The 1,153,433-nt window shown below is 39.5% G+C and overlaps 5 protein-coding genes, 3 long non-coding RNA genes and 2 pseudogenes across 11 annotated transcripts; 4 read left to right on the top strand and 6 right to left on the bottom strand.

The window, feature by feature from the left end:
* Positions 1-103,479: 103,479 nt before the first annotated feature.
* On the bottom strand, positions 103,480-130,002 carry DIPK2A (divergent protein kinase domain 2A). Of its 3 annotated transcripts, none has more exons than XM_077990834.1 (3): positions 128,363-128,483; positions 109,986-110,289; positions 103,480-106,351 (listed from the first exon to the last, which is right to left on the bottom strand). In XM_077990834.1, the coding sequence occupies exons 2-3, from the start codon at positions 110,230-110,232 to the stop codon at positions 106,020-106,022; spliced, it is 579 nt and encodes a 192-aa protein (XP_077846960.1). In that variant the 5' UTR covers positions 110,233-110,289; positions 128,363-128,483; the 3' UTR covers positions 103,480-106,019.
* Positions 130,003-130,648: 646 nt separating this feature from the next.
* Positions 130,649-137,850, top strand: LOC106997090 (uncharacterized). Its single transcript, XR_013414517.1, has 3 exons — positions 130,649-130,708; positions 135,857-135,963; positions 137,789-137,850. It is a non-coding gene; the product is annotated as an uncharacterized LOC106997090 (long non-coding RNA).
* Positions 137,851-254,903: 117,053 nt separating this feature from the next.
* Positions 254,904-260,868, top strand: LOC114676170 (small ribosomal subunit protein eS17 pseudogene; annotated as a pseudogene).
* Positions 260,869-268,108: 7,240 nt separating this feature from the next.
* Positions 268,109-873,275, top strand: SLC9A9 (solute carrier family 9 member A9). Its single transcript, XM_001111715.5, has 16 exons — positions 268,109-268,419; positions 284,077-284,279; positions 319,805-319,882; positions 321,621-321,697; positions 426,599-426,714; positions 474,608-474,713; positions 543,508-543,646; positions 548,011-548,116; positions 574,259-574,347; positions 630,444-630,557; positions 632,125-632,236; positions 664,940-665,093; positions 740,423-740,477; positions 758,904-758,983; positions 869,830-869,935; positions 871,552-873,275. Exons 1-16 carry the CDS (start codon positions 268,245-268,247, stop codon positions 871,774-871,776), a joined length of 1,935 nt encoding a protein of 644 aa, XP_001111715.2. The 5' UTR covers positions 268,109-268,244; the 3' UTR covers positions 871,777-873,275.
* LOC100429516 (ubiquitin domain-containing protein 2-like) lies at positions 500,115-537,388 on the bottom strand (annotated as a pseudogene).
* Positions 873,276-971,069: 97,794 nt separating the features above from the next.
* Positions 971,070-997,241, top strand: LOC144339036 (uncharacterized). Its single transcript, XR_013413592.1, has 2 exons — positions 971,070-971,231; positions 995,923-997,241. It is a non-coding gene; the product is annotated as an uncharacterized LOC144339036 (long non-coding RNA).
* A 24,278-nt stretch (positions 997,242-1,021,519) lies between these two features.
* On the bottom strand, positions 1,021,520-1,024,692 carry CHST2 (carbohydrate sulfotransferase 2). Of its 2 annotated transcripts, XM_015131917.3 has the most exons (2): positions 1,023,941-1,024,692; positions 1,021,520-1,023,838 (listed from the first exon to the last, which is right to left on the bottom strand). In XM_015131917.3, exon 2 carries the CDS (start codon positions 1,023,660-1,023,662, stop codon positions 1,022,070-1,022,072), a length of 1,593 nt encoding a protein of 530 aa, XP_014987403.1. In that variant the 5' UTR covers positions 1,023,663-1,023,838; positions 1,023,941-1,024,692; the 3' UTR covers positions 1,021,520-1,022,069.
* Positions 1,024,693-1,065,172: 40,480 nt separating this feature from the next.
* LOC106997083 (uncharacterized) lies at positions 1,065,173-1,065,581 on the bottom strand. Its single transcript, XR_001443194.3, has 2 exons — positions 1,065,448-1,065,581; positions 1,065,173-1,065,364 (listed from the first exon to the last, which is right to left on the bottom strand). It is a non-coding gene; the product is annotated as an uncharacterized LOC106997083 (long non-coding RNA).
* A 20,604-nt stretch (positions 1,065,582-1,086,185) lies between these two features.
* Positions 1,086,186-1,140,446, bottom strand: U2SURP (U2 snRNP associated SURP domain containing). The gene is made up of 28 exons (XM_028843754.2): positions 1,140,392-1,140,446; positions 1,131,097-1,131,141; positions 1,129,291-1,129,422; positions 1,127,239-1,127,337; positions 1,125,310-1,125,424; positions 1,124,734-1,124,867; positions 1,121,672-1,121,739; positions 1,121,014-1,121,108; positions 1,120,356-1,120,391; positions 1,120,186-1,120,268; positions 1,119,058-1,119,223; positions 1,118,656-1,118,867; positions 1,117,695-1,117,738; positions 1,114,473-1,114,577; positions 1,113,317-1,113,383; positions 1,113,074-1,113,237; positions 1,108,824-1,108,986; positions 1,108,427-1,108,506; positions 1,106,787-1,106,874; positions 1,105,664-1,105,786; positions 1,104,427-1,104,583; positions 1,103,570-1,103,665; positions 1,102,809-1,102,875; positions 1,098,580-1,098,739; positions 1,092,814-1,092,924; positions 1,090,083-1,090,201; positions 1,088,732-1,088,908; positions 1,086,186-1,087,543 (listed from the first exon to the last, which is right to left on the bottom strand). Exons 1-28 carry the CDS (start codon positions 1,140,434-1,140,436, stop codon positions 1,087,405-1,087,407), a joined length of 3,090 nt encoding a protein of 1,029 aa, XP_028699587.1. The 5' UTR covers positions 1,140,437-1,140,446; the 3' UTR covers positions 1,086,186-1,087,404.
* A 177-nt stretch (positions 1,140,447-1,140,623) lies between these two features.
* Positions 1,140,624-1,153,223, bottom strand: LOC144339461 (uncharacterized). The gene is made up of 5 exons (XM_077994094.1): positions 1,153,162-1,153,223; positions 1,150,972-1,151,047; positions 1,148,507-1,148,642; positions 1,144,177-1,144,273; positions 1,140,624-1,140,995 (listed from the first exon to the last, which is right to left on the bottom strand). Exons 1-5 carry the CDS (start codon positions 1,153,221-1,153,223, stop codon positions 1,140,827-1,140,829), a joined length of 540 nt encoding a protein of 179 aa, XP_077850220.1. The 3' UTR covers positions 1,140,624-1,140,826.
* Between the last annotated feature and the right edge of the window lie 210 nt (positions 1,153,224-1,153,433).

The following is a 1,153,433-nucleotide window of genomic DNA, read 5'->3' as shown; positions in this document are numbered from 1 at the left end:
CCCCATGAATGGCATCAGTCCTCTTATAGAAGAGGGTTTAAAGACCTGCCTGGCCCTTCCATCTCTTCTGCCAAGCAAAGACATGACCTTTGTCCCGTTCTGCTCTCCCACCTTTCTCACCTATGTCAGGATGCTGCGAGAAAATGTCATCCATAGAACAGGCTCTCACCAGACACCAAATCTGCTGACACCATGATCATGGGCTTTTCAGCCTCCAGAATAGTGAGGAATAAATTTCTACTGCTTATAATACCCAGCCTGTGGTATTTTGTTATAGCAGCAGGAATGGTCTAAGGCAATATTTATTCATGGAAAGACATGCTCATCTATAAATGGGCCATAGCATGTGCATTGATAGAAGCACAGAAAAAAAAATGCTTTAAATGTATACATTGATTTTAGTAAACACAGTTCTACTCTTTACAAGTTCGTATGTTATATCATGCTTGCTGAGGCAGCCATGGAGTGGAGCTGCTTGGCTTTTCCTTCAAGAAAGAACTTGCTGCAAAAAGTGCAGGTAGCTGACAGCACCCTAATGCAGTACCTTTTCGACCTACTACAGTCTTCAAGCCACAGCTGCTCTCACTGGGAAGTTTCCAGCCAATGAATAAGTGTGCTGGGGGTGCTAGGGCCCAGCCATTTCGGCAAAACATATACTTTCTCTATAGGAAATCTTTGCACCAGAACTTCTCATTAGTTTGAGAGCAAGACTTGCAGCTGCATCATAGCCTCATGCTCTTCCCACTCAATCCCTGCTCCTACTCACTCTCAAGTCATAGTACTTGCTGTAGAAGTAGTACCTCCTTATCTGGAGGCTTTCCTGCCTACTTTTGCCCCTGCTACCCTTCATCTTCCACGAGTGTAACCTCCCAGTAAATCTCCAGCACTTGCTTCTATCTTAGCTTCTGTTTCCTGGAGGACCTGAATTGACACAGGGAAAATAAATATTCTTGCCCAAAAGGAACTTAGAATCTAGAGTTGAATATAAATTATAATATAATATATAGTATAAATTAATTATATTACTATGACAGTAGGTACATTTTAAGCACATTATGATCAGTCTATTGAAAGCAAAATAATTGTAAACCTACCTTCCACCCTAAAAGCTAATAAGATTCAGTGACTTCGTAGACATGTAGATATATGTTCTGCCATAATCTCCCAGGAACAAATAGGACAGATATAGGGCAGTGGTTCTGCAAAAAATTTCAACTTTAACTATCAGATTTCACTATGGCTAACAAGTAGCTGTAGTTACTCCAACCAACATTATCCAACATTATTGAAACCTTTTTCTTTTTGAGGAATTACGGAGTATGATTGACTCCTTGCTTCCGAACTCTGAGGAACCATTCTTGAGATGTATTGATGGCTAGTTGAATTGATGCATAGACATACAAGCCGAAAAGTAATATTCGACGAGATATATGACAATATATCCAACATATTTATTTATTTTACAAATATTTGCTATGCCTTATGGGCAAAGCTCACTGAAAGTGCCTAGAACTACTGGAAAGTTATAACATTGAAAGAAATATGAATAGTCTCTCAAAGAACTTAGAGTCTAGTCAAGGAATTCAAGATTATTTGAATATTTCCATTTTTAAAGTCATACTTGCAAATTTAGAAATATTTGAAAATCAGGAGAAAGTCAGAAGAGAAGCAGATTAAAACAATAAAGATAAATGCAAGGCATCAACATGTTAAAGAGGCTAAAACAAAATGCTATGGCAATCCAGAATAAAGAGCAATACCTCTCCTCGGTTGAGAGCAGAGAAAGTGGATATTATAGAAGATTTCACAAAGGAGGTGGAATTGGAGATAGGAGGGATGGGATATGGACTTAAGCACAGGCTTGAAGCTGTGCCCTGCACTGGAAGGAAAGTAACAAGGAGAGGAGAGCACAATGGCAAGGATAAGTGAGGAGGTCTTGAGAAGAGGAGGGGCATTACCTCAGGTGTGCTGGCACAAAGAATAAATCAAGAGATATACGAGAAATACCGTTGGAGAGTTAAGTTGAGCTGGATATGGAGGGTTTTAAGTGTTACACAGAGAGGTCTTACTTTAAATACCCCATATGAAAACCAATCAATGTACTATGCCACATTACAGAATGAAGGGAAAAAATCATCATCTCAATTGATGCAGAAAAAAGCATTTGACAAAATTCAACACCTTCTTATGATTAGAAAAACAGTAAACAAACTGGGAATAGAAGAATATCATGTTAACAAAAAACCTATATGTGAAACACCCACAGTGAACATGCTCAGCGATAAAATGCTAAAAGCATTTTCTTTAAGATCAGGAAAAAGGCAAGAATATCTGCTTTGCTACTTTCATTCAACATTGGACTAAAAATGTAAGCTATAGCAATGAGGCAAAATAAGTAAATAAAATGCATCCAAACTAGAAAGAAAGAAGTAAAATTATCTCGGTTTGCAGATGACATAATCTCATATACAGAAAACCCTAAAGACACACATACACACACACACACACACACACACACACACACCTGTTAGAAATTAATAAATGAATTCAGGAAGGTTCAGAAAAGAACAAGAGAATGATGAAAAAATGCACAGGTATGTTCTTTTACTCTGCGTGACCACCAAATTAAAACATCAGAACCATCTTTGACTTCAATGTCACAAATACCTCTGACAAACAAGCAAAACTTTTCTACACATTTGAAAAATATTTACAATAAAGAACAAGTGAGTTAGTCAACCTGAAGAGAGATCATGGAAAAGCACTTTGTATTTTTTTTTTTAACTTTTTAAATATGTATTTCTACATTTGTTACTGCTTTTATACTGAAACAAAATTTTTTCAACACATTTCACCATCAAAATAAGTATCAGATATTTATGTGCAAAGAACAAGGCATATTAAAAACATCACTTGGCAATTTAAGCTCTGGGTTGGAATGGGAGATTTAAGTTCTTGGTTGTGTCAGAAAGCTTTAAGCTCCAAGTGGCAGAAAACGTCAACTCAACTAGCTAAAATAATGAAGAATTATCATCTCATATAACTAGAAATCCAGGCCAGAAAGTTTCCAAAATTGGTTAATTCAGCAGCTCAGTAACATTAACAAGAACCCCAGTGATTTCCACCTTTCTGCTCTGCCACCCTTATCATCCTGGTTTGCCTTCAGTCTAGTGCCCCTCATGGTGGCAAGATGGCTGCCTCAGCTTAACGCATCAAATCCCAAAGGAATGTGCAGACAAAAAGAAGGTTGTCTGTCCTGTGTGTCTGTTTTCATGAGCCAGAGATCCTTTAGAAGAAACTCTTCAGCAGACTTTGCCTCCCGTTTCATTAGTCAGTTACTACAGCAATTCACATACCCCTTCTTAAACTGATCCCTGGCAAAGGGATTGGGGTTGCATGATTGGCTGAAGCCAGTCTAGATTAGCTCTGAGTCAGTGAGGTAGGGGTGGACACCCAAAAATTTAAGTGGAATGGCCTTGGGTTGGTGACTAACAATGCCTGCTGCATAATATCTCACCACTTTGTATGACTGTGTATGACACTTAACGTCTATGAGCCATAATGTCGTCATCTGTTAAATAAGATATTTCATGAACTCCATGTCATTTTTAACTTGCTACTAATTATTCTTTATGAAAATGTATCATTCTCTTCAAATTTTTCTTCCCTTTAGTTGAATTTCTTGTTTTTATATTGACAGAAATTTAAGAAGGTGGTGGTTTAAAATTGCAGTGTTTCAGATGAAATAAACAGAACAAAAACCAGAAAAAAATTTGCAATTCATACACAGAAAAAGGACTTATTTCATATACACACACTCATATACACAAAAAGAGAAGAAAAAGGACATCTACAATTAGGAAAAACTTCAGTTAAAAATGGGCAGTTTATGAAGAAACAGGTCCTGAAGGAAAAAATACAAATGATTCTTAAATACATTAGAATGACTCAGCTTCGGTCAAAAGAAGAGCAATGTGCATTAAAGTTAGGCTGTGATAACAGTTTTTACATGTAACACTGGCAAACATCCAAATGTTGGTAATGTCTTCTAGGGACAAAATTTCAAGAAAGCAGGAACTACGTATGTTGCTTGTAGGACTGGAAATTGGGGAGGTCACAATGGAGGGTAAACTGCCTATAGCTTTCTGTATCACAAATGTACCTGCTATCTGACCCAGGAAAGCAACTTTTAAGAAATTACCCTACAGAGGTACCTCTGGTAACAAGAAAATTTACTGCCAATTTGTTTCTTAAAACAAAAGACTATAGATATCAAAGTGTTCATCAACAAAAGATTGGCTAAAAAATAGTGTACTGAATCCATATAGATAAATAATATAAATATGAGGAAAAGCAAAGAAAAAAGACTGAGATGCTCATATATGTACTGATGTAAAAATATCTCTAAAAAGCACAGTCTAAACAAATGCACATAATATGATACTATTTGCTCAAGAAAAGCAAAAATATATATACTAACATTTGCCCGTATTTACATAAAATATCTCATGAAGGATGCCTTAAAAACTAATTATATTGATTCCCAGTGGGAAAGGAAACTTGAAAACTGGGGTCAGAGTTGGAAGAAATATTTTTTTCCACTGTAAATTCTTCTACATATTAAGTATTTAACTATATGATTGCACTGCTCATTCAAAGCTAAAGGCAAATTTACATTGTTATAATAGATGACACAAAAATAAAGAGGTTGCTTCAACATCTATCTCATAAAATGTAACATTAATCATCAGTTGAAAAAATCCACAATATACATTTCTATCCAGGAAAAAAACACCTTAAACAATTTTTAAGTGTGTACAAGTAAATTTATGACAGCTTTTGCTAATTAATTACTGACTATCCCTAATTATGATGCATATGGGGTGATGATATTGGCTCACAACAGTGTGTATCTGGAAATTGATTATGTATAGAAATAAAACTTCAGTATCCTATATTTGACTGAGGCAGCCATGTCGTCCATTGACAAGAAGCGCCTTCAGGTGGAAAGAAGCCAATACATTTCCCAATTTCCTGGTTCATCTGCCACAAACCAGCAAAATATGATTAGACCCATGATACAGACCAGTTCAAAGCTTCGTATCATTATGGAGTTTGTTTTCTTTCTTAAAGATGGAAATCAATATCACAATTTAGGCAAGTACACATAATATTTATTTTGAACACTAGACAACAAGAAAACTTCTCTGATTTTTAGTTACAGCAAGCTATTTTGGGAAAACAGTAACAGTTTAGGTTACAATCGGGGGACAACAAGAGAGTTGTCCGGAACAGTTTAACCATTGCCTGAAATGAAACTTCTCTCTGTACATCCTGATTGCATCTCAACCCAACAGTATAATTTTTGACTTCATATTCTAATATATATGCATATTTATTTGTAGTTATCTACCTACATGTAGTTGTTTAGTAATAACTTATATGCACTATATGTTTTGCATAAGAAATATCAACTTTTAAAATATAAAGAGAAAAATAAATATAAATATTCTAATATTTACTTCTCACCTCCAATGTTATGCATTCTCTGTGGTGTGCACACCCTAACATGGAATATCAAAAATTAGTTAACTTAGTAATTTTGTCATAATTTTCATACAATTAGACTTTTTTATTTGTGATAATATTTATAAATATCTTCATCTAAACAGATAAAATGACTTAGATAAGATAATTTCATTTATCTAAAAGATATTTCACAATCCTGAACTACACATAAGGCTGTGTTTTGCTTGCTTTTAATGAAAAAAGGATTAAGAACTAGTTATCACTGCCCTTAAGGAGCCTAGAACTTAGTAGGGATGTTGAAATCTATACTTTTATGTAAAAGATATATTATTATGACATGATAACTACAGTACGCACCAGTGCTTTGGAGTTTAGAGGATAGAACATATGTCATCTAGACAGGAAGCTTCAAGAAAAGCTTGATTGAAATAGCTAGGGTACACCTTGGTTTTGTCTCATGAGAAGCCTTTCAATCAACAGAGGTGGCCATGGGCAGGGGATGGTGAGGCTGAGATGCCATTCCAGGCAGGTGGAGTGGCAGGAGCCATACAGGTATAATTAAGTCCTTGTTCAAAGGACAATGAGAGGTCAGCTGGAAGTGTTAACTGAGAGTCAGGTTGTGGAAGGATTTGAAGTGCTAGCTAAAGCTTTGGGTGTTTACTCGGCACACACCAAGAAAGCTCTGGAGCATATACAATGGAACTGAAAGAACTCTAGGAGTTAGGACACCTGGGTTCTAGTGCTACTTATACTTCCTTGATTTGGGGAAAATTACTCAGTCTCCCTAAGCCTCATTTTCCTTCTCAGATGAAAGCTTTCTTCACTGATGATATTCTATAGTTCCTCATGGACTTTTCAGGCTGCCTTGGTTTAAGTTGGAGTCTGCTTAAAAGAATCTCATCATAATCCCAAGGAGGATTATGGTTGCCTAACCTAGGGAGGTGACAATGGAAGGTGGAAGTGGTGTCCACAGTAAGAGTAAGTACTTCTCTGATACAGGCTCTACCTTATGAGTTTGTCCAAAGGCAATTGTGAAGAAAGATGAAATTATTGACATTGGCAAGATCATTCCACTGGAGCATAATGAGCAATTGGAAACAGGGGGTAAGGGTGTGAGAAAAATGCAAGATAATTTTAAAATTGTTAAACTACATTACTCAAAGAATTTCAGTACCATTAACAGGGAGATTGGAATAGTAAAAGAAAAATATTCCAAAAGGAGGTGAGAACAGTTTGGAACCTATTAAAGTGAGTGAAAGAAGATTGTCAAGGTCAAAATGTCCAGCAAGTTGATAACTTAAAGCTAAGTTTGAGCATCATCCTTTATGAAGGGAAAATTAAAGATTAATAAATGTTTTCAAAAAATTTATAAAGACATAGGAAAATATTCTGGAAATGTTTTCATGCAGAAACACAATAAGGTGTGTGTGTGTGTGTACATTATATACATAGATATATGTCAGAGAGTATGCATCTATATGTCCATAGAATAAAAGTAGGAACAAAATAATCAATTTCATTTATTCAGTCTACATTGTGACTATATATGAACAAATGAATCTTTATAGTGTTTATACTCCTTCATTTTTCTATGTGCATATATAACTTTTTAAACAGAGAATATAACATATAAATTTAGTTCTTTATTTTTTAGCATATTAATTTTATTTCACCTTTTAAGTTCAGAGGTACACGTGCATGATGTGCACATATGTTACGTAGGTAAACTTATGCCACAATGGTTTGCTGCACAGATCATCCCATCACCTAGGTATCAAGCCCAGTGTCCATTAGTTATTTCTCTTGATGCTCTCCCTCTCCTCACACCCACCTTCAACAGGCCCTAGTGTGCGTAGTTCCCCTCCCTGTGTCCATGTGTTCTCATCATTCAGGTCCCAGTTATAAGTAAGAATGTGTGGTGTTTGGTTTTCTGTTCCTACATTAGTTTGCTGAGGATAATGGCTTCCAACTCCATCCATGTCCCCTGCAAAGACATGATCTCATTCCTTTACATGGCTGCATAGTATTGTATGGTGTATATGTACTACATTTTCTTTATCCAGTTTATCATTGATGGGCATTTGGATTGATTCCATGTCTTCACTATTGTGAATAGTGCTGGAATGAACATAGGCATGCATGTATCTTTATGATACAATGATTTATATTCATTTGGGTATATACCTAGTAATGAGATTTCTGGGTCAAACAGTATTTCTGCTTTTAGGTCTTTGAGGAATTGCCACACTGTCTTCCACAATGGTTGAACTAATTTACACCCCCAATAACAATGTAAAAGTGTTCCTTTTTCTCTGCAACCTCAGCAGCATCTGTTGGGCTTTTTTGACATTTTAGTAATAGACACTCTGATTGGCATGAGATGGTACCTCATTGTGGTTTTGATTCGCATTTTTCTAATAATCAGTGATATTGATCTTTTAAAAATACGTTTGTTGGCCACATGTATGTCTTCTTTTGAGAAGTGTCTGTTCATGTCCTTTGCCTACTTTTTGATGGGGTTGTTTAGTTTTGTTTTTTTGTAAATTTGTTTAAGTTTTCTTGTAGATTGGATATTAGACCTTTGTCAGATGGATAGATTTCAAAAATTTTCTCCAATTCTGTAGGTTGTCTTTTCATTCTGTGATAGTTTCCTTTGCTGTGCAGAAGCTCTTTAGTTTAATTTGATCCCATTTGTCAATTTTTGCATTTGTTGCAATTGCTTTTGGTGTCATCGTCATGAAATCTTTGTCCATGCTTATGTCTTGAATCATATTGCCTAGATTTTCTTTTAGGTTTTTTATACGGTTTTAGGTTTTACATTTAAGTCTTTAATCCATCTTATGTTAATTTTTGTATATGTTGTAAGGAAGGGGCATTGTCTCAGCCCAAAAGCTTCTGAAGCTGATAAGCAACTTCAGCAAAGTCTAGAATACAAAATTCATGTGCAGAAACCGCTAGTATTCCTTTAGACTAACAACAGGTAAGAAGAGAGCCAAATCGTGAATGAACTCCCATTCACAATTGCTACAAAAAGAATAAAATACTTAGGAATACATCTGACAATGAACATGGAGGATCTCTTCAAGGAGAACTACAAACCACTTCTCAAAGAAATTAGAGAAGACACAAACAAATGGAAAAATATTCCATGCTCATGGATAGAAAGAATCAATATTGTGAAAATAGCCATACTGCCCAAAGCAATTTACAGATTCAATGCTATTCCCACTAAACTACCATTAACATTCTTCAAAGAATTAGAAAAAAAAAACTATTTTAAAATTCATATGAAACAAAAAAAAAGCCCAAATATCTAACACAATCCTAAGCAAAAAGAATAAAGCTAGAGACATCATGCTATTCAACTTCAAACTATACTACAAGGCTACAGTAACCAAAACAGCATGGTGCTAGCACAAGAACAGACATATAGATCAATGAAACAGAATAGAGAACTCAGAAATAAGACTGCACACTACAACCATCTGATCTTCAACAAACCTGACAGAAAAAAGCAATGGAGAAAGGACTCCCTATTTAATAATTAATGGGAGAACTGGCTAGCCACATGCAGGAAATGGAGTCTAGGTAACTTTTATAAGTAGAAATAAAAACAGTTAAAAGGAAATACAAAAATAAATTGGTAATAAAAAGTTGCTATTAAACCTTAATAAGACTTTTAAAATATAAATATCTCTAAAAACCAGGTCTGTTTCAGAAGTTCTAATACTAAAAAAAAATCACAACTCACAAAACTTCATGAGGTACAACGCAAGAATTAACTATTTCAAGTCTACATCATTCCAGAGCAAAACATTTAGACATTTATTCTCACATTCCTGGTTGAATCAAGCACATTCTACCTGTCTTCTCCCATAAAATGTTTCTGTATACTTAAAGAAGATAGGGAAATACATTTGGAAATGAAGAAAATCTTTGAGGAGAAAAGGTAAGTGTCAAGACAGAAAACACGAGCTTCAACAATACAGGATTACTCTATTTAACTAACTCTATCACTAAGCGTTAGAACTGAGACTTAGATTTTAATATAACCTTTTAACACATGTTGGCAGTATCTTAGCCCTTAACCCCTAGAAAAAAAGCTATATCAAACATAAGAGCAGTCTAACAGGGGATAAGGTACACTTTTTATTAAATCGAGAATTAAGCAAACTAATTTTTTAAGTCAAATGTAACCAAAATATAAAGAAAAAGTAAGTAAATTGGTTGTGTCAGTGAGACTCTTATTTATGATGGCATTAACTATAATTAGGCTGGAGCAAAATATAGTGAATAATCCACCAAATACGAGATCCCAGGATTCCATTGTAATTTGTTAGTATTTTTCTTTCCCAGCTGCTTGAAAAGAAGCTGTTTGAGTTATACCAGGTGATCTGAGACATTAATTCCTAATGAGAACCCTCTCAGAGCTACCTGAATATAATAAAACCATAAGTAACCCATGTTGTGTTATGATGCAGAGAATACATAGTGATGGCGATGAAGGAGAGGTCTATCTTTTATAACATTTGTGTGGGAAGTAGCTCAGGCATCTATACATTTTTTAACCCAATTATAACAATCACTGTATCAGCTTAGACTGCTGGCCCCACATCTGCAGCAGCAACAAGTGATATCTAGCTTGATACTAAAACTATTTAGAACAATTCTTCAAATAGAACCATTCCACCATAGTTGACTTTCTAATCTCTCTGTAATTTCTCATGCATTCGGGAAGGCACGTAGCACATTGGACAGAACACAGGTTTTGGAACTAGATAGGGCAGGATTTAAACCCTAGTGCCACCCTGTGTTATCACCCCGCAACCTTAGACTAGTCATTTAATTACTTAGAATCTGAGTTTTTGCCTCTGTTAAAGAGGGGAAAAAGTATCACAGGGGAAAAATAACACAGGGGATAATTGTGAAAATTAAGTGATGTAACAACATACAAATATTGTAACTATATCAACTCAATGTTAATGTAGCAAATTGCTATGTAATAAAAAAGTATTGTATTAGTTTCTCCAGAGAAACAGAACCAACAGGTGTGTGTGTGTGTGTGTGTGTGTGTGTAGAGAGAGAGAGAGACAGACAGACAGAGATTTAATTATAAAGGATTGGCTTACACAATTATAAAGACTGAAAAGTCCCAGAATTTGCAGTCAACAAGCTGAAAACCCAGGAGATACCCAATGGTTTAAGTTCTTGTTCAAGACCTGGTTGGTGGGTGAGTTTGGGGGTTCCTATTTTACTCATAGGAGGGTCAGCTTTTTTGTTCTGTTCAGGCCTTCAACTGATTGGGTGGGGGTCACCCACATTAGGGAGGAAAATCTGCTTTACTCAGTCTCCTGAATCAAATGTTAATCTCATTCAAAAGCACCCTCACAGACAAACCCAGAATGTTTGACCAACTATTGGGGCACCCTGTGGCCGAGTCAAGCTGACACATAAAATTAACCATCACAACTACAAAACCTCAGTGCTTTGCAAGGAGCATTCATCCTCCTTAGACCACTGGCTAGCTGAGGCACGATCTCACACAAACTGCAGAAACACAAGAGAACATGCCCATCTGCACAAGCCCATTTCAAGCACCTGCTGACATCATGTCTGCTAACATCTAGTTAGCTAAAGCAAGCCACATGGCACTCTCAACATTAATAAAGCATGGAAATATACCCACCTATAGTAGGAGAAACCAAAAAGTCATAGAACAAAGGGCTTGGATACAGAAAATGGCAAAAATTAGGAACAGTAATGCAATTCACTATGGTAATCAGTGGCTGACACAGGTTAGATATTCAAAAAATTTTATTTATGTGCTTTCCCATTCCCCTACCCCAGTTCCACTTGCCATTTTTCAAGGATTTTTCCATTTTTCTTTACTGTATTCCACACGGAATATAGATATAATATTTTTAAGATTTCAGATAATGCTTTAAATAAGAAAATGCTCTTTCACTCTGTCAAAGGTTTTATGTACCAGGCAAGCTGCTATTTTAATTGATCCACCATATCTGTTAGTTCATTTACTTAAGAGTTTTACAATCAATTAGACACATACAATGTGTTTAAGAAATTTACATTATGTTCTTCCTTGTGCCCTACTTCACACCAGCCTACATCAAATTTCACTTGCTATTATTTTTCTCAATTGGCTATGTTTGTTTCACAATTATCTAGTCAATTTATTATGTTCCAGGGGTCTTTAAAGAGCCTTTCTCATCTTTGTCCTGACTAAATAACTTATCATTGAATACGTTAACTGACATGCCATTCAGCCCTGCTTGTCAGAGAGTTCTTTGAAAGTATGAACATTTCAAGTCCCAAATGAAGAAGGTGAAGATGTTGTACAATCAATTTAGTTTCATGCTGTGACTTACCTTCTCTTCCTTGCTTTACCAATCTTTCAACGCATTCTTAGATCTATAATAGAATGTTACATCTTACCACAATGGCGCCAGTCACTTTGGATACTTCTTTATGGAACAAATATATGAAGATCTTTTCATGAAAGCAACAGTGACAGTTAATATCTTGAGGCAATGTGAAAGTCAGTCATAGAGAATTGAAAGATTCCCATGGTATTTTAATCCTTAGAAGCCATTGTTTAACATTAAGATATGGTTTTAACTCTTAAGATGTCTTATTTCAAGAGAAGAACACTAATAATTTGCCCTTTCTAGGCAACACCACTACTTTATAGATTTTAAAAAGCTGAGATTAAATGAATTTAAAGAACTTGACCAGCATTACCAGGAACCAAAAAATAGAGCAAAGGTATGAACCTTCTAATGGTTGATTACAAAATGCATACCATAGCAATATTCAAAAATAAGTATCACATTTCAAAAATGAATTAAAGCAATAGGACAAAATACTACTTTTTTCAAACTATACTTTCTTTTCTTAAATTAAAAAAACAAACATAGCCTAAGATGAGGGTTTTTCCCTCTCATTTTGAGAATCAATCCTTTGTAACATTAAAATCAGTTGAAGAAAAATAGTTTCTCCATACAGGTGTTCAAAATCAGTAGCCTAATCTGTTTCTCTCACTATATAGTCATCGAATGTTTTTGATTACACATCCCTATTAGTAAAAATTTTTGCATATGCATCTCTAATGTAAGTATATTGATTTATAAATCATTTACATAAACTACTTTAATCTGTATGCTAAATTTCTCATAAAGCTAATGTTCTTTTCATTTATTAGGAAACAAACAATATCAGAAGTTTTCATATCTTTTCCCCCACCTCAGTGTGGGGAGAAGGGTAGTTAGTGCTAAATTATAAGCTCCTTGAAGTACTCAACAATGTCTTATTTGACTCTTGAAGACCTAGCACAAACTTGGAACTGCTAGAAATGTAAATGAGGCTTATTAGACAGATCATGAATGAATAATAGAACTGACTGTTTTAGAAAAAATCAGAGTCAAGCTTTTGTTGTATTTCTTTAACTCCAGAATAATATCCTTTTCCAGGGACACAAGATAATTTATATTCCAGACCCAAATAACATGAATTTTCCCATTAAAAGAATCTACTTTCATGCCGCAATACTCAAATCCCAGCTCTAAGATGGAATCATTCATAGGAAAGAGCACTGAAGTCAGACCTCCTGATTTGAATCAGCGCTGTCACTGGCCAACTTCATGCCCTTGTGCAAGTTACTGCAGCTCTGTCAGCACCTTTCTTATCATCTGTTAGAGAAGGTTTGGATAAATCATTATGAATATCCCTCAAACTATCCCAATCTAAATAAAAGAATGCTTGTGATTTTTTTCTTCAAACATTCATATTTTATATATTCTAAGCCTTATATAAACATCTTGAAAAAAATAATTACTGAGCCAGTCCAATATACTGAGGAAAAAAATTATAAACTATTCTTTCTACTTCATGTACCTAAGTAAATAATCAAATGATGTCCAGAGGTGAGTAAGGATTCAGCTTGGTTTGATGTTCTACTGGATCCAGGCATAGTAATCTTTGTAAGGTATGCCATCCTTTAGTTCCTCCCACATCAACCCAAGCTTATAAATTCCAAACTCTGTGCCCCTACGAAGCCTACCCTTTTGGTAGAACCTAAGGAGGGATAAAGGCAAGTAAATTAAGGCCAATATGTGATGCAATAAGGACTACAGTCATACAGTTACTTGCACTAGTCTGTTACTTTCTGTTCAGGAAATGGATGCAACTTGATTAAGTTTGTAGAAATGCCATTGGAGGAAAAGACAAAGAAAGAGGGTGAGGGTCAGGGGTTGAGAGATTTTCTTAGAATAATTGACAATTTTCATTTTAGAAAAATTAGCATTTCTTTATATAATTATATATATCACATATAAATCATTCTGCCAGGCATACATTGTATCTAAAAATTGTCTCGTGGGATATTATTAAATTTTGATATTTCAAAGACTACACTAATGTGAATGATTGAAATAAGTTATGCTATATAAATGAAAAATTCAGCCATCAAACAGCAATTTTCCATCAGAGATCTGCCTTTTATCTCTTGAGTTAGATCTATTTGTCTTTCTGGAAATAGGCATTCTTATCAGCTATTGAAGCAGTCACAATATAAAAGAGAAAGCTTAAATACTCTAAAGTTTCATGAAGCAAGCTTCTGATCTCCCTGTATTTCTTGCTTTGAGGAACGTAAAGTCACGTACAGAATACAGACAAAATCAAAAAGGGTAAATTTTAATGTGCATTCAGCAGGACTGAAATAGAACTCTTAATTTTTCCCCTCCTTGAAATGGTTTCCTTAAGGAAATTCCACAGTCAAATGTTCTATGTGAGAAGTGCTGCTGTCTGGACAACCTCCTGGGTAATAAAGTGGATTAGGAAAAGTTTCTCCTGATTTAAATGTTGCATCATTCACAGAAGCAGTTCTTTTGCTTTTTTTTTGTTTTATTTGTTTGTTTTTTCTCATTCTAATAAAGTGCTTCCCCTCACAGACATGGGACCTAGAGCAAGGAGTCCCCAAATCCAAGATTTGAACAAATGCTGTCAGTATGTCACTTGAATTTAGATAGAATAGTGTCTTAGTCTGTTTTCTGTTGTTTATAACTGGATAATTTATAAAGAAAAATATGTATTTCTTACAGTTCTAGAAGCTGGGAAGTCCAAGGTCAAGGGGCCACATGTGGTGAGAACCTTCTTGCTGTGAAGACTCTGCAGAGTCCTGAGGTGGCACAGGGCATCACATGGCAAGGAGGCTGAGTGTGCTAGCTCAAGTCTCTCTTTCTTTTCTTATAAAGCCACCAGTCCCATTCCAATGATATTGCAATAATCCATTAACCCATGAATGTATTAATCCATTCCAATCCAGAGTCCTCATGACCCAACCACCTCTTAAAGACCCTACCTCTCAATACTGTTACATGGGGATTATGTTTCCACGTGAGGTTTGGAGAGGGAAAACATTCAAACCATAGGAGACAGTTATTATCTTTTTTTAAAAAGCTGAGGAAATTGAGGCCTAGAAAATTTAAATGACTTACAAAACCAGACAGCTGGCAAATGGCAGAGTTCCATTTACACCAAAGCTGACTATACCATGTTAATACATGAACAAACTGCTGATGTTCCAGTGTGGTTTTCACCTCAACAATGGTGGAATAAGATATAAATTCTTCCAGGTACTCTTGCTATCTTATACAAGAGTAACTCCTGGCCGGGCACGGGGGCTCACGCCTGTAATCCCAACACTTTGGGAGGCTGAGGTGGGCGGATCACGAGGTCAGGAGATCGAGACCATCCTGGCTAACATGGCAAAACCCCGTCTCTACTAAAAAGTACAAAAAATTAGCCGGGCATGGTGGCGGGTGCCTGTAGTCCCAGCTACTCGGGAGGCTGAGGCAGGATAATGGCGTGAACCCAGGAGGCGGAGCTTTCAATGAACCGAGATCGTGCCACTGCACTCCAGCCTGGGTGATAAAACAAGACTCCGTCTCAAAAAAAAAAAAAAAAATAGGGTAACTCCTACTATTAACTTGACTTTATATCGTGAGCATTTTTTAATATTTAAAATTGAATACAACGTTTTCTCTAAAAACAAATCTCACAAAGCCACAGTTCCTTAACTAATCATGTACATTCATGAAGTCGAAAACCAGGAAAAGTGAGGTACCCAGATTTATAAATAAACCTACTATAGTAATAGCATTCTCCTTACAATTTTATGTTTTCATGTCTTTGAGCTCATTCCTTACAACATCTTTCTATAAAATCTAATTGCCACACTTCATGCTTAGTCATAGGCTCCAAAGACTGTCATTTCTAAACTAGTTCATCCAAAGAAGCTACAACAGGAAGGAAAGATTAATGTCATTCATTGTCTTAGCTAAGGCAATGGTTTTTCCTAAATAAAAACAAAATTGAAGTGAGGACAGAAGGTGTATGTTCTAGTAAGAATAATTCTAACCGGCACCTACAGTCTAGTGACTTTTCACTAAGAAATGGCTCTTTCCATTCTGATATTAATGCCTGCTAACTCCTTTCTCCTCACTTTCCTCAAAGAAAATTGGGACAGATTTTAGAATCATAATCAAGTGAATTTCTCCATCATCCCCATGGCATACAATGCATACACATGAATGTGCACACACATGTCCATTTATTTATTTACTTATTTATGTGTTAGAAAAGCTACAAGACTATGTCTTTTCTTACTAAATCCAGATGGTTATGCAAGCTCGGGCATGAAGAATTTGTGTAATTGTCTCTGGAATTTTACAAACTTTGAATTTCTCACAATTTTCTTTCCTTAAAAACTAGTGAGTAAAGTGACACTTAAGAATTATGCAGAAAAATATACCGGACTTTAAACATAAATAGACTGGTAATTAGACTCAAAATGTGATAATGAAATTAGCCTCATGAGGTTTCACACACACTGATCTCATTCAACATGTCCTTACCCAGCTCAAGCATACATTTTCATGGCATTCGGAGAATGACGCCACATTTTATGAAGTAAGCTATTGATCTTAATCATCACCAAATTTTAAGAAGAGGCTGGTGCAAACACAGGAGAACCAATGATCATGAGGAAGCAGTTTCTCCCCTTAAAAGCTAACCAATCTAAGAGAGAAACTGGGCACAAACACAAGACATATAGCAGTACAATGTGCTTGTGACAAATTCTAAGATAAAACTTTGTAAGTCAAATTACATTCTTTCGTTTCCTTTTTATTGTAATTCTGCATTTACCGGTGCAAACAAATTGGACTTGTTTGAGCAACCACAGCAGCAAATTTCAGCCATGACTTAATAAGCGTGAGTAGAGGCCAAGTGCAAATATAAAATCCACCTGGAAATTGCTTTTGGGTATTATAGGCCAGTATCAGAGCTCAGTGTACAATAATATGTTAACAGGACTTTTATGTCCAGTTTCCTTGCTCAGAATGCTAATTGCTATATTTCTGCTAGCATGTAACGCAACTACCAGCTGTCACATAAGTTGTTTTATTTGTTTTTCACAATCCAGAGAGATGTATTGCACATTTTGAAGTGAGGATGCTGAAGCCCAGGGTACCTTAGCTGACCTGCCCAATGTCACACCACAACTTGGCAGTAAACACAGGACATGATTTTGAGTTCTTTCTCCTTATCCACACTGATCTGCTTGTCATAAAGTCAAGATAAGCAATGCAATCCTTGAGTGAGTAAGTTTGCTTTGTGCAGTTTTTCAGTCAATCTGCACCTGAGCCAGGAAGCTGTCTCATAAATGTGTTTTGTGTGCCACAAGCCTATCAGTGAAAGATTGTGGGTGAATCAGTAAAAACAACTCAAAATGAATGTTCTACCAATTCTGGTCCAGGAGCTATCTACCTATCTTCTTCCATGAAAAATATTCTTATAAATTGTATTACAGACAGCCAACTTAAAAACTGGCATTCTTTGGCGCTAGCTCTATCCCCAGAGCCATGATATACGAACTTTACAAATCTGTTGCCATGGTTCCATGCATTCACACAATAAGTTCCAATTTGCATGGGTCTTTTCCTTATAGACTGTAATAGACTGTAAACAGCAGACACAGAAGCAGGATAGTTGTTGCAGAGGAGGGAGATAAATGCAATAGAACAGTCTTTAGAGTTGAGCTTTCATGCTGGTGACTCTCAAAGCACCAGAGTGGTCATGGTCCTAGGGTGTTGCAGGAAGTCAGGGACCCCGAATGGAGGGTCCGACTGGAGCCGTGGCAGAGGAACAGAAATTGTGAAGATTTCATAGACATTTATCAGTTCCCAAAATTACAACTTTTATAATTTCTTATGCCTGTCTTTACTGCAATCTCTGAACATAAATTGTGAAGATTTCATGGATATTTATCAGTTAACAAATAATACTCTTATAATCTCTTATGCCTGTCTTTAATCTCTTAATCCTGTTATCTTCATAAACTGAGAATGTACGTCACCTTAGGACCACTATTGTACATATTGATTGTAAAATGTGTGTTTGAAAAATATGAAATCAGTGCACCTTGAAAAAGAACAGAATAACAGCGATTTTAGGGAACAAGGGAAGACAACCAAAGGTCTGACTATCTGTGGGGTCGGGCAGAATAGAGTCATATTTTTCTTCTTGCAGAGAGCCTGTAAACGGACGTGCAAGTAGGAGAGATATCACTGAATTATTTTCCCAGAAAGGAATATTAATAATTAATACCCTGGGGAAGGAATGCATTTCTGGGGGAGGTCTATAAATGGCCACTCTGGGAGTGTCTATCTTACACAGTTGAGATAAGGACTGAAATACGCCCTCCCTGGTCTCCTGCAGTACCCTCAGGCTTACTAGGGTGGGGAAAAGATCCCACCCTGGTAAATTTGAGGTCAGACCGGTTCTCTCCTCTTGAACCCTGTTTTCTGCTGTTGAAGATGTTTATCAAGACAATATGTGCACAGCCAAACATAGACCCTCATCAGTGATTCTAATTTTTCCCTTTGCCTTGTAATATTTATTGCCCTTTAAAACATGTGATCTTTTCTACCTACTCCCTGTTCATACACCCCCTTCCTCTTTTAAAGTCCTTAATAAAAACCTGCTGGTTCTGCAGCTCAGATGGACATCACAGATCTACTGATATGTGATGTCACCCCCAGAGGCCCAGCTGTAAAATTCCTCTCTTTGTACTCTTTCGCTTTATTTCTCAGACCAGCCAACACTTAGGGAAAATAGAAAGAACCTACAAGGAAATATTGGGGGCTGGTTCCCCCAATATCTAGGGAGACATCAGAACCATCTGGGATGGTAGATTATGTCCCAAAATCGCAGCAACAAGCCCTGGCATTCCCATGTCCTTTCAGAAATGTGACTGCACCCTCCTTTCATCTAGAGGTTGACATACTTCCACTCTATTAGAAGCTGGGTTGGCTCTGTGCCTTACTTTAACTTTGGTGCTATTTGAGTTTTGGACCTAGATCTTAAGAGTTTTAAAGCTTCCATTTGTGTCCCCTTGGAAGCCAGAGATCATGTAGAGAATCTGGGACTAGACTACTGAATGATGAATGACCATCATTCTGGGACTGAGAATGCTCCCAGCCTTCTAGACATAGCCATCAAAGACCCAACATGTGGCCATAGTTGGGGCTATCTTGAACCTTCCTCCTCAGCCCAGCTGCTAGATGACTGCAACTTTCCTGAGTTAGCCAGAGAAGACCAGCAAAAGAACCCCTGTGCCAACCCAAAGAATCATGAGAAAATAAATGGTCATTGTTTTAAACCATTGTTTGGGTAGTTCATTACACAGAAAAAGATACCTAAAATACCTGAGAGCTTTTCTGAAATACCCATACACCTCTAATTTCTTCCCTTGGACTCTGACACCCTGCCTGTCTTCCCAAGGACTTCGGATTTATCAGGTATGAACCCATAAGATGACTTTTGCCTGCCCTCCAGTTGTTCAAATGAAGACAATTAATCATAGTACCAGCCAGCTTGTGGTAAGTACCATAATGAAGGAGCATGAAAATGTTGTACTTTATCAGAAAAGCACTCCACGCTTGGTGTCAGAAGAAAATGAGAATTATTTATTTAAAGAACTGTTAAAGGTAATTTTTATTCAACAACAACAACAACAAAAATTTAAAAATGGACAAATGACTTCAATAGAAATATTTCCAAAATTCTGGAGAAATTTTTTATTGGCCAGTAAGCACAAGAAACATTTAACATCACAGATCACTAAGGAAATACAAATCAAAACCATAATGAAATACTGCCTGACATCCATTGAAACGATTACTATAAAAAATAGAAAATACTAAGTAGTATTGACAAGGATGTTAAAAAAAATTGTAACCCTTGTGCAATGTTGTTGGGAATGTAAAATGGGGCAGCCTCTGTAGAAGGGTATAGTGGTTTCTCAAAAATTACACATAAAATAGTGATGTGATGCATCAATTTCACCTCTGGGTATATACCCAAAGTAACTGAAATCAAGGACTTTAAAAAGTAACCAGTGTCCATAGCAGCATTATTCCCAATAGCCAAAAGGTAAAAACAATGCAAATATTTGTCAATAGGTGAATAGATAAACAAAATATGAAGATATATACAATGCAATACTATTCAGCCTTAAAAAAAAAAGGAAATGCTGACACATGCTACCATATAGATGAACCTTGAAGAAATTATCCTAAGTGAAACAAGCTGGAAACAAAAGGACAAATATTGTACCATTCCACTTATGCAAGGTACCTAAAACAGTTAAATTTATAGAGACAGAAATAGAGTGATGGTTACAAAGCGGCTTGGTGGAAGGGGGAATGGGATGGTATTGTTTAATAGGTGCAGTTTCAGTTTGGGAAAGTGAAAGTGTTCTGGAGATGGATAGCAGTAATGATTACACAACGATGTGAGTTGAGTGTACTTAATGCCAATGAACTATACTTTTTACACTGGTTAAAATATTAAATATGTTATGTATATTTTACTACAGTAGAAAATTAACTTTAAAAATGATTCTCAACCTGGTTGCACATTCCAATAATCTGGGGGAAGCTTTAAAAATCCCAGTGTCCACCCACGGCATATGATCACTGTGTGGGCATTCATGAAAGTTGAATCAGTCTGCCCACTCCAGACCAAGTATATCAAAATTCTCAGGGATGGGGCACAGCCATCAGGATTTTCTAAAAATTTTCCAGGTAATTAAAATGTGCAGCCAGTGTTAAGAGTCACTACTTTAAAATACTGGAAGCGCTCCATCTACTTTATGCATTCAGATTAGCACACACCCAACACTGAAATGTATGCCATCAATTAAGATGTGGAGAGGATCACCATAATTAAAAAATCACACTTACGTTCTTGAACACTTTTTTTTTTTTTTGAGAAAGAGTCTCCCTCCGTTGCCCAAGCTGGGGTGCAGTGGCACAATCTTGGCTCTCTGCAACCTCTGCCTCATGGGTTCAAGAGATTCTTGTGCCTCAGCCTCCTTAGTAGCTGGGATTATAGGCGTGTGCCACTATGCCTGGCTAATTTTGTATTTTTAGTAGAGATGGGGTTTTGCCATATTGCCCAGGCTGGTCTCGAACCCCTAACCTCAGGGTGATCTGCCTACTTCGGCCTCCCAATGTGCTGGGATTACAGGACTGAGCCACCGTGCCCATCCCTTAAAAATGTTTTCAGGTAAGTAATGTAATAATTTGATTGAGGCTATATGTAAATGCTGCTGATAACTAAAGCTCATCCAATCATTTGCTCATTCAACTGGGGTTGTTATAAAAATAAAAATAAAATACAGATCTTCTTGGCACTGCACCAGGATTTCTCACTTGTCACCCATCTCCGCAGGCTCCAGCTGTCTGTCCTGTTGCCCTGTCCCCTCTCTTTCCTTTCTCTCCCCTTCTACTCTTTGTTTCTTAGGCTGAGCAGTTTACATTTAATTATTATCTCTGTTAACTTTTTAACAGTGCCTGACTCAGAGCAAGAGGTTAAGAAATATTTTTGAAGAAAAGGAGGTAGAGAGGAAGGAAAAAAGGAAGTAAGGAAAAAAGAAAGAGGGAGGTCCTCCTCTAGCCTTTGCCCTCAGGACTAGTATATACTTCCAAGTGTTTTATAAAAGGTTTTTGCTGTTTTTTGACCCCCAAACTAATTTATCTTCCAAAGAAGAACACTTGTACTAATACTAAAATAACAAGTTCTATACACACACACACACACACACACACACACAACATACTTATTTTGTTTGTTTGTTTGTTTGTTTTTGTTTTGTGAGGTTCTTTTGTTTGTTTTTGAGACAGAGTCTCCCTGTGTCACCCAGACTGCAGTTCAGTGGCGTGATCTCGGCTCACTGAAACCTCCACCTCCCAAGTGCAAGTGATTCTCCTGCCTCAGCCTCCTGAAGAGCTGGGATTACAGGCGCTTGCCACCACACCCGGTTAATTTTTGTATTTTTAGTAGAGACAGGGTTTCACCATGTTGGCCAGGTTGGTCTCAAACTCCTGACCTCAAGTGATCCACTTGTCTCAGCCTCCCAAAGTGCTGGGATTACAGGCATGAGCCACCGCACCCGGCCCACCCCACATATTTGTGTGTCTATCTTAACTGGGTGTGCTTAGGCATATAATTTCATTGTATAATTTACTTGTTAAAGAGCCTGTAACAAGAACCAGAAGTGACAAGTTTTGACTTTCTGAAGTTGGAAAGACAGGACCTTGAAAGGTAGAACAACAAACAAAATAACTTATCAATATTTACACATCTAAGAAGATACCATTGTTTTCTAGAGGTAATAATAATGTAAATTATAGAATAAGAGAATGTGAGAAGAGAATAAGAGAAGTAATTCTGGTGAACTGCCTCAATTTCCCCAATGCAAATGAGAACACATTAGGAGAGTAGTTCTGACAAGACTCAGAAAGACATAAAAGATCTTAATTTTGTACAGTATGCCTTTCTACATAGCTCATCAAGCACTGTGACCAAGAAGTTTCCTGCCAAAAATGAAAATGACAGGTCTACACCCACACAGATAAAATAAAAGATGAACTTCATATGGCTTGATATCAGTCTATTCTCAATCACATTGGAGAAATGAGATCAAGGTAGAAGTGAAGAGTGAATAAATGGCCAAGTTCTACCCTTAAGGCTCTCAAAGTTCATAAAAGAATTATGCACCAACAATTGGTGACTGCCTGATACAACGGGGGTTACAGTGGAATGCAGGGAGTGCCATGAGAAGACAAGCAAGGTAGCTGAACCAGAGCATCAGTGAAGACCTAAAAGGAGAAATGATATCTGGGTTTTATTTATTTTGTTTTTATTATTTATTCATTTATTTATTAGAGAGAGGATCTCACTCTGTTGCCCAAGATGGAATGTAATGGCATGATTATAACTCCTGGCTCAGCCTCCGACTCCCAGGCTTAGGCAATCCTCCTACCTCAACCTCCCCAGTAACTGGGATTACAGGCATGCACCACCACACCTGGTGTGGGTTTTCCTGACGGTAACTGAGAACCATGAAAAGTTGTTAAGCAAGAGAATGAATCATGTTTTAGAAAGAGTTCTCTAGCACTGTATAGTAAATTGTTGAGGTAGTGACTAGAGGCAGAGAGACCAGTTAGAGGGTGACTGTAACAGTCTGCATAAGAACTGCTGAGAACCTGACCCACTGTAGATGGGAGACAAGAAGGAAAGTATTTGAACTCTAGTTAGAAAAAAAGTCAGAAAGACTTGAAAAGTCACTTATGATGGCAAATTGTCTATGTTGACGGAATGGATAGATGCCAGTTTTAACCTTCGTAGTAAAAACCAGTAAAAAGCAAATTTGTGGTATAGTTTTCATAAAACTGTGCCACTGAGATCTCCTGCTGCAGACAGCATAATTGACTGAAGCCTCCAAATACTGTGAACCCACAGTTGTCTTAATACCGAGGCTATGCTTCCCTTAGGCTGCTCTCAGCCAATGACTAATGGGATGGAGCACTAAGGCAAGTTGGCAAGTTCTTCCTGCAAGGTTTGGTACTTCTCTGGTAGGAGACTTTGGCTCAAGGACTTCTTGCTGAAACTTTCTCAGAGCCATACTGTAGTTTGAGGCTCAGTCTAGCCAATCCTCTTTCCTTACCTCTCTCCTTCAGAGAGGTCGGATCCTAATCTCAAGCTCTTCCAGCCTCTCGCAGCTTCCTCCCATTTTTCCCTTACAAGTGTTCCCTCCAATGGATTTCTTTCAATCTTCTCCCATGTTGATATCTGCTTCTCAGAGGACCCAAAATAATAAATGGGGAAAAAGAGGAAAAAATTATGCTTTTTTCTCATTAGCATGTTTTATTATTTTACACTGAAATTCAACATTCGTTGAGCAAATATTTTTGAGCACCTGTACATATAATGATCCAGACCAACTGAAACTGAATACTTCTTGGCTACAGTTGTTTTCCAAGGTTCTATGGTTTTGTATAACCTATTAATGGCTTGGCCTTGGTTCAGTACACTTTTTATATTGTAGAGGAATATTGACTATTAATATAAAAAGAAACTTTGCATAATATTGAGAGGAAGAAAAGGAAAATCAGAATTTTAAGGCTGTCTCAAATATTTTAAGCTACATTTATATATAAAAAGAGAAAAAAACTAAAGAGACAATAACAGACAAATGGATGCTGAATTTTTAGTAATAGAATTGCAAGTTATTTTCTGTTTACTCCATTATATTTTTCAAAATTTTCCAGAATTTCTGTAATAAACATTTTAATAATGAGTGAGAATTTTATTTTTTAAAGTTACCTATAGAAAGAGCTAAACTCTTTGAAGTAAATTTTTTAAAAAAGGTTATTTTCTAGTTTCAAAGACTTTCTATAGACTTAGTGTGTTGCTATGGGAATGAAAATAAAAATAAAAATTGCTGTAATTTTTTAAAAAAATCTAGAAATATTCATATACAGTGTTAATTTCCTAGATTATTCAAATTATCCCTCTGCAATTCAATGTAAATGTTTTTATAAGTCCTCTTATTAAAACCAGGTTTGAGATCTCACCCCTACAAACTGTACTAAACTATAAGAAACTATCCATTTAAAAATAAGAATACATGCACACCCAACACTCATTAACACCGAAAGGATATTTAAATAAAATGTAAATTCTCAAAAGAGAAAATTTAAGGACAGTATGATATCTGTGCCTGAGATTTCAGTTCCCTCCCACCTACTCCCACTTATTCTGGAGTTGTGGGGTTTTTAAAATTTTACTTTTGGTCTTTTTTTTATAAAACCCCATCCCCTCACCCTTTTTCCTTTTTGCCGGTGGCAAAAAAGTCACATGGGGCATTAGCCTGTACCTAAAAGATAAAACATAAAGAATATTACAGTTTTATCCTTTGGAGATTTCATTTTGCTTGCTTCATTATGCCTACAGCAAGCTAGTCTTTCAACATTTGTGCCATTCGATTTCTCAACCAGAAGCCAGTCAAGAATAAAATACAATTATTTATAACTCTTGCCAACACTCAGAACAATCGTCCAAATAGAACTCCAGATTAAAATACCCACCAGCTATTAAAAAAAATGGAGATTACTATTCAAGAAGTTTGACGTAAAAAGGCATTACAGTGTAAGAAATAATAGCATGATTAGAAATATGGAATCATTTTCCTTCCTTTGAGAAGACTAATTTCATCTTTAGAAGACTATATTCTAATTTTAAGCAGAGAGCTCAGAGCCAAAGCCTCCAGCTTTAACCTCTAACTATAATAAACTTTGAGCCAAGATTGGCAAGTCCAGGTAGCTCTCAGTAAATGTTGAAAGACATTTGATTTTTAGATAATTTATTTTGCTGAGAAACAAAATAAATTTGGAAAATATGGAGTCTATTTTGGAGTAATCAGAGTAATCTTGTATGCATTGCTATGAATTTGACTAGTGTTCCCAGTCTAAAGTTAGTATATATTTTTTAAAAAGTAAATGCTTCGGCCGGGCGCGGTGGCTCACGTCTGTAATCCCAGCACTATGGGAGGCCGAGGCAGGCGGATCACGATGTCAGGAGATCGAGACCATCCTGGCTAACACGGTGAAACCCCGTCTCTACTAAAAATACAGAAAATTAGCCGGGCGTGGTGGCGGGCGGCTGTAGTCCCAGCTACTCGGGAGGCTGAGGCAGGACAATGGCGTGAACCCGGGAGACGGAGCTTGTAGTGAGCAGAGATTGCGCCACTGCACTCCAGCCTGGGTGACAGAGCCAGACTCCATCTCAAAAAAAAAAAAAAAAAGGTAAAAGCTTCAATACACAAAACCAACAGAACTTGAAATATAAGCATTCTCATTTCACAATACAGAGCAACAACAACAAAAGTAAAGCAGGTCATTATTACAAAGTCTATCTTAATTACTCCCATTTACTAAAACAATATTGGACAGAGAATTTTAAAAGGCCAGATTCTAATGTCAGACTCACCCTCTACAAGCTATGCTAATCGGAGCAAGCAAAATGAACTCTCTTGTCTGTTTCTTTATCTACAAAATGGGTTTAATAATACCTGCTCTACCAACCTCAATAAATTATTTGAGGTTTAAATTGAAAAGCGGCATAAAAGTGTTTTGAATATGGTGAAGCGTTACTCAGAATAAAGGTGATGTTTTCTTCCAACTCCAGTCAATTATGAATGTACAGCATGTGAAAAAGGTGGCAATGAGGATTCCTATCACATAAGCAATGGCTGATAGTACATAATATGGACCCTAGGACAGAAAGAGTAAGCCACAATAGAATGCCGGCCCCCACCACACACACACACACACACACACACACAACACACACACACACACACACAGAGACACTCCAACCGTGGTCAAAGACAGCTATGCGTAACAACTTGGATGATAAAAGGAAGAGTAATACTTAACAACAAATTAAAGATATTCTTAAACTCATTAAAGAAAAAAATTTAAGTATTTTGTGTTCATATTTAATATTAATTCAAGAGATAAAATATTCCTTTATTGTCAAATATATGAGAAAAATTATAAACCTATCTCATACCATTGACCAAAATAAAATCTACATGATAAAAAGAGTGAAGAATATATATGTATACCTACACTTAAATATATACATATTTTAAACTTAAGCCAGGTAGAAAGAAATAGATGAGTAAACTTATAGGAAGATGAAAACTTTGCATGCATAAAAACAAAGGTAAAACTATAAAATAAATTATTGATGGAATGTAATAAATATTGAAACTTTATGTATATCAGAATGCTACTATAAGCAAAATGTAAAGGTGGATGACAAAATGGGGAAATATCTATAACTATAACCTGTTAGAGAAAAAATTATTCTTGATACTTGTTAAAGAACAGTAAGGCACTCTCTAAGCATAGCCCTCCCTACTACAATGGGGCTTTGTGGCAGGAGAGAGATATCAAAGTCAACTCCAAATATAACAAGGACAAGTGGAGATTTTTAGGCAAGGAGAAGGGTAGAGGTCAGTGGATGGAAATTACTAAGAGGAAACATCGAGGGTAGGAAGGAGTCTGGCTAAACCAACAGAACAGTTATTGCTAAAGGCAGACCAAGAGATAAGATATTGAGGGTGGAGGAATAAGAAATTTCATAAGGTATCAAGGATGGAGGATATTTGCTAAACTGACTCAGCAGAATTTTTGCTTAAACTGGACTAAGTGGACAAAGCAGCTAGATTGTGGACAGACCCTAAGGTTGGGGCAAAGTCAGAAAGAGGATTCAAAAGAGCCTGACTCAAGTCAGTCAAACGAGAGAGCCTTCATTACATATTATCAAAAGATTAATACTCTTAACATATGAATAACTCATTCCGATCAAAAATTTGATATAAGATAGTTCACAAAAGAATAAAATAGTCAATCAGCATATCTTTAAAAGGTAAATTTTCAACATAATTTAAATGGTAAATCGAAATAAAACAAAACCATTTTTCTCCTACAAACTTGGTGAAGGTTGCAGGAAGACTGGCATAACTTTAAATGGCAAATGGGAGTTTAAGTTATTACACCATTGCAGAAGGGTCATTTGGCAGTATCAATTATTTCACTTATTTAAGATAAATTTGGTGAGTGTCAATAAAAATCAGATACTCTGCTACAGACTGGGGAGAGAGCAAGATATACAATATCCCATACATCAAAAAGCTTACAATCTGCTATGAAAAATAAGCATTAAATTGTTTTACAAATAGCTACACAATCACTTGTGGTGTTAAGCACTATAGTGAAAATGTGTAGGTTGCTATGAGAGAAAATAATGAGAAGCTCTAATCTAATAATGGGGTAGTGAAGATGGATTCAGAGAAATGACAGCTAAACGGTTGGATGAGGACAAGTAGCCAGATAAAGTGGGGGAGAAGGGGCAAGAAAGAGACTCCAGAGAAAAAGAAAAATGGATGAGGATATCTGGAAGAATGAGAAGTGTAAAGTTTGGCAATTCAAGGTATACAATAAAGGACTGTGGCAAAAACATAATAAGATTATGGTAGGGCATGTTAAGAAATCTGTGTCTCGGAATAAAGAAGTAATTGAGTTTTAAACAAGAGAATAACTTGGTCTTGTTTAAAATGATCCCTTTGACACTGCATGGAAAATTAATTATCTGGGGCAAAGGAAGTTTCAGGAAGATCAACTAGAAGGCTACTGATAATATTGAATTTGGCCTTGGCCTTGTGCTCCAGGAAAATGGTGAGAAAATCTCTTCAAATTTTTGTGTTCCAGGAAATGGTTTACTACAAAGAACTACCCTTCCCCATCTGAGTTAGACATAAATCCCTGCTACTTTTAGTAGCAGAAGACTCCCTCCCATATTTGTGACAAGGTCCACCACACACCGTTCCTCTTTAGCCCCTCCAACTTCCCATTCTTTTTCTCATAAATTACTAGCTGAGATTAGAGTGATTTATTTTGTTTTAACTGTCTGATTAAAATCAGTCTCCTCCTTTGTTCAATTTCTGCCTTTGACACAATTAAAATAGTAACGGTATAAGATAATGAACTGGAAGTAGGAGATAAACTTGAAATCTATTTTGGATATAGAGGTACTAGAACTTGATGTGAGGTATTTGCTATCAAGAACAGCTTCCTAGCATGAGCAGCTGACCACCACCTGGGCAACTGGATAGATGGTGGTATCATCCATTGATGGGGGCAAACCTCAGAGGAGGAACAGGCTGGAAGGGAACAAGGAAGAAGATCAGACCTGAAGACATTGGGTGTGATATGCCTGTGAGACATCCAAACTGAAGATGTCAGAAAACAGATCAGAAAAGAAATCTGTGTGGGAAACAGAAATTAGTGAATGTCAATCCAGTTTATATTTTAAGCCATGGTCATATATAAGATAGGCTGGTAACAGAGAATAGAGGGGAAAAAAGGATGTTGCTGTTGAAATTGCCGAATTGTGGATTTAAAAATATTGTTGTAGTCAAACGTGTCTAAGAAGTCGGAGAATATAAGAATGAAAATGTCCTTGGAATTTTCCAAGCTAGAGGTCATTGGTATGTGAGTAAAAACAGTTTCAGTCACTCAACTTCTAGAAATTTATTCCAAGAAAATAATGAGAAAGGCACAGAAAACATTAAGGAAAAAAGATGGCACAGAATTATTTGTAATAGGAAAACAATGGAAACAATCTAAATGACTCAAAACTGGGAGGTTAATTTGTGTTTCTTCTTAAGTAAAATGCTATTCAGCCATTCAAAATGTTTTTTGAGAATGTATAAGTAGACAGGAAACGTTTCATGAAAAAAATGTTTAATTTTTAAAAAGCAGGATATAAAAACATAGTGATTTCAAATTTTGAAAAAAATACAAATATAGAGCACACAATATATTTGAGGAAACTATATCAAATTTATTCCTGTGTGAGCTTATGAATAATTTCTATTTACTTAAGGTTTTTAAAACTTTTCTCAATATTCTACTATGACCGTGTATTATTGCCCTAATAGAGGAGAAACTATACATTAAATACTTATTTTCTTTTCTTTTAGAGGCAGGATCTTGCTCTGTCACCCAGGCTGGAGAGCATCTGTGCGATCACAGCTCACTGTAGCCTGAAATGCCTGTGTTCAAGCAATCCTCTCACCTCAACCTCTTGATATATATTTTAATAATAGGCTACCCATGCACCTCTGAGTTCCCTAGAGTTTTTACTGACACTAAAATCAATTTTCACAATTCAAATATAAGTTCCAAATGATGTGTTTAACGAGCCCAATATGTTTTTAATAAAAATATGGAAAATATTAATCCAAAAGTTTTTACATAAAATAAACTTAAGTTATGAGGAAGAGATAGGGGAGAATGAATAACCCATGTGACAATTTGGGAGGAATACTGGAAAATAAATGATCTCCAAGGCTTCTTACAAGTACCGAATTCGAGGCTCAGGAAAGCCTACCTCTCTCCATTGTCTCTGAATCCCTTAGCAAGAATTACAGGGTTAAAGGTGATTGGACAGCCTCTCTTCTTCTAAAGTCAAGACATCTGCATCTTCATTTATTTAGCTGATTCTGCTGCTAAAACTGCTAGCTGTATGAAAACAAAACAAAACAACAACAACAACAACAACAACACCAAAACTCACTCTCAAAAGTTAAATTTCTGTGTTTCTTTCTTTCTAAAGTGGTCTAAATAAAACTAATAACCTCAGAAAGAAAAGAACAAAAATTGACCTAGGCTCCTGGATTCAAAACCCAGTGTTCAAATCCATTGTCTATCAAAAATAACACTTCAAAGAGAAGGCTTAGAGATCTAGCTAATAGCTTCCAGCTAAAAAACAAAAAGAGCAATAGAGTAGATTTCGAATGGGTCATTGAGTTTCTAGCCTAGGACAAGCCACTCTGCCTTAAACAAACAAACAAAAACTACAAAACCGCTCCAACAGTGTTGTTATGCTTCAGAACCATGATTGGGAAGTTTGTCATAAACTACAATGTCTACTTGCCAAAAAAAAGTACAGAATAATAAAACAGTTATAGAAAACACAAATCTTCAGTGAACTACCACCATCCCCCAACACTGCCCCACCACTACCCCCAGTACACACACACACACACACACACACACACACACACACATTCCTCAAAAATATGCCTGCCTGGATTGAAGAAACATTGAAAACCTGGTACCAAAAGTTATTGCAAGCATACAAAGATGTGTTAAAATAAGAAATCAATCTTTGGTTTCTGGAATTAAGAATTATAATTATCAGTGAAGATTAACAAACACCACACATTCTGAGCATATTCAAATGCAGTTTTCTCTTCTACATCTGGTCATATACCCTCAAACTTTCTCTAGCACTAGTTATCACAATACTTTTTTTTTTAATCTGCTTTACTTGCTTCAAAAGCAATTCCACAACAAAACAAGAACTTGAGGCAATTCACAGTTATAATAAGTTTGTTTGTTTTGTAATCACCTTAATCATCAAGGCTAAGAAAGAAACTCACCTTTATGAAATGACACACAAGTATATTTCCACCTCTGAGGGAAAGCATAAATTAGCACAGCTAAGTTTGTAACATGTTACAATACCTTGCTTACTAATCCTACCGATTCCATTAATTTTTTCAAAGCCTATCATTTTTTAGTTATACGTGACTTTCTGCCTCAATTTTTAAGATAAAGTGAATATATGCATTTCATTTTGACAGATTTTAATATTGCTAAGTGCCACTTCCAACTCTTAGATTTCCAGAAGTTTTTATTAGAGTGGATGGTTAGCAGAAGCTTTTTAAAGATAACTTACTTTTACTCAGCATCTTCTTTTAGTACTATGGATTTAGTTTCCAATAGGCCTCTAAAATACATCTACAAAGTAATGATAATTCTCAGCAGACAACCCACTTAGTTTCTGTATCATGGTTAATTTTAGCCATAGTAATGCAAGGACTTATGTGTGACTTTCAAAAACTTTGCCAACTTATGAAATCCAAGAGACTATCTTTTTATTATTGAAGAGCGGATAGATATTTTAAATTGTCATTTGATATCAAAGAGGCAAAAAAAAAATTTAATTTGCTCTTTGGTTTTTCTTGCTCCCCAAATCCAGGAAAAGCCCAAACACAGAGTGACTAGACCAGAATTTCCAAATGCAAATACCCACCAATGTCAGGAAAGTTAAGAATATGAGAAAAATACCACTGCACTACACAGTACGAGGATATGACCCATCCAAAAAAAGGTAGCTGCCACACAGCAGCAGTCAACTCATTCTGAGAGAGAATGTGGACCAAGTGAAACCAGAGCTTCTAACTCATCAAGAGAAACCCAAAATTTGGATTTTAAGGGGTAATTTTCAGATTTACATATTAGCACCTAATAGTTTAAATACACAGAGTTAAAACAAACAAAAAAATGTTTGTGGCCCCTATCCAACCACCATTTTGCCAATTCTGAAATAAGAAATCCCTACATGTAAAGCAACTTGCTGAAGGCCACTCAGTGTGCCTGAAATTCCCACCATAGATGCTCCTTAAACAATGCTATTTAAACATAAGTATGCTATGGGGAAGAAAAAACAATAATAGCAGTTACCATCGTCTCTTAGTTTATAAAATCAGAAAATAATTAATCTGAAACTAACAAATGAAACACAAACACTAGGTTATTAGGAGGAGATGAAGGAAAGAGTCAGATTGAGAAAACTACAGTGGATTATAGCATGAGAAAGTCTAGCTGTAAAGGAAGCAATAATCAGGGATTTTTCATGAATACCTGAACTCAGGAGACTTTGAAGACTCAGAGGCTTCTTAAGCATCCCAAGGAATAGGGATGAGGCCACAAAGTCCCTATTTCTTAAAGTTGCCAGAGGCCACCCCAGCTCTCAAATACCTACTTCTATTGGTAATTTAGTTTAATAGGGCTCAATCAATTAATCAACTAAGTACTATACAGGGGGAGAGTTGTTAACTTTTATTTTCGTCAATCATGTTAAAATTGAACAGTATGTGCCACATTTAAACATTTAAGAATAATATTACTAAACCACCACCAAGTGTTGGCAACCAAGACACAACAAGGAATCAAAGCTAAAGAGGAATTTTAATAGTACAGCTGGTGTTTTTTGCAAGCCAAATTGTTTATAGGCATTGGGTAGCAAACGAGAGAGTTCTTGTACCCTCAAAAGAGGGCCAACTACTGACAAGTGCATTGCCAGTTTCCAAATTACGTATCTCAAGTACCACGAGGCCAAAACAGCCCCCACCTCCATCCCTCGACTACCTCTATTCTCCCTGTCCATTTTCACTCCTTTGTTTCCTTTGATGAAGAACAAAATTTTCTTGGGAGGTTCAGGATGTTAAAAATAAAAAATCATCCTTCTTCATTATGGTACTTACCACAAGCTGGCTTGTACTATGGTTCATTGTCTTCACTTGAATAACTGGAGAGCAGGACAAGGTCATATTATTATCACTAACAACTAGCAGGGAACCTGATAGAAAATATCAGCTCCTAGCCGGGTACAGTGACTCATGCCTGTAATCCCAGCACTTTGGGAGGCCGAGGCAGGTGGATCACAAGGTCAGGAGCTCAAGACCAGGCTGGCCAACATGATGAAACTCCATATATACAAAAATTAGCCGGGCATGGTGTCGCGTGCCTATAGTCCCAGCTACTTGGGAGGCTGAGGCAGGAGAATTGCATGAACCTGGGAGGCAGCAGCTGTGGTGAGCCAAGATTATGCTACTGTACTCCAGTCTGGGTAACAGAGACTCTGTCTCAAAAAAAAAAAAAAAAAAAAAAAAGAAAGAAAAGAAAAAAAGAAAAAGAAAATATCAGCTCCAGAACTCTACATGAATCTGATTGATGCAGGCATTTTCTTCATGCTTATTGGCTCCTCTCTCTTCTTTATCTATTCGCAATAAACATCTGCTTTGTCTTCTTATCTGGCTCTCCTGCCAGCCCTATCAAGAGTAGTCTGACTTCTCTCTTCAGAGTCTGTCATCCCAAAACTGTTTACAAAGTTTACTTTTCATATTGCACTTAAGCTGGCTCTAATTTTGTGTCTTGGTATTGAAAATGATCTTTTAAAAACTAGTTTCCCTTTCATATTTAAAAAATTATTCTTGATACAAAGTTCTCTTAATCTCATATAAAACCTAAAAACTATCAAAATTGTCCTAGTGTAGTCAATAACCTTCGTAAGGCTTTATAATGATAAAGACTTCAGAAGTGACATCTACCTCTAAATTTCCTAGTATTGCAAATTCCTGCCTCTCCATAATCATTATTTAACTCTCACATAGGACATGATTTGATTCCTAACAGGTATTCCTCTTTTTAGCAGTTCAAAGACACCCTTATCCATAGCAATAGATGAGATTTAATTTTCCATTCTCTCTGCTAAAATAGCTGTTAAGAGAAATGTTGCTGAAAAGTGAATCAGATTTTCCATTTGGACGATGAATCTGTGTGTTCAAGAGGGCATCCTGAGCATCTGTCAGTGACCTTGAGAGATCAGAGAACCTGATTTTGTTTGAACAGGCCCTTGGCAATAGAAGCACACAAGACCAGTGCTTCTCAACTTTAGAGTGCGTATGAATTACATAGGGATATTGTGAAATGCCCATTCTGATTCAGCTGGTCTGAGTCTTACATTTCTAACATGCTCCCAGGTACTATTGATATTGCCGGCCCCGAAAGACCACTCTTTAAATATTTAGGATCCAGACCATGTGCATTTTAAACTCTTCCCGTTGAAACTTTTTCAGTTTTCCTTTTCTCCAAAGCACCCACCCAATTACTACTCCTGTCCTACCCACTGTAGTAACCTGCTCAAATCTCCCTTACATGTACAGTCTACCTTAGTACCTCATTATCTGTTTATCTTTTCGATGTATATAGGAACCTACTCATATAGGATGCCATGTAGGCTGCAACACTGCAAAAGAAAGGTAGTCCACTGACTCACATGAAGCATTAATAGCTGCTTTTTGGGCCATGCTTTATTTTATGAATCTCTAATTGATTTAAGGGCAGTGAGAGAGCAATTCTGAAACAAAGGTGGGGGCTTTCTCTGGGCTCTTTAAATCCTTACACATTAAAGCTCCCTAATTCACTTGTGTCTGCTGATTCACTTTTGCTCTTGAATGTTATTATACTAGAAATTTCCATTATTTGGCACCTCTCAAGTTTACCTCCCTTCAGTGACTATGATTCTCCTCATTTTCTCCTAACCCCCAGGTTGAGATGCTGTGACAGCTTACTCAGAAACTGGGACTGTTAAAAATGTTGAAGTGCTTCTGAAATTCTATCAGACTTGACAATATTACAGGGATGAATCAGACACAAAGGAATGTTCAACTTTCAGCTGAAATGAGAATGTCTTTATCTAAATCTCATTAAACCTGGCACCTTTCAGAGATTTCTCTGACAGAAACAAAACTCAAACACAGTGTCTGCAAGCCTGCCAAGCTCCCCTTATCAGAATAACCTTCAATTTAGGGCTGGCCTATATCATTGACTTTAGAAAATTACCTGTCATTCCATTTTTGCTTCTTGTGTCATTTAGGTTTTGTTATTGTCAAGTTCAAGTATCATTTACAACATAACATTAAGATTCTCTTTATGGTCGTTATTTTAACCTCCATGAACATACATGTCCATGGATGAGAATGAGAAGAGATTCTGAAGTTGACATTTTCAAAGATTGCCTGATCAACTGTTGCGGTACCACCATGGATGAACTGCCAGCCCCCAAATATGGATGCATTTGTTCCAGGGAAATATGTGGGAAGCACAGCTGAAAGTTTCATGCTTGATAAACTGAATGAGGGTACCTCATCTCTTTCAGAGGTTGGACTTCAGGAGAAACAGAAAGAATAGATTCGGTCAAAAAAAAAAAAAAAGTGATTCATGTCATTAGGCAACGAAAAATACGATAGTTACCAGAATGGGAATCAGAGAAAAGGAGAATGTTTGTCTAGAATTTTCTTCTAAACCCACTAGCAGGATTCTGATTATAGCTCCAAACTTTTCTTCTTTAAACAAAGATTACCTTAATTATCTTAATGATTTTTTTACCTTAGGTTACTTAGAAAAGCATTGCCTTATTTTTTCAGTTAGGCAAACAAAAATAGACTCTGATTTTGCAACACTGACTGGATGAACTCAGCCACATCCCAGGGTTAGCAGAGCAATGTATTGACAACCACAGACCCAATGCCGCCACTCCTGAATGTCAAAAGGCACATGAAGTGTTTCCCAGCATTTCGTATCTTAGAACTCATCATTTCCTTTTCCATCAGTCCAAGAAAAAACAGAGATTAAAAATCTCAGGCTTAAATTTTTAAATTTGAAACTTCCATATTAAACACCATATAATAGGCAAGATAGAGCAAAGTGAAGGTGCTCCTCTAACTGAGTTGTGAGTCTAAAGCTGACCGGTCTTTTTTTTTTTTTCTGACAGAGTTTCACTCTGTTGCCCAGGCTGCAGTGCATTGGCGTGATCTCGGCTCACTGCAACCTCTGCCTCCTGAGTTCAAGAGACTCTGGAACTAGAAATACCATTTGACCCAGCCATCCCATTATTGGGGATATACCCAAAAGATTATAAATGCTGCTATAAAGACACATGCACAAGTATGTTTACTGAGGCACTATTCACAATAGCAAAGACTTGGAACCAACCCACATGTCCATCTGTGACAGGCTGGATTAAGAAAATGTGGCACGTATACAACATGGAATACTATGCAGCCATAAAAAAGGATGAGTTCATGTCCTTTGTAGGGACATGGATGAAGCTGGAAACCCTCATTCTCAGCAAACTGTTGCAAGGACAAAAAACCAAACACCGCATGTTCTCACTCACAGGTGGGAATTGAACAATGAGAACACTTGGAACACTTGGACACAGGAAGGGGAACACCACACACCGGGGCCTTTTGTGGGGTGGGGGAAGGGAGGAGGGATGGTATTAGGAGATATACCTAATGTAAATGACAAGTTAATGGGTGCAGCACACCAACATGGCACATGTATACATATGCAACAAACCTGCACGTTGTGCACATGTACCCTAGAACTTAAAGTATAAAAAAAAAAATGCAGAAGCTCAATTAATATATCAAGTAAAATATTATAGTAGTATTAATTTAAAGCATATAATAAATAGCTTTATAAATTACATGGTAGAAAGTGTAGGAGTCAAGAGACCCAATATTAGTTACATCATTCTTACTTGCTGTGCTATTAAGTTAGATAATTTTAATATTTCTTTCAAATTTAAAATCCTCTAATCAGGTAATAAAATTGATTGTAGATAGAATCTATGTAAGTTACAAATGTTTCCAAGACAACATAATTAACAATATAGTTTACTTACTTCTATTCAGTTGTTTAAAACAAAAGTGGGAGAAAAAATGTCTTTGTAAGCCATCAATGTTTGACTAATATTTTTCACACTATCCTGATAAATTGATTTGTTTTTGTGATTATGCTACTGAATGAAAAATTTAATTATTAAATGAAATTGTAGTCAAAAATAAACAAACATAAAAAAGAGATTCTCATGCCTCAGCCTCCTTAGTAGCTGGAATTACAGGCACCTGCCACCATGCTCGACTAATTTTTGTGTTTGTATTAGAGACAGGGTTTCACCATGTTGGCCAGGCTGGTCTCGAACTCCTGATCTCAAGTGATCTGCCTGCCTTGGCCTCCTAAAGTGCTGGAATTACAGGCATGAGCCACCGCACCGACCCAAAACTGACCAGTCTTAAAAGTTGGTATATTCAGTCTCACAAAACCCTGGTCACCTATGAAACTTTGAATTATCAAGATGATCCCCAGACAACTCCAAGGCTCTGGCTTGAAAGGATCAGGCTGGAAATGATTAGTTATGGAGCATCACCCAGCAAGCATGCGCTGCAAGTTATATATACCCAACTAACTCCTAACTCCCTAAATCACAGATTTAGAGCTGGAATCCCAAGATGGCATCACGGCCTCCCACCAGCAGCCTCTGAGGTGTGAAGAAAGGAAGAATGGAGAAGCTAATGCAAGTTTGTATTCTATTGGTGACCTTGGAAGCTGGAGACAGCTCTGGGTGGAGAGCCCTGGAAGCTTGCACTCAGAGATTGCCCAGCAGCTAGGAAACATAATCCTGAAGTCACAGAGCCACTTCTCCTGAGCGTGGGTTGCTTGCAGGTGCCCTCCATCATCCTCAATAAGTGTGTGTTAGGTTTTTGTCACGTTCAGGGTTATGGTCAGACAGAAAGAAAGATGACTATGGCAAGCTCATTTCCTTATTATCCTTTTGTTTACTTTATCTATAAATGCCACTCAACCCTTTGGCCCCAAAGAAACTCTCGGTGAGCATCTGTTGAGAAGGCACACAGCCCAGAACGCAGAATGGGAGCATTTCAATAGATTAAAGGACAAGAGCCAACAGAATCACTTATGAATGTTTAAAAAATTAGAAGAAAGAATTGTAGACAGAGGTTGGCTTAGTGAGTTTGGAAACTAATCAAGCTCCCGTCGGTATTAGCCGGATTTTAAAGACATGGCATTTTCAAAAATTTCCTTCCTTAAATAACATAATGCCCAAGGTTTTCCTTTCTGAAAATGGCCAACTCATGAAAATAATGTTTTTATGCAATATTTGAAAACTTACATTTCTCTTCTATTTTTGCACTAACATGAAATCTGGTCTTTTCTGTTCCAAAAAACACTTACCAATATGCAGCTTTAAAAATATTACCAAATATTTATTGCCTTACATCACTTCACCAGAAAGTGGGCTGAGAATAAAATGACAGAAGCATTCTTTACTCCTCACTCAGCAAGAGCCATTATAATGCCCAAGGCAAGCAATTCGTTGCCAGACTGAACTATTAAAATATCTTATGACTCAGAACCAGTTGTCAACATTATAATACAAATATTTTAGAAAGCTTATTTACATAAGACTAGCTGATGAATGAAAAGTTCAAAGTATATTTATTTAATAAATATTTATGTTGATCAGTAAAATATTAAAGGTAGATTAAGTTTTTAAAACTATTTCTGTTACAAAACACAAAAATAGTTATTATTATTATAAGGTATTTTTCTGCTTAATGTCTTCTTTTATTTATTTATTTTTTTAGGCAGAGTCTTGCTCTTCACCAGGATGGAATACAGTGGCATGATCTTGGCTCACTGCAACCTCCGCCTTCTGGGTTCAAGCAATTCTCCTGCCTCAGCCTCCTGAGTAGCTGGGACTACAGGCACGCACCACCACTCCCAGCTAATTTTTGCATTTTTAGTAGAGACGGGGTTTTGCCATGTTGACCAGGCTGGTTTTGAACTCCTGGCCTCAAGTGGTCCACCTGCCTTGGCCTCCCAAAGTGCTGGGATTACAGGCATGCTCGGCCAATGTCTTCTATTTGCTAGTAAAGTAGAATATTACCCCAATATATAAAAAGCCATACCCTTTTATAGGTAAAGCCAAAGTCAACACACTTTTTTCTGTCAGAAGGCAGATAGTAAATATTTTAGGCCTTGTGGGACATATGGCTTCTACTCAACTGGCCATAACTACTCAATGGCCATAACTATTCAACTCTGCATTTGTAGCAGAAAAGCAACCACAGATAATACATTTAAAAAATGAACATGGCTGTGAGCCAATAAAACTTTATTAACTAAAACAGATGACAGGCCAGATTTGATTCATGGGCCACAGTTTCTCAACCCCTGAGTAAAGCCAAACCTCAGTATAGAAATCAGGTCCAACAATGTTGTCAAGATTTACTTTAAAACTTCAATACTTGAGGTTTATTCCTATTCCATTTTATAATTACACTAAACTAATATTTTCATAAATATGTAGGGAATGAAAAAATTCTTATATAATCAGGTTAACAGTTTTTTCAATTAATAAGCATTCATTAAACTAGGATTTGTCATATATTACTGTGCTATTAGATTATACAGAAAATTCTATTAAGAGCAAATAATATTCTGCTAAAACATCATAAGCAAAGTACATTTCAGGATCTTAAAGTTGTGCTGAAATACAAGTATAAACAACTTTCATCATATAATATTGTTAAAATCTAATTTTCCAAAAGCCAAATGATGGCTCTCAAGCACATATAGAATGAATGCATGTTAAAGATTTTATTAACTCATGATTTAATGAGAAAAGTGGTAAGATGCCAAAACTGGCCCAAAGAGCATTTGAAAAGTTAGGCAATTTAACAAAGAAATGTTAGAATAAGATTACTGGGTTAGATTTAAACTGGCTAAGGCCCAACAGAGCCATAAACTGTGGTTATCTGTTCCACTGGACAGAAATTATTTGAGTGTCTACTTGACAAAAATCTGCAAGTTTACCTTTGTCCTATTGAGTTGTATATGTCCCAGTTGGTAGAAGCCCAGCACGGCACTGAAAGAACACCCTGCAATCTCTTTGATCTATTTCCCAGTTTCAAATAATTTTTCTGACAATATTGGAAATTAGCCTATGTCTGTCCTGCATCTCTGACACATCTTGAAAGATACTAAATTAAATATTACCTTGCTGTCTTGTATTTTTTCCCATAAAAGTAGAGAATATGATTAGGAAATAATGACCTTCCCTGCATCATAGCACAATAGAGACTCATAAAAAGCAATGATAACAAACAACATTCTCCCAGGTTCTTCTGCACTAAGCCTTTGGTTGTGAAGACTGCACACCTGTGTCCTTGGGCTTTAGTGTTCTGAGATTCTGTGTTAATATGGTCAACAATGGACAGCTGAATGTGTGGTAGTACATTAGCAGCGTGGAATATCCGCAGCTGTCGCCATTGTGTCGTAGAAACATGTTTATTAGCATGAAAATATTTTTACAATATATTCATAGGTGAAAAAAGTAAGTTACTAAATGGCATATACAGGTTTTTTTTTTTTTTCTGTGTGCACATTTTCCTGGTTTTTGGCATTACTTTTACAGTTTTTAAAGTTTAAGATTTCCTCCTAATTTCTTTTTTTTTTTTTTTTCTTTTTTTTTTTTTTTTTTTTGAGACAGAGTCTCGGTCTATCACCCAGGCTGGAGTACGGCGGCACGATCTTGGCTCACTGCAAGCTCCGCCTCCCGGGTTCATGGCATTCTCCTGCCTCAGCCTCCCAAGTAGCTGGGGCTACAGGCACTCGCCACCATGCCCGACTAATTTTTTGCATTTTTAGTAGAGACGGGGTTTCACCGTGTTAGCCAAGATGGTCTCGATCTCCTGACCTCATGATCCGCCCACCTCGGCCTCCCAAAGTGCTGGGATTACAGGCGTGAGCCACCACGCCCGGCTTCCTCCCCATTTCTTCAATGTGTAGGCTGTGTATAATGACTTTATTCCAAAGAGTACAGTATGGAAAACTGGGGGAGAAAAGTAGAGAAACCTGAAAAACGCTATTATCTCACCCAGGTGATCAAGGTCAACATCAACAGTGATGACATGTTAATAGCATGTGTCCTCGATGTGATGTAATGAAAAAGGCAATTTATCTCTGTACTCTTCCTTTCAAAAACCCATAACCCGAAATCTAGTCATGAGAAAAACATCAAACAAATTCCAATTATGGAGCACTCTACAAAAAACCTGACCTGTACTCCTCAAAATTATCAAGGTCATCCATAGCAAGGAAAGTCATGAGACAGTCATATCCAAGAGAAGCCTAGAGAAACATGACAACTAAATGTAATGTGTATCCTGGAACAGAAAAAGGACACTCGGCTAAAACAAATTCTGAATCAAGTATTAAAATAATGTATTAAAATTGGTTTATTATCATAAAAATACATCATGATAGTGTAAGATAATAATGGGCTAAACCGAGTGTAGGTATATTAGAACTCTTCTAACTTTGTAATATTTCTGTTAATCTAAAATTGTTTTAAAATAACATTAAACAAAATTTTCTTAGGTTTAAGATTCTCTACTTTTGCATCATTATATTTTCACTTCAATTTCTTTAAAAGTTTTCATTAATTTATATTTCACCTTCATAAAGTGTTTTAAGTGAGGAAGGCAGATTCTGTGAATTTATGCTTCTGTATTTTCAAAACTGCATTCTTAAGTCTCAAATTCTCCTTTCTCAAGAAAAATAATATGCATCAAGCCACTATTTTCTTCAATCTGTCCTTAGCAGTCCCCTTTAAGAGAGTTCTCTGCACAAATATGAAAAATTGTAACTTTGATATAATGAGATTTAAAATTCTTTGTAGGGCTCACATGATTGATTTCCTATCACACAAACTATCTTCTGTAATAATATTTTACTTCATGAATACCACCCTGATGCCTAAGTTAAATCAATGCAGCTTTTCCAATCAATCTTGGTAAAGAGAAAAAATGATAAAAATATTTTACAGGCCCTACATTATAAACATTCCAGTAGAGTCTGCTGTGACAGAAGAAACTAACAAGTAATCCCAGGATCATAATTGATTTTGAGCCTGAACTTCACTCAATATGTACCAAGAGATCAAATTATTTGTGTGGTAATTTACTTTAAATATAACTAGTATTACATGTAAATGTAAATTCATTTAAATTTTTATTTCAGTGGTGGCTTGTTAGTAGTTGAAAAACTCAATCAGAAATCTACACTTCAGAGGTAGCTAATAAGCACTTCAAATGCCATTCTTGACATCTGCACCAGAATATTTGCTAATCAACATAGGAGATGTTTAGAAAATAACTTTCATTGGCGAAAAACTGTTGTTCAATGATGGTTGACCTGGACTAAAATTATTCTACAGACTCCGCCACCCTTGAATGAATTTAGGTAGTAAAAAGTCAACAAGCCAAACACTCTAAGCCTACTGCTCCACTGGACTCTGAGTCCTCCCCACTTCCCAGATGACCCTGTCCTCTGACCGCACTAGAGTGTAGGCTGGTTCACCAGGGTGCAGAACACCGTTTGTGTCCACATCAGAGGGAAGCTCTAAATAGTCATTTATTGATCTTTATTGTGTGTCAGGCACTGTGCTAAGCTTCATACACATAGCAGCTAATGCAGTCTCTCTCGATTCTATTAGATATTCAGAGCTACATATTGCACGTGAAAAAATCGAGTCTCAGAGAGGTCACTAAATTTGCTGATAATGAAAGAAACTCTCCTTAACCCACAGAACTTGATTATGTCCTGTATTCTAACAGCTAAACACTCCAACAGTAAAAATAACCTTCAGGTGTTTACTGCCTTGAATAAACTCCATGAAATGACTCCTTCAATGTCATACTCTCCTTTGTTCTTCTAAAGGAATATTTGACGTCCTTATATTTCAAATGTTTGCTGTGATTCCCTTGTTTTACAAATGTTTATTTAACTCTCCTTTCAAATGTGTATTTGACTTTTTCACTACGGTCTCCTAAATTTGAGAAATGAACATTTCCACTGATTTCAAGGTAGTGTGTTATAAACAATTTTGTCATAGTCACCGGACTCTGGCTGGTGGTGGTCAGTCCCATCACTTCCTCCCCCAAAGTGACAAATGCCATGCTTCATCTTTGCCCACCACACATTGGTGTAGCCTTGGCATAACCTGAAACAGAGCAGGTCCTGAAAAACAAGAGGTGAGCTACAAGACATAGACCATCTACAGGTGGAAAAACGCATAATGTCTTACTTTCCAGAAAATCTCCCCTGAAGAGTTTTCAGTTCACATGGTTTCATCATTTTAGGTAGAATCATACTAAGGCCATCCTCTGTGTTTGCTTGTTCTTCTGACTTGCTTGTTCTCTGTTATCTCTCTCTACCACTCGACATAATTTCTGTGAAGTTTCATAAATGATTTTTTTCTAAGCAGCCTATTTTTATCCTTACTCAAGATCCACCTTTTACGGATGTTCCCATGTCCAACAATCAGAAGATAGAGTGTTCTTTACCTGCACAGTTACTTTCAATCAAATGGACCCCATTCTGCATTAATTTGGTGTACCAGGGATGAGCCAACGTATTCTCTTGATGGCTTTTAGAACTATCACGACCTGAATCAGCTAAGAGAATTTTTTTTTTCCTAATAGAAAAATTCCATTATAGCCAAATGGAGCCTGGTATCTATGGGAAAAGGCATACAAAAGAAAGCCAACTCGTAATTGACTTCCACTCAGGTGACCAGGAGAGGCTGCAAGTCTCACTAAGTATAGAGTGAGACAGAGAAACAGAGACAGAAATAGATACACAAAGAAAAAGAGAGAGAGAGAGAGAATTTAGAGACAAACTTGCAAAAGTATCTAAAAAGCCCCCAGGGGCAAAAGTCCTAACCCTCGCATCTTGGAGGAGGCTCAGGTCCCTTCACCAGGCTATGCTAGGGAGCGTGGACTCCTGTGAAACACCTGGCGTTGATAAATCACTGCCCAGCTACCTCAGTAGCCTTTGTGCTTTGTTTCTAGACTTATAACCACCCTTGCAGTGAGTCCCTACAAGCTTCCGGATCTCCCTCCTCAGGCATGCCAAGAAAGGTTCTGTGAAATCACCTCAATATTAGATTAAATATTCAAATATTCAAAACATAATTATTGAAGTTTCTAAACCCTAAGGGGGTCACTCCCTCAGAAATAATAGCCAAGGCTGGCCACCTCACTTATAGCAAATGGAACAAAAACTGATCCCCAGGAAGTCTGTTTTTCAGAAATTAAAATGATCTGCTGTCCATTCCTCCACTTTTAAATAATTGGAAGTAAATCAAAATAAACTCTCTCCTCAAGTAAGCCTAAATTACAAAGGACAGTGGAACAGAAAAAATGATTCATATGGCAGAAAACAGTGAGTACATGCTTAAATCCAAACAGGTATAACTGAGCAGCACTGCTTTCACTTGTAAAGTAATATCTCTTTTATATTGAAGAAAGACTGTATTATCCTAAAAAATGAAATAAACAACCTACTTGAACAAGTATAAACATATTATAAACCTATTGAATTACAGATGATGTTGAGAATTTCTTAAGACTTTTATGAATTGTCTGGAAAGTGGCACTCCAAATTCATTACCATATAAAATTTCTATTTTAAAAATGTATATAGTTAAAAAGTATTAAATGTGTTGAATCTTATAGAATATTTTGTTTGACTATAACAGTGGATTTTTTTTAACCACAAAGACACTGAAAGTCTATGTATGAAACTAAAAAATACATAAAATAATTCTCATTTGTTTCCTAGCAGAGTCTTAAGCTCAAAAAAATAAACAAATAAAAAATAAAAAATAAAAAAAACCAGTTACTATCTTTGGTCTGATAAAGTCCAGCTACAGTTTAGAGATTGATTATAGATTAGATCCTGAGGTCAGGCTCTGAAAGTGAGTAAAAAGGAGGCGGGAGGAAGAAATAGTGTCAGTTTAACATCTACAAATAGCAAAAACTTCAGTTCTAGAAAACTGGGAAAGGAGGCAACCTAATTACCTCTTTCTTCTTTAATGAAATATTCAATTTTATTTTATTTCCAAAACATTCATTGCAATTGGGAGGAGTTTTGTGTCTTGTTTGAGTTAAATGCCTTGTTAGAAAAAATTTATCAAGCCAGGCATAATGCCTCACGCCCATAATCCCAAAACTTTGGAAGGCTGAGGTAGGTGACTCACCTGAGGTCAGGAGCTCAAGACCAGCCTAGCCAACATGGTGAAACCTCGCCTCTACTAAAAATACAAAAAGTAGCTGGGCGTGGTGGCAGGTGCCTGTAATCCCAGGTATTGGAGAGGCTGAGGCAGGAGAATCACTTGAACCCAGGAGACGAAGGTTGCAGTGAGCTGAGATCACGTCAATGCACTCCAGCCTGGGTGACAGAGTGAGACTCTATCTCAAAAAAAAGAAGAAAAAAGAAAAAATTATCTAGTACATAGAAATGGAAATAAAGAAAAAGGATGGCTGTGTGCTCTTTCATTATCATACTGGAACATAGTCTACAAAGTCATCGGGTCTGGCACAGTGGCTCACGCCTGTAATACTAGCACTTTGGGAGGCCCACGTGGGTGGATCATTTGAGTCCAGGAGTTCAAGACCAGTATGGGCAAAATGGAGAAACTTCGTCTCTATAAAAATAAATAAATAAATAAATTAGCTGGGCATCGTGGTACATACCTGTAGTACCAGCTACTCTGGACCCTGAGGTGGGAGGATCACTTCAGCCTGGGAGGTCAAGGCTGTGGTGAGCCGTAATCAGCCACTGTACTCTAGCGTAGACGACAGAGTGAGACCTTGTCTCAAAAAATTAATTCAATTCAAATAAAGTGAAATAAAAATTTCAAAGTCAGCTGACTTTAGTTGACTATTTACCATTGATTGAAGTCCAGACTTCGTAAAGCTAGTTATTAACTTGTAGACAATTGATAACTTGTAAATAATTTTTGTTTGGTAAGGATGTAGATAATTTCTGCTCTGTAGGAAATATAAACCTAAAGGTTAAGACTTTATTTTCCTGTTTTTCACCTAATTTCATGCTCATATTTCAGCATTCTTTTCTGAATCTTCCTTCGACCCCGGCTTTGTATCCTGCTGGCTCCCTCACTGATGAGTTAAATAAATCTTTGACTCACTACATATTTATGCAAGAATTATGTTAACAATTTGAGTATTATATTTTGACATCATTAAATTTCAAACAATGGTTTAAAAATATTGCATAGTAAGAATAAAATTTCTATTGGTTTACATTAATTTTAAAGAATATAATTTTACATTATACTCTACAGTTACAAATGTAATTAGTACAGGATATGAAATTGGAAATCTCAGGCACAGCATAGTTGTTTCCAGACAAGAATTTGAAGTTCTGTACCAAAACTAAAGAGCCAATTAATGCTTTATGTCAATATCATGTAAAAGATGACATTTCCTTTTCTTTGAAATGAATTGCAATTGAAATGTGTTATAATTGTAAACGTCAGTGTCCTTTACAAATATCATTCTAACAGGTCCCAGATAATCTAAAAATTACATTAATCCATAGAAGTGTTTCCACCTGAATTTCTCAAGTATAAAATCTTTCACATTTTCCAGTCATTTTTAAACCAATTGCATTTTATTTTGATATGCCTTTGATATGTTTTATAATATTCTTAGATTTTAGAATCTGAATTCAGTAGTGCTAAGGTAATAAGGTATCTACTTGTGTTTATCAAAAAGCTTCTGAAAAACTGGCATTGTACATTAGACCTTTCATTAAACTAAAGATATCAATAATATATATGCAGTAGGTTTACTTTTGACCCATAATTCTAGGCAAATCTAAGTACCTCTATATCCATCTTTTGTTCTTTGATAATTACATGAATCGTAATATATGGGGTATTGCCTTGAGATCCCAGGTGCAAAATTAAAGATTGACTTGTACTGAATTAATATGATCCTAATTGTGAGATCTGGATTTCTATACTGTAAACTTGGTATATCAATTTAAGTCATGACTTGTTGAGTTCTTGAGGGGATATTATACATTAGAAAAATTTTCTTTTAATTTAGCTCAGAAAAGGAAACAAAATAAATTTAAAAGCTTGGAAGATACAGATATTATTTAGCAGAGTTTAAAATATATTTAATTGAATGTATAAAACACACAGATTCTGATATTACTAAAAAGTCAGTAATATATATGAAGATGTAATGTATATGCAGTCATGATTATGTTCTCATTAAAGATACTGGTGATACTATAATATACAAACTTTTGAAGACCAAGCTATTTACATTTTATTTTATCACATGGCAGAGCAATTTCTTCTCTCTCCCAGTAGTTGACGATAGCCACCAAGAAAAGACGAGTAGCTAACAGCTCCTACTCTTAGAATTTATATAATTATCTGTAAGAATGCCAAAGCCTCAAATTGAAAGCTAATGAAAATAACTGAACCAAACTATCCATCACTAAGTAATTATGCAGCCACACAAAGACTATATACTTTCCAGAACAAAGTAATTTGATTGCAAATCCTTAGAGTAATGCAATTTATAAACAAAAGGAAATACACAGACATGTTTGAACTTCATTCCAGCAGTTTTATTGTTTGTATTAATGTTGTACTTTTATCTTGGCACTATGGTGTTATTAGTAAATATTAATAATTATTATTATGCATTTAGTGAAGTAAATAACTATTTATATTGACTTTGTTAGGAACCTAGAGCTCCATAAGATTTATCATATACTATATATCATATAGGAGAAAATAAAGAAGGTAGTATTTTATAATTGAGAATTAAAATTGGAACTGATAGATTGAGTTTAGAAATTTCCCATAAGCAATATGCCTTTGAAGCAAGATGATCTCATGTCTTTACAGAGAATCTTAAAACAAACAAACAAACAAAAAAACAAAAAAAAACTTGTTTTTTAGCTTTGTACACTGAATATCCCAGAAATAATGCCACTCTAACAAAGCACGCTTCAGGTTCTGGCATCCAATACCTTTTTGCCAGGCTTCTTAGACACATGACTGATGCTGTATTTGAGGCAAGAAGGTATAAAGTGAATGAAGATGACCTTACTGTGCCAAAAAGCTAGAAAACTTTCAAAGTTTATGAGATCATGTCAAAATTACAACAAAGTCAATCTAAATGGGGCTTCCATTGGCCAAAGTTGCGATCACTGAGCATCAAAAAGACAAAATTGACTGACGTTGACTGCCATACATCAAATCTGAAGAGCCATAAATCCACAATTATACATGGAAAAGAAAAAGCTAACATAAAATAACCTAAGAAGGGAGAAGAGAAAAAATGTATTTCTATTTCGTTTTGTATTAAATCAAGTTGATATTATTGAATCATTTATTATGATGAATATATAAATAAGTAAATGTAAATACATCAATGGAAAAGAAAAAGCTAACAAAATAACCTAAGAAGGAAGAAGAGAAAAAATGTATTTCTATTTTGTTTTGTATTAAATCAAGATGATATTATTGACTCATTTATTATGATGAATATACAAATAAGTAAATGTAAATACATCAATTATAAGTCTTTTTCTGATTCTAGGGAAATAACATTAGCAAGATTCCATAAGGCATGACCTGGAGTCAGACAAAGCCACATAAAATGTTTAAAAAGTAATTAAAATAATAAGTGTTTTGAAGGAATGGTATGATCCAAAGAATAGAGAAAAATGCAAGATTTCATCAAATCCCCAGACTATATTTCTCAGGAGTGAGGAGGAGATTGATTTAGGTGGAAACTGCAGACTCATACAATTAATAAAAAGAATTCGGCTATAAAAATAATGCAATTTCAGGACTATAGGTTTCACCACTCTCTTGAAGTTATAGAATAATTGGCATAATAACTGCAAATAGGATTCAGCACATTTTTTAAAAGAGCATATGTGTAGTGTACAACCATATACACCACAACATGTAAGCCTGGAAGAACTACATGGAGGCACAGGACAAATAACTTCAGGACTCTGACATAAATTGGAAAAACTATTGGGTTAACAGTGGCTACAGGATTCATTCCATCTTGCCCTCACGTGCAGTTGTAGTTTGCTGCTGCCTACCAAAAGATCCTTCTTACTTACTTCTCATCATGTCCATCTTCTCCAGTGTCTCTTACAGTGAACAATGACAGTATTTTAAAAGGCAGAGGTAAGGCTAAATAATGTAACAGTATAAATATGTATATTTTTATATCCAAAGAGGAAAGAATATGATGATAAGATTAGTTCCCCTATAATCAAAATAAACTTGCAATATATGTTCTAAAATTTAAAATCTCAATTATATTTTTTAAAATCCTTAATTTTTACTCTATGTAACACACTTCATGAGCCCTTCAAAGTCGTATTGCTCTTTGTTCTTCCAAATAATAACAACTCCAGTTGTTTTCAAAGTATATCTACAGTTATTTTGACACCTATATTTACTTTATGGTGTGTCCCTGGGTTTTGAATGTACATTTAATTTTTTAAAAATCATATTTGATCTAATTTATTGTTAATAGTCTCATTTTCAAAATATTTATTTGAACCACTTTGAAACTGATGTCCTAAGAATTAAGGTGTCTTACTTCTGATATGCGCTCTCTTCTTTCTTTCCTCCTGCATGAAGATTTTAAATAAATAATAAGAGCCATGTTTCCAAAAACCAGTAGATTCCAAATGTAATCTATACTTGTATCCATGGAAGAGTCTGGGAATAAAACCTAGTATCCCATTGAGCAAGTGTTTGAAGACAGATTGTGGAGCATTTCCCACAGACCTAATAAGTTCCATGGTATCTTTTTGTTAATAAGTAATGGTTCACTTGGTAGAATTTGGCATAGATCTTCCTTTCATTGTAACATACCCCTAGTACAAAGAGTGTGAAAAACCACTTGTACAAAGAGTGTGAAAAAATCTTGATATTTATTGAAAGAGCCTAAAAATTGCTGAACAGCTGCTGAACAGCTCTAGTCATAGCGCAAGGTTATTTTGCTATGTTAAATATTAATATTCTTATGGACTAGATCAAAATTAATCAATAATCAGAACTCAGACTTTGCACTTTGCACCGTAAAGTTGGACAAAATGCTTCTTTAACTACTTTTGTATGCATTTTAAAAATAAGCGGGCTAAGTTTTGTCATTTTATCAATAAAATCTTTTTAAACTTATCATGGGTTTATTTCTTTCTCTTTTTCTTTTTTTTTTTTTTTTTTGAGATGGAATCTCGCTCTGTCACCCAGGCTGGAGTGCAGTGGCACTCAGCTCACGGCAAGCTCTGCCTCCCGGGTTCACACCATTCTCCTGCCTCAGCCTCCCAAGTAGCGGGGACTACAGGCGCCCACCACCACACCCAGCTAATTTTTTTGTATTTTTAGTAGAGACGGGGTTTCACTGTGTTAGCCAGGATAGTCTCGATCTCCTGACCTCAAGATCCAACCGCCTTGGCCTCCCAAAGTGCTGGGATTACAGGTGTAAGCCACCGCGCCTGGCCACCATGGGTTGATTTCTAATCATGTAGTGTAACTTTTTAAAAATGCATATGCCCCTGGAGAGCCAAGAGACCCTAGTGTGACTTCTCTCAGTGCTATAATTATCTGTAGTACCTTGCACAAGTCATCCTGATTTTAACACTTTTAACTCTCATTCTCTTTCCTCAGAGTATTGTGATAAGATCAAACAAGAAAATATACATGATAGCGCTTCAAAAAGTTAAAAACTAATAAGGCTACACTTCTCAACCATTTTTTTACTACCAAAGTTCACATAACAGATGACATTTACATACACTGTCTACTCCTATAGGAATGTTTATATATTTTACGAACACAGCACTTACTATATTCCAGACACTGTTCTTAGCAATTAGTAAATAACAATGCATTTAATCCACAACTTCCTATGAAATATCTATCATTATGATTCCTATTTTACAGAAAAGAAACTGAGGCATGCAGAGGTCACATGGCTTGTCCAAGGTCATGCAGATAGTTGAGTTACAGATCTAAAATTCAAATCTAGCACCATGGCTCCACAGCTACTACAAGAAACTGTCTCTAATGAAAATAAAGTGAATTATTGTTGCAGTTTCTGTTTATTGTTTGTTTTTGAGATTGTAGCAGTTAAACAGGCAAAGTCACATGAGGGTTGACATCAACTACTTGAGGACTCTAAAGTGTCATTTTTCATGGAAACAAAGAAGCTCTATTTAAAGTTTAAACCTTTTCTGAAATTGCAAGATTTTAAACCAGCTCCCCTTCAGCTAATAATAATAAAACAATCACTTGACAGGCATATGACACAGAGGAAAAGAGGAAAGATTCTGGAGTTAAACTTCACAACAATTTAGCGCCAAAATTTTCGAAAGGTCTTGTAATTGTTGGTCATGAGTGTTAAGGTCAAAGAATAATTTTTGTGATTTTCCTTGTTCAAGACCTGCTGCTGAATCATTTCCCACAGGTTCAAGTTCCCTAAAGCATCTCATCTATCTGTTCCACAAGGGAGAAAAAAAAAAAAAAGCGGAGAACAGAGTAATGCTTCTCAGATGATAAAATTCCTGTGGCTTATTTTCCCTTCTTAATCAGAAAGCAGTAAATTTTCACTCATAAAATAATAAAATGAAACCCTTGTTCCCAGGCAACAGTCCTAGTGGTACCTGCCGGTCAGATGTTTAGCAAAATTTAGTACTGATGGATTTCCTCTTCAGCTAGAATTGCCACTAGCAGCAATTTCATTTTATGCATATTTCAGCAAGGTAATTTTTTAGAAATGATACCTCAACAGCCTTGCATCCTTAACAGAAACATGAGTTTTAAACACTGCAGCAAAACCAAAGCGTAATTTCATAGTTATTATTACACAACAAACATGCATGTTAGTGAATGCATACTAAGTGCCAGGCTCTGCACTCATCAGAAGAGACCACGACAAGCCAAAGACCACATCCTAAAAGAGGTTTCACAGCAGCAATGGAAACAGTTGTAGGAGTAAATAACAACAGAACAATGTGATTCGTGGACTGACATGAGCATATAAAACACTGTGGAAACACTGCAGGTGAACAGCTCCATCATCCTGAGGAATCACTGATGAGATGACCTTTACTTTTGCCTTGAAGGGCAGTAGAATTTTAATAGGTGGAGAAGGGTGGCAGAAGGTGTCGATATTTCAAGGAGGAAGAACAGTACGAGAAGGGCAGAGATGAATGAAAGGCAATAATTTGTTTGTGGAACTGATGATAATTCTTAGTGGCTGGAGAATAGCACCCAGGGGAAGAGGTTGGTGAGGAATGAGGCCTGAGAGGTGCAGGTGCATGTAGACGACTCGTGAAGAACCTTGTCAGGCATTTTAAGGAGTTTATATTTTATTCCACAGGCAAATAGGAGCTGTTATTGTTGTGTGTATATGTGTATGTTTTTAAGTTTAAAAGCCAGCCAAATAACATAAAAAATTATGGTTTTCAAATATCACTCTGGTTGTAGTGTCAAGGTTAGAGTAAAAGAAGAAATTAGAGACAGGAAAGCTTATTGGGGGAGTGTTATACAATAATTCTAGTGGAAGATAATGAGGGAGTAGCCAAGGACATCAAGAAGGTGGATTTAGGAACTCTTTATGATGTAGAATCAATAGGAGTCAGTGGCCATCAGGTTAGTTGAGATGAGAAAAAGGATGGCTCACAGATTTGTGGTTTGGATAATTGACACCACCAGTTAAGCTAGGGAGTACAGAAATAGATAGATTTACTCAGAAAGTAAACACTGAAAAAAGCATACCTGATCCCCATGCTCTACAAGAAGAAAAACAATTGGAAATAACTGAAACATAGTCTCTGAAGGGGTGTTTGAGTGCAAAGTGCACAGGGAAACAGGAGTAGGTAGCATAATCAGAAGTGGAGAAATGCTCAGAATAAGAGCAGTAAGAAGGAGCTATGATCCTGTAGAAGTCATAAGGCGGTAGAAGACACAGGGCATCAAAAACCATGACAAAAGGAGAGTGAAGAGAAGTCCGCTGGTCAAGGTAAAAACAATAGAAGCAGAGACAATGCTCAGTGGGTCACTTTTATGTGGAGCCCCTCCAGAGTCAGGATGCTGGCTCCAAAGGGTACAGCTTTTAGAGTGGCCACTAGGTCAGCAGGAGTACTGTGTTAACTGCAGGACAACTGCTGTCCCCCAATGAGTCCTGACCACATGGCTGTTCCAGGTCTTCCAGGACTGTACAGAGAGCCCTCCATTCCTCTGCTCTGTCCCATGTATCCTAACAACAAACCCAGATAACTTGAATCAGCATGAGCACATCCCTGTTTCTTAAAAAAAAACAAACAAATGAACAAGAGCACAATGTGTAATGCCTTTGAGAGTTTCAGAGCAATTATACTTTTCAAACAGCAACTTATTTATTTTCTTTCGCATGTTTTTTACCATTTTATTTGGTTTTTCTACAAGCTTGCTACAAAAAAAGACATTTAAACCCTGCATATTATTTAAGTCCATGGCATTGAATAATTTACTTGGCAAGCACTTCTAGAGATTTGTTACAGTAGTACATGTTAACCCATCTGAAGGATAGGCCCTCTTAGAAATTAATTTCCAAAAAAGCTCATGTATTTGTGTTGACAATTTTATAATCATATGTGTATGATTTTAATGACAAAGATATTTCAATACAAAAAGCTATTCTTCAGACACTGTACATTCCTGGTTAATTATATCTGTCCATAATTTCTAATGTGTTTTCTTCTCATGTTAAGTCAGAGGTAGCTGTAATTCCTGAGGCTTTATCTAAATCAAAATTAATAAAGAATTTGCTGTGGGAAGGTACAGAACAGATTATGTGGTTTCTTCAACAAATAATCAATAAAGATAAAAAAGTAAAAATTATGAAACCCACAGATTAAAAGAAATTTAAAGTCATATTAATCATCGTGTGTACCTGATTCAAATAATTTAAGTAAATTCAAATAAAATTTTAAATAAACATTAAAAACTGTGATTGATGAGACATTTGGAAATTTTGATGACAAGAAGGAATCTTATTATTTTTTGGTAATGTGTTTGGTTATGTTTTTAAGAAAACAATTCTTGTCTTTTGGAAACACATACCAAGATTTGTTTCAAAATAACACACGAGGTGAAAGAATGGGTGAGTGAGGACACAACTGGAAGAAGATTGGCCATGAGATGACAGCTGTTGAAGAGGGATAAGGGATTCCTAAAACAATTCTGAGTGCTCTTGCATATATTCTGAAATTTTCATCATAAAAACTTTTTAACATCAGTGCAGAGCCTGAGGACTTGCATTTTCTGAACCGTGATATTACATAAGTGGGAGAATTTTGGCATCAGACTTCTTCCCCCAAATATGTGTGTGTGTGTGTGTGTGTGTGTGTGGTGTGTAAAAATATGATCGGAAACAAAATACCAACATAGTAGTGATTATATGTGGGTGGTATAATTCTAAGAAAACTTTTTAAAACTTTTCTACTTATCTAGATTATATTTTCTATTCTTTCCTACACTGGATATATATGATACTGTAATCATATTTTTTCTTGCATTTTGCACAAGTATTCATTACACCTGTGATGACAGATGAGATTACAGTGCTTAAAGTATATTGCACAAATTGATTGATTTCCTTGAACTAAAATACGTGTATGTTGAGAGTTACTGAGACAATCGGAACCTAGCAGGCATAAATATTTTCATTACTAGTTCTTCCTTATTTCTTGACTCTCGCATTGAACATGGTATTGTTTCAACTGCTTTGAAATTTATACTTTCTTCATGATTTACTTTAAATTACCACATTTTCATAAGGCAAATTCTAAATTTTCTGCCAAAAATACTGTTTCTTTCTTCCTCATGTTTAAGGTGTCAAGTTAATTCTTTTGACAGGATGCATTTCCAGATATCTGTAACTTTAAAAACATTTATTGAGCATCAACTATGCTTAAGATACTGTACTGAGCACTGCAAAACATAAAAATATAAACAACATATGTCAGTCCTCTCTCTCTTTCTCTCTCTCCCCATATATATAAACAAACACATAATTTTTGTGAGATTACATACGTATATTTTAAATACAATTTTATATTCAGTCATGTGTTGCTTGACAACAGGGATATATTCTGAAAAATGCATTCTTAGGCAATGTCGTTGTCAGGCAAACAGGATAAAGTGTACTTGTTTATACAAACCTAGATGGTATAACCTACTATACAGCTAGGCTATATGGTATAGCTCATTGCGCTTAGGCTACAAACCTGTACAGCATGTTACTGTGCAGAATACTGTAGGCAGTTGTAACACAGTGATAAGTATTTGTGTATCTAAATATAGAAAACATACAGTAAAATTACGGTATTATAATCTTATGGGACCACCACAGTATATGCAGTCTGTTGATGACCGAAACGTTGTTAGGTAGTGCATGATTGTATATAATGAGATTAATATATTAGTACTAGTATATAATATAATCATTAGTGCTAATATAAATCCAATACAATATATACAATATAATATATACTAGTATTAATATAATTATTAGCATTAATATAAATATTAGCATTATGATTCCAACTATTAATACTAGTATTAATATATTTTACTAGTATATCTAAGGAGGCCTTGGATGCCATGCTGAGATCTCTATGCTGCAGATGGTGAGGACCATTAAAGGCTTCCGGGCAAAGGATTACCTGGACTCTGGCAGCAGAACAGTGGGCTAACAGTGGGCTAAAGTGAGATGATCTTGGATGCAGGAAGACCAATTTAAGCAGGTAATATCCAGTCTAATGACTAATCAAGTGCCTGAAGAGATGAGAGAAGAAGAGGTCAGAGGAACTCCCTCTCCCTCCTTTCTAGAAGATGTACCACATGTGGGTCTGAGAGAGTAGCATTGTCATTCAGTGACATGGTGATTAAACTTGGTGAAGGTCAAAAGGGGAGGTGGGAGAGAACAGGAAAAGCTGGCCAATGTGGGGATTTGAGGGGCAGTCAGGGAACCACCAAGTAAATACCTAATCAGTAGTTGAAATGTGGGGCCAGAACTAGATATGTGCTGGAAGTCTGTAATGTAATCCTAAATACAATCTTAAAGAGGAGTCGGTTAGGTCTGGAGGAAGCACAAGATATCCAAAGTGGAAAAGAAGTTCAATTGTTGTACCCATATTATTTCACTTAATCATCACGACTATGGCAAATCTTTTAAAATATGATCTATTACAGATATTTGATGTCAAAGCAGAATGGAGTAAATCTGCAGGCAGATAGGAACTGTTTAAAATCTCCCCTATCTCTAATTCACTTACAGGAACTTTAGATTTAGTGTAAAACCTGAGTCGTTTTAAGGTTCAGATATTTCCATATAGAAGTTTCTTTTATTTTTTCATTTAATCTAACTCAGTTTCAAACTCGATATGCATAAGAATTAGTGTATAGTCCTAGACATACAAAGCTATATATACTTTATTTTATGGACATTTAAAGGATGTTGAAAGGCAATTTTGACTGAAATGTTGCCTTTGTGCTGATTTTATTAGTTAATTTCTTTGTTAGATACAACAATGCTATACCAGGAATGTAATACTGTATCCACAGGTTAAGGAAATTCAGCCAAAAAATTAAATTTTACTTTGTTGCATTTGTATTAGTGTCATAATGACTTCTAAATGTAATTATATATTTAATGGCTGCAATCCATACTATTGAAAATTTTATTTAAGTGGGTTCCTCAGAACCGTTGGGACCAAATACTCTGGTTGGATCAGTTCTCCACTAAAGGTATTGTTGTGGATAGAGTGCTTGGAAATGCTTACATACTTAGGAAGTAGGTAAAATAAGAAGGAAAAGTGGATTCATTAAAAGAACACCCCCTTGAACTTCCATCAAGGTTTTTGCTTAAAGCTCATACTATTCCTCTGCCCCTCATCCAATGCCCTCTCTCTGGTGACTCAGTTTTCCTTATCTCTCAGTTTACATTCCAGTCTCTGAACTTATCTGGACGCTTATCTGGACATACTTCAATAACTAAGCCTTTGTCTCTAAGATCACATGAAAAAGAAATATCCTCCCTCTCTGGACATTCTTTTTATACCACCAACACCCCCAAGAAATATTGATAGTAAAATCCCATTATCACAAGCCCCAGATGGGGTAAAATGAAACACAACATAGAGGATTCCACCTTGATTAGAGCTGGAGAAATGCACCAGGGTTGGTCCCTGTCTACATCCATTGTTCAGCCAGCAGGCCCAACTTGAGACCCAATGGAGGTGCCCAGAGTGAGAATTTTATGACCAACAGGTTTCTAGTATAAGAAATGTTACAAAGCAGCCTTAGGTAGTAGCGTATACAACTGTGAACAAAAACAATAAGACCCAAATGTCAGGCATAAGAAATGTATTTTTCTTACTTTACTCTGAAAGAATGCACTAGGGACAAATTCAACAAATAAAGCCTGTTGAAAATATGAGCATTCCTGCAGGCTTATTTCCAGTGGGACATTAACACTCACTTGCTGTAATACCTCTATTAATGAAGAGAATGTGACACACTTGTCCGTCAGGCATTTCATAAGCAAGACAGAGAAAATACAAAAGATTGAGGTGTTAGCCTCAAAACTCCATGTAGGAGAGTAAAAAAATATGACATGTGGCATGAAAATACGACAAAATACTAAAGGAAATAGCACCAAATCTGGGGGAAAAGATACAATATGCCTCTTAAGATTTAGCATATAAGTAAATGAGGAGAAACCACACTAAAGGATATTAGTGAAGAAATACAATATTAACTCTATGGTCAAGACAGGTGGAAGGTTTGAATAGTGGTTGGTTGGAGAAGGGTCACCAACTGACCTGTTGAAGGGCAGGGCAGCATAGGTTTCAGTAAGACACTCAATGGACACAGTTTGATGTAGCTCCAGCCACTCCTGTAGTTGCCATCAGGGACACAGAGGTATGGAGGGTGTGTTGGAGGAATATGCTGGGGAAAAAAATTGATGCATCATCTCTCCCCTCTCATTTGTAATAGCAGTAACTCAATTTCACTTTCCTAGCCTTGAGAGCTTCTCTTCCACACTTCCTTCCCAAGGTCTGGTATTATTTTAAGAGAAAACCAAATCTTTCCCTTCGCAATTGAAATGAACAGGAATAAAACTTAAGTTTGTAAGACATAGTGCTATTCAGGGTAAGACATTTATTAAACACACTCAATAGTCAAAAGCTCACTCAACAGTCAAAGACCCAAATGCTAACAGGGGCTAGCTAGTGACAAAACTGAGTGAAGCCACTGAGGAGGGAAAAAAAGGAAGAGATGTGTAACTGTAGAGGACATGTCTTGTCTGCAGGGGACAGAACATTACCTAGCTTCAGCTGGGTGTGACCAAGGAAAAGTCTGGATCATTACAAATATTGCAAGAGCTTCATATATTTCAAAATGGATGTTGATCTCAATTTTTATGTAAAAACCCTTTTTTCAAATGTTGGTAACTACTTTATTAAAGCAAAGCAAACAGAAAAACCAGGTGTGAGCAAACAAAACAATTTTGCTGTCCAAACACAGCAAATGCAGGGCACAGATTAATGCTTTGTGACCTGCTCACCAAAGAGTATTCTGTCTCCCCATGGTCAACTAGGAGTTACTAGAATCTCTTCTACTAGAAGAGAATAGGAAGGCACTAGCCTAAGGTGGATGAGGCAAAAAGAGGTGAGGTATATTTTGAAAGCCTCACAATTTTGCTCATTGCAGCCCTATTTAAGCAGAACAAGTAGAAGCTGTGTAGAGACACCTGTCAAACCTAGCCACATACAAAGCTTTGCTTCCCACAGTTTTAACTCTGCCAACTTCATTATAAAGGAGATTAATTCCCAGAGTTTTCACTAATCAAGGTAACACACTTACATTTTCTGGCATAAAGAATATTTATGAATCACATTAAGTTCTATCTATATGAATGATTCTTCCTAGATACAGCAGACTGTGGCTTTGGATTCTGTAGCCCAAACATCATTGAGGACCCCAGAATGCTCATTTTTTTAAGGAATTAAACTGTAATCTGCAATGCAGCAATAAATTACTACAGAGCTTTGAGCAAGAAGCCTGCTGCACATTGTCAGTCGGCAATGTTAAGACATCAGCTATCAAGGTCACCAAAAAACACTATAGAAGTTTCTTTTACTGTTCTTAGATGGTGAAATGTATAAATCACTTAACTGGTACATAGGACTTACTTTAAGCAAAGAAAAATTTAACATTTCCTCTTTATTTCAAGGAAGGCAGCAAGCTGATGAATAGTTCTGGGGATAATAAGAATGCCACAGCTTTAATTAGATGGCAGGAAACACCCACCAGGAAACCCTGAAGTACTCATGTCCCTATGAGTTTGAAACATACATATGTTTATAGGTATGTGCCTGAAGAATTTATCATGTGTGTGGAGAAAGTGTTCTCTTGGAGAAACTAGAAACATTCATATGGTTTCACTATGAATTTTTAAAAGCTGGTGCTGCTTGCTTACATGCTTTTTGCACTCTGTTGTAAATTTATTTTCTATATAAATAAATATTATCTCATTACCAACCACCTCCATTAGAATCTAGCAGACCATGAAATAGGCTTTGGAAGATCAAGCAATGCTCTTAGGCCCAGAAAAACATTGTTTTGGCTTCTAGCTTAAGAACTCATGGAAAAAATAAAACTTTACGTAACAGTTGGGAGAACATACACTATATCATCTTTTCTAGTCAAAGGCGGCAACTAAAAATGAAAGCAGATTACTCCTAACTGTGAAAAGTAAATCAGTTTCTATTTCTACCTACTCATTTGTCCACCTTTTTAGTATTTCTCACTCTTGCATTTTTTCAATAATCTATCTTTATAAGAGAATATTTTCTTTAATACAAAAATAACACAAGGAGAAAGTATCCTGAGATTTATATCTACTAAGTTAAATACTAAGTGATCGATCTACTCTCCCGCTTACTCTAAGTATATAACAATTTCCAAGAATAATGTTACTAAAAGTGTTATGAATTCAAGAGCCACATTCTAGATTCCATTCTGAAATGTTGCTAAACTACCAATGAATCTAGTGTATATTCCATTAAATAGGTAAATGATGCCCAATGATAAACACAGCAAATGGACAATTTTAATTAAAATCACTTATTTAAATCTTTATTTAAGTTGCATAAATTATGTCAGCTTTTATAAAAATATATCAGCAAGTCCATGTGCCCAGAGTTCAAAATTCACAAGAAATGTTTAAGTACTCTCCCAAAGAAACATTAAGGAGTAATGTATTTGCCCAGGATTTAAAAGTGAGCCGAAGTGTAACAACACAAGGTTTGTAACACAAGTCCTATTGCCAGGTTTAGGGACTGGCAAAAGCCCAGGAACTGACACAAGAGCCTGGCACAGCAGGATCGGTCAGTTTTGACTGGCAGAAGGCACAGTTTGAGAAGTACAGCAAAGCACACAAAGCACACTTATGTTCCATGTCCTGAGAGCCCCAGAAAAGATACAGTGTTGGGACCCCTGAGTGCCTACACAGCAAAAGCTGTCATAGTTTTTGCAGCATGAATGAAACATGTCAGTATTTGTATTTAGTGGAACAGGAAAGAAAGTTTTAAAAGAATTTTGAGCTTATACTTCAGGAAAAATTAATTTGTTAAAGTGATTAGTCTAAGACAGTGTTTCTATTACCCACAAAAGAAAGTTGATGTTAGATGGCCGTATTTCAAAGTCAAGGACTTTTTTCACATACTCTAGGGGCTTTTCAAAATTAAGCATATTTAAATATGAGCTTATATAAAGATGTCTATTTTCAAAAAAAGTAATCATTCTTAAAATCTAGCTAATGAGTGGTGCCACAGGATCGCTGTAGAGACTGTTGATTGGATGGGAAGAATGTGGCTTTGAGAAGTATCTGTCTGGGACCACCTTGACTCAGGGGTCAGTCTTGGCATAACAGTGGAGAGACAGCTGGACATCACGCATCTCAGAGTAGGATGCCACACAAAGTAGGTGACATTACTCATAAAGCATTAATTCAATGCTGAATATTTGAATAAATATTCAACCTGAATATAATCAACCTTAAAGATTGAGCTTCTGGTTTATAGAAAAATGTGATAGAACAAGTTAAAACAGCACCACCAAGAAACAAACAAATTCAAAAAGCAGGCTGTTCCATAACACAATTGGCCCAGTCACATTAACAAGTTAATATCATTAAGATGGAAAAAGGAGGAAGGGAGGAAAAGGGAGTGTTCTAAATTAAAACATACAGGAGACATCACAAATAAATGCAATGTGTGTCCCTCATGAGGATCCTGGTCCCAACAACTACAATTGTAGAAGGCATTTTTTAATAACGTGGAAAATTTGACTATGAGCTCAGTAGAGAGAATAAGGCAATTATTATTATATTTTTAATTGTGATAATAGAATTATAGTTATTTGGAAAATTGTCCTTATTTTTAAAGAGATGTACTTTGAAGAATTTAGAGATGAAATGTCATGTTGTCCATAATTTAATTTTTAAAACTTCAGAAAAAAATAGATGAAGTAAGTATGGCAAAAGTTTTAATAACTAAAAATCTAACTGGTAGATATACAGGAGTTTTTTGTAGTATTCCCTCTACTTTTTATGTGTTTTAAATTTTAATAATATAAGCAAAACAAAGCTACCATTTTTTTAAAGTTGTTTCTGTTACATCCTTTTTAAACTTTAGTTATTCAAAGTAAAATAATATTTATTGCATTTAATGGTCTTCCTGTTTGATAAATCCTAAAGAATAACTTTTGATCTTCCATTTATTCCTATTTTTTAATTGTTTCCGAAAAAGCAGGTATCTGGGCCTTAATTCAATAACTTTTGTAGAACACTTAGGAGTATATTTTTTTCCACTCCATTGAAATCTAGATAAAAATACTATATCAATTTTATTTTAAAAACATTTTAAAGCAAATATGATCTGATCAAATGTGGTATTTCAAATGCACAACTTCCTTGATTTTTTTGAGCTCATTATTTACATTAAAATATTCAGAGTTATTTTTAGGGTAATTGTGAATGAAAATGTAATAATAATTATTACTATTGCAAAATTTGTATATGAAATTTTCATTTGGGCCTAGTCATGGTGTCTTTTATGTAACATATCAAAATATTTTTTATAGCAAATGTGATCAGTCTCTCAAATAAAACTGAGACTTATAACTAGTTGCATTTAAGTACTCCTGTTGACAAAGGCTACAACAGGAGAAAGGAAAGGGGATATCAAGGGTGAGCAGCAGGGGAGTGGAAAATTCTCCAGTGCAACAGAGAAGAAAACAGTTTACGTCACAACATCTTGATCTTGCATGTGATATAACCACTTAGCTAGAAAGAATGAAGTGATCACACTGATATTCAGATGTCTAAACATCATAATAGTTAAGATTCGGAGTGCTTATTTTATCAAAGTCCCAAATACTTACATGCCTTATCCCTCTATCTATCTGTCTATCTATCTATCTACCTATCTATCTATCTGTCATCTATCTGTCTATCTATCTATCTATCCATCTATCTATCTATCATCTATCTATCTGTCTAGATATGCCTTATGCCTATATCATCTACCTATTAGATAGATATTAGGTAGATAGATATAGATAGATAGATATAAGAACAATAGATAGGTAGATAGATACATATCTAGATAGGTGATAGATGGATGGATGGATAGATAGATACATTTCCACAATTTCCCCATGGATATAATATCAGAATAAGAGGAATAAAAGTTGAAAAAGGTTGGGCATGGTAAATCACTCCTGTAATCCCAACACTTTGGGAGGCCGAGGCAGGTAGAGCACTTGAGGCCAAGATGAGCCTGGGCAACATGGAGAAACCTCGTCTCTACTTAAAACACAAAAATTAGCCAGGTGTGGTGGTGTACGCCTGCAGTACGAGCTACTCAGCAGACTGAGGCACAAGAATCAATTTAACCAAGGAAATGGAGGTTGCAGTGAGCCGAGATCACACAATTGCACTCCAGCCTGGGTACAGAGTGAGACTCTGTCTAAAACAAACAAACAAAAAAGTTGATAAGAAGTTGGGGGACACCCAGCAGTACCTGATGGCATACTGCCTGGACCATTGTTGACGTGGAACGATGAAGCATGGAATGAGTTACAAGTCACACAGGCCATTCAACTAGCTCTCAGACCCTGCTGTTGGGCCCAACACCACTCTGCCCATCTCCTGTTGCTGAGCCTCTGTGGTGTTCATGAATGCAGCACCAGGTTTAGCCACTAACATCTTACTTGTGGAAAGGGAAGCAGCAGTAGTAAAAACTGTCAGTCCATTATTCTTCATGTCTATTGGAGAAGCCTGCCTACACACACATGCTCACGTGCGTGCACACACACACACACACACACACACACACACACATGGATGCCCTGGGAGCACTCTGGAAACACGGGAAAAATGACATGGGCTCCAGAGAGCAATGTTGCTGGCAAATCCAGATGGTGGTGATGTAAAACAACACAAAGATGTTCACTATTACTCTCAGCTGTGAAAATTTACGTGGCAGTACCACTTCTTACTTTCACTCCATTTCCCCTTTCCCACTTCCCCATTTAGCATCTGTAAGTTACTCAGTCTCATTTTATAAAGATACATTCATTTTCTCAGCAAGTATTTACTGAGTTCCTATCACATGCTAGGAACCAGGAATTTGGTGATCAACAAGAGAAAGACCCTGTCGGCTCTCCAGAAGCATACCTTCTAGTTAGGGAGACAAATATAATTTAGTAATTTAGTATAACTTCAGAGATGGAAAAATCACTCTGAAAACAAAAAAAAACCAACAGAAAAGGGACTGAGCAGAACTGAAATAAGATCAAGGATATTTAATATAAGGTGGTTTGAGAAGCCCTGCTGAAGAAAGGACATTTAAGCAATATGGGAATGATAAAGAATCAATCCGGTGAAGATCTAAGAGGGGAGAATTCAAAGCAGAAGGAATAGCAAAGTTTCTGAGCAAGACAGCTTGCCAGATTGCAGGACCAGATTTTGTAGCCTAATTATAGTTAATAAAGATATAAGTGATAGAATAAGAGGACCCAGAGCAAGTCTCATAGGCCGTAGTCAAGAGTTTAGATTTTATTCTGAATGTGTTATGTAACCATTGGAGATTTTAAGAAGTTGGATTAAAATGACCATGTTGACTCTTCTATGGAGAATAGGCTTTCATGATGCAAGAGTGGACATAAGAAGTAGAAAACAGGTTTTGCTATACTTAGATGAGAGATAACAGTTAGGTGGGAGGATAGTTGAGAAGATGGTGAGAAGTCACAGGATTTGGAATGTATTTCGCATATAGGATTGACAGAATTTTTGCCTATGGATTCAACTTATAAAGGGGCTGGCAAGGAAAGAAAAGAAAAATCAAAGATAACACCAAGTCTTTGAATTTCACTTGTAAATCTTCCTAATGGGAATGTGATGAGAATGCCATTGGTGTAAAATACATGTACTATGTCATTAATGATACAAAGAAATGTATATTTGTTGAATGAATGAAGGAGGAAAGATTATTATATAAATAGTTGATATTAAGCATGGCGTTGTCTGCATTATGTTTTTTTTTTAACTGAACAATATATCCCAAATATTGCTACATAGAAGTATACAGAGGTATTCCTCATTTCCTTAAACATTTGAACAGGATTTTCAGTATGAATATAATATAGTTTTGTCAATCAGTCCCAACTGATGGGCATTGACATTTTTTCCTAGTCATTTACTGCATATAATTTTGCAATAAATAGCATGTAAATGTCTTTTAACTTTTTGCCTATGAATCTTTGAGGTAGATTATTAGAAGTGAGATTGCTGGGATACCTAAGAACCCAAGATAAAGAACAGCAATAGACCAGGGTAGGTGGCTAACATCTGAAATCCCAGATTTTTGGAAGGCTGAGGTGGAGGGATCACTTGGGGCTACGAGTTTGAAACCTACCTGCACAATATTGCAAGACCCTGAATCTTAAAAAAAAAAAAAAAAAAAATTTTTTTTTTTAAATAGACTGAGCAATGTTATTTGGCTGTGTCCCCACCCAAATCTCAGTTTCACATTTATCTCCCAGAATGCCCACGTGTTGTGGTACGGACCCAGGGGGAGGTAATTGAATCATGGGGCCAGTCTTTCCTGTGCTATTCTCATGATAGTGAATAAGTCTCATGAGATCCGATGGGTTTATCAAGGGTTTCTGCTTTTGCTTGTTCCTCATTTTTCTCTTGCTGCCACCATGTAAGAAGTGTTTTTTGCCTCCCACCATAATTCTGAGGCCTCCCCAGCCAGGTAGAACTGTGAGTCCAATTAAACCTCTTTTTCTTCCCAGGGTCAGGTATGTCTTTATCAGCAGTGTGAAAACGGATTAATACTAGGTGGGAGTGTTGTGGAAAAGATACCCAAAAATGTGGAAACAACTTTGGAACTGGGTATCAGGCAGAGGTTAGAAGAGTTTAAAGGGCTTGGAAGAAGACAGGAAAATGTGGGAAACTTTGGAACCTCCTAGAGACTTCTTGAATGGCTGTTATAAAAATGCTGATAGTGATATTAACAATAAGGTCCAGGCCAAGGTGGTCACAGATGAAGATGAGGAACTTGTTGGGAACTGGAGGTGACTCTTGTTATGTTTTAGCAAAGAGACTGGCAGCATTTTTTCCCCTACCCTAGAGATCTGTGGAACTTTTTGAACTCAAGATAGATGATTTAGGGTATCTGGCTGAAGAAATTTCTAAGCAGCAAAGAATTCCAAAGTTGACTTTGTTGCTATTAAAAGCATTCCATTTTAAAAGGGAAACAGAGCATAAAAGTCAGAAAATTTGCAGCCTAACAATGCAGTAGAAAAGGAAAATCCTTTTTTTTTTTTTTTTTTTTTCAGGAGAAATTCAAGCTTGCTGCAAAAATTTGCGTAAGTAACAAGGACCCCAATGTTAATCCCCAAGACAATGGGGAACATGCCTCCAGGGCATGTCCTAAGTCTTCACAGTGGCCCTTCCCATCACAGACCTGGAAACCTAGGAGGAAAAAATGGTTTACTGGGCCAGGCCCAGGGTACCCATGCTGTGTGTAGCACAGGGACTTGGTGCCCTGCATCCCGGCTGCTCCAGCCATTGCTAAAAGGGACCAAGGTACAGCTTGGCCTATAGTTTCAGAGGGTGCAGTCCTCAAACCTTGGCAGCTTCCACGTGGTGTTGAGCCTGCGAGTACACAGGAGTCAAGAATTGAGGTTTGGGAACCTCCACCTAGATTTCAAAGGATGTATGGAAACTCCTGGACGTCCAGGTGAAAGTTTGCTGCAGGAACAGAGCCCTCATGGGGAACCTCTGCTAGGGCAGTGAGGAAGGGAAATGTGGGGTTGGAACCTGCACACAGAGTCTCTACTGGGGCACTGCCTAGGGGAAGTGTGAGAAGAGAGCCACCATCCTCCAGATCCCAGAATGGTAGATCCACTGACAGCTTGCACTGAGTGCCTGGAAAAGGAAGATAACTTAAAATATGTATTTGAAAATTAAATTTACTCTTTATTCTTTATTATTATAAAAGTAATTCTTGTTTATTGCAGACATTTTGAGAAGCACTAAAAAGTATTTTATATGATAGCAAGTCACTAACAGTATTACCACCCAAAATGACCACTTCTAATACTGATATTCTAGTCTTTTTTTTGAGTACATATGTTTTTACATACTCAAAATTATTATATATGAATTTGTACTCTGTGTTTTTTTTATTTTTTATTTTTTTTTGAGACGGAGTCTCACTCTGTCTCCCAGGCTGGAGTGCAGTGTCCCAATCTCGGCTCACTACAACCTCCGCCTCCCAGGTTCAAGCGATTCTCCTGCCTCAGTCTCCTGAGTAGCTGGGACTACAGGCGTCCACCATCACCCCGGCTAATTTTTGTATTTTTAGTAGAGACGGGGTTTCACCATATCGGCCAGGCTGGTCTCGAACTCCTGACCTTGTGATCCGCCCGCCTTGGCCTCCCAAAGTTCTGGGATTACAGGTGTGAGCCACCGCGCCCAGCCTCTGTGTTTTTTTTAACAGGCCACATAGTACTATTTTTTTTCTACATATTATTAAATTGTCTTGAAGAATTTTCCAATCACAGAGTAGATTATACAACTACAATGCACTTAAGTATAAGAAAGGATTTTTTAAGTCAATATTTAATTACCATTTTCCATTAGAGAAATCCCTATTGGGGAAGCCACAAAGAGGACAATCATAGTTAGTAGATAACCACTAAGCTATATTACAATTGGAATCATGCCTTCAGGGCTCCCCACTGCCTGGGTCCAGCCAGAGATGGGACCAAAGGCTCATTCCTGTTAAAGCTGCATAATATTGACATCTAATTTTATAACTTCAAACAACTTGAAACAACACCAGACAATTTAGGCTTGGGAGTATGCTTCTTCAGAGAAGAATAATTATGAACTGAGATAGTCAGAAATATACACAGAAATAAGATTTAGCTGGACCTGAAAGAAAGCATGGCATGGGTATCTGGGTTAAGAGTTAGGGTAAAGATAAAAGAACATGGGAAAGGATTGAATTTTATAAGGGTTTGAAAATGAACATCTCTGGCAGAGACAACATAAGCAAAGGTGTGGCACTGGGAACATGTCTGTACATGGCAGAAACCAATCTAGTTATAGCAGAAAGTGTATTCTGATAATATTTAAAAGACAACTTTTGTGTAATATTAGAACAATGATAAAAGACTTGAATAATAGTCTAATACAACTGGATTTCAAACTTCAAGCAATATCCAATTCCTGTGAGTCCTCAAGCCAAAGAAAGCAATAGTGAAAACAATGTTTTAGAAAGATTAAAGTATGGGAAAGTACATAGGGTGGTTTAAATTGGGGGTAAATAGAATCTGAAAAAAAGGGTTACATGTCTACAACAATGAGTGAGCGATGGCTATAGTCATGAGACTAGGAAGGAGGAGCACTGTAAAGAATAATAAACAGGACTCCATGGCTAATTAAGACACATGGTAAAGAGGAAAAAGTCAGTGATGATGAAGAATGTATTCCTTAGTGACTGGGGGAAAGTTATACCACCAACTGAAAAGTGGAGTGAGGAGATGGGAGGAAGATCACAATGACAAGTAGGTTTAATTTGGGATATTTACATTTGCGCTGCTTGTGGGACATGCATATGAAAATGTTCTACAGGTACCTGGAAAGATGAACTCAGAAATAAAGTGTAGAGTGAAGTCGGAAATAAAGAAATGTGAAGAGTTTCAAGAGTGGTTTGTAGAATCCACCATCTTAACTATCTAGATGCTCCTTAAATAGGCCAGTAGCTTAAGTAATCATTGAAACAGGGGTGAATATAATCTTCATTAATTAATTTATTCATTTATTTATTCAACAGATATATACTTATTGCGTCACAAATGACATATATCATTGATTCTACATCAACGACATTCTAATCCTATTCCCATTAAGAAGATTTACAAGTAAAATTCAAAGCAGGCTAAAGTCAATTCAGGATAATTACAGAATGTGTGCTGTCTCCTGTATGCTGGAAATTACTTGTGTATTGAAAAATCAAGACAGGTTGTTTTCATATCATGGAAAATATCAGTGTGATTCTATCTCCACAATTTCATAACACATTCCATCCTTTTAAAAATATCTGTTAATAAGCCTGGTCTTAAAATTTTATTGCATCTAGATTCGACATTGCATTAAACCCATTTATACCAAATTATATGCCTTCAACTTTGCTATACTTGTCAGTATTACTCAGCTTCCATTATCCATGATATGATTAAGTTCCTCTGAGTCTATTCCAGCTCTCTTACGTAGTTATTTATGGTGTTTCTGCTATGTCTCTAACCCAGATATGTAGAAGGTCACATAACAATTCACGAAACTGTCCAAATAAAAAGTAAATTAAAAGGACATTAGTGTAAGGGCTTAATCATCCAGTGTTAGCTTCACATGGCAAGCCAGCTGCCCCTTTAGAACTCTTTTCCCAGGGTATCAAATTCCTGAGTTTCTTTTATCCTGTGCCATGATCATCAAGGTTTTCCCATATCTTTGTTAACATTTTTGTACACAATGTCAGTAAAAGCCAACATGTCAGAAATAACCATTTTTTAATGGTTCATTAGTTGGTTGATATTAGCTTTCAGCTGCGAATAATAAACTGATATCAGCTGACTCAGAGGAGAATCTGTATTGGCTCAAATATCTAGAAATTCGGAGGAGGGCATAATGTAGGCTTTGAACAAGCCAATAACTCTAGCCCAGTTTTTCTGTAAATGCCTCCACTAAGAACTCTATTGTGTATTAATTTTGTTCATAGATTAACTTTCCTATGGTGGAAAAGTAACTGCGGCAATTCTGAGCTTTTCATCTGCAACTCCACAGTGACAAGGTGAAGAGAGTGTGTCTCCTTCAGTGGGTCTTTTTTCAGAGCAAGAAAATTTCTTTCTCAGAAGCCCTTAGCAAACCTTCTCTCCTGTCTCATTGGCCCAAACAGGAATCATCTTAGGTCTGTGATATCGATGCCTAGAATCGGGAGAAAGGTCTTTTTTTTCCTGAATTCCATGGGCTAGGAGGGGGAAAGAGAATATAATAACAAAGAAAGGAGATGCAGTGAGGGAGGGAGGGGCCTGTTACAAAGAGGAAAGGAAAGAATGGATGCTATGGCAGACTAACAAGCTCTGCCACTTGATACTATTTTTGGTTTTTAAGTGGGAAACTTTGGTGTGGAGTAACGGAGAAAATGGAAAAGAAGCTATTTGACAGTTCTTATGGTTACCTACTCCCACAATTGCCTTTGTTTTTCTCTTTTTATATTTCTCCTAATATTTTCCCTGTTATTGATTTCCATTTATTTGCCTACTTGCAAGTTTAATTTCTCAATAAGATTAGTGATCAGGGTCTAATACACTGGGACCTCCAGTAACTTTTTTCATGTATGTATTCTTCTTTCCTCTAGTTTTGGAAATATTAGTCAACTTTCTAATATTCGAAGGGAAAATTCATTAAGAAATAAAGGCTTTCCATGTATAATTTCCAATGCTTTTTCAGGGGTGGGGGTATGTGTGGCATTTCTTTAAAGAGCATCAATTTCAGCACTTTGGGAGGCCGAGACGGGCGGATCACGAGGTCAGGAGATCGAGACCATCCTGGCTAACATGGTGAAACCCCGTCTCTACTAAAAAATACAAAAAACTAGCCGGGCGAGGTGGCGGGCGCCTGTAGTCCCAGCTACTCGGGAGGCTGAGGCAGGAGAATGGCGTGAACCCAGGAGGCAGAGCTTGCAGTGAGCTGAGATCCGGCCACTGCACTCCAGCCTGGGCAACAGAGCAAGACTCCGTCTCAAAAAAAAAAAAAGAGCATCGATTTATCTAAGGTGATCTCACGTTTTCACTGCTAGAGTAAAAGCTAAACATTTAAAACCATATACTTGACACTAGCCAGCTTTAATCTTTTTTTCTGTCTGCTGTACACTGCTCTTTTGAAAAGCGTGTAGTTTTATCTATTCACTTCATAAGGCTCCAACCCCTGGGGGTCAGACAGCAATGGGCGTATCTCCTTCGTCTCCCACTGATATGGAGGATCAATTTCCTGGCCCCAGACTTGAAATGTATTATAAATAATAACTGCTGCCATTTGTTGAGTTTGTTGGAAGTTATCTCAGTCTACTCCTCATAAAAATCCTGCAAGGTGAATATTACTCGCTCATTTTATTCATGAGAAAACTAATGCCCAGCAAATTTACATTTCATAGCTGTTAGACTAGAAATTGGTGGAGTCAAGATTCAAATAATGACTGTTTTATTCCAAAAGTCATGTTATTTTCAATATCTCAAATAGTTTCTTAATCCCAATTGCTTACCAGCAATTTTTTAATTAATAAACTTTATTTTTAGATCAATTTTAGATTCGCAGTGAAATTGAGCAGAAAGTACAAAGTTCCTATATAATACCCCTGTCCCTACACATGCACAGCCTCCGAAGCTATTCACATCCCACAACACAATGGTACATTTGTTAAAATCGATGACCCTACATCAACATCACTATAACCCACAGGCCATAGTTTACATTAGGGTTCACTCTTGATGTTGTACATTCTGTCGGTTTGGACAAATGGCAAATGACATGCATCCACTATTGTAGTATCATAGAGTATTTTTACTTCCCTAAAAATCCTCTATGCTCTGCTTATTCATCCTTCCCATCCTCTTAACCGCTCACAAACACTGATATTTTTACTATATCCATAGTTTTACCTTTCCCAGGATGTCACATAGTTGGAATCATAACATGTAGCCTTTTCAGATATGCTTATTTCACTTAGAAGTATGCATTTAAGTTTCCTTCTCTTCTCATGGGATAATAGCTCATTTTCTTTTAGCACTGAGTAATATTCCATTGTCTGGATGTACTACCATTTATGTATTCATTCTCCTACTGAAGGACATCTTTGTTTCTTCCAAGTTTGGGCAACTATGAATAAAGTTGCTAAAAACATCCATGTGCAGGTTTTTATGTGAATCTAAGCTTTCAAAGCCACTACAATTTTCAGTCACTTTCAACCCCCAACAAATCCCTTAGAACTACAACAGTGGTTACAAAGATTTACTGTAGACTTTTCTTCTGAGTGGAGTTTCCCAGGGACATAACCAATTCTCTAAATAAAAAGTAAAATGTTTTAGAAATAGAAATTTGCAGTTAATAATATTTTATTAGAAAATTTATATAAAAGTTTTACAAATGCTTAATATGGATAGCTTGATGCAAGTGAACTGTTGAAACACCACAAAAATGCAATTTGAAGAACATTATTAAAAAAGATTAGTTTTCACTTTTTCCAGCTGATAGAAATGAAAGTCTCAACACTAAATTAAAATGACAAAGGGGAATTATTTTCCAAGTATTATATATTCTTATATTGTCAATTCTTGGCACATATTTTACAGTGAACATATAAAGAAAAAAAAGACTGCAAAGCAAATGCAAGAACCTCATCTTCACAGGCTTTAGGTCCTGTGTTCCTGTGGGAAAGCGAAGGGTATGATAACTGCAGCATTAGAGAGCAATACCATTAATTCCAAATCATAAATTCCATTGAGGGCTTAATGTCCAATATGAGTCAAGACAGTAATTTTTAAACAAAGAGACATAAAATAAATTCCATTTTCAGTACAATTTTAGGAGTTTAATTTGAATTAGATAAATTATGCTTAACATTTATATGAATTTTTATTTATAGAGCTTATTTTAGATTGTTTTTTTTATTATGATGGATATAGACAGATATAAGAATCGCCTATGGAAAAAGAAGTATTTAATCAAGCCCTTATAACTGATCATTTCAAAGTCACTGATAACCATATGTAGCTATGCAAGCTGACACAAGGGTACCTGTTTTGCAAGTTGGATCTGAAGGAAGGGCAAGAAAGGAGTAAAGAAAACTGACACTACTCTAAATAACAATGTGAAATACAAACTGTACAGTAACTGAAGCAGCCTGGTAAATGAAAATCGGTTTCTTTCTCCTTATGAACTTAAGAGCAGAAAGCAGTCATGTAACTCAAATGTCTATAAGGAGAGGCAGGTAACAGGCAGGGACTGAGGAAAACTGGAAAATGCATGCACAATTTAAGGTGGCAACGGCTACCCAGCAACAGCCAGTTGTTGCCGTACAGGAAGGAGGATTCAGTGTGGTTAGAGTTAATTACTTTTTTAAAGCATCAAGAATAATAAAATTTTATGTGAAATCTCCTGATTTTATTTATGTATTTATTTATTTTTTACAGACAAGTTCTTGCTCTGTCACCTAGGATGCAGTGCAGTGGCATGATCACAGCTCAGTGTGGCCTCAAATTCTTGGCCTCAAGTGATCCTCTCACCTGGGCCTCCCAAAGCCCCAGGCATAAGCCACCACGACTGGCCCCTGATTTTTAAAATACAATAGGGCCAGCCAATAGGACTTCATGCCAAATCTAGCTTACATGGCATTACTTTACAACCCCTTATGTATACTCTGCCATCTATGAGAATTCATGACTGACTTCAATAAGACAGTCAGAAAAAGATAAAGGCAGTCCTGAAAATCACAGCGATGAGATCTTTTTCTTTTTAATGACAGTACAATCAACATACAATAAACTGCACCTACTTGAAGTATAAAGCTTGTTAAGTTTTGATGTGTACACACGTATGAAACCATCATCACAAGCAAGATATAATAAATATATCCACGAACATCATGTTTCTTCATACCCTTTTGAAATCTCTCCTTCTGCTCCCTACCTGCCTCTCCTCACCCCTGTCCCCAGGCAACCACTAATCTGCTTTCAGTCATTGTCTAAAATTTGTCTATAAATGAAATCATATGGTACCTACTTGCAATGGTTTCCTGGGGCTAGGGTTTTAAAAGTATCACAAGTTGGGTGAATTGAAATAACAGAAATGTACTCTCTCGCTCTTCTGGAGACTAGAAGTCTGAAGGAAAGGTGTCAGCAGGACTCTGCTACTTCTAAAGGCTCTAGGGAAGTATCGATCCTTCCCTGCCTCTTCTGGCTTCTGGTGGTTGCCAGTAATCCTTGGCATTCCTTGCCTTATGGCAGCCTAACTCTAATTACTGACTCTGTCTTCACACAGCCTTTTTCCTTCTATCTCCTCTGTGTCTTCAAATCACCCTCTTCCTATAAAGATAATAGTCATTAGACCTAGGGCCCATTCTAACCTATCATGACATAGTTTTAACTTAATTACTAATAAAACTGCAAAGGTGCTATTACAAAGTAAGGTCATATTCACATGTAATGGAATCAGAACTTCAGCATCTTTTTTTGTGAAACACAATTCAACCCACAACAGTATTAACAGTATTTTTTTTTCTTTTGCTGGCTTCTGCAACTATGAAATTATTTTAAGATTTACCCATTTCGTTGCATGTTTTAGTTTATTCCTTTCATAGCAGAGTACTATTCCATTGTATGGCTACACCACAATTTATCAATTCAGTTGTTAGTGGATATTTGAGTAGTTTTCAGTTTTTGACTATTACAAATCAAGTTTCTATAAGCATTTGTGTACAGGTTGTTTGTATTCACATAAGCCTTATTTCTCTTAAGTAAATACAAAGACGTGGAAGAGTTGAATCATACAACATATTTAACTTTATAAAAAATTATCACTGTTTGCCAAAGTGATTGTACAATTTTATATTGTGAACATCAGGCATACAAGAGTTCCAGTTTGTCATCAACAATTGCTATGGTCAGTCTTTTTAATTTTAACCAGTCTAATATGTACATAATTGTATTCATTGCAATTTAATTCTTATTTTCCCAATGAATAATGATGACAAGTGCCTTTTTATGTGCTTATTTTTCATTTGTATGTTTCCTTTGTGAATCGTCTTTTCAAATCCTTTGCCCATTTTTTTTTTTTTGAGTTGCTTGTTCTCTTACAGAGTTTTGAGCATTTTTAAAATGTTTTGGATAAAAGCCCTTCACCAGATATATGCTGTACAAATATTTTCTCTATTTCTGTGGCTTGTCTTTTTTTTCTCATGACAGTAACTTTTGAAAAGAAACCATTTTAAGAAGCACAATAGATCAGTCTGTTCTTTCCTGAATTGTGCTTTCGGTATTATATCTAAACAATTTTTAAATAGCCTAGGCCACATATATTTTGTCTTATGTATTCTGCTAAAAATTTATAGTTTTAGGTTTTACACTTTAATCTACAATACATTTCCAGGTAATTTTATTATGTGGTGTGAGTTATGGAACGAGTTTATTTTTTTTGCATGTGGATTCCCAAATGTTCCAGCAACATTTTTGAGAAGACTATTGCTCTTCACTGATTTAAGTTTGCAATTTTGTTAACAACGAGTTGTCAAGACTTTTGCTTCTAGAAAATGAAGTAAATGTACCTTTCATGTTTGTCCAATGACATACAGCTAAAAACCCTATGCATTTTATATAAAGCAAATATAAAAGACCCTGAGAGGTGAAGAGAAGGCAGACTGCCTAGGGAACTCAGGACCCAAAGAACGACAAATTGGTGAGTTCTACAGGTTTTCTTTTTTCCTATATATCACGAATTTGCAGTTTGAAGAAGCCAGTGATCCAGAAACACCAATGGGTGCAAACAAACAAAAAGCCTGCCTTCCTCACCCAAAGGATCAAGAGGGGAGGAACCTGGCAAGACAGAACACGTTAAACAACTATCACTATGCTCCAACCAAACACCATGGAAACAAACAAACAAACAAACAAAAAACTGTGCCATGCCAGCAAACATTAAGTAGGGAGCCTGGGACACCCTGCTTTGTGAGGCGGTAATGAGGTGCTCCAACATCCCCTTTGGAGTAGTGTCAAAGAAGGCAAAGCAGCAAGCAAAGCCAGCAAAACCCTCCATACTGGAGCAGACATATATATTCTGCATTGATTCATACAAATAAATCTGTTGTCCATTTATTTTTATTTATCTACGGCATTTTTTTCTTGTCTCCTTTGGTTGTTTTTAAAGTATTCCTTTTATCACTCCTCTTAGGTAATTTAATTGTGATTAGCCTTGTACTTTTGTCCAGGTTTCTTGTGTATGGAATTCATTGTGTTTACTGAATCTGTGGGTTTAAAATGTCAAAAAATATGGAACATTTTTAGCCATTATTTATTTAGATATTTTCTATTCTCCCTTTAGAGACTCTAATTACATGCATATAAAGCTGCATGAATTTATCCCAACTTCACTCATGCTCTTTTTTTTTCTCTATTGTTCACTTTGGGTGAATTTTATTATATGTCTTCAAGTGTACTGATCTTTTTTTTCTGTAATGTCTAATCTGTTATTTATCCTATTTATTATATTTTAATATTTTAGCCATTATAAGTCTCCTCTCCTGAAGTCTGATTTGATTTTTTAAAGATATTTTACTTAGCTTTTTGAAGATATGGAATATAGTTATAATAACTGTTTTGATGTCCTTATCTTGACCCAATTTTGGGTCAGTTTCCATTGATCATTATTTCTCATTATGACTCATATCTTCTTGTTTCTTGGAATGACTACTAGTTGTTGATTGGATGCCAAATATTGTGAATTTTATAGTTTTGGGGTCTGTATAGTTTTATATTCCTATAAATATTCTTAAGCTTTCTTTTTCAACACAGTTGTATCATTGCCTGATGTCCAGTGCCTTAAAAACCATTGTTTCTATATTTTGCTTTGTTTTCTTTTTTGTTTTTGACAAGAGGGTAAGTTCAATCTCCATTATTCTATCTTAGCTGGAAGTAGAAAGCTGGTGAAAAGATCTTGAAGGAATCCAAATATGGAAATTGTATAGTCAAGGAAGAAGAAACCCAGCTCTGCCTATTCCTCTCTCCCTTCAGTTGGATCTGGCATTCTAGCAATCACCACCGATGAACTTTCTTGCCTCTTTAGTCCCCATCATCAACCAACTAGCAGAATACCTCAACCTTAGTGAAATGTATTATTAGGAAAAGGGGTCTAGGATACTTACATCCTACTTCTCTGTATAGGCATTGGGCTTTTCTGAAAGGTCAGTGAGATTCACCCAGCACACTTTCAATAGAAATTTGGAACTGAGGGTGTAGAGCTGAGATTAGTACCTGACATATCTCTGTGAAGACCTGAATGCTTTCAGTGTGTTTTCACACCAGCCCTGGGAAGTGTGCATGATCCTAAAGTGCAAATTCTTCTAAGAGGACTTAGGAGGAACACATGCTAAAATCTCCCCTTTCCTAATGTATTCTAGAATAAGCAGTCTTTACTTGCATTGCTTCATTTTCCCCAGAATAGAGTATAAATAATGAACTCATAAGTACAGGGAGAAGAAGCTGTGGTGAAAGCCACAAGTTCTTAAAGTTAAGCTCATTTGTTTAGTCTAAGATTGCTAAAACTTGATCTTTAGAGAGCAATACATTCTGGCTCTGTAAAAACAAGTTTATTCTTAGAGCAAAACAAAGAAATTACCATTTCAGAAAAAAAAATGATTTTCAAGTTACGTGGATGGATGCATTTCTTTTTCTTTTCTTTTCTTCTCTTTTTTTTTTTTTTTGTTTGTTTGTTTGTTTGTTTTTTGTTTTTTTGAGATGGAGTCTCACTCTGTCACCCCAGCTGGAGTGTAGTGGCACGATCTTGGCTCACTGCAACCTTTGCCTCCTGGGTTCAAGTGATTCTGCTATCTCAGCCTCCTGAGTAGCTGGGACTCAGGTTGCAGTGCATTTCCAATGCAGTGTTACCAGAACGTACCATTTGCTTTGAAGTTCTACTAAAAATGTTAATGCTCACAACTAACTAGCTTCTCTGACTTCTTCCAAACTTCACTCTGACTTTCTTCTTGAAGATACACCTTCTGTTTAAATTAAGACTCATTTCTATCTTTTTATAAAGTTACTTCCTCAGAAAGAGTCCAAAAGGAAGAAAAAAATAAAGAAAACTGTATATTTATATTACCTTGTTTGACTTTCATGACATCAGACATGTTGATAAACTTTACGAGAAAAAACTTATGTCCTAATACCAACACTCAGGCTTAAAGGCAGATATACTGTCTGTTCATAGAATCTAATTCAGATCCTTCAAATATAGGGAGATGACTTAAATTTCTGCTTCATTAACTACCACGACCAACAATGACAAAACACATTCCTATTAGAAACCCAGAATAATAGCTGCAGCCACTTCTTCCTTAACCAATAGTCCCATTTGTCTTCCCTTGAATCCGGGAGGCAGTCAATAGATGTGTAACAATAATCTGTCAGAGGTAGCTGAGCCTTTCTTTATAGAGCATAGATGTGCCCAAGGGCCCTCTATACTCTGAGCACATAATCCCCTGTTCTATACTGAGATATGATCACAAACTGGCTAAGTCTTGATTTCCCAACTTCACTGAAACACAGATGTAATAATTAAGTACTTTTAGGCCCCAGAAACATGGCAGGGGAGATTCTCCCTATGATAGGACTAGAAAAATTTTCACTCAGTTCTAGAACATCAAGGCACCACGCAATCTCCAAGTCCTGGAATTACTTCCTGATCTTAGATCCAATTCTACAATAGCAATCCGTGCTCCTAGTCATCCACTGAACAGGTATTTATTGTGTTCCTGAAATTTCCTAGGCATTGTGCTAGCTATTAGACCCAAAAAACAAGTTGGAAAAGACCTCTGACATCATGAAAGGCAGAGGAAAGTGAGAACAAATAATAAGCAAAGAAACAAGGTAATTCCAGAAAAATAAGTGCTTGTAAAGGAGACAAAACAGAGTAATTATGAAAGAGTGCTTTATATGTGATGTGGGGGTTAAATAGGGTAGTCATAAAAGGCCTCTCTGAGTATGTGACATTTGAGCTGACATTGAATACAAGGCACATAAGGAGCCCAGGTAAGAATCTTCTCCCACTTAAAAGAGAAGTAAGGTCAAAGTAAGGTCCTATACTCCCCCAATTCCATCCTGAAGCCTCTGGCCTCCTAGACATCAGATTTCATGGACACTGACTTTCTTACCTGCTGTATTAAGTACAAGGCCTAAGGTTTCTTATTAGAAGAGGTCCCCACTCCAGGCCCAACCTTCTGCTAGTAACCAACACTCTATGAACTCCATTTGCTTTATCCTATAAGTCTATGTAGAAATTGCCTTCCGGTGTCTTCCCAGTCAGGAGTTAGCTCTGTGTTAAAAGTACACTTGCAAGAAGTTGAAACAAGAAATGGAGAGAAAGAAACTGACGCTTTCTGACTCCTGGCTTCACTTCTTCTTGAAGCCTGGTCATCTTTCTAATGTTGGAGTATGAGGCACTAATAATACTTACATTACAAACACAATCTAGTTTGAGTTACTCTCTGTTACTTTCAATCAAAGTATATTACCCATAATGCACTTCAATTTTTCCTCTATCATGGATTTCTATTTAATGCCAGTTCTGAATTATGCACCCAGTAATTTAATATAATGATGAGTAACCACACTTGGGCAGCTTTCTCATGTAGTTTCTTTCTGATTGTGAAGAAGTTTCACTATACAGCCTGTCATTTCTTAATGCTGGTGGCTTATATTCTTTTTCAAATATGATATTGGCAGCATCTAGCCTTCAAATTGTCCAACTGTTATACCACATCTTTCATCTACTGACTTTGCCTGTTGATAATAATGTGTCCATGCTCTTGGTTTTATTATGTTTGCATATATTTTTATTTTTTAATTATACTTTAAGTTCTAGGGTACATGTCCACAACGTGCAGGTTTGTTACATATGTATACTTGTGCCATGTTGGTGTGCTGCACCTATTAACTCGTTAGTTACATTAGGTATATCTCCTAATGCTATCCCTCACTGCTCCCCCAACTCCACGACAGGCCCCGGTGTGTGATGTTCCCCTTTCTGTGTCCAAGGGTTCTCATTGTTCAATTTCCACCTATGAGTGAGAACACGCAGTGTTTGGTTTTCTGTTCTTGCAATAGTTTGCTGAGAATGATCGTTTCCAGCTGCATCCATGTCCCTACAAAGGACATGAACTCATCCTTTTTTATGGCTGCATAGTATTCCATGGTGTATATGTGCCACATTTTCTTAATCCAGTCTGTTATTGATGGACATTTGGGTTGGTTCCAAGTCTTTGCTATTGCGAATAGTGCCACAATAAACATACGTGTGCATATGTCTTTATAGTAGCATGATTTATAATCCTTTTGGTATATACCCAGTAATGGGATGGCTGGGTCAAATGGTATTTCTAGTTTTAGATCCTTGAGGAATCGCCGCACTGTCTTCCACAATGGTTGAACAAGTTTACAGTCCCACCGACAGTGTAAAAGTGTTCCTATTTCTCCACATCCTCTCCAGCACCTGTTGTTTCCTGACTTTTTAATGATCACCATTCTAACTGGTGTGAGATGGTATCTCATTGTGGTTTTGATTTGCATTTCTCTGATGGAGAGTGATGATGAACATTTTTCCATGTGTCTGTTGGCTGCATAAATGTTTTCTTTTGAGAAGTGTCTGTTCATATCCTTCACCCACTTTTTGATGGGGTTGTTGTTTTCTCGTAAATTTGTTTGAGTTCTTTGTAGGTTCTGGATATTAGCCCTTTGTCAGATGAGCAGATTGCAAAAATTTTCTTCCATTCTGTAGGTTGCCCGTTCACTCTGATGGTAATTTCTTTTGCTGTGCAGAAGCTCTTTAGTTTAATTAGATCCCATTTGTCAATTTTGGCTTTTGTTGCCATTGCTTTTGGTGTTTTAGACATGAAGTCCTTGCCCATGCCTATGTCCTGAATGGTGTTGCCTAGGTTTTCTTCTAGGGTTTTTATGGTATTAGGTCTAACATTTAAGTCTCTAATCCATCTTGAATTAATTTTTGTATAAGGTGTAAGAAGCGATCCAGTTTCAGCTTTCTACATGTAGCTAGCCAGTTTTCCCAGTGCCATTTATTAAATAGGGAATCCTTTCCCTACTTCTTGTTTTTGTCAGGTTTGTCAAATATCAGATGGTTGTAGATGTGCGGTATTATTTCTGCGGGCTCTGTTCTCTTCCATTGGTCTATATCTCTGTTTTGGTACCAGTACCTTGCTGTTTTGATTACCGTAGCCTTGTAGTATAGTTTGAAGTCAGGTAGCATGATGCCTCCAGCTTTGTTCCTTTGGCTTAGGATTGTCTTGGCAATGCAGGGTCTTTTTTGGTTCCATATGAACTTTAAAGCAGTTTTTTCCAATTCTGTGAAGAAAGTCATTGGTAGCTTAATGTAGATGGCATTGAATCTATAAATTACCTTGGGCAGTATAGCCATTTTCACGATATTGATTCTTCCTATCCATGAGCATGGAATGTTCTTCCATTTGTTTTGTGGATTCTTTTATTTCATTGAGCAGTGCTTTGTAGTTCTCCTTGAAGAGATCCTTCACATCCCTTTTAAGTTGACTTCCTAGGTATTTTATTCTCTTTGAAGCTATTGTGAATGAGAGTTCACTCATGATTTGGCTCTCTGTTTGTCTGTTATTGGTTTATAAGAATGTCTGTGATTTTTGCACATTGATTCTGTATCCTGAGACTTTGCTGAAGTTACTTATCAGCTTAAGGAGATTTTGGGCTCAGATGATGGGGTTTTCTAAATATGCAATCATGTCATTTGCAGAGACAATTTGACTTCTTCTTTTCCTAACTGAATACCCTTTATTTATTTCTCCTGCCTGATTGCCCAGGCCAGAACTTCCAACACTATGTTGAATAGGAGTGGTGGGAGAGGGCATCCCTGTCTTGTGCCAGTTTTCGAAGGGAATGCTTCCAGTTTTTGCCCATTCCGTATGATATTGGCTGTGGGTTTGTCATAAATAGTTATTATTTTGAGATATGTTCAATCAATACCGAATTGAGAGTCTTTAGCATGAAGCACTGTTGAATTTTGTCAAAGGCCTTTTCTACATCTATTGAGATAATCATGTGGTTCTTGTCTTTGGTTCTGTTTATATGCTGGATTATGTTTATTGATTTGCATATGTGGAACCAGCCTTGCATCCCAGGGATGAAGCCCACTTGATCATGGTGGATAAGCTTTTTGATGTGCTGCTGGATTCGGTTTGCCAGTATTTTATTGAGGATTTTTGCATCAATGTTCATCAGGGATAGTGGTCTAAAATTCTCTTTTTTTCTTGTGTCTCTGCCAGGGTTTGGTATCAGGATGATGTTGGCCTCATAAAATGAGTTAGGGAGGATTCCCTCTTTTTCTATTGATTGGAATAGTTTCAGAAGGAATGGTACCAGCTCCTTCTTGTACCTCTGGTAGAATTCAGCTGTGAATCCGTCTGACCCTGGACTTTTTTTCGTTGGTAGGTTACTAATTATTGCCTCAATTTCAGAGCCTGTTACTAGTCTATTCAGGGATTCAACTTCTTCCTGCTTTAGTTGGGGGAGACTGTAAGTGTCCAGGAATTTATCCATTTCTTCTAGGTTTTCTAGTTTATTTGCATAGAGGTATTTATAGTATTCTCTGATGGTAGTTCGTATTTCTGTGGGGTCGGTGGTGATATCCCCTTTATTATTTTTTATTGCATCTATTTGATTCTTCTCTCTTTTCTTCTTTATTGGTCTTGCTAGCAGTCTATCAATTTTTTTGATCCTTTCAAAAAACCAGCTCCTGGATTCATTGATTTTTTGGAGGGTTTTTTGTGTCTCTATCTCCTTCAGTTCTGCTCTGATCTTAGTTATTTCTTGCCTTCTACTAGCTTTTGAATGTGTTTGCTCTTGTTTCTCTAGTTCTTTTAAATGTGATGTTAGGGTGTCAATCTTAGGTCTTTCCAGCTTTCTCTTGTGGGCATTTAGTGCTATAAATTTCCCTCTACACACCACTTTAAATGTGTCCCAGAGATTCTGGTATGTTGTATCTTTGTTCTCATTGGTTTCAAAGAACATCTTTATTTCTGCCTTCATTTCGTTATGTACCCAGTAGTCATTCAGGATCAGGTTGTTCAGTTTCCATGTAGTCGAGAGGTTTTGAGTGAGTTTCTTAACCCTGAGTTCTAATATGATTGCACTGTGGTCTGAGAGACAGTTTGTTATAATTTCTGTTCTTTCCCATTTGCTGACAAGTGCTTTACTTCCAACTATGTGGTCAGTATTGGAATAAGTGCAATGTGGTGCTGAGAAGAATGTATATTCTGTTGATTTGGGGTGGAGAGTTCTGTAGATGTCTATTAGGTCCACTTGGTGCAGAGCTGAGTTCAATTCCTGGATATCGTTGTTAACTTTCTGTCTTGTTGATCTGTCTAATGTTGACAGTGGGGTGTTAAAGTCTCCCATTATTATTGTGTAGGAGTCTAAGTCTCTTTGTAAGTCTCTAAGGACTTGCTTTATGAATCTGGGTGTTCTTGTATTGGGTACATACATATTTAAGATAGTTAGCTCTTCTTATTGAATTGATCCCTTTATCATTATGTAATGGCCTTCTTTGTCTCTTGATCTTTGTTGGTTTAAAGTCTGTTTTATCAGAGACTGGGATTACAACCCCTGCCTTTTTTTGTTTTCCATTTGCTTGGTAGATCTTCCTCCATCCGTTTATTTTGAGCCTATGTGTGTCTCTGCACATGAGATGGGTCTCCTGAGCACAGCACACTGATGGGTCTTGACTCTTTATCCAATTTGCCAGTCTGTGTCTTTTAATTGGAGCATTTAGTCCATTTACATTTAAGGTTAATATGGTTATGTGTGAATTTGATCCTGTCATTATGATGTTAGTTGGTTATTTTGCTCATTAGTTGATGCAGTTTCTTCCCAGCATCAATGGTCTTTACATTTTTGCATGTTTTTGCACTGGCTGGTACTGGTTGTTCCTTTCCATTTTGGTGCTTCCTTCAGGACCTCTTGTAGGGCAGGCCTGGTGCTGACAAAATCTCTCAGCATTTGCTTGTCTGTAAAGGATTTTATTTTTCCTTCACTTATGAAACTTAGTTTGGCTGGATATAAAATTCTGGGTTTAAAATTCTTTTCTTTAAGAATGTTGAATATTGGCCCCCTCTCTCTTCTGGCTTGTAGAGTTTCTGCCGAGAGATCTGCTGTTAGTCTGATGGGCTTCCCTTTGTAGGTAACCTGACTTTTCTCTCTGGCTGCCCTTAACATTTTTTCCTTCATTTCAACTTTGGTGAACCTGACAATTATGTGTCTTGGAGTTGCTCTTCTCGAGGAGTATCTTTGTGGAGTTCTCTGTATTTCCTGAATTTGAATGTTGGCTTGCCTTGCTAGGCTGGGCAAGTTCTCCTGGATAATATCCTGCAGAGTGTTTTCTGACTTGGTTCTATTCTCCTTGTCACTTTCAGGTACACCAATCAGACTTAGATTTGGTCTTTTCACATAGTCCCATATTTCTTGAAGGTTTTGTTTGTTTCTTTTTACTCTTTTTTCTCTAAACTTCTCTTCTTGTTTCATTTCATTCCTTTGATCTTCTATCACTGATACCCTTTCTTCCAGTTGATCGAATCAGTTACTGAAGCTTGTGCATTTGTCATGTGGTTCTCATGCCATGGTTTTCAGCTCTATCAGGTCATTTAAGGACTTCTCTACATTGGTTATTCTAGTTAGCCATTTGTCTAATCTTTTTTCAAGGTTTTTAGCCTCTTTGTGATGGGTTCGAACTTCCTCCTTTAGCTGGGAGATGTTTGATCATCTGAAGCCTTCTTCTCTCAACTCGTCAAAGTCATTCTCCATCCAGCTTTGTTCCATTGTGTGAGGAGCTGCATTCCTTTGTAGGGGGAGAGACACTCTGATTTTTAGAATTTTCAGCTTTTCTGCTCTGTTTTTTCCCCATCTTTGTGGTTTTATCTACCTTTGGTCTTTGATGATGGTGGCGTACAGATGGGGTTTTGGTGTGGATGTCCTTTCTGTTAGTTTCCTTCTAATAGTCAGGACCCTCAGCGGCAGGTCTGTTGGAGTTTGCTCGAGGTCCACTCCAGACCCTGTTTGCCTGGGTATTAGCAGCGGAGGCTGCAGAACAGTGAATATTGCTGAACAGCAAATGTTGCTGCCAGAACGTTCCTCTAGAAGCTTCGTCTCAGAGGGGCACCCGGCCATGTGAGGTGTCAGTCTGCCCCTACTGGGGTGTGCCTCCCAGTTAAGCTACTTGGGGGTCAGGGACCCACTTGAGGAGGCAGTCTGTCTGTTCTCAGATCTCAAACTGCATGCTGAGAGAACCACTACTCTCTTCAAAGCTGTCAGACAGGGACATTTAAATCTGCAAAAGTTTCTGCTGCCTTTTGTTTGGCTATGCCCTGTCCCGAGGTGGAGTCTACAGAGGCAGGCAAGCCTCCTTGAGCTGTGGTGGGCTCCACCCAGTTCGAGCTTCCAGGCCACTTTGTTGACCTATTCAAGCCTCAACAATGGCGGGCGCCCCTCCCCCAGCCTTGCTGCCGCCTTGCAGCAGACTCAGACTGCTGTGCTAGCAAGGAGGGAGGCCCCTTGGGTGTGGGACCCTGAGCCAGGTACGGGATATAATCTCCTGGTGTGCCATTTGCTAAGACCCTTGGAAAAGCGCAGTATTAGCATGGGAGTGACTTGATTTTCCAGGTGTTGTGTGTCATGGTTTCCCTTGGCTAGGAAAGGAAATTCCCTTACCCCTTGTGCTTCCTGGGTGAGGCGATGCCTTGCCCTGCTTCGGCTCTCGCTCGGTGGGCTGCACCCACTGTCCCGCACCCACTGTCCAACACACCCCAGTGAGATGAACCCAGTAGTACCTCAATTGGAAATGCAGAAATCACCCGTCTTCTGTGTTGCTCATGCTGGGAGCTGTAGCCTGGAGCTATTTCTATTCGGCCATCTTGGAATCACCCCCCACATATTTTTCTTAATGTTCACTTTGATATTAGAATATTATTGTTTTTTTCCTCTATAAATATTTTTTAAAACTTTCTTATATTTGCCTTAATATTATTGCAAATACCAAATGAAGAATTCTATTGCAGAAAAGTGTCAAGGCTCTATTATTGGATCAGTAATATGTGAAAGAAATGTCACATTTTCCTTCCCCCTTGTTAATTTAGTTCAGTGTATTTAGTGGATATTGTAGAATCCATCAATTATAATCCCATGTACAAGTAAATACACAATAAAAGCAAAATCAGGAATTGACAATAAAACTTTTCAGGAAAGGAGACATTGGAAACTATTTTACAAAAAACAAGTTAGAATCTATTCCTAGTGAGAAAAAGGTCTCCTGAGAAAACAAATTCTGTGTTAATAGTAGCCATCATCTTTCCTATGTATACAGAACAATTTCAATAGAATTAAAAATTGTTGGGAACCAAAAATTGTTGGAAAGATTCAGACTTTAAGTCTCTTCCCTAGCTGAACAAATGATCCTTTGTTACTCTTTTTAAGGTAATTTTAGTAATCCATCTACATTTGATTTAATTATGCCAACAAATTTTTTTTAATTAAAAAAATAACAAACCACGATTAGGCAACTGTTGTCTAATGGAAACCCTAATTTCAAATACAGACAGTCCCTGACTTGTAATCATTCAACATATGATTTTTCCACTTTCCAATGGTGCAAAAGTGACATGCATTCAGCAGACCCATACTCATACAACCATTGTTTTTCACTTTCATTACAGTATTCAGTAAATTACATGAAATATTCAGCACTTTATTCAGTACTTTTTTATTATAAAACAGGCTTTGTGATAGATGATTTTGCCCAACTGTAGGTTAATGTAAGTGTTCTAAGCACATTTACAGTAAGCTCAACTGAGCTATAATGTTCAACAGGCCAAGTGTATTAAATGCATTTTTGACTTATAATATTTTCAGCTTACTCACTTTATTGGAACATAACCCCATCATAAGTAGAGGAGCATCTGTATATTTTTTTAAAATACTAGAGATGTGCAGTGTTCATATTTTGGTGTTCACAATCCATAATGTGCCTGTAATGGGATAATTTAGCCTATATATTGAAATGGCACTCCATATATTGAAATGGCACTACTATTTTAAAGCATTAGGCCAGCCCATTTAATTTTCTGTCTAACATAATCACTTCATATATCTAAATGAGATTGTTTATTTTCAAAGTATTAGACCAGCCCACTAGCCATTTACCCCATTCTCTTTGAAATGCTCTGGACACACTGGGCTAAGATCCCAGCAATATTTGTATTATGCAAATCTATCTACTTGACCTTTGTTGATTGGATCAGGAGAAGAAATGTGAGAAAAAAAGAATAATAAAATATAATTTACATCAAAGCTATTCTGTGCACCCCTTTTTTACTGTAAAGGCCATTTCAAGATCTTAAAAATCTCTCCAGAACAGCATTTCAAAAGGATGAAGTTTTTCAAGTGAGGCTTTGTGTATCCCAAATTATTTCTTTTAATTCCCTAGAGAGAATATTAGAATGCTTCATTCAAACAATACTTTTTTTGACTGGACTTTAAATACAACTCTATATTATAAAGTAATGATCATTCTGTCTTATCCCCCAAATTGTTAATGTGTTTGATTTTCTATCATAAGAATAAAATGCAATTAGTATACATTTCTTGGTTTGCACCTTGTGGTTATATGCTTGCTAGATAATGAGAGTTACTGTATGTTTGGGGCTTGCTTTTAAATACAAAACAGTAAAGCATAGTCTTTTAAAGTTCTGAAATGCACTCTCATTCATTCATTCAACAGATATTTCTTGAGTGTCTTTGTGGGGCAATATTCCAGTCATTGGGGTTAAAACAGTGATAAATACAAATGAAATAAAGATAAATATAATGAAACCCCCACCTTCATGGAGGTGACACACCAAGAAAGGGAGGGAAAAAGCAGTGACAATAAGCAAATAAAATATATAGTACTAAAAAATACAGTACATCAGGTGATAAAAAGTGCCATCGAGAAAAATAAATCTAGAAAGAGGTATAGTCATATTTAATGCACCTTTTCCACAGGGGAAAATGTATTTTCTATTTCAAATGTGAATATAATTGTGTCTTGCAAATACTTTAAAAAAAATGACAGGATTAGTAATGAGTTCGGGATCTAATTGAACACATAGCTATTTAGAGACTTTAAGAATATGCAAAGGAAATACAATTTTATAAAGCTTTATAAACAGCTCCTATAAATAATAATAAAAAAAGCCTTACTAAATTCTAGCAATAACACTTACATAGCAACAAGATTATCCTTTACACTTATCTCCATCAGTGCCACACCCCACCCCAACAAACTACACACACACACACACACACACACACATCTATGAAAGCAAATATATTTCATTTAGGTACTAAAATCGCTCACGAGAATATGGGAAAACAGATCTAAGAAGAACTTTATCCATTGGTCTTACTTTTTGTACTAACACATTTCTCACAAAATCTGCCACAACCCATTACAGTTTACAAAACATATCTAATCCTCATGCAAAATTTTAATATGGATCATCTTGTATCACACTATATTTATGAATGTTCACTTCCTATCACCCTCATAGACTGCAAGTTTCTTAAGGGAATAGATATTTATTGAAATAATATTTTTAAATATTTAACAATTTTTAATGACTTTTTCACTATGACTTATCCAATGATGTAATAACTACTATTTTAGAACAGAGATCTTTGAAAATTAATACACCTCTTAAATTATAATATGTAAATATATTTTAAAGACCACATTCAACATATCAACTTGAAATTATAGGAAACTGAAATTGTCCTTAAGAATAATTTAAACCTACTTAACCCTGCTTCCTTTTAAGAGCAGAAAGTTAAAAACCAAAGAAACGGAGTGATTTTACCAAGATTATTCAGTTCATTATTGGTAAGGAGAGAGCTCAAATATAAATACCGTCGCATACAAGTCACACCTCTTTTTGCTAAAACTTCATAAATGCCCTAAATATTAAAACTCAATAATCTGAATTATGATCTAGCACACAAAGTGAATCTTTAAAGATTTAGGTTAAAGAAAAATCCTTAAAATGCTTAAATATGCTCTGACAATGTATATCCTTATATTTACTGTATAGGCACCACTTGTGTTATCATAGACAAGAAACAGCATTTAAATCTTCTTTGCCAAATCATGTTTAAAAGAAATAAACACAGTCTTTGCCTTGCGGTTGCAGCCATCGTGACCTTGGTACACCCATTGTCCAAGATGAAGACATTTAGGTAGACATTGCAGTAGCTCTCAGCAAAGAATATCTGATTCTGAAATCTAACGAGCTAATTCAACCTTAAGAATGAAGCGCTTTCTTATACTGTCCTCCAGGCTTCACCTAGCCTCAGAGACAACGAGATTATTTATGGTGACTCAGCTTTGGAGAGACAGCAAAGGAGCTAAAAGGTGGGTACAGAGAGTACTTAAATATGGAACATTTCTGTATAAAGCAAAAGATGAGAAGGAGTTCTTTTAAGTCCACAGAGTACATATGGAAATTACAGTGGAAATTTTTGTCAAAGGTTTGACAAAATCCTTGCATTTTGCAGAGAAAAGCACACAAATAAATGTTTTTTTCTCAACAGAAATCACAGAAATGTCCTAAACATTCTTTTTCATTCAACCAATGTCACTACTGACCGGATATGCACAATTATTTATAAGGCGGCTGCTCAGAGGAGAAAGGGGGAAATCCAAGCATTTCTTCATTTTTAATAATGTGATTAAAATACATTTTAAATGGAAAAATATTTTCAATAGCAAATCAAAGAAAAGGAAACGCAAAGTTTATGAAAGAATAGCTGAAGTTTTGTTTAAAGATACCTATATCTGTCAGTCACTTTGTATTAAATATTTTCCAAGTTACAGAGGGAAACGGAGTTTCCAAGCTGAGCTCTAAATGTGTTATACTTTAAAGTACAAAATTGCTTTCTTCTAAAATATATTTTACTTAATTACTCAACCACGTCAGGAAAATAACATGGACATATGTTCTACATCTGTACTATTCAATACAGTAGTAGCCCAAGCCACTGTGGCTTCTGAGCATTCAAAATGTGGCTAGAGTAACTGAAGCACTGAATTTTTTATTTATTTAATTTTAAGTAATTTTAATTAGCCTCCTGTGGCTAATGGCTTCCATATTAGACAATGCAATCTATATAATCAGTTGATACTAGTGCCAATGCAAGGGAACAAGTATATGAGGCATTTGAATTGTTACGAAATATACTCCTATACTCTTCAGAAAAGAGCTCAACAATTAAGAAATTCCACCTAAAATGTAATGTTAATTAATGGACTAATGCTTAGTTATGATAAGACAGCACAAATCACTTTATAGTGGTAAAAGTGAACTTGGTTTCCTGAGGACTTGAAATGTAAACAGACAAAAAAAATTAACGACTATGTCTCACATTTTCAGATTATGCTTTTTCCTCTTTTAAGAATGATTTTTAAACAGTCTCTTATTTGGTCACAGGCTGAACATTTCTTCTTGGTCTTGTTGAAGACAAGTGGTAAGTTGATAAAGGATGATTTCCTGTGGCCACAACTCCTTTTCTCTGTATCTCACATACGTAACTCTAGGTACATTCATCCACAAATAGAAATGCCCTACAAAGGGAGAGCGGCCTCTCAAAATGTGGCAACACGTATGAGAATACATTTTGTTTAGCTCAAGGCCTGGTACAAGCTAACTTTGTAGTGTCAAGAAATAAAATGGTGAAGGCAAGTATTGAAGATCACATCACAGACATATATTTTTTAAACATCAAGTTGTCAGAAACTTGTCAAGAAAAAACAAAAATCACACACAGAAAAGAAATCTTGCCAAAAATTTGAAAAAAGCTAAAAAATAAGCAGACATAAAATTTCTTGCAAGTAGCACTGAATATAATGAGAGGACATGTAAACTCAAGGTAATCTCATCAAAATGAGTTATTTCCTAACATGTAACTTAAGAGTATTTTAAAAGGAAACATGAAACAGATATGAACATTACTTTTAGCTGTTGGCAAACTTTCGATTTAGAATACTTATTAAAATCATACATGAAGAATATAAAAAAACTGCTTGAATTCATAGTTTTTATAAAGACCCTTTTTTATTCCCATAAAACATACCAAAAAAGGCAGCAAGTAAATGCTTCTTAACCGAAACAGTATTAGTTTGGTAAAAATACTTTGAAGAAAGAATTTCTGAGAATTTTAAGTGGGATCAAACAACTAAACTGTTTACTTAACAGCAAAAGAAAGGGTTTCTTCTTCCAAAGACATGACACGAATTACTTTTCCTTAACAGCAAAGGAAAGGGTTTCTTCTTCCAAAGACATGACACGAATTACTTTTTCTTCAGGGATCAAATTACCTAGATACGTTTTTGACAGCCTGGATAGATTTTTGGAACTAAAGCATTGCTAAAGATCTACAGAGCTTAACAATGTTCCCCATGATTGCCAACATTCATCTAAATTTTCAAAATGTAACAGCATAGTTATAATTCAGAGCTTAGCTTTATGAATCCAGTTAAGAATGGACAAATCATTTCCCACTGAAATATCTGTACTTCGGAAAAGTATGCATCCCAAGAAAAGAAAAAGAATCAAGTGAGAAATTTAATATCTTCCAACTTAGATTTTTTATTATGGCTATCATTAAAAATGAGATAAATGTGGCCGGGCATGGTGGCTCATGCCTGTAATCCCAGCACTTTGGGAGGCTGAGGCAGGTGGATTACTTGAAGCCAGGAGTTCGAGGCCAGCCTAGGCAACATGGCGAAACCCCATCTCTACTAAAAATACAAAAATTAGCCGGGTGTGGTGGTGGGCACCTGTAGTCCCAGCTACTTGGAAAACTGAGGCAGGAAAATCGGCTTGAACCTGGGAGGCAGAGGTTTCAGTGAGCTGAGATCATGCCACTGCACTCCAGCCTGACCTACAGAGCGAGACTCCAACTCAAAAAAAAAAAGAAAGATAAATTCAATATTTACAGTTTTAAGTATTTTCTCACCCACTTCTTTTATTCACTATACCTTTTTAATATACATCATCCCACTATGATAGATATAAAAAGCATATCCATTTTAAATAAATCTTAACAAAACAAAATGCGTAAAATGAAGAGATCCTCGAATACTGGTGATAAGATTTAAATTATGAAATATTACTGAGTGAGAGGAGATTGAATGAGAACTAGGATGTATGTGAAAAAGCCCTGAACTGAAGCAGGATACCAAGGTTCAAGGCCAGGTACTACCATCAACGCCCAAATTGCCTGAGTAGACTGACCTTCACCATTCCTGATCTGCTTTCTTAGGTACCAAATGACGAACCAGATTCAGTGAATTTTTTTTAAATTGTGTTTTTCAAAGTAATACAGTTCTGAGAAAGTGCCTATTTTGGGGAACGCCCTAGGGATGCACAAGGTGATGGCTACCAATCAGTCAGAGTAGGTCGGTATTTAACTGCCATATCTATTGGGAATTCATAGCAGTTTTTGTTTGCATACAAATTTACCTCTGCCCATAATAATTTCAAAAACTATTGGACTAAACTTCTCACATCCTTTTCCAGTTCTAATTTTGAAAAGAGCAGAATTAGTTACGTATTTTTAAAAAGAGTTTCTGCTGTAATCCCTCAATGTTATTGAATTATTTCCACTGAAGAGTAACATACCCGTTTCTTTCTATGGCTGCCTTGCCATGGGTTTAAGTATTGTTCTTAATCCAGGTATTGCCTGGATTTTGGTGGTCCTTTACAGACAGAGGCAGTCTATGTGTCAGAGAACGTGATTTTAGTACCAAAAGATAATCCGCAAGACTGGAGAGAAGGGGATGTCTTTCTTAACAAGTTCTGTGTCAGCACTGTCCTAGCTGACCTGACATAGCAGGTCCCAGCTGACCAGGCTGATACTGGAAAGAAAGAGCAAAAGCATCAAGTGAAAAGGTGCAGAAACAAATACATAATAATCCAGATACAAATTGAGACAAGAGAAAGCAAAAAATAGAGAGAGAGAGATGAGGGTAATCAGAAAGTGTAGAAAGTTTCTTGGTTTTTTCAATTCAATTAATTTTTTAGAGACAATGTCATGTTCTGTCGCCCAGGCTGGAATGCGGTGGAACCATCAGAGCTCACTGCAGCCTGGACCCTCTGGGCTCAGATAATCCCTCCTGCCTCAGACTCCTGAGGAGGTGCTGGGACTAGAGGTGTGTGCCATGTGCCCAGCTAATTTTTGTATTTCATGTAGAGATGGGGTTCCATCGTGTTGCCCAGGCTGATCTGGAACCCTGGGCTCAAGTGATCTGCTCACTTCAGCCTCCCAAAGTGCTGCAGTTACAGCACTTCAGGGTGAGCCACTACACCCAGCAAGAAAGTTTCTGATTTTAAAGCTGAATAAAAAAATTAAAATTAAATTTACAAAAAAAGCCAAATAGGGGTCATGATGGTTGAGGAAATGCTACGAGGTGGAAGTTCTATCTAGCCACTTACAAATGGAACCTCTGGCTATCTTCTGATATTCTAAAGATCCAGCATCAGGAATCTTTATGAAAATCATGTAAGATTTAAATATCTCAACAAAATAAAGTGGGTGAAATTAAACAAGATATTTTCAAATATAAATCTGCTTGAAATTCATATTTGAAATACATTCAACATGAAATTTTCAAAATTGTTTGACTTCATATTTGTATAAAGAAATAGTAGCATTGTTTATCATGTGACCTGCAACAGTTTTAAGTTAGCTGATCTATAGCCTTATTGGAAATATTCTAAAAACTTGTGTGGGGTAAGTTATAAGACCCTCCTTGAACATGAAAAAATGCCCAGGCTGGGTTAGTGCCAGGATCATTCATATACTGCTACACCAAATCTTAAAGACAGAGATAGAAGCATAAATCAACCACCATTTTATACGCTCACAGTTCAGTGGGTTAGCAATTTAGGCTGCCTCAGCTGGGCAGTTCTGTGGGTTTTGCCTGGGGTCAGTCATGTGGCTGTAGGTATTAGTTGGTTCAGCTAACACAAGATGGTCTACGATGGCCTCACGGACATAATCTGGCAGTAGATGCTGCCTGTTGGCTGAGCCACATGTCTCCAAGGAGTGTCCTCAGGCTCCTTCTCAGGGGCAGCAGTGTGCCAAGCAGGCAACAGCAAAAACTGCCAGGCTTCTGGAGGCTTAGGTCCACAAGTCTCGCCATTCTGGCACATTCCATCTGCCCAAGCAAGCAACAAATCCAGTCTCAGATTCAAGGGGTGAGAAAATTGAATCTACCTTTTGATGCGAGAACAGTCACATTGCAAAGGAACCTGTGTATGACATAAGATGGGAGGAATTATTGGGCCTTCTATCTTTACAAACAATCAACTACTATGTCTTTAGTGTATGTTTCCTCAGTCATATTTTGAGTGCCAGCTCCAAATAATATCAACTGGCATTTAAAGAAAAGGTGCTGATGTAAGTCACCTTGGAAAGTACTATTTTGACTGGAAACTGTAAGACTAAACACTAAATGTACATAAACACAGTAGTTAGGTTGGTAAGCACATTCAAAATGCAAACAGGCACAAACATAACACACATGTTTAATCACTACATTGCAGAGACAAAACGAAAATAAATACACCAAAAGTACAAATACAACAGATAACCTTAGCTGACAGTCCTCTACGTAGCCAATTAGGCTCTTCTGATATAAATATATACACATATTTTATTTATGTATACATTTAAAACTTAGAACAGGGGACAAGTGTGGTGGCTCACGCCTGTAATCCTAGCACTTTGGGAAGCCCAGGCGGGTGGATCACCTAAGGTCAGGAGTTCAAGACCAGCCTGCCGAACATGGTGAAACCCCATCTCTACTAAAAATACAAAAATTAGCAGGGCATGGTGGCACGTCCCTGTAATCCCAGCTACTTGGGAGGCTGAGGCAGGAGAATCATTGATCCTGTAGCGGGCAGAGGTTGCAGTGAGCCGAGATCACACCACTGCACTCCAGCCTGGGCAAAAGAGTGAGACTCTGTCTCAAAAACAAAAACAATCCAAAAAAAACAAACTAAGAACAAAATTTTACATGCTGTTCAGGAACCTACTTTCTTCATGAAGCATATTTATGAAGCTTAATCTTCAAAGTCCCACATTGGCATAGGCTTTTTCCAAGTATCAGAACCTATTTTTTTAAAGATAGTTTCTAAATTATGTAAACTTCAGGTCCCACAAAACCTGTATACACTCCTATTTCTAAGTGAATAAATATATATTTGCATTATCATTTTAAGTGGCAGATAGTAACATAGTATTTTACTGCATGAAGGGACCATCCTTTTTTTTTTTTTTAACCATTCCCTTAGACAGATGTTTAAGTTTTCTAATTCTGTGAACTATTACCCAGCACCTCAGCCTGGTTGTTGAGTTAGCATCCTCTAAGATACTCTCTCTGTGTCCTGAAGCCCTATGAGTGTGCACTCAATTCAGGCTCCTTGCTACTGCTCCTCACCCTGGTGCTCCTGACTTCTAACAGTCTTGAGGGAACAGAGAGTAAATTTGGGATAGTAGAAAATAAATGCAGGTTCTTGAGGAGAAATCATTGTGAGGCAGCAGTGTACTGTAGAACGTTATGACAATCAATTTATCAATAAATAAGTAATAGGGTGTTTGCACTGTGCAAATGTAACTCTCAGAGTAGCAGGGAAAAGAGAAACAACAGATCTGCAGACCCCTGTAGTTAGTTGCAACCCAGAGATAGAAGTCCCCTTGATATAGCATCTAGGAGACAAAATTTCTTAAAATGAAAAATAAATTAAAAAGGGAAATGGAGAATCTGTTGACAGGGTAGGGGTGGGGTATGTTGGCACTTTAGGAAGGCACCCCTGTATGCCATTTTTTTTTCTTCCAGTGAAAACACAGGGCCTCCTTATGAAGCAGAGTTGCAATTTTGTTGATGAGGAAGAACTTCCAAGCTCAGCAGACATACCTCATACACTGAAGCACGCCAAAAGTAGACAGAGAAGGTTAGAAGAAAGTAAAATAACAGCAGTGCAAAGGCTCAGTTTGAGCTTGGGAATGAAGCTTTATGCTTCACTAACCAGAAACCGGACACACTAAAGGAAAAACACACTCTGGGCAGTCTCACAGCAGAACAATGGCCAGTCCCAGTGCAAACCTGAAAGTGAAAAGAGAGGACTCACTCTTCCCAAAACAACTGCACACAGAGAGTGGTGGTCAAAAACAAATTCCATTACTGGAACTTGCAGGGTTTGTGTGGCACTGTGAAAAGGGCTTGGGCACATGAAGAACCAGAGAACCCTAAATTCAAATACCATCTTGGCAACTTACTGGCTCTGTGGCCTTGGACAAGTCATTTAATCTCTATATCCATAGTTTCTTTATATGTAAAGTGAAAATAGCATACCTATCTTGCTTTAAAGTACGTAGCACAATGTCTGTCACTTAGAGTGTGCTTGTGAGGAGTGGTATTCTTTATTTTTTATAATTTCAACTTTTATTTTAGATTTGAGGGTAAATGTGCAGGTTTGTTATATGGGTATATTGACGCTAATACATCTAAAGTAATTGTTCCTTCTCTCTCCACCTCCTCATACTGGCCTCTGCCCTTTACAAGCCCCAAATGATGCCTGTGGTTTCTCAATCTCTCTCCCTTCCTCAAGCAGCCATTTAATGCTTTCCCACCTACCATTTCAAACCTTTAAAAAATGAATTGTTCAGTATCTCTGGGCATAGGCCTACTCCTTAGAGTTACTTACAACAGTGTCTTTGTTTCTAAAGATGTAATTGAAGAACCTCTGGCAGCTCTTGCAACTGTAAGACAAACCTGCATGGATACTGTTGAGAGATGGGTCACTCCCAATTTGCTCACAGTCAATGCCACTTCCTTACTGGCACTGCAACAAGGGTGGACAACTTTCTACTCATCCCCACAGTATTAATCATATCTTAGAGATAAAAGATGTGTGACAGTTTAGGGGCTCCTCAAAAAGTTAAATGTACTATTATCATACAACCTAGCAATTCCACTCCCAGGGAATTGAAAACAGGAACTCAAACAGATAACCTATACACCAGGATTCACTGTGGCATTGTTCACAATAGCCTAAAGGTAGAAACAAACCAAGTATCTATTAACAGATAAGTAGATAAACAAATATGGTACATTATGCTAAACAAGAGAAGCCAGGCACAAAAGGAAAAATGTATGAGTTCACTCACATGAAATATCTAGACTAGGCAAATTCATACAGACAGAAAGATTAGAAATTATCAGGGGCTAGAACAAGGAAAAATGGGTAATTATTGCTTACTGGATACAGAGTTTCTGTTTGGGATAAAAGATATTGGAAATAGATAGTGGTGATGGTTACACAACATTATGAACATAATTGATGCCCCCTCGTTGTATTAGGTTGGTGCAAAAGTAATTGCTGTTTTTGCCATAATGGCAACATCATTACGTGAGACAGAAAACATAAAAGTGAGTCAAGACAGTAGGTGAACTCAACATAGAATGTTTTGCAAATACCTTAATCATTTTGTTTTCACTTTTATTTTCTCTTCTAAATAAACACAAAAAGTTTAAATTCGCTTTTTTTAATAAGTATAAAATAAAAATTCTAAGTGATAAGAACTCACCACAACTGCTTTTAGGATGGGCAAAAGATAAAACAAGCAGTTCACAAAAATTTACATGGCCATCAAACTCATGGGAGAGATGGTGAGCATCATGAAGTTTGGAGCTAAGATTAGGGGAAGATACTGAATTTCTACTTCTCAAGTTTCCCCGTGTAAGGACCTCCTACAAGGAGGACTCTCAATCTGTATTTTCCCCTTCACCAATGACTCATCTAATGGGTGAATTTGAGAAAAGGAACTAGGCATGTGCAGTCAGTCACTTTCTCTTCCCTTTCAGGATGGCTGGCTCATGAATCACAAATTCTCTGCTTCTTCATGTATGTTTCTCAAGGGGTGATTGCCAATGGCAGGTCTGTGGTTTCCCCACTCTGTGACAAAAGCAGAGAGGATTAATTTTGGGACACAGTATTAGGAAAACTATGTTACCTTGTATATAAACTACGCTAACAGCTTTAACATCAGCATAGATGATATTCCCTAGCTTCTTACTTCCTACATCTGTTTCTTATTCTAAATCAAGTAGGAAAGTAAAGGGATGTTATTAGTTCCTTTGAGCCTCATGAACAAATTAAGTAGTTGCAAACTAAGCAGTTGCAAAGTTACCTGTTTTACAGGTAATATTGGTAATATTTATAAAAATAAATCAAGTAAAATAGCCAGTGTTGGCACAGCCTGTAAGAAGCCCATTCTCATACACTGTTTTGGGAGTCGAAGTTGTCAAAGATCTTCGAAGGAGAATTTGGAAGTTTACATGATTAAATATGCACACCTAATTGCAACTAAAGCAAAAGTTGACAAATGGGATCTAATTAAATGAAAGGGCTTCTGCACAGCAAAAGAAACTACCAACAGAGTAAAAACGATAATCTACAGAATGTGAGAATACTTTCGCAAACTATGCATCTGACAAAACTATCTATAAGGAACTTAAATTTACAAGAAAAAAAAACATTTAAAAGTGGGCAAAGGACATGAACAGACACTTTTCAAAAGAAGAAATACATGCAGCCAACAAGCATAGAAAAAAAAAAAGCTCAGTATCACTTATCATTGGAGAAATGCAAATCAAAACCACAATGAGATACCATTTCACCCCAGTCAGAATGCCTATTACTAAAAAGTCAAAAAATAACAGATGCTGGTGAGGTTGCGAAGCAAAGGGAACGCTTACACAGTTGGTGAGAGTGTACACTGGGTCAACCATTATGGAAAGCAGTGTGGCAATTCCTCAAAGAGCTGAAAACAGAACTACTGTTCACTGGTTCAACCACTTTGGAAAGCAGTGTGGCAGTTCCTGAAAGAGCTGAAAACAGAACCACTGTTGAACTCAGTGATACCATTACTGGGTATACACCTGCAGGAATATAAACCATTTTATCATAAAGACACATGCATGTGTATGTTCATCGCAGCACTACTCAAAATAGGCAAGACATAGAATCAACCTAAATGTCCATCAATGGTAGACTGAATAAAGAAAACGTGGTACACACCATGAAATACTATGCAGCTATAAAAAAGAATGAAATCATGTCCTTTGCAGAAACATGGATGGAGCTGGAGGCCATTATCTTTAGCAAACTAACGCAGGAACAGAAAATCAAGTACTCCATGTTCTCACTTAAAAGTGGGAGTTAAATTATGAGAACACATGGACAAAAAGGGGGAAACAAGAGACATTGGGGCCTACCTGAGGGAGAAGGGTGAAAGAGGAGCAGAAAAAATAACTATTGGGTACTATACTTAGTACCTGGGTCACAAAATAATCTGTGCAACAAACCCGTGACACAAGTTTACCTATAAACAGACCTGCACATATACTCCTGAACCCAAAATAAAAATTTGAAAAAAATATGCACATTTTGACCTGCAAATCTCACTTCTTGCAGAAGTAGTATTCATACATGTGCAGGGTTATTTGCATAATGATATTCATAACAGCATGTTTAATAGTGAAAAGTTGGACACTAACCAGAGAAATGATTAAATGAAGTATGGCATATTTTTATGTACAAATACTATACAATACTTTAGAACGCAGGTTGGCAAATTATGACCCACAAGCCAACTTCAGCCTATTTTTCTTTTGGAGTTTTGTTTGGCATAGGCATCCAAAAGGGCAAAGAAGTGTCTGGATCCACCATAGGATTTCTCTCTTTGCCTTATAGCACCCCTGGTCCCTCCACCATCTCCTTGCTGAAGACACATGTTCTGCTAAGTCAAGGAGGAACACTCAATCTGATTCTCTACCATTTTTACTGGTACTGTTTCCTTCCAATGATGAGGGTAGAGATGGAGTGACCCATTATTTGATTTTTAATGAGCTTGCACATTTTGCCATGTTAGTTTCTATTGTGTTTTCTCTTTTGAGGATGTCAAGATGTAAGTTAGACTTACTGGTTTCAAATACTGTAACTTATTTAACATAACTATATAAATATACTTAAGTATAACTTAATATAAATTTATATATACTTCATATGTATATAAATTTATAACAACATAGTTACTTATGGTAACATTTTTCCTTACTTTTGATATTTCAACAAAAGATAGTTAACTTCAAGAATAATTTGACAATACTAATTAATAGTCTTGAACAGTCTCCTCCCCTCAAAATGTATTTTTCCCCCAGCTAATTATAAATGCTTATCCTATGAAATGCTAAGAATTGGAAACTTAAAATCTTCACGCCAAATCGTATCTTTGGCAAATTCATCTAAATCACAGGAAGCTTTCTAAAAGTATATGCTGAATGTCTCTCCCCTGCTAAAACTAGTTTACAGTCTTGAGTTACAAAGAGGTAGAAGTCATTGGTGGCTGTGCCTGGCCAGCTAGCAAGAAATCAATTATTTAATTCTTGAATGAAGTCCCTTCTTTCTCTCTAGGCAAACCATCAATGTTTATATATTATTAAACTATTCTTGTATAGTACTTCACAGCTTACAAAGTGCTTTCCTATACATTACCCCATCTGTCCAGTGACCTTGTAGTAGGGTCAAAGAGAAAATTCTGTGTGAACAACTGTCTCACAGATGTTAAATGATTTGTCTAGGAACACAAGTGGCAAATGTCAAAGAAGAAATTCAAATTCTCCCTCTCAGAAACATCTAAGTATTCATTTTAAGTAGTTCAAAGATGTCTGTTTCCTCTTTTTAACTGCCTTTTATTAAATGGCATCAGAGAAATATTCTCTCCCTTGAAAATAAATGAGTGTCAACTGTTTGAGATTTCTATTTATGGTTTTAATGACAGCAATGACTAAAAAATGCTGCTAGAGGGAGACAGAGAAATAGCCTCAAAACTTGCATTACATCTCACAAAGAGTACACCAATCTATTTAGGTTTGTATGACCAAAACCTGCCTGTAATCTGATTCTCCTTCCCCAAATATTTGAAACTAATTTGTCAGAAAGTCATAATATTAAAGAACCACAGAAATATACAGTGTCCAAATGAGACCAAAAAAAAAATCAAAGAAACTCAATCAATAGTAATACTATAAATATATAGGCATTGTTTTAAAAACCAACTCTAAAATGTTGCCTTTCTGAATTGCTGATGACACTATTGAAAACACACCTTTTAAGGTAAGTCAGAAAATAAGTGAGAGTGGGTATGTTTTCCTTACCACTCCTCCCACCCAAAAATATTACTAAGTGATTCTTCAAAAAATAGAAGGACAATTTACATGGAGTCCTTAGGATACGGTTGAGTATAATTAGAGTAGCTTTAAAAAAAATGAAAACATGACAAGAAACTAAAACTAGTAATCAATGACTTCAAGTACAAAAAATAAATAAATTAGTTCACTTAATGATACTGGAGCACTATTGGTTTTGTTCCAGGATTAAAATGAAATACTAAAAGAACACTGCATCTGCTACTCCTATCTTCATCTAATAGCCTATAGGTGACCTCTTTCAATATACTAAGTTACATAGACATCTGATATACAGACAGAAAAGGCAGGCTAAAATTAACAAAATAACAAGCCTGATTGAATAACTGTCAAGCATATTTTTAATCATCCGTCACTTTAAAAGGTAGTTTTTATTTTTTTTTTTACAAGTCTATACTCTTAGAATTTAGGGTACAAGGCATGGCCTGCAGTTTCAACAATATTCATAGATAAGGGGAAAGAAAAGGCCGAGGTAGATCCCTAGAGATAGAATACATTAGTAGATCCATGTTGAGAAGAGTAATCTAAATCATCTGTATACATATGTGAGAAGCCTCAAGTTTTGAGGTCAAAGGGAACAAGATCTTACCCTTTCTTTCCATGAGATGTTAATTCTCTCATTTTCTACCCTCTTCACCCCTCCCTCTAACTCTTTTTATCTTGTATGTCACTTGATTCTTCTACCTCTTCTTGTCTTCCCAAATCTTCCCTTCCCCTAATTTATAATAATTGAAGAAATTATTTTTTTTCTTTACAATTGTATGATTTTGCCTTCAACTATATACTTCTAGGACTTCAAGCTGAAGAACTTGGGCAGTAGAAAAATTGTTGAAGTCAATCAAAAAATCAATCAGAACACTGAACTCCAGCTCTGCTACTACCTATTTTTGTGACTAGGGGCAAATAATCTTTGGGGGAAAAAAAAGGAACCCTACTAAATATTCTTATCCAAAATTTAGACTTACAGTTAACAATATAAATTAGTAAACTATGAGTTACTTAATATAAAGTAGGTACTTTGTGGTTTTTTGACATGTCAAGATGCAAAATTAAAATGGATGAGCTTACCCAAGACATTCACCTTATTGTTCAGTTGTTCAAATTTCAACTTTTTCAAAAAGTTGATTTATTCAAATAAGTATACAAAGGTAACACTTGCATTTTTGTGTTTCTTAAATCTTGTAAAAGTCCCTCCTCCTTTTCCCTACAACTTGTTAAAGAAAACCGAGTCATTTATCCTGTAGAATTGCCTGTTCAGAATTTTGTTGACTGCGCCCCCATGGTGGTTCTTTAATGTGTTCCTTTGTGCTGTTCACTCTCCATTTACAGATAGGTGTAGGAGCTTGATTCGATTCAGGGGTTTTGTACTTTGCCCAAACACTTCATAGGTGGTGCTGGGTACCTGCTGAGTCTTATCAGAAGGCACATTACTGTAAGACTGACCAGTGGGTTCAGGTATTGCCATTCTCATCTATCCTTACAAGGTTTCTCATCAGCTTTTCAACTAATACTCTCTGAAGCCATTGATGATCATTGCTTAGATTTGTCAATTTAACAGAATTGAAAAACAGCGATATTCTAACACTTCTTCTGCATTTGTTAATTGCAATAATTCTATGTAGTCAACAAAATTTTCCCTTCATAATTTGATCATCCTGAGATAAGGCAGGATAAATGCTTCTTCTTCTCCAAGTTAGCAGTTTTCAGAATGATTTTTTCAATATCCTTTCAAAGGTTATCGAGGTAGTTTGCTGTTTGTGGTTGCTGGTTTTAGTAGCATTTTGAATGCATAGGTTTACATATTTATAATAGCATGTTGGAATCAATTTCAGTTATTACTCTTACTGATCATGAAATTACTCCGTCTATACAGCCAGTGGTTCAGAATCCCTGTAGTGGATCCAGTGTTTCTGAGAAAAACAATGGTGTTTAAGTTTTCCTCCTTTGGTGATACTGAGTTTGTACTGTAATTTTTTAGATGTAAAATAATATTGTAAGACCAGAGCAGTGGCTCACGCCTGTAATCCCAGCACTTTGGGAGGCCTAGGCAGGCAGATCACTTGAGGTAAGGAGTTTGAGACCAGCCTGGCCAACATGGAGAAACCCGTCTCTACAAAAAATATAAAAATTAGCCGGGCGTGGTGGTGGGCGCGCCTGTAATCCCAGCTACTCAGGAGGCTGAGGTACAAGAATCGCTTGAACCCAGGAAGCAGAGGTTGCCGTGAGCCGAGATCATGCCACTGCACTCCAGCCTGGGTGACAAAGCGAGACTCCGTCTCAAAAAAAAAAAAAAAAAAATAGTATTGTGTTTTACTAGGAGAAAATGCCTAATATAAATCTAATGATACATCTCAGATGTGCTTCAAAATAAGCTGGAAGCAAGTAGTTTAGAGATTAAACTAGTTTGGCCACATGTTTTTAACTTTTGAAGTTAGTGTAATGATAGTTATACTACTGTTCATTATGTTATTCTCTTGCATACATTTGAAAATTTCCATAATGAGGTTTTTTTTTTTTTTAATTCCATTTTAGTGGTAAAAATTTTTTTAAAACTCACTACTACAGAAAAAGGAAACACACACAACCTTAAAGCCCGGTGTACAACCAATCAGTAGTTCCCTCAAAATTCTAATTAAAGTGCATGCAAGAGGAAACTAGTAACTTATCTACTCAAACTTACTTTCCACTCAAGAAAAATGTGAATATCTGAAATTAAGAAATAGTCTGAAAAGTGTCATTCTTAAAGTATTCTTTATTAAGATCATTAAAAGTTGTAGAAACAACTTCATATTATAAAGGCACAGGGAGACAGTTTGATAAAATATTCAAATTAACAGTAACTTACAGTACAAAAGACAATTTTAATGCACATACAAACCCCAAATGTCTGATTCAAAAATATTTTACTGCGTCTATTAATGGGCAATGATTAAAAATATAAATTGCTGCCATATAATAAATATCTGATAGTGAACTTCTTGATAGCAAAGTGAACAAAATATTTATTGCTTTTCACTTACATATTTTTCCCTGTAATTTTAAATTCCTAATTCTTTTACTATCTTCTCAACTTTTCCCAAAGATAAAATAAATTTCACATAATTTCATGGAGGGGAAATGGTAGTTATTAAAAACTACCTCAAGTAGCAATCACTGCTGGCAGTGTTTTCTCACTTTCTGTTCTGCAATTGCAATCACATTTCCAAAAAGAAAAGCAAATGTTTGCTAAACCATAGACAGATAACCTCTTTGTGACTGGTATTGTAAGGTTTATAATGAAAACTTATCAAATATAAAAGGTGCTCCCTTTTCAAAATGTGTATTTTATTTGAAGTTTTGAGTAAGAGGTGTTTGGCAATTTTAGCTACTCCCCTCAAAAATCTCCCAAAGTTGCAAAAGAGTCAGTTTAGTAAAATTCCAAGCACTTAAATGTTTCATTGAGGGCCAGTTGATATATGCAATGCACTAATATGTAAAAATTAACATAATGCAACTATTTTATAATGGAGAGCTCCTTACCTTTTCCTTCCACTTTTTAAACTGGAATTAACTTTATTGACTTCATCCTCCTATTTTTATAGCAACCTAGTTTTAGATGGTACAAGTTGAATTTCTATCACAAGACAATAAAATAACATGAATGCATTATCCTAGTTAATGCTATTTCAACTTAAGAAATATGTACATTGAAGTATTTGATAATAATTGTAAAGTTACTTAACCGTATGTCATGTTCAGACAGTATGTAGCAGCTAGTAACGTGCCTGGCACTGAGTTGATGCTTAATAAATAGTTGCTGAATAAATGAAAAAGAAAAACGTGGCTTTGGTTGTGCATACTTTAATCACTTTCTGATTTAGAAAAAGATCAGTCTAGAGCTCACTACTGCACACTACATCAAATTTTGCTGTAAACAAAAGTAACAACTTCAAACAGAAAAATATTACCTGTTAGTGATAGTCAACTTACATACCGTAACATTTTTTAAAGAGCCCACACATTTCTATGCAAATAATTAAATTTGATGTTTTGATGTTTAACCATTAGGTAAAGAAGACCAAAGTGGGCTGACTGGCTAACTTGTCTGCTTTACAGTAATAATGATTACTTCCTCAACAAATAAAAGGTTATGATGCCCAATTAAATTCAAACAATGGCTACCATGTTACTTTTGCAAAACTACCTACTAGTAAAAGGTAGGATAACTTTAAATTACTTAAAAGCAGTAGTTTAACTTTCAACAGAAAGAATCATCAGGAAGATCTGAATTTAATAATGACAGAGCTAGAAAACTGGAAGTAGGGTGGTAAGAATAAGTAGGTGACCAATTCTATTTTAAATTCTAAACATGAGACTAGCTGTAAGATTTCTTTGGCATATGCATTACTATCTTGGACTAGTTAACACTTTTTAGATACTGGGTTGTATTTTTTTTCTGAATCAAAATTAACATCAAGATACAGATTCTAGTATATTCTTCTTAAAGTCTTTAGTAAAAGATAAATGACATTTTGCAACATATGCCAAACTTCATGTTTAGTGTATACTTGTAATTATTGGCATAGAGGGATGTAACTGTTAAATAACCTGAAATGATACCATGCAATGGTGAAACTATATAAGGTGGTGAAAAGAAGTATTTACATAATATAATATTTAGCTTTCTTTAAAAAACACACACACACACTAAACCTGGGAATCCTGCCCTAACAGTAAATACGTACCAAATAGCACTGAATGAGAACTAGTAAAAATTTAAATGAACACCTACAGTAACCTGAATTTTCAAAATTTAATTTAAAAGAAAAACAAAAATGGGAAAAAACCCTACACATCAGAAGGAAAAAGCGGCCTATAAAACAGGCCAATCTGACTTGACATTCAAAGTAAATGCAAGAGATTCACAAAATCATGATAGTAAATGCAAACTAAGTACCAAGTACCCTTTGATACACAAGTCAATGTACTATCAGACTCATTTCCAATAGCTTAACAATATTCATTAATCCACTCAAGCATTCCGGTGTAGTGGGGAGCAGCTGATGACAGCTCAAGCCTCCAAAGTATAAGAACATACTTATTTGCAGAAGCATCATGTGATTTTTGAAGTAATGTCTTATTTTGATGGATGTTAACATTAAGATCTATCAGTGCAAGTTTATCATCCTCTGAATGTAACACTTCCAAATTTCATTTTTTCAGATAGTTTTTTGGTGGTTTAGTTTTAGCCAGTGCTGTTTAAATGAAGGAAAAAAGAAAAGGTCACCATAGACTACCTCACGTTGTTACTTAATTGTGCTAGGTATTCACGCAGTTCTTTTGCAGCCTGGAATCTGCCATAGCGCTTCTTTGGGTTGGCACACTCATCCAGCAAGGCCTCGAGCCGGCCATCTTTGGCAATTTCACTTGGTGGATCATGAAGGAGTCCTCCAGAAGTGCCACGCCAGGTGGCATGTCTGGATAAGAGGTTCTGACAAACAGCATAGTAATTGTGGTCCACAGTGGCACGAGCACAAAGAATTTCTTTTGAAAATGATAAGCAAGCCTCCTTATCACAGTCATCAAACTTGCTTTCATACCATACATCCCAATTTTCAGGTTTATCTGTGAAAGGAGGAAAAGCAGAAGTAGAAAAAAAATGTTTTAAATAGTTTTCATTGCTTCCAAAAATAGAATATTTCACTAATTAATAGTATTTGTTCTACACTTTTAGGTAAAAGTATATTATAACTTTAAACATTTAAATATATAAATTCATACAAACATTCACTGAGAGCCCACCAACGCTAGGCAGAAAGATTCAAAAAGGTCCCTACCACTTACAGGTTTAGTCTAGTGACTTTCCATGGTACACAGAAAGTGCCATAAAGAAAATGACACAATGCTACAGGAATAGTGGGGAATTCGCACTTATCCCTGGGGCTGTAGAAGACTGCAAAAAGGAGAACATCTGATTTAGGTCTTAAAAGTAACAAATCTGAAAAGAAACTAGGAAAAATAGCACTCTAGGTTCAGGACACAGTATATGCAAAGGCATGGACTTAAGAGATTGGTCCATTTGATTGACGAGGCAATAAGTTCACTGTGGCTACAGTGTGAGAAAGGTAGTTGGCAAGGAGATACAGGTGATGCTAGAGAAATAGGTCGTAACTTGTGTAATCATGACCATAATTTATTTTATAGAAAGATAACTGTGGCCTGAAGACTGGAAGGATTAAGACCATGACAGCAACTATAGAGGGCCCAGAATGAAAAGCTAGATTGGGGAAACATTTCAGGTAAAAATAAGTAAGTATATGGGTAAAGTTTAAGGTTCTAATTGGATGACAAGGTATGTACAATTGCATAATAGTGTCAATATTTTATATATAGACAACATAAATATAAAGGAGCTATAAGGTATCAGGTGGGCATGTCATATGTGCAACTAGAACTAGACTTGACACATGAGTTTGAGATAAGAGGGATAATAGGCATATTGAGAACACATAAGCACACACGTACTTGAAGGAGCCAAGGCTTGAAAAACAAATAGCTAGCTGTATATGGAAGGAAGAGACATTTTTGGAAGAGGAAACTGCATATGGGAATACCCAGAAGTGGGCCAATTCATTCAGGAAAACAAAAGACCATTGTAGCAGAAGCACTGAGGGCAATAGACAGAGGGGTATTAAAAATGAAACACTCGAAAAATACATATTGGCCGGGCGCGGTGGCTCAAGCCTGTAATCCCAGCACTTTGGGAGGCCGAGACGGGCGGATCACGAGGTCGGGAGATCGAGACCATCCTGGTGAACACGGTGAAACCCCGTCTCTACTAAAAAATACAAAAAACTAGCCGGGCGAGGTGGCGGGCGCCTGTAGTCCCAGCTACTCGGGAGGCTGAGGCAGGAGAATGGCGTGAACCCGGGAGGCGGAGCTTGCAGTGAGCTGAGATCCGGCCACTGCACTCCAGCCCGGGTGACAGAGCGAGACTCCGTCTCAAAAAAAAAAAAAAAAAAAAAAAATACATACATACATAAGGCTGGGCGGGGTGGGCTCACATTTGTAATCCCAGCACTTTGAGAGGCGAAGGTGGGAGGACTGCTTGAGCCCACAAGTTTGAGACCAGTCTGGGCAACACAGCAAGATCCCACCTTTACAAAAAATAAAAAAATTAGCCAGGCATGGTGGTGTATGCCTGTAGTCCCAGCTACTTGGGAGGCTGAGGCAGGAGGATCACTTGAGTCAGGGAGGTCGAGGCTGCACTGAGCCGTGATCATGCCACTGCACTTCAGCCTGGGTGACAGAGAGCCTGTCTCAAAAAAGAAAAAAAAAGAAAAAAAAGAATCAGAAGAGGGCCAAGTCACACAGATTACAGATTATGCCCTGGTAAGGTGTTTGGATTGTACTTCAAGAACAATGGGAAGTCATTAAAACCATTTAGACAAAGGAGTAGTAAGATTAATGTTTTCTTAGGGTTACTATTCCAAAGGAGGAAAAAACTTCAAGAAGTTGATACTAGTCAAAATCACTTCACAAATTTGCCAATTAGGTGGTTGCTAATGGCAAGGCAGAGGTCTATGTCAGGTTTTAATGGACTAAGGAATGAACAGAGGCTGAGGAAGCAGAAAGGCAATAAATACTTTTAAATAAAACAGTGGACAAGCAAGGAGAAGCAGAAGAGAATCTTATATATACTTTTTATAGGGAGGCAAAAGAAACGTTGGATATTAAAGGAAGGAGGTGGGACACTGAAGAAGGTAACTGATGTAACAAATTCTCAAAGAAGAATCTATCTGAAAAAGAAAGACCAATGTGTGTTGTTTTAATGAGGTTTAGACAATAAAGGACACTGAGGGATTTGCCACAGCAAAATCTCAATTTCCCTGTGAAGAAATAAAATAAAGGCAATTTACTAGAAAGTGGAAAGAAAAGGGAGTGAATGAATAGACAGAGGCTTTTGCAAAGTGGCTACTTAGAGGACCCATGAGACATTTGAAAAGAAATGACCACACTTAAAGTAGCACTAGAGCAATGCTCGCTCACTGTATGAAATGCAAGAATACAGAAGCTATATGGTTGGATTCATCTAAGGTCAGGAATTAGTAATAATTATTCCAGGAATGTCTGCATAAAATGAATTATAAAAAAATTATTTTTATAAACACTGAAATAATTTTTTAAGCTTAGGAAAATTGCACTCTATGAATATAATAAAAACCACCTGCTTGTGTACACTTTAAAAAAGAAAGCATAGTATACGCTGCTACAATATTCACAAATGTAGGAAGAGGTAAATAGAGAGTAGAATATTTCAGCAGGATGTTCACCTCCCATAGGAGGATCTACGGGGCAAGTCAATAAATAATCAGAAAATAGTCTGGTAAGTATAAAATCTGAACAAAGGGGTGGGAAAATCAAGTATTTAATAGGATCATGCTAAGATCATGCAAAAAGTAAATGTCAACCTAATATATGGCTGTCACATAAACTTTTCCCCAGGTGCCACAAATTTTCAGCCTTTGTCAAAAGATATTCATATTACTTTTATCAGGGGGAAAGAAGGAATTAAAAAATATAAAACCCTCACCCTTTGGTTTTTCTAACTGAATTGGTTCTAGACCTACAGGCTTTGTCCCTGACGCTTTAAAACTTCCATGGCATTTAATTTTCAAAACACTTCAGACACTATCCATCTATCCTGTGAAGAACTCAAAAACAAACAGAGAGCAAAGTTTTGGGTGAGATGTAATAATCAGAATATCAAACCAAACTCACAGCTGCAGTGCCAGGAATCACCAAAATGGTTAAATAAAGTACAAACCATATTTCAAGAACCCATACGACCATTCTGTTTTTCACTTTCAGTACAGAATTCAACATATTACATGAATATAATTATATTCAACAGTTTATTATAAAATAAGTTTTACTTTATGCAATTTCCCCCAACTGTAGGCTAATGTAAGTGCTCTCAGTATGTTTAAGGTAGGCGAGGCTAAGCTATGATGCCCTATATGTTAGATGTATTTCAAATAACAATATTTTCAACGTAGACTGGGTTTATCAAGATGTAACCCCCTAGTAAGTCAAAGAGTATCTGTATTCGTTTATTGACAGTGGTTATATAAAGCAAAGAAAGACGTGTAAAGTTGCCATCTAAGGAGGAAATTCAAGGCTCATTTCATACAAGTATAAACATTATATTGACATAGGAAAAAATGAGTAGAAAAAAATCTAAAAACTATATACTTACTTTGTCTAATTAATCTTTTGTCAGCAACCAAAACATTTTCAGCATCCACAATGATTACCTTCCCATCTCTAGGACCAACTGCAAAATTGTCAAAGCTGACGTCCAGGAGGTAGAGTGCAAATTCAAAGTCATTGTTTGTAAGCTGTTCTGCTATTTCCATTAATTGCCAAGCGAGGTCAACTCGTTTCTCCCATGGAGCATTAAAGTAACTCCACAGTTCTTCTCCAACATAATTTACAGCCACCATTCTTCCACAAGCTCCAAGATACTTTGCAAATGGCCAACCTTCATCAGACGGAAAACTCTACAAAAGAATTATCTTAATATTACAAGAGATTCTGATGAATATATCCTAGGTCTATCCTCAGATCCTTTCAGTAGAAATTGCTACTAGGAATGACTTTGGATTTTCTTACTACATTTGACAGTTTATTAGAGATTAAATTCATTTTTTCCTAATTCATACCAGTACTATGGACCTGAAAAATATTTAAATAGAGAACTTTACACTATAAAGCTGAAATAGGATGACAAGTCTTGCTTATCAAAATCTAAGAACCACATTGATCAATAAGAGGGAAGATACTGTCTTTATTACCAAATCTGAAAGTATTTACGCTTTCCCTTATCTTCTTCACTTGTGTAAATGTAGTCAAGAAATCCTTTTATTTAAACCGATAGCACTGCAGCCTATTAACCAGCAGTTATTTACCAGGCATCAGGAACTGTGTTATGGTGGCAATTAAGGGTGAACCAAACAGTCTCCATTTAGCCATGGGCTTTTATTTTAGAAGAGCATGCAGACACCAAATACGAATATGAAAAGTGTTAGTTACTAAGCAGCGGTGCAGGTCCCAGGGGAGCATTTAGCAGGGGCCTTACCTAGTCAGGAAGCAGGTGGGGTGGAATTCAGGGAAAGATTCTTGAGAGGTGTCTTTTACCCTACATCCAAAGGTTTGGAAGGGACAAACCGATATCCTATTAATGCAACCTCCATTCTGAGCACATCTGGTCCAAGTTTATCTTGTTTCCCTTTCCCAGCCATATTTTCTGTTCTCCTTGGCCCAGCCTCAAAATTATTCTCATCTTAGCAAGGTTTTCTAATGGATTTTAAAACTACTGGGAGGATTATCATCCTAAATCAAAAGAAAAGTGTTCCATGGCCATGAACATTCATTTTCACCTTAAGTAAAATAATAGGCTTTATCTAAGGTACTTTCCACTGCTAAAATACATATTAGAAAATGAACATTGGAGAAAAAAAGGAATCAATAAATGTGTGTGTTCTGACTGATCTACCAACCAGCCGTTCCCCCAACTCTTCCCTCTTCTCGGGCCTCCCTGTTCCCTGAGACCCAACAATACTGAAAATAAGCCTATTAATCCTACTATGGCCTCTAAGTAAGCAAATGAAAAGAGTTGCAGGTCTCTCATTTGAAATCAAAAACTAGAAACAATAGGCATAGTGAAGAAGGCACATCTAAAACTGAGATAGGCAGAAAGCTAGGCTTCTTAACCCAAACAGCCAAGCTGTGAATGCAAGGGAAATATTATCAAAAGAAATCAGAAGTGCTACGCCAGTGAACACACAAATGTTAAGAAAGCAAAACAGCCTTATTGCTAATAGGGAGAACATTTTAGTGATCTGGGTGAAAGATCAAATCAGTCACATTCCCTTAAGCCAATACCTAATCCAGAACGAGAACCCAACTCTCCTCAATTCTATGAAGGCTCAGAGTTCAGAAGAAAAGCCTAAAGCTAGCAGAGGTTGGTTAATGCAGTTTAAGGAACGAATTCATCACCATAATATAAAAGTACAAAGAGAAGCAGCAAGTGCTGATATAGAAACCACAGCAAGTTATCCAGAAGATCTAGCTAAGATAACTGATGAAAGTGACTAGTCAACAGATTTTCAATGTAGATCAAACAGCCTTTTATTGGAAGAAAATGCTCCCTAGGACTTTCACAACTAGATCCAAGAAGTCAATGCCTGGCTTCAAAGCTTCAAAGCAAAGGCAGACTCTCTTGTTAGGGGTTAATGCAGCTGGTGACTTTAAGTTGAAAACAATAATTGTTTACCATTCCAAAAATCCCAGAATCCTTAAGAATGATGCTAAATTGATTTGCCTTCACTCTATATATGTAACAAGAAAGCCTGCATGACAGCACAATGGTTTACAGCATCCTTTACTAAATATTTTAAGCCCACCATTGAGATCTACTGCTCAGAAAAAAAGATTCCTTTTGAAACATTATTGCTCACTGACAATGCACCTAGCTACTCAAAAGCTCTGATGGGGGTGTGCAAGGAGATTCATGTTGTTTTCACGCCTGCTAACAACATCCATTCTGCAGTCCACAGATCAAGGAGTAATTTCAACTTTCATGTCTTATGATTTAAGAAATAATATTTTGTAAGGCTATCACTGCAATACATAGTAATTCCTCTAATGGATCTTGGAAGAATAAATTGAAAATCTTCTGAAAATAATTTGCCAATTGAGATGCTATTAAGTGTATCTGTGATTCATGGGAGGAGGTCAAAATATCAACATTAACAGAGTTTGGAAGTAGTTGATTCCAAATCCCATGGATAACTTTGAGGGGCTCAAGACTGTAGTGGAGGCAGTAACTACAGATAGAGTGAAAATAGCAAGAGAACCACAATTACAAGTGGAGTCTGAAGATGTGGACGCTAAATTACTGAAATCTCACGATCAAACTTGAAAAGAAGAGGAGTTGATTCTTATGGATGAGCAAAGAAAGTGGTTTCTTGAGATGGAATCTACTCCTGGTGAAGATGCTGTGAATATTAGTGAAATGACAACAAAGGCCTTAGAATATGACATAAACCTAGCTGACAAACAGCAGTAGAGTTTGAGAGTACTGACTCCAATTTTGAAATTCTACAGTGGGTAAAATGCTATGGAAAAACATGGCAAGCTACAGAAAAATCCTTCGTGAAAGGAAGAGTCGACTGATGCAGCAAACTACATTTGTCATTTTATTTTAAGAAATAACTGTCATAGCCACCCTGATCAGTCAGCAGCCATCAACACTGAGGCAAGACCCTCCACCAGCAAACAGATTACAACTCACTGAAGATTTGGCTCAGATGATCATTAACATTCTTTAGCCAAAAAAAAAAAGTATTCTTAACTAAAGTATCTATATGTTTTTTAGACATAATGCTTACATACTTAGTAGACTACAGTGTAATGTAAACCGAACTTTTATATGCACTGGGAAACCAAGAAATTCACATGACTCACTTTTTATCATGATGTTTGCTTTATTGAGGTGGTCTGGAACTAAACTCTTAATATCTCCAAGGCATGCCTGTATCAATACTCTATTGCTAGAAACTGAACAATCTACATACACTTAGTGACCCCAAAATCAGGCTCCTATTCTTGTATCTCTTAGGAAAACAGGCAATATTAATTTTGCCCTGAGCTTTATAAAACTGTCACAACTCAATATCCTTGCATTAAAATTTTATCAACTTTAAAACAAAAAACAAATCGAGAATTATACTTTATCCAGAATTACCAATTTCAATTGCTCCCTTTCAACTATAACAATGCACAATATCTGTACTTGTTCTTTGGGTATGTAACGTTTTTCTCTTAAGTTTTAATATTGCAGCTTTGTGATGAAATCCTAATTATGTAAATGAAAAACTTAGATATATATGAATCATTAATCAAAGTAATTTAATTGATTCCATTTTAGTTAGGAGGTCATAGGTACTGGTTCTTTAGAAATTAGAGGTAAACACATATCTAATTTTGTGCCTTGCCTGATAATTTTAAAATTTATTTTGGGAATTAGAAAAAGAGATTACTTGTGTCCAATTAGAAAAAGAGATTACTTGTGTCCAATGTGCAATACAAAAACTGTTGAGGAACCAAACAGCATTCTCAGCTATTCCCCTAACTTAAAATACCTCCATGACCTTGAAATTTTTGTTAGACAATTACAAAAGATTTAACTATTTCCCAGAAACATTCAGGTATAAAGACCCTGACATAAAAATGAAAGCACTAAAATAAGAAATATGTAAGATTACACAGTTTTGTCATGCAAAAAGTAAAACAAAAAACTCCTCCATACACTACTGGTATACTATTCACATGCCATATTGTAGAACAGATACAAACATATCTTTGTGAAAATAAAATGGTCTTTGACAACAGGAGAAATGAGGAACCGGGCCAACATCTGCACATGTACAAATGCTTCCTTGTTTTTGGAACCTTTCCAACTGACAAACGGCAGTCAAAACTACACTTCATTACCCAAGTTCCCCATAGAAGAGGGTAACATATATAAGTAAATGTCACATTGAGCAACTTTATATTCATAGAGTGCTTTCTGACAATGTTAACTGAAATTCTGTTATGCCTCATTTTAAGAAGAGCACTATAGTTCTTTCATATAGTTTGCTACCTAATCTTTCGGAAGAACTTTAATAAATGAATTCACACCATTTGCTCAGATGGTAAGAATTTTTCATTGTCTAATCAAAAGTCAGATTTCATTACTGATAATACAATTCTATCGAACACACTGTAGTCCAAACAAAATCCTCAAGGAAAGCCAAAAATTTGTAATTTGCGATTAATGCAATTCGGGCTTAGAACCAAATTACCATGGTCAAGCAGAGTTTGAGAGACAAAATTTATATACGTTAGAACTTGGATTTGTTAAACTTATCAAGCAGTCAGAAAATAACTTATTCCTGATTACCAAACTCCCACAGTGCATAAAACACATTAGGTAGGATAGAAAGTTTACTGCTAAGGTCTACATTTTTCTATTTAAAAAAAAATTTAAAATCAGATTTTTCAGATTGTCTAGCACAAGCATATAGTTTAAAGTAATACAATAAAATGTGATTTTAATAAATTATTTACAACTGAACAAAATGTACAAATACTTTTCAAATGAAAAAAGGAACATTTAAATTTAGAATGATATCAGTCCTAACTCGGGATTGGAGGCACGTCACTTAATTTTGCTAGGCTTTTAATCAGGATTGAATATATGACATTAAGTGTAAAACGTAGAATTTTTTAAAGTAAATATTAGTTAACGGTTGTACAAAGGCCCAAAACAATTATATATTTACTTTTCTATAACTGTATTTTTTTTAAAAAATTAAGTTGGTAATAACTAAAGAAGATGTCTTTAGAAAAGCAGCATGGTTAACTGCTAAGAGCTGAAAAAATATTAAATGCTTTCACTTTTAATTTTTAAAGCAAAATTTGTTTTGAATTTGAAGTGTAATATAAATCACGTCTAGGCATCTTTTTAAAATTTGGTTACAAAACCACAACCTACTTCTCGGATAGCATACAACTCAAATAATACTAATAACAATATTGTACATACTGACAGTATCTGAAAGCCAAGATTTCAGAAACAAAACTACTAACGTTGCCTTAAGAGAAGGTGATATGTAATGTATGTAATCAATATTAAAGACTGGAAAATTTGGATACTTTATACTCTTTATAGGAATACAATATTTCATAAAATTTCCATATTTAACGGCCAATATAGTATATAAGTAGAAAAATGAATCTTAAATTACAATGCTAGATTGTGAAGTCCCTTCCACCCCTACATCTCACTAGCTATAACGATGGCAAAGCAGTAACTTTTCTGAGCTTTGGTTTTTTCCTCTGTAAAACTGGAATATTTGTATCACCATATTCATCAGGGCAATCTAAGGATCAAAGAAAAAAAGATATGAAAGGTACGTTGCACATTCAACACTATGTAGTAAGGAATTATTTACCAAAGTATTTACACTTTTATTATTATAAAGTTCTGGGATACATGTGCAGAACGTGCAGGTTTGTTATATAGGTATACACATGCCATGGTGGTTTGCTGCATCCATCAACTTGTAATCTATATTAGGTATTTCTCCTAATGCTATCCCCCTCCCCCAGCCCCGTACCCCGACAGGCCCTGATGGGTGATGTTCCCCTCCCTGTGTCCATGTGTTCTCATTGTTCAACTCCCACTTATAAGTCAGAACATGCGGTGTTTGGTTTTCTGTTCCTGTGTTGTTTGCTGAGAATGATGGTTTCCAGCTTCATCCCTGTCCCTGCAAAGGACACGAACACATCCTTTTTATGGCTGCATAGTATTCTATGGTGTATATGTGCCACATTTTCTTTATCCAGTCTATCATTGATGGGCATTGACTGGGTTGGTTCCAAGTCTTTGTAGGGCATGTGCACCCATGCCCAGCTAATTTTTGTATTTTTAGTGAGACAGGGTTTCACCAGTTTGGCCAGGATGGTCTCAATCTCTTGACCTCATGATCCACCCGCCTCAGCCTTCCAAAGTGCTGGGATTACAGGCAGGAGCCACCATGCCCGGCCATAAATGTCTTCTTTTGAGAAGGGTCTGTTCATATCCTTCACCCACTTTTTGATGGGGTTGTTTTATTCTTGTAAATTTGTTTTTCCTTGTAGATTCTGGATATTAGCCCTTTGTCAGATGGATAGATTACAGAAATTTTCTCCCACTCTGTAGGCTGCCTGTTCACTCTGATGATAGTTTCTTTTGCTGTGCAGAAGCTCTTTAGTTTAGTTCGATCCCATTTGTCAATTTTGGCATTTGTTGCCATTGCTTTTGGTGTTTTAGTCATGAAATCTTTGACCATGCCTATGTCCTGAATGGTATTACCTAGGTTTTCTTCTAGGGTTTTTACGGTTTTAGGTCTTATGTTTAAGTCTTTAATCCATCTTGAGTTAACTTTTTTATAAGATGTAACGAAGGGGTGCAGTTTCAGTTTTCTGCATATGGCTAGCCAGTTTTCCCAACACCATTGATTAAATAGGGAATCCTTTACCCATTACTTTTGTCAGGTTTGTCAAAAGATCAGATGGTTGCAGATGTGTGGTGTTATTTCTGAGGCTTCTGTTCTGTTCCATTGGTCGATATATCTGTTTTGGTACCAGTACCATGCTGTTTTAGTTACTGTAGCCTTATAATATAGTTTGAAGTCAGGTAGCATGATGCATCCAGCTTTGTTCTTTTTACTTAGCATTATCTTGGCTCTACGGGCTCTTTTTTGGTTCCACATGAAATTTAAAGGAGTTGTTTTCTAATTCTGTGAAAAAAGTCAAAGGTAGCTTGATGGGGATAGCACTGAATCTATAAATTACTTTGAGCAGTATGGCCATTTTCATGATACTGGTTTTTCCTATCCACAAGCACGGAATGTTTTTCCATTTGTTTGTATCCTCTCTGATTTCCTTGACCAGTGGTTTGTTACTTCTCCTTGAAGAGGTCCTTCACATACCTTGCAAGTTGTACTCTTAGGTATTTTATTCTCCTTGTAGCAATTGTGAATGGGAGTTCACTCATGATTTGGCTATTATTGGTGTATAGGAATGCCTGTGATTTTTGCACATTGATTTTGATTTTGTATCCTGAGACTTTGCTGAAGTTGATTATCAGCTTAAGGAGATTTTGGGTTGAGACGATGGGGTTTTCTAAATATACAATCATGTCATCTGCAAACACAGACAATTTGACTTCCTTTATTCCTATTTGAACACCCTTTATTTCTTTCTCTTGCCTGATCGCCCTAGCCAGAACTTCCAATACTATGTTGAATAGAATGGTGAGAGAGGGCATCCTTGTCGTGTGCCAGTTTTCAAAGGGAATGCTTCCAGTTTTTGCCCATTCAGTATAATATTGACTGTGGGTTTGCATAAATAGCTCTTATTATTTTGAGATACCTTCCATCAATACCAAGTTTATCGAGAATTTTTAGCATGAAGGGGTGTTGAATTTTATCAAACGCCTTTTCTTCATCTATTGAGATAATCATGTGATTTTTGTCATTGGCTCTGTTTATGTGATGGATTATATTTATTGATTTGCATATGTTGAACCAGCCTTGCATCCCAGGGATGAAGCCCACTTGACCATGGTGGATAAGCTTTTTGATGTGCTGCTGGATTCAGTTTGCCTGTATTTTATTGAGGATTTTCACATTGTTATTCATCAGGAATATTGGCCCAGGAATACTGGCCTGAAATTTTCTTGTTTTGTTGTGTCTCTGCCAGGTTTTGATATTAGGATGATACTGGCCTCATAAAATAGGGAGGAGTCCCTCTTTTCCTATTGTTTGGAATGGTTTTAGAAGAAATGGTACCAAGTCCTCTTTGTACCGCTGGTAGAATTCGGCTGTGAATCCATCTGGTCCTGGGCTTTTTTTGGTTGGTAGGCTATTAATCACGCCTCAATTTCAGAACTTGTTATTGGTCTATTCAGGGATTCGGCTTCTTCCTGATTTCATCTTGGGAGGGTATATGTGTCCAGGTATTTATCCATTTCTTCTAGACTTTCTAGTTTGTTTGCGTAGAGGTGTTTATGGTATTCTCTGATGGTAGTTTGTATTTCTAGCAGTCTATTTTTTTTAATATTTTCAAAAAACCAGCTCCTGGATTCATCGATTTTTTGAAGGGTTTTTCGTGTCTCTATCTCCTTCAGTTCTGCTCTGATTTTAGTGATTTCGTGTCTTCTGCTAGCTTTTGAATTTGTTTGTTGTTGCTTCTCCAGTTCTTTTAATTGCAATGTTACAATGTCGATTTTACACCTTTCTCGTTTTCTCCTGTGGGCCTTTAATGCTATAAATTTCCCTCTAAACATTGCTTTAGTTGTGTCCCAGAGATTCTGGTATGTTGTATCTTTGTTCTCACTGGTTTCAAATAACTTATTTACTTCTGCCTTAACTTCATTATTTACCCAGTAGTCATTCTGGAGCAGGTTATTCAGCTTCCACGTAGTTGTGTGGCTTTGAGTGAGTTTCTTAATCCCGAATTCTACTTTGATTGCACTGTGGTCTGAGAGACTGTTTGTTAAGATTTTCATTCTTTTGCATTTGCAGAGGAGTGTTTTACTTCCAATTTTGTGGTCAATTTTAGAATAAGTGCAACATGGTGCTGAGAAGAATGTGTATTCTGTTGATTTGGGGTGGAGAGTTCTGTAGATGTGTATCAGGTCTGCTTGGTCCAGAGCTGAGTTCAAGTCCTGAATATCTTTGCTAATTTTCTGGTCGTTTATCTGTCTAATATTGACAGTGAGGTGTTAAAGTCTCCCACTTTTATTGTGTGGGAGTCTAAGTCTCTTTGTAGGTCTCTAAAAACTAACTTTATGAATCTGTGTGTTCCTAGTATTAGGTGCAAGTATATATAGTTAGCTCTTCTTATTGCACTGATCCCTTTACCATTATGAAATGCCCTTCTTTGTCTTTTATGATCTTTGTTGGTTTAAAGTCTGTTTTATCAGAGACTAGGATTGCAACCCCTGCTTTTTTTGTTTTGTTTTGTTTTTTTGGCTTTCCATTTGTTTGGCAAATGTTTCTCCACCCCTTTATTTCGGGCCTGTGTGTGTCTTTGCATGTGAGATGGTTCTCCTGAATATAGTACACTGGTGGGTTCTAACTCTATCCCATTTGCCAGTCTGTGTCTTTTAATTGGGGCATTTACACAATGTACATATAAGATTAATATTGTTATGTATGAATTTGATCCTATCATTATGATGCTAGCTAGTTATTTTGCCCGTTAATTGAAGCTGTTTCTTCACAGTGTCAATTATCTTTACAATTTGGTATGTTTTTGCAATGGCTCATACTGGTATTTCCTTTCTATATTTAGTGCTTCCTTCAGGAGCTCTTGTAAGGCAAACCTGGTAGTGACAAAATCTCTCAGCATTTGCTTGTCTGGTAAGGATTTTATTTCTCCTTTGCTTATGAAGCTTACTTTGGCTGGATATGAAATTCTGGGTTGAAAATTCTTTTCTTTAAGAATGTGGAATATTGGCCCCCACTCTCTTCTGGCTTATAGGCTTTCTGCAGAGAGATCTGCTGTTAGTCTGACAGGCTTCCCTTTGTGGGTAACCTGACCTTTCTCTATTTAAAATTTTTTAATAACAATTCCAGACATTCATCAAGAGATATGCTTATTTTCATGCACCTACTAAACACCTACTAAAACGGCATCTACAAATAATGAACCCCCTTCCAAATAGAGTGAAGAATCACTAAATTAGAGAAACATCTTTACTGAGCTCTAGTAATTTCTAATTCATAATGAAATATATAGACTAGTCACTAAACCTTTAAAACCACTGATGCTATAAGAAATGTAGACAGCATCCACAAGCACTAAAAGTGCAAGAAATTTAAAAACTGGAAACATGTACACACATAAACACAGTATTTTAACTGGCTTTTTATTTATTACTGATAAGCACAAAACAAATTCCAAATGCTGAAATAACCTATAATCTACCAAGATCAAAATCAAGTATTTTATGTGATCAATAAAAAAATGTAAAATCAAAGAAATTTAGAGTTTAACAGTACCTCAATTGTAAATCCCATTCAATCTTATTAGTACAGTGTTAAATGATTTACCTAAAGTCACACAGGTAGTAAGAAGCAAATTTAGGTCAAGCTATAATTACCTTTGCAAGAGTCAAAATGGATTCAATAGATAGATTAATACAACCCCCCTCAAGCCAATATCCTTCTGTTGAAGTTAAACTTTATTAGTTTGGGGTGGCTTTTTTGGGTTTTTTGTTTCTGTTTTTGTTTTTGCTTATTTACCATCTGTTTAAGAATTTTTCAGATTTTATAAAGGTAACAGGTTATATATTACATAGCAGCATTCCAGAAGCCATTATGCTGGAAAAATAATGTAAGATTGACTATTTACCCTAAGTGATCTCCACCTATGCTGAGACCTAAAGGAAGAGTTTAATATTAAGCAGACTGGAGATGGGGCAGTTTAGGCACATGAAAATCTTCTCAGAAATGAATAAAAGACCAAAGCAGCTGCAGTGAAATGAATGGAGAAATGACTTGAGGTAATAGAATCTGGAAAGTGAAGCAAGGACCAGATCATGTTGGGACTTACAGAATCAAACAGAAATCTTCAAAACAGGCTTTACAGCGTGGTCTATATGTATGTCATGCAAAAAAAAACACACGTCAAAATCTTAATGTTCAAGATTATCTTACATACTGAAATCAAACAGTATGCTGTGGTATATTCTAAAAAACAAGTCTTTAAAATATCACAATAATACCCTTTGATCAATATTCATCATCCTGTCAGGTTAATAAGGCCATTTCACTCTATCATGTTATAACACAGTCATGAAAAAGGTAGACATGGAATATATGAGTAAAGATACATAAACGAATACATTTTGGTTTTATTTATTTACTTACAAACAATAAATGACATAAGACTAATAGATTAAAATAGAGTCTACTTAAAAGTGCTTGCATTCTTTTTTCTCCTACATGACCAAAAACATTATATACTAAATTTAAAAGATCAAAATTCCTTTTATACAATATAAAATATTTTATAATACTTCATTACCTCATAAGATTCCACTAAAAGGAACATAGCTTTGCAGTTGGCCTTAAGAGAGAAAACAAATACAGACCAAGAGATGTGTTACCATGCAAGACTGATTTTTGTTAAAGTTGAAAATTCTTAGTATAAATAAACTAACTTCAAAAAAACTATTAATAAAACATACAATCTAAAATGTGAATATCGATTTTCTACATAACTGGCATTTCTACAAAAAAATTAAAAAGTTTAAGCTTGAAAATACTCTTACAAAGTATATGTCATCAAAAGGATAGAAAACGTTTAAAGGGGCCAGGCACGGTGGCTCACACCTGTAATCCCAGCACTTTAGGAGGCCGAAGAGGGCAGATCACCTGAGGTCAGGTGTTCAAGACCAGCCTGGCCAACATAGTGAAACTCATCTCTACTAAAAATACAAAAATTAGCCAGGCGTGGTGGTGTGCACCTGTAATCCCAGCGGCTGAGGCAGGAATTGCTTGAACCCGGGAGGCAGATGTTACAGTGAACTGAGACCATGCTACTGCACTTTGGCCTGGGTGACAAAGAGAGACACCATCAAAAGACAGACAGAAAAGAAAGAAAGAGCTAACTTAAGTTTTAAAATTATTTTTTAAAGCCCAAATTTGAATGAAATCACATTGTAGTAACACACATGTTGTAACAGCTGTTCATAAAGATTAGTCAACTGTACTGGTGACAGACTAATGTGTTCACAGTTTGGTGAACTGTCTGGAGGGGAGATATAGTAAAATTACTGGGATGATTTAATGGTTACTGAATTTTTGCTAAAATTTCTCTAAGATCTTAGCTTCTTAATTTATACTGCTAAATAGCAGCCAAAATCCATGGCAAATACTGTAGAAGCTTAACAATTTCAAGATTTTAAAGTCCTAGCATATGTCCCATTTATTTCATGAAATAATTTTCTGAATGCCATTTTCCACCCACCTCAAATTCCAACGATATTAAGCAATGCCTTGGAAATAGTAAAGTTCTGTTATTTTACTGAATATCATCTCCAACAGCTGTATCTAAAATTGGAAACTGATGTCAAAACACATTTTTAAAAAACTAAATTTAACAGAAATACATTATCTTTTAGAATCAATTGCTTAAGAAATGCTGCCCCCACCAAAAAAAAAAAAAAAAAAAAAAATCACTTGTTCACAGGTTTTAAAAATGCGTAAGTTTACTAGTGTCAACTGACCCTTACTGTGTCCCAAGGGTGTACAGATCAGTTCCTGGCGCTATTGACCAATTCCACATAATTACTGTCAGATCTTTTCACTTCAGAGTTAAACCTCAAAAAAAGCATTAAAGAAAAAATACAAAGAAGACACTGAAGCATCATACTTACTTCAGATTACAAATATTTTAAGATTCTGTCTGAGTCTAAGTTCCAGACTTAACCTGTTTTTTTGTACTACCATTTACAAATGTACTAAATAGAATTATTAAACTATACTAATGATTTACAGAGAAAAAAAGAAACTATTTGCTTTTTATTTCTTAATCCTTATCTAAACCCTCTTTCCTAACATATTCATTCTATTCAGTATACTTAATATGAGACAAATCCTTAACCCCCTTTTAAACTGCTATTCTTAAAAAATTATAGCCTGAATAGGTACATATGATGTATGTATATATAAGGACGGTGACATTTCAATGTCTGCAATAAGAAAAGTAGGATTTTTACATTTCTAAGACAGATATCAGCATAATGTACTAAAGAACTTTTAACTATTATAGCTGACTAAAAATGGAATAAGCTGATTTTCAAAGACATAATACACTGTAAAAAGCTTTACAGCTGAAAACATTTAACAGATATTACTTGAATAATCCTTTCTCCTTTAATCTTTAAAACAATCCTGTTAGGTAAGTATTAACAACCCCATTTTACTGGTGAAAAAAACTTAGAATCTGAAACATTAAGTGACTTGCTCAATACCATCCAACAACTTTGTGGTAATACAGAATGTGAACCGGATGCTCTATCAATACTGTCTCCTCCACCCTTCCTCCCACTCTCCACCTCCATCTATTGGCAAAATCTCTGAAACATTCCCTGGTACCATTCCTATCAATATACAATGAGATGTCCCTCCTTGAGTCATGTGACAGTGTATATATACACCTTTTGTATAGGGCTTATTACATTACATGGATTGTATATTAATTAGTCACTTGTGTACCTACCTCCTACATAGTAAGCTACTTGTTTCCTAGGGCCGTTTTTCCATCTTTTCAATCCAAATGCCTTGTCACAGATTGTAAAATGAACAGACAAATTCAGTTCTTTTGGTTATAAATTCAAAAAGTTCCCAAGAATTTCACAGACAACTTCCTATCACCTTATACTAACCTCACCTTACACTAATAATTTTCAGTCATTTTACAACCATTTACTAAAGTTCATCAAGTGTATTAGAAAAATGCAAGATTTAAATTATAAGGCCATGATTTAACGTATAGGTAATGAGTGAAAGTGAAGAAAGAAAAAGTCAGCATTCTGTGAAGAGTCAGCAGCAATGACAGAAAAATAGGAAGTAAGCCAGAGACCACAAACCAGAAAAACAGAATAAAAACCAGTTTGACAATCCCCTGGGAAGCTGGACACCCATGTCCAGAAGACCTATAAAAACAAGCCTTCTATTTCCCAACATGTGTGAAGAATATGTGCTAACCTATGCAATGGAAATATAAAGAATAGTTCAAAGACTAGACAAACGTATATAAAGAACAAAATTCAGAATGGTCAAAAGATATGGATACGTCCAGAAACTAGACCAGGATGCCAAATGACTTTGCTCTACTGATTCGGAAGTGATGCTTTCTTAAGAGTGATTGTCCGTTTCTAGGGTCTTTGTAAAATAAAAGTCCCCACCCCCTTTTTGGACTTGAGGTACACAGAATTGTTTTATTATTTTTGTTTAATGGACTCTCAGATGAAAAGCCACAAAAAGTCCAAAAACTTACAAAATTCATTAGATTAAAAACTGCTCTACTAGGAACCATCTCCAATGTGTTTTGAAGCCGAAATCTAGGAAGACAGTAACTAAAGAAACAGCCAGTGAAGGAGAAGTAGGTGGTTCCTTAAGCTGTTGTTTGAAAAGATCTTGCACACTATTGCCTCACAAGATCCTTAGCTACCCTTAACTCCACATATTTCCCCTTAAAGGAAGGTTTTGGTTTTGGTTTTGGTTTAATCTGATTTCATGTGTGTAGGGGGTGAGAAAAAAGGCTTGAAAGACAGCATCCAACTCCCAATCCCCTTTCAGAAGAGCTTAATTAAACCCACTCGTTAAAGTCAAGTTCAAAAGAAAACAACAACAAAAAAAACCCCAAATTTCTCAAGTCAAGAGTTTGGAAGCCCCAGAATGTTGGGGCTGAAAGGAGCTAATCCAATAGCTTCATTCTATAAAGAGGAGAGTGAGTCCAACAGTAAAAATCTATCAACTTTTCTAAAGTACCATTAGCTAAATAATCTATTTGTTTACTTCAAAAACTCTATTGTTACCAGTGAACTTAAAAAAAAATGTTGTTCCCTATATAAATTACTTTTAAGGGCAAAAACATTCATTGAAGGTTTTCTACAAAAAAAAAAAATAAAGTAAAAATGGACAAAAATCAGTATAACTAAAGTATGGTTGATATTCAAAATCACTGTTATTTTTAAGGTGATCCATACCCCACATGAGCTTCAAAACAGCTGATCAAATGCACCAGGCAGTTACAATTACCTTTACTTTATTTAATATCTAACATTTATGGAATGCTTACAATTTGTCAGATACTACGTGAAGTATTTTGCATGTATTACAGCATTTACAAGAACAGAAAAACAAGCTTAAAAGCCATAGCTTAATGATAGTCACATACTATAAAAATAAAGTAAATCCTACTAAAATTATGATTCAGAAAATGTAAAGCAAATGAAGTTCCACAAATAGTAAAACTCCCAGCTCTTCCCCCTTAACAAAGAACTTTCTCCATTTCCTACAAACAAGACCATCTTCACTACATCCAGGTTATAAAGTCAGAGACTCTGTCTGAACTTCAAGAAATCCAGACAGCATTTCTCTTTCTCTCTTTCTGTAAGTTCAATAGGTGAAATACAAATACTGATAGAAAAGTTATCAACCATAACTTGTCGTCTTGCCAATAACTTCAATAACTCAATTTTTGAATACTCCAAGACTCCTATTTACACAATATAAAAATCAACAAAGTTCCTCTCCCCCATTTTTCTCCATAGGATTACAGTATACTTGGCACTAAAATACACCTCTTAGTAAAGTAAAAATGTGAAGATGAAAAGAGAGTATTAGAACAAAAGATAAAGGTACTACTAGCATTCTCTTGTTGCTTGATGTTTATAAACATTTTTTTGAAGACAATAATTCTATGGGTAAACTGTTGTAAACTAGTGAAACTATCCAATAATAGGAAGAAAGCCGTACTCTGAAGCCATTTTATATAGGGAAATTTATATTACAAATCTATACAGCCTTACATAGATAAGGTATGTGTGTACACATCTTACAGACACTTAGTATCTTTCACCTCTCCTTTCAAGGCATAATAGCAACTTCAAATTTTACTGTTTTTTTCCAAATCAGAAGAGGTGAGTTTAATGGATTAAATTCATAAGTATTTTTCAGTTCTTAACCACCTTATCAAAAGAAATTTTTACATGCTTATTCTGAAGCATTCTTAATATACTGGAAGTTTTGTTAAGAATACTTTGATGAAGTCAGTTCGAAGACTTTTTTTCCCCTAAAGTTGTTAATTTCTGGACAATGTAAGAAAAATCTAGTTTGTCACCAGCTGTCCAAAAATTCGACAAGTAGCTCCCTCTCCTGGAGGAAAAAAGTGAGTTCCTCTTAAAGCTGTAAAACATTTGTACTCTTAAAAAAAATTTTTTTTAATACATGAAGTAATAAACAGCCAAATCTGAGTTTTTCTATAAGTATCAATTAATATCCCAATATTACTGTAAACAGCTATAAACAGTTTTATAGAAACCTGTATAAATACTAAAAATGTAGTTTCCTAGCTAACAAAGGTAATGAACATCATAATTTGACTTACTGTACAGCAATCTTTGTACTTGACCACAGCATGTTGAGATACCTTCCATTTTGGTGGTTTTATACAATCATCAGTCCTCAAGTATATTGTTCAGACTTGTAAATTCACTAGCTTTTACCAAAGATCAAGTGATTCTACAAAGAAAGCAGCAGCTCTACGAAGACTTTTACTTAAAAATATCTTCTTCCTCTACTTGCTTGTTAATCCAGTTTTAAAAAAATAACATGCCTATATGACTGGTTGGTACTAAAGACCCCTAAATTATACTACACCACACGTAATTAGCTATAATTATAATACATATATTAGTATTAGTACTATTGCCGGGAACTGGGTTGTGTAAATTTAAAATGTAATTTACAAATCTCACACTCTAAAATGTTGAGACATGTTTCATCACATACTAAAAACAAATTGTTATCCTATGGCCCATCTATTTACCCACTCAGAGCAATTGTGCCGTTATGTGTCATATATAAGAAAATAATTGGGCATTTTCAAAAAAGGCTGTTTCATCACTAAAGATGAGAAGAGATAAAGAGTACGTTTGAGGGAAAAGTTAAACAGAAAACAAGATAAAAGCACACTTTATCTCAACTACAAAGTAAACTGAGAATGCCATGATAAGTTCAAACTTAAAAAAATATAAAACCTTCCTGCACAAAGCACAAATTTACCTTAGCGTAAAATCAGATGCCAAAGTTTCTCAAATTCAATGCTATGACTACACTTACAAAGAACTGGCTACACAATGTTCTTAAAATATCAATTCTACTATTAGTTGTTACTAGTACACCACTATTCAAAATTACCTAATAAAAAAATCTTTCAGTAGGGACGCCAGCATTTTAAGTATAGTAAATGTATATTACACTAAGATAGCTTCTTGCTAAATTTTTGGGTCTCAGAGAATTTGTCCAGGTATCTACTTCAGCAAATTGCTAACACAATCTCCATGAACCAACCTTGTTAATATAAACAAGGCTTTTTTTCTTTTTTTAAAGATAGCTTAATGAGAAACTTCAGTTCAAGTGTATGTACATCACAGATATAGGCTAAACCTTTAGAGACTGACTAGTTTGGAAACTACTGAATAAAGAAAATTTCATGGAAAGTTTAACCAGTTTTATGCATCCATTCAGTTAGGAGATACAGCAGTATTTAAAATACACTCTGACTTTAAAATTAACCCAATACACATAGCCTCTGATGTCCTGAAATTTATTAAGACCCACACTAAAGTTTCATTTGAGGCAAAATATTTGTTTTACATTATTTGGCTGAACTAATCAAACGAAGCTGGTTTCTTTTGGCTAAAATGGATAGTGTGGAGCTTGAGAAAAGAAAGTAATATAAATAAATCTGCACTTTCCTATTCATGCATTTTAGATTAAAAAAAAACAAACAACAACAAAAAAAACACCCTGTACAAACCCTCCAGCCCTCAGTGACATTCTTAAAAACCCAGAAAGAATGTGAAGTATACCAAAATTACTTGTGAACTTTAAATCATTTTTTTCTCTTGTCATGGAAAGGAGCACGGTAACTTTTCCTGTAGACAGCAAGAGAAACCACAACCCCACAGCTGTAATCACTGTTCAAGGACACCGCACTGAAGCCGGGTGGGAATGTGCAGAAACAAGTAAATACTCCGAAAGTAAACAGTGTTTTTGTTTTTTGTTCTCTTTTTGATGTCACCAGTAAAGAGATTCCATCCTATTCCCCTAAAAGACACATTACTTTTCAGAATAAAATCAGACGAAAGCAAATAACGCAATTGGCGAAAGGCAAGAATCTCCTTCCCTGATACTCGCTCTGGCCTACTATTTCATCTCCCTTCAACTAGATTACCAGATGAATAGGGCAGGTCACAGGATCAGGATGAAAATGTCCTTCTGGCCTTAAGCCCTCCCAGCCAAGTCCGACGCTGCCTTACTTTTCCTGTTTCTCTGATTCTAATCCCACCCAAAGCTCGGCTCACGGATTAACCCCACCCCGGCCACTGTCCCATTCTCCGACTTCATCCTCCCCAACTTGTCCCCGAATTAGCTGTCCAAATGACTGCCAGGTAAATGAGGGAAAACAAAGACTCTGAGACCGAAGTTAGGCCAGCCACCAGCGCCAGAAAAGAAGAGCGAACGCGGTGTAAAACACTTCAGAGGAACTAAGAAAGGGTCCAAGGGCTCGTGAACAGCCTGCGCCGCGGACCTGCAAGCCCCGGCAGATAAAAGCAGAAAGGCAGGGAAGCGAGCGGAAGGAAACTCGCGGCAGAGACATTTTGGGGAGCGTTAAGAGACGCACTCCCTCTGGCGTTGAAGGATCCGCAGTCAAATCCGAAATGCGCCCGAATCTAGGTGACAAGAGCATAATCTCCATCAGCCCAGTCGCCCTCGGCCTCCCTACACAGCCCCGGGGCTCCCCCGGAGCCGCCCCTTCCCAAGCCTGCACCCGGCCCAGCCTGGCCGAGTCCGAACTGGCGGCGAGCGCGGGCGGAGCCACTTCTCCCGACTCCGGTTCCCACGCGCGGCCCCTCCCAGGACGCCCCCCGCCCTGGCTCCGCGCCTACCTGTAGCACCAGCGGCTCGGGGTTGAAGGCCAGGGTCAGCAGCAGCTGCATGCGCTCCGAGTCCTTCAGGTTGCGGAGCAGGAAGCTGCCCGAGTCCTTGGTCTCCGCGTAGCGGCGCACCAGGCGGTCGAGAAGGCGCTGCGAGGGGCAGTGCACCAGGTCCGACCAGCCCTCCACCGCCTCGGGCGTGAGCAGACGCACGTCGCCGTTGAGGCGCGCGAACTCGGTCCGGGGCATGGCTTGCAGCAGGTCGCAGCGGGGCCGGCCGGTGGCCCGCTTGCAGATGCTCTGGTCGAGCTGCGCCAGCTCGCGCTGCGAGCCAAGGCGCTTGAGCACCACTCGGCGGCGGCCGCCCTCGCGGGGCTCGCCGTACTGCGCGAAGTACACGTTCTTCACGTTGAGGAAGTCCAGCAGGCGCAAACGGCCCCACGCCTCGAACACCACCTGCCCGTTGAGGAAGCGGCGGCACCAGCTCGTGCCAAAGCACGCCGGGCACTTATTGAGCTGCAGGAAGCGCCGGTCGGTCAGCTCGTTGCGCTGCCAAGAGGCGAGCAGCGACGGCGAGTGCAACACCATCAGCACCAACAGGCTGCCCAGCGCCGCCAGCTTCAGGGAGCGGGACAGGCGGCCCAGCTTCGGGGGCACCAGGCGCCACATACCGCCCGCCCGCCCGCAACGGGAGGGCGAGGGCACCCCCGGGGCGCCCCCGCCGCGCCAAGACCCGGAGAGCTACCGGCAGGAACCCCGGGCGAGAGAAGGAGCGAGCGCGGGGGCTGGGGTGGAGGGCGGAGTAGGTGTGTGAGAGAGGAAGACGGGGAGCGGGAAGACGCGGGCCTGAGCGGGCTGCGACTTCTCCTAGTCAGTAGTCTCCACAACTCTCGAGCTCCCTCCTCCTAGCTCCCCGCCCTCCGACTCCGGCGGCGCCTCCTCCACGCCAGCCAAGTTATAGAGGAGCGGGAGGGGGAGGGAGCGCGGGGGCCCGACGGCCGCGCGCCCGTGCCCGCGCGCACGCGCACTGCCGGCTTGGCACGAGAGCTGCGGCGGCAGCCAGCCACGACGAGTGGGGTCTGCGAGGAAAGGAGGGACTCACGGAAGGGGAAGAGGAGCTGGGATGTCTCACACCCACAAGCGGGAACGCACGTCCCAGAGCCGCACACCCCTGCTTGTGCGCGTCGGCTCTCCTGAGACCGAGAAGGGGGGCCGGGGGCGGGGCCAGGGGGCGGAGCTAGCGCGTTGCGCGCCGCCCGGAAAGCGTAAGCGCGGGCTCGCGGGAGCGGCTGTGGGGGCGGTTCAGTGAGGGCGAAGCTCGGGTTCTCGAGGTCTGGGCCTGAACTCGCGGTTTCTAGTTTCAGAAAGACTCTTAGTTACAGTCATCTTTTATGATTATTGTGGTTTACTGGTGCCTTCCTTTTACCATTGTGGAAACGGCCCTTTAAGGGAGGAGGGAATAAGAAGAAATGAACTGAGGAAGTCTATTGCAGTTCCTTTCCTCCGAAGGGCGCGCGAGGCGGAGGCAGAGCTGGCGCGATTGCATCCCCCGCCTTATATGGGTTGCTTGCGCGCCTGGGGGCGGGGCGAGGCCTGGGAGTGCCCGACCGAGCTTGTGTTCCCCGCAGCTCGTGCGCCTCACGGTAGGGGGTGGGGCCTGCGGGGAGACGGTAGGAAAGGCGCGAGTGGTGGCTGGCTGGTTGGAGCTTCATCTTTGGGGTTGTGTGTGTAAAAGCATTTAAAATTTTCTTGAGTGGGCACAGAAAAAAGTTCTCAAGCCAACGTCTTAAAGGGAAAGATAGGATGAAGGGGAACCGACGCGGCCTGGTGTCGCCAGGACGTCTGCCTCAAGCGCCACGAAGAAGCCGGAAAGAGCTTGCCAGGCTTGCCTCTGCTCCCCGCTGGCTGCCACAGCCAGGCCCCGGAGCCCTGCGGTTCCTCTCCGCGAGGCGGATTTCCCGGCGCCGCCTCTGAGGCGGCGGGCCGCGAAGCGTTGCCCTGGCGGTAGCCCTGGGGACCCGGGGCTGCTTGGCGCTCCGCACGGTTACGTTGACTCAGTCACCCCAGACTGTGAAAGTAAGGTGCAGATGCCGCACGAAAGCACTGTGTTTAGGGATAAGTTTTAGGGGACCCAGACTGTTTAGGTAGCGCCAGTGATTACATTATTATCATGCTTTTCACTTTTAGTGCTAGAATAGTTAAAATGAGAAGTGATTTTTAGTCTGAGGGACAGGTGGTTCCCGATAGGTTATTAAAACATCTGAGTCTTAACTGAGTTAATTTTAGGGATTGAACAGTGCTTTTAGAAGACCATGGTCACTGGCATGTATAGATCAACTCTTTACAGCAGGTGAATAAGAAACATCTATACCAATGCTTTCAGTATTGTTTGATTGTAACAGGTATTTGTTACAAAAAAAAATTTCTTAGAAGAACTCAGATTTTGAAAAACTTTGAGAAATTTAATAAATTCAAAACACGTGATTTTGTAACGATTTGCATTGAATACAGACACAAATTGAAATCTTCAAAGCTTTGTAGAAATTGACTTACTGTACTTAAGTTTGGCTGCTTCTACCTAGTGCCTTATGCTACCTTTGGTGGGAATTTTATTTAACTTGCTTTCAAATATTCCCAAACTCCATATAATATAGAGTTAAAAGCTCAAGTGAAATATTCTTAGGAAAAGGAATTTGGTGATGGTTCTGGAGACCTGTGCTGTAGTTCAGCTGTGAGGCTGCTGCTGCTGCTGGTGAATTGTAAACAAAGGGAGTTATTACTTAACTACAATTTTTTTCTTTCTGACATCTTTTCTATCTGCCTCATGAATTTGTTCGATTAATACTAGACAATCCATGTAGAATTGGTTTAAAACAATAAAAGTACTACATAAGTTGCCATTAAACTGATTAAGCTGAGAGCACCGGGGCATAGTGACACTATTTAGGTAACTAGTAACAGGATTAAGGAGGTACCTGTACTGCTTCTTTGTATGGAATAGGTCTTTGGAGTTCCTAAACTATTCTCAGCCTCCAGATGCTTGGAATTGTATAGACATCGCTTGAAACATGGAAATAAAACGCGGTTACTAGTCTACGCAATTTGAATTTTGAAAAATGTTTGCTTTGCATCTAAGTAGTTTACATTTGTTTAAAAACTGATCTTTTCAGTTAAATTTTCTAGACGTTTATCAAGAAAGATAGTTTTCAAGAACTTAATATATTCATCAAAAGGAAAAAAGTCTTAGAACTATATAAGATAAACGTATAGTGTTCTAAAGTGCCATATTAGGGTTTGCAAAAGATCTCTTAATTGGGGCCGGGTGCAGTGGCTCACACCTGTAATCCCAGCACTTTGGGAGGCCGAGGCAGGCGAATCACGAGCTCAGGAGATCAAGACCATCCTGGCTAACATGGTAAAACCCTGTCTCTACTAAAAATACAAAAATTAGCCAGGCATGGTGGTGCACGCCTGTAGTCCCAGCTACTCGGGAGGCTGAGGCAGGAGAATTGTTTGAACCCAGGAAGCGGAGGCTGCAGTGAGCTGAGATCGTGCCACTGCACTCCAGCCTGGACGACAGAGCAAAACTCAATTTCCAAAAAAAAAAACTCTTAAGTGAAGGTTAATGTGCGTTACTCACCTTTCCCATAAACTACAGGATGCTTTCAACCAGTGGATCATTTAAAGTTCTTGACCATTATTTTAAATAATGGTAAATAATGTAATTTCCAGTGCACTGTAAAATATTTTACAATAACTATCACTGTTTTAAATGTTATCAAATGGAATTAAATACCATAGTAGTTTGATACTAAAATCCATTTTGATAGTCAAAGTTTTACATTGTATGACTATTCTATTCTCTACAGCAGTGGTTCTCAGCAAGGGACTGTTGCCTCCCAGGGGACAGTTGGCAATGTCTGGAGACATTTTTGGTTTCATAAACTAGGGAATGGGATGCCACTGTTGTCTAGTGGGAACATGCCAAGGATGCTGCAAAATATCCTACATTGCAAAAGACAACCCCCAACAATAAGGAATTAACCCACTCAACATCTCAATAGTGAGCTGTTGAGAAACCCTGACTGACAAGAATTCTATGTAGTACGGTTTTAGGCATAAGCCTTATTGGTTATCCTTTCCTGCAGCAAAAAAAATATGTGTATACTGTTGTCTCTTGAACAACACAGGTTTGAATTGTACTTACACACAGATTTTTTTCAACCGAATGAGGATCAAAAATATAGTATTTGCTGTATATGAAACCCAAGGACAGCTGACTTTTACTGTAAGCAGGTTCTGCAGGACTGACTGCAGAACTTGTGTATGAGAGGATTTTGGTAGACGGGAGACCCTGGAACCAATCCCAGGTATATACCAACAGACAACTGTATTTAAATTTTGTGCATATCCTGTGATCATAATCTTCTAAATGTTAACATAGGAATTTTTTGTATCATTACAACTATTATTAGTGTTCAGCTGATCAAAATAACATAAATATCCCAATTTGAATAAATAAATACAAAAAGTAACATTTTATTGAAATGTATTTCTTAATTAGCTTGGGCATTTTTTTAAATTAGATTTTCATGAACAAATATTATTTATTGCTAGAGTCAAAGTCTAACATCAGTTTTCTCTCTTCACTTTTAGACATGTAAAGGCCAAAACGTCTTCATTTATGTTGAAAAAAAAGTTTATATAGGAATTTCATTCATTTCTTTTTATTCTTTTTGACTAGAATCATTTACCGATGGTGATCAATCATCAGAATATTATTGATATGTATTATTATACATACCAATTAGGTTTTCCAAGTTAGTTGGATTTAGAAGCAAAGCATTGGAAGCCCATCTTGGAAAATGATTTTTTTACTTGGGTATTAGAATTATTTTCTCATATTAAGTATATTTAGTGCTCTGGCACTCATGTCCTGGGACAGTGCACTATAGTAAGATTCAGGATGGATAAGAGGTATTTGTTTTGTAGAGTCCAAAAAGACAGTTTCCTGTGTACTAAAGAACCCAGAACAGTGTCTGGTTTAAGTGGTTTGTTCCAGTAGTGGGTAGATGAACAATTGAAGGAATAAACACTTTCAGATTAACTATTATTGTAATAATCCAAACTAGAAATGATGGGTATTAACTAGTTTAAAAAAAAAAAAAAAACTAGCACATTCTGATGTATTGTGAACACAGAGCTAACAAAGTTTACTCAAGATTTTAATGTGAGAGAAAGGCAAGCATCAGGTATCACAGCATGGTTTTTGTCTTAAACTATTGTAAGAATTACCATTTGTCTAAGCCCTTTGGGGCTGCTGGAACAAAAATATTTTAGAGTAGTGGCTTATAAACAACAGAAATTTCTTTCTCACAGTTTTGGAGGCAAGCCCATGATCAAGGTGCTTGCAAATTTTGTGTTGGGTATTTTCCTCATTCATAAATGTTTCTGCTGTCTTCGCATGGCAGAAGGGACAAGGGAATCACTCTGGGGTCTCTTTTACAAGACTATAAGTCATCTCCCAAAGGACTCACCTCCAGATACCATCACATTGAGGATTAGGCCTCAACATAAGAATTATGGCACAAGGGGGTGGAGGTGCAACTGACACAACCATTCGGGTCCTAGCACCGTGTACTGAGATGGGGGAGACTGAGAGGAAAAGGATGAGGAAGATGCCAGTACAGTTCACGTGTCCATATTCTTCAGTGTCCATTTATGTTTCAATTTCCTGATTTATGTGTTAGGAGATGTACCTTAAGGACCGGTTTTGTTAACAGGGTTTTTTTTTTAAGCCGTTTAGCATTTTAATCAAATTTTTAAAACATTTTATTGTATTTTAAATCCATAACTCTCCACATAGGTATTTTCTAGGACAGATTTTGTATCAGACAGTTGGCTTCATTAGTTGTAAAAATAGAATTGTCAAACATATGCACTAAAACCATGATTTTGCTTGAAATAATTGAATCATATAATTTTCTGACCTTGTCAGAATAATGCAAATTAGCCCAAATGCAACTGTAATATTATAATTCATGATTTATATTAATTCCAAATAATTTGCAGTGTTATAGAGTTTTCCACATTGGCTAGGTTAGTAGAGAGGCACATTTTCGTTTTGCTCAGTAAATTTTTAAAACTTGTTTTTTTCCAGTTTGTTTCAGCACAGAACACAATATTTACAAATATTTAAAAAATTAACACATCACTGAGAGGGGACTTACGTACCCACTTGTTAAGATCTTTTGAAAAGTCATGTATGTAGGTATAAACATTACAATCATCTATTTTAAAGCTTGGCATACATCTGAAAGTGTGGTTTATTTAGTTCCAACCATGTACAAGATTCTAGGCATGTGGGTTCTCAGAGTCCAGTGGAGGAGGCAGATATATGCATACCAATGTTCATTACGTGTTTGTGACAAATAGTGAGATAAAAGTAAATATTAAAAGAGCACAAACAAAAAATTCCTGTAGCTATAGATGTCTTTGCATCTATATGACTCCCCTCAGGAGAATAGGCTGTGTATACTAGGAGAATTTTGCTGCTGCTTTGTCAACTGTTTTTCTCTCAAGCCTCACATCCTAAGTCTCCTACCTTTCCTCATTCTGACTTGTGCAAATGGTGTTCCTGCCACCTTTTTGGATGATGGATGCTACACAGCTCGTCTCTGTGGGCAAGCATGCCAGAGATCTTGGAGAAGAGCAGCTGCCTGTTCAGAGCAAAAGCATCCTTCTGGATACCAGAAGTGCTGCCTTGTTTCTGACTCAGTTTTTTTTAACAGGCTCCTTTTGTGGAAACCACTTGTATAGGTAAAAGAGCTGCTATAGTCTTCAATCTAATGACCGTGCCAGTTTTAAAGGTCAGCCACAGCTGGGAGAGAGAGGCCAGGTAAGTGTTACACTTGGATATCAAATACAATGTGTATTTAATGTTCAAAATGATATAGTCCAGAAATGTCCATTTTGTTTTCTTATTACAAAAGGACTTATAAAACTCTGTAGGCAAATAATTAAGATATCTAAGTTTAGGGAACTAATTACAGAGATGTCTTATTATCCAGTGTAGTCTAATCAAAGAGTATGGCTAGTAGAATTATGGGTTCACCCAAGAGAGTCTCCATCTTTGAGCTATAATTGATACACTGGTCTATTTGATTTGACATATCATCTCCTACTCCTCTGCCCTTTGCAGCTTCATGCCTTTCTGTAGATTGATATCCAGGACATTTTTCTTTTTATATTTGGGAAATGGTAAAGCTCTAATTATTTTTTGAGAAATCAGGAATTAAAATTTACATCAATTGAAATAGAAATATGACATATTGTTTTGTTATAATTAGGTTTCCTTGAAGATTTGCCTGCTACTTAGAAAATAAAACTTGAATAATTATAAATAAGTGAAATATACATATATATATATATATATATATATATTTTTTTTTTTTTTTTTTTTTTTTTTTGAGACAGAGTCTCGCTTAGTCGCCCAGGCTGGAGTGCAATGGCGCGATCTCGGCTCACTGCAAGCTCCGCCTCCCGGGTTCACGCCATTCTCCTGCCTCAGCCTCCCGAGTAGCTGGGACTACAGGCGCCCGCCGCCTCGCCCGGCTAATTTTTTGCATTTTTAGTAGAGACGGGGTTTCACCGTGTTAGCCAGGATGGTCTCCATCTCCTGACCTCGTGATCCGCCCACCTCGGCCTCCCAAAGTGCTGGGATTACAGGCCTGAGCCACCGCGCCCGGCCGTGAAATATATTTTGTGCTGATTTAATCATAAGATAACCAGACCATAAGAACTTGTTGGCAAACTGAAAGTAACAATTTAATGGATTAAACTGTGATGTCATAATATATTTAATTATTCTAAGATAAAGTGACCCCTAATTGCAGTCATCAGTAAGCAGATTAAATAAACACAGTTATTGGAGTTCTAAAAGGAACGTTGAACTCTATAAAAATCATTACATCATTCGATAGTTAACATGTGTGTCTATCCATTTTTTGGAATGTATCTTCCTACCAAAATGACTACCAATGAATTACATTTTTACATCGTTTTTCCACATAACACTGGAAATAGATTGCAAAGGACAGTTCGGGGAAAATTCTAAGAAAATAATTATTTTAAAAATTACTTTCCTCCAGGCATGGTGCCTGATGCCTATAATCCCAGCTCTTTGGGAGACCAAGGCAGGCAGATCACTTGAGCCCAGGAGTTTAAGACCAACCTGGGCAACATGATGAAACCCTGTCTCGACAAAAAATACACACACACACACACATACACACACACACAAATTAGCCAGGCATGATGGTGCGCACCAGTAGTCCCAGCTACTTGGGAGGTTGAGGTGGGAGGATCACTTGAGCCCAGGAGGTCGAGGCTGCAAGTGAGCCATGTTCCTACCACTGTACTCTAGACTAGGTGACAGAGCAAGACCCGGCCTCAAACAAAAAATTACTTTCAAATTCCACAGATCCTTCTAACTCATGTATTAAAAGAAAAATATTTTTCAAATAAAACAGCCTATCTTTTTTATAATTTTTCTATTTGTTGTTGGCATATAGAAATAAAATAGCTTTTTTAATGTTGTCTTTGCAATTAGGAAAATTGCTGTTAATAGTCATCACGATTAACTACCGCAGTAGTTTCTTTTGGGTTTAACATACAAAAAATTATATTATAAATTACAATAGCATCATTTTTAAACCTTTCAGATACCTAGGAATAAACTGAAGGAAGAATGTACAACATCTCTACACTGAAAACTACAGGTCAGTATTGAGAGAAATTAAATATCTAAATAAGTGAAAGTATATACTGTGTTCAAGGATTACTGGATTTAATACTGTAAAGATATCAGATGTAAAAATGTTAATTTACAATTCAATATAACCCTCATCAAAATTCCAGGAGATTATAATATTTATATTGACAAGCTGGCTGGGCACAATGGCTCACGCCTGTAATCCCAGGACTTTGGGAGGTCAAGGGGGGCAGATCGCTTGAGCTCAGGAGTTCAAGACCAGCTTGGGCAATATAGTAAGACGCAGTCCCTAGAAAAAAAAAAGTAGCAAAGGATAGTGGCACCTGTCTGTAGTCCCAGCTACTGAGAAGGCTGATGTGGAACGATTGCTTGAGCCTGGGAGGCAGAGAGATTGCAGTGAGCCAAAATCGTGCCATGCACTCCAACCTAGGTGACAAAGCATGACCTGGTCTTAAAAAAAAAAAAAAAGACAAGCTTAAAGTTTACATAGATATACAAAAGGCCACAAATAGCCAGGCCAATTTTGAAGGAGAGCAAAGCTGGAGGATTTAATGGATTTGAAGTACCATTATAAAGAATTAGTAATTGAGACATATTTGTTCAAAACAGTCAGATGAACTAATGTAACAGAATAGAAAATAATATAAAAACATACAGATCAGCTGATTTATGGCAAAAGTGACATCAATGTAGTGAGAAAAGGTGGTCTTTTCAATGAATGATGCAAGATGAAATGAATGTCACATAAGGAAAAAAATGTATCTTGACTTGTAATTCACATACCACATTGTGCACAAAAAGTGATTCTAGAGTGATGGCATAACCAAATATGCATAACAACAAAGCCTTAAAATGAGGACATTTGCATGACCTTTGATAGGCAGCAGTTCCCCAAAACCCCCCTCAGGTTCAGTAATTCACTAGACAAACAGAACTCAGCAAAGTTATTATACTCATAGTTTGCTATATCAAAAGGTTATAGATTAAAATTAAATAGAAGGAAGCATATAGGGCAGGGTCCAGGAGAGAACAGACAGAGCTTCCAGTTGTCTTCCAGTGGAGTTGCGTGAACAGTGCTTACTTCTAGCAAAGATGTAATGGAACCTTATGGCAATGGAACCAGGGAAGCTCAACCAAACCTTGGTGTCCATTGTTTTTAGAGGACTGGAGGTGGGTGTGGGGAGGGTATCAATGGCGTAATTATGACTCACTTCTCACATTGCTGACCTTGGAGCTGCCAGCATCTCCAGAGGTCAATGTGGTACCACATGACCCAAGGTCCCAACCATAAGTAACAGTGTTAGCATAGACTGGTGATGCAGTTTGGGTATTTGTCCCTACGCAAATCTCACGTTGAATTGTAATCGTCAGTGCTGGAGGTGAGCCCGATGGGAGGTGTTTAGTCAAGGGGACAGATCCCTCATGGCTAGGTGCTGTCTTTGCAATAGTTCTCGCAAGATCTGGTCATTTAAAAGTGTGTGGCACCCCCCAGCCACTCTCGCTTGCTCCTGCTTTCCCATGTGATGGTTCTGCTCCCTCTTCTCCTTCTACCGTGATTGAAATCTCCCTGAGGCTTCACCAGAAGCTGAGCAGATGTCAGCATCATGCTTCTTGTAAAGCCTGCAGAACCGTAAGCTAATTAAACCTCTCATCTTTATAAATTACTGAGTCTTAGTTATGTCTTTATAGCAGTACAAGAATGAACTAACAACTGGCATGGACCAAGGCATCCAGGTAAACAAAGATACTCTCATGAAGCAGGACATTCCAAGGGTTTGCAGATTACCTGCCGGGATAAGGGCCATAGCTTTCTTTGGACAAGCTCAATCCTTTACTATATGTAAGCAAAGACAAAATAACCATAAAAATTTTTTACATGAGCAACTGGCCTGTATTAAAGGTTGATAGATTTATTAGGCATTAAAAGAATGATTAGGCAACTCACAAGAGTGAAAGAAAGTATTTCCAATAAATATATTTGACAAAGGACTGGTATCTTCCAGACTATATAAAACACTAATATAAATTAATAAGAAACCCAATTAGAGGGTCCAGGAGGTAAACAACAGGTGAAAGATTTTTAAAGGCACTTCAGAAAAGAAGATATCCAAGTCTCAGCTTCTTTAGTTATCAGCCTAATGTAGATTAAAATGATAATGTAATACTATGGCGTACCTAGCAAAATGGCTAAAATGAAATAGATGGACAGTAACAGAGTAGGCAGAGATGTGGAGCAATCACACCTCTCATACACTGCTGGTGGGAGTCTGAATTGGTACAACCACTTTGGACAACTGTTTGGCAGTATCTACTAAAGGTGAATATATGCATATCCCATGGCTCAGCAATTCCACTTCTAAGTGTTTACCCACGAGAAAATGGATGCATCCATTTGCCAACAGACATAAATTAGAATGTTCATAGAACACTCTTCATAATAGCAAAAAACTGGAGACTATGCAAATGTTCATTAATAAAGACAATAATATTCCACACAGTGGAATACAATACAATGAAAATGGTCTACCACTATAAAATATGGATGAATCTCAAAATGTTAAGAAAAAGTCAGACACAATAGAATACCTTGTGATTCCATTTGTATAAAGTACAAAATCAGTAATTTGAAATGAGGATAGCAGTTATCTTTGGCGATACAGGAGGCATGAAGTGAGTGGAGGGTGCACAAAGAGTTTCTGGGATGCCATTCAAGTTCTGCTTCTTGAGCGTTATATTAGTTATGCAGGTGTTTTCAGTTTGTAAAAATTAAGCAGTTCACAGGTTTTAAAAACTTCATTAGTTAAATTTACATCTATCAGATAATATCATGAGAAACATATTCTAATGGAAACAGTCAGAGTGATTTACTTTGCACCTGATAAAATTTCAATTTCAGGTCCCCTCACTTTCACGAGACCCTGTAAGTGCAGGGAGTTTCTGGGAGTAGTAATGAGTCCTAGGTACAGAATGGAAGCCAGGTTTCAGTCAGAAGCATTTCTGTGTAAACATTCCTGGTTAAATTGCCCAAAGAGACCTCAGAAGAAAGGCATCTGAATTACCTCACTGATGTTTTCTTATTCTAAATAAATACTTTAAACCTAATTTTGTATTTATTTTGTATTTTTTCTCTTAAATATGAACCACCACCACCACCACCATCCTCCGCTCTACACACACACACACGGTGTAAATTTCAGGTCTGGCAAATCTAGATCTCTAAAGAGAAGAGTTAGCTGTGGTTTGATTTTTTAACACTGTCATCAAATTGTTTTCATTATTTTCCTTGCAGTAATAGACTTCATTTCTGTTCAAGAAAATATCTTAAATACTCAGAATAAATAATCATACTTATTGTTTCAACTAAAACTATGAAAAAAGCCCCTATTTGAGATTGCAACTCAAAGAATTACACAAATGCTTTTCCTGAAGATATTGTACTTCAGTATTATTCATATTTGCCATTCACACAAAATGTTAAAAGAGTGTGCACTCAATAAAATGAATATTTATTTTTCTGTGTCTCATTCTGTCACCTAAGCTGGAGTACAGTGCTACAATCATGGTTCACTGCAGCCTCAAACTCCTGAGTTCAAGTGATCCTCCCACCTCTATCTCCTCAGTAGCTGAGATTACAGGCATGGAACACCATGCCCGGCTATTTCTTTTTTTTTTTTTTTTGTACAGACAGGGTCTTGCTATGTTGCCAAGGCTGGGTCTTGAATTCCTGGTCTCAAGGAATCCTCCCCCCCTCAGCCTCCCAAAGTGTTGGGATTGAAGGCATTAGCAACTGTGCATGACCAGTAGATCTTAGTAAGCTTTTAAAAGGCATTTTCAAATTAAACTGTTGTTTTGTTTTTAAATAGCTGTTACGTTCAAGGAAAAATACAATGACTGGATGCATGCTATAGCAGTTTTACTCACTATTGTTTTTGAACCATTGATGCAAATGTCAACACAGGAGTTCTAAAATAAATTATGATGTTCAAAATATTTATTTAACATGTTAATATTTTAGTGCAACTTGCATTTAATGCCAAATATTCAAATAAAAGATATTTGATGATTACTTGGTGCTGATACTAGACAAATGCAAGCAAAAGAGCATGTCCAGCAAAATCTGTAGACCTGTGCATTTTTAGAAACAATTACAATTCTATAGACATCAATACAGTCTTCATCTTTGTAATTAAATCTTTCATTCAAAAAGTTACTATGTTTGGAAAATGGAGCTTTCCTGATTACTTTCAGTGACTTTTCTTCCAGCAGGCATTTAACACTGTAATTTGTATATGGTTTAGTATTTTGTTGCACTCTAGCCAATGCTATACAATAATTCATCCTGTAAAATGTTTCAGTAGCTTTTTCACTTATAATTTCAAATGCCATAATAATTTTTGGTTTAAGGAGCTTATCTCTGTTTAAATATTCAATTTCTTTTTCATAAAACTATGATCTCAAAATGAAAGTATAACTTATCTGAAAAGGTTTCTTACATGAGACACAATAAGATGGGGGCAAGGAAAATATACCTTTTCTCATATTTTTTATTTCTTATTTACATTATACCCAGTTTATATGAGTAAATTACTTCCTTCTATGAGTCAGAGGACTCTCTTATATATGAATCTTATTTTTATTTTTTTTGGCATCATTAGACATAATGCAGATGCAGTTTGAAACAGCAATTCTTCTTATCTCCCTTTTTAAATCAATGATACATCTATTTCCCATGCTCCTCATTTAATGTCCATCTTGGGCATTTTTCTTTTCTATTTCTTCCTTTACAATTTCTGGTAATGCAGTCTATTAGTGATGCTATTTCTCAAGTTTTTAGTCTGATAAAGCATATCACCTCAAGTTTTGAAAGATATTTTCTCTAGATGTAAAATTGTAGGTTGACTTTTTTCAAAACAAGATTTTCTTTCATTGTCTTCTGCCTTGCTTAGTTTTGAGAAGTCTGATGTCATTCCTAGCTTTATTCCTCTGCATGTTATGTACCCTTTTTCTCTGCATTAAATTTTTTTTCTTTATTACTGATTTTCAGCAATATGATTATTATGTGCTTTGGTATGGTTTTCTTCACATTTCTATTTGGGAGGTATTGAGCTTCTTGAATATGTAGGTTTCTACTTTTGTCCAATTTGGACATTTTTTACCCAATATTTCTTTAAATGTTTTCCCCTATCTCTTCCTGTGATTCCAATTACACATAACATAGCCTTTTTGAAATTTTCCCACAGGCCACTAACACTGTTGATTTTTTTTCCTAATTTATTTTTATGTTTCATTTTGGATAGATTGTATTGCTATGCCTTCACATTCACCAGTCTTTTCTTCTTTAGTATCTATTCTGCTGTTAATCCCATTCAGTATATTTTTCATTTCAGATAAGTATTTTCCAACTCTAAAAATGCTATGTGATTCTTTTAAATGCACACAAAAATGAACACACAAAAACTACTGAAGTGAAATACCATGCAAGTAACTACAAGAAAAGATGGCCATAAAAACAGAATAACCCTGTAGACAATGAAGCCACACTAGAAAGATATACTCGACATATGAAAATCATTTTAAAATGAATGAAATGATGTTGAGAAAACAATATGAGACGTTAAAAACAACATTAAATCAGAATTAGAAAAATTCAGAAATGAGCCGATTACAGCTCACAAAAGAAAGGATTAATGAATTAACCAGAAAAAATATAAAATAAAACATATGTGCACACACGTATGTCCACCAAACACAACAAATAATTCCTAAGGAATAATAAAAGGGGGGATTTTTGAAAACCAAATACAAGATGAAGAAGGAAAAAGGATTTGAGAGAGAATGACAAAGATTGAAGGTAAGAAGATACAATGTACCTATATAAGTCCCCACCCTCCCCCAAAAAAATCTAGGGAATAGAACAATTATTTAAAACTTGCTGAAAATACCATTGTGAAATACACATTAAAAGATCACACTCTTCTCTGAGAATAACAATCCAGGAAAAAACAGAACCAATACATATCCTAGAAAAATTACTAGACTTTAAAGAAAAAATAATTCTTTAAGAATGCAGAGGAAAATAGCACATGTTGTGCAAGGACATCAATATTATCAAATAGTCTTAATTTTCTTAAGATACTCAACAAAAGAAAATTTGAACCAAGGATTTTATATACAGCAAAACTAATCTCAAGTATAAATGACAGAGTCAAACTGTAGAACATGAACTCAGAAACCATTTTTCCCATGAGCACTTCCTAGGGAATCTGCCAGACAGCAAGCCTTGGACATCCAAAACGACTTGACAGAGCTATCCAAGGACTGGAAAAGAGCATTAAAAATACAGTTACTTTTAGAAGTAAGAAGAAATAAAAGCTAAAAGGAGAGATTATAGTATGTAATAGCTATATGATCTGAAAGAGTAGAGAATATTTTTTAAATGGAGGAGTGGTGAAGAATAGCTAAAACATATGAAAAACCACTTTTGTTTAACATTCAATAATCATAATTGTAGTTATGCTATTAATAGTGTTATCTTAAGCCTGTTGTATTATAAAATTGGATAAAGCAAATGAATAATTGTATTCTAAATCTATCATTTTCTGTGACCTTGAGAACCAGAATTCTCACTGTGGAAGAGAGGAGATACAGATGTAAAATAAAAGAAACAAAAGCCCTGTAGAAAAAAAATTTATAATCCTAGAAAAAAATTGTAATTTCTAAAATCCTAAAAGAAAAAAAATCACTAAACAGTAGCAAACAGCAACACTAGCTACCAAAATTTCAATAAGAATATGTTCTTGTTACTGGATTCTGGCCAAAGTAATGTGGTGGAAGTGATATACCCACTTCCAGTTTTGGCAATAAAATGTTTCATGAGATCTTCCACTTTCTTGACAAGCTAAAATCAGTATACAAAAATTTCTGAGAGACCATAGGAGATAGCTTGAACTAATTTGTTCTTTTCTAAATATGAATATATCTAGTTGATAACTTATATTTATTTCTCTAGAGGGCATAGCCTTTTATACCAGAAGGTAGCTTCTTCATGGGTAATTTTCTAGTTTCTGAGGCCTGAGTATGCTCAAATCCCACTTATCATATATCCTTAAACTTCAGGTAAAAGGTAATACTGAAGTATTGCTGGGTAGTTCAAATAGAAAACATTTCCATTCACCTACCTTCTAGCGTGTAGTAATCCTGAATCACCAGCACCTTCCAACTATTAATATTTTTAAGTCAGCCCAATCATTTGATAATAATCTCATTCCAATCTTCTCCCTTTGGACAATTTGTTTTTCAATACTGTGTACTGGCTTTTGACTTAGGGTTATTGTTTCTTGTTCTTCTGGATAAAAACACAGCTAATCTTTGTATCCTCATGGTATTTTAATTATAAACTGGTTGCTAACTCCTGGTTACCACTTTCTGTTACTAAATATATCTCACTTATTGTTGTTTCTTGAACCCACTTTTGACATAGTTTTTTTTTTTTTTCTTCCCCATAAAATGAGGTTTTCTGGTTTTTCTCTTAAACATCTAAAGAATTTGTGGCTATGGCATTTATACATATTTTTTCAGATTGGTGGTTGTAACTAGTGATAAAGTGCTGAATTATATCAATGTATTAAAATGTGCTGTAAGCATTTAAATAACGCCACATTTTAGATTTCAAAGTTCTATTGAACTGCTCTGAAATCTCAAGCTTAACGAAATCACTGTTGACAAAATGATGGATGTTATACTTCTTTAAGAGTTTCCTTATGGAATTATTTAAAATTCTCCCTGCCTCCTCCCCCATCTGTCTGGAGTGCCTGTACTACCTTGACCAAATCAAATACTGTTTTAGGAGTTTGGGTAACATAATAACCTCCTTTGTCTTTTAGGCCCGTGGCTCTGGTAAAGTTTGAAAGTACATTATTGGATGTTAAAGCCTCCCTTGTTACACTTCTAACACTAGCTCATATTCTCCAAGTTTATGTGTCTGTATAATTCTCTATCTAGAATCACCCTATAGTTCTCTTAAAGTGGAAAAAATGTGCTTTATTGCGGAGAGCTACTGAGAAGTCCAAGATTAGCGCACAGGCAGGTTCAGTTGTTTGGTGAGGGCTGCTTTCTGTTTTCATGACATTTTTTTTACTTAAAGATTGTACTATCTGATTCATATTTGCCTTTCTGCCCCTCGTAACTGCTTCTGGAAGACAGTAGACATAGCCCCTTTTCCAACAAATCCCCACAAACAGTAAATCTTCCTAAACAAATAATATGCCTTGTTTACATCCGTGGACTTCATTGAAATAGTAGCTATATTAGTTTCCTAGGCTGTCTTAATAAAATGTCACAAACTAGGTGGCATGAAAAAAATTACCCAGAAATCTATTTTCTCAGAGTTTTGGAGATACCTCAAACCAAGGTGTTGGCAGGCTTCTACTCTCTTTCTGAAACTTGTAGGGAAATCCTCCCTTACCACTTCCTAGCTTTTGGTGGTTTGTCAGCAATCTTTGGCATTCTTTGGCTTGTAGATGCATCACTCCAGTCCTTTGTGTCTTCACGTGGTTCTCTCCTTGTATCTCCTGTTAGAAGCATTCCTCCCTTTGAAACTCAAAACTCTGGACCAGCAAAGCATAAGGTACAGGAATTGCTATGCTTTCAATGTGTCCCCTCCAAGACACAGGCATTGCCAAGTGATAGTATTAGGTGGTGGGATCTTTAAGAGGTAATTGGGCCATGAGGGCTCCTCCCTCATAAATAGGATTAGGTGCCTGTATGAAAGAGCTTCAAGAAAGGAGTTTGTCCCTCTTGCTCTTCTACCTTCTGCTGTGTCAGAACACAGTATTCCTCCCTCCAGAAAATGCAGCAACATGGTATCATCATGAAAACAGAAAGCAGCCCTCACCAAACAACTGAACCTGTCTGTGTGCTGATCTTGGATTTCTCAGCTTCCAGAACTGTGAAATATAAATATCTATTCTTTGTAAATTACCCAGTCAGTGGTATTCTGCCACAGCAACACAAATGGTCTACTGCAGAAAGGGAAGCAAAAATCTTGCTAGTGTATCACTAGAAGTAACTGGTGCCACTTCTGTCTAGGAAGATGTTTGTATCTAAATCAGTTTCCAATATATGGTGTCTTTTTCTTCCATAGCCAGGATTCACAGCTCCAGGAAACAAGGGGTAGAAATGGGAATTAACACTATTACTGTTCAATGCAACTGTTTCTGTATTCTAAATGTTGACCAACAATAGAACTTTACTGACTAGTTAAAATTAACTCTCAAAAGAAAACCTGTCAGCCATAAACATATCACAGTTACTAATATAAATGTATGATTTGGTTGTTTATACTGTTGAATTTAAAAGAGACTTGAGTTGCAGTTTATTTGTGCCTTATCAGATGTCTTTATAGTTATTTTATTTCTCCCATCAGTCAGTGGTTAATTTTCAGTCTATCCATCTCAAATACACATGTTATTTCTCCATGAGAGAGAAAAAAGTATAAAACCAACCACATTAACAGCTCAAAAATAAATAATAAACTATCATCATCAGAGAAACAATTACAAAAGGGGGCGTGCCCAAGATGGCCAAATAGGAACAGCTCCAGCCTGCAGCTCCCAGTGTGAGCGACCGGTGATTTCTGCACTTTCAACTGAGGTAGCAGGTTCATCTCACTGGGGCATGTCAGACAGTTGGTGCTGCTCTGCAGGTGCAGCCCAACCAGTGAGAGCTGAAGCAGGGCGAGGCATCGCCCCACCTGGGAAGCGCAAGGGGGAAGGGAATTCCTTTCCCTAGCCAAAGGAAATTGAGACACACAACACCTGGGAAATTGGGTAACTCCCACCCTAATACTGTGCTTTACCAAGGGTCTTAGCAAATGACACACGAGGAGATTATATCCCACACCTGGCCCAGATGGTCCCACGCCCATGGAGCCTCCCTCATTGCTAGCACAGCAGTCTGAGATCTAACTGCAAGGCTGCAGTGAGGCTGGGGGAGGGGTACCTGCCATTGCTGAGGCTTAAGTAGGTAAACAAAGCCTCAGGGAAATTAGAATTGGGTGGAGCCCACCACAGCTCAGGGAGGCCTGCCTGCCTCTGTAGACGACGACTATGGGGACACGGCATAGCTAAACAAAAAGCAGCAGAAACCTCAGCAGAGGTAAATTCCACTGTCTGACAGCTTTGAGGAGAGCAGTGGATCTCCCAGCATGGAGGTTGAGATCTGAGAACAGACAGACTGCCTGCTCAAGTGGGTCCCTGACCCCTGAGTAGCCTAACTGGGAGACATTCCCCACTAGGTGCAGAACGACACTTCACACCTCACACGGCAGGGTACACCCCTGAGACAAAGCTTCCAGAGCAAGAATCAGACAGCAACACTTGCTGTTCAGCAATATTCTATCTTCTGCAGCCTCCGCTGCTGATACCCAGGCAAACAGGGTCTAGAGTGGGCCTCAAGCAAACTCCAACACACCTACAGTTGAGGATCCTGACTGTTAGAAGGAAAACTAACAAACAGAAAATATACCCACACCAAAACCCCATCAGTATGTCACCATCATCAAAGACCAAAGGCAGATAAAACCACAAAGATGGGGAAAAAGCAGAGCAGAAAAGCTGGAAATTCAAAAAATCAGAGCGCATCTTCCCCTCCAAAGGAACACAGCTCATCGCCAGCAACAGAACAAAGTTGGATGGAGAATGACTTTGACAAGTTGAGAGAAGAAGGCTTCAGTCAATCAAACTTCTCAGAGCTAACAGAGGAACAACATAACCAGTGCAAAGAAACTAAAAACCTTGAAAAAAAGAATGGATGAATGGATAACTAGAATAATCAATGCAGAGAAGACCTTAAAAGAACTGATAGAGATGAAAACGACAACACGAGAACTATGTGACAAATGCACAAACTTCAGTAACTGACTCAATCAACTGGAAGAAAGAGTATCAGCCATTGAAAATCAAATGAATGAAATGAAGCGAGAAGAGAAGTGTAGAGAAAAAGAGTAAAAAGAAATGAACAAAGCCTCCAAGAAATATGGGATTATGTGAAAAGACCAAATCTACGTCTGATGGGTGTGCCTGAAAGTGATGGGGAAAATGGAACCAAGATGGAAAACACTCTGTAGGATATCATCCAGGAGAACTTCCCCAACCTAGTAAGGCAGGCCAACATTCAAATTCAGGAAATACAGAGAACTCCACAAAGATACTCCTCGAGAAGAGCAACTCCAAGACACATAATTGTCAGATTCACCAAAGTTGAAATGAAGGAAAAAATGTTAAGGGCAGTCAGAGAGAAAGGTTGGGTTACCCACAAAGGGAAGCCCATCAGACTAACAGCAGATCTCTCGGCAGAAACTCTCCAAGCCAGAAGACAGTGGGGGCCAATATTCAACATTCTTAAAGAAAAGAATTTTCAACCCAGAATTTCATATCCAGCCAAACTAAGTTTCATAAGTGAAGGAAAAATAAAATCCTTTACAGACAAGCAAATGCTGAGAGATTTTGTCAGAACCAGGCCTGCCCTACAAGAGATCCTGAAGGAAGCACTAAACATGGAAAGGAACAACAGGTACCAGCCATTGCAAAAACATGTCAAAATGTAAAGTCCATTGATGCTAGGAAGAAACTGCATCAACTAGCGAGCAAAATAACGAGCTAATATGATAATGACAGGATCAAGTTCACACATAGCAATATTAACCTTAAATGTAAATGGACTAAATGCTCCAATTAAAAGACACAGACTGGCAAATTGGATAGAGAGTCAAGACCCATCAGTTTGCTATATTCAGGAGACCCATCTCACATGCAGAGATACACACAGGCTCAAAATAAAGGGATGGAGGAAGATCTACCAAGCAAATGGAAAACAAAAGAAGCAGGGGTTGCATTCCTAGTCTCTGATAAAATAGACTTTAAACCATCAAAGATCAAAAGAGACAAAGAAGGCCATTACATAATGGTAAAGGGATCAATTCATCAGGAAGAACTAACTATGCTAAATATATATGCACCCAATACAGGAGCACAGAGATTCATAAAGCAAGCCCTGAGAGACTTACAAAAGGACTTAGACTCCCATACTATAATAATGGGAGACTTTAACACCCCGCTGTCAACATTAGACAGATCAACAAGACAGAAAGTTAACAGGGGTATCCAGGAATTGAACTCAACTCTGCACCAAGCGGACCTAATAGACATCTACAGAACTCTCCACCCCAAAGCAAGAGAATATACATTCTTCTCAGCACCACATCACACTTATTCCAAAATTGACCACATAGTTGGAAGGAAAGCACTCTTCAGCAAATGTAAAAGAACAGAAATTATAACAAACTGTCTCTCAGACCACAGGGCAATCAAACTAGAACTCAGAACTAAGAAACTCAATCAAAACCACTCAACTACATGGAAACTGAACAACCTGCTCCTGAATGACTACTGGGTACATAACGAAATGGAGGCAGAAATAAAGATGTTCTTTGAAACCAATGAGAACAAAGACACAACATACCAGAATCTCTGGGACCCATTTAAAGCAGTGTGTAGAGGGAAATTTATAGCACTAAATGCCCACAAGAGAAAGCAGGAAAGATCTAAAATTTACACCCTAACATCACAATTAAAAGAACTAGAGAAGCAAGAGCAAACACATTCAAAAGCTAGCAGAAGGCAAGGAATAACTAAGATCAGAGCAGAACTGAAGGAGATAGAGACACAAAAAAACCCTCCAAAAAATCAGTGAATCCAGGAGCTGGTTTTTTGAAAAGATCAAAAAAATTGATAGACTGCTAGCAAGACTAATAAAGAAGAAAAGAGAGAAGAATCAAATAGATGCAACAAAAAATGATAAAGGGGATATCACCACCGACACCACAGAAATACAAACTGCCATCACAGAATATTATAAACACCTCTATGCAAATAAACTAGAAAACCTAGAAGAAATGGATAATTTCCTGGACACTTACACTCTCCCAAGACTAAACCAGGAAGAAGTTGAATCCCTGAATAGACCAATAGCAGGCTCTGAAATTGAGGTAATAATTAATAACCTAGCAACCAAAACAGTCCAGGACCAGACGGATTCACAGCTGAATTCTACCAGAGGTACAAGGAGGAGTTGGTACCATTCCTTCTGAAACTATTCCAATCAATAGAAAAAGAGGGAATCCTCCCTAACTCATTTTACAAGGCCAACATCATCCTGATACCAAAGCCTGGCAGAGACACAACAAAAAAAGAGAATTTTAGACCAATATCCCTGATGAACATCGATGCAAAAATCCTCAATAAAATACTGGCAAACCAAATCCAGCAGCACATCAAAAAGCTTATCCACCGTGATCAAGTGGGCTTCATCCCTGGGATGCAAGGCTAGTTCAACATACGCAAATCAATAAATGTAATCCAGCATATAAACGGAACCAAAGACAAAAACCACATGATTATATCAATAGATGCAGAAAAGGCCTTTGACAAAATTCAACAGCCCTTCATGCTAAAAACTCTGAATAAACTCGGTATTGATGGAACGTATCTCAAAATAATAAGAGCTATTTATGACAAACCCACAGCCAATATCATACTGAATGGGCAAAAACTGAAAGCATTCCCTTTGAAAACTGGCCCAAGACAGGGATGCCCTCTCTCACCACTCCTATTTAACATAGTGTTGGAAGTTCTGGCTAGGGCAATCAGGCAAGAGAAAGAAATCAAGGGTATTCAGTTAGGAAAAGAAGAAGTCAAATTGTCCCTGTTTGTAAATGACATGATTGTATGTTTAGAAAACCCCACTACCTCAGCCCAAAATCTCCTTAAGCTGATAAACAACTTCAGCAAAATCTCAGGATACAAAATCAATGTGCAAAAATCACAAGCATTCTTATACACCAGTAACAGACAAACAGAGAGCCAAATCACGAAAGAAATCCCATTCACAATAGCTTCAAAGAGAATAAAATACCTAGGAATCCAACTTACAAGGGATGTAAAGGACCTCTTCAAGGAGAACTACAAACCACTGCTCTGTGAAATAAAAGAGGACACAGACAAATGGAAGAACATACCATGCTCATGGATAGGAAGAATCAATATTGTGAACATGGCCATACTGCCCAAAGTAATTTACAGATTCAATGCCATCCCCATTAAGCTACCAATGACTCTCTTCACAGAATTGGAAAAAACTGCTTTAAAGTTCATATGGAACCAAAAAAGACCCTGCATTGCCAAGACAATCCTAAGCCAAATGAACAAAGCTGGAGGCATCACACTACCTGACTTCAAACTATACTACAAGGCTACAGTCACCAAAACAGCATGGTACTGGTACCAAAACAGAGATATAGACCAATGGAACAGAACAGAGTACTCAGAAATAATACCACACATCTACAGCCATCTGGTCTTTGACAAACCTGAGAAAAACAAGAAATGGGGAAAGGATTCGCTATTTAATAAATAGTGCTGGGAAAATTGGCTAGCCATCAGTAGAAAGCTGAAACTGGATCCTTTCCTTACTCCTTATACGAAAATTAATTCAAGATGGATTAGAGACTTAAATGTTAGACCAAAAACCATAAAAACCCTAGAAGAAAACCTAGGCAATACCATTCAGGACATAGGCATGGACAAGGACTTCATGACTAAAATACCAAAAGCAATGGCAACAAAAGCCAGAATTGACAAATGGGATCTCATTAAACTAAAGAGCTTCTGCACAGCAAAAGAAACTACCATCAGAGTGAACAGGCAACCTACAGAATGGGAGAAAATTTTTGCAAATTTTGCAATCTACTCATCTGACAAAGGGCTAATATCCAGAACCTACAAAGAACTCAAACAATTTTACAAGAAAAAAACAAACAGCCCCATCAAAAAGTGGGCAAAGGATATGAACAGACACTTCTCAAAAGAAGACATTCATACAGCCAACAGACACATGAAAAAATGCTCATCATCACTGGCCATCAGAGAAATGCAAATCAAAACCACAATGAGATACCATCTCACACCAGTTAGAATGGCAATCATTAAAAAAATCAGGAAACAACAGGTGCTGGAGAGGATGTGGAGAAATAGGAACACTTTTACACTGTTGGTGGGACTGTAAAGTAGTTCAACCATTGTGGGAAACAGTGTGGCGATTCCTCAAGGATCTAGAACTAGAAATACCATTTGACCCAGCCATCTCATTACTGGGGATATGCCCAAAGGATTATAAGTCATGCTGCTATAAAGACCCATGCACATGTATGTTTATTGCAGCACAATTCACAATAGCAAAGACTTGGAATCAACCCAAATGTCCATCAGTGACAGACTGGATTAAGAAAATGTGGCACATATACACCATGGAATACTATGCAGCCATCAAAAAGGATGAGTTCATGTCCTTTATAGAGACATGGATGCAGCTGGAAACCATCATTCTCAGCAAACTATCGCAAGAACAGAAAACCAAATACCGCATGTTCTCACTCATAGGTAGGAACTGAACAATGAGATCACTTGGACACAGAAGGGTCCTATTGTGGGGAGGGGGTGGGGGGAGAGGTAGCATTAAGAGATATACCTAATGTAAATGACGAGTTAATGGGTGCAGCACACCAATGGCACATGTATACATATGTAACAAACCTGCACATTTTGTACATGTACCCTAGAACTGAAAGTATAATAAAAAAAAAAAAAAAAGAAAAAATAAGTAAATGACGAAATGAGTGGATACAGAGGGGGAAAAAAAGAAACAATTACAAAAAAGAAAACAGATAAGACTTTTAGACTTCATGCTCTTTAGTTTAAAATACTTTTCCACAAATGTATCCTAGTGAGGGTAGCATCATTGCCATTTGCCATGAGTTCTTGAGTACGAGATACATGACATTTACTAATAGAGAAGAATGCGGACAGTATTCCTTGATTTATTGTATCTTTCTGCCATATATAATTTTGTTGTTTATAAAATGCCTTTACAAGATTATTTCACTTATCACAGGAGACTTTTGAGATAGATTGCCTTTTTACAAATAAAGAAATTGAGGTTCAGGGAAGTTAAACAATTTGTCTTCAATCACGCAACAGTTTAGTGGCAAATTTGAAAATTAAAGTTCTGTTTTTTTCTACTGTAACTCAGCTTTTCAACAATTTTACAAACTGAATATCCTCTTGTGACTATTGTAATAGAATATACTTGATGTATTAAAATTCTCCATTGAAGCTATCAAAAATAATGCTACTTTTATGAACTAATTTTTAAAATAGAATCACATAAAAATTAATTTTTATTCATAATTTATTTACTAAAAATACTTTTGTATTGTTTGCAAATTAAAATATGGGATAAAACCATTTTAAGAGAAAACACAGTTATAGCTGAAAATGATCATTTCTTTGTCATAAGAAGACCTTTCTCATTATAGTCTAAAAAGACCTCATGCGTCATCCAATATACTTTTCATAGTTGCTTTACCTGTGCCTGCCAATAACATTTTAAAATTTGTAGGGGACAATTGTTTCTCTTATGTACATTTTCTGTAGTAAATAATTGTAATTATATTATCAAGTGCTAGTATAATTTAGAGGTCATAGATATAACTTCTAGAGAAGGTAATTCACTGTGAAAGGAAATGACTGTCCCACTTTGTTTAAAAACAGTCCAATTTATGTTAAACTTGAGAGAGAGAAAAAAAACCACTCCTGTTTGTATAGCCGATGATCTAAATTTATTTCTGCAGCCCTGATTGCTTCTCTGAACTCCAGATATACATATCTGCCAAATGGTCCTGCCCACTAGGATGATCATTATGCAACTTTAATTTAACATAGCCCTACTAGAACTCGTGTGTCAGCTTGTCATCGCCATCTTAGAAGATGGATACAATGAAAACATTCTTATTTCTTCTTTCCTTCACATCCACATTCAACCTATCAGCAAGTACTGCTGTACACTTTCAAAGTCTATTCTAAGTCCAGGCACTTCTTGAAACCTTGACTGCTACCACCCTAATCCAAGTTACTGTTACCTCTCACCTGACCTACTGAAGTTGTCTCCTAAATGTCTGCCTGCTTTTACCCAACCATTACCTAGCACCAAGTCTCTAGATGGAAGCCAGAGTGATATATTTATTATGTAAATTAGAACATACCTGTTACTCCACAACTCAAAACTTTTGAATGGTTTCCCATCACATCTGGAATATGACTCAATGTCCTTACCTTGGCCTAAGGGCCTACATACCATTCTGGCTTCATCTTGTACTGCTGTCCCCCTAACACTGGCTTAGCCATGCTGTCCTTCCAACTCTTACTAGGAACACACCTAGCTGGCTCAAGTCTCAAGGCCTTTCCACTTGCTATTTCTTTTACCTGTCTCTGGAGATGTTTGCATGATTCAGTTCTTCACCTCATTCATGTATCTGTCAAGTGTCCTCTATGAAGCTTTTTTTCTGATTGCTTTATTTAAAATGCAGTGCTCTCCACCACTCAATTCCTTTTTACCCCTTTATTAATTTTCTTCCTTACAAGTATTTATTTTCTGTGTTCATATGAATTGTCCCTCCTACAGGAATAGGAGCTTTGTGTTTTCCATGGCTCCATCCCCAGTGCCTGGTACGGTGCCCAGTGCTTGGATAGAAATAAGTATTTTTGAGTAAATGGATGAATGCATTTATTTAAATAATTCGTAGTTCTAAAATTGAGGCAAAATGGTTTAATTTTAAAATGTGTAATGCTAGCTTAATAAAGAGTTATTTTGCTTTGGAAAAATTTCAATCGGCTAAAATTGTAAGCCAATTTGCTTCTCTGAAAAGAGTTGATCTGCTCAGTGAAACAAGCATTAATTGGCACATCTGGTGGCAGGTGCAGGCTCTGCAAAGATAAGGCCTAAGAAAACCTAATTTGTCTTCATCTACAGCAAGTGGCTTGCAACTGTGGCCACACATTAGAATCACCTGGGGAGGTTATAAAAGTCTGATGAGTAGGCAAAACTCGAGAACAAGTAATTCAGAATATTTGAGAGATCCAATTGGGGCACAATTAACTTTTTTTTAAAGTTTCCCAAATGATTACAATAGATTGAGAATACTGAGATTACAAGATGGAGAATCACAGATGTGTTCTATGAAGTATGGGGTTTGTGGAAAACTATTCTTGATGCTAACACCAGTATGAAAGGTATTTAGATACCTACTAAATAAATAAATGAGTGAGTGAGTGAATGTAAAAAGTGTTGTATGCCAGTTTACCTCATGAGCACTACTTGAAAAACCATTCAAAGACATTAGCCTACTGATACAGATGCCGGATTTAGCAAATAAAAATACAAGACTCCCAGGTAAATCTGGAATTTAAATAAACAAGGAACTGTCTTTAGTAACATATATCTCAAATATTGCATGGGTCATACTTATACTAAAAACTATACAATTTGTCTGTGATTATTTGACTGGACATTCTGTATTTTATCTGGCAACTCTACATACTGATGAGGGAACAGCTAAGGTTCTCTTCTAAAAATCAGCATGTTATTATAGATTTTAAACAATATACTGTGGTATATTGTAGAAGTATTAATTTAATCTCTTCTGTCTTCAACAATACAAAGCTACTATGAAAATGTCTACACTTAGGAATAAATTTAATTTTGCCTTTTAAAGCTTTTAATGTAGTAATCATAAAAATGAGTTCTTGTGCATTATGAATTTTCCAGATTAATTTGGAATTTAAATTCTTCAGAATCTGGTTTTGAATTGTCAAATCTAATACTCTAAAATGGCAAAAAAAAAAAAAAAAAAGGAAATTTCAGTGCTTTTAAGACCTATGAAATCCACTCTCAACATGACCTCTGAATCAGGAACTGCATTGCAGATACTATATCTTCAGTTCTCATTATGCTCCTAGGCAAAGTGAGAAAGACAGGAATCCCCCAGGCTATAGAACTTTACCTTAGTTATTTTAAGCTCATTATACTGACCTGCTAAAACAACATTCACATGGTAATAATGAATAAGACCTGACTGTGATGCTGAAAAAATAAAACTATTGGAACAAATCAGTTGAATCATTAATAATGCAAGCAGAAGCCTCAGGATACTGCTTTTTTCTTAAAGGACCCAAAAAGTTTCAATCGATCTTTTGCAAATGCCTGATAAATACTTATCTACCACCAGGTGGCATGCTCACATGTTCAGAAATTCTCCAATGAGTGGGTGACACAAAGGGTCAATTATGGTACATTATGAGTATAGAAAGAATGGAATCATGAGAATGCAAAACAAAAAAGAAAGACTAGTCCTTAACTATTTGCATTTCTAGCATTTTCTTTCCAGGTTGCAAGGTATGGACTAGTCTTATGCTTCCTGCAGAATTTGCAAAGTGGCTTGCTTAGAATGGTCAACAAATATTTGATTTTTTTTGAACACTGTATTTTATTATTTGAAGACATTTTCTTCAAAACTTGTCCAAATGTAATAAAAACCAAAGTTCTTCAGCAATTTTCCTGCTATATGTAATTTATTTACAGAAATTTTAGCAGCCATGTAAATAAACAAAAAATCAGAAGAGAAAAAGATGTCTATTCAAATAGAAATTCTAATCCATCTATTCCATAATATCGACTATTTGGGTAAAGGCAGTCAGGCAAGCTATATATTTTCTCATATCACTTGGGCTGACAATCTGCAGTGAGGTTACAAGAACACAGGAACTCAAACTGATTTTTCTGACATTAAGTACATCTGGCATCATGTTCTTTCATAAACATTACTACACCTTACTTTTTCAGCGCTTGAAAATTGACAAGGCCCATAATAGCTTTGGGCTTTGTCAGTTCTCAGCAGCACATACTATTTAAGATGTTTGATGTAAACGCAAACATAACTTTGAAATAAAAAATTTCAAATTTTGTTATTTGAAGGCTTAGGGAAGTGGATCCAGAGGTGGAGTGTTTAGTGCTGTTTTGACTTTTAGAAGTTGTCTTCATATCTACTTTGCAATTCAGTACCAAGTTGGATGCTCTCAATTCAAGAGATTATACTTTATTTGGTTCCCTAAATATGTTTGTCAAATTTCAAACATATACTTCACTGTGGTTTTTAGCACATAGATTTTTGTTTAACTGATACCTGTGGCAATAATAATAATAATAATAGTAATAATAATAAAAACAACAACAACAATACCTATGCCTTACTGAGGAGTATAGTAAAAGTTAAAGGCAAAGGACCTGGGAATTTATCTTCCTGGATTCTGATCCTAGTTCTGCCTCTTACTAGCTGTGTAACTTTGGCAAACTATTTAACCTCTTTAAATCTTAATGTTCTCATTTGTAAACTGGAGATGATAATAGCATCTACCTCCTGGCACTGCATGGTATATGAGAAAATATATACAATTTCCCCTATCCCAGCATGCAGTAGGCACTAGACGATCAGGAGCTGCCCTTTGTAAACTGGAAGTTAACACCTCAACTAACTCATCTGTGAATTAGGTATAATAACAGTAAAGTATATGACACTGAGCTTAATGGTTGGCACACAGTTGATAAATAAGAGTTATTTCATTATTCTTTTTCAGGCACTATACATACCACCACTCCAAGAAAAGTATTATCCAATATTATCTCTATTTTATTGGGTGGAAATTTAGGTTCAGACAAGCTAGAAAGTAGTTGGACCAACAGTCAAGCCCCAGTTGGGTCCAAAGCCCCAGATCCTTTCAAATTAATCTATTTGGCTCTAATGATATATTGAACCAAACACCATTCTGACATTAAGAGAACTGACATTGAAAGACCAAGAAATATGTTTTATTTCAACTTAAGTACTCAGAACACTACTCATACCACTTGGCTGATACTCTACTATATAATAAATGAAAAATACATTGTTTATTCTGAGTTTTGAGGCCTTGTGTAAAACATCACAATCATTTCTTCTATCATTCACATAATTAAAATGCAAAGATTGTGTCACCAAAGAAAGAAAAGAAAAAAGATAATATCAAATTCTTTAAATTTTCCAATATCTCTGACAGAGTTGTCTACTTGTTTGTACCTCTTGGTGTACTTTAAAAGAGCAAGAAAGCTTATATTTTAAATTAGAAACATTTTTTACAAAGATGTTACATGAAATTGCTATTTTTACCTGTAAGGCTTTGTTTTTAGGTAAAGTGTTTAAAAAATGCGCCTGCCTAAATATAAATGATTTAATCAGGTGGTGTTCTGTATCTCTTGGGAAACATCCAGATGTTGTGGTCTTAAAAAAAGATATTTTCAAAACATTTTATTTTGCCACTTTTCAGCTGCATGTGCTAGCCTCACTATTACAAACTTAACAATAATTTGACTTTTAGTGTAAAACATTCTGAATTGTTTCAAAAACAAATCCAATTCAAAAAATATAAACTTTAAGTCACTTCCAAAACATTCTGGTAAGTTAGAATAGAAGAAAAAAGAGTCTGTCTAAACCAGGGATTAGCAATCGTTTTCTGTCAAAGACAAGATAGCAAATATTTTAGACTTTGTAGGACACATAGTCTTCTTGAAACTACTCAACTTTGCCTTTGTAAAGTAGACAGGTGTGGCTGGATGCCAATAAAACTTCATTTACAAAAGCAAGCAGCCAGTCATGAGCTGCATTTGTTTGGCCCAGTATAAAATACTGAAGATATCAGACATACTTTATTTTGGGTAATCAGTAAACATTTGCCATAATCTATAAGGGAGAGAAAATTTCAAAATGGTGGCATCAATCACAATCTAATTGACTTTGAAGATATGCTGCTTATGCTTCATTTGCTCCTACCTCCCTACTCTCCCTTTTTTACTCGCCACTGTCTCCTGGAAGGCTGACCTTAGACTGTATCACCCTTGAGTTTTGGTTGGCATCAGTAGGAGATGAGAAGCCAGGAGGATAGAGAAACTTCAACTTTGAGGATGCCTTATCCAGACACAGATTCTTCACTGTTTGCCAAAACTGGACTGCTGTCTCCTGAGGGAATCTTGTACTGTGCACAAATCTTTCTCCTCTCTTCCAAACTAAAGCTTATTGCTTCTCTATTTCTCCAGGACAAGTTGCCTGCTGATTCTCATTTAGAAAACATCTGATAAGTCTACTAAGTGTTAACTAATCCTCAGGGTAGAACTTTCTTTTTTTAGGAGCCTCCAAGAAATGCCTTAAAAAGTAAGAAAACAATTTATAAAGGTGGGACCTAAAGCTGCTCTGCAGAAAGTGAGGGCAGAAGAGCCATTCTGGAGACTTACCATGGAGATAATTGTCCGTAAAGTCAACCTTGATGCTGTCAGTGAACCAACATTTGGGGCATAATTTTGTTTTATTCCCTCACCAAATAGCATTATAGCTTCAAAAATAAGTGGTATAATGTCTGCTCACGTTTGATAATACTTTAGTGTTCTAGAGAAATTTTAAAATTTCTCTGGATTCTCAGGTGTTGCATTACCCATGATATAATTGAAAAATTATAAAATGGAACTCAGGTGTAGTGATTTTTTTCATGTTTTCTTAAAGACAATTACAGATGTTACTGATTTGACTATGTGTCTACAAAGACTCTGCTCTTGAAAAAAATATATATTTTAAAATTATGTTAATGAGCCATTTGGACTTCTTCCTGAAGTTTGCTTCTTAGAACACTAATTCTATGAGTCTCTGTAGAAGATCTTGTACATATAGCCCGCTCTGAAAAGATCACAATGCACAGGAGCAGATTTAATGCCCTGGGAAGAATTGCAGTAGCCTATTGATTTTCCTCATTAAATATTTTCAAGTTTACTTACCCAAGAAATCTTGATTTGAATGTGATATTAACATTCCATGGAAGTTACTTTGGTATATGCTGTGATACGGTTTTGCTGTGTCCCCACCCAGATCTCACCTTGAATTGTAATAACCCCCATGTGTCAAAGATGGGGCCAGGTGGAGGTAATTGAATCATGGGGGCGGTTTCCCCCATACTGTTCTCATGGTAGTGAATAAGTCTCATGAGATCTGATGGTTTTATAAATGGGAGTTCCCCTGCACAAGCCCTCTTGCCTGTCACCATGTAAGATGTGACTTTGCTTCTCATTCGCCTTCTGCCATGATTTTGAAGACTCCCCAGCCATGTGGAACTGTGAGTCAGCTAAACCTTTTTTCTTTATAAATTACCCAGTCTCAGATATGTCTTTATCAGCAGCGTGACAACAGACTAATACATGCTGGCATAAGGTATTAAGATGTTTTATTTTGATCTCTAGCAAAAAAGACACTATTTCACTCAGTTCTTTGGCATTTATAAATTGATTTGAATATGGATACTTATTACTTCAAATGCTTGTCTTTGAAAAGATTTATAAGGAAATAAGAATAATAAGACATTCTCCAAAATGTCTGTAAACACAGCTTTTGCCTAACCTAAGTGTTAGGTCTGCCAAAGTCAGGTCACCAATACTGCTTGACAATAAGTACTTCCTACCCGTGTCCAACATCAAACTCAAGTATCACCACTGGGAAGCTTTTTGAATCCATTACCTAGTGACTTGCTACCTCCTTTGTGTTTCCCTTATTGTAATACTTAATGGTAACGTTTACAGTTAGTGATTTACTTTTCCAGTCGCATTCCTACTAGACTATAAAATCTGAAGGCAGAGACTATAATCATCTTTTTGTTTCTAATACTGAACACAGTACTTGCTTTTAGTAGAAGCTTAATAAAGTGAATTATTCTGCAAATTCCATAGAATTAATTTCTAATCTCACTAGACATTTAAGTGGTGGTGTTCTGGAACTGGCATGTACCAGATCATGAGAGCAGGTTTTTAAAATTTAAGGAATTTTGTAAACCACTTGATTTCACATTAATACCTTGATGTTGGGCCATGATAAAAGTATTTACATTACAGAAATTGGCAAAAGATACAAGGCTTTTCTTTTTCCTAGAGCATCAGTTCTTAAACATTTACCAGCATACCACTATATGTGATTATCATATATATTGTATCCATATATTATCTATATAATATATATTATGTATTCTCTTATTTTTTCATTAGATAATTCAATAATAAAATAATGTTTAAGTGTTTTACATTTTTAAAAAATAAGTGGTCTAGTCTCCTCATTTAGATTCCAAAGTCTCTGGGGAAAAGGTTGGTACTTCTACTTGAATTGCCTCAGTGCCTAGGAATTTATAGACACTCAATAATTGTATGTGAAAGGGTTGACATCTTAAATAGTCTTTGTGTTTTGAGCAGTGGGTGCTGGTAGAGAGTCAAAAAAAAGTGAAAAATACAACAAAATGTTTTGAGTTGACTCCCAACACTGAATTTTATACTCAGAACTTATAAAGATTATAAGATTATATTATATATAATATTACATATTATAAAGATTATACCATATATTACTTTTCCCTTCTATTTTTAAATTCTCAAATTTTCTATATATTGAAACAGTTGTATGAAAATCAGTGACATAAACATAGCCACAACATTATAATCTCTGAGATGCAGGATTTTGTTATGGTTGGACTAAAAAGATACACTTTTGCTGCCAAAAAAAACTGTAGCAAAATGAGATAGAGTTACAGAATTCCTCTAACTTTTCATTTTTTAAATTTACCTTAAGAAATCATTAATTTCCAGGGATAGTAATTACCCTTATCTAGTTAATTGTATGGAATATGATGTTCCTCCAGAATTTCAATACGAGTTTTTGTCCATACACAAAGAAAATATAGTCCAGCTTCATGCCCAGCTACAATTTATATTTATATTCTCCATTAAAATACCAAACTTGGATGCTTATTTCATGCCATATATTATTTCAATTACCAATATAAAATCATAACATAATTTTGTTTCAGGGAAATTGAAGTTTGAGGAAACATATTTCTTAAGTTGTTTTCCTACATGGACATGTATTTATTAAATTCACAATGCATTTTGAAAAATATTTATTCATCAGTAAAATAGCTCAATGAGCATGCTTTCACTTTACAAATTCATTATTTAAATATTAAGGTCAAATGCATTAAACATTGGTGAACAGGTTTAGTAGTCTTCAAAGTACTGTGCACACACCTCAGTTGCTATGCAAATGGATTTAGTGTGATGCGCGAAGAAAATATTAGAACATATGTTTCTTGTTAATTTTTTTAAAAGTTCACTCATTTAAAATGGCTATTTTTATGAATTCCCATAATATGTAAGATATTAGTATAGACATACGTGTATGTAATTTGTAGATAAGTTATATTTAATGAGTATGCTGGTGCACAATTGAATTTCCTAATAGCATTGCGCAATTTAAAAACTTTGTAGATCTATTTTAAACTTTGAGGAAACTTTATAGTATTTTTCATAATGGCTGTACCAATTTACATTCATATCAACAGTGTACAAGCATTCTCTTTTCCCCACATTCTAATCAACAATTATTTTTGTATTTTTGATAATAGTAATTCTACAAAATATGATGTGACATCTAATGGTTTTAGTTGTACATTTTCCTGATGATTAGCAATGTGTATCTCCTTTTAAAATATCTGTTGGTCATTTGTATGTCTTCTTAGAAATGTTTACTCCAATCCTTTGTCCATTTTTTAATTGGATTATTTGTTCTTTTGCTATTTAGTTGAGTCCCTTGCGTATTTTGGATATTCACCCTTTATCAGATATATGGTTTGCAAATACGTTCCTTCATTCTTTAGCTTTAGTTTTCACTTGATTGCTTCCTTTGCTGTACAAAAGATTTTCAGTTTGATGCAATCCCACTGGTCTATTTTTGCTTTTGTTGCTTGTGCTTTTGGTAACATAACCAAAAAATTGTCAAGACCAGTGCCAAGAAGATTTTCCCCTGTCTTTTCTTCTAGTTTTGCAGTTTCAGGTCTTACAGATTTTAATATATTTTGAGTTCATTTTTGTATATGACAGGAGATAAGGCTCCAATGTCATTATTTTACATGTGGATATCTAGTTTTCCCAATACCATTTATTGAAGAAACTATCCTTTCCTTGATTATGCATTTCTTGGCATCTTTATCAAAGATCAGTTCACCATAAATATATGGATTTATTTCTAAGCTCAATTCTATTCTGTTGGACTGTATGTCTGTTTTTAAGCCAGTATACTGTTTTGTAGCTTTGTAATGTATTTTGAAATCAGAAAATGTGATATTTCTAGCCTTGTTCTTGCTCAAAATGGCGTTGGCTATTTGAGGTATTCTGTAGTTCCATACGAATTTTAATTTTTTTTCTCACTATAAAGAATGCCATTGGGACTTTGATAGGTATTGCATTCAATCTGTGTATCACTTTGGGTAGTATGGACATTTTTATAATATTAATCCTTTTTTCATTTGTTATTTTTAGATTACAGTCTTGAATTCTTGGGCTCAAGTGATGTTTCTACCTCAGCCTTCCTAGCAGCTGGAAATAAAGGCACATGCAACAATGACCAGCTAATTTTTAAATTTAGTATTATTGAGATGGGATCTTGCTGTGTTGCCCAGGCTTACCCAGAACTCGTGGCCTCAAGCATCCTGCTGCTTTAGTCTCCTAAATAGCTGGGTTTACAGGCACAAGCCATCACTCCCAGCTTAATTCTTCTAATCTATGAACACAGGGAGGTTTTTTCATTTATCTGTGTCATCTTCAGTTTCCTGCATCAATGTTTTAGTTTTCAGTATACAAGTCTTTCGCTTCTAAATATTTCGTTTGTTCTGTTGCTGTTGTAAATGGGATTGTTTTTCTTAATTTGGTTTTCAGATGTCTTGTTGTTAGTATATAGGAATACCACTGATTTTTGTATGTTGATTTTGTATCCTAAAACTTCAGTGAATTCATTCGTTCTAACATTTTGATGTATTGTTGAGTCTTTAAGGTTTTCTGCATATATGATCATATCATCTGCAAACAGATAATTTTACTTCCTTCTTTCTTTGGATGACTTTTCTTTTTTCATCTCTAATATGTTCTGGCTAGGACTCTCAGTGCTATGTTGAATAGAAGCAGCTAGAGTGGGCATCTTTGCTCTGTACCAGATCTTAGAGGAAAACCTTTACTTTTCCCCCATTGATTATGATGGTAGCTGCAGTTATTTCATATATGACCTTTCCTATGTTAGTTTCTTCTATACCTGTTTTGTTGTGTTTTAATCATGAATGGGTATTAAATTTTGTCAAATGCTTTTTCTGTATCTTTTAATATGTTCACCTGGTTTTTATCTCTTATTCTCTTAATGTACCACATTGATTGATTTGAATGTTAAACCATCCATGCATCCCAGGGATAAATTATACTTGGTCATGCTGTATAATCCTTTTAGTGTGCTGTCAAATTAATTTTGTTAGTATTTTACTTAAGTTTTTTCTATCTATGTTCATAGGGATATTAACCTGTAAGGTTTTTCTTTTTCCTATGGTAACTTTATCTGGCTTTGGTATCAGCATAATGCTAACGTCATAAAATGAGTTTGGAAATATCCCTCCTATTTTTTGGAGGAGTTTAGGAGTTTAAAAAGGATTGGATTAATTCTTTTTGAAATGTTTGATGGAATTCACCCATGAAGTTGTCTGGTTCTGGGATTTTCTTTGGGAAATTTTTATTACTGATTCAATCTCCGTATTTGTTAGCGGTCTGTTCAGGCTTCCTATTTCTTGACTGAATGATGATAGGTTTTGTGTTTCTAGAAAATTATCCATTTATTCTAGGTTATCCAATTGGTTGCCATATAAGTGTTCATAATAGTCCTTTATGATCCGTTTAATTTCTGAGGCATTCATTATAATGTCTTCTCTTTCATTTCTGATTGTATTTATTCGAGTCTTCTCTCTAGCTAAAGATTTGTTGATTTTTGTCATTTATTTTTTTAAAAACTCATAATTTTATTGATTTTTTTCTTATCATTTTCTATTTTTTTATTTCCTTTCTATTTTCTGCTTTTTTTTTTCTGATAATTTTAGACTTTTCAGTTACTTGAGGTACAAAGAACTGAACCCTGTAAATTGGGTTGCTTATTTGAGACCTTCCTTCTTTTTTAATGTAGGTATTTATTGTTATAAGCATCCCTCTTGGTGCTACTTTTGGTGCAACACATTAGTTTTGGTATATGGTATTTTTGTTTTCTCATTTTTCTTGAATTTTTTTAAAAAATCCTTTTGATATCCTCCTCGACCCAAAGGTTCTTCAAGATTATGTGGTTTAGCTCCCACATATTTATTAATTTTTTTCATTTCCATATAATCCAGCAATCCCACTTTTGGGTATGTGCCCAAAGGAAATGAAATCAGTTTTTCTTTTTAATTTTTATTTCTATTTTAAGTTCTGGGGTACATGTACAGGATGTGCAGGTTTGTTACATAGGTAAAAGTGTGCCATAGTGGTTTGCTGCAACTACTAACCCATCACCTAGGTATTAAGCTCAACAGGCATTAGCTATTTTTTCGAAAGTTCTTCCTCCCCCACCCCCATTCCCTGACAGGCCCCGTGTGTGTTGTTCTTCTCCCTGCGTCCATGTGTTCTCATTGTTCAGCTCTCACTTATAAGTGAGAACATGAGGTGTTTGGTTTTCTGTTACTTTGGTGAGGATAATGGCTTCCAGCTCCATCCATGTCCCTGCAAAGGACCTGATCTTGTTCCTTTTGAGGGCTGCATAGTGTTCCATGGTGTATATGTACCACATCCTTGATGGGCATTTAGGTTGATTCCATGTCTTTGCTATTGTGAATAGTGCTGCAATGAACATATACATGCATGTATCTTTGTAATAGAATTATTTATATTCCTTTAGGTGTATACCCGGTAATGGGATTGCTAGTTCAAATGGTATTTTGGGTTCTGGATCTTTGAAGAATCGCCACACTGTCTTTCACAATGGTTGTGCTAATTTACATTCCCACCAACAGCGTAAAAGCGTTCCTATTTCTCTGCAACCTCACGAGCATCTCTTGTTTCTTGACTTTTTAATAATGGCCATTCTAACTGGCATGAGATGGTATCTCATTGTGGTTTTGATTTGCATGTCTCTAATGATGAGTGATGTTTAGCTTTTTTCCATATGTTTGTTGGCTGCATGAATGTCTTTTCAGAAGAGTCTGCTTATGTCCTTTGTCTACTTTTAAATGGGGTGGGTTGTTTTTTTCTTGTACATTTGTTTAAGTTCCTTGTAGATTCTGGATATTATACCTCTGTCAGATGGACAGATGGCAAAAATTTTCTCCCACTCAGTATTTCAAAGAGATAGCTGCATTTCTATGTTCATTGCAGCATTATTCGTAATTGCCAAGATATGAAAGCAACCTAAATGCCCACCGATAGATGAATGAATAAGAAAAATGTGGAATATCACATGTCAGCTCAAGTTTTAGTTTTTCAAGGAACCTGCAAACTGTTCTCCATAGTGGTTGTGTAGGGGAACATAGGGAGATGTTGATGAAAGCGTACAAAGTTTTGATTGTGCAAGATGAATGGGTTCTGCATAGCTAATATACAGCATGGTGACTACAGTGAACAATACTGTATTGTATACTTGAAATTAGCTAAAGAGTAGATCATAAGTGCTCTCACTGAAAAAGGAAGAAAAAGGGAGAGAGAAAAAAGAGAGAAAGGAAGGATGAAAGAAAGAAAAATAGTTATTATGTGAGGATCATAAATTTGTTAATCAGCTTGATTATGGTGATCATTTCACAATATATCAGAGCAGCAAGTGTGTATCTTAAATGTATATAATTCCTGGCTGGGCACGGTGGCTCACACCTGTAATCCCAGCACTTTCGAAGGCTGAGGCGGGCGGATCACGAAGTCAAGAGATTGAGACCATCCTGGCCAACATGGTGAAACCCCATCTCTACTGAAAATACAAAAATTATCTGGGCGTGGTAGTATGCACCTGTAGTCCCAGCTCCTTGGGAGGCTGAGGCAGGAGAATTGCTTGAAACTGAGAGGTGGAGGTTGCAGTGAGTCGAGATCGTGCCACTGCACTCCAGCATGGCGACAGAGTGAGACTCCGTCTCAAAAAAGAAAAAAATGTGTACAATTCCTATTTGTCAATTTTACCTCAATAAGGTCAAAAAATATTAAAACAGAAACAACAAAGCCTGTTGGAATTTTGATAGGAATTGCTTTGACGTCATACAGCAATTTTGGGAGAAGTGACATTTTCTTATCTGTGATGAGCATATGTCTTTCTATTTTTTAATGTTTTTCAGTAAAGATCTGTAGTTTTATCAAAAAAGATAAATGTGAGTATTTAACTTTGCATATTTCGTTGACCACAGCTTACATCTTGGTGTCTAGCTGTTTAAGTATGTTATCATCCCAAAAATATAATAAGTTCCTTGAGAGTAGTAACTGTAACTCATTTCTCCAACAATATTTATCTCGGTGCTCAGGTCTCATAAATGTTAATAAATCCTTCTGTCCTGACTAAAATTGAAAAAAGTAAGATTCTAGCATTGACCAGGAAGTGATAAAAATGTCAAATTGTAACCTGATTAATAGTAAATATAAGAAGTAAGCTCAATAACATTAAAATATATAACTAAAAATGAAAACAATATTTAGTCAAATCACATTCTGAGTACAATATAATTCTCTGCATCATATGTCTTGTTGATTATCATGCAACTCTTAGTAAACTAATGTTAAAGGTAAAAAAAAAGAGTTTGTAGATTTGTAAACATTTAACTCTAACTGTAAGCTTGTTCTCTCTTGTGGCTGGTATGTAATATAGTGCTTGACATAGAATAGAGATGCTCAGTAAATACTTGTGAATTAATAATTAATAAGAATGGGTAGAGAAGGACTCCATGCATTATTTACATTTTGGAATGCTATAGAAATAGACCCAATTCACAAATAGAGTCGATGATGTTTCGTATACCTGTTTGTTTTTGTTAGTTGTTTTTTGGGGGTTTTTTTTGACACATAAACTTAGTGTTTGCTGTAATACTGTATTATCTCAGAAAGTACAGAGACTTCTGAAATGCATTCCCCTATTTTTTTTTTTTAGCTTTAGTGTAGAACAAAAACAAAAATAAAAACAAAAATAAACAATATAAGTACATAGTTGATATGCTTGAATTCCATTTGGACTTAATGAACAAGAGGTTAGGGAAAATGTTTGCTATCGAATCTAAAAATGTTGAAAGGGAGCAAAAAGAGGTGTTACAGGAAGACTCACAAAAGACATATCTTTTACTACTAATGTTCAGAACCTCAGCTTTCAAGAATAAATGTCATTTTACTTTTTAACAAGACTGTATATCTCTAAGTTTACCTAGGTTTCTAAAATTAAAATTAAGCATAAGGAGAAATAAAAATTTAGGAGGAATTCTTTTGAAAAGGAATGAGTAACTGCATAGCTTCTTACACAGAAATTATAGCCCTGTTATTTTGGAAGGAATTGTAGTATTTTCTCAGAAACCTGCAGTTTGGGTCTCAGCAAGGTATAGGAAATGAAGGATATAAGATTGTTAACAAACTTGAAGATCAAAGCAGAGAGTATAATCCCTTAGGTATGTGAAGTCAATGGAAAGAGAATAGTCTTGGCAATTCCAAGTCTGACTGAATCATCATGGTCAATGAAAGATTATGCCAATAATGGGGGTGATGCTCAGTCAAAGAGCACCTATGTAGTAGTTGGACTTCAGAGTATTTCATTTCAGATGAGTTCTGGTATATCTACAGATTCAGGGAGTATAACCAATGGACATTTAAGGGTTTTTTTTGGTTTTTGTTTTTGTTTTAATCAAGACCATTCTTATGGAGAAGTTTAAGTTAGTGTCTCTGCTTGATAGGATTCCATCCCAACAAGGGCCTCCTTCTGATTTGGTTGCTTACATGGGCACATGTACTAATTAAATGGGCTTAGGTCCTTTCTGATTCCCTTGATAATGGTTCTTAAGGTGAACTAATCAAGTGGCTTCTGATGATGTTTGAATTCAGGCTGAGAAGATGACCATAGTAGAAATGTAGGCATTCTAAACCATGACGGGGAGTTCTTGTTCTTGTGTCTTTTAGCTGAGATTCACTTTAGGAACCAAGAAACTTGCTCAGGTCTTATCACTCCTGTGTGAAGATAGAAAAAGTCCTCATTTTTCAACACTAAAAGGTTTTAATATAAAAAGGCTTAATATTGAAAGCATTTTTCAATATTAAAAGGTTGACCAAAAGCCAGGATTTCGCAGTTCAGTGAGCTCCAGCCAGCCTCCATTTCAAGAACCTAGCTAGCTACTTCTATGTTCTCTTTCTCTTAACCCAAAAAGAATTTTTACACAAAACACAAAGTCAGACATCTACCTCTGCACAAAATAATAACCAAATAAACTACAAAAGACTTGAAGAACAAGGTGGGCATTTGCTTTGCAATTTCCTAAAGGGGTGGCACAGTAATCTCAGACTGCATCATACAACATCGACATAAAGCTGTGCTCCAAGTTTTCACACTTGAAACAGCTGTTTTAAAGTCAGTCTCTCTCTTCACCCCCATGTTTTTGCAAATGATCCTCTCATCGACACCCCTTGCATTTCATAGTCTTTAGCTCAGGTTCTACCACTTTCAAAATCTACCCAAATTCTGACCTACACTTCTTCTGAGAAAAGCAGTTGTTTCTGAGTGTTCTCTTAGTAAACAGTCCCCCTGAGATTCTGGAGAATAAAATCCTCTACCTCAGTACACTTGTAGGAACAAAAATAGCCTTAGAAAGTCTTTGAAATGATGTATCATTTTTGTTTTAAAAAGTAAGTATTGAATTGCTATTTTTATTTTGGCATAGGCACAAATTATTTAAATATAAGAATAACATATTGAGAGAAAATGATTATTTAAACCCTTGAGTTTGATAGTAAATTACCCTATCACAAGTAAAAAGAGAAAGGGTTTGACAAGAATTCCAAGGGATATTTGAAAATGTTTGGTAATGAAATAATACTTAGGATTGAATTTATTTTTGGTATTACAGAATTGATTGCTAGATAAACATTCTTCTTAATCTCAGGTCATTACTCAGGTTATTGTATTTTGCTTTTATTCTAAGGAAACTCATTTGGATGGACTTGACTCAATTCTTTTATTTCCTGGTGATATGATGCTAGCTAAGTCATTTCATTTCTTGGAACTGTAGTTTTTTCACCTGTAGCATAGGGTTAATATTTGTACTGTTATCAAGAATAAATGGCATAATTTTCTATGTGTAATAAGAAAAATTTTAACAACTGACATCACAATTCATCGTAGTAAGTTAAGAGACAATTGCCTATATGCTAGAACATAACATGTGAGTTTCAGTTTCTTCCTTAAAATTATTTATTCCTCAAAAAAAAAAATAGCGATCTTAAAGTCTCATGTTATAGGGCATTCTTTTAATAGTTTCATGTTGAACAACAGAAAAACTGTTTGGGGAAGCTTTCTGAAACAGCCTCAATCAATGTTAGTTTCAGTTGTTTATAAAGGTTACCCAAGAGAATTGGTTACAAAAAAGGAGGCAAATAAATTTAACCCAGCTATAGTCATTATTCCCCAACCACAACTGTTCAATTGCAAGTGTTGAATGCCACTGAAAATAAAACTTAAAGGTCACTTGAAAAAGTAATAAGTGGTTACATCATGGAGAACATAAATAAGTGTTCGTTCTGGCATTGTCTAAAATTTCGGTAAAAGCAGCCTGCTTGGATTAAAAATGCTACACTTGGAGCTAGTTAGAAAGAAATTAACTTGTGTGTGGTGGTTAATACTGAGTGTCAACTTGATTGGATTGAAGGATGCAAAGTATTGTTCCTGGGTGTGTCTGTGAGTGTGTTGCCAAAGGAGATTAACATTTGAGTCTGTGATTGGGAGATGCAGACCCACCCTCAGTCTGGGTGGGTACCATCTAATCAGCTGCCAGTGCAATAGAATAAAGCAGGCAGAAGTTGGGAAGAGCAGACTTGCTGAGTCTTTTTCTGGACTTCATCTTTCTCCACGCTGGATGCTATCTGCCCTCGAACGTTGGACTCCATGTTCTTCTGCTTTGGGATTCTTGGGCCACAAGCAGGTGGGAGTTGGGAGCACTAAAGCGTCTCATAAAGTTAAGATAGTATTATTCTCAGTCCGATAACTTGTATCAAAAATTTAACATCTTCTATAAGTACAATGGAGTATTTTGTGTCCAATTCTATGACTTAAAAAATTAATTTGAGGCATTTGTGTATTTTTATAATTCAGATTAATTCTCTTATCTTTTGAGCTCTATTTTCAAATAAGGAATATTTGAGTAACCAATTGTTTATTTCGAAATAAGTATTTTATGAAATAAGGGTAAAGCATCATGTTTTTAGTGAAGACAAACCTGTCACTGAGATAACAATTGATTTGAATCTTCCTTCATTTTTACATGAAATCTCCATGCTTATGCTAGAGCCACAAGCTTGCTAGATTTCTTTGCACACAATTTTGTAGTTATTGCCTTCATCTTAAAAGAGCCATGTTAGAAATTCAACTGCATTATTTACTTTATCAGGGAGCTTTTCTCAGGATCATAAATATTAGGTGTAGAGAACATGTGGATCACAGCACCTAGGTAGAAGGCGGCTCAGGCAAGATCTTTAGAAAAATTGCCTTTAAAAGTTAATGGAAAAAGCATTAACTTCTAGAACCGTAACTTAAAAAAAAAAAAAGCATGAGAAATTAAAACATTCTAATTGTATCATAAAATGATGTCATATATCTATATATATCTATCTATATCTATATTTCTATATCTCTATATCTGTATCTCTATATATCTACATGTCTATATCTATATTTATTTATATCGAGATATAGAAATATATATCTGGTTTCCATAATAAGAAAGCCTTCATCATTTTTGGTAAATGAAAGTGGCATTTTATAAGCTTTAGGTAAGAAAAGCAATTATGTGAAGTTATGTCTGCCAGTAACTATTGCCAAATTAGCCAGTCTTATTTAAGCTACTTTACATCTTAAATAATCTTAGGGATGTATCTGTTTTGAAAGCATAAGTCTAGTTTATGCAAGACTGAATGATAAGAATTCAAATTAAAAGCTGAATGTGCTTTGTGGTTTACTGTCTTCTGCAATAAGAATTTGTCTCCACTTAAAATGGAGGAGTGGAGAGGGGCAGGATACCACTTCCTCAATCACAAAGGGTTCTTACCATGTTCCTTATGTCTCTTGTTATCATGGATCTATTCCTGTAAAACTTGTAGTCATTATTTTCTAAAAAAAGACTTTGAGGCCTAACTGCTGACATATAATCATAGTAGAATTATTATGTATCTTGGTATAATCCACTGTAATCAAAGTTGTATACTTTCTGATTACATGTCCAATTGTCCTACCAGTTATGAAACAGTTGCTGGGAATGTTCTTGAGAACCAGTTTTCCCCCTTATCAGTCCTTCATGAAATCTGCTTCTGCATTTACAGTAAAAATCTTAAAGACTTTGTTCCCTCAAACACTCATTATCTTCTATATAAAGCTTCATGGGAGGAATTTCTTCTGGAATTTCATTTTGAAGTCCTAACTTTTCTCAACAACAGAGAAGAATGAAAAGTCAGAGATGCTACCAGAGAGAATTAAGTAAGAATTCTAAGAGAGAAAAAAATTGTCCTTGACCAACCTTATTTATAATATTTTTATTCCTCACACTGGAAGGTTATTTTTGTTCACCCACAAACATCCCTTTTCATCCTGAGGGTTGGAGTAGCATCAGTATTCCTAAGTTCTCAAGCTGTACACTCTACTTCCTGTGCTCAGACATTGTTAGTTGATCTAGGTACTGTTTGTTGCATGATCTCAAAATCTTTGTCAATACAAAGGATTGGCAGCCAATGCCAAGCAGTCACTACAAGGTGAAACCCATCTGTCACCTTTAGGTTAGAAAGCATGACTAAAAATTCCCCCTTTAAACACTTTGGTAGATGTTTGTGTGAAGACATTGAAACCTTATCAGATTTGCAGAAGGTATCACAATGTGAAGGTCGACTTGTGAGAGCAACTTAGTGTTATGCAAAGAACAGTGATCTGAGTACAAGCTCAGACTTTGACTCCCAGGATGATACTGTGCAAATCACCTTCCATCTTTTTCCCTTTGTAAAATTAATACCTTAATATACCACTTGGATCGGCAGTTAAGATCTAATTTAATAATGACTGTGAAAACCCTTTATAAAGTGTCCATTGATAGACACTTGGAAACCAATGTTATTTTTATATATTCTTTGGAAAACTGTGAGACAGGCACATGTTTTACTCATCTATTGTCTTACCCTGTTTGGGCTTCCGTAACAAAATACTGTAGATTACATAGCTTAAATGACAGAAATTTATTTTCTCATAGTCCTGGAAGCTGGAAAGTCAAAGATCAAGATATGGCATCTTCAGTCTCTAGTGAGGATTCTCTCTGGCCTGCAGATGGCCACCTTCTTACCATGTCCTAACATCATGGAGAGAGAGCAAGAAAATTCTGATGTCTCATCTTATAAGGAAGCTAACTCTACTGGATCAGGATAGATCCTTATGTATCACTTTATTTAACCTTAATTTTATAAAAGACTTATCTCCAAATACTGTCACATAAGGGTTAGGAATTCAACCTACGAATTTGGGAGGGACATATTTAATCCATATCAACTGTGTGTCTTGAACTCCTGGCTTAGAAGGGCTGACAGTCATGTCAGCAAATCTGAACCCAGGCACAGAGGAGCAGCATTTATTTTTATTTATACCAGGGAGATGCAGGGAGTTCTGGCCCAAGAGGAGCCAGGCTGATTAGTGTAGTTCTTAATAATACTAGGGGGCACCATATTAGATTCTGAGTCAAGTGGTACCACGAGATTGAGTTTAGTTAAAGGTTCAAGGAAAAGAAGGGGGATCCAACTGTGTCCAGAATTAGTGGGTTCTGGGTCTTGCTGACTTTAAAAATGAAGCCACGGACCCTGGTGGTGAGTGTTACAGTTCTTAAAGATGGTGTGTCCAGAGTTTGTTCCTTCTGATGTTCGGACGTGTCTGGAGTTTCTTGCTTCTGGTGGGTTCATGGTCTCACTGACTTCAGGAGTGAAGCTGTAGACCTTCGCAGTGAGCGCTACAGCTCTTAAAGGCAGTGCGTCTGGAGTTCTTCCTCCCTCCTGGTGGGTTCATGGTCTCACTGGCTTCAGGAGTGAAGCTGCAGACCTTCATGGTGAGTGTTACAGCTCATTAAGGCAGCGTGGACGCAAAGAGTGAGCAGCAGCAAGATTTATTGTAAAGAGCAAAAGAACAAAGCTTCCACAGCATGGAAGGGGACCTGAGTGGGTTGCAGCTGCTGGCTTGGACAGTCTGCTTTTATTCCCTTATCTGGCCCCACCCACATCCTGCTGATTGGTCTGTTTTACAGAGAGCTGATTGGTCCATTTTGACAGGGTGCTGATTGGTGAATTTACAAACCTTGAGCTAGACACAGAGTACTGATTGGTGCATTTACAAACCTTGAGCTAGACAAAGAGTGCTGATCGGTGCATTTACAATCCTCTAGCCAGATATAAAAGTTCTCCAAGTCCCCACCCGACTCAGGAGCCCAGCTGGCTTCTCCTAATGCATGCCACGCCAGAACCAAAGGCAGAGCTGCCCGTCAGTCCTGCACTGCGCATCCACATTCCTCAGCCCTTGAGCAGTCGATGGGACAGGGCACTGTGGAGCAGGGGGCGGTGCCCATCTGGGAGGCTTGGGCATGGCGGGCTACAGGTCTTGAGCCCTGCCCTTTGGGGAGGTGGCTGAGACCTGGCGAGAATTTGAGCTTGGTGCAGGTGGGCTGGCACTGCTGTGGGACCCGGCGCACCCTCTGCAGCTGCTGGCCCCGGGTGCTAAGCCCCTTACTGCCCGGGTACGGCAGCGCCAGCTGCTCTGAGTGCGGGGTCTGCTGAGTCCACCCAGAACTCATGCTGGCCCACAACTGCCTTGTGCAGCCTCAGTTCCCACCCACACCTCTCCCTCCACACCTCCCTGCAAGAAGAGGGAGCCGGCTCCAGCCTCGGCCAGCCCAGAGAGGGGCTCCCACAGTGCAGCAGTGGACTAAAGGGCTCCTCAAGTGTGACCAGAGTGGGTGCCAAGGTCAAGGAGGTGCCAAGAGCAAGCGAGGACTGCCAGCATGCTGTCACCTCTCAATCCCCCCTCTAAACAGGACACCCAAACTGCTGTTGGGAATTTGACCGATGACCATTCTAGCTACTTCCTGCTGGATAGGGGTGATAAAGGGGTCCTGCAGTTGTAGTGTTCTCCAGAGCAGAGCTCTCTAGGCCAGGGAAAGTGCCAGCAGGTCAGTCCAGGGGTCCTCGGTAGAAGTTGTTAGTTGACCTCATTTGGGGTTCCATTTGTAAGACCATCTGTAGCTTGATGGCCTCGATTCTAGAGGAAACAAATTTGACAAGAAGGTTAAAAATACAGGGCCCAAAGGTGAGTAATAGCAAGATGGCTGCCGTGGGACCTAGAAAGGGGAGAAGCCATGTTGCCCAACTGCAGAGGTTGGTATAAGACTTTGAAAGGCATTGTCTGATTTCAGAAGCCTTTCCCTATAAACACCGGGTGGCATCTCATACTATCCCTGACTGGTTAGTGTAAAAACAACACTCTTCCCCTAAGAAGGTAAAGAGTCGTCCTTTCTCAGCAGTGGGGAGGTCTAGGCCTTCGCGATTTTGGAGAGTCACTGCTGCTAAAGAGTCTATTTGGGATTGTAAAGTAAGGATAGATTTCGTTATTTCTTGCAAACTGTCTGAGAAATCCTTTGAGAGTGTGTGGTAGTAGGATAATGAAATAGATAAGCCAGCTCTTCTGGTTCCTATAGCAGTAGCCATTCCTAACCCTATAAGTAGGGGTACTAGTTGTATGGCTCTACAATGATGGACTTGAGCTTTGAGGGATACTGATAAGGTCTGATTTCCTGGGGCAATGTTAATGTTGAGACTTACAAAGAATAAGGTGCCTGTCCAGTTAGTGGGGAGGCAGACGTAGGTCAATATTCCACATAAGAAGAATATACCTTGGCTGGGTAGACAAAACTTTACCCTGGCTTTTAAAGGAACAGGGTACACTTTTTTCTTTACTACCTCCATCTCTCTGTCTTTCTCTTTGACTTCTTCTTTGCTTTGTCTCTCTGTCACTTCCTCTCTCTCTCTCTGACTTTGTCTCTCTCTTTCTTTCTTCTGTCATTAACCACCCCAAGGGGAGAAAACTATGCCCCTTCTGTCCCCATCCTGTTTCAGTTGGGGAATACTGGGGCTTAGTCTCTTGGAGGGGGTTGTTCCATACCTAGGGTCTTTCCATAGGTATTTCTAATGGAGGGTTCCACCTGGCAGTAATTTTGGCCTCAGCATCTGCCCAATGGTTTCTTTCTGCCTTTTCTCCTTCACCTTTCTGATGGCTTTGGCAGTGTAAGACTGCCACCTCCTTGGGTTTTTACACTGCATGCAATAACTCTATAATTTCCTTGTGGTATTTAATGGGGGTTCCGCCAGAGGTTAGGAACTCCCTTTCTTTCCATATTGCAGCATGGGCATGTAGGATTAGATAAGCATACTTGCTATCTGTATACACATTTATTCTTTTTCCCTTTCCCAGTTCTAAGCCTTGGGTAAGGGCCACTAGTTCTGCTAACTGGGTGCTGGTCCCTGGGGAAAGAGGCTTACTTTCAAGTATGGTTATATCACTAACTATGGCATAACCTGCCCTTCGTATTCCATTCTCCACAAATGAACTTCCATCGGTATATAGGTTAAGGTCGGGATTAGCTAAGGGGACTTATAAGAGATCACCTTGGGTGGCATAAGTCTGGACTATAATTTGTTGGCAGGCTCAATTGGTTCCCCATCCTCTGGGAGAAAAGTGGCAGGGTTGAGGGCCACGCACATACATATTTGAAGCACCAGTCCCTCAAGGAGTAGCACCTGGTGCTACTCCTTGTTTATGTCTGGTATCCATAAACTTCCTTTGTCACCTAGTAAGCCATTTACATCATGAGTAGTACAGAAAGTGAGATACTTTCCTTGTATTATTTTGATAACCTCTGACACTAAGACAGCCACCACCGCAACTACCCTTAAACAGTGAGGACAGCCTTTTGCTACTACATCAATTTGCTTACTTAGGTATGCCACTGGTTGTGTGGTTGTCCCATAAGTCTGAGTAAGGACTCCAAGAGCTATCCCTGCTCTCTCTGTAACATATAAAGAGAAGTTTTGTCCTGTCGGAAGGCTTAAAGCTGGAGCTTGTACTAGGGCCTGCTTTAAGGTTTTGAAGGCTGTTTCTGCCTCTGGTTCCCATTCTACTAGATGAGTATTTGCCCTCTGGGTTTCCTTGATTAGAGTATAGAGGGGCCTGGCTATCTTGCTGTATCCAGGGATCCATAGTCAGCAAAAGTCGGTAATTCCAAGGAACCCCTGTGACTGTTTAAATGTCTTAGAGTGAGGATAAGCCAGTTTAGGCTGTATTCGTTCCTTGCTGAGGGCCCTGGTCCCTCTGGCTAAGATTAGGTCCAGATATTTGACCTGCTGTAGGCAAAGCTGGGCCTTCGACCTAGACACCTTGTACCCTTGATTAACTAGAGAGTTCAAGAGATCTAGAGTAGACTGCTGGCACGAGGCTTCCAAACTGGTAGCCAAAAGTAAATCATCCACATACTGAAGGACCAGGGTGCCTAGACTTGAGAAGTGGCCTAGATCTTGGGCCAGTGCCTGACGAAACAGATGAGGGCTATCCCTAAACCTTTGGGGCAAGACCATCCACATAAGTTGGGACGTGTGGTCTGTGGGATCCTCAAAGGCAAAGAGAAACTGGGAGTCAGAGTGGCGGGGAATTCAGAAGAAGGCATCCTTCAGGTCCAGAACCATGAACCATTCTGCTTCCTCTGATATTTGAGAGAGCAGAGTATAGGGGTTGGGTACAACTGGATACAGAGGAATTACCGCCTCATTGATGAGTCTAAGATTTTGCACTAGTCTCCACTGACCATTCAGTTTTTGTACTCCTAGAATTGGGGTGTTGCAAGGACTGCTGCATTTTCTTACTAAGACTTGAGCTTTTAAATGTTTAACAATATCCTGTAATCATTTATGACCTTCAGGCCTTAAGGGATATTGCCTTTGATAAGGAAAAGTGGTGGGGTCTTTCAACCTGATTTGGACTGGGCAGGCATTTTTTGCCCTTCCAAATTGTCCTTCCAATGCCCAGACTTCAGGGTTGATTCCCTTTCAAGTAGGAGACAACAAATGGGTAACTTGTTCCCCATATTCATGTAGATAATAGGTCCAGCTTTGGCTAATATATCCCTCCCTAATAAGGGTGTGGGACTTTCAGGCATAACAAGAAAGGCATGTGAAAAGAGCAAAGTCTCTCAATTATAACTGAGGAGGTGGAAGAAATACCTGGTTACAGGCTGCCCCAGGATTCCTTGGATGGTAATGGACCTTTAGGACAATTGTCCAGTATAGGAGATTAACACTGAGAAGGCTGTGCCAGTGTCCAGGAGGAAGTCAATTTCCTGGCCCTCAATAGTTAAGCGTACCCAGGGCTCCATGAGGGTGATGACATGAGCTGGCACTTGCCTCAGGCACCCTCAGTCCTGTTGTTGGATCATCTGGTTGGGGGCTTCTGACCCAGAGAACCTTCATCCTCTGGGGCAGTGCACCTTCCAGTGATTGCCTTGACATAGTGGACATGGATGAGGGGGAAGCTTGTTTCTTATAGGACAATCTTTTTTAATGTGTCCTTGCAAACCACACTGGTAACAAGACCTACCAGGTGATTAGCCTGCTCCATTTTCTGTCCTCTCTGAACCACCAAGGTTGGTTTGTCTGAGGGCCATGACTAAGTCTGCAGCCTTTCTCTGGTCTCACTTTTCCTTTTGGGCCTGTTCCTCTTGATCCCTATTATAGAACACCGAGATTGCCAGGTTTAATAATGCCTCCAAATTTTGTTCAGGACCCAGGGCTTGCTTTTGGAGCTTTCTCCTGATATCTGCAGCTGATTGGGTAATAAACTTATCTTTTAGAATCAATTGACCCTCAAGTGATTTGGGTAACAGGGGAGTATATTTTTCTTAAGGTCTCCCGTAGTCACTCGAGGAAGGCAGAAGGATTTTCTTCCTTTCCCTGAGTTATGGTGGACATTGTTGAATAATTCATCAGCTTTTTGCTAATTCTCCTTAGTCCTTCTAGAACACAGGTCAACAGATGTTTACAACTCCAGTCCCCATGATCTGAGTCAAGGTCCCGGGGGGGGTCCATACTGGGGACGGCTTGGTGACCGGTAGAGAATTTGTCCCTTTCTTTGGCTGTCATTCTATCATTTACTTGACTAAGATACGAAGTATCTCCAAACTCTTGGGCTGCAGCTAAAGCCGCATTCTTTTCATTAAAGGGTTTGATCTAACAGTAGCATGACATCTCTCCAAGAGAGGTCAAAGGTTTGCCCTAGACCCTGTAGGACATCTGTGTACTTGTCAGGATCATCTGAAAACTTCCCCAGATCTACCTTGATCTGCTTTAAATCAGAGAGGGAGAAGGGGACATGTACCCAGGCTGGGCCAAACTTCCCTCCCCCTACAGCTTGAAGGGGACATAACCGATAGCCTGGGGGTTTTTGTGGTCCTTTGGAGATTTCTTTACTTATTTCCTTCTGGGCAGGGGAGATTAGAGGAGGATTATCAATAATAGGAAGAGGAGCTATAGGGAGGCTAGGATATGGGGGTAAGCTGAGAGGTCCTCCTGTGGGATATAAATTGTAAGCTCTTTGCGTAGTTGTGTATTCTCCCTCAATGAAAAGAAAGCTTGGACATAAGGTATCACTCCATTTGCCTTCCCTCTTACAGAAAAGGTCAAGCTGCAGGATAGTATTGTAATTTGTACTTCCCTCAGGTGGCCATTTTTCCCTACCAGAGAGAGAATATTGGGGCCAAGCCATAGTGCAGAAAAAAATGAGATACCTCTTTTTTAGGGGTTGCAGGTCAAATTGGTCCCAATGGCTTAGGATGCATTTCAAGGGTGAGCCTGTTGATGCCTGAGTGTTTCCCATCTGAAAGACAAAACCACCTGCAGTTTTGGTTTGTTTTGTTTTTCCCCCTGCCCAAGTACCCGCAATGGTCCCTGGACCCTGCTGATTGGAATAGTTGCACTCACCGATGCAGCAGCAGAAACAACCCCTGCCCAAGAACCCGCAATGGTCTCTGGACCCTGCTGATCGGAATAGTTGCGCTCACCGATGCAGTAGCAGAAACACTAGTTTTCCTCCCAGACCACAAGGAGGACTGAGGAAGGTTGGATTTAGTGGCCCTTACCAACGCTTTCTCGAAAACCTGCACCCTTACCTGTCCTCCTAGACCACAAGGAGAACCGAGAAAAATCAGATTTAGTGGCCCTTACTGATACATTCTCAAAAACCTTTTAGAGTCCTAAGCATTCTCCTGTTAGTATTGGGATCTTACCCATGTCTTATAGAGATGTTATGCCCCAAAAGTGAAGTGGAGGGCCATACCCTGAGGGAGGAAAGGGATCTCCAGTGTTGGAAGAGTGACACCTTTTGTCCTCATATGAATAGGAAGGATACAATTTCTGAGGCTCCCTATATTCTAGCTTCAGGAATAGCTTTTGTTAGGCCTGCTAGTCCGAGGAGGGATCCTAAAATTCCAGATAGTACCCCCTGCAATGGGACTTTGGGCAAAAATTATGTCCTTCTGATTGGTGAGCCCACGTGCCTAAAGTAGATAACAGAGTCCTGGAGTTTATACTAGAAGTCATTCTTATAGGAGAAGCTAGAAAAACACCAGAGACAGGGAGTGATTTTTAAAAGAGGGACTAGCCTCAGAGAAGAGTGGTAAGAGGAACTTTGTTTGCTAGGCATTAGGACCCAGGGGGCAAGGGTCAGGATAGATAGGAGAGATGGGCGAGTGTAGCTTGGGTGACATGCCTTTGAGAGTTCTGCTCATGGCCACAAGGTCAACCAACTTGTCAGGACCCCGGAGCTGCATGGCTTTCCTGTCAACCCTCAGCTCAGTCCAGAAGTACAGGAAAAGTGGAAGCTGGTTCCAGGCAAACCAATGCTCCCAACTCCAAAAAGTCGGGGGTTGTTAGAGAGCCCTTTCCCAGAAAGCCTGACACCCATGTCTTTAGTCCGGCAGCCATGCTAGTTGCTTTTAACTGGCCAACAGGTACCTGCTATTTAGCCCCCGAATTCTAAGGAAAAATAGGACAGAACAGCAAGTGAAAGGGGTCCGATGGTACTCACTGCTTGGCTATAGTCTCACTGCTTGGTGATAGACAATAGTCCCTTCGTGGTCGCCAAAATGCATCCAGAGTTGGTGGGTTCTTGGTCTCGCTGACTTCAAGAATGAAACTGCAGACCCTCACAGTGAGTGTTACAGTTCTTGAAGATGGTGTGTCCGGAGTTTCTTCCTTCTGGTGGGTTCATGGTCTCACTGACTTCAGGAGTGAAGCTGTAGACCTTTGCAGTGAGTATTACAGTTCTTAAAAGTAGCGTGTCTGGAGTTGTTCATCCCTCCTGGTGGGTTCATGGTCTCACTGGCTTCAGGAGTGAAGCTGCAGACCTTAGCGGTGAGTGTTACTGCTCATGAAGGCAGCGTGGACACAAAGAGTGAGCAGCAGCAAGATTTACTGTAAAGAGTGAAACAACAAAGCTTCCACAGGATGGACAGGGACCCAAGTGGGTTGCTGCTGCTGACTTGGACAGTCTGCTTTTATTCCCTTATCTGGCCCCACCCACATCCTGCTGATTGGTCCATTTTACAGAGAGCTGATTGGTCCGTTTTACAGAGAGCTGATTGGTCCGTTTTGACAGGGTGCTGATTGGTGTATCTACAAACCTTGAGCTAGACACAGAGTACTGATTGGTGCATTTACAATCTCTAGCTAGACATGAAAGTTCTCCAAGTCCCCACCCAACTCAGGATCCCAACTGGCTTTGCCTAGTGGATGCTATGCTGGGGTGTGGGCAGAGCTGCCCGTCAGTCCCATGCCACTTGCCTGCACTCCTCAGCCCTTGGGCAGTTGCTGGGACCGGGTGCCATAGAGCAGGGGGAGGTGCCCATCAGGGAGGCTGGGAGTGGGGCAGGGGCCTCGGGCATGGTGGGCTGCAGCTCCTGAGCCCTGCCTTGCAGGGAGGGGTGGCGGCTGAGGCCTGGCGAGAGGCCTGGTGAGAATTCAAGCATGGTGCGAGCGGGTCAGTACTGCTGTGGGACCCAGCACACCCTCCGCAGCTGCTGGCCCGGGTGCTAAGCCCCTTACTGCCCAGGGCTGGCAGTGCCAGCTGCTCTGAATGCAGGGTCTGCCGAGCCTGTGCCCACCCGGAACTCGCGCTGGCCCGTAAGCACCTTGTGCAGTCTCGGTTCCTGCCCGCGCCTCTCCCTCCACACCTCCCTGCAAGCAGAGGGAGCTGGCTCCAACCTCAGCCAAACCAGAGAGGGGCTCCCACAGTGCAGTAGTTGGCTGAGGGGCTCCTCAAGTGCAGCCAGAGTGGGCGCTGAGGCTGAGGAGGAGCCGAGAGTGAGCAAGGGCTGCCAGCATGCTGTCACCTCTCACAGCTTTGAGGTCTGGCTGAGGACACATAGAGATCATGCCCTGGTTTACTTCCTCACCGAGGCCCTCTAAGAAATCCCACAGTGGAAGGCTACAAAGCCTAGAGGGACCCATTCCAAGGATAGTGAAACCCCAGAATGTAGCAGACATCGTGAGACACAAGGGGTAGATGTGACTAATATTGTTATTTGCTCATTATCTAGGCAGGGCTACAGTCAAACAGACCACTCATGCCTAATAGGCAACTGAAGTGGTTTAGCTGTCAGATCCAAAGAACTGGAAATTTTCCCTTCCTTTCCATTCCCCTGTTCTTCCCCTTCCCTGTCTGCTTTCTTCATCTTCTTTTCCTTTTCCTTCTCCTCATCCACCTACTTCTCCTCTTCTCATGCTTTTTCTTCTTCTCCTTCTTCTAGAATATATTAGCAGAATAGAAGACTTTGTTTTCTTCCAGGCCTCAACTAAATGAATAGATTCTTTTTATATGGCAGTGAATAAAACATTCAAAATGCCAAGAGCTAGTTATTAGTCAAGTTTCTGAATGAAGTTGCTTCATTTTCTACTCAAGAAAAACTGAGGTAACAGATATTACCTGTACTGGTTTCTCAGCCCTGACAGGTGAGACCTTACTTTATGTATTTCAGGAATGAAAAAAAACCATCTTAGGAAGGAGATATTCAAAGGGAGTCATCCATGTCAGACTCTGCAATACAACCTGGTCACTTTTTCTTTCCCCTTGAGGTGAGCTGTCTCTTTATAAGCAAAAAGGGTAACAGAAAATGAGGACTTCAAGTCCATCTTTCCCGTTCTCATCTGGTGCAATGACAGGCCAGCTTCCTTTACTCTCCACTAAATTTATAAAGTCACAATCATGGAAAGTCAATTACCCAACAAAAAGCAAGCTATAAAGCATCTTACACTTTTGTTCTCTTTCTCTTGATTTAATTTATGTAAGTTAGCTTGTGGGAATAGACCAGGTTAAGTTTATCACATCAGGCTTCCTGAAGAGTAAGCACTCACTGCATGTGTCCACAGATTGCCCAGGGTAGGACACTCTCTGTGTGCCTTATGGGATTAGGCAGGGTTCTCTTTGAATGAAACACAAGAGCCCATTCTGAAAATGAAATCTCACATAGGATTTCAGTGTGAAGATCAGGTGGGGCTGCTGTATCCAGAGAGAGGAGAGAGATGAGTTCAGGGAGAGGTGAGATGCACACTTTGAGAAAGAACCACTTGCTCTGGGCAAGTTTTCATCAGCAGAATCACTTATTGGATTCTGTCCAAGATGGTGGAACTAAGGGGAGAGCCTAGATGTTATAGGACAGATTTTAGTTCAGTTTAGAAAACAAAAGAAACAGAAATAGAAACATCCTTGTTTAGAGCCATGTAACAACATAGTAGGTTCTTTCAGAAAGCAGCAAAATTCCTGACACTATAGCATTGAAGAAAGTCTGGTTGACACATTTGAGAGATATAACTATAGAACTTTCCTCATCAGGTGAGACTGGTTCAGATGACATCTGGCTGTTCATTATAATATTCATAAGTTTTCTGGTGATATTTGACATCTTAGCAGTATGCAGAGCCCACAGGCAGCTGAAATATAATGAATTGCTTAAGGAAAATATTGAGTGTATAAAGTGTACGATTATAGGAATTATGACTATAGATGCCAGTTCTGGCCAACTTACCAATACCAACACACAAAGGCTGCTGGCTGTCAGTGAGGGCCACCTCAGCTTTTCAGCATTAACATTTTAGATCAGTCCAATTTTTACATACTCAATAACAGCAAGGGTGAAAAGAGCAGTACTCCTAGGTACTCATACTTGGTATGCAACATTGGTATGGGAAACAGTCACAGAAAGAAGCACTTAACTACAGGGAATAGATCCCAAAGCTTCTGTGGCCAGAGGTCTGTACCATTGTTCTGTCCTCCCACATTTGAAAGTTGGTTATTTACTATATTTAAATAAACAAAATGATCCTTGGCACAGAGTAGACTCATAGACCCTGGGGTGCCCACTTGACCACTGCCAGTGGTGCTGGACGTGGGGTGCAAAGCATGGCTTTTACAGCAAAACACACTACTGTGCCTGTGTGTGTATGTGAATGTGGGCAGGAAACATGGGACTTCTAGATAACCACTCATGCATGTTCCTTTTTAGCATCAGATACAAGTATTTATAATTTAATTTGAGGAAAAAGCTTAATGCAACTTCAGAAATGAAAGTGAGAGTCAATTTCGGGTGTTAGAAAATGAAAGAAGGCCTGTTTCCATTTTGCTGCAGTTTTTCTCTTTTTTTTCCTCTCAACACTTTAACTTTGGAGTGAAGCAATTCAAATTATATTCCCTAATGGTCTTTGGCATGCATTTTACAAATTGAAGAAACAGAGCAAAACAGAAGAGAGAAGCTACCATTGGTATAATGGATTTCATTTCTCTTTTCTTTTTTAGTCTGTTGTTTTTGAAGTGGATTCCCACAGGTATAGAATTTCCTTCATGAAAGTTGAAATGAAACTGAAGAGCTCTTCACAGAGAGAAGGCCGTGTGATACCAAACATGCTTTCTATTTCATCTCCACAATGAGAATGGATTTTTGGTGATACCGCTCTGAGGAATTTGGCTCAGGTCTGACTTACAGTGGGTCCAGCAGGTACCTGGACACATCCTGTGATCATATCCCCAGTGCCAGAATGCGTAATTGACATAGACGTACTTAGCATCTGGCAGAACCCCCACACTGGCTGACTGGTAGAGTTAGGGTTACTATGGTGGAAAAGGCCAAATGGAAGCCATTGAGGCTGCCTCTACCTAGAAAAATAGTACATCAAATACAATATCACATCCGTAAAAGGATTGCAGAGATTAGCACCGCCATTAAGGACTTGAAAGATGCAGGGGTGGTGATTCACACCACATCCCCATTCAACTCTGCCATTTGGCCTGTGCAAAAAACAAATGGATCTTGGAGAATGATAGTGGATTATCATAAGCTTAACCAAGTGGTGACTCCAATTGCAGCTGCTGTACCAGACGTGGTTTCATTGCTTGGGCATATTAACACATCTCCTGGTACCTGGTGTGCAGCCATTGACTTAGCAAATGCCTTTTTCTCCATTCCTGTCCATAAGCACAAGCAATTTGCCTTCAGCTGGGAAGGCCAGCAATATCACTTTACTGTCCTACCTCAGGGGTATATCAACTCTTTTTGTGTCGTAATCTTATTCAGAGAGACCTTGATCACTTTTCACTTCTGCAGAATATCACACTGGTCCATTACATTGATGGTATTATGCTGATTAGATCCAGTGAGCAAGAAGTAGCAAACACATTGGACTTATTGGTGAGACATTTGTGTGCCAGAGGATGGGAAATAAATCCAACTAAAATATAGGAACTTTCTATCTCAGTGAAATTTCCAGGGGTCCAGTGGTGTGGGACCCGTAGAGATATTCATTCTAAGGTGAAAGATAAGTTGCTGCATTTATCCCCTCCTATAACCAAGAAAGAGGCACAACACCTAGTGGGCCTGTTTGGATATTGGAGGCAACACATTCCTCATTTGGGTGTGTTACTCCAGCCCATTTATCAACTGACCCGAAAGGCTGCTAGTTTTGAGTGGGGTCCAGAACAAGAGAAGGCTCTGCAACAGGTCCAGGCTGCTGTGCAAGCTGCTCTGCCACTTGGGCCATATGACCCAGTAAATCCAGTGGTGCGTGAGGTGTGAGTGGCAGATAGGGATCCTGTTTGGAGCCTTTGGCAGGTTCTCATAGGTGAATCATAGCAGAAGCCTCTAGGATTTTGGAGCAAGCCTCTGCCATCCTCTGCAGATAACTGCTCTCCTTTCGAGAGACAGCTCTTGGCCTGTTACTGGGCTTTGGTGGAAACTGAATGTCTGACTGTGGGTCATCAAGTCACCATGGGACCTGAACTGCCTATCATGAACTGGGTGCTTTCTGACCCATCTAGCCGTAAAGTGGGTCATGCACAGCAGTATTCTATCATCAAATGGAAGTGGTATATACTTGATCAGGCTCGAGCAGGTCCTGAAGGCACAAGTAAGTTACATGAGGAAGTAGTTCAAATGCCCATGTCTCCACTCCTGCTACCCTGCCTTCTCTCCCTCAGCCTGCACTGATGGCCTCATGGAGAGTTCCCTATGATCAGTCAACAGAGGAACATAAAACTAGAGCCTGTTTCACAGATGGTTCTGCATGATATTCAGGCACCACCCGAAAGCGGACAGATGCAGCACTATAGCCCCTTTCTAGGACATTCCTGAAGGACAGCAGTGAAGGGAAATCTTCCCAGTGGGCAGAACTTTGAACAGTGCATGTGGTTGTGCACTTTGCATGGAAGGAGAAATGGCCAGATGTGTGATTAGGTACTGACTCATGGGCTATAGCCAATGGTTTGGCTGGATGGTCAGGGACTTGGAGGAAGCATGATTGGAAAATTGGTGACAAAGAAATTTGGGGAAGAGGTATGTGGATGGACCTCTCTGAGTGGTCAAAAACTGCAAAGATATTTGTATCCCATGTCAGGGTGCACCAACGGATGACCTCAGCAGAGGAGGATTTTAATAATCAAATGGATAGGATGACCCATTCTGTGGACACCACTCAACCTCTTTCCCCAGTCACCCCTGTCATCACCCAATGGGCCCCTGAGCAAAGTGGCCATGGTAGCAGGGATGGAGGATACACATGGGCTCAGCAACATGGACATCCACTCACCAAGGCTGACCTGGCTACAGCCACTGCTCAGTGCCCAATTTGCCAGCAGCAGAGACCAACACTGAGCCCTCGATATGGCACCATTCCCTGGGATGATCAACCAGCTACTCGGTGGTAGGTTGATTATATTGGACCTCTTCCATCATAGAAAGGACAGAGGGTTGTCCCCACTAGAACAGACACTTCAGATATGGGTTTGCCTATCCTGCAGGCAATGCTTCTGCCATGACTACCATCTGTGGACCCATGGAATGCCTTATCTACCGTCATAGTATTCCATAGAACATTGCCTCTGACTGAGGCACTCACTTTACAGCTAAGAAGTGTGGCAGTGGGCTCATACTCATGGAATTCACTGGTCTTACCATGTTCCCCATCATCCTGAAGCAGCTGGGTTGACAGAATGGTAGAATGGCCTTTTGAAGTCACAATTATAGTGCCAACTAAGTGACAATACTTTTCACAGCAAAGTTCTCCAGAAGGCCATGTATGCTCTGAATCAGCATCCAATATATGGCACTGTTTCTTCTGTAGCCAGGATTCATAGGTCCAAGAATCAAGAGGTGGAAGTGGAAGTGATCCACTAGCAAAATTTTTACTTCCTGTTCCCACAACATTTCATTCTGCTAGCCTAGAGGTCTTAGTTCTAGAGGGAGGAACACTGCCACCAGGAGACACAACAACGATTGCATTAAGCTGGGAGTTAAGATTGCCACCTGGACACTTTCAGCTCCTCCTGCCTTTAAGTTAACAGGCTAAAAAGGGAGTTAGTGTTGGCTGGGGTGATTGACCCAGACTATCAAGAAGAAACCAGTCTACTACTCCACAATGGAGGTAAGGAAGAGTATGCATGGAATACAGGAGATCCATTAGGGCATCTCTTAGTATTACCATGCCCTGTATTTAAGGTCAGTGGGAAACTGCAACAGCCCAATCCAGGTAGGACTACACATAGCCCAGACCCTTCAGGAATGAAGGTTTGGATCATTCCACCAGGAAAAAAACCACGACCTGCTGAGGTGCTTGCTGAAGGCAAAGGGAATACAAAATGGGCAGTAGAAGAAGGTAGTCATCAATACCAGCTACAATCACGTGACTAGCTGCAGAAACGGGTACTATAATTGTCATGAGTATTTCCTCTTTCTTTTGTTAAAATCATGTTTGTGCACGTATATATTTGCACTAAGAAAATACACATGTATATATGTATATTCCATTTTGTCCCTCTAAAGAACTCTAATATATCATAGATGGAGACTAATAGGGCAAAGTCCATCTCAGGCAAAAAGAAGAGGAAGACAAAAAGTGAACTATGAGAGAATTTGCTTTTCCTAGTGCCCCTTGCCATGCACAGTTGGTAATTCATCAAACACCACGTCTGCCCTTTCTGAGGCTTTGGTGAGGAGCCCATTTGGGGATAGGGCTGAGCTGAGCTCATTGTAACACAAGACATGAGAGCAGCTTGGGAGGAGCGTTCAGATTCAAAGCCAGTCCTGCAGTCTGATTCAGAGCACTAGATGTTTGGGCCTAAGAAAGTGTGCTTCTTTTGAGAAATGTCTGTTCATATCACAAGCACACGTATGTTTATTGCAGCACTATTCACAATAGCAAAGACTTGGAATCAACCCAAATGTCCATCAGTGACAGATTGGATTAAGAAAATGTGGCACATATACACCATGGAATACTATGCAGCCATCAAAAAGGATGAGTTTGTGTCCTTTGTAGGGACATGGATGCAGCTGGAAACCATCATTCTTAGCAAACTATCACAAGAACAGAAAACCAAACACCGCATGTTCTCACTCATAGGTGGGAACCGAACAATGAGATCACTTGGACTCAGGAAGGGGAACATCACACACCGGGGCCTATCATGGGGAGGGGGGAGGGGGGAGGGATTGCATTGGGAGTTATACCTGATGTAAATGATGAGTTGATGGGTGCAGCACAGCAACATGGCACAAGTATACATATGTAACAAACCTGCACGTTATGCACATGTACCCTACAACTTAAAGTATAATAATAATAAATTTAAAAAAAAAATTAAAAAAAAAAAAAAAAAGAAAGTGTGCTTCACTCCATGGCTGTGAGCGCTTTGCGGAGGTGGGGAAGGGATTACCTTCACTACTAGACTTGGTGTCTTTCTTTAAACCATCATGCATTTTCAGGACATCTTGAACTCATTTCTGGCAGCCTCCTACCATTCTATCCAATGAGATAGTTCTGTTGCCTTGACAGCTAGTCTGAGAGCTGCAGATAGCTTTCCAAATGCCTTTATCCCTTCTGTCCACTTCTCCCATCCTCCTACCTGCCCCAGGCCCAGGCCTTGCCTCTGGGCAATGGTAATACCTCCTCATGGGTCTCTCTACTTTGCTCAAATCTATGTTCCATCCTGGAGCCAAACTGTCCTGCAGATAAAGCCATATTCTTTCTAGGTCTCATAAAATAAGAGCTAGAAATAAAAATAAGTCCTAGAAATAAAAATAAAATGCATGTCTTATATTTTATTTGACAACAAATAAAATACAGGACATGCAGTTAAATTGCAGATAAATAAGGCATTTTTTTTAAGTATAAGCATATCCCAAGTATTACATGGGGCACATATACTAAAAATTTGTTTTTTTATCTGAAAATAAATTAACTGGGCATTCTGTATTTTTATGTGCTAAATATGGCCCTGCATATTCTGGCCCAACCTTACTTTTTGCCTCTTTGCATATTATAGGTTCACTCTGTTACTTAGCTGCTGGCAATACCCCCAACAGGCTGCTCAGCCTGAGCTCCCCAGAGCAGACCCTGTGAAGGACTGGAGTGCAAGTACTTTATTTGGGAAGTACGGAAAACACTGGTAGGAAGTGGTGACGCAACACAGGAAAAGAAAGTCAGAACTCACAGTGGATGGCTGGCACTAAATCCTGTGGGGAAACAGTGGGAAACATTATAAAACTCACTAAGAATTTTCCCACTTGTGGGGAAAAGGACCTGGTATTTACAAATCAACTATGCCAGGCATGGATGGAGGGCTATACTTAGGGTGTCATTTCTCTCATGCATTTTACCAGCATTTTACAGGAGAAGGAAAGTGGCCTCTGCCACCTGGGGAAAGCCCTCCAGTAGAGATGCAGATGCAGGCAGGTGGAAGTGCACTGCTGGAGAACTAGGAAGAGTTCAGGCTCCAGGGACATGGGCAAGTTTGCCACAGGCCTGCTACACAGGTATTGCCTTTCCTCTTGTAGGTCCTTTTTGTTTGCTACTCCCTACCTCCTCAGACTGTTGCTACCTCATCCCTCACTGCCCTTTCTTCTTCTCATTCTACTCAGCTTAGATATCACTTCTAGATGAATACTTCCTCACCTCCACACCTACCCACCATACCTCTGAAACTCAAGTACTCCCCATATCATTTTACTGACTTTTATCACAACTCAGTAATTTCCACTGCAATGTTAAAAAAGGGCGTTCAGCCAATTTCATTATGAGCATGTGTCAAAATTTCATTATAACTTTGCTTCCAGGAAAACAAGGTCTGTGATAGAGTAGAGCAACTTAAAGATTCTTTCTTGGTAAGAAATTGTGTTGTTACCAAGAATCGTTAGATAATTATTGTTGAAGCAGATACAAAAAGAAAAGAATATTTCTTTAAAGATCACCAGGCTTTTAACTGACAGTCATCCGGGTGGCAAATCACTTAATTTCCCAGAACACATTTTTATCGATTAAAATTTATAAGAAAATTATTTAAGCATTAATCAGTCCTCAAAAGAATGTCATGAGTTACATTATTCTAGATATATTCTTGCTCAGATCAGGTTTGGAACGACTTGCTCTTTTTCAAATAGCAATTACATGTTTTCTTCTATCTTGCCTCCCTCTAACTCCTTGAGTTTGATGATCATATCTGGTCCTCTGTCGTATGGCCAGTAACTCCAGAAATTGCAGAGACCTCAATATACAACTTAGGGGGGACTCAATAGATACACGTTGAATAAATAAGTATTTAGTAGTACAGATACTGCCAATGAAGTACGACTTTGGCCATATAACCTTGAATTTTGTGGCTCAGCCCTTACTAAAAATGTACTTCTAATAAATTTCATCAGGAATTTCTAACTTATAGTTCAACATGTGAAGAACTTAAAAGTCGCTACTTTGTCCTAAAAACAACTAAAACCTAAACAAACTGAAAAAGTCAGCAACTCTTCTTGGACCCATCAGAGAAGTGAAGTCACAGGGCAAATTGCTGCTCTGAGAATTGGGGAGAGAGGCAGATGTAGAGAATCACAACATACTACAGCAGGAACCCCTGAGCAGAAACTGCCACAGGAACCAGTGCTGGTGTAGAAAAACTTAAGCTGTAATTGATGCATTACTGGAAGCTCGGCATGGGCAAGTCTGAGAGAGAAAAACTTCAGGGGCCCCACATTTCTGTGAGTTTTACTTCCAGGATCTCCACTAGATTCTCACAGTAAATATTGAAGAAAAGTATCCTCATGGTTTGGCAAGAAGGGAAAAATTACAATTTTGAGATATGCCATAACAGTCTGTTCTTAACAATACCTGTCCTTAGGAGAACTAACGTTACCAGAGCCACATTTGTTGAGGTTTTATCAGAGCATTACCTGAGGGAAGGGAAGGGAAAGATGAAACTCCTGTACCCTCTAAGATGGGAAAAAACCGAGAAGTAGTGGTGAAGTTCATAGTCCAGACACAGGTTCACTAAAAGAATGAGACTTAATGATAGGACAATTGAACACTTCCCCTCCAACAAATGTCCCATCACTACATCACTAAAGGCCTATTTATGCCCATTCCTTTTACCTAGTATATCATGTCTACCTTTCAACAAAAATTTATAAAGCATACTAAAAGGCAAAGTGCACACTTTGGAGAGACTAAACAAGCATAAAAACCACAGTCAGATCTGACAGTAATGTTACAATTATTTGTCCATGTATTTTTTTAAACTATGATTAGTATACTAAGGACTTTGATGGAAGAGGTAGACATCATACAAGAACAGATGAATAATATAATTAGACAGATGAAAATTCTAAGAATAAAATGAGAGCAAAAAAAAAAGCTGTAATAGAAATGAATTATTTTGATGATTTCATTAGTGAACTGGGCATGGCTAAGGAAAAACTATTCAGAACTTGAGGATATGACAATAGAAACCCAAAAATTGAAAAAAAGACTGAAAAAAGAACCCAAAACAGAATATCCATGTAGAAAAAAGACTTGGGAAAAAAAAAAAACCGAGGCCGGGCGCGGTGGCTCAAGCCTGTAATCCCAGCACTTTGGGAGGCCGAGACGGGCGGATCATGAGGTCAGGAGATCGAGACCATCCTGGCTAAAACGGCGAAACCCCGTCTCTACTAAAAAATACAAAAAACTAGCCGGGCGCGGTGGCGGGCGCCTGTAGTCCCAGCTACTCGGGAGGCTGAGGCAGGAGAATGGCGTGAACCCGGGAGGCGGAGCTTGCAGTGAGCTGAGATCCGGCCACTGCACTCCAGCCTGGGCGACAGAGCGAGACTCCGTCTCAAAAAAAAAAAAAAAAAAAAGGCCGGGCGCGGTGGCTCAAGCCTGTAATCCCAGCACTTTGGGAGGCCGAGACGGGCGGATCACAAGGTCAGGAGATCGAGACCATCCTGGCTAACACGGCGAAACCCCATCTCTACTAAAAACACAAAAAAATAGCCGGGCGAGGTGGCGGCGCATGTGGTCCCAGCTACTCGGGAGGCTGAGGCAGGAGAATGGCGTGAACCCGGGAGGCGGAGCTTGCAGTGAGCTGAGATCTGGCCACTGCACTCCAGCCTGGGCGACAGAGGGAGACTCCGTCTCAAAAAAAAAAAAAAACAACCGGACCGGATTGGCCAAGAACGGTGGAACAACTACAAAAGATGTAGCATATGTGTAATGGAAATACAAGAAGGAGATGTAAAAGAGAAACAGCAGTATTTAGAAGCAATAATTACTGAGAATTTCCTCAAATTAATGTCAGATAACAAACTACAGATCCAGGAAGCGCAGAGAACACCAAATAGGATAAATGCAAATGAACAAAGGAACAAAAACAAAAATGCATTTGTTAGTCTTATACAAATTTCAGAAAATCAAAGCCAAAAAATCTTTAATATTTCTATATTATAGTAGATGTGTATACTTACTAGGTACATTAGATATTGTTACAGGCATGCAATGCATAATAATCACACCATGGAAAATTGGGTATCCATCCCCTCAAGCCTTTTAGTTGTTTTTAATTGTACAGCTAGGCTTGGTGTGGTATATCACACCTGTAATCCCAGAAATTTGGGAGGCTGAGGCAGGCAGATCATTTGATCCCAGGAGTTCAAGACCAGGCTGGGCCACATAGAAAGACCACGTCTCTATAAAAAAATACAAAAATTAGATGAGCATGGTGGCACACGCCTGTGGTCCCATCTAATTGGGAGACTGAGGTAGGAGGATGGCTTGAGCCTGAGAGCTTGAAATGGCAGTAAGCTGTGATCATGTCACTGCACTCTAGCCTGGGCTGTTTAACAGAGCCAGACCCTGTCTCAAAAAGTAAAACAGAATATACAATTAAATTATTATTGACATAGTCACCCTGTCATGCTATTAAATACTAAGTCTTACTATTCTTTTAAACTTTTAAACCCATTAACCATCCAAGCATCTTTCCAGTCCCCTTCCTCCACTATTATTCCCAGCCTCTGGTAACCATTCTTCTACTCTCTATCTCCAAATGTTTTATTGTTTTGATTTTTAGATCCCACAAATAAGTGAGAACGTGTGATGTTTGTTTTTCTGTGCCTGACTTATTCCACTTGACCTAATGACCTCCAGGTTTGTCCATGTTGTTGCAAATGACAGGATCTCATTCTTTTTATGGTTGACTAGTATTCCATTGTGTATAAGTACCACATTTTCTTTATCCATTCATCTGTTGGTGGACACTTAGGTTGCTTCCAAATCATACCTATTATGAACAGTGCTGCAATAAACATGAGAGTACAAATATCTCTTTTGACATACTGATTTCCTTTATTTTGGGTATATACCCAGCAGTGGGATTGCTGGAACATGTGGTAGCTCTATTTTTCTTTTTTTTTCTTTTTTTTTTTTTTTTTTTGAGGAACCACCTAACTTTTCTTTATAGTGGTTTTAGTAATTTACATTCCTACCAACAGTATTCCCTTTTCTTCACATACTCACCAGCATTTGTTATTGCCTGTCTTTTGTATAAAAGCCATTTTAATGAGGGTGAAATCATATCTCATTTTAGTTTTGATGTTCATTTCTCTGATGATCAATGGTATTGAGGACCTTTTGTTATGCCTGTTTGCCATTTGTACGTCTTCTTTTGAGAAATATCTATTCAAATCTTTGGTCCATTTTTAAATCCAATTATTAGATATTTTCCTGTACAGTTGTTTGAGCTCCTTATATATTCGGTTATTAATTCCTTGTCAGATGAGTAGTTTGATGAGTTTACTTTGTTGATTGTTTCCTTTGCCATGCAGAAGGTTTTTAACTTGCTGTGATACCATCTGTCAATTTTTGCTTTTGTTGCCTGTGCTCGTGGGGTATTACTCAAGAAATTTTTGCCCACACCAATGTCCTGGAGAGTTTCCCCAATGCTTTCTTGTAATAGTTTCATAGTTTGAGGTCTCAGATTTAAGTCTTTAATCCATTTTGATTTCATTTTTGTGTAAGGTGAGAGATAGTACTCTAGTTTCATTCTCCTACATATGGGTATCCAGTTTTCCCAGCCCCAGTTATCGAAGAGACTGTCTTTTCCCCCAGTGTATGTCCTTGACACCTTTGTTGAAAATGAATTCACTGTAGGTGTGTGAATTTTTCTTCTGAATTCTCTACTCTGTTCCATTGGCCTATGTATCTTTATTCCAGCACCATGCTATTTTGGTTACTATAGTTTTGTAGTATAATTTAAAGTCAGATAATGAGATTCTTCCAGTTCTGTTCTTTTTGCTCAAGATAGCTTTGGTTATTCTGGGTTTTTTTTTTTTTTGTGATTCTTTATAAATTTTAGGATTAAAAAAATTCTGTGAAGATGTCATTGGTATTTTGATAGAGGTTGCATTGAATCTGTAGATTGCCTTGGGTGGTATGGACATTTTAACAACATTGATTCTTCTAATCCATGAACATGGAATATTTTTCCATTCTTTAGTGACCTCCTCCATTTCTTAAATGTTTCATAGTTTTCACTGTAGAGATCTTTCACTTCTTTGGCTAAGTTGATTCCTAGGTAATTTTATGTGTGGCTATTGTAAATGGGATTATTTTCAGATTGCTCTCTGTTAACACGTAAAATTCTGTGGATTTTTGTATGTTGATTTTGTATCCTGTAACTTTACTGAATTTGTTTATGAGTTCTAATCGTTTTTTGTGTGGAGTCTTTAGGTTTTTTCAAATATAAGATTATATCATCTGAAAACAAGCATAATTTGACTTCCTCATTTCCTCTTATCTGTTTACTCTAGCTAGGACTTCCAGTGCTATGTTGAATAACCGTGGTAAAAGTGGTCATCCTTGTCATACTCCAGATTTAGAGGATAGGCCTTCAGTTTTTCCATTCAGTATTATACTAGCTGTGGGTCTGTCATATATGGCTTTTATTCTGTTGAGATAGGTTTATTCTATACACAGTTTTTTGAGGATTTTATTATGAAGAGATACTAAACTTTATTAAATGCTGTCTTGAAATCAATCATACAGTTTTTGTCTTTCATTCCTTTGACATGGGGTATCACATTGATTGATTTGCATATGTTGAATTAACCTTTCATCCTTGGGATAAATCCCTCTTGGTCATGATGAAATATCTTTTTAATGTATTGCTGAATTTGGTTTGCTAGTGTTTTGTTGAAGATTTTTGAAACAATATACATTAGAGATATTGGCCTGTAGTTTTCTTTCTTTGATGCATCTTTGGTTTTAGTATCAAGGCAATACTGGCCTCAGAGAATGGGTTTGGAAGTATTCCCTCCTCCTCTGTTTTTCAGAATAGTTTGAGTAGGTTGGTATTAGTTCTTTAAATTTTTGATAGAATTCAACAGTAAAGCCACTGGGTCCTTGACTTTTCTTTGCTGCAAGACTTTTTATTACAGCTTCAATCTCATTATTTGCTATTGGTCTGTTTAGGTTTTGAATTTCTTCATGGCAGTTTTGGTAGGTTGTATGCATCCAGGAATTTATCCATTTCTTCTGGATTTTCCAATTTATTGGCATACAGTTGCTCATAGTAGCCACTAATGGTTCTATGAATTTCTGTAGTATCAGTTATAAAGTCTCCTATTTCATCTCTGATTTTATTTATTTGGGCCTTGTCTCTTTTTTCTTCGTTTGCTTAAAGGTTTGTCAATTTTCTTTATCATTTCAAAAACCAACTTTCTGTTTCATTGATCTTTTATATTGTTTTTTCATTTCAAATTCATTTGTTTCTGCTGTAGTCTTTATTATTTCTTTTCTTCTACTAATTTTGGGTTGAGTTTGCTCTTGCTTTTCTAGGCCATTGAAATGCATCTTTAGGTTATTTATTTGAAGGTTTACTTTTTTGATATAGTCACTTATAGCTATAAATTTCCATCTTATTACTACTTTTGTTGTACCCCATACAGTTGGGTATGTTGTGTTTCCATTATCATTTATTTCAAGAATTTCTTCAATTTTTTAAAATTTCTTCATTGGCCCACTGGTCATTAAGGAGCATATTATTTAATTTTCATATGTTTGTATATTTTCCAAAATTCCTCTTTTTATTGATTTCTAGTTTTGTCCCATTTTGGTCAGAGAAGATGTTAGATATTATTTCAAATTTGGAATGTTTTAAGACTTATTTTGTGACCTAACATATGGTCTGTTTTTGAGAATGATTCATGTGCTGAGGAGACAAATGTGTATTCTGCAGTCATCGGACAAAATGTTCTGTAAATATTTATTAGGTCCACTTGGTTTATAGTGCTGATGAAGTCCTACATTTCTTTGTTGATTTTCTATCTGGGAAATCTATCCCATGCTAAAAGTGAGCTATTGAAGTCTCCAGCTATTATTATATTGGGGCATATCTCCCTCTTTAGTTCTAATAATAATTGCTTTATATATCTAGGTACTCTAGTGTTGGGTGCATATATATTTACAATCATTATATCCTCTTGCTAATTGACTCCTTTATCAATGACCTTTTTGTCCTTTGTCTCTTCTTACAGTTTTTCTTGAAATCTATTATTTTCTGGTAGAAGTAGAGCTATTCCTGTTCTTTTTTGGTTTTCATTGACATAGAATATCTTTTTCCATCTCTTTATTTTCATTATCTGTGTATCTTTATATGGTGAAGGGTGTTTCTTGTAGGCAAGAGATCATTGGGGTTTGTTTTTCAACTATTCAGCCATTCTGTATCTTTTGATTGAAGAGTTTAGTCCATTTACATTCAATGTTATTATGGATAAGTAGGGGCTTGTTCCTTTTATTTTGTTATCTGTTTTCTTGCTATTTTGCAGTCTTTCCTTTCTTCCTGTCTTCCTTTTAGTAAGGTGATTTTCTTTGGTAGTGTGCTTTAATTTTTTGCTTTTTATTTTTTGTGTATCCATTACATGTTTTTCAGTTTTAGATTACCATGAGGCCTGCAAATACAATCTTATTACTCATTATTTTAAACTGATGACAACTTACCACTGATTGTGTAAACAAATATGCCAAAAGAAAATGAATAAAAACTCTACATTTTCAGTTCTTCCACTGATTTTTAACTTTTTGTTGTTTTTCTTTGACTTATTGTACTGTTTATGTCTTAGAAAGTTGTTGTAGTTATTATTTTTGATAGGTTCGTCTCTTAGTATTTCTAATGAAGTCAAGAGATGTTAACACACCATAATTACAGTGTTATACTAATTTGTGTTTTGCTGCATGCATACTATTACCAATGAGTTTTGTATCTTTAGATGATTTATTCTTGCTCATTAGAGTTCTTTTCTTTCAGATTGAAGTACTCCCTTTAGGATTTCTTATAAGACAGGTCTGGTGTTGATGAAATCCCTCAGCTTTTGTTTGTCTAGGAAAGTCTTTATTTCTCCTTCATACTTAAAGAATATTTTTGCCAGATATACTGTTCTAGGGTAACAGTTTTTTCTTTCAGCAATTTAAATATGTCATGTTACTCTCCTAGTCTGTAAGGTTTCCACTGAGAAGTCTGCTGCCAGATGTATGGGAGTTCGATTTTATGTTATTTGTTTCTTTTCTCTTGCTGCTTTCAGGGTCCTTTCTTTATCCTTAACCTTTAGGAGTTTGATTATTGAATGCCTAAAGTTAGTCTTCTTTGGGTTAAATCTGCTTGGTGTTCTATAACCTCTCTGCACTTTAATGTTGATATCTTTCTCTAAGTTTGGGAAGTTATTATCTTTGAATAAACTTTCTACCCCTGTCTCCTTCTTTACCTCCTCTTTAAGGCCAATAGCTCTTAGATTTGTGCTTTTGAGACTGTTTTCTAGATCTTGTAGGTGTGCCTTATTGTTTTATATTATTTTTTATTTTGTCTCCTCTAATGATGTATTTTCAGATAGCCTGTCTTTGAGCTCATTAATTCTTTTGCTTAATCATTTCTGCTACTAAAAGACTTGCTTTTTTAGCACTTCAATTACATTTTCAGCTCTAGAATTTCTGCTTAATTCTTTTTAATTATTTCAATATTTTATTTAAATTTATCTGATCTGAATTCCTTCTCTGTTATTTTGAATTTGAGTTTCTTCAACAGATCTATTTTCAGTCGTCTGTCTGAAAAGTCATATATCCCTGTTTCTCCAGGATTGGTCCCCAGTGACTTCTTTAGTTCATTTGGTGATTTCATGTTTTCCTGAATGGTGTTCATGTTTGTAAATGTTCTTCAGTGTCTGGTCATCAAAGGGTTACTTTATTGCAATCTTCACGTCTGGGCTTGTTTGTGCCTGTCCTTCTTTGGAGGGCTTTGCAGGTATTCAAAGGGACTTGGGCTCCAAGCCCAATAATGCTGTAGCTTTTGCAGATGCATAGAGGTACTGCCTTCATGGTCTTGGATAAGATCCGTAAGAATTCTTTGGATTGCCAAGCAGAGACTCTTGTTCTTTCTCCTAATCATATGGAGTACCTCTCTCGGTGCTGAGCCACCTGGAACTGGGGGTGTGGTGATGCAGGCACTCTTGTGGCCACCACCACTGGGAGCTTGCTGGGTTAGCACAGCACTGACCCTTTTCCAAAGCCTTTCCCTTTAGGGTGGTGAGTTCCCCAGGCCCTAGGCATGTCCAGAGATGCTGCTTAGGGTGGTGAGTTCCCCAGGCCCTAGGCATGTCCAGAGATGCTGCCTGGGTGGCAGGGTTGGAGAAAAAACCTTAGAAATTTACCTAATGTTCTATTCTACAGCAGCTTATCTGGCACTCAAACCACCATATAAAGACCTTCTCACTCTTCCCTTCCCTTACCACAGGTAGAAAAGCCTCTCCCTGTGACTGCCACCACTCATCAACAGGAAGTTCTGCCAGGCCACTGCCAGTATCCATGTGGTTTGTGGTAAATGTTGCTAAGCCTCGGACTCACCCTTTAGAGTTGTGTGCTCCCCTCTTCCCATGGCATGTCCAGAAATGCTGTCCAAAAGCCTAGGCCTGGACTTGGTGACCCCGAGAGCCTGTGTGTTACTCTACCCCACCGTGGCCTAGCTGGCTCCTAGGATGCAGGACAAAGTCCCCTTTACTTTTCCTTCTGCTTTTCTCAAACAAAAGGAGTCTTTAATCATAGCCACCACAGCTGAGAATGTACTGAGTTTCTCCTGAAGCCAGCATGTCTCAAAGACCAAGGCCCATGGCATACTCCCTGGGTACTACTGATGGGTATTCAATGGCCAAGGGCTCTTTAGTCAGCAAGTGATGAATCCTGCCAGGACTAAGTCCTTCCCTTCAAAGCAGCTGGTTCCCTTTTGGCCCAGGGTGTATGTAAATTATATCCAGGAGCTAGGGCCTGGAATCAGGGGGTCATGACTCTGCCCAGTACCCTATCCTACTGTGGTTGAGTTGGTATCCAACTCAAGATAAAGTCCTCCTTGCATCAGCAATTCAAGTCTCCTGCCCTTCTTGATATCTCTTTCCACAATAGAAAATTAAAAGCTTTGGGAGGCCAAGGAGGCATATCATGAGGTCGGGAGTTTGAGACCAGCCTGACCAACGTGGTGAAACCTCATCTCTACTAAGCATACAAAAATTAGCTGGGTGTGGTGGTGCATGCCTGTAATCCTAACTACTCAGGAGGCTGAGGCAGGAGAATCGCTTGAACCTGGGAGGTGGAGGTGGCAGTGAGCCGAGATCATGCCATTGCACTCCAGCCTGGGTGACAGAGTGAGACTCTGTCTCACAAAAAAAAAAAAAAAAAGAAAGAAAGAAAGTTAAAAGCAGGTACTGTGATTGCTCACCTGATTTTGGGGTCTTGTGACAGTGCTTTGCTGTGTGCAGATAGTTGTTACATTTGGTGTTCCAGCAGTGGGGATGAACAGTGTAGGCTTCTATTCTGCTATCTTGCTCCACACCTCCAAAAAAAAAAAAAAAAAAAAAAAAAATTCTTGAAAGAAGCTAGATGGGGAAAAACCTTACCTATAGAGGAAAAAAGATAAGAATTACATTAGACTTCCCCCCAGAAACTAAATAAACAAAAGGAATGTAGAATAAATCATCTGTATGAAAGTGAAATATTTAAAAGCATTGAGAGAAGAAAACTATCAACCAAAAATTCTGTAGCTGCAGAATTTTTCTTCACAAGTGAAGAGGAAATAAAGACCCAGACAAACAAAAATTGAGACAATTTGTTGTTAATAGACATGCCTTGCAAGAAATGTTAAAGTAAGTTCTTCAGAGAGAAGGAAAATAATGTAGGTCAGAAACTCAAATCTATATTAAGAAAGGAAGAGCACTGGAGAATGAACAAGTGAAGGTAAAATGAATGTGATACATTCATTGTTTTTATTCTTGATCGAACTAACAAATAAGTTTTTTCAAAATAATAGCAAAAAAATAGCAACAATGTATTCAATTTTGTATGCTTATGTGTAAGTAAAATGAATAGCAACAAAGAGGAGACAGGAGAGAAGAATTAGGAATATTTTGTAATTACAAGTTATTTGCACTATCCGTGAAATGTTATAATATTATTTGAAAGTGAACTTGGATTAGTTGTACATTTTTATTACAAACTCTAGGGCAACTACTTTTAAAAGGATATAATTAACATGTAAAAAAGAAGACATAATATGCCTAGTAAAACCCACAAAAGGCAGAAATAGTCTGAAAGACAAAGTAGAAAAATAAGAGAAACTAATAGAAACAATAAAAATATGGTAGATATTAATCAAATGATACAATGTCTGCTCTCAGCCTACGGTGAAATTAAACTAGAAATCAATAACAGAGCAATAGCTGAAAAATACAAAAGTACTTGGAGGTTAAGCTACACACTTCTAAATAACATATTGGTCAAATAAATCTCAGGAGAAATTTTTTCAATATTTTGAAATAAATGAAAATGAAAACACAACTCATCAAAATTTGAGGTACGCAATGCAAGTAGTGCTTACAGGGAAATATTTATCATTAAATGTATATGTTAGAGGCCAGGCACGGTGGCTCACACCTGTAATCCCAGAACTTTGGGAGGCCGAGGTGGGCGGATCATGAGGTCAGGAGATCGAGACCATCCTGATTAACATGGTGAAACACCGTCTCTATCAAAAAATACAAAAAATTAGCTGGGCATGGTGGTGGGCACCTGTAGTCCCAGCTACTTGGGAGGCTCAGGCAGAAGAATGGCGTGAACCCGGGAACCTGAGCTTGCAGTGAGCCGAGATCGCACCACTGCACCCCAGCCTCGGTGACAGAGCGAGACTCTGTCTCAAAAAAAAAAAAAAAAGTGTATGTTAGAAAAGAAGGAAAATTTAAAATCCACAATCTTGGCTTCTACCTTAGGGAACTAGAAAAAGAAGAACAAATACAATTCAAGGTAAGCAGAGAAGTAATAAAAATTAGAGCAGAAATGAATAAAATTCAAAAGAGGATATAGATTAGGAACATCAACAAACAAAAGATAGTTTCTTGAAAAGATAAATAAAATTGACAAACCTCTAGCCAGGCTAACTAAAAAAAAAAAAAGAAGAGATGAGACAAATTACAAATATTATAAATAGGAGATATCACTACAGACCTCATAGACACTAAAAAGATAATGAAGGAATATTATGAACAACTCTATGCCTACAAATTTGATAGCCTAGATTAAATGAACCAAATCCTTGAAAGACACAATTGTGAAAATTCACACAAGCAGAAATAGATAATCTGAATAGCTGTATATCTATTAAAGACATTGAATCAATAATTAATAACTTTCCAAAACTGAAAAATTTGGTCCAGATGATTTCATCAGTGACTCCTACCAAAAATTTAAGAAAAAATTACACCAATTTCTCTACAGTCTCCTTCAAACAGAGAAACAAAGGCAATACTTTTTAAAATTGCTCGAAATTCTCTACAATCTCCTTCAGAACAGAGAAACAAAGGAAATACTTTCTAATTCCTTCTATGGGGCAGCATTAACGTACTACCAAACCCAAAGATATTATAGGAAATGAAAACTACAGACTAATATCTCTCAGCAACATCAATGCAAAAACCTCCAATAAAATATTAGTACATTGACCAAGAATGAATATAAAACATTATACATAACAGCCAACTGGGATTTATTTTTCCCTAGGTATCTAAGACTGTTTCAACATTGACAAATCAATTAATTTAATTCATCACATTAACAGACTAAAGAAGAAAAATCATTTGACAATATACATAGATGCAGAAAAAGCATCTATCAAAATCCACACCCATTTATGACAAAAAGTTTTAGCAAGTTAGGTTAAAGGGCAATTCTTCAACTTGATAAAGAACATAAAAAAAAAAACACAAAAAACCTAAAAACTACAAAAAAACTTAAAAACTATAGCCAACGTCATATGTAACGGTGAGAACTTGAAGCTTTTCTGTAAGATCAGAAACAAAACAAAGTTTTTTTGTTTGTTTGTTTGTTTTTGCCACTGCTTTTCAACATCATACTGGAAGTACTAGCTAATTAAGACAGACAAGAAAATGAAGTAAAAAGTATTTAGATTGGGAAGGGAGAAATACAACCATCTTGTATGTAGATTACACGATCATCTCTATAGGAAATCTGAAGGAATCTGTAAAAAACTCTTGGAACTAATAAGCAATTATAGCAAGGTTGCAGGATAAAGTTAACATATTAAAGTCAATTGCTTTTCTATTTATGGGCAAAAATTACAAGTGGAATTTGGAACTAAATACACATTATCATTTACATTGGCACCCAAAAATTTATACTTAGGTATAAATCGAACAGAATAATTAAAAATATATTATTTTATAATTATATTAATTATTTTTAAATTATAAGTTGCATGTTATACTTCTTTATATTTATAATTTTATAATTATGTGTGAAAAACTGTAAACCTCTCATGAAAGATATTAAAGAATTAAATAAATGGAGAGATACTCCATGTTCATGGATAGAAAGATGTAATATTGTCAAGATATCAATTATTTTCAACTTGATCTGTAGATTCAATTTAATCCCATCAAAATTCTGGTAAGTTATTTTGTAAATATTAACAAACTCATTCTAAAGTTTATATGGAGGGGAAAAAAAAAAAAAAAAAAAACCCAGAAAGCCAACTTAATATTGAAGGCAGAAACAAAGTCAGAGGACTGACACTATCCAACTTCAGGACTTACTATAAAGCTACAGTAAGCAAGATAATGTGGTATTCGTGAAAGAATAGACAGCTAGATCAATAGAACAGATCAAATGGAACAGAGAACCCAGAAATAAACCCATATAAGTATCACCAACTGATCTTTGGCAAAGAGTGAAAGCAGTACAATGGACCAAAAATAGTCTTTTTAAAAACGATGATGGAGGCCGGGCGCGGTGGCTCAAGCCTGTAATCCCAGCACTTTGGGAGGCCGAGACGGGCGGATCACGAGGTCAGGAGATCGAGACCATCCTGGCTAACACGGTGAAACCCCGTCTCTACTAAAAAATACAAAAAACTAGCGGGGCCAGGTGGCGGGCGCCTGTAGTCCCAGCTACTCGGGAGGCTGAGGCAGGAGAATGGTCTAAACCCGGGAGGCGGAGCTTGCAGTGAGCTGAGATCCGGCCACTGCACCCCAGCCTGGGCGACAGAGCAAGACTCTGTCTCAAAAAAAAAAAAAAAAAAAAGATGATGGAACAACTGGATATTGGCATGCAAAAAAAAAAAAAAAAGACTCTAGACACAGAATTTATACCCTTTTCAAAAAAAAAAACAAACGAACGAACAAACAAAAAAAAAACCTCAAAGTGGTTCATAGACATAAACATAAAACACAAAACTATAAAACTTCTAGAAAATAACAGAAGAAAACCTAAGTAACCTTGAGTATGGCAACGGCTTTTTATATAAAACACCAAAGGCATGATTCATGAAAGAAATAATTGAGCTGGACTTCGTTAAAATTAAAAACTTCTGCTGTAAGGAAGGGCAATAAATCTATTCTGTATGCTACCGTATTATGCTACAATGGTTGATACATGCCACTGTGCATTTGCCAAAACTCATAGAATGTACAATATCAAGAATGAACTGAAATTTCAACTATGGATTTTGGGTGATAATGATGTGTTACGGTAAGTTTATCAATTGTACAAATTGCACCACCACTGTGGTTCAGGATGTAGGTAGTAGGGGAGGTTGCACATGTGTGGGGACAGGGGCTATATGGGAAATCTCCATACCTTCTGCTCAATTTTCCTCTAAACCTAAAGCTTCTCTAAAGAATAAAATTTATTCGTTAATAATAATCATCATCATCCCTGTGACACAGAGGTTTTATTTTTTTCTCCTGTGCCTCCATTACCTTTCCTGAACCCAGTCGCCTCCTGAGGTGATAATCATAGATAAGGCCTTTTAATAAAACAGACTAAAAGAAATGCCAAAAGAAGGAAAAATAAAGAAAATTTCTAAACAGAGATTGTAATTACCTTTCAGATATCTCCTAAAATAGGATTGGAAACTTTTTCCATTCCTAGTGCTCTAATTTAAGACCAACTAGCTGCCTAGTGCTGCAATGTCTTTTGCTCCAGTGATAGATACACTGAAGGTCCTGATTTCATCACAATGCAATATATCAATGCAGCAAAATTGCACTTGTACCCTATGAATATATACAAATAAATAAATTTTAAAAAGACCAACTAGCACCAGAGGCTGAAAAAGAGTTAGAAGAAGGGAGACTCCACAAAAGAAAGTGAAGTCCACATTATATGATCACATTTATATGCAATGTCAAGAATATGCAGATTTGTAGAGGCGGAAAATAAACTAGTGGTGTCCTGGCATTGGAGGGAAGGGGCAGTTAACCAATTGTGATAGCTGAGAAGTATATAGGTTTTAGGAGGAGTTGAGGTGATGAAAATGCTCTAAAATTTATTGTGGCAATCGTTGCACAAGTCTGAATATACTGAAAGCCATAGAAATGTATGTTTTAGGCAGGGTGTGATGGTTCATGTCTGTAATCCTGGCACTTTGGGAGGCTGAGGTAGACAGATGTCCTGAGCTCAGGAGTTTGAGACCAGCTTGGGCAACGTGGTGAGATCCCCATCAGGTTGCAGTGAGCCAAGATCACGCCACTGCACCCCAGCCTGGGAGACAGAGCAAGACTGTCTCCAAAAAAAAAAAAAAAAGAATTTTATGCTTTAAACAGGCTGACTTTATGGCATGTAAATTATACCTCAATAAAGTTGCCACACACACAAAAAAAGTGGTAATTGAGGCAAACCAACAGTGAAAATGACCAAATGACCAAGGGATGGCAGGAAGGGGGAGGACCAAGAGAAAGAATCAAAAACAAAGAGTTTGCTTGCCAAATTCCAACCTCAGAGGGGTGGCCACATAGAGATACTTTGACAATTTAAAAATTCGGCTTCAAGTGTTTCAGGAACTGCAGACAAATGAGAGTCAAGAAGCCAATCCTAAATCTCAGTTCCCCTATGAAGTATGTAGGGCTTGGATTAATCAACCTGAACCAAAATAAAAGACACTTTTCCACATGATATTCAATGAACTCTATCTAACAATGCAGTTGTTTGCTACCAGCCTCCTTTTATTATAAAGGGAGTACCTTTAAACTCAAAATAACGAGTTACCTATATTTTAATCCTTCTTGATATTTTATATTTTAACATAGGATCAAACGTGAACCCCAGAGAGCTGTGTACCCAGACTGTATATTCTTTTTGACCACATAAAGTTTAATTTAATTGTTTTTTGCCATTATGTCATCTGCTTCTATTGAAGAATGCATTGAAAAAATATCCCTTGAAACTCAACATCATCTTTTTTGGAGGAGTGGTTTCCCCAAAGCATGTCCATGGATTTGACTACATCAAAAGCATCTGAAGTTCTTGGCCAGGCATGGTGGTTCACACCTGTAATCCCAACACTTTGGGAGGCTATGGTGGGCAGATCACTTGAGGCCAGGAGTTTGAGACCAGCCTGGCCAACATGGCAAAACCCCGTCTCTCTTAAAAATACAAATTAGCTAGGTGTGGTGGCATGCTCCTGTAGTCCCAGGTACTTGGGAGGCATGAGAATCGCTTGAACCTGGGAGGCAGAGTTTGCAGTGAGTGGAGATCGTGCCATTGCACTCAAGCCTCGGCAACAGAGTGAGACTCTATCTCAAAAAAAAAAAAATAATAATAATTGAGGCTCTTGTCAAATGCACACATGCAAAGCTACTGAATCATAAGCCTGAGACTGTCGCTTAGGATTATGATTCTATATGCTAACATATAATTCTGTATATTAACAAGGACCTCTTCTATACATATCCCAGTTGAAAACCACTATGACATATCACATATCTCTCCTTTGTAAGAAACCATGAGAAACATCTCTGATATAGTTTGTATATGTGTCCCCACTCAAATCTCATGTTGAATTGTATTTCCCAAGGTTGGAGGTGGTGTCTAGTGTGAGGTGATTAGATCATGGGGGTGGATTGCTCATGAATAGTTTAGCACCATCCCTCTTGGTATCATCCTCATGATAGTGAGTTCTTGTAAGATCTGGTCATGTAAAAGTGTAGCGCTTCCCCTCTCACTCCCTTGCTCCTGCTCACACCACTTGAGATGCCTGCTCACCCTATGCCTTCCACCATGATTGGAAGCTTTCTGAGGCTTCCCCAGAAGCAGATGCCACTATGCTTCCTGCACAGCCTGCAGAACGATGAGCCAATTAAACCTCTTTTTACAATAAACTACCCAGTCTCCAGTATTTATTTATAGTAATGTAAGAATGAACTAATACAATCTCTTACTTCAATTCTAGGAATAACTATCCAAAGTACCTCACCTCCACTTATGCTACAGCAAGCATTTCCACACACAGTACTTAGAGATACAATGAGTTTTGTAGTTGACTATTCTTTTTAATTCACCTACAGGAAGATTAGAATCCAATTTTCCACCTCTTTATATTTGATGTGCTGGTCTTGGACTAAGTTCATTTTCCTCTTAGTCCAATTACTTCAAATTATTTTAATTTGTTAGTTATCTAAGTCACCTCAAATACTTTTTGCAACAAGGGGGTGTAAATAAGTTATTAAGAAAGATCTTTAACAGTCCAAAGCATCAGGATCCTGTAGTCAAGGAACCAGAAGCTCATTTACACAGTCAGTTGCCATTCCTCCCTTGAATGCTTTACGGTTTCCTGTCCCCAGGGGACAAGTGTACATCATCCTTCTCTGAGGAGCAGAAATGCAGACTGTTTATTTTTCAGTTATTAGCCATAGTATTAGTAATGGAGACACTGTCAAAGCTTTACCTGAAACACCCCTACATTTTTAGAAGGAGCTAAAGCCCAGAAATAATAACTAGTTGGCTCAAAATTGTTCCTAGAATGAGAAAGCTGGGATAAGAAAGCAGGCCTCTTGATTCTTCACCTATTCCTTTTCTTACCATACTATACCCATAGCACTTCCCAATTTGCTAATTTCTAGGGATAATTCAAGGAGGGTTATTGCTTCTTATTGCAAGTGCTCCTGTATTCTAAACAGTAACCTGAGGGATGCACTCTGGATGACCCAAGACTTAAGCACTAAGAAGACACCCTCTGTTTCTTGCTTTCTGGGGTTAGTTCATGAAAGTAGCTAGAGCAGAGGGAACAATGACCAGGTGATGAATAGCCCAATAATCTACAAAACATTGGTTCATTTCCCACTGGGTTAGTCTGGCCTTTCTCCATATTATCTCTAAAATTCCAATCTCTACCATCCTTTCAGTGAGAGCATCTCTTAGAAATTTGAGAATCCTCTTATTTCTATGGAGAAACTCAGTATGACATGAGCATGTTCAAAGAAAAGACAGTTCTTTGAAGAAAATTTTATTGATGAGGGTTTTTTCCCCCTTAAGAAACATGAAAGGTTTGGTCTAAGAAACCCAGGTATTAGAATCATTTATACCTTGGGGTTCCCAGAAACCACAGTGTATGCAAAGTCACAACACTCAGAAGGGCCATTTATTTATATTATATGTCAATTAGTAATATGCAGATGTCCTCAAATTGGTTGTGGTTATATATTGCAATAATTTCTAATCCGTTACTCATAAAATGACTAATGAAATTACAAAATACAGCAACAGATCTGATTCCTCTTGAGTCACTCTGCTCCTATTCTTGCTCATTTGCTATTTTTTTCTCCACACACACACACACACACACACACACACACACACACACACACACTTTCAGCAATTCAGTCACTCAGAGCCGCAGCAGAGATCAAAGTTTCTACATTTCCAGTTTGAAGTTTCCTTAAATAATTAAACCTAATCTAAAAATAACTTAATGTTTCATAAATCTTATTTGCATTCTTCAGCCACATTCTACCTGGTTCATTAAGTGGGGAAGGATGCCTAGATAGTATAAGAAATAAACCACCAACAAGCCAAATTAAAGATAATGTTAATTTGTAACAATTGTTCAGTTAGTTGGATTTAGTTATTGTGATTCCAGAATGTATGCAACTGAATATAGGGCCAACCGTAGGGTTCCTGGTATGCTTCTTTGACTGATCATGTTTTGGGCTGTGGTGTCAGTTTACTTTCCTAAGCCTGAAGGGAAATATTGCAAATGTGACCAAGTTAGGCAAGTTACCTTAATTCTCAGAGCTTCAATTTCCCCATCTACTAGTTTCTTAGCTTTCAAGTCTATAGTGAGAATTAAAGATAATAGGTGTCTGGCCAAGTGTGGTGGCTCACAGCTGTAATCCCAGCACTTTGGGAGGCTGAGGCGGGCAGATCATCTGATGTTAGGAGTTTGAGACCAGCCTGGCCAACATGGTGAAACCACATCTCTACTAAAAATACAAAAATTAGCCAGGTGTGGTGGTACACGCTTGTAATCCCAGCTACTCCTGAGGTGAGGCAGGAGAATCACTTGAACCCAGGAGGTGGAGGTTGCAGTGAGCTGAGATCACACCACTGCACTCCAGCCTGTGTGACAGAGCAAGACGCCCTCTCGGTGGGGGGTGAGGGGGAAAGATAATAGGTATCACTTACTTAATATAGTGCCTGGTACATAATAGGAAGTTGGTATTGTTATTAATAATAACAGAGGGGCTCTTGTTCTATGATAAAAGAAACTAGTTTTGTAGCACAATTAGAACAATTATAATAACCACAAACTGCTTTTCATATCACTCTACAAGCAACATCATTTTACCTGAAATTCTCTAGAAATCATTAAACAATTCCAGAATATTTACACCTTTAATTTTCTGGAAACGTATGCCCTGGGAATATAGAATATTGAAACTTTTTAAAAAATATTGTGGTGCCTCACATCTGCTCCAATAAATTAATGTTATCTTGATTGACACTTTTGGTGGAGGCAAATGTAGGAACCGATGAATAAATTGATCCAATAACACATTAGCAAAATTCTGTGTTTTGATATCTTTAACACACTTTGAAACATGTCAAGTTTGTATTCTTCCTTTCTGGTTGTGCATGGTCAGTTACTGACCTTCATCTGGCACTTTGAATAATAGAACATGTGTCACTAAAAAGGTCTTTTTATGTTAGTCCTGAGCAAGCTTTGATGCTGTGGCTGCTCACTTTCTTCATGTGAGTGGCACAAATGGGAGGACTAGTGTGAATGATTGCAAGCTGTCTAACTTAACAACCTAGGGAGGTAACACAATTGCAACAAAAGAAAAATTTTGTACAGCTTTTCATGGGCGAGTTATACTATCTATAAAGATGGAAATAGTTACATATTTCTTAATATTTTTGAGATTAAAAAAGCTATAACAACAAAAAGGATCACAAAAATTCAATCAATGTATCCATTTGGTTCCATTGGTTTTTGTTTTGTTTTGTTTTGTGCGATGAGGCGATCTCAGCTCACCACAACCTCTGCCTCCTGTGTTCAAGCAATTCTCCTGCCTCAGCCTCCCAAGAAGCTGGGATTACAGGCATGTGCCACCAAGCCTGACTAATTTGGATTTAAGATGGGGTTTCTCCATGTTGGTCAGGCTGGTCTTAAACTCCCGACCTCAGGTGATCTGCCTGCCTCGGCCTCCTAAAGTGCTGGGATTACAGGTTTGAGCAACGGTGCCTGGCTAAATGTGTCCATTTTTATCTCCTGGTTCATCTAGTATTCAAAGACAAAAGACTGATAATGCACATTGCAATACTCTGTGGTTCTCTTACTTGGGTATATTCCCAGAAATTGATATCTCTAAAATCAAAAGCACTTAGGAGCTATTAATGTTAAATAATATTAGGGTATCATATTAGTCATTTTGTGCTGTCGTAAATACCATAGAATAGGTGGCTTAAACAACAGAAATGTATTTCCTCATACTTTTGAAGGCTGGGAAGTCCGAGACCAAGATGCCGTCTGATTCGGTTCCTAGTTAGGGTTTTCTTCTTGGCTTGTAGGCAGCTGCTTTCTTGCAGTGCCCTCTTTTTTGTTTCACTTTTATTTTAGTTTCAGGGGGTACATGTGCAAATTGGTTCTATAAATAAATTGTGTGCTGTAGGGGGTTGGTGTACACATTATCTTATCACACCGGTAATAAGCATAGTACCCAATAGGCAGTATTTCCATCCTCCTGCCCTCTACTCTCAAGTAGGCCTAGGTATGCATTGCTCCCTTCTTTGCATCCATGTGTACTCAATGTTTAGCTCCCACTTATAACTGAAAACATGTATCCTCTTCTTATAAGGCCACCAAACCTATCAGACTAGGTCCCTACCCTAATGGCTTCATCTAACCTTAATTACTTCCTAAGAGCCCTATCTTCAAAAACCATCACATTGAGGATTAAGACTTAAACATATGAATTTTGGGAGGACACAATTCAGTCCATAGCAAACATATTTTTAATGCAAAAAAAAAAATTAATAGATTAGGAACAGAGGGCAAGCAAAGTGAGGGAAGAAGAGGAATTTTACATGGTGTAAAGAGTAAATATTTGTGTCTCTGTTTTTCAGTTACTGAAGAATGAGCTGCCCTTAAGTTTACAGACTTAAGTTTTAGTACTAGGAATAACCATTAAATAAGAAACGTTTCCTGGCAAGCTGTCCCACAGAAAGGTGTGAACTAGCATCCTTCTCACAAGTTTCCACAGAATTCTCAGCTAACTGGCATTGTTATAGCAACCAGAGTGCCAATGGAAGCAGTCATGGCCTTCGTAATCAAGTATCACTATGGCAACAGGAGCCTCTGGAAAGTAAAAGAAAAAAAAAATCTTAAACTGTCAACTGGAATCAAAGACGTTTGAAAAGGAAAAAAGGCGGAGGCTGAAATGAACACGAGGCTAGAGCAAGGGCCAGAGCAAAGAGAAATGATTGTACAGAAGCTGAACAAACAGGAGAGAAGGGAAACAATAAGCCAAACAGAGGGCAGAGACGTGGCTCGCATTAAGAAAGAGCAAGGCAGGAAGAAACGCGGAAACAGAATAGTCAAAGCCATGTTCAAATGAGAAGATTCATAATGTTTACCAATTTTAATAGCCCAGGGTCAGATAAGCATGGAATGTTAAAGTCTATGTTGAAACTCTCTAGAATGCTAATAGAAGTATTGAAGAGATATTTAGAATGAGGCCACAAGATAGTAAGAAAGGGGAAAACCATTTGTGGAGTGCTTTTGGAATAGCATCCTGCTGACTAGGAATTCTTGTAATATTTGGTGTTCAAAAGTACCACATTTGAATGTGAGTCTTCCTTTATTGGACAGTGTAATTGCTTCAGACAAGGGCACATTGCCATTTGGTCCATTACAAATATATGTTTTCTTCATTAAAGGATCTTAATGGATTTTTTTCCATGAAACAATTAAGGGAATTACTCTAATACTATTAAAAAGTAAGTGGCAATGTCATTTGGAATAAAACATCTTCACTTGATATTTTCTATGTTTTATTATCAGTTAGACAGGACTGAAGTTTTTATGGCCCAATATTAACTTTTTGGGAAGGGAAAATATATTTTTTACTAAAAGATGCCACTAAAATGTCAATACTTCATTTGTATAATTAAAAAATGATTTTCATAAGAGATTTCAAAAGGAATGAAAATAGAAATTATAGGTGCAGTCATAAATAGTCAAGAGAAAAATAACACAAGTTCGAGATTAAAGCATAGAAATAAAACCAGCAGTCTGGGTGCTTTGCAGAAATCTGGTCCCACGAATTATAATAGGATTTTTTTTTTTTTTTTAGGCGGAGCCTCTTTCTGTCTCCCAGGCTGGAGTGTAGTGTTGTGATCTCAGCTGACTGCTGGCTCTGCCTCTCAGGTTCACGCCATTATCCTGCCTCAGCCTCCCGAGTAACAGGTGGCCGCCACCATGCCTGGCCAATTTCTTTTCTTTTTTTTTTTTTGTATTTTTAGTAGAGACAAGGTTTCACCATGTTAGCTAGGATGGTCTCGATCTCTTGGCCTCATGATCCTCCCACCTCGGCTTCCCAAAGTGCTGGGATTACAGGCATGAGCCACTGCACCCCGCCTATAATAGGATTTTTTTTTTTTTTTTAAATGACAGGCATTTCTTTCACTGTATTTTGGGTGTGATTTGCTAACACGGCAAGGGGTGGTTTGAGGTCATTGTTTCTTCTGCTAAGAATAAGTCCACTGGTTGACAGCCTGGATGAGGAAACCTCTTTAGGAAGGCCCACGTGTTCAGCCAGAGGCACTGCTGACCTGCTTTCATCAGAAGTACAGACCAAGCCACAGATCTCATCACAGAACCATCATCTCTCTGACCTTTGGGATCCATCCCATAAACTTGGGTGCCAACAATGACTGCCTCTTTCTGAGAGTTCACGATTCAAAAACCAGTACAAACCTTTTACTGGATAATCCTCAGTTTAAAATATGTGTTTTTAAAAAATATTGTGGCTATGTTTTTAATTTTTTTTTCTATTTCTCTACAAACATACATACCAAGCATCATTTGTAAAATATGTATAAAACTCAATGAAATACATAAATAAAATGGCCAAAATTCCCAATGTTCTAGATATATGAGAATTGAAATGAAAAAATCAAAGAAACATGATTAGGAGTAAAGTTAGGAACTATACCCTTAAAAACAAGCTTTTTAAAGTAAAACATGTAAACATAAAAGTACCTAAATTATAAATTTGCTACTTGTTGATTTATCACATAGGGAACACACCTGTTTAATCACCTCCCAGATCATAATATGAAACTTAATGTCTTTTCAGTGATTTTCTAATAATATAAGAAAAGAGTTTGACATATTTTGCAATCACATCCATTTACATTGTAAGATGGATAAGCAAAATAAAAATATTGCACTGTGACTGTTAAGAATTTTTTTGTACCATGTGCAAAGAGAGACCCCTGCTGGAACTTTTTTTTTTTTTTTTTTTAATGAGAATGTCTAAACCAACTCAGATGAACTGTATTGTTAAAGAAATGCACAGGTACACCTGAACTTAAACATTTAAAAAAAAAAAAAAAAAAGCAAAAAGGAAATAGCAATGACTTTGCAAGCTGTAAGATAAAATTTCTGAATACATTTTACCCCAAGACAAAGGAAAATTTTTGTTTGTTTGTTTTTTGAGTGGGAGTCCCGCTCTGTCACCCAGGCTGCAGTGCAGTGGGACGATCTTGGCCCACTGCAAGCTCCGCCTCCCGGGTTCACGCTATTCTCCTGCCTCAGCCTCTCGAGTAGCTGGGACTACAGGCATCCGCCAGCACGCCCGGCTAATTTTTGTATTTTTAGTACAGACGGGGTTTCACCGTGTTAGCCAGGACGGTCTCAATCTCCTGACCTCGTGATCCACCCGCCTCCGCCTCCCAAAGCTCTGGGATTATAGGCGTGAGCCGCCGCGGCCAGCTGACAAAGGAAATTTTTAACCTCTCCACAAGAAAATTTCTACAGCAGGGGAGGTTTTGGGGTTTTCCTTGATATTTTTTTCTCTGCTTATTTTCTTTTGATCTCCAAGCTTGAGCAACAATAGGTTCTAACTGTTATCTGCCTGTCTTGACATGTCTGCGGAGGTGGTAATTTACTCCAAAGTGAAAACCAGGGTTTCTATAGCTAGATGGATCCATATCACTTACACTTTCTCTACTATGTGACTTGATTTATTCTAGAGTTCAATACTGCATATTCACTCTTTACTGGGATTTTCCTGGTGATGTATTGGGAGTGTGTGGATGTAAAGGATGGAAACTGGATTTCCAGTCCGTCGCTTGTGGTGAGGTGGGCCAGTGAAGACAACAAGCAAGAGAATTTGGAATTGAAGGAATAAATGCAGGGGGTGTTGTCCTGTCTGAAGTAGAAAGGTAAAGCCTGGAACCATTCCCTGTCCCAACTCTCAAGCCCTTGTGAAGGTTTTATTGAGGGTTCCTTAGGCAGAAAATGTGGCATGCCCAGAGGGATTCAGGTGCATAAGACATGGAAATGATAAAACTTTTAGAACCTGAACTACTCTAATTTTATCGAAAGCTCCCCACAAACCCCACTCCATGCATAGCTTCTCTATGTGTTTCCTCTCCCAGAAAAATACTGCAAAAAAGCCCTCCACTCCCCACAAACCCAGGATGCTACCACATTCACATCTCCCTCTCCTTCACTTGGACCACCAGTCATCAAATTCTATTGATCCCCAATTCTTAACATGTTCTGTATCCATTTATTTCGGCTTCTGAAATGCTCTGGGGCTGCTCCGTGTAGTGGTAATTTTTCACCTGGACCACCATGGTAGTCTAGGAATTGGTGCCTTGACCTTGTCAATTCTTCACATAGCAGGGATAAAATCATAGCTCTCTTATTATTCAAATATTTCATCTCAGTTCTTTTGAGGTCAAAACTTCTTGGTACAACATAAAAGGCCCTTTCTCATCTGGAAACATCTTAGGGTTTTCATTCTGTCTCTTGGTAGATACTTCCCCACCTTTCTATACTAAGACATTCCTCGCTGCTTGGGGTTTTCTGATGACATCTGCGTATGCTCTTCTAACAGGAATATCCTTTGCCTCTTATTTACCATGCCAACTGCTTATAACTTCCTCATTTTTGAAGATTTTATAATCCTTTGCTTTCAACCCAATGGTTGAAAAGAACCATTTCCTCATGCTACAACTATAACCTCTACATACTTGCTTGGTCACCCCTTTGCCAATTTCTTGAACCTATTTATTTACCTGCCACTTTCTCCAAGCTGGAAGGTAATCTGGGCCACACCTGCTTCTGACTGATATTCTTAGTGCTTAGCCCAGGGTCTGGCTCCTAAAAGGAGCTCCTTAAATACTGGTTAAATGTGTAGTAAGAGGCTTCAAGGACTGAACCCCAGTAATTCTGAAGGAGTGACTGCTAGAGATGTAGACAAGTTTTTGTTGTTTTGGCTAAGAAGTAGCCTAAATTTTATTTTGTGAAAATATATTAATGGCCCTTTTGTTATGCAAAGGTAAAGACAAATCAAATTTCAGAATGTCCAAGCCAGGATATAAAAAAGCTAAGCTGAGCTACATTAGCAAGTGCAGTAGAGTCTCTTCATTTTCATCAGAGTGGCATTGTTGCAGAGATTATCATGGCATTCAAGGGGCATCATGCTGGAGATAGGTTGGGATAAGGAGATAATGTTCCCCTCCCTTGTGACATAGTGAAAGACACTTATGGGTACAGGCAGTAAGCTGATCTCTAAAACCTGGCATCCCCCTGGGGGCTAAAGAGACAAATGGGCAGCAGACCTGACCAAGGGAAGGAAAGAGAGTTGAAATATAAAGATATTTGTTTCTTCCTTTCTTGTATTTTAATTCCCCTCTGTAAGCTCCAAGCCTTCAGTTGCATTAAGCACTCTAGCTGGTTTCGGTTGAACTTTGGGGAAATATGTGAATGACATTGTTTACTCTTAGGACAAAGCAGCTTAGGAGCAGTCAGGGCATCTCATGATGTCCACTCATCTGGGCTGAAGGAGTGACAGAAAGAGCTCTTTCTACCTCTTACAACATTCTTACAAGAACTAGGAAAAGTGCCCATTCTTCTTCAAAGGTAACTTTTTACTTACCTCTGCCGGGAAATGGATTTGGTATATTAATTTGTTAAAACAAAACTCTTCAGTCCCATCTGCCAGAAAATTGTTACAATAAATCTATGGTGTCTATAATGGAAATGATGCCCCTTATATGTGGTGCCCTTGTGCATTACAGAATCTACATAACCAGACACATTATCTGTGTTAATGAGAGAGACAAAATGCAAAACATTAACATGTCCCGAAGATCCTGAGTACGATTTGAGAGTGAGCCTCCTAATCTTGGCAGGTGAGGGCTGACCAAGAACATTATCATTTCTGTTTACCTGAATGATTGATATCTTTAAACAGTTGCATAATGTGTACATTTTCCCCAGACTAGGCTGCAAAATAGACTGCTAGAGCTATAGTTCAGGACATCTACAGTTACAGGAAAATCCCCTTTGAAGCCAGTCCAAGACCTTTCCCCAGATACTTCTTTACAAAAGAAAGGCCGAGATGTCTAGTCACTTCGTTCAAATCCAAAGAATTAGATTCCTGCTGGTTCTGACTTTAATCTTTCTCTACTTAAAAGATATAAAATATCCAGCATTTTCTGTTTGTATCTGAAACTATCCCCTCTTACTTTGCGGGAAGCAAAGAACTGCAATGCCAAAACCACACAAGGGACCAGTGCGAGGGCTAAGTGTGAGAGTCGGCTCGTTGGCCTGTGGGCTGTGAAATGCAAAAGAGAATTAAATTTTACATTCTGGGATGGGGATGCTAGGAAGAATGAGGCAATATGGAACATGTTTTCTAATGGGAAACATGGGAAAAACAAGCACACTAGAACAAAGGGTCTACAACAGCTGAAGACTGACTTGGCAGGGTTAGGAGATGGAAGTGGAGGAAATACCCTGGGGTGACACTGCATAGAGGGAGACACTCCACCCAGAGAAACCCAGGAGCAGGAAGAGAGCCGCTAAAGCCAAGTGGATTCAGAGGGAACATTTGTCACCATTGTGACTGTTCAAAATCCAAACACTGTTCTTACTTGGGGTTAATCCAAATAGATGAGAGGCAGGACTCCACCTCTCTTCATAGCATCATAAGTGAGTCAGATGTTCATTTTCCCAGTTCCCTGGCAGTAAGGATGTGGCTTGTAGCCCAGTATCAGCCAACTGACTGCTCCAGCCCAGAAGTTTAAAATTTAGAGATATGACACTAACTTAGCACATGTTCCCCAGGAAACAACGCCTGGGCAAAAAAAGCTTAGATGCCATGTTTTTATTGAGGATGTGCAATTCCAAGGAAGTGAAAGTAAGAGGGAAAAGGAAAGTGAGACAGAAGGAAGAAAAGGGAAGGAAAGGGGAGAAGGAAAATACAAAGTGGTGCATCACTAGGCTACCCACAGCTCTCAAGCAGACACAATTTGCTGGCTTAGTTATATGAGACATGTCCCTTCGGAGAGCATGGGATCTGTCTTAGTGGCAGCTTCTGGGCAAGGCTCTGTGTACCTATAAACAGGTTGTTCTAACCCTCAAACTGCTTTGGCTTCTTGACAAAGAAGACATAGTGACAAGATACTGACCATGCAAAACCCAACTCTGCCCCGGGGGGCCTGATCTCCTACTTCATAGGTGGAAGTTTCAGCGGGGGAGTAGGTGGGAGTGGCTGATGTGAAGGAGAAAAACTGCCGTGAGGGATAGAAGTTGGAATGCTAGCTGCTTTTTTAGCTGCCTTATCAGCATAAGCATGGTCCTGAGCAATGGTAGGGGGAAGAAAATAGATTTGGGAAGTTATGAGAACTGTAGAGAGTTGAGCATAGTTTGTGATTTTTAGGGCCTCTAACAGTATTAAAGCAGTGGCAGCCGCTGCGTGCAGACATGAGGGTTAGGCTAAAACAGTAAGGTCATTTGGACAGAAAGGCTATAGGACGCGGTCCTGGCTCTTGTGTGAGAATGCTGTCCGCACTAACCATGCCTAGGAAGGAAAAGAGTTGTTGTTTTGTAGAAGGGATTGGGGCTTGGAAGATTAGCCGGACACGATCAGCAGGGAGAGTAAGTGTGTGTTTATGAGAATTATGTCGAGATAGGTAACAGATGAGGAAGAAATTTGGGCTTGACTGAAGTAATGGGGCTGTCCGTGAGGCCTTGTGGCAGTACAGCCCAGGTAATTTGCTGAGTCTGATGGGTGTCAGGGTCAGTCCAAGTGAAAGCGAAGAGAGGCTGGGATGAAGGGTGTAAAGGAATAGTAAAGAAAGCATGTTTGAGATCTAGAACAGAATAATGGGTTGTGGAGGGAGGTATTGAGGATAGGAGAGTATATGGGTTTGGCACTATGGGGTGGATAGGCAAGACAATTTGGTTGATAAGATGCAGATCGTGAACTAACCTGTAAGCCTTGTCTGGTTTTAGGACAGGTAAAATGGGGGAATTGTAAGGTGAGTTTATAGGCTTTAAAAGGCCATGTTGTAGCAGGCGAGTGATAACAGGCTTTAATGCTTTTAAAGCATGCTGCGGGATGGGATATTGGTGTTGAGTGGGGTAAGGGTGATTAGGTTTTAATGAGATGGTAAAGGGTGACTGATCAGTCGCCAAGGAGGGAGTAGAGGTATCCTATACTTGTGGGTTAAGGTGGGGGGATACGAGGGGAGGATGTGAAGGAGGCCTTGAACTGGGGGAAAAGGCGGCAATGAGGTGTAGCTGTAGCCTAGGAATACTCAGGGAAGCAGATAATTTAGTCAAAATGTCTTGACCTAATAAGGGAGCTGGGCAGGTGGGGATAACTAAAAAAGAATGTTGTCGAAATTGGCACCAGAGTTGGGGAGTTTTAAGAGGTTTAGAAGCCTGGCCGTCAATACCCACAACAGTTATGGAGGCGAGGGAAACAGGCCCTTGAAAAGAAGGTAATGTGGAATGACTAGCCTTCGTATTGATTAAGAAGGGGACAGACCTACCCTCCACTGTAAGTGTTACCCAAAGCGTCTGTGATGGTCCAGGAGGCTTCCAAGGAGATGGGGCAGCGTCAATCTTCAGCCGCTAAGCCGAGAAGTTCTGGAAAGGAGTCAGTCAGCCTTGGGCCAGAGCTCCAGGGGCTCTGGGAGTGGCTGCCGGGCGAGATGAACAGTTCAATTTCCAGTGGGATCCCGCACAGATGGGACACGGCTTAGGAGGAATCCCAGGCTGCGGGCATTCCTTGGCCCAGTAGCCAGATTTCCGGCACTTGTAGCAAGCCTCTGGGGGAGGAGGTTCTGGAGGAACCCCTGGCAGCTGCAGTTCAGGCGTTTGGAGTTGTGTGCTGGAGATGTGGCTGGGGTTTGTCTCACAGTGGAGGCAAGGAATTGCAACTCAGAAATAAGTTGCTACTTGGCTGCCTCTACTCTATTATTGTACACCTTGAAGACGAGGATCATTAAGTCCTATTGTGGGGTTTGAGGGCTGGAATTTAATTTTTGGAGCTTTATTTAATGTTGGGAGCAGATTGGGTAATAAAATAAAACATGTTAAGAATAAGACAGCCTCTGACCTTTCAGGGTCTAGGGCTGAAAATCGTCTCAGGGTTGTTGCTAAACAGGCCATGAACTGGGCTAAGTTTTTTATATTTGATGAAAAAGAACCTAAATGCTAACTGATTTAGGAGGGGTAGCATAAAGAAAAAGGAGCATTAACCTTGACTATGCCTTTGGCTCTAGCCACTTTTTTAAGAGGAAATTGCTGGGCAGGTCGGGGAGGGCTAGTCACGGAATGAAACTGTAAGCCAGACTGGGTGTGAGGAGGGAAGGTGATAAAAGGATTACAGGGTGGGAGAGTGGACGGTGAGGAAAAATTGGGACCTAGCTCGGCCTGGCGAGGAGGGAAGAGGTCAGATAGGTCTGTAGAAAAGGAAGATTAGAAAGAGTCGGCGATGCTTGGGGTTGGGACTGAGGGGACAGGAGGGAGGGAAAGAAGGAAGATTTGGGATGAGTTGCATTGGGAACAGAGACTAGGGAGTGACCAATGTATAAAAAAATGCCTGGACATCAGGGACCTCAGACAGTTTGCCCATTTTACGACAAGAATTATTAAGATCTTGTAGGATGGAAAAATCGAAAGTGCCGCTTTCTGGCTATTTGGAACTACTGTCGAGCTTGTATTGGGGTTAAGCGGCATTGTAGAATAAGGTATTTAGGTTTTAGGTTAGGTGTGAGTTGAAGAGGTTTTAAGTTCTTGAGAACACAGGCTAAGGGAGAAGGAGGAATGGATGGTGGAAGGTTGCCCATAGTGAAGGAGGCAAGCCCAGATAAAAGAAAGAGTAGAGATATGGAGAGAAGGAGTTCGGGGGTTCTTGCCCTCCAGAGAAGCGGGAAAGGGGTCAGGGCGTGGAACTAAGGGATTGGGCGCAAAAATAAAAGGTCGGGGCACAAAAGAGGTTGGGGTGCAAAAATAAGAGGTTGGGGCATAAAAATAAGAGGTCGGGGCACAAATAAGAGGTCGGAGCACAAAAATAAGAGGTTGGGGTTCTTGCCCCTCCCCCAGAAAAGCAGAGAAGGGGTAGAGACAGGGAGAGAAGGGGTTGGGGTGCTTGCCCCTCCCCCAGAAAAGTGAGACTTGCCTCTTAGGGTTAAGGACCAAGGCAGGCATCCCTGCAGCGTGGTCAGACACCTCTGAAACGTGGGTGAGTAATGAGAGAGGCGTCCCTGCAATGATTAAACACCAAGCTAAGGCTGCCTTCCCCAGTCCGTGACCAGCCTGGGCGTTTTGGGTCCATGGATAAAACGTGTCTCCTTTGTCTCTACCAGAATATGAAAGGAATTGAAATTAAGAGAAGGGAGAGATTGAAGGGTGGTGCCAAGATTGAAAGGAGAAAGACATTGAGGGATAGTGAGAGAGGTGCAGAAGAGAGTAAAAAGGGGGCGCTTACCCGATTTAAAACTGGTGAGATATTCCTTGGGCTGGTTGATCTGAGGACCAGAGGTCATAAGTGGATCTTTCTCACGGAGCAAAGAGCAGGAGGACAGGGGATTGATCTCCCAAGGGAGGTCCCCTGATCCGAGTCACGGCACCAAAATGTCATGCATGTCCATGTGAAGAGACCACCAAACAGGCTTTGTGTGAGCAATAAAGCTTTTTAATCACCTGAGTGTAGGCGGACTGAGTCAGAAAAGAGAGTCAGCTAAGGGAGATAAGGGTGGGACCGTTTTATAGGATTTGGGTAGGTAAAGGAAAATTACAGTTAAAGGGGGCTTGTTCTCTGGCGGGAAGGAGTGGGGGTCACAAGGTGCTCAGTGGGGGAGGTTTTTGAGCCAGGATGAGCCAGGAAAAGGAATTTCACAAGATAATGTCATCGCTTAAGGTAAGGACCGGCCATTTTCACTTCTTTTGTGGTGGAATGTCATCAGTTAAGGCGGGGCAGGGCATTTGCACTTCTTTTGTGATTCTTCAGTTACTTCCGGCCATCTGGGCATATTCGTGCAAGTCACAGGGGATGCGATGGCTTGGCTTGGGTTCAGAGGCCTGACAGTTGGCAGTGGAGCTTTTCGTACCACAGGAATTGCATGAGCCATTTCTCTTGAATTGCCTGCCTGGAAAGCCAGGCGAGTGGCACAAGCCTGAAGATATGAGGGTTCAGCGGCTCTGAGATGGTACAGAAATAGGGTCTGGCACTAATAGATAGTCAAGGAAACCAATGAAGATTTTTAAGCACACATCTGGTATTCCAGGGTGACCATGCCAGCAGCGACATTGTAACAATTGCCCCCATTGCTAGGGGAAAATGGAAATGAGTGTTTATTTTTTAGTTCTCTATTGATTTTTAAGCTACTGGTCTTCTTTCCAATAAACCAGCTTTCAGCTTAACTAACTAGAGTAGAATTGATCTCTTTCATAGCCCATTATCCTTTGGCTTGCAAAATGCAATAATACTCTTTGCTTGCTCTGGATGTGGGTGTGTGTGAGCATATTTATGTATATATAGGGGCTTGTGACAGGCAGAAAATATTTTTTATGGCTCCAGAATAAATCATCAATGAAAACATTTGATAATTATTTCAAAATTTTAAAACACTGGGAAAAACGTGTTTTATTGTTTTGTTCATTACAGGGTATGAACAAAGAAACTAGCATTTGCTTGGGGTTACTCAATGTACCGTGTGCTTTATGTATGTTATTTCATTTAAACCTCAGAACGACATATGCAATAGGCATTAAACAGAGATACCACAGAGAGTTTCAACAGAGCCAGGACTGTACAAATACAATTAATAGCCATTTCTTGGAAATCTAAATATCTGTGTTTTGTAACACCCTCTCCCTCCTAAATCTTTATTCATATTTTTTGTTGGTATCTTTCAATTCCTCATTGTATTTAATACAATACCTCTCACATAGTAGGCCCTCAAAAATGTTCAGCAAATGGAGTTGGAGTCATGCCATATGTTAAAAAAAAAATGCCTTTTACAGATTAAGTAAAAAGCTACTTTGTATTCATTCTGCATATTGTAGCAATGGGTTTTCAGTTTCTTATGGACTATGTACAACATAGCAAGCATGATGTCTCATCAAATTTGTTAAAAAAAAAAAAAATTTACCTGTCTGCATATGTCTGTGCATGTGTAAGTCTTTTGTTTTAGAAAATGATGGTGACTGTGATTACCATCCACAAAACACTAAAATGACTTCTCTGTAATTAACAATCATTTCTACATTGTACACACAAAAATTCCCATTTGATTTTAACCCACTGTTACTGTATTAGTGAGCTGCTTGCTCTTCTCATGGTAAACTGTAACACACTACTTAGATGTAGTTTCAGGCAGATTTTTTTATGGAACAATGGGGTATCTCTTGCCTCAACAGTTCCTAGTGGTGCCATACTCATTCATTTAGTAACTATTTAATATTTATGGAGCACCTCCTGAGTGCCAGGTGCTGTGGGGCTTTGGTGCTATTTGGCCTTCAGTGAATTATAAGTGTGGTTTCAATTCCCTACATGGGCCCTTGGTTTTTGTATTGGTTACATGAAAACATGTTACTATAACAAAGAACTCAACAGATCAGTAGATTAAGGAAGATTATGTCTCTCACCTAATGATCCAGGACAGGTAGGTGGGCTCCTCTGCCTCACATGCCATTCAGAGACCCAGGTTCCATTTCTCTTGCTTCAACTCTAGGTTGAGGCCCTCATTTGTATGGTCAAAGATGGGTCACAAGCACCTCACTGTTCCGCCTCATGGGAGGAAAAGTGCAAAGCAGGTTTCATGTGCCATGTTTTAAGGTGCAGGCCTGGAAGTGACATACACATGACTTCTGTTCACACTCCACTTGTTACATCTAGATTCAAAGGGGCCTAGGAAATGTTAGTCTCTAGCTAAGTGGCCACATGACCAGGTACAACTGTACTCTACTGGAGAAAAGAAAATAGTGAAAACCCATAGACAGCTAGTGCTCTGTCACAGCCTCTCAGGGCAATCAGGACTCCTTATGCTTCACACATGCGTTGGTTCAACAGCGTAGGTCAGCACATTTTTACAATCACCGCTTGAAAACCATTCTGAGACCTCACTTTTGGAGACAAAAGTTAGGATGACCAGCTCCTCTAAGAGTTGACACTGGTCCAGGGAAACCTCATCTTTCTTCCCTATACTTGATGTAGCACCTTTCTTTCACCTTTTATCCTGCTTTCCTGGTCTCACTCCTAACCCCTAATTCCAAGCCAGTACACTGCTACCACATCTCGTGCTTGGAACTTGCTATTTCAGAAACCTGTTATTGGTAAAGTTAACCCTTATGTGGTAGGATAATTTATTAAAATATTTATTGAGATATTAATTTGTGTTTTTGTTTTCCTGTTACAGAAAAGTTAGAAAGAATGAAACATGCTTATGTTTTATATTTAGTGTCTATTTTCTGAATACGGCCAGGCCTCTCCTTTCCCTTGCCTTGAGTAGAGCTGAGAGTGCTATATTGAAGGCTGAAAACAGAAGTTGCCTAATACTTTCATCTTCAAAACTCTGAGTTAATTGACAGGATTGTGGTAGGTCAGTTTTTCTCAAAATTTAGCTTTGCATGAGAATCACCTACAGGGTTTGTTAAAACACTGATTTCTGGGCCCTTAGAGATTCTGATTTAGCCAGTCAGGGGTAGGGCCTGATGATTTACATTTCTAAAAAGCTCCCAGGTGCTGCTGCTGCTGGGCTCCGGATCACTCTTAGAGAACCACTGTGATAAAGGCTCATCAGGGCAAGAGTGTTCTGAGGGTACTTCAGAAGCAGCATAAGAAAGCAAAACAGTCTCCCCAGAGGAGAAAGGGGCAGAGATCTATGAGGACCTGAGGCCTCTTGGGTATCCTGGAAGATAACAGAAAATGAATATCATCAGAATCTCATACGTTGACCGAAGCAGGAGCAGCACCCCTGACCTTCAGCGACCATATAGCTTTTGCTAATGCACGTAAGTAACACAGAGTGATCAAACTCCTGAATGCTTCTTACACCTTTGAACCATTCTTCTCTCTATAAGATTGCCAGAACCACCCCAGACCTGATAGGAAGGCCTAATAATCCTGAGATTGAATTTCCCAAAAACTCTGACAAATCAAGACATAAACTAAAATTGAATTTGCTTTAAATAAACATGACATTCTTGCACACCTGAGTCTGTAGGGTAAACTTGCTATGTGCTTCACACATTGCTAGCCAGGAATTTCTTAGGGCATTAACCCTTCTGTATACTTGTAAATTATTTTAAAGTACCTCCAAAGGTCACTTTGGTAGCCCACATGATTTAGATCTGGAAGAACACTGGGGCAGAAGGAACTTTTTCCAGAAGTTGTGCTCATGACCCTGAGCCTCCTCCAGTCTGAACCCAGAATGCACAGATGTCCTGAGGTTACCAGGGAGATGGGCTGCACTCTGCTTCAGCAGAGCTCTATTTGCTCTGAATCTCAGGACTACACTCTACTGCATTAGCGCTTCTACAGACACTTTGACATTTAAACAACAGACAGAAACCTTTTGCAAAAATTATTACTGTTCCCTAAATCTCCCAAACAAAAGGACGTATTAAAATATTTTTCAAAATAAGTGTTCTAAATCAGAAATATTTTCTATCCAAACATTATAAACAAAAAAAATTTCCAGTTTCCATGCACATACCCAAATAAAGTGTTTTTTGGAAAGCATGTATCAGGGAAATCTCCAAAATATCTAGAGTGTGGCATATAATGCTTTTGCCTGTGCCGTTCAAAATTACACTTTATTTGGACTTTGGTTGGCTCTTTATTGACTGAAACTCTAAGTGTAGCCACGTGTGTCTTCTGAGTTACTTTCTGGTCATTTTTCACAGAAACAGGGAAGGAGATGGTCATTACATTTAGAGGAGATGGCAATGGAAAAAGTTGATTTAAATTCTTATCAGGTATTAACAGTAGGACTACCACTGCGAATGAAAGTGGAAGATGTCTCCATTATAAAAGTACAGTTTTCACGTTGGATCATTAATTTATATCTTTCTGTATACAGACCACATGACTATTTGATATAGGACCAGATAAGATTAGTCTTGGGCTAAACTTTATGTCACCTATGTGGAGACCACAACTCCTCAGTTTCTGTACATATATGAACTCTTTTAGGACACACATTGTATGGCTGTATTAGGTATGATATAAAAGAAATACAATATGTAGGACCTCTTCAAAAAGGCAACATTGTATTATTGTTTCTCTACTTTCATAGATTGGGTTCAATACATTTTTAGTAACTATTAAAATAAACAAGTTTCTGAATATAACTGCATACTGGGTACTGGTATTTCTTCACATTTCAAAATAAACTAGTGAAAGTAGCAGATTTTTTTTTTTTTTTTTTTTTTTTTTTTTTTTTTTTTTGAGACGGAGTCTCGCTCTGTCACCCAGGCTGGAGTGCAGTGGCCGGATCTCAGCTCACTGCAAGCTCCGCCTCCGGGGTTCACGCCATTCTCCTGCCTCAGCCTCCTGAGTAGCTGGGACTACAGGCGCCCGCCACCTCGCCCGGCTATTTTTTTGTATTTTTTAGTAGAGACGGGGTTTCACCGTGTTAACCAGGATGGTCTCGATCTCCTGACCTCGTGATCCGCCCGTCTCGGCCTCCCAAAGTGCTGGGATTACAGGCTTGAGCCACCGCGCCCGGCCTTTTTTTTTTTTTTTTTTTTTTTTGAGACAGAGTCTCACTGTCTCGCCCAGGCTGGAATGCAGTGAGGAGATCTCCGCTCACTGCAAGCTCTGCTGCCTCCCGAGTTCACGCCATTCTCCTGTCTTAGCCTCCCTAGAAGCTGGGACTACAGGCGCCTGCCACCACGCCCAGCTAATTTTTTTGTATTTTTAGTAGAGACAGGGCTTCACCGTGTTCGCCAGGATGGTCTCGATCTCCTGACCTCATGATCCGCCCGCCTCAGCCTCCCGAAGTGCTGGGATTACAAGTGTGAGCCACCGTGCCTGGCCGAAAGTAGCAGATTTTGCTGCTGTAAATGTATCACTGGACCCCCAAACTCTTAACAGCAGAAAAAGAATACAATGTACTGGAGGGACTTCCAAGTCAGCTGAATAGTCAGCCTCTATTCACTGTGGTTTCAGGTTCTGCCTTTTTGGTTAAAATGTAGGGTGTTCTTAGACACTGTGCTAGAAGTCGTACATATATTTCTCATTTAATCACCCCAGTAGTGCTATGAGGGTCATCCTATTGTTATCCCCATTTTATAGGTAGAGAAACTGAGGCTCAGAGAGGTTCAGCTAATCGGTAGAGGAGTCAGGAGTTGTGCCTGTTCTGCCTCCACCTCCTAATTCCTTAATGGCCAGGCTATCTTCACTGAGCCACCCTTGGGACAATTCCTCACTGGCTGATGTCAGTATCACCTAATTCCCCAGCCCTTAGCAGCCCATGCGTACAAATGGAGATAGGTTTCCAACTGGATCTCTCCTCTCCTTCTCATTCAGGGTCTCATCCCTTATAAATTGCAGCCCCTCAGTCCTTCTGGCAGATTACAGGGAGATGTCACCTGTGGGCAGCAATAAGCTTCAGCAGGACAGTCTGTCCTCAGGCAGCTCCCCTCCCCAGTCCCCACACTTCACCCTAGGCTGCGATCCTGAAGCTGTCAAGCTTTATGACTTCCTACTGGAAATGATTATTGAATGCCTTCTGTGTTCCTGGCACTGTGCTTTGTTCTCCCACTGTGGGCAAGACAGAAAATAAACAAGTGAAGTGTATATGTATATATATGTATACAAACACACACATATATACACACACACACACACAGATATATATATACACATATATATAACTACAAATTATGATACATGTGCAGAAGATTTCAAACCTATATGCTTGCAAATGTGGGAAAAGGATACCTTTCTTTTCCTTTCTCAGAGTGCTATAATTTGAATGTTTGTGTCCCCCTCACCAAATTCGTATGTTGAAAACTCATCACCAATGTGATGCTATTAGGAGTTGGGGCCTCTCAGAAGTGATTGATGATGAGGATGATGTTCTGTAGAATGGGATTAGTGCTCCATTCTATATAAAAGGGACTCCAGAAGGCTGCTGTGATGTTTCTTCCATGTGAGGACACAGTTAGAAGGTGCCATCTGTGAATCAGGAAATGAGCCCTCAGTGATGCCAAATCTGCTGACACCTTGATTTCAGACTTCCCAGCTTCCAGAACTGTGAGAAATAAATTTTGTGTTTTTTTTGTTTTTTTTTTTTGTTTTTTGAGACGGAGTCTCGCTCTGTAGCCCAGGCTGGAGTGCAGTGGCCGGATCTCAGCTCACTGCAAGCTCCGCCTCCCGGGTTCATGCCATTCTCCGGCCTCAGCCTCCCGAGTAGCTGGGACTACAGGCGCTGCCACCTCGCCCGGCTATTTTTTGTATTTCTTAGTAGAGACGGGGTTTCACCGTGTTAGCCAGGATGGTCTCGATCTCCTGACCTCGTGATCCGCCCATCTCGGCCTCCCAAAGTGCTGGGATTACAGGCTTGAGCCACCGCGCCCGGCCAAATTTTGTTTTTTATATGTGATCTTGTTTATGGTATTTTGTTATAGCAGCCAGAACGGATCTGAGTAAATCAAGAAAAATCATCAAAAACTTCTTTTAAAATCACGCTAGACTAGTGGTTCTTAAACAGGGGCAATTTTGTCTTGCAGAGGTCATTTGGCTATATTTGGAGACACGTTTAATTGTTACAATTGGGAGAGGAGGTGCTACTGACACCTAGTGGGTAGAGGCCAGGGTTGCTGCAGAATATCATACAACATACAGGACAGCCCCTCACAACAGTTACGGGCCCCAAATGTCAATACTACCAAAGTTGAGAAGCCCTGTACTACAACATTGTCTACTAAGCCTGATTAAGAGTCATCTGATGCTCTACGTGATTTTAACTTTGTTTGGCTTTACATTGATTACGCCTTAGACTCTGCAAAGTGGGATGCAAATTTAGAGAAGATTGACAAGTAGCTAATAAGTTCTGTCTAGTACAGAAGTTGTATTGTCCTAATAATCATTGACCAGCTCTAAAAAAATCTAGCTGTGCAATTTTAGTCCATCATTCTTGTTTTCTCTGAATGTATATAGAGTCAATGCTCATTATCTTATTCATCCAGCTGGGAACTTGTGTGTTGGGTGACCCAAACATTTTGCTGCTCGGCACATGACATATACAGGTCTGCAGGAACTCTGCATGTGACTGCGAAAGTGCTGTGAGTCTTGATTTTGGGTTTACAAATACATTTTAGCAAGAAAATACAAACATGGAGTATTCTCTGAAGCACAAAATCTATAAACAATAAGGATCAACTGTATTAGGTTTTCATGTTCTGCTTTGAGCTAGCTTCTCATTCTGTGGCTTCCTTCATCACTAAATCAGATAAATATTTGACACCTGCTCACTCTATTTGTATGAGAGTTGTATCTTTAACTTTCTGGAAATCAAAACAGAAAAACACTTTTCAATGTTTAACATTTTTTTTTTAATAGAAAAAAATGCTTGCTGTCTTATGGTGTTTTAGAGCAATAGCTCTTCCAGGTTTATTTTAGTGGCATGAGTCCCAGCTTCACTGGGACTGGATCTAGAGACAAATGTACATGGCAGACAGCTCACTGTACTCATAGCCTTCTCTCCTTTCAGATATTCCTGGGCTGAGCTCTTGGGTTTGGCACCTATTTCTCTCAGAATAAGTTCTCCCTCAGAAACCTCAGGCCAACACGCTGCTACTGAGCCCACCTACAACTTCCAGAAACACCAGACGTATCTGCATCCCAGACTAAACTCGAGCTGGAAATCCTAGGGACAGCTAGGAAGCTGGTCTTTAGGATCAAAGCAAGCATAAAGTCAGGAAGGCTGAGGTCAGGAAAGTTTCAACAGATTAACCCAGAGAAAACACTGAGGAAAAAAGCTTCTTTCCAGCGTGAATCCTCTTTCAGTGCAGAGCTATCTGGAACCTAAAGAAATAAGGCCCAGGGCCCATATACTCCTTTTCCTCCCCTCCCCTCCCTCCTCTCCCCTCTTCAGTTTCCGTGTTCTTTCTTACCCTGCCAACCTGAATTGTCCTCATAGCCTCAATTAGGAGGACTTGTGCTCCCCAGGAGATATTCAGCAGTGTCTGGAGACCTGTTTTATAAGGGAAGGAGTAGAGAGTGGTCCAAAATATTGATAGTACCAAGGTTGAAACACTCTGATTTACCCAGAGGTTAGCAAACTGTTTTTTGCAAAGGTCCAGGTAGTATTTTATTTATTTTTTTATCTTAGAGACAAGGACTTGCTATGTTGCCCATGCTGGACTCCAACTCCTGGGTTCAAGTGATTCTCCTGCCTCAGCCTCTTAAGTAGCTAGGACCGCAGGTGTGCAGCACCATGCCCAGCTGATGATTAAGTGTTTTAGGATGCTCTCTGTTGCAATTACTCAACTGGTGATGTGAAACCAGACATAGACAGTAGAAATAAAAAAGGTGACTGTGTTCTAATAAAAGTTTCTTTATGGACACTAAAATTTGAATTTCACTTAATTTTCATAAGTCACAAAATATTATCTTTCATTTGGTTTTTTTCGAAGATTGAGAAATATAAAAACATTCTTAGCCTATAGCCCATACAATATCAGATTTGGTCCAAGATCCCAGTGAATAGAAAGCTTTTTTTCTTCTGTCTATTTTAGAGCAAGCACAGTATTTTCATTAAGCATAACAATGTATTTTTCTTTTCTTACAGCATTTTAAAGTATGATTTGTGTTGCGTGTTAAATACCAGTGATTCAGCTAAGAACTGTGGATGAAAAGTAGTCCTTTTTATGTAAGCAATGGTGTTATGTTCTGGTCATTTAGAAGTGAATTTTTAATAGTCTCAGGGACTGGGGAAAATTATTCCTTTTCTAAGTGTTTATGATTTGCTTACTTAATCTTGGCCCTCTCTTTCAGTTTTCTTAGCTTCTGTTGGCTCTGTGCTAGATTTTCAGAGTGAAGCCAGACCCAATTTTCTGCGGGGCTGAAATTTCACCAGAGGCGAATTCATTCAGATTCTGGGTCATTTACATTTCCAGTCTGTAATATGATCTGATCATCACTGGTTGAGGTGAAACATTAAGAGCTTTACTTATCATGTGGGCTGAGGTGGATAACCCATCCCGAAGGCTATGGTAAAGCAGGGAGAAATTGGGAGTCGGGAGAACAGTTGTTTTCTTTTTATTTCTCAGCAGTAGATTAGTATGGATGAGTTTCACAAACATCATCTTTCCAAGGACAACTGAGAAAAGCTTGAAGTTTTTGCTGAAGAACCAGGAAGAGAGAAACACTTTCTGGTATCCAGAGCTGCCAGGGTGGAAAGGGAGGAAGAATGGAAGGGGAACAAAAATGGCTTGTTACGGGGCAGACTGAGACATGCCTAAGTAAAGGGAAGGGCTGCAGCATTGCACTTCCAGTACTTTTTCCTTTCCTAATGGATGTAAAGAGCACCTGAAAAACTTCTAGAATTGATAAGAGAGTTTGCTACAGTGGTCATATACAAGATAAAATATTTCAAAGTAAATAATTTTTCTAAGTTTACCTATTAGAAGACCTGATAAAGAAAACAAAGGATACAATTTCCAAAGTCACAAAAGACATAAAATAGCCAATTATCCTATCAAGAAATGTGCAGAGCATACATGATAAAAACTGTAACATCTTACTAAGAAGTATTTTTAAAATGGAATAAATGGAGAGACATATAATATCAGTCAGGGTTCTGTCAGTGAAGGAGAACCATTGAGCGCTGTAGAGTAAGAGATTTATCCAATTGTGGAAACCAGTAGAGAAGTCAATGCTTGTTGTTTCTGCATCTGGTGCTGGTGTCACGTCAGTGGAGCTGGCACATTGAAAAGAAAGATGGTCTTAATTTGGGGAGAATAGGGACAAAATGGAACCTGCATCTTTCATCACCTCCAGCCTCAATGACATGGATGAGATGCAGGATAAACTGGCACCTTCACCATGGGGAATGCACCACATGAACCCAGCCTAGCTTTGGAGAAACTGAAGGAGGAGATTCTGCATGAACTAGAGTAGCTGTGAATCCAGCCACTGCTTCATTTCCACCCTCCTAATCTTGCATAAATTTCTCTTGTGGCCAACCCTAACCAGAACCATATAGAGGAGGAAAATCTGAGAAGCATAGTTCTGCCTGAGATAAATTGATCCTGTATAAATCAACCATATATAAATATAGAACATGTCCCTGGGTAATAAGAAGAACAAATGCATAGCATTTATGACATGCTAGACACTCTCCAAGTGTTTTACATTTATTAACTCATTTTTATCCTCACCACAACCCTCTGAAATAAGTATGACTATTCACCTCATTTTATAAATGAGGAAACCGAGCTTTAAAGTTACATATCTTGCCTGTGGCCACATAGCTTGCAAGTGGCAAAGCTATCCAACCCAGACAGTCTAGAAAGACTTTTTAAAACGTTAAGCCTCCTCAGATTAATGTGTTTAATATTATCTCAATTGAAACCCTAATGGACTGAGCCTTGAGAATTTTTGAAATTTTTCTAAAGGGTATCTTGAAGAGTAAACATATAACCACACAGTACAAACCCCCAATAATGAAAATGAAATCTTTCCAGAGGAATCAACAGAGAATGAAAGGTAGCCCTAAACAGAACTTAATATGCAAACTTAGAAAAGAAGGGTTAAAACTTGGCAAATGGACCCATGAAAACTGGCTCCTGGGGAAGAATCTAGTGAGGCCCTCACATTCCCTGCATCACATTGTGACTGTGGCATCAAAAGAGACAGGGGCGTCAGTCCTTTCCATGCTTTCTCATGGCCATCTCTGCAAACCTGCCATGTTGACTCCTTTCTTTTGTGTACTTGGGTACTGTCCTGGAAGGTAGGTCCCAACATTTAGCCAACCATTTCTAGGTAATAAAAGTCCCTTCAGTCACATAGATTTATTTTATTTAGTCATAAAAGTAGGAGTGGTAAGGGTCAGAAAGATGTAACTGACAGGCACTGATGTATGTTGGCTTTGGTTTCCTGGCTGTCACAGATGTTTAAAGCTGGCTCTTTATTATGCAGGCATTCATGGGGGTGGGGGGTACCCTAAGATTTCCCTACTGGGCCCCTTCCGTTGAGGATCCCTTGAGGGGCAGAGCTTCTCCATTGGCTAGTTCTTGTCTCTTGCCTCAGCCTTTTTCCTCATAAAGGTTGCCCTGCCTCTTTTTGCTCAGCTCCTCCCACAAGGTATAGGACGGCGAACCACCCTGGTTTGTCTGAGACTGAAGAGTTTCCCAGGATGTGAGCCTTTCAGATTAAAACTGGGAGAGTCCTGGGCAAACCAGGATGGCTGGTCACCATAGAAGATCCCTTTTAAACAACACAAGTCTGACCTCCTCACCACTCCTACTGTCCATATCTGGCCCCTGGAAATAAGCACTCTGACCCACTGGCACTTCCTGATTGCAGCTCTCTGCTGCCATGGGTCACTTCAGCCACTGTGTCCCCACAGACTACTGAGGGGTGGCTTGAGTCAGACATGGTACACAGTAGCCCGTGAAAACACACACCATGCTCCCAGAGTGAAGAGCCCCAAATCCTCCCTTCAGTGTAGTGTGGGGCCCACCACCACAACTCTCTTCAGAGAAACCCACTGTCCCTTGGCTTTTTTGTAGTCAATATTTTTATGCCTTTTTCTACGTGCTACATGGAGGTATCTGTCACTCCTTCTCTGGTGCTGCAGAGGCACCCCTCTTTGGATGTGGGAGTACTTGCCACCTTTAAAAAAAATCACAGCTTTTTCAGGCCTCAGAAAACACTGTGATGGAAAGTATTGGAGTTTTAATATCATGTTTCATAAAACCACAACAAAGAAAATTTCTAGGCAAAAGAGGATTATGAAGCATGAAAATAATAGATTTGATATATATTGTAGAAAAGTTAAATTTCTGCATGTCAAAAATCATATGCAAATATAGAAGTAAAAAGACTAGAAATATACTTCCAACAAAATAAGAGGCTAATAAACATAATTATATTTAAAAATACTTTCACAAGTAATAATCTAGAATCCACATCTCACTGTCTGCCCTCCACTTTTCCTGTCCAAGCCACACTTACCAATTTTCTGTCCTGGAAGCATAGGGATTTAGAATAATGGACACCTCTTTTGCCTTCCTATGTTCTACTCACCACCCAACAGTTAGAATGATCCTTTAAAAATTTAACAAGATCATGCCATTGCTCTATTTAGACTTTCTTTATGGATTTTCATTACATTTAGAGTAAAACTGAAGTCCTTATACACCCTGGCACAGAAAGCCCGATCCCATCTGGTGCCAGTGGTATTTCTGACTTTATTTATATCCTGTTCATTTGTAAGGGCAGGGGCTCTGTTTTTGGTTATAAACCCACACTTAGAACAGTGCCTAGCACAGAGTAGGCATGTGTTAAGTTTTTGTTGAATGAATGAATTAGTGGATGGACGACTGTTTTTTTTTTTTTTTTTTTTTTTAATGAGATAGAGTCTCACTCTGTTGCTCACTGCAACCTCTGCCTCCTGGGTTCAAGCAATTCTCCCGCCTCAGCCTCCCGAGTAGCTGGGACTACAGGCGCCTGCAATCATGCCAGGCTAATTTTTGTATTTTTAGTAGAGACGGGGTTTCACCGTAATGGTCAGGCTGGTCTTGAACTCCTGACCTCAGGTGATCCGACCGTGTCGGCCTCCCAAAGTGCTGGGATTACAGTCGTAAGCCATCACGCCCAGCCGAGAGTTTTTTTTTTTTTTTTTTTTTTGAAGAAAGGATAATATTCATCACTGGCTAGTTGATAAGGACGTTCTCATACTCTTGAAGAAGTATAAATTTAGTCAACATTTTTAGGAAACAATTTGAAATTAAGAGTGTAGAATATATGAAGTATATATCTTTTTAAAACCTAGTACTTTCAATTCTAGAAATCCAGAATATGACATGCCAATTGATATAGCTAAAAGGTGTTTATTACAGCATTATTAATCATAATAAAAAACTGAAAAAAACTAAATGTCTAACACTTAGGGAAATAGTGTAATAAATTTTACTTTTTTTCTTTTTTTGAGATGGAGTCTCACTCTGTCACCCAGGCTGGAGTAGAGTAGCGTGATCTCGGCTCACTGCAACCTCTGCCTCTTTGGTTCAAGCAATTCTCTGCCTCAGCCTCCTGAATAGCTGGGATTGCCCCACACGGGTGGATCACGAGGTCAGGAGTTCAAATTTTACATTTTAATAGAGGAAAAGTTTAATACATTTTGATTTACTCACATAATGGAATATTAAACAGGCATTAAAATGATTTCCATGTGATCAAGTTTTTTATCTTCCACATTCAGATGAGAACATGTTGTGTTTACCTTTCTTTTCCCGGCTTATTCCACTTAATATACAGTTCCAGTAAAGAGTAGAACAGAGGACTCATGCCTGTAATCCCAGCACTTTGGGAGGCTGAGGCGGGCAGATCACAACATCAGGAGATCGAGACCATCCTGGCTAACATGGTGAAACCCTGTCTCTACTAAAAATGCAAACAATTAGCCGGACGTGGTGGTGGGTGCCTATAGTCTCAGCTACTCGGGAGGCTGAGGCAGGAGAATAGTGTGAACCTGGGAGGTGGAGCTTGCAGTGAGCCGAGATCCTGCCACTGCACTCCAGCCTAGGTGACAGAGTGAGACTCTCTCTCAAAAAAAAAATAATAATAATAACAATAATAGTAGAACAGAGAATACTAAAGGCTGACAATGGGAAGGAGAAGGGGGAGGATAGGAAGAGATTTGTTAATGGTTATCAAATTACAGCTGGGTAGGAAGAGTAAGTTCTACTCTTCTATACAACTGTCAGTTGACTATATTTAACAATATTATATAGTTTTACATAGATGGAGGATATTGAATGTTTCCAAGACAAAGAAATGACAAATGTTCGATATGATGAATATGCTCATCACCCTGATCTATTTACTGTACATTATATGTATTGAAGCATCACTATGTACCCTGTAAATATGTACCATTGTTATGTCAAATTTAAAAAATTAAAAATTAAAACAATGAGTTCAAACCAATTTTTACTTTAGTCCTAGAAAAATGTTCATGATACAATGCTAAGTAGAAAAGGAAAAAGCAATATCTTAGATATCATATGATTATAATATATAAAATGTATGCATAAATAAAAGCAGTAAATCCTTACAATGTTAACTTTGGCTAAAATTCTCATTGGTAGAGTAAGTAGTGATTTAAATTTTCATATTTATATTTTATTTAAATATCACATTTTATTGTCTTTAGAATCAGAAAAGTATATATAATTTGTCTTAAAACTCATTGTAGTTCACAGGGGGAAACTTCCGCTCCATGAATGCTCATGGTCATTAGCACTTCCACTGACAGATGTGGACCAACAGATGGGTGAACAGGAATCAAACATGCGTAAAATTCAATTCATTGCCTTACAAAGCAAGGCCAGATATCCATTTAGCAAGATTCAAGTTCATTTCTATGGCTCAGATGTGTGTAAAAAGGAACTTTCTTTATTTACCATCATGGGTCACATTTCACACTACCTTTTCTCATGCCACTTGACAGAAAATGCTTGAGCTGTCAACTAAAGGGGTCTCTATCTGGTGTAGCTTAAAATAGTATGTTTGGGGTAATTCTTCTGTGTTACTTTTGGTTTTTCCATCTCGTCTTTCTCTGATTGACATAAATCAGGTGAACAGCATTTACAAGTTGGCTCCAGAGAAGTGCCATTTGGTCTTTGCTGGCCCTGGTTTCCTATGTCACTTCATTTTGCCACTTGCCACATCAGCCACAGTGGCTCTTGGCCTCTTGGTCACTTGGGTCCTGCTCTGTGAACCATGGGAGTGAACCTCGTCTCACTTGGTGTTTGGGGCAGTATTTGCAATTGATGTTTATAACAACTAGCTTTCATTGAGCATGTGCTATGTGCAAGATCATTGTTCTAACACCTTGAGGTGTCCTAGCTCATGTAATTTTCATGCCAGCTCTGTGAGGTAAGTATAGATAAGAAAATGGAGACTTAGAAAGTCCAAGCATCTTGTCCACAGCCTGTAAGTCTCAAGGTCAGAATGTCCATGGATCTTGCTACTGCTCCCAGTTGTCAAGACCCCCAAGCATTCTCATTTGAGCTCCAGTCTCCTCTGGATCTCTTCCTCAAGGGTCCAGGAACTCTTGGCAGCTTCTCCACAGGCTACTGGAGTGATCAGACCCTTTGAGTGTGTTCTCATCTACCTGTACCTAGGCTCCCCACCCATGGCTATTTTGCCTTTCCCAGGCTGGGCTGGAAGCAGGAATGAGAGGCTTGCCGTTTTCCCAGGCTTCTTACAGGGAAACAAGGGAACTTTTCACAATGACTGACCCAAACTTTCCAGAGCCTTCTTCCCATGAGCTGAATGTTTACATTCCCCTCAAATTCATAAGTTATGGTTCTAGCCCCAGTGTGATAATACTTGGAGGTGGGGTCTTTAGGAGGTAATTAGGTTTATATTAGGTCTTAAGGCTGAGGCCCTCATGATGGAGGAGGAGGAGGAGGAGGAAGGGGAGGGAGAGGAGGGGGTGGGGGAGGAGGAGGAGGAAGGGGAGGGAGAGGAGGGGGTGGAGGAGGAGGAGGAGGAGGAGGAGGAGGAAGAGACAGCTTTCCATGAGCACACACCATGGAAAAGTCATAGCAAAGATGACTATGCACCAGGAAGCACCCCCTCACCAGACACCAAATCTCTTGTCACCTTGATCTTGGAAGTCCCAGCCTCTAGAACAGTGAGAAATAAATTTCTGTTGTTGAAGCCACCCAGTGTATGGTATTTTGTTATATTGCCCTCCCTAAGACTTTCAGGAGGCTCTTTCAGGGGCCGGAGGAACAGCCCTTGAAAGAGCTCTGTCCTTTCTCCTCCCTTTGATCTTCAAGCTTTGGACCTTAATGTATAAAAACATAGCTTTTGGATAATCAAGAAAATCTTTAACACAAGTTAGTTATGAGGAGAAAAAATATCTTGCTAGGAACTTGGGAAAAAGTCCAAACAAGTCTTAACTTCAGATGTTACCACTTTTTTGCTTTCCTGGGTTGGTCTTTACGGTATGTAGCTGAAGAAGAAGAGAAGCCACCTGCATTACACAGAAAGAACATTGGTGATATGTCATCACATTTTCCTGATCCTTACACTCTTTTTTTTGTTTGTTTGTTTTGAGACAGAGTCTCGCTCTGTCGCCCAGGCTGGAGTGCAGCGGCGTGATCTCGGCTCACTGCAAGCTCCGCCTCCCAGGTTCCCGCCATTCTCCTGCCTCAGCCTCCTGAGTAGCTGGGACTACAGGCGCCCGCCACCACGCCCGGCTAATTTTTTGTATTTTTCGTGGAGACAGAGTTTCACTGTGTTAATCAGGATGGTCTCGATCTCCTGACCTCGTGATCCACCTGCCTCAGCCTCCCAAAGTGGTGGGATTAAAGGCGTGAGCCACCGCGCCTGGCCTCCTTACACTCTTTAACCCTGACTGATTGGTGCTGGCAGGGAGCCCTCCCCATCTGGTAGCACCCCTTCCTGTCTCAGGGCTTTCCTCTCCCAGGCTCTGCCATACACACTCCAGAACTATGGGTGCCTAAGTTTTCATGTTCAAAGTTGGCATTTGGAAGGGTCTTGAGTTTCAAAGTGTCCTTACATAAACTCCACACGGGTGGAAGTAAAGGCTTAAGTATCAAAAGCGGACATCGTAGCTACAGTTAGCTTGTGTGTTACAAGTGAGAGTGGGAGGAACAACCCAGAAAGAGAGCCCCTAGAAGGCCAGTGACAGCATCAGCATTTTCTGCAGAACTGAACCTCTTATTTCTAATAGGAATGTTCTCATTACCCCAAAAGAATGTCGTGTTATATAGCATGCAGAAAAATACTTGCAGTTTCATTTATCTGCGGGAGTCAGGAGGCTATATAGAGATAATAATGAGTCTTAGTTGCTAGCTTTCATTTTGCCTGTGTATCTCGATCCAGAAAATGTTTTCCTCATGTACAGAGAAATAATCAACACTTTCTTTTTATATCAAAGGGTTCAGACTCACATTTTGAACTCTGTAAAAACTCTGTGCTGCTATTTCTATTTCCAGACTAAGACATATACAAGAAGGTTGGGTTTCTCCTACCTTCCACCACCCCTAGGCAATTGGAGCAGCAAGATTATAAAACACAAACACAGGCAAATATAGACAACCCAGTTTGAGGTTTATTTGGGTATCTTTGCCTTGTAAGCACTTCCTCAGAACATGGCAGAGCAAGGAAGTGGGAGGGAGTTCAGTTAGTTACTTGGACTATTTATAAGGTCAACAGGAAAGGCTTGAAATAATGGGAAAAATGCTCTTTTTTTTCTCTTTGTGTTTGCCATGGAGTCCACTTCCTAGTCTGTCCCACTGTCCCCAGTATCAGAAAAATCCAAAGTTGGCCGCATCCAAAGCAGTTGCAAAGCAGTTGCATCATGAACCTTACCAGCAATTTGCTCTTAGTTGACAATAACCTTCCCCTTCCCCTTTTCCTCCCATGTTCAGGTTCATTGCCACAAGGCATCCCCCAAACTGCAGCTGGATGAGACCCCCATGCCAAACTAGATATTTAGCAGATGATGAGAAACCCAGAGAATCCTATTCTATAACAATGATTATTATTATTTTGAGACAGAATCTTGCTCTGTCACCCAGGTTGGAGTGCAGTGGTGCAATCTTGGCTCACTGCAGCCTCCGCCTCCTGGGTTCAAGTGATTTTTGGGCCTCGGCCTCCTGAGTAGCTGGAACTACAGGCTCATGCCACCATGTCCGGGTAATTTTTTTTTTTTTTTTTTTGAGACAGAGTCTCATTCTGTTGCTCAGGCTGGAATGCAGTGGCACAATCTCGACTCCCTGCAACCTCTGCCTCCCAGGTTCAAGCGATTCTTCTGCCTCAACCTCCTGAGTAGCTGGGACTACAGGTGCCTGCCACCATCCACCATGCCTGGCTAATTTTTTGTATTTTTAGTGGAGATGGGGTTTCACCATATGTTTGTCAGGCTGGTCTCGAACTCCTGACCTCAGGTGATCCACCCACCTCGGCCTCCCAAAATGTTGGGATTAGAGGCATGAGCTATTGTGCCTAGCCCACATAATTTCTTTATATTTTTAGTAGAGACGTGGTTTCATCATGTTGGCCAGGCTGGTCTCGAACTCCTGTACTCAAGTGATCTGCCCCTTGGCCTCCCAAAGTGTTGGGATTACAGGCGTGAGCCACTGTGCCTGGCCCTATTCTATAGTTAAATAATGTATTTTTAGCTTGGGAACATTCTAAGGTGAATAAAAATGAACAAGCAAACAAATAAAAATCCACAGATGGTGTTTACAATAGAAAAAAATAACCAGAAGAATCGTTTTTCAGTCAGGTATTTTTTTTTTTTCTTTTTTGAGACAGTCTGGCTCTGTCGCCCAGGCTGGAGTACAGTGGCTGGATCTCAGCTCACTGCAAGCTCTGCCTCCTGGGTTCACGCCATTCTCCTGCCTCAGCCTCCCGAGTAGCTGGGACTACAGGCGCCCGCCACCTCGCCCGGCTAGTTTTTTGTAGTTTTTAGTAGAGACGGGGCTTCACGGTGTTAGCCAGGATGGTCTCGATCTCCTGACCTCATGATCCGCCCATCTCGGCCTCCCAAAGTGCTGGGATTACAGGCTTGAGCCACCGCGCCCGGCCCAGTCAGGTATTGTTACCATTATAATTTTAATCAAAACAATTTTGCCTAAAAGTTGAGTCAACAGACAATCCACAATCCATTCTGCCTTACCTGGAAAGGCTCAACTAAGGGGAGGAACAACCCCTCAAGAAATCTCATTTTTCCTAGATACAAAGTTCTAGAATTTGGAAGTTTGTGGGCGAATGATTACCTAGATGCTGAGTCAAAAGAATGAAGGCACAAACTGTTTCAGTATAATAAAGAAAATAGTTAAAATAAAAATAGTCATAATACAAATTAGATACAGAGATGATCATGGACACTTATCAGTCATTATAAACATTATTAATCATTAGCTTTTAGTATGACTCTTTGTTTCATTACTAATATAACCTAGGAATAACCGTCAGGTATAGGGTCAGATACTGAAGGGACATTGTGAGAAGTGACATAGAAGGCAAGAGGAGAGCCCTCTGTCACGCCCGCATAAGGGCCGCTTGAGGGCTCCTTGGTCAAGCGGTAATGCCTGTGTCTGGGAAGACACACATTACTTAGCAAGGAGTCTCCTTTCCTTGGAAGAGTCAGGGAACACTCTACTCCACCAGCTTCTTATGGAAGATGATATTATCCAGGCCTGCCCACAGTCATCTGGAGGCCTAAACCCCTCCCTGTGGTGCTGTGCTTCAATGGTCATGCTCCTTCTCCATTTTCATGTTCCTCCCGTACTCCTGGTTCCTCTTTGAAGTTCGTAGTAGATAATGATAAAAAAAAAATAGTGAAAGTCTGAAAGTCTTTAATCTTTCTTATAAGTACATAAAAGAAAACCCTGATGTATGCTGCCTTCTCCCTCTGCTCTGGCTACCTAAAAGGGAAGGGCCCACTGTCCTATGATCGCGTGACTTACTTCACCTTATCAATCACTCAGAAGATTCACCCTCCTTACCCTGCCCCCCTTGTCTTGTATACAATAAATATCAGTGCACCCAGCTGTTCCGGGCCACTACCGGTCTCCATGTCTTGGTGGTAGTGGTCCCCTTGGCCCAACAGTTTTCTCTTTATCTCCTTGTCTTGTGTCTTTATTTATTACAATCTCTCATCTCCACACACAGGGAGAACACCCGCTAAGCCCCGTAGGGTTGGTCCCTACAAAAGTTCATCTAAGTTGGCATTTAATGGTCTTCTTTCTCCTTTGAATATATGGCATGTATTTGATATCTCCTTTATTGAAGTTACTAAAAATGCAGAACCACTTTCCCTATGCCACTCTGAGTGAATGGCTCACTCAGAGGTATTTTAACAATTGAATCATGAAACAAGTTTTTTTAAAAAAAAACTCTCTTAAAGAAATTTCTTCTACTCTGATGTCCATTGTTGTAAAGTCCTTCCCATTGTAGGTCCTTTCTCTGTCCTTCCTTCTGACTTCTCCACTGAGTGATGCATAGGGCAGTGGTTGCAGATGTGTGATAGTGGGCCAGAACCAGTTCATAGCAAAGAAGCAAAACAATAATGATATTGTTAATAATGATAAAAATGAAGTCATTGCTAGTCAAATAACTCTTTAAAGGGCAAAGAATATGAGCGGACAATTCAAAGAAAAGGAAATATAAAGGTCTCAACATAGATGCTCAGCACCATTCATAAGAGAAATGCACATTACCCCGGTAAACCATTCTTTTTTCACCCGGCACACTGACAAAGGTCAAAAAGTCTGATAACTCATTGTGCTAGGGAACATGTTGCAAAACAGACACTATCAAAATTAATGCTGAGATTTGGAAAAATTGAACAAAATTGTCCATGCATATAGTTGTCGACCTATAAGTTACACTTCCAGGAAATTTATCCTATAAATATATTCACACACATGCCAAGTGGCAGATGTGGAACATTATTTACTGCAGTATTGTTTGTAATAGCACTTTATTGGAAACAGCTTTAAATGTTTATCGATAAGTTACTAAATTATGGTACATCCCCACATTGGAACAGGTAGCAGCCTTAAAAAGACTGAAGAGATGGATAGATGATAGATAGATAGAATGATTTATAATTGTTAAGTGGAAAAAAATACCAAAGAGAAAGATACCATTTACATGGAATGGGTGGAGGAGAGGTCTATGTATATGCACAGTATTTGCTTATAGAAGCAAAAGCTACCTCTGGAAGGACACGCAAGAAAGTGATAGCATATGCCACCCTCACAGAGGGAAACTGGAGGACTGGGGGTAAGGAGGGAGTGAAACTTTCCATTATATTTCTATCTGTCTACACACACACACACAGACACACACACTTGTGTATATGTTTGAATTTTGAACTACAAATGTACTATCCATTTAAAAACTTAAAAACACTCTTGTTTGTAAGGAGCAGACATTTTTATTTTTAAGAAACACAATTTGTATCTCCTTAAACAGAATATGGCAGATCAAAATTTCCAAAGATAAGTATATCAATATATCACATCCCACATGCTCTTCTTACAAGGTGACACTGACACTCCCCTTGAATCTGGCTAGGCTTGGGACCATGTGGAAGTGACTATTTGAATTTCAAGGGTAAAGTCATTACAAGTAACATAGCTGCCCCAACTGTCTTCCTCTCACCTGCCCTCAACTGCTTGTCCTTGGAACTCAGCTACCATGTTGTGAGGAAGCCATGCAGCCCCACTGAAAGATTTGGGGTAGGTGCTCCTGCACCACCCCAGCTTAGGCCCCAGCTGACAGCCAGCATCAACCACCAGACTTGGGAATGAACCAGCCTTCACACAGATAACTTTCAGGCCACCCAGCTGGTGCTGACCAGAGCAGAAATGACCCGTCCTTTCCTAGCTCTGCCCAAACTGCAGATTTACAAACAAAATAAATGATATGTTGTTTTAGGCCACTATGTTTTATGATGGTTTGTTGCTATACAGTGATAAATAACTAGACCAAAGAAAAAATTTTGGTTATTTTTGAGAAGATCCTTGTGATGCCTTCCTGAAATAAAGTAGAGTCAGGGATGCAGCTGGCCCCAGCTAGAATCTGCAGTTGGTCATTTGCAGGATTTGCTCTCCCTCCATCAGTTTCTTTCCAGTCCTTCTCCCTTGGCCCCTGGGAGCTCCTCCTGAGAATTAGTACTATTTTGTGAGAAGGGGAAATTATAAAACGAGTAGTCTCCACTTCTAACTTTGAAGGAACTTTTGCCAAAATAATAAATTGCTTTTGGTGTGAATTTAAATCTCAAGGAGATTGTCAAGCAAAATGCAGCTTTAATTTTATTTTTTAATCTGAATATTTAGAAATTAGTGTCAAATAGAATTAGTTGAACAAAATTTTTATAACAGTATCATCTCAGATTATTCCTATAAAAGTCATCAAGATCCATTAATTATGGCACTACCAAGGACATTAATAGTAAATTGAAAGAAAAATTGTGAAGGGCAAATTCGTCCAGTGGTTTTATGTTTGTGGAGCAGCAACATACTGTAAGTGTTCGGAGCCTGGACTTTGGAGCCAGATTGCTAAATGTGGCTGTACCACTGGTATCTTTATGATGTTGAGCAAATTATAGTTCTGTGCCTCAATTTCCTCATCTGAACATTGGCTCTAATAACAGTTCCTGTCATATAGGGTTATTGTGAGTTTTAATAAATTACATTCAAAACACTCATTTCAGTATCTGGCACACAGGAAGTCTTCAGTGAATAACAACTGTTATTTTTGTATACCAAACACCAGATCTGATATCCTGTGAGATTTATTCTAAATTAAGCCTTTGTCTCTAGAATTTATAGCCAAGGTAAATTCAGACATTGCGAGCAAGACCGCCAAAAGCTATATGCTAATGGAAAACTCCTTTCTATTGCTAACACTTTGGTTCCTGTTTCTGTCCATATTTGAAAGAGACAGAAATGTTATATAAATGGTAGGTGCACTCAGCATCATTTCCAACCTCCTGCAAGGGTGCCTAGAATCCTGCAAAGGCCAGTGAACTAAAACCTAGCTTTCCCAAACTCCCATGAAGCTAGTGTTCTGAATACACAGTAGGTTTTCCAATCAGGTGCATTTATACAGAGTATTTAAGGTAGATGTGTGGTGGGGCCATTTTCCTGTTGCTTTGACTCTTCCTACTGGCAAATATGGTTGTCAGGACTCTGGGTTTTCCTGGAGCAGAAGCCCAGCATCTGCTCACTAATTTTGTGTGTGTTGAAGAGGCAGCTGTGATGGGGTGTGAAGGCAGTGGCTGCAGCTCCCTGATCCCTGGATCACAAGCATTAATAGTCATTTTGATGTCAACCAACCAAAAATGTATCTCCTGAAATCCTACATGTCTGAATGTGTCAAAGGTAGCAGCTCCCTTGGCAGAACTGTTCTCTGATGGTGACTGGGAATCATTTCTGGACTCCACACATGCAGCCCCTCCAGCGATTGCATAAGCACCCAATTCCCTGAATTCCATCCTTTCAGCTCTTTTTATTTTTTATTTTTTTTGTACCCAAATTCTGTCTGATTCAAACAGGGAGTCACAAAAGTTGTCTTCCTCATGGCAGTCCTTTATCAAGTGACTCGTTTTCCCAATTTATTCAGTGTGAACTTCCAGAGCTTCTCTTTATATAGTGCAGTAGAGTAAGAATGGAAGCAGCCAGCTGAGGTGTTAGAATGCTGATAAAGAATGTTTCCTTAAAACAACAGCAAACAGGGTTTATCATGTCTATAAGGGGAAAAGTCATTCTTTTGCTGTAGCACTGTTATGGGGTGCAATGGAGTCATCTGGTAAGAGCACCCAGACTAGCCCTCAACGTGGTCACTCTTTAAAAATATCAGTAGTTTTTGTGAGTTACTGTTTGATATTTCTGCTTCATCAGAGAGATTCAGATCTGTTTTAATGTCCTCTGCTGTGCACCTTGAAAAACTGACTTTTTAATGCCTCTCATCCTTCATCAGCACTAGCACTGGGCTTCTCCAAAAAGGTTCACAACCACGCTTTTTCTTGCCACCTTCCTCCACAGAGCCTAGAAAGCCATACACTCACTGCCCTCACTTCTTTTGTCTTGGTCAGATAATCCAGTTCTAGAGGAACTCTGTTTGAGGCAGCTTCTGGAAAAAGTTTTGCTTTCCTTATAAAGGAATAGATGTGGTTAGTGGAGTTTCTCTCCTTCCATTCCTCCTACCTTGAAAATAAATATGATATCTGGACCTCTAGCAGCCATTTTGATAACCTGAGATAACAAGCCCATTCACTAAAGAAAGCAGAGGGAAGAGATAGAAGGAGACGGGATCTTTGAGGACACCCCTGGGACTCTGCCCCAGACTCTTCCTTAAGTGAGAATAATAAACCCCTGTTTGTTTAAGCAAGTGTTTGTAAGGTATCCTATTTGCTGCAACTTCATTTCCACAAAATATGTTATTTATATCTCCCGGAATTTTTGTAGGAACCCAACAAGATAACTGGTATGAAAGTACTTCGAATACTATAAAAAGAGAACTCATTTTAAAGTTCTGTTTTAAAAGGAATCAGATGTTTGTCTCAGGAGTTCAAGCTTAAGGTACAGGAAGTTTCAATGAAATGATAAATGGTTGAAATAAATATGCCACATATTCCTTTCAACAACTCAGATGAAGGCTTGCTTCTTTCTTAAATTATTAATAACCCCATTTAGTACTTTCAAAGTGCTTTGCCATCATTTGATACTTAATCCTCAGAATTTCCCTAGAAGAATGTAAAATCTCATTTTACAAGGGAAGAAGTGAAAACAACGTTTTTCAAAGACTCTCTTTGAGACACCATACACCTGTGGCAGACTCAGAACTAAAAATCAAAGAATTGAACAGTCCAGTGTGTAATTGGCTTTCTCATGTAAATTTGATATGCAGGCCATGACACAGCCCACAGAAGCTCTAAGAATTTTTAAAAATTTTACCTTACATGTATATTCAAAATCAAGTCAAGCTAACCATATAGGATTCCTTATGTGAATAAAATGCCTTTATGCCCAACATTAGAAGTGGACAAGGAAAGAATACATTCTATCGTTAGTGAACTCGTCTATTTGTACACCAAGAATATCACCCAATCCTGGCATAAAATAAATCATGTCAGAGTAACTCTTGTTTTACTGATGTATCTGGTAATAAGCAGTAAAAGAGTAGCTCTGAAACAGAAGCAAAAATAAAGAGAAATATCAGGCGGGCACGATAGCTCACACCTGTAATCCCAGCACTTTGGGAGGCTGAGGCAGGAGGATCACGAGGTTGGGAGTTCCAGACCAGCCTGGCCAACATGGTGAAACCCCGTCTCTACTTAAAATACAAAAATTAACCAGGCATGTTGGGGCACGTCTGTAGTACCAGTTACTTGGGAGGCTGAGGCAGAAGAATCACTTGAACCCGGGAGGCGGAGGTTGCAGTGAGCCGAGATCGTGCCACTGCACTCCAGCCTGGGAGACGGAGAGAGACTCCATCTAAAAAAAAAAAAAAAAAAAAAAAAAAAAAAAAAAAAGAGAGAGAGAGAGAAAGAGAGAAAGAGGGAAATATCTACCTGCTTAAACAGGAAGTAAGTTCTCAATCACCCTTTAAAAATGAAGCAAAGATTTATTTATGGCCAAAACTTTATTTAGAAGTGTGGTGCTCAGAATCTTCCATCACCTTCAACCCAGGAAAATGTTCTCTCAATTTTAATCGTGTTTCACATGATGAAACAGAAATTTGACCTTTAATTAATGATGTAATTTTTAAAAAATTTATACATTTCCAAGTCTTTTATTGAAATTCTGAATATGATTTACATGATATGAGTTCAATGAGAGAAAAAAGAAAAAGCAGCTGAAACAGAGATAGAAAAAGCTCTTAATTAGACTATATTACTATTTTTATTTTCAAATCCAGAGAAGGCCAATTTAAAGATTTCCTGTGCCAGCTCTACTACTTCCTACCCATGGTTCCTTAACCAAGTTGCCTCCTCTCTCTACGTTTAGTTTCCTTATGTAGTAAATGGGCACAATAATAATGCCCACTAAATTGGGTGGTTGGGCAAATTGAATGAAAGAGTACAACATCAACAATGTTAGTCATTATTATGGTCTGAAAAATCCATAAAACATTGGACACAACTAAGAGATGGTACATGAGATAAATACGATACAAGCTGACTGAACATCTAACCTGATTGCAGTGGCAGTAAAGGTGGTTTGACTTTCAGGATAGTACTGCTCCACCGGCTCCTGCTGGGATTTAAATGATTATTGCTTAGCTCTTTTCTCTTGACTTGTTATCAAGTGCCTGGCAGGGCATATTTCAAGTACATTTTGTAAAATACCACAGGAAGATCCTTAAGAAATAACCAACAGCATGCTTGGGTCTGGTCTGATATTAAGGGCAACAGTGGTCACTGGACATTAAAGGGGGCACAGCTAAATTTGAGAGCTAAAGAGGGTGGTGCTTAGCAAAAAACAAGGGCGTTCCTGAACAGAAATCCACCGTAAAGGGGAAAGAAATTTTTGAGAAATTCTTATTCGTCACAAGGAGCACACAGCTGCCCAGAAATGCACTTTCCAGAAAACTGGAAAAGTGGAATTCTGACATGCCCTCTGGATTTCTAGCTGGAGCCTGTGAGTATATGGGAACAGTGCACACCTTGGGAGAATGGGAATTTTGTGAGGTGTTTAAACCTCTGTCACCTGCGGATTTAAAGGTTGTCGTATATGCCTATTTTATTTATTATCTCTTCTGCTCTAGTGTTATACTGGTAAGAACAAGGGAGTGAAGGTTACAATTGCAACAGGGGTTACAATCTTGCCTGTTTCATATAGCAGATATTCCATGAGTGCTGTAGGGTTGAGGCAGGAGGAAAATGAGGCCAAAGAAACCGAGAACTCGAAATTGGCAGAGTCAAACTGGGCAACCTCCTGAGGAAACACGCACAGAACATAAATGTCAGACCCATCCTGGCTTCTAAATATTGCATTGCCAGGAGTAGCCAGCGAAAGATTGAGCCCTTCAGCCTCAGGGTGCCAAGTGTCTTCCATGTCCCAAGGTCTCCTTAGTGTGTCCACCTGCCTTCCAGGTGGCTCAACTGCAGATCCACTCAGCCTCTGTTGACTGAAACTGAGCTGAAGGGGGATATAAGATGAAAGAAGGGTGAAGAAGAGAAAGCATCAGGGAAAGGAAAAGGATCTAATGGAGTGTACAGAGGAGTGAGAAAAAAAATCAAGGAGAAGGGAAGCAGAAAATAAAATCAGGAAGAAAATAAGATAAAATACAGGGAAGAAAGATGAGAACCGGATAAGCATAGGATTCAAAAGACTTCAGTAGGGACCTGGGATCAGATGGTTGTACTAGAACTGGATACAGGAAGGAAGGAAAAAATGTATCTTAGAGGAGCTTCTGAGAATAAAAGAGGAGAAAAGAAAAGATAGAGGATTAAAAATACTATTTGTTATTCTAAATATCTGGATAATAATTAATCATCTTTGTGTCTGTTGTGTCAAAGCTTTTAGTGGCACTGTATGCAGAACCACAATCAATATTATTTCAAAACAGTGATGCCCTTTGAGGAGGATATAAAGGGGAGGGAGAAATCAGATAAACTATGAAGGAGGAGAGAAGAAGCCAGTTCTGTCAGATACTGCAGAGACAGGTTGATGCTGAACCCTTGGGAATAGAAGTGATGCAATGCCTGTAAGAATGAGCAGGATGTTTACTATCTTTCTGCACAGAAAAAAAAAAAAAAGGAAAGGAAAAGAAAGAAAACAGAAAAAATATGGCAGTGGCTACGCACAACTCCTTCTTAAAGAAGAACACATTGGAATCTGATTCATTGATCACTGAGTTAATTGTTATCTTGAGGCTTTGGTATGTATAGTACTTATTTACATGTGACATTAGGTACCAGTTATTTTATTATTGTTAAAAGAAAAATTGGGAATCCATTAGGCTGAGACAACTTCAATGCCTTGAGTTCCTACATAAACAACCTGAAAGGAACTCAATGTAAACAATAAAATGAAACTTAAGCTTAACCAATCAGAAACTGCCAACTAACCCCTAACTAGGGACTTTGCACATTAACCAAACATTTTCATTGTCTGCCTTATGTGAACACTTTATAAAAGCTTTCACCTGGGCCAGACGTGGTGGCTCATGCCTGTAATCCCAGCACTTTGGGAAGCCTAGGTGGGGGGATCATGAGGTCAGAAGATCGAGACCATCCTGGTTAACATGGTGAAACACCGTCTCTACTAAAAATACAAAAAGTTAGCCAGGCATGATGGCACCTGCCTGTAATCCCAGCTACTCTGGAGGCTGAGATAGGAGAATCACTTGAACCCAGGAGGCAGAGGTTGCAGTGAGCCGAGATTGCACCACTGCTCTCCAGTCTGGGTGACAGAGTGAGACTCCATCTCAAGAAAGAGAAAAAAAGCTTTCACCTTAAGCCCCTTTGGTGGAGCCTAAACCACTCTCAGTTTGGTGCTGCCAAATTGATGAATTCCCATCAGCCCAAATAAATTATTTAAAAGTTTAACGTACTGAAGTTTATCTTTTAACACTATTTATTTTTAAACCAGCCTTTAGTACTTTTTTGTTTGTGTATTGGCTCCATTTACTTTATGACGTGAGTCATTTATTACTGTATCGATTGAGACATCTATCAAGTCATCTCTTAGGCAAGCAATCCTCAATCTTTAATGAGCATCAGGATCATCCAGAGGACTTGTTAAACACAGATTTCTAGTCTCTACAGCACCAGAGCTTCTGACACAGTGGGTCCGGGGTGAAAGAATCTGCATTTTAACAAGTTTCCAGGTGAGGCTGATGTTGCTGATCCAGATACGTCACTTTGAGAAGAACAATATTTGAAAAACAGTAGAGTGTTTCTATGTGTAAACATTATTATTGCAGATGTGTTTAAATATAAAACTGTATTTCAAGGATAAAGTTTTTAGAGTTCAGAAACAATTATTAGAAGCATTAATATGCAAAGTGATCTACTATATCAATAGTAAAATCAAAGAGCTCTGTGGCATTTTGAAGGAAAAACTTCTGAAATGTATAACTTTCTATAATAAGATGACCTGGTTGAAGTTCTAAACTTTTCAATGTAGTATTTCCAATTTTGAAACCTCAAACTTAAGAGTTGTAGAGAAAAATATTTTCTCTTCTTCACATGATCCCAGCTTGGCCCAGAAAGAAGGACACATTCACCAACACTTCTGTCCTCTTGGAATAGTCCTGGCGAGGAAGCTTGGGCCTCTCTCCCATCCCCTCTCAACAGAGTGTGCTACTTTTGGGCCATGGTGTACACTAGAGGACTATGCTCTTAACAGTGGAAAGTGCCATCTTTTTCTCTTTCTTTGACTCCCTGAGCTTTTAGGTGCAAACAGGCTTGTCTCCTCTTTTGTCACCATGAAGTAAATCCACCTAGACAGTGTCTTCCGTAGTCAGAAGTCCCTGCTGAAGACAGAGTACAGTAAGTCTGTGCAACCAGCTGGGTGAGTGGACTCAGGGTCTTATATGCAGGCTTGGATATACACCCAGTGTGAATGTGCAGATTCTGGATCTAAAAAAACTTTGTGTCTAAGCAACATTCTCCCTTCTTTAGCAGAAGCCCTGCTAAGCCATTGATACAGTTGGCTATCTGTCCTTTGAGTGTTTACTTCATCAGTCAACATCTTGGAAAGAAGTGGGAGAGAATTTTAGAGCTGCTAGATCTCGAAAATGCAGGCTGGGAAATCACAGGATGGACGCTTGGGCAGCAAAGGGCAACCCAGGGAGAATGAGGATCTTGATATAGGCCAGCTTGGGCTGGGGCAGTTCACAGTGGCTTGTAACATAGCCACAGCTGGTACATCAGAGCCCAGAAAGGCTCCAGTTAAGTGCCACCTCAAAACAGATGGACTTCACTATGTAAAGTTTTTTTAGGGTTTTGTGAAAAGAATAATTATTACTTCCATAGTGTCTTTTTCCCCATACAGTGTTTCTCAGCCAGACTTGCAAAGGGAATTGAGTTTCCCATGGGGCACGGAATACTCTGTGTTCATGCTGACCTTCAGGTTGTCAGGGTCAGGCTGAAAGCAGCATCTCCAGATTAGTTAATCCAAATTCAGACTTCTTTATCATTCTGTAAATGACATCAAGATCTAAATGGTCTCTTGGGCTTGGGAGGCTCCTGCATAGGGTCTTGGAAATAACCTACTTCTATCACATCTTCTATACCTACATAGGGTCCTGAAAATACCCTACTTCTATCACCAAGTCTTAAATTGGTTCTAAACTGTGTATGTTGTAAAGTCTGCTCATGGGTGAGAATTTTAGAGACCCCTACTGAAGCTTCAACCACAGAAGGGCAAGGGAATAGATAAACAACAATATAGATTTTCTCCTATAGGGCATATGACACATTCTTTAAGCAGAAGCAAAGCAACCCACCCTCATTATGGACCAAAAGTTTAGAGGGACCATTTAAGATTTTCCATTGAAAACTCCCTGTCATTAAGAATTTGGTTTGCATAGTGACATATTGGGGAAAGAAAACCTTGAAAAAAGGTTTGGTCTTGCAATCAGAACAACAATGAAAACAAATGAAAGCAAAATAAAGGTATGCACATTGAGAAATAAGATAGGGTGGATAAACAGTTTTCTCCTCTAGAGACAGATTGAATTAAAAAAAAAAAAGGTGAGACTAAAAAATGAGAAATATTTTAGCTGTTATCTTTTTAAGGAGTGTTAGGGCAGGGGGGCTTATAAAAATCAAATAAAGGAGGCAAGATCATGAGAGCTCACTAGGTTAATTCCTCCAGTGAGAGCCCAGAGAGAGCAAACTATTGAGAGAGCGTGTTTGTCTTTTCTTTTATTCTTCTTATTTTTCAAAAACTTTTGATTATGGAAATTTCCAAACATACACAAAAGAAGAGAGAGTAATATAATGACTCTCCATGTGCCCATCTCTCCACTCCAGCAGTTATCAACATACGGCTATTCTTATTTCCTGTGTACCTCCCCCCTCCTCCTCCAAATCCCAGCACCTGCTGCAGTATTTTAAAATTAATCCTAGACATTATATGATTTCATCTATATTATCTCAAAGAAATAAGAATTTTTAAAAGTTTAACCACAATATCATTTTACATCTAAAATATTAATAATATCTCTTCATATTATATATCTAGCTAGTTTTCTAATTTCACCATTTTAAAAATAACATATTCTCTTTTTAATGTTTGTAGATTTGGGGGCACAAGTACAGATTTCTTATTTGCACATATTATTCAGTGGTAGAGTCTGAGCTTCTAGTGTGCCCACCACCCAACTGTAATTTCACCATTGTTTATAAATACCATATAAATATATGGTTTGTTTGAATCAAGATCAGAAAGAAAACTACCACATTACATTTGGTTGATATGTCCCTTAAACTTCTTTTTATTTATTAACTGCCTCCAGCTCCCCGCTTTCTTTTTCTAATTTATTTGTTGAGGAAACTTTGTCATTTGTTTTCTAGCGTTTTGAGAGGTGTCCTCTTAGAGTTGCAAGAATAAGAGAGCAGTTGGAAAACTTCATGGAAGAGCTGCATGGGGTGATTTCAGAAACATTGGACATTTGTTATAGAAGGGCTGAGAAGATTAGCAGAGAATACACTAAACATCCTTAGATGAGTTTGGAGGTGACACAGTCATTTCAGGTGGCAAAACTATGGCCATGGTTTGGGGGATGATTTCCGGGAAACACATAGAGTTAGGACTCTGTGCAAAGGTTTAGGGAAGTGAAGCACAGTAAAGGGTAGCATAGTAGGTGCAAAGGAGATCAACTCCAGGCCAGTGTTAGCTGTTGGGCTGATGGAGGGTAGCTTATAGACAGAATTTTCCAACTTGGGTTGGTGATGGCGACTGGATGCATTTGAACAACTGATGCAATTGACTGACTCAGAACTCAATGATTTCATATGGGAGACTCCAGGAAAATTGTCTGGTTCTAAAGAAAAAAGAGGAGAGGAATTCTGGTCCAGCAATCAGTGCTACACAGGAGGAGGAGGAAGAAAGCAAGGCTCTGCTGATCCTGCAGAATCCGTGGAAGAGCAGAAGGAAATGCAACATTAGGGCGTATTCCATTGCCGCAGGAAAACATGTAGCTGAGAGAATAGTTCTACTGCTGATGATGTGAGAAAAAGGTTATAAGGCTTGGAAATTCAAAAGTCAGGAAAAGGAAAGGTTTTGGGGAAAATCACATGAAAGAAATCATAATGGAAGGTCCAAATAAGCTCAGTTAGAAATGAAACTGAAGATATTACAACCAGTACCACAGAAATACAAACAATATAATAATTCAAGACTACTATAAACACCTTTATGCACACAAACTAGAAAATCTAAATGAAATGGACAAATTCCTGGAAATATACAACTCTCCTAGATTTTCAGAAAGAAATAGAAATCCTGAACAGACCAATAACAAGCAGCAAGACTAAATCAGTAATAAAAAAAACTGTCAACAAAAATGTTCAGAATCAGATGGATTCACAGCTGATTTCTACCAGACATTCAATGAAGAACTGGTATCAGTCCTACTGAAACTATTCCAGAAAATAGAGAAAGAGTATATTCTCCCTAAATTATTCTATGAAGCTAGTATCATCCTAATACCAAAACTAATAAATGACATAAAAAAAAAAAAAAAAAAGAAAACTACAAACCAGCCAGACGCAGTGGCTCATGCCTGTAATAATCCCAGCACTTTTGGAGACTGGGGTGGGTGGATCACCTGAGGTCAGAAGTTCAAGACTAGCCTGGACAACATGGTGAAACTCTGTCTCTACTAAAAATATAAAAATTAGCCAGGTATCGTGGTGGGTGCCTGTAATCCCAGCTACTTGGGAGTCTGAGCCAGGAGAATCGCTTGAACCCAGGAGGCAGAGATTGCAGTGAGCCAAGATCATGCCACTGCACTCCAGCCTGGGTGACAGAGCAAGACTCTGTCTCAAAAGAAAAAAAAAACCAAAAAACTACAGACCAATATCACTGATGAACCCAGATGCAAAAATCCTCAATAGAATACAAGTTAACCAAATCCAATAGCACATCAAAATGATAATACACCATAATCAAGTGGGTTTCATCCCAGGAATGCAGGGATGGTTTAACATACACAAATCAATAAATGTCATACATCGCATAAACAGAATTAAAAACAAAAACCATATGATTATCTCAATAGACACAGAAAAAGCATTTGAAAAAATTCAGAATTACTTTATGATAAAAGCTCTAAGCAAAATAGGCATAGAAGAGACTTACCTCAAAGTAATCATAAAAGCCATATATGACAAATCCATAGCCAGTATCATACTGAAAGGGGAAAAACTGAAAGCATTCCCCCTAAGAACTGGATAAGACAAGTATGTCCACTTTTACTACTTCTATTCAACAGAGTACTGAAAGTCCTAGCCAGAACATCAGAAAAGAGAAAATAAAGGGCATCCAAATTGGAAAAGAGGAAGTCAAATTGTCACTGTTCACTGATGATATGACCATATACATAGAAAACCCTAAAGACTCACCCAATAGTCTCCTAGATCTGATAAACAAATTCGCTAAAATTTCAGGATACAAAATCAGTGCACACAAATCAGTAGCACTGCCATACACCAACAATGACCAAGCTGAGAATCAAATCAAGAACTCACTCCCTTTTACAATGGCTGCAAAACAATAAAATATTTAGGAATATACTTAATCGAGTAGGTGAAAGATCTCTACAAGGAAAACTACAAAGCACTGCTGAAAGAAATCATAGATGACACAAACAAATGGAAACACGTCGCATACTCATGGATGGGAAGAATCAATATTGTGAAAATGATCTTATTTCTTAAGGCAATCTACAGATTCAATGCAATTCCCATCAAAATACTGTCACATTTATTTATTTTTGTTTTTGTCATCATTCTTCACAGACCTAGAAAAAAAATCCTAAAATTCACATGGAACCAAAAAAGAGCCACATAGCCAAAGCTATACTAAGCAAAAAGAACAAATCTGGAAGCATCACATTACCCGTCTTCAAGCTATACTACAAGGCTATAGTTACAAAAACACCATGGTACTAGTATAAAAAGAGTCACACAGACCAATAATACAGAATACAGAACCCAGAAATAAAGCCAAAAATGTACAGCCAACTGATATTTGACAAAGCATACACAAACATAAATTTGGAAAAGGACACCCTATTCAATGAATGGTGCTAGGAAAACTGGCAAGCCACATATGGTAAGATGAAACTGGATCCCCATCTTTCATCTTATGCAAAAATCAACTCAAGATAGATCAAAGACATAAATCTAAGACCTGAAACCATACAAATTCTGGAAGATAACATTGGAATAACTTTTCTGGACATTGGCTTACACAAACAATTCATGACTAAAACCCCAAAAGCAAATGCAACAAAAACAAAAATAAATAAATGTGATTAATTAAACTAACAAGCTTCTGCATAGCAAAAGAATAATCAGCAGAGCAAACATACAGCCCACAGAGTGAGAGAAAATATTTGCAAACTAGGCATCCAAAAAAAGGACTAATATCCAGAATCTACAAAGAACCCAAACAAATCAGCAAGGAATAAAACAAATAATCCCATCAAGAGGTAAGCAAAGGATATAAATAGACATTTCTCAAAAGAATATATACAAACGGCTAATAAATATATGAAAAAATGCTCAACAGGACTAACCCTCAGGGAAATGCAAATTAAAATCACGATGAGATACCACCTGATTCCTGCAAGAATGGCCATTATTAAAAACTCAAAAAACAATAGATGTTGGTATGGTTGTGGTGAAAAGGGAACACTTTTATACTGCTGGTGTAATTTATATTGTATTAGTGTAAATTAGTACAACCACTATGGAAAACAGTGTGGAAATTCTTTAAAGAATTAAAAGTAGCTCTACCATTCGATCCAACAATCCCACTACTGGGTGTCCACCCAATGGAAAAGAAGTCATTATACAAAAAAGATACATGCACATGCATGTTTATAGCAGCACAATTCTAAATTGCAAAGATATGGAACCAAACTAAGTGCCCATCAACCAACAAATCGATAAAGAAAATGTAATATATACACACCATGGAATACTTCTCAGCCATAAAGCAAAATGAAATAATGTCTTTTGCAGCAACTCAGATAGAGCTGGAGGGCATTATTTTAAGTGAAGTAACTCAGGAATGGAAAACCAAATATTATATATTCTCACTTGTAAGTAGGAGCTAAGCTATGAGGATGTAAAGGCATAAAATGATATAATGGACTTTGGGGACCCCAGAGGGGAAGATTGGGATGGGAATGAGGGATAAAAGTTTATACACTGTGTTCAGCGTACACTGCTCGGGTGACGGGTTCACTAAAATCTCAGAAATCACCACTAAAGAACTTATCCATGTAACCGAAAAACGCCTGTATCTCATAAACTATTGAAATAAAAAAAGTTTGAATTATGTAAATGATAATATAGAAAAATGTATGGGTAGAGAAAACAATGAAGTAAAAAAGATAAAGAAAAAAGAGCATAATGATTCCTACTTAGAAATATCCGCAGTGGCTTTAGTTAGGGCTTTGCTGAGGGTAATCCTCCAAATGAGGCCACTAGGGTAATGAGAGAGAACTTTATCCATAAAACAGAGTTCCCAGATGAAAGGAACTCCAGGACCAAAGCTGCTGCAGTGCAAGGCTAAAACCCTTTTGGAATTCTACTCAATAAGGAAAAACAGAGAAGGGAAAGAGGGTGGGATTTCACAGAATGCATATCATGAATGTGCTTAAAGAGGGAATGGAAGATACATTACTAGGCAGCATTCAAGCCCAGGGAGGAACTGGATCCCCCAAGTGTGAAAATCAAGAGGGAAATAAAAATACATAAAAAATTGTATTATGAAAAATTTCAACCACTCACAAAAGTAGAGAGAAAAATACCATACGTTCCCATCATGTAACCCCAGCAACCATAAAATTGTCATTACTTCCGTTTTAACTTTATCTCACAAGATTTTATGAGGGAATATGTTAAAGGTCCAGATGTTATATCATTTCACTAATAAATAATGAAAAGGCTTTTTTTTTTTTTTTTTTTTTTTTTTTGAGACGGAGTCTCGCTCTGTCGCCCAGGCTGGAGTGCAATGGCCGGATCTCAGCTCACTGCAAGCTCCGCCTCCTGGGTTTACGCCATTCTCCTGCCTTAGCCTCCCGAATAGCTGGGACTACAGGTGCCGCCACCTCGCCCGGCTAGTTTTTTGTATTTTTTTTTTAGTAGAGACGGGGTTTCACCGTGTTAGCCAGGATGGTCTCGATCTCCTGACCTCGTGATCCGCCGGTCTCGGCCTCCCAAAGTGCTGGGATTACAGGCTTGAGCCACCGCGCCCGGCCTGAAAAGGCTTTAAACACACTAGATGAACACAGAGGGGACTGACAAAGCCTTGCATAAAACTGGAGGACCAGAAGTGTCAAGTTGGCACATTTTAAAATTTTAGAAGGAAGTATTTTAAGTGCCACTCTCTAATGGCAGGACAGTACATACAAGTGATTTCCCCACTGGCACAGGGAGCTCAATGTTACAATAAATGGACAATTTCTTTCTTGTGGGTTTAAATTCTTTCATAATGACCTCTGGACCAAATGCCCAGTTGATGTCTATATTGGTCAGCCTGAAACAGAAAATATCATATCTATAACTTTGCATTTCTTCATGTTCTTGCCTTTCCCCAAATTGTACTATTTGCAATACTAGGAACAGATAATTTGGTTTAGGACAGCTACTCTAGGGGCATGGGATTTGCTCATGCTTCCTGTTTTTTGGCTCAGTGTGAGTAATCTGTAGTTAGGTTCATTCAACTTTATTGTTGCTGAAGACTCTATAGATATTCTAGTGCTCCAAAGATGGCCCCAAACATCACAGCTGGTGAAGAAAATCTGGCACCATGAGACTGAGCCCAATCCAACAAAATTAGAAAGCAAAGTCAGAAAAATTCCAAATTTAGCTTACAGAAGGAAGGGGAATTTGATTTCGAACTTTAGAGCTTTTTCTCACAATTTAATAATCAAATAACATTCAAATTAAGTGTTTGAATAGTGTATCTACAATATATTTTTTGAGTATTTTTTAAAATGGCATACTTTTTGCTGAACTGGTTAAACACAACTTGTGATCAACACAATTAAAAAAAAACTGTATAGGAGGAAATATTAATCCTTTGGTATGGGGTGAAGTTAAGGCAATTTCACTGAGTTCGTATTCTCCTTACAGCCTTCAAGTGCAACATTTAGGCCACTCTACACACTAGCCCTAGGAGGATACAAAACACACATCCACATTAACACAGGAGCAGGCCTGCTCAGACACAATGCAGATTTGCTCTCCCGAGTGCGCCAGCCCTGCTCCAACAGGTTTAAAGAAAAAAGACATCAGGAGAGTTAACAGGGAGTCCTTCGCTCACATGACCACATTTGCACCAAAATCACGAAGAAGGCCACCCAGGTCTTCACAGACCAGTACTACACACCCCTGGGCAAAAATTTCTGCACGAACAAACGTGCGTGCGAGGAGACCACCATTATCCTCAGCAAGAAGCTCTGCAACAAGATAGTAGGCTATGTCATGCATCTGATGAAGCAGATTCAGAAGGACCCAGTGAGAGGAATCTCCATCAAGCTGCAGGAGAAGGAAAGAGAAAGGAAAGACAATTATGTTCCCGAGATCTCAGCCACGGATCAGGAGACCATTGAAGTAGACCCTGACACTAAGGAAATGAGGAAGGTTTTGAACTTTGTCAGTCTGTCCAACCTACAGGTCACTCAGCCTACAGTTGTGATAAATTTCAAAATGCCTCGGGGAGCTGTTTGAATCTGTCTGCAATGCTGTAATTTTTTCAGTAATCCTGGGACAACGGCAAATAAAGCAAAACAAAATCCCCTCCCCCGAAAAAACCTAAAAATACAGGGGGCCCTTCTGCTTCTATCCCTACATTTCCACAGTGGTCCACGAAGGAGGAAACTTCTACCTCCACTTCTGACCTCTTGGAAGAGTCATAGAAAGTATATCCCACTCTTAATCCCTTGGAACATGGATGGTCAGTGGGTGATCCAAGCACCACATTGGCTAGGCCACGCCTTACTAGAGGTAAGTTTTCTGGGCTCAGGTGCAGAGACGGTTGATCCTTTTCTCTCTCTGATCAGTCAAAATGAGCCCAGAAGCTTGAGGGGTGGGAGGAGGAGCCCTAAGATTCCCTTTCTAGCTGCTGTCTCTGCAAAAGGCAACCCTTCTTTAGAGAGGTTGAGTACTTGGAAGTAGATTCCACTGTGCAGATAGATTTTACCCCAGCAAGCCTGTCTCGGAGTATGCTGTCCTTGGCTTTCCTATAGATTGAAGTGAGATGTGGGAAGCCTCTGGTCTAAGCCACGTTATCCAACAAAGTTCACCAAAAGTCTTACATTCTTGGTGTACCCTGTTCTTGTCAACTGTATATTTTGTGTGTATTGTCTTTTGGTTACCATGGTGGAAGGGAGATGCCTGAGGTTTTGGCTGTTGAATCTCTAACAAAAAAATTTTGGTTTTTTTCACTTAGAAATAAATCTAGTTTTAAGAGTAGATTTTGGTGGAATCCAATACTGTTTGAATCTTAAACTGCTGATAATTAATTGGTTCTGCTTTTTCCCATTTCAACAATTCTCAGATAGTGCCATGAAGGACATGGCTTAAGTAAGAAGCTAGGAAGACATTTTTTTTTCCAGAAAGATTATTCCTTTAACATTTAAAAACTGTATGTTATTTATAGTCCCTCAATTTTGAAGCCCAAATACCCTGGTGAAAAACTTTTTAAATTACCTTTTTAGCAAGGATTCAAAGGATAAGCAAATATTCATAATTAATCATCTTTTTAGTGATTTTGTTGAGGAACCTGGGAATCTGGAAGAGTCTGTCCAACAGCTGCTAGAACACAATGTTTCTGTTACAGATTTAACTGAGATTTATAGGTTCTGATTATATTCTGAGAAACAGTTCTTTTCCACACCTAGAGTTTAGAAATGAAAGTCGTTACTTAGATACTGGAGCTTCTGACTGGATAGTATAAGTGTCATTATTTGGGAATTCATATTTAGCCTAGCCAACAAAGAAACATTCTTGAAGCTACATATGGTGTAACCAAAAAATTGTCATTGTTTGCTCTATCTTGCTTTGTGAATTTGTTTTTTTTTTTCCACAGCAATGCAGGACATTTTTATAGAAGTAAAATTACATTGTCCTGTGACATCCATTAAACCTGTTGGTCTAGATTTAAATGAATACGTAACCACCTGTTGTTGATTTAAAATTCATTTGGAGGAAGACCTTGGGTGGTAGGGTAGGGCATAGTGTATGTGTTCGTGTGTGATACACCAAGTTATAGTCTTCAAAGAGTCTCAGAGTAGTTTTAAACTTTTAACTTAAAACTTATACTTTAGATATAATATTACCATCAGAAAATTGTATTCAAAGTAAATTGAATTTTCTCTGCACAAGTGACATGTGGTTTTAACTCTGCTGGCCATGGAACATGATTTACCTTCTTATCTAAGAGAACCAAAGTGTTTGTCGTAGAATTTGTTATGTAATTTAGTTGGCTTAAGCATAAATAAAATTCATCTTGTGTGCTACTTAAGGATTACTTTGAGCATAGCTATAAATTATAAAAGTTTCAAAGTGCATAGACCATATACAGAATTGAATGAAATGAAGAATGAATGAGGCTTCAATGCAAATTAAAATTGTATTTTTGAAAAATGGTATTTTCTAGTCTTTGTGCAAACTTTTTCACTTGGGATTCCTTGGATCCTTTCCTAAATAAACTACCTGTAAGTCCTTGTCTCAAGGTCTGCTGTGAGGTAACTCAAACAGAGACACCCTCTAACAAAGGCTGCCTCAAAGGCTAGATTTTGAATTGATATGGGAAAAACTAAGAAGTGAAACTGTCCAAATCTGCTTGATTTTGACATACTTCATTTCAGAAAATATTTCCAAGCGTATTCAACTTCTCCTAATCTGGAGCTCTGTCTTCTCTCCTAAGTCTCTTTTTCTCTTTAGAGAAAAATGTAGAGATCACGGAGAGGTGAGGGGCATGATGGCTTTCTTTGTTTATATAAAAATTTTATAATTTAACACACAGTGTATTTTAGCTAGTGAGGTCAGAGTTATTACTTTGTAAGACATAGAGTAGCAGTTATAGCCTAAGAAGAATGCAAATTTATCAAGTGGACACTGAATGGGAGATGAAAGAAATGAATTTTCTCAGCTCTTATTTCAGAAATTTTGTGCTAAAACAAGTTGTAGCATGGAGTAGCATGTCTCCATCTTTTCCTTCTTGACCTTGGCTCCAGAGCTCACACTTCTTTTCATCCTTGAAGTCTTTATCTTGGGTTAGGAGTAGGTTCCAACCACTGTGATGAGCCTGCATTACCTCTGCCTTATGCAGAACCAGCGACTGAACAAAACAAGAAGCCAGTGAGTGAATTTTTTTTCTCATGATGGGCCTTCCAAGATGTGCAAGACAGAAGAGGGGACCTATAGACTGGAGTTTATTATTTCTATTGAAGAGGTACCATTTCTAAAGGAAAAGAGATGATGTGCTGTGGACAGAAAGCTGAGGACAAAATGGGGGGATTGCAGGAAACAGGGTGAAGAGGGGCTGAGTTGGGAGTCAAGGGATTTGCATCTGGGACCCTCCTCGTTCCCCAGGCTTCAGCTGTACGACGGTCCCCCCTTTGATAACACAGGGATGACATGACTGGATCACAGGTATTGTATCAGATTTGCCTCAACCTGGCTGTATACAGTTTTGGGACTCTTCAATGCAAAAATGCCTAAATAACATCCAGTACGTGTTTGGTGGGGCAAGGCCAGCCAAATAGCCTCTAGTGCAGGTGGAAGAAGATTCCCCTTTTCTCCGGTCATCACTGAGTGATGGACTTCTAAGCATCAAGAATCAACACAGAGATAACAGTTCACAGAGAAAAACAGTGAGGTCTTCACCCATTTTTCCCTCCTCAGAGCATGGCTGGAATGCACCTGTTGGGTAGAAGAAGGAAAGGATCCCCTATTCATGCCACACACGTTTCTACACTTGCATTGTTTGATAAAATGATACAAATTCTCTGATTTCACTCGTTTTCAATGATTTTTAATCTCACCTTCCCACTGTAATGAAGAGCAGTGGAAAGAACATGGAGTTGGGGTCACATCCTGGGTTCATGACCCTGGATCCCACAGACCAGACTTCGTAAAGGCTGAAGAAAAGAAACCCAGCATTGAACAGTGAACTTGGGGTGGACTTAATATTGTCTAAGTGTTTATTATGGGATTTAATTACCTGTGAAATTTTTGAACTTTCATTTCGCTATGGAAATATACTAATGGGAGGCGTCCATATTACTCAAATTTAGGGGCAATTTATGCTAACATGTGACTTTTTTCAGGTAGGGACAGCTAAGATAGGTCTATGATGAGCTTGAAAATAGGATAGGGGATAGATTTTTGGATGGGGACATTGTGTGGCTTTCAAACAAACTTAATTACAGTCCTGTCCTGGCCCATTTCAGAAGCTTGGAGTAGGGTGGGGCAAAATATGAAACTTCCATTTCACTGGTCTCAAAGATGGATAAATAGTAAGGGAAAGGCCACATGAAAGAGACAGTGGAATTTTCCTATAACCCAGGGCCTGTGTTGTCTTAAGCATTCTCTGTTAATCCTAAGGGCTGAGAGAGAACTAAGATGGCATTGTGGAGCTCCAGGGAGCTGGAGAGGGGACTTCTCAGTATCTCTCCCTACCCAAGGCAAACTTAGCTTCTCGATACTCTGACCCCACAATCTTCAATGACCTCTTACAAGAACCAGGAGCGCAGAAGTGATTGGATAGATTCTGTAAAGTTGATTGGGTCCCATTCACTAGTGGGTGCGATTACCGCACCATGCAAAGTTACACTGGCCTGGGAGGTTCCACTCTTCAGTTCTTTCTTTCATTGTGGCTGGATAGGCAAGCTGAGACAGGGCACACTGACTGCAACAGGCTGGGCCATCCTGTTCTTTCTCTTTGCTGTTTGTCACTTGCATGTTGTATCTTGCAGTGGCCAGCAGGTATTAATATTGAGATTTAGGGACTGTCAAGAATTCCTCTTTGGTCCTTGTGCCTAAGTTTTGAGTCCATCCCAATTTCACCTGAGAACCTGGAACTAAGGATTCTGGTTACCAGGTCATAAAACAACATGTAATTTTTAACTGATATTCTTTTTTCTGTGAATATCTCCTTCAGGAATCTCATGAAAAATAGTGATTATTGACAGTACAGGATCTGAGAATTTGAGGAACTTTGGCTGTTAGAGTGACCAACTTCCCTTGTTTGTCTGTGAGTGAGGGGGTTTCCTGGGATGCACAACTTTCAGTAGCAGACCAGGAAAGTCCCTGATAAGCTAGGATGAGTTGACCACCCTGGCTGAAAAGCCATCTAGGCCAATATACCCCACATGTAATTTAACTGCTAAAGGCTGTGTGACCTTGGCTATGTTGCCAACTCTCCCTGAGCCTTAAATTACTCACCAGGAGAAGGGTGAGTATTTTCTGCATATTAAATTAGACTAAATTAAATTCCTTGGCATATTTTCTGGTCCATAGTAGACTCTCTATTGTTACATGTTTCTATTTTATTTTCTCACTTATATTGGTACAGCAAAATTAAAAAATGATATTCTAAAAAGAAAACACAAAATAGGAAGAACTGAATTCCTTTTCTGGGTGGAGGAATTGGAGACATTTCCTGAGACCCCTTTCCTTTAAGCTTTTCCCCCCAGTGTGAAGCAGCATCAGGAATGAACAATGAAATAGTGAATGTACTCCATGCCTGGAATAAAGCAGGGGTGATACATTCAAACATCTGCAGGAGTCACACAGGGACCACGAATGAAAGAAGAGGGATGAATGGACTTGTGGCAAGCTGGCTGCAAATGCAGCAGGCAACCACTCAGCCCCAACAGATTGTGGCCATGTAAGAAGGGCCCAGTGTGCCAGATCTTACAAGTGTTTCCTGCAAGAAGCCATATGATTTTTTTTAAATGTTAAATATACTGATTTGAATGTGTTGACATGAAACCTAAAACTTTTAAAAAGATGTAAAAGCCAATCAAAACATTGTATGGGCCATTAATCTTTTGTCAAGTTGTTTCATTGGGTAAAAGAGTGAAACTGGATGTCACAGGTCAACCAGAAAATGTTTATTCTACTCAGATGGAATAACTGTGATAAAAGAAAACCAAAGTAATTCCATAATGACAAAAAACAAAAAGACAGGAAGTTTCTAGGTTTTGAATTTGTGTTATCTTGTATATCTGACAACTCGACTGAACCTGTGGAGTTGCAAAATTATAAAGGTAGAACCTGCTAGCAAAGCTCCATGCAATGCTTGCAAGCATTAGCTGACAGGTTTCAAAACAGTATGAATATTAGTCATCACAGATATTCCTGCCAAAAAGGGTAGCGTGTTAGAAGAACATCTGCAGCACACATAAATACCCTCTGCTAAGTTAAACTCAGAGAGGAAATAAGCTTCAAAAGTTGCACAAAGCAAAGATGCTGAAACAGCAGAGTTTTGTATTAAGGGGTTGACAGATTTACTCTCATGGTGAAACTGTTTGTTGAGGAGGTAGTTAGCTCCCAATAATATTATATGCTTGACCTTTAGCTTTTAGTGACAAAAATTGTTTCAGGATGCGTTTGGGCTCAGCCTACTCAATAAGAAATCACATTGTATAAATTGAGTATTTATTCTGTCAAAATGGGGATAATAGGTGATTAATACTCCTAAATTCCAATGATATGGTAAAATGAAAAAGAAAATCACTTAACCCCAGGATATATCCAAATGTGTTATGGGATCAAGTGTTAAAAGCAAGCAAGTCATAACATTTGCTAAGAAAAAAGAAAGAAAAGGGGGGAAAAAAAGTTGCAGAACCCATGGTATTATCTTGAACTATTTTAAAGTAGAAAAACATGAAATTAAACAGAAGCAACCTGCCACATGGAAGATGATCTGAAGAATCATCACTATTATGGTCAGAATCCTGTGAATACAGAGCTTTCATTTCTGGTGGCAGAACCATTTCTCAGTGAGCAACATTGTTTTGCCACAGGACAGAGGACGTTGTGATCTGTTGCAGATTTCTGTGGGTCCTGGATGCCTAGACCAGGAACCCTACAAAGAGAAATCCATGCATGCAGCATTGCTGAGGATGGCTATGTGAGTTTCTCTTTCAAAGTTATGTGTTTTGTTTTTTTTCTTTTTTGTCTCAACACATCCAAACAGTACAGTTGTAGAGATGGAGATGGAATTTTATTTGTCTTTTGCTTTCATTGTTTTCTCTTGTTAAAAGAAAAACAATTGATTTAGAGTTTAAATGCTGTTCTGCAGCTATCAGTTATATAAAGCCAAACAGAGTCATATACTAAATCCTTTCTTGCTTCTCAACAACTACAGCAATAAAAAAAATCCTATGAAATCACTTTAGGTTTGCTTAAACAATGTATAGTCATGATTTGAGAACATAAGAAACTCTGTGCCTTAAGTGAATCCCATAGTGAGATACTTGAGCTATGAGGCAGAAGTTTGAGGCTAAGCAGTGTAGTATCTTTTCAGGAGGCTAATATGCTGATCCATTTAGTGCACAGAGGCTGATTGATAACTGTGCTATCAATCCCCATCACTTTGGCAGGTTTTGGTTAGAGAGGAAAGATCTTACATTTAGGTGAAGTTGAATCAGGAATTGGCTTTTGGAACTTAGAAAACGTTGCTTGTGCAAGTCTACCTTTTTTATTATTAATCTACGGTTCATATTTATGCAGCTTAAGAAGACTTGTTTGGAACAAGAAGACCATGATTCAAGATCTTAGAATCATTGCTTGCAGATTTGTCCAGTATGAAAGATATTTTCATGAGATGAATCATTTAAAGGCATTAAGAGTCAGTGATGAAACCACACACTCTGGAATTTGAAAAGAGACAGGGCTGCTTTAAGAGAGAAACAGGAAGTTGTAACTAGAAGCCATCTGAATACTAAGCCAGGGCAGAATGCTTGTGAAGTAGCAGCTAAAGTGGCAGTGTTTCTTCTGAAATTCTCAGGCAGTCAGACTGTCTTAGGCAAATCTTGATAAAATAGCCCTTATCCAGGTTTTTATCTAAGGAATCCCAAGAAGACTGGAGAATGGAGAGACAGTCAAGGATTATGTCAGAAAAAGATGAGTATCAGTTTCAACATCAGGGAGCGGTGGAGCTGCTTGTCTTCAATTTTTTGCTCATCCTTACCATTTTGACAATCTGGTTATTTAAAAATCATCGATTCCGCTTCTTGCATGAAACTGGAGGAGCAATGGTGTATGGTGAGTGCATAAATTGGGAGATTGATGTGAAACTTGTTGCTTGAGCGTAATTAGAGACTTGTGCTCAGATAGCAAAGTACCGAAACTGGAGAAAATGTGCTGATTGAAATGTCATTAGCTTGATGAAAGGTGCTGCAGCTTAATGATTGCTAATCTCTTTCCAGACAAGCCGCCGAAATTTGCCATGTCACGAGAGCAAATGTCATAGTCATGTTCTCACACGGCACATAATGCAAGTCTGTTGACAGATGCGGGTCCATTGTCATGTGGGGAATCGAGGGCGAGCTGTTTGTTTTTGTAATGATGTTGGGAAGTGATGGCTCTGCAGTCACAAAGAGCAGCCTTCTCTCACTGGCTGCGCTGATGAACATTACAAAGTTCTAGAAAAAACATCACTTCAAAATGTCTGGAGTAAATCCTCTTATATCAACTAATTTCAAAAAGAAAACTTGCAGAAACTAACCCCACCCCTCTTATGAGAATATAGTGTCCAAGTCCTTTTTATTTATATGAACAACGTTTAATTTTCTTGTAATAAAAAGTTTTAAATAAACGAGTTTCTTTATGCGGTACTTTTTACTTCTTAGCCTGATTTCAGATGTTCTAATTTATAATTATCTTTGCTAGTGTTATTTGTTATGTATCTTTCATTTATTTATTGGAGGCCAAGGTGTGGAAAAATATTTAACACCTACAGTATTGCTCTTTCTGGGCAACTTACCATATTATTCCTTTCAGAAAGTTTAATAAAGTCCAACAGAGATTATCTAGTCTGTACTCTCATCTTTTAAAGTAAAATGAAAGACAACAGTTTTTATTAATAAACTGGTGTTACTGATGAAATAGTTGACTTCACTGCTCTTATCTCAGCCTGATAATGGATAGGAAGTTTGAATACAATGGCAACAGGCAAGGCATTGCTATAATTTATAGCAATTTTGGAAATCCTGAAACCCTTTCCTAAGCCTGAGATTCAGGGTACAAGATCAATGCACATTATATAAGCTAATCTTGTGATGTCCTGATATTAACAGTGTATAGTCATGATTTGAGAACATAAGGAATCCTAAGCCTTAAGTGGATCCCACTGTGAGATACTTGAGCTATAAGGTGGAAGTTTCAGGCTCAGGAGGCTGATATGCTGATCCATTCAGAGCACAGAGTTAAATTCCTTGGTATTGAGGGTCTTTTAAAAATTTTTTGCTGTATTGTTTTATTTATTTTTTAAAATTTAGTCTCACTATGTTGCCCAGGCTGGTCTCCAACTCCTGGCCTAAAGAGATCCTCTGACCTTGGCTTCCCAAAATGCTGGCATTATGGGCATGAGCCACCATTCCCAGCCAGTATTGAGGGTCTTAGTGGATTCAAGAAAACTCTCATTTAAGAGAAAAAAGTCACAATCAGGTGGGAGAGAAATAGCAAACAAAAAGGAAATGATGCCATCAGATATGAAGCCCTAGGTTCCTGTCATTTGCCTATCTCCATCGTGAACAGAATTTTTCTCTTGACTTGACTAATAAGTAATCTGCAAGGATGTGGAATAGAATCTGAGACACCAGAAACAATGTAATTCTTGATATCATATTAAAGGGACATATGTGCTTTAGCAAAACTACCCAGATTTAATAGATTGGCAACTTTTATTAGAGGGAAAGATTTCTTCACGTCCCTGAATTTGATTGAACTATGACTCGTGTACCAAGTTCAATGGTGGGGATATTATTTTTGTAAAAGTTTTGATAACCTACTAAAATTCAGACATATTTTGCATTCACAATACAAACAGTAACTCTTATTTCTGAACCTGAAAAATTCCAGATTACCTTTAATCGTGAAAAACTCTCTGAAATATTTTTAAATTGTGCTTGAAATCATAAAATAATAGTTCATTGACCACTGCTGTTGAGGTAGCATTTCTCTAAATTGCTGTTCTTAAGGCAGATAAGGCTTAAAGTTTATGAGTGGAATTAAGTTGGGTTCTCTGATTCCTATTCTTCTTTCATGAGTTTTTAAATGTAAAAGTTATTGAAAGCAACTTCTGAACCAGTGCAATGTAAAAGGATTATAAAAATTATGAAGCTATGTATATGTGTATGTATTCTATTACTAGAAATTTTGAGTATCTTTCAGTTATCTTGAACTACATAAATCAATGAAAAGACATATTTTAGTGATGTTTAACTTTTTCTTGGCATAGAATCGTAATTGTTAGGATGTCACAGAATTTTAGAGGTTACCTTCTCTGTCCCCTTTATTTTACAGAGAAACAAGCTGAATCCCGGAGAAGTGAAGGGACTTTCCAAAACTGAATAGCCACTCATGGCTGGTCCATGTGCCTTCACTCCTCTGTGTGTCTTACTAAGGTTCACGTTCACCTGAAAGAACTCTCCCTATGTTTTCTGAAAGTACTCCATATGGGTGGCATTCATGACTTGTCACATTTCTTCTTCAGGGATGTCCTAAGTGTTATATCTTAAATGCTTATTAGGAACTTTCTGTCAGTAATGTAATAAAATAGTCTGAAACTACACCAGAAGAAGACGATGGGATACTCTAGTAAACACTTTTAATGATAGGGGAAAGGAGATGCCAAGTGAATTAATTGTCCAACAGTTATAAATGAACTTGGAATTCATAGATGGGGAAGGAGCCTCAAAGATCATAAATCCAGCATTCTCATTTTGCAGACAAAGAAATGAAGACAGACAGATGAAAGTCACGTAGTTAGCTGTTGAGGTGGGATTCAACCTCCATCTCTTTACTAAGAGATGCTAAGATATTTAAAAATAAGTAAATTATTGCAAAAATTTTCCTGGAGAAAGGATGTGTCTCTGGGATTTGGATGCATCCTCATATGGTTAAGCTTTCAGGATTAGCCAGATTCTCTTTTCCAGGAGGTCTAAAAGAGTGAATTTTCAGCATCCCACACTGTACAAATTCCCTTTTCCGTTAGAGGATTAAACTCATAGCTTTTGCAAGAACAGGGGGCATGCTGATAAGCTGATAACCAATGGGGAAGAAAAGAAACAAAACTATGTTTAAAACTTAAGCTTTTTGAGCTATGACTGTGCTACTTCACTCCAGCCTTCACTTGAGCCTAGGTGACAGAGTAAGACCCTGTCGAAAGAAAGAAAGAGAGAAAGAAAGAAAGAAGGAAGGAAAGGAAAGGAAAGGAAGAAAAGAAAAGAAGAAAGGATGTAAAAACTTTTAAAATTTCTTATTCTTAAGGATGTGAACATTTGAGAGTAGACTGTGACAGTCATCTCCATGCTACACACACATATGCTTGTTATGCTTGTAATGAAACATGGTGTAAGATTTAGTGGACCTGCATGTAATGCTTATCAATGAATTTGGCTAGCAACTCCCCTACTCCACCGAGTACTACTCTTGCTCTATTTGTATAATGTATCACTTGTCCTGTATCGAGAGTGATAAATGTTTTTCCCCAGCATCAAATTTCCTATAATACTTCAGCCTATTCTGCCATCTGCATTTCTGCCAGTATTCCTTTGACATGTGTCAAATGTTCTTTAGAAGACTCAATAGATGTTCAGTCTATTTTATCAATGTCCCTGAGAGTCCAATTTAAAAATTCTAGATACCAGGGGCTTAGAAAGTGAGCAGTTTAAAAAATGCAGAGAAAAGTTATCAAGCAGAATGTTTAATGTTCTTTTATATTTATTGTTAGAAATAATTTTCAAGTTGTTAACCTTAAAATATCATATGAAGAGTTGTAGAGACCAAGAAAAATTGTGTGGCATTTGGCTAGACTCTGTGTCAATCAGAGATACATATGGTACTCCAAATAGTATAAATAATCCATTATATAAAAAATATTTTTTCTTGTTATTAAGAGTCATAGGAAGCTTATAAAAAATTAGTGGCAGCTTTATAACTATATTTTTGCTTCACCAGGAACAGTAATGGGTAATCTATTATGATATTCGATGGTTCTCATTTCAAAATTGAAGGATTAGAATCCATAACTAGTTTAAAATATAAGCCATAATGATATTCATTTACATTGGACTGAAAGCATAAATGACAATTAGTGGTTAAAATATTGATTGACAGCAGCTGGTGCACTTAGTACCGCTCACTTAGGGCCTGTATCCCCTGTTCAGTGCTCTTAAAAGAAATTTGCTCCTTGCTCACTGATAGCATTAAGAATTCCATTATATATCACTGGGGGCTGCCATACTTTACAGGACATTTATAATCCTGTGCATTTGAGGTCTGGGATCTGAGCTTAGGGACGGAGCAATTTAAACCTCTTAGATTTCTGCCTTTGATTTCCTAGCCTTCCCATAGAAGTTAGTCTCTGAATTCATGTAAAAACTGTGGCCACTGTTTAGTGGGCAAATAACAAATTTCAAGGCACAAAATTTACATTTTGAATTCATTAAACTATTCCATATTGAAGCGTTTTCTGATTCTTTAGGAATGTGCTTAACAGTTAAATAGGATCAATTTAATTCACTCAACAGCAAGTTTTTCAAGATTTAAAGAAAATACAATTACATAGTGAATCATCAAGGTTTGAAAAATTATCTTCTCTGAAAAATCTTCTGCAGGCATTAATTTCTTCCTAGCACTCCCTGCAGGTTCCTCAGGATTAAATTGGTTGTTGGACATGTGTGGCTACACCGTCCTGATCCATTTTACCCTCTTCCAGGACAGTCCAGCCTCCCTGACGCCAGGCCTATGGGAGATGCTTCCTGCTATTTCACCCCCTTCCCGCTGGCTGAAGGTCCTTCCAAGCCTCTACTTATTTCACTGTGGCATGTTTTATAGAGAAAACATTGATGTACTACCCTGGAGATTTAAGTTTCTTAATCTTGATGATTTTTTTTTTTTCAGTAGCTAGATGCATTATCTTGGGCAAATGATGTACATCTGGCCTTAGTTTTCTCATCTGTAAAATGGGGAAGAAAGGAACAGATATCATACATTTCCCTTCCACCTGCAAAAGTCCTTCAAAATTCAGGCCAAGACTGAGTTCAACCATCAGGCATCTTTCCACCACTGCAGCCCAAACCAGAAGCTTTCCTTCCAGAACATGGCAGTCTATAATGATACCCAGTCCTTTCTCTCAGACGGGATTTTAGTGAGTGTTATTTCAGCACTGTTAGTACTTCCTGCTTCTGCTCTGATTTTGCAAGGAGTGCTCAGTAAATTCTGTTGAGTTCCTGTCAGAAAGGTGAGGAGAACAAGTTAAACCACCAGAATAGTGAGGACTGGCTACGTATTCCACAGTTTGCAGATGCATTTTTTATGAAAACAAGAGTAGCTCTGGTTTAATTTGAAGGGCTCTGCAGGAAAGGTAATCAGGATTAGGAGCCCAGCATACCAAACTTCTTCTCCCTTTTGGTGTAAAAAACTTGATTTTTAAGGAACTTCAGAGATTTGTGCAATGTTTTCCTTGTGTTAATACATTTGCCAGAGAAAGGTAAAATAATGGAAGAATGAAAGGCATACTGCAGTCTGTATGTTTATTTATTTGTTTGTTTGTTTATTTATTTATTTATTTATTTATTTTGAGACGGAGTCTCACTCTGTCGCCCAGACTGGAGTGCAGTGGCACGATCTCGGCTCACTGCCAGCTCCGCCTCCCAGGTTCAAGCCATTCTCCTGCCTCAGCCTCCTGAATAGCTGCGACTACAGGCGCCTGCCACCACGCCCGGCTAATTTTTTGTATTTTTAGTAGAGATGGGGTTTCACCGTGTTAGCCAGGATGGTCTCGATCTCCTGACCTCATGATTCGCCTGCTTTGGGCTCCCAAAGTGCTGGGATTACAGGAGTGAGCCACGGTGCCTGGCCTGCACTCTGCATGTTTTTAAAAGTTGATTTTAAGAAAATAGCCAGGTCAGGTGCTGTGGCTCACTCCTGTAATCCCAGCACTTTGGGAGACTGAGGCGAGTGGACCACCTGAGGTCAGGAGTTCGAGAGCAGCCTGACCAACATGGTGAAACTCTGTCTCTACCAAAAAATACAAAAATTAACCAGGCATGGTGGCGGGCGCCTATAATCTGAGCTACTTGGGAGGCTGAGGCAGGAGAACTGCTTGAACTCAGGATGCGGAGGTTGCAGTGAGCTGAGCTTGCACCATTGCACTCCAACCTAGGTGACAGAGGAAGACTCTGTATCAAAAACAAATAAATAAATAATAGCCTCTATATTTTGAATAAACTAAATAAATGAATAAACTCTATATTCTGAATCTCAAAGAAGCTATAGATGAAACTGTACTGTGAACTACTGTGGTGCCTCAAAGGTTTCCCCCCTTAGTGTTTGAAAGGCTAATGAATGTGCATATCAAGAAAATAGATTTATGATTCAAATTATTTATGTAGATATTGTAGACAATCTAAATTGAATTAATGTTATATAGTTAACGAGGTGGGGATATGGAGAGCTGATGTTTACTAAACATCTAAAATAGATGTTTGTTAAACATCTATTATGTCAAAAAGTTGATATACGAAAATAAAAATAGCTAACACAAATAGCATTCCTGATATAAACTATGCTGTTATAAGCACTTTACGTATATTAACTCATTTAATCCTCACAACAACCATTTTTTAGGTAGGAAAACTGAGGTACTAAAACATTAAGTAACTTGCCCAAAGTTGCACATCTACTGAATGCCAGGGCTAGGTCTCAAACTTTAGCAGTTTGGCTTCATGTGGTCATCTGCTATCTAAAACGTGGGTGTGTTTGTGTGTGTGTGTGTAGGAGGGAGTGTTATCGTTTTCATGTTACAAATGAGGAAACCAACACTGAGAGACAGAAAGTAACTTGCTGATAATCAACAGGGCTGTACTTCAAATTCAGAACATATAACCTCTGTTCCTTCACCTCTATCGCTTATGTAGTCCTAGAATAATTGCTGTTTTTTAATTAACTGCTCTGTCCCAGATGATGATACCTTAGGAGGTTTACAGAAGAGAGATAGAGATTGAGATATGTAACTATATACATTATCACTAATCCTCACAACAACCATGCTGAACAGGCAAGATCATCTTTAGTTTGCATATAAGGAAACAGAAACTCAGAAAACTTACAACTTAACCAACTCTGCCCAGAATAGTTGGCAAGAACATTCTTTTGAAAGCGAGCACTCTCAAATTCTGGCTGCAGTCGTTCTCTCGTCCAAGTCTGCTCTTGATGTGTCACTGTCCCATGAAGTCAGGGTAGGGAATGATTCAGGGCAAAAGTAGTTAAGTTTCTCCTCTACCTGGAAGCCTCAGAAGTGTTCCACTGTCTATAGCGAAAAGCCCACTGTGGGAAACAGAATGGGAGCAATACTGTGAAAATACATCCATATTAAGTAGCTGGAGTTGAAATATTCCAAGCCTACCTGGAAACATTGTCCCAGCTTGAGGGATAGTCATGTTGCAAGTTCATGTTGTTTCTGGTTTTAAATGCCTATGGTTGAAACAACGGGTGGGACAGGTACTATAAATAGTTTGAGAAGGGACTGTGAATGTATATGAATCATGCAAAACAGGCTTTCATCATATGTTAGTTAAACTGAATTTAATTTTTGGAAGAGACTGAAGGTAGAACCATTAACTATGCTTCTGGGTTTTCCAAGCTCTGAAACCTGTGTGCATGAGCCCAAGATGATATGAATTTTGATAGAATTTCAGGACTGTGAGGACTCATGTTGGTAGGAACTGTTGTCTCATAGGACAATGCTTCTCAGTGTGTTTCCTGTCCAGCACCATCAGCACCACCGGAGAACTTGTTAGAAATGCAAATATGTCGTTCCCAGCCCAGATGTAGGGAATCAGAAACTCCGGGGTGGGATCCAGCAAACTGTGTTTTAATAAACTTTCCAGGAGGTTCTGATGCAGTGAAGTTTGAGAACTACTTTGCTAGGAAAATAAAATTGAAATGTTGTTCCTAGTTTCATTTCCTGTTTTCTCTTATTTCTTTCTTATCCCTTTACTCTCCTATGGTGAAAGGGGGAGGGTCGGAAGACCATCTCCCTTTACTAAAGCGTCTTTGTTTCACTGTCTACAACACTTTGTAATGTCTCCACCTCTGGTTTGAGAAAAAAATAAACTGTGTTGTATAAACATTACAAGTAAGAAATCATTTGTTTATTCAGTATACATCTAGTTAGACATCTCTGTCTCTACGTTTCTTCTGTCAACTTCCTAAGATGATTGCAAGGAAGGGTGTTAGCTATATATAAGCTGATGGCTGAGATAGGTTCTAAAGAAAAGTTATCTATTATACTGTTAGAAATCCCGGAGTTTTGTGAAGTGTGTACATTGTGTATATGTGTATGTGTGTGTTTGTATGTACTTGCATGTGTGTTGTGTCTATGTATGTGCATGTGTGTGTACATGTGTGTTATATATGTGTGCATGCATGTGCTTGTGTGTGTGTGTGTTGTTTGTTGTGAATCAAGGATGGATTGTGGACATTAGACACCCCACTCTGATGGAGGATCTGATGGTTGGAACTTTCTGGCAGTTTTCATGTGACTCTATCCTGTGAGGAGAGGGAAACTTTGAACAAGGCATCACAAGGTGAATCAGCTTCATGGACTACTTTCTACTTTGGAATTTAATAAGGTTCTCTTAATTGGCAGGTGCCCCAGATCTGTTCTGAAATCATTCTGGGACTCTTCACCAAAACAAATTGATGGTGAGCTAGCACAGAGCAATAAATTGTGACTTTTTAGTAAGACCTATACTTTCCTTAGTTTTTTGAATTTAAAAAGTTGGTGGGAGAACAGAGAAAGAACAAACTCCCTCACCAAAAACAGAAGGCATTATATGTTGTTACTTTTTGTTCCATCCCTGACTAATCTCAGAGCAAAACTAAATTGCTAAAAAGGAAAACATTAGGAAATGCGTTTAGGTATATGAAGTTCAAAACCATATTATCTCTCTAAATTCGTATTCTAAAAGACTTTTCTAAAATGGGAAGGGATAAACATCAAATAAAAAGTTAAAAATTTTGTAGATGCAGTTAAAATATGATCTTTGTGAATACTATCTTACAGTTAAATGTTGATCACTGATTTTGTTTCCTTAGATTATTTTTCAGATTATTTCCTTCTTCTTTATGCTCACATTTGAATTCCTAGTTCATAATTTTTTAATCTGAGTGACTGAAATAATAATGTCACAGATTCCTTGCCTTAAAGTCTTGCATTGTACAAAGTTCTAACGATGGTAAAGAACATTCCTCCTTGAGCGTTATTCCTTTCATCTTGAAATTCCTCCACTCAGATGTTCTAAATTGTCCCTTATGTAAATATAAACTAAATATAATGTTAACTTCCTCTCGGTGTCTTCTCTGTCCCTCAATTCTCTTTTCTCTCTTCAAATAATTATCTCTAAATGCTGTTTCCTCTGCTCTAAAACAGAGCAAATCTGCCTCCCTACAAGAAACTCACTCGGTTTTTCCTCAAGACCACCTTGCTGACCACCTCTCCCTCCTAAACACTTGGCAGTCCTCTGTTGTGCCAAGGCCCTTTGCCTGCACTGCCCTAAGTGCCCATCCCAAACTGCTTGATATGCATCATTGACACTGGGCTCCTTGATTTCTGTATACCTCTCCCTAAAATGTCATACCCTCTTCTCTAATTGGTGAACTCTTACACATCCTTGAGAACCTCTTCTATTAAGTTTTTCCAATACTGTAGTGGGTGGGGTTAGTTGGTCTTTTCTTTAGGGTCCGTTAAAACTTTGTACATTGCTTTGTGAGAGGAAAACCAATGGCTTTTCTATCTGTTAAGATGCATTCAGTTTCAAGTAACAGAAACCCTGAGAGAAACAGAATTAAGCAATAAAGACATTTATTATCTGCCATAACTGGAAGTCCAGAGAAAAGTAGTCTTCAAAGCTATTTGATTCAGCACCTACTTTTGTCATCAAAAACCCAGTTTCTTTCCTTTTTTCTGTTTTTCTACCTTCAGTGCTGACTTCAACATCAGGCTGGCAGTGAAGTGGCTACGGCAGTGCCTGGTGTCCTAACCGGGCCCAGTAATATACTGGAAAAGAAGAGAGTTCATCTCTTCTGTGTCTCTATTGTAGGATGTGAAACCCTTTCTAAGAAGCTCCCTAGCAAATTCCCTTCACTTCTTATTGACAGGAATAGGGTCACATACCCATTCCAGAACCAGTTATCAGCAGGGAGAGTGAGAACATCCCTGGAGCAGGAGTGAGTTCAACTTCCCCTAAGCATATGGCTATGTGTGGAGGGGTGGACAGCAAATAAACCAGGGCTTTGTGGGATAAACAAGGATAGACATTGGGCTGGCAATCAATAGGACCTGATACACTTACCAGGCTGAAATATGATGTTATATAATATTACATAGTTTAAGGTTATATCTTCTTATTTTAGGGAATTGGCAATGCCTCATTAATCTAGATTATTCTTGGTAGCCACTCAATGCAGTGAGAGCAAAAGAACTGCAAAACTCAGTTCCCCTACAATCTTCACGTGTTAACTACATTTGCTTTAGACTCCTAAATTCTTCCAACATCGTGTAGCACTTAAATATAGACCTTTGTAACAGTCTAATTAGGCACATGTATATAGTTGTGCTTGCTGCATTGTGCAACTCTAGGGAAGCCCAACTCCTATAGGAATGGAGTCTAAAGCGATCTGGCCAGAGTTGTGCCAAGCAGCAGGGAACTCTGTGATGGTGTCTGGACACAATTATAGTGCTGAACACAGCCAAAGAGATTAAAATCCCCTTAAAACACTTTTGCGTTTTAAAAAACATTCTGAAATCTACTTTGAGCTTTTTAAAAAATAAGTCCCTATCTTTTATTTCTCTAAGAAAAGCCACTTTAAGAAAATGCTTCAGCATCATGTAGAATGACCATCAATAAGATGCAAGGAAAATTGGTTATGAAATGCAGACTTCATATAAAAAAATTAGTAAATACTTTTTATACCTTATTCTTACTGGAAATTAGGATGGCAGGATTTGGCAGAAGGGAAGGGGCTGGTAGGTTAACATAAGGACAAAATCATATTTTATTCATTTTTATAATAACTCCTACAAGCTCTAGAGCAATGCCTTGGGTGTCTGCAGCCTGAACAGGTAATAAGAGAATAATAGAGTAAGGGACTGGTGTTTTTCTCTTATTTTCAATGTGGATAATAAAATGAGAGTCAGTTCAGGAAGATAAGTCTCATCTTTCTAATGTTTCTTGGTTTGAGTGCTCCTGAGGCTGTTTCCTCCTTCTGTCCCCTCTCTTCTTTCTTCTCTCACAAACATCATGCTATCAACTGTATGCCATGCATGTGCTATATAAGAGTTATGTTGAACACTCTGCAAGGACAGGGACATCACAGCTTTTGGTGTGATGTTCCTTCTTTGTGACACTCAAAATGTTGGTAACTGACTGACTACATAAACTTGGAGGATCCTTTTCTTCTTGACTCCAGGGGAGCTTGTGGACTTGGAGAAAGTTGGGCTACAATTCTGCCCAAAGTGCTTGGCTTTTCTAGAGAAAAAAAGATAAAGAATAGCACAGTGCCTCTACCTTAAACAGTCTCATTGTCTAGTTGGGGAGAAAAAGCCAAGATCTGTAAAGCGGCACTGAATAATATGTCTTTATAAAGCTGGCCTCTAAAGTGTGTGGTTCAAACAATAAATGCTGTCAGAATGCAAAGATGAAGGGCCTCAATGAGCACAGACTTTATCGGGGTTCTGGTGCTCACAGGTGGGACTTAAGAGGGACATTTTAGGATAGTGAGTGCTTTAGGAATGAAGTCTATTGTCCATGCTTTCTGTGGGACTTGTATGCTGTGGAGAGAAGTCAGGGTTCATGAAAGCACAGGTGCACCCTGCTGTCACCCTAGGTATCCAGACGCCCAGACTTGAAGGAGCACAGGATGCATCTAGACTAGAGTTCCTTCCTAGAGAAGGAGATGCCACCAACTGGCCAGGGGACAGATCTCAGAGAAGTGTCGTGTATGTGGGACCCGCGACCTGGGACCAGGGCTGTTTGCACATGGACTGGGTGGGTATCCCTTTGCAGGGGCAGGCTGGCTTCTTTTCTCCTCCAGCAAGAAGGGGCCTGCTTTCATGGTTTACCAACAAGAGTGGTGCTTGTGTACTGTTCATAAGCCATAGCAGCCAATCTCCTCTTTTCTTCTTCTGCGAACAAATGATTTCTGCTTTCTTAATCTTGTATCTTTGTGTGGTATAAAAACAACCCACTCTCATGAACATTTTCTTTCTACTAGCAGTCCTACTTTATCTGTCACCTACTCATATACAATATTGTGTCAGTGTACATTAATTCAACACTCCATATTTCTGTCAGCATATGGCAAAACACTGAGTAGATGTTTCGCTATAAAAAGCATTATGAGGCTCTATGGGTAAGTAGCCTCTGACAAATAAGGATTTTCCAGCTGCCGCTACTGCAGCAAGGGTGCACAAATGAGTGCATGGGTTTTTTAACCAGATGTGCTAGGAGGCTGAGATCTTCCCACTGGCTCTTAACATCTGGCAAGACGTTGTTTCTTCTCAACCCTTGAGGTCTGGGGAAAAGGAGGGCTGAAGGCTTTTGGCAAGTGTGTTAATTTGGGTCCTCCAAGAAGCAGATGCTGGAAAGAGATTCATTGTACAAAAGATTTTCATTCCTTTAGAGAATGTGGGGAGTGAGCATGAGGATGCCAGGACAGACGTCAGGTTTTGAGGCAGACCCAATCCTGTGAAGCGAGGAAAGGAAGGAAAGCTGGGTAGGAAATCTTTAGGCTGTGGTGCAATTCTAAGAAGAGTTTGGCAAGATTAATGATGGGTCCCTGAGCCATGGTTGCCCTTCAGAGGAGTCCCCATCTCCCTGCCTTAGTATCTCTGCTGTGTTCACTCGTCAGCTGGGAGTCTGACCTCAGTGTGAAAGTGGTGATGGATTCCAGAGCACAGAAGCTGAGACCACTGGCCAATTGCCTCCTCAGAGTGGGAGATCTATCCGAGAGGTACGTTTTCATGAATATTACATCTGTTCACCTCCGCCACAACGGTGGCAAGCAGCTTCCTCCGTTCACTTCAATGTGCTTCTTCTCGAAGGATGAGGCCAGAGCTGGTGCAGAGGGATAGTCAGGGCCATTTAGGTTTGGAGGTCTTGCATGAATTTAACCACTCTAGGTACCAGGCAGTCACTATTATGGCAAAGACTTGCTTTCTCTGCTTGGGAAGTAGTAGTGGACACTTCATGTTTATTTCTTGTTGTTTCATTGAAAGCATTTTGTAAAACAGAAAACAAATGGCTCACCCACTGGCAATTTCAAATGACATTAATATGGGTTCTTTCCATTTAGGCCCCATGCGGATAGTATCTTGCACTTCCCTTCTTTGTAGAAGTAGAAAGAGCAGTAATGGTGTCATTTGTGGTACTCGCTGAACAACTTTTAGGAATTAAATCCTTTCTAGGCAAAATGTGTTGAAAAAGTGATGTTCTTATGCAAGCACCCTAAGCCATATAGAGTGTAGATGATCTATCTTCCCTTCTTGCTCCTGACTAGTTTTATTGTCGTCACTCAACACTGAGCATTGAAGGTTTTCTACTGTGCTGTGGTGGATCAAGCACTCAGTGAGGGTTACATATCTATCACTTATTTTCTCTTGCTCCCAGAGGTTAGGATACAATTTTTCTAATTACTCTAGAGGAGTCAGCCAAACACTGAAGCAGGAATAATAAAATAAAAATAATCTTGAAAGAAATCTGTTTGCATTCTCATCTCTCACTGATTAGTTCTCAACATTGTTGCCAAAGTGTTGGTGGTTACATGAAAGTCTGATTGTTTTACTCCCCCTGCCTAAAATCTTTCAGTAGTTCTCCATTACCATTGGGTTAAAAGTCAGCAGGAGAGAGGAGCCTCTTTATGACCTGGCGCTGCCTACGGTCTAGGTCTAGAGTCTCTCTCTGTCTCTCTTTCTCGCTGTTCTTTTTACATCACTAGTGACTCCCTAAATGTACCAGATTTCTTACGCCTTTCTGTATATATGCATTGTGTTTGTAAGGTTATCACTAGTGATTTCTTACACAGTACCCCAACATTTTTCCACTGGTAAGAACCAGCCAGATGCAAGACAATCAGGAAGCATAGCCCGTGGCTGAACAACCACTTGCCAATAGCAACTCTGCACACAGGGAGAGCATAGATCCTGGTCTACACACAGGGAGAGCACAGATACTGGTCTACACACAGGGAGAGGATCCCAGTGAACTCTCAGCTGTCTCTGCTCTTATGTGCTGGTACCCACACGTGCAAACTGGATCCCTACTCATTCCGATTCAGCTCATCTGGACAAATCTGTGCAACCTTTTAAGATTCGTCTCAAGCTTTGCATAATTCAAAGGGCTTCAGAGTACCTCCTGTCTATACTCATGTATCACAGAGTGCTTCCCAGCGGTCATAGCACATGTCATGTTGTATTATAATTCTTTGCTCATGAATCTTCACTTATACAAACGAGCTCCTGTAAGACTGGGCCTGTATTCTTATTTTATACCTATAAATGTCTGGTACACAATATGCACCCCAAAAATGTTTTACTGAAGAAATAAAAGGTTATTAAATGACTAGATTCATAAGAGAGGTAAAATCTCCAAAATTAGATGTTTTAAAGAGTGAACTCTGGATCATTCATCCCAAAACACATACATCAGTCCTAATTTTAAATTGACAGAGTTTAGGCTTCTGATGTTTCTTTGTTGCTTGTTAATAAATCCACATTTAAAAAGCCCACAGTTATCAGATTGCCATGAGCATCTTACCAGAGTTTAAAAACTTAAAAGTCAAGGACTGTCACTCAGGTTGAATTGTTTATGAAAAGGAATGTGGTATCACTAGAATGCATTTGGCTACAAGTAACCAGAAACTTGATTCAATTAGAATCAAGAAATTAGAGAATGTATTATATCACACAGCAAGAAGTTTAGAGTTAGGATAGCTCTAGGGCAGGCTGCTTGATCTAGTGGCTCTGTGATGTCCTTCAACACCTAGGCTCTGTCTTCTGCCAGTGTCTTAGTCCTACCCTCCTCAGTATATTGGCTACATTCTTGGACTGGATCTACTTATGGTCACAGATACCTGCCAGCAGAAAAAAAAAAAAAAAAAAGAACTATATTGCCTTGGTCATGTCCTGAGAGACAGAACAAGAACACCTCTCCCCCCAACCATGGGGTATGACATAATAAAGTCTGATGGGGATAACTGAGATTTGTGCTGGTCTGTGGACCAGAAACACTCCCAGGGGAATTCCATCTCCTAACTGATTAGATGACTCAGTGTCTACCACAGAGCAAAGGTTTTCTTGAAGGATTTGGATGGATAGAGGTGTTGGAGGATAGAGGATTTGGAAGGAGTTAGGTGTCTTTTCTCTCCAAAATTGGTAGGTCCACTAGGAAGAAAAAAAATGGGAAGATATGCTGGGTATTCAAGCAATAGTCCACTACAAATGTTTTAACACTATATTATGTTGAACTGGTACCCATGCAAAAGTGAACACTTTTCTAAACCAGGCAATAAGCCAACACTTTCTCCTGTCACTTCTGAAGGTTCCAAATCATGTAGGTTTCCAATACTGGCATTTTAGATTGCCTTCCTCCAGTACCATTATTTATTCTTTTTTTTTTTTTTTTTTTTTTTTAGGCCTCATAATGGGACTAATTTTACGATATGCTACAGCACCAACTGATATAGAAAGTGGAACTGTCTATGACTGTGTAAAACTAACTTTCAGTCCATCAACTCTGCTGGTTAATATCACTGACCAAGTTTATGAATATAAATACAAAAGAGAAATAAGTCAACACAACATCAGTCCTCATCAAGGCAATGCTATACTTGAAAAGGTAAGGATCCTGTTGGTATTATATTTTTGTTTTACAGTATAAATAATTGCATCATATTTGAGCCTTTATACTTTATATATAATGCATTCACACACACATATATGCCTATTTTAACACCACTCTATTGGAGACATTAATTGACTAAGGAGTCAAACCCTGAGTTAAACTCTTATTACAAGCTGAGTTGTCTGTATTTTTTTTCCTAGAGGTTAGGAAAGAAAGGTTTTCTTTTTTTCTTTTTCTGCAAGCCACAGTTATATTTGGTTAGAAGAAAATAACATTCATCAACTCTGCCTTTCCTGATATTTGACTCAAGTTTTCACACATGTGTTTTAAGCACCGTTGTACATATTGCTAGCTGAATGTGCAGTTCAAATCTTTCTTAAGCCAAAAGGAAAATGGAGTAGAAATAAAAATATTTTCACTCACAAACCTTGAAACCTAGGATGACTGGCTTTTGGCTACCAACACAAAACACTGGCCACTTGGCTATTTATAAATACACTGACATGCAGTCAGTCTCAAGAAATCATGACTCTATCAGTTTGGTTAGGGAATCTTAGGTAGAAAAAATTGTGAAATGATTCATCTTTTAAAAATAGTTTCATAATTGCAAATTTGTGAACTGCTTCAGTTACTGGAAGGAAAACTTTCTTCTGCTCTCAGGAATCTGGGTCAGAAATCAGATGAGGTTACCTTTTGTGGTGCCGTGTACACCCTGGATCAGTCCTTGGAATAAGTGAATTTCTGTTTAACAAGTGTGTACTAGGAACCAGGATCTCACATCATTTATTTGAGATTTTTTTTCAGATCGGAGCTGAGAATTTTCTGACATTATGGAAGTCTATTGTTTCACTTTTATCCCATATGTACTTAGTTTTTATGTTCAAACACAACTTTTTTTTTTTTTTTTTTTTTCCATTTTAAGAGGTTTGGGGCAGAAGGGGAGGTACTTGGCCTGCCCTTTTTCTCAGTCAAGATGACTAATTTATAATAATTGTTTTCATATTATCTTCCACTAGCACATTTTTAGATTAACTTCCCCTGGTACTTGGTGAGGGCTCAGGAAAGTCAAACTAATTATAATATTAGCCTAAATCAGACTTTGCAAAGTAAAGTGAAGCACAAAAAAAGAAAATTATATAATGTATTTCTGAAATAAAGAGGAGCAACTTCTAGCTCTGCCACTGCTTTTGGATTATTTGTTTTGGATTATCTCTCCCATGTGTTTCTGTTTATATAATCATAAAAATTATCTCTTTTAAAATAAATATTTTTTAAACTTGTTAGCAACATAGGATTTAAATTAAAATACATTCTTGAGTTTTACCTTTGGTTAGTACCTGGACAGAAATCATTTCTCTCCTCACTCTCCCACACATTTTTATCTGCATTTCTATACAGCACTATTTCTTCAAACAGGTTGACATCTCTCCTTCCACCAAATGCTGATAATTATCCTTGTTGCTGTAGCAATTATGTTCTTGAACAGGACTGCCAATAAATGTCTGATCAGAAATTTTGTTCTTGAATTATTGACATATTTATTCCTTCATCAGCATCCAGAGCCAAATGTTTGCTTTTGAAAAATTAAGGCAAGAGATGGAGAAAATGTCTAAGTTGCTGGAGCCCTCTTGGTGTTTTCAGTGAGTGGATTATGAGCTCTGCAAGTTCGGTACATAAAATGTTTACTTGACCTTGAGTGGCTCAAGTAGTTTCTAGAAGAACTTGTCAGTCCTGGCATCTGGAGATGGGAATAGGTGACTCAGCAACCTGACTAAGTCCTCCTCTCATTGCTGGTATAGAAAGGGGCATCTACTGGCATACTTACTATATTACATGACTTTAAGGGATTTCGTTTATAAATATCTGGAGTGTGTCACAATGCGCATTTGTTGCTTATGTGCCAATGCTGGGGGACGCTAGTTAATCTGCAAAACTGAACAACCCATAGCCTGTCTTCCTTACTGAGAATTCTCTTTTGGGAGGCTTATAAGGAGGGAACATTGAGTAATGGTTAAACAAAATTAGGGTTAGACAGATCTTCCATCCCCCTTCTGTGAGTTTCTTAAGCTTCCAAATCCCCAACTTTCTTATTTGTGAAGTGAGGAGCTTAAAACCTATTCTGCAGGATTGTTTTAATGTTTAAATGAGGTGATGTATAATAAAGTGCCTGGCTAATGTGGGGCCTTTACATTGTACCATCGTTACTACCAATACTACTACTGCCACTGCACTACCACTGCCAGTGTCACTGCCACTTCCACTACCTCCGAAAATAATGCTACCATTGCTACTATTAAATAATGTTTGAATGCTTAATATATGCCAGGAATTAATAAAATGTGTATTTATTTTATTAACTCATTTAACATTCATTTGGGGAGATAAAACCAATATATAATGGATATTTCTATATAATTCAGTCCTAAATTGTATCACATGAATTATGAGGACTGTGAAACTTTACAGATTCGTTGTTGTAGATACTTGAGCTTATTACATAGGCTTCTTGGGGAGATGGCACTTGAGAAGGGCTTTGGGTAGACAGTAGGGATTGAACTCAGAAAGGCCGTCAGGGCAGGGTGCATTGGAAGGTGAGACAGCAGTAAGTGAGTATCCAGGTAAGAATTGAAGAGGGCTTCATGAAAAGCCTGGATGCTTTGGATCAACAGAGCCTGCTTGATCTGTAGGAACAGTGTGAAGAGAAGAGCCTAAGATTCCAGGATTTTAAGCCTGGATGAAAGAATATGAGGTTCGAGGGTAAAAGTTTGGGGAGGAAAGACTTGAGGAAGGGGTGGGTGAAAATGCCCTGGATCTGCACATACATATCCCCTAATTTAGAGCAAGAAAGAGACCCGATCTCATTAAATTGAACCTCATCATTTTATAGATGGGCAAAACAAGAAATTAAGCACTAAAATCAATTTAAGTCAGTGGTTCCCAAACTGTCTGCACTTTGGAATCATTGGGAAGCTTCAAAACATACTAATGACTGTGTTCTGCCTCTGGGCTTGTCATTTGGCTGATTTAGGGAGTATCAAGAGTTTGGGAATTTTTAGAAGATCACCAAGGTGATGCTAATGGGCAAATGAGTTAGGGATTTAAGTCCTACTTCGAGTTCAGGTGAAATGGTGAGGAGGAAGATGCTGCTTTTGTTCTTCTTTACTTCACATCCACTGATGCAGATGTACCAGCTCCTTTTATTTTGTTCACTCAGCACAACAAGAACTTTTTTGCTTCAGGACCTCTGTACCTGTCTTTCCTTTTACCTAAAATGGCCTCATTTCTACCCTTTGAATATCAGCCACCTTCACATTCCTAGAGTTTTGGCTTGAAATACCATCTCTTCAGAGAGGGCTTGCCCCTACCATTTTCTCACACTGTATCCTCCCTCCCTTCTCTCTCTCTCTCTCTCTCTCTCTCTCTCTCTCTCTCTGTGTGTGTGTGTGTGTGTGTGTGTGTGTGTGTGTGTGTGTGGGTATGTGTTGGCGGGAGGAGTCAGTGCATGCCTGTCTCTTTCTCTCTTATTTCATAGTATTTGACACCATCTGAAATTATACATGTATTTGCTTACTTTTTGTTTATTAGCATTCTTACATTGCTTATTGTCCACTAGACTGTAAACTTCACAAAGGCAGGAACCATACCTCTTTTACTGACCAATGTATCCCCAAAGCCTGTCCTGGTGCCCCATGCCTAATAACTGCTAAACAGTGATGAATAAATAATTGAATGAGTCTGAGATCTTGGCAGAGCATATATGGCTAGAGAAATACACAGCATTTGGAAATTATCATTCTTGGAGTTGGTAGAACTGTAGTGTCCTGGATGCTTAATGTTTGTAGACACCTGACACATTCTTTAAGCTTAGCTGTGCATATGTGGAAAATACATTAATGTCTAGAGAAAATACATGGTGAGTTCAGGGTCCCACTACTGGTTAGAGCAGAGATAGAACTTGGACTATACTACTTAATTCTGAGTCCTAAGTAAATAATTGTACCCCACACTACTGGACAGGCTCTCTGAGAGGCCACATGGACAGAAAAGGGCAGGGCACCTGGGGCTGAGACCTAGGGTGTCTCACCGTTAGACAGGTGGAAGGAGATGACCAGTGCTGGGAAGAGTGCAGGGAAGTCAGAGTTGAGGAAGAGGTCCAGCTCAGCAGAGTCACAGAAGTCATTAGTGTGGCCCCACTGGGTCCTTTTCCTTTGTGATGTATTTTAAAGGGAGTATTTGGCCTTTGTTTCTAAAAGTTACATGATTTGAAAATGGGTTTTACTCTTAGAAAAAATGTAGTTTAGTGTCTTGGATGAAATTTCTGACTTCAGAATTTGGAGAGGCTGGAATGAATTCTTATGCTGTGTAATCACCTCTTAGAAGGTTTTATAAGAGCGTGCGTATTTCTGGGATGGTTAGGCATTGATGTGCTTAGAGACGGAACTGGTTTGATGGCTCTGTGAGTTCCTTCCAATAAGAAGGTATAAAACTGGAAATATACGAGAGCTGTTGGCATTTATATAAACAGCAATGCACTGTGATTTTATGCCATGTTTAAACATATAAAAATTTCAGGAAACACCATATGCCAAACTTGTTGTGTTCATGCTCAACATAGATAAAAATGTAGAAAAGAAAAATATTTTCACTTAAAGATTGGTGAAAACAGTATTCTTCTATATGTCATGAGCAGCTGATGAATTCAAAACAACCTTCTAAGAGGATAAAACTAGACCATGTTGCTCTGTATCTATTCAGCCAATGTTTCTAACCCCATTTGTCAAATTGTTCTGTGTATACAAGATACCTGCAACTGGTTGTAGTCCTTTAGGGCCTATATCCTATTACATGATAGTTTTGCAAGCATTAATTCGTTATGTAATATTTAGGAATACCAAAATGTCTACCAAATATTTCTGAATGTTATGTCAATAGGAAGTTCAAAACCTGCTTTTGAAGAGAAGATGATAAAATAACTTTCTCTCCCATACTTTCACTCATTTATTCTTTCAACACACATGAACCGAGTTCTATCAAATTCAATTCTGAAATAAGATGTGGTCTCAAGGAGTTTAGTAGTAAATCAGAGAAAAACATAGCATATGAATAAATGAATGAGTAACACTAAAGGCAGGTATCAAAAAAGTGGGACAAGAACCACAGGTACCCAGAACAGGACAATATGGTCTCTTATTAGGGGTAAGAGGAAAGACTTCAAAGAAGGGCAGTTGATTGACTCTGGTGATAGGGGTATGTGTGGTGTGGGGGGGTGGGGATGGGGAGGCATTCCATGCAGAAGGAAAAGCATGTTGTGGTTGTGGGAAAAGAGGTAGACAGTATTCCAGGGGAAAAAAAAAAAGCATTTCCAATTTCTTGAAGTGTAGAAGACCAGTGAAACCTAGGACCGAAAATGAAGGCAGACCTTGATTTGGAAGCCCCTGAATGACAGGTTGAGTAATGCCCTCTCTATTTGTAGTCAGAGGAACAGTGTAACGTTGACAAAAGCAAAGGGACAGTGTGCCTGCTGTGTACAGGGTAGAGAGTGAAAGCAAAGAGACAGGTGAAGCCTAGACTTGGATGGTAACCAAGAGGTAGATGCAAGAAAAACAAGGAAGGAAGGTTGTGAAGGGCTTGGCCCAACTAGTCAGCAGAAGAGGAAAAACAGCTTCCTCTGCTACCCTGGTCATGTGGGTTCACAGAAGGGTGGTGAGGCAAAAATGTGGAAGTTAAAAGTTAGAAGAAGGATTTTATTTGATTTGTTGGAGAAAATCACAAATCACAAATATGGTGGTTTTTTTTTTTTTTTTTTTTTAATTTTAAAGACGAGTCTTGCTCTGTCACCCAGGCTGCAGTACAGTGGCACGATCCCAGTTCACTGCAACCTCTGCCTCCTAGGTTCCAGCAATTCTCGTGCCCTAGCCTCCCAAGTACCTGGGACTATAGGTGTGTGCCACAACACCCAGCTACTTTTTGTATTCTTAGTAGAGATGGGGTTTCACAATGTTGGCCAGGCTGGTCTCCAACTCCTGACCTCCAGTGATCTGCCTGCCTCGGCCTCCCAAAGTGCTGGGATTATAGGTGTGAGCCACAGTGTCTGGCCACAAGTATGGTTTTAAACTGGAATGAATGAATCGATCTATTTCATCATTAATTTATTCATCATTGATTTAGCATGTTAGGTGTTTATAATACTCAGTTGGAAAGGTCAGTGGGCCATTTGGCTGGAAAGGTCTTGCAGATGCAGTAAATTATCAAAAAGTTGTCAACACAGTTAAATTTACGCTTCCTATCACTCATAAATAAGTTGACTGTAATGTAAAAAGTCAAAGGAAACCACCCAGCGAAAATTTTGCCAAGTCTTCACTTCCTGTGTGAAAAGTAGACACTATCGCTTGGTGAAGGAAGTTATTTTGAAGTAAGTTACACTGCCGAGCAATCTGTTCTTTCTATTCTTTCAATAAAGAAAATTGTCAAGCTGCAAATAGGTCATCAGAGCTCATTTCAATTGTGTTGATAATACTACATATTTTAGAGATATTTTAATGAAGCCCTTATAGAAACAGCTAACCATAAGACTTTTAAAGTAATTTTGTTTCTGAAGCATTAAATGAATAGATTAATTTGTTTTAGCTTTAAATAAATAAATCAAAGTCCTTTTTTTCTCACTAACTTTTCCTGATGGTGATTTTGATTTTTCATCATTCAGTTTTAATTCTTATATATTTATTTGTAAACTACATTTGCATTTTCTAGTCTTTTCCTTTACTTGAGCTTCAATAAGGCCAGGGGCAAACCTCTTCCTGTAACAGGAATAGCTTGAGCAGAGAGAGTCACTGGGCCAAGAGATAAATATGTACGCTTAACACTAAGACACTCTTGGGGAGGATAAAGAAAGGACTGAAAAGAAATTTTTTAAAAAACTTTTCTAGGCACACTGAGAGAAAACAAGCTTCATGATGATAAATCAGCATTGGGGGTTTGGAGAAGCATTTGTAGGATACTATCAATTATTCTTCCTTTCCACAGAGAATGGGGCGAGAATGGGGCTTCATGATTTGTGTTTCTCTATCATGACGTGTCTTGGCTCTTACCATGTGAGATGGTTCCAGAGAATGTCAAGTCTGGCAGTAAATGGGAGGCTATTTGGGCGGATGTAGCTCCTTTCATCCTAAACCTTATTTAAGAGATTTGCTGTTAATAAACAAACTAAAAATTTATTTGCTTTAGCTGTTTTCTTCCACTTTCATTCAACTTTTTTGGCAAAAAGTTGGCCTGTGAGATGACCTCAGAAATGTATTTAAAGACTCTAAACATTCCACTTGATTTTGATTTAGTCATTGAACAACACAGATTTTCTTCATTCCTTTAGTCATTCAAAAAATATTTATTTATTGAGCACTTGCCATTTGCCAGGCATTGGTTTTAGGTGTTGCAAGTATGGCAGTGAACAAAACAAGGTCCCTGTACTCATGGGGTTTAGCTTCCTGGAGGGGGATAGACAAAGGAAGTTCAGCACAAGCATTTGTAATCCAGAGCTAAGTGGAGGCAAGTGCTATGAAGAGAAGTTAGCAAAATTAGAAGGTTCGGAGCAAAGGGTCTTCAGATACGTCCTGTGGAGAAGGCCTCACTGAGGTGAAGTCGGAGCTGAGACCTAATGAGGTGGGGACTATGCCATGCAGAAATCTGGAAGAAGGGAATTTCAAAGCAGAAGACAAAACTAAGTAACAGTAAGTGCCTGCTGCTTTCTGAAAGGCAGTTTTTTGTTTGTTTGTTTTCGTTTTTGTTTTTGTTTCCTGCCAGCTCTTTGCCATTTTATTCATGAATATTCCAAGATCATTTTTTATACATAAAAGGTTTTAGAAAAAAAAATATTTTTTGTAGTAGAGAAGGGCAGAGAAGAAGAGAGCGATCAACCTGGCATAGGGATTGGAAATCTAGAAACACAAGGATGCTCTGCTCCGAGGGGCATGAGGTGCCATGAGGTACCATGGCCACTTTTGAAAGCTTGCCTTCGGAATGCACCATGCAAATACTAACTTCCAAACTTTTGATTATGCACTCCACCAGTAAAATGCCTTTGAGCATATGTACCGATATGCCTTTTTATTTACAAGTTGGATGTAAGTACTACTGTATCAATATACTCTATACATTATAAAGCAAATATCAAACTAGAATTTTTTAAAAGGAAGAAATAAAATGAAATATAAACAGAAGTTACAGTATGTCCTTTGCACACCAAAATCATCCTTTCCATTCTCTAGAATATGGACACCTCATTTTAGAGACCGATATAATATCTTATATTTTGTTAAAATTTTATTTTTATTGTAACTATTAAATATTTTTGATAACTATCTTTAAAAATTCCACTCTTTTCTGAAATCTTTTTTAACTTTTAATTTTTATTTTAAAGTTTTGTTTTAAATTTTTATTTTTTATTTTTGTGGGTACATAGTAGGTATATGTGTTTATGGGTTACATAAGATGTTTTGATACAGGCATGCAATGTGAAGTAATCACATCATGGAGGATGGGGTAGCCATCCCCTCAAGCATTTATTCTTTGTGTCTTTTCTGAAATCTTTTTTTATTTTTTTTTTTGAGACAGAGTTTCCCTCTGTCGCCCAGCCTGGAGTGCAGTGGCGTGATCTCGGCTCACTGCAAGCTCTGCCTCCCGGGTTCACGCCATTCTCCTGCCTCAGCCTCCCGAGTAGCTGGGACTACAGGCGCCCGCCACCGCGCCCGGCTAATTTTTTTTATTTTTAGTAGAGACAGGGTTTCACCATGTTAGCCAGGATGGTCTCGATCTCCTGACCTTGTGATCTGCCTACCTCAGCCTCCCAAAGTGCTGGGATTACAGGCGTGAGCCACCGCACCCGGCCCTTTTCTGAAATCTTAAATCCTGTATTCTTAGTCTTGCAGCACCAGTATGGCCTGGTTGGCCTGACGTGAGGATGTTCATAGGGGCTGATTAGCTCTGGGAGAACACTCATCTTCACCCCAAATGTCCCCATACTACTATACTACAGTATCCAGGTCTTTTGTCTCATAAGTCTGCAGTCTCATAGCTCCACCTGTCATTCCCCACTGCATTTTAGCTGAGTTGCTAATATTTGCTTCTATAATATATATAATATATATATATATATATATATATATATTTTTTTTTTTTTTTTTTTTTTTTTTTTTTTTGAGACGGAGTCTCGCTCTGCCGCCCAGACTGGAGTGCAGTGGCCGCATCTCAGCTCACTGCAAGCTCCGCCTCCCGGGTTCACGCCATTCTCCTGCCTCAGCCTCCGGAGTAGCTGGGACTACAGGCGCCCGCCACCTCGCCCGGCTAGTTTTTTTGTTTTTTTTTTTTTTTAGTAGAGACGGGGTTTCACCGTGTTAGCCAGGATGGTCTGGATCTCCTGACCTCATGATCCGCCGGTCTCGGCCTCCCAAAGTGCTGGGATTACAGGCATTTCTATAATGTTTTGATTCATGTCTGTCTTCTCAATGTCACTTATCTATATTCTCACTAGACTGTGGGCTCCAGGATGGCAGAGGCTAGGTCTGTTTTGTGGTCACATTTATTCCACGATTCCCGGCAAATGGTGAATTCTCTGTGGATCTTGATAAATGAATGGATGATGTAACCAGGTATCTATCATTCTCTGCTTGTCAGTAGCTCCTTTTCACTGCTACTCTGTCCTGTCTTAATTGCTGACTATTTTGTAACCAAGCATCTACCTCAGATTTCTCTTCAGGGTGAATTCTGTGTGCTCTGTGATGGTTGTTTACTACTCAGAGGACTGAACTGCTAAAAAGTCTGCTCTCCAAATAATTGCTTAGGGATGGGAGGAGGCAGAGAGAGATTCAAGACAGGGAGAGAGGGAGAGAAAAGGAGGCTGAGCAAAGAACAGAAAACAGAGAGAGAGTGGAAGGGAAAAAACGAATTTCCCATTGTACTTTACGTCTGAGTAAATAATGTTTGCAATAGATCATTCAATTCTTTTCCCCATTGCTTTGTTCTTTCTAAAATATTACACTGTGGCAAGAGTGCACATTTATCATTCCTGGTCTCCAGTGAGTAGTTATTTAAAGCTCCACCCACCTGCATTTCCCTGTTCTCTCCTGAGGCCATTAGGAAGCTCCTGGTTAGTAGCAGATACAGCCTGAGGTAGGCTCCACAGACAACTGGGCACAGGAGGGGACGGGACCTACTGAAGCTGCACATTCATCTGGTTGTCTCTTGTTGCCTTTTAAGCTTGCCCGGAGTTATGGAGTCTCCCAGCTGCTCCCTTCACATCCATTTCTGATCACAGGGCTAAATGGGCTCTGATTTATCACGTTCCGCCCCAGGTTGGGGTGCGTGGAGCAAGAATGTCCTGCAAATTCAGGTGGTCTTCATCTTTCTTTCTAACTGTCACATAATGGGTTCCCAGAGGAGCAGCGGACCCTGAGGTAGTGTGTAGTGAGCAGGACGTTTATCAAGTACCCTTGAGACTGACACTTTCAGTAGAAGAGGAGGGAAGCCTGAGTGGGTAGAGAGAGAAATACAGCTGAGATGCAGGCCCAACGATTGTGGCTGCCTCCTTGGGAAGCTGTGGAGCTAGAATGAGCCTTCAAAGTCATTCTCAGTTGGACTCAGAAGGCTAGGCCTCTAAAACACCAAATTGCTCTGTTCTTTTGTGTGGGTCACTCTGGAAAGGGCGTGACCATGGGTGAGGTGCTTCTCTGCAGTCTTGGCAATCCCTGAAGGGACTGACAGTGCTCCCTGCAGCAGGGGCAACACAGCCTTCATCGAAGGGGAGTCAGGGTGGCACAGCACAGCACCAGGCTCACTGACCCCCCATAGGCTGGGAAGCTTTATCTAGATTTTACACCTGAGAACAGTACCTAGATGATGAGTTAACACATAGTTGGAGTAAAATGCCTGCAGTGGAGTGCTGGAGCAGGCTTGTCCCAGCTTTTGAGAACTGATTATTAAATATTCAACAATTTTGTGAGCCTGTCAAAAACTTGAAATGGGCCATGATAGGAGTATTTATACCACAGAAATTGGCAAATGCTACAGATCAGGGCTTGTGAGGTTTTGTTTTTGTTTTTCTCCAGACAGATGGTTTACAAGCCCATCACTACATACAGGCTTACCTAATTTCATTTTTAGGAGAATTGGAAATATCTAAACACTTCATTTTTCACCTCCCCAAAAAGTCCTTTCCTACTTGACAATTGTCTTAAAATTTTACTGTTAGAGCATCACATTTTCAGCTCAAACTCTGACTGCCTCTAAGATCACATGGCGAAGTGCATAAGGTTCTACAATTAGACCTAATTGAATCTCATCTCTGCCACTCCTAGCACTGAAATCTTTGGTAGGTTAATTTCTCTGAGCATATTTTTTCTTATCAATAAAGCAGGGATTATTGATACTACTTTAGAGAGTTACTTTCAGAACTAAAGAGAAAAGTTATGTTTAAAATTAGGCAAGTTATAACTATTAGTCTACTTCCTTTTCTCCTTCCATAACATCTGTCCTTAGTGGGCATGGATTTCCCCTTGGAGTAAGAAGTCTGAGGAGGGCATGATGGAGAAAGTTTGGTGTTGCTTTTTATCGTACCATTTAAAATGGTGCTTAAATGCATTTTAAAAATGTGCATCAATTTAATTTTAAATCGTGCTTTCTGCTGATTTCAGCACACACAGCTTCCTGCTTTCCCCTCAAGGGTGCCTGCTGTGACTGTGGTCCTTGCTGACTCAGCCCTTGCCAGTCCAGCTTCCCCAGGCCTGTTGCTCCCTGGTGAGGTCATGTGATGGGGGAAGTTGTATACACACTTCAAAGCTAAGGTCTGAAAAAGATACTGCAAACTCAAAAAAAAAAAAAAAAAAAAAAAAGTAAGGCAAAGAAAGAAACTCTAGGATTGAGATGCTCCTGTATATTCTGAAGTGATAGAAAGCAGTTTCTTTTGCCTGAAATAAAAAAACTAGCCAATATTAAGATCTATTCTAGATTGGAAAAAAAGAAAAAAAGATATCATTGTTGATGTGCAAAGTTTCAATTGTTTTGGATGCATGGCTCCTGACACCTGAGGAATGAGTAGCTCTTGGTGAGATGCAGGACCAGGCTCTTCTCTCATGCATCTGGTATCATGTCAGTCTTAGAGTGAAGTCACATTATTATGTCAATACCACAGCTAGTGAGGGGTGGTAGAGCAACCCCCACATGAATGGCAGACTTACAAGGGACCAGCAGCAGCCAATTCAAGTGTGCAGAAAACGAGAAGGCCTGGAGTCTGGGCATCTATGTCCAAGGGTAGGAAACCCAGGATATATGGTGTTGACCTTAGCAAAGAGTCACAGAGATAGCAAAGGTGAGTTTGTGCATCAAGAATCTTATGCAAAGCATAGGAGAGTTTCTAGCCATTGGTGGTTTGTTGCCATGGCAATGATCTAGAAAATTTAGATGTCCTCGATGTATTTGCATCCAATGAGAACAAATTCAGCAGTTGAGTGGGTGACCTGAACCCACTTATGAGTAGGAGATGGGATACTGAAGTTAAAAGGCCAATCTCTGGAGCCATATAACATGGATCAAATGCCACTTACCAGCTGTGTGATCTTAGGTAAGATAATTAACCATCCTATGCTTCAATTTCCTAACTACTTTGTAGGGCTATTGTGAATTGCAAATGAGAAATTTCATGTGAAGCGCTTAGAATAGTGTCTGGCTCATAGTAAGTGCTCAAAGTATATTAACTGTTACTTGTTATTGTTGTTATCAGCAAAGCAATGGACTTGCAATTAGAAGCTATGATTTGAGTCAAGACCTTGGCTATTTACAAGGTAGGTAACCTAGGGCAAATGACATACCTTGTAAACAGCTAAGGCCTTAACTCTGAGCCTGGTTCCACCTCTGTAAAAATGAGGTGTGCATACTTAACTCAAAGGGTGTTGTAAAGAAACAAAAGAGACACTGTGTATGAAGGAAACTTTAAAACTGTAACAGCCTTATGGAAAGATTTTTTTTATTACTTACTATTATTATTAATTGGCAAATAGTAAATGTACCAGGTTATATGTGAGGAAGTCAAATCCTAAACTTCAGCCCCACACAAGTTATAATAGTGACAGTGTATTTTCTTTTCCATGGAAATTTTTTATTTACAAAGGCTTCTCATGTTGCATTGTCCATTCAGTCTCACCATTATTCCATAAGACAAATAGATATGACCCACATTACAGAGAAGGAAACCAAAGTTCTGGAAGCTTAAGTGATTTGGCCAAGTTTGATTTACAACAGAACTAGGATTCGGACCAGGGCTTCTGACTCCAAGTTCAATGTCCTTTCTACAACTCCATGCTTCCAAGTTAAATGTTTAGAATTATGTAAATGTTTTGGTCTTAATTCACCACTTAATTTTGCATGAAGTCATAGGCACTGCCTACCTCCAATGAAATAACAGTGTTTATATCTGTCAGTTTTGCTTGTATAATGTTCACAATGGGACATTTCTAACTTCTAGCATTTTAATGACTTGAAAAGTAATTATAGCTTTGTGGTATTCTAGTCTCACCAATTCTCAATGATAACTTGTTATTTTTCTCTGCATTGTTCTCCCTTCACTGTTCCTCTGTAATTTAGTTTTGCTTCTATGAATTTCAATGAAAATGTATATATTTCAGTGATCATCCTCTTTTTTTTTTTTTTTTTTTTTGAGACAGAGTTTCACTCTTGTTACCCAGGCTGGAGTGCAATGGCGCTATCTCGGCTCACTGCAACCTCCGCCTAATGGGTTCAAGCCATTCTCCTACCTCAGCCTCCTGAGTAGCTGGGATTACAGGCATGTGCAACCATGCCCAGCTAATTTTTTGTATTTTTAGCAGAGATGGGGTTTCTCTATGTTGGTCAGGCTAGTCTTGAACTCCTGACCTCAGGTGATCCACCCACCTTGGCTTCCCAAAATGCTGAGATTACAGGCCTGAGCCACCACACCTGGCCAATCCTCCATTTTTTAACTGTTAACATGCATAATACTAAGTTTTCTAGTTGGAGGGATTTGCCACAGACTTCCAGTAATTTTTGAAAAGAATGAAAATAACTCAATAGGTTTGGACATTCAATGAGTGTTTATTGCTCACCTGCCTGATTCTGTATTAGGCTTTTTCAGATATTTTATCACACTTAAAAATCATGGCTGGGCACGTGGTGGCTCACACCTGCAGTCCGAGCACTTTGGGAGGCTGAGGCGGGTGGATCACTTGAGGTCAGGAGTTCATGACCAGCCTGGCCAATATGGGGAAACCCAGTCTCTACTAAAACAAAAATCGTCTGAGCATAGTGGTGCGTGCCTGTAATCCCAGCTGCTCAGAAGGCTGAGGTAGGAGAACCATTTGATCCTGGGAGGCAGAGGTTGCAGTGAACCAAGATCAAGCCATTGCACTCCAGCCTGGGCAACAGAGCGAGACTCCGTCTCAAAAAAAAAAAAAAAAAAAAAAAATTATAACAAGTCTGAGTCTCCAGTTCTTAACTTTTTCTTATATTCTATTTTCAGCTTTTATTATCCCTTGATCTTTAAAAGATAATTTTTAAAATATATTGATTTTCATTAATAACTCCATTAGATTTGTAGAATAACTTCATAAATGGTAACTTTACAAGATATTCCTTTAGAATGACAAGAAAGTATTTTACCTGAAAGAATTAAAATAATCCCACAATATTATGCAACCACTATAAATTTTGGTAAATTTCCGTCAGTCACTTTACATATTTTTTTCTGTGTAGCTTAAATCAGATGGTCGCTAAAGCTTTGTAACTTGCTTTACTTACTTGTTATCATAACCTAAACCTTCTCTCAGACTTTTAAAAATTGACTGTAATGGGTGGAAATGTGCTTGATTTTGTAGTTGTTTCTAAATTTTCACTAATATAAAAAATACTTCAGTGAATACCTATCTGTATAAAGATTTTCCTATATTTTGAAACATTAAATAGGCTATTAAACATTAAATAACTATCAGATAACAGCTATAAAATATTTATTAGAATAAATATCTTCTGGGTCTTTGAAAAAGCGCTGGAAAGTGGCAGAAGAGCCAACTGAAATCAACGGGAAAAGGATTCATTACCAAATACCTATGAATTTTCCTAGGACAATTGGCTGTCAATATGGAAGAAAAAGAATTAGATATCTATCTTACATCTTATTGCAAATAAATCTGAGATGGATTAGAGACTTAAGTAAAAATCAAACTATACAACTTTAGGAGAAAATATATATATGACATCAGGATAGGAAAATATTTTTAAAGATATCACCAAAAGCATAAATAATAAAGTAAAAATGGAATAAATTTTACTACATTAAAATAAACTTTTGCATGAAAAAGATACTATCAACAAAGTTAAAAGACAAAGTTTAAAAGCTTAAGGAGATCATGAGAATAGAAGAATGTATATGAAATCTAAATAACCAAAGCAGAATAGTAACCAGATTACATTAAGAACTAATCAATAAGAAAAACTAATACTGAGTAAAAGAGATCAGAAAATTCACTAAAGAGATACCACAAAGGCCAATAAATGAGGAATATATGTTCCTTTAATTAGTAATGAAAAATTTTAAGTAAATGATCATGTGATATCATTTCATACTTACCAGATTGCCAAAAATTAGAAATTTGTCAATACTAAGTATTGGCTAAAATCTGGGGAAATACTCTTATACTTTACTGTGGGAGTATAAATTGGTATAGCCCCTCTAATTTGGTGATACCTACTAAAGTTGAAGGTTTATATACCTCATACCCCAGCAGGCCCACTTCTAGGTATTTTCACTTCTGGAGAAACTCTCACATGTATACACAGACTTAAGTACAAGAATATACATTGCAGCATTTCTAGTAATGGTAACAAGAGAAGGGAAAAAAATCAAATCATGATAAATTCATCTCATAGAACATTACACAGCAGTTTAAGTGAGTGGATGAGATTCACTTGTATATTAATATACATAAATCTTAAAAACTATGTTGAATGCAAAAGGCAAGAGGATGCCTTTTATATTCAATAAATGTAAAAGGGTATTTATGACACAATTTTAAAATAAATATACAAAAATATTTTAAAATTAGGTGGCTGTGGTGGTATGCACCTGGGGGTCCTAGCTACTTGGGAGGCTTAGATGGAAGGATCACTTGAGCCCACGAGTTCCAGGTTGCAGTGAGCTATGATTGCACCACTGTACTCCAGCCTGGGCAACAAAGCAAGACCCTATCTCAAATATAATAAAGTAAAAACACACAAGCAATACTAATTATGGTTTATGACCACACACATATGAAATACATAAATACAGTAATGGAAGGAAAGGGCACTGCTTATTTCCAGGGCTGGGTGAGAAGAGGAGGAACTTCAACTCTAGCATATCATTTAAAACTTGTTTGAGGTGAAGTTAAGCACATACATAAAATAAGAGAAAAACGTCTCTGGTTTAGAATTTCCAAGCTTGGTGCTGCCTCTGAACAAGTTGGACCTTACACATGTCTCTCCATCTCTCTGGAGGATTATATTAGGTCAGGATTTTTGTTTTGTTGTTTTTTGTTTGTTTGTTTGTCTTTGAGATGGAGTCTTGCTCTGTTGCCAGGCTGGAGTGCAGTGGCGCGATCTCGGCTCACTGTAACCTCCACCTCCCAGGTTCAAGCGATTCTTCTGTCTCAGCCTCCCGAGTAGCTGGGACTACAGGCTGTGCCACCATGCTGGGATAATTTTTTTGTACTTTTAGTAGAGACAGGATTTCACCATGTTGGCCAGGATGGTCTCCATCTCTTGACCTCATGATCTGCCCACATCAGCCTCCCAAAGAGCTGGGATTACAGATGTGGGCTACCGCACCCAGCCGATACTAAGTCAGGGTTTTAAACCTTTTCTTTTCCAAATGGCAAAAAGCCCTTCATTCAAAGAAAATCTAACAAAGAAAGGACTTCACAGTGTGTCAAGCAGGTGAAGTCAAAACTGCTAAGACAGGAAGGGAGGGGGCAGTTGTCCCCACTTTCCATTACTGCCACCCTTCTCCCCAACTAGGTGACCTCTAAGGCAGCTTCTCCCTCTAATGGCCTAGCTGTCAATGCACTGGCTGTTAGTCTGCACGAGGTATGACCCATTTCTTTGACAAGTGCCTGCCACGTCTGAGGGCTCTTCAGCAAGCACCTGGAGAAATGGAAGAATGCTTTTTACTATGAAACCATCCCCTAACTTGCCCTATCCACAGATTTGAATGTCTTGAGTAAAATTTCTCCCCATTTTAAAAGCATTCATTTATTAATTTTGCTGCTCTTATCACCTCTTTAATTTTCTTAACGTAGCACATCTTCATTATTTTGGCCCTTACCACTCTGTTTCCTGATGTCCTCTCCTACCTCCTTCCTCCCCTTTTGCGGCCTTTGTCCTTTTATTTCCCCTCTCCCTTGTTCCTCCTGTTCATCCAAGAGCCATTTATCAGGTTCCTGAAAAAGCCACTGCTCAGCCTGCCCTGTGAAAGGCCCAGAGCCCACCTTGCCATCACTCATTTTTTCCTTAACCTCCTGTACCCACTTCTTGGTGTAAGTCAGTCAGAAATGATCAAAAACCACTTCCTAATTATGAAACCCAAAGGATTTTCCCTTGGTCCTTAAACTCCTTTTTTCAGCGGCTGACATCAGAGCAGGGAAGGTGGAGTCGGTTCCTCCCCATCCATTCTCTGAGCCAGGTGCAAAAACAGGTCCACTTTGGGCGGTTGCATTCTTACATCTCTTTCTGTTTATTGAATTTCAGATACACAGTCAATGATTGGGGAAAATTATGACTCAAATGCAATATTATGAAATTATTCTGAAAGAGTGTTTGATGTTTATCTGAAGTTCCAATTTCACTCAGTATCCTGTGTTTGTATTGCTAAGCCTAGCAGCACTGCATGAGAGAGTGGCAGCTCCTTCTCATCCTCCACCTCTTTCTGGCTTTCTGCAGCCCTGGGTTTCATTCTCCTCCTGTCTCTGATTGTTGTCTCTCTCCCTGGTGGGGCCACTGCATCCCCTCCCAGCATTCTGTCTTTGATCCTTGGCTCTTTTTTATGGCACTCACTTCCCAGATATCCCATCTATGCTCATCAACTCATTTTTTCCATACCGATGATTCTGGATCATTTCTCCTTGGCCCTGACTTTGCCACCAGGTACATACTTCCAAGCGGCGTACAGGCACCTCCAACTTAGTGAGCAGAAGCCTCCATGGGCCTTCAGCCTTTCTGACCCTCTTACTCCTGGTGAGTCAGCTCCTCCTCAGTCATATTCTCAGTCGCTCACCCAGGTACAGAAACATAGGTTCCTTATGGAGTTTTCTATTTTTACCTCTATTTTACCCACAAACCCTGCTAGTCCTCCCTGCCATGTGCCTGGCTTATTTTAAGAAAACACATGTTGAGTGAATGGATGTCTCCTGGTCTTGTTTCTTTCTTTCCATTCTATCACAGCCACCTTCATTCACACTATCATTACCTTGTGCTCGTTCTGGTGACTGCAGCCTGGCAATGGTTTCCCTTCATCCGGGACAATCTTGAGGTCTCTGCAAACTAATCTGCACGGACATCTTCTTTAAAAATATATATATTTTTGACTAGGTAATACATTCACATGACCTGATGTTCAAAGGGTACAAAAGAGTATGTGAGAATCTTGAAGTTTCATTCATTGTTGTCTCTTTTGCCGGCTCATGTTGTAGCCAGTGGATAAATAGATTCAGGAATCAGAAAGATGGGCATCAAAAGCAAAATGCAAAATAATGGGGCTTGGTCTAGGGATGCCTTGCTCACCTTTACACCAGAATTAGAAAGACTTACACACCCAGAGAGACCCAGCTGGACAGAACTGTCCTCCATGCTGGGCTCTGCTCTTATAAAGCTTGAGGATGGGAGGAAGAGAGTGGGGATTCACTCATCAAGCGGGCTTATTCCAGTGTGAACAGAGGAGAAGGCTGAGAGGCACACACTTAATTCCTCTTCTCCAACTCACCAATCAGACTAGTCACTCTCTATTCCCTAAAAAGGGGTGAATTAAAGTTGGGACCAGGATCGGGGGGTTGAAGCCTTTCCAGTACTCCCAGGCTGGTGTGCTGATGGATTACAGGTGTGTCACGAGATATGGATCTTTCCATCCTTGGATCAAGGATTAGCAGAGCCCCAGACTTGTCCTCTTCAGCCATGAGCACCTTCGTCAGAACCCTAATATCCTTCCAATTTAGCCTCATTGACCCAATATTATCATTTTCTGTTTGTATCATATTGGGGAAAATTCTGGCATGTACTGCTCCCAGCAGTGGTCACCTCTGTATTTATAGATTTGAAACCAGCACAAAGAAGGTCACCCCTTGCCCCTTACTTGGTACACACAGAAAATTCTTTTGCCAAACGCCCTTCCTGCCACCAAGCTCTCCCCAGCCTTCCCCAAAGCAACCAATAGTTACTCTTTCTATACACAGGTAAATATTTCATGTCCTTCTTTAAAAAAAATACACAAATCACAAGATAGGCCAAATACTTTAATAAAATACTATCAAATCTCAGCAGCTTAATGTAGTAAATGTTTATTTCTTGTGCATGTCTCAATCCAGTGTGGCTTTTTGGGTCAATGATGGGGCACTGGGTTCCTCTCCTGGAGTCGTTCATGGATCTCACTTCCTTTAATCTAGTGTCTCTGTTAGTCTCTAGGGATTCATAACTGCTGCTGGATGCTCTACGTGAGCTGAAAAAGGAAGGAAGGAAAGAAAGCATGGAAAATCTGGGGGATTTTAGGGACTAGGAAGTGATAAATATTATTTCCATCCATATTCAGTTGGCCTGAACTCAGTCATATGGTCCCACCTGACTACAAGGAAATGTAGTCTACATGTCTGACCAGGACAAAAAGGAAATGGATGTTGTAAAGTCATAGAGATTTCTGTAACACATGCCAGACCTGCCATTCTGCACCTTGCTCTTTTGACTTGACAATACATTTTAGAGCACAGTCACATTATTTCATATGCAAGCAGTTTCCTCAGCTTTTCTAACAGGTGCATTTTATGAATTATATCATAATTTATTTAACTAGTCCATGGTCCAGTCATCCTCAATGTTTTGTTTTTTCCATTATTTCATCTGCAATAAATACTCTTGTAATTGTATTATTCCACACATGCGCAAGCATATCTGCAGGATAAATTCTCAGGTGAGGTGTTACTGAATCAAATGGTATCAACAGTTACTATTTTGATACCTATTACCAAATTACCCTTCTTAGGAGTAATACAAATTTTATTCCCAACAGCCATTTTATTATTTAATTCTGCTTGTGTACAATATTTTGTCAACAAGTTTGAGTAAATATAGTTTAAATCCAGTGGATCTGAGAGAGGCCCACAATCTTGGTTGTATCCTCCTGTTGGACTTTCCCTTCCCCTCTATTCCTTAGGAACCCAGGGTTGTCTATTTCTGTTCCCCAAGTGTTCCTTGTGCCTCATATTCTCAAGCCATTGCTTCAATATTTTATTTCATTTAGATTCAGATCTCGTGAACACTTCTTTACTTCTTTTTTTTTTAAATTTCTTTCTTTTTTTTTTTTTTTTTGAGACAAGATCTCTCTCTGTCACCCAACCTGGAGTGCAGTGATGCAATCCTGGCTCACTATAACCTCTGCCTCCTGGGTTCATGAGACTCTTGTGCCTTAGACTCCAGAGTAGCTGGGATTACAGGCATGTGCCACCATGCCCGGCTAATTTTTTTGGTTTTTTGTTTTTTGTTGTTTTTTGTTTTGGTTTTTTGCCATGTTGGCCAGGCTGGTCTGGAACTCCTGGCCTCAAATGATCCACCCACGTCGGTCTCCCAAAGTGCTGGGATTACAGGTGTGCCAGGCCAGTGAACACTTCTTGAAAAATAGGGCTGGGTACCAAGCAGAACCCTTTAAATTCATTATTACATATAATTCTCAGAAGCAACTCTAGCAAGTAAGCATTTTCATGCCCATAGTACAAATAAGGAAACTGAGGCTCAGAGAGGTTAAGTAAATAGACCAAGGTCATCTAATTAGTAGGTGGTATATTTTCATTAGGTATTCTGAGAGTTTTCTTTTTTCTCTCACTCTGGTTCTTCCAAACCAAAGCATAACTTAAGGCAGAGGAAAAGAAATGCACACACTTGAGCTGTCCCTAGGTGTGACCCAAAGCTGCCTGAGCCAAGATGTTTCCTTTGAAGTCTTCTATTTGTATTAAAAATGGATACAGATTTTTAGTTTCACTTTTTCACATATCTGCATTTATTTTAATATTTTATTTTATTTTTTATTTTTTTATTTTATTTTAATTTTTTTTTTTGAGACGGAGTCTCGCTCTGTCGCCCAGGCTGGAGTGCAGTGGCCGGATCTCAGCTCACTGCAAGCTCCGCCTCCCGGGTTCACGCCATTCTCCTGCCTCAGCCTCCCGAGTAGCTGGGACTACAGGCGCCCGCCACCCCGCCCGGCTAGTTTTTTTTTTTTTTTTTTTTTTTGTATTTTTTAGTAGAGACGGGGTTTCACCGTGTTAGCCAGGATGGTCTTGATCTTGTGACCTCGTGATCCACCCGTCTCGGCCTCCCAAAGTGCTGGGATTACAGGCTTGAGCCACCGCGCCCGGCCTATTTTAATATTTTAAATTCCTTGCTACCAACTGTAACTGAAACCCCAGGAAGCTACTGGTGTTCTCTGTGGTTTGGGGAACTCTGGCCCACTGCCCCCAGGGCAGGCAGGAGAGCATGGTTCTGCATGTCAGCGCCCCACAAATAGACTCTTACCCATTTTTCAAAATCCAACTCATATGCTGCTTCAACATCAAAGTTTCCTGGGGGATCAGCAAGCCCAGAATGGTGTCGCTGTCATACAAAACTCTGAATTACGGCTTATCCCAGGGCCTAAGATGCAATTACACAGTGTCTTTCCTTCCTTGGACTATAACCTTCATGGAGTCAGTCTCTCTATAATATATCTTCAAGTGCTTTGCAGCAAAAAGAGGATTGTTAAATTTTTAATGAATAAAGCATTGAAGATGATTAACACGTTATTGTTAACCACTTTTACTTTTCCAAAAAAAAAAAAAAATCAGCAATTGCAAAATAGCAGAAGCCTACTTCTTAGTTCCAGCTTCTCTTAAACACTCCTAAATCTTGCTTAAAATTGTTATGTTAGCCTCATGTTTCCTTGGAAAGCACACATTTCGTTTGTCCATGCATATATATCCAATTCCCAGTGATAGTCCTGTCTTATTGATTGACACTGGGTAAGCCATTAATTTATTCTCCTGTCTCTGGAAAATGGGGATAATTGCATTTGCCAGCTACCACTTGAGAATGTTGTCAGAATTGATGAAACAATGTTTTTAAAAGACCTCTTTGGAAGGAATATACTATATAAATCACAATCTCTCACTAGGATGGTTGTTTTACTGATTATTTATTTAGTAGTTCAGTGGAACACTGATATTTCTTCCCAGATAAGTCATCTTGAGTCAATGGATTCCTTAATACTCAGACCCAAAAAGAATTTTGTATCTATAACCTTCTGATGAACTTGGAAATTAACTTGGTACATATCCTTTCTACTCTGGGAAGTGTTCAAGTTGATTATCTCTGTAAATATATGTCTGGGCCATTGCTAGCCAAATGCTGGTGCACGTATGAGATAATGTTTAAAATATGCTGCATCCTTGTGAACATATTATTTTTCTCTCCCATATTAATAATTGAATTTTAATATTTAAAAATCTCACTGCTTTCATAAGACATACATAATGTTTCCATCTCGGAGTTGGAAGTCTGTTGCTCCAAATTAGTCACACCTTGTGTAGTATGACAGAACATCTAAAAAGGAAATGGTGTAAATTTTAAATTCTAGTAAATGTACTCTCCAATTGCCGCTAGCCACCAGTGTTAAAATTAGAAATTCAGTCCCTCAGTTGCACTAGCTACTGTTCAAGTGCTCAACGGCTCATGTGGCTAGTGGCCACCATATTGTATAGTACAAGGAAAGAACATTTCCACCATCACAAAAAGTTCTAGTAGGTAGTGCTTGTCCATAAGATTTGTATCTTAGACTTATGAAAGGCTTAAGCTGGAATATTGTTAGCTTTCGGCTCTTCTCACCCATCCCTTGCTTGGATTTTTTCTCCCCCTGTTACAATAATTTCTGTTTAACTGTTTGGGCCTTAAAAACAGCCCCACCTCCAAGGCCATGATTTGAACACAAAGTCTGGAGAGAATGACATGTGGAATTCCCATCTGGAGGTTAGTACAGCAGCAGATCCAGCCATTTCTGAGAAATTGTCTAGGTTTGGACTTACTCCCAGAACTCTGATTTAGCAGTTCCTAAGCTTACAGCAAGTCTGAAAAGAACACAAATCTGTTTTGTATACACAAATAAATCCTCGCATGCTGCATGCCATTCTCAGCCTGCCAGTTTCATCTGGCTGCTCCAGAAAATATAATTCAATAGCATATTAGTTAACCTGCATGCAGGGAATGGGGCATTCTCATTATTGAAATGTTCTGGTTGAGTGATTAACCCGATTTTTGCAGAAAAACTGCTGAGGCAAGGGATTTTCTGTCCAGGAGGTTGTGCCACTGTGTTTCTGTCTTCCAGATGATCACAGCTGCACTGCTTCATCCCTCAAGCATTCAGAAATACATCTCTATGCTAAAAGCTTTCAAATATGCATTGATAGATTCTCAAAGAATCCTCATAAAAATAGATCAATAATGGTGTTCCTGATACTCTTAGAAAGGGAATGAACTTAGATGAAAAAATAAGATCTTTCCTCAAATTTTGCACAGTTGTGTAACCCTTAGGAGTTTCTGCCAATAGGGCAGTTTCTTCAAATGCTATAATTTGAACATACTCATTCAAATATTTTATTTTCTTTTGTAATAAATAAAATGTGCTTACTAGATGTCAGGCAATGCTTGGAGGGCTTTACAAATATTAATTCATTTAATTCTTATAACATCTTAGAATTCGGTACCACACTATTATGTCTATTGTAAAGATGAGAAAACTGAAGGACAGAGAGGTTAAATAGCTGTCCAAGTCAAGGAGCTTAGGATTTGAACCCAGGAAGCTTGGCTCTGAGTGTCCATGCCCTTAAACACTACTCCAAGTAATTTACATAACAGAAGGAACCTAGATCATGAAATAAAATGATTTGTTTTTCTCTTTAGTGCCTCAGTTTTCATATATTAAAAGCCAGAGGTCTGTGAGGTAAAAACAGAATCAAAACATTGGTGCTTCTCTTCGAAAGATAATTACAAGCTTTGTACACCAAAAGTCAAATGTACTAAGAGCCCAGAATCAATTATAAAATACAAAACCTAGTAGAATTAGATTGATTTTCTGAAAAGAAATTAATGTAATACGTTGGTTTTAAATATATGATGAGCAGAGATCATCGTTTTCAGCTTCTGAGTTGATTGTTGCAGTCCAAAGTTTTTTTACTCAGGTTTCTGAATGAGCCAGTATAACAAAAGAAATGGCTGGAGTTTAATCATGTCTGATTCATAATGTAAGTAATATAATTTTTCTAGACATGTGGAATATGTGCTAGTGAAAGGAAACCAACGTTTAATGAGCAGCTATGATTTAGCAGGCATTTGACCTTTAGGCTTTCTTACTACCTAAGCAAAAAACCTACAAGTCATTTCTCCCTTTCCTGTTATCCCCAACACCTAACTTGTTGACTGCTCGTTCTGCCTCCCCAATATACTTGGGTACTGCCTTCTCTCCCCAACTCCAGGCCACCATCCTCTCTCACTGCGATTCTGCAGCAGCCACCCAAGTGACTTTCTTAAAGCATGGAGGTGTTTTCTCATCCCCGCCCAGCCCTCTACCGGCACCTTCTCCATTTGGGACCAACTCCTAGTGCTGCCCAATTCCACCTTGTTCTTCTTCAGCCCCATTGCCCCATGCTGTGGCCTTTGCCCACTCCATCCAGCCCCTCTGGCCTTTGGGTTTCTGAACACAGCAGCTGTTTTCTTTTATTTTTCTTTTTTTTAAAGACAGAGTCTCATTCTGTTGCCCAGACTGGAGTGCAGTGGCACCATCTCGGCTCACTGCAATCTCCGCCTCCCCAGGGGATCAAGCGATTATCCTGCCTCAGCCTCTCAAGTAGCTGGGATCACAGGCATGAGCCACCACGCCCGGCTGATTTTTGTATTTTTAGTAGAGACGGGGTTTCACCATGTTGGCCAGGCTGGTCTTGAACTTGTGACCTCAAGTGATCCACACTCCTTAGCCTCCCAAAGTGCTGGGATTACAGGCAAGAGCCACTGCGTCCAGCCTACACACAACTGTTTTCTGCCTCAGATCTCTGTGTGTGTTATGCTCTGGCTGGGATCCTCTTTCCTCCACTCATCTCCTGTTTTTGTCACTTTTCTGCCTTTGGATCTCAGTTCAAATTTCACTTCCTCAGAGAGCCAGTATGAGGAAGGGTGAAGGGAGGCTCTGACAATACCCAACCAGGCCCAGGGTAAAACAAGCCAAGAGAGGCTTTTAAAATTTTCAGTGGTGAAGGTATCCATCTCCTCAAGCATTTATTATTTCTTTGTGCTATACCCATTCCAAGCATACTCTTTTAGTTATTTTTAAATGTACAGTAAGTTATTGTTGACTGTAAGTACCTTGTTGTGCTCTCAAATACTAGATCTTATTCATTCTATGTAACTATGTTTTGTACCCATTCATAATCCCCACTTGCCCCCCACCCCCACCCCATAATACCCTTCCCAGCCTCTGGTAACCATCATTCTACTTACACTTTCTCTCCATGACTTCAATTGTTTCAACTTTTAGCTACAGAAATGAGTGAAAATATGCAAAATTTGTCCTTTGGCTTTTTAAAATTTTTAATTTAAAAATCCTTACCTGTGATATGGGTATAATTCATTCTATTTTAATACATTTGACTCTCAAAAATAAGTTGTTTTCTTTTTTTCCAGTTGAGCAAATATATACTGAGCATTGTGCTAGGCACTGGCAGAGGAGAAGGCAATGCAGACTAAGGCATCACTGTGATCCTTGATACAATCCCAATATAGTGGAGAAACAGTCAAATACAAACCAATAATCATCAAAGTATGCGATGAAACACAGATGCCACAAAAGAGGGGCCAAAGTGCTGAAAAAGCACAGAACAGAGAGTGGCTGGTTTGGAATGGCAAATCAGGCAGATATCACGGGGAAGTAACATTTGAGAAGCAGATTGAGAGATGAGTAAGAATTCAGGCATAAAAGGGGAAGAAAATTGTGAATTAGAGTTGTGAAACTCATACATTTGATTTTGATGAGGAGTCTAATGGTAAGAAGCCCTTAGTGGTAAAATAATGAATGCCTGTGTGTGCGGGTGGGGGGCGGGGGGTAGGGGATGTGGGAAGAGGGAGGGAAAAGAATAAAGGATAAAGAGAAGTAGGGAAATAAGAGAATAAGTCCAGGAAAGTTTTAGAGATCAAGTGAGTTTTTATTTTCAGATTTCCCAGCAAAGGGCAGATAGATATTGGATTCACGAATTTCCACATCATTTCTTTCACTCGCGTCCCTGTGAAGAGACCACCAAACAGGCTTTGTGTGCTCAATAAAGCTTTTTAATCACCTGGGTGTAGGCGGGCTGACTCCGAAAAGAGAGTCAGCAAAGGAAGATAGGGATGGGGCCATTTTATAGGATTTGGGTAGGTAGTGGAAAATTACAGTCAAAAGGGGGTTGTTCTCTGGCGGGTGGGGGCAGAAGACACAAGGTGCTCAGTGGGGGAGCTTTTGAGCCAGGATAAAGAATTTCACAAGGTAATGTCATCAGTTAAGGCAGGAACAGGCCATTTTCACTTCTTTTGTGGTGGAATATCATCAGTTAAGACAGGAACCAGCCATTTTCACTTCTTTTGTGATTCTTCCCTTACTTGGGGCCATCTGGATGTATATACGTGCAGGTCACAGGGGATATGATGGCTTAGCTTGGGCTCAGAGGCCTGACAGTCCTGCCTTCTTATATTAATAGGAAAAATAACATAAAACAGTATTGAAGTGTTGGGACAGTAAAAATTTTTTTGGGGGGTGGCATGGAGTGATGTTTCTCAGGGCTGCTTGGAGCGGGATTAGGGGCAGCATGGGAACCTAGAGTAGGAAAGGTCAAATTGAAGGAGGATTTTGTGGCAAGGGGTGATATTGTGGGTTTGTTAGTAGGAGCAATTGTCATATACAATGATTGATGATGGCCTGGATATGGTTTTGGATGAATTGAGAAACTAAAGGGAAGATACAAGGTCCTAATAAAAGAAAGAGAAAAATAGGTATTAAAGGACTAAGGATTGGGAGGACCCAGGACATCCAATTCGAGAGTGCCCAAGGGGATTCAGCATAATTATTTGCTTGGTTGGTGAGTATTTGGGCTCTGTCCTTGAGTTTTTTTATGTTGTCATATACCAGGCCAGATTGATTTAGGTAAAAACAACACTCTGCATTTAAAAACTTACAGAGTCTTCCCTTTTAGCAGTGAGTAAGTCAAGGCTTTGGTGGTTTTGAAGGACAACTGCAGCTAAAGAGTCAACTTGGGCTTGGAGGACTGATAGTTTGTGATATGTCTGTGATGCTAGCAGAGAACTCATTAGACAGGCTACAGAAGGTCATGACAGAGGTTGAAATGCCTGATATTCCAGTATTGAGAGCAGTAGTGGAGGCAGAAAGTCCTAAACTGACAAGCAAGGGAATTACTGGAATAACTTTTTTGTCATGTCGGTGTCATGAGGGGAACAGGGAGCTCTTCAGTTCCATCTGCAAAATGAATTTTGGGAGTAAGAAAAACTAATGTGCATGTGCCTGTCCAATTAGCAGCAGGTAGACACATGTAGGTAGAGGATCCACAGAGGAAGAAGAGACCTTGTGCAAGGCAAAACTGGAAATGCAAAGTAAAAAGATGAGGAGTGCTGAAAGGGTGTCTTGGACCCAGACTCCTAGGGATCCAGCTAGGGCGGCAGCCGTCAGAGGTTGTAATGGGGACTGATAGGGTAACTGCATACAGGGAGAGGTTCAGTTTTCATGGTTGTATAAGAAAACGTTGAGTATCTACGAGCAACCTTTCACTGTTATTTACGGGGCTGCGTATAAGTAAACAAGAAGAGGGCCTGGGAGGAGAGTCTGACATTCAAGGGGCAGGTACCCAAAGACAGAATGAAATACAGGGTGTCTTCCTAAGCAATAATTATTGCTAATATTTTTAAGTTTGCCAGTATTGATAGAAGGCTTATCTGTAATACGGAGCTAGAAGGCTCCAATTGTTTCAGTGATGTGTGTAGTTGGGCTTTGGAGATGAAGAGTGAAGGAACATCGAGAAGGTGAAACATTACCCAGAGGAATTCCAGTGGGTCTTTGCCAAGAGGTACATAAAGGAATGGCCACAGGAATAGTAGTTTGTGTTGTGAGGGGTCCAAATATGGGAGGAGTAGAGTTGATATAAGGAGAAAGGCTTTTTAAGTGCAGAGGAGGGTGGCAGCTTGCTGATGTGAAATGTCTGGGGAGGTCTTGCTGGACCTGTCTAGAAAGTAAATGAGTTCTTCAGGAGGGTAAAGGTGAGGGCTGTTAAAGGAAGCTCAGAGGTGTAGGGAGACAGGAGATGTTGCCCAGTCTGTATGTAAGGCAGGGACAGCTGTGTAGGCACTGGAAGAAAGGGAAATGCAAAGCCAGCAATTGTTCACTAAGGAGGGATTAGAAACGGCTAGGAGAGAGTGGGTAAGGTTGATAGCGTGGTGAAGATAGTTGGGGAGATGTAGAGGGTGGCATAAGGATGGAAATGAGAACAAGAGTGAGTATAAAAGTAAATAATAGAATTTCATCATGGTGAAAGTATTGGAGGGTGCCCTACCAGCAAAGATAATCTGTCCACTCTAAGAAGGAGTTAAGAGTGGTGGTTTGGGGATAGCACCAGGAGATAACAGCTATGATGGCTGGGAGAAATAGTGTAAACCGGCAGTATAAGCAATAGTAGGGCATTTATGAGTAGTTGAGAATGATGAATACGAGTATGACTAGACAGAAGATAGTAGAGATGACTCATTTTTGGGGCTCAGTCCAAGTAGTAGGGGTGACTACGTAAAGCCCTGTTGCAAAAAGTAGAGTAAGGATGAACAGATCTAATAGAATAAAGGGATGTATTAAGCTCATAAGGGTTATTACTGTTCTTCAGAAATGCGAGTGAGTTTACGGGAAGTAGGTGAGAGTACTTGCGACTTCCAGGAGGAAGAGGAGAGATTAGGCTGGCTGGCTGACGGATACAGTTTTATTCTGGAATGGTGAACCCAGTGGGGAGGATCCTGCAGGCAGACAGCAGTTGGGGTACTATAGATGACTAAGTAGGGTCCAGTCCATTGAAGTTGTAGAGTTTGAGGGGTCAGATTCTTAACAAGAACTGAGATTCCAGCTAGGCTGTCTTCATATGGCTGGGAATCTGGAGTAGGCAAGAGGAGATTAGTAGCCTGGCGAATTTCCTGTCTAGCCTGCTGGGGGACTGGAAGATAGTTGCCTAGAGGGCTGGTGTCTGGGATGAGGTTGGGGCCGAGCAAGAAAGTGCGTCCATATAAAAGTTCAAATGGACTGTACCCTGTAGCATCTGAAGGACAGGCTCTAATTCTGAGAAGGGCAAGAGGTAAAAGTACTGTCCAGTCCTTTTTAAGTTGGAGGCTGAGCTTGGTGAGGTGTGTCTTTTAAAGACCATTAGTCCATTCTACCTTTCCTGAAGATTGAGGACGGTAAGGGATATAAAGGTTCCACTGAATACCAAGAGCCTGAGAAACTGCTTGGGTGATTTGACTAGTAAAGGCCGATCCATTATCAGACTGTATAGAAGTGGGAAGGCCAAACTGAGGAATTACGCCTAACAGAAGGGAAGAAATGACCGCGGTGGCCTTCTCAGACCCTGTGGGAAAGGCCTCTACCCATCCAGTGAAAGTGTCTACCCAGACTAAGAGGTATTTTAGTTTCCTGACTCAGGGCATGTGAGCAAAGTCAATTTGCCAGTCCTGGACAGGGTCAAATCCCCAAGCTTGATGTGTAGGGAAGGGAGGGGCCCTGAACAATCCCTGAGGGGTAATAGATGGAACACTGAGAAGTGATTTCCTTGAGGATAGATTTCCATGATGGAAAGGAAATGAGAGGTTCTAAGAGGTGGGCTAGCGGCTTGTAACCTACATGGAAGAGGTTATGAAGTGACGACAGAATAGAATGGGCCTGTGAGGCTGGAAGGAGATACTTTCCTTGGTCTAAGAACCATTTGCCTTGTGTGGGAAGAGACTGATAGGTGGAAGTTTCAGTGGGGATGTAGGTGGGAGTGACTGATGAGAAGGAGAAAAACTGGCTGTGAGGGACAAAAGTTGGAATGCTAGCTGCATCTTTAGCAACCTTATCAGCATAAGTGTTGCCTAGAGCAATGGGATCTGATGCCTTTTTGATGGCCCTTGCAGTGAATGACTCCAGCTTCCTTTGGAAGTAAAGCAGCCTCGAGAAGAGTTTTTATTAAAAAGGCATTAATGATGGAGGACCCTTGTGTAGTGAGGAAACCTCTTTCAACATATATAACAACATGGTGGTGCAGGATATGGAAGGCATATTTAGAGTCAGTATAAATATTGATGCATAGTCCCTTTGCAAGAGTGAGGGCCCAAGTTAAGGCAATGAGTTCAGCTTGCTGAGAGTTAGTGGTGCGGGGCAGAGCGGTAGCCTCAATGATAGATGTGGAAGATACTATAGCATAGCCTGCCTTTGCTGGCGAGTGGCGATGATGCCTGGTGGAGCTGCGTCAATAAGTCAAATGTGATCAGGGTGAGGAACAAGAAAGAAGGAAATATGGAGAAATGGGGTGAATGTCAGGTGTATCAGACAGATACAGTCATGGGGGTCAGGCATGGTATCCAGAATAATGTGGGAGGCCGGATTGAAGTCCGGGCCAGGAACAATGGTAATTGTGGGAGACTCAACAAAGAGTGAGTATAGCTGAAGGAGCCAGTGAGCAGAAAGTACATGTGTCAGGTGTGAGGAAGAAAATAGATTTTGGAAGTTATGAGAGCTGTAGAGAGTGAGTTGAGCATAGTTTGTGATTTTTGAGGGCCTCTAAAAATATTAGGGCGGTGGCAGCCACTGCATGGAGACATAATAGCCAACCTAAAACAGGAAGGTCAAATTGTTTGGACAAAAAGGCTTCAGGGCGCGGTCCCGGTCGTTGTGTAAGAATTCTGGCTGCACAGTCCTGCACTTTGGCTGTGTGTAATGAAAAGGGTTGGGATGAGTTAGGGAGAGCTAGTGTGGGAGCAGTCTCTAAAGCTGTCTTCAAGGAATGGAAAAAGGAGTGGGGAAAGGATTTAGGATCTATGGGGTCAGCTAGGTTTCCTTTTGTGAGTTTATATAATGGTTTTGTTAGGATGGCAAAACCAGGTATTGAAAGGCAAAAGTATCCAACCATGCCTAAGAAGGAAAGGAGTCATTGTTTTGTAGGGATTGTGGTTTGAGAGATCAGTCAGTCATGATCGGCAGTGAGAACACATGTGTTTTTATGAAGAATTACGCCAACGTAGGTAACAGATGGAGAAGAAATTTGAGCTTGGGGGGGGGATACCTGATATCCTTTGGAGAATAAATGTTGAAGGAGCAGGAGGGTGTCTCACTGGGAAGATTCAAAGGAGGGGCTACAAAGTAGAAGGTCATCAATATATTGAATAAGGTGAGAAGCAGAGGGGTGGAAAGAAAGTAAATCATGAGAAAGAGCTTGGCTGAAGTAATGAGGGCTGTCCCTCAAGCCTTGCGACAGCACAGCCCAGGTAAGCTGCTGGAACTGATGAGTGTCAGGGTCAGTCCAGGTAAAAGCAAAGAGAGGCTGGGATGAGGGGTGCAGGGGAATAGTGAAAAAAGCATCTTTAAGATCAAGAGTGGAATAGTGAGTTGTGGAGGAAGGTATTGAGGACAAAAGAGTATATGGGTTTGTCACCACAGGTAGATAAGTAAAATAATTTGGTTGATAAGGTGCAGATCCTGAACTAACTTGTAAGACTTGTCCACTTTTTGGACAGGTAAAATGGGGAAATCGTAAGGAGACTTTTTAGGCTTTAAAAGGCCATGCTGTAACAGGCCAGTGATAACAGGCTTTACTCCTTTTAAAGCATGCTGTGGGATGGGATATTGGTGTTGAGCAGGGTAAGGGTGATTAGGTTTTAATGGGATGATAAGGGGTGCATAATTGATCACCAAGGAGGGAGTAGAGGTGTTCCATACCTGTGGGTTAAGGTGAGGAGATACAAGCAGAGGATGCGAAGGAGGCTTTGAACTGGGGAAAAGGCAGCAAAGAGGTGTGGCTGTAGCCCAGGAATAGTCAGGGAAGCAGATAATTTAGTTTAGATGTCTCTACCTAATAAGGGAGCTGGGCAGGTGGGGATAACTAAAAAGGAGTGCTTAAAAGAGTATTGTCTAAGTTGGCACCAGAGTTGGGGAGTTTTAAGAGATTTAGAAGCCTGGCCGTCAATACCCACAACAGTTACACGGGCAAAGGAAACAGGCCCTTGAAAAGAAGGTAATGTGGAGTGGGTAGCCTCTGTATTGATTAAGAAGGGGACAAACTTACCCTCCACTGTGAGAGTTACCCAAAGCTCGGCATCCATGATGGTCTAGGGGGCTTCCGAGGTGATTGGGCAGCGTCAATCTTCAGCTGCTGAGCCAAGAAGATCTGGGAAGGAGTCAGCCAGAGAGTCTTGGGCCAGAGTTCCAGGGGCTCTGGGAGTGGCTGCCAGGTGAGTTGAACAGTCCAATTTCCAGTGGGGTCCCACACAGATGGGGCACAGCTTAGGAGGAATCCCGGGCTGCTGGCATTCCTTGGCCCGGTAGCCAGATTTCTGGCACTTGTAGCAAGCTCCTAGGGGAGGAGGTTCTGGAGGAACCTCTGGCAGCTGCGGTTAAGGCATTTGGAGTTCTCGTGTGCTGCAGATGTGGCTGGGGTTTGTCTCACAGTGGAGGTAAGGAATTGCAAACTCAGAAATACATTGCTACTTGGCTGCCTTTACTCTACTATTGTACACCTTGAAGGCGAGCTTAATTAAGTCCTATTGTGGGGTTCCAGGGCCAGAATTTAATTTTTGGAGCTTTATTTAATGTTGGTAGAGGACTGGGTAATAAAATACATATTGAGAATAAGACGGCCTTCTGGCCCCTGTAGGCCTAGGGCAGTAAAGTGTCTAAGGGTTGTTGCCAAACAGGCCATGGATTGGGCTGGGTTTTTATATTTGATGAAAAAGAGTCTAAATGCTAACTGATTTGGGAGAGGTCAGATAAAGAAAAAGGAGCATTAACCTTCACTATGCCTTTAACTCCAGTCACCTTTTTAAGAGGAAATTGCTGGGCAGGTGGGAGAGGGCTAGTGGCAGAACGAAACCGTAAGCCGGAGCAGGTGTGAGGAGGGGAGGTGATAAAAGGATTATAGGGTGGAGAAGTGGAGGCTGAGGAAGAATTGGGACCTGGCTCCGCCTGGCGAGGAGCAGCCTGGGGAGGAGGGGAGAGGTCAGATGGGTCTGTAGAAAAGGAATGTTGGAAAGACGCAGCAACACTTGGGGTTGGGACTGAGGGGACAGGCAGGAGGGAAAGGAGCAAGATTTGGGATGAGTTGCGTTGGGAACAGAGACTAGGGAGGGACCGATATGTAAAAGAATGCCTGGACGTCAGGCACCACAGACTGTTTGCCCAGTTTACGACAAGAATTATCTAGATCTTGTAGGATGGAAAAATTGAAAGTGCCATTTTCTGGCTGCTTGGAACCACTGTCGAGTTTGTACTGGGGTCAAGCGGTATTGCAGAAGAAAATAAGATGCTTAGATTTTAGATGAGGCAAGAGTTGAAGAGGTTTTAAGTTCTTGAGAACACAGGCTAAGGGAGAAGAAGGAGGAATGGAGGGTGGAGGGTTTCCTATAGTGAAAGAGGCAAGTTTAAAGAGAAGGGTAGAAACACGGAGAAGGGGGTGGGGAACAGCACTGGGCTGCTATGTGGGTGAGCAGCCAAAGCAGGTGTCCCCGCAATTGACTTGCCACCAAGGGAGTGTGGGTGAATGACCAAGGCAGGCATCCCTGCAGTGATTGGACATCAATGGAATGTGGGTGAATAATCAAGCAGGCATCCCCATAGTGATTAAACCCCAAGGGAAGACTGTCTTCCCGAGTCCGTGACCAGCACCAGAGTTTTGGGTCCATGCATAAAATGTGTCTCCTTTGTCTCTACCAGAAAAGGAAAGGAACTGAAATTAAGAGAAGGGAGAGATTGAAGTGTGGCGCCAAGATTGAAAGGAGAAAGAGGTTGAGGGATAGTGAGAGATGTTGGAGAAGAGGGTAAAGAAAGGCTGCTTACCCCATTTAAAATTGGTGAGATGTTCCTTGGGCTGGTTAGTCTGAGGACCAGAGGCCGCAGGTGGACCTTTTTCATAGAGCAAAGAGCAGGAGGACAGGGGATTGATCTCCCAAGGGAGGTCCCCCAATCTGGGTCACAGCACCAAATTTCACATGCGTCCTTGTGAAGAGACCACCAAACAGGCTTTGTGTGAGCCACAAGGCTGTTTATTTCACCCGGGTGCAGGCGGGCTGAGTCCGAAAAGAGAGTCAGCGAAGGGATATAGGGATGGGGCCGTTTTATAGGATTTGGGTAGGTAGTGGAAAATTACAGTCAAAGTCGTTCTCTGGTGGTTAGGGGCAGGGGACACAAGGTGCTCAGTCAGGGAGCTTTTGAGCCAGGATGAGCAAGGATAAGGAATTTCACAAGGTAATGTCATCAGTTAAGGCAGGAACAGACCATTTTCACTTCTTTTGTGATTCTTCACTTGCTTCAGACCATCTGGACATACACGTGCAGATCACAGGGGATATGATGGCTTAACTTGCGCTCAGAGGCCTGACAATTTCACTGTACTTCATACCAAGTCATACTTGCTTTATGGCCAAGTTTATTTTAACATTTAAGTAAAACTCAATAAACAAATACTAGAAAACTCCATCTTCAAGTTCAAGTGTGTTCTTCCATGGACTGGAAAATGTTTTAAATTTTGGAATGGGACAAAATAGGGAAAGCGAAGACCCAATTTCCAAAAATGTTTTATTTGGGGAAAACTTTAAATAAATCCTTATCAGAAGCCTACACATATGTAAAATATGAAAATGGATAATTAATCACAATAAGACATTTTTCCCAAAGAGATTTCACTGAGTTTTTGTTGTTGTTGTTGTTGTTAGCTATAGTGTGGAAGTATGTAGATTTTACATTTAGAAGCTACAGTTATACTATATTTATGAATTTCCAAATTTGCATTTTTTCCTACCGTCATCTCTGCCAAATTAATAGTTAATATGCCTCATACAGGCTTAGCAAAAGTAATTATAACTGTTTTTTGAAACATATTTTTTTAATGACCCAAAGGCGCATCATTCTAACTATCCTTTTTTTTCCTTTCTGGCAGATGACATTTGATCCAGAAATCTTCTTCAACGTTTTACTGCCACCAATTATATTTCATGCAGGATATAGTCTAAAGAAGGTAAATATATAGTGATCGTTTTCTTCTTTTATCATTAAGTAGAGAATTTTTCCAGCACTAATGAGAAACTGTTATTTTTATGGGCTTCTCTTTTTGCTCAGAGTATCATTATCTTAGATTTGTGATGCAGATTCAAACCTGACATGCTTAGAATTCTAGACTTCTTCTAAACCTACTCTGTTGAATATAGGCCATTAGCCACATGTAACTATTTAGCTCTTGAAATGCAACTCATCTGAATCGAGATGTTCTTTAAGTGTAAAATACACACTGGATTTTAAAGACTTTGTATTTATTAAAAGAATGTAGATATTTCCATAATGTTTTATATTAATTTCATGTAGAAATGTTAGTATTTTGGATAGATTGGATTAAACAAAACATTATCAAAACATATTTCATCTTTTAAAAACATTTTAATGTAGCTACTAGAAAATTTAAAAATTTTTATATATGTGGCTTGCATTATATTTCTATTGGACAGCATTATTGTGGATGATTGTAACCAAAGACTTTGGTTATTAATTAACATTGGGTTTATCCTTTCAAGTGAAAACTCAAGAATACTGTTGATGCTCATAGAGAGGAAAGTCCAGTTTTGCAGTTTCTATGCACTTGTCTAACAATACTTGGACACAGCCTGACTATGCACATTTTGTACATTAGTAATTCTCATAATAGTTTAAGTACTGGCATCCCCTGAGCCACAGAGCGAGGCCCCAGCCTACATGGTTTTTGAGAGGCAGAGGTGATGTGACTGCTCTTCTGCTGCTCAGTTCCCACTCTAGGAGATTCCTGGGGCTTTCCTCCCCTTGACCAGTCATTTTCAGCAACCAGGCAGCTTGTTCACTACAGACCTGATTTTCTTGTGTGTACTCCAGGCTCCCTCTTGCTCTCAGTCTGGCTCCTCAGATCCCACTCAAAAACTTGGAATGGAGTTTTCCCTAAGCAAGCAGTTGAAAAAATGTAGAAGGCTGGATTTGTTCAGGTCACCCTTCCTCATTGCCAGTCCCAATACTAAGCATCATTTTGTGGCTCACTCGTTAAAATAAAGTGAATTGCTGTAAGTTGGGGGATTTGTTTTGTTTTGTTTTGTTTTGGAGACACGGTCTCCCTCTTTTGCCCAGGCACAATTATGGCTCAAAGCAGCTTCGACCTTCTGTACTCAAATGATCTTCCTTCCTTCAGCCTCCCAAATTGCTGTAATTACAGGCATGAGCAGGCTGTTGTAGATTTTTAAAGTTTATTTTCATCACATTTAGAAGACATAAGAGAAGTCAGAGATCCAGTAAAATCAAAAGGCAACTTAAAACTCTTAGAATAGTTTTGTTTGTTTGTTTGTTTTAATGCTAAAGGAGTTGCATTCACAAGGAAACTTCATGAAAACTGTGTCTTCCATTATTGCCCCGATTCTGGCATAGACATTGCCCAGTTCCTTCCTTCCCTGTCAGGTCCAGCCAGTTCTGGGAATTGCCTCTCTCATCCCTACCTACTCATCTTCCAGTGGGTTTTTTTTTTTTTTTTTTTTTCTGTTTCTTGCCCTTTCCCCCAAGTCCTTTGCAGTGAAAATCAGTTAAGTCCCTATTAGCACAATAAGGCCAGGAATGAGGCTCCAAAACCAAAATTTGCCTAAACAGTGAGGGATCTGTGAACTGCATACATTTATTTTTATTTTCTATTGTACTAAGAAAAAATTCTGATGTACTCTATTAAGTGTTTTTTTTTTTTTTCTCCCCAGAGACACTTTTTTCAAAACTTAGGATCTATTTTAACATATGCCTTCTTGGGAACTGCCATCTCCTGCATCGTCATAGGGTAAGTGACATTCGGAGCTCAAGTTGCAGGTGGCTATGGGGTCTGTGATCTGTGTGAGGGATCTAACACTTCTGGGATTCTTGCTGGCTGGGAAAATTGTCTTTTTTTTCTTAGTATGTCACATATTTGTACATTTTTTTCCTGGATTAATTCTGAGGCTTCTGACAAACACAAGACTTCAAAGCAAACTAGAGGATTGCTGGATTTTCTCTGTGAATTCTGGACTTCTGATTTAGGGAATGTGGATCACTTGCCTTAAGTTGTGTGAAGTGCATTGCATTCTTCTTTTAGTTTGAATAATGCTGATATGTTCACTGCATTCTTTTTTGTTTTCTATTGAGGGACCTTACCTGTATTTGGCAGGATTGCACTAACTATATGCCAAGGGTTTTCTTTCTAAAAGAAAGTTTACAAGACAGCAGTCTGAAACAGATGTGTGCAAATACCAACAGAGTTGCTTAATACTGGGATAGCTTTTCAGTTAACACCCTGTAGAACGCAGACTCTTTTTCATTATATTTTCTTGATTATGCTACTGAGCCCTAAGTCACACTTTATACACTCTGGCTTGCAGCTCATCATAAAGCAAAATGTGGTCCCAAATGGTGAAGGCAATCCAGCCTCTGATAATCCCATCCAATACATTAAAGCTCCACTGCAGAAAAAAAATATATCCAGATACTATGACTGTGATGATGCAGATGTCTTCAATTTTCTGATACAGTCAACTCTACCCTTGATTTTTACTGTCTACAGCTGTTACAACCCAACACAAGAAACTGATGCTAAAAATACACACGGTTCATGCCTCCACCCCTTCTCTTATGGAGTTTCTAGTGTGTGTCAGTTGAAGACCAACCGGGTGTCAGGCGGTGTCTTTACTTGTGCCTGCAAGCAGAGGGATTTTGTGTTGAATGCACTGCTAAATTTCTGTTGAGTGGAGACTAGAACAAGTCAGGCTATGTTATATAAATATGTTCACAATGGTTTAAGACAGTGAGAAAATTAAAGATTTTAGTGCCCGAAAAGGGAGGTTTGCAAGTGTATAGATTAGGGAGCCCCATTAAGTCTGGACACAAGTGGTCTTTAAACTGTGAGTGACCTGAGAGACACAGGGTACTTGACCCTTCTTAAAGCATGTTCTAGGAGGGCTTTTTTGTTCTGTGAGTATGCAATAGCTAAATATTCACATTTCTAAACTTTGCAGGGGCCTAAGAGATCTATGTAACTACAGCCTCTCATTCTGAAGATGAGACATCTTCAATAGTTAAATAATTGGCTCACTCTTTCTGAGAATCAGGGCACTGGTCAAGACAGAACTCAGAACTTCTGCGTCTGATCCAGCAGGTCTTCACTCTCTCTTCCTTTAGCAATTTCTCTTGAATTCCTATACATCCCTAAGCATTGTTTCTACACATTGAGAGAGGGTTCTGAGACATGTGAACTCACAACAAATGTTCATTGGTTAATAGTAAAGATATATTGCTGAGAATGATGGTTTCCAGCTGCATCATTCTCAGCAAACTATCGCAAGAACAGAAAACCAAACACCGCATGTTCTCACTCATAGGTGGGAACTGAACAATGAGATCACTTGGACTCGGGAAGGGGAACATCACACACCGGGGCCTATAATGGGGAGGGGGGAGGGGGGAGGGATTGCATTGGGAGTTATACCTGATGTAAATGACGAGTTGATGGGTGCTGACGAGTTGATGGGTGCAGCACAGCAACATGGCACAAGTATACATATGTAACAAACCTGCACGTTATGCACATGTACCCTAGAACTTAAAGTATAATAATAAAAAATAATTTTAAAAAAAAAGAAAAAAAGGCCGGGCGCGGTGGCTCAAGCCTGTAATCCCAGCACTTTGGGAGGCCGAGATGGGCGGATCACGAGGTCAGGAGATCGAGACCATCCTGGCTAACACCGTGAAACCCCGTCTCTACTAAAAATACAAAAAACTAGCCGGGCGAGGTGGCGGGCGCCTGTAGTCCCAGCTACTCCGGAGGCTGAGGCAGGAGAATGGCGTAAACCCGGGAGGCGGAGCTTGCAGTGAGCTGAGATCCGGCCACTGCACTCCAGCCCGGGCTACAGAGCAAGACTCCGTCTCAAAAAAAAAAACAAACAAAAAAAAAAACTTTAGTATTAACCTCTCTAGCTCCAGAATAACAATGACAATGTTTTAATTGGGAGAACTACTATCTTGATGATATTGAACTACTCTATCCAAAAACAATGAATATCTTTTCATATGCTTAAAAAAAATAGTAAAGATATATTTTAGTGGTTCTATAATATGGAGTCTTGAAATTTATAATGTATCCAAATTCTAAACTCTTGGACAATGCTACCAAATTGTAGAATAGTAAGTTTTTATTGTTACTTCATTTCTTTGGTACAACTGGTTTTAAGTATATTTAAGTGCATTTATTTATATTATATGCTTTCACTATCATGAAAAATCTAAATTCTTTCTTAGATCTTTCGATATCCTTCTTTTTAAGAAAGCACCAATATATACTGTGTGTGTGTGTGTGTGTGCGCATGTGTGTGTGTGGTATATAACTGCCTTTATCTAAAACATTTCAATTTAAGAGATCAAGTGATTTTCATTTACTGGGGTTGAGAACCTATTTTGATTTATTTTAAGACAAGATTTTAAATTGTTGGTTGTCCAACAACTTATAATGGAAAGTCATTTGAATAAAAGAGTAGTCCTAAGAAAAATTTTAGAACGGTGTTCTTAGTTTGAACTGGGTATAATCTGAGCAACAAAAATTTGTAGTTACTTTCTTATTGTGGGTCATTAAAGTACAGAAGGGAAAGATAGCTTAAATATTTTAGAACCTCATCTAGTGAAGTAAGGGAAATCATTGAAATGTTTTAGCTTGAAGATGAAAAGTCAGATTCCTACTTTAGGAAGGTCATTTTGGTAGCTGTGTGAAGGAGAAATTTTAAAGTGGGTACCATTTAAGAGGTAATTTACATGGGCCAGGTTGGAAATGATAAGGGCCTGGACTCAGTTAGTGGCAGAAAAGGTAAAGGTGGAGTCATTAGCTTGGCGAAATCTTGGGAGAATATGGCATCACCCAGGGCAAGTACGTGAAGCGAGAAGGAAAGAGATCTAGGGAACACCAGCATTTTGAAGAAAGAGAAGAGACACTCACAAGGCACCGAGGAGTATTGGACTCGAAAGAAAACCAACACAGCATGTGTTCTGGAAGTCAAAGGAAGAGGAAAAGGGAGGGTCCACAGAACCTAACACAGGAGAGGTCAAATGGGATAGGAATTGTGGTACCACTGGATTTGACCCCTAGGAGGTAATGGGTGACTTTACACTTGTCTTATGGGCAAAAATGAGGGAAGAGTATTGGCAAGTCCAGTTGTTTTGGGATCCATATAATCAGAAACAAGAATTTACTTTTATGCTGCCAGTCTTGATATATAATTTCAGAACTTCTGAAGAAAAGGGCACATGCTTAAATTCAGATCAAACTGACACTTTCATAACTTGGTAACTTCCATTATATGAGATGCAATCAAACTGTAGAAAATGACTGGCTATATTTTCCTTACAAATAAATGGTGATAAGAACAACAACAGTTTATGGAGTGCTTGATACGAATCATGCCCTTTTAAAAAGTACTTTATATGGATTACCCATTTAATCCTCAAAATAATCCTATTAAGTAAGTAGATACTATTTATTAACCTCATTTAACAGATGAAACAGCTGAGGTTAAAAAAGAGTAACACAGTGGTAAATAATAGAGCTGGGATTAGTAACTAAATCGTTTGGCTCCAGAGTCAAATTCTTAATGCTAAAACCTGCTTTACTTCTGTTTGTTGAATATTAGCACCAAAAAAATGAAATTGTATAAATCAATCAATATTCATTGATCAACATACCACATTTCTTCATTATCCCAGTAGGAGTTCTCATAGACATGGGAGATTTTTATTTGGGAAGTCCATCCAAAAAGAATTCACATTTTTAAGGGATGGCCTGAGTTTATGCAGATATACTCAGACTTGCATGAAATGGGCAGGGGGAGGGATTCAGAAGTTAGATCAAACTCTTTAAGAATGATTTCATAGAGGAAGTGGATCCCGGGCAGACATTTCATGGAGAAGGATAAAGAAGTCAGATTTTCCATGCCATTAAGTGCATTAGTTCTGGTGGGTGCCGGGAACACTGTGCAAGGTTCCAGGATGGAGAGTAGGTTTCGTATAGCAGCGCCAGAGATTGTGGGAATGAAAATGCTAGAGTCAGCTGACAAAAGGCCATGAAGTCCAGCATCCAAAATGTATGAGAATGTGAAGGCCATGGAGAGAGACTGTGGAACATAAATAAAACTCAACTAGTGGGCTGTGATCTTCTGTAGCTAAGCAATATTGGTTTTAGCTGGACTCAGATACTTTACAGGAATGGAGATCATTGGGTTTATTTGCATGAACGAGGTCTTTAAGTTTTATTAATTTCATGTCATTTCAGAAATTAGATGTAAACCATTTTTCATATTGCATGGGAAAGTTTAACAATATTCTTTCTGGCAAAAAAGTCGAATAAACCTTTTTTAATTTCAATGATGGATTGCTCTGAAAGAATTCACCTACCTTTTCTAGTACCCTCTCCCACTTTATCACTTGAGAAGTAGTATCTTACATCCATCTCCTTCTAAAAAGAAAAGTCCATGTGTTTGAAATACATTTGTATTCATGTCTTCCATCTTGGGGGCCTAGTATTTGATCTTTGACTCTATGTCTCCACCATATACACCATGTCAATATATCACAATGACAACCTAGCTGAAGCTCACTGTCAGCACATACATTTGTTCTAAGAACTCATTAGTATCTATGAAGTGCTTCTTTTTAAGAGCAACAAAATTTATATTCTCTTAGTTTCTCTGTTAATGAGGAATTAATACAAATTCCACAGTTTCAAAACTATTTGAAGAAAGGGACATTAAATGATCAGGAATGGAAAATTAATTTTAAGAATACCTCATTTAAAAAATTTCTTTCCATGTGCCAGACAGTGACTTATGCTTTTTACATGTATTATCTCATTTTATCTCATACTACCCCTATGAGGTAAATACTGTTATTATCATCATTTTACATATGAAGATGCTGCAGTTGAGACTTGTCCAAGATTATACAGTAAGTGGTAGTAAATTCAGAGCCAGTCTGACTCTAGAACACATGCTCTTAGAGTCTCCTTGTCCTTCTCCTCCTTCTAAAATGACATTTCATGTGTCCTGCAGTATTTCATGAAATGGGCAGTATATGTCAGTAATTATATCTGTCTGACAAACCAAGACCTCAATAATTTCAGATTCTTACCTTTATCATTATGGCTAGAAATTATGAAAAATCTAAATATTTCAGAATTGTCTGTGAATATAATTGCAAACAGGAAATCAAACCTGTCTTTTCTTACTGAAGGTGGTTGGAGGGATGGTATGAATCTATTTTACTTGCTTAATGTATTAGTCCATTCTCATGCTCTGGTGAAGAAATACCTGAGACTGGGTAATTTGTAAAGAAAAGAGGTTTAATTGACTCACAGTTCCACATGGCTGGGGAGGCCTCAGGAAACTTACAACCATGGCAGAAAGCACCTCTTCACAGCGGGGCAGGAAAGAGAATGAGAGAAAAGCAGGGAAGAGCACCTTATAAAACCATTAGATCTCATGAGAACTCACTCACTATCATGAGAATAGCATAGGGTACCACCCCCATGATCTAATCACCTCCCACAAGGTCCCTCTCCCAACATATGGGGATTATAATTCAGATTACTATTCAACATGAGATTTTGAGTAGGGACACAGCCAAACCATATCAGCTAGAATGCTGGACTCGGTAACTCACTCAGGAAAACGTGGATTTATAAATATTATGAGGTTGTTTATATTATTCATATACACATTCTTGAGAAGTATTGATTTCTTATTGGGCTTCTTGAATATACACACCATAGGACTGTACCTGGCACCTCTCCCAATCTGTCCGTGAGGCATAGGAGTGAGGGGGCTGTGTGGATGTTCTCCCTCTGCCCTCTTGTGTGCCATTGTGCCTGCTCAACTGGGGACCTTGAGACCTAAGTGCCCTTGGAACAGGTTCTGGAACCTGTTCTTAACTAGGAGAGATATGGTGAGTCTCAGTAGCCTGGAAATGCTGAGTTCTAAACCTGGATGACGGGACACATTTACTGGTCTAGAACCCAAACCTGAGGATGTGTCCTTCATAGATGGAGGCCAATCTGTACCTCAGTGCTTTCCTTAAGCTCTAACCCTGGAAAGAGAATGATTTAGAGCAGGGTTTCTAACCCAGGGAAGAGATCCTGAAATGGTACATAGAAGGATTTCAGGGAAGCAGAGAATTTTTCATGGGAGACAGTCTGCATTGATTCCACCATTTTATCACATTCTCTAGGAAGCTACAATCCACAAAAGCACAGAACTAGTATGTTTTTCAAGAGCCTGGGCAAAGAGAAAGTCAGGACAGTGAGAATTTTACCTATCTTCTTGTTTAGCTAGAACTAAAGGCTTCTCTAGGATGCACTCAGGGTGGCCATAAAGTATGGAGATAGGCATGCTATGATTTTGCCATGTACTGTGAGGTAATAACAATAAACTACTTATTATGTACCTATCTGTGTTTCCAGACTTGGTGGCCATCCTGTATATATACCTAATAGTGGATGTGCTGAGTTTTAGGGTCAAGAAATAAATTTATTTTTTTAAATATGCCAAATTGTTTTCCAAAGTACTGGTATCAATTTTCCCTCTTAATTTTTGCCAATCTAGAAAGTATGAAATCACATTTTGTTATATCTTCTTTTGTATTTCCTCGATTGTTAATAAAGTTGTTTACATTTTTGCATACCTTTTCAAGCTTTTTGTCCATTTTTCTATTGTTTTGTCATCTTTTCATTAATTTGCCAGAGTTCTTTATATGTTCTTCATAACAATCTATACTCATTTATTTTGCAAATATTTTTTCTTAGTTTGTCTCTCATACTTCATACATGTTTATACATGTATGCATGTATACATGTATGTTTATACATGTATGCATCATCAGAGATGATGTCTTTTTTTTTTTTTTTTTTGATGGAGTCTCACTCTGTAGCCCAGGCTGGAGTGCAGTGGCATGATCTCGGCTCACTGCAACCTCCACCTCCCAGGTTCAAGCAATTCTTCTGCCTCAACTTCCCAAGTAGCTGGGACTTACAGGCATGCACCACCACACTCAGCTAATTTCATACTTTTAGTAGACACAGGGTTTTACCATGTTGGCCAGGCTGGTCTCAAATTCCTGACCTCAGGTGATCCACCCACCTCGGCCTCCCAAAGTTTTTGGATTACAGGCATGAGCCACTGCGCCTGGTCCATACATGATGTCTTTTAGTGAACAGAAGTTCTTGATTTTTAATGTAGTCAAATTTATAAATATTTCCCTGTGTGGTTGGAATTTTTGTATTTTGTTAATAAGTGCTCCCCTACCTCAAAGTCAGAAAGATATTCTCTTCTAAAGTGTTTTAAAGTTGTGCCCTTTACGGTGAATTCATTTCCTGGAACTGATTTTTCTATACGACACAAAGTTAACATCCAATTAATTATTTTTCCTCCAATGGATAACTAATTACACTAATACCACTTATTGTCTAGCCGTGCCTTTTCTCAGGATCTACAACACCTCTTCTATAACATATTGTGGTATCTGTTTCTAGACTTTTAATTTTATTTTATTGGTTTGTAATCTATCCCTGCACCAATACCATACTTTCAATTATTTTAACTTCATAATAAGTCTGTATGTCTTATAGGATCAGACAGAGAGGATCTTCTTCTTCAGGAGTACCTTGTCTGTTATTACTGTAGTTCTTTACTGTTTCATATAAATTTACTCCAATGCATATATTTATGAGTATATATATTTACATTTATAAATATATTCTTATATAATTCATTTATATTTGTATACCTTATAACTCTATTTCTTTATATATTTACATTTATAAATATATTCTTATATAATTTATTTATATTTGTATACCTTATAACTCTATTTCTAAGTATTTTTCTTAGGGACCCGCTTACATATGAGCACGAGGAGACATGTATAAGGATATTTGTAGCAACACTATTCACAATAGCAAAAACTGGGAAACACTCAGATTCTATTAACAGAATAGGTAGATAAATTGACGTAATATTACACAGCAGTGAAAAACAGTGAAATAAAGTCATCTATGATGACATGGATAAATTTTAAAAACAATGTAAAATAAACAAATCAAGTCCTGTAATATCACATATGATATGGTATCTTTTCAAAATGTTCACAGATGACCAAGATTAAACCATTCTGTTTAAGCATGCAAGCATGTATGGAGGTGTGAAGGTATATATGCATGTATGTAGTAAGTAAGGGAATTAAAACAAAATTCAGTGGTATGATTATTTCTGGGGGAGAGGCAAAAGAATGGAATGAAAAGAAACAAATAAAGGGAAGTGATTCATAATGTTCTGGCTTGTGGGTTGGGGTGTGTTTCTAGGTATTCAAAATATTATTACAACTTATAACCGTATATCTTCTATATATTCTCTTGCATGTATCCATTATATTAAAAAGAAAATAAGAGAGAAAATGAGTGAAAGGAGCTATTTAGTAGATTTATAAAACTCTGATTATGTTGCTTACTTCCATTTCTGGGAAACTCTGATTCTTCTGTTGTTTTTGTCTGTGTGTTTTAATAAGAACAACTCGGGTTGGCAGGCAGCAGCAGAGAGGAAAAAGTGCCAAGAGTGATGTCGCCAGTATTCCTGGTCAGTTCTAATCAGCTGCAGAGTCGCTGTATTTTCGTTCTCTTTTCCCAGCTGTCTTCATCTTCTTCTTGTTTCTCGCCTCTCCCTTCCCTTCTCTCTGAACCATGTCTTCTTCACTGCCCCTGGAGCCTATGTCTGGGCTGCTGCTCTCTGTGATTCCGTTTTCAGCCAGCTGCAAAACAGCGGAGCTTAGGGAGGCTGTGTTGACTGAGGCTGGAAGGCCCCGTGCTTCCTCTGTGCATTCATTTACTCTCTGGATTCTGAATGGGCACAGTAATAGCTGCCACTGGTGTCAAAGGGAAAAATAAATATACTGCTGCCCCGACAGAGCCAAATAAGACAAAATAATCTCTAATCTGTCAAATACAACCCAAGCTGCATAGCAGTGTGGTTTCTCATATGCATATCACAGCATGCGTGGGCTGCATTTCTGGCAGCAGAGAGGAGAGTGAAGTTTCGGAAAAAGAAACAAAAGGTAGAATGGAGAGGACTGTGGAGATCATCAGAGATGTAGTTTAGAGGTAAAAGAGGTGAAGCCCTCAGAGCTGTGTGAGCCCGTGCATCATTCACCAATCCAGCCGCCTATCACAACCTTGGAGATGTTGCAATAAGAATAACAGTACAGGAGAGAGAAAAAAATGAAGCAAGTCCTGAGGGAATAAAAAAAGGGGAACAAATACTAACTCCAAATTAGGAAATGTTAAAAAATGATATGTAAGATTGTTGTGGTAAAAAAGAAAAATGCCTAATAACAAGAAAAATGTGTAAGAATAATTGAAGAAGACTCTATTCTGAAGGAGAATTTATCTGAGAAGTCTTATTATTAAACAACCTATCCTAAGGATTCCAGATATGAGATTCCTTTTAAATGAAATATTCAAGTCTTGGAATTACTCAGCTCACCTTTATTCTCCAATACCCTCAGACATAGTCATTTTCTTTTCTTGATTTGACCAAAATCTGATGGACTTTGTTCCAACCAAGTTACCGTAAATGTGACTCTGCTTCTACACACACATGATCACACACATCAATTCCATTCAGATAAAAGGTAAAAACAAAATCAGGGGAGTACATCAGTTGTCTATTTCTATGTCACAAACTACCCCCAAAACTTAATGGGCTTAAGACGACAATTGTTTTATTAGCTCACAATTCTGTGGCTCAACAATTTAGGTTGGGCTCAGCTGGGCAGTTCTGTGGTTCTCATCTGAGGTCAGCCATGTGACCACAGTCATCCAGTTCCTTGACTGGGATGGATGGTCTAAGATGGGCCCACTCACCTATCTGGTGATTGGTCCTGACTGTTGGCTGATTGTTCTGGGGGGCACAGGTGGGATTGTTCATCTTTAATTCATGTAGCTTCTCATTCCCCAGTGGCTTCTTCATATGGTGCTCACAAGTCAGCATTCCAAGAGAGTGGGGACAGAAATGCAAGGCCTCTTGAGGTCCAGTCTCAGAAGCCAGACAACATTGCTCTCACTACCTTGTATTGGTCAAGTTATTACAAGGGCAGTTGAGGTTCAATACATAGGGAAATAGGCTCCACCTCTTGCTGGGAAGTGTAATAATGTCACATTGCAAAAGGGTAGGCATACAGGGAGGGGAAGGATGATTGTAGCTGTCTTAATTCAGGCTGCTATAACAAACTACCATAGACTGGTGTCCTATAAACAATAGATATTTATTTCTCACAGCTCTAGAAGCCTTAGATCAGGGTGCTGGTATGGTAAGGTTCTGGTGAGGGCCCTTTTCACAACTGCAGATGAACAACTTCTAGCGTATCTTCGCATGGTGGAAAGAAGATGAGAGAGTTCTCTGGCATCCTTTTTATAAGGGCACTAATCTCATTCACGAGGGCGTATAACCTAATTACTTCCCAAAGGCCCTACCTCCTAATAAAATCAGCTTGGGTGTTAGGATTTCAGTATAATAATTTTGGGGTGACACAAGCATTTATTCCATCACAGTTGCCATCTTTGCAAATAATCTACCATAAGAAGGGACTATCAAATATCTTCAGAGGTATCAAGGTAAGAGATTGCATGATTCACGCCTGTAATCCCAGCACTTCGTGAGGCTGAGGCAGGTGGATCACTTGAGCCCAGGAGTTAGAGACCAGCCAGGGCAACATGGTAAAACCCCCCTTCTCTAAAAAAAAAAAAAAAAAAAAAAAAAAATTTTAAATTAAAAATTTGTAAGAAAATAGGGCTTGGAACCTGATGTGAAACCTATGGCTACAAAAATGAAACATGCCAGAGTATCAAGTCAACCATAAAAGGGCTAACTCACTGGCCTCTTCCATTAGACATCCTGACATTCCAGAACGAGTATATAGTGAATTCCTCCCCTTTTGACTTAAGTGGTCTATTTAGCACTATTTTATAATGTTCTTTGTTTGAGTATAAAATTTGTGTAAGAAAACACATAAACCTAAAAGAAAGGGAGATAGAGAGCATGACTCACTAAGTTTTTATGGTACCAAAGCAAAGGGTATTCACGGAAACTTGACCTCAGATCAGCTGGAATGGGGAACTACGGGAAAGTTTTATTTAAGTTGATCACTTCAGTTGATCTTTTTACCAGCAGTGATGCAGAGAATGTGGAGGTGTGGCCATATTAGCTGTAATTGCAGCAACATCTCTGCTGAGGGAATCTCTTCCGTGGCTGCATTTTTCTTATCAATGGCAATTGTGTGAACTCTGGTTTGCATCTATGTGTGTCTGGCTGGTGCTGGTGCTTTGGGAAAGGATGGAGCTTTGGGGATGGTGAAAGCTTGATATTGGCATCTTATTTACTTTTCTTAAACAGTTGAAGAGAGGTAAGTTTAAGGAGCTATGCCATATGGCCTTTATTACACCTTTCCTGGGCCTTGCAGAGTAACTTAAAAATGAAAATTCATGAATCTTTCAGCAAACTCTAAACTACAATATTACCCAAACTGTCAAACATAATCGTTTGCTCCTCTCTATTCTCTTTTCCTTTCCACCCCCAGTGGTAAATCTGATTCTGAATTTTATTACATTTTTTTGATGTGGTTTAGAGCTTTATGAAAATAGTGTTATATTCTGTGTTGCTAAGCCATTTTCATTTTTCCCCACTTACGATTTTTATAAGATTCATCCATGTTATAGTTTTAGCTGTAGTTCATCCACTTTAGGTTTATAATATACAAATATGTGAATATTCCATACTTTACCTATTGTCCTATTGATCAAATGATAAGTCAATAAGCGCTGTGCCAGGGTAGGACTGCGAGACCACACTTAGGGTCTGGGGAAATGACTCCTCATCTGAGACCTTAAGTTTATTTCAAAAAGAGGGAACCAGGCAAAGATACGGGAGAAGGTATCCAGGCAGAGGGAAGGCATGTGGGAGGGCAGCAGCAAGGCAGAGCCTCTGTGTTGCCTGTTGTTCAAGGAGGCCAGAGTATGGGTAGGAGGGAGTAAGAGATAAAGATGGAGTGGAGGGCGGTGACAGCTCAGTACTTAAGACCTGTGTTCTACAGTTTCGACTTTCAAAAGCACGTATCTTCTGTTTAACATCCTATAGCCTGCATCCTACTCTGTAGGTTGTAGGATGCTAAACAGGGGATACACACTTTTAACAGTTGTTCTGACTAGACAATGAAAATGGATATAAGGTAGCCAAGGCAGGAAGCAATATAACAATTAGGAGGTTATGAAAGTTTGAACCTGGATGCTACTTGGTTGGATCTGAGAGCTGTTTGAATGATGGAACTGACAGAATGTGGCTTTGGATCAGATTTAGAGCAATTAAAGCCATCATGGGCAACTATCAAATTTCTGGCTTCAGCCATAAGTTCATTCTGGCTTTGATTGTCAAATATATCACAATTTGGGCCTCACGTACCATTTCTTTCCATCCTTTTGTATGTTCCCTACTAGGTTTAGCCTCTTAGTTATCATTTCTTTGCTTTTAATCAGTAACTTTTAATTGTCAAATGAATCGATGAATTCATAAAAAGATTTATAAAATGCATATCCTTTCACTGACAAAGAGATAGTAGAAATAACAAAGGTGACAACAAGAGCTAGCTCTTTAGGTGCATTTTTTTGGTGTGCTTGGCCTTAAACTGACCATTCGGCATTCATTATCTCACTTAATCTTCACAATAAACAGTAGAGATAGGTAATTCTTATTGTGCCCTTTTTGTAAGTGAGAAAGCTGAGGCTCAAATTGCTTAGGCAACTTTTCCAAAGTGTGACTGACTCCAGAGCTTGTAAGCTAAACTTACTCTTGCAATTTAAGTTGCGCCCTCGGACCAACAGCATCAGTGGCACCAGGAGCCTGTTAGAAATGCAGTTTCAAGCCTCACCCCAGAGCTCCTGAATTTTTATCTGCATATTAGCAAGAGCCTTAGGTAATTCCTAGGCACACTAAAATTTGCTATCCTGCACTCCCAACCTAGTAGAGAGATTTAATACCTTACTTAGGATTTAGTACAGACAGACTATAGGAATGAAGATAATTTTAACCAGCATTTAATCCATATTATCCAGGCATCAATGAAACTAAACCAAATCAATTAATTGTATAATTCATATCCACAAGATTTATATGGCTGTGTCTGTGTACATATCTGGGTCAAATGTTGTATGTGAATCATATAGAAGATAATTGGTAGAATACTGTTAGGCACTTAGAACCATCACAGTGAGAAATGTCCAGTGTTCTGGTCTAAGGATTTTAGCGCTTTCAGTATGGTAGGTGTTCAGCCTGATTTAGCAATTATACTCTAATGTCATTAAAATGAAATGGCCCCAATAAAAAGGAATAGAAGTCAATCTTAACTACAGCTCTGTGACGCTTTATTGCTCTATTTCACCCATACTTACTAATTCCCACTGCATGAGAGGTAGCTGTAAAGAAAGTTTCCAAAAGGCAAGCTACATTATCAACAGAACCATGAACATGAATGATGACATCATTGCCTTAGCATTGATGAATACTTATAATCTTGAAGGTCATTGCTGCTAGATTATATAGGTTCCTACAATCTTTATTTTCATCTAATTCTTAACTATTTGCCCTGGGGTTGCATGTGTTTCCTCTAAAAATGTAAGCATGATTTCAACACCTATATGAATTTGTTCTCATTTTACTGGATTTTTCTTGGAACCTCTGTTACAGTGGTTTGTGAAGTAGCTTACTCAATCTTTTATTCAGCTTGTCATGGATACTATATTACCTCCTCAAATAAGTTCTGCAACGTATGAGAAATATTGACTACAATGATAACAATTGCCTGCATTTATTGAGCATTTACTTTGTGCCAGCCACTACTGTGCCCTTTATATGTGTTGAATTCATTTACTCCCCTAACTCCTCATTTAAAGATTTTTCTCATCAAGAGAATAGGTATTTGTTTCTATAACAAAAATTTCCCCAATTTTCTTTTATTGAAACAATTTCCCAGTTTTTCGTTAGAATATTAAAGAGGTTAGCAAGGTATTTTATAGGTATTTTTATTACTAGAATAGACTCTTACAGAATATTTTGTTAATTTACATTAAAAACTTAGCATTCTTAAGCAAGAGTGTCCACATAGAATGTACAATGCAAATAGTAAACCCTAATGTAAACTATGGCCTTTAATTAGTAATAATGTACCAATATTGGCTTATAAATTGTAACACATGTACCACACTAATTAATGCAAGATGTTAATAATAGAGGAAATGGGGTGAGAGAGTATATGGGGACATGTTTTCAACACTTTCTTCTTAATTTCATACATAGGGATGTATTTTGAGTACTTTCTGCTTAATTTTTCTGTAAGCCTAAAACAACTAAAAAATATAAAGTATGTTAATTTTAAAAAGAATGTTTATATTATAAATTTTGTACACAATGTCTTTCTTTGACAGCAAATAGTATATACCAGATATTTCCTATGACCCTATTGCTCCAACACTGGATGAAAATGGAAGATTCTCAGCCCCTCTGTGAATCTAGGACTCTGTCCACTTGGCCAGTTTTCATGGCAGCACCTTGGTTAACCAGTCATCCCCAACACTGTAGAAGGCAGACACTAGACGGCCATTGAGAAACTTACCCTCTGATTAGCATCATATGGTGGCTCCCTTTCAAATCCCTTAGAATATGTGTTATGAGGACAATGCTTTCTTAACTGCCCATGTTTAACCTTATATCTTCCACTTTGCGGAATGGATATTAGCCCTCTTGAGGTTTGTTTTTCCTCTTTCAGTGTCCAAACTACACTATAAACACAGCTATGATTGGATAAAAACTTTTAATGAGTGATCCTTTTGTATCATCAATCCCCAGTTGACTGCAATTCATAATTCTATTTCTGAAGCTAATTTTCTCCATCATTATGATCATAATATCTTCATTATATTTTTTGGTTGCATGTAACGTGCCAGTGTCTTCTTCCCTCCAAATACTAACAGTCATGTCATCACCTGTTACTAATTGGTTCTATCTGGTCTTACATGCTGTTCGTTTCAGGTTTGCCTATGTGTCTAGTTTTTCCTATTGATTTTTTATAATTTGGCATTCCTTCACTGGGCTCTTCTCTATCCAGGCAAATCTATGTCTTCTAACATATGTAGATAAGTTGCTTACATGATTGTGAAGGTGTTACTCTTAATTTGCAGCAAAAAGATATCTATTCTAGGTTACAAATTTAAGCCCTCCACAGAAATCAATAACCTGATTATTTTACAGGTTATCCACTGAGCGCCACCGGGCTAAATACGATTACAGCCTTATCCCAGCACAGAGAAATAGAGAGTGTAGGAAAAGGTCAACATTACCTCTAAGAGTACAAAGTAAATGGAGACTCATTTGCAAGAATGTAAGTGTTTATTGTGGTTAGCACGTGCTTTAGGAAATAATTTCACTTCAAGGCCTTACTGCATACATAGGAAGTCTACTCTAATGTTAGAAATATGGGCAAAATATATCTTTGCCCTCTTCACAATGTGTTTTCACATAGCTCACCATATTTGCATTTTACAACTATGTGAGATAGGCAGGGGCAGGTATTATCATACTTTATGCATTTTAAAACTGAGGATTAGGCTGAGTGTGGTGACTCACACTTGTAATCCCAGCACTTTGGGAGGCCGAAGCGGACAGATCACCTGAGGTCAGGAGTTCGAGAGCAGCCAGAGTCATGGTGAAACCCTGACTCTACTAAAAATACAAAAATACAAAAATTGGCCGGGCATGGTGGTGCATGCCTGTAATCCCAGCTACTCCAGAGGCTGAGGCAGGAGGATTGCTTGGACCCAGGAGGAGGAGATTGCAGTGAGCCGAGATTGTGCCACTTCACACCAGCCTGGGCAACAGGGTGAAACTCCATCTCAAAAAACAAAACAAAACAAAACAAACTGAGAATTAAAGGAGTTAAATTACTTTTTCAAATACTATTAGTTAATGTTTGTCAAATGGAAAAGAATATCATTTATTCTAATTCTTAGATCTCTACAAATGCTTTTCATACTAGGTTAAGAGGCCTACCCTCCCTTGAAGCTGACTGTCCTATTAATCACTCAAAACAACAGTAAAGTTTGAGACGTATGATAGATGTGATAAATAATAACAGTATAATATATGAATTTTTAAACATAGATTATTTCAATTGCCCATTAATCCAGCTGGGATAGAAAGCTTCCCCATAAGACATCCCTGAGCAAGATCCAGAAATTATTATAAATCCAGTGAAATTGTTTAGGACACTAGAGGTATAACTTCATGTCATTGAAAGAATCTAACATTGGTAATAGCACTCTGTTCACAGAAGTTTGGAGAATTGAATGTGGGTAATCTCTAGAGAAAATTACATACACAGAGCATGCAAGTCAACCAGCATTAACTCACTCAATTGCAGCCCAAATTATACTCTTCAGGAGCTGGGTCTCTAATCTTTTCTTAGACTCAACTGATCTATTACTTCCATTGATGTGCAGTTTAGCTTGGTTACTTCCAGTGAATAACCTTTTGTAAGGAAATTGGTTTTCCTGTTGGAAGAAAAGGTACATAAATCTCCCCAAAGGTTTATCTCTTTTTCCTTCTAAATTTAACTAGTTTTCCATATATCTGATTAGGAAAATACAGCTACTTATAAAGATATTTTCTTACATGGTTTCCAGATGACTTCTAACCCTCCTTTTTTTTCTTCCTCCTTGCCTTCTAGTTGTCTGAGATTACAAGAGATGTACTTAGGCATTGATACACAGTTCTGAAAACCATCTTTGCTTTCATTCCCCCGTATTAAAGAACTCCACTATTTGCCATAGTGAAATTGCTGTGAGATACTTGTTTTAAAATTCCGAAAAATAAATGGGACTTCAGTTAAACTTCGAGTAGTTAATAGCTATTTAGATGGTTGAAACATATTTTGAGTAGTGTTAATACACTTCAGACAATTTAGTTGGGAGCATAAATCAAAGTTTTGTTACAAGACTGTAACAACAAGGGAAAAAGGCCATTAGTACAATCTTACTGATAGCGTTGTCTGTAGACCAGTGCTCGTCTGTGAGCTCGGTGCTCCCAGGTTGGGAGGAATAAGTACAAAACCTGAGAATAAGCATTTAAAAACATTCACAGTGATTGAAGTCATTCTGTGTCTGTTAAATTTAATAATAAAAGATTTGCATTTATATCTTGTAATGTAAAAATGCCATTGATTCAGCATCTCTCTCTTTTTTTTTTTTTTTTTTGGCATTTTATAAAAGTATCAGTGATGGGCTGGGCACGGGGCTCATGCCTGTAATCCCAGCAGTTTCGGAGACCAAAGCAGGCAGATCACGAGGTCAGAATTTCGAGACCGGCCTGACCAACATGGTGAAACCCCATCTCTACTAAAAATACAAAAATTATCCAGGTGTGGTGGCATGTACCTGTAATCCCAGGTACTCAGGAGGCTAAGGCAGGAGAATTGCTTGAACCCGGGAGGCTGAGGTTGCAGTGAACGGAGATCACACCACTGCACTCCAGCCTGGGTGACAGAGCGAGACTCTGTCTCAAAAAACAAAGTATCAGTGACAATAGTTTGGAAATAATTATACAATTAATAAATTAATTAATGCCCCTTCACCAGAGAGAGTTTGAGAAACAGTGCTGAGGGAGGCCAATTCAAAGATTTTCTCATGGTAGGTGCATTTCATTTAGAAAAAGAGAGGAATTAGAAAATCATTTTTAGTTTATGGCTTTAAAAAGTTTAAAGTTCATTAGATAGATCACTAGGTACATAAATAGTTCACTAGGTAAATAGTTTCTCAGAACAAATCTTCATTCTGTGCAAGTTAATCAGAAAATTACTTAAACATTTTTAAGTGATGGCATTTTTTCTCTAGAAGGGAGTTTTTCATTAAAAAAAAAAGATTCTGACTCAAACTTTGATCAAAATTTTATTTTACTGGAGTCAGGGAGAAGAGAGAGTTTGATACTTAGAATTTGGGTCACCTCCATTTCTTCCTGTCTTAAATTCTATGTGGACTAAGTTTGTTTGAGGCAGCTGATCTTCGAGTAACTCTGATTGTCCAGTTTTAAATAAAAATGGCTATTTTTAGGAAGAGCCCAGTAAAACGGGGTTTCATTCATAATCTCTGTGATGGGTACTTCACCACCAGGCTGGTATTTCTGAGAGACAATGGGGTCAGAAAAGAGGCCACAAAATGCCCTTTAGTGACTCTATTTGTTCTCCCTAAGACCCAAATTAACATATCCTTCATCAGATAGATATTCAGCTCCCAAATGTAAATTATTTGCCTCCACAAAAGATAATTTTTATATGGAGAATATATTATACCATTCCCCTAACTGAATTCATGAAATTCTTGTGATAGGAAGTGTTCACAATTTACAATCTTTTTAAAATAAACATATATAGGAATACATTCTCCTCCATCAAAGCAATATTCCAACCATGATTATATGTGAAATACATTCATGTGTCAAAGGGGAAATAAAATATTGCTTTAGAACATTATTTATGGTAGAAAAGAATTCTGTTCTAGTAAAATAACCTGCCTTTATAGAGTTTCCTTGATTTTTAAGTTAATACCTAATTATATTTGAGTCTTTTTCATTTTGTTAATTTCAGTTTTAGTCATTTTCTCCAATTAGACAATTTATAAAATCCTTCTCTATACAGTTATAAAAATAGCTTTTATTTTGAATGGCATATTGCCCACTCTCTCACTTTCAAAAAAAGGGGAAAGAATATCACAAATTATATTTCTTAGAATGAAAGAGTTGATTTTATAGTGCATTAGAGTTTGTTTTCATAACCTGCTTCGCTGTTTAGATTTAATATTTTCTCACTAGTCTATAACTCCACTGTATCAGTCCATTAAATCACTATCAAGAACATCACAGTCCTAGGGGTAAATGCCCTTAACAAGATTTGGTTTGAATAGATGAAGGAAAAATTCTATCATTGACCCAGAGATTGAGAGTGCTGTTAATAATGACCTTTCTATCTATTCCTTTCTAAAAGTAGGAATAGTACACAGTTTGTTATTATATGTGTTAAAATCTTGCCAGACTGCCAATATTTTAAATAAACACATATTTGGAGAAAGCAGAAAACAATCATAAATTAGGCCAGAAAACTCTGGTATTTTAGATACAAAGAATATACTTTTAAATTTTGAGGGTGACATATTTTATTTACAACATGATAAAGAACACGTACGTTTCTTCAGTGTCCCAAGGATTTGCATATAAGCCAGACTCATAGCACAAAACCAATTGATAAAATTATCCCAGTGCTTTATATTTTATTTATTTATTTTTATTTTTTTAATTATACTTTACGTTCTAGGGTATATGTGCATAACATGCAGGTTTGTTACATATGTATACTTGTGCCATGTTGGTGTGCTGCACCCATCAACTCGTCAGCACCCATCAACTCGTCATTTACATCAGGTATAACTCCCAATGCAATCCCTCCCCCCTCCCCCCTCCCCGTGATAGGCCCCGGTGTGTGATGTTCCCCTTCCCGAGTCCTCCCAGTGCTTTTTAACCGCTAACACCCATGCAGAGTTGAAGCCAGATTTTAACGGTTCTTAAAGGCACCACAGTGTGTTATTGTAAGTTTAAATTTCAAGATTGTTTCAAAGTTAACAATCTCTTTGCCTACTGGAAAGAAAAGTTGGAACTTTGAAAAAAGGTCTGTTCCAATAAGCAGATGTGAAAAGCCATTTTGGTAAAATTATTTGCGGATTTCAGAGTCAAGCACACCCTAAACATGTGAAGAATGAAGTGTGGATTATATTAAAATGGATGTTAAACAGGAGGGGGCAACTATCACCACCTAGGAGGTTAAGTTCCGTTCCAAAATCAACAGAATGAAACCATTGCACCCGGTAAATGGTGCACCAGCTGCAGCTCAGCAGCCATTGGCTTTTATATTGCGCCCTCTGGTGGGAAAATTTATAAATCACAATTTTAACAGTTAAACTGACTCAGACTGTCGTTTCTCATGTCAGGGCTTTATGGCTTTGGGTATAATCAAACTTCAATCTAAGAGAAAGTACATGACAACTTTTACAGACAGAGTTGACTTAGGTATTAACTAATTCAACCTCTTAATTTTTCCTGGAGATAATAAATGAGTATTGAGGCTTGAAAGAAGTGAACTATTTATTATTCAGTTTCCTGAGTCCCAGGTAAGATATTAATTACTGAATACCTACTAAGTGCCAAACACTATAGAAGCATTGGTTCATTTAATCTCATCCGTTCTGATTTGAGTCTAATCCTTTTCCTCTTCATTTTCTGATATTTTAAGGTTTTCCCAGAGCTAAAATTCTATCTGTGTTCTACTGACACTTGCATATTCAGGCTTTAAGTATGTGGTTTTTGATCCCCTGAGAGAGGGGGTTCTAATCTAACTGATCCCAGGAGGTACAGTTCTCTCTAGGGTTAGGCTTGAGACCTGGAGTCCATTACAAAAATCAGCAGTGGGATTGGGAACTCCAACTTCAGGCTACCTATTCCTACGCCAGGTGAAGACAAAGGTTCGTGGTGGAGCACTGCTGTGGGATTAGAGAAGCCAGAAAAGCTGAGGAGAGAATGAACGGAGGAGGCAACCGAGCAGTTGAGGTGAAGCAGACAGGGTCCCAAAGGGGCAGGGGAGTGCACTGGGGCATTTTCACCCAGCCTGGACGTGGGCTTGTAGAGATACTGCCAGGTCAATTTGAAAGGTTCCGAATAGGCCAACAAATATATGTATAATATAAAAATGTTTAGAATTAGAAGATATTACAATTATATAGTTCAACTTTTGATTCTCCAACATCATCTTAGTTTTTTCCTTGTTATAAGATATAGTACATGATACGCATAATAACGTAAAAGCTAATGCTTACAGGCTACTCTGTCTTATCCTCTAAGCACTCTGCATATATGAATCCAGTCAGTCCTCACACACACCCTAAGAAGTGGGCAGCGATGTTGTCTTCAGTTTACCCATGAGGAGACTGAAGCCCAGAAGTAAGTGCCATCCCGAAGATCACATGGCAAATGGGAAGCGCTGGGATTTGAACCCAGGCCATTTGGCTTCAACCTGTGTCCCTAAACAATGCTCAGTGCCTGTATGAAGTTAGGTAGCATAATAATAAGTCAAACACCTGGAAAGCCCTGACTCAACTTCAAAAATAAAACGTATCACTGGGCCCAGTAAAGGCGACTCCCACACACCTTTCCCAGACTAACTTTTAGTTGAGTCAAGTACCGAAAGGTGACATGGTTGGCCCACAGTTATTATATCTTGCTGAGTTTAAAATCCAACTCTTCAGTTATATGGATGCTACGTAGTGGCATAAGTACGTAAGATGTTTACGTAGTTCATTGATTATTTATTGAGGCCAATAGAACAGAATTTTTGCCTTGTATGCCTTTTTGGCTTTTTGTTTTAAATGTGGGAATTACCCCCTTATTTGATGTTAAATAAACATGTCTGTTGTTGCATTTGCATTTGAAAAATTTTAGGCTCTAATAGTCACTCATTAACTAATGAACGAATTAATTCACCAACATTTGTAAAACCCCTACTTGGTGGCAATCACCATGCCAGAGCCAGGGATACAATGAACCTCACACTGGAAATGGCTTGTACCACCCATGAGACCTAATGGTTAATGTTTCAGGAACTTTGTGAACGAGCCATCAAACACAACCATTATTAAAAATTAGGGCCAGATGTGGTGGCTTATGCCTGTAATCCCAGAATTTTGGGAGGCCGAGGCGGGCAGATCACCTGAAGTCAGGAGTTTGAGACCAGCCTGACCAACATGGTGAAACCCCATCTCTACTAAAAATACCAAATTAGCTGGGCATGGTGACGCATGCCTGTAATCTCAGCTACTTGGGAGGCTGGGGCAGGAGAACTGCTTGAACCCGGGAGGCAGAGGTTGCAGTGAGCCAAGATAGTGCCATTGCACTCCAGCCTGGGCAACAAGCGCAAAACTCTGTTTAAAAAAAAAAAAAGAAAAAAGAAAGAAAAAGTAAAAATTAGATTACATAAACATGCCAATATATAAATTATATTAAAAACAAAATAAATACAAAAAACTCATAGCTTCCCAATTTTTTCTACATTTTATTATTATTCGTGCTCTTGAGGTTGTGTATATGTATTGTAGCTGTATGGGGGAAATGCAACGTAAGAATGTGCTATTGAGCATCTCTTCCCAACTCCACATCCAGAGACCTCATTGCTAGCTTGAAATTGGCCATTGCGTGAGTACTTACTCCATGGAAATTTACAAATGCTACAAATCAGGGCTTTTCCTCCCAAAAAGCCACTTACTAAACATTTAGCACTGCACCACTAGTTACAATGAAGATTAATATGCAACCTCTAGCAAAATATAATTATTGATCTAATGGGACCAGTAATTTGAACAATGCGTACACACACAAAAAAATGTTTTAAAAGCTGAACAAAACTATCAGCTCCACCATGATTTCCAACAATGATCTTTTGTATAGAATTTTGCATCTCATTCAGTTCAGCTCTGATTTTGGTTATTTCTTTTCCCCTGTGTCCAACTGTGATAACTTAAAGTTTCATCCTTTAACATAGTTAAAATCCACCCAATTACCATGTTTTCTAAAAAGTCATCAGTGTTCTCTGAAATCTGCAGATGGAAATGGAGAGCTGACATGATGCTTCTGAAATTGGCATCATCCAGGTGGGACTTTGGGGCAGTAGCGTCTGTAACATTTCCAGTCACAGCTCCGTGACCTGTTTTTCACAAACTGGACTTGGGGCAACCACTGGGCTTATTAATCACACCTCACAATAGCTGCCATGTCTCTTCTTTAAGGTGAAAAGGCGTCTGCGGTATTTAGCTAATAGTGTTTAAGTGCCATGGTAGTGGCTACAGTTCCTTCCCGGACCAGCTTGTGCTTCATCTAGGCGGAGAAAATGCTCAGAAACATCCATGGAGTCTCTGGGCTTCCATGATGAATTACACACGATTTAACCTGGAATTTGAGGCCCTTCTAACCAGAACCTTCCTTCCAAAATATCTGTACTTGAATACATTTTAATCCTCAAGCCTGAGTGTACTAGAATAAATTTTTTCTTACTTTTTTCTGTAACTGAAATTATTTTCTGTTTTGATGCTTTACTATGCTGGGTAACTGAAACTAAGTCTCTTTCCCTGGGACCGTGTCCAATTTCTGGAGGCCTTGGAGCACAAAGGAGTCAGAGACAGAGTCCTCTGGTCTTGGTTGTTAGCTGGGTTTGCTGATTGACAGAGGTGATATGGTCTGGATTTCAGGCATGTGTCCACACACTTCACTTCTACACCCTGCTTGTCCTGGCAGCAAAGTGGCACTGGGGATGCCAGCAGGCTGGGGCATGTCTGTGCCACTCTCAGGCTGTGGGAAACATTCTGCTCACCCCTCTCCCGTTGTCCAATACACACACAAATGTGCACGCATACACACACACACACACATACACATATTCTGGGGGTGCTCTGAGGCTGTCTTGTACCCATCTGCCCAGTCTTAAAGCCCAGTTGCAGCTCAACAGCCCTTCTGACCGTCCTGAGCATTTCCTCCTCTGTCTTCCTGCTCAACCTGGAGGAAGCCTGGAAAGGGGGCTTCTGCTTCTCCATCCACTCAAGAATGAGATGTGGTCCCTTCTCCACACCCTGGTAAATGAGACGAGGAGGTGAAGCCCTCTGCTTCCTGCCTCCAGGTGATGACAAGAGGAGAAAAGAGCCTGGGCGGTCTCCATTCCTTTCCCAGCAAGAAAGGTGATGAGGGACAACACAACAGCAGGAGCAGGGAGGAATTCATGTCTTATTAATCAAGTCTACTCCAAATTCCAGTAAAATTCCCAGATATAATTAAGCTGTTTCCTGCAGTTTAAATGACAAGTTAGGCTGAAACAGGACAGTTAAATGTAGAGAATAAATCCCCATTCAGTATCTTTAGCTCTACTTGAACTTGAGATTCTAACCTTTCTCTCTGTGACTTCAGAGTGTGTGTCTATGTGTGGGTGTGTGTGACTAATAAGATATTATTAATCTGGAAAGGCAGCCTTCATCTGATCTAATCACTCTAGCACCTTCCTTCTTTGGTTAACATCATACACTATACACAGTTGAATCATGATCTTGCCTAAAATGTCACAAAAAGAAAATAAATATCACAATGAATAACTGCATCTTAAAGAGCTGGCACCCAGTGAACGTCGGTTCTATTTAGAGAACGCTCTCCTGCCTGTTCCCTGCAGATGGTCCCGTCAGCCTTACAACTCAAGCCCGTTAGGAGGCCCCCTCGCTTCTTCGTGTTACTGTGTGCTCTGAATCAAGGCTCCAAGTAGAACACTACAGGGGAGGCACTTTCCCTCCTACAGACCGTTTAATCTCACCTTTGTCATTTGGATAGGTAGAAAATAATCTCTCATTGTAGTTTTTACTTACATTTCTCTTATTGTAAGGCTGAGCATCTGAGCATCTTTTTTTTTTTTTTTTTTTACTTTAACTTCCGGGATACATGTGCAGAATGTGCATGTTTGTTACTTAAGTATACATGTGCCATGGTGGTTTGCTGCACCCATCAACCCGTCATCTAGGTTTCTTTAAGCTTGTTTAAGAGCTGTATTTCTTTTTGGTGCATGGCCTTCTCTATATCTTTTGTCTTTTGTGTTTTACTTATTAGGTTGCAGGAGCTCTTCTTACATCAATGAGATTAGTCCTTTGTGATGACAGTTGCAAATATATTTCCTGGTTTGTCATTTGTTTATGGAGAGTTTTTTTTTCATGGATATTTTCTTTCAGATAACCGACATTATCAAGCCTTTGTTTTGCAGGGTTTAGATCTTTCTCAGAAAGGCTTCTCCTAGTCTGAATCAAAATTAAACATTTTCCTCTTGTTTTCCTCAAGTACTTATCTGTCTGTTTGTTTATGTTTGGATTATTTGATCTGTCTCCAATTTCTGGTAGGATAGTTGTGATGTAAGGCTCTAACCTTATCCTCCCCAAGGCTCCCCCCAACACAAGATGGTTACCCAGATATTCTTTTAGGAATACTTGTTGAATAATCCATCCCTTACCCATTGGTTTGAAATATCGCTGCTGTATACCATCTTCACATATTTATTTTGGTCCATTCATGAAAGTTGTATTCTATTTTATGGATTGTCTTTCTTTTTTAAACACTAGTACCTTACTATCTTAATTATTATGCCTGTAAAATATGTTTTAATATCTGATAGGAATATTGCTATTGTCTCTTCCTTTTTTCCAAGAATTTTTCTTCCTATTCTTGCTTGTTTATTTTCAGTATTCAGTTAGGATTTACCCATTAAATCTTTCACCCAGATCATCTAGAACTAGGTGTTTTCATTGGGATTGTATTATGTTTCTAGATTAATTTGTAGAGAATTCATATATTTATGAGGATGAGTCCTCCTATTCAAAAAATATGACATGGTATAAGAAATTTATTATGAATGATAAAGTATCAATGAAAGAGAATTAGTCATATTTTTAATATAGTTAGAATAAATTTCAGGCTATTTATAAGCACTCATACTTATTGCGTTCAGATACACGTCTCTTGAATAAGAGAAAAAGGAACCACAGTTGCAGTTAACTCCCTGGGGATTCCACATATCCCTTGGCCTATTTTACCTCTGCACTAAAGGGAATGTATTCTGCATGTAAACATCATCCATCCTTGAGTCACACTGAGGAGAAAAGGTTTTGAATAGCAGTCAGAGCATATGCCCTTCTTTAATACAAATTGCTGTACTTTATTGACCTTTTCCTGGGATATTAATGTTTCAGGTCAGTATTGGGTCTAACTTGCTGCTATATTCTTGTACTTTTGCATGGACTGTTTATTCTTTAGCTCACATGGCATTACAAGTTAGCATAGCTTCCTGGAAATTTGGGGGACACAGGGCTACTTTTAGAAAATAGCAAAAGACGGCCGGGCGCGGTGGCTCACGCCTGTAATCCCAGCTCTCAGGGAGGCAGAGGCAGGAGGATAGCTTGAGCCCAGGAGTTCGAGACCTGCCTGGGTAATATAGCGAGACCCCGTTCTCCACAAAAAGGAAAAAAAAAAAAAAAAAAAAAAAAAAAAAGACAAAAGAAAATAGCAAAAGACAACATTTATAACAGCGTGGAAAAGAAACAGTTCTCAAGTTTTCTTGTATTTACTTCTGGCTTTGCTTTTGTTTCAGAGGAATACTTTAGGGACGGAAGAATAAAACATTAAATAGACTGGACTGGTTATGCAATTGAATTCACTACGGGCTTGTTTTGGCTAATGTTAACATGGATAGAGATTACATGAATCCATCAAGGGGAATAAAGAGAAGTTAGATTTCTGGGTATAAGAAACATATGATGCAGATACTGCTTTCCCAGAGCAGGGTCCCAGGTGAGTTTAGATTGTAGTGAGGGTTAGAGAAACTCTTTATGTATTTTTAAGATTACAAAATTTTATTTTACAATTTTAATTACAATTTTAATTACAAAATTTTATTTACAATTTTATTTGCATCTACTTTGGCAGCTCCTTATTTCATTTTTAATTATGAGTAGTAATAATGTTTACTATCTATAATACTATGTATAACTTGCCAAGTATTTTACATACATTTACCTCCTTTAATTCTGATAATACCATTATGTCGTTTCTTCTCCCCATGCAAGTTAGGAAACTAAGGCACAGAAAAGGTAGATAAACTGACCGGAGTCACAAAGATAGCAAATGCAAATGGGGCAACCTGAATAGAAACAAGCTCTTAAACACTATGCCATGCTTAACCTTTTATGGCAGACTAAAAGACCTGATTATATTTTTGCTCTTCATATGTCAATATAAAACATTTTGTCAAAGTGGTAAAACATAAACATTTATATTCATTGTTGCACAGTGGCAAGAGTCTAATCTTGTTTTAAATTAAATAGCATTAGGATGCCAGCATTGGAAACTTTCCCAAGAAATCTCATTTCCCTGCATGGGCTCCACATTTTGCTGAATGAAGGCACATGCACAGAACACTAATATGCCATGTCATTTGTTCAACACCTGTTAGGTACTTATTATGCATATAGCACTGTACATCACAGTAGTATACAATACAGAATCTGTGTGTCTTATTGTATGCATAATTAGGAGTTATTTTCTCTAAAATAACTCTTTGATGTCTTAACAGTTTCCGCCTATGTTTATATGAGGTAAATCCCCTCTAGTTCCAATGCCTTGTAATAAGTATTCTATCACTATAGCCACATGCACAGGGAAATGTGGTACATCTCACGCCAAAAGATGAAGCTTTCATCCCTTAAACAAAATAGAGCAATGTTTCTTAACATCTATAACTTGGGCATAAAATACAGGGTAGGTTGTTGTGAAGATTAAATAAACTAATATACATGACACTCTTAGAATAATGCCAGATACGCAGTGCCCCCTCAATATGTGGTATTCTTTTGATTACTTATTATCACAGAAATCATTATTATGTTTAGGTAGAAATGTTCCCCCTCGCTGAGAATAAATGAGAGTGAGGAGCCCTGATGTGTGTACCCTGGGTGTCCGGCAGTCAGTCAGTGAGCCCTGTGTGACAGTGAGGAGAGGAGGTAGTGTGAGGAATAAGAAGGAAAAGAAAGTGGTGAGAAAGATGGAAAAGTCTAGCTGGAAGGGCAAAGGGAGTGGTTGTGGAAAGCGTGTCAATAGCTGTCATCTATTTACCTTTAATTGCCTTGACCAAAATTTACAGCAAACAGAGCAAGCATTAGCATTTACACCAGCTCTCTTCAAGAAAATATATTTTGATTATTACAAAACTTCTGAGGAAATGAGAGATATAATTACTACCTGTATGGTTAATTCTAAATCATTAAACTTCCTCTTTATAATCATTAGGTTATAAGACGGAAAAAGATCATAGAAATGCATGAAGTGATGAAGATGGTTGGAAATTAGGCATCTGAATAGCCATTCCTTCAAGGAAATAGGCAATTTTTAAACATGTATTGGACCTTAAAAAAATCATGTTGTAAAGGATAGACAAACCACTTGCTATTGAAGAAATTCTAAACTGTTGTACCTCCATTTAAACAAGACTGTACTAAAAGTTCCTTACCACACAATAATATAAACCAGGGAGTCTACAGTGTTCTTTTCAATAGGTGTAATGCTACAGGTATATGAGAATGAGATGAGTCACCGGCCAGAGAGAGCTTTCTTTTTTTATTATTATTATTATTATACTTCAACTTCTAGGGTACATGTGCACAACGTGCAGGTTTGTTACATATGTATACATGTGCCATGTTGGTGTGCTGCACCCATTAACTCGTCATTTACATTAGGTATATCTCCTAATGCTATCCCTCCCCCTTACCCCCTCCCCACAATAGGCCCCGGTGTGTGATGTTCCCCTTCCTGTGTCCAAGTGATCTCATTGTTCAGTTCCCACCTAGGAGTGAGAACATGTGGTGTTTGGTTTTCTGTTCTTGCAATAGTTTGCTGAGAATTATGGTTTCCAGCTGCAACCATGTCCCTCCAAAGGACACGAACTCATCCTTTTTTATGGCTGCATAGTATTCCATGGTGTATATGTGCCACATTTTCTTAATCCAATCTGTCACTGATGGACATTTGGGTTGATTCCAAGTCTTTGCTATTGTGAATAGTGCTGCAATAATGTGTCTTTTCATGTGTCTGTTGGCTGTATGAATGTCTTCTTCTGAGAAGTGTCTGTTCATATCCTTTGCCCACTTTTTGGTGGGGTTGTTTGTTTTTTTTTTTGTAAAGTTGTTTGAGTTCTTTGTAGGTTCTGGATATTAGCCCTTTGTCAGATGGTAGATTGCAAAAATTTTCTCCCATTTTGTAGGTTGCTTGTTCACTCTGATGGTAGTTTCTTTTGCTGTGCAGAAGCTCTTTAGTTTAATTAGATCCCATTTGTCAATTTTGGCTTTTGTTGCCGTTGCTTTTGGTGTTTTAGACATGAAGTCCTTGCCCATGCCTATGTCCTGAATGGTATTACCTAGGTTTTATTCTAGGGTTTTTATGGTTTTAGGTCTAACATTTAAGTCTCTAATCCATCTTGAATTAATTTTCATATAAGGAGTAAGGTAAGGATCCAGTTTCAGCTTTCTACGTATGGCTAGCCAATTTTCCCAGCACTCTTTATTAAATAGGGAATCCTTTCCCTATTTCTTGTTTTTGTCAGCTTGGTCAAAGAACAGATGACTGTAGATGTGTGGAATTATTTCTGAGTACTCTGTTCTGTTCCATTGGTCTATATCTCTGTTTTGGTACCAGTACCATGCTGTTTTGGTTACTGTAGCCTTGTAGCATAGTTTGAAGTCAGGTAGTGTGATGCCTCCAGCTGTGTTCATTTGGTTTAGGATTGTCTTGGCAATGTGGCTGTTTTTTCGTTCCATATGAACTTTAAAGCAGTTTTTTCCAATTCTGTGAAGAAAGTCATTGGTAGCTTATTGGGGATGGCATTGAATCTATAAATTACCTTGGGCAGTATGGCCATTTTCACAATATTGATTCTTCCTATCCATGAGCATGGTATGTTCTTCCATTTGTTTGTGTCCTCTTTTATTTCACCGAGCAGTGGTTTGTAGATCTCCTTGAAGAGGTCCTTTACATCCCTTGTAAGTTGGATTCCTAGGTATTTTATTCTCTTTGAAGCTATTGTGAATGGGAGTTCATTCATGATTTGGCTCTCTGTTTGTCTGTTACTGGTATATAAGAATGCTTGTGATTTTTGCACATTGATTTTGTATCCTGAGACTTTGCTGAAGTTGCTTATCAGCTTAAGGAGGTTTTGGGCTGAGACGATGGGGTTTTCTTATTTATTTATTTATTTTTTTGAGACGGATTCTCGCTCTGCCGCCCAGGCTGGAGTACAGTGGCCGGATCTCAGCTCACTGCAAGCTCCGCCTCCTGGGTTCACGCCATTCTCCTGCCTCAGCCTCCCAAGCAGCTGGGACTACAGGCGCCCGCCACCTTGCCCGGCTAATTTTTTGTATTTTTAGTAGAGACAGGGTTTCACCGTGTTAGCCAGGATGGTCTCGATCTCCTGACCTCATGATCCACCCATCTCGGCCTCCCAAAGTGCTGGGATTACAGGCTTGAGCCACCGCGCCCGGCCAATGATGGGGTTTTCTAAATATACAATCATGTCATCTGCAAACAGGGACAATTTGACTTCTTCTTTTCCTAACTGAATACCTTTGATTTCTTTCTCTTGCCTGATTGCCCTAGCCAGAACTTCCAACACTATGTTGAATAGGAGTGGTGAGAGAGGGCATCCCTGTCTTGTGCCAGTTTTCAAAGGGAATGCTTCCATTTTTTGCCCATTCAGTGTGATATTGGCTGTGGGTTTGTCATAAATAGCTCTTATTATTTTGAGATACATTCCATCAATTCTGAATTTATTGAGAGCTTTTAGCATGAAGGGCTGTTGAATTTTGTCAAAGGCCTTTTCTGCATCTATTGAGATAATCATGTGGTTTTTGTTTTTGTTCTGTTTATATGCTGGATTATGTTTATTAACTTGCATATGTTGAACCAGACTTGCATCCCAGGGAAGAAGCCCACTTGATCATGGTGGATAAGCTTTTTGATGTGCTGCTGGATTCGGTTTGCCAGTATTTTATTGAGGATTTTTGCATCGATATTCATCAGGGATATTGGTCTAAAATTCTCTTTTTTTGTTGTGTCTCTGCCAGGCTTTGGTATCAGGATGATGTTGGCCTCATAAAATGAGTTAGGGAGGATTCCCTCTTTTTCTATTCATTGGAATAGTTTCAGAAGGAATGGTACCAGCTCCTCCTTGTACCTCTGGTAGATTTGGCTGTGAATCCGTCCAGTCTTGTACTTTTTTTGGTTGGTAGGCTATTAAATATTGCCTCAATTTCAGAGCCTGCTATTGGTCTATTCAGGGATTCAACTTCTTCCTGGTTTAGTCTTGGGAGAGTGTAAGTGTCCAGGAAATTATCCATTTCTTCTAGGTTTTCTAGTTTATTTGCATAGAGGTGTTTATAGTATTCTCTGATGGTAGTTTGTATTTCTGTGGGTTCGGTGGTGATATCCCCTCTATCATTTTTTATTGCGTCTATTTTATTCTTCTCTCTTTTCTTCTTTATTAGTCTTGCTAGCAGTCTATCAATTTTGTTGATCTTTTCAAAAAACCAGCTCCTGGATTCATTGATTTTTTGGAGGGTTTTTTATGTCTCTATCTCCTTCAGTTCTGCTCTGATCTTAGTTATTTCTTGCCTTCTGCTCGCTTTTGAATGTGTTTGCTCTTGCTTCTCTAGTTCTTTTAATTGTGATGTTAGGGTGTCAATTTTAAATCTTTCCTGCTTTCTCTTGTGGGCATTTAGTGCTGTAAATTTCCCTCTACACACTGCTTTAAATGTGTCCCAGAGATTCTGGTATGTTGTATCTTTGTTCTCATTGGTTTCAAAGAACATCTTTATTTCTGCCTTCATTTCATTATATACCATTTCAATATATATATATTATATATATATAGTCATTCAGGAGCAGGTTGTTCAGTTTCCATGTAGTTGAGTGGTTTTCATTGAGTTTCTTAGTCTAGAGTTCTATTTTGATTGCACTGTGGTCTGAGAGACAGTTTGTTATAATTTCTCTTCTTTTACATTTGCTGAGGAGTGCTTTACTTCCAACTATGTGGTCAATTTTGGAATAAGTGCTATGTGGTGCTGAGAAGAATGTATATTCTGTTGATTTGGGGTGGAGAGTTTTGTAGATGTCTATTAGGTCCACTTGGTGCAGAGTTGAGTTCAATTCCTGGATATCCTTGTTAACTTTCTGTGTCGTTGATCTGTCTAATGTTGACAGTGGGGTGATAAAATCTCCCATTATTATTGTATGGGAGTCTAAGTCTCTTTGTAAGTCTCTATGGACTTGTTTTATGAATCTGGGTGCTCTTGTATTGGGTGCATATATATTTAGGATAGTTAGCTCTTCCTGATGAATTGATCCCTTTACCATTATGTAATGGCCTTCTTTGTCTCTTTTGATCTTTGAGGGTTTAAAGTCTGTTTTATCAGAGACTAAGATTGTAACCCCTGCTTTTTTTGTTTTCCATTTGCTTGGTAGATCATCCTCCGTCCCTTTATTTTGAGCCTATGTGTGTCTCTGCATGTGAGATGGGTCTCCTGAATACAGCAGACTGATAGGTCTTGACTCTTTATCCAATTTGCCAGTCTGTGTCTTTTAATTGGACCATTTAGTCCATTTACATTTAAGGTTAATATTGTTATGTGTGAATTTGATCCTGTCATTATGATATTAGCTGGTTATTTTGCTCATTAGTTGATGCAGTTTCTTCCTAGTATTGATGGTCTTTACATTTTGGCATGTTTTTGCAATGGCTGGTATCGGTTGTTCCTTTCCATGTTTAGTGCTTCCTTCAGGATCTCTTGAAGGGCAGGCCTAGTGGTGACAAAATCTCTAAGCATTTGCTTGTCTGTAAAGGATTTTATTTCTCCTTCACTTATGAAACTTAGTTTGGCTGGATGTGAAATTCTGGGTTGAAAATTCTTTTCTTTAAGAATGTTGAATTGGCCCCCACTGTCTTCTGGCTTGGAGAGTTTCTGCTGAGAGATCTGCTGTTAGTCTGATGGGCTTCCCTTTGTGGGTAACCCGACATTTCTCTCTGGCTGCCCTTAAGATTTTTTCCTTCATTTCAACTTTGGTGAATCTGACAGTTATGTGTCTTGGAGTTGCTCTTCTCAAGGAGTATCTTTGTGGCATTCTCTGTATTTTCTGAATTTGAATGTTGGCCTGCCTTACTAGGTTGGTGAAGTTCTCCTGGATGATATCCTGCGGAGTGTTTTCCAACTTGGTTCCATTTTCCCCATCACTTTCAGGCACACCAATCATACATAGATTTGGTCTTTTCAATAATCCTATATTTCTTGGAGGCTTTATTCATTTCTTTTTACTCTTTTTTCTCTACACTTCTCTTCTCACTTCATTTCATTCATTTGATCTTCAATCACTGATACTCTTTCTTCCAGTTGATCGAGTCAGTTACTGAAGCGTATGCATTTGTCACGTAGTTCTTGTGTCATGGTTTTCATCTATATCAGTTCTTTTATGGCCTTCTCTGCATTGATTATTCTAGTTATCCATTCATCCTTTCTTTTTTCAACATTTTTAGTTTTTTTGCGCTGGTTACATAGTTCCTCCTTTAGCTCTGAGAAGTTTGATCATCTGAAGCCTTCTTCTCTCAACTCATCAAAGTCGTTCTCCTTCCAGCTTTGTTCCATTGCTGTTGATGAGCTGCGTTCCTTTGGAGGGGGAGATGCGCTCTGATTTTTTGAATTTCCAGCTTTTCTGCTCTGCTTTTTCCCCATCTTTGGGGTTTTATCTGCCTTTGGTCTTTGATGATGGTGACGTACTGATGGAGTTTTGGTGTGGGTGTCCTTTCTGTTTGTTAGTTTTCCTTCTAACAGTCAGGACCCTGAGCTGCAGGTCTCCTGGAGTTTGCTTGAGGTTCACTCCAGACCCCGTTTGCCTGGGTATCAGCAGCGGAGGCTGCAGAAGATAGAATATTGCTGCACGGCGAGTGTTGCTGTCTGATTCTTGCTCTGGAAGCTTCGTCTCAGAGGTGTACCCTGACGTGTGAGGCGTGAAGTGTCGGTCTGCACCTAGTGGGGGATGTCTCCCAGTTGGGCTACTCAGGGGTCAGGGACCCACTTGAGCAGGCAGTCTGTCCGTTCTCAGATCTCAACGGACATGCTGGGAGAACCACTGCTCTCTTCAAAGCTGTCAGACAGGGGCATTTACCTCTGCCAAGGTTTCTGCTGCTTTTTGTTTAGCTATGCCCTGTCCCCAGAGGTGGAGTCTACAGAGGCAGGCAGGCCTCCTTGAGCTGCGGTGGGCTTCACCCAATTCGAGCTTCCTGGCAGCTTTGTTTACCTACTTAAGCCTCAGCAATGGCGGGCACCCCTCCCCCAGCCTCACTGCCACCTTGCAGTTAGATCTCAGACTGCTGTGCTAGCAATGAGGGAGGCTCCGTGGGCATGGGAAACTCCGGGTCAGGTGTGGGATATAATCTCCTGGTGTGCCATTTGCTCAGACCCTTGGTAAAGTGCAGTATTAGGGTGAGAGTTACCCGATTTTCCAGCTATTGTGTGTCTCAGTTTCCCTTGGCTAGGAAAAGGAATTCCCTTCCCCCTTGCACTTCCCAGATGAGGCAATGCCTTGCCCTGCTTCAGCTCTCACTGGTTGGGCTGCACCCGCTGACCAGCACTGACTATCTGACACACCCAGTGAGATGAACCTGGTACCTCAGTTGAAAATGCAGAAATCACTCGTCTTCTGTGTTGTTCACGCTGGGAGCTGGAGGCTGGAGCTATTCCTATTGGGCCATCTTGGGCCTCTTCCACATCGTCAGTCCAGAGAGAGCTTTCTAGTTGAGGTTAACAAGACATTTGTCGACAAAATTATCCTCCCTCCCTCCAAAATAAACAGTTAATGTTGCCCTTGCAGTTAATTTTCTGTAAACACACACACACACACACACACACACACACACACACTCTTTCTGTTTCACAAACTAAATCACCTGAAAGGCAGTGCCATCTCATCTGTATATATGATAGGGAATGGGTAAATACATTTACTCAGTATGGGAAATTCATCTTCTAAGCTCTTGTTGCCCAGTCCTGCCCAAAGACACCCTGGCATGAATAACATGCAGGAAGTTAGACATGTTACTCTAGTCCAACCTCAGTTGCTTCATTCTATCCTCTGCAGAAATATCTAGAGATCCAGGCAAGGAGCATACCTCCTGAGTGAAACATGTGTTCTAAACACCATAACCACAAAATTAGCAGAATTCTCATGATTTCTAGCTCAAGCACACTCAGATCATAGTGGTATTAATGATACAGACACTGCTTTCCCATTGCTTACAGCAATTGTGGCCATGACTACCATACTTTTTAAGAATAAATTTGCAAAACAATAAATTAGTACACTGGAATGATATTTGGGACATGTGGAAAGAACTTTAGAACTCTTGCAGTCTAAGGCTGGGCATGGTGGCTCCTGCCTGTAATCCCAGCACTTGGGGAGGCCAAGTCAGTCAGATTACTTGAGGTCAGGAGTTCTAGACCAGCCTGGCCCACATAGTGAAACCCTGTCTCTACTGAAAATTTTTTTAAAAATTAACCAGGCATGGTGGTGGCACCTTAGTTCCAACTATTCAGAAGGCTGAGGCAGGAGAATCGCTTGAACCCGGGAGATAGAAGTTGCACTGATCCAAGATCAGGCCACTACTCTCCAGGCTGGGTGACACGGCAAGACTGCTTCTCAAAAACAACAACAAAAAACCTTTTCCAGTCTACCTTCCACCCATAGCTAAGAAAACAGACCCAGTTGTAGAAGTCCCTTAATGTTTAAAGCAATTGCCCCCCCTCCCAATATTTAAATGTGTGATGAGAGTAGATCTTATGTGGTAGCCATCCTCCAACATCAGGACTTTCTTCCTTGCATACATATTAGCTAAGTATGTTTATATTTATTCTGGCCTTGTTGTCTGACTTCACATCCTTTTAAATTTTCTTTCTTGAAATATCAACTTATCCTCAATATGAGGCACTTTCTCACCTTCATTTTCTCTGACTCCCATCTATCCTATATTTTAACTTGTAGTTCTTCTTTGTTTACAGCTCACTGTTGTCCAACAGAACCTATATGCTATTCCAAAACTTAGTATGCATCATCTGTCAGGTATCTATTGTCTCAATAATGCTTCTTGACAAACCGCCACAAAACTCAGTAGCTTAAGACAATAACAGCTCAAGAGTCTGCAGGTCAGGGCTTTAGGCTTTGCTCTGCTGGGTGATTCTTCTTGTATCAGTTGGTCTCATTCATGTGCCTAATATTTGCCTGGTATGACATGAATGACTGGGCCACATGCCTCTCATCTTCTAGCAGGTTTGCCTGGACAGATGTGTTTCCATGGTTTTGGCTGAGATGTGACAGAAACAGCAGAAATTCACAAGGCTTTTTTAGGCTTGTAAATTTTGGCCAATATCCTATTGGCCAAAGCAGGCTACATGCCTGAGGCTACAGTCAGAGAGAACACTGCAAAGGTACATGGCAAAAGGATGGAAGGGTGAGGAGGTGTGGCTGTTAATGCAATCATTTCACCATATATCCTGAGTAAAAACTTAATTATGACATGAAAGTAATATTGAATTTGACTGTACAGGGCCCGGGTGATTTTGAGGCATAGATTTATATTGGTCACTTATATCAACAATCACAAATTTATATTTGTGACAGAGAGCAGTCTTTAGTGCCACCTGACAATTGATGCTTTCTTTTATAATAAAGGACAACTAGTCTATAAATTATGTGTTATTTAATTCAGTTTAATAAACATTAATTTACAAAATATATTGAATGAATAAACAACCTAATGAGCAGCACAAATATAACAAGAGATCCCTACTGAACTCAAAGTGGTCCCCATCTTTTCTAGGTAGCATGTTGACAGTGTGACACTCATATGATCTGAACCCAAGAAGTTAGAAAATAGGAATCTTGGCTAGATGCAGTGACTCAAGCCTGTAATCCTACCGCTTTAGGAGGCCAAGGCAGGAGAATCCCTTGAGCCCAGGAGTTTGAGACCAGCCTGGGCAATGTAGGGAAACCCTGTCAAGAAAGAAAGAGAGAGAGAGAGAGAGAAAGGGAGGAAGGAAGGGAGGGAGGGAAGAAAGAAAGAGAAAGAGAAAGAGAAAGAAAGGAAAAGAAAAGAGAAGAAAAGAAAAGAAAGAAGAAAGAAATGTTTCCTGGTTTAACTAGTGATGAACTCACACACATGAAACAAAATACCAGACATGGCCAGGCCTGGTGACTCACACCTGTAATCCCAGCCCTTTGGAAGGCCACACTGGGAGGATCTTTTGAGGTCAGGAGTTAGAAACCAGTCTGGTCTACATAGTGAGATCCAATCTTTACAAAAGATAATTAAATAAATAAAATAGTTGGGTATGGTAGTGCATGTATGTAGTCCCTGTTATTTGGGAGGCTGACTAGGAGAATCACTTGAGTTCAAAGCTGAAATGAACCATTATCACACCACTGCACTGTAGCCTGGGCAACAGAGCAAGACCCTGCCTCAAAACAAACAAACAAACAAAACCCAGATGTAATGAAGAAAAGATAGAAAATTCGAGGAAGGAATTCTTAGCCTTTCTAGATCACTGGGGTGGCCACATGAGGTGGTGATTGTGCATCTAACAGTTTTCCAAAAGTTACTCTGAGGGCAGTAGTTGGCACTTCTTGTGGGAATGTAACTTGCATTGCATATATTACATTCCAAGGACAGAAATAATTAGAAATGTTCTGTCTGGAAAATGACATGCTATCATTGAAATTTTTCCAGTCTGCTGCACAAAAATAGGCTGTGTTCACCCTGAGAAGCAGATGAGTGGGGGCATGACATATTATGACTCTTTAACATACCTGAGAGAGCTCACGTCGTATGTTACATACCATCAACAACTTTCTCCATCAGACTGTTGATGAGAATTAACAACTAGAAGAAAAATGACTTTTCCTGAGTTTTTTTTCCTTTCCATTTCCTTACCTTGTCAGAGTGGATTTTTAAAAAACAAGTTAAATTCTATAATATGAGCTTGGGAAAGAGAAGGAGGAAGAACCCAGGTATCCCTGTAAGCAAAATGACATATGATGGTCTTTCATGGTTTGGAGACCTTAGTAGAGACTGACCTATTAATAGTAACCCAGGAAACATGGATTCTCTTAGTTAAAAAGAAGCAACACACACTTATCATATTAGACTCTCAATAAATGCGTGTGTGCAGAAAAAAAAAAAATTTGTCTTATTTAATGGCCCCATCCCCAACTTTCCAGTGCTAAGAGATTTTACAACAGAGTTCTCACCTTAAAGATGCCACTAGATGGAGATCCTGAGCCATATTCCATGGTTTATGACAAAAAGAAATGTGAAAAAAAAAATCCAAACATTTTCTTTCTCTTTTTGCTTCATTTTTTCATAGCGTTTTTTGAAAGACTGCAGAGCAGAATTACTTATTGGTTGGTATATTAAAGAAAATCTGGCATGTACAAACAAGTACTTCTAAGGTTTTTAGTAACACCTATCACAGGAGGCTGAATTGATACCAGAAACCAGGAGTGTACAAATCCATGATGGTATTTTATTATCAAAGAGAACTGGAAGGGGCTTATGCTTTTCTTTAAAATCACAGTGACAAAATAACACATCAATTATTTGAACTGATTTGTTTATAAAGACCTTAACTCAGATGATTGGATTCTGTCAACTCAAAATTCCTTTGTTCATAGTCTAGTAAGTAAGATAAAGTCAAGACGAAAAAAGTAGAGGGATGTAAATTTCTAAGGCTGTGAACTAAATGGCTCTTGCTATAATTACAGACGGATATTTGAACGCCATTGTGGGTTGATTCTTATGCATGTTACCTGGATTCTGAAGGAAGAGGGTCATGAACTACTTTGGTCGTAAGAACATATGCATTTCCAGTGCTGCACACTGAGTAAGAGAGCCACTAGAAGCTGCCACCAAAAGCCTAAGCAGTGGGACTAGCTAGCTCTTCTATAGACATATAAATACTCTCCAGGATGTCATGAAAACTTTACAGCCAATAGTTCCATCCCTCCTCTTTTTTACAAATGGAGCCAAAAGGCCTCACCTGAGTGAATGGCAGATCCTGGACCGGAAGGTCCCCTCCCAATGTCTGGCATTCTACTGGTTGCTCCCCGTTGTTTGTCTGAGTTGATCTGAGTTCTTCCATGAAAAGCTTAACTTCTAAGGTTATGAAACCTGTAAAAGTCAGCTACACAGTCTTCTCAAAGTTGTAGGATGTAAAGAGTTTTATATCAGGGAGATCAGCAGAATCAGAGGACAGTGCCACACTGGCCATATATTGTGGGACTCTTATTCTTCAGGCCTCAGTATCTTCGTCTGAAAATTGAGGAGGGTGGAGAAGACAATCTCCTTGTTCTGTGTTCATACACAGGCCTATCAATTGCTCTGGCAAGCTCAGATAAACTTCAGAAAATAATTCTAGGTAGTTTTATTGCCTCTATCTCCCTTATAAAAACATAGTTCTCTTGGGAAAATTGCTTTGGTGATCACCGCACTACTAAAGCAACCCATTACAAAGATTTATTAGGGTATATAGAAGTTAATCTTCCATCAGGGGCTATTTTAATTATTAAGGATTCCAATTGAATTCTATTGTAATGAAATTGGTAGCCCATCAAAATACCCCAAATACCGTTCTACAAAGAAAAGGTGTATTTAGATGTTACATATGATGGTGGTGGTGATTATTTTGAACCACTTCCATAAAGCCAATGTTTACTATATTCTCCATATTTATAACACTATCAAACTCAAGATAGTAAACTATTTGGGGAATTTCAAAGGAAGGTATGGCTCTGAGTTTATCCATTTGTTCAGTTCCTATGTGAAAGTGCTCCACGAATACTCACAATTAACTGTGTGAGATTTGGGTGTGGAGATCCAACTTTCAGTGGGCTTGGTTGGGTTATTTTGTTGCCAGTCCTTCTAATAGAAGATGGATGTCTGCTGGTGCCTATAATATTGTTTTTATTCTAAGCCTAAATCTCAGTGGGATTTAGGAAAGCATCCCTCAATTGTAGGACAATAGAAAATGCTATTGAAAGAAACAAGTGCTTAGGATAGTGAAATAAATATGGGGAGATAGAAACCACATCTTGGAGGTCTGTATGGTATTTTAGTTATGACTCTCGTTGTAAGTGACAAATACCAAATCAGGGTAGCTTGAAAAAAATGGGGTGTTTCTTATGAGGATAGAGGATGTCTCACTGCAGCTGGTGGCAGGAAAAGAGCCGACCTCAGGCAGGACCCAGACAAAGGATCTGGACACCCATCAGTAATTTAGACAGGGCTCAGTTGCTGTCTCTTTTCTACGTCCTTCCACTTGTTTCTCTCCTTCTGCCTTTCAATAAACTTGAAGATAATAAGGTAGATATTGCATAGCACCTACATTGACAGTTTCTCAGCAAAAAAAGAATAAATAAATAAATAAATAAGACCAATCAGACTGACTGACTGGTTATTTCTGTACTAATCCCAAATTCTTAAGGAGGCAAATCTGAGTGGACTGACTTGGGGCCATGTGCCCATCTTGATTTGAACAACTCTGATCTGGGGAGGAGACAGGGCACACATGGCTTCTGAAGCCCACTCTTGGGGATGTCATGGTAGCTCTCAAGAGGTCTGTCATCCAGGAAATAGCAGTGTTAGATGGGGAAGAAGGCTGGGGAGCCTAATGTGATCAGACAGTTTCATGTAAGTCCTTTCTCTCTCCCTTAGCACTCACAAGACTTCAGACAGGTTATTTAACCCTTACCTCCTTAGTTTCTTCAGCTGTAAAATGAGGGTGTCCATAGCATTGTTGAGAAGATGGAAACAGCGAATCCATGTAAAGTTGACGGCACAGTGCCAAGAACATAACTAATAAATATTGGTTTTGATACTGTCATTATTAAAAGGTACAGCTATTTTAAAAGAAAATATCCAGTTACCTCGAGTCCATTTCTGAGGCTGTAGAAACTTGTTAGTAGCCTCTCATTTTGCAGTCCTCCCTTTTTTGTCATTAAGTGTAGACATTACATTCAAATGCCCACTTTATACTAAGACTTAGAGGAAGGTTCAGAGGACTCTTTCTCCTTCACGTTCCCCTCACCCCTGCTAGTCTTGACTGTTCTGTCAAAACCAAGCTTAGAATCATTTACACTTCCTGGCTTTCCCCCAATCTGAGTCTTCTGCTCTGCTTCACCTATCTCTAGCTATCCTCTATTTTGAAATTGTCTGACACTCATATTCCCACCCCACTACCCCCATCTTGGCTGGTTTTCTCTTCTCTGTTAACCACTTTATCTCTAAACAGCTTCAAGTCTTCAAATCTCTGAGACCTTCCCACCTTCCTTAAAAATGTGAGGGCCATTGCCCCATCACAGGGAATGCCTACAGCCATTAAGTCCTATAGGTAGCAAGAACTCTCCATGCAAAAAAAGAAAACAAGAAAAGCCCAATGTTGAGAATTGATGCCAGATTTACTAAGAATATTATAACATGTGATCATTCTAAAGTAATTTCTATTTCTGAGTGTAACACTATATAATAGGCATATTAACTAGGTTGGCTGGTAAATGAACAAGGAGTTTAGAATACATCTGTTCTACATAAGATTTTCATTTAAGGGAGCTAATTATATCCATACCAGCAACCTTGGGTTAGTGTGGGCTATCGACCATGAGTTGGCAATGGCCTCATTATGTAGAGCTGAATGTTATAAATGATAGCTATTAAGACAGGATTTTTACCTTTATTTAGAGGCCAAAGATACAAAATGTAGAGTTTCTCAAATTGGGCATTCTGGGAAAGTTCCAAGTTCTTAGAAGAGGATGAAAGAGAACAACTTTGGAAAACTGTGTGGTGGTAGCAATGACAAAGATGATGGGATCAGCCTCCCTCCCCACATACTTTTCTGGCTGTTTGCTTTACCTAGTGACTGCATTGACTTGCCTTTGATCTTTCCTCCTCCTCCTCATCTCATTATCTTAACATTTCCTGCCAACCTCTTCATACTCCCCCCCATTCTAATCCAGCGTAAGACAAAGGAAAGGGTCCCCTAATACATTATTCTTAAATCCTAAAAATCATATTATACCTTTATTATGAAGAAGCAAAAATACAAGGTGAAACATGAAAATGTTAAGAGATAGAATGAGTTAGCCAATGAGTTAGACACACTAGTTCTTACCCTGGATAAGTGGGTGGAGCAGGCACATGTTTGAGATGTTGGCAGAGGTGACATTTTTAGTTGTCTGAAGCATATTACAGTTTTTGGTTCCTGGGAGAGCCAGACATCTATTGACTTGCAATGAGCAGGAAAGTCCTGCCCAGTAAAAAAATTGTTGTACTCCAAATGCCAATAGTTCCACTGTTGCGAAAATTTAGAGGAGTGAAATAGACTGATTATTTAGATCAGGAGTCACAAAATGGCAATTGAGCAATTGACTGTGGCCAGGAGATATGCTTTGTTTGGCCTGAAGCATGTTTTATAAAAATTTGAATTTAAATAGTGGGGAGGCACATTTCCCATTTCTCCATAATGCCCAGCTCCCACTTGCCTGTTGTTATTAATCATATCACTTATTTATGTTACCCACTTGGAACTTGAAGGCATTTGAATCTGCCTGGTGAGTTTGATTTATGTGTCACAAATCTACATTGTTGAAATGAAAAGCAAACCCTGAATTCCCCCTAGTATTGGTTTGATTTGTGAATTGTTTGGCTTTATGGATCATCTCTGCCATAGTTTACAAGGGGCAGTCCCTGGGCCATCACAAAGAAACTTTCCTTCTCCAATTTCTGTTGTACTCTGTCTGATATGAATTTATTGGTTCCTCTTACAATTTACCTAAGCCCCTGTAGAAAGTATTTGTATTTTACACAATTGTTTATACATGACTTATGCCTTTTCTAAAAGGCTTTGAGGCAGTTTACAGTAACAGCACAATTAAAAATAAAAACGGAAGCATTTAAGAGATCAATTAACAAGAGTAGAACTACCAGGATTAATTTGTCACTTCAGTTAGGCATTCAATTCAGCTCTGTGCTTCTTTGGATAAACCGAAGGATGGATTGTGTACTTCTTATTGTCAAATTACAAGAAGCATACACCTTTGGTGAGATAGACCTCTTGAGCTGATATTGAAGTCTAAACATATTTTATTGTATGAAGTTTTATAATGTGACTATTCCTATTAATACTTTCAACCTGTCTGCATTTATTTCTATAAAAATAGATTAGCTATCCAACAAAACAACATTCTCTCCAGAGTGCCCTGGATTCTGTTATGCACAGGTGTGGAAAACCAATAAATACATTTGAAAATAAGTACTTTTGAAACTCTTTGGACATTGATATTCAGATGTTTAATATACATAGGACAAAGATTATAAGGCAAATGGATGTTGATGCCAAAGTTTGTGAAGCAACTTGGGGCACAGATATTTTTTAGAAAGCACACTGAAAACATGGCACTAGATTTAGGTAGTGTGTGGAAATGATACAGGTATGTAACCCTCATTTTGTGCTAAAGCCTTTGCCTGGTCAAAAGCTGTAATTGGTTTATTTCAAGGATTTATAAAGCCTGGTTACTACCACTGTGGTGAAGAATAGCTTTTCTTTTCTGAACCCTGAGGTCTAGTTATGGGATTGTGGCCTTCATGTTTTGTGACCACAGGCACAAAAAGGCCCCTAGATATTTTCTCTTTATGAAACAGTCTATGGATGAAAGTGATTTGTTTGACATCGTGTGGGTACAGAGAGGTGGAAGACCTGACTGGTGAGAAATGGCAATTTACCTGGCACTGTATTTTAGAGACTTGTTCCTTGAAGCCACCACTGCATTGCCTAAGGCATGACACTGAGCAAGTTTCTTACTGGAACCTCAGTTTGCCCAAGAATTATGTAGTGTTTATCTTCTTTTCTTTTCTTTTTCCAAGAAGTTTAAGGAGAAATTTAGAGCCAGGTTGCTTTAACATACTTTTTGATCACCAACACAATTCTCTTCCAATTTTCCTCTGACACATTTGAAAAATCTCACACACACACACACACACACACACACACACACATTTATTTGTACATATATATACAATAGAATATATTTTATAATACAATATGTTTGGTATCTATATACATCATGGCAGTGTATTCTAAGTGACTTCAAAATCCTTTTGGAAGTCAGAGGGTATATGTTATAAATAAATTAAAGAAATAATATTTGTTTTCAGTGCTTTTTAGCAATGCTGCCATATTTCTATCTTTCACCTGACTGTTTAACTGGACAATTCTATGTGGCCACAATGGAGCCTCACAATAAATATCTATGGAATATCTTGTGCCCCTCTTGCTTCTAATACGGCTCTAACACATTTTGAAAACAGGAGATCTTATAAATTTTAATATGAAATGACAGTGATCATGGTTGCATGTAGATTTAGGCACCCCTCTTTCTCTGTGTCCTTGGATGTGATATGGGAAACTCCTCCTTGCTCTGAGATGCCTGTGAACATGTTAAGCATTTGAGAAAACACCTGTGGTCACATAACTATTTTGGGGGATCACCAAGTCTTACAGATGTGTGTACCAGTGCACATCCAAATATGTTCAACTTGGAGAAACCTTGGCATACTTTTGAGATAGGAAGTGTCTTTGGTTTCATTGAGAGTTGGCATAGGGGCTGCTGGGGATCATCCTGGCAGGCCTCCTCCTCTCTGAGAGGTGCTGTAGACTCCTAAATCACCCATTGTGCAAACACCTATTTCCTAGCAAGTTGTGGTTATAAGATTATATGTCCATATCAAGGTTTTGATGGTGCCATAAACCACTCAAGCTCAGCTCTTATAATTTATTGAAACATCAACTCCCCTCAAGGGAATTACAGGCTGATAATTACCATTTGTCCGGGTGCCATAAACCAAGTCAAGCAAGGTTGGATTTCTCTATGGCAGAAATAAATGCTATGTTAGGGGACAGGGGGAGACTTTTATTAAAACTAAACAGATGGGAATCCCGCCACCCAAATGAGGTTCTTTTGATATACACACTCTCTCGTTCCTCCTCACCATACATGGAGAAGGTGGCTTAATGCCTGAAAAGATCAATTTTGGAGCAGTTTCTGTGATAACCAGCTTTCCTTTTGAACATCTCCAGAAGCTTTTGTTTTTATCATCATGGGCTTTGTCTCAGGACTTTGGCTCAGTTTCCACCCCTCTGCTTTCCCCTTGTCCTTTCCTCTTGAGCGTCTGCCTCTGTTGGACTTGCCCTTTTCAGCAACACAGCCTTTTCAGTAGCTCACTCACATGGGGAAATGTCTATTCTGCACTTGGGCCCACCGAGGCTCTCACATCAATAAAGCAAATTGATGGCAGGTTTAACACATTCCCCAATTATTTTCTGCAGATGCTTTTCAAAACAAACAATCTCTGAAACCTTTCAGACACAAGAAAATACTCCCCTGGCAAAATAGTCTTGTTTGGGAGCTTGAAAAGGAAAACCATAACAAAGAAAGAATAGAAAATATTCACTGACAGGAGCTTCCCAGCCATAGACCTGACTCCTGTTCAGAGGGATAAAAGCAGAATAAAAGTTCCAAGGCATCATATCCTAACCCTGGGGTTACCATATTGGGACTTTTACTGAAACAGAGAATGGCTGCAAGAACACTTTTCCTTATTTCATCATTGCCGTGGTTATGTTTTGCTATATTTTTCATTCCCTCTATCACACTTCTCCCCTGCTGTGGAATCGGGTGGTTAGTAGCACCAGCTGGTTGTCTCTTCTCCATACCTTTGTCTGGAGAGTCTCTTAGATGTGATCTCTGAAAGGCCGATCCAAAACTCTGGAGATGGCTGGGCCTCAAGCCCTTCTCCTGGCTTCTAGAAGGAGAAAGAGAAATCCTGAAATGTCTAGACATGCCTGATTGTAGGGAAAAATTGCACATATTGTTGGTCTGTCCCCTGTGGGCAGGCAGTCTCTGTGAGTTAAATGTAATGAACTTTTTTTCTCTTTATTAAAAATGTTTTTTTCTTTATCCCCTTTTTCTTCCCCTTCCTATATAAAGTATTAGAACATTAATATGAAGACTTTTTCTTACATCTATTAGCATTACACATCCCTCTGGGCAGCACTGGTAGTGCATGTGATCCCAGAAAGACTAGGGCTAGCCATGCATTAAAGCTCCAGAGGACTAAGCCCCCTCCATGCTCAGTCCCTCAGCCACGACCACCTACAGTGAGGGGTCATCAGGCCCTGGCCGGCTACAGCACAGCACAGCATTCCTCCCTGCAGCAGCCTCTGGATAACCACCATGCTGAAACTCAATTACTATAGCCAGAGTGTCCTAAAGGATCCTAGGAAAGAATAAAATGCTTGTGCTGTGTTAGGCAAGGGGAAAGACCTCTGTTGGCTTCCTCTCTTTTCCTCTCTTGGGATAAAATTCCACCTTGTTCTTTCATCCATCCAGAGAAGGGACTGGAGCTCTGCATGCCTTGCAAAAATAGGGGATGGGGAAAAGAAAGCAGAGCTTTTAATCAATGTTTGGTGTCTCTGCAAAGTCCAGCTAGTCCTCTATTCACCAACTTGTATGCATTTAGTGTGAGCAAAGCGATACATCTACACTTTTTTTCTTTCATGCAGGCCAAATCCCAATTTCAAGGAGGCAGAAAAGCTGTCCAAAGGTCATAAAATACAATAAGGCAGAGCTACAGCCTGGAGGCAGATGTGAGCTTTCTAAAAGCAGAGCAAAACTTCTTGGAGCCATTCTGCTCCCAGGGAACAGGGAGAGGGAAGGAGTGAAGGTCTGAACTTCAAAGAAGTGTAAATAAAACATTCCTCCTGCTCTGATTTAATCTTTTCATTGACTGCTTTCTGGGATGGGGTACCTAAGTGAGTGGATTTGCCTACTCATTCAATAAATCAAAGATTTTCAGAACAGGATCATCAGTAGGGACTCCTTATGCCAGGAAATTGTAATTGGAGGTAAATATTAATTCCAAAGGAAGGCCTTTGAGCCCAATAAGTGCAGCAACAATATGTCTCTAAGGAGTCACTTCTTTTCTTTTCCATATCCGTTGGAAGCAGATTATGGGAGCAAAGCTTATCTCCCATTTTTATCCATTTTAACAATGTTCTACCTACTGCTAAACTGAGCTGCCTTAAGCTCAGCACAAAAAGCCCTTTTCAGAGCATCTAACAGATAACTTAAAAAAAAAAAAAGAAAGAAAGAAACCTTTTCACATAGCTCTCCTGGTACCCTTTCAAGAGTTGGGGCTCTGTGCAGGCAGCCAGGCTTGAGCTGGCTTTTGGGGACAAAAACACGCCAAGTATTATAACTACACTCATTCTTTTAAGTTGCTGTCATACTCCTTCTCCTACCTTCTTTCTTTCTTGCAATGCTCACCCCCTTACCTCCCTTGAGTTGGGCAGACCTATGGAGACCGCTATGTTTTTTCTTTATTCACTGGTCGGGAAAGCACAGTGAGCATCTCCTGTGTTAAATCATCTCAGCTTTATCAGCAACGGTGCCTAAAACTTACGGTCTCATCTGGAGACTCACTAGGCTGCCTGTGGCTAATACGATAAAAAAGAGAATTCAAAACAGGTGGAATGGGGGCCAGATGTAGCTAGAAGCCTGTGAATAGTTTGTTTCCATATCATCAGTGATAAAGGAGGACTGCTGTTCTCTCTGCTAATGAGAGAGATCTCTGGAATCTCATTTTCTTTCCATGTAAGGACAGGGGTGGTGCCCACTCTGCTGCTGCAGCTGAGGAAATTTCCGAGAACTCTGTGGTTTATTTTAAAATCTCTCAACATCACTTTGAAGTAAGTCTACTTTGAAGTAACTCTGAACCTGTTTCTGAAGAGTTTGATGTGTGTCTGAGAGGCGATTACAGTAGTCCTCTCCTCCCAACCCTGGTTCTTCCCTTTCCCCAGCTGCCATGTTGGCCTAAACAGGTTTCCAGTCAGGCTCACTGAGGACACCCCAGACCCAGGCCCAGAATCACACTCCACTCAACTCAGTGCTGAGGAGAAAGGCAAACATTGTCTATTTCATTTGAGTCTTCACTGTGGTCTACTTCTCCCTGTACCCCCAATTGCTTTCTTTTACTTCCTTTCAGCATTTGCCTCTTGATGCCACGTCTGCCTGACCTTGAATAGTGTCATGCTATTTACTTCCTGTCATCCCTGTCACAGATAGGCTCCCTTGGAAGCCAACTCTGAATCAGAGGTTCTTGTGCACAGATTAGGGAGTGCTTTGGGGATCAAACCTGTGGAAGGAAGCGGCGGGAGGTAGGAGGGTGCAGAGGAAGTTGTCTCTGGAAGGCAGCATGCCCTCCAGGAAAGATGGCTTCCTTCAAACAAGGAAATCCCCATAGGAAGTTCACAGCTAAGGGCTGTCTTTGCCACAGTAGGGGGAATAAATCCTACATCTTCAAAGGGAGTTGAAGGCTGGGCATCATATCATCCACCACCAACAATTAGGTGGATCTGCAGGTAACCTCCTCCTAGTGGTTTTAAGGTGAGATACTTAAAGAAGGCGATGCCCTCAGAGAGTCTGCAACCTTTTCTCCACACAGCGTGAGCCTGTTTAGACAAGAGCAAGAGCTGCACTCTTGACTCACCTTGCAATATCAAACTGTGGTCCCAGGTAGCCTGGCTTCCAAAACAGAACTGCCCGTGAGCAATGACTTCCTATCTCCTTGAAGCAGCATCTGATGTGCATCTTCTCCAGCAGCCCCGAAAACTGGTTCTACTAGCTGGAGAGGGGAGAGCCAGCATTGATACTCAACAGGAAGCTTGGATTTTGACAGATTAAAAATATATAAGTATTTATCTAATCACATTATTAAAGGAAATCTACTGCCCCATACAGTTGCAGTCTAAATAATCCACTTCATTAAAATGCAGAAGTTCTTGTGAAATACTTTAAAATTTTTTCAAAAGGTTCTTTCCTCCATGGGTTTGTTTTTTAAAAGAAGTGACAAATATTTGTTATAAATATAAAAGATATATATGTGCGTACATATATAGGTATATATTTAACAACATTTTGTTTTTACTCTGTACCCTCTTCCCATTTGACTATACAATATTATCAGCTATTAGCACTTAACAAAGATATTAGCAAATGACATCATGAAACATTTTCATCTTTCACCATTACAGGATAGCAGGCAGGTTTGTCTACACAGGTGAGGGAAATGGAGAGCTGAATTATTCAGTGAATTTGATTAATGTTTATGTCAGAGCAGGAACAAATGTATCAGTAATGGGAAGTTCAATTAGTGCTTTAATTAATTAGGTTCCTGTTTTTAGCTCTATTGTGAAAGATAATTATTTGTTAGCTTTGCTTAGGACCTGGGCTAAGGCCTTGATTACAGGTATTAAAAAATACAATGCAAGAGAATTGGGGCTCTGAAGAAACTTAAAGCTTGTGACAATAGAAAATGCCAATGAAAATTCAAGCACATTGTCATTTACTGAAGTCATTAAAGGCTCCACTGAAAGTTAGAACAAAGTTCAAAATAAATGATTATAACTGAAGTTAGAATTGTAAGGCCCCTTTGGTGCGTTGTCTTCCTCTTCCATGCGAATTTAGGGCCACTTTTAACTGCTGAATCAAGACAATACGGCTTTATGCATTTAACCAGGAAGTTGACTTTAGAGTCTGTTTCTCTCTGTCTCTTTCTCTGTGTCTGCTAGGAGCTTTTATTTTTACAATGATAAACCTATTTGCAAATAAAGATCATAGAGGCTTAATCTTTATAACAAAAAATGGAGTAGTATCTCCAGGAGAGCCTGCATAATTTAGATTTCTCCCCCTACTCACTTTTAGAGTTTAATCATATCCAAAAGGCACAGTGATTTAAATGCCTAAACATCTGCATATAGACTTTCCTTTTGTTCCTGATTTTAGTCTAGCCCACAGTTCTCAAACTTCATTGTGTCCAAGGATTTCCGTATAGGAATATACTCTTGAAACCGGGATAGCTGTACCTCATGGACCAATTAAGAGAATTTCAAAGGCAATTTAAACTGTCTGAGAATTGTAAGAAGCAGATCAACTATTGAGCCACTTTGGCCTGGAAATCAACTAAAGATGAAATCTTTTATCCCAAGTAACCATTCTCCGCAACTCTAGCATTAACATGTGACACAAATGATGTGGTACTGATGAAGTACTAAAGTTTATGAATGACTTGCTTTTTAATTTTGAATTTAAAAAGCATTCAACGTTAGTCCTTATAAAGTGGCATGCATAATCTTTGGCATCCAGGGATGCTTTGCTGAGTGGGAGCGAGGGAATTTCAACCAAGTATCCAGACATGGAATTTTTAGCTTAGCTGTTCGATGTTGTGGCCTTTTCCAGTGGGTTGTGACTCTCTTAGATTACTGTTGTGTTTTTGATTTTACAGCGAATTTTCTTCTTAATGTTAACCATGGATACATTTTTCTCAAGGGAAGAAAACAGGAGTAGAGAAAGAAAACATCTAGATCCTGTATGATAAAGAATGATACTATAGCTATTTTTGTTCTTAACAACACAATAGCAATGCTCCAAAGAAGGTAAAAAGATGTGATCAGCATTCATAAATATTAATTTAAAATATTATGCAAATATATAAACCATGTGTTTATAATGCTTCTAACATGCTTTATATTTTCTTCAGTCGTCTATATTTGCACTTTTATTACTATCATTCATGAAGCAAAATTAAGGTCTAGAAAAAAAAAGACTTGATGTTCAGTTAGAAAGCTTGGTCGAAAAGAGACTCTTTGTCAGTCCCTCCTCTGTTCAAAGAAAGAAGAGATGACATTCTTCTTTCCTTTGAACATTGTAAGTCCATTTTCTCATTCAGTTACCTTTTGTTCACGAAGGGTCAGCTGAACCATTTGGTAGCAGAGGATATTTGCTGGATGGTCAGAGCAGCAGCCAGGCATTTAGTGAGGGGAATTTTCATGAAAAGAAAAAGAAAATCAAATATTAATAGTTGGAAACCAAGTTTCCAAGTCCAGAGGGCAGCCAGTTGAGGTCCAGACATTGGGCTTGAAGCATCTTAATGAGGACAGTTGTGGCAAGCTATCAGATCTCCTGGGTTGCAATTTGAGTGTCTTTGGTGATGGCATCAGTTTTGCTGGCTTGGCTGAGACCAGACCTAGCCACAGGGCCCTTATATTTGTGGGGCCCAGGATAAGAGCACAAACAGAGTCCACATATCATGGGCTTGAATATCTAAAGTTCTAAGGCAAGTCACCAGACAGCTAAAGAAACATGTTCTATACATCTGTCTTGACAAATATGCATTCATAATGACTGAGAAGGCTACTTCAATTTAGAATTCTTGAAACTAAGTTCAGTGTCAACTAACTTAGAGGCAGTGGGATTGAGATGCCCTGATCTCTAGCTGCCAATCCACTCTGGCTCAATCGCAGACTTAGGAAAGGGGTCCATGGAGACACAGGAGCAGTCTTGGGACCATCAGAGCAGGAGATTTCAGGGTCTCAAGTGCCTGGAGTGTGGCCTAGATGGGAGTGCTCCCTACCCTGAGGGGAAAGGACCACTGGACAAGGTTCTTAAGGAGGTCTATAACATACAAGGCGTACAGCAGGTGGCCATTTCACCAAGCTCAGGGCAGTGCTGCCTTTCCAGCAAGCTGAGAGGTAACGTGGGAAGATGTAGAAAATAGACAGAAGGGCCGGGCACGGTGGCTCAAGTCTGTAATCCCAACACTTTGGGAGGCCGAGACGGGTGGATCATGAGGTCAGGAGATCAATACCATCCTGGCTAACACGGTGAAACCCCGTCTCTACCAAAAAATACAAAAAACTAGCCAGGCGAGGTGGCGGATGCCTGTAGTCCCAGCTACTTGGGAGGCTGAGGCAGGAGAATGGCGTGAACCCGGGAGGCGGAGCTTGCAGTGAGCTGAGATCCGGCCACTGCACTCCAGCCTGGGCGACAGAGCGAGACTCTGTCTCAAAAAAGAAAAGAAATAAAATTAAAAAAAGAAAGAAAATAGACAGAAGGCCAGGTCCCTATGGAGAATTCTAGAAATGAATAACTGAAAGCACAGCATGATTGTATTCATTTCTCATAGCTGCTGTAACAAATTACCACAAATGTGGAAGCTTAAAACAATCGAAATATATGATTTTCCAGTTCTGGAGACCAAAGTCAATATCACCAAACCAAGGTATCAGCAGGGCTTCTTTTTCCCCAGAGGCTTTTGGAGAAAACCTGTTCTTGTTTTCTTCTTCCAGCTTCTGGTAGCTGCTGACATTCCTCAGGTTATTACTGCATTACTCCAGTCTTCAAAGCCAACATCCTTAAATCCCTCTTTGCTTCACCTTCATATCTCATGCTCTGTGGGTGTATTCAAGTCTCTCTCTGCCTGTAGGTCATAAGGTTAGATGTGATTGCATTTAGGGTCCTCCTGAATAATCCAGGATCATCTCCTTATCTCAAGATTTTTCACCTAATCACATCTGCAAAGTCCCCCTTTTTTTTTTTTTTTTTTTGAAATGGAGTTTCACTCTTGTTGCCCAGGCTGGAGTGCAGTGGTGCAATCTCAGCTCACTGCAACCCCCGCCTTTCAGTTGCAAGTGATTCTCCTGCCTCAGTCTCCCAGGTGACTGGGATTACAGGCACCTGCCGCCACACCCAGCTAATTTTTGTATTTTTAGTAGAGATGGAGTTTCACCGTGTTGGCCAGGCTGGTCTCAAACTCCTGACCTCATGATTCACCTGCCTCGGCCTCCTAAAGTGTTGGGATTATAGGCATGAGTCACCATGCCGGGACTGCACAGTCCCTCTTTTTATATAAGGTAACATTTATGGGTTCCAGAGATTAGGACCTGATACCTTTGTGGGCCCATTGTTCAGCGAACCACAGCATTGTCATTGTCTGATGATTTAAATGATGGCATTTGAGGGGGAAAAAGGCTTAAAAATATGTTACTTTTGAGGGAAAAGCAATTAAACTCATTACCTGGTTTAATATGAAGAGAGAAATATCTTCATCTTGGACATTATGAAGAGTACCATCAGTGATGAGAAAAAAGTTTTTATTTTGTCACCTTTTTCTATGTTTAAGGAGGAAAACTGATAGCAAATGACTGAGAAAGCAAGGCATTTTAGCCAAATATTTTTCTAATTTTGTTTATATTAATCAGTGCTATTTTTATCTTTGATAGGCAGGCAGCAAACCACACCATACTGAAAATAAATTATTTGAGTACTTTAAAAAAAAAGGTAAATGTATTCAAATCGGCAGGGCCTGATGGCAAGCTTTTTTCCTGAGAATGTGAGATAAAAGTCTTGAATTCAATTCAACTTTTCAATTCAACTCTAAAACACATACACATTTATTGAGAGACTGCTAGATGCCAGGCACTGGGCTAGGTTTTGGAAACAGATAAATTATATCCTATACATGTCCACAATTTAACATGTGAAAGAGACATAGAAACAAACAATTAAGAAAATGAAAATACAATGTATTAAGTGCTGTGTAAGGGTTATGACTGAAATGTTCAAGATAAAGTTTCATATGGAGAAAAAAAGAGAACCTAGGAAAGTATGTGACACTCAGGGGACACTCAGTAAGTATTCGAATAAATGGACAGCCAGCTTGTCCTCCCCAACTTCCCCAACTCTACTTTAAGCTGCCATTATCTTTTGCCTGAACTTCTGTAATAGCCTCCACACTGGTCTTCCAGCTGACACTGTTGTCCCCAAATCCATGCATGTCTTCTCTGCCTCCAATTGTTTTCCACCATATTGGAAATAAGATTCTGTCTACTAGCCATGGCCTACTGGCCTGGACATGACCTACACCCTGCCTGCCTTTTGACTTTGGCCTATGTTCACCATTTTCCAGGCACGTTGGCCTTCTTTGTCTTCCTGGAAACTCAGAGTTCATTCCTGCCTCAGGGCCTTTACTCCTGTAGTTTTCCTTGTTTAACCTGACTATTTCTTTTCATCCAGGTTGCTGCTCCAGTATTCCCCTTGTAGAAGGAACTCATCAGACCACCCTATCAAAAGGCTTTCCCAGTCAATGTTTTTATTCACAGCAATTATCAATTTCCAAAGTGATCTTTTCTTTTTATTTTCTTTCATCCTCCATTGAAATGCAATTTCTTTAAGGCAGGACCTTGTTAATCTTCTACAACATTTTATTCTCGGTGCCTGTCACACAATAGATATAAACTTTGGCACCTGGAATGATACGAAAATTCAAAACCTATATGGCTCAAGATTGGCACCTTAATGAACAGAATTTCCAAAAAATACACAGCGGCCTTAATGTTCTAGGCATTGGCACCATTGGCACCCTGCGATTTTAAGTGGGCTTAAGAGTTTAATCCCATAAAGGTCACAGTGCACAGCAGTAAAGTTTTCATAAAGGATGATATTAGTGTTCTGTTCTTTCCAGACTCCTAGGCTGAGCTAGAATTATGACACAGGAGTAAAAACGAACTTTAAAAAATAGTGTTGCTTTAAAATGAGAACAGCCCAAGAGATAAAATTGTGGTGACAATTTAAACTAGTTATTCAAAAATGTCTCTTCCTTCTTTCTCTGGAGACTTCTGCTGTGCTTCATCAATAAAAATATCTGCAAGTGCTTTGCAATCAGAGAAGCTTATTATAAAAACATCTTGGTTTTTAAAAACTACTCAGTGATCAGTATTTTTCGTTTATCAGTTTCTATGCTGTGTTTTGTCTCCAAGCCTCATCTCTCTCTTCTTTGAGTTATTGCCTGAACATCAAACTGGTATATTTCATATGTCAGTCATATTAAATTAGAGGTTAAATTGAAAAAGCTCCTTTGTGCAAAGGTCAAGCTCTTTTTAAAAAGCTTCTGGCATTCAAAGTTGAAGCAGTAAACAACAAAAGAGGATGGTGAAGTTGAACAAATGGGCCTTAATTGGCCATTAGACTTGGACTGATTTAAAAATGAATGCCTACCTCTGCATTCTGGGCTGTCTACCGTATCCAAGGCAGGTCCTCTTAGTGCGCACACTTCAGATAAATATCATCTCATGCCTGCCTCGTTAAAAACTTCTGGATGTTGGCATGGTAAATACCCAGTATAAAGAGCTATCCCTGGCTCACACCTCTTTCCTCTGATTCTCCACTTAATCAGATTTAATCATTATTCATTAGCCTAATTCAGGAAACATTTAAAGCTGTTTTTCACTTAATTATTTTAACTAAAAAAGCTACTAGACCAGTGGAGATTTTTGAAGCCTGTTAAAACCATTAGAGCAAAGAATGGTAAGTTCTAGTTATTATCTAGATAAGGTAGAGAGAAAAGGAATCAGGAGGCTTTTTCACTGAGGAGAGAATCACAAGCAGGGCTTAGGCAGGCTGCTGAGTAGTGATGAGGCAGTGAGGAGAAAGATATTTTATTATCCTGTTTTCAGCCTGAAGCGGTTTTGAGTTAAGGACACCTGCATGGGAAACAACTAGGTGTGGGTGACTGTCATCTCCAATTAACACAGCCTGGAGTCCTAAAATTAAGAGCCTCTAAGAGAGTCAGTCTCCCAATCAAGAGGCACCATGAGGGATGTCTTTGACAGGGGTGTGAAGTGGCCATATGCCCAGGGTTCTAAAGAGCACAGGGGTATCAGCAGTTTCCACCAGCAAAGTGGAAGTCTGAGGACACCAGAAGCAAGAGATGCAACTGGCACATAGTTAGGCTTTAAAGCAAAATCAAGAATTTTTTTTTTTTTTACTTTAAAATTCTTTAAAGCTGGGGGGCACTAAAAATTCTGGACTGTTCAAGCCTAAAAATTACTTTGAAATCTGTGTTATCAGTATCTGGGACATTGTAAATATTTAATTGATGTTAGCTAGTATTAATACTATTAATCCTATTAGCTGCTTGTCACCTGCATCCATAGAATCACAAAAGTAGAATTTTGGTCATTTGCTCCAAACTTCTGCCTCTAAGGGCTTAAAAGTGTCAGGAGTTACTAAGCTGAATCTCTCACTTGCATTCATATCCAAAGAATTGTGCAGCAGAAAAAAATAGCCTTCTCCTCACTCTCATGCCTTCATTCCTGAAATAATTAGGCATGCCGTGAGAAACTAGTGCACAGCTAGCACATAGCAATCACACGAAGGTTCTGTATCATTCATTTTAGGTGTCAACTTAACGGGATTAAGGAATACCTAGAGAACAGATAAAGCATTATTTCTAGGCATGTCTGTGAGGGTGTTTCCAGAGGAGATTTGCATGTGAGTTAGCGGACTGAGTGGGGAAGACTGCCACTCTCACTGTGGGCAGGCACAATCCAATCAGAGGCCCAGACAGAACCAAAAACCAAAAACCAAAACAAAACAGAAACCCAATTTCCTCTCTCTCCTGAAGTTGGGACACTCTTCCCCCACTCTTGGACATCAAAACTCCAGGCTGTTAGGCCTTTGGACTCCAGGACTTACACCAGTGGCCTGCTGGGTTCTCAGGCCTTTATCCTTTGCCTATTGGCTTCCATTTCTGAGGCTTTTGGACTCGGACAGAGCCATGATATGGGCATTCCAGGGTCTCCAGCTTGCAGACAGAGCCAGTTCCCCTAATAAATCTGCTCTCGTCTATCTATCTATCTATCTATCTATCTATCTATCTATCTATCTATCTATCTATCCATCCATCCAGCTATTCATCTGTCCATCCATCCATCTATCTATCCATCTATCCATCATATCAAAGACTACATACTGTCAGCATAATTGATGACTGTTGATGTTGACCTTGATCATTTGGCTAAGGTAGTGTTTGTCAGGTTTCTCCACTGTAAAGTTACTATTTTTCCCTCTTTCCATAGTGTACTCTTTGTAAGGAAGTCATTATGCATAACCCACACTTATGAAGTGACAAGTTATGTTCCCCTACATAACTTTCTGGAGTATCTGCATTTCAGAAACATCTTCTGCATAAAGAGATTTGTCTCTTACCATCCATTTATTGATTTATTCAATTCTTTATTTACATCAGTGTGGACTTATGGATATCTATTTTATATTTTGTTTAATAATCCAAAGTTATTTATTTTGTTGCTCCAAGTATTTTAGCTATTTTAGCTTTGGACATTGGTAGTTCCTTCTATTGGTGTCTGTGCCCCTTTGACATAATGGGGTGATTTTTTGGGGGGAGAGTCACTTTCTTACTTTCTGGCACTACAAGATGCTCCAGGCTTATGCTGTATATTTCCTATCCAGTGGTAGGAACAGCCATTTCTCCAAAGAGCCTTAATTCTTTTTACTGGAGAATGGGATTAGAAACCAGGATCTTGGGTGGTTTCTTTTAGACCCTCTCAGATGACACAGGAAAGAAATACAAGTGTGTATACTAATGTGCATATACACACATATCTATAAATCATTCTATATGTAAGCATCTATACCTATATTAAGTTAAACATGAGTTCTAGCTGATGTCTCCAACTCTAATCTACATTCTAGCCTCCTCCCCTTGCTGAGCCATTTACTTAATTGTTTAACTCCAATACACATGAACAGTAGTGTCAGAATTTTTAACCTGTATCTCTGTGGAAAGCTACTTTATCAACTACAATGTGTAGTTCCCTTTGGCTTTAGTACTTAATGTGTAGTTCCCTTTGGCTTTAGTACTTAATGTGTAGTTCCCTTTGGCTTTAGTCTTACAGACTGCATTTCCAAAATCTTTTAGGTCAGCTCTTCTCCTACCCCCTTTAATGAGGTGTTTTATACATTTATAATACAGTTAGATTCTCTTGTCAGTCTACATTCTTTCCTGGAATTTCCCAATGGGGAGGTATGATCATTTATTAAATAAATTAATCTTGCATTCATCAAAGCATATCACCAATTGTATGAAATATGTTTTCAATGGACTTATTTTATTAAATATGTGTGTATTTTAATTTTACTAGAAGAAACATATAACTAGCCTACTGACACTATGATTTCAAGAACATTATTAGGACAAATATCACTATGTTTAATTTTAAAACTGAGCCATATTAATTAAAATTGACAGTAACAGAAGAATGGCTGTAATTTGAGAAATCCAGAATTAATTTATGCACAGGGTCCATTTACATGCTAGCTAATGCATTGCTCATTGAAAGTCCTACTTCAGCTTCAGATCTCTAACCTATGACATTCTTGGCATTTCAAAACAATATTTGGCTATGTATATACATATATATATCTCTTAATTTTTTTATCTAAAGTAGCAATGCTTCTCTCCCTCCTTTAGTCTCATACAGTTTTATGCTGCATGAAGCAACAGTTAATCCATCACTTTTCCACTTCTCACCAAGTTGGCAGCTTCTTCAAATGGCATAATCTGGAGATCCCCAGGATCTCTTAGTAGAAGTTGGACTTTGTTGGCATCTTTAATAACACAGTCCTGATGGCAATGCTCTTGCTCTGACTTACCATATGGAAACCCGACGGAGAAATAGCATCTTGGATACAGCATGGACAGGACCAAAATATCAACATGAATGTGGACAGTGATAAAAACAACCAAACAAACTTGAAGGGTTTATTGAGGCATAAATTGTTGGGGCTTACTTTCAGAGTTTCAAATTCAGTAGGTCTGAGGTGGGGCCTGAGAGTTTTCATTTCTAACAAATTCCCAGCAGATACTGAAGCTGTGGGTATAGAGAGCACACTGAGAACCATTGGTCTAGTTGTTCAGGCAGTGGATTAAGGGAAGCAAAAGGATAGATTAACCCTGAATATGTTATTATAGAAAATATCATTGCCTGAAGGCAAAAGCCTAAATAAAATTGTTGGAGAAATGAAATGAAATGAATTGAAATGAAATTTAGACCTTGGACTTCCTTATTTTTATTGTGGTTATTAATCATAAAATAAAGTAAGACTAGTAAGAATGTATTAACTTTGTAAATAAGTGACAATTATCAACATCATCTTTGTTGTAATTTTTTTCTTTCATAGAAAAGTATCTCAGATTTTTAGCATGTATAACACAAACCTCAGTGCTAACACTTTCTAGCCAGGTGGTCTTAATTAAGTTTTTAATCCCTTTGTGTCCTTCGCTATGATATGGAAGTTATGGGATAATGGGAAATATATACTTGGTCTTTTCCCTGGTGTCTGGCACAGAACTCTTAAAACCCTTGGCATTCTCTGAGTGATAGGAGTGATGACAAAATCATTTCTGAGTGACGGGACTGATGACAAACTCATTGTTATTCACAACAATCCTCTTTCATGTGTACTTGCATTTACATTAATGAGGTGACTCGCTGGGCCCCAAGAGAGCTACAGGGTGGGGACTGGTCATCAGAAAGACAAAGGCAAGATTACAGGTTTGAACTTTCAGCTTCACGGCTCACCTTATACCACTCAACCCTAGGGGAGGGGAGAGAGACGGGCTAGAGATTGAGTTCATTCACCAGTGGCCAGTGATTTACCCAATCAAGCCTATGGCTTGGAGACTCCATAAAAACTCCTAAAAGGTGGGGTTCAGAGAGCTTCAGGCTGAAGAACACATCAATGTACTAGGAAGGTGGTATATCCAGAGGGGGTGTGAAAGCTCCACACCTGCACATGCCTTCTCCCGTGCATCTGTTTCATTTGGCTGGTCCTGAGCTGCATCTTTTATAATAAACAAGTCATTGTAAGTAAAGCACTTTCCTAAATTCTGTGAGCTATTCCAGAAAATGTTTGATCTGAAAAGTGGGTCTTGGGGACTTCCAATTTCTAGACAGTGGGTCAGAACTACAGGTGGTCTGAGTCTGGCAACTGGCATCTATAATGGAGGCAGTCTTGTGGGACCGGGTCCTTTACCCTGTGGGATGTGACACTAACTCCAGGTAGATAGTACCAGAATTGAATTTAATTGTTGGACACCTAGTTGGTATTCAGAGAATTGGAGGATTGGTTACTGGAGTAAAAACAGCCCAGGAATACTATTATTATTTAACTATAACAATAAGGGTTTCACCAGGGAAACATATCCACTCTAGGTATCACAAACAGAAAAGGATGTAATAATATTTAGGAGGTTACAAAACTGTTGTAAGGGCTAGAGGGGAAGTCAAAGTGTGGCCACTAGATTTTATACCGGTGTCCTGGAGAGTGAGGGAATTAAAGATCTCATCCAGAGGCAAAGGACTGTAGGAAATCTTGTTACTATCCAGTACTGCCCTAAGCCCTGTGGCATGTGGCTGGAAGGGAATTCAGAGGCTATTGTAAGAGTAATTTCTGTTAAGGCCCACATGTCTGCTACCGCAGAAGGGAGAATGGCTTCTGACTTCTTCCTGTCTCCCGAGTCTAGTGATAGAGCATCTCACTAGATGGCAAAATATAAATTACATGCAGCACATAAGTTGTAACAGAGTCTAGGAAATGTAGTTTTTGGTCTTCCAACCCCTGTAATAAAGGGAAAAGCATGGAATAAAATGTTAATATGTAAAAAACTTAAAAATTCATCATACATTCTCATAGGGATTTTATAGGGCTTAAATGAGAGAATGTGTGTAAAATATTAACAGAGCATGTGGACACATTTTACATATTTAGTAAGGGTATACATTCTTGCTGCTGATGATGATGATGGTAAAGTCTTGGGCGAGAGTGACTGAGACTGGATATTCTGTCTTGCTTCATAGTTTTCTCATACTTTTGAATTTTCTACCATAACACAATTCTTATTTAAAAGAAAATTAAGCAAACCACCAACAGAAATGCTAGAAAGTCATGTTTTTTGTAGCTGCATATAAAACATTAGTATAGGATAGCATATTAGAAGAACCTGTAATATTAACTAATAAGCTAATAAGGAAAATATGTTTTCTATACCAACCAAGTACATAGAGCGTTATTGTGGACATATTTGAAACTCAAGATGAACGTGTGTTATCAGGACAGTCTTCTCCAGCTTTGCCATTCATGGGAGTTTCTTTCTTTTTTTTTTTTTTCTTGTTTTTTTTTTTTTTAACTCTCATTACATGGGTTCTTATTTTAGGTGTTGAGTGAATTCTGAATCAAGCCTTTATTTCTATGATTCAATCTTAATTATTCTACCTGCTGTCTTCCAAAAATAAAAATGCTTCCAATTCCTGTGAGAACATCATAGTAAAAATTGGAAAAGGCAAATGACTAACAGGAAGCACACTGAGTGTACCTGGAACATAACGAGTAATAGAACAATTAAAGGAGCTAATTTTTCAGTGAGCCAAGAGAGAAAATTCCAGTTAAAGGACTAATTAAAATACTGGAGCAGAAAATGTTATTTTCATGACAAAAGAGATCTAGAAAGTACGCTCCTTGCAGAACAAATCTTAACATGTGACTGCTTTGACATTATTAATGTGGCATGAAGTCTACTATTATTACTATAAATCTTTAATAATATAAAATATTATAACTAGGTATTTTAATCAAAGAATATTATTAGAGCTTTGCTCTACTTAGTGTGTTAAAATAATTCTTTCAAATACACCAATTATGATTGTCAGAGTAAGTGGGAAATAATTTATTTAGGAAGTGACCGCATTCTTAATGTTCCCTACCCACTGACTCAGAGCTGATTAATACTTTACAAACCAGATGTGATTAGCTGACAGCCTAGCTCAGAAGGGTCGTCTCATTACTGGCCCATTATCATGTTAGCCCTTTGCTCAAGAACTGATTATGAGCCAATTAACTACCCTCGCCTTCGTATGCAGAAGCACAGAACTGTGATATATTCGTCTTTTGTGATATTACCTACCGCAGTCATTTATTTTGAACATTATGAGAACTAAGAACAAATAGAAAAGAGATTTCTCCATCTCCAATCTTCTCACTATTGTTTAGAAAAATACCCCAGAAATTTAGGTAAACAATGAAAGGAGGGGTAGTTACTTCCACAGAGCCCTCTATTGAGTGTGTGCTCTGTACCTGTTCAACATTTACTAAACATCTGCTTTCACTAAAGCATAAGTTCTAGGAGGTCAGGATTTTATCTTGTTTATCCGTGAATCCAAATGCCTAAAATAGTGCTTGCCATGTAGCAGATGCTTAATAAATGTTTGTTTAATGAATAATCTAACACTTAACACAATGCTAGTATATAAAGGCAAAGAGGACATGGTTCTTACTTTTAGAAAACTCCCATTCTAGAAGAGAAACAAACATATAAACAAATAGATAGAAGGAAGTAGGTGATGAATTATTACCAGCAGGTACAAAGAAGAATGTGGGACAAGGGGAGACTAAATTTAGTGTCAGGAGGAGGTGGAGAGTTAAGAACAGAGCAAACTTTCCAGAGAGAGAGACACATAGGTTTTAAAGAATTGTTAGAAATTCAATGAGCCAAATGGGAGGTTCCAAAAAAAGAACACAATATATATAAGGGTATGGATTTCTTTTTTTTTTTTTTTAATTTATTTATTATTATTATACTTTAAGTTGTAGGGTACATGTGCATAACGTGCAGGTTTGTTACATATGTATACTTGTGCCATGTTGGTGTGCTGCACCCATCAACTCGTCATTTACATCAGGTATAACTCCCAATGCAATCCCTCCCCCCTCCCCCCTCCCCATGATAGGCCCCTGTGTGTGATGTTAAGGGTATGGATTTCTATAAGAGCATTTCCATTAAATATAACATGGGAAGTTGTTTGCATAACCCATAACTGTTTGATATTTCATGGCCATTATTTTCAAATAAGGAAATTACAACACATGGGAAAGAACAGATAAGCTGAAAAAAAAGTCTGAAAATGGCCCAGTTACAATTACCATTGAAGAAATTAACGCTTAGAGAGGCTAAGTAGCTTGCTCAATGTCACAGGGTAGCAAATAGCAGAACAAGGACTGAATTCATGTCTCCGTTACTCTAAAGCCCCATAATCTTACACACTAACGTTATACTGTTGGCAGTATTTGTGAGGCATCCACTCAGTTTATCCAGTCACTGAATTATTATACCTGAGAAATCAAATTAGTCATTCATGAAATGACCATGAAATCAAAAGGAAGCCTATGGTTTGAATGAGTTTACAGAATCCTATTTTCCTTCTAGCTTTTATCTGGCTCATTGCTTCATTCATTTATTCATTCATTCATTCAGCAGTTCCTGAGCTCATGTATGCCAGGTACTGTGCTGGACATTGCCTCACAGCACTCTTTGCCCTGGGCTTTGTTGGGCAGACCATGGGAAAAGACTTCATCTCCAACCTTACTTTTCCCAGGCTCACTTAAGTGTTAATGCAAAACTAATTTTACTAATGGTATAGTTTTTAAATCTAGGATTCTGGAGTTGAACAAAATATTGTTTATTGAGTAATTCCTAGAGTTCCCCAAAGGGCAGGAGTCCTTTTTATTTTAGGACTTTAGGGGTCTATTGTTCACTCGGCTGCTTCACATTATTGATTGCAGAAGCTTTAACCATTAGCAAGATTTTCATTTAGGTAAATAGCTGATTCTCTACGATTGCTTTCTCTTTTGGGAATAGAGAAAAAGAAGATAATTTATTTTCATTTTTATTTTACCAAGAAGACAGGAAGTGTGGCTGTCTCATGTATTAATGCTGATTTTGTCAGGGTTTGCATTCTGTGTCCTAGAGGAGTCCGTGAGTGTTTGAATCTGAGTATGCTAATTATTCTCATTTCTTAAATGGATCCAACTGGGCTATGGCCAGATTGAATCAATGTATCTCAATCAAAGTGCATGTGACAACACAATTTATAGTCTGATTGTCTTTATTATGCCTTAGCCACAAGACACTTACCTCGGATTTTCTTTAGCCATCTAGAGAGGAAGAGTAGATAGAATAAAGAACATGGTCATGTTATTTGACCTTAGTTCACCTCTCAGCTCTGACACCTCTGTGACCTTGAACACATTGATGAATCTCTCTATAGAAGAGTCTACTCATCTTTTTTTTTTTTTTTTTTTTTTGAGACAGAGTCTTGCTCTGTTGCCAGTCTGGAGTGCAATGGCGCAATCTTGGCTTACTGCAACCTCCGCCTCCCGGGTTCAAACAATTCCCCTGCCTCAGCCTCCCCAGTAGCTGGGACTACAGGCACCAGCCATAACACCCAGCTAATTTTTTGTATTTTAGTAGAGACAGGGTTTCACTATGTTGGCCAGGATGGTCTCTATCTCCTGACCTCATGATCCCCCCGCCTCAGCCTCCCAAAGTGCTGGGATTACAGGTGTGAGCCACCATGCCCAGCCAAGAGTCTACTTACCTATCACCTCCCCACCCAGATTTTAATAGGAGTTTTCATGTATTTCTTTTTCTGTAAATTTTATACACACACACACACACACACACACACACATGCACACACACATAAATCAGTCAACAAACTCAGGTGTATAAGTCATGTAACTTTATTTTTCAACTCAAATCACCATTATGCCTGGTGGCAAAACCAAAAATCTTCCTTAGTTTCAATTCAAGGTTTTCTTTTTATTTTATTTTATTATTATTTGCTTTAGAGACAGTTCTCACTCTGTTGCCCAGGCTGGAGTGCAGTGGTGCAATCATAGCTCACTGTAACTTCAAATGCCTGAATTCAGGTGATCCTTCCATCTCAGTCTCAGCCTCCTGAGAAGCTAGGGCTACAGGTGTGCACCACCACACCCAACTAATTTTTCTGTTTTTTTGTAGACACAGGGTCTTGCTATGTTTCCCAGGCTGTTCTTGAACTCCTGGCTTCAAGTAATCCTTCTACCTTGGCGTCCCAAAGTGCTGGGAATATAGATATTAGCCACTGTGCCCAGTCTCAAGATTTTCTAAGTCAATTCAAGTTATCTTCAGTTTGTTCAAAGTGTTTCTCTCTCCCTTTTATTGGGGATAATCTACATTCTAGGTGTTGCAGTATTGGTGGGAAGTGGGGGCATGTGTTCTCTCATTGTCCTCTGTCTACAGTTCAAGGCTAGATCTACATCCTGGATACTTTCTCATCCTTGATTCAAGCAGATGACCACCATGTTCTCATGGTTTGTATACAGCAAGCCCTCTTGGGTATGCTGGCTGTCTTGCCTGTCTCTCTACCAGGAGTCACACGAGGGTGTATGGGAAAAGTTGCCTCAGGCTCATCTGTGTGGGCACCTCACACCCCTCTTTCTACTGTACTTCTCACAAGGTAGGCCCCACCTATGACCTCAATGAGGTGGGCTCCCTTGCTTGGGTTTACCTAGAAAACAATTCATTAGTCCTGTGCTCTCAAATTGCTCCAAGTCTATGTGTATCTTCCCATCTGCACACCCAACCCCCAGCCCAGGGACATACCAATGTGTAAAATCTTTTCTTCACCCTCCTCCTACCCCCATTTCTTCTCCCCTTCTAGCCTGGAAAACTGCCTCTGATCTGGACTTGAGCCTGAGGGTGAGAGGTCTTGAATACCTGGCTTGGCTGAAGTCTTATTCTTCTGTATCTATGCATTGTGACCTGGTCCTTTATGGCCTTTGCTTTGACACTCAAAACCTAGGCTTTGGAGAAAAGACTCAAAAGCCATTTTCTCTCTAACCTTTTTCCATTTTAAAGTATGAAATCTGAGAATTTTGAAGCCTAAACTGACCTGAGATGAAACTAAACAGAAGTAATAATAGTTCATGAAAGAAATTACTTGGGAAAAATGCAAACAGCCAATTCATGTAGAGAATAAGGCAAAGTATGTTTATAACCTAAAGATGCTCAGGTCATTGATGGTTTTGATGACTTTTTGGCCTTAGTTGCACCACTCGGAATACTGGTTAGAGTTACTTGGCATATTCAAAGTAAGACAGTCTTATGTTGTGACAGAATTTGCCCTAATGATAATCGTGCTATATTTTACCACTTTTATTTCTCTGATCCAAGTTTTATTTCTCTGGAGTTCACAAACTGGTCACCATTATTTTCTGTAAGAAAGAAAATCTCCTTTATAAAAGGTAACTCCACAGTGCCTTGGAATCCCAGGAGGTGTGGCTGGGAAGGAGGTTAATAAAGTATTTAGATGGACTCTACTGAAGAGTGGATTTGTCTATTGTAAAATTGCACATTAAACGTTTAAGCAATAGCTCTGTAATGAGAAGTTAAAGTCAAAGTGGTCAGAGGTTGTCCTCAAATCCACACTTGAGATTCTCATGGGTCTCATTGAGACAGTCACAAGTGCAACTGAAGGCAACATTGTAGAAAGCTCTTTCTTTGAGGTTAAGGCCATAAACACATACTTTCATTTGTGAGAAACAGGTTGCTAATGGTATTTGAGGTATCTCTGACATGTGGGGAAAGGGTAATGAAGAGCTGCTCCACTTCTCTTGGTAGACTCTTTACTTTATCCATGATTAGATCATAGATTAAACCCAAAGTAAGACCATTTCTGAATAAATACTAAATAGGACTTGGGAATCTAAACTAAGGAATTTGTGGATTTTTGACAAAGACTCATAAGCTGGCACCAAATTTCAGACAATGCAAAATATTTAAAATTCATGGCACAATGTGCTTACCTGTTGAGGTGTGAGAGCTGGGCCTTCTGTTGTCATCAAGTTCATCCTCTGAATCAGTGACACATGCTCCAATAAACATCAAGTGACAGCTCCTAGTCACTAGCCAACACAGGGTTCCTGGAGCAGATCCAATCCTCAGGAACAGAAGCCATGTAAATAAACTCTGTTGGGCAGTTCATGTGCTGAGAGCGAACCAGACTAAGACATCAAGGCAGTTCCTGGACATATTGCAGTAGCTGAACAGATGGCAGGCAAGAAAAGTGCTTAAAGAGTCATTGGAGCACAATTTCAAGTGATGTCTCACATCCGTTGACAGTTGGAGAGTGATAGAGGCAAACAGATCATGGGGATATATTACTACTCAGAAAGGAATGATTTGGCTCAAAGATAACGTAGGAAAAAGACATAGTAGGACTTGTTCAGAAAAGGGCAATGAGTACAGAGGGGTGACTGCAACTTAGGCATTAAAAAGGATAAGCAATGACCTTCAGGACATATCCTGGGTCAGGAATATAGCAAGAGTCACTTTGTCACATCTTAAGAGAATCATGTTTGTCACGGGGCGCTGCATTCAATATCATATTGACAATAAGAATGCTTGATATTAGAAAGGGATGGGTACAGCCAAGCACTTCCTGGCTCAGAAATATGGTTGAGGACACGTAAGGAGGCTGAGCCTGCTGGTGAGAAGGTGGTGAGAACAGCTATGGAGCTGGACACTAGAGAATTGAGAGACAGAGGAAATGAAGTGAGGGCTGATAGCTAAGCAGAAGCACTATCCCCAACCCTTTACAGACCCTACAGAGGCCTAGGAAGGAGCAGTAGAGTTCAAATTCAACCTTAGTTAGGTGTGTATATGGAATTAAGAGAACTGATTGGGAACTTAGACTTGGGGATCAGAGGCCTACTCAGCAGCCTTTCTTCCTCCCTGTGGCTAACAGAACCCCTATGTTGTTTAGGTGTTCACCTCTTACACACATGGTTCTTCTCTCATTTAATAGTAAATCCCTACTGGTGAGACCTGGCCCCTTGCCAGAGAGTGGTTGTGATCAGGCATGTACTCCAGTTCTGGCCAATGAGACTTGGGGGATGTCTCTTGCGGGCTTCTGGGAAAGGTTTTCTCTCTCCTAGAGGAGATAGCCCTTTAGTCTCTGGAGGCTCTTGTGTCTCTGTGTAATGGCTGGAACAAGATGCTGCAGCCGTGTTGTGACCACAATGACATCAGTCTGTTGATTTAATGAGAAAAACAGAGCTGAAAAATAAGCAATATGAGCCAAGAATTTTTGTCAATTGTAGCCTATGACCTCTTTAGTGATAAACTTTTTTCTTTTTCTTTTTCTTTCTTTTTTTTTTAAGTCATGCTGACTTTTTAGAAAGCTTAGTAGTGGTATGGGTGCAAAGCTTTATATTCTCCCTGTCCATCCATCCATCCATCCATCCATCCATCCATCCATCCATCCATTCATTCATCCATCATCAATCATCCATTTATCTATTGCTTATTAAGTGCTTGCAATATGTTCCAGGCATTTCAATAGGTGCTGAAATTTATGAAGATAAATTGGAAATAAGCCCTGCTTTTATAGCATTCATGCCTTGTTAACAGATGATAATATGATATGAAAAGTCATTTAACACAGGAATATGTAACATATCTTGGTAATGAAGAGTGAGAAGTGATGAGTTCTTATTTCCAGGTCAGAGTTAGGTCATACGGGTCATGCAGAGAATGATCAGAACTTGAGCAGAAGAAAGGATGTTCTAGGTAGTAGGAACTGTGGAAGCAAAGAGGAGAGTAAAGAAATCCCAACTTCTTCATCCCCAGATATAAACTCATGCGGAAGGGCAGGCCATGTAGAAATGTACTGTCTGCATCATACAGGAAGCCCAGAGAATGGTGAAGAAGAAAAAGAGATGAGTTAACTTTATTTAGATCCTGTAAGGAGGAGAAGGTGGGTTTGAGGAAGAGTTGGAGATGAGTTCTAAGACTAATCCTTGCTCTTGAGTTTCACAGTCATGCCAAAGTCCCAAAATATCACCTTTTCAAAGGGGCCCAACAAGTGGGCACCCTCCCTGACATCCTCAGGACCTCCTCTCTGGTTCTGATTGTCAAAATCAGATAAGCATTTCTTTCTACCTCACTTGGCCTTGACATGTGCGCTTCACTTCCTCAAGCATTTATTTAAACAACTACCTGCTATTTGTGTCATATGGTTTGAAGAACAAGTTTTAGAGATGGATACCAGGCTCTGTACTTTTTAGCTCACAGGCTACAAGGGAAAACACACACATAACAAGTAACTCTCATATAATAGGAAGTATTATAATAAAACATATCTACCCAGGTTAAATCCTTGAGGGATACAGTAAGGGAGAGATTGTGCAGGAACAAAGAGTAGGTTATATTTTTGTTTATTTTGAAAGACGAGTAACAGTAAAGGTTGCCAGGCTGGGAAAGGCCTTAAGTAGCAGACACAATGACAACAAGGAAACCCAGAAGAAGATGTCTAAGGTGAGAATCTTCTAGGGTGTAAGAAGTCACAGTAAGGTGAGTTGGGGCAGAGGAGTGAGTGTACAGGAGCCTGGGGTGATGAAGGACAGAGAGGGCTCCTGGGAGAGTAAAGGTATTTTGTGCCATCTCAAGGAGTCTGGATTTCATTTGTTATATATTTACTTTGTCTCCTGTATGCCCAGGACTGCATTAGGATCCACAGATACAAAAAAAAAAGGGCACAGTCCCTGCTATCATGGAGGCCTGGCCCAGTGGAGGAGACAGACACGTGGACAGGAATAGGAGGGCTAGCTTGTATAGAACCCTGATCTGTGCTGGCGTACCACCTAGTTTATGTCATCTATTCCTTACATCAGTCAATGAAGTAGATACTATTATGCCCATTTTACAGATGAGACACTGAAGTGGAGAGAGGTCAAGTAATTTTTCCAGGACTTCATGGCTGAAATGTAGAAGAGTCTGGATTCAAACTCATGTCTGTCAGATTCCAGGGCCAACACAGTCATTTAGAAGTTTGGAAGCTTATGGCCGGGCGCGGTGGCTCAAGCCTGTAATCCCAGCACTTTGGGAGGCCGAGACGGGCGGATCACGAGGCCAGGAGATCGAGAGACCATCCCGGCTAACACGGTGAAACCCCGTCTCTACTAAAAAATACAAAAATACTAGCCGGGCGAGGTGGCGGGCGCCTGTAGTCCCAGCTACTCGGGAGGCTGAGGCAGGAGAACGGCGTAAACCCGGGAGGCGGAGCTTGCAGTGAGCTGAGATCCGGCCACTGCACTCCAGCCTGGGTGACAGAGCAAGACTCCGTCTCAAAAAAAAAAAAAAAAAAAGAAGAAGTTTGGAAGCTTAATGGGGTGGTATTTAACTCAGGCTGGGGGGCAAAGAAGACTTCCTTAGGGAGTCGATGCATAAGTTTAGTTTTAAAAAATGAGAAGGAGTTGGCCACATGATGAAGAATGGGTGTTCTAAGCAGAGGGAATAAGGTGTGAGGGTGGAACTGCCAAGTGGTAGGAGAACCGGGTGTTGGCAAAGCACTTATTTTCATTATGAGGCAGGGAGGGGCAGAAGATGAGCTGAAGCAGGGGCAGCTCGACAACCTTTAGATTATGAGGAGAGGCTCAGACATTGTCAATCCTAACATAACCAATGGACATTTTCACCATCACCCACTCCTCTCTAATGCATCTCCACCGTATCAGTTACTGGGACCACCATCCATTTCATTGCCAGAGCTTGAGAGTCATACTTGTTGTTTCCATCTCCTCCACCCCCTAATCCAATGAGTCAGGAATCCAGGAGATTTATTCCTTCAAATATATTTCTAATCTGTTCCCTTTAACGTCCTCACTGCTGGCTCCCTCCCCGAAGCTGAGGCACTATAATTCTTCTCTTGGAATATGGCAGTGGTCTCCTTCGTGGTCTCTGTGCTTCCCCTCAGCAGCCACAGCAACCTTCTGAAAAAACAGGCCACACACCTTCCCATGCTGCTTGAAATTCCATGCCTTCTCTTGCATTTCAGAAAAAAATCCAAATACCTTACCACCATTGGCAAGGCCCTGCCTTCCTCTGTGTGTTCATCCATCCCTCTCACCCCTTGCCCACTTTATTCCACTTCCTTTCAGATCCCAGAAGATGTCATCTTCCTTCTAGCCTCAAGGCCTGTGTCCATCTACTCTCCCTGTCTGGAGTGCTCCTCTCCTAGATCTTCACATGACTTCCTCCTTCCCATCCTTTCCATTGCAGCTTCAGTGATGCGCTCCTAGATTCCTCCTCCCATTGCCTCCATCTCACTCCCGTTTGTTCTCCACCACTGGCATGTCGTTTTCTCCAGTGTCCTTACCATAATTCATGGCTGCCTCCTCTCTTGGTCTGTAAATTCCCAAAGAGGGCAGCACCTTGTCTGTTTTGTTCACACTCAGCCTTGAGTGCCTCGCCCAGAATAGTTGCTATCCTTAGAAATGTGTTTATCATCTGTTAATAGTTTAGTAACACCTCCACCCACTAAACTAGCACCCAAAAACAGCTATCAGGGAAAATATTCGAAGGAGAAGAACATAGAGAAGAAATAAAACTCTGTGCAGGCAACAAGGGGAAGCCTAGCCGTAACTGTGACTTAACAGGCATGGGGCCATGTTAGCTACTCTGTACAGTGTCTGGCACAAAATAGATGTCAATAAATATTTGTCAAACACATTAATGTTAGCTAAATGATTAAGTTGACAGAGACAAATAATGCAGTAGTAGCAGACTCTACAGTGGTGAGCAAAAGTAATAGCCCAAGCATAGATGGGTCATTGTCAAAAGTATTGTCTTCATCTATGAGGGGAAAGCACTCAGTAAAATAATCCGTTTTATTTTCTCAGCTGTCTTTTCTCTTTACTATCCAAATTTGAAGTGAAGATTTACTTTGTTATAGAAGATGGGCTCTGCCAGCCATAAAATTTTGGCAGGATAAAGGCAAAATTTTTCCCTCGGTAGTGAATAGAATATGATTCACTAAAGAGTAATAATAGTAAGAGAAACTAGTGTCAGTCCTAAAGAGTAGCCAGAGAAATTTTGGTCCTTATAGGCTAATGCAGCATGGATAGGGATATGTTGAAATAGAAATGCTTGTAATTTAAAGGGGACAGTGCATTGGGTCATTGGAATGGGTTCTATTGATGCCCCAATTAGTATTCTTACAGAAAGTGTTTTATAAGATTTTCTTCATTCGCCATTTACATTTGGAAATGTATTTATGTATTTGCACTACTTTGATTAGAAATGAAAAGATTTGGTTTTCAACGGTTGTCTCCTCATCTCAGAATACTCAGAGAAACTATTTTGTAATCTCTAGATATCAATCAATGAATATTTATTATTTAATACCTGCTATATGCCAGATGGTGTTAATTATAAGTTTGTTCTCTTTTTGTCATGTTACTTAGACTTTTATCATTGTGTCCTATCATTAGGGAAGTGGCTCCTTTTCTTACAGCTAATTTTTTTTTCAATTTACTAATGACTTTTTGTGGAGGTAGGGATCTCTTCTGTTCAAAATTTTCTAAGATTCATCTCAATCCTCCAGTGATTATTAAAAAGCCCCACTGTTGCAGTAAGTTCAGTCGTACAGGCACTGGAATGAGTCCTTTAAACTTTATGCTGCTGCTTTTGCAATGATGGATTCCTTAAGAATTAAGGAAAGATAACTACTCTCTTGGTCACTGTATTTCCAATCAACCATATCCTCCCAGAATATAATTTCTTCCCTCAGGCATTTTAGAAAAGAGACAGATTTTTTTTTTCAGGCAATGAAGATGTTATTTAATTAACTGGGTCAATACTTTTTAGAACTCTGGCCACAAAATGTACATTCACCTCTGGTAACCTCTTACTCTAAAAATACTTATATTACAGCTTATTTCATGGACAAGTAGCTTATCCCTTGAAGGGATGTATCACATACTGTGTTCAGAATACTCAGGGACAACACAATTCTAATGACGCATTATGAGACAAAAAAATTAATATGTGGTGGTATTCCTTTTTTTTTTAACCTTTTAAAACAAACTTTATTGAGGTATAACTTGCATACAATAGAAGATACCAATTTTAAGCGTACAGTTAGAGGCGTTCCAACAAACTTATATCTCATTTAAACACCACGTCAATCAAAATATAGAGCCTTCCCATTATGCCCAGAGTTTCGTTGGAGCCCATGTGCCGTTAGTTTCCCTACCTCTGGCCATCAGCAGCCATTGATCTGAACTGTGTTTCTAACTATGTGCCAATCACCAGGCTAGAATAAAGCAAAAGACACCTCTCCTGTCTTCAAAGCCTTTAAATAATATTAGGAGGAAAAAAAGAACACTGAAGAAATTCAACAGAAAAATAGTGATATACTCAAGTCTGGAGGATATATCGTAGGGGCCCAGGCATTGGGGGTCTGGCGGCAGGAGCACAAAGGAGGCTTATACCAAGCCATGTGAAGCCTAGGCTCTTGTGCAAACTCTGTTTCTGACTCTGTGTCCTGGTTTTCAAGGCTATATCATGAGGATCTTGAGCCACCTAACACGGAAAGGCTTTGATATTATATGTGAGGGGTGACTGCTCTAGTCCCTAGGAATGCCATTCATGAGGAAGTCTCTAAATACTCTGTGGTAAGTAAAATGTCTGACTTCTCTCACCAAATCCATTTTCATAAAAGTTAATTGTTTCTGTGTTTAACACATTAGACTCTTCTCATCAGAAGCAATCATTATAGTTTTGTTTCAGTCTATTTACATAATTTGACATAATTTGAAGGAGCGACTTTTTGTTTCAGTTTTGGGAAATATGTTAATTGATGTTTTCCAGCCAGGAAATAACTACATGAGGCTGTCCTCAACTGTCCATCATTTCCCATGTTGGCCAGTCACCTTTACCTAAAGAGAACTTTCCACGAAGTTAAATTTCCAGACACACTCAAACAGGGAATGAGATGGGCAATGAAGACATGTGTGTTAGTCTGTTCTCACACTGAGACTGGATAATTTATGAAGAAAAGAAGTTTAATCGACTCACAGTTCCACAGGCTTAACAGGAAGTATGACTGGGAGGCCTCAGGAAACTTACAGTCATGGTGGAAGGCAAAGGGGAAGCAGGCACCTTCCTGATGTAGTGGCAGGAGATGGTGTGTGAATGGCAGAGTGCCACACCCTTTTAAACCATCAGATCTAGTGAGAACTCACTCACTATCATGAGAACAGCATGGGAGAAATCCACCTCCATAATCCAGTCACCTCCCCCAACATTGGGAATTACAATTCAACATGAGATTTGGGTGGGGACACAGAGCCAAACCATATCAACATGAGAAAAACAATCTCTGCAGTGGGCTTCAATTATGACAAGGAAAGAACTTCCATCTCCAGAAACCAACTAAATAATTGAGCTATTATTTAAATGTTCTAGTACCTCTGACCATCGGGTGTTTATTTTCCTTCAATAGGCAAAGTTTCTCAAACTTTGAGTTGAACTTAAATTCTCAAATTCAAATCACCTGGGAATCTTGTTAATCTGTAGATTCTGGTTGGTACTCCGGCCTGGGATTCTGCATTTTTAACACACTCCCAGGTAACCAGGATGCTGCTGGACCACGGAACATACCTGGAGGGGTGAATGAAGTGCTAAGATGTCAGAGGACTAGGCTGATCTGGAAAACTGGTCCCCTGACCACGCTCCCTCAAGTTCTTTATATTATAAAAGGTCTATAGTTTAGAAATGTCACATATTCAGGGAACATGCTTCCTGCAAGTTGAGTCCAGTACAACATCAGTGCTCTGACAGTGCTGAAAATATTACTGAAAATACATATTTGCAATAGGGCAACCAACCCATTAGTCTAGCCTTCTGGCTAAAAAATGTGTCATCCTGGCCGGGCGCAGTGGTTCACACCTGTAATCCCAGCACTTTGGGAGGCCGAGGCAAGCGGATCACAGGGTCAGGAGATCGAGACCATCCTGGCTAACACAGTGAAACCCCATCTCTACTAAAAATACAAAAAATTAGCCGGGTGTGGTGACAGGTGCCTGTAGTCCCAGCTACTCGGGAGGCTGAGGCAGGAGAATGGCATGAACCCAGGAGGTGGAGCTTGCAGTGAGCTGAGATCTCCATCTCAAAAAAAAAAAAAAATGTGTTCTCCTTTGGATTAACATTGAAAATATGAAAATCATCTTCTGTCCCCACTCCCCAGGGATGTGTATACCAAGTGTAGAGGTGCTATCCATCACCATCCTGGCCTCTTAGTGGACTTTAACTTGAGGCAATGGCAGGTTTGGGTCCCTCCATCCAGGACACCTGGACTCTAAGGTGTCTAACTCCATGTGTGCAGAAGTCTTATCAAATTTTTGTCTTGACCTTGCTTTGCAGAAACACAGGCCTTTGTTTTGTTTCATTTTTTTTCTACTTATTGGTTTGTTGATTTCTAAAAGCAATCTTTGTTCCATCAATCACATACCCAGGGAGACATATTATTTTTATCACCTAAAGAAGGCAGATGCTGAAACTCAGAGCAGATTTATGTGTTGTTGGGTTTATGTATCTGTAGGGGTACCAGAACTAAATCAGCCTGTTGGGTTGACTAGGGAGGAGTGAAGTGGAGAGTAATCACCAAACTACAGTCAGGAAACTGAGGGGAAAAATGACAATTTGAAAGTTGTACAGAAAAAATAGGTAGCATTGGTGAAAGCTACAACTGGTGATATGGGATAAGGGCCACACAGGAACTCATTTTTAAATAAAATGGAGAATTAAGAGACAGCCAAGTTATTGGTGTCCTGAGCCCTGTTTGTACTCAGCAAATATTAAAATAGCAATTGTCAGAAATAATTGAGCTTTATGTAGAAGGAACAGGTAAATAAATAGAAAATCGTCTTGGAAAATGTAGCACCAATTAGTGGCCCCAAAAGACAGAATTGGCTAAGAATGAAAGGAAAATTTGGGAAAAACTGGGAAGTGAAAAGAAAATGTCACCAGACATAAGGAAGGGGACAACAAGAAAAGAAAATTAAGGCTAGAGGATTTTTGACTAAGTAGAAAAGGAGGGAAGTCAAATGTGAATTCCACAGCTTTTGTGAGCCTCTGAGAAGCCAGGCTTTGGTACAGTGGTTTCCCCTTAGGGTGCGCCATCAATTTTTATTGATAATGATGATTTATTTTAACTCGCAAGAAAAACCTACTGGATCAAGAAGAATGGTAAGCAGTACCCAGTTTTGAACCTGACAGAATTGGAGTTTGATACACTTCTCCCCCATCCGTCAAATTCTGTGAAATTTAACAGATACTGCTACCCTTTGTTCACTTTTTAAAAGCTGTGTTCACTTTTAAAAATTTTTCTTGAAGGCCATCTTTAAAATAATGTTTTTGTTTTAGATGCTGCCTAGTTAGATTGCTGAAATGTAAAAACCTTCTGTTTTTAAACATAATAATGTGTTTGCCAGGCTTTTCCTCATTTACTTCTGTCTGATGTCCATTGGACTCCAAGTGTATTAAAGTTCACCTCAGCAAGAGCTCTCCACTTTCTCTTCTTGCTCTGAGTTGTTACCTTGTGGCTGTTTTTCTCCTTCCTCCCTCTCTACTACTGCTGAGCCTTGTAACCAAGGCATTCCTGAATCTACCCGCCACTTCTGCCCGAGGCTGGTGTGAGGGACTCTGTAAAGCTGTGGCTGCTTTAAGAAAGTTCTGGGGAGGTAGCTGTATAATGTACCACCCTCCTGAGTGCCCAGGGGAGGACTATCAGGGCTCACCTCCAGATCTTTCTCTTTACTCTTGATGACCGCCTCTCCAGAGACTGCCTACCTACAGCTGCACCTGCGCAGGCACTGCTGAGTTTTTGGAGTAGCACAGACTGGAAAATTCAGCACTTCGAAGTGTTTATTCCATGGCATAAAAGAGATGAAGAAATGGAAGTCCCGGTTGAACTCCTCCTGTCTGCCCACATGAGGGGTTTCTGGCTTGGTTCATGTGTATGTCTTCCTCCCACATGCTGTGAGGACCTGGCCTGGGCTTGCAGTTGGGAGATGTCAGGGGGATTTTAAAGAGGCACTTAAAGAGAGGACTTCTTTGGGGTACAAAGATTATACCTGGTAATGTGGACTTCTTTTGGGGGGGTGGGGGGAATGTCTCACTGTCACCCACACCTCACTGCAGCCTTGACCTCCTAAACTTCAGGGATCTTCTCACTTCTGCCTCCCAAGCAGCTGGGACTACAGGCATGTACTAATGTACTACCACACTTGGCTAATTTTTTCTATTTTCTGTAGCAACAAGGTCTCACTATGTTGCCTAGGCTGGTCTCGAATCTTGGGCTCAAGTGGTCCTCCCACCTTGGCCTACCAAAGTGTTGGGATGGCAGGCCTTGGACTTTGTTCTTTTAACCATGATAAGGCTTAAGGAAAATACTTAAGGATTGAACATGGGCAATAGCTTTAAAATAGTAAATTGGTCATTCCCATCCCTGAACAGCCAATATTTCATTGCTATTCCTTTGCCTTCCTAAACTGGACCCAGAAAAGTGATTTGAATGTGAGAACCTAAGACAGGCACTTTCCAGCACTCTGTCCATTTTTTTCAGCTGAAGATTACAGGCACTCCTTAGGGACAGGTGGCTGGGGAGGTTAGGAGGGGCAGCTGAGAGAGATTGCTGGAAGTAACAGAAGGTGGAGAGGGGAAGGGATACTGGCTCTTTGCAGTTACAAAGGGTGTGTCAGGACACCCACAGGCCTAGGAGACATTTCAAGGAGGCTTATATTGGGAGGAAAGCTTGGTTTCCTGACACCTCGGTACACCTGGGTGGAAAGAAAAAATAAAACTCTGCACCTGCTCATTTGTTCTTTCTTCAGCAAGTGAGGCCGGAGGCATTGGCAGCCAACTGCATTCTCCTCAGGTGGCCCCAGCCTCATAGTCCTAGTTCTGACTTTGATTGGCAGGAGAAAAATAGAAGAGAACAACCCTGAACCTAGGTAGAAATCTGTTTTGCTTTTTCAAATTACTTGCCATGTGTATAGTTATATGGACAGAAATCTTGAAATATGTGCCTTACAATTCCAGTGAAGAACACAAGTGTGAAAAAAAAACATATATATATAAATACATATACACACATACATACGTATATGCATCTTATATAATAACTCTACATATATTACTTTATATACTATATAAGATATGAGATGTAATATATATAATATGTCTTATATATGTAGTATCAGAATCTTTACAAAAATCAATGGGTCTTAGTTTAGAACATTCATTTGGAAGTCTTTTTAAAATTTCAACTATTGGGTTAGGAATTACAGCAAAATATGAGAGAAAAAGTAAATTTATTATATAAATTGAATAATGATTGGGCATTTACTCAACAGTGGGAGCAATCGCGGGAACAGTTTTCCAGGAGGAAGCTATAAAGGGTCTCATTGTATGAAGGTCTCTCTCTGATTTCTCCAATTGCAGGCCTCTTCACAAAGGCCTGCAAAAGGTATTACCTGTTTGATCTGCATATGGATTGATAAATGAAGGATGAAGGGTAATATTTAGATTGGAAAGCTTATGCAGGATCAAAACTGGGGATAGTTCAGTACTACTATAGTAGTATGGCTTCTTTTTCATTTATTATAAATGTTCTTAACCAGGAATTGTTCAGTACCTGTTACATGCCTGGCACTGACCTAGGCGTTGAAGATGTGAAGAAGAAGAATATATGATACCTGCTCTAGGCCACATCATTGTAAAGAATCTCACCATCTCCCTGTTAGGGAAAGCAAGCATATCCTCAAATAAAATAGTGTCTTGATTAACTGGGGCAAAGGCAACTAAATGCTGACGACCCAGAACTCTATCTTTTAATGAATTTCTCCCATCCCTGAAAGGCCCTAGTTGGGGCCTTTCATCATGGATTTTTATTAAAGACACAAGAAAAGGTAACATTTTCCCAAGTAAAATCAGGGTTTAAATATACAATTGATTTCATCATTAGGCCTCTTGCCTGTGCAGTTGGTGCCCCAGGCTGCTGCATCCCACATGTTTCCCGGTAGCAATGGAGGTGTGTTGAGGAAGCTAGGAGCCCTAACCCAAAGTTTGTAGACTATAAGATGGCAAGTCACTCAACTAACTTCAAAGATCTGTCCACACAAGGAAAATCTGAGCCCTTTATCTTCCATGGAACATAAATGCCCACAGTTAAAGCTTCTCAGTAAGTGTGTGTTGTGTCCTATAAGAACCAAATACAAATTTATAGAACACATTGAGAAGTTAATGTTCCATTTATCCGTTTAAGATTAAACAACCATTTATTGAGCTACCTACTGTGAAGTAAGCATAATAGCCCTCTAGGTTGCTATTGTTTTCATTGTGCAGAGGAAGAGACTGACAACTGAGGGGCTAAGTTGTCCTAGATTAAGTAGCTACTAAATAGCAATGCTTAGAGCTGAACTCGGAGTTTCTGATTTCAAGTCAAATGCTCTTTACCTCATATTCAATTGTCACCTCGAAACTCAGAAATTAAAGCCCTAAAGGAATGGAATTCATGACTGATAATTTTTGGTGAAAGGAGAAAAAAGAGGAAATTTTCAATACACGAGATATTCCCTGCATGAGCTGATCCGGGTGAGCAGCTGCAGAACTGAGCCGGAAAAGCCTGTGGGAGGCGCTATGAAGGGCTTAAAGGGCAATAGCTGAAACTGGCTGTTCAGGTACATGGGAAGGGGCCAGGAAGGTGGTGGAACCCAAGCATTTCACTCCATGAGGGTTTCAGCTCCAGGTGAGAGCTGCGGGGATGGCTGGGACACAGCTGAACCTGATCCAATCTCGCTGGCACGTTGCTGACTGTGCCTTTAATTCAAACCTCTTCATTCTATTACAAAGGCAGAAATGTTCTTTCTGTGAGGATGCTGTTGGTGTTATGGATACTGTTTCAAAAAAAGCATGAAACAAGTAGGCAAAGAAAACATTTTCCCCTGAGTTTCTTCTCAAAATCCTGTGTGTGGGGGAGAGAAATATGTAAGAGGAAGAGAAAAATGTAAGTAAACAGTGCAAATCAAACCTGTAGGTGAGTTTGCACATCCAAAGATTGCAAAGAGGAAAAAGGGGTTATTTCAGCTTTATGTTGTTCTCTCTGAATGTTTCCTTTTGTTCTTAATGTTTTCAAGTCAGATCCTGGTAAACGTGCCAATTCCTATGAAACGGCTTAGGTAGAATGCACTATCTTTTTTTTCCTGTTTAACTCCACATTACCTATTTGATTTTTAACTTGTGTGGCTTGAACTTTCTGTAACCATCTGGATTCTTCAGTTGTTGTTGAACAGGATCAGCTGATTAATTTTGGCCACTTGAGAATATTGCATCCACATTGCGAAGTGTAGATCTACTAACCTTGCCTCTGTATAGCAATTCATTTTTCCTTTCCTTATCTGCAAATGGACAAGGCCATTTGCAACAGAAAATGTGATTTTTGTGTGTGTGTATAGACTTGTTTCTATCCTCAATCCCAATGATATAGCTCTCTCTGAAATGAAGAATTGCATTGACTACTAAAAGGACTTTACTGGAAGAAAAAACATCCTTCCAACAAATGGGGTGCATCTTGGTTGAAACTAGTATATCAGAATTCACAAACACAAATGCCAAAAGGGACTAGACCAGTGATGTAAAAGATTGAAACCACCTAGATACAAGGGTGGTTCAGCGTGGCAAGTGTAGAAAGTGTCCCCATCAAAAGGACACAGCCAGGCAGCCACCACTGAGCTCCGATGGATTGTTTCCATTGTTTCCATGAGAAAACAGTGGCCCAACATTGACAGATCTTCTTATTTTCCAAGAGAAGCTCATAGTCTGAATTTTCATGTATAATCTGTTTATTGTCAGCAACTAATTCTAACAATTTCATAAACACTCACTGCCACTCAACAACCAGTTTTCAACTTCTATCGTAGCTGAGGAATTAAAGAGAGAAGCCATACTCAGAGTCATTCCTTGGGAAATGACCTTGACCTTAGTTTACGACCTTGACACAAAACATCTAATCCAGTGACCAGCAACATGGTATCACCTGGGACTATATTAGAATTCATAATTTTCAGCACCTGCCTCCCCAACAGATCTACTGAATAATAGTCCAGATTACCTAAATGATTGATATACACATCAGAGTTGGAAAAACACTGATCTGTATGAGGTTATGTTTAGTGTAAGGACATCCCTGATATCCCAGAGGGGGTTCTGCCATGGCATACCCACCCTGGGAGGCTCTTGGGGAGGCCTTTTTAAACTCTAGGAGCTACTGATTGTGAAGCAGCTGAAGGCTGTGATTCATTTGCCATCCTCCCTCTCCATCCCTCCTTTCCTTGCCCTTCCTTCTTTGCCCATCCCTGGTCTCATGAGTTGTGGTCAGTAAACACATTGCTGTTGCCTCCCATAGACCTCTCTGTTGTGCAAGCCAACAGCAAAAGAGCCACATAAATGGCATTGGTACCGTCCTACATTCTCCCTTGGAAATTGTCTCTTTTATTCTTTCCCTCTCCCTGCTGCATATTCGCTCACTCAGCATCTCCCCTGTGGTTGTCATCTTGGTTGTTTACTTATCTGAGGATTGGTTTGCTTTGTTTTTGTGTCAATACTTTGTCCCTCATCATTTGAACTGGCAACCCTATTCTGGACTGATTTCCTAACTTTGATACTACTTCCCTAGGGTGCTGTTTCTGAGTATCCTTCCTCTTGGTTCTCACAACCTCCTGAAAGGAGAAATTTGCCTGAGTCCTGCCTAATCTCCCTGACCAATGTTGGTCACTCTTCTCCACTTGACAAGAATCTGGGATAAGACACTCCAACTCATGTCTTCTTTGATGTGAACTGATAATTAACTGATAAAACTTAATAAGAAACTAAGTATGTGATTTTTTTCCCTTAAAAAAAAAATACCGACATAAAAAAAAGGCCAGGTGCAGTGGCTCATGCTTGTAATCCCAACATTTTGAGAGGCTGAGGTGGGAGAATTGCTTGAGCCCAGGAGTCTGAGACCAGCTTGGACAACATAGGGAGACCCCATCTCTACAAATAATAAAAAATTAGCCAGGCATGGTGGCACACACCTGTAGTCTTAGCTACTGAGGCAGCTAAGACAGGGATCGCTTGAGCCTAGGAGGTCAAGGCTACAGTAAGCCATGGTGGTACCACTGCGCTCCAACCTGGGCAACAGAGTAAGATTCTGTCTCAAAAAAAAAAATGACATTTAAGTCTCAAAGAAAAAGCACCATTTCTCTTTTGAAAATGGCTCAAAGTAACACTTATGTGAAATACAGTCAAGTTGCTATGGATAGTGGCTTGGTGTGTAGTAAGACAGAAGAGAATTTACTCTTTTGGGTATAGACCACACATTTTGAAAGTGCAATTAATTGAAGATGTCCTCTTTGGCAAATCATACCTCTTTGGACAATGTGACCTACAAAACAGTGTTTTGGTGTCATACCTCCCCAGGTTTTCTGTGACACTGAGAGGACGCTCGATGCTGCCCTCACTTGGCTTTGCAGTCTGGGAGCCCTTGGCTTGATGTTTCTTGTCACTCTGACTGGGGCTGTCTCCTTCCTGCCTTGACCTTCCTCCCTAATTCTTCCTCTCCCCACTCTTATCATAGCTTTCATTTGACAAGTAGCTTCTGATCACCTATGTGTCCATTATCTAGGGATCTGGAGATGGCTAAGACAGAGATGTTCCCTGCCCTCATCCTAGCAGGAAAGACAGACACAAGACAATCAATTACACAATTAATCATTTATCCTATGCTGAGTGCTATGAAAAAGTATAGGCATTATAAAAGCTTTTAATAAGGAGATCATACTCTTTCAGGAGAGTCCAGAATGGTTTCCTTAAGAGAGTGATGCTTGACGACTATTTGAAAGATGTGGGCAGGGTAAAGCAAAAAACATAAGAAGTAGTTCAGTTTCCCAGGGCTAGTAACAGTGAAATACCATTAACATCTGAAGTCAAAATAGTTGAAGTCATTATTAGAAACCTGGAAAGAGAACTGTGTGGACAGGAGCACCCAACTGGAGCAGTGGCCTTTGAACAAAGGACAAAGGAAGCCCATACAGACCCTAAAGAGAGGGAACTGAAAGAAAAAGAATAAATAACCTGTATTAGTCTATTTTCACGCTGCTGATAAAGACATACCTGAGACTGGGCAATTTACAAAAAAGAAAGAGGTTTAATGGACTTGCAGTTCCACATGACTGGAGAGGTCTCTCAATCATGGTGGAAGGCAAGGAGGAGCAAGTCACATCTTACATGGATGACAGTAGGCAAAAAGAGAGCTTGTGCAGGGATACTCACGTTTTTAAGACCATCAGATCTCATGAGACTTATTCACTATTGTAAGAACCGCATAGGAAAGACCTGCCCCCATAATTCAATTACCTCCCACTGGGTCCCTCCCACAACACATGGGAATTCAAGATGAGATTTGGGTGGGGACACAGCTGAACTATATCATACCCCAACCTGACTCTTCTTCCCCACTCTGATCTCTTGCCAGTGCCCCTTCACCCCCATTGATCAAATCTAACTAAAAGCCAGAAGAGCAAGGTTATCCATTGATGGAGCCTATATAGATCAGCCTCTTGGGGTACATGGTTTGGTGGAAAGGGTGGATGAAGAATGGATCTTGGAGGGCATAACCATGTCAAGTATTTTGGCATTTGATGTAATAGTGATGGGAAGTCATAAAAGGGTTTTGAGCATGGAGATATATGGTCAGATTTGTGTTTTAAAATAACCATTCTGGCTACACATTGGTGGGAAGTGAGATACAGGGAGACCATTTCAGCAGCTAGAGAAATATCCAGAACAGATGTACTAGACTGGACTCGATAGTGCATGAATTTGAAACCAATTCAAAATGTAAAATGGCAGTTTAACACCAGATTACATAAGGTGAGGAGGTAGGGATGTGTTCAGAATGACTTCAGTTCTCTGGGTGGGAATTGATGCCTTCATGAAAAAAAGAGACACTGGAATAATGCCAGGGTTCTGGATAAGAGCCTTTGTTCAGACTTACAGCTGGTGAGTTTGAGGTACCTGCAGGTCCACCTCAAAGTCAGAAAAGGATCCTTCGTGTTAAATGTGATAGGGAGGCTTCTAGACTTTCTGTCGGGTCATCTGGGAAAGCAAAATGGGTTGTGTCCCAATTTGGAGGAGTTAAATGAGTTTTGCAAATGCCACCTTCTATCTCCTGGGAAGGTTGAGTTTTTCGACACAGACAAGAATAACTTCATCTGTTGTCATTCTAATCCCAAACTGAGAATTTGTGAAGAAGCCACTGTCAAGTTTGGAAAAATAGTGCTGGTTAACAAAATCAGTATGTGGTGCCAGATTTTGAGTCCTGCCAACCTTTTACAAATTTTTGCTTTGATAACTGACTAAATGCTAGAAAATATTGTTAATTATACATTTGGGAAAATGTATAATCTTCCTCTCTCAGTCTCTGCTTTTATTTCTTCCTTCAGCTTTTTATAAAACCATAAAATTTTAGTTTGAAATCACCTTAAAAGTTGTCTAGTTTTATTTCCCAAATTTGCTCCCCCAAGTACACCTGTATCTGTTTTTTGTTTGTTTATTTCATCCTACTCACCCCTGACCATGGCAAGAACAATACCTGTATCTGTTTTCTGTTTTATAGAGCAAATCAATATCCTTTTTACAGAATATTTAAGTAATGTTTAAATTTCTTCAGGGAAGGAGGCTCACTACTTCTCACAATTATCCGTTTCTACTGCATTCTTTGGACAATTTTTCAATAGGCTGCTCTGACTCTTTGTAATATCCACCTCTTTTTTCCCCCTGCCCCTCTAGAACAACATAGATTAAATCCTTTTTCTTTCTTCCTTATGACCACCCTCCAGTTTTAAACTCTGGATACCATGTTCCTTCTTGGCTTTCTCCCAGCCAGCAAACATAGTCCTACAACTCTTGCCCGCCTAACATGTTTCTAACCTCCAGTATCTTAGGAGGCATTTTCCCAACAGAGTGTTTTGAACAAGAAACTGTGTTAGCTGAGATCCAGCCAATGTTGAATACATTGGATTTAGTATGTCCCAATGTCTGCACAATAACCTTCCATTGATACAGATCTCTTCCCTCCATCCTACCACTCCTTTTGTGATAGATCTGCCTTCTTTTTTCATCTTCTCTTGTCACTTCACTGAGTCTTTGGGATTTTGTGTTGTTTGGATATTTTTCTGATGTGAAGGATTAAACCCGTTAAGGTATTTGTGACTTCCTGGAAAGCTTGCCTTTACCATCTTCTGTTTGGGTTCTTCCTCTACTTTCTTCAGGGGGATCTGAGATTAAATGTGGTGGTGGGTGGTGTTGGGAGAAGTGGTCACTCTGATACACATCTGAAACAAAACCACCCATAAATTCCCAAGATCCAATACAAAGAACCATTTAAAGGAGTAATTTCTTCCCAACAAGGTCTTGGCAATTTTCTGTAGAGCAATTAGATTTTTTTAAAAAAACACATATGTTTCTTTGTTGAAAACAACTTATTAAAGGCTTTTCTTGACAGCTTCCACATTGGAGACTTTCTCAACTCACTGGTTCTTTGAGGGAGATGGTTAATGCTAAGTCATCTTTTGTGTTTCCCAAAGAAAGTAATAGTTGGAAGACCTGAAGAATCCATTGAGTCATTCAGCAGTGATTGTCTGGTAGCAATACTAAAGGAGGACATTATGCCCATTTTATGGACAAAAAAATGGAGGAAAAGAAGAAATAGCTAACTTGCCTAGGGTCAAAGAGCTGGCAAATGGCCTTCTACATTGGATTTTAATAGTTTGTTTACTTCTCTGTTACCCCCAGTAGATTGCCATTATCTTTTTTCATTCTATGCCAAGCAACTGGCCAAGGTGCTGGGCATATATTAATCACTCAATTAAAAGTCTATTATATGGCTTAATAAACTTAATTCTTTCCTCTTCCTCTGAACCTCAGTTTCATAAAGGAAGAGGCACCTATTCTTTCTGTGCTGCATCCTCAAAGATCAAATCAAGCTTGATAATAGCAAGTGCTTTTTTCCCCAGAGAAATAGAGTTGTTAAGAAATCAAATCATCAACTATTGGGCCATTTATTATTCTTGACCCTCATCTGCAGATGGTTCATGAAACCATCTGTAAATAAAGGCCAGGTTCTGCCTTACAACTGAATTCAAAGCCTGCTCAACTCAAATCAAATGGGGACTTGCAGAATGGTGTACATTTCAGGTCAGTGCTAACAGTGTAAAGCCAGTCCATATGTCGGGGTGATAGGGGTTAGTGGGCAGGTTGCAGGGCCATAGTTGAAGAGTAAGTTATAACAATTGTCTGGTATTGTGTAGAGCAGATGACTAGGTGATTGTTAGAAATATTTCCACAGATTGTTCAGAACTAGCCCCATGTAGCTCTAGCCCTGGAGTTTGGTCAGTTAGTATTGTGTCAGAGACACTTGTGAATAACAAGGCTTAGCAAATCAAATTACCTTCCTTAACAGATACTTCTATTGCTGGAGTGGTGAGAAACAGGAGGAGTGATCTCAAAGCTCAGGATCTATAAGGAAATAATTATAAATGTTTTGGCCTGGAGCGGTGGCTCATTCCTATAGTCCCAGCACTCTGGGAGGCCGGGAGGCCATAGTGGGAAGGATCACTTGAGCCTAGGAATTCAAGACCAGCCTGTGCAAGTTGCTGAGTCCTCTTCTAAAAAAAAAAAAAAAAAAAAAAAAAAGTTTGTGTGTTTTTTTTTTTAATTACCCAGGTGTGGTGGCACTCACCTGTAGTCCCAGCTACTCAGGAGGCTGAGACAGGATACCTTGATCCCAGGAGTGAGAGGCTGAGAACACCACTGTACTCCAGCCTAGGTGACAGAGTGAGACCTTGTCTCTAAGAAAAAAAATTATTTTTAATTTTTTTTAAAAGAGTAAACCTTCTATTGTGCTTTAAAGCATTTTGATGGTTTCTCCTATATTTGATTGGTGAGTAAAACCTATTATTATAAGAGAAGCCTATAAAAAGTCTGGGTGCTCTGAAAAGTGATTCAAAATATTACAAAAGTTCACTTTACAACTGCAAAGAAATTTCAAGTAACAAGTTGTATTACATGCCTCATAAACAAAACAGACCATATTAAACTCTCCATTCTAGATTTAAAAGGTTTCAAAAATATATTTATATGGTTGAAAACCAAGAATCAGGGCAAGGAATTGATGTTTGATTTTTATCACTCACAAGATAAATTGTTCATTCTATCTTGTCACTAATAATAACATATTTTAAAGCCATCAATCAAAGAGTAAATAGTGTAACATCCTAATTTGAGTTAAATATGTTTAAAGCATCTACATTATTTATGAGTTTGTTACTTGTTGGAAAATTGATCTGATTGGGGAAAATCCAGAGTTGCTTTTTCTTGTTATTTACATTCTATTGCAACCAGCAGTGGGCTTTCTGTTTCCAAATGCTATAGCTAAAGAACATAAATAAACCTGAGGGGATATGAAAAGGGATGGAAAATTTTCTGGAGTGATAGATTAGGCAAGTTATATTCAAATCACAAGTTTTATTCCCTTTGCTGAAATCCCAGACAGCAGAGAGTCTGCAAAAAATTTCCAGTCCTGATTCTCTTTAGGAGAAAACTGAGATTCTAGTCTTTGTTCTGCTACCAACTGGGTTCAGTGTGACCAAGCCTGGTTGGGTCATGGTTTCTATAGTTTTAGAATAAGGGATTCTGGGCTGAATAATTTCCAAGTGGCTTCTCCCCAAACCTAAACAACTGATTCCAAGCAGTGTTGCAGATTCATATTTGAGGAGAAATGGCAGCACATGGGTTGTGGGGTTGTAGATAAGCCTCTAAGCCCCTTGAGCTAGTTACTTGGTCTGTGGAAGGAGAATAATGGGTCTCAATTTTATTCACCTTCCAGGAAGGATAAGAAAATGCAACCATGCGTGTATTTTTAAAGGTGAAAAATCATGGCTGATGGCTGAGTGTGCATGCACAGGGTAGCAGGATCCCCTCTTGCTGCTTTTGCCTGGCTGAATTTTATACTTTGAGATACTTTTGAAAGCTTCCTTACTTGAAAGATTATATGTACATGTATGTGTGTATGTAAATATATATGTTTGTGTTTGTACACATGGACACTCACCCCTCCATGTTTGTGCTGCCAATTAGAGCTTCTGAGTTGATGCAATTCATCCCAAAGCAAAGAAACTTGTTGTTTTTCTTTAATGAATATGCAGTTTCTGCTAGGATTTTTTAAATATTTGATATGAAACTTGAAGATTCTCTTTGCCACTTTTTAAAACTAGGGAGGACATTACAGTGCTGAGCATCACCTGTGATGACACCAAAACAACCATCTGTCTCTTTCTCTACTGTCGGGGAAGGTTGGGTGTCTGTCCCTAAAACACAAGTCTCTGTGGAGCCACAGATCAAAGGAATAATGGAGGTCTGTTGATTTCAGTGGATGACACATTCTCTCACTCCCCCTCTCCCACTCCTTTTTTCATTTCCTACTGTGAGGAGCTTCAAATTGGAGTGAGGAGGTAACTACACCTTGAATCCTCATATGCTGTTCAGTAATAATGCTATTCAATAATCATTGTCTCTTAGCCACAAATCAGCAGGGAGGCCAAGTCACCAAGCAGTGGGTATTGAGTGCTTATCTATCTGTGGACCTGTATTAATTGCATCTCAGGCAGCTCCGTTTGTGAATTCAAAGTGCTGCCCCTTAAGGAAATTACCATCAGGGTACACTAATGGCTGAGCTATTTTGCTTAAACAGCACCCTCATTTTGAGTTTTATGCTCAAAGTGTGGCTTGGGACCAGCAACAATGGTACCACCTGGAACTGATTAGAAATGGAGAATCTCAGGCCCCACCCCAGACCTCCTGATCCCCAGGTGCTTAGTCTGGACTTCAGAGTGCCCAGAGGTATTGATTTAGAGCACTTATTCTAGCCCCTGACTGCATTTTGTAACAGTGGAGGAGCTTTTTAAAATACTGATGCCTGGGTCCAACTTACAAAGATTCTGATTTACTTGGTCTGGGGTGCAGCCTTGGCATCATGATTTTGAAATCCCTATGTGATTCTAATATGCAGCAGAATTTGAGATCACTAAATTATACAATATAGCAATATATAGTAGAAGAATTCACCAATAAATTACCCAACTTTTTCTGCTCACACCTGCGAATTACTATTCACTTGTGTTTGGTGGTCCATGTTACTTTTTCCAGTAATGACTCCCCCTGTTCTTCCTACTACTACTATAACTCATGTCTGATCCTATCTGCTCTTCAGGATAGACTCACCTTCAATGTCTTCTTCCCCAGACTATGGCTCTCCTTCCCTCCTCTGAACCCTTTATCACTTTAGCTTTAGCTTGCTTACTGAACTGGTCATTTTTTCACTTAGTAGTCAGTTATTTGCACTTGTGTCTTATTCCTCCTCCCAAGCTGTGAGTTCTGGAGGACAGAAGCCACATCTTCTGAATCCCTTAGCACCTAGCAGGACTGGGTAATGGGTACATGGAATGGAGATGGGAACAGAAAAGACAGAAGGCAGAATAGCCCAAATGTGTTGTCTCTCTAAATTAGTCACGTAAGAATATTCTGAGAATCATCTTCTAAGGTTTTAACAGTGGGTAAGTGGAATTTAGGACCTAGATGGAATAAAGGAGAGAGCTTTACAAACTGATCAGTGGGTGGAGACTGGGGATACAGGTTGAGAGAAGAATGGCAGTGAGAAAGGAATGCTTACTTCCAGTGAGTACTAAGCATAGTTTTCTCATGGAAGAAGGTGGGATACTTAGAGAGGACAGAGGTGAGGAGCTAGCTCACAGCATTCTAGTGTCCACACATTTCAGGATGGTGGTACAGGCTGGCCAGTTCTTCAAAGGAGGTTGTCATTTGAGGTACATGGTGCCTTTAGTGAATGTGACCGAGTCTTGCACTGCCTTCATTGCTCCTCTCATTCTTCTCTCCTGGGTGTGCTTTAGGTAAGTCAGAGAGTGGGCCAAGTGGGGCTCTGTGGAAAGGATCCCCTTTCACAACTGAATGGGCTGGCATGCTCCCAGATAGTGGATATGATAGACACACAATCAGGATGCCTAGTCAAGTTCTTGCCTATGTTTAGCTCATCTTTGAGTAGATCTCTACCTCCCACTGCATGTCAACATTGTGATTTATGCCCATTCCATATTCATGCTTGGAATTTATATCTCATTTCCTCCAAGAACCTTGAAGCACTCCACGGAAGGGAGGTTTGATCCCCTGCAGGCAGCTGTGTGGGTTGCTATAGCAGCAGAAACTGGCCCAAACATGCAAAGGTGAGTGAGGGCTTCTAGGAAGGCCCAGGAAGGTGACAAGTTTGAGGCAGGTGGGCAGCAGAATGTGTGGGAAATGCACTCACTTAACTTTGTTCTAAATGTCTCAGGGACACAACCATGATTAAAGGACAGTTTATTTCATCACAACCTTCTATCTGCAGTCTTTTCTGTTCTTAAAACAACCTGGTGGCCACTTCTAGACCCACGTGACACCAGATGTTGAACTGGCTTGCAGGGGAAATACGAAAGACACGGTGTTTTCCATATCCTCTTACAGCCAAGTTAAATGTCCGAAGGGAATATCTAATAGATTATCCATAATGCTTGAAGAGCTCATCCCATTATGATATTCTGTCAGAGACATTTTACTAGGAACAATGAACATAGTAGTTGACTTTATATTTGGGAAACAAAGGCAAAGCTATCTTAAATTTTCTACTTAGTATTAAATAGTAACAAGTAAGAAAAAAACATTTGTTTAAATCAAATTTCTATCACTTGTAGGGTTTACTTGTTTATAAAATAGGAATTATGATGGCTTCCCAGCTGGGCTGTGTGTGTGTGTGTGTGTGTGTGTGTTTGTGTGTGTGTGTGTGTGTAAATTTTAAAATATATAAAATGTACTAAGATGGTGTTTGACACAGAATAGGTACTCAAAAGTTGTCTGTTCCTTCTATCCCTCCGTATGTAGTTTTATTCATAGCATAGTCTTCAATTTTCAATACTGGAACTCCCTTCCAATGACAGATAAGTGTCCTGAGAACTACAGGACAGAAGACAGCTAAGAAGACAGTAGAGGCCAGGGAAAAGGAGAACTGTGGGGTTGTAGTTGTTTGGGTGATGGCCCTTGCAAACAAAATTTTGGGGTGGTCAAATGTCCCGGCACAGAATTTCCCAAACTCAACACACTCTCTTATGCTCCTAACAATGAACCTTCCCCCCATTGCTCTCCATCTTCCTACTGCCCCCACCCCATTCACTAACAAGCCTCCTCTTTCAGACTGCGGAAAAATTGGAGGCAACTTTCCCCTTTTTCTGTGCAGAGGTACCCGAACTTTTGGCTTCCCTGGGACACACTCTAAGAAGAATTACCTTGAGCCACACATAAAATACACTAACACTAACAATAGCTGATGAACTAAAAATAAGTCATAGAAAAATCTCATAATGTTTTAAGAAAGTTTATGAATTTGTGTTGGACCACATCCAAAGCTATCCTGGGCTGTATGTGGCCTGTGGGCTGTGAGTTGGACAAGCTTGCTCCAAAGCTTATCTCTCTCCACCCCTTACAGAGGAGAGAGGATTAAGGCCGGGCAATCTGCAGTCTTCATGGATCCTTGTTCAAGATACCATATAGGATATATATGGGGACTATAGGTGTCCCATATATAGGATTTGGTCAGGGACTCACCTGTCGCCACAGCAGAGCTGAATGGGGCTTCACCTGGCTCCCTGTTTTCCTTTAACATGCCATAAGCCATCAAATTGACTGCTTCATCCTCTTCTTCTCCACAACCTTCTAATTAAACAGAAAGAACAAAGTCTAAGCACAGTGGCCAAATGGATGAAGTATTATTGTGAGATCTGAGCATCTGCTTTATCTACAACAGGACTCCAGGAGCCTCTTACACTCCTTGGGAAGAACAGCCCATACTGGGCCCTAAGGCAATCCACAAGCAGAGCTACAGCTCAGTCAGGGCAGGCATTCCCCCGCTCCCCTATCTCTATAATGGGTAGCAGATGGCAATGATTCTCTGGATTACTAGAGAAGGGTTTCTTTTTTATTTATTCATATTTTGTCTGTTGGGTTTTGTACTATTTAAAGAAACTACCTTCAGTAGGAAAGGTTTTGCAGTCCAGGGGAAAAATTCAGAGTATGGGCAATCCCAAGTATAGATGAATTCTCCTTACCTGGCTGTATTTTTAAAATTCAGTAAATACGCTGTGTTCCTCTCAAAGCCTTTCGTAAGTCCCCAAGTAAAAGAGCGTTGTTTTTCTGTGGATATGATCTGTACCTCTCGTAGGACACTTACCACTTTCCACCATGTGCTGTGCTTATGTAGATGACGTCTCTCTCCTTCTGGAAAACAGAAATCATGTGTCTGACTCACTTTTGCATTATTATATACCTAGTATATAGTAAAGGCATGCTTTACTAGGTATATATACTAGGTATATAGTAAAGTATATATATATACTTTAATTATATAATGCAGTGTACATATACCATATATATATATACACACACACACACACTCTTAAAGTCAGGTAAATATATACTTTACTGGTATAGGTGTATATATATGTGTGTGTGTGTATATATATATATGTACATATATACACACACGGGATATAAGAAACAGCGATGAAAAAGGGGAGTCATTTATTTGACACCTGTAGGAGCCACATGGTCCTACACAGCCTCTAAGGCCTGCATCCTTCCACCACCCCAATTCAGACTCACCACTTCCTGCCACTAATCTTGATAAAGCAGAACTATCATTTTGTAATACCACTCCTGTTTGTAAGCCCTATGAGATGTGAGCTTCTTCGTAGCTTCTCCTCACTCCTTTGCAACCAACTCATCTCACCTCAATGCCATTTTTCTGTCTGGAGAAAGACCTGGCTCCCCTTATAGCCAGACTTCTTAGAAGGGTTGGGTATGTTGCTTATATTAGTTTCCTCATCTTCCATGGACTCTTCGACCCATTGTAATCTTGCTCTAGCACCCATAAATCTAATGCCTCAAATATTAATAAAATGCTCTCTTGGCAATATCCAGCTCTATTCATTATACACTTCTTGAAACACTTTCTTCCCTTGACTTCTGTGACCTTCTAGTAGATTCCCGCTCATGTCTCTGTCGATTCATTCTTGGGATCCTCTGCTGCCTTATTCTCCTTGATGCCCTCCAAATGCCAGAGTTCCCCAGCAATCAATCATGGGTCCTCTTTCATTCTATGTTCTTTCTGGACTTTTATTCACACCCAAGGTTGCAATAACACACAACACAGTGTCTGCTGTCAAATCTATCCCCTAAGAAAACCCTTCATTGAGATTCAAATCTGTATACCCAACAGTCTGTCACATCAGCTCCTTCATCTCAACATTTCTAAAACTGAATTTGCAATCACTTCTGTAAAACAAAGTCATCCTTCAATGTTCCCCAGCTGGTAGAAGTATGTGTGCATTCTGGACTTCTTTCCATAGCACTTATCCACAATATGAATAAAATGACAAATCATAAAAGGCCTTTTAACTGACTTCTCCAATAAAATACAAGCTCTTTTTAAAATTTATTTTTTATTTTTAATTTTTGGAGATACATAGTGTATATACTTATGGGTTACATGTAATTCACTGATACAGGCATGCAATGCATAATAATCACATCAGGGTCAATAGAGGATGCATCTCCTCAAACATGTATTCTTTATGTTACAAACAATCCAATTATACCCTTTCAGTTATTTAAAAATGTATAATTAAATTATTTTTCACTGTAGTCACCCTGTTATATTAACAAATATGAGGTCTTATTCATTCTTTCCACCTTTTTTTTGTACACATTAACCATCCACACTTCCCCTCCTCCGCACCCCCACTACCCTTCGCAGCCTCTGGTAACAATCTTCCTACTCTCTATTTCTGTGAGTTCAATTATTTTAGTTTTTAGCTCCCACAAGTGAGTGGTAACATGTGAAATTTTCTGTGCCTGGCTTCTTTCACTTAACATAATGACTTCCAGCTCCATTTCAGGTTGTTGCAAATGACAGGATCTCATTCTTTATGGCTGAATAGACCTCCATTGTGTATATGTATCTCATGTGTGTGTGTGTATATATATATATATATATATATATATATATAGAGAGAGAGAGAGAGAGAGAGAGAGAGAGAGTTTCACTCTTGTTGTCCAGGTTGGAGTCAATGGGGCCATCTCAGCTCACTGCAACCTTCGCCTCTCAGGTTCAAGTGATTCTCCTGCCTCAGCCTCTGGAGTAGCTGGCATTACAGGCATGTGCCACCATGCCCAACTCATTTTGTATTTTTAGTAGAGACAGGGTTTCTCCATGTTGGTCAGGCTGGTCTCGAACTCCCGACCTCAGGTGATCTGCCCACCTCGGCCTCCCAAAGTGCTGGGATTACAGGCGTGAGCCACCGCACCCAGCTGCACTTTTTTTTTTTTTTTTTAATCCGTTTGTCTGTTGATGGACACTTAGGTTGCTTCCAAATCTTGGCTATTGTGAGTAGCGCTGCAATAAATATGGGAGTGCAGATATTTCTTCAATATACTGATTTTCTTTCATATGTGTATATTCCTAGAAGTGAAATTGCTGGTTTTTTAATTTTTTGAGTTTTTCTCATGAAGGGATGTTAAGCTATGTCAAATGCTTTTTTGCCATCAATTGAAATGATCATATGGTTTTTGTTCTTTATAATATGCATCACATTAATTTATTTGCATATGTTGAGACATCCTTGCTTCCCTAGGATAAATCCTACTTCATCGTGATGAATGATCTTTTTAATGCGTTATTGAATTCAGTTTGCTAGTATTTTACTGAAGATTTTTGCATCAATATTTATAGGAATATTGGTCTGCAGTTTTCTTTTTTTGATGTGTCATCTGGTTTTGTTATGAGGATAATACTGGCCTCATAATATGAATTTGAAAGTATTCCCTCCTCCTCCTCTATTTTTCAGAATGAGCAGAGTTGGCATTAGTTCTTTAAATTTTTGATAGAAGCAGTAAAGCTACTGGGTTCCCCGGGCTTTTCTTTACTGGGAGATATTTTATTATGGCTTTGATCTTGTTACTTGTTACTGTTCTGTTTAGGATCAATCAACATCTGTTGGATTTCTTCAAGGTTCACTGTTGGTAGGTATGACAACAGGAATTTATCTAATTCTTCCAGATTTTCCAGTTTATTGTCATATAGTTGCTCAGGGTAGCCACTAATGATCCTTTAAAATGATCCAGTGGTATCAGTTGTAATGTTTCCTTTTCCATCTCTAATTTTATTTATTTGAGTCTTCACTCTCTTTTTTTCTTAGCCTGATTAAAGGTTTGCCCATTCTTGGGCAAAATAAAACAACCGACTTTTTGTTTTATTGATCATTTGTGTTGTTGTCTTCAAATTCATTTATTTCTGCTCTGATCTTTATAATTTCATTTCTTCCACTAACTTTGGGTTTGGTTTGCTCTTTCTTTTCTGGTTCGTTAAGATGCATCATTAAGATGCATAAAAATCTTCATGTTTATTTGAAGTTTTTTTCTTCCTTGATATAGGCACTTATAGCTATAAACTTCCTGCTTAGTACTGCTTTTGCTGTATTCCATAGATCTTGTTATGTTGTGTTTCCATTATCATTCAATAACGGAATATCATTCAAAAACCGTTGTGTTTCAAGAAATTTTTCAATTTCCTTCTTAATTTCTTCATTGACCCACTGTCATTCAGGAGCATATTGCTTAATTTTCATGTGTTTGTATAGTTTCCAAAGTTCTTCTTGTTATTAATTTTTTGTTTTATTCCATTGTGGTCAGAGAAGATGCTTGATATTATTTTAATTTTTTCAATGTTTTAAGATTTATTTTGTGATCTAACATATGTCCTATGCTCAAGATTTAAAATAAATCTTAAAATCTTAAAACTTTCTCTTCCTTCTTTCCTTTCTTCCTGTTAATGAAGGTGATGTTGTCTGGTGGTATGTTTTAATATCTTACTTTTTATTTTTTATGTGTTTATTGTATTTTTTTGATTTGTAGTTTTCATTAGGCTTGCAAATACTATCTTATAACCCATTATTTTAAGCTGATAACAACACTGTTTGCATAAGCAAACAAACAAGCAAAAAGAGAGCTTACAAAAACTCTACACTTTAACTTTGTCCTCCTGCTTTTTAACTTTTCGTTGTTTCAATTTATGTATTATGGTACTGTCTATGTCTTGAGAAGTTGTAGTTATTATTTTTGATTGGTTCATCATTTAGCCTTTCCAATTAAGATCGGAATAGTTCATATACCACAGATAAGGTATTATAATAGTCTGTGTTTTTCTGTGTACTTACTGTTACCAGTGAGTTTTGTATCTTCAGATTATTTATTGCTCATTAACATCTTTTTCTTTAATGTTAAAGAACTCTTTTTAGTGTTTCTTGTAGAACAGGTCTGGTGTTGATGAAATTTTTCAGTTTTTGTTTGTCTGGGAAAGTCTTTATTTCTCCTGCTTGTTTGAAGGATATTTTCACCAGATATACTATTCTAGGGTAAAAGTTTCTTTCCTTCAGCACTTTAAATATGTCATCCACTCTCTCCTGGCTTATAAGATTTCCACTGAAAAGTCTGCTGCCAGACATATTGGAGCCCTATTGTATGTTATTTGTTTCTTTTCTCTTGCTGCTTTTAGGATCCTTTCTTTATCCTTGACTTTTGGAAGTTTGATTATTAAATGCCTTGAGTTAGTCTTCTTTTTTACATCTGCTTAGTGTTCTGTAACATTCTTGTACTTGGATATTGATATCTTTCTCCAGGTTTTGCAAGTTCTGTATTAGCCTTTTAAATAAATACTCTACTTTTATGTCTTTCACTACTTCCTCTTTAAGGCCAATAACTCTTAAATTTGCCCTTTTGAGGCTATTTCCTAGATCGTGTAGGCATGCTTCATTGTTTTTTATTCTTTTTTCTTTTGCCTCTTCCAACTGTGTGTTTTCAAATATCCTGTCTTTGAGCTCACCAATTCTTTCTTCTGCTTGATCAATTCTGCTATTGAAAGACTCCGATGCATTCTTTCATATGTCAATTGCATTTTTCAACTCCAGAATTTCTATTTCATTTTTTTAATTATTTCAATCTCTTCATTAAATTTATCTGATAGAATTCTGAATTCCTTCTCTGTGTTATCTTGAATTTCTTTGAGTTTCCTCAAAACAGCTATTCTGAATTCTCTATCCAAAGGGTCATATATCTCTGTTGATTTAAGATTGTTCCCTGGTGCCTTATTTAGTTCACTTGGTGAGGTTATGTTTTCCATGGTGGTCTTGATGCTTGTGGATGTTTGTCTTTGTCTGGGCATTTAACAGTTGGGTATTTATTGTAGTCTTTGCAGCCTGAGCTTGTTAGCACCCACATTTCTTGGAAAGGCTTTACAAGTATTCTAAAAGAATTGGGTGTTATTATCTAAGCCATATTTGCATCAGGGGGTGCCCCAAGCCCAGTAACATTATGGTTCTTGCAGACTGGAAGAGGTACTGCCTTGAAGGCCTTAGATAAGATCAGGGAGAAATCTCCAGACTACCAGGCAGTGACTCTTGTTCTCTTCCATTACTTTCTCCCAAATAAATGGAGTCTTGCTCAGTTCTGAGCTGCCTGGACCTGAGGGTGAGGTGAAACAAGTACCCCTGTGACCACCACCAATGGAACTGTACTAAGTCAGACCTGAAGCCAGCACAGCACTGGGTCTTGCCCAAGTCCCGCTGTAACCACTCCCTGGCTGCTGCCTATGTGTGCTCAAGGCCCTTGGGCTCCACCATCAGCAGGTGGCAAAGCCAGCCAGTCTTGTATGCTTCCCTACAAAGTGGCAAGTTCCCCTAAGCCCTGGATGTGTCCAGATGTGCTATGTGGGAGCCAGGTACTAGAGTCAAAATCCTTACAAGTCTACCTGATGTTCTGTTTTACTATGACTAAGCTGGTACTCAAACTGTGAGATGTAGTCATTTCCACTCTTCCCTCTCCTTTCCACCGGCAGAGGGACCCTCACCCCATGTTCACCACCATAGGCCCACAGGAAGTACTCCCAGCCCCTGCCAATGTTCCCTTAAGGCCCAAGCTCTCTTCAGTCAGCTTGTGGTTAATGCTACCTGACCTAGGACTCACTCTTCAGAGCACTGGCCTCCCCTCTGGCCCAGGGCAGGTCCACCTATGCTGTCCAAGAGCCCAAGAGTCTGCTTGGTGCTCTGTCCTGCTGTTGCTGAGCAGGTACCTAAGATGCAAGTGAAAATACCTTTTGCTTTTCCCTCTACTTATCTCAGGAAGAAGGAGTCTCTCCCCATAGCCACCACAGGCAAGGAATATGCTGAGTCTTACCTGAAATCAGCAAGTCTCAGAGTCTCACCCAAGGTCCATGACATGCTACATGGGTATTGCTGCTGGTTATTTAGGGCCCAAGGGCTCTTTGGTCATCAGATGATGGGTCCTGCCAGTACTGTGCCCTTCCCTTTAAGGCAGTGGGTTCCCTTCTGGCCCAGGTTGTGTCTAGAAATGTTATCTGGGAGCTAGGGCCTGGAAAAGGGGCCTCACAACTCTGACTGGTGCCCTATCCTACTATGGCTGTGCTGATATCCAAGGTACAAGACAAAGTCTTCCTTACTCTTCTTTCTCCTCTCTTCAAGCAAAAGGAAGGGATCTATCCGTGAGCTGCACAGCCTACAGTTGAAGGAGGGGTCGCACGAGCACCGCGTTAGCCACCCTGACTGGTGTTCCAGTAGGTTGCATGCCCCCAGTCCACTGACTCTGAGCCCAGTTCAGCACTGAGCTTCAGAATCACCTAGGAGTTTCAGTCCGTGTGGCCTAGATTGCCTTTGAAGTTTATTTAGGGTCCCAGAGCAATTTAACCTGCAGTGGGGATGCTTGGCAGAACTCAAGTTCTAATCGCTGGGATAGAGAATTCCTCTCTGGCCAAGGCTGGTTTTGTATTTCCTCTGCGGACAGGCGTCAGCTGAGTTCAGCTCAGTTTGGCTTTCTGCTGTGACAGGGCACCGAAGTTCAGTGCAATGTTCTACAGTTGCTGCACTCTCCCTCTCCCAGATGCACTGATTCTCTTTATCCATGCTACACTGCTGCTGCCAGGAGATGGAGGAGGAGTGGCATTGGCATTTCAGGACTGTCTCCTACCCTCCTCAGTACCTCTTTTAGCTATATGAAGTCAAGGCCAGGTATTGTGAGTGCTCACCTGCTATTTGGTTCTTATGAAGTTGCTCTTTTTGTGTAGATAGTTGTTAAATTGATATATTTGTGGGGGGTACAATCACTGGAGTCTTCTGTTCTACCATCTTCCTCTATCCCTATCTCAAAATATAAAGTCTTTTGGACAGGAATTATGTATATTATTAATTATTTGTTGAATGAATGAGTCAATGCGTAAATTAATGAATACATGAATGAGTGAATTTCGCTACGGGAACTTCCCAATCCTATCCAGCCTAGCACAGTTTGTGAGTTCTTCTGAGAGGGATTGCCCTTGAACGCATGCTTTGGAAGAAAGAAAATGTGAGACTGAAACTATCCATAAAAGCTGCACAAATAAATAGGGAAAGGTATTTTCCCAAAGGACATTTGGGTATAGAATTCAGAAATCTAGATGCAGATCATAACTTTCATATTGATTCCAGCACATGTAGATCCTGGGTTTTCCCACTGCAGAGCAAGCTCCACATAGTGGCCTATTTCACATGGTTTTGCAGTCAGGGATGTGGCTTTTCTGACCGTTAATGGGACTGGTCCACACAGCTTTGTCTCCAAACTGACAACTTCCTTTGCTTATCCCTAACAATTCAAAAAACTGCCTTTTCTGGTGATCTATTCATAATTTAGTGAAGGCTATTTTTAAAAAAGAAGAGGGAGGAGGAGGAGGATTCCTTTTTTAAAAATACTGAGATTAAGGTGCTATATTTTTAAATCATCCAAACAATTAAAACTTCTGGAACTTTTTGTATTGAAACATTTTTACAACATAGCTTTGAGTGTAGGACTTTAATAGTGTGAAACTAGCTCATGAAATTTAAAATTAGTGTATGCGTCATAACTCTAAATGAAATGAGTATGTTAAGCATTTTCCCAAATCCCCTTTTATGCAATGCCTTCTATTAGAGTAAAATTTATGACTGCCATCCTGTGAGTCTCTAGTCTTTGAGAGCAAGTCATGGATTTCTGTCTTTATATGCTCTATAGCACCAGCACTCTGTTTTTCAAAGGAAATTACTAATTGAATATTTGCTGAAATCAATGTTATTAATGATTTTACTTTTTATGATACAGTTTCTGCTTCTGTCCACCCCTGTAACCCAGGCTGTCACTAACCTCAGAGTGTCCACGGGAGGACATCTGACTCAGGTTTGCCGTCTTCAGGGCATTGTATGCGCTAGACTTCACCAGATTCCCTCTCCCATGAAATTGCATCTGCCCTGTCCTGAGCCATAGTGCCTTCTATGAAGTGATGGCAGAAAGAATATACCACTCTGTGAGGATATGGTGGCTGGTAATGGGTGGCTTCATTTTTTAGCCTCCCAGTTAACGTATTTATAACTAATCGGTTTTTATTAATAATAATGTAGCAACAATAACAATAGCTACCATTATAAGAATGCTTGGCACATTGTAGGTGCACAGTAATTGTTGGTTTATTATAATTAGCAATGATAGTGGCCATTTCTATATTAGTAATAATAACAATTACCATAATGAGCTTGAACTGAACTGGGCTTTTTATTTTTATTTCTTGTATTATCTCAAGGAAGTGACTGAAATTATAGTTATTTTAGGTCAAGGAGTTGATTTCAAGTAAATAAGTAATTTCCTTTCTTTTTTGAAAAAGCAAACTGTGTATGGGGGTGTATGTGTGTGTGTATACTCACACACATGCATGTTTCTCCTGATTTCAAAAGTGTTATAGAGTTGGTGGTTAAGAATGTAGGCTTTGGTGTCCAACTGCCTGGATTCAAACTCTGGTTTGTCACAAGCTAATTCTGTGACCTTAGGCAAGTTAGTTAACCTCTCTGAGTCTTAATTTTCTCATTTGTAAAAGGAATAATTATAGAACATAGTTTATAGAATTATGAGGATTAAGTAACACAATGAGTAACTATTGTGTCCATAATAGTACTCACTGATGTACATTGTTTTGTTTTTATTATAGCAATTATTTAAAAAGAACTGGAAAAATGCAGAAAAGTAAAAAAGAGTTGTTTAATTCTATTATATAACCACTATTAACAATAACACAGGGCTGCATGTGTCTAACTTTTTCTGTTTATATGTATGCCTAAGTATACTCAATTTTATACAGTTAGATGTAATCATTAACTTGTGTTAATAATTCACTTTTCTGTGTCCAGCGTAATTTGTTTTATATATCACTTTATAATTTGTGTTATCAATTTACTTTTCTGTGTTTAATATATATTATTATATAGAGTTTTAATAGTTGCATATTAGTCTGCCATCATTTGTATTATGCTATTCATTCATTGGACGTGGAGATTGCTTTGAATTTTTATTATTATAAATAATAGGAATCTTAATCTAAATTCACATCTTTTGGTACATATTTTATTAATTTCTTGGTATAAATTTATAGGAAACCATTTAATAAGCTATAGAGTATTTTCAAAAATTAATACTTTTAGAGTAAATTGCCAAATTGGTTTCCATAAAAACTTTAATTTCATTTCCAGCAATAGTATATGAGGCTTCTAGTTTCCACGTAACCCTGCCATACCTAGGTAGTATGTATACATATATTTTTTATAATATCCAATTTAATGGCTTCTGTACAATATGGAACAAGTCATTTTAATTCTGAGCTTCAGATTCCTAATGTGCAAATTAAATTAATGGGTATAGAATTCAGAAATATAGTGACAGATCACAAAGTTTGTATTGATTCCAGAACCAATTGATATTCAATATTTGAACTGCAGTTCAAGTGACAAAGGGCCAAGGTGAAGTTGGGCTAATGCCAGAAGAGGCAGAAGAGACTCATTATAGATGAATACTGAGGATCATTTCTCTGCTAATGCCATGACTGACCAGAATGTCCCAGTGTTGATTAGAAAGTAATGTAGATAACAGTTATAATTTTAATATCTGATTGTGTCTTATTGTTGTCTATCCTGATAAACTGTGTACCCTATGAGGGCAGAGATCTTTGTTTGTTCACTGAGACAATTTATGCCTTTAGCACGGAGCCTGACACATAGTAAGGGATCAATAAGAAGCACCTTATACAAAAGTTAACTCAAGATGGATTAAAGGCTTAAACGTAAGACCTAAAACCATAAAAACCCTAGAAGAAAACCTAGGCAATACCATTCAGGACATAGGCATGGGCAAAGACTTCATGACTAAAACACCAAAAGCAATGGCAACAAAAGTCAAAATTGACAAATGGTATCTAATTAAAGAGCTTCTGAACAGCAAAAGAAACCAACATCAGGTGAACAGGCAACCTACAGAATGGGAGAAAAATTTTGTGATCTATCCATCTGACAAAGGGCTAATATTCAGAATCTACAAAGAACTTAAACAAATTTACAAGAAATAAACAACCCCATCAAAAAGTGGGTGAATGATATGAACAGACACTTCTCAAAAGAAGACATTTATGCGGCCAACAAACATATGAAGAAAAGCTCACCATCACTGGTCATTAGAGAAATGCAATTCAAAACCGCAATGAGATACCATCTCATGCCAGTTAGAATGGCAATCATTAAAAAGTCAGGAAACAACAGCTGCTGGAGAGGATGTGGAGAAATAGGAATGCTTTTACACTGTTGATGGGAGTGTAAATTAGTTCAACCATTGTGGAAGACAGTGTGGCAATTCCCCAAGGATCTAGAACCAGAAATACCATTTGACCCAGCAATCCCGTTGCTGGGTATATACCCTAAGGATTATAAATAATTCTGCTATAAAGACACATGCACACATATGTTTATTGCAGCACTATTCACAATAGCAAAGACTTGGAACCAACCCAAATGTCCACCAATGATAGACTGGATAAAGATAATGTGGCACATATACACCATGGAATACTATGCAGCCATAAAAAGGATGAATTCATGTCCTTTGCAGGGACATGGATGAAACTGGAAACCATGATTTTTGGCAAACTAACACAGGAACAGAAAACCGAACAGCACATGTCCTCACTCATAAGTGGGAATTGAACAATGAGAACACATGGACACAGGAGGGGAACATCACACACCGGGGCCTGTCGTGGGGTGGGGCGCTAAGGGAGGGACAGCATTAGGAGAAATACCTAATGTAGATGATGGGTTGATGGGTGCAGCAAACCAAAATGGCATGTGTATACCTATGTAAAAAACCTGCATGTTCTGCACATGTATCCCAGAACTTAAAGTATAATAATAATAAAAAAAGAAGTATCTTTTGAATGAATAAATAAGCTGAATGAAGCTACCTTATACTTATCAAGAGACTGCACCTGGTAACTGGCAGTGTGCTGCCCTCTGGATAAGTGTGGCTGAGCTGCCATGAATGAGGCCTCTTAGACTTGCCTTTTCCCATCTCCCATGCTGTGTCCCACTGACAGTCTTTCTCAGATATTTAATACCTTCAGCCTCGTTAAGATTCAGCCTCCCCTTCTAGAATCCATGCTTTGCTAAGCGATGTTGGGCCCCTGTGCTCTAAACCATTATGGATTGACTTAATAGTTCAATTCAGAGGGTAGAATTATTTCTAAGTTCTTAGGGATTCTTCATTGCTGTCTTTTGGACTGCCTAGAGCAACTACCTCATGGTGTGGTTGAGGGTATATTACATGAACTAACATATCATGTCAAATATAGGACTGTTGATCTAGGCGATACAGTGTGGTGGTTAAAAGCCTAGACTTTAGAGCCGGACCTTCTCAATTCACATCTGGGCTTCACAACTTAATAGCTGTGTCACCTTAAGCAAATTGCTTAATCACACTATATTCAGTTTTCTTGCTAAAAAATACAAAAATATTACCATTGATGGGGGATTTAATGAGTTAAAGCATGTGTACAAGTAAAAATGGTAAGTAAATGTTACCTACTATTTTTATCATTATTATTAGCCTCAATGACCTCATTGAGCATTTGCTATGTGCCAGACACCAAATGTGTATTATCTCAGTTAATCCTTAAAACAATTACGTGGGCTTTTACTGTTATCCCTACCTCATGGATATTCAGGTTCAGAAAGTTTTAGTAATAACTTAAAATCATATAGACAGTAGGTAGTATAGCTTGGATTTAAATGCAGGTAGGTCTGAAATATTCCCTCATAGCGATACTTTTCTTAACATAATTTGAAATATCTGCATTCTTATCGACATTTTTTAATATCTCTTAGCCTTTTTACCTATGCCCAAAACCTTAGAACTAACTTTAAGTTCATGTGAGTGTTTAAACATCCATCTGTTGGTTTCATGGTCTATAGTTTCTAAAGACTCTTACAGTTCTTAAATTACACTGTGATCCAGTTCACCCACCTCTCCATTTCCTCTACTAGGATCTTAGCAAAATCAATCAGTCAGTTAAATAATTAAATACCAATTAAAAGCTATAGGATGGCAAATGATGACCAAAACAGACAATTTGCATGCCATGGTGTGGGGACAGTAAGGTTATAGAATCTTTCCTTGAAAGATCACAATACAACTATTTCAGTATTCATTTTAAACAGTGAGCTGGAGTTACATGCTCTAACCTAACAGTGATTCTCTACCCAGTGTGGAAGTGTCCTGACACCAATAGTAGCAGAGACTCATCTATTATAAGGTGACTGGTTGACTGAGTGCCCTGTGATTGGCTAATATCCTTCTCATCACAGTGATGGACTTGAAATTTGAACCCTTTTCAGTCACCCCCAGCAGACAAAACAAGGAAAACTGAAAAGCAATCCATTTACAGATGTCAGCACAGCTGCTGTGTTTTTGGATATGATTTGCTGTGCCACATTTGACAGATTATTTTTTATATCTTTGAGATTTATCTTGTTTTCATTGGAATATACTATAAACTGTTCCATTACCTTTTACCAGGTGAATAAATTGTGATATTTGGTAAAATTGTCTTTCATAGCCAAGAGATTCCAGTGTACAGAGAGCTAGCATGACTGTCATTTGGCAGGGCGGTGGCAATTTGTGCATGATACGTATTCGGGAAAAACATTAGCATGTGACTTATGATAGCATGCGTTTACACGGGGTTCATCTGGATGTTTGAAGGTCATGTTTTTCTCTTCAACAGGTTAATTATGTATGGTTTTGTGAAGGCTATGATACATGCTGGCCAGTTGAAAAATGGAGACTTTCATTTCACTGACTGTTTATTTTTTGGTTCACTGATGTCTGCTACAGATCCAGGTAACTGCTCAAATAATCTATTTTCTTCTTTTAAAATCAAACATTAAAAAAAATCAAACATTTAAATTGAATGTTTCTCCCCAAGACCATCACCTGAGTCTACATAATAATTTCTATTCCTCTTCATCTGCAGTTCACATATCTGTTAGTAATCACTAAAGAGAAGAAAAGGGGAATATTTTAATAGTGCTAAAGAAATTGATTAGAAAGTAATTTCAGTAGTGGGAGAGATCTTTAAAGTCATTATAGTTTATTTCTCTAGATAAGCTTGTCCAACTAGCAGCCCATGGGCTGCGTGCAGCCCAGGATGACTTTGCATGCTGGCCAACACAAATTCATAAACTTTCTTAAAATATAATGAGATTTATGCACAGACCTTTTAATTTGCTCATCAGGTATCATTAGTGTTAGTGTATTTTACGTATGGCCCAAGAAAATAATTCTTCTTCCAATGTGGTGCAGGGAACCCAAAAGATTGGACACCCCTGCTCTAGAACATGTAACCATTTTGAGTTATCATCCTGAATTTTTCTCCAGTCAATATGTCTTCTCTTCTTTTGAGAATTATGTATTAAATTAAATGATTTAAAGATATATTTTAAAAATGTTTACTATGGTACTTTTCAAGCATATCAAACATAACGGAGAATAGTAAAAAGAATTCGCATATGCCCTTCAGCAATTATCAAATACGAGCAATCATCTTTTTTTTTTTTTAATTTAAATAAATGTTAATTTCTTTTTTTTTAAATTTATTTATTATTATTATACTTTAAGTTCTAGGGTACATGTGCATAACGTGCAGGTTTGTTACATATGTACACTTGTGCCATGTTGGTGTGCTGCACCCATCAACTCGTCAGCACCCATCAACTCGTCATTTACATCAGGTATAACTCCCAGTGCAATCCCTCCCCCCTCCCCCCTCCCCATGATAGCCCCGGTGTGTGATGTTCCCCTTCCTGAGTCCAAGTGATCTCATTGTTCAGTTCCCACCTATGAGTGAGAACATGCGGTGTTTGGTTTTCTGTTCTTGTGATAGTTTGCTAAGAATGATGGTTTCCAGCTGCATCCATGTCCCTACAAAGGACACAAACTCATCCTTTTTTATGGCTGCATAGTATTCCATGGTGTATATGTGCCACATTTTCTTAATCCAGTCTGTCATTGATGGACATTTGGGTTGATTCCAAGTCTTTGCTATTGTGAATAGTGCCGCAATAAACATACGTGTGCATGTGTCTTTATAGCAGCATAATTTATAATCCTTTGGGTATATACCCAGTAATGGGATGGCTGGGTCATATGGTACATCTAGTTCTAGATCCTTGAGGAATCGCCATACTGTTTTCCATAATGGTTGAACTAGTTTACAATCCCACCAACAGTGTAAAAGTGTTCCTATTTCTCCACATCCTCTCCAGCACCTGTTGTTTCCTGACTTTTTAATGATTGCCATTCTAACTGGTGTGAGATGGTATCTCATTGTGGTTTTGATTTGCATTTCTCTGATGGCCAGTGATGATGAGCATTTTTTCATGTGTCTGTTGGCTGTATGAATGTCTTCTCTTGAGAAATGTCTGTTCATATCCTTTGCCCACTTTTTGATGGGGTTGTTTGTTTTTTTCTTGTAAATTTGTTTGAGTTCTTTGTAGGTTCTGGATATTAGCCCTTTGTCAGATGAGTAGATTGCAAAAATGTTCTCCCATTCTGTAGGTTGCCTGTTCACTCTGATGGTAGTTTCTTTTGCTGTGCAGAAGCTCTTTAGTTTAATGAGATCCCATTTGTCAATTTTGGCTTTTGCTGCCGTTGCTTTTGGTGTTTTAGACATGAAGTCTTTGCCCATGCCTATGTCCTGAATGGTACTACCTAGGTTTTCCTCTAGGATTTTTATGGTATTAGGTCTAACATTTAAGTCTCTAATCCATCTTGAATTAATTTTCGTATAAGGAGTAAGGAAAGGATCCAGTTTCAGCTTTCTACTTATGGCTAGCCAATTTTCCCAGCACCATTTATTAAATAGGGAATCCTTTCCCCATTTCTTGTTTCTCTCAGGTTTGTCAGAGATCAGATGGCTGTAGATGTGTGGTATTATTTCTGAGGCCTCTGTTCTGTTCCATTGGTCTATATCTCTGTTTTGGTACCAGTACCATGCTGTTTTGGTTACTGTAGCCTTGTAGTATAGTTTGAAGTCAGGTAGCGTGATGCCTCCAGCTTTGTTCTTTTGACTTAGGATTGTCTTAGAGATGCGGGCTCTTTTTTGGTTCCATATGAACTTTAAAGCAGTTTTTTCCAATTCTGTGAAGAAACTCATTGGTAGCTTGATGGGGATGGCATTGAATCTATAAATTACCTTGGGCAGTATGGCCATTTTCACGATATTGATTCTTCCTATCCATGAGCATGGCATGTTCTTCCACTTGTTTGTGTCCTCTTTGATTTCACTGAGCAGTGGTTTGTAGTTCTCCTTGAAGAGGTCCTTTACATCCCTTGTAAGTTGGATTCCTAGGTATTTTATTCTCTTGGAAGCAATTGTGAATGGAAGTTCATTCATGATTTGGCTCTGTGTTTGTCTGTTACTGGTGTATAAGAATGCTTGTGATTTTTGCACATTAATTTTGTATCCTGAGACTTTGCTGAAGTTGCTTATCAGCTTAAGGAGATTTTGGGCTGAGACAATGGGGTTTTCTAAATATACAATCATGTCATCTGCAAAGAGGGACAATTTGACTTCTTCTTTTCCTAACTGAATACCTTTGATTTCTTTCTCTTGCCTAATTGCCCTAGCCAATACTTCCAACACTATGTTGAATAGGAGTGGTGAGAGAGGGCATCCCTGTCTTGTGCCAGTTTTCAAAGGGAATTTTTCCAGTTTTTGCCCATTCAGTATGATATTGGCTGTGGGTTTGTCATAAATAGCTCTTATTATTTTGAGGTACGTTCCATCAATACCGAATTTATTGAGCGTTTTTAGCATGAAGGGCTGTTGAATTTTGTCAAAAGCCTTTTCTGCATCTATTGAGATAATCATGTGGTTCTTGTCTTTGGTTCTGTTTATATGCTGGATTATGTTTATTGATTTGCGAATGTTGAACCAGCCTTGCATCCCAGGGATGAAGCCCACTTGATCATGGTGGATAAGCTTTTGGATGTGTTGCTGAATCCGGTTTGCCAGTATTTTATTGAGGATTTTTGCATCGATGTTCATCAGGGATATTGGTCTAAAATTCTCTATTTTTGTTGTGTCTCTGCCAGGCTTTGGTATCAGGATGATGTTGGCCTCATAAAATGAGTTAGGGAGGATTCCCTCTTTTTCTATTGATTGGAATAGTTTCAGAAGGAATGGTACCAACTCCTCCTTGTACCTCTGGTAGAATTCAGCTGTGAATCCATCTGGTCCTGGACTTTTTTTGGTTGGTAGGCTATTAATTATTGCCTCAATTTCAGAGCCTGCTATTGGTCTATTCAGGGATTCAACTTCTTCCTGGTTTAGTCTTGGAAGAGTGTAAGTGTCCAGGAAATTATCCATTTCTTCTAGATTTTCCAGTTTATTTGCATAGAGGTGTTTATAGTATTTTCTGATGGTAGTTTGTATTTCTGTGGGGTCGGTGGTGATATCCCCTTTATCATTTTTAATTGCGTCGATTTGATTCTTCTCTCTTTTCTTCTTTATTAGTCTTGCTAGTGGTCTGTCAATTTTGTTGATCTTTTCAAAAAACCAACTCCTGGATTAGTTGATTTTTTGGAGGGTTTTTTGTGTCTCTATCTCCTTCAGTTCTGCTCTGATCTTAGTTATTTCTTGCCTTCTGCTAGCTTTCGAATGTGTTTGCTCTTGCTTCTCTAGTTCTTTTAATTGCGATGTTAGAGTGTCAATTTTAGATCCTTCCTGCTTTCTCTTGTGGGCATTTAGTGCTATAAATTTCCCTCTACACACTGCTTTAAATGTGTCCCAGAGATTCTGTTATGTTGTATCTTTGTTCTCATTGGTTTCAAAGAACATCTTTATTTCTACCTTCATTTCGTTATGTACCCAGTAGTCATTCAGGAGCAGGTTGTTCAGTTTCCATGTAGTTGAGCGGTTTTGATTGAGTTTCTTAGTCCTGAGTTCTAGTTTGATTGCACTGTGGTCTGAGAGACAGTTTGTTATAATTTCTGTTCTTGTACATTTGCTGAGGAGTGCTTTACTTCCAATTACGTGGTTGATTTTGGAGTAAGTACGATGTGGTGCTGAGAAGAATGTATATTCTGTTGATTTGGGGTGGAGAGTTCTATAGATGTCTATTAGGTCTGCTTGCTGCAGAGATGAGTTCAATTCCTGGATATCCTTGTTAACTTTCTGTCTCGTTGATCTGTCTAATGTTGACAGTGGAGTGTTGAAGTCTCCCATTATTATTGTATGGGAGTCTAAGTCTCTTTGTAAGTCTCTAAGGACTTGCTTTATGAATCTGGGTGCTCCTGTATTGGGTGCATATATATTTAGGATAGTTAGCTCTTCCTGTTCAATTAATCCCTTTACCATTATGTAATGGCCTTCTTTGTCTCTTTTGATCTTTGATGGTTTAAAGTCTGTTTTATCAGAGACTAGTATTGCAACCCCTGCTTTTTTTTGTTCTCCATTTGCTTGGTAAATCTTCCTCCATCCCTTTATTTTGAGCCTATGTATGTCTCTGCGTGTGAGATGGGTCTCCTGAATACAGCAGACTGATGGGTCTTGACTCTTTATCCAGTTTGCCAGTCTGTGTCTTTTAATTGGAGCATTTAGTCCATTTACATTTAAGGTTAAGATTGTTATGTGTGAACTTGATCCTGCCATTATGATATTAACTGGTTATTTTGCTCGTTGGTTGATGCAGTTTCTTCCTAGCCTCAATGGTCTCTACATTTTGGCATGTTTTTGCAATGGCTGGTACCGGTTGTTCCTTTCCATGTTTAGTGCTTCCTTCAGGGTCTCTTGTAAGGCAGGCCTAGTGGTGACAAAATCTCTAAGCATTTGCTTATCTGTAAAGGATTTTATTTCTCCTTCACTTATGAAACTTAGTTTGGCTGGATATGAAATTCTGGGTTGAAAATTCTTTTCTTTAAGAATGTTGAATATTGGCCCCCACTCTCTTCTGGCTTGGAGAGTTTCTGCCGAGAGATCTGCTGTTAGTCTGATGGGCTTCCCTTTGTGGGTAACCCGACCTTTCTCTCTGGCTGCCCTTAAGATTTTTTCCTTCATTTCAACTTTGGTGAATCTGGCAATTATGTGTCTTGGAGTTGCTCTTCTCGAGGAGTATCTTTGTGGCGTTCTCTGTATTTCCTGGATTTGAATGTTGGCCTGCCCTACTAGGTTGGGGAAGTTCTCCTGGATGATATCCTGAAGAGTGTTTTCCAACTTGGTTCCATCTTCCCCCTCACTTTCAGGCACCCCAATCAGACGTAGATTTGGTCTTTTTACATAATCCCATACTTCTTGCAGGCTTTGTTCATTTCTTTTTCTTCTTTGTTCTTTTGGTTTCTCTTCTCGCTTCATTTCATTCATTTGATCCTCAATCGCAGATACTCTTTCTTCCAGTTGATCGAGTCGGTTACTGAAGCTTGTGCATTTGTCACGTATTTCTCGTGTCATGGTTTTCATCTCTTTCATTTCGTTTATGACCTTCTCTGCATTAATTACTCTAGCCATCAATTCTTCCACTTTTTTTTTCAAGATTTTTAGTTTCTTTGCGCTGGGTACGTAATTCCTCCTTTAGCTCTGAGAAGTTTGATGGACTGAAGCCTTCTTCTCTCATCTCGTCAAAGTCATTCTCCGTCCAGCTTTGATCCGTTGCAGGCGATGAGCTGCGCTCCTTTGCCGGGGGAGATGCGCTCTTATTTTTTGAATTTCCAGCTTTTCTGCCCTGCTTTTTCCCCATCTTTGTGGTTTTATCTGCCTCTGGTCTTTGATAATGGTGATGTACTGATGGGGTTTTGGTGTAGGTGTCCTTCCTGTTTGATAGTTTTCCTTCTACCAGTCAGGACCCTCAGCTGTAGGTCTGTTGGAGATTGCTTGAGGTCCACTCCAGACCCTGTTTGCCTGGGTATCAGCAGCAGAGGCTGCAGAAGATAGAATATTTCTGAACAGCGAGTGTACCTGTCTGATTCTTGCTTTGGAAGCTTCCTCTCAGGGGTGTACTCCACCCTGTGAGTTGTGGGGTGTCAGACTGCCCCTAGTGGGGGATGTCTCCCAGTTAGGCTACTCAGGGGTCAGGGACCCACTTGAGCAGGGAGTCTGTCCCTTCTCAGATCTCAACCTCCGTGTTGGGAGATCCACTGCTCTCTTCAAAGCTGTCAGACAGAGTCGTTTGCGTCTGCAGAGGTGTCTGCTGTTTTTGTTATTGTTTACTGTGCCCTGTCCCCAGAGGTGGAGTCTACAGAGACAGGCAGGTTTCCTTGAGCTGCTGTGAGCTCCACCCAGTTCGAGCTTCCCAGCAGCTTTGTTTACCTACTTAAGCCTCAGCAATGGCGGGCGCCCCTCCCCTAGCCTCCCTGCTGCCTTGCCGCGATATCGCAGCCTGCTGTGCTAGCAATGAGGGAGGCTCCGTGGACGTGGGACCCTCCCGGCCAGGTGTGGGATATGATCTCCTGGTGTGCCTGTTTGCTTAAAGCGCAGTATTGGGGTGGGAGTTACCCAATTTTCCAGGTGTTGTGTGTCTCAGTTCCCCTGGCTAGGAAAAGGGATTCCCTTCCCCCTTGCGCTTCCCAGGTGAGGCAATGCCTTGCCCTGCTTCAGCTCTCGCTGGTCGGGCTGCAGTAGCTGACCAGCACCGATCGTCCGGCACTCCCCAGTGAGATGAACCCAGTACCTCAGTTGAAAATGCAGAAATCACCGGTCTTCTATGTCGCTCGCGCTGGGAGTTGGAGACTGGAGCTGTTCCTATTTGGCCATCTTGCTCCGCCCCCATAAATCGCAATCATCTTATTTATACCCCCTCCACACGCACTCTCTCACATCATGACTGGATTATGTTAGAGCAAATTCTAGCAATCATATGATTTTCCTTGTAAATGTTTTGAAAAATGAGCATTGCCATTGTAAGACCTAAAAATATTAACAATCATTCTTTAATGATGTCCAAAATCTTTTCATTGTTTTAATATTTCTAATTGTCTTATTGTCATTATTCGTGTGTATAGCAGTTTGTACAAATCAAGATCCAAACAAGGGCAGCATATTGCAATGGATTGATATGATTGTTGAGCCTCTTTTTATCTAGAAGTTTCCCTTTTATTTTTATTTTCTTGTCGTTTATTTGTTTTAAAAAAGAGGTAATTTGTCTTGTGGTTGAATTGAATAGAGTTCCTTAAAATATTCCTCAGTGCCCTGTATTTCTTATAAACTGATTAGATTCAGAGGTTTAATCAGATTCAGGTTCAAACTTTTTGGTGTGATTACTTTAAAGATGGTTATGTGAGCCTTCTGTTGCATCACCTCAGGAGGCAAATAGTGATTGGTGACTCAGCTGTCAGCCTGATCCATCATATTATTGATTGTTACTCTAGCAGAGACTACCAGAACACAACCTGTGGTTGAACGACATGGTTTTATTACCTGTTGCAATGAAAGTGAATACCATGGGGAATCATGTTACGTCTCAGTGGGTGTTAGAAAGGACTTATTATAGGACCTGGGTTTATGTTTGGTTATTTTAGTGAGGGTTTAAGGCATCAGGGCTTTGGTCTGGATTCGATGCTGTCAGGAAGTGGGAATAACTCCAAGACTGGGCATCTTAGTTAAGTCTTACTTAGAAGGAGGAAAGACTCGATCGAGCCTAAAGCTACAATTGGTGAAGAAGCAGTGGTCACTCATAATAGCCAGGATAGGGGGATAGTTTTGTGGTTTGGACAATGTTCATTATTTGTGTTTAGACATAATTACATAGTAGTACTGTTTTTGTCTGGATCCATCATGGTCACAGAATAACCTTGCCTGATGTCATTCTGTGAAGTTGTTTTTGTTCAACAGGAGAACACCAAGGCCTAGCTAAGAGTATCAGGCCAGCTCTTGAATGTCAGGCTACTTTTCTCTTTCTTAGGAACATATAAGAATCTTTCTCAGCTGGGAGCGGTGGCTCACACCTATAATCCCAACCCTATGGGAGGCCAAGTTGGGAGGATCACTTGAGCTCAGGAGGTCAAGACCAGGCTGGAAAACTTAGGGAAACCCTGTCTCTCAAAAAAAAAAAATTTTTTTTTTAATTTAAAAAATACCCTGGTGTGATGGTGCACATCAGTAATTCTAGCTATAGCTACTTGGGAGGATGAGGTGGGAGGATCACTTCTCAGGCCAGCACGATTGGCACCACATAGTGACTTGTTATAAATGTAAAATCTCAGGCTCAACCACAGACTTAGTGTCAGATGCTAGAATTTAACAGTATCCTCAAGAAATTCATATGCACATTAAAGTTTGCAAAGCTTTACATTTTGGAGTTACCCAATTTTATCCAATGGTTTTAGTACCCACTGATAGTTTTTGCTTAAGCCAGTATTTATTAGGGGTTACAAACTAGTGGTATGCTAATCTAATCCTACCTTTTGCATTTATTAGCTGGTGGTACTCTCCTTAATGAAGTAGTTTTCCAGTTCAATTATTTCAGTACCCAATGGTATAATTTAAACAACAAAAGCAGGGCAAATGATCCATTTTTTTTCTTTATTTACTAATTTTCAAAAGAATGTGTTGGGTAGCATCCTGCACATGTGACCAATGAGATAACTTTTAAAAACATATCACTGTGAGCACATGGATTTTTACATAGATGATATGTTTCAATCTGCTGTTGTCATTATGTTCTTTTTCATGATCAAAAAAATCCATTTTTGACAAGTGGGAGCCTCTTCAAGTTTCTCCTGTATCCTTTTATTATAATCCCAACCGTTTTCGATAGGTTTCTTGCTTTTGAGTAAGACTAGATGTTTCAATCTTATCTTGTATATTTCCTGCACCCTACCTAGGAATTACCTTTCTCTCCGAAAAGCCTTGGCTTTTTCTAAGAGGGAAATTTAGTTAGAGACCATCATCTGGGCACTAAGGGATTGCATTGCTGCTGGATTGGTAATTGTTTTTAGACCTTTTTTTAAAAGGAGAAATTATATCACAAATTCATAATATTTTCAGTTAAAATTTAGTATTATAGGAACTTAACTGCCTTGAATTTTTATTTTCATTCTTATTTTCTTCTGCCTACTCTTTGTCTTCCTACACATTCATATAATTTCTTATTTGCTTAAAACATATGTTCTCAAAAATATAATATATATACTGTTACTAAAAATATGATAACTAAAAACTGTTTAAGATTTTATTGTGGTTATTTTTAACCTGTGGATGTATCCCACTAGTGAGGTACAGTTAAAAATTATTCCCTTTTTTAAAATCACTTGAAATAACTTCTCTGTGTGGTTAAGCCACAAGTCGATATATAATAATGTTCATTTGTTTTATTTTGTTTTTAATTTTTGTTTTAAAACTAAAAAATCACAGAACGAAATAAGAGAAATCTAACTTCTCTCCCTGTCTCCTTTACCCTAAATTTCCAATGATTTTGGTTGGTTTTTGGCTTACCCTTCTATATTTAAATTTAAGCGACTACACAAACATGCACACATTCCACTATATGCTACTATGCACATGGTTCTTCACTTTTTATTTAATTAACAGTATTTTGGAAATCTCTTCATAACAACATATAAGAATCTTTCTCAGCTGGGAGCAGTGGCCCATGCCTATAATCCCAATCCTGTGGGAGGCCAAGGTGGGAGGATCACTTGAGCCCAGAAGTTCAAGACCAACCTGGACAACATAGAGAAACTCTGTCTCCCCAAAAATAAAAAATAAAAAGATAGCTTGGTATCTTTTTATGGTGCACACCAGTAGTTCCAGCTATAGCTACTTGGGAGGCTGAGGTGGGAGGATCACTTGAGCCCAGAAGATTGAGGCTGCAGTGAACTATGATCATGTCACTGCACTCCAGCCTGAGTTACAGAGCAAGACCATGTCTCAAAATAAATAATAATAATAATCTATCTAATTATCTTTAGTAGTCGAAGAGTACCCCCATGGTTTATTCAATCAGTCTTCTATTGATGGAAATTTGGGTTCTTTCTTCTGCAGTTATGTATGGTGTTGAAATTAATAGCTTTTCACATTTTGACAGTGTTTCTTTGGGAGACATTTCTGGAAGGAGATAATGGTAAATGTATTTGTAATTTTCCTAGATGCCAAACTCCCCTCCATACAATTTGTACCATTTTGCATTCATACCAGCAAGGTATGACAATACCTGTTCTTCACAGTCTTGTCAATACAGTAGACAATCAAAACTTGGGGGGTTTATCCATAGGAAAGGTGAGGATTTATATATCCCTATAGCATGACTTAGTACTTCTTTTATTATGAGTAAGATTGTATGTTTGTATTTTTGTATTTTATTATGAGTAAGATTCATATATTTAGGATATATGAAATTTTTAGAAAAAAATTCTTATACATATATATTTCTATTATGTATCTATTTTTTTTCTATTTATAAGACACCTTTTTCCAGTAGAATCATTAAACTTTTGCATTTCAATGTTTAGATGCCCTTAATATGTTAGGAATATTAATTTGTAACATAAGTTACAAATAGTTTTCCTGGTTTGTCATGTTTTATTTTGCTTATGGTATGAGAGGTTGATTGAAAGAACATGAAATAAAAGTGAGTCTTAGGTTTGGAACCCACGGTGTAGATTGAAGATCAGAGCCCCAGAGTGGTATACAGGGATAGACTGCTCTATCCTCAGGGTTAGGAATGGCCTGGTCACTATGGCATTGCTAGAAGATTTCACCCTCACACAGCCCAAGGGAAATGCAGAAGTCCCTTAGCAGCCACTGGAATCATGGACTCAAGACTATATATTTTCAGCCAATCTAGCTAGGTAAGGTTGTTCTCTTCTGTCATATATAGATATTCTGCTTTTCAGGGTCAGGCCTCACTTTGCATCACCTTTGCACAAATCTTCAAGTTCAGAAGCACTACAACCAGCATTCCCTGGTCCAAGCACTGAAGGCTGAGTTTGTTGCCTTCTACTGAGTGACTCAGCTAGCTGTAAACACAGTTGAGTTATATTCAAGTGCTGCTCTTTCTGTGGCAGGTGATGCCCCTGAAGTTATGTTTAGATAACACAGGAAAACCAATTAAAACGGAAAAAAAATCCAGGCTGGGCACAATGGCTCATGCCTGTAATCCCAACACTCTGGGAGTCTGAGGCAGGAGGATGGCTTGAGGCCAACAGTTCTAGATCAGTCTGGACCACATAGCAAAACCCATCTCAAAAGAGAGAGAGAGAGAGACAGACAGACAGACAGACAGACAGAAAGAAAGAAAGAAAGAAAGAAAGAAAGAAAGAAAGAGAAAGAGAGAGAGAGAGAGAAAAAGAAGAAGAAGAAGGAGGAAGGAAGGAAGGAAGGAAGGAAGGAAGGAAGGAAGGAAGGAAGGAAGGAAGGAAGGAAGGAAGGAAGGAAGGAGCTAGAGAGAGAGAGAAAGAAAGGGGAAAAGAGAGAGGAAGGGAGGGAGGGAGGAGGGAAGGAAGAGAGGGAGGGAGGGATCCAGCTTCGTAAGATGATTATTTATCTGCATTGTATCAAACACCTGAGCGGACTGAATTTTTTAAAATACAATATTGGCTCGTAACCATAAACAGCATCCTGAGGCCCCAGTCTACTTTTCAAGTTTGGCATGGACCAGCTGTGCAACTTTGGGCAGCCACTTAGCCTCTCTAGATTTTATACATTATCGGAAGTAGAAGACAGTGTTTCTCATCGCTTCCAACTTCTTCTTTTTTTTTTTTTTTTTAACAGACAAAACTGACTCTTCATCTGTAAAATAAAAAGTTTTAGCTAAAGGTCTAATATCCTTCCAGATCTAACATCCCATGATTTTTACTCCTGTGAGAGTGGTTTTTATTTTAAAACAGCTTTCATTTTAGGGAAAATAAAAGTCAACCCAAAGCCTGCTAACTTTATATTCTGAGGTTCCAACCTCAAATCAACAAATGCGAAAGATATAAGGTAGAAACCCGCACTTAAATAGGAACCCTTAAATCCTCTTCTTTTACTGGGAACTAATCGTTATATTAAAGCATGCTGAACCCACTCTCTGCTAAATTGGTTCAATTTAAGATCTTCAACAACCTTAAAACACCTAGTTAATCTTACCCCACAATTATTCATTTATTGCCTAAATTATTATGACTCACTCATTTATGAGAGGAAACCTATGTTCTCAGGTCTGATATTTCTTGGCCTTTTAAAAATTAATTCTTTCCCATTTAGCCTTAGCTAAATATTAGCTAGTGTTATTATTTCCTTCATATTCATCTTTTATGGATACACATTTAGTCTTAAATCTAATTCTTCCTGCACGTTTCAGACTCTCAGCCAATTTTTGATTTAGCTCCATTTGGGATTACTTGACTATAATTTGATTCATTTTATCTCCTCCTTTCCTTACTGATGAAGAGCTTCCTGATGATGGAAAAGTCATCATCAGCACTTAACAAGTGGATAATGAAAGGCAGAACAATCAAAGAGACAGTGTATGAAAAAATGGCAGGACAGGGAAAGACAGAAATACACAGAGGGCTCAATGAATGAGCCAGCTCTTCTTCTGGTATGTGCAAAAAACAGAGACTAGGAGGATAGGGAATGGGAGAGGAAAGATAAGCAAAACTCAAGAGAGCAAAAGTCCAAACAGATGATTTGTTTAACAGCTCTCATTTTGCGATCGGCCAAAGCTTGTCAAGGAGCTGTCTAGCCTCATACTATCCTCTTGCCTTTTTCATTGTTGTCTTGGGTTCTCGTTTGGTAAATTTAACTATCCAAGATAACAATTTTGATTAACAAATTGGAAATGTCCTTTCATATTGGGTAGGTGAGATAAAGAGGGGAGTCCTTAAGATGTGTAAAGATACGTGGAGATACCAGCATACCCGTGCATCTTGAACATACCAGTTTTGTGGCTGCTTTGGTGTATTTTCTCTCATTGCTCCCTCCTCACCTTCTTCAGGTCTATGCTCAACCATCACCTCAGTGAGAGCCTTTCTTGCTCACCCTATCAAATACTGAACCCCCTTCCCCAAGACGCCCCAATCACAAAGCTTTCTGTCCCCTGTCCATGCCTTACTTTCCTCCACATCACTAATTACTAATTACTAGTGATCAGTTTATTTATTTATCTATTTACTCACTTACTTACTTACTTATTTCTTTGTCTCCTATGTGGGAGATGTTTTTTCCTATTTTTCTGGATTTTTTCCTATCTTTTCAGTCTTACAGTTCTGATATCTAGAACAGCAGGTTTTTAGTAAATACCTGTTAAATCAGTGAATTAATACAACTCGAGGAAGAAACTGCTAGGGCAAAGTGTGGAGTGTGGAAGGGCATCTCTTTTCAGTTATGCAATGTGAAGCAGTTGAGTATCCCAGATCACCCTTGGGGATGAGATGTCTCGTGGCCCCTGGAAGGGCAGTCTCCCAAGATGAAGGTGGACTTGCAGCACGTAGTTGCATTTCTAGCACATAGCCGGATGTGCCGCCACTTCTGTCCGCCAAAGAAGATATATTTAACTAAAACAAAGATATGTGCCTTTCCTCTTGTCCAATCATGTAGCAGATATTTCTTTCTTCTGTCTATCTGGTGGTCAGTGGCTGAACACTATCCAGAGCATGCCAACCTATGGTTTGTAGACTTGCAAGAAGCAGTTATAATTATGTGTTTTTTCTAAGTTGGAAGATGTTCAAAATAGTAGCTTCCTTTAGGAAAAGGAAGAACTCAGTACATTGCATCAAGTATTAAATGATCACCCAGAAGATGCCAGAAACTCATCCTGGTATTTACGGAACTGACATTTCCCCTAAGGTCTTCAGGAAGCCACTCATTCAAGTACATGTCTTCTGTGCATTTTTCTCGCTTCATCAATTTCCCTGTTTCTTATTTGGTTTAGAGTGTCTTCATTTTACATGATGCAGCTGCATTGAGACTCAAAGACAGCTGCACTATTTTGAACTCCAGAAGTATTAATCCAGTACTCAAAACTATAAAATAATTATTAATTCAGAGACTTGTCCGATTTTCCTTCTAGATAATTAATCCAGGGTGTCTTGATTTAGGCAACATTAGATAGGGCACATTCTAGAATTGCTGTGTCTGATATGATACTTACGAGATACATGTCGCTACTGAACCCCAGAAATGTGACTAGTCCAGATTGATATGGGCTGCAAGTATAAATACACCCTACATTTCCAAGACATCATTTGAAAAAAGTGAAACATCTCATTAATAATTTTATACAGTATTAATTACATGTTGAAATGATAATATTCACTTAATATTGAGTTAAATAAAATATTCTGTAAAATTAATTTTACTTGTTTACTTTTTACTTTTTTAAGATGACTACTAGAATATTTAAAATTACATATGTGGCTTGAGTTATATTTTTATTAGACAGCACTGCTATAAAGATATATAGAAATGAAACTGTTGGAAACCAAACCATGATCCTTAATAGAAATACCACAATAATTTAAAATTTAGTATTAAATACAAATACAGTATTAAGTATAGATACAATGCACTGCATAGATTATGCCATTAGGTAAAATATAGGCAATTTATTTTTATGAGATTGAATTAATATGTCTGAGATTTTCTTTCTAAAATCCTTCCTCCCAATCTCATTTTTCTGCTCTGATGCATAATAACCTATTAACTACTTTACACCCAAGCTTCAGAAATAAAAGAGAGTAAATATCTATATGATTCAAGTATCGTATATGTGCCATTTAAACTATGAATACTGTAGCCTCTGACTTGGGGACAGTGGATTAAATAAACTCCTGTCCAAATGTCTCAACTGTATTCTTTTTGTAAGAATATAAATAAGTTCTTAAAGCCTGACAATGTCAGCATTGTTTTTGGAACTCCCATTACTGTTTTGTCTTATGTAACATGTCACAGGTTCAAGAAACTTGACATTTATATTATGTAAGCATGGTTTCAGTATTAGGTTTTAATATTCCTAAATTGGGTAGACTCAATATCAAAAGTAAATATTTATCTAAAATTAGTAAATGGAGACAACCTGCATGGCCAGTTGGAAGATATAGTCCATAATTTTTTTCATCAAGTTTAGATTTTAAAAATCTATTTGATGTAAATTATGAGTTCAGTTCTCTCACCAAACAAGGCAAAATTCACAAGTGCTTAGTAGGATCTATTTCTTTATCTGTATCGTCATCAACACTAGATAATATTTAATGACTAGATCATCACAGATGCTTCACAATATAAAAGGCCCATTGAGTTCTGCACAGTGCATAATAAATGCTTACCGAATAAATGGAGCCGTCATTGAATATTGATTCAGAACACTGTTCATGGTGTGGGACAGTCATGTTTAAATCTTCATTTTATCTGACTCGCTTGGCTTCAGTTACTCCAAATATAAAATGGGAATACAAGATTTATTTTAAAGGTTCTTGATAAGGATTAAATAAGATAATATATCTTATTTTTATTGTTATGTTGTCATCATTATTTTTATGCTGCACTAAGATGGGGCTGCTATTTTTCCTTCAGTATAACACAGTGAGACATGTACATTGTTTCTTGTTTTCATGATAATAATGAATTTCCATGATTCTTCCTACCTGGTTAGTTCTCCCGGGACCAACTGTATTCATTTGTGAGTTGCTTGGTTAAAGTTGGGAGTGTAATATATGTAAGGTGGTAATTTTGCTTTGAATAAGCCACAAATATACTTTGACATCTATTCTTATAGATGAGAGGTAGTAATTTTTAAAAGCAAATCTCAGACATTGTCACTTTACCCCATGTACCTTGGTACACATCTCTAAGATTAAGGACATAGTTCTTGTATGTCGTGAAGCCACTATCCAACCTGAAAGTTGTTCCATAATCCATTGGTATCATCTAATAACCAATACACACTGAAATTTTCCTGATTTTTGCCCTTTGCCTTTGATAACCCAAACACGTTTCACAAGTGATATTTAGTTGTCTCTTCTCTGCATTCTCCTTTAATCTACAGCAGTGCTCCTTCCTACCTTTTTAAAAAATGCTATTATTCAGAAAATTGGGTCAGTTCTATAAGATGTACCACATTCTGGATTTGTTGCTTCCCATGGTATCATTTAATTTTTCCTGTATCTTCATATTTCTGTAAGTGCAAGTTAGCTTCGGAGAGTCCTGATTACTTAGAACCAAATTCATCAGTTTTTGCAAGAATATTCAATAGGTGATGTTTGATCGATCACATTGCATCACATTAGAAGTCACACAATGACTTTTAGTCTCGGTGTTGACTAGTCACACAATGACTTTTAGTCTAGGTGTTGTCTTTTACTGATGCTAAGTGTGACCAATGAGTTCAGGTGATGACAGCCTGATCCCTCCTTGTAAATTTCCCTATAAAACTTTAGTACAATGGTTTCATCCATTGATGCTGATTGTTTGAACCTATTAGTTTCATTAGAATTGACAAAATGGGATTCTTTTCTAATTCTATCACTTCTTCCAAATTATTAGCTAGAATTATTCTTGCAGCAAAACTCTCCTATATACTTATTAGTTTAAGCTACTACTTATATCATCTAAATGGAATGTACAGATCTTATCTAGACCCTTGGTCAAATAATGCACCCATAAATAAATTACCATTTTAAACATATAGTTTTAAACATAACCACAATTCCATCATCACACCTAAAACATTAATAGTAATTTTCATGGTAGGCAAAATAATGGCCCTCCAAAGATGCCCATACATTAATCTTCAGAACCTGTGAATATATTACATTGAATAGCAAAAAGGGATTTACAACAGTGATTAAATTAAGGACCTTGAAACATGGAGATTACCCTGGATTATCTGAATGATCCCAGTTTAATGACGTGGGTCTCTAAAAGTTGTAGAACTTTTCCTGTCTGCAATCAGAGGAAAATGTGACTATGAAAGAAAGGGGCAGAAAGATATAATGTTGCTGACGTTGAAGACAGAGGAAGGGGGCTATGAGCCCAGGAATTTGGGTGTCCTCTGGAAGTTGGAAAGGGCAAAGAAACTGATTATCCTCTTGTGCCTACAGAAAGAAATGCAGCTCTGCTAATACCTTAATTTGATATCACTGAGACATGTGTTGAATTTCTAATATACAGAAATATAAGATAATAAATTTGCTTTATTTTAAGCCACTAAGTGTATGATAATTTGTTTCAACAAAAATGGCAAACTAATATAATTTTAAATATTATAAAATATATAGTTTAGCTAAAATTTCCCAACTTATACAAATTTTTATAGCTGCTTTCATTAATCCAGACAATGTATATGCACAATGCTTTTAGATATAAAATGAATGATTTAAAATAATAAAATTGTAGGATGCTTTTGTGGAAAGAGCTACTTCTTTTAATTTACCACCCTCGTTTTATAGAAGAGCCAACTAAGGTTTAGAGGTGAGTGACTTGGCCCTAGGACAGTCATTTCAAAATTTAATATTACAATCACTTAAAAAATTCATGAAGGTCAGCAGTGGATTCTAGGAAAGTAGTGACCTTAACTTGGCTTTCTTGCCCTTTATTACTGTAATTTATCTGATTTTCCTAAGGCAAAGAGCTGTTGGTTCCTATATGCAACTGAGTGCTCATGAAGCCTTGAGCTTTGTGCAAACCCTACAGAAATAACAGATACTGAGCTTTCTCTACCATGAGTAGCCTGAGCCTCTAGATACCAGTTTCGAAGAAGTCTTTAGATGGAGACTGAAAAACTATGAATTCTGAAAAGTGATTTGGGTTGTAGAAATCTGTGGACATTGGTGGTAGGAAGGTGGTAGTAGTTGACATTAGCCTGCATGAGTGAGTTTGATTCTTTGCTTACTGGGTAAGGGAGCTGTCTCCTCGGTACCTGAAGGGTAGCCCACGTGCCTCTCCATCACTAGCCTATCTTCTGCCACTCACAGGACTGCTATCACAGAAGATAGTCCAACAGTCTTAAACTCCAAAAAACTGACAAAGAAAGATAAAAACACATCAAGACTTTTCAGCAGCCTGAGAGAGGAAGACTGGTCAGAATAAACAGAGCACATACACAGGAAATAAATTCCTGAAATAGAATATAATTCAAACAACCTTGTAAGAAATCTTATAAAAAGAACTCAGCAATGTTAGTTGCACGTGGTCAGAAATTTTGTTCACTAATATATTCACAATGCCTAGAATATAAGCTGTCTCAGAGGAGACTATCAGTAAATACTTGTCAGATAAATAAATCCATCCAAAGAATAATAATGCTAGTTAGGCAGAATATACCATGAAAGTGAGAGTGGCACAATATCATGAAACCCATTAACATAATCTATTACATCAATACATTATAAGAGAATGAAATATATAATCATATCAGTGAGGAAAAGACATTTAATAATATGCAGCAGCATTACTAGTAAAAATTCTGTTAAAAAAAGAAAAAACTATTTAAATATAATTCAAAGTATTTACCAAAATCTAATACCAAATGTTATTCTAAATGAAAACTTGAAATTGGACAATTCAAGAAGGTTTTATTTATAGAGGACTTGTTGCAAAGTGTATTTGTAGAAGAACTACAAAGAATAGTGCAGGCATCTGGAGCTTGGGAGTATCCAAACAGTTATCACTCTTAGGTTCAAAGCAATAAGAGAGAGTGGTCATTAGAATCAGTGGGAGAAAGCTTGTGGAATATGTCACCTGGTGGAGAGCAATAACCTTCTGTTCAGGGACACTTTTAGTTCAAGGTAGCATTTCAGGGGGAAAATGTCAGGGAATAAATACCTAAGTCTTCCTTTCTGTCCCTCCTCTGATCTCTTCTGGGGCTTCTCGTTGGCTAAATCCAATCAGAAGCTAGAGGGCGTGGGAACCTATTGATGTAGTGCACATGGTCAGTGTCCCAAAGCAGAGAATGTGTAAAGGGAAAAATGGAAGATACTGGCATAGAAGTTCTAGCAAATTCAGTAAGAAAATGAAAGAAAATAAAACATTGCATACAAGTAGAAATTAGGAAATACAGCTGCTATTTTTGTTGATGTTACTCTATTTAATAAAAACTATTAGTATTAAAAACAAAATTTGGTGAGGTGCCCGAGTATAAGATAAATACACAAAATCTAATAGCGTTTAAAAAATTTAGCAGCAAGTTTCTAGAAATAAAATTCAACATCTATAAAACTTACAACTATTTGATACTAATTTTAGTAAAGAATAAATGTATAACATTTTAAGGGATATAAAATATAAAACAAGATATGAACGAATGAAAAGTCATGACATGTTCTAGGATGGGAAGATTTAATTGTGGACATACTTTATCTTTTTCTTCCTCCTAGATTTTTTTCATGGGGTACTTTTCAAACAATGAAAAACCTTAGCAAACTATATAATCCCTATTACTTTTCATAAACTTCCCAGCAGTTTCTAAATTTTTCATTCTATTCAAATACATCGTTCAAAAATGTTTTTAATGTCAGTTTATGTGTGACAATGTTTCCAAAGCCTTGTATGCCTGAAAAATTTTCATTATACCCTCACATTCATATACCCTCACATTCAATAGTAATTTGTTTAGATATAAAAGTATAGATTCAAAGTTATTTTCTTTTTTTTAATTCCTTCAAATATTTATTTCTCTTCATTTTTTATTTTAATCTAGTGGTACCCTTATTATTTATGTTGAACTTCTATTTTTAGCTCTCATGTCTCTTAACATTTTAAAAATGTACTTTTATCTCTTCAATCTTTATTGCTTCCTGCTGGAAGAGTTCCTCAATCAGGTTTCCCATTTATTTAATTCATTTCTTCAGTTGTATCCCTCATCCTATTTATTCCATCTATTATAATCTTTTCTCCAACTGCTATGTTTTTCATACCTGATATTTCCTTTTATTTAAATTTCTTCTGTCTCTTTAAGTGTATTTAATATACTTATTGAAAATGTTTATCTATTCTAATACTTCTGTTTTTTGTTTGTTGATTTTCTCTAAGTTGTTATAACCCTCAGGTGTCTAGTTATTTTTCAGGTTTGCTCATGTTCCTTTAGGAGTATCAACCATTGAATTGGCAACATGTATTGGAGAAGGGCCTCAAAACTACAGTTATCATTTTAATTTGCTGTCATCCCACTAACCCAGTGTAGTGATGTTAAGCCTCAGAACACATTAACTATGGAGACATTTTTTGCTTGTTACAACTGGGGGAATGCACTACTGGCATTGGATGGGTAGAGGGCAGAGATGCTGCTAAACTTTGAAAATGCACTGGATAGCCCCCAACTGCAGATAATTGTCTGGGCTAAAATATCAATAGTGCCAAGGTTGAGAAACCCTGCCCTAGCCAACTTCTCAGGTTGGGGTTTAGGCCCTAAGGGAGAAACAACATTGATAATCCATTAGCCTAGGATTTGTAGGGAAAGAGAATGCCTAAGGCTGCTCAGTCTCTCCCTGTTCTTATCAACTCCTTACCCCAAAAGACCTTTTGCACTGCTCCTGACATAACCCCCATGAACACCTGCCCCATTGTTTAGCCAGTTGTGTATGCTTTGTGTGGCGGGCTAAGCAATGATTACTTCATGGAAATGCAAGTAAGCCAAATGGCAGAGCTTAAACAGTTTTTGTTTGTTTGTTTTTCTTAATTTGCTTTTATTTACTGCTGTGTGTAGCCGCCCATTGCCGGATTTGCTGCACTCTTCCCACCCCCCTCACCTCTTTCCCACACACACCAATCCAAAACAGTGCTCCTTCTCCCTGGGGATGTCTCATGGCTTTTGTTGTTGTTAGTTTCAATTCCACTTTTCTCTATATACTTTCTTCATCACTGACTTTGTGGAGGAAGGCAGTAGCCGATGCTATTATAATTCACCATCTTGGTGATGAGAAGAAAGCTTTCGTAAACATTCTACTTTCCTCCAAATTCATATAAAAATTTAATGTAATTTCTATGAACACTTACCACTTTAAACATTGAAACTGGATAAAATTATCTTAAAGCTTATAAAGTGGAATAAAACCATGAGGTAACCTACCTAATCAGATGTAAGAACATGCTACAATGCCATTATAATCAAATCAGTGCAGTATTGGCCTAGGGAGCACAAGACCAGTAAAAAATAATAGATGATCCAGACACAGATTTCAGTGGAAAATGATAATTTGACAGAGGTGGTATTTCAATTCAATGGAGAAATGATGGTTTATTTAACAAATGCTACTAGCACAACTCATCGGCTATCCATTTAGATTATAAAATTGAACACACATAACCATTTACAAAAATATATTTAGAATAATTAAAATGTAAATAATGAAATTTTTAAAAAGTACTGCAAGAAAATCTGTAAATCTATATCTATAGATTAAGGATATAGAGACTCTTCTTAACAAAGAATGGAAAACCAGAATCCGTAAATACAGACATATTTGAATATATCAAAAGAAAATACATGTAAGTGGAAAAGACACCATAAACAGTCAATAGATAGGCAACACAGTGGGGAAAAATTATGTAAGTACAGAGGACAGAATATTACTATTTCTAATACACAAAGAACACTTTAAAATGACAATCTGGAAATAAGTAACAGAAACACTGACAACGACTATGAAGAGGCAGGCCGGGCGCGGTGGCTCACGCCTGTAATCCCAGCACTTTAGGAGGCGGAGGCGGGCGGATCACGAGGTCAGGAGATCCAGACCATCCAGGCTAACACGGTGAAACCCCATCTCTACTAAAAATACAAAAAATAAGCCGGGCGTGGTGGCGGGCGCCTGTAGTCCCAGCTACTCGTGAGGCTGAGGCAGGAGAATGGCGGGAACCCGGGAGGCGGAGCTTGCAGTGAGCGGAGATCCTGCCACTGCACTCCAGCCGGGGCAACAGAGCGAGACTCCATCTCAAAAAAAAAAAAAAAAAAAAAAAAAAAAAAGACCATGAAGAGGCGATTCATAGACACACAAATCCACTTGTGCCACAAATGTGAAAAGTTATTCAAACTCCCAAGAAGTCATGGAAATGTAAAATAAAGTAACAGCGTATCATTTTACCCCTAGCAATTTGGCAACAATTATAATACGAAGTAACAGTCCTTGCTGGCAGGGATGCAAGAAAGAGTGGACTTTTACACATTTCTAGAGAACATTGAAATCATTAACAGACTTCTGGAAAGCAATTTGGCAAAGTTATTATATCTTAAAATATATAGCCCCTTCTGCCCCAGCAATCTGACTCCTGGGAGGCTATCTCACACAAGTAAAACCACCAGTTCTTGAGGATATATGAACAAGAATGTGTACTGCAACATTTTTTAAGAGGATAGATTGTAGGACATCTGCACAATATTGTATATCTATTAAAAAAATAAATTAGTGCCCTTCCAGTTAACTTGAGAGTTTTCCAGCAGGCATTGTTGACTATTTAAAGTAAAATGCAAAAATCTATATAAAAATATGATTCACATTTTTAAAAGCAGTGGTCATCCCAATAAATTTATGTGTAGGTAATTAACCCCCATGCATGTGTGTCTGTGTGTAACTTTTATATTGAAAAGTGGGACTTGTGAGGTATAGCCACAGAAACGGCTTTTTTTTTTTTTTTTTCTCCCAGTCTCCTGTGAAAAGTATTGTGTGGGACTACTCCTTTCTGACTTGCCGGATAAACATATTTGGTTTGTGAGTTGTAATCACAGACTCAACTCAGTAATGAACATGTGCAATCCCATGTAATAATGCAAAGCGAGAGTCAAACAGTAGTCCACTGTATCCCCAAACTCCATGTGTGTCATCTTAAGCTGTCTGATGGTCTAGGGGAAGTCTCTTTTCACAGGCTTGAGGTGTGCAAACGACCCTCCCATTTTCACAGGCTTGAGGTGCACAAACAACTGCCCCATTTGGGAGTTGAGATTTACAGCTCACAAATAGTAAAAGAACTTCCTTCACAAATCTTAACCTCTAGTCTAGGATCTTTCACATTCTTAAATGGCAGAGAGGTTCAGTGGAGTCATGTAACTGGTTTTCAGACACGTGCTGGGTTTTTTTGTTTTGTTTGTTTGTTTGTTTGTTTAAGATGGAGTCTCGCTCTGTCCCCAGGCTGGAGTGAAGTGGCGCAATCTTGGGTCACTGCAACTTCTGCCTCCCAGGTTCAAGCAATTCTCCTGCCTCAACCTCCCGCATAGCTGGGACTACAGGCGCCCACTACCACGCCCAGCTAATTTTTGTATTTTTAGTAGGGACGGGGTTTCACCATGTTGAGCAGGATGGTGTTGCTCTCCTGACCTCGTGAACTGCCTACCTCAACATCCCAAATTGCTGCAATTACAGACATGAGCCACCACACCTGGCCACTTTGAAGATTGTACATCTCACTACAAAACATGTTTTGGTGTTTTTTTTTGTTTGTTTGTTTGTTTTGCTTTGTTTCTCATTTTAAACGTCTAATTTAACATTGTTACGAGTGTGTGTGTAATTGTTATAATGAGAATTTTAGTATACAGAAAAATTGGTAGGACATATACTAGGTCAGGTGTCCCCAGCCCCCTGGGCCACAGATGGGTACAGGTCTATGGCTTGTTAGGAACCAAGCTGCACGGCAGCAGGTAAGTGGCAGGCCAATGAGCATTACCACCTGGGCTTTACCTCCTGTCAGATCAGCAGCAGCATTAGATTGTCATAGAAATGTGAACCCTATATGTGCACATGCAAGGGATCTAGGTTGTGTGCTCCTTATGAGAATCTAATGCCTGATGATCTGAGGTGGAACAATTTCCTTCTAAAACCATCCCCACCTCACCCTCCTCCCCATCCCCCACAAGAAACCTGTCCCTGGTGCCAAAAACATTGAGGACCTCTGTACTGCATTGTAAAACTGGGTTACTTGGGGAGAGAGGAGATATGAGTTTAAGAGAGGAAGAGGTGGAAAAAAGAGAGACATACCAAAAAAGGAAAAGAAAAAGGACTCTCTCTCTCTCTATATATATATATATATATACTTTTTTTTTTTTTTTTTTTTTTTGAGATAGAGTCTCACTCTGTCGCCCAGGCTGGAGTCCAGTGGTGCAATCTTGGCTCACTGCAAGCTCCACTTCTTGAGTTCATGCCATTCTCCTGTCTCAGCCTCCCGAGTAGCTGGGACTACATCCGCCCGCCACCATGTCCAGCTAATTTTTTTGTGTTTTTAGTAGAGATGGGGTTTCACCATGTTAGCCAGAATGGTCTCCATCTCGTGACCTCGTGATCCACCCTCCTCGACCTCCCAAAGTGCTGGGATTCAGGCATCGGCCACTGCATCCGACAGAAAAAAGACTATTAAAGCAAACAACTAAACAAAGAGTATGCATATTATGATCATATTTATGTGGAAACACATCTGTACACTTGAAAACTTCAAAATTTCATAAAGGTGAGAAAATAACCAATATTTTTTATATCATATTAGTAAATCACTCTGAAGTGTAATGAGAAAATCTTAAAGGAAAATCTTCAAACTCAATATGATATTGTGTCTGCCGTGAAGTGAAAAAAAAAAAAAAATCAATGACTTCTTATATTACATGTAAGTCACACATCTCTGCTTGCTCCAGCAGCTAAAGTGTGCTAAGAATCCCAAGTGCTTGATGAAGCCCTGAGCCCTCGTTGTTGGCTTTCATAAGGAGACTACTACTGGCTCATGTTAATTGAATTTAGAAAATTTACTGTGGCATTATCCTGTCTGGTGCCTAAATTAAATGCATGGATGATAATTCACTTATTGAAATTAGAAGCCAGGAGGAATATAGATACAAAGTCAAAGTCTCTGTTTAGCTAATGTTTTGCCCAACCAGCCTGCACTTGACAAGTGTCATAGCACTATGCTATTTTTATTATTGGGAGTTAGGAGACCTCAGGTCTAGTTCAATCCCTGTTACTATCCTGTTACTATGCACAGGGCATATTCCTGATGTGCAGGGAAAATTCAAGGTGGTCACTTAAACTTTCTAGGCCTTGTTTGCCTAATATATTCCTAGATAAATTAGGTGATTTTTAAGGTTACTTCTTGATCTATGTTAGTAGGTTCTCCAATGTGAGTGAACATAAAACTCACTTGGAGAGTCTGAAAGTACTAATTAGGGGGTTCTGCCTCCTGAAATTCTGATTCCGTAGGTCCAGGGTCAAGTCCAACACCCCATTTCTAACAAGTGTCCCACTGATGCTAGTAGCGCTAGTCCACAGTCCTGATGAATATAAAAACTGAATGAAATATCTGCTTTTCTGAGTAAATGTCATGAATTATTGAGATGAAGGAGGCTTGGAACTGATATGTTTAATCTGAAATAGATATCATTTATTGCACTGGTAGAACCTGTATGTAATTTCAAGGGTGCACATCTTACATTTTATTATAATTATAATAAAGATGAACTTCCCTTATCATATAGTTCGTCCTCAGAGAATGTGAACTGCAGGAGTCCTAGTTCCTAGTAGAAAGTGCTGTCAAAAAACCTCTGAGATTTCTACCTCTGGGAGTAGTATCCTCTTGAGATGCCACCAGCCCTGATGTCTCTTGTCTCTCTTCCTTGCCCAAATAAGCTTTCCTAGCATGTACTACCTAAAATCACGGCTAGGTGTCGCTCTAATCCTGGGGCGCACTGGTTTCAGCGGGAGGTGTGAACCGGGGCGCTGGCACTGCTCCTGTGTTTGTGGATGAAAGCATCTAAGACAGGCCCTGGGAAATTGCCTGCGTAAAAGGATCACAGTTAGGGATGTCTCATAAACTAATCCCAAGAGGAACCTTCCGCTAAGAATAAAATAAGCATGTAATAGGGGTAGAAAAGTTTCCTAAAAATGAGGTTGGGATTGGTGGTCAGAGCATCCTGGATATTGAAAGTGTCTGTTCATTAAGGCAAGATGAGTGTTATGGGTGAATGGAGCATCACAGTTTAATGCTTTAACTTCTTGGAACCTCACTTTCCACTTCCTTAAAATAGAGACTATCAAAACAAAACAAAACAAAACAGAAAGTACCTTCCATTTCTTCAAAGAATTTTTGTCAGATCAAATGAAGTGCTGTATAGAAAATTATCAGTAAATTGCTAAGTGTTTTAAAATAAATTTTTATTAACAGTGAATTCTTCTCAGTTACTTTACTGGATTTTTAGATAACACTATCATAACATTCTTATTTATTTATTGCTGAACATAAAATTTCTAGATACCATTTTCTTCCTACATGGCCATAATGAAAGAATTTGTTTTCTTACATTTTTATTACTTGTCCATCCACTTCCATGGTAAATCTCAAATGAAAGGAGATTAAAAAGAAAAAATTAATAAAATTATATTTATCCTCATGTGGAATTTCTGCTTTTTGTAATAGCCACTATACACTGAAGTATTTAAAATTGAGAATATTTTTTCCATGTTTCCCGATGCTGCTCCCCTAGACATATTGAACATTAAGAAATGTTGTCAGAAAGCCTTTTCTACTAGTCTCTGTTTTGGATTATCTAGATCATAATTCCTCTGATAGAATAATCAATATTATTAATATTATTAATTAACAATATTATTAATAAGTATGGTCTTGCTAGCCTTTTATGCCCCTCCCTCCCACCCTTCCCTACCCCATCCTACCCCAGCCATAAATTATAAAGCCTAATACAGATTTGTATTTGGATTGGTATTTCACTGATATTTCAAACCAATTCCACTCCTTCTCTAATTAAATGTCCATTTTCTTTGTGATTTGACTGCCAGTCTACACCCTAAGTCGCCATCTATACCTTATCCCAGGTAATTTGTGTCGACAATCATCACTAACCATAGCCATCCTCTCACTGAGTGCATGGACACAGAATATGCCTTCTCATCCAGCTTCTCATCCTGCAGGGCTCCTGTGGGTGGGGTTTTCCCTGTATGAATTCTCCAACTTGGCAAAATGATGATTACTGTCCCCTCGGTATAATCAAATAGAAGCACCAGAGAAATGTGTAGCATTGAGTTTTCATCTTTTCTATTATTAACACTTTGAGGAAACAAGAGTCTTCCAAAATGAAAGGCATTTCTATACACTGTACTTGCAAGTCATTATTTTCATTTAACATTTAAGTAGTAGGAATAAAAGCCACCTTTATCCTTTAAAGTTTGCTGCAGTGTAACTATTCCAGAGGCACATGAACTATCTTACCTTTGATCGTGTTGATAATCTGAAGCCCCTTTCTATTTGGGGTTACTATGGTTACGGCTGCACGGGTGATGTGTGAGCTGCACTGCTGTTTTGATAAAAATAGGTATTAACTACCAGTCATAGTGCTTTTCATTTCACAGTAGTTCTTGTAGAAGCACAGTATATTTTTTAAAGGTTGGCAGGGAGAAATGCCTTTTCAAAGACTTATGTGGGAACATCTGCATAAATAACAGTGATTGGTCATGTGTATAAAAATATTTTTAATTAAATTCATTTTAATTAAACAGGGCATTTTGCTGAATCCTTCTCTGTTATTTGCACCAAGCTTAGCCTTGAGGAAGATGGCTGATTAACAGACCCAAGAACCTATAATTAAAAGCAGGACTGTTATTTTTGGAGAAAACCCTCTTCAGTAAGGGTGACTTAATTGGACTGTCTCTCATATTTTTCATTCGTCGTGAAACTCCAGGTTTAAATATTTAATTCTTTTTAACACAGGAGAAATGATTACTCACATTGGCATAATCAGAAAAGTTTTTATTTTTCAGTTTTGTTTCCCTTCAGTTTCTCTGATCATGCTCTCTAATCACTGTTGTATCTCAATATTTAATTGTGTTCTTCATTTATTTCTTTTGTTTGGATCACATCTTTTTAAAATCATGTATATTGTTCTTTTTCACCTTCTGGCCCTCTCTGCCTCTGCATTTAGTTTTAGAGTATATTCCACTTGTGGTTTTTCATCACTGGTGTTATCAATATTCTACACAAGAATTCAAGAGAAAATGGAATAATTTTCTATTCACGGACAAAAATAAATTTAAGATGTAATTGACAAAGTAGTTCCTTCAGTACCAGGGCTGGCTTAGAGAACAAAGACAACATTCATTTAATATCTGCTAAGCAGCATAGGAAGAAATCAAGATGGTTTTATGCCATATTATACACAAAAAATCTGCTCACATATAGTAAAAAGTGTATGTTCCTGAATTATTTGCTCTGTCATCTATAAAGAAAGTTGGATGACTCTACTTTTAGCATCTAATATTTGATAGAGAAAGATTGCATTGGTATTGCTGTGAGACAACAGAAGCAGTGAGAGATATTCATGTTTTCAATAAATTCCAAGGGGGGAGAAATTACACCTCAGAGAGAGTCAGAGGATATTAGACCAGAGTACCTCCCACTGAAGCCAGCAGGCTTCCAGAGAGCACAGACATACCAGCCATTTTTACTATGCAATCTGTGTTCCAAACCTGCACACAGTGTCATTTAACAGTACTTGGCTGAATTTTCTGTCTTTACAATTCAATGTTAAGCACAATGGAATAGCATCAGTTTAAAACCCTCTACATAAACCTGTGTCTGTAAAACACCATCATATACACTTAAATTCTATTCTTGAGTGACTTTACTCAGAAATAAAAATAACAGCTTTGATTTATATTGTGTGATTCCTTCAAAGAACTCAAAGAGCTTCTACCTACAATATTTCAGTTATTCTCACATTGTGTTCTTGGGTAGAAAGGACCCATTTCTTAGGTGAAATAATTGAGGTGCACCAAATTTTAAGATTTTCTCAAGGTTTCACAGCAGGTCAATGAAATATAAATATGGAAGCTAAGAATTCTGTTTCCTTGGATTTCTAGACTGTGTTTTTGCTAGATACTAAACACTAACGTCTACCTGAAAAAAAAAATCTGACTGACTTTTAGTAACTTGCAGCCAGCTTTAAAATCAGTAATGTCCTTATTCTACTTATTGAAGCAATGGCTGTACTTGAATCAATGTGTAGAAGCAACCCAAAGCCATGGATTGGCAGCAAATTAAAAGCTCCATCTGAATACTTCTACTGAAGAGTATGTTATCTAGTGATAACAGCCATTAACTAAGTGTGTACAAATATATCATCTAATTTGATCATCACCACAGCCGATCAATTATCTCCATTCCAAGCAACAGAGGTTCTAACAACTTAAGTGGATTATTTACATTTACAAAGCTCATAAGTGGCAGAGATGGGAGACAAATCAGGCCCAATATTCTTTGTCCTAAACCATTGCTGTTTCTCAAATTAGAACAGTGATGTGCCAATCAAGCTTTGGATGAAAATGAAATCCAAGAGTCAAGAGTCAAGTTCCCACTTTGTAACTGATTTTATTTAACAAACATTTATTCATTGCCTGCTATGTCATAGGCACTGTAGGATCTACTGAGGGAAGGGATAATAAACCAGACACAGGTTCTGCTGTCAGCATGCTCCTAGTCTAAAGAAGGAGGTAGATACAACAACTGGCAGTAGTTTAAAAGACAAGACAGAGGTAATCCAGGCAGTTTTGTAAACACAGAGTACTACCTGGTGGGGAGAAGGCTTAAGGTCTCCTGTAACTGAAGCCAATATTTTGCCTGGCTGAAGAAGATAACAGGTCAGCTGGAAGAACCATGAGCCATGTTTCTCTCCAGGGCCACAGACAACGTGACCTGCAGAATATTCGCAAGGTCTCCCTGGGCTCAGATACTCTTTGGAGTGTCCTGTCTTGGTAACCCTTAGAGTCAGAGTCAAAACAAGTGCATATGCATTTGAAATTATGACAGCCCTCCCCTCATTCATGCAGAGAAGAGTTAAACTCATGATCACTTTTCTTGACACTGTTCTGCCCACTGCACATGATGCTCTGTAACCCTGCAAACACACCCCTGATCCCAGCACTGCATCCGGGCTCCATCGGCATGATTTGGAAAATATACACATTCCACATCTGAAGTCTACAGTTTGGAGTTTGGAGCGAGACCTATAGAATTTTAGATGTGGAAGGCCCTTAAAGACAATCTTGCTCAACGTCCTCATTTTTAGATGAAGACCCTAAGACTCAGAAAGACAAAGTAAATCCTCACAGAATAGGAAATAGTTGTTCTTTCCAAATACAGAAGTTCAAGGGAGTAATTTGTGAGAAAGTAAGAGAGATAGAGAAGAATTTTTAAGACTTCTCTGCTTCATAATATCTACTTTTTCTCATTTGAAGTAATTTTTAAGTGTTAAAGGAAAAACAAACAAGTAGAAACTGTCATTCCATTTTATGCTGGACTGACCCACTAATAGTTTTGGTGGCATGAACAATAACAATACAGTAACCACCACTGACTAAGCACTTACAATATGCCAGACATTTTGCATGAATAACTCCAATTAATTATTCTTCAAAAACCTGAGGAAGGGATTATTTTATCCCCATTTTACCAAGGAAGCTTACTTGAAGCTTAATGAGGTTAAGTAGCCGGCTCAAAATCACCAAGTTCATTTGCATAACAGCTGGGGTCTGATCTGAACACAGGTTGGTTTGACATCAGAGTCAAGTTTCCAACCACTGTTTTCTACTTTAGTGCAGAGTTGTGAATAGCAAGGTCTTGGCACAAAGGTCTTGCTTCAGAAGTTGGAAGCCTACTTATGGAAAGTCACCTCCACAGAACAGAATTGGACACAATAATAGAGAACAACCAACTATATAAATGCTTCAGGATATTGAAAGTGGATAAAGCAAGGCTCCAGGTGTTCTGAAGATGAAATTTCAAGAACATACTGAAAACCATTTGAAGCAATTCCACAGCTCCATGGACAGCTGGGAAACAGCTGTGGTTGACAGACCTCTCTGGCTCACTGCTTTGGGGAACAGAATGGCTCTGTTTAAATGAAAGCAGTTTATTCTCGGTAATGCTCAAAGACGTATAGGATGGAAGTTTTGAAAGTCAGTGTCCAGCCCACACATTCCATTTATGTGTTAAAGAAGACATTGTACACTGAGACAAATTGGATTCAGTAATTCTTAGAGAGTACTTCCTTGCTGTCTGGTTCTTTTTAGGACTCAGCCAGGTTGATGAGGTCAAAACCATGGAAGAGTGAGGCAACTAGGGAGTAAAATTTAAGAAGGCACTCACTCTCAGGATTATGTAAATGCAGGATCAGCAGTTGTACAACCCTAAAAGGGAGTGCTTTCTTAAGAGAAAGGTACCTAGGATGAGAGAGCAGCCACTAGTCCCAGACTCGGATTTGGTCCTCTTGTTCCAGAAAGACTCACAGATGCTTCTTGGGCAGGATTTCTTGAAAAGCAGCCAAGAAAGGACAGGAATTGACCTTTTATCTTGGTGCTACAGACAAGGAATTGTGTTGTTCAATTTATTATTTTGCACTGAAATGGAGATAGCTTTTTGAAACAAGTTATGTCAGGTCAGTGAGTGGGCAAAGGAGTGACTGATTACAAGGGCAGAGTACAAAAGAAAAGGAGCTGTTCTGGTCCTTGAGGAGCTAACCACATGGTGGGTGACCTTCAGTGATTCATTCACTTGTTAATTCATTTATTCAATAAACAGAATGAATTGCCTATTGCTTGCCAGAAACTATCAAAGGCATTGAAAAATACACAGATGAACAAACTAATACCAGTGATAATCAACTTTTTAGCCAAAAAGTTCTATTGAAAAAAAGAAGTCAAAGTATTTCTAGGCTATCTATTGGGAGGTTGTTTTTTAAAATGCTACTTTCTTTTTTTTATTGTTATACTTTCAGTTCAAGGGTACATGTGCACAATGTGCAGGTTTGTTACATATGTATACATGTGCCATGTTAGTGTGCTGCACCCATTAACTCATCATTTACATTAGGTATTCCTCCTAATGCTATCCCTCCCCCATGCCCCTATCCTACGACAGGCCCTGGGGTGTGACATTCCCCACCCTGTGTCCAAGTGTTCTCATGTTCAATTCCCACCTATGAGTGAGAACATGCAGTGTTTGATTTTCTGTCCTTGCGATAGTTTGCTGAGAATGATGGTTTCCAGCTGCATCCATGTGTCTACAAAGGACACGAACTCATCCTTTTTTATGGCTGCATAGTATTCCATGGTGTATATGTGCCACATTTCCTTAATCCAGTCTATCATTGATGGACATTTGGGTTGATTCCAAGTCTTTGCTATTGTGAATAGTGCTGCAGTAAACATACATGTGCATGTGTCTTTATAGTAGCATGATTTATAATCCTTTGGGTATATCCCCAGTAATGGGATGGCTGGGTCAAATGATATTTCTAGTTCTAGATCCTTGAGGAATTGCCACACCGTCTTCCACAATGGTTGAACTAGTTTATACTCCCACCAACACTGTAAGAGTGTTCCTATTTATCCACATCCTCTCCAGCACCTGTTGTTTCCTGACTTTTTAATGATTGCCATTCTGACTGGTGTGAGATGGTATCTCATTGTGGTTTTGATTTGCATTTCTCTGATGGCCAGTGATGATGAGCATTTTTTCATGTGTCTGTTGGCTGCATCAATGTCTTCTTTTGTGAAGTGTCTGTTCATATCCTTCACCCACTTTTTGATGGGGTTGTTTGATTTTTTTCTTGTAAATTTGTTTAAGTTCTTTGTAGATTCTGGAAATTAGCCCTTTGTCAGATGGGTAGATTGCAAAAAATTTCTCCCATTCTGTAGGTTGCCTGTTCACTCTGATGGTAGTTTCTTTTGCTGTGCAGAAGCTCTTTAGTTTAATTAGATCCCATTTGTCTATTTTGGCTTTTGTTGCCATTGCTTTTGGTGTTTTAGTCATGAAGTCCTTGCCCATGCCTGTGTCCTGAATGGTATTGCCTAGGTTTGTCCTAGGGTTTTTATGGTTTTAGGTCTAACATTTAAGTCTTTAATCCATCGTGAATTAATTTTCGTGTAAGGTGTAACGAAGGGATCCAGTTTCAGCTTTCTACTTGTGGCTAGCCAGTTTTCCCAGCACCATTTATTAAATAGAGAATCCTTTCCCCATTTCTTTTTTGTCAGATTTGTCAAAGATCAGATGGTTGTAGATGTGTGGTATTATTTCTGAGGGCTCTGTTCTGTTCCATTGGTCTGTATCTCAGTTGTGGTACCAGTACCACACTGTTTTGATTACTGTAGCCTTGTAGTATTGTTTGAAGTCAGGTAGTGTGATGCTTCCAGTGTTGTTATTTTGGCTTAGGATTGTCTTGGCAATGCAGGCTCTTTTTTGGTTCCATATGAACTTTAAGGTGGTTTTCTCCAATTTTGTGAAGAAAGTCATTGGTAGCTTGTTGGGGATGGCATTAAATGTATAAATTACCTTGGGCAGTATGGCCATTTTCATGATATTGATTTTTCCTATCCATGAGCAAGGAATGTTCTTCCATTTGTTTGTGTCCTCTTTTGTTTCATTAAGCAGTGGTTTGTAGTTCTCCTTGAAGAGCTCCTTCACATCCCCTGTAAGTTGGATTCCTAGGTATTTTATTCTCTTTGAAAGCAATTGTGAATGGGAGTTCACTCATGATTTGGCTCTCTGTTTGTCTGTTATTGGTGTATAGGAAGGCTTGTGATTTTTGCACATTGATTTTGTATCCTGAGATTTTGCTGAAGTTACTTCAGCTTAAGGAGATTTGGGGCTGAGACAATGGGGTTTTCTAAATATACAATCATGTCATCTGCAAACAGGGACAATGTGACTTCCTCATTTCCTAATTAAATAGCCTGTATGTCTTTCTCCTGCCTGATTGCCCTGGCCAGAACTTCCAACATTATGTTGAATAGGAGTGGTGAGAGAGGGCATCCCCGTCTTGTGCCAGTTTTCAAAGGGAATGCTTCCAGTTTTTGCCCATTCAGTATGATATGGCTGTGGGTTTGTCATAAATAGCTCTTATTATTTTGAGATATGTCGGATCAATACCTAGTTTATTGAGAGTTTTTAGCATGAAGGGCTGTTGAATTTTGTCAGAGGCCTTTTCTGCATCTATTGAGATAATCATGTGGTTTTTGTCTTTGGTTCTGTTTATATGATGGATTACGTTTATTGATTTGCATATATTGAACCAGCCTTGCATCCCAGGGATGAAGGCAACTTGATAAGCTTTTTGATATGCTGCTGGATTTGGCTTGCCAGTATTTTATTGAGGATTTTTGCATTGATGTTCATCAGGGATATTGGTCTAAAATTCTCTTTTTTTGTTGTGTCTCTGCCAGGCTTTGGTATCAGGATGATGCTGGCCTCATAAAATGAGTTAGGGAGAATTCTGTCTTTTCCTATTGGTTGGAATAGTTTCAGAAGGAATGGTACCAGCTCCTCTTTGTACCTCTGGCAGAATTCCGCTGTGAATCTGTCTGGTCCTGGACTTTTTTTGGTTGGTAGGCTATTAATTATTGCCTCAATTTCAGAGCTTATTATTGGTCTGTTCATGGATTCAACTTCTTCCTGGTTTAGTCTTGGGAGGGTGCATGTGTCCAGGAAATTATCCATTTCTTCCAGACTTTCTACTTTATTTGCACAGAGATGTTTATAGTATTCTCTGATGGTAGTTTTTACTTCAGTGGCATTGTTGGTGATATCCCCTTTATCACTTTTTATTGTGTCTATTTGATTATTCTCTCTTTTCTTCTTTAGTAGTCTTGCTAGTGGTCTATCAATTTTGTTGATCTTTTCAAAAAACTAGCTCCTGGATTCACTGATTTTTTGAAGCGTTTTTTTGTGTCTCTATCTCCTTCAGTTCTGCTCTGATCTTAGTTATTTCTTGCCTTCTGCTCGCTTTTGAATGTATTTGCTCTTGCTTCTCTAGTTCTTTTAATTGTGATGTTAGGGTGTCAATTTTAGATCTTTCCTGCTTTCTCTTGTGGGCATTTAGTGCTATAAATTTCCCTCCACACACTGCTTTAAATATGTCCCAGAGATTCTGGTATGTTGTGTCTTTGTACTCATTGGTTTCAAAGAACATCTTTATTTCTGCCTTCATTTCACCATTTACCCAGTAGTCATTCAGGAGCAGGTTGTTTAGTTTCCATGTAGTTGTGTGGTTTTGAGTGAGTTTCTTAATCCTGAGTTCTAATTTGATTTCACTATGGTCTAAGAAACATTTTGTTATAATTTCTCTTCTTTTACATTTGCTGAGGAGTGCTTTACTTCCAACTATGTGGTCAATTTTGGAATAAGTATGATGTGGTGCTGAGAAGAATGTATATTCTGTTGATTTGGGGTGGAGAGTTCTGTAGATATCTATTAGGTCCGCTTGGTGCAGAGCTGAGTTCACGTCCTGGATATCCTTGTTAACTTTCTGTCTTGTTGATCTGTCTAATGTTGACAGTGTTAAAGTCTCCCACTATTATTGTGTGGGAGTCTAAGTCTCTTTGTAGGTCTCTAAGGACTTGATTTATGAATCTGGATGCTCCTGTATTGGGTACATATATATTTAAGATAGTTAGCTCTTCTTGTTGAATCAATCCCTTTACCATTATGTAATGGCCTTCTTTGTCTCTTTTGATCTTTGTTGGTTTAAAGTCTGTTTTATCAGAGGCTAGGATTGCAACCCCTGCTTTTTTTTGTTTTCCATTTGCTTGGTAGATCTTCCTCCACCCTTTATTTTGAGCCTGTGTGTGTCCCTGCACGTGAGATGGGTCTCTTAAATACGGCAAACTGATGGGTCTTGACTCTTTATCCAATTTGCCAGTCTGTGTTTTTTAATTGGGGCATTTATCCCATTTACATTTAAGGTTAATATTGTTATGTGTAAATTTGATCCTGTCATTATGATATTAGCTGGTTATTTTACTCATTAGTTGATGCAGTTTCTTCCTAGCCTAAATGGTCTTTACATTTTGGCATGTTTTTGCAATGGCTGGTACCAGTTGTTCCTTTCCATGTTTTGTGCTTCCTTCAGGAGCTCTTGTAAGGCAGGCCTGGTGGTTACAAAATCTCTTAGCATTTGCTTGTCTGTAAAAGATTTTATTTCTCCTTCACTTATGAAGCTTAGTGTGGCTGGATATGAGATTCTGGGTTGAAAATTCTTTTCTTTAAGAATGCTGAATATTGGCCCCCCCCTCTCTTCTGGCTTGTACAGTTTCTGCTGAGAGATCCGCTGTTAGTCTGATGGGCTTCCCTTTGTGGGTAACAGACCTTTCTCTCTGGCTGCCCTTAACATTTTTTCCTTCATTTCAACCTTGGAGAATCTGATAATCTGACGTTATGTATCTCAGGGTTGCCCTTCTCGAGGAGTATCTCTGTGGTGTTCTCTGTATTTCCTGAATTTGAATGTTGGCCTGCCTTGCTAGGTTGGGGAAGTTCTCCTAGATAATATATTGAAGAGTGTTTTCCAACTCGGTTCCATTCTTCCCATCACTTTCAGGTACACTAATCAAACATAGATTTGGTCTTTTCACATAGTCCCATATTTATTGGAGGCTTTGTTCGTTTCTTTTTACTCTTTTTTCTCTAAACTTCTCTTCTCACTTCATTTCATTCATTTGATCTTCAATCACTGATACCCTTTCTTCCACTTGATCAAATTGGCTACTGAAGCTTGCACATGTGTCATGTAGTTCTTGTGCCATGGTTTTCAGCTCCATGAGGTCATTTAAGGTCTTCTTTATGCTGTTTATTCTAGTTAGCCATTCATCTAAACTTTTTTCAAGGTTTTTAGCTTCCTTGCGATGGGGTCGAAAATTCTCCTTTAGCTCAGAGAAGTTTGTTATTACCGAACTTCTGAAGCCTACTTCTGTCAACTCATCAAAGTCATTCTCTGTTCAGCTTTGTTCCATTGTTGGTGAGGAGCTGCGATCCTTTGGAGGAGAAAAGGTACTCTGATTTTTAGAATTTTCAGCTTTTCTGCTCTGGTTTCTCCCCATCTTTGTGGTTTTATCTACCATTGGTCTTTGATGATGGTGGCCTACAGATGGGGTTTTGGTGTGAATGTCTTTTTTGTTGGTGGTCATGCTATTCTTTTCTGTTTGTTAGTTTTCCTTCTAACAGTCAGGACCCTCAGCTGCAGGTCTGTTGGAGTTTGCTGGAGGTCCTCTCCAGACCCTGTTTACCTGGGTATCACCAGTGGAGGCTGCAGAACAGCAAATATTGCAGAACAGCAAATGTTGCTACCTGATCTTTCCTCTGGAAGTTTTGTCTCAGAGGGGTACTCAGCTGTATGAGGTGTCAGTTGGCCCTTACTAGGAGGTATCTCCCATTTAAGCTACTGGGGGTCAGGGACCCACTTGAGGAGGCAGACTGTCAGTTCTCAGATCTCAGACTCCGTGATGGGAGAACCACTACTCTCTTCAAAGCTGTCAGACAGGGGTGTTTAAGTCTGCAAAAGTTTCTGCTGCCTTTTGTTCAGCTATGCCCTGCCCCCAGAGGTGGAGTCTACAGAAGCATGCAGGCATCCTTGAGCTGCGCTGGACTCCACCCAGTTCAAGCCTCCCAGACACTTTGTTTACCTAGTCAAGCCTCAACAATAGTGGACGCCCTCCCCCAGCCTGGCTGCCACCTCGCAGTTCAATCTTGGACTTAGCAAGGCTCTGTGGGCATGAGACCCACCAAGCCAGGTGCGGGATATAATCTCCTGGTGTGCCGATTGCTAAGACTACTGGAAAAGTGCACTATTATGGTGGGAGAGTCCCAATTTTCCAGGTACTGTCTGTCACGGTTTCCCTTGGCTAGGAAATGGAATTCCCTGACCCCTTGCACTTCCCAGGTGAGGTGATACCCCACCCTGCTTCAGCTCACACTCCGTGGGCTGCATCCACTGTCCAGCAAGTCCCAGTAAGATGAACTCGGTACTTTAGCTGGAAATGCAGAAATCACCCATCTTCTGCGTTGCTCATGCTAGGAGCCGTAGACTGGAGCTGTTCCTATTTGGCCATGTTAGAACGATCTCAAAATGCTACTTTCATATAAGTATTTTATCTACAACTGAACTTCTTCATTCTTATATTATTTTTCAGTCCAGAAAGGATTATTATAAGGCTAAAATTCCAGAAATGACAGAGCTAGTTTATGCTGCAGTATTTAGTACAATAGAACATTTCTGAAACTGGTTTCTTTTTCTCTCCTTGCCTGACCTTGTAAAACACTGAACTACAAAATGTGGCTTGCCTCTTAATATTATGTTCTCTAAAGTTGGAGATTTTTCTATTGTAAATAAGATAAATCACACCACTAAAAAATACAAACATAAAGTTTGTGGATCAGTGATGGTTCCACTCCTTGAGATGGTAATTCAAGTACAAGAGCAGCAGAGTTGCTGAGGCTAGTTAGCGGGTAGGGAATCTGTAAGACATCTATGCCCAGTGCCAGGCACACAACAGGTGCTTGATAAGTAGTTGTTCAGGTAGAACAACTCCCACTGGAGTTGTCTTGGCAATGGTTGGATATGGGAGTCTATAGCTGAGGAAGAGGAGGCCAGGCACAGTGACTCACACCTGTAATCCCAGCTGTAATTTGGGAGGCCAAGATGGGTGGATCATTCAAGGTCAGGAGTTCAAGACCAGCCTGGCCAACATAAGGAAACCCTGTCTCTACTAAAAATAGAGGAAGGGATGGACTAGAGATCGACATCACCAGATATTGATGAAATTACTCAAGTTGAGTTTACAAAGTTAGAAGGGGATTGGAGATTTTTTCCTGGACAATGCCTATATTAAAGGGATGGGTTTACAAAGGAGACTGAAGAAAACCTGGAGGGGTTAAAGGAAAATCACAAGGGGCTAGTCTCCTCAAAACAAAGGAGGAGAGCACTTAGAGAGACAGGAAGAGTTCACAGTGCCAGGTCCCACAGTGGGGTCAAGTAGTGTGGAAGCCCAGGGAGAAATCCTGAGGAAGGCCAGGTCCTCACAGACAGCATGTGGGGCCTTGGGGAAGAGACTCTGAGTTCCAGGCTTTATGTTCTTGTTAAGTTTTACCAGTTTCATAAGTAGGTTGCTGTCTTTTCTAATTCTAAAAATAGTGCACATTTATTGTAGAAATTTTAGAAAATACAAAAAAGCTCAAAAAGAAAATTAAAATGGCCATTGTTTGCTTCTATGTTGAGAGCTGCTTTATGACTTTTGGCTTGCTCCCCTCAGACTTGGCTTGCCAGGTTTGTTAACCTTCCATCCTAGTTTGGATTTTACCATTCCCATCTCATCACCAATTCTTCATAGTGATTGAACTCAACAGTGTAGCCCAGATAGGGTAAAAACTGGCAAATAAAGTGATTTGATGAGCTATAAAATGGTGCATTCCGAGTAAATGAGTGATCTGTGGCCTGTGATGATGGCACCAAGAGGGATACACATGGATAATTACATCGCCAACAGAGGACCTCAAAGGCACACATATTTGAAAATCTATAGCCTTGTTATTGGTCCAGGTTTTCCCTTGCTAAGCATAACCTAAAACATGAATTTGTTTAAGTGACTTACTTCTTTCCTGCTAGTGGTGGGGTAAGGGGAGTGGAGGCTGTGCTATAGCTAAGAGAACACTCTAGCCACATCTCACTCATTAACTCATTGAAAAGTCAAATATCTGGGAGCTTGGCCTCCCCACCATTTTGTCATTCTTACTGTAAGAGAGGAACAGAGTATATTTGTTTGATAGAACTGCTATGAGAATTACTACAAACTTAGTGGCTTAAGACAGCACAGATGTATTACGTCACAGTTCCATAGGTCAGAAGTCCAGGTTGGCTCTATTGGGTTCTTGGATCAGAGTCTCACAAGGCAAAAATCAACCTACTGACTGGTAGGACTCTCATCAGGAAGCTCTAGGTTTAGGTTGTTGACAGAATGCAGTTTCTTCCCATCAGAAGACCAAGGTCTCTGTTTCCTTGGGGCTGAAAGTTGAGGTCACGCTTGGCTCCAAGAGGTTTCTCTCTCTCTGGCCCTTGCAAGTGATCCCCTACATCTCAGAGCCAGGAACAGTGTGTTGGATCCTTCTCACACTTGGGATCTTCCCAACCTTCCCTTTCTTTCACGTTTCTTCAGTTACATCTCTCTGACTATAGCCTAAAACATTTTTCTGCTCTTAAGAGCTCAGGTGATTAGGTTGGACCTGCCCAGGTAATCTAACGTGATCTGCCTATTTTAAGGTCCATAACTGTATTAGTCTGTTCTCACACTGCTGATAAAGACATACCCAAGACCAGCTAATTTATAAAAGAAAGAGGTTTAATTGACTCACAGCTCCACATGGCTGGGGAGCCCTCACAATCATGGTGGAAGGCAAATGAGGAGCAAAGTTACGTCTTGGCAGGCAAGAGAGAGCTTGTGTACCAGAAATTCCCTTTATGAATCCCTCAGAGCTTGTGAGACTCATTCACTATCACAAGAACAGCACAGGAAAGACCTGCTCCTCGTGATTCAATTATCTCCCACCAGGTCCCTCCCATGACATGTGGGAATTATGGGAGCTACAATTCAAGATGAGATTTGGGTGGGGATACAGCCAAATCATATCAATAACCTTAAGTACACCTTCAAAGCTCCTTTTGGCATGCAAGGCAACATATTCATATGCTCTGAGGATGAGTGCATTCTTCAGCTTACCACATAGGGTGATGACAGGGGTAGATTTATGATATAACCAATCTCTTTCTGTCTTTTTTCTTCCCTGTATCTCACCCAGGCCCAATGTTGACTCTTTTCAATATTACTCTTGTTTACCCTTGGCAACTTTCTAATCTATTTAGGGAACCGGCATGGTCATCTTCCACTTTGAAACAGTTCTGTAATGTCCCTCCGGGTCCTGATCCACTGGTTGGGAAGTGATGGTACAAGAAATCTGCTTCTTTCATATCTTTTTGTAGCAAGAGAAAAAACTTGTTTGGGAAGCCCTCTTATTTTGTGTGTACCATGATCATGACTAACACAGTTGTCTTTTGAACATGTCTCTTTCCTCACAGTTCTTACATGTCATGGCTCACAGTGATATTTTTACCTCCAAGTGTTGATTTTTCTTTTTTTTTTTTTTTTTTTTTTGGTGACCCATCCTAACTATGGCTGCTGCTTTTTTATTCCATAGAGCTTTATTTAATGTTTTTTCATGATTTGTAGATAAACCCTTGCCCACCGTTTTCATTTTTAGAAAGGAAAAATGCTGAAGTGATAATCCTAGTTGGAAAATGCTTGTATGAAGGGATGAGTCATCATCACTCAGATACTGGGCATGTTGCACAGATTCCCTGTTAAACTTCACCATGGCTCATTAAACCTCATTGGTGAGAAAATTGAATCTTTGTTAAATGTTTATGTTCTTTGCTAATGTTAAATTTAGAATATCTCTGATGTAGGTACCCTTGGGGAAGATTTTAAAACACTAGGTAAAGTGCCCGCAGATTTCAGTCCATAAGTTCCCAGATATAAGACCTGGAAAACATTCCCACCTGGATTGATCTTCCAGTTTCTCCCTTTCCAGTCTTAATATATCCTACTTTTCTTAATGCCAAACCACATGACCTTCTGGTTACCTTTTTCTACTCTCAGTGACTGCTAAGGATTATACTTCTGGTTTTTCATCAACAAAAGGAAATTGGTTATTCTCAAACACCACTCAGCCATGTTTGAAGTCAAGGGATAGAGGTGGGATTGTCAATATTTTTATTACGCACCCATAATAAATCTCTGCCCACAAAGCATTTACATTTCAAAAAAAAAGGCTTAAACAAGTATAAATATCAGCAACAGAAATATGATTCTAGAAATGTGATAGTGGAGTTAATGTAAAAAGAATAATTTTCCTCATTTAAAAGTTATTAGAAATCTCCTACATGTATACCAAAAGAATCAGCTGGTTATTGCATGGCAAAAGATACTAAGATCTCAGGAGCCCTTCTCAACAAGGGAATTAAGCTCTACCGAAGATGATTTGAGGGAATATTTTCTCGTTTCTCTCAAGGATGTGCTTAGCTAGTATCATTCTCAACAGAGAGGAAACAAGTTAATTCATTACATATAACAAATGGCTTAGAGCAGTGGTTCTCAAGATTTTGGGTATCAACACCTCTTGCAATTAGGAAAGACCCCCAGTAGTTTTTGCTTATGTGAGATATATCTATCAATATTTACCATACTAGAGACCAAGCGCAGTGGCTCATGCTGTAATCCCAGCACTTTGTGAGGCCAAGGTGGGCAGATCCCTTGAGGTCAAGAGTTCAAGAGCAGTCTGGCCAAGATGGTGAAACTCCGTCTCTACTAAAAATTCAAAAATTATCTAGGCATGGTGGCAGGCACCTGTAGTCCCAGCTACTCAAGAGGCTGAGGCTGGAGAATCACTTGAACCCGGGAGGCAGAGGTTGCAGTGAGTTGAGATTGCGCCACTACACTCCAGCCTGGGCAACTGAGCGAGACTCAGTCTCAAAAAATAAAATGAATAAATAAAAAATATTTACCATATTAGAAATTAAAACAAATTCTAAAACATGTTTTTATTAATGTATTTAAAATAACAATTGTAAAACATTTGCATGTTAATATAAATAACATATTTTCACCAAAAGTTTATTTTCCAAAACAAAAAAATTAGAAGAGTGGCATTGTTTCACATTTCTACAAAGCTCTTTAACATATAGTGCAATGGAAGACAGCTGGATTCTCATATCTTGCTTCTGCATTCAATCTGTTGCATCATGTAGCCTCTGGAAAATTAAAAAATGCAAGTAACGTATTCATGTTATTATGAAAATAGTTTTGACCTTGAGGATCTTCCTAGATAGGTCTCAGGAACCTCCAGGGGTCCCTGGGCCACACTTTGAAGCCATTGCTCTTGGGCGTAAGAGCTTGTTTTCCCCAAGGAACCCTATTTGAGGAAGGCTACAAATGTGTGCATGCATATCATATATTCTCCATTATTACCTCAGTACCAAAATGATATAGCATATTGATGTTTAAAATAAAATTGCAAAGTTTTAGGGCTAAATTCTTCATGATGTTTTGTGTAACTTAAAATTTAGAATGACCTCAATAAATTGAACGACTAGTCATTAGCTTTGTAATCTGGTATTGTTTCTCCGACTCAGAAGGGTTAGTCTTTTCACTTGTATTCTAGGATTACGATTGGCAAAACTTGACTGGCAAAATCAATCCAGGCATCAATTTTGCTGCTGAATCTTTGCTGAGAATTTAATAGTTCTCAAAATAATTACTATATTTCAGCCTGCACCCAGATACCACAACTTTTTTGAAAGCCTCTCCTTCAGATCTCACTGTATACAATATTTCGGGAAAGTAGGAAAAGTTACAGGAGAATTTCCTCCTCCATGCTCCTTCTTAGTAAAAGAAAATACATTTTCACAATAATCATTTTTTGGAAATGGAAAAATGCTACCTCGTTTATGAGAATACCAAGGTTCTACACCTGTCAGGCCTGATACCGATTCAGCTGCAAAAGCTTCAGATGTTTTTGATTCTCTATGTGTCATGGACAAGTGTCATACATACTGATTTGCACAGAAAACCATAGAGAGCAATCTCCAAGGGAGAGCCAGCATTCTGACAAGGCTGAATGACAACTTAGGAGGACAGGGGTAGGAACTATTCCATGTTATTGTTCTTCGACCCAGGCAGATCTTGTGCTAGGTTGCTGAGAGCTGCCACATTAAAGTATCATTTGAAATTTAAATTCCTTATAAAACACTTAGAAAATAGGGGTCACAGAGCTGCTAATGGAGATTCTAGGGAAGGGTCTGTCACTAAATCACCCTAAAGACTTGGAAGTTCTGAAAGGGCATCAAGAAAGTGGTCAGTTGAAAAGACAGCAGTTTAAAAAAATTGTAAAACATCTTAGAGTAAATACATTGAGATACTCATGGAGTCATGTAGTCACTCTCTGTATTTTTATCCCTAGGTGGTGTGGTTATCATCTTTGAGATGAAAAAGGATGAGTTTTGATGCTATAATAGAGTTGTAGTAGGGGAAAAGACCCTTGGTATGATGAAGAAATCAAAATATTGCATCATTTTAGTGCTACAGTTTTCTCTTACAGATTGAAAATTATCCTGTGTTTGACCCTAACAGTGTTTCATGAAACTTGCATTATCTGCCTCCAAGATATTCTGCACATTTTCAACCCTCCTTTAGCCTCTAACTCATGTGTTTCTCTCCTGACTCTCAGCAGATGATCTTACTTTCCTGAAAAGATGCATTCCCCATCTGCCTTTCAGTTTTCTTCTGCCTTCTCCAGACCTTGCTCCAGCAGTTTTCTCATCCTTTTTCTCTGTCTTCAACCTCTCTTTCCTCTGGCTTATTCTTGTCAACCTATAAATTAGATGTCTAGGAGAAAGCCTCACTTAGACCTCATAGGTTATGGATTTTTCTCTCTTCATCCTTTATCAAAAGCTTCTCAGAGTGCAGTCCACACCACTGGCTCCTCACTCGTTCCCCTCAAAGACCTTTACCATTTGATAACTGAAATTATTTTCTCAGCGATCTCCAGGGATTCAGTAGTATTTCTCAGTTATCACATTCCTCTACTATGCTTGCCTAGAGGTAGGGGGGTGTGTGTGTGTGTGTGTGCGTGCGTGCGCGTGTGTGTGCATGCATGTTCATCTACTTGAGCATAAGATCATATGTGCTTGTATCTTTTATTATCAATTTGAAAGACAAAGTGAATTTTTCTCTCGCTACAACATCAGGTAGGAAGAGGGTATGTAGAGGAGAAGGAACTCCAAGCCACAAGTGAAGCATGAGAATCTGCCACTAAAAGACGAGTGGAACTAAAGTAAGATAAAGACAGAAATGACCAAATTGTCTGATAAAATCAAAAGTTTAAGAAATCGGATTGCATCTTTTCCCCTTCCTATCCACACGATGTCCAGAGTGTTTTCCTCTTGTGGTCCCAAGAATTCTCACTTACATGGGCGTTGACTTTTAGTCCTGCCTTGGACCTAGGTTATCCTTACCAACCTAGCAAGGTGTGGGCAGAGCTGCTATGTGCATGTCCACGGCTGTCCCAAAAATTCTCTCCTGGGGAGGTGCTGCAGAGAGTCTTGGACATTGCATGTAAGACTGAGCCCTGCCAGGGAGCTAATTAAATGAGTTTTTTTTAAAGCTCCAAGCTCAGCAGCAGAGTGGGTGACTAATTTCCTGACTCACCTATTCGACTCTTTGTGTTCCCAGCCAAATACTCCCTCTCGTAGGACACACTGCCTAGCTTTATTTCAAAACTATTCCATTTCTTCACAGGGTAGACAAGAATGTGCAAAGTAACAGTTTTCTCTTGTGTGTGGGACATCGTTTATGAAATGGAGTTCAGTTCTTTGTTCAAAAGGAATTTTGTGGGAATGTCAGAGCAGTGGTGAACAAAAACTGGATATTCAATTAAAAGCCTTTCCTCTTCAAAGCTCAAAGCTTTCGTTAGACAGATGTAGAGTCTTCCCCACAGGGCAGAGGGGCTCCGTAAGTGGAGAGGTGGGGTAAGGGCCTTACCTTCCTTTTTGTGGGCCTAGGAAACCTTCATGGAAGTGGAGATGGGCTGCAAGTCCTTTTCAGAGCTTGATGATACAAATGAACAGCTACAGAGACTAAAGTTAACAATAGAGAGGCCACGATAGAATGTTCTAGTTTTAAAAAGTTACTTTTATTCCACAAAATCCTAGCCAAAGGAAAATGTTGCTAACCAAATCCCACTGTAACCTTTTTGTTTTGGGTAGATGCAGTGTCTTACCTCTATCCAAAAAGGAGAAAGAGATTACTTAGCAGAAGTGTTTGCTTCCTCCCTCCCACCACCTGCAACATCTAAAGGTTGTGGCAAATGTTAACAGCTTCATGCTAGTAGAAAGCTAGTAAAATCTCTGCCATTTTACCTATCATGATTAATAGGACCTATTCAACTAGAATAATAAAATTGATTCTATGCCTGATAAAATTGGATCTGGCCAATTGTCATGTCAATTCATGGCATTTTCTTTCTTTTTTTTTGGATTTTGCAGTAGCTTCTTTAAAAAAAACTTTTTAATTGACAAAAATTGTATATATTACGGTATACAGCAGAATTTTTTGGAATATGCATATCTTGCAGAATAGCTAAATCAGGCTGATTAACGCATGTATTAGCTTCCATGCTTTTGTCATTGTACTGAGAACACTTAAAATCTGCTCTCTTAGCAATTTTCAAGTGTACAATACATTGCTATTAAATATAGTCACATGTTGTACCATAGATCAAAATCCAGAGTCATTCCTTGCTGCCTCTCAAGCACCAACACCCACCAATTTTCCATCTCAAATATCTCTGGGGTGCTGTCACCTCTGCTGTATCTTTCTTGATGGTATCTCTTATTCATTCACTCATTAAAGGCTTACTATGTTGCATCACTGTGCTAAGGGCTTGTGGCACACAGAGAAGATGAAAACCAGTGAGGTACCTTTGTGAAGTACAAAGCACAGTGGTCATTGGTCTATTAGAACCCAAGACAATGAAGATGTAAGAGTTTGGGAGCATGGATCCGGGCCTCTTCCTGTCCTGGTACAACTCACCTCTTACCGGAATTACTGGGAAAGCCTCCAGCCATGTGTCCATTCTGCCCTCTGCCCTTCTGCCTGAGCTTTATTTCCAAGGTTCAGATTGTGTCATTTCTCTTATTAAAACTTTTAATCACTCTCTATTATGAAAGAACAAGTTCCAAACTTCTTAATCCTACCTATAAAACCTTCAAAGTCAACTTGACTTTCTTGCTTTTATTCCCTCGTAGCACTATTTTGTACAACACAGTTACTAACCTCACCATCCATGAAATAGGAAAAAACAGAATTAAAAGTACCCACTCTGCCTTAAACATTTGCCATCAGTATCATTTTCAACCTATCTCTTTCCCCCTTGGCAATTAATTCAATGGATCATTTTCCTAATGATTGCTGTTCACACTCTGCTTAACTGTTTTAAATATCAAGATATTGAATAGTTTTGATGAATACAGATAATCAGCATGTGATTATTGACTGCCCTAATGTACTTACAGAGGCTCAATACAAGAACATGGCATATAGTAGCAGGCCATGCAGCAGGCAACCAGAAACAAATCCTCATGTCCTGTTCTTAAGAACACTGAATCCGTCTTTATAGGTGAGCGTGATCTCCGGACAGAATGAGACCCAGGTGGAACCATGCCTCCCTTCACAGTAGTAGGCCATTGCAACAACTTCATTTATTCATTCACTCATTCATTTAGTCATTCATGCATCAAGCAGTTACTGAGTATGGCCTAATACCATGTGTCCAAAGATGAACCCCATTTCCAGGGAGCTCCCAGTCCTGTGGTAAGTTCAGTGATTTGATCCAAATGCTGGGATCCAGAAAGGAGTGAGTCAGGTCTCTGATGAGGCAGTTGAAGGGTTGGGAGGGGACACTTGAAAGGTTCTTAAAGAATGAAAAAAAAATGAGTCTTCGGTAGCAAGAAGTGTGTGTGTGTGTGTGTGTGTGTGTGTGTGTGTGTGTTTAAGGAATAGGAGGATGGTAGCAAGTGGACGAGAAGGGAATTGCTGCCATAGTAGAAGGAATCAAAATGCAAAGGTAGTTAAGAAACTACACAGTGTGTTTGGGAAATTATGGCAATTTCAGTGTGACTTGAGAAAGGCAGCAAAGGGTGGGCAAAGGGGGCAGAGGGAGATGAGGCTAGAGGGTAAGCAAGATGCAGATTATAGGAGACTTGTACTTGGGAGCTCAAATTTTGTCTTTAAGCAGTGGGGAGCCAAGACAAGCCTCTAAGCATCAGATATTTTTTTTGAATAAAGGTCTGGTGTAAGTCATTGGATTTGAGAAGATAAGCATTTAATTAATGTTTTTGAGCAGCGACCATAGCCAAGGAAAACTCCATGCCTGCATCTCAGCTAACCTGCATGTTTGTGTGTGTCTTCCTAGTGACAGTGCTGGCCATTTTCCATGAACTGCACGTCGATCTTGACCTGTACACACTCTTGTTTGGAGAGAGTGTGTTGAATGACGCAGTGGCCATAGTCCTTACATAGTAAGTACCAGAACTTGGCCTATGTTTCTTTAACCATGTGAAATGTACTTTCACTTGTATCTTTTCTCTTATGTCATAGAGTTACAGGCAGTCTCTGGCTTTTTTCAAGGAATTGTTATCACAGAAAATCTCCATAATGGGCACAATTCATTAGGCATCTAATTTCTAATACTATTAATGGGTTTTATGTTTCCAGCTTATTACAAGATACTACCTAGAGGGTAACTTATTTTACTCAATGCATATATTTAGCTGATTCACTTAAGGTTCCTAAAATGCACATAAATGAGCTTTTTTCATTTCAAATCAATATCATTTAATTTTTTGCCTCATATAAGTCACTTTCCAGATAATAGACTAATAGAAACCCTTGTATTGATGGGCAGATTGGCAGATTGGAGCCAGAACGTAAGGATCAGAATACTCTTTATTTCTCAATGCAAAGGTAATGCTGTATAGGATTGCATACATCTTTTAAAAATCACATGACGGATGAAACTGATGGAGCTTCAGCTCAGCACCAATGCAATTTCCCTTTGTGCTGGAAGGATTTTAGGGTGGGGGGATGAGAGCCAGTGCTCTTTCCTTACCTCCTCTTTAGACACTTACCATTTATCTTTAATAAATGCCACTTCAGTGGCTTTCACTATGCCAGAGGTCTCTTCCTGGTTTTAGATTAAGACCAACATTTTGGGCAACTGTCAGATATCCCAAAAGAAAGTCGATATCTGATAATTAAATGTGACAAAAAGATTCTATTCTGGGTGTTAATTACTTCGAATGCAGTTGAAAATGTATTGTGAAGTAACAAAAGATTGTTAAAAGTCGGATCTCACAGAGGGGAGTAGGAAATGACAGAGCAGTACTATTCTTTTTTTCTTTCTTTCTTTTTGCCAGTTGACATTTCTTAAGGCTGCTGCCCCAAAGTTGTCAGTGAATTCAACAACTTTCAAGTGTGTCTCCAAATATACTTACATTTCACCTGGCCACGGAGAAGTGTCTTTCCTGCTTTAAATGAAAATATCAGCGAGTGCAAATTAAGAGCAAAAGCCATGGGCAGATTCACAAATGCTAAAGGATGCTTTTAAAGAAACACCAAGAACAATTAATTAGGACATCAGAAATCCCTGTCCAAGAAATACTAGCATTAAAAGAACATTTGGAGTAAAACTCTTTAAAGATCTGCTGAGTTTCTCATTTTTACTTCCTGAGCTGCCAAGTCAGAAAAGGCCAAGTAAAGCAAAACCACTAAAGTGCAAATGAGCTTGGGAAAGAATCATGCCGACACAACCAGGGAAGGTTTGGCCTTTCTGGTTTCAGGACTACCATTCACAGTAGTTTTCCATTAAAAATGCAGACGCTAAGGATAAATGTTGATGCTGTTGAGCACCAACCTGGGAGCATTTGAAATAGTCCATGTAGTATCTCCTCAGGTCAATACATGGTTGGTATTGCAGGTGCCTCTCCTACCTCTCTACCCATGTCTTCATAATGTTTAATTAAAGAAGATGTGTTTCACACCGTGGCAAGAGCTCTTCCTTTCTAGGAATGAGACGTTGCCATTCTAGCTGAAATCTTGTACTCCTCAGCTTCGGCAATTCTGGTATCGTACAGTGATCCCAGTGAGCTCCAATGTAAAATAAAGGGTAATCCTAAGTAAAATCATTTCACTTCCAAAGCTTACATATTCGAATACCAGCTCTTTCTTTCCATGAGCTCTACTGAGTGGTCTATAGCACTGCCATATCCTGGCCCAGGCTGTCTACCAGTGCTGTCTGCTGCTCACCATGTCCTCCTTTTTGCACATTTCCATGTGCCATTCTCTTCACTTATTCTCACTTGCTCATTTGCTTCTTAAACTTAATTTATAGCACACATACTATTCTCTTTGTACATCTATTTACACAGGTATATTTCCTCTCCTTGCAATGCCTTATCTCCACACACTCTCTGCCAACCATTTTCTGGTTCCCTTAGGAAAGCCATATTTACATATCATTTAAAGGTCTTCTATGACTTTCAGTCTAAAAGTTCAAACATTGTCTCTCCATTTTTCTTTCTCTTCACACTAGACCCTGTATAGCACCCTGACACAACTCTCTGGGTGGTATCTCGCTGCCTTTGGACAAAGCTCACTCCTCTTGGGTTCACCAATTCAGCTTCTGGTTCTGCCTAATCAAGTCTTTCAACTGTTCCCTCAGTCTCCTTCTTTGGGAACCTCCAGCCTGGGCTGAGCTTCTGCTTCACCCCTGCACAGCTCTGGATTTACATATATATTTGCCTTTCTAGATAGTAACTTTTTGAAAGCAGACTCTATGTACTTGAAGTGCGTCTTAGAACAAATGGAAACCTCTTTTGTGTTTTCCCTTTCTTCTTCCATCTTTGTGTGGTTTTGAAGTTTAAGAACAGTAATAGAGTTATTCTTGTGTCATGGGAAAAAAAGTTTTCCATTTCAATGTGAAACCTAATTATTGATGACTATAACCCTTGACCAAGCCCCAAGAGCCCCTCTGAAATAGCCATATACTTTTATTTACCTTCCCATCTGCCAGCAAACCTCCTTGCTTAAGAACCATCTTTTTTAGTTTTAGTATTTTTACACTTTTAATAGTATTGTGGCAATACTATGCTCTAGTATTTAGGCACATTTTAGATTAAAGCAGCTTTTCTTTACTAATCTAAGAAGCATATGATTAATTTTAATACTGTTTCTTGGGTTAACTGTGCTCTGAATTTCAGATACCTAACATAATTAAATTTGATGGCCACAACTCTTGTACGTAGCAGCAGCTGGTGGGTGCTATATCATGCTCCTGTGATTTAAAATGATCCAGAATTGTTTGTGCTAAAATGCAAATAACTTTATTTAACATAAAAGTTTTGAAATTAGCTTGTCCCTAACTCATACTATTATTTCAAACATAAAGGGAATGTCATGCTCAAACATGTATGCATACTGCCTCACAAATGAATTCCACATGATACATTTGCATTTCTAAATGTTATTTAATAGGCTATGAAGGAAGGCAAAAGATATATGGAAGAGATCTCAAAGGGTGTGTGTTTTTGAATCCTGAACAAAAACCTTAATTTCAGAGGCAGCATGATAGAGTAGAAAGAAGCCTAGGTTAAAAGTCATAGGATTTGGTGTCAAAATGGCCACTAATTAACTGTGCAATTACTACAGTTGACAGGAAACCAACCCAAACTGAGGTAAACAAAAAAGGAATCTGTATTAGCTGATGTAACTGAACACCAGTAATAGAAATGGCTCAGTCAAGGATCCAATGAAATGAGCAGGAATCTTTCTTCGCTCAACTTCATGGTTAGCGCCCTCTTCTGGTTACAAGATGGCTGCCAGCATTTCCCAGGGCTGTCTCTTCAGGAGATTTGACCAAGAATTTTTGTTCCACCATTCCCAGACGAAATTTTAGTACCTTTCATAGATTCTGATGCAGTTTATCTTGGAATAATCACTATGGCCAGTAAAGGTACAGCATTTATTGGCTTGGGTCTAAGTCAGCTGCTCCATGAGTTCAAGGGTATATAATCAGCTTCGTTGGAAGCACATGAGCTGAGACTGGAGAAAGGTGGAATTATTGCTCAGGTAATACTGCCATGATAAAGGAAAAGTGGATGCTGGATGGTAACACAACAAAACAAAACCTAGATCGGGGTCCTCAACCCCCAGGCCGTGGACCAGCACTGGTCTGTGGCCTATTAGGAATTGGGCCACACAGCGAGAGGTGAGCAGTGGGCCAGTGAGCAGTACTGCCTGAGCTCCGCCTCTATCAGATCAAGGGCGGCATTAGATTCTCCTAGGAGCGCAAACCCTATTGTGAACTGCGCATGTGAGGGATCTAGGTTGCACACTCCCTATGAGCATCTAATGCCTGAGAATGCCTTGCATCCTGAAGCCATCCCCTCCCCCAATCCATGGAAAAATTGTCTTCCACGAAACAGTTCCCTGGTGCCAAAAAGTCTGGGGACTGCTGACCTAGATGACCACTACCGTGATTTTGTATGGCCATAAACTCCCTATGCTAATTTATTGATCTAGAAAATGCGAGAATAGTTGTTCCATATACATTACGGAATTATTCTGAGTAACAAAGTAATTACGGTTGTAAAGGCCCTGTAATCTACATAGCCTATGCTATATAAATATAAATATAATTCCTACCCTTATTTGTATCAATATCTTTCATTCTACTTACAGAGATCTCTCTGGTTTTATTAAAATGACTAAAGATAAATCTGCTTCTAGTGAAGCATTTCTTCATAAATACGGCATTTTATGATCCAGGAAACTTAGAGAATAACCATTTTTACATGTGATTTCCTCTATTAGGAATGAATCACTTAGTTAAGACATACTGTCTAAAGTTGATAAATCAAGAAACAGAGGTTGAAGTATTAATATGTTACTTAAAGTTATAAAGGTGCTCACAACCAAAACTGATATTTCTTGTGGAAGTTAAGCAGAAAAAAAGGAGAAAGAAAGGAAGGGAGAAGCTAACTAAAATTCTGCATCTGGCATACTAGGAAATGAACAGATGCTATGTGGAGTTGCTAAGTCAAGAAATGAAAATGTATGCATATTGTTAAGAGTCATAGAATAACAATCAGAAAAAATAAACCCATAAATGGTTAAAATCAGATACCTTTGCTGTTTAGGATCACGATATAGGCAAAGGATGAAAAATAAGTTAACTCTTTATTTTATACTCTTCTATGCTGTCTGAATGTTTTTAATGTGTTTGCATTATATTTACTTATATATTCTTCCGGTGATCAAGCTATCAAACGCAGAAACTATAAAATAAAAGCCCATTTGTTTGATGGCAATAGAGTCAAGCAATCCTAGCAGGCAAAAATCACTACAAAAAAATTAAATGACGAATAATAAACCAAGGGAAGCATTTTCAACACATGTTGATCAGTTAATAGTCTTTGTAACATACATGATGAATTGTTAATCTCATCACTATACCTAATTCATTATTTACATTACCTTGGGCAAGTTACTCAATCCCCCTGTGCCTTGGCAGCCTCATTTGTAAAATAAAGACAGTAATAGCATTTACCTCACAGGATGGGATTAAACATAAAACACCTAAATCAGGGCCTAGTGCGTCATGCTCAATACACATTAAATGTTAGCTGTTGCTGTTACTCCTATCATCAAAGACCAATAATAAAAGGTAAGCATAATAGAAAAATGGACAAATGATATAAATAGTGAATAAACAAAAGAAGAAAGATAAATGGGCAATAGCTGTACTAAATAAGATCAGCTTCACTAATAATGAAATAAAACAAATTAAACCAACAATCGAGTACTATTTTTACCTGGCAAATATTTGAATCTTCAGGACTCAAAAAAGAATAATCATACTTGGAGTAAGTCAGAGTTTGGGAATTGAGAACCCTCCTATATGACTGGTGAAAAAGGAAAGTGATAAAACTTTTACAAAGGCAATTTTACTGAGTCATTAGAATTTGTGAATCATTTGATCCAGCAATTTTGTTTCTAGATATTTGTTCTAAGAAGTAATTATGGGCATGTGCAACAGTCTCTCCATGGAGATGAGTTGAGCAATGAGTCTCTCCATTGATTTGCGCAAGAAGTTGTGCACAGTGGTTACTAGTTGGTTGAGTGAATTATAATATATTAATATCATCGAACCCTATGAAGTCATTTAAAAAATGATAAAGAAAAAATATGTTTATGTTAATGGGAAAAGATATTCACAATACATTTTTAAGTAAATAGGAATATTTAATATATAATATTTATATTTAATAAGTATTAAATAAGAAAATTTAGTATATAATAAGATCTAGCTTGGTTAAAAATTCACAGCCAAATTTATGTGTGCAAATGCATCTAAAATTATTATATATACTAATATACATTATATGTATTATATATGAATATAATTATATATTATTAAATTTTATATATTTTTATTATACCTGTATATATAAATAACATATAACATTTGTATTATTTATATATAATTTATATGGAGTCAGAAGTGTTATGTGGACTCACAGGTGATTTTTATTTTTTTCTTTTGGCTTGCATATATTTATTTAAAATAGAGCAAACTACTTATGATAGACTCTGGTCCCGAAAATCCCCATTAACATACTTAATAATTGGCAACCTTCATTTAAGTGCAGATTGCACAGAGATAGAAGTCTGAAATTCTTTTTCTACCCATGATAGAAGAGAAAGAGGATGTTGAATGTTTTGGGCCATTTATCTGCAAAACAGAAATATTGCCATTGTTGTACTGAAACCTACTTGTAAAATAATTCCACAATGTGCAAATGCCTCCAGGTTTTCTTAGAGATAAAATAAGTATCTCATTAAACAGCTGACTCTTGGATGACAATAAATACATACTAGATGTCTTTATTCCCTGTTAAGTAAATGCTTATAAGGAAATTTGATGTCGATTATTTAAAAAGATGAAGAAATGGAGCACCAATTTTGACTTTTTAATGAGACTGTTATGCTGCAGACAAGTTCTTGCTAGATAATGTCATTTAAAGTGTGATACCAGTGAATGCTTGACACTTTGAGTGGCATTTTGAAAGACTACATTTCTTACCACCCATGTATCTTAAGGGAAATTTAATATGGAAGGTAATTGGATGGCTATGGGACTCAAGCAACCGTGGAACTGAGGGGAACCTTGAACTATCATCCAGCCATTCAAGAGAAATGTACTGAGGATAGGTATGTGCTAGACATTATGCCAGGTGTTTGTGATATAGATTGGATGGGGATAGCCCCTCATCTCGGCCCTCAATAACCCCTCACTGAAGTAGGCAAACAATAGCTATGAAGGGATTTAATATGCGTAACAAAACCTAACCCTAAAAACCATCTCAGAAAATAGCTTACATGTATAAGGTTTGGTTATAAAAAGATGTTCCTAAAATAATTCCATTTTTTCTCTTGGTAACGTCATCCTGAAGTAGATTTTGAGTTCCTTAAAGGCAAATTTTCTCCATCCCTCACAACACATAGGCGATTATTTGGTAGTTTCTCCAATAACTACTGAATGAGTTGATAGACTCCTTCAGAAGCAGATGGGGACATTTTATAATACTAATCATTAAAACCTATTCCAGAGATAGATATTTAACGTTCATTCTGATTCTTCCAACTTTTTGAAAAGCCTTGTTAGAAACCCTCATTAGTGCTCCTCCAATCTGATCCATAGTTGTAAACACAGAGGTGATAAGAAGCTGTCCCCTTTTGATCAGAATTAACTGAAATTGTTATCACAACCAGAGGTACATTTCTCATGAATCTGCTTAACTTAGAAACAAGTATCTTATATCTTGACACATCTTTCTGAAGGTTATTCACTTTGATATTTGCCTTGAAAACTGATAATCAGCATGAAACTCATTTATTTTGATGCCTGTCTAGGTACCGGGGTGATACATAATTAAAAAAAAAAAAAAAAAAAGTTAAGGCCATTTTTGCTTAAGGACTCCTTGTCCTGGCAGTCAGTTTCATGCTGACTTCATTTTTCAGACACCAGGTGGCATCATATGGCAGGAATGGGAAGGTTACCCTGGGATCTTTAAACAGAGGCTGGGAAGCAGTGCTCAGCTGGCTTCCAGCTTTAAGTTGTGCACTCGGTGTGCTGCCCACACCCCTGCCTGCTGCTGCTGTCTTGTTTGTTTTTCTCTCCTTCCTGTTCCCTGGTTCCTGACTCTGGCATCTCCCCTACCCTACCTCTTAATGTCCCTGTTCAGATTACTGGGACTTGACCATGATTATATTCTGTGACTCTGTCTTTTGTCTCTCGGATGAGATCTGACATTCACTGGCAGCGTCTCCAGAACTCAGCCCCGTAACTTAGAACTTGCTTTGCTCATGTCAAGTCATGCATGACAAACTGGCCTACCAAAAATAGATAAAAGAAATCCATGTTGACGGTGTCTTATCTCAGTTCCAATGTACTTTAATTTATTGGTGTATAAGTCAGATGCAAGTGATGAAAGTGACAGAAACCGAATTCAAATTAGCTTCAGCAAAATTTGTTCATTGGCGTGTTTAACAGGGATTGAGCTGACTCTGGACATGCCAGGCTTAAGACTTCAAGCATGGCTGTCTATCCTTTCTTTTTCTCTATTGGCCCCGATTGCCTCTGAGTGCTAGCCTCATTCTTTCATGGTGCAGATAGATGGCTTACTCTAAAAAGCAGGAGAAGGTGACTAATGGCATGTCCAGGCTTACTTTTTCTTTTTCTTTTTTTTAGCTCAAAATAACATTTCATTCTCCCAATATTTGCATATCAGTCATGAAGATTCCATTTGCCTCTGCTTGTATCAGGAGATCACCCGTAGGCCAATCACATAATACTCAAAGGGAATTGAACAAGGTAACTGGTCAGATCTGAGTCACATTCCCATCCCTGTGACTGGTGACATGGAATCCATTATTGGAAGAAAGTGGTTGGAGGACAAGTAAGAATAATAACATCCATATTTCATGATCCTAGAATGTTCAGAACATGGTGGATTAAAATGATAGGCCCTATGCACTAAAAACTCAAAGAAAGGCTTTATTTTAAAAAGCAAACATTACTAACTGTAGAGTTGATTTTGAAGGAGAGAAAAGGAAGTTCTCCAAGTGTGAGAAACAAGGGAAAAATCACAGCAAGAGTGGGAAGCTGCCACTGTCAGTGGCCGTGTGATTTTACATAGCATATACTGCCCAGAGGTTTTGGAGCTGGAATCCCATTTCGATATGGAAATCAGAACCCTGTCTAAATGTTCACTCACAGTAATACATCTTGAGCAAAGCTCTTTGAATAAGGCCTGCAATTTCAAAGTGTTCCTTCAGTCACACAGACTGTGTAGAGCAGCCTTAAGAAATAGCGATGAAACTTGCCATCTATCTGGAATGTGAGAAGTCAAAATCCCTAGCCTGGGCAGTTGTGATACAGGAAATGTAAGCCAATAAATTAACGTGGAGAGTTTTCAGGACTATTGAAACAACTGCCCCAGCCATATCCCCTCTTCCTATTTCCAAATACACTGAAACTGCCCTGAAGTGATACTTTCACATCCCAGGTACATAGAAATCCCACTTAAAAAACACAATCTTTTCTGAAAATGAGCTCACAATAAAAAATGTACAAGCCACAAAGAGAATAACTCCACCATGTTGAGTAGAGGAAGGAAAGAAAGGAGATAAGCAAAACAAAAGTAAATCAGAAGAACAAGCACCCTAAAGAACTAAACAAAAAAATACGAAACTATGAGAAAGACTATCAAATGAGCACACTAAAAAGACTAAAGAGGTAAATGGCGGAGTGGGGAAAAATCAGAAAAGAATGGGATAATAGGAAAAAAAGAACTTTTCAAAATGAAAAGTGCAAATATTGACATTAAAAACTAAAGGGAATGACATAAATGTCATATTAAACCCACCGATGAAACAGAAAATAAAGTTGACAAATGGCCCGGCATGTAGTAGAGATAAAAAAATATGAAAGGCTAGTTAAGAGATATGGAGTATAGCACTTTTTAAAAATCCAGAATTCATCAATAAAAATCTCAAAAGGACGGCCGGGCGCGGTGGCTCAAGCCTGTAATCCCAGCACTTTGGGAGGCTGAGATGGGCGGATCACGAGGTCAGGAGATCGAGACCATCCTGGCTAACACGGTGAAACCCCGTCTCTACTAAGAAATACAAAAAACTAGCCGGGCGAGGTGGCAGGAGTCCCAGCTACTCGGGAGGCTGAGGCAGGAGAATGGCGTGAATCCGGGAGGCGGAGCTTGCAGTGAGCTGAGATCCGTCCACTGCACACCAGCTGGGGCAACAGAGCCAGACTCCATCTCAAAATAAATAAATAAATAAATAAATAAAATTCAAAAGGAGAAACTAAAGAGAATTGAATTGTGGCAATATTTTCAAATGATAATGGTTGATAATTTTCCCAAATTAAAGAGATAAATGGAAACATCACATTATGTCTAGAACAGGATAAATTAACACTAATTCACATTCAAATACATTACAGTTTTTAGGTTTATTTTGTTGTGTTTTTAATTTTAAAGGGTCTATTTGAGGAACAGTGAGTCATGAATCAAGCAGCCCCAGACCTCAAGTGATTGAGCCTTCACCTGGAGGAGGGGAAAAGCTTTATAAGATATTTGAGGAAGCAAGACAAAGAAAACATTTGATTGATTATTGTTGTGAAATGTGAGATCACCAAAGAGAAAGAAGAAATTTTAAAAGCAACCAGAGAGGAGAGATGGTTTATTTCCAATAAGGATTGCTTACACTTACTTACAATTTGGATGGCAATAGTTTTCTCATTGGCAACAATAGCTGCTTAGCTGCTAGAGGATAGAGAAATAATAGGTTCAAAGTATTGCAGGAAATTTATTGACAGTCCAGGTTCTAAATTCAACTAAAATATCATTTAAGAATAAGATTAATACATTTTCAGGTACTTCACCACTCATCAATGATAGGATTTCTGAAGAATATGATTGAGTAGAAATAGGAAACTAAACTCGGAATAAGGGAGAAGCAAGGAGAGTTGAGCAGAGAAATTGGTAGAAACATTCATGAATCTAATAAGGAATGACTATGACAATAATAGTGATGACAGTTAATGGGAGTGGCGGCCAAAATAAGTTAGAAACAATTACTCATAATCCACTACAACATTTAAAGATGGGGGACACTGAATGGTCATGGAGGGAGAAATAATGTGTATAAAGAAAGTGGGGGGAAAGTGGAGACACAGCAAAAGACCTGTTTATTAGAGCAATCCAATTTTCACTCCAATAGCTACCTTCACCAGAATGCTTCTCAAAATGATGCAAAAAACTGTGACAACAGATAATCCTTTTTAATTTGGTAAGGAAATGCTGAAATCAGTTTATATCTGCTATGAGACTGTAGGTAGTCCTTAAGAATTTCAGACTGTGCAAAGAATACCTATTTATTAGGAAACTGGTAAAGTATCTTCCTCAGGGCCCCTCCATTTTTCTCTCCAGAATTTTAGGCTCTCTTCTTTGTGGATTTGGTGTTTCCAATTGTGGACATGTCATGTTCTCTCTGGAGGCTCTCCTTCATCTTTCACTTTGTCTTCCTAGTTTCTCTTACTCTGTTCTGACATCCTCATGTTCTCTTATTGTCAGATTTACAACCCACACTAGGAATCCACCTGTTCAGTTCTCTCCAGTTTCTGGGGAGAAGTTACCTCTGTGGGTGGTACACAAGGGACATTTTCTGCCACATCAGCTGTTGTTATGCTGTGTAACGGAGATGCTCTAAAAATCTTTCTTTATGTGCACAGATGACTTTGAGATGATTTTTCTGGCAACAAGTCAGTTTTATTTTGTTTTGTTTTGTTTTGTTTTTGAGACAAGGTCTCGCTTTGTTGCCTAGGCTGTAATGCGGTGGCACAATCTTGGCTCACTGCAACCTCCACCTCCCAGGTTCAAGGGATCCTCCCACCTCAGCCTCCTGAGTAGCTGGGACCACAGGCGCATGCCACCACACCAGGCTAATTTTTGTATTTTTTGTAAAGACAAGGTTTCACCATGTTGCCTAGGCTGGTCTGGAATTCCTGGGCTCAAGCAATTGTCCCGCCTTGGCCTCCCAAAGTGCTGGGATTACAGGCATGAGCCACCATGCCCGGCCTAAAATCAGTTTTGAGAGAAAGTTGGAGAAGGTAATTCTGTCTTCTGCTATATATCATCACTCCGTCATAGTAGCTCCTCATTCATTTTATTCCCTTGTTTGAAATGTTATCTCTCTAGTTTGGAGTGCCCAGTGATGGTTTCTAGTCTGGGCCCAATATAGCCAGCCATGTACTAAGAGAATGACTTGCACTAAATACAATACACATGAGGCAGAAGTGGAACAAAGGTGCTAACATAATAAACTAAGAAATTACAGGGCCAGGCACAGTGGCTCATGTCTGTAATCTCGGCACTTTGGGAGGCCGAGGCAGGTGGATCATGAGGTCAGGAGATCGAGACCATCCTGGCTAACAAGGTGAAATCCCGTCTCTTCTAAAAATACAAAAGAGTAGCCAGGCATGGTGGCAGGCACCTGTAGTCCCAGCTACTCGGGAGGCTGAGGCAGGAGAATAGCGTGAATCCGGGAGGCAGAGCTTGCAGTGAGCCAAGATTGTGCCACTGCACTCCAACCTGGGAGACAGAGCAAGACTCCATCTCAAAAAACAGAAAGAAAGAAAGAAAGAAAGAAAGAAAGAAAGAAAGAAAGAAAGAAAGAAAGAAAGAAAGAAAGAAAGAGAGAGAGAGAGAGAGAGAGAGAGAGAGAGAGGGAGGGAGGGAGGAAGGGAAGGAGGGAGGGAGGAAGGAAGGAGAGAGAGAGAAAGAAAGAGAGAGAGAGAAAGAGAGAGAGAGGAAGGGAGGGAGGGAGGGAAGGAAGGAAGGAAGAAAGGAAGGAAGGAAGGAAGGAAGGAAGGAAGGAAGGAAGGAAGGAAGGAAGGAAGGAAGGAAGGAAGGAAGGAAGGAAGGAAGACAGACCCAGGGACTAGAATATCCATGCTGGTATGATCAGTTCATTTTCTTTCTATTGTCAAGGTACCTAAGAAGATGAATTATAATCAGCATCCACTTTATTAATTCACCACAGAAAATTACTGTCATCTGGATTTCAAGTACTCCAAACACCACATGATAAAAGCAGCCTTTCCCGTAGGCAGGCCTGCATATGAAAGCAAATAATATCAGAGGGTTGTATGGTAAACCCACAAAGGGACAGATGAAGGGTAGACTGATGTGTCAGATGTTTATCCTCATCCTTCACACAAAAGCTGTTGTTTATCCGATGGGTCTTTGAAATTTTGAAGTGCTTGGTAATGACCTCCTAAATCCATACCAACATTCAGGATAATTGATAATTAAAAACTACTCACTTTTAGTAAGATGATAAAATCTGGCCCTCTCAATACTACACAAAGCTGGGAAGAAGACTAGCAGTGTTTGATTCTGTGATTCTTTTATGACTACCCAATCCTTTTTCTAATTAATACAGTGTACTTTTGTCATGATGCATCAGTGTCATTTGTCTCTATCTAATGTCCTTTAATATCTGGTCGGGGTTCATAGTGATTCCCTCTCATTCCCTCTGTTGTAACTGGTGGCATGAATGCCCATGCTGGTGCCTACTAACAGATAGTAGTTGATAGCTAGGCATCAGGCTGTCTATGAGAAGAACCAATCTTGACTTCTGCCTCATGCAAGGAAAGATTTCCAAAGGTTGCCACACTCATTTCTAATAACATAATCTAAACTACGGCATATGAAGCTTTTGGGTCAGAAGTCAAAAGAGTTAAAGGAAGCTGTGGCTCTCACTTCAGGGGTTGGAGGGTGGGTGCAGCTAAACAAAAAGACAAAACTCTATAAATAGTTTCAGGAGCTCTGAATTAAGAATATTTCATCTGAAGACATATTTTCTTTCTAATACACTTAAACCTGACTTCTCATTCTGAACAACCAAGAAAATGTCTTTTATTTCAGGTGACCAAGTCTGAGTTTTTTCTAAGAAAAACTTTCCAGAGAACAAGGGACCAAATCAATATGCAATAATAATTTTGGTCTAAATTAAAAGCTCTCTCTTGGCCTGGAGGATATAATCTGTTCATATTACTTGAGCTTTGTAATGAATTTCCATGGTAGGCTTATTGCCAGTTTTATGTGGGCTCTGCCTTACTGGGGAATGGGATACTTAGGGACTCTGATTAAAACCTTGGGAAAGAGCAGCTGTTCAGCAATAAAGGGTAAACTCTGGGCCCATTTTTCTGTGCTTGACTGCAGGGCCTGACACTCTTGCCAGCTATTGGAAGATAAATGAACTGTCTTTGAATGCCCAGTTCCTTGTTAATAGCTTTAAAATATTGGTTGTTTATGGGAAAGAAGTCAGGAGCTCTTATCAATTTTCCTGCCCCAGGGGTCCTCAAATATATAATTTTTCCCATTGCCAGAATGGCAGGCAGTATTGAAGGAAAAAGGAAGAAATTCTTTCACCATTTAGATGTTCTTCATGGATTAATAGCAAGAGTTTCTCATTTCAAAAGTTAGAGTGAATGTCCACTAATTATTAGATGAAATGACTCACATAGAACTTAGACTCCCCTCTTCCTGGCATTATCCTGCAGTATCAGAATCATAATGTAGTTTCATCTGTTTTTTCTAAAGGCAATTAATTCAAATTGGATATATGAAAGTCAAATTCTAAAGTCTGTGCCAAATGGCTTATTTTCAGAATGGCAGTTGAATGGTAAAATTTGATCTAATGATGTTAAGGTGAGCATGTGATAGTTCGGGCCATTAAATTAAATTCTTACCCTAATATGTTTTGAGGTTTATCCTTTTTCATTTTTACCCCCCATTCCCATTCTCACGCACCTACTTTGCTTTTTATGGAGTGCAGAAAATCTTCTTGGCAGAGTTAATTCTTACTTATGTAACAGTTGACTATTTAAATTTTCAGACTTTGTTTATTGTTCTTATAGTTGTTCACTTTTCGCCTTTTCATTAGCATATTTATAAGAAAAAGTTATGAAAAGTAGAAAAATATACCCATGTATGCAGCTGACTTTCTTTTCATTAGTAATTCTAATAAAAGTTTTCATGGAAAAACTTTAATCTTAGAACACACCTCAGATGTGGATAGTGTGTGTTTTACTTCTCCATGGAGAAGTAAAGGTTGGGTTGGCAGTCTGGATTCTGACTTTATTATTTACTCATTTTATATCAACGAGCAAGTCAGCCAACCTCTTTAAGTTGGCTTTCTCATTTCATCAAGATGGCAGCTTTAGTATACATATCTATCCTCACCTTTAAAAAATAAAAATCTGTTGAGATTTTAGATGTGTGTGGCGCTAAAGCTATAGATTTTGAAAGCAGATAAGATCAACTTTAAGGGGAAACAACACTATAGAAAACTAAAGCCCAAAACATATATAGTTACTAAGGTCAATATAAATGGCTATTATATCTACAAAACAGGGATAAGCTGAAATTTGAAATATAAATCATAGATATTTAAAATAGGAAAATCCATATTTATCAAAGGCTTTGTTCAGTTTTTAAATTCTTTTTTCTTTATTTTTGTTTGACTGGGTTAATTTAAAAGATATGTATTCAAGCTCTGAAATTTTTCTGCTTTGTCTAGTCTATTGTTAAAGCTTTCAGCTGTACTTTGTAATTCCTTCTGTAAATTTTTCATTTCCAGAGTTTTGGGCTTTCTTTAAATATCTATCTCTATAGTAAATTTTTCATTCATATCTTGAATTGTTTTTCAGATTTCTTTGTATTGGTTTTCAACTTTCCCTTGGATCTCATTGAACTCCCTTATGATCCATGTTTTGAATTCTTTATCTGTCATTTTAGAATCTTCATTTTGGTTGGGATCCATCACTAGAGAGCTAGTGTGATCCTTGAGGGGTGTTACAACACTGTTTTTTCATGGTGCCAGAATTCTTACGCTGGTTCCTTCTTGTCTGGAGAAACTGTCACTTCTTATTTTTGAATTTACATTCATTTTAATGGGATTTTATTTTTTCCCTTGAAGGTATGACTGTTGCGTATGTTGGGTAGGGTCATTTGGCTTTGCTAATTTGTGATCCTGGGGATGGGGGCTAAGGCTCTGTATGAATTCCTTGGTTATAGATAGCCTTAGTGTAGTGGCTTGCTCAAATACTGCTTGTTTGTAGGTTATAGTAGTGGTGTACTCTGCATGTTGTCAGGCTCACCGTCTCCTGCAGAGATGGGGAAGTAGAGGTCTCAGGAGATTATCTCATTCCCCAGTGCTTTGTACTTCTGTCTATTCTCACTTATAAATGGGAGCTAAATAATGGGTATACCTGGACATAAAGAGTGGAATAATAAATAATAGAGACTCTAAAAGGTGGAAAGGTGGAAGGTGATGAGGCTGAAAAATTACCTATTAGGTACAATGTTCACCATTTGAGTGATGGATAAACTAAAAGCCCAGGCTTCACAACTATGCAATATACACATGTAATAAATCTGCACTTGTACCCCCTAAACCTATAAAAATATTTAAAAATTTAAAACTGGGAAAATCAAAATAAAATACTTAATAGATGAGCTGATATGAATGTCTACTTAGAAAATACAAGAGACTTAAATGGCAAAATATTAGAGAAATCAGAAATCTGGCTAGACAGATGACTGACAGACAAAAATCAATAGCTTTCCAGGACTTCAGCAACAATTAATGATAACATGTAATGGAAAATAGTTTTATTCACAATAACATCTTAAAAATCTAACACAATTAGAATAACATTAAATAATAAATGTACCAGATATCTGAGAAGAAAAATTTTAAATGTAGTAAAGCACCAAAAAGATACCACAAACAATAAGACCTACTATGAGACAGGATGAGGAGATTCAAAATTCAATTCTCCCACAAGTAAACTGTATCTTCAGTGTAAACTCACTTCTAAAATCACAACAAATATTTTTAAGCTGATTCTACAGATCATGTGGAACTTCTGCTTAAGACAGGATAAAATAGTTTTATTCTACTAGACTCCCTGAAAACAAACTAAAACTAAGAAAAACACTGAAAAATAGAAAAAAACATAGCCCTTGAAACAGGAAAGTATTCACAACTCCAAACTATAAACTATGAAATATTTAAGTATGAAATATTGCTGCTGAATAATGTGAAATCTTAAACGAAAGATGGGAAGATGCGGAGCCAAGTCTGTTTCTCTCAGATCTGACAGCACATCACACTACCGAAAGGAGTATCTAATAGTCTGTTTTTTGAGCGCAGTTAAGATCAGGTGGATGGGTCAGGGGCAAATGGGGGAAATAGTCTGACCCCTCAAAACAGCAGCCAAATAGAAATCATGCTGACACATTCTTGTTTCCTAGCCAAGGACTCTGCTGGAGGTTATTTGTATGGAAGAAAAGCAGAAATTTTCAAATTAAAACATAATTCATCCGCAACTTCAGGGGCTTTTCTCTATGCCGCCTCAATTTGAATGCCATAAACTACAAAAGGATGTATTCCCAATAGCAAGGAAATAACAGATTTGGTGACAGATGCTTGAGACAGCCTGTGACAGTTTTAAAACATAGCCCCCAAATTCATTGACACTCCTATCCAGAAATGGATCTGTGCCCCACCTTCAATGTATAGAATACAGAAGAAGGGATGCTGTCCCAGTTTCCAGGTCCAGGCCTTTAGTAACTAGCAGCTTCCACTTCCTCTCACTTAGAGAACTTACTCTTGGAACCCAGCCACCTTGCTGTGAGGAAGCCAAATCAGTCTGTGGAGAGTTCCACCTGGAGAGGGAGCGACAGCCAGCAAGACTTGCCAGACATGTGGGCGATCCATCTTTGAAGTGGATCCTACAACCCCATTCAAGCTGCCCCAGCTGATACCATGTGGAGCAGAAATGAGCTGGACCCACTGCATCCTGCCCAATTTGCAGAAATGTGAACAAAATAACTGATAGTTATTTTAAGCCACGCAGTTGTGGGGTGGTTTGCTCTGCAACAATGGATAACCAGGACAAAACCCAAATTAAAAGAGCAGTCAGCCTCAGCTTACTCTACCCTATTTCACCCCTTTCCCTGTACTATTATTTAAATAATAGGCTTTTAAAAAGATGAGTTATAAACAAAAAGGAGGGAGTAGTACATATTCATGAAAACTGCAAAGTAATTTTTTATAAATAATGGAGGGAATTTAAGCCAAAGAAGAGCCCATTATCCCCAAATAAATATACCAAAGTATTTCAGAGAAATTGTAGACAAAGAGTTCTCCATTATTCTGAAGGACTTACAGAAAATATGGATCTCTCTGTCTGTGTCTTTCTATATGTGTGTGTGTGCATGCGTGTGTGTGTGTGTGTTGTGTGTGTGTATGTAAAGTCATAAACATCAAGCAAATGCTCTTAAGTATCAAGCAAAAATGTTCGGAGTAAAGATTCAAAATTTTGTAGAAGAGAAGTAAAATAATTAAGGGAGATGAAAAGTGTGCTGGCAATACTCAGGGAAAAAGTTGGAGAGATAAATAAAATCACTAAAGAGACGAAAGACACTCTAGAAGCCGCAAAAATACAATGAACTTCTCTGAAAATATTGTGAAAATATTGTTAAATACATAGAAGATGCATTTGGGGAAATAACACAAAACAAAGTAGAAAAGAACAAAGATATAATGACTCCAGAGAATCTGGTAGAAATGAATGACAGATAGTTGGATGGTTTTGAAGAAGAAAACACGTGGAAAAATATCATAAGAACATGACGTAAAACAATATTCTCCCGAAACAATGTCATAAATAGATAGACATAAAGGACCCACTAGATTCCAGGAAAGTTTCATTTGGAATCATCAACAGCATAAGATAATCTGAAAAAGTTACTGAATTTCAAGCTTAAAGAAAGGGTTATGGAAGCATATAGGCAGAAAATTCAAGTCACTTACAAGAGCAGAAATAATCAGATTGGCCTTCGACTTGACCACAGTGACATTCAATTTCAGAAGATGGAAAGGCAGCACATTTTCACTTCTGAGGGAAAGAATGTAAAACTCAAGCCAAATTGTTCTTCCAATATAAAGGCAACAGATTAGGTGCTTTAATAAATAGTATGGGGCAATGGGCTGTTCCTTTGGGAGAAAAGTTAAATGCCTAATTCACATTATTCCTAAAATGAAACTAGGATTATAGAGCTAAATGTTAAGAAAAACTACAAAAACATTGGAAGCATGTTTTAGAATTTTAGAATATTAACAGTCTTCCTAAATAAACTTCGAATCCTAGAAACAATAAAGAAATAGACAGTATTTTATAGATCTTGTGTGTGTATAGCTATAGATATGTTCAATGTTTTCAAGAATATTTTTGCCAGTATCAGCCAAAATTTTAAATGTGCTCAGTGAAGGTACTTCTAGCAATCTACCTTACAAAATATTTGCTTACATCAACAAAGATATTTATACATTGTATCACTGTAATAACAAAAAAATGTAAATAGTCAAAATGTCTCTAAGAAAGATTAAATATATTGTGCTACATACAAACAACGGCATACTTTGGAGCCTTAAAAAAAATCTATGGCCTAGGCCGGGCGCGGTGGCTCAAGCCTGTAATCCCAGCACTTTGGGAGGCCGAGACGGGCGGATCACAAGGTCAGGAGATCGAGACCATCCTGGCTAACATGGTGAAACCCCGTCTCTACTAAAAGATACAAAAAACTAGCTGGGCGAGGTGGCGGGCACCTGTAGTCCCAGCTACTTGGGAGGCTGAGGCAGGAGAATGGCATAAACTCAGGAGGCGGAGCTTGCAGTGAACTGAGATCTGGCCACTGCAGTCCAGCCTAGGCGACAGAGCGAGACTCTGTCTCAAAAAAAAAAAAAAAAAAAAAAAAAACTATGGCCTGAAAAACCCTCTAAGACATTTTAAGTTAAAAAATGAAGTTTCTGAAAAATGTATAGTGTATAATAGTATTTATATAAAAATTATATCTGTATAGAAATGCATATAAATGTAAGTAAAAGGATTTTACTCTATATACGTTTGCATTGCCTTAATCTTTAAGGCAGAAAATACATTACTCTTTTACTTCTGTAATAAAAAATGATTTAAGAAATAAATGCATTTTTTAATTGGAATGAAATAATCTCCCTGCTCACCTAATAGATGTTGTAAGTTGTATTTACGCTGTATCCTGACCACCTATAACTAGCATAATAGTTGACTCTTTATTGTTAGTAGGTCTCTATCTATTAATGGATGAATGGATAGGAACATAGTAAGAATCCAATGAAAGGATGTTTGTAAAAGGCATAAGGTATTTGTGTGACAGCAAAACTTGACTTTAAGTGATGAGAGTAAAACTCTAGGAATGCATGTGTCTCTGATGCCAGGACAATTGACTGAAAAGTGAAATCTTTCGCCAACCAACCAGTTGTTTAACTGATTAGTTTGGTGACTTGGAACAGGATAGGCCTAACCAGACCTGACAGAGCCCTAATACCCTTGCTCGGAATTGTGTCCATGTTTGTAGAACAGTTACATCCATCTCCCAAACCATAGGAACAGCTTATAAAATCAAACAAATATGAGATTTATCACTTAACGTGTGGACTTCCAAAAATATAATGAAACTTTCCTCTAGCTGCAACCCAAACCTCAAATTTATCATTTATATTATTTTTTCTTTAAGTTCCAAATTACCAACCATGTAATAATGTTCAAGAGGTATTCAATATATGTACCATAAACTTGTCTCAAGAAAATAAATTTCCATAAAATCAAAATTTATTGTTGGGGTGGAAGATCTAAGAATTTTAGGGATCAGTTGGGTAATGTTACTGTGTCGTGGTCCAGGATACAAGAAAAGAAGTGATGGGGTCAGTAGGTAAGTGGAGGGTACATTCCCTCCAAAAGTGCCTCAGGTTCAATTTTTATTTTAAAACATGTGATAGCCAAACATAATTGGATATGGCCAGTTGTGACCCCCAGGCTTAATTGCCATAAACCCTCCATTCCATTAGAATCTTTTCATTGTGACCCCCATGCCAGGCCACTCTCCTTTCCACCTTTAGTCTTTTGTGTCTGCTGTTTTGTCAATCAGAAATTCCCTCTAAGTCATCTGCCTCCAAATGGCAATCATTTTGCAAAGCTGAGATCATATTCTACCTTTCGGGCAAACACTCTCAAGAACTTGCCAGCCACTGATTTTCTCCCCTGAATCCCCAGAGAATGCTTTATTTGGAACCATTGACTCTCAAAGTGAGACAAGGAGTTAAAGTTCTATAATCCAGTCACAGATATAAATGATATCCAATATGATCACATGAGGTTGCTCTGCTTAGATCTGATGATCTCAGGAGAAGGCAGGAAGTTGAGGGGCAACAGGTGCTTCCTTCCACTCATCTCTTGCCTACTTCGCTATATCTTCAAGTCATTCGTTCTGATCCAGCCTCTGGGAATCATAGAGTCAGGAGCAGCCTATGTGTTGTTGCACCTGCCCAGTATTGACTAGTGAAGTGTTTTTTTAAGAAAAATATAAATTTATTGTCCAAATTTTAAAAAATCAAGAGAACTAACATAAAAATCCAGATTTCCAGTTTCTTTTGAAAAAACTGGAAGATGTAGGAATACTGGGAGACTGTAGATACATCTCCTCTGACAACAATTAAGCTGGCATTAAGAAGTGGCTATCCCTCCCCTTAACCCAGGCACAACACCTCCAAACTGAGCCTAGGGACCATTTGCTATGGAGTATTGAGTTTGAACAGTGGCTTTTAATGAAAGAGATAAGAGGAAAGGCAATATATTTTGTGCTTATGTCTCTATGAAAGAAGGAAATGTGAAAGAGTGAGACTTTCCTCACTCACATTGCCTGCCCAACCCCTGTGGAAATTTGAATTTGCCACCTATAATATTGAACAAGAGTACCCTCTCCTTGATATGAAAGTTGTTTAAATAATAGAAAAAGTAAAACTATCAAAAAGAATTAAATGTTGTCTCCTATGCAAGTTCCTACTTCAGTTCTATATAAGATAACGTTCTGATTCCCTTCATCATTGTAGTTGCTCTCCTGTGAACAAGTTTACTTCTATATTTTTAAAAGTGCATTAGAATTTTTGACCCAAATCCAGGGATTATTTTTAATCCCTACTAAGTTTTGTTTGGATTTATGCAAGGCACTTGGCCTCTCATCAGTAACTTGTGGATTAATTTGAAGGAGTTAGAGTTAGATGTAGGCAAAATTAAGTAATTGGGTATTGATTTATTTAGCAATAAAATCCAGTGTTTCTAGTAGCTTTGCAAAGAGCTCTATTTAATGATTTATCCTGTTTAATATTTTTACCAGTGACTGAAATCATGGGACAGATTGCAGGCTTGTTAAATTTGCAATTGATATGAATCTGAGAGTTATACCAAGTATATTAAATAAAATATCAAGATTCCCAAAATATAGCAACAAGCTGGGAAAATAAACTTCTTGTGTATTTAAAATTAGTTGGACATAACTAGTCTCTGAATTATTAATTATATTTTAATCATCCTACCAGATTTTGTTTTAAACTATTAACTGATAAATAATCTTAGGTAACAGCATTTCCAAAGAAATATACTGTAAGCAAAGTCTATAATATTCAGAAAAAAACATTGGAATATGAATTTATTTTTAAATTTTTTTCAAATGATCAAATTCTAAAAGGAGCTATAAATCAGAATTCCATTTTCCCCCTCAAATTTTCACTTAGTAAACTCAATCCAGGGCCTGAGAGTTAAACTCTGATTATTTTTCCCCATGAACTGCATTATCATTAACAAAATTGATCTTATCTGAAAAATCTCACCGGTAATAGTCAAGGCAGAAAGAATCTACCTTAGCTTCTGTGATAAAAGAAAAGGCTTTGTGCTCTTATCCACAAGAATCATTTCTTCACCCCAAATAAATGGGCATGTTCAGAGCAAAAAGACAGTTCACTAAAATGGAAGGTACTTGTGGTTATCCTGCACCTTCTTAGAAGGTGGTTACATTGCTAGGGCAGCTCTGCCATTCTTGAGACACCATCAACCAGACAAGTGGTTGTTCTCTGCTGTTGTTTCTCTGGGTTTTGCCTTTTTTCCCTGCTTAAATGACTTGGTTTAAGGAGTTATTTAAATAAATGTGAAATCTCTATATTTCAATTCACTTCACTTCTCATTGAGTTTGAAGCATCTCCTTGATGAATAACCCAAAGATAATTATTATAAAGGATAACAAAAGGTTATCTATCAGGTTTTTTTCCTCTTTTTCCCCCAGGCCAAGTTGAGGATAAATGGTTGTTGAATTAACAAAAAATACACATTTTTGTTTTTTCGTTGAGCCTCATATTAGCCACTAAGGAAGTAAATATAATATAATTGGATTATCTTTCGTCTCCTTGCCAAAAATGATTTCTCTGCTGCTGTGTCCTGACATCCTCAACTGATCCTTCAGATTTACAGCTCTAAGAAGACAAGGAGTGCTTCTGTTCTGCTCACCGCTGAATCCCTAGTACCTAATGCCTGGCTCATAATAGACTCTTAATAAACACTTGTTGAGTGAATGAACATCTCAGGGGCTTTAAACATGCTATTCTTTTTGTCTGGAATTCTCTGCCCTCAGTACCACCTAAAACATTCCACCATTCCACCCCCTTCCTTTCCTGGACAGCTCTTTCTCATCTGTCAAATGACAATTTAAATGGAGTGTCCGGGCATGAATTTTGCCAGAGTATTATAGCTAGTAGATCTCTCTCCTTTGCCCCCCACTACACACACACACACACACACACACACACACACACACATACTGGTAGGATTGCCAGATTTAGCAAATAAAAATGTAGGACACCCAGTTAAATTTGAATTTCAGATAAATAATGAATAATGTCTAAGTATTTAATATTGTCAACTCTAAATACAATGCCCCGATCATAGCACTTATCATAATTTGTAATTCTATTTTGTTTACTCATTTATTGTCTATTATTCCCTAACATATTTTAAATTCCATGCCAGTAGGGACAATGTCTGTTTTCCTCACCAACCTATCCCATCGTTCAGCACAGTTGTCTGCACTAGTAGATACTCAATACGTACTTGTTGAGTCAGTAGTTTGGACATCAGATAAGCTGTCAAGCTTATGATTATTAATTGATAAATTATTTGGGTGGACAGACCATTTATTTATTTAGTGGTTCCCCCATGTGGTTACTGATTACAGTCAGTTACAATTTTTAAATATTACCTTATCTCGTCCGGGGGGCTCACGCCTGTAATCCCAGCACCTTGGGAGGCCCAGGAGGGTGGATCACAAGACAGGAGATCGAGACCATCCTGGCTAACACGGTGAAACCCCGTCTCTACTAAAAATACAAAAAATCAGCCGGGCGTGGTGGCGGGCACCTGTAGTCCGGGCTGCTTGGCGGGCACCTGTAGTCCGGGCTGCTTGGGAGGCTGAGGCAGGAGAATGGGAGGAACCCGGGAGGCGGAGCTTGCAGTGAGCCGAGATCGCGCCACTGCACTCCAGCCTGGGCGACAGAATGAGACTCCACCTCAAAAAAAAAAAAAAAAAAAAAAATTACCTTATCTCTTGTTGATGTCACCACAAAGGTAAGAGGAAAACAGGGAGATGGTCATAATATACCCCAAAAAGACTAACCAGTTAAATGTCAATAGTGTAGCTCCTCTGCTGTTTGATTTAATCTTTTTGGAAAAAATATATATACTTAACTGAACTACATTATTATTATTTTTGCTCGAGAAGAAGTTTTGTATATATTAATCTGGGAGAAAATAAAACAGTATTGACTATGATATTTTAAATACATATTTAAATACATTCCTTGGACCTGATTCATAGCATCCATAAAATGAGACTGTTGACAAAATGTCTTCTAATTTTATGTTATGTAACTCTGATACCACCAAAGTTTATGCCATAAAATTATTTTGCAGTTCAAAAAATGATTATTCTAACAGAAATAATCAAATATAGTCATTTAAATGACTCAAATATGTCTCTGTAGTTCATCTTACTAACATTAAATATTATAGAGTGAGTGTTTATAATACAGAGAGTCTCCAATGTACAATGCTTTGACGTAATGATTTTTCAACTTTACACTATTGTCAACTCTAAATACTAGAGTGTTTACCGACACTCATTCAGTAGGAAACATACTAAGAGTACCCGTATAACCATTCTGTTTTTCACTTTTGGAACAGTATTCAATACATGATATGAGATACTCAACATTCTATTATAAAATAGGCTTTATGGTAGACCATTTTGCCCAAGTGGAGGTTAATGTAAGTGACCTGAGCACATTTAAGGTAGGCCAGGCTAAGCCATGGTGTTCCACTGGTTAGGTGTATATTAAATGCATTTTCGACTTAACTATATTTTCAACTTACCATGGTTATTGGGATGTAACCCCATCATAAGTGGAGGTGCATCTGTACCCTTTCTCTCCTTTTATCCCTCCATCCCTCCATACTCTATCTAGTTGTCCCTTAGGAAAATAGCCTCTGCTCCCTAGTTGCTCACATTCTAAACAAAAGCATGCTCCTTCTCGACAGTTACAGTGAGAAAGCCATATTTTCCTAATGGTGTTTAGAAGGGTAAAATACATAATACATTAAATTAGATAAATGAAATATAATAAATACAGATAGATTAAGTAAATAATGGCCTGCCCTCCTGGCAGCTCACAGTTTAATTGGAGAAGTAAATGTTCACCTCCACCCAAGCTCATTCATTACCAGCTTCCAGCTATTTTTTTTAGCTCTTTGTATTTTATTAATTCTTTGTGTTGGTCTCATTCACAGATGAAATTTTTCACTTGTAATTCCTCAGAACTAAATCCATTCATAGGGAATTCAGAGCAGTGCAAATAAATTTCACACCATAGAGTAGGACATGACAGCAACAATGAAAAGGAGCAGGAGGGGCCTGGGGACCAGCCAATGGGACCAATTCAGTTCTCAACTGGTGTTGGGTTTTGAAAAGGTTGCCTCACTCTCACCTGTACAGCACAGTCCTTTGGGATCTCTGGCTCTTCCAATTTCATTTTGTTAGTGAGAGGTCTACCAGAAAAGAACCGCCACTGACTATATAGTTCCACTCCTTTTACTGCGAGTCACTGCCTCTGCATGTGGCATACTGTGTCTGTGCTGCACACCAAAAGTTTGAGGGCTTTGCCTGTGGGAAGATACAAACAGAGCTGACATTAATATCTAGAATTGGGTGGTGGCTGAGGAACGTTCAGAGTCTCTATGTTCTTTTCCTCTGTCATGTTGATTGCTGCTGCCAAGCAATAGATTGGAAGCTGATATCTATTCCCCAGTTCATCATAGCACTCTGTAAGTGCACCATGTATAATGTTACATTTGCACCATCAATGACTGCTTGTGCGAATTCACAATAACTTCTATCAAAAACACGTGCAGCAGCCTTCAAGAAATCCCAAATCTCCTTACAGCCTTCAAAAGCTAGTGCAGTTGGCCGGGCGCGGTGGCTCACGCTTGTAATCCCAGCACTTTGGGAGTCCAAGGCGAGTGGATCACGAGGTCAGAAGTTCAAGACCACCCTGGTCAACACAGTGAAACCCCATCTCTACTAAAAATACAAAAATTAGCTGGGCGTGGTGGCGTGCGCCTGTAGTCCCAGCTACTTGGGAGGCTGAAGCAGGAGAATTGCTTGAACCCAGGAGGCAGAGGTGGTGGTGAGCTGAGATCGGGCCACTGCACTCCAGCCTGGTGACAGAGTGAGACTCTGTCTCGAAGAAAAAAAAAAAAAAAGAGAGCTAGTGCAGTCTCCCAAAATTCGACCCTCTTGCTGGTCAGTTGTCTATCTGTCATGGGATAGTAGTCTTTCCTTTTTTGTTTCTCCTTTTTCAAAGGCCGGTTACCACCTAGAGCAACTCTGGTGCCCTCTGAGTTCTCGCTGAGTCTACTTGAGTTGTTGTTCTGGATGCCCATACCCACGTGGGCTCCCTGGTGCTTGTCTACCACCTCCGGGCGCTTTTCTGAGCTCACCACCACAGGGCTCTGCACAGGTGCAATACTCCACTCATCCAACACAGCCCAGCCCCCTGCTGATTTTTAAATTTTAAAATTTATTGAGTGTTTACTATGTGTTAGTACTGATAAGTGATTTACATATCCCAGCTCATTTAATCCTCCCGGCAACTATGCTCTACTTACTTCTCATCCTATTTAATAGATAAGAAAACTGAAGTTCAGGGAGGTTGAACTACTTGTCAAAACCCCTCAGCTAGAAAGTGGAGGAATTGAGGATAGATCAGATATATGGTATATTTTGAAGTGACATTAATGGATTACATGTCAAATGAAATCAAAAAAGTTTTATAAAAGTAGGATTCTCCCTGCAAATGAACAAAAGGACTATAGCATGACTCATGGAGGCAGGGGCTACCAGAAGAAGAAGGATTCTCTCAGCCTCTCACTTCTCTTCTGTGGCTAAGATACAGCTGTGATAAGGGGTTTAGTGGGAGGGTATTCGTTGACCCAAAGACACCCAGGTTGAAGCTCCACCTCTGCCACTTCCTCATATTCCTGGACAAGTTTCTTACCCTATTTGACCTTCAACAAAATACAGGTGCAGCTTTGTGAAAACTTAATGAGATGGGCTCTTTGTAAACTGTAAAATATGATAAAAATGGTATTTATTACTTGGCCTGTTCTGTTGGTGGGACCAGAAGTTGCTGAGATACTGAGAAAGAAAAGGGTACACTCAGTCCTTTTTTAAACTGCTGTCCATGTGGGTGGTCCTCTGGATTCAGCTGGAGAAGAGTGGAGATTAATGAGAGCTAGTTTATCCTCTTACCCAAAGCTATTGTCCTGGTAAAATGAGGATTTACTTGCCTTTCCTCGGGATTGACACAGCATGACACCATGAGATGAATTTTTATCTAGGGCAATGCAAAACATTGTATACATGCATTACACAAAATAAAAGCTTCTGTAAAGATTTTAATATTTGACTGCTATGCATGGAAAATGTGTCTGCATTATGTATACAATGTAAATTTTTGCAAATTTGAAAATCCCATTTTCATCAGACAAGCATAATGGTTCTGGTTTGCTTTGAGTAAGCTTCCTTTTTTCTAAGTATTAGTTAGTGTTTGGAAATGCTTTTTCTTTCTTTATTCCCCCTTACACAAACAGAATTACTCTGCTTAGAGCATTTATGACAAGTTCTCTCAAAAACTGAACCCTGTCTGGGATTTTACTTGAGAAACTATGTAATCTTTATAGTGACAGCATCTTCTGTGTTTTCTTTTTAACCTCCTTGATTTTCCTCTTGTCTTTCAGTTACTCCTTGTGGACATTCTTCGACATCTCTCTACAATATCAGTAAAATACAGGGCTTAGAAAATTGCCTCAGCAGCTCTTCTGAATGAGTTAGATAGAGGTGTGTGGGTTCCTAAAGAACAATACTTTCTCTTCTGTAAAATTATTTTCACTGTTATGATGAGCTTGATTGGGGAAGCTATCCCAATTTTCAAAATGCAGGGTATCATAGTTCTGCAGTCCCTTTGATGTGATGCTCCATGGAAACTGCCAATTCTGTCCTCAGAGGAATGGTCTAAACCCTCTGAGTCTTTCACTAAGCCAAGTAGATAGGAAACTCTATCTGCTTGCTTAATTTCTCCTTCAAATAAATAGCTATTTTGATATTATTTCTGTGTTCATAGATGAAAGTGGCATTTCAATTTTGTAAGGTGATACTTCTTACTGTTAGATAAGAATATCTTTGAAGGCTCATCAGGATCTTTTCATCAGGCAAGAAATATCTCCCCTGTAGTGTATCAAAGGAGGCTGAGAAGAATGGTCATTCTCCTGTCATCTTGCCAGTCTGGTCCTAAGGCCACCTCTCTCTCACCATCAGGAACCACCTTTGGTCTTCTAGACAGTATTAAGAAAGAGTGGGAAGCAGCACATCAATTTTGTACTGTCTTTGAGACCCTGTTGGGTATCTGTGGTTTTCTGCAGTTACCAGACTTTCCAAATCTGGAATGAACATTGGGCCCTGAGACTCCTGACAAAGCCCCTTCTCTCTGCAGCTACCCTAATATTCTACTCCTATTATGGAAGGCTCTGACCATTGGCATCGAATACTTTTCTTTATGCTCTCTTCCAAAGACCCTCTATACTCCTTCAACTTCCGATCTCCAAAGCTCCCAATGTATTTAATATAAAACTCTCTTGACACAAGTTCAATCAGTTGGCCACATAAAGTAGGCCCTATGCATTACTGACTTTAGGACTCTGTTGAGAATTCCCTAAGAGGGCTCAGGAAATGGTCAATATTAATGCTTTTCCTCCCGTGGTTCCAGCACTCTGAGATCTCCTACCTGTATCTCAGTCTCAGCTGTGTTCTTGGCTGTCATGCAGATATTCCTAGGATCCATTTTCTCTTTACCTTCACTCTGATACCACTTTATGGTCTTCCTCGATCCTTTTTGGACTTACTCAAAAGCCTCTTAAGTGATCTCACTGCCTCTGGACTCTCTCCTTTAGTCCATTCTTTATGTTACTATCAGTCTTGTTCTCTAAAAGACCAGTCTTGTCAGGCCAGAGGCCAGTGGCTGCCTGGCATCTCAGGATCAAGTTGAAAGTTCTTAACAAATAATTCCTAGCCCTTCACTGAATCACTACTACCTTTATCTCCAGCCTCTTCAGGAATTTGTAAACTTAGATTCCTACAGGGCTAAGGTAGTAGGCTGGGAGAGAGTGGGAAGGACAATGGGAAAATGGAAAGCCCATTCCCCACCTGAAGGCGACTGCTGCTGCTTAGCTCTATCTAATTCTTGCCATGCTGAAAAGTAGGTCCAGAATGGACAGATCTGATTTATCAAAAGAAGTTAAAAATCTGGATTTTCTATGTGAATTCTCCTAAGTTTAAAATGTTAAACATATTTTCTTTTAAACTAATAAATGAAAAGAAAATGAGAAGACTAAATAAAGCATAGCAATTAGATGAAGCCCACGGGCCACCAGTGTGCAATCTGCCCTCTGCCTCCATCTATTCTAATCCAGGGTTCAGTCAATATTTTCATGTAAATGGCTAGATGGTAAATATTTTAGGCTTTATGGGCCATAGGGTCTTGATGGCAATTACTTGACACTAGATGTAGTGCAAAAGCAGTCATATGCACTAGGTCAATAAATGAGCATGGCTGGTGTTCCAATAAAACTTTATTTATAACAACAGAATGGATTAGGCTGACTATAGTTTGCTGACTCTTGCCTAATCAAAGTAAGATATCTGATACTTCTCTAGAGACTCCATGTGATGATAGATTCTATCCCTTTACCCAAAGTGGCATTTTCTCCTTCATTCACCTGGCTCATTCCCTAGGCATCCATCATCAAGACTGAATGCAAAAACACCTGTCTTGGAAAACATGCCTGACTCTTTCTAAAGCCCAGCTGTGTTCGGTGCCCCCTTGGCTCCCATTTCATCCTGATCATTCTTATCACACTGTGCTTTCTCTTTTATTTCTTTGTGTCTCTGACTGGAGCATGATCATCTCTCAGGCAGGCACTTATCTAGTATCTAATTTATTGAGCAAAAATGAGCAATTGATAAAAGATACAAGTAAAATTTAGACATCTAATTTAACAATGTCAAACAAGGAATCTCTTCTTTGTCTGTATTTATGAGAAGTTTCTAAGGTGTCACTAAACATCCTTGGGAGAAGCCAGGAAGAGTTGTTAGCCTCCTAGACCAGGATTTATGGAAAGTGAGGTCTGTGCTGGTCTCTGCCAATGACCAGCACTTGGCTGAGTCAACTCTGTTGCCTTCTAGACCTCGATTATTTATGTCCATAAGTCAACTCTGCATCATGATCCCTAAACGTCCCTTCTATTCCCAAAATTCTCTGGGAAATTTTCTCAACATTTTAAGCAGCATAGACTGTATACAGGTTATCCCTTTTAATGCCATAATCCAGTGATAACCTCAAAGATTATTGAGGGACATATGGAACTATTTGCCTCTTCATTCACTGTCCCCAAGTTATTTGTTTTGAGGAATTTTATGGGGGTGTTTTAGGTGTTTGGGGATGTTTTTTAAAAAGTTTTCTCCTCCTTCAATTTCAGTCATGAGTTTTTATACTTCTAGTAGTCTCCCAACTCCTTCTCATTCACTGTTTCTAATGTTTTACATTAGAAAATCAGGTAACCAACCTTCTCTAAACGTCTCAGAATTGTGCAGATGGTAAAAGTCAATGAAAGCAGAATACTGTACTGTAAAGAATATGAAATTTAGGCCGGGCGTGGTGGCTCACACCTATAATCCCAGCACTTTGGGAGGCCGAGGCGGGCGGATCATGAGGTCAGGAAATCGAGACCATCCTGGCTAACACAGTGACACCCCGTCTCTACTAAAGATACAAAAAAAATTAGCCAGGCTTGGTGGCGGGCACCTGTAGTTCCAGCTACTCGGGAGACTGAGGCATGAGAATGGCATGAACCCAGGAGGCAGAGCTTGCAGTGAGCCGAGATTGTGCCATGCCACTGCCTCCAGCCTGGGCGACAGAGCGAGACTCGGTCACAAAAAACAACAACAACAACAAACAAACAAAAAAACCCCACGAAACTTAAAGTTATAAATTTCAGATGAAGACTCAATTTTTCCTTCTGTTATTTACACTGTGCAGCCTTGGAGAAGGTGCCTAATCTCCCTGAGCACCTATTTTCCTCATCTATAAAATGAGGATAATCATATATACCTCATGCAATTGTTTTGAAAGTCAATGACGATAAATTTGTTTTTAGTACCTAATAACAAAATGCATCAAATGATACTTGCTACATTTATTTTACTATTATTATTGACTCTGAGTTATTGTCACATTCAGGCCTCTTGAGTGGTCCTAGTTAATCAGGTTGCAGGGGGATGCTTTTCCTCTTCCATCGAATTCCAGTGATGAGTCTTAGACACGGTCTAAGCGGTTTGTTCTGCCAGCGCTCTTACAAGACAGAGAGGAGGAGCAAGTGGCATAAGGGCATGGGCAAGATACAGTCCGGGCCAAATGATTGCTGCCTGATGGAGAGGGTCTCCATCTGTAGACCATTCTTTGGTTTGGAAGATTTCTGCTCTTATATCTGTATTCAATCTGGGTCAATTACTAGGTGATTCATTCATAAAGTGAGTTTGAACTATTCTTGGAAGGATAGGTTTGTTGTAAGGCTCATGACACTTGCATTGAGCCAATAATAATGTTTCACCTGCTTTCTTATTTATAGGCCTAGTGGTGACTGTCAGTGCCTGTGGTGTGGCCAGTGCACTTGGGATTATCATTCTAAATTCACAGTCCTCTGGGTCAGCTAGGTCTAGTAACGAGACTCTGAGGCAAGTTGGCTGACTTGTGTATGTTGTTCATGGGCTGCTTCCAGCAGCACCCAGCAGGCATCATTGTGGGTAGTACAGCCCTGGAGAAGCCAGGCTGTCTCCCTGTCACACCCCCAGTGTCCATAAGGACCTATTCCCAGGACCCCATCTCTTCTTACTTGCAAGGGGACCAGTGCACTCTGAAGGACTCTGAAGAACTCTGAACATGACAGTTATCCCCTGTCATAATTTCAGTACATGGACTTAAGCTTTCATAACCTTTTTTTAAATTTCAAATTTCTGGGCTCATGGCTATCTTTTGAAAAACTTAGTCAGATAGTATCTCAGAAAACACCAAGTACTCCACCTGACACATAAAAGGTTACTCTAAATGTGGAATCTGAATTGTTTGTTCCATTCCCCATCATGGGAGTGGAAAGTTTCTGACTTCCTAAGTGTGGTTTATATCTCTCTCACACTAATAAAGAGATAAAAACCTTAAATCATCTTGGATCCCTATTGAATACCATGTGAGTAAAGACATGATCCAATTATAGCACATCCAGAGAGCAATTTCTCCTCTTTTTATTAGACAGTCAGTAAGATGTACTCTATTGTCTGTTGGAGAACTATGAATTAAAGTGCCTGGAATCTGAAGAGAGCTCTGTACAGCCTATTTTCCCCCAAGCCGGACATATCCTTGAATATGCTTTGTGGCTCAGTATAAAAGAGAGGCAGAAATGGTTGCAATCCTGATCAAATCAAGGCACTGATCAAAGGACTAAATATAAAGCTTGCCAAATGATGTATAGCAAGAGTGAGAAGGAGAAAAAGGATCAAAAATTGATACAGGCATACCAAAAATGAGTACACAGCCTTGTGTAGAGAGCTAACCAGAAGCAGGAACATGAAACTGAGCCTAGGAAATACTAGACATACCAGTCTTAACCCTCAGAGATGGTACCCTTATTGCCTGCCTTGGTGAAGTCTCCCAGAGGAAACTAAGGAGGGACTAAGGTTCACTTGGGTGGTGTGTTTCTGCTGTGGAGCTGAGGGACAACTAAAAGCACAGCAGGGGTAATATAAAGAATCTGTAGAAAGGAAATTATAAAATTTGAATACAGGAGAGATATGCTATGTTGTTGGATAGGAAAGCTCAACATTAAAAGTGCTAATTTTCCCAAAATTAATTTTAAAATGTAATTCAATTCCCATAAAAATAATAGAGCTATTTTTTTCTAGAATGGACAAGATTATTTTAATTCCACGTGAAAGAATAAATGAGTTACAATAAGGTCTGAAGCAATTTAGCAAAAGAAGGTATAATGGAATAAAAATTGTAATTATTGCAGTGTGGCATGGGGATAGGAATAGAGAGGTCAAACGTACAGAATAGAACCTTCAGAAAAAAAGAAGCATGTCTGTGGACAGTTGTGCACATGCACTCCATGTTTAAAAGTGGCATTGTAATTCAGTGAGAAGAAAGGAAGGAGATGAAGTTGAGTCATTTAGCTGTCCAATTATAAAAACACAGAAGAAAGTTTTAATTCTACCATCATACTTCACATGAAAACAAATTCCAGATGATTTTTAAAATGTAAGAAATACCAGACTTACTACTACTTAATACTACCTGGTAAGCACTTAACATATCTTTCTGGAAGATTTTGTGATCATAAAATTGGATTGCAAAATTTGAGAAGTTTCAACATATTCTGGAGATTCTGGTTGCCAGAGCCTTAAACATATAAAAATTACAGACTGTTTCACAACAGTCTTAATTTTCTTTTCAGTAAGCTAACATCTATAATTGCTAAAAATTAAACCACTTGCTGTTGATATTTAGAATTCCTTTTTTACATTTTTGTTTAATTCTAAGATGCTTTTTGAAAAGAAAGAAAAGGAGGAAAACAGAGCACACCTCAGACCTCTTTGAGTTAAAGATTAATCATGCAATTTAAACCATAGCCCAGCATAAAGGTGGAAAGGTAATTGATCATGTTAAAAGCAGTTTGCCATAGAAAAATGTTTTGTATCTTTCTAGTACTTCCTGGAGTCAAAGAATCAAACTGAGAAGAAAATATAAGCAGTATATTATTGGGAGGCTATTGCAATCAGCACAGCTGTTTCCAAATTGTTTGTCACATATTTCAGCCCCTGCTGTGGTTTTTTTTTTTTAAATATATATCTTTCTACATTAGGGGGAAAAGTCCGTATCAGTCCAATTTAATGTTCTTAAAGTGCTTCAGGTTTATAAGACGCTTCTTTAAGCAAGTTGCTATTGAGATAATTCTTTTTGTTTATGTGTAATATTCAAGTTGAAATCAGAGTAGTCACCTCTGTCTGGCAGGCTGGAACATTCTGATGAGAAATGTCACAAAATTTGCCCTTAGGGATGTATGAAGATGTAACTTGGTGCAAATTCAACTGGGAATTCCCATACCTGCCGTTTCAAATCAGCTCAGACTAGTTGCAGGTATTTTGGTCTGTTTTGCTGTAAATAAAAGGATGCTATAAAATGAAGGTTTGATACATACATATAGTTCTGTTGGAGAAACTTGAAATCACTTCAGAGAAGCAATTATTTACCTCTACTTTCGATCAGGCATCCATGTTGGTAGTCTGGCATCCGAATACCCAGATGCCTCTTGGAAACATGTTGGAATACAGGGGTACCACCCTGAAGATCAGTGTGAGCTCAAGTTACGCCAGCTCTTATTCACCTAGGATTATCCCATGAGTGAGAGAGAGACTATCTAAGGACCATAGGATTGCACGGAGTTTGGTTCTTCCTCCCAGACGATATTCCATTTAAATGGGTTACACTCATGAAAGTTCTTGTTGGTTCAGGGTTTGAGACTTTGAAAGAAAAAGGTTGAAAATGCAAAGTTTAACTTCTCTGCTGCTGTAGTGACATCTGTTTCTCTTCAAACTTGACACTGACAATGGCAATCACTGTCTCTGCAGGGGGATAGGGTCAATGCCTCTCTGTAGAGACCCACCCTCTATAGGGGCAAGTTAAGATTCTGTCTTGGCTAAGTCTAGTACTCACTATCTATCTTTTAAGATGTTTCTGACATTGATGACTGACCCAAGGCTTTAACTTCAAAGTTTCCCAGGCCGGGCATAGTGGCTTATCTTTGTAATCCCAACACTTTGGCTTGAGACATTTGAACCCAGGAATTTGAGACCAGTCTGGTCAACATAGTGAGATCCTATCTCTAATTTTTTTTTTTTTTTAATTAGCCAGGTATGGTGGTATGTTCCTGTAGCCCTAGCTATTCAGGAGGCTGAGACAGGAGGCTCACTTAGACCCGGGAGGTTGGGACTGCAGTGAGCCATGATCGGATCACCGCACTCCAACTTGGGTGACAGTGAGACCCTGTCTCAAAAAAGAAGGGGGTTCTTTCCTTTAATCTCCAGTTACTTTATATAACATTATTATACTTGATTTCTTGACCTTCCATCCAAGATCCACTCTGAGTCTGCCTACTATTTTTATTCATGCTCCCAGGCCGTAATTGAGACATATTTTATTGTCTTCTAGTTTTCAGTGCTGTTTTCAGAAATCTAGTGCTGTATGATTTTTATCACTGCATTTGTGATTTATCTTTTGTCTCTCAAGAAATCATATAGACTCTTCTCTGCATTTTATATTGAAATATCACAATAACATGCCTGGTATAATGCTCATTTCTACTCATCATGTTTCATGTTTGGGTCCTTCAATTTACCAATTCACATCTCGTATGGTGGAAAATTTTCTCATGCCATTCCTTTGATAATTACATCTTTTCTCTCTTCTCTTTGTTATGGAACCTATTTAATAAAAATATTGGACCAACTGATGTGACCTCCTCATCTTTTCTCTTCTACTTTTCAATTCTTTATGTCACTCACTCAAACGTCTTTTTATCTATATTCTATCAATATAAATATTTTATGGAAGATTTCCCCAACTTTATGTTCCAATTTTGAAATTTTTGTTTCAACTCTTGTATTTTTATTTCTAAAAGCTTTTATGTTTTTCTGGATTTTTTTCTAGCCTCCTATTCCCTTACATGAATGCAGTATCTTCTCTTGCCTCTGAAAATATTGATAATAGTTTTTAGAAGATTTTTTTGGCACCTTAAATTGTGTTGGCTTTCTGCAATTTTTTTTCAGTCTTTTTGATTCTCTGTTTTTCCTCACTTCTGTGGAAAGGCCATAATGAGTAACCGTATTTAAGAGTGAGGGGAAAAAGAAAGAGGGACTGGAGCGGGGGCAAGTTCTAAGCTCATCAACTGGTGAGCCTCACTGTAGGACAACTAAGAAACCTGGCCTTTATTTGAAGGCACCTCTAAATCTCATTATCTGTGAACCAGTCTATTTCTCCAGATAATTTCTCTCATAGCAGGTATAAATTGAGTGCCAACATTCTGGGAGCCCTGTGTGGGAAGGGGCCTGAGGTTCTCACAGTTCCTTCTATAGACTTCACTTCACCAAACTCTAGTCAGTGCTGCATCCCACTCCTGCTCCCTCCATGCCTGTTGTCCTTAGTCCAGAACCTTTTTGGTTTAATTTTCAAGACAGGAAAGCCTACAAGGTGGGGTCTGCGATAATGGCTGGCTCCTCAGCAAAACAGATTGGATATTTTAAACTTGATGAAATGATGCTAAAGTTCACCTGGAAAAATAAGCATTCACGAATAGAAATGTGGGCTGAGCATAGTGGCCCATGCCTGTAATCCCAGCACTGTGAGAGGTGAAGGTGAGAAGACTGCTTGAGCCCAGGAGTTCAAGACCAGCCTGGGCAACATGGAGAAACCCCATCTCTACTGCAAATTTAAAAATTAACTGGGTGTGGTGGCGTGCTTGTAGTCCCAGCTAATGGGGAGGCTGAGGTGGGAGGATTGCTTGAGCCTGGGAGATCAAGGTTGCAGTGAGTCATGATTGCATCACTGCACTCCAGCCTGGGTGACAGAGAGAGACCTTGCCTCAAATAAATAAATAAATAAAGGAAAATTCCAAAATTTTAAGTAACAGTAAGGAGTGAAGTCTATCAGATACGAAAATGTATTGTGAAGCACAACCATCAAACTTTGGTGCTTGTGAAGGAAAGGGCTGGCAGATTTATGAAAGAATAGAGTCATAAGAAAAATCTAAACAAATACCTGTGGGAATTTTGAATATGATAAAATAACTTTTCATATCTGCATGGAAAAGATGAGTTATTCAAAAATATTCATTGTAACATTATTTATAAAATAAAAAAAATTGAAAACCACCTAAATGTCCATCAACACAGAACTGGTTTAATAAATGCATTAACTGCATATAACATTTATAAATGTTGAAGAGAGGTAGATGCATCTATGTGAGCTGATGTGGAAATATATCTAATATATAAATCAAGTTAAAAACCAACTTATTGAATAATATGTTTAGCATTATCTCACATTTCTAAAAAATAGAAAGGGTGTAACTTTGCTAATCTATGCATAAAATCTCTAGAAGTATAAGGAATAGTAACAGTATTTAGCTCTGGAAGTGGGACTTGGGTGTCGGAGAGGGAGGAAAAGTCTTTCACTTTTCACTTTATACTCTCTCTGTTCTCTGAATTAAAAAGAGAAATTCCCCTTGAGAATGTATATCTTTGATTGATAAAATTTTATTTAAAATTAGTAGCTACAACATTCCTAGCTTGCTGCCCAAATACTAGATTGTGTAAGCAATTTTTAAATGTAATTGGAAAAAGAATTGATACTAGGCTATCCTATTCTATAGAAAATTCACCCATGAGCTGGAATTTCTTCAAGCTTGTCATTATTCCATATCTTTGTCTTCACCAACTCCAAGTGCCAATCACCATGTTTTCTTGCTTGCATTCTTGAGATGCAGTCATCTAATGTTTTTGGAACACTCTGTCCGGAACTTTTATTTACTTACCCTGAAACAATATGAAAGCTTCCCAGGAATCTGTTCTCTTAGGTCATTTGCTAGGGTTGCAGTGGATGTATACATAGCACAGTCTGATGGAGAATAGACTCATCTTCGACCCTGCTTTCACTCACTGGAATGAGAAAAAGGATCAGATAAGGGAAGTACAGAGCACCACCCACAACGAACTGTGTCCCATCATAGACAGCTAAGGAGTTTACATAATTTCAAATTTATTTTGTTCTAGATAAAAGTTTTAAAATAATTCGACTATATACAGAAAAAAACAAGTACTCATCACTTGGATTCTTTTTTAACATTGATATTACTTCAGAACCCTTTTTAAATGAATAAAATACAGGAACAGTCATAGTCCTGTTCCTCCCTATTCTTTCCCTTCCCCTAACACCCTTCTCTGCACAGGTAACCATCTCTTAACATCAACGTGGGTTCTTCCTGACCAGTTTTTCATATGCCTTATGTCTGTCTGTACCCATAAGCAATATATAACACATTTCTATATTTTAAAATTTTATATAAATGGTATTATACTGGTATTTATCTGTTTCAATTGCATTGCATTTAGCTACCAGTACCAGAAAAAAATCCTTCTACAGGATATTAAATAACTAAGAATATTGTTTGTCTTCATAACAAGAAGTCTAGGGAAAGCCCACCGTGGTAGTCCTTGACCCGCTGACGTCATCTATCCATCCTGCTTCACTATCCTGATGTGTGACTCTTCTTCACCTGTTGCTTGCAAGTTAGCAACTAAACCTCAGAAGTTCACATTCCAGGGAGGACGAAGAGGGAAGACAACAGCCTAAAGTCTTGTTCTTGTTATGTTTTATCTTTCTATTCCGGAAGGGAAAACACCCAGAGATGTTCACTACATATTATTTGCTAGAACAGATGTACCCCTTGCTGCAAGAAAGGGCAAGTTGCTGATTCTTTTAGCTTTTCAGCACCCTCAATAGAGAATATCACCAGAAAAATTAAAAGGAGGCTATTGATGACTTTCAGGTAGCCAGTCGAGAGTCTGCTCTGTTATCCTTTTACGACTTGCTTTTGCCATTCTTCACCATTATATCTTTTACAATTTATCCATATTGGTAATTCTAGACACAATTCATTCATACTAACTGTTGTTTATTATTTCATTATATATTACACTTTATTTGCACATTTTCTATTACTAGACCTTTGAAGTGTTGTCATTTTTTCTGTATTCCAAAAATGCCATGTGAATATCCTTCTGTATATGAATATATCTCTATGTACTCCTGGGAAAATTTACACATATAAGTTAAATATATTTGTGTTATAAAACATAACATATTTAAAACACATATAAATCATGTGCCAAACATTTATATATATTAAATATACACCTTTTATATATGTATATATAAATATATCTCACACCTTATTTTGTGTTTTCAATGTAAATGCTTTTTCTAGGGTTCTTGTTTTCCTCTTTCCTGATTTTGTTTGGATTGATTATTGAGTTCTCTATGTCCCTTTTATTGTTGTTGTTCTATTACTGTGGAGTGACTCATTCTAGTTTCTTCAGTTATTTTAGTCATTATCCTTAAATTTTAGCCTACATAATTAACATAGAATACCTAATTAAAAGGTCTGAAATAAACGAATATTCCTAGCCTCATCCTGGACACTATGTGTAAATTAAAATGCTTTAATTCTTTTCATCCCTCCCCTTATCCATGCTATAAACTTGCTAGTGTTTTAGTTCCACCTTATTTTTAACCATTCAGTAATCATGATTATTTGACAATTTGTGATTACATTGGCTTCTCTACACGTTTAACAGTTTGTTGGCTTGACAATGCTTCATGCACTCTTTCCTCTGTGTTCAGTTTTATTCTTTCTGAAGCTTTTCCTTTAGTGATTCTCTTAGTAAAAGTATATGATTAGTAAACTATCTCGGCCGTAGTAATTTAGCAGGAATTATTAGTCTTTTGCTTAAAAATCTATTTTGTCCTCAATTTTGAAGTATAGTTTATCTGGATATAGAATTCAAAATTGACAAATATTTTCCCTCAGAACTTTATTGATATTAGGCAATTATATTTTATATTGTTTTGTATTTATTTTGTTTTTGATATTGATTTAAAATATGCTCTGCGATTGTTTTTTTTTTTTTTTTGGCTAATCTGTCTTTTCTCTCTGGCTGATATTTTACTTTCTGTCTATGTATTGTATTGTACAGTTTTACTGCAGCAAATCTGAGTGTTTATTTTACTTACTCCACTCAGAATTTGGTATGCTTCTTCAGTTCTACAAAAAAACAAATTCTTAGAATAGTGCCTCTCTCACCTCCCTTCTTTCTTCTACAAAAGATATATGTTGTTGGCCGGGCGCGGTGGCTCAAGCCTGTAATCCCAGCACTTTGGGAGGCCGAGGCGGGCGGATCACAAGGTCAGGAGATCGAGACCACAGTGAAACCCCGTCTCTACTAAAAATACAAAAAATTAGCCGGGCGCGGTGGCGGGCGCCTGTAGTCCTAGCTACTCAGGAGGCTGAGGCAGGAGAATGGCGTGAACCCAGGAGGCGGAGCTTGCAGTGAGCCGAGATCGCGCCACTGCACTCCAGCCTGGGCAACAGCGTGAGACTCCGTCTCAAAAAAAAAAAAAAAAAAAAAAAAAAAAAGATATATGTTGGACTATCTTTTAATTTATTCTGCATGCCTGTTAACATTCTTTTACATTTTACCTATCTTTTTTTTTAACCTGTGTTCTGGATGATTCCCCTGAGGGAATCCTGTTGTAATTCTCTGTTGAGCTGTGCCAACTGAGTTTTCAATTTTATTGCCTATGGTTTGTACTCTAGATTTTGATTCTTCCTTTTTCAAATTGTCTACAGTCTTATTCTTTCATTGTATTTTATAGTTAATTTAATGATTTTTTAATCATTTAAATGCAGTTGTTTTAGAAAATCTTTCAGGCTGTTCTGTTTCTTTTCTTTTTTTTTTTTTTTTACACTACTAGCTCTTCTTTTTTAATGTTTTTAAATTATCTCCCTTCCCTTCAGAGTGGTTATATATATGGAGAGAGAGAGAGAGAGAGAGAGAGAGAGAGAGAGAGAGAGAGAGAGTTTCACTCTTTCGCCCAGTCTGCAGTGAAGTGGCATGACCTCAGCTAACTGCAACCTCCGCCTCGTGCCCCGCCAGGTTCAAGCAATTCCCCTGCCTCAGCCTCCTGAGCAGCTGGGGTTATAGGCACCTGCCACCATGGCTGTCTAATTTTTGTATTTTTAGTAGAGAAGGGGTTTGCCATATTGGCCAGGCTGGTATGGAACTCCTGATCTCAGGTGGTCCACCCACCTCAGCCTCCGAAAGTGCTAGGATTACAGACGTGAGCCACCATGCCCAGCCTATTAATATGTTTAAAATATTTTTGTGAGACAATGTTAGAATGAAATGAAAATAATATTAATTTATATGATTCTTCGGGTCAGTTAAAGCAGCGCACACACATCTTCTGTGAGGGTTTTCTTTATAAATAGCATGGAGCAGAGCTTATTCTCACTTTGGGTTTTCCCTCTGCTTCTTACCTCTGGGGATTTGAGTTCAGCTATGTGTTTAAAACATTGTTATAATTTATATACACAAATGCAGGAGAGAGTTCTATATCAGCTTATTTGTACTTGTATCTGGAACTGTCTTTTAATGGCTTTCTGAGGATGCATAACTTGCTTAACACGGCTTTATGCTCCTGTCAGCACCGAATGATGTTATAAGGTCACCAAAAACAAATTTGAGGCCTTAAAAGTGGTTTCTGTACAATTCCTTCAATATGTGCCAGAGATAATATCTGCTAATATGATTGTCTAAAGCTTAAGTTACAAATGTGTGGTCCACAGGCCAGATCTCATCTGCAGATGTACTTAGTCCACACACAGCTTAAATCTTTTATATGCGATGCCAACATTTAAAAACTGGCAAATTTTACATAATGGTTTAGATTTTCAGTTTCTCTTAAATGAGCAAAAATAATCAGAAAGTTGATGTTCCAACACTGCAGCCCTGTACCAGTGTGTGTGAATAGCTGCTGGCTGGGTGTGTTGGGGTTCCCATCATTCTCCTGGGTTCCACACACAGGTTATTCCTTTACATTATAGGTGTGGCCTTGCAGGCACCTGAGTTGGCAACAGCTGTTCTAAAGATTAGAACAAGTCATAGTGTACCATCAAAGAAGTCACCATTAGAGTCCTACCAAATGTGTAAAGGGCTGATGAGTCTGGTTAGCTGCTGAATGTTTGAGCACGCAGGTACTCCTTTAATACACTGAGATTAGGATGCTGACCCTGCTCTTTTGATGTGCTCCAAAGGAAATATATTTATTATTTGGGGGAACCATCTAAAGTCCTGTAAAGAAAATATAGAGACCGCTTGTCGTCAATATGAACATAATGGGCTCCATGTGGTTGAGACAAGCAGAAAAGGGGCTTTCACTTTTGCTTCATGTTGGTGCATTTGTCCCTTTGTGAAGCTTAATGGTTCGTGTGGAAGCAGAGCCTGCAGAATTCAGTCTCTAACTTGTTTCAACCAGAGGGGCCCTCATTGAAAACTTGCCAGAATCCGCGGGCAATGAATAAGAATTGGACGTGTTTCCAGTTCTAAAGTATTGCTTCTTTCTTGTTTTGCAAGAATTCAACAATATCACAGCTGAGTGGGAGTACTGTAAACTGTTATTAAATGGCTTTATTATTCTCTGATAGGTCAGCTATTTATTAATTTGGCCAGTACCTAATGTGGAAAAAGCAGCTTTTACTGTGTTGCAATCTCTTCCATGTAAACTGTGTTCCCACATACTCAGAGGCATATTAATTGTGTTCGATTTGCACCTTATATACTTCCACCTTCACTCCACCCCACTTCAGCCATACTAAACTTTTTCACCACAACCTAGATAACTATTATTTTCTCTGAGCCTTAATGCCAGCCTCTCCTTCTTCATCAGCCCCAGTTCTGGTTGCCATCCCAACTCAGGAGTCATCTTCTCCCACCAGCACTCCAAGCTTGCTACATTTACTCTATGAAGACTGTGTCTGTCTCCTAGTTTTATGGTTGGTTCTCCACAGAGCTCTTCATCACTAGGTTTTGAGCTCCATAAAAGAAAACCTTACCTCTTGTCTTACTCATCTTTGTGTTTCCAGAGCTTTGCAATCTGCTTGGCACGTAACAGGGAATCAACAAATTCACAGTACCTTGAATTAATTACTCCCATAAAGAACTTGAGTGGGCTTTCAGGGCTAAGGAATATTTATTTCAAAAAGGATAACTAAAAGTAAAAACTGTATCTGTCTCTTAAAAAAAAAGTGTATATCTGGCACAAAATAGACCTTAATTTAGAACTAAATTTGATTCAGAGCCTCCTGGCAACAAAGTGAAAAGGAAAGTACGTCAGTTTTTATGCTTCTGCAGGGCAGTTAAAGAAAATACACAAGTCATCAACAATGTGTTTTTTTTCTGTTATTGAATTCTGTGAGAAATAAAGCATGAAGTGACGTCACAGACAACGTTCTTGATTATAGTCTTACCAAAAACGCAGAAGAATTCTTCAAATGCACCTTCTAAAAGTCACCCCTCTGTAAAAGCGAAAAGTAAAGCAGTGACCCCTAACTGAATAAAGTCACTGCTAAAATAGTCATGTCAAGTTGTTTCCGGTGATCTGCTATGAAACAACGGTAGAACCTAAGTAACGGTTGTCCATTTCTGTGTAACAAATTATGTCACAACTTTGCTGCCTAATATAGCAAACATTTATGATCTCACAGTTTCTAAGGGTCACTTTAGGCTGACTGGTTCTAGTTATGGTCTCTCATGAGGTTGCAGACAAGCTGTTGGCCAGGATTATAGCCTCTGAACACTTGACCAGGACCAAAAGATCCACTTCCAAGCTTGCTCATATGGCTGTTGGCTGAAGACTTCAGTTTCTTGCCACAGACTTCTCTGCAGGGCTGCACAAGAGTTGGCTTTCCCCAGAGAGAAAAAATGCAAGGGAAATATTGAGAGAGAATGAAAGAGCAACCAAAATGGATTCAATCTAATCTCAGAACTGACATATTGTCACTTCCGGCCAATTCTGTTGGTCACACAGCCCATCCTAGTACAATGTGAGAGAGGAATGTAGAGGGTGTGAATACCAATTGTCAGGGATCGTTGAGGGCCATCTTGAAGGCTGCCTACCACAGTAACCTGGAAGCATGATTGGATCTCACATACTTTAGATGGTCCTTCTAGAATCTCAGATGTGAGCACTTTTAAGTATTGGATGAAGACCATTCAGAGCTGACTTCTATGGGTGAAAGTCAATATTTATGTTATTGATCAGTGAGAAATGTATATACTTCCAATCCCAGGAGACAAATGTACCTGGACCAAATGATATGAAAAAGTGCAGGCCTGGTTTGCATATTTCTTTCCCATCTCTGCATTCATAAAGTCAAGAGTTTCCTTAAAAGAAACTTGAATATGCTCAAGAATTTAAGAGCTTGAGGCTGCAGATATCTGTACATAGACTATAGAAGAGGAAATCTTGGCTTTAAAAAACACCATTATGCTCACATGTGGTCACCAGCATTCTTCCACAAATCTTGGAAATGCCATTTCAAATGCTCTATTTTTAGGAGGGCTGCATCTTAAATGGCCCTCAGGGACAGAGTTGAAACTGAATGAAGGGAACCATTTTCTAAGGTTCAAGGGGTTCCTTTGGGGAAGTCCAGTACTGTCATTATCCTTATTGTACAGGTAGCTTCAGCAACTTACCCAATAATACAGAGCTAAGCATCAGATATCATATTCAATCAGGAAAAACAGAGTTAACCTCTGTCATTTTAGACTACAGAATTGCCCCATTTGTGTCTGTATTTCCTAGTCTTTTAAAAGAAATTATTAAAACATTAAAAATAAATGAAATATTTATTAAAGTACAATAACTATTATTAAACAGTTAAAGTAAGATATTTAAGCATTAAAAATGTCTAGAAGGTAAAAGAATTGTTAAAATTAACTAAGTTCTTCTCAAGGCAGCTAGTGAGTGTTTTGAGCAATTGACCTGTTCCAGCTGGCCTTCCCCACTGGGGAGAACATCTTAAGAGGTAGACATTCACCGAGATCTCACATTGAGATCTTGAAATGTGTTGACCTAGAATTCTTGGGTCTGAGCCAGAACCTTAGCTGAGGTCAGGAGCATGCACAGGAAGGAGGTTCTTTGCTCCAGACTGGGCTACGTGCTGCTGATCCCATAGTGAACAAGCCCTGGACATGCCAAAACAATGTGGTCAAACAGCCCTGCTCTCCTCTCACTCTTGGCTGATTTGAGACAATAAATGACACAACACCAAAGTTAATTTATTATATGACAATATTAAGGACAAATAAAACCTGTAGGAGCAATTAGTTTTTAAAACTTGAAGAAAGGCATTGGCTAAGAATTTAAACAAAAAATGACATGGGAATAATGCTGTACAGGCTGGAAAGGCAACGAAGTAGAATCTCTCCAGGAACAGCAGAGCAAGTCTGAGCCAGGGGAGTGTGAGCGAAGTGATGATGGCAGCGAGGGGTACTGCAGGAACAGCGAGTGTGGAGGAGGGATGTGGGAGCAGTGAGGGGGCATGGCACAATGCCAGGTAGCAAAGTGAGAGGGTCTTGGGACCAGTGAAGGTGTTTCTTCTAGAAAAGTCTATAGAAGGGGTAGTGATCATGCAAAGTCATGTTCACATTTCATCTGATGTAGGCACTTATCAAATTACCTTCCAATAGATTCTGTATAGTAAGCTTAATTTGAAAGCAATGATTTATTTGAAATCTGCAGTACTATAAGTTGGCACCAGAGGTGGGAGGGTTAAATGCATGAATTTGGAAAGCTGTTTAATACCAGATTTTGAAACTGCACATGGATGCACAAATGTTAAAAACAATCTGTGGAGGTGGTATGTGATACAGTGAAAGAGCAGAGGTTCCACAGAATAGAAACACTGGCTCCCGCATTGACTGTTGACATGGATTTCGCCAAGTCACTTGACTGAATTTCAATTCCAAAATCTACAAAATGAAGCTTACCACAAAATTTATTTCATAGGAATATGAAGAAATGCAGAGGAGATATTGTTGAAGTCCCTTTGTAATTCTAAATTCTGAATTATTTTAAATTTGGGGGTGGGGAGGGTTACAAATGATTTCCCATCTCGAAAGATTGATTGTTAATTTGTATATTTATTGTCTATATCCCTGAGTCCTTCCATGTCATATTCACTTGCATATCTCCAGCACCTACAACAGGGCCAGGCCCTCAGAAGGTACTCAGTGAATATTCATTGAATGAATAAACATGAATCTCAATAGAAACATTAATATCAGAATTACATCAAAGACAAGACATTTTGAAAAATAACTCCCCTACTGTCATTATTGAGACTGTTTCTCCCCTCAACTTCCCATGTCTAAGAGAAATGAAATGTGTGCTTACACAAATACACTTGCAGCATTTCCGCTTACATCCCCATTCACCACTTTGTTATGCTCAGTTGAAATAAATCACACAGAACTTCCTCCCTGCATTATTCTTCTGATCTCCAGCAAGCCCTGCCAGGAGTGAGAGAGGCAGCCCAGTGGGTCTCCTCTCACTTAGCCTTAGGCACAGTGAAAAAGAGGATTTGAAGTAGTTTAAAACATTTGTGGAGAAAATGTTTCAGCCTTACGGTTAATTTAACAGTCTATATCTCCTATATTTCATTCTCTTAACTCCTCACCATGGCTATGAAATAGTTTCCTAATTCTTTCCTTAGCCATGGTTGCTGACCAACATGGACATTTTCATGCTGATCAACCTTTCAGATTTATTGAGTTTGGGGAGGGGTGATCTCAATTCCATGTAGGGAACAAGAATGTCACTGATCTCTGCAGATCACTGATATTTAGAAATAGTAGAGTTACTAGCTTTAAAGCTCAACTTACCAATGTTAATACTGAAATCTGATAAATGAATGAGTTCTGCTTGTTTTATTTTTAACACACTTATAGAATTCTAGTTCATCCAGAGGGAATTTCTCGCAGTTCTTGCTTCTCTTTGAGATAGCAAAACATCCTTTCTTATGGCTGCATAGTATTCCATGGTGTATATGTGCCACATTTTTGTAGTCTATCATTGATGGGAAACCATCATTCTTGATAAACTAACACAGGAACAGAAAACCAAACACCGCATGTTCTCTCTCACAGGTGGGAGTTGAACAATGAGAACACATGGATACAGGAGGGGAGGGGAACATCACATACCAGGGCCTGTTGGGGGGTTGAGGGCTAGGGGAGGAATAGCATTTGGAGAAATACCTAATATAGATGACGGGTTGATGGGTGCAGCAAACACCATGGCACGTGTATGCCTATGTAACAAACCTGCACATTCTGCACATGTATCCCAGAATTTAAAGTATAAGAAAAAAAAGTTCTTAAAAATTAAAAAAAAAAAAGGTAGCAAAACTTCTGGAAGCAGCACTGGGCTGGAAGGTAAAAGCCCAGAGAACAATAATTGGGACAGTGACTGTTTAGTTGCTCTATGTTGGACGAGTGCATTCTCCATAATTTTTTGCTTTAATTTGGTTTCTGGGATTTTTCTTAAATGGAAAGAGGCATTGATTTCTTCGACGATAAGACAGATGAAATATTCTGAGATCCTTTGATTTCTTACAGGTCTCGAGGGACCCATAGATTTTGTTTGTTGTAATTATTTGAAGTTCATTACATATTTTGTTTATTTTTAATGTTTAAGGATGCCTTGAAGGAATTTGGATTCCTTATTGCTCATAAAGCTTGTCGGTGGTCAGCCAGTTGCGCCATTTGCATCTCAATAGTGCAAAGGAGTGAAATGATATTTTGCAGGATCATGGAGAGTATCCCTGGCAAGGTAGAATCAAACACAGGCAATTGTTGTGCTCATAAAGCCCCACGGCTTCTGTGGATTATTTGCAAGTCACATCTCAACCACAATTAACAGCAACCACCACCACAAAGATTGCTGACTACTCAGATGTTAAGCACAGCCGTATTTCTTTGCAAACAAAGGCTCTCCTTATAGAATACAAGAACTACTTATGCTTTCCAGGAAAAGTCCTTTTATTATTAGATTCCTGGGCATTTGGCGGTTTATACTGTTTATAATTCAATGCTCTTAGTAACAACAAAATAGCTGTAACTGATTGGCAAAATATAAAGACATTCAGAAACATAATTACGTTTTTTAAGAGTTAAATAGTTACATGAGATGGGGGACTATTGACAGGAAATACAATTTCTTTTAAAATCCTTTCCCCATGAGGCACACGGTAGGCTTTCTTCACCTAGCTATTCTGCTGCTACAGTCCCATCTGGTGCACTGCAACAATGTGACAGAAGAAATAACTCTCCAGGTCAGTGAGGGCGTCACTCGTTTGAATCTTGTTTCGAATGAGGGATTGAGGCCACCTGTGGGTTCTACTTACCTAATTTTCAGCATCTGGCTTGGCTAGCAAATCAATGGCCTCAAAACAAAAATAGAAACAAACAAAAGATTGCTGTTCCCTAAGAAAGATAATACCATTGTTCAGGAAATGGTGAGCTTGACAGGTATCTTTTTGTCCTTATTGGTGCCTACCAGACCACACACAGAGAAAACCAAACTCCCTCCATATCAAAGGACAAGGGCAGCAGCAGGCAGCACGCTTCCTCTAACTGGAAAGTGGAGAATGATTTTAAAAACTTGTGTTGACTTGCTTGCTTGCAGCATTTTAATAACGTGTAGGTAGGAGGCCATGGGACTTCAGATAAACAAGTACCGAGCCCCGTGAGCAGTGCTTGTTCTTGTCATGTTCTGGGGTAGCACGTGAGGATTTAGAGGGAGAGGGTGTCTTTTTCAAAGGAGGCGATTGGAGGAAGTTATAATCACAGTGTAAATAGTGATTAACTGGTACAAAGAATCTGCCTGAGAAAACTGGATAGAAATTGAACGCTCACTGGCTCCACTAATTTACCCTCCATGAGTGTTCTGAGCTTCAAGTGAAAGCAGGAGGCTCCTCTCAAGGCACAGCCACAGCCCCATCCTTTGACTCTACCTGGACTTTTAGACACATCTCCCTAATTCTGGAAAAAGGCAGGAGTGCCATTACATCTGGGCTTATTTCGTGATGCTTCATGGAAACAGCTGTGTTGCCTGTCTTTGTGTGGATACAGTTTTTAAAAATGAAAATCACCATGGCAACAGCTGCAGCCACTTATTACAGAGCAGTGAAAATGATGCTGGTATCGGTGGGGAAAGCTATGATCTCAGAATAATGTGTCCCTTATACTGGATTTTACCCACTAACATTTTCATTTAAAAAAAAAAAAGAAAAAAGTATGAGAATGTGTTCAAAAGAAATTTACCAGGGACTGGAGAGCTCAGGGAATTGGTAAGTGGGTACAGAATATTTTATCTGCAGGCCCTGAGTGGAGCTGTTGGCAACAGCTCTTGATACTGCGATTCTAGGGAAGGCAGTGCCCACTGCTTCTGTTGAACCCCACAGTGCCGAATATGCCACTCGAACAGAGTTGCATAATGGTGTTGACAGTGATGATTAGAATGTTAATTGAAGCCAGTTTTCTGCACCTTTTAGCACCATACCTTCCTTACAGCCTTGGTAAATCTCTACATTTGAGACTGTAGGAACCACCCAGCTCCTGCCTGCCAGTAAGTATAAAATAGTTTAAAAGTAAGCTTTCATTTCCTCTTAACTCTATTCTGACATTAACAGCATCTTTCATGGCTGTCAGATCCTGGGGTCTGGGTCCAGACCATGCTGAAGTCCAAGGGGAGTGGGTGAATGAGCAGAAAGAACACTCGGGGGGCCATAGGCAGGTGAATATGGTTTTATTCAGCAGCAGCTCTCATCAACAGCTTTCTTAAACTACCTCTCTCATGAGCAGCTTTTCTTACACTGTCCGCTCTGTCTCGGCTGCTTGAACAGGCCACCCCCACGCACGGCTGCGAGGCCAGTTCTCCTTTGCCTTCAGGGTCAACAGCTTAACTCTTTCTCTCTTTGAGCACAAGCAAGCCTGAGCTGTGTTTTGGGCCCCTCTTGTCTGTCTGCAAGAAGGACAGCTTTGGCTCTCTTTCTCTGGGCACCAGCGTGCCCACCATGTCAAGCCATGTTGAGCCGAGCCGAGCCCCGCAAGAGCTAAGCCCCGTGCACAGCATCAACAGGACAGTTACACCTTTTATAGACAATAGTGGCTCCAAGCCAAGTATGAACTACACGAACAGGTTATATAGCAAGTGGAGGTGTGTGCCTGCGCACCAAACTTGCTGACTCATCCAGGCCTGGATATCTGCCTCAGCCTATTCCTGGACCAAAGCACATCCATGTACCTTACGATGGCTCATGCTACATGTTCTGGCACTTTCTTTTTACCGAACATGAAGAAGGTGAGTGAAGAGGAACGTAGGGGGAAAAAAAGATTTACTATGACATATGTTTAAGACCTCATACAAGGTCTGGGTGTGGTGGCTCATACCTGTAATCCCAGCACTTTGGGAGACCAAGGCAGGAGGACTGCTTGAGCCCAGGGGTTCAAGAACAGCCTGGGCAACAAAGTGAGACCTCAATCTCTACAAAAAATAAAATTTAGCCAGGTGTGATGATGTACACCTGTGGTCCCAACTACATGGGAGGATGAGGCAGGAGGATTACTTGAGCCCAGGAGGTCGAGGCTATAGTGAGCCATGTTCATGCCACTGTACTCTAGCTTGGGTGACACAGCGAGATCCTGTCTTTAAAAAAAAAAAAAAAAAAAAAAAAAAAAAAAAAGACTTCATGCATTGTAGGGAGAAACCCTGCATTTTGAGTTTTTAATGAGTTTTTAAAATATTCTATAAGCAAGAGGTCACATCATTTTAATGATCCCATAGACCATATCATTGATAAAAACAGCCAAATGATTTGACAGGATCTATGAGGAAACAGAAAAATGATATCAATATTAACTTATGGAAATAGTAAAACTTCAAAAAGCTATGATCTCTAAGACTACAGATGAATAAGCCTTGAGCATAGCAAGAAACATCCATCAAAACCAAAATCCTTCACTCACTTCCAAAGAACTCTGATACCTGATGAAATGAGCCAGGTGTGTGTGTGTTTGTGCACGCACACATACGCACACATTGAGAAGAGATTAGGATTTATATTATCTGCTTTATCTCTCACAAGTTTCAAATCTCTTTTAAAAAGTTATTCCAATTTTTTTTCTTTAGTTATGGGCCCTAAAGCTTTAGAGTATGTATTTTACCACCAAACTTACATGTGATCCAGGCTTTACTAAACTGTTTTGTACCCTGGTTTGTTTCCCTCTCATCACTCAAACGAGGTAGAGAAGCCCATGGAGAAAGTTTTTGCCCTAAGCTATCAGAAACATATTGCAAAAAGCCTCCATCTCATCCTGGTCCAGAAAATGAGTGAAACATAAAAACTTGCCCCCCTCAAAGCCCAGCCACTAGGGATTATTTTATTTTTTTTAATAGGACAAGGCAGCATGTTAGAATCTATTGTGCAACAAGGAGTAGGTCCCATCTCCCTCCTTTCCGCTGCCAAGCCTGTTCCTCATTTAAACTAACCAAGCAACTGTACACCCAACAATGCCAGATTGGGGATTAGAACACCACTTGAAGGAGTCTTTCCAGAGAAATCTTCATTGCTGTTTTATTGCCCGCATTTATCCCATATATCCTTTGTCTTGCCAATCATGGTTAATTTTTCGGTCAGTACAAGCTTCTGCCAGTCTTGTAGTTTCTGTCCAGTGCTCTCTCTCGCTCTCACTTCCTCATTTCCATATTTCACCTACATCACCCTAATCAGTTTATTCGTAGCATTGTATCTGATCTTAATTGAGAGACTCAAGAGGAATACAACTCTAACAATCTTATTTTCACTAAATTAAGCAAGATTGAAGGATGTATTGGTATAAATCCTGATTCAGGAAAAGGAATGTTGAAAGTAATGCAGCAATAAAGAAGGGAGATACCATTCTCTTTTAAAGAAGTCAATACATTTCCCTGGATAAGGTAGCCTCAGCAGATGTTTCATAAGGATTTTTGGTAGAAAACAGATCATCACCATCTGAAGTGAAATACATCTTAGTATAATTAATTTTTCATTTAGAAAATGTACTCAATTTTGCTGAACTCTGAAGCCAAAAGAAATATGGTGTTGTGGGAGGATCTCCCCAAAAGCTCAGCAAAGAGGGCCAAGTCCACTAGCTCCATTCAGAGTCTCTGCAGATAAGCTTAGGTCACAAGAAGCCACTGCCCCATATCCTTGTGTTTTTCAAAGCAGAAATCATGCATTCAAAGAGAAGTCTTCCAGTTTCCATTTCTTAGTGACATCCTGTCTAGATGTACTCCAGTCTGCTTTGGTGGTATAGGTTTCCATCATTTTGCCCCCGGAGGAATCTCCGTTTGGCAATACATTCTGTTCTGATAGAAAAATAATGTTTTAATTATCTGTACAATTTAGTAGCAGCCAAGGACAGATATACTGCTTGCTCCCAGATAACAAGCCAAACATTCCACCTTTCAAACATAAACATTTTGTTGTGCATAAGGGAAAGTCTGGAAGGAAGCTAATCCTTTTCTATTTCTGTTTCAAAGGCTCTTCTTTCTCAGAATAGCCCTTGGGGTCACATTTTTTTTTTCTGGTTTGATATTAAATAAACACACAAAGAGCCAAGAAAATGTGCAGATACAAGTTAAACTAGATACTTTAGAGACCTTACCAGTGGGGCCTACCTAGGCCCCAAGATAGGAACTTACCCTTTGGGACCACCACATACAACAAACTTTTGTTGATGCACAAACTTCCCAACATACCATTCTCTGGGTGGGAGCATCAAAATGGAAAGGAGCTTTGGAACCAGATCAACCAGGATTCAATGCCAGTCCTACCACTTGCTCACCACGTGACTTTGGCCACCTCACTAACACTCCTCAATTTCCTCTTGTGATATGTAAATAATATTATCTCTGCTATGAGGTTATTGTGAGGATTACAAATAATGTAAATAAGATGCATATCACAGTTATGGCTTGCAAGATGCCCTCAATAAACAGCAGCTATTAACATTGCAATGTAGAAAGCACAAAATCCAAGAGAATTTCAACATCAAATGTTTTGCCGAAATAGATCATATATGCTTTCCAAATTCAATATTTAAGACTCTAAAATTAAGCTGGGATTTTACATGGTGATCACTCAATTTACTAACAAATTACCTTTTTATATCTTACTAGCTTACTGTATTATGGTTTGCAAAGCCAGGAATTATTTTTTTCTCTCTCCTCATTTTGGGAACTTACCAATTAAGCTCTTATTTTAAAATCTAGAATTTTAAGGGCTGAACATTTCTAATGTAAATAATTTAACAGAACCAATACCCTCCATCCCCTCCATTGCCACCAACACATACTGGCTGTTGGCATAGCCAAGGATTGTCAGGCAAATCCAAGGCAGAGGATGATGGCAGGAGTACTTGTCTGGTTCTCTAAGACTCCATGTTATCATAGTCCCCACATTCTGGCATTAGGTTTGTGGGGATTATCATACTTTTCCCATGGTTGAAGTTACCTGGGTCTTCACCATCACATTTCAAATGAAGTCAAGGTGCTATAATCTCTAATTATGCATCAACCTTCTTTTAATGGCATTCATTAGCATTAAGTGATAAGGCAGGCTTTTCATGAATAAAAACAAGGATTTTGCTATTTCTCACTATAAATTTTACAGCCCCTCTCCCTCTTTCTCTTTTCCTTTCACACATGCACAATAGATCTGAAAGGTGCCACTGTCCTTTATTTTATTTATGTAAATAACATTCTCCTCTCCTGTCACTGGATCACCTCTGTTTCTATTTGCATGTTTCGTAACAATGGCCCTAAAGTATTCTTGTTTAATTGTATTTTCCAGGAAGGTGGAAACAGCCACTCTTTCTGATCTATAGGTTTGAATAAAAGTCTAATGAATACACTTAATCCAGAGGAGACAGTGGGGTATAATTATTAAATTCTACCCTTTGTATATACCCTTGGTTAGGGTATATAAGCTGGTGGCTTATCCATCAGATGGTGACAGTGGTAATACAAAAGAAAACCTGATCAATAAAAACTACAGAGAGAGAAAATGATAGACTTGCTATAAGGGAAAGCATCAGAAAGCAGTCCTCACTCTCTGCCACCTGTGCTCAAGGAGGAGCCCTACCTTTGGGCACCTTGTACCAACTCCTCCTTCTGGCCCATACCTTACCTACGTCCTTTCTTCCTTATGAACCATATGCACAGTTCTCTAGTTTTAACCCATCTTAGACAAAGCATCTGCATTCCAAATTTTTTTTTAATTACTATTACCAAGGTGTTACTTATCTCATAAATTTTCCCTCAAGGAACACTTCTCCCCCATGTTCCGGGGAGCATAGGCCTGTTTCACCTGTTTACTGTAATGACATGTATATGCAGACAGTGGATCTTTTGAAGATCTAGCCATGGGTAAACTTAACCAAGGACCGGGAGCTGCAGCGTTTCATACATTCTGGTTGACCTGGAGAGAGCTGAGCCCTGGTAGTGGTGGCAGGGATGGTAAGTCCTGGCCACATGACCTTTGATGTACTGAATCAATACAGTTAACATCGTTTACATGATGAATAGAAAGTAGAGCTGATCCAGGCCATAAATTAATGTATGCTTCATGGTGTTACCCACTACATTTCCCAGCTCTGTCAGTCACTCCCATGTACACACAACTCTCAAAACCTCACTTTTCTATCTACATATTCTTAGGTGTCAGGAACAGCCACTCTTTCTGATCTATCATTAATTTAATTGTGTTCTCACATATGTTGTCTGCTAGCCTGGAGCAGCCACGTTTGATCCCAGCCAAGCTGGTAGAGAGCAAAAGGTCATGGCCCAGGGCACAGGGTTTCTTCCATTACCAAGGCACTGGTTTTTTTGTGTGTTTTTTGTTTGTTTGTTTGTTTTTTGAGACAGGGTTTTGCTCTGTCATCCAGGCTGGAGTGCAGTAACCAGTCTTGGCTCACTGCAGCCTTGAACTTCTGGGCTTAAGTGATCCTCCCACTTCCACCCTGCTGGGATTACAGGTATGAGCCACTGTGCCCAGCCACCAAGGTCCTCTTGTTTCATCTGCCTTGCACTGATTATTCAATTCTTCCTCTTGTCTCACTTTCTGCCAGTTGCTGTTTGCCTCAGCTTTTGAACACTCCTTCCTTGTTCTACCATCAGTATTTGCAGATCCCTACTTCAGTGGCTTTTAACCTTTTGGGGGGTCATGGACCACATAGAGAAGGTGATGAAAGTTTTAAGGAATCTTCTTCCAGAAAATTACATGTATGCATTTACAAATGTTCAGTTTACACTCATCCCCAGGCTTCCAGAATATTGATTTCCTGAGTCCCTTGCTTGTTGTTCACATACTAATGAAAGCTTGTTTACCTGCTTCTAACTTGAAGTTTCCACTGACCTCCCTCCTTCCCAATGCCTGTGTAGTCTTCCAGTCTACATGTTCCCCAAGCCTCTGACCTATGGCCCAACTCGATATGTAGAAACCATCCTCTTGGTACTTCAAGGCTGTTCCAGCACACAGGGCCCTAGTTCCTGGCACCAAGCAATATCTTGTGCTCCTCCATGGCATGGCTATGGCCTTGACAGATGAACTGTTTATCCTTAAATCTAGCCTCTGACCTCGAGTTTTAGTAATTACCTTTATTGCATGGACAAGACAGGTCTATTAATTGCTTGAGTTAGGAATACATCAGTTCTTACAAGCTGTATTGGCTTGAGATTCAAATATACCTTAAGGTCCATATTCTTATTCCAGATAAAGCCATGTCCTAAAGAGCTAATGCCAGAGAGGATTCCTCTATAGAATATACACTTCATGGTAACACCTAGAAATATATAAGTTAAGAATATTACATAGAAGCAAAACTTCCTTTGATAAGGTTTGCTGGCCTGCAGTTCCCATGCCTCACACATGACACTGAAATCTGTGGGAATGAGGCAACTACCTTGGTGAAATACATTAGTTTAAGAAGATAACTATGTGCTTTCCTTCCAAAGATAACTTGAACTAAAGTGAAATTATCTGCAACTGTAAGAAGATGGATACAGATTCTTAATTAAATTAAGCTGTGATGGGGGCCCAGCTGCTCACTTAATTGCCAATAAATGGGAGATCAGGGAAGGGTCTGGGGGAATGAGTCTATCAGTGCAAACATTTTCCAGGAGTTGGCTTGTCACCAGGTGAAACTCCCTCAGGCTGTCTCAGGCAGCTGTTTATAACGGGAGTGGGGTTTATCTAATTCGAGAATGAAAGGCACCCAGATTAAGAAGGCAGCCCATTGTCTATGAAGACTCCTTTGACCCAGCCAGAGGAAACTAGCATTTTATTCAGCCACTCATCACAATCCTCAGCACACAGCATTTATGAAACACTGCAGGCTCCAATCCAAGCAAGTGTCCCTTTGCTGATTCTTCTTTATCTCTATGTAGCATGTGGTGAGCTGTGAATTGGTGATCTTGCCATGAAAGCAAACTCCATTGTTTTCATGGTTTTTTTTTTTTCCTTGACTGTTGCTAATTAGCAAGTCTACACAACTTTATTAAACATATTCTGTGCACATTTTCCTTCAGGTGTAGCCACAGGATTTCTGTGGGATGTCTACCTCGGTGTCCCCTTCCCTGAAAGGCTGCTAAAAGTTCAGCTTTGTTAGATTTGCAAAACCGTGGATCTTCCATGCTTAGTGATTGTTAACAATGTACATGCATCCCCTTGTTTGATACTCTCCTAGTAGCCTTCTGCTCTATAGGCCTTATTAAGAAAAAGATGAATTCAATATTTGATTGAACTCTAAGCCTATTGTTCATTCTACCCCAAAAGATTCTTATAATGTTCTAATACACTAGTTGGAATTACCAAATGCCTTTATATTATGAGTAAGTAGAGTTTAGTTTTTATTTAGTTTCTTTTGAGCAAATGGTGAAAGATATAGCAATCATTCCAACAATATTAATGCAAATAGCAATAATAACAGCTAATATTTTTGGAGTGCTTTCCATGTTGTAGGTAGCATTTTAAGCACTATACACATATTAACATATTTAATCCCCACTTTATGAAGGAAACACAATTGGTATCACCATTTTCCAGATGAAGGTGCTGAGACAGATAAGCAGTTACTATAAAGAGACAGTAGTTACTACTTGGAAAAACAGGACAAACTGCATAGGATGGCAAACCTAAGTTAGTGTTGGTATGAATGCCAGGAGATACGGGATATAGTTTCATATTAAAACCCACTCAAGATAGAGGAGGGTCTCCATTAAGAAATCTTGGCCTGTAAGTAGTACTAGGTTGTCAGCAAAACTCCTCATATTGAAATAGATATTTTAACTAATGTATTTTTTTTCTTGCAAATGAGTACTAGAAATTCTGAAATGTTCAACTTCCAAGAGTGGACTTTGCCTCAGTCTTATGAAGATGGGGTGTATGGTCGAGTTATTTCTCTGAGCACATTCCAATGGCAGAGCCAGGCATTTCCACTCTCCAGTCACAGGCTTTCCCTTGGTGAGATCTGAATCTAAGGATGCTCCATTTACCTGCAAGTTACCTTGGGAAAGTGATTTAACCTCCCTGAGTCTATTTATCTCTGAAATGAGAACAATACAGACATGCATCTCTTAACAACAGAGATCTATTCTAAGAAATGCTTTGTTAGGCTATTTTGTCATCATACAGACATTATGGAGTGTACTTACACAAATCTAGATGGTATAACCTACTACAGGGCTAGGTTATATGGTTTAGCCTATTGCTCCTAGGCTACAAACCTGTGCAGTATGTTATTATACTAATATTGTAGGCAGTTATAACCCAATAGTAAGTATTTGTGTATCTAAACATAGAAAAGATACAGTAAAAAAAATACCATATTGTAATCTTATGGGACCACTGTTGTATATGCAGTCTGTTGTTGATTGAGATGTCATTATGCAATGCATGGTTGTACTTTTTTTGTTAGATAATTGGAAGGATTAAATGAGATGAAATTTTAAAAGTTACTTTATCTAAGTCATAATTTCTTTATCTATAATGGAAATAATAGTAGCACCTTCTTTGGGATTTACTTTGAGGGTTAAAGAAGATAATGCTTATAAAAATGCTTAACACATTACTTGACACATAGTGAACGCTTCATAGAAATGAATACAGGGAATAGTATTTTGAGGGCTCAGTAAACACTGGAGAACTTGACCTCCTTCTCTGTTTTCAACCTAATATTTAATATTTGGTCTTGCTCACACCTGTTTATGATTATATTTTAATTTTAGCTGGATTTCCATCTTTGGTGGCTATTAACCTACTTTTCTATATCTTTTTATATCTATTGTGACTAAAATTTTGCATATCACAGCATTCTTAGGAGCTAAGATTTCATTAATGAAGATTAAAGAAATTGAAAAGTGGGAGAAAGGGTAGAAATTCCCATTAGGCCATAAGAATTATTCTCTTTCTTAAATGAATAGGCTCACAGTAGTGGGATTCAAATTCCTATTTCTGCTTTAAAGAGAAATACAAAGAAAGAAAAAGAAGTAAGAAGTGAATTTGCAAGTTGCTTTTATCTTTAGGACTATCTCAAATTCACTTTCCTCTCAATATTAGATATAAGAGAAAATTTCTCAAAGCCTGCAGACTAATTCAGTTCTGACAAGACGCTTCAAGCTAAATTGCAAAGTAATTTAAGATCTCCTTTCAAAGAAAATGCACATATAATTCATAACAAACCTCCTTTAACTCTTCTTCCCTTTTAACCAATTTTAAACTCAGAGGCCTCTTTGTCACCTTAAAGTTCGAACTTAATGGACCAGAGCCACTTAGGAATCTGTCAAAGGCTTTATTCTGTGCTGAAATTTGTAACTGTTCTGCATGTCATCATCAACCTGGCTCCAGCCTAAATCATCTGCATCCTCACTCTATCCTCAATGGAAGTACTGCTCCTTAGTGGCTGCGTGCTCAGACATTTCCAATGTCAGGATTTGGGTTAGCACAGGAAGGCCAGGTACCTTACTACCTTTCCTGGCAGGCCTGGAGGCAGTTGGAAAATAGATAGCAAGTCAATGACCCTCAGAGTGGGAGGTTCCTTGAGGCCACATTATAGCCCTCTAGTGCATGAATTTCCTTCACAGCACCCTGGCAAGTAACTCTTTTATCCTATGTTTAAGCATCTCCAACTACAGAGAATTCACTACCCTTTTATGGTATCCATACCATTTTCCATCCGATCTAAGAATTAGGAAATTTTGAAATAGAATATAAAGCTGGGAATCTGTCTTCCTATGATATGTTACTTTTGGACTAGATCTTATCTTCTGGAAATACAAAGAATGAGTCCAGTCCTTCCTCTGCACAACCATTCAAATGCTGACTGCAGCTGTTTCTGCTAAATTCATCTATACTTTGAACTCACATACTTCTCTCAATCTTTTTCTTCACCATTCTACTTTTTCTCCTGTGGTCTGCTGTTATTTGTCAGGTCTCATTTAGGTGGTGGCATCCAGGCTGATGAGGACAGGCCTGGCTGCTGCAGCCTTTGAAGAGTGCCATGGGATCGTGTTGTCTCCCACCCACCTTCTTCTACTATGACTAACACAGACTTCACCTGGAATATTCCAACACAGCCCTATCCTCCACCCCAACCCTCCAGTGCCTGCTCTTTTACCCTAGAAAAAAATCCTAACAGTGTCCTGAAAGGCTCTATAAGACCTGGCCCTGGCCCTGGCCCAGCTCCAGCCTGACTCCCACCACTGTCCTCCCCATCATTTCCCTCCAGCCATGCTGGCCGCCTTGTGGCTTCTCAGACCCACTGAACAAGCTTTGCTTCAGGGCCTAGAAAGCTCTCCCTTTATTTCATTCAGGACTCCATTTAATAATCTGTGTCAGAGAAGCCTTCCCTGACTATCCCAGTCCTCTCTGTCCCATCCTCTCTTGCTGTTTTATTTTTCTTTTCAATCCTTGTCATTGAATTATACTTTTATTTGCTTAGCTATTTATTATGTTATCTTCTCCACTGAAATGTAAGGAACATGAGGTCAGGAGTTATGTTTTGTTCCCTGCAGTACCTTCAGTGCTAAGAACAATGTCTGTACTTAGTAGATGTTCAATAAATATTTGTGGATGGAATGAATCAATTAATTCAGCCTGAGATTGCATTATTCCCGAGGAAGCTGTCATACACTCGCTTATCCTTCCCATGGAATTTTCTTATCTTTTTCTCTTGTGCCTGACATCAAAATGACAAGATGATATTCATCAAGGATTTAGAAAATCACTCTCTGGTATACATTTGGATTCTTAAGGAGCAGTCATTAAACGGTCCCTCAGAAGCAGAAAGAGTTAATTGATGTTCCCCCTCAAACACAGCTCTTGACTCTGCAGGGTCTTTGGCCCTTGGGAAGGTAAAACCCTATGATTCTTACTCAAGCTCAGTGAACGTTAGCCAAGACCTCTTATTATTAAGAAGCAGCTCTTCTAACCTCCCAGGGTGCCTGGAATGCCCCCAATTTCTGAAGTCATTATGTTTTACAGCAGGTTCTCTTGACAGAGCTTCATTGGCCTTTGGCAGAACATAAGCCAGAATAATGGGCAGGCAGATGCCAGAACGAATTCCAATGTGTACACACAATTCTTGGCCCCATAAAAATCAATTCTTTATTCACAATTAAGCAACTTATCTGAGAAAGGGCAGGTTGGTACAGTTATTAAAAGATAAATAATAGATAAGGATCCACTTCTTTTTTTTAAGGCATAAAGAATTTTAAACACAAAATAGCACTGTAATTGTTTTTCATCTACTTGCTTCCTACCTGTGACACCCAGGCCCAACAAAACAGAGCAGCTTTTACACATTTTCATTGCCCCTTTATGTTGTGTTGGTCCTTAAAATGTGTCTTTAAAAGCAGAATGACAAGGCAGCTGTAGATGTGGAGAAAAGAAACTAGAAGCACTCCCACATAAATGTCACATGATGATCTTGTGGGTCTTTTCCTGTTTACCAGATTGGGGTTAGGGACCATGGCTGAAAACAGAAGTTGCTAAATGTTTTCATACTAAAAAGAGCAGCAAGTCTCCCCAGCAGTTAGGATGCTAACCCCTCAACTGGCTTAATTGGCAACAGAAGCAGCCTCATTTCCCCTGCCCCCACCCCATCCCCTTTGCCTCACATCTGTATATGATGGGGTGGGGAAGGAAAGGTTATCCCTGGGGAGAGTGCAGTGTTTGAGGTGTAAACTATTACCCTGTTATCCCTTCCCGTGGAAGTTCTTCCTCTTCCCTAAGCCAAGGGGAAGGGGAGTCTAGTGGAATCACCCAGAAAGGCTGGTGCTACCTGCAAGGACAGAGGCTGTGAGCTCATCCCCCAGTGTAGAACCTGCAGTGGAGCCAAAGCCCTCTCAAAGCAGAGCAAGGGAAGGGAGTTATTGGACGTGGCCCTCACAGTGTGGGATCACACAAAACACAGAGACCAGCGCCTCTTCTGGCCTAGAGATTTCTGAAAGCAGGAGTTGGCAGGAGGAGAACCTGAAGGCTCTTCGGTTTGATGTGTCTGGAGAGCACGGGGGTAAGCCCACCCAGCCCAGTGTTCTATGGCCCATGGAAGGTACTCAGGCGAACCCCAGATTAAGGAGTTTGGAGGATTTAACCCAAAATATCTGTGACAGGTCTCAATTTAGAAAGTTTACTTTGACCAGGTTAGGGACACAACCATGACACAATCTCAGGAAGTCCTAATGACATGTGCCCACACTGGTCAGGGTATAGCTTGCTCTCACACATTTTAGGGAGACATGAGTGTGTAGTATCTGTAAGATGTACATTGGTTCAGTCCTGTAAAGAGGGAGAGCTGGAAGTGGGGCTTCCAGGTTAGAGGTAGGTGACAGACAAAAGGTTGCAGTCTTTTGAGTCCTTGATCGGCCTTCCACTGAATACCCAATTTAGTTTGGCTCAGTGAATCTGCATTTGTATATAAACTATAGGGCAGAAACAATCAGATACGCATTTGTCTCAGGTGAGGCTCAGAGGGATGACTTTGAGTTCTGTCTGCCTTTTGTCCACAAGAAATTTCCTTGAGGGCAAATTGTGAGGGAGGTAGGTTTGCCCTAAGCAGTTGCAAGCTTGACTTTTCCCTTTAGCTTAGTGATTTTGGGATCCCAAGATTTATTTTCCTTTCACCTCCTGAGGGGTGACAGGCACTGAGCTGCCCAAGTGACTACTGATCCAACCCAAGGAAATGGGCTGGAAGTGTGTAGACCTGGAAGAGCCTGTGGCAGCTGTGAAAGGGTTCTCAGCAAAATGGAGGCACCACCATGCCAACAGAGGTCTCTAAGAGAGGGACCAAGGAGCAGCAAGACTGAGGCCGGGAGCCCTACACACTGAGAAGCAGTTACGCACATAAAGAGGAGAGCTGGGCTCCCCACCCCTCCTCCAGCCTTCCATCACCAGCAGGCGCTGGCACCAGCTGTGAGGAGGAGGAGCGTGCTGCCTTCCCTCCCTTCCAGTCATCCTGCTGCTGCTCTAGAATGTTCTGCAGGGACAACAGGAATCTACCTTTGAAGATGTAGGTTTTAAGTTGGGCTGCACTAAGTTTTAATAACTGAAAGGAACTCAATAATGGGATTTGACCAAGACATCATTAATGGAACTACTTACCCAGCACAAAGCAGGACTCGACATAGTACAGCTGGAAGCAGTGATTGGGAAAAAAAGTAAACCATTTCATATTTATGTATGTCCCAACTAATCAAGAACTTTTCAATGAACTGGTGCCAATAATTTTTTTTTGTTGGGGATTAAAGATTTGGCAGAGAAAATGGAAGGTTCTTTTGTATATCTTTGGCTATAGTAATCATTTTCTCATATTTTTCCGTAATGACTAAATTAATAGAAATCCTGCAAGAGATACAATATATTCACTTAATATATTCTTTTCATAAGCTTTCAAGTGACATTGATTTCATGTTAACAAAGGCTGGACTGAGGCTGGAGAAGCAGGCTGTTCTGATCGGCACGGGCACCCAGGAGAGTGAGTGGGCTGTGGGATTTGGGAGGACTGGTCAGGAAGAGCATCCTGTAGAACCAGGGCCGCCAGGAGCTTGAGGTCGCTGGGTAGTTTCTGTGGGTAACTGTGTGGCAAAGTATCTCAGCAGTCCCAGTGAAGAATAACAGGGGAAGATGGTGTTGGAAACTGGGAGACCCTGAGGAAGAGTGTCATGATCAGGATGAGAGATGACTCTATAGGGCCACAGCGGAAGGGCAGCCAGAGCCACAGAGGGGAGGGTGTTGTGGTGGTGCCATCTATATAATATTTTTCATACCTATTATTTTATGTTCACTATCAGCAGCATTTCACTCACAACATCTCTTCTTCCTCCTCTTTTTCTTCCTTCTTCTCTCCCTCCTCCTTCTTCATTACTAGCATTTATTGAACACTTTACTATGAGTCACACACCATTCTGCACAAAACAATTCATATGATCAGATGATCCCTGCCAGCTGAAGATGGTAGGCCAGGGACAGTCAGAGTGTGAGAGACAGGTGGTAAAATCTTAGTTCTGTTTGGATAGAGGTTTTGATTGAACATCTATTTGAAATGCTTCTTTTAGAACTAAATGAAGCACTCAAAGAGAGAGAGGTGATTTATTTAAGAAACGCTTATCTAGTTCTTACTAGGTGAGATGCACCATTTCAAATGCTTTATAAACATTAATCCATTTAATTCTCATAGCAACCCAGTGTAGTAGGTACTATTATTGTATCATGATTTTATAGAAACTGAGATAAAGGTGGTTTCAGTAACTTGTTCAAGGTCACATAGGCAGTAAGTGGCAGTAAGCTGAGACTTACACCCAGAACTCAGATTCAGATTCTATGCTCTTAACACTACCTAAGCTGTGAGATCCATTCCTTGCAGGAGCATGATATAGAAGAAAAGATGCGCTGTAGAGAAACGCTGAAGTCTGAATAATGTCTGTGAATGAGAAATGATACAATAAGCAAAACGATCCTTATTCATGTTGCTTTTATCAAAGAGTTTAGGATACTTCATACATTTCAAAATTTTTGAATAAAAGATGCTGTACACATTTCTTTTTGAGTATAAGTCCAATACACTGCCATCAAACTAATTTTGCTGAATAATCTATTGCTGAACAGAATGAATCAATATCCTGGACTTATTTCCAATTTACTTATTTTTAAATTTTTATGTATATGTATTTTTATTTATTTAATTTGGGATAAGGTCACCCAGGCTAGAGTGCAGTGGCCCAATCACAGTTCACTACAGCCTCAACCTTCCCTGCTCAATCAACCCTTTAAACTCAGCCTCCTGAGCAGCTGGGACCACGGGCACACACCATCACACCCAGCTAATTTTTGTACTTTTTTTAGAGATGGGGTTTTGCCATGTTGCCTGGGCTGGTCTCACACTCCAGCGCTCAAGCAATCCAAATCCACCCACCTCAGCCTCCCAAAATGCTGAGATTACAGGCGTGAGCCACCTCGCCCAGCCTGGCTTCTGCTTCTTTTGCCTCATTTCTTACTAGAAGCCAGAGGATTTTGCTTGTAGAACATCCTCCCCTAAACTTGAAGAGATGCAACTCAAGCTGAGTCTTCTGGCCTATTCTTGTCCCTGGAGCAGACCCCTGCCCACACAGCTGAGGGCACTCCTTCCCTCGTTGATCCCCTGAGCCAAAAGTTTCATGAAATACATGAGAACATTTTAGCCCCACTCCTGTGGCCATTTCTCTGGGATACCTGCCTGGTACTTTCCTTCATGGACACCCTGTTGTTCTTATGCAAAAGTGACTAGTTCAGCCCCAGCAACCTCAGAGCTTGGTGTGCCCTGAGGGCAGTCACACCCCATTTGCCCATAGTTGTAACTGACCACTCTGTTGTTATTGTGAGACTTGTGGAAGTTCTCAGCAGAATGATGATGATGATGGTGAGGATAAATAACATTCACTGAGTATTTATTTTGAGTGTACATATAAGTACTCAAGGAATGACTATCATCCACAAGATATATCTAAGAGTTCTAAATGTATCTCATATCCTCACAACATTTCTAGGGGATAAATACTATTATTATCTCCATTCTACAGATGAAGTAACTGATTCGGAACATGAAGTAACTTGCCCAAGGCCATATAGCCAATAAGTATCAGTTCTTGGGCTCAAATTAAGAGGCACAGGTGTCAGTTTCAAGATTAGACTGATACCCATAAAAGTACCCACAATGTGACTGTGCATAGTCAATGCCTGCTAAAAAATCTTGTGGGCGATGATTTGCTTCAAGAGATAATGAGTTTTTGCAAGCCTTCTTCCTTTCTCCTTTCCAGTTGTCCTACACCTTCATTCCATCAGCCTTTATATACCCTGCCATGTGCCCAACAACAGGCTGTGTCCTGGGCATCCAAAGAGAAGCAAGACCAAGTCCAGTCTCAGCAAAGCCAGGCAGGAAAGCAGGATTTCCTGAGAAGTTCTGTGTCTCACCTGCTAGTGGGCCAGGAGAGAGGGTGCTGTTTTCCTAGTCAACATACTCTGCTCTTAGGCTTGTGTACAGGAAGGTGCTGCCCATGTTCCATCCCTGGCATGAAAATAAATGTTCTAGTACCTGAACTCCTGTTGTCCTTATAGTTAGCATCACACTGTCACTCAACTATCCTGATGTGGGTTTATATTTCCCCACAATATGATCACCTTTTTAAAGGGAGAAACAAGAAATCTACATTGTGAATTTAGTAGCTGTGTGATCTTCGATTATCTGATTTTTAGTTTATGTCTTTTATGCAAAGAAAGAGAAAGGAAGGCAAGACAAAAGGAGGGAAAGAAGGAAGGGAGGGAGGGAAGGAAAGAAGGAAGGAAGGAAAGGAAGGAAGGAAGGAAGGAAGGAAGGAAGGAAGGAAGGAAGGAAGGAAGGAAGGAAGGAAGGAGGGAGGGAGGGAGGGAGGGAGGGAGGGAGGGAGGGAGGGAGGGAGGGAAGGAAGGAAGGAAGGAAGGAAGGAAGGAAGGAAGGAAGGAAGGAAGGAAGGAAGGAAGGAAGGGAAATGGATAAGGAGAGAGAACAAAACATGCCTTGCTTGCTTCACAGAGCTATTATAGGATCAAATAAAACTATACTGTAGGCACAAGAGGACTAAATATTATGTAAATGTGAGGGCTTTAGTATATTCTCACCATGGAATTTAAGGTTCTGAGTAATGCTGCCTCACCCATCTTTACCCCACCACACATGCCCACATAGGTGCAGCCATGTCTTGCAATTGCCCTGAACTCACCTGCCTCCTTGCCTTTCTTAACACTCTTTCCACTGCCTGGAATACTCTCTCCCCATCTCTGTCTGCTGACGTGCTACCTTGCTCCAATGCCACCTCCTTTATTCTAAAAGAGTACCCCTTTTCTCTTTTGTACCGTTAAATGTTGGGTATTTCTCACAAAATCACACTTAACACTGGGACTAGAGCTATTTGTCATCTATATCTCAGGCTTCCCTGCCGAGGTATGCTTTGCATATATCAGGTGTTCAATAAGATGTTTATTGGATCAAATTCTGCTTACCTTCTCTCTGCTCTTCCCTGCCTGCCTCCCACTTCCTGTATCTACTTAATACATCACATGACACATGGCGGGCACCTTGTGCATATGTCTGGGGAGCTTTAGGGTCAGCATATTCAATGGACAATCTCCATAGGTCAAGGAGAGTTAAGCCTTTGCCTTCAGTTAAGTCAAACATCACGGGGAGGGTATAAAGTTTGGTGAACAAAGTGATCATACCCTGTTGAGTGGGAAGGAAGAGAACATTTCCCAAAGTGCAGACTGCAGATCAGTAGGCATACCCAGATGATTTTAGGTGACATACAGGTGAACTTTCTTTTTCTAAATTACCTACTTTTACGTATAATAAAAAGAAATATAATTAGCACGTCGAACTTATGATTTCATAGATATTCTTTAATAAAAGCTCCTGAATTTGAATAAAAATGATTTAAAGAAAAACATACATAAATAATGGTATGGGGTATGACCAAATGATGTGATGGGGGTGCTCCGAATTCCAGAAGCACCGGGCTAGGGAAACACTCCTGCAAGTTATGGAGGTGGAGAGAAGGATAAAGCCGTGCTTGCTCTATGGGTCAGATCTACTAGTGGCAACCGCAGGTTAATAGAATTACTTCCAAAGCTGTGCTACTGTGCAAAAACGTTTGTTTGAAGGGCAGAATGCAAATGGAATGCTTTCTCATCACTATTGTTTCTTCATTGGAAGGAAGAAATATGTTGGAGAATGTCGATTCAAACACATCAAGCATCACAGCTTTGGACACCAGGTTTCCTAACAGCCAGTGGAGTTTTATACCTTTTTCCAGGACTTGCAGATACAAAGGACCCAGATGTGGGTTTACTTTTCCTTTTTTCCTGCAAAGCACAACACTTTACAAAAAAGAAAAACACTTCAAAGGCAGTCCTTTTCTCGCATACATTTCCAAGGCTTCATTCAAGATCCACATTCATCTTCCTTATCCAATTACAGGATCAAAGCAGAAGTGTTTGGCCTACTTTGGGGGTTTAAAGACATCCAGGGAAAAACTAAGACCATTTAAAACTACCTTTTTTGATGCCACGCATCTTCCTGTAGAAGAATTGGAGTTGGTTCCCCTTGCTCTCTCAAGTCATCTCTGGGTACAAAAAGTCAGGTCAGGAAGCTAACATGCTCTAATCATCGGCAACATGAAAGATTCAGTTACATCTCTGTAAAATCCAATCTAATCTCAGTCAGTGTGTCTAGTGTACTTTTGCTCTCCACACTGCTGCTTTTGGAGTTTCTTCCAAAACCCACTGCTAAACTCTTGATTTTTCCTGATTAGTTTTTTAAAATTCTGTATTAAAATAAAAACTGCAAAAAAAAAAAAATCTGAAATGTCATTTCATTAGTCTCCCTAAAGCTAGTGGATCTAGCACATATGTTCATTTTAATGCTCAATATGGAGTTCATATTTCCTAAAATAGGACATGCCTTATCTTTCATATTCACACTCTGGGATCTGAGGCCCTGGTTTAAAAAGAAATAGCATATATGACGTCCTCAATAATATTTAAGTGAACAGACTGGCTATTGGTGGATTGATTTTTCTCTATGGAAATAAATCTGTTGGCATCCACCAGAATTGGGGTATAAAAGATGACCTCGGGCAGCTGCTGCCATTTGTTTTGGTGGGAAAATGAGGGTTTTGTCTCTCCCTGGGGGTTAATACCGTGATGTTCTGAACACCATCAATGCTCCATTTCTGAAGGACTACACTGGAGAGGAGGAATGCTTTGTGGTTTATGACAAGATCACGGCAGAATATTTTGTGCACGCAGTGATTTGTATCACCCATTTGTGCACAGGCCATAAAAGTGTACTTTTTATCAGGAACATTTGTGAATATATAACAGCACTGGAGACATATGGCCACTAAATAATTCACAGTTATCTATCTTCTCAGCAGATTCCTTATACACCTACCATGTTTTAATGCCTAGTTTGCTCAGAAACAATATTCTTTATGACCCTTCCAATATAAAAATGTTTACTGACTGGCAGCAATATATGGATCCCATGGGATGGGGCTATGAGGAAGTAGAAAGATTTCTGCATTCTCCAAGTCTCTCCTTCTATATCTGTTTTTCCCTAACTCTTCCAACCAGCAGCCAGCATTACAGGAGAAGATACCTCTCCCCAAAGTGGGTGCAAAATCCTATCTGGGCTGCGAGATGAAAGTCACTAACTAACTTCCACCCTCTTCTCTTTTCAGTTCTATATCCATTTACAGTCCCAAGGAGAATCCAAATGCATTTGATGCCGCAGCATTCTTCCAGTCTGTGGGGAATTTCCTGGGAATCTTCGCTGGCTCATTTGCAATGGGGTCTGCGTATGCCATCATCACAGCACTGATATCCTTTGTCTGTATGTGGAAAGCTGAGACTGTCAAGAACAGTCAATATCTGTGGAATGCTTCTGATGATGGACAACCTCCAGGTCCATAAAAGGCTAGATAGTCTGGTCCAAGTTTCATACGGCACCACTGGTGCCATCTTGGTTCTGAGTCATCCCTGGAGGCAAAGGTTGGTACCAGTGGCAAATGGGCCCAAGCTCTCTTCTTGCCCAAGGTCAGTTCTAATGCTATTGACACTATCTGATCCTAGGACATCAACAACGTTAAATAAATACCACCTAGGAAAACTAGTGAACAGGAGGCATCAGGATTGGCCTTACGAGGGTCAAGAGGAAGCACTAAAGATCTAGGGTCAAGAATAAGACAGTTGACTAAGAGTGATAAATTGGGTATGATCTGCCTCTTTTTCAGGCTTATTCAATCACTAGCTTATAGGGTAGCTCAAGCTAGAGGTCACTGTGGGTCTAAACAAGCATCCACAGCTACTTTATAGAAAGGAACCTGCAAGCAATGCTGAAATATGTGTGCCATACCTGAGCAATCATGTCATTTGATTCCTTTTTGTTGTTAGGAAGTTGGGATGATAGGTAGAGTTTCTAGAGAATCTGAGCCAAAGAAAGAAGCTGGTCTGGTGGGCTGCTCACTTAGAACACTCAGATAGGGCAAAAGTAAGTCGGGGTAGAGGAGGAAGGGCAAAAGGCCAATGTCAACTATAAGGGTTAGGTGGAGCCACAGAAGAGAGGTAGAACAGAAGATCAAGGACCAAAGACCTCAGGGAGAGGAGAAGGAAGAAGTGTGCCAGAGGGGTGAAGGCCCCAGGCAAAGAGAAGGCAAAATATTGGGGGCCTTTTTCTATGGGATCTCGCCCAGACATTTGCTGCTAAAAAACTTGGTTCTACTGGGGGTATCTAAGAAGAGTTACGAGATGCTTAAAACAAGGACCCTGGCCTCACTGAGTAACAGGCTTGGAAAGATGAGCGCCACATTAAGACTGGGATAGAAAGTGAGTGCCAGAGCCACATTGAAGTTATCACACTGTAAACACTCAAACTGGGACGAGGCCATTGTGTCTGGAATAGTATAATACCCTTGGCCAGCCTTATGATTCTGGAAAATAATTTGAAAAGTAGTATTTATAAGCAGAGTGAGTTCTGGGCACGGCCTGGAAGATAGAATAGGGGTAAAGACTAAGCAGTCGGTGACTCAGGAGGCGAAGGCTAGCATTGACTAAGGTATGGCAGTGGGACCAATGTGGCATCTGGAAGGCATGCCTGGGACGGCCAGAGGGCTCCAGCTGGTGAGAAATGGAGGATGAGGGTACTTAGGTGGGATGGAGTCAGCTTGTGGAGTATCTTGTAGTGGTATTTCAAAGAGTCTGAAGGTTTCTGCTCAGGAGAGTGACACACTGACAGTCCTGTTTTTAAAATGTAGATGAGGAACTGGCACAAAGTATGAATCAGAGGAAGGAGACGAGAATCAAGGGAAACTGTGATGACGAACTGCGGGGGAAGCATCAGGAAGGGGACTGATGTTCAGAAGGAAAAATCTCTAAGACTTAGTGATTGGCTGGTTATTGGAATCAAACGAAAGGAGACAGTCAAAGGCTACTCCAAAGTTTCATCCTGAGAACCTTGTAAAATGGCATCTCCATTGACAGAAATAAAGTCAGTGAGAAGAGGTAGTGCTGGTTTCCAACAAGAAAAAATGACCTACCCAGTACTTATGCTGTGACAGGCCACCTACGATGTGTTTTCCATGTGGTGTCTCATCTAACCTTCACAATGATCCTATCACCAGATGCTATTTTTATTGGTTGTGAAGCTTAGAAAGGGTAAGCTGTTGCCCAAGGTCACGCAGCCAGCCAGTAAACCCAGAGAGTGAGAATCAAGAGGACGACCATGCTCTCGTCACTGCTCCCTATTGCCTCTTCATTCTTAGTTGGAACTATGTGGAGGCCAGGCGTTGTTTAGAGTACAGTAATAGCCACAAGGATAGGAACATTCTGTGAGTGTCTAACATGTGCCAGAGCCTTTCTATGCATCTCCTCATTTGAATCAACCCTGTAAAACAAGTTATTATCCTCCTCACCTTACACCTGAGGAAACTGAGGTTCAAGGAGGATACGTAGCTCACTCTGGATCACATGTAAGTAATAGTGAGCACAGTAATAATCATATCATCTAACATTTATTGAAAACATTACTATGTGCTAACCATTGCCCTAAGTGTTTTGCATGGATTATCAGCTAAGTTTTACAAGAACCCTGGAAGGTAAATACTGTTACTATCCCAATTTTACAGCTAAGGAAACAGACAAAGTTAAACAACTTGGCTAAGGCCAAACAACTAGGACATTTCAGGGCCAGGATTCAAACCCAGACTTTTGGGCTCTGGAGGCTACACTAAATGGAGAAACTAAAATCAGAATTCTTCTCTGCCTGATGTGAGGAGAAGGTGCAGGAGAAGGTGCAACACGTGTGATCAGGTTGATAAGGGAAGAAGAAAAATTCCTGGAGATTGGAAGTCTGGCATAAGATTGGATCAGATCTGAAAGAAAGGGTGTAGAAACAGAAGAAACGGGGGCTCAGTAACAGTGGTGATATCAATCATGCAGTATTTGGTGGTCTTTAACAGGCTCTACAAACACAGGTTGTGAAGGAGGTAGATGCTTACTGTTGTCCTCCTCACCTTCCTAACCGCATACCTATTTCATTCTGAGGCAGTCTCCTCAGGTTGTAGGCCCCTGAGCTCTGCAACTAGGGACTGACCCAGACCTGATCTAGTTTCTGGAGGAGATAGAAAGAAAAGAATGTTAGATAGCTGATTGCTATTTTGTTACTCACCTGCCCTGAACATTCTCTTTAAAACAAACTAGAAGAGTGAATTCAGAAGAACAAACCTCACTAGAAACAAAGACTTCCCTCTAAGTAACAAAAGGGAATATTGTAAAAGGATCTCAGGGCAGCCTGATCTTTACAGCAGATAAAGAATTGCTTCCAGGTCCTTACTGATGCTATTTCCCAAAAAGATGTTTTATCAAAAAAAAAAAAAATTAGACCACAGTAGACAAGTTCATATCACTTGTTGCACGCCAGGCACTGTTCTGAGTACTTAACATATGTTAACTAGTTTATAGACCTCTGAGGTAGGTTGCATTATTATTCCTGTTTTCAGACAGGAAAACTGAGGCACACAGTGATTAAGAGATGTGTCCAAGTGAATACTGTGAATTTTAATCCAGGTAGAGTTGGCTTCCAAACGCTACACTCCCATCCATGATATTATTTTGCCTTTGTGCTTTCTAAAACTTTACAAAACATGTTTAACATACTTCATCACATTTTACTTACCTCATGTAGAATCAGGTATTATTCTCATTGTCACTTTATGTAGAATAGAAATGAGGCTCAGAGAGGTTAATATACTGCTGAGAAATCACACAGCCAGTCACTGGCAGAGTCAAGAATCAGAATAAAATGTTCTGTTCCAGAGGTCACACTTTTACTTCCCTGCTCCCCTGCTAAACATCTCTTAATGTGAAATTTTCTTTAGATTTTGTTCTAACAGTATAAAAATGCAACACGATCACATCTCCTTATTTGTCAGGGCATTTTGTGCCTAATATTGACACAATTGCAATGTAACCCTTTCCCATCGATCACATACTCCTAATCATCTCCCCATGACCCCTTCTCTGCCCAACTTGGATCCTACTATCCCTTTGTTCTATTTGCAATTTATAGACCATTGACCAAGTGTCATCCTTGTCAAAATGAACCATTGCCTGCCAAAGGCATCTTGTCTGACCTAGAAATAATGTACCTTCTCTTTATCGTACTTATACCAAGAGAGCATGGGCAGCTTCCCTGTCACTGCATGTAACTTCTTCTTCTGATCCTACTTCCGTCCCCAGGCGAGAAGATTCTACCAAGCGGTCTGCCCGCAGACTGCACTCCCCAGGGAGCAGCGCTCCTTGGTTCTGATATACTTGCTGCATCTCATCCCCCCACACTCTCCTTGGCTTTGTTTTTCCATGCCTGCTACACCTCTCCTGAGGGGGTGCATCCCAAGGAATGAGGCTAAGCCCACAGTGGGCTGAATTGATAGTCTTAGGAAGACACCTTTTTAATCTGAACACAGGTTTGAATTTTTACAGGCAAGTTCAGCCCCCGGTGAAGCATGGAACTCATGTTGGCCTTCAAAGCAGGTCCCAGTAAGAATTACAGCCTTCCAGTCAGGTCTGAACATCAGTTCTTTTACTTTGCTCTGGAACTATCATCACCAGATCAGTTTTGATTCTCAGTCAAGAAGGAGATGTAGCTGTAAAAGCTGTTGTTGTTTCCCTTAACTTGTCTTCCTCACTTGACCAAATTTACCAAGCTGTGCGAGTTCCCGATGCTGGAAACCGGCCTGTTTTTCCTGCTTTCTTGGAGTGCCTTCCTGTCTGCCGAGGCTGCCGGCCTAACAGGTCAGTGCTTCATGCTGCACAGCCAACTGGGTGTGTGAATATGTGTGTGGCTCCGGTGTGTGCCCCTCCCTGACCTGGCAGGAGGTGAAATGAAGTCTCTCTTAAACAGTGTATGTGGATGGTTTGGGTGAGAATCAGCCTCTCTTGGGTACCCTGGAGAGAAAAAATAATAGTAATTCATCCATTTTGTACCGAGTAGCTTTCTTCCCCATTCTGTATTCTATTCTCCGAAATGCTTTCCTCTTTTCTCCTGGCTGGACAGGAGGCGTGTTGAAGAGACTGATTTATAGTGTGATGGATGACTTTTCAAATGGAAGTCTTCATTCAGAGTGTGAAAGGATACCCACAACTGTTTTGTAGAGAAGAGTGGTGGTTTTCGGTGGCTCTTAACAGCAGGTTTCAATGTAAACTGGCTCTCCAGAGTATGCACATCTCCATACACATCGGTGTTTGAGATCTGCACATATGTTCCACGGCACGTACGAAAACAAATAGCAAATGTGGTGGCTGTACAGTTTAATGTCTCTTAGCACAGAGAGTCTACAGAGAGAGTCCTCCGATGTGGAACAGTTGATAGAGAGGGGGCAGTTCATTAGACCCAAGGGCTGCAGATCCCAGGATCTGGATTAAGCAATTAGATTGCCTGTCTGCAACCGTGAGGATTTGTGCTTGGGTAACTGCAACGACTGGGTGCTTTTCCATGCAGAAGAATCTCCGTGGCTTCCAGCAAAATGTTAATGCTGTTTCTCTCCTGGAGCCACATTCCCTGCTTCTCCCAGGTTTCAATCGTGGATCCCTTTCTGCTCATTACATCTCAACTGGCATTTGAGTGGTGAGAATCTTTCCTAACTGGTAGCAAGGTGTACCTCCCTGGGTTTTTGCATTTTAATAGGTGATACTTTAAGTCTAAATAATAATAAAAGTTGACATATATTGAGGGTGTACCATGAGCCAGATGCTGGCTAGCTGTCTTTCGTGGGTGATTTCATTAATCTATAGAAAGATTCAAAAGTAAAAGACTATTCCCAGTTTACTCAGCCAACCTTAAGTGATGGAGCTGGGATTTAAAACTAGGAAATTCAATTTTAGATCCTGGGTTCTGGGGGACCACGCATTTCTGCCTCAAATGAAACTCCATCTGTGGAATATCAAGCAGACCTCTAACGGTAGGTAGGAGGGAAGTAGTTGGAGCCCCAGGCAACTGCCTGGTTCAGTTGCTCCTTGGCTGGTCTTGGCTCTCCTGTGAATGCCATGGCAAATCTTTTTAGTAATGATAACCTATTGCTTTAATCAACTGGCCCAACTTACTGCAGAGCCACACAGTCCAAGCTATTCCCATTGGCTTCAAGGGTGTCTGTTGCCAATACAGAAAGCCACCCACCAGTTCTTATGACACTATAATCAAGACTACATTACTGGATTCCACCCTACCAGGCCAGTGTATCTAAATTATTTCAATACAAAGTATGTTATTTTAGTGCATTGCTACCTTATTAAGGAGGTAGCTGGAAAGCTTATGCATTTCAGAAAAAAAAATAGCATGTGCCTTCAGTGAAATAATGTAGGCAGATCATTTACATCACAGTCATTCAAAAAACATTAGTTCCCTTTCTTCCACATTCTGTATTCTATTCAAGTTTAACTTATAAAATGATCTAAGTAATATTAATAATAAGAAAAAATATTTGACCTTCTAGAAATGTAAGGAAGTATCTTAACTCACCTAATATTTTTTAATCTACTGTTGAATATTATAATAAACACACACACACACACACACACACACCCCATTGCTTTAGAATTGTCAATTTGTGTAAAAATTGTCTATTTGCTTGTCCATTTCAGCAAGATCTTGTTCTATCAACTATATCAAAGTCTAAGATCCATGGGAAACTGTATAAATTGCTAGTTTGCTTGATCCTTGCTCTTTCACACCCTTTCAACCTGATATCCTTACTGAGCTACCACACAGACCACCTTCTAAGGAGCCAGCATCATGGGATGGGTGAATATGAGTGTGAACCTCAGTAACAGAAAGACCCAAGTGTCCACGGCTGCACCCAGGGGCAGACTCACTCCAGAGTAGTCCACTAGATTTAGGCAATGTGCCTAACAGACATTTGCTACAAACCAAATTCTAGGTGTGAGCATTTTCCATTGCCAAAGACCAAGACTGCTTAGTCCAAATTACTTACGTGTTTGTTTGTTGTTTATTATTTAATCCTTGCCTATTTCCAAATTGGATTTGTGACAACTCATAACATAAGCCATGCACATCACCGGACCATTTAGTTGAGGGTAAACACTCAAGTGCTCTGGGACAGAATTTTTCTGCAAAATTAGGCAGCTGTTCATTGCTGTGGTTTGGCAATAAATATAGCTCTGAGCTTTCTGGCAGTCAAAGCCAAAAGGGAAACATGATGAGTTATATAGGAATAATACAGCATTATATTTTTTAAAAAAGTCATGCTTATTAAAGTGGGCAAACTTTATTTTTCACACTAAAATTTTAGGGGAATTTATCACATGCATCTGTATATAAGGGACTTTGAACACCAGAAGAGACAATGTATTTAACAATAATTTTAGGGAAGATGGAGGTTCATTCTTCATATGGTCATTTCTCATATAAACTTTCAAGAAAACCTGAGGGTGTGGCATCAAATTATAATTCTCGAATTACTTCCATGTAATAATAAAATCATTTCAGTTCTAATGCACAGGTAAACTAATATGATACAAAACTAAAATCTAGAAAATTTTTAAAAATGATTTCTGAATGGACAACAATGAATATAGTAAACTAAAATGGAAAGAGCTATTAAATAGTTTATGAGCAACTACAGAGGTAATGAGCAATCATGGGGCCTTGTATGGGTTCACTAAAAACACTTAATGTAGCTCCTAGAGATGGTATTAACATGCAATGATTTCTCAGCAGAACTCCCCAGGCCCTGATCTTTCAAGGACACCTGCCTAGCGAGCAGAGCTCTCGGCCACCTACCCATACTTCACCCTTTTATTGGTTTCAGAAATTAGGATTTCACATACAATTCTATCTGAAAAAAAATGTTCTGCTACTTTAAAGAAAGCACATCTGTTTTTAAATATATTTTATTTTTTTCTTACCCCAAGGTAATCCATATTCATGGTAGAAAATTTAGAAAATGCAGATTTACAGAAGGAAATAAATTTAGAATCACTTATATTCTTACTGAATATTAACAGCAATTGTTAATATTTGGCTGTGTTAAGCTAACTATATATATATATATATAATTATACACACACAGATACACTTAAATATGCCTACCTAAATATACTCATGCATACATATATATATATATATATATTTCTTAAGTAACTCACTTTTTTCATTCAACAATTTATAATGAAAAAAATGCCATGAATGGAGCATTAAAAAATTTATAGTTAATGTTTTTCAAGACATTAAATACTCCATCATATGAACTTGCCATAATTTATTGTAACAAACTTTTGATTATTTACAGGTTTTAATATTCTTCTTATTACTGCAGTGATAATCTTTATAGCTAGAGATATAAATTTTTATTTATATAACCACCTAAAAATAAAATGTCTGTCTGGTTTAATAAAAAGACTAAAATTTAAATTTTTGGAGAAATTTATCCAAATTGTCTTTTAGAAAATTTGTATCCCCTTGCACTCCCACGAGCAATCTGAAAGCAAACTCATTCACTCACATCTTCACCACCCTATATCTTATTTTTTTTATTATTATACTTTAAGTTCTAGGGTACATGTGCACAATGTGCAGGTTTGTTACATATGTATACATGTGCCATGTTGGTGTGCTGCACCCATTAACTCGTCATTTACATTAGGTATATCTCCTAATGCTATCCCTCCCCTCTACCACCTCCCCACAATAGGACCCGGTGTGTGATGCTCCCCTCCCTGTGTCCAAGTGATCTCATTGTTCAATTCCCACCTATGAATGAGAACATGTGGTATTTGGTTTTCTGTTCTTGCTATAGTTTGCTGAGAATGATGGTTTCCAGCTGCAACCATGTCCCTACAAAGGACATGAAGTCATCCTTTTTTATGGCTGCATAGTATTCCATGGTGTATATGTGCCACATTTTCTTAATCCAGTCTGCCACTGTGGACATTTGGGTTGATTCCAAGTCTTTGCTATTGTGAATAGTGCCGCAATAAACATACATGTGCATGTGTCTTTATAGCAGCATGACTTATTATCCTTTGGGTATATCCCCAGTAATGGGATGGCTGGGTCAAATGGTATTTCTAGTTCTAGATCCTTAAGGAATCACCACACTGTTTTCCACAATGGTTGAACGAGTTTACAGTCCCACCAACAGTGTAAACGTTTTCCTATTTCTCCACATCCTCTCCAGCACCTGTTGTTTCCTGATTTTTTAATGATTGCCATTATAACTGGTGTGAAATGGTATCTCATTGTGCTTTTGATTTGCATTTCTCTGATGGCCAGTGATGATGAGCATTTTTTCATGTGTCTGTTTGCTGTATGAATGTCTTCTTTTGAGAAATGTCTGTTCATATCCTTTGCCCACTTTTTGATGGGGTTGTTTGTTTTTTTCTTGTAAATTTGATTGAGTTCTTTATAGGTTCTGGATATTAGCCCTTTGTCAGATGAGTAGATTGCAAAACTTTTCTCCCATTCAGTAGGTTGCCTGTTCACTCTGATGGTAGTTTCTTTTGCTGTGCAGAAGCTCTTTAGTTTAATTAGATCCCATTTGTCAATTTTGGCTTTTGTTGCCATTGCTTTTGGTGTTTTAGACATGAAGTCCTTACCCGTGCCTATGTCCTGAATGGTATTACCTAGGTTTTCTTCTAGGGTTTTTATGGTTTTAGTTCTAACATTTAAGTCTCTAATCCATCTTGAATTAATTTTCATATAAGGAGTAAGGAAAGGATCCAGTTTCAGCTTTCTACTTATGACTAGCCAATTTTCCCAGCACCATTTATTAAATAGGGAATCCTTTCCCCATTTCTTGTTTTTATCAGGTTTGCCAAAGAACAGATGGCTGTAGATGTGTGGTATTATTTCTGAGGACTCTGTTCTGTTCCTTTGGTCTATATCTCTGTTTTGGTACCAGTACCAGGCTGTTTTGGTTACTGTAGCCTTGTAGTATAGTTTGAAGTCAGGTAGTGTGATGCCTCCAGCTTTGTTCTTTTGGCTTAGGATTGTCTTGGAGGTGCGGGCTCTTTTTTGGTTCCATATGAATTTTAAAGCAGTTTTTTCCAATTCTGTGAAGAAAATCATTGGTAGCTTAATGGGGATGGCATTGAATCTATAAATTACCTTGGGCAGTATGGCCATTTTCACAACATTGATTCTTCCTATTCATGAGCATGGTATGTTCTTCCATTTGTTTGTGTCCTCTTTTATTTCACTGAGCAGTGGTTCATAGTTCTCCTTGAAGAGGTCCTTTATGTCCCTTGTAAGTTGGATTCCTAGGTATTTTATTCTCTTTGAAGCTATTGTGAATGAGAGTTCATTCATGATTTGGCTCTCTGTCTGTTACTGGTGTACAAGAACGCTTGTGATTTTTGCACATTGATTTTGTATCCTGAGACTTTGCTGAAGTTGCTTATCAGCTTAAGGAGATTTTGGGCTGAGACAATGGGGCTTTCTAAATATACAATCATGTCATCTGCAAACAGGGACCATTTGATTTCTTTTCCTAACTGAATACCCTTGATTTCTTTCTCTTGCCTGATTGCCCTAGCCAGAATTTCCAACACTATGTCCAACACTATGTTGCCCCCACTGTCTTGTGGCTTTAAGGGTTTCTGCCAAAAGATCCACTGTTCGTCTGATGGACTTCCCTTTGTGTGTAACCCGACCTTTTTCTCTGGCTACCCTTAACATTTTTTCCTTCATTTCAACTTTGGTGAATCTGACAATTATGTGTCTTGGAGTTGCTCTTCTCAAGGAGTATCTTTGTGGCGTTCTCTGTATTTCCTGAATTTGGATGTTGGCATGCCTTAGTAGGTTGGGGAAGTTCTCCTGGATGATATCCTGCAGAGTGTTTTCCAACTTGGTTCAATTCTCCCCGTCACTTTCCGGCACCCCAATCAGACGTATATTTGGTCTTTTCACATAATCCCATACTTCTTGGAGGCTTTGTTCATTTCTTTATACTCTTTTTTCTCCATACTTCTCTTCTCACTTCATTTTATTCATTTGATCTTCAATCACTGATACTCTTTCTTCCAGTTGATCGAGTCGGTTACTGAAACTTGTGCATTTGTCACGTATTTCTCATGTTACGGTTTTCATCTCTATCAGTTCTTTTAAGGTCTTCTCTGCATTGATTATTCTAGTTGTCCATTCATCCATTCTTTTTTCAAGGTTTTTAGTTTCTTTGCACTGGTTACATAGTTCCTCCTTTAGCTCTGAGAAGTTTGATTGACTGATGCCTTCTTCTTTCAACTCGTCAAAGTCATTCTCCATCCAGCTTTGTTCTGTTGCTGGCAATGAGCTGTGTTCCTTTGGAGGGGGAGATGCACTCTGATTTTTTGAATTTCCAGCTTTTCTGCACTGCTTTTTCCCCATCTTTGTGGTTTTATCTGCCTTTGGTCTTGATGATGGTGACGTACTGATGGGGTTTTCGTGTGGGTGTCCTTTCTGTTTGTTAGTTTTCCTTCTAACAGTCAGGGCCTTCAGCTGTAGGTCTGTTGGAGTTTGCTTGAGGTCCACTCTAGACCCTGTTTGCCTGGGTATCAGCAGCGGAGGCTGCAGGAGATAGAATATTGCTGCACGGCGAGTGTTGCTGTCTGATTCTTGCTCTGGAAGCTACGTCTCAGGGATGTACCCCACTGTGTGAGTTGTGAGGTGTCGGTCTGCACCTAGTGGGGGATGTCTCCCATTTAGGCTACTCAGGGATCAGGGACCCACTTGAGCAGGCAGTCTGTCCGTTCTCAGATCTCAACCTCCATGCTGGGAGATCCTCTGCTCTGTTTAAAGCTATCAGACAGGGTCATTTACCTCTGCTGAGGTTTCTGCTGCTTTTCGTTTATCTATGCCCTGTCCCCAGAGGAGGAGTCTACAGAGGCAGGCTGGCCTCCTTGAGCTGCGGTGGGCTCCACCCAATTCGAGCTTCCAGGTGGTTTTGTTTACCCACTTAAACCTCAGCAATGGCGGGCACCCCTCCCCAAACCTAGCTGCCGCCTTGCAGTTAGATCTCAGACTGCTGTGCTAGCAATGAGGGAGGCTCCATCGGCATGGGACCCTCCAGGCCAAGTGTGGGATATAATCTCCTGGTGTGCCGTTTGCTAAGACCCTTGGTAAAGTGCAGTATTAGGGTGGGAGTTACCTGATTTTCCAGGTGTTGTGTGTCTCACTTTCCCTTGGCTAGGAAAAGGGATTCCCTTCCCCCTTGCGCTTCCCAGTTGAGGCAATGCCTCACCCTGCTTCAGCTCTGACTGGTCGGGCTGCACCAGCTGACTAGCACCGATTGTCCGGCATTCCCCAGTGAGATGAACCTGGTACCTCAGATGAAAATGCAGAAATTACCCATCTTCTGTGTCACTCATGCTGGGAGCTGGAGGCTGGAGCTCTTCCTATTTGGCCAAGTTGGATGAGCCCCCCCAAATCTTATTAATCGCTGGTAATTTGATAATCAAGTTCCATTTTCTTCTGGTTTCATTTATTATATTTTTATGAAGGAAAAGCTTCTTTAATTATATGTCATTTGCTGTTTGTATTTCTTCTTTCGTGAGCTACCAGTTTATGCCCTTTGTTACTTTTTTTATTGTTACTTTTTTCCTGTTGAGATGTTTATCTTTGTCACATTGTAGTTTAGTTACTCTTTATCTATGGAGAAAATTGGCTAGGACCAATGGCTCATTTCTATAATCCCAGCACTTTGGGAAGCCAAGTGGGGAGGATTGCTTGAACCCAAGAGTTCCAGACCAGACTGGACAACATAGTGAGACCCAGTCTCTACAAAAAGAAAAAAAACAAAAACAAAAACTTATCTGGGCATGGTGGCACACACTGTGGTCCTAGCTACCAGGGAGGCTGAGGCAGGAGGATTGCTTGAGCCCAGGAGTTCAAGACTGTAGTGAGCTATTCTAGCCTGGTCAACAAAGAGACACCCTGTCTCTTAAAAAAAAAAAAAAAGAAAGAAAAGAAAATTAACCTTTGACTGTCATATAGGCTATAAATATTCTCCAATTTGCACTTGTACCTTTTAACTATGCTCTGTTTTGTTCATTTGGGTAAGGGAAAGGGATTGGCATAGGCATTTTCAAGTTTTATGTGGTTAATTATATCGCCTCCTTAGAAAGCCCAAGTGGATGGTATGTCCACAAACTTAGCAGTCTAAAAAATAATAAAAAAGAAAAAATATATAGAAAACCCAAGTGTTTCTTAATGGTAGTGTATAATTTCTGTTAAAAGTTGTTTGATTTTGTTTTTGCATCAGAAACCAACTGGAATATGTTTTGATATGAGGTGTGGGGTATAGTAGCGATTTGATTTTCTTCCCAGATGATAAGTCACTTGTCTTAACACCCATCAACTTTTACCTATTTAAAATGTCTGTGTATGTGCACACACATGTATGTGTATGTGTATCTGTATGTTCTGGGCTTTCATTTGTTCCACTGAATGTTTGATATTCACTGTGTCAATTATTTCAGCTTCGTGGTTTATTTTAATATCTAGTAGGTCAATCTTTCACTCCTCTTTCCCATATCCAAAAGCTCCTTTGCTATATTCATGTATTTATTATTCCTGGTGGACTTGAAAATAACACGTTCCAAACAGAAAATAATTTTGGAATTATAATTGGGGTATATTAAATTTTTAGATTAATTTGAAAAGAAATGGCATTTTTATAACATCAAGTCTTCCCACCCAGGAATATGTTATGACTCTCCATTGATTTGAGTCTTATTTTATGGCTCTCAGTAAATTTTTATAGTTGTCTTCACATTAGACCTACAAATTTCTTGTTAAGTACCTTTTTAGCAGCTACTTTATATTTTGGGGTGCTATAGTAAATGGGAACTTCTTTCTTTATAGTTTCTTACTGGTTATTGTTCATATACATGCATCTAGATTGCACTGCACTATTTGATTTACTCTCTGTAGTTCTAAAGTACAAAATTAGAGCCGATGTAGAATTAGGATTAATGGGCAGAAGTTAGACTGTCAAGTTCAGGAAGGCTTTATCAGCACCAAAAGAATGACTGAACCATTGTAGGCACAAAATAAATATCGTTTGAGCAGTGGAATGAATAATTTTCACTCAACAAAAGAAAAAAACTCCCAAAACCTGAATAACAGATCACTTTATAAGGTAGTAAGTGTTCTGTGCCTGATAATATTCCTACAGATTTTACACATCCACTGGTCCAAATACTTCACAGCAGATCCATACATCAAGTAAATGATATATCATAAATTTCATTAATCTGTAACTTTATTTTCCCATTATTAAGTTAAAAATGAAGACATATAGGCATGACAGGAAGAGCTCTGTCTAGAGGAATGTGGTGGACACATGTTGGTTCTGGCTGCCCAGCACACATTCTCACTGCCACTGGTAATAGCATCCTGATGTTTCTTAGGAAGCTACCCCCGACTCCAATGGATAACATCTTCTAATCAACGTGTACCACCCTCCCCTGAAAAAGAGAATGAGGACATCTGAAGCTAGGTCAACTAGACACTCTTCCCCTGGTATGTAAAACTTTAGGAGGGAGAGAGGAGGATGTATAACTGCTGGCACCTGTTCAACAGCAGAGCCCTATTGAGAACCTCTATTTATTTATTCCTGCCACCAGATCCCTGGAGCAGCCATGATGCCTCCTTTCTAAGAGCTATCACACTTCCTTCCAATAAATTCCTTTCTGATTATGCTAGCCAGAGTCTGTTTTTATTACTTGCAAACAAAGAAATCTAAATGGTACAAAGGAAGGAAAAGTCCATTAGGTATTTCAACAAAAGAAACTGTATAACTTTGTGACAGATCAGAAGGGAAGAGAATCTCAAAGACAGCACAGCCTCTAGGCTAGGATACTTGGGACCATCTTATGCCAGGTGCATACTGATAAACAAACAAAAAGAATCAAGCTTTTAAAGACAGTTTGCAGTGTTCATTATCCTTTCCCATTCAGCTTCTTATCAGATTCATCATGAACACTTCAGTGTAAGCAGCTTGCTCATTAACACATCGCCTGTGTTCGCTTTCAGTTGTTACTAATTTCATGATGATCATTTGATTTATTTTGATCATCTTTTACTTCAAGGGCCACATTTGTAGCCACCTCATCTCAGTCTCTTGGAAATTGCACCTGCCAGTGTTCAATAGTCACATAGAACTTGGTTTTATGGAAACAAGTAGCTTTTAGACATGCAAATGAAGGCTGGTGTTTCTATTACCCAGAAATCTGAATCTCTGCTACTTGAAATATACAAGCACATTGAGAAAACATTTATTTGGGAAGATAGGGCAGAATATAAAATGCAAGTGAAAAATCTTTATGGAGGATGAGAGTATGCACAGAGAAAGGGACATTAGGGACTTCTCACAAGTCCAGAGAGCATAGAAAGAAGAGAACATATACGGATGTGTCTGCCCTCCTTACAAAATCAGCCACCAAGGCATGTGTCTCTGGTTTCTGGATCTTAGCTGACTTGCTAAAGAATTGGAATAAGTCATCCTATTAATTGACATCTCTATTTTCCTTACTGCTAAAGTCAAAGGAATTTATTACTTTGTAATAGAAGGACATTGTACACATACAGAATGTGGCTTTTGGGTAAATACATGACCCTAAGGAATTCTCTCCATGAGGTACCCGGTATACATGACTGCCTAATTTTGGATCAGGTAGATTTTTCTTGTGCAGAGGGCTGTTTTCTAAAAGTCATTAGGTTACTGAGCCATTATTTTAAAATGAATATTGAAAATACTTCAGCAGTATTATTTATAGTGTAATCTCTAATGGAATTGAATCCTGTCATAGAAGCTGCTTTCCAGTTTATGAAGATAACGGAAAAGCACAGCTGGACAGGTTGTTTGAAAATTCATTTTTATACTCTGCTTCCCAGTTGAGACTTTGGGGGTCAGGTTTTTGCTAGAAGCAAGCTTTTAGGGACAGTCATTAAACACCCAAAGAGTAAGATTTCTAATGGCAGCATTGACACCGTGTCTAATGATTTCTCTGCTTCCAGGCATTGCTGTAATAAAGGTAGCTTCCATTTTTAGATTCCTAGGGCAATTTTATGTTCATTGGAGGCAAAGGAGGGGGAAGAGGGCCACTGGTATACCTCATTTTCTCATACAAAAAGTTAAACAGTATAGAACACTATTTACTCAGCTTAGAATAACTTCCATTTAAGAAAACAGGCATCCAGAAATATGAAGGAAAAAAAGTCCTGATTATTAAGTAGTGGGGCTGGGCTTTGTAGTCTGATTCTAGAAAGTAAACGACTCTTAAAAACAATGAAAGTGTAGAAAGTTAAAAACAAGTAACACTCTGGCCCATTCATTAAGGAATGACCAAGATGTCTGAAAGAAAGAAGTGCTCAGCACATGCAAGTTGTGTTTACAACACAAACAGTTAAATCATCTCAATCCCTTCCCCCAAGCCTGTTTGCCTATTGGTCTCAAATCACAAGGGCCTAATTACATTACCATGATAGGAAAAGCTGCACTTGGAAACTGAGGTGCTATACATTTGTCAAGTCAGTTCTTAAAAGGCTTTTGTAGAGTAAGCAGTGAGGAAAAAGGGGAACTTGAGAAAGTCTATTTTGCAATAGATAAGGAGGAGAGATTTCCAAATGAAATGACTATTACTGGACATGTTGAGATTTCACTTGTCTGAGTAAGTAAGTTGGCTTATTATTTCTCATCTCATCATTTCTCACTTGGGCAAAAATTGTTTTCAAACTCTTAAGAAGGCTTTTAGCTCAGAGGTGAATGTGTTCCATTTGGCTGGCCACTGATGCATTGCATGACTGGATGGGAAATGTATTTCTGGAGCTCAGTAAATAAAACAAATCTCCAGGAGGGGAATAGTTTGAATTGTTTCTCAAAACAAATCTGGCCAGTTTTAGCCTCCAAATACATGTCATTAGCCAGCATCTCTTACCTTAAAACTGGTTTGCTTGCTTATTGACAGAACCAGGTGAATCCAACTTAACCAACAATCCACCAACAAATGAGGTGAGGTGAGAGTGATTTCCAAGCTGGGGGGGAAAAAAAAGCCCTGAGGCTCAAAATATTAGGCGTTTAAGCTGCAGAAATAGTGCCTACAATTCTCAAGGGGATTAGTTAACCAGCACACTGAACCAAAGGCAAACATGCAATGATGCCATCTCAATAAACACAGGTGTAAAATATGTCTTCTTGCATAATAACTCATTAACTCACACCTGCACTTCCTTGAACCGAATAGCTCTTCATTTCAATATTCAAATAACCTGCACATGTAGCTAAAGCAGTGGACAAATTTACCCCTGCTTTCTTCACTGTAAATGTTTTCAGTCATTATTTAACAACTCTTCGTGGTGCCAGAAGACATAGGGAAAGAGGTAAAATTATTTCCCAAGAACCCACATTCTGCACAGGCATGTAGAAAATTGTCAGAAGATGGCACAAATAACATATGGGTGAAGAAGAAAAGGGAGTCAAGGATAATTCCCAGGTTTTTATGTCTGTTGGGTCAGTGGTTCATTTCACCAAAATGGAGAATACAAGTGAGTGAATACATGCAGCCAAAAGGAGACACAATAATCAGTTCATTCCAGGACCTTCAGAATTCCACACAAGGGTGGAATATTCATGTGGAAAAGTACAGTGGGCAATTGGCCTGGACATCTGGGATGAGACTGCCGATCACAGGTTTAGGTGACGTTGATGTAAACGTGTTAGCTGACTCCAAGGAAATGAGAACTAGAACGAGACCAGGGTAAGGAGGGTAAACCTAATGAACACCAAAACTTGAGGTGCCATGCCAGGGATCTAAGCAAAACAGGTTTTTCCTTCTTCTCCAGACCTCAAGATAATTTGCATAAGTACTCATTACTATGTTATGAAGAATTTACATAGAGGATATTTTTAAACAAAAATTTCTAAACCTGGCAACATAGATTTGAAGTAACACTTAAGTGTATATCTATACTCAGCATTGGAGGAATCAGAAATAAGAACATAGATTCATGCTGTTTTCTATATTGATGCTCTTATATTCCGCAGATGCATTATTAATCTGCCAACTATGGAGTTGCCAAATATGGTGAACTAGACAGCAATTGTACTCTTTGGAAAGCTGGATACTTTCATATTGCCTGAAGGATTTTTCCATTTTGTTAAATCTTTGACTTCTCAGTTCCAGGTTCACTTTCAGTGATTGTAGGAAACCTGTCAGAAATCTCTCTTTTTAGTAGATCAAAAATAAATAAAATGTGGCATGAAAAATAACCTATCAACCTCTTAAACCCCTCAGAGGACCATCTGAGTGCAAGACACATTTTTTTTTTCTTTCTTACTCATTCTTTTTCTGTGTTCTGGTGATATAATCGATATTCCTGTCCAAAAATGCAGTATTCTCTAGTCTTAGAAACTCTTCAAGTCTGCATTTAATGTCAAGGCAAAGCATGCTTCATGTGACAGACACTTATTTTTCTACTTCTGTATCTGACGGCGTCATCAACTTTTAATGAGTAAAGAATTCTGGAGAAATGTTATCAGAGGCAGAGACTGGATGTGACAATAGTCTTGAATAAGAAAATGTATTAGAAGACAATGGACACTGCCAGGAATAAATTCATATAAACATTTATGCATATGTAAGAATTAGGGTTAATCGGGCCGGGCGCAGTGGCTCAAGCCTGTAATCCCAGCACTTTGGGAGGCCGAGACGGGCGGATCACCAGGTCAGGAGATCGAGACCATCCTGGCTAACGTGGTGAAACCCCGTCTCTACTAAAAAATACAAAAAACTAGCCGGGCGAGGTGGCGGGCGCCTGTAGTCCCAGCTACTCGGAGGCTGAGGCAGGAGAATGGCGTGAACCCGGGAGGCGGAGCTTGCAGTGAGCTGAGATCCGGCCACTGCACTCCAGCCTGGGCGACAGAGCCAGACTCCGTCTCAAAAAAAAAAAAAAAAAAAAAAAAAAAAAAAAAAAAAAAAAAAAAAGAATTAGGGTTAATCTTCGTGTGTTCTCTTTTCACAGCACATAAACGTTTCTTGAAGTAGAAGTTCATTCCTTTGACAGATGTGTATTTGAGTACCTGACATGTGCTGGACACTGTTATGAGTCAGCGATAATACAGCAGGTCAGGAACCTAGCTCTTAAGGAGATAGAGGTCAAGAGGGAGACACTGGGTAATCTAGTTGACAGGAAGTCAAGTGAAGCTGTTAAACCCCATGCAATTCTTCAATCCCATGTATGCAGACCTTGAAGCAAATGTAAAAACTGAACCATTTATATCACAGATATTTACAATTGGAAGGTGCTTAGAGGTCATCTAGAGCAATGCTTGCCAGAGTTTCTTGACCCTTATTGGCAAGAAATAAAATAGATTTATTATGTAACAAATGCTTATATAGTAATGTTCATTTTGGGTTTTTTGCCCACAAGGGTAATTATATTACCCTAGAATATACAAAAGTGCTAATTAAAATTATGGTGATCTTACGTTTTCTTCCTGCTTGCTTGGATTGTCTTATATACCCCTATTTGAAAACCACTAAACAGACTACCTTCCTCAATTTAGTGAGGAGGAAGCAATGGACGAGGCAATGGATTTACATTGCACCAGTCATCAAACTAGCAAAGTGTCTGAACTATGACCAGATAGCTCCTGTTTTCTGACCCAGTATTGCACATTTTTTCTTACATAATTTACAACCACACATTGAAGTTTGATCATATCAACAAGTAAATAGACGTACTATATTTAGTAGCACTAATGCTTTCTGAGAGGGCCCAGAAGTGGAAGTCATGGAGAACAGTGTAAACGGTACTGCGTTAAACAAAAGGAATTAATTGTTCTCTGAAAATTGATCTCTCTGGAAATAATTTACTTGCCAGCAGAATCATTATTTTTCCCCAAGAATCATAGATCTCCTCATGCTGTTTCCTAAATTTCTTTGCTTGCCAATTAACTTGAGTTTAACTGTGTGCCTCTTTGTGGTTTTTCAAAACAGTTCTTTTAGATAGCATCAGAAAGTGTTGGTTCTAGTTCTTATCCAAAATTGTATAAATGAGTCCCTGCAGTCAATCCTTTGGGCTCTTGCCCATCACTAAAATCTCACTGTACAAACACTGAAAGGCAGTGTTGTGCACAAACTTGAGTCAGATGCTCTTATTTTTTGTAGGCCACCTCCTGATTTCTTTCAGAGTCCCTTATTTATTTTAGGTTCCAGATATTTTTGAGCATGACCCACTCCACATGGACCCAGATGTATGTAGTTGAGTCCATTCATCATTGCTGCAGGGCCCCATACATACAATTTAAATCTAAGATCTTGGACATGTAACACAAGAGTTGCATTGACCATCCTGGCTAACACGGTGAAACCCCGTCTCTACTAAAAAATACAAAAAGCTAGCCGGGCGAGGTGGCGGGCGCCTGTAGTCCCAGCTACTCGGGAGGCTGAGGCAGGAGAATGGCGTGAACCCGGGAGGCGGAGCTTGCAGTGAGCTGAGATCCGGCCACTGCACTCCAGCCCGGGTGACAGAGCGAGACTCCGTCTCAAAAAAAAAAAAAAAGAGTTGCATTTAAGGATTGCTTGTTTTTCCAGCAGAGATGGAAACAGAATGATCAGATTTTATTTTTACTGGGAAAGCAAATGAAGAAATATTTTGCCAGCAGAGGGTAGACATACTAGATATTTTATATTTCTAATTTTTTGTATACCAGGCCTAACAAAACATGCAAGATAAATACCTTAGTGCTTATAATAAATAGTTTGACAATTAAGCATAGTTTATTGTTTCTCCTATTAAGTTTTGTATTCAAAAATTTTTTTAATTAATTCATGTGTATTTATTCCTTATCTATAATGGATAAGCCCAAGTGTGCTGGTAAAGTGCATGTTTCTCAGATATGCCCCACAATCACCTGCCTCTCTCCCTTTGCTCTTGCTGAAGTCCCTCCCCATGAACCTGCACTCCCAAATTTTTCTCATCTTTCAAGATCTAAATGCCTCTGCCACTTTCAGGAAAACATTCTTCATCCCTCTCTCAGCTTTTCTAGCCTTAAAGAAAGTACTCCCTTTGAGAACTCCTTTGTTATCACCCACTATTCTACCCAGTTTTAGATGTCTTTGTATATATCTTATCTCTGTTAGGAGACATAAAGCCGCTTGAGGCCTAGGCCTGCTTTATTCATTCTTGTGTTCCTCATACCCATGGTCAATGCTTTACTCAGTATAGGATCTCAACAGATAACTAGCAATTGAGTGGAAAAATACCAGATACCAAACTCACTCACGTAAGTCTGGTAGCTTAATTGTGACATTACTGAGAATTGTCTAAGTTTAGATTACTAGGAAGAGCAAGCACATTTCTACCTGATTTCCCTGATGCAGGAGTTAAAGGTGAAGAGAAGACAACAAAGGTGAAAAAGGGCATAGAATGTACAAAGCATGTACTATCTCCCAGTCACTTGTTAAATAGGAAACGTTGCTGTGTTTATCCCTGAAATGAGTTTCTCCAAGTTATTCCTTTTTGTCTTCTTCCTTTCATCTCCTAATATTTATGGCAAAACCCTATATTTACTTAAGAGTATTGAGTTTGTAAAGCATTTTAATATCCATCATATTGCATTATACTAAAAACAGACCTCTGAGACCAGTAGCCGCCAGCCAGATGAGAACATTAAGTCTCAGTAGAGTGAAGCTATTGGCCAGCATCACTCGTGTTACGCCTGTAGCCATGGCCAGAGAATGGCAACCTGGGAAGCATCAAGGCCCAAGATACCACAGGGGCTGAGAGGTATGGACCTCTTATTTTACAGCTCTTTATTTTAGTGGCCAAGTCCTCTTTTTCATATATTCTTTTTGACTACTTTTTCATTTTTCTTTGTCAAGTTTTTTTCTGCTTACATTGGGTCTATTTTTATGTCCCTTGTCCAGTTTCTTGAGGTAAATAGTCTACTGATTTTCAATCTTTTTGTCCTGATAAAATGTACATAAGACTATCAATTTTCCACTAAATAATTATTTAATTTTTATCCCATTGGTTTTGATAGGGTATGTGGTATAAACTTATTGTTATTTATTTCTAAATAATCTAAAATTTCACATTTGATTTCACCTTCAACTCTATTTATTTATTTATTTATTTATTTATTTATTTATTTATTTTGAGATGGAGTTTCACTCTTATTGCCCAGGCTGGAGTACAATGGCACAATCTCAGCTCACTGCAACTTGCACCTCCCGGGTTCAAACAATTCTCCTGCCTCAACATCCCAAGTAGCTGGGATTACAGGTGCACACCACTATGCCTGGCTAGTTTTTGTATTTTTAGTAGAGACGGGGTTTTGCCATTTTGACCAGGCTGGTCTTGAACTCCCGACCTCAGGTGATCAGCCTTCCTCAGCCTCCCAAAGTGCTAGGATTACAGGCGTGAGCCACTGCATTTGGCCTCAACTCAAATTTTAATTTTAAAAAATGCATTTTAAAGTCTCCAGTGGATACATTTATTTAGCCTATGCTTTTTAAATTTTCAGTCTCATAACATTGTGATAAAAAATATGACAGCCTTATAACATTGTGATCAAAAGATGTGATTTATTTCCCTTTTTTTTTTTGAAAGAAAAAGTTTTATTCAACTTTTTGGTACTAAAGTATATCATCAATTTTATTTTATGTAATTTTTTCACATTCCAATATTGTTGGGATGAAAAGGAAGTAATTTTAAAGTAAAGTAAAAAAATTTTAAAACCGCTCAGATTTTCTTGATAATAATTACTCTCTGAAACTAAAATGATTTCACAGAACCATGCCAATTCTGGAAAGCTAGAAAAAGAAAACCAAAGAATAAAACACAAAAATATAATTTTGAAACATTTTTGGAAGTTAGCAAAAGGTATTTATAAGCCAAAAAAAAAGGGTAGCAAAAATGACGGTACTCCTTTGAAGATGTCTTATAATTGTTCCAAAATGCTAAAAGGTCAAGAATAAGGGAAAAATCTCTTCTGAAGACATACAAGGTCAGAGCCAACTCTTAGCAAGGGTGAGTTGATACCTAGACCCAGACGTTAGTGAAAGACTTGCTCCTCAAAGTGTGGTCCAAGGACCAGCATCATGGACATCCCCTAATAGCATAAAAATGCAGAACTGGGGGCTCTACCCCAAACCTACTGAAGGAGGATCTGCATTTTAACAAGTTCCCCGGGTGATTTGGTGATTCAGATGTACACTAATATTCAAGGAACACTGGACAGAGTCATTGCCTCGTGGATTCTTGGGCCACTGTTGCACTTCCAAGTGCAGTCAAGTGGCTTCTGATATATGGAGAGGACAGTGATATAAGCTGTAAATTAAGCAAAGCCTGCAAGTGACAAGAACAAGCAAGGCAAAATGGTAAGAAACAGCAGTAAGAGAGAAGGAGAGAGGGAGTGGGTTCCTTTGTGGGGTGAACTGCTTCTGTCACTTGGGCAGAGTCATCAGAACTCACTATTTTCCATGCCCTTTGATCTGAAGGTTTGTGTTCTAGAGATTTAAAAACATCCTTTTCTATGTGGAGACGACTTTGGGAGTTTCTCTTTAAACCTCATAGCTTATTTGAAAAAATTAAGTTCTTATGAGTAGAAGATATGGTAACAATATATTTTTAAATTTTACTTCAGACTTGTTTGAAATTGAAACAATTTTGAAAGCCGGTAAGTTTTTCTTGTCTTCACTTATTGAGAAAATTGGCCTCTATTCAAAATGCCTAAAGGTTTCATTTGGAACCAGTATTATTTCTTTGACCTTAAAAAAAAAAAAAGGCTGAATTGAAGGGTTCATCCTAGTGGATTAATGAAGTAATACAAAGGAAAATGACAGGCCTTCAGAATTGGAGGAAATCCAGACTTTAAGAAAAGAATCCTTTCTACTACAATGCTGGCAGATAATCTTTCAGCTCAAACATATAATGGGAACTGCATTTTTACACTTACATGTCACAGTAGCTACTCTACCATAGGATAGTGCTTGTGTTTCGGAAGGATTATAGAATTGGGAATTGGAAGACATAAATCCAAGTCTGGGCTATGCCTCATTAATAGTTCCAGGTCTAACATATTTCTCTCTCCAAACCACTTGTTCCAATATAAAGGCTGGGTATTATCCATTCTCACACTGCTGTAAAGAAATACCCAAGACTGGGTAACTTATAAAGAGAGATTTAATTGACTCACAGTTCCACATGGCTGGGGAGGCCTCAGGAAACTTACAATCATAGCGGAAGGCACCTCTTCTCAGGGCGGCAGGAGAGAGAAAGAGTGCAAGAAGGGGAAATACCTGATGCTTATAAAATCATCAGATCTAGTGAGAACTCGCTCACTATCATGAGAACAGCATAGAGGAAACTGTCCCTATGATCCAATTACTTCCCACCAGGTCCCTCCCATAACACATGGGGATTATGGGAACTATAATTCAAGATTAGATTTGGGTGAGGACACAGCCAAGCCATAACATTCTGCCCCTGGCCCTCCCAAATCTCATATCTCACATTTCAAAACACAATCATGCCCTTCCAACAGCCCCCCAAAGTCTTAACTTATTCCAGCATTAACCCAAAAGTCCAAGTCCAAAGTCTCATCTGAGACAAGGCAAGTCCCTTCTGCTTATGAGCCTGTAAAATCAAAAGCAAGTTAGTTACTTCTTAGATACAACAAGGGTACAGGCATTGCATTCCATACGAGAGAAATTGGCCATAACAAAGGAGGTACAGGCCCCATGCAAGTCCAAAATCTATTACGTCAGTCATTAAACCTTAAAGTTCCAAAATGATCTCCTTTGACTCCACGTTTCACATCCAGGTCATGTTGATGCAAGACTTGGGCTCCCACAGTCTTAGGCAGCTCTGACCCTGTGGCTTTGTAGGGTACAACCCTGTCTCAGCTGCTTTCATGGGCTAGTGTTGAGTGTCTGTTGCTTTTCCAGGTACACGGTGCAAGCTGTCAGTGGATCTACCATTCTGGGGTCTAGAGGACAGTGGTCCTCTTCCCACAGCTCCACTAGGCAGTGCCCTAGTGGAGACTGTGTGGGTTCCAATTCAACGTTTTCCTTCCATACTACCCTAGCAGAGGTTCTCCATGAGGGTTCCACCACTGTAGCAAACTTCTGCCTGTACATCCAGGCATTTCCATACATCCTCTGAAATCTAGGTGGAGGTTCCCAATTCTCAGTTATTAACTTCTGTGTACCCACAGTCTCTACACCATGTAGAAGTTGGAGCTAAAGCAGTTGGGACACAGGGCACCACATCCTGAGGCTGCACAGAGCAGGGCAGGCCTGGGCCAGGCCCATGAAACCATTTTTTTTCTCCTAGGCCTCCAGGCCTGTGATGGGAGGGGCTGTTGTGAAGGTCTCTGACATGTCCTGGAGACATATTACCCATTGTTTTGGTGCTTAACATTTGGCTTCTCATTACTCATGTAAATTTTTGCAGTGGTCTTGAATTTCTCCCCAGAAAAATGGTTTTATTTTTTTCTATTGTATTGTCAGGTTGCAAATTTTCCCATGTTTTATGCTTTGAGTTCTCTTGAATACTTTGCTGCTTGGAAATTTCTTCCACCAGATACCCTAAATTATCTCTCTCAAGTTCAAATTTCCACAGATCTCCAGGGCAGGGGCACAATGCCACCAGTCTCTTTGCTAAAGCATAGCAAGAGTCACCTTTGCTCCAGTTCCCAGCAAGTTCCTCATCTGAGACCAACTCAGCCTGGATTTCATTGTCCATGTCACTATCAGCATTTTAGTCAAAGCTATTCAGCAAGTCTCTAGGAAGCTCCAACCTTTCCCATATCTTCCTGTCTTCTGAGTCCCCCAAGTCTCTAGGAAGTTCTGAACTTTCCTTCATTTTCCTGTCTTCTTCTGAGCCCTCCAAACTGTTCCAAACTCTGCCTGTTACCCAGTTCCAAAGTTGCATCGACATTTTTGAATACCCTTATACCAACACCCCACCCCACTCAGTGCCAATTTACTGTATTAGTCCATTGTCACATTGCTATGAAGAAATACCTGAGACTGGGTAATTTATAAAGAAAAGATGTTTAATTGACTCACAGTTCTGCTTGGCTGAGGAGGCTTCAGGAAACTTATAATTCTGGCAGAAGGCACATCTTCACAGGGTGGCAAGAGAGAGAATGAGTGCAAGCAGGGGAAATGCTAGACACATGTAAAACCATCAGATCTAGTGAGAACTCACTCACTATCATGAGAACAGCATGGGGGAAACCACACCCATGCTCCAGTCACTTCCCACTGGGTTCCTCCCGTGGCACATGGGGATTATGAGAACCACAATTCAAGATGAGATGTGAGTGGGGACACAGCCAAACCATATAACCATATCACTTTGTAAAAATACCAATTCCAACCATGGGTAGGATTAAAAAGAGGATGAGTCCCAGTTCTCTTGGACCACACAGGGTCTTGCCTGCCCCTAGTGTTCCTCATTGTTTCAGTTATGACAGGGAAGATACGAGTTGGATTTTATTTTCAAATGGAAAACTGTGGTTTCCAAGAATTATCAAAGTTTAGAAAGAGAAGATACCCACAAGAGAATATCAGCCAGGATTCACTCAGAAAAAAAAAAAAAAAAAACAATCTGGCTATTGACAGAGTTTAATTCAGGAAATTGGGTAGAGAGTTGGTGGAGATCTCAAAAGGTACAAAGTGTGCACAAAGGTATCAGAGAGGTAATACTTACAGGAAGCAATTGTGAACCCTAGGAGTAGGAGGAGCAAAGGGAAATGAATCTAGAAGCTCCTAAGAGGGAACCACTGGGCTAGGATCCAGAATTCTAAGGACACTGCCTGGCTGCCCTCTCTGGGGTGTGTCATTGCTGAGATGAAGCTAAGAGGAAGAGCAGGCAAATAGGAAGGAGCAAGCCCTTCTCTCCTCCACTGGGTTCTAGTCATCCTCTGGCACTTCATACTGGCAGGATCCAACAGCACTGGCAAAGGGAAGCATGGTTTGTAGGCCCCAGTGCCAGGATCACGGAGCCAGTAAAGATGGATGGATTTGGAGCTGGGACACTAGTTTGATGACTGGCACAAAAAGCATTTCTGGGTCCCTTGAGGGTCCCCCTCACCCTCTTTCTTACACACAAGAATCTGAGGTTCATAGAATTTAAGAGAACTATTTAGGACCTCACATAACAGCAGCACAACTAGGGCTCACAAGCATGAGTATGTAAAATCATAGTGACAATTAAAATGTTCTTTCATAAGGTAGAAAACAGTCAATTTTGAATTTGTTTCAGTGGTGGAGAATTTTATAGATAATAGATGTATTTAGATGAGACATTTTCAAAATGTGTTTGGCTTGTAAGAGTCATACTAATTACAGTAATTTGTGTGAATTAATTACTAAGCTATGGAATTATGATTGTGTATGCTAATACTAAGGGTCAGATCAATTTTGTTGTTTTATTTTCATTACAACACCAAGCCTCTGGTCATACAGGTTCATTCTCCATTATTTGTTGTTTATATGACATATCCATCCATACAAGACTCAAAAGGTATTTAGCAACAACATTGCCTGTTAGTTTTCTACTGGAGGCAAGGAAATGATAACCAATGCAGCCACTAGGGAAAATATTCTCCAATGATAAGCCCAGTTAGTTCAGATATGTAATCTTTTTCATAAAATCTCTGGCTGGTTCCTGGGATATCAGAAATGATATTTTTTAGATGGCTTAAGATCACCTTAAAACATTCACAGATGGTCTAATATAGGCAGAAAAGCACAGGGAGTCTATGGACTATTTGATCTCAGCTCTGTCACTTTAGAGGTGACCTTGAGTAAATTACTTTAGTGTCTTACTTGTTCAATAGAGATGGGAATGTTCACTTATTTATTCAACAAATAAATGTTGAATCTGTATTTGTATTTATTCAACAAATACGGAGTGCCTACCATGTGCCTGGTACTGCTCTAAGTGTTAGGAATCCCTCTGCCTTCAATGAGCTTTGCCTTGAGTTACAGTGTATTTGTCTGTTTTCATGCTGCTGATAAAGACATATTCAAGACTGGAAAATTTATAAAGAAAAAGAGGTTTAATGGACTCACAGTTCCACGTAGCTGGGGAGGCCTCACAATCACGGTGGAAGGTGAAAGGCACACCTTACATGGCAGTAGACAAGAGAGAAATGAGAGCCAAGTGAAAGGGGAAACCCGTTATAAAATCATCAGATCTCGTGAGACGTATTCACTACCAAGAGAACAGTATGGGGGAGCTGCCCCCATGATTCAGTTATCTCCCACCAGGTCCCTCCCACAACATGTGGGAATTATGAGAACTGCAATTCAAGACGAGATTTGGGTGGGGACACAGCCAAACCATATCATACAGGAAGGCAGAAAGTAAACACGTAAATATATAAAATATCAAGTAGCAGTATATAATACAGGAAAAAAATAAAGCAAGTAGAGAATGATGAGAGTGAACAATTTGTACAGAGTGGATGAAGAAGACCTGTCTGTTCATGTAACATCTAAACAGACATTTGAAGGAAGGAGGGAGCCATGTGGATATCTGCAGAGCTTTCCAAACAGTAGGACCTGGAAGGAAGTACAAGGGTCCCTGGCAGAACACATTTAGAGAGGATATTGAAAGGTAAGGCGGAGGGAGGGGAGTGGTCAGAGAAGAGGTCAGCAAATTGTGGGGAGTGGGGAAGGGGCAGGAACAGATCTTGCAGTACCTTTTAAGCCACAGGAATCCATTACAAAGTTTTGAGCAAAGGCCTGACATGGTCTGACTAGTTTTTCAAGAAGCATTATTGCTAGGGTGCTAGGGGCTACCATGGGAGGCAGGGAGACCAGTTAGGAAGCTATTGTTGTAATCCAGGCCAAAAGTTATGGTGGCTTGGAAAAGGATGCTAGGAATGGAGATGTTGAGAAGTGTTTGGGTTCAAGGTGTATTTTGAAGGACAAGTAAACAAAATTGCTGATTTGCAGTGAGAGGTGCACTTAGGGTGTTCCCAAAGTTTCCCCCTGGGCAGCAGAAAGAATGGATGCTATTACTAAAAAGAAGGCAGCAGTGAGAGAGACTGCTTAATCATTGTGAGCCTGTTGTGAGATAGTAACTCACTGCAGTAAACAAGAAGATGTAAATGAAACAAGCACTGTTCTTGGCCCACAGTAGGTATTCAGACAATCTTAGTCCCTTCCTTATCCTTTATAACACTTCTTTGTTACCTATTCTTGTTCTTACAATGAATTTATTTGCTATCCATACACAGACACACCTGCCCTTTTATTCACTACTTCTCTACAGATCAGTATCTAGTCAAAACAGTTCCACAACAGTGAACAGATCAGCAAAACCTCACCCAGAAAAACCCCTAATAGACTACACACTAGACAGACATAGGTCACATTTTTAAATAAATAAAGAGAAATGATTTATGCCAAAATAGTATACAGGGTAATCCTCCTTGTGCTTTGAAGTACTTAGGGCTTCAGCGTACTGAAAGTTCCCCTGGTATTTGTTGCTTTTTAAAATAGAAATTCTATGATGAGTAAAATATTTTGTAAGCATTTTTGCCTTAGAATTTCTGAAGAGATGCTAAGAAACTGAGAAGTTACCAAAAAAATCTGTTGAATTGCCCACTGAATAGATATTTCATGGTAAAATTTCCTACTTGTTTTATTCTTTTGTCTAAAATTTTGAAGCATAATGTTAAAAGGCAATAAGTCATGTAGATTCTACACACTTATGTAAATATGTGTTAGCAATGTTTTATCCAGTGCTCACCTGAAAAATAACCAACATGTAAGTGGAAGCATACAGTCTACGTATTTTTTTAAAAGCTCAGTTCTTTAAAATTCTTTGTTGCAGATTCACTTGAAATGTCAGTATTCAGTTCACATATCTCCATATTCTTAAGAATCATCAGCATTTAATTTATGAGTGTTTTTAGTTGGAAAGATTTTGCTGCTTAAAATTCAGTTCAATCCCCTTGGTCTGAGTCGAAGAACACTTATATCTTGCATTTTTCCCAAAGCCCTCCTCTATGCCCAATTTCCCATAATTGAGCTAATCTTTAATCCAAAGTACAGTGCCAATTCCCACTGCTTCCCCACTCCAGCCCAGGGACAATAACACAGAGAATAACAGAGCCCGGGGACAGATAGCACATCGGTCTCAGGGTCGCTATTCCTCTGTCTCCAGAAAGCATCTAGTGTATGTGTGACTTCATGTCACATTTAAAGCTGATATATGGTTTAAGGAATAAACCCTGCAGATGCCAAGAAGCAACTAAAGGTTCACTGTTGGTAGGAATCACACAAGAACAGACCAGTTTACTTTCAAGGAGTGAATGCCTTGGGTATGTTCGGCAGCAGGACAGAGCACCTAGCCTTTCCAAAGAGGCACAGGAACAAACAAGGTCTCCTCTCTCTTGCTTGGCAAGTAGGAGCATTGGCAGGGGCAGCAAAACCCTTGTAGATGTCTTAGGTTTGTCACTCGTCACTTTTAATACTAAATTATGGTATGACAGGAACCTCTTCAGGCTACCCAAATTATACAGTGGAAAGCAAATATCTTTCAGAAAATAAGCCAGTATTTAGTATAAAATCCAGCAAAGTAGTTGGCACTGGCTATGAAAAACCCAGGGTTGACTATGCAGTCTTTTGTTCATGTTTTCAAATAAAATTTTTCTAGCTCATGAACAGGGACCCGTTTATCTCCAGGAAGAATCTACTTCTTAATGTTTTTCTTTAGGTTTAATCCTTCAAGACCCTGTTTAAACCCTGTTTAAAGCAAGTAGCAAGATTTACCTAGGTTTCATTATCATGGTAACTACTAGCAGTTTTAACTCTACTGACACCAAGTCTATTTTCCAGTGGGAATAGCCCTACCCTTTGACTTGGATGGAAAATAGAATTGGTTTTGACTGATCTGTTTTTTAATTTCAGGAATAGTTGCTGTTCTCTTCTGTGGAGTCACACAAGCACATTATACCTACAACAATCTGTCTTCGGATTCCAAAATAAGAACTAAACAGGTAAAAGAAAAAATTTACTACAGACTCGGTCTCTTTTCTCAGTGAAATGGTTACGTAGCAATTCTGGCAGTATCGTCAGAAAGAATTTCATTAGTAAAGGAAGAATGTAAGCTTAAGGCTTCTTTACGAGTTTGATATTTATAGATTTTTTTTCCCTCCAGGATAACCATTAACAATTCTCTTGGTAAGCAAAAATATAGTTATAATAGTTCTCCCTCCTGAGAGATGTTGAACTTAGACTGTCAGTCTTAAAGATGAAAGGCATACAGTTGATAATAATTCACAGTCACTTACATCTAAAAGCATTATAAAGCATGTGAAATTGGGTAGTTATAGAGAAAGAAGGAAATGAAGAAAAAGAAAGAAGTGAGGTTTGGTCTTTAACTGGGTGCTTTTGATGCCAAGCAAACTCAAATGCCAGTTGTCACACAAGCAGAATATATCTCCCTATGCCAAGAACACATCTGTTTGGATATTTCCACATAAACACACACATAGTCTTTCCACAGACATTTGCTGCACAGCCACTCTGTGCCAAGCACCATGCTAGCTACTAGGAATACAAGAACAGACAGTTTATGACCCTGACTTCAAGAGGTTCATTATCAAGACTGTTGATGAGGACACAGATGTGTAGCTAACAACTTGCCACAGTTTTATAACTGCTGTCATAGAAATATCTCTATAGTGTCCATAAGGAGCTTTAGTAGGACATCACCCTACAGTTAGGATTGAGAAAGTCAGGAGAAAGTTTCCAGAGATGATGCCCAACCTGGAGCTTGAAATATAAATAGAAGTTACCTAGGTAAAGATCTGGGGTCTACTAGAAGGTAGAAGGTAGCCACAAGGGCATTTGAGGCCAAGGGATCAGCATGGACAATGTCTCTTGAGCAGCCAGTGGAAGCTCTGTAAATAGTTCAGCATGGCTTGTGAATGGGGCAAGGCTGAAGCAAGTGGGATACAGTGAAATCAGAGACAAACTCATGAAAGGACTTATGTATCTTGCGAAGGACTTTAGACTATAACCTATAAGTAATGGGGAGTGGCTTACATAACAGGAATGTATTGTCTCGCAGTTCTAGAGACCAGAGTCTGAGATCAAGGTATCGGCAGGATAACTCCTTTTGAGGGCTGTGGAGGAGAATCTGTTCTCTCCCTCTCTCTCTCTCTCAGCCTCTAGAAGATTTCTGGAATCTTTAATGTTCTTTGGCTTCTAGACAAATCCACCCCAATCTCTGCCTTCGTGTTCACATAGCATTCTCCCTTCATGCGTGTCTACCACAAAATTTCCTCTTTTATAAGGACACAGGTCATATTGAGTTAGGGGCCTACCATACTCTGGTATGACCTCATCTTAGCTGATTACATTTTCAATGACTCCATTTCCAAATACAGTCACATTTTGAGCTACTGGGGTTTAGGACTTCAACATATGAATTTTGGAGGAACACAGTTCAGCCCATAACAAGAAGTCATTGAAGGGTCCTAGGCAAAATAATTTTAAGATCATTGTAGTTCCATTTTAGGAATATGACTCTGGCAGACGTGAAGAACATGGACCAAACAGCACTTGTATCAGTTAGCTTTTGCTGTGTAACAACCACAAAACCCTAGGGTCATCCAACAGTAATCATTTATTGATCACACACCTGCAAGCTTTAGCCATTTTGATCGGGGTTGGACTGGGTGCATCTGCTCATACCAGCTAAGCTTATGTATATGTCTGTTGGTTTGTTGGGGGCTCTATTCTAAAGTAGGCTTGACTGGTAGGCTTTGCTAGTGCCACATGTTTGTCATTCTTCTCCTGATAGAAAAGCAAGCCCCAGTGTTGAAGAAGGTCCATTTCCATACTGTGCTTGTATCGTATCTTCTAAATATCTCATTGGCCAAGGAAAATTATATGGCATAGTCCAGAGTACAGAGGCCAAGCCAATCCCTGACCACAGTGGGAGAGCACTGCAAAGTTATGTGGCAAAGAATGTGGACATAGGCAATGATGGAGAATTGGACTGAATGATGCAATCTAGCCCAAAATGCAAGTGGAGGTAGAGAGGTCTCTTGTAATAAACATGGTGATGCTGAAGACATCTGATGTGATATTAGGGCAGTGGGAGTAGAGAAAGCAAAAGCAACCAAAGCAAAACCTGTAATTGGCCAGAAATTCCTAAACAGGATTTCCTGAGGGCTTACTTTGAAGCTCTCCAGAATGAGCTATCACTTTCATCCCTCTGTCTTTGTTGCATCCCAAGCTTGACTCTACCTCTACCTGCCCAGGGACTCTGCAAGGTCACCCTTCCCCTCTGCCCATCACCTCAAATTCCTCAGAGGAATCACAAGATGCAATTACAGAAATCTTGAGACCCCCTGAGTGAAACAAAAGAAAAAAGCCCCCTAAACAAAAAACTGATACCAATATCCAGAAACCTCCAACATATAGTCTTTCAGAATCCCTTTAATTTTGAATACTACTAGCTTTTCCTAGGGCTTAAAGGGAAATGTCTTGGGCTGTTTTTTTCCTAACCTCTTTTGGTTCTCTGAGCATATTTGTATGCTGGGAAGCTGAACCCTGTTTAGGGACTTGCACTTTTAAGTCGTTCTATCTAGACTGCTCAGCAGAACTTCAAAGATAACTCATCTCATGGCAAGACAGCAGCCCAGCATCTAGGGGAGACAAAGCCAAAATCAGTGCCCATAGCCTTCTGTTCTCCCTCTGAATGGCTTGACAAGCCCTCCCTGACAGGTTGCCAGCATTCATTTTTATATCACTCTCCTTTAAGGAAGATAATTTTACAAGTTATTTCCTTAACATCTAGGTAACTGCATATCCCCATCTTTGTTCCCCACACTGCCTTCTTTTTTGGGTGCCTGGCCTTGTAGCAGAAGCTTAATAAATGCTAATTCCCTTCCACTTCATTTTCATCCCTTTCCTCACTTCTTTTCTATCAGGATCTGTCATTTTCTGCTTATTTTTTTTCTTATAATATGTACATACACAGCATATGTATGTATTTATACATACTTGCATATCTATGAGTGCATATACACATGCACATCCCATACTCTAGTATAAAGAGTCTAAGGTCCCCACTTTGAAAGAGTGCAATCAGAGGCTCTCAGCCACAGCAGAGGCTCTGCACTAGTGTAACAAGCAGAGTTGAAATTCTCATGGGAAACGAATTCCAAATTGTAGAGAAATGCTGAGGCATGTACTAAAGACGTTGCCACTGTGTCCTCTCTGAAACTGGGAAAGGTTTGGGCAGTATTCTATGATGTTACATGGTTACAGGACACAGTATCTTGCTCTACATATCCCGGGTTGCGTTCACACTGTCAATGGGAAGGTAGCATTTACACAGCTTCTTTGCCTCTGTTGCCAGGACTGTTTAATGAGAGTGTAGGAAGCCAATTAGTAAACTCAGGGAAATCCATGTAAATCACATTTGAGTTATAAAATTCAAAGATGACATGATTTACAAAAGAGTTCTATTCAACTCTGTCTATACCCATTAATCAAATAGCTATATCTGGATACAAAGGCTTTAGAGAATTATGCATTCTTTATAGCTTGAAGAATTAGAGTGCCTTTTTAAAGTTGTATTTTTTCATTTTAAGATATGTTTCGTCCATGATAATGACCCTTTAGATGTAGGAACTTCATTTTTGCTTCAACCTATGAAAACACATGTAACATCACTGTGTGTTAGGCAAAAAGCAGTATGATAGAGGCACTATGATGCTGTTACCCAACATAATGATTTGTATTTTGAATACCAAAGCATCCTATTAAAGAGTATATGAACATATGCAGCAATTCATTTCCCTGGACTTGGAGTTCTTTGTTGCTTTAGGGTGTGCACATCAAGTCCTAGAGACAGACAGATACTGTAAGCCCTGTCTCTTACCCTGGGAGCTGAGCACTGCTAGGGATACTCAAAACGGACATCAGCACACAGCAGTATAGCCCAGAGGTCTCACCCAGAGCCATCCAGAAGACTATGTACAGACCCCATGAACCCACTCAGATGATTTCCAGCCTTCCTCCTACACATTTCCTCCCACATTCCCTCACCCCCACCCCCCAGGCCGGCCTGGGAGCTTGTTATCTGGGCCAAACTCCAGGGTGTTCCCATCAGCTGTATTTACCTTGCCTGAGGCTAACTTGCAAACCTATGTACTTCCATAGCATCCCTTTTAATTAGAATTTCTCCTTCCCTTCACATAGTTGCCACCAAAAATTATTGCCAACAATACACATGGGTATATGAAATAAATGTAAATAATTAACATTTACTGTGCATTAACATGTACAAAGTACTTATCTCATTTACTTTCTACTTACCTTTCTACCTAAGAGGTAACTCTTATTATCACTGATTCCCTTCGTGCATTGAACAATTTTTTTTTTTTGAGAGCCTACTTTGTGCCAGCCACTGCTCAAAGTACCGGGGATACAACAGTGAACAAAAAAAGAATTTCTAGTTGAGGAGCTTCATAGCAGTCAAAATAAATAAGCAAAGTATACAGTGCACTCATGGTAAGACATAAGGCCAGTAATAAAGCAGGGATGGGTAGCTAGGAGTATATGATGGGAAGGCAGGCTTGTAATATTAGATTGGGTATCCAGGAAAGGCCTCAGCAAGGTGATATTTGAAAAAAGTAAAAGAGGGAGTCATGTGGACATTTGGGACAGAGCTGTAGAGAAATCGGAAATGACAGATACAGAGGCCCCGTGGGGCAGGAGAACCAATGTGGCTGGTATGGAGCGAACAAGGGAGAGTATGAGAGAAATAGCAGAGCAGTGAGAAGAGACAGGTCATGGAGAGCCCAAATGAGGTGGGGAAACACTTGAGACCTTTAAGGACAGGCATGTACATACATTTTAAAAGAATAGAAGTGTCCATTATTCACTAGGGAAGACTATAAGAGTAACAGGTTTGGGGGGAAAATTATGAGCCCAGGGTTGACTTGTTAAGTTTGGAATGTGTATTAGTCAAGTGGGGCTGTTGTGTAGCCAGTTGGATGTAGAATTCTGGAGTTCAGAGGAGAGGTCTAGGAGAAAAATATAATTTTGAGTGTCGTCAGCATATGACTAACATATAGAGATGATAATTGCATATCATATAGAGATGATACTGAGAATATGAGACTGGATGGAATCTGTAAGGCAGTGATAGAGAAGAGGTCCAAAAACCAATCTAAGGTACTCCAATGTTAAGAAATCCAAAATCAGCAAATGAGCCTGAAAGGTAATAGATATTAGGGAAAAGAAAAGGAAAGTATGGCATCCTAGAAGTCAAAAGAAGAGTGTCTCAAGGAGCGTGATGAATTATACCAAATGCTGCTGAAATTTCAAGTAAGATGAAGAAAATGAACATCATCGATAACAGTGATAAGAACCATGTTGGCAGAAAACCTGAATAGAATGGGTTCAAGGGAGAATAAGAGGAAGGAAATTGGAAACCTCGTGTATCAACAAGTCCTTCCATGGAGTTTTGCTGAAGGGCAGCAGAGAAATGAAGTAATTGCTGGAGGAAGAATCGAGACCAAAGAAAATATCTTTTTATTTTTAAGGTAGGAGAAATAACAGTGCTTTTGTATGTTGAGGAGATGAAACAGTAAAGAAAAAAAATGATGTATTCAAGTTTTTTCTAGGCTCATAAGTAGCAGATTTCAACTCAGATGTTTTACTTTGTGGTTCAAACTGTTTTGCCTCTTACTAAATATCATTTGGTTAGTAGATGGGATAGTACCAATTGTGGGGCATCGTTTATTCAGTAAACCTTGAATGGGTGGAAGGAAAAACAAATGAATGTTTGGCCATGTTTATTATACTTTCAGCTAATTCAGATAATTAGTCATTTATTTTATATAGTATTTGATTCTGTTATCTTTGAAAATCTACCTATTTCAGTGCATTTTAATTTTTTACACAAATACAAGTTGGGATAGACATAGATGTTTTCATGTATTTGCTTTTGAAAAGCCAGATTCTTTGTCTAGCATTTATGGGCAATGACATCTTCATTATAGCACATTCTTTCCAGATGCTTATTTTATTTCCATTCCCCCCCAGATGATATTTATAGTGTTTATCGCCATTGAATGGAAAAGCAGCAATGCAAATCCAAATTTAAATTTCCAATAAAAGAAGACAATAGCAGCCAAATTATATGTTCTGTGCATGACTCTGAAAATTCAAATAAAGGATCTGGAATATGGGAGCAGCAAGATATAGTGGAAAGAACACTTGGCTGAGAGTCTAGAAAACTGGGTCTTGCCCCCATCCTCTAGTACTCATAGTATGGCCTCAGATAATTAATTTAACACACATGAGCTTCACTTTTTCCATCTGTAAAATGAACGATTGAATTAAACGACTGGGTTTTAAGGATCATGCTCTAGATCTAATGTACTTTTACTTGACATGGAGCATAACGCATGTGTCTGGTTCTTTCTCTTAGACTACAATTGAGTGGGGATCACTTGATTAAAGACTGAAATGCATACAGATGAGAGGAGGAATTAGAGTTTACCATTTAACTTGAGGCCAAATCACTGGGTATACCATTTCAATAAGTTGTCAAAGCAAATCCAAGGATGAGGCCATCAAAAACCAAAGTCCCTGGTTCATACTGGAGTAAAAAGTTTCATACCGAGGGCTGCATGCTTCTTCCTGGAAAAACTCAGCTGCTAGGTGAATGGTTGTGATGGCTTTCCCTAAGATTGCCTGCATCCTTAGGGTAGAGAGTAGAAATCTTATATTGCTATAACTCAGCATCTCAGGATATGACTGAAGAACCTTATAGCTTTTTAATTCAAGCATGGACTAATTGTGTTCTAAGAACTACAGTAATTGCATGGCCAGTACCATGCTGGAAGCCAGGGAGACAAGGGCAAATACCACATGGTTCTTGTCCTTTGGAGGTCCTAATATAGCAGAAGACATACACTTGCACACAAACATATATATGCGTATGCATGCACACACTCACATGCACAAACAACCACATGTGGTATATGTTAATGTAGAGGGATGCACAACATGTCATGAAAACCAGAGAACTGAATTGCTTACTGGAGGGAAGGTTTTCATGGGAAGCTGGTTTTTAGGTTGGGTGTTTTGGAGTTTGGGTGTAGAGTTAATTAGGATATTGTCACCCAGATTTCATGGAGGATAAAAGCAAAAAGAATAGAGTATGCAAAAATATAAAACTAAGAAAGAGTTTGAAAGCAACCCTAAACAAAAAGAACAAAGCTGGAGGCATGAAGTTACCCGATTTGAAACTATACTATAAGGCTACAGTAACCAAAACAGTATTGTATCAGTACAAAAATGGACACATAGGGCAATAAAACAGAATATAGAACCTGGAAATAAAGCTGCACACCAGCATCCATCTGGTCTTTGACAAAGGCAACAAAAATAAGCAATGGGGAAGTGAATCCCTGTTCAATAAATGGTGCTGGAGAGCTGGCTTGCCACATGCAGAAGAATGAAACTGGATCCCCTACATTTCGCCATATACAAAAATTAACTTAAGATGTATTAAAGATTTAAATGAAGGACCTTAAACTATAAAAACTCCTCAAAAGCAATTGCAACAAAAACGAAAACTGACAAGTGGGACCTAATTAAGCCAAAGAGCTTCTGCAGAGCAAAAGCAACTATCAACAGAGTAAACAGACAACCTACATAATGGGAGAAAATATTCACACACTATGCATCAGACAAAGATCTAATGCTAGAATCTATAAGAAACTTAAACAACTAAACAAGCGAAAAAACAAATAACCCCATAAAAATTGGGAAAGCACACGAACAGACGCTTCTCAAAAGAAGACATACAGGTGGCCAACAAACATATGAGAAAATGCTCAACATCACTAATTATCAGAGAAGTGCAAATCAAAACCATAGTGAGATATTATCTCACACCAGTCAGAATGGCTGTTATTTTTAAAAAGCAGATGCTAGTGAGGCTGTGGAGAAAAGAGAACTCATACACTGCTGATGGGAATGTAAATTAGTTCAGTCACCATGGAAAGCAGTTTAGAGATTTTTCAAAGAACCTAAAACAGGACTACCATTTGACCTGGCAAGCTCATTACTGGGTATACATCCAAAGGAAAATGAATTAGTCTATGAAAAATCATGTATGCATATGTTCTGCAGCACTATTCATAATAAGAAAGACATGGAATCAATCTAGGTGCCCATCAGCAGTGGATTGGATAAAGAAAATGTGGTACATATAAACCACAGAATACTACACATCCATAAGGAAGAATGAAATCATGTCCTTTGCAGCAACATGGATGCAGCTGGAGGCCATTTTCCTAAGCGAATTAACACAGGAACAGAAAACCAAATACCACATGTTCTCACTTGTAAGTGGAAGAAAAACATTGGTTACTCGTGGACATAAAGATGGCAACAGTAGACACTAAGAGCTACTAGAAGGCAGGAGGAAAAGAATAAAGGTTGACAATACAACTATTGTGTACTATGCTCACTACCTGAGTACAGGATCAGCCATACCCCTAACTTCAGCATTATGCAATACACCATATAACAAAAGTACACGTGTAGTCCTTCAATCTAAAATAAAAATGGAAAAAATAAAAAGCTTGACAAGTCTCAGAAACAAAGAGGTAACACACTGTAACTAGGTCCCAGGTTGCCTCAGAGAAGTAGGTAGGGGTAGGCCACTGGTATAGGTTGGGGAGCACTGAAGGGAAGCGTGTGGAAGACAGCTGAGAATGAAAATGGAGAGGTAAGTCCAGATGAACCTTTTAGTGTCTCAGTGTGCTCCCCTTGGGAGAACTCTATCCTATAAGGGTAATAATTGGTTAAGCCTTTTAGGCATAGAGATAATGATAATAATCAGATTTCTGCCTTATGCAGATAACTATGATAGCATCATTGAGGAAAAACTGGACAACTCATAGTATTTTTGTCTCTGTTAATGGTTTTAAGGGTTAGTTATGGGCAAATATGGTAAGTGACTTCCACGACATCAATCTTAACACTCACCACACTTCTTTTTAGTTAACTGTGTACATATATAACATCTAAATTTATCTTAACCTTCTGTGACTCCAGACATATTTTTGTACTGTTTAACCTCTTAGGATATTGTGATCTATATGAAAAGTTTATGGAAATTTACCGTCTGGTTTTGCCTTGAACTTAGGAGCTAGATAAATTCTTTCTGAATTAATTAATAAATTAATGAGTGAATGAATTTTGACCATTAACATTCCAAGATAAAAAATAGAGAAGAGAATATATGCTAATTAATGGTTTTATTTAATTCTGATATGATGCATTAATTTAAATTTAATGAGTTGGATGCATAAGGCAAATGTCTAGGGTGATCTTGAGATATTGAAAGAAAGACGAAGTACAATTCCATTACTTGCGTGTTTCCTGCAGTGTGTCCATGCCTCACTGATTTGCATTACAGTGGGTTTTTGATTATGGTTTTGTGCATTTTTTTTCTATTTCTTTTAACAAAAGCAGTCACGTTCCATCCCAGTTACCTGTTCCAAGGCACAGTGGAGAGAGAATATCATGGGCAACAATGCCCCTGCCTCCCTGGCTTCTGAGAAGATCAAAGATATCTTCATAAAGCATAAAATTGCCGTTTTTTAATTACTCTAATTACATTTCTTTTGTCAAGATTTCTACCACTTTTCTTCTCTCCTTCATTCAAAATATCTGTAAAAATACCATCCTAGAAGGGCTGAATTTGTAAATGATGGCAAAGTGTTTCAATTTCTCCTTAGCTAAGCTGGTGATTCTTTTCAATGAAACTCATTATAGTGTATAAAGGACATTTAGTAGTTCAGCTAATACGTGTTTCCTTTTAAATGCTAATGAGAGTGGAGCTCCCACATCATGGCAAGAACACACTGTACTTTCAGTGCCCAGAAAGAATTATTTCCCTACTTGAGAAGGCTTTACTCCACAACCAACATGTATTATAGTAGGAGCCACAGATAAATATTTGGCACCTTCAATAGTGAATACCTTCTATGCCCTGGGTACTGGGACCCAGGGAGAAATAAAGATGAGTAAGACATCCATGCTTCTCCTTGAAAACTTTTTATGTAAATTGTTTTCTCTGACAAAGCTGTAGTTGGACTATAACTTCTCAATTAAATCTGTCCTACTCTCTCACCCACAAATCTGTTTATCATAGCATATAATTGCAGTTGGAAATTTTAAGTCATGAAATCAAAGAAGTTCAGAGCTAAGGGAAACTATAAAGATAAACTTTTGAACCCAGAATTTTCTTGGAGGAAACTGAAACCCAGGAAAATTCAATGACTTTGAGGGCTTGGGCCAGTTTTCCAACCCAGGGTCAACCTGGACATGGGTCATTGTTCAAGGAATATGCACTGTAAATTAAAAATACACAGTACCTGCCTCTAAAAACAACATTTGGTATATATGTCGTATATTGCTGTGTAACAAATTACTCCCAAATTTAGCAGCTTTAAACAACAAACTTGTATTATTATTTCATATAATTTGTGAAGTCCTGGAATCCAGGAGTATCAGCTTTGCTGGGTGGCTTTGGCTCAGGGTCTTGTGAGGTTGCTGACAAATTGTTGGGCAGGGCTTCTGTGTCTCAAGGCTTGGCTGGGGCTGGAGAATTCTCTCCAAGAGCCTCATTTACATGGGCTGTTGGCAGAAGACCTCAGTTCTTCCACCTGTGTCTTCCACAGGGCTGCTTGGGTGTCCTCATGATGTGAAAGCTTACTTTGCCCAGAGCAAGTGAAACCAGCGAGAGCAAAAAGAAAGAAGCAATGGTTCTGATTAACTAGTCTCTAAAGTTATTTACTGTCATTTCTGCCATATTCTATTTGTTGGAATCTATTCCCTAAAATTGGACCATGCACAATGGGAAGGAAATTAAGCTTTACATTTTGAAGTGGTGGTGGGGGAAGGGGTGTCAAATAATTTGTGGACATTTTAAAGTACGAGGAGGCCCAATGCCACTTTTGGAAGTAATGTTTGATAGTGCTTTTAATTTCGTAATGATCGAATATTTGGGTTTTCTGCTTCTTCATTCAATTTTGGCCATATCCACTTTCTTAATAAACAATTATTCTATCCAGGTTTTTAAAAATTTTACTATCAACAGTTGTTGAACACAATTGTGTCAGACACTGAACATATATGTTTCATGCAATTTATCATTACTATTCACATAAAATCTACAAGGTGAATGCTATTATTAACCAGATTTTATAGTCTTAGGAAAGTTAAGGCCACACAAAGAATAGAGTAGTGCATAACAACTCATTGTTGTTTTTAATGTCCTTTGTATATGTTTGATTATAGACCTTTTCTTACAGAAAATTACATGCATGTCTTTCCCCCTTTTATTAAATTTATGAAACTTTACATATTATCCTGATCATTTTCAATTTATGCATTCTACTATTTTCTCCTTTTATCACTAATCCATTCTTCTTCTTCTCCTTGGGCTTTCTGTTTTTCTTCCCTGTCCCCTTAACAGAGGATGATGAAGGAAACCCCATTCCTGCAGATCACTACTCTCCTCCAGTTTTTTTTTTTTTTTATTTCCCTGCTTTACTACAACCCTGAGAGAGCCTTAATAGGTACAGCCAACAATAGTCTTTTTTCACCAAAGTGTTGGTGCTGTCTCATCATCTATCCTGTTCACCTATTTATCTTATGACAGATATATTATTCCGTTTTGCCTCTGCTGGCTTGCTTTCTTCAGGATTCATCAGCATTCTACCTAACTAAGAGTACTTGAATAATATTAGTGTCATTTTATTCTGCTTCTTCATCACCGTCATAAAAGGCTCTGTATCAGAATCACCTCCCAGGACTGTCTTTATCTCTACCCAATAGGCAATGTCTTGGTGGCACATACTAATTTACCTTTAAATTGCTTACTAACAAGTTTCCAAAGTCTTCCCTTAATTTTGCTTTCTCATGCCCACCAAACCCGAAGAAAGTATACCTACCTCATTTAGCCTTTTCTAAATATTAATTTTCTTTATTATATTTTCCCCCAAATCATGGTTTTATATTCTTTCTCACTACGTAGAGCCCGAACTCCTTAAAAAGATAGTGCTCACTGGTGTGCTCTCTCTCTCTCTCTCTCTTAATTTTTCACTTTTAGAAAACAAAAAATACCATCATCAGTGCTTGGATATCAACATATAAATTTCATGTCCTTCTATGTACTGATCTGATTCAATGCATAATGGAAAACTTGATCTGAATGGAATTTAGGAGATCAGCTTGTCTGGTACCTGCTTTGATGACACTCAAGACAGATGGTTGCCCATTATTACCTTAAAATTTCTAAGGATGGCAAGGGCATAACCCCCTTTAATAACCCATTACAGTTTTATCATCCTGCTTGATAGGTGTAAGTATGAAGGGCTTCAGTCTCATAATGGCATTTTAGAATGATAAATGGAAATTACTGTAATTTTTCTACTCATTTTAATTAAATTTTATTGGTGCAATTCAGAAAACATCAAGGCTGAATATGTGTGCCTGAGCATGTGTTTGTTAAAGAATGTTGCCAAATTTAAGGATGGCATTTCCTTAATAATCTTGAAAGATGCAGCAATTGTATTTAATAAAACATTAAGTCTTTGTGCAATTCCTTCAGAAAAGAAATTGAATTGCTTCTGGAGGCACAGCTCAAAATTCCAAAGAATCCCATCAGTGGAGATATGATATATAACTCTGAATAAAGTACCCAAGAGAGAAATCTAATAAGTGAGAACAAGAGTTTGGTTTTAGGAGAGTCACTTAATGCAATTGCTCTGGGTTACATTGAAAAAGGACTTGATTGGAATCAGCAGTGACCAACCTCTTCTTAAGGGAAAATAAATAACCGTTATGATGGACCTGCCTCAACAGTGAATACCTAGGTAACAAACTATTACTGTTGTATTTTTCCACTGGCTCTAACTGTTAAAAAAAATAAATAAATAAAAAAATCTCGGCTTTAAAACAGGTTTCTTTTCCCTGTTTGTGCTGTGTCTTGCTTTGTTCAAATTAAATTTTCAAGAACAAACTAGAAGGGAAAAGATACCTGTTGAAAAATAAAGGAATGCTTCTGTTGGGAAAAAATGTCTAACCTTGCCTTAGTCATTATAAGTACATGAATTCACACAGTTCTTTTCCCCTAGAGATCTGTGAAAACATGATAATTGAGACTCACTTCTGGAGAAAGTATGATTTGGACACTTGTAATTTGTAATTTGTTTTGTTTCCAGGACAATTACTTCATACCCCAGCCCTTGACTTGCTTTCTCTTTCTGAAGATGTTGCTCTGATGATAGTTTGGGGGTCTATAACATAGGGCCGGGATAGAAGATCTCTTGGCCAACTAGAAACAGACAGGCACACAGGGATCAGAGCTAGCACTTGGAATGAGTCCCGGCAGAGCTTCAATATTCTGAATTCTGACACAGCACGTTTCTGAATGGTTAATGTGAAGTTCTGTGAGTAGAGCCGAGGTCTTCCCTAGGGCCACGAAAGAAATTATGTTTTAACTTTTTATGTCCTTATACAGGTGTTCTTAATTTGTGGTCTGCAGGCTGGTGTCATAGCGATTCATTATTTTGATACTGCCTGTATTCATTTCTGGCATAAATTAATAATTTACAGTATCCCCTAGGGAAAACACTACTATTCTTCCCCTTTGTACTGATTTATCGTTTGGGTTTTGGCTTGCTTTTATAGTACCAAGTTGAGGTCTATAGGGATCTTTTGCTTCATCCAAGCATACTAGAGACTAAAAGAGTTTGAGACAATCTAACCTTCCAGGGAAAAATAGTCTGATTTTAAGGGCACATTTTTTTCCTCATTTGGCCCTGACAAATGTTTCGTGTAATTTCTGGGCTGTCTGTAGGACTTGGATATACTGGCCTGTAGAATAAGGTAACATCACTCTTTAAGGATCTCCCCTGTGTTCTAGGCAGAAAACACTTTGTTATAGGTTCTGGAATGTTCATGGACCTGAGACCCAGGCAAACCAAAAGAAGGAATTTAAATTTCATCCATAATTGGGATTTAGACATGTAGTGATATATGTGTGAAAAGGAGCTAAACGAAAGAAATCAGACACGGGAAAGGATAACTAAACCTTTAAGAGGAAAATTCCTATAAATGGAAAGGAGTTTGATGTAGCCTGAGGGCCAGCATCCTCTTGTGGGACACCGTGAGAATGAACTTGGCCCTCCCAACCCACCTGCCTGCTGGCATGCCTGCACTCTGAGAAGGGGAGCACTAAATAGTAAAATTCTGGGGGAAGTAAATTGTTTCCCTGGGAACACAAGTGACCCTGCTGGAGCCCAACCCATCCCCAGAATGCTGAGATGTAAACTTGAAAGAATTTGAGTGGATGCTCAACTCTAAGGGACCATCTCTGAAAGAACTGAACACATAAAAATGAGGTTCCTGCTGATTGAAGAGAAATAAGTAGTCAAGACCAGGGGACAGTCAAATATGGAGATTAAGCTGCCAGAAGCAGAAAACATAGCAGATACCCTAAGGAGTGAGGCAGTCCTGAAATTGCAGGTGGCAGGTGGCAGGTGGCAGCAGAGTGGGCAGCAGTGGGGAGGGAGCACAGGCTGCAGTTGGAATCCAGCAAGGGCAGGTTGGTGCAGGCAGTGAGGGATGGTCAGCTCCGGGCTCTGACAACACGTGCCACCCGGCTCCCTCCTCTCAGAAACTCCCAGAGCAGTAATGCTCAATCCTGGCTACATGTTAGAATTTTTTTTACAAATCCCAGATACCTGGGCTCCATGCCCAGGATTTCTGATTTATTTAGTCTGGAGTGGGACTTCAGCTGCAGTATTTTAAACTCTACCTAAGTGATTCTAATGGGTGGCCAGAGTTGAGCATCTAGAAAGACACCAGATGCTGGATGGGGAAGGGCAGAGGTCCTGTCATTTGGCAGGTGGGGTTTTGGATTCAGCAGATCAGAGCCAAACTGTCCAAGTGAGTTCAAGGGGAAACCACATGCTGATAGGCTTGGGACTTGGGACTCTAGAGAGTTTTAAAAATCTTGCTGGCCAGTGGCTTCCCCAGAGATTCTGATATAATTGGCAGGGGGTGCAGCGTGGGCAGCAGGATTGTTTCCAACTTCCCAGATGGTTCTAATGTGCAGCAGCGCTTGAGAACCAGTGACCTAGGGCACAGCAGTGTCACTCATGAGGATCCCTTTGGGGAGTCCCATAAAAAGAGAAAAGAAAACTCTGCAAGGAATTTTATATTCTGTATGAGTAGGTGGAGACTTAGAACTATCAAGATTTGGCTATTTGTATAAATACATTTATATTCGCAGGCAGGATGTTTCCAAGACGTTATATTCCCACAGTTCTTAGATCTGGGAAGGCGGGAAGGCAGTCCCACAGTCAAAACCAAAAAGAACAATTGTCAAGCTCCCTTCTACAGTGACTTGCTCGCCTACCTGAAGCTCACAAATGGAGGTTTCACTTTAAGAAGCATAGATTCATTGTAGTAATTGCAGCATGTAAAACTATTAGGCTGCATAAAAAGTGGGAATCTACTTTCACTTCTTTGATCTTTAACTTAGTAAAATACAAATTTGGTTAATATTTATGGACTAATAGGTGCCAGTTAGCGAAAATTAGTACCTTTGACCCTCACAATAACCAGTGGGCTAGGTGTTATTGGCAACTATTTTACTGAAGAGGAAGCTGGAATGCAGAGAGAATAAGTAATTTACATGGGTCTATACAAGTAAACATGGTGGGAAAATGGGACTGGAACTGATTTCAAGTCCAGTTCTTTACCCACCTCACCCAGCTACTTTCCTTTCATCTCTATTGAGTCAAAAGTAACCTCCAGATACCTCTCACTTTCCAGTTTCAGTTTCATATAGTAATTTATATAGGATGCATTTCATGAAATACATCTGGAAAATTACTAGGTATAGAATCTCTAGGAACCTTTGCTATGTATTCTATTATGCCATAGATAATTCTAGAAAAGAGTAAAATTTCTTCACTTTTTCCCAACCAAATAAATAGAATTATTTGGCATCCCAATAAGTAATATCTTCTCAGTATCAATTCTCTGGAGGTTTAGGAGACTGTAATCAAATCTCATCAGCAGTGTTTCTAATTAGCATTCTCTACCATGTGTGAATTAGGAGAAAACTCGTCTATTTCTTAGAAACTATGGCTAAGGTACACTTTGATAATTTTCAGGACTATGTATGGGTGGAACATTTTACATGTAATGGAGTAAATATGTAAATAATCAAATGTGTCTTTAAAGTTATAATCTATGTGCAAATACTATTCTACATATTTGGGTTAGGAATTGTAGAATCTTTAACATTCTCAAGAGCATTCATCTTAGAATACCTTTTTCCACTCACTAAATCCCTCCCCCAATGAAAAGTACCTTTGTATCTTAAGTCAAAAGTACTCTAAAATCTCTTATCACCATAAGGAACACATTAAGCTAATTGGTAATAGATAAAGAAAATCCTATTTCCAAAAGTGCATTTTACTACTTAATTTTAAACAAGTTACACAATGTTTTCCAAAGTTAAACAAACAAAAAATAAAGAATATAAATGTACTGATAATGTTCAACTGGACATTAAAATATACTGCTCAGATATCTTTGTCAGAAAGCAAAAAGATATGACCTGACTCCAGTTTTTACCTTTTAACATGTACCTTTCTGTTCAGAAACATTATATACTAGTGGATTTTATGATACAGAAAATACTCCAACTTTCATGACAGAACACTAAAGTGTTTGAACCTGTCTTTAAGACTTGCTCCAGTCTGTCTATTCATCAATAGCTTAATTTTACTTCAACTTGAACATGCCTTCTCAGTGCTTTTAAGTTAATTATTTCCTGAATGTTTTCTTTAGTCAAGGATTATGATTTAAGTGGTAACATATAGGAATTAGGTATCAGATCTCCTTTTAAGAGAAGAATGGTTTAATTTCTGTTGTTCACCCAAACATGTATATGATTCATGTGATCAAAGTTACTTTTTATATCACTTTTTTTAAGGCCTCAACCTTGGAATTCTATTTGGGAAAAAAAAAAAATGCTTGATTCAAAAGAGTGACTGTTTTTTAAGGTTTTTTGTTTTTTTTTTAAGCAAAATTTTAGGTGTATAGTTTCCCAATGACTTCAATAAGTGTTGCAATTTAAAGAAAATCTCAAGCCAAACTGAATGTATTTATCCAAATACATCTTTTTGATCCCGCTATTCAGCATCCCAACTGGTTGACCAGAGTTTCCAGATGTCAAGCCTCGCACCCACTTGGGTCATTAAGAAATTATTAAATATGCCCTGTTGGTCAGCACATGGGGCGCAGGTAGGTTCCAGGACCCCAACTCTGCCCTTCTCCTACTTCCTAGGAGTAAACCCAAATCCAAACCCTGTGTATCAAAATGCCCTGAAGTTTCACATCAGCCAGTGGTCTGCCTGCTAAAAAACTCCCACCGTCTGTATCCAAACAGCATCATTGCCTGACCCTGGAGAGTAGCAGTTCCAGAGCTCTGGGTGAGGCATCTAATGCAGTGAGCTCTAGGAGAGAGCAATTAGCACAGGAATGAATGTGAGACTTCTGGGCAGCCATTTTGAGGAAACCAGTATAAAATATTCACATTGTACAGTCCAGCAAACTTCATGGTCACGCTTTTTTAACTTTGACTTAGGTGAACAGAGAAATGATTTGATTTGTAGCTTTGCTGGGTAGAAGTTACACATTATTTAAAATCATTTTAGAATTTATTTTCAAATTTGAAAAAGCACCAATACATCCTTTTTTATATTCCTTTGACTTCTAGATTTGCCTGATTCGTGAAACATTATTATCTTTTAATTACTATAATTACTATAAACTGATCTTGAGTTTCAAAGTAGCATCTAATAACTGGATTAATTTTCAGTGTATAAAATGTGGGCTTTCTTCCCATAAACTGTTTTTTAAGTGAAATCTGGGCAAGGTGATTACTATACCCACTTTTTACCATATGAAATCTTTAATAAAAGCATTTGCCATAGCTTTGTAAATTAGTCCAACTTGCAAGATATGACTCAATTTATTCATGGATGCTCATGTTGGAAACTGCATTATATTTTAGACAACAGGTTAGGTGGACTAAGCCTAGAAATGTATTGCATTGTAAGAGATACCTACATTATTATTTTCTGGAAAATGTACATAGAGCTCTTCATAAATGTTCACCTCATTAACAAAGAAATGCCATTTCACTTTAACTACAAAGACCTTTCCCTGACAGAGGCGCATTTGCAACTATAGCCTATTTAAATTCTTTCTCTCTCTTTCTCAGACATATTTTTTAAAATACCCTTATCTCTGAATGATTCTGATATATGATATCTAAAGATGTAGGGTTTTTTTATGGTTATGCATCAGTAACACAACAAAGGTCAGCTTTGCTGTGTTTCGCTATGGTATGCTCATGTGTCTGACTACTTCATCTATGTGGCCTCACTTACTGCATTTTTCCAGATTTTTGTGACTTCATCTTTTTTGAAGCTTCTTCTGCATTGAATCTATGACTTTTGGAATTATTAATACCTGGCCCAATGCCTTCCAGAAGTCAAAGGATACAAATACTGAATTATCCTGTGTGTCTTGAGGTCAGTCTTTGTACAACCTCAGCATCTGGGAATTAAGGCAAGAAGGGGGAGAAGCACTAGGCGTGGAAGACCTGGGTTCTCAGCCTGGGTCTGCTCATGCATTTGTGGTATGTCCTGGAGCAAGACCCCAGGTCACTGTGAGCCAGGGAATGTCAGCCCCATGAGAGCAGGGACTTGGTCTCATTTGTTAACAGCCATACTGCAATGTCTAGAAATGTGCCCAGCATGTGTAGGTCATCACTTTTTATTTGTGGGTGAATAAATGAGTTGCAGTGTTCTCTGTAAAGGCCCAGGCCCCCATGGGCAGTTAGTGAAAACCTCCATGGGCCCTGTTCCCTTTGGGGCCCACACAACAGGGGATTAAGTTCTCTGAGGGGTGTAACATGGTTCTCTGGGGTTATATAACAAAGGACCCCAACAGAGAACGGGACCTCTTTACACTTCTAGAAACTATTGAGGCCCCAAAGAGTTTTTGTTTGTGTGAATTACATCCAGTAGTGTGCTGGAGCCAGCTGGAACCAGCTCTCTACTCCAGGTTCAGTGGTAGCTTGAAATCTGCCATCGTGGGAATATTTACACCATGGAATCAGCTTGCACTACAAATCAGGGCTCTCCCTGTCCCCCCAGAGAGCCAGTTGTTAAACATTTAGCAGCATACCACTGATTACATGTATCAATGTTTATCATATTAGAAATTTAAAATGAGGATTTTAGAAATATTTAGTAATTTATTTTAAAATAATGATAAATCCATTGCATGTTAACATAAATCACACTTTCTATATTTGCAAATTTCCTTGATTTCTGGTTTAATGGAAGGCAGCTGGATTCTCAGATTTGCTTCTGCATTCAATTCATTGTGATTATCACACATTAGGTAGCCTCTGGAAACCTCCATTGTATACTCAGGGTAGAATGAGAATGAACAAAGCAAAGGATGTCTTAGTAATAGTTTGAAAATCATGTTGACCTCATGAACTATCTGAAAGAGTCTCATGGAGTCTCAGAGGTCAATAAGTCATACTTTGAGAACCATCCCTACACGTAAGTTTCTTTCCTTTTACTTTTTATCTTTTTTGTTTTTAGCTTTTTAAACTTACTATGTCATGGGCCATGATATTGATCTATTTCATTACAATGAGACTCAGACATGTTAAATAACAATTACCTAGATTATTTGGTCTTATTTTTCCTAATATTTATCTTAATTTACACCCACATATTGTATTATACAACAAGTAAGAAAATTAAGAGGACATGAGAAGGAACTCAGTGAAGATTTGTGTAGACTGCCTTCTTCCTAAAGGTTTTTAAGACAAACTTCCTATACATTATGTCTTATTTGATTTAGTGCTGCTTCCAGCAGGAAGATGTACTCTGTGATAGCTCAGGGTTTTAGCTTCTTCTCTCCCTCATGTGAATCCCTATCTCCAAAGACATGAAAAGATGCCCTACCACTGCTTTGAGATGAATTCAAATAAATAAAATTCTGCTGTATTCTCCAGGATCCCTAGAGGCTTATAAATGAAGATCAGGATAAAGGAAATGTGGGGATGTGGTTTGCTTTCCTTGCCAGGGGAGCGTTTGAAATCTCAAGAGCTAAGTAAGGCCAAAATGCTCAAGAGGAGGCATGAGTTGATGTATCGAATTCACTCATAAACGAGGATAATGATAGCTTCTACTTCACGGCACCAGAATCTATAAAAGTACTCACCAAGTAGCGTTGTTGAATGAATAGTGTTGTAAAGATTAAATGAGTTTTCATGCATTAGTTTTTACAGAGTGTTTGTGGCTCATAATGAGCACTATATGCAAGTAAGTTTTGTTTCAGTTATTTTGTTGTGTTTTTTCTGAGTGCCGGAATTAGGACTGATAATTATATCTTCTAGTTCAAGCTTCTTATCTATAATGGGATTATTTTATTCCATGAAATAAAACATAGAATGCTAAAAGCAGGTAAGTTGACAGAGGCAAACCCTGACTCATACTATGGCAATTTTTCAATGAATTCAGTTAGAGTAGCTACCAATATGACACTGGTTAAATCAGAAACTCCCATCTTGACAGAACAGTGAGAAGCCAGATACAACCCTTATCAGTTGTCTGATTTTGTCTCCTTTTTCTTCATGTGCAAAAACTATTTGAATAGGTTTTTGGTGTTTTTTTTTTTTTTTTTTTTTTTCAGATTTCTGATGGACTTGAGATAATGCATGCACACTTTTCCATTTGGTCAAGGTTTTTCGTTACTAACTGTATTAGTCTGTTTTCACACTGCTGAGAAATACATACCCAACACTGGGTAATTTATAATAAAGGAAAAGAGGTTTAATGAACTCGCAGCTACATGTGGCTAGGGAGGCCTTACAATCATGGCAGAAGGCAAAAGCCAAGTCTTACACTGTGGCAGGCAGGAGAGAGAATGAGAGCCAAGCGAAAGGGAATTCCCTTTATAAAACCGTCAGCTCTCGTGAGACTTATTCACTACCAGGAGAACAGTACGGGGGAAACAGCCCCCATGATTCCATTATCTCCCACCGGGTCCCTCCCACAATATGTGGGAATTATGGGAGCTTCAATACAAGATGAGATTTGTGTGGAGACACAGCCATACTATATCACTAAGTTAGTAATTATCACTTGAATATTTTATTAAGGATGATAATTCATTTGCTTATAGCCACTTGTTAGCCACAGCCCTCTAAACTCCTCGAAGGCAGGTATCCCTTTCCTTCCCTCAGTGCAGTGCATGCTACAAATTCAATAAATGCAGGCTTCAATAAGCCAAACCTAAAATTGTATGGTAGGCTGCTTTCTCAGGGTTCTAATAACAGGTGGTGCACAGATTAGACTCCAAGCAAGCACAACCCCAGTTTCCTCATTCTCATTCCTCCCTCCTAGAGTCATAGGAGTTACTTCTGTTCTTCTCATCTGAAATTCAGAAACAAAATAGGGCACTCCTTTGATAGACTTTTTATTTTCTAAATTTGCTAGAAATTCAGCATCAGATACAGTGCCCAATTTTCCTAGTCTTCCATTTCTCAATTCTTTGTAGTGTACATATCAATGACTTTATAAAATATTAATAAGTACTGTATACATTTATATAAATATAAAACATTTAACAAAATACTCTGGTATCTAACTCTCTCCCTAGAAGCCAGTAATCATTGATGGGTTACTGAGTCCTTGGAATTGAAAACTATGACTTCTATTCTCTTCCCTTTGTTACAGTTCTTCTCAAGTTTTCTTGAGTAAAAATCCCTGCTGTCATGTGTTCAGTTCACCTGGTATATAAAACCATCCAACAAAACAGTGTTGAATCCTTCCAAAATCCACTGGCAAATACTTTCATGGGATGACATTCCCTAAACAAAACTTCATAATGCCCTTGTTTTATCCAAACCCCCAAAGAGGATTACATATCAAAGAATTTAAAATGTTTTAATAGAACTGAGGCCAAAATGCTTCGTATGAATTAAGAAATCCTTTGGGTCTTTTCCAAAAGCCAAAGTGAACTTGGACTTTTTCTCTCTCCTGTGTTTTTATAAAAACGTTTTAAAAGTTGAATTTGTGTTTTCTTAGCTATCTCAGTATTGTGGTTCTGATCATAAGATGTTGACTTCCTCCCAGAGGGGCATTTCCCACTCTGAAATTAGCTGCTGCATTTTCTGCTCGAGAGGCTTGACTGCATCTCTACCCTCAAGCACCTTAGCTTACCCCGCAGTTGTTGGCACAGGGTGTCTCACTCTCCTCATCTGCAGCTTGGTCTCCTCCCACATGGCCCCGGCACTGTCCTTCTCATCCATAAGATAAACATGTTCTCCTTTAGACTTATTTCCTTCTCTTTAGAGTTAATGCTCTCGATGGCTTCACATTTCCACTATTTCATATTGTTGGTTCTCCTAACTTATGAGTCATGAAGATCAATCAAGTAAAGATAATAAACTCCTGATCTATCAGATAGTCTGATGCCTGGCACAGAGTAAGTGCTTAAGACATATTTGTCACACTTTTTTTTTTGGTTTTTTTTTTTTTTTTTTTTTTTTTTTACTTTTGAGCTAGAAGGACAAAAATACCGAGATGTAAGTTAATGTATAGAACGTGGCTTATTCTCCTTTGCCTTCTTCCAGGACTTTTAACTTGATCAGACCATATGAAATTGCTGCTATTTGATAGTTCACCTTATAGAAAAGGTAATTTTGTGTGATTCCGCTGTTTTCATGGGGCTAAGAAGCTTGATGTTCTGTTTACAAAGAGTTCCCACCCTCACAGAGTTGTTCATAGGGTTGTAGGGTGACCAACTACTACTGGGATATAGAACTTTCAGTGCTAAAACGGGAAAAGATCGCGGCAAACTTAGATTCGTTGATCACCTGCTTATCACACTGCAGTCCAATTCTGCCTTCTGTGCTTTCTTATTTCCTAAATGTGTAAAGGAAAAAATTTCTAAACTCATCATAATAAAATGGTAATAGGTAAGATTTATTGAGGGCCTATCATGTACAGACAACTGAGTTAATTGGTTTAATCTTTCCAATAATTCTGAATTCTTCTAATAATTCTTAATTCCAACAATAATTCTTACCTCCATTTTGCTGGTCACTAAAAGGAGGCACAGAAAAGCAAAGTAACCTGACTGAGGTCACAGAGCCTACAGTGGTGGACGAAAGAACTGAACACGGGAATCTGAGTCCAAAATAAGTCTAAAAGAGGGATGTCCACTTTTCTCTACACTGAGTAACTGTCATTCCTACAAAGCCTGCCTATGGAAGTGGTTACTGGAGGAAAAGACATGGAAATGATTTTCTCCATTTCTCTCTGAGTTTGAGTCTTCTTCCTTCTCCTCCAACTCCTACTCTCCAAAGATCTACTTTCAGTTACAGCCAATTAGCCTTGGCTATACCACGATCCAGCCTAGCCTGGTGACAATGCCTCTTAACTTGTTCCAAGTGCACACTACCCAGTTCTTGACATCAAGTGCCATGCTCTGTCCTACTAATCCTGCCCCTTACCTCTACCTGGACCACTGCTTCCTGCAAAGCAGTCTTCTCTGTGGTCCTTATAGCCCTTTGGTTGTGCCCCACTGCTGAGGTGCTGAGGGAAGAAGGGTTAAACATTGGGAGGGATGTGGACCTATTCCTAAATCTTGGAGATTCTTGAGTCTTGAATGTGGTGCTAAGCAGTTTGGCTTTTATTCAGTAGACAGGAAGGAGCCAACCAAGATTTACAAGCAATGGCATGAGCACATCTGTGTTTTGGAAAGATAAAATATAAGATGGACTGGAGCAGGGAGTCTATAGGAATATCTTCATTATATGAGACCTGACAAATTTTGACACAATGCCACTAAGCACATACTGTGTGGCACCAAAACAACTAGTCAATTGACAAACTCAACCTCATGAAGTTCCTTCAGCCTTGTACTACTGTTATCTAATTTTTACTCTCCGGAACCAATAGAAAATTCTAATAATAAAAAATACAAGTGATCAAGTTTTGTCACGTGTCAATAAAATACTTTAACCATATTAGAGCCTACTGTGCTTCAGTATGACTAATGTGTTCAGTTAAAATGCTAAAGTTTATGAATCTTACAGTAAAGCTTGAAGAAGACCAGTGGAAATACATTACATGCTATCTGTGAAAAACGGTAAAAATAAAAAGCTAAACTGAAAATATTGAATCTTTGAGAGAGAACCGCAGGCACCAAAATGTGCTATCATCTCATCACTGTTCTCTATAGGCTTGTGGATTCCAAGTCATATATGTCTAAAACTGCATAGAGGGTGTTTCAGAACTGGAGATGTAAAAAACTTACTTTAAAATAAGAAAAGAGCTCTCCAATAACCCTAATCCTTCTCACAGGGCAGATCTGCTTTAAAAATGTCACACTTATCTATATATATAGTCCATAGTTCCCCAGGGGTGCCCAAGCCCCTTACCCTACAAGAAGCTTGATACATATTTCAACACACAGAATAACATATACTTTGCCCTAAGACTTCCTGTTATGCTTGCTAAGTTCAGGATCCTCACAATGGCTGCGAACTCCTAATATTTCAAAGACTGTCTACATTAATATCTTTCAAAGCCTCAAACCCTGGCAAGGAACGAAAATTGTTTTTGAATCGGCTTCAAGAATTAATATTAGAGAATAGGAGGTTTCTCCTCTCAGCAAATTGAAGCTGAATAAATTGTTCTCTGTCTCCTTAGAAATGGAATTGGTTGCTCGAGGTGAGCTCTGCTGTGAGGAGGCAGGATGCAGCAGCACTGTGAGGGACGATGGGAGGGACAATGTGGGGGGCAGGATGGGGCCTTTCTTCTCTTAAATTATGGGCAAGTCTGTTTCTTTAAACCTGGTATAGATGCTAAAATGTAGGAAAAAAGTACATTAGCTTGGAGTTGCATTAAAAATAGCTGGAATTGCTGGGCTATTACCACCTCTTTTCTTGTATTACCAAATGCCCACAAAGCAGCCTGCCCCTAAGCATTCTTGGGCAGCCATTCATGTCCTCATGGCTCTGACACACATGAATTGAAACTTCCATGCGCAGAGACGCAGATGGCTCCATTCTTTGGAAGGAGAAAACAAACCCTAAAGACTTTCTTTTGGTGCTTCTAGTCATCTGCTTTGCCCACTGTCTTCCCCAAACAAGAAGATATGACTGTGGTTTGAGGGTTTAGCTTCCCCTGTGGATTTAAAAGACCCAGACATCACAGCTACTGGCCAAAAGATTTCAGTGATAGCTTTGATTTAATTATATCTTTCTGTTTATAAAAATGACATTATTGCATACTCTATTGATAAATGTAAAACAGAATAATAAGACTCAAGGCAACCAAAGGCAACCACTGTAACTGCTAATATTTTGACATTTTTTTCCTTCCAGTCTTTTGTAGCTATTTTCATTTATCAAGAATAAACTATATATGTACAATTTTGAATCCTGTGCTGTCTGCTTGACAGTTATAACTAAGAATTTCCCCATCAATTTTAATTTCTCTTTTTTCTTTTGTCATTATTGGTCAAATAAATGTAACTAGATATCATTTACTTTTCTTCTCTCACAACCCGTGGATATTGATTATTTCATTCTTTCCTGCTTACGCATAAATTTAAATCAGATTCCACAAAAACTCACTGACATTATCTAAGTGAAGAGGCATGTTTGAAAGGGATAACATGTTCCTTGGTACTCACAGACTCAGAAATATGCTGCAAGGTTGTGATGACATTTTAATGCTATTTCCGGAGTAAATGATGAAATACTTCCCCAGGAAACACACGGAGCAAAGAGCAACTTGTGGGATGATTGGGAAGGTGAGACTCGTATGCTACCTCCACTTTCTAGATAAAGTATCAGTCACTAGGCTGACAGAGCCAGATTAGAGTCTGCCCTTGCCACTTAGTTGCTGTGTGACCCTGAATATGCCACTTAACTTTCCTAATCCACAGAGGCTTCATCTGCAAAATGGATCAGATAGTATCTGCCTCACACAGGGATATCATTTGGCATATAATCAATGCTTACAGAAGCTTCATCCTCACTGTTCACAGTGAGGTCTTTTCATAGTTGATCTGTATTAATTTAAATGATGATTTATTTAAAAAAGAGAAATAACTTTTAACATAAGTCTAAAAAAGATAAGAACTAGTTCTTAAATTAACTTCATCCTCCTTTGGCTAATATTTTTTACATAGGTAACCGATATTTTGCCTAGGCTATTTCTTTTGACATCTATATAGCATTCAATATGTTTTGTTCATTGTCTTAGTCCATTTTTCATTGCAATAACAGAATACTTGAGACTGAATAATTTATAAGGGAAGGACTTTTTTTAGCTCATGATTCTAGAGGCTGGGAGGGCCAAGATCAGGCAGCCATCTTTGGCTAACTTCTGATGAGGGCTTCATGCTATGGCATCATAACATGGCAGAAAAGCACAAGGAGAAATAGACTTGCACAAAGAGGCAAAACAGGAGAGGCAGGCTCACTTTATTACAACCTATTCCCATGAGAACTAACCCAGTCTTGAAAAACAGACATTAATCCATTTTAATCACTTCATGAAGTCACTACCTTTCAAAATTGTGTCACTGGGAACTAAGCCTCAACGTAAGTTTTGGTGGGGACAAACCATATTCAAATTATAGCTTCATCTTGATAGAGATGCAGACTCTTAAGAAATCTAACTAAACAAATTTTTCATAATGACGGGGGCTCTGGAAAGTCCAAATTATTTAGTGTAGATTAAATTATAGGGCCTCATTTCAAAAAAATATGCATAAGCTGATTTTATTACTGTTAAACATTTTCAAAATGACCATTGACATATAAAAAGAAAATGTAGTCATGGCACGATCTTCTCTGTTTATTAAAGCTGATCTGTTTCTCTCTCTGCATCTTCTCTGTTCTCATCTCTCCTTGGTCATATTCACTGACCATCTTGCCCTCAGCTTGACAGAGACAACTGAGGTCATCAGTTGGATAAGAAGTCTATTAACCTTGATCTCCCATCTCAGTTCAGCCTCTATCCCTTTCCTCTTCTATCTCAGCAGGGTCTTGGATCTCAGTGAGTTGGGTCATCCTCTCCATCCCCCACCCCTTGTATTTGTATCTTCAGGCTCTTAGATTTCTCTTAGTTTTTTTATCTTCAGTGTAACATTTTTTATTGTAGATAATAGGAGCATTCTTCAAAACCCCTCTCTTCATTTGGTTTCTCTGAAACACCCAGCCCTTTCTTGATCTTCCTTCTACATTCTGGTCTTCCTTTCTCAGTCTTCTATCTGACCTACTAAGGCATTAAAGTCTACATTCAGAAAGGATCCCAGAATCCTGTTCTTTCAGCATGTCAGAAAATAACAGTACCATTAGGTATCATTGTTTGACTTAGATGGAAGAGACATTTATATTCAATTCTTTCTTCTTTTTATATAGCTTATGTGGCAGACTTAAAAATAAATATGTGTACCATCAATATTGTGTTATATTTTTATTGCCTACTTACCTTAGGTATAGAAAATATTCACAATATTGTCATGATTTATTGTCTTCCTACGATTAATAATTGGGAATCCCTATGGGCTTGACATTAAGAGGATTGTGGAAAAATATGATGATAATGATTACCCTTCACTGATCCCTTCATGTTTGCCAGAAAGGGAAATATGTAACAAGTTTGCACAGTAGGTATTAAATTCTCCAATTTTACATAAAATGATGTTGGGACTTCAAGTTCACAAGTTCACACAGCATACAACCAAAGAGCTGGGATTCACTCTGTGTCTTCCCACCTCAACACTTTCTTTACATGACTTAACACTAAGTACAACAGATCTTAACAGGTACAAGTTATGAGGAGGAGTGATTATTATGATTAGCTTGAACTTTTGATAAAACTAATTATATAATTGTTTTTATTTATTGATTTTTTTCTGAAATTAACAAAAATATGAAGTTCTTCAGGGTTTTGGAGTTTTGTAAAAGACAAAAAGTTATTTCTGGACACATTTTTCATTTCAATGTACAAGTTGATTTCTTCCTGCCTTATAAAATCATACACTTTGCAAGCAAAGGTAAGCATTGTTTGGTAAAAATAATAACAATAATTTATTCAAAAAAGTTCAATGCTGGCCTTTTGTTAGTCACTCCCAAGACAAATGGACTAGGGATTTTTATATGATTCTGGAGGTGCTAAAGCTGTCTCTCCCTGACAGCTCATTAATTATTGACATTTTCTCTTTTTCTCCCCCATGGGATTCTGGGACTGGAAGAGACCTTGTTATATCGTTCCCATATGAAAATAAGCAATGACCTGGGACCCAAATGAAATCTGGGAAGGCCTAATGAGAATCAGGAGGAGTATGTAATGAGAGGCAGGCAGTGGGCCTAATGATACACTTAGCAGACTCTATCTCTTCTTTCTATTAACCTTTCTCTCTTTTTCAGGGTAATGATTTAGGGTGTGTTTTATTGGAATTTTTAGCATATTTCCTCTTACAGTTTTTTATATTTTTATAGGTGTCTAGCATAATAGCATGAAGATTATAATAGCATGAAGAGGCAAGGTTGCGTCTTAGTATAGGTAGATACAAGGACTGATGTTAAAGTTAAGGTGCAAAGGGAAGTCTTTAGTAGGTCTGGCTGTTTTCCTGCCACCCTGAAAATGCCCAATCTTTTGTGATCTTGGAAGTTGGTTTATTTATATTTGGTGGGAATACTAGATGCTACAGATCTTGCTCCTAGATCAGGGAAGATGAGATGATAGGGGATGCCAAGTGACAACTCATGAAGTGATAGTATGTTGTGAAGTTGCAGTCTGTGACAGTTTCTAGAATCAATGGAAAAAGAGCTGGGATCAACTAAATGCCTGTCGTGAGCATAGGAAGGAGAAATTGTGGTAGCCATATTAGATTTTGGCCATTTCTGTGTAAAAAAGACCATAAATCCTTGAAGACAAGAATTGTGTATCTTGGCACAAGGTAGATAGTCAACTAATATTTAGAAATAAATAGGGATTGAATTAAAGGGATAAAAATAATGGTTTTAAACTCTTCTCAAGTCTGATTTTTGGGATATATTTGTTTGATAAATAGTTCTTAAATGTGAGCAACTGTATCTACAGTATCTCAGAAAGTATTGGTGTGTTCTAGATGGAGAAGATGTATTCCTAAGAAATTTAAACCTCCAGTTTGACTATGAGGTTTGTGGTTTAAGTTTATATTGCTATGAGGTGAAGAGACTCAAACTGAAAAATCAATTTAAAACATAATCTTAGGTTGGAAGTACTCTTGGAACAACTGGCTAAAACAAAGTCAAAAAGCATCTTTGGAAGACCACACTCTCAGCCCAGAGCACAAAGATGTCACCTTCACTAAAGTCCCACCAACACGAGCTCACAGTCCAAAATCTAAAATCTACAAAATTGTAAAATATACAAATCATTGAGAGACAGCAGAGTGGCAAACAACGGAATTAGACCTCAAGATTTGTATATAATATAATAACTAAAGATTATAAAGTTTGTATATGTATACTTAAAATAAAGAAATGAAAGATGAAAACAAAAACATAAGAAACAAATTATTAAAATAAAGAGCAAATAGATTGAAGGAATTTGAGTACTTATAAGGGGTATTAAGAGTAATCTACCCAAGCAAAATGCATGTATAATAATAGAATGTATAACTTTCTACACAGTGGAGACATAAAAAAGAAAAAATCAATACAAAAGTCAGGAAATGGAAGCAGCAACAAATATAAAAGTGTACAAAAAGGCAGAGTAATTTGAAAGCATGTGGTAGAAATAAATTCAAATATATCAATAGTAAACAAAATTATAAATGAATTAAACTCATGCATCAAAAGGGAAAGACTGTAGATTTTACTTTTTAAACTTGTTATTGAATTATACATGAAGGAAAGTGCATATATGTATGGAACTTAATGAATTTTTACAAACTGAACTCAACTGTGTAACCAGCATCCAGATCACAAAGGATATTACCAGCAACCTCAGAAGCCCCCTTCATGCCCCTTTCAGTGACTCCTTCCTTCTTCCTGAAAAAGGGTAGCTACTATCTTGACTCTATAAGCATTGATTAGTTTTCATTTATTTACCTAGATTTGATTAAAGATTTAAATATGAAAAACAAAAATCATAAAATGTTTAGAAGAGAGAGTTTATCATTTCAGTTTGGAAAGAATTCTAAAGCACAAAAAATTATAAGAGATTGGCCAATTTGACTACCTTAAAATAAAGAACTTTTGTTCATCAATATATATTTTTAAAACAATATAAATTCTAGTCACAAACAGTAGAAAAAGTTGCCATTTGACATATAACTATCAAAGAATCAGTGTCCAGAATAAGGAATTCCTTCAATTTGATAAGAGATAAGCTACCCATTAATGTAAAAATCAGCAAAATAAATGAGCAGGTGTTTCATAGGAGAGGAAATCTCAATGACCATCAGTATATCATAAAATGTTCAACATCAGTGGTCATGTGGGGAGTTCAAATTAAACCACAACAACTAGATTAGGAAAAATGAAATACATAGTACAAGGTTCAGAGCATAAACTGGAGTCAGACTAGCTGGGTTCAGATCCCAGATCCATATACTAGTTTTGTGCTCTTGGGCAAGTCACTGCACTTCTTTGGGCTTTTGTTTTCTCGTCTATAAAGTGAGGTTAATGATTCTTCCTACCTAATGGAATTATTGTGATAATTAAATGAGTTATGATGTGTAGAGTTTTACAACAGGACCTGGCATGTTATAAGATCTATTTGTTAATTATCTTCATGAGTTTGGGCTGCTATAACAGAATACCACTGGGTGGTTTAAACAACATTTATGTCTTACATTTCTATACTCTAAATCCAAGATCCAAGTACTGGTAGATTTGTATCTGGTGAGGGCTCACTTCCTGGTTTGCAGGTGGCTACCTTGTTGCTGTATCCTCACATAATGGACAGAGGAGAGGTTTCTCTCAAGTCTATTCTTATTAGGACACTAATCTCATCATAGGGGCTTTGTCTCATGATCTCATTCAAACTTAATTTCTTCTCCCCACAAATGAATACCATCACAGTAGGGATTAGTGAGTGCATCAACATACGAATTTGAAGGAGACACAAACATCAGTCCATAGCACTATATTAGCAATTATGACTATGGGATGCCCTCAGACTTCTTCTGTTTTCTGTCTATACTCATTTCCTAGATGATCTGATTTAGCCTCATAAATTTAAATACCACTTATTTACTGATAGTTTCCAAATACACATCTCCAGCCTGGAGTCATCTCCGAATCCGTAGTCTTGCATATCTATTTGCCTTGTCTATCTATTATGCATCTTAAATTTCACATGTCCAAAATTGGCTCCCCCTTTCCTCCCTATTCACTCACCCAGAAACCCATTCAAGCATTAACTTCCTCATTAGAAGCAATTTTATTCTTCCATTTGTTCAGGCCAAAAATGCAGATGCCATATTTGATTTCTTTCTCTTACATCCCAACTTTGGTCCTTCAAAAAATCCTCTCACCTCTCTCTACTTTCAAAATATATACAGAATTGTGTCTCTTCTCGATAGCCCTATTGCCCCCATGCTGGTCCAGGCCACTAACATCTTCCACGTGGACTATGACAATAACCTTCTAACCAGCTTTTCTACTTCAGCCCTGACCCTCTCTAGGCCTATCTTAATACAGTAGCTAGAATGATGGCGTTAAAGCATTATCAGATCATGTCACTTTATTCCTCAAAACCCTCTAGTGCCTTCCCTTCTTCCAAACTAAAAGCCAGAATCATCACTAAGTCTTATAGGTTCCTAGGTCACCTGGTTCCTGATTCCCACGCTGATCTCCTCTTCTTCCATTCTACTTCTTGCTCCAACCTTACTAGGTTCCTTGATGTTTCTCAGGGTCTTTATCTTGCTCTTCACTATAACTAGAGTGTCCCTCTTACAAATGTCCGCTTGGCTTGCTCTCTCACTGTTTTATTTTTTAAGGAAAAAAAAGCCAAATAAGCCTCCTTTCAGTGATACCTTTGTTGCATACTACCTAAAATTTCAACACCTACCTCAACGTTTTATCTCCCATTATGCTTTATTTTTCTACCTTAGCTCTTGTAACTATCTAATATGTTAGATCTTTAAGTTACTTGTCTTGTTTATTGGCTCTTCCTCATAATTTATGTTCCAAAAAGGCAGATTTTCTTGTCAGTTTTGTTCACTACTGCATCTCCAGCACCTACAACAGTAGCTGGCACACAGTAGGTCCTCAGTTGCTTTTTGTTGGATGAATGAATAAATAAATGAACAAATGTCAAGTTTGGGCAAGGATGTGGAGCAACTGGAACACTTGTTTACATACTACAGGTAGAAGTGTTGTTGTGACACAGGAATTCCACTCCTAGTAGATACTGTCTAGTTAAGTGCTTCCTATGCACATCAAGAGACAAGTACAAGAATAGTCACAATGTTCCACTGTTCCACTGTTTGTTATAGCAAAGAACTAGACACAATCAAAATGTCCATCAACAATAGAATAGATATGTGGAAACACATTTCCACTTATTTATACCATATAGCAAGGAAAATGAGTGAATCATAACTATAGCCAAACAATGTGGGTGAATCTCAAGAACTAAATTTTGAGCAATATATGCAGCATTATTTCACTTATGTAATATTTGAAAAACAAAAAACTAAACAATACATTGTTCTGTGTTACTAAGATATGCAATAAAAATATAGTGAAAAGCAAGGTAATCAGGGACACAAAATTTAGGATAGTAATTACTGCAGCGGTGGACAGGATGGGATGGAATCCTGGAGGAGTAAAGAGCAATTCTGAAATATAAAGGTCATGTTATTTATTTGACTGTATGAGGAGCATATAGATATTTGTTGTATTTTTTTATATTTCACAGCTATAAACATTCCATAATATCTACTCAATAGATAACAAATAATATTACACAAAAATCTAAAGAAAATAGTTAAAGAAATGGACAGGCTATTTATTAAACAAGAATTTCAATTGCTCAATAAACAGAAATTGCTCAAACTCACTATTAACCAGGGACTACAAATTAAAATGATTCATATCCTTTGCCCACTTTTTGATGGGGTTGTTTGTTTTTTTCTTGTAAATTTGTTTGAGTTCTTTGTAGGTTCTGGATATTAGCCCTTTGTCAGATAAGTAGATTGCAAATATTTTCTCCCATTCTGTAGGTTGCCTGTTCACTCTGATGGTAGTTTCTTTTGCTGTGCAGAAGCTCTTTAGTTTAATTAGATCCCATTTGTCAATTTTGGCTTTTGCTGCCGTTGCTTTTGGTGTTTTAGACATGAAGTCTTTGCCCATGCCTATGTCCTGAATGGTACTACCTAGGTTTTCCTCTAGGATTTTTATGGTATTAGGTCTAACATTTAAGTCTCTAATCCATCTTGAATTAATTTTCATATAAGGAGTAAGGAAAGGATCCAGTTTCAGCTTTCTACTTATGGCTAGCCAATTTTCCCAGCACCATTTATTAAATAGGGAATCCTTTCCCCATTTGTTGTTTCTCTCAGGTTTGTCAAAGATCAGATGGCTGTAGATGTGTGGTATTATTTCTGAGGACTCTGTTCTGTTCCTTTGGTCTATTTTGGTACCAGTACCATGCTGTTGGTACCAGTACCATGCTGTTGGTCTGTTTTGGTACCAGTACCATGCTGTTTTGGTTACTGTAGCCTTGTAGTATAGTTTGAAGTCAGGTAGCGTGATGCCTCCAGCTTTGTTCTTTTGACTTAGGATTGTCTTGGAGATGCGGGCTCTTTTTTGGTTCCATATGAATTTTAAAGCAGTTTTTTCCAATTCTGTGAAGAAACTCATTGGTAGCTTGATGGGGATGGCATTGAATCTATAAATTACCTTGGGCAGTATGGCCATTTTCACGATATTGATTCTTCCTATCCGAGCATGGTATGTTCTTCCATTTGTTTGCGTCCTCTTTTATTTCACTGAGCAGTGGTTTGTAGTTCTCCTTGAAGAGGTCCTTTACATCCCTTGTAAGTTGGATTCCTAGGTATTTTATTCTCTTTGAAGCAATTGTGAATGGAAGTTCATTCATGATTTGGCTCTGTGTTTGTCTGTTACTGGTGTATAAGAATGCTTGTGATTTTTGCACATTAATTTTGTATCCTGAGAGTTTGCTGAATTTGCTTATCAGCTTAAGGAGATTTTGGGCTGAGACAATGGGGTTTTCTAAATATACAATCATGTCATCTGCGAAGAGGGACAATTTGACTTCTTCTTTTCCTAACTGAATACCCTTGATCTCTTTCTCTTGCCTAATTGCCCTAGCCAGAACTTCCAACATTCATACAGCCAACAGACACATGAAAAAATGCTCATCATCACTGGCCATCAGAGAAATGCAAATCAAAACCACAATGAGATACCATCTCACACCAGTTAGAATGGCGATCATTAAAAAGTCAGGAAACAACAGGTGCTGGAGAGGATGTGGAGAAATAGGAACACTTTTACACTGTTGGTGGGATTGTAAACTAGTTCAACCATTATGGAAAACAGTATGGCGATTCCTCAAAGATCTAGAACTAGATGTACCATATGACCCAGCCATCCCATTACTGGGTATATACCCAAAGGATTATAAATTATGCTGCTATAAAGACACATGCACACGTATGTTTATTGCGGCACTATTCACAATAGCAAAGACTTGGAACCAACCCAAATGTCCATCAGTGACAGACTGGATTAAGAAAATGTGGCACATATACACCATGGAATACTATGCAGCCATCAAAAAGGATGAGTTTGTGTCCTTTGTAGGGACATGAATGCAGCTGGAAACCATCATTCTTAGCAAACTATCACAAGAACAGAAAACCAAACACCGCATGTTCTCACTCATAGGTGGGAACTGAACAATGAGATCACTTGGACTCAGGAAGGGGAACATCACACACCGGGGCCTATCATGGGGAGGGGGGAGGGGGGAGGGATTGCATTGGGAGTTATACCTGATGTAAATGACGAGTTGATGGGTGCTGACGAGTTGATGGGTGCAGCACACCAACATGGCACAAGTATACATATGTAACAAACCTGCACGTTATGCACATGTACCCTAGAACTTAAAGTATAATAATAATAAAAAATAAAATAAAATAAAATAAAATAAAATGATTATAACATAATATTCATAGGACTGAAAAAAAAATTAAGTTGATCAGATTAGGAATTGGTAAGGTTTTAGGAAAGCAGATATTCTAACACAATACCCAAGAAAATGAAAAATTATATACTCATTTAAAGGACAATTTTGTAGTATCTATTAAAAGTAATCATGTACAAACCTATGACCAGCAGATTTACTCCTTAGCATATTTTCAGAATGATGCCTATTTGAAACCACATGAAAATACACTACTACTTTAATAAATATATCTCTCTCAATAAAAATATTTTACATAGGGTAGGAGAGGCAGGAAGCAAAGAAGGGTAATCAAAGGAGACTCTATCATCAGTAATACTCTAATTTTTAAAAGCAGATTTATGTATTTGCTTGATTGTAATTAATTTTATAATATAAATATGATAAAAGCTGCATACCCAAATTTTCCAGATGCAGCTAATTAAATGTAGCATTTAAATGAAATTAAGGCATTTATATCCTTTAATGTTTATGTTAAAAGACACAAGAGACTTAAATTTAATGAGTTAAGGTACCAGTGTGAGAGGTTAGAAAAAGAACACAGAGAACAAATCCAAAGAATGCAGAATTGAGCAAAAAATAAAGATAAAAGCTGAAATAAAAAGAAATAGATAATAAAACTGAAATAAAGAGGATTAACCAAGTCAAAAGTTGTTTCATTGAAGAGACAAATAGAATAGACAATTTTGATAAGTCAGAGAGAGAGAGAGCAAAAATAAGCAATGCTATAAGAGAAGAGCATGACTGGAGGTGCTGTGGAAATTAAAAAGTAAGAACATGTCACGTACAATTTATGCAAATACATCAGAAAACTTAAATGGACAATTTCCTAGAAATGCATAACTGACTAAACTATCTGAAGAAAGAAAGAAACCCTAAATAGCCCTGCAATCATCAAGAAATTGAGTGAGTAGCTAAAAATTCATTCACCCAAAAACACAAGGCCCAGAATTTTTCCTAGGTGAGTTCTACCTAACTTTCAAGGAATAGATCACTCCAATTTTATAGAAACCATGAAAGATAAAAGACAAAAGAGAAATATGCACCTCAAATCATTTCCTGAGGCTGGGATATTACTCCAGAAATGAAAATCAGTTTATGTCAGTAACAAAAATGAAAAATACATGCCAATCTCATAAACAGAGATGTAAAGGTTATGAACAATCAATAAGCCAAATTTGTCAATGTAAAAAAATACATATGACTAACCTGCATTTATCCCAGGAATATAAGAATAATATTAGAAAACTGTGAGTATAGTTTACTACATTAACAAATGAAGAGAAAATAATCTCTCAGTAGATAGAGAAAATGCATTTAATAGAAAACATTCAAGACATATTAATTTAAAAATGTTTGGCAAGTTATAAAAGGGAAGAACTTCCTCTATCTGATACAGTATCTAGTGGGAAAAAAACTGTAGAAAACATTGCATATGCTGGTGAGCCTTCAGAAGTGTAATGCCTTTTGCAGACAGTCATACTTGATTTTATTGTGCTTTACAGATATTGCAATTTTTACAAATTGAAATTTTGTGACAACCCTGCTTGGAGCAAGCCTGTCTGCCTCATCTTTCCAGCAGCCTGTGGTCATTTTATGTCTCTGTGTCACCTTTTGGTAATTCTCACACTATCTTAACCTTTTTCATTATATGTTTTATGATGAGCTGTCATCCATGACCTTTGACGTCACTATTGTAATTATTTAGGGGCATTATGAACCATGTTCGTATAAGGTGGCCAACTTAATAGTTGTCTGTTTTGACTGTTCCACCAACTGGTCATTCCCCCATCTCTCTTGCTCCTCTCTGGCCTCCCTATTCACAACAACACTGAAATTAGGCCAACCAATCACCTTAAAACAGCCTCTAAGTGTTTAAGTGAAAGGAAGAGTTGCACATGTCCTGGTTGAAATCAAAGGCTAGAAATAATTAAGCTTAGTGAGGAATGCATGTCAAAGGCAGGGTAGGCTGAAAGCTAGGCCTCTGGCACCAAACAGCCAATTTATTGATGCAAAGGAAAAGTTTTTAAAATAAATTTAAAGTGCTACTCCAATGAACACACAAATGATAACAAAAAAAGCAAAACAGTCTTACTGCTGATATAGAGAAAGTTTCAGTGGTCTGGATAGAGGATAAAACCAGCCACAACATTCCATTAAACCAAAAGCCTAATGCAGAGCAAGACCCTCCCTTCAATTCTGCAGAGGCTGAGAGGCAAGGAAGCTGCAGGGGAAAAGATTGAAGCTAGCAAGATTGGTTCATGAGGTTTGAAGAAGCTGTCTCCCTAACATAAAAGTGCAAGGTGAAGCAGCAAGTTATCCAGAAGATCTAGCTCAGATAATTGATGAAGGTGGCTACACTAAACAACAGATGTCCAGTGTAAATAAAACAGCCTCTAATTGAACAAAAATGCCACCTAAGACTTTGTAGCTGGAGAGAAGTCAATGCCTGGTTGGAAAGTTTCAAAAGACAGGCTGACGTTCTGTTAGGGATTAATGTAACTGATTACTTAAGTTGAAGACAATGCTCATTTGCTATTGTGAAAATCCTAGAGCCCTTAAGAATTATACTAAATCTATTCTGCCTGTGCTCTAGCCCAACAAAGCCTGGATGACAGCACATTTGTTTACAGCATGGTTTCTTTGAAGAAACCTTGCCATTGAGATCTACTGCTCAGGAAAAAAAAAAAAAAAAAGATTCCTTTCAAAATATTGCTGCTCATTGACAATGCACCTGGTCACCCAAGAGCTCTGATAGGTATGTGCAAGGAGGTGAATGTTGTTTTCATGCCTGCTAACAAATATCCATTCTGCAGCCCATGGATCAAGGAGTAATTTTGACTTTCTTATTTAAGAAATACATTTTGCAAGGCTATAGCTGCCATGGAAAGTGATTCCTTTGATGGATCTGAGCAAGTATATCTAAAACATTCTGGATAGGATTCACCATTCTAAATGCTATTAAGAACATTTGTGATTTATGAAAGGAGGTCAAAATATCAACATTAACAGGAGTTTGGAAGAAGTTGATTCCAACCCTCATAGATGATTTTGAGGAGTACAAGACTTCAGTGGGGGGAGTAACTTCAAATGTGGTAGGAATAGCAAGAGAACTAGAATTAAAATGAGAGCCTGAATTGCTGCAATCTCATGATAAAACTCGAACAGATGAGGAGTTGTTTCCTATGGATGAGCAACGAAAGTGGTTTCTTGAGTAACCACTCAAGAAAGTAAAGATGCTGTGAACATTGTTGAAATGACAACAAAAGATTTAGAATATCACATAAACGTGGTTGATAAAGCAGATGCAGAATTTGAGAGGATTGACTCTAATTTGGAAAGAAGTTATATTGTGGGTAAAATTCTATCAAACAGCATCACATGCTACAGAAAAATCTTTCATGAAAGGAAGAGTCATTCAATTTAGCGAACTTCATTGTTGCCTTATTTTTAGAAGTTGCCAAATTCACCCCAGCCTTCAGCAACCACCAACCTTATCAGTCAGGAGCCATTAACATCTGGGTAAGACCCTCCACTGGGAAAAAGATTATGATTCACTGAAGGCTCAGGTGATTGTTAACATTTTTTAGTAATAAAGCGTTTTTAATGAAGACATGTACATTTCTTTTGTTTTGTTTGTTTTTTGAGACAGAGTCTCACTCTGTCACCCATGCTGGAGTACAGTGGCACAATCTTGGCCCACTGCAACATCTGCCTCCCAGGTTCAAGCAATTCTCTGCCTCAGTCTTCTGAGTAGCTGGGATTACAGGCACCCACCCCCCCACCCAGCTAATTTTTGTATTTTTAGTAGAGATGGGGTTTCACCATCTTGGTCAGGCTAGTCTTGAACTCTTGACCTCGTGATCCACCCGCCTTGGCCTCTCAAAGTGCTGGGATTACAGGCGTGAGCCACCGCACCCAGCCATGTACATTGTTTTTTAGACATAATGTTATTGTACACTTAATCGACTACAGTATAAACATAACTTTTATATACACTGAAACCAAAAAGTGTGTGTGACTCATTTTATTGCTATATTTGCTTTATTGCAGTGGTCTGGAACCAAACCCACAATATCTCCTGTAGTATGCCTGTAGTTTAAGTATTCTCTTTTTGATATATGTTTTGGTGGAAAACCACCCTTTTCATTTTAAATAGTTAACATCCTAAATGTAAATCTATGTCTACTTGTGACATTATTTCCTTAGGATAAATTCTAGTAAGTGCAATTGTTCACTTTAAGGTTTTAGATCCTATAAAGTTTTATTACATATTCCTAATCTCCATGCAGGATGATTATACAAACTTTCAGTGCCACCCAGCGATTCCTGAGAGTTGTCTTTTATTAATTTTATTCATTCAGCAGATATTTATGGAGCATTATGATATGCTAAATTTTCTGCTGGGAGTTGAGGTTAGTGACAAACACAACAAATATGGTTGGTGTTCTTGCTGAGCTTACAGACTAGTTTTTGGGCTATCCATACATGTTGTTTAAGAAATTGCCTGTTTTGTGACTTTACCCTTTTTTTTTTTGGAGTGTTCAGTTTGATTTACCAAAAGGTGAAATTCCAGGGTATTCAGCATCTCAAGCATAAGGCATATAAGAAATGATATGTCTTTGGGTAGAATGACTATTTTTCTCTAGACCAAATATAGAACAAATGGTGGAAAGACAATTGTGTATAGATGCTGATAAAAGAGCAAAGTGTCTGAAAATAGGTCAGTCCCAAGAAATCTGAAATGAATGATTTCTTCATCCAAGGAAAGGAGGGTGTGCCACTTCACATAGAGGCTGAGGGCTTAGGCCATAGACTACATCATACCCCCAGTTATGCCCGGACGAGGTCTTCCAGTATTGCTGGGGTAATACATTGTCGAGTTAATACTGCACAAGTGATCTGCCTCGTAGGCCACTGAGCCTTGGCTTAGTACTCCTAACATGGGCTGTAATTTCACTCAAATTAAACTGAGCATATTTCCCTGTAGACAACACCTCAATACCATTTATCATTCTCAATCAGCAATTCCAACTTCGAAAAAGAATACACAAATCAGTGCTGACGAGATAGCAAATAGCTTCAGCTGCTGGCTCCTTCCTCCCCAATTAAACCTGGAGGGACTGCGTAATTGAGAGGAAACTGGGAGCTGAAGAAGTAATAATTAACTCCGAGAACACCTGGAAAGGCCAAGGTTGTCTTAAAGGTGGTGGGGCCAAGAGAAAGCATGGCCACAGCTTGGACAGTAGCCAGAAACAGAAGTAGGAAGAGAGGTTCAGGCAAAGATAACTTCTTCCTTGCCCTCTTTACCTCATTGTTTTGGGGTGATCATTCGCCAGCCCCCACTGCACCAGCCCAAGGCATCCATTGTGGTGTCAGGGGCTAAACAACTTGATGAAAGTGCGAGAATTTCCCGTGGGCATTCTTTTCTCCATCTTCTGCACCCCCAAATTCTCTGGGCTAATGGAAGATGGAGGACTTGAAGAAATCGTGTCTTTTCAGTGTTGCTTCATTCTAAAGATTTAAGGGCAAATTCCTGACAGGAATTTCTTGGAGAAGTGAACAGACAGACATTGATGGTCAAAAATTTGGTTGTGCTAAAGATTTTCTCCACCCTGGAGATTACCCTTTTCCTTCTGAAAATTACTGAGGGGATAGTCCAGTGTGTATAGGGGCCTTTCCCCATACACCTTGCCTAACAAGTTTGACCCCAGGAAACTGTGACTCACAGGGCAAAACAGCAAGATGCTCAATGCATACAACCAGTAGAAAACAGACCAAAAGCTGAACATAGAATATAAACATGAAGCAAGATTACTGGAACATATGGACCAAGAATTTAAAATAGGCATAATTCGTATCCTTAAATAGATAAAGGAGAATGTTAGTAATGTGAAGCAGGTACAAGAAGACATAATAAGAACTGGATGAATTCAGTTTTATTCAGAAATCGAAATAGAGAAATAATAGACACTCAAAGCCTGGGTACCTTTATCCAACACAGAATCGGAACCAACCAATTAATGGAAAAGTCAGCTAAAGCAAAGAATCATTCCATAAAATGACACAAATAGGTATTTAATTTTCACTTATAAATTATATATTCATTTTCCAATCTTTTAACAAAGACAATTTTTTTCTTTGTATATTACAGTTCTTAGTTGCCTTTCTTTCACAAAGTACACCACAAATATATCAACCAGAATTTCTAGTTTATCTGTTGCTTTAGTTTTGAGATTAAAGACATTGGCAAATATAAGAATCCATCTGTATTTGGATGTACATTTTTGCAACATTTTACAATTGTCCTGCTCACTACTAATTTAGTAATATTTTCTAAGCAATTTAATTTTATCTAGTCTTTCTGCATATTTAACTTAGTTTTTTGAAAAACATGAACTTTCTTTCATATTTACATTTAATCTATGCAAATTATGCAATTACAAATATCAATTTAAAGTCGACATAAACAAATTTTGGAGCAAGCATGGTTCTTGTTAAGCATAAAATTCATGTGGTGGAAGCAGAAGTTACCTGGGCACACTGGAGAGCAACTTACTAACCATCAGCATTTAGTGTTTAGAGGACATTAGACATTATGTTTTACAGAACAAATACAGGATTAGTCTAGAGAGTGGAAACTAAGAGCTTCTAGCACATATCTATAGTACAGTCTTTCTCCATATATATGTATATAATTTTTTGCAAATAAACTAATTTTTGAAAATCATCATAAATACACATATACAAGAGCACTTTCCCAGGGAATCTTTGTAGGGTGACTTTGAAGGACCTAAATAGATTGGAACAAAAACAAAATTGACCCCAAACCACAGAAATAAGTCAGAGTTAAAGCTCTCTTTCAGAGCTGTGTTATGCATACATGGTCTTTATATGAAATATAACTTTCTTCCTTGGAAACAAAGAGAAATACACTCTTAACTGTAATAATTTATAATTTTTGACATTTTGCCTATATTGTCAAGGGTGTGCAGTAGCTTCAACACAGAGGTTTTACAGAAGGGAGCTTTATAAATCTCATCAAAAGAAAGCTCAAAAAACTTAATCGGTATAAAATAAGAATTTTCTGGAGTTTAGTATAAACACTGACAATCTATAGTCACTATATTTTAACTATCCATTACAAAGGAACAAGTCAAGCAAATATAATTTTCATCAGCTATTGATTTATTTGTAACCATGCCTTTATAAAAATTATCTGATAGCCTATTCTCCAATTGAATGACATTATCCAAATGTCATATATTTTTTGTCTTTCATTTTCATTTATTTCTCTGATTTATAAAGCCTCTTTTAGAGTCTCCAATTTCTTATTATGTCCCGAAGAATCAATGTTCTACTCTAAGCTTCGAGCTTTCTATTGCATGCCTTTCCATAGCCCACTCTGCCATAGATCAGAAATTGAATTCAAAGTCATCTGCCTAATGACAATGATTTTTAACCATTTGTTGTAGCCTTTTATTTTCTTTGTTAGTTAAATCAAGTAAATTTATAACCACCTGTAGAACAAAAATTAAGAGTTTTAATATCACTTTTTACATATAGTATAAAGTTGAGTGCTATGTCCATTTATTAGATTTAAAATCTTACTGAAATACACAAGGAAAGCATCTGTGCCTCTTCACCTTTTAAATTGTGAAATATTTACTTTTCTATCTTACCCAAAAGATGACCCAAAAGCAAAAGGAAAAGTTGAGCAATGAATTTGGTCAGGTTAAATAGTAAATCAGTTTAATTAGTCCTCTTATTCTTTTTCCTCATAAATTGGAGATGGGGGATAGTGGTAAAAGAAATTTTTCTGAGAAGTTCTGACTACTGTTGTACCATTACAGTAGAATATATAAAACTACCAAATTCAGAAAGTTTTTCAAAGGAATATCAATATAACATACACTAACACAAATGAAAATGTTTATTGGGAATAGCATAATATAAAACAAGTAAGCTCTTGAAATCTTCAAGCTGGTTATGAAACTGTTATTTCAGACAGGTGCAGCACTGGTGGTGACAAAGCCTACTTGAATGAATACTGGTTTGATTCTAGTGTTTCATGTTTGTCCTGATGATCTAATGCATTCCACTGTGACATGGCTGATTATGAAACATCACTGAATAATGTTCTCCATCCTGCATATTTTAGTTTGCAATACTTTTATCAAGGGATTGGGTTGGCATGAAGAGATCAAACACATCTCAAGATATCTGAGACTTAATATTCTGTTGCCAGCGGTAGATGTTAATTTAGAAAGAGCACATGGTTCTCATAGTGGATGGAGTAGAGTTCCTCAGTCATGTCTTAAACAGTTCATCTGACTGGCAATGGCTAGGATTTTGGTATTCAATTCAGACACCTTAAAAAATCATAATTAGAAATCTTCCCTTTTTTCATGTGTTGCTATGGACTGCATGTTTGTATCCCCCATGTTGAAACCTAACCGCCAACTTAATGGTATTTGGAGTTGGGGCCTTTGGGAGGTAATTAGGTCATGAGGGTGGAGCCCTCACTAGTGGGATTCATGCCATTATTAGAAGAGAAGTGAGAGCTTGCTTGCTCATTCTCTCTGCTCTCCAGCATATGAAGATACAACCAAAGAGCCATCTGCAAACTAGGAAATGAGCTCTCAACACCAGATCTGCAGCCACCTTAATGTTGGACTACTCAGCCTCCAGAACTGTGATAAATGGGTGTTTGTTGTTTCAGCCACCCAGTCTGTGGTATAGTTATTATAGAAGCCAGAACTAAGACATGTATTATTCATACTCCCACCTAAGAGTTTAGCATAGGCTAATTACAAAGACAAAAAGATACACAAGTAATGTTTAACATCTAGAGTGAACATTTATGTAAACTATGGGCTTTGGCTAATAATGATGCTCCAACATAGATTCATTAATTGTAACAAATGCACAACTCTAATGAGGGATATTAATAATGAGAGAGGCTGTACATGTGTTGGGGTAGGAGGTATATGGGGTATCTCTGTACCTTCCTCTCAATTTTGCTATGAACCTAAAATTGCTCTAAAAAATAAAATCTTAAGATAATATGCAAAAGATGAATAAGGAAGGAGGTCAGGAATAGCTAAATTTAAAAAGTTAAAGAAAAGGGACTGTTAACCTTTGAAAACTGTGATAATGTGTGAATTTTCCATACCAGCACCTAATATTAATATCAATGTTTTTCTTGGCTTATTCATTAAGGGATTTTTTTAAGACACAATTTTAATTTCTGCACAGAAAATATATTGTTTCAACTAGGCAATTTTCTTTCGTTAGTATTTATTGGCAAAACTACAGAGAAACTAATTGTGTTATTCTACAACTTTTATTTTTTCAAAAGACCAGTACCATTAGATTTACTGAGAAAATTTTTTTGCAGGACCCTTATTTGAATGTAACCAGCATTACATTCAAATAAGTGTTCTCCAAAAGAGTCCCCCAGCCTTTGTAGATATTCTAGACTCAGGACCTCATACGTCAGCCACAAACTACCGGCAGCAAAATATTTACTTTCACGACTAATAAGACTGTTGAATGAAAAGTGGCTGTTGCTGCCTAAACGGTGGAATTGCCTACTGCTGCAACTATTCTGATAAAAATCCTCTCTCTGCTGTTAGAGCCAAGCAATATAAAATAAAATGATACCCTATGTTACTTATTTTCTGTGAACCAAAGAAGTAGGAGAAGCGGTTGAAAGTAATAGCCAAATTTTAGCTGAACATAAGGAAGGATTTCTAACAGTTATATAGGTCCAAAAATGCCATTCACTTCCTTAGGAAGTAGTGAGGTTTCTGACTTTGGCAATGTTCAGTTCCAGGTTGAGTAGCCCCTCAACAAGCGTCTAGGAGCAATCAAGCATTTGAATGGATGTTGGGACTATATACATTACAAAGTAATTCTATTCTTGAAGTCTTACGGTTTAAACTCTGTGTGCATATGTGTACCTGTGTTTAAATTCATCAAAATGGATCTAAGGCCTATCTTATTTCATGACCAATATCTCTGAGCAGTATCATGATAAGTACTCTGTGAAGGTGCAAACATGAGACGCTATTCTTAACTTAATGGTATATTAACTTAAATGCAACCTTACAAAATCCTGTAATGACTTTTACTTTAATAGCAAAAAAAATTTTTTAAAGGGAAGAGTCAAAAGTGGAAAACTTCCAGAAATATGAATACTGTTATCAGTGTTTACTGGCTAAAGTAATTAAGTAATTTCAGAGAAAATGGCCTTCCCCTTAAGTTATAAGCTTGAGGGTTTCAAGGAAATCTAGCTACAGTATTTGTTCAGTATTTATTCAGTTTAATGAAGCTCAATTCCTTGTAGCTGTAACTACATTTATTTCCTATATTAACTTTACTTACTTAATGATGCCTATTCATCTTCCTAAAATGTGTTGTGTTGTGTTTTTATAGGCTGTGCTTTTGAAATTCTCATGTTTTTAAAAAGCAAGATTAAGTTTAAAAGAAGACAATGAAATACAAGAGATGGGAGAGGGCTGGGTAGCGAGCAGGAGTGCATAGGGAACCCCAAAAGTCTCAAACAAAGAAATATATGATAAAGAGCAGCTCTCTAAACACTGAAGTGATACACCTCCTCTACTATAGGGACTGGATAGTCCTAAACAACTTGAAGAATCTGATGTTGGATTTGGAGCCCAGCCTGCCAAACTGGATGACATTTGTCTTACTCTAGGCATATACATAATCTATAGGTATAATTTATGTGCATATATAAAGCTATATATAATCATTATCATGTTACTGTAGGGCACAGAGCAAAACACAGAACTTCTCTGAAGAAGAAATTGGGTTGAAAAGAGGGTTATTTGGAAAGGGATTTGTCTTAAAACTTCAAATACATGGCAAGAGCTTCGGTTTTGCCTTTGGGGAGCTGGGAGAGAGAATGAGTGTAGGAGGGATTGGCTTGGATGGGTGAGTGGTGATAAATATTTGGGAGAGGATAAGTATCCCCTGCCTCAAGCCACACCCTGTTGCTTCCACTAATTGGGTACAAAGAAATTTACCTTTTAAGTTTGTTTTTTTAACCTGGGAAAAATATGGTCAGAGTCACTGATATCTTTCCTGCCAACCCCTGACTTGTTCCGATGATCAAACAAGATGTATGTATGAAAATATGCCTTGCAAACGTGAAAGTGTTACAAATATTCAAACATCTTGCCACTTGAGAGCCTGAATCTTATACAATGGGGAGGCTGCCTAATCTGGCAGAAATGGTGTGAGCCTTGGACAAAACGCAGGACAACTGACCTCTTCCCTTTACTGTGTAATTAATGCAAGTGCATTAATGCCTTTGAATGTAGTTTTCCCAATGGTAAAATGGGAATATTATTACCAATTCCTGGGTTTTGTTGACTTTATAACATAAAGGTTTTTAAAAATTGTTAAAGTATGTAAAAGCTTTTAATACATTTCTTAGTACAGTTTAGGTCCTAAAAAATAGGAATTTCATTAGCATTGTTACAATTTTAGAAGTAGTAATATTGATATTACTATAATGCTTTAGATATAGAAGGATCTCCAAAGATTGCACTTTACCTATATGTAACTGTAAATCTTCAACTTTATAGAGGAAACCTCATTTGGGAACCGTGACCTTAATAGGCAAAAAAGCCTTCAGAATCCTTATGTTCTGATGGTAAAGGTCTTTATTATAATTCATCTCCTATACCACCTCTACAGCCCATGGGAATTATTGGTTTCACCTCAAACACATTTCCTGAGTACTTGGAACTGAGTGAAAATTAAAATCCGAGGAGCAGCTCGCTTCTCCTTCCATTCAATAAACAGCCACATCTTCCCTTGCAGCCCCAGCTGCATCCCTGAGACACCATAGTGAAGGTGAAGGCCAGAGTAAATGGATTTGGCTGTATTGGGCACCTGGTCACCAGTGCTGCTTTTAACTCTAGCGAAGTGGATATTGCTGCCATCAACAACCCCCCTCATTGACCTCAACTACATGGGCTACATGTTTCAGTATGATTCCACCCATGGCAAGTTCCACAGTACCATCAAGGCTGAGAACGGGAAGCTTGTCATCAGTGGAAATCCCATAATCATCTTCCAGGAGCGAGATCCTACCCCAATCAAATGGCGGTGATGCTGGCACTGATTATGTCGCGGAGTTCACCAGTGTATTAACTACCATGGAGAAGGCTGGGGCTCACTTAGACAAGGGAGCCAAAAGAGTCATCATCTCTGCCCCCTCCTCTGATGCCCCCATGTTCATGATGGACGTAGATCATGAGAAGTGCAAAAACAACCTCACAGTCATCAGCAATGCTTTCTGTGCCACCAACTGCTTAGCCTCCCAGTCAAGGGCATCCATGACAATTTTAGCATCATAGAAGGACTCATGACCATGTCCATGCCATCAATGCCACCTGGAAGACCATAGGTGGCCCCTCTGGGAGACCATGGTGTGATGACTGCAGGACTCTCCAGAACATCATCCCTGCATATCCTGGCACTGCCAAAGCATGGGCAAGGTCATACCTGAGCTGAACCAGGAAGCTCATTGGCATATCCTTCCCATGTTCCCACTGCCAACATCAGTCACAGACCTGACCTGCCATCTGGAGAGACCTGCCAAATATGATGACATCAGAAAGGTGGTGAAGCAGGCTTTGGAGGGCCCCCTCAAGGGCATCCTGAGCATCGTGAGCACCAGGTTATCTCCTCTGACTTTAACAGTGGCATTCATTCCTCCACTTTTGATGCCGGGACTGGCATTGCTCTCAATGACCACTTTGTCAAGCTCGTTTCCTGATATGACCATGAATTTGCTTACAGCAACAGGGTGGTAGGCCTTATAGTCCACATGGCCTCCTAGACCACCAGACCCAGTGAGAACATGAGAGTAAAAGAGAGGCCCTTAGCTGCTGTGCAGTCCCTGCCCCACTTAGTATCCCCAATCACACTGAGAATCTCCCCTTCTAGACACAGTTTCCATGCCACTGTGAATGGGTGAAGAATGGGAGGGGCCTAGAAAGTCCCACTTTGTCCTGCACCATCAATAGAGTCCGCATACTCAGCCCAAAATATTAATTAAATGAAATCCTAGGAGCAAAAGTTTATCATTTCAATAGCATTTATTATAAAGTTTATTTGCAAATTCCCCAACACAGGAATAAAAATTATTCACCTATATGCCAGCTTTGTTCAAAATAGCTATAGACGTACTTAATAGTATATAAAAATGAAATCTGAGCTATTCTGTATAGAAAGGTCCCAGTTAGGAATAAAGACAAATTTTATAAGTAAAATGAAAATACAAGCCAAGATTAATTCTGAGATACAATTCTAAAGAAAATAACCATTTCATTTAATTTTCATTGCAGTTTTGAGATTCTTTAACATCTCAGTTACGATGAATTTCAATGCATTTCATGGACAAGTAGATGAAAGTCAGTAGGTTGTGTCGAGCCTCATAAAATCTATGTTTGAAGAATTCATGTGAATTTAATTAGTATTAGCCAGGTATATTGAACTGCTGTAATATTTCTCTATGAACCATAATGATATGGTAAAATTACATTTTTTGTGTGGATAGAAGAAAAAGGTCAATGAGAGTTAGTGATAAACATATTTTATAAAATAGATATGACTTTTTCTTTTACTTTCTAGTAAATACAGTAACTCAGACTAAAAAGCATAGTATCCAGTAAGTCTTCAGAGAACATGGTTTGTGCTAACTAGATTATGTCACTTAATTAACATATGAATGGTTACCATGAACTTTCAGAGTTTTTAAACACAGATTGTCCTCTTATGCAGTTTAAACATTTCCCCAGTCTTGTTTGCACTATTAACTTGCTTCCCCCCTGCCCCTTGAAAAAAAGCCCTGCTAAGCAAAGATTAGTTTTAACTTGGGTCCTCTCCAAATGCTCACAAACTGTGAAGTAATGGAAACAAAATAAATGTTTACTGTACTGGATAAATAAAAAGTTGAGTCAAGTTATTTTTTACTGACCCTGAGTGGGGAGGAAGTAGATTTGAAGTTATTTATATTGAACACTGAATTGACTAGTTTGAAATGTGTTGTTTTTGTGATGATTATTATTGGCTTTGGGGTGGAAGAATTTTTTCATTTTTTAAAATTTTATCCAAAATTGACCAATAAGTTTATTCCCTCAGTGATCGCCTATTCCTTCGGGCCAGACTCAGGCAATAAAGTCCTAATGGTCAAATTGGTTCTGTCAGCTGGCCTTGCTGTATAGATTCTCCCTTTGAAACATGTCTTCAGGAGATTTTGGCATATGAAAAAAAATTGAATTTGCCCACAAATTCTCATTAAATGCCCCAAGAAGGAAATTATTATGAAGCCTGTTCATTCAAAGAAATGTTGTTATATGATATAAATAGACAAAGGAGTGCTAATCAGGACTGTCGCATTGCTATGAAAGAAGCCTTTTTTAAAATGCCAACAACCATCTACAATTTAAAATAAGTTATTCTATCATATTGTCAAAGGTTTTTAAAAACTGATAAAAAATACTTTGGCAAGAGCATGGGGAAAAGGGCACCCTCTGCACCATTTGTAGAGATGCAAATTGATCCATTCTTTCTGAAAGGCAGATTTTTAGTATGCTTAAAAAGAAAAATTAACGTATACCCTTCGTCAGAGGACAACTCATGTCAGGAATTTTATCTAAGAAATTTTATATAACTTTCACTCTATGGGCATCTGCATAATTAAAATTATCCTCATTATAACTAAAATTATGCAAATGTCCACAAAGTGAGTGAAAGTTACATGGATATGTACATGTTAATACTCAGCTAGATTTATCCTTATTATTTAAGAATAGATCTTAGATATCTTTCTATACTAGTTCATATAGAACTCCTTAAAATATAGGCTGTTATATGAATGTATTATACTATAATTTATTTAACTACTTCTTATATTATGGATATTTGTTTCCAGATTTTTATACTACGAACAATTCTTATAAAATTTCCTGATTGAAAACATGTGTACAAAATTACTGATGACTTATTGAATAATTCATAAGTAGGTTTTGTTTTCTCCTTTAAATTGATTATTTTTCTCTAATTTGAGTATAAGGAGTGAGCTAGAATCCATCTTTGGTTTCTGGTTATTTTTACCCAAAGTAGTCAACTTTTACTGTAAATCTTTCCAAACAATCTATCTTTTTTCTCAACTATATTATAAAACTCCTATTTTGTTCTAAATTGATATACATTTTTATTGTGGTACAATAAAATGCAAATTTTATTGCATTTATGATATTTTATAAATACCATAAAGTTGTGGTATTTATGGTATTTTTGATATTTTATAAATTTATGGTATTTATGGTATCTTATATATACCATAACATTACAAATAACATAAAATAAAATACCATAAAATGGTTGGGAGGTAGGAAGGACTGACAAAAATTGGTTTTCACCTGGAAAAATATACATACAAGAAGAGCTAGCTAGGAAAGACTGCAGATGTCAGGACAGCTCTCTTTCAGAAAGCAACTAGAAAAGCTGTGTCATACACAGAAAAGCAGGTGTCTGATATGAGCAGCCATGACATCCAGGACTTGAAGGACCAAGGTACTAAATAAAAACAGATTAAACTAAGCTATGCTGAAGGCAGGAAATAATAAAGAGAGAAATTAATAAAATGGGAAGAGAGGGTACCATACAGAAAAATCGACAAAGCCAAAGTTGCTTCTTGAAAACATTCATAAAATTAATAACTTACCTTACAAGATTCATCCAGAATGAAAAAAAGTAACACAATTTCCTAATAACATGGGGAAAGAGATAACTACAGAAACAAATATTGAGGATATTAAGAACAATTGTTTGCCAATAAATACAAAAATGTAGATGGAATGACAAATTCTTTGAAAAATGTAACTTTCTAAAACTGATCCAAAAGTAAATAGAATATTTGAATAAACCCATATTTATTAAAATATTTGTATCTGTAATTAAAAATCTTCCTACAAAAAAACTCCAAGCCCAGAATTTTTCTAAGCATTTAAGGAAGAGAACAGGAACCTGTTTTGTGATACCTAAGTAACTTTAACAATACAATCTGATAAAACTGTATAAAATATACAACACAAAAATCCTAAACACAATCTTAGCAAATTAAATCCAGTGGTATATAAAAAAGGTTACTATATAATGACCAAGTAAGATTTATTGCAGGAATGCAAGACTGCTTTAGCATTTGAAAATCAATGAATGTAATTAACAACATTTTAAAAGCGAAAAAACAAATACCTTATGATCATGTTAATAGGTAAAGGAAAAACATTTTATGAAAACCAACACCTTTTTAGGGTCTATTTCTGATAGACTAAGAACAAAAGGGAACTTCTTTAGTCTGTTCAGAATTTCTATAAATTTGATAGGAAATATTGAAAATGTTCATTCTGAGACTGGGAAAAAGACAAAGATGCCCATACCTCACTTGTATTTTGCACTGTGCTGGAGGTCCTAACACGTGTAATGAAACAAACAAAAAGATGCAAAATGTATGATGACTGGAAAGGAAAAAAACCTACCCTTATTTGAAAGCAAAAACTACCAATAAGCTATGAGAATTATTAACTAAATTTAATAAGGCCCTGAATACTAGGTCAATTTTAAAAATCAATTGTATATGTGAATCTAGCAATGAACATTAGAAAAGGAACTTTGAAAAAGGTACTATTTACAATAATAACAAGAAACATCAAATATCTAGGAATAAATCTAAACAAAGATGTGAAAAATTCTTATATGAAAATTTAAGAAAGCCAAAATAATTATAAGGATATATGATGTTCATGGATCCAAAGCTTCAATATTAAAAAGAAGTACATTTTATCTGAATTTATCTATAAATTAATACAATTCCAACTAAAATGCCAATAGGTAAGTTTTGCGGAAATTGAAAAGTTGATTTCTAAGTTCAAGTGGCAATATCAAGAGGCAAAAGTGTCATTTCAGAAAACATCAGTAAAATGTGTTGGCAAGATGTCAAGCTACTAGAATTGCTGATTGGAGTGCAAATTGATACCACCGCTTTGGGAAACTGCATGGCACTATGTCCCAACAATTCTGCAGAAAGGCAAACATGTATTTTTAGCAGCAAAATTTATCATAGCCCCAAACTAGAAAATACCCAAGTGTCTATTAGTAGTAGTATGAATAAGTACGTTGTGAAACATTAATATTAAATGAACTAAATACAACATGAAGAATCTCACAAACATATTGCTGAGTCAAAGATGACAAATGCAAGGGTATGTATTGTCCAATTCCATTCATATAAAATTGAAAAACAAGAAAAGCTAATTTGTGGTGGTAGAGGGGCTAATAGTAGTTAAATTGTGGAAAGAGATATTGTGAGAGAGAAGAGTGATTCTGGGATGCTGGTAATATTTTTTAATCTTAAATTATAAACATATGATGTATGAACTTTCCCGGGTGATTAAACATCAAGAAACACATTTCTTTCTTTTTTTTCTTTCCTTCTCTCTTTCTTTCATTCTTTCTTATTTATTTATATTTTTGAGACAGAGTCTCACTCTGTTGCCCAGGCTGGAGTGCCGTGGTGTGATCTCGGCTCACTGCAGCGCCCACCTCCCGGGTTCAAGTTATTCTCCTGACTCAGCCTCCAGAGTAGCTGGAACCACAGGCACACAGCACCATCCCTGACTAATTTTTGTATTTTTAGTAGAGATGGTGTTTTACCATGTTGGCCAGGCTGCAACATTTCTTTAAACATGCAAAAATAACCAGGAAAATTCTGAATAATGTGGGGTGTGAGAACAGTCTAGACTATGAAATATTATCATGTATTATGGATCCACATTAATTTAAAAGAGTGCAGTATTGACAGCAGAATAGATAACAACAGGAACAAAGAGCAGGTTCAAAAATGGACCTAAATGCAAAACAAAACTTTTGTACTATGTGTATGTACACAGTTACTTGTAATGCTGGGAAGTTTTAGATATCCATAAGTTGAGTGAGTAAATCAAGTTAAAATCCTAGGTTATTCAAAGGAAGCAAATCACTAAAACAAATATTTAAAATTATGGGCCTCCATGTAAAATGTTGAGCAAAGATTCCCATCACGTCTCAATAACAAATAGAAAAAATCAAAACAAAATGACTTTTCCTATATACTTCTTTTCTTTCTTTAAGATGATGCATAGATTTAAATTGGATGGTGGAGGTGAGGGGGACAAAGGTAACACACTTTCTTATTATGTGAAAAGAGACAAAAATTTGACCCTACGCCCTTTTGTTTATAATCTGTCTGGAGTGAAAAAGTGTTTTGTTTTGTTCATTTAACTAAAACAGGATTGTAAAAGAGTAATGATAGAATGCCACTTCAAATCAAAAAGTGATTTTGTGATCTCTTCAATGCAAAAATCCAAGGGTAAATTTTGTTTTGGGAGAGATTGAATACAGAAGATTAAACACTGTTATCAGGAACTGGCTTCTCTTTCAAGCAGTCATTTCCTCTGTGATTCCAAGATGGCTGCCAGCAGCTTCCTGGCAAGCATCTTTCTGATTTCTCACCCTGTGAAAAGGTGGGGGCATTTGTCTCAGCATTCCCTGCATTAAATTTGTTGAATTAAAATGGAATATTTTGGGGCCCAAACATGTCACACTCATTTCTGAGTCAAACATGCTGCCTAAAGAAATGCACCAATTTGAGTGGTTTAGTCCTAAATTATATGCTCCATGTTTGAGCTAGGGAGGCATGAACACATGGGCTGAGAGTAGGGAATGAAGTGGGCTCCCCAGGCGGAAATTGGGGTAAGGCCATTAAAGAGAGGCTGAATAGAGTCCAGGTGGCAAAGTGTTCACTCTAGGGTAAAATACAGTTGGGATGGGGACAAAAGAAAGAGAGGTGTGACAAATTTAACCTTGATATTTGTTTATTGATATTAAAAAACTAAATAACTACTAAGAACAGAATGTTTTTGTTCTCTAAAAATTCATATGTTGAAGCTCTAATCCCCATTGTGATGATATTTGGAGGTGAGGCCCTTGTGAGGGAGTTAGATGGTGATAATAGAACCCTTAGAAATTGGATTAGTGCCCTTATAAGAAGAAACACAAAAGTGATGATCTTTCTCTCCTTGGTGTGAGGACACAGCAAGTAGATGGCCTTTTACAAACCAGGAAGAGGACTCTCATGAGCACCAAATCAGCTGGCACCTTGATTTTGGATTTCCCAGCCTCCAGAATTGTGAGAAATAAATTTCTGTTGTTTAAGCCATTCAATTTACAGTATTTCATTTCACCAGCCTGAGGAGATTAAGACAATAGCCAAATCTCACTTTTTGAAAAAGTAAAGATATAACGAGGCAGAGAAATATTCCCTATCTCCTACATTTTTCCTGATGTTTTCAAATTTTCTGTGGTTATTTTGGTGACAGTGTTTGTTTCCGTGAGCCAGCCTGGAATGTAAAGCAAGCACTCAGGATAATTGATGATAGCTGCCCCTGCAGAAAAAACTGTCTTGTACCAAAGGGACTGGTTTTTTTTTAATCCTTTTTTTCTATTACTGGTTTTAAATAATGTTTCTGACAAGATCCTACTTTTCTTTCTGTCAACTGTCAGTGAACAGTATTGGGCATTATTTGTGGGGCTGTAAATACATTACATGAAAAAATAATGAGTCCTTAAAAAGTCAAGAGAAATGCCTCCAGAGATATTTACCTAACATGTGATTTATGTAGGTCCAGGAATGAAGTCTCAGAAATTTCCAAATGAGAAGTCTGGAACATAAAATAAAGTCTTTTCCAAATCAGCCTTTGTTGTAGCCCCTGGACACATTTCCATTTTACTTTTAATCTGAAAGTTGGAGAATGTTTTTCATGTTCAACTTAAATTGTTTAGTTAATGGTCTAAGAATAACTCTTGGGAACATCCCTCATCATAGCATGTTATTACTCTATTCTTCTGACTGAATTTGATGTATCTATTGTGTTCTTGCTGCAAAAACCGATCCCTGGGATTAATCATTTTCTTTTTAGCAGCTAGAAATTGTAGACATTTAATGGATATACCTACATCAGTCAATTTAATGAGTCTTATTGTCTAGAGTTTGAAATATACTGATCACTCTAATGTTAAAATATAATTGACATTCATCCTTATTTCAGGTTTCTAAGTTTTCCAACTTTGTCCCTCCTGCCTGCCTGAGAAGGGTAATTTAGTTTAAGCTTAAAAAAAAAAAAAGTTGTCCAGTGCCTGGGAAGTCAAGTGGATCTACTGGGTAATGTTCACAGAGAGTAAACAATCTTTGTGTCATTTACTACAGCACACCTTCAGCAAATCACTTAGCTTCAGTTTCTTTAACAGGACTATTTTGTCATCTTAGTAGGAATTGTTCCATGGAAGGATCGCTGGTTAATATTATCTGGGGGTATCTCTGGCAGCCTTACAGTTGGAAAGAATGGGATGCTGATGTGGCTATGGCATCTGTTGCTGGGTCATGAGCCAGGGCCTCCATCCTCCTTCAGAGGCTAAGCACAAGGCCAAAGGGGTGGACTTCCAGATAAAGGAGACCCAGCCAGTTGTCAAATACAGTTACAAGAAAGTAAGTGCGCTCAAACCTGAGTTATAATTAATGGTTTTTTGTTTATGTTTTGTTTCAGTTGTTTGAATTTATGAACTTTTTGGCAGAGAACGTCATCTTCTGTTACATGGGCCTGGCACTGTTCACGTTCCAGAATCATATCTTTAATGCTTTTTTTATACTTGGTGCCTTTGTATCCTTTGAAATACAGAACATGGGGTGATTAGAGAAAATAACAAATGACTTACTTTTACTGATTATTCTGTTAAATTATTAAAGCAGTTTCCTAAATTCTTCTGCAAGGTTCAGACACAAGGCAGATATGTGATTTCTAGTTAGGGGAGAAAAGCATCCTAAGAAATTTGGACCTCCATTAAATAATTATGGTTCAGGATAAGAACTTTGGAAAGAACTATGGAAATAAAGGGGGAAATTAAAGGAAAAGATATTTTTCAAGTCAAAATATGTTTAACTATAATTATGAATCACTTACATAAAAATTATGTCAGTGTATTCTTTATAGAGAAACAGACTTAATCTGCATTAGAGTATATCAGGAAGCATCCAGGATTATTCAGCTTTAGAAATGTTTTCATTGCAAGATGATGAAATCTCTTTTCCAATGAGGACTTCAAAAATAGGACAGATGATCAAATGAAATGAGCATGATGCATGTGCTTTCAACATTATAAGCATTGTTCAAATGTAGGTTCATTTGAATAAGATAGCACCCTTCCTTTCCTATGAAGACAGATAAAATCTAGACCTCACTTTTAATGCAGGGGTTTTTCCTAGCTCTAGGCCTGGGACAGGAGGTATTTCCAGTGGGAATGGATATCTATCCAAAAGGATGTTGAGCCATTAGGAATGTCCCCAAAGACAGTTAGCAACTGTTGTCCTTCTTCCCACTTGGAAGATGGGCCGAGGCCACCTTGGATCACAGATAATCCTAACAGCCAGGAGAGGCAATTCCTCTCTATAAACTGTGTTCCAATTACACATCTGCATTCGTTTCTTAGTCTCTTTTCATTGAGCATTCAGCTAAACCCTAAAATTTCATCCAAAACCTGGATTTTAAACGGAAGTTACCTCTTCCCAAATAACTCCATCCCATTGAGGACAAACTAGAATAGCCCATCGGGGAAGGAGTCAAAGACAACAAAAAGGGAAAGGTGAAGAGCACCAATATTTTCAAAGACTTTTACTTATAAAACTTTGATTTTAGCAAATTGCCACATAAAGCAACAGTTGTATTATGTAATTAGACAGGTAATTCCTCTCAAAATTAATTCACCAAAAGAAAAAGATATGCAAAGCTTGCTAGATATAGGAAATATAAACTGATAAGAAGGAAGATGGTAAACATGAACAGAAGCACATTTATCCTTTCCAAAGTGCCATTTGGGAAGATAATGCTACAGCATTTGAATGGTCTCTGCCTCACATTTTACAGCAGAATTGAGGATAGTCAGTCATCAGCAATATAAATGTGATTAGAAAATTTACAGTGATTGAAATGGTATTGGGCTAACAATTTTAAAGCCAGTATCAAAGAAAGACAGAATTCTCTATTATTTCTGGGAATAACGACATTGAAATATAAATTTTGAAAGCAAGTTGGACAAATGTGAATTGATATGTTTATTTCTGGTTTTTGGGTCATAATGTAGAGAAGCTTAAGGACATAATATTTAAGCTCAAGGATTCAAACCATCATTGCAGCAACATTTTCCTCAATGGTTCCCTGTGCTTATCTACAGCTAGCAATTTTTGTTGCCAGAGCCTGCAACATATATCCCCTCTCCTTCCTCCTGAATCTAGGCCGAAAACAGAAGATCCCCTGGAACTTTCAGCACATGATGATGTTTTCAGGTATGTGAACTACGTTATGTGTTATTGCTGCTGGTTCTCTCACACTTTTACAGAACATGAAAAACCATGAGGAAATTTAAACCCTTTTGGGGAAACAACTTCTCTTTACCCCACTGTACCTAACACTATGCTGATTCTCCCTAAGTGCTGAGCAACAGCAGGATTTCTCTTTCCACGTGGGAAATGAAGTTAGAGGGAATCTTGTTGGTATGGCTTCAAGGTACCATATCTGGTCGGAAATTGGCCTAAAGTGGACATTAGACTTTCCTCTGACCCATTTCAGATCAACTTTTCATACTGGGGAATTTGAATTATAATTTCATAAAGTGCATGCTCAGGGTAAATAGTTTGTAAATGGTGCCACTCTTATTCAATGTTCCTTCTCTATAAAAACCTTGCTCCTTCCTTATGCAAAACTCCAGAAACTCCTCATGGTTAATACAAAAGCAAATCAGACCTAAGAATGCTCAGTTGTTAGTTGAGAAAACAGATATTAATTGAGCACTCACCAGGTGCCTGAGATGAGTTCTGAGCACCGATTGATGAAACTGACAAGGTCTCTGTTCTCAAGACATTTGTGTTCTAATTGCTTAAACCATACCTCAAGGCTCCTTTCCAAAAGAAAATAAACCAAATGAATTTTCTGACCTTGAAAACCTCTGGGGATTATGGTTTATCTTTAGTCAATTAATTTTCCTACCTTCAGTCTTTCCTTGTTCAAAGACCTTTTGCAGAGATCCTTACATGATTCCTATATAGCTGTACACTTACAATGTGCTCAGAGGTAGTTATTGGGGGATACACGAGAGTATCCCCCAATAAAACCTGCTGTCAGCATGAACAAATACAATTTAGGGTACATAGGGGCATACAGAGAAAGTGAGAGAAATGAACATTTATTAGCATTTGCCATTTGCCACTCACTATTTTTAAATTAATCCTATGAAGCAAATATTAACACATTTTGTAGATGAAGAAACTGAGGTTCAGGATCTCAAAAAGGTTATGAAACTTGGCCAAGAACAAAAGTATTCTTGAACCGATGTCTGTGAGATTCCACCTAAACCCAACCAAGTGTCTCAAAATCCACATTCCTGAGAGCAATAAAAGGCTTGTTTCGCCTTCAGAGCCATTGTAGACTGGTCCATATGGTTAAAGGGGCAGCTGCCAAGCTGAGAGTGAGTCATCGATTCAAATAGGGACAAATGGAGATACAACATTAAATTTGCCCTACTGAAGGCCTCTGACAGTACTTCCTTACATTTCTAGACATGTTAGGGTAAGAGAGAGAGAGTCATAAGGAAGGTGAGAAGTTGGAGTGGTAGGTTATTTTTGACTTAGAACAGTAATAAACTTTGGCAATGAGTTGACTTTTATTATGAGAAAGGAAAAGGTAAACTTGAGCACTCATAAATGGGAAGCAAGCATTGGGTTGCATTTTTTCAAAACATTTCTGGGAATTGGAAAGCACTTTTCCTTCTTTCCCATCAAAACATCAGTAACTTTACTCTGGAGAACAGCAGTTTATTTTCAAAGCTTCAATATTACATTTTAAACATTGCTTTATTTGACAAACAATGCTTTGAGAAAAAGGTAAGGCCTTAGATAATCATGTTAGGTTGTGAATTGTCTGCCCAAATGGCCACCTGGCTTGATGGTTTCTCCAGGCTTTGGCACCTTCTAAGTTTGTTTAACCATAGGATTGTAGCTGCATTAAAACCTCGTAGAGGCCAATTATATGATGTATACAGCCAGGGGATGTGAGGAGGTCCAGAATTTATCTTTATGGTATTCTAAAGCCAGGAGTCAGAAAACTATGGCTCTTGAATCAAATCTGGTCCATGGCTATTTGGTTAACATTATTAAGTTGGAACTCAGCCCAACCCATTTGTTTACTTATTGTCTATGGCTGTTTTTGCAATACAGTGGCAGAGTTGTGAACCATATGTAATCATGTGGTTCATAAAACCTAAAATATTACTGTCTGGCCCTGTTCTGAAGTATCCTTACCCTCTGGGAGAAAAAAAAAAACCCTATCATATTAATGGGGTTGTAGTTATTAGTTTAATTCATGAGAATGCCAATCAGCCAGTTCCCATCATTAAAAAGACAACATGCCAAATTTTCAGGACAGCTACATACATATGGCTCTGATGTCCAGAGAATGCCACCCATTGTCTTCCATATTGAGCATCCATATCACCTGCTGGCATCGGCACTGTTAGTTAGAACTTAGCAGCTTGAACTCAAGGGCACAATCATCTTGGGCCAAGGTACACTTCTTTTATGTATTTGATTGGATTTTTGTTTTGTACACTTTTCACATTGAAATGAATCTGAACATCAAAGAGATTGGGTTTCTTCTTTATATTTCTAATGTCAGTTTTATTAAAAGTTAAAATTGATAGTACTCTTTTACATGGTAGAAATAACATTGGATTTTGCACTAAAAAGCTGTCTTCTTAGCTTTCAAATGAAGAGATAGTAATGTTATATATACATGTAATGGAATCATTGATGCCATGCTCAAAAATCACTTTATACCTTCCTAAACGCTTTCATTGGCACTGCTTTGAGACTCATAGCTACAGTGAGATAGGATAGCCATTATGCTCTCTTTTTTTTCATTTTTTTTATTGTGGTAAAATACACATAACATAAAATTTCCCATCCTAACCATTTTAAGAATACAGTTCAGTGTTATTAAATACATTCAAAATGTGCAACCATCACCACTGTCTACCTCCATGATTCTTTTCATGATGTAAAACTGAAACTCTATACACATTAAACAGTTCATTCCCCCTCCTCCCAGTTCCTGGCAGCCACCATTCTTTGTCTCTATGATTTTGACTTCTTTAGGATCCTCATATAAGTGGAGTCATATAGTATTTGTCTTTTTGTGATTGGTTTATTTCACTTAGCATGACATCCTCAAGGGTCATCCATATTATGGCATATTATAAAATTTCCTCCCTTTTAAAACGGCTGAATAATATTCATTGCATGTATATATCATGTTTTATTTATCTATTCATCTATCAATGGACACTTGGGTTCCTTCCACATGTTAGCTATTCTGAACAATGCTGCTGTAAACATGGGTACACAGACATCTCTTCACAACCTGGCTGTGAATTCTTTTCAATATATACTCAGAAGTAGAATTGCTGGATCATATAGTAATTCTATTTTGAATGTTTTGAGAAGCTGCCATACTGTGTTTTAACGTAACTTTACCATTTTATATTTCTACCAACAGTGCCCAAATGTTCTTATTTCTGTACATTCTGGCCAAAAATTATTTTCTGTTTTTTTGTTTTTTTGTTTTGCTTATGGTAGTCATCCTAATGGGTATGATGTAATAGCTCATTGTTCTTTTGATTTGCATTTCCTTCATTAATAGTGATGCTAAGCATTTTTTTCATGAGCTTACTAGCCATGTGTGCATTTTCTTTTTTATTATTATTATACTTTAAGTTCTAGGGAACATGTACACAACATGCAGGTTTGTTACAACATGTGCCATGTTGGTGTGCTGCACCCATTAACTCATCATTTACATTAGGTATATCTCCTAATGCTATCCCTCCCCCCTACTCCCTCCCCACAATAGGACCTGGTGTGTGATGCTCCCCTTCCTGTGTCCAAGTGATCTCATTGTTCAATTCCCACCTATGAGTGAGAACATGCGGTATTTGGTATTCTGTTCTTGCAATAGTTTGCTGAGAATGATGGTTTCCAGCTGCAACCATGTCCCTACAAAGGACACGAACTCATCCTTTTTTATGGCTGCATAGTATTCCATGGTGTATATGTGCCACATTTTCTTAATCCAGTCTGTCACTGATGGACATTTGGGTTGATTCCAAGTCTTTGCTATTGTGAATAGTGCTGCAATAAACATACGTGTGCATGTGTTTTTACAGCAGCGTGACTTATAATCCTTTGGATATATCCCCAGTAATGGGATGGCTGGGTCAAATGGTATTTCTATTTCTAGATCCTTGAGGAATCGCCACACTGTTTTCCACAATGGTTGAACTAGTTTACAGTCCCACCAACAGTGTAAAAGTGTTCCTATTTCTCCACATCCTCTCCAGCACCTGTTGTTTCCTGATTTTTTAATGATTGCCATTCTAACTGGTGTGAGATGGTATCTCATTGTGCTTTTGATTTGCATTTCTCTGATGGCAAGTGATGATGAGCATTTTTTCATGTGTCTGTTTGCTGCATGAATGTCTTCTTTTGAGAAGTGTCTGTTCATATCCTTTGCCCACTTTTTGATGGGGTTGTTTGTTTTTTTCTTGTAAATTTGATTGACTTCTTTATAGGTTCTGGATATTAGCCCTTTGTCAGATGAGTAGATTGCAAAAATGTTCTCCCATTCTGTAGGTTGCCTGTTCACTCTGATGGTAGTTTCTTTTGCTGTGCAGAAGCTCTTTAGTTTAATTAGATCCCATTTGTCAATTTTGGCTTTTCTTACCATTGCTTTTGGTGTTTTAGACATGAAGTCCTTACCCATGCCTATGTCCTGAATGGTATTATCTAGGTTTTCTTCTAGGGTTTTTATGGTTTTAGGTCTAACATTTAAGTCTCTAATCCATCTTGAATTAATTTTCATACAAGGAGTAAGGAAAGGATTCAATTTCAGCTTTCTACTTATGGATAGCCAATTTTCCCAGCACCATTTATTAAATAGGGAATCCATTCCCCATTTCTTGTTTTTGTCACGTTTGTCAAAGATCAGATGGTTGTAGATGTGTGGTATTATTTCTGAGGGCTCTGTTCTGTTCCATTGGTCTATGTCTCTGTTTTGGTACCAGTACCATGCTGTTTTGGTTACTGTAGCCCTGTAGTATAGTTGGAAGTCAGGTAGCGTGATGCCTCCAGCTTTGTTCTTTTGGCTTAGGATTGTCTTGGCAATTTCGGGCTCTTTTTTGGTTCCATATGAACTTTAAAACAGTTTTTTCCAGTTCTGTGAAGAAAGTCATTGGTAGCTTAATGGGGATGGCATTGAATCAATAAATTACCTTGGGCAGTATGGCCATTTTCACAATATTGATTATTCCTATTCATGAGCATGGTATGTTCTTCCATTTGTTTGTGTCCTCTTTTATTTCACCGAGCAGTGATTTGTAGTTCTCCTTGAAGAGGTCCTTTACATCCCTTGTAAGTTGGATTCCTAGGTATTTTATTCTCTTTGAAGCTATTGTAAATGGGAGTTCATTCATGATTTGGCTCTCTGTTTGTCTGTTACTGGTGTATAAGAATGCTTGCGATTTTTGCACATTGATTTTGTATCCTGAGACTTTGCTGAAGTTGCTTATCAGCTTAAGGAGATTTTGGGCTGAGCTAATGGGGTTTTCTAAATATACAATCATGTCATCTGCAAAGAGGGACAATTTGACTTCTTCTTTTCCTAACTGAATACCCTTGATTTCTTTCTCTTGCCTGATTGCCCTAGCCAGAACTTCCAACACTATGTTGAATAGGAGTGGTGAGAGAGGGCATCCCTGTCTTGTGCCAGTTTTCAAAGGGAATGCTTCCAGTTTTTGCCCATTCAGTATGATATGGCTGTGGGTTTGTCATAAATAGCTCTTATTATTTTGAGAAACGTTCCATCAATACCGAATTTATTGAGAGTTTGTAGCATGAAGGGCTGTTGAATTTTGTCAAAGGCCTTTTCTGCATCTATTGAGATAATCATGTGGGTTTTGTCTTTGGTTCTGTTTATATGCTGGATTACGTTTATTGATTTGCGTATGTTGAACCAGCCTTGCATCCCAGGGATGAAGCCCACTTGATCATGTTGGATAAGCTTTTTGATGCGCTACTGGATTCGGTTTGCCAGTATTTTATTGAGGATTTTTGCATCGATGTTCATCAGGGGTATTGGTCTAAAATTCTCTTTTTTTGTTGTATCTCTGTCAGGCTTTGGTATCAGGATGATGTTGGCCTCATAAAATGAGTTAGGGAGGATTCCCTCTTTTTCTATTCATTGGAATAGTTTCAGAAGGAATGGTACCAGCTTCTCCTTGTACTTCTGGTAGAATTTGGCTGTGAATCCGTCTGGTCTTGGACTTTTTTTGGTTGGTAGGCTATTAATTATTGCCTCAATTTCAGAGCCTGCTATTGGTCTATTCAGGTATTCAACTTCTTCCTGGTTTAGTCTTGGGAGAGTGTAAGTGTCCAGGAAATTATCCATTTCTTCTAGGTTTCCTAGTTTATTTGCATAGAGGCGTTTATAGTATTCTCTGATGGTAGTTTGTATTTCTATGGGGTCGGTGGTGATATCCCCTTTATCATTTTTTATTGCATCTATTTGATTCTTCTCTCTTTTCTTCTTTATTAGTCTTGCTAGCGGTCTATCAATTTTGTTGATCTTTTCAGAAAACCAGCTCCTGGATTCATTGATTTTTTGGATGGTTTTTTGTGTCTCTATCTCCTTCAGTTCTGCTCTGATCTTAGTTATTTCTTGCCTTCTGCTAGCTTTCGAATGTGTTTGCTCTTGCTTCTCTAGTTCTTTTAATTGTGATGTTAGGGTGTCAATTTTAGATCTTTCCTGCTTTCTCTTCTGGGCGTTTAGTGCTATAAATTTCCCTCTACACACTGCTTTAAATGTGTCCCAGAGATTCTGGTATGTTGTATCTTTGTTCTCATTGGTTTCAAAGAACATCTTTATTTCTGCCTTCATTTCATTTTGTACCCAGTAGTCATTCAGGAGCAGGTTGTTCAGTTTCCATGTAGTTGAGCAGTTTTGATTGAGTTTTTTAGTCCTGAGTTCTAGTTTAATTGCACTGTGATCTGAAAGACAGTTTGTTATAATTTCTGTTCTTTTACATTTGCTGAGGGGTGCTTTACTTCCAACTATGTGGTCAATTTTGGAATAAGTGCCATGTGGTGCTGAGAAGAATGTATATTCTGTTGATTTAGGGTGGAGAGTTCTGTAGATGTCTATTAGGTCCTCTTGGTGCAGAGTTGAGTTCAATTCCTGGATATCCTTGTTATCTTTCTGTCTCGTTGATCTGTCTAATGTTGACAGTGGGGTGTTAAAGTCTCCCATTATTATTGCATGGGAGTCTAAGTCTCTTTGTAAGTCTCTAAGGACTTGCTTTATGAATCTGGGTGCTCCTGTATTGGGTGCATACATATTTAGGATAGTTAGCTCTTACTGATGAATTGATCCCTTTACCATTATGTAATGGCCTTTTTTGTCTCTTCTGATTTTTGATGGTTTAAGTCTGTTTTATCAGAGACTAGGATTGCAACCCCTGCTTTTTTTTGTTTTCCATTTGCTTGGTAGATCTTCCTCCATCCCTTTATTTTGAGCCTATGTGTGTCTCTGCATGTGAGATGGGTCTTCTGAATACAGCAAACTGATGGATCTTGACTCTTTACCCAATTTGCCTGTCTGTGTCTTTTAATTGGACCATTTAGTCCATTTACATTTAAGGTTAATATTGTTATGTGTGAACTTGATCCTGTCATTCTGATATTAGCTGGTTATTTTGCTTGCTAGTTGATGCAGTTTCTTCCTAGCATCGAGGGACTTTACATTTTAACATGTTTTTGCAATGGCTGGTACCTGTTGTTCCTTTCCATATTTAGTGCTTCCTTCAAGATCTTTTGTAGGGCAGGCCTGGTGGTGACAAAATCTCTAAGCATTTGCTTGTCTGTAAAGGATTTTATTTCTCCTTCACTTATGAAACTTAGTTTGGCTGGATATGAAAATCTGGGTTGAAAATTCTTTTCTTTAAGAATGTTGAATATTGGCCCCCACTCTCTTCTGGCTTGTAGAGTTTCTGCTGAGAGATCTGCTGTTACTCTGATGGGCTTCCCTTTGTGTGTAACCCAACCTTTTTCTCTAGCTGTCCTTAACATTTTTTCCTTCATTTCAACTTTGGTGAATCTGACAATTATGTGTCTTGGAGTTGCTCTTCTCGAGGAGTATCTTTGTGGCGTTCTCTGTATTTCCTGAATTTGAATGTTGGCCTGCCTTACTAGGTTGGGGAAGTTCTCCTGGATGATATCCTGCAGAGTGTTTTCCAACTTTGTTCCATTTTCCCTGTCACTTTCAGGCACACCCATCAGACGTAGATTTGGTCTTTTCACATAATCCCATATTTCTTGGAGGCTTTGTTCATTTCTTTTCACTCTTTTTTCTCCACACTTCTCTTCTTGCTTCATTTCATTCATTTGATTTTCAATCACTGATACTCTTTCTTCCATTGATTGAGTTGGTTACTGAAGCTTGTGCATTTGTCGTGTATTTCTCGTGTTATGGTTTTCATCTCTATCCGTTCTTTTAAGGTCTCTGCACTGATTATTCTAGTTATCCATTCATCCATTCTTTTTTCAAGGTTTTTAGTTTCTTTGCGCTGGTTACATAGTTCCTCCTTTAGCTCTGAGAAGTTTGATCGACTGAAGACTTCTTCTCTCAACTCGTTGAAGTCATTCTCCTTCTAGCTTTGTTCCATTGCTGGCGATGAGCTGTGTTCCTTTGGAGGGGGTGATGCGCTCTGATTTTTTGAATTTCCAGCTTTTCCGTTCTGCTTTTTCCCCATCTTTGTGGTTTTATCTGCCTTTGGTCTTTGATGATAGTGACATACTGGTGGGGTTTTGTTGTGGGTGTCCTTTCTGTTTGTTAGTTTTCCTTCTAACATTCAGGACCCTCAGCTGTAGAGCTATTGGAGTTTGCTTGAGGTCCACTCCAGACCCTGTTTTCCTGGCTATCAGCAGCAGAGGCTGCAGAAGATAGAATATTGCTGAATAGCAAGTGTTGCTGTCTGATTCTTGCTCTGGAAGCTTCATCTCAGGGGTGTACCCCGCAGTGTGGGGTGTGAGGTGTCGGTCTGCACCCAGTGGGCGATATCTCCCAGTTAGGCTACTCAGGGGTCAGGGACCCACTTGAGCAGACAGTCTGTCCGTTCTCAGATCTCAACCTCCATGCTGGGAGATCCACTGCTCTCTTCAAAGCTATCAGACAGGGGTATTTACCTCTGCCGAGGTTTCTGCTGCTTTTTGTTTAGCTATACCCTGTCCCCAGAGGAGGAGCCTACAGAGGCAGGCAGGCCTCCTTGAGCTGTGGTGGGCTCCACCCAATTTGAGCTTCCAGATGGCTTTGTTTACCCACTTAAGCCTCAGCAATGGCGGGCGCCCCTCCCCCAGCCTCACTTCCACCTTGCAGTTAGATCTCAGACTCTGTGCTAGCAATGAGGGAGGCTCCATGGGCATGGGACCCTCTGGGCCAGGTGTGGGATATAATCTCCTGGTGTGCCATTTGCTAAGACCCTTGGTAAAGCGCAGTATTAGAGTGGGAGTTACCCAATTTTCCAGGTGTTGTGTGTCTCAGTTTCCCTTGGCTAGGAAAAGGAATTCCCTTCCCCCTTGTGCTTCCCAGGTGAGGTGATGCCTCGCCCTGCTTCAGCTCTCGCTGGTGGGGCTGCACCAGCTGACCAGCACTGATTGTCCGGCACTCCCCAGTGAGATGAACCTGGTACCTCAGTTGAAAATGCAGAAATCACCCATCTTCTGTGTCACTCATGCTAGGAGCTGGAGGCTGGAGCTGTTCCTATTCAGCCATCTTGGGCGCGCCCCTCCAAAAGAAGTCCATTTGTGTATTTTCTTTGGAGAAACTTCTGTTCAAGTCTTAAGCTATTTTATAAATGGGGTCTTTTGTCATTGAGTTTTAGGAGTTTTCTATTTCCTGAATACTGATCCTTTATCAGACATATGATTTGCAAATATCTTCTTCCATTCCATGAGCTGCCTTTTTTACTCTGTTTACATTGTATTTCGATGCCCAATATTTTTTAAATTTTTGTGAAATTTAATTTGTCTATTTTTTCTTTTGTTGCCTGTGCTTTTAGAGTCTTAGCTAAGAAATGATTGCCAAATCCAATGTTGTGACATTTTTGTCCTATTTTTTTTCTGAGAGTTTTACAGTTTTAGGCCTTACATTTAAGTTTTTGATCCATTTGAGTTAATTTTTACATATGACATTGCTTTGATTACCGTAGCTTTATAGTAAGTTTTGAAATTTGGAAGTACAGGTCTTTCTGCTTTGTACTTTTTCAAGATTGTTTTGGTTATTTGGGGCCTCTTGAAATTCTGTATTAATTTGAGGATAGGTTTTACTATTTCTTTAAAAATGCCATTGGGATTTTGATAGGGACTGCATTGAATCTGTAAATTACTTTGGGTTGTATTAACAACAATATTAAGTCTCCTAATCCATAAGCATAAGATGTTTCCCTTTATTTATTTCTTCTTTAATTTATTTTGGTAATGTTTTGTAGTTTTCACTGTACAAGTCTTTCACCTCCTTGGTTAAGTTAATTCCTAAGTATTTTATTATTTCTGATGCTATTGTGATTGGAATTATTTTCATAATTTTAATTTTAGATTGTTCATTGTGAGGGTATAACAATGCAATTGATTTTTGCATGTTGACTTTATATCTTGCTACTTTGCTTAATTCATTTATTAGTTTTAACAGGTTTTTTGTGAAATCTTTAGGAAATTCTACATATAAAATTATATTATCTATAAACAGAGATAATTTTCCTTCTTTTTCCATTTGAATACCTTTATTTCTTTCTCATGATTAATTTCTCTGGCTAGAATTTCTAATATGATGTTAAATAGAAGTGGTCAAAGTGGGCATTTTTGTCTTATTCCTGACCTTAGAGTAAAAGACTTTAGTCATTCATCATTGAGTATGATATTTGCTATTTTTTATATACAGCGTTTATTATGTTAAGATAGTTTCCTTCTATTCCTAGTTGGTTTTTTTTTATCATAAAATGTTAAATTTTATCAAATGATATTTCTGTATCAATTGAGATGATCACGTACTTTTCTTCTTCATGCTGTTAGTGGGGTGTATTACACTCATTGATTTTTGCATGTTGTACACAACATGGCATTCCAGGAACAAATCTCACTTGGTCATCGTGTATGGTTCTTTTAATATGCTACTGAATTCAATTTGCTAGCATTTTGTCGAGAACTTTGCATTTATGTTCATAAGGAATAGCAGTCTGTGGTTTTCTTATTGTATCTTTCTCTGACTTTGATATCACAGTAATGTTGGCTTTATGAAATGAGATAAGAAGCGCTTCCTCCTCTTCAAGTTTTTGGAAAAGTTTGTGAAGGATGGGTATTAGTTTTTCTTTAAATGTTTTGTAGAAATCACCTGTGAAACCATGAAATCCAGAGCTTTTCTTTGTGAGGAGATTTTTGATTACTGATTGAATCTTATTATTAGTTGTAGGTCTAATTCAGATTTTTCATTTCTTCATGCTTTTATCTAGGTAAGCTTTGTATTTCTAGGAAGGTATCCATTTCATCTAGATTATTCAATTTGTTAGCATAAAATTATTCATAGTGCTCTCTTATTCTTGTTATTCTCTAATTCTTGTCATTTCTCTAGAATTGGTAGTAAAATCACCAGTATTATTTCTAATTTTAGTAACTTGAGTCTTCTCTCTTTTTTCTTAGTCCATCTAATTAAAGGTTTGTCAATTTTATTGGTCTTTCCAAAGAACCATTTTTTTTGTTTCATTTATTTTTTCCATTATTTTTATTTTCTCTATTTTATTTATCTCTAATCTTTATTATTTCCTTTCTTCTACCTCTGAGTTTAATTTGTTTTTCTTTTTCTTGTTTATTTAAGTCGTGAAGTTAGGTTGTTGGGTTGTTGATTTGAAATCGTTCTTGTTTTTTAATGTAAGTATTTAAAGTAAGTCTTAGCACTGTTTTCACTATGTCTTATAAGTTTGGGTATGTTGTGTTTTCTTTTCATTCACCTCTTAGTGTTTTCTAATTTTTCTTCTGATTTTATTCGTGATCCATTGATTATTTAAAAGTATGTTATTTAATTTCCATAAATGCATGAATTTTCCAGTTTTACATCTGTTGTTGATTTCTAACTTCCACTGTGGTCCTATTTTTAAAAAATCTATTAGGGAGTCTTAATGTGTGGTCTAACCTATGGTCTATCCTGGAAAATGTCTCATATGCACTTGAGAAGAATGTGTATGTTGTTGTCATTGGGTAGATTGTCCTGTATATGTCTGTTAGATCTAGTTGGTTTATCGTCCTGTTTATGTTTTCGATCCCCTTACTTATATTCTATCTGGCTATTATGTTCATCATTGAGAATTTAAGTCTCCAACTATTATTGTAGAATTGTCTATTTCTCCATTCCATTTTGTCAGTTTTTCCTTCATATATTATGGTGGTCTGTCATTAGGTATGTAAAAGTTTATAATTGTTTATAATTGTTTTATCTTCTTGCAGTATTGAAACTTTCATTAATCTTTGTCTTTTGTAAATGTTTTTGACTTAAAATCTACTTTGTCTGATATTAGTATAGCTACTCCCTTCTGTTTTTTGGTCAGTATGTGCTGGGAATATCTTTTCCTAGCCTTTTCTTCTCATCTGTTTGTGTCATTGGACCTAAAATCAGTCTCTTTAGACAGCATATAGCTGGATCATATGTTTTCATCCATTCTGCCAAACCTGTCTTTTGGTTAGAGTGTTTAATACATTTACATTTAAAGTAATTACTGGTAAGAAAGAGGTTCTGTCATTTTGAAATATATTTTCTATACACCTTACAGCATTCTTGTCCCTCATTTACTGCACTACTGCCTTTTGTGTTTAGTTGATTCTTTGTAGTGAAATGTTTAAATTCCTTTCTCACTTTCTTTTGTGTATATTCTATAGCTATTTTCTTTGTGGTTACCATGGAGTTTACACTTAAGATCCTGAAGCTACAACATTCTAATTTAAATTTACATCAGTTTAACATGAAAAACATACAAAAACTCTGCCTCCTTTACAACTGTGTCCCCACCTCTTTTGTCTGTCAATGTTACAGAACTGTATCTTTATACAATGTGTTACCAAAAATACAAACTAATAATTCTTTAATATGCATTAGTCTCTTAAATTATGTAGAAAACAAACTGTGGAGTTATAAACCAAAGTTATAATAATATTAGCTCTTATACTGACAATTTTTTTAATGTATTCATCTCTTAAATCACATAGAAAAGAAAAAGTGAAGTTACAAACCATGTAATAATACTAGCTTTTTAATTGTCCATGAATTTACCTTTACTGAGTTCCCTGTTTCTTCATATGGCTCAAATTACTACTTAGTATTCTTTAATTTCACCCCGCAGGACTCTCTTGAGGGATTTCTCAAAGGATAGGTTCAATGATAATGAAACCTCCCCAGCTTTTGTTTACTTGGGAATGCCTTAATTTCTCCCTCACTTTTGAAGAACAGTTAGTTTTGCCACATATAGAAATCTTGGTTGACAAGTGGTTTTTGTTTTTGTTTTGTTTTTTTATTTTTTTATTTTAGTGCTTTGACTATATCGGCCTACTGCCTTCTGACCTCCAAAGTTTCTGTTGAGAAATCTGCTGATAATCTTGTTAAGGATCCCTTATATGTGTGAGTACCTTCTCTCTTGGTGCTTTCAACATTCTTTAAAAAGTTTGAAAGTGTTTCGGTCCGCATCTCTTTGAGTTCATCTGCTTGGAGTTTGTGAAGCTTCTTGGGTGTTTCTATTCATGTCTATCTCTTTATTGGTATTTCCTTTTTGCTTATATATCTTTTTTTTTTTTTACTTTCTCCACATTTTCGTTTTAGTTCTTCAAGCATCTTTAAGATAGTTGTTTTGAAGTCTGCTTAAAAGTCTTTGTCTAGTACATCTGCCATCAGGTCTTTTTCAGGGATAGTTTCTTTTATTTATTTTTTTTTTTACTTTGAATGGCCATACTTTCCTGTTTCTCTGTATGACTTGTTATTTTTTGTTAAAAACTTGACATTTGAGTCTAATATTTGGTAACTCTGGAAATCACATTTCCCCTTTCCCAGGGTTTGCTGGATTTGGGTGTTTGTTTGTTTGTTTGTTGTTGTTGATTTTGTTGTTATAGACTGTCTCTGTTCTGGGAATCAGCCTGAGATATAAACATAAGGTCTCCTCAGGTCCTTTCTAAGCCCATGCCTTTCCTTGGGCTTGCAAAGTCACTTCCTAATTTCTCTGTATATGTAGTTACTTTTTAATGACCTAATCTTTAATGTCAGGCCCCCAAAAGGAGAAAAAGAAAATCAAAGGTGAAAAAATTAAAAGGGTGTTGGCCCTTTAAATCTCCTGACGGTCACTTCAGCTGAGGGGAGGAGCTTCCCAATAAGGGGAGGTGCAATAACAATGGCAGCGATTTTGTCTACATCTCTTTGATCAGAACCAGCATCAGTGATCAGAGCACAGATTTTTGATATTTGGAGAACAGAGTCCTTTTTGCTCACCCTGGCTCCTGCAAACTGTTTACAAGTTGCTCCAGGAACACTTGGCACAGTTGCCTGCCACAGGGCTGAAGGGCGAGGGTTGGAATACTTGCTACTGTGCTAAGAACTATAATTGACCAAAATTAACCACAATTACTTCCCAAGCCTTCTCCTAGAAGTTGCAATCCTTCAATATACTCCAGAATTCCAAAATAGTTACATTATACAGATTCTGCCAGTATAATAGTTGTCCAGGTGGGGAAACAAATTTCTAGTACTTCCTACTCTGCCCTGTTCCCAGCATCCTATTATTGGTCTCTTCTTACAGATTAAAAAATAATAACAATGAGACAAGGGGAGTTTGGGTATCTTGCTCACAATCTCTTAACCCTGAGTTGAACCCAGGCCTCTCGATTTTGAACTTAGAAACTTCTCTTCTACATAACACAACCTCAGATTTACTTTCAAAGTCATGAGAACAAAAGATAAATCAAAATCACGTCCTTTCTAATCCAGGCCAACCCCAGCATGTCTAACATGTCCCTCATGCAAACCTGACCCCCATCCAGTTCATAACAAAGCCAATATGTGGACAACACCCGCTCCCAGCCCTAGGCTCAGGATCTACACTGCACCCACTGACCCCCATCAGGTATCGGGTGATGTATCAGGTGAGGTCATCACATGCAGGGTGGTATTTTTCTTCAGAAGAGAATGCTGCAGACTCAGCTTTGATTTTCTGCATGAATTCTGATAGCTATACATTACTTAGGTCCTAAAGTTTTAAATATATTTGCCAGAAAACAAAGCACTTGAAAGGTCAACTTAAGGTAACATAAACGAGAGGAGAAGGTTAACAAAATAGATCAAACAACACACTGTCTAGCCTTTTCTAGGTGTATGAGAGCAAAACCCGCTCAACCCAGAAGAAAAAGCCAATCCCCTTAAAGAGTATTTGATTATAAATATAGTTTAATGTTTCTTAACTATGACTAGAGTATTTTTTCATCCAATAAGAGAATGACTTTAGTAACCCTCTGACACAATCTAGTTGGCCTGCTTCATGAGTAAGTGTAGATGAAGCCTTTCTTCACATAGCTCAAAACATTTTGCAAAGAGTTCTTTGGAGAAGGTAAACAATGACACTCAATCTAAAAAAGGAGTGTGAATTTATTTCTTTATTTCCTCATTCACAGTCATCCAGATAGTCATTCATTCAGCAGACATTGATTGATGCACTCTCTTGGGTAGGTATTTGTGTGAACAAGACAAAGATGAGGGCCCTGCCCTTAAGAGAAAGCTGGGCTTGGCTCCAGTTTGATTCAGTAAGGCAGCACACCTCAGGGGTTCAAAGACCAAATAAGAACCTAAAATTTCTGTCTTAGTCAGTGACTCTTACCATATGATAAATGCTTGTCCATTATCTTTACCCTCAACTTCTTAATGCCTTTCGGCACTGGGCAGAGAAGCTTTCCAAGCAGAAGTGGATTCTCTGTGAACTTAATAAACTTCAGCTTTAGGATCCCTTTCACATGGTCCTTTCTGAGATCCTGAGAGGGGCCCTACCAGTGTGTTCTGATGAGCATAGAAAGTTTGCATAAGTAAGATATTTTGTACTATTTTTCTTAAAGTAGGCCTCAAAATTTATAAGCTTCAGGCCCCACAAAACCTGAGGCAGACCTGCGTCCAAATCTGGATGCACCTGGATGTAAAAGTTTAAGAAAGATTTAGCTGGCCAGGCGCGGTGGCTCACGCCTGTAATCCCAGCACTTTAGGAGGCCGAGGCGGGCGGATCACGAGGTCAGGAGATCGAGACCATCCTGGCTAACACAGTGAAACCCTGTCTCTACTTAAAAAAAATGCAAAAAATTAGCCGGGCGTGGCGGCGGGCGCCTGTAGTCCCAGCTACTCAAGGCTGAGGCAGGAGAATGGCCTAAACCCGGGAGGCGGAGCTTGCTGTGAGCCAAGATCACACCACCGCACTCCAGCCTGGGCGACTGAGCGAGACTCCGTCTCAAAAAAAAAAAAAAAAGGAAAGAAAAAAGAAAGATTTAGCTACTTCTGACTCATCTCCTGGTGGTGAGAAAGGCCTTTGGTGAGCATTGAAGCAAGGGCTTGAAGCTGTGTAGATGACTCCAGTTCAGTAATGTTTTTGAGTAAAGCTCACGTTGTTGGTGGATGACTCTACTGCTACTCTCCACCCCCACCTCCACCCCATTACCTCTAGAGCCAATGAAACTCACCTAGCATGAATCCCACCTGATTTATTGTCTGTAGACTACTCATCTACACACATGACGCCTTGGAACGTGAAAATGCCACATGGGTGTCAAGGTCAGAAATCTGTCTCCTCTGTCTTGAGAAGTTTTTAATAATGCAAATTCTGATCTTGGTATCTCCAATGCAGTTAAGAGTCGATCAGGAGAGCTTACCCTGAGACATTTTTAAGACCCTCTTTAAATTCAAGGCCAGGAGGCCATAACTGCTCTGCTGTATCGTGCGACACCCAGCACAAAGGGCTTAAGAGGAATGCTAAGCTCCCCTGAAACTGTTCCTGTTGCTCTTGAGCATAACCCTAGTTAATGCCACGAGTGAATAGCCCCGCCTCAGCTCTCAGTTCCCTTGAAACCAAAGAGGCAGCACTCTGTTGTTTAAATTAAAGGAGGAGATGTGCTTTGCACAAATTAGCTTCCCTATTGATGTGGTGCATATTACAAAGATCAGTCCACTTGTTTTAATTCAAATCTATGTGCTGCAATTTTTATTTAATTTAAAACTAAATAAGAACCAGGAGTTGCTGGAAGGAGGGGAAATGCCAAGCCCAACTTAGCCCTGGCAGCCTTCCTGAAACCACTGTGACTTGGGTACTGTGAACTACTGGGCTAAAGAGCCACGGTGCAGAGCTGCTGAGCTTATCTAACCAGGAGGGAGTTTAGGAAAGCACCTGGGAAGGTTGTAGGAGCCAGATGATAGGTCAGCGAACACTGCTTCTCAAATTCGTTGACTTCTATTTTTGAGAAGGCACTTTTGAGAAGGCATTGAAACCCCAAAATGTCCTATCACAAAAACTACGAAAAGTTTTAACCAGCAAAATGTGACCACAGTACATGGATTTATACAAAACTTCATCCATGAGCTCACATAGCCATAAAACAACAGCACCAACTATTGCCAGGCTTTGCTACTAATGTTCCTGACTCATTTTGTTGTGCACTAGCACTCATTCACATTCAAATAACTGCTGACACCAAAGGATTAAGAAAAAGGCATGGAAGACAAACTTTAAATTCAGAAAATGTTTTCATGAACATGTACTTGTTCCCCTCTCAATTGTGAAAAGGCTGCCATTGCTACTCAAGTTTTGTGGAGCACTGTTCTGCAGCTCATGGAACCCCAGTGTTCTATGGAAGCAGTTTTTAAGAGCCCCTGTCAAGGTGTAGACCACCTTTCCCAGTGTCTTTTGGGTGACCAACTGATCAAGCCATGGTGAGAATCCAATTTGAGACATTGACCCCAAAGGACCTTATCCAGCTGACATCAATGACAGCCAGAAAGGAAACATAAGTGAAACTCATGAAAGTGAAGAACCAAGGTCATTGTTTCAGCAGTGCCTAGAAATAAGAATCCATGTCTATGGCTATCCAGGCTAATGGAACTCCATTAAGCTACCAGGACCGTCCCACAGCAATTACCAGTCCCCATGTAAAGGCGATGCTTCCATGCTGTCTTGATCCTTGATATCCAAAAGTGTGGTCCTTAGGCCAACAGCTTTGGCATCCCTTAGAAGCTTATTAAAAGCACTGAATCCAAATCTGCATTGTAACAAGATCTTCAGGTAATTCATGTGCACATGGAAGTTTGAGAAGCATGTTTCAGAACACAGTTACAATTCATGGTTTTTCTTCCGAACCTCTCTCTTCAATACATTTCTCCCATCTCATTCTGTTTGGCTTTAGACCCTCTTAGATGCCAACCTCGCCTCTTGTTCTTCCATTTGCCATCTGATCAGCATAATGCTGCTTATCTAGTTATTGAATTTCTTGTGGTTCCTTCAGCATGCTAAGGTCTTCCTCCCTATTCACTCAGGCTGTCCTTATGCCTGGAACCCTTTCCACATGCACCCACCCTCACTCGCTTTTTTTGTTTTATTCTTTGGATCTCAGTTTAGACATCACTTCTGATAAGAAGCCTTTGTAACTTCTCTGGTCTGGGTTTGTGTCACTTTCATCTGTTTCCATAGCTCCCAATACTTCTCCTCCCCTAGTAGTCATCACACTGTACCATGATTTTTGGTTTGCCTGCCTGTATTCCCTCTAGACTGAAAGCTTAGTGAAGACAAAATGCTTATCTCTACACCTTAGCACCCTGCATGCTACTTGAAGGTGAGTAGGTGTCTACAAATATTTGGTATATAAATAGGTGAATGAATGATATACCTAACTAAAATTATACATTTCACTCAGTCAAGAATCAGGCTAACCTCAACTTCAGCTTAGGAAAAAAGATTTCTTTAAATGTAGCTACAAGAGTTAGCTGAGAGTCTGGGACCCTCTAAAAGCTGGACTTTTCTTTCCTTCCCTCCCTTGATTTAGCCTATTTGACACCATCATGCTGTCAGGAATCCTTTGTCCAAGCTTTCCTCTTTGCAGCCCCTTTGCCTAGAGTCCAGTGTTCTCTTACCTTCCCATGCTACATTTCCTTCCTACCCTAGGCATATTTGTGTCTTTAATTATGCCACTGCCTCTTCCTCACCAGTACAAGGCCACTAACAAACTAATGGGGCGGAGGGTCAGGACTTTCTCCATTTGAGAAGAAGAACTTCCCCCCAAGCCTCCATCTCTCCCAGGTGGTGCCCCATGCAGCTTGGAGCAGGCATTAGTGAGCAAAGCAATGGGAGTAGGTCTTCTGAGGTCTCCAGATGGGATAGGGTTAACCAGCTTATGCAGGAAATGAGCCACAAAAAATGTTTTAACAACTGTGTCAAGCAATCACAAGGAAAAGTCATCTTGGATAATGAATAACCACAAGCAGCATTGCTGTGACGAAGCAGACAGCTATAGTAGACCCATATGAATTGCAAATCCCATTAAGTCCTCATAGTTTCCAATGCTGAGAAAAGGTTATGTGATTATGATGAATTCAGAATATCTGAGAAATAGCTTAGAACTGTGGCCTGCCCCATACACTTGTTTTCTCCCATTATTAAGTCCAAGCATCATCATTCTTCACTGTGCTCCAAAATAAATTTACAATAAAAATTACCTGCTCTTGCATTTTTAACCAGCCAGTTAGGTTTTGCTATTTGGCATACCATAATATTTTTTAGATGGGAACTACTGTTTTGATGAAGTACAGTGAATTCAGGCTTTGAAGCTGGCTCAGCCACCTGGAACTGTGTGATGAATCCTGTTCAAACCTCAGTGGCCTAGGCTGTAAAATGGGGATATTAATACTTACCTTAAATGATCAGTGTTGAAAACCAAACTAGAATCTGTATTTAAAATATGCCTGGCACAGGAACTGCTACCTAGGAGACACTCAAAATGGGAGTTTCTTTTACTTTCTTTAACCACCAGAGATGACAAGACGGCCTTTAGTGCTTTCATAGAGATAGGACTCAATCTCACACCTGGTGTCAGGAAAAACGTTCTATCAGAGACTGAGGGTTTTATTCCAAAGAAGGTTTGACTGTCAAATCACTGCTGAGGACAGTCTAAGGTAACAGCTACGGGCTCATGACGTCCCTGTAGAAGACAGAGGCCCATGGCTCCTGCTCTCCTCCCTCCATTTAAGGACAATCATTGGTATTTCACTTTTAGTTCCAGCAGTGACTCACTTTTGGCATTAATACATGAAACAAAACGTGTAACTCAAGCCCGGCATGGTAGCTGACACCTATAATCCCAGCATTTCAGGAGGCTAAAGCGGGAGGATCGCTCGAGGCCAGGAGTTTGAGATCAGCCTAGGCAACATAACAAGACCCCATCTCTACAAAAAAAAAATTTTTTTTAATTAGGCAGGGGAGGTGGTGCTCACCTGTAGTCCCAGCTACTCAGGAGGCTGAGGTGGGAAGACCACTTGAGCCCAGGAGTGGGAGGCTGCAGTGAACTATGATCACACTGCCGCACTCCAGCCTGGGCAAGAGTGAGAGACCCTGTCTCTAAATAATAAAATAAAAAATAAAAAATGTTGTGACTCAAAATACCAGTTACTGTGAGTAAAATATATTGTCCCCCCCATTCCCGACTGGTTCACACATATAAATTGTCACAATCTACTTAGACATTTATTGAGTGTGAGACAGTAGCAATATCTTGTGGATAATCATAGACTGTCCTATGTATTGAGGTGGTGCAGACAACAGGAACGTGCCAGCCTCTGAGAGAACTGAGTAATAAAAGGAGACAGTCCAGAATGTGTGTCACCTCTCCCTGTGTTTAGGAGCCTTCTGTGTACATTTAGATTTTTAGGATATCCATAGTGTCACAGATACCACAAATATCTGAGAGTTTTAACCAAATTAACATGTCCCCAGAGGCAAACAAATGGACTACATTATTTTCCCTGTATTCTGCCTGAATTTATTTATTAATTGCTTGCTTGTGTTGGCATTGGGTAGACAAAACCTTAGAAAACTATTAACGCAAGCAAACCTTGTTCAAAAAATTAGTCTATCTGTGCCAGGCACAAATCCCTCTAATTCTGCCCTCAGGTTTTGTGGACAGAGTTCAAAAGAAGTCAGTAAAATTGACTCAAATAAATTATATGTGCAAATGAGCAAGAAGCAGTTACACTTTAAAATGCCTTGTACTAAGTATCCATCCATAGGGTCGTTAAGGAATTTAAGAATTTTCAGCATTATTTCTGATATATTGGAGAGGTTCAAATGCTGCTTTGTCAGCCAAGTCCTTCCCAGCCTCTGTGGAGTAGAGCAGGATCTCGGCCCCGCCTCCCAGCCTCCTGCTGACTCAGCCTGGAAGACTGCTCCAGAAGCACCTTCAAGGACTGGGGGTTCCATGTGAGGGAAGGAGGAGACCCCAGGGCAAGTGGATGCCCTGTCTGTCATTCACAGGCTTCCCCTCCTCTTAGAGGAGCCTGGTCACTCGCACCACTTTTCCTACAGTGGCTGAAACATTTCACTGCACTTTCTTGAAGCTGTTTTAAATTCCACAAGTCAAAGTGAAAGCATGTGTGTTAACAAATATTCAAAATGCACTCCTCTCAGGAAGGATTGTGAGCTATCCTTCCTTAACAGATTTCTTCCAGTTGCTTTCTTCCTGGCATGAAGCTCATTCTGGCTGCCCAAGGAGCTGGAAGTTTCCACTGGAGAGTCAAAAACATCACTTTAGATTAGGGTGGCTTGGGGAGAACTTGGAGCCAAATGAAAGCCCCAAGTGCCAGTGATGCTGGAGAAAGGGGCAGAGCTAGAGCAAGAGAAAGACACAGAAAGTTAAGGAGTGGGCAAGAGGCTGAACACCCGCTGAGCACACTGCCTGGGATTGACCCTTTTCTTAGGGAAGCAGAAGGAGATTTTCTTCCACTGTCCTTAGAACTCACATTCTTACTCTTTGATTTTTGAGCTTTGTCATAGGTGAGTCAGTAGGGATAACCTGGAATAGGTGCTCTACCAGCACCTACCTCCTCAGCTGTTAAAAAATATTCTGTGATTCTACAGAGACACATAGCATAGGTAGACACAGAACCACAGGATAATGTAAGCTTCTGTGACACACAGATTCCCAAAATTCAACAGTTTAATCACAGTAGCCATTGCTCTCTGGTTGATGTCACAGGCCAGGGTTGATATTAACATGGAACTGGGTAGGGTTGGGGGATGCCTCTTCTCCAGATGGTGATTCAGATATAACAAGGCTGCTTCCATCTTATGACTTCAGAACTCCCTAAGGCAAGGATTCTAGAAGTGTGGTCCATGGAGCAGCAGTCTTGGCATCACCTGGCAGCTTGTCAGAAATGCAGCTTCTCAGACCTACCATGAACCTCCTGAGTCAGACACTCTCAGAATAGAGCCCTGCAATCTGGGGCAAGGGCAGGCATTGAACAAGCCCTTCAGGTGATTCTGATACAGCTAACATTTGGGAACCACTTCATGATTTATATGCGGCTAGTGAAAGGAGAAAGAAAGCCGAGGATAAGAAGCTGCTGCTTAAAAGCCTTGGACCAGAAGTGACTCACATCATTTTTGCTCTCATTTTACTGGTGAGAACCAGTCACGTGACTGTACCTAGCTGCAAGAGCTGCTAGAAAATATAGTTTATGCAGTTATAACAGCACATCATGGACCATATAAAAATAGATTTCGGTGGATAGATAGCCATATTTGCCAAAATAGCCCTCTGCAGTAGGAATATTGTCATTATTTATAATGTCACATGGGAAAAAGCAATTCCAGATCCAAATTGGAAACCTATGCTAGGTTTCCTCAACCCCAGCAACTATGGACATTTGGGGCAGATAATTATTTGTTGTGGAGACTGTCTTGTATATTGCAGAATGTTTAATAGCATCCCTGGCTTCTACCAACTGGATAATAGTAGCACCTTCGCCTCCCCACTCTTCCCTCCCACTTTGTGGACAATGAGAACTATCTCCAGACAGTGCCATATGTTCCTAAGGGGTCAAAATCACTCCAGTTAAAAAAACCACTGGCCTCAACAGAAAATTGATAAATTGATCTTCGGAATACAAGCTGCCCATAAGTTGGGTACTCCCAGAATGTTGACTTTCTTCTGATCTATGTTAGCCTTTCTCTTGAAACTCTCTGCTAGTAATGAGGATTATTCTGATGATTCCACAGTTTACTATCACATCCGCCTTATCCACATAAAAACAAACTTCCAAAGCCAGAGGCATCTGTGCTTGTTGACTTCAGAGTTGTGAGAGAGCTAATCCTATTTACAATTCCCCTTTCTGGCTACCCAGGGCTTCTAAAAACAAACTTCTCTTTATGTAAAAATACACAGAAGTTATATCACATTTCTTCTTAGTAGCCTTAAGTTTAAATGATTCAAGTTTAGGAAGAGAGACGAGGGAAAGCTCTACTTGTCTAACACAGGCTTAGTTTCCAGAAAAACTCAATTTATTTTTGAATGCAGAAGATTTTCCCACTGAAAACAATCTGTTGGCTTCACTTCCATGTGATAAAATGATGTCGAACTGAAAATGGAACCACATAGCAAGATTGCATTATCCTGGAACATTTTGAAATCAGATTGACATTTTTGCTGAAAGTAGGTACCTTTGCAAGGTCACAGGATTCCAGTAAGGGTAAACATGAAATGTAATTCAATTCTAGACCCAAACCAGGGTTTGATTAATAATAAGACTGTATTAAATCTTTTCAATCAACTTATTCAGAGTATTTGAAGTGAAAGGGAAAAAAAGGAATTGCAATGGATCGTGTCCCAAATGGAAAGACAGGCAGCAAAATAATGCATCTAAAGGACTTTTCTTTTAAAAGATAGATCCATTTATCAGGGATAGTTCTGCATCCCTGTCCATCTACTGCTCATTTTCTTTTGGGTTCCAATTGTGCTTTTAAACAAAAAAAATGACCTCCTCTTATCCATTCACTTATGCATTCATCCAATGCTTGCAGAGCACCTACGCTATGAGAGGGGCCATCTAGCTCTGGAAATGCCACAGCAGAGGCAGCAAACCAGAGGTCAGCTCTCACCAAGCGTACTTTCCAGGATAAAGAGACAGATCTTAAAGACTAGAATATAAACAAGATCATGTCCAATGGTGATCAGTGCAATGAAAAACAAACGGCCAGACGCAGTGGCTCACGCCTGTAATCCCAGCACTTTGGGAGGCCGAGGTGGGCGGATCACAAGGTCAGGAGATCAAAACCATCTTGGCCAACATGGTGAAACCCTGTCTCTACTAAAATACAAAACAATAATAATAATAATAACCAGGAGTGGTAGTGTGTACCTGTAGTCCCAGCTACTCGGGAGGCTGAGGCAAGGGAATCACTTGAACCCAGGAGGCGGAGGTTGTAGTGAGCCAAGATTGTGCCACTGCACTCCAGCCTGGGCAACAGAGCAAGACTCTGTCTAAAAAAAAAAAAAAAAAAAAAAAAAAAAAAAAAACCTGGGTGAAGGTGAGAGCATTTAGATCTAATGGTCAGGGCAGCCCTTCTGAGGACTGAGATGATGGGCACAGCCAAGGGATGACTCAGGGGAGCACTGCGGGTGGGAGAAGCTGTAAGTACAGAGGCCTCAAGGCAAGAAGAAATCTGGTTCAAAATAAACTTCATCTTCGTACATTTTTCAATTCCTACATTTTTCATTCTTCCAGCTATCCTCATATCTTTCCACTCTCTTCAGTAAAAGATCCTAACCTTTCCCCTGAACTCCGCACTCATATCTACTCACTCAGCCTCTCTGCTTGGAAGACTAATAGGCAGCTCGGATGTAATATGGTGGGAACGTAACCCTTGATCGCCCTTATACACCCAAACATGCTCTTCCGCTAGGTTCCCCAATTCTTCCAGTGCTGAGTTCTCCGCTCATCCCCCTCATCTGACCCATCAACAAACATCAGCCTCTGACAGACCTTCAGCACCTACCATGCTGTCGTCAGTGGTCTGATCTGCATTCACTTCTTGCCTGGACTAAAAAGGCAGCCTCCTCACTGGCCTCCTATCACCAGCCTATTTTCCTATCAGAGTCAGAGTTTTTAAGCATAGAACAGATCCTATCACTCTCTAGCATTAAAACCTTCCTAAAGTTTTCTGTCTCAAAATAAAATTCAAAAGCCTTGCGATTCAAAAGCCCAGTATGATTTGGCTATGTCACCTCTCTGGCATTATCTCCTTCTACTGCCTCCCAGCTCCACCCTATGTATCCTACTCCCGTCACACCAGCCTCCTTGCCACAGCTTAAGCACACCAGTCATAGGCCTGCCTCAGGATTTTGTACCTACTATTCCCGAAGCCTAGAACGCTTTTCCTCCAGATACCCAGATGGCTTCTCCCTCTATTAGGTTCTCTGCTCAAATGTCACCTAACCAGAAAGGCTTTCCTAACCATGCTAACATCTCTCCCCTCACATGTAAATAGTCTCTATCTCCTTACCCTACTTTGGTTTTCTTCATACCATCTGACATAATCTAGAAGCACCTTTAAATTAAGGTCTTATTTGCCACCTGAATGAATTAATCAGTGAATGAATATGTGAATATCACCATCCCATATCTAGAGGGCCTGAAACCACTGCAATAGTTCAATTTGAAAACATTTACTGAGTTTTGTGTTCTGGGTATTATGCAAAACCTAAGAACTATGTAAGGAAGATATAACTCCAAACTTTTAAAAAACTGGGAGTTGGAGAAAAAGACCACATTAAAGTATTGATTCATTTCAGACAATGATTTAATAATACAAGTGTCATGGGCAGTATGTTTCATTAGATTTCTAAGAAAGAGAGAACAAAGTGGACTAGAGTATTCCAGGAAAACTTCATAGGAGTGGGTTGAGGGAAGAAAGATCGTTCAAATGGGTGAAGTTTGGAGAAGTACAAAGGAAAGGCAGAAACCCAGCACTAAAGCGACGAATTGATGGTGACACCATGGCACAGAGGTGGGGATAACAGTAGTTTATGGGAGGAGAGAAACCTGTCTTGCTTATGGAAGTTCTCAGTGGAGAAGAGGAAGTATACAGGAAAAGTAGGGTGGGGTTCTGAGTGAAAGGTATCTCTGGGCTATGGGAAGCTATTGGGTTGTGCTTGCTGAGTTGAATCGTGACCTCATAAAGCTAGGTTTTGAGGAAGCTGTTCTGAGGAACATCAGCAGGATGGACTGGAAGAAGAAGAGAATAGAGGCTTGAGGCCAAGACCAGAGAGTGGTTCGGGGCACAGGCAGGTTGTGAGATGGGTCTTGGGCCAAGGTGGTGCAGTGGGAAATGAGAGGAGCTGGGCTCTCATGTACCTCGTCCTCTGCTGCATCAGAATCTCTAGTCGGGATGCTGGCATGAGTGACTACATATATTTTTAAGTTCCACGTGATTCTGATGTGCACTTCTAGTGAAAAAAAAAAAAAAAACAAGTCTAGTTGTAAACCTCCATTTGGAGATGAGGTAACAGAAATCTAAATGAGGTAACCTGCTTATGGTCATGCAGCCTGTGGGGGCAGGCCTGACGGCAGATACCAGAACTCTTGACTCTCAAAATAAGATTTTAAAGGATCTCAATAAATAATAAAAAGGCTGAAATTGAACTTGCAGAAACTATTCCGAAACCATTGCATTAATCTATGTATGTAACCTGACATTACTGAAGAATCAGAAAATTCGTCCATTCATTGATTTGTTGGAAAAATCTTTATTGAATGCCTACTGTATGCTTAGTATCGCTGTAGATGTCATAGCTAAACAGAACTGGCCAATTGCAATGTACAGTAATAAGGGCTCTGATAGGGCAAACATGGATTGTGTTAGGAATATAACCCAGCCTAACCCAGACCCAGATGTCAGAGGAGGCTTTCTGGAGAAAACAGTGTCTCATTTGAGCTCTGAAGACCAGTTGGAATTCGGTGAAGTTTTGGTGAGGGTTACAGGAGAAAGAACTAGAGAAAATTTAGATGAGTAAAAAAGATTTGGGCATAGAAAATTATATGCGCAAAGGTCTCTTTTGCCTCACCATTTATTTCAATGCCTTAAATGCTGCACATCAGTTCATGACAATGGTCACGATTTGGGGCTCATGAGGTATAGCAATCTTTTTCCTCATCAAAATGTACTTTCAAAGTATCCTCTTTTGCATCTCTAATACACCTTCTTACAGTTTACCTTTTAAAAGAGTCATGTTTGTAGGACCATGAACACTGGAGCAGAGCAGCCAAACTCTGTCATCCTCGCACTGTGTCTGGGATAAAGCTTAGCATGTAGTGAGTGCTCAGGAAATGCTTTTAGTTTATTGCTTTGCACCTTAAATAAAGATGCCCTAAGAAATATTTCTATTCCTGTGATTTAAGTTTAGCTATGTCTGACCTTCACCTATTCAGAACACATTTGCAAATTTGTAATTGATTAAAAGCTTCACTTTTGCCCTTTAAAGATACACAGGAAGCTGCACATTTTCTGAGCAGGAGTGCCTGCCAGATAGCTTTCCTTGGCTCAATAGTTTCCTATTGTTATGAATAGAACATCAACATAATTAACATAAGAATCCCTTAGAGGCCAATTTTAAATGAAACCACATTTAATTGCAGGGAATTCCTTTATTCCCCAAGGTGATGCTAAATTTCCAACTGGGCATATGAAATATGACAAAATCTCTGCAAAGTAAAGCCATTTAAAATGAAATGGTATAGTCTATCAACCCTCAAACGTATAAAATTATTTTGATTAGTTGGCCAAAACAAAGAGAAAAAGCAAGGTAAAACCTAAAGACTCAAACTCAAAGTATCCATAAAACAATACAAAATACAAGTTTTGACAAGTTCTAGATTTCTTGAGTTTTTAAAAGAAATGGATTGTGTTTTTTGGAAATAATGTTTGACTAAAAAGAAAATCCTAAGTCAATATTCATTTTTCATTTTTAGTATTTTGCTGGTACCCTAATAATCTATTTCAATCCTAAAATCCTCTATTGCCCAAAACCATAGCATAAAGAAGATAGGATCAGTATGCCCAGAGTCTCCACATAGGAGGTAATCAATACATGTACATTAAATGAACCAATGAATGCATTGGTTTTACATTTATCTAGGCTCCAAATGTGTGATAAGCAACTTCAGAGTCATAAAGAATGAGTAGGACATAGACAATAGTCCACCTCATCTGGAGTTCTACATTAGCTTCACTTTGTCCACCTGGCAGCCTCACCATTCTCATGTCCATCCCCGTGCTTCCAGTGCCACAGTGCCATGCATGCCACATGTTACCAGGGCTATGGACAGATGATCCCATCTCTAAAACCACCCTGTATCTATGTTTTTTTAGGTGGTTATAACATTGAGAAGGCATCCTCTTTTCAACATCTTGGGGTTTGGCCCCAATTAACAATGTTTCTCAACCTGCCACAAGACAGTGGCTGTACTTTTCCATTTGTTTCTGAAATCTCCACATTGCATCTCCTGTAAATATAGGGTATTCTATATATAGATATAGGTTGTTTCAGAAGTCAGCATAACATATATTTGAGTATAATTTTAAACCAAGAATTGCTCATGTATAGATAATTTAGATTTAAGAGCATAGTTACCCTAGTTTAACATAATAACAATACATTATTAAACATTCTTAGTAAGATTAATGATTGCTTACCTCCTTGCCCTTAATATCCAGCATGAAAGAGTTTATAGTAGGCATGTTATTGTAACTTTTAATTTTTATTCTAGTTTCTCATCTTTGTCACAAAGACACAAAGTTAAAAAACTACAAATATTTCTATCAATGAGAACTATTAATACTTAGCCACTCATTGTCTAATACTTCTGACATTATGTACTTTGCCATGGTGCTGCTTTATGAACCTATCACTATGAGCTTGAGGAAAGGAGAAATTGGAAAGTTCACTTTTCTTTTTTTTTTTTTTTTTTTTTTGTTGTTGCCCAGGCTGGAGTGCAATGGCACGATCTCAGCTCACTGCAACCTCCACCTCCCAGGTTTAAGTGATTCTCCTGCCTCAGCCTCCATAGTAGCTGGAATTACAGGCATCCATCACCACGCCCAGATAACTTTTTGTATTTTTAGTAGAGACGGGGTTTTACTATGTTGGCCAGGCTGGTCTTAAACTCCTGACCTCAGGTAATCCACCTCCCTCAGCCTCCCAAAGTGCTGAGATTACAGGTGTGAGCCACCCCCTCCCCCAGCTGGAAAGTTCACTTTCTAGCTCTAATCTTGTACTGTGACTAAACACTGCTAGGAGCTTTACCTTGACCTATAAATTCTCTCCTCAGATACAGAAGTCTATTGTAAGACTGTTTCCTTGAGTTCTCATTCCCTAATGATCCCATTTGTATTTCCTGGTGAGAACACTATTAAAATAGTTGCCAGTATTAAGGGTTATTAATATCCCCACTCTTATCCCCAGCTGGGTGTGAATGCACTCGTACTTCTGGTGGGGCCTTTTCTTCTTGAGTACAACCATCTCAAGTGTTCAGAATTTCTGATGTGTAAGAACTTTTTTATTAATATCTACTTCAAATGGTATCTTCCTTTTCTATAGGCTATTTCCATGTCTACACGGAGATTTAGAATAATTTCCTTTCTCCATTACATTTTGTTCCTTGAAGGTATTTTATAATCAGAGTGCATGTTCTTCTCTCTTTCGGAGATTTCCTTGTTTCAGGCAAAACGTATTAAGTCTCTCTAGTCGAATCCTCTCTAGTCGAATCCTGTGGATCTTGTGTTATGCCACTTGTCTCTTGAATAGTCTCAGCATGGAGATAAGAAAGGAGCATTATATTCTAAGCTGAGAACCTAGAAACAAAAACCAGTATGGTTATAGTTTTTCTCATCCTGCCCTGTATCTACTTTTTAAAATTCCTTTAATGTACGAATACAGATTTAGAAATTTAGAAACCTAAATGCTATAATAAATATTATAAAAAGTAGATCATTGAAATTGTATATGTATGATTTAAAGCTTTCAATAAAAATAACCAAATCACTACCTCTTTGGGTTATACTCGCTATCATTATAAATCTTTATTTGTCCTATTACACAATATAACAGGGACTATAAATGTCTTGCACATCGTGTGTTGCCCAAGAGAGACCTTCCATTTTAGCTCCTTTCCTTTACTAGTTGTGCTTTTATTTACTCTTCTTCCAAGTCTAAATTTCTATTTTTATTAGTGTCATCACACTTCAACTTCAAGTTCTAGTATTTCTTTTTTTTTTTTTTTTTTGAGATGAAGTCTCACTCTGTCACCCAGGCTGCAGTGCAATGGCACAATCTTGGCTCACTGCAACCTCCACCTGCCAACTTCAACCAATTCCCCTGCTTCAGCCTCCCGAGTAGCTGGGACTACAGGTGTGTACCCCCATACCCAGCTAATTTTTGTATTTTTAGTAGAGATGGGGTTTCACCATGTTGGCCAGGCTGGTGTCAAACTCCTGACCCCATGATTTGCCCACCTCAGCCTCCCAAAGTGCTGGGATTATGGCGTGAGCCACCATGCCCAGCCCTTCATCTTTAATACCTCTTGCAAATATATTTAATATGGATTCATAAAAATGCAATTAGCATATTATTACAAAAGAAGAAGTAAAAGAAGAAGAAAAATCAGGTTTTAATATACTAGTTTATAGATTTTGTAAAACTATGTAATCATTCTAGAGTAATTTTAAATGCCATTTAAGTAGTTAATTTTCAGTGGTCCATAAGCTTAGTTTTCCTTGTTGCCTGACACATTTGATTCTTAAAAAGTAATTGTTCCCAGAAAGTTTCTTTTGTATATACAGTCAATATTATTCTAAAATGTTATGGAAAGGCAAAATAACTAGAATAGCTAAAACAATTTTGAAAACAAAATTAAGGTGGGCAGAATCACTCTACCCAATGTTAAGACTTATTATATAGCTACAATAATTAAGACAGTGTGCTGTTAGAAGAAGGACAGACACATAGATCAATGGAACAAAGTAGAGAACTGAGAAATAGACCCACAAAAATATACCCAGCTGGTTTTTGATGGAGTTCCAAAAGCAATTCAATGAAGCAATTAAATATCCATAGGTGAAAAAATGAACCTCAACCTAAACCTCTCACCTTATACAGAAATTCGATCAAAGTGACCATGGACCTAAATGTACAACTGTAACACTTTCAGAAAAAAAATAGGGAAAAACCTTTGAGATCTAGGGCTAAGCACAGAGTTTTTAGACATGACTCCAAAAGCACAATTTATAAAAAGCAAAATCAACAAATTAGACCTCATCAAAATTAAAAACTTTTTCTCTGCAAAGGACTCTTTTAAGATGATGAAAAGAGAAGCCACAGAGTGGGAGAAAATATTTGCAAACCATGCATCCAACAAAGGACTATTATATAGAATTGTTAAGAACTCTCAAAACTCAACAATAAACACTCAACAATCCGATTTTTTAAAATGAGTTAAAGACATGAAGGGCCATTTCACCCAAGAGGGTATATGGATAACAAACAAATACATTTCAAAATGCTCAAGACCATTTTACTGTTAGGAAAATGCAAATTAAAACCACAACAAACCATCACCACATACTTATCAGAATGACTAAAATGAAAAATAGTGACAACACCAAATCTGCCAAGGAGGCAGAGAAATTGGATGACTTATATATTGCTGGTAGGAATGTAAAATGTTACAACCACTCTGGAAAACAATTGAGTAATTTCTTAAAAACCTAAATATGGAAATACTATACTACCTAGTGATTGTACTCCTGGGCATATATCTCAGGGAAATGAAAACTTACGTTCACACAATAATCTGTATGTAAATTTTAGCATCCTTTGCTGTAATAGCCAAAAACTGAAAACAACTCAGATATCCTTCAACAGACAGGTGGTAAAATAAACTGTGGAACATCTGGACTGTGGAATATTGCTCAGTAATAAAAAGGAACAACTACCAATAATTCAGTAACCTGAATGATTATCCAGCAAATTATGCTGGGTTAAAAAAAAGGCAGTTCCAAGAGACTGTATACTGCATGGTTCCATTTATATAACTTTCTTGAAATGACAAAATCATCTTAACAGAGAATAGATTATTGGTGGTTAGGAATTAAGGAGTGAGTGTGTGGGAGGGAAGTAGGTGTGGTTATAAAAGGGCAATGTGAAGGATCCTTGTGGTGATGGAAATGTTTTTTTTTTTTTTTCTCTCTCTCTGTCTCTTTAGAGCCAGGGTCTTGCTCTGTCACCCAGACTGATGGCATAATCCTAGCTCATTACAGCCTTGAACTCCTGGGCTTAAGTGATCCTTTCGAGTAGCTGGGTCTAAAGACACATGCCACCATGCCTGGCTAATTTTTAAAAATTTTTTTTTGTAGAGACAGGGTCTTGCTTTGTTGCCCAGGCTGATCTCAAATGCCTGACTTCATGTGATTTTCCCACTTCAGCTTCCCAAAGTGCTGAGATTACAAGTGTGAGCCACTGCACCCAGCCAGAAATGTTCTTTATCTTGACTGGCTCAATGTCAATATTCTGGTTGAGATATTGAGCTATATAGTTTTGCATGATATCATTGAAACTGATAGAAACTGAAGAAAGAGTACACAGTGTCTTTCTGTATTATTTCTTACAACTCTTTATGAATCTATAATTATCTCAAAATAAAAAGATTAATTAAAAAATTGTGTCAGCAAATTGTAAGGATGAATCCATTGAAATGAAAAAGACACTTGCAAGGTATTTATTTTCTCCTTTGGTTTTTCCTGCAAGGTTTGCGAGGAGCGATCGCATTTGCCTTAGCTATTCGGAACACAGAATCTCAGCCCAAACAAATGATGTTTACCACCACACTGCTCCTCGTGTTCTTCACTGTCTGGGTATTTGGAGGAGGAACAACCCCCATGCTGACTTGGCTTCAGATCAGGTGAGTGACAACGTCTAGCAAAGGAAATCGTCACGAGGCATGACTGCGCTGTTCAATTTCTGGTATTGCTGACTTAGTCAATAGTACAATGGCAGGTCCTAACCTAACTTTCCCGGCAGTCAAGTTGACCTTCACCCATCGGGTGAAACAGAATGACATAGTACCAACCACACTGACTTTTCCAGAAAGCTTCCAAATCCTAGGATGATGTCTGTTTATAGTCTGTCCCTAGAAATTTATTTATTCATCTATCAATTATTCCATTCAACAATCTGTATTCAGTACAATTCGGTATACTATGGAGTTTACAAAAATAAGACACAGGTCTTGTCCTCAAGATACAATCCAGTTGGACTGATATAGAAAAAGCTATAATATGAAGGATAAAGTGAATTTATTGTTTTTTAATTCCTTACAGCACTTACAACAGGGACATAGGAAATGCTTAAACATACTTGCTTAGTGAGCCATATGCTTAGCCAGAGGGATGCTATAGATGCAAGTTAGACACTTTCATACAGGAAAAGAGGGTAAAGGCTTCAGTCAGTGGCCCTCCAGTAAGCAGTTCTGGAAGATGATTACTATAAACCTGAAGTATGGGAGGAGCAGACGTTTTGACAAAAATGGGTCGCTGGTGTCAATTGTGAAAATGGGTAAATCTATTTTAAAGTGTGGCTGTCTTTATTTAATGTTCTTGTGACCTGGGTCCTCATTTTCATATTCCAGAAGGTAACAACAGTGCTTTAGGCAAATCACTTTTTTTTCTCAAATCTATACATTTTTGATGATCATGCAATCACTTCCTGGTTCCTACCCATTGTCTATAAGACAAATTTATACCTCCTACATTCAACACGTAAAGATCCATCTGACTGGAAAAGGACTTCCAAGAAGATTCTTACAGTCAAGAGTCTGTTATTACAGCGCCTGGTACAGTGCCTGGCACACAGTAGGATTGAATACATAATTCATGAAAAGTTAAATGAATACAACCACAAATGTAAACACTTTCAGTCACTATTTACTGCAGGTCTCACAAGTTTAGTATAGGAAAACTTATGCTCAAACCAGGCCAACTGTCTATGCATTAAACCAAATTCTGAGAAAAAAGGGCTTCTTGAAGTACTGTGAATATTGCTAAACACAAAAAAAGGCTTTGACTAAAGGTGAATAGAGAGTGTTTTGAAATGCTTCTTGAATTACTTCCTAAGCACATAAATGTGACTTGCAATTTCTTTCACAGTGGTTGTTACCTGTAGGCTCCCATGGATGAGTACACAGATTGCATTAAACTCTATAGCACTGGGTCTCCTGTGAACTGTTAGTAAGACAGTGGTGTGTTTAGGTTTCTGGAAAATAAAATTCAGTAGGTAGATCCTTGCATGGAAATATTAGGGCTTGGAAACCAAGTTAGAGGATGCTGGTCCCCACAAAATACAAGTACTAAATACCCTATCAGGTGAGTTAAAATATTCAGAACATAAAGTAGTGATATCAGGATTTCCTTAAAGCAATAAAATTTAATTTGTTTTCTACTATTTTTTTTTTACCCTAAAAGAAGTTGTCCCCAAATCAGTAACATGTTTTATCCTAAAGTATTTACCTAGCTCTCTTCTAGTGTTTTCCAAAAGCATCCACTGACGTCAAATAGGTGTCATAACTTATGCAGCCCCTTAATATCTGGTTCAGCAGGGAGAGGGGAGTATTATAGTGGGGCTTTAAACAGGTTAGGATAGTTATCCAGATTATAGGACAAGGCCTAGTAAGAAAGGAAAGATACTAATGTGAACCATGGTGTCCAGGGGTGAAGTGCCTGGTAGTCAGCCCGGCCAGTGTTATGGCAGCCTGCCAGGGGGCACAGCATGGGGCGGCCAGGTCATGAAGATGCCCCAGTGGGAACTGGCTCCAAATGGCCCAACCAATTCAGTGCCAGACTTGGCCACCAGCCAGGAGGGAGATGGGTAAAGGCAGGACTGTGATGTGTTTAGGGAATTGAGCTGACAGGGTTCTAGTCTAGTGAGCAAGGTGATGATCTCAGCTGGAAACTAGAGTATAAATCTGACATCAGGGCAGAAACCCAGTCAGAGAGACCAGAGACCCATTCATGAGAAAACTAATGGGGAAAAACTGAAGTTCCTAGATTTCCGGGTACCCAGGAAGTAAACCCAGACAGATAGATACAGGGCAGAATAAGTTAAGACCAATTTGGCTCTTAAACTTGAATGAACATCAGAACCACCTAGAGGGCTCATTAAAACCCAGATTACTAAGCCCCAGCCCAAGTTTCTCATCCAGTAGGTCTTGGTCAAGGCCTGAGAACCTGTATTTCTACCACATCCAGGAAGTGCCTGTGTTGCTGGTCCCAGGGCCACACTTTGAGAACTGCTGGTTTAGACTTCCTACCCCTAGTGGAGATGGGGCTAATATTGATACTGTCGGATGTGGCTGGGGTTGCCAAGGGCCAGGCACACCTGAGCCTGCAGTGTAGATTCCTTAGCACCTATACTAAAGGGAGGAGGGGCTCACTTAAAGAGGAAGAGTCACTGTGCCCTGATCAGTGGGCGGGAAATAGGACGTAATAGAATAAACATAAAGAATAAAACTATGTCACTGTGTGTATACAAATACACAGTAACTTGTAGTGACACCATCATATGCTCCACTTTCCTACCATGGTTTATAATGTTGTCAAAGAAATTATCAATTCCATTATGGCTTTAAACTCCTAGTCACCCATCGTTTAGACTCCATTTAGCAAGGCCTTGCTTGTTTACAGAGCTACGTCTCATTAACCAACTTACCTGTCAGACTTTTCCCCAAACACACCATGAAGTAGGTAAATTGGAGCTTTAATAAAATGACATAAATGGAGAAATGCAAGAGACGCAAAGACAAAGGTAACACTGAATGAACCCAAATACCCTCAATTGGAATGTGATTTGTTTATCTACTTTACATGGCCTTCCTTTCTTGAGTCTATATTTTTTCTCTGAAATTATTTGATATGTACTTGAATTAGTTTTTTTATCCCCATAAAATTTGCCATTCAGCCGCAAACTACCACAGTAGGATGCGAAGAAAATGTTTTATATAAGGCAAAAATTGATAGTATTAATATGAATTGCACTTTGATGGAACTGACTTTAAAACAGCAATGATCCTATGTTTAGAGAAACAAATAATGATCTTTATATGTGAAACAAATTTTCCATTGATTGAGTCTTGTCCTAAGCACCATTCAAATTTCTTGTCCCGGGGCTGTTGTATTTTCTTTTTAAAAATAATCATAAAATGTTTGTAATGCAGCGTTGAAAATAAATCAGACCTTTGCTTTTTAAAATTCTGGAGAAAAGGAAAAGACTCCTCCAGCATTGTTTTGGAGGTTTTCATGTAAAATAAAGTAGAATGGTTTCTTGATTAAAATCCGGATCTCCTCCCTTCTGTAGAATACATTAATACTGGTGGTGAGGAAAACCCAACAGGAGTCTCCAAGGACTAGCTCTGCTGTTAGCCAGGAAACAAAAAAGACCAAAGGTGTTAGGCTTTGCCCTACAAAAGCCAGTAAACAAGATTATCGACCAAATGGTTGCACATGCTTACAAATAAACATTAAAGACCACAGGGCAGAGCTCTCTGGCAGTGGCACCAGATAATAAGCTTCGAGATGGTAACCCCATTCTCTAAGCCAAGAATGGGGTTCGGGTAGAGCACTACATGGAGCTTAGGGTAGGGCACCACATGGAGCTAACAAACTTTCAGCAAATAGCTCATGAGAAAGGAGCCTATACCACAGTGCAAACCTTTCCTGGGCTCCCCAAATGAGAATGTAGGGCCCATCTCTTCACAATATCTGAATCACAGTGTGGAAGGCCTTGAATGCCAGAGTAACACAGACCTTGTCTCCTAGCTGACATTAGAGAAGTATCCTCAACAAGATAACCTTTACAGCTTCAAATTTTGACCTCTAAACACTCTAACAATAATAACTGACTTGTAATGAGTGCTTACTCTGTGCCAGATATCAGATAATAAAATGCAAAGCGTATAACCTCCTTGTGACTCAGCTTCTAATCTATAACATGGGGATGATGATAGCAGCCGCTTCCTAGCGGATGATGATAGTAGCTGCCACTATGGCCCACGGTTACACCACCATCAGGCTGCAGAACCAGGATCCAATCCAGCGAGCCTAAGCCTAGAGCCTACACACCCAACTAGTGCATTCTTCTGGCACCCTGATAAATGAGCTTATTGTCAATGCCTGCAATCGACCCTGATTAACAAATCCTTTGAAGAAAGAGATGTGCTTTTTAAACCATGACAGGGCTGTTAAAAACAAACACAGGAAATCTTCATCCATCACAAGTGATTGGGCTGACTGGCTCATACAACACAGAAATTCTTCAGTGCAGGTTTTCTTTTTGACCTGGGACAGTTATAGGTAAATAAAATGAGATTAGTCCAACATAGCCAAGTGGAGAAGATTGTCTTCCTCAATTACAGGAATTTAGAATTACAGGACTTATAGGAATTTGTTACCCTCACGCTCATCTCCCAATCCTATTCAGGATCCCAAACTATTCTGCCATCAGCCTCTTCCCCAAATCAACCAAAAAATTTGGTTGCATACATTGACTTACGTCTATTGCAGAGTGAGCAACTTTTAGATAGTGCAATGCTTCTACTATTAATTTTTTTTTTGAGAGTGTCTAGCTCTGTCACCCAGGGTGGAGTGCAGTGGCTCAATCATAGCTCCCCACAGCCTTGATCTCCTGGTCTCAAGCGATCCTCCTGCCTCAGCCTCTCGAGTATTTGAGACTACAGGTGTGCACCACCATGCCCAGCTAATCTTTTTAAAATTACTTTTAGCTGAGATGAGGTCTCATTACATTGACCAAGCTGATCTTAAACTCCTGAGCTTAAGCAGTCCTCCCACCCCAGACTTCCAAAGTGCTGGCATTATAGGCATGAGCCACCACACGAGCCCACTGTCAATATTTTAGTTAAATATTTAAATTCAATTTTTAGTTTATGACGAAAAGCCATTCTCAAGTGATTTATCATTTATACCCATTGGCTACAAATTTTTAAGATAACAGCCATCACAAATATGTATATAAAGATAAAAAGAGAACTGTCCTTAGTAATATTTTTAAGTCTTAAATGATAGCAGAGTTAAATATATCTGCTTACATACAGACTTCCTTTATTATTGAGGTGAGGAAATGTTAATTTAATATGATGGAGGAATATATATCATTAAGTTATCTTAATATTAACTGTGTTCTGTTTGGTTTCCTTTCTAGCATTCAAAGTTTCATGCGGGTTTAACAGTTTGCTTCGTTGTTGTATTAATGTAGTCTATCAATACACACACATACTCTGGAGTTAGACTGAGCAGGTCCTAACCCTGCCTCCCTCTCTTAAAGCTGTAGGACTTTGAGCAATAAATGTGATGTCTTTATGCCTCAAATGTCTTAATCTGTAAAATTGAAATAAGGATATCTACCACTTTAGAACGTTATAAGGTTTAAGTATTCTGTGTGTACAGAATTTAGGGGCACACAGTAAGTGCTCAACAAATATTGTTATAACAGTACCCAAAAGATACCTATGAGCCTTTTCTTACCCAAATACTGTATAATTGTCCCCCTGAAACCCATGCACATATAAACTATTATTAATTAATTATATTTATGAAAGCATGGTATACATGGAAAATAGAAATAGTCTCTGGAAAGTTTAGTCCATTTTCCTTAGTAACGAGACTCACCAATTTTACAGGCAACTCCTATTTCTGCATTCAAAATGATAAACGCCATAAAGAAAAATGCTAACAAAAAGGATCATATTACCCAACAGCTCAGAAAGATTCTTTCTAAAACATGCTTCTATCTCCTTCTTAACATAATAATCTTTGCTTGGGAACTTTTTAGATATTTAATTTATAACAGTTCATCAAGCTGTATTGATTGTATTATATTTTGTAGTGATTTTGTACAAATTTGTATACTTCGTATCAATTTATATCAATCGACAGACTTGAGAAATATGCTCTCCCACGAAACATGGAAAACCAGTTTACTCATTTGAATATAGATTTATACTGCATATTCCATACCTGGTACTGCCTTTTAAAATTATGTTCTGTTTTCTTTAGGTTCTTCTACATTTCATAAATCTAAATATTTATTGCTTAAATCGATCTAGTTTGACTTGTTACATTAAAGATATTGGATAACTGTAGTAACCTATTGTTAACCTAAAAATATTCTAGGTTTATAACAATTGTTATGAATTAGCAGTTCCTAAATTTGCTTTCAGTGCCATCTGGGTTCCTTAATACGCTTTCTTTCTGCATGCCAAATTGTCTCAGTTCCAGAGATAACAGTCTTTATCTCCACAACTGCCAGCTATCCTCCACAAGCCATGTTCTTAGTCATCTTCTCTGAAGGTGCTCTTGAGAATAACAGTATCAATAAGCTTCTCTCATTTACTAAGTTTACCAAACAATGGACATTCTGGTCTATTAAAGGAGATTTACTAGCCTGTTATCTTAAAGCATTGTCCAATATGGTGTCCTTACTTTAAGTAATAGATGTATTTGTACTTTAGGTAACAGCCAACATTTGAAAAAACAAAAAAGTGATTTTGAATGCAGTAGGTGGGACTTGTTATTCAAAAACTATGGAGAAGGGTACCAGTTCTGGTCAAAATGGAGTAAGCATACTTACTCCACCCACTTTCTCTTCCTCTGAATGCAGCTGAAAAACACTGAACAGAATGCATGTAACAGTTATATGAGGATTCTAAAAAGTAAACGGTAGCAGACATTCAGGGAATAAACCAGAATTCAGAGTACTATTGAACTGGTGGTGAGTTTTCATTTTGTTTCCTCTCTGGAATCCCCTGGCCTGGACTCAAAGACAATTTAGAGACCAGAATTATAAAATAAGAAAGAGAGAGAGAGCTGGAAGAGAAATTCTTTGTTTCTGGAACAAGATAAAGGAAAAGGGACATTTGTGGGTCGGAAGAGTGGACATATGCCTTGGATTTGTTATTGTTTTCTTCATTCCCTCTTCCCCAATCCTAGCAATCATAAGGTGGCAGGTGACGATGGCAGCAACATTTACAAAGGCAACTAAAATGTCAATCAGAGGAACTTTGGTCCTAAGATCATGGGGAAGAATTCCCATTGTATTTTTTTTCTCTTAATCCTCTCACCAATTAGCCTTGGAAGCAGGTGCAATATTATGGGAAAATCATAGAAAATATGCAGCAGTGTGGGAAAATTAAAACCCTGAGATTTTAGCCAGAGGACCAGGAAAAGGGGCTTTGGGATGCTAGAAAATGTAGAGAAGATTGTAGAGAGAAGGGAGCTTGAGAAAGCGACACTATAAAGTTGTCTATAAATTTTCAAGCACAAAATCAGGCTGTATATGCATGTGTCTGAGCCTAAACAGCACACACCAAAGACACTGAGAAATGAACTATAAGTCAGAACATTAGCCAGCTCCCCAACTGGACACTGGGTGTCACATATGCAGGAAAAATCTAAAGGCAACTGCATAGACTTTCAAACTTAACTGACATTGGAACAACAGGCAACAGAAGGCAGATAAGAACTTGCGTTCTGGACCAAATCTGGTTTGATTGCCTGATAAAACAAAATCTCAACATTCTCCCTAGGAAAATCCTATGTCACTTAACATCCCAGATCCAGAGTTATCTAACATAATATCCAAATTTCTAGAATTTTTAGCATATGAATACCCAGAAAAATCTTAATATCTCACAAGATCCAGGAAAAATTTTAATATTTCACAAGATGCTAACCCAATATGGACACATATATTGGAATTAATGAATCAAGACTTTAAAGCAGCTATTATAACCATGCCCCAAGAAGTAAGAGCATACACGATGGAAACAAATGGAAAAATGAAAACAAAAAACTGGAGAGAAATAGAAGATACATAAATAAATAAATAATTTGGAATGGAAAATGCAATGACCAAAACAAAATATTCATTTAATTAGCTTAAAAACAAAATAAAGGATGATAGATGAAAGATTCTGTGAACTTGAAGATTATAAGAAATTATCTAATCTGAACAAAAGCATGACATTTTTCACCAACAGATCTGCTCTTTAAAAAAAGAATGACAAAGGAATGTATTCATATGAAAGGAAAATGATATTAGAGGGAATCTTGGAACAGCAGGAATGAAGGAGGAGCAATAGAAATAGTAAATATCTGTTTAATATATTTTCTTAAGGTTTTAAAAATATATATGGTTGTTGAAGGAAAAAATTTAACATTGTCTTATGGGGTTCTCAAAAAGGAAAATGAATAGAGGGACCTGTAAGTGGTAAGTTTTCTACATTCCACTTGAAGTGGTAAACTATTAATTCAAAATATATTGTAAAAAATTATATACTTATACTGTAATTTCTAGATCAACCACTAAAACACATACACAATGAGATATAGTCCAAAGTTCAATAGGTAAATTAAAATGGAAAACAAATCAATTAAAATAACTTCAAGGAAGGCAGGAGAGGAAAATAGGGGGGGAAAATAGAGAAAACAAACCGGAATCCGGTAATAAAATGGTAGATCTAAATACAAATATAACAATAATTACACTAAATCTAAATTGCCTAAAGACATCAGTTAAAAGAGATTGTCAAGGCAGATTAAAAACAAGACCCAGCTATATGCTGTCTATAAGAAACATACTTTAATATAATGATATAGATAGGTTAAATGTAAAAGAATGAAAAAATATGTGCCATGCAAATACCAATCAAAATGAAGCTGGAGTGGCTATATTAAATCAAATAGTCTTGAGAGCAAGAAAATTTTCCAGGGATTAAGGAGGGAATTATGTAATGATAAAAGAGTTTATTTACCAAGAAGACAGAACTATATAATATGTGTATGCACCTAAGAATATAGCCTTAAAATACATAAAGCAAAAACTGATAAATCTGAAAGGGGAGAGAGACAAATTAACACTTATAGTTGCAAACTTCAGTACTTGTCCCTGAGCAACTAATATAACAAGTAGACAGAAAATCTGCAAGGAGACAGAAGAACTATTCTAATAACCAACTACATTTAATTGACATTTATAGAACACTCTACCCAACAGCAGCATAATACACATTCTTTTCAAGTGCTTACAATTACAGCAAAATAACCAATAGCATAGGTCATAAAACCTTTTCTAATTTAAGAGAAATGATAACATACGGTGTTACCCATGATCACACCACTGCACTCCAGCCTTGGCAACAGAGCAAGAAAGGAGAATATCATGACAGATTTTAAAATCTGTTTAATGTCATATTAAAATGTCATATTAAAATGATGATAAGGGAATCCTACAAACAATTTTCTCTGCACATATGTTCAACAAAATAGATTAAATGTAACAATTCTTGACAAACTACCAAAACCCTTTCAAGAAGAAATATATAAACTGAATCATCCTGTATCTATTAAAGATACAGAATTGGCCAGGGGTGGTGGCTCATGCCTATAATCCCAGCACTTTGGGAGGCCAAGGTGGGTGGATCACGAGGTCAGGAGTTCAAGACCAGCCTGGCCAAGATGGTGAACTCCGTCTCTACTAAAAATACAAAAATTAGTCGGGTGTGGTGGTGGGTGTCTATAATCCCAGCTACTCAGGAGGCTGAGGCAGGAGAATCACTTGAACCTGGGAGGCAGAGGTTGCAGTGAGCTGATATTGTGCCATTGCACTCCAGCCTGGGCGACAGAATGAGACTCTGTCTCAAAAGAAAAGAAAAGAAAAAACAAAAAGAAATAGAATTTAGAGTGTAAAACCTTCCAAAAAAGAAACTACAAGCCCAGATGGTTTCACTGGCAAATTCTTTGAAAGAAGATACAACACTAATTCTAAACAATCTTTTCCAAGAAACAGAAGCAAAAGCAATATCTTCCAACTCATTTTAAGAGGCCAGAATTACCCTAATACAAAAGTAAAACATCATCACAATAAAGTAAAACTACAGTTCAACCTCTTTTATAAACATAGATGCAAAAATCTTGCACAGAATACTAGAATATCAAGTCCAGCAATACTTAAAAAGGCTACACAGCACAACTAAATGGGACTGATCCCAGGAATACAAGTCTGGTTTAGTAGGTAAATATCAATCACTGAAATGTATATTAGCAGATAAAAGAAAAACATGATCATATCAATAGATACAGAGAAAGCATTTAATAAAAATTAATTTTTATTCATGATTTTAAAAAACTCTTAGCAAGCCAGGAATAAGAGAAAACTTCCTTAAACTAATAAAATACATCTAAAAAAACTTACACCTAACATCATATTTAATAGTGAAAGGCCAAATGCTTTCTTCCTAATATTAAGAATGAGACAGGCCAGGCGCGGTGGCTCAAGCCTGTAATCCCAGCACTTTGGGAGGCCGAGACAGGCGGATCACGAGGTCAGGAGATCGAGACCATCCTGGCTGACACGGTGAAACCCCGTCTCTACTAAAAAATACAAAAAACTAGCCGGGCAAGGTGGCGGGCGCCTGTAATCCCAGCTACTCGGGAGGCTGAGGCAGGAGAATGGCGTGAACCCGGGAGGCGGAGCTTGCAGTGAGCTGAGATCCGGCCACTGCACTCCAGCCTGGGCGGCAGAGCGAGACTCCGTCTCAAAAAAAAAAAACAATGAGACAAATATTCCTAATTTTAGGAAGAAACTCTAATTCAATATTGTCCTGGTAATCTTAGCCAGTGCAATAAAACAAGAAAAATAAATAAGATACATACAGCATAGAAAGAGAGAAATAAAAGCCCAATTTTCAGCTTTTATAATTGTTTATATAGAACAAAGAAACCTACCAAAAAAAACTTCTAGAAATAAGTGATTTTAGGTTTTACGATACATGGTCAGTACTCAAAAATCAAATGCATATCTAACTACTAGAAATGAACAATTGGAAACAGAAACTAATAAAGTCAATACCACTTCTAATAGTCCCAAAAAATGTAAATACTTGGGAATAACATAACAAACCACATGCAGGATCTGTGTATTGAAAACAAAATACCAGTAACAGAAACCAAGAGAGAACTAAATTAATGGAGAGGTATGCTGTGTTTATGAATTAAAAGACTAAATATAGTTAAGACATCAATTTTCTGTGAATTGATCCAGAGAGTTCATACAATTCTAATCAAAATCCCAGCAGGACATTTTGTAGATACAGGCAAACTGATTTTTAAATTTAGAAAGAAACGCAAAGTAACTAGAATAGCTAAAACAATTTTCAAAAAGAATAAAGTTGGAAAACTCAGATTGCTTGATTTTAAGACTCACTTTAACATTTCTGTAACCAAAAAATGTGATATTGGCAAAGGGATAGACATATAAATTAAACAGAAGAAAAATCCATAAATAGACCCACACAACTATGGCTTATTGATTTTTGTAAAGGTTAACAAACAATTCAATGGCATAGGGAGAGTATTTTCAGCAAATAGTATTAGAATAAGTGTCTATCTGTGGTAGGTAGAGTTCTAAGATGACTCGCAACATTTTCTGCCCCTCGCCACCCTGATATACATGCCTTGCATAATCCTTGGAACTGCAAATATGATGGATTATCTTAATATGGCACAGTAGACTTTGAAATAGGAAGATTACCTTGTGGGACTGACTTAATCACATGAACCTCTTTATAAGAAGAGCGTTTTCTCTGGCAAGTCTTTGAAGAGGAACTCATACATTCAGGAGGATTTGATGCACCATCATGGCATAAAGATGGAAGTAGCTACATGGCAAGGAATTTTGGAAGCCTCTGGGAACTGGGAATAATTCCTGGCTGACAGCCAGAAAGGAAAAGGGAGTCATAGTTTACAACTTCAAGGAAATGAATTCTGCCCACAACAAGAATGAGATTAGAAAGATTTTTCTCCAGAGCCTCCAGACAAGAACCTAGCCCAGCCAGTACCTTCATTTCAGCCTTGTGATATCCTAATCAGAAAATCCAGTCACATTATGCCAGAGATCAGACCTACAGAACTGTGAGCTAATAGGTGTTGTTTTATGCTGCTAAGGCTTGGTAGTGTGATATACAGCAATAGAAACCTAATACAATATCCATAGGCCAAAAAATGAACCTTGACTTAAACCTCAGAACTTACAAAGAAATTGACTAAAACTGGATCACAGATCAAAACATAAAACTATAAAACTTCTAGAAAAAACATAAGAGAAAATATTTATGACCTTGAATTAGGCAAAGGATTGTTAGATATTATATGAAGAGCATCATCCATAAAAGAAAAAATCATGAAAATACTTTACTTTGCCAAAGACACTATTCAGAGAATGAAAATACGAAAGTACACACTTAGAGAGAATACATTGCTGGTGGGAATCTAAAATAATGTAGCCAATCTGTAAATCACTTTAGCAGTGTATTATAAAGGTAAAAATACAATTACCATATGACCCAGTGTCTTAGTTTGTTTTGCGCTGCCAAAACAGAATACCTATGACTGGAAAATTTATGAAGAACAGAAATTTATTTTCTCCCAGTTCTAGGAGCTGGGAAGTCCAAGATAAAGGTGCCAGCAGGTTCAGTTGTCTGCTGAGGGTGGCTCTCTGCTTCCAGGATGGCACCTTGATGCTGCCTTCTCTGGAGGGGACAAACATACTGTGTTCTCACATGGCAGAAGGTGGAAGGGCAAGAAGGACAAACTTGCTCCTTTAAACCCTTTCATATGGGCACCCAATCTCATTCATTTTCCAAAGGCTGCAACTTCTAATATTGTTGCATTGGGGATTAAATTTCAATGTGAAATTTGGAGGGGACAAAAAGCATTCAAACCATAGCACCCAGCATTCTCCCTCCTAGGCAGTTACTCTAGAAAGTAGAATGGGGATAATAACAGCATCTATCTCTGGAAATTAAATGTATAAAGATTAAATGGGAAAAGATTCATGTTAATGTCCTTTGAGCAGTGCTCAGCACTCATAAAATAATACTATTTTAACTTATAGCTTTGATTAGAAATGTCAGTGAATTATTTATATAGAGAGAGCATTTTCAGAATATGTTGAGATAATCATATAGTTTTTTCTTCTTTAATTTGTTAGTATGATGAAATATGTTAATAGATGTCCTGATACTGAATTATCCATGCATTCTCAAGATAACTATTTTTTCCTAAAATTTTGTATGTATAATAATAATTGAAATTAGTCTTACAGTTTTCTTTTTCCCTTTGTGGGGAGGGAGCTATCTTTACTGGGTTTAGGTATTATTAAGAATATGCTATATTCATAACATGAACTAAAGGATTTTCTATTTTTTCATATTCTGAAATGACATAACATAGAAATAATCTAGTCTTTAAAACCTAGATCAAAGTCAACTGTGAAGCCTTCTGGTTCCTTCAGTCATTTTTAATGGTATATTTTCTATCACCTTTCTAGTGTCTCCTATGGTAATTTGTGTATTCAAGGTAAAATTGTCATTTTTAGCTAAAAAATGGTCAAGTATTGGCAATTTCATGTGGTTCAACCTAGTAGTAAAATGAATATCTATATGCCCTTAACCTAGTTTCACCCATTATTAATAAATTGCCCATTTTGCATTCTTACCTTTCCCTTTAATATATATTAAATATAATTATATGTGAATGTTTTTTATTTGTTGCTTTATTTTTCACTGAACCATTTGAATGTGAGAATAGGCATCACATGCTTCTTATCTAAATATTAAAGCATGCATCTTCTAAGAATAAGGAAATTCTCTTAGATAACCAAAGTACCATTATTGTACCTAGAAATAAGGACATTCTCTTAGATAACCAAAGTACCGTTATTGTACCTAGAAATTTTTTTAAACAATTGACAGTATTATCAGTACATATTTAAATTTTTCCAGTTATTGCAAAAACGTATAAGATATTTTAAAATTCAGGATCCAATCAAGATAATGTGTTGCATTTGGTCTTTTTTTAATCAGTTTTTTCTTCTTTTTTGTTTTTTCAGAAGAAACCAGGTCAGTTGTTTCATACATTATTCCACATCCTGGACTTGCTTTTTTTCTCACAGCAACAATTAATGTATTCTTTTTGGTGCTATATTTCCTGTAAACTAGAAATTAGGTCAAGGCTTGAAATTCAGGTTGAATATTTTTGGCAAGAATATTCATCGATAATGTTGTGTGCTAATGGACGCATGAGGTCAGGTTCTTCCACCACTGGTAGTGCTAAGTTTGTTCATATGGTGACAGTGGTAACCTCAGTTGCAAAGGTATATTTTTACCTTTGTAATTAGTTTTTAATCTATGGGAGGATACTTCAGTACAGTAGAAATATCCTGTTTCTAACAATCTTTCACCCACTGTTTTTAGCATCCATCAATAATCATCATCTGATTCAACTATTACATTTAGGATGATTCAGTTTTGTATTAAATTGAGTTTCTTGATTATGTTACTCAAATTGTCTGTATCTTTACCTATATTTTTACTAGATGTATCAGATTCTGAAAGAAGTATGTTAAATTTCCCATTATAATGTTTTGTAATCAAGGCCTTACATTTCTATATTATTAATCATATATATTACTAATTGTATGTATATATTTGGCTATGCGTATCATGTTATGAGAGGAAATACTCAAATTTGCCTTTGAGTTAGTCTGATATGTCTTATCCCAAAATTAAAACTTAAAATGATCATATCCTCCATATATGTTCATATCCTTCTTTCATTCTCTAGTCCTGGTAATGTGGAAACCTATAATGTAGTGTGAAAGCAATATAGAAAAGTCCTTTTTGTAAGCATTAAGCAGGGGGAACTTCCCCTTTTCTCCTTTTTTTTTTTTTTTTTTTTTTTTGGTTATCGGTGATCTAGTATTGCTTTGAAACAGATTTCAGTGTTTTGATTATATTATTTAATTCCCTGGGATCGTTAACTTCTCTTTTAAAACATAAAGCCTTATGTTTTAATATATTACAGTCTTTTACTTACTAGTATGCATTTTAAACATTAATGAAACTGTTTAAAAAAATGACTGTGTAAAATCCAAAGAGTTGCAATAAAACACCTATTTTGCATCTACCCTAAAGATTAATTGTGTAACCAAAATATGAGATTTTAACTAAAGTTTTTAAAAATAAGTGCTGGATTCTACCATAAAGGGTCGCTTGGAAGAAACTGCTGAAGACAGGGAATTGCCCATTAGAGGCAAAATGTGCTTTAATGCAGATTTCATTGTACTCAGTACAGCTAGCTGTTTTGCAAAAACATTACAGGAATGTTTGGACGAAAATTAGCTCTTCTTTTCCTCTTTTTTTTTTTTTTTTTTAATAACACTCTTCCTGGTGCTAGATTTGCAGTAGAGATTGTAGTTGGCCAGTAATGAAGCTGCCCCACGTTTAGAGATGATTCAAAAGCATTTCCAACAGTTTTCTTCTTGGTGGCACTGTCTGCTTTTCTTTTATTATCTATAGGATGCAATTTGGACATAAGGGGTCACCTCATGACCCCTCAGGTCTCCTTTCTCTCTTCTTCTCAGGCATAGCACCCACGCATGAGTCCCCCTAAGATAAACCATTCTCTTTGTTGAGACAGCTCAGTGGCAGTGCTGGGAGTGGGTTTGCTGAGCCCATCTGATGTCCATCACAGCCTGCTGTGGGTTTCTTCACCTACCCCTATGGCTCTGCTGCCACCACTGCAGCCTGTGTCCATGTGGGTGGCAGTTTATTCTGACCTAGTCATCAAAATAAGCCCATCCTTTTCTAATTCAGTCACCATGGGTCTATTCAATTTTGTATAGCCCTTTTATCATTTCAGTGGGATTCTCAAAGGAAAGGAGGATGGCGTGTGTATGTTTCAAACAGTAATCTTTGTTTTTCATTTACCAATAGGACGCATTTCAGCAGTGTTTAATTTTTATGAGTATAAAATAATACATGCTTGTTAACTAAAATGAGAAAGCTAGAAAATTATTTTAAAAAATAAAATTCACCTGAAGTCCTTTCACACAGAAATAATTATTGTTAACACTTGAGTACATTTTTCTAAAGCCATTTTTTTTATTGGCAATCAGCTTTTTATAAGATTCAGACATTCTATTTTTTTTACTTAAAAATAGTATGATCACTTTCTAATCTTATTAGCTATCGAGTTTGTTTTCAAGAACTGAATAGCAAAATAATGTAAAAATTATTTATTTAAATTTGTATTAAAGCATATTAGACTAGAATAATTTTTATAATATATAAGTTATATGTAATTTATATCTTATATATAATATATAAGTTATATGTAATTTATATCTTATATATAATATATAAATTATATGTAATTTATATATTATATATAATATATAAGTTATATGTAATTTATATATTATATATAATATATAAGTTATATGTAATTTATATATTATATATATTTAAAATTATAAAATAAATTTTAATTCAAAATTATTTACATTTGTATTAAAGCATATTAGACTAGAATAATTTTAGACTATTATAAATGATACTGTGATTATTTTATTCAAGTAAAATTTTTGTATCTCTAATTTCTTTCTTAGGATAGATTCTTAAAAACGGAATTAGGAAGTCAAAGGGTAGAATATGTTTTAAAGTTCAAAATACATTTTGCCAAATTGCTTTCCAGTAAGGTTGAGTTAACTTAAACACCAGCAATGTAATCTATTCTCTCCTTGGTGGCTTTCCAATTGGTTTCTTATTAGTCCAGGATAATTGCATGCTTTTGAGGATGCCTAACAATTTTCTAAAACTTTGTCCTGATTCCAGAAGCTCATTTTTTCTGGGTCTGCGGAAGATGTTCCTTTTTCCTCATTCAGTAAAACATCTTGATAAGCTTTGTGCTAATTTTCTTGTCTTTGCTAGTATTTGACTATAGAGAAATCTTTCCAGACTCAATATTTGCCAATGGACAGGTGTGTGGATTGCCCCTGGCTCCCCTCAATGCCCATCTGGTTGTTCATCACATTCTTTCCTTGGAGCCATAGCTAGCAGGTCAATTTGCAACATTTATTACCCAGGGCCCAGGATCTAGCAAACATTCATCTTTCAAGCTATGCCCTATTTGCACAGAATTTTCTGCTGTACTTACCACTTAGTTTCCAGGCTCTCTGGCCAATGGAGCACATTCTACTCCTGGGATCTCCACCCATGGCTACCACTTTATTAATGGGACATTTCGTCCCACAGGATGCAATATGTCTTTGAAAATGCCATCCTCCATCCCCCATTCTTTCCTACATGTATTCAGCAAATATTAATTAAGCTTCTACTGTGTGCCAGCTAATGAATAAAGCATAGAACAAAAGACAGAAATAAAACATAGAAATCCCTGCCTTTCTGTGGCTGACACTATGTCCGTAATTCACCTTGCACTCCTGCCCTATGACGTGTTGTCAAAGGTTTTTTTGGTTGATAAAGCCCATATTCTTTAAATTGGGGCAGACAGTGGGGTTATGAACAAAGTATGTTTCTGCCATCTTTAGACAAATAAGAATGCTCTATTCTCGTGGTTGCTTTTCTCAAAATAACCATTGTCAGCATTATGAGTATTGAAAACTCCTGTGATATTCTATACAAGCTTGTCCATTGCATAGTGTTTTCAGTAGTGTTGGAATTGTTTGCCTTTTCTGGGCCTTGAAAAGGATTTTAGTAGGAAGTTAGCAGGAACGCCATTAGGGAATGCTAACTGGAAACCATTTCAAACAGTGATACAAGGCATTTGCAAAAAACAACTTGCCCTGTTTTATTTTTTCAAGGTTAACTTTAAGGCAATGGTTTTCAGAGAGAAAATTGTTCTACTGGCAACAAAGAAAACACAAGACTATAGGAGTAAATGTATTTTGTAAAATTAATGATATAATAGTATTTTTTTGATGTTTTGTGTTTTACTTAATATTTTTGCTTCCAGTTCTCAACACAAACATTTAGGAATTTTTTTCAGTCACTAAGCCAAATTCTCAGTCTGTGTAACCCAGTTGGGCACCAAGGTGAAATGGAAATCTGGCCTGTGTTTACGTCTTCATATTAATTTCTCATTGGGTTGTGCAGTGCATCTCATAGCTCCCAATGCATGCTGTAAAAATAAATAACAACATTATAACTTGGGCTTCCTCCAGGTATATTTGCAATAGATGAGGCTTAGAGGGGGATAAGGTGGTAGTTTCAAGTATGTGGTGCATGTCACAGGGAAACGGGAAGGCAGAATATTGATCATGACTTTCAACACATGTGTCTCTGGGAATCATTTTGTCACACACATAACCCTCTTCTAAACATGCATGTGAGTACATACACATATGATTGTGTGCACACATGTGAGCACATGTGTGCATGCACACACACACACACACACACACCTACCTTATATCTCAGTCATATTGAAGCACTTTAATTTCCCCCAAACGTGCCACACCACCTATTTCTTCTTCCATGCCTCACACTAAGAGTCACTCATCTCTCCTGAGAACCTTTCACCCATTAGCAGCCTCCTGCCCCAGCTAAGGTACTTTCCTGCTTTGTACTCCCATGCCATTCCCACATTTCCTGTCCTGATAGATTACATCCCCCAGGAGTTCACTAATGGATCTGAATGACAACTTTCCACCTTAGACTGTGAGACTCCTGAGGGTAAAAGTGAGGTCTCGACTTCTTCCTTCTGTCTCTCAGCTGTTAGCACAGTGCCTGGCACCCAGTAGGCATTCAGGGCCTTTGGGAGCTGCTCATCAATCATCCTGAAGTGCCCTAACCCATTCACCTTCCCGCTCTGCTGGGCAACAGGTTCCAACTTTTTCTCGTCAAGGCCCCATCACCCCTTCCCCAGCCTTCTCTTTAAGCAGATCATCTTTCCAATTCGTAAGAGAATAGAAACAGTCAGAAGATAACTTCCACAAGGTCCCCAGTGTATCTACCTCCTGCATCAGTGCCCTTAAACTCCACCTTCCACCATATTACAACCGACAAACTGGCCTCACTCCAGTGAGGGCCCGCCCTTCTACTGGCCTGTTAATCACATCCTCTCTACTTAGTGAAGACATTACTCCCATATTTGTCTCTTTTTTCCCTCACATCATTATTTTGTCCTTTTCACTGAATAATTTAAAAACCCAGATTAATTACTTTTATTTTTTTTAATAAAACATTTCTCTCTAGCTACAGCCCCATTCTCTGCTGTCCTTTGCAGCAAAATCCTTCAAAAGAGTTCTAACTTGTAGTGTCTACCAATCCTTTCTTCTCACTCTTTCTTAAACTTATTCTGAGCAGTCTGTAGCCCCATCATTCCACCAAAGCTGTTCTTGTTTGTCTTGATACTCCCCTCAGCATTGCTAAGTCCAATGGTCAAACTTTACTTTGCATTTCATTGGAAAATCAAAAACTTTTAACATAATTGATCTTACTCGAAACACTTTCTTCACTTGGATGCTAAGACACACTCCATCTAATGAATCTCATACCTCCCTGGCCACCTATTGGCTAGTGTATATGCCAGTTTTTGCTGCAGGAACTAGTCCTAATATCACAGTGGTTTACAACCACAAAGATCAGTGTTTCGTTCAAATTCCATAAGTATGGTGTCAGCTAGAGATCTGCTTGAGTCTGCTGGGCTCATCTGCAGCTGAGCTCGGCTTGACTGTGTTTGGAGCTCTGTGCCATCTGTTTTCTCATTCTTAGACCCAGGCTAAAGGCGCAGCCCCATCTGGAGCATGCTATTCTCTTGTAGAAGAAGAAAGGAGCAAAAAGGTTGAAACTTCCAAAGTTTCCAAGAGCTTCTGCTGGGACATGTCATGTATCATGTCTATTCACATTCCCTTGGTCAAAGTAAACCTGTGAATCACATCTCCTATGAGAAAGGGGTAATAAGTTGTTTGTCTTCATCTTAAGCCCATGAGATACGGCTTCAGTGAGACCATTGACAAGTTTAATGCATGTCCTCAAAGGACTGGGGAACCCAGTGATATACTCACTGTCTGACTCACATCTGAGAAATCTCAAGTGTCAAAAGCTAGCTGAAGTGGTCTACAACAGCAGAGTGAGAGCCACAGCTTGAGAAGTTGCTACGTTCCCACCAAGAATATATCTAAAGAGTGTGTTTCCTATTGATTGACCTGTGTGATGTAATGGAGAGAGCCTCTGTGGAGGTGGCTGAGATTCTGACCTAGAATGCTACCTGGAGGGGTGAGAAGACCGCAGCAGAAGAACACCGGGGCTATGCAGTTAGAGGTTCGGGGGCCAAGGCAGTGGTGGATGGGACACACAGTCCATATCAGGAAACCGCAGATCAGAGGGCCCAGGGGTAGTTGGGCCCCTGAAGAGACCTCACACATGCCCACATGGGCCAGCTTCCAACATCTACCACAGCCAAAGGGAGATATGCCACAGTCATGCCAATCGAATGAAACCTTTCTTTCCCATTTACCTCTTCCTTTTCCTCTATCCCCTCACCTTGGAGAAGTCAAGCTAGCAAGCAGGAACGGGGTAAGGAAGAGAAGGAAAGTAAGAAGATTGCCCCTTCGCCCCTGGCAGCAGGCCCAAGCTGATGGGGGAGGAAGACTCCCTCCAACTGAAATTTAGGGATTGTTACTACTACATATTACTAAGCTGAGACTATTTATGTGATTAGAAGTAACCAGAGGACTTAAAAATCAACTATCTGAGAGTAATAAAAAGTCAAGGACCCCGTGCCTGAGTCTGAAAAAGCAGGTATGCCCGGATGTTTTGGGGAAAAGTGGGGCATGATAAAGTTATTTCTTTTGCACTCCACGAACCACATTTGTTCCAAGTGGCCTAGGCTTCTGGGTCATTATCTGAACTGGTTGCATCTCCCTGGGCTTCGTGATAGTAAGAGGTTGAATTTCAACTTTGTGGAAACCTGGCAACTTCATTGACATCTTCGACTATGAGAATATGGGAGGCTAGAATCTTAGTTTACAATTGGCTGGCCTCACATTTGACCCTGTTTACGTAAAGGAAATCTAGGCATCTGGCCAATTTAGGACCAAACAATTTCGTAGCTGGGGTGTTGAGCTTCATTTCCTTCTTCATTTATAAATGCAGCTGAAGCTGATTCCAAAGCATTTTTAGGAAGTCAGTAAAAACATTTAGGCGTCATTACTACTGTTTTATTAAATTGCATCTATTGTTTTGACCTTGCTTGTGCTTAAATACGGAAATAAAAATCTGGGTGTGGCCGTGGGGGAGTGAAAGGGTGTTAAGTCATTACACCACCTACTTATCCAGTCAGGAAACCCCAAGCCACGGGTCCATTTCCTGCTTTAGTAAGCCAAGGAATGCAATCATGTCGTGTATGTGACTAAGGGTAACATGACTCAGGTTAAGAACTAGGTCTATGGAATTTGTTTCCCAGCCAAGAAAGCTACAATTCAATTGCTACTAGAGTTAAGTGGAAAATATATACTTTTGCCTTCATTAGAGCTATTGTTACTTTTAAAGAATTGTTGGGAACATACGATCAAACTTAAACATGATAGCATACATTCTAGTTATTGGGAATTAGGACAGCCCTTGGGAATATTGCCTTTTATTCCCAGCTCGACATATGCTTTGTATTGGACCTTAGACATCATACCTCTGTACTTACACATGAAAGAGAGACTATTGCTAGTCAATACTCAATCCCAGGCAAATTAAAAATGTTCAAACACAGAGTAGACTAATATGATCCCTTACCTGTGGATTTATTTGTTTATCTAGTTCTTCATTTCTTAAAATGGTACCCTTCACAGAAGCACCTCAGGGTACAAGCAGCACATTAAAATAGTAATTAAAATAGATAAAACCTTACAAAACAGCAATTAAAGGAGCAGCAAATGAGATTACGTCTTAAAACACTATTATGCTGAAAACCTTTAGAAAAAGAAAAACTGTTCACCTTATCAGTATAGCAGGCACGTGGGCGAGGAGTGGGAGAGCCTTTGTTGTGGCTTTGAGAAGTCACAAATGGAAAACATGTGGTGAGACCCATGGTTTTAAACCTTTCCTCTCAATGTAATTTTGTATCTCAAATGTAATATTCTGGCCCCCAGCCCCTACCCCCCAAGCTCTAATCTGTTCACCTCCAGGGGTGGCTTGTTTTATACCATACCTTAATGTGTCTCTTTAGCCAGAGCAGGCTACAGAGGATTCAAAAGCCTCTTTCTTTCCCAGAGGCTGTAAATGGAGTCCTTAGTCATACTTTATGTAGCTCAAATGGCAGTTGATCATGCTTAAGTCCTAGAAACAATCAAAGGACCATAACCTCAGAGAACATTCTTCCAACTTAGTAGGAAAATCTTTGTCATTCATCCCTAGCTCCCACCCCACCGGGCCCCATGGGCTGGCAGTTTTCTTGCACAACATCATGTCCTCTCCCGTCTTGTTTTATGCCTAAGCAAGCCTCTGTTAGTCTCAACTAACTGAACTCACCCGTCCCATTTCAGTTTCTAGTGCTAATAACACTTACTTGCAACATGTGAGTTTATTTATTTATTTATTGAGATGGAGTTTCACTCTGTCACCCAGGCTGGAGTGCAGTAGCACAATCTCGGCTCACTGCAACCTCTGCCTCCCGGGTTCAAGCACTTCTCCCTCCCTTAGCCTCCCAAGTAGCTGGGATTATAGGCGCCCACTATCACACCGGGCTAATTTTTATATTTTTAGTAGAGGCGGAGTTTCCCCATGTTGGCCAGGCTGGTCTTGAACTCCTGACCTCAGGTGATCCACCCACCTCGGCCTCCTGAACTGCTGGGATTACAGGCATGAGCCACCATGCCCAGCCCATGTGAGTTTAAAGTTAGAATTTGCATAGGTAGCAAGCAATTTACAAAAGCCAATGATGCTATAATTGTCCAGTTTTTTAACATGTGAGAGCTTGGTGAGCATTCTGAACCTGGGAACTGAAAATATATTGTCTGTTTTATCGACATGAGGGCATATCTCCACTGAGATGTTGCTCTGTAACAGTATATGAGTCTTTTCAGAAACTGTTTTGTAGGAAGCCCATCTTGTTTGTATAAAATTGTTACTTTATACTCATTTTGCTCTACATTGATCATAAAAGGTGGAGCTCCCATGTGCAGGCACCTTCCTCAGCAACCTATCTCCCTCTCCCATTTCATTAAGACCAAACCACCCAGAATGGTTGGATCAACGAGTGGGTGGGTGGATGGATGGGTAGTTAGGGGAGGGGTGGTTGGGCTGATGGGTGGGTGGAAGGATGAATGGGTAATAAGAATATGGGTGGTCAGGTGGGTAGAAGGATGGATGGGTAATTAGGGGATGGATGGTTAAGTGGGTAGGTGGCTGGATGGATGGATAAGTAGAGATGGATGGATGGATGGATGGATGGATGGATGGATGGATGGATGGATGAGTAAATGACACACTGCCTAGAGGATATTTTAAAGGACACTTTACATATGGCCAAATTAATAGTACAGGGCAGAGTTGGGGAACTCTGCGAGAAGGGCCCACAAGGAGGCTGGCATAGAAAACAGAAACCACAGCCCATCCAGAGCACACATTGATCACTTCAATGTAACTCTGCATTGAAAGATAACAAGGTTTTCTTCTGGAAAAAAAAAAAAGTGCAGATACTGGCTCATGTGAAATTAGCAATCACAGTCTTAGGTTGTCCTAAATGCTTGAAGGATGCGCTTGTTTAACTGCCAAGATGCCTTTGACTAACTCTTGGGTTCTTGATAAAAGTAGAGAGACGAATGGCTAGTAAGAAAGTGACTATAAGTACATGCTAAGGTATCTGATGCAGTAGGAATATTAGTTTGTGTTAAAAGTGTTTATCTGAGGTTTTCTGTGAGGATCCCACCTTATTCATAAGTACACTTCCCGCCCACCCTGGCATAGCTTCACAGCCTTTTTCACATGGCCTGAAATGCCCTTTAAAGCTCCAAAGAGTACCTAGAATATCTGTTAAGCAGATATTCTACCACAAAGTAGAGGAAGGAGTTGAGGAGTCAAGAGGAATTCTAGCTCATTCTATTTACTCATGAATACTCATGAGATTCTCAGTTACTGTTTACCACTTTGACAAACAAAAAGTAGGGCCCTGAGAAAATGCAGCTTAGGATGGGTAAGTTTTGATGAAAGGGAGGAAGGGTGGAAAGGTGAGAATGATAAAAGAAAAAAACTGGGTTAACAAGAATATATCAGCACAGTAAGATCCTGGAGGAGGGTAAGCCTGTCTGAAAGGGCACAGCGCAGAAAATGAACAAACTTCCTGGTGTCACAAAAGAAAGTTGGCCTCAAGTCAGTAAATAGAATTCTCAAGAACAGCATCTTTAAGTCTGTAGTTCTAGACCAAGCTCTGTAGAATAACAATGCCCCCAAAGTTATGTCAGGCTAGCTTTAAAGCCTCTTGTCCATGAACATATTTAAACAGCTTCAGTTTTACCAACAAAGCTCCTTTGAGGGGTACACTGTTCAACTGGCTTTCTACCACCAAGCTGTTATCATTTTGGAATTTCACATCAAAGAGAGTATCACTACATTCAGTAAAGACCTGCATCGGTAAGCACAGGCTTGCCGTGGCCCTTGGCTAACACCAACAGGTTCCTACAGCTCGTTTCCTATACAGCTTCATTCACCCGGTGGGATACCCTGTGGAACATGAAGAGCATCATAGGCCTTGTGGGCTTTGAGAGCAAAGACCCGGAGGCACCTCACTCTGGATTACCTGTATCTCTTCTCTGCCTTGTGAAGTCACGGAGCCTTCACATATGCGACTTGTCCCCCCAGTTAGGGGCCAAACTCCTTGAACCACGTTAGTCTTCCCTGTATCCCCCACTCTCCTCATTCTCCAGAGCACCCAGCGAATAGGGTATGTCCCCTTACTCTGCCAATGATAAGCAAAAGGGAAACCTCCCAGAACTCAAGCAGCATTAGCACAGTGGAGATTAAAGATATCATTCAAATGCCTTAAAGGACTTTGTTGAATTCCCACAGGAAACATTATAAATTGCTGTGTTTTCAGCACTTGTAAAATCCCTAGGTGGGTCTCCCTGCAGAAGAGAGTGGCAAACAAAAGTCACATACATTCCTAGCCACCATCAGCATATGTTCCTTGTGTTTTCTGCACCATTCACTCCTTCTTAACTGTCCCTTACCTGCTGTAAGCACAGTTTGAATGTGGCTTAAGTGAGCATGAAAACAATGTAGTATGCATTGGTTAATTCTGCTGCTCTGGAAAACCAACAATGTCAGAGACAGGCTGAATTCAGCACCAGGGCAGTCTCTGAACTCCTGAAGCAATAAAACTGCTGAGGGCTTTATTTTAAGGCCCAGAGGTTAGTACCTGAGCTTTAGAAGGGCCACCTCCACCTCTGACGTGACTAACTTCCGCTTTATCCTCATGGCCACACATTCCACTGAACCACCTCCCAGAGCCCTTAAGAGGCTATTCCAGCCTCCTCTCAGAGCCCAGGTCCTTGTGTTCTTTGCATGTCTCTTTTCATTCATCGGGTGCTCTGGAGAATGAGGGGAGTTGGGGATACAGGGAAGAATGACATGATCCTAGGAGTCTGGCCCCTCACTGAAGGGATAAGTCACATGTGTGAAGGCTCTGTGACTTCTCAAGCCACGTGTGACAGGTAACCCACAGCAAGGTGCCTCCAGGTCTTTGCTCCCAAAGCTCCCATGGCTCAGGATGCTCTTCTTGTCCCACTTCTTCATCTTACCCTGCCTTCTACCCGGTGCTCAGTGTGGTGACTTCTCCTCCATGGTCTTTTCCTCATCCCTCTGAGAACTGAGCCCTTGCTCCCTGTGCCCCACTGAACTCTGAAAGTACAGTGAGCTGAGCCAGAGGCAGCATGGGCTCAAGGCTAAGAAGATGGGCTCAGAGGCAGTCTAACCACCAAAGTGCTAATCCTGGGTCCTCCCCTTCTTAGCTGTGTGACTTCAGGCAAGTTAGTTCACCTTTCTGCACATCTGCTTCATCATCTTCAAAATGAGGGCAATAGCATCTACTGCACATGGTCACTGAGGCTGTCACTCTTGGTAAGCTGTATGATTCTCCAGGGTACAGACACTGCTCATTTATAACCCCGTCACCTGCAGCTGGGCATGAAGTAGACAAACATACAAGTTTAATGCTGAAGAATTAAAGAAATGAATACATGACCAAATCAACAAATGAACAGACCTTAGTAAGAACACGGGATATTATTGCAGCAAAAGCCCTGGGCTCTTGGATCCATGAAGACCCTGAGTCCTCTTGGGCACTGACATGCCTGGAGTTCGTGGGGTGTGGCTCTGGAGGCAGCATACGCAGCTGAGGTCTCCTGGGTCAGTCGCTGGCAACTCGGGTCCACTCCCCACTCAACAACCATGTGGCTTCAGCAATCCCCAAACTTGGTTTCCTTTGCTGCCAAAGCAGGCGCTGGATGGAGCAGAGAGCCCCACACCTTGTTGGTCTTTCCAGACTGAGAGCTTTGCAAAGTAGAATATTCTGACTCTGCCCTGGGACACTCTGATTCCACTGTCTGGGATGGGATAGGGCTTCTGTGTTTTTAAAAACCTCCCCAGATGGTGGTGAATCTCAGGCACAGGTTTGGGAATGACTGGACTAGATTTCTCAGGCTGGAATAGGGAGAAGGCTTCCCCCACACTCCTCTTCCAGCTTCCATCACACACACACACACACACACACACACACACACACAGACACGCCAGGGAGATCCTTGATGGAACCTGTCTCCACACTGTTCCTTAAACACAGAACTTTGGGCACTGCCAACTTCCACACAAGCCTCTGTTGCTCTGTAAGGGGAGTGGAGAGTTGAGGCCCCCGTTCTGAGACTGAGCTCCTCGCCGCCTCCCCTACCAACCGCCCTGACACACACGATGTACAATAGGATGAACTACCACCTGCGATTGATCCATGCTAGTTATAAACTGTTATGGACCTGGTTAATTGTTTTGCCTGTATAAGCACATTTTGTTTCATCCATTTTTCAAGCTGAAGGAAGGTTGTTTTATAAAAGGGGATTTAATTAAATGTTTTGTCCCAGCCTGGCCTTTCCTTTCTGCATCTGCATTATGCTTGTGTCATATTTTCCCTGGAGGGCAGGAAAACAATTTAGCAAAAATGAAGGATTCATTGATTTACTCTTGAAAAAGGAAATGCCAAGCTAACAACTCCCCTCTATAATTTTCTAGTGACCGTAAGAGAGAGCCTAGCCATTTAACTTAAAGACAGTGTGTTTCCTGGTGCACCTGGCTCTATCTTTCTATACCATTCATGCTGTTAAGTTTATAGTCTTGCTCTTGATTGAAATCATTTCATGAACACTCATAAGTGCTATTTTTCTGCTCTGAACAAAATAGATGTTCCTGGGTAACTAAGGTCTTTAATTGTTTCTACTGCCAGTTTAGTGACTGGGGGTGGGGAATTATTCTTTCTCCAAGACCCTAACAGTGGGATCATCACGTGTCTCCCATCATTTACCTGTAGCTATCCCCCTGCGTATAGAATTTAAGTTGACCTACTTTCCTGCCTGTTGAGTGGCCTCGGGCCTCAAATGTTCTTCTAGTAGATATCAGCTGTTTTCTGGGCTAAAGTCTTAGATCTTTAGGGCAATACAGTATCGTGCCTCAAAGAAAGCAAGATGTAGTAAAAATCTGAGGGAGCTGGGTATGACAAGGCCCTTGCCAGGCGCCACTTCCTCCAGCCATCCTGTGTCCACTGACGACTGTTGTGGGATCTGAGCTTGTCTGATCAAGGACCAGGGATGTTCTGGGAGCAACCTTCTTTCTGAGGTGTGGGGGGACGGGCTTGGAAGCGAACAGAGGAAGGAATGTGGGACTAGGAATCAAGAAAATACAATTTGCCACAGGAGCACTGTATCTTTGGGCCAATCGTGTCACTTCTAGAAGCTTCAGTGTCTCTTCCAGCGCTGTCTATGATTCTTTCAAAATGTATGGAGCCCCTGCTATGTGGCTGCCACTGTGGTTGGGACAATAGTGGGGAACTCAAGTAGACCTAGTCCTGCTGACATGAAGGGCCAAGTCTGGTGGGGGAAATAGGTTGAATCAACTCTTCACAAAAATGTGAGATGTTAATACTCTAATATGAGCTTTACATGAATGGTGCATAATGGTTTGAGATGCAACAGGGAAATCTAGCTCAATGCCTGATTGTACACGATCCAGGGAGTGAGGGAAGGCCTTGAGAACAAAGTGACTTCTGAGTGGACACATCAAAGAAAAGTAAGAGTTAACTCAGAGGAGGAGGGCTTCAGGAAGACCCCGCCCAGATAGAGTGGCAATGCTGACGAAGACACAGCCGACTCATCCCAGCTGAGGACGCTCATTTCCCTGTGATGAGCATTTGCCTTCTCTCTTGCTGGTCCATTAGGAAACACACCAGCTAACCTTTAGATTAGAGCTGGCTAGCCAGAATGCATTTATACCTAATTAGCCACAAATTACAGTCCATAACAAGGCAATGTTTTATTTTGCTGTATTATACCAAAATCCAGGACAGCCTCACTTTCACAGTTTCTTCTTCTATCTGTACCAGGAAGAAAGCAAGACTTTGCCTCTGATCTGATTTTCACAAATCATCTGACCGAATTGGAAGGGACTCGTTAGAACAGAACAGTAACTCACCGATCAGTTTCTGATGGACTAAACAAGATCTGGCTGAGGCTGTTTTGCAATTATAGCACTTTCCAGCTAAAGGTCTCAAAATGCTTTGTGAGCAGTGATGAGCAACAGGGCCTCCTAGTGCTAATACTAAGTGCTCTCATAATAAATTTTCACCGGCGACGGTCTGGCTCATTAGCCTGCTGGGGCAGGAGAGGGGGCATGCCTGTGGGAAGGAGGCCATGTGGTGATCCTGCCAGCAGTAGGACTGGACCAATGCCTGGTGCTCACAAGACGAGGTCGCATGTGGAAGTCTCGTGGAGGCTCGAACCCACTTCTCCCTGTGCCAGCGGGCACCCCCAGCCCTGGTGTCTGGACAGGTACTGTGAGGGCTGATTTGATGGAACTCGGAGCAAGGGAAGAGCAGAAGGGCAGAAGGAAAGGCCTGACCTGAGGATGAGGAAGGGCAGAGAAACACGGGTTGGACCCATGGGACTGGTTAGATAAAAAAGCTGGGTAAAGGATTGTTGTGTCGGTAATTTTTCTTTCTACATGGTTTCTCCCAGTTCTGTCATTGGCCCAGCCAGACTCTGCAGGGAGGGTAGCAATCCTGTTTTGTGTGTAACTGTTAACCCTCCAGGTGTATTACTGAGCTGGCAGAGCAGATGGAGAGGAGGACACTTATGTACTATTTCAGACTGTGTGGCACTAAGCTAGGGGGCTTTGGGGACAGGTCTCAGTGGGGCTTCCTATCACCCCACAAATCCTTCCACTGAACTGGCTGCTTCTGAAACCCACCCCAAGCATACTCTCCTCTCATTCCAAAGCCCCATGTCACCCAAAAAATTTGATCTCATTGATTCATACCTTCGAGATAATGTAGGGAAAGTCTAACGTGTCAGGCAATGTGTTGGATTCAAGGTGAAGACGTTTTTCCTTGCTCCCACTTTTCTGCGTTTCCCTGTTTTCTGTAATGAGTCAGTAATTTTTTGAACAGTAAAGTTTGCCATAGAACTATATCTGAAAGTGAAAATATGTAAGCCACATTTTAATAGTTTTGAAGAACTAAATTACTTTTCTTAAGTATTTAAAGCTTGTTTACTTGAAAACTTTGACTTTGTTACCTTCTTAAGAAACACAAAGCCATTGGACCCAAGGGCTCTCACGACCAACCGATGCCTTTCCTCCAACTCAGAGAATCAGGTGAATTGGGTTTATAGTACAAAAGAAACTTCTTTAAAAATCAAAACAAACCAGTCATGAGTTCTGGCCACAAGATGCTTACAGTATAGTCAGGTAGGAGGGAAAAGGCATCTGAAAATACAACTTTTTGTAATATAAAATATTACATGATATTTTATAAAATATACGACAAAATTGAGAAGGATAAATACTTTAAAAGAGGTCTTGATAAGGTCAAAGGATGCCAGCAGAAGCCATTTTCCCCCAGCTGACGGATGGAAACACTTGATGAGTGCGGGGCCTGAGAGTCCTGCCTGAAAGAAATCAGGGCCTGGGCTGCAGACAAGAGCGATTTAGGCAACCAGGGAATAGGTCAAAATGAGCAGTGGCAGGGAGGTCAGAAGGGGCTCGTGGGGTGGACCACACGAGCTTGGTTAGGATAAAGTATGGAAGGCATGAAGAGAAGGAGGTGAGGTCGAGAGAGCTGAATATGGAGAGGTCATGGAGGACGATGGGGACCAGGCTGAGGGATTTAGTTCCGCAGTCAAAGGAGCTATACCTGAATCAAACTGATCCGGCAGCAGAGGTTAGCATGGCCCAGGGTGGAAAGAGGCATTTATGGGACTGAACCCAAGTGAGATAAGATGACCTAGGGCAGTAGCTGTGAGATGGGGAGGATGGGCAGGAGATGTTTCAGAGGCAGCATAGGCAGATTCTGGAGAAATAAGGAGTGGAAAGGATTCTTTTTCTCCAGCCTGTGCCCTCAGACTGGCTGAAGCTGGCATGAAGGGGCTACGGTGGTTAGAAGTTGCCGTTGAACACTGGAAAGGAAAATTACAGGTTGCTCTTCCATGAGGACTTCTTCAGCCCAGAGGAACTGCACGAGTTGCCAGCATAATGAAATCTAAACAGGGAATTTTCAAATAAGCAAAAAGGATAACCCATGAGGTTTCTCTTTTTTTTTCCTTCTGCCCCTCTTTCTCTTTCAAGTTATTCATCACTAAATATCTACGAAGCAGTTACATTATGTAGGAAACCAAAGGAACACAATTTAACACCTAGTTTCTGTCATCGAATGATTTTCAATATATTTGCAGACAACTGTATTCACATGTCTGCATACCATCACACCCTTTAGTTCAAGAGCCACCTTGAGAGAGATGCTAGGACTTGAAATGAGCTGTAAACATTGCCTAAATTAAGGGAAATTTAGTGTATGGGGGGTATTACTATACAGTGCTACCATGTGCCATATACTTTACTTTTCATCTTATTGTGTCCATTTTAAAGATAAGGAAATTGAGACCCAGAGAGATGAAGTTAGGAACTAAGTGACGGAGCCAGGAAAGCCTCATCCAAAGCACAGCGCCCCCCTAGAGAGGTAGACAGTGAGAGGCAAGTCATCCTCAATGAAAACCTGGCATGCAAAGGTATGGAAGATATAGGTTATCTATACTTCAAAACCATCAAAATTCTAAAGGTTTCATATGCAGCTTCCCACTTACTTTCCAGTTGGTTCTAATAAAGTTTTCTGAGAGACTCCTTTCTGAGAGACTCTGCTGCTGTCAAGAATCTGCCATTTCTTCAAGATTTGGAGCAGGGTAGGACAAGATGGAAACACAAGTAAATAGAACATAAGTTAATTGCTTTCTGGAGAATGTTTCAGAGTCAGTGTATTTCCCGTGGTGTTCTGTATGCCTGCCTCCTGGGCTTAAAGGGTTAAGAGAACACCCCCACCTTTTATAATATCACCAGATCTCGATTAATCTGGCAAACGCTATAAATCAAGAGACAGTGTGAAATTGAACACTAAATGTATTGGACGTTATTATAAAAAGAGAAATTGGATAATTTCTACTCATTTCTATCTGAAAATGAAAAACTGCCAGGGTAATGAATCTCCTTGATCTGTTGAAATGCTTATCAGTTACAAAGGACTTTTCCATTGAAGAGATAAGCAGAGTCAAAAAAAAAAAATTCACAATTTTTTGAATAAAATAAACAAATCTTCATGCTGTTTGTGGGATAAACTCCCCCAAAAGGACCCAGCAACCATCTCTTTTAAAAAGCTTCAAAGTCAATAGGATTTCTTATTGCCCTGAAACATTTCAGTAAACTAAAGAAATCTTTGTTACATGAACTGTCCACCCTTCCATGAAATCAAGAGCAAACTTATCAAGATTGATTCCTGTCATCAAGTGCAGTTAGATTTGCATAAAAGGGTTGGTTGGCCAAAAAGATATATCTAAATAACCTTTCATTGTTAAGGCTAACCTCCCTTTCAATGTTAAGTTCAAAGGAAGGAGAGTTCTTTGAAACACCACCAGGGCTGATTGGTGCTATTGGTCTAATCAGAGCATGTTTTGAGCCAAAGGTAAGAAGTGCCTTCAGCTGGAATAAAATGCGGGCAAGAGGCCGGGTGCAGTGGTTCATGCCTGTAATCCCAGCACTTTGGAAGGCCAAGGTGGGGGGATCATGAGGTCAGGAGATCAAGACCATCCTGGGTAACATGGTGAAACCCTATCTCTACTAAAAATACAAAAATTAGCCAGGTGTGGGGGTGTGTACCTGTAGTCCCAGCTACTTGGGAGTCTGAGGCAGGAGAATCGCTTGAACCTGGGAGGCGGAGGTTGCAGTAAGCCGAGATCGCACCACTGCACTCCAGCCTGGGCGACAGAGACTCCATCTCAAAAACATAATGTGGGCAAGATCAGCCAGGTGGCCACCATTCTAGGGGAAAGAGAGCCCTTCAAATGCTGATTCCAGGGCAGCCTGCTTGTATTAACAACCTTTTCTGGGTAAAGTTCTCCAAAACCTGGAACCGTTCCAGTTTTCCTTTTCTGCATGAAGTAGGAATGTAATTGTAATGAGACAGTTTTTCAGAAATCAGTGTTGCAGTTCTCATTCTTCCTGTATTTGATACTACTTGCCCTGTGCCTATTAATGAGCCTAGTCTAGTTGGGGTAACTGGAACGGGCAAACAGTTCACTGCGCTAAGAGCCTTTCCAGGGCCTGTACCACTGCATCATCAGGAGCTGAGAGAGTTTAGGACATGGTAATTACTCGGTGCATAGTAGTCTTATGCCAATCAATTGATTCACACACTTAACAAATACATATATGCCAAGCACTGTTCTGGGCATTTGAAATAAACAAAAATGCCTGTGCTCAGGGTGTTTTCATTCTGGCAAGAGAAAATAAACCATAAGAAATTAGCTTAACACATGGGCAAATTATATAGTGTATCAGGTGATAAGTGGTACAGAAAAAAAAAATAGAGCAGAGGAAGAGAGAATAGAGGCTAGGTTATAGGGATAGGATTGGGCTGTGATTTGAATTAGGTAGTCCAGGTAGGCCTCAATGAGAAGTTCTCTCTTGAGTAAAGACTGGGAGGAAGAAGAGCATTTTAGCTGTGGCAATAGCTTATGTAAAGACTGTAAGGTGAGACATACCTGGCAAATTGGAGGAACATCAAGTGGGCCAGTGTGGCTGAAGGGTGAGCATGTAGGAGGGTAGGAGGGGCTGAGTTTAGAGAAGTAAGAGGGGTGGGAATACCATACAGGGCCTTAAAAGCCATTGTAAGGACTTGGCCTTTCACTTTAAGAATTGGATCACGAGGTGGGGAGATCAAGACCATCCTGACTAACATGGTGAAACCCCATCTCTATTAAAAATACAAAAAATTAGACAGGCATGGCGGCGGGTGCCTGTAGTCCCAGCTACTCGGGAGGCTGAGGCAGGAGAATGACAGGAACCTGGGAGGCGGAGCTTGCAGTGCGTGAAGATCGTGCCACTGCACTCCAGCCTGGGTGACAGAGCAAGACTCTGTCTCAAAAAAAAAACAAAAAAGTACTGCCTGCCTGAACTGTGGTTAGAAAAGTAGCAGGGATGGACTTCTCTTTCCACTCTTCTCCTTACAAATAGGCTCCGCAGGGCTCTAACTTTTATCTGTTCTACCTTCTCCCCTCCTTTTCTCTTCCTATTGGCAGGCAAAAGCTGCTTTCACACAGTCATATTATGACATCTCAAGTTGGACTCTTACCCCAAACATCATCCAAACATCCTCACGGCCTACCATAGCTGCCTGAGTTACCACTTGATTCAGTTCCTAAAGCAATTCCTCTGTTAAATATCCCATTTATACTAACAATAAATATTTGTAACACCTTTTCAAGTGCTCTCATCTACTCTCTTTGCTCTCCTGGGAGGGGTAGTTTCTTTTTTAATTTATAATTGATACATAATTATGCATATTTATGGGGCACAATGTTATATTTCAATGCATGTATACATAGTATGATCAAATCAGGATAATTACCATATCACTTTCCACATTTATCATTGTGGTGATGACATCGAAAATCTTCTCTTCTAGTTATCATGAAATATACACTTCACCGCTACATGCTGTAGTCACCCTACTGTGTAAAAGGGCACCAAAACCTCCTAAGTCTAACATTTGTACCTATTGACCAGCCTCTCCTGATGCCCATCCCCACCCCTCTGCAGCCTCTGGTGGCCACTATTCTACTCTCTACCTGTATGAAATCAACTGTTTGGATTCCACAGATGAGTGAGATCACATACTGTCTGGCTTCTTTACCTTAATGTAATGTCCTCCAGGTTCATCCATGTTGCCACTCATAACAGGATTTCATTCTGTTTTATGGTTAATATTCCCGTGTGTGTGTCTGTGTGTGTGTGTGTGTCTTCATCCATTCATCTGTAAATGGGCATTTAAGTTGATTTCATATCTTGACTATTGTGAAGTACACTGAAAACATGGGTGTGCAGATGTGTCTTCGACAGTGGTTTCATTTCATTTGGATACACACCCACTAATGGGGTTGCTGGATCGCATAGTACTTCTACTTTTAAGTGTTTTGAGAAACCTTCATACTATTTTCTGTAATGGCTGTAGTAAATTTACATTTCTACCAACAGTGTATAAAGAGTTCTTTTTACTCTGCATCCTTGCCAGCACTTTTTCTGGGGTGGGGGGGTCTTTTTGATAATAGCGTTCTAACTGGGGGATATCTCATTGTGGTTTTGATTTGCATTTCTCTGATGATTAGGCATGTTCAGTATTTTTTCATAAGTCTGTTAATATTTGTATATTTTCTTCTGAAAAATGTCTGTTCAGGTCTTTTATCCATTTTTAATCAGATTAATTTTTGCTATTGAGTGTTCTGAATTCCCCATATACTGTGGACATTAACCCCTTGTCAGATGTATAGTTTGCAAATACCTCCAGTCTCTAGGTTTTCTCTTCGCTTTGTTTCCTTCATTGTGCAGAAGCTTCTGGGCTCGATGTAATCCTATTTGTCTAATTTTAGTTTCGTTGTCTGTGCTTTCTTATTTTTAAAACTCTTTGCCCAGCTCAATTTTATGAATCATTTCCCCTATGTTTTCCTCTAGTAATTTCATAATTTGGGTCCTGCATTTGAGTCTTTAATTCGTTTTAGAGTTGATTTGTATATACGGAGAGAGACAGGAGTCCAGTTTTATTCTTCTGCATGGGAGGAGGGGTAGTTTCTTGCGCAGACACTAAGTTGTGGTTTCTGAAAGATGAGCTGACAGCCAAGTAAGAGACCCTGAGGGAAGCAACCCCAGGAGACATAACTGAGAAAAATATCAGCATTAAGTGCTGGCAGCCTGGTGGGGAACAAGGATAAAAGATGAAATATCAAAACCTAAGGCACATTTCACCAACATCACACCATTGCCTTGTGGCCCTTTAGGGATGAAATGCCAGGCTCAGTTGTAGTATCTAGGTCCAGTCTTAAGTTTTCTGAAACCATCATTTTCTGTATGGCCCACTTCCCATGATTTTTTTAAAAATTGCATATAATGCTTGTCCTTGTTCAAAATCTTTTCTTGTGAGTTGCCTCAAGTCCTACTTTGTAAAAAGATGGGATACAAGTAAGAAGTAGGTTATTTGCTAATTATTAGAGATCACTTGCTTCTCTACATGAGATGCCCTGATGCAATAGAAAGATGATTTCAGAATAGTTTTTTTAAATATCTGGAAAATAGCTTAAATATTTGTATCTCTATAGTTTTAATTATGTGGCAAAAATATAGTGGTATCATTTCTTAGATTTAGAGTCTGAGACCACAGAAGGCAATATGGGCAACTTCAGTGATCTGTTATGTGTGACTGCTTTACACAAGCGTAAGTTTTGCCATCATTTCCATGGATATATTCTGGGCATTTTAACCTATGTCATGCTTTAGCCTGGCACAGAGTAAGCAAGTGAAACATTCCTCAACAATCCCATCAGTGCTGATAGTCAGCATACAAAGAAGTTGCTTTTTAAACTTTTACTTTCTTTTCATGATTTGTTTTTTAAAAACAAACATTGATTGGGCCTTGCTTTAACAGTCACAATAATGCCTTGTAGATACCAGTAGACTGTAGCGGCTGCAAGTGTGGGCTCTGGGGTCAGCTGCCTAGGTTTGAATCCCAGCTCTGCCACTTACAAGTTCTATAGCCATGGCCTAGTCACTCAGCCTCTGTGTGGCTCCGTTTCCTCTGTTGTAAACTGTGGATTTTAATAGAAATTATCTCAGAGGATCCTTGTGAGGATTAAATGAGTTAATATGTGAACAGCAAGTATAGTACTTAAAACAGTGCCTGGTGCATAGTAAATGTTAGCTCTCGTAATTATGAACAGTTGTCTATTAACCTAAATAATTCCCATTTCTACTTCCTTTTTCCAGCATGACACTGGGTGACCAAACAATGCCTACTTGACCCTGAGCAAAAATGTTTTTTGCTGCATGCTGCATGCAGTGTATATTTGAAAAACATTAAGAATATGAGCCTAAATTGATATTTTTTAAATTATTTAGGGATGAACAAGAACAAAAGGGAGGAGAAAAAGCCTAGAAAAATTGCTACTACATTTTCCAGAAATGGAGAATCAATAAACTCTGAGCTGGGTATTTTAAGAAAGGAAACAATACGTTTCCATAAGATGTTTCTTATAAATCCAGATGAGCCTGGAAATTTCCAGTGGTTTAATTGTGAGGGGCCAAAATAGTTCCACATTAGTGACTGAATATAAAAGGGTTGATTAAAATACTTTTTTAGTAGTTCATATCCTTGAAAGCAAAGTCTCTGCTACAACCTGTGCCAATAAGAGCTGGTAAACAGCTAATTACATTATAACATGGGTTTTTAAATTGTTAATTATAATAAAAGAAGCAACAACCCAACAATAATTTGCCAGTCCGTACATCTGTGAAGTTTAAATGGGAAAATTGCCTCTTGTCTCAGCAAGGATGTAATTGATTCTTGGGCACTTAAAGATATAATACTAGTTTCTGCCTGTTCTTTCTTCCTTCAAAGAGCTGACACCATTATGTCACTGATATAAATGGAATCTTGAAGGTACATCAAAAAATTCTGTCTTTTTAGGAAAAAAAAAAAAAGCCATTGTGGCTCTGTAGTGTGGAGCAGGTACATAGTCAAGAAGGATGTATCCCTGGGTCAAGGTCAGAGTTCAGCTCCAGATGGAGTTTTTCACCCTTTTCTATGGGGTAGGTGGAGCACATCTTGTCATGTTAGCAACAGTCATTGTGAACCTTCTAAAATGTTTTAAAGTAACATTTTAAGACTGTCAAATGAGAGAGCAAGAAGGCCTTGTCAGGGGCTATCTGTTCTCATGTCAACCGAAGCTAACTGGAAAAGAACTCTGGGTTCTTGAAACTGAATTTGATTAGTGGAGATGGACCAAAAAAGTGTGCATCAAAAAGGACTTGCAAAATATTAACTTCACTACCCATTCTCAAACTCAAACAGCCCCTTATATTTCATTTTTTCAGTTCGTCATTAAGTACAGAAAAGGAATAAATTTTAAAGAGTCGACATCAAAGTGCTGTCTATATTTCCATGCCAACCAGTACATTGTTTTAATTACCATTTAAAAACTCATTTTTAACTGACAGCCATTCTTGGTAGTGGATATACTTTAATTCTTTATAAAAAACCATACATACCCAGCACTTTGGGAGGCCGAGACGGGCGGATCACGAGGTCAGGAGATCGAGAGACGATCCCGGCTAACACAGTGAAACCCCGTCTCTACTAAAAAATACAAAAAAAAAAAAAAAAATAGCCGGGCGAGGTGGCGGGCGCCTGTAGTCCCAGCTACTCGGGAGGCTGAGGCAGGAGAATGGCGTAAACCCGGGAGGCGGAGCTTGCAGTGAGCTGAGATCCGGCCACTGCACTCCAGCCTGGGCGACAGAGCGAGACTCCATCTCAAAAAAAAAAAAAAAAACCATACATATATATTTGTAAAGCTTAACAGACATCTTGTCAATTGACCATCACTTTTTCTTCATCCTGATGCCCAGGTTATTCCAAATACAATATTTTGTCCTGATATGATGATTATAGTTTTAAAAAAGCTAAGCCTCATTGGTCCCCACATCAAAACTAAGTGTACACCAAAAGATTATAAACACATCTGTTAATTTTAAACATCCTCCATTTATGAATCTATATATATAACCTGCTAGCTGAATAATTGGGTTGGCCACATGGCAAGTGTCTTTAGCTGAAGTATACTCTTCTGAACAAGTCAGAAGGAGCACAACAGACTGTTCTCCATGACAAATGCCCTGACAGGAAAATGGATCGCATAGAACCATATTTTGCCTCCCTCTAATAAAAACAATAAAGAATATTCAGCATGGATTGTAGAACTCATGCCATTAAGTACTCTGTGGTTGCCAATTCATTAAATTCACAAGGACCCTAGGTTGGTGCTATTATTATCATCCCTATTTTACAGACCAGGAAATGGAGATACAGATAACGAAGGCCTAAGTTCATAAGAGCTAGAAAGTGGCAAAGCTAAAATTAAAACCCAGAGCCTGTGTTTTTAACCACTTCACTCCTCTCCCTGTTTCAACATCTGTATTCTTTCTTGCTTTTGTTTTGAGATTTTTGATTCTTGGGAAGATAGCTTTTTACTGTAAAAAAAAAAAAAAAGCAAACTTTAAAAGGTTTTAGGCCGGGCGCAGTGACTCACGCCTGTAATCTCAGCGCTTTGGGAGGCCGAGGCAGGCAGATCACGAGGTCAGGAGATTGAGACCATCCTGGCTAACACAGTGAAACCCCATCTCTACTAAAAATACAGAAAAATTAGCCAGGCATGGTGGCAGGCACCTGTACTCTCAGTTACTTGGGAGGCTGAAGCAGGAGAAGGGCGTGAACCTGGGAGGCGGAGGTTGCAGTGAGTTGAGATCACGCCACTGCACTCCAGCCTGGGTGACAGGGCAAGACTCCATCTCAAAAAAAAAAAAAAGATTTCAAGTATAATGTACTTTTTTCTTGAATTTTTCACGTAAGTTGTTCACTTTCAAATACACTAACATCTAATTATGACAGACCAGAATCCTACATAACCACAATGCAACCACCAGAATCATTCAAGTTTTACGTGTTCACTCAGCGCTTTAAATCAAAAGACTGAAATTCAGAATCATATGTTACATTTACTTGGGTCCCTTTAGTCCCTTTTAATCTGGAACAGTTCCTGATCTTTCATTAACTTTCATGACCTTGATACTTTTGAGGATTACAGGTCAGATACTTTGTAGAGATCCCTTATTCTGGGTGTGTCTGATACTTCCTTGTGATTACATTCAGAGTGTACATTGCTGACAGGAATAACAGAAGCAGTGCTGCATTCTTCTTGTCACATGCCATCAGTTGGCATGTGATTTGGACATGTCCTGTTACTGGTGACCTGAATTTTGATCACTTAATTAAGATGCTGTCAACCAGGTTTCTCTGCTGTAAAGTTACTCTTTTTACCCCCCATAATTAATAAATATTTTGTAGAAAGGAACTTTGAAGCTATATAAATATCTCAGTCCTTATTAACTTTCAAGTCATTCATTTACTCATTTATATCAGTATGGACTCATGCTCTTCCATTTTATTCAATGGACTTTCATTTGTAACTACGATTATTTATTTTGATGTTCAAATTGTCTTTAATTTGGCCGCTAGGAGCCCCTTCAATCTATCTGCTCCGCCCTTAACATGTTCTCATCATTTTAAAGCCTTTTTATTGTTAATTGGCGCAATACGATGTTTTGGGCTTATCTTGCACCTTACTTGCTCCAGACCTTGGAATCAATCGTTTTGTTGAGGATCCCTGGTTCCTTTACGTGAAGAATTGCATTTAGAAACCAAGATCTGGTGCTAGGTGTGCTCACTGCTGCTTCAAGGATGACCCTTTTGGTGAAAAGAATTAAGAACTCTGTGTGTGTGTGTACACATGTGTGTACACGTATGTAGGGAGGGTAAGTAAAGAGATTTACACATATGTTCATTTCTACATATATATTTGTGTGTGTGTTCTAAAACCTTCAATTCCAGTTCAATACCACAGGATTCATTCTAGTCTTTTCCTTTCCATATTTTTAACTCCCTTCTCTGGCAGTGAGAAACCCAATAGCCTGTGTTCTTAACCATTCTACTACATTGTCTGCCACTAGGAGGCTCAAGGAAAAAGTTGATGACTGCAGGGACTGGGTCATGGATCTCCTCTCCAATATGTCTATGACTTTAAACAAGTCTTGAACTACTCTGGGTTTGCCATTTTTCATCTGTAAATAGCTGTGACAATAATACCTGTTTCAGAAGCCTGTATAGGGACAGAGCACAGGGCCTGGTTCACTCTGGCTCTGATACTCACTGGCTGTGTGACCTTGAACAGTGACACAACTGCTCTGAGCCTTGTTTCCTTTTTTTTAATAATAATTTTTTTAATAATCTCAAATAACTTTCATTTGAGATTCAGGGGTTACACATGCAGGTCTGTTACATGAGTATAGGTGAAGTTTGGGGTATGAATGATCCCATCATCCAAGTTATGAGCATAGGACCCAATAGGTAGCTTTTAAGCCCTTTCTTCCCTTCTCCCTCCCTCCTCTAGTAGTTCCCAGTGTCTATTGTTCCCATCTTTATGTCTATGTATACCCAGTGTTTAGCTCCCATTTGTAAGTGAGAACATGTGGTATTTGGTTTTCAGTTCCTATGTTAACTCACTAAGGATGATGGCCTCCAGCTGCACCCATGTTGCTGCAAAAATGTGATTTCATTCTTTTTATGGCTGCATAATATTCTATAGTGTATACGTACCACATTTTCTTTATCCAATCCACCATCAACAGGCACTTGGGTTGATTCCATGTCTTTGCTCTTGTGAATAGTGCTGCGATGAACATACAACTGAATGTGTCTTCTTGGTAGAACAATTTATTTTTCCTTCGGATATATACCTAGTAACAGGATTGCTGGATTAACCATTTGGTAGTTCTGTCTTAAGTTCTTTGAGAAATCTCCAAACAGCTGTCCACAGTAACTGAACTAATTTACATTCCCATCCACAGTGTATGAGTTCCCTTTTCTCTACAGCCATGCCAGCATCTGTTTTGTTTTTTTTTAATCTTTTTAATCATAGCCATTCTGACTAGCATGAGATAATATCACATTGTGGTTTTGCTTTGTGTTTTCTGATTAGCGATGTTGAGAATTTTTTCATAAGTTTATTGTCCACTTGGATGTCTTCTCTTGAAAAGTTTCTGTTCATGTCTTTTGCCCACTTTTTCATGGGATTACTTGTTTTTTGCTTAAGTTCCCTATAGATTCTGGTATTAGACCTTTGTTGAATGCATAGTTTGCAAATATTTTCTCCTATTCTGTGGGTGGTCTGTTTACTGTGTTGATAGTTTCGTTTGCTGTGCAAAAGCTCTTTAGTTTAATTAAGTCCTGCTTGTCAATTTTTGTTTTTGTTGCGCTTGCTTTTAAGGGCTTAGTCATAAATTCTTTGCCAAGGCCAATGTCCAGAGTGGTATTTCCTAGGTTTCTTCTTAGGGTTTTTATAGTTTGAAGTTTTACATTTAATTTTTTAATTAATTTTTTAATTAATTTTTTAATTCATCTTGGGTTAATTTTTGTATTGGTGAAAAGTACGATCTACTTTCACTTTTTCGCATGTAGCTAGTCAGTTATTCCAGCACCATTTATTAAATAGAGGGTCCTTTCCCCATTGTTTATTTTTGTTGACTTTGGTTGTAGGTGTGTGACTTTATTTCTGAGTTCTCTATTCTGTTTAGTTGGTCTATGTGTCTGTTTTTGTACCAGTGCCAGGCTGTTTTGCTTACTATAGGCTTATAGTATAGTTTGATGTAAGATAATGTGATGTCTTCAACTTTGTTCTTTTTGCTTAGGATTGCTTTAGCTACTTGGGCTCTTTTTTTGTTCCATATGAATTTTAGAATAGTTTTTTCTAATTCTGTGAAAAATGGCATTGGTAGTCTGATAGGAATAGCATTGAATCTGTAGATCACTTTGGCCGTTTTAATATTATTTCAATCCATTAGCATGTAATATTTTTCCATTTGTGCCATCTCTGCTTTCTTTCAGTAGTGTTTTGTAGTTCTTGTAGAGATCTCCCACATCACCTTCTTGGTTAGATGAATTCCTAGGTATTTTATCTATGTCTACCTGTTGTAAATGGGATTGCGTTCTAGATTTGGCTCTTAGCTTAGACATTATTGGTGTATAGAAATGTATTAATTTTTGTACATTGATTTTGTATCCTGAAATTTTACCAAAGTTGTTTATCAGGTCTAGGAGCCTTTTGGCTCTTGAGGATTTTCTTTGCTGATGATAGAATCATATCCTCAGTGAAGAGAGATAATTTGACTTTTTCTTTTCATATGCCTTTTCTTTCTTTCTCCTGCCTGATTTGAGCTTTGTTTCTTGATCTTTAAAATGTGAATAAGGCTACCACCAAGCTCCCAGGGCAACTGTGATATTTAAATGTATGTAAAACCACTTGGCACAATGTCTTGTAGATAGAAACAATCAAAGGTTGATTTCCTTCACCTTTCTTCTCACCAGAATATTATGTAATAATAATAGTAATAATAAACTGTAATCGTGTAGGTTAACAGAAAGCCTAACGCAAGTTAAAATGATCATGCCACTTCTTAAGTACAGCCCAGTGATATAATCTTCAAAAGATAGGAATTGTGTATAATAAGTTGCATATTGATGGCATTTTCACCCTTTCTGATATTCCCAAGATGAGGTAGAACTAGGATGGTAGTTGACTGCTCTGGCAATAAAGGATCTATTTAAGAAAATTTTGCCATAGAGTTTTAACTGTCATGCTTAAGTGTAATAATAAATATTGACGGCTTCAGTTGACTGGATGCCTATTGTACTAAGGACTTTACAAACTCATTGTTAATCCTTACTACATCCCTAAAGAAAGATATTACTTTCTTCATTTCATAAATTAGAATACTGCCATTTAGAAAGCTTAAATGTCTTCTCCAAGGCCACACAGCCAGTAAATGTCTGGGTGCAGATTGGACCCAATGTGCAAGGGACTCCAGAATCTGCCTTCTTTCTGTTCAGCCCACTGTCACATTACCCATCATGGCCAGAAACACGCTTAGGACATGAGCCTGTCCAGTTTATTCATGGAACTCTGGCCATGTCCCATTTAGACAAAGAGACAAAATCGCTAAAAATGACCTCAGAGTATCACTTTTAGTTCCCAGCATTCCATACTCCCTGTGTTCGGGAAATGCAAGAACAAAATGACCACAGTCCTTGGCATCTTGTTGCCACAGTATTTCTCCAACACAATCAGATGAGTTGGCATCTGCTCAGAGACTAAAAGGACTCCCACAGAGGCTGAAATAAATTCAGCATCATCAACCTGTTCTTTCCCTTTTTGTATCTTGTTTTTCATAGGGCCTTGTGTCTGTGGGGGTTTATCTGCATCCTTTGTTGTAACTTGTCTGTTCATTTATCTGGATCCCCAGCTAGACTGTGAGTTCTGGGGACATAAGGAGAGTGTTTTGGTCAACTTCATCTCACCCACGCTAACGCAGGGTAGGCCTTCATAAATACATGCTGGCTAGCTGGATGGATGGCTGGTACTGGTACTGGTAATTTTTATCCTTAGTGATATGGGGAAGAGGGAGATAAACATAAACTGATAGAAACAGAAGGAGACAGCACAGTTAGAGGTAGATGGGGCCTATTATAAATTTCCTAGGAAGTTAATATTTTAAAGAAACACAAATGTTTTACCTTATTTTCAAGAGTAACTTAGAGAAACATAGAAGTACTGAGCATGGACTCTAGGGCAAGGCTGCCTGGGTTGAATTCTAGCTCTGATATTCTCTGTGTGACCTCTTGCAAGTTACTTAAGCTCTCTGTGCCCTCCCTGCAAAATGGGATTGTTGTGAGAAATGAGTGAGTTTTTCTATGTGAGGTGCTTAGAGTGGTGCCTGGCACATAGTAAGTGCTTTGTAAGTATCAGCGTTCATGACCATCTTGTGCCTTTGTTGCTTTGGCAGAGATTAATGAAAAGAAAATATAGTAACCAAAGTCACTTAAACTAAGAAAATGGGTTCTCAGTCCAAAGCATTCCACAAATTAAATTACCATAAACTGGTAATTTACACATGTAGTATCAAGGGAAAGGGACAAGGAAATCAAAATGAAGCTGCAGCAAGGTGAGAACTCTAGTATATTTCCCTTCATTATTAACATAATGCATTATGAAAAATTGGCACAATCATTGTGTATAAAAGCAGACTTCAGTACACAGTGGGCACACATCCCTGCAAACGAGGACAATCAATCAGAAAGCAACTCCATGCCTTCTCCCTGCCGGCACCTGGGCTGCTGGATGTTGGAAGAAATTCACACAATCAAGCCTCTGTTTTCACTTTAAATTCATGATCTCAAGACTGAAATTGGCACTCAATATTGCTCAGCAAGCTTACTAGGTTTCTCTAGAAGGTTCATTTTCCCCCTCCCTTAGACATATAATTTATTCCTTCTCCATCCTTTACAAACCAACCACGGCCACTTCTCCATGCTCTTCATCAGCTGAGGACTTTGTTTCACACTGATTTAAGAATACAGAAACCAACAGGCATAACCTCCCTCACCTTCTACCATCAAACCTGCCACCCAACCTCACTTGTTCCCATCTCTTTCTCTTGATACAATCAAGAAGTAATTTCTTTTAAAAGCTCATGTTTAGACGTCAGATGTCCTTGCTTCTGCTCCAGAAACTGCCTTAGGTCACCTGCAATGAACTTGAGGGAGAGGGGCAGCAAAAAAGAGCCAACACTGTTTACCATATATACATTAACTTTCTTATTCTTTAAAACAAGCCTCAAAAGATAATATTACTGTCCCCGCATTACAAACAAGAAAACTAAGGCACAGAGAGTTTAATCTGCTTTAAGGTTATGATTCCTTATTTCTTCCTCCCACATCTACCTAGTCTTCATGGTAAGGCTGCATGGAGTTAAGAATTCAATCTCTGGACCAGATGCCAGGATTGTCACCTACCAGTTTTGTGACTAGTGAGTGATAATCTGGGCATCTGGTCCAGAGATTTGTATGCCAACTTTTGACATAAATTTGTATGTCAACTTTTTGGTGCTCAAAACAGACTCTCTTGCTAGGTCTGCTTTCTAGATGCAGTACATGGAGGGATTGAGTACCCAAGTGGAATGAGATGGCAGCAGACCACAAGAAGTGCACGGAATGAGGCTCTTTCAGCTGGAAAGCAAGAACTACAGAATCCTGATACTCCTTTCTCTGAGAGTCTCCCATTTTCTCTATGGCCATAAGATAAAGGAAATCTGTGGTTTTCCCAAAGTTTAGATGCTCTGTAGGCCTTGAAGGATGCTCTTCCATAGTTCCATGGCCATATGGGGGAAGTTATTAAAGGATGCCTTCGTATTCTGGGACTTCCAGAACAAAATACCATAGACCAGGTGCCTTAAACAACAGACACTTTTTACTTACAGTTCTGGAGTCTGAGAAGACCAATATCAAAGTGCTGGTGGAGTCTGTTCCTGGTGTGGGCTCTCCTCCTGGCTTGCTGACAGCCACCTTCTCACAGTCCTCACACAGCCTTTTCTTGGTGCTTCCATGTGGAGAGACAGGGGCTGATCTCTCCCTCTCTCCATCCCTTTCTCCCTCGCACCATCCATCCCTTTCTCCCTCCCTCCATCTATCCCTTTCTCCTCCCCTCTGCCTCCCTCTCCCCCACTCTCCATTCTCCCTTTCCCTCTCTTCCCCTCCCTCTCTCTTATAAGGACACCAGTCCTACCAAATTAAGACCCTACTGTTGTGAACTAATTTAACCTGAACTGTGTCCTAAAAGTTCTATCCCAAAATACAGGCATGTTGGGGGTTGGGAATTCAACATGTAAACTTTGGGGGGAAGGCAAATTTCAGTCCATAGTAGGGGCATTTCAAAGTCTGCCACTACAGTTTCTACTGTCCTGAGAGCAGTGAAGCAGTGTCACCCAACTTGGAAAGAGCTTCCTAACCCGGTAGGAGACTCGCCCATTCTCCTGTCGAAGGCAGACTCCTCCACTGAGCTCTGGATTCTTCCCTTCTCACTCACTTTCCTTAGCTATCCTTTCCTTCTCTCCTATACTCAATATCTCCCTTTAGACTGGTTGGCAAATGTAAGCATACCAGTATGTTCTTCTATACCCTATCCCGCCAAAATAACTACCTCTTCTTTATCCCTTCTCCATCCTTCTCCAGCAATGCTGCAAGACTCAGGGAATAAACTCAAGCAAGATGACATTTACTCTTTTCAGTCTAGTTCCTATGATGAAATGAATTGATTTCCCGCTTATAGTAGATATCCGATATGTACACACGTGCAAATGCATGTAGACATATACACACATACATATGCATACATATATACAGATATATACATGTAACATGTGCACATATAAAAATATACATACAGATGTACAAGCATACCTCAGAGATATTGTGGGTTCAGTTCCAAACCACTGCAATAAAGTGAATGTCACAATAAACCGAGTCACAACATTTTTATTTTCCCAGTGCATATGAAAGTTAGGTTTACACAATGCTGTATTTTATTTGGTATGCAATAGCAGTGTGTCTAAATATATATATCCAGACCTTAATTAAAAAAAAAAAAAAAACTTTGTTAAAAAAATGCTAATCATGTAATCCTTCAGTGAGTAGTAGTAGTAATCTTTTTGCTGGTGGAGGGTCTTGCCTCAATGTTGATGGCTGCTGACTAATTGAGGTGGTGGCTGCTGAAAGCTAGGGAGGCTGTGGCAATTTCTATAAATAAGACAATCATGAGGTTTGCCACATCAATTGACTCTCCCTTTCAAAAAACATTTCTCTGTAGTGTGCAGTGCTGCTTGATAGAATTTTATCCATATAGAACTTCTTTCCTAATTGGCGCCCTCTCAAATCCTGCCATTGCTTTATCAATCAAGTTTGTATAATATACTAAACACTTTTTTGTTTTTTCAACCATGTTTATGGCATCTTCACCAGGAGTAGATTCCATCTCAGCAGAACATTTTTTCTCATCCGAAAGGAGCGATTCCTAATCTATTCAAGTTTTCTCATGGGATTGCAGCAATTTGGTCACATCTTCAGGCTCCGTTTCTAATTCTAGTTCTCTTGTTATTTCTACCACGTCTGTGTTACTTCCTCCACTGAAACCTTGAGCCCCACCTCCCCACCCGCCTCCAAGAGTCATCCATGAAGGTTGGAGTCATCTCCTTCCAAATGCCTGTTAATGTTGATGTTTTGACCTCCTTTCCTGATTCATGAATGTTTTTAATGGCATCTAGAATGCTGCATTCTTTCCAGAAGGTCTTCAATTTGCTTTGCCCAAATAGAGATAGAGGAATCTTCAATTTGCTTTGCCCAGATAGTGATAGAGGAATCACTATCTATGGCAGCCATAGCCTTATGAAATGTATTTCTTATATAATAAGACTTGAAAGTTTAAATTACTCCTTAATTCATTGACTGATACTGTATTAGCCACAAAAGCAACATCAATCTCCTTTTATATCCCTATCAGAGCTCTTAGGTGACCAGATGCATTGTCAATGAGCAGCAATGTTTTGAAAGGAATCTTTTTCTGAGCAGTAGGTCTCAATAGTGGGCTTAAAATGTTCAGTAAGCCATGCTGTAAACAGATGTGGCATCATCAGGCTTTGTTGTTCCACTTATATAGCATAGACAGAGTCAATTTAGCATAACTCTTAATGGCCTTAGGATTTTCAGAATGTCAAATGACCATTGGAATCAACTTAAAGACACTGGCTGCATTAGCCCCTCACAAGAGAGTCAGCCTATCCTTTAAAGTTTTGAAGCCAGTCTTTGGTTTCTCTTCTCTAGCTATGAAAGTCCTATATAGCATCTTTTTCCAACGTAAGACCATTTTTGTCTACATGGACAATCTGCTATTTAGTGTAGCCACCTTCATCAATGATTTTAACTAGATCTTCTGGATAACTTGCTGCTTTACCTTTAACTTTTATGTTATAGAAATAGCTCCTTTCCTTAAACCTTATGAACCAACTTCTGCTAGTTTCAAACTTTTCTTCTACAGTTTCCTCACCCCTCTCAATCTTCACAGAATTGAATAGAATTAGGGCCCTCCTCTGGGTTAGGCCTTGGCTCAAAGGAATGGTATAGCTGTTTTCATCTTCTATCCAGATGGCTAAAACTTCCTTCCTTTCGGTAATAAGGCTGTTTCACTTTCTTGCCATCCGTGTGTTCCCTGAAGTAGCACCTTTAACTTCCTTCAAGAACTTTTCCTTTGCATTCACAATTTGGCTGTTTGGTGTAAGAGGCCTAGCTCCCTTGGCTTTCAATATGCCTTCCTCACTAAGCTTAATCATTTCTAGCTTTTGATTTAAAGTGAGAGACATGTGACTCTTTTCACTTAGACACTTAGAGGCCATGGTAGTGATGTTAATTGGCTTAATTTCAATACTGCTGTCTCAGGGAATAGGCTGGCCTGTGGAGAGAGACAGATAGGGAAACAGCCAGGAAGTGGAGCAGTCAGAACACACACACATTTATCCATTAAGTTTGGTATCTTTCATGGGCAATGTCTGTGGTGTCCCAGAACAATTACAAAACAGTAACATCAAAGATCACTGGACACAGATCACTATAACAGATATGATAATGATGAAATGTTTGAAATATCACTAAAAGCACCAAAGTGTAACACAGAGACCTGAAAAGAGCACATTCTATTGGAAATATTCTGCCAATAGATTTGCTCAACATACAGTTGCCACAAACTTGCAGTTTGTTAAAAATGCAATATCTGCAAAGTGCAAGAAAACAAAACTTAATAAAACAAGATTTGCTTGTACACAGATACATACAGAACCACACACACAATGAAAATATACAGATACACACACGTAGCTATGCAGACATATGCACATATTGACAGATATATAGACATACATAAGATACATACACAGACTTTATACAGATGCACACATGTACAAATTGACACACAAATGCATGCACACCTACACACATGCACATGTGACAGGAATTGTGAAAAGGGAAAGAGGAATTGGAATGCAATTGATAAATCATGTGAAAGCTGAAAAGAAAAAAATCAGACTGAATTCCTCCCTTTCCACCAATCACTGACTATTTCATTTTCAGCACATTTTTCAAGAGCCTGCTATGTGTCTAGCCCTGGGCGAGGCACTGGCCCTTGCCTTTAAATGGTCTATTTGAGGCGACGGTGTGTTTAATGGGATTTTTAAAGGGGGCCACAGGCCCCTCACCAGAAAGAGCCAGTATATTTTCAGCCAGGGAAGGCTGCTTAGAGCCTGCTAACGTACCTTTACCATAACACACATGCATGTGCACGCACGTACACACACACACGGTTAATAATACTGATCTCTGTATTTTGGTGCCTGCAATATGGCTTCCAGAGCAAGAGCAAGAAAATGGTACAGTGAGAACAACTACTTCAAGGGGCTCACAAGGAGAGCCATGGTTGAGACTCGGTCAAGGACAGAGCTAGCAGTCTTTCCTTTGCTCATTCCCGAGTCACATAGAGGTCTGGTGACAGGTGAAGAGTTCTCTAGAGTTACAGTTGTGGTTCCTCTTTCCCCCAGCTACCTCCCCGTCTCCCACAGGACCGCTCTTGTGCAGTGGCCCCCACTGCCCCCACCACCGTTTCCAGCGTATCTCTCTGAGGTGGGATTCCGTAATCGGGAACAAGTGGTTGAGTCTTGTTTTAGTATAATGAGCCTCTTTTGAAATGGCAACCCCCAACTCTTGAGCATCCCCCAGGACTGTACCTCTCAGCATAATGCATCTTTTCAAACTTCCTAAAGTGTCAGAGGCATTTCCCCCTTGCAGTTCATCTTCTGTGGTCCATTGTGTGAAGTCTTTGGAAAAGCACACACCTCTGGGCTGGGTCTTTCCTAAGTCAGCCATCTTCTGCTTTACTGCCCTTCACACTCCCAGGCAACTGAGAAGGAGGCATTCCATGAAATTCAGCAGCTATAGAGGACCACAGTCCCTGTTATTCCACACCCCATTGCTCTCTGTTCAATGACATCACCATGAGGTAGCAGAAAATAATTGGAAGTTCCTCCTGTAGGATTCAGAGGACTTTTCTGTAAGGGAAAGCCCACAAATCCCTGGATGCTCAGGACCAGTTCCTCTGTTTAAAACTTTAGCCAGAGCTTCCTGGCCCTTTTCTCCCACCTAGAGTAAGAAAAAATCAGAATTGGTCCACTAATGTCCAGTGTAACTGCTTGCCATTGTCAATTCCTGCTACAGAGACTGGGCACCCATTTCATGTAAGACACTGTGGGAAGAAAGAAGAAAGATCCAGACCTGGAACCTGCCTTCATGTTATTTAGAGTTTGGGGTGGAAGAGGGAGACGGGTGCACAGAAAATCTAAGAAAAGGCAGATGACGTGCTGCCACTAAGGAACAAACAAGAACTCTGGTGGTGCTAAAGAGGGAGGAATAAATTCCAACTGATACTTCCTGTAAAAGGTGGCACCTGGATTAGAGAGTGAAAAGAATTCCAAAAGCCAGAGACAGGGAAAGTGATGGGACTTCCAGATGTGGGGGACTGTGCACAGAGAGTCCGAGGGATGTGCAGTGTGGGTCTGGGGAAAGTGAGGAGCTTGGCATGATGACAAACACAGTAGAAGGAGCCTGGTCTGATAACTCCAGCCAGGGGAGGGCATAGCTCAAAAGCGTTAGTGTTCAGATGCTATGCTGTAGAAGGTGCGGGGCCACTGAGGGTGTTGGAGTCATCACACCTGCACTTTAGGAAGATAACATGGATTCTGAGAAGATGGCTGCCAGAGACAAAGCACAGCCCTTGTTCCTTGTCCTTTTCACTTCCTTCCTTGAAATCAACAAAAGCGAGATTAGAGAGTCCAGAGGACCTGTCAGGGAGAGCAAATTCAGGACTTACGGTTCCATTGCATCTTGCAACACCTGGCAGCCAGCGGCAGAGGAGGAGTCTCGCCCTTCTTCAAAGAGAAGGTCTTAGATTTTGTGATTCCCTGAAGGAGCTCATCTGTCTGCCCCTTAGTAGGGGACTATGTCTCTCCTAACTATAGGGTGTGGAATTTGATGAGGTTACCAAGTCATACTGACTACTGGCCCTCCTAGACTGAAATGGGACTTCCCTGATAGGCAGTATTGGTCCCAGTTTGGAAGGATTCAATCAGTGTCTCAGCAGAAGGGCAGCAGTTTGCCTGCTTATTGACCACTGACCCGCAAGAATAGATTCTGGCATGCCTCCTGCCTCTGGACCCCTTCCCGGTCTGATAGAAGACCCCAACAGGCAGACCTGTACAGGTATTGAGGGAGCACACAAAATGAGTAGGCAATGAAAAGACAATTAAAAATTGCGACCAACCTAAGAGGACTCTTGTAACCAGGGGAAGAAAGACCTGGCTGAGCGACCAGGGATGGCAGCTTTATTTATAGTAGAACTAATGGAAAGAGAGAAGATATTAATAGAACTAAGAATGATATTTCTGAATTTTTCAAATTCAGTCGACCAATTGAGAAAATGAATGCTCACTGCTGAGAATAGAGTTCGTGTTCTAGAAGATCGAGTTAAATACCTCAAGACACAGAACTAGCCCTCAAAAGTAGAAATTGTGGAAAAATAGACTTGGAGAACAAATTCAGAGGATGTACCATATTAACCATGGGAATGCAGAAGGTATGAAGTAGCAGGTGGAAGGAAAGTGGTAAGCCAAAAGTCGAAGGAAAAATTGAATGTAGGATCCAAGCTAAAGAAATATTTGGTCCTTCAGATGAAAAGGCCCACTGAGCCTTAGAGGATGAATTAAGAGGAAAAACAAACAAACCTTAAGACATACTTTGGTGAAATTCCCATATTTCAAAGAGGGAAAAAAAAAATCTTACAGACCTTCCGATAGAACAGGTTACTTACTGATTATCTAAAACACTAGAATGTACAGAACACTGAAATGACACTTGTAGAAATAAATAAAAATTCTTAATAAATTTATAAGGATTGTTAAAAACGTAATTCTAAAATTCTACATCCAGCCAAAGTGTTATTCGTCTGGAAGGACGAAAGAGTGATATTACAGGCCCTATTCTCTAATTATAATCCAGTTGTATTGTAAGTCATCAACAACAAATGATTATCAAAAAAGGTTTAATTACTTGCAAATTCAGAAACATTATTTTAAATTATCTCTTGAATAATAGGCAAATCCTCACTAAAATTTAATGCTATTGAGTCAGAAAAAGAAAACATTTCATATCAAAGTATATAGGACACAGCTAAATTGTACTCAAAGGGAAATGTACAGTCTTAAATACTTTTAGTATATTAGAGAAATTAAAATGAAAGTAAGAAAAGACTGAAAATAAATAAAACTATGTATCCCACTTAAGGAATTAGAAGAATAGCAAAGTGCAAAAGAAGACAATTCTGACAGCAATGCCCTAAGATAAAGGGTAAAAATAATTCTGCAGCAATATAATAAAGTTCTGAGATACAGAAGCAGTAGGATCAAAATGAAGAGCTAGATGCAGAAGCTGTTTTGGAAGTGAAATAATCCTGACATCTGGAAATAGAAAACAGGAAGTAAGAGAAGTCGAAGATGAGTAAGAATTTGGGCTTGGGTAACTAAGTGGAAGGTGATATTATTAATACATAAGAGAATGGAGAAGAAAGACTAAGTTTGAAAGGTCAGACAAGTTGAATTTTGAACATAAGGAGTTGGAGATGCCTGAAGCACGCAGGGGGCTGTAAGAGGTACCATACTCACTATAAATCTGATTATGGCCCTGCTTACCCCAGATTTTTGTGTCACCAGTGCAGGGCTGCAGTTAGCCTCTCAAGGCAACAAATAAGCAAAAAACTGTATGTTTAATTTAGGCCGATCATGGAGAAGTCCAGTGCGGGCCCTGGAGTGAGAGAGAAGGCTCTATCCTCTCCAACCCTCTCCTCTACTAAACTCAGAGGGGCTATCCTAGGAGATTGGGTCAGGGCATTGAGGGGTAGAAAGAAACAAACAAGGTCAACATTTCTTCAAATGGGCTTTATTATTCAACTCAAATGCCCTACTTAGGAAACAAGTGAACTTCTCAAGAGACATGTCCCTGAAGTAGTTAAACACAGTCTCAGTTGCTGTTCAATGACTATTAAATTCAACTGTAGCACTTCAGCTCAATTTATGTTTTCCTTGTCCTCCTTCTCCTGCTGTTCCTGCAGCCCAGAACCCCAGCACCACATCACCAGGAAATTTCAATCTTGGGAATCAAAAGAATTGCTGGTCAAGATCTCTTAATATTAAGATAACTCTTTTAAACAAATCTGGTAACAAATGTTCTTGCTTCTATCCAAGTTAATCTTCCTGCATAGCTTCTAGGAAAAGCAGCAGCTCAATAATAATATTCACTTGGAAAATAGAGCCAGGCAGAGAAAATGCTGGAAAGAATCGCTTCTATCCTGTGTTTCTACTTAGGCCATCTTGACTTTCTCTTTGATGCAGAAGGATAGCTTCAGGCAAATTATATTTGCTTAATCCTCTACCACTGATTTGTGCCTTGTTAACTTAGCCCTTGGTAAGGTTTAAGCAGAATGAAATAGAAACTTTGAATACTGGCAGCAGATTTTAAGCTTCTCTGGTGTACTGTTTGAGGCTGTGGAAACAAAGGACTGAGCAGCTAAGCCATCATTCATTCTAGACTCTCAGAGGTGCTTATAATATGGAGACCTCAAGTTAGTCCTTCTTGCTATGTCACCTGTGCCTGAAAATGCCTGTGCATTATCCCAAAAAGGATGATCTTGTGTTCAAGCCATGGAAGGTCAGATAACTATTTTCATGCCTGCCATATTTCAATTAGAATAAATAGAAGGATATTACACCATTTACAGTTGAAGCCTCCAGAGCTTTATTGTGAGTTAATACCAGTGGTGGTAACTGAATATGGGCACTATGGCTTGACCTCACATCCAAACAAGCCCAATTCATGCTCCAGGAAAAGAAAGGCACAGACATCCAAAGTAGTTCTGAGAACCACTGACATAATCACTAGAGAAAACTGGTATTTCTGAGCCCAGAATTAACTAGCCTCTCTTGCAAGAAATTGTTAAAATGCGGTCCCAGCAGGCATTCTTTTTTCTTTTCCTTTTCCTTTTATTTTTATGCAGATCTTTTGTAAAGTTAGTTCCCATGTTTCCTGGCTGGTGGTGCTCATTAGCAGTCCAAATAAAATGATGGCAAAATGGCCCGATTCTTGATTTTTTTTTTAAGCTGCACATACCTCTTTAGAGTGAATGAAAGTACCACTGTGGAAATTTAGGCGAGGTTTTCTTTCCCTTCTACATGCTAATATTATTCTCTTGTTACAGTACTCATGTTTTTGTCTCTTTGCGTTAGCTGAAAACATACTTTTAATAATGTTCCAGAGAAGGGGATTTTGGAAATCGACTTTCAGATTTGTAGGAGTGGAGCATTTAATCTGGAGAATTTCACATCGCTTAGAAAAGGGCCAGAGATCTGAAAGACACCCTGCTCAAGGCGATTTCACCTGGGGTTAGTTCTTGAATAATTGGGTGCCATTGTGGGATTCTCTTCATGCTTTCTTTGGTGACATCTTACATATAAGTATTATACAGTGCTAGTATCAGCAGCATTATTTCTGAACAGGCCTTATGAACATTGCTAGCTTTGAGATGTCCTGCCCATCATCATTGAATACCCTCACTCTGTCCTATAGCAGAACCTGGGGCCTTTGGCTTCACAGCCCCAATATGCAAAATGTGGTCCAAAGACCACCAGCATCCACATCACCTAAGAGTTTGTTAGAAATGCAGAATGAACCTCAGACCCCAACAGTACCTACTGCTATGGACTGAATCACATCCCCCAGCCAGATTCTAATGCCCAATGTAACTATAAAGATAGGGCTTATAAACAGGTAATCAGATTAAATGAAAGCATAAACATTGGGCCCCAATCTGATAGAATTAGTGTCCTTATAAGAGAGTGCTCTCTCTCTGAGCATGTGTGTACAAAGAAAAAAAATCATGTGAGCACACAATGAGTAGGCCCCATCTGCAACCCACAAGAAAAGCCCTCCCCAGGAACTTAATTGGCCAGCATCTTGATCCTGGGCTTCCCAATCCTCAGAACTATGAGAAACAAATTTCTGTTTCAACCATCCAGTTCTAGTTTATGGTATTTTGTTATGGTAGCTCAAGCTGCTAATATACCTACTGATTCAAAGTCTTTATCCTAACGAGATCCTCAGGTGATGAGTATGCATATTAAAATTTCGGAAGAACATTGCTGTAGTTAATATTGATCATGACATTATTTAAACTCCTTCCCTATCCTGACCATCACTTTTTCCATGGGAGGAACTTGAGACGTGAACTGGAGTGGACTTTGAAATGAGCTCTAGGATTTTTAGGCCCTGACTCTGATTCTAAAGATCCTTGTCAGCCTCAACTTGTGATTCTCTGAAATGGAGAGAACCCATAGGCCCTGGCTAAAGATGAACAAGTGCACAAAAGCATCATAAAAATAAAAGGATAATGGATATGTTCTTTTAAAAACACAGGATATTACAAAATGTTACATAAAGATTTGTTCAATAACTGGATAGAAATGGCATATTTCCTTTTTTGCTCTTAGAATTGTATTACAGATGCATAGAATCTTGAGTTAAAAAAAAAAACCACCTAGGAAATTGTCAGCTGCAGTATCATAGCCTAAGATTTTGCCAAACAGTTTGACTATCCTTACAGTATAGAGTCCTGCTGTATCTTTGCATTTGTCTTCTCATATGTCTAATAATTTTGAAATGGATTTTTTGTAAATTTTATTTTTGCCATATAGGTAAGAAATGAGAAATGAGATCTGAATTCTCAATTGTGTTCTGTGAAAGCTAAAAGTAGACTACAAAGAGAATATTTCCTGTTTTATCCTTTTGACAGATGATGTGATACTTTAGGCAACATAATAAAACTGAAGGATACTAAAGATGATTCATTTCACTATTATATCTAGGTAGTACCATTAATCTTTTTATTTTCATATTAATTTGATCTTTTTTTTTTTTTTTTTTGAGACAGAGTTTTGCTCTGTTGCCCAGGCTGGAGTGCAGTGGCACGACCTTGGCTCACTGCAACCTCTGCCTCCAAGGTTCAAGCAATTCTCCTGCCTCAGCCTCCCTAGTAGCTGGGATTACAGGTGCATGCCACTGTGCCTAGCTAATTTTTTTTTTCTTTGAAATGGAATTTCACTCTTGTTGCCCAGGCTGGAGTGCAATGGCATGATCTTAGCTCACTGCAACCTCCGCCTCCCAGGTTCAAGTGATTCTCCTGGTTCAAGGGATTCTCCTGGCTAATTTTTGTGTTTTTAGTAGAGACAGCATTTTGCCAGCTGGTCTCGAACTCCTGACCTTAGGTGATCTCCCCGCCTCAGCCTCCGAAAGTGCTGGGATTACAGGCATGAGCCACCATGCCCGGCCTAATTTGGTCTTTTTTAGCATCATTGGGAATAATGAGTAATGATGAAATAATTCCTAAAATGAAGAAATAGCATACTTTTTAAGATACAGGAAAAACCTGAGGTCAGGAGTTCAAGACCAGCTTGACCAACATGGTGAAACCCTGTCTCTACTAAAAATACAAAGGCGAGCACCTGTAATCCCAGCTACTCGGGAGGCTGGGACAGGAGAACCGCTTGAACCCGGGAGACAGAGGTTGCAGTGAGTCAAGATCATGCCATTGCACTCCAGCTTGGGTGACAAGAGTGAGGCTCCATCTCAAAAAAAAAAAGGACACAGGAAAAATAGGATCACTAAGATTTTATAATGTATCTTAGATTTCTAACAACGGTCCAATGGATCTATGTGGTAATTACAAAACAAAATGAGTATTATTCTCTGTTTTAAATAACTTTCTCTGTGTGCTTTGAAAGATTTATGGGAAATAATTTTAAAAGTCATAAAATATCAATACTTACTTACAAGTAGAACTACTCAAAAGAGAAACCCCAAAACTAAAATAGGCCCAATGAATTCTTATAGTACACTGATGGTTAAGAGGTATTAACACATTAGCACATCAAACCATTATTTCATACACATTATTGCTTTTAAAATAAAACTAAGCTTGTAAAACATCAATTAAACAAGACTTCCAGAATGCCTCTGTGGGGAGGTTGGCAGACATTCTCCTCAACAGAAAGGGCATTTAAACCAGTGAAAATTATAAAATAAAACGTTTAAAGTCTCTAGAAATTGATCTAAAGGCATACAGAGAATCCAGAAACATTTGTTCAAGAAAATCTATTCAATTTTAGTTAGAATGTCAAGTTCGTGACATTTGTGCCAGAATATGCTCTTCTCCCTCCACTGCTCTTTCAATGTTATGAAAACACTATTCCCAGTAAATACAACCAAGAATACAGGAACTCCTCCAGTGCCCCTTCAGAGAGCTCTGGTTTCACCCTGGGAGAGGCAGACCACCAGTGTTTCCCATCCCACCCTCAGCTCTGTGTTGCAGATGCTCTGAGTGTGTTGCCGTTTTAAAAAATAATGCTCCCTTTTCCCACATATATGATAAAGGTTCTACCCCACATGCAGCAGGCTGAGAATATTGGGTACCCAATCACCACCTTTTCAGCTTCTACCTATAGGCAGAGGAGCCATTACAGGAGGGAAAAACTGGGAAGACTGTGGGGCTGTCACCTCCCCTCCCAGCTTCTGCTCAGAGGGTAGAGTATCCACAAAAGTAGGCCCAGCCAGGAAGATGGGGCCCACCATCCTCTCCCCAACGGCTTGCTTGTAAGGTAGATATTATCACTCCAAGAGAGGTAAAATGGTAGGTCTATAGATCCACAGCCTTGCCAAGAAAGTTGGCTTTACTTGGAATGGAACAGTGAGGAACTTATGCTTTCAGGTGTTTTGAAATGAATAGACATCTCAGTGGCAAGCAATGAAGTGGAGACTAATAGCACTTGAAACAACTAGCAACAAACAAAAAGGCAGACCAGCCAAAGTTCAACAGATAAAACAGGGAAAAATACAGATAAAAAGGGCCCTTCTAGGATCACATTCATGCCTGGGGGTCCAAAGACTGTACACATGGTACTAGGTTACACCCCCTTGGATGCCCCTGAGAGCTGCTAGTCCCTGGATGAAAGTGGGGCTGTTTTGAAAGCATTCCCCAAGCCACACAAAGATCCATCAGCAAAGAGGAAAAGACCTTCTGACTTAAGAGGCTTAAGCATAACTTATGACCAAAATAACACTAACTGAACATTAAGCTACGCTGACCCAGGGACAACTTTTAGAAAGACTTAAAAACAAAGGAGAAAGAAAACTGAGCAGTGACATCAGAGGCTGCACAAGGCAAGGAAAATAGACTTCAACACTTTATCTAGGCAAGCCATTAAATAAACTAACAAAACCAGAATATCAACATGCCCTGGTTGTGGGGAAGGAGGCTAATAAGAATCCAAAATTGCTACAGTGTATTACCTAAAATGTCCAGTTTTTGACCAAAAATATATATATACATGGAAAGAAGCAGAATAGTGCAACCCTTGTACAGGAATAAAGAGAAAAAAGAAAGATTATGTGTGGGGCGGGCTAGGGGAATACAAACTGCTTTTGAGGGGGCACAGATGTGGAACTTAGGAAACGAAGACTTCAAAGCAGCTATTAGAAATATGTTTAAAGAACTAACGAAAACCATGTTTAAAGAAGTAAAAGAAAGTATGATAATGCTAATTTATCAAATGAGAGGCCAAAGTGGGCAGATCACCTGATGTCAGGAGTTTGAGACCAGTCTGGCCAACCTGGTGAGACACTGTCTACTAAAAATCCAAAATAATTGGGTATGGTGGCAGGCACCTGTAATCCCAGCTGCTCGGGAGACTGAGGCAGGAGAATCAAACCCAGGAGACAGAAGTTGCAGTAAGCTCAGATCGCACCACTGCTCTCTAGCCTGGGTGACAGAGTGAGACTCTGTCTCCAAAAAAAGAAAAGAAAATTATACAAAAAATTAAAAACTCTTGAGGTGAAAGTATAATAACAAATGAAAAATCTCCTAAAAGGGCTCAACTATATATTTGAGCTAGAAGAAGAAATAGTCAGTGATTGAACTTGATGGCACATCATCAGAAAGTATATAATCAGAAAAACAAGAAGAAAAAATGAGCAGATAATTAGAGACCTCTGAGATACCATTTGGAACACCAACATGTATGTAATGGAAGTTTTCGAAGAAGAGAAAAGGAAGAAAAAATAATCTAAGAAATAATAGCTGAAAACCTCCCAAATATGATTTTTAAAAATCAATCTATACCCTCAAGAAGTTCAATGAATTACAAGTAGGGAAAACAAAAAGCCATATCAAGACAAATTATACTCAAAATGTTGAAAGACAAAGTGAAAATCTTGAATGCAATAAGAGAAGTTATTCATCACACACAGAACTCCAATAATAGGAATATCTGACTTCTTATCAGAATTAATGAAGTCCACAAAGCAGTGAGATAACATAAAGTGCTTAAAGAAAAACCCAACAGCAAGAACCCAATACCCAGCAAAACTATCTTTCAAAAAGGAAGACAAAGTCACATTTCCAAATAAAGACTGAATTTGTTGTTAGCATACCTGCCTGACAATAATTACTAAGGAAAATTTTTTAATAAAAGGAAATGACACCAGACTACAATTTAAATCCACGTGAAAAAAAAAAAGTGCTGGCAAAGGTAACTATATATTAACTATAAAAATTTATCTCCCTTCTTTTTAAAATTAAAAACAATATAAAATTATCTATAGGATATAAAGATATGTGTTTGACAATAATAGCACAAATGAGGAGCAAGGAAAGGAAGCTGTAGTGGAACAAGGAAGTGGCATGAGACAGTAACTCAAATTCACAGGAAGAAATAAAGAGTAACAGAAGTAGTAAAAAAGATTAAAAGAAAAACTTTGTAAATATACTTTTTTCACAATTTTTAAAAAGATGTAAGATTGATATAAAGTAACAATAACGTTGAATTGTGTTTATAACATATACATGTGATATATATGACAGCACAAAGGATGTTATTAAATCTTATTTCTGATTCAGGAAGTAAGAGTGGAGCAAATGTTCTACATCTTACTGGAATCGAGTTATTATAAATCCAAAGCAGAGTCTAATAAATTGACATGTATATTGTAACCCCTAGAGCAACCACTAAGAAACAAAATTATTTTAAAAAATCAACAAATAAACATATACAAATAGCAAAATGGAAGAAGTAAATCCAATTATATCAATACCATTAAATGTGAATGAACTAAACAATGTAATCAAAAGGCAGACACTGTCAGACTGAATTGAAAAAAAAAAAAAACTAATTTCACCTAGATTCAAAGATACAAATATCCAGAAGGGAAACGGAAAGGGAAAGAGGATGGGAAAAGATATGCCATGCAAACAATAACCACAAGAGATCTGGAGTAGTATACTAATATCAGACAAATAGACTTATGAAAAAGCATGAGACACAAAAAGGGACACTTTATAATAATGAAAGGGTTAATTCACTTGGAATATATAACATTCATAAACAGAGATGCACTCAACAACAGAGTCCCAGGATACCTGAAGCAAAAACTGACAGAAAAAGAAAAACATTAAAGAAAGTATCTTTCAATTCTACCAAAAAAAAAAAAAAAAAAAAAAAAAACAACCACAAAGGTGCTAAGTAAATTGCTAGTTTGAGAAACACCACATTCTACCACACTACAATAATATTTGTAGATTTCAAGTTCACTTTGCATTGTTATATATGGACATCTCAAGCAATAAGTATGTTCCAATAATTTCTACACTTAAATCTTCTCATAGAAGTCTATTCATGCCAAAGGATTTTTAAATTTTTATAATTTCTTTTTATTCATTAAGGTAGGCAGCATGTCAAATTAAAATTTTTTAAAAAACTGTTTAATTCTTCTGTTGCTTACTACCAATGTAACTTTTCTCAAATTAGCTAATCTTTGTGGGTCTCAGTGTTCTTATCTTTAAAACGACATTGGTAGGGTGGTATCATCTGAGCTCCCTTCCACTTACAGTTCTGAGACTGGTGTTTTCACCATGAAAATGAACTATTTCACCAAGCTAATCATCAGGAAAGCCAGATTTCTAGAATCTAGATTTCTCCATCTGAGATGGTGAAATGTACCTCACTAGGGTAGAATTTCAGCTTCTAGAAAGACTTCTGAGAACTCTTAACATATGAACCATATGAACCTTGGTTCATATGGAATTCATAGGTTTAAGTTGGAGCACTTAATAAAGCATATTTTGATTTAAGGCATCATAAGTGGATTATGTTCAGGAGCACTTTCATTCCTCCTGTGTAGGTCCTACTATATCTTATGATATGATCTGCACTCCTAACATCTGCCATTGTCAGATGTCACAACTCGTATGTGAATTTCTTGTGAAAACCTGAGCCAGACTAGGAATAGGAACAGTCTATGTCAAGTTGTACATGAATATTCAAGTACCTTAGAGAAACATTTAAAGACACAATTCTGACATTAAGGCTGGAAACAAAGCTATGTTTAAGATTTGTTATATTTATGGATTTCTTAAGAAATTTCAAATCCCTGAAAACTTAGTTTCCAGTTTAAGTGAAACCTTTTTACTGTTGCATGCTTACTAATGTGAATAGCTTTCTACATTAGTCTGTTGCCAGGTAGGAAAAACAATGGCATATTCAAGCTGAGTAAATTAAAGGAACTTAGTAAGGAACTATTACATGAGCTGGTTTTAGAAAACAAGGAATAGTGCAGTACCCCAGGACTGGAATCAATGGAGAGCAGTTACCAACCTATACCCAAATGGGAATATTTACCAGAACCCAGAGAGGGTAGCTGGGTAGGGTAAATAGAGAGGGATTAAGGAGCTGAGGCTTTGATAGAAGAATACAGACAAGCCTGGTGACCTGGCAGGAAGGAAGAAATAGATACCCTGTCTCACTCTCCTCTCTCCTTCCAATATCCTGCCAGTGCTTCCTATTGGCTAAACCAATTCAAGACCAAAGAGCACGATAACCCAAATGATGCCACCATCTACATTGGTCTGCATTCCAGAGTCCAGGATAATGTGGAGAAAAGGGAGTAGAGTAAATGTAGAGGGAAAAATGAAAAGGTCAGCAGTCCGGAAGATCCAAGGGTAAAATAGTAAAAACAATTACAAAGTTGTTATTTCACCCAGGATCAGGACTGGGGGAGGCAAACAAGGTACCTAGGATGCAAAATCTAAGGAGGCAGTCACTCTCGGGCTCATAAAAATGCTCAGCACTTGCATGATCCTGAGAGACAGGATGTCTTCCTTGCCTCACTCTAGTCCTGGCTCTGATTCAACCCAGTGATGACTAAAAGTTGCTTGACACAGAATTTTAAAAGGGAATGAATTATCTTTTTTTTTTTTGCATTAATTCAGTCAAAAGTTTTTTTTAATTGTTTATTTCCTTAGGTTTTTGGGAAACAGGTGGTATTTGCTTACATGAGTAAGTTGTTTTGTGGTAATTTGTGAGATTTTGGTGCACCCATCACCTGAGTAGTATACACTGGACCCAATTTATAGTCTTTTATCCCTCACCCACCTCCCAGCCTTTCCCCTGAGTCCCCAGTGTTTAATGTATCATTCATAGGCTTTTTCATCCTCATAGCTTAGTTCCCACTTATGAGTGAGAACATACGATGTTTGGTTTTCCATTCCTGAGTTACTTCTCTTAGAATAATAGTTTCCAGTTCCATCCAGATTGCTGCAGATGCCACTAATTCCTTCCTTCTTTGTGGCTGAGTAGTAGAGAATGAATTATCTTTTAATCTGTAAGCATAAAAAGAACATTTTGTTTGAAAGATTTCAAAATATGTCTTTTGAATTTTTCCCCAAGGACAGCAAATAACATACTAGCCATATATGAAGTATCCAGAGGCTAGTATGTGTAATGGCTTGACATTATTATTGAACCCTAGATTTTTATTATTTTGTGTGGGTATTCATTTATTCCAGCTGCACATTTTTTCACACTTTAGCATTTTTGAAGTCAAGTGTGTCTCATAATCAATGGTGTCACAAATATAATTAACAGCATTTTTCTTCTTAGATGTATGTAAAGTAATGGTATGCCTTATTAACTACATCTAGGTTTGATGAAACTTACTGTATGTACTTTGAAGATATATATGAGTGTAACAAATTTTTCATGTCCACCACAATATCTAGCATATACTAATGGTCTTGATATATTCTCAACCGGTATTTCATGAATGAATGAGTGGGTGAATTAGTGAGTGAAGGAGAGAATTAATGAAATAGTCTATCTGCCCTGCTTTTAGGATGTGGATAGTGTGGTGTCAGGAAAAATATCAGTTCATATACAATAGTTGTTTAAGCTTTCATCATGATCTCCTAGAATGATAGGCCAAAACGGCCTGAATGTTATATTAGCCACGAGCATCCAATTAACTTTCATTATGTCATTTTCTGCCAAATTAATGCTAATTCTGTTTCCATGCTGTGCACTTTCCGTAGTCTTCATAACAATTTCAGAACCTGTTTTACAACATATTCTTGCTACTCTTTTCCTCTTTGCCTTTCTCTTCTGCTATAAGACAGCTTCTTCCCCATAGTATTGTTGCCAATTTTCATTCACTTTCCTGATTTTAAACCATTGATTCCAAAATCAAGGTACAGTTTTCATTATAATTCTAGTGTTAACCACAAATTCTTTCCCTTTTAAAATTTTAAATATTTAATTTCTTTTTAACATAGTCATGCACACAAGCATGCACTTCAGCCCAATGGTTAATAGCAGACTTGACCAGAGAAAAACATTATTTTTCTAGTGATTTACTTTAATCCATCTCAGCAAGAAACTGAAATGATTTTCTTCTCTTTTTATGTGTCATGCAGTAGCAGCTTCCTTGCTTACCCATTGTCTTTCTGTCAGCTTTCCTTTTAAAATTAAGATATTTATTCATTTTTAGCAAAAACCAAGATAATGCATTATTAAGACATTTCTGACTTGATTCTCTTCTGGGACTACGGAAAAAGTTTTTTTCACTAAAGTAAAAATAGAAGTGAAATATAGATATATATGTGGGTGTACATATGTGTGTGTGTGTGTGTATATATATATATATACAACATCTGTGAATTAGTAGCATCTGGTCTTAATATGGTCTATAATATAATATGGTCTTACAGAATGTTAACTGCTCCAAATGAAAATAAGATTTCAGTTATTTGTAGAGATTGTAAATCAAATCTGCTTCCAATTGTGGGCTTAAACAACAGTTTTGGCAACCATTATATATCCCAAAGCTGTTTTAATTTTAATTTTAGTGATACATTAGTGTTGGTGAAACAATCTTCTTTGGCTATTTTTTCATGTTTTCAGTCCACGTGGTTAATAATTCTGTACCGTCTCCAGGATGTTGGTGATGGATAGCCTGAAGCAACAAATTTACTGGTGCAAAATTATTAAAGAAACCAATTGCAAGTGCTTTTTAATAGTTAATCTAAAGAAGTGGGTTATAAATTTTTCTTTTTTTGCTTTTAATAACTAAAATACATGGTGTTGTAATAACTTCAAATCCTCTTCCCAAACTCCATATGTTTTATATAATACATGAATATTACCTAGTGTAGATTCTACATATTAGCTGTTACTATAATAATGTTGTGTCTCCAGCTCCCTTTTCACCCGCTGCCTTCCTTCCATGCTTCATGGTGGAGATACCTCTGTTGACCTTAGGCTTTTGTTCCCATCTCTTTCTGCCCTCAGGAATAAGTCTGATTCACTTGTATCTGGTGTGAATACAAGCTCAAATATTACCTCTCCTAAGTCCTTGCCTTGTAAGGCCTAATCTTCAATGAGGAATGAAGAGTTTTATCCTGTGCTAAGGAAGTCTAGGCATTGGCAGTTAGCGAAAGTCCTGATTTGGGAGGAAGCTTTCTCAAAACATCTTATAAACCATCTTTCCCTATTAATATGCAAAGCTGATCTGGTGGTAAGGGAGTGGGGGCGGAGGGCAGTTCAGCATCAACCATTAGAATTTTATGTTTTGAATGAGTTGTGTTGTAGGTACATATCCATCAATTTTGCAAAGCTTTGTTGCTTCCTTCTAAGGATTCTTTCCAAGATATCACTCCACAAAAATATTTGCTTTGGCTGGGTTAAATGTTATTTTGGATTATTGCATAGAGGAGTTTTACGGTTCTTTAAATATATTATATATATATTCCATGCATTCCCCCCTTATTGTCAAAATATACTTGTGATTTTGTAGATGATGTTCATGGGGAGAATATGCTCCTTGCATCAAGAGAACACATTCCCATTAAGGCTCCTTCCCTTCCAGGTTTCCCACTGAAGCCTGAGCACATCAAAGAGCAACAATGTGGAGACTCACCCTGAGATCTCACTGCTGACCCCGATGCACGCCAAGCATGGTCTTTAATGGCAAGCTGGGATTAGGCCACAGTTCTGCCTGGAGTTCCTCATAGCTTAGCGTTTCACTTGACAGTGAAAGTGAGGGAAGGAGATCCACTTCTGGCATTAGATCATTCTGTTTATTTAACTGTGAAATAACCACAGTGATTTTCAGGTTTTAGGTTTCCACTTCTTGCTCAGACCCCTGACAGCCTGGGATTTGTTTTTCAACCATTTATGGTTTCATACCAACATATAAAGCTGCTACAACTACTTCATATTCAGTAATAAAATGCCCCTCTTTTTTCCCATATAACTTGTTCAGTCTGACATTGTGAAGACTCCCCACCCAGTAACACTAGAATTTTAAAAAGCAAATCCACTTGAAAGGATGGCTTTTCTGGGGATGTGCATTTGACTCTGATAAATCCCTAATTGCCCAGGCAGGCCACCCAGAGTGAAGCCTTAGGGAAGAAAGGCCAGATGCCTTGATAAGCTATTACATCTGTCTTCCTACCAAAGGGTGTCAGTATGCTTGCAGCTTAGGTCAACAGAAATCAGTCTGTGTATTCATTTTCAATCTAGTTTCTAATGGACTCTTATCTGTAGCCTGAAATTAGCTTACATCTTGGCAGAACTAAGTACTCCAAACTCAAGGGAAGTTGTGCCAAACATAAAGCACAGGATGTAGATCTGCATTTGTGTCTGTGACATGTACTTGCTTATTCATGTTTATTTTTCAAAGAACATAATGTTTTCAGCACACTTACACACTCCAAACTGTATATCTAAATTGTCAGACACATGTAAACACCGGCCACACATTTTTATCTCTGCACCCAGAACATCCCCACTCTTAGTCTTTACACTCCAAAACCTCCATCATAAACAAGCCTCCACTGGAATCAGAAATCACAAGGAAAATCACAGGTGAGGAAGGGTAAAACATAACTGTTTTGCTGGAAATCTTGACAGTTAAATCTTTTATTCAGGAGGCCTAAGTATCAAAGACAACAATATCTATTAATACCACTACCACAACAAGAACAACAGCTACTGCTTCTAAGTATTTTCTAGGGGCCAGATCCTGTGCCAAGCCCCTTACGTGTATTATCCCACAACAGCCTATGACATACTTACCATTCCTATCTCCATTTTGTGGAAAAGGAAACCGAGGTACAGTTTCCTGCCTAAAGTCACACAGGGAAGTGATGGGAACAGCCAGTCAGAATGTCTAACTCCTAATGTTCATGCTCTGTGCCTCTTCTTAGCTGTTACCTAGTATTTTCAGTCAACTGTGTCAGCAAAGAGTTAAAGAGAGACCTGACCCTTCTTTAGTCTAGTCAACCCAACAGAGTTTCATGAAATCCATTCCATCTCCATAATCTCTAAGAGAAAAGTAAATGGCATATGGGCAACCTTGGAATACCAGGACAGGAATGGTGCATGAATCCTTGACCCAGCTGTTTTCAATTTGGTAGACAAGTCCCAGGGGTAGAAAAATTGACCTAGCAAAGCATATGAGTACCAGGCAATGACAGTGTGTCCATGCAGTGGTGGAAACCCAGAGGGGCACCACTGCTCTCAGCAGCATCCCAGCTCTGCATCTTCATCTCCTATGGGGGGGCTCACAATCATATCACATACTTCATGTCCCCAAATTATAGAACCCCCCTTTCTTCCTTCTTCTCCCTCTAACCCTTCTTAAATAAGATGTCCAAAGTGTCTTTAAATACTTGACATGCCACACCCTTCTCCAGCTTCTATGAATATTCCCAGTCCATTTATCTTGACCTTGAAGAACTCATTATCCCTTCCTTATTCTTAGACTTTACCTTTTGGTCAGAATCTCCACTTCAGACAAGCAACTAGACAAAACTCTGAGGGGGTTGCTATTTTTCTTGAGTTGATAACAATGTAGAGAGCTGACTCTGCTTCACTCACAATAGAAGTGCTCAGATCCAATCTTACTGACCCTGAGTTTCAGTTTTATCTTTCTAATAGGATGTCCCTTGGGGGAAATTCCCATGCACATGCTTCTCCTTCTTTAATATGGCTAATGGTAGGATGAACCATTCAAGTGTCTGGAGTAGAAACTCAGAAACACCTCAATACTTTCCTCCTCTTCTTCCCACAGTGAGCCTGTCATGTGCAATGGCCCTCACCACCCCTTCATGTATATATCTCTGAAATCTATCTCTTCTTTTCCACCACTGCTAACTTAGTTAGACCCTAATGAACTCTTGGTTGGACCATTGCAATAGACTACTAAATGACCTCCATGCCTCCAGTTTCTTTTTTTTTTTTTTCTTTTCTATCCCAACCTGAAGACAACCACCAGTTTCTTAATATCACAATGTATACTTCCAGTGATCTTTCTAAAACATAAATGTAATTATTTCACCCCGTACTGCCTACAGAGAAACAAAAAATGCTTTCCTAAGCATAGCACTCAAGATTCTTCATAATTTGGCCTTATGTTACTTTCTGGTGTCATCCAAAGCAACTCTGTTCACCTCCATGTTTATGACCCTCGCAGTCTAGCCATACAGAGTTATTTATGATGTTCCAACCTACTTTGTTCTCCTATGCCTTTGCCCACGCTGTGCCTGGAGTCCCCTCCCCTAAACTTCTCTCTTACCATTAACTTTTCAGTGTCCATCTCCTCTATGAAACTTACCTAAATGCTCCATAGCTCATCTTGATTGGGCTCTTTGTTGGTGTGTTCAAATAATTAATGTACAATGCTTATCACACCATACTGTAGTTCTTTGCTTCCAATCTGTTTTTCCCATTAGATCTTGGGTCACTGATGGCAGGAATCCTATCATTGACCTTTATATCCTAGCGTCTGTCATTTATGGAAAAGCCACTCTTGTCTTTAACCTATATTGTATTTATGACTCAATTTAGGGTACATCCATTTCTCTAATAATAACAGCACTAACAAGGAGAGCATCAACTAATATTTCATGAGTGCTTCCTAGATGGCAGCCAATATTTTATATATTTTATTAACTCATTTCATCCTTATAATAGCTCATGAAATAGATACATGCTTATCCCCACTTATAGTTGGGAAAACTGAGATTTGCAAAGGTTAAGTAATTTGTCTCAAAGTTATGCAAGTAGTAAATAATGGAAGTGAAATTTGAATCCATGCAACCTGATTCCAGGGTCCAAATTCTTAACTACTGTGCCACACTTAAATTACAAAATGAACCAAAGTGAGTTTTTCCGCTTACTTTAGTTCATTTTCTTGTTTCCCAAATTGAAATTAAAATATTTGAATTATTAACTGTATTAATGTTGGTCTTACACAAGCTCTGGGATTATTTAGTCAAATAATACAGGGTACAGTCGCAGATGTTGGCCCCCAAGTGATATTCTCATGGCTACACAATAGTCCCCAAACCTCAGTGGGTATCTTTCAGACGCCTCCATTTCAAGCTGAATTTATGTGCTCAATATCCAGCCACTCTTCCCTTACTGAAAATGTCATTTTTTAGACTTTGCCATCAAAAGCAGGTCTTAGAGGAAATAATGTATCTTCCCCACCACCCAGGCCCTGTCAGCAGGGGGCTCAAAAGAATCAAAACTGCACCTAAGACTACTGGAATTCACAGGATGAAACTAAGCCCTAGTAGTATTTCAGTGCCTTTCAGAGGCGCTAAGTGATAAGAATCAGAGTGGAATTTGTTGGCTTTAATGGGAAAAGTGAGCCTTTTGTTAGTTACCTTGCTTTCCCTCTAAGAAAAACCCAACTTTGGGGCATTTTTTTTTAAACTATGGTTGGGTATAAGAGCATCCCGAGATTTTAATATGTCTAATAAAACTCACCAAAGAATGGAAGCACAATAGGAAGGGAGGGTGCATTATGGTGCACAAGAGATGTGTTGTGCTCTGAAAATGGAGCTTGATGCTCCTTGTAAATGAGGAACCCGGAGTGAGATGTATGAGGGCACAGCTGGGAATATGTGCGAAGCTTGCCTTCATTTCCATTTGAATACCATAGAGGCAGCACTCAACTTGCTTAAAATTAAAAGGTACATCAGGAATGCAAAACATCATATAAAATTTTAACCAGCCTTTTTAGTTGCTTTCTAATTCTTTACTGGTTCTTTATTTCCCTATATTTTTTCTATATTTTTTCCTCTATATTTTCTTGGGCTGTGTGGTTATTTATCCCTCCACCCTCGGCTCACCTTTTCTAAGGCTGCATGCACCTTTACAATTATTTATCCACCGCGGTCACCTATTCTTTATAATAATGTATTTCTTTCTCTTTCTTTCCTTTTCACCTTCCTTTTGTTTGCTTGCTTTCTGCTCAGCTCCTCCCTTTTTCTTCTTTCTCCTTGCTCCTCAGACACCATCTTTTCCTTCTTTGTGGCCTTGTTACCCTAACTAGTCTACCAATAAATTATAAATAATTCAAAACCAGGCGAGGCACAATGGCTCACACCTGTAATCCCAACACTTTGGGAAGCCAAGGTGGATGGATCACTTGAGCCCAGCACTTCGAGACTAGCCTGGGCAACATGGCAAAACCCTATCTCTACTGAAAATTCAAAAATTAGCTGGATGTAGTGGCACACGCCTGTAATCTCAGCTACTCGGGAGGCTAAGGCAAAAGAATCACTTGAACCCAGGAGGTAGAGGTTGCAGTGAACCAAGAACATACCACTGTACTCCAGCCTGGGTGACAGAACGAAACTGTGTCTCAAAAACAAAAGAAATAAATTTTTAAAAAAATCAAAACCTAGGAAACTTGGCCCTCTTTAAACAGAAACAATGTTTTGCTATGAGACCAGAAATCCTTGCTATACACTAGCTGCTCCCTGTGGCTCAGTTGTGGTTGTTGCTATATATTCAAAGGTTGCCCAGTGCAGAAACAAGTACTAGGAGGGCTTATCTCTGAAAGTAATAAGTAACTGAGCTCTGGCCCCACTGATAAGTACTGAAATATAATAATATCAATAATAGCTGCTAACATTCTTAAAAGCTTACTATATAACAGGTCCTAAATTTTCTCATTTAGTCCTCACCACAACCCTGTGAAATGGGTTCTCTAATTATCCCCATTGTACTAGTGAAGAAACCAAGATGGAGACAGAGTGAGTGACACAGGTCACAAAACAAGTGAGAAGCAGAGCCACATTTCTCAACCCAGGCAGTCTGGCTACAAACCATCCTCTTGACAGCTGGGTTTCACTGACCCTTCAACAACTACAGGGTAATCATGAAGGCCAGATTCCAACTAGGGCCAATGTATACTGTAGAGCTTGCCCTGCATGGTTGGGTATAACCAGACAGGTGAGCAAAGGGTGAGCCAGGGTTGCCACAGACAAAACAAGGTGATCTCTGGTGCCCAGAAGGGATTCTGTTTGGGAGCAGAGAGTAGAGTTGGAGGAGTACAGCTACTTCACTCCAAGTCTCAGTAACTTCTAGTGATGGGAGATCTGAGACCTAGGAAGGGCATCGTGGTGGATGGGCCAGGATGGTGATCAGACAGAAGGGAGGACAGTGCTTGGAGTTCAGGCAGGGTATCTCACAAGTTCAGTGGTAGCCAGCATGGCCCAAAATACCAGCCTGGAGTTTGGAGGGAGGGGGTCCAGTCCATGGGAGAGAAACTGGCAGATTACCGTTTGGCCAGAGCTCAGGGACTGTATTTGGTACCAGGGCTCAGAAACAAGGACGAGTCCAGTTACTGAATCCAGGACACTGTCCAGGTCAGATGAGCAGAAAGGGTAGCTAGCTTAACATTGAGGGAGAGGTGCTAAAGACCCTTGGATGTCACCTAAGGAGGTTGGACTTCATACTGTGATCTCACCTAGGGGGCTGCTATATACATGTAACACCACAATCTGGGACGATATTATGTCTTCTTTCTAATAACCTCTCAAAAACTCATTATGTATAAATGATCTTTTGTGCACAAAAGTGGATGTTCATGCATTAAAAAGGGCTGTAAAAAGTTTTTGAAAGTGAGTGGACACATGGTTAACCCTAAAATAACATCAGTTTCATATTCTGACTTGCTTTCTTGAAGAGGAGAGTAAGAGATACAGATGTAGTTGGCATGTTTGCATACCCCCGGGATGCTGTGTGAAGGTGCCATGCATGTCTATGTCAGCTTATATATCACAAACGAGAAAAGGCAGAAAATTGCCCTCCAAGGCAATGGAAGTTGGTCTGAGGGTGTGCAAGGGTATTATAAGAACAATTGTGTGTGATTGTAAGTCCTCCTATAATATTTGAATTAGATAGATAGGTAGATAGCTAGCTAGCTAGCTAGCTAGCTAGCTAGCTAGATAGATAGATAGATAGATAGATAGATAAAATAAAAATAAATTTGTCAGGGTTAGTCCTACAATAAATTAAAAGGGGTGGGGGTCATAGGGACAATATGTTGACATATTGTCACAGCCAGGAAAAATAAAGGCAATCTAACTGGCAGATATGAGAATTAAAAAAAAAAAAAAAAATGACAGTAGCCAGGGACCATTTATTGTGGTCATAAAAAGGTTCATACACCTCTCAGAAATCATTGTAATGCAGCAAGTGTTAGACTTTATGGGACCAGTTGCAATATTGAGTCCCCAGTTAAGATTAGAATATCCCCCTTACACCCTATTTAAGGAGGCAGGTAGCCAAGAAACATATATTAGCCAGATTTTCATCAAAAGTACCTAATATCACAAGTGAAAGAAGGCATTGTTTCCTTCATGGCACTTAAGCTGTGGTACATTTTTTATATTATCCTCATTGAACCTCCCAAACTGTATGCCCTGTGCAGGCGAGGACCATGTTCACCCTGGTTCCCCAGGAGAGAAGCACCTTTCATGGAGGTTGACTTTCCTCAAGCCACTTGTGGCATTTGTCCTGCTCTGGACCTGCCCTGAGATGAGATGTGGGAGGAGGTACAGGCTTCTTCCCAATCAGGCCTCTGAGATGCCTTCCACTGAGTCCCCATCAACTGAAAGAATTTCATCCACTTCCTCCGCCCCATCTAGCTGTGCAGGAATGTCTTCTGTGATTGCTGCTGTGAAGAAAAGCTTTCACTTTAGTGAAAGGCCTCAGTACTGCCTCAAACGTTAAATGTTGGGCTTCTTGTAAAATTCTATTTTTGTCCTCTCCAGGTTTCTAGACAGAGACCTAGGAAAAGGCCCTAAGCAGATACAGTGGTGGGAGCCCCATGACCCTCATTTCAGTTCACTGCCAACCTGGGTGCCCAGCAGCTTCGTCCGTGAGATCTGGGCTTATCCAGCAATGAAGCCTCTAGGGAGCAGCCAGCACCTGCCGGAGGGCTCTAATCCACCACACAGCTGTGAAAGTGGCCTAGCCCCGTAAGAGAAGTGGGCTGGGAGCCTCTACACCTGGGTTCCACTGTCAGAGCCAGGCCATCCCCACCCCTCTCTACACTGCTGTTCTCCCCTCTTCCCTTCGTCCCTTGGTCCCTTCCCCTCTCCTTTCTCCTCCCTCCTTCCCCTTTCCTTTCTCCTCCCTGACATCCTTTCCCTCTCTCCTCCCCTTTCCTTTCTTGTTACTTCTCAGATGACATAGATCAAATTGCTCGTTTTCCTACTCCAAGAAGCAAAGGTTCCTCCCCTCCAGAGGCTCTTCCCAGTGCCCTAAAGGCAAAAACTTCAGCACAGAATAAATAGCTATGAATTTGCCCCCCTTGGTTAGAGAGACGGGGCTATTCATGTCCACAAGACACTTACCTGTGAAGAATCAGAAGTATTTTAAACAGGTGGGACTTTACTGTTACTGTTCTCCTTATAAAGAGTTACACATTTGCTTGACTGGAGGCTTCTCATGTGGCTTTGCTTCCCCCACCCCAACAGCAGGCCTGGAAGATGATTACAGAGGTGTTTATGATGAACAAGAGTTGAAGAAAAGTCCCTAAATGTCTAGCAAATGTGGATTCACAGGAAGGACTCTGGTGGAGCTTGGGCAAGACCTCTCCCCAGCCCTCCCCCCAGCCCTCCCACCCTGCCCCACTCCAGCTGAAGCAGGCAGAGGGACGCTCCCTGGAAACAGAGGAAGTTTGAGTTTCAGGGCCCCTCACTTGGTCTGGCCCTCCAAGGCCCTGGGAAGATCCCCAGTACTGTGTTCCCATGGTCTCATATTTTTGTAGGATTTGCAAAAAAATACATAGTTTCAACACAGTTGGGTTCAACTGCTGTTTCTTTCCACTACAGCTGCCTTTTCCTCATACTTCTCCTCTGATCAGATGGTATTGGAATAGCTGTGGGCATTTGGGGGATCCAACTAAGGGGAAACTGAATTGAGAGTGAATTTAGTTTAGATTGAATGGGATACATTCGTGTGGGCTGCAGTCACTTCTGTGCATGGCTAAGCCACTGCTGTCCACCCCAGAGTAGGAATGGCTTACAGGAATAATGCACAAGTCTGAATTAAATATAAACGTGTCCTATGGTGCCTGGCATCAGAAGTCTGTGGGTAGTGAAGGAAAAACAAGGTTTGAGATGCATTGAGCCAGGCTGGAGACTCTGTTGAAAATTCTTCTAATCATGAGATATATAAAATGCAGTTTTCATTGATGCCTCATCAAAATGGAAATTCAGGAATATATTCAATGACAAAGCATGTACACTGATAAGTACACTGTGCATTGCTTATGGGAATTGCATAAAATAAAATTTATCAGAAATCTTGCATTTGCGGGACCTTACCCTGTAGCAGTGAGGCACATAGCAAGCTTGTCTGTGTGTAAGAAATCGTGCCTTAATGCCTTCCAACTATCAACAATTTTTATCAGTCTTGCTAGAGGAAAGACTGCCTTATCTTTTTATTCTCTAATACAAAATCATTATCATATAAAGAGAGGAGCAAAGTTAGGAGGCAAAAATTCCAGAAGAAAGTTATTTTAGCAGTGTGTCAGACAGTTAATTAATTAAAATGTTTTGTGTTTGTCCTGGGCTTTGAGAGGTCTATTGCAGTTGCCAGCTTTAAAAACATAGTAATTTTTTTGTGACTTATCCTTCTGAAGAGTCACTTTCACTCCCAATTTTGTATTTATATTTTTGTATTATTTTCCTTAAAGAGAGAGCCCCCAAACTGTATACGCCTCAGACTCCACAGTCTGAATCCTCCCTATGGGGAAGTCTCTAGAAAAACGTTCTGTTTACTCTGCCTCAGGAAACACTGCTCCAGGCTGGACACACACATTCCCAGGACATTTTGGTCAATGGGTGGTTGCCGAGGTACCAGGCCATCTTCTCTCCAGAATGTGTGTTTTTGGGACTATGGAGGACTTTTTCCTGATGGCTGCTATCCTAGGTTTCAGGGATGCTTACCTTGCCAGGAAAGACAGTAGTGAAGAGCTGCTGTTGATGCTTAACTTCTCCAGCATCCTGAGGCCCAGCTGTTCAAGTTCTTATTTTGGTATAAATCTGAGGTTCTTTTGATTCAAGAAGAGGTAGGATAGTTTTCTGCCAAATCTTTTCTCAGATACACATTTTGTTTGGGTTAGGTCATCTGACACGCAAGACTGTCTCATTCCTTCTGCAGCAGGGGATTGACCAGTTTTTGGTTTTCTTTAACAGAGTTGGCGTGGACCTGGATGAAAATTTGAAGGAGGATCCCTCCTCACAGCACCAGGCAAGTCAAAGAAACCAATGCACAGAATATAGAGATATGATTGTTCTGTTCCATAGGCTGTTCCATGTTTGTCCAGCATGTGACCAAGGAGCTATTTCTAAATGGAGCTTCCTCTGCTGATAAAACAAATGAGATTACAATAAAATACAAGGGAATTCAGGGTGTTGATAACTTCTAGCATATGAATGCTTAGAACTAGCATGTACTTGCAAGCCTCTCTATGGCAGCACGAAGCCTGAAAACTTTACAAAGTACAAGCAATACCATGATGGCTCTTAGAATGAGGCACTCCATAGTTAAAATCCCTACCCAGCAACTTGCTAGCTAGCCGACTCAGTGAAATTTACACTAAGTATGTCCAATGCATGTTGCACAAACAACAAATTGACTTATTTCTCCTGGACGGCTTCTCATCCGGTCTGAGGCCCAAGAAACTGTCTAGGTGATCCATTCCTGACTTAATTGAACAACAATTATCTACAGAGACCTGAAAATCCTTTGGGGTAATTGTTTAGAACAATGAGCTCTTCCCTGATATATTAGTTCGTTCTCACAATGCTGATGAAGACATACCCAAGACTGGGTAATTTATACAGGAAAATGGTTTAATGGACTTACAGTTCCACATGGCTGGGGAGGCCTCACAATCAGGGCAGAAGGCAAGGGGAAGCAAGTCACATCTTACGTGGATGGCGGCAGTCAAAGAGAGAGCTTGTGCAGGGAAACTGTTTTTAAAACCATCAGATCTAGTGAGACCCATTCACTCTCACAAGAACAGCATGGGAAAGACCCGTCACCATAATTCAACTACCTCCCACCAGGTTCCTCCCACAGCACATGGGAATTTTGGGAGTTATAATTCAAGATGAGGTTTGGGTGGGAACATAGCCAAACCATATCACCTCAAGTAGGGGAAATGCATTCTCCAAACTGAATTTGAACCAAACGTCAAAGTAGAATCTATCATTGTCGGTTTTGCACTAGCCATTTTAAACTCAGTACTTGACACAAATAAGCAAATGCAGGGAAATTTTACACCTTTTTGCTGAAATTAGAAGTAGACAGACATAGATGTAATAGGAGAATATCATAAATAAGTGATATTACTTAATGAATTGTGTTATGAGCATATTTGTATTCTAAGGGACTCCCTCTCTTTTATTTCATGCTTATTTTTCCAATAATGCCATCAATGAGGCACAATTGGTGAGTTTTCCTGGGCAAGACACTGCTTTCCTGGCACACACAGATGAGACAAAGAAAGGAGCCTGTGCTCTGCGGAAAAAGCTGGGAAATTAAGTTGGTGATGATCCTGGCTCTCATGTACTTTGAGGTTTTTTGTCACATGTGTTCCAAGGCCAGGCAGTTTCCACAGACTCCATTGTCCAGGAAACACACCTAACTGCAGGATGGAGCACAGCAGGGGTGCCCAAAGCACTGGGATTAGAGCCAGCCTGGTGACCTTAGAAAGGAGATCAAAGCCCATCTCCTTACACTGGTGGGCTATAATGAATAGTCAGTAATGTCTGGTGGTGGCTGATTTTTAAAAAGCATTTTCATCTTGTATCAGTCAAATAATTCATTCTCCTACCTTCAAGCAAAACTTTTATCTAAATTTTGTCCTTCTTGCATACCTTTTTCTTTAAAAGAAGAAAAGACACAATTATAAAATTCATCAAATAAAATTCTCTATCTTCTAAATGCCTAATATTCTACAATCATATATACCATTATCGGTAAAAATTTCCTACTAGCCTAAATGCTTTCTTTTATAATTTAAATGTATTTTATTTTATCTCATTCATGTGACACTTTAAAACAAAGTTCATTATTAAATCAGTAACAACTCTTACCTGAAGATATTGTAGCAATAAAAGTCACTTTTTTATTAGAGAAATAGGATAGCATAACATAGAACAGTGAAAACCCTGTGATATTTGGGGTCTTGGGCAAGGTGTTTACGCCTTTGGGTCTCAGTTTCCCTCTCTATAAAATGTAAATGATAACGTCTACCTCTCCAGGCTGTTATTTATGATAAGGAAAATTGGGTTTATGAAAATGACCCAACTTAATTAAGCTAAACCCATCTCATTTTATGAATGATTGGAGACAGCTTAAACCACCACATATAATAATAGTAAAATATTTTTATAGAATTTTAAAAATCAGTAAAAAATATTAATAAGAGCAGATAGTCAAAACTAGAGGGGTAAAAAGAATCATGAATAAGCAGATCATAAGGACTTATATACTTGCTGTAGTCAAACCATAAGTAAGCTTTCTGATGGCCAAAGGGGAAATAAAGAAATAATAATTGGTAATTTATTAAATTCATATCATTAGAAGGAAAAATCATACCCTCTCCTCAAGTGATACAAAACATCACTATGTTTTTAAAGAAATCTCTCACTTGGGGCCTCCTGTAGAGGACACATAAAGCACTATCTAAATGTTAAGTAAGTAGCATTATCATTGGCATGGCTCTTCCTGAACTGCTGCTACCTACAAATTATTTTATTTTTAAGAAGTATCCTATAAGTGTTCTTATTCATGATAATGTTTGATTACCAAAGAAGTTACATTTCAGAAAGAGGTTTTCTCCACATATTGGGATAATTCTTATCTTCAGTATCAAGTACAGGAAACAGTGGGCTCTGATGGGAGGTAACAAGCTATAGTGTCCGCACAGCTGCCACTGAACCTGGACCATTTTTTGGTACTTTCCAAACTGTCAAGAACCTCTCTGCTCTCATTTTGCCTGGCAACACCTGTCTTCTTATCAACATCTCTTGCTCTGTTGGATTATATAATGTAACCCCAATTCTTAGGAGGATTGTATGTTTCCCCATGATTTGCATTTATTAAACTGGGTTTGCATTAACAAATAGGTTAATCCTTGTAATGGGCAGGCTTAATATATAAACAAAAGACCCTTCTTACTTACCAAAAGCTAAAAATTTTGCAGGTAGTTATAGTTGTTGCTGATTATACACTCTCAAAATCAAGAATAAACTATATAATTATATATATTTAAAATTATATATATTAATATGTTTTTAAATTTTTTCTTTGCTCTCTGTTGTGGAAAGTAAAATAACTTTTGGGAATGTGAACTTGTAGCTGTGGCTAACTACTAATGTCACAACTTTCCTTTTTGCCATACAATATGTTTAGAATGTGAATGGTGTTACACGATTATTTGCACCAGGCACAAAAGCTTTAGAAAGTATGTTCCATATGCAGATATTACACTCTGGATGTATACTTCATGCAAACGTGCTAATCTGAGAACTGGAAGATATTGCAGTTGTGAATTTCATGCCTCTTAAACGTGAAAAACAAAACCCTCAGGTAGCCTCCCACACAACAGGAAGTTTCCCTTGTAATTGACTCCTTGTACTTGAAAGCACACCTTTTCAGAGTAGGTGATTGTCACTGGAGCACCATACTTGCCTTCAGTCTTTTAATAGAAAACTCCTGCTACTCAAGGAAGGCTGCCAGTATTGCTTCTCTTTTTCCCTTTTGCCATTTGATCGTACTCATTCCCATATTCTTTGGGCACTAGCTATTATTCTTAACACTGCTCTAAGCACCTAATACGCGTTTGCTCACTTAATTTCCAAGATAACCCTGAGTGGGTACTATAATTATCTGCATTTTACAAATAAGGAAATTGTACACAGAGACAAAACTTGCCCAAGAACACACAGAAGGGAGAGGTGGAATTTGAACCCAGACAGTTTGGTTCCAGAGTTTCCACTTAACTGGGATGCATGCATATATTCATTCATTTACTCATACAAGTAATTCTTGGTACCCACTCCTATGGCACTAACCTAGATGTGAGGATTCAGGAGTTACCAATTAAGTTGTCTTCCTCCCGAGTATATACTGTAATGGGGGACACTGATCAGAGAAAGGTAAACTACATTCTGTGCTTTCAAAGCATGATCACAATAAAGCAGGTCAGAGGATAGAGAACAGGGGAGGAGGCTTCTTGGTCAGGGTGGAAGTGGCATTTGATCAGAGGCCAAATGATGTGTGGAAGAAACAATCCATGTGAGAAGGGGTTGAGGAGAGGTGGTCTGGCAGAGGCTACAGCAAGTATGGAGGCACTGGAGTCACAATGGGTTATGGTGTGCACAAAAGCAGCAGGAAGGCCAGCATGGCTGGAGCTGAGTAAGCAGGGTGGGAGCGGATGGAGAAAAAGTGGGAAAAACAGACAGGGGCAGGGGCCAGTCCATTGCCCATGGTGTTAGGTTTGAGTTTTTTTCTAATGTGATAGACTCCCTTGATGGTTTGGTTTGGAGCTTGAAAGTAATAGAATTAGCCCATTAAAAAAAAATGTCTCCCCATTCCACCCTGCCAGCTGTTATGATGAGGATAATTTTCATCTTTTTACATACAATTTCATTTTCTAACACTATGCTTGTTTCTTTATGGTTTCTCGATGTTACCTTCCAAATTTCTTTTGTTTCTGAAAGTCCCTTCATTGAAATTCTGGTTTGGGTTGTCCTTTATTCTTGTGTGTAACCTGGGTGGATCAGTTCTGGTCACTGCAGCACATGAAAGTGAGCAGAGCTGAGAAAGGTCTGAAGAAGGGCAACTTCAATAACTGACAGAGGGACCTGCTGTCAGAGCAACGGGGATTAAAAGGATTAGGATTTTTCCATCAGAAAGACTAGAACGAAGAAGGGATACAACAAAGTATCTGTAAACATATGAAAGGTGTAAAGCGAATGAAGACTTGTTTGCTAACTCCCAGAAAACCATAACCTGGAATACCTTTGAAGCCTGGAAGAGGCCATGGGTGAATAATAGAAGTATTTGTTCTTCTGCACAATTGATAGTTCTTATTCACAGCCATCCAGAGTTGCAAGACTTGGAAATATAAGTAGGTTCAAGAAGGGAAGAGATTAATTTAGTAGATAGTGGGGTCATCATGGTCATTAAATAAAATTTTTCTTTGTGAATATTTTCAAATGTTCCTAATAAACAGAAAGATAAGATAATAATGAATCTCAACATACCCATCCCCTAAATTTAACAATTGTCAACATTTTCCATACTTTTTTCGTTTATTGCTCCTATGCTGTTGGAGTTAGTCTCATAGAATGTAAATTTCACACTGCACTTCCACAGATATTTCAGAAATAGAATACTAGTCTCAAAATTTGATGTGACCCAGGTGAGAGTTTTTGTAATGTCATGTCGTTCCAATGTCATTGTAACTAATGGTATTTTGAGAAAAATAAACATTTCAGAGAAAATATCTTGGGTTTTCCCTTGGCCAACATTAAATTTATTTTGGTTATACTTACTTATGGATTTTAGATTCAAAAGTATGTCCTCTCCCTACTAACTTTTTACTGCATAGGACTAAATTCTGTATTTTTATCTTACCAGTAGTTCCTGCAAGTACGTGTTCTAGAAAGTAGGAATGATAACAAGGAAGAAGTGGAAGGTGGTAGCTATACTTTAATGAGCATTTTTATATATTAAGTGATTAACAATTATATACATATGTGTATATATACATAATCACATTTAATCTTTGCCTTGACCAATCAAGATACCTATATCACTCCCGTTTTACAAATGATGAAATTGGAGTTCAAAGAATTAATTTTCCCAAGACAACAAACCAGTGATGGGCTGAACCAGAACTAAAGGCCAAAGCTGTTTCATTCTCACCATTGCACCACATCCAATCTATAAATGTGTTCTTTCTTCCCAGTAAGATAGCCTGTCAGTCAACATTTGAGTAATCCTTTCCCCATTAACTCCTGGTCAGCCTCATTTCCCAACCCTATCGAGAGTATCAAGCATATTCTCATTTCAAGAGGCTAGAGTATATTCCTCATCCTTGGAATCCTTCCCTTCACCCAAACCCAGTAAGCTATGAGTATGGGTCCATTGTCTAGGAGGTCTTTTCCTACTGCAAAGTGTGTCATCCTTCACTCACAGTGCAGCAGGCTCTACTGTCTCCCAGGAGGAGAGGGCCAACCTGCATCATTCTCTGCTTGTTACTTCCTCCCATCAAGGGTTGAGTCTTTAGCTCTTATTCATGCAGATGTCTAAAGGAAGAACATACCAGACAAGACAAGGGTCCTGAGGCAGGAACATGCCTACCTATTCGAGAAATAGCATAGGTGCAAGTATAGCTACAGTGAGCCACCAAGAGTATTATAAGCTATGAGTCAGAGATACAGACACGATCAGTTATCTATTGCCACATAATGCTGCATAACAAACAAAATCTCAGAGGCATGAACAATAAATACTTATCTCACAAGTCTTTGGGGTTCAGTTTTTCTACAGTGGACTTGTTCATATATCTAGGGTCAGCTACAATTTGCTAGATAACTGCTGATCTTAGCTACGCTTGCTCATATGTCTGGAGTTGGAGAGCTGTCGGCTGATCTAGGATAACTTTAATAGCGATGACTTAAGTGCCTCAGCTGTGTACCACATGATTCTCATCTCATCTGGGACCAGTGGGCTACCCTGAGTGTGTCTTTCTCCTGGCCATGACAGAGGGCAAGAATGTAAGCAAAAACAGGCAAGGTTTCTTGAGGCTGAGCATCAGAAGTGATATGTTGGCACTGCTGCTACATTCTGCTGAGCAGAGAAAATTACAAGGTCGTCCTAAAAAACAGATGTATGAATAAATGACTCCTATTTGGTCAAAAGAACTGCAGATTTACATGGAAAAGGCTGTGGATACAGGGATGAAAAAAACGGCACCTCTAATGCAATTAGTCTGCCATATATTAGGTCACATGGGCCAACGTAAACCGTTTGGACCTTATAGTAATCTGTACAGTTTCAGACTTTCGAAATGTACTGATACTTATTTTATTGATTCCAATTGATATATCTTGGGGAATATTCCGTGTGTACTTCAATGTGTATTCTTGCAACTGTTTCAATACTATACCAAACAACTGCAGAATCCAGTTGGCATAGCTCAGTAAGTGCAAATTATGTCAACCTGTTTTTGTCTACTTATTTTATCAGTTACTGATAAAACCTCCAATCAAACAATTGAACTCATGGATCTAGAGAGTAGAAGGATGGTCAGAAGTGTCTAGGAAGAATAGTAAGGGTTTGGGGAAGTGGGAAAGGTGGGGATGGTTAATGAGTACAAAAAAATAGAAAAGATGAATAAGACCTACTGTTTGATAGCAAAATAAAGTGACTCTAGTCAATAATAACTTAATTGTATATTTTAAAATAATTTAAAGAATGTAACTGGTTTGTATGCAATTCAAAGGATAAATGCTTGAGGGGATAGATACCCCATTCTCCATAATGTGCTTATTTCACATTGCATGCCTGTATCAAAACATCTCATGTGCCCCATAAATATATATACCTACTATGTACCCACAAAAAATGGTTTTAAAAAATAATTTAAACATTTAAAATAAAACCTCCAATTATAATTAGGAATTTTCCTGTTTCTTTATCTGTGAAATAGTGCTTCATATGTTTTCACCGGATATAGAATTCTGGTTTGATGGTTGTCTTCTTTGAAAGTCAACGATTTAAAAATCACATTGTGTTGTGTTCTGGCCTCCTTTTTTTGTTGTTGTTTTTGTTTGTTTGTTTGTTTGTTTTTGTTTTGTTTTGTTTTGAGACAAAGTCTCGCTGTCTCCCAAGCTGGAGTGCAGTGGCGCCATCTCGGCTCACTGCAAACTCCGCCTCCCGGGTTCACACCATCCTCCTGCCTCAGCCTCCCGAGTACCCGAGTAGCTGGGACTATAGGCGCCTGCCACCACACCTGGCTAATTTTTTGTATTTTTAGTACAGACGGGGTTTCACCGTGTTAGCCAGGATGGTCTCAATCTCCTGACCTCGTGATCCGCCCACCTCGGCCTCCCAAAGTGCTGGGATTACAGGCGTGAGCCACCGCTCCCGGCCTCTGGCCTCCATTTTTTCAGATAGAAGTCAGTTGAATTTTTTTTAATTTCCTGGAACATAATATGCTCCGTCTTTCCCTGGTTGCTTTTAAGATTTTTATCTTTATCTCTAGTTTTTAGAAGTTTGATTCCTATATGCCTAGGTTTTTAAAAATTTATCCTAATTTGTTTTCACTGAGTTTCTTGGAACTCTCGGTTGATATTTTCATCAAATTTTGGAAATATTCAACTATTGCTTTTTGAAAAATTTTTGTTCTCCATGTTCGTACTGCCCTCTTTCTAGCCCTCCAATATTATATATATTAGGCTACTTAATATTTTTTTCTCATATCACTTAGGTATTAGTCTATTTTAATCTTGTTTCTCTGTGTTCTACAAATTGCATAATTTTTACTGATCTCTTTTCAAGTTCACTGACACTTTCTTCTTAGTATCCAATCTGCCCTTAAGCTAATCTAGTAAATTTTTAATTCCAAATATTGTACTTTTTGGTTCTAGAAATTTTTAATGGCTTTTTTTTTCTTTCTCTTTTTACTATTTCAGTGGCTTTGGGGATACAGCGGTTTTTGGTTACATGGATGAACTATAAAGTGGTGAAGTCTGAGATTTTAGTGCACCCATCACTGGAGTGGTATACATGGTACCCAATGTGGAGTTTTTTAATCCTTAGCTCCTCTCAACCTCCCTCTTCTAAGTCTCTCAATTTCATTGTGTCACTCTGTATGCCTTTACATACCCATAGCTTAGCTTGCATTGATAAATAAGAACAAAAGTTATTTGGTTTTCCATTCCTGAGTTATTTCATTTAGAATAATGGCCTCTCACTCCATCCAAGTTGCTGCAAAAGACATTATTTCATTCTTTTTTATGGCTGAGAAATGTTCAATGGTATATATATACCACATTTTCTTTAGCCACTCATTGGCCAATGGGCACTTAGGTTGGTGCCATATCTTCACGGTTGTGAATTGTATTGCAATAAATGTACACGTGCAGGTGTCTTTTTGATATATGGACTTATTTTCCTTCGGGTAGATACCCAGTAGTGGAATTGCTGGATCAAATGGTAAATCTACTTTTAGTTCTTTAAGAAATCTCCATACTGTTTTCCATAGAGATTGCACTAATTTAAATTCCCATCAGTAGTGTATAAGCATTCCCTTTTCATCACATTCATGCCAACAACTATTGTTTTTTGACTTTTTAATAATGGCCATTTTTGCAGGAGTAAAGTAGTATCTCATTGTGGCTTTAATTTACATTTCCCTGACAAATAGTAATGTTGAGCGTTTTTTCATATTTTTTTGCCATTTGTATTTCTTCTTTTGAGAAATGTCTATTCACGTCATTTGTCCACCTTTTGATGGGATTATTCTTGATCCGATTGAGTTCCTTATAGATTCTGGATACTAGTTTCTTGTCAGATGCATAGTTTGCAAATATTTTATCCCATTCTGTAGTTTTCTCTATTGATAATTTATTTTGCTACACAGAAGTTTTTTAGGTTAATTAAGTCCCATTTATTTTTGTTTTAGTTGCATTTGCTTTTGGGGTCTTAGTCATTAATTCTTTGCCTAGGTCAATGTCCAGAAGAGTTTTTCCTAGGTTATCTTCTAGAATTGTTATGGTTTCAGGTCTTAGATTTATGTCTTTAATCCATCTTCAGTTTTTTTTTTTTAATAAGGTGAGAGAAAGAGAGGTTCACTTTCATTCTTCTGCATGTGGCTATCCAATTTTCCCAGCACCATTTAGACCGTTCCATTGGTCTATGTATCTACTCTTTTACCAGTACCATGCTGTTTTGGTAACTATAGCCTTAGTAGTATAATTGGAAGTCCAGTAATGTGATGCCTCCAGATTTGTTCTTTTTGCTTAGGATTGCTTTGACTCTTCAGGCTCTTTTTGTTCCATATGAATTTTAGAGTTGTTTTTTCTCCTTCTGTGAAAAACGATAGTTATTTTGATAGGAACTGCATTGAATCTGTAGACTGCTTTAGGCGGTATGGTCACTTTCATGATATTGATTCTTCTAATCTATAACTATGTGATATGTTTCTATTTGTTTGGATCTATGATTTCTTTCAGCAGGGTTTTTGTAGTTCTACTCATAGAAATCTTTCACCTCCCTGGTTAAGTATATTCCTAGGTATTTTATCTTTCTTTGAAGCTGTTGTAAAAGGGATTGAGTTCTTGATTTGATTCTCATCTTGGTCACTGTTGGTAGACAGCAGTGCTACTGATCTGTGTACATTGATTTTGTAACCTGAGACTTTACTGAATTACTTTATCAAATTCAGTTGTCTTTTGGAGGGGTCTTTAGGGTTTTCTAGGTGTACAATCATATCCTCAGTGAACAGTTAACTGCTTGACTTCTTGTTTTCCCATTTGGATGCCCTTTATTTCCTCCTCTTGCCTGATTCTAGAATTTCCATTTTGTTCTTTTAATACTATTTACATCCTGCCGAAATCTTCACTTGTGTTTTCATTGTCTCTTTGTCTTTAAATTCCCTAGTATATTTTTTAGAGTATTTTAATGCCATTGCCTGTTAATTCCAGCATCTGAGCCATTTGAAGTTCTGTTTCTATAAGTTACATTTCTTCTGGCTGCAGGTCATGCTTTCCTGCTTCCTCCCATGTCTAGCAGTTGTTGTGACATGCTAGGCATTATGAATATTACATTGAATGGAGTGTGGAGTATTCTATAAAGGTCGCTGAATTTTATTCAATCAATCAGTTAAAATCTTTTAAGCCTTAGTTCTATGCTTGCCTTCCTTGATACATTTTCATTTCATCCTCGGTTTTAGGGTATGGTCATTATTCTAGAACATTGTGTTTACTCATAAAGCATGCTTTTTTCTGAGGTCTCAACAGAATAGCTGACTTTTGGCTTTTGCTGGACCAAACTGCAGTGTTTCCTAGCACCATGTGATCTCAATCTCTCCATTTATTTCTCAGTTTCACAAGAGTTTCTCCCTGCAAGCCTTTGTGAACCTCAACCTGTGCATGTACAGGTCAGTGTTCAACCAAGGACCTATGGGAAACATCTCCACAGGCTTCTAGGTGTCCTCTCTGTGCAGTTTCCTCCTCTCTGTACACAGCCACTCAAGCGGTACCCTAACTCCCATCTCTAGTTCTTCAATTCAGTGAGACTGCTGTTCTCTGCTTGAACTCTATCTCCTTACCTTCAAGGGAAGGACTTACAGGCAGCAAGTCAAGGAGAATAGCGGGCTCACCTCATTTGTTCCCTTCTTTCAAGGATCACAGTCCTTTGCTGCCAATTATCCAATACCTGAATCCTATCATATGTTTATGATCCAGTTTTCTGTCATGGCTAGCCATTGTGAAAGTGATGTTGAAGTGGTTTTTGTAGGAAGACATATTGTTTTGCTTTGTTTTTAGACACATACAAAATACTAAAGAATGGAATCACAAATCTAAATGTGAGACTCTTATCTTTACTATGGCAGTAGTGGCTCTGGGTTTTGTTATTACCATGAACCAGGATCTTCTTGTTCCAGGGAAAATTGTTTGTTAGGGCATGTGTGTGTATGTGCGCACACATGCATGTTCTTGTGAACATGTATATATGAGTTATCACACTAACTGAATTATGAAATGTGTCAGGTATTAGTTAAGAATATGATAAAGCAGGTACAGTGAGATGCTGTGAACTTCCTCCTCTAAGTTGGTCCATCGCTTTTTGTCTTTGTATTTAATCTTCAATCTGTAAGATGGGTATATTGGACCCAGGATAGTTTTTGATATACTTTTAAGAGGGAACATATGTCTTCTATACCACAAATGTTACTTTTGTGAAAGCACTTCATAAACTGTAAAAAGCTATGCAAATGTAGGCCTCAACATATTATTTCTTTCCAAATTGTATTTCAATACCTTTCACATCTAGAATTTATTATTCCAGTATATCATTGTATTTTCTATTGCTGCATAAAAAATTATCCTAAAATATAGCGGCTTAAAACAACCCACATTTATTATCTCAAAGTTTCTATGGATCAGGAATTGGAAAGCAACTTAACTGAGTCTTTCTGATGCAAGGTCTTTCATGAGATTACAGTCAAGATGTCAGCTAAAGTTAGAATCATCTGAAGGCTGGACTGAGCCTAGAGGATTTGCTCCCATGTTGGCAGAAAGCCTCCGTTCCTTACCGGCCATTGGCAGGCATACTTAATTCCTTTCCACATGGATCTCTTCACAGAGCTTCTTGAGTGTCCTCACAAGAGGGCAGCCAACTTTTCTCACAGCACGTGGTCCAAGAGAGACAGCAAAAAAGAAAGCCACAATGACTTTTTATGACCTAATCTTGGATATGACACACCATCATTTCTGCTATATTCTATTTATTAAAAATGAGCCATTAAGTATGACCCACACCCAACAGGAAGAGAAATTAGGCCCCATCTTTTTTTTTTTAACCTTCAAAGAGATTTTTTTCTTAATTTTAAAATTTTTAATTGGCATGTTGTAATTGTACATACTTATAGGGTACAGAATGATAATTTGATACAGGTATACAATGTGTAATGATCAAGCAAGATAATTAGCATAGCCGTTACCTCAAACATTTCTCATTTCTTTGTGTTAGAAACATTTAAAGTCCTCTCTTCTAGCTATTGGAAATTATGCAATGAATTTATTGTTAACTATATTCACCCCACAGTGCTGCAGAACACTAGAACTTATTCTTCCTATGTAGCTGTAATTTTGTACCTATTAACCTCTTCTATCCTCCCCTCCCAACTACTCTTCCCAGCCTCTGGTAACCACAATTCTACTTTCTACCTCTAGGTAAGTTCCATACTTTAAAGGAAAAAGTATCAAAGAATGTGTTGATATACACTTTAAGACCACCACAATATCATATAATATTTTCCTGAACCAAAGAATTTATTTACCTCTGGATTAACTTGGATCTACTATACAGAAAAAGTTACCTGGACCAAGCCCTTTCTTTGTAGCTAAAGCATGAGCCAAGCCCATCTGGTAGTCAATCTGTGAGATCTCTGTGTCATGTTAACAGTTTTATCCATCTGTGGCTAGTTGTCTCAGTTTTCTTCTCTCTAGGCATGTATTTTCTGACTGTATCTTCCTGGCAACATTTATGAATTTAACTGGGCATTAGGATGGTGAGAATATTTTTATAAAATGCTTTCTATGTAGAGGCTAAGAATTAATGATTCACCCTTTAAAATGTAAATTTGAAAAAAAAATTTCTATTTGCCTCTTGATTATATACTATGTTCCCTCTTCAGAACCCAGAATTCTTTCTCTTTAGAGGCATGGAATCTGATCCTCTCCTTGGTAATTAGAAAATCAAGGTAATGCATTTGAAATTGTTACAGAAATATACTCCAATTTGGAAGGAGACAGTAGGGCAAATGTATTGGTAACAAATTCTATTCACATGCACTACCCTAAAAAGTGCTTTCGAGCCCATAAAGAGCTCTGCAGATTTGTTATGGTAATTATTTGTCTTTGTTATTACTTGGTGCAACTTCCACTGACATTAATATTGAATATGAAATCTTCAGAAATAGAAAGGAAAATCCTCCCTCTCTCGCTTAATCCACTGAATCCCCCTGAAATGAGGAGCAATCCCAGATGATTATCCCAAAGCAGAATTCATCCAGTTCACTTAGCAAAGTCCTCATATTTGAATATTGACAGAGGAACGTATTTACGTTTGTCTAGTTCTTTTTCATCAAAGTTTACAATAAACAATCCCTTCTTGCTTTGCTGTCTGTTTTTCACAGATTTCTTGCCAGAACCTTTGTTTTCCCTCAGGGGTTCAAATAAGCACAAAACAGAGTACCATCATAATTTTTCTGTTGCTCCCTCTCTAGAGGGTGTTAAATATTACGGGATCACCTAAAAGAAAACTACCCACTGCCTGCTCTTCTCAGTCACTTCCCAACCTCTGGTCTATTGCCTTATTTAAGGAGAAAAAGATATCAAATACCCCAGTCATTTTTTAAATTTTCCCAGAAAAAAAAAGAGGTTAATAAAAGAGCCAGAAAATCCCCGTGTATCAAACATTCTGCTGCTTAGAGTATCTAGTAAAATAAAAGATGAGATTCCACATGCTTGACCCACCAGTTCCCATTTACAGCTGTGAAACATGACGCTCAGAGTTGGTGTTATTAGTAGTAGTATTACTAAAATGTTGTAACTAAACTCAAATCTTGGTCTTCAGTTTCTGGAACCTATGCTTGTTCTAACATGCACACCACATCCCCTCTGGAATAAAGATCCTCAAAAGAGAAGAAATATTGCTAATGATAAGAAAAATACTATCAAGTTCCAGATTTGACTTGTGATGACTGCTCACATCTATTGTCCTTGAGGTGTGAGTTGATCTCTACTTCAGAAGAATCCAGATAGATTGATGCTACCTGCTGTCTGCTGCCCATCTGGACCCTCCCATGGGCTGGCTCTCTGTGCTGCCTCATCAGATACCTTCCCTGTTCCAGGGTGATTTCAAAGGCCGGCCTTCCCTTAGCACATTTATCTTCAACCCCCAGTGCACAAGCAGAGCACACACTAGACTAACTCATTTATTTCTACTCATTTATTGATGGCCTTTCATAACCAAGTTATTAAGTCATCAATAACTTCAGAGAAATAAACGAATGTATCCGGAACTGGGTCAACAGATATTTAAGACATATTCTGAACATTTTATCTAGGATCAGTATAAATGTCAATGCTGGGTTATCAGTGGTATTTTCCCCACCTGGGAAAACATATTTCACAGGTGTTTTATTCTAATTAGATCCAAGTTTATTCCTCATAAAGTATTGAAATGAATAGCATCTCCAGTCACCCACATAAAATGAAGGTTTTTAAAAAAGAGATTGCATGTGTTAATAATTTTCCAAAATACTACCTAACGTGTGTTGCTCCCATCAGCTGACCATAAATATCCCTGGAAGTTTTGCCAAAAATAGAGTATAAGCTCTTTCAGAAGTGCTTATGAGTTCTGATATATTCCCCTCGGGAAATAAAAAGGAGAGGAAAAGGAGAAAAAGAGAGGATTTCTAAGACCTTGGGAAACCCTTGAAACCAGTATCTAGAAGACTAAAGAAATTCCTAACACTAAAGTTAAGCTTCTATGGGGACATTTTCAAAGCCACTGGCAGTTCACCCAGCTGAGGGGAACCCTGCATTTTCGTTATGTTTCAGGGTATGTATACCTGCTATATCTCAGCCTGCAGGAGGAGCATTCCACTGTTCTGACCTCCCCTTTTGCACTAGTTTGCTCTCCATTTGTATCCTGGGGCCCCATCTAGATAAGAGAAATCTTGCCTGCTTAGGGCCTCAGTATTTTTGGAAACCTATATGTATCCCAGTTATATCAGTTTCCTCATCTGTAAAATAGGAATAATAATAGACCACACGTCATCAAATAATTATAAGACTCTGAAGTGTTAATATATGAAAAGTATTTAGAATGGTGTCTGGCATATGGTAAGTGTTCAAGAAGTACAGCTATTACTGTTGCCATTAATAAAAAGTCTTTTCCATATGATTAGGACCTAAGAGACCAGCCAGTCCAATTTCCTCAATTCATTTTACAGACAAGGAAACTGCAGCCCAATGAAGTTACGTAGCCTATTAATAGAATGTCCGTGCTTTTGAATTAAAGGCTGAATTAGAAACCTGCAGAAAAACATTCTCTCTGAAGTCCGGCGGTCCTAGACTAAAATTCCAATTGTTACCTTCTAGTTGTGTGACTTTGAACTCACTTCTTTCCTTCTCTGGGACTCTCTAAAATCCCTATGTGCAAAATAGGTACAATGCTACCCACCTTGATAGAGTATTGTGAGAATTGAAAAATAATGACTGAAAAACTTAATGACTGGATAATGTAACTAGCATTCTGCCTGGGAGTTCATGGGCATTCAATAGCTTGGGCCCATCATTATTAGGAACATCATTCAGCTGCAGACTGGCTACCAGAATCCCGGCCCCTGATTGCCAGTATAGCTCACCACAACACTGCCCACCCTTACATTAAAAAAAAAAAAAAAGGAAATTTGCTCTCATTCCTTTTTATCAGCTTTTTAAATGACTTTCTAGTCATCAGTAGATATTATCCGCTGTCAAAAATCACCTATGATTATTGATGGATAAAAATCTGTGTATCCTTATTCTTAAAGGAAAGGGTGGGAAAAAAGGCAAGTCCCCACCCTTGGCCCTGAGCTTTTCATAACTAGTTTAGCTCAACATGAGCAGTTTTGCTTTGCCAGATGAACCCCAACATGCTGTTGAGAAACAGTGGCTCAGAAACAATTTGAGGATGATGAAAAAAACGCTGTGTGCAACAGTGATTTTGCAAATCTGACACCTTTGCTCCGGTAGAAATGGGGAAGGACAGAAATTGAACCAGACACCCTGGTTTCCTTTCTTGAGGAAATATGCGTAAATTCTTACTATAGATAACAAGGCATGGCACTCCAGCCCTATGAGAAAACAGAGACCTGTGGAACTCTGATGTCCAGGAAAAGATCATCAGTGTCCCACAGCAGGGATTGGGAATAGGAATGGATTCCATGACCAAATAACTTTGAGACCCACTTCCTGTTGAAGATTTGCGATGCTCATTTATAAATGAAAGACTGAGAAGTTCTACATTTTCCTTTCTTTTATTTTAGGTTCAAGTGTACATGTGCAGGTTTGTTATATAGGTAAACTTGTGTCACAGGGGTTTGTGATATAGATTGTCTCATCTCCCAGATACTAAGTCTAGTACCACTAGTTGTTTTTTTCTGACCTCTCCCTCTTTCCACCCTCAAGTAGGCCCCAGTGTGTATTGTTTCCATCTTTGTGTCCATGTGTTCTCATCATTTAGCTTCTACTTATAAGTAAGAACATGTGGTATTTGGTTTTCTCTTCCTGCATTAGTTTATTAAGGATAATGGCCTCCAGCTCCATCTATGTTCCTGCAAAAGACATAATCTCATTCCTTTTTATGAGTGCATATTATTCCAGGGTATATATGTACCCCATTTTCTTTATCCTGTCTACCATTGATGGGCATTTAGGTTAATTCCATGTCTTTGCTATTGTGAATAGTGCTGCAATGAATGAGAAGTCCTCCATTTAAGAAACCTATTTAACACTGTAGACCCCATCCTTTCCTGAATGATTAGCACAAAATTTCCATCAACATCAAGTGAACAGTGATACACTAGGAGACACTGGTAAACTACAAGTCTTGAAAAATCAAAGATCTTAAGACAATCAATGAAAAAGACAATGAAAAGTTTGGGTTTTAATTTCATTGTGAGTCTCTGCTTCAGCCATTTTAAACAAAGAATAAATGGCTGACTAAAAGCAAAGCACCTTTGCTTTCTTGTGGGGGACAGAACAGCAGCGTCTACTGGTACACATATGTTTCAGGGGTTGAACACAACCTTTTGTGTCCAGCTATTTATCATTAACCAATGATGGAACTGGCTAGAAAAGGACAAAAAAATAAAAGCAAATCAATTTGAGCTCATCTAAGGGCTGTCTGTGGAGCGTCCAGTTGACTTTCATTGTCTTCCGTGGGTCATGATATCCTCAGAAGACTATTCATATTACTACTGGACTGCAATTCATGACAGAGTTTGGGCATGAAAACGGGGGGTCCAGACATAGCAACAAAGCCCACATTAAGATGTATAAATGTTTTTAGTGATGAGGGTAATTACAACTGATTGAAATTCTCTTAACACACAAAATGGAATACAGTAAAAATGCCACTGGATACCCTCCTTATATTTTTTTATCTGTCTCTAAAGCTCACAAAATTTTACTTTCTTTCCTTTTTTATCCATATTTCATCCTCTTCTCTCACAAAAACACCCATCAAACACTTTCTCTTCCTCTTTTGTCTTTAATTCCTTATCATCCTCTCACCCTTTATGGCCCTTGTGGGAAAGAAAAAAAAGAGATAGACAAGCACATTCAATTGTTGCAGTCTTCTCATCAGGAATGTCTATTTCAAAACTCTTCATAATCTAAGCAGAAATATATCAAAAGTCAACCAATAGCCTTTGGCAGTAATCTATCAAATAAAATGAATAAAATATAGCATAACACTTATTAGACTATTATCCTCACTTTAGCCTTGACCTTTTGGTAATCCATAAATAAATATCATCCAAATTTGACACAAGTAAACTGTAAAATTCCCACAACAGCACTATGACAGAAATGTCATTTTTATTGATGTCAAAATAGTTTTTCTTAGCTATTTAATAAAATTGGGATTATTAAGAAAAGTAAATGTTGAAATACTCCGAAAGGGTCTCATCCACATAGCAAGATTTATGAGCTACTTTGCCTGGCAACTGCTTCACCATTTAGATGAAAATGCCTATACTTAGAAAGGTTTTTTTAAATGTAGTTAAATTTAATTTGGTTTGACATGTATTTTTATATTAAAATGTGTTTGACTATTTACCCATTGCCTTTTTTTATTGTTTCTCCCCAGGAAGCAAATAACTTGGATAAAAACACGACGAAAGCAGAGAGTGCTCGGCTCTTCAGAATGTGGTATGGCTTCGACCACAAGTATCCTTTGATAATAACGATCTCACAGATCCTGCTGCAGGCAGAGAATTACTTTAAGCTCTTAATCATTGAAGTGTGCACTCCTGCTCTTCAAGAAACACCGAAAGGTAAAGTGAATTCACAGCCAAACTTATAACAAGGAATGATTTCATAAAATAAAAAGCAGGGTAGTCCATACTTAAGTGTTTCAGAGAGCTAAAGTGAAACTTCTCAGAGTCAAATTTATCTAGTGTTTTCCTGACTGTAATGCCAGTTGATAAAATCATATAGTCCTGAAGAAGCTGTTTTGCTGTTCTTCCCTTTGTAAAGCTCCTACTTCTGGTCAAATTGGTCAAATAGGCCCGCTTGATTAAGGGCATTGTATGAACAGTTTCAGCAGCCTCTGGCCAGGGTAACCCAGCCAAAGCTCCTGCACCCTTCTCCCAGGAAGCCATTGGTGTGCTTTTGTTTCATGCTGTAAAAAATGAAGGAGTGGGAAGGAGTGGGGACAGGGGACAAAAATAAATGGGCCAAGGAGATGAATCCAGTTCATCAGAGTTCATCATAAAATAGCACCGCTTTGTTTTCCAGGCAGACTTGAATGAGCTTTTTCCACTGAAGGGCAATTTTAAAAATCTGGCAATCACTGTAAACATAGTAGCTCAGATACACCTTGCAATGTGATTCGTGGGGCTAAGTCAGGCCTGAAGTGTTTTGCCATTGTGAGCTGCAGTAAGCAGTCTGTCTCTAATCCCAGGCAAAAGCTCCAAGGAAGAAAGGAAAGGACTGCACTGTAAATTGAATGTGTTGGGTCTTTATATCTAGTTTTCCAGTCACAAATCCCTCTCCTTTCAGTGAGAAAATGTCAGTCACTGGATGATTTTAAGTGCCTAAGCAAAAATGATTAAAGCCAAACAGATCAATGGGAGAGAAGGAAGAATTAAGAATAGGGAAAGGAAATTCAAAGAATAGGTGAAGAAAAAGAGGTGAAAATGGACAGGGAGAGGAGGCAAGAGAAATATAGGAAATTTACAGCAGGAAGGAAAGGAAAGCAAATTAGAGGAATGACTGGAAAATAGAAAGCAAAAATTAAGAAAGAAGTGAAGAGAAACCAATTGAAGATTGCAGAGATAAGCAAAAGTAAAACAATGTGCGAATTAAAAAGCAATTTTGCAAAAGTAGAGCATTCCAAGAATTATGAAATGGTGATGTGGAAGATAGAGGATTTTTGAGGTTAGAGTTTGCTTTTTTTCATAGCTCTGTTACCTATGGCCAGATACCCTTTCTTGCTCAGTCTTCAGTTTTATGGACAAATGTAGGTTGCCACCATCTTGAGAGAAGTCCATCTTAGCCATCAATTATTTCTTAAAGGTTCTGGTATCTCATTAACTACCTGAAAACTTTCTGATCTCTCTAAGGGAATCTAGTTCTTAGAAAGTTATTGCTGGTTTTTGCTCCTGGTTGATCTCTCTTTGGAAGCAGAATTTGCCCCTGCCATTGCTTTTAAGTATCTGATAACCCAGTTTGTTCAAAATTATAAAAATTTGACTAAAGAGTAAACACAATGAGATGTACAGAAAGAACTCGGTAAATCAGAAATGAGATAAAAGATGTTTTTGTTCAAATTCTGACAATGCTATGAAGAAAGCTTTACAATGAAGAAAAGGAATAAAGTGAAAAAAAAAAAAACCTTGAAGACAAGAAAATAAAAGTTGGAGCCCATCAAAAATTTTAGCTTAGGGCAGTGACACTAAATTCAGATGATGTCATAGTTTTTGTCTCACTTTTCATTAGGGGTTTATTTCCATATGATTATAGACAGACTAGCAAAAATAAAAGCAGATTTACACTCTCAGTCATATCTCTTCTCATGGTAGTTTATCCTCCTGCACATTCATTCTAGAAATTGCTATGCTGCCACCACTACACAAATATATATTCACTTAGATAATGAAGTTTTTGTATCTTAGCTATGCTCTGAATTTATACAAAGAGAGTAGCAAGCAAACAGTTTCAACTATGTGGCCTCTTAATATATCTGTTATTTTAGAGCAAATTATCCATTTGGCATTTATGTTCATTCTATTGTTCACCCAGAACCCAGGCAGTGTGTCCTGTGAACCTCATAAGTTAGGCTATGCCAGCCACCACCAGTGTAGAGATTAGCCCCTCACCCTGAGATCAGTTTGCTGGCCTGAACCAAAGAGAAATTGTCACAAGGCTGAAAGAAACTGGCTGTGTAGTTTGGAGCTGTTAAAGTTTCATTTCAGTAAAAATGAATCATGCAAATGAGGTATCACAAATAATTATTGACAAAAGAAAAAGAAGAATATATAACTTTATACACACCTATATCAGTCAGGGTTCTCCAAATAAACAGAATCAGCAGAAGTGCTTTACATATCATATACATATAGATTTATTTTAAAGAATTGTTTATACAGTTGTGGGGGCTGGCAAGTCCAAAATTTGCAGAGCAGGCTCTCTGTCTGGAAATTCAGGCAAGAGCTAATACTGTGTAGTCCTTAAGCAGAACGCTTTCTTCCTCAGAAAAGCCTAAGTTTTGCTGTTAAGTCCATGCAACTGATTGGATGAGGCCACAAACCGTATTGAGGGATAAACTCCTTTACTTAGTGTCAACTGCAGATATTAACCACATCTACAAAATACCTTGGGTGTCAACAATGACACCTAAGTTAGGGTTTAAATGAATAACTGGGTAGTCTAGCCAGGTTGAGCCATAAAACTAATAGTCACATCACCGAATTTATATTCAATTAATGCTTAATATTCAGACTCAAAGGTAGAAAACCCCTCTTAATTTACTATTGTTATCAATAAAACCAGTCACTCACATAGTTTTGTTTTTTTCTTTTTCATAGCATAAGTAGTACATACATACCTTCCCCTAAAAGTTTTCCAAAAACTACAGAATAAAAGTTATAAAACTTAACATTCAATGATGATGAACAATGCCAAGCACTGTGTTCAGTGGTTTACATTTATTACTTCATTGCACCTCCCCAGCTCTGCAGGAGGCTGGGAGGGTCTAGAGATATAACAACACAAGTGTACTACTGATTGGGTTGGCCTCTGCTGCAACAGGGGCTCCCCTGTTGGAAGGAAGCCTATGGTGCCAAAACTGATGATTAATTAAGGTTCATTATGATTCAACGTGGGCAGCAATTCCAAATTATGGAGTACAAAGAAGACACTGATAAATGGGGAGATGAGAAAGGGAACTAATGTTACTGAGTAGCGATGCTTTGCCATCAGGCATGTTATTTCATTTAGCTCTCTTCATTTAACCACTCTTTTTGTTTTTTTTAATTCTTACAACCACTCTCTTTGATGTGGAGGAAACAAATTCCCAGATAACTTAAATAACTTTGTTTCTATAGCTAGTGAGGGTCAATTTCACGATTCAAGCCCAGATTAGTCTCACACTAAAGTCCATCAAGACACCTAAATAAGCTTGATTATTAACAATTCTATATCCGTGATATCTCTTACTCTACCTATAAATCCTCATGTCTCAGTATGTTCATAAATTCACCATTAAAACAATGAATAATTAGGACTCCTTACATGATACAGTCCAGAGCTCACATCTTGAACATTTATTGGCAATATATTGGTGTGATAACAAGGTTACAGGTTTTTGTTGGTCACCCAGAGAGCACCACCATGAAGGAGTCCCCAACTTCTGAATCAGATCCTCAACTTTTTAGGGGCAGAAAGTTAAATATTCAAAGACTCCAAGAGTGGTTCAGTCTGATAAAAGATGGACTCACTGTAGCCAAGCTCAAAGGAGGCAGTAGTACATACCAGACACCAAATTCCTAAATCGCCAAATCCCCATCGTGGAGGGGAAGTATGGGCAGGGGGAGATACTCTTCAGCCATAAGAAGGCTCAAGTCACAGTCTTATCCCTAGAGCCCCTCCTATCCTACTCTTTCCCCCTGGCTCACTCTGCTTCAGCTACCCTGTCCTTCCTCAGGCACACCAAGCACACTTCTGCACCCAGGCCCTTGCACTGGCTCTTCCCTCAGGCATTTGCTTGCTTCCTTCTTTACCTCTTTCATTCAGCTTGTCGGTGGGACCTTCCTGGCTGTATATCTAAATGTCTAACAGGAGCTAACTCTCTCACTCCTTCCTGCTTTATTTTTTTCACCGTAACACTTAACCACCATCTCATACAGAATGGACTTTTTTTTAATAGTTTCCTGCAACCAGGATATGTGCCTTCCATAGACAGAAATTGGGTCTGTTTTCATTCCCTGGTATGTCATCAGGGCATAGAAAAATTCCTGGCAGGGAGTGAACACTCAATAAATATTTGTTGAAGGAATGAATGAATCAATTAAGCAAGCAAGCAATATTTTCTATCCAGGGCACCTTCATTTCAGGCATTGATGTAGCAGGAAAATCCAATTAATTATGAGAAGGCTGCTAAGTGAGTCTGAAAGCAGAGCAAGAAAGAGTGGATAATATTAATGTTTTCATCCAGGCTACCCTGTGTAGACCCCCAGTCTAAGTGTCTCACTCCCTAGACAGGAACAGCCACTCACAGCAGATTTAAATCCCTATTGCTTGAGCTGACCTCCTTCCTATGGTTGGTCCCTCCTTTGTTAGGTTTGATTAGTACAACGATCTGGCACATTCAAGCCTAGCTCTGGCTTAGAAGCCATTCTCTGAGTGACGTTGAATACATATGTCTTATCTCACCAATCATGTTGATTTTATTATAACAAACTCAAAATTGTAAAGCCACTTATCATCCTCACTAGCAATCTCTTATAATGAGGAAGCAAGAAGAAGAAATCGATGCCCCCTTATTCGTATTTTAAGACATCAGATAAAACTATTTGCATGGATTCGCAGTGTTACAGCTGGTATGAGAACCTCATGTTGCCTTATTCATAGGTGACTAATGATGTTGCTTGACTATCTCCTTTCTAGAGTCTCTTTCCATTCTCTCATTTACCATCTCTCCCCTTAAACATGTGTATAAATTAGCCCTACAAATGTGAATGACACAGGATAAGAATGACCTTTTCCAAAATAAAAAGGGCAGCCTAACATCATTTTTAGCATTTCCTGTATGCCAACATCAATTGAAAATAAGGACTCATTATGTGGTTGCCAACATTTTATAAGTGTAAAGAAAGTGCAAAGAACAATGGATTGGCAAGTTGACACAGTGACAGAATTACATAAAGCCACATGGATGGAGATTTCCTTTCCGTCACTGGTTGGAATGAAGGCTGCGCTGAGGTATTGCCAACAAAATCAAAAGCCCACAGCAGGACGTGTGGATGCTGAAGATGCTTGCATTTCCCATCCTAAAGGGTCTGGCAAGGAAAGTGGCAGGTACCAGACCCCATCTTGTACAGGCTAAGGCAGATTGGGAATCCACTTCAAGAAATGTAAACATAAATATCAGGGGCATTCAAAATAATACTTGGAAACCACGTATTTAATAGATTTAAATGTAACGGCATTTTAGTCTTAACTAAAAAAAAAGAAAAACCTTCCCCTCCTAAAACTTGACAGAATTTTTTATATCCCACACAGTCATGCTTATTTTAAGTCATAGGTATGAATATTGTGAACAGCAATTTCCATTTTAAATAATGATCCTGTACTGCAGTTTTTTCCCTATCCTGACTAGCTGAAACACCCATGAATTATTTATTGGGGTAGTTTGCTGTGACATTGTGAATGACTTGAGTTTACTTCACAAAAAACTCTCAGAGGAACAAGCAATGTTATTTCTGTGATCCCAGTTTTATAAATGAGGTAACTGAGCCCAAGAGAGGAAAAAGGCACATCCAAGAGTACTCATGGACTTGGAGCCAGCGTTTGTAATCAACAGAGAACAGGCTGTGTCCACCTAAGCAATCCAAGGATCTCAGTTCAGGTGGCCCATCCGGTGAGTTCTGGTAGCTTGAACATGACTGTGATGCCATTTTCATAAGTGTTCCTAGTGTATAATTGGTTGTTTTAGTCTGACAACTTCTTTGATGGTTCAGCAAAAGCCCCCACCGTCTGAAGGAGAGGTGTGTTTTACTTTCAGTAGCAAGCAGGAGAGAGAGCAGAGGATGTAAGTAATCTTTTGTTCAATGGATACTTTGATTGCCCACTATGTGGAGGCAGTATACTAGGTACTGAGGATAGTCATGGTTGACCCTCACAAAGTCTTGCTTTGTACCTCATGGTGGCAAAGTCCTTTGAAATCACAGGTGGTCCCTAGCACAGGAAAGGAAGGCACTGGCATCATCAGAATTTCATGGGGGGATGAACTCTTTAGGGGAGCCAAAAATTAAAATCATTGGTAACTCTCACTTGCAAAATGTAAAGATAACTCCACAAGTAGTTTCAGAAAGCAACGAAATTTCAGAATATTTGAAGTAAACATAAGCAGTCAGCTTCCTAAAGGCTCTTCCTAAACACACTCTGTGATGGCATCCGCACATGAATATGCACATAGCATTATAACTGCTTCTCCCGGGAAGCTGGCTGTAGCGAGGAGCCCAGCTTGCATTGGGCTGCAATGCAGCCATCACTCCCATCCGCTGGTTAATAACACCGAGAATACTATTATTATTTTGGGGTATTTAGGTTGGCTTTTGGTCATCCATATCCTCATGGGTGCTGCTGTAGAAAAATCTCATAGAAAGTCTTTGACTTAGCACCTAAGTAAAGTGGATTATAGCTTCCTGAAAGAGGCTGGGTTCAGTGGCTCAACCCTATAATCCCAGCACTTTAAGGGGTGGAAGCAGGAGGATCAATTGAGCCCAAGAGTTTGAGACCACCCTGGGTAATATAGCAAGAACCCATCTCTACAAAAAAAAAAAAAAATTAACTGAGCCTAGTAGCGTGCACCTGTTGTCCTACCTACTAGGAAGGCTGAGGCAAGACGATCACTTGAGCCCAGGAGTTCAAGACTGCAATGAGCTATGATTTTGCCCTGCCCTCCAGCTTGGGCAACAAAGTGAGATTCTCTCTCTTAAAAAATCCTGGGAGAAAACATCAGCTTCTTCCTGGACTCCTATGTTCTTTTTTTTTTTTTTTTTTAATTTATTTATTATTATTATACTTTAAGTTGTAGGGTACATGTGCATAACGTGCAGGTTTGTTACATATGTATACTTGTGCCATGTTGGTGTGCTGCACCCATCAACTCATCATTTACATCAGGTATAACTCCCAATGCAATCCCTCCCCCCTCCCCCCTCCCCATGATAGGCCCCTGTGTGTGATGTTCCCCTTCCTGAGTCCAAGTGATCTTATTGCTCAGTTCCCACCTATGAGTGAGAACATGCGGTGTTTGGTTTTCTGTTCTTGTGATAGTTTGCTAAGAATGATGGTTTCCAGCTGCATCCATGTCCCTACAAAGGACGCAAACTCATCCTTTTTGATGGCTGCATAGTATTCCATGGTGTATATGTGCCACATTTTCTTAATCCAATCTGTCACTGATGGACATTTGGGTTGATTCCAAGTCTTTGCTATTGTGAATAGTGCTGCAATAAACATACGTGTGCATGTGTCTTTATAGCAGCATAATTTATAATCCTTTGGGTATATACCCAGTAATGGGATGGCTGGGTCATATGGTACATCTAGTTCTAGATCCTTGAGGAATCGCCAAACTGTTTTCCATAATGGTTGAACTAGTTTACAATCCCACCAACAGTGTAAAAGTGTTCCTATTTCTCCACATCCTCTCCAGCACCTGTTGTTTCCTGACTTTTTAATGATCGCCATTCTAACTGGTGTGAGATGGTATCTCATTGTGGTTTTGATTTGCATTTCTCTGATGGCCAGTGATGATGAGCATTTTTTCATGTGTCTGTTGGCTGTATGAAGGTCTTCTTTTGAGAAATGTCTGTTCATATCCTTTGCCCACTTTTTGATGGGGTTGTTTGTTTTTTTCTTGTAAATTTGTTGGAGTTCTTTGTAGGTTCTGGATATTAGCCCTTTGTCAGATGAGTAGATTGCAAAAATTTTCTCCCATTCTGTAGGTTGCCTGTTCACTCTGATGGTAGTTTCTTTTGCTGTGCAGAAGCTCTTTAATTTAATGAGATCCCATTTGTCAATTTTGGCTTTTGCTGCCGTTGCTTTTGGTGTTTTAGACATGAAGTCTTTGCCCATGCCTATGTCCTGAATGGTACTACCTAGGTTTTCCTCTAGGATTTTTATGGTATTAGGTCTAACATTTAAGTCTCTAATCCATCTTGAATTAATTTTCGTATAAGGAGTAAGGAAAGGATCCAGTTTCAGCTTTCTACTTATGGCTAGCCAATTTTCCCAGCACCATTTATTAAATAGGGAATCCTTTCCCCATTTCTTGTTTCTCTCAGGTTTGTCAAAGATCAAATGGCTGTAGATGTGTGGTATTATTTCTGAGGACTCTGTTCTGTTCCATTGGTCTATATCTCTGTTTTGGTACCAGTACCATGCTGTTTTGGTTACTGTAGCCTTGTAGTATAGTTTGAAGTCAGGTAGCGTGATGCCTCCAGCTTTGTTCTTTTGACTTAGGATTGTCTTGGAGATGCGGGCTCTTTTTTGGTTCCATATGAACTTTAAAGCAGTTTTTTCCAATTCTGTGAAGAAACTCATTGGTAGCTTGATGGGGATGGCATTGAATCTATAAATTACCTTGGGCAGTATGGCCATTTTCACGATATTGATTCTTCCTATCCATGACCATGGTATATTCTTCCATTTGTTTGTGTCCTCTTTGATTTCACTGAGCAGTGGTTTGTAGTTCTCCTTGAAGAGGTCCTTTACATCCCTTGTAAGTTGGATTCCTAGGTATTTGATTCTCTTTGAAGCAATTGTGAATGGAAGTTCATTCCTGATTTGGCTCTCTGTTTGTCTGTTACTGGTGTATAAGAATGCTTGTGATTTTTGCACATTAATTTTGTATCCTGAGACTTTGCTGAAGTTGCTTATCAGCTTAAGGAGATTTTGGGCTGAGACAATGGGGTTTTCTAAATATACAATCATGTCATCTGCAAACAGGGACAGTTTGACTTCTTCTTTTCCTAACTGAATACCCTTGATTTCTTTCTCTTGCCTGATTGCCCTAGCCAGAACTTCCAACACTATGTTGAATAGGAGTGGTGAGAGAGGGCATCCCTGTCTTGTGCCAGTTTTCAAAGGGAATTTTTCCAGTTTTTGCCCATTCAGTATGATATTGGCTGTGGGTTTGTCATAAATAGCTCTTATTATTTTGAGGTACGTTCCATCAATACCGAATTTATTGAGCGTTTTTAGCATGAAGGGCTGTTGAATTTTGTCAAAAGCCTTTTCTGCATCAATTTATATGATGCAAGATAATCATGTGGTTCTTGTCTTTGGTTCTGTTTATATGCTGGATTATGTTTATTGATTTGCGAATGTTGAACCAGCCTTGCATCCCAGGGATGAAGCCCACTTGATCATGGTGGATAAGCTTTTTGATGTGTTGCTGAATCCGGTTTGCCAGTATTTTATTGAGGATTTTTGCATCGATGTTCATCAGGGATATTGGTCTAAAATTCTCTTTTTTTGTTGTGTCTCTGCCAGGCTTTGGTATCAGGATGATGTTGGCCTCATAAAATGAGTTAGGGAGGATTCCCTCTTTTTCTATTGATTGGAATAGTTTCAGAAGGAATGGTACCAACTCCTCCTTGTACCTCTGGTAGAATTCAGCTGTGAATCCATCTGGTCCTGGACTTTTTTTGGTTGGTAGGCTATTAATTATTGCCTCAATTTCAGAGCCTGCTATTGGTCTATTCAGGGATTCAACTTCTTCCTGGTTTAGTCTTGGAAGAGTGTAAGTGTCCAGGAAATTATCCATTTCTTCTAGATTTTCCAGTTTATTTGCATAGAGGTGTTTATAGTATTCTCTGATGGTAGTTTGTATTTCTGTGGGGTCGGTGGTGATATCCCCTTTATCATTTTTAATTGCGTCGATTTGATTCTTCTCTCTTTTCTTCTTTATTAGTCTTGCTAGTGGTCCGTCAATTTTGTTGATCTTTTCAAAAAACCAACTCCTGGATTCATTGATTTTTTGGAGAGTTTTTTGTGTCTCTATCTCCTTCAGTTCTGCTCTGATCTTAGTTATTTCTTGCCTTCTGCTAGCTTTCGAATGTGTTTGCTGTTGCTTCTCTAGTTCTTTTAATTGTGATTTAGAGTGTCAATTTTAGATCTCTCCTGCTTTCTCTTGTGGGCATTTAGTGCTATAAATTTCCCTCTACACACTGCTTTAAATGTGTCCCAGAGATTCTGGTATGTTGTATCTTTGTTCTCATTGGTTTCAAAGAACATCTTTATTTCTGCCTTCATTTCGTTATGTACCCAGTAGTCATTCAGGAGCAGGTTGTTCAGTTTCCATGTAGTTGAGCGGTTTTGAGTTTCTTAGTCCTGAGTTCTAGTTTGATTGCACTGTGGTCTGAGAGACAGTTTGTTATAATTTCTGTTCTTGTACATTTGCTGAGGAGTGCTTTACTTCCAATTACGTGGTCGATTTTGGAGTAAGTACGATGTGGTGCTGAGAAGAATGTATATTCTGTTGATTTGGGGTGGAGAGTTCTATAGATGTCTATTAGGTCTGCTTGCTGCAGAGATGAGTTCAATTCCTGGATATCCTTGTTAACTTTCTGTCTCGTTGATCTGTCTAATGTTGACAGTGGAGTGTTGAAGTCTCCCATTATTATTGTATGGGAGTCTAAGTCTCTTTGTAAGTCTCTAAGGACTTGCTTTATGAATCTGGGTGCTCCTGTATTGGGTGCATATATATTTAGGATAGTTAGCTCTTCCTGTTGAATTGATCCCTTTACCATTATGTAATGGCCTTCTTTGTCTCTTTTGATCTTTGATGGTTTAAAGTCTGTTTTATCAGAGACTAGTATTGCAACCCCCGCTTTTTTTTGTTCTCCATTTGCTTGGTAAATCTTCCTCCATCCCTTTATTTTGAGCCTATGTATGTCTCTGCGTGTGAGATGGGTCTCCTGAATACAGCAGACTGATGGGTCTTGACTCTTTATCCAGTTTGCCAGTCTGTGTCTTTTAATTGGAGCATTTAGTCCATTTACATTTAAGGTTAAGATTGTTATGTGTGAAATTGATCCTGCCATTATGATATTAACTGGTTATTTTGCTCGTTAGTTGATGCAGTTTCTTCCTAGCCTCGATGGTCTTTACATTTTGGCATGTTTTTGCAATGGCTGGTACCGGTTGTTCCTTTCCATGTTTAGTGCTTCCTTCAGGGTCTCTTGTAAGGCAGGCCTAGTGGTGACAAAATCTCTAAGCATTTGCTTATCTGTAAAGGATTTTATTTCTCCTTCACTTATGAAACTTAGTTTGGCTGGATATGAAATTCTGGGTTTAAAATTCTTTTCTTTAAGAATGTTGAATATTGGCCCCCACTCTCTTCTGGCTTGGAGAGTTTCTGCCGAGAGATCTGCTGTTAGTCTGATGGGCTTCCCTTTGTGGGTAACCCGACCTTTCTCTCTGGCTGCCCTTAAGATTTTTTCCTTCATTTCAACTTTGGTGAATCTGGCAATTATGTGTCTTGGAGTTGCTCTTCTCGAGGAGTATCTTTGTGACGTTCTCTGTATTTCCTGGATTTGAATGTTGGCCTGCCCTACTAGGTTGGGGAAGTTCTCCTGGATGATATCCTGAAGAGTGTTTTCCAACTTGGTTCCATTTTCCCCCTCACTTTCAGGCACCCCAATCAGACGTAGATTTGGTCTTTTTACATAATCCCATACTTCTTGCAGGCTTTGTTCATTTCTTTTTCTTCTTTTTTCTTTTGGTTTCTCTTCTCGCTTCATTTCATTCATTTGATCCTCAATCGCAGATACTCTTTCTTCCAGTTGATCGAGTCGGTTACTGAAGCTTGTGCATTTGTCACGTATTTCTCGTGTCATGGTTTTCATCTCTTTCATTTCGTTTATGACCTTCTCTGCATTAATTACTCTAGCCATCAATTCTTCCACTTTTTTTTCAAGATTTTTAGTTTCTTTGCGCTGGGTACGTAATTCCTCCTTTAGCTCTGAGAAATTTGATGGACTGAAGCCTTCTTCTCTCATCTCGTCAAAGTCATTCTCCGTCCAGCTTTGATCCGTTGCTGGCGATGAGCTGCGCTCCTTTGCCGGGGGAGATGCACTCTTATTTTTTGAATTTCCAGCTTTTCTGCCCTGCTTTCTCCCCATCTTTGTGGTTTTATCTGCCTCTGGTCTTTGATGATGGTGATGTACTGATGGGGTTTTGGTGTAGGTGTCCTTCCTGTTTGATAGTTTTCCTTCTAACAGTCAGGACCCTCAGCTGTAGGTCTGTTGGAGATTGCTTGAGGTCCACTCCAGACCCTGTTTGCCTGGGTATCAGCAGCAGAGGCTGCAGAAGATAGAATATTTCTGAACAGCAAGTGTACCTGTCTGATTCTTGCTTTGGAAGCTTCCTCTCAGGGGTGTACTCCACCCTGTGAGGTGTGGGGTGTCAGACTGCCCCTAGTGGGGGATGTCTCCCAGTTACGCTACTCCGGGGTCAGGGACCCACTTGAGCAGGGAGTCTGTCCCTTCTCAGATCTCAACCTCCGTGTTGGGAGATCCACTGCTCTCTTCAAAGCTGTCAGAGTCGTTTGCGTCTGCAGAGGTTTCGGCTGTGTTTGTTATTGCCCTGTCCCCAGAGGTGGAGTCTACAGAGACAGGCAGGTTTCCTTGAGCTGCTGTGAGCTCCACCCACTTCGAGCTTCCCAGCAGCTTTGTTTACCTACTTAAGCCTCAGCAATGGCGGACGCCCCTCCCCCAGCCTCACTGCTGCCTTGCGGGTAGATCACAGACTGCTGTGCTAGCAATGAGGGAGGCTTCGTGGGTGTGGGACCCTCCCGGCCAGGTGTGGGATATGATCTCCTGGTGTGCCTGTTTGCTTAAAGCGCAGTATTGGGGTGGGAGTTACCCGATTTTCCAGGTGTTGTGTGTCTCAGTTCCCCTGGCTAGGAAAAGGGATTCCCTTCCCCCTTGCGCTTCCCAGGTGAGGCAATGCCTCGACCTGCTTCAGCTCTCGCTGGTCGGGCTGCAGCAGCTGACCAGCACCGATCGTCCGGCACTCCCCAGTGAGATGAACCCAGTACCTCAGTTGAAAATGCAGAAATCACCGGTCTTCTGTGTCGCTCGCGCTGGGAGTTGGAGACTGGAGCTGTTCCTATTCGGCCATCTTGCTCCGCCCCCTCCTATGTTCTTATGATTTTTGGGTAGGAATCAACACAGGGGAATTTTAACAGTGTCTGGAAACACGTGCAGTCTTTTGTTCAGGTAACAACTTGGATCTTCCATAATTTTTTCTTCCGCATAATAGGAATGATACATACTATCCTCCGTTTTGGCTGAATCCATCAGAAAAGTTGGCTAGTTATTAAAACAGCTTCCTACTGATGGCAACTGATTCACTGGCCTCTCAGAACCAACACATTTAAAACAGTTAAATAGTGCAGTTTTCTCAAGACTCTATGGCCTAAATACATTGCACTATTCTTTAGTCAGTATAAACCTCTTCTGGAGACCTGACAAGTGACTACACGTTTGACTTTATGAATTGTTACCTAAACACAATGGATTCCCCACTGTGATTATAAAATCTTGTGGGTCCCGAGATGGTAACTGATTTTTGTACAATGATCCTGGGATGCTACGTAAGCTTTGGCATCTCTGCTTTGTTTTGCTTTTTTCCCTGGAAAAGTTTTAATAATATTTATATTAAATGAAAATGCTTTCATATTTCAACTTCACTTTACACAAATGATATGAAGATCTAGATTTACACAAATAAGAAATCAGAAGGTCGCTCCTCCCCTTGTAGAATGGATAAAATAAATTCCTTTAAATCAAATTAAATATATTTATTATTTTCTCAGAGCAAAACACCATATTAGACTTTCCTCATTCATTTATTCATTCATTTATCACATTTATCAAGTCTACCACATGCCAGGTACCATCCTGGGCACTCGTGATGCACCTATAAAGAAATTCCCACAGAGCTATCATTCCAATATGATTCTGTTTCAAAATTTCTGATTTACGGAGATCTTTTCAGGAACACATCTACAGTATAAAGAAAGACACAGACATTCTACTAGTGGTTTTTATCAAACAGAAGAAAGTCTTGTTCTGTGGCCAGAAGTTATTGATTTGCTATTATAGCCTATCTACTTACTAGTTATGTAATTTTAGGAAAGTTATTTAACCATTCTGTGTCTCCATCGCTCATCTGAAAAATGGGGATAACGGAAGTCCCCACCTCATGGCTTTGTTTTGATAATTAAATGAAAACACAAAACACTTAGAACAGTGCTCAATACACATATTATCATTATTATTTCTACCTCCACATGTCTTAAAGAGAGGCATCATGTAATGTGTATAATATTGTCATTTATTATCTGAGTGACTAAGTTTTCCATTATTTTATATACCTGTAATAATTTTTAGTTGCAACAGCTGTATTTTAATACCATTTCAAAGTCTTTAGTTTCCATAAAGGAAAGGTTTCACTTGGGCTATAAATCAGACATAATTTTTCTTCTTTGATTTTGAGTAAATGGATGGAGCTGGGTGTTAAGCTGTTCTTTTGTGTCCTCTGTTCTGCACATGCAGTTGTTTCATTTATGACTTTTCTAACTTATAGTCCATCATCTCATAGTTATTTTTCTGGAAATTACACTACAGATAGCAATTTTGACTTGATAGAGAAGTGCAGCAATTTTTCTCTTCCACAATGAAAGCAATACAAGCCTTTGATGATAATTATTCCTCTTGTACCTTACTGTGATAAAGGAAATCTTTCAATTGCACCTTTCAAGTGAAGCCATGGTGTTTTGTTATTAGCAGTGTGGTGTTATATTGAAGATTTCTAGGTCAGTACTGAATCATTTTATTAGGAAAAAAAGAGAAAGGAAAGATGATAGGGCTTTAAAAATATGTACTACCTTAATACTGCCAGTATTGAATTTAGTTTTAATATTTCTTTCCCATGAAAAAAAGAGTAGAATGTTTAAATGTCCTTTAATTGTTACTTGGTCACTCCTTTTCAACTGTAGGAGCCAAGATATTTGCAGGCCGCCAACGAGTTCATGAGCTACCAGAGACACATTATCAGCATGGGCCATGGCTGCCAGCTTCACATATTACCACTGCCAGTGAGACACAGTCCTGGGTCTAGCTCACAGACTGCAGTTATTCAGCATTTGTCTGCATGTGAAGCTGTGATAGACATCACACAGAGTGTTGGGCAGACATGTCTCTTCCCTAATTAAGGTTCACTTCACAAGGTAGATGATGGTGATTCTCAACGTATGTCAAACCAACTCATGAGAAAGAGCAGGCAAAGAGATTATTATGCTGGTGATTAATAGAGGAAAAGCTTGTTGAAGAAATAAATGCTTTTCTTCCAGTCATGTGGGAAAGGGTCCATAGAGGAACTGGGATTTCCTAACATGAAATTAAAACACCAGAAGGGAGGAAGAGCTTTCCAAGAATAGGGAGTGACATGGGGAAGGTCCTGTGGTGAGTGTGGCATGAATAGATGCGAGAGAGCCTGAATAACCCACCTGAAAAGTACAGAATTACAGGAGAGAGAAAAGAGGCAGACTCGAGGGGCAATGAATAAGCCTTTGAAGTCAAGCATGAAACCCTTATTCCCAATGCCTAGTGTGATCAGAATTCCCTCTTGTTGGTTAATATTTTACATTTTTTTTTGGTTACTCAAATGGCTAAAGGTAGAGTGATGTGGTACAGGCTAAATTATCCTTTCAAGTTTGCTTTCTGTCACAGATCTTACTGCTGTGAGGCTTGGGTTAGTTTTCCTATTTCTTCCCACAGAAAAAGATAATTATTCTATTATATTTTATTCAATTATTTTAACTAAATTGAATTTCAATACTTCTTCCTTAGGGGGCAAAAAGGCTTCTGCCTTCTTCTAAGCCACAAAGATAAAGAAATAAATGGTGATTGCCCTTAAGATGCCAGCATCCTAATGAGGTAGATTGGTGGCACCATCCACCAATGCTGAGAGTTATCACAAAGTTCTGAGCAAAAAAGTGTTTTCTTACTTTGTTCAGGCTGCTATAACAAAATACATTAGACTGGTAGCTTATAAACAATAGAATTTTATTGCTCACAGTTCTGGAAGCTGGGAAGTCCAAGATGAAGATCCCAGCAATGTCCATGTCTGGTGAGGACCCGTTTCCTGATCACGGGATTCACTTTCTTACTCTATCCTTATGTGGTAAAGAAAGTAAACAAGCTCTCTTAGGCCTCTTTGATTAGGGCACTAATCCCATTCATGAGGGCAGAACTCTCATTACCTAATCACCTCCCAAAGGCTCCACCTCTTAAGGTGATCACCTTGGGAGTCAGGTTTCAACCTGTGAATTTAGGGGGACACAAACATTCAGACCACAGTAAGTGCTATGGAAGCCAGAGAGGGGTACAGCCAACTAAACAGCTTTGGAGAAGCCAGGAAGCCACACTGAAGTGACTTGGGAAGTGGGTAATAAAAGAATAAGAATCTGTGAGGAGCAGGGCTGAGAGTGTGAAGGACTTTGTGGCAAGGAAACAGCTCAGGCAAAAGCCTGAACAGGGTGCAGAGTGTTCAGAAAATGATGAAAAGTTCAGGGCAACTAGTGGGAAGTGAAACCAGGGAAGTATCATGTGCACAGATTGTGTAGGACTACATGCGTCACGGTTAAGAAAATGGATTTTATGTTATTGACAGCAGGAAACCAATGCAGCACTTTAAGCACAGAGCCACAGAGTCCTGTTTGTTATAATGCAGAGAACTGGTGGCTGTATGAAAGCTGATCTGACAGGGAGACGAATAAACTGAAAATAATCCACAATCCAGGACAGCTTCCCCGTGAAATACCCACCAGTTTTCTGTGTGGATAAAAATGTAGACAAACATGTTTCATTCTACTTTGAAAACTATTTTAGAGCATTCAGTGTGTGTTCCCAATATAAATGAGTTAATATATAAAAGTATCATTAAGAGATTATTCTTAAATTTCCACTACTGAAAATTATCCAGTGGTGTCATTGTTAGGGCCAGGGTCTACTAGAATGTTTTTTAGCTAAAAAGCCAGATCAGTCTCTAAGCTTGTCTTCTAGTATTTCAGTTTCCTGTCCATAGTCAGAAACTGGAGAATTTCAACTAATCTAACAAAAGGTTTTAACTAATCTAACAAAAGTATCTGAATTGCAATTCATTTTCAAATAAAAAGTTGTTTTTGTTCTTAAACTGATAAACTAGAATGCCACCAGCCCCTGAGCCACGCTCAGCTTCCTGGAGCAGCCTCTCGCCAATAGTGACTGGCACTGTGGCCTTTTACATGTAGGAGAAGCAGCATCAGAGAGCTAACCTTTTTCCAAAGGAAACAGACGCATCCTGAAACAATTGCCTTTGACATCCCTTGAAGCCATTTCCTTGGAATTCCTTGAAATCTACCAGTGTATTAGGTTTCACTGACCTGTTGCCTATAAACATGGCCAGAACTGATTTCTAGCTCATGCAGGCTGCTAAGCAAATCTTTCCTTAATCCTTTAACATGTGTTTAATACCTCAAACAGGAAAGACTGTAGCAGCTTTATTTCCTCACTGCCCTGTCCCAGCAACTGCAAACACCTCTTCCCACATCCCTCGCTACGGACTAGCCCTTGGGTTACAGGTGTCAAGCCCTTTGCCTTTCCTTCCACTGGTTCATGTAGACACAGAATTACGCCTGGAATGCTCAAGAGCAGCGAGTGGGTGTCAGTCATGAGGGGTGGCTGACCAAGGCTGGCTGTGTGCACCGCAGACTCTAGGTGCTGAAGGAAGAGATGTCCCCAAAGTACCCCTAGGCAAGTGCCCCACATGGTAAACAACTCTAGCAGTACAAGCTGAGAAGTCTGGTATTTAATTGGCTTGGCCAACTTTTTTCCTTTTTTTCCCCCTTAGTCTAAAGTCCTCAGGCCTTCTCTGATCTGAAATATTCAGAAGAGGAACATTATGGTAATTGGTAATTGTACAAGCACTTTGCAAACATCAAGTGCTTCATAAAGTTAAAATGATACTAAATTCAGTGACAGGTTTATAGGCCTGAAGGCCTTCAGACTCATTTTGCAGATATAAACAAAGAATTTTATTACATTTTTATTATTTTTAAATTCTAGCTGATTTCCTGCTATATTCAAGGTTATGATGAGCACATAAGTCTCCTCTCAGTCCACAGATATGCCTTATTGAGAAATCTTCCTCACCTCAATCTTCGGCTTCTACAAATCCGACTCTTTGGAAGATATCCCACTGTGGAATGGGTACTCCCCTCCACCATCAACTGTTCACCCAGAATCCCTCTCCTTGACCTTCCAACAAACAGAAGTTGATGCTCTCCAGCTGAGGCCCTTCCTTCCTGGCCTAGCCTTTGTAAGAACTGTTTGTGTTCCTGTTGGGAACTACAGATTCAATCCCTGATGAACGCACCTATCTTTCTTGCTAGCTCAGTCTTTTGCAAACCTTTGAAAATGTTGTCTAGGCCATTTAGAAGAGACATAATATTTAAATCAGGGATTTTCAAAATGCTGATCATAACTCATTAGTGGTTCTCACAAGCAATTTAGTGGGTTCCTAACCAGCACTTCTTAATAAATAGTAGACTAGAGAAAATATCACAGTGCATTGATGAATTAGAAGTAAATTTTATTTCATAAAACTTGTTTCAGGGGTGTGTGCATGTACACTGGGTTGTGATATAACATGTATGCCTTAATGGGGTCATAATCTAAAAGCTTTTAAAACCTTGATCATTGCTGGTATGAAATTCTTGTGTAGGAACTCTCAGGCCTTTTCCCTAATTGCTTTAAGCACCCAGCAAGTTGAGCAAGGAGCCATAAGAACACAAAGAGAGAGAACCCTCAAATCTAGGTTTATTTTGGAAAAGCTAACAGTTGGTGGATTCGAGCTGGACTTTGAGAAAAAGATGGAATTTTACTAATAGCAACTGGAGGGAGCCGAATTAAAGGCCAGATTTGGGGGAGAGAGAAGCAACATGGAGCTGTGGACAGAGCAATGAGTTTGAAGATCTAGCTGCTAGTCATCCCTCAGCCCCTCAGCTGTGGAACTCTAGGTTCCAGGCCTGCCCTGAGCCACTATTTTCTAATCTGTAAGATGAGTATAATCATATCTGTCCCACAGAGTAACTGTAAATTTCAAATGGAAAAAGGTGAATGAAACCACTGTGAACACTAGGAAGTACAAAACACACAACATACACGTTTTATTTTTCTAGACAAAGCAAAGGTCACAAGTAAAGGTGCAAATATGGAAAACTGTTGTGTATGCTTGGGGTTAAGTGAGGATTGCAGCTTGGCACATATAAGATTGGCCAAGGAGGAGAGACTAACAAGATGTGTTCGGGGAAATCTGAAAAGATTTTGAGTATCAGGTGAAAGTGTCTAGATTTGACTCAGTAGATAATGAGGAATCAGATGATTTGTAGACATAAGAGTGACATAGTCTTGTCTTAGAAAGATTGATTTAACAGCAGTGATTAGGGAGAAGTCACGGGGGCCTCAATTATGGTAGTTGCAATGGGAATAGAAAGGAAAAGTATAGATGCTAGAAAACTCTGGCCTCAAATCCATAGAATCTGATGCTGCGTTACTGGGGGCATCAGGACTACAGAGAGGAAGGGCCAGGCAGGTGCCAGTTGTGAGGAAGTAGGAGCCCCAGGTGACTGTGGGGTTCCAGCCCTCATGACTATAATTCTGCTTATGCCAGTCAAAGAAACAGGGAAGGCAGAAAGACTACTCTTGTGGGGAGACAATGTGTGTGGTTGATTCCCTATCTCCAAGTAGAATCCTATTTATATGAACCTGCTCCATTTACCTACTGAGCCAGTTCTTTGAGATAAGCAAGCCACTTGCCCAGCCTTGCCTCACAGATGGAGTTCCGTAAACCTCTGAGTGAACCTGTTTTTCTCTGAGTGGCTCTCTCATAGGGGGATGCTCTACAATTTATATCCTACTCAAAAATAGGCAGAATACTTATTTTAGTATTTTGTGCTAATTCAGTCTCATCAACTTGTCTTCTGTCTGTAGACTTCACTTAAGTTAATCCCCAGGTTTCTTATGTTATGAATACAACATTGATAACCACATCCTACCAATCAAGTTCAGACTCAATCGCCTGCAACAGCACAGAGCATGAGTCAAATAGCTGGGTTCAGATCTTTGTCATCTATTAGCTGTGTGACACTGGGAAAATTGCTTAAACTCTCTGAACCTTGATTTCATAATCTGTAAAATGGGGACAATGACAATAATACCTATCTTGCAGGATATTTGTGAGATCCGCATGATTAACATACATAGCATAGGGCCTAGAAAAATTAGGCCCTTGATAAAGGGCTGCTCTTGTCATTATTATTAAAGGACATGAGTTAACGGGCCCCACCCTCCTTCACAACCACGTGCTGAAGCTTTTCCCTAGTTCTGTGGGATGAGGCTTGTCCTGGTTCTATCCAAAGAAAGGAATTTCCAGGGCTGACCTGGCAGGACCCACCTCTTTAGGAGCAAGAAGGTTATCACTGCCCGTCTCCTTTCTGGTAAGCACCTTTAAGCCCAGCTTCAGGCTCTTCAGACAAAATTACTTTGTTCCAGCTCAGGGATGGTCTGAAAATGCTAAGTGTCCCTCACAAAGAAGAAACAGGCAAAGATGGGACTGCTACATGCGTGTTACTCCCGTCTGCCAGTAGCTGGGGGCAGAGAGTTGGAGACTGAGGAGGGAATAGGTCCCCCTGGCTGTAGTCAGAGACCTGGGGCAGCTGGCTTCCTCCTGCTCCAAGATCAGGGGATTCTTGGGAATCTCAACATGCAGTTGAACCCCAGCGGTCACAAAGCAGCAAGGTTAGTCATCAGAAGTTCTGATTTTGAGCCCAGGCTTTGCAGGCCACATGAGCTTGAGCCAATCTCTCTAAGCTCCAGTGTCATTTGTAAAGTAAAAGAAATGCCCCTCCTTGTTTTTTAACCACAACAGCAATTCCCCTGTACCCAAAGTGTCCTACACACAATTTCATGAACTCCGAAGACCTTGGCAATCCATGACTCTCATATGATATTCTCCATATTTGTTGATAGGCTTGGGAAGCAGAGTTCATTTTTTAGCCTTTCCAACCAAAACTATATTGCACCATGGAAGTGCTTATAACAAAGTATTCTGTAAGAATTCGGCCTTTTATTCACCAAATGAAAGACACTTCTATAAAAAAGGAGTGTATATTCACTCATGGTTTTATATGAAAAAAAAGAAAGAGATGCCTAGCCCTCTGTTATACACTTGGAATCTATTTTCTAGAAATATGGTGCTCTTGTCATGGTTTTTATCCTTACAAATTCAACAAAATGTAATAGCTCTGTTTGATGGCATATAGTAAATAAACGTGGTTTCTTAGACTCCCAGGAAGTAAATCATTGGCATATTAACTTCCTAGGATTCAGTCACAGAAAGCTCACGTGAAAACGAAAGAAATAAATGGAATAAAGTCCAACAGACTGCCATCAATAGCTGCTTAACTTCGGGCTGGGCGCGGTGGCTCACGTCTGTAATCCCAGCACTTTGGGAGGCCGAGATGGGTAGATCACGAGGTCGAGATCGAGACCATCCTGGCCAACATGGTGAAACCCCGTCTCAACTAAAAATACAAAAATTAGCTGGCCGCCTGTAGTCCCAGCTACTCAGGAGGCTGAAGCAAGAGAATCGCTTGAACCCGGGAGGTGGAGGTTGCGGTGAGCCGAGATCGTACCACTGCACTCTGGCCTGGTGACAGAGTGAGATTCCCTCTCAAAAAAAAAAAAATAGCTGCTTAACTTCTTATCCAGCTTTCAACATGAGCTGGTTTTACCCTATTTCTGATAGAAACAAGGAAGCAATCTTACTTCCCTTATGATATGCCATGAACTCATCTTTTTATGAGATAATTTAAATTGATTGTCACCCTACAAATATTTTTTTCTAATGGTATCCCCTTCATTGTCTTGGTTTTGGAATAATCCTTTCAAGACAGAATTAGAAATAGCTGCTCACTCATAGATCTATAAAATACATCTCAAGTATTTGGAAGAGAAGGTTGAAAAGATAGCTGTCCCAAGTCTATCAGAACAACTGTGGATGAGTGTGGGCAGGGGACAACATTGGTGGTCTTTTTGTTAAAGAGCAAGAAGCATTTGTCTCTCCTTACAAGTAAGGAAACGGAGGCTTAGCAAAGCTAGGACTAAAACCCAGTGCATAGGATTCCCCTATCTGGGTGCCCTTTCCTCACCCTATGCTTTATAGCTCTGGACCTTAAAGAGATGTAGTTACCATTTAATTTCTGGTTTAGCCAAAAATGCCTGCATTTTCTTATGCCAGATTCTGTTTGGGGGAAGATTGAATTTCATTTTAATTCCTTCATTTATCTTTTTCCTTTGGGTTATCTTCTTGATTTCCCCTTTTATCTTTCTCACCATCCATTTGTTAATGTAAACAAACAAAACTGTTTCTGCTTCTTTCCCACAACTGCCATCTGATTAAACTCTACATAAGGTCCCTTCTTTATTAAAGCCCTAAGTAATTGGTTGTGATGCTTGTGAAGATTACTGGGCCAATACATGGCCACATTCAATGAAGAAATAATAGCTAGGATGTTTCTTCTGAGGAAAATTTGATCTGTCATCTCCTAGCCTCACAGATTGGTATATTTTGGAGTTCTAGCCACTGCTTCAGTGTATGTCTCCTACCAGGTCCAAGTTAAGATCGTTGAATTGTTAGATGTTTTTTATTTGAGGCTTAGATGGTGAGGAGAAAATAGAAAATTCTGTTTCCTTTCATCTGCTTCTCTTTTTCTGTCTGAAAAATAGAGAAAAGTTAGACTTGTTCTGGAACATAATATTATTTATTATTTGATAAAGAAAATTGACAAGAGTCATCTGAAAAATTTTGTAGAGTTTGAATATAAAGTTCTTCCTCACTATTTATTCTCTTATTTTCTATATAGTTAGTATTTTATTTCTTTCCCTTTTCATTTTAACCACATTTTTGGTTTTTGTTTTTTATGAGACAGAGTTTCACTCTTATTGCCCAGGCTGGAGTGCAATGGCGCTATCTGGGCTCACTGCAACCTCCGCCTCCCACGTTCAAATGATTCTTGTGCCTCACCCTCCCGAGTAGCTGGGATTACAGGTACCTACCACCACGCCCAGCTAATTTTTTGTATTTTTTTTTTTTTTTTTTGAGACGGAGTCTCACGCTGTTGCCCAGGCTGGAGTGCAGTGGCGCGATCTCGGCTCACTGCAAGCTCCGCCTCCCGGGTTCCCGCCATTCTCCTGCCTCAGCCTCCTGAGTAGCTGGGACTACAGGCGCCCGCCACCGCGCCCGGCTAATTTTTTGTATTTTTAGTAGAGACGGGGTTTCACTGTGGTCTCGATCTCCTGACCTTGTGATCCGCCCGCCTCGGCCTCCCAAAGTGCTGGGATTACAGGCTTGAGCCACCGCGCCCGGCCAATTTTTTGTATTTTTAGTAGAGATGGGATTTCACCATGTTGGCCAAGCTGGTCTCGAACTCCTGACCTCAAGTGATCCCCCCACCTCAGCCTCCCACAGTGCTAGGATTACAGGCATGAGCCACTGCACCCAGCCTAACCAAAGTTTTTATTAAAATGATACAATATTAAAATAGAACAGAAAATACACATACTACAGAAAAAGAAACAAGACTTTAGAATGATTATTTTTAAGTTTATTTTCTGCAACATCAATAATCAGTTTTCTCTAGCAGTTAGCTCAGCCTTTATTTCATTAAGAATAATGGGAAAACTTAAGGAAGTTTCCATTTGAGTAAAGTTTTGGTTTCATCCTCTCCCTCCATTTTTTAATCATCTGGACTACAGTTCTTTTTATAGAATAATCTTCTTTTAGCCAAGTGAAAAGGCAAAAGTATTTTTTCCATAAGTTTTTTATGCTGAGAGAGTTGCAACTGGCATATTGGGAGAAATCTATATTCAGGTAAGAATATATATATATGCCTGGCTTTGTCTGAAATTTGTTTTGTCTGTGCTTGGGCCCTCCCACAAAGTCTAGGGAAGAGGGAGTTGTTAAAACTGGACCTAGGTCTCTTTGCCCTTTAGCTTAATTAAAAAAAAAAAAAAAAAAAAAAGCTTTGTATGCAGTAGCTTTAAAGAGGACATTTATTTTCCTCCCTCTATAGACAAGCTGTATTAGGGTGGCATATGAATAAATGAGATCCTTCTTTGACCTGATAGGGACTCCAATTCACTAATGTCTGTCCTTTCTCCATCTTCCTACTTATTCGGATTGGAATCCATTCTCCTTTATTTCTGTATCACCCTTGCAAACAGTCTAGATTCCATTATCTTTTTGTTATACCCATCTGGAAAAACCCTAAGCAGAGATGAAGCCAACATGTTGTTTTTCGGACACTATATCTGCATAGATGAGCCCTGTTGGAGAGATTTACACACCTGCAGAGACTGGTTCCCTTGTTTATTATTGATCAACAACTTCAAATAGACCCACACTACCCAACTATCCTGCTTTACCTCTCTTTTCATTTTTATCCTTAACTGCACCTAGCCCATTTGCTCTCCTTCTACTTATTCCTCAACCTACTTATCTGGTTTCCATCTCAACAACTTTACTAAAGCAGCTTGTTAGGTCAGCAATGACCATCATATTGCTAAACCAGGTGGATATTTTTCAGTTCTCCTCTGATGTGTCTTTTTAGCAACATATATGATATTGTTGGTTGCTCCCTCCTTGTAATACTCTTACCCTTATCTCCCCTAACTCAACACTCTGAATTTCCCCCTACTTCTCTGGTCATTCTCAGGTTCGTCTTTCTTTTCCATTAAATGCTGGAATTAATAAAGGTTCTATCCAAGGCCCCCTTCTTTTCTCTGTCTTCTATTGCTAGGTGATTCCATCTATATACTTGGATTACAATAACATGTAAACAAAAATGAATTTATACTCAAATTTATACTTCAGTCATATAGATGGAATTTATTTGATATTTCCACTTGTGTGACTCAAAGACACAGTCATGATATCCAAAACCAAACTCAGGAATTCTCTTCCAAACCTAATCCATGTTCAGCATTTCCTTCATTCTGTTATGCAAGCAAAAAGCTCGATTTTTCCTGGGTCCTCCCTCCCTCCCTCCCTCATCCAGTTATTATGGAAATCACCTTTTACCAGTTTTACTGCTTTCAGAGTTTACATTCACGATAAATACTTCAGAATGTTACGATTGTTTATTATTGTTTGGTTGAATGTTTTTAAAGAACTACATAACACTTTTTTTTTCCTCCAACACACTAAAACAAGAAAGAATTATAAATGGGGAAATGATGTAAGTGTAAAATACTGCACAGGGTCAAGTGTTTTTTGAAAAAAAACAATTACATGCCAGGAAACATTTTGTTTTTTAAAAGAAAAACCACATTAATAGTAGGCACCATTTCTGTTGCCTCCTCAAGGTCAGAGTCACTAAACTACACAGTGCTGAGACGGGTAAAAGACTGCAAGCAACAGTAAGAATTTCAAAAGGTCTAAATGGACTAATGCCTTGCCTTCTTAGGGCCATATATTTCTTACATTTGGTAGAGTTGTAAAAGAGTTTTAAAGTTAATTTTCTCATCATAAAATTTTGTAAATGGGCATCATCATATTGGATTTTTTAAAAGATCTGTAACTTGGCCTGTAAAAGAGGTGTCTCTTAATATATTAGAAAATATTATCTTTAGTTCAAAGCAGAGAGTAATACAGAGTTGGAATGAATATTTTGCCCTATTCTCTTTTAGTCTTGACTGCTTATACACTAGCAAAGAGAAATATATTCCTCTGCAAAGTCTCCTGAGAATACAGAGATAAATGCATCAGGATATTGAATTGTTTGAGAAAATAAGAGCTGGACTTTTGCAAATAAACTCTTGCACCCATATGAAAGCTCAATAGTCATAGAAGCTTTCCCAAATAATATGCCTTCCTCTGCCAATATACAAAGTAACCTTTGTCAGTTAATAATGAGCTAATTGTTAACCTGAACAACAGATGACATCAGAGAAAACTGGCATAAATTATTCCAAAATGAACTGTAAGTGAATCTGTCCACTTAATGAATCTAATTTACATGATTCTCCCTGCTGTTTCCTTTGTAAATAATGTTTTATTTAAATAATTGCCAGCCCAAAAGATGGAATCATAATTATTCTGGGAGTTACAAGGATTTGATAGGTAAACCATTATTTCAGTCATAACTTGCAAGCTGGTTAGACCATTGATCACTATACCTGGGTGTCAGTTTAGATAGAATATTGCTGAGGTAGTCAGCTCAGTACATTGTTGAGGTCTCAAGAGCAGAAAGACTCCTTGTTGGTAAACTCATGAGACCTGGAACTATGTTTCCAAGGCAGCAGTACTAGGTAAATATTCTAGGTGTATATTCTCTGTCATTTTTAATGTATGAATAGCAGACAAAAGTGCTGCTTTTTATACCTAACCAGGAATCATCTTTGACACCATCTGAAGAATCAGTGGTAGACTCACCACCTTCAGAGTCCTTCAACTTCCACCAGACCATTTAATTCATTTTAAGGGGACAAAATAGGGACTCCTGCAGTTTTCTCTCTGTGGTATTTTCTGGTTGAATCCAAGACCACATTATGAAACCATGCCATTGATTTTTTCCACTACTGCTTGTGGCAGTTCTTGCCTAGCTATTGAAAATTACTTTTCTTCCCCTCTTTACATCTTGGTAGAACATCTTATTCTGATAATTGACTCTCTCTCATCTTCCATTCCCACGCTTTGCCTAGAAAAAGAAAAGATTTTTAAAAGAATGCCCTCCTGTTCTTGCCACTACAAAAAAAATCAAAAGGAATTTAACATTTCCTGTCACACACTCACACACAATTAGTCTCCTTAACAATAAAGAGGAAAAGAAATGGGGAAAAAATATCCATGACCTCTATTGGTATTAAGTCTATAGGATACACTCTGCAGAGTCAAACCATCTAGCACAATCAAAACCATTATCTCCTCCTCTGGGTGTCTAACCTGCCCATATCAGTCATTTCAGTGAATAAAGGAATAAAGACTAGAAAATAAGATAGTTGCAGATTTGAGAAACAGTGAAAGTGTGGTGCTATGGATAGCAATGATATCACTTGTACTATTACAGTCATTTTTATATTACTAGCATTTGAGGATTATATCATCTAGCATTTGAGGTTGTTTTGACAATTTGTTCACATACAGATAAGAAAGAAGGAATGGTCTTTTCAAAGAGAGATTCATGTTTAAAAGTGTGTATATTTGCATGCACGTGCACCTGAGGCTGAACATGCGCCAGACACACCATACCCCACCTGAGTGATTAAATAGATCACTCAATAGGAATTTTGCAGGTCATTTTCAGCTTTCTCAGTCTTTTGAAATAAGGTGATATTTTATGGTGCCCCCAGGGGTTGGTGTCTACAAGCGTTGCCTGATTTTAAAACCTTGTTTAAGTTAATCTTGACAAATCTGGCTATAGGCAGCTGTTTGGCCTTGAAGGTTATTTTATTTGTAAGTGTTGCTCTGGTTGCCACATAGATGGTGAAATTGGGTGGGGTGTTTAAAATCTGAGATAGTCCAATAAGAAAGTGAAATACATCAGCAATAAGGTTTGTGAGTGACTTCATGAGGAATCATCCAGCTTCTCAGACAATGGTCTGCTGGTCATAAGGGTGGATCACTTGAGGTCAGCAGTTCAAGACCAGCCTGGCCAATATGGCAAAACCCCGTTTCTACTAAAAATACAAAAATTAGCTGGGTATGGTAGCACATGCCTGTAATCCTAGCTACTCAGGAGGCTGAGGTAGGAGAATCACTTGAACCCAGGAAGCAGAGGTTGTAGTGAGCCAAGATGGTGCCACTGCACTCCAGCCTGGGTGACAGAGTAAGACATTCTCTCAAAAACAATAAGAAGCTCCGGTGTTTGTTTCATTGAGAGATCCCTTCCTAAGGGACCTAACAAGCAGCTTCTGTGATGGTCAGTAAAGTATGAGCCTTACAACAATAGTTTCCACGTTTCCACCTTTGCCTCCTACTGAGGTGGCACCGGATCTGGGTCCTGCCTGTGATACAGGATTCCCATAACACAGCTCCACATCCAGAGGCAGCTTCACCCGGAATCAGTGAAACTCAGCTTTCAGGGCTCTTCATCTGCATGGGTCCTTTGTAGGGGACCAGTGTTGATATTCAAAAGTATGCATTCTTTTTATTAAGAACGGCCTCCTGAATTAGGTAACCTTCAGACTTCACTTCATGAAATCTGGATCTATCGCTGTCCATGTGAGTAAACACTATAGGGAAAATATGATAAACTAATGGTCTTATAATGAGTATTACAACAAATTATAGGATTGTAAAAAATTTCAATCCCCAGCACCTATATAACACTGTATTCTGTATTTGCATATTGGAGTCATTTTGGTAAACAAAATTTTAATTTATTTGAACAGGGTTCAGAAATTCCTCAGGAAGTTTAATTCGCAATTTGGTGTCTGAAGCTAATGTTATTCCTCTCCACATTTCTCCTCAAACATTTGGCACAGCTTTTCCTACCATGGCAAGCAACTTGTCCCCTTCTGAAAAGTGTGTTAAATTCACAGATACCCAATAATGATTACTACAGCACATTTCATCCAACACATTTCATCCCTTGGTCTAAATTTACGCTGTACAACTATGACCTGGGATGACTCTCCTGCCCTCCTTTGTAACTCAATACAGTTATGAATGGATGATTATTTTTATAAAATCCTACTCTGGAGTTCCCAAATTGACAGACATTGGAGGCTCCCAAACTGACCCTATCTCAAGTATATATTCTCAAGACCAAAAGTTTATGAAAGCTAAGCCCCCTTAAGCCCCCACTACTCCAAAGGAACTGCAAAAGAAGCACATGAACAGTGAAAAAGATCCTAAAGAAATTCACCACCCGATCACACCAAATTAATGCTATCCTGAGATACATCCAGAGAAAGGAATTTATTATGTTCAATATAAGTGCCAAAAGACATTTGGACAGACTTTCAGCCTAAACGATAGTGAGAGGGATAGTCTTAATAATTTTAAGGATTTCTTTAGAACTTCCCTAGAATTAAGTGTCCTATTCAGCTTAATTATTCTGCTACCAGCAAAAGTGATAAAGTTCAGGTGATCCTAACTGCAGAAAATATGCGGAAGTGAATAAAGCCTTTTGCACTAATGACTAGCAAATTTCAATAAATTTCCAATCTCTCTTTTTCACATTTCTTGTAACAACTCATTTACATTGTCACTCTAGAAAGAGCACATAAAAGGGTGTCTGGAGATTTCTGGATTCTAAGAGAATCTTTACTGAGTGGAGATAAGACTTGAGCGGGAGACCTTTTATGAGTATATTCAGAAGTATAAACTGATGAATATGGTAAGGGGAAAAAACTCAATATGATTGCATCTAACATAGAATAAGGAGTTAATGCCCCTTTCCAAGAGAAATCTTGAAGAAGGTACAACAGTGAGCCCCAGGAAAGATCTGAACTAAAACCTCTCTAAGAGTCTCTTCAAAGCCTCCACTAGCTATAGAGTGGTTGCAATAGAGAATCATCTTGTTATCCATGAAGAAATTCCAGCGACTCATTAGTACCTGTTTTATTTTCCCACGATAGCCTCCAGGCCTACCACTGTGCCTGGCACAAAGCAGGTGCTCTAATAAATGTCTAGTTAACATAGTCCTTCAGTTAAATGATAGTAATATCCCAAATGTATTCCTGTGAGAGACTTGCTTTATTTCAGGTTGGTGTTGGGCATTGTCTTTTGACCTCTACCCACTGTTTTATTTATTTATTTGCTTTTCCTTTAACTTCTGTGGTCCAGTGAGGTTGTGCACAGAATCTGGAACCTAAGACTGTATTAGGCCAGTCAGGCATGAAATTATAGTTTGTTGGCTGACAACAAGGCACAGGGTGCTCAGGAGATGAAGCATGGTATAATAGTACTGAGGGCTTCTAACATCAGTTTAATCAACCGTGATTCCAAGTCACTTATTATTGTGTTTACAGTGTCACAATGCAAAAAGTTCTCATGTTGTGTTCTTAGTGCTTTTGAGATTTCTTCTATGCACTAGTCTTTGACTTGGTTGCATTTTTTTATGTCAGTTAATACCTTTTTGGAAGCATAATTGTGTGTAGCGCACCCCATCATTCAGGCAGCAGCATCCTTTTACAGAAGCACTTGTCACTCCCAGAGTTGTATTAATAATTATTTTGAAAAACAGTGAATTGAGCAACAGTTGTTAACATGAACCTAATGAACAGAACTGAATACAACCCAGCTCAGCTTTGGAACAGGAAAAGAAACTATCAGAGTAGATGTGATTATTGAGTATTCCACAGTACAGCTCCCAACAATCTGCCCTTTTAGTCATTAACTGTTGTTCACCAGCTACTGCAACATTTTTAAATGATGTAGCAATATAATGTGACGGGAAGCCTTAAGAACATCAGGGAAAAGAATCTGAAGAGTAATTTATTTACGTTAAGGAACAACATAGTATGCCAGTGTAGAAGGGGGGGGGATATAACATAAAGGAGATAGCAGGGAAAAGGGATGCTATCTACCGTGTGAGAAATGAGCAGCTTGGGATTCAAGCAGAGAAAATCCTCAACCAAGGCTTGAGCTGGATAGGTAAGCAAGAGAGCTAGAAGCTGCATTTTGCATTTCTTCCCTCCAGCCACTCACCTCATATGCAGCTGTGCAAATTGCAATTAATTATGAAAGAAAAAGATGACAGGCAATACATACTAGCAGGGAGGGAGGCTCAGGGACCCTGTCCAAGGAGCCACACCATGAACCTCCACACCAGGAGGGAGCTCTAATGAGAATATTGTGAGATAGAGCAAAGCAGAATTGCAGGAGACTCACAAATAATTATTGATGTTGACTGCCACCATTGGTGGCAGATGGTGGCACAGAGAAACCAAAATTCCATCCCTCGAGCTGTCAGCTGACACAGTGCCTTGTGTAGGAGACATCAATAAGATTTAAATTATGGCATCTGAAGGGTCCCAGCTTTCTCAACCACTCCTCGGCTGTAATTTATTAATAAGCCAGGAATGCTTACCAGAGAACAGAAGTGAAGAATTTTTCAATTCACATAACATTCTTTTATGCAATAAGTTAAAGGCGGTGTGATGTTGAGTAACATGGATTCAAAACACATGGGTTCACACTGCCCCCCTCTCCCCGTTCGTTTTCTAGTATTTAAAATGGGAGAAAGTGTCAGGCACCACACTCACATTCATAACTCTGGTAATACTTTTGAAGCCTGGATATATAATGCCCAGCCTGCTTTAAGTTGTTTTTAACATAAAGATGATTGATTTGCCCTGGACCTTTCTGATTCTTTTCCTCTACCCAGTGGTTACTGTGAGTGAAAACAAGCACCCGTAAGGCCATTGGGGTGCAGTCAGGTGTAGCATTATTTTTAAACAATGCCTTTTAAATATATGTATTTATGTCCCAAGATCCGCACACACAAGTTTGGTTGGGAATGATTTAATCGGAAATAAATGATTAATCCGAGCTGTCTAGCTCTTTTGCTTACTGCTTTTCTCCCTCCCTCTTTCTCTCCATGGGTTTCACAAAGGTGTTTGTTAAATATAACACTGCCCCGTCTGCTTGTCAGGATTATCAGTCTGACACAGAGAAATACCGAGACAAAATAAGGCTAAAAATATTTACAATGTCCTTCTCTTTATCACATTCCTTGTGCAAGCTGAAATATTACAGAAAACACAATTTACTTTTACTTATAATGAATCCTCTTAAAATGTATTTAGGCACAACTGGGTTGATGGCCATAACACTTTGATATTGCGGTGACAATGAGAGCTCTTTTGTTTCTTGAAACTCCCTGAGACCACTATGATAACACAGCCAGTTTTTCAGCCTGGTACAAGAAGTACACGTTCTGTATCTCTCCAAAGATATGTGAGTATATGTTTTAATGGGGCGTTTAATTTAAAGAGACATGCATGTTCGTCTCTTATATACAAAAGTCACTTAAATCGCATTCAGCGATCCCTCCTTTCTTCTTTTACCTCTTTCCTCAAGGCTAGAATAGCTACAAGCATGTTACTGTCCCTCGTGGGACCATGACTGGTGCCACTCCAGCTCTGACAAGAAGAACCCAGGCAGATGCTTCTCCACCAACAAAGGACACAAGTCTAGGAAGAAAGGGTCTGGGCACAAGGCCAAGTCACCATAGGCTACAGATTCCCCTTCCCTGTCTTTAGTTCCCCCAAGAACCTTCATCCAGATTTGCCAAGCTGCTTCTAAAGTGGAGGTTTCCAAGGGTGGAAGCAGTTCATAATCCCCTGGGGCACTTGCTTAGAGTTCACTTCATTGACACTAAAGCTTGGGATTCCAGCAGCCTGGGGATAGGGCCAAGGGAGCCGGATGTTTCTCCAGCGTCCCAGGGGATTCTGCTACAGCAGGTCATCAGGAAAGCTCCGGGAAAGTCCACAGTCCTGTGAAGGAGCTGCTCTGCCAGATTTGAGCCTGACTGAATCAGGGGACCTGTGAATGATCAGATCCAGTAAAGAAACAAGCAAGAGGAGTGAAGGAGTTATCTTTAACTCTTTGGAAGTAGGCAGTTTCATCACTGATTTCAGCTGATGTTTTCTATCAGCTGACATACAGGTAGAGTACACATGACAAAATACAATTTAGAGAAGGCCATAAATACCTCAGAAAATCCACAGTGGCCAGTTCTGAATGAGGGTGAGGGTGGAAGGAGGGAAGCTTCTGATCTCTTTGAGGTTGAAAATTCAGTTCAAGGGAGAGAAAAGCCAGTTATATCCTTGGTATTGAGCAAGCAATTTAATAGCTCTTTGCTCATGGTAGGGACTCAAGTATTTATTAACAAAATTGTATTCTCTCCCATACTATCCATAAATAGTTTCCTTTAAAATATATAGGTTAGCTATAGTTTAGTCATCCAATTTGGAATTTGGAGTTTTAAAAATGAACTGTGTAGCAAACCATGGTCCCTGCTATAACAATGTGCTCCTTGTGTCAATTTTCCAGATAACTGAAGCTAACACTTTAAGATTTTCTGTATTTTTTAAAAAAATTTTAAATATTAATGTAGTAAAAAGCACATAAAAATTACCATCTTAGAATTTTTAAGTATACAGTTCAATAGTGTCAACTATATTCACATTGTTTTACAAGTGATCTCTAGAACTTTTTTATCTTGCAAAACTGAAACTCTATACTCATTGAACCCCCTACCCTAACCCCCGGCAACCACCATCCTTTCTGTTTCAGTTAATTTGACTACTTTAAATAGCTCATATAAGTGGGTATTATGCAGTATTTGTCTTTTTGAGACTGGCTGATTTCATTTAGCATAATGTCCTTAAGCTTCGTCTATGTTGTAGCATGTGACAGGATTTCTGTCCTTTTTAAAGCTGAATAATATCCTATTGTATGTATTATGCATACCACATTTTCTTTATCTATTTACTCATTGATGAACATATGGGCTGCTTCCACCTCTTGGCTATTGTGAATAATGCTTCAGTGAACACCGGTGTGCAAATATCTTTTGGAGCTCCTGCTTTCAATTCTTTTGGATATATACCCAGAAGTAGGATTGCTAAATCATATGGTAGTTCTATTTTTAATTTTTTTAGGAACATACATACTGTTTTCCGTAGCAGCTGCACCATTTTACATTCCCACCAACAGTGCACAAAGATTCGAATTTCTCCATGTCCTCATCAACACCTATTTTCTGTTTTTATGATAGTAGCCATCCTAATGGATATGAGGTGTTATCTCATTATGTAGTCTCCTAATGATTAGCGATATTGAGCATCTTTTCATATGCTTGTTAACTTGCATATCTTCTTTGAAGAAATGTCTATTCAAGCCCTTTGCCCATTTTTCAATAAGGTTATTTTGTTATTGTTGAATTGTAGAAGTTTTAACATAATCTGAATATTAACCCATTATCAGTGGTTTGCAAATATTTTCTTCCATTCCATTGGTTGCCTTTTTTGTCATCTGTTTCCTTTGATGTGCAGAAGTTTTTAAATTTACGTAGAAGATGTAGTACTATTTGTCTACATTTATTGTCTACTATTTGTAACATTTATTGTCTGTGTTTTTGGTGCTATATCCAGGAAATCATTTGAGTCCAATATCGTAAAGGCTTTCCTCTATGTTTTCTTCCAGAAGCTTTATAGTTTTAGGTCTTATACTTAGGTCCTTGATTCATTTTGAGTTAATTTTTCTATATGGTGTAAGATAAAGGTCCAAATTAGTTCTTTTGCATATGGATATTCAGTTTTCCAACACCATTTGTTGACGAGACTATCCTTTCCCCATGTGTGATCCTGACTCATCAAAGATCATTTGATCATACAAGAGCTTATTTCTAGGTATTTATTTTGTTCCATTGGTCTAAATGTCTGTTTTTATGCCAGTACCACATAGTTTTGAATACTATAGCCTTGTAATATGTTTTGAAATCAAGAATTATGAAACCTTTAGCTTTGTTCTTCTTTTTCAAGAATGTTTTGACTATTCGGGGTTCCCTGAGATTCTACATGAATTTTAGAATCTTTTCCTATTTCTGTAAAAAATGCCATTGGGATTTTGACCAGAATGTTATTAAATCTATACATCATTTTGGGCAGTATAAACATTTTAACAATATTAAGTCTTCTGATCCAGAAACATGGAATGTCTATTTATTTGCACCTGCTTTAATTTCTTTCATCAGTGTTTTGTACTTTTCAATGTACAAGTCTCCTCCTTGGTTATGTTTATTTCTAAGTATTTTATTCTTTATGATGCTATTGTAAATGGGATTGTTTTCTTAGTTTCCTTTTAAGGATGTTCATTGTTAGGGAATAGAAACACAGCTGACTTTTTTGTGTTGATCTTGAATCTTGCAGTTTTTCTGAATTCATTTATTAGCTCTAACGGATATTTTGTGGAATCTTTAGGGTTTTCTACATATAAGATTATGTCATCTGTGAACAGAGATCATTGTACTTCTTCCTTTCCAATATGGGTACTATTTTTTTTTCATGCCTAATATCTCTGGCTAGGACTTCCAGTACTATGTTGAATAGCAGTGGCAAAATGAACATCCTTGCCTTGTTTCTTAAAATTTATTATTTTAAACATGATTGTATTTGGAAAGTTTTCTGAAATGTATTACATAGCCTTCTCATTGGGCATAGCTTGGCATATCTTTATGAGTTGGGGCTATCATTATGAGTTAGCTAATATATATATAGTTATAATGCTCTGTTTTCCTCAACAGTTTTTGGCTTCTACAAAAAAAAAATGACTCAGGTCACTTTATAATCAGAACATTATTACTGAGCCTTTATTGTCTTCCAGAAACTGATACGTACCTTACATGCATGATTTCATTTAATATACACAATAACATTATGAGGTAAGGGTTGCTACTATGCCCATTTTACAGAAGAGAACACTGAGGCTCAAAATCACAAAGCAAGTAAGGGTCCAAATTGGGTCATGAACCAAAATCCGTCAGACTTCAGAGTCCACACTCCTACTCACTATGAGATAGTCCCTCCAGTGCAGTGGGTGACTAAGTCTTAACTCGCATCTTCCCTTGTGGCATCTATCACTTTTCAGCATGTCAGCTTCCAACAGCCCTCTGCTAATATATGCTCTTTCTTGAAATCTAATGACCAGGATTGTAAAATCAGAAACCTTATCTTTAAAACTCATTTTAATTCCACTGGCCATGACTGAGCACCTATAGGTGGATCCAGACATCTCCTAAGAGACAAGTTCATGGGCTTTATAAAAACTCTCTTCGGCTACATTCATGCCACTTTTTCCAGACATGTACAGGATCAAAATTGAATTTTGAATTTTCAAATTATTAAAAACAAGAAGTCCAATACATTGGCATATGCAAATGTTTTACCCAGAGATTTCTTATGTCTAGTGCAGTGCTCTTTGTACCAATTGTAGCAGATTATTTTTTCAAATGCAAAATTAATAAAAGCAAAACTATTCTAGTCGAAGTTGGGATGGAAATTGTAGAGCTGAGTGCAACTTCACCTTCACTTTCCCTGACATACACTGAAGTTTCCTTCATCCACTAAGAATTCCTGGGGTCCACAGAAAACAACTGGAAGACAAGGTTTTAGAGTCTCCTTCCAATGACAAGTAAGAAAGAAGATGCTAACATAATGCATAAGATTTTGCCAAAAGAATAAACCATAATAAATACAGTAAATAAAGCACCTCTTACTTTGTTTTGTTTCTAGTAATTAGTACAACTGGTACTTGAAAGCACTGGATTCAAAATTAGGAATTCTTCACTCTTGTGCATTCTATTCTTGGCATTCTCTGTTGCCATGCAAGCCATGCGGCTCACCTGGTTGCAATAGCATGCCCCTCCTAAAGCCAAACTTTCATGGTCTATCCACCAGGTCAGGAAGCAGCCTGCTGGCTTATAAATGAGACCCACATTGTTGAATTAAATGTATAGCATGGGTGCTGGCTATGAGAACTGCCTTGGTTGTATAGAGAGACTCTAGAATAGAAGTTTCAGTCAAAGTAAGAACCTAGTGTTTACTGTGAATACTATTGCTACTACTAGTTTTCTGCTTACTAGTTCTGAAACAATCCAAATAATTAGGCAGCCATGGAGCATTATTTGCTTGCTAAATAACAATTCGGGAAAGAAATCCAATTTGTATGGATGTTTTTAAAAGGATATTTAAAGGGAGCCAACATGTCTTTGATTTAGGCGGGGGGTGGGGGCTGGTGGTTCTTGGTACTGTTTGTTCACAGAAATCACAAGCATGAAAGCACACTTAGGCAGGGCAATTGTGCAGTGTGCGTACAGTGAGGATGTGAGCCAATCAGAACATCAAATGCACAGTTCCTGATGGATAAGGATGACCTTTTTTTGAACCAGAGAGAAACGTTCACATTCTCACCAGTCTTCCCCCTAAAAAACTACAGTAGTAGATGTATTGGCAGTTGTAGTTGGCATCAATTACTTTATGATATTAAGCAAGTTACTTAAAGTCTCTGACACTTTGTTACCTTATCTGTAAATTGGGGATTAAAAATACATACTCAGACTATTGATATGGTGGATTAAATGAAATATCTCTAGATAAGTCAGCAGAGATATAGACGATGATCAAGAAAGCAGCCATTATGAGTAGTACTATATGAGTAAGGCCCAACGGAAGCAAATGATTTCCCATCTTCCTGAAGTCATCCACTCTCCTCTCCAAGTATACATTAAAAGAGATAAAACCTCTTCTAATAAATAAATGTTTTCATGATTGGATGTGCAGACAAGTGGATCTCAACCCTTGGGCACAAATGAACCACTTTGCTTTTGTTTCATTTTAAATTCTGGATTAATTGGTCAAGGGTGAAACCTAGATATTAGACATTTGTAACAAGCATCTCAAATGTTTTAATGGGCCATCAAGGAACCAATGACTTGAACTATTAAACAGTTTCCTATTGGTTTTCCTGATTCAATATTCTCCCCACTCTAATTCATTCTCCAGTGCACTGGTTCAAATGGTCTTCCCAATAATCAAATTAGGATAGAGAACGACAGCACACACTTGTCATTTCCCTATTTAAAAACCTTTGCTTCCTTTGCCTGTAGCCAAGATGGTGAATATACTTCTTATTTGTACCAACTCCAGTAAGTTGGTTGAGGCTTTTTAGAACCCTACGTAGAGAAAGATTCCAAGAGTTGGCCTGGGCTCAGCAGGAAATAATACTATTCATGCCAGATTAGGGATATGTGCCATGAGGATAGAAAGGAGGGAGTTCTGGGATTTTCCATTCCCAACATTCAGAATAATGCCAAACTCTAACATGACGTAAAAAATCCTGCATAAGTTATTTCTGTAGTTGCATTTCCTCCCTAAGAGCCAAAAGCTATATCCACAATCAATTTCTTATTTTCTTATTTTTCCTCCCAAGATTGAAACCTTAACTCCATGACTTTGCTCATGCTGTTCCCTTTGTCTGGAATGACCTTGTCCTTCTTTCTTCCCAATAATTTCCTAATCCTACTTCAAGATTCATGTTGAATGTCACCTTTTCTGTGAGGATTCCTGACTGTCCCAAATACAATTTCTCTCTGTCTCTCTCCACCTCTAAGCTGCATAGCATTTTTTTCCTATAACTGATTTTGTCACACCATATGGTAATTTACTCTATGTTTACGTGCTCAACTCCCCTAATACACAATGCACATCACTGATGCTCAGTAACTGTTGGTTAAATGAATGAATGAATAAATGAACGGACTCCTAGGTGACAGAGACTATCGCTTACTCATCTTTGCTTCCCAGTGCCCAGCGAGTAACCAACGCATAGTAGGAGTTCAGGAGGAGCCTACTGAGTAACTGAATAGTGTCTACAGGCACTGCTGCCACCCATATGGCACAGTAATCTGGGCTCATTCTGAGTCACAAATCACAATCTGCCAGAAAACTTCCATCTGGAGAGGCCGCTCCCCACAGCAGCTTTTCCTTTCAGTCTTTAGGTCTGTTTTGTTCCCTATTCAACAGGAAATAATTGAATGCTAGCACTGACTCACAAATAACTCGGGAAGCTATAAAAATTGTAAAAGGTCTATTAGTAATATTACACAGGATGCTTTAAGGCAGTCCTGCAGAGTAGCATGCATCTAGCTCCCAGAGTTTCTTTATGCATTAATATTACACATGTTCTCCTTACCCATGTGGGCAAGGCAGCCCTCCAGTCCCTCACAACCCTCTCATGTGTAGTTCAGCCTTATTGGCTGCTCTGTGTGGCAAAACTGATCAGCTGCGGTATGTGGAGTAAATGAAAAATGCTCAGGGAATGCTCAGGATTGTCCCTAATCAGTTAATGTTATACGGAAGAAATAGTTCACCCATCCTCTTTTACCCCATCCCACTTGAATAAAAAATGCTGTACTCTATTAACTAAAGGTAAGATTCTGCCCCCAAAGACTTTCTTTATATGCATGATAATGCTGAGCTTCCCAAAGAGTTAAGATTTCTTGATTCCTTGTGATTTACTCATTTAAATCAGCGTCACTACAGAGTGGAAACTATTTTGGCTCTATGCATAAATGGAATATCTAATATAGAATTACATTATAATGAAATATGCATTAATGCAAGCCTCATAAAGTGCTTTTCATGTTCTGCGGGCATCCAAAAGTTTAAAATTCATATAATCTTATTTTAGTTGCTGCTCAAATGATGATATATCAGGTTAATATGCTTAATTAAAAGTCACATTTGAAACATTCAAAGGGATAGTTAATTCGCTATTGACATTTGTTATAACACAGTTAAGCATTGTGGAAACAAGACATTGGGATATGTCACTTCTGTTAGGAACAGAAGGAGGATATTTTATGATTTTTCAGGAAACAGTATGTGTTTGACACCCAGGAAAATTCAGCTAACCATGCCCTAAAATATTTGCCATTAATAATACATTTTTGGTTAAAGAGACAGTCTCAAAATAACATCCAAACCACTTAGCTGTCTACATTTAAATGAAGATTAATGAGAAACATATTTCAAAGCACCATTTATTCCACAATTCAGATCGGATTAGTTAACTGCTGGGAACATTTCCTTAGAAAGGGACCATGACTGTCCCTTTCAGATTCTGAGCTAGCCGTCCCCAGTGTTGAATGTGAGATTTAATGCTGGTCAAGTCCACTTACTCTCTACCTCTTGGCGCTGAATTTAAAATACAACTACTAAGTTCATTCCATTCAGAAATGCCTTGGTTTCCAATATATAAAGATTTATCCTTCTACTCTCCTGCTGTAAAGTCTATGTTTGCTTTAAAATGATCTGCTCTTCACTGCTGCTGCCGATTGCTCTGACCGGCAGTGATCGGGTCACACAGCTTTCCTCACCTCACCATCTGTCTCCTCCACCAGGGAGTCTAAGCCAGGCATGGGGGGGTCACAGCCAGGCCAAGTTCCACTTTCCATGAATAGCGCCGCCAGCATTTTTTTTTTTTTTTTCCAGTATTTTGAAGATTCTTTCTCAGGATTTCCTCCTAATTACCCTCCCTCCTGTATCATGGAGAAAAAAAAATACAAGTCAGCAGCAGGGCGCAATGCCAGAACCTGTAGGGAGGAAAGGTGAGGAAGAAAAGCTGGGAGGAAAGTGAGCGCTGACGGCTGGGCAGGAGCAGGGCTGCTGTGCACCGGGGCATGAGGCTCACGTGGTGCGGGGGCCTGGGCTCCCAGCCCCGGAGGAGGAGAGGAACAGCAACCTATAAGGAGGAACTGCTGGGCAGCAGGGAGATGAATGGAACGGAAGTGAAGCTCCCTCTGCCAGAGAGGCGAGCACGTCTCCATCAGCCCCAGGGACGATGGGCGGACCGCGGCTGCCCATGAGGAGCAGCATCGCGCAGGAGGCCGAGGTGGCCTACACACCTGCCACATGGGAGGATGACAGAGTCAGGGGGAACCCTCCTTCACCAATGTTATTTGCACCGCTTCCCCAAGAACTCCATGGGATGTTTCCCTAACCAGTGATTTCAAATTTCATGTCAATGGGGATCTGATGCTACCAATGCAAAAGAGAATTTCCTGTACGGGTTCTACAACTTTATTTTTTCATTCTGGCCGTCTTGTTCTACTGAGTACCCTGATCAGCCCCTGGTCTCAGATTCTCATCTGTTTTCTTTACTCACCCATCAACTAACTCCCCTACCGCCACCTGCACCCTAAACACACACACACCTTCACCTTCAATGGACAAAAAGCATTGCCTGAGTTGTAAGGTTGCCCTTAATGGGAAACATCCTTTATGCAATATACAGGATTTATTGTGAGCATTATGGAGCAATGTTTTGTTTGGGTTATGGCTGTGCTAAGGCTGGGAAACATCTCCCTGTTCTTATGTAGTTAGATTGTGAAAAGTTGGTCATTTGACTTTGATACCCTTTTAGAGCAAGTACTGCTTGCAAAGGTCAACTCGAGTGGAAAGTTCAGGGCACACAGTAGGCAATAAGTGATATGTTCAGGACTCTGGCAAAATCCCTAAATGGGTCAGATATAGTCAAGCAAAACTGACAGCAGAATATGAAACATCACAAAACATTCAGACTTGCAGATAGGCAAGAACAGTGTTATTAGAGAGGAATGATCCAGGCATTGTTACCAACCCCTGGGGTCCAAAACAAAGCGAATATTAGGGGGAACGATCAAGCTAATCAAGGAGAACAATCCAAATATCTTCTAGCAGCTAAAGACATCTTGTGGTAGGAACAGGAGAGGCCTGTGTACAACATGTGAAGGCTGGAAAAGTTCAAGCAAATTACCACCAGGGTGTAGGAATGACAGAAATTACTTCCAGGTGGAAGGTTGGAGGTTCTGATAAAGGGGATGGCATTGCACTGGGCTTTGAATACCGTGCAGGGTTTTGAATCTGGAAGATGGAGAAGGGAATGTGTCAGACACAATTAGGGTTATCCAGGCTTCAGTGTTACATCAACATCTCATTAAGATAGTGGAAGTTTACATGCCTCTTTATGGTTCACTATTGCTGTGTTTTCAGGCTGTTTACAGTAGTTCAGTAAAACAATCTTTGATATCATCAAATATCTGAAAACCAAGGGATTATAAACTTTCATATTTAAAAAAATTAATAGACCTTACATTTTGGAGCAGTTTTAGATTTACAGAAAAATTGAGCAGAAAGTGCAGAGTTGCCATATATTCCATATGTCCCACACATAGTTTCCTCTGTTATTAACATCAATATTGACATATTTTTTTTTTAAATTTATTATTATTATACTTTAAGTTGTAGGGTACATGTGCATAACGTGCAGGTTTGTTACATATGTATACTTGTGCCATGTTGCTGTGCTGCACCCATCAACTCGTCATTTACATCAGGTATAACTCCCAATGCAATCCCTCCCCCCTCCCCCCTCCCCATGATAGGCCCCGGTGTGTGATGTTCCCCTTCCTGAGTCCGAGTGATCTCATTGTTCAGTTCCCACCTATGAGTGAGAACATGCGGTGTTTGGTTTTCTGTTCTTGTGATAGTTTGCTAAGAATGATGGATTCCAGCTGCATCCAAGTCCCTACAAAGGACTCAAACTCATCCTTTTTTATGGCTGCATAGTATTCCATGGTGTATATGTGCCACATTTTCTTAATCCAATCTGTCACTGATGGACATTTGGGTTGATTCCAAGTCTTTGCTATTGTGAATAGTGCTGCAATAAACATACGTGTGCATGTGTCTTTATAGCAGCATAATTTATAATCCTTTGGGTATATACCCAGTAATGGGATGGCTGGGTCATATGGTACATCTAGTTCTAGATCCTTGAGGAATCGCCATACTGTTTTCCATAATGGTTGAACTAGTTTACAATCCCACCAACAGTGTAAAAGTGTTCCTATTTCTCCACATCCTCTCCAGCACCTGTTGTTTCCTGACTTTTTAATGATCGCCATTCTAACTGGTGTGAGATGGTATCTCATGGTGGTTTTGATTTGCATTTCTCTGATGGCCAGTGATGATGAGCATTTTTTCATGTGTCTGTTGGCTGTATGAATGTCTTCTTTTGAGAAATGTCTGTTCATGTCCTTTGCCCACTTTTTGATGGGGTTGTTTGTTTTTTTCTTGTAAATTTGTTTGAGTTCTTTGTAGGTTCTGGATATTAGCCCTTTGTCAGATGAGTAGATTGCAAAAATTTTCTCCCATTCTGTAGGTTGCCTGTTCACTCTGATGGTAGTGTCTTTTGCTGTGCAGAAGCTCTTTAGTTTAATGAGATCCCATTTGTCAATTTTGGCTTTTGCTGCCGTTGCTTTTGGTGTTTTAGACATGAAATCTTTGCCCATGCCTATGTCCTGAATGGTACTACCTAGGTTTTCCTCTAGGATTTTTATGGTATTAGGTCTAACATTTAAGTCTCTAATCCATCTTGAATTAATTTTCGTATAAGGAGTAAGGAAAGGATCCAGTTTCAGCTTTCTACTTATGGCTAGCCAATTTTCCCAGCACCATTTATTAAATAGGGAATCCTTTCCCCATTTCTTGTTTCTCTCAGGTTTGTCAAAGATCAAATGGCTGTAGATGTGTGGTATTATTTCTGAGGACTCTGTTCTGTTCCATTGGTCTATATCTCTGTTTTGGTACCAGTACCATGCTGTTTTGGTTACTGTAGCCTTGTAGTATAGTTTGAAGTCAGGTAGCGTGATGCCTCCAGCTTTGTTCTTTTGACTTAGGATTGTCTTGGAGATGCGGGCTCTTTTTTGGTTCCATATGAACTTTAAAGCAGTTTTTTCCAATTCTGTGAAGAAACTCATTGGTAGCTTGATGGGGATGGCATTGAATCTATAAATTACCTTGGGCAGTATGGCCATTTTCACAATATTGATTCTTCCTATCCATGAGCATGGTATGTTCTTCCATTTGTTTGTGTCCTCTTTGATTTCACTGAGCAGTGGTTTGTAGTTCTCCTTGAAGAGGTCCTTTACATCCCTTGTAAGTTGGATTCCTAGGTATTTTATTCTCTTTGAAGCAATTGTGAATGGAAATTCATTCCTGATTTGGCTCTCTGTTTGTCTGTTACTGGTGTATAAGAATGCTTGTGATTTTTGCACATTAATTTTGTATCCTGAGACTTTGCTGAAGTTGCTTATCAGCTTAAGGAGATTTTGGGCTGAGACAATGGGGTTTTCTAAATATACAATCATGTCATCTGCAAACAGGGACAATTTGACTTCTTCTTTTCCTAACTGAATACCTTTGATTTCTTTCTCTTGCCTGATTGCCCTAGCCAGAACTTCCAACACTATGTTGAATAGGAGTGGTGAGAGAGGGCATCCCTGTCTTGTGCCAGTTTTCAAAGGGAATTTTTCCAGTTTTTGCCCATTCAGTATGATATTGGCTGTGGGTTTGTCATAAATAGCTCTTATTATTTTGAGGTACGTTCCATCAATACCGAATTTATTGAGCGTTTTTAGCATGAAGGGCTGTTGAATTTTGTCAAAAGCCTTTTCTGCATCTATTGAGATAATCATGTGGTTCTTGTCTTTGGTTCTGTTTATATGCTGGATTATGTTTATTGATTTGCGAACGTTGAACCAGCCTTGCATCCCAGGGATGAAGCCCACTTGATCATGGTGGATAAGCTTTTTGATGTGTTGCTGAATCCGGTTTGCCAGTATTTTATTGAGGATTTTTGCATCGATGTTCATCAGGGATATTGGTCTAAAATTCTCTTTTTTTGTTGTGTCTCTGCCAGGCTTTGGTATCAGGATGATGTTGGCCTCATAAAATGAGTTAGGGAGGATTCCCTCTTTTTCTATTGATTGGAATAGTTTCAGAAGGAATGGTACCAACTCCTCTTTGTACCTCTGGTAGAATTCAGCTGTGAATCCATCTGGTCCTGGACTTTTTTTGGTTGGTAGGCTATTAATTGTTGCCTCAATTTCAGAGCCTGCTATTGGTCTATTCAGGGATTCAACTTCTTCCTGGTTTAGTCTTGGAAGAGTGTAAGTGTCCAGGAAATTATCCATTTCTTCTAGATTTTCCAGTTTATTTGCATAGAGGTGTTTATAGTATTCTCTGATGGTAGTTTGTATTTCTGTGGGGTCGGTGGTGATGTCCCCTTGATCATTTTTAATTGCGTCGATTTGATTCTTCTCTCTTTTCTTCTTTATTAGTCTGGCTAGTGGTCTGTCAATTTTGTTGATCTTTTCAAAAAACCAACTCCTGGATTCATTGATTTTTTGGAGGGTTTTTTGTGTTTCTATCTCCTTCAGTTCTGCTCTGATCTTAGTTATTTCTTGCCTTCTGCTAGCTTTCGAATGTGTTTGCTCTTGCTTCTCTAGTTCTTTTAATTGCGATGTTAGAGTGTCAATTTTACATCTTTCCTGCTTTCTCTTGTGGGCATTTAGTGCTATAAATTTCCCTCTACACACTGCTTTAAATGTGTCCCAGAGATTCTGGTATGTTGTATCTTTGTTCTCATTGGTTTCAAAGAACATCTTTATTTCTGCCTTCATTTCGTTATGTACCCAGTAGTCATTCAGGAGTAGGTTGTTCAGTTTCCATGTAGTTGAGCGGTTTTGATTGAGTTTCTTAGTCCTGAGTTCTAGTTTGATTGCACTGTGGTCTGAGAGACAGTTTGTTATAATTTCTGTTCTTGTACATTTGCTGAGGAGTGCTTTACTTCCAATTACGTGGTCAATTTTGGAGTAAGTATGATGTGGTGCTGAGAAGAATGTATATTCTGTTGATTTGGGGTGGAGAGTTCTATAGATGTCTATTAGGTCTGCTTGCTGCAGAGATGAGTTCAATTCCTGGATATCCTTGTTAACTTTCTGTCTCGTTGATCTGTCTAATGTTGACAGTGGAGTGTTGAAGTCTCCCATTATTATTGTATGGGAGTCTAAGTCTCTTTGTAAGTCTCTAAGGACTTGCTTGATGAATCTGGGTGCTCCTGTATTGGGTGCATATATATTTAGGATAGTTAGCTCTTCCTGTTGAATTGATCCCTTTACCATTATGTAATGGCCTTCTTTGTCTCTTTTGATCTTTGATGGTTTAAAGTCTGTTTTATCAGAGACTAGTATTGCAACCCCTGCTTTTTTGTGTTCTCCATTTGCTTGGTAAATCTTCCTCCTTCCCTTTATTTTGAGCCTATGTATGTCTCTGCGTGTGAGATGGGTCTCCTGAATACAGCAGACTGATGGGTCTTGACTCTTTATCCAGTTTGCCAGTCTGTGTCTTTTAATTGGAGCATTTAGTCCATTTACATTTAAGGTTAATATTGTTATGTGTGAACTTGATCCTGCCATTATGATATTAACTGGTTATTTTGCTCATTAGTTGATGCAGTTTCTTCCTAGCCTCAATGGTCTTTACATTTTGGCATGTTTTTGCAATGGCTGGTACCGGTTGTTCCTTTCCATGTTTAGTGCTTCCTTCAGGATCTCTTGTAAGGCAGGCCTAGTGGTGACAAAATCTCTAAGCATTTGCTTATCTGTAAAGGATTTTATTTCTCCTTCACTTATGAAACTTAGTTTGGCTGGATATGAAATTCTGGGTTTAAAATTCTTTTCTTTAAGAATGTTGAATATTGGCCCCCACTCTCTTCTGGCTTGGAGAGTTTCTGCTGAGAGATCTGCTGTTAGTCTGATGGGCTTCCCTTTGTGGGTAACCCGACCTTTCTCTCTGGCTGCCCTTAAGATTTTTTCCTTCATTTCAACTTTGGTGAATCTGGCAATTATGTGTCTTGGAGTTGCTCTTCTCGAGGAGTATCTTTGTGGCGTTCTCTGTATTTCCTGGATTTGAATGTTGGCCTGCCCTACTAGGTTGGGGAAGTTCTCCTGGATGATATCCTGAAGAGTGTTTTCCAACTTGGTTCCATTTTCCCCCTCACTTTCAGGCACCCCAATCAGACGTAGATTTGGTCTTTTTACATAATCCCATACTTCTTGCAGGCTTTGTTCATTTCTTTTTCTTCTTTTTTCTTTTGGTTTCTCTTCTCGCTTCATTTCATTTATTTGATCCTCAATCGCTGATACTCTTTCTTCCAGTTGATCGAGTCGGTTACTGAAGCTTGTGCATTTGTCACGTATTTCTCGTGTCATGGTTTTCATCTCTTTCATTTCGTTTAGGACCTTCTCTGCATTAATTACTCTAGCCATCAATTCTTCCACTTTTTTTTCAAGATTTTTAGTTTCTTTGCGCTGGGTACGTAATTCCTCCTTTAGCTCTGAGAAATTTGATGGACTGAAGCCTTCTTCTCTCATCTCGTCAAAGTCATTCTCCGTCCAGCTTTGATCCGTTGCTGGCGATGAGCTGCGCTCCTTTGCCGGGGGAGATGCGCTCTTATTTTTTGAATTTCCAGCTTTTCTGCCCTGCTTTTTCCCCATCTTTGTGGTTTTATCTGCCTCTGGTCTTTGATGATGGTGATGTACTGATGGGGTTTTGGTGTAGGTGTCCTTCCTGTTTGATAGTTTTCCTTCTACCAGTCAGGACCCTCAGCTGTAGGTCTGTTGGAGATTGCTTGAGGTCCACTCCAGACCCTGTTTGCCTGAGTATCAGCAGCAGAGGCTGCAGAAGATAGAATATTTCTGAACAGCGAGTGTACCTGTCTGATTCTTGCTTTGGAAGCTTCCTCTCAGGGGTGTACTCTTCCCTGCGAGGTGTGGGGTGTCAGACTGCCCCTAGTGGGGGATGTCTCCCAGTTAGGCTACTCAGGGGTCAGGGACCCGCTTGAGCAGGGAGTCTGTCCCTTCTCAGATCTCAACCTCCGTGTTGGGAGATCCACTGCTCTCTTCAAAGCTGTCAGACAGAGTCGTTTGCGTCTGTGCAGAGGTGTCTGTGTGTCTTAGTTTACTGTGCCCTGTCCCCAGAGGTGGAGTCTACAGAGACAGGCAGGTTTCCTTGAGCTGCTGTGAGCTCCACCCAGTTCGAGCTTCCCAGCAGCTTTGTTTACCTACTTAAGCCTCAGCAATGGCGGGCGCCCCTCCCCCAGCCTCGCTGCTGCCTTGCCGGTAGATCACAGACTGCTGCGCTAGCAACGAGGGAGGCTCCGTGGGTGTGGGACCCTCCCGGCCAGGTGTGGGATATGATCTCCTGGTGTGCCTGTTTCCTAAAGCGCAGTATTGGGGTGGGAGTTACCCGATTTTCCAGGTGTTGTGTGTCTCAGTTCCCCTGGCTAGGAAAAGGGACTCCCTTCCCCCTTGCGCTTCCCAGGTGAGGCAATGCCTCGCCCTGCTTCAGCTCTCGCTGGTCGGGCTGCAGCAGCTGACCAGCTCCGATCGTCCGGCACTCCCCAGTGAGATGAACCCAGTACCTCAGTTGAAAATGCAGAAATCACCGGTCTTCTGTGTCGCTGGCGCTGGGAGTTGGAGACTGGAGCTGCTCCTATTCGGCCATCTTGCTCCGCCCCCAATATTGACATATTATTAGCCAAAGTCCATAGTTTACATTGAGGTTCTGTTATACATTCCATGGGTTTTGACAAATTTATAATGACATGTATCTACCATTATAGTATCATATGTAATTGTTTATTTAAAGAAAGCTCAGATTCTGATTTATAGAGATCTATTCTTTATCAAACACATGTAAGCAGAGAAAATAGATAGTACTTGTGCATACAGAAAAAAAATGTCCATATAGAAAAATGCCCTGTTGACATGGGTTGCAAACTGTTCAGAAAATCTTATCTAAGTTTGCAACTTCTAGGGAACATGAAAGAGGAATTAGATTAGTTAGTGCTCAATGAATTTAGAATGAATTTGAAAGAATTTGCACTGCTTTTCATAAAAATTATCTCATGTACTTGATTTTTTCCCTTAGCCTGGAAAATCTGCACCTAGTACCACATTGCTGAACAGTATGAGAATGCATTCATCAAGATTTTGAAGTCAGAATGTCTGTTAATCCTGTTACATTTAGAATATTACCCCCTAGCATGTAGAAAAAGAACAATCTTAGGAGATATTTCTGTATCTCCAGTAGGTGGCCATAGACGGAAGATGTTTGTGGAAGAACAAAAAATAGGGAAGGGGAGAGGGCTACGAGCAGGGGTGGGTAGAGGAAAATGCTTCTAAGTTCAAATGACAGGAAGCAGGAATAGCCTCAGGGCACAAGAAATGGAATCAATCTACTAGTAGTAAAAGGAGCTGGAAAAGTAACACTGCCAAAATCTGTCTCCTTTTCCTCTTGAATTAAAACTCATATTGTTCCATATGGTATGTGCTAAGGGATTCCTTTTTGGACTATCTGGTCCGGTGTCTAAGTTTATTTTCCTTTTCTTCTTTCCCACATTTAAGAGGAAAGTTCCTTTACCATTCATTCACCCTGACTCTGTGCCACCTCCACAAGTCTACTTTTATGAGATTTTTTTGTCTCTAATTGTGGGAGGTAGTGGTTTTTTAAGAGAGGAAGTGTAGCCTTCACTTGGCTTTATCATTTGCCATTTTTGGAGAATTTAGACTTCCTTCCTGTTTCTCTCCTGTTTGAAAGAGCCTCTACAAGTTAGTTCTAGTTGAAACTCTAGAGGACTGTGTTTCCGTCTCCTGGCTGACTCTCACAATACTTGTAGGGACCATTTATGAGCTATTTCAACTGGAATTATCCTAAGAAGGCTTATCTTTGAGTGTATATACTCCGTCTACTGACAAATAAAAGGAGATCATTACCGCTGAGGAAAAGATTACTTTATTTCACCTCAAGATATATGCACAGGGCTAGAGAAAGTGGTGCCCTGATAGACTCCAGTGACCATTAACTTTAAGTGCACAAAGATACAACACTTCATTGACTTGACAAATATTTATTTAGTGCCTACTAAGTGCCAGGCACTGTACTAGACGCTGGGGATAGAAGGCACAGCCCTTATTACCATGCAGTTTACAATCTAACAATGTATGGGGGGTGGGGGAACAAAACTCAAATTAAGCAAGCAGAATAATTACACAGTATGATCATTATTTGCCACAATGGAGAATAGCCATGGAGGGGAGGACCTACATTAGAGAAGGTAGTTGGGGAAGGGCTTTCTAAAAGTGAAAATGAGAAGGAGCCACCCTCATGAGCAGCTGAGAGAAGACCATCCCATGCAGAAGGACCAGCACATGCAAAGGTCTCGGGGGAGACGGCCCACTGGGCAGGGGAGCTGAGTGCATTGAAGAAATAGAAAGAAGGCCAGTGTGGCTGAAGAATGGTGAGAGGAAGAGAAGAGGGAGGAAGGAAGGCTGAAGAAAGCAGTGAGGCAGACAGATCACGCAGGGCCGGCAGGCAAGGCTAAGGGGGGAGATTTTATTCTAAGTGAACTAAGAGTCCATCAAAGAGTTTTAAGCAAGGGAATAATGTGACCTAATTGACTTTTTTACAGATCACTCTGGTTGCTGTGTGGAGAACTGCAGGAAAGCAAGTGTAGTGTCTGGGAGACCACTTAGCAGGCTGTTCCTTTAGGCAAGAGACAATGGTGACCTCGATGCCTCAAGGAATCCTGATGCCTTGAGATCTAGTGTGGGTCTGAAAATAGTCAAAATCTCCTTTTACTGCACATCCAAGATTTTTATACTTTTTCTTTCCATTATTGCTAATAACTTTTTATTGAGTTTTCTACAAATATTCACATACAACTGAATAAAGTTCTCACAGAGCAGTTGCATGCATGAATAGAAAACCAATACCAAGTGATATGAGAGTTTCAACCATTAAAAAACAGATACAAACAATATACTGAACCAGGACATATTATGATGCCTAACTCCTTATTGAGGGCATGTCTGCACATTCCAGAAGATGCACAAGTGATGCCTGATCCTCTCCTCTGTTTGCCCTGAGCTAATCCTAGAGGCAGAGACCAGGTCTGCAGGACTTCCTTTAAATAGTAACTGACAAGGCACCAATAGATAGTCCACAGCTATCCCTTTTAAGGCTGCTGCTCATAGTACTGACCAGCATGAGGTCCAAAGGTTTGAAAACCCCATACAGCCCAAAGGGACATGTCCTGTGGAACTGGCCACAGCCTTCCAAGAGTGTCTCTGGCCCTCAGTTTCTCCTATGCACAACACTCTCACCCTTAACAAAATTCAGGACGCCTTTACTCCTGGATTTGCCCATGTGGTATGGAAGACAGTGCCATGGCCTTGGAAGCCTGCAGTCAGAGACAGATGAAAACACAAGGACAGCCAGGCCGACCCTACCAAAGTAAAACCCTATCTGACTGTGAACTCTGTCTGAACTGAGGCCAAGGGTAAGGTTTTAGGTTATAGAAGGTTAATAAATGAGAGAGAAGTAGTTGATTATGTTCCACTGATCTATTAACAAATACTTAACAAGGCCAGGATTACAGGCTTCTCGGTGCCCAAACTTCCATTGCTTAAGCACTGTGTTGGGTGTTTTACATGCATTGTCTCGTTCAATCCTTGTAATGTTGTAATGAATTGTATTTTACAGTTGTGGAGAATCTGGGATTGAGGGAGGGTAAGTGACATGGTGACACAGCCAATAAAGACAAATTCAAGGAAGGCCACCAGAGAGTGATCTCAGGACTGTTCTCACTACGATGGAAAAAGGAAAAGTGTTGAAGGCTTTTTTTTTTTTTTTTTTTTTTCTGGTTAATAAGAAGAGATAGAAACAAAGAAGAAAATGTTAGGCATACATAATCTTACCAGCCAGAGTAAAGGATTTGGGACATTATTACATATTTTTCCATAGAAAATTTTTGTTCAGGGAACTGACATTATTTTTAAAAGATTAAGCTGACATTAGTGTACAAGGTGGGAGAGGCAGAAGAGAAAGGAGGCCCTTTAAGAGGCTGCCATGAGAGTTTTAGTGCAGATTGCTGGGAAATTAGCTACATTTTTTTTAAAAACAGGGTTTCCTCTATGGCCCAGGCTGGAGGGTAGTGGTGCAATCACGTCTCACTGCAGCCTCGTCTTCCCGGGCTCAGGTGACCTTTCTGCCTCAGCCTCCCAAGTAGCTGGAACCACAGGTGCATGCCACCATACTCAGCTAAATTTTTGTATTTTTTATAGATATGGGGTTTCACCATGTTGCCCAGGCTGATCTCAAACTCCTGGGCTCAAACGATCTGCCCATCTCAGCCTCCCAAAGTGCTGGGATTACAGGCATAAGCCACTGCACCCAACCAGCAGCTACTATTTACTGAGCATCCACACTGCATTGGCACTGCCTCCGAGTCCTTTCCATTTACTGTCATCCTCACTCAGCCCTAGGCATGCACTGCTTCCAGAGATTAAAGAACTTGTTCTATGTCACACACTAGTAGGAAGAAGGTCCCTGGCTGCAACTGTAAACTAGATTGGTCTGATGCAAGATTGGTTCCCCACTAGGCTTGTGGTTGGAGCTTCAGGACTCAGGATGGGCTGTAGGAATGGAGAGGGAGAGATTTCTGGACTTAGACCAGGCTCATCCATTGCCTGGGGAGCATTGCAATGACCCCACCTTGCTCCCACTAATTCAGTGGCTCTTGTTCAAGGAAGGCTGGTGCTGTTCTGCCCCTCCCTCTGCCCCCTCCCAATAGAGCAGGTACTTTAGGTCAAGTAAAGGAGAGTGGTGATGATAATAGTAAAAAGCAGCTGCCTCTTCTCAGGGGGAAGTAACTTCCACCTGGATTGTCATCTCTACTGCCAAGAGCAGACTGACAAATATAGTGGAAAAGAAAATGGATACATTGGGACCATGTATATATGACCAACTAAATAATTGGAAGATTAGGTAACCTTTTTCTTAAAGTGACAAACTGAAGACTAACAGAAGCCAGTTTCAAGAATCTATTTTTTAAATATCAGTATCCTCAGGGTGCGTATGTATTATAAATGGAGCTGTATGTTGAGGGAAAAAAGCAAACATAACTTATCTTTTTTTAGGTTTTATTTGTACAAATATAGAGTACATTTAAAATTTTGTTACATGTATTTAATGTATACCAATCAGGTCAGTATGTTTAGGTGTTCGTCACATGAGTACAATATATTTTTGTTAAGTATAGTCACCCTACCCTGCTATCAAACACTGAATTTATTTTTTCTATCTCACTGTATCTTTGTACCCTTTAACTCACTTCTCTTCATCTTCCCCCTCCCCATACTCACCCTTCCCAGTGTCTATGATCTATCTTTTACACTCTCTACCTCCATGTTATCGATTTTTTAAACTGCAATATATGAGTAAGAACATGCAGTATCTGTCTTTCTGTGGCTGGCTTATTCCACTTAAGATGATGACCTCCAGTTCTATCCATGTTGCTGCAAAGGACATGGTTTTATTCTTCTTATGGCTGAATTGTATTCCATTGTGTGTATATACACCACATTTACTTTATCCATTCATTCATTGATGAACACTTAGGTTGATTACGTGTCTCTGCTATTGTCAATAGTGCTGCAATAAACAGGTGAGTACAGGTATTCTTCTGATATATTGATTTCTTCTACCTTGAGTAGATTCCCAGTAGTGGGATTGCTGGATCCAATGGTAATTCTATTTTCAGTCTTTTGAGAAATTTTTATGCAATTTCCACAGTGGCTGTTCTAGTTTACATTTCCACCAACAGTATATAAGAGCTCCTGTTTCTCCACATCCTCACCAATATTTGTTATTTTTTGTCTATTTAATAACAGCTACTCTGCCTGGAATAAGATATCTTATTGTAGTTTTGATTTGCATTTCTCTGGGGATTAGTGATAGTGAGCATTTTTTCACATATCTACTGGCCATTTGTATGTTTTTTTTTTTTTTTTTTTTGGAGAAATGTCTATTCGTGTCCCTTGTCCACTTTTTAATGAAATTATTTGTGGTTTTTTTCCTGTTGACTTGTTTGAGTCCCTTGTATATTTAGACATTAGTCTCCTTTTGGATGAATAGTTTGCAAATATTTTCTTCCAATCTTCACGCATTTCTTTTGCTATGCAGAAGCTTTTTAATGAAGTCTCATTGGTCTATTTTTGTTTTTGTTGCCTGTGCTTTTGAGGTCTTTGTCACAAACTCTTTGCCTAGGTTTCCTTCTAGTAGTTTTATAGTTTCAGAGCTTACGTTTAAGTCTTTAATCCATTTTGAGTTGACTTTTGTATATGGTAAGAGATAGGGGTTCAGTTTCATTTGTCTGCTTGTGGCAATCCAATTTTCCTGGGACCATTTTTTCAAGGGGGTGCCTTTTCCCCAATGTTAGTTCTTATTGGCTTTATCAAAGATCCGTTGGCTGTAAGTAAAACAAAACCACCTCTTATGATTACAGTTGTGTGAAGACCATGTCAGACTCCCTAGTCTGGTAGACTTTTTCTTAAAATCTGCAAGCATCCTATTTTATACTAGTTAATACACCAAAAATATTCATAGGAGTTTCTGGTTTGAACACACACAAAAGAAAGAAACACCAAGAACCACTGAGAAGAACTAGTTCAAAAGTAAAATGAGGTGTAGATCCTGTTGCCTCTTTCCCTGGTTGTATTAGTCAAATTTCTCCAGAGAAACAGAACCAATGAGATTAGATAGATACATACATACATTTACTATAAGGCATGGGCTCATACAGTAGTTATGGAGACTGAGAAGTCCCAAGATCCACACTTGATAAGCTGAAGGTCCAGGAGAGCCAATAGTGTTGCTCAGTCTGAATCCAAAGTTCTGAAAACCAGGGGACCAATAGTATAAGTTCCAGTCCAAAGGCAGAAGACTGATGCCTCAATTCTAAGCGAGACAGATTGAAGACTCTCTTACTCAGTCTCTTTGTTCTAGTCTGGCCTTCAACTGAGGAGGTCCACCCACATTATGATGGTCATCTGCTTTGCTCAGTCTACTGATTTACATGTTAATCTCATCCAGAAATACCCTCACAAACACACTCAGAAAAACATTTGACCAAATATCTGGGTACCTCATGTCCCTGGTCAAGTTAATACATAAGATTAATAATCACACTGTTGAATTATCTAAAAAAAGAAAAAAGAGATGAGAGCAACCAAAAGGTCAGGGCTCCTCTGTCTTCCAACAACTAGCCCTTCTCCTGAGAAGTCATTGGAAGGGCCAAGTGGCTTTCCTTTTTGCCAAGCTGGGATGAAGGAAAAGATGATCCAGCTAGAGTAGAACAAGGATTCCTAACTTGGGACACAAGGCCTCATCCAGATGCTGTGTGGGTGTTCACTTATCTGGGAAGAGACTCTGTAACATCCTCAGATTCCCAAATGGTCTATAGTCTAAACAAGTTTGAGAATCACTACTCTAGAGTGAATAGAGTCTTCCTTAACGAGCTAAAAATCAGAACCAAGAACCATTGACATTCCCTATATATTTGAATTGAATTCTTAAATATTCCTTAGTTAGAAAAGGAAGTATAATTCAGAGCAATGGATGTACCATTTCAGCTGACTCTTTGGACCTTACTGACAATGTAACCATTAAGTATAAGAGAAAATACCCTAAAACATAACTGTCACTCAGGCTGCAGTGGTTTCACTAGAAACAGAATACAGACCACACAAAGTAGAACACAAAGTCTCAAAATGAAAGGCAGCCAATGAAGAGCTGGTAGTATTCATGGTGGTGAATGTGCCAAGTAAAGCTAACCCTGGGAGAAATGCGGGAAGGACTTCAGGTGGCCATACTTGAAGACCAGACAGACCAGCAAGGGTCGGGAGGTTCCTCGGCACAAAGGGAAAGGTTTGATAATTCTGCCTGTTTCCCTCCCTTCCTATCCATAATCTGTTACCACTATGACAAATCTGCTGTGATTAAAAACACACTGCCTTGCCCTGCAGGGGAGGTCATAGAAACTGAGCTTCTAAGCAATGGTGAGCAGGGCGTCCTGTTTCATTCCCCCAAAGGGTTTCTTGTTAGACTGTGATAACCTTCATGCATTAGTTTCTTAGGGTTGTTATAACAAAGTACCACAAACTGGGTGGCTTAAAACAACAGAAATGTATTCTCTCACAGTTCTAAAGGCTAGATGTTTGAAAGGATGGTATCAGCAGGGCCATGCTCCCTCCAACAGCTCTAAGGAAGAATCTTTCCTTGCCTTTCTAGCCCATGACAATTGCTGGCAATCCTTAGTATCCCTTAACTTATGGATGCACCACTCCAATCCCTTCCTTTGTCTTCACATGGCATTCTCCTCTGTGTATGTGTGTCTCTAAGTACAAATTTCTCTCTTCTTTTAAAGGCACCAGTTATATTGGAGTTAGGGACCCATGCTATGATCTCATCTCATCTTAATTATATCTGCAAAAGATCTTACTTCCAAATAAGGTCACATTCACAGGTATCAGGGGTTAAGGCTTGAACATATCTTTTAGGGGCATATGATTGTTTTTCCCCCTCCAAAATCATGCTGAAATGCGATTACCAATGTTGGAAGTGGGGCCTGATGGAGGGGATTGGATCATGGGGGCGGATCCCTCATGAATGGCTCAGTGCCATCCCCTTGGTGATAAGCAAGTTCGAGTTCTGCCTCTGGTAATTCACATGCTATCTGGTTATTTAAAAGAGTATGGCACCCCACCCTCTGCCATGTGCTGTGCCTGTTCCCACTTCACCTTCTGCCATGAGTAAAAGTTCCTGAGGTCTCACCAGAAGCTGGCAGTGCCATGCCTCCTGGACAGTCTGCAGAACCGTGAGCCAACGAAACCTCTTTTCTTTATAAATCACCCAGCCTCAGGTATTTCTTTATGGCAACACAAGAATGGACTAACACATAATTCAACCCACAATGCTTTGGATATGGAAACTTCCTCCTCTTCTAAACAGGAATCTGATGTCATTGGAGCAGTCGTGTACAGAGGACAGGCAGTAATTCACTCAAACAGTATTCACTGAGCAACTACTATGCACCAGGCTAGTTCCAGGCACTGAGGATACAATAGTAAGATGGATGAAGGGCCTGCCCTCGTGGAACCATTGGTGCAGTAGAGAGTGGCAGCATATCAATAAGCAAACAAGCAAAATAACAGTGGTTAAAAACCATCATCTCTGCCACTCCAAAGACACCATCCAGGTGGCAGGGAACTAAGTGGGCTCTATCTCCAATGGAAAAACAACTCATGTTTATAGGGCAAGCTGTGGCAAAATTCTTGAAGCAGTGGACACAAGTGACAGCACCAGCCCATATAACATGCCAAGGGAACAAAATGCCGAAGACTGTCATTCCTATTTCAGAGTCAGGAAAATAGAAACACAAAATGGGAAGGCATTTACCCCTAGTCCTGCCAGACCTCGACTCTCTGCTACCATTTTGCCCAGAGAAGCTTGCAGGTGTTTCTTGCGAGGTTTTAAATTTCAATTTCAGCAGACATCCTTAGTGGCTTGTGACCTTCCCCACTTAGCTTTCCCCCCAGTACGTCTATCCTTTAGGAATTTGTGACTTGCAACAGACTGCAAATGTCAGCGGCAGAAAAGACAAATGATAATAATACACTGGGAGTTGCAGCCTCTTTGCTAATTCACAGAGGCTGGTTCCAGAAAAACATTGCCTGCTAATTAAACAAACCCCTTTCTTCTGACAGATGAAAACGCAGGGAAGATCTTATCCCTTCAGATGGAGAGCAGCCACTGTCCTGTGAGGCAGCCTCTTTTTCTCAGGGAATTGACTTCTCATTTTACATTAGGTAGAGCTCCGGTCTTCAAAACAAATGACAGACATTCACTAATTAATCCATCCCACACCCTGTGGGAAGGTATCACTTATTAGCTACTGTTTGCAGATAGAAAACATGAGGCAGCAGTCCAAGTGGTTTGCCAAGGTCATGAAGGACATTTATGGGACTCCCCAGGAAAGAACTCAGGAAGCCTGTGTCCTGGACTGTTCGGGGCACACCTTGAGGACCATAATCTCTTTTTTGGCTTTCATTCTCAAACTGTTTTGAGGGACTTTGTCAAATCAGGTACCAGGGACCTGGTTATTAGACTAGCACTCAGTTATTGATTGGATCTTCAATGAATGAGCTCCCATATTTATTTTATTAGCTGCCACTTCAAGAAGCCAAATTTGTGGCAATTTCTGTTATCTTTACCTAGTGGGTGGTTTGTTTTTAGTTTGACAGTTATTTATTATAAATCAAAGTTATTTGTTATAAGAAATCAAGGTCAAGATAAGAGACTTACCTAAAGACCTAGAGCTAGTGGCCTTCTCTGACACCTTTTTACTTTCCTCTCCGCCTTGACAACACATTTTGCATGGCCAAGCTCAAGCCCATCTCTCCCAAGAGACCTTCAGTTAATTTTAGCATCTCTCATCACTAACCCTCTTTGCTTTGCCTCTGTCCCGTGCAACAAGTCTCCAGGATTCAAGCAACATCTACATTTGTGTAGACAGGGGGTCTTATACCTTCAGGCAGGTAGCAGAACTGGGTATCGCAGGTTGAGTAAAGGACCAGGAATGGCCACTGAGACCCCACTCCATGTCAGGGAGAACTGGTGAGAACAAGTTCACACCCCACAAATAATAGCAGCCATTTGTGACAGATGGGTTGTTTTGTCTTATTTGGGCCACTTCATGCTTCCCGATGGTTAGCTATTACATTTACTGGCTAATTGTGAGGTCTGTATGTAGTTACAAGCTCTGCTTAACTGCATTGTGTGTTGTGAACAAGCAAATCACTTTTCCTGTTTTTCTCATGAGAAAAATGCACCTAATATTTCTCTCATATTTATTTCACAGGGTTAATTGAATGTTACTTTGAGTTCTTCAAAGAAATAACACAAAAATACTCGCTTATCTATTTTATTTTAAAGATTGCAGGAATGACAGCTTCTTCCTAATATCGTTTTCAGTTGTTTATTTCTCATTTTCCTGTCGAAATATTCTAGCCTTGATTTATTGAGAGAAGGGTAAAATGTATTTAAGAACATTTATTAGTCAATGGTGAAACAACCTGAGGTGTAGTTTTTGAAAGCATCTTGAGAAATAATAAAAATAAAAAGACTACATCACCATCCAGCCCCACTGCTGGTGGTTGTAACAATCTACTAGAAATCCCATTGAGATGCAAAGGCCTCTAAAGAGATTGGGATGGGGAGAGAAGGAAGAAAATGAGGCCGGGCGGGCGCGGTGGCTCAGGCCTGTAATCCCAGCACTTTGGGAGGCCAAGGCAGGTGGATCACGAGGTCAGGAGATTGAGACCATCCTGGCTAACACAGTGAAACCCCGTCTACACTAAAATTAGCCGGGTGTGGTGGCGGGCGCCTGTAGTCCCAGCTACTCGGGAGGCTGAGGCAGGAGAATGGCGTGAACCCGGGAGGCGGAGCTTGCAGTGAGCCGAGATGGCGCCACTGCACTCCGACCTGGGCGACAGAGCGAGACTCCCTCTCAAAAACAAAAAAAAGAAAATGGAACATAGAACATTTCAAACCTGAGAAATACGTAAGGAAATTTGTAGACACTGCTTTCTTTAAAAGAAAGAAAATAGATGTCTGCTTATCCCTGTAGCCAGAGGATCTACATCTTGCGGGGTGGCGGGGAAGGGGGGAAAGTGTGATTCACCAAATCTCGCCTTTCAGCCCCCATAAAGACCTCACACCCTCCTGCTGCTGGGGGAATCAGGAGGATTTTCACTGAAGAAAGTCTTTTAATCTCAGTAACACTGAGACATTCAGCCGGCTAGGAAAGTGAGGGGGCAACGAGGCAGGAGTTCTCCTTCGCCGTGGGCTCCTGGGAGGGCTGTCGCCGTGTTGTGCAGGAGCAGTGGCTCCTCCAGCAGGAGCTTGTCTCTGACGAGGGCTGCCCTGGCCGCAGTGACCATGTTCTCGTTTCTCAGTGGACCTGATGGCTGGTTGGAGAGAGGGAGCTGGCAAGTTCTTGGCTCATTTTTTAACTCCTTTTCACGCAGGTAATTAGTGTTTTTAATCACTGGGGGGGTTGACATTAGATTGGTTCTTTGAGGGGAGATCATTTGTTTTTCTCTTAGAGGAGGTGTGTGACAGGTTTATCTGTGTTAGTTAACGATTATTGAGTGCTGATTGTATTTCAGGCCCTGTTCCTAGCACTTTGCGAGTATTAACTTACTTAATCCTCACTGCAACCCTAGAATCAGAACTGAAATTGACTCCTGCGCCCACCACATAGTATCTGTGTGATCATGTGCAAGCTACTTCACCTTTCTGAGCCTCAGTTACTCATCTATGAAATGGAAATAATAAGAACTCCTTTCTCGGTGACTTGTTGACAGAATCAAATGCAGTAACACTGGTAAAATGTCTTAAGTGCTCAGTATGAATTCGCTCTTAATATTGTCAATATGTTTTTCCTTCTCATTCCCTGATTATATCCTACCGATTCCCAGCAGGCCTAGTTTTCCCCAGAGTTGTATTTTTGGACCATGTCAGAAGGTCAGAGTTTATCCAATGCCCAGGGTGCATTACTTCATATTTATGTGCCTGATATGGGGCCAAGAAGGTATCTTAACATCATTGTGATACATCATTGTCAGTGCCATCCTGTATATCCCCAAGGCAATTCACTGCATAGAATATTTGCTGATTGTAGCCAACTGTTCTGGGAAGCACCACAATATAGAGAGATCCACTTGCCACCAAGTTTGTAAGATCTGCCAGTCCTATATGCTCCCAGAGCTTCCCATCCAGTCCCTCTCAGAGCACTGAGCACAAGAAATCGAAGCTGCCTGTTTACTTTCTGTCTTCCCCAAAATAGGAGCAAGTTTGAGGGCAGAGATTATGCCATAATTACAGTTGTGTCCTCACTGGTGGCAAACTCCTTGACATATTTTAAATGTTGGATGGATTCATGACGAAAATGAAAGAAAACCAGCAACCCTCTTTGCCCATGTGGCCAAATTTATCTCATGAGTGACAGGTGGTTGCTAATGGCTAAAGATGTGGGAAATATTTTCGCCTGGGCCGTTTCTTCTGCATATCTGAAGCTCCAAGCCCTCCAACTCCCCACCCCTAATGTCCCTCAATTCTGGCTGTGTCAGCCAAGTATAATACAACTTGTCTGCTCAGAAACCCAGACACATTATCACAGAACCTTATAGATGTAGCTTTGGGCAAGGGGACTTGGGTGTCACCATGTCCCCACTCTGCTTCCTCTTTTCACCAGCTAAAGATCCTTCCCAGCTGACATTTGTAGACCTTTCTCTCCAGATCAGGCCATGTTTCCTTCTCTGCTCTTCACAGCATAGGGCCATGGGATTGTGTTCGTGCCACCGTTCCACAATTAATACACATTTTAGCTTTACCCCAAGGAAGCATTAAACATTGGGTTTATTTTAACTCTGCCCAAGTGGGAATTCTTCCAATTAAAAAAGATAATGTAAAAACCTAAAATTGGTACAGCCTCTGAGTGAGTATTGTTCAATCTCTTTGACCAAAGAACATACAAGCCCCTGGGTCTTGATTATCTATGGTTCCTGAGCCATGATCTTGTCACATGTTTTTAAACGTAGGAAGGTGACTAAATGGCATCTTTGAGTTCTTGTTGGGAGGATAGGGATGTCTGGCTAGGACCAGCTATGGACTTAATCTGTGTGGGAAGCAGAAGTGGAAAAATAAGTAGGCCACCGAGTTTTGTTTTGTCATGCCACATAGTAGTACATCACCTCTTGAAGCACAAAGAACACTTTATAAAGCTGAGCTGAACAGAATCTGCCCAGATGGAGCATGTTGCTGCTAGAGGCCCTCGCCACCCATCAGCCCTGTCAGGATAAGCCAACTCTATCTCTGCAAAGATCTGATTTTAGAGAGATCAGAGCTTGCTAATATGTGTCCAGTGTAATGGGAATAAAATGTGACTTCCATGAGTTAGATGACCAGAAGATATACTACAATTTGTCTTTACTGGGGCTTATAGCTGAGGCACTTTAAATTTATCCCCAAAAACTGATATTTTTTGTTTGGTTTACCTCCTGTATCAGACATTCTAAGACTGCCCGATTGAATGCCGTTAAGGATTCTGTAATTTCCTTGAGTATCACACCTTAGGGTTATTTGTTTCTATGAATTAGACTCTTAATTCTCCAATGAGAACATTTCAAAAACCAAACAGTATTTTATGTGTAACTTCCCAGGTGTTGCAGGGCTCATGGAAATAGCACTGTCCACCATCCCATCAGTTACAAACTATTGAGTGCAGTGATGGACCAATTCTAAGAGGCTCAAGGGCGGCTCTGAGGTTAATCACCAAGAGTGTGGCTCTTGCCCCAAAGCAGAATCAGGCTAACCCAGCTGCCTCTGTCTCAGGTGATATTTTACCTCCAGCTTTGCAGACAGCGCCAGGGCATTTGCTTGGGGCCAGTTAAAATTCGTGACAAGCAGCCAGCAGGGAAGAATTGGGATTCATTCCATCTCTGCTGTGTAGCCTCGAAGAGGGCTGGCCAGTGGGGAGAAGCAGGGCCAAAGGAGAACTTTTTAGTCATCAGCTGGAGAAACTTCTTTACTTCAGCCAGTTTAGGATGATTTAGAATAACTCGTTTCCATGGAGCTTTGTTTTAAATTCTGAGTTCATTTGTAGCGATACTTGCTAATCAATTTTAAGTGGAAACAGCTGCTCTGTGTCACTCACACATTCCCCTTTCAAGCCCTAGAAAACTATAATTCAAACCATCCTCGCCCCTCCCTTAAACCTTGTCGGCGTGGCTCTGTCTGCCAGCTTCCTTACCCCCCTCTGTGGGACAGGTCAGAGGGAGAAGGGTCAGCACAGTGTGGAGGGAGGATTGTGAGCAGGAAGGAGCACAGGGCCCTGACATTTGATGAGATACAGCAGTTTGTGATCCCGGCAGCAAGGAACGTGATCCACATAAGGTATTAATGTTTTTCCTTCCACTGGTCCAATACACATTTACTGAACAGTGAGTAATGTGCTAGCAAACTGCCATCTGCTAGAGATGGAAAAGAGAAAATGTAGACCCTAGTCTCAAGGAACTCACAGTTCAATGGGGGAGACAGAGGCTTAAAACCACAATACAGAGAGTTAAGTAGGATGGAGATGAGTACAGGCGCAGTGGGAGCCCAGAAGAGGGTTGCTGAACTCCCTCTCCACCCCACCCACGCCCTCACATCTGCAGTCGCACAGAGAGGCAGCTATGGGGGGCATAGTCAGCTATGCCTGCGCCTGGCCTGATCACTTCCTAGAAATGGGTTCTGCCCATTGTAAAATTGAGGTGGAATATACTCCCTGTTGATCTCCCTGCTCTGTGCTATGGTGTTTCCCGTGAGTGGCAGGCCCGTTTGCAAAGCCAGCACCCCAACCAGGGCCATTCCCCAGCAGCATCTAGGCAGAGAGGAAGATGCTGCCTGTCCTCTAGCCAGAATGGCGGAAGCAGGGAGACCTGAGTGTTTTCCAAAGCCAAGAGGTAAAAAGATTGTGAACTTTCAGTCCTCCATTGCTCTCGGGACATGGTATTTCTATATGCAGAATGGGAATCAAACTTGGAATATTTAGGCAGGATTCAGGGAGCAAATGGAACTGTTGATATTCTGGCAAGGGATCATAAAGAAATCTTATGACCAAAAAGGCTATGAGGAGGTGATGGGATTGGGAGGGGGTAAGAGGTTGTTTCTAGCCATTGTGGCTGCCAGAAAGGAGCAGGGCTGTAGCTTAGATGACTCTGCCAATCCCAAAACTGACTGGTCCTGGGTGTGTTTTGTGAATTACCTGTGGAGCTATGTTCCTATGGCTACAGAAGGACAAAAAAAAATGAAAAAACAAGGTAGGCACATGATTTAATCTGCAGGATGCAACTCTTCCCTATCACCAGGGTCCCTGCCCTCTGTGAGTGCCTGTGTAGTCTGACCACAGCTTTAGAATCTGCAAGACAGTGAACTGCAGTTCCTTCACCCACAGCAGACTCAGGCTCTACATTCTCAACCACAGAAGTGGCCGCAGCCAAACCTACCTTGAAGGACTCCATTAGGGTTAATTCGATGGTATGAGTGGGAGTCCCTGGCATGGTACTTGTTTTCCACAGTAAAGATAGATTAATTATAGGTATTTTTGTTGAGTTTTTTTTTTTTAATTTCCTCAGCCTATGTTCTGTTCTTGTGTAATACTATAGCTTCAAGGTCTCCTAAGAGGAATTAGTTAGCTTTCTTGCCCAGAGAGTGACCTGAAGGATGATATTTGAAAAGAGAGAAAGTGTCTATCTAAAGAAGAGCACGTTCTTGGGAATGGAAGAGTAGGGAATTTACATCGGCGACATAAAACGAGGGTTAGAGCTGGGATGCCATCTTGCCCTAAGCAATGGTCAGAGGTGTAAGAGACAAAACCTGGGGACAACTTCAGTCCTCAAATGTCTGACATGATTAGAAAATCGTGATCAGCTGTACTGAAGGATAAGGTGGTGGCCAAACTCTGACATGAGGGACTCAGCTTTGAAAATGAGAAGGCTGGGGATGCTACCCTAGGAGAGAGTTGCCTGAAGGAAGATGTAGAAAATTACTTCTCTGCCAGCTGTGTAAAGCAGGGTAAGTTTTCAACTACTAGAAAGCAAAGCAGGATGATGGAACAGATGGCTTCACTGGATCCCATCTCAGCCTCTGGCCTGGTAAGCCAGTGTCCCACTTGGAAGCGCCATGCCCACTGCTCTGGCATATATCATCAAGCAGCTCACCTCCTTCTCTCCTCTGGGACAGGTTCAGAGATAGTCAAGGATTAATGTTTGGGTTCAGAGATAGTCAAGGATTAATGTTAGAGCAGATCAAGTTCTTTCCATATAAGTGCTCATGCTTGCATTAATAGCAAGGCCAGACCTTTGGTAGAGGTGCTTTTGTGACATTGCAATTGAGGGTCAACCATTTAAAAACCACTTGTTTTTCCTCCAAAGTTTATTCCCACTCCTTTTGACTTGCTATTGGATTGAGCCTTGTGGCAATACATTTTTAACCATCCACCACACACACCAGTTCTTGTTCAGTAAATGACAGAAGTAGGTTATGCCATATCCTCTGATGGTGTGAGAGGGCAACTGATTATTTTCCTATAGTGTTTTGAATCCTTGTAACTTAAAAAAGATGTAACAGACAAAATTCTCAGCATCCAGGTTTTGTTCTCCATAAAAATCTGAGCTTAATGCTTTGTTTCTCTGTCTAACAGACAAATAGAATGTTTCTATCTCACAAAAATCTAACCCATTTCATCTTTTCCCCATTGGATAGGGAAGTGTAATGGATTTTCAAAATATTTTCTAAGACTGACCTTAGGAAGTTCTCAGAGGAACTAAAATGTGGAATAACAGTCCTCACTTTTCATTCTCATAATGCTTATGTTGATTTCAGTACACATGAGAGCAAAGTAGGTGAGAATCACACATAGAGACAAAAGAACATTCAGAACATAGTTCTTCTCCCCACCCTTGTCAGCATAATTAGGTGTGCATCTAGAGAAAATATGCTGTTACAGAAAGGAGATACTTTTTCACAATACTGTTATTTTATGTAATGAGACCTGACATATCACCTGCTTCTAATACAATTGTACCTGGTCCTAATTCTCCCCATTACTGCTGTTTTGTTCTGCAAGATAAAAGGTGTAGTTACTTAGAGTAGAAGCGCCCAACCTGCCCAGGAAGGAAATCTGCTTTTACCTAGCTCCTAGAGAAGAATTTCTCATGTCCTGGACGACTTGAATTATCATGTGGCAAAAAGAATTTTGAATTGGAATAAGAATTCTGGGTTCAGGCCCCACATCTGCCACTTAATTGTATGCCCTTAAGCCAGTCATTCCTTCCTATGTTTTTAATTTCCTTATCTGTTAAAATGGGAACCACATACCTCACAAAACAGATGTTTGGGACACATGTGAATGATGTGTATGAAAAGTCTGGCCAACTGTGAAATCCTATACAAATCCTTCCTTTATTGCTAAAGTATAAACGCCCTTACCCAATAGAGAGACACTGGGCAGCTTAAGAGGAGGCCTGGTCGTGGTAGACAAGTCGAGCCATTGAGCAAGGGCCAACTGATACACAATGGACTTGCTTTTAAAGAAAAGACCACCGTCTCCCATTGACTGTGTGGGCTGAGAAGCCAGTTTTAGTCTTGGTTGACGTGGATGGGAAAGGTTCCCTGGAAATCAAGTTGTCTACAGAGTTCTTCCCTTTACAACCTTGGGTAACTTAACCTTTCTGGGCACCCACTTCCTGATCTCCAAAATGAGAGGCCTGAGGACTTCAGACATCCTCCCAAATAATCCAGTTTGACTCTTAGCTCTGAATGATTTTAGACCCAGAATATCTTTCTAGAACTTAAATTTTCCTTCTGATTCTCTGTTCACAAAAATTATGACCACCTGTGCTTATTAGTGTTAATATAATCTCATGAGCATGGGAGAGGCCCATAAACAGAATCTTTTCTGGTTACCGCAGTTCTCATCACTGCCTTCTCTGCACACACAGGATAATGCCCATTACTTTTCTTAGTCCCTCTAGTGTGTGCTCCATCTACCTACACACCCTATTCAATGATTGCTCAAAAGTTCTACAGGTAGAATGCCTCTCTTGTGTAGGAAGGTAGGCAGAAAGCATAAAGTCTCCATTTCTAAAAATTGGTACAAACTTAGATTCTAAATTCGGGTTTTTTTTGTTTTGTTTTGTTTTGTTTTTTGGTATAAGGCTTTCTGGTTTTGTTTTGTAAAGGCCACACCATCCCCGCATTTCGCTTCGAGCATTTTAGCTCTCATGTTGGTCTGACACCAGTTGAAAATTCATAGCAGCCCCAGATTTACGTGACTTTCTTCTAGAGAGGAGATTATTACCCAGCCTTATGGAGAAGGAAGAAAGTGTGTACTGGAAACTGTTCTAGGTTTACAAACCTCACTTACAGGCAGGCTCAAACTTGTTGAAAAATCGTAGTCCCTTCAAATGTGAGCCTTTAGTGTTCCTTTCTAAGCTGCTTGAAAATGGAGAAAATGGCATGTTGCTCTAGATGGCAATGAATGATGAGGGGAGCACCAAAAAAATCCTTTCCAGTTGACTCTGATGTCTGTGTCAGTTCAGCAGCACTGCAGCAGGAGAAGGCTGGCTTAAACTAAGAGCAAGCCCAAAAATTAAAAAATCAGTCTTACTCCCAAGTAAGCAACACATGTTTTGGCTGGTCCTGAGCCAGTTCATGTGAAAAGTGCAAACTTAAAAAATAAATCACTTAAAAAGTGAGCCAGATCCATTGCCCAGTCAGGGTTCCATGAGTGAAAACAGCAACATAGACGAGGGTGGGCACACAACAGGATTTCAAGGGACAGAGACTTTTTTTCCCCTCTCACTCTCACCCTTGGGAAAAGTTCAAAAATTTCCAACCACCAGGCAGATAACCAGATGCCCCGGGAGAGGCCTAGTGGGAATTCACATGAACCAGACCCAGGGAATGGCTGAGAACATTTCTAACTTCTTTCCAACCTTTTCTTTTAAGGGAATGACTGGATATCCCCACAAGACCACTTGAGATAGAGGGAAACAAAAGGTTAAGAAAATGCCCCTTTAAAGGAACATCTGCTCATTCACCCTAAAGTACAGAAAACATGAGAAGAAAGGGTCTGGAAATCCTACACTCAACTAGGAAGAGAGGAAACCCTTATCCTTGCTAAATAAAAACTACTGAGAAATCATGAAACCAAGCCTGGGTCAGGTGTCCAGGGTTTGAGAAAAATGGAGACATACTTGGAAAAAATCATCTCATGACCCCAAATGAAAAGTAACTTTTTTTTGCTTTTCTGTTTATTTTTATGAGAAATTACTCAAAGAATAATTGCAAAGCACAATCATAAAGGTACCCTGTGGTGTTTCCTTAGCCAGGAAAGAAATAATGTAATACTGTGGAGGACCTGGCTTTGATTCCTACCATCTGCCTATCCTATTATATGGCCCTAGGCAAGTCATTCCACCTTCCCAAGCCTCAGACTGCTCATGTGTAAAGTGGGTTGACCTTTGAATTAGAGGAACTTTAGAAATAATCTAAGAATCCTTGATTTATGTATTCAGGGTTGGAAGTAGAGACTCTTTGATATGAATGGAATTTGAGGTCCAAATAGAATCTTAGCAAGCCTAGGGAGGAAGAAGCTGCTTTGAAAAGAACATGAAGACCTTGCTCATGTGTATAAATGTCACGGAGTTGGCCAAAATAGATTTAGAGCTCGTAAGTTCTTTAGAGATTTCCTGCAACCTCCATGTTTTATAGTGGGGAAAACTAAGCCTAAGAGAAGCTGAAGTGACTTACAAAAGATAACCAGATATACTTCAGTGTCAAGGTAAAAATGTAGGTGTCTGTTCTGGAAGAGGCCAAGCAAGCCAGGGGAAGCCAGGGCAAACCACAGAAATAATCACCACCACCAGTATACTGAACGTTTACCCTGGGCCAGGCGCTGTGCTCAATGCTATTGATGATTTGGCCATTTAACCCCCAGAACTCAATCATGGGTATTATTATCACCAGGGCGAGCTTCACAGGCATGAGATTTGTGCAGTTATGTAGATACCCCCATTCAGAAGGGCCCCATGCTTTGTTTAATGCTCTGTGGTCACCACCTTTAAATCCTTTTTTTTTTTTTTTTTTTATTTTATTTTTGAGACAGAGTCTCGCTTTGTCTCCCAAGCTGGAATGCAGCAGCATAATCTCTACTCACTGCAAGCTCCGCCTCCCGGGTTCACGCCATTCTCCTGCCTCAGTCTCCCAAGTAGCTGGGACTACAGACACCCACCACCACGCCTGGCTAATTTTTTGTATTTTTAGGAGAGACGGGGTTTCACCATGTTAGCCAGGTCTCGATCTCCTGACCTCGTGATCTGCCGGCCTTGGCCTCCCAAAGTGCTGGGATTACAGACGTGAGCCACTGTACCCGGCCAAAATCCTTAGTTTTTAAATAGGGGGTCCCCATTTTCACTTTTCACTGACCCCTACAAATTATGTAGCTGATTCTCATTATCTCCATTTTACATATGTGTCAACATATGTAAAGTTAAATTGCTCACTCTTGGTCCCAGCCACTCACCAAAATGGAGACACAGAAACAGAATCAGCAGTCAGGGTGAAGGTGGAGGCAGACACTGCTCAGCTACCATAGTGGCTAAGTGGATGCTGTGATTTCAAAACCCCTTTGGGATTTCCCTTCTTCTGATGGCCTCAAACCTGTGTGCTCATGGGTCACATGGCAAAGTAGGGTGATCAACCATCCAGGTTTTTCCAGGATTATAGAGAATCCTGGGAATCCCCTTTCAGTGGTAAAGTCAGGAAAGCTCCTAGCAAACTGGGTAGATTTGGTTAGCCTACCGCTGAGTCACAGACATGGGGCTGGAGCCTTCTCAGTCATATCTGTTTTCCATGTCCTGTGCCCAGTGGGCTGCATGTACGTCCATAAAGGCAGGGCCCACCCAGAGGTCAGGCTAGAGACCTTGATCCAGGCAGAAAGTGGGTGAGCAGCCAACTGGCTATCATTGCAAGACTGAGGACCAGGCAACAGAGGCCAGAGGGACCAATCAGCCTGGGAACAGAGAGGCTGCGGGGCCTATTCAGAGACCCAAGCCAGGCTAGGGACAATATGGGTGCAGAGGTGCAGACAGACAAGAGCAGAGGGCAATAGGCTCAGGCAAAGACCCAGCGTGCAGGTTCAAGTTATCTACAGCTTACTCTGTGACCTAGGCAAGTGCGTGCACTTTGCCGAACCTAAATGTACTCATTTGAAAAATAAGAATTGCATTAAGATCATTGTCAGTATGGCCATGTCAGTTTCTGTTTAAATCCATAAACATTTACAGAGGTCTATTATAAGCCAGTCTCTGTGGGACACATTAGAGATACCTCCTGCTCTCATGGGATTAACCAATGGTGTGCTGGTAACTGTTTAACAACCAGCTATTTGGAGAAAAAGTAAAAACTGCTTTGTAGCATATGCCAGTTTCCATGGTATAAACATTGTCCCCACAGCTAATGTCAATCTGCCAACATAGAGGCACCGAATACGGTATTGGGATGAGTTGTACATCATCATCTCTGCAGAGCCTAAACCAGGCAATCACTGAGCTAACCCTCTGTTAGAAAGAACAGACAAACTACGGCACCATAAGTTTCATAGACAAGGACACAGAGAGAAAAACAGAGCAATGTGTCTTGGACAGAGAGTGGGGAAGAGCTCCCTGAGAAAGCATGTTTGAGAAAAGCCTAGAGCAGGGAAAGACAGGGCTGAGAAGCACAAATACCAGAGAGTGTAGGAGTGAGGTTTGCCATATTCTAGAGTTGCATTTTCTGCTAAGGAAGCCATAGGCATACTTGTATTTGAGAACCGTCGCTCTGACTGAAGTGTGGAGAATGTGTTGAGGGATAAGAGGGCAAGCGGGGAGATCAGGTGATGGCAGGATTCCAAGCAGAAGGTGCTGCTGACCTGGGTCAGGTTTTATGTATTTGTTTAACAGGCATTTATTGAGCTTGTGTCACGTACCTATCACTGTGCTAGACCCTGGTGATTCATCAAAAAGAACATTGTCCTAGCCTTCATGTTCATATTTGTCAGTCTCACATTTTAGAGGGTTTTTTTTTAAAGAAATTCCATTTTTATGATTTTTCAGGTCATACAAGGGGGAAAAAATCAAATGTTCATAATCTGCTTAAATTGTCAATTAGAATATCCCACAAGGAAATTGTTAGACTGTTTTGTCCATTGGCAAATAAATATAAATTTGATGACTAGCAAGCATTCTTTTCCACCACTCAACAGCTGAGAAATTGAGACAAGCCAGGAAAGAAGCTGAGGAGACAGTTTTGTAACTCAAGCCGTGTTTCCAGCCAGCCCACTTCTGGGCCAAAGGCACACTCCTTGTTATCTTCAGTCATTTCTCTTTTAATGAAGTGATGGGCAGTTAGTTTTGATGAGGGGCTTTAAATAGAATTGATCTTCATTAAACAGATCTGTCAAATCTGCCAAAAGACTTCCTTGAGACCATTCCACATGATAATATTTGTATTTTCATAGGCAGCCTCTTCTCTAGACTCTTCCTGTCAACTCACTTCCCCCATAGCATCCCTGTATAAAGACATTGAAACCCCAGTGGTTGTGAATTTTTATCAAGGCAACAATATTGCCTTTGGGACTTTAAGGTCAAAAAGACCTAGTTCAAATCCTCAAATCCTAGTTGCCACCATTTATGAACTGTGTGACTCTAGGACATTTCCTTCCCTGTGCCTGTTCCTCAGCTATGAAATGCTATCCACCTTCTATCATCGTCAAGGAGAATGAATGAGGTAACGAACATAAAGGGTTAGCACTCAGCATGCTTATTCCCATCCGCAGCAGCTGCCTAACCAAGTGACTGCGATTCAGTGAGGGGGTTAAGAGGAGGGAACACGAGTCACCTGCTGGAACATAAGGAGACGAAGAAATGCTTAATACGGCTTCTCGAAAAGTTGCCCTCAACTCTCCCTTTCTCAGCCTACCCAAATGCCCCATATCAGTTGGCATTTAAGATTCTTGAGCAAACAGATATTGATATAGAAGTTGTGATTTTGCCTTATCCCTCCCTTAGTAGATGGAAGGGAATCATTTTCTCAATCACAGAAATTAATAATAATGTTGATATCTGGTTCAGGATCAGTTATCAGAATATAAAAGCACTCTCCAAAGTTATTCATAGACCCAAATTAATTGTTGACCCTGAGTTATAAACACCAGCAGGAGGAGCTAGGCTGCAGAAAAGTGTATGGGGGTGCTGAGCCCTAAGGGTGGTGGTGCTCTTCACCTGGCTTGCAGGTAAACAGCCATGTGTCAACACTGAGGCATTTAATACCTCTGGACTTAAGTTGTAATAGGAATGGGAGGATGTTAAACCAGCCTTTAGAAAGACTAATACAAGATGGATTTTGAATGTCTGAGGGAACATTTTTGGAAGAGTCATTATTAAACTTCAAGAGACTCAGTCTTATCAGCAGTGATAATAGAAACGCATTGGCTTTTCTGAAGATAGATCTTGGGTGTCTCGTTTATGAGCCAGCCTTGGCTGGACTTTTATCAAGTCTGTCAACTCAAAACCAAGTTCTTAACCCAAGGCCTGAATGCCGCCAAGATGAAGCCATGTCTGAACAAGGCAATAACATCCCCTCCTATTCCAAAGTGCCTCTCTTGTAAAACTCAAAATTATCAAGAGCCTTTGGATTCCTCGCTCAGTTCCTTGTCTTAACGGGAATACATCCCGCGTCTGACCAGAGTGTTCGTTGCTTCTGGAGTCAAACGTATGTGCCTCATAGGCACAGCCATTAAGGTGGGTGTTTCTTGGATGGCTCAGACAACCAGAGTTTGGATTTTAATGGCTCTTTTCACCTCTCTTCTCCCTGAGGCCATCTATCTAGGAGAAATCTCACCTATGTATGAGAGGCAGAAAAAGGAGAAATACTGAAATAATTACATTTTTATCATTAGCAGGCCTATCATGAAGTTATGTGGCAGGAACAGACCCAAAACAATGGATACAATTTGACTTATCCACCATTCCAGTGGGTGACTAAGAAGTGACTCTAGTTGCCATCTCCCCACAAAGGTCTAAAAGACCTCTTCATCCTCTTTCCCCCATTCAGTATAAATATGTTTTCTGGAAATCCATGCCAGTAAATGTCCAGTGTAGTATTTTGGTTTCGCTTTCTAAAGACTAATCTGGAATGAATAAAGTTCCTCTGTTAAGAAATGGAGAAAACAGATGTTTTAAGTCATCTTTTTAGGGGACCGAAGGCAGTGTCTCTGCTGGCCTGAAGCTAAGTCTTTTTTGGCTTTTGGGAGGAGTCGAATGGGCCTGGCAAGTTCTGCAAGGGAAATCTCAGAGGTCATCCAGACCTCAAGCATAGGTGAGGAGACTCTGGTTTAGCACAAGGTGGAGTAAAGTTCTTGTTCTGCTATTAACTGTGTCACTCGAAGCAGGTCACTTATAAATACCTCTTTGAGGTTTAGTATGCTCATATGTAAAAAGCACATAATATCTTTCCAAAGTAATCAGCCTCAAATGCAAGTCTCACTGTGTCTTTCCCTTGCTTAAAACCAGACACCTGGCCCTTCCTACCTAGTCTAACCTCGTCCTCATCACTTAGTCCTCCTCTTCCTGCCTCTCATGCAAGAACAGACCAGCAATATTGGATATCATGCTGTTTCACACCTCCCCCGCTTTGCACATGCTGTTCTAGCCCCTTAAGAGGCCTTGTCCTCCTTCCCTCAAAAAAAGAAAAAAAAAAGAAAGAAAAAGACAAATCCCCACCTGGAACAGGAAAAACATTTGTTCATCTTTGGAAACTCAGTTCAGATATCACTTTCTATTTGAAACTTTCCCTGAACACTCCTCTACACACCCCTCCCCCGCCCCAACACAAACACACAGCTACTTCTTTGAGTCTCAGACTCTGTGCCTTGTTCTCCCATTCATCTGCCCATGATCCAGGTGGGCCTCTCTAGTTTGTACAAAGGCTGTGACTAGGCTGGCAGTGGCCCCACAGGAGTAAGAGTCTATGTGGACAGGAAAGCGGCCAGAGCGTGTGTGTCACACTGGAAGTCCGGAAGGGAAATGCCTGGAGAGCCAGTTGTCCCTCTGCAGGGGAAGGGCAGGATGTGGAGAAGGCGGGCAGGGAAGGCTGCCAAGAAGTCCTCCGTGGTATTGGAAGTGCATGTCTGGGGCTTAACTGAGATGGATTTGTAACGTGGGAGGGACTCCATACTCTCATGGAGGATAATTGAGAACAAGGAGGATTATGCAATTTGAAAACATCCAATTCCAGAAAACGTGATGATTCTTGACAGTGACCCACTTCACTTGTACCCGTCTGGCTTTATCCTCCAGTTCTGCCTGTCTTGAGCCTGAGTCACTCCTCATCAAACACAGTCATTTTGTCTGTTCCCTGTAAGGAATAAGACCAAACCTGCTGGCTGGTTACAGAGTCTGTCCTTTCTGCCGGCTCTCCCTCTCTCCATCTTCCTGGCTCTTTACTGCTTTCCTCTGTCCCTCATCACTGCTCTTATTTCCTTCCCTCCTGCTATTTTTCACTTCTTATCTGGCTGTTTCAGGAGCCCTGTCCTCCTCCCCACTCCACACAAACCTCACTCAGGACTCCCAGCCTTGCCTGCATCTCCTTTCTTGGACTTTTTCAGCCCTTTAATTCATTCCTCTTAATATTTATTAATACGAACACCTCATTTTCACCTACTTTTCCCCTTCAATGTTTTTTTCTTTCTGTTTTCTGGCATTTTTTGGCTCTTCTCAGCTACCCGATTTTCCATCTTTTATTCATTCTTTAGACAAGCATTCATTAAGCACCTACTGTATTCTGGGCAGTATGTTGAGTGCTAGTGAAGAAAAGATGGATGAGCCTATTGGCTGTATATGCTATGGCATAGGCAATCATTCAGAGGAAATGTGGGCTGACGCCTCCAGCATCCCCCGCCCACCATAGCTTTAATGCTGAAGGCAATGTGCTCCTCATCCTCTCCATCACAATCCAGAGTTTCAAAAGGTTCCTGGCCCACTGTGACAAAGGTGGGACAACACCGTCTTAAAGCCCCTAGCAGAGGTGCCAGGTAAGATACACCAGGCCAGCAGCTAGCAACACCTCTCTCCCCAGCCCTCTCACTCTTCCTAGGGTGAAGGAGGACAAGTTGAGATAATGAGGATTCCGAACCTCTTATTTCCACTCTGCAGTTCTGTGAGGGTTGGCCTCTCCTGGTTTTATAAAAAATACCTCCACTGACATTATGAGTGGCTTGAAAATTAACATATACAACTAGTATTTTGCATACCAGAAAAAGAAAGCTTTTCAGCTTTGGGTGGGTTTAGAAATGTGATTGGGAAGACACTAACTGAAAAATACCAAGGGAAAGCGGAACACTCTAGGACAGTGGTTCTCACACTTCGGTCAGTGTCAGAATCACTAGGGGAACTTGCAGAAACACAGGGACTGGGCCCTACGCTACTTCAAAGGCCTGAGTCTCTGTGGGCTCCACTAGATCCCCAGGTGATTCTGATACACACCAAAGTGTAAGGACTGCTGCTGGAGAATGCCTCTGTCTCATCTCCTGCAGAGGATGGCCCTAACACCCAGCTATTCCATTCCACTCTTGCCTACTGAACCCTTTTTATCCACATGACCTCAACCCTCAAGTATAGATGGACTTTTCCACTAGAGAGCCAAGAAAAAGGCTAACCCTGCAAGGCCAATCTTCGTGCCACGGCTTTTAAAAAATCATTTCCGCCCTCTTGCTGATTTCTCTGCAGCTCTGGGGTACATTAAGACTAAACTGTGTGTGAATAGAAGAGGAAGCAGTTGGTACTATTAAAAGAGGGAGAGAGATAGAAGACTATAGTTTAAATATTACCAATTTCCAAGACTCACAGAGTATGCATTTTGCACAAATGTCAAAATTCAGTAAGCAAATCAGAACAATTTGGGAGATGGGCAGCACGAGTGATTTTAAAGCTGCATCTGACCATACACACATCCTGTGGCCACTCTGTAGGATTAGCCAAGTTTTGCAAATGAGAAAATATGGAAACATAAACATGAAAAGATTTCCCAAGGTCATGGTGAAGGCAGTAGCAGAGAGGATTATGGGCTGAATGCTCTTTCTCCTGGGCCTGTTTCTGAGCTACTGGACAGCAGTTTCCTGAATGCAGATGTTAAACAGGTTTTTGCCTTTAAAATAAAGGTTTTGAAAGTTCTTATTTTGGCCATATTTCAGTGCAAATCTCCTAGGGAAAAGGGGACCTATTTGAAGGGAAATTAATTACTTCCAGCTTCTGGAACACAAATCAATTCAACTTTTCTCCATGTTTTATTAAAGAGTGCTTTAAAGAGTGGTACTCCAACTTGGCTGCTGAGAAACATTTTAAAAACCTGATGCTCAGGCCTCACCCTGTACCAAATCAGACTCTAGCAGTGAGATGAAAGCATCATTCTTTTTTCAAACTTCAATATGCAGCCAACTTTGAGAATCAGTACTATGGTACTCAAAGTGTACACACTGGAATCGTCTGGGAAGCTTCAACTATAATGTTTGTATGCCACCCCAGAGATTGTGATTTAGTTCTGGGTATGGCCTGGGCTATTAAAAGTTCCCTCCAAAGATTCTGATGTATAATAGAGTTTAAGAGTCATTGCTCAAAGCATAGCCTTACTCAAAGCATAGCTTTGTGGATCAGGAGCACAGGCATCACCTGAGAGCTACTTAGAAATACAGAATCTCAGGCCCCACCCCAGGCCTACTGAATCAGAATCTGCATTTTATGATAACAACATCCCCAGGCATCTGAATGCATATTAAACATTGAGAAGCACTCTTTTAAAGCACTCCTTTAAAGCACTCCTCACTCCCCCTAAAAAAGTGTATACATTTCCAAACACTGGAGAGGTTCATCTCCTTCTTCCAGTGAGGTGCAGAATGGGCACGAGAGCAAATCACAGAATTTTAGAAGTAGAAATGAAAACAGCTAATAAGAATTAATATGCATGTCAAGTGCTCTACATGCATTATCTCTTGATATTCACCACAACCCTATGATATAGGTGCAAATACTCTGTCCCTTTTCACAGATGACCAAACTGAGGCTCAGATCTAGGTAAAACAGCCAAAATACCACCTGGAGAGGCAAAGTGAGGACTTACCCTAACGCTTCCAGGACTTAAAAGCACATGCTTTTAACCACTTAGTCAGACTTTCTCAACCTGTGTGCCAAACATTCCAAATGGGCCACAAGTGCCAAGACATTTGTTCCCCTCAGCCCTCAAACAGAATCTGGGATGGCCACCCACTACAGAAAAAAGATTAGGGAGCGCTGCTCTAAATTATGCTTTTCCCAAATCATACTTTTTGCCAATTGTTGGACAAAAGAGAAACTGTGTCTTCTAAGGTTTAAGTGACCTGCCTGAGGTCATCCAGCTCTTTAAAGCCAGGATAAGGCTCAGAACCCAGGGGTCCCAACTGCCTGCATGCCTCCTCCCACTAAGCAGTGGTTCCAAAGTATGGGCCCATAACCAGGAGCTTTGTATCATCTGGAAACTTGTAAGAAATAAAAATATGTGGCCGGGCGTGGTGGCTCACGCCTGTAATCCCAGCACTTTAGGAGGCCAAGGCAGGCGGATCAAGAGGTCAGGAGATCGAGACCATCCTGGCTAACACGGTGAAACCCCGTCTCTACTAAAAATACAAAAAAATTAGCCAGGCAAGGTGGCAGGCACCTGTAGTCCCAGCTACTGGGGAGGCAGAGGTTGCAGTTGAGCCGAGATCGCGCCACAGAACTCCAACCAGGGCGACAGAGCAAGATCTGTCTCAAAAAAAAAAAAAATTTGTAGGTCCCCCCAACAAGCTTTTTAACAAAAGCCCTCCAAGTGATTCTGATGGTTGCCAGTTTGAGAACCAGTCCACTAAGGCAAGCAGCCCCAGATGGCCCTGCGCTTGCTCAGAGCTCCTATGCAGAGCTGCTCTGCAAATAAAGGTTTCTTAAGGGGCTTAGCTTTGAACTAAGCTGAAATTTACATGGTGGTTTTAATCTTCTTACAGTCTTTTTTTTTTTTTTTTTTTTTTTACCCTTTAGGAAAGAGCTGTAATGCTCTGGGAAGGAGAAAGTAAATGATGGCTAACAGATAAAATTTTAAATGCTCTTTCCACATTTTCAACCCACTTTCTGCTTGGGCAGTAAAAATGTAAGCATCAGAAAGAGAAAGGAGAACTGACATTTCTTGAGCACCCACTGTCTGCCAGGAACCAAGCATACAATAATACAGGCCTACATACCTTGCTCACCCATCACTGCATTTAATACAATGATCTCTGAGAAGTGAGGAAACTAAGACCCAGGAAGATGAAGTGACTTGAATAAGATCACAAAGTGGCAATGGTGGCCTCAGGATTTGTTCCATAGCCTGTACACCTACATTCTTTTCCCTCCAGCAAAAAAGGTAAAAAGTTTAAGACACATACTATCTAGAATGACTGGATTCCAGAAATCCCAGAGCAAGCTTTCATAAGAGAGCTGCCTACTCAAAGCCCCAGGGATGCCTAACTCAATCATCTTCTTTGTCTTTGGGAAAGGTCCTGTGCCGTTATGTTCTGTGTTCTCACTTCACTGTGGAAACTGCTCTCAAAGTATAAGAATAGACCAGCCATGAAAAGTGAAATAGTTCAGCTATACTTGAGCATCCTGAAACACTTAGAAATCTATTCTTAACCAGCAGCATCTGTTCCAAGGCAGCAGGTCTAGCATTGCCAATGCCCTACTGAGCAGCCTTGAGCTTTGGTTTTTAGAAGACTAGGGAATATATTTGCCATACCTCAGACTTGGGAAATGAAGATAGTGCTAGTGAGCCACATCCTCCCCAGTAAGAGCTTGTGTTCATGCCACTAAATGCATCAAGGCTCTGGACTATGATCCAGCAAGGAGAACAAAATGGTCACTGGCTCACTCAGTCGTAGGCAGAGATGGACACCTGGTTGAGGGTCTACATGGGCTAGGTTGCAGATCTATATGGACTTCCTTCCCTGTGTGTTTGCCCGAGTACAACCTCTCAACACCCAATTCCCAATCACCATCTTCATCCACGGAATGGACACACAGTGGCTAACCTGAACATCAACGCTGGGGGAATCCCTTCCAACACTTGGTCCAAATGGCTAAACATAATATAGAACTCAACAGGGAAAGTAAAAATCTTGTCTTAGCCTTTCTCATTCATGCAAGAAAAAAAGCCATTCTTTGCATTGACAAAATGCAACTCAGTTTTTCTGTAAGGGCTTTCATGGTTGATTTTTTTCCTCTTGTTTGAGGTTAAGTCAGACCTGAGATTCCTTGCAAACCTGCATCCAACCCAACAGTTACCATTTACTTGTCACTACTAGGATTCCAAGATCTACTCCCACTGCCTTTTCCAGGCATATACATCACAATCATGGCTGACTATTAAAGTCAAGAATGAATTCAATAAAGTTACAGGATATAAAAATCAGTTGTGTTTCTATACAACAACAAACTAGCCAAAAAGAAAATTAAGACAATTTCATTTATAATGGCATCAAAAAATACTTAGGCATAAACTTAAACAAGTAGGTGAAAGACTTATACATTGAAAACTACAAAACGTTGATGAAAGAAATTAAAAGACACAAATGTATACACATGCTGTGTTCATGAATTAGAAGACTTAATATTGCTAATATGTCCATACTAGCAAAGCAAAATTCCAATGGCATTTTTTTACAGAAATAGAAAAGGCAATCCCAAAATTCATATGGAACCACAGAAGACCAAGAATAGCCAAAGCTATCTTGAGAAAAAAAGAAAAAAACTGGAGATACCACACTTCCTGATTTCAAATTATACTACAAAGCTAGAGCAATTAAGACAGTGTTATGCTGGCATAAAAATAGATAAATGGACCAAAATAGAGAGTTTCTCATCCTCTGGCCTATATGTTTTCACACAATAAAACCATGCATATACAGTCAACTAATCTCTGACAATTGTGCCAAAACCCACAATGGAGAAAGAAGAAACTCTTCAATGAATAGCGCTGGGAAAGCTTGATATCCACATGCGAAACAATGAAGTCAGATCCCTACACCACACACACACACAAAAATCAATTCAAAATGAAGATTTAAATGTAAGACCTGAAACTGTAAAACTCCTAGAAAAAACATAGGGAGATATTTTCATGACATTTGTTTACAGAGTGCTTTCTTGGATATGACACCAAAAGTAAAAGCAACAAAAGTAAAAATAGACAAGTGGGACTATATCCAAAGGCTTCTGCATGTAAAGGAAACAATCAGAGGGAAAAGACAACCTGTAGAATGGAAGAAAATATTTGCAAACTATGTATCTGATAAAGGGCTAATCTACAAAATATATAAGGAACTCCTACAACTCAATAGCCAAAAAACACCCAATTTAAAAATGGGCAAAGGACTTTATGTTTCTCTGAAGAATACGTACAGATGACCAACAGGTATATTTTTTAAAAATGCTCAACATCACTAATAGTCAGGGAAAGTCATATCAAAGCCACAATAAGATACCACTTCACAGCAGTTAGGATGGCTATTATAAAAAAGAGAGAAAGATAACCAGTGTTGGTAAAAATGTGGAAAAATTGGAACTCTTGTACAGTGTTGGTGAGAACGTAAAATGGTGCGGCTGCAATAGAAAACGGAACTACTATATTATCCAGCAATCCCACTTCTGGGTGTATACCCAAAAGAATTGAAAGCAGAATCTCCAAAAGATATTTGCACACCCATGTTCATTGCAGCATTATTCACAACAGCCAAAGCATGAAATTGAGCTGTGTCCATTGGTGGATGAATGGCTAAAGAAAATGCAGCATATACATACAATGCAATATTATTCAGCCTTAAAAAAGAAGAAAATCTTCCCATATGGGACAACAAGAATGAACCTGGAGGACGTTACGCTAAGTCAAATAAGCCACTCACAGAAGGACAAATACTGCATGGTTCCACTTATATGAGATATCCAAAATAATTAAACTCACAGAAAAAGAGAGAATAGTGGTTTCCAGAGGCTGGGGAGGGAGAAATGGTAAGTTGCTATTTAATTGGTATAGCTTCAGTTATACAAGATGAATAGTATCTAGGAAATCTACTCATCATTCATCATTGTGTCTACAGTTAACAATATTACTATTATGCACTTAGGATTTCTGAAGAGGGTAGGCCTCCTGTTAAGAATTCTTACCAGAGGCCGGGCACGGTGGCTCACGCCTGTAATCCCAGCGCTTTGGGAGGCCGAGGCGGGCGGATCACAAGGTCAGGAGATCGAGACCACGGTGAAACCCCGTCTCTACTAAAAATACAAAAAATTAGCCGGGCGCGGTTGTGGGCGCCTGTAGTCCCGGCTACTCGGGAGGCTGAGGCAGGAGAATGGCGTGAACCCGGGAGGCGGAGCTTGCAGTGAGCCGAGATCGCGCCACTGCACTCCAGCCTGGGCGACAGAGCGAGACTCCGTCTCAAAAAAAAAAAAAAAAAAAAAAAAAAAGAATTCTTACCAGAATAATTAATTCAAGAAAAAAGTTATCCAGCTCTGATGGGCAATGCCACATTATTAGCTATTGCAGGCACTTTAAACAGGAGTGATAAGAAAAGGAAGCAGGAAAGAGCCACGATACCAGAAAGTATGGGGGCCTCATTTCTGAAAGGGAGGGGTGCCATGAGCAGCTGTGTAAAAGGGTGCTAAGGAGAGGGCAGGAGACTTTGCATACTTCTCTGCTCACTTTTTCCACTGTGTATTATGAAAAGATGTTGCTATGTAATTACAGGAATATTGGAAATGGTCTGAAAGCACAATTAAAAGTCACTCAGCCAAATGAATGAGAGGGAAGGAAAGAAGGGAGAAGCGACCTACAAGAGGGTGTGGGTGATGATAAAGGTTAGCTATGAGGATGGATACGAGAGGTTGAAGGCTCATTGTCAGTTATGACATCCTCTGTGGGTTGGTGATAGGGGCAACCTTTAAGAAATGTTTTTCTAAGAATGTCTTGAGTCAGTTAACATCTACTGAGTATAACCTCATGGACTATTTTATTTAATCATCTCCACACCATTCATTGTTCCCATCTATTAATAACAAAAGAGGAATCGGGTTCAGAGTGGTTAATGGGCTAGCCCAAGATCATAGACCTGATTACTGAAATGGCAGGTTCTTGAATGCAAATCTGTTCTAGTAGCTTTTACTGCTGTCTGCATCAGGAAAGCCACCTTAAAATGCCTACAGGGCAAGGAAGGCATGCAAATAACTTTGAGAAGAAGAAAAGAACCAAGTAACAGAGTATAGTAAGGATTGATGGGAACTATGGCAAAGGGGAGAACTGCAGACATCTAAAGTGAATTGTTGCTACTTAGAACTCACTCTTACCTTTTAAGAGTGCAGTCTCAGTTGATCTGTCAGGAAAAACTGGAAGTCAGATTTTTACATAAATTCTCCTGTTTATTTTAACTTTGGGCCAAAACAATCTGAAACATCAGACAGGAAAAACAAAAGTAATCTGCAAACCAGATTCAGCTCATGGGCATGCAAGAGGTAACGTCAGTTTTTTCTAAACCAGTAATGCCAAATCATTAAATAAGATTATTCAGGACCCTCAATGATCTTCTGATCAGGCTCTTCATTTTGCAGATAAAAATTTTCTGTCATAAACAATAATTGAAATTATAAATATTAATCCTCATGATAATGTTACTTTACACATAATCCTATTTATTGCCTGGGCTATGTGTAGAAAGAACCTGCATGTTGGCACACCGAGGTTGGAATCCCAGTCCTGAGCTGTGTGACCTAAAGCTAGTAACTTAACCACTCAGTTCTTTCATCTGCAGAATGGCAACACTGACTTGGGAATTTCAGTGGAAGTAAGATTTAAAAGGGGCAATTATTAGAAGTTATCATACACAAGGTCTATCAGAGGGAGCTGGCTCAAACCCCCAGGGGTTGCCACTGCCTACCCTCTACCCCTCCAGGCCCTCCTTTGTCTATAAATTTATTTTCTTGCATCATTTGGATAGCTAATTTAGGATCCAGTTGATTTCCTCACCAAGTTCATGTAAAATAGAAACTGGAACTCCTCATTTTGTCTGAAGCAGGCTCTTTTTAATAGATTTCTATGCTGCCTTGTTGCATACGTATTGAGTGCCTTGCCTCGTCAAGATTTGAAAATGCACAGTAAGAACTTCAGCCTTGCCCTACTATAGGTGTTGTTGTCAGTTGAAAGCAGACAGAAGCCAAGGCTCCCAAATCGCTCCCCCTTCCTCCCTCAGTTGCCTAAATTCAATGTGTCCTTTCATGCTGTAAACAACAATTGCAAGAAAGAGTAGGCGATTTGGGTTTAGTTTAGTTTAGTTTTATTTGAGGTTAAGTGAATCCCACAACAATAAGAAATCAATACTGTATTTGGCCAGAAAGACATTATTAAAGCACCTAGATTAAATGGAACCTAAATAATAGTCCATTGATTTTTTAATCCAACTTTTTGTAATTTACTTTATAAGAAAAAGAATTATTCTCAGTGCACCAAGTGCTTGACTTAGGGCTCAGTATATTCTACAACATTTTACATGAATTTGTTTTTTATTATCTCATTGTATTTGTTCTATTTGTTTTTATAGATGTGTATGAGATTCATTTTTTTAACACTGGTTCCTAACTGAATGCTTGGTTTTAACAATGAATACTTTCTGCAAGGGTTACAGAGACATTCAAAACATTGACTTTTGCTAAAAGATGGGATTCTTCAGTATTAGTAAATACTGTAGTAATCTTATTTTAAAATCTGATCATAGTGATTAAACCAGCTTTTGACTCTGAGACTACCCAATGCTTGAGTGTCACATTATTCAAGAATTTCCAATTCCAGGCCAAGTAAGACCCAGATAAGCTGTGATTGACAGTAACATACTAAAATTCAGTCTCCAAACTCCATCTCAGATCATATTCAACAGAAAGTGAACTTCCAAAATAATACCCAGTCCCCAGGTGTATTTCATTTTGAAAGTCCTCTCTCCTATAAGTACTGGCAATATTGAAGGCAATTATAGGGAAAATGCCAATTATGACAATATCAGAACAGCCATGGAATGATAAACAGTGTGAATTAGTCTCCCCTGCCCAGCCATTTCCAAAAATTTCTGTTCATATCAGGTTTCATATTAAAAGGTATAATTGCAAAGCTAACTTTGTGCACATAGTATTGATTTTTGGCCGAAGAAAGCCATATAATACTAAAATAAAGTAAGAATGAAGAATACGTGCAGAGGCACATATCTGCCAGGCCGCTTGTTAAGCCCTGCCTAAACCAATGCATACAAGTAGGTCATTGAAAGTCAATGAAAACCGGGGCAGCTCCCCTGGCAGGAGACATTAACCTGCAGGAGGAATCTTGCAGACAAGTGATACATTTTAACTGAGCAGCTGTATATTTTATTTATGAATTGATACAAGCATAGAGGTATATAGGGAGAGGAATGCATATAATGTGTTTCCTTAAACACACTCCAAAATATAGATAGATAGGAGAAAGACTTATACCTACATATGCTCTAATTTAAAGAACAACCCTCTCTCCTTACTGCCCTGCCCCAACTCCCCAGTAAAAGAGAAATAAGAGCCTTAGTGCAATTAGTGTCTTCCTTATGTCCCCAGCAGCAGCAGCATTAACCAGCCCCAGGCATGTGTCTCAGTTAAGACCACTTATGCTGCAGCCAGAACAGTGTCATCAAGGTGCAGAGGGTTCAGGGATCATATATGCCACTTGGTCCAAAAGGCAGCAGGGTCCTACATTTTGCAAGAGATCCTTAAAGGGTCATATCTGTCTTCCTAGGTGTCCACACAGCTGTGAGCCCATCTTAGAGAGTAGAATATGTGTTTGCATAGCATTATGGAAACGAGGTTGGGAAGGGACCTCATATTATTATAAGGTCCCTTCCTCATATTAATTTGATAATTAATTAATTATCATAGGAAGGGATTATCTAATCCACACACCTCATTTTACAGCTCTAGGACAACCTCCAGCTACAGGGGCTGCTCAGCAAACACAGGAGAGTAGAGGACCTCAGTGTGGCCAAGAGGTAACAGGATATAGGACATGGTGAAAAAAACATGGGCTCTGAAACTAGGCCAGGTTGGGTTCAGATCTCAAATATATGAACCAAGGCAAATTCCCTAACTCTTCTGATACTCAGTTTATTCTTCTGTACAATGGAAATAGTAGTGTAAGTCCACAGGCTGTTATCTGTAGTTCAGAAACCCAAACAGTACTGAAAACCAAAAGTGTTTCATAATTCATTTCATGCCAAATCTGACTGGAACTGGAATTACTTGGAGGTCAAACCTGACCTGAAGTAATATGAGGCTACACACATCATTATTTGTCCCATGGTAGCCAAGCACCATGTCAGCACCCAGCGAGGGGCTTCTATGCCAAATATAAGGCCTCTGGCTCTGTGTCCTCATCCCACAAGCTCAATGGAGAGGCTTCTGCTGGTTCTAAAGCTTCTGGCTCATGGCCACTCATCCAGCTGGAGTAGCAGGTTAGACCAGGACAAGCCCGGAGAATGGCTCTTCTTTTTCAGAGCACAGGGATACATGGGGGATTCCTCTCGGGCCCACCCCCATGGCTTAGAGCAGAGGTGTAGGGTGAGAGACCCCCAAGCTGGACTCATTTAAAACTGGTATTGGCTCCGCTGCAAAATTTCACTGTGGCATTTCCTGACTTTTCTCCTCTTTTTACAACAGAAAAGGGACATTGGGAAAGGAAGAGATTCCACTTGTGCTTTTATGGAATTTTGTCATTCTGTAACATGTAATCAATTCGGAAAAAGGAATGGCACCTCAGACAGAAAAACTAAAAGTAAAGTGATGTTGCAAAAAATCTTTCAAGAGACGTTTTAAACCTGGTCCATGGGAGCTGGATTTACGTTCTGAGTGTTATCTTTTTCTCCTCCATTACTAGGTATTTTAAGTTGCGTTTGTCCTTTCCTGATGTCTCCAGCCCAATAGCCTTTTCTTGCTCCTTTCTGAGCGCTGACCTGAGAGGCCCCCTGACTGTCCCCTTTGGGTGGAGAGAGAGAACCCATGGCTTTGGCATATGATTAAGGCCAGCCTCACAAGTGGGTAGAGTGAGAGATGATGTGAGGGTATGGTGGGCAGGTTCCTGCTTAGAATAAACCCTGCCTCCCGGCCTTCCACCACCTGAGCTCTTCTCCTTTGAGGTCAGAAAGGTTTTAGTCAGCAGGAACCATCTAAGGGAAATGTGGCTGGATGAGGCTAAGTCTCATCAGCTTAGCACTTCGGTGAGCAGAAACTGACAGCCAAATCACCTGGGAGTAGACACTGGGAAGGTGGGGACAGAACAGGGGATGATGACAAGGAGAGTGCTGCTCAAAGGGAGGGTGACGGTATGTGAAAGATGAGCTTTATCAACCTCCCTATTCTCCATGTCATTTTTGGGCAAGTCAGAATCCTCCCTGTTCCTAAGCCACCTGAAGTGCTGGCCTGGCAGAGTTGCATGGCTTCACCCAATCCCATGCACTTCCGCCCTCAGTTAAATGTACAACATTCCAGGCCACATGCAACAAACATTGTTGAGCATCAAATGTGTGTCAGGTCCTTTTGCTAGGCACTGGGAAGAGATAAAGCATGGCCCTGCCTTTGAAAGACTCCAAGCTGTCACCTAACATAGAGGTGCCCGGGCAAAATGATTTTACTGATTCTCAAAGTAGGTTCCATAGTACATGAATTCTGGGAGATGCAGGGGATATGTGCTGGATCTAAATTTAAGGAACAGTGTTTATTTCACAGTGTTTAGAAAGGTCTCAGCAATAATGAAAGATGCTTAATTTTCATAAGTTATTTGGACCCAGAACCCATTTAACATCTATTAACGTAGTTGTCTGCCATGGAACACACTTTGGGACCCATTCGTCTGCTTTATTTCAGTCAGATGTGCTTTGGAATTCAGAATTCAGGGGGTGTTAGCAAGGCAATCTGATGGATCCCTTTTCTATGCTATGTGTGATGGCTGATAGCGTATCAGAGATAAAACAGAAAAGGCCTAGCTCCATGAGATACGGAGGCCTGCAGGCAGCGTTTACAGACACATAGCTTCCCATCAGACTCAAGTCTGGGAACGCGGGACCAGATTCCTGTTGTTTCAGCCACATTCATCCCTGTGCTCACTTATTTAGCAAATATGTATTGAACATAAACTATGGAAGCAACTATATTAAAAACTGGGCATTCCCTGTCATCAAGGAACTTGCAGTCTGCCAAGTGAGGGAGGGGAGGCCTGGCAGGTGTGACAAATGCCATGATTAGGGAGTGACCACACATCCTGGTTTGCCTTGGACCATCCCATTTTATGCCTATTGTTTATGTATGGTATGTATAGGTGTCCCCTTTAACTCTGTCCTAGTTTTGACAATAGATTACATGGTTTCCCTCGCCCCCCTGAGATATAATGGGTGCAGGCTGTAGAAGACCAGAGAAGGGAGGGTCAGGAAAGGTTTCTCAGAGCATCTGACCCTTGAGTTCTGAATTACTGAGGACAAGATAGCGAGGGACAGTGGTGAAGTCCACACTCAGGTGGAAGAAGTAGCAAGTACAAATGATGAGCAGAGAGAGGAGTCAACACATGCAGTTACAAAGGAGACAGGTCTCAGGGTAAGGAGTTTACACTCCTTCTGAGGGCCACAGGAAGCTTTTGATAGGGTTGTAAGCAGGGAGTCTCATGATCTGGTCAACATTGCAGAAGAACCTCTCTGGCTATGAATGGGAGGGGAGGTGGAGCAGGGAGCTGGCCCCATCAACAGAGCCCCTAGATCAGTGGAAGGTGGCTGCAGCCACCTAAGGGAGGGGTGCTGGCAGCAGCTGTGGGATAAAAGGAGTAGATGGATGAATGGATGGATGGACAGATGGATAGATGGATAGGGGAGGTCTTTGGCAAGTGAGTAGACAGAACTTGTTGATGGATGGATTGGCTGTTGTGTAGAAGGGAGAGGAAAGAGTTGGAGGTAGTGCCCATGCTTGAGCATGAAAGTGGATGATGACATTTTCAATGAGATGGGGGGCATGAGAGGGAGAAACAGATCTGGGAGAAAGCGATACAGTGAGCTTCGTTTTGGACAGGACAAATATAAAGTGCTCGTGCTGCATCTCTGAGAGTCCTTAGCCTTTGCCAATGCTTAAGGGCTGGAAGGGTAAAGACAAAGGGACATTTAAAAAAATAACTGTTCAGAAACATTCTTGAAACTAAATGAAACAAAAAGCCAAGTCAAACTGTACCGGAGCAGCCTTGTTACTGGCACGATGAATCACTGGCTGCTGTTGTTTGGGATGCAGTGAATTGAGCCTCCAATGCTAAGCTCCTCTGTTTAGCCCCACAACAGAGCTGGTGTAGACAAGGGCCCTGTAAGCATCCCTCACACCCACCCTAATCACAGAGCCCTTGGCCTCGGTCATCCCTACCACTGACAGCTCAGCTGTCATCAGGTGGTCTCAGTCCTGCCTCAGGCTAAAATGCATTTAAAGTCTGACAGTGGATGCTCTCAGTCATTCATCAGCTCCCTAAGTCACCCACCAGCCATGTCTCTTCACTTGCCACTGCTTCCCTGTGCACCAGACATACCAGGGGCATTTTGCAGGCTGGAAGAGGGGAGGGGCAATGGGATTTGTTTTGCCTTAGGTAAGAGGGTATTAGAGCTTTAACTTGCTGTGATAGTCCTTAGATCTTCCAATGTCATTTGAAGTCCTCTAGTCTTCTATCTGACCATTTTTGGCCGTATGTTCTTAGCCTCAAGTTTTATTGATATTATTCATCTTGATCATGGTGTGAGAAATTAAAGTGACCACATTTCTATAACAATCGTACTCTTTCCAAGCAAAGAAGAAAAACGTCTTTGTGGACCATCACTGCCAATAGGGCTCTGCTTGGTAGCTGGTGCTATAGCAGGAGGCATCTGCTGTCTATAGCAATCATTAAATCATTGCCCCTACAACCAGCTGGGTCAGTGACCAGAATGAGCCCAATGTCTAGAAACTGAGCCAGTTGAAGATGTATTATTTGCCCCCCAAGTCTTCCTTTTATAATTCAGAGGACTAGCCTTTGTACACAAAGTAAGAAAATTCAGGTTTCCTTTCTAAGTTGTTAAAATGACCCAGGGCCAAGGGCAGTCTTTTAAAGAGATCCTAAAAGAACTCTTGGGCCCCGAAAATGCAAACAAGTAGAACCTGAGCTGTGTGTTTATACTTAGCAGTCCCAAGAAACCTATGGGCATTTGGATTTTATAATGTGATATGTTCTTTGTTTTTTGTTTTGTTCTTTTTTTTATAACAGGAGCCTAGGCTTAGCTTTTTTTTCTCCATACTCGCTCTGTGTATAGCTGAAATTGCAATCATCATAATCAAGCATTTAAGCAAACAAAAATAATCATTTGAAGGCTATTTTCCATAAGCTCTTTAGTTCTCAATTCACTACAATTCCGTTCAGAAGGAAATGTTCCATTTTTTCCTATTGTAGTATTGTCAGCAGTAGAAGCAATGACCAGTTCTCCACATTTAAAATTAATTCCACTTCAGCTTTTCTGAATAAAAACAAATTGATCAAAAGCCTAATTTTTTTTCCAGGAAGACTTTTTTTTCTCTCTACAGACCAGAATCTACTGGAGAATACCATCCTAGTTATACTTGAACGTAAGCAGTTGGTGTAATTTTGAGCCCTTCTTGAAAAATCAAATCACTTATCTTTGGGAAATTTTTTAATCTCTAAAATCCCCTTTGCAGTTCACTTCATGTGAATGCTCCTCTTCACCTAGGCCATTCCTAATTACAGCGAGAAGGTCTGTAGGTGTAACAATTCTATGAACTCACTGTTATTCCATTAGCACTGAAGGACAAGGTGCTGAGCAGAAAATGGGAAAGTAATTGTACTGGACTTCATGAATAGCAGCATTGGGAATTATTCCAAACCCTAAGGGAATAGCTATATAGTCAGCTCCTTCATTGTGTGGGCAAAGAAACAGAATTTGCTAGAATAACTCAGAACAATGGACTATCTGTTCCAGGTTCTTTCAGCTTCAGTAACCTGTGAATCATACAAATGAAACAGAATGACAAGAGAAGCTAGCAAAGGCAAGCAGTGGAATGGTGACTTTCAGAGTATAAAGATGGGGTAAAGGAATTTGGGTGGTTTTTTTTTTTTTTTTTTCCTTCTTGTCCATAGCACTTTTTGATGTCTACCCCATGATAGGCTATTTGAAGTCATCAAATAAATCAGTTTGCTTTATTAGTGAGTTTCTAAACTGGCAAAGCAAAACCTTTACTCAGGATGTGAACTTACCAAGCCAAAGGTCAAACTACAAAATAGGAAATGTTATCAGCTTTTGCCACCTCCTACCAGTCAGCGCAGATCTTGAGCTGTCTTGCTGAGCATTCTTGGGCCTTCCGCACTTGCCAGCAGTTATTCTGCACTCCGCTACACACACACACACACACACACACACATACACACACACACGAGGGACCAGAAGGAAGGAGGAGGGAAAGTGTCTCAGAGAATCCAACCTTTGAGTTCTGAATTACTGAGGAAGAGGTAGGTAGGGACAGTGGTGACCAAGGTACTGAGACAGAGAAGGGTCTGAGACATGGAGAGTTTTGCTGACGCGCACCTCGTGAGGTCCAGAACTAGTGGAGCCCCATGTTGCTTTAAGATTCCTAATGACATGGGCTATCATGACCCAAAGGTGACCTGCACTGGCACCAGTTTCACAGTCTGTCAGTCACCAGGAAGTATTATGCTAAAAAGTTTGGTGTTAATCTGAGTTATTTGCTTCCTGGGGAAAACACCAAAAGATGCCATTCTGATGGTTATCTGCAGGCATTGAAATCTGGTGTGATTGCTTTCCAGTTCCGCTTAGATCTAGAGCCGCATCCCCAAACTGGGAAGCATCAATAGAAAAGAACATAGCTCCACAGCACAAAACAATGGCAGCTTTAGTCTGAGCAAGAACATTCTGTGAGGCCCCAGCTGAAAGGCGGGTTGGGATTTGGAAGGAATGTCACCAGGCAGTAAACAAGAATGATCTGGGAGACCCTGGCCTCTGCCTGTACTGAGAATGCCTTGGACTCCTTTCAAAATGTCAGATTTCTTCCAAGAGCTCTGAATGGCATCGGGCTTCTGTGACCCTGCAAAGCCAACAGAAGGAGCTTGGGAATGCTTGGCTTGGCCTTCTCCGAATCTGCAGGAAGGTCACAGCCTCTATATCCACCAACTCTGTGTGCACCGGCCCACGGCTTTCCAAAGCTCTCAAGTAGGTCCTGGGAAGGTTTATTGAGATCCCTGCCCCTTCCTACCACTACTGCCTCTAGAGCACACATATACCCTCCTTCGAAAGCACTCTTAAAATCAGCAACAGAAAAAGGAAGCTCAGTTAGGAGAAAATAACTAGCGTTCAGTCAGCAGATGGCATATGGAATATGAAAATTTCCCAGCCTCTAAAACCATCACCTTTTCCATGACCTTGACCTCCCTTTTGTTGGTTGAAAGAGAAGAGAATCTTTCAGCTCTGGGCATATTACTAACCCTGATATTCCAGCCTCTCCTAGGCTCTGGTTTATAAGCCACATCTCGTACTTCAACTGTGTTCTAATCAATAAAGTGCTCAAAACACCCCAGCTCATGAATAGAACCTCCTCAAAACTTTAATAGAAAGCGGGGAGAATGAGAGATCTCAGCTCCTATTCCATGGTCCTCTCTCCTTCTTTTTCCTTAAAAATCCTGGACACCTGTGGCAAAAATATTAACCCTGCCACCATTGCAAATGGAAGTCTCCAATAACCCCTCCCCTCTCATAGAAAATCTTTACCAACAAATTGCAGCTAGTTCTGCTCCCAACCAATCCGAGCCCCATGAATCATGCCACTGAGCTCCCAAGTTATTGTCAACTGGGTTAACAGCTTCAGGTATGATGCTGCTGAAGCATCCTCAGGGAATGCAGAAAAGTGGAGGTCTTTTCTCAGAGGAGCCTCTGTAAATTCTTTTCAAGCCTAGGGAAGGGATCACGCTGCACTGAGCTCCCGAGTTAAAGAGGGGGCATGTTAGACTACAGTGCAACAGCCTATGTTCACATCCTGGCTTCACCACTTCCTACTTATGTAGCCATGGCTGGCTCCTTTGCCTCTCCATGCCTCAGTTTCCAGACCCATAAAATGAGGATAATGATAAAGCTATCTCCTAGGATTAAAGGAGATTTTTCATGTAAAGTACTTAGCACAGAGCCTGCAATACAAATGCTAGACACCATTAATCGTGTAGTTCTAATGAGAACACATGGACACAGGGAGGGGAACATCACACACCAGGACCTGTTGGGATGTGGGGGGCTAGGAGACGGATAGCATTAGGAGAAATACCTAATGTAGAAGACGGGTTGATGGGTACAGCAAAACACCATGGCACGTGTATACCTATGTCACAAACCTGCACGTTCTGCACATGTATCCTAGATTTTTAAAAATATAGTAGACTTCTGAGCCAGAACATCATAAAGTTGAACAGACTTTGGGGATGAGAATAGCAGGACCTCATCCATAGTATGGATGAAATAGTATGGAAAGGATCATTGATATCAGCATATATTTACCTTCCCTAGCCCCGTTTGTGATGTATCAATAGGAATATGAAAGGTATTTGAAACTTCATATAGAGCTGTCTGTATCATTTTGTCACAAGTATTGCTGGGCTTGGAAGATTACCCATAAATGACAACTCCATTTTGAGGTAAGGGAAGCCCCTGAATGCATGGCTAAATAGCAGAGACCCTCCCAGCATTGCAGGCTGCTTCCCATAAGACTTCAAGTTTTCTAAAAAGTGTTTAAATGATTAGGAGAATGTCTAGACACTGAGGTACTATTAGGTTGAAGTAGAAATCTCGTAAGATCCAGCTTCCTTTCCAAATTCCAGTTTCCTAAGACTCAGGTTGAGTTGGAAATGTCTACAAAGAAATTATATTTTAGAAACTGTCAATACTTCCCACCCATGGCCACTACGGTAGTGGTGGGATACAAATGAGGGAAAATTCTCCATCCTGCTAAAATATTTAGAGAATAATTCTGGCCGAAGGTCACAATCAATTCAGCCTTCCCAGTTCCTGAGGGTGATTTCAAATTGGATTTCAAAAAAAAAAAAAAATAGAAGGGGCCAAATCCCACAGAAATTTCTGGAGCTGGCAGTAAATGAATCTTCTTTCACAGAACTCCTAACAGCAGTTGGATATTAACAAGGAGAAAAGAACAATTATCGTTTGGGACTCCAAGTGCCACTTTATGTCACTTTAAAGAATGAATAGACTTCCAGCTTCACTCAGCTGTCTGTTCACAATTACAAAGCAATGATAAATAATCGTAGTAAATGGAAGGTTTGATTTAGGAGGGTGAAGTTGTGTAACGACTCGATGCTTTCTCTTGCTTTCTGTGGCAAGGCAAGCAGGACAGCTCCTGCCCTGGGTTCAGCTTAAATCCAGATCTGTGCCTTACCAAATAAAAAGAAAAAAAATGGTCCTGGAACTATTTATTAAAGTGGACACACAACAAACTACCAAAACATTATTTTACAAGGAGAGAATGATCATATCATGAGTCATGGTTTAATTTGCTCTCTAGTGGTTTTATTTAGCCAAAGGATCATACTTGTTCGTGCCAACAAAACTTGAATGGTTTTAATAGAAAGTACATCTTTCCATTTTCTCAGCATGCCAGTTTTCAAGGAGCCATCCGAGCTCTACTCCTGAGAAGATGTGTTGATACGGTGGATATGGGCAGGACTTTCTGTTTGCACCCATAATTCACCCTAAAGGGAGGTTTTATACTCACGCTGAAAGGGGTCTAGACCTCAGCCAGTGAAGTCTTTGATCTTGGGCCTGAAAGCATCTTATCCAAACACACATTCATTTAATCTTGCAACTCAAGAGTGACGCACCCTTCCAAAGTGGTTTGGGAGGACCAAGGGGACAGGGTTGAGGCTTGCAGGAGAGACTCACAGGTATGCCTGAGGAGACAGTTATCTGTGATACCCAGTCTCAGGAGAGCAGCTTTGCCTCTCAGTGAGGCCGGAGGGCAATGTAAAGCATTTCTAGCACAGGTAGTCGCCTCTAGGGCTTTCCAGGGGGAGTGAGATTGTATATACAGGGAAGTATAAGGGCAAACAAGACCTGCCCTAGGGAAATCCCGACAGGCTGAGATCCATGGCTGCCGTTTTTCCCACCTTTCCTTCCAGTGTCCAGCCCAGTGCCCACCCGTCTCTTACACCCCTGTCCCTAAGGCCACCATCTTGTGCCACTTCCTGACTACATTACTACCAATTAAGTCCAAAATAAGATGGAGGTTTCAGATAATACCTTCCCAGAAGAATTTGTATGTTAACATAAAGCCCTAAATCCCTTTCAAGTCTCAATTCAACAAACATTGAGGAGACTCATTTCTGCCTACTGGGCATTAAGCACTTGTGGAAACAAAGAGGAATGAGACTTGCCCCTCCCTCAAGGAGCTCACAGTCTAACAAGAGAGGAGATATACAGTCAAATAATTCTGATATAATCAATGGAAACAGAAAGGTCCGTGGAAACCCCAGTGAAGAAATCCTGTGTTTGGGGTACAGGAATAGTGACAAAGAAGAGGTACTATTTGAATTGGGTCATGTATCCAGTATCCATTAGGATTATTGTCTGACTAGGTGTAACAGAAAAATCCTATGGATTAATGAAAATAGCAGTATTTAATCTCACTAAAAGAAGTCTGGTATTAGACAATCTATGGCTGGTTACAGAGTTCCATATGTCACCACCATTCTATATTTCTTCTTTATCTTTTTATATAGCTTCTATCCTCAAGTTTGCTTCTTGGGCCCCAAATGGCTGCTGGAGCTCCAGGCAGTCCATTACAGTTCCAGACAGGAAGGCAGAAAGGGCAAAATTGATGCTTTGAGAGGCTTCTCTAGATTTCCACTCAAGAACTCCTATTTCATTGGCCACCCATTCTGAGGAAATAGAACACCTCCATAGATTCAGGCTTATATTGTAAGGAGGAGAGGGAGACTGGATATTGAATCGGTAAGTAGCAATCTATGCAACAGGCTTCAAGAATAAATGGGGCTTCCCAGAAAGACAAAGAGAAGAAGGACATCTCTGGTAATAGAAACAAAGCATGCAAAGATAAAAGTCTGTCAAGTATTTGGTGGGTGTTGGAAACTCAATAGTCTAGAAAGGCCTTCCAGGTCAACCTTAGTAAATCTTATTTTTCTGAGTGGGTTGTGGGTTTGGGGGTATGTGTTGTGGTTATTGCTGATGTGGAACCCCACCATGAATAAAGGTAAGAGACGCAGCTCTGGTCCAAAGTGCAATAGGAAGAGAACTGGACTTGAATAATTAGAATGCAAGGGAGAGTGACAAATCCTAAGAGAGTGGTAACTAAAAGATCAATGGGACTTCACAGGCAATCACAGTAGAGCTATACTGAATGGATTTAGGATTTCTAAGTGCTGAGGTGAAAGGAAAAGCTGTCCAAATGGAGGGAACAGCATTTGCAAAGGCCTAGAGGGATAGTGAAATGTAAGTGACATTGAGCCTGATTCCCCTTTATGAGAAACTACAGTTTGTGAAACAGTGTGGGGAATAAGATAGGAAAGGTAAGTGGGGCAGGATCAGTGGAGGACAGTGCAGTTCTAGTATCTAGCCAAGGACGTAACTACGATGGAGGCCTGTGAATTCAACCACTTGAGCAAAGTAGTAGCAATCATGCCTTTGTACTGCAGTTTCTTTTCATAAAAAGTAGGTTGCACTTGTAGTCTGGATTCTCAATGCACATAGGCCTATTGACAAAACACAGGATCCATGAGGCCTGAATCTTGATTTACAGAAAGACAAAGTCCACCACCACTCAGTTTTGGACTAGTCTCTGGTGCCTCTCCTGCCAAAGCATTCGCAATCTAACTCTCCATAGTCACACACTGTGTAGTCCTCAAGTCAACTCATCCCAGAGAGTTGGGACCCTGAGGGAAGGCAGTGCTAGTGTGTGCTCTCTGTCTTCTGTAGTGCTCCCTGTCTCCACTTTGGGGCTACAGATGTGGCCGATTCTGTGGGAGAATGATTTTCAAACTGTATATGACTACCCATTATGGGTCATGGAATCATTTAGGTAACTCAGAACCAGCATTTTTTTTAATGAAATAGAACACTGTATTAGAATAGGTTAGACTACATTGTGGCAAACATTTCTAAACTCTTAGTGGCTCATCAAGCAAAGTTTTATTTTCTCTCAAAGGCTGCTAAGGATGTGGTGATTCTCTAGAGCAAATGTCCTCCATGTAGCAACTCAGTGATCCAAACAGCTCTGATCTGTGGCTTCACCACCTTCACCTGAGGCCTCCCTGGGTCATTGTAACAGGGAGAGGGTCAGCTTGCTGGCTTCCTGTGTTTCAGTGTAGAAGTGATGCTATCCCTTTATAACCATAGCACATGGCCAGAATTAGTCCTAGGGCTGCACCTACTCAGGTACCTGAAAGAAGAGAGCTGGATATTGGCAGATACTAGCTAGCAATGTCCAGTATAAACAGAGTAGAAGACAAATGGAATGGAACAGAATAGATCTAAGTGCATCACAGAAGTATTTTAGAGTTATATGTATGTGGTTGAGGAAATGTTGAGGCATGTACTAAATAGCAATTGTAAAATGTATTTCTGGCCAGGTGCGGTGGCTCACGCCTGTAATTCTAGCACTTTGGGAGGCCAAGGCAGGCAGGTGACCTGAGGTCAGGAGTTCGAGACCAACATAGCAAGCCTGGCCAACATAGCGAAACCCTGTCTCTACTAAAAAGATAGAAAAATTAGCCGGGCATGGCAGCGGGCACCTATAGTTCTAGCTACTGGGGAGGCTGAGGCAGGAGAATCGCTTGAACCCAGGGGTGGAGGTTGCAGTGAGCCAAGATGGCGCCACTGCACTCCGGCCTGGGCAAAAACAAGTGAAACTCCATCCAAAAAAAAAAAAAAAATGTAGTTCTAGGTAGAGGCCAGATGTTTTTAAAAGGCTTGAAAGGGACTATATCTGAGGAAAAAAGTATGTCTAGCAGGAGAAGAGATTTGTGACATGTGACCCTATAAAAACAAAGGGCTCTCCTTTGTGTCCGCTCAAAGAAAATAGAGTTTCTGAAGTCTCCTGAATAGTCTTCATTCCGTAGCTCAAAAATAACCCAGTGTTACATACCTGGATTCCTATAACAAACTCGGTGGGCTACAGTCAACATTGCTGGGGTGGGAAGTGTGCATGTATTCATTATGTTTCCTAAAAGAGCTACAGGGCATGCATTCTAACGAATTTGCTAAATGGCCAGGAGTCCATAGAGTTTGGGAAAGTTAGAAGGTGGCCTCAAGAACACCCAGAGACCGGAGAAACAAACATAAGAAAGGGGAGTTCTAGGCATGGCCTGGTGACTCATGCCTATAATCCCAGCACTTTGGGAGGCCAAGGCAGGAGAATTGGTTGAGCACAGGAGTTCGAGACCAGCCTGGGCAACATGACAAAACCCTGTCACTATAAAAAATTTAAAAATTAGCTGAGTATCGTGGCACATGCCTGTAGTCCCAGGTACTCGGGAGGCTGAGGTGGGAGGATTGCTTGAGCCCAGGAGGTCAAGGCTGCAGTGAGCCATGATTGTTACTGGACCCCAGCCTAGTGACAGAACAAGACCCTGTTTGTTTGTTTTCTTAAAAAAAAAAAAAACCAAAGCTGCCCTAAGGTGACATTAAAAATCTAATGCCCTATATATCCATATATACCATGAAATACTATGCAGCCATAAAAAAGGATGAGTTCATGTCCTTTGCAGGGACATGGATGAAGCTGGATACCATCAGTCTCAGCAAACTAATACAGGAACAGAAAACCAAACAATGCATATTCTCACTCATAAGTGGGAGTTGAACAATGAGAACACATGGACCCAGGGAGGGGAATATCACACACCGGGGCCCTTTGTGGGGTGGATTGGGGGAGGGATAGCATTAGGAGAAATACCTAATGTAGATAACAGGTTGATGGATACAGTAAACCACCATGGCACGCGTATACCTACGTAACCTGCACGTGAATCCTAGAACTTAAAGTATAATTTTAAAAAAATTTAAAAATCTGATGCCCAACATGAAGACACCCACCTTCTAAGTAAACACCTCACTTGTGTGGAAACATGGGTCATTCCTATGGCAGGACCCTAATTATGTAAGTTCTCAGTTGAAATCCTGCTGCTGTGAAACTGTGACATCAGTCATGAAACAATGAGCAGTGCCTCCCTGGTACCTCCATGTGGGGCACTGCTCCGAGAAGAGAAGCAAACCTTCAGGGAGAAACTTGGCAATATTTTTCCTAGGGCTGCAGGAGCCAGAAGAGGAGATGTTATGAATTCTGCAGGGCATGTGGAAAGTATTACATTAATAAATTGACTTGGGGATGGTTGAAATATATCTCTGAAACCTATAACTGAAGGGACACAGTGAAAACAATGTTAGCTGACATTTATAGAATGATTATCATGTGCCCAGAACTGTGCTAGAAAGTGTATCTTCTCCTATATTGAAGCCACTACTGCAAGGTGTTTCCGTGTTATGATGTCAAAGAGCTTAGGAAGTTTGCCTACTTGTAGATAATAAGTACAGGGCTATGCTTCAAACTCAGCTTGTCTTTTAACTGCTACAAAAAAAAAGAAAAAACTGAAAACTTGGGATTACTTAGAAGTAGCAAGGTGTTATGAGCTGAACTGTTTCTTCCAACAAAGACATGTTGAAGTCCTAACCCCCTGTACCTCAAATGCAACCTTATTTGCAAATAGGTTCACTTATAGATGTAGTTAAGACAAGGTCAGGCTGGAATACAGTGGGCCCCTAAGCTGACATCACTGGTTTGCTTATAAGAAGGTGATCATGTCAAGACATAGAACACCCTGTGAAGGCAGAAGTAGAGACTGGAGTGATGCATCTACCAGCCAGGGAACACCAAGGATTGCTGGTCTCAGAGCCTTCAGAAATCTTGGGTTTAGCCTCTAGAACTCAGACAATAAATTTCCAGTTTTAAGCCACTCAGTTTGTGTACTTTATAAAGTACAGCCCTAAGAAACTAATAGACAAAGTAATCACAATCTCCAAATAATTACCAAACCAGATCTAACACGGCATCTAGCGTCTCCTTAGTAATGAGAAAAATCTAGGCATAAAGCTTTGAAGACTTTTGCTCAAACTGAGCAGCAGGCACAACAGCCAGACCCTCAGCCCTTTGTGTTTTGTGTTTGCCTTCTTCCTCCCCATGTAAGCACTGAAGGTAGTTTCCTCTGTGACTTAGTGCTCTGACAATCCTAATCTGTGGGGCCTACACTGCAGTTGCTGGTGCAGACATAATGGTTGCCATCTTTTCAGAGGTAGGAGATGATTATGCACCTCCCTGGGATCCTTGCCCATGCAGGGGATCAGTCCTTTCTGAGGCACACACTCCATTCTGGGAGCCAAGCGAGGACCTAGGCCCATGGAGTACGGGATGAGCTGCCACCCTCATCTTAAGTGTGAGCTCTGGGGTAGCCAGCTAAAACTCCAGTGCTTTTAGGACCACATCCAGTCAGTGTTGGGGGCAGAAATCAGGTGGAAATTTCTCCCCAAACCAGAGAGAAGACTTGGAATGGAGGAGCACAATTGCTTCTCAGAGTCCATTTCTCTGACAAACTGTCAGGGAAGTGACCTTCAAAAGCCTGTTGTCAAAGTCACCATGAGCTAACAGAGGGCATCTAGGTCTGGTGGCACTTCCTCTGACCAGAAAGCCACTAAAAGCCAAGACTCACACTATGCAAGTGGCAGCAGCATTCTTCTCCAGAAATGTTTTCTTTCAAAACAACTTGAGCCAAATGTAACACTACTCCATATGGCACAAATAGATTTCATCTGTATCTGGTAGGTGGCAAAGATCCCTGGAAATCTGTTGATCTGTGTGTCCAAAGAGAAAAGTTTTAAAGACCTAATAGTGGTAAAATTTATATTGTTATCATGGCACTATGCAGCTCATAGATGCAACACTTCCAAACTCAGAGCCTTTCAAGAGACCAGATACCATTCTGCTCCAGTGGTTTTCAGCGCACTGTTGAAACGCAGATTACTAGGTCCTACCCAAGGAGATCAGCTTCAAGGCCCCAGGAATGGTATTTTAACAAGCACAAGAGGAAATTCTGATGCAGATGGTCAGGTGACTATACTTAGGGAAACACTGGGTTTCAACTTTCTTCTGTATTAAGATCCCAGGATATAGATCAGATGAACTCTCAGGTTTCCTCCAGCCTCATGATTCCAATTATGGCCCCTTGTTTATCTTGTGTCCATTCGCCCTACTTAAGCTGGTTGCTTTGGTATCCTAGAACCACCTTCTTTCCTTTAACTTTTCCAACCAACTCCATTTCCCTTTCTCTGTCCCTTGTCTGGCTGGCTCTGAAGAGCCAAATAGTATTATCCTAACATTTGATAGGTAGATCCTATAGATATCATTGCTAAAACCAACTCCCAATACAACTAAGATAGTAAGCATACCACTTTATCAGCCTTTAATCTGCTCTCATTATTAATACTTAATCACCCCTGACCAGAGTTTCCTACCTCAGGTCTCTAGGAGGTTATGGATGGGTTTCAAGGCATCTGAAAACTCTCTGAAATGTCATGTGAAATTGTATGCAAATAATATGCATGTAGGCAGTATTTTGGAGTTTTTTGTTTGTTTGTTTGACAAAAGTCCACAGCCAGTGAAGGTTAAGAACCATGGTTTCAGATATCATCTGACTCACCTGGTTGTGATATAGGAAGTTCATTTTGATAATTCTAAGCTACATTGTTTGCCTCATGGACAGTTCCTAGTCAGCGTAAGCAGCCCCTGCAGAAAACAATATCAAAATCTAACTTGACCATGTTTCTCCTATTCATTGGTAATATGCTAGACACTTTACTAGTCAACAAAGAAGATGGCACTGGCATCACAAGCATAGTCTTTCAATCCCTCCAAATCCCTACCATAGAAACAGGCAGAACAATTAAATAAACAAAACCAAAAACCCAGAGACACATTTACAACAAAACTAGGGGCAAGTTTTCTCATAAATCTAAAATTACAAGTGGGTGGAGACAAACTACCAATACCACAAGTACATATAGCAGGAAAAAGGAAGCAATGGAGTAGCCTCAGATGGACCCGAAGACAGGAAAACCTCTAATTACTCAACAGTATTCCCTGAAAAGTATAGTTGGAATGTTTTTCAAAACATCCTTAAAATTGGAGTTGGGGCTATCACATTCTCTAACAGTAGTAACTAGAGGGTCTCAGTAAGGTAGACAAAGGCTGGAGTCGTCAAGGCCCCTGAGAGCTCTCAAAATAGATCCACATGGGCTCCCTCCTAGGACAGGGCCCTATACTGAGGAGAAATTGCCTGTAGGAATTAGTATTGAGCAGGATAGGGTCAGTAGAGACAAGGGAGAGACAGACAAGGTCCAGATCAGCTAGGCAGGGAAACGGCAGGAAAGCTCATAATGCAAACAGCCATACTTCACACTGTGAAAAAACAACCAAAGAGAGAACTCTGAAGCTTAGAAAGGTTTCTAAATCCTGCCTCATTCTCTAAGTTTAGGAAAATGAATTTCACATAAAAGTGAATAACAGAAACGAATAGAGATCAATTCCTACAACAGAGCTATTATAAGAAAAATGAGGGTGTGGAATAGAATAATACTCCTACAAACAATGAAAACATGCCAGAAAGACATGCTCATAAAATAGATCAAAATTATAACATATCAAACAAGTTAAGAGACTAAGAAAATGATACAAGACATGAAAGAATTAGAAAAACAAGCTCCAGAAATAGAAAAAAAATGTAAAAAATCAAGTTTACACTAGAAAGAATACAAAAGTGAATAAGCACAATGGATAATATCTTAAGAGAAATACCAGGTAAAGAGGAAGAAAAAAATTAATCAGAAACAAAAATAATTCAAGACAAAGTGACACATACTGAACGTAAAGAAATTGAACATCTGGAAAACAGGAGTCCCTAAAGAAGAAACGCAAAGCAAGGAAATAGAATGCTCCTAAAAACGATCTTGAAGTAACATGCTTGGAACTATACATTGAAAGAGCACACAGTGTACCTGAGTTGAACAACCAACATTAGATAAGTTTTAACAAAAGTAATGAACTTTAAAGAAAAAGTCCTTTGGGCATCTCGGGGGGAGGGGGGAAGCATGTGATTTATGGTAGAAAGAAAGGTTCCACACGTTCATTAGACTTTTCAGGAACAACTTTACATGTCAAAAGAAAATATATTTAATTTGCTCCAAGTATAAGCCAATGCTTTTATTTCCAGCAAAATGACTTTCAAAATAGGCACGAACTATTATCAACATACACACCTCAGAATATTGTTCCCATGAACCCTTGCTAAGAACTCTACTGAAGAACAAGCTTCAGACAATCAAGATGACTAGAGAGATATTGACAAAAGTCCTGGAGGTAGGCATGAGATCACTAGTCACCTGATCATTTAGCTAGGACTAAATGATAGTTAAGAAGGAAACAATATAGTCTGTAATGGCTATATGTCCAGACAATATAAATATATGACAACTATCTATAGTTATACTGCAGGAGTTTTGTAAATGGGAGGTCAGAATGCAAGGAAATGCCAAAAATATTTTAATGCTTTAGGTAATTATTATGATGGCTTTATCAGTATTATTCTGAGATTGCTGTGTCTCTGATCTAGGAGAAAGCAAATGAATCATTGTGGAATATTCTCATTTTATTCTTTGTGTCCTTGAAAAACAGAAGTACTTGAATTGGAAATATCCATAAGAACTCATGAGATCTAGAACCAGTGGCATGGTGAAGCCAATTCACACCAACAGTTTGTACACTTTTTTCAACTCCATGGTCAGTAACTTTGTGTCAGTAGCTTGAAATCCGCCAGGATGGGAGTATTTATACACCATGGAAACCCGGAATTGCTACAAATCCAGCCTATCTTCCCCAACAGAGAGTCCATTGTTAAACCATTTGCCAGTACCCCACAGTATATAGCAATCTTTAGTGTCCAGATCGTAATTTTGAAGTACTATTTCTCTCTCTCTCTCTCACACACACACACACACAAACACAAAAAAAAAAAAAAAAAAAAAAAAAAAACAGGAAATTTTGGAGAAATGGTTGGCTTAAGGTCTGAGACAAGAAATATATGAGAAGCCTAGAACAACTTGTCACACAGGTAAGTTATAAAGATACAGCCAGGCATGGTGAATCATGCCTGTAATCCCAGCACTTTGGGAGGCAAACACAAAAGGATCACTTTGGTGCTAGGAGTTTAAGACCAGCCTGGCTAATATAGCAAGACCCTATTTCTACAAAAAAAAAAAAAATTAGCTGGGCATAGTGGCGCATACCTTTAGTCTTTTCTTAGCTATCAGGCAGCTCTGAGGTGGGAGAATTACTTGAGCCCAGGAGTTCAAGGCTGCAGGTTGCAGTGAGCTATGATCAAGCCACGGCACTCCAGCCTGGGCAACCAAGCAAGATCCTGTCTCTAATAAATAAACTTTTAAGTTGTAATGATATTGGCATCATGTCAATAGGACTCAAGCCAGTTTGGAAAAAAAAAAAAAAAAACTCCCACTGACCAAAGAGGGTCAATTTGACCATCAACAATGATAATAACTGCAATAAAATACATTGAAATTAATTACAATCATGTTCAAACAAAGTCAAAGAATGAGTCATCTTCAGAGAATGATAGGGAACAAATCGTTATCTAGAAGGCTGATAAATACATGGACTGAAGCAAGCATTTATCTTGCCATTCCTATATCAACTGTTCCACTGAATATCCTGATGGAGTAAATGAAAATGTCTCTTTACAAAAGTATTCTACCTTAGAAAACAATAGCTAATTACAATTCCATGATTTTGCAATTCCCAGTAAGCAAATATAAGCATTACATATCAACAGCTTCTCAGATCACACAAAGAGACCGCTAGATAATATTTCCTTCTTTAGTCTTGCTAAAGGGATAGACCAGAACCTGAATCTGATCTCTGGATCCAGCTGGAAATTTGCAGGAAATACCAAGGATAGAGGAACATGCTGAGCTGCACATGAGTCTGCAATCAGCAAAGTCCAGACTGTGGAAAATTCCACAGGTCAAATAGCCCAGGTTCTTCAGATAAATTGTAAAGAAAGTAAAAGGGTGAAGGATGAGTTTATAAATTAAAAGACAAAGCATTTTTTATGGATAAGACCAAACTGTAGTGCATAGGAATACATATTTGTGTGATAAAACTATAATATAAACTCTAGGAAGTAATTGGTATAAAATCAAGATGGTAGTCTCTTGTGGGACAAGGGGAGACCTGTGATTAGGATAAGACACCTGCAAGGGACTTTTGGAGTGAGTGGCAAAGTTATGTTTTCCGCTCTGGGTAGTTTCCTTGCCTTAATTTGGATTTGTGAGGTTTGCTGTATCTCGAACGTGGTTTTGGAGACACAAAAGGGGGAGCCTTGCTCCATCACCCCAGGCTGGACTATAGTGGCACGATCATAGCTCACCACAGCCTCAGACTCTTGGGCTCAAGTGATCCTCCCAAGTAGCTAGGACTTCATGTGCTTGCCTCCACATTGTTGGTTTTGGAACGGGAAGGGGTTTGTTTTGTTTTATAGGAATGGGGTCTTGCTGTGTTGCCCAAGCTGGTCTCAAACTCCTGGCCTCAAGCATTCCTCCCACCTTGGGTTCCCAAAATGCTGGGATTACAGGAATGAGCCATCATGCCCTGCCTCCCTGTTTCATTTTACAATAAAAATTTTTTTAAAAAATATAATCACATTCTTGCCCTCAAGGAGCTCAATCTAAAGAGTAGATGGGGCCGGGCACGGTGGCTCACGCCTGTAATCCCAGCACTTTGGGAGGCCGAGACGGGCAGATCACGAGGTCAGCAGATCGAGACCATCCTGGCTAACACAGTGAAACCCCATCTCTACTCAAAAATACAAAAAATTAGCTGGGTGTTGTGGCGGTCGCCTGTAGTCCCAGCTACTCGGGAGGCTGAGACAGGAGAATGGTGTGAACCTGGGAGGCGGAGCTTGCAGTGAGCCGAGATTGCACCACTGCACTCCAGCCTGGGCGACAGAGCAAGACTCTATCTCAAAAAAAAAAAAAAAAAAAAAAAGAGTAGATGGAGAGGTAAACAATTAGTTTCAAGACAATGTGATCAATGCTGTCAGATAGGTATATATATATATGTTGCTTTGGAACCAGTGTGGCACTGAAACAGTTTATTTAGCATGGGAGGTCCAAAGAGGCTTCTGGGAGGAAGGGACACACCAGCCTGGCCTTGAAGAGACAGCCATTCTCCAAATGGCATAGGAGTAATAAAGCCCAGCCCAGGCTGCAGGGGGTCACATCACAGTTACTCCAGGCAGCCGTCTGCACCCATCAGTGTTCATTGCAGCATTGGTTGCTTCCTTTCTGCCCCTGCAGTTGTCTAGAGCAATTTCCTTTAAAATGACAAAGGTAACAATTATCAGCCAAAGGAGCACATGTTCACATATTTATGTGAACAAACTAGTGTCTCTGCCTTTTCCTTGTTTTTAACCCAGAACTTAATGGATAATGGAAGACAAGGTGCCATCTTGATAACTTTTTCTTGAAATAGAGCTGCTGCAGCAAAGACAGAATTCTACCCCCAGCCAGATTCTCTCTACAAGCACTCAGAGCAGAACTGGAATTCCTCTCTGAATTCTCTCTCCAAGCACAGAAGAGCTTAAGGCTCTTTGGTTGGACTCTTAAAGCCTTCCTGACCTGACCCCTGAACACCAGAATAGCTCCTCACATCCTTAGCCAAGAAAGCAAGATAGTGAATGTCCAATTACAGAATCTGACATATCCAAAAAGACGATAGAGAGTACAATTTGTTGGGCCACATTTCCTGAGAAACAAAACGGAAGGGGTGCAATTTGTATACTGGAATCAAAGAGCAATGGGATGTGGACAATTTGAGGTGTCCTCTGTTCCTGGGTGCTGTGTAAACAACAGTGTGGAGGCACAGCAAGTGGGACCTGGTTACTGTGCAGGAATGTACAGACTTGGAAAGCAAGATTGGTGTCCACTCCAGGATGCGCTTATCCTTCTCACCCACCGGGCACTGATCCCTAACCATCTCTGGTAGCAAGCTGGCATTAGAAGCTAAAAAGCACTTTAGAAATGGAGGTAAGAATAGAAGGGAATAGAAAAGCCATCTGTTTACACATTTCCTGATCTGTAAAATGGGACTGTATACCTACAAGTGTAAAGAGAAAATAAGACATATGGAAATGCTATATAAATGAAAGGGCATAGGGTAGAGTATTCCTGAAAATTCTATATGGAGATGAATGTGCTTTCCTTCTTTACACAGCTGTGTGCTGACAAGTATTTTATCCTTATAACAAGACCATTTATCAAGTCTATAAACACTTGCAAATGCTCCCAATAGGCACAAAGTCTTCTTCCACAAGCTGAGATGTGATCATTTGTTAATCTACTCCCAAGTATAACATTGAGTATTCATTTTGTTGAGTCAAGTATGTATCCCAGCCCTCAGACAAGATGCAACAACTAGCAGAGACTATTATATAGGTCTGGGTTCAGAGACAAATGGGATTATGGCTTGCCTTATACCTGTCCTCACCCTGAAAATGATGGCTTATGGACATAGGGAGACAAAAAGAACATAGTCTACTATTTAAGATTTGAATCTTATATGGAAGGTAATACTCCAGAGAGACCACTGTGTTCCAAACTCACCTGATCAGTCGCGTGGGATGCTTGCTGAAAATTCACTGTCTTAGTTTACTTCCCTGATCTGCTGAATCAGAATCTCCAAAAGAGGTCTTCAAAATCTGAATTTTTAACAAATGTTCTAGATGATTTTCATGATGAGGCAAGTTCAGAGAAAAATAGAACACAGCTCCACAGGGTTCTAAAAGTAAAGATTTTTAAAGAGGGCCCAAGAAAAGTGATGTCTTAGTCTACTTGGGCTGCCATAATAAAATACCATAGATTGGGTGGTTTAAACAACAGAAATTTTCTCAGTTTTGGAGGCTGGAAGAATAGAGTGGTCAGGTCTTGGTGATGGCTGCCTTCTTGCTGTGGTCTCACATGACCTCTCTGTGGAAGGTGGGAAGAGGGAGAGAGAGAACAAACTCCCCGGCATCCCTTCTTATACGGGTATTAATTCCATCATAAGGGCCCCATCCTGATTAGCTCCCAAAGGCCCCATCTCCAAATATCACACCTTAGGGCTAGGGCTTCGACATAACCCTAGCTATGTTAGAGGGTGGGGGGATGCAGACATTCAGTCCACATAGGTGCAATGGGACTTAGTCCTTCAAAGGGCCAGGTGCTCATTTGTGGAGCTGAATCTTTGGGGTTTTTGCTTCTCACCAATCTATGCAAAGCCACACCATACAAGCCATAGGTTTAAGCAAGCTGTGCGCCCATTGGTTTCAGCAATATACAATGAACAAAACATGAGGATTTAAAGCAAACAACAACAAAAGATAAATCAATGTCGCCAGGTGTTTTGGATGTTACTCAGTTAAACACCAAATTTAACTCTGGACCTGCTGATAGCCCAGACCAAAGGAGAAAATGCACTTGCTAACTGTCTTTCCTATTTCACACAAGTTAAATTCTGGGTAGAGTTCCAGCTTTTACTTACACCTCCTGAACCATACTGCTATTCTCAAACGTATGCCCTTTAAAGATGAGAAAAGTCATTGTTTTTCCCCCAGAGCTGAACATTTTTTGTCTCAATGCATTTCTGGCTTATTAGAGAAGCAAAACTAGTCATATTAAAAATTCCCAATGGGAAACCTCCCTCCCCATTCTGGAAGCTGATGACAAAAATAACACATTTTGCGAAATCTGCAGTTTGGGGTTTTTTAATAGATCAGAAGAGTTTTCTTACCTCTTAATAATTCAGGTAACCCTGGAGATCCAGCCACTTTCCAGACATTGCTCAGCAATGAAGAAGTCAGGATGTCCCCAATTCCAAATTGGTTATCCAATTAGGCAAGTTCCGTTACTCAGTGTCGTAACAGAAGGAGGATAGCTCAGTGTGGTAGAAGAGTCCCTGAATTCAGGCCCAGCTCTGCTATAAACTAATCAGCAGTTTCCATTGAACAATTTATTTACCCTCTCTGAGCCTGTTGCCTTCATTAATTCAACTACTATTTCTTAAGTATCTAAGAAGTGCCACACTATCCAGGTGAAAGGGACAGCCTTCAGGAGACCACAGTTCGGAGAAAAGGGAATTTTCCATTCTGTAATGTAATGGTTCCTTTCCTTGTATGGGTGCCTTGTCTCTGTTCCTCACTAGCTTGGCACATGAAACAAAACCTGTGAGTGTATGATGGAACAAATGAATGAGTGAGTGAAAGAAAACAGATTTTTAAATCACCTTATTTTATGCCACTACCACTCTTCCTAAGGTCCCTTTTGTCTGATAACTCAGACCCAAGTAGTCCAACTCTGATTTCACCTTTCTTAGGTTTCTAGCACTCATAAAACTCATTTGTTGGCTGTAATCTTCCCCTTCATTCTTCTCTGGCACTGTTCCTCCTAATCTACTTCCATCCCTCATACACCCCTGAATATTTTCCTATATCCTAAATCCAAACATCCATTGAGCACATAATATATAGCAAGCACTGGGCAAACCAAGATGCTGGAGAACAGACTCTGCTCCACATTTTCTGTGGCTGCAGACGGCGCCCTGTGTATCCCGTTCACGGCCACAGAGGGTATGCCTCCTTTGACTCACAGCTACTGAGATACCAGGACAGGCAAAATGATGCCACAAAATTCCCAGGAGAGTCTTACATCAAATAATTCTACCCACCTCTCACCACCTCATGCTAGCCCCCTATACAATAAATTTTAACAAAAATAGCTGTTTAGGGGGATTGAACCACCTTAAATTTTCCATCCACTTAGTAGTCCATGAATCTGGGTGCTACACCAACTGACTGGAGCACAAAGCTCTTATCTCTACCTTCAGTATCATTTTCCCATCATTATCGAACAATGAGACACCAGTTTCTCTGGAAAACATTACTCAGTTTTTTTAAGTAAGTAGCATTTTTATAGCATATCAAGGTTTAAAACCATTTCTACATATGCTATTTCAGTCACTATTCACAACAAAGCCTGAGGCTCAGAGGATAAATAAGTAGGCCACATGGTCAGTAAAGTGGCAGGGCTGGCATTTATGCCTGGGTATGAGTCAAAATCCCAGAGCCTGCATAGAGGGAGCCAAGTGATCCTGTTTGGTTTAGTCCTCATAGTAACTAAAAGCTACACATTTAGCCTTTAAGCATTTACTCTAATAGCATTGTATAGTAGTACCCCCTTATCTGCCGGGGATATGTTCCCAGACCCCCCTGGATGCCTGAAACCTCACATATGCTAAGCTCTGTATACACTATGCTTTTTCAATCTGATAACCACAGTGGCTACTAAGTGACTAGCAGGCAGGTAGTGTAGACGGTATGGGTACGCTGGACAAAGGGATGATTCATGTCCCATGTGGGGTGGAATAGACAGTGTGAGATATCACTCAACTCAGAATGGCGCACAATTTAAAACTTGTGAATTATTTCTGGATTTTCCATTTAATTTTTTTGGACTGTGGTTGACCATGGGTAACTAAAACCATGAAAAGTGAAACCATAAATAAAGGAGCACTACTAGGCCTAGATTTAAAGAGATAACCTCATCAGGATTTTTTAAGGGTGTTCACTACACAATCCTAAACTTATATTTTACTTTTGTAACATTATTTTGGCTTTTGCAGTGTGCTGAGCCTCTCAGTAGAAGTTGCTCAGGCCTCTTTCAAGCTCAGAGCCTTGATAAACTTTTTCTTTTCTTTTAACATGACATCACTAAAAATGTTGCTTACTGGCTGTCACTTTTCCATCTTTCCACCTGGAAAGAAAATGGGCTGGATTTTTTAAATTTGTACTCCAGTTGTACATATATCTTGTCCACCTCGCCTCCATAAAGACATTTTTATTGACCCACACATACTGTAAACCCCAGAAAGACCACATACCCCAGCCTGAGTCTGCAGCTGCCCAGCAGGGGCGAGATCTTGTGCTTTGCTCTCCAGAAAAACCCAGCTGGTTGCAAACCATGACCCTGCCCTGAGAATTGTCTTCTAGGGGTGACACTGGAGGATTCAAATAGCAGAGGGAGCCTTTGGATTATTTAAAATTGTATCCTTAGGCCTTAATTCCTGCATACCTAAAATGAAGGAAATAACACTAATGAAAATTAAAAGAACATCAAGAGTTTTTCAGATTTGTAGATATATTTACAAGATACTACACCCAATACCAGGCTCTGAACTTTAATATCTTCGCCTAACTGGGCACAACAGCTGCCCATCTGAAAGGAGGGATCAACTTTTCTATTTGCAGTTGGAATGGCGGGCCCTCCTAACATCTTCCCAGTCACTCTCCCTGCATCATAACAAGGCTTCATTCAGGTGCCTGGCCTGCTTTGGTGACAAATGCATCAAGCCAGAAGTACCAAGACTCTTTGGCCTCCACTGGGCTGCATCTTCCCTCTATGCCCACGTGCTCAGGGCATCATGAGAATGGCATGTGAATTATCCAGCTATGGATGGACTCCACTAGAGGCATCTCCAAGATCTTCTCATGCCCTGAGTGCCTGAGCGCAGCTGCGATCTTCACGATCCAACCAGTGATCACTCCTCTCCATTCTTTCCGTTTCCCTATTTACCATAGCTTTTTGGAAAGCTGATGAAGTGAAATATTCTCCAGCAGAGGAAGTAATATAAAGCTTAAAAGCCATTTCTGATGGAATGGTGAAATAATTCCACTGCTTTCCTTTGAGCAAAAAAACTCAAGGCAACCTGAGGCAGCTCTGGGGATTTCATTATTGATAGACTGGAGGGAAACAATGGCTTTAGCTGAACAAGTTTTTCTCTTAACTTGTTAGAGCACTTTGGAATGAAGAGATGAGAAAGACAGGTGCTAGACGATAGAATAAACCCAGCACCAACTTATTTACATAATTTTGTATAGAAATCCATTGATGTATGAAGTATAAAGTGACTGTTGAATAGTGAAAATTAAGTATTTTGGAAAACAATCTATGTTCACTACCTAGCTCTAAAATAACTGAACATTTTATAAAATACATCTTGCATCTTTGTAAAACTTACTGGCAGTTTAAGCTATGTGTGTGTGCAGTTTTAAGAAAAGACAATCTTTTATGTTATCGTTCAAGGTAATTCTTAAGAATGCATTCTCTAAGCAGATGAGACATTGAGTCGGGGATAGGATGAGAAGAGCACATTTATACTTCTAATGCAGCATGGGCCATTCACCATTTCTTCATGATTAAAGGCTATCAGGAAGGCTGGAAAAGTATGTGTAGCAAAGATGATAAACAGCAATTTTTGCAGGGCAAATTGCTTCCTAAGTGAGGGAGTAGGGGATTTAAAGGCAAATGTAGCTGTCTCAGCATACAAAGGTTTGTGCTGTGTGAGATTCCTAAATCCTAACTCCCTTTTGACAAGTATTCCTTAACAGCCCTCCCAGATATCTGAAACCAATTTTAACCCACTCTGGTCCCCCGCTGACTACAACATTACCTGAATGGTGTGGTCCAATTTCCAGGCTGCTTACCAGTCCTCAAGCCTATGGGGTAAGTAAATCTCAGGCCTCTGGGGTGAGGTAGCCCTTGTGGGACAGACTTGGTGAATATCGATGAGCCCAGGAACCTCAAAAAGCCTGCTACTTGCAGGATTGAGGAGGAAGCATTTTTTAAAAATTCACTGCGCCAGGAAGCATTTCTCTTATCAATTGTTGCTGATGTTGGCTTATTCTTTTTTATTGTTACCAATATTTTTAACCATAAAATGACCTTAGAAAATGTAAAAGAAGCATCCTCACAAACTGCTGTGTTTTGAGGTTTTGAATATTAGGCCTGTGCTTTATGACTCAAGGGAGTGGAATGAAAAATGCTGAGAGGCACTTAGAACCATTACCAACAAATCAGAGGTCAGGGAATTAGAGAAGTGCACAGTCTTAGGGTTGCAAGCGCCCTTAGAAGTGTCCAGCTGGCTACCCCTGTACACAAACAAAAACTCATCTCAGGTGTGTTCAGGGCACAGAAGCCTGAGGCAGTGGTTCTCAAACAGTAGTCTCCAAACCAGCAGCCTCACTTGGGAACTTGCTAGAAATGCACACTCTCAGGCCCCGCCTCAGAAACTCTGAGCTTGAACAATGATCTGTATTTTAACAAGCCCTCCACGTGATCCTGGGACAGGCTAAAGTTGGAAACCACTGCCCTAAAATCCCCCAGCGAGGGCCCATCCTACAAGTAGTTTAGTATGGCCTTCCCAAAGCCAATAGAAGAAGAATTGGGATCTTAATTCTTTCAAGGGAACCTCTGTATGGGAAAAATTATTATTATCAGATCCAGTTAGCTTCTCGCATTATCCACTATGGTGACTTCCAGCCATTTCTAGACTTGTGATACTAATCCCAAGAAATATGCTGAGAAGACACACTTTTAAGGTAAAATGTAATAGGAGGCCAGGTATGGTGGCTCACGCCTGTAATCCCAGCACTTTGGGAGACCAAAGTGGATGGACCACTTGCAGTCAGGAGTTCAAGATCAGCCAGGCAAACATGGCAAAACTCCGTCTCTACTAAAAATACAAAAATGAGCCAGATGTGGTGGCACACACCTGTAATCCCAGCTACTCATGAGGCTGAAGCCGGGGAATCACTCAAACCCCAGAGACAAAGGTTGAAGTAAGCTGAGATTGCAACACTGCACTCCAGCCTGGATGACAGAGTGAGACACTGTCTCAAAAAAAAAAAAAAAAAATAGCAATAACTGTGTTTCGAGGATTTTTTGATAGGAATGTTACAAAACCAACATGAGAATCTTCCCGTATTCTGAGATCACAGGATTATGCTAACTCCTAATTCCTGTCAACCCTAGTTAATACCAGTGGTGGAAACATCCTTAACCCAAGGAGGGATGTAAGTAGCATGCTCTTCAACACCTCTTACCTCAAGCTTAGAGACCCCTTATGGCTGTACAGCATGAGATATTCAATGGTGACTCAGGGAAAGGCTGTACCATGCCTGCAGCAGAAACGTAGGCCAAAGCCAGACAGGGCAGTTACAGAAAGAAAAACATGCATTCTATTTAAAAAAAAAAAAAAAAAAAAAAAACACACATTGTAGGACTGCTATTGTTTTCTGCCTTCATCATGAAGTGACACCTCTCTCTCTTTTCCCAACCAGGAACAGCTAAAAGATGATGTGGAATGCATTGTAAACCAGGATGAACTAGCCATACATTACCAGGAGCAAGCCTCCTCACCCTGCAGTCCTCCTGCAAGGCTAGGTCTGGACCAGAAAGCTTCACCCCAGACGCCAGGCAAGGAAAACATTTATGAGGGAGACCTCGGCCTGGGAGGCTATGAACTCAAGCTTGAGCAAACTTCGGGTCAATCCCAGTTGAATTAATTGGCACGAAGAGTACAGATGTAATCACAAGTAATGCAAGGCTCACTGAGGAATACAAGCCAAGCTGATGAGGCAGTATAGGGGAGAGGCTGGAAAATGTATTAAGAGCATAAATTGGAGAGAATCAAAGCCTTGTCACATGGATCCTCTGGTGCCTGAAGAAATGAGAATTTATTATCCCTCTCTATTATGCAAATGAATTTAGTTTTTTGACAGCAGCCATTTTGATTACTGGATTGACTGGGGTGGGGATGGGGGTATCAGGAGTCTAGCTGCTGGAGGCTGGGACAGCTGTGCTGGGTCTTCAGGGCATTTCTGCTGCGTATGCAGCTCTCCAGGCCCTTCACTTCTATTCTGGATTTTATTCCCTCCACTAGGGAGAGTTTAAAAATAAGAAAAGAAAGCTTCTGAGAGTAAACATTTGGCTCCTAAGCTGAAGGGAATGTACAGCTATTTAGTAAGTGATAAGTTTCTTATTTTGAGGACTTGACTCCCATTTGCTCTCAGTGACCCCAGGGCAGAGCCCAGAGAAGTGTTCCGTACCCACTGCTGATGGCTTCCCAGAGTCCATGCTGAGTTGAAGAACCTATTGTTCTTGTTGGCATCCTTCCTATGCTACTTCTCCCATCGCTCAAAGGGGTTGCCTATGGCCGGGTGTGCTCTGCACTAAATGCAGCACCACTTTCAAGCTTGGTAGGACCATTCCAAGAAAAGCAGGTTTCTTCTCCCCAAACCACATTGTGCCTGAAGAACAAGGCTTCCCGTCCTTGCCTGCATGTGAGTCACTTCTTGGCTGTGCAGCAGGTCCCCCTGTCTCCGTATGCTGGAAGGTAGGATTCTGCAGCCCATGTTGCTCTCCACCTGGCAGCAGACTGTGCAGGAGCCCCAACCTGTCCTCCAATTCCAGCATTCACAGCTGATGAGCAGTGCAAGAGCAGGGCGACAGGAACGGAGCCAATGATGTGTGGGTTACACTGAGGAGCCAAAGACAGGCCTTTAGGACTCCCCCTTACAAGGCATGGCTCATGGCCTACATTCCAGAGACCAACAAGATAGCTTTTAATTCAGCTGCATGACCTGTGCCTTTTAAGCCATAAAGATACCTCAAGTCTAGCGCCTCTTGAAATCCAGATGTTCATATTACACTCCAAAAAATAGACTCCAGGCCTAGGTGCCCAGGCTATAATGAGTCTGCTTTTGAAGGAGGTAGGGAATGACATCTTCCTTGGACCCAAAGCTTAAAAGTAATGTATGCTTTGCTGACCACTGTTAGGCCTTAAACATTCACTGTGGTGGTATCAGGCACACTGCTATGTGCATCAGGGTTTTTGTTGTTGTTGTTGTTGTTGTTGTTTTGCTTTCCAAACAGAATCTCTGGGGCACAAGTTGTTTTATACTCAAGCTAAGTATAATTTTGTCATTTCAGGTAAATATGATAAGTGATGGAACATGAAGTTTTCTAATTTGACTTAATCCTAATAAATTTTTGTTATAAAGTATGATTGTGTTTGGCTAATGCTTTATTTAAAGTCATTTTCTCTTTCCAGGTGACTTGGTGGTTCTAAGCTCTTATACTCAGAGTGCTGGCTGAAGTGGGCACTGAAAGCTAATGTATGGGAGATGCAGGGATCCTCTGGGTCAAAAACAGCCAAGGGGATAGCAGGACAAGTCACTGAAGGAATGAAGAGAGCAGGGATGGGCTGGGGAGGCATCCCAGAGAAGGGAAACCTGAGTCAAGCAGAGGGGCACAGACACCACCTTTCTCACTAGGGATGACCAGGGTTCACAGAAGCTACAAAAATAAGGGAAGGAGTTACTAGAGGAGAAAGAAAAGAAAGGCAAAAAGATAAAAGGTTCATCTTTTTTTCTGTCCCTATTATGCTAAAAGGAAGAGAGGCAAACTTGGCGTTTTCTTTCTCTTTGTGTGGAGAAAGACACCAAGGAAAGAAAAGATCCACCCAAAAAAGGCAAACATTAGTAGGGGGCAGGAGTGGAGAGAAGGCAGAGAAATATGACATACCAGATGGAAATGAGATCAAGTGGGGAGGGGAGGGTACACAATCTAAAACCAGCACCAACTTGCTAAGATGGTGTAGCAAAAATAGCCTCCTGCCCCACAGGCAAAGCCCTCTTCCTACTTAGAAGTAAAAATCTCTTTCCCTCTGAACATCATGAGCTGTTGCTAACATGAACAATGAAGGGCTATTTAATCTGGGCTGGTTCAGGTATCCCAGCCGACTTCAGGTAGGTACGATATAAGATTGAGTAAACTGTGCCCCACCCAACCTGTAAGACAGTGTTCCAGTTTCGTGATGTGATTGCCAGCCTTCTTCCCTCTGTATCAGTCCAAGACCCAAACAGAGGCTAGTGTCCCAGTTAGCAATTCATAAAACCAAATTCCCTTTATGCTGCTATTGTAAGGATAATAATTTATGATGTTAAGAAAAGGTCTGTGCTTTGATTAGCATCAGGACTGTGAAATTCAAACCTATTATTTACTGCCAGTTTTAATGAATAATAAAGGCAAAAGAGCCTTATGCAAACCACTAATTCTTCTGCTGATTACTAGAGCTTTAAGCAGGACTGTAATTCATTGACTTACAGGTCTCCCCTTAACTTCCTATCATGTACATCATACACACATTCATGGGTACATGCATACATACTTCCACTCACTTCCTCTACCAGGCTCCCAGCTACAGCCTCTATGATGTTCCCTGTGGTGCTTGGGCATGTCTGAGCAAGTCTGAAGCCTGGTAGCAAGTGACATCAGGGTCTTCATTCATGACATTTCAAGGAATTTTTTAGAGGGCAATTTAATGGAAATCCAAGCTGAAATTTTAAATACCCTTTGACCCGACAATTTCATGTGCAGAACTTATATTCTAGATGTGCCAGAAAGTTTATATATGAAAGGTATCTACTAAAACAACTGAATTGCCATCAGGTTAAGTAAATCATAGCACAGCCATTTTACAAAACAGCATATGTGCTGATATGGAATGATTTCCAAGACATTATTGTTAAATGAAAACACCAAGTTGCAGAACGGGATGAATAATGTGCGACCATTCTGGCAGGTTAAATAAGAAACTGGTAGTATCATTGCCTTTTAAGAACTAGGGGACCTGACTTTTCTCTTTTATACCTTTTGAGCTTTGTATTCACATGTGCATTATTTAATTTGGTGCTGAATACATAAGATTCCTATGAAATAACTCATTCCAAGTACTATGCTATTAAAGGAGTGAAACCCTGAAAAGCTGTTATTTTTGTCATAAACTTTTGGAGACCCTGAAAATACAAAGGGCAGCACCGATAGCTTCTGGGTTTATTTATATCATCTAACATACACAGATGCAAACTATATAAAAAGTCATGAAATTCAGACAAATTACTCAGTCCCATCCATCAAACATCTAGAAGACAGCTAAAAAAATGAATGATTTCTTATTAGATAACAAACTAGATGATAAAGCTCTAATAACTAGAACAGTGTAGTATTGACCCAGAAATAAGCAACAAAATAAAAAAAAAAAAAAAAAAAAAAAAACCTAATACGAGGTACAGAAACAGTCCCATGAATTTCTATATTTAGAAACTTAGTTAATTAAAATGGCATTTCAATTTGGGGTAGGAATTAATGGGCCAACTGACTATCAATTTGGAAAAATAAAAGTAGGTAATAACATCTAACATATACAAAACTAAATTCTAAGTAATATAAACAGCTAAACAAACAAAACAAATGTAAATCTTGGCATATGGACCGTCTTCCTAAGACAGATGCAAACTGTAAACAATAAATTCACTACATAAAAATATGAAATAGGACAAAAGACATAATAAACCAAATTTTAAAGCAAGATGAGAGAAAAATATGTATACACACTTTGTGTTGTATATCAGACTGAGGGTTATTCCTCAGAATATGCAAAGAATTCTTACCAACGTATGAGAAGAGAAAAAACTACCAAGTACAAAACTGTGCCAAGAATATGTAGAATTAAATATGTACATCTTCTACCCGGAATTTCTACTTTTAGGTATCTCCAGAAAATAAGTCCTTGGCATTTATACATAAGAAGGTGTACAAAACAGTATTCATTGTGGCACTGTTTGTTACTGCAAAACACTAGAAGAGAAGGAAGAGAATAATGACACACCAGATGGAAATGAGATGAAGCTCCTAACAACTTAAATAACTAGGAGAAAAAACATATTCATTAATAGAAGAAAAGTTAAGTAAACAACAGAGCACCAATACTAGGGAATACTCTGTGGCAATTATACTCTGTACAGAAATGGGTCTATATGCACGCACTTACATGGCAATATTTCCAAGATGTGTTGGTGAAAAAACAGTCTGGAATAATAGTCTAATTAGCAAACAGTGTAGGGTTAGGAAAACTAGATCAAGAATGCTTTTTGGTTTATCTGTATTACTTTAATTTTCTACAACAACACTGTATGCATGTGTTCTCTGCTTATTAAAATAAATTTAAAGGTATGAAAAATATAAATGATTAATATGGACACTGTTGCTGAATTCTGTCTAAGTAAAGAGGACCCATGAAAGAAAATGTCTATTCTGAGGGCCGTCCTGCCTTCAAGATGGGAGAGTGGAAATGAGAAGGGGGCATGGTCAAGAAACACTTCGAAGTAGTCACATTTGAGTGAAGTCTTGAATGATAAGAGTTTCTGAAAGACAAGGAGACATGACTGGTGCTGGTCTGTGGGGCAGGAGGTGGAGCTGGATCATTAGAGTACAGTGAAGGCCTTCCAGTTGAAGGAAGCAGCCTGGCATCTTAGAGGACCTATAAGCTATTCCACACGAGTCTGGGCCACAATCCTGTGAGAATGGGGTGCTATTGAAATATTTTAGGCAAGGAAGATAACTGCATGGTTTGTCAGGAGAAGGGGTGCTAGTAAGACCAGCGGCAGTACAATATCCTGAGAGAGGTGACAAGAGATGCAACTAAGGCAGTATCAGGTAGGATGGAGAAGACAGGTTCTAGATAAGTTTCTGAATTAACTCTATAAAGTTGGTAACTGATTGCATATGGAAGCTAAGGAAGCTGGAAGGGCCCAGAATTACCCCAAGTTTAAAGTCTAGACGATGATTGATGATTTCACTCACTAAACAGGAATTGAGAGAAGGAACAGATTGGAGGAAATTAGAAATGTTGATTTCTGCTGTTGCTGTGCTTGTGGCCTTACACACCTGCTCTACTGTCACCAGTGGAAAAGATCTGAGTTACCCCCAAGTTACCAGTGGCCTATGTATAAGGGGCTGTAAAAAACTTCAGTCCTTGCCTCCTCAGAAGAATGAATTTAACTGAGGGTCATAACACAGAAAAAGAGACCAAGGCAAGTTCCAGAGCAGGAATGGAAGTTTATTTAAAAAGGTCTTAGAACAGGAGAAAAAGGAAGGTGCAAGCGGGCACATGAAGGTTAAAGAGAGAAGGTCAAGTGCCCCGTTTAATCCTGATCCTAGGACTTTTATAAGCTCAAGTCTTTCCCATGATTCTTCCCTTAGGGTGGGCTGCCTGCATGCGCAGAGCCCTCCTTACCCTTGGGAAGTGAGCACGTGCAGTGTGTTTAGGGAGGTAGACGCATGCCCATCTGAGGCTTTCTTCCTTTTTCAGGTGGAGTGAGCCCCTGGAAGATCATACTTTACTCATTTTTGTCTCTTAACACACAGGCCCAGGAAGTTCTCCCTGGAGCCTGCATTCAATCAACACTTTTAATGTTAACAGGCATGGACCATCAGGAGATTGTCTCTCCCTGGCTGCAGAATTATCATTTTTAGAGAGGCAGTGTGATAAATGTCACATCATCACCCGACATTTCTAGTGGGTGCGGGGAGAGCCCTCTTCTGCCCCACTCACACCTCTACCTGTAACACTACTTCCCAGTTGCAAATGGCCAGCTTGAGCAAAGTATCATATCCTCTGGTACCTGACACGCAGTTATTAATCTGGCAAATGCACTTTTCCTGAATACCTGTTAGTAAAAACCACCCAAACCATTTGCTTTCAGCTAGCAAAACTAGCAATACACTTTCGCTCTCCTACTTCAGAGGTATGTATCAACTTTCCAGTCCTAGGTCATAATTTAGTACTTAGGGACCTTGATCACTTTTCCCTTCAAACCATCATGCCTGGTCCATTGCATTGATGTTACTTGGACCTCACAAGAAGTAGCAGCAATTACTCAAGGCATACCGGTAAGGTATTTATTTGTATGTCAGAGGTTGGGAAATAATTCTGACAAAAATGAACGGGCCTTCAACCCCCGTGAAATTGTCAGTGGTATGGGCATGTTGAGATGCCCCCTCTAAGGTGAAGAATAAGCTGTGGCATCCGCCTTCCTACAACCAGAAAAGGCATGATGCATAGTGGCTTTAAATTTGAGGCAACATATTCTTCATTTGCTACTCCCACTCATTTACCAAGGTTGTGGGTTAAATTATGTCCCCCTGCCAAAAAAAATATGGTACCTATGAATGTAACATTACTTGTAAATAAAGCTTTTGAAGATATAATCGGGTTAAGATGAGGTTGTACTGGATTAGAATGGACCCTAAATCAAATGATTGGTATCCTTATAAGGACACACACACACACACACACACACACACACAGGAAAGAAGGCCACGTGGCAATTAAAGAAGAGATTGGAATAACACAGCTATAAGCCCATGAACACCAAGGATTGCTACAACCCAACAGAAGCTAGAAGAGAGGCATGGAACAGATTTTTCCTCAAAGCCTCCAGAAGGAACCAACCCTGCAAACACCTTAATTTCAGACTATGGCCTCTAAGACAATGAGAGATTAAGTTTCTATTGTTTTAAGCTACCTAGTTCATGGTAATTTTTTACAACTGTCCTAGAAAACTAATACACAAAGTGACCTGAAAACTTTCTAGTTTGGACTGGGGCCCAGAACAAGAGAAGGCTCTGCAACAGATCCAGGGTGCAGTGCAAACTGCTCTGACATTTGGACATGATCCAGCAGTTCTGATGGTACTTGAAACTGGAGTAGAAATTGAGATGTTGTTTGAAGTCTGTGGTAAGTCAGTTTTTTTTTGTTTGTTTTTGTTTTTGTTTTTGGAGATAGTCTCGCTCTGCCACTCAGGCTGGAGTGCAATGGGATAATCTTGGCTCACTGCAACCTCAGCCTCCAAGGTCCAGGCGAATCTCCTGCCTCAGCCTCCAGAGTAGCTGGGATTACAGGCACCTGCCACCACACCTGGCTAATTTTTGTATTTTTAGTAGAGTTGGGGTTTCACAATGTTGGCCAGGCTGGTCTCAAATCCTGACCTCAAGTGATCCACCCGCCTTGGCCTCCCAAAGTGCTGGGATTACAGACATGAGCCATTGCACCCAGCACTCAGTCACTTTAGATAAATCATAGTACAGAGCCTTAGTAGGCTTGCTACTCGGCCTTAGTAGAGACGGAATACTTAACCATGGACCACAAAGTTGCCATGTGTTCTGAACTGCCCATAATGAACAGGATGTTATCTGACCCACCGAGACAAGATGAGCCTGTACAGCAGTACCCCATAATTAAATGGAAATAGTATATGTAAGAGATCAGGCTCTTGCAGGCATGTGTAATTTACATGAAAGCATGTATAATTTACATGAGGAAGTGGCCCAAATGTCCATAGTCTTTCTGCTATTATTTTTACCTTTTCTCTCCCAGCCTACACATAATAGCCTCATGGGGAGTTCCACAGGAGCAGTTGCCTGAAGAAAAGAAAACTCAGATCTGACCTACAAATAGCTCTGCATATGCGGGTACCACCCAAAAGTAGAAAACCACAGCACTACAGTCTTTCTGGAACATCCCTAAAAGACAGAGCTCAAGAGGATCCCAGTGCACAGTGCACCTGGCTGTTCATTTTGTTTGGAAGGAGAAACAGCCAGAGGTAAGAGTCTACACTAATTTATAGGCTGTGGCCAGTGCTTTGGCTGGTCAAGAGTTAGAAAGATCATGACTGGAAAATGGAGACAAGGAAGTCTGAGAAAAAGGTATGTGAATAGACCTCTCTGAATATACAAAGATTGTAAAGATAATTGTGTCCCATGTGAATGCTCATGAAATAATGACCTCAGCAGAGTTGGATTTTAATAGTCAAGCAAAAAGAGTAACCTCTTCTGTGATACCATTCAGCCTCTTTCCCCAGCCACTGGGCTGCCCAGTGATCTCATGAACAAAGTAGCCATGGTGGTAGAGGGATAGAGGTTCTCCATGGGCTCAGCAACATGGACTTTCACTCATCAAGGCCAACCTGGCCACAACCACTGCTGAGTGCCCATTCTGCCAGTAGCAGAGACCAACACCAAATGGCACCATTCACCAAGGTGATCAACCAGGTATCTGATGTGGGCTGATTATACGGGACCACTTTTATCATGGAAAGGACAGCACTGTTTTGTTTGTTTGTTTTTGAGATGGAGTATCACTCTGTCACCCAGGCTGGAGTGCAGTGCCGCAATCTCAGCTCACCGCAACCTCGGCCTCCCAGGTTCAAGCGATTCTCCTGCCTCAGCCTCCCAAGTAGCTGAGACTAACAGGCAAGTGCCACCACATCCAGCTAATTTTTTTTGTATTTTTAGTAGAGACGAGGTTTCACCATGTTAGCCAGGATGGTCTCAATCTTCTGACCTCGTGATCTGCCCGCCTTAGCCTCCCAAAGTGCTGGGATTACAGGCGTGAGCCACAGCGCCCAGCAGCACTGTGTTCTTATTGGGACAGTTACTTGCTTGGATATTGATTTGCCTTCCCTTGAAAGCAATTCATCTGCCAAAACTACCATCCATGGACTTATGGAATGTCTTATCCACCATCATGGTATTCCACACAGCATTGCTTCTGATCAAGGAACTCACTTCACAGCAAATGAGGTACAAAAATAGGCTCATGCTCAAGGAATTCACTGGTCTTCTGTTCCCCCTTTATCTGGAAGCCAGCAGCTTGACCTACCAAGGAATAGAATGATCTCATGAACAAAGTAGCCACCGTGATTAGCCATGCTGGTAGAGGGATGGAGGTTCAAGGAATGGCCTCTTGAAGACTCAGTTACAACCTCAGCTATGTGAAAAAACCTTGCAGGGCTAGGGCACCATCCTCCAGGAGACTGCTCTAAATCAGCATCCAATCTGCAGTGTTTCTCCCACAGCTAGGATTCATGGGTCCAGGAATCACAAGATGAAAATGGTAGTATTACCACTATTATCCCTAGTGATCTACTAGCAGAAGGTTTGCTTCCTGTTCTCTCAACCTTAAGTTCTGTTGGTCTAGAGTGTGGAGCCCTGATAAGAAAGTAACAATGAAGAAGTGGCCCCAGGTGGGGGAGGGCCCCAGGTGGGAAAGAACAATAAACAGTTATTTTGTTCTGACCCATAGCTAATCAAACAGCCCCAACAACCTCTGCATGTACAGTGACCTCCTTCTGTGGTGGCCCCAGCAACACAACCTTGGAATGCATGTGGCCCCCTCCAGCATGGCTCTATAAAACTTCCCTCCAGTCCCTGCCTCTTTGCATATAGCCCCTTCTCTGCTGTGCTACCTATTGCAACCTTACAACATATTTTCATACTTTCTCTGATAAATCTGCCTTTCTTTACCTATGACTGTCTTGGTAAATACCTTTACTGTCTGTGACACGGGTCCTAGGTAGCCGCTACCAGCAACATAGAGGTCAGTTCTAATGGGAGAAATACTTCCACCAGGAGATCCAATGATTCTACTGCACTGGAAGCTGAGACTGCACCAGACCAATCTAGAGTCTTCATGCATCTGAATCAACCAAGAAGGGAGTTATTGTACTGATTGGAATTATTGATCCTGATTGCTAAGGAAGATTTGGGTTCCTACTCCACAATGGAGGTAAAAAAGAATAATGAAGATCCCTTAGGATATCTATTAATACTACCATGTCTTGTGATTAAAGTTAATGGAAAACTACAACAATCCAATTCAGGCAAAACTGATAAAGACTCAGACTCTTCAGGAATGAAGTTTGGGGTTCATCTGTGAGCCCAAGAACCACAACTAGCTGAGTGCAAATAGAATATGGAATAGACAGTGGAAAAAGGTAATTATAAATACCAGCTACAGCAATATGACCAGTTATAGAAATGAGGACTTTAATAGTTATTTCTTATTTTGTTATGAATATAAATATGTTATGCAAATACTTTTGTTTTCTTCCCTCTTATGCCATCATCTAACGTAAGATAATAATAGTTATATGACAGTAATAAGTTATAGAAAATCCAAAGAAAATGAAAATTATGCAAGAACTTTGATTCTCTTCTGGAGAAAAGGTTAATGTGTTTTCAGTTGTATGCAGGATACTTGTAGCATTAAGAGGAAGTATGACTTTGTTATTGTCTTTATTTAGAGATTAAATGTGATTTAATGCAACATATATGGGTGCCAAGTTGACAAGGGTGGCCTATTGTGGCCATTTTTATGTGTCAATTTGGCTAAGATATAGTCCCCAGCTATTCAGTCAAACACTCATCTGGGTGTTGCTGTGGAGGTATACTTTGTAGATAGTTGACTTTAAGAAGATTATGCCAGATAATCTGAGTGGACCTGATTCAATCCGTTGAAAGGCTGTGAGAACAGAATGGAGATTTCTGGGAAGAAAGAGAAATTCCATCTCTGGACAGCAGCTTCAGCTCATGCCAGAGAGTTCCAGCCTGCCCTTTCTGATAGCCTGCCCTACAGATACCAAACTTCCCTCATCAGTCTTCACAATCACATAAGCCACCAATTCCTTGCAATAAATCTCTCCCTCTCTCACCCTTCAGATTACAGCAGGGTAAACACTGTAAAAAGAATGTTCACAAAAATAACAAAAGTAGATTTGACAAATTCAAATGTTTTTGAAAGGAACATTCCAGGAATTTGTTTCTTAAAACCACATTCCACGCTGTATCTTTATTTACTTATAGTTTGATCCAATCTCCTGCCTCTTCTCTATCAATAGCACAGTTCAAGGAGAAATGATGTTCATAAGGATGGCCCTGAAGCAAAATCTTGGAGTACTTGAAGCGTTTGAAGCATTCAGGTACATTCATCATTCATGGCAGGGCAACTGTTAGGCTAGGTGTACAGGCAGTTCAAGGAAGATGTTTGCCTAATTTGGAAGTTTCCAGATGCCTCTCAAATATTGTTATCAACCTGTCATTCATTCTGTTCAAGAAACATTTATTGAACCCTTAAAATGTACTGCTGATAATCAAGGTTAGGAATTGCTGATGCTGGCATCATTAGTGGGATAAATGAAGATGGGGCAGAGGAGAAATGACAGAGTCCAGAAAGTACATTAATTTGCAGATATCATGACCCACCTCATCACACAGATTGATTAGTTTTAGCAATGAATGGGGAGGAAAGGGGAGCTCCAACAAGCAAGCCTATAGGTAAAGGAGGGACTGGACTATCTGAAGGCAATACTACAGTGGCCAGTGTCTCTGCCTAGCAGCATCCTCCTGCATGCCCCACTCCCCACTGGGAACTGGTCAGTGGGAGAAGAGCACCTCAGCAACACCCTAACATAAGGAATCAGATTCAAATGCCCCTACTTAATAATGTGGCCAAAAGCAATACAGAGTCATACTGTGAAACTCATCAATCACATGTGTGGTCTACAGGCAGTGCTCAGTTAAGCAAAATTATCAAGTCACCCTTCCTGACACCCCATTGTCCAGTCATCTAGCAGATGGCAAGTGTTCAGAATATGCTGATTAAGCAGAATTAAATTAAATCCTGGCTAGGTAGCATTCAGCTACTATCTCCAGAAGGGGAAATGAAAAATTATAAGAGAAAAAAATGTTAGTTGAGCCTTTGATACGGGCCTCACTTTTCCTCATATGATCTCATTTCATCCTCACAACCACCCTGGGAACATCAGATTATAAGCCCTTCTTTATGTACACAACCTGTGAGAAACATATTAAGTACTTGGCCTAAGATTACAGTTGATTAATGACAGAGGAGGTTTTATACCCAGGACTGTATAGCTCCAAAGATCACAGTGTTTTCCCCACTATACGAGGCTACAAGAAAATTTACCACAAGTCCGTCAATATGCACTAAGAACCCTTAATGCCCCAGCATTGGGGCAAGGAACTAGGTAGATGTACACTAGGTTTATGGAGTTTACAGTGGTAAGACCAGAGACTGAAGAATGGCCACACACAGAAGAGAGGACGGTGGCCTCTCTTGAGCAAGGAGGTCCCCGACCTCCAGGCCAGGGTTAGCCAAGACTCATTTGATACTAAGAGGCAGAAATGGAAATCAGTCTAACTGAAGAAATTCTTTGCTTACATAAGTTGCAAGTTCAGGAAGTTAGCTTTGGTACAGCTGAATTGGGTCTTTAGAGACCCAAACCAGGTCATTAAGATGCTGTGCCTCTCTCTGTTCTCCGTTTTGGCTTCATTCTCAAAAGGTTCAATGCAGTGGCAAAGATGTCCACCAGCAGCTCTGAGCTCTCATTATTCTTAGAGTTAATAATCCCCAAACTATGACACCATAGGGGTGGCTTTCTCCCTCTTGCTCTAGCCAAATCCTAGGATTGCAGTGATTGGCCAGGTCGGGTCACTTGCTCACCTCTGCACCTGTCATATTCACCCAGGGGCAGCTACTGGGTCTGTCAGCCTACAGCATATGCCCGTCCTGTGGAGGATCAAGCAGAACACTTTCATCCATGACTCCTGCAGTGAGCAAACATCAAGTCCTTTGTGTTGCTCCCTCCCACGTTAACCCGTGTAGCTAACAGGATACATGGAGATAATGGTTCATAATTATAAAACACATTTCAGCTTCCGCCTTGCTCTCTTGGATCTTCACTCTGGGAGAAACCATTCAAGTAGTCACGTGGAGTTCATGTGGCAGGAAATTGAGGCCTCTCGCCAACGGCCAGCAGCAACTTGTCAGCCACGTGAGTGAGACACCTTGGAAGTGAGTCCTCCACCCAGTCTGGCCTTTAGATGACTACAGCCCTAATTGATCTTGCAACTGCGCCTTTATAAGAGACCCTGAGCCAGAGTCACCCAGTTAAGCAGCTCCCAGATCCCTGAGCCACAGAAACTACATGAAATAAATGTTTACTATTGTCTTAAGCCACTAAATTTGGGAGTAGTTCGTTATGTAGCAGTAGATAATTCTAACGAAAAGTTCCTGGACAGACAAAAAGAAGTCTGTAGCCATCCATACCATTAAGGACGCTTTTTCTAGCAAAGTAAAATACTTTGCTTAACAAATTTCCTAGAAGCATTAGGCTCTCCAGCATACCCACATCTAACTTTGCCCACCCCTAATCTCTGAATCCAGAAATGGAGGTGATGGGAGCAGCAAGAACCACACAGCCCCTGATGAGGGTCCCACAGTGGGGTGAATGATCAGAAGGAGAAGCAGTGTACAAGTGCACTGAGCCACGTGCTAGAGGCTGCAGGGGACTCAGGGGAGAAAGATCTGCTCCTGACTTCTGGGAGTTCAGTGTGGGTATAGGGATCAAGTAAAAATTATGTAAGTCATAGCAAGTTAGGGTTACAAGGAAGCTCAAAAGGAAAAGGATTATGGTACTGGTTTACAACCCTGGTTGTGATACAGGCAGAAGATAGCCAAATGCCTAGGAAGATAGGGGAGGGTCCCTGGAGAATCTCCCACCTGCCCAGGTCATTGTGCATAGGGGGCTTTCCTAAACATGCCCACGGTGAAAAATTCCATCCCTTAACACATGTGCAGTAAGGAAAATAAATCAATGTGGAGTGGCTCAGACTAAGGGCCCACATGCACACTGGAAGGATGGTATGGAGCCACCAGGAATTTGCACCTTATGCAAGGGAGGGGCCTGGCGTCTTCAGCTCACAAGTGAGAGCCCTCGTATTCAATTGTAAGGGGGAAACCTGCTTGGAGAGCTCCTCTCTTTGCTGAGAGCTTTTTTTTCCCTTAATAAATTCTACCCTCCTCACCCTTCAATGTGTCCGCCTGCCTCATTTTTCCTGGTCGTGAGACAAGACCCCAGATTTAGCTGAACTAAGGAGCAAAAAATCCTGCATCAGTTGTACATTGGACTCACCTGGAGCACTGTAGCAACTACTCATGCCTGGGCCCCACACTCAGAGACTGACTTAACTGGCCTGGGCTGTGGCCTAAATTTTTTTTTAAGCTTCCCAGGTGCACATTTTAAAATGTGCAGCCAGTTTGAGAGCCACTAAATTAGAGAGACTTTTCAGGAGAGAGAGATATCAGTTGGAGAAAATCAAAGGCTTCCTAGAGGAACCAGTAATTGGGATGGGCTATACAGATTTCAAAAGCTAGGTAGGACTGGTAGGAGAAAGGAAGAGATGAGCAAGCTGTGACTGCAGAGGTGTTGTCATGTTTGCTGGGACGATAAGAAGCATATCGGCTAAAAAGTAGCTACAAAGTGATGAAGATGCTGCTATCGTGTATATTCTAGTTCTGAATCCTCAGGCTGTAACTACATGCACTGACGAGACCACTGTCTGGCTCTAAAAGCACCAACTCACAAAACCTGTGAATCATCAAGTTCTAAATCCCTGGCATGCAACACATTTGAGATATCATTTTAGGGAGCCACAGCTGCTGCCTGAACAAAAGAAGAAAAAAAATAAATGCTCCCTTCAAGCCCCCGTGACCATGCAACGTCATCCACCACATTACTTCCAATTGTCTCTCTTTCATTAACACCAGATCCAAAGATGAGGACGGCATCACAATTTGGCTCAACCCTGGCTCAGTTATCCTTGGTTATGGGTCTTCAAAGGGCACCCTTTTCCTGGTGAAATCTTGACCAGGAATCCCCTTCTGTCCCCCGGCCTCACCCCACAGTCTGCACCAGCTGGAAATGAAGAGATGATTATTGATTCAATTAGGATTTACCAATTAAGCTGGTGTTTACTGCCATCCTTAAAGACCTGCTGCTTTTCTTTATTAAGAGAGTAAGTCAGCCCTCCTGTTATCCATCATAATCAGAAATAGAGCAGCACTTCTCAATCTTTGAGCCTTTGAATGCCCTGAGGATCCTGTTAAAATGCAGATTCAGAAACCCTGGGTGGGACTGGAGGGTATGCAATCATAGCCAGCTCTCAGGTGATGCTGATCTGCTGGTCCCTGGACTACACTTCCAGTACCCCTGGGCTGGAGCAGTATTTATCAGGCTTGGTTAACTGTCAAGGGTCTACAGGCAATTTGACAGTCTCAGAGATAAAGCAACAGAACTATTTCATCCAGTCATGTCATTCATTTGATATGTAGTATTACTGATTTTCACAGAAACCTCTATTTTATATGTATTTTAGGAGAAGGGAGTCTCACTCTTGTCACCCAGGCTGGAGTGCAGTGAAATGATCAGAGCTCACTGAAGCCCCAAACTCCTGGGCTCAAGCGATCCTCCCACCTCAGCCTCCCAAGTAATTGGGACTACAGGTACACACCATCACGCCCAGCAACCTTAATTTTTTGTAGAGATGAGGGTCTCGCTATGTTACCCAGGCTGGTCTTGAATTCCTGGTCTCAAGCAATCCTCTTTGCCTGACCCTGCAAAGTGCTGGGACTACCTTGCCCAGCCAGTCCTTCTATTTTTAAAGTTTGTCCAGCATTATCAGGATGGTGTTGGTCAGTTTGTCCCAGCTAATCTTTCAGTTAACAGGGCACAGCTCAATCTTGATCAATATACTTTCACCTTATTTTGACATCATTGTTTACATTTGTCAAGTATGCATTTTGGTTGTTAATACTGACCATAATAAAAATGGGTCTATGACTCAAATGTAGTTCACTGGCGCATAAAAGTAGAGATGGCAATAGTAGTGTAAATACTACAATTCAAAATGTTAGATGTGTATAGTAAGCAAGACTTCAGTGAGAGCATAGGCTATGATTCTGGTGGCCAGGCAGGGGAAGGCACAAGGAGGTCAACTGCACATAAGCAACCACAAAAGTGAAGTATCTGGAACTCCATGATTGTCAGTACACCCCTCTCCCCTACAGGACATCCTCTGTTGTGAAACTTGCCAGAAGTGGGCATGAGGTTAGTAAAGCTTTGCCTTCATCTTTACAGCACAGAGGGAATCTTCTCTTACCTACTCTGGTAAGACTGTAGAATTTTTCTAGAGCAAGTACAAAATAATACTATGTCCCCACCCAAATCTCATGTTGAATTGTATTATAATCCTCAATGTGGGAGGCAGAACCTGGTGGGAGGTGATTGGATCATGGAGGCAGATTTCCCCCTTTGGTGCTGGTCTCATGATAGAGTTCTCATGAGATCTGGTTGTTTAAAAGCGTGCGACACCTCCCCTCTTCTCTTTCTCCCTCCTACTCTTGCCATGTAAGAAATGCCTGCTTCCCCTTCACCTTCCTCCATGATTGAAAGTTTCCTGAGGCATCCTCAGAATCCATCATACCTCCTGTACAGTCGGCAGAACCAGGAGCCAATTAAACCTCTTTTCTTTGTAAATTACCAAGTCTCAGGTATTCTTTATAACAGTGTGAGAATGAACTAATATACTTTCCAATATAAATTGACAAATTTGGCCCAAAGTTGAAGAGCCCTAAGCCATAGGAACATTATTCAAAGTTGTATAACAGCAAAAATGGGCCAAGCTAGAATTTTGCCAAAAAGTCTATTGCACCAGTTTAAAGATTATGCTTAGAGGGGGGAAACAAAAGTGAACTCCAGGACTCAATTTTCAAGCTGAAAAGCCTTTTTGATCATGTTTGTTTGCAAGTTAGTATTTCACTTTTCAGTTGGAAAAAACCACCAATGAGTATAAATCAGCTCTTAGCTTATGTGAGATAAATAAATGAAAAGGCACAATAACATTTTGTTCTTTGTTACTGAAAGCCCTTGTGTATTAGTCCATTTCCATGCTGCTGATAAAGACATACCTGAGACTGGGAAGAAAAAAGAGATTTAATTAGACTTACAGTTCCACATGGCTGGGAGGCCTCAGAATCATGGCAGGAGGCAAAAGGCACTTCTTACATGGCAGCAGCAAGAGAAAATGAGAAAGAAGCAAAAGCAGAAACCCCTGATAAACCCATCAGATTTCATAAGACTTATTCACTATCACGAGAATAGCATGGGAAAGACTGGCCCCCATGAATCAGTTACCTCCCCCTGAGTCCCTCCAACAACACATGGGAGTTCTGGGAGATACAATTCCAGATGAGATTTGGGTGGGGACACAGCCAAACCATATCACCTTGCTACAGAAAAGACTTTTTTTTTTTTTTTTGGAAATAGTCTTACTCTGTTGCCCAGGCTGGAGTACAGTAGCAAGATCTCCGCTGCCTGCAACCTCCACTTCCCTGCAACCTTCTTCTGCCTCAGCCTCCTGAGTAGCTGGGACTACAGGTGCATACCACCACACCTTGCTAATTTTTGTATTTTTAGTAAAGACGGGGTTTCACCATATTGGCCAGGCTGGTCTTGAACTCCTGATCTCTAGTGATTCACCCGCCTTGGCCTTCCAGAGTGCTGGGATTACAGGCGTGAAGAAAACATTTTCCATTTTGAAGATGATTGTTCTGTGCTGGTGAGACAGACCAGGAAAGATGTGTTGGGATCATCCTGACAAAGTGCTGTTAGGGTGGCCAGGAAGGTCTTTGCTGTGCAAATGAAAATGTGTTTCCACACCCTGCTTTAGTCAGAGAGAGTAACCTCGGTGGTCACCAATATTTGTTGACTAAATAAAGGTCAAGAGGTATATTTAATAAGTGCCTACAATATGCCAGGCACTTCCTGCCCACATAAAGCTTACATTCTAGCAGAAGATGACAGACTTTAACAATGATGTAGCTAAGTGATATGGCTTTGCTCGGTGTTCCCACCCAAATTTCATCTCAAATTGTAATCCCTGTGTATCAAGGGAAGGACCTGGTGGGGGATGATTGAATCATGGGGGCAGTTTTCTCCATGCTGGTTTCATCATAGTGAGTTCTCAGGAGATCTGATAGTTTAAAATTGTGAGGGGGTGGGGGTCCCGTCCCGACCCACCCCCTGCCATTCCTGCGGCCATGGCAAGATATGCTTGCTTTGCCTTCGCCTTCCACCATGATTGTCAGTTTCCTACAGCCCCCCAGTCATGCTTTCTGTTAAGCCTGCAGAACCGTGAGTTAACTAAACCTCTTTTCTTCAAAAATTACCCAGTCTCCAGCAGTTCTTTATAGCAATGTGAAAACAAATGAATAAAGTAAGTTATACGGTATATTACTAAGTGATAGCACCACAGTGGAGTTGGGGGAATAGAGCAGTGTAAGAAAACACAGGATAGGAAGTGGTATGGAAGTTGGAATTTGAAACGGGACAATCAGTTTAGACCTCTATAAGAAGATTGCATTCGAGCAAAGACCTAAAATGAGAGAGTGAACCATGGAGATGTGTCTGGACTTGTGTGGAACATTCACGGACAGCAAGGAAAGAACATGGCCAGAGCAGAGTATGCAGTGGGGAAAGCTGTGAAGGATGTCAGAGTGGAAGCCAGTAGGGGAAAGGGGCAGTTCAGGCAGGTTCTGGTAAAGTCCTTGCTTTTATTCATAGTGAAACGAGAACCAATTTCAGTCAATCACAGGGGCAATAAGTAACTGACAAAATATGACTAAAAGGATCATTCCGGCTGCTGCATGAAAATAGACTCCAGAGTTAGTAATAGAAATAAGGTATCTGGGTCAACTACGTAACAATCACAAAATCTCAGCAACACGAGCAGTAAGAATTTATTTAGCTCATGTGTCTGTGTGTCACTTGGAGTTCTACGATCTAGGCTGGGTCCTCTGAGGCCATCTCAATGGGGATGAGTGCTCCTCCTCCCTGCTCCACCTCCCAGACAGTAGATCTTCAGGGCATTGACTCACCAAAATGATCTAAATGTCAAGGGGAAAGGGGCTCACAGTTTAAGCAGGTGATAAGATACAACTCTGTACTTCATGACGCTGGATGCCAAGACATCATTTTTTTAAAAAAGTTAATTATTTCAACTGCGTTGCTCACATTACATACAACAGTTTACATTCGGTGTCCTGAACCTATCACTTCAAGAGCTGAGATACCATATTTTTAACGTTGGGGATAAGACATCTGGAGTTTTAAAAATCAAATTGCAGACAACTCCATCCCTGGAAGTTGCTATTCGCCAAAACTATTTTCTTGTCTTCTGAGAGAAATATATGGTTTATTAGTGAGCATATTTCAAAGCCACATCTAAATGTGATAGAACTGGAAGAAAAATTATAAATACAACCAAAGAATAAATGAGGGATCCATTCAACATCACCTTCCTTGTTGAAACATCCAGATTTCTACAGTAGGATAGTGAGGGCTGGTGGGCACCAAGACTAGAGATAGTCCTCTGGAATTTGGAGGTCATGCACTTTTCAGATACTCCGAACAATCTGACAGAGCCACCCTCCATGTCCCTTCATTACCAAAGATATAATTACGACTTCGGATCAGATAGAAAAACTCATCTGTGTCTCTCACTCTCCACCAAACAGGGCATGGACATATCGGTGAAAGATCATCAACTATATCATGTTTCTTACCATCACAACACTATTGTGGTTACATTTTAAAAGCAATTTCAATTTTACAATGAAGAAGTAGTGAATCCTTTTTCCCTTGCTAATAGCGGTCTACAGGTACACCAAATTCCTGGTAGGTAGCTCAGATAGTGCTAACATTGAGAAACACACGCCAAGAAGCTGCAAGCAAATCCAATTCATTCTCCCACCTACCACAAGTCACGTTATACTAAGTACCTTTAACAGATAGCCTAGGAAGAAGTACAGGCAGCTTTCCACTTGAAGGTAAAAAAATACTCCTAATAATTTTCAGTCCACAACACTCAGCTGTGCCAATAAGCCAAGCCAGTTATAAGAAAGATGAAACAAGTACAGCCATAAAAACAATGACCCTTCTACATTAAAAAGGAAAAACAAAATACACACAACTGCATTTAGCAGCTCAATTAAGATGACCTCTAGTCATCACACTTGTTACAATGACAGCTCCTCCCTCTAACACCAGCTAGATTTGGCTTTCTCTGGTGGCCTGGAAATGACAGGGGAATTATTAGCTCTTTCTCTCCAGGCGTCAGCATTTCACAAGCACTTATGGTGGCTTTAACCTCAAAAGAGTTCCTGCTCTGCGGGGTAAACTTTCCTCCATGGTATGTAATTAACCCATTGACGCATCTCCCATGCTGGGCTGATCTTCTGGAAGGCAGCATTAGCAGGTCAAGTTCAAGTGCTGAAGGCAGGTAGCACAGCTGCTAAGATTGCAGAGAGCTCTCTGTGGGGAGAGGGGTAGGCCTGAGGGTCTCTGAACAAATATTGATTCCCTGGGAGACAGGACAACAGTTTAAACCATATGTTACATAACCAAAGTATGCATGTACATATGCGCGCGTGCGCGCACACACACACACACACAATAGGTGTGTGCCGGCCTAACTATGCCTCCTCTGGGACACAGGTGGTTCCTCTTCCACCATTCATAGGAATTCTGAACCAGGTATGGGAAGAGCTGGTCATGGGCAGAAGGAAGAGGGAGCAAAGTGGGAGACCAGAAGCTGTAATACATGGGCAGCCCCTGAGGGACACTTGGCAAAAAGAAAATTATTGCTTCAACATCATTTTCTATTAAACACAATTACAAGAAAGAAGTCACAACCAACTATAGCTGAAATAGCAACTGATTGGAGTAAAGAATATGGGTATGATGTTAAGCAGAGCTGAGTTAGTGCAGTCATATGGAAGAGAGACGCTGGCACTCACTGTCGGTTGAGCTGTGCCAGAACGTTCAGATTGTATTTCTCATTTAGGTTTGTGAGAAACATGAGGATTTTGCACTGCTGCAGAACAAAGAGAATCACAACTCGAGTTTCTCAAATCTTGAAGCTGAGTTTGATTCTGACACTATCTAATTTCAACACTTAGAATCCCTCCTCATTCAGGAATTTGGGGAAAACATGAAACGTGTTTTCTCTGTCTCCCCCATTCTTGCTAGGCTGATGGGTGGGTTTCCTGTTAGGAGAGTAGGCATCGCCCCCAATGGGCACCATCACCACACATGTGCATAAAACATGGCAGTGGCTGTGGTACCCAGAAAACACTCAAAAATGAATTTTCCCTCTGAGACACCACCAGCAACACCCATGCATAATGCATGAGTTCAGCCATCTGTGGAAATACACCAAAAGATTGTAAACCTGTGACTGAAAAGATTGGGAATGTTGAAAACTCCAATCAAGGGGGCCAGGGTGTAATTTCAGAGAAACAAAACTCATATGTGAGTGTAATTTAGCAAAATAAATCTGAATCAATTTCATTGTACCCAGTTTAAGAACAGACTCTGGAACACAAAGGGGAGTGGGTGGCCTGGAGCCCAAAGAGCCCTGGTCGACAGGGTCTGTCCAGCTCCGTAACATCAAGGACATCTATTCCGCCATGGTGCAGGACTGAACCATCAGGCCACTCAGAGGCCACTGCATGTGAGGGGAAGGAACCCTGTGGCTGTTCTGGAACTCCCACCCCTGCTGTACCCAGAGCAGCTCTCCCTTGATAACTCCCACATACAGGTCCTTCACTGAACATTTCATTTTTTAAAAAAGAGTGCCTCCATCTGAAAATAGCTGTCCTGGGTTAAATATCTCCAAGACTGTCTTCTCTATTAATCCTTCCTTTTGCCCTAACTTCATAGCTACTAAGCAATCTTCTGATAATTCTTCCCCTACTAAAGGGAAGAAGGCTCCCAACCGGCAAGTATTCATGTTAGTCACTTACAGTAAATATGTCCAATTGCAGACATAAAATGCAGCATAATCAGTCTCTTCTGAGTCTAATTGGCTCCAATACCCAAATACATTCCAAGTCAAGTCACCCTCCTGTCCGTCTGAGGCCAGCCCTCTGATAAATTTGTCCCCACTTCAAGACACTCAGTGACCCACTGGCTGTGCTTCTACGGATATCTTCACATTGCAACATGTAAGTGTGAATTACATGGTTAACGTTGAATTTGTCAGCTGACAAGAACCCTTCTATCACAGTAAAACCCAGTGAACAAGCAAGCGGACAGTTTTTACCTGCACCTGCTGTGGTCGGGGAAGTGGTTACTAGAACAACTCAAGCAGAAAAAGAAGAGTAAAGGCCTCGTAAGTAAAGGGAAGGATTTCTGAGGATGCATGCAAACCAAAAGTTATTATTTCCCTCCTTAGAGCCAGAGGGAAGCATGAGGCCCATCCACCTGGAACAAGGGAGGTCAGTTGTATGTCTTCACAAAGGTGTAATTAAAACACTCTGCGGCAGGTGGTTGCAGAAGGCATTTGCTGGAGGACAAAAATTCCTCCAGCACCTAAGCTTTGGTCTGAAGCATTGTTTTAGTTCCCTATGGCTACTGTAACAAATTACTACAAGGTAATAAACTTGTGTTGTGTACTTAAACAACACAAGTTTATGACCTTATGTGCTGTGTACTTAAACAACACAAGTTTATTACCTTACAATGCTAGGAGTCAGAAGTCCAAAATCAGTCTCACTGACCTAAAACCCAGGTGTAGGCGAGCCGGTTCCTTCCGGAGGATCTGAGGGAAGAGTCTGTTTCCTTGCCTTTATCTCCTTCTGGAGGCTAGCTGCATTCCTTGGCGCAGAACCTTTTCCTCGCATGGTTCCAACCTCTTGCGTCCATCATCACGCTTCCTACTACTAACTGGGATCACCTGATCCCTGCTCTATACTGACTCTGTGGTTACATTGGACCCACCTGGATGCTCCAGCCTACTAGTTCCATCTCAATAGCCTTAATCACACTTGCAAAGGGCCTTTCAGTGTGTAAGGTAACATATTCACAGGCTTCAGGGATTTAGATGTGGCCACCTTTGGGAGCCATTATTCAGCCCACCGCAAGTGTCATAGCCATGGGTGGGAACAGGAGTAAATCCTCGACTGAAATACAATTGCTAATCCTTAAAGGCTGAGCTCTGGATGGTTGCATTCTCAAAGACAAGAGAAGTCTTTGTAATTTAGATACCAACTCTGCCTCAGGAAGAAGATACACATGTGAAGTGGGCTGGCCTGCATTAGTGTGGCACTCAGGTCACCACAGGACATTCACATGGACCAACGCAATTCCCAGGACTGGCGCAATGGTAAGGAGAGAATACTAATAGGGCCCAACAGACACCTCCCAATCCCAGCCAATCTGATATTTTAATGAGTAATTGACACCAGATTCTCAAATATAAAGAGCACCTAGCATGTTTAGGATCTATGTGGCTTTATTTTACAATATATAAACTGAAATGAAAGCTGTGTTCTACACAGTGTTCTTAATTATTTCTTCTTCTTGTTTTCATGGAGTCCTGGGTAGAGAATTCCTTAGGTAGAGAATTCCTTTAGGTCTCGTTTGGCAAGTAACCTAACCAAAGGTCCTAACTAAAGCAGGTGGTCACCATGCCAAGGTCCGAGGTGGCACCGAGGGTCAACGCCATACATGACATGACAGTCCTGTTGACTGTGCCTCCCGTTGGGATGTCAGGCATGCTGAGAGGCCCTCATTAGCCTGAATGTCTCTCCAGCCACATCTGCCACAAGACTGTAAGTCAAAATCTGTTTCATATCAAGCTTGGCTTCCAAATTAGGTCTCTTTGAATACACACTTGTCCTCTTTGGCCACGTGGCCATGAACAATTTACTTAACTCTTCTGAACATTAGTTTCATCATCTATAAAATACAGATAATAATCTATATTGTAAAATATGTCTACAGTATATCTTGCATTATGACTGTAATGGATAAAGTAGAATTATAAATAATGTTGGAGCATAGCATTCAGTGAATAGTAGCTATTGTTATTGATACGTTTTTCTGATCTGTGAAACTGGGATAATGATAAACACAAGATTGTTGTAAGAACTGAGTGAGGTACCTTATGTTAAGCACCTGACGCAGTATCTGACACTTAGAAGATGCTCAGTACGGATTCATTCCCAATCCCCTCTTTCCCTGCATCCTCACAATAACTCTGTTGAGGTTATCAAAAAGGGGGAACCATCGGCTCCAGGAAACTGCTGTCAAAATCACCCTTTCACCTGAGACAACCCTCCACCCCACCCTATCCCTCTTCTGCCGGTTCAGAGGTACAGACTCATTTTTCAGATTATCTCAGCGTATACCCCTGCCCTTAGCCTACCCCTAAGGAGACAGGGGAAACTGCTTCCAATGGGACAGGACACTAAGGTGTGCAAGAAGATGTCTACTAAGGGCCTCTTATTGAAAGATCCTATGAGTGACAGAAACACAGCTTTATCAAGCTTAACAAGAAAAAGGTAGAGTGAGAGATTTGTTGACTCATATAACAGAAAAATCCAGTAAGCATATCTGGTAAATATGACTGGATCCAGGTATTTAAAAGATGTCAAGAATTGTGTCTTGCTCTATCTCTTTACTTTGCTTTCCTCTGTTCTCTTTCCCTTTGTCAAGAAGCTATCCCCCTCAGGTGGTCCCTGGTTACCAGCTTAGCACAGAGAGAGCCTCTTTCTCAATAGTTCCAACAAGATCCATGGACCAAAATTCACTGAACCATTTTGAAACAGGTAACCAGCCCTAGACCAGTCAGTTAGCCAGAGGAAGGTAGTATGCTTTCGCCAGGCCAAGGAACATGCCCACCCTTGCAGCTCAGATATATATGTTGAGGGGAAGAGGAAGTAGTGTCAGCTCCCATCCGAATTCCATGGATTGAGAGTTGGGGGATGAGGAGTTTGCCAAAACAACAGTGCTAGGATTAAAAGAAGTAAAAGCAGATGCTGGAGAAGCAAAATCTTCCAGAAGACAGGGGCCTGGGTCCTATAGGGGGGCCTGGGTCAGCTTGGCAACATGAGGTCTCCAGGCCAATGTAGCAGGCCGTGGAGGTAGGAGGAGAGACATGTGATTTCTAAGCAGCTCTTCAGGTTACAGTTCTTGCTTTGTCTGCCTGTCATTAAGTGGATTACCACAACCCATCAGCCTTTCAAAACAGTTCCTACAATGTCCATGGTTCCTTTTATAAAGAACAGCATGCTATAAAGAGCACTTTAGAAGAGCTGACATTCTCAGAGTGTGAATCAAGGTCTGGGTTAAGCCAAACAAACAGCCATTTGACCTTGCTGCTCTGTCATGGACAAGCAGGGTGAAGGGAAGGATATGGGCTAAGACAGGTGGGCAGAAGGAGGTCAGAGAGCTGATAACCCCCGTGCTTGAGTCACCTTGTTTCTCAAAGGATGCTCTGAAAATGGATAATAAAAACAAGAAAAGAATCTTAAAAATCCATTTGTTGATCAGATTATTGTGTGGGCCCCTACCAAACCTGACCACATTGAAAATGGTCATTCGTTCCTGACTCAAAGCATCCCATCTCCTAATCAGCCCTTAATCCCTAATAGCTCTCCAATTCCTTCCATGGTTACCAAGTCCCCTTCTTTTGAACAACCAAGGGCCTCAGGAAAGACTAAATAAATTATAACCATTAGTTCCTTTTATCTACTGCTTTATTTCAAGGACTTCTGACAGGTTCAAGAAGCATAACTCACTCCCAAGGCATGCCAGCTTGTTCTGTTCAAATTCCACCCAACCCCTTGCTTTAGAAGACGTTTGAGTGATTCTGTTTGCGTCGTCTGTCTCCTTACAGACGAATTATATCATCAGTCTGTAATTCCCAAGGATAAGCCAAGGATTCTGCTTTGGCATCTGCAGTGTAAAATAAATGTGGCTTAAATTAAAAATAGAGCAAAGTTCTGACCTGTTTGGCCATGGCCCTACATAGCCTGCTTTTCAGGATGAAATGGTTTTGTACCAAATTGGCAAGATAGCCAAAAATATGCTTAACCCTGGCCGCAGATGAAAATCATTCAAGGAAGTTTTCTAAAATAACCATGCCTGGGCTTCGCCCCAAACCAATTAAACACACATCTTTGGATTTGGGGCCTAAGTTTCGGAATTTTCTTTCAAGTGTGCAGAGGAGTTGAGAACTACTGGGAGAAGATGTTGGGGATCTCAGGACATTGAGTCCAAGTCAGGATTTATGATTCATCTTCAGGCTGGTGTCACCTGGGAAAAAAGTCTGAGGAGCTGTGAGTCCCATTTATCGTGTCTTGAGTATGTAAGGAGTATGAGTTTATGAATTAAAGGATCTTGAGTCAGCTTTAAAAGAGGTCAAATTTTCATGCCTATGAGAAAAAAAAAAAAAAAAACCTCTGTCCAGTCATAAAGGAGGACAATGACCAATAGAGGAAGTTTGTCACAAAAAGTATAAAAGATCAGATCACCCGGGTACAGTTAGCAAAATCTTGCAGTGACAACACATCAACATGCTCACTCTTCCCAGACTTGGATGCTCATTTGCTATATGCCCTTGGATACATCTAGTACCCTCCCTTGCCAAGTTTACTAACTTAAGGAATGAGCATGGCCTTCATGGTACTTAAGAGATCCTTTAAAGAAACAAAAGGTATTCGCCATTATCTAAAACTAACTTTTGAGCTATAATAACTGAATGAAAAAACAGTCAGCAGAAGTTAATGGAAGAGAAGGGCAAGTCCTCCTAATAAATGCTACCTTTACCTCCCTCCCCATTGCTTTAATTCTGTTACTTAAATAAACAAGGTACAAAAATTCTGGAAATGCAACAAACTAGGTAGAGAATATAAGGTTCCCCCAGTGCGCTGAAGATAAACATTTTGAAAAGTAAGCTAATCAGAGATATTCAGAACTGAATTATGTTCAGGGTAAATTGAAGATTCAGAAGTCTTAATCTGTTAAAAAGTGTAAAAACCCACAAGTTTTCAAAGAGTACCCCAGATCTACAGATCTATTTCTGTGTTGTCAAAATTTCTTTTTTGTTACAGAGAAACAGGAAATAATAATAAAACTGAAGTGGAGGAGATGGTATTAACCATTGCAAAGCCACTTGACAATGAAAACTAGCACATAAAAACCAAACAATAGGCCAGGCGTGGTGGCTCACACCTGTAATCCCAGCACTTTGGGAGGCTGAGGCGGGTGGATCACAAGGTCAAGAGGTTGACAGCATCCTGGCCAACATGGTGAAATCCTGTCTCTACTAAAAATACAAAAATTAGCTGGGCATGGTGGCATGTCCCTGTAGTGTCAGCTACTCGGGAGGGTGAGGCAGAAGAATTGCTTTAACACGGGAGGTGGAGGTTGCAGTGCGCCGAGATCACGTCATTACACTCCAGCCGGGCAACAGAGTAAGACTCCATCTCGGGGGGGAAAAAAAACTAAACAATAATATACAGTGAGAAAGACTAGAGTCAAGGTTGACATACCAATGCATCCTGGCATTTATTCTTTCAGAATCTTCAGTACTCCTAAGACAAGTAGCTGAGAAGGTGGAGAAGGTGAACTTAAACTCTTTTTTTTTTTCTTCTGTGAGATGGAGTTTCACTCTTGTTGCCCAGACTGGAGTGCAGTGGTGCGATCTCAGCTCACGGCAACCTCCACCTCCCGGGTTCAAGCAATTTTCCTGCCTCAGCCTCCCAAGTAGCTGAGATTACAAGCGCCTGCCATCACGCCTGGGTAATTTTTTTTTTTTCTTTTTGTATTTTTAGTAGAGATGAGGTTTCACCATGTTGACCAGGTTTGTCTTAAACTCCTGACCTCAAGTGATCCGCCTGCCTCAGCCTCCCAAAGTGCTGGGATCACACGCGTGAGTCACTGCACCCGGTGGACTTAAACTCTTTATGTGAGCTCCATTGTCAGGACAGAACCTGGGAAGCAAGCTGGTTAATTCCTTCTAGGCCTAAGGACCTAGCCCCAGTGGGCAATGTTATTTTGATTCTAACGAGTATAATGAACAACTGGAGTTCTCTTCATGTGCGGGTAACTGAGATGGAGCAAAGGCATTTCATTTCATAATTTAAAGACCCCCGTGTCAAGTATCAACGTATAGACATTGTACCTTAGTAGACAATCTAACTCTTAGACTTAGTCCCATCAAAACAATGGTTAACATCTTATCCTCTCCTTCCTTCCTTCTTCCATTCACTCTTTCAGGAAACAAATATTTGTTTTCTATTGTGTGACAGACTGAAGAAAAGTATGATGGATACAGAGTTTAAAAAACCAACAAATTCCCTTCATTCCGGGAGTATGGTAAGAGTTGTGATTAAGGAATGCCTAGAATGCAATGAAAGGGAAGCCTAACACAGATGTGAGGGTCAGGAAAGGCTGTACACAAGTATCAACTGAGCTGAACACTGAAGAAATGAATACCATCCCCCCAAAAATTGGGAAAATGCATTCTAAAGGGAAGCATTGATACAATATTAAGGGATGTCCTTTGATCAGGAAGAGCTTCCAAGCATTCCAATAGGGCTGCAGTATGAAGAACTTAAAGTGAGAGAGATGGGCAAAGCTAAAGGGGCGGACCAAATCAGGAAGGGTTTTGCAGGCCTGTTACAGAGTTTGGATTTTACGCTGAAGGTAATGTGGAGCCCCTGGAGGTTTGAAGCATCGTGTGATGAATAGAGCCACGGAGTGAGGGATGGATTGGAAGATGGAGAAAACAGAAATGAGAGCCAGTTAAAAATGTTCATTACAGGCTGGGCGTGGTGGCTTACGCCTCTAATCCCAGCACTTTGGGAGGCCGAGGTGGGCGGATCCCGAGGTCAGGAGATTGAGACCATCCTGGCTATCAGGGTGAAACCCTGTCTCTACTAAAAATACAAAAAATTAGCCGGGCATGCCGGGCACAGTGGCAGGTGCCTGTAGTCCCAGCTACTCAGGAGGCTGAGGCAGGAGAATGGCATGAACCTGAGAGGCAGAGCTTGCAGTAAGCCGAGATCGCACCTCTGCACTCCAGCCTGGGCCACAGAGCGAGACTCCATCTCATAAATAAATATATATATATATATATATATTTTAAAATGTTCATTACAGCAAAACTGTAATCAAGGAAATCGAGGGTCTCCAAGACAGGAGTGAGGAGGGTAGAGGGGCAGGGGACAATCAGAGGGACACAGCACATGGAGACTCAGTGGAAGGGAGACTGGGCAAGGCCCAAGTTCTGCCTTAAATGACTGGTAAGTGATGGAAAGAGAGAAACCTCAGAGGAAAACCACATTTGGGACAAGATCAATGAGTTCAATTTTAGTATTAGTTGTAAGCTGGGTTTCATCAGCAAGTGAATTTATCAATCTGGGGCTGGGAGGTGAAGCTTGACCAGCAGTACAAGCACAAGACTAGTGATACAGGCTGGAGGTAGAGGCAATTGCCCATGGAAGGCATGTTTGTGGGATGGAAACATGGTCAAGGCCAGAATCCTCTTTCTGGGAATATATGGGTTGACAGTGATGAAATGTCTAAAGCCTAATAAGGAACTTAAAGCCCAGCAAACATTTCAATGTACCAGTGCTGGTAGCATTTATGAAACATTTTTCAGGTGCCAGGCAGTGCATGGCTGTGCATGAGTGATCCTCATTTAATCCTCAAAACAAGGTTGGGGGAGGGTTCCTCCATTATTATCCCCATTTTTCAGTTAAGTAAAACTGAGATTTATAGAGCTTAACAAACTGAACCAAAGTGATGCATTAACTGGCCCAAAGTGAAGGAGCCAGGTTTTAAACTTCATTTTATCACTCAGCAGAGTACAAATCTTAACTAATGTGTGGTGGTTCAATACCACATACTACTTACAAAGAAGAATTTTTCTTTTTCTCTGCTCTTTGCCAAGAAAAGTGGTATAATTTTTAAAACGAAACTTTAAAATAACAAACTTAATGATTTGAAGGCTAGGAGAAACAAGAAAAAAGACATGGTTCACTAAGATCACATCAGAAACTGCCTTGGCCACAGCCTGCCTGTGTTCTGGGGGGGAAAGGACAACGTGGAGAACAGATGTCAGTCAGTACGATTCTTCCTTTCTAGATGTGACAAGCGCAAGATGATATTTTAGTCTAGTTCATGCCACATGGGAAAGACTCATGCAGAATGGGTGGTCCAGGGACCAAGATGCCGAAGAACAATAAACTTTAAAGGCAGGGTGGAACTTTGCCAAAAGGGCTTATTTTCTTCAGCGAATCATCAAAAAAGAAAGTGCCTTTTCAATTCCTTGACATCAGACAAGATGGTTCTCACATGTTTTTTCCTTTTTTTTTTTTTCCTGGAAATCTGTATCTCAGCAGGGAGGTCTGGGCTTGGCCTGGTTTTGTTTTCCACAGCTTGCAGTGTTCAGACACAGGCTCGGCAGGAGCCTGACCTCATCTCAGAAAGGGGGTCCTTGAGGGCAACCATGCTGATGCAGCCTTCCACAGAATCCCACAAAGGATTTGTGTTTTCCTCCTTCATTTCACATGGCTGACTGGAGCCAATCAGTTCATGGAGCCAATCAGCTCAGGAGCTGGTTTCTTGGTTTTTTTGGGTTTTTTTAAGGTGAGTGTTTTTCTTCTCTTCACTAAACACAAGACTGACCAATATTCTCTCTGTTTGTGTGTGTCTCATGTTCTCATTCTCTGCGTATATGTGTGTCTCATCTTCTGTCACTCTCTGTCTCACACACGAACACACACTCCTTCCTTTCTAGCACAATCTTACTGCCTTGATGAAGAGTGCAATGAAGCTGAAAACAAATGCAGGAAGTGACAGATGACACAAGCATGTGTCCAATTAGCAATAAGAAAATTATAAGCACTGGTGGTGACCACTCATGTTGAACAACCAGCTCAGCAAAGAGCCTTGCTCCACGTCTCGCTGATCTAATTAGAACCACTCATGCCACGAGCGACCTGCCTTCTGCATTTTCCACATGCTGCAGTGCTCATGCTCTCTCAGGCATTCATGAGGGACATGGAGCCATCAATGGTTTTCATTAAGCCACAGACTTGCAAGCTTGTCAGATGTACCATATTTTATCAATTCTACAACAAGCTTTTCTGCCCACATTTTAACATCTTTAAAATCACAATATGCTTCAGAATCAAGGCAATCATGATACGGTTGTCAGTGCCTGTGAGTGGCAAACTTGGTCACCGCTGTTCATATTGTCGTAGTTTCAACTGAGTTAAATATGTGGTTACAAAATGGGTGTTGGGGTTCAGTGATGTTTAAAAGTTCCTCAAAATGTTATCCTACATATTGGCATTCAAACAACGAGCTATTGTGTATGCAGAAAGTCGAACAGGGCTGGGATGTAAATTTTACATTTGTGAGGCAAATATTTGTTGTTATAGGAACAAATGCAATTCCATACTTTCTCACAAAGCAACAACAAATGGTTTCATAACACCTAATAACACAAAAAAGTCCACAAAAAATGAAGCAGTTACATTTGCTCCACATCAAGCAACGCAACGGCAAGTAAGAGTAATTGCCAGGTCTCTCACAAGAGAGGAAAGAAATTTCCAAGCAGTAAGGGGCCAGTATTACAGACTCAAGAGTCATGCAGAACTACTGTTAAGACATTATGTCAGAATTTAAAATAACTTTTTAATCTTAGAGATTCATAAAGTAGTAGTACATCTAGATAGTTTCTTAGGTTTGATGAAATATAGTATGACCACCACAACTTTCACACCCAGGAAAACACACAACTCCCTTTAAAGTGCATTAGAATTTGTAAAAGGGTGACTCTCATTTCATGAGATAGTATCCACTTGCTAACTTTGATTGAGATAGAGCTAGGTTCCGAGCACCCAAAGGCATCACCACCCTGTAGCAGATGTGGTTGGTTGCCATTCGCCACCCTGTCTTTCTTGCTAACAGAACTTTGAATTGATTCAAGGCTTAGGGGTCTTGTGCTTCAGAGGAGAGTTGGCCTTTCTCCACCCCAGAGGATCTTCATGAATTGATCCCATCATGGTAATCTCAATCTCTTCTCTTTCCCACTGGTTTTTTAGAAGTGGGCCTGTAACCTAGTTCTGAGCAATGAGATGAGAAGAGATGAGAGTGAGAGGGTGGGGAAGATTTCTTGGATCTTTAAAAAAAGAAAAAAAAAAGATGCATGAGAAGAAACCTCTTTTCTACCTCTGGACTTGGTGATGCCTGGAGCTACTTTAGCCGGCTTGAAACTATGAGAGAGGCTACCTGAAGAACCAAGTCACACACTCAAGATGGCAGAGAGGGAAAAGAGGGGGGACCTGGATCCTTGATGACATCACTAAGCCACTTTTTAACCAAGCCTAAAACCTTAGCTTCTGGTTATGTGAGACACTTAGCATCTTTATTGTTCAGCCCATTGTTAGTAATTGAGTTTTGTGTTGCTTGCACCCAAAGACCCATAATTGATACAGTCCAATGTCCCCACTACTGCCACGAAGCCACCTTCTCCTCTAGACTTTGTGAAACTCCCACTTTGGATGAATGAATAAAATATGGACGTTAAAATAAAGAATATGAAAGCATGGTCAACCCTGAACTGAGCTGGACAGTCAATATCTACTAGAGTTTGTTCGACTCTATGGACCTCACGTTTCTTGAGGGATGAGGGAGTCACATATTAAGAAAAACACTGACAAAATGCAACTGGAACCTGTCCAAAAGAACAATCTGGTATTTGTAATTTTATTGAATACATTTGTTGAATAAATTGCCAGAATGATAAAGTAATATCAAAATCATGTGAGAAAGAGAGGGTTGAAAATATTTTATCTCGTGGGAAAAACAACTTTTGTTTGGGATAGGGAAGCAGAGTCTCTTCCAGGAATTGAAGGAGCAGCCTGTATAAGAGGGATGACATTGTTTCTGAATGGCTCCAACGTGTAAAACTAGAATACAGTCTTGTATTAAAGTAATGGTAAAAACCACAATTACTTTTGCACCAACCTAGTAATTCATACATTCTATCAACAAAGGTTTATTGACCTAACAGTCAGAACCTGCCCTCATGAAACCTATAATCTGGTGGGGCAGATGGAAGACAAGCAAACAAGCAAATAAATTCTTACGAAGTGTAATGTGTAGAGGAAATAAAATAAGGTGCTGTAAGAGAGAAGAGGGAAGGAATTCTAAAGTAAATCACACAATAAGAAATGACATTTCTAGACCGGGCACAGCGACTCATGCCTGTAATCCCAACACTTGGGGAGGCCAAGGCAGGCAGATCACCTGCAATCAGGAGTTTGAGATCAGCCTGGCCAACATGGTGAAACCCCGTCTCTACTGAAAATACAAAAATTAGCCAGGCATGGTGGTGGGCACCTGTAATCCCAGTTATTCAGGAGGCTGAGGCAGGAGAATTGCTTGAACCCAGGAGGCAGAGGTTGCAGTGAGCCAAGATTGCACCACTGCACTCCAGCCTGGGTGACAAGAGCAAGACCCCATCTCAAAAAGAAAAGAAAAAGAAATGATATTTCTGAGACAGTTATATTTCAACTGAGACATAAACAATGAAAAGATCCTAAGAGAGCAGGGAGGATGTTTCAGGGGACATAACAGCATGTAAAAAGGTCCTGAGGTAGAAAGAACCTGGCCTTAGAATCAAGGCAATTGTCGTACGGTTGTCATTGCCTCTGAGTGGCAAATGTGGTCACTACTGTTTATGTTGTCATCCTTTCAACTGAGTTAAGTATATGTTTGCAATAATGGGTTTTGAGTTTCAATGACATTTATAAGATCCTAAGAATATTGTTCTATATATTGGCAATCAAACAATGAACTATTGTATGTGTGGAAAAGACACACAGAAACAGGACTGGGGTGGAAATTTGACATTTGACATTTGGGCCACACTAAAGCAGCCAGAGTGCATGGCTGAATGAGGACATGGAGGAAAGGAAAGAACAGGAAAATGGTGAGGGGGCCCACATGGTAGAGAGCTTTAAGCCATCTAAAAGTTTGAATTTTATTTTAAATACAAAGGAAAGCCATGCCATGAAAAGTCTTTAAAAAGTTGAATAATTCAAATTAAAATTTTAAAAGATCACTGGCTGTGGTCTGAAAATTAGTTCTTAGGGGAATGTCATCACTGTTCCAGGAATTGCAGTGATGGCAGTAGAGATGGAGAAAAACGGACACTTTCAAGACATATTTTTTAGTTATAACGTAGGACTTGCCGACAGAGGCAGGCAGAATGAGTGAAAGCAAGAAATCAAGGGTGATTCCCTAATCTCTGGTTGAAACAAATTGGGAGAAGGTGGTACCATTTGTCATGAAGAAGAAGGCTGAATGAAAAGGTCTGGGAGGGTGGAGAATGGAGTATTCCATTTTAGATATGTTAATTTAAGATGCTTGTGAAATAGCCAACTGGAGGATCCAGATGGCAGTTGGATATATGAGTCTAGAGCACAGAAGAGTGTACTGAAAAGGACCTACAAACTTGGGATCCATTAACTTATAGATGCTATTTAAACACATAGATTTTAAAAATGGATGAATTCATATAAGGCAAGAGTATGTAAGAAAAAGATGGTTTAACACCAAGCCCTGTGGAACCGAGAGACTGGGTAGAGGTAGGATGTTAGCCAAAGACAGCTAAAAAAAAAAAAAGACAGAGAGAAGAAAAAGAAGAAAGAAAGAACAACAAAGAGAAAAACCAGAAGTGCATGCTATCATGGAAGTCAACCAGATGTTCCAAGGAGTGGTCTGTCAGCTACAGCAAAATCATTTGAAAGATAAGTAAATTGATGACAGAGTAAAGTAACATTGGATTCATAAACTAGAGGTTGCTGGTAGCCTTGACAAGAGCTGTTTCAATGTAGTGGTACAGACAAGACTACAGGGGAGAAGGCTGACCAGTGATTGAGTGGCAAGAAAGTGGAGATGGCTTATGGGGACAACTCTTTCATGACATTGGCTATGAAGAGGCTCAGGAGATGCAAGGAGAAAATAGCAATAACAACAAGCAGAAAAGTTGCCATTTATTTTCTACTATCAGCAACCAAATTGTCTCCAATCTTTACAACAACTCTAGGTAGTAGATGTTACCATCTCTGGTTTACAGAAAGTCAGTGAAGTTAAGAACCATGCCTAAAATTATACAGTATATTCATTTTCTCTGCTGTGTAACAAATTACACAAATTTAGCAGCTTAAAATAACACACATATATTATTGCACAGTTTCTGTGGGTCAAAAGGCCAGAAATGGCTTAAGTGGGTCCTCTGCAAAGCTATAATCAAGGTGTCAGTCAGAGATGGTTTTCATCTGGAGACTTGCCTGGGGAAGGGACTATATCCAAGCTCTCTCAGGCTGATGGTAGAATTTATTCCCTGTGGCTATAGAAGTTATGACAGCTTGCTTCTTTAAAGCTACCACTGGAGATAACAAGACAATACACTAGGGACATGGAGACTTATATAATGTAACATAATTATGGGAATGGCATCATCTTTGCCACGTAATATAATGTAACACCAGGGGCAAAAGCCCTGGGGTCACCTTAGTGTCTGCCCCACTCACACTTGGTAAGTGGCTCTTGTGGAATTTTATTCCATTTTATTTCAATACCCATTCCCTTTCAGTTTGACAGTGTAGCCTCACAAATATAGGAACACATTTCTAAAAATGTAGAGCCTTCTGAAAATTGAATGTATTGGCTACAAAGGTACTAAATTCTCTATCACTAGGATGTCCAAGCTTAAGTTGGACAATCATTTGATGTGGATGTGGCCAAAAGGCCTTACATTTTAATGAGGGTACTATGGGGCAAGACATGGGTGGAGGAAGGTGTTGAGCTAGGTGACTTCCAAGGTGCTTCTTAACCTTAAAGTTCTGATTTTTTTCAGGCACTCTATAGAATCACAGAATTTAAGATTGGAATGAGTCTTTAAGATGAAGCCCAGCCCCTATACTTAGGAAAACTGAGGTCTAGAGAAGCAAAAACTTATTTCAGGCTCAGTGCAAGCCACTGGTGACAGGAAATTAATAGACATAATTCCTGTCTTCAAGAAGGTTATAACCTAATCAGGAGAAAGCAGTAAAAGTGTAACATAACATACAATAAACAAATTCTATGATATAATTATGTTTAAGGCACCCCAGATATGCAGAAGAAGAGAGGAAACTCAGGAGGCGGGACAAGCTGTAGGGGTAGATGATTGGGTCAGATTCATACCAGTAGACGTTTGAGGTGCCTAAGGTACAGCCAAGTGATGTTATCTAGTACGGGGCTTCTCCAACCTTAAAGTGCACACAAATTCACCTGGAAATCTTGTTAAAATGCAGCTTTCAACTTGGCAGCTCTGGGGTGGGGCCTGAGATTCTGCTTTTCCAACAAGCTTCCAGGTGGTACAGGGGTTCTTTAGCCTCAGACCATAGTCTGAGTAGCAAAAATCTACTAAGGAAGTTAGTAACCAAGTCTCAAATACCTGCCCTTTGACCACTCCTTTCCAATCTCATTCTGCCATCTGCTCTCTGCACTGGAGAGATGAGAAGCCAGTGCCAAATGAGGAGGAGAGACACCGAGGGGATTTCCAGACAAAAGCACCTTTACCAGAGGCCATGTGGGACAGTCAGGTTACCTGGGAAGGGAAGATGCCCTTGAGTGATGCGAAGAATTCATCCACTATTTCTGACCTTAGGCTCACATTCACAAACCTGCCTTCTTAAGGGAATACAAAAATGAATGACTTAGTAATGCAGATGGGTATGTCTGATTAACTGAGAACTGTACCTTTGATGTGTTAGACAGTTTCAATATAGAGGGTGAAATCTAAAAAATGGTAGGCGGGAGTAGGACAGAAAAAGAGAATCAGGACTCAATGGAGAAGAGGCCAGAGCTAGAAGAGTGTCCTCAGATGTCCTTAACACCTAGAACCACTCTATGTAAGAAGAAATTATGAACATGCTGCATCTACAATTCTACGGGACTATTTTATCCATCAAGGCACTCTAGGTGCAATGCCCATGTCGTGTGAGTTCTTCAGGGACCTACAAAAATGTTTGAGGCCACAATATAAAACCACTGGCTCCCACATGTGAAAATAGGAAAATATAAATTAATCAATATTTATTGTCAAAATATCATATTATTTTAACCTCATTAGTTGTTCAGTTTAGTTTTTATAAAAAGTCCATTACATCTGAAAACCATTTTAAAGTTAGATTTGCTCACCTTGCCAAAACTCCTGAGCGAGTTATGATGATTGCCAAGGAAGACTAACAAATGGCCAATTAAGTAAATTTCCAGTAGCCAGTCATTTCTAAAGAATCATACAGAATTTTTGTCTTATTTTACATCTAAGTATATATCTTTTTGATGCAGTCTTTATATGTGTATTGATACATATATAAGGTGATACTACATATATAAGGTGATAATATATAAGGTGATGTGAGTTCTGAAGCCTGGCACTGGCTTTAGAATGTGGCAGTTCTTTGTGAAAAACTATAAACTGAAAAAAGGAGATGACTGTCCAGTTGACAATAACTGTTCAGGTGAAAATTACGAGTTCTTTTAGGGTTTTACTCAAAGTAGTCTAAGGATAAAAGAAACTAATGAATTCACTCATTCAGCAATACTGATTGAGCATCTACTATGTGCCAGGCACTATTCTGGGCAAAGGAATACAGCAGTAAAACACTTAAAGTAGCAGACACCAGTGTAATGAAAGAGTAAATTAAAAGAGAGCTCACCAAGCCATACTCACCCCCTGGCCTGAGGTGGGGCCAGGAGAGCCTGACGGAAGGGAAGTGGACCACATGGGCTCCTGGGAGCTGCCCTTGCTTCCTCAGAGAATGAAGAAAATTCACATGGATGCAAGGCCTACTTTGTGCCAAATTCTGTGCCCAGGGCTATTTCATTATCTTTTTTTTTAAGATGGAATCTCACTCTGTCACCCAGACTGGAATGCAGTGGTACGATCTCAAGTCACTGCAGGCTCCACTTACCAGGCTCAAGTGATCCTCCCACCTCAGCCTCCCAAGTAGCTGGGATTACAAGCATGCACCACCACACCCGGCTAATTTTTGTATTTTTAGTAGAGACAGGGTTTTGCCATATTGAACAGGTTGATCTCAAACTCCTGACCTCAAGTGATTTGCCTGCCTCAGTCTCACAAAGTGCTGGGATTACAGGCCTAAGCCACTGTGCCTGGCCCATTTCATTGTTTTGTGTAATCCTTTTGACAGCTTTCTGAGGGCTTGTCATTTCTATATTAACAACAAGGAAACTGAGCCTCAAGTGCTTGGCCACCTGCCCAAGGTCAGGTAGCTCGTACATGAGTGAGTCAGTTAGGATTCAAGCCCAGGGCTGTCTGACCCCAAAGCCACACTTCTTCCTTCAGACACCCTTCCTGAGGGGCAGCCACCCTGAGGATGTCATGCTGGGGAAGCTCAGTCAATGGGAGTGGTTGGCAAGAACCAGAGAAACGGGGCTGTGCTGTTAGTACCATGCCTCTGTCACCACCCAGGGACACAGCCCCACTCAGAGCTGGCTGTCAGAGAACTCCAGACAGTGGCCTTGAAGGGTCTAGATGTGCTTTGTCTTCATCCTCACTTACCTCACCTTTAAATAAACATCTCTCTCGCCTGGGGCAGGGTTACCTGGATTCTAAGGCAGGGCATTCTTATGGCTGCCCCCTCCCCCCAGCACCTTTTACTCCTTCTGATGCGCATCGTGGCTGCAGCGATGCTTGATGCTTTGCAGTGGGAGCTCAATGTCCCCCACCTTACTAGCCAGCTTGGAAAAGTGCCACTTCCTCCCTTGGAGGCCACAGCTCAGGCCAGCTCTTCTCCCAGCAGCCCCAGCCAGCACCAGGCCCGAGGGGCAGTGAACAGGCCTCGTGGGCCCTGCCGCACAGCCATCCTCCACATGCCCGTTGCTTCTCTCAGGTGACATGTGGGCCTGACTGTCCCGCAGAGCCAGACACCAGAAGCACAGGGAATTGGACATATCTCAGGCCATCCCCAGTCTCAGCTTCTCCCTTCCCAGCACTGCCTCCCTGAGGGTCCTCCTCCACAGGCTGCTGGGAAATGAGTGCGAACCCCAGCACCTGTCTCTGGTAACAGGGCTAAGGTCTCTTAAGAGTGGGTGAAGAAAGCAGTTGGCCTTTCTGCTTCATTTTCTAGCTTTCATCTCTTTTTTGAAAAAGACTTAAGTGTGAAGAGACAGCTGTAATTATGGTTTTTTTCTTTCCTGCCAAAGAGCTGTACTTAGAAAGCTAGGGAGATTCCTAGACAATATATTTGGACTTTTTTTCCCCACTGTCCCTAAGATAGAAGTTTGTGTTCCTGTCCTTCCAGGGGCAGCTGCAGGTACCACAGTAAAGGGCTGGCTAGGAGCCAAAGCAAATCAAAGCCAGTGTAAACCATGCTGTCTCGTAGTAACAGCAATTGATCCCAGCCAATGCCCAAAATATACCAATAGAGACTTTCTCTCTCTCTGTCTCCACAACTGGTTTTCTTTAGCAGACACCGCCAATCGCCTACTCAATATCCAGTCTCCTTGTCTCCTTCTTGCTGAAGCCCTTCACTTCCCAGCTCCTCACAGCAAAGCAGTTCTGACTGGCCACACTTGTTGTCCTGCCAGCTTCCCTTCTTTCTGCCTGTGAGGATCTGGGACAGAATAACTTGAGACGTGGGAGTTAAAGCCGACTTTCAAGATATGACATCCACCAGGTTAAACAGACCCTACAAGTCTCATTCCTTTCACCTATTTGGAATTTATTTTTATAAATGATACTAGACATGAATCATTTTTAACTTTCCTCCAGATGAATAGCCTGTTGCACTCACATAATTTATTAAATAAACCATTCTTCTTCCACTGAATTGAAACAGCACATTTTCATATAGAGAATATTCATATAAGTTTGAGACCTGTAATAAAGTTATATTATAGATATTTGGGGGCTTAAAAAAATAAGGAAACCATTAATATCCCAGGTAAAAATCAGGATTTTGGATATTCAGGTTCCCTTTATTCAAGCAGAAGGCTGAATATCTGAGAGAACTCTTGTCATGGGCAGTCTGGTGCTGTTTTATTACTATAACATAACAGTTTGGGATCTATTTCTGAATTGTCCATCTGTGTTCTAATCTACAGAGCTATTCCTGTTCCTGTATCATATTGATTTATTATGATGGCTCTTAGTGTTTTAATACTTAGTAAAGCAGGTGCCTCTACATCATGCTTCCTTCTCCACTTTTACTGGCTGTTCACAGGCATTTTTCTTCCATGATGAAAAATTTCTTAATATGAAGTTTAAGATCATCATCATCAATTACCCACCTCCCATGGCATTTCTATATTAATATTGACATAATTGATTTTGTATGGTATTATCTCTTGCCATCTAAGAACATAAGTTTTTCCATTTATTCAAATGTTTATTTATATTCTTCCATTTTGATATTATCATTTATGTCACATAGGTTCTGAACTTTCTTATCCATATTTTAAAATGCCATATTTGTTGGCATTGTAAGTAAAATGTTTCCCCTTTCTATTTCTAGGTTCTTATTTCTAGAATAAAGAAAAGCTTGTATCCAACATTCTCAAATTCTCTTAACTGTTCCAGAAACGTTTAGAACTAGAGTTTCTTTATTTTTCTAGGTGTAAAATTATATGATCAGTTTAGCTCTTTTTCCACCATGCTTGTGTGTATTATTTTATTTTGCCTTAGTATATTCACTAGGACCTCCAAAACAATATTGAACAATAAAGGTAATAGTTGGCACCACTGTCTCATTTCTGAATTTAATTGATTGGCTTTTAGCATTTCAGTACTTAGAATGGTATTTTCTATTTTGTTTTCAAAAATAGTCTTTATCATATTTAAGTAGTTTGTCTTTATTGCCATTTAGAGTTCCTTGGTATAAATAACTGCTGTGGACCACTCTTATTGTTGTTTTTGTTGATCAAATGCCTTTCAGCACTGATTGCTCTGGCCGTATGATTTTTCTCAATTTGTTGATATGATCAATTATTGATATCCAATCACTCTTGCCTTCCCTTCTTGGTTATAATGTACCGTCCATTTGATACTTTGCTGTATTCTTTTTGCTAATATTTCATTTTTACTTTTTTCAGCTTTATCCATAAGCAACGTTGGTCTATATATTTTGTGTACTATTTGTGCAACAACTCGTTTTGATATAATGTTAATTTAATGGCTTCGTTAAATAAGTTTGGGAGATTTTCATCTTTTTTCTATGATCTTTAATAGTTTTCTATGATCTGGAGTAACACTGGCATTATTTTTTCTTTAAAGATTAGATATTATTCAGCTGTAAAATCATCCAATCCTGATGTGTTTTTACTAGGCAATCTTTAAGTGCCTTTCTGATTTCTTCCACAGTAATTGTTCTATTCAAATTTTCTACCTCTTCTTGAGTTATTTTTGGAAATGGTAATTATCTGGAAATCACTCTTTTTCTCTGGATCAAGTTAGCAAACAGTGACCCACGGGCCAAGTCTAGGCCTACCACCTGTTTTTCTACAGCCACTGAACTAAGAATGATTTATAAATTGTTTAATGATTACATTTTAAATGGTTATTTAAATGCCCACGTAATAGCTTTGATTTTACCTGTTGGCTCACAAATGCTAATATATTTACTACGTGACCCTCCAACAGAAAAAGTGTGCCAGTCCATGTTCTTGATTTTCAAATAGACTGCCAACGAGCTGCACGTCCTATGCTCTTACAGTTTTAATCTTTGCCTTATCTGTAGCTCTCTCTTCTTGCTCCTAGTCTTGTCTGTTTTTGCTCCCACACTTTTTTCTTAACCAGGCTCATGAAGAGCCTAACTTTTTCAAAACACTAGTTTTCACATTTATTTATGCATCTCACTCTTTTAGCGTTCTATTTCTTTAACTATAGCTTTTGGCTATATTATCACATTTCATCATTATTTTGGATACCGCTTAGAAAGACAAAGTGCTTTCACATAATCTAGAACATAAGGCCTCCTTATCATTTAAAATGTTTATTTGTACTTATTAGAATAGCTGTTTTAGATGTATTTAGGCATGCATTTTAATCACATCTTTGTGCATCCATAAAAGGAAAAAATAATTTTGCTTAAGGTATTTCTAAAATGTCTTCTCCTTGAGAGTCCAGCTCTTTTAAATCATTGTGGATTCAATCTTCAGTGTTCGCATTTTACACACAATATTGTCCTCTGTGCTGGTGATGTAGTATTTCTTAGGAGTATTATGCTGTTGCATCCAAGATTTATTCTAAACTGTTGATACTTACTCTGTAAGTTTCAATGCTAGTTATCTCCTTCTGGAAGTGTCATTCAAAATATTGCAGACATCAACCAGTACTCATACTCCCTCCCCAAACAGTGCTTAAATGGTTTTTTGACTGACATGCCAAGGGATTTCAATCATGTCACCAGGAAAGACAGCCAGGTTCTTACAAGCATAGGCAATAACAACAAGGTCACACTGCTACGTGGTCAACAGAAATTGAGGACACATCCTGATTTCAGAGATGTCAAACTAAAAAATAAAGCAGGCCTTGAATTGATGAGATATGGTAATCCTCACTTCTTGGTTTACTTTATATTTTTGCTATTTTTAAGATAGGGAATATGTTTAGTTGTGGTCTTTCTTCTATAATAGTAAAGATATTTAAGGCTATAAATTTTTTTATGAGACTAACTTTTGCAGTGATCATTAAAGTTTTTATATAAAGTATTATTTTTACTGCTTTTAAATAGATTGTAAATTCCATTTTTATTTCCAGTTGGACAAAGTATTATCTATTTATTTTTATTCTCCATGTAGCGGTATTTTGGTTACTTTCCAGTATTTGTTTGTTTATAATTATATTGCATTATGACCATACAACTTGCCTCATAAAATCTCTAACTTTAAATGTAATAAGAGGTCTTTTGTGGAAATATGTATAACTAATTTTGTAAATTCTTATGGACACACAAAAATGTATAAGATTTATTCAAAGAAAATAAAATTAAAACAAACTAAAACAGAATTTACTAAGAATCAAAATCAGTGTCATCATTGTTTAATTCCTCATTGTCTTTACTTGATTCTCTGCTAGTAATAAAACAAACAAAAAAAAAAAACTAGAAAAATTAAGAAATTTCAAGAAGCTCAGTTTCTGGGTAATACAGAAACTTAAGTGGAGCTGGAGAGTGATATTCTTTTTTAACCACATGGTCAAGCAAAGGTCAACCTGCAGCCATAGCGATTAGAGGTCAGGATGGTGGGTGCTCCTGTGGGGCTGTGACTGAAAGGGGCCATGAAGGGAGCTTCTGAGATCCTGGTAAGGCTATAGCTTTCTGACTCATGTGCTAGTTACATGACATGTTCAGCTTATGAAAATTTTATATATATATATATATATATATATGCATGTGTATGTTTTTCTTCCTTAAAAGATTTTTTCAATACAACCACAAAGTAGAGTTATTAATGTCTTTTCTTCTCTCTTTCCCTATTCCCTTTTCTCTCCGTCAAGTATTGATCTAAAAGAAATATTGATTCTACCTTTAGACTTTTGTTTGTGAAAACTGTTTCATGTTCCTTCTCCTTTTCTTCATCGTTCTTTTCCCATGAAATAGTCGGGATAGTTTAACCTATGTTTAACCCAACATTTCTGTGGCTTAACGTGCTCTTGGAAAGCCCTATACAGATCAGAATTTCCTGTCTTGTAGCTACTCCATCTAAAAGCATGACCTTTAGAGGTCTCAGTAGCAGAGAAAGAGGAATCTGGAGGGTCCACCCAGCAGGCTTTTAAAAACCAAGGTCTGTGGCTTACACCACTTCTGCCTGCATCTGATGGCCAGAACCCAGTCACATAGTCCCAAACTAACTGTAAGGGAGCTGGAAAAAAAGTAGCTGACATTTTCCTCTGGTTGCTTGCCTTAATGGCCTAGAAGAGCATATTTCAGGGCTCAACCCTGCAATCTTCTCAGCTGTGCAAGATATCTCTTAATCCTGCTAATCAGCTCTTAAGCTCATGAAACTTGTACCTTAATCCCTTATCCTTCACCCTAAGACCAAATGATGTATATAAACATTTTGCTTTATTAAGAAAGCAAAAAGATTCCAATGCTTGTTTATAGTCAGGTTTGGGAGTAGGAAGGGGGACGTTTTATCTATCTATTTACTTATTTGTTTTTAACATCTCTAATTTTGCTTGAACATTCCTTAACACTGCTCCAATTTTATCTTCAATATATCTTATAAATGATATATTCAAAGGATAAAACTCCTGTGATATAATCAACAAATGGCTTGATCATTTTTCTCCTCCTACCCATTCAAACCTGTTTTGTCAGGGTAATTTTTCCCCTGCCCTCTAGATGAAATTTAAGGCAAGTCTCATGGTTTTATGGTCATTCATCATTAATTTTAAAAGTTTCCAGCTACTTGTGATAATAAAATCAGTCCCAGTTTAGTTTAAAAAAAAAAAAAGGTTTATTTCTAGCCCTATGCAATAGTCACAAGATTTAACTCCATTTATAATTAAATCCCCCTGCCCCCCAAATAAGATGTGCTTTGAGAAAAAAAAAAAAATAGGTGTGGTCAACTCTTTTTCTCTTTCCCCATTTGGAGTTTCTATTCTCCTTCTCTGTTCTCTAGGCTACTTTCACCTCATTTTGGCTTAGAGAGCAGCAAGAAGTAAAGAGCAGAAATGTTCTTACTAAACAGATACTGTCACGAGTTAGTATGTTATGAAGGTTAACCCCAGCAGGCATGGAGTAAGCCTGAGCTGTTTTACACAAAAGAATTGTACCAGCATGGCACAATTCCGGTCAACAACTGATTAATAATGTCACTTTGTAACCACACGTCCAAGGAGTTTTGGGGTGCTTTTTATCAGCTTGTCAGCATTATTTATTGACAGCAGTAGGATTGATTATTTGAACCTAGTCTTAGTAAGAGTGCCCCCCGCCCCCCGCCCCAAAGCCTCTGCCATTGCAACTGGTTGCATAGCAAAAATATACCTATATCATCAGCAGGGTATAAGAAACCCCAGCTGAAACTCCACCTTGGGCTCCCTGGTTACTAGGTATTCCGTGAACACATCAGTGGTTCCTGATCTGAGAGAGCAAGTGCAGCCTGCCATGGCCTTACAGAGGGAAGACAATTGGAGCTTGCCCCTGGTGTGTCTAGACCCCTTGCTGGGAGGTAGCCTTTGCCCGAGATGTACATCCTTGCTTTAATGCTGATGCTATATTTTATCCTTTTCCTATAACAGAATATAGATCCATAGGTATTGCCATTTGGGGTCCTATGAGTCTTCTTTAGTAGTAAGCCCCAAAGGCCACATTAGTGTGATTGACGTCAGTGCTTTCTAGGATTAATAGCTACAAACAACTGACTCTTTGACGGGCATTTTGTGGGTTCTTCAGAGACACCCCGCCCCCTACTGTACTGGATTTCTCCCGTGAGACTGAGTTCAGCAGCACCCAACAGCATTCTCTGCTGGGTTCAACTTGCCCCTCCAGGCAGTGTTCTTGGTTGCTATTTAAGCGAACCCATCATCAGTTTTCTCACGCTCCTGTGCAACATCTGGTCAAAAGGAAGCATATCAGTAGAACGTTTTCTTTCATGAGCAAAAAAAGGAAACATATATTCTCTGCCCCAGTCAACTTGGGGAGTGAAGTCATCCCCTTTGCAGCAGTATCTTTTCACTGCTCTCTCAGAGAAGCAAAGCAACAATAGTCTCTTGCCTTTCTGATGTCTCAAACATGACTCATGTGCCTGTCCACTGGGCCACATGTCAAGCCCACTGGTTGCCCCATTGAAGACCTTCTCCTAGGCTGGAGTTAAAAGAAAAATGCTTCAACTTTCCCAACAAAAATCTTCTTCTAATTTCTATTTAACCTTTTTATAATCTTGATGGCTGAAGAAGAAATCCAAAACTGGTTTTAAACACCTCCTTTTTCAAGCCCTGCACGGCAGTCTCATACCTCACTTTGTAATGTAAGTTATATCACGGTCTAGAGGATCTAGCTGAAACTAATAGCAAAAAAAAAAAAGTTTTACTTCTACATCCTATTACACTAATGTAACTTGGAAATTAACTATTTGGACCCAGATCTACCTGATCCTAAAATCCATATTCTTTTTATTATGGCAGACAACCTCTACCAATGTAAAATTAAGGATGCCAGTTCAAATTCATTTAATACTTTTTTGATAGTCTTCTGTTTTTCCTAAAAGAGATACCTCTCCAAATGTGTATGAGCCACACCCTTCCATTCTTACTGTCTTTTTTTCTACTTTATGAAGAAAAGAGAAACCAAGGGTTTTTTTGTTTTTGTTTTTCCTACTTTATGAAGAAACAAAATGCCAAAGGAAGCCACTGGTTTCCCTTTCCTTGATAAAGTGGGAGGAAAATTAATTTGCTCCTATGCTCCTGTAATGCAATTTTAACCATTGTCAAAATATAGTCCTTTCAAATCACTAGAAATTAAAACTACGCTTTTCTTAAAGACCCTCAGACTGAAGCTATACAACTTGAACTTCAGGAGAAATAACAGCAACTTATATATAAACAACTTTCTTGCCTACTAATGTATGAACTTCTCAGAAAGTTCACTTGAACACCTAATTCCAAACTCCAATCCAAAAAGAATCTGTTAGATTGCCACTGTCATCTGAAGATGCTTCAGAGACTCTAGAAATACTAGTCTGTAGATTTCTCCAGACATTAACATTGTTTCTATAGAAATGTCTTTTATTAAAGATCTGTTTGCCGGCATCCTGTACAAAGGCCTTGCCCATCTGCAATGCCACCTCCTGGAATGGGACACAACTGTTTAACTGAAGTGATCTATTATCAGGACTAAGAGACCAGCTAAAGAAGACGTGGGATGATATATTAAAATTTGCTCTTTTGGCCAAGTGTAGTGGCTCATGCCTGTAGATCCCAGCACTTTGGAAGGCTGAGGCAGGTGGATCACCTGAGGTCAGGAGTTCGAGACCAGCCTGGCCAACATGGTGAAACCCCATCTCTACTAAAAATACAAAAATTAGCTGGGCGTGGTCACAGGCACCTGTAATCCCAGCTACTCGGGAGGCTGAGGCAGGAGAATCGCTTGAACTGGGAGGTGGAGGTTGCAGTGAGCCAAGATCATGCCACTGCACTCCCACCTAGGCCACAGAGCAAGACTCGGTCTCAAAAAGAAAACCAAAAACAAAACAAAAAACTGCTCTTTTTTGTTTATCTCAATTTGTTTCCATTCCTTTGCCTCTATCTAACAACCTCTAACTCAAATTTCTCCAAAGCTATCAGGTTGGCATTTAATATGTGGAACTTTTTTAAGTTCAAAGTGGGAACTGAAAGAAATCAAAATACTTTACCCCAAAACATGTTTCTTTGACATATTTTGAAATGGCTGACAGCAGACTGAAGTGGTCTTGCAAAACTGTCTTTTGTGGGGAAAATTTGCATCTGTAGAGAATCTACATTAATGCAGCCGGGTCTTTCCTTTCTGGATTTTTCTGGGATCTAAGAGAGATGAACTGAGTCTGACACTTTAAAAGTCTGAAATGTATTCTTTCTCTCTCTCTTTCTCTCTCTCTCCACACACACACACACACACACACACACACACACACAATTCTAACAATGCTTGGAAAAGGCATTTGAAAACTTTTATTGCTGCATACTGACCTGGAAGATGCCTATGATTTCCAAATTTTCATTTCCAACTGAGGCCGTATCAACAAAGGTACAACTGTCTCTGCACCCTGTAGGTGATGTTGTATTCATCACAGGCAGTAAATGCAGGGCTGTGTGACACACCCTGAGCTTCTCACCCTGAGCTTGGGCCATGTGGCCAGCTGGTCAGGAATCACTAGAAAGATGCCTTCCGACAGCTTAATTATTCCCTTCACTCATTCTCTCCACCTCTTCCCATAATCACTACACAGTGGAAGCAAATCTAGAGACAATTTTGTGAAAAACACAATAGTTCTTCTTTTTAAATGCAAAATAATCAGTCTTCCTCCAATAGCACTTATCCAACCACATAAAAGAACCAGCAAGACCTCTACCTAGAAGCAAGTTTGAGACGACGACCTTACAGATAGAAATCTTTAGGACAGATGCAGCTCGCTACCATAGCAGAACATGCTGGGCTTCTCTGCCTCAAAAGCCTTCAACGGCATGGTTTAAATAAGCAACTTCATGTTAGCTGCTCCTATTTCAGGAAGACCTGAAATAATGTTTTTCTGTAAATTTAAAAGAGCTTTTATTATTATAACAAGTCAAACAACAAGAAACGATGTCAAAAGAAAAATGGGAACACCCTCTTCCCTCCTCACCCCTAAGGGTATCAAAGTTAGAAACTTGGCCATATACTTTTCCACCATTTTCATGATCATTTCAATGTTTACAGGCATATATGCATATGTACAAAGTAGATTCTTTGTTTCACAGATATTTTTAAAGATACTATACTACACATATTACTGCACAACTAAATTACTATTTCTACTTAGATAAGGTATTAATTAGACTTTGGCTTTGGTTCCAGGTAACAGATTCAAATGAACAAGATAGAAATTTTTACTAAAAATAAAATTCAAATTAAAATTAATTTTTTTTTCTAAAAAAGGAGTCTATTTCTGCCTAACTTAACAGAAGTCCAGGGACTTTCTGGAACTCTGCACCATATATTGAAGAATCCAAGCTCTTTCTATTTTATTGTTTAGCTTCTCCAAGCAGTACCCCTCATCCACATGGCCCAAGTTAGTTTTCCATCACAACCATGTTCTAGGAAATAAGATGGAGGAGGAAAGGGGGAAGAAAAGGCATCCCACCACACTCTCCACCTCCTTTTAAAAACACAGCAGAGAAGTTGCTCATCTCACTTTCCCTCGTATCTCATTAGCTGATCACATGGCTATAGCTGACTGCAAGGGAAACTGGGAAGTGCAGTCTTTTTTCCTGGTAGCTGTGTGCCCAGTGAAAAATCACTGAAAGGGGTGGACTTATGAGGAGCTAGGAGATGAGGTGTAACTAGCAGGCTTTGCCCCAGATAGAGCTCCTCCTATAATACATGTTGCTGTAAATCATTCTTTTTAATAACTGCTCAGCTTTCTAAAGTGCAGCTGTATCATAGTTTGCCCAGCCATTCACCTATTTCCAAAAACCTGGGTTATTTCCAGTTTTCTTTTTGTTTGTTTTCCCTTTGCCACAGCAAGCAAGAGTATTGAAATTGAGTGGGAATTACCAAATACATTTAAACAAACCCACTACACTTTAACTCTTCTTGACTAACAAGTGAGGGACTGCCAAGTCTCTCTTCTTCCATATTAAAGACTCTTGAAGAAGGATGACAAAACACATGTAAAAGGCCACAATCCTGTCTTGTTTTCTCTTGTCTTCTAGGTGCTTGTTATTTCCTTCTCAGTGAAAGGAGCTGCAGACGCCCACAGAAATAGAACTAGACATACTTACTTAACTAAGAGGAGGCTGCCTTTAGGGAAGAACAATGACTTTGCTTATTTTCTTCAGACAACAGATTATAAGCTATATTCTGGGAGGTAAACTCTTCAGCTTCACTTTCCCTCTGAAGTTGAGGGTTTATAGCTCTGGGATTCCTGGCAGGAAAATGGCTTTGGGTTAGAACAGGGATTCTCTGTAATCTGAATGCACAATTACAATGCAGTCCTGGGGGGAAAAAATAAAAAGAGGAAAGGGGGAGGAAAGAAGGGAGAAATGATGAAGGAAGGGAGGAGGGAGACAGGGAGAAAAGGTTTCACAGCAACATTTGAGCACCAGAAACATGACCAGACAAGAGGACCTCTGTCTTGGTTAAGTCTCATTGGTTGTAAGTAATGAAAAGTAACTCAAATTGGCTTCAATATGGAAAAAAAAGAAGTTTAGGAAGATATAGGAGTATCTCAGGAGTCAAAAGGAAGGTGGAATAAGGGAGGGATGGAAGCCAAAAAGAGCAGATCTATCTGGTAATCTGCTTCTTGTTTTCTTTCTGCAGGCCAGCCTTGATGTGTCTCTGTACACATATGAGCTGAAGGTAACAATATCAACTCCCAAGACTCCGTCCTCTCTTTTCAAAGGACCAGCCCAGGCTGACTAGGTCATATCCTTAATTCTGCATTCCTGGAAGAAACAAATCTAGTTGGTCCAGCTTGGGTGAGGTATCCACTCTTGGTTCAATCAACTCTGACCAGAGAGGGAGGGTCTGGAAGTGGAAACCTGGCTTCTGGGACTTCAGCCCTGTGAATAAAAGTCTAGTCCTACAAGAAAGTGTGTTATTGTGAGCTGGGAGGACAGTGAAACAAAGTAGCTCCTCAAGTCCCAATAAAAGAAGGATAAGATACTCTACCTCAAATAATATAAATATATATGTGACCCTGGCCATCTCTGGACATGTTTCATAGATTAAAGATTCAGATTATGCAAGTGAGGATTAATAACAATGGCTACAACAACTTTTGTCAACAATATGGGGCAAACCTTAATACTAATGCCAATAGGTCAAGAAAAGATGAGTAGTTATTTTACAATCATCTGAACACTACCCCAGCCCACAGGAAGAGAGGCTGGGGGTTTTATCCTCACATTCAGATCAAACTATCAGGAAAGTCATTTTAACTCTAGGCATACAAAGGCCTACCTGCTTCTAGGAAGGCATAAGCCAGGACAAAAACCAGCTCAGGGCCAGGTGCAGTGGCTCACGCCTGTAATCCCACCACTTCAGGAGGCCGAGGCAGGCAGATCACCTCAGATCAGGAGTTCGAGACCAGCCTGGCCAACATGGTGAAAAGCCATCTCTACTAATATACAAAAATTAGCCAGGTATGGTGGTGCACGCCTGTAATCCCAGCTATTCAGGAGGCTGAGGCATGAGAATAGCTTGAACCTGGGAGGCAGAAGCTGCAGTGAGCCAATATGGCACCACTGTACTCTAGCCTGGGCAACAGATCAAGACTCTGTCTCAAAAAAAAAGCTTGGGAAATAAAAAGAAAACTGAATTTATCCATGACACTTCCCATATCCAGCATAGAGATAGGCTGGTTAGAACAAAAAAATGGTATATAATCCAGCACCCATGGCAGGAATTTCAAAAGAAGAGGTCATTTCTTAGTGTCAAGTGTTATGAATTCTAATACCTGCCACTGGAGAATGCTAGAAGCCAGTAGATACAGTATGACTTGGAAAAGCTAAGATTCAATTGTGCTTAGCCACTTGTTCCTCTGGCCTTAGACAAGTCACTTAAACTTATAGGCCTTGTTTTCCTCATCTGTAAATGGGATAACAATGCCTACCTCAGAGAATTGTCATAAAAATTAAATAAGGCTGTAAATATGATAGAAACTCTTAGTGATCAACAGAACCATGAGTAAAGAAGGTCAAATTGGTAACATCAAGTTGAGGTCACAAATTTATCTTCTCCGATGTTGTCATTTCTGAAAGTGGTCCAATAGCAACAGTTGCATCCTGCCAATCAGCAACTCAGATATTACCCCTAGCACTCAAATCTTGGTCTATAAGAAGAATCAGGATCCTTCGAAGGTAGAAGATTCCATATCTTGTGAAAAGGAAAATTCAGACGAGTCTGGAATAAGTAAGGAAGCTTTAAAGAGTGTTACGGTCAGTATTAAAAGTAAATGGAACCTGTGTGAAGAGACTCTGACTGGTGAACTTGTAATAATTTGAGCATAGATTGATATCACACTTTATAGTTAATTTAAATAAGTTTTTGTGTGTACATGAAAGACCATGAACTCTCAATAACACTCAAAACAAAAATGCTAATATAAATTATTCAAAATGGCAATTGTTATGAAAAAGAAAGGTGAACATGATAAATTATGCTTAATCTGTATTGATTTATTACAAGTATAAAACCAAAGTATTGTTTTGAGTGTTTTTAATGTGTTTTAAGTGTTTTTAATGTGTTTTGGAGATTATAAGGCAACTATACATGCATTTTTTCCTTAATGTGGGTTGGCAGGAAATAGTGAACATAAAAAAAAGTTGTCAGTAAGCCAAAAAATAATGGAAAAATTAGAAACTAGATCAGGAACAGGAAGGATGGGGCAGGACCAGTGGCCGTGCATCATAACCAGAGACACGGGGAGCTTCTGTTATATATCACATCTGTTAACTATGGTGGTTACATACAGTGACCCATTGCAAAGGGTCCAGCCAGGTGCAACAAGATGATGAAATGGCATGTTGCAGACTAGCCTTCCCAGGAAACAAACTCTGAGGTGGAGATGGCAGGCAGGAGGTTTACTGTGGAGTGTTCTTGGGAGTAATTCCCATAAGAGAGTGAAAGAAACAGGACAGTGGAAGAAGTTGAAATGAAATACAATTGCAAGAAAGGCCATAGGCAATCTGGTGGGGAATCACAAAGTTGGGATGGCCCTCCAAGTGGCCCACGGTGAAGTAATAGGCCAGGCTTTCCTACTCCTGCCAGTTACTAAATCAGGCTTTTTCCTACCAGTTACTAAATCAGGCTTTATCCTAGATCATGACCTTGGGCAAGGCAGCTTCCCTTTGCCAGAGGGAAATTCTTGAGGGACTCATCTATGAGCTACAAGCAGGCAACATTTCTGGGGAATAAGTTCCTTGATAGGGAAGGAAGGATCTGGGTGCACTACAGCATTCCCTACACTCCACACCTTGTGCCATTCAAATCCACTCCCTTCATATTTGTAAGTCTATCCCATTTAGAAGCAACTCCTCCAGGATTTCAGCTGGTCTCTTTTCCTGGGAAAGCTTGCAAGGGAAAGGTCAGTGGGGCAAACTTAACAGGTCCCATCACTGCAGCTGGTCTCCAGTCTGCAACTAGAACATAGAGGTTTCCTGGGATGCAAGATTTTCAGTCATAAAACCAGGATAGTCTGGGGCAAACTGGGAGGCCTGTTACCTTGGCAGAACCTTTCAACTGATACCTCAACTTCCTATTCTAGATGTCCCACACCATCAGCTAGCAATGCTGCCAATCTTGAGTTCTCTGTTCCTGACAGGTCTAAATTCCTGGTTACCGTGCTCTTCCTAGGCCATCAAGCTGCACTTGACCACTTACCCTCAAAATTAGCCAGACAAGAGTCAACCAACTCAATTTCTTGGGTGCCAAACGTATTCTTTCCTGCCCCACTGTGAAACACTAGTCCTTCCTCGTGGTTATTATGGTAAATTAACTCTGCAAAAATGGTGACTCTTTTTCCTTACTTGCAGGTCTCCTGGTATAAGGATTCCAAAGGAACTAGGTGCCACTCAGAGTTTAAAGTTTAATGGGACTTATACAGTGTTGCCTAGTGGACAAACTCAGGACCTGTAGACCTAGAGTAGAGATGGAAGCAAAAATTCCTCAGATGGGCCACTGGAAGTGACAGTAAACTGTGCCACCATGATATGTACCCTTGACTTCTCAGACTCATGTACTCTACCTATTAAGGAAATAGCATATAATGACTGTTGATTTAGGGCATATACTCTATCCTTGAGGATGTCACCCTATCCTTTTAGGGTATCTGCTCTAAGCTAGCACCTCAGCAGTACCATCAAAAGGCTATTTTGTTGTTCTATCAGGCTAAAAGATTCTGAAGGATGCAGTACACAATGGGACTAGTAGGTCCCATGGTCATGTGCCCACTCTCATACTTTCTTTGCTATAAAGTGAGCTCCTCAGTCCAGTGAATTGTTATGTCAGATCCCATGTCAGTGAACAAAACACTCAGTTTTGTTTGGATAGTGATGCTGGCTGAGCCCTGTGGGAAATGCAAGCCTGTACCTGGAATACGTGTAAATTCTAGCTAAAATTAATTACTTCCACCTCTTCTACAGTGGAAGCAGCCCAATGTAGTCAACTTGTCAACAAGGGATGGGACAATATTGGAACTTAGTGTTGGTCTCTGTTGCGGGAGGGTAGCACATTCAGTAGTGACAGTAGCTAGATCAGCCATGGTAAGTGGGAATACCTGCCATTGGGCCCATTCAGTGACCACAGCTACTCCATCCTTGTGGATATAATCACTGTGACAGCATTGTGTCAGCCCTAAGGTAAATAGTAAAAAGGATGGCCAATGACAACTGACCACATCATTCTGTCTTCGTGGTTGTTTAGTGCTTCTTCCATGGGATACCCTCTGGTTGCCATCAACATGCATTAAAGAGATGCTTACACTTTGTGACCATTCCCATAGGTCCATTTATGTGCCACTTTTCTGCACCTCCTTATCCCCATTCTTCCAATATTTCTTCTTTCAGACCTCTGACCAAAAAGGCAAGCCATTTACCACCATGTAGTCAGTGGTCCAACTTGAAAATCCTAGTTTGGATTTTGCTTCCTAAAATTATACCTGGCACCAACCTTCATAGGTGCGTTCCCTCAAAGCAAACTCTGAGATGGAGGTTTCCTTGTGTGTCCTCTTGGGAACAGCTCCTGTAAGCCAGTGATGGAGCAGAGAGGAAAGCTGAACGGTGATGCAGTGGGACAGACCCCTGAGCTGATCCCATAGGGAGCTCTGAAATTGAAATGGCTCTTCAGAGATGTCCCATATTGAAGCCAGCGGATCGGCATATGTACCCCCACTTCAACTTGTCACTTTGCAAGGCAGCTCCCTTTATCCTAGGACAATTTCAGGGAAAGGACAGTGCTATGAGCGATTAGCAGGCAATGGGACACTAGGGGAATAAGTGCCCAGTCCTGAGGTACGGAGCTGAAAGGCACCTGTATAGCCCAGATAATTTACTACGCAAGCTTAATCCTCTAAGCAGACTTATTAATAATAATGAGATACTAGGAAGTATAACTGTGTTTCCAATAATACTGAAAGACCCAGCCAACATACGACAATTGAGGACAGTGAGAAAGTCGAGTATCAAAAGCCTAAAAACCTCAAAAACCTAAAATCTCATGATTACTAAAAGAAACAAATTTTTTAAAAAGTGAACCCAGCCAGGGCCACTAAGCAGGGGTATAGTTTAAATGATTTTGAACTTAAAAACCAAAGGTCCTATGTCCAGACCAAAAATCAGCTGGTACATCCCGAAATCTGACGTCTAAGTTAGTCGGGTAAAATTACTGCTACTCTGAGAAGGTATGAGAAAGAAAATGAAAATAAGGACACAAATAGGACAAAAATAATAAAACATTTAAGTCCACGATGTGAGCGTATCACAAGATCTTCAGTCACTGCATGCTTTATCTCCTTCTTAAGGGTGTTTAGAGTGTTTGACAGAATGGGATACATCAGACCTGTGAAAATTAACTGTTGAAAGGGGGTTAATTAAATAAATTGCTAATTTGCGTTTAAATGTTTGGGGAGAAACATCTCAAACTCCTAAGTTTTGGCAGATCCTAAGTGTTAAGTAGTGTGTTTATTTAGAGGAATATTAGTTATTTAATAATTAAAGAAATGCTTATTGTTTCATTAAATCCAAAAAGTTAATAAATTGAGCATCAAAGGAAAGTTATGATATAGTTTGGATGTTTGTCCCATGCGAATTTCAATGTTGGAGGTGGCGCCTAGTGGGAGGTATTGGATCATGAGGCAGATCCCTCAGGAATAGGTTAGCGCCCTCCCTGAGGTAATGAGTGAGTTCTTGCTCTGGGTTCAAGCAAGTTCTAGTTGATTAAAGAGTGTGGTAGTCAGGCGTGGTGGCTCATGCCTGTAATCCCAGCACTTTGGGAGGCTGAGGCAGACAGATCACGAGGTCAGAAGATCGAGACCATCCTGGCTAACATGGTGAAACCCCGTCTCTACTAAAAATACAAAAACTTAGCTGGGCATGGTGGCGGGCGCCTGTAGTCCCAGCTACTCAGGAGGCTGAGGCAGGAGAATGGCTTGAACCCAGGAGGTGGAGCTTGCAGTGAGCAGTATTGCGCCACTGCACTCCAGCCTGGGCAACAGAGCAAGACGCTGTCTCAAAAAAAAAAAAAAGAGTGTCGCACTCTTCTCCCAACCTCTTGCTCCTGGTCTTGCCAGGTGATGTGCCGGCTCCTTTCGCCTTCTGACATGACTGGAAGTTTCCTGAGGTCCTCCCCAGAAGGAGATGGCAGCACCATGCTCCCTGTACATCCTGCAAAACTGTGAGCCAATTAAACCTCTTTTCTTCATAAATTACCCAGCCTCAGGTAATCCTTTACAGCAATTCTAAAACAGACTGACACAGCTAGGTAGTAGTGAGTGCTCCCCTCCAAAGACAAAAGATAGTAAGTAAGAGAATCAATAGAGATAATATCACCAATGCGAAATTCCCTTACACAGGCTTGGCATGGAATCTGTACTTCATATATGTTGGTATTATTTTAACCATAAAATCCCCCAGATTCAAAAGACAGTACCAAATAAAAGACAGTTCAAAACTAAATATATATAATTGGGTATTGTCCATGGCTTTTACTTTTCTAAGTCCATTGTGTTCCATTCACCAGACAATTGTGAACCTATGTGCAGGTATTTATGAAATTCTCTTGGTTGGCCATGGTAAAGGAAGCTCTATCTGGTTCTCAATCAACTCCTTCCATCCTTGTTCTTCTTCCTGGAAGGCAGTGGATAGAGCGTGTTCCAGCATTCCAGCGACTGTCAGCTGGAACCAGCAATTAATTATTTGAGACTTTACCCAAAGTCATTTTCACTGAGAAATCTCCTCTACTTTCAGGGTAGAAAAAAATCAGAAAAATCAAAACAAATCCAGATTTATTTTTGTGTGGTACAATAAACACAAAACACTAACCTACTGACACTTCAGAGAAGCCAAGAGCCAGGCAAAGACTCGGATTTTAAAACCAATTCCTTCCCAAGTGTGTTTTTAAGCAGTCAGGGCTTCCAAAATGCACACTGTACTCTCAAAACGACTCTCCTGGAAGGATCAAAACAGACTCCAATGAGTTTATTTCCTTTTCTTTGTAAAGCATTTAAGCTCTGTTCCTGTAACGAGAGATCTCTGTCCCTGGACTAATAACCTCTCTTGGAAGTTTTTAATCCTCAAGCAAGATGTAGATGTGTGAACTTCCTGGCTCGAGTCAAAGCCACTTTAATGTCAAAAGAAATGAGTACACAATGCCCACTCTGTTCTCACAAGTTTGTTTTTGTTTTTCGCTTTTTTTTCAGACTCTTGACTTCCTTTTCATTTTATGTTGAGTTAGTATTTTAAGTTTCAAGTCACTTTCTCGAGCCACCTTGTCATCAGTATCAGCGAAGTTGACCCAAGACTGCCTAGCAAGAGAGAGACCCTGGTGGTTGCTCTATGCCTGACCATCATCCTTCAGCACTTTCTCCTTCTCAACAGATTCACAAAATATGGCAAGTAGCCCCTGGAGAAACAATCTTCTTGTCTTCCCAGTGGCTTTCCATGCAGTGCTGTGGAGGACAGGGTAAATCTCTGGTCTCCAGAGACCTAGATTCCAGCACCAGGACTGCACTAGCTAGCTATGTGACCTTGGGCAAGTCACATCCCCTCTCTGTTTCTGAGTCCTCATGGGTAAAACGAAGGCACAGGGTTAGATAATATAATAAGACTTACTTATTATCAGCCTTCGAAACTGACAGCTTTTAAGCTTCCCCCTCCCTCTTGCGGTTCTGTCCCCCATCTAAGAAAGTTGATAAGAAAGCCCAGGTACTCCCTTGGAGTTTCAAGCAATGCAAGCACCTGCTAACATGTCAGAACCCTCACCCTGGCCCCATCCCCTAATCACCATAAAAACCCAAGTTAGTCTTCTTTCCCTGCTCTCAAGCCATTTGGGACCTCCTTGGGATCTATCCTGCCCTCTCCAGAAAGCCTCATTATATAAGAAACTAACCTTTTCTTACACTATTGATATGTGTGCAGCATATCAGCCTTGACATCTAAACCAAATTTTGGGTGAGAATCCATCCAGTTTCTACACAGTGACTGCAGATAATCTTTGGCATCTGTGTTCTAAGGCTGCACCATTCAAGAGAAATGTAATGTGAGCTGCACATGAAATGTTAATAGAAGCCACCATAAAAAATAAAAATTTTTAAAAGCCAGGTAAAATAAATTTTCATAATATAGTTTATTTAATCCAATATATCCAAAATATTATCATTCCAACATGTAGTCAATGAAAGAAGTATTAGTGAGATAGATTTACATTATTTTTCCCACACTAAGTCTTCAGAAGCTGGTGAGTATATTGCACGGTAGCACATCACAATTTGAAGTAGCCACATTTCAAGTGCTTAAAACACGTGTGTGGCCCGCGGCTAGACAGTGCAGGTCGAAGGAATCCCAACAAAAGCCCCAGATTCCTGAAACTATGGTTGTTTATTAAAAGTATTGCATATTTATGAAAACTAAGATGCTTATCAGTTATAAGATGCATTCTTATTTCACAGACCATTTAAACATTTTAATTATGAATGCCATAAATTCAGAGATTTTAAACTGAAAAAAAGTATGCACCTCAGAACTCTTAAATATATATATTTATTTAAAAATATATATATATAGTAGTTTCCTCTAAAGGGCCTGACCCCAGGGAAAGATGTAAGGTGAGAAAATCAGTGTTTTGGTACCATTACCAATATGATATTATCACCCTGCAAGATCCTGTTTCTCCCCTTGGACCCTAATTCTACCTAATTAGGAATTCTACCCAATTCCTGTCAATCCTTGTTTTAATTATCATTAGATGACCAAAGAGCATTACGTGTCTCCCGAAAATGTACATGTTGAAATTCTAACCTCCAGGGTGATGGTGTTAGGAGGTTGGGCCTTTAAAAGGTGATTAGGTCATGAAGATGGAGCTCTCATGAATGGGATTAGTGCCCTTATAAAAAAGGTCCCAAAGAGACCTCTTGCTCCTTCCGCCATGTGAGGACAAAGCAAGAAGTCAGCAGTCTGCAACCTGGAAGGGGACCCTCACCAGAATCTGACCACGCTGGTACCCTGATCTCAGATTTCCGGCCTCCAGAACTGTGTGATAAAACTTTCAGTTGTTTATAAGTCACCCAGTCTATAGTACTTCATTATAGCAATCCGTACGGACTAAGACAGGGAGTAGTCATTGATAAGCACTCATTGTATTAGGGGAATCCTTAATGTGACACTTGCATTTTCTAAGAAGACAACTAAAATGAGGCATTTATTGAGCACTGTGCCATGCAGTGAGCTCATCTAATCCTCCAACAACCTTGTGAGTTAAGTATTATTTCATTTCCATTTCTCCAAAAAAAAAAAAAAAAAAAAAAAAAAGGCAGACTCAGAGAGGTTAAGTAACTTGTCCAAGGTCAAACAGTATCCAAATGGCTAATTCAGCTTAAATCTCTCTGATTCATGGGCCCATTTATTTTCTTGATAACCAAAAGAGGGAAGTGATAAAGATGGGTTGAAAGATAGGATCCCAGAAAGCAACTACTTACCTACTCCTCTTTAGGAAGAACCCACTCACTCCTCCTCAAAGGCCTGAATGATTAAACTGTAGGTGGCCTCCTCCATCAAACCACCATCAAATGTCAGCTCTGACCACAGTATTTGGCCACCCCTGGTAACTCAGCAGGTTTTCTTTGCAAAACTGCAAAAAGCACTTGGAAAAGGCAATCCCCTTTTTTAAAAAATGCACCATCTTGAGCTTCAAGGAAATGCCTCAGTGAGCAGAATCAAGAGCACACACCAAAAAAAAATGATTGTGTATGCAGTTTTGGAGGTGAAACTTTGCACAGTTCAGTGGCCATGGCCTCTCACTCATGACATGATGGCCACACAGCTGCAGTTCTCAAAAGCCTGGCAGCCAGGGCTGGGCAGACATTACTTGTTTTTTGTTGATGTTGTTGTTTTGGGTTTTTTTTTTTTTTTCTCAGTCCATGGGCTTGAAGCAGCCTGAAGACCTCAGCCCAGTCTAAAGGGCTGCCCAGCAAGCCACCCAGATTGAATTCCAACCCAGTTCAGAGAACTGAAATGTGAGAAGGAGTTATTCTTCAGCATAACCAGCACACAGCATAGGCAATGCTTCAAAACACACAGGCAAAGAAACCCCTCAACTAAGTCTCTCAGCTGGAAGTATGTGGGTACTAAAATTGTTCTTAAGCACTATTTATCACTGACAAGCTGAGAATATCAGGGGAAAAAAAGTAAACCTGAAAAGCATCGTTGGAGACATTACTACAGAAATAAATAAGACAGTGCCAGGAAAAAAAAAAAAAAAAGGGAAAAAAGGTGGTCCAGGCTCTGTCAATAATGAGGATTAGAAGTGCACCATTTTACAAAAGGATTTTCTGTACCACTTTTAGCTGGGGGTGAAGGCATTTCATACATTAACCTTTCCTGGACATCACTACAATTTAAAGATACTTTATAAATGCCTTGCTCATACCTTCCTACAAAAATTCACACTGAGTTATTTTTGTCATTATTTTCCAATTTCTAGGTATTTGGAATATTTAGAACTACTGCTGCTGCAAAGGCTAAAATAGTCTTATAACAAGCAAAGCCCTCACATGCTTAGAATCATGAATTAGCTCCTTCTTTGGCTCTGCCCCACCCAACGATAGCCACACACCTCTCCTCTCCCCAGCTTATTTGAGATGGAACAGAACCAAAGAAAGAGCCAGTTCCATGATTCTAAGCAGTGAAAATTCAGACCAGTGCATTACAGAGGACAGGCCTCAACTACTTAATCCTAATGGGTGGAAATAGGGGAAACATGCTTCATTTTTCTATAATCCTTAAGCCAAAGTCAAACTTCACTCATGCCTTCTTTGTCACTCCCTTTCCATAATGATGACTTGAGTAGTATTAACTTTAACAATAAAAATAATAGACCCCTTTCTATCTTGAGACTCAAGCCCTGGAGAGCCAGGGGCCTGTGATCGCCCTCCCAACCCCAATGACGGATAGCCATGGAGGCAGGACCACCACCCTATGGGTCCAGAGAGGATTATTCTCAAACCCTAAGGTTTTATGTTGTTTTCCCTGTCAGGTTACAGAGGACCTATGACCACTTTGTTCTGTCCTATTTCTCCCTTTCAGGATGGAATAGCCTACATTGGTCCTATCATTGTATTTGGTTTCACAGGTTTGAAGCTGGAGAGTAATTTTGCCTCAGGATGAATCATACTTTGAGTCTCACCTATATCTGATTTAAACAATATTTAGATGAGACTTTGGACTTTAGACTTTAGTGTTGTCTCTGGAATGAGTTAAGATTTTTAGAGCTGTTGGGATGGAATGAATGTATTTTGCATGCAAGAAGAACATGAATTTGGGGAGCTAGGGGTAGAATGCTATGGGCTGAATGCTTGTGTCCCCTCGAAGTTGATATATTGAAATCCTAATCTCCTGTGTGATAGTATTAGGAGATGGGACCTTTGTGAGGGATTAGATCATGAGGGTGGAGACCTTATGGATGCGAATAGTGTCTTTGTAAGAGAACCCAGAGAGCTCTCTCACTGCCTTTCCACTATGTGAGGGCACAACAAGAAAATAGCTGTCTATAAACCAGGAAGCAGGCCCTCAACAAACACCAAATCTGCCAGTGCCTTGATCTTGGACTTCCCAGCCTCCAGAACTGTGGGAAATAAATGCATTTTTTGTTTAAGATACTCAGTCTATGGCATTTTGTTATAGCAGCCCCAACTAAGTTACATTACTGCTTGCTTGCTGTGTGCCAGGCCCATGCTAAGCATTTTGCATACCTCACTTCACTTAATCTTTATAGTACTTGCCACTATCTAAGATTCTCTTGTTCACTTACTCATTTATTTTTTTGCACAGTGAAAGAATGTAATATGTGTTAACTATTCTCATTCTCAATAATTTTATTATTCTGCTGTTTTTGCATCTTTTTTTATACTTTAAGTTCTAGGGTACATGTGCACAACATGGAGGTTTGTTACATATGTATACATGTGCCATGTTGGTGCACTGCACCCATTAACTCGTCATTTACGTTAGGTATATCTCCTAATGTTATCCCTCCCCCTTCCCCTCACCCCACAACTGGCCCCGGTGTGTGATGTTCCCCACCCTGTGTCCAAGTGTTCTCATTGTTCAATTCCCACCTATGAGTGAGAACATGCAATGTTTGGTTTCCTGTCCTTGCGATAGTTTGCTGAGAATGATGGTTTCCAGCTTTATCCATGTCCCTACAAAGGACATGAGCTCATCCTTTTTTGTCTGCATAGTATTCCCTGGTGTATATGCGCCACATTTTCTTAATCCAGTCTATCATTGGTGGACATTTGGGTTGGTTCCAAGTCTTTCCTATTGTGAATAGTGCCACAATAAATATACGTGTGCATGTGCCTTTATAACAGCATGATTTATAATCCTTTGGGTATATCCCCAGTAATGGGATCACTGGGTCAAATGGTATTTCTAGTTCTAGATCCTTGAGGAATTGCCACACTGTCTTCCACAATGGTTGAACTAGTTTACAGTCCCACCAACAGTGTAAAAGCATTCCTATTTCTCCACATCCTCTCCAGCACCTGTTGTTTCCTGACTTTTTAATGATCGCCATTCTAACTGGTGTGAGATGGTATCTCATTGTGGTTTTGATTTGCATTTCTCTGATGGCAAGTGATGATGAGCATTTTTTCATGTGTCTGTTGGCTGTAGGAATGTCTTCTTTTGAGAAGTGTCTGTTCATATCCTTTGCCCACTTTTTGATGGGGTTGTTTGATTTTTTCTTGTGAATTTGTTTAAGTTCTTTGCAGATTCTGGATATTAGCCTTTTGTCAGATGGGTAGGTTGCAAAAATTTTCTCCCATTCTGTAGGTTGCCTGTTCACTCTGATGGTAGTTTCTTTTGCTGTGCAGAAGCTCTTTCGTTTAATTAGATCCCATTTGTCAATTTTGGCTTTTGTTGCCATTGCTTTTGGTGTTTTAGTTATGAAGTCCTTGCCCATGCCTATGTCCTGAATGGTATTGCCTAGGTTTTCTTCTAGGGTTTTTATGGTTTTAGGTCTAACATTTAAGTCTTTAATCCAACTTGAATTAATTTTTATATAAGGTGTAAGGAAGGGATCCAGTTTCAGCTTTCTACATGTGGCTAGCCAGTTTTCCCAGCACCATTTATTAAATATGGAATCTTTTCCCCATTTCTTGTTTTTGTCAGGTTTATCAAAAATCAGATGGTTGTAGATGTGTGGTATTATTTCTGAGGGCTCTGTTCTGTTCCATTGGTCTATATCTCTGTTTTGGTACCAGTACCATGCTGTTTTGGTTACTGTAGCCTTGTAGTATAGTTTGAAGTCAGGTAGCATGATGCCTCCAGCTTTGTTCTTTTGGTTTATGATTGTCTTGGCAATGCGGGCTCTTTTCTGGTTCCATATGAACTTTAAAGTAGTTTTTTCCAATTCTGTGAAGAAAGTCATTGGTAGTTTAATGGGGATGGCATTGAATCTATAAATTACCTTGGGGAGTATGGCCATTTTCACCATATTGATTCTTCCTACCCATGAGCATGGAATGTTCTTCATTTGTGCCCTCTTATTTCATTGAGCAGTGGTTTGTAGTTCTACTTGAAGAGATCCTTCACATCCCTTGTAAGTTGAATTCCTATTTTATTCTCTTTGCAGCGATTGCAAATGGGAGTTCACTCATGATTTGGCTCTCTGTCTGTTATTGGTGTATAGGAAGGCTTGTGATTTTTGCACATTGATTTTGTATCCTGAGACTTTGCTGAAGTTGCTCATCAGCTGAAGGAGATTTGAGGCTGAGACGATGGGGTTTTCTAAATATACAATCATGTCATCTGCAAACAGGGACAATTTGACTTCCTCTTTTCCTAATTGAATACCTTTTATTTCTTTCTCCTGCCTGACTGTCCTGGCCAGAACTTCCAACACTGTGTTGAATAGGAGTGGTGAGAGAGGGCATCCCTGTCTTGTGCCAGTTTTCAAAGGAAATGCTTCCAGTTTTTGCCCATTCAGTATGATATTGGCTGTGGGTTTGTCATAAATAGCTCTTATTATTTTGAGACATATCCCATCAATACCTAGTTTATTGAGAGTTTGTAGCATGAAGGGCTGTTGAATTTTGTCAAAGGCCTTTTCTGCATCTATTGAGATAATCATGTGGTTTTGTCTTTGGTTCTGTTTATATGCTGGATTACATTTATTGATTTGCGTATGTTGAACCAGCCTTGCATCCCAGGGATGAAGCAACTTGATCGTGGTGGATAAGCTTTTTGATGTGCTGCTGGATTCGGTTTGCCATTATTTTATTGAGGATTTTTGCATCGATGTTCATCAGGGATATTGGTCTAAAATTCTCTTTTTTTGTTGTGTCTCTGCCAGGCTTTGGTATCAGGATGATGCTGGTCTCATAAAATAAGTTAGGGAGGATTCCCTCTTTTTCTATTGATTGGAATAGTTTCAGAAGGAATGGTACCAGCTCCTCTTTGTACCTCTGGTAGAATTCAGCTGTGAATCCGTCTGGTCTTGGACTTTTTTTGGTTGGTAGGCTATTAATTATTGCCTCAATTTCAGAGCCTCTTATTGGTCTATTCGGGGTTTCAACTTCTTCTTGGTTTAGTCTTGGAAGGGTGTATGTGTCCAGGAATTTATCCATTTCTTCTAGGTTTTCTAGTTTATTTGCGTAGAGGTGTTTATAGTATTCTCTGATGGTAGTTTGTATTTCTATGGGGTTGGTTTGTATTTCTATGGGGTTGGTGGTGATATCCCCTTTATTTTTTTTATTGCATCTATTTGATTCTTCTCTCTTTTCTTCTTTATTACTCTTGCTAGTGGTCTATCAATTTTGTTGATCTTTTCAAAAAGCCATCTTCTGGATTCATTGATTTTCTGAAGGATTTTTTTGTGTGTCTCTATCTCCTTCAGTTCTGCTCTGATCTTAGTTATTTCTTGCCTTCTGCTAGCTTTTGAATGTGTTTGCTCTAGCTTCTCTAGTTCTTTTAATTGTGATGTTAGGGTGTCAATTTTAGATCTTTCCTGCTTTCTCTTGTGGGAATTTAGTGCTATAAATTTCCCTCTACACACTGCTTTAAATGTGCCCCAGAGATTCTGGTATGTTGTGTCTTTGTTCTCATTGGTTTCAAAGAACATCTTTATTTCTGCCTTTATTTCATTATGTACCCCGTAGTCATTCAGGAGCAGGTTGTTCAGTTTCCATGTAGTTGAGTGGTTTTGAGTGAGTTTCTTAATCCTGAGTTCTAATTTAATTGCACTGTGATCTGCAAGACAGTTGTTATAATTTCTCTTCTTTTACATTTGCTGAGGAGTGCTTTACTTCCAACTATGTGGTCAATTTTGGAATAAGTGCGATGTGGTGCTGAGAAGAATGTATATTCTTTTGATTTGGGGTGGAGAGTCCTGTAGATGTCTATTAGGTCCACTTGGTGCAGAGCTGAGTTCAAGTCCTGGATATCCTTGTTAACTTTCTGTCTTGTTGATCTGTCTAATGTTAACAGTGGGATGTTAAAGTCTCCCATTATTATTGTGTGGGAGTCTAAGTCTCTTTGTAGGTCTCTAAGGACTTGTTCTATGAATCTGGGTGCTGTTGTATTGGGTGCATATATATTTAGGATAGTTAGCTCTTCTTGTTGAATTGATCCTTTTACCATTATGTAATGGTGTTCTTTGTCTCTTTTGATCTTTGTTGGTTTAAAGTCTGTTTTATCAGAGACTAGGATTGCAACCTCTGCTTTTTTAGTTTTCCATTTGTTTGGTAGATCTTCCTCCATCCCTTTATTTTGAGACTATGTGTGTCTCTGCATGTGAGATAGGTCTCCTGAACACAGTACACTGATGGGTCTTGACTCTTTATCCAATTTGCCAGTCTGTGTCTTTTTATTGGGGCACTTAGCCCATTTACATTTAAGGTTAACACTGTTATGTGTGAATTTGATCCTGTCATTATGATGTTAGCTCGTTATTTTGCCCGTTAGTTGATGCAGTTTCTTCCTAGCATCGATGGTCTTTACAATTTGGCATGTTTTTGCAGTGGCGGGTACCGGTTTTTCCTTTCCATGTTTAGTGCTTCCTTCAGGATCTCTTGTAAGGCAGGCCTGGTGGTGACAAAATCTCTCAGCATTTGCTTATCTGTAAAGGATTTTATTTCTCCTTCACTTATGAAACTCAGTTTGGCTGGATATGAAATTCTGGGTTGACAATTCTTTTCTTTAGGAATGTTGAACATTGGCCCCCAGTCTCTTGTGGCTTGTAGAGTTTCTGCTGAAAGATCCGCTCTTAGTCTGATGGGCTTCCCTTTGTGGGTGACTCGACCTTTCTCTCTGTCTGCCCTTAACATTTTTTCCTTCATTTCAACCTTGGTGAACCTGACAATTATGTGTCTTGGAGTTCCTCTTCTCTAGGAGTATGTTTGTGGTGTTCTCTTTATTTCCTGAATTTGAATGTTGGCCTGCCTTGCTAGGTTAGGGAAATTCTCCTGGATAATATCCTGAAGACTGTTTTCCAACTTGGTTCCATTCTCCCCGTCACTTTCACATACACCAATCAGATGTCAATCTGGTCTTTTCACATAGTCCCGTATTTCTTGGAGGCTTTGTTCATTTCTTTTTACTCTTTTTTCTCTAAACTTCTCTTCTCGCTTCATTTCATTCATTTGATCTTCAATCACTGATACCCTTTCTTCCACTTGATCAAATCAGCTACTGAAGCTTGTGCATGTGTCACATAGTTCTCATGCCATGGTTTTCAGCTCCATCAGGTCATTTAAGGTCTTCTCTGTGCTGTTTATTCTAGTTAGCCATTCATCTAATATTTCTTCAAGGTTTTTAGCTTCTTTTCAATGGGTTCAAACATCCTCCTTTAGCTCAGAGAAGTTTGTTATTACCGATCTTTCTCAAGCCTACTTCTGTCAACTCATCAAAGTCATTCTCTGTCCACCTTTGTTCCGTTGCTGACGAGGAGCTGTGTTCCTTTGGAGGAGAATCGGTACTCTGATTTTTAGAATTTTCAGCTTTTCTGCTCTGGTTTCTCCCCAACTTTGTGGTTTTATCTACATTTGGTCTTTGATGATGGTGACCTACATATGGGGTTTGGGTGCAGATGTCCTTTTTGTTGATGTTGATGCTATTCCTTTCCTTTTGTTAGTTTTCCTCCTAACAATCAGGACCTTCAGCTGCAGGTCTGTTGAAGTTTGCTGGAGGTCTACTCTAGACTCTTTTTGCCTGGATATCACCAGAGAGGCTGCAGAACAGCAAATATTGCAGAACAGCAAATGTTGCTGCCTGACCTTTGCTCTGGAAGCTTCGTCTCAGAGGGGCACCTGGCTGAATGAGGTGTCAGTCAGCCCCTGCTGGGAAGTGTCTCTGAGTTAGGCTACTTGGGGGTCAGGGACCCACTTGAGGAGGCTGTCTGTCCATTTTCAGATCTCAAACTCTGTGCTGGGAGAACCACTACTCTCTTCAAAGCTGTTAGACAGGGACGTTTAAGTCTTCAGAAGTTTCTGCTGCCTTTTTTTCAGCTATGCCCTGCCCCCAGAGGTGGAGTCTACAGAGGCAGGCAGGCCTAGTTGAGCTGCAGTGGGCTGCACCCAGTTCGAGCTTCCAGGCCACTTTGTTTACCTACTCAAGCCTCAGTAATGGTGGACTCCCCTCCCCCAGCCTCGCTGCTGCCTTGCAGTTCAATCTTGGACTGTTGTGCTAGCAGTGAGCAAGGCTCCGTTGGCGTGGGACCCTCCAAGCCAGGTGCAGCATATAATCTCCTGGTGTGCCATTTGCTAAGACCATTGAAAAAGCGCAGTATTAGGGTGGGAGTGACCCGATTTTCCAGGTACCGTCTGTCCTGGCTTCCATTGGCTAGGAAAGGGAATTCCGTGAGCCCTTGCACTTCCTGGGTGAGGTGATGCCCCGCCCAGCTTTGTCTCACACTCTGTGGGCTGTACTCACTCTCCAACAAGTCCCAGTGAGATGAACCTGGTACCTCAGTTGGAAATGCAGAAATCACCTGTCTTCTACATCGCTCACACTGGGAGCTATAGACTGGAGCTGTTCTTATTTGGCCATCTTGTTTTTGCCCACTTACTCATTTTTTCTGTCTTCCTTACACAAATCTAGGCACCATGAGGGTTGGAAGCTTGTCTCACCCAAAGCTATTTCCCCCAGTGCCAAGAATGATGCCTGGCACATAGCAGGCACTGAGTAAGTACTTACTGAATGAATTATTTTATCTTTCTAAAAATTTAGTAATGAAAACATTTTTATCCTAATTTTGTAGGTGAAGAAACAGAGACAGAGCAACTCAAAATTTCATAGCTAATAAGTGGCAGAACCAAAATTTAAACCTAGCTCTCTGGGACCAGAACCTATGCTCTGAAACATCTATGATCAGTTATGAAGCTTTGGCTGAATCTCTTTAAACCCTCTGCAAAAAGGGTTAAACAATTAGAATATTGTATTATGTAGCAAGAAGTTCAAAGGTGGAGATAGTTCCAGGATTGAGCATCCTCAGTGTTGAACATCAAGGACATAGCTTCTCCATTTTTCTCTTCAACCTGTCGCCTAGACTGGTGGCTCCCCTGACAGCCCTAAGATGGGTACCACAGGTATAAACATTATGTGCAAACAGTAACATTCAAAGGTAGCACTGAAATCTATCCTGCCTTGCAAATCTTATTGAGACTAAAGGGAATTTTCCCAAAGCAGCCCCAGTCAACTTCTTCACTTGTCTTATGGGCCAGAATTGCATCACCTGTTGATACCCAATATAAACATGTTATAAAAGAAATGAAATGACCATACTGCCTTAGACAAATAAAATGACCATATTGCCTTAGACAAATAAACTTTCGCCCTCAGGATTTGAGAAAGGGCCACAGTCCCTCATCCAGGACATAAGCATGCAGAGAAAAGTGAACAATTGGGGTTCTGTTGGTGTCCCAGTTGTTATTGTTGCTTAAGAAAATTCCTTAAATTAAGCAGCATAAAACAACAACAATTTAATTATGCTCATAGGTCATTTGGCAAGGCCATAGCAGGGTGGCTGGCATCTGTTTTATGACATCTGGGGCTTCAGATCAGACGATTAAAATGGCTAGGGGGTTGCAGAATAATTCAAGGCTTTTTCACTCACATGTCTGGTACCTGAGTGGGAATTACTCAAAGGCTGAGCTCAGCTGGGATGGTTAACTGGAGCACTCACACATGCCCTCGCTGTGTGACTTGGACTTCCAAACAGCAAGTAACCTCATGATAATCAGCCTTTTTATATAGTTTCCCTATGCTCCAAATATGAGTGTTCCATTGAGCAAGGAAGAAGGTGGATCCTCTTTTATAATTCAGCCTAGGAAGCTACATAGCATCACTTCTGTTAGATGAGTCAGTCCTAAACTATTGGATGAATCAGTCCTCAGCCTACCCAGACTCCAGGAGAGAGTATAAAGACCCTATGCCTCAATGGAAAAAGTATCCAAAAAATTGTAATTATTTCTTAAAACCACCACTGTTATCAAAGGAGTAGACACACAACAGTATCTACCTTTGGATCAGAAATTAGTTACATTTTCAGAAAACGATCACAGAATAATCACATATTTAGAAAATTAGTAATGTCTTGCAGACTCCTATAGCTAATTCTCTGTTCAGTAGCTAGGCTGTAAGATAGACCACCTACCCACTGAATTCATCTATAATTTAACAATCAGTAAGGTTAGTATTTTTCAGAATGGATGAAGAGCACAATCTCTGCTCCCTAGAGTTGTAAAGTTTAATGAGAAAAAATGGGCTAGCTTACAGCTCTTTTCCTTTAGTTTTTTCTAGTAGTTAGAAATTCTTTCTGTATACTTCCTCGCTAATTCTGCTCACATGGTATGGCCCTCTGTGCCCTGTTTGCTTCTGCTTACCTGTCTGTATAATGGAGTTGGCCAGCCCTGGAGAAGCAGGTTCTTGTGATTTCTTTCCTCTATTCACAGCTGACATTAAGGTCCTTGGAAACTGTGCTGTTTAAATGCAAAATGTTGTGACTATCATTTCATTATTTGAAAGCTGAACAGCACGGGGATGCTTTTGTTGTCACGTTGCTAGGTTACTGACAGACCTCCCTGCCTGCACTGAGATGCTGAGACTTTGCACCAGGGCAGCCTTTCTCAGGCTGAGATGTAGGTGGGGAGAGAGTTGACCTACAGCCAAATAGCTATGGACATCACTAGGAAGAGAGGACAGTTTCCAGGTACTATGACTGTGTTTGCTTGCTCTGTGAATCCAACAACTTAGCTTCTAATATCATGCTAGCCAACTGATGAGCTTAACCCTGACAATAATCAGATTGCTTATCTGGAAGAGCCAAATCCACATGCACTTCATTTTCCAGAGAGTAAGGATGGAGATAATCAAACACAGCAAACAGGCAATAATCCCTGGAATGCCTTTCTTATGCTCAAGGCATGGCATTGCCCTCCTGACACATTTGCCCACATTTTTATAAAGGGAAGAGGGGAAAATCTCATGCTATTGACATTACACTGTTAAAAGGTCTTTCCCAGGCCAAGCAATCTGTTGGCAGTCCCATAGCCACTGTTATTATAAATGTCTAAAGAAAGATAAGCTCTCCCAGATACGACATTTAGATAAAGTGACAAGTAATTATACGCATACACGAAAGAAGGAGCTCTCACCCCACATTCCTCCAGGTGAGAACTATTTATTGAATGTATTCTCCTGCTAGAGAAAACTTTCCAACAGTTTTATCCTGGTGGGCCTTTGTCTCTTTAATAATGATTTAAGCCAGACAGTAACATCCCAACTCTCAAAAACCCAGGCATATTTTCTCCCTGGCCATGTGACCGTGAAGAATAATTTTAGAAAATTCTGAAATGATCTCATCAATGGGGATGTGATATTCAGTATTCATCTGAAATCCTCTACCCATCTGTTTTCTTCTAGAGCAACATGGGAGAAAAAACAAGGAAACCAATAAAGTTGTTATAGATGAACATGGGAAAGAAAAGAAAGGCATAGAAAGGAAAAGAGAAAGTCAAAAGGAGACAGATGGTAATCAAGCTGGTGGCAAATTCTGCCTGGACAAGGCAGGGGGATAGACCAGTCTTCCTTGGAAAACCACAAGGCTTACTCATTTGTCCCCAAGGATTTACTGGGCACTTTCTCTGTGGCAGGCCAGTTTCAGATGCTGGAAAGGCATCAGTGAACCCTGACTGGGATGTACAGCCTGGCCAGAGAAGCCAATTAAGCACACAAATAAATGCGCATTTACAGACAGTGGTGGGAACTGAAAAGGAAACAGCCACAAAATGTCATGAGCGTATACAACTGGTACATCTCATTTACATGACCAAGTCATGGAAGGCCTCCCTATGGAGGTAACATTTGCTCTTGAGAAACACTAGGAACCCATGGAAGGTGGCTGGAAAAGTGACCAGCACAGCAGAGGCTGGTGGCCATGTGCAGCATTAGGGCATAGCCACAAAAGCAACTGGAAGAGAAAGTGCACCTCGTCCACTGCCACCATTTCACTTACAATGAAAAGTCCGAAATGAACTGTAACCTGTGGAGCTCTCTCTATCCCTCCTCCCCTTTCCCAGGACCCCTAGAGAAAACAATTGTTCTGTTTACAGGAAGGTTGGTTCACACTCCATCTTTCTTAGGTAGGAATGAAGTCAAAGAAAATTATCTGTTTGGTTTTATAATTTGGCAAATGAACCTCTTTCAATCCTTATTGCTTTTCATAGGATCTTCGTCACTTTTTTACCCACATAAACCCTCACTTCATCCCTTGGCATATAATTAAATGCTTTCCTAGAATCTGACTGTAAATGAGGCTTCGCAGTAAGCTATCTTTCACAATAAAATGGGAAAAGATCTCAATGTATACAGAGTGAATTTATGTTATACCATCTTTTTAAAAAAAAATTAAAGGTTTCTGGGGCTGGAAGAAAACCAAAAATTTCTTTTGATTTTGAAAGAGTTCCTCAAGGGGGCTCATCTCACAGAAACCTCCAGCATTGTTACATCAGTTTGCTACAACTTAAATTAAAATTATATAAATTTTGTGAGGAAGGCCTAATGCTGTTTCTCAATCGTTTGAATCATTTTCTTTTTTTTTTTTTTTTTTCTGAGATGGAGTCTTGCTCTGTCACCCAGGCTGGAGTGCAGTGGCCGGATCTCAGCTCACTGCAAGCTCGGCCTCCCGGGTTTATGCCATTCTCCTGCCTCAGCCTCCCGTGTAGCTGGGACTACAGGCGCCCGCCACCTCGCCCGGCTAGTTTTTTGTATTTTTTAGTAGAGACGGGGTTTCACCGTGTTAGCCAGGATGGTTTCGATCTCCTGACCTCGTGATCCGCCCGTCTCGGCCTCCCAAAGTGCTGGGATTACAGGCTTGAGCCACCGCGCCCGGCCTGAATCATTTTTCTTAATGCAGCATGGCCACATCCTCCAGACGCCGGTAGCCTGGACAGAGATGGGAGGCAAAATTCAGAACTGGTTATACTTATTCAAAGTCACATCTGCCATCCTGCAATAAACATTCTATATGCAAATTGCCTCAAGAGACTCCAGAAATTGACTAGTTTCTTATGCCGTATCTTAACACCAAAAGAAATTGAAAACATTTTTTATGGCTTACGTCCATAATACATTCCATCAGTGTGTCCTGTGTTTCTATCTGCCAATACATTAAACCCTTCTTTGAGTATTTGCTTATGCATCACCAGTTCATTTTTTATAAGAGAAAAAAAGAGCTTCCAAAAATATTTATCCAAATGAGAGCTATTAATGGCCACAACCAAGATGAGTTCAAGCCTTCATTGTTCCTGAAATTAAGTTGTTTCAAAAAAGCAGTAGGAAACGTTTTGCAGATTAAAACCATTTACGATGTAGAAATTAAATCCCATTTTTCCAGGAATGAAAAGTCCTGGTTGGACCTGAAGCTCTGCTTTGAGTTATTCTGTCCTGGCCATAACGTTTGGGCCACTTCATTGCAAAAGAATTTCCATCTCAGCTTTATAATCCAATTAAAGAGATCAAGCAAAGCCACTGTGCTTCATGTTTTCTTTTTTAACCATGAGATGAAGATGATAATATTTTTGTTTTGTAGGCTCCAAGGGGGAGTATTAAATTCTTGGTTATGCTCTTAGAAGCTACATTTTCCTCCTAATTCTATTGCTCTTAAGAAGAGTTTGGCAGAGACCTTCAAAGCCATTGTGTTTCTTTTATTTTGCTTCCCTGGAGCTTTACAAAATGGTGACAGCTCACGCCTCCTACATGAGGCCCACCTCCTCCCATCGAGAGCTCACATCTCACCCAAGGTTTGGAACTGCAACAATGGCATTGTGGGGTGGTTTTAAATTTGTTTTTATTACTGCACTGAAAGCTGAATATACGAAATGCAATTATTTCCATCGTATATACAGTTCTGTTTCTTGGTGAATTTCATCTAAGGAGTAAATACGTCCAATCAAGTTTCTGCGGATGCCTGTGACGTTGGTGCAGTGAACTATGGTAACATTACTCCTCCTCTGGGGGACACATGCTATACAAATTTTGCATCATGATTCATAGAATCACAGACTGTTGTTGCTGGAAGAAATCTTAAGAGAACTTAATCAAGCCTTCCTCATATTACAGGCGAAAACACAAAGGCCCAACGATACTTCCTGTCCAAGTTCACACAGCCAGTTGGTGGTAAAGCTGGGGCAAAAATTCAGGTTTTCTGATTTCTAGTCCAGGACTGCTTGGGCCAAACCACATTGCTGCATTATTCTATGGGTTTATTTAATATATTATATTGCAGATATTTTACTAATTATATAAAAACAAGTTAACTATCTGAATAAATGAAAAGATAGACCATTTTGGACAGAGAAGACTGAGCACTAAAAACATGTTACTTTTCTTTAAATTAATTTACAGGCTTAATTTAGTAGATTCCACAGATTAGGGACAGGGAAGAGTACAGTTAAATTATTCTGAAGTTTATGTAGAAGAATAAGCAGTCACTAATTGCTTTCAAATTTTTGGAAAAGGTAAGTCTACCACATATAAGAATAAATTATAAAAATACAGTATAAATTAATAAATTTTTATAAATAAATTATAAAAATACATTAAGTAGAGTATAGTACTGCTTCAGGAAGAAGCAGGTGGATAGGTTAGAAAATATTGATATCACTGAAGCAGATCTTAATGCTCAGTTATATTTCAAAAATAACATTTCAATTTGGTGGGCAAATAAAATATAATTCAGTGGATGATGTTGGTACAACTGGCCATTTGTTTTTTTTTTAGACTTTTATTTTTTTTTATTATTATTATACTTTATGTTCTAGGGTACATGTGCACAACCTGCAGGTTTGTTACATATGTATACATGTGCCATGTTGGTGTGCTGCACCCATTAATTCATCATTTACATTAGGTATGTCTCCTAATGCTATCCCTCCCCCCTCCCCTGACCCTACAGCAGGCCCCAGTGTGTGATGTTCCCCTTCCTGTGTCCAAGTGTTCTTATTGTTCAATTCCCACCTATGAGTGAGAACATGTGGTGTTTGGTTTTCTGTTCTTGCAATAGTTTGCTGAGAATGATGGTTTCCAGCTGCATCCATGTCCCTACAAAGGACACGAACTCATCCTTTATTATGGCTGCATAGTATTCCATAGTGTATATGTATGTGCCACATTTTCTTAATCCAGTCTGTCATTGATGGACATTTGGGTTGGTTCCAAGTCTTTGCTATTGTGAATAGTCCCGCAATAAACATACGTGTGCATGTGTCTTTATAGCAGCATGATTTATAATCCTTTGGGCATATACCCAGTAATGAGATGGCTGGGTCAAATGGTATCTCTAGTTCTAGATCCTTGAGGAATCGCCACACTGTCTTCCACAATGGTTGAACTAGTTTACAACCCCACCAACAGTGTAAAAGTGTTCCTATTTCTCCACATCCTCTCCAGCACCTGTACAACTGGCCATTTGTTAAAATAATAAAGTTAAATCTCTGTGCCACACTTGCACAAAGGTAAATTACAGATGTTTTAAAGATTTAACTGTCAAAAATGCCAAAGCAAATAAATCCATAATACAAAGTATTCAGGCAAAAAAAATGTTAAGCTGATCAATTTTCTAAAATTCTAAGCAAAATCATAGACTTAAAAATTGTTTATACTTATTAATACATGTATATCTATAGCTACCTGTATGTATAAAACAGAAGTCGATATTATTCATCTATAAAAGCCTTACAAATAAATTAGTAAAGGAGAAGAATGCTGACAGAAAAATGGGCAAAAGATCCGAACAGGGAAAAATCACAAAAGAAGAAATGCAAATGAAATAGATAGATGTTTAATCTCACTAAAAATAAAAAAATGCATGGGGAAAACATTGAAAAATATTTCCTCCTACCATGCTAATGGAAAATCTTTTTTCCCAGCCCTTTTCTTTTAAGATAATAAAGTTTAGATGCTAGTTCAGGCAAAGGGGATTCTTACACACTAACAGAAAGGGTATCCAGTGATATACTCTCAACAGATGGGCAATTTGCCATTATGTATCAAAAGCTCCAAAATGTATTTAAACACTTTAGCCTATATCTGCCATTTTAAGAATTAATCCAATGAACTAATAAAGATACCAAAAATGCTTTATGAGTAAGAAATTCCTCATAGTATTATTCATAATAGAAAAACTTCAGGAATATTTCAAACATCAAAAGGAGAGAACAGTTAAATAAACTATAAATAGCCATGTGAAAAATATCATGTAACCATAAAGGATCATGTTTTTGTAGAATATTTAAAGACATGAGCTATAAATTTTTTAGTCAAATAAAAACTATATATTGTATGCTACCCAATTCTTCTCAAAAAATCAGAAAGACATGCACTGAAATATTAACCTTTTTCTGACTGGAGAAATATTGAATGACAGTTAATATTTTAGCTCTTCTGAATTTTTTAAATTTTCACAATAAACTAATATTTACAGGAGAAAAATATGTTATTGTAAAATAAACACAGAATACCAAGTTAGAAAGATGCCAGAACTGGTCCAAGTATAGCATGCCCAGCCCCTTCTCTAGTCAATATAGATATAAACAATTGTTCTATGCTGTGAGTCCTGGAGGTCCACTGGACTGTTAATGGTTATGGCTGGGGAATAAGTCTGTGAGATACTCAGCAGCTAGAGGAGATAGTCATGTTGCTGTTGTTCGCGGGAGAAAATAAAATAAAATTTATCACCATTAAAAACCCTCTAGGGCAGGGCTGTCCAATCTTTTGGCTTCCCTAGGCCACACTGTAAGAAGAACAATTGTCTGGGGCCACACATAAATACAGTAACACTAATTATGGCTGATGAGCTAAAAAAATTGCAAAAAAAATCTCATAATGTTTTTAAAAAGTTAATAAATTTGTGATGGGCTGCATTCAAAGCCCCCAGGGGCTGCAGGTTGGACAAACCTTCTCTAGGGTATTTAATGTATACAATCTTTACAATCGGCCTCATTAACCCATGGGAGAACTATCATCTGTAAGACAGACTCCCTTCACATCTTCTCCTCAAGCCACATGTTGACTTTCCATGATGTCTTTCCCTAAACTCTTCCCATGATACTCACTTTATTCTGATTTCACTTAGATAAAATGTGAAACTGGCCCCCAAATACATATAGCCCAGAGACTTTAATGAAATCATATAAGCCAAAAGTAGATGTGACTCTATTAGGGAATAAGCTAATGGTGCATAGAAAACTGAATCTCAGAATGCAAAGAAAATAAGGCTCAAGCAGAAGTTGGAACCATTTTTCCTGGAGGACATACAGAGAATCTCCAAGCTCAGAGTAAAAGGTTCAGGGAGCAAAAATGTATCTGGGGGCCGTAATCAGAGTGATTAAAGAGCAGAATACAAAACAGCCAAACCAGAGCTCCTACATCTCTCACTTCCACGTTTATTAGTGAACATATCAGCCACGTGATTGGCCTCCACATAAAGCCAATGCTCTGTCCTATAAAGATGTTGAATATTTCCCTTGTGTCTTAGTCTGTTTGTGCTGCTATAAAAACTGGGTAATTTATAAATTGAGACTCAGACTGAGGAATTTATAAAGAACAGATGCATTTCTCCGAGCTCTGGAGGTTGGGAAGTCCAAGAGCAAAGAGGCAGGTTTGATATTTACTGAGGATCCTGTCTCTGTTTCCAAAATGGTGCCTTGAATGCTGTGGTCTCCAGAGGGGAGGAATGCTGTGTCCTCACATGGCAGAAGGCAGAAGGGCAGAAAGAAACAAACTCCCTCCATCAAGCCCTCTTATAAAGGCACTGACTCCCCTTCACCAGAGGGGAGCCATCATGGCCTAATCACCTCTTAAAGGCCACAACACCTTGATACTGTTGCATTGAGGATTAAATTTCAGCATGAATTTTGGAGAGGGCAAAAATACTGAAACCATAGCGCCTTGAGAACACTGACTTTTTCACATAAGTGGTGGTTCTACATAATAACATCCACCCTATTTTGGCATTTTTTAAGCAAGGAAGTATGGTAAGATTTGCTGTGGAAATGGATCAACTCAGCTACAGAAGAAAACTTTAAAACTGCCTTAGTGGTCCATATTAATCAATCTAATCCTTTTATTACAAATAGGAACAAGCCGCCGAGCTTAACAAACGTTTAAGGGAAATCAACAGCTTGTAAGTGAATCCGTAAGGCAAAAAGAATGACTGATTACCAAGGATGCATGTATAGACTGAAAAGAGACTACAGCCATCAAAACAGAACCAAACACTTCAACACAGGACAGAGAACAAATACAATGTTTTGCAAATTAAAAAATAACTGTCAAAATAAAAACCATGGGTACAAAAATATAGTTAGATACAATGAATAAGATCTAGTATTTGATAGCACAACAGGGTGACTACAGTCAAAAATAATTTATTATACATTTTAAAATAACTAAGAATATAATTGGATTGTTGTAACAAAAAGGAGAGATAAATTCTTGACATGATACATACCCCATTTACCCTGATGTGATTATTACACATTGTATGTCTATATCAAAGTATCTCATGTACCCCATCAATATATCACCTATGTGCCCACAAACATATATAAATAAGTATTTCACCATAAACATATCACTCATGTACCCACAAAAATTAAAAATAAAAAATCTATAGAAGAGCTAGAAGACAAAGTCAAAGAAAGATTACCAATTATAAAAATAAAGAAAAAAAAACAGGAAGAAACTTTTTTAAAGGAAGAGAAAAACGTAAATGATATGATAGATTGTATAAGGCCATTATTGCATTGCTATAAAGAAATACCTGAGACCACGTAATTTATAAAGAAAACAGATTTAATTGGCTCACACATCTGCAGGCTGTAACGAATGGTGCCTGCCTTTGCTGGGCTTCTAGGGAAGCCTCAGGAGCTTTTACTCATGGCTGAAGGCAAAGTGGGAGCAGGCGTGTCACATGGTGAAAGCAGGAACAAGAGAAAGTGAGAGAGGTGCCACATACTTTAAACAACAAGATCTTGTGAGAACTCACTCACTACTGGGACGACAGCATCTAGCCATGAGGAATCCACCCCCATGACCCAAACGCCTCCCATCAGGCCCACCTCCAACATTGGGGAATTACAATTCAACATGAGATTTGGGTGGGGACAAATATCCAAACTGTATCATAGCTCTAACTTCAATCCAGGAATTCTAAAACCAACCCAACAGGAGTTCCAAAAGATGAGGAAAAAAAGGAGTTGGAAGAAAGGAAATAATCAAAACACCCATAGGAAAAAAAAAAACAAAAACTCCTAGAGCAGTAGCAAGCCCATCTTGGATGCTGCAATTACTGAACACAAAGGCCTACACCTAAATATATTCTCATGAGATTTTGAAACATCAAGGATAAACAGAAGTAGTAAAATTTCCAGAGGGGCATATATATATATATATATGCCTCATATATATATATATGCACTCAATAAATATTTATGGAGTACCTACTAGGTGCCCAGCCTTGTCGAGGCTCTGGGAATTAACAAGATACATATCTCTTTTGCATATAGATGTGTATGTGTGTGTATTAAAATATGTGTGTGTGTGTGTATGCAAAAGAACTGGCATCAGACTTTTCATCAATCATACTGGATGTTAGAAGATGAAGCAATGCTGGTTGAGTTCTGACAGAAGTTCATTTTCAACCTGAATTCTATAGCTAGCCATACTATCTATCAGGTGTGAGGACAATAGAATGACTTTTCAAACATGCAAGCACTTGGAAATTTTACTTCCCAGTTACCTTTTCTGAAAAACTTATTTGTCATTTGATGTCAATTAAAAGTTAAATAAAATGGAAGAAAGAGAAAGACATGGACGCAACCAGAAGTGTAATAAAATAAAATCTCACAATGACAGCCATGCATCAGTATCAAAACTGGAAGTACAAATTTAAACAGGAAGTCAGAAGCCTCCCTTAAAAAGGTCTTCAATAATAGTATACTTGCTATACTATTATTGAAGTAATAATAGTATATTTACTTCAATAATAGTGTAACTAAGAAGCTTGATAAGCTTACTAATCAAGTAAAGATATCCCAGTGTGGTGAAAATCTCAGGCTCCAGAATCATACTGCCTAACTCAAATCACAAACTACGTATGTGACCTTAGGCAATTACTTAAATTTTCTGTGGCTCAGTTTCCTTATTTGAAAAATGTGTATAAAATAATTTATACTTTGGGGCCAGGTGCAGTGGCTCACACGTGCAATCCCAGTACTTCAGGAGGCCAAGGCAGGCAGATGACCTGAGGCCAGGAGTTCAAGACCAGCCTGGCCAACATGGTAAAACCCCATCTCTACTAAAAATACAAAAAAAAAAAAAAAAGTAGCCAGGCATGGTGGTGCATGCCTGTAGAACCAGGTACTTGGGAGGCTGAGGCAGGAGAATTGCTTGAACCCAGGAGGTTGCAATGAGCCAAGATCGTGCCACTCCATTCTAGCCTGGTCAACAAAGCGAGACTTTGCCTCAAAAACAATAATAATAATTTATACTTCATAAGGTCATTGTGGCTATTAAATGAAATAATGCATGTAAAATATTTAGTGTCTGGTTCTCAGTAACTTCTCTATAAATGTTGGTTTTTATTATTGTATTTTTTGTATCAACAAGAAAAGAGAGACAATTCAAGATTTTGAAAAACAAAACAAAGCTGTCAAGAAATGTCGTTATGTCAAGTCAAAGCAAATTAAAATGCAGTATGATTTTGAGCAAATGAAGAAGAAATATGAAGCTGAAAATAGAAAATCCATTTGACCTTGAAGATTGAAGTTTTTGCCTTTGAGTGCCATGGGTTTGGTGATTTAGGATTATTTTTCCTTCTCTACAAGTCTAATCAAACTACTTGGTTCTCCACTGAATAATATTTACATAATCATAATTTCCAATTGCTATTTAATGGCATTCAATTTTAAGAAACTAACCTATCGTCAAAGCACAGAAGACTTAATTATAGTTACAGATTGGAATATAAATGTAATAAACCTTGATCATGTAAAAGTAATGATCAAAGCTGAGGGGGAGGGGTCAGAGAAGAGTAGAAGGAAGTGTAGGAGGCATATATGTTCTCTTCTTACATAATAGGTATCCAAGAAATAGTGGTTTAAGCATGCTGTTTATGATTATAAAGTAACCCAAAGAAGACGTTTTAAACAATAACATACAGTTTTTAATGTCAGGAGAAGAGAGGGGTAACGTAAAGTGCTAAATTCTGTAACTTCTAAAGCCAACTTAGTTCTAGCGAGTAGGACCTGGTAAAGGAGGTCCTGAAAGTAGACAAAAATATAACTTTACTTTTTATTTTATGCCTTGATTCTATTTGAGATTTTTCTCATGCTCTTGAATTGAAATTTATAGTATTAAAAAAATCAAAAGGCATTGGTTCAGTCACTCAGTAAATATTTATGGAGTACCTACTATGTGCCCAGCCTTGTTGGGGTTCTGAGAATTAACAAAATTCAGTCCTTAGTTTCAAAAAGGTAACATTCTGGTCAGTGAGACTAACAGTAAACATGGAAACAATTTGATGAATGTATTTGTCTATTTTCAAGCTGCTGATAAAGCCACCCAAGACTGGGTAATTTATAAAGAAAAAGAGGTTTAATAGACTCACAGTTCCACGTGGCTGGGGAGGCCTCACAATCAAGGCAGAAGGTGAAAGGCACGTCTTACATGGTGGCAGGCAAAGAGAGAACTGAGTGCCAAGCAAAAGGGGTTCCCCTTATAAAACCATCAGATCTTGTGAGACTTATTCACTACCATGAGAACAGTAAGGGGGAAACCAACCCCATGATTCAGTTATCTCCCACCAGGTCCCTCCCACAACATGTGGCAATTATAGAAGCTACAATTCAAGATGAGATTTGGGTGGGGACACAGCCAAACTATATCATTGAGTAAACTAATTTCGGATAGTAATTGTTATGAAGAATACTGGGTAATGTTATAAAGAGTGTCTACAAAAGGGGGCATGTGGAATTCAGTTTATCCAGGGTGACCAAAAGAGGACTCTGGGATGAGGTGACATTTGAACAGAGATGTGAATGAAGAGAAAGTAGCCACTCAAAACTTTGCAAAAGTGTCACATTCAAAGTCCTGAGACCAGAAGGAACTTGGAGTATTTACACTCCAACTGGCTCAAAAGAAAGCCGGTTGGCTGAAATGGAGTGGGTAAGGGGGAGGCAATAGTGGAATCCAGAAAATTTGGCAGGAAGTCAGATGTTATTGGTTCTTTAAAACCATGATTAATAATTTTATTTTGTTCAATTGCAATGCAAAATCATTAAAGGGTTTTAAGTAAGAGAGTACTATGATGTGATATTCACTTCAGTAAGTTGACTCTCACTTTAATAAGTTTGTCATTTGAATCAGGCAGTCTTATGCCACATGCTATGATTTTAACTACTTCCTAATGTCTTTCCCAATTAGTAACAGAGTAAGTTGTAACCAGTGAAAGTGAAGGTAACGTGGACAGCCAGGTATTGTGGTGGTTTGGACTAGGGCAATAGCAGCGGAGATGGAAAAACAGTCAAATTTAGAATACATTTGGAGGTAGAAGAAAATGACTTGAGAATGGATTGATGCAGAGTATTGAGAACAACAAGGAATCAACTGTGGCTGCTAGATTTTTGAGAGATACTACATGAATGGTGGGGCCTTCTGCTCAAGCAAAAAGGTGAGAGGCAGCAATTAGGGTATAAATAGGAGCTAAAACCCATTGTTCTATTTTAGCCATGTTGAATTTAAAATGCCTGTTAGACATTCAAAAGGAGACATGAAATAAGCAGCAGAATATGCAAGTCTGGGATTCAGGAGAAAAGCTCTAACTAGAGATATAATTTAGGAGTCATCAGAGGAAGGATTTCATTTAAGGCCATGGGATTAGATGTGATCACCAAGATGAGAGTGCACCAACAAGAAGACATGCCCAGAGAGAAACCAGGGAGACTCCAACATTCAGAGACCCAGAAGAGGACGGGAAATCAACAAAGACTCTGATGAAGTGACTGATGAGGTAGGAAGTCAACCAGGCGAGTTGGTGTGCCACTGAAAACAAGAGAACATGCTTCAGGAAGGTCAGTTTTGTTGGATACTGCTGAAAGGTCAAGTAACATGAACACACAGGGCTGACCATAGGCTTCAGTAAGATAAAAGCAGTTTCCACAGTGTGGGGACAGAAGCTCAATTGGAAAGCGTTGCAAAGGGAACAGGAGGTGAGGAATTAGAATCAGGAAGTATAGATAATTATTTGGAGAAGTTGTATGAAGAGAAGCAGAGAAGTGTCTTGGTAGCTGAGTGGCGACATGGGGTCAAAGAGGGGTTTTATTTTGACTCATTTGTTTCATTTAAGGTGATGATATTAAGCCTGTGTGTATGCCAATGAGAATGATCCATTACATAGAGACAAACTGATGATATTGGAGAGAAGAAAGATATTTGTAGAAATTAAATTTTTGGTCAGATGAGAAAAGACGGAGGATACCATGTTTAAGTGGGAGGGTTTGCCTTGGATGGTATCAGAAATTATTTTTCCACTTCATTCAGCAGAACAGAAGGCAAAGTTTGCAAATGCAGTCACGTAAATTGATGGATATAATGGTACAAAAGTGAGGTACTTCTAATCTGATTGTATCTATTTCTCTATAAATAGTGAGACAAAGTTAACCCCAGTGTAGGCTTAACTAGAGGAGTTAGTTACCTAGTTAACTACTGTAGGCTAGAGGAGTGGAGTGCTATTCGGGATTTAAGGAGGGAGACAAGATGTAAAATGGAAACTGAACATCCAGGAAACCAATAAGATTGTCTAGCAGTCTTCAGAGACTATTTGGTAATAATGTAAAAGTCAGAATACTTAGGGAAATTGTGTGATTTTTCTCCGGAAACATTCAACTTCTCAATTGCAGGCATGGAGACTATTGATAGTTGGGATTGACCAGGTCAGGAATATTGCCACATAAGTAGGAAAGAGGAGAGGATAAGGGAGATATAGTGCTTGCAAGGAGAAATCATAGTGCTGTGTCACTATTAAATTATGTTTCCAAAGATGGCTGCACAACAATCCTCATCATTCCACATGCTCTTTTGCAGTACAGTCTTTGGGTGGAGTATATTTCATCTCTCTTCAGACCTGGGCTCAACATGTATCCTGTTTTGACAAATAGAATGCAGCAGAAGTGATGCTGGGTAACTTCTGGAGAAAGACCTGAAGCAATCTGCAGCTTCTACCTTGATAATTAGAACACTCACTCTTGAGGTCCAGGTGCCATGTGAAGAAGCCCAGGCTAGGCACTTGGAGGCAGCCCCGTAGGAAGACAGCGACAGAGAGAGACATATCCCAGCCATCACCACCAAGGTTCCAGACAAGTAAGTGAAACCATCTTGGATGCTTCAACTTCAATCACCATCTGACTACAACCTCATAAAACACCACAGCTGATGCCATGTAGAGAAAAAAGAACCATCCAGCCAAGCCTTGCTCAAATTTCTGACCCATAGAGTTGTGAGCAAATAAAATCATTGTTGTTGGGAATCACCCTCAGGGTGATTTGCTACATAGTAATATATAACTGGATCAGGAAATACTCCCGCCGCTCGGATGCCATCACCCACTAAAAGGGAATGAAGAGTTCCAGGGCTGTTGATAAAAGTGAAATAGTGGCAGTGTCAACGGCATTGTTGGATTTGAGATTTTCAATAAGGCCAGGGAATTTCTGAAGTGGGAGGACTACAACTGAAGAGTTGTAAAGACAGGAGCTGACACCAAAGAGAGAAAACATGAAATTGGTATTTTGAGATGGTGCTGTTGTAACTGATGACAAGATCATGGGTATGACCACAGGGTTGGGTGGCTGTAATAGGGCAGAGAAACCAGGAGGTCACGGGACAGAGAGGCCAGGGTGTCAACTGCACAGATGTTAATGTTGCCAAGAACACCAACAAGGAAGCAGCTTAATATAGTGTTTCAGTATACATGCCGTGGGGTCAGACTGTTTCCAACCCTGATCCTGTCACTAACTGTGTATGCAGTTAGGCAAATTATCCCCCTACACCTCAGTTTACACATCTATAAAATGAGGATGATAGCAACTATCTCATGGCATTGCAGGAATTAAATAAAATAATGCTTTCAGAGTGCTTAGAAGAGTTCCAGGAGAAGAGAAAGCACTTGGCTAATGCCAACTCTCATTATCATTGGCAGTAGAGATAAAGGCAGCAAGCAAGTGCCAGAGGCACCAAGGACTAAGGTCAGTGAATGACAGCCAGGTGGGGTAGCAGGTGGTAACATCTGATAATGTGCTTCAAAGGGGCTGAGGTCTTTGAAGTTGAAAGTAAGAGAAATGATTAATTAGAAGCAGCAAAGGACAGTAAGGAAGAGGCTTACCCTTTTTCCAGGCTTTAAGGTCCATGAGGTATAAAATCAAAGGTGTCTACCTGAAAGGATTGCAGGGAGGCAGTGTCCTTGGGGAGAGCAAAGTTGCAGTTGGAGTGAGAAGGTAAAGGGGACATTCAGAGAAAGAGATGAGATTTTGCATCTGCTGGTGACAGACCATGAGCTCCTAAGAACATAGTGGAGGGGTTTGGACAGATGAAAAGGAATGGAAGAAGGTCAGACTTTAGGATGTGCAGAGCAGTGTGAGGATAAGGGAACATGCAGTGTTGGGTTATCTAATGGGGATTAAGGATTAAAGCAAAAATCTGAATGACCCACATGGGGTTGGTCTAGAAAGTCTCCCAAGGGGAAATGTGGGAGGACCTGGGACGAGCTGTGTCCATTCTTGTGATGAAACATGGTATGTGGGTAGGGAGGATGGGCAGGAGCCACTTCAGGGCTATTCTGCTGGACAATTCACTTCCCTAGGTAAGCTTTAAAAGGTATCTGGGAGGTGGTGTTGGTAAAGGGGTATTTTTCCTATCTATCTCTAGCTGTAAAGGTGAAGAATTAGAGCATTCATCAGTGATCCATTTATGGAAGCCCAAAGGGTGAGTATTCTCTTCCAGGGACAAAGAAGCTGGGTCACCTGGCCCTGAGCAATTAAAGGGTACCAAGTGTCGACATCTTCCATAGTAAGAAAAAGGACTATTACTAGCCTTTACATTGCTTTAATACAAATCAAGAAAAGACACTTATTTCTGGCTGATGCAGTCTCCCAGGTACATGGCTTGACCAGCACACAGTGTTTTATAGGAATAAAAAGGCTTTACTTCCTCTTAGTACACATAGCCCATACCAAGGATACCATAGCTGGCTACAGGTTCAACCAGGTGCCCATATCCCATGGGTGGGCCTGACTAACTGCTGGGCTTTTGTTTGGCTGAACATATATGCAAGACTAGGCCAATGTAGAATTACTCAGGATAACAGAGGAAGGCTGCAAACACTGTCCTCATGTCCTCCATCTCCTCACTCAGATTTCTTCCGAATAAATCTGGTACAAGACCTTTTAATTTTTTCCTTTGGGCACCCACCCTCCTACACTCTCATTCTTATAAACTAACTCCAAGAATGAGGACCTACCTGGAAAATTGCAGCCCCACATCTTCTTGGCCAGAGTGATTGAGTCAGCAATGGGTACATGAACCAAGCCATGTCAGAGAGAGGAGCTCAGGGTATCTTGCTGGAGACTCATTGGGAAAAGGTTTCTTTCTTAAGAGGTGGTTATATGAATGGATGTAAGGCTGGTACTGCTAGGTCCATCTTCATCATCGTATAGAGAGAATCTGCCTGAAAATGCAGACAACTTAGAAGAAAGCAGAGTCAACAAATGAAGAGAGACAGTGTCTGGATGAGATATATATTTTTTTGAGGGGGTGGTGGTTCTCTCACTCTGTCACCCAGGCCGGAGTGCAGTGGCACAACCACAGCTCACTGCAGCCTCCACCTCCCAGGCTCAAGCAGTCCTCCCACCTCAGCCTCCTGAGTAGCTGGGACTACAGGCATATATCCCCATTCTCAGCTAATTTTTTTAAATTTTTTGGTAGAGATGGGTCTCACTATGTTGCTCAGGCTTGTCTCAAACCCTTGGGCTCAAGCAATCCTCCCACCTTGGCCTCCCAAAGTGCTGGGATTACAGACATGAGCCAGTGTGCCTGGCCCAGATGGTATGATTTATCCTGTCCAGGTCACCCACATATGACAGTCTAGTCTCACCATGGAGTAAGGCAGGAGCCCACTGATCCAGCTTGCGTTCCTAGGGCAAAGCACAAACTCTGGCTCCTAGTTCATCTCCTCCATTTGCAGGAATGAAAAGGAAGTCAACAGCTTCATATCTCCCCAGCTTCACTAACAGGAAACAAGTAGGGGCCCCAGAGCTCTGAGTATTCCAGGAAAGATCCCACACACCTTTCCATCTCCTACCACCCCCAACACTGTCAGTCTTAACATCTTTAGCTGCCTTAGAGGCCGTCTGGATTAATCCCTCACACCTCTCATCCCTGTCTGTATCCATAAGACACATGACTCCAGGTCACTCCTTACATCCCAGCTCTCTTTTCAGGCATCCCCTAGTCTGATTCTCTCTCCCACTCCTCCCCAACTCCTGGAACTCTCCCACTGTGTCCTCTGTGACTCACTGCACATTAACAAAGTTCTGAATCTCAATGTCTTTTCTGAGCCTTCCTGTCATCTCCCTACTCCAACCAGAACTGGCTGTCTTCTGAGGACACATTTTCCCTTCCAGCCCTCACAACTGATGGCTTTTTTCTCTCATAATTTTCATATCATGGGGCCTGGGGGTTGCTCTCCATTGCTATCTCCCTTCTTCCTAAAAACCCCCAGCTTTGAATGGCATGCCATCAGCTATACCAACCACTACTTCTCCTGGTAGTGGCTAGAGAAAAACACACAACCGTGCCATAGGTCTCACTTTAAAGTCAAGACCATTTTGTACAGGCTTTGATGCCATGCCATCCCTGCTGCTTTTCCAGAGGCTACTCACTCTCCCACTCTCCTGTGTTTCTCCCCTCTTTTTTCTCTCCCAACATCCAGCACCTCCTCCCCATCCTCCTTCTCTGTTGATGACCTGGCTTACAATTTCCTTGAGGAAGTAGAATCATTCACAGAATTTCCACATGCTCATAACTCCCAATCAATACCCACACCAAACCCATATTTTCTGCCTTCCTTCTGCTGCAGTGGATGAGCCATCCAGATTTCCAAGACCAGCTTCTCCTCAGGGACACACTATTATCTCCTCCTTTCCTGCCTACTCAAGCATATTGATCCAACACTTACCCCATATTTTCTGCATTGAGTGTATTTACTGGTTGTTGAATGAATAAATCCCATGGTCAGTTCCCAGTCCTCACCTAACTGGACCTATTAACAACATTAAACACAGAAGATCCCACCCTCCTCTTCAATACACCTTTGCTCTTGGTTGCCAGGACACTACCCTTCCTTGGTTCTTCTCCCCCGGCTGCTCTCCTCTGTCTCGTGTGTTCATGTCCATCTCATGTCCCTAGCTTGGAGCTCTCATGTTGGACTTCTTCTCTTCTCTATTTCTAATCACTCCCTTGTGATCTCATCTGGCTCATGGATTAAAATACATTGCAGATCTTGAATTTGTTATCTCCAGCTCAGACCTCTTCCCTGAACTTCAGACTCATACATACACCTGCCTACTCAGTCTTGCCACTTGGGTGTCTAGCAGGCATTTCCAACTTAATTTGTCCAACCGAACTCCTTATCTGCCATTCCCAGGTTCTCTCCACCAAAACCTGTTCCTCTACAGTCTTTCCTACCTCACTCAATATCTGACAGTGGCATCCTCCAGTTTCCCAGGCCAAACACCTTGGCATCATTCTCAACTCCTCTCCTTTCCCATTCCTCAGCAAATCCTGTAGCCTCTGCCTTCGTACACTTCTCGTCACATTAAGTGCCACCACCCTGGTCTCACCCACCACCGTCTCTTGCTTGGACTGTTACAATAGCTTCATAGTATGTCTTTTAGCTCCTGCCCTGCATCCTAACCATCTATACTCAATACATCCGCTTTTTACAGTGTAAGGTAAATCAACACCAGACCTCTGCTAGAACTTTCCAGAGGTTTCAATATCACTCAGAGTAAGTCCCAAAGTCCTCACAATACCCTATAAGTCCTTGCATGAGTTGGTCACCTATATCCTCATCTCCTATCCCTTTTCTTTCATCCTCTCTGCTCCATTTACACTCATCGCCTGATGTCCCTAGCCATGACAAGAACCCTCCTACCACAGGGTTCTGGTACCTACAGTTTCCTTATCTCTGGAATATGTACACAGCTTCCTATGCACTCCCTTTATCTCTATACTTAAATATCACCTGTTAGAGAGGATTTCCCTTGCCTGTTCCACATAAAATAGAAGTGTCATCCACACAGATGCTTTCTACCTTCTCACCTTGCTTTATTTTTCTCTATTACACTTCCCATCGCCTGATACACTGCACTCCTTTTTTTGAGGGCTTGTTTTCTGCTCTATCCCCAGCGTCTGGAACTATATCTAGAACATAAGTATTTGTTGAATAATGAATAAATTTTAATGCTCATTCCATCATGTTGGTCTTCATTCATTCAGACTGCTATAACACAATGCCTTATGCTGGGTATTTATTTCCCGCAGTTCCAGAAACCAAAAGTCCAAGAACAAGGCCCAGTAGATCTGGTATCTGGTGAGGGCCCTCTTCCCTGTTTGAAGATGGCCATCTTCTTTTTGTGCCTTCAGATGGTGGAGAACAGGGAGAGAGCAAGCAAGCTCTACATCTCTTCTTGTGAAGGCACCAATCCCATTCACCAAGGCTCTGCCTTCATGACCTACTCATCTCCCAAAGGCTCTACCTCCTAATATCATCACATTGGGGGTACACAAAGATTCAATCCATAGCAGTGGTCTGTGTGTATTACCTTATACATGGAACCTGAACTCTCTAAAGTGACATTTCTTCACTGATAAAATGGTGACATTAAAAAAAAAAGTCTCATTCTGTTGTTGCTAAATTAAGTGACATGATATGTGTGAACTACTTCCATTATGCCAGAACATGACAGGAGCTAAATAAACAGTTGTTGTTGTTGTTGTTATTAATTGATGTTAATGATAGCAATTGTAGCAAACTGTGGTCAGGAATTCAGTTTTAAAGTACCCACAGAACTCTCCTGATCCCTTTCTAGAACCTTCAGGGACAAAACACAACCCCAATACAAGCAGCATACCTCAGGCAGTCTTGCCCCATCCCAGCAGACCCTCAGCCACACCTCCCTCAGTCTACCCACCCACAGGACTTGGGCTCTGCTGACACGCCAGAGCCCTTTGTATAAGAACACTTTTTCTCAGGGAGAAAATAGCTCACCCGTGTGACACCAATTCCATCTTCCAGGACACCAAGGTAGTATTCTGTGCAATGAAAGTAATTTACTAAATGGTCCTCTGGTGCCGTGGAAGAGTGAATTCATTTTGCACAGGTCACAAGTTTACTTCCAGAGAGCAATTTCCTCCCCACCAGAGCAGGCCAAGTCTAATGGAAAAATTGAAGCACAGTACTGAGGGTCCATGCAACAGTGGTTTCTGTTAGACCTGGGCCTCGGGAGCCCAGCTGAGGGAGAGAGAAACATGAGCAATAACTGGCTGTGAGAAGCCAAAGTTGTTCTCTCTTGTTGCTCTTGGGACTGTTAGCTTGTCCACCAGGAACCAAAAGACTGGAAGTGAAGTGGGGGGAGGGCCATCTTGGAAGGTGTGGGAAGAGAGAACAGAGCCAGAGTCCCAATACCAGAGCCAGAACCAGTTGTCCAGAAATACAATCAACCAAACCTGACTGGTACTGAGAGAGAGGGAGTGGCATGATGGGGAAGAAGAAAAGCAATGTGCTTAACCATATTCATAGAATGTGGTTGGGAACCCCAGCCCAGATATAGATAAATCAGCACATGGAGTTATAACGATGACTACAAACCCTTCAATAAATAATAAACTCCCACATCAACCTTGAACTCTTCTCTCTCTCTTCTCCCGTCTGTCTCTCTCTCTCTGTCTCTATCTCTCTTTCATTCTGTCTCTCCCTCTATGTCTCTTTCTCTCTCTCTCCCTTTCTCTATTTCTCTCTCTCTCTCTTTCTCTCCCTCCCTCACTCCTTCCCTCACATTTTTCTGTGTTTTTGAAAGATCTCCTTTTCACGTATGTGTGTGCACCCCATGGCTGCTCTTCTCAGATAAGTAACAGCATTTCTTACCAGATCTGGATTTAGAATCTGCCCTTTTTGAGCATTCAGAAATCACTCTAAAATGTCAAACAAAGCAGGGCTATATGAGGAGACATCCGCAGCACACACCGTGAGGGCAAGTAAGGCTCAACACTGTATTTCTAAACTCACTTTGCAAGTTCCCTAAGATCAAAAGGAAATCCGACAAGGCAACAGAATTCAATGGTGTGAAATATGCATTGAGTAGATTACGGTAAAGCTTAAAAGGTGAATTTAGACACCATAGACAGAAAATGACAGTCTATAGCCTTGTTTGCCTTGTTAGTTCTTTTTCTTTTTTTTCTTTTTTTTTTCCCCCCCAGCACTTTCCACTTGCCTTCTAGAAATCTCAGAGCCTATGATTTCACTTTAAGTAACCAGGTCAAAATTGTACAACGCTAGTCTACAGGATGTTAACAAGTGCTTTGTGAAAAATAATTATTTGGAATTATTTTTAGAGTTTATCAACTTATAGGTTGAAAAAAAGCTAAACGTGCACCTTCACTTAAGTACTTTTCTGTACTTTTTTTTTTTTTTTTTTTGAAACAAGATCTTACTCTGTCACCTAGGCTGGAGTGCAGTGGTACAATCCAGTGATCATGGCTCACTGAAGCCTTGGGCTCCCCAGGCTCAAGTGATCCTCCCATCTCAGTCTTCTGAGTAACTAAGACTACAAGCACACACCAGCAGGCCTGGTTAGTGTGTGTGTGTGTTGTGTGTGTTTTGCAGAGACGAGGTTTCGCCATGTTGCCTAGACTGGTCTGGAACTCCTGGGCTCAAGCAATCCTCCCACCTCAACTTCCCAAAGTGCTAAGATTGCAGGTGTTAGCCACTGCACCTAGCCTTGGTGCTTTAAATATGTGTGTTATGACTCTCAAATATATGGATATAGCATGTGATATTCTCCAAAGTTATTTGATGATGGAAACCTTTTTTTAGAGGGAACATCCTGCAGGGCCAGTTTTTCAGGGAACATATTTTGAGAAAGGCTAGATTAGATCTTTCCCTTTTATTGACCCAAAGAAAGAGTAATAGATTCTCTTATGATGCTATCCACAATATTGAACAATATTTTTAAGTTGAAAACTTGTATCTTGGGCGCTTTTGAAAATGTTAGTTGGAGAACTAAAGAGAAAACCACATGATTATCTCAATAGATGCAGAAACGGCCTTTGATAAAATTCAACATCCCTTCATACTAAAAATTCTCAATAAACTAGATATTAAAGGAACATACCTCAAAATAATAAGAACTATATGACAAACCTACAGCCAATATCATACTGAATGGGCAAAAGCATTCCCCTTGTAAACCAGCACAAGACAAGGATGCCCTCCCTCACCACTCCTATTCAGTATAGTATTGGAAGTTCTGGCCAGGGCAATCAAGCAAGAGAAAGAAATAAAGTGTATTCAAATAGCAAATGAGGAAGTCAAATTATCTTTCTTTGCAGATGACATGATCCTATATCTAGAAAATCCCATCATCTCAGCCCAAAAGTTTCTTAAGCTGATAAGTAACTTCAGCAACGTCTCAGGATATAAAATCAATGTGCAAACATTGCTAGCATTTTACACCAACAACAGGCAAACACAGAGCCAAATCATGAATAAACTCACATTCACAATTGCTACAAAAACAATAAAATACCTAGGAATACAGCTAACAAGGGAAGTTAAGGACCTCTTTAAGGAGAATTACAAACCACTGCTCAAAGAAATCAGAGCACACAGATGGAGAAACATTCCATGCTCATGTATAAGTAGAATCAATATGTGAAAATGGCCATACTGCCCAAAGTAATTTACAGATTCAGTGCTATTCCCATTTAACTACCATTGACATTCTTCACGGAATTAGAAAAATACTATTTCCAAATTCACATGGAATCAAAAAAGAGCCCAAATAGTCAAGACAATCCTAAGCAAAAAGAAGAAACCTGGAGGCATCATGCTACCTGACTTCAAACTACACTACAAGGCTACAATAACAAGAACAGCATGATACTGGTACAAGAACAGACCAATGGAACAGAATAGAGAATTCAGAAATAAGACTGCACACCTACAACCATCTGATCTTCTACAAACTTGACAAAAACAAGCAATGAGGAAAGACTCCCTATTTAAGAAATGGTGCTCAGAGTGTTGGCTAGCCATATGCAGAAAATTGAAACTGGACTACTTCCTTACACCATATATAAAAAATAACTCAAGATGGATTAAAGACTTAAATGTAAAACTCAAAACCATAAAAACTCTAGAAGAAAATCTAGGTAATACCATTCAGGACATAGAGAGGGGCAAAGATTTCATGACAAATGCAATGCCAAAAGCAGTTGCAACCAAAGCAAAAATTGACAAATGGGATCTAATTAAAAAAAAGAGCTTCTGCAAAGCAAAAGAAACTATTGTCGGAGTGAATAGAAAACATACAGAATGAGAGAAATTTTTGCAATATATCCATCTGACAAAGGTCTAATATTCAGAGTCCACATGGAACTTAAATATATTTACAAGAAACAAACAACCCCATTAAAAAATGGCAAAAGACATGAATGGACACTTCTCAAAAGAAGACATACATGTAGCCAACGAACATGAAAAAAAGCTCAGCATCATTGATCATTAGAGAAATACAAATCAAAACTACAATGAGATACCATCTCACACCAGTCAGAATGACTATTACTAAAAAGTCAAAAAAACAACAGATGCTGGTGAGGTTGCAGAGAAAAAGGAGTGTTTTCACCCTGTTGGTAGAAATGTAAATTAGTTCCACCACTGTGGAAGACAATGTGGCAATTCCTCAAAGACCTAGAGGCAGAAATACCATTTGATCCAGCAATCCCATTACTGGGTATATACCCAAAGGAACATAAATCATTCTTTTATAAAGATATGTGCATGTGTATGTTCATTGCAGCACTATTCACAGTAGCAAAGACATGGACTCAACCTAAATGCCCATCAATGATAGACTGGATAAAGAAAATGTGGTACATATACACCATGGAATACTATGCAGCCACAAAAAAGAATGAGATCATGTCCTTTGCAAGGACATGGATGGAGTTGGAGGCCATTATCCTTAGCAAACTAACACAGGAACAGAAAGCCAAACCAAACACTGCATGTTCTCACTTATAAGTGGGAGCAGAATGATGAGAACACATGGACACATGGGGAGGGGAACAACACACACTGGGGCCTGTCAGGGGAGGGGGTGGTGGAGAGAGAGCATCAGGAAGAATAGCTAATGGATGCTGGGCTTAATACCTAGGTGATGGGATGATCTGTGCAGTAAACCACCATGGCACTCATTTACCCGTGTAACAAACCTGTACATCCTACACATGTACCCCTGAGTTTAAAATAAAAGTTGAAGGCGTAAACCCGGGAGGTGGAGCTTGCAGTGAGCTGAGATCCGGCCACTGCACTCCAGCCTGGGCGACAGAGCGAGACTCCGTCTCAAAAAAGTAAATAAATAAATAAAAGTTGAAGAAGAAAAAAGAAAATATTGGTTGGAACATTTATACACATTTCTATTCATAATATGCAAATCTGGACCCTACAGCAGCGAGATTATGATAAATTCAAGTCTCCATTGAATGCTAGGCGTAGTGGTTTAGCCCACAGACTCTGGAGCCAGACTTCCTGGATTTGAATCCTGGCTTCCTCGCTTGTCAACTGTATGGCTTTGTGCTGGTTATTTCACCTCCCTGTGCCACAGCTCTCAGCTTTCCATGCGTATAATGACAATAATAACATTAGTATCTGCTTCACATTGTTTCTGTGAGACTTAATAAGTTAAAAATGTATAAAGTTCTTAAAATGGTAAATACTAACGAGGGTTTTAAGAAGAATAATATGCCACATAATAAGTCATTTCAAGTTTTCAGTAATAAAATAGTGCTTATATCCTTTGAACCACAGATTTATCCTGTTGCCTTTCCCCATCTAAGAACTGTCCTATTTTCCATGTGAAAAAGAAACAGTGGAAATTTAGAGAGTAACAAAAAAAAACATTCACTGGCGAGTTATACAATATTCAAATGTAGAAATGAGAGATTGTTCAGTCTGGAATATTTTAGGGGAAAATATTAGATAGGAACTAAATATAACTTAGCCTAATCGCACATGGTCTCCAGGCCTGGGGACACATTGACATTTTGTGTAGGTGGGTATGCAGACAAGTATGTATGAGTACTTTTGCATATCCTGGGCAATAAAATTTCAAGATTTTGCTATTTTAAGTTGCTGAATTGAAAAAATAGCTATTTCTGGGTCATATACCATATTTGCATGGATATCATGAACCCTTTGTTAGCAGACAGATTTTCAGTATATGGTAGATTTAAAGGACTCTTTTTGGGTATCAGTGAATTTACACTGAGGATTTCATGTTCCGCTGCAGGCACCTTCTTCTCTGACTTCTCTCTGACTTAAATCTTTGTCCCCAGTCTCTCTCTGGGTCTGTCTCTTCCTCCTACTAGCACAAATGCCAGACTCTGCCTTAAAACTTTCCTTCAAAACTCCATATATTCTCATGTCCTCATAGTCTCCCAAGCTACTTGCAGGTTTCCTCAAAAAAAATCTCTGTCCTTAAAGACATAATGAATGACTGAAAACCCTTCAGACCCCCTATTCTCGATATAGGAAAGGCACCTTATATCATGTAAGTCCTAGTAAGGCTGAAGCTACAAAGGAAGCCTATAAACTTTCCAAATTCATTCTCGCTTGTCATCTCAAAAATGCACCTGCGAGCGTGGTTGGTTTGCGCCTCTCCCCAGGCCCATTCTTGCCCCTCTCTGTGCAGCCTTGGAGACTGCCTCCACTGGACCACATCAACCTGGCTCCACCGCCAGCTGGCTCTTGGTTGGGTTTTGGCCAAGGAAGACCCCTCAAGGTGAGGCAGGAGGAAAGAGAAAAGAAGATGTTGCCTTCCTGCTCGCACCCTGCCCTGTACCATGTTTTCTGGTAGCAACTACATCCCTCCCTGACTTCAGGTCCCACCAGACTGGAGTAAAGCACTTTGCAATGTTCTGGGTGGTAATGACTCCCACTGTTGCTAGTCTCTGGGTGCCTCAGCAACCCTGCTTGTTCTCTCAACCCTGTCTACACCCCTTAAGGAGCCTTTTCTTTGCAGTTTCTTGAACTATGTGAATTGGATTGGTTCTTGCTAAGACCTTAACTGATAACAGAGCTCTGATAAAAATACAACAATTTTATGTAAATCCTAATTATTCTCATTTTTAAACCAAAATAGGATATTTGCACATACATGTATAGTCTCAGAGGTTAAAAAAAGAAGCTTATGTTAAAAATTTTAATTTAGAATCCCACAAATTTAATCCACTTTAGCATACTCCCTGGTCCCTCACCTTTGTTCCTCTCTCTGCCTGGAAATTCCCTAGATCTCCTCATGACTGACTTTTTCTTTTCATTCAGACCTCAACTTAATGGCTACCCATTTAGAGAAGGCTTTAAGTAGCCACCCACCTCCTCCCTCAGCATTTGAATTTAATCCTGTACACAACACCTTTTACTATTTGATATTCTTGCTATTTGTTTGTTTGTGTGCCCTGTCCCATGCTGAGACATGCGCCCTATGACAGCTGAGACTGTCTATCTTCTTCACTGCTCTGTCGTCAGCACTTGGCAACATAGTAAGTGCTCAAAACCCATGTTGAATGAATTAATGAATGAGTTGACATTTTACAAGAGATAAATGAAATAAATTTACTGTCCTTGCTCTCACGGAACTCACAAATGAAAGAAAGAAACACACCTGGAAATTTATAGTAGAAGAAAGTATCACAATAGAAGAACACACAGACTCCCACATCTAGCCGTGGCAAACTACTTTATGGCAGTGCAACCACCCCAGTGAACAAACCACAAAGGTGTGATAAAATGGAAAACAAACAAACAAAAACAACCTGTTTTGAAGACGTTGGAAACTCAAGGAAGCCAGGATTTTCAGGGCCAGGAGTCCAGAGTAAAGAGAAATTCACTGAGGTGAGCCCAACTCACCACTTTTCTCCTCAGAGCATTTTCTGATTCATATGCAGCATGTGTGGAAGGACTGAGAAGCCAAGCAGAAAGCAGCTGCTAAGAAGCAAAAAAACACACACAAAAAAAACAGCAGAATGGAACTTTCATCATTCATCACCTAACAGTCCAGGGCCAGCAAGACAATCAGGACTTAAAGGGTCAAGATCCAGGAGAGAAAGGAAGCAGAAAGAAATGAGCCCAACCATGTGGGCAAACATTTTTCCCCTTGAGGTATTTACTGATTCATAAGAAGCACCTATAGAGAGGCATATAGTGGCTTCTGAGACTATAAGAAACTGGGCAGGACTATCAACAGTGTTACAGCGCTGGAATATTTTTTAAATTTTCCCTGGAAGAAGAAACTACCATTCATAATCTCTGCTATTTTTATACACCTTTGGTGTTCAATAAAATGTTAACAAACATGTCAAGAGACACGACCAAGAAATTTTTTTTAAGATTATAGAAATAGACTCTCTAGAAATCCAAGGAGTTACATAAATACCTTAAAATGCCTGTGATTGATAAGTTGATAAAAATAGATAAGATTGAAAAAAAAAGTCACCAGAAAATTAGAATCTACAAAAAAGAAAACAAATGAAAAATCTAAACTGATATTATAAAGTAAGAACTCAATAAACAGATTTAACAGAAGATTAGACACAACTGGAAAAGGGACTAGCAATTTGGAAGATAAAACAATGGAAATTATTCAGAATAAGCACAGAGAAAAAGGATAGAAAAAAATATAGAAGACCTATGGGACCTAAAAATTTAACATATATGGAATTAGAATCCCAAAAGAGGAGGGAAAGAAAGGAGGCAAAGCAATATGTGGTAATGACCAAGAATTTTTCAAAATTGACAAACAAACATCAAGCCACAGATTCAAGAAGCCCTTCAGCAAGGACTTCATGTCTAAAACACCAAAAGCAGTGGCAACAAAAGCCAAAATTGACAAATGGGATCTAATTAAACTAAATGGGATCTAATTAAACTTTCTGCATAGCAAAAGAAACTACCATCAGAGTGAACAGGCAACCTACAGAATGGGAGAACATTTTTGCAATCTACTCATCTATCCAGAACCTACAAAGAACTCAAACAAATTTACAAGAAAAAAACAACCCCATCAAAAAGTAGGCAAAGGGGCCGGGCGCGGTGGCTCAAGCCTGTAATCCCAGCACTTTGGGAGGCCGAGGCGGGTGGATCACGAGGTCAGGAGATCGAGACCATCCTGGCTAACATGATGAAACCCCATCTCTACTAAAAATACAAAAAACTAGCCGGGCGTGGTGGCGGGCGCCTGTAGTCCCAGCTACTCGGAGGCTGAGGCGGGAGAATGGCGTGAACCCGGGAGGTGGAGCTTGCAGTGAGCCGATATCGCGCCACTGCACTCCAGCCTGGGCGACAGAGCGAGACTCCGTCTCAAAAAAAAAAAAAAAAAAAAAAAGTAGGCAAAGGATATGAACAGACACTTCTCAAAAGAAGATATTTATGCAGCCAACAGACACACGAAAAAATGCTTAGCATCACTGGCCATCAGAGAAATGCAAATCAAAACCACAATGAGATACCATCTCACACCAGTTAGAATGGCAATCATTAAAAAGTCAGGAAACGACAGGTGCTGGAGAGGATGTGGAGAAATAGGAACACTTTCACACTGTTGGTGGGACTGTAAACTAGTTCAACCATTGTGGAAGACAGTGTGGCAATTCCTCAAGGATCTAGAATTAGAAATACTATTTTACCCAGCAATCCCATTACTGGGTATATACCCAAAGGATTATAAATCAGGCTGCTATAAAGACACATGCACACGTATGTTTATTGCAGCACTATTCACAATAGCAAAGACTTGGAACCAACCCAAATGTCCATCAGTGACAGACTGGATTAAGAAAATGTGGCACATATACACCATGGAATACTATGCAGTCACAAAAAAGGATGAGTTCGTGTCCTTTGTAGGGACATGGATGCAGCTGGAAACCATCATTCTCAGCAAACTATCACAAGAACAGAAAACCAAACACCACATGTTCTCACTCACAGGTGGGAATTGAACAATGAGATCACCTGGACACAGGGAGGGGAACATCACACACCGGGGCCTGTTGTGGGGTGGGCGGGGGAGGGAGGGATAGCATTAGGAGACATACCTAATGTAAATGACGAGTTAATGTGTGCAGCACACCAACGTGGCACATGTATTCATATGTAACAAACCTGCACGTTGTGCACATGTACCCTAGAAAATAAAGTATAATTTTAAAAAAAGAAATAAAATAAAACGTGTATGCCAAAAAAAAAAAAAAAGAAGCCCTTAAATCCCCATGAAGATAAACAGAAAGAAAAACATGCCAACACATATCATGGAAATCTGCTGGAAACCAAATACAAAGAGAAAAAAACTTGAAGATAAATACAAAATAATTTTTGCTTCAGATAATTGGATAAAGATTGACAAAGAAGGCAACAATTAATTTATTCAACAAGAATTCATTGGGCACTTAATACATATCTATCACTAACTTGAGTCTTTAAAGAAACAAAGATATAAATTGCATTATCTCTGTTGTCTAGCAGTTCAAGTTTCATATGTAAGAGAGACAGAAACGTAAACAAATTCTGCATAAAGCCTGCCAAAAGGGATTTTTTTTTTTTTAACTGCAAAGGAAGAATGACGCTTGGAGCAGGCAGGTGTGAGGGGGCACAGAGAAGCTGCAGAATATTTGCATGTTTTCTTGCTAAAGTTTCTAGGCATGAAACAACCCAAGCAATGGCACAAAGGAATGAAATTGGACATCTCCTCGAGCAATCGTGAGTTGTCTTTTGGGGTTCAATGTGGGGAGATGACAGGGAGTTGCCGAAAATGAGGCTGAAGAGTAAGGTTGGAAACAGATTCGGTAGGCAGTTGGGACTCACCACGAGTTTCTTCAGGAGGAAAGGGACATCACCAAGTCATTCTTTACGAAGAGCACTCTGGGGCAACTTCAAGGGTACTCTTGAGAGGAAATCGATAGCAGCCCATGAGACCAACTAGACAGCTCCTTGTCATGGTCCAGGCAAGCAAGAGAGAGTGCGGCCCGAACTAGGGCAACAGAAATAGAAGTGAATACATAAGAGGGTATTCTCTAGACATTTCAAAGCCAGAATCAACAGGACTTAGCAGCCATTGCTTGTAGGAGACAGAAAAATAAGTCCAAGTTGACTTGGGTGTGTGGAGGATGTCACAACAATGTTAACACAAGGATAATATCATGAGGCTTGTTGAGTTAGAAATATCAATAGAATATGTCTGAAATGTCCATCAGGGAGCTGATGGTTTAGAGCTCAGATGCAAAATCAGGAGGTGACACCAAGCTGTGAGGGCAAAGAAGAGAAAGAGGCAGTCTGTGGCCTGGCAGAGCAAGAAGTGAATAAAGACCAGTGACCCTGAAGTTAACACATCTCAGGAAACACAGATTATCCCAACAACATAATCTTGGGTTACTCATTCTGAGACTGGTGAAAATATTTTAATTAAAAAAAAAAAAATCATTAGGGTACGCATTACACAGGAAAACTGTTTAAGAAACAGATCTATTACCCTTTGTATTTTATGTTTTCCCGAAGCCTTTTGCTAAGCTTCATCCCAATTTTTTCTGCTTATACAGCAGAAACACTAATGATATGAGCTGTAGTTAAAAAGCACTTTCCAAGTCTGCTAGTTGAAAACTTCAGTATGAATCATGTCAGAGGCATGGGGGAGGTGGTTAAAGGCTATGTCTCTGCTGTGTTTTTAAAATAATGCACATCAAATAAAGAAGAAACACCACTTTAAACTGAGATTAAATTTCCATTACACTAACCAATTACTTTGATTTAGATATATATATACACATATACCTACACTGTCTGTATGTGCCAAGTGGGGAAATTTTTTCTCTGTTATCACTCAATTCCTCTCATTTCACTTATGATCTATGGATAAGAATGTAACTTTGTCAGGATTAGGAGTATTTTGGCAGCCCCACATGACTGCAGAATACTAAAGTTCAGGTCAAGAATAACAGACTTCCTTCTGCTGCAGAAATTTTCTCACAGAGTTACACCGGATGCAAATTGAACTTTTGTGTTTCTTAACTACTTGTGGTTTATTTCTTTAAAAGTCAGTTGATCTTGCTTCAAGTCCCTGAGGCCACTAGAGAGAGGCAGCCTTTTTTAAGATTTGCGCATTTGATCTTCGAAGATGACTCCCCCGATTCCTTTCCTACACCCCTAAAGACCAGCACCCAATAATATCTACTGTATAGCGGGCCTAATTAGAGAGTAAAACAATTAACAGTTACTGAGTTCCTCCTCTGTGTTCAGCACTGCTTCACATAACAAGAAGCAAAGAAGCCGTGCAAGAGATTTAAGTAAATGGAAGACAGAAGTTATATTTTTAAAGAAACTAACCAAAAATAGCAAGGCACTATCATCGAGGGCTAAACTGAGCAGCATCCAGTATTAAATTCTGTAGGATCTTCTACAAAGGCGAGATTTGAGGGGACTGTGTGAATCTGGAAGGCTCTGTGGAGAAGGGAGAATTTTACCCTGGAAACACTAGTGTGTCTCTTTTACCCCTTTGCTCTGGGTGTGGCATTTATGTTACATTTTGCCACCCAGCCAAGGAAGAATGTTATACCACACACCTGGTATTAGACACAGTTGAATCCTTTGAAAATTCAAGCCTTCTTCATCATACTTTGTAGTAAGAGGTCAAAGCTACAGTTTCTCTCACTGCCAAGCCCTCATCTGTGCTGCCTGTTCCAATATTACACACACACACACACACACACACAGAGCTGCCTGAATATGTATAGAGGTAAAGCAGGGAGAAGGATTCTCCTTCCCCAAAGTCTGTAGCCTTATGTGAAGGGGAATGGTGCAGCTGATTCCAGGCCAATCTCAGGCCAAATGGCGGCATCATGGAAGCCGGTCTGCAGAGCCCCTAGTTCCTCACCTCTGCCAACAGCCTCCTTTCATCCTCATTTACCTCCCTCTGGAATGTTTTCTCTGTAAGTTCAGATGTCATGGGTTGTCACTCACCAAATGTTTATTAAGCACCTACAAAGCATAAAGTACTCTGCATGGAGTAGAATGTGTGAAACCAACGAACAAGTGAAGGAACTGCCAAGAAGTATACAATCTATAGGGGGAGCCGACTGAAAATTCTGAGGCTGGCAGTATGCTAGATTTGTACACAGACAAAGCTACAGGATGGTGTAAAGCTTAAACCTACAGGCGTCGGAATTTTTTTTAAAGCCTTGTGGTTTGTGAAGGTCTGAAGGGCAGGAAGGAGGAGGCAAGCGTTCATCAGCCAGTTCCTGAACACACGAGGCTTGTTGAGGGAGGACCTCGCGGGTCAGCAGCAGGGGCACCCTCACAACACTCAGGGAAGATCTCATGAGACTCAATATGAGAGGGAAAGGCGAACGTTAGACCTAAAAATAAAAAATAGGGGAAGGGGTTGTTGATAATATATATTTGAAAGATGTCCCAGAGTTTGTCCAGTAAAACCTTCCTGAGCTGTCATTTTGCTAAATTCCGCCTCTCTTTTTCCTACTCCTGATATGTAATGTCATCTTATCAAGACAGGGGCTGGTTTCTGCATTAAGGATATTAAGGGAGAAAAAAAAAATCAGTTGGGAGGCTCAAGGAATATGGCCTCAGAAGATGGTAGGAGATGGCCTCAGAACCCAGCCCAGAGTAGACTCTTCCAATGTGGCACTGGGGAGAAGGGCATGATGGCAATAGATGGGGGGAGTGAGCTGCATGCTCCAGAGAGCACACGGACTCCAGAAGAGCTGGATACATTGATGTCTGGGGCAGGGTGGAGAAATTAGGAGGAGACCAGTGAGAAGACAGTGGGGCCAATTCCCAGAGGGCCCTGCATGCCAGGCTAGCTGGTGCGGAGTGAATTACGCAGGCACCGGGGAGCCAGCAATGTTTCTGAGCAGGGGTAGAGACTAGATCCCATCAAGCAACCCCACAAAGTCACTGACTGATACAGCCTCAGCGACTATTTCCATATAAATGTAAATATTTATATTTCAAATGAAAACTTCCTAAAAGCAAAGCATCTCTGTTAATTCAGTGAGAGAAGTGTTAAATGAGAGAATAAGGGACATTTCTAGGACAGGGGCTTCCATACACTCCTCAGACCACTCCTTGAACACCAAGATGGCATTTCTTGAGGCTTACTGAGGGCACGTGAAGAAGGTGTAGCCCAAAGGTTCTCAGTACATTTTCCCCTAAGACACCCAGCACAGATGAGGGGCCCTGACAGGATGTACTCCATGGTACACCCAGGATCATGAGAACAACCAGCTTATCAGACGGCCTGAATCAATCAGGGTTCATTATTTTCTCCCAGCCACTGCCTTCAGACCTGCCCTATCAGATTTCCCTTCTCTGCCCCTGGACCACAACTTCACAAATCCCAAAACATTCCAGTCACTGTCAGTTCAACAAACAAGCTTCATTCTGGTCATCAAGACTCACTCTCAGGCCCGTTCCAGTCTCAATCAAAATATCCATCCCATGGGATTCAATGCTCAGCCTCCTCACCCTCAACACCCAACCTATCCCACCCAGTCTTGCCCTGACCCGCATGGACATAAAGAGTGGTCTGCACTTCCACTGCCCCTTTACAGCATCTCCACCTTCAGCCATCACTCCTCCAGGTTGGAGCAGGGAAAAGGATGATGGTGCAAAGTGGGCACAAAAGCTTCCTGACTGGTGCTCTTATGACCCAGTTTGGTGGCCTCGGGAAGCTCCCACCCTAGGCTGAGGAGGAAGAACCAAAGCCTTCTCCCCCAGAGTGTATGATTCATTTCCTTGATAACACCCCTTGAATCTTTATCTTCTCTGTGCACAGGTTGGAGATATTTGTTAAGCTAAAGATCACAGGGCTGGTTTGGTCACCTCTTAGATGTTACAGGGACCTATCAAGCAGCAATTCCCTGGGAGCTTCTTATCCAATCCTTATTGGCTTTGGGGCTTTAACTGAATATTTCAAGATAGCAAAAGTGTCATTCAGCATCTGTTGTATACACAGATTACCACCCACTACTTATAATAAATCCTTTCTCTCCCTTTCATTCATAAAATCATGTCAAATGCAAGTCAAATAGAATGAAATTATACAGAAATCTGAATCTCCTCTAATTTATGTTTTAAAATATATTATTCACAAACTTGGATGCTTGAAGCATGACTAATAACAAGTTTCTTTTGACACACCTCACAAGTGATGCTTTGCTACATATGTGGAGCCCTTCCTTTGCTCAAGCAATTATAATCATATGCCAGTGTGACTAACTGGAATAATGGAAGAGAGGTCCATTTACAGGGATATATAAGTTCTAGGATGCCAGTGTTAAGCAATACTGTGTATTACTAAATCTCATATCAATGTGGGCAGGGAAGAAATCTGGCTCATTGCACCTGGCATCCCTGATTCACTTCTCTGACTGAGGCAGGAAGGAAAACGATGGCGAACAAGAGAGTGGGAAAAGGCAACAGCAAAGAGCATGTGGCATGGGGGTGGTACCAGTGGCTTCACACGTGCAACCCCACAGCATACATTCTAGCACTTTCCAGCCATAGTCCTTGTGTTGTGAATACCTTTGGTCTCCATTGCCCCATGTGTGGTGACCAGCATTATGGGCATTGTCTGAAAGTTGGCCTCAAATTCACTAGTGCTTGAACACAAATACCCATCTTCACCTCTTGGTCTCTTGAAGATTAGGGTCTTAATCTTCACAGTAAATTATTAGAAGATTGGGGCAGCTGCAGTATACATTAACCTGTGCTTCTGCAAGCCAGGGAGGTTGATGGAGGGTCACCAATTTTTGTCAATTTCCTGGACTCCTCTCAATTACAGTTATGCGTTGCTTAATGATGGGGATATATCCTGAGAAATGCAGCATTAAGCTATTTCGTCGCTGGGCAAACATCATAGAGTGTACTTACACAAGCCTAGATGGTAGAGCCTACTGCACACGTAGGCTATACGATATAGCCTATTGCTCCTGAGCTACAAATCTGCACAGCATGTTACTGTGCCAAATACTGTAGGCAACTGTAACACAATGGTATTTGTGTATCTAACCACATCTAAACATGGAAAAGACACAGTAAAAATACAGTGTAAAAGATTAAAAATGGCGCACACCTGTGTAGGGCAGCTTGGAGCTTGCAGGACTGAAAGTTGCTCTGAGTGGATCCGTGAAGGAGTGGGGAGTGAATGTGAAGACCTAGGACATGGCTGTACACTACTGTAGATTTTAGAAACACTGTAAACTTCAGCTACATGAAATTAATAAAAAATATTTTTCGTTCTCCAATAACAAGTTAACCTTTGCTTACTGTAAATTTTTTGTTTTACACACTTTTCCATTTTTTCAACTTTTTTACTCTTTTGTAATAACACTTAGCTGAAAACACAAACACATTGTACAGCTGTACAAAGATGTTTTCTTTCTTTATATCCTGATTGTACAGGTTTTTTCTTCTTTTTTTTTTTTTTTTTTTTTTTGAGACGGAGTCTCGCTCTGTCGCCCAGGCTGGAGTGCAGTGGCCGGATCTCAGCTCACTGCAAGCTCCGCCTCCTGGGTTTACGCCATTCTCCTGCCTCAGCCTCCTGAGTAGCTGGGACTACAGGCGCCCGCCACCACGCCCGGCTAGTTTTCTGTATTTTTTAGTAGAGACGGGGTTTCACCGTGTTAGCCAGGATGGTCTCGATCTTCTGACCTCGTGATCCGCCCGTCTCGGCCTCCCAAAGTGCTGGGATTACAGGCTTGAGCCACCGCGCCCGGCCAACCTTGAACTATACAGGTTTTTTTCTACTTCAAATTTGTTTTGTTTTTTTTTTTTTACTTTTTAAAAAAAGTAAAAACTAAGACAAACAAACACATGATCCTAGGCCTACAGAGGGTCAGGATCTTCCATATCACTGCCTTCCACCTCCACATCTTGTTCCACGGGAAGGTCTTCACGGGCAATAGCACGCATAGAGCCGTCATCTCCTGTGATAGCAACGCCTCCTGGAATTCCTCATGAAGGACTGGCCTGAGGCTGTTTTACAGTTACCCTTTCTTTTATAAGTAAAAGTACACTCTAAAACAATGATTACAAGTACAGCATAGTAAATACAGAAACCAGTAACATAGTTGTTGATTTTCATTGTCAGGCATTATGTACTGCACATAACTGTATAGGCTATACTTTTATAGGACTGGTAGTGCAGTAGGTTTGTTTACACCAGCATCACTGCAAACATGTGAGTCATGCATTGCGCTGTGGCCCTAGGATGGCCACAACATCACTAGGCAATATAATTTTTCAGTTCCATTACAATCTTATGAGAACACCGTTACATATATGGTCCATCGTTGACTGAAATATCGTTTTGCAGTACATGACTGTATTGAAAACATTTAGAACCACAGGTCTATCAATCAGTCAATAAACATCTAAGAAGAACCCAATAGGTGCAAGGCCTTGTGAGATCCCCCAGGTCTATGATAAAGTACAAGCCAGTCGACCTCTAAGACTAGGGAGATTAGACTCCTATCTAATGACACTACAGCTCACAGCATATCCTCTTTGGGAATGGACTTCAGAATATGGTGTGGGTCTAGAGAAAAAGAAAGAAAGGAGGAAGCTCATTGCAAGGTAGAAGAGATAATAAATTTTTAGCAGAAAATTCTTGGAAGATAGTTAGAAATCAGGAACTCTGAAGAATTAAGATTTTTACGGGAAGGCAGATGCACTGATATGACCACTTCTGAAACTGGGAAGTATGACTCATGAACAAGTCAGATTCTTCCATTCAACAGATTGAGCTGAGTGATTTCTAGGTCCTTGCCAGTCAAAGCATGGGCCACAGACCAGCAGCATCAGCACTACCTGGGAACTTGTTAGAAATGCAGATTCTCAGGCCCCACTCCAGAAATAAGAATCAGAATCTGCATTTTAGCAAGATCCCCAGGTGATTTACATGCATTTTGAAGTTTTAGTACTTGTCTCAGTGCCAAGCATTTACTATACACATGTTTACAAAAGGAGACAGGGAAATCTGCCTGAGGAGACTATTCCAAGCTGCTGGTAAGGAACTGGCCCAAATTTGTCCTTCTCTACCAATCTAGAGAATTTTCAAGTGCCTGCTACCTCCCACCTGGCACCCATTCCTTCAGTGGGAGCCATTGATTGCTACAGCTGCCTTAGAATTCAAGAGAGCTCTTTTCTCAGCCACTGAGACAAGAAGAGCGATGTTGAATTAGAACTCATTTTGCCCACAGGACAGGGTTTGTAATGTGCTGTTATCTGTTGACATTATTTACACTTCCAAGTTAATTTATATAAAGTACTTGTATTTCCAAAAAAGATCTGGAACAACTTATAACAAGAGATATATTCAATAAGGCCATTCAAATGCAAAACCAACAACGAAAAAATCAGAAGGACAAGAAAAAGAAGATGCAAAAAGGAAATGCTTCAAGCATCTTGGGTATCATGGTTATTTAGAAAAAGCAATATAGCTCTGAGGTTGCTGGTAGCCAACGCAAAGAGGAAAACAGGAGTTATGAAACTCTCATTATGTCAAACATATTACTCAAGGGAGGTAAGAAAAGAGACATTTTCGAAATGCCCTGATATCAGTGTCAACAGGAAGAAGTTCAGTATTTAGAGGAAGAAAGATTGAAGAAACAATTCTGGCCCCAAAAATCTTAACACACACACACACACACACACACACACACACTTACTTCACATAGGTCTCGAGTAAATGTTTTGCATTTTTACTATAAATTCAATGCCGGTGCTCAAATTTAGAAAATATTTCTCTCTTGTCTTCTCCCTTACACACTTACAATTTAAAACCCTGGGATTTTCAAAACACCGTCAAGTGTTACATCTTGTTTGGCCTTCATATCAATCTTCTGAAATTACTTCCTCCATTGCACTGTAAGGAAAGCAGGCCCAGACGGGTTCTCTTACTGCCTAACATCCAGAAGTTAGTCTGGAATCCATTTCCCCCAAAACCCAGGCTTGATCCTCAATGTACTTAATACTACAAGTTGCCCCTTCTTTGAAGTCAAGTTTTAATTCCGTTGAACTCTCTCTGAAAATCTCATTTCCAGCTACCACATGGCAGACTCTTAAGGGAAGGGACTCTTTAAGGCATGCCGAAGATGGATCTATAATACATTGCAAGACCAGCAACCGCCTACACTTCGGTAGCTCACTTTTAGAAGGGTCACTAGGAAAGGGCTCTCTATCTAAAATGTGTCTCCATCTATGTGCTTGATAGCTCCAGTTAAAACCCTAAGATGAGTTTTCAAAGTCTAAAATAACTCTGAGAAGGAGAAGGGAATAAGTATGTCTACCATATTCAAAGAAAAACAGCCAAGAAGAATGAAAAAGACCTCTGCTGGGATCGGCCATTCAGTGACAAGCTTGTCTGGCCAGAATATAACTCAAGAAAAGGTGTCAGCATCAAAACTGAGATCTCAGAAAAACAGCATGAGGATGAACTGTGCAGTGAGGTAGCTAATCCACACAGCGGATGACAGCAGAGGCTCAGAATACAAATAATGCTGTCTCTGCTGGAGGGAGAACCCCAGCGCCATTCACTTCCAGAAGGAAACTCTCAGTGTGTCCCTGCCAGGAAAACTGAGCCAAGCACAAAAAAAAAACCCAGTTTCTTCTCTCCTTACACTAATCCACCACTCAGGCAAACAAATTGGAAACCTGGAGCTCTGAATAACAGATACCAGCTCAAGATGCTGCTTTGGGATAAAGCGAATCTGCTCTGTGATCTGTTTAGCAACTAATCGTACTTCCCTTTTTTGTTGCTGTGGCTAGGAAGCTCAGAGCCAAATCTGTTGCCTGACTATAGCAAGGGTTCAGGACCAACTTGTGCCTTTCTTTGTGGTTTTGGTTTTACATTTGTTTCCTATACTAATTTGTCTAAAGGCTGGCATATTTTTATAAGCCACATTAAACTGGCTTTGGAATGAGATAGGATAAAGATGGTAGATAAACAGGAAGATGGGAGGGAGGGAGGGAGGGAGGGAAGGAGGAAGGACGGAAGGAAGGAAGGAAGGAAGGAAGGAAGGAAGGAAGGAAGGAAGGAAGGAAGGAAGGAAGGAAGGAAGGGAGGGAGGGAGGGAGGGAGGGAGGGAGGGAGAGAGGGAGGGAGGGAGGGAGGGAAGAACGAAGGAAGGAAGGAAGGAAGGAAGGAAGGAAGGAAGGAAGGAAGGAAGGAAGGAAGGAAGGGACCATCCATGATTATGTGCATATATATCTATATGAGAGAGAGATTTGATTCCTGAACAATTATCCAGAAAGACTGTCTGGGCAAAGTGCATCATTGGGGGTAAGAGAATGAGAACATCACAGCATCTGGCAAGGGTCCTGTGTGAGTCCCCTAGGATCCTGACAGGCAAGAGAGATGGCTGACGGAGCCACTGGCTTCATGGGGTAGGAGGTCAAAACTAAAATGCCTAGTGTTGTTGTTCACACCTGTATTACCCACAGCCACCATTAATGAGGAGGTACCATGTACTATGTACTTTCCCATGCTGTCTTTTTTTATTTAGGAATAATTTACACACAGTAAAATGCACAGCACCGATTGTTGAAAACACCGTATTTTCTCCCATTGAACTAACTTGGCACCTCCATCAATCCATGCTTTCCTACTTAATCTTTACAGCAAGCCTATAGTGTCTTCTCCCTGTTTTAGATACTGAGAAACTGAAGCTCAGAAAGATGAAGTGACTCACAAATGTCACACAGCTTCTAAAATGAGGCTGTGATTCATACTCAAGTCTTACTGTATATCAAGGCCATCCTTTTAGACATCATACTATATAGCCTTCAGCCTTCAAAGACCCAGGAGGACTTCCCTAACATATCTCATCTTCCTCTACCTCATTTTTCTAAATTCCACTTGCACTCAGACTTTGCATTTAGCTACAATGATGGTGGTCATTACAGCGACTTACATCATTTTCTAATTGATTCCTATGTCAACTCCCAAAACATGTTCTCCCCTTTTCAACAATTCTTTTTTGAAGTTAGCAGAGCCAGGTTTTAAATTTATGTCTTCCATATCACCAAGCACAGTGCTGGGTACACAGTAGGTGCTCAATAAATTCTTTTTCTGACTGGGAAAGTGAGTGTTCATTTGAACAGTGAGTTTTGTGCCCCTCCTACCTTGTTCAAGGTACTCTAACTTTTAGGTTAAGTCTCACCAGATCCAGACTCAGTTCACCCAGAAATGAACACAGTTGCTGCTCTCTGAGGCGGAGATGCAGAAAAGGATTTCCAAAGACAAGAGCACAGTCCCCTCATTGCCCCAGTCCCCAGGTGTTCAGGTGGGTTTGTGTCCCCAGCTGTTTGGGTAGCCAGGTGATACTACAGATTAGCAGAAGAATGGTGGATTTTTGAAATCCAAGGGAATGAATTTCAAGAAGCTTTCAAACTGCCAAATAGCTCATAAGCAAAACTAAAGTTAGTTATATTTTGACAAATACAATGACTTTTCCCCTACAACACATTTCCTTTTCTTTTTTTTCTTTTCTATTTTTTGTTGTTGTTGTTGTTTTGTTTTTTGTTTGTTTGTTTTTTTGAGATGGAGTCTCGCTCTGTTGCCCAGGCTGGAGTGCAGTGGCGCGGTCTCTGCTCACTGCAACCTCCGCCTTCCAGGTTCAAGCGATTCTCCAGCTTCAGCCGCCCGAGAAGCTGGGACTACAGGCATGTGCCACCATACTCAGCTAATATTTTGTATTTTTACTAGAGATGGGGTTTCACCAACACAACATTTCCTGAAGTCCATAGACAGTTTCCTAGTTAGAGGCATTCAGGACAGAAGTCTAACACTGGACTTATTTTGAAAAATTGGCAACAAATGTGGGAGAATTTTCCTATGTAAACCTTGGAAAGTAAGGAAATGGACAACAAATGGTTAAGGAAAAGGAATGTTTGAAAATAATAGTTAAATCCCCTTCAGCCACAGTGAGGCAGCAAGAGAAGAAAAAAAGAACACTAGGATCAGAGTCAGAAGGCATGAGCTCAAGGCCCCACTCCACATTGCAGAGCTGTGCCCTGGTCCCTTAACCCATCCATGCTCCAGGTTTCTCCTTCATAAAGGAGCTGTTACCTAGGAGAGGCACATCATGCCCTTCTTAGACAATTCCAACTACATAGCTTAAGCAATAATAATAATACTTTTTAAAAATTAAAGTGCTATAAATTTATATTCTACATATGTACTTTGATTCTCTTCTATATTTAACAATATATGGCCGGGCACAGTGGCTCATGCCTGTAATCCCAACACTTTGGGAGACCAAGGCAGATGGACCACTAAAGGTCAGGAGTTCAACATCAGCCTGACCAATATGGTGAAACCCCATCTCTACTAAAAACACAAAAATTAGCCAGGGGTGGTGGCAGACACCTGTAATCCCAGTTACTTGGGAGGCTGAGGCAGGAGAATCATTTGAATCCAGGAGGCAGAGGTTTCAGTGAGCCAATATCATGCCATTGCACTCCAGCCTGGGCGACAAGAGCTAAACTCTGTCTAAAAAAAAAAAAAATTTATATATATATATATATATATACACACACACACACACACACAATTATATATACATATGACCACACAGAGTTGTATACCCTAACCAAGGATGCTACATTTTACAGATGATTTCAGTATTTTCCAAGGCAATTCTGGACATGTGCCACTTTCACCTTATGTACTATATTTAGAATCTGAACCCTCACCTAAGACACAGCTCTGCTCAGCCTGCTTCACACCTGTCTTATGAGGGTCAGTGGAGACAGTGTGTGCGAGCCGCTTTGTAAACTAAATTTGCCAGAAAACCATAGCTTTGTCATAAATATGAAATGTGTATGAGCTACTGGACACACAGGAATTACAAAAGAGACTGAGGAGTGAATCTTGAAGCACTGTCAGACAAGGCAGCTTCTAAGGAGTCCTGAAGATGTCGTTCTGAATAATTAAAAAGCAAATCTCCCCAGAAGATGTAAGTTTATAGAGCTGAGCTGTGGGTGGGGAGGTCCACACTGGAAGCTCAAAGGACCCCAGGAAATGCAGCTGAGAAGCAGTGCCCTTGGAGGACAGGAATGTCTGGGAGCCCAGAAAGACACAGGCGTGGGGCCCACCAAGGGGGTAACACAGTGACTGAGAGGTTAAAGTAATTCTGCAAAACAGCTTGTCCCTTAGAGCAGTTTCCATCCCAAGGACACCATCAGCAGGAAATCATGCGGCGGTTGTGAGAGACCGAAGTCCCCCAGGGAGAGGTTAGGTATCCTATAGAGAAACACGGGGGAGTGAGGACGGACAGCAGCATCCGGCAACTCAGAAGGAATTAAAAAGCCGAATGGCAGAGCGTGTGATGTAGATATGAAATCCAGGTCACCTGAAGAGAAACCCTCCTGATTCCACAGCCAATGAGAAGGTGAGCTTCCAAATCTTGTTCGTGGGATCTGTGGGTGACCCCTAGTATCAGGACACAGTCAAGAATTTCTGTTTCCACAAGCAAAGTTAAGTGGAGAATTCAGCAAATCTGTTGGAAAACCAGGGACAAAGAACTTGGACTTTTTCAAAAAGGGCTATCTGTTGTCTCCTTCATCTAAATTACGAGACTACATTCTCAGCTCTACCTTGGAAAAACAAAAAGAGTCTTGCAGGGAAGCACAAGTCTCACCATTTCAGAAATTCAAGAAGCAGTTTGATTGTCAAATCAAATCAGTCTATAAACCTTTTTCTAAGTCTCCTCAGGTCTTTGCAATCTTTTAGAATTATCTGAAGAAAACAACAGCAATGGGGAATCTCCTGCCAGATATGAAGCAATTTGCTTAAAATACAAGCAACTCAGTTACCCAGACCAATGTGATTTTGTTTTTCCTTACCAGTGTAAGGAAAAACAGGAAATTCACAAACAGCCACGAAGCCACACAGTATCAGTGGCCACCATTTACTAAGGTCTTGCCCTAGCAAGGAAGGACTACGACAAGCACCTCACATACAGAAGCTCATGTAATCCTCCAGAAAACTCAGTGTTAATAACACCACTGGCAACTTATGTACATTATTTCATTTAGTTCTCAGATCAAATCTTGGATGAAGGCACTACTATTATCCCATTTTACCGATAAGGAAAAGATGAAAAGATACTAAGTAACTTGCCCACAATCATATAACTAATGAGTGTGCACCAGAGAATCAACCCAAGCATCCAAACCCATTGCTCCTGCCTCTGACTCTGCTAGACCCTCTCCATATTTTACAGATGAGGCAACTAAGCCCTAAAGAAGTTAAATAACATCAAAGAACATACAGCTGGTGTGGGGCCACATCAGGATTTGAACTCCAGTCACTCTACTTGCAAAGCTCACACTCTTAAGCTTGGTATTGGATTAAATTGACTCTCATACCCAACCTAATTTCTAGTTGGATGTTATTTGAGGTTTTCATAAAATGTGAAATTGGGGAAATCCTAGTGCTTCAAACCAACACCCAAGCCCTATGGCAAAGGGCTGGCTGAAAAGAGGTGGGATAGATGTCTGGGGGACCTGTCCTGACCATAGGTTTTGTACTGCCCTGAAGGATGGCCCGGAGCAGCACTCAGACAACAGCAAAGCCAACCCCACCTGCTCATAACAGCCCTGGCAGTGAGGATTGGAATTTAATACTTGTAGGAAACAAGGAAAAGGAGAGTCTATTGTTTTGTTGTTTTATTGATAAATTAACTTATTTCTCACATTAAATGGGAGGAAGACGAGTACCTCATAAAATGTAGTGAACATCTGCTGTTTGGGGTTTACCAACTGCTCCCACTGGCGGCTCTCTATTCAAGGTGTTCTGCCTTCCCACCAAAGATAAGCATGTGTCCCAGGCTATGGCCAAGGGACACTCTGAAGAATTGAACCTTGAGGGAAGAGACACATAAAGAAGTTTCTGGACTTGACTCATCCTGGCAGCCATGCCCTGGACACAGTGATAGCTGGTTCCTGCTACTGTGCTTCCTGGGGTTTCCCCAGTCACTGTTTTTCTAAAACAAAATCCAACAGCTGCTCCTTCAATTCTGTGAGCTGCCTCATTGCCTCCAGCACATCCCTTTTCCCCTTAGGTTAGCTAGGATTGGTTCCTGTTGCCTGCAACCAAAAAAATCCTAACTGAATCTCAAGTGACCAGAGAGATGCATCATTTGGCACTGGTGAATTGCATCAGAATCCACTACAGAAATCAAGGGTTGACTATAATGTGTAAGAGCTAATGTGAGGAGAACTGCGGGCTATTTCAGGAGACAAGGACATGAGGGAATCACCTCTGATTGCATTGGGTTTCTGCACAGTTTTACACCCCTGAAGTCTTCTGTCCCTTGCATGATTCACATCTTTCACTGTTATTCACCATTTAAACCCCCAGATTTGTTGTCCTATGATAAATGACTCAGCTGTCTAGAACATGATGCTAATGAGGGCAGCACTTCTGACTTGACCCTTGTGGGCCAGTTACCTTAGTTCTGAGTCACAGACACTTGAAACCTGGTTAAAGCTCTTTTGACATTTCATGGAGCCAAAGTAATGAGGCTGATGGACAGCACTAATCAGTGCCACAAATTCAGGTTCAGCTCATATTTCTTAAGGACCTGCTCCATGCCAGGTAGTGCATTAGGCACTCCAAATGCATGATCTCATTGGCTGTCGAGTAGGCACTGTGACAAATGAACTTAACTGAATTACAAATGAATGACATAACTACATTGAAGAAGGTGAGGAAGAAAGGATCTGAGCTAAGTCACTTTGGAAAACAGTAACTTGACTGGACACTATAAGGCTAAAGACAAAAAGAATGTACATAAATACTGCACTCAAGTTGGTAAATTTGTTTCTCACAGGGGTGCCAGGTTAGCAATTCTGAAACTACTTTGTATGTGTGCTAGTGCTGAACATTATAAGTAAATATATTCTAGATAGTGAGAACCAAGTTTCTTTCTGTTAGAGGAAGAAATTATCAACAAAGAAAGGAAGATGGCTAGAATCAACCTTGTGGAGTTGGATTGGAGCCAGAGGTAGCAGTGTGAAATTATGGTTATTTTATTTTTTTCTGGTAAAATATACATAACATAAAACTTACCATCTTAATCCTTTTTAGGTGCACAATTCAGTGATATTAAGTACATTCACATTGTTATGCAACTGTCACCATCTACCTCCAGAATTTTTCTATCCTTCCGAACTGAAATGCTCATGCCCTTTGAACAATAACTCCCCATTGTCCCCTCCATCCAGCTCCTACTAACCACCAGTCTACTTTCTTTCTCTATGAACTTGACTATTCTAGATACTTCATATAAGTGGGATCACATAACATTTGTCCTTTTGTGTCTGGCTTATTTCACTTTGCATGTTTTCAAGGTTCATGCATGTTGCAGCATGCATAAAAACTTCATTCCTTAAGGTTGTATAATATTCCATTGTATGCATATGCCACATTTGTTTATCCATTCATCCATTAATAGGCATTTGAGCTTCTTCCACCACCTTTTGGCTATTGTGAATAATGTTACTATGGACTTTACAGTACAAATGTCTGGCCAAGTCTCTGCTTTTGATTCTTTGGGGTATATACATAAAAGTGGAATTGCTGGGTCATATGGTAGTTTTACATTTCACTTTTTTTAGGGACTGCCATATTGTCTTCCACAGTGACTGCACCATTTTACATTCCCTAGGGCAATACACAAGGGTTCTAATTTCCCCATATCCTCACCAACACTTGTTTTCTGTTTTGAGGATAATAGCCATCCTAAGAGGTGTGATGTGGTACCTCATTGGGGTTTCAATTTGCATTTCCCTAATGATTTCTGATGTTGAGTATTTTTTCATGTGCTTCTTGGCCATTTGTACATCTCCCTTGAAGAAATATCAATACCAAGCCATTTGCTCATGTTTAATTGAATTGCTTTGTTGTGGTGGTTTTTACTAAGTTTTTGGAGTTCTTTAAACATCCTGGATATTAATCTCTTACCAGTATATGATTTGCAAAAGTTTTCTCCCATTTTGTGGGTTGCCTTTACCTTCTCAATATTATCTTTTGATGCACAAAAAATTAATTTTGATGAAGTCTAATTTATCTATTTTTGGCATAATATCCAAGAAATCATTGCTAAATCCAGACACTAAGCTTTTCTCCTGTATTTTCTTTTAAGAGTTTTATAGTTTTAGCTCATATGTTTAAGTCTTCGATCCATTCTGAGTTAATTTTTGTGCAGGGTGTAAGAATTATTTCATGATTTCAAAATTTTGTGCGAGGCATAAGGAGTATTTCCTGATTTTAAAATATCAGGAAATATTTCAGAGCGGATACCTCCAGCTTTATTGTTCTTTCTCAAGATTGACTTGGCTACTCATAGTCTTTTGTGGTTCTATATAAATTTTGGAATTGTTCTATTTCTGTGAAGAAAGTGCCATTGGGATTTTGATAGGGATTGTTTTGAATCCATAGATCACTTTGGGTAGTATGGGCATCTTAACAATATTAAGTCTTCCAATTCATTAACATGGGATATCTTTCCATTTATTTACATCTTCTTTGATTTCTTTCAGCAATGTATTGTAGTTTTTAATGTTCAAATCTTTTACCTTCTTGGTTAAGTGTATTCCTACTATTTTATTCTCCGTGATGCTAATGTAAATGGCCCTTTCAGATCATTCATTGCTAGTTTGTAAAAATGCAGCTGTTTTCTTGGTGTGGTTATTTTGTAACCTGCAAGTTTGCAGAATTCATTTATGACTTAACAGTTTATTTGTACAATCTTTAGAATTTTCTACCTGTAAGTTTATGTCGTCTGTGAACAGAGATAATTTTACTTCTTCCTTTCCAATTTGAATGCCTTTCATTTCTTTTTCTTACCTAGTTGTTCTAGCTTGCCTAATTGCTCTAGGACTTCCAGTACTGTGTTAAATAGAAGTAGTGAGAGTGATTGAGTATGATGCATTGGATGTTGAAATAGAAATAGACAGTTAAAAAAAAACTCAGAAAATTCTAATATAGCCTATAGTTTAGTTAATAGTATTATACCAGTGTTCATTTCTTAGTTTTCATAATTATACTGTAGTTATATAAGATTTTAATGCTAGAGGAAGCTTGGTAAGGAGTATATGGGAACTCCGCACTATTTTCATAACTCCTCTGTAAATCAAAAATGATCTTAAAAGTTTTTTTTTAATATCTGAAGGAAAATAAAAGCATATAGAGTAAATATATTAGGAGTCCTGAAATATCTTTCTAGGCAAATAAGGCATACTTTCACTTTTCATTAGTTAATTACCCATAGTAAGTGTCCACCACTTCTGCCACTCTGGTATATAAAGGCCTGGAGGGTAATTGGCCAGGCATCACATTTAAGAAGCACTATGGCACTGGACTGAATCAATTCTGAACAGTTTTGGGGATTTCTCAGGGGAAAGTTGTTTAACATCTCTGAAATATGAAAATATCTTTCCAGGATTGTTGTGAATATTAAATAAGGTCATGGTTAAAAAAGCACTTAATCCATGGCAGGTATTCAATAAATATCCTTTCCTTTCTCTTGTTTTAAACATTTAACACTACAAAGGGAAAACAAGATATGGTACCTTTCACATAAGGGCCTTACAATCTAAATTGGGACAAAACGTACACATATGTTAAATAATTATCAAATAATAGCTTTACAAGCAAGTGCTAAGATCCAGTAGCGAGTGGGACAGTGTGCAGCAGAGCACAGCACACACAAAAGTAGAGAAATGTGAGCTGGCATCCCCGGGGCGGCCTTCAAAGGAGTGGGACTGTACTGAGCTTGGTGTGCACAGATAAGAAAACGCTGGGGGGTGGCCGATGCGGTGGCTCACACCTGTAATCCCAACACTTTGGGAGGCCAAGGTGGTTGGATCACCTGAGGTCAGGCATTGGAGACCAGCCTGACCAACATGGCGAAGCCCCATCTCTACTAAAAAATACACAAAATTAGCCAGGCCTGGTGGTAGACACCTGTAATCCCAGCTACTTGGGAGGCTGAGGCAGGAGAATCACTTGAACCCAGGAGGCAGAGGCTAGAGTGAGCCGAGATCACGCCACTGTACTCCAGCCTGGGCAACAGAGCAAGACTCCATCTCAAAAAAAAAAGGAAAAAAGAAAAAGAAGGAAAAGGTTGGGGCTGAGAGCGGCACTTGAGCCTAGGACAGGAAGAGGCAGAGACCTGAAGATACACGTATATCTGGGTGGGTACCAGATAGTTCCACATTGCAGATACAGCAGACCAGTGGGAGACACATTCATTTGGAGCATGGAATAGATGTGAGGAACCAGGGGAACCATACTGACTAACAGGGAATGGAGCCAAATTCTGGAAAACCTGAAAGACAGGCTGAGGGATTCTTTTTTCTTTTAAACCGGGTCTCGCTCCATCACCCAGGCTGGAGTGCAGCAGCACCATCACAGCTCACTGCAACCTCGACCTCCCAGGCTCGAGCAATCCTCCTACCTCGGCCTCCTAACGAGCTAGGATTATAGGCGTGTGCCACCATACCCGGCTAATTTTTGTATTTTTGTAGAGACAGGGTTTCGCCATGTTGCCCAGGCTGCTCTTGAACTCCTGGGCTCAAGTGATCCACCTGCCTCAACCTCCCATAGTGCTGGGATTACAGGCGTGAGCCCCATACGCAGCAGGCAGGCTGAGTCATTCTTGATGGCAGAGGCAAGAGCAGCTGTAGTGGATCCTTAAGTAAAGATGGAGCTCAAGGTAAGCATAAAATGCTTTAGTTTGATCTGTGTGTGGTAGTCACAGAAGTGTTGTTAAGCAAAGGAATCATAAGATCATAGCACAGTATCTTGGGCAGAGTTCTGCTGCAGGAAATCAAAAACACTTTGCCAATTTTAAGCGGAAATGTTAGATGCCCATAAAGTCATGGAAAGGGCTGCAGGACTGAGCTCTAGGCCATTCTGTTAGAGGGATTGTAAATTGGTGAAGACTTTTTGGAAAGCTGTTGGATGACATCTATCAAAACTGTAAACATGTATTATATTTGATTCAGTAATTGCATTCTAGAAAAAACTAAATTTTTAGAAAAATGTATTCCAGAAAAAAAATTGACATATGAACATAAATATTCAAGGTGTTCATGAGAATATTTTTTCTACTAATGAAAAATTAGGAACTCCCAAATGGAAGAGATTAAGTAAAATTTAGTATAAAAATATTATGCAGTCATTAGAAGAATATATTGAACCTTTATGGAAAGTTATCCCAAATTGTTCATTGAAAAAGCAAGTCACAAAGCAAAATTCATAGAATTCCTATTTATGTGTTTTAAACATATATGGACTAAACAAATGCAAAACAGTGTTCATAGTGCTTGCCCCTTGGAGTAAAGCAAGAGTGATGGGGGCCTGCAGTGGAGGACTCTATCATGTTTTCCCCTGAATATTCCTGCCTTGTTGGAATCTTCCATGAGAAGAATGCGTTCATGTATTACTTGTGTGGTAAAAACATCAGTAACTGGTCACCTCCTTCAAACTCCTCCCTCAAATGCATTAAAGAAAACAAACCTGCATTTAATTCAGATCATGATGGGGCTGGAGGATTAGTGACATTCCTATCACATGAGAAATGAAACGGTGTCCATCTCAGGTAAGATGATGACTGAAATGGAACAGCAGGCCAGTTTCTCATGATTTTGCTCTAGAGGACTGGGGCGGGAGGGAGGAGGGAATTTAATTTTTCTTTGGTGTGTCAGATAAGGTTGTAGGCTGTACCAAAGGGGGCATATTGAAATGATGTGCACACTTTTTGAATTGTTTGCAAGACTGAAGATTTAGGCTTTGAAAACAGGCAGAGAATGGGAGGCTGGGCAGCCATGAGCACAGCCAAGTTCCCACGCAGGGTGTTATGAGGTCATCTCCAGCACGGCCAATGCCACACGGTTCTGCCTGCTGCAACTAACCTCCAGCGGACCCTGCATCCTTGCATGACTCTGAAAATTCCAAATCTTAAAACAAACATCTTATTTTCCAAGCAAATAAAGAGTAAAGAATAAGATGTATCTGCCCCTTTTTTTGGTTTTATCAAGGGTCTCTGGGACCTGCCTCTCTCTAATACCCCCCAACAATGTAACATTTCCATCAAATAAGAAGAGTGCTCAGTGACAAACGGCAACCACACTTGGATGGTTCAGCTCCATATTTTGCCTGATTCGTAAACAAGAGCCCCAACCTGCCTGTCCATTTGCCTGGGTCTAGCAAATGGATTTGCTCCTGATTTTTGAGCGCTTCGAGTTAGCTTAGCACTTTGCAAAGTGTGTAAGGGAGGGATGCTCCCCAGAGAAGAGGCCACCTGACTTCTGAAGAGGGAGTGAGCAGTAGAATTCATGAGCTGAGAAGCAGAGGAGACAATAGATGCCCTCTTCCACTCACCTCAGCTGAAGCAGGGTGCCCAATTTCAGGTGCCCCCTCATGTCAGGAAATGAAGTAAATCAATGACTGAGAAGGCTCTAGGCTGGCTGACTGGAGGACTGGGGTTTCATATTCACTGCCTTCAGCAGGCTGATGGGTTCTATTCCAAAAAGGAGTTATTCAGCCTAGACTGGGGAGACAAAAAAGCAAATTCAATGGAGGTTCATAAAACTTATGAAGCATATGCAGAAAAGTAGCTCAGCAACTCACTCCTGGGCCTTGTCCCATAAATAACACAAGGACAAAGGGGTGAGGAAAATGAAACTGAAGACTAGGGGGGAAAATATTTCTTTTACAACAAGGAGTTTAGACGGTGATCTCTCCTGTAGCAGCCAGTCGTTGCCAGAGTACACAGGACAGCAGCAGGGCTTTGGAGAGGTCCCTTTCATGTTAACGTTTTTACCATTTTTGGTATTTGCAGGTATGCATTACTGGCACTTCTTGATTTAGGATGTAGTTATATGTTTACTGGAAAAGGAAGAACTCAGAGGGAGATGATTTCCCAGGTGCAAGAGCAGTTCGTGACTACCACATTCACTTCTCCATTTCACCCATGCTCTCTCCACAAGACCATCACCACTTTGGGAGAAGAAATGTCCAAGTTTCTTTTCTGTGGGAAATCTCTAACAGATGTGGACACAGCAAAGAGGAGCCTGAAGGCTCCATCATATCTTGGCAGACATAGAGTCCTTGTTTGCTGATGGCTAAAGGATGTGCGTGTGCTGTTTCCATTGTTCTCTCCAAGCTACACTGAGGGATGGGCAGGGGAGCGTCCAACTCCAGGCTGCAACTGCCTAAAACCCTGCCCCTTTTCTTCCTCCAGTAAACTGAGGACTGAAGCCAGGGGAGTTGGGGTGAGAAAAAACAATTACCTCGGGATGCATTGATCAAGAACCTTTTTCTAAAGGGCCAAGAACAAGCAAATAGTACTGCGGATGGTCTCTCTCTGGTCATTTTCACAGCTTTAGGTCTAGTCACTTTTGGCCAAAATGATGGAGCAAGAACTGCTCTGAAATCACAGTGACAGAGAGAGCAGTGTTTGATTTGTATGACAAATACAGCCAGGAAGAACTGGAGGGTGTGACCAAGAAAGAAAAAAAGCCAGGACAAGAAATCTGGCCAAGTAAGAGCAGAACTAAGCCCAGCCAGATCTAGAGACACAAATGGCCCATCTGCTTCTTCACAATAGATTGCTTCAGTTTAAATTTTTAAGAAACAAAAGACATAGGAGACTAGATGCCATAATTTAAGACAAAGCTGTAGCTAGAAAGGCCAATTCTACAGAGAACTAGACAGTATATTGTTTTCATTATCTGCTCACACAACTTCTGTTTTCACATAAAATCTAGTGCCCATTTCAGAAAGGAGAAATTTATATGCATTCACTAGCGCATTGTTATAGAAGCTATTTGTATCAGTTAGAAATGTATTCTTCTACAACTAACAGAAAACCTGACTTCCAGGGCCTTAAACAGATAAGAATGTATATGTATTGGTCTTATGCAAGCAGCAGTCTGGGGTTTGGCAGTCTTAGCAACAGCTCAGAGACTCAACACTGACAGCAGGGCTCCAGCTCTGCTCTTCTTTCTGCCGCACGAGCCTTGTATTTTAGGCCTCCATCCTCGTGCTTATTGCTTCATGTTTCCAAAATAGCTGCTGCACCTTCAGTTATCACATCTACATCCAGGCAAGAAGAAAAGAAAGAAATTGAAAGGCGTAACATTTGTATTCAGAAAACAAATAATTTTCCAAAAATCCCTTAGAAGCATTCTACTTACAATTCGGTGATCAGAATGTTGTCGCATGACTACTCTTAGCTATGAAAGAGTCTGAGAGGTGTACCTTTTTAGCTGGACATACTGCCAACCCTTAACAAAATCAACATTCTATTACTAAAGTGAAAATATATATTGGAGAGACAACTGGCAAGACCACTACAGCAGCTGAGCTGACCATACCACACACAACTACAAGCGGCAGCCAAGACAATGAGCCTGCCATTCAGTACAGGTGTTGTCATCTACAGGACAGCGGTGTGAAGAACACGGGCACTTTATGTTAATGTATTACACAAATGTGTAACGCTCATACATTTGTATGTGGGTTAGATTTGTCAGGAGTTCAGTTTTTCAAATCTATAAAATGGATCTAAGCAGAGTTGGAATTATTTGGTACAGAGAACAGGCAAATAACACTCCTTAAAATATGGGATGTGCAGCTAATTTAAGTTTTCTCCTCAGCTACCCACAGCCTACCACTTGTGATTATTTGCTCCCATAATTACCCAATTTCCAGTTCCATTCACAGGAATGATTATGGAACAACATAATAATCCTTGGAGTTCCTGGCCACAGGACTGTGTCACAGGTCTGAAATGCTATTAGTCTTTCTCAACCTCCAACTGTTGATATAGGCTCTAAGATCACCCAGCATTTATCATACATCAAGTTAAATGTCACTTTCTCAGAAGGCCATCCCTGGCCACCTTCCCTAACACATTCAATGCTTCCTTGTCCTCCTTTATTTTCCTTCATGGAGCTGCTATACATGTATTTCTTATGTGTCTAAAAGCTCGATGACAGCAGGTGCTCTGCCAGTACTCTCCTGTGCCCAGAGCAGTGCCTGGCATACAGAAGATGCTAAATGAATGTCAGTTCAATGATTTTTTAAGCAAACATTTGTTGAGTTATTACTAGGCATGATTCAAAATGCTTTGACCATTTTAATTCATTTAAACCTTACAGCAATCATGTAAGTCAAATGCTGTCACCCTGTTTTTCAGATGAAAACATTGAGGCTTAAAGAGGTTAAGATTGCACAGTAAATCACAGAGCTGGGGTTCAAATTCAGACATGGCTCCAGAGCTGTGATGTTAGCCATTATGTTATTCTGCATCCACATTGTGGAAGTTTCCACAACACAATGGGTTGGATTGTAGCAGTCTACTCTTCCTGACACATTAACATAGGAACTTATTATAGTTCTCCAATTCTGCAGTTACGTTTACCTACTAATCTTTTTCTCCTTTCTCTGACCTCACTTTCCTACCACTTGTCCTGACCTCAGATCTCCTTCAATGCTTCATTAACTGGGCACAAAACAGGCACTGATAAAGGTTTATTTTGAAATGCATTAAAGTCCTTAATTTCTTGCAAAAGTTATAGTTGGTTGGAAATAACATACATTTTAAAACCAACTATGAAAAATGGTTACTTTTTTTGCTCAGGAATTTCAATGACAACAGATGTAATTTTGACAGGTCCCATTAATTACTGTTTATTGAGTACCTACTTCATGCCAGCAGTGTGCAGAATGCTTTTCATGAATTATTTTTAATCCTTTACCCTGTAAGGATGGAAACATTTTTCCCATTTTTGAAATGAGAAAAAGTATCAAGAATTTCAGTGAACTAAGGTTGTACCACAAGGAGTAAGTGGGAGTCAGTGTTCCCATTCACCAAGTTTCACCATATTGTAGATAAATTAAGTACCTATCCAGTGCTGAGGTCCTCATAAAGAAAAGAAAACTTAAGAGGCAATAAACTCTCAACCATGGTCTTAAAGAAAATAAAGATCCTCAGCCTCCTGAGTAGCTGGGATTACAGGAGCCTGCCACCACACCTGGCTAATTTTTGCATTTTCAGGAGAGACAGGGTTTCACCATGTTGGCCAAGCTGGTCTTGAATTCCTGACCTCGAAGTGATCCACCCACCTCTGCCTCCCAGAGTGCTGGGATTACAGGCATGAGCCACTGTGCCTGGCCTTGTTTGTTTGTTTAGAGAGAGGGTCCCACTGTGTCACACAGGCTGGAGTGCAGTGGTGCAAACAGGGCTCACTGCAGTCCCAACCTCTCAGGGTCAAACAAACCTCCCACCTCAGCCTCCCAAGTAGCTGGAACTACAGGCACACACCACCATGCCTAGTTAACTTTTTAATTTTTTTGTAGAGATTAGGTCTCGCTATGTTGCCCAGGCTGCTCTCAAACTCCTGACCTCAAGCAATCCTTCCACCTCAGCCTCCCCAAGTACTGGGATTACAGAGTCACTTCGCAAATCTCAAGAGGAAAGGAACATCATGACTCGGTAGTCACATCTTATCAGCCCAACTTCTCGCAGGCAGACCTCTCACCTCATTCGACAGCTCTTTTCTGCAAAGGGTTTTTAACTCTCTTCCAAAACATCAAACCCACCCTCACAGGATTAAGACTGGGCCATCATTGGAGACGATGACAAGAGTATAATTATCTCCAATTTAGAGGAAGTGACGACTCAGAGTTTAAGTAAATTGCCTGAGGTCATTTGTTTAGTCATCTGTGGAGCCCATGTTTGAGCCATCATCTTATGACTGTGCTCTTTCCTCCATTTCTAAGAGAAGCTCCATGGTCCAGCACAGGACATGAAGGAATAAGAGGAAACACGTGGTGGGCATTGGCAGCACCATTGGAATAAGCCCATCAGCTCAGGTGTGACTTTGGGGGACGCCACAGCAACATGTGTTTAAAAAAACAGCTGATTTACTTCACAGTCACAACTCATGAGATTTCATTGGGTGATACCTTGGTGGTTCTTATCCCCAGAGAGAAAACATCAGACTCTTTGTAGAATTTATTTCCCTGGACATAAGAGACTTAGAGATTTCTAGAATTTCTGCTCATTTCCTCAATCAAACAGATGGTGGGATTAAAGGACATTCTGGGTCCCTTAGATGACAGGTTGCCTGTCACAATGGCAGAACCTGCTCTGGGTCAGACAGACCTGGGACCAACTCCCACCTCTGCCACCTACCAGGTGAATACCTTCAGTTCCTCTACCAATAAAATGGGGGTAACTGGTCATGCCTCAGGGGTGGGCATCAGGGCCTGAGGAGCTGATGGAAACAAGGCCTTGAGCACAGTGGTGGCACTGAGCAAGCTCAGCCGTTATTTCTGTCCCTTCCAGCTGGAGAGTCCCAGAGGAGTAACTTCCGCCCAGCTGTGGAGAGTTAACAGGGCAGAGAAGCCAAAAATTGCTCTTTCTTCAAAGGTCAGCAAGACATTGCCTAAAGGGACTCTGACTTCAGACCTAACGAACCACACGGGCTCCCTCAATGAATCATGCAGAGCGCGGGAGCTGGGACGCATCTTTGCGCCCCGCCACAGCAGCCGTGGGCAGTGTTTGCCGAGGAACACCATCACTCACGGAGGAAGGCCAGGCCAAGGAAAACACCCAGAAGCAGCTTGTTTGCAAAGCAGCCATCCAGAATCTAAATACAGTTTTTCAGTGAAAATGCATGAAAATACTGTTTTTCTTTGTGTATGCCATTTCTAGCATCACAACGTTGTCTAAGAGACACATTACCATAACTGCGGTCACCCTCTGTGCACATAACCTGCTTCTTTCACAAAATATAATTATTCCCGCTCTCCATGCTTTTAGTCAAAGATTAACTTGTAGCAATTTAAAAGGTCAAAGCTGAGATCAAACTGTGTGTGTTTTAATCTCCAAAAAATGTAAATTGGACCAAAATTTCAAAAATAACAAGCCTTGTGGGTAGACTCTATGTTCATGAAAAGTTTCCCATGACATATGAACGAGTCTTTGGATAACCAGCCTTGTATCTGGGCAGCAGATGTAACCTCTGATGAGGTACTTGCCATGGTACAGTAAATGCTGATGCTTTATTGAAAAGGAACAAGCAAATAGAATAGAAATATCACAGGCTCCAAAACGCTCCATGGTTGAAATGAAGGTGGTTGAAATCTTCGGCATGGTGGCCACAATGATTTATTCAGCCAAATGTCTAAAATAAATGCCTTGGTATATTTGTATTGATTGTACTTATTTTTGCTGTCAGAAATTGTATCTGCTAACTCCATCTCTGGGTAGGGGGGTTGAACTGCGGACAATAAATTCTACCGGTAGGTACTGTAAACCGTCCTGAAAAACGAGCCCCACTTGCATGGAAACCAAATGCATTCCTTTCCACATGGTTGTTCTTCAACAAGAAATAATGAAGGAAAACAGTGCTGTGCAATTCTTAATGGCATTTTAATAGTTTAAATTAGGAGCAAAAGGCCTCTCGGCATGTGCTTTTGCATAAACATGGCCCTTTCATGATATTAATTCGGGTGGGGAGAGAGAGATGTCAGATGGCAGGCCTCAGTCCAGCTTGCATGATGAGGCAGCCGAGTAGCACAGACTCCCCTTGTCCCCTCAGAAGCAGCAGCCAGCCCTGGAATTTCATAGTAAGGCAAACCCTATCCGAACTCCTGCATTATGGAATTACTTACAAGAGGCAAATGACTCTTCACTTGCCACCAAAATCCAACTTTTCTAACCTCTAGAGAAGGTGATCATGATAATGAGATTCCAGAAGACAAACAGCTATGGGATTGTGCAGATTTACAATTTGGAGACATGTATGAAACCATTGGCGTGCCAATAAAGAAGCACCTAGGGCTTTTTTGTTTGTTTGTTTTTTGAGACAAGGTCTCGCTGTGTAACCCAGGCTGGAGTGAAGTGGTACTAGCATGGCTCACTGCAGCCTCCACCCGCCGGGCTTCAGCAATCCCCTCACCTCAGCCTCCAGGGTAACTGGGACCACAGGCACACACCTCCAGGCACACGCCACCATGCCTGGCTAATTTTTTGGGAGAGGGGGCAAGGGGGTCTCACTATGTTGCCCAGGTTGGTCTCAAACTCCTGGCCTCAAGCAGTTCTCCCCTTTTGGCCTCCCCAAGTGTTGGGATTATAGGTGTGAGCCACCTCACCCAGCCTAGACTTGTTTCTTCTAGGTGAAGTTGATGTTAATTGGCACAGGCATTGCAGACTTCTTCTAAAACAGATTTGTTGTTCCTATACTGACCCTGGGAATGCTAGTGACCAAAACGGGCAAAGTCCCTGCTCTGAAGGGGCTCCCATTCTAGCCACATGTGTCCAGTAAACAAATGAGCCAAAAAAAATCAGACAATGGTAAGTACAGCGAAGAAAATAAAACGGGGGTTGGAAAAGAGAGTACCCATGTAGTCAGAGAAGGGTCTCAGAGGAGAGGATGTTTAAGTTGAGACATGTGGCAAAACAGAAACAGCCATGCAGAGATCTCAGTAAAAAGCATTCTAGGCAGAGGGCACTGCAAGTGCAAAGGCCCTGAGATGAGCCTGTGCCATGTTCCTTTCCTTCACCACGAAAGTAGGTCCATGGCACATCAGATCTTCTCATGGCAGCAATTCTCCAACAGATAGTCTAGTACTTCAGGGCAGAATGTGGGCATGTTTCTCCTACAGAAAATGGCCACCTTACTGAAGAAATGGACGTCCTGCTAGGGGATCATATGGGCACAGAATCCCAAGACAGGAGGAAAATATAAGTGTTGGTTTTCTAGGTGCAAGAACTAATCAAAAACACCCTTTTGAATTCTCCAGGACAATTACAAGCAGCAACCACACATAGAATCAAAGTAGAAGCATACATGGGGAGGAGGGCAGTAAGGAGTTCTGAGAAGGTGTTTGGCAAACATCAGGTTGTTTGTTTTTAAGAAATACTGAGGAATCATACACTCTGTTGCCAAGTAGGCTGATCTGGGTCAGTCACAAGCTTTCCCCTGCCCCATACCTCTTATGCTGGCAACAGTACCTTAATCTACAAAGGGAAATTGGAGCTGAGGACTACCAGTTTGGGCAGCAGGAGCCAATAAGATGAGTCTCCGTGGGATGAGGGAAGTTGACTTCTATATCAGGGGCTTGGGTGAAGACATGATGCTCCCAACTGGCTTCCAAATGATACCATGCTGTGTCTTGAGCGCCTAGAGAGGAAGACTTGAATGAGTCTTATTTTTTTCCATTGTAAGGACAGAACTACATAAGAAGCATGGTTCTGTTGAAAGAGTCATTCAAAATGCACAAGAAGTAATAGAGATATCTGTTTGTCTTTTCCAAGCCTGTTGTAGACGTCCTTCCCTTTGGAAGGACAGTGTCATTGTAAAGTCTGGTATACATCCAATTCAGATGTATCCCTTGAACAGTAACTACTTTTATTATAACAACCCAAGTTTGATCACTTCAGAAACTGCTCACCTTTTGAGGAACTAGCTGGAGGCAACAGCAACGCCAAAGAAAATGCATTGTTATGAAAATATTTAGACTTCCTCCTAACATCTCTCTTGAAATCTTGCATTTTGCCTTCTTTATCATTTGCACCAACTACATTGAACACAATGTAGAAAAGTCTTTGACATTCTAGATAAGAAGAATTAGGTGTTTTGATTTATATGATTACTCTAACTGCATTAGCCCTGGGGAAGTTGTTGACTAAATCAACATGATTGAATCCTGTTCCAAGGGTTTCTCACTGCACTCCTGTTTGATGTATAGGGTGATTTTGATGAGGAATCCATAGAAAATGAAATAGAGACATCCTTCACCAAAATGGAACAGATTAGCTTTTGCACTGGAAGATTTGGCCTTAGAGTTCATAAATTACCTGTTGACTATGCATATAACTCTATGATATCCCTCACAGAAATGGGTGTTCCAGCATATCAGCTCTGCTGAGATTTGATATGATTCAACCATCTTGGTAGATGTATTACCAACCGGGAAATTGAATCTTTAACTAAAGTTGTATGTACACAACAGCACAATGGTTTAAAAAATGAAAAAGTATAATTAAGATCTAACAATGCCAATCAACTAGCCAAGCTGATTTTTGCTCCACTAAACTGACCAGTGGCTTAAGAAAATGGACTAAGATAACCAGTTGATAAGGAACTGAATAGATACATTCACCCCAAAACATACAAGTATATAATCAGAGTTATATTATCCATAATCTGTTCTCTTTTCAGCTGTGGCAGCAATAAATGTTGGTACTCACAAGTAAATAGATGAATTGTTAGAACAGTAAATATTCAATAAATGTTTGCTAAAACACAGTAAGTAAAAAAAAAAAAAAAAATATATATATATATATATATATATATATATATATACACACTGAAATTTCTATTAGAATAGTAGTTTATGCCTTGATACTTTACAGGCCATAAAAATAAGTTGATAACAAAGAGATAACAGAAGAAATAATGAAAAATGTAAAAGAATGAAAATGAAAAATGAAAAATGTAAGGCAACACCTTAACAAAACCCTCTTGTATTGAGATAATTGTTCTAGTTGAATGACCAGACACAGCATCCAGATGTTAATTTCTAAATACCATTCTCCAATAAAAAGGAATTTAGCTCCTTGGAATAATGGCTGATTCTAAAACAAAGAAAGGAAAGGAAAAGATAACCTTGGACCATATTATGCTTCTAAAAATAAATGCTTGAAAAAATGATGAGGTATGTCAAAATGCACAGGAACTAACTAGCCAAATCTGGGACTGTTAAAGGGTGGGTCTTTGTTCTCAGAGCTCCCAACATGGGGGCAAGCCATTTGTTCTCTGACCTGGGGTTCTTCGCCTCACAGATACCAAGGAATGGAATCTTGGGCCATGCGGTGAGTGTTATAGCTCTATTAGAAGCCGTGGGTTACGGAAGAGAACCGTGGAACCCAGCGATTAGTGTTCAGCTCGATTAGAACGAACCCAGGCACTTAGCCACCCAGCAACACTGGCGAGCCTCAACCCAGGCACTTAGCCACGCAGGAACAATGGCGAGCCTCTAGCCCAATCCGGAGAGGCAATGGGCACCTCACTGGATCAGAAGCACAGCGAACACCCTACTGGATCCGGAGGGGTGGAAGTCAGTGGCGGGTCTTCGACAGCTGAGTTCAACAGTGGTGGATGGCGAGCAAAAGCTCAGCTCCAGCCAGAACAAACACAGACCAGAAGAGTGTGCAGTTGCAAGATGTAATAGAGTGGGCCAGGCGCGGTGGCTCACGCCTGTAACCCCAGCACTTTGGGAGACCGAGGTGGGCGGATCACGAGGTCGGGAGATGGAGACCATCCTGGCTAACACAGTGAAACCCCGCCTCTACTAAAAATACAAAAAAAATTAGTGGAGCGCGGTGGTGGGTGCCTGTAGTCCCAGCTACTCGGGAGGCTGAGGCAGGAGAATGGGGTGAACCTGGGAGGCGGAGCTTGCAGTGAGCAGAGATAGCGCCACTGCACTCCAGCCTGGGCCAACCAGCGAGACTCCGTCTCAAAAAAAAAAAAAAAAAAAAAAAAAAAAAAAAAAAAGATTTAATAGAGTGAAAACAGAGCTGTCGTACAATGGGAGGGGACCCAAAGCGGGTTGCCACTGCCGGCTTGAATGCCTTGGGTTTATATCCCAATCATTGTCCCTCCCCCTGTGCTCTCAGGTGATAGATGATTTGACTGTTTCTTTACCTCCTGTTTTTAGCTTAATTGGTATTTTAGTGAGCCCTCTTTACTACCTGATTGGTCGGCTGTGAGCTGAATTACAAGTCCCATGTTTAAAGGTGGGTGCAGTCACCTTCCCCAGCTAGGCTTAGGAATTCTCAGTCAGCCCAGGAAATCCAGATAGTCCTGTCTCTCAGGACAATTTCAACAATAAAAGAACTAATCATAGCAATTGGTGATTATATTAGATAGGATAGAATAAAATAAAATACATTAATCCATACTTATATAAATAATTGAATAAACAAATGAGAGAGAAAGGAAAACTATTCCTTGCAGTAGAATTTTAATTAATAAGTGTAGAAGGAATGATGGAAATAGAAAATTATCATTTGACAAATATCACAGTAATAATTATTCCAGGCAGGAAGTATCAGTGGATGCTAAAACTAACGGGCACAAGTATGAAAAACAAGATATTTACATGGTCTCAAAGTATCTCCCCATAAAATATCCATTTAATTACAAAGGGGAAAATAGTAACTTTCCAGTGGAGAACCCTGTGAGACACTACCTTAACCAAATTATCAGAGTTCATATTGCCAGTTATAGAATAAATCAGTCTCATGTGCCTCCTCATATGTTGCACAAAGAAGGACACAACATCACTTCTGTGATGTTCTTGTCAAAATGCATAACCGAATTTAATAATTATGAAGCATTAGACAAACCCTAATTAAGGGATATTCCACAAAATAACTGACCAGTACTCCCAAAAGTGTCAAGGTCATGAAAGGCAAAGACTGAGGAGCAGGCTGTCACATATTAAAAGAAACTAAGGAGACATAGCAAATAAATGTGACATGTTATCCTGAATTGAAACCTGAACCAGAAAAAGGATATTAGAGGGACAATTAGAGACATGTGAATAAGATCTCCAGATTATACAATAGTATTACATCAATTTTTTTTTATTTTATAGTTTTACTGTGGTTGTATGAAATGTTAAATTTGGAGGATCTTGGTTGAAAGGTATATGAGAATTCTTTTTACTATCACAACTTTTTGTAAGTCTGAAATTATTTTAAAATCAAGCATTAAAAAATAAAGAAAATGTTTCTAGTGGTTCTGGCTGAGGTTATGCTTGGAGTTGGCAATTAGTGTCAGGGTGTTATTAGAACCAGCTGTGTAGAGATCAGACTGTATGGTCCATCATAGAGCTAAGAAGTCAGCCACAAATAGGGGACAGTGGTGACTTGAGGGTTCAAGGGTTCAGATAAAACCTAGTCCCGGCACTAACCTGACAACTTTACAATATACCTTTGATCACTAGTCAGTTTTCACACAGCTATAAAGACTACCACCTGAGACTGGATAATTGATAAACAAAAGAGGTTTAATTGACTCACAGTTCCACATGCCTAGGGAGGCCTCGGGAAACTTACAATCACTGCTGAAGGCAAAGGTGAAGCAAGGTATGTCTTCACATGGTGGCAGGGAAGAGAGAGTGAGAGCAGGGAACACTGCCATTTTTAAAGCCATCAGATCTCGTGAGAACAGAGATCTTATCATGAGAACAGCATGGAGGAAACCAACCCCATGATCCTATCACTTCCCTCCAGGCCCCTCCTCCATACCTGGGGATTACAATTGGAGGTGAGCTTTGGGTGGGGATACAGAGCCAAACTATATCACCCACAGATGCTTCAACTCCACCCTACTTGCAACTGCTCTCAAAATAGAGAACAGCCTTGGGGCTTTGGATAAGTTACTTAACTTCTTCGTTCTTCATTTATAAATCAGAGCAAATAATAGCAGTTAAGTCATAAGGCCATTGTGAGGATTACCTGAAATCATGTGTAAAGTTCTTTTCCGGCACAGAGAAAACTCTTGATAAACGCTGGCTACTCTAATCATCATCTTCTTCTTCATCACCATTATTTTTTTGCTTAGAGACCCTCACCAGAGGCACTCTGTCCAGCGCGGTCACCACTGTACCCCGGCCCCTCACACAATGCCTTCACAGAGTGGGCACTCAACAAGCACACTATTCAAATGGAAGGAAAAAACATCTGGCCCCAGCTGAATTATTTAGGACGGAGATCTAGCTGCTATAACAGAGATCCAAATTACCAGTAACTTAAATAAGGCAGAAGTTTATTTCTCTCTCACAGAACCACATCTGAATATGAGCAGTCCATGACTGTAAGATGCCTTCAGTATCAGGACCCAGCTCCTGTCTTGGGTGGGGCCATTCCCAGAGACTCCTGACCTCATCCACATTCCGGTCAGCAGGAAGCGGAAAAGACAAGGAGGAAGGACACGCCCTTTAAGGACACAGCCCTGAGAATATACACATAACTGCTGTTTTCTTCTCACTAGCCAGAACTTGGACATGGACCACATCCAGTTGCAAGGGAGGCTGGGAAATGTAGTCTTTATTCTGGGCAGTCGCATGCCTCTCTGAAACTTGGTGGTCCTGTGACTATAGATGAAGGGGAGAATGCGATTCAGAAGGCACCAGGAATCCTGCCAATCTCTCCAGCTTGATCACTCACATTCTATATGCCAGTCCTACTTGACTTCTCCCAGGCCTTTGAGCTCGCTGCTCCTTCTGTCTGGTACCCTACCTGGGCCCCAACCCCACCACTTAAGAGAATTCTGGTTTCACCTTCAGGCCCCAGGAGAGATGTTACTTTCTCTGTGAAGCCTCCTTGAGTATCCCTCCCCCACCACCCAGCATGGATTAGCTCCTCCCCCCTCCTTGAACTTGTCTTACAGTGGCATTTGTCACACTGTCTCTGAACTGTTAGTCTGTCTCTCCTACTGCAACATACATCCCAAGAGGGCAGAGACTATGTGTCCCTTGCACATTACAGTTCTTTCAATTTCTGCTGAATTATCAAGCACATACTTTTGAGAATCTATATTTGAATTTCCAAGCTACTGAAGCTTTGCCCAATGGAAGAATATTCTCAGCATAAACATGGCCACTCTACGTCAGACCCAGGCAGGTAATAGAGAAGGTACCTGTGAAATCAGACCCACTGCTTATGAGAGAAAGGACTTCAGATGTGGTGGACCTGGGATTTTCCTGCTCCTGACTTATGTTTCTGCTTGGCTGAGCTGGAGGACAACAGAGAACCATCACTGACACCTCCCGCAAGGAAATCAGCCAGATCAGGTGCTGTCCCTGGACTCAGGATGGCACCTGTGCACTTCTTGAGCAAGGAGAGTTGGTGTGGCAGCATTAGGACTGTGCCGGTTGAAGTCACAGCACAGATGGCTTATGAACATGAAAAGCCCGTTTAATGTTAAAAGCCTTTGATTTTTTTTTCCAGATTAATTTATCCTTTGGTGCCCCATGAGCCTTAGGCAAAACTGTGTGAGCCAAGGAGAAAGAGCATTTCAACCAAAACACTAATATATATATATATATATATATATTTTTTTTTTTTTTTTTTTGCTTAATACCATTTCCTTTAGTTCCAAATCAAAGTCCTAAATTTATGTTTGTGGATTTGAGGTTTGTTTTTGTTTATTTGAGTAAGGAGAGTGAAGGATATGGTTTTTGGTTGTTTTTCTTACCCAAAGTTCCACAAAGGGGCAGAGAAAGAAGAATATCAAGCCCATATGGAAGAATAAAGAGAAGTAATCATGTGCTAAGTTGCCCTGTTAAAGGCAATCTAATCCGAAATCTAATCCTAGTTCTATTACTGGGCTTAGAATTTCTATTTTACCCTCGTTTCTTTGCTTAATGCTATTTTCCTCACTTCCAAAGCAGAATTTTAAACAAAAGTTTGTGGATTAAGGGTTTGCTATTGCTTGCGTGAGGAAGGTAGAGTTCTTTCAATATTAGAACACCAAGCATTCTACGTGTTGGGCAATATCAGGGGTTTCCTCTCATTTAATTTTCTTGCCAACTACATAAAGGTTACAAAACAGGGTTCAGAGTGACTAGCTGGTACATGACAGTGTCTTCTCATCAGACAGCACCATCTGGAAAAGAGGCCATTAAAAAAGATACAGCCGGGCGCAGTGGCTCACGCCTGTAATCCCAACACTTTGGGAGACCAAGGTGGGCGGATCATCTGAGGTAGGGAGTTCAAAACCAGCCTGACCAACATGGAGAAACCCCGTCTCTACTACAAATACAAAATTAGCTGGGCGTGGTGGTGCATGCCTGTAATCCCAGCTACTCGGGAGGCTGAGGCAGGAGAATTGCTTGAACCAGGGAGGTAGAGGTTGCAGTGAGCCTAGATTACACCATTGCACTCTAGCCTGGTGACAGAGTCAGACCCTGTCAAGAAAAGAAAAGAAAAAAAAAAAGAAAAAGAAAAGAAAAGAAAAAGAAAAAGAAAAATATACAATGTTTTATCTGAATATTTAGGGAAAGTTAAGGAGCACCCAAGAACTCTTTCATAAGGACATTAAAAAGCTCACAGATCGTTCTTGTTCCTTGGCCCATACTAGACTGCGATGTCATCAGCTGGTAACACTTCTATTCATCAACACCTCCCTCACTTCTTGTCTCTTACTGGCTGTTCAACAGGCCAGTGAGACTCAGTGTACTTTCTGAGAGAGGCATAGCCTCTGTGCTCTGTGGCTGTCTCCTTTGACAGTGAGCACAGAATTATCACATGAAATAGTAATAGTTGTCACACAAACACACAAGCAATGTCTTTATTTTTAAGTACATGATACTGTGGAAGATGACAGGTTTGGAGTTTTTTGGGGGGATTTTCCCCAACCTACTCTGAACATCACAGGATGTCTTCATAATGCCTTGAGGACCTGATCTCTAAAAAATGATATCCGTGTTTGACTAAGTTTTAAGTATGCATCTTTATTAACAATGGGGTCACTGAGGTCCCATGGCTGTACTTCTGATTAAGAAAATAAGCACATAGTCTTCCTAATCATTCCATGTCAGCTAATTCTAAATTGCACCAAAATGGAAATAGTTGCTTTCCCCATGCCCCTAGATAGGACATTTCTATTAACATTGCTCACTGGTTTCAGAATATAGATGATACGTGGTAATTATTCAAATAAAAAATTATGTCCTAATTGGGTATTTGGGTTAGATAACTTAAAGTATCCTTGAAAAAACTGAAAAAAAGAAAAACAAAGATTCTTTAGTATTATCCACATGTGAGAAATTTTCTGATGTTTTCTTCTTGGCAAATAACCAGACCTATTCTAGGTTTTTAACTTGACAGCAGGCAATGCAGCCATGTCAATCTAAAATAAGAACAACTGTTAACTCTTTTTCTTTTTTCTTTTTAGAGTCAGGGTCTCACTCTGTCACGCAGGCTGGAGTGCAGTAGTGATGTGATCATAGCTCACTGCAGCACCAAACTCCTAGGCTTAAGTGATTCTCCCACCTCAGCCTCCTTTTTTTTTTTTTTTGGAGAGATGACGGCTCACTATGTTGGCCAGGCTGGTCTTGAACTCCTGACCTTCAGTGATCCTCCTGCCTTGGCCTCCCAAACTGCTGGGATTACAGGTATAAACCATTGTGCCTGGCCTAACCTCTTTAACGGGGAAATAAAGTTGAATAGTAAGAGCATGTGTTCTGGGATGAAATGGACTGGCTATACCAATTACTAGCTGTGTGACCTTAAGCAGTTTACTCCTCCTCTCTGCATCATCTGTAGACAAGGATATGAGCAGTGGCTATGTTAGAGGGTCACTGTGAGGACTAAATATATGCACAGCACAGTGGCTAGAGCAGGGCGCTACATCAAGGTTGCAAACAATCATCCTCTGGATGTCAAAGGAAGGAAAATATTTTCGACTCATTCATTGCCAATATAAAGTTGCTTTTTAAAAGTGAACAAACCACTGGGCGCAGTGGCTCACGCTTGTAATCCCAGCACTTTGGGAGGCCGAGGCAGGCAGATCACTTGAGGTTGGGAGTTCGAGACCAGCCTGGCCAATGTGGTGAAACCCCGTCTCTACTAAAAGTACAAAATTAGCCAGGCCTGGTGGTAGGCACCTGTAATCCCAGCTACTCGGGAGGCTGAAGCAGGAGAATCGCTTGAACCTAGGAGGCAGAGGATGCAGTGAGCAGAGATTGCACCATTGCACTTCAGCGTGGGTGACAAGAGTGAGACTCCGTCTGGGAAAAATAAAAGTGAACAAACCATCATCTTAGCTAATCTAAAAGGGCTGGTACTTCTCCCTGAGCATAACTGCATTCATCTGCACCAGCTGGCCATTAAGTGCACTTGAGCCCTGTTTAGCCTCACCTTGCACAGCTCTGATATGTTAAAATACTATTTGTCTATGAGACAGCCTCCTTACAAATACACACACACATGCATGTTTGTGCACACATGAGTGTGTGTGTGTCTAGAGAACTAGATATAATGGATAGCTAACCATCTATTGCCATGCTCTGTGGACTTTTCCCCACACTCAGTGGTGACAGCTAGGGTGGCCAACTGTAGAGATTACTCTTGCCCAATGCGTGCTCCTCCAGGATACCCCAAGTCTAGTATTTTCCACAATGTGTTCTATTTAGTATGTGGTAGCTCTGTTCTCTGCCATTTACTGGAGTTATAGACCACGTTGGCTGTCAAAAATTATATAAATGAAGGTACTTAACCTGCCACAAAGAAACAAAGAAAGAGTAATATATTGGATATTAAAATGCAAGTTACCACTGGAATACTTTCATCAGAGTGGTGAGGTAACCATCTATAAGCAATTAAGACCTCCTGGAAGTCCTCTGGTATTTTGGGGGGAGAAGGGGAATCACAACATTACTGTAACTTAGAGAACTGACCCACAGTCTGCAGAACAGGGACTGGAAGAAGTGAAGACCAGAAGACAGAAGTTATTGAAGATGGTTTGAAAAGCCTGGAAGGGCAACTGTCAATGGCAATGCCGGGACCACATCCCCATAGAGACAATGCTGTTAGTCATTGCTTCCACTTCCAGGAGAGCAAACCACAGCTACAAGGGATATGAATGTGTTCCTCTCCTGCCCCCAGCTTGAAGCTTCCTAACATGCATTTTTAAGCAAATTCTTAAGTTACAGAGAAGAAATGACTCATTCTTTCTGCCTCACATTATTAAAAGTTGTGCAAATCATTTATGTCAATATGCATATGTATGGAAACATGCACATATGTTCCTTAGATGAGACCCTGTTTTTCTAAATTCACTCAAAATTAATGTGTTATAGCTGGGTGTAAAACTCTTAGGGTAGAAATATATTCTTACTAAAGGGGATAAACGGAAATCAGAAAAGAATAGATTTACCTTGTCATTTATAGCTAATGTAATTTGTAGAGGGTCTGACTAACCAAACTTTCTCATCACCCAAAAACAAGCTCAGAAATGGAAATATTAGTCTTTTTATGTGATTTATACAACGCTTGTTTGCCTTCATCCCTCCTAATATTATATGCTCCAAAAGACTCTAAGAATCGAATTCTGGACCCAGCCACATGGGTAAAATGCTGCAGGATGGAAGCCCAGAATTCATTTTAACATGTATTATTCCCTAGACTGTGACAGAATTCAGGTTTCACTTAGCCTTCTCCAGGCTCCCAAAACCAAGAATCTAGTGGGTTGTTAACATATTCATAAGTAAACAAATGCTCAGTCCTTTGGCAAGCTGCCAGGACATGGTGCCAGGAAGGGGTCCAGGCAACCATGGTGAAGCTGTGGGGGTCTTTCACTTCCCTCACTCGGTGGGACTGGACTACTGCAGATGCCACACCTGGCTTTCTGAGCATCTTATCTATACATTTATGGAATCCTGTGGGCAAGATACCTACTGGTAAGAGTCTTGAAATGCAGCCAGAATTACTGAACTGAGGTGGTGCTCTTTATGCCAGCACAACCACTCCAGGCCAGATGTTTGCAAAATGCAATTGACTATAAGTCTGTAGAGCAATCCTTCCCAAAAGCACAGGAATCACCTGAGGATCTTATTAAAATGCAGATGGGAGGATCACTTGAGCCCAAGGGTTGGAGGCTACAGTGAGCTATGTTCATGCCACTGAACTCCAGCCTAGGTGACAGAGTGAGACCCCATCTCTAAAAATAAATAAATAAATAAATGCAGATTACGATCTGGCAGTCTAGAGAGGGGCTGATACTGCTGCTCCAAGGACCCCACTTTGAAGAGCAATGTTGTAAAGCGAGACCATTCCATACACAGTGAAATAAACATGGTTTGGAGGCATCCCGCATGCCAGACACTGTGCCTTCTGCTGGAGGCACACGGATAAGACAAGAGCCCGGCCTTAGAGGAGCTTGTCCTATAATAGAAGAAACAGCTTATAATGCACTGGGTAAATTCTGCATTTGTTGAGATTCTTTGCACTGTAAGGAAGAAAACATCCAATCTACAGTGGCTCAAACAAAAAGGAAATGTAACTGGCTCCTCTAATTGCAAACCAAGAGTAAGGCTGACTTCAGATCCACTTTAGCAGGGCTAAAATGACTTCACCAGAACCTAGCTTCCCTTTGTCCACCAGTCTGTGGTTTCTCTCTCCATATTTCTTGGCTCTGCTTCCCGCAATTTGACTCTCTTCTAGAGGCACCATGGATACCAGTCCTTATGTCTTCTCCTTTTTAAATAAGAACGCCTTCCTAACCCCGAAATCTCAGCAAAAATATCAAGATATCTCATTGGCTCTAATTGGGTCATGTGCTCAGTCCTCAGCCGATCATTTTGGTCTTGGGAAAGTCAGAATGGCAAATGCTAGAGTTGTGTGTGCAGTTAGCTCCAACAGAACCACATGCACCGAAGAAGCAGGAGACAGATTTCCAAAAGAAAATCAGGACTTGGATGCTGGGCAGCTAGAGTTCCACAGTCAGCGCTAAGAGGTGTTTTAGAAGCATGAGCAGGGGGCAATGAGGGCATGGAGAAAAACACTGGTACCTGATAAACACTATCAGAGAGAGAGAGAGAGAGAGTGTGTGTGTGTGTGTGTGTGTGTGTGTGTGTGTCCACAGATACAGGGCAAAGTGGCAAAGTGCACACAGCGCCAGTCTAGAAAGGACTGCTGATTGGTTTCTTGGGGGCTTTTAAGTCAACTCTCCTCCACCCCTACCTCCACCATGGTGCAAAATCAGTCACTTCAGAAATAGTTCATTCACTACTTCCTGTGCAGGAGATAAGAAGTGAAAAGTGTGGTTTAATTGCTCCCAAGATGATTAAATTGCCATATAGACCAGACTGACACACATCTAGTAATTTGAGGTCAATATAAAAGACTGTGCAGCTGAGTGCTAATTTGTGCTCAGAGAAAGGAGGCATGGTGTGGGCTAGAATAGAAGCTTCCACAGGCATTGAACAAACAGATGCAATAATGAGCTGGTTTATGCACTGGAACAAGAAAAGACCAAACGAGTTGTAGCATACGACAGTGCCATCTTCAAAAACAAGGACAATTGCAAGATTTGAGCACCCAGATCAATGATTTCCTCTCCCCCATGACCCTTTCTACCATTATTCATGATTTCAATATCCATTTTAGGAACCCATTTGACATCCTGGCCTTTCAGCTTCTTATCATCTTCATGCTCTGATTCAACACAGCTACTCTTGTTCTTGATCAGTGACAACCTCACCACCCCCAGAAATGTAGGTTCCAATAATTCTTACCCCACTACATTTCTGCATTCTATCATACCATAACCATACAAATATTTCAAATATCTGATCTCATAGAGAGTTCCAGTCCAATATTTCTCCTACTTTTTCCCCATCCATTACCCATCATACAACGATCTTCTCCACACCTGAACAAAAGCAGCAGAAGGTAGCTAGAAAAAAATCATGCAACCTTTAAATTCATTATAGCCACAAATGTCCAAAATAGCAATAATGATTCTGATGACAACCTTGGTGATATCATTTATTAACATTTATTGAGTATCATTATGAGACAGCCTTATTCTCAGTTCTGAGTCAGTGTGTAATTTTCTTTGGCTTAATTTAGCTTGGTATTTCTCAAGGGGACCACTATTAACATTTGGAGCAGGACAATTCTTCATTATGTGGGATTGTCCTGAGCAAGGCAGAACATTCAGCATTATTGCTTCCAGCCTACTAAATGCCAGTCCCATTCCCTAGTCATGGAAAAAAAAATTCCAAAGGCTGTCTCCCAATCTTTCCCCCAACCAGATTGCAAGGACAGTCCTACATCCAGCTGAGAACCACTGGCTGAGTAGAAAAAGCATTAAATTGGGCATCAAATCTGATACATACCATATTTTGTGACCTTGAGCAAGTCACTTAGTTTCTCTGAGTTTCAGCTTCTTCCATAAGAGAAAGATCATAATCCTATTTCTGCCCAGTAATCATAAGTTTCAAATGATCTAATAAAATATTAATGAGAATATTTGCTGTATTCATTAGGACTGTACTTGGCTATGAGTAACAAAGTTGGCAGCAACAGCTTAAACAAGTAAGTGTTTATTGTTCCCACATCACAGGTATTCTGGAGACCAGTGGCCCACGCTGATGAAGTGGCTTCATGATGTCATCAGTATCCCTGGCTCCTCTTTCTGCAAGCAGCCTTTACCCCCTGGCTCCCTCTCAGTCACAAGGTAGAGGCCCCACTTCCGTACTCAATCTGCAGACCAGCCAGAAAAAAAAAAAAAAAAGAAAAAGGACAAAACAGGCAAGAAAAAGCTCTGTCTATATCAGATACATAAAACTTACCCAGATATCCCCAGCAGACTTCCATTTACATCTCATTGGCTGTCACATGATCATTCCTACCTACAAGGGAAACTGGGAAATATTTTTAGCTGAGCATATTGCCTCCCTGAACAAAATCAAGGTTCTGTGAATAAGAAAGAAGGGGAGAATGGGCAGTGGGTGGGGAATCAGCAATATCTGCTATACTTCGTAAACTTACAAAGCATTATAAAAGTATAAGGCGGCATGATCATTAAAACCTGAAAGAAGGCATATCACAAAATACAGTATCTGCATGAATTTCACTACATGAATTCCATCTGGTGTCCCATTTATCTGCATTACTTAAGACAAAATAAGTGAATGGTCTTATTTATATCCAACAAGCATGGTGGCCCAATTAACTACTAAGGCACATCTCTGCCCACATTTTAACATAGCAGTGCAGAGTGAAAAACCTTGTATGTAGTGGACTCTAAATAAAATAACCCCCAATTAGTCAAGGTAGCAGGAGAATAAAGTATATTAATGAATACAGAAGACATTTATTGGTTAAGACCACCCGGCATCCACTTCTCCTACTTTTGATAATTGCAGCCTGATTTTCTTATGGAAAATCACTTGTCCACATTGTGTGCAGATTGGTGGGACTGTTAGTCAAGGTACCTTGCTCAGGTACCAAGGCACAAACACCTGACCCAGCCTCAGCTGATCCAACTCTCTCTTCCAGGACTTTGAGTTCTAAATGTGTGAAGTACAACAAAGAAAGAGAAGGAAGGAGGAAAGAGGAAGGGGAAAGAAACATGGAAGGAAAAGGGAAGGCAGGGATGGAGGGATTGGGGAGGGAGGGAGGAAACCAGAGTATCCCATCTGGTTCTTCAACTGTTCTTCCAATTGTGTGGGCTTTCCCATCTTTTCCAGCTAATTTCCTGATTTTCTCAATCTAGTTGAGTACGTTTTGCACCAAAAAACCTGAACTAACACTCTCAGACCACCCTATTCAGCTGTCTGCTTTAGTTTCAACCTCATCTCCTACTAAAGTTTGACAAGAATCCCAAAGGGCACTTCTTCTCTGATCCCCATTCTGTAAAGACATTGATAAACACTGGAATGACCAAAAGACTGGTAGGAACCAAGGAAATAAAAAGTCTCAGGGTGAGAGCATGTCAGAGAGCTCCCAACTGGGAATCACAGGCTGTAATTTCTAGTTTGTGCTCTTTCTCTAACTAGGAATGGGACACTGAGTACATCATTCAGCCTTTCTACACCTCACTTTCTACACCTACACCACACCACCACACTTGTACATGACTGAGCTGACACTATCACACAGCTTTTATGGCATGCCAACATTTCCTAACTTTGCTACATCTCCACCTGCTTACTGAGTCCTGCCTGTGTAGCCTTGAGAGTTGCAAGCCATATATTAGCCTCCTGGACATCCCCTGCTCCTTAAGCTTTGATGAGGCCACTTTGTCCTGTAAAATTTAAACAAGATTGCCTAGAATCATCATCTCACAGTTGGGAAGAAACTTTTCTCCCTCCCAGACATCTCTTGGGGTAAACCAACACTTCCATGGACCAAATCTACCTCCAGAGTTCCTTTTGGTGAATTTGCATTCACCTCTCTACCTTTCACCTCCATGTAGGAACTGGCATGTTTTTGCCCCCACGTCATCCCATTTGGCACTACCTTGATCCCTTCAACTTTCAAAGCACCACTCACTCAAGGCTAGGTATGTGGAAACCTTTACTGGAGGTTTGGGGCAACCAAAGTGACTTTATGGCAGCACAGTTGAGCAAACAACTCCACCATGGGCCCTGGCTCTTCCAGTCACTGGCCATTCTCTTTTCTTCTGGGGAGAGCCACTGTGATCTCCCCTCTTGGGTTCCAGTATCCTGTCTTGTTTGTTCCCTGTTATTCCACCCTTTACCTCTCCCCCACTCCTTTCAAGCTTTCTTTCCCACAACCCCCAAATTTCCTGTTTGGGTTCTTTACAGAGCTTGTTTCCACCACTAAAACAGCCTATTACAGTGTTTTGCTAAATAAAAGTCATTCTAAGAGGAATTTTGGCCAAAGGCACTTAAACTAACAATTACTTTTTTTTCTGCTGCACAGAAATGCATCTCTAAAGATACCGGTAACACCTGTTCCCTGGCTGAAGGCATAATGCCATAGGCATTTAGGACAAGTTTCTCAGAAAGCACTGACTGGCACAAAAAGGGTTTGCTATTTTGTTGGTATCCCTTAAATGGAAACAGGGTAGTCTCTGATGTACTAAGCAAAAAGAAATAGATTTTGCCACACACTAGCTGTGTGACCTTAGGAAAATTACCCATCTGAACCTTCTACATTCCCTTCTGTAAAATGGGGACCATAATGATACCTATTTCATAGAATTGTGATGAGAATCCAATGGAATCACACTTATAAAATGCTTTGCACATTGACTGGTACATCATCATTCTTGCTATTAGGGCATTTGAAAGTGAAATGAAAATGGTGATAGAAAGTTATAAAGAGCACAGCACATGAAGAAGTCACTTGGGAAATGTGTAAATATAAATGAGAAACTATGTGAGGTAAAGATCTAACCTAAATAATGTGAACTCAGAACTCACATCCTTGGGAGAATACTGGTCTCACCAGCAAGTAGGTCTGGTTAAATAACAGGACTAAAAACGATTGATATGAATGTCATTATCTCAGAAAGAAGATGTGTTTTCATTCCTATTTTCCTTTAGAGATGAATAATGTAACACCATCCTTTATGTAAAAATACTGAGCACCAATATAAGAAATGAAAGATTTTAATTCCTCCCAGGAGCTAGTTCATTCATAGAAAGACTGGGAGTTTGCCAGAGCAACTGGGACATCTAAAAATGGAAATGTAATATTTAGACTTCTACATTGTTTCTTAAAATTTTTTCAGTTCCTGAAATGGTTAAAAGATGATCATACTGGCCATGACCTCTACGTGTCAAAAACAAATACAGCCTCAGCCAACATGACGGTAATATATTTTCCTACTTGACTCAAAAAATGTGTTGGACTGTGTAATTCAGTTGTTACCTTTCATTTGGGGCCTTCCATTTGTTTGTTTCTCTCTTTCAAACATTAATGTGGAAAAACATTTGAGGCCTTCCATGGGCATTATTTGGTATTCCTTTTTGTCTAGATTAATTTGCCTTGCTTTTTCAGCTTCTGTCTGCCCCATATATATGAAGTCCAAGACATGAGAGGAAATGGGCCTATAAACAAACAATTCCAATCTGTAGCAGCACACACTGACAGATCTATGCAGGAGGTAGTCAGGGGGATAAGAGGACTGAAAAGCATTTCTGCATTTTGGAGTGGGCTGATGAATAAAAGTTTCAAAAAGATCCAGGGTCTTAATAATGAGATTCACAAAGTGAAGAAGAAATGGGAGGCAGGGGGTACAGTGGAGAGAGTGTAGAGAAGTTATTCAGAGGAAAATGGGACATATCAAGCCTATAATAAAAAAACTTAGCTGACTATACTTAACATAATAAAGAGGTATATCAGTGTTTAGCACATCTTGTACATTTACTCCTTGAGCTTATTGTGACTTGACCTTTTGCTTTTCCATGCATAGACTTTCTGTCTCTATTATATACTATGCAAATCAAGCGAGAGCCTTACAAAAGTTACAGAAGAAAGGGAACAGCCAGAGGACAAGGACACCATGTTCTTCATCCTTATGCAAGACATCTGACCTGTTCTTGTGAGAGGAATCCCAGGAACAGCAAATGCTCTCTCAGTCTCCAGCCAGATCAGTTCTGAGTGTTCTCAAGCCCAACCAGTGATTGAGGGGGCATTGTCAATCTCTTGCTGCAATCATCAAGGATTATTTGTCATGTATGCACTGACCTCTTTGGAATTCCATCATGCAAAGTGAGCTTGTGTTTGCTTTCATTATAGTTACCCATAATAACCCATACCTTTGCACTCATTTTCCAAGAACTTGTAGGACACCATTATTTGCTGTCTCCTATAGCTAGTCATTTCATCCTCTGCATCTGGAGACAGGACCAGCTTCAGGGATATACAACCTGCACAGTTACACAGGGCCCCCCACTCAGAAGGACCCCACACTTGGTTTCATTCTCTGCTGCCATCTTGAAAGGCTTAATAGTTTTTTCAACAAGGGCGTTGCATTTTCATTTTGCACTGAGCCCTGCAAATTATGTAGTTGATCCTGTCTAGAAGACTAACTGCTTCAAGGTGAATTTCTCTCAAGCCCTGTCTTTACACCTGGGATGGGAGCCATTACAGACTAGTTCTGAGTATAGCTTTTAGCCCCAGTGATCATTTTTATTGCCATTCACTTGGTAGGGTGACTATTACCAACCTAAAAGTTCAAGCAGCCCAAAAATACTTTTGACATTTGATTACAGATAAAACTAGTTTGACCAAAAGTTAAGGTTTATCCATGGCCATCCTTTATCATCCTGTTACCATGTGTACAGACAGACTCCTGCTCCTTCAAAGCTCCTTCATTTAGAAACAATACCAGCACCCCCTACCCCAAACACTGGCTCATACAGTTTCCAATTCTATAAACTTAATGTGTTATGCAAAGTTTAACATTTTCTTAGCATAATTTGATTAAGGATGTGCAGAATTGCATCAGATCTAATAAAAGTCAAGCCCTATAATTTCAATTAAATACTTGTACCAAAGCCTGTTCCTGAGCAGCTCAGTGGCTCATACTTGAACTGCAAAAGTAGCAACTGAATGTCCCGAAAGCGGGGAAAGTATTTGAATGAACTGTTTTCTTAGCTGTGACAGATTTGAAAAGGGTCTCCTCAAGGTGAAGGACAAAAGGGATCTATAAACTATGCATTTACTTCAGGACATCCCATCATACACCTCAAGTCATTCCTCAAATTGTGATTGTCATTTTCTACCTATCCCCGTTGGATCCTGACACAGAACTGTCATGCTTTCTAATGTAACAACTGGCCGACCACTCACTCTCCAGAAGCCTGAGATCAAAAGTGTGCCTCATCACATATCTGTTAGCTGGAATTAGAACATTCTCTCATCCACATCTCTTCAAGACAATGCATACATTCAATTGTATGTGTGTGTGCATGTGTGTTGTGTGTAGGGAAGAGAGAAAGTTGGGGGAGGATGGTAAGCGACACCTTGTCCTTATTTACCATGCCTACATGATGAGACATGCCTTTTCATTTCCCTCTTGCTCTTCCTAGAGTCATCTCTAGAGTCTGGATTTCAAGACCCAGGGAATATTAATTTAATAACCTCCTCCAAATTCACATTAATTTCAAACCAGTCACATAATCCAGCTGCAACTGTACTGTGTGCAACAGAAATCCTGGACAGAACTGGCTGTGTCCAAGCAGGGAATGTACGGAAACAGGCAGCCATTGTCTCATTCAGCATCCACAATAGGACAAACTTCCTGAAAGTAACCATCCCTATACCTGCAGAAAATCTATTAGGTGGGTGCAAATGTAATTGCAGTTTTTGCCATTACTTTCAATGACAAAAACCACAATCACGCTTGCACCAACCTAATACATCACAATCCATCAAACTACACATTCACAGCACTCAAAACAATAAGTGCCACATGACTTCTGCAAAAATAAACAGCTTTTTAGCCCTCCCTTACACACCCAGACAACATGTGCTCTGCAGGTTTATTCTGATCCCCACCCTTATGGTGTTCATGCAACTGGGAAAACAGTAACAATCAAATTCCTTACTTCAAACATTTACCTCTCCACACTTAGAAATTCTGCATTTTGTCTCTAATTCATCGGTGGGAAACAGTCTATAAACAGTTGCCCTGGAAATCCTTAAGATATTCCTATTGCTCACTCCCCACATCTAATTAGAGCCTATGGCTTATTTCCTTCAGCAAACTTTACTGAACAAGCTGGCATTTTCTCCACACAGATAATACATTCTTCCACTCTCTCCCTTCCAAGTATTTTCAAAATTTAGTAGTTGCATATTTCATTCACTTATTTAATAAATATTTATCATGCACTATGTGGTGGACACTGAAGGGTATAGATTTGCTCTGGCCCCTGCCTGCAAGGTATCTCTGCCAGTCTGAATGAGGTCTTTGAGTGGCTCTGAGCTCCTTGAAATTTAAGCTCTCAGCCTGTGCCTCTGCCTTGTTCCAAACTCAAATTTGTTGACCAAATGCACCGGGTAAACTTTGTTTTATAAATACAGCTTCCTCATTAACAAAGGCATTCCAAAGTCAAGGGGTAAGTCAGGAGTGCTATCAGTTGAGCAGAATTTGAAAATGAAAATCACTCTGACAACCTGCTCTAAAGATATTTTCTCTTGCTGACGGACATATTGCCAGCTTGGGAAATGTGAAAGCATCTCTTTCATATTTGCTGCCTCAAAAATGGTCACAGGCTCTGTTGCAATTTGTCATAGCACAGGTCTGCTTGTACTAGGGGTTGACAGAAGCTTGTTAACGCCAAAAATGCTACTCTCTCCTTCTCAAACCTTCGGAAGCTGAATGTCACTGATATGACTATATCAGCCCTTAGTGGGAACAACACCTGTCTCACTTTCCTAGAAGGCAGCTAGGTACAAATCTCCAGGAGCAACAATTCACCTTTTCAAATTACAGAGCACAGGAGTGGCAGAGTGGAGAGAATGCAGCTGCTACAAAACAAGGAGATTACGAACAGAAACCCTGTTCAAACAGAGCAAGCTGAGGATCTGTTGGTGTTTAGCTTAAAATTTCATCTGAGAAGAGGCCACAAATGCTCTGCCAGCTGCAAAGGCTCTATCTAGCATCTAATATTGTTTTAAATACAAGATCCAAACCATCGTAATTCTACTTTAACACAGTCCAAATCCTTAGATAGGCTGAAAGAAGAATGAATTCAACTGCTTGAAAATCCTTCACTCAACAATTAGGCATGAATTTCACTGTGATTGATAAGAGCTGATTCTAATGCCACACAAAATTTGTTTATAAATGGTTATTTTATTCAGAGTGGTTGCTTTTTAATGCTGCTCTCTTAATTTCCTGTTAAATCTGTTTCATCTAGTCATTCGACATTAATTATTTTGTTCATTTAATTTTAAAGTATTCTTAAATTAAATCTATTACAAATATTCTACTGCTGGTGAAGCTAATTCAGCATAGGCACTACCACAAAAATATGGAAAACATGATCAATGTATTAGAGCTGTAATCTGGCTTCGGAAACACAATACTAAAAACTATTTCAGTAAATTAAGAAATAACCATTCTAGATTGTGTTATAAAATTCATTTCTAAATACACCCCTTTTTAAACCTTTATGCTTCTTTATCTTGGAATTCTTACCAGTGTAGCTAGATTTCGCATTGCAATGGTAATTATACTTAAGAATCATCATGTGTTAAAGTATTCCCCACGTACATATTATTTTTATCATCTTTTCCCTAAAATAAAATTCTCAGCATTTAACCTATATATGCTGGCTTTCAGAGGTCTCATAAAAAATCATAGTAAAATAAAACCATGATGATAATGAACTTGTACTGTATTTACTGTAATATACAACTACACTGTCTCTTGTTCCCATTTGGGCTTCATAATTTTTTCCCATACTATGACATTCTGCAGAATGTTTCAGTACCAAATGGGTTCAGGACACAACATCATAACCACTACAGGAAAATTTACTGGTTTTCTCCTTGGAAAATACCAAATTTCAAAATCCTACACACTAGTTCATTTTCATTTCCTCTTTACCACAATTCATTATCATATCTAAAAGCAGCTCTTGGCTGAAGCCTTATACTGTCTGCAGCATGTTACTTTCTTTGCAAATTTACTTTTAGGAAACATGATAAAGAAAAGCAACATACTCCACAGGCATCCCAAGTAAAACATTATAAATTCATATTCTCTCCTGCACTAATTTAAATGGGAAGCAAGAAAGAAAAGGAAAAGCCCTTACGGTTCTCAGATGAAACTTCACTGCTTTCATCCACCTCCACATACCGTGTCATAGTCAGAAAAACACTCCAAACAGATACTTCTGTCACTTTGCTAAACCAAAGAAGCTGCTACCATTGCCAGCAATATGGTCACACTACTTTCTGAGGTCTGTGTTCTAATAATCAGACTTTTAAAAATTACATACTTTTTTAAAAAATCCTTTTTCTGAACCAACCTCAGCACCAAAACATTGGTCTCTGCTTCAAGGTTCCCCATCTTAACTGAAGAGGAATGAAAAACCAAATGCTTTCAAGTCCTGAAGGAGTTGCTTCTTGTTGTGTTCAAAGTTGAAGAAAAGAGTGTGCTTTTTCTTCCACTGCCCTGTTTGGTTTCTGCCTTTAGAATTCAAAGATGTGTTTCATTCCTGGGCACCTAACAGGCTGAGATTTACATGTGAGAAAACATCCCCCAGGTTATTACCAAGGAGACACAAATTGCTCCCACCCAGTTTAGCTGCCTTTCAGGAAAGAGACTGGAAAAATGGAAACAAGGGAGGGGAGGGAGATTCTATCTGAAGCTGAGGACAAGTAACACAGGTGAATCCAAAGTAATGGAGGCAAATATAAAAAAGAATATTATTTATTATTTTCTTTATTAATACTCACATGGAACCTTTGCTTTTTACACAAAAGTCGACTTTAGAAGAATGCCTCCTCGGCTTATCATGCCCAATGGGGCTTTTTCTTTCTGGACCACTTCCCCTTTCTCCACCCCCACCCCCACATCCAAATTACTCTTACATGTTCACAGATACCACGAAAATTTTGTAAACAAGATTTGGGTTACTGGAACTTGATTTCATGAACATCCCACTTCAAAATGGAAGGCAGGTGGAGGGCAGGGTAAGAAATAGGAGAAGGAGGACAAGAGAAAGCAAAGGAGAGGAGAAGAGGGGCACCTGGACAGAACGTTCAAGTCTTGCCTTTTCTGAGGGGTGTATGTGTGTATTTTGTGGCTGTTCCTTGAAATGCACTGACTCAAAACACTGACAGCAAGTGTCTGTGTGATTATTTATATATCTATAATAGAGTATGTGGGCTTCCTCTGTTTGAGTCTGGACTGTGTTTGTTTAAACACACTACAATCCTCTTTATAGGTATCATCACAGGGCATCAGGTCTCCCCGCTTTCAGAGACGCGGCTTCCGAAGCAGGGTCTTGCTGAGGTCTTTGACCTCTTCAGGACTGTTGACCCGCTCATAGCCCAGGACGGCCATGGGCTGGTAGCAAAACTCCTCCACCTGTTTTATCTGCTGGAAGGTGAGGGCGGTCCGCCAGGCATTGGCGGCCTGCGTGGCATTGCGTGCAGATACCACGAAAGGTTTGGAGGAGGAGCCCGAGCCACTGGTCATGTTCAGGGCAAACTGCTCCATTTCGGGGCTCACCAACAGTCCCACAAAATCGTACACTCTCCGTAGTGTCTTGACGGGGTCTCCCACCAGGTCCTCGTACCGCACCACCAGGTAGTGGCCCTGCAGCCAGTCAGGGGGCTGGAGGGCTGTCTGCAGCGTCTTAGCCATACTATTGCAGATGACCTCCATAGCGCCCAGAGCGTGGTAGTCCGCGGGGCCGCCCACGCCCTCCTTCTTGGCGCCAAGTTTGTGGCCCGCTGCCTCCAGGAAGGGCATGCGGTGAGCTCGCGGGTCTCGGCTGCGCACCACCTGTAGGCTCTCACGGATGAGGCCGTGGCGCGAGCGGATCCGTGAGCTCGCCACTGCGCGGGGATCACGCACCAGGTGGATGACCTTGAGGTCCAGGGCCGGGTCTCGCAGCAGTGGCGCCAACACCGCCACGTCGAAGACGCGCACACCCTTTATGACTAGCGTGCGGTACTTGCGGCATTCCTCCTCGAAACGCGCCAGGCGCTGCGGCGGGCACTTCTTGCACACGCGGTCGTCCACCAACCCCACAACCTCCTTGCGGTAGGCGGGGCAGAGTGGTGACGAGCACACTACCTTGTTGGTGGCTGCGCCGAAGATGCCCAGCGTGGTGAGGTTGCGCCCCCCGCTGCCCGCGGGGCTATACAGTTGGAAGACAGAGAGGTCGCAGCGGTACAGAGCGCTCAGCATGTCCCGCGCTGCCCCCTGCAGGGAAACGGCGTCCCCCGGATACAGTTTTTGCCATACATGCCACACTGGCTCGTAGAGAAAGAACACCTCGGGATTCTGATTGAATAGCTCGCCGAAGAACGACGAGCCAGAGCGCCACGTGGTGAACACGTACACCAGCTGCCGCTTGTCCCCGACGCTCCCGGTGCCCCGAGTGCCATTGCCTGCAGGGGCCGCAAACCCCGCCATCCCTGCCGCGGCTGCAGGAGCCGCCCCGACGGCGGCAGCGGGAGGTCGGTAAGGAGTGCGGAGGTCCAAACGGGCATGAGCACGGGGCGGCGCGGCCGGAGGAGGCCCCGGGCGCCCCCAGCTGCCTCCAGCTGCCCCTGCTGCGGCACCCAGCGGCCCGTCGGGGTTGCACTGCTGCAGCGGCTCCTTGTGCCACTTGTAGTCCAGGAGGTTGAGCATGGTGAGCACCAGCAGCAGTGCATAGCCCGCGCACAACACCAGCGCCTTCCTACGGAACACCTTCATTCCGAGAGGGGACGCAGGCCAGCGGCGTCCTGGGCGCCGGGGCCACTGCGGGAGCAGGGCACGCGGCGCGGCTGCAGGCGCAGCGTGGAGCAGCCGAGGGAGCGCGCCCGGGGGCAGAGCTCGCGGCGGGCTGCGGCTCATCACAGGCACAATCCGGGCCGGCGGCGCGGCGGAGGCAGCCCTGCAGCCCGGGAAGGGTGCAACGCAGCGGGCTGGCTGCTGGCGCCGGGACTCGGGCCGCGACTCCGAGGTGGGCGCGGCGGCTGGTCCCCAGCGCCCAAGGCTGGCTCTCCCATGGCAGCGGCTCCGGGAAGGACCTGCGAGGGGAAGCGGAGTGAGCGGATGCGCCCCAATCTCCCTCCCGGCCTTCTCCTCCTAAGTAACGCCCACCCTCGGTTCTGCCCGGTTCCTCCGCTCACCTGGAGCCGAGGGCGCGTCCGGGAGCGGCCCCGGATCACCGCCCGGCGGACTGTCCGGCTGTCACTCGTTCCTCGATTTCGCTCCCTCTCGCTTCCGCTGTGGGTCCCCGCACCTTCGAGGGGACGGAGGAGTCGGCCGACTTATCCCTGCGCAGAGTTTCCGGGCAGCGGGCGCCCTGCTGCTCGGGAAGAAAAACTTTCACCCGGCCCGGAGCCCCGCTCAGCGCTCCACCGAACCCGGAGCGTCCCGGCTCCAGCGACGTCTCCTTCGCTCTCTCGGGACCGCAGCTTCCTGCCTCGCTCAGGGGAATGAAGCCGGCTGGGGGCGATGGCTGGGGGCTGCTTATATGGGACTCAGCTCCCGGCATAGCGGCGCAGCCCCTCTCGCTTTCGGCCTCCGTGCGGCGAATTTTCCCACCTCTCTGGCAGCGGTGGATGGGGCACAGCGCGACCCCACAGCGGCGGCGGCGGCTGCTTCCATCACCAGGAGGATGCCCGGGCGGGCAGCGCAGGCAACCCCCGCCGCTCCGCAGCCTCCGACTGGCCCAAAGGACCCTGAACACACAGCGCTAGGCAAGAAAACCCAGGTGGGCAGCACTGCCCGACCCGCCCCGCCCCCAGTACCAGCCGCTTCTAGCCAACGAGATGTCTAAGCAAAGACAGACCCCGCCGCAGCCGCAGCCGCCGCCGCCGCGCGAAAGCGGCGCCCGGGAGGATGCTGCTACCCGACTCCCCCTACGCCGGGCGACCGCAACGCGCTCGGGCCAGCCTCTGCGCGGCTCCTGCCAGCCGGCGCCCGGTTGGTGCGCGCCGCCGTCTGTCGCCGCGGCTCCTCCCCTCCGCCGCGCGGCCCACCCCCGTCGCCGGCCCCGCCCCCGCCCCCAACGCCGCGCCGGCTCCCACAGCCGCCGCCTCGGGGGTGAAAATGTGACCCGCTTTACCGCGATGCGCTGGGGCTGCAGTCCACCGGTCCGAAGGCGTAGCTCTCTGCGCGCAAAGCGCCGGGATGCGAACGCGGGATTCGGAGCGCGTCGGTGCCGAGAGCTGCCAGAGGCTTGAATTCTGCGTGCAGCTGCCGGACTCGGCCTCATGTTTTTGCTCTCAGAAAGAGTTGGTGATAAAGTTTGGGCAGAAATCCCGTCGGCCGTCCGCTCCTTGCTTCCCTCAGGGCCGACACTGCCAGCCTCTCCGGGCACTGAGGACACCCCCGCGCCCTGGAGCAGTGAGAGGACGCGGAGCGCCGTTCTCTGGCTTCCGACACCCTGCCAGCCCTCTCTAGCGGGTCTGTGGCTGCTCCTTCTCGAAGGAAGTAATAAATCTTTCTGACCTTGGGGGTCAGAGGAGACGCTTCAGTTTTCCGGAGGGGTATGCGGGCGGGGCCGTCTTTCCGCTTTACTGGACCTCTGGCCGGGGCTGCTCTTGTTTCATTGTGCCCCACGCTGATGCTCTCCGCATTTCCGCTCGCGGTGCTGCGTCCACTGTGATTGACGTCCTCTGGAATTGGGGTGATGGGGGAGGGGAACGCCCCATTCCAATTTGCAGTAAAATACTTGTCCCGCTTCTTGGTTTTGTAGATGAGATAAAAGAACTTGACCCCAAAGGAAACACCGTTGTTGAAAGAAAATCATTTTTCAGTTGCTTTGGGTTTAAGTACTTTTGTTTAAGGTTATGAGGAAAAGCTTCTCTCTCTCCCCGCAACTCCCTCCCTCCCCAAGAACACTAAGCCGTAGCCTCAACTTCATCTGTAGAATGGGGACAGTTGTAACAGCCTCTGGAGATTGAACGGTGGCTGAGTATCAGAACGCGCACACGGAAGATTAGACCTGAGTTCAGGCCTCCAAGGGCCGAAAAGGGAATCGCTGCGGGGCCTCAGGCTCAGCACCCTCGGATAAACAGAACGCTCGCTGATCTGGAGGAGTTTTGTTGCCTCCTGTCCCAACAGAGTTTTTAGAAGTTTATCAAAGTTACTGCACAATTATCTTTGTAGCATTTTGGGCAGACTTTTCAGAGGACCGTTCCAACATTAAAATATTGCTGTTTGCGCCATTATTCTTCTGTGGGTCTTACAGAATTCCCTGAGTACAAAGACGAAAAGTCACTTAACTCGCTTTCCATGGGTTTTTAACGCTCTTTTTATGGATTTAGTTTCAGGGGAGAAAAATGTTCAAAGAACTTGATTTATCCTTGTTTTCCAGAAAAACCCGTAATGCCATGAGTACATTTCAGCTAATTTTTTCTCCTGGGGAGGGGGGTTGGGACAGGGACAGTAGAGCTCAAATTTTATATCCAGCTTTCTCAGATAATGTAACATTGCCTCTGGGAGTGGGTCGAGACAGGCAAGAATCCCTGTTAACAGATGAAGGTGGCAGAGTTCAATTGAACGACTCCCCATCTTTTCCTTTTCTGGATCCCCCAGCCTCCTCTTCGCCTGCTCTCTCAAATGCCCATGCCCCTTATTCACTCACCACTTTTCCCACGAAAACTAAAGTTACGTTGGTGCATGAAAAGACTGATGGGAGAGAGAGGGATTTGGGGAGGAAAGTAATTCTCAATTTTAATATTCAACATGCTTCCAAGAAAAATAATTTCTAATATTTTTCATTTAGTTTCTGGCTTTGTACTTACCCAGAAAAAAACTGAATTGCATTAGTCGATGTAGGGACCCTTTTAAAAAACAATTGTTTGCATAGAAATTCTGTTGCAATTTTGTAACACTTTACTGGTGTTGGCAAAATAGTAAATCCATTTGCCAAGTGCCCCCACAGTGAGTGCTCAGCTGGCGTAAATTTACAGGTTCTGGCATCTCCACCCTCTCCTTGCTTGCAAATATTTTCCCATTTTGCATGGTGTCATGATTCATTCTGAACTTTGTTATAGCTAATGATATCTGAAAACTTCATAATGCTTTCCTTCCCGCATTTGTTTGGAAAATCCTTTCATTTTAATCTACTTATTTTAGCATAGTAATGATCCAGACATATAATACGTCACATAATAATGTCACTTGCTCAAGAGCCAGTCATGCCACAGGGCTAGCCTTGATTTCGGCTCACTGGTTTCGTTTGTCACAATTCCATCTCCCCCAGGAGCTCCTTCAGTCTCTGTCTTCTCTGCTGCCTGTTATGTTCTATTGGAAACTTGGTGTGGCTTTTTCTTAATCCTGGACAAATAGGGGGCCTAACATTCTGGGGTACTGTAGGCCCAGTACCCCAGAAAATTACAGAGATCTTCAAGGATCTTCTTCCAAATGTTTGCCCCTGGGCACCAAGATAGATTGACTCCCTCATAGTTTGAACAAATATGCATTTTCAATAGAACTTGAGATTATAGATTCAGGTTACTTATAATCCTTGATTTAAGATATGCTGCCATCGTTAGTCCAAGAGTGGCCCTTTTAAATGTCCTATGTTTTAATATAATGAATATGCATGAACCCATTACACAGCCCAAAAACCTCCAAGAGTAACTTAGTTTGGAAACTTAGATGAAATGAAAGTTCTAAGAGGAAGAAAAAAAAACTTCCTTTAATAATCTCAAAAAGAAAGAAGACTACTTATGGCCAGGCACGGTGGCTCACGGCTGTAATCCCAGCACTTTTGGGAGGCAGAGGTGGGCAGATCACCTGAGGTCAGGAGTTTGAGACCAGCCTGAAACCCCGTCTCTGCTAAAAATACAAAAATTAGCCTGGCATGGTGGTACCCACCTGTAGTCCCAACCACTCAGGAGGCTGAGGCAGGAGAATCGCTTGAACCCAGGAGGCAGAGGTTGCAGTGAGCCATGATCACGCCACCGCACTCCAGCCTGGGCAACAGAATGAGGCTCCGTCTCAAAAAAAAAAAAGAAGGAAAAGAAAGAAAAAGAAGAAAAACAGTACTTATAAATTATAACCACACTATTACCAGAGGGATTTAAAGGAGGGTTCCACCAAACTTTCAAGAACTAAATTGTTTCTGTCTCATCTCCATCAGAAAAGAGAACAAGAGGGCATATTTCCCCCAATTCATTCAAAGGGGATAATAACTACAGAGGGATTTCAGAGAAGAAATTTGGTCCTGTTCTGATTAATATATACATAAAACTCTTTTTATTATTATTATTATTATTATACTTTAAGTTCTAGGGTACATGTGCATAACGTGCAGGTTTGTTACATATGTATACTTGTGCCATGTTGGTGTGCTGCACCCATCAACTCGTCAGCACCCATCAACTCGTCATTTACATCAGGTATAACTCCCAATGCAATCCCTCCCCCCTCCCCCCTCCCCATGATAGGCCCCAGTGTGTGATGTTCCCCTTCCCGAGTCCAAGTGATCTCATTGTTCAGTTCCCACCTATGAGTGAGAACATGCGGTGTTTGGTTTTCTGTTCTTGTGATAGTTTGCTAAGAATGATGGTTTCCAGCTGCATCCATGTCCCTACAAAGGACACAAACTCATCCTTTTTTATGGCTGCATAGTATTCCACGCTGTATATGTGCCACATTTTCTTAATCCAGTCTGTCACTGATGGACATTTGGGTTGATTCCAAGTCTTTGCTATTGTGAATAGTGCCGCAATAAACATACGTGTGCATGTGTCTTTATAGCAGCATGATTTATAATCCTTTGGGTATATACCCAGTAATGGGATGGCTAGGTCATATGGTACATCTAGTTCTAGATCTTTAAAGAATCGCCATACTGTTTTCCATAATGGTTGAACTAGTTTACAGTCCCACCAACAGTGTAAAAGTGTTCCTATTTCTCCACATCCTCTCCAGCACCTGTTGTTTCCTGACTTTTTAATGATCGCCATTCTAACTGGTGTGAGATGGTATCTCATTGTGGTTTTGATTTGCATTTCTCTGATGGCCAGTGATGATGAGCATTTTTTCATGTGTCTGTTGGCTGTATGAATGTCTTCTTTTGAGAAATGTCTGTTCATATCCTTTGCCCACTTTTTGATGGGGTTGTTTGTTTTTTTCTTGTAAATTTATATACATAAAACTCTTAAATAAAATATCAGCAAAACAAATCCAGTCAAGTGGGGAAGAAAGGACAATAAACTAGAACCAATTTGGGTTTATCCCAGGAATATATGGTAAGTACTACAGAGGAAATAAAATATTAATGTGATTGAGAGTGACTGGAAGCAGCTATTTTTAAATTGGGAAAGTGAGGTTTGCAAAGAGGGGGGTGACCCTTGCAAAGAATGAGGACACATCCAGATGAAAACTGAGGGATGAGAATTGCATGCAGACAATACTGCAAGTGCAGAAGCCCTGAGTAGGGATGAGGTCTAGCCCAATGAATGCAATTATGCTGTCTACCTGATTGGGGTATACCTGGTTTACAAAACCTGAAGGGGTTTCCTTAACATAGACCTTAAAAAGCAGCTTGTTGAGAAACACAGATTGGGCACAGTGGCCCACTCCTGTAATCCCAGCACTTCGGGAGACCAAGGCAGGAGGATCACTTGAGCCCAGGAGTTTGAGACCAGCCTGGGCAACATAGTGAGACCTGCCCCCCAATACCCTCCCACTACCCCTTACCCCCATCTCCACAAAAAATACTAAAAATTAGCTGGGCATAATGGCACAGGCCTGTAGTCCTAGGTACTCTGGAGACTGAGGTGGGAGGCTCACTTCAGCCCATGAGTTCAAGGCTGAAGTGAGCTATGTTGGTGCCAGTGCACTCCAGCCTGAGTGATAGAGCAAGACTCTGTCTCAAAAAAAAGAGGAGGAGGCAGTGGCAGGGGGCAGGAAGGGGAAAAAGAAAAAGCAGCAACACAAAAAGGATGTTATGGGAGAAGGGCACACAGGTTTGCTTCTCTAAGAACATATGTAGCTAATTTCTAAATGTGTCGCTCTGGTGTTGTCTCTGAGCACCACTCTGTCCTCCTCAGACTCCACCTGGACTTCCTCAGCCTTTCTGCATCTTCACCTTTGAGACCTAGCCCAGCTATCTACTTCCTGGGTCTCACCCCAGCCTGGAAGGTTGGTAACAAAACCTGTGGCTTCTTCTTGCAGTTTTTTCCTTCCAGATATTAGAGGACAGGAGCTAGCTAGCTGGACCAGTTATAGCTGGAGATGCTCCGCCACCCCAGCTAGAACCACTGACTCCTCTAGCCCGCCAGCCATTGCTCTGTTCCCTGTTGTAGGCATCCCATTGGGTTGTTCCTGACCCACATCCATTCTTCTTTTCTGTGGTAACAGTGTCTGAACCAACACACCCCATTGTACGTGGATTTGGTGGGACCTTCAGCCAAATTGCTTCTTCCCTCCTCCCAAGGGGCAGGTACCTGACCCAAGCTCAACCAATTAGATGTTCTCTCCATGAAAGTTGCATTCATTCATTCACTCAGTCACTCATTCAGTCATGCTGTATGTATTGAGCTGCCAACATGTGCCAGGCAATCTGAATCTTTAGCAGAGAGATTCATAAGAAGGAAAATGGTTGCTGCCCTCTCAGGCCAACAGCGGAGCCCTAAAGCAATGGCTCATTATCTCTCACAAGGGACCCTACCCTTTTTAAGACTATTGTTAGTTCTTTCTTTAAAGTCTGTGAGCCACCCCAAATGCTTGACCAAACCCCTTTCTCCTCCTGCTTATGTTACTCACCATCCATTTCTGTTATTTACAATCAAAAATTTCTGGCTGGGTATGGTGGCTCACGCCTGTAATCTCAGCACTTTGGGAGGCCAAGGCGGGTAGATCACTTGAGGTCAGGAGTTCAAGACCAGCCTGGTCAACACGATGAACCCCCCCCCTTCTCTGCTAAAAATACAAAAAATTAGCCAGACATGGTGGTGTGTACCTGTAATCCCAGTTACTTGGGAGGCTGAGGCAGGAGAATCGCTTGAACCCTGGAGGCGGAAGTTACAGTGAGCCGAGATTGTGCCACTGTACACCAGCCTGGGTGACAGAGCAAGACTCTGTCTCAAAAAAAAAAAAAAAAAAAAAAAAAAAAAAAAAATCTAATTGACAGGCTGGCTCGCTGCCTAATTACAGATCTGGTGTCATTCATGCTTTTGTCACTGTACCTTGTTCTCCATCTGTCCTTACAACAGGGCTTTCTCTTTGAATCCCTGCTTTTAAATTCTGGTTTTTAGAGAGCCAGTCATGCTAAGGAACTCCGTCTCTGCCCCACATCAACATCAGTGGCCTCATCATTCACATCTTTCCTTGGACTTGATTGTCACCATCAACTGGCTGGGCTGCTCCCTTGTGACCCCTGACAGCCGGGATTGCCTTTACAATAACGAGTATACTCTTCTCATTGGATTTACTTCCAAAGCCACATCTCATTATCATTATCATTATCTCCTGATTTCTGTCCCAAGGACTTTCTAGGTTCTTTTACTATTATTTATTTATAGCCCCCTCTATCTTTTTTTTTTTCAAGATAGTAGGTATGTGAGGTAGTTCACAAAGAAAAAGACAAAAAAAATTGATTAAAGGGAAAATAACATAAATTCAGGGGTATGGTCTGTGTAACAATTCATTCCATAAGGTTTTGCATTTGCTAGAGGTGAACAACAACAACAACAACAACAACAACAAAACAGCTTTGAGTTTCCCAGTAATCATAGTAAAAAGTGAAAATTAGCTGGGCATGGTCACTTACACCTGTAATCCCAACATTTTGGGAGGCTAAGGCAAGCAGATCACTTGAGGTCAGGAATTCGAGACCAGCCTGGCCAACATGGTGAAACCCTGTCTCTACCAAAAAATACAAAAGTTAGCCAGGCGTGGTGGTGCATGCCTATAACCCCAGCTACTCGGGAGGCTGAAATGGGAGAATCGCTTGAACCACCTGAGGTGGGAGGCAGAGGTTGCAGTGAGCCAAGATCTCACCACTGCACTCCAACCTGGATGACAGAGTGAGACCCTGTCTCAAAAAAAAATAGAAGGAAAATTGGAAAATCGCTTAGATTCACAGCTTTGCCTGACATAGGGACTCAAGAAAAAAATCTTATCTTCCTTCAATAATGTGAGCTTCACTCATGTGATTTCTTTATTCACTGCTTTATTCCCAATAAAGGGAATAGCACAGTGTCTGGCATATAAGTGCTCAATACGTATTTATTGACTGACTTACTCTGGCCCCTTATAAAAGAATTATGTGTTATAGAAAGTGGACTATGTCCTTCAATATATCTCTACAATAAAAACAACTGTAGAGTCAGCTAGGGATGTGCTGATTCTTATAAACAAAATCAATGCAATCAAATGGCATAACATCAATGCTCAGTTCACTAAAGGCAATTTCGTGTGGACTACGTCCACCACTCTGAAGGTCTGGCCTGCTGACTCATCTGAGCATGCTTTGCAAAGCTATTTTCATGCCAAAGTAAGTAGGGATGACCAGCTTCTAGGAAGAGGCTTCCTGGAGAAACTCCTGCAGAGAAGCAAGAGACTTAGTTTCTGTCACCTCTTTCCACAGCTCCCTGCCAAACCTTCCCAACAGCAGAAGAAGCTGCATCTTGTGCTACCCTCAATTAGAAAGTGGTCTTGAAGCATTTTGAAAATTATTTCAATTTTCCCCTGGGCTCTCCCCTCAGTTTCCCGTGATTCATGAGTTATGAACCCACCAAATAGGATTGAAGTCGGCTCTGTCCAGTGTGCCTTGCTCTGGCCACTGCCCCTCACCTCTGTCTGGAGCTCCAGCTTCTGGGAATTCTTCCCTGGAACAAGCCTGTTCTCTCCATGGGGGCCTGCCCCTGATGACTGGGTGCTTAGAGGCCAGACCTCCTTGTGCCCACGCACAGAGATGGCCGTCCCATGTACTGTGAACTTTCTGGGCTACTCTCCCACCTGGTCCTAATGGCTCAGGAGAGATGAGCCTCGCCGTGTTTTGAAATACAACATTTGAAATCCTGGAGAAGCTTTGACACTGAGGTTTTAGTGGGTGATCACAAATGCTTTAAAAATAAGTAACCAGCCCAGGCTCGGTAGCTCACATCTGTAATCCCAGCACTTTGGGAGGCTGAGGCGGGCAGATCACCTGAGGTCAGGAGTTTGAGACCAGCCTGGCCAACATGGTGAAACCCCGTCTCTACTAAAAATACAAAAATTAGCCAGGTGTGGTGGCAGGTGCCTGTAATTCCCAGTTACTTGGGAGCCTGAGGCAGGAGAATCACTTGAACCCGGGAGGCGGAGGTTGCAGTGAACCGAGATCATGCCACTACACTCCAGCCTGGGTGATAGAGCAAGACTCCATCTCAAAAAAATAAAATAAAATAAAATAAGTAACCAGTCACCAAAATCAACTGTCACGAGGAAGCAGAGAAAATGTCACATTAGTAGAAACTCCAAGAGACATTCATATGGCTCTGCAGTAATAGAATTCGGTTTAAAACAAATAAAGCAATGTCTACTGTAATACCCCCATGCCTTCAATGTCACTTCTACATCAGGTACTACAGAATCTGATTTAAAGGGTTGCCAATTGGAAAATCTCTTTATTAACAGAAAAAATTAAGTTCCTTGAAATTCAGAAACAGTATGGGCTCCCGTACAGAATTTGGAATCAACCCTAGATTTAATTCCCTACAGGTTTACTTTCCAGGTCTACGTTCTTGGAAAAGATATGTAATTTCTTCAGGCCTCAGTTTTCCCCATCTGTAATACAGAGCTAATAGCTGTCTCATAGAATGGCTAGGAAAACCTGGAGAGAGCTCAGAAGTAAAGCATATGTCATGTCACAGCACTGACTAGTTATGAAATAATAATTCCTGCCCCAACTCCCAGGGAAAGCCCAGGGCTAAGAGCCTCTTTTTCCTGGGGAGGAGGTAAAGCTGGTTAAAAGGAGAATTCAGGATCTACAAGAAACAGGATGCTATATCACTTTCTTTACCCCTTTCTTGATAAGGACATTGGGGACTTGGTTTGGTGAAGTCCTTTGGCGGGGCAGGGAGGGTTGAGGTTTGTAAGGGAAGAAAGATGGAGAGGAGATTTCGGTGATTAACAGAGAGGAAGGGGCCCTTCGCAGCCAGTTCACCTGTGAGTTTCATTGGTCTTGACATCCACTTGGCCTTGCTATCCAAAGTGTGGTCAGTGGATCAGCTGAATTGGAGTCACCTGACAGCTTGCTAGAGCTGCAGAATCTTAGGGCCTAGACCTCCTGTGTCAGAATCTGCATTTTAACAAGACCTCTGAGTGACTGGTTCACATTCAAGTTTGGGAAGCGTGGTAGCAGCCACTATAGTATTTAATGTCGAGTAAACCTCCACAGTGAATAACTCAGTGTTGTCCAGGTGGGTGAACTGAACCCCCTACCTTCCTGTTGCATGAGATTATCAGGTGCATAGTAAAGGCTTCTTCTGGAGCAGCTGCTAGCCCATGCAGTGCACTTGTGAAAATTAGAGAGACAGGTCCAGAATGGCTATTATTACAAAGGCAAAAAAATAACAGATGCTGGTAAGGCTTCAGAGAAAAGGGAATGCTTACTCGTAGTGATGTAGGATTTTTCTTCTCGGTCACTTCGCAAGCCAGGGACTTCTGACCAGCAATACCCCTCCCAGGTCCCACTTGGCCACACTGGCATGCCCCAGCTCACCTGTATTAGAGCTTGTGCCCACGTTGGGCCACTCCTGAGCTCTTGTACTGCACCCTATTTACACCTATCACCTGACAGGATTTGCAGGATAATTGTCCAGAACTAGAAGGCTGATCCAGATTTTTACATTACCCATCCTTTCTGTTTCTTCTGAGCTGTAACAGGAGATCACTGGTTGGTTCACAGGAATAGGCAGAGTTAGTCTAAAATGTAGGCAAAATTTTAACTTATAAGACTAGAATTTAATAACAAGTATATAACTTTTAAAAAAAAATAATTTTTCTCTCTCCAGTCATCATTTTAGTTACAAAAAAAAAAAATGACAGGACTGAATTATTTGCAAAATAAGCTTTAGTCTTATACTTGGCCTGATTATTTGCATCAAGTACAATAAGGATAATTATTTTTCACATAGGCTTTTAAAGTTGGCTTTGATGGGGCTGGGCACGGTGGCTCCCACCAATAATCCCAGCACTTTGGGAGGCCGAGGCGGGTGGATCACCTGAGGTCAGGAGTTCAAGACCAGCCTGATCAACATGGTGAAACCCCATCTGTACTAAAAATACAAAAAAATGAGCTAGACGTGGTGATGGGCACCTGTAATCCCAGCTACTTGGGAGGCTGAGGCAGGAGAATCACTTGAACCCGGGAGGCGGAGGTTGCAGTGAGCCAAGATCACACCACTGCACTCCAGCCTGGGCAACAGAGTAAGACTCTGTCTCAAAAAAAAAAAAAAAAAAATGGCTTTGATGGAACTCTGTTCAGGAATCTCAGATAAGACCTTTTAAAGCTGAGCCCAGCCATGGGTATGTACCCTCAAATACCTATGAGTTGGGTAAATTCCTCTCTTTTGTTGCTTTTGTTTTTGTTTTGTTTTGTTTTTAAGATGGAGTCTCACTCTGTTGCCCAGGCTAGAGTGTAGTGGTACAATCTTGGCTCACTGCCCTCTCCGCCTCCCAAGTTCAAGCGATTCTTCTGCCTCAGTCTCCCGAGTAGCTGGAACTACAGGCACTTGCTGCCATGCCCAGCTAATTTTTTTGTATTTTTAGTAGAGACAGGATTTCACCATTTGGGCCAGCCTGGTCTAAAACTCCTGGCCTCAAGTGATCCACCCACCTCAGCCTCCCAAAGTGCTGGGATTACAGGCATGAGCCACTGTACCCAGCCTAAACTTCTCTCTTCTTGAGGTCCCAAGATAACATGGGGCTCCCAGGCCTGTCAGAAAGTGACATTCTTTACTCACCACAAGTTAGGAATCCTGTATAGGGACTAGGTAGACAAGGTATGAGGCCGGTTTTCCCAAGGGGCTTTTATTGGCTCTGCAAGTCAAGCTTGATTTTTTTAAGGGAAGCATGCCCTTTCCAGTCCAAGCCTTGGTAAAACAACCAGTTTCTCCAATTGTATCCTGCTGCAAAACAAAATGGATTCTTATTGATTGCACTGATGCAAATAGCTATGTTGCCGTAAGTTAAGAATACTCACAGTTTCCAAATCCTAGAGAAACCAGGCAGAGAGAAACAAATATGCCTCAAATTTTGTTCACAGGAGTATATCTTACTCAATTGTTAAAAGCTGTAGATAGCTCAAAAGAAAAGTTTCCTTGGCTCTGAAAAACAAAACAAAGATCAGCAATGTTTTAAGCAAAAAAGTTTTAAAAGATTACTTCAGTTTTTATGTTAGTTCAGTCCATTCAGTTAACTCTTGTTGGCTTGATATTCATGAACATTTCAGCTCTTCATGAGTCCTGTATGTTTTCCTCTATTCCAATGTTACAATATCCAAAGCTATCAGAAACCTGCATTTGAGATCACCTATCAAAGCCCTATAGCTGATTATAAACCATAGTTTGAAGAGGATCAAAACAAGGCAACAATTGTCTGTGAATGACAAAACGTCTTTGGGTAGTCACATTCAAAAATATGATTGACAAAGGAATTTGCTTATTTCTATGGTTTACAATAATATAACCTTAATCATGATTGATAACATATACTCAGATATTAGAATTTTAGAAATCCCATACAATTTTGGAACATATATTAGTATTATTCACTGAAATATAACCTGAAGGTTAAACCTTATTTTTATTTTGGCAATCCCAAATAAATAAACATGTCAAATAATCCTGTTTACCTCTCTTTTGGATGCTCCAGGGGCCCTCTGTAGCATCCAAAAGTTAGGGATTAGAAAAGACAATTTTGAAGCTGATTTTGGGAAGCCTATCAAACATGCTAAATGTCCAAAACATTTGATAGTATGAAATAAAATTCCAGGTTACCACAAGTCATTTATTTAGCCAAAATGATGACTCAAGAATTTTTTAAAAGGCAAAAACCTTTCATTATCCTTTACTATTGCATGAAAATCTTGTTCAAAAGAGAGGAAATCTGATTTCACCCTTGTGTTAGTCTGCTATTAACGTCAACCACAATTTTTTAATGAAACGTTATAAATAATTCTATCCAATCTTAACTAGTTTGGCCATGAGGTGAGATTGTTATAGACTTTTTATAACCCTTTATAAATTTTTGTTAAAGAGCAGATTAATGCCTTAAGAAAATCTTGTTGTGCTTTTATTTCAGTGCTCAATTTATGGAAAAACCATATATTATCCTTTTGAATTTAGTCAATATGTTCACAGAGTTTCTCTTACAAGATTAATTTTTACAAACTTTCCACAACTTGGTTAAGCCTTTAGCTTTATCTTATTTAATTTAAAACAATCTTGTAACCCTCTAAACTATGCAAAAATTTACATTTTCATGCCTTCTTATAATTTTTACTAAAAACATGTTTTACTTTTCTTACACACCTTGCATGTAAATCTATTTTCAGTAGTCTCAATTACATGTTATAATGGTAACCCTTGTCAATTTTTAATTTTAATATAAAACCTGGTAAGTTATTTTAATTATGTGCTAGGTGTAGCTAAAGTCTGACACTTCCCAACATAGTTGGGGCCGTAGTTAACTCCACATGTCCCCAGGCCTTACCAAACTGTAAAGCAGGCAAGTTGAACAAATTTTCAAAAGCCAGAGAAACAGTTTATAACCTTAAAACATTTAGCAAACCTAGTGTCTGATCTGCATAATCTCACCATATATTTACATTTTGAAGACATTTGTTTTTTACCAATTATCTTTAAAGCTGTTTTTATTTCTCAAATATGAAAGTCACATGGACTAAAAGGCATTACAGCTTTTATTTTGTTTCTTCAAAAAAATTGATCTAAGTGCTTATTTTTCTTTAGGCCAATGAATTAGAGCTTTTTTTTTAATAAACATCACACATGCAACACATATATAATTACACAGGCAGACAGAAGAAGATCCAGTAGTTGTAGGATTTTTCATTTGCCCCAGTCTCCTAATTGGATTACTGGCTTCATGGTGGAGCCCTTAAAGAAACAGGGCTAGGAAAACATGCAGTTTCTAGGGCCTAATAAACAGGTATAGCTAGATGACAAAAACAGATTTTGAGAGGGATATATCTGCTTTTAATTCCTGGGGTTTCATGAGGAAAACAGAGGTCTTTTTTCCTAAACAGAGTCTGTGGTGCCTTCTCTGTTTTTCCCAAGGAGTCCCATGCTCTCAGAAGTTACCTTAGGGCCTCTTACGTGTGCATTGAGTGGCAAGACAAAATGGAGGAAAAAAATTCAGTCAACTGAGGAGAAAAAAACGTTTTCCAGCAACACAAGATCCAATAAGAGGAAAAAAAAAACATGAAGATCTTTTAAATATACCTATAGCTTGCATATCTACTTTTAGTTAAGCTGGCTTTTAACTATAACATTCTTTAAGAAAATACTTTTAAATCCCTTTTTACCCAACTTTAGCCAATGGCCAATATTTCTGGCTTTTGAACTTTACCAAAACTAACCTCACAGGTGAAACCAACAAGCCTCAACTAAGGTTATGACTTAACTGCGAGCATACAAGGTATTTTCAAATAGGTGGTAAGCAGTTTTCACAAAATCTGAAATCTTTAAAGGTAGCTCAGAGAAAGGAAGATTTAAGAAAAGAAGTTAGAAGTTGTTCATGGAGGGGAGATATTAACCAGAAAGTACTCATTCCCTTTGTAAAATGGTAGAGACCAAAAGAAAGTACTGCCACATGGTTACAAGGTCAAGCGCCCAAGGATGTAAAACAAGATGGAGACCTCATCTAGTTTTTTTCACAACTTTACAGTGATCTTTACCATTCCTTTACCAGTTTGCACAGGGAGAGAAAGGTCAGAAGTCCGACTTGTTAAAAAACCCTTTACCCTTTGCCGGCATGTCAGGCTTCTGAGTTCCCTTCCCTCAAGCTCAATTTTTAAGCCAAGCAGTTTAAGATTTGGGGAAATTAGCTTTTCCCTGTTTGGGGAATGCGTCTGAGGGGAGTGTACTCTGGTACAGGGACACAATTACCTATCCACAAAGAGAAGACAGAGGAAGAAAAGGAAAAAAATAAAAGTTCTTTTTTGCAAAGGAGTCCCAGTGATTCAGGGGGCATTTGAGAGAAATACAGACTGAAGATGATTGCTTACCCATTTGAAAAGGAAGGGGAAACTGTCCCTTAGTTCCTTTCTCTTCCCAGCAAATATCCAGGGTGTGTGAGGGAGAGAAAGAAAAGGCATCCCCCTTCTTTCTTCCATCCTTATATCCCGAGTCCTGGCGACCTCACCAGGGTGCCACCCATGGGTGCCAATGCAGCTTTCACCCATCTTAACAGGAGGCCCAGGTGGTGGGAATTATCTGCACTCACCCACGCACTACCTGTACCCCATGCTGTCGGTAACCTTTGAGTTCCCCAGACCTCATTTATGCCATGGATACTAGCACGACCTCTATCCATGAAATGGAGGGGGGTGCCTAATCAGCAGGAATTAGTCATACTCATCTGCACTGTTCCCCTTTGCTTCCGTTGTTGTCTGCCTCTGGATCCCTCAGATCCAGCTTCTCTTTCGAGGGCTTCAACCTGAAGCTTGGAATTGAGTTTGGGACAAAAAGCTGTCTCAGGAGGGTACATAGACTCATTAAGTTAGGGAATCCCATGAATTGGGTCCTGGCCTAGTAAGACACCTTTCAAAAGGTAAAAACCTCTCACATAAAAAAAACCCCTGTATTTACAGGGCTATGTGAAGTCCTGACATGGTGGAGAAAAGAAAAAAAAAAAAAAAACTTAAGTGCAGCAGGGAAGATGCCTGGGGAAAAAAGCCTCTTGATCTATGAAAATGGGTTCCTTCAGCAGGGGAAAACTCTTAATCACTGTACCCTCCTTGCCAGGCAGAAACCACATTGTTCTGAATTGCATACCTGATGGCTGGGCCAAATGCTCATTCTACCTAGTAATATCTCTGCAATATGCAACACCCTTAACATTATAAAAGAAGAAATAGATACTGTGACAGCCCCCAGAAAAGAAGAAAAATACCATAGAAAAGACTGCTGGATTGGAACAAAGCCAACATTCCCAAACCCTGAGAGCAATGGGGTGGGGGGTTGGGGTCCTCTCCAGCACCCTGTCCTCTGTAGCTATGCCATTCATTCTTAATGGGCTCACCAGAGGTTCAGTGCTTCATCTGCCTTCAGAAAAAATGTCTGAGGACAAGAAGCCTCAGAAAAAAGTGAAGAGTCTAGGTTCACATTTACTCGCTCTTCAGGTATCCCAGATAAGCCCCCAAAATAATGTAGGATTTTTCTTCTTGGTCACTTTGCAAGCCAGGGACCTCCCACCTGGGCCCTATTTGGCCACTCTGGCATGCCCCAGCTCACCTGTGTTATAGCTTGTACCCATGTTCAATGATTCCCAAGCTTTTGCACCACACCCAAGAAGAATGAGAATATGCTTGACATTGAAGGGTGAGGAGGGCAGAGAATTTTATTTTATTTTTATTTTTATTTATTTATTTTTTTGAGATGGAGTCTCACACTGTTGCCCAGGCAGGAGTGCAGTGGCACAATCTCAGTTCACTGCAACCCCTGCCTCCCAGGTTCAAGCGATTCTCCTGCCTCAGCCTCCCAAGTAGCTGGGATTACAAGCACCTGCCATGATGCCCAGCTAATTTTTTTGTATTTTTTTTTTTTTTAGTAGAGAGGGTGTTTCACCATGTTGGCCAGGCTGGTCTTGAACTCCCGACCTCATGGTCTGCCCACCTCGGAATCCCAAAATGCTGGGATTACAGGCATGAGTCACCATGCCCAGCCCCCAGAGAATTTTATTAAGTGATGAAACAGCTTTCAGCAAAGAGGGGATGCGGGGGTGGGCCCCCTACACAAAGGCAGGAAAGTCCCCTGTGTGGCTGGGTCTGGGGACTTTTATGGACTCAGAATGGGAAGTATGTGCTGATTGATTTGTGAGTATGCGAAAAGAATGGTTAAAGTGAAGACACCACTCAAAGGTGGGCATGATTGTGTAGAACAGCAATGAGGAAAGGGTAGGTATATGTAAAATAGGTGAAGGGTGAAGATCAACTAGAAGAAAGCACACCAAATAAGGAGACAGTTCTCAATCTGGTCCAAGGATTTAACTTGTAGCTTGGCTTTCAGGCTTTAAAATGCCTTTGGCTTGGAGGCAGCATTTCACCGGAGACCCAACCCTCTCTGCCTAGGCATTTGACTGCCTCCTGCCACTCTCAGTGGGAGTGTATAAATTAGCTCAGCCACTCTGGAAAGCAGCTTGGAGCTTTCTCGAGTAACTTGAAACAGAACTAACATTTGACCCAGCAATCCTATTACTTGGTATATATCCTAAGGAAAATAAACCATTCTACCAAAAAGACACACGCACTCATGTTTCATCAAAGCACTAAGCAAAGACAAGGAACCAGCCTAGGAACCTATCAACAGTGGATTGGTTAAAGAAAATGTGGTACATGTACACCATGGAACACTTCACAGCCATAAAAATAACACAATCATGTCTTTTTCAGTAATATGGAGGCAGCTGGAAGCCATTATCTTAAGTGAATTAATGTAAGAACAGAAAACCAAATACTGCATGCTCTCACAAGTGAAAGCTAAATACTGGGCACACATGGACATAAAGATGGCAACAGTAGGTCCTAGGGACTACTATGGGGGGAGAGAAAGAGGGAGACAAGAGTTGAAAAACTACCTATTGGTTACTATGCTTACTACCTGGGTGATGGGATCATTCATACCCCAAAGCTCAGCATCACACAGTGTACCCATGTAACAAACCTAAATGTACCCCCTGCATCTAAAATAAAGCTTGAAATTAAAAAGGAATGGACTGGGCACGGTGGCTCACACCTGTAATCTCAACACTTTGGGAGGCCAAGTCAGGTGGATCACTTGAGGTCAAGAGTTTGAGACCAGCTTGGCCAACATGGTGAAACCCTGTCTCTACCAAAAATACAAAAAATTAGCCTGGTGTGGTGGCGGGCGCCTATAGTCCCAGCTACTCAGGGGGCTGAGGTGGAAGAATCACTTGGACCTGGGAGGCGGAGGTTGCAGTGAGCTGAGATCACACCACTGCACTCCACCCTGGGCAACAGAGTGAAATTCAATCTAAATAATAATAATAATAATGACATTATAATAATATAAAATAATAAATTACTTCATAATACTTCGAGAGAGAGAGACGTGTCTCCCTCCTCTCTCTTATGCAGCCCCTCACCAGGGTACACAGCCAGAGGGCAGATGCAGGATGGATTTCAGTGGCACTCACTGCACCACTGGATATTTGGTGCCAGATATAACCTGTACAACTGTATGAGGCCTGTAAAAATAAGTAAAATAATGCTTTAAAATTCCCGAAAATTAGCCCATCACCTTAAACCTCCACATGTACCAAAAGCAACAGAAATAGCTGCTTTGCTTGCATTAACCAGAAAGAAAAAGAAATTATAGCCACAATTCATTACAGTAGCAACACATTGTGACACTGGTTCTCTATGAAGACAGACAAGCACTCTGGGCACATTGTGAGTCTCACAGTGCACATTGCCACACACAGAAGCAAATTCTATTCTAGGCAATGTTATCTCTTATCCTTGTAACTTATAAACTCTTATGCAGAGACATGGAATTTTCCACAGGTGATCTCTATGCTTGTGTGTGTAATTCCTATGGTGTATTGGTGAGTGAAGTGGATGTACAATTTCACACAGATATCATTTGGCATCACAGGATAAACACTGAATAAAGAAAGTAGCTTTCCACAGGGGAAAACACTGAATAAAGAAAGTAGCTTTCAATCTAGTTGGTTTCATTCCACGTCTTCTCAGTTCTATTATTAGTCTCTTTTCCCCTTTCATCTTCTATCACAGTTGCTGACTTCTGAATTCCCAAAGTTTTTTGTTTTTTGTTTGTTTTGGAGACAGAGTCTTGTGCTGTCACCCAGGCTGGACTGCAGTGGCGTGATCCCGGCTCACTGCAACCTCCACCTCTCGGGTTCAAGTGATTCTCCTGCCTCAGCCTCCCAAGTACCTGGGACTAGAAGTATGTGCCACCACACCCAGCTCATTTTTGTATTTTTAGCAGAAATGGGGTTTCACCATATTGGCCAGGCTGGTCTCGAACTCCTGACCTCAGGTGATCCGCCTGTCTCGGCCTCCCAAAGTGCTGGGATTACAGGCGTGAGCCACCACACCCAGCCGTATTCCCGAAGTTTTATGTCAACTCTTTATACTTTGGCTCAGACCTTGCCTAGTTACATGCTGAAAAGTTAGATGCAATTTTGGTTCAAAATGTAACATCTCATTAGTTTTCAGATGATATATCTTCATCCTTCTATAGGTTTCTCTTTTCTCAGTCACAACATTACATGTAGTTCTACTTACTTCAAAGGAACAACCTTTCGGCTCAAGTACAGTTTCTGCCACATCCATTTTTAGAACACAAAATGTTTTGTTGATTTTGTGCACTGTTTCTTTGCTTTGCCTTGTTAGCTGTCAATTTTTATGCATTGATTTTATTGTTAGGACACAACTTATTATATAGAAAAGTCTCTTCTGCAAATCCATGCTCCACTTACAGTTTTTGGAGACAATCTGCATTGTAATGCCACAGGTCAAATTCCAATTAAACAAATAACCTAAACGCCTAGCCTTTCTATGAACATATGTTGTTTTCTTAATCTCCAGCCAATGTCTCATTTGTCATTTATTTCAGGATCCAATTGGCTCGATGAAATTTTTTGCAGCATATATTAGGAATTTATTGTAGTGAGATACTGTTTTGATTTTTATGACAAGCATCTGGGTTCATCTAGATTTATTTTCCCATCATTATTTTAATGCTGGATATTTTGTTTCTTTTTTCCCCAGTATCTCATCTGTCTAGAACCAGGAGACTGGTGTGCTTTTGACCTGTCATTGTAGTTAATCATTGTATACTCATTATAGTGAGCCATGCAAATGTACAGCCATTGCCACTGCCTGGACTCTGTGCCCAAAGAATGCAGATTTGATGTACGACATCACGACACGTGGTGTTGTGCTTGGCAGAACGGCAGCACCAAAGAAGCAGGAATAGTAGTCACTGACGACAGAAGGAAACGCTATCCTGCTGGTGAAAATTAATTCTTCTCAGTTAATATGCATGGCACTGCTCTGGAAGCTTTTGGATCTCTGGCTTGTTTAGCTCTGTCCACAGTAATGTAGAAGCCACAACATCTTTACATATTTGGAGCATTTTTGCTGGTGTCACCAGATCATGGCTCTTGGGTATCCATTTCTCAAATGTGGCCCTTCTGCATAGAGTGCTGTGTTGGAGAGGAACCTAAGAGAGACCGTGGCAGTTGGTATGTTTTGGCTGAATGGCATTGTTTCTTAAACAGCTGGATTTGGCCAGCCATCATGGCCATCAGCTTGGAGTTTATGGCCCTTATGAAGCTCCCATTTCACTCAGGCAGGCAATCATTTACTTATGTTCTGCTGGAAACCCTTAGAAATACGTGCTCAATAGTTGCAGATGTGCCCACAGCTTTCCCATGGTCCCAGCCTGGGTCAGCAATCTTTTACATCCTTTTAAATAACCCACAGTGTAATCCCCCAATAGAATATTATCCATCTGGTTATTTATGGCAAAGTGCTGAATATGCACTGTGTTTATTTGGGCTCACATTTAGTCTAACCCCATGGTTCCTCCTGATTCAAAGTCTTGATTTACCTACAAGACCTCCCACATCACTGATTCTTGCTGTCAAAGGAAGGCAGATAATGTCATCAACTTGCATGGTTTACTTTCAAAGCAACTTGCAGATACTAGTCCTTATATCTCCCATGAGAGAAGGATGGAAATTTTAAGAAGACTGAACACGTGGTACTAATTTCGCCCACAAATAACTAGGTCCAGCAGAATTTTAGCGTCTTTATTTCAGTGTCTCCCAAGGACTACTTAATGCCTCAACACTGCTCATACAGAGAACCTGAACAGAGAACGAAGAAAAGAAGATCTCCTCTCTATCCTCCCACATCCAATCATTCTCCTCCCCATTTCTCCCACAGAAATGCCACCTCGTTGGTAGCAAATAAGCAGGTAAGTCTCATGGGCAACATTAGAGATACATAAACATGGCAAATAAGATACATAAACAACTGAGATACATAAACTGACCTAGCCCAGTGGTACTGCAAGCCAATGACGGCAAAAGGAACGCTGAGTCCACTCAGGAGCTTCTTTCTGCCCTCGAGTTCTATGTTTATTCTCCAGAGTCACACTCTCTTTCAAGTGGTCCAAAGACCTTCTTAAAGTGAAATTTGAACACTCCCCATCCTCCCATAAATCATCATGTCCAAGGCTGGGTACTGGGAGCCTGTTGGAGACACCCTCCAGCTGATTCTGGTACACACTTAAGTTGAGGAACCATCGTCCATGGCAGCAGCACACACCTTGACTCAGCTTTTCATGGTCTTTTCCCCATTTGGAAAGTCCCTTGGTCCCATGCCAATCTCCACCCAAAGAAAGCCTCCTCCAGGGAGACTTACAGAATTACTACAGGAAAAAGCAGCAGCTAATGCCCAGAGCTCCTTCCAGAACTCATGTTTGAACCACTGAGTTAGCTGATATTATAGAGATGCATGTGCTTGTCTTATTTCCTTTTATATGGGTTCCTAAACCTCATTCATTCCTCTACCACTTTTATTCTCTTTCACCATAAGCCGACTCCACTTGTCCTATTGTTTAGTATTTTCTTTCATCTGACTCACTGTTCAAGACTTAATTTATGTTTATTTTAAATAAAAATCATATACCACCACAGTAAATTGAAACCATTTCGTGTTCCAGAAATGAAAAGTAACCAAAAAAGTTATAAAATTCTAGTTTGATTATGGCCTATAAAAGGCTTAGACATTGTTCCTTGTTTTATTTTTTTAAAGGAGGGGGAGATTAGCTTTTAGAAAGCATTAAAGACAGAATACCCCAAACTAAAATTGAAAATCATTTCTCATTCTCCCAAAAATTACCTCATGAGTAAGTAGTAGGGTTCCTAGTCTTTAAGAAACCCTGCCCCAGATATTTAAAGTTTCTCAAAGACAAGGGTATTGCATTACAGGAGCTATTCTGATTCAAAGGTAGACATACTGCTGCATAACAAATTAATGTGAACATTTTCTAGTACTGTCATGTACATCTTTAAAACCACTTCAGGACTTCGCATGAGTGCTTTGCATATGGAGTGCACTGAACAAATATTTGTTGAGGGAATGAAGGAAGGAATGTACAAACATCCTGGCTGTAAAATTGATTTTGTACCTTTTCTCAGTGTAACTGCTCCATTAACCTCTAGCGGTTCAGTCCAGTGTCTCCCTAGCACAACACAAATTCTGCCCTATGATTTCCTTCTCCCATGTGCTGCATTCCAATTACACAATGCAAGTAGACAGCACCTGATTTGTATGTAATTTGATTGCAGTCAGTTTGGTCATTTATGGAGGCTGAAGTGGATTTTTTGTTTGTTTATTACACTTCCCATCTTGCATGCCAAATCATCCTTTTGGTTTACACTAGGTCATGAACCACACTGTTTATTGGGGCCACTAGTTGGCTTTTAAGTTTGGGTTTTGGTTTAGGGTTGTATGTCTAATATTAATCCTGCAGTCACTAGCTTCTCCGTACTTGAAGGTTTGTGTTTACAGCTATGAAACCTAAAGCAGTTTCACTCAACCTGGAGCTCTGACTCCAGCTCACTAAACAACTTTTTCATGTTATTTTCTTATTAACTTAATGTTAAATATTTCCATTCCTGGCTCATGAGCATTGCAAAATATGATAGCAATCTCTGTGCACCCAAAACTAGAGAATTCTTTTGAAATGTTTACATAAACTACATATGTATACAGTTTGCTTTTATTAAGACTTTTAAAAACTCTTACTTTGCTTTGCTTTTAAGTATATCTAGGCCTTCTTTTCAGAATAACTTATAATCAATTATTTTCTAAATTCAGAGTCACATGGGTACTATATTAGTCTGCCTGAGCATCTCTAACAAAATACTGTAAGCTAGGTGGCTTCAACAACAGGCACTTATTTCTCACAGTTCTGAAGGCTGTGAAGTCCAAGATCAAGCTGCTCATTGATTCAGTTCCTGGCAAGAGTCCTTTTCGTGGCTTGCAGGCAGCCACCTTCTCTGTCCTCAGGTGGTAAAAAGATCTCTCTTGATCAATCGATCGATCGATCTCTATCAGTCGATTGATCTATCTCTCTCTCTCCCTCCCTCCTTATAAAGCCATTAATTCCATCATGGGGGCCCACCCTCATGATCTTAGCTAACCCTAATTACCTCCCAGAGACCCTATCTCCAAATACTACCACATTGGAGGTTAGCACTTCAACACATGAATTTGGAGGGGACACAATTCAGTCCATAGCAGGTTTTTTTTTTTTTTAAGATAACAAGACTTGGTATAAAGCTCTTATAATTAAGACAATATGACATTAGTGTAGAAACAAAAAAATTGACCATGGACTAGAATAGACCAGGCAGCTCTATCACAGACTCATGTATATGTCTCAGGATCCTTGGGGTGTCACTTTGCCAGCAGGAAACCTCTGTGGCCAGTGGCGCCTTTGTCTGAGTTTTCCTTGGGCCCACTGGGCTCATTCCACCCACTTAGCCTGGTGGGCTGTGCTCAGCTTGCACTACCAGCCCAGAGCCCACACCTGCCAAGGGCAAGCCAGGCACAGGGCAGTAATGGGTATGTGAGTGAGCAAATATGCAGTCTGGCTACTGCACATAGCCAGGCATGCCAGCTGTGGCAGGGTGGGCAGCTCCAGGCACTGGCATGGGTACTGGCTCCCTGCAGGGCTACAGCTGGACCAGGCATACTGCAAGCAGCTTCCACTGTGGGCACTGGGTAATGTGGTGATGCCCAGAAGCTTGGAGACACCAGGAACCACAGAGCCCCAAAGAGGGTGTCACACCCCTAGCTTGGGGAGTTCCTAGGTCTGGCTTCCCAAAGGGCCGCAGCACTTCTCTCCTTCTATCTTCTCTTCTTCCCATTGCCTGCAATATGGCAAGCAGGGGAGTGTGTTTCATCCCTGTTTGTGTTATAGCTCTTTCAGGCCTGCCATTTGGAGGGTCCCAAGCTCTTGTCCCATGTCCAGGAAGAATGAGATATACAGAAAACTGGAGGGTGAGCAAGGCAAAGAGGTGCTTTATTGAGCAACAGTACAGCTCTCAAGAGACTCAAAGTGGGTAGCTCCTATCTGCAGGCAGGACATCTCAATAGCTCTGTAGCCCTCAGAAGAGGGGAGACCCAGAGTAGGTAGCTCCTATCCGCAGACAGGTCATCCTGTTGTCTGCAGCCCTCAGTGGAGAGGCGACACACAGTGGGTAGCTCTTCTCTACAGGCAGGTTGTCCTGTCGTCTGCTTGAGCCTGGCTAAGTCCAGGGTTGTTATGGGCTTCAGAGGGGAGGAAGTACATGCTGATTGGTCCATGGGTGGCCATGGGCAGGCCCAGAAAAAGCACTATACGTTCTCACACCAGTCCATGGAACTGGCAGTCTGGCCCCCAAACTTCAGGCCATCCCTGGCTTGAAGGTGGGGTTTCACTGGGGACCTGCCCCTTTCCACCCAGGAGCCTGTCTACTCCCTGCCACCATTCAGAGCACCCAGGCCGTTCATGCTGAGGGGCACCTGCAGGTCCATGCCAGGCTGCCCTCAGCTCCATCTCAGCCTCCCTTCCATGCTTGTCAGCACCCAAAATCCAGAAGGGGCCAAGGTAGCAGGAGGCTGCCATGTCAGTGCCACCCCGAGCACCTGCACACCCAGTTGGGTCATGACAGCACCCAGGCTCGGCCACAACTTTGCTTCAAAACTGGAGCAGGTGCCAGGAGCAGGGAGAGGCCAGGCAGTGGGAGCAGGCACTTCCAAGCCTGCAATAGCGCCAGGGGTCTTCCCAGGCCCCCGAGAGCACAGGGATGCTTGAGTCTGCAGCCACGGCTGGATGGCTGCAGTTGCACCCAGGAATGCAGGGCTCCTGCCCCAGCAACTTGAAAGGGGGCAGGGTTCCCGTTGGCTCTGCTAAGCACGCAGCCCTGTCTATGCCTCCACTGCTGCGGCCAGCATCTTTGCAGCAGCTGCCTCCAAATGGGCCACTGCTGCCATCATATATATGGACCCTAAGTTGTGTCAGAGTGAGCACTGCAAAAGGGTAGAACAGAGACAGCCTGAGTAGGACAGAGTTCAAGACCAGCCTGGCCAATATAGTGAGACTCCATCTCTTAAAAAAAAAAAAAAAAAACTAATGGAAGGATAAACCATGAAATGAAAGAAGATACTGGAATACATGTAAGTAACAATGGACTTCTATCCACATTACACAAAGAATTCCACAGATCAATAAGAAAATGGCAGGTAACCTAAAAGGAAAATATGTAAAAGATTTGAATAAGCTCTTCACAAAGGAAGAAGATGAAATTGCCAATAGACATGAAAAGTTTCTCCATCGTATCATCCATCATAATCAGGGAGGTACAATCAAAAACAACAAAGAGGGCCAGATGTGATGGCTCATGCCTGTAATCACAGCACTTTGGGAGGCCAAGGTGGGCAGATCACCTGAGTTCAGGAGTTCGAGACCAGCCTGGCCAACATGGTGAAACCCCACCTCTACTAAAACTACAAAAAGTAGCTGGGTGTGGTGGCGGATGCCTGTAATCCCAGCTACTCGGGAGGCTGAGGCAGGAGAATTCCTTGAACCCAGGAGGCAGAGCTTGCAGTGAGCAGAGATCACACCATTGCACTCCAGCCTGAGCGATAAGAGCGAAACTTCATCCCCCAAAAAGTAAAAATAAAAACAAAAACCACAAAGAGCTACCACACACCACTGCCAAAAATGTAAAAAATCTGGCAGTGCCAACTGTTAGTGAGAATAAGAACTCTTACACACTGCTGGTGAAAATCATAAATTATTGCTACTTTGGAAAAAATGGTTTTGGCATTTCCTAGCAAACTTGAGAATTTTGATACCCTAAAACTCAGCAATTCTGGGTCATTCACTATTCCTTATTCACTGGGCATATTCATTAGATAATCTGTGGACATGTGCACCAGAAGACTCAGGCCACAACCTTCAAAACTACATTGTTTATAAAACCCAAAGAGCAAAAATAAATACATTGTGTAGTCAAATGATGGAATATAAAATGGAAAAGAATAAACCAGAGCAGCAGTCCCCAACCTTTTTGGCACCAGGGACTGGTTTCATGGAAGACAATTTTTCCACAGATGAGGACAAAGTTGGTTTCAAGATGAAACTGTTCCACCTCAGATCATCAGGCATTAGATTCTCATAAGGAGTGCGCAACCTAGATCCCTCGAATGCACAGCTCACAATAGGGTTGGCGCTCCTATGAGAATCTAATGCTGCTGCTGACCTGACAGGAGGCAGAGCTCAGGCAGTACTGCTCTCTTGCCCACTGCTCACCTCCTGCTGTACAGCCCAGTTCCTAACAGGCCTCAAACCAGTACCAGTCTGCAGCTCAGAGATTGGGAACCCCTGAACTAGAGTATAAACAAATACATGAATAAATTTTGCCATTACAGTGTTGAGTAAAAGGAGCAAAACATAGAGTATTATCTCATTCATATAAAGTTCAAAAACAGGTAATAGTAAACTATATTCTTTGGGGACACATACACAGATGACAATATTGTATTTTTTAAAAAGCAAGGAAACACTTTTCACAAAAATCAGATAGTGGTTTCCTCTGACATGGAGGAGAAAAACCTGTATGATGGAGAAAGTCATATGGGGGTGCTTTGGGGAAACTCACCATATTATATTTGTTGACTTAGATGATGGTACATGATTATTTACTTTATCAGTATTAATTACAATGTACATTTTATGTACTTTTCTTATGTGTATTTTATTAGACAAAAGGAAATAAAAGGAGAAGGAAGGAAGATAAGACAAGGAAAGAACAAAGGAAGGGGAAGAGGGAGTGATAAGGAAGAAGGGAAAGAGAAAGGAAGAAAGGAAAGAAGGAAAGAGTGAGGGAGGTATAGGGAGGGGAAAAAAGAAATTGGAGGCAGAAAGACTGAAACTCTGCCCAACATTCTACTTCAGAAATATGTATAATAGGCCAGGCGCAGTGGCTCATGCCTGTAATGCCAGCACTTTAGGAGGCCGAGGTGGGCAGATCACCTGAGGTCAGGAGTTGGAGACCAGCCTGGCCAACATGGTGAAACCCTGTCTCTACTAAAAACACAAAAATTAGCCAGGCGTGGTGGCAGGTGCCAGTAGTCCCAGCTACTCAGGAAGCTGAGGCATGAGAATAGCTTGAAACTGGGAGGTGGAAGTTGCAATGATCTGAGATTGCACCACTGCACTCCAGCCTGGGCAAAAGAGCCAGACTCCATCTCCAAAAAAAAAAAAAAGAGAGAGAGAGAAATATGTGCAACAAAAATGATAGGGATGTGTCTGAAGTTTTAGTCAGGACTGTTCATAACAATGTTGTTTAAATAAGGGGAACGATCTATAAGTTCAAAAACAAGGCGGCAGATGATTATATACAGATGACCAAAGTCTATGTAACTATTCTAAATGATAGTATAGAAATAGAGTTGTTGAAATCATGGATCATTTAGTACAGTAGACACAGAAGTGTGCTGCCTAGATACCCCTTCAAGGAAGGCCATGCTACCCAGCTGCAGAGTGTGGTTGGCAGGCCTCCTTTAGCTGTCAGCTCCTTCAGGGTTGGCCTCAGCTCAAGAGAGCCATGGGAACACAGACAGGCCTGTGACCCAGATTTGATCATGTAGATGAGGACAATGCCCTATGACAGAGCAATAAATGGAGGAGCCATGGTCCCTGAATGACCATGTGAAGCACAGCTACCCTGCTAATCTGGGATACTGCTTTTATCTTCTTACAGCCTCTGTGTTTTGAGGTATATTTGTTATAGCAGCTTTGTCTTAACTAATACAGTTGTCTACATTGCAAATCAGGGGATTTGATGTAAAAATTCAGATTTCTGGCTTATGTTAAAAAATCTGCATAGGATATATATATATGATAATCTTCCAGAGCTGAGTAGTGGCTGTCCCCACAGAGGGGCCATGTGATGTATAACTCACCATAGCCCCTACCAGGCCCACTTCACCCTTTCATGGTACCTGCCTGGCCTCTGAGGCATTGCAAGTCCCAAATTAAATGCACTTTTATCAATCCATTCTCTTGATCTAAAAAATTTCATTTTTTCTTCACTGCCAGCAATATTTTGCTCAAACTCCTTTGCCCAGCATGGGAAGCACTAAGCATTCTTACCCCACCTGTGAGTTACCTTTCCACTCCTGAGCAGTTGGAGTCCCCTCTCCAGGCTTTTGCTCACCAGCCTTTGCTGGTGCTGGTCCCTCTGCCCAGAGAAACCAGCCTCCTCCTCTCCGCTCAGGGGAAAGCAACCTGCAAAGTTTCCCAGTGCCCAGTGACTGATTAATTAATTACCTGTGCTTCTCAAAGGGTCATAGAATTTCAGAACAAGAAGGAACCATAAGGAAAAGAGACTGAGAGATGTAAAGAGGGTATTTGAAATGACAAAACTACAAAACTAAAAAAAAAAAAAATTTACAAAAAGGTCAATTTCTGCAGGGGAAATACCCAAACACCCCACACCTTGCCCTTTTCATTCCATCTCATTTATTAACTTCTCCAGACTGGAGTGTTGCAGACTCTATTATAAACGAAAATGTTTATGACCACCCATAGTAAGAAGCTGATTTCATGTCACAACCCTGTACACACACACACACAAAATTTCACAAAACAGTATTTACATATTACATAAGATGCACTCTGATATTTTCCATTCTACCTTTTTTTTTTTTTTTTTTTTTTTAGAGATAGAGTCTCTGTCTCCCAGGCTGGAGTGCAGTGGCACGATCTCGGCTCACTGCAAGCTCCGCTTCCCAGGTTCATGCCATTCTCCTGCCTCAGCCTCCTGAGTAGCTGGGACTACAGGTGGCCTCCATCCATTCTACTCTATTTTTAATGCTATTCTTAAGTCCTGAATTATTTTCATGGTGTATTAATGGATTATAACCCATATTTTGAAAAACAGTCTGCTCCACAATGCCTCTTTGGCCAGCTGCCTTCAATCCTGGCTCAGCCACTAGGAGCTCTGAGGCCTTGGGAAAATTCCTTGGCCTGTCCGAGTCTATATTCTCATCTATAATATGGCGTCATTATGTTTACTAGGTTATGATAGGGTTTAAGAAATGTATATGTAAGGAATTAGCACAGCGCCTGACACATAACGAGGGGTCAATAACCAGTTTATCTATTTGTGAATTATATTCTTCAACTGCATGACTTCTCTAGAATGCTATGGCTCACAGAAAGCTGCTGAGAGGGATAGATTGCTATGGCTCACAGAAAGCTGCTGATAGATTCCAGTGGGGATCAGGGGATGAGGAAGTATGGGGAGAAGGGAGGAAGAGAGGCAGTTTTCTGTCTTCCAAAGCCTGTGAGCACAGACCATTTCATCCTCCTAAGCACAGATTCAGAGGCTGCCAGAGCTACGAAGAGTCTTGAAGGTAATCAAAACAAAATTCTTAATGTGGGATCTGAAGGGAACATTTACCAGCTTGCATCAGGAAGAATGGTTTAGAACAGTGGTACTCAATTTGAGGAGGGGCAATTTGGTGTGGAGGGAAGCTTTTAAAAATCACAAACATACACACGCTCACACAGGCATGACCATGTGCACACACACACACACACACACACGCACGAACACACACTGAGTTGGCTGATAAGAGTAATCATATAGTGCAACAGGCCCATTTTACAGATGAGGATCCTAAAGTCCACAGAACGACTAGCTGAAGGTCACAAGATCCGGGCCAGGAACCGTTCTCTTCTTAGCCAATGCCTTTCTCCCTCTGCAGCCGCCAGTTGCATATTTCCAAAGCATGCCCTAGACATGCACTGTGCCTCATGCCCCTGCATACAGTGGGGTTACATATTGGTTTTGGAAAACTATGGACAGTTAACCTTCTCTTCCTCTTTTTTTTTTTTTTTTTTTTTACAAGAACCAAAATTGTTCTGTTCATTTGTTTGTTTTTTGTTTTTTAGTATTTTTGGTGGGGATAGGGTCTCACTCTGTCACCCAGGCTGGGGTGTGGTGGTGCAATCATGCTTCACTGTAGCCTCAAATTCCTGGGCTCAAGCGAATCCCACCTTAGCCTCCTGAATAGCTGGGACCACAGCTGTGCACCACCAAACCCGAGTAATCTTTTAAATTTTTTGTAGAAATGAGGTCTCGCTCTGTTGCCCACACTGGTCTTGAACTCCTGGTCTCAAGCGAGCCTCCTGCCTCAGTCTCCCAAAGTGCTTGGACTACAGGTATGAACCACTACACAAGTTTTTTGTTTTTTAAATCTGTGCAGATAATAACTTTGATTCCATGTGATGCTAGAAGTATAACCGCTCTATCGGCCTGTTTATCGGTAGCCCCAAACCATCAATTTCTCCTTTTGTGATCTTTTCTGAAGAAGTTACAGTGACTGTGTAAAACCTGTCTATCTTCCCATCTTTTCATTCACCTCATTTGATTCTGAAAATCAGAGAATAATCACTGAACCATTAAAACATAGCTGAATCACTGCTTGATGAGAAACCAAGTCATTTCATTGGCAGCTGGCACTGCTAGCTCCCATTTAAGCTGAGGGAAACAGAACATTTAGGCCATAGAGTCTGGGTTGGCCTGATCCACTCAGTCTGCAAAAGGCAGGAATTTCCCATATCCAGGAGGCCAAACAACAACTCAGGCTCAATGTTTCTAAGCTTTTGTCACTTTACGTTAGTGCTTTAATGCAATTTTAATAGGTAGTGATTTTATTTTGTATCTAATGAAACCGGCGGAGCCTGAAAACAGACATCAGACTTTGGAAGATAATGAGTCTGTTAGCTCTGGTGCCAACGTAGCTGAGCAAGGTACAGTACTTAAGGTACAAAGAATAGATGGCTTCAGAAGAGGCTTTTATTAGATTCATTAGGATGGTCATCAAATGAATGATTTCATAGCAGATCTAATTAACCAAAGAATGTGCAGGAGTTGCATCTTCTTCCCGCTAATTGGGCATCTAGACACCGAGGCGTATTCGCTACCTTAGAGATACAGCACGCAGATAAACTTGATAGGCTCTTTGTGGGAAAGTGTTTCATGAGGGGGGATTTTATAGCAGAATTTTGAACAACACAAGATAAAAACTTTCCAGCCCTCTGGCTCCTGATGGAGGACCAAGGATGCCTGTGAACTTATCCCCTTTCCCAGCCATGAGGAGACGCGACAGCAACAGCAGACATGAAACTTTGAGGACTCCCTAAAAAGTGGTGATACCCAGGATAAAGGAAAGGAGAAAAAGTCAGTGCCAGACAGCAGAGCGAAGCGTAGGGTGGAGATTTGCTCTGCCAGGTACGCAAGGCTGCTCTGGAGCAAATCATTGGAATGCAGAGAAGGCGTTTGGGACAAGCAGAGGGCAGCTGGCAACACTGGAGCTCTCCACAGTGGAGTGAGGCCTGTTGCTGGCAAGGGGGACTCCTGGCCACCTGCCTGACTTTTCTTGTCAATACACCAGAAGGCTGGCCTTCCACATGCCCCATCCACTCACACAAAAGCACGAGCCTCCAATCTCAGGAAAACTCAGACCTCCACATCCGAAAGCCAAACTCATGTCAGCTACTGGGTGTGTGGAAAATGATCAATCAGAAAAAATAAAAGATAGCATAGCAATTTGAAAATATGACCACAAAAGTAATTTTTTTTTAAAAGGGAATAATGGAAAAGACTGAAGACCCAGTTGTTGATTTTAAAGCCAGAGTTAAAGTCTCCCAAATATAGAGAAGGAAGGGAAGAGAAGGGACGGGGAGGGGAGGGGAGAGGAGGGGAGGGGAGGGGAGAGGAGGGGAGGGGAGGGGAGAGGAGGGGAGGGGAGGGGAGGGGAGGGGAGGGGAGGGGAGGGGGAGAAAGAGGAAAGGGGAAGGGAGAAAGAGAGAAAGAAAAAATATGTGGAACATGGTGGTATGTATCTATTGTCCCAGCTACTCCAGAAGCTGAGGTAGGAAAATTGCTCGAGCCCAGGAGTTTGAGTACAGCCTGGGCAACATAGCAAGACCCCAGTCTCTAAGAAAAATAAAGAAAAAATATGGCAGAAAATTGGAGTCATGGAAAATATATTCAGAAAGTTTTACACCTATCTAATAGTAATTCTAGTAAAAGTGTACAATTATACCTGAAGAGAAGAAATAATCAAAATGATAATAAAAGAAGTTGCGGCCGGGCGCAGTGGTTCACACCTGTAATCCCAGCACTTTGGGAGGCCGAGGCGGGCGGATCACTTGAGGTTGGGAGGTCGAGACCAGCCTAACCAATGTGGAGAAACACCATCTGTACTAAAAATACAAAATTAGCTGGGCCTGGTGGCACATGCCTGTAATCCCAGCTACTCCAGAGGCTGAAGCAGGAGAATCGCTTCAACCTGGGAGGCGGAGGTTGTGGTGAGCTGAGATAATGCCACTGCACTCCAGCCTGGGAAACAAGAGGGAAACTCCGTCTCAAAAAAATAAATAAATAAAAGAAGTTGCCACTGAACTTTCATCTGAAGAAAGATGAGAATTTTCAGATTGAAAGGGTTCATCAAGTTCCAAACAAGATTTAAAAAAAAAAAAAAACCCTCATCTAGACACATCCTGCTAACATTTCCTGACTCCAAGGATAAAAAGAAAATCTTAAAAGCTTCCAGAGAAAAAAAAAAAAAAATCAGATTATCAAAATGGAACAAAAATCCAGCTTTTTTAAAGCAGCACTGGGCTCTGGAAGACAATCATGCGATGTATTTAATCGTCCAATGAAAAATCATTTTCTACCTAACATTTTATGCCCTGGCAAATATTAGAGTAAAATTGAGACATTTCCAGGCAAATGAGTACCAAAGGATTTATCACCTACATCCTCCATATGAAAGAACTAAGCAAGCAAAATTAAGTGAAATAAAATATATATTATGTAAATCAAAGAGTGGCCATTGAATATGATCTCATAGAAGTGGAGGAAACTGGGAGAATTAAGGGAAAATGCATTAGGTTATCATGCTTGAAAAATTTCTCTTTAACAAGCAAAAACATTTTTTAAAAAAGGGATTACATCTCTATTACGAGGCTCAAATCATAGTTGGCTCCACAGTGGCCAATACCTACATAATGGCATCATTGCAAATATTGTTAACAGGTTTTCAGCTTTTAGAATTAATCTAAAGACAAGATGACTGCCTTGGTTATAATTACATAAATGGAATGCAGTTGTGGTAAACCATGGCATTGTAAATATACCAACCATAAACTGAGGGGTGGAGAAGAGGTCAAAAAGAGAGACAGAAGAGATGAAAGGAAGAGTGGGTTGGTAAGCTACAGGAATTCCCCCAGCTGACAGTCCCTAAAAGAATTAGTCAAAATAACAGGCAACAGAGCAGTAGTATGCAGGGAGCTAACATCTTTCTTGATTGAGAAAAGTAAAAGGGTTCTACTTAAAGTTGATAAATCACGAAGTAGAGGTACAAGCATGTTACATCAATTTAGGACAGCAAGCACCAGAAAAATTCAGGACAAAATCTACAATCAGTGGCTGCCTCTGGGGGCCCTGCTATAAAAGTTGAGAGCACAGATTTTTAATTTCCATTTTTCATGTTTTTATACGTTTGAAACTTATCTTACCGTAAGTACATATTTCTTATGGAACTTTTTTAAAATTAAAAAAATGAATTTTTAGTATTGTAGTCTTTACCAATTCTTTTCAGATGCAGTTGATAGGAACTCACTGAGCCGAATAGCTTCATGGCTTTCACCAGATTGCAAAACCCACTTATCTTTAAAGAACCTTCTTTAGCTGGATGTGAAAGATCAAAATAAAGTCTCAGATATTTCTTTTTTTTTTTTTCTTAAGAGAAAAAAAATGAGAAGCTATGTGAGAACTCTAAAATATATACACAATTAGCACAGGTGGACTACAAGCATAAGCCTCCAAAACAATGACTGTTGCCCCCAATAGTTCATGCCACTGCTAAGGAAAAACATGTGCAGTGCTTTATCCTCGTTCTCTTTTCTGAGCGCTAAGCTCTTCAGGTGCTCAGTGATGATAATACTGATTATCATTAATGATGATGATGATTGGGATTGAATGAGACTCTGGAGAGCACAGAGAAGTCCTAAGGAAATTCTAAACCCCTGTGGCTTCTAGGATCTTAACAACACTAAATGTCCCCAAAGCCCTTTCCATGTTTCTTTTGATAAAATCATTGGAAACTGTGTCTCTCCTGGGAGCTCCACTATAACCCTGGCATCTTCATAGAGCAGGAAAAAAAAAATGAGTTATCTTGGCCAGGTGCAGTGGCTCACACCTGTAATCCCAATACTTTGGGAGGCTGAGGCAGGAGGATTGCTTGAGGCCAGGAATTTGAGACCAGCCTGGGCAACACAGAGAGACTCTGTCTCTACAAAAAGCTTTTTAAAAATTATCCAGGAGTGGTGGTGCATGCCTGTGGTCCTAGCTACTCATGAGGCAGAGGTGGGAGGATTGCTTGAGCCCAGGAGATTAAGGCTGCAGTGAACCGTGATTAGGTCACTGCACTCCAGCCTGGGCAACAGAACAAGACCCTGTTTCAAAAAAAGAAATGACTTGTCTTGCTATTTGTAGCGAGTTTCTATAATTTTGTGTTGCTTCAGCGTCCATTTTGAATACAGCTTTAAGCAGTTTCCCATACCAGAAGCAGGGCTTAGTCACTGTCCCAGTTCTCTGTCTCCTCCCATTTCCTCAATGTGGTCAGTTCAGATATCTGGCTCATACAAACCCCTCCTGGTGACCGCCTCCCCGTGGGACAGCTAAATACAACCTACTTGACTGGCTCTACTAACCAGACACAATACATGCACTGCGGAGATACGCCCCAGTGGCCACCTCTCAGTCTCAGCAGGACTCTAGGGAACTCACGCCTGCCTGCTCTGAACCCACCAATTGGAACTCCCACCTAGGTAATGCCCTGGACCCCAAAAAAAGACACAGGCCCGCAGATCACCCGCACTCTTTCGCTCCCCGCCCGCCGGTGGGCTTCCCATGTCCCAGATGGCTCCCCACTTCCTATCGGTCCTGAGAGGTGCGCCGCCCTCTTCTCTGGGCTGTGGAATGCTCTGCTTCTATTAACTCACGTGTCTTGTTGAGAGGCCTCCTCTGTGTCTCCCCTGTCGGATGTACCTGAACCTAACTTCTTTCCTCGTCAGGGCTCTCCTAGAGAGTGGCTGTCTTGGTAGGAATGAACTGAACACAGACGGGACAAGAGCAATGAAGGGGTCTGCCAGGATAAACCTGTGTGTGGGACGCCTGGGGCACGGTCAGACACTTAAGCATTAGGCAGTCAGCCGGGATAAAAAAAGATTCCACGGGCCGGGCTCGGTGGCTCACGCCTGTAATCCCAGCACTTTGGGAGGCCGAGGCGGGTGGATCACCAGGTCAGGAGATCCAGACCATCCTGGCTAACACGGTGAAACCCCGTCTCTACTAAAAATAGAAAAAAAAATTAGCTGGGCGTGGTGGCCGGCGCTTGTAGTCCCAGCTACTCGGGAGGCTGGGGCAGGAGAATGGCGTGAACCAGGGAAGCGGAGCTTGCAGTGAGCCGAGATCGCGCCACCGCACTCCAGCTTGGGCGACAGAGCGACAGGACCAAACTCCGTCTGAAACAAAACAAAACAAAACAAAATATTGCATACAAGACACCCCATCAACACCCACGGGAGCCCCATGGGGCAGGGCAAGGGTTTACAGCCACTCAGATGGCTATCAAAGGGTGTAGCTCACCTCTCCACTCTGTGTCCAGGCCGGCCTTGTCTGCTGCTTTGACCAAGAGAATGCAGTGGAAGTGAAGTTGTGCAGCCTCAGAGCCTACACCTTCAAGGGCCTTGCAGTGTCCAACCTCATCCCCTCGGAACACCTGTGGCCACCATGGGAGGAAGAAGCCCAGGATGAAAGATCATGGGGAGGGAGAGAGTCCCAGGTGTCCCAGATGAGCCCACCCCTGGCTGACCCACCTGTCGAGGTCACACAGGCAAGACCCGCTAACAACAACCCAGTCAACCCGCGGGATTGTGAAATCATAAACCAGTGTTGCTTTAAGCCACTAAGGTGTGGGGTGGTTTGTTTAGCAGCCATAAATAAGTGACACAGAGCTCGGATAACACAGCCGACTAATTGTATAGCTGAGGAACTAGAGGTAAAGTGATTTATTAGGTCCTTAAAGGCAGAATTAAGATAGAGCTCCACGGGCCAGGAGCAGTGGCTCAGGCTTGTAATCTCAACACTTTGGGCGGCTGAGGTGGGCAGATCACCTGAGGTCAGGAGTTCAAGACCAGCCTGGCCAATATGGTAAAACTCCATCTCTACTACAGATATAAAAAATTAACCGGGCATGGTGGTGGATGCCTGTAGTCCCAACTACTCGGGAGGCTGAGGCAGGAGAATCACTTGAACCTGGGAGGCAGAGGTTGCAGTGAGCCAAGATCATGCCACTGCACTCCAGCCTGGGCAACAGAGCAAGACCCCCTCTCAAAAAAAAAAAAAAAAGATAAAGCCCCACAATAAAACCAGTGGCTTCTTTAGCACGAACATTGTTCTGGGGTCTTGATATAGACAGAACAATGTATGTGCAAAGAAGCCACTGGGTATTGTGGGGTTTACATCCACTGTGCCCTGGCAGGATGGGCAGCTGGCTTAGGGAGCAGAGCCAAGTAGGTGGGGAAGAATGGGGAGAGTTCTAGCTTGAAGCCACAGGGTCAGACCCTCCCCATTCCCTGACTTGGCAAAGTACCAAGGAGACCTCCAGGTTGGTGTGTGGTGGGAGGTGGTGAGGGGTGACAGGGAAAGAGCCTGTTTAAACATGCTGGGGGCTCCTCCACCTTGTCTGTGGCCTGAGCTTAGAGGTTGACAAATGGAAGAAACATCAGAGAGAAGCCTGAGGGCTCCCTCCTGATGGCCTGAGCTTCAGATGAGAGGCTGCAGAATTGGGGTGATTCTCCACAGTCATCCCCTTGTTGAGGGCAGGGTGGCCTCCAAAGCCTCACACCTACCATAACCACCATGCTGGACCACTCAGCCAGCAAAGCCAGACAGGCCTGAGGTGGGGGAAGTGGGGTGGTTAGAGGACACTCAATGATAACAGAAATGGGGAAGGAAGAAGGGAAAAGGGAGAAAGAAAAGAAACCCAGGGAGGGCTCCTGAAGCACCCCTCCTCCCTGGTGGATCTGCTTTATGCCCGCCAGCCAAGGAGGAGGAGGATGAAGGGTCATCTGCAGGGCTCAAAGCTTCCATCCCTTTCTCTCCAGTCCATGCCTGGTCCCTCTTTCTGGGCCATGGCAGGAGGCTCCCCCTCAGCTCTGACCGCCCCAACCACTCATCTCTCACCGTGTCCCACGATGGTAGAGGGAGCTCCTCAACACTCAGATCTAGCGCTCCCTCTCTTACAAAAATGTGACCTCCTCATGGCCTCTGCAAGCTATTAGAACAGCACATTTGAGATTGCTTCTCCCCCATAGCCAGGGACACCTGTACTATCGCGTAGTGTTTTTCTTTTAAATGACTCACTTTTTGACTTAAATAAATGTATTGAAGTCATTCTAAGCAATAATACCCATGACATTGTGGGTTTGATGTGCTGTTTATAGTTTTTCGGAATGTGCATTAAAATAATTACATAACTGAAAAATGTAAATGTTCCTTGTGTGCCACCTAAAACCATCCCACTGACTGTATTTCACTCTGAAACCGTATTGAAAGCACACCAGTCAGAATACTTGGGTTGCAAGAAACAGGAACTGAGTCTCTGATTATCGTAAGTAAAGAAAGATATTATCGGAGGCTGAGGGTGGCAGGGGGAAGCTGGTAGTCTCACAGGAGAGGGAAGAAGGCAGAAGGTCCAAGCTCACAAAGGACAGGGCCAGTAGGTCTGCCCAGGGGTCGAGGGGCCTCAGAGACTGGACTCCAGCCCACGAGGTGCAGGAACTGGATGAATGACAGCCGGGCATTTTCTGTCTCTACATCACTCTACGATTTAAATTCCAGTGAGGGAATTCGCATCAGCCTGCTTGGATCCCGTGCCCACCCCTTGGGTGCGATTATGGAATGCTTACTGCACCATCAAAAAACTGCTGTTACCGTGAGAGGACTCTTGTTTCCTCTTTACTGAAAACGGGCTCTGTAACAACATTCACGGGTAGAACAGTTCACAACTTCACATGTAAGGTGGACATAATTTTGTGTCTTGGGCAGATTTGGTTTTTTTCGGGGGATTTTTAATGTTCATTTATTTCATGTTGGAACTTTATAGAAGGAAGGGTGAGCAATAGAGGAAATTAATAGCATTATAATTGTCTAGCTTTTAAAAGCAAATTCAATTTAAATACATGAGAAATGCTGTCATCATCACAATCTACTGATTACCTGAACCCCAAAAATATTCCTTCTGGCTCACATTCTAAAACCAGTTGGACTCCTCCTGGTTTGACTCAAAAGCTCAGAGCCAAATTTTGGCCCACTGATGGTAAGTGTGTGGATTTTTAGCCTTATTCCAATTTTATATATCCATACTTGTTTTTTATTTTTTGCATCACTACTTCCGAAATTCTACCCACTTTCTCTTATGCAATGTTTTTTGCTTTTGGAATTTTAATTAAATACGATGCAAAAAGTTGGGCAATGTAGTGATTATGATGATGGTGGTGAAGATGATAATTTGCCTGCACAGACCCAACAGGATGAAATGGGTCAGTTTTGGTCAAAGCTCCATTGGAGTCAATAGGTGTCAAGTACTCCCACATTTCACAGGTTGGTATGGACCCCTCACACAGGACTTGCAAAAGAAGAGATCAGGAATTTCAATCAGCCCAATACCACCTTAAGGGTATTAAAGTGGTGAGGTTGAGGAATGCTAGTGTTGACATGTGAATGTTTTCCTCTCCTTCCTTCTATGGGGAGAAGAGAGCACTTGTAGGGTGTTGAGGGGCAAGAGAAGAAAATATGTGGGGTTTTTTGTTTTTGAGACAGAGTCTTACTCTGTTACCCAGGTTGGAGTGCAGTAGCACGATCTTGGCTCACTGCAGTCTCGACCTCCTGGGCTCAAGTGATCCTTCTTCCTCAGCCTCCCAAGTCGCTGGAACTAGAGGCACATACCACCATGCCCGGCTAATTTTTTTAAATTTTTTGTAGACAAGGGGTCACACTAGGTTGCTCAGGCTGGTCTCAAACTCCTAAGCTCAAGTGATCCTCCAGCCTCAGCCTCCCAAAGTGAAAATATGTGGAGTTTTTTGTTTGTTTGTTTGTTTTTATGACTCCTCAGGATTCCTACTCTTTCAATACAACAGTTCCACAAACTCACATCCTAACAAACAGATCTTAATGATCACAGAAACCAGTTCTTCACACAACACCGGTCACTGGGTTCACAGATGCAAGTCTACATGATTTCCACAAGAAAGCCTATCACTGAACTAACGGAAGCATTTACTTGAGAATGGACCGTAGAATTGTTCTAACTTCAGCAAATTCCACTCCAGCCAGAAGCCTGGACTCCCCCTAGGCGTCTTTGGATTTTGTTGTCTTGTTCTGCAAGCTTTCCAAGTTTTCCCTTGTTTCGCATTTGGCTAACCCTGGTCTTTTGAGGCGCTAAGGACTGGAGAGCTGCTTCCCCTTTCTCATAAAATGTGCTGACAGAGGCCATGGCCCAGTGGCTGTCAGGTAGGTGTGGAGTTTGAATACAGAATGGATAAGGAAGAAAATAGAATATAGAATGGTCGTGGGCCCAGGCAGCAGGGAAATCCAACATGTGAACATTAGGAAAGTGTGAAATACCTTGACTAGATTATCAAGCCAGAAATCAAGGGGTGAGGTCCTTGCCTGACTTCTTTATAGGCAGGGAGGTTAACAGCCCTGCTGCTCCGTGAAATGTGGTAGCTAAATGCAGCGCTCTCATGGGGAACCAACCCACTTTACCTAATTGCTAAACACTTCAAGATTGGGTCTTTATACATCTCCTTAATGATAGGTTGTAATGAATGTTCAATACATTTTAACTGATGTGGTAGGAAGAACGGGATTGTGCAATTTAAAGCAAGTGGTACGAAATTCTACCAGATCAATGCACTCTCAGTTAAATGTTTTTATTATAATTACAGAAAAACTAACAGATTAAAATAATTGGTTCAAAATAAGAAACTGTTTCTTAGTTTCCTGAGGTTATGGCTTTTAGAACATTTTCTTTTCTGAAAATCAAAACACAGCAAATGAGACTTTTTTTCTTCCATTGTTTAATTATTTTTCCTTCACCTCTGGGATTGTGCCTGACAACTAGAAAATGAGAGATCAAGGCATCCTATGGCTCCTTAATTCTACACACCAAAATTTTCCAAATAACCCTGTGTAATATACAGCTGACCATAAATATTTTAGTCTGAGAAATGTATATAATGTTAAATTTATGACTTGGGGATAAGCTGACTCTCCACTCCTTATGCTTTTGTTTCCCAGAAATTCCTAAAGATAGATGTTGCAGAAGGATTTTTTAGAAAGAAATTTTTGTTAATAAGTTATCAACCCAAGAAATAAATGGGCAAAAGATTTGAGCATATATCAGTAACCAAATCAGTTTCCCATATTTGGAAATTTCCCCAATAGGAGAGCAGAGTCCACATCCCACTGGAGATGCCAAAGAGGAGCCAACACTGCATTCCTGGACCCCTCTGTGCCCCGACCCAGCTTGTGCCCTCCGTCTGGCTAGTCAGCCATTCAGGGACAGGGGCAGATGAGAATCTGGTCTGAGAGTGGCAGCAGTGGCAGCGGAGCGTCCGTGCTGCAGTGCCTCTGCTTCCGCCATTCTCCAAGCCTGGCTCGCCTGCCCTCCTAACAATTCCCAGAGCTGCCGGGCAATTATCCTTCTCTCAGTCAGCATGAGACAGTTTCTGTTGCATGCAACGAAGAACCCTGATTCGAACAGCACTAAACTGTGATTCATACAGTGGAAAGAGACTGTGCTTAGATAAGATGCCAGGCCTTGAATGTGCCTCATTTTCCCAATTAAAATATGGAGCTGCTAACACTAGCTCTATTTCACTGAATTCTTGAAAAAATAATAATAATAATAACCTGTACAAATGCAAAATCCTTTGGAATTGTTAAGTGACATGGACAAAACAAAGATGTGTACATGTTTTTGAACCAGTTTATTTTACTAAAAGAAATGCAAATTTCAAAGCCAGAGAAGAAAAACAACAAAAAAAAAAGATTTCATGCAGAAATGCTGTTCCATGTCCATGTTCCAGTTTCTCCATGCAGTAGGTGGGAATCCAGCCTACACAACAGCCTGCTTGAATTTCTCTGCTCCTGGGAGCCACCTGGGAGCAGAAAAGAGTTTATTCACAAACCCAACAATGCCATCTAAAGTTTTGAAAAGCATTCCACTTAGCCATAATTTCACCTGTGTGTCACAACTTCGGTGAGCTTCCCTGCCCTGTACTGAAGCCACTGAGATAAATACAGGACCCTGGTCTCAAGAATTCATCCGTGCAAGTTGTTTTCTTCTCACCACCTGCAACCTTCAATCGCAGCATCTGAGGTAGAGGTGAGGGACATGGTGATCATGTCACAAAGAATGATCTCAGAAGGAGGAAAAGCAGCAGACCCAAGGAAACCCAACATCAGAGGCCCATTCTTGAAAGAAAAGGTCACTTAAAGAGGGAAAATTTTAAAAAGAAATAAGTGCAGTGTATCTGGAGAATATTCCTTTATTATGACTCTCATTTTAAGGCTGGGCAACATACTGAGACTCTATTTCTACAAAAAACAAAACAAAACAAAACACAACTTTTCCAATTAGCCAGGCATGGTGGCACACACCTGCAGTCCCAGTTACTTGGGAGGCTGAGGAGGGAGATCGCTTGAGCCCAGGAGGACAAAACTGCAGTGAGCCATGATTGCACCATTGTACTCCAGCCTGGGTGATAGACTGAGACTCTGTCTTAAAAAAAAAAAAAAACTTTCTTTTTAATCTTACAACGTTGGGAAGATGCCCACAAACTTTAGAGAATATCACATACTTTCATTTGCAAATCTATCCAACAGTATCATGTCCCCTTTCACTGCAAATGTGTTGGAGAAGATGAACAGGAGATTGCCAATGGGCTGACACCAAGGAGAAGGAAAAGAGCCCCCAGGGGCTCTGGGGCATTTGACCCAACAAGCTGCTCTGACCAGTTAATGTTTTCCTGCTGGTGTTAATGACTTGGAAAGTCCATTCTATCCATGCAGCCTTTTCATCAGTTACGATACCCTGAATTCATCTTCTGTTCACACCTGCAGCTTAGAGAAAATTCTGTGAATCAGTCCGTCACGCACCTGCCTGCACATATTTCCAACAGGCACAGGTGTGGCTGCAGCCAGCCAGTCTACAGCAAACCCAGAGATTCCTCTTAGGGGAAAGTGCTACTGAGAGAATATCAAAATCTGGGCACATGTAAGGGAGACCTGCAGACCTCTGTCTCCATGAACCAGGCACCTCTTACGGGGAACAGAGAGCAGGGAAAGGAAGACCGTTCTCCAGCCTACAGGCTGAGTTTGTCCATCCTCCCACACACGTGGAGGGAGCGCTCTGGTTCAGACGAACTCAGGAAGTGCTTGTAGAATTCCAAGGAAAGAAGATAGGCAGTGAGGAGGGTCCAGCTCTGACCTCTCCCCGCAGCACAGAAGTGTCCAGTCAGAAATGGCTCCCCTTCAGGACTGTCAGGGGCCTGTGGTGCCCCGGCTCCCAGGGTAGGGAAGTTGGGCACCCCAGGTTTGCCCTCAGCCTGCCATGCCCTTCACCCAGGGCACAGTGAAAGGCCTCCACTCAACCAGAGATGGGCACTTCCTTTGCACAGTTTCTAAATGTGTGAGGCTGGGTGCAGTGGCTCACACCTGTAATCCCAGCACTTTGGGAGGCTGAGGTGGGTGGTGAGGAGTTTGAGACTAGCCTGGCCAACATGGCAAAACCCCGCCTCTACTAAAAATACAAAAAAAAAAAAAAAAAAAAAAGAATAGCCAGGCATGGTGGCGTGCACCTGTAGTCCAACCTATTTGGGAGGCTGAGGCACAAGAATCACTTGAACCCAGGTGACAGAGGCTGCAGTGAGCCGAGATTGTGCCACTGCACACCAGCCTGGGTGACAGAGCGAGACTCCATCTCAATTAAAAAATAAAAATAAAAAATAAACAAAAATAAATAAATGTGTGCAACCCCCTGAGCTTCAGCCACTGCAAGTTTAAATGGCATCTGCTCTGCCTAGCTAGTGGGGAAGTGGAGGGGGATGCTGCAGATCTCGGCTCACCCCCCACACCCAGTGTGGCTCTGTAATTTCTATTCTATACGGTGCATTCATAACTCATTCTACTGGGCCAAAGCACGAAGAACTAACTCTTCAGAGAGTTTCTACAATTTGCGTTAGCATTTTTCAAAATTATTCCTAGACGAGACACAACTTTATTACCATCTCTAGCTGCCCTTTAGAATTCTAATATTCTCATATTCTGTGCATCCCATGAGGCCCCTTTCCTGACAAAGATATTTACCTTAGATGTGTGTAACTTCCAGGAGTCTAAAATATGATCATAAAGCTATTAGCTAACACAGCGGCTTTTAGCTTCTTGAAAGCAGAATTCACATCATTAATGTCTTTTAGAATATTCGTCTTTGCACGGCTTTTCTTTATCTCCCTATGTGGGGAGAACTTATAGACTATATTATGTATCCACCAGGGTACCCACAGAAATGAGGCCTAAGTGACATTTTATTAGCCCCGTAGATTACATTCATGATGGAGGGGGAGAAAGAGCAAGTTAACATTCTCAGGAGGCTCGTAATGGTCCAAAGCTTTTCCTTCAGACGCCTTGGCCTGGGCAAGAGAAAAGCCAGGCTCCTTAGTGTCTTCTCGTAGGGCTCACTTCTGTCTTGAGAGGCCAGAAGACTGTTGCTCTTCTAGAAACCAACCCTGAGAGGTCCCTCTTGGATTCAGGGTTGGTCTAGACAGTGGCTCTGAAGCTTGAGTGCCTGTCGGAATCATCCAGAGGGCTTGCCTGTTGAAACACAGATTGCTGGGCCCTGCCAGAATTTCTGGTTCTGTAGGTCTGTGGGCCTGAGAATCTGCATTTCTAACCAGTTTCTGGGGATGCTGATGCCACTGGTTTGGGGACCACACTCTAGAACCATTGAGGCACTGTTTCAGGACACTCTAAGGTGGCCAATATACAAAGGTTCCTACTGGCCCCCCAGTCCAGCTGCTCACTGGGTCTATGGTCCTCAGACCCCAGCTGGGTGCACTGAGCACCCCCTCCTTAGGAGCCCAACTTTCGCAAGACTTCAAGCCAACTGTGGTCCATGTGGCTCCTCCCTCACCACAAGGACAAGAACTCATCGGCCCCACCCCGGTTTTCCTCCTGCGGAGATCGGCGATGTAATTTGTGAGACCCAGTGTAACATGAAAACATGGGGCCTCTCTTTGTAACAATAAGAATTTCAATACAGTGACAGTGGAGCATTAGATCAAGCATGGCCCTTCTCCCCAGGGCCTGGCCCCTGGGCCCCTGCAATTCAGAGCAGTGAGTTCTGATTCTTTCTGGGCCCCAGCCTCCCATCTCCCTCAAGTTTTCAAACAAGAACCCATCCTCCCTCTGCTCCAAGCCCCTCCTTGACTCTACAACTTCTGCCCCTCAAGAAAGGGGCATTGGTATGATAGTTTAGGAGGAAATGTTAAATAGCTGTTAAAATTGTAAAATGTTCCTACTCTTTTATGCAGCAATTTCACTCCAAGAGATTGATTCTTCCGTGGATAGAGTCCCCAAGGTGCTCTCCCAGTGCTCAAAGCCTATTCACTGTTATGGTGCTTGTAATAAGAAAAAATAAAAATAACAACAGCTTAAATGTCTCTCAATAGTAATTAAAGAATGAGGCAGATTTATAGGTAATGATCAGGAAGTATAGCCAAGATCTCATAAGTATTAAAGGCAAGTTGAAAACGTTGAGGCGGGTGGGCATGTGTGTACATGAATAGAAAAAAAATTCAGGAAACCTGAACGAAAAATTGTTAGCCATCGCCACTGGGAATTTTCACTTTACAGTTTATGCACTCTACATTTTAAACATTCTTATTACCTCATATTATTTCTGAGTATGTGTAGAATTGAAAAATACTTCAGACCTTAACGAAAGCTGTTTTCCTCCAGAAACATCGACCACCAGTGAGGGCTGCCCCAAACCCCTGCCCTGTTCCTCCAGTCCTACCCCTCTTACACCATCATGGTCTCATTCCTGCCATTTTCCACCCCCACTGCCGCAGAGCCTCTCGGGTACCTGATCTAAGACTGACTGCAGGTGAATTTGTTGCATCTAAAATATGTTGATCTCCCCAGAAATCGGCTCCTATGAAAACCTAAATTAAAAATAGAAAAGAGGAGAAACATTTATGAAATTTCTTTTAGATCTATTGCCTTATTAATGTTTTCACTCTGAGGTAGCAGATGTATTCTTACTTTCACATTTGGACTTTGGATATGGACTGGGATGCCCACCCGACACCTCAAAGGCAAAGGGTTCCAAGGGAGACTCCAAGCCTAATCTTTATCTTGACTGAACAGCAGCTTAACACAAAGGCTGATTCTCCACTGAACGAGGCCCAGTGTCTGTGTTCCTCAGTGGTATTTTTAAATTCTACACATACTTAATAAGAGATAATAAGAATGTTAAAAATTTAGAGTGTATAAACTGTAAAGTGAAAACTTCCGGTTGTGAATGACCAGTCTTCTGCTTGGTCATCCGGGGCCCCAGACACCCCGTTTTTTTTTTTTTTTTTTTTTTTTTTTTTTTTTTTTGGCTCTGCTTCCCCTCTGGGTCCTCAGCACAGAGAAAAGGAAAGACAAGGGAGATCTTGTGGGCCAGGCCTGAAAAAGAGGTCCTTATTCCTCTGGCCAGACTGGTAACAGTGGTGTAATAGACAAAATAAGGGCTCTCAAAAATGTCCATGTCCTCATCCCCATGTGAACCTGTGAGCATGTTGCCTTAAGTACCAAAGAGACTTTGCAGGAGTGATTAAGGTCAGAGTCTTTGTCAGGCCTCAGAGCCCAAGCTAAGCCATCATACCCCCAGTGAACTGCAGGTATACATCCAGATGGCCTGAAGCAAGTGAAGAATCACAAAAGAAGTGAAAATGGCCGGTTCCTGCCTTAACTGATGACATTCCACCATTGTGATTTGTTTCTGCCCCATCTTAACTGAGCGATTAACCTTGTGAAATTCCTTCTCCTGGCTCAGAAGCTCCCCCACTGAGCACCTTGTGAACCCCACCCCTGCCCGCAAGAGAACAACCCCCCTTTGACTGTAATTTTCCACTACCCACCCAAATCCTGTAAAAGGGCCCCACCCCCTATCTCCCTTCGCTGACTCTTTTCGGACTCAGCCTGCCTGTACCCAGGTGATTAAAAAGCTTTATTGCTCACACAAAGCTTGTTTAGTGGTCTCTTCACACAAACGCGCATGACACTCTCAATATGAGATGATCCTGGGTTATACAGGTGGCCAGAGGGCCAAAACAAAACAAAAACAAGGAAACATGAAGATAGAAACAGGTTGGAGTTGTTCCGGGGTGGGGGCCCCCAGTTGGCCAGCGGCTTCCAAGATGGTGGCAAGCCTCCTGTTCTCTGACCTGGGGTTCTTGGCCTTATGGATTCCAAGGAATGGAATCTTGGGCCATGCGGTGAGTGTTATAGCTCTATTAGGAGCCGTGGGTGACGGAAGAGAACCATGGAACCCAGTGACTAGTGTTCAGCTCGATTAGGACGAACCCAGGCACTTAGCCCTGCAGGAACAATGGCAAGCCTTTAGCCCGAATGGGGAGCGGCAATGGGCGCCTCCATGGATCAGGAGCACAGTGGACACCCTGCCATAGAGGGATGGGAGTCAGCCGCGGGTCTGCTATGGCGGCACAACGGTGGTGGACGTGGGGCAAAAGCTCAGCTGGAGCGGTAACAAACACGGACCAGAAGAGTGCAGCTGGAAGATTTAATAGAGTGAAATAGAGTGAAAACAGACCTCCCATACAAAGGGGGGGGACCCAAATGGGGTTGCCGTTACCGGTTGGAATGCCTGGGTTTCTATCCTGATCCTTGTCCCTCCCGCTGTCCTCTCAGGCAACAGATGATTGGCTATTTCTTTACCTCCTGTTTTTGCCTAATTAGCATTTTAGTGAGCTCTCTGATTGGTCAGGTGTAAGCTAAGTTGCAAGCCCCCTGTTTAAGGGTGGATGTGGTCACCTTCCCAGCTAGGCTTAGGGATTCTTAGTCGGCCTAGGAAATCCAGCTAGTCCTGTCTCTCAGAGTGACTGTCCTTCAAAGCAGAAGAAGGAGCTACACTCCAGGCAATGCAAATGGCCTCTTGAAGGTGGAAATGGCAAAGAAAAGGATTCTCTCCTGAAGCCCCCGTGAGAAAGCAGCTCTGCCAGCACTTTCAGACTTCAGACCTCCAGAACTGTAAGAAAACAAATGTATGTTCTTTCAAGCCACTAAGTTTGTGGTTGTTACAGCAGTCATAGGACAAGTGGTCCAGCCACGTGCCAAGGAGGAAAAGGCAACAGAATTTGGTAACCAACAGCAGCCTTTTCCTCCATGGGTGACTCCACCCCATTCTTTCTGCTGCAGCCAGTTCTGTCACTTTCATCCTGGGATATTACTACCATATTACTACCTACGGCCTTTTATCTGGCCTGGCTTTGGCGCCCTCACACTCGTTTCACCTCACGCCAACCTCTTCCCCATTCTACACCAGCGTAGTTCTCCTAATTTATCTGCCAGACCACATCACTCCTTTGCTTTAAAGTTCCTGTGGCTCTTACAGAAGAAAGTCCAAAATTCTTAGCTCGGCATTCCATGTCCTCTGTAATGTGGCTCCTGTCTGCCTTTCCTCAAGCATCATCTCTCCTGTGAGGGTGAAATGCTAGGGTGATAAGCGGAGTAGATGCCAGCAGATGGGTTCAAGGGGACCTGGGTGGGTGCTAGCAGTCCCAGGACTTCTCTCTCCCCTTCCTCCCACTCAGCTTCACCTCAGGCACCACCTCCTATCAAGAGAGAGAAAGCCAGGCAAAGGCTTCCAGATGTGAGAAAGGATTTGAGAAAAGTTGCCTCATATACCAATAAATACAATCCAAAGGAGCTTGCTCAAAGTCTAGATCATTAAAAGTACAAGCTCAAACAAATTGTTATTGATTCCAGTGGTTACCAAATTCCTTAGCATGCCAGGCTGGACAGCCATCATCCCCAGCAAGGTGCATTTGTTGATGTTCTTGGTGTGAAAATGAATCCACAGTACTCCCCAGTGGGGAAATGGCTGGGATGTCCAAGAGAGAGACTAAGGAACTTTCAGATTCCAAGGCCCTGCTCGTAGCTGATGAGTTGATGAGCACTGATGAGCATAACAAAGACACGGGCTCAGGGAAAACTGCAGGGGAGGCAGAGTCCTGTCCGCTGTCACGCCCACCAGCCTTTCTCAGCCCGGCACTTCCTCCTCCAGTCCTAATACTCCCCAGGTATTGCCCCAGACTTTGAGCTGTGACTTGTACTCTGTGACCTCTCCTTTCCTAAGCCCTGTTCTTTCTAATTGACAAAGGACTGCAAGTCAGTTAATCATGTAATATTAGACTTACAGAATCTTAAAGTACATGTTTTAAGTAATTTTTGGAAAAATTGTGGAAAAGGACAGAGTGTAGGGAGTAATAATCTGTAAAGTCTACTAACCTACTACTATCATTTTGATATATTCCATCTTAAACTTTATTCGTATGCATATTTTAACATATCACAAATACAATTTTGCAACCGGCTACATAGTCCTCCCAGGCATCATTTAATGACCTCATAATATTCCTTGCAGTAAATTCTTAGCAATCTTACAAACTGCTCCCCATTTTTGGATGTTAGAGCTATGTCTAATGTTTACAATTTGCAAATAAGCTCTGATGCATGCCTCTTTTTCTGTATCTTAAAAATTGTTTTCTGCCAGGTGCGGTGGCTCACGCCTATAATCCTAGCACTTTGGGAGGCTGAGGCGGGAGGATTGCTTGAGCCCAGTAGTTCAAGACCAGCCTGGGCAACATAAGCAGACCCTGTCTCTACAAACAAACAAACAAACAAAACAAATACAAAAATTAGCCGGGTGTGGTGGTACACGCCTTGTAGTCCCAGCTACTCAGGATGCTGAGGTGGGAGAATCATCCCAGTCAGGGGAGGTCGAGGCTGCAGTGAGCCGTGTGTGCCACTGCACTCCAGCCTGGGCAAGAGTGTGAGACCCTGTCTCCAAAAAAAAAAAAAAAAAAAGTCCTTAGACCAGATTTCTAAAAGTAGAATTTCTGGGTCAAAGTGTATGAAAATATTTAAAGCATATTACATTTGGTCAAATTGCATTTAAAACATTGTACCAATTTAAAGCGCAATGCACAAAAGAATGTCACTGAAGTATTTTTTTATTTCATATTAGTGTTTAACAATCATTTCAAATATGTTTGCTACTTTAATTAACAAGAGGAAAAAACAAAACAGTGTTTTGGAGTTGGAAGAACCTCAGATGCCTAGCAGTTGCCAAACGTGGCTGCACATCAGAGTTACCTGAAGAGTCTTTTAATCTAATATGAGTTTCCGAAAGCTCCTTGGAGAAATGGTTGTTTTAGGTGTGGAGTAAAAAATGTACAAGATGAGCCTGGAGAATTTGTCATTTCAGAAAACAAGCTATGAAAGAGTAATGTCATGTGTCAAAGGGACTTCAGGAGCCAACTTGAAGAGGCTCTCATTGGCCAAAGAGGGGAATTCTAAGGATAAAAATCGTGATGGATTGCCGGGCACGGTGGCTCACACCTATGTAATCCCAGTACTTTGGGAGGCCAAGGTGGGCGGATCACCTGAGGTTGGGAGTTCAAGACTAGCCTGACTGACACGGAGAAACCCCGTCTCTACTAAAAATACAAAATAAGTAGGGCATGATGGCGCATGCCTGTAATTCCAGCTATTCGAGAGGCTGAGGCAGCAGAATCGCTTGAACCCAGGAGGCGGAGTTTGCAGTGAGCCAAGATTGCACCATTGCCCTCCAGTCTGGGCAACAAAAGTGAAACTCTGTCTCAAAAAAAAAAAAAAAAAAGAATTGTGATGGATTAAAGCACATCAAATACATTAAAATCCATGAGGTTATAATAATACTAAACATAATAATAAAACTTTAGTGGTCACTTTAGAGAATGGTAATAATATCCCAGCATGAAAGTGATGTTGAAAACTGGAAAATAAAGGAAAAAGGCATTGAGGCTGCCTTTCTTATATGAACTGTACTGTGGAGTAAGTCAATAGTAGGTAAGGAAGTTTCTCTGTATTATCTCAAGTAATAAGTGAAAAAGAAATGATAAATTTAGGAATCACCAGTTGTGACCCTAATGAATTGGCGAACTCAGGCAATGATGATCCATGGCTGCAAATGTCACAAAGAGACACGAGCAGACATTATGTGGCCCTGAAAGTGCGCATCATCTATAAAGTAGACGTGACAAAATTTTTGAAGTAAATCTGATCAAACCTCTAGATTAAATTACTGATCTACAGAAAATAAACTTGGGGAGCAGGGTGGTGGGTGTGGTGTTCAGCAAAAATCCAGACCGTGGGAAAGTCTCATGGACAAACCACTGAGTCTCGTAACAAGTTTAAAGGGCAAAAATGAAACTGAGGAACATCAGTAGGTTAAAAGTCACTTAAGAGATATATTAACCAATCATAATGCATGAACTTCATTTGAAAGACATCAAGCAAACTGGAAAAAAAAAAAACTTGTAAAACAGTTGTGGATTTCAGAACACTGATAGGATTTTTGATGATATTAAGTAGCCACTGTTAATTTTTTTTCTGGTGTCTAATGGTACTTTTAAAGTCCATGTCTTGTACAGAAACATACAAAAATATGTACAATTAAAATTATGTATGGAATTTTAGCCCAAATTAGAGTGGCTGTGAATGTCATGTTATACCAGTCTTTCTACTTTTGTATATGTTTGAATTTTCCATAATTAAAAGACACTATACATACATCAGGTCCTAGGCCCCACCCCAGACCGGCTGAACCAGAATCTCAGAGGTAGGGACTGAGTTCTGAGAGCATCCCATAAGATTCTGATGTAGCTGGTCAGTGGACTGGTGTCTGGGAAACAGTGATTTGACTCAAGGAAACTGAGGTACAAGGGCAATAAATTGCCCAAGCTCAGTCAGTTCATGCAAGAAGCCAAGTTGCCTGACTCTGATCCAGGGTTGTTCTCGAGATAATAGGCTGCCCTTTGAATGCAAATGCATTAGCTTCTGAATGTATTCCTGTTAGGTAACATGATGCTTTGACCCAGTTTAAATGCATGTGTCCAGAAAATGCCCTGGAAGTTGTCTAGGATCTTTCATCACCCTTGAAATCATAGTCACATGGGGCTGCCTGATCCATGAAGACCTCAATGTCTACTATAGAAAGGGAGGGAGCCCTTTAGCTGCACCTGCACATGGGAACTCAAACGTAAAACTTCCAAACGAGATAATACATAAAGGTCACAAACCTTCCCCAGTTGTCCTCCAAAATTCAGAGTCCAGATATCACACCAGAAGGTAATAGGAACATTCAGAAAGGAGGATGAAGATACAGAGACTTTTGCTAAGAACAGGACATGAGAATGTCAGAGGTGAGGTGTAACCTTTGAGTCTGGGCTTCTCGTGATAACTGGCATGACCTGGGATGAAGGACTGGGTTCATTCTTGGTCAAATGTAGGAAAATGACATAGGAGAGGTTCTGAGAAGCTGAGGAGGGAAAGGAGAGGAGGGAGGGCTAGGTGTCGTGGTTTTCTCATGATCAGTTTTTAATTAGTGAAGGTCTCTCTTCTTGACCTTTGGTGACGGAAGTAGAGGCTTAAGGGAGGTTCACTCCTAATCTGACCCTTGTTGGGAAAGGGGCACACCCACACCAAAAGCCCTGGCTCCTCCTTGGCCCAGAAGGTGGGAGGTGTCTCATCACCCATGAGGATGGGGGTGGGAAGCTTAGGAGAGGTATGATTCACAAGATAAGATTTAGAGGACAAGAACATTAAGGTCCAGTTTCGGATGAACTTCCAGTGCAGGAGGATCCCACAGCATTCCAGCTCAAGAGTCATAGGGAAGAAGAAGGTTCCCCTTGACCATATCATATAACAGCAAACAAACCCTAACCTGGTAAAAGTACACATAAAAACTGAAAACAGATGAAGATACCCAAAGACTTACATTTAAGTTTATATTATACAATTTCTCTTTTCTAAAAATAGCATAGAGACTTATTTAAAAAAAAAAAAAAACTCAGTTACAATAGCTTCATACTGGGAGTCTTTGGCCTTCTATCTTGGTTGTCAAAAGGAATCTATGATCTAGGGACAAGGCTGCCACACAGTATGGCATATGCAGGTGGAATTGCTTTAGACCTACCAATTTCTTCAGATGACTAGACCAGTCATCTTTATAGCTTGCCAAAATTTGCCTGTTTTATAGATCCCAGAAACCTTCCCAGCTGGGAGCAAGTAATTGCATCCAATTTGAATTACTTTTTAAAATGACATGTCACAAATTCCCAGTGCTGGCAAAGGTGCAGCAAAGCACCCATTCCTCAACATCAGAGGAAGTCAAAAATGGTGCGTTTTTGGAAGGCAAGTTGGCAACATGCATCACATGAGCTTTGAAATGTTTATATTCTTTGACCCAACAATTCCAATAATTTTTAAATGAATGAAAACAAAAATGTTATGCATAATGATGTTCATCACGGCATTCCTTAGAAAAGAAAAAAATGGAAACAACCCAGTTTCTAATAACAGGGTCTTGGCAAAGTAACCTACAGTAAAAGATCATTTGTAGTCATTAAAGTTACATTTTCTAAAAATTTATAACATGAAAGGCTAGGTCCATCAAGTGCCCCCTTCCTAGAACTGGAACCTCCAGATGGACAGAGAGGCTGAAGGCTGAAGCCTGGCCAGACTGCCCCCATCTGTGTTTCTAGCTTCCTTGTCCTGCCACTGTCTCCTGTCCTGCTGATTCCTACATCTGGCTTTCCAGATGCACTGTCAATTCTCTGAGCCTCCATAGGCTTCCAACGAATCCTTTTTTCTTGATTTAGCTACAGATGGTCTCTGTTGTTTGTACCCAAAGACCCTGACACACCTAGCCAACCCATTAATTACATCATCAGACTGAAAAACAAAGTTGCCCAATCCCAGTTCTAAAGTGTTTTCGAAAGTGTTTGTGGAACCTTAGACCTCTGAGATCAGTTACGTTTGGAAAATACGTAATGTCTCCTGCCTGGGGATACACAGTACATACTCAAGGTTCTGAGAAGTACTGCTATAAAGAAGCCTATTTAGTCCAGGATTTCCCAACTTAGTTTATCACACAACTCCCTTTTCCAAGTAACATCTATTAACACTCCACAGTGCAGTAGGTAGTTGTGCCAGTGACTACAGAAGCATTAAAGACTGCTTCTGCAGTCTACACAATTTATAATTTCCTCCTATACCAGCCTAAGAACAACAGGAGTGCTACGTCCTGATCATCCACTGGTTTGATTTCTGTATAACAGCACTCAAGTGAAGTTAATCTTAGGGTGAACACAACCTCTGTTGCAGGGAAAGGAATCACAAGATCCAAGGAAATGAGGAGTTAAATTATTAGAGAGCTGCTATGTGCTTGGGACATGTTAGATACTGTATTTATATAATCCCATGTAATCTTCACAGTCAAGAATCTCCTAACTTGTTTCCCTGTTTCTCTTGTCCTTCTCCCATTCTGTCTCTATCCAGCAGCTGACGTGTCTTTTGAAATTACATCAGGTCACTCACTCCCTTGCTTAAAACTGTCAAGCCCTACCTAACCTCATCTCATATCAAACCGTCCTTTCCTCACTGCACTTGAACTCCATTGACTACTTTCCATTTCTCAGCACGCCAACATGGTCTCCCTCTAAATGTGCTTACTTCCAGCACCTTCGGCCTGGAACACTTGGTGCCCTATGTTCACACAGCCAGCTCTACCTTCTTACTCAACCTCACCACCAGTGTTTCTCCTTGACCATCCTAAGAAAGGTACCCCTCCTTCACCTTCTATCCTACCACCCTGTTGTTTTTCAGTACATTTTACCATCTGAAATCATCTTGTTCAAATTTTCGTCTGGTTCCTCCCATTTGTATGTAAGTCACAAGACAGTAAGGACTTTGTCTGTTCTATTCATCACTATATATTTCCCCAGTGCCTGGTGCATAGTAGATGCTCAACTTGTTGAAGAATCCTGTAAAGTAGATGGCACACTCACGCTGCAAATGAGGGAACGGGCTCAAAAGACCTTGGTTAAACATCTTGACTGAGACCACACAGCTGGGAAGTGATTGCCTTGCAATGGTTGAAGGCTGAAGGGAGTCTTTGGGTCTCTGGAGTCCAGGTATTTTATTCTATTGTTGGGCAAGTCCCGCTGGGCCACGCAACACAAAAAGCCAGGTTTTCAAGGAGGCACTCTGGTTCTGTGAACCTTGTCTTTTCAAGCCCTGTATGAGCTCATCTAGATTCATTAAAGATGATCAAGGTCCAAAATTATCTACAGAAATTACATTCCACAAAAATATCCGAAGAACTCAAAGATCCTGAGGTTTGGCAACTAGATTTATTTACATATAAGATTATGAAAGTAATTATATCTAATACTTCATCTCTTTGCCCCAGTCTTTCTTTTTCTGGTGGGCAGTGTTTCAGTCAAACGTAAGAATCTGCACAAATTTAACAGACAGAAATACCACCTTACTCAAGACCAGGCAGCTGATCACGTTCACCTTGTCTCCAACACTCTGCAAGGAAAAAACTAAAGGTTGCAGAGAAAGTGGGGAGAATAAATGCATTGCAAGGCAATCAGAAGAGGCAAGTAGGGCACAGCAAGTCCTCTTATTTTCTTCAGAAGTTTATTACATCCTCCTCTGTTTTCATCCAAAGGGTCTGTTTCACCAGAGGTAAACCATCTTCCATACAGTCATAAGCTTTGCAAGACCCTCAAGGGTCCTTAGATGCTCAGTAGGTGCTATGCAAGGACACCTGACAAAGGGTCCAAGTGTGGAATAAAGAAGGGTAGGTATGAGGACACTTGGACACTAAAATAGCTTGAAGGCTTTTTCCCTATAATCTAAGTTATATACGGACATACGAGATACAAAGCTACGAAGTGGTGATCTGTGTAGCTAATATTTTGAATTTCACTATGGCACTTGAAGAGAGTCATTCACTGGGAGGACAATATCAGTATATACACTGATTATTAGTCATGAAGATAAACTATTCTAGAAATACACTAAACTGATCTAGACAGTTGAGTTCTGCAACTTATAAATGGCATGACAGGCTCTGAAATACACAGTGGACAGTAATTCTTTATCTTAACACCAAACTGTTCTCTCATTCTTCATAAATTATTAGTCATGGTTTTATTATATAATATAGACAAAATAAATAATATACTTATTACAAAATACATGCAAATAAAGAATATTCTGACTTTTTACAAGTTCCATGTCATGTCAGTCATGAGAACAAACAAGTACAAAGATCATTCCCTGCTTAAAGACTTTCTCTAACATAGCTGCTATTTAAGTCAAATTACACATGCTTTCAGGGCAATCAATTCAGAATTAAAACAGTATTTTTAGATGTAAATGTCTCTGTAGAAATACTTGATATTTTTGCTTTGTGGAACTTACACATATATAGTATTTGGCACAGAATTAGACATGCTGCATATTTTTCTGGGGAGAACACATTCTTAAAATAAGATAGGATGTATCCAAAGTTGAGGAAAGCATCCTATGAAATATGTAAGCTATACATAATAGGTAACTTTGAAATTTACAGTTTAAGTTCATGTTAGCCAAAAGTTATTGTGATTAGAAAATATAAAATAGCTACTTAGAATGTTTTTTGGTTTTTGATACCTTTCTACATCCTGTGAGAGAGAGTGCTTACTTTTCTAGAAGTGAAGGATATGACAGATCCTTTATTAAAATGTTAGCACGCCAAAAGCCATCTGAAAAGCATTTTCCTAAATGTTCTTAATAAACCACTCACATCCAGTAGCTATTGCACAGTGCAATAAAACAAAATATGCTGAAACAAAAATAATTTTACTAGGTAATTTTGCTTCTCTCTAAAGAAATACCTAAGGCTGAGCAAATTATAAAGAAAGAGGTTTATTTTGGCTCACGGTTTTGCATGCTGTATGGGAAGCATGGTGCTGGCATCTGCTTCTGGTGAGGGCCTCAAGAAGCTTACAGTCATAGTGGAAGGTAAAGGGAGAACAGGCATACTGTATGGGAAGAGCAGGAACAAGAGGTGGGGGAGGTGCCACACTCCCCCCAGACCTCATGAACTACCACAGCAAGCCAATCATGAGGGATCTGCCTCAATGATCCAAACACCTCCCACCAGGCCCCACCTCCAACACTGGGAATATTACATTTCAACATGAGATTTGGAGGGAATAAACAACCAAACCATATCAATCATCTAATACCACCCTCGTAGTAAGAATATTTAGTGGCCTAGGTAGCCAAACTATATAGCAAGGCGCTTATTCTTTCCAAAGTCAATGTTTCAGCTATTTGGAGGACAAAATAATATTTCTAATCAAAGTTGTGCTCTTCTAGATTTACGTTTGTGCAGTTGTGAGAACTCCAAAGAACTTCACATGTCCTGAGGACGTTACTACAAAGTGGTTAATTTCTGAATTGAATTTAAACTGTAATTTCCTTTCCAAATTCCATATGGTTTGAACTCTATTCTAAAAGTAATTTTAGGGTACATTTCTTATTCTTGGATAATCTGAAAATACAAACTCTAACTTGCAAATATACAAAAACACAGGAGTTCAACTGTACTCACAATACTAGCCCTCTTCTTAATTATCTTACAGGATACTGTTTTCTATCCACCCATTTTGTGAAAACTGCACACTGCTGCTCTGCGCTGATAATCTGTAGATTTTTCTTTTACTTTGAACTTGGACAAAAAATCCAGTGCTTCATCATCCTTTATACTATTCTCCAGGCTTTTTCCACATATCCCCTATTTCAGCTGTTTACATTTAGATTTTCCTTTATGGGATTCCTCCTTCCAGGAACTTTGGTTAGGGGAATTCACAGTAATAAATGACAACTAATAAAAAGTATATTTTAAAATCTATGTAATAGTTTTTCTCATAGGAGATCAAGAATTAAATGCCATCTAAAACACTGGGAAAGCAGATTATGAAGTGGTACTCCATATGCAATAAATATGCCAACATATCACTAACTTTATTTATAAAATCTGTTAACTGAATACAAATCAAGTACAAGGGAATCTTTTTTTTTTTTGAGACGGAGTCTTGCTCTGTCGCCCAGGCTGGAGTGCAGTGGCCGGATCTCAGCTCACTGCAAGCTCTGCCTCCCGGGTTTACACCACTCTCCTGCCTCAGCCTCCCGAGTAGCTGGGACTACAGGCACCCGCCACCTCGCCGCACTTGTTTTTTGTATTTTTTAGTAGAGACGGGGTTTCACCATGTTAGCCAGGATGGTCTCGATCTCCTGACCTCGTGATCTGCCTGTCTTGGCCTCCCAAAGTGCTGGGATTACAGGCTTGAGCCACTGCGCCCGGCCAAGGAAATCTTTTAAAGGTATCAGTGCTATGGAATCATAGTGTTATTCTTTATCTTGTTTTAGTTATAAGATGTTCCCACCATTAGTTTTCAGGAATAATGAATATTTATTTAAGCGCCACTGTATGACAACCCTGTGCCAGTGATGTACATGTGATTTCATCCTTTCAATAACCATTCAAGGTTAATATCCCCTCTTTCCAGGTGATAAAAGGGAATGGCTGATATACAAATTCAAATATGACTCCACAGCCCAGGCCTTTCCTCTTCCTTCCCCACTGTGCCATGCCACATCTCGTTTGAAAATCAAAAAGTAAGTTATTTATTCTAAAACAGTTCGACACACTGTTTCCTAAGGATGGGAGAAAATAACTTGAAAAAAACCGAAAACGCTATTTTTCCTTTCTCTGTGAAAAAAATGAATAATCTAATCAGCGAGTTTACTACATGTCAAAATTTTAAGTTTTCTTTTCGTCATGCAATATATAAAACTAAAAAAGCATTCAAGTATGGTCATTAATAGTATTAATCCACTAAAATTTCACAATCAGTTTGTTTCAAGTGTATTTTGTACCCCATTATATGAAGTGTTATCAAAGTACATCATATGTAACCATTAAAGAGAACAGAGAGCATAAAAAGTTGTGAAAATGGTTAAAAAATAAAGAAAGTGGAGTAGTTGGCATATACACTTGGTATTACATGTTCTCTTTTGAAGTTTTTGATCAAAAATAGAAAATACTAACGAACCATTTGGGCTAAATCATTTTCAAATTCCATAATGTGGAAGCAAAGAAAAAGTGCGCTTTGTAAAGGAAAACAATATACATGCTGTAATATGGATGAACCTCGAGGATATTATGCTAAGTGAAATAAAGCACTCTCAAAAAAAGACAAATACTGTATGATTTCACTTATATGTTGTACCTAGAGTAGTCAAATTCAGAAACAGAAAGTGGAATGATGATACTGAGAGAGAGGGGAGGAAGAGGGAAATGAGTTGTTTAATGGGTACAGAGTTTCAAATTTTGCAAGACAAAAAACGTTTTGGAAATCAGCTGCGTAATCATATGGGTATACCTAACACCATGTTGTTAAGAGGTAAATTTTGTTATGAGCCTCTTCTCACAATTAAAATAACTGTCATTTTTTAAAAGGACCCAATGATTTGTTAATGTGACAGTGACATTGCAGGCATGTTTTAAAAACAAAGTATTTAGAGATACATATAAGTTGTTATCTGCATGTTGATGGTATGTAAGGTTCACTGTAGTATTTACTTTTGTAGAACGTTTAAAATTTTCCTCAATGAAATAAACAGAATAAAATAACTTTTAAAAAAGGCAGCAATAAGGAAATGAAATTTCCTAACCAAGAGAACCACTAGCATGAAAATACTTGATTATAGTTTAAACATGTAAAATGTAACATTTTAGCCATAACTGATAAACATGTCACATCACTTATTTCACTTGAGAGAAAGCTGCTGAAAAACTAATTATTAACTGGGCTTGCATCTGAAAAACAATATGGAGAAAATTACATGGACAGTCTAAGTTTGCTATGAAAACAATGTACTTTTATTAATTAAAAGTCAAAAACAACAAAAGGGAAATTTCACAACCTTTGTTTGCAACTATATAATCTTTATGTAGAAAAACTATAAAGTGACAGCCTGATCTGGAAAGCAGCTCAACAATAAACCTAATCCTTACATCAAAAGAAAGTAAATTATAGAATCAGTTCACCCAAAAGAAATTGTCTTGCTGTAGAGTATTTTAGCCCAACTGATTTCAACTATATTATTCTCATTTCTGACAAACTGTCTTTCCTGATATTTCAAATCACCAGAGATGTAACAGACAAGAACCCGTTGAAGTAAAATAATAAAACACAAATACTCCAAGCACAATTACATGTGACATGATGAGTGCATTTAATCTACAATCTACAAAACTATACAAATTACCAATTATACATATAATCCATTTACATTGAAGCTCCATGAGGTGGTACTGAATAAACACTGAGGCATCAAATTTTCAACAATGGAACAAGGCTCACGGAACAGCAGCACATTCCCACCTTTTAGTCTATCATCTCAACACTTCCCCTGGAATTTGCACTTATTTATATATTATCTAAGTCCTACGAAGTTGGTAACAAAAATTTTAAAAGTCAAAAGGATAATGAATTAAACACTCCCTAAAATCTATTCTAAAACATGCGTGTGAAATATGAAGACACCAAGCACTTTGTAAATGTGAGATTTTACAGTCACATGTTCCTTTAAACTTATACTAGTATCCTCACTAGTATCTGCACAATTTTCTGTAATAAAGCTTTTCACTAAAACTTAATAGAAGAGGAAAACAATAAACAAAAAAACCTTATTTTTAAACTGTACAGTCTTAGAAAAGTGGTACTATTTATTTTTAAAACCAACTTTTTCTGCTAAAGAAATCACACTGTGTGGTCATCAGAACAGTTTGTCACTTTGGCAATACAGAGATTTATTTACCCTTATTTTGAATAACAATGATGATGATAAACTATTGTCATGGTCATATTTTTCAGAACTTATGCCACCATGGAGGCAAATGTGTACAGAATATTTCTAATAAACCTAAATTTAATCACAGTTAAAATTTCTCAAAAGTATTTTCAAGTGCTCAAGAATATTAAAGTTTGGGGGGATATACATAAGTCATAAATAAGCAAGTATTCCCTCCAAGATTCATTAATTGGGATAAAGTCTCAGGGTAAGCCCACAAGAATGGTCTGCAATAAAGAAAAATCAGGTCTGTGTCGAGTAACGTCTGCCACCTTTAGCAGAAAAGCCAAAAATATTCTGAGCCAAATAAAAGCATCTTTTGATTCAGCACTTTTTGTTGTGTTAGTTTTAATTTCTAACTTCTCAACATGTTATAGCTCAGAAATTCCCATATGCTTACTATCTATAACAAGGAACTGTATCGTTAAAGAAAAAATTCAGAGACATGATCATTTTCCATCATAGGTCTGTCTCTCTTTGGTAAGAAACAGACCAACACTTACTTATTTTCTCTCACCTACAGAAGAAAGGGGAGTTAAATGTCATTAACCTAGTAAACAATTCCTGTGTATAAACATTAAGTTGGAGGGTAAAGAGCCTAAATCATGCCCTTTATAAGATCTGTGGAAAACAACTCTAGCATGTAGCTGTGGTAGAGGACAACAGGTGTCCACAGATAGAACATGATCTTTCCTGTAACTGGAAGACCATGCCTATGAACATTCTAGTGAACCTATAGAAATTTTGCTCTGTAACTTGAGTGTCCTTCAGACAAGAAACATGAATAATGTTATTATAAAAATATGGTAGAATATCTTCCCCCTTATAAGTCACCAACTTCTGATCCCATTAAACTTTCATAGAATCCATGGGGGTATTAAGTAGGTTTACTCTAGATATTCTGTCATGAAGTAAAACTGGAAATAACCTATCTAATAATACCACTAAAAATTCAAGAAAAAAAAATCCAATACAATCTAATACGTACATTAACAAATTTCACAGAATATATATTCTATCAGGCCTAAGAAATCCTCACCCACCCAACCAAAAGAAAGTCAGTTTCACCCACTGTAAGATAAACTATGATACTTTTATGTGGATCCAGAAAAAAAGAACTGCTAAACTCCAATGTAGTAGGAAAAATATTACAAATAAGCACCCAAAACTGACCTAAAATTTTCTACTCAATCCTGCAGGATGTCTTTTTTTTAAGAGAGAGAAATAAGCATCCCTTGCAACCTGACTGGAAAGATTATTACCTGACCAATTATTTCTAAGCCTATACTAGAAACCAGTGTAAGATGGAATGCCAAAATCACCACCAACTCGACACTACCGTTATTTTTGCAAAGAAAGGTAGTTATGTAAAATTCCATTCTCCCAGGCAATGAACAGGAGAGAAAAACATGTTATTTTTTAAATGGCTACATTTATAGGTTTTTGAGTATCAGCACCAAATGTTCACTTTTAATTATTCTGAACAAATTTTTAGGAATTAATGTTTCCTAACAAAATGGACTAACAAAACAGTGAATAAGGAAATGACTTTCAAGCAATATTTGCATGCTGATAAGAACCATCAAGTAAAACAGCGATTGGTTCATTTCCAAAGCTACTGTGGGTGTGCACCGTTTGGAAATAGTGTATCTCACTGCTCAGCTAATATAGCTACTCTCCAAACCATGGGTACAGCGTATCTTATTTTGTGACTAGGCAAGATTAAGTAAAACAAGTTGAAAAGATTTTTTAAAAAAGCAAGTTAAATCAAAATAATCCATTGTTAGAATAGTTTTCTACTTTCTCTTTTAGGGAAGAAAAAAAAAACCCATCAAACCACTGTACAAAGTGTCTACATAAAAAACTGAAATCAAGATTCACAAATAATAGTGTCAGTTCAATTCTACATAACCCTTTATTATATTTATAGCAGTATTATGACCAACATTACACAAGTTTTATTTCTTCCTCATATCGTAGCAAATTTATTTTCATAAGAGTTCAACTCTGCAAATGGTTTAAATCAACTTTTTGCACCTTGAATTTACAAACCATTAGATACTAAGTTTCCTGAAATACATTTTATTTTTAAATTTTACTTAAAGCTACAACTAAACCCAAGTCTCTTGGGGGCGGGGGTGGGGGGAGTAGGCGGGGAACCAACTAAGCTGTTTAAACTGAAACTTGTAAAAAATATTCTGATGCCAGTGTTTGAAAGATAGCCTACAGAAGATTATAAAAGGTCAACGATCATACAAGAGAATTCTATGGCCAAACCTTGTTAGAAAATTTGTTTGACAAATAAACTTCTTTCATAATAGAAGAGGAATTGAAAAGATATTTAATTTCCCCCTAAAAGTAAGTAGTTGCTCAGAACATAGGTTGGATGTATGGAAATTATATTGCTTCTGTGAAAAAATGTTTTATCCAGGCATTCCACTAACAAAACGCCATGCCATATCTACCTAGTCTTTGATATGTGGGTATTAGTATTACCCAAGAGAAACTTATCAAAGAAAATGCTTAGCAAACCACCAAACAGGAGTCTCAGGTTCCTTAATTTGGATAGTCATCTTAGTAAATATAAAACTTAAGCTACTTGAACACTGGGGCTTATAAAGTGCATCAGGTATAAGAAACACAACAGTAGTGTGAAACTCAGTAGGACTTTAAGGGACTTAATATCACCGGTGGGGCAAAAAAACAACATTATAGTTTTCTGTTCAGATTTTATTTGAAATCTAATTCAAATTGTCAAAGCTACAAAAGGGGGGAAGACATCTGTATTATTTTTGCTAAGTCACAACATCCTAAAAATACTACTACTGTCAGCAGATCCATTATACACATTTCTGATGAAATCCATTAGAACAATAAAAATTTCATCTTGAGAAATAGCCACAATGAAAGTAATTTACACAATATAAAACAATGACATCTACAGATGCAGTTGCTCATGAGTTTACACATGCATACACAAACAAACAAACAAAAAACCCCAGGAATGCTCTTTCATTTGATTTTTTGTTTTTGTTTTTTTAAAAAACAGACCGTTCAGGCACAAAACAAATCGCATTTCCAATAAGTGACAGCATCTTAAAAATTTACGTCAGTGTTTGTTTTTCTTTGACTTTTTATGAGACCTGTGTGGAGATCTGGACTGGGATCTGGACTTCTTCCCTGATTTTTTAGGGGATCTAGACCGTGATCGCCTAGACCTCTTAGGTGTCCTTGAACCAGATGGTGATCTAAGGAAACAAAAAAATCCCAATTGATAAAGAAAGAACTCATGTGATCAAAATTGATTATCCTTAAACTATTGAAAATGACCTTTAACAGAGCATGGTGAAAAATCACTGGAATAAGACTATGAACTTCTAAACTTTAAACTCTATTATACATACACACACACGGATTTATTTTGTACTTACTATGCACTGCATCAATGATCATCAGTAGAGCACTTGTTTACAAAGACAGATTTCTGTGCCTTATCACTGCTCTACTGAATCAAAATCTCTGGAGGTTAGAACTAAGAATTCGCATTTTTAACAAGCTCCCCAAGTGACCGATAACCCCCAAATTTGAACCTTTAATCTACAAGATAAAGTTCAAAGTTGCACCTAAGATCATTCGCAAAATTTAAAAAACACAGCAGCTTTGAAGTTTATCACCTTGAAGCAAACAACTACTGCAGTATCGTTCAAGGGCATCATTTAAGACATTATAATTTTGTAAGTGCTGTGTATGAAGATTACTCAAACCAATAAACACACATGTACATATACATACATATATAACACATACATACATATATATGCAAGTGCCATTTAGAAAAGGAGAAAGGTATCTATTCTATAAAGATTTCACTAAAAATAGTTACAGTAATAAAGTATTAGCATATAAAGCAGTTTTAGCTCTTAGGAAAATTCCTCTATGTATCACCAGATAAATAATACATTTCTGAACCATTTTTCTGGAACTAAAGGAAAAAAGTATATGAAATACTAAAATACATACTGAAAAAAATGTATTTATGATATGTATTTCCAAAAGTATCTACCCAAGAACTTGCTAATAATATTGCTATGGGGGAAAAATGTATGTTGCTTTCAGCTTTGACAAAAATCCAATAATATTCTATAGAAACTAAAGAACAGAATGAAAAGTAAAGCAGCTAACCCTATTCCACAGAAAACATTGGATATGATGTTTAAAATTCTTGGCTGGTCCTCACTTGTTGGAAGCCTTCACTTCAGTCATGAAAGAGATCGAGATGAGGAGGTGGGGAGGAATAACCAAAAATGAAAGTGTACCTCTTTGGTTTTCTAAAATCCTTAAAAAAAAAATGTATGCCAACCAAATTATTTTCAAAAGCTGATGAAATGACAAGGAAACTAGTATCTGAAATATTAGCAAAAATGACTTGCATTTACCTTTTGGCTTTTTTGCTAACATCTCTAGGAGAATCTTTGTGAGATGACCTGGACCGTGAGCTCTCTTTATGAGATCTTTCTGAACGCTCTGATCGCTCCGATTTTGGTGATGGGGATTTCACTCGTCTACCACTGCTACTGCGAGATGGGCTGGGGGATGTACTGTGTCGCCTCTTCCTATGGAACAAAGCCCCCAAAACATTCCATAAATGAGCAAAGGATCAGGTATTCATTTTCCTTTACTAAATTAGCTATTAATTCCTACCAGCTTACTCTAACTTTTATTCTAACCATGTAATGTTATATTCAAAGTCCTTTGTAACAAGAACAAGTAAGTCTTAAAGATAGGTTGTCAAGAGACAACAACTGAATTCAACTAAATTGGATTTTCTCTTTGCAATGAGAGAGGTTATTAAAACAACTGGCAAAATTCAATTAAGGTCTCTGGATTAAATATCAGTTTTTTTAAATGTTAATTTCCTAAACTGATTATTTTTATTGTGGTTAAATGAATGTGGTTAAGAGAATGGGGCATCATGTTGGCAAATTATTCTTAAATGGTTGGAGATGGGACAGAAGAGGAAGAATAAAGCGAAAGTAGAAATACTTTAACATTTGGGTAATGTGGGTGAAGGGTAACTATCAATTATACTATTCTTGCAACTTTCCTATAAATCTAAAATTATGTCATAATAGTAATAAAAGACAAAAAAGTGGCAAACTTTTAACCAATTGGCATAACTTGTTATTTGTAACTATCTGTAGAGTGACTAAGCTAGATTATTATTTGCAACAGCTTGGTCTTTTTATTAGGAAAACCTCAGTTCAGTTAAAGGAAACAATTTTCTTTACTCAATCAGATTTAGGAACTGTGAGAGTAAGAAATAAAAACGGAAAGAGAAATGCTTTTGATTAGAATGAAGACTTAAAGTGACCTATGGCCTATGTAACAATCTCCTTTAAAGATAAGACTAAGACTCAAGTTGACAAGTAGCAGCCTCAAGCACAAATACTGGAAAAAAATGCTTAAATTGGATGCAACAAGGAAGATCTAGCAAGTTGTTTTGTTACACAAGCCTCAGGTTTGATATCTAATACTGTAATTGAATTCTTGCACTGAACTAAGGCTAAGGATACCATATAAACCATGTGAAGGGATGATGCACCCAGTTAACTAAGTGCCAACTAAATGCCCCATTTCTCTGCTACTTCCACCTTCTGCAAGCAGGACCCAAACAAGTTTATCATGAACAAACATTTCCAGTTTGCTGGCATCAATAATGAAAATATTATAAAACACCACTGCAAATCTTGAAACCACTAAATGCATTAAATATGAGAAATGTTATACCTTTCCTTCCTTGTCGGAGTACACTCATCTTTTTCCTTCTTGTCTTTGGAGCGAGATTCCAATTTTTCTTTATCTTTCTTGTCTCTTTCTCGTTCTCTTTCTAACTCTTTCTCTTTCTCCTGTTATTTTTTATAAAAAATATTAAGTTGTTTAAAAATATCAATCTGGGTTAATCTCATTTATATAACAATATTTTCTCTTATAGGAAATAATTTTTAAAATTACTACTTAAGGTACAATACTGTTTTAAAAAAAAATCTACCCCTCCAGGGAAAACTAGTCATTTCTTTTGCTTATACTAAATAAAACTAATCCTAGCAACAGCAGCTAAACATTTACGGAGTGCTTACCATAGGCCAAACAATGTACTAAACAACTTTCCACAGACCATTTCATGCAATCATTTAAAGCATCCCTAAGAAAATTATTATTATCCTCATTCTAGAGATGAAAATTGAGACTCAGAAAGATTAAGTACCATGTCCATGGTCACACAGGAGAGTCAGGTCAGAATTTGAGACCAAGCTCTAGAATCAGAGCTCTTCCCCTACTGTCCCACCTGCCGAAAAGTTCGAATCAGAAAAAGCCAACAATGTACTGCCCTATCCATCATAAGTTACAATAAAATAGTCAGTAGAAAGTGATCCCTCTAACTATAAACAAGTTGATTTAATCAAAAAGAGCTCTTACCAAAGAAAAAAGGCTGGAAAAGGAAAATGGTTATTCATAGTATCTTCCATCAAAATTTTATTAGTGGGAAACAAGTACCAATTACACTGCAAATTTTAAATCCTAAATACAAACTGACTACATGACTCTACAATAAACCAAAAAAATAACATATTTGCATGCTACAACTGTCACTTCTCATTTCAAATTCTGATTTCCGCATACAAAGGAGTGGCTACGGACAATAAATCCACAAAACTAACTAAGTTCTTCATTAACAGGAATTTAATTTCTCTATGATTTATATGCATCAAGCAAGCTATGTGATAGCTGATTCTTCTAATTTTTAAAAGGTGAAAAAAGCCTATACCAGAAGCTGGCAAACACTTTTTATACAGAGCCAGACAGTAAATACTTTATGGGCCACATACAGTCTCTGTCACAACTACTACACCCTGCCACAGCAGAGTGAAAGCCACCCTACAAAATACCTAAGTCAATGTGCATAGCTGTGTTCTAATACAACTATTTACAGAATCAGGCAAAGATCATGTTCCTTCTCTCCAATTATAATCATAGAGTGCAAGGAGACTAAAGTGGTAATATAAGTATTATTCATTTTGTGCTTGCTACCATCAGAACAGTAAGCATCTCAAGGCGTAATTTCCTATGGGGGTATAGGTAAGCAGCATCTTTTTTTTTTTTCTTTGAGACAGTTTTTCAAGCTTGTTGCCCAGGCTTTTTCAAGCTTGTTGCCCAGGCTTTTTCAAGCTTGTTGCCCAGGCTAGAGTGTAATGGCGCCATCTCGGCTCACTGCAACCTCCGCTTCCCAGGTTCAAGTGATTCTCCTGCCTCAGTCTCTTGAGTAGCTGGGATTACAGGCATGTGCCACCATGCCCCGCTAATTTTGTATTTTTTTAGTAGAGACGGGGTTTCTCCATGTTGGTCAGGCTGGTCTCGAACTCCTGACCTCGGGTGATCTGCCCACCTCAGCCTCCCAAAGTGCTGGGATTACAGGCGTGAGCCACTGCGCCTGGCCATAAGTAGCATCTTTTACAAAATCTCATTTATCTTTTTTCCAAATATATAGAGTGCAACTTTTTAAAGAGTAGTGCTGAGCAGACTGACTTCTCTGGTGATCTGTAGGATGCATTTCCTGATTGATAATGAAAATGATTTCCTGATTCAGATGTCTACTTTACAGGAACCATAGTATAGCTAAAATACTTATAATGAAGAGTAACAGTAAAAACAGTAGCTATTATCTAACTCATAATCTTACAAAATTGGGAATATCAACCCAGTTTCAGAGAAAAAGCAGGCTACAGTGACTTGCCTAGGAGTACGCAGCAGAGAGCGGCACCACAGTTGCTCTACCAGACTCCTCCCCGACACCAGTTTTGTATATTAACAACTTCATAGTGATTGTAAGTTCCCTTTTTATGGCTCTTTCCTATTTCACTTTCTATATAATCTCATTATTATTATTACTCTTTGCAATGACAGTCAAAATTAATAGCAGTCTCAATAAAATTCCTGGAGTTCCTGGTTCTAAAATTCTCTGCATGTTCCTATAAATTTTGTGATGCACGAGAAGATAAAGTGCCTCAAACACTCAAAGCTCACCAATGAGGTATTCTACCACTTGCTGTCCCTCCTTGGAAACCATGAGAAATGAAATAAACTTCTCAACACCAGAACTTCCCAAACCCTGCCTCCATCTTTTTCTTTCTGTACCACCTCTCAGGGTTGTTGGTGTCTCACCGTCACAAATGTGACTTGTCCTGAAGGGTTTTCCAGTTTCAAAAGCATGCTGTTAGCAGAATTAATCTTCTTGTCCACAGGTAGTACCCAGAATAAAATAGTGTGCTGTTGCCTTTCAGCTCCTTTCCAATCCAAACACTTTTAAAATATCAAATTTCAAATGTTTCTAATTGTCTACCAGTATTCAAAATTTATACAAAGGATATAATTTGAAATCATCTTTAGGTATACCAATATTCTAGGAAGTCAAATAAATAACTTCAAAAAATGTGTATTGTTGGGTATACTTATTCCTTACTCGTTGAAGAAGTTTATCTCTGTAGTGTTCTACTTGCTCCTGAAAACTCTGGCCTGGTTTTTTAGGTCTTTTCCCAGATTCCAATTCATCCTGAAACTTCATAACTTTGAGCTGTGAAATAAAACATTTTAAAAATAAGCATTTTCATCATTCTAGATTCTCAAGCATTGTTTTACTTCTTTTCTATAGCAAAGTAGTAACTAATTAGTACTTAGTCAAAATATAACCTCACCTGAAGGCCAATTGTCAGACAAGTCCAACTAGGCAAAAATCAGCTGACCAGATGGGAGCCCTCTCTGGTCATGAGAGGATTCAAAAACCATGAGTCGTGCTTCATGGCTGTAAGAACCCACTTACTCTCAACACAATTATAACAAATTTGGTATCTGGTTCCCCAAATCAGAAAAGCAAGGTTGCTAAAGGCAAGCACACTGCCAGCAAGATATGACAGTCAGCAGAATGCAGATAAACATCTTTAAAAAACAGGCGGGGGTGGAAGGTGGGAGGGCTGTGACATTCCGGTTCAGCTCATGTAAGACCAAACACACAAAGCTGCACACAGTCTGAAGATCTCACTCACAGTGCAACCACTAGACATCAAAACACAAAGAAAAGGTTAAATCATATTTGGAGGGTACTTTATAAGACAGTAAGAGCAAATACTGATTAAAACAGATCAGGCCGGGCGCAGTGGCTCACGCCTGTAATCCCAGCACTTTGGGAGGCTGAGGCAGGCGGATCACCTGAGGTCGGGAGTTCGAGACCAGCCTGACCACCATGGAGAAACCCCATCTCTACTAAAAATACAAAATTAGCCAGGCATGGTGGTGCATGCCTATAATCCCAACTACTCAGGGGGCTGAGTCAGGAGAATCGCTTGAACCCGGTGGGTGGAGGTTGCAGTGAGCCGAGATGGTGCCATTCCACTCCAGCATGGGCAACAAGAGCAAAACTCCATCTCAAAAAAAACAACAAAACAGAAAAACTTCCATCTCTTATTACCTATATAAGTGGACAAAGGTATTTGTACAAAATATTCATTGTAGCATTGTTTGTAAAAACAGACCACCTAGATAGATGTTTACCCAGAGATTTCTGGCCAATACACCTACACACAAACACATACATATAATATATAATGGCAATGGATAAAGATGTGAAAAAACTAGTAAAATCAGTTACAGGGAGAGAAAAAACCTGCAATAAGTGAGCTTAATTTTGCTTTTTATTCTGGAGATATAAGTATCTTAAAATTGTGTACTATATAAAAATAGTAAAAAGAATAAATTCATTATTTATTTTGAATTTAAAAATAAAGACTTCACAAAGTAGTTAAAATAAAAACTACCCTAAGGCTTAAAGGAGCTTAAATTACCCAAAAAATTTACAAGGGTGAAAATACCTTCTTCTTGATTTCTAAGGGAGGACTAATAAGGTGGAAAAGTATGAGGACCTGGAAGATCCTCCAAGTGGTAGAAAGCACATGGATCTTGGATGGTACCACTGGGCTGCCAATCTGCTCAATATTGTTCCACTCAAAGAGAAACAGGAAACATTCTTGTCCCACGAAATTGCTGTAGATGCCAACATTTTATCCTATTTTATTCAGACATTGATATATCCTTTAAATGGACTAAATGCTGCTACAGCATTTTATTTATACTTCAAAACAAGACCTCATTTGCTTTTTACCCCCTTTACTACAACTTAGTTTTTACCATTTCTCCCCATTCTAAGTGGTATTTTCTTTCTTTTTTTTTTTTATTTTGAGATGGAGTCTTACTCTGTCGCCCAGACTGGAGCACAGCGGCACAATCTCGGCTCACTAGAACCTCCACCTCCCAGGTTGAAGCGATTCTCCTGCCTCAGCTTCCGAAGTAGCGGGGTTACAAGGCACATGCCACGAAGCCTGGCTAATTTTTGAATTTTTTTTTTTTTTTTTGGCAGAGATGGGGTTTTGCCATGTTGGCCAGGTTAGTCTCGAACTTCTGACCCTCAGGTGATCCACCGACCTTGGCCTCCCAAAGTATTGGAATCACAGGCGTGAGCCGCCATGCCTGGCCTCAACTGGCATTTTCACTATTTTTGGAATGTTTCTTCTACATTCTCCAATTTTGTCCTTTTTCCATCTGTTTTCACTTTTTTTTTTTTTTAATTAATTATTTTTTGAGACAGTGTCTCACTCACCCAGGCTGGAGTGCAGTGGCAGTTATCTCAGCTCACTGCAACCTCCACCTCCCAGACAGAGTCTCCCAGGTTCCTGCCTCAGCCTCCATGCCTAATTTTTGTATTTTTAGTAGAGACAGGGTTTCACCCTGTTGGCCAGGCTGGTCTCAAACTGCCCACCTTGGCCTCCCAAAGTGGTGGAATTTCAGACATATTTTCACTTCTATAATCAGGGTCTTTTATAATCAGAGCTTGATGTTCTCTCCTTCTCTTCTTTCAAAGCTCTCTAAAAGTCTACATTTTTTTGTGTGTTTTAATCATGACTGCATTTAAAAAGATAAGATGTAAGGCTAAGAAAGCAAGGGGGTGGGGTGGGGTGGGCAACATAAATAGCTAAGTTCATCACTGTGTGAAGCCTCTCGTGACCAAGATGACTCTTCCACAGAATGTATTTGTAGTAAATCGGTTTGGGTTAAAAAGAGTCAAACAATAGACCTGAATGTTACTTAGGAGAGAGGAGGGATTCCTAAGATCATCTTTTTAAAAATCACTGTACAGGCGCCTGCCACCTCGCCCGGCTAAGTTTTTGTATTTTTAGTAGAGACGGGGTTTCAGGTTTCACTGTGTTAGCCAGGATGGTCTCGATCTCCTGACCTCGTGATCCGCCCGTCTCGGCCTCCCAAAGTGCTGGGATTACAGGCTTGAGCCACCTCGCTACTCGGGAGGCTGAGGCAGGAGAATGGCGTGAACCCGGGAGGCGGAGCTTGCAGTGAGCTGAGATCCGGCCACTGCACTCCAGCCTGGGTGACAGAGCGAGACTCTGTCTCAAAAAAAAAAAAAAAAAATCACTGTACAATTCCTACTTATAGTTCCTGTTAATATAGTCTAACCGAGGCTCAAGCACAAGTCCAAGACACACAGAAAACAGATGATCAAGGGTCTCAACACAAAAGGAAGTGGCCCATGCAATGGCTTAACCATCCCTCCCTTGTTGCCTTCAGGCAACAGACAGTTATCACCTTCCGACTCAACTGTTCACTCTTTCCTCAGGGACCAGGACAGAAAGTGATCCCTCTCTTCCAACAAGATAGAAGACCCTCCACTTGGTTCCCCACCCACTATTCTACTTGTTGGTAGAAATGGGGACAACAGAATGAGAAAAGGTAACTCCAGCCTAGGCACTGCTCTCAGTGGTATCTGAAAGATTAAGAACTGGCTTCTGGCCACCACCACATCGTATAGCTACAAGATTTTTGTGTTTTTACAAAGCATGTTTTACAACACGAATCATTTGGTTTTTATTTACTCCATGCTAAAAAATGTTCAGCTATAGGTATCTTTATTAGGACACATGTGGAGATGCAAAATTATCGTATATACACTATAGAATATAATAGAACTAATTAGAGAAACTAATTTAGAACTTAATTCTTTATTTAATGGTTCTCCAATAAAAGGGTTAGTACTCACTGGATTCTAAATCTCGAAATGGATATCCAAATTTAGGGGCAGAGAAGAGAGCTAGTTGTGAAAAGCCCTGGGATAAAGCTCATGAGCCCTGAGTTCTAGTCCAAGTTTGCCACCTGTTGTGGAACTTTATTCCATATGACTAAATCTCTCAGGGGAAATACAGGAGAAGGATTAGATAATTCTAAGATGAAGCCAAGATACACATTTTAAAATCAGGACTTAGTTCATAGTCCAAATCCCGGAAAGAAAACTAAGTTGTAAGAGGCAGTACCTAAGAAAGCAGGAGAAATAATCACTGAATACATAAAGGAGAGGCTAGATTACAAAAGAGCACATGTAGTATGGAAATGTATGCATATAAGGTGTATGTGTGCAATGTGCATGCATGTGTATCGCATATACACATATACAAGGTGGAAAGAATAAGATTTGTAAAAACCACCTAAGTTAACAAAAAAGCTAAATTATATGGTTTCCTCTCTTTAAGTTAATAAGGAAATAGAACATTCTAAACAGCTGGGGCATTTATATAAGGGAATAGCTTCTATTATCAAGAAAATGTATTTTTATTTAACTCGAGTCTGTTTCTACTCCAACAGTTTCATCAGGTCAGAGAAAGGCAGAGCTTCTCATAAGGTGAGAGGTGTAAAAGAGGAGCATATGTAGGTTGAAAAGGTGCACAGGTGAGTGTGTTCACTGACATACATTTTATCCCCCTAAAAATCATATTTAAAATGTGTATGAATACATCCCAGGAAAAAATAAATCAACTAATCAACTCTGAAAATCCTTCATGTCTACTTATAAATGACACCACGATGACTCTACGTAAGGTTAAAACAAAATGCTGTCTCTGTTTACTTTTCAGTTCGGTGATGTCTGACAAAGAGGTGGGCAAGAACTTGTATCAGCCCAACAGTGGTTATGTGGAGAAGTGGCAATGAGGTAACCAATGTGATAGGTATCATAAGTTAGTAAGGGAGACAGTACTAACATACAGTAGGCATTCAAAAATACTGTTCAATGAATGTATACAGTATGAAAATTCACTCTCATACATTCTTTAGAGGTTTGAGACTGATTGCTAAACTCCTGCTAGCATTTACTGGGAATATTTCATCCCCTTGAGGGCATTACAAAGCCCTTCTCTCTCTGACATGTCTGAATAGCCTTGGACAAAACAAAAGGCATTTAAAAAGGAGAGGGCGAGACCAGCCCGGGCAACATAGTGAGACGTAACCTCTATGCAAAAAAAAAAAAAAAAAAAATTAGTTGGGCTTGGTGGTGTACATCTGTAGTCCCAGCTACTCCAGAGGCTATCTCTTGAGCCTGGTAGCTTGACATTGCAGTAAGCTATGGTCACACCACTGCACTCCAGCGTGATCAACGGAGAGAAACCGTGTCTCCAAAAAAAAAAAAAAAAAGAGAGAGAGGGGAGGGGGAAAAGGGAGGGAAATGTCTGCCTGAGATAGTCTGGGCTCCTCCATACATTTCCCCATTTTTTAGTATTAAGACCCACTCAATGTCTACTCTCCTCCATACTACAGGTACAGACATTAAAAATGAGCCTAATAAAATGTAAACATAACTAGAACATGCCAGAAATATTTTACTTTTTCCTAGTTACATACTATGAACACTCAAAATGAAATGGATTTCTCATAGTACCTAACATATAACGTATTACATATGTATATACATATAATCTAGATATTAGAATCCATTTCTTCAGAGGATCTCCTATGTGCCATGTATTAGAGATACAATGATGAAGAGAAAACAGACATGGTCTTTTCTCTTCATGGAAAGTACAGCCTACTGAGGAAGAAAGACATTAAATAAGCAAGTAAGCAAACGAACAAAATACACATTCACATACATAACTCACAATACATATAAAATCACACAGTAATAAATAGGAAGAAGCAAGCAAGTCCAAAAGGGTAAGAAAAGGCTACTGTGAGTGAAAAGATGGTTGAAGAGGCCTGAAGAAAAGTCACCTGGTATGAAGAGTTCTAAGCAGAGAGAGGGAACAGTATGCACTAAGATATAATGCAATGAGGCAGCTTAGTTTGGTGGAGAAAGTGAAAAACCAATAAAGTGTAATTTAAGTTTCACTGCAACACCAACCTCAATTTCACGAAGTTTGGCTCGTTTTTCCTCACTCATTTCAGAGTACTTAGAGAACTTGGACTCAGTCATTTCTTCTTTGATTGGATTAGAGTACAAATGATGTTCTTCAGATTTGGAACTTTGAGTATCTTCTTCATCTTCACTTTCTTCTTCTTGACTTTAGAAATAAGCAGAATACATTATATGTCAAGGCAGCAAGAGTGTACTATATTTTATAGTCCACCTATTTTATTTTTCATTGTCTTAGAGCTTAAATAATGCAACCAAAACATAATAGGACAATTCATACCTCAAGCATTTTTTGCAAAATATTTGATCAATATTTTATAGACAATTTTATAAAACACTTCTTTCCTCCACAGAAAATGTGTGAGCTTCAACATAAGCATACTTTAATAAATTCTGCTTATGTTATCTGTGTGCCTTCCATTTGCAACAAACTTTCCTTGCAGCAGTTAAATGAAACAAATAATCTAGTTTCTGCATACTTCACAGTTCAGAGTGATTTCAAGAAGCTTCATGTTTTCCATTCCTGAGTTACTTCACTCATATTATTGTGAGTAACAATATTCAAATATTGTATGTTCTCATTTATAAGTGAAAGTTAAGCTACAAGGATGCAAAGGCATAAGAATAATACAATGGACTTCTGGGACATGGAAGGATGGGAGGGGGGTGAGGGATAAAAGACTATAGTATATATTGGGTACAGTGCTACATTGCTCAGGTGACAGGTGCACTAAAATCTCAGTAATCACCACTAAATAATATATTCATGTAACCCAAAACCACTTGTACCCCAAAAACTATTAAAATGAAAATAAAAATTAAAAAAGCTATATGTGAGACTTTAGTAACTTCAGCAGAGCCTATAATCAATCTAGAAAATTTACATGAGCTTGAGTCAGTTACTATGAAATAATCAACACAGCCGGTAAAGACCTTACCTGATTAGCACATAACCTTAATAACAAAGCAATGTATGCATTTTATATATTAGCAAATATCAGTATTCACATTTTAGTTGATTCTGAAAGTTGCACTGGTTCTGGGTCAGACAGGAAGAAAATAAAAACCTGAGAGACTATCATGAGTAAGTCACTTAGAATACATAGAAGAAAAATTCTCCTGTCCTTCCAGAAGCTGTCTAGTGGAAACACAAACAGGAAACTATGTGTAAAGCTGGTCATCAATGCTAGTACAGGATTAACAAAATGTTCTTGAAGCACAAAGAATGAATGGGTTTTTAAAAAATATATTTTACATTCTGGGACTGGGTTGTGTGTGTGTATGTATTATTGGCAAATAAATCTGGGCAAAACAAGATACCCATGTACAAACAAACTCAGAATGTTTATGTATATACAAACAAAATTCCTACAAACAATGTTGACTGTGATAACAACATTACTGGCATAACCTAGAACAAATGCTGTTTTGCCTTTAATACTTGAACCTCACAAGCCTTTCTGTTAGTATTTGGGTACTAAGGACATTCTACGATAAGCAGAAAGATTCCTTTTAATACACATGTAGAATTATTCCTAATAATGTAAAAATGGTTATAAACAAATTCTTTCCAAATAAAATTTAATTAAAGTCTTACGTAATAAGACCTTCCTTGTATGACAGAAAAATTTACGCCAGGCAGATATAAAGAAAGGCTGTCAATTCAGAATCAGAAAAGATATGATACTGAGAAAATTCTGATACTAGTTTTTAAATTTCTCAACCAAAGGTCCTTTCTAGACATTACTAAAATATTTTACTAACTCCATCTTCAGAACCACACAAATCATTAATATCACCATATGGGTACAACTAAATACAATATTAGTTAAGGAAGAAAAAAGTCCAAACCAACAGTTTAAAAATATTCTTTTTGGAAAAAAAGTTTTACTTAATATTTCTCATTAATTTGTCAGTAATTTCCTAAATATACTTTTTAGTTAATTTTTTTTAAACACAAGAATTTCCTGTTTTATGGTACACAAAATTTTACAAGTGTTTCAGATGCTTTTAGATTGTTGAAGTGTATGTCTGTTTATATAAACAGGGATGTTTACTGAAGAATTATTTTAGAAGAGTCAATAAGGACATGACTTTGTTAAACTGAGTCACAGTTACTATAAAATACAATACAGCAGATATTGATTACTTAACCAATTCTAGCCTGTAAAATTTTTTCTAATTTTTTTGCAATTTCAAATATTCTTTGGTAAACATCCTTGTATGCTTACCCAAATGTTTGTTTTCAATAATAGATGAACACAGAACAGGTAAATAGATTAAAATGGAATAATACCAATGATACTGAATGAAAAACGTGTCACAGAATAGTATGTACAGTAGTATTACATCATTTACGTTCAAAGAGCTATGCATGTTTTTATATACACAGAAAGGGTCTAGATGGTTGAACATTAACATTTAACCATATTACTTAAGACTTTTTAAATGAGCTCTATTCATGATTTAAAATATGTAAATATTTTAAATTGCTATTATAATTTTTTCAAGGCTTAAGCAGTTTTTCTAAACTGGTTTTGGCCTTAGCTTTTAGTCACAATTCGAGGTTCAAATCATATCATAGCTTATTCCTCTTGTTCTTTAAAAAGACATGCAAATTCAAGATTCTAAATCAATACAGTATTCAATACAAATGCAATTGCTTTTTGTAACTTTTCTCCAAAACGTGCTTTAAAAATCACATTTCTGCCACAAATCACAATATTGCCACAAAATACAGTAATTACTAGTTACAAAATCAGCCTTAAGTAAAAAGGCATTTAGGATTCAGCCACTAGAGAGTAGTAGTGAGGCATGAGAAAATTTCAAGGATCAGAAGCTGAGCAAAAGCTTTTTTTCCTTGCTTTGTACTTTCAGTTATGTTTACATTATTATGATTTACCGAGAATTCCTAAAAAAAATGAAAAATCTAAAATTATACTTCTGGTGATCCAGGCTTCCATCATTGTATGATTATTTCAACATCAATGCTAAAATGTACTCATATTCCAAACATTAACACAAATATCAGTTTTATGCCAAAAAAAAAAAAAACTAATACCTTTAGAAATAAAACTAATGAAACAATACTTTTTTCGGTTCAATGGCTTTTCTATCCTTCCTTCCCCCTAAATTAAATAATTATTTTATGAGTACATATACTACTTTTAAAGCAGTGATTCTAAAATGATAAGATGTTACTAATCATAGGATCATGAACATAAAAAGGGTTCAGAAAACCACTGTTTTAAAGCAAACTGAACTAAACTATTCTCAATTCGTGTATTCCTAAACAGCCTCAGACAGCTATTTCCATTAGCAAGCCACATCTATATTTTGTAAGTATTTTGTCATCATCACTGCTGACTTGTTCTAATCATACCAACATTTCTAAAAAACAACATTGTAGACAAGTTTTCACCATCATATCAAACTGTGTTTCTATAGCCTGCTGACTGATCACATTTTCCCAACAATCCAAATGCCCATTTATTAAATCCACACAAATGCCCATATTGTGCTAGGACACACAGGGGCTTTCTCTTTGCTCTCACTTCCATCTGAGAACAATAGAAGAATGCAAAATTTTAAAAGACAGTAACCTGTGCTTTGTGTTTGTGATAACCATCTCTTCTACTCATTTAAAAAAAAAAAAAAAAATCAACTCCCTTTGCAATGATTTTGAAAAGTGTCAAGCACTTCCTAAAAACTACCAATATAAACTTGCAGGAGAATCTAAGAGCAGAGTGTCAAATACAGAAACAATTTTGGGGTGATTACCAAACAGCAAAATCAAAATTATTTCTCTGTATTTCAAAAGAAAAGATTTTTTTTCCTTTGTATTCATTCTTAGTTCTTCTGAAAGGTTTATATTTAAATTAACACAATGGCCATAATGCAGTATTTTTCTTAGCAATGTACAATCCAAAAGAAAGGAGTATAACCTTTCCTACTCACATTTTAAAAACCACTTTTTGTGGAGCCCAAAACAATATTTGATGGCAAAGATTTGAAACAAATGCAGTTGACCAATTAGTAACTACAAAGTGAGAATGTAACCCAGCGTAAAAAACTCACAAGCAAAATGAAACCAGATCCATCAAGACCAGAAAGCAAAAGTGAAGTTTTCCACTTCACTATTATTTCAACTATATCTCTTAATGAAAAAGGGAATGTATATGAACAAGAAACAGTATATTTGGAACTTAGATTCTTACTTTTGATTTTCTTCTTCTTCTGATTCTTCATGCTGGTCAAATAATTCCCATTTAGAAGTTGTAACAGCTGAATAGAAGGAAAAAGAGGATGTAATTCCATGAGGTAAACTAGCATTTTTGCAGCAGCACAGTGGAAGCTCAAGCTTTAGAACTGAAAAGTTTATATTACAGAAGTTTCCTTTATCTATGTTTATCAATTCTCTAAATAGCTATTTATATGCCAATTCTCTTTCCTCACACCTACAGTATAATTCAAATTCATGAAGTGATGAATAATGTCATCCCTGTTTCTGTGTTGAATATTAAGATTTCATTAGAACCTACAAATAGTAACAATTATGGATTATCAGCACTAGGATACAGGTCTAAGTAAGTGTGAGACAGGTCTAAATGGCATCTAATCAGTCTAGGATTATGGGAGGGTCAAATCAAAAAGTTTCTCTGAAACTGACCTCTATGTAGATTTCTACGTAGGTACAGCTTCCTATCTACATTTACTACTAAAATGCCTTAACTTGAAAGGTTTTCAGTGATATCTCATTACTCTCAAAGCCTCCAAACTGAAGGACCTAAGAAAATTGTAACAGCAACACCAACCACAATAAAAGTGTACATTAGACACAAAATACGGTAACATTGAGTATTAAGGTTAAAATGTGTTACAAAACATAAAAGGAAAACATATATACAATATACAAGCACACCAATAAATAACTTATTAAGTACTTAATGTAAAAAATACTCATTTTACTTTTACTCACCCTGTGCTTCCAATTCAGATTCATCCACAGCTTCCCATTTTGATGGGGCAACTTTAAATATAGGCTCATTCTTCTTTGAGTCTTCAGTTGCATCCACTATTAGGGAAGATAAGCCATTAACCCTGACGACTAGGGGATGATGCAAAGTATTACGTTCATGGGTGTTCACCATATTATTAAAAAGCAAAGTAAAATAAGGACACGGATGGACCAACCGTAATCCTGAGAACAAGGACTATGACTAAACCAATTCTCTGCATCTGAGGGCAAAATTTTTAACAGTATATATTATATCAATTCAGAAAATACAGGTTAGTAATATATTAAGCAAGTGAAGAAGTTGAGAAGTAAAACAAATCTTTAACAAATCTCTACAAAACTGCATACATTATTCAATATTTAAACATATAATTCAAATGTACCAAAGAGCTGTGTACAGTTCCTATTTTCAAAATGGTTCTAGGCAGCTAGGAAAACTGAAGTTGTAGGTTAGAAAAACTAATAATAATACAGAACTGATAAAACCAGGTACCCAGGAATATGCATAATTGAACACAAGATTTTGCCTATAATTTCCTGACAATTAAGACAAAAAGAGAAACTTGCTAATGTTATAGAAGGCTGACTGTCCCAGCAAAGAAATGTGACCAGAAAAAATGCTGCTTCTTGGCCTTTTATATACATAGCATACAAATAAATGTATTACTGGGTATTTGAATTTTGAAAAAATCAGAAATAGTTAACTTGATACCTTCATGAGAAACTATAACCTTCTTCCATATCAGCATGTATGGAAATTAGAGTTTTGGTCACCAAACTTATTAGCTAGATTTAATCAGTTTGAAATTTGAACTTACAAGGCACTCCATCAAGATCATCATCAAGACTTTTTATAGGGACTCCATCAAGATCATCAATGGGAGTAGCATCAATAGGAATTCCATCTACATCTTCCAGAGGTGCACCATCAAGCTCTTCCTCAATGGGGGCACCATCAAGGTCATCTGGAACATCCTATGGAAATGTGTACTATTGTAACATTTTCCTTTGCTTGCTGAAGTCACACTGCTTGTAAGATTAATTTGTAATCCAGTACAAGCCAACATACCAGGATACCCACAATCCAAGGTACATTGTAAGAACATAGTAAGAATATATATTCTATCATCCAGTTTGCTAAAGAAGCAGTCAGTTGTGCATTTATCTAACATTTACCAAGTGTTCACTGGTGCCAGGTACCATGTAAGGAAATGATGAGCAAAAACAAATTTGGTCCCCCTGTTACAGAGCCTGGTAAAGGTTTTTGTTGTTGTTTTGGGGGGTGGGGAAACCAGGAAATCAGATCATCACAACAATATATACTTATCTGTAACTATGGTAACTGCTACAGCAAAAAGGCGTATCATACTATTAGCATAATAAGTTTCACTTAAAGAGGTCAGAGAAGGCTCTCTAAGGTTATATCTGAGCTGAGATCTGAAGGATCTCAGGTAAAGATAAGTCCCAGAAAGAGGGAAGGACATGTATACAGGCCAATGGTAGGTGAAAACACACATTTAGGAAACTGAAACAAGGACCATGTGGGTTACAACAGCAAGGTCAATTAGGAAGATCCTGCAGGGGTGAAAGTGAAAATATAGTAGCTTGACTAGTAAGGCAGAATTAAACATTAAGGGTTCAGTAATTATTTAGGAGGTAAAGAAAAACAACAGAACGGTGGTGTATATCTGCTATCATGTGATGCATCTTTTCATGCACATATTTTACTTATATAGCTATCTTTAACAAAATAAAGTCATGCTACATAAATACTGCTCTATTACTTGCTTTTTTTCTACTATTAATATCATAAGTCTTAGGTCATTAAATAAAAAACCACTCATCAATTTTCACATAAGGACACAAGACAGAGAATTCCTGTTATATGTAATTTTGACTCCTGGGTTCCAGCAATAAAAATCCACTATTTAGTGGTAAGCAACAGATATTTTTCACAAAGAAATATACCTCGCATATGTAATGCAGCATAACTCCAAGAAACCTCCACCCCAGAAACGAATTTTAAAAACAACCAGACAAATACAGAGTGCCTACCTCTGTTTCCTTTTCTTCAATAATATTTACAAGTCCTAAGAAAATATTTTGTAGTTTGATCAAAAATGGTTCTGGATAAATTGCCCAATCTTCCCATGCTCTGAAGCAAGTCATTACCCGTTGCTAAATAAATAGGAAACAGATAACAAATTTTTATTTTGGGCTATATGTCTCAAATTTCAGTTCATGAGAATGACCATCAAGATTTGCTAAATTTGCCTTTAAAATGACATTTTTTAAGAAAATTACTATATATCATTACCATATTTTTTAAGAAAAATCAATGTCACCTTCTAATTAAAAGAAAAAAAACCCTAAAAATAAATATAATGAAAAATAAACAGTAGTTGTTTGCTCTTTACCACCTAAGGTCAGCTCCCATACCATTAGTACTACACATGAGCCACATTCAGGAAAGACTTACATAGAAACTTATGAAAACTTAAAACCAAAGTAGCCAAGTTTTGACCTGAATCCCCTTATGGTCCAGTAAAGTACTTCCTAATTCTGGTTAACACTTTACTCTGTATCTTCCCTAAACTTTTTTTAAAATTCTAACTTATGGTCAAAATTTAAGGTCAAAAACTTTAAAAATGGGAGTTGTCTGAATGCCCTAAATGGTGGGGTCACTGGGCATCTTCCCAAACTAAAAATTTTTCGTAAAAAAGTCATCTTCCCATGAAAGCATATTTACTTAGTCAATTATAAATAAAGTACTCCACCTGGCTTTTCTTAACACTGGCCTACATCTTAAGAGGTTATAAAAAAATTGGTAACAGAGCAGACTTTCTAAATATGATTAAAATGTATGTCTTTAATCCAGCCAAATAGTATATACCATTACAAAACAAGTGATTCTTCTGGCTGTTTCATGAAAAAAGACTAACATTTATAATATTTAAACAATACTTAAAACTAAAATTAAACACCTGTCAAAACAGTATCTTTTAAATTTTTGATTTTGATTAAAAAAATGACAGAATTTTAAAACACTAACTTCGGTAACATCTAAGTTTTAATTTTATGTGTCATACTTGTCTTATGTACTTTTCTAGCCCTTCAAGGCCCTCTCCCCCCACCCATTTAAAACACTAGGGCAAAAATAGTAAAACAATAAACGTACCTTAAAGTTTTCAGATTGTAAATGGCCTTGAATTGTACGATAGGTGGCATTGAGGTCTGAAAATATCTGACATAACTTTGTTTCAAAACTGAAATTCAAATAATACATTCTTTAAAATAAAATGTTTAAAATTCCTTTCCCCTTCAGCATGCCAGCCAATGAAAACCCCTCCTGAACTTAAAATACCTACAAATTAATCAAGAAATTATTAAAAATCAAAAACTAGGTGTTTAAACTCTAAAACCGTAACTGAATTGCTTTAACTCTTATTACTCTGAATTTTTCTCCTACAAACTCCCCAACAGTCCCTACTATCTCCCTTTATAAGCAAGAAACATTACATCTAGGATATGTTGAACCATCTCATCCAATTTCTTTATTTTATAAAACAGAAAACTTAGAAAAGGGTGACGCATCCAAGGCAAAAAAACTAATAGCAGACATAAGAGTAGGACTCAGATCTCTAAATTTCTTTTCAGAGCAACTTCCTAGGGAAAAGCTTCCCTTTGCCTAATTCAAAAAATAAACACAGAAAGAGAGCTCTGGGGAACTGAGAAAAAGTTACACTTTTTTTTTTTTGAGACGGAGTTTGGCTCTTGTCACCCAGGCTACAGTGCAATGGCGCAATCTCAGCTCACTGCAACCTCCGCCTCCCGGGTTCAAGCAATTCTCCTGCCTCAGCTTCCTGAGTAGCTGGGATTACAGGGCTATACCACCACACCTGGCTAATCTTTGTATTTTTACTAGAGATGGGGTTTCACCACATTGGTCAGGGTGGTCTTGAACTTCTGACCTTAGGTAATCAGCCCTTCTCAGCCTCCCAAAGTGCTGAGATTACAGGCATGAGCCACTGTGCCCGGCTAAGTTATACATTAATTATAATACAGCAACATAACTTCCTTTTGCCTTAGGAAACATTAGCAATGAACTAAAATCAATATGCTAAGGATCAGAAGAGAATGCAGATTCTATAGTTAATAGTATGTCTTTGGTTTCTTATGTCTGCCAGTATATACACTGTTTCTATTTATTATATGAATAGCTAGATACGCAATAAAGTTCTCTTTAACACACACCTATTTGTTCTACTGTCAATAACTAAGAAAGTGATACGATATAAAATCTTTCCAAAAAAATTGGTAATTTAGCTTAAGTTTAAGCCAATTTTTTAAAAAAATTCTACAAACCATGAAGAAATTCAAATTAGTCTTCCCTCAGTATCCATAGGGGGACTGGTTCCAAGACCTTCCATGGACACCAAAATCCACAGATGCTCAAGTTCTTGATTGAAAATAACATAGTATTCACCTGTAACCTACCCACATCTTCCCATGGGTTAAATCATCTCTAGGTTACTTACAATACCTAATACAATGTAAACGCTATGCAGAGTTTTCATTACTGTATTGTTTAGAAAACGACAAGGAAAAACGTCTGTACGTGTTCGGTACAGATACAACTTTTCTTCTCAAATATTTTCAATTTGTGGTTGGTTGAATTCACGGATAAGGAACCCACAGACATGGAGGGCTGGCTGTATTTCTTATTCTTGGAGGACGTTAACAAAACAATCCTCTTTTCTGAACTCCTTACCCTTAAACACTTTATTTCAGGAATATCAGTTATATCATTATACTTACAATTTTCTATAATATGAAGCATTAGCAACTTTGGCTGAAGAGTTGTACAAAACATCAGAAACCAAATATAATCTGGCAATCTATAATACCAAAAGATAACACAAAATAGGTTAATGTAAGGCTAATGTTTAGCTATAATTTAATAATGGCTACTAATTAGAAGAGTTAAATAACTATCACCACAACCATGACTTTGGCAGGGATGAAATTTGTTAACTCATTTACATTTCAATTTGTTTGCAACTTGTATGTTAATGAACCTAAATTTCCAAGCAGAAGTAACATAAGACTGCATGGGAAAAATTTCATCAGTCAAGTTATTTGTGCAAAAAGGAAACCACTTCTAATCCCAAAAGACATTAACTATCTCCCCTTTTCTTAAAATTCATTCCCATACCTTTTTAGGAAGGGGTGTCTTTAAGATGGACAATGACTCAGTAATGCAATCCACTATTTCTTCAGCAGCTTCAGCATTATTAAGACAGAAAACCATTGCATCTCCAATATCATTTTTCCTTGGAGTTAATCCCCGCAAGATTTCTTCCAATTTATCCCTCTGTCTGAACATAAATTGTTTTAACTTATAAATATTTAGATACAATTTCAAATGCCATTGTAGTTTTTGCTCACAAACTAATTTCTTTAAAACCTACTCACATAAAATAATTCTGAAGACTGTAATATGTTAAGTCTGATTTGTGTTGTGTCCCCCAAAATTGTTATAATTTTTTGAAGAACTTATATAAGAAAGAATACTCCGTAGAACTAATAAAAGATACCAATGATGTTTTCAGCTTACAAATTAAGTAAATTTAAAATAATGGGCATTTCTTCAAGAGTCTTTAAAGAGCACCCCAGTCTTACCATCCCATGATACTAAAGAATTTTCATGTTCTTTACTCCCCTTCTTTGAAGGAAGTCTATTACTTTAGCATTTCTGCCTGGGATTAGGACAAGCTAATTTTTCTGTAAAGGAAAAGACTGGCTGGGTGCAGTGGCTCATGCCTGTAATCCCAGCACTCTGGGAGGTCGAGGTGGGTGGATCATGAGGTCAAGAGATCGAGACCATCCTGGCCAACATGGTGAAAACCCATCCCTACTAAAAATATAAAAATTAGCCAAGCGCAGTGGTGGGCGTCTGTAATCCCAGCTACTCGGGAGGCTGAGGCAGGAAAATAGATTGAAACTGGGAGGCGGAGGTTGCAGTGAGCCAAGATTGCGCCACTGCACTCCAGCCTGGGTGACAAAGCAAGACTCCGTCTCGATTTAAAAAAAAAGATTATAAATATTTTAGGCTTTGAAGGCCATATGATCTCTATCCTCCTGCTGGTATAGCACCAAAGCAGCCAGACAACATGTACGGAAGGGGACTGACTGTATTCCAATAAAACTTTATTTTCCAAAACAGGAGGCAGCCATATTTAGCCTATGAGCTGAGTTTGCAGATCCTAGGATTACAGTGATTATGAACATACATCTTCAGACGTAAATACACTCAAATAGTATCGCACTCCATTGGCAAATGCTCTCATAGACAATGAATCAATGCAGCAAGTATTAAGATTTATAGACTGCAGTGAAGTACATAACGGCATATGGATTCAGTCACAGACCATTGCAATAAAGCAAATATCGCAATACAGCGAATCACACAAGTTTTTTGGTTTCCAAGAGCATGTAAAAGTTATGTTTATACCATACTGTGGTCTATTAAGTATGCAATAGCAGTATGTCTAAAAAACAATGTATACATTACTTTAAAAATACTTTGTTAAAAATGCTAACAATCATCTGAATTCTCAGTGAGTCATAGTATTTTTGCTGGTGGAAGGGTTTTGCCTCAATGCTGATGGCTGCTTGATCAGGGTGGTGGTAGCTGAAGGTTGGGGTGGATGCAGCAATTTCTTAAACAACAATGAAGTTTGCCGCATCAACTGACTCATCACAGGGGATTTCTCTGCAGCACAAGATATTGTTTGCTAACATTTTAGCCAGAGGAGAATGTCTTTCCAAACTGTAGTCAATCCTCTCAAACCCTGCACTGCTTTATCAACTAAGTGTATGCATATTCTAAATCCTTTCATTTCAACAATGTTTACAGCTTCTTCATCAGAAGTAGATTCCATCTCAAGAAACTACTTAATTTGCTCATCCCTAAGAAGCAACTCCTCATTTATTAAAGTTTTATCATGAGACCACAGCAATTGAGTCCCATCTTTGAGCTCTACTTCTAATTCTAGTTCCCTTGCTATTTCTACCATATCTGGAGTTACTTCCTCTACTAAAGTCTTAAATCCCTCAAAGTCATCCATGAGGGACTAACTTCTTCCAAGCTCCTGTTGATGTTGATTTTATTTTATACACAAAAAAACTGAAACTGATTTTTTTTCATTTCTTTTTAATAGAGATGGGGTCTCAATATATTGCTCAGACTGGTCTTGAACTCCTGGCCTCAAGCTATCCTCTTGCCTCGGCCTACCATAGTGTTGGGATTACAGATGTGAGCCACCACACCTGGCCCACAAATGTTCTCAATTGCACTTGGAATGGTAAATGCTTTCCGCAAGCTTTCTAACTGACTTTTTCCCAGACCCATTGGAGGAATCACTATTTATGGCAGCCACAGCCTTATGAAATACATTTCTTAAATAATAAGACTAAAAGGTCAAAATTACTCCTTGAACAAGGGGATACAGAATGGATAATGTGTTAACAGGCATGAAAACAACTTAATCTCTTTTGTACATCTCCATCAGAGATCTTCAGTGATCAGGTACATTGTCAATGGGCAGTAATATTTTGAAAAAAATCATTTTATTGAGCAGGTCTCAATTGTGGGCTTAAAATATTCAGTAAACCATGCTGTAAACAGATATGCTGTCATCCAGGCTTTGTTGTTCCATTTATAGAGCACAGGCAGAGCTGATTTAGCATAATTCTTAATGGTCCTAGGATTTTTAGAATGGTAAATGAGCACTGGCTTCAACTTAAAGTCACCAGCTGCATTAGCCCCTAGTAAGAGAGTCAGCCTGTCCTCTGAAGCTTTTAACCCAGGCAGTGACTTCCCCTCTCTAGCTATAAAAGTGCTAAATTACATTTTCTTACAATAAAAGGCTGTTTTGTCTACACTGAAAATGTGATTTAGTGTAGCCACCTTCATCAATGACCTTAGATCTTCTGGATAATTTGCTACAGCATCTACATCAGCACTTGCTGCTTCACCTTGAACTTTTATAGTATGAAGATGGATTCTTTCCTTAAACCTCATGAACCAATCACTGCTAGTTTCAAAATTTATCTTCTGGAGCTTCCTCACCTCTGTTTCCACAGAATTGCAGAGTGGGCCTTGCTCAGGATTAGGCTTTGGCATAAGGGAATGCTATGGCTGGTGTGATCATCTATCCAGACCACCAAAACTTTCTATCAGTAATAAGGCTGTTTTGCTTCCTTATCATTCATGTGTTCATTGGAGTAGCACTTTTAATTTCCTTTAAAAACTCTTCCTTTTCATTCATAACTTGGCTCACTGTTTGGTGCAAGAGGCCTGGCTTTCAGCCTACTTCATCTTTTGACATGCCTTCCCAACTAAGCTTAATCATTCTAGCTTTTGATTCAATGTGAGAGAAGTAAGACTCTTCCTTTCACTTGAATACTCAAGAGGCCATTGTGGGATTATTAACTGGCCTAATTTCAATAGTGTTATGTCTCAAGAAATAGGGAGGCCTAAAGGGAGGGAAAGATGGGAAAACAGCTAGTCACTGGAGCAGTCAGAACACACATTTTTTGATTAAGTTCATCTTCTTATAAGACCACAGTTTGTAGTGCCCCAAAACAATCAAAGATCACTGATCACCACAACAGATACAACAATGAAAAAGTTTGAGCTATTGTGAGAATTATGAAAATGTGGCAGAGACACGAAGAAAGCACATGCTGTTTGAAAAATGACAACAGACTGGTTTGATGTAGGGTTGCCACAAACTTTCAATTTATAAAAAACACTCTATCTGCAGAGCACAGTAAGTCAAAGCACGATAAAACTACGTATGTCTGTACTTAATTATATATTCTAAAAATGCTTTTAGCCAATTTTTTTCCCATGAGGTATACAGGATGTCCTCTGAACATTTAATATGTTTCTGCTTCTTCAACCAGCTAGTTGCACTGTACAATTGCTAAGTGAGACTAATAACAACACATACTTCCATGGTGGCCATCTCACAGCTCATCACACAATGCAAATGAAGTGTGCAAGTTACCATAAAGGGGCTTTGCATAGCCACGATATGATCCCACTAGCCACATAATAGTTTTTCCTCTCTATGCTGCATTCAGAGAATCAAGAATTCTAGGAATCCCCCAATAATTTCTGTAAGAATCTGAAGTACTCCAATGCTAAAGAAAGAAGTCAACCATGTTTAAAAGATCATCACTAATTTTACCTAGGAGAAAAGTCAAGGACAATAGAATACATACCTATACTTGTTAAGATGTTTAAAATTATAAAGCACATGATGAAAGATGTTACTATTTTAAACATTCACAAGTGAAAAAAAATTTATTTTAGGGTTAACATCTTAATAAGACCATTAATTAAAGCAACCATTACAGTGACTTTTCTGAATATATAAAAGAAAAATATCTTACTCTTCCTTAAGTGCTCCCTTTTTACTAGGTTCCTCTACAAAAGCTTCTGTTTCTTGCTCTTCTGACATTCCATGCAAGTATGGATTTAACGGTGGTGGCCTCCAAAAAGATCCATTTTTGAACATACGAAAATCTTCCGTCCGCCATTTAGTTGGAGAATCTCCCTAACAAACATTTAGAGAGTTATTATAAAGGTCTAATTACTCAAGAGTCAAAATTAACAAAGTAATTGATTCTACTTGCCTGCAGAATAGAATAAAGCTTCCACCTATAGTAAACATGGGCTGGTGTCTGGTTTTCAAATAAGAACCTAAACAAAACAAACAAACATTAAACATCATATTCTTCAACAGAGCTATCTTCAATTAAATATAAATAAATGAGAAGTATTATTTGCCTATTTAGTTCAAAATAAAACAAAAATAAAGATCCCTAAAGAGAACCTCACCCACTGCCATCCACTACCTATCCCCATTCCCTTACACCAGTCCTAAACTGCCTTAGTGACTGACATTAATAATCAGAAGGCCTGCATCATGCTGAGTCTTATGATCGTTTTTATTGAACACTTACATGGCAGATACTGTGTCTGGCAATGGAGAGATTTTCCCAATATATAATTACAAAAGCAGTGATTTTATACTATTTAAGTGTTAAACTAGTGTTTTAGAATTCTGTAACAATTCAGAGGATAAGCAATTTATTTTAAAACTCATTTGTTCAACTGTATCTCACTTATGATTCCTTCACTGAAAAGCATAATGAAATGTATTTTCCTCCTAGAGAATGCTAAAAACAATACTATTTAATTAACCAAATCAAAATCTAATGGAAAATTGGCCTCAATACATTCTACTCTGATTACTAAAACTGCCTTCCCATCCCATTGCAGAACTAATCCCATACTTTTAGAACTTTATTCTTGGAAATATTTTTAATTCTAATAAATTAAAAGTAGTTTTAAGCTGCATGCCTGAAGATAAAATACGGCAAATACAAACAATGGAATATTATTTGCCCTTAAAAAAAGAAATCCCGATACATGCTATAATACAGATGAATCCTGAGGACATTATGCTAAATGAAATAAGCCAGTCACAAAAGGGTAAATATTATATGATTATACTCATATGAGTTTACCTAGAGTAATCAAATTACTAAGAAACAGAAAATAGAATGGCAGTTGCCGGGGCTAAGGGGCCAGAAGACTGAGGAGTTACTGTTTCTCAGGTAAAGAGTTTCATTTTGGAAGATGAAAAAAGTTCTGGAGATGGATGGTGGTGATGGTTGCACAACAATGTGAATATACTTAATGACAATGAACTGTATACTTAAAAATGGCTAAAATGGGAAATTTTATGTTACATATATTTCAACACAATTTTTAAAAAATGCACACCTGAACATAGGATTGTTGATTTCTCTGTTCATAATCATAGCTTCAAACATTGGCCCTTCACGTACAACAAACTCTATCATTCGATGTATCAGGGCGAGCAAATTCCTACAACAACAACACAGTTAAAGAAAATGGATTCAGACCTACCACTATATAAAACTACACTTGACCTAAGTTACTATAATTGTGCAGAAAATGATTATTCTGCTGACTAACACCAAATTTAATACCAAAACAGTAACCTGGAGCATATGTTAATGCCTTGTGCATTAAGAGGGTGTGGGGCAGTGGGAGTAGGGAAGTGGGAGGGGATGGAAAGGTGAGGGAGGGTAGGAAACCACAATATAACCTCATAGTAATATTTACTTTTCTAAATGTCACTTAATTTTATTTTCCAAAAGTAAAACATTATAAATCACAACTAATTGGAAAGTTGCAAATATTGATATATAAAATCAGTAAGTTTGAGCCTGCATGTTATTACAGCCATCTAGAAATTCACACACTATCTCAGTAAAAAAAAAAAAAAAAAAATTCCTAAACCAAGCACTTTTGTGGTGCTACTGAAATGTTATAACCATGACTATAATTTATAAAAATGCAAAACTACCTAACAAGTTTAAGGCCTGATTTAATAAAAAATCCATCCAACTCTTGTGTTTTTCTGGTACACATACCAGATGGAGTTTTTATTAAATCTGACCTTTAATGAGGCAACATCCCTTTGGACCATACTTCAAACTAGTTCACGATTCATGAAATGGATAATTCTGCCTGTATATTATCTTTTTTCCCTCCAAAACAAGAGAGATTGATATGCCTATACACTATAAATCAATGAAGAAATTATGTTGCCAAAGCCTTCTACTACTCTTTCCAAAATATTGCAAAATGGGGCACATGGTGAGATGCCCTTCCCATTTTCTGTAACAATTATTTTCCAAATACCAAAATAAACATATGTGAGTAATTTTTTAGTACAGTCGTTTTACTGACTGAACTCACAGGAAGTCTTTATCTGAAGCTAGGTCCTAAAATCATGGGATATTTTATTAGACTCCAAACACAATTTTGGACATTGATTATGGCGTCAGGCTCAAAATGACTCAGCTTATTTATAAGCTGCTTTTGATTTCTCATTTCACCAGTCCCCCAGCATACACAGTTGGCAAATAACAATCGGGAAAAGCAAAAGGATATTGGCTCTTGGTACATGGCACACACTAAATTACACCTTTAGCATTCCCAGCTCAAATTACATTCATATAACTGCTAGAATGTAAATAAATATATAGTTATAGAATAAGACAGACTTTTCTTGCTCCATAATGCCCTATTTCAGAGTACATAAACAATAAAATAATCTATCTCATGGTGGCTATAACTGTTTTCTCATAGCTTTCAAACAAACCTACTTAAAATGAAATCTCTACACAGTGAAAAAAATTTAACCCTAAAGGAAGTAAAAAAAAATGTATCACAGTTTAAATCTTTACAAAGGGGAAATTATGCATTTAAAACTACTAATTCAACCCTAAATTGTTAAAACAAAAAACTAAAAACATTGCTTAATTTTAAATTTAAAAATTATTTTTCTTTCACAGAAGTAATTGCTCTGCAAATACGCAGTTCCTCAACATTCATATGGTTAATGACATTATTTTGAAGGAAGGGAGATAATGTCAAGTTATGATTCAATTCCAAAACTCCCCACTGATATGAGCCAAATTAAAGCTAAGGGAAATTTTATGTATAAGACTAATTACTAGGTGGACAAATGTTATACACCCAGAAACTTGTGTGAATTAAGTCAAAAGCAACTTGACTTTAGCATTTAAGATAGAGGAAAATTGTTTAGCAAGTTTAAAAACAAAGGATTCATCCGAATGGTGAGTGAAGACTTCCGGCAAAACGCACACTCAAAATTGTTTAGAAATACGGTGAGCCACATACATGTAAAGCTACCACTAGATATGTGCTTTTTTTGAATGCTACAAAAATACTATCCTGTGAATGCTTTTATCAGTGGGGAAAAACCCACTTAGTTTTAAACAGGCTTGTAACTGATAAAATTAAAAGTTTATAAGTATTTTTTAAAATGTTTCATGATTATTTAAAATCAAAATCTGACAATTAATTATTAACTTGATTTCAAGATTACTAAAGAACTGTAATCACATTCTTCTTCCTTAAGGATTGTGTTTATTTTAAAAATGGTGACTTTTCTATTAAACAGTGTAGTACAAAAAGATGATATATTCAAAGTGCATTATTTAATTTTAAAATGGTAATTATCTTATTCTGGGCAACAACAACCAAAAAAAAAAACAAAAAAAAAAACAAAAAATTGTCTCTCAGTTATAATAAAACCACATTTATTGGAGTCGATCGTACCAATGTCTGGTCAAAAACTGTATACTTTCCCAATCCATCCCATGATGTTTTCCTGGTCCCCCGCTGCCGCAGACAGTTCAGCTGGTGTTGCTCACCAAGGCCAATGTCAAAGAGAATTTGGTATTCTTTTGTGTTCATTTATTATTCAACCAGTGTTGTGTTCCTGTGTTTGGGAAAAGGCTTAGCTTGACTGAGCAAGAGCATACCTACAGCATGAATTCTTCTGCTTTAACAGTGTGTTGAAAGAGAAAAAAAAGGAAGAAAGGAAAATAAAAGAATTCCAAATACCTTTGTTATCATGAAAAGAAAGTTTCGAGTATGTCCAGTGTTCATGACAATAATAGGAATTTCTTCTTAAAATCAATTGAAAAAAAAAAAAAACCCAAAACAAAACAAAGCTATGCCATCAGTAAGGAGAACTCAAACCAACGTTATATATTAAATGCAGATAATTCAGAAAACAAGAAAAAAATAACAACAGATTGAGTCAAACTGTAATGTTATCTGAAATTTAAGACACATTTAAAACATCTATTTTCCCATGACAATAGTCTATTGTCTGACTCCAAATCAGAGCTAATAAATACATTCTAACTAGTCAAACTATAAACATTCCCTACAGTGATAACAATAAAAACAAAAAAGATATTGACATAAAATTGCACAGTATACAAAAGTTAGTTAAATTTCACACATCCCCCCAAAAAGTACTGGGAAGGAACCATTGCTCAGTCAAGATACTACCTTTTCCTCAACACCATTTCTTTTTAAATTCAGAAGGGGATATTGTCTATATTTAGATCAGTAATAATAAAGAAAAACATGTACCTTTCTGTTGGGATAACCACTTTGACTATGGCTTGCGACAGAGTCTGTATATGAAGTCACATCAGATAATAAACATAGAATATGTGAGTATTGTTAACAAGTAACAAGCAAAAATATACATATGCATTGAAAATACTACATATCTAATCACAAGTTTTGCAGGCAATCACTGCATTTGAAGTCATTATACACTAAGCAATTACATAAATGCAAATGGATGTGTTCAGTGAACAATAATGTTCACTAAATGCAAAGAATCAGAACATTCCTGCCAGAATGCACATCAATGCACTGAAATAGGTACTACACTGAAAATTATCAGATAAAGATTTTAATTTGTGAAATAATTAACTGTTTGCCTCTGACCATACAGTTCACTACTTTGTTCCCAAGCCTTTAAAACCAGCCCTGTCGTTTTAAGTGTAATTAATTCATAATAGAACCAACAAATTCTTATAACTTAAGTTGGTTTTTGTTTACTAAAAAGAAAATACTCACCCTTGGCTTTTACTAGATTAACTATTTTTTAAGAACCACATAAATCTTCTCAAATATTCTAATACCTCAGACCTAGCTGCCATCCAAACAATAACTACTTAGGAGGTCTTTCTAATTGAAATTTCTAATTGAAATGTCACTTAACCAAATACAAAATATCACTTTCTCAGAACAAAGTAAATTTAGATACTACACTTAAGCAAATCTGGATAGAACACCGGACAAAGGAAAAAAAACTTAACGAGTGGTCAAAAAAAGAATGGTAGCCACAAATAAAAACATGACCTAGTATTTCAAATATAGGGTTTCCATGGGCTAAGGCAGGGAACACATCTACTTATTTCTTTAAAAGTTGCCAAACAGAATTACACACACATTTTCTTTAAAATTGTTGAAAAGAAATACTACCACAGTTTTAGTATTTACAAATTAGATGCGGCCTTATGTCCATTTTTAAAATTACCTTCTCAAAATCCTCTTTGTTTTTAGGTGGTGGTAACATAGGAGCATTAGGGTTTTTTAACCGCTCTCTAGGCTGCGCATTAAAAGGCAGTCCGGATGGAGGTGGGGGAAGCGTATGTTCCATCATAGAAGGCGGAATGTATATTGGATGTGGAGGAATAGGTACAGCTTTACCCCAACCTAACTTCATTTCAAAAGACATAATCATTTTTCCTACAAGAAAGAAACGAAAGGTCACTTTGTTAACTCTCAAAAGTTTCCAAATAAAATCTTTCTGGTGAGTTGAAATAATTTTCATTTTAACCTCTCCATTTCAGGTCCAATCCTTCCTAGTTTTTATAAATACTTTTCCAAACCAAAGAAATATCTGAATTGTATAAATGGGTAATAAAAACATTCTTACCATTCAAATTTTTTAAAGCTCTTTCAGCATCTCTTCTATTCATAAAGGCCACAAAGCCACAATTTCTCTCTCTGGCTCTTTCTTCATCAGTTCTAGGCCACATGATTTTCACACTGGCTAACGGTCCAAATCTTCCAAATTCTTGGCACAGCATTTCTTCATTCATCTATTAAAAAGGGTAGGAGATTTTTATTATGCAAAAAAGGGAAAAGAAAAAATTATTTTCAGAAAACAAAGTAGTTTTTTACAAAATGAAAAGCAACATAGCAACATGCTTCAATTTTCCATTCAAGTACCAGGAACGCTACACAAGTAAAATCCCACGTGGGGCATTCACACATCATTTCATACTATAAATATTCTGGTTTATTTAAGATGCCAGGGTGGGCAAGTTCAGCGGATAGAGAAATCAAAATCACTTTTACTCCCTATCTTCCTTTGCTTTAAGGTCCTAGATCTAAGATAGATGTTTTATAGTGATGGTTTGTTTAGGCATTTAGGAACATTTTTCAAGCAGGCATGGTTAGTACATTTAAATTAAGGAGGAAATATTTATTGACAATGAAGAAAAAAAGGATCTAATCATCTGTTCTCCTTCTAACAATCAACTACCCATGTAATCAAATGCAGAGAAAACAGTTAACAGTAACTATGCAAAATATAATTTTTAATAACAGTATATTATATACTACTGCTACTACATTCACCATAACATAATTAACAGCATCAATGTAGGAAAAGAATTAAAATGCAAAAGACAAACCACAAACAGTAGTTTGCTACTATGAGAAAAGGGACTCCACAAGGAAACAAGTATGCATCAGAAGTGGATAGTCTCAAAAATAATATTATTCATCAATGGTCATACCCTGATTTAATAATAAAACTAGCACATAGTAAAACATTTCAAATTCAGAGTTCAATCTAGTTACTGAAAGAGAAAACGAGAATATGTCGCAAAACAATTTGGGCCATACCAGTAAGTCTCAAGTTTACAAGACAATTCTAAAGACTATCAAATTCCATCAGATTTGTCAGCTTCAGAATCCTGATTTTTTTGACTGACAAAGTAGCTTTCTTCCAAAAACATAAAGCATATCACTCAATATTCATCTTACTTAATATTACCTGTGGATTAATGTTTCCAAGGTATAAATTAGTAGTGCTTGGATCTCCTACATCATGTGAGCCAGGTGCGTAATCATCAAGAACTAGGGCAGAAAGAAAAAAAGAATTATAACCTGCAAAATACAAAGTTTGGAAAATTTATCAATTAAAAGAGCAAAAAACTGTATTACCACCAGATGATCTATTTCTTCTTGAAGGTGCGTCCACTTAAAGGGGAGAAAAGAAAACAATTATTAGTTTTTATAATACAGTAGTCCCCCCTTACTCTCGCCTTTGTTTCCCCCAGTTTGTTACAGTAACAATTTCCGAGAGACAAAGAGACCACATTCACATAACTTTTTTTTTTTTCTTTTTTTTTTGAGACAGACTGTTGCTCTGTCACCCAGGCTGGAGTGCAATGGCATGATCTCAGCTCACTGCAACCTCTGCCTCCCAGGTTCAAGCAATTCTCCTGCCTCAGCCTCCTGAGTAGCTGGGATTACAGGCATGCACCACCACGCCCAGCTATATTTGTATTTTTAGTAGAGACGGGGTTTCACCATGTTGGCCAGGCTGGTCTCAAACTCCTGACCTTAGGTAACCCGTTCGCCTCGGCCTCCCAAAGTGTTGGGATTGCACTTTTATTTCAGAATATTGTTATAATTGTTCTATTACTTATTAATTTACAAATTAATGTTTACCACAGCTATGAATGTGTAAGGAAAAGGATAGTATACATCCATGGTTTCAGACACCCACTGGTGAGCCTTGGAATGTAACCCCCCATGGATAAGGTGGGAACTACTGTAATTGATCACAAACATACACATTAAAATAAATGCCACTTACTAGAACGACGCTGACCATCAGAATCTGACTGAGGAGGTTCAAATCGACTTAATCTGCCTTTTGTTTTATGCCTCTCATCACGTTCCTCTTGAATTCTGTTGAAAATATTTACAATCACTTATAATGAGCCAAAATTTGTTCCTTCACATTTAAGAATAGCGCTTATCAAATTACTATCATCAAATAACTAGAAATATCTGTAATTAAATACTGGTACTGAGAACCAAGATTAAGAGAGTCCCTCAGCTATAATAAAACCACGAGCAAATTTCTAATATATCATACTGGCAATGGAACACAAAGCCTACTTTAAAGGTGAGGAGGAAATTCAACATTAAAACCACTGAATTTGTTTCTTGCTAAGTCTGGCTGCCCCTCACTCCCACCCCAGTGAGTATACTGTTTCCACTGCAAACAGGACTCTGGACATTAAATAAATCAATTGAACTGAATATTCATAATGCAAGCAACCCAGGTACTGGACTAAATGCTAATTTATTTTCAAAGATACCCCACCAAATATTATAATATCTAAAACAATCTCATAACAAAGTGGTTAGTAATAACTAACTGGTACAGTATATTCTTTATACTTGCATCTGTTTATGTATCAGCTCAATATACCTATGATAGTTATTCTCCACACTATAAAACTTACTGCTTTAATTCTTCTTTGAAGAGTTCCAAATTGCTTTTTTTCTTTTCTTTCTCTCCTTTTTTAAGTGGCTATAAAGGATATGACAAGTTATACTTCAAACAAAAGGTTAAGCAAATCTAATGATTCAATAATAGCCTTTTTACATCATTTCAGTACAAATTGTATGTTCTAATTAATTAAATTAAAAAGAAAGAATGCTTTTCTTATCATTTAACTTCCCTTCCCCTTCCTCCAAAATAACAAATTATTAATACAATTAGACAATTAAAATGACAACCAGTAGTCAGGGAAATTAATGAACATGAAGTAACTGAACTGCCATGGAAAGTAACTGCCAAAAATACGCACTCTTCAAAACAATCACCTTTGGAGGACGTGAATTACTGGAACAATAAGTAACATCTTTGGAATCCTCTTTTAAAACTGCTTCTTAATCTACTTTTGGAATCCTTCTTTTAGAAGTGCCAACATAATTTAATAGGGAAGAATAATATTTTCAAAAAATGGTGCTTGGACAACTGAATATCCACATGCAGAAAAATGAAGTTGGACTTCTACTTTACACCATATACTAAATGTACAAAATAAACTCAAAATGGTTCATGGACCTAAATGTAAGAGCTAAAACTATAAAACTTTTGGGAGAAAAACACAGGAATCTTCATAATCTTGAATTAGGTGATGGTTTCTTAGATATGACACCAAAAGCGTAAGTAACAAAAGAAAAAAACTGACAAAATGGACTCCATTAAAGTTTAAAACCTCCATGCTTCCATCAAGAAAATGCAAAGACAACCCAGAGAACAGAAAACATTCCCAAATCATATAGCTGATAAGAACCTTGACTCAAGAAGATGTAAAATACTCTTACAATTCAACAACAAAAATACAAATAACCCAATTAAAAAGTGGGCCAAGTATTTGAATAGACATTTCTCCAAAAGAAACCTATAAATGGACAATAAACACATGAAAAGATGCTCAATATCATCAAGTAAGTGCAAATCAAGACCACAATGAAGTACAACTTCACACACACTAAATGACTAAAATAAACTTTTCAAACAAAACAGTTTTGTGTTTGTTTGTTTGTTTTTGAGATGGAGTTTCGCTCTTGTTGCCCAGGCTGGAGTGCTATGCAGTGATCTTGGCTCACCGCAACCTCCGCCTCCCGAGTTCAAGCAGTTCTCCTGCCTCAGCCTCCGGAGTAGCTGGGATTACAGGCATGCACCACCAAGCCCGGCTAATTTTGTATTTTTAGTAGAGACGGTGTTTCTCCATGTTGGTCAGGCTGGTCTCAAAGTATTAGTGTACGACGTGAGAAAACTGGAACCCTCAAACATTACTGGTGGGACTGTAAAGTGCTACAACCACTTTCGAAAAACTGGCAGTTTCTCAAAAGGCTAAACACAGTTACCATGTGACCCAGCAATTCCACTTCTCCCTGTGTGTATATACATGTATCCAAGAGAACTGAAAACGTAAGTTCACACAAAAAAGGCCCACACATGAATGTTTACAGCAGCATTATTTCTAACAGCAGAAAAGCGGAAACAAACCAAATGTCCATCTACTAAATAATGCACAGATAAACAATATATGGTATGTCTATAAAATGGAGTATTATTCAACCACAAAAAGGAATGAAGTACTGATACATGCCACAACAAAGATGAACTTTGAAACATTATGCTAAGTAATGAAGCCAGATACAAAAGACCAAATGTTGTATGATACCATCCATACAAAATGTCCAGAATAAACAAATCAAGAGACAGAAAGTAGATTAGTAGGTTGTCAGGGACTGAAGTTAATAGGGAAAAAAAGAAAAATAGGAGTGACTGATAATGGTAGGGATTTCTTTTCAGGTTGATAAAAATGTTCTGAAATCAGAGTGGTGACTGTTGCACAACTTTGAATATACTTAAAACCACTCAATTGTACACTTTAAATTTTTTTTTTTTTTTTTTTTTTTATAGATGGGAGTCTTGCTATGTTGCCCAGGCTGGTCTCAAACTCCTGGGCTCAAGCAATCCTCCAGCCTCAGCTTCCCAAAGTGCTAGGATTACAGGCACGAGCCACTGCACCTAGTCAACTGTATACTTTAAAAGGATAAATTTTAGCCAGGCATCTGTAATTCCAGCACTTTGCGAGGCCAAGGTGGGCAAATCGCTTGAGTCTGGATGTTCGAGACCAGCCTGGGCAAAATGGTGAAAATCCGTTTTCACAAAAAATACCAAAAAATTAGCTGGGCATGGGACTACATTGCCTGTAGTCCCAGCTACTTAGGAGGTTGAGGTGGGAGGACCACCCGAGCCTAGGAGGTTAAGGCTGCAGGAGCTGTAATCACACTACTGCACTCTAGCCTGGGCAACAGTGAGACTGTCTCCCAAAAAAAAAAAAAAGGTAAATCTTATTGTATTGTATGTGAATTGTATCTCAATAAAGCTGGATTTTTTTTCATTGCTTTTAGAGACATTTTTTAAGCCAAACAAAAAAAACCAGGCTTACTATTCAATGCAATCACATTTGTTCACCACATGTGGCTCCAAATGACATGACCCACATCTGTCTGCCATCTCCCATAAAAACCAAACTCTCAAAGAAAAAGAATTTTTTTTCTAACACTAAGAATATTTTAAGTGTCACTAATTCTGACAGTAATTCCCAAAATGTTCTAAAAATGTTCTAGGAAACAGACACTACACATACTAATAATTTAAATACCTCAGTTCATAAATGTTTAAAAAGACAACCCCATTGCAAGTCAAATATAGTCAATTTTTGACTTGCATTATAGTAAATTTTTGACTTGCAATATATGATGAGCATAAATAGCAAATGTTCACTGCTCAAAGAGCATAAAAAGAATATCATCTATGTGTCCTAATTCATTATCTCTCATCTAAGTAAATTACTGGGTTAGAAAGCATCAAAACTTAACATCTACCACTCCTGCCCCCGCCAAAAATGAAAAAAAGCCAAAGTCTTGCTTACAGTGGAAGTATCACTGGCAGTGCCATCTCTGAACATAAACGGTCAATTACTTAAGTATGACTTACAGGTTTTTTGGTTTCTATCACAAGAAGAGATGGTGGTCTTTCATTGGAAGACTGATTTGGAGGATTTTTTTGATCTGCAAATCTTGAAGATGGCTTATAGATTTTACCTCTTTTCTCATCTGTTTCATGTTCTTCTGAAATTTAAAATACTAAGTTTCAAAACTAATTTCGCATTTTCTTTATGAAAAACAAGTAAAAATTAGTAAAATGCCTTTAGCATTAAAATGTTATCACTATTAACAAATATGAAATTCAAGTTATCACCTCAATAATGCTAATTTAATCATTTTGTAGCAAAACTACGACACACATTAAAATCTATGACAAGTGCTCTGCTGTCTTAAAACCTGAAAGGGACTAAATATGTTTAAAATCTGTCTTCAGTATCTCATTAATTGACACTTGGCCATTTATTCTGCTAATATAACCACTAGAGGGTGCCAACAGAAAATGTAAAATTCAAAAGCAACCAAACTTTCTTCCATAATTATCTACCTGCAGTCATTCAACCAAGATGGAGTTTGCTCAAAAACTGTAATAGTTATACTTTATTAGCAGTTACACTTATAAACTTACCTTTAGCTGCATTAACAACACCCCCTCGCACAAATGTTTTCACCTTATTACCATCACTTCCTTCAAAAGCAGCAAGAAACTCCTCATATATCTCAGCAGCTGCCTTTTCATCCTCCTAAATACACATGAAAATATTAATATCACGCAATACAAAAATTGTTAATGTACACAGGGCTAAATTTACCAAGGAATAAGATGGAAGAAAACCCTCCCTTCCCAGGTTAAGCAGTCCTAACAATTAATAACATCTAATCTTTAGTAGATATTAAATATTAATTAATGAAACCAAGAGAGGCTTTGCTCCTCTACCGGCAATTTGTAGAACTAGAAAAGAACCCCTAAGTACAGATTAACTGGTAAATTTGTCTAGAGACTACTCAAGCATCAAATTGCATGACAATTGACTATATGAAAACGTATTTTGCTACTAACGTTTACCAAGTTTCCAAGGCATGATGATTTAATTCAGTGAATATAAATATTTTTCAAATCACCAAAAACATGTGTATTAGAAGTTGAAGCAGCAACATCTACCGACAAGTGGCATTAAAGAAAGCTAAGAAGAATCTTGATATAAAGAAAGCTCAGAAGAAATTTGATAGTTTCAATTATTCTAAATGTTCCCAAAACATCTACGAACAGAAGGCCAACAGAATATAACAGAAAATACAGAATAAAATCAAATAGCATGTGGAAATTTAGTGTTCAATAAAAGAAGCATCTCAAATCAATGGGAAATAAAACTTTTCAATAAATGACACTAGGATAACTGAATATATTATTTGAAAAAAGACAAAAATGAATCTATTCTTGACACCACATACCAGAATAAACTACAAAATAATCTGATTTAATATTCTTAAAAACGAAACCATACAGTAGTAGAGGAAAACATGAGGAAATTCCCTTATAAGCTGATAATGGAAAAAACTGAAAAACCAGAAATCATAGGGAAACACTGATCTGATTGTACAACAATAGTTTCTGCATGGAGAAAAACACCAGCAGCAAAATAAAAAGACAATCAACAAAGTGAGAAAAAAAAAATTGTACCTTGTATAACAAAGTGTTAATACAACTTATAGAAAAAAATGAGCAGACAGTTCACAGAAACAAACACAAGAAAAACTGTTAAACTTTACTCATAATGAGAGAAATCCAAATGTAAAACTACACCGAGATACCATTTTTCATGCAGGAGACTGGCAAAACTCCTCTACTGGCAGTGCTATGGAGAAACATTCATTCATACACTACTGACAGGCGTGCAAAATGTCACTGCCCCTACAGAGAGCAATTTGACAATGACAAATACAGAAAAACTACATTTATGCATTTACCATTCAACCCAGTAATCTCACTTATAAGAACATATCCCAAATCTCACCTATAAGAATGTATCCCAAAGATAACACTAGCAAAAAACCCAAACATATGCATAACATTATCCCTCACAGCATTATTTGTAATGACAAAAGAACAAAACATAAATGCCCGCAGTAGAATTTTAGTTGAATAAATGATTGCATATCTACACAGCCATAGCAAAAGAATAAGGAGTATTTCTATATACTTGAGGTAATTTCTGAGATATAATGTTAAGTTACAAAAGCAAGTTGGAAAAAAGTGTACTGTATAAAGCATACTATCATTAATCTAAGGGGAATGGGTACAATGTGCACACACACACACTTTACTTATACAAAAAGAAGATTAGAAAATAGCCAAAACTATAACAAAGAAAAAAGAAACAGGGTGAGGGAACAAGGATAGAAGCTCGACTCCTAGGAATATATGTTGTATTACAGATTTGACTCAGAGGTGGAGCTGAGAATATCCTAGAGGTCAAGAATCTTCAGGAAACATTCCTCTAATACACTTAGACACATTCATTTCCAAGGATAATTCAAAATACATTTTCAACATTACCTTTTTCTTTAATTCTTCCTGTTCCTTTTTACTTAAAGTTCGTTTAGCTGTACTCATTTTTCCAATACTGAATGCTTTAAGTTTGTTTTCCAGAAGAGGCTAAGAAATAAAAAGTATACCTTTACATATACATTCTTAGTGCTATCTAAAACTTTAATACACATCAACTGATAACTAAGTCTTCAGAATAGATTGCCATTTTTAAAAATTTCATTGTAAAGAAAAGCTGGGGCTACTCTACACATCAGGTGCCTATCTTACTTGACTCTGACGTTAAGTATTCATCAAAGAATGCCTTCATTCACTAGCTCTAGGTCAAAAACATGCAAAAGGCATGTTCAAAAAAAAGGTAAAAATAGAAGAGACAGACACTAATGCTTAGAACAAGAATAAAAGCATTTGAGGAGGGAAAGTACAGATGTTTCTGGGGGAAAGTTGCAATGACAGAAAACAGATCCTGAAGTAGGCAAAGGGAGGCAAACATTTCCATGGTCCCGGGGCAGGAATTTACCATCTACAACCCTCATTTTACATATTATAAATAACTTCTTTTATATAATTTGGTAAATAACCTCATTCTTCATCAATAATACTGATATTTATGAACATAATTTCATTCTTTGCTGGGATTAAAATATCACCTACAGTATTCAAGGTTTCAGCTCAAGTAAAACTATATCAATTTTAAATATAAGAAAACAGTATTTTAATGAAGTCTTCATTTATGCAACTTAGAGGCAACTTCCTTCTGAAATATAGCCTGAATATACTGTCTGTAGACCTTTTTGTTCAGTTACTCATTTGATTTATAAACTTAAAAGGTAGGAAATGTTTATTAAATACAACCTAAAATACTGAAATCTGAAGGTTTCTCTCTCTACTAAAATGAGAAGCTAACCAATTACAAAATTAAGACTTTAAATTCCCTAGTCATTAAATAGGCTTGCCTTTGGGAGATGCAGAATAGAAGAGTAACATTGCTGCTAACTATTTTAAAGTTAATTAAAATCCCTTTGAGAAAAATAAAGCAGTTTATAACCTAAAAGTCAATATTGGGTTTCAGGAGCAGATTCAAAATACATTTTCTCAAAATAGAAAATCATTTTGCCATCATTTGGTCTCTCCGGTTTCAACTTCAAAAGTTTAAACAAGTGGCAAAATTATATATGAATTAAATGAAACCCAAGGAAAAATCACCATGCTCAAATTTTACTTATACCCTAAGAGCTAAATTCAGACACCCAAGAGAGATATGGCTAAGGAAACTATGGGGTATTTATTCAAATAAACAATATAAGCAATCATTCAAAAGTTTGTTTACAGATTTTTTGCAGAAATGAAAAAAAATTTGTAACTAAAAACAGGGTATTTTAAAATGGGTTCTTGTAAAATAAATCTAGGCAAAGTAAAAATATATTTATACCTAGAACTATTAAACAAGAAAAATAATTTGTTGTCAGTGGTTAATACTGGCTGGTGATGACTGTGTTATGCTACAAATTTAACCACAAGAAAAAATTACTTGACATAGAATAAAAGTCTAAAAGAGCCTGAGAGCACTTTACAGATCTAAAAGTGAGGAAGTTCCTTCTCTGTGTTCCTGTATTACCCTGGGCACTGCACTTATTAGAGTGAATAGCACCTGCTCCTGTTTGTTTTCCAAAGTGAGACTATAAGCTCTCTGGAAACAAGAATAGTGTTTCAATGATCTGTGCATTTCCAGTAACTGATATTTGGTACTTGGTTCAATAAATTTTTGATATAAGTGGGGAAAGATAAACTTGACAATTAACCATTTTAAATCCAAACACCACTTTTCTTTTTGAATAAAATTTAAAACTCTAAAATAAAATATATCTCACATTTGAGCTAAAAGGATGTCCCTATATAAACGAGTTTACTGTTATCCCAAATACAAAAAGAATGCTATTTTCAAATAGAATAAGATGAAACACATACAAAACCAAATATTCAACCACTAAATTCAATCAAGGACAGATTAACACCATTAACTATCCTTTCTTATCTTTACCTTATCTTATCTATACTCACTCTTGAGAGATTCTGATGAGGAGAATCACAAAGGCTTTCACGGGCACTTTCATTCCTATAATTATGTTTTCTTGGGCTCTTAGGTCGCGTCCGACTTGGCATATCACTATCTGAGGGTCCAGATGCATCCATCTTTAGGAAAAGCAAAACAAGAGAAAAAACAAACCACACATGCATACATATACAGCACTGAAAACTAGAAATAAGCCATGTCAGATATTCACAAATTTCATTGTACATTATCAAAATATCACATCCCTTAATATCACCATTGATTTCATCAAAAGAGTTCTTTTTGTTTTTTTGAGATGGAGTCTGGCTCTGTGGCCCAGACTGGAGTGCAGTGGCACGATCTCGGCTCACTGCAAGCTCCACCTCCCAGGTTCACGCCATTCTCCTGCCTCAGCCTCCCAAGTAGCTGGGAGTACAGGCGCCTGCCACCACACCCGGCTAACTTTTTTGTATTTTCAGTAGAGACATGGTTTCACCGTGTTAGCCACGATGTTCTCGATCTTCTGACCTGGTGATCCGCCCGCCTCAGCCTCCCAAAGTGCTGGGATTACAGGTGTGAGTCACTGCACCCGGCGTAAAAGAGTTCTTAAGAACAGGGGAAGTTTTCAATAACTCTAACTCACAAGCTTGAATTTTATATTGGTAACAGTTGTTTTCCTTGAAGTAACAGGTTCATTACCTTCATTTTCAAGAAAATGTCTGCCAAAATCCCCAAGTCTGATTCACCATAGTTTGCCTGTCAGTCACTCCCAAGTAAAACTGGTGTTTCATGAAAAAAGCAACTAGTTTCATTTCTCAACTCAAACAAACATCACATTTTGGTAAGCATAAGTGTTATACGTACTTCTTATCACATAGAATATTAAGACAAACTATACAAAAGATCAAGACAATGGTAAATTTTTACTGCTTGATGAAGTAGTAAAATAGTAGTAATTTTTACTGCTTCACCAAGCAGTAAAAATTATTTCTAATTATGCTGGTTTCTCAAGTGAAATTATTGTGCCTGCTGGGGAAGAATATAACGACTACACGTATATTCTGGTGTCACTGCCTTGATTTGTGCTGAAGTGCCAACAGTTTACCCACCGAATGCTTTTGCACCTCCAGCTATATTTGCATTAGTGCAAGTGCCAAAATGGTGAAAAAGGCATAAATAACGCCTTAGTATTATTACAAAATAGTTTTGAATTCACAGACCCTTCTCAGAGATTCTCAGTGACTCCCAGGGATCTTCTGACTCCCAGGGGTCTTCAGACTACACTTTGAACACTGCTGTAATAACATATATAAAAAAATACTTATTGCAGTATTATCTATCCAAAATGTTACTCGAAAGCTTTTAACAAAAAATATATGCCCATCAACAAACAAATAACAAACAACTGCACCTCCCCACCATAGAACATTATGATGCCTTAAGAAAGAACAGATAAGAGTTATAACAGTTTACCTGCAGGGATTTCCAACACATGTTCTGTGCAGTAAGAAAAGCATGTGTATAATGCATTCCCATAGTCAAAGTGTAAGTACACATACGTATGTACAGATTTTTACACAATAAAAATCATAAGGAAATATACATACTAGGTTTCTAACATGGCTTGAGAGGGCTAACTTATGCAAGTAGAACATAAAAAAAAGGAAGGCACCTAGAAAAAAAGAGTAAAAGGAAAAAAAGCACACACAATATAATTGTACTTATTTGTGAAGTAAAATCATTGATGTAGGGAAACATACGAGGAGAAATTAAATTTTAAAGGAAAAAAGACAAAGATTGCCTTTTATACTCACATGTGCATCTGAAGATCCAGACGAATGAACATCTGATGATCTCGTCTACAAGTATTAAAAATAAAAGTCAATAATTTAAAAATGTCTTACACTAACAAACTATGTCTCTCATGTTATACAAACTTAGTATTTCCTTACTTCTGGCAATTTCTCCTCAGTTAATTAAACTGAGCAAAGGCAGTCTCTGACTTAGGAAAAGATGATGATACAAAGTAAATGTGTAAGTCATTTCTTTAAAATTCAGCCTGCATATTTCCAAAAATATAATATAAACACTAGTGAGATATATATGAGGCACAATTACCTTTATAGTATACACTGGAAACCTAACCACCATTTATACAACAGAAGTTTTAGGCAAAAGCTCTTCCTAAACATAGATGCATCATTTACTGCCACAGTACTGCCCTGCAACTTCTTGGTTCACAGTACAAAAACTCTCTTCCTTTCTCTAACCACCCAAAGCCACATAAAGAAATCCACATATAAATGCTTGCTGTCTATTAAAAGGTACAAATTCTGGCCGGGCATGTTGGCTCACACCTGTAATCCCAGCACTTTGGGAGGCTGAGGTGGGTGGATCACCAGGTCAGGAGATCGAGATCATCCTGGCTAACATGGTTAAACCACGTCTCTACTTAAAAAATACAAAAAATTAGCTGGGTGTGGTGGCAGGCACCTGTAGTCCCAGCTACTTGGGACGCTGAGGCAGGAGAATGGCGTGAATCCAGGAGGCGGAGCTTGCAGTGAGCTGAGATCGTGCCACTGCAGTCCAGCCTGGGTGACAGAACGAGACTCCATCTCAAAAAAAAAAAAAAAAAAAAAAAAAGGTACAAATTCTGCAGAAAGTTCAAGAAAATATTATCAAATGTCAATACAGCACCATTTACAACTCATTTTAAGGGAGATGATTCTATAGCATGTCACAGGCTGCCTGGTGGCACGAGAAAGAGTTCATATGGTATCTTCCAGCAATGTCAACTGTTAAAACTTCAATTTTTCTTAACTGATCAGATTATACATGGTATGCAATAATTTGTTTTCACTACGCATGTAAAGACAGAGATGACAAGCTGCAAGGCTATTAACTAAATATATGCTATCCTTCTGAAAGAAAGATTCTCCAAGAATTTTTACTTGGGGATCCAAAATATAACTGTCACTGAGCTGTTTTTATTTTTGAGGGTACAGGGTAGTGAAATTTTACTTGTTTTTATTTATATATTTAAGTGTTAAGTGTTCAAATGAAATCAAGAATATTGAGATCACAAATATCTCACCTGACCCCAACTCCCAGTCCAGATGTCATATAAAGCTCAAGACAAAATTATTTTAAGAGAAAATTGAAGATTCATATGTTATTTTAAAAAGAGCAAATCAGGAAGATTAATATAGATCCATACAGTATTGTTTTATTTATGTTGTCCAAACATAAGGCTAAGAACAGCTGGTAAGAAGTTTGCACTGAATCAATTTACTCCTCTGAACTCCATTGTATTGCACATTAGCATAGGCAAAAATCAGCCAAGGACAACCAAGCACTGGGACGCCTCCCATCTCATTCTTTCTTTTGTTCTTTTTTTTCCTTCAGACAGAGTCTCACTCTGGAATATAGTGGCAGGACCGTGGCTCACTGCAGCCTCCGCCTCCCAGGTTCCAGTGATTCTCCTCCCTCAGCCTGCTCGGTAGCTGGGATTATAGGCACGTGCCACCATGCCTGGTTAATTTTTGTATTTTTAGTAGAGACAGGGTTTCACCATGTTGGCCAGGCTGGTCTCGAACTTGTGACTCAGGGGATCTGCTCGCCTCTGAAAGTGCTAGGATTACAGACATGAGTGACTGCACCCAGCCCCATCTCACTCTTTCTGTCCATGGTTTTTTTGTCCCCAACTTTTGTCTCCACCTTCATTTTCTTCTTGCAGCTAATCTTTCTTAAACGTCAAGATGGTATAAAAGAAGAAAATTTTTAGTATTAACTATGAAACACACTCTGAAACATATCTTGAAACTCATCAATTTACAAATATCTAGAAATTTAAAAATCCAAAAGAATAAACAACCACTCTTACAAAAGTAGTTCAGGCAAGAGGCTGAAGGGAGTGAAAAAAATCAACGGCCTGGGCCGGGAGCTGTGACTCACACCTGTAATCCCAGTACTTTGGGAGGCTGAGGCAGGTATATCAAGAGATGGAGACCATCCTGGCCAAATCTGATGAAACCCCATCTCTACCAAAAATAACAAAAATTAGCCGGGCGTGGTGGCGGGCGCCTGTAGTCCCAGCTACTCGCTGAGGCAGGAGAATTGTGTGAACCCAGGAGGCAGAGCTTGCAGTGAGCTGAGATCGTACCACTGCACTACAGCCTAGGCAACAGAGTGAGACTCCATCTCAAAAACAAACAATAACAACAAAAACAAGTCAACTGCCTTCCAATACACCAGTATTAACTTGCTAGGTAACAAAAACATCCTAATCATAAAAGCAACAAAAAATATAAAAATATCTAGAAACCAATTTAATAAATGTATATAACCCTTGTGAAGAAAAAACAAAAACTTTAGGAGAAATCCAGTTACTCAAGTCACCTTTTCAAAAGATTCATATTACTGGATGGGAAAATTCAATATAAAGATAATGTCAATGATACCTAAATTTCTTTACATATTTAATACAATTTCATTCAACAGCTCTAAATTCCAAAGGGAAATATCTGCAAGGGGGCAAAGGAATTGCCAAAACAATTCTAAAGTTCACCCAGAAAGAACAAGCATCCAAAAGAATAACTAAGAAAGTGCTACCCTTTCTTTAGTCTTTTATGCCATCACATCCAAATCATCATTTCTAGGATTTAAAAACAAAAGATACAAGAACCTAGACATTCTGCCTATTTCCATATAGTTAACTCTTCCCTGACTCCAAGTCGTCATCAAAAGATGAAGCTCTATAATCTTTAAGAATCTCACTTGCATAACCATTCATCAAATAAAATAATCTCTAATACAAAAATGAGTTCAAAAGTAACAATTTTGTCAGCTTTCAAAATAATACAATTTGATAAATTTGCAAATAGAGCAATAACAGCATGGTGTAGGACAATGCACCGGTGTACGATGTAGGACAATGCACCAGCTGATGTCAATTAGCTTAAGATGTCACTAATCACATTTATTGCAAACCAGACATTTTCCACTGATACACACCTATAGCTAAACAGCTTTCAGCACAGAACTTTTTGAGGGTTAAGAACAGTTCAAACAGCAGTTAACACAATTTTTAAAAGAATAATCAACTTCTAAAGATAACAGTCAAAGTAAACAGTAAATATAGCACTACTTCAGAAGCTAAGCCTCTCCCTCTTCTTAACCTGGAGCTGAACTGTATTATTTGTCTTGAGTTTGGCTTTTTATTGTTAACTGAAGAACACAAACGAATGATGCTTAAAGATCTCCTAAGTCTACAGCACAGCTCCTTATCCAAATGAAAGGACCCAAAAGCCGCTGGATGGAGTGGCTCACGCCTGTAATCTCAGCTACTCAAGAGGCTGAGGTGGGACGACTGCTCGAGGCCAGGAGTTTAAGACCAGCCTAACAAAGCAAGAACCCCGTCTCGGGGTGGGGGGGGCGGGGGCGAGAGGGAAGAAAGAAAGCAAAGAAAAAAGACACAAAAGCAAGAAATGAAAAGGAAGACTAAGGGAAGTTTGAGACAATAAAGTAGCATACACAAGAGAAATTTTGGAGCAGAGAAACCAGACAGTACAAATGTGGGGAGGGACAGCAAGAAAGTCTAAAAAGAAAAAAAGATCATTCTGATGGCTGCTAAGGGGATAAAAGTGAAGCCAACTACACTACCTATTGCCCTACAGCTTGCTGGCTGAGAACAAAACTAATTTTCTTCCAGCTGCTCCAATTTTACTTCAAGTGAAAGCCCCACATCTGAGTTTCCAAATTAGCAAGCTATCCACAGCAACGTTCCTCCAACACCACCATTCTGCCTAGTGAGCTCTCTATTCTCGTATCTGTCTCCTCATCTCCCACGTTTCTCCTCTCACCCTCTAAGAGCAGCAACTTTCATTTCCACAAGTTTAACAATCTCTCCTGCAGGAAGCATAATAACACCTTAATTGTACTATCTTGACTCTCTTCTACTAGACAGCATGCTCCTCAAAAATGGGTGAAAATGGGTACATTCTTTTTTTTTTTTTTTGAGACAGAGTTTCGCTCTTTTTGCCCAGGCTGGAGCGCAATGGCGCAATCTCAGCTCTCATGGCAACCTCCACCTCCCAGGTTCAAGTGATTCTCCTGTCTCAGCCTCCCGAGTAGCTGGGATTGCAGGCATGCGCCACCAGGCCCGGCTAATTTTGTATTTTTAGGAGAGACGGGGTTTCTCCATGTTGGTCAGGCTAGTCTTGAACTACCGAGCTCAGGTGATCCACCCACCTTGGCCTCCCAAAGTGCTGGGATTACAGGCGTGAGCCACCGCGCCCGACCGCGAAAAATGGGTACATTCTTAATTTAACATTGTCTAACTCAACATCACGCACAAGATCTGGCAAGTGACAGAGTCTCAATATACTTGATTTGTCAGAACAAGTACCTACCACCAAACAAAATTACACTCCACACTGTCAACATACTAGGCTGTCCACTCATTAACCACAGCTACCTAGCTTAATACCACTATCCAAGCCAAATCAAGGTATCCATCTTTAAAAAAAAAATCATCATTAATACAAGCACTATGTAAATAAAGTTAAATAACAAATGTAAGATGATTTGTTAAATTACTCAAAACACTACCAATACTATATGAAAAGTTGTAAGTACACTCTGAATAACCTATAGCTTATCTAAACTGAGGAACGGCCTTGTGAAAAACTTTAACTCAGGGAATAGATGCCTAACACTACCATTAGCCTCAAGTGCTACTGACAAATGTATTTTGCTTTCAAAAACGTTATTTCAGCAAAATATACAGCTCACAGCTGATGTGCAATAAAATGTTAAAACTACCTATACTAGAATAAGAGGCAGTTTGTAATATTACTATTTTTGATTTTAATATCTTGTAGCAAGTTTTTTTTATTCCAAAAATGACGGCTCCTTGTAAAAAAGAGTGGGGAGTAGAGGGGTAGATGTCTTCAACTTGCATACTAAATGAGCTCTTCTCTCTATGATACCCAGTAAGGCAAATGGGTATCTTTCTTAGGTTTACTTTCCAAGGAAAACAAAGTTTCAGAACTAAAAAACAAAAAGTGAAAATAAAAACTGGACTTTCAGAAAACAATCAATTAAATCCAGAAAGATAGGAATTATTTTTAAAACCATACCAACAGGCATATTCTAGCACCAGTGCTGCAGGTTCAAGTTTCAAGAAAGCATCAATCGAGAAAATGGAAGGAAGTTCAGTTCTACCTTCCACACCAAACGAAAACCTTCTACCAAAAAAAACTACCTTATATTTTAAGATAAGGTTACAACCATATCATAATAAAGATTCAGTTTGAAACTGGCAAACTGTGAAAAGCCTAATTTTCAAGGTATGTATTTTGTTTGGACTTTTTCATAAACTTTCAGTTACCACAAAAAACGAAAACTGGCAGTAATAAATACCTAAGGTTCACAAGCCTTGAATAGATCCTCATTTTACTTATTTCTTAAAAGTGATACTTTTTGTTAATCAGCAAAGGCAGTCAATCAAAAGTTTCCAAAGCAATTCAGCACTGAATGTGCAAGAAAGTCTGTAGTTTTTTCTGTTTTATCCATTCATCTAACTCAATTTTTAGCGATACGGCAAAAAAGAAAAAAAAGCCATAGTCACAGAGTGAAATAGCAGGGCACGCAATTCCATTACATTAGCAGTATTACCAGCACAGGAAATTGCAGAAGGAAAGAAAATACTAAATTTTCTTCATATCCTAATTTTGCTAAGTAAACAACTGACAGTCCAAAATAATAATTTTTTATAAATTAAATTATAAGAAAATGTTTAACAATTTTATAAGCAAACAATTACAGACTAGCTCTCTGTCCTCTCAAAATCAAAGCTACAACATAACGTCAACACCCCTCCCCAGCCAAGCAATATTTTAGACTAGTGATAAACAAATGCACAGGAAAATTTTAGCTCATTTCTAGAACATTTATTAAATGTCTACACCTGCCAGGCTCTAAAATGCAGAGAACAACAAAATTACACAGAAAATTAAAGTGCATAGGGGTCTCTTCACTAGGGACAATTATGAATAAAGATAAGTCATTCAAGTATACATTCATAAAGTATCATTTTAAAACTAGAGGCCAGGAACGGTGGCTCACTCCTGTAATCCCCGCACTTTGGGAGGCCGAGGCCGGGGGATCACAAGGTCAGGAGTTACAGACCAGCCTGGCCAATAGATGAAACCCCGTCTCTACTAAAATACAAAATACTAAAATACTAAAATACAAATACTAAAATACTAAAAATACAAAAATTAGTCGGGCACCTGTAGTCCCAGCTACTCGGGAGGCTGAGGCAGAAGAATCGCTCAAACCCGGGAGGCAGAGGTTACAGTGAGCTGAGATTGTGCCACTGCACTCCAGCCTGGGCGACAGAGCAAGACTCTTGTCTCAAAAAAAAAAAAAGCAACTAGAAGACCTGTAGAGGTTATCTAATCTAATCTTTTTATAATTAAGAAATGTTAATAGTTTTGCCATACTGTATATTTGAAAATTACCATTTTCCCAATGTCTAGAAATATAAGCATCCCTATCCATATTAATGGGAATTTAACTACCAAAGAAAACGACGAAACATGAAACAGAAGTATCTGTTCACTCCATCTGTATTGTAAAACATAAGCCACTCATCTGTTCTTTCCTGGGGAAAGGAAATCAAACCAGATATCAAAGGCTAGAAATTCCAAATACTGTAGTATTAGCCAAAATGATCTTACACTTTCTCTAACAAATTTTGTGTTAGAAATAAAAAGCAGTGCGGGGCACAGTGACTCACGCCTGTAATCCCAGCACTTTGGGAGGCCGAGGCGGGTGGATCACCAGGGTCAAGAGATCGAGACCATCCTGGCCAACATGGTGAAACCCCATCTCTACTAAAATACAAAAAGTTAGCCGGGTGTGGAAGTGCGCGCCTGTACTCTCAGATACTCAGGAGGCTGAGGCAGGAAAATCACTTGAACCCGGGAGGCGGAGGTTGCAATGAGCAGAGACTGTGCCACAGTACTCCAGCCTGGGCAACAGTGTGAGACTTCTTCACAAAAATAAAATAAAATAAAATAAAAATAAAAATAAAAAGCAGCTATCTGGGCAGTCATTATGACGGCTGATTACTTAGATTCCAAATCACAGGTTTAAAATTTATCCTGACATTTTGAAAGTTAAGAACTTATTTCCTCTAAAAACAAAAAAGGAGAGGGGAAAGAAACTACAATTTATTATGTTGTACTTTATAGACATTAGCTTATTTAATCCTTATATCAACCTTGTAAAAAAAGAATTATATCTACATTACAAATGAGGAAATTGAGGTTCCAGAGTTTAAGCAATCTGCCTTAATATTATCGCAAATATAATTAATTACCAAGTCACGATTTAAACCCAAATCTCTTTTGCTAACAAAATTCATAATCTTCCCACTACATTATGCAGCCTCCAAATTAGTTAAGATATTCTGATTCCTTTTACAGACATCAGTAAGAAATCTGTTAACAGCACCAAGAGATTATAATCTAAGACAATATAAACAGAAAAGATTACTGGATAATCCAATAATTTATTTATAGGGAACAGCCATCATTCACAATCATGAAAAGTACTATTTCAGAAGGAAGTCTGAACACAGACATTGAAATGTTTTCAATGTATCCAAGACCTCAAGTAGGGAATACTTAAAATATTACTTTGAGAAGAAACAGAAATTGTGAGGCTTATGCATGACTTGTTATGAACGTAGCTAACTTTAGTAATAGCTCCTTAACGGTATGTTCTTGTCATGAGTCTGTTGAGAAGAGTTGGTAGAGCGAGTTACCCCTGTATTCCCCTCGCCCCCAAAGAGGGGGAGAAGACGAAATGTACTGAGGAGGGAAAAAAACTGACACAACACCTTGTAAAGCAGCCGAAACTGGCCCCTTATCAAAGTTTCTACGTAACTAAAGGATGTCTGGTAAGACCATTACTAATTATGAACTAATTATTTTGGTGTACATCATTCACCAAGTGGCATAAACAGTCGGATTAGAGAACGCAAGTAGAAAACGAGTTGATGTTTCTCAGAACTGTAAAAGCAAGCTTCTCTCCTACAGTAAATTTAACTTTCTAATAACTGATTTATAGTCACACATACTCTTTAAGATGTAACAGTCCCCAGCACCTAAAAAAGTGTTATACACCTTTTTGCATCAGCATCGGGAAGTTTAACTACCTAGTGGCAGTACCAATTAATATATTCGAGACCAGAAAACCAAAGCAAACAACGATTAAATGTCCCGCCCAAGATGGCAACTAAGAACCCAACCTTACTAATGCTGAACTACTACCACAGCTCACTGGTTTCACAATACGTGCACAGGATTCCCTGTAAACACAAATGCAATTTACTAATCGTATGTAGCTTAAAAGTCTACGGGGCTTCTCTTTTCACTGTGTTTCTTCAACATGAAGAAAGAGACCACGAGTCCTCTACCCTAAAAAGTGCTTTTTACTTCCCCTTAAGGTAAAGACCACGTGTAGCGTGTACATTAACCTTGGCTATGAAGCACTGCAAAGGAGAGCTTGCTCCCGCCTCTGCATTTCCCACTTCGCGTCTTTGCCCTAGTGGTCCTCCCCTCACAGCTGGCGACCCTAAAGATTATTTATTCCTTGGAGGGAAACTGAGGGAGGCCGGAAGTGAGTGAGATCCAAAACCGAGAAAAAAGCAGCACTTAAGCACCGGGAAGCGATTCCCGCCTCTCTCCCAGGCGCTGTCTGGAGGCCTCAGGGCGCAGGAAGCTGAAATACAGGAGAGCGTTTTCACGACTTCAGACCTCAATCTGAATTCCTGATTTCACTCCAACGCCAAGTGCGGGCCGAAGCACTCACGCCACCACCCCCTGGGCACGCCAGTTTCGAGCTGAATCCAGGCTGGGAATAAGGGGAGATACCAGGCCTCTCAACCTGCGCACCACGGTGCGGCGGCGCCCGGGCCTACCGTCCCGAGCAGAACGCAGACCCCAATCCCAATCGCCTCTCACAGGCCAGAAGCGTCTGTGGGCCCCAGACGACAGTGGTAGATCCGCTGACTTACGAAATTTTGTCAGAAATTACCTTTGAACTGGCCTTCTGAGATCCGCCTGGCGTTTTGTCCGCCATCTTGAGCTTTGCCCCTCCTTCGGCGGCAGCAGCAGCACGGGCGAGTCGAGCACCGAAAGAGCGGATCTCAGCGAAGCCCGCCAGAGGAGCCTGCAAGGCTGAATAGTCGACTGTCGAGATAGCGACCTTGGGGGAAGCCGCTCACGTGACTTCCGGTGTCAGTAATTTCCTCAGCCGCGCTCACTACGCTAGTTTTCCTGGGAGTCACGGTGTTTGGTCACGTTATTGGGTCCGGGAATTCAGAGTATCTCCTTGTCCAGGGCCAGCTGATATTTCACTCTCTTATCCCAACGCCAACCCTTGACAGATGCGAACCAGTCGTATTTCCTTTGTGGGAAGGGAGCCGCTTTTTAAAGACGTGCACTGGCCATCTAGGGAGTAGCTTTTACTTCAACTCAAAATAGGACTGGAGCTGACCGGTGGCCTGGCGCTTGATCGACGGAAACGCTGTTCTCGCCACTTCGGCAGCTCCCACGCTTGCAGTCTGCTCATCTTAAGATGGTGAATGTTGACATACGGTTGCGCCCGAAAAGCCGAGAAGAGGAGCGTTTGACCCAACCTGAGGGTGATCCAGTAGACACTGTTAAGGGCGTCTGCAGAGTGGGTGCGCGTGGAGACAGTCAATGAGAGAAAATCGTAAATACAGACGGTGTTCTAAATCTAGCATGCATGTAAAGTTGTGTGACATTTTTAAAGATTACATTTTACACTTTAGTATTGTTTTCATTTTTAATCACATAAATGGGGGAGCATCATATTAAACTTTTCTGTACTTAGTACTTTTTTAAAAAGTTATTAATCAGGACCTAGATTCAAAGAAGGAAAGCTTGTTTGAGAAGACTATGCCTGAATCAGGCCAGGCAAGGAAAGAAAGGACATTCCAGAAAGAGGGAGTAATTGAGGTAAAAGCCTGTGGCATAAATTAGTACAGCCGGTCTTGCAGGTCACCTAAGCAGTCATTTTATTAGATCAGGTGTGGAGAGGGACGTGGTTGGACGGGGTGTGGGTGCAGGTTCACACAGCGCCCTGAGGTCACCATCGTGCTTAGGAGTTTGAATTCTATTCTCGCCGGGCGCGGTGGCTCAAGCCTGTAATCCCAGCACTTTGGGAGGCCGAGACGGGCGGATCACGAGGTCAGGAGATCGAGACCATCCTGGCTAACACGGTGAAACCCCGTCTCTACTAAAAAATACAAAAAACTAGCCGGGCGAGGTGGCGGGCGCCTGTAGTCCCAGCTACTCGGGAGGCTGAGGCAGGAGAATGGCGTGAACCCGGGAGGCGGAGCTTGCAGTGAGCTGAGATCCGGCCACTGCACTCCAGTCTGGGCGACAGAGCGAGACTCCGCTCAAAAAAAAAAAAAAAAAGCTATTCTCAGAATGAAGATCGGCCTTTAACAAGGTTGAAATGGTCAGATTTTTATTTTAAAGTATTGCTCTGAGGACTAGGGTGGGAGCGGAGGGCGTTCGTGGACCTCTCCCTAATTCATTTATTCAAAATATTTTTGAGCCCCGTTTTGTGTGTAAAAGCCTGCCCAAAGTGTTGTAGGGCTTACAGAGACAGATAAACATGCACTGTCTTCATATGCTTTAAAACTTAATGAGAAATGAAGGAGACAAGGAAACCGCAAACTAATACTATGCATAACTAAATTGATGCTGCAAGGAAGGATCAATAGCTGAGGGACCTCTGAAAGAAGTAATTAATTCTGAGAGTAAGAGTGAGGAAAAGAGACGGGGCGGGGGAGGGATTGTGGTCATAGAGAATAAAGCATTTGAACCGGCTCTGAAGAAGTAGAATTTTGTTGAATGGCGGGGGTGGGGAGCGAGGGAAGCACTTAGAACAGGATCCGACACAAGGCTGGCCCCTCAGGAAAGATTAACAGACTTATGTGCCAGTGACTAAGGAATCAGCAGGCCAGGCCTCCTATTCTGTATGAGGGTATGAGGGTAGAAGAACAGACAGGAAACAAGAAATGATCAGAAACTGACAAGTGCTACACATGAAATTAGAATGACTTGCACCCTCCAACGCAATTGAATTTACTTCCAGTGCTGGATTCTGTCATACTTTTTCAGTTCTGGGCCTCTTCCCTCAACCTTGCCCTGACCTCTCATTGAAGTGTAATCCAATTCTACTCTTGGTGAAGATGTCCCTTCCTCCAGGAAGGCTTACAGTCCTCCCTCCCCACCAATCCTAAATGAGAGACCTTTCTTCTGTTTCCAAGGAACCTATACCTTCCCACTTTGAAGAGCTCAGCACACTAGATCTTAACTGGGTTTTGTTTTGTTGGTTATTTTTGTTGTTGTTTTGCTTTTTGGTAAGGAGTCTCGCTCTGTCGCCCAGGCTGGAGTGCAGTGGCACAATCTCAGCTCACTGCAAGCTCCGCCTCCTGGGTTCACGCCATTCTCCTGCCTCAGGCTCCTGAGTAGCTGGGACTACAGGCGCCCACCATCACGCCCGGCTAATTTTTTTGTATTTTTAGTAGGGACGGGGTTTCACCATGTTAGCCAGGATGGTCTCGACCTCCTGACCTCGTGATTCACCCACCTCGGCCTCCCAAAGTGCTGGGTTTACAGGCGTGAGCCACCGCGCCGGGCCTAGATCTTAACTGTTTACAGTATAGGATTAGAAAGTGAAATCATCAACTGAGATGAAGAGAAGTGGGACTGGGTATGCCTTGTGGTGTTCTAACAATGCCACAGGCTGATTTTGTCACTAGAAAGTGAATATATGCGCCTGTAATCCCAGCACTTTGGGAGGCCAAGGAGGGCGGATCACAAGGACAGGAGATCGAGACCACTGTGAAACCCCGTCTCTACTAAAAATACAAAAAATCAGCCGGGCTCGGTGGCGGGCACCTGTAGTCCCAGCTACTCCGGAGGCTGAGGCAGGAGAATGGCGTGAACACGGGAGGCGGAGCTTGCAGTGAGCCGAGATGGCGCCACTGCACTCCAGCCTGGGCCACAGAGCGAGACTCTGTCTCCAAATAATAATAATAATAATAATAATAATAATAATAAAGAGTGAATATATGCAGCTTTTCAGGCAAATCCCCAAAGTTCTACTTATTTTTAAAATAATTTTTACTAAATACTCCTAAAGAATTAAAAACAATGCAGACTTCTTTCTTCTTTTTTATACCGTAAGCCCCAAAGCAAGTCAGACAAATGTGATGTGACTAGAAATAATACATAGGCCTTTATTAAGGGTTAAGTACACTTTTAAAAGTTCAAAATCATGACCAGGTGCGGTGGCTCAGGCCTATAATCCTAGCACTTTGGGAGGCCAACGCGGGCAGATCAAGGCAGGCAGATGGCTTGAGCCCATGAGTTCGAGACCAGCCTGGGCAACACAGCAAAACCTCATTTCTACAAAAAAATATTTAAAAGTCAGCCAGATGTGGTGGCACACATCTGTAGTCCCAGACAGGAGGCTGAGGTGGGAGGACCACCAGAGCACTGGGAATCTTACCATTGCACTCCAGTCTGGGCAACAGAGTGACCCTAGCTCAGGAAAAAAAAAAAAAAAAAAAAAATTGAACATCACAATTATGAGCAAGAGTTCTTGATACATGAAATTCTGGCCCTATTACTCAAATTACAAATTCAGGAAAGTGAAATAGCATGAAAATAATCCAAATGGAATTTTATGCAATCTGAATAATTAGATTAACAATTATTAGTGCTAAGGGACTACACATAAACAGTAAGAATCAAGCAATTTACTGCAACTAATATTACCTTTTTACAATTACACTAAAACCATGCCATTTTTCTCTTCCTGATGTGTTGATTCTCTGGTGCCCACACACCTGCCATTTGTTTTTAAGGCTTCTTCCTGCAGCAGATACATTCAAGAGAAATTACAAAGTAGTGCCATATATATGCAATACTGAGATGTTTTGTTTGATTCACTCAGGGAGATTTTTTTCTTTGAAATTTCAGCTAGCATTTTAAAACAGAGAGATTTTACATAAAACTCAGGGTTTCTAGCCTTTCTTGAAAAATGGGAAAGTCTGGCAACACTGGGGGACAATCCAGGTGATGTGGCCTGTAGTGACTTCTAGGGAAGGGAGCTATGCACACCAATTTAGCCACCCCCTCATCATACACAGTGGACAAATTCCCCATACCCAACCTGCTTGTAGGCATTTCAGTTTTCTAGTTCTGATGTACAGTGTAATTCTTAACTGGGGTGTTGATCAAAACATTACCAACCAGTTCCCCCAGGCATCAACCAGAACTGACTTATTAGTCAGGTACAGGAGGCTCAGTGCCTAGGGCTCACAATAATTTTTAGACCTCCCCACCAAAAATGTTTTGATTTCTTCAAGGAGGAAAAAAGTGGAGTGGAGAGAGTATTTAACAATACAAACAGCTGTGGAACCTGTGCATGCTAAAAGATAGAGACCTTAAAAAATGATTGCCCCAAAGCTACAACCTCCTGTATTGTGCCAATGGACTGCTCCTACTTGGTGGCATTTTCATTCTAGACAGTTTTTAAGCAGCTTTTCCCTGCTCTCTGGGCTTCAGGATATAGGTTGGTAAAAGGGACATTCCATTTGCTTTTTGGCATTTATTGAGTTTCTAGTATGTGCTAGGCTCTGAAGAAAGAAGATAAAAAGAGAGACAACTAAAAATCAGACTTAATGTCTTCTGCTAAGAGAGATCCTAGCTGCTTCTAGGAATAATTAGGAAACAGCCTTTACAGAGGTGTGGTCAATGTGGAATGGAAAATTCCTTCTGATGAACTTGACTGCCTGCCCCACACCCACCTCACAATGTAAGTGTTATGAGTAAGGTTTCAGTAGCAACACCAGCTGCTCCCCCTTTCACACACACACACACAAATTACCTGACTCACTTATTGATTATATACAGATTCCTTTGACAATAATAATTAGCAGTGGCAGGCAGGCGCGGTGGCTCACACCTGTAATCCTAGCACTTTGGGAGGCCAAGGCAGGCCGATTGCCTGAGTTCATGAATTCGAGACCAGCCTGGGCAACATGTGAAACCCCTTCTCTACTAAAATACAAAATAAATTAGCTAGGCATGGTGGCGTGCACCTGTAGTCCGAGCTACTCCGGAGGCTGAGGCAGGAGAATTGCTTGAACCCAGGAGGCAGAGGTTGCAGTGAGCCAAGATTGCGCCACTGCACTCCAGCCTGGGCAACAAAGTGAGACTCTGTCTCTACAAAAAATGTCAAAAAGTACGTAGCCCAAGAATACACTGGCGCCATGATGAAGATACAGAAATTGCCATTCTAACTATGATCCTAGTGAGAAGGAAACCTTTACTGTGTAGGAATTATTTTATCAACAAGGTTAATAAAATCTAGGAGGGTCCAGATGGCGTACTGTGGAAATGGAAATTAGTGTTCCTGAGAGTGTGTGTGTGTGTGTGTGTGTGTGTGTGTGAGTGACAGAGAGAGAGAGAAAGGAGGACTCAAGGTGCCTGTGGCAGGTCATGAGAACCAGCACACAGCAAATCTGGGGAGCTCTCTCTTGCCATGGCCAGGCAACCCAAAGGTGGGCTTGACTTGGACCACCAAAGATAAGGCCTCACTTAACTTGTGACCTGGCTTTGGCCAGTGCGAAGCCTACATATCCCCATATTGACTGAAACGCATGAGACAAGACCAGGTAATATTAAAGGCGGGGTGGATAATTAAGTTATGAAAAGAAAATGAAAGAAGACTTTCCCTTATCAATTTCATCTGTTAATAACAAAAGTTGTTAGTAACAGTGGTCTTAAAACACATAAGGCTTTATTTTGACATTGCTATAGTGGTAAGATTCTATCAAAACAACATGGCATACCTTTCTTCTTTTTCAAGTTTTGTTCCATTTCCTTCACATTAACTTTGCGTATTTTCTGTTACTTTGTTAGGCATTTTGTCTTTTCTGTTGTTACTGTGGATATAGCAAGTTTTTGTATTTATGTATGTCCTAAATAAGCTGTTTATTGACAAATTAATGTTGTTAACGTGTCTACCGAATTCTTACATTATTTACATAGGTTTTCAGTTTATTCCCCTGAACTTTCAGGTATACAATCATATTTGCAAATAATTACCAGTTTGCCTCCTTTTTTTTTATAAAAATAAAAAATTTTTATACTTTTTTCTTGTATAATTACATTAGCCAATACCCCCAGAATAATGTTAAGTGTGGTGCTAATGAACATGCTTGTCTTTTTTTTTTGAGACACAGTCTCGCTGTCGCCCAGGCTGGAGTGCAGTGGGGTGATCTCGGCTCACTGCAAGCTCTACCTCCCAGGTTCACACCATTCTCCTGCCTCAGTCTCCTGAGCAGCTGGGACTACAGGCGCCCGCCACCAGCTAATTCTTTGTATTTTTAGTAGAAACGAGGTTTCACTGTGTTAGCCAGGATGATCTCCATCTCCTGACCTTGTGATCCGCCCGCCTCAGCCTCCCAAAGTGCTGGGATTACAGGCATGAGCCATCGAGCCCGGCCAAACATGCTTGTCTCATTCCTGACTCTAGTGAGATGCTTTTAGTATTTCTATGAGGATGAGGATAACTTTTTGGGTTGTACATTGAATTTTATATATATATATATTTAGCTAACGGTGGAACTGAATAGCATTTAAAATTCTCTTAAGAAAACTCAGGGATTGTGAGGATACGCCAAAGAATGCCCTGTTAGACGGTCAGACAGCCCTGTTAGAGGCACATTGTTAGAGGCTTTTGTCAAGAATAACCAGGACATTTCCATGACTTGGGAAAATAAGGGAACAAAGTAGAAATGTCCCACTCTGCACACCAGTGAAAATGGGCAGTGTGGAACACAGATTAGGAGGAGGACAGGTAGAAATCTGTATAGTTTCCTATTGCTGCCGTAGCAAATTATCACAAAGTTAGTGGCTTATAGCAACACACATGTATTATCTTACAGCTCTGGGGGTCAGAAATATAAAATGTACCACCAGGCTTGTGTTCATTTTGGAGTCTCTGAAGAAGAATCCTTTTCTTTCCCCTTCCTGGATTCTAGAATTTACCTGCATTCCTTGGTCTGTGGCCCTCTCCTCCATCGGTATCTTCTCTCTGACGCTTGCCTCCACCCTTATCTCTTCTCCACCTCTGCTCCCTCCCTCTTATAAGGACCCTTGTGATTACATTGGCTCTACTATGACAATCCAGGATAATCTCCCATCTCAAGAGCCTTAACTTAATCACAGCTGCAAAGTCCCTTTGCCATGTAAGGCAATATATTTGCAGGTTCTGGGGATTAGGGTGTGGACATCTTTGGAGGGCCATTATTAAGTTTACCATGGGATCTATAATGAAGTTTCTGTTTTTGTATTTTGTCTCTGGCTGAAAGGACACAGCTTTGATCCCACCAGAGAACTGAGTTGGGAATGGTCCTAATAAATACAGTCATCTTTAATCAATTTAGTTCTGAAATTGTTATTGGGGAATTCAATGAGTAGAAGGTGTGGTTCCAGTGAGGATGGGATAAGACAGGTCCCTGTTGTCAAACAACTTGCAGGGAATAAAAGAGACAGATGTATCACAACAAGATTCTAAGAAATACAGGCTGAAATTTTAGTTTGATTTGTTCACTGCTGCATCTGCAATGCCTAGAACAGAGTAAGCACCATGCAGGTACTCAATGAATATTTGTTAATGAATGAAATCAGCACCAAAAACAGTTTTATGGAAACACAGGAGAAGATTGGTTTGGGAGAAGTAAGGAAAGACCTAATGAAGGATACTCTAGAACCACTGGGAGTGTCTGTCCAGCTCTCAAGATTTCACCTCTGGGGTTAACTTCTGAGAGGGCAGGATGAAGACCTTAGCACAGTGTTACCTCACTTAAAAAAAATTCCAATTATGCTAATTTGAAACAGACTTAAAAGTCTCCCTTCAAGTACTAATTGTGAAATAATACAGATCCCCTTTCATGCCCAATTTTTGCTTTTTTTTTTTTTTTTTTGCTGTTCAAGAATTGAGTAATTTCTATGCAGGCAGGCATAGGAATTACACACATCATTTACTATTTTGCCACGTGGTGTCGCTGCTGCCACTGGTAAACAGAACACCCACCTTCTTTGGTACATTTTCTGTGAACAGTGATCTTGGTGCTCTTGCCACATTTGTTACAATTCAGACTGTAATTTCCTGTTGTTGTCAACCAAGCTTTCCTTGAGCAATTACGCTTGTCCTGGTGCTGAAAAACGTGCTAAAAAATAGAGAGGAAGTTAAATGTAATTTTTAAAAATCATAGCATACTGTGTTGTTCATTTACTAGAAAACAGTATGCAAAATATCAGGTCTAACAAAAATACGAGAAATAACTTTAGAGATCTCTCTACAGTCAGGCTTGCTCTGTTTCAGGAGGTCAGGGATGCCACTGAATCCCAGCACCTTGCACAATGCCTAACACAGAGTAGACAAAAAATAAGTATTTGTTGAATAAAAAATGAACATGGAAAAAGATGACTGCCCTATAGCTCTCAACCATATTACCTCACCTTTACCCCTACACAGAGACTAACAGTAAGTTTCTGCAATCGAATTCCAAATTCTTAGGATAAGGTTCTGAATAGTCCAGCTGTGGCTAACCGCTCATTTTTGGTCTCATCAGTTGTGCTCAAAGAAAGTCCAAATGGCCCTCAGAGGCTCGCTGTGGAATAAGTGAAGATTTCAACGGTGGGGCAAAACTGTCGATTCTATGAATAGTAGATTTCAGATATATATACAACTACTTTTCAAATGTTTGGAGATGCTGCTGTGATTGATATGCCATAATTTCTCATTGTGATAAATGTATCTAACTTAAAATGTACCCTTTTAGCAATTTTAAGTGTACAGTTCAGTGGCTTTAAATACATTCACATTGTTGTGCAACTGTGTCTGGAATTGGTGGGTTTTTGGTCTCACTTCAAGAATGAAGCTGTGGACCCTCACGGTTAGTGTCAGAGTTCTTAAACATAGTGTGTCTGGGGTTTCTTCCTTCTGGTAGGTTGGTAGTTTCACTGGCTTCAGGCGTGAAGCTGCAGACTTTCGCGGTTAGTGTTACCGTTCATAAAGGTGGTGTGTCCAGAGTTGTTCGTCTATCCCTGTGCATTCGTGGTCTCCACAGGGAGTGTTACAGCTCATGAAGGCGACATGGACCCAAAGAGTGAGCAGCAGCAAGATTTATTACCAAGAGCAAAAGAACAAAGGCTTCACATCCTGGAAGGCGACCCAAGTGGGTTGCTACTGGTGGCACCAACAGCCTGGTTTTATTCCCTTATCTGACCCCACCCACATCCTGCTGATTGGTCCATTTTACAGAGAGCTGATTGGTCCGTTTTGACAGGGTGCTGACTGGTGTGTTTATAAACCTTGAGGGAGACATAAAAGTTCTCCAAGTCCCCACCAGATTAGCTAGACAGAGCAGTGATAGGTGTATTTACAAACCTTGAGCTAGACAGAGAGTGCTGACTGGTGTGTTTACAAACCTTGAGCTAGACACAGAGCACTGATTGGTGCATTTACAATCCTTTAGCTAGACATAAAAGTTCTCCAAGTCCCCACCAGATTAGCGAGATACAGAGTGCTAATTGGTGCATCCACAAACCCTGAGCTAGACATAGAATGCTTATTGGTGCATATACAATCCTCCAGCTAGACATAAAAGTTCTCGAAGTCCCCACCCGACTCAGACGCCCAGCTGACTTCGCCTAGTGGATCCCTGCTGGGGCAGCAGGCGGAGTGGCCAGCGCAATGCCCCCGCACTCTTCAGCCCTTGGGCGGTTGGTGGGACCCCGTGGAGCAAGGGGCGGCACCAGTCAGGGAGGGAGGCGGGGGAGGAGGGAGGCAGGGGGAGCAGAAATATTGATATGGAAGAGGGGCAGGAAAGTGCTGGGAAGGGAAGGGCAGGTTCCTGGTGAGGGCTTATCCCCCGGACCTGTACTCATGGACCTAGGTGAGGACAGGCATTTTTGTTTTCCTGTCCAAATGTTGCATTTCCCACGACCACCTTGGCCCCACCATGCCCCCATCCTGTGCCTATAAAAACCCCCAAGACCCTAGCACGAAGGCACATAGGCAGCTGGATGTCAAGAGAAGCACATCAGCTGAGGAACACACAGGCGGCTGGACTTTGAGAGGAAGGCACCGACAGGAAGCAGCATGCCACCAACTGGCAGAAGCAGAACGGCCTGGAGTTTGGCTGGGGCAGCGGGTGGAGAGCCCAGGCCACAGAGCAGCCTGACTCCAGGGAATACCTTCCCACCCCATTCCCCTTATAACTTCCCCCTTCTGCTGAGAGCTGCCTCCACTCAATAAAACCTTGCACTCATTCTCCAAGCCCAGGTGTGATCCGATTATTCTGGTACACCGAGACAAGAACCCAGGATACAAAAAGTCCTCTGTCCTTGCAACAAGGTAGAGGTCTAATTGAACTGGTTAACACAAGCCGCCTATAGGCGGCAAAACTAAAACAGCACAGGGTAGCACATTGGGACTTCAGGAGCTGTAAACATTCACCCCTAGACACTCCCATGGGGTTAGAGCCCCACAACCTGCATGTCTGTATGCTGCCCTAGAGATCTGAGCAGCGGGGCACTGAAGAAACGAGCCACTCCCCCCTCACACGCCCTGCAAGGGGGACAAGGGAACTTTTCCCATTTCAGTATCTTCAGAGGAGAGGAATTCGTGTTGTGGTTCATTTGTTTTGTTTTGTTTTGTTTTTTGAGTCAGAGTCTCGCTCTGTCGCCCAGGCTGGAGTGCAGTGGTGTGATCTTGGCTCACTGCAAGCTCCGCCTCCCGGGTTCACGCCATTCTCCTGCCTCAGTCTCTCCAGTAGCTGGTACTACAGGAGCCCACCACCGCGTCCGGCTAATTTTTTGTATTTTTAGTAGATCTGCGGTTTCACCTGGTTAGCCAGGATGGTCTTGATCTCCTGACCTTGTGATCCACCCGCCTTGGCCTCCCAAAGTGCTGGGATTACAGGCGTGAACCACCGTGCCTGGTCGTGGTGTATCTTAAAATTATTTTTTGGGAAAAAGGAATGATGCCAATTAAAATCATCCTCCTGGATTACTTAAGCCCAGGAGTCTGAGGCTGCAGTGAGCTACGATCACAGCACCGCACTCCAGCCTGGGCAACAGAGCAAGACCCTGTCTCGAAAAAAAAGAAAAAATACTCCTCCTGGAGAAGAGCAGACCTGAGGAAGCTATGGGAGCTGTTGACAAGGAACAAAAACTTTTTCCTTGTGACCACTTAGAGAAGAAAGCTTTGGCAAGAGACACAAAGCAACAGATTTTTTATTTCAACCCAAAGTACAAAATAATTTTTTAAACTCTAAAGTTTTTTCCTTGTCTAACAAGGGAACAATCTACCTTAATGAAATGAGTATTTGTGTATGAAAACACATAGACGCTGAAAGGATTTCAGAATTTGGGGAAAAGCTGCAGCATTTAAGCTAAGTGTGAGTTATAAGACTTCTTTTTACCCCCAACATTCTGTCTTTCTAATGACTGAAACATCAGTTAAAAAAAAAAGTCAAAAGTGGCCACAGTTGTAAAGTTTCAAAAGTAAGTAATTAATCAGTGTAAACTTGCTTTGCTATCTGTTTTAGTTTGTTTTCACACTGCTGTAAATAACTTCCCTGACACTGGGTAATTTATAAAGGGAAGAGGTTTAATTGACTCATAGTTCCACATGGCTGGGAAGGCCTCAGGAAACTTACAATCATGGCAGAAGGGGAAGCAGGCACAACTTACACGGCACCAGGCGAGAGATTAATGCTGCAAAGGGGGAATTTCCAAACACTTCTAAAACCATCAGCTCACGTGAGAACTCCCACACCATCATGAGAACAGCATGGGGAAAACCTTCCCCATAATCCAGTCACCTCCCACCAGGTCCCTCCCTCAACACTTGGGCATTACAGTTGGAGATGAGATTTGGGTGGGGACACAAAGCCAAACCATATCACTAGCTATTAGTGCCATATCCTCCAGATGAAGTTGGAATCTGATATGCTATCTATTCAATGTTGTTAAGAAAGCCACACAACTCTAAGAGTGTAGGGACAGGAGCCACAAGAGATCACCAGGCATACTTGGGCCTAAACTAAAGGGTCCCGCCTCTCATTTGTATATTGAACTAGGAAAATAACCTGATAAATCCAGATCAAAATTATGCAGATATCAGAGCCTTGTTCCATTTCTGGTTAATAAGAATTAATTACTCCAATTTGTCCAGTTTACTGGACTTTGAATTTTAGTTTTTCTCCTGTGATCTCTCTTTTCCTTTTTCATTAAAACTTGTGGGAAAATGCTTCAAGAAGCTGTGGGTAAGTAGACAATTCTTATACTTCATAGTTGAAAAATAAATTGGTACAACCTCCCTTGAATGTCTATTTGGCCATAGCTATCCAAATGTGAAGTGCTCATACCCTTTAACCCAGCAATTCTACTTGTAGGAATTTACCTTCTAGATGCACTCTCACACAGGTAAAGAAGGTGTGCAGCAAAAGACCAAAAATGCCCTTAATATCCATCAATATGGGACTTTTAAGAAGGTTTGGTATGGCATGCCCGAAGAATGCTCTGTGTAGAGGTGGGGCTGAAATGCCATGCCACTGTTGGAAGAATGAGGGAGCTCTTTCTGTACTGACTTAGAAATTGCTCCAAGATACACTATCACATGACAAAAGCAAGTACAGAACCTTTTTTTTTTTTAAGGCATCTATAGATATATCTTACACAAGTATGTGGCAGGCAGCTTCTAAGATGGCCCCCAGTGATCTCCTGCTCCTGGTGTCCATGCCCGTATTTAATCCTCTCCCCTTGAGTATGGTTCGACCCGGGAATTTGCTTCTAACAAACAGAACACAGCAAATGTGATAGGATATCACTTCCGAAATTAGATTACCAAGAAACTTTGGCTTCTAGTCTTGCTTGCCTTTTCTGGCTCTTCTCTCTTATTCACTTGAGGAAGCCAACTGTCATGCTGTGAGGTGTCCTATGGAGAGGAC

This window comes from Macaca mulatta, chromosome 2, assembly GCF_049350105.2.
Source record: "Macaca mulatta isolate MMU2019108-1 chromosome 2, T2T-MMU8v2.0, whole genome shotgun sequence".
In the NCBI taxonomy this organism is placed as follows: domain Eukaryota; kingdom Metazoa; phylum Chordata; class Mammalia; order Primates; family Cercopithecidae; genus Macaca; species Macaca mulatta.
This window is presented reverse-complemented; position numbering and strand designations above follow the sequence as displayed.

Coding starts and splice junctions, on each gene's coding strand:
- SLC9A9 (XM_001111715.5), top strand. CDS start 268,245: ATGGAGAGACAGTCAAGGATTATGTCAGAAAAAGATGAGTATCAGTTT. Junction 474,714..543,507: donor GTGGCCATAGTCCTTACATA/GTAAGTACCAGA, acceptor TTCTCTTTTCAG/TTCTATATCCATTTACAGTC. Junction 869,936..871,551: donor CCAGTCCTCAAGCCTATGGG/GTAAGTAAATCT, acceptor TTTCCCAACCAG/GAACAGCTAAAAGATGATGT.
- LOC144339461 (XM_077994094.1), bottom strand. CDS start 1,153,223: ATGGACACCAGGAGCAGGAGATCACTGGGGGCCATCTTAGAAGCTGCC. Junction 1,148,643..1,150,971: donor GGCAGCATACAGACATGCAG/GTTGTGGGGCTC, acceptor TCTATTTTTTAG/CACGTTTTTCAGCACCAGGA. Junction 1,144,274..1,148,506: donor CAGAAAATGTACCAAAGAAG/GTGGGTGTTCTG, acceptor TATCTGCTGCAG/GAAGAAGCCTTAAAAACAAA.
- CHST2 (XM_015131917.3), bottom strand. CDS start 1,023,662: ATGAGCCGCAGCCCGCCGCGAGCTCTGCCCCCGGGCGCGCTCCCTCGG.
- DIPK2A (XM_077990834.1), bottom strand. CDS start 110,232: ATGGTGGCTGTAAATTATGTTGGAGAAGAACTGTGGAGTTACTTTAAT. Junction 106,352..109,985: donor CAAAAGATTAATTAGACAAA/GTAAGTATATAG, acceptor CTCCTTTCACAG/ATAAACCTGAAAATTGGGAT.
- U2SURP (XM_028843754.2), bottom strand. CDS start 1,140,436: ATGGCGGACAAAACGCCAGGCGGATCTCAGAAGGCCAGTTCAAAG. Junction 1,114,578..1,117,694: donor GTGGTTATCCCAACAGAAAG/GTACATGTTTTT, acceptor TTGTTGTTGTAG/GAATTTGCTCGCCCTGATAC. Junction 1,098,740..1,102,808: donor GAAGAAGAAGAAAATCAAAA/GTAAGAATCTAA, acceptor TTATTTCTAAAG/TCAAGAAGAAGAAAGTGAAG.